This window comes from Pelophylax lessonae (assembly GCF_965119305.1).
Source record: "Pelophylax lessonae genome assembly, chromosome: 9".
NCBI lineage: Eukaryota > Metazoa > Chordata > Amphibia > Anura > Ranidae > Pelophylax > Pelophylax lessonae.
The window spans coordinates 174,639,427-175,719,580 of record NC_138776.1 but is presented as its reverse complement, the minus strand read 5'-3'; the positions used below and the strand labels follow the sequence as shown (position 1 = coordinate 175,719,580).

General features: G+C 43.2%; 14 protein-coding genes, 4 long non-coding RNA genes and 7 pseudogenes across 27 annotated transcripts in view; 1 reads left to right on the top strand and 24 right to left on the bottom strand.

The window, feature by feature from the left end:
* The window catches only part of LOC309564287 (uncharacterized protein), a gene marked incomplete at both ends in the record, with an annotated part of 9,484 nt that extends 74 nt beyond the window's left edge, over positions 1-9,410 (bottom strand). Inside the window, 3 exons of the mRNA XM_082268913.1 lie at positions 1-168; positions 2,934-2,978; positions 9,317-9,410. The exon at positions 1-168 is cut by the window's left edge and continues 74 nt beyond it. Coding sequence (XP_082125039.1) covers positions 1-168; positions 2,934-2,978; positions 9,317-9,410 — 307 coding nt within the window. The remainder of the gene's footprint in view (positions 169-2,933; positions 2,979-9,316) is intronic.
* Positions 9,411-78,141: 68,731 nt separating this feature from the next.
* Positions 78,142-84,053, bottom strand: LOC309563750 (uncharacterized protein). Its single transcript, XM_082268347.1, has 3 exons — positions 83,750-84,053; positions 81,966-82,013; positions 78,142-78,315 (listed from the first exon to the last, which is right to left on the bottom strand). Exons 1-3 carry the CDS (start codon positions 83,955-83,957, stop codon positions 78,263-78,265), a joined length of 309 nt encoding a protein of 102 aa, XP_082124473.1. The 5' UTR covers positions 83,958-84,053; the 3' UTR covers positions 78,142-78,262.
* A 37,395-nt stretch (positions 84,054-121,448) lies between these two features.
* On the bottom strand, positions 121,449-748,002 carry LOC309564720. Of its 2 annotated transcripts, none has more exons than XR_014225761.1 (3): positions 747,775-748,002; positions 686,374-686,421; positions 121,449-121,549 (listed from the first exon to the last, which is right to left on the bottom strand). It is a non-coding gene; the product is annotated as an uncharacterized lncRNA (long non-coding RNA). The 2 variants fall into 2 exon arrangements; XR_014225762.1 differs by lacking the exon at positions 121,449-121,549 and adding an exon at positions 682,999-683,100.
* LOC309562477 (uncharacterized protein) lies at positions 151,178-155,394 on the bottom strand (the record flags this gene model as incomplete). The annotated part of the gene is made up of 3 exons (XM_082266708.1): positions 151,178-151,260; positions 154,505-154,567; positions 155,172-155,394. 3 exons carry the CDS (start codon positions 155,392-155,394, stop codon positions 151,178-151,180), a joined length of 369 nt encoding a protein of 122 aa, XP_082122834.1.
* Positions 201,392-203,792, bottom strand: LOC309563862 (annotated as a pseudogene). The gene is made up of 3 exons: positions 203,567-203,792; positions 202,781-202,831; positions 201,392-201,486 (listed from the first exon to the last, which is right to left on the bottom strand). The product of its transcript is annotated as an uncharacterized misc_RNA (transcript).
* On the bottom strand, positions 212,447-215,062 carry LOC309563834 (uncharacterized protein; the record flags this gene model as incomplete). The annotated part of the gene is made up of 3 exons (XM_082268466.1): positions 212,447-212,541; positions 214,133-214,183; positions 214,960-215,062. The coding sequence occupies 3 exons, from the start codon at positions 215,060-215,062 to the stop codon at positions 212,447-212,449; spliced, it is 249 nt and encodes an 82-aa protein (XP_082124592.1).
* Positions 231,843-235,603, bottom strand: LOC309563831 (annotated as a pseudogene). Its single transcript has 3 exons — positions 235,380-235,603; positions 233,484-233,546; positions 231,843-231,937 (listed from the first exon to the last, which is right to left on the bottom strand). The product of its transcript is annotated as an uncharacterized misc_RNA (transcript).
* LOC309563835 (uncharacterized protein) lies at positions 253,960-256,910 on the bottom strand (the record flags this gene model as incomplete). Its single annotated transcript, XM_082268467.1, has 3 exons — positions 253,960-254,066; positions 255,857-255,907; positions 256,808-256,910. 3 exons carry the CDS (start codon positions 256,908-256,910, stop codon positions 253,960-253,962), a joined length of 261 nt encoding a protein of 86 aa, XP_082124593.1.
* Positions 272,260-276,285, bottom strand: LOC309563836 (uncharacterized protein; the record flags this gene model as incomplete). The annotated part of the gene is made up of 3 exons (XM_082268468.1): positions 272,260-272,354; positions 275,255-275,314; positions 276,183-276,285. The coding sequence occupies 3 exons, from the start codon at positions 276,283-276,285 to the stop codon at positions 272,260-272,262; spliced, it is 258 nt and encodes an 85-aa protein (XP_082124594.1).
* Positions 313,485-317,194, bottom strand: LOC309562604 (annotated as a pseudogene). Its single transcript has 3 exons — positions 316,933-317,194; positions 316,168-316,218; positions 313,485-313,579 (listed from the first exon to the last, which is right to left on the bottom strand). The product of its transcript is annotated as an uncharacterized misc_RNA (transcript).
* On the bottom strand, positions 371,619-375,336 carry LOC309562475 (annotated as a pseudogene). The gene is made up of 3 exons: positions 375,075-375,336; positions 374,310-374,360; positions 371,619-371,713 (listed from the first exon to the last, which is right to left on the bottom strand). The product of its transcript is annotated as an uncharacterized misc_RNA (transcript).
* Positions 443,596-446,976, bottom strand: LOC309564582 (uncharacterized protein; the record flags this gene model as incomplete). The annotated part of the gene is made up of 3 exons (XM_082269230.1): positions 443,596-443,690; positions 446,073-446,123; positions 446,835-446,976. The coding sequence occupies 3 exons, from the start codon at positions 446,974-446,976 to the stop codon at positions 443,596-443,598; spliced, it is 288 nt and encodes a 95-aa protein (XP_082125356.1).
* On the bottom strand, positions 475,156-488,927 carry LOC309563832 (uncharacterized protein; the record flags this gene model as incomplete). Its single annotated transcript, XM_082268464.1, has 3 exons — positions 475,156-475,256; positions 488,024-488,074; positions 488,786-488,927. The coding sequence occupies 3 exons, from the start codon at positions 488,925-488,927 to the stop codon at positions 475,156-475,158; spliced, it is 294 nt and encodes a 97-aa protein (XP_082124590.1).
* LOC309564558 (uncharacterized protein) lies at positions 500,464-502,512 on the top strand (the record flags this gene model as incomplete). The annotated part of the gene is made up of 3 exons (XM_082269204.1): positions 500,464-500,644; positions 501,356-501,406; positions 502,418-502,512. 3 exons carry the CDS (start codon positions 500,464-500,466, stop codon positions 502,510-502,512), a joined length of 327 nt encoding a protein of 108 aa, XP_082125330.1.
* LOC309564518 lies at positions 511,160-520,451 on the bottom strand (annotated as a pseudogene). The gene is made up of 3 exons: positions 520,190-520,451; positions 519,419-519,469; positions 511,160-511,254 (listed from the first exon to the last, which is right to left on the bottom strand). The product of its transcript is annotated as an uncharacterized misc_RNA (transcript).
* LOC309563833 (uncharacterized protein) lies at positions 538,496-541,974 on the bottom strand (the record flags this gene model as incomplete). The annotated part of the gene is made up of 3 exons (XM_082268465.1): positions 538,496-538,590; positions 540,898-540,948; positions 541,833-541,974. 3 exons carry the CDS (start codon positions 541,972-541,974, stop codon positions 538,496-538,498), a joined length of 288 nt encoding a protein of 95 aa, XP_082124591.1.
* LOC309563830 (uncharacterized protein) lies at positions 548,989-552,547 on the bottom strand (the record flags this gene model as incomplete). The annotated part of the gene is made up of 3 exons (XM_082268463.1): positions 548,989-549,083; positions 551,389-551,439; positions 552,325-552,547. The coding sequence occupies 3 exons, from the start codon at positions 552,545-552,547 to the stop codon at positions 548,989-548,991; spliced, it is 369 nt and encodes a 122-aa protein (XP_082124589.1).
* On the bottom strand, positions 559,436-563,028 carry LOC309563861 (uncharacterized protein; the record flags this gene model as incomplete). Its single annotated transcript, XM_082268496.1, has 3 exons — positions 559,436-559,530; positions 561,831-561,881; positions 562,767-563,028. The coding sequence occupies 3 exons, from the start codon at positions 563,026-563,028 to the stop codon at positions 559,436-559,438; spliced, it is 408 nt and encodes a 135-aa protein (XP_082124622.1).
* LOC309562546 lies at positions 616,227-649,307 on the bottom strand (annotated as a pseudogene). The gene is made up of 4 exons: positions 649,211-649,307; positions 619,522-619,688; positions 618,583-618,633; positions 616,227-616,321 (listed from the first exon to the last, which is right to left on the bottom strand). The product of its transcript is annotated as an uncharacterized misc_RNA (transcript).
* Positions 623,872-643,776, bottom strand: LOC309563328 (annotated as a pseudogene). Its single transcript has 4 exons — positions 643,772-643,776; positions 642,149-642,273; positions 637,777-637,869; positions 623,872-623,967 (listed from the first exon to the last, which is right to left on the bottom strand). The product of its transcript is annotated as an uncharacterized misc_RNA (transcript).
* Positions 647,499-649,186, bottom strand: LOC309563327 (uncharacterized protein; the record flags this gene model as incomplete). The annotated part of the gene is made up of 3 exons (XM_082267724.1): positions 647,499-647,638; positions 647,920-647,970; positions 649,084-649,186. The coding sequence occupies 3 exons, from the start codon at positions 649,184-649,186 to the stop codon at positions 647,499-647,501; spliced, it is 294 nt and encodes a 97-aa protein (XP_082123850.1).
* Positions 748,003-769,128: 21,126 nt separating the features above from the next.
* LOC309564721 lies at positions 769,129-775,268 on the bottom strand. Its single transcript, XR_014225763.1, has 3 exons — positions 775,049-775,268; positions 773,655-773,705; positions 769,129-769,383 (listed from the first exon to the last, which is right to left on the bottom strand). It is a non-coding gene; the product is annotated as an uncharacterized lncRNA (long non-coding RNA).
* Positions 775,269-791,713: 16,445 nt separating this feature from the next.
* Positions 791,714-794,861, bottom strand: LOC309564719. The gene is made up of 2 exons (XR_014225760.1): positions 794,692-794,861; positions 791,714-791,968 (listed from the first exon to the last, which is right to left on the bottom strand). It is a non-coding gene; the product is annotated as an uncharacterized lncRNA (long non-coding RNA).
* Positions 794,862-900,329: 105,468 nt separating this feature from the next.
* Positions 900,330-915,454, bottom strand: LOC309563326 (uncharacterized protein; the record flags this gene model as incomplete). The annotated part of the gene is made up of 4 exons (XM_082267723.1): positions 900,330-900,584; positions 903,210-903,260; positions 904,626-904,846; positions 915,331-915,454. The coding sequence occupies 4 exons, from the start codon at positions 915,452-915,454 to the stop codon at positions 900,414-900,416; spliced, it is 567 nt and encodes a 188-aa protein (XP_082123849.1). The 3' UTR covers positions 900,330-900,413.
* A 137,032-nt stretch (positions 915,455-1,052,486) lies between these two features.
* Positions 1,052,487-1,080,154, bottom strand: part of LOC309564718 — a 181,912-nt gene continuing 154,244 nt past the window's right edge. For both annotated transcript variants that reach the window (XR_014225758.1, XR_014225759.1), the window contains exons 2-4: positions 1,077,633-1,077,745; positions 1,067,838-1,067,951; positions 1,052,487-1,052,704 (exon numbers count right to left, since the gene is read on the bottom strand). This is a non-coding gene — a long non-coding RNA (uncharacterized lncRNA). The remainder of the gene's footprint in view (positions 1,052,705-1,067,837; positions 1,067,952-1,077,632; positions 1,077,746-1,080,154) is intronic.

The window sequence follows — 1,080,154 nt, the reverse complement described above, 5'->3', positions numbered from 1 at the left end:
GTACAGGCTTGGGTGCCACACCCTGAGGTGCAGGCTGGGGTGACACACATTGAGCTTCAGGCTGGGGTGGCACACACTGTGGTACAGCTGGCTGGGGTGTCACAATTTGAGGTGCAGTTGGCTGAGGTATCACACAAGAAGCAGGTTGCGGTACCACTGGCACTGGAGCTGTATTGTAGAAAGACATTTGTGACAAAATGATCTACAAATCTATTTTATAGATACATATTTACTAAAGCAAATGAGCAGAAAACTGTATCTAGGATTGGCTTAAGAAGCAAATTTAACTGACTTAAAATATACAATACACTGCACTAATGGAGGATATTTGCAAGAATACACAGATAAATAAAGTAAAATGTTTCCGTTTTATAAAAATTAGTGTATTTTTTTTTTTTACGTGCTTATTATTTTCCAGCAGACGAGGGAGAGGCACCTTAGTCATCTAGCCCACGAGGGAGCTGCACATATGAGGTAAGTGTTTTTCTGTGCATTATAACAATCTTTTTGCTGGCAAGAAGTCGAAAGTATGACATGACCTTACTGTTTTATTTTAAGTCTATTAACTATTTTAGCTTTTAAAGTCCAGCTGCAGCTATAACTTTGCGGCTGTTGTTTGGATAGAAGAGTAGAACCTTTTTGATTGCCTCTATGGCCTTGGAGTACAGAAGCATTGTCATGTGTCACTTCCAGCTCAGGGTGGAAGTAAATATTTTTTTTTAAAGCAAAATATCAAAATTTAATTTTTTGCTTTTAAAGGTAAAGGAGAGATTAGGGGTCTTTTTGACTCCAGATCTCTCCATAAAGAGGACCTGACATCCTTATTTCTATTACAAGGGATGTTTACATTCTTTGTAATATTAATAAAAGTGATGAAAAAGAAAAAGGGACAGTGTAAAAAAAATAAAATAAAGTAAAATAAATAATTAAAAATAAAAGGGCCGGCTAATATCACATTATTCATTGACTTCTAGAGTCTCTTTTGTTATAAAAACCCTGCCTGCCAGTGATTTTTCTAATAACTGACTTTACTACCACTTAAAGGTAATCTGTGCACCTCACATGCCATGTGACCAAGACTGGCTTTGCTTCTGGAGAAAGAGCTTGAAGATTACAATTCAGAATACCCAGGCCTGGGGAGCTTGCTGCCAGTAGAAACTGCTGGGAGAGGCCTGTGGAACTTGTAATATGGCTCGGAGGGGCCTGGCAGTGTGTTGCCATGAGAAACTGGCAGAAGCCATGAGATACTGCTAGATGAGCAGGTTGCCAATCACAGTGATCAGTAACTGTGTTTTTTCTGATTTTCAATGGAGAAAAAGATGCATTGGGGGGAATTTACTAAAACTGGAGCAGGTCTACATGGGAACCACCTAACTTCTGTCTTCAGCTTGTTCAATTATAGACTAACTCCACATTTTACAACATGTTACATGTTACACCCGTGTTTAGGACTTGAAATTGAAAGTTAGGAGCTGATTGGCTGACATGCACAACTGCTAAAGATTCTGCCTGCTCCAGTTTTGATAAATTTCCTACACCGTACTGTACCTTTTTCTTCGTGCTAGGGCCCCTTTCAAATGAGCAGACTGATCAGGTTCGGCTGTCCGTTTTTCAGGCAGACCCAATCGGACCACTCATTTTTTTATTATGGGGGGACAAATGTAAATGGACATGTCCTAGAAAAAACAAGATATAATTCACCTGGATAGACTAAGTAGTAAGACAGTGTATTATCAGTTTTACTAACGCATTCCAAAGTTGCAAAATTGGTTTCCCGTATTAAAGAGGAAGTAAACCCTCCTCTGCAAGTTGTACCTATAGGTAAGCCTATGATAAGGCTTTACTATAGGTACTGTAAATATCTCCTAAACATGTACTGTTTAGGAGATATTTACCTTACAAGCAGCCAGTGACGTCACTGGCGCATGCGCTCTGAAGGAACAGCCGGTTGTGCCGTTCCTTCAGAGCCCCGTGCCGTGACCGTGGGGAGTGACGTCACCGCGGCTCCGGCCAATCAGATGGCCGGATGCCGCGATCCTGGAAGACGGGCGACTGGACATGTCGCCCGTCATAGAGGTGAGTGGGCGGCATGGCGGGGGCTCATTCTAAGGTAAGTATTTGATAATGAGCTAGTATGCGATGCATACTAGCTCATTATGTCTTTCTCTTTCAGGGTGAAAAAAAACAAAAAAAACTTTTTTTCGGTTTACAACCTCTTTAAGATTTGTTTGGACCTTTATCATTAAGGGGTTAAAAATGTTCACTCCTCTGTGCTTTAAAAATATGCACCTTTTTCTAAAAGAAGTTTTTAAAATTTAAAGCAGTAGTATAGCCACAGAAAAACCATACATTTGCATGTAACTACACCTCCTAGAGTATATGCTTATTGTAAAGAGGAACTTGACGCCTTGAATTCCTGAATATATACTCCTACGCCCAGCAAATCCAGCCTCTGTTCTGCTGTTATCTACCACCTAATGCTGGGTCCTGCACCACCATCTTCATGTCTGACATCATCAGGAGCTTGCTATCACTTCCTGGTCCTTGCAGCCAACTCCTGATAATGTGCCATGAGGTCATCCCTTCTCTAGATGGAGGTCTGCCTTGTGGAAGCTGAAGAATCCTTGGCTATGTAGTGTGTATATCTAAGGAAGCTTGAAAAGCAGCGTACACATCATTCTTGCGTAGGTGAGAATAAAGGCAGGGGCAGGGTATAGTTTAAGGAGAAAACAAAAAGTAAAATGAACAAACAAAAAAAATAAAATCATCTTTTTAGAATGGAGGTTAGGGGGGATTTCTGTATTGTAAAGTACACACAGTAATGCATAGGTACACTTTAAATAAGATCCTGATTTCTCGCCTAAACATGTACTCTATTAGCGGCAAATAGCTAATAGTAATTTATGTTATTTGTCATTTTTACTATAACATACCTTGGCTCCCGCAAGCTGGTTTCAGATCAGTCACAACTGTAGGTGCTGGAAAACATAGGAGAACAAAAACATCAATAGCTTGTATTTCATTTACTCTCAGTTAGGTTGGCCATTTGAGATTAGGAACTACAGACAATTTCTTTCCCCTCTTGTCACATATTTTTCATTATCATTCTAACACATCAATGAATACATTTTCCAGGTGTTTCTTTTCTTTGTAAGGCTCCTTTCACGAGGTCCGCTCCGTCGCGAACTCTGTGCTGCTCAGCGGTGGGATCGATCCACTGATCCCTGCTGAGCCCACAGAGCTGAGAGGGAGGTGTCAGAGCCCCGCTGCTCTCTATGGGGAATCGGATGAGAGCGGACCGCCTGTCCGCTCTCATCCGATTCGATCCCCTGGACTGATGGAAAATAGGGTTTCCATCCATCCAGATTTCACGGACCGGATCGGATGCGGGTGGCAGCGGGTGTCAGCGGACATGTCACCGCTGACATCCGCTGCCTCATAGGGATGCATGGAGGATCCGATCAGATCCGCCTAAAAAACTGACAGGCAGATCTGATTGGATCGTTCGTGTGAAAGGGGCCTTAATCAGTACAGCTGTTGTTCAAAAAAAAAAAAAAAAAAATACAATACAAATATACTTCAACACATTACATGATGATCAAAGGTGACCTTTGAGAATATCATCTTTGATGAAACGCGTCAGGTCAAGGCGTGCTGACGTCACCTTCACGTTATTGTCCACGAAGGACGGGCGAGCGGAGCCGTCCGGCCGGCGGCTGTTACCTCTCTCCTTTTGGCCTATATCATCTGATGCTTGTAAGTGTCTCTCTATTTTTACAATAAAATATCCGTGGGTTTTATGCTATGGCGTGCTTCTTTGTGTTCCATGGTTGATTTACATCGGCATCCTGAGTTCCATGTGAGGAGGTCTTATTGGACTGGTCCCTTGAACATCATTTTGCCCCTACATTACCAGGAGTCGGTAAGGGTGTCCAATCATTGGCGGTGCCTTTTTCTGGTTTGCATGGTCGGGACCCAACAGTTTTTATATGCTCTTCACACTCATCTCTGTGGTAAGCTGCTGTCCTACTGGGGGAGGATTTTGATCTATTTATTTGGTGATTCTCTATTTTCACTCTGGTAAGAAGTACCTATTGAGCTTCTGTGGTGGTCAAGCTTTTTCCTCTATATTCACATCTACCCCTGAACACGGGAACGTTGGTGCTCCCACTCACTTTTGGGTGTTAACTGTTATCCTTTGTTTTTTGGTTTTACGCTATGGCGTTTTGCTTTTTTGTATTTCACATGTCAACACTTTACTGAGGGATCTACGTGGGAACCGGAAGGTCCACCTGGGCCTACCATCTGCACAAGTTACCTCATTTCTTGTTTCCTATTTCTGGACAATATTACGGACTATTTTCACCATATATCACTTTATATGTTTCACTTTTAGCGCAACTTATGTATACATTGGACTTTTGGGGTGTCGGTCACACTTGAGGTTGCTGCTTTTTATACCTTTTTTTGGACTAGCGCAGTTGTTTCCTATTTTGTCTACCATTCACATTTGTGAATGTGGCCATTGGCAATTACATGTGGAAGATCCAGCGGGCAGGGCTGCTGTTAGAAACCATGGGGCCCCGTACAGCCAACCCGATGGGGCCCCCCTGACCCCGCCCTCGACCCCACCCCTAAAGCCGAGGGGGCGGGGGAGGACATATGGTGCAACAGCTCTGGAAGTGGTCGGGCGGCTTCAGAGCTGCTTATATCACTTCCACATGAATTCTGACAGTTTCCTTACAAATATACAGTACACACACTCCTGGCTGCTGACACTTTTACAAGCGTCAGGCATTTTTTTCTGGCAAAAGGCTGCTGCCAGGAGGAGGAGCGTTTTTAACCAGTTCTGGTTAAAAACTGGAACTTTTAACCAGTTCCCCCTAATGACCAGGTCATTTTTTGCGATTCGGCACTGCGTTACTTTAAAATAAAATTGCGTGGTCGTGCAATGCTATACACATAAAAAATGGATGTCCTTTTTTCCCATTAATAGAGCTTTCTTTTGGTGGCATTTGGTCACCTGTGCGATTTTTATTTTTTGTGCTATAAACAAAATATAGCAACAATTCTGAAAAGAAAATATATATTTTTCACTTTCTGCTATATTACATTCCCCCCAAAAAAATGTAAAAAAAAAAATCAAATTTTTTCATCATTTTAGGCAAATTTGTATTCTGCTACATATTTTTGGTTAAAAAAAATCCCAATAAGCGTATTTTGATTGGTTTACACAAAAGGTTATCGCGTCTACAAAGCAGGGGAAAAATTAATGCCATTTTTATTTATTTAATTTTTTTTTTACTAGTAATGGTGGCAATTTACGAATTTTAGCGGGACAGTGACATTGCGGCGGACAGATCGGACACCTAACTGACACTTTTGGGGGGACCCGTGACATTACTACAGTAATCAGTGCTACAAATATGCACTGTTACTAGATAACGACACTGGAAGGAAAGGGGTTAACCCAGGGGCAATCAAAAGGATAAGTGTGAGCCTAGGGGGTGTTTTCTAAGGGCTCTTTCACACTAGGGAGTCTGTCGGCGGAGACTGTTGGGCGTTTTTAGACTTCAGAGATAATTTTTTTTCTGAGCTGAAAAACTATCAGGTGTGAACAGGGCCTAAGAGGGTGTTGGGTAATCGTTTAGTTTGGATATGGGATGGAGATAAATATGGGTTTGTCCTCGGAGAGATCCTTGCCTCGACAGGGGGATGTCACCAGTAATGTGGACATTAACATTCAAAGTGGTACTAAAGGCTAAACAAAAAATGACATATATGATGCAGTCTGTCACTAGCATTAACACAGCAGTCTTTGTTTTTCTGAGTCCCCCTTTTCGCCTCTTGATCCTGCTGTTATTTTTCAACTTCCTTTAACCACTTAAGCCCCGGAAGATTTTACCCCCATTCCGACCAGGGGGTATTTTGCGATTCGGCACTGCGTGAATTTAACGCACAATTGCGCGGTCGTGCGACGCTGTACCTAAACGAATTTGACGTCCTTTTTTTCCCACAAACAGAGCTTTCTTTTGGTGGTATTTGATCACCTGTGCGATTTTTTGATCACGCGCTATAAACAAAAAAAGAGCGTCAATTTTGCAAAAATAGCAATATTTTTCACATTTTTTTATATGAAATTCCCCCAAAAAAAAATGTAAAAATCAAAATTTTTAAAAATTTTCGGCCAATTTATTTTATGCTACCTATGTTTGGTAAAAAAAATCGCAAAAAGCGTATTTTGATTGGTTTGCGCAAAAGTTATCGCGTTTACTAACAAAGGGAAAGATTTTTGTCATTTTTGTTGTTTTTTTTTTTAACGCGTAATGGCGGCGATCTGCGATTTTTTTTGCGGTACTGCGACATTGCGGCGGACAGATCGGACCCTTGACTGACTTTTTTGACACTTTTGGGGTTACCAGTGACATTTCTACAGTAATCAGTGCTATATATATGCACTGTTACTGTAAAAATACACTGGTAGTGAAGGGGTTAACTTTATTTGGAAGGGAGGGGCTGTGTGTGTCCCTAGGGGCGTGGTTTCTACTGTGATTGGCTGTGGCTCTAGCTGTAAAGACACTGATCAACGGATCTACATACCAGATCCGTTTTATCAGTGTCTTTGCAGCGAAGAGAATGACAGGCAGTTTGTTTACACAAGCTGCCTGACATTCTCCCTCTCCCCCGCCGATCGCCGAGTGACCGGCGGACATCGGGTCCGCTGGTCACACGCGCGGGGGGGTCCGTGACCACGCGGGAGCGGGAGCGCGCCCCGGGGGGCGCGCGCTCGCTCCCTAGACCCTCACAAGCAAGCAACGTAGCCCTACGTTAGTTTGCCTGTGAGGGGCTGACCGCCGACGTAGATAGTCGTGCGGCGGTCGGCAAGTGGTTAAGGCTACATTCACATCTTGGCTTTGCTATTTACAGGCGTTTTTTAGGCATTTTTTCAGGCGTTTTTATGGGTGTTTTTTCAGGCGTTTTTGTGCAGGCGTTTTTAGGTTGACAAGTGACCAATGGAAAAAAATAAAAACGCCTGTAATCTACCCAAAAGGAAGCTCATGTATTTTCTTGAGCGTTGGACGTTTTGCTTAAAACGTCAAAATGCTCAGATGTGAACAGGGGCCATTGAAATGAATAGGATTTGTCTTGTTTTTGAGCTGATACTAGAGCAGAAAAACACCCAAAAACGCCCAAAAACTACTAAATGTTGCCTAAACAGTGCAACTTCCAAAAGTTAGAGAGCTCAGACAAATCATTTAACACTGGCAGGGGTGCTTACAATGGTCATCTTTTATTAAATTATGTAGAATCTTTTTCCCCAGAAGGGAAAAAACTGTTTAACATTTAGCTTAACTGTCTGCTTAACATTTAGCTGGAGGTAGACTTGGTTACACTTGCTTTGCTTTCTGAAGGGCAATCTGTGTCCATGACAGAGGTCTAATTCCTGCTGCAAAGCAAAGGATCTCGTATGCAGCATGTGTACATCCCCAGCCAATGCTTTTCCAGTCCAAGAGGGAGTACCCCAACCACTAGTGTAAACAAGCCCTGGTGGAGATGATTTAGATGGAGTGTACATAAAAATAAAGCCTATATATCTATCACTCCCTTCACAAGACAGTGTTGCTGTCCAAGGGTGTCTCTGTTGCTTCTCCATAGTTCCATAGAGTAGACATCCTAAGGCCTGGTTAACACCTATGCATTTTTAGTGCGTTTTCAGTTTTTCATAAACACATTACAGTCCGTTTAACATGGTTTCCAATGGGTCACATTTACAGCCGTGCATTATATGGAAAGAGCCAGGGACCAGCAGATTGTGTTTTTGGTTCCATAGACTTCAATAGATCAAAAATGTGTATTGAAAAATGCAAAATGCACCTGAAAAATGCGTCAATGGCAACCTGCATAGGTGTGAACCAGGCCTCAGTCAAGAAGTGTGTTACTGGCCGGATCACAAGGGGAAAATAAAGAAAAAAAAACAAACCCTGAAAACAAATTTACGTGGAATATGCATCAATGGCAACCCCTGCATAGGTGTGAACCAGGCCTAAGTCAAGAAGTGTGTTACTGGCCAGATCACAAGGGGAAAATAAAGAAAAAAAAAACCCTGAAAACTTATTTACCTGGAATATGCATCAATAATAACCTGCATAGGTGTAAACCAGGCCTAAATTTTTTTTCAGGGTTTTTTTTTCCCTTATTTTCCCCTTGTGATCACGCCAGTAACATACTTCTTCCCACATGGAAGAAAAATATATTTTAAATATATTTTTTTAAAAAAACATTTTTATTTTTTCCCAAATATATTGGAAATATATTTGAAATGCTACAATTTTGGCCATATTCAATATATTTCTTCTTTTTTTTCCCTAAATATATTTGAAATATATTTTTCTTCCATATGGGTTGACTGAGGCCTGGTTCACACCTATGCAGGTTGCCACTGATGCATATTCCAGGTGCATTTTGCATTTTTCAATACACGTTTTTAAACAAATGGAGTCAATGGAACCAAAAACACAACCTGCTGGTCCCTGTAGGATTAGATGTCTAGACCACACCACGCCCCCTTACACGATATGTCAAGAACCCCCCGCCCACCATCAGAAGTCAAGAGTCACCCACCCTTCCTTACATCACAATGTACCCCCATACCTTGTGTTGCTGCCAGGAAGAAGATGCGGGTGGATCTGGGAAGAAGTGCAGGGTCTGGAGGAGAACCAGAGGAGGGCTGGAGTCAGCTTCCAGAGTCTGCTGAATGCTGAGACCAGGGGAGGCAAAAGCAAGGTGGAGTTGCGGCTGCACAGAGAGGTGCAGAATCTGTAGGAGGAGTTCTGCCCTCCTCTCTGCTGCCGACTACAGAGACAAGGTGGGGGCAGAGACAAGGGGGGTACCGCAGCTGCAGGAGAGGTGCAAGGGCCACATGAAATGGCCTGGGGTCGCATTCAGCCCCCGGGCCTTGTGTTTAACACATGTGACCTAGAAGATAAACTTCAAAAATGCCACTGAGACTGTGACTATGTGTCCAGAGTAAATATAAATTTCAGTAACTAGGCAGTGCTACAAACAGGCCTTGGCGGATTCCCACTATAGGCAGATTGCAGGCATAGAGGATAAAACTGTAGTTTACTGAACTTATCAAGATGGAAATAGGCAGTATATCCTCTCCACATCCTACAAGAGTGAATCTGTCAGTAGAAACTTTTAGCAGCATGTACCACATTGCAAAGACTAAAGTGTATGCCAGAAAGTCATGGAAGCCTGCCCATGACTTTCGTTGGCTCTGGTGCCTGATAAAGATAATTGCCCTACCACTTACCATTAGCCTCCACAAAGGTTTGGTCTGGTTTCGGTTGATTGTGTTCATGATGGTGGTGGTGCTCATGTCCACGGCCTCCCTTGGTTCCAGACATGACTAACTTGATTTGAAATAGACTGAAACTGAACAGCTAATAAAGGAGTACTGGATTCAAGTTATGATTTTTGGTTCATAACTCTGCCTCTTTTATACACTGGTGAAATGTATTAGAAGAGGTTGACAGCTGACAGCTGACGGAATTCCAAAAATTCAAGTCTTTGTATATTTAGGATTGATTGTTGAAAATGTTAAAAAATGGATCTCCACCCATAAGTACAGGCGTTTTCATCTGATCACCCCTCACCTAAAAAAGACTTGCATGAGTCATCTTTCAGTTATTTTTTTGTATTATTCTGTACATTGTGCTCAAAATCTCAGGTTGTCATGTAAGGGTGGACCATAAACAAATATATATCAGCAATTAGGTGTTGCCTAGTAATCAAGGATACAATGAAATCCTCTATAGTCATATATGAGTTATCCATGATACTAGAAGTACAGGTTTGTCTAGAAGATGCTTTCTTCAGGATAGTAACTACTATTAATATTGGTTGTGCTGCTGATGAAATAATTAAAACAGATCCATAATCCTTGTATATTATGGTTGGTGAGATGCATTTATATACACTGCTGATAAAAATTAAAGGAACTCTTTTTAATCAGAGTATAGCATTAATTCAAGTAAACTCCTGGAATATCGATCTGGTCAGTTTCAGTAGCAGAGGGGGTCGTTAATCAGTTTCAGCTGCTTTGGTGTTAATGAAATTAACAACAGGTGCACTAGATTGGCAACAACGAGGCAATCGCTAAAACAGGAATGGTTTTACAGGTTGAGGCCACTGACATTTTTTTCCCACTCATCTTTTCTGACTGTTTTTCACTAGTAGTCAATGTCCCAATGGCGATATCTGGACCTAGAGGTTGCACATGCAGTCCAACTCCTCCAGGATGGCACATCAATACATTCCATTGCCAGAAGGTTTGCTGTGTCTCCCTGAGTCTCAAGAGCATAGAGGAGATTCCAGGACACAGACAGTTACTCTAGGAGAGCTAAACAGTGATGTAAAAGGTCCTTAACCCATCAGCAGGACCGGTATCTGCTCCTTTGTTCAAGGAGGAACAGGATGAGCAATGCTTTATTGAATCCTAACGCCTAAACTCTCTGTCTTACTGAATTCTGACCCCTCGACTCTCGACCTTCCTGAATCCTGACCCCTCAACTCTGCCTTACTCAAACATGACCCCTGAACTCTCTGCCCTACGTAATCCTGACCCCTGAACTCTCTGCCTTAATGAATTCTCTTTGTGACTTAACTCCTTCTCTGTCACCGCCGTAAGTTAAATTTTTATTTTATTTTAGATTTGGCATGGGTAGAGGTCTTCCTTTGTACCGTAATTATATACTGTATATTGAGTAAAAAACACAAGCTTCTTTTTGACCCCTAATATGTGAGGTTCACGCAAATTTTTTGAGACATATGCAAGCAATTTTAGGCCTTAAGTAAAAATGCACACATTGTACATAAAGCCCTGTGTGATAGCATACGACTTCTTATATTTTATCACAATGGATTTGACTGGCATAGCATGGGAGGGACTTATGTCTAAATGTCACAAAAACTGCTCTGGGGAGCAAAATATGATGTTTGAACTTGATCTGTTTATGCAAAAATTCTTGCGAGCACTTGAGAACAAAGCTAGTGTGTTTTGGCATAAATAGGTTTTTGAATGCTATAAAAAGGAAAAAAATAAAAACTAGTAAGCCTGCGAGTTCAGGTCTTCTCAAATTTTAAAAAGGTAACTTCTGATTTTAAATGAAGCATGGGAGGCCAATTAATTTGGGTGTTCAAATAAGATGATGGAGCTATTATCGGATCAATATGATAAGTACATAGTAGAACTAGATGAGGAAATAAAACAGTTACGTATATATCCAAAATCAATATTTATGTTCTCATTCCAGCTTCAAAGAGAAAAAAATATTACAGGAACATCTGGAAGGCTTTACGACAGATTTGATTCAATATAAAGAACAACAATTAATTTGCTATAAAGTGGCTTTTTTCAATCACACAGCCTACAGATAGGCACAAGGGTGACCAGAACGATCTTGGGGCCCCAAGTATAACCAAATCATTCAAATCAACAGACTGCCCAGGAAGAACCCAAGCCAGACTCTTCTAACACTTCTACTATTTATTATTCTTCACAGGCATCTAATAAGTCACACTGGAGACACAAATATCCACTGGTGGGGGTAAATTTTCACATGGTGGTGGTAAGAAGCGTATGACTAATAGGTATAAAAATGGGAGCTGCCCGCAAGTGTGGGGAGGCCCATCTAAAACAGGTGATGGGTCTTTGAAACCTTCCATTTCACAAGTACTTACTAGTAACCTTCCTAAATCTACCTAACCTAACACAATTAATCCAACACTTAATGACAACACTACACTACCCACATCCTCACAGATGGATCAAGGCGATTATTTTTTTTTTTTTAGGACAACTAGCTACAAGTTGACAGGGAACAAAAAGTTGACAGGGAACCTGGACCTATTTGTGGTCAAGGTGACCCCAAACACCTAGGTCTCAGCATCATTAATCTATCTTCTCACTTACTTACACCAGCAGAGAATGAACTCTTAAATCTAGGTTTAATGTTTTGTCCCACACAAGAAATAGACAACTTTGAAATCATAAAAGATGTCGACCTTTTTGCACGTAAACTTACATACAAAGATCGAAATTGAAAGAAAAATGTCAAGACCATTCTAGTCCAGTGGAAAGACTTCACAATTAAAGATTTTTGTGCACTATGAGATCTCATGGAACTTTTGGAAGAAAATGAGGGTAGTCATTTAGAACAGACCACATATAACTCTCGGACACAACTGATATACAATCTCCATCTCCTTTTCCCAAATTCACGGTCCAAAAAAAATTGGACAAGTTCCAACCATTACAAACAAACCCAAATTTGTTGGCATTTGTGACTCAAGTCTGCAATGAAATTGCAGAAATGCAAACTAAAGGTTACTCTACTGGTAATTTAACGTGAACAGAAAAGGAGGCCTTACACTCATTAAGCACAAATAAGGACTTAGTCATCAAGCCCTCCGACAAGGAGGGAAACATAGTATTAATGGATAGGGATTAATATGTGTCTTGAGATCTTGCAAAACCAAGATTAGTATCGCAGGATCCCTGTCAGCATGATAAATAAATTCCAAAAAGAATATGGGCAGATCCTGCTAGAAGCAAATCACCAGCACACCATAAACAAAGACATCTATGAATCAATCCTTGTCAAACAACCTAAAATACCTGTTTTAGGCCCTACCTATGATGCATAAAAATCTAACTCAACCCACGAGCGGACCTAAAAAATCAGGAATCGGGTCCCTCACTTAACTGGCAAGTTGACTGTTGAATGGTCATTTATGCCCTCACGTGATGTCATTGCCATCATATATCCAAGATACCACAGATTCATTAAAACACCTGGAGGGGATAATTCTTCCTCCGGAAACTCTGTTATACTGTTGTACAGTAGCATACCTCATTCGATGGGAATTAAAACCATAAGTGAATTTTTAAGGGAAAGAGGTAATAATTCCTGGAGATAGTCAATTTATCCTCAGTGTTGGAGCATATACTAACCAGGAATGTATTCACCTTTAATGGCTCCCACTAGCTCCAGGTACAGGGGGGTGGCTATGGACACCTGTTGTGCCCCCACCCATGCCAACCTGTACCGGGGGGGGGGGGTGGAGGGAGCAGTCCTTATTTATGGATGACAAATATACTAAATTCTGGAATTCTATTCTGCTGTGGCTAAGATGAATTGACAATGTCATCCTATTTTAGATGGGCACAAAGGGGAAGTTTAAGGAATTCATGGCGGCTCTTAATGATAATGATTTTCATCTAAAATTCACCATGGAATTTGATCCACAGGTAAGTAAAGATCACAAAGCAGAATGATGGCTCCCTTGATACATCACTTTATCGAAAGTCCACAGCAGCAAACACTCTGCTTCATGCGGAAAGCTTTCATCCTAAACCACTATGCAGCATCCCTTTTAGTCGATACCTTAGACTCTGTAGAATATGCTCTAATGAAAGCGATTTTATATCCTAGGCTAGTGCTTTGGGTAATAGATTGCTTCAAAGTAGATATTTGAGAAGCTGTCTTAAAAAAAGCCTTTAACAAAGTAAAAAGAACTATCTAGGTAGAAAGTATTATTCAAAAAGAAAGAGAAAAAATAATCTAATGTGGTCCGTCTGATCACCTCATTTAATAGACAGCATGGGCAGGTGAAATATATTCTTCAAAAACACTGGTATCTTCTCACAAATTACCCTATTTTGAATAAGTATGCCAGGGATTGCCCTGACGTCACTTATAGTAGAGCTAAATCCATCAGTGATAGGGTCACGAGAAGTAATTTCGAACACATGCAGACTTTTGAATCTAATGACGATGTTCACGGTACTTGGAAATGTGGAACATGTGAGTTCTGCCCATGGATCTTCAAAAATCAAACACGGGTACCCACAAATGGGATACAAGTGTCATCAAATTTGCTGTGTTAGAACAAATTTTACCAGATTTTACCAGACTCTAATGTCGGAGACTTTGACAAAAGGATTTTGCAGCATGCGACGGTGCCACCTGGTTTGAATGAAGCGATTCGCTTAAAACCTTTTCTTTAAAGAATTTATAATTTTGTCACATCCTCACCCCGGAGAAATATGCTGATTCAATAATTGATTCAATATTAAGATACACCACGACACATGCTATATATCCATAACAATTTAAAATCAAGTATGCGTTAAGAAAAACAAATATACTTTGGCTATATCCATGGTATTGTGTGTCTACTGCTTGCAAATTAGCTTTACATATTTATGTTTTATGCTTTATATACATTCTGGCCTGTGGGGCTCCGGCTTCATGGTGGTGGACGGAGACACTTTGGTCTGTTTTGGACGGCATATTTCCCAGAACCCCACCCATGGTTTGGGTGGTTGTTGAGTCTTTTGGGTGGTTGTTGAGTCTCCTCTCTGTTTCTCCTCGTCGCCTATTTACATCTAGAGCACTTAGTAGGCCTAGGCTCCATTTTCCTGTCGATTGTGGGCGGGCAGTGTGGCCCTTCAGATTGGGATGGATTCTCCGTAACTGTGCTAATGCGCAGTTGCAATTCGGGACACACAATGTTGTGACTTCATCTTCCACCTGCAGCCGGATGATCGTGCGGCGTTCATGGGAGCTTATATAAGCTCCTCTATGTGTGGTCTTGCCTTGCTGGCGGCATCATATGCCTTTTCTTGCTAGATTAGTGAGAAATTATCAGGCATATAGCTCCCCCTGGTGTTGGAATGCTTATATAAGTCTTACACACCTAAGGAAAACCCTTGGAGTTACATCAAAAACTACTTTATAAAAAGTATGTATATTTTCTTAGGGGAGTTCTCAGTCCATTTTAGACTATCAATTTACATATAGGCCATGCACTTATCTATGTACTTATCTTATGTACTTTTTGATCACTATGATAAGAGTAAATATGCTAACATTAATATGTATTTATGTCCTCTTTAGCAGAATATGATACTTAACCTATGGGTCTTGAAGAAGCTAAGTAATGAAACACATTGACCCTTGGAGGATTGAACAACTTGTACACCTCAAGCTTATTGCTATGCCAAATAAGCACAAAACCGATTCCAAAAAAGTTGGGACACTGTACAAATTGTGAATAAAAACAGATGTGGAAGTTTCACATTTCAATATTTAATTCAGAATACAACATAGATGACATATCAAATATTTAAACTGAGATAATGTATAATTTTAAGGGAAAAATACGTTGATTTTAAATTTCATGGCATCAACACATCTCAAAAAAGTTGGGACAAGACCATGTTTACCACTGTGTGGCATCCCCTGTTCTTTTTATAACAGTCTGCAAACGTCTGGAGAATGAGGAGACAAGTGGCTCAAGTTTAGGAATAGGAATGTTGTTCCTTTCTTGTCTAATACAGGCTTCTAGTTGCTCAACTGTTTCAGGTCTTCTTTGTCGCATCTTCCTCTTTATGATGCGCCAAATGTTTTCTTTGGGTGAAAGATGTGGACTGCAGGCTGGCCATTTCAGTACCTGGATCCTTCTTCTACTTTATCAAGGGATAAAGTCAAGTGCGTAGTGACGCAACGCGTCGGCAGGAGCCGGGTAACGTCGATTCCGTGTTCACGGCCATAACCGGAAGTCCTCTACTACAGTGGTCCTCAACCCTGGTCCTCAGGGCCCACTAACAGGCCAGGTTTGCAAGATAACTGAAAAACATCCCAGGTGATATAATTTGCTGTTCAGTGATTGCAGTACTCTAGTCTGCATCTCCCCAAGGTAATACTTAAAATCTGGCCTGTTAGTGGGCCCTGAGGACCGGAGTTGAGGACCACTGCTCTACTATACCGCTCTGGCGGACACTGCTCGATTTTTATCTTCGTTTTGTAAGTGTACTACATTTTTTTATTAAACTTTTTGGAAGTTACTGCACCATGATGGTCCCTCTTTTGTTGTCCCCATGAGACACTCTCACACAGTGGAGGATCCATATATGTCCAGGGATTGAAGAGTATTAGGAAGGAATACGGTGCTGCTCGTTTTGGGATCCCACCATCCATCCACACCAGAGGGAATTTTTTTTGGGACATCGTCAAGAGCTTTATTACACACGCTCTTCTTTGGTGTGTACTGAGGTAAGCGGCCATTACACACTTGTTTGTTGGGTGAGAAACTTCGTATGAATTTAATTTGAATACCAAGATTCACAATATATTTGAAGATATTTTTTCTACACATGTATGATTGCTATTTAGCATTTTTGTCTGGACTGATTATTTTTCTTTTTCTTTTTTAATACGTTTCATTTGGACTTGAATTTATGCATTATTCATTCACGCTGCATAATATTTAGTATATAACTATTTTTTCTTCACACGCTGCACGATATTTTGGATATCACATTTGGATTATGTATGATTTGATGAATTAGCGCCGATTTTTTTGATTACTCACACACTGTTTTTCACGGTGGGGACACCGATTAATGGTTGGCTGCTTTTTCTGTTCTATTTATTTATTTATTTTTTAGATTTGATTTGTTCACATCACCGATTACACACAGAGTCAGACCCCTCGGATAGCGCATTGGTCCTCTTTTATATTCCTGAGCCTATGTTGTGATTTCCATTACAGTATCATTCCTGTATTTGATGCAGTGCTGTCTAAGGGCCCGAAGATCACAGGCATTCAGTATGGTTTTCTGGCCTTGACCCTTATGCACAGAGATTATTCCAGATTCTCTGAATCTTTGGAGGATATTATGCACTGTAGATAATGATAACTTCAAACTCTTTGCAATTTTTCTCTGAGAAACTCCTTTCTGATATTGCTCCACTATTTTTCGCTGCAGCATTGGGGGAATTGGTGATCCTCTGCCCATCTTGACTTCTGGGGGACACTGCCACACTGAGAGGCTCTTTTTATACCCAAGCATGTTGCCAATTGACCTAAAAAGTTGCAAAATTGGCCATCCAGATGTTCCTTATATGTACATTTAACTTTTCCGGCCTCTTTTTGCTACCTGTTCCAACTTTTTTGGAATGTGTATAGCTCTTATGAAATCCAAAATGAGCCAATATTTGGCATGACATTTCAAAATGTCTCACTTTCAACATTTGATACGTTATCTATATTATATTGTGAATAAAATATAAGTTTATGAGATTTGTAAATTAGTCCATTCCTTTTTTACTCACAATTTGTACAGTGTCCCTACTTTTTTGGAATTGGGTTTGTATATTAGAAGGTGTCAGATGGTCAAATGTATCATATTTAAGCAAATTTTTTGATCTTTTTACATTATGTACTTTAAAATCTCTTGAATTTTAAAATGTTGTAAATAAAATTCATAATTTTATGATATTTGTCCTTGTCTCATGTGATGCCATTAAAGTCCAATACAAGAAGGGTGTGTCCCTGCAACCCCCCTTTTTTCCTATTAGAATTTTGGATGTGGCATGGGTAGAGGTCTTCCTTTGTAATTATATACTCCGTAAATGCACATGTACGATTGCGATTGGGGATGGTCAATGTCATCTCTAGGCTTTGGCCGGATGATCGTGAGGCATTTGTGGGGGCTTATATAAGCTCCTTCATGTGTGGTCTTGCCTTGCTGGTGGCATCATATGCCCTACCTTGCAGGGAGACACACAGTAAGTAACCTATGACTCTTTGGCTTTACATGCTTATCTCTGACAATTGCTGACACCTTATCATGGGCTAATTCTTTTTTTTTTGTGTACCTTATCCTCAGATGACTTGCTATTTTTTTTAGATAGTGGACATCTCATTGGTAAATAGCTCTTTCTTAGGTCTATCTTTAGGCCAGATACTCCAATACTTATGGAGGTAACTATAGGTTTTTGGCATCCATATTGATACTTTTTGTTACTCTTTGCAAAGATACATTTAATCTATAGCCATACATTTGTTAAACTAACACACTAAATCTGTACTCCTACATATACACTGTATGTTGTCTCCTTAGATTAGTGAAATTATCTGGCATATACATTAGCTCCCCCTGGTGTTGGAACGCTTATATACCAGTCTTACACACCTAAGGAAAACCCTTGGAGTTACATCAAAAACTACTTAATAAAAAGTATGTATATTCCCTTAGGGGAATTCAGTCCTTTTAGACTATCAATTTGCATATGTATAGGCCATGTACTATGTTATCTTCAATAGGGCCGTTTGGGCTCATTTTGGTCCTCATATCATTAGGTTATTTCAAAGGAGCTGTAACCCCTGTGTCCACCCCACAGACACTTTGATGCCTCTGATATCCCACCATGTGTCGCTGTGATTGCAATAGAGCATATTTTGGTTAAGTATTGAGCTGGTAAAATATTTTTTGATCACTATGATAAGAGTAAATATGCTAAAATTGATATGTATTTATGTCTTCTTTAGCAGAATATGATACTTAACCTATGGCTCCTGAAGAAACTAAGCTGTTAGCGAAATGCATTGACCCTTTGAGGATTGAACAACTTTTACCCCTCAAGCCTATTGCTATGCCAAATGAGTATATTAGAAGGTGTTACATGATTAAATGTATTACATTTAGGCACACTTTTTGATGTTTTTTTTTTATACTGTTATGTACTTTACAATTTCTTGAATTTTAAAATGTGTTAAATAAAATTCATAATTTTATGCAATTTGTCTCATGTCATGTCATTAAATTCCAGTACAAGCAAGGTGTGTCCCTGCAACCCCCAACAAATCTCAAATGCACAGCCCCAACAAACACGTATATAATAAAGTTTCCCTGTCGGGGAAATAGATCTCATCCAATGAGTAGTTTATCTATAACTAACTCTAGAGGATTCAGACTCTGGGTATCTAGCCATGGGCCCAAAATGTTTTCAAATTTGTGGGGACACCCCCTGTGTTGGTAAATGTATTTCTCTAGTCTAAAGAATTTCACCCATACATTGTACCCACTCCTTATGGGGTGGGGAATCAATAGGCATACAATGTCTTAAGTATAACTCTCCGGGTTTGAAAAAGAGTTCTAGCCACAGATTCTTGAATTGGAACTGATGATTGGAAATCATGTAGGATACCCAGTAGTCAAGGTTTGGGGTCAAGTGGAATTGAGATCTGAAATACAGCATTTATCGTACCCATAAATTTCACCCAGTATGTGTGTAGCTTGGGACACTGTCAAATTAAATGGTTTAAATCACCATGATCCCTGCATTTTATGAGGTGCAGGCTATGTCTTCATGCCAAATGCTCTCCACCGTGGACACAATAATTGACAGTGAACTATTCACTAAGTCAACAAATGCTTTTTCCATACCCACATAGATTCATTGTGAATTTTTTGAGGACTGGATCCTTTCATTCCAGTTCTCATTAAACACCTTACAGTTCCTATTGAACGTGTTTTCTCTTTTAAGGATTCTGTTGATAGGCATTTGGAAGCAGAGCCTCCTTTGCCCTTGCAACCAGCACTTTCTGCCATGTCTATTTGCCTAAATATTGCTACCTTGACAAGACAAATGAACAGAGACCAAGAGCTGTGTGTAATGATCCTGTTCTTTTAGAACAATTGCAGCTGATGCTGTCAGACCTATTGCTGTGTGTTGACACTTCAGAGAATGTAATTAACCAAATCTCTACAATGTCCCTTATCTCTATGCATATGTGCAGTATTTTGTGGCTAAAAGCTTGGTCTTCTGAACCTGCTTGTAGAAGCTTCTTTTGTGCATTCCTTGTGATGGTGAATGCCTATCTGGGGATAAATTCATCAAGGAAGTCCTGGGGAAAGGTTCCTTACCTATAGGAAAAAAGCCTAAGCCTGCTATTCCTGTGGCTACTACTTTGCTCTCCTCAATCATTAACCTTAAAACCAAGGCTTAATACTTCCTTTTGTTGGCACCAAGCTTGTCAGGAAGGCCTTTTCGCAAGAAAGGGATGCCATCACTCCTTAGACTGGGGACACATCTTTTGGCATATGCACCAGTATGGATCTTAGATGTTTTGAACCTCAGGGTTCCTATCTGTAATTTAAAAGAGTACAAAATAAAGTTTCTATCTCTGCCCCCTCCTCACTTTTTACTTTCCAATGATCTGCCAGTTGTGGACTGAAAGCAAGAAGACTAATTAGGCACCATTTCTGAATTAGGAGATTTGAAGGATTTTAATGAGAACACAAAAAAGAAACTGGATGAAATTGACAAGGATACTCAGAGAAAAAAAGTTAAGAAATTTAATAGGGATATGACTGATTTTAAAAATAAGCGTGTGTATAATTGGCAGGTTGACATTGGTTCTAATGTTGTCTAATGTTGTGGGGTCTAGTCAGGAAGTAATTAAGGTGGTTGCCCCGAAGGGGACCCACAATACTCCTCTATTAGATCCACTCAAACTAATACACCTAGGAGACCGCCAAGAAATGTAACAAATCAGTGGGAGCCCAGGAATGGTACTCCCAATTGGAGACAGAATGGGGCAGGTGGGAATTCTAACTACTCTGGAACCCGGGAAGGTATTGATGTTCCCCATAGAGGTGGAACAACAAGGGGATCAGCTAATAGTAGAAGGGAGTCCTGGTAATTATATAGGTAGATCTTATCCCTCTAACAATGGGAATTCTACTCCAAATTATGTTCATGGCAACTACTATCAACCTTTGGCCAATCGAGAAGTAGTTACTGGTCATTCTCAAAACTCACGGGGTCGTCCTTTTTTAGAGAGAGGGAGGGGGCGGGGGAGACACCGTTCCTACCAAAATAGACACCAAGGAGAAATGAGAGTTTCAGGAGAAGATCGCAAACAAGAAGAGGCGTTAGGGCTGGACAAAAAATCCAGCACAAGAAAAGGAAGGAGGGAGTATTAAATCAGGGCATCTTTAACGTGAGTAAGGTTGAGTTGACCAAAAAATAACTGCATATTTTGGATCAGGGCTTGAAATGTGCACCGAAGCGTGCCATTAATAAATTTAACGTATACATTGATGCCCATAAATATATTAGAAAACTCAACCTTAAGAAATATTTCCTAAATAACCCAATCACCTCAATTAGCAATGGAAGTTCAGGGGGGATCCTTAACAGCGGGTTGAAAAATAAATCCATTTCCAACCCCCCAGTTAGTAACAACCATTGCATTGAGGTCTTTAAAAATCTGGTGTTGGATGTTTTGCAACAACTAGTATCCCATAAGAAGGTCGATAATAATAGTAGGCATATTGTGGAGGGCTTGGAGTCCTTGTAAAAAGAAAGGCTATCATCATAAGACACGCTGACAATTTTATCACCAACAGTTGATGAACATGTTGGATGACCGGAATACTTATGTCAGGTTGTCAGCTGATCCAACAAAGGGCTTTGAGGCTGAATTGAAGTCATTAATTAATCTAGGCTTCAGAACGCATTTTCTGACTAAAAAAGAAAAAAAGTATTTGACTCCGAGTGTATGTAGAATTCCCACAATTTACACACTCCCTAAAATTCATAAGGACGACAAATGTCCACCTGCCTGCCCTATCATCAATGGTATTGGGTCAGTGACGGCGAGGTTGGGCCAATACCTTGATACATTTCTTCAGCCCAGTGTCATCAGCACTAAGGCTTTCTTAAAATACTCAAATGATTTGCTGGTGTCTTTGGGTGATGTGATGTTGGGTGAGGACTCATCGGCCTTCTTAGTGACAACCGACGTGTCCTCACTTTACACCATCATCCAACATGACGATGCCCTCCTGGCACTCAATTGGGCCCTGAGCAAATGAGATGAGATCCCATTTGCCCAGAAAAGATTCATACAGAAGTCACTAGACTTCTGTTTGTCCCACAACTATTTTTGGTATCAAAATGAGTTCTATAGCCAGAAGATGGGTGTTGCTATGGGCGCTAAATTCGCCCCTAGCTTAGCCAACATCTTTATGGCAGAGTTGGAGGACAAATTTGTCTTTAACCAGATGAGATAGAAATTGCGATATTATAAAAGATTTATTGATGACATCCTGTTCACCTGGGAGGGTACTGAGGAGAATTTGTTTAGCTTTATGTCCTATTTGAACTCAAACCCTAATGATATCAGGTTGGAGTTCCCTTGGGACAAGGCTAGTATTCAGTTTATGGATGTTACCACCTTCAGACAACAAAACAGGTTTGCAACAAAGGTATATTTCAAGCCGACTGACAGAAACAGTTATCTGTCAATAATGAGTGGCCATCATCCCACCTGGCTAAGGAATATACCTAGAGGGCAATTCATGCGGGTAAGACACAATTGCTTCTATGATCAGGATTACCTCATGAAATCTAAGGTAATTAAGGGGACATTTTTACAGAAGGGGTATAGAGAGGAGGTCCTGGACAAAGAAATTCAAAACATACTAGAAATACCCAGATCCCATGTTTGGAAGACAAGGTTAGACCAAAGGATAGTAGGAAGGAATGGAGTTTTTATATCAGACTTTTCTGAGGATTTTAGACAGGTGGAGGAGATCTTTAGAAAGCACTGATATATACTGCAGAGGGATCGTAACTTGGGGCCAATCCTTCCAGATAACCCTTCCTTTGTCTATCGTAGAGCCCCAAACTTTGGGGATCGGATAGTGAGGAAAGTCCTGGACCCCCTAATACATTTTTTTTCCAGGAATGAAAGGCTTTCACACATGTGTCAAATGTCAGGCCTGTTATTTTGCAAGGACTAACCCAAAAAGGAGGGAAGAATTTAATGTACCTGCAATTGGCAAAAGTTTCAAAATCCAACATCTTATAACATGCGATACCACCCATGTGGTGTACGCCTTGATGTGCCCATGCAACTAAATATATATCGGTCGCACCAAGCGGACCATTAAGAAGTGGGTGGGGGAACATATTTCCAACATCCTGAAAGGGTTTAGGGACCATAGTGTCTCTGGCCACTTTAGGAGGTTCCACCAACGAGATCCACGAGGGCTCCACTTCTGGGGTATTGAAAGGGTGACCCCCCTCTTGGAGGGGTGCATATTGGGTCAGAGATTTATCAAAATGTGAAACCAAGTAGATCTTCCTGACCCAGGCCCTTGACCCCAGAGGTTTGAATATAGAGCTAGACTTAAACTGCTTCCTTAGTGATCAATAGTCTATGAAGAGCGAGAGACTAGCGGTTCACTTTTCCTTGTTCAAATTTTTTGAGTATCCTGTTATTTGTAATATCCAGGATAGGTTATATATTATACTATCTTGACCTCCTGTGATATATATGTTTAAGTTATTGTTTATCTTTTGTGGGGTTTAATATTATTTGCTTTATGATTTTTATACAAATAATGAAGTATTCATATTGAGACAATGATGATCAGTGCAATATTAATTCGTTGCACTATTTGTCTCAGTTTTAATATGTTTTTTACATATATATTTTTTATATATATATATATTTTTATATATATTTTACATATATTTTATCATTAACTTTATTTGGGGTTAATTGATATATAGCTGTGTTTTATCTCAGTGTTTATTTAATATGTATTTGTTTGTTTTTTGTGTTATTAATGTTATGCATCCGCACATATGCTGTAAGGCTTGATTACTGATCACTTTATTATTGATCAGTAGAGTGATTACATCTTTATGCTGTTGTATGCTATATATGGGTGGGAGAGATCAGCAAAGAGTTAAATGTGCTGGCAGCAAGTTTAGCCTGTCTCCCAGGGATTGTCTTGGAGCCGGATTGTTCAGTTGGATATGGGGTATGTATCATTGCCCAGTCTTTATACATATGTATGTGGAGCAGGGACTGCCTTGGTGATCATCATTTAAGCCGAAGCTGTGTGGATGTGTTGCCTTAAATCCAGGGAGCCGTGCTGTATGTTCACTCCCCTTTGACAAAGTCGGAAACGACGAAACGCGTCAGTGCGTGAACATACGGCAACCGGAAGTGCTCGGGGGTGGCAAACGTTAAAGCTAGGGAGTCTTTACACCGGCGTGGAGTAGGTGAGGGAAGCCATGATCATCCGTGAGTGTCCCCGTTCAATACATTTTACTGCATTGTCATCATTTAATTTTGTGAGTGGATATTTGTTTGGGATAATAAAATTAGAGTTTTAAACAATATCACACTAGTGCAGGCCTTTCTATTTTTCTTCCCCCAACCATTGCTATCTATTTGGGAGACTGTAGAGGAGCTGAGGAGAGGGGTGTGTTGTAGCTTAAAGGACCCGAAGTGGATACTATCAGCGCTGGACACAGGGATCAGGAGCCAGGCCACTGTGGTGATTATCTACTATGCCCTTCTGCCTTTTCCATGAGAGTGGGTAGGCATTTGGTTCTGGTGAGTTACCATCTTCACTATATCTGTTTGCACAGCGGTGAAGGACTGTGTGGTGGTCTGGGCTGCACACTGGGATTCCTGTGGGTCTGATCTGTAATAGAAGGCTATCCATCGCTATATAGACTCTGTCAAGACACTCTATTCTATCTGATGGACTGAGCACCTTTTGTGGTTTGATATTTGATGGGATGTTTTCATTGTTGCCCCGGACCATATTTTGTCTGCGCTACTAATACCAATTATGTTCTTTGAGATTTAATGGTGTTTTTTTTAAATATTTTGCCTTTAAGTAAATGTGACTTGTCTGAGATTAGACACTAATAATAAGGGATATTGCATTTTATATATCCTGAGCGCAGGGGACCATTGTATTTGTTTTTCTGTGGTATTTTTTTAAAGAAGATTTAATGACCACCTTACATCTACTTCTGGTGCAAGTAGTGGTTGTACCAGTTCCTTCAGAAAAGTGGTTTTAAGGTTTCTATTTAAACCTATCCACAGTCCCAAAACCTAATGGGGGCATCCGCCCAATACTAGACTTAACATCTCTAAACATATTGTTTTGCGTACAAAAATTCTGGATGGAATCAAGATTTGTCATTGCCTCTCAGACAAGGAGTATTTCTGGTATCAGTAGACATACAAGATGCACACACCCCCATCAACACTTTCTGCATTTTGTTGTGGGAGACCAACACTTCCAAATTGTAGCACTGTCATTTGAGCTCTACTCTGCACCCCAAGTGTTCACAAAAGTGCTTGCCCAACTGCTGGCTCTACTGTGGATCCAGAACATTACAGATTACCTGGGGAAACTCCCCCTGAAAGACCCTTCAGCCACAACCTTGTGTCACGTACCTGATCCGAAGCCGGAGTGTAGAGAGTGCTCCCCTTGCGGCTAGGTGCAGAGTACCCCTGGAAGTGGGACAGGGAGTGCTGTGCCCGAAGTAGCACGGGTTGCCGGTTGGGATGACCAGGATGGAAGCAGGACCCAACTTGTTGAGAAGTCCCAAGCAGGTCTGGAACACTTTGGCAAGCCAGGCAGTTACAAGGTGCAGACAGGAACAGACTGGGAGAGATACTGGAGCGAAGTCAGGAGCCAAGCCGAGGTCAAGTATTGGAGAAGACAACAGGAATCCGAGAGCAAGCCGAGGGGTCAGGAGCCAGGAGAAGCAAAGTCAGACAGTCCGGGTCGGCAACGAGAAGGCAAGATCAGCAGGTAAACAAGGCACAGGGAACACGGGAGGCTGTTGATCATCCAGCAACTAGATGTTGTGGCTGCTGGCTTTAAATAGGCCGATTGGCGCCAAGCGCCATTACGCATGGCGTACGCGCGTGCGCATTGGCGCACGCACATTCCTAACTGCGTTTGCCCGTGTTTGGGCGCGCATGCGCATTCGCGCCAATGCGCGAATTCGCTGATTCGCCAGGATATTGGTAGTTCCCTGACAGTGCCCCCCCCTGAGGGGCAGCCTCCAGATGCCTAACAGAGCCTGTTTTTCAGGGAATCTTTTGAAAAAGTCACGTAACAGTCTGGGAGCGTGTATATTCCCAGCAGGTTCCCAAGAACTTTCCTCCAGAGAATAGCCCTTCCATTTGATTAAATACTGGACTTGCCTTCCTCGTCTACGGCAGTCCAGGATGGATTCCACTTCATATTCCGTTTCTCCATCTACTACAACTGGAGGTGGAGGCAAGCTATCTCTTCCAGGAAAAGGACCAGGGTTGGCCGGTTTAAGCAAAGACACGTGGAAGACTGGGTGAATCTTGTAAGTATCTGGAAGGCATAATTCAAAGGCCACAGGATTGACCATCTTCTTGATCGGGAAGGGACCAATGAATCTTGGACCCAGCTTCTTGGATGGGCAGGCCAACTTAAGATTAAGAGTGGACAGCCACACTTTGTCTCCCACCTTCAAGGCCGGGCTATCCCTTCTTCTCTTGTCGTAGCATTCCTTATAGGCTTCTTGTGCCTTTTGCATGGTCTTCTGTAATAGCAGAAAATTTTCTTGCAGGAAGGCTACCCTATCTTGAACAGCAGGTACTGTAGTCTCAGACACAGGGTTAGGTAAAAAGGATGGGTGAAACCCATAGTTTGCAAAAAATGGAGACTGGTGGGTGGAAGCATGAATTGTGTTATTGTAGGCAAACTCCGCACACGGGAGTAAGGATACCCAGTTGTCTTGCGAGAATGTGGAAAAGCAGCGGAGATATTGCTCAAGGGTTTGGTTGGTTCTTTCCGTTTGACCATTACTTTGGGGGTGATATGCTGAAGATAAGCAGACTACAATATTCAAGGCTTTACAGAGAGACCTCCAAAATCTGGAAGTAAATTGTACTCCACGGTCGGATACAATGCTGCCGGGTAGACCATGTAGCCTCACTATTTCCTTGACAAAGGTATGTGCCGTGTCCACGGCCGAAGGAGTGCCAACCATGGGAATAAAATGGGCCATTTTGGACAAGCGGTCTACTATCACCATAATTGTGGAGAATCCCTCTGAGGAAGGTAGGTCCACTATAAAATCCATGGACAACATCTCCCATGGTTGTCTTGGGACCGGAAGTGGTTTCAACAGACCCCAAGCTTGGACGTGACTGCCTTTACTCCGAAGGCAGGTGGTACAGGAACTCACATAGTCCTTACAGTCCTTTCTTAGGTTTGGCCACCAATAGGATCGCTGAATTAGTTCTAAGGTCTTTCGGACCCCAAAGTGACCAGCAAGTTGATGGTCATGAAGAGCTTTAAGGACCGTGAGTCTGGCTTCCTGGGGTACAAAGAACTTGTCTTCATGCAAGAAAAATTTTCCCTGTTTTTTGAGAGTAGCAGTCTCAGGAGCAGTACAGCGGGCAGAGGCCAGTTCAAGGGTGGTCCTAAGATCAGGCTGGAGTAAAAGAAAGTTTTGAGAGGACAGAATTGTACTGGGGGTGACATCCACAGGGGTTTCAGGGAACATCCGCGAGAGGGCATCTGCCTTCCCATTCTTAGAGCCTGGCCGGTATGTGAGATGGAAGTTAAACCTCGAAAAGAATAGTGCCCATCTGGCCTGCCGAGGTCTTAGGCGTTTGGCTGATCTGAGATATTCGAGGTTCTTGTGGTCCGTGAATATCATTATTGGGTGGGCTGCGCCCTCCAGCAAATATCGCCATTCTTCTAATGCGGCCTTGATGGCCAATAGTTCTCGGTCCCCTACATCGTAGTTCTTCTCAGGCTGACTGAGTTTTCTAGAAAAAAACGCTACTGGGTGAAGCAATGCCTTGGGTCCCTGGCGTTGCGATAGGACTGCTCCCGTGGCCACTTCTGAAGCATCCACTTCAAGGACGTAAGGTAAGGCTGGGTCTGGGTGTTGTAGCACAGGAGCACTGGTGAATACAGCCTTGAGCTTGTCAAATGCACTTTGGGCCTCTGGGGACCATTGGAACCGAGTGTTTTGCCGAGTCATTTGCGTAATGGGGGCAATGATGCGGGAAAAGTCCTTAATAAACCTTCGGTAAAAGTTTGCGAAACCCACAAACCTTTGGATGCCCTTTTTGTCAGAGGGGGCAGGCCACTCCAGGATGGCAGACACTTTCTGAGGGTCCATTGCTATTCCATCAGTGGAGATAATCAGGCCCAGAAATTGTATGGATGACTTCTCGAATTCACATTTTTCTGCTTTAGCATAAAGCCCGTGTTTTCTGAGAGTGGCCAATACTTTTTGTACATGTATTCTGTGCAACTCCAGGGTAGTAGAAAAAATAAGGATGTCGTCTAAATAAACGATGAGGAAATTGTCCAGGAATTCTCGGAAAATATCGTTTACAAGGTGCTGGAAAGTGGCGGGGGCATTACACAGCCCGAAGGGCATAACCAAGTATTCGAAATGCCCGAAACGGGTTCGAAAGGCAGTCTTCCATTCATCGCCCTCGCGGATCCGCACCAAATTATAGGCACCTCGTAAGTCTAATTTAGTAAAGACTTGAGCAGAACGAAACCTCTGGAAGAGCTCAGGAACGAGAGGGAGTGGGTACCGGTTTTTTATAGTTATTTTATTCAAGTCCCTGTAGTCCACACATGGCCTGAGAGTGTGGTCTTTTTTCTCCACAAAGAAGATTCCGGCTCCGGCCAGAGAGGAAGAAGGACGAATGAAGCCCTTGCTGAGGTTTTCATCGATGTATTGCCGTAGGGCTTCAAGTTCTGTCTCTGAAAGTGGAAAAATACGGCCAAAAGGGATCTCAGCACCAGGCAACAATTCTATTGGGCAATCATAGGGACGGTGAGGTGGTAGAGAGTCCGCCTTCTTCTTATCAAATACATCCAGAAAACTATGATAGGCGGAAGGAACGTCTTGGCTGGCATTGGAAACAGGCTGAATGGCAAGACAGCTGGCAGGAGGAGGTATCTCAGGAGTCATACAATGTTGGAGGCAGTACACTGATTTGAAGGATACTTCTCCTTTGGACCAGTCTATCAACGGGTTATGGGCCCGTAGCCACGGAATTCCCAGAATTACAGGAAACATAGGTGAAGGAAGGACGTCAAAGTGAAGAAGTTCCTTATGGCCAGGGCCAGTAGTGGCAAGTACGGGTAAGGTTTCCTGAATGACGGGCCCGGACCTGGGGGTGGTGCCGTCTGCAAGGTGGATTTCCAGTTTATGGCGCTTGGTCTGGAGTGGAATGTGAAGGTTTCTTGCCACAGAGATATCCAGGAAACAGCTGCAGGCTCCGGAATCAATGATTGCTGGCAGCTTGATCTCTCCTTCTGCTACCTGTAATGAAACAAGAAGGACTAGGTGAGCGGGAGAGGGTCCCGGAATTTGGAGATGCAGATGGTTGAAAGCAGCGGGCTTACTTGGTCTCACTGGGCAGTCACGGAGAAAGTGTCCATCTTCCCCACAGTAAAGACATAAGTTCAATTGCCTGCGACAAAGCCTTTCAGCAGGGGTTAAGGCTGTGCGGACCACTCCGATCTGCATAGGCTCTTCAGGAGACATTGGGTTGGTAGCAGTGGGTAGAGGAGCAGGAGATGGTGGCACCTTGGGTAACATCCAAGTAGGCTGATAAGACTGAGCTCGTTCAGACCTGCGTTCCCGCAAACGTCTGTCCAATTGGATGGCGAGTTGAATGAGCCCCTCTAATGAGGTGGGGGTCTCTACTCGTGCCAACTCATCTTTCAGGGTTTCAGACAGACCTAACCGATATTGGTATTTGAGGGCGGCCTCATTCCACCCTGTGTCTGCGGCCCACCTACGAAAGTCCACTGTGTAATCCTCTACAGGGCGTCGGCCTTGCTGTAGCTTATGGAGCGTAGCCTCGGCAGTGGCCATACGTTGTGGGTCATCGTACAGCTGTGCCATAGCCTCGAAGAAAACCTCAATGGAACTGACAGCAGGATCCTTCTGTTCCAGTAACTGATGGGCCCAGGACTGGGGTTCATCAGACAACAGGGAAATAATAAACCCCACTTTAACTGTCTCTAAAGAAAAAGTTCTGGGTTGCAGGGCCAGGTATAACAGGCAGGCATTTTTGAATGACCTAAACTTGCGGCGATCCCCCGAGAAGCGTTCAGGTATAGGTACTCTTGGTTCTGGAGGCGGAGCCATCATCGTAGGAGTTGGAGCTGACTGTCCTGAAGTTGCAGGAGCGGAGGTGGAGACTGCAGCGGGTGGATCTGAAGTCGCTGCCAGAGATGGTGCAGTCAGGTACTGTAAACGGCCTTCCAGTTGGAAGTACCCATCCTGAAGATTCTTCACCGCCTGGGTTAATGCAGTCACTTGCTGGCACAGGGCTTCCAGCGGGGAGGCACCTCTCTCGGCTTCTGACATGGCTGGATGATACTGTCACGTACCTGATCCGAAGCCGGAGTGTAGAGAGTGCTCCCCTTGCGGCTAGGTGCAGAGTACCCCTGGAAGTGGGACAGGGAGTGCTGTGCCCGAAGTAGCACGGGTTGCCGGTTGGGATGACCAGGATGGAAGCAGGACCCAACTTGTTGAGAAGTCCCAAGCAGGTCTGGAACACTTTGGCAAGCCAGGCAGTTACAAGGTGCAGACAGGAACAGACTGGGAGAGATACTGGAGCGAAGTCAGGAGCCAAGCCGAGGTCAAGTATTGGAGAAGACAACAGGAATCCGAGAGCAAGCCGAGGGGTCAGGAGCCAGGAGAAGCAAAGTCAGACAGTCCGGGTCGGCAACGAGAAGGCAAGATCAGCAGGTAAACAAGGCACAGGGAACACGGGAGGCTGTTGATCATCCAGCAACTAGATGTTGTGGCTGCTGGCTTTAAATAGGCCGATTGGCGCCAAGCGCCATTACGCATGGCGTACGCGCGTGCGCATTGGCGCACGCACATTCCTAACTGCGTTTGCCCGTGTTTGGGCGCGCATGCGCATTCGCGCCAATGCGCGAATTCGCTGATTCGCCAGGATATTGGTAGTTCCCTGACACCTTGTCTTTAATTGTGCAGAGGATGATTTAATTCTTTCAACCTTTGGTTGGATAACCAACTTTCCAAACTCTGCTTTCCAGCTCTCACACTATGTGAAGTATCTAGGTCTAATCTATGACACAGCCCAAGCCAGAATGTTACTTCCTCAGTGTACAAAGTCACTGTTCTAAGGTATCACATATGGACCCTCGAATGGCACTCCTGAATTAATTTCTGCATGAGGGTTCTGGTCTTAATAATAGCCTCCTTCAAAGCAGTTGCCCTTGCCTAGTTTCACTCCAATTCCCTTAAATTCTGAATACTGACAATGCTTGACTGACTGATGATGCTTCTATCCAACCAGACAAAGCTCTCCCTGGAATGGTGGTTCTCCAATTCTGCCTTGGAATTTGGAAAATCATTTCTTCACATGAATTGGACAGTGGTAAAAACAGAGGGCAGACTTACATCTTGCTAATTGTCGAGGGACATGGTTCCCAGAAGAGTCAAAACTCCCCATCAACATTTTGGAACTGAGAGCCATCAGATTATAGTTACATAGTTAGTCTGGCTGAAAAAAGACACAAGTCCATCTAGTTCAACTAATGGAAGGATTATCTCTACAGCACTAGACTTCCCTTCTGCAAGGTCACCCAATCAGGCTGCAGTTGGACGATGCCACAGAACTGGCCTACCGAAATCACCAAGGGGGTAGTAGAAGTCAAACTGCCCTAATATAAAGAAGTCTGCTACTCTCTCGGATGGAAACTTACATTCTAGCTCTCTTGGCTGTCCACATCCCTGTTGTGGAAAATTGGCAGGCAGCCTTCCTAAACCACTAATAATGGAGTGTTCTCTGCACCCTGAAATCTTTCAAAATCTCTTTCAAAGGTGGGGGAAACTATATAAAGGCATCCTAGCCTCCAAGTTCATCAACAACCTGAACAAATTCTTAAACAGGACCATTGATGCTCTAGTCTTCGCAGCAGATACTCTGGTGATTCCTTGGACTCCATTCAAACTGGTTTATGCTGTCCTTCTGATTACAATCCTCCTTCAACCGCTGCCCAAGATAGTGGAGGTAAGGCTCCTGGTGATTCTCGTTGGACCAAATTGGTTCAGAAGGATGTGGTACAGAGACACACTCAGATTTCTGGAGGCCAAGCTTAGGCCTCTTCCAAGCAGACCAGACTTACATGCCCAAGGCTATTCCCTTCTGTTTCTCAGACACTGGCTTTAATGACAGGGCTGTTGAAACCCAAGTCCTAAAGGATAGACATATTTCTGACTCAGGAAAATCCAACTACTACGAGATTTATCATCATACATGGAAGTCTTACTTTGCCTGGTGAAAAGGCAGATGGCGAAACTCTAGGGAATACTCACTTACTTTGGCTTTTCATCAGGCTAGTCGTGACCAATGTTTTGCCTTGAGTACCAGCAAGGGACAGGTTTATGCTTTAACCATTGTCTTCCAGAAACCTCTTGCCTCAAATTACATAATCAAGACTTTTCTGCACAGAGTTGCTCATATAAATGTGTCCCCTTTGAATCTCAGTCTTTTTTTCTCTGTCCTTCAGAGATCCCACTTTGAAGCACTTAGAGACATTCCTTTGGAAGCCCTCTATATGTAAGTTTTGCCCCTTTGTTTTGCCTATAGGTCCTAATAGAGGACATCTTGCTTCCTATTCCAGAGTTGCCAGTGGATTATACAACATATTTCCAGGGCCTCTGCCTTTATGGAAAGGGTTCCTCCATTCCCCATAAAAGCTCACCCCACCAGGGCTGTTGGGCTGTTGTGCATCCGTATGCTACATTTTCAAGATTATTTGTTCACACCTTCTCAGAGTTTAGTAGATGTTCAGGCCAGGGCTGATGCAAGCTTTGGCTGCAAGGTGCTTCACATTATTATGTGACTGTTTTTGGGTTCTTTAACCACTTTCCACCCGGCCAGTGTATATGCACAGCCAGGCCGGTGCTCTCTAGTTCTGGAAGGGGTGTGCATAGCCAAGATCTGTGAACCCGCTGTGTCTGGTGGACACAGCCGATTTAAGTTCTCAGTACTGGGCTGCTGTGATTGGTCCAGGTACTAAGTGATTGCTGCGACCACTCACAGCGATCACATGATCACAAGTAAACAACTGTCACAAATGGATTTCATTCATGATAGCATTGCTTACTATCGTGATCTATGTGATTGGTCACTGAAGAAGTCTCACACATGGTATTGCCATACTCAGAAGAAGTAGCAGAATGAGTCTTGGATGCATTCTGTTTCTAAGTATGCCTATGCTGTATGTGAGAAATATCTTAAATTATTATGTGTAAAAAAATTCATTCACATTTTCATTTTGCATTTTCCAAAAACTTTTGGAAAAAAAGAAGTATTTAAAAGACTCAACATGCCTTTTAGAAAATACCTTGGGGTGTTTGCTTTCCAAACTGTGGTCATTTTATGGGTGTTTTCACTGTCCTGTTGCTCCAAGGTCTCCAAGCATCTCATGGATTACATACATGTAGAAGCTATTTGAATTTGAGCACAAGTATGTCTTTCTTCTAGGCTGGGATGTGTTTTGAGGTGTAAATATGCATATGATGTGAGATAGATATATCCTAATAATTGACAAGTTTGTATTTTAATTTTCTTATCTGCATTTTCCATAAACTTGTGGCAAATAATGACATTTTAAAAAACTCATTACACTTCCTAGAAAATACCATTGAGTGTTTGCTTTCCAAAACAGGGTTATTTGGTAGGTTTTTACACTATCCTGGTGCTCCAGGACCTAAAAAAATTGTGATATGTAGTCAGGAAATTAGATGTGTAATTTTTATGTAACTTATGCTCCTTGAAAGCCCAAGGTGCTCCTTGGATTTTGGGTCACTCTATGCATGTAGGCTGTGAAAAAATCTCATAAGTTTTATCCCCATGCTCAGACTGCCTATCAGAATGTATTTTGGGGGGTAATTATGAGTATACCTATGCTGTATGTGAGAAATAATTTGTTAAAATGACAAATTTATTGAGAAAATAAGATAAAATTTTTATTTTATGTAAACAAAATACAACAAAAAAACTCCCTATGCCTCTTCAGAAAATGCCCTGGACTGTAAACTTTCCAAAAAGGTGTCACTTGGGGGTATTTGTACTGTCCTGGAATAAAATGGGCCTCAAGGAATAAGGCAGTCAGTACGTCAAGATTGATCAATTTTCAAAAATACAGACTACATCTTGTAGTGATACCCTCGACAAGGGCCAGTAGTTTAAAGTCCTAGGTTCTATTCCAGCTAGTGCAGCATCCAGGCAAACAGCAATTTCACACTCTGACACTGGAAACACAGTCCATAAGTGTTGTCTTCAAAGTTAACTTGCAGTTAACTGGAATTGGGTTCAGGGCGCTGTGCAATACTCCAAAAGGCTATAGAGCTCGAACTGTTACATTTCTGGCTGCTCTGTACAAGATACTGGCTGTTTTGCACAGCCTTTTAAACTGTATTGTATAACATGTACTGTCTTTTAGCAGTATTTGTACAACTCCTGACTGTATTGCACAGCTCCTGGCTCCACTATACACACTGGAACAAAATAGCACATTCCTGGCTGTTTTGCACAGCTCCTGGCTACTCCAGGCACACTGAAACCAATATGGCATGCTCCTGGCTGTCTTGTACAGTTCCTGGCTGCACTGTGATAAGTTGTGAGGTGAAACACCCCACAGACACTTCTCCATTGTGTAACAGGATCAAGTACTCCATCAGTCTTAAATAGTAGAGCTTCCTTACTCTTATTTCCCTGGCTCTATCTAGACTCTGACCCAGACTCTCTCTCGCTCTTCGGTAGGCCCCCCAGTTAATCCAAGCTGGGATCTTTACATCTTCAAAAAGAGAGGATTCTTCAGACCTCTCTGCCTCAAGGGCAGAGCCCCTAGCACAGGGGTCTCATCTTGAAGGCTGGACCCTGGAACTCTCCCCAGGCTACCAGACCTTAGAGTATTTGTGGGCTCATGCCTCCCCAGGGATTTGCCAGAGACCCATAAATATTCAGGTGCCTTTTCTGCTCTCCCTCCCTCTATTCTTCTAGAAATCTCTAGAAGACTGGGGGAAGTAGCAAAACAGCATCCTGTGAAACACTGAACACCTCTAAGTAATCAACCCCTGCTTGACTGATTACAGTGAAGCTAAAACTACATTTGGCCTAGTAGCCTACTGTAACTTGGAGGTTGTTACAATAATATACACTGATTTGGGTTATTTTCGCTAATGAAATGTGGAAGAATACATTTTGGCCTAACTTTATAAAGTTTATTTGCTTGCAAAATATGTCAGAAACTTGTTTTTTCAAAATTGTCGGTATTTTTGCATTTATACAACAAAAAATAAAAAACACAGTGGTGATTAAGAGTCGGTTCACACTATGGTGACACGACTTCGGAGGCGACTAGTGAAGTCGCCGTGCACCGCGACTATACTATCTAAGGAAAGCTCTATTTGTTTAAAAAAAATATACAAATTTCATTTGGATACAATGTTGCATGACATAGTAATTGCCATTGAAAGTGTGACAGGGCTGAAAACGTAAAAATGGCCTGAGCAGGAAGGGGGTAAAAGTGTCTAGTATTGAGATGGTTAATCCTTGTGTTTTTGAGGGCCTGTTAGCAGTTCTGTTTTGCTGTGTTGTTGCCCAAGCCTCTGTTGTTTTGGGACTTGCTATGGTCTCTGCATACAAGCTCTGTGTCCTGATAATTGGAAATTTGACTTGGCTGTAAATTCCGTATCTTTAAGTACAGTACAGGATACAGCCCCCTCCATGCTGTGTCTTGATCACTCTTTATTTCTTATGAACAAAACTGGAGTGTCACATAGAGTGTGTAAAAAAGGTGGCCCTAGCAAGTTTAAGAGTGTAAAATCACCTGAAGATTGTCAAGATTCCTGACCGGGCTTTTCTGGCACTTTTCATTTACATGTGACAATCAGTATTTTTTTCTAGAAAATTACTTAGAACCCTCAAACATTATATACTGTATTTTTAAATCAGAGGCTCTAAAGAATAAATTGGTGGGCTTTGAAATTTTTTATGTCACACGGTATTTGCACAGCGTTTTTTTTTATCCTCACTTTTTTTGCTCAAATTTAAATTTTTTTGTAAAAAATACACTTTTTTAAATTTTAATACAAAAAAACACAATACATCACCCAATTTTTTTGTAAAATAAAAAATATGATGTAACGACGAGTAAATGCATACAAAACATGTCACGCTTTAAAATTGCGCATGCCTGTGTTATGACAAAAAATAGCGTAAAGTTTACTATCCATAAACAACGCTTTAAACCCTTTGCAGGTTACCCCTTTAGATTTTCAGAAGAGGTCTGGTGCTAGAATTACTGCCCATGATCTGATGTTTGTGGCGATACCTCACATGTGTGGGCTGATCACTGTTTGCATGCGTGTGTGACCGACACGCATGTTCCCCTTTGCACGGGGGAATGGGGGGCAGTTTACATTTTTCTTTTTATCATTCATTTATTTTATTTTTAACCACTTGCCGACCGCTCACTCGAGCTCTACTGCGGCAAAGTGGTTAGTTCCCGTCCAGCGACGTAGACCGCTCCCGCTGTATTCAGTCACAGCGGGAGTCGGGCCAGGGGGAGGAGTGGTGGTGATCACCGCTGCTCTTCCCCGATCATCGGGGGATCGATTTTGGAGATCCGCCTGCTTGTGTAAACTAAGCGGGCGGATCTCCTAAGTGACAGACAGTGACAAAAAAAACACCAAAAATGACAGAAATCTTTCCCTTAGTTAGTAAACGCAATAACTTTTGCGCAAACCAATCAAAATACCCTTATTGTGATTTTTTTTTACCAAACATAGGTAGCAGAAAACAAATTAGCCAAAAATTTAAAAAAAATTAGATTTTTACATTTTTTTGGGGGGAATTTCATATAAAAAAATTTGAAAAATATTGTTATTTTTTCAAAATTTACGCTGTTTTTTTGTTTATAGCGCAAAAAGTAAAATTCACACAGGTAATCAAATACCACCAAAAGAAAGCTCTGTTTGTGGGAAAAAAAGGACGTAAATTTCGTTTGGGTACGGCGTCGCACGACCGCGCAATTGTCAGTTAAATTCGCACAGTGCCGAATCGCAAAAAGTGGCCTGGACGTAAGACAGCAAAATCCTCCGGTGGTAAAGTGGTTAAATGTTTTTTTTTTTAAATCATTTTTATTGCTTACACAAGGAATGTAACCATCCTTGTGATGGCAAAAGGCATGTGACAGGTACTCTTTATGGAGAGATCTGGGGTCTATAAGACAGTGTTTCTCAACTCCGGTCCTCAGGGCACACTAACAGGCCAGGTTTGCAAGAAAACTGAAATACATCCCAGGTGATATCATCTGCTGCTCAGTGATTGCAGTACTCTAGTCTGCATCTCCCCAAGGTAATACTTAAAATCTGGCCTGTTAGTGTGCCCTCAGGACCGGAGTTGAGAAACACTGCTATAAGACACCAAATCCCTCCACTGCACTTAAAAGCATTCAAAACACCAAGATCAATGTCTTTAAATGTTTTCAATTTTTTTACAAATGAGGCCGTTGACAACCGGTAGTGATGTCAGGTCATCGCTTTCGGGTTACAATAGCGGATCCCGGTGGGGCAGGAGAGCCAGAGCAGGCCGCTGAAGGTGGTGGAAGGGGGGGACGTACCTTCCCACTGCTTGTAAAAGCAGCCCATCAACTAGTTAGCCGCTAGGATTGATTTTACAGTAGAGCCACCCGGCAGCTCTAAAAAACAGTACCGAGGTGTTGCCTCTTCCTGGTATAACCACCCGAAGTCCAGCGAGTACATCGCTGGTCCAGAAGTGGTTAACCCATGGTCTATGAATAGGAGTCCTGTGTCCCGTAGTGTACTTCAAGATGAGGAATTTACAAGTAATCAAACTTTCTATTTTTCTTTTTTTTTTTTATTACCATAAAAAGATGCTACCTAGCAGAACTACTGAAAGGGATATGCAGGCATTTCATAATGAGGACTATCAAGGCTGACATTTGGTTAGGAGAAGGGCCATTCATTGTGTGGTTTTGCTTTATGAATGGCGAAGAAAAGGAAGGAAGTAGACATGACACCAAAACTAGTGTGTTCCACAGACACCGTTCTGATGCAGCTGTAGTCTCCTGATGTACTTTGGCACAATAGCTTGGTGGGGCCTACATACAGCTTTTCTAATAATCATCTACACATTAGAGAAGCGTTACAGAATATAAGGCCTTAAAGAAATTAAACATTACTTTGCCATTTATTAAACATTACTGTGCCCGGAGTTGGGCCTTAAAGTAATATTAAACCCTCAATTTTGTAAGCACTTTCAGCAGCTGATGCACTCACTTCTGTATTTTATAGCTTCTTTATCTTTTTATCCTTGCCTATTTTCAAGATAAAAGTTAGTGCCATGATCACTGCCCCAGATATCTTGGTTTAGAGTGGCTCCTTTCTCTTGCAGGGTCTTATGGAGCCACCTTTGCATGCAGGGACTAGAGTTGGGTCACTGTGTGCATCAATAGAAACATACAGCCCTATAACCTAGGGCAGGGGTGTCAAACTCAATTTAATCGCGGGCCGCATCAGCATTATGGTGACCCTCAAAGGGCCAGTTATATGTATAGGATTAGATGTCCAGAGCCCCCCATGCCCCCTTACACTCCTACATGAGATGTCAAGAGCCCCCCCACCATCAGAAGTCAAGAGTCCTCCACCCTTCCTTACATCACAATGCACCGCCTTACCTTGTGCTGCTGCCAGGAAGAAGATACGGGTGGATCTGGGAAGAAGTGCAGGGCCTGAAGGAGAACTAGAGGAGGGCTGGAGTCAGCTTCCAGTGTCTGAATGCTTAGACCAGGGGAGGCAAAGGCAAGGTGGTGTTGCGGCTGCACAGAGAGGTGCAGGGTCTGTAGGAAGAGTTCTGCCCTCTGCTGTGGACTGCTGAGAAGGGAGGGGGGATGATCAAAGGGGGGGATCTTGCAAAGGAGTTCTGTCCTCTCTGCATCCGGCTACAGAGACAACGTGGGGGCAGAGACAAGGTGGTGCAGCAGCTGCAGGAGAGGTGCAAGGGCACACTCCTGTTCCTCCACCTCCTTCTACAAGTTAACAGACTGATTGGAATTGTCCATTGTTAACTCCTTCTTATGAAGATGGTAAATTCAGGGAAGAGGCGCTAAGAGCAGGAACGAGCAGCACTGAAAGTTGTAAGCTGCAAGTGTTGGTGCAAGTGTTGGTATTTTGATAAACTGTTGCAAGCATAAATATAACATCTAATAATTGATTGCAGCATTTATGCAGGAGAATACAGAAAAGATGGGAATGGTAAATTTTCCTATAGGTTCTGTTCCATTAACTGTCTGTCTTATAAAATTAGGTTTTGTACTTCCAACAGGAAGCAATAGCTTCTAACCTGCTACCTTAATATTTGCCACTAGATGTCACTGTATGCATTCATTTTAAAAATTGGTTAAAGCTGTGATCTGGACAGTAACGATGTGGAGCAAAGTAAACAATGAGGATGTACAAAGTATAGTAACAAATTGCATTTGTGTACTTTCTTGGGCATGCTACACTTTTACAATACTTTTACATTTCTACAGCTTTTTGCATCACTTTATTGAACAAATGTCACGTGAATGGGGTTGCACAGCCTCACAGTTAAGCGTCAAAGTATATAAAACAGTAAAACAAATAAAAAATTTGACTGTGCCAAATTTACATAAAATAATCCACATCCCAATGTCCAATGTTAAATGTGCAACATAGTAGTGAAATCAACTGTGAATCCATATGAATATAAAAAAAAAAAATAAATGTGACAATTCTATTCTTTAAATGTGGTGTATAAATCATTCTTATTCCTTGATGTAAACAAGTCCATATACTTTCCTGAACAGCCAACTTCCATCTTCATGTGTCACCACTGTGCTCACAGAACTCTCACCTTAATTATCATTCAAATAAGCCTTATGGTTAAGCTTGGTAGATGGTATGGTCATCCAGGAAATGCCAGTAGTCTCCCAAAATGCCCAGGTTTAGCATATAAAATAAAGGGATGTTGGTCCTTTTAAAGCGTCACTGCAGTCGCTCATCAACATGTTAGGATAAAGCAAAGAATCCCTCCCATAGTGTGATATTGTAAAACAACAATGATTTATTCAATTAAAAAGACTCTTACATTGAATAGGGAGTAAAAATGCATAGAAGCCATCTGTATACTCAGCGTGTGTAGGTTTGTGACATCACATCTGATTTGGGATACCCTACATGTTACGTCACATCAGGTGACTTTATCAGGGCCTCCCTTATCCCTCTTAGGTCTCTTCTTCAAAAAAAGGAAAAAAACTTTTAGAGGGACTCTGCAATTGCATCTCCCTGTGACATACATCTTATACTACAGAATATAATCGAATATGGCAGTTTTATTCTGTAAAGGATTCTAAGGTATTGAACTGAGAAGACTCATTGGATATATAACTTTATTTGCTTTATCTTTTATTTTGTCTTACTTTGATATGTTGTAATAATGATACATTTATAAACAATCATATTATATACATTGTGTATTAACCACTTTAAGACCGGGCCTATTTTTGACACTTGGTGTTTACAAGCTAAAATCATTTTTTTTTTGTTAGAAAACTAGAACCCCCAAACATTATATATATATAATTTTTTTTAGCAGAGACCCTAGAGAATAAAATGGAGATCATTGCAATATTTTTTATCCAACCATATTTGCGCAGCGGTCTTCCAAACGCAATTTTTTGGAAAAAAAATCACTTTTTTTCATTAAAAAAAAAGAAAACTGTTGTAATAATGATACATTTATAAACAATCGTATTATATACATTGTGTATTAACCACTTTAAGACCAGGCCTATTTTTGATACTTCCCGTGTTTACAAGCTAAAAATCTTTTTTTTTTTTTGCTAGAAAACTACTTAGAAGCCCCAAACATTATATATATATATATATATATATATATATATATTTTAGCAGAGACCCTAGAGAATAAAATGGAGATCGTTGCAATATTTTTTATCGCACCGTATTTGTGCAGCGGTCTTCCAAACGCAATTTTTTGGAAAAAAAATCACTTTTTAAAATTAATTTAACTAATAAGAAAACAGTAAAGTTAGCCCAATTTTTTTCCATAATGTGAAAGATAATGTTATGCCAATTAAATAGATACCCAACATGTCATGCTTCAAAATTGCGCACGCTCGCGGAATGGCGACAAACATTGGTACTTAAAAATCCCCATAGGCGACAATTTAAACATTTCTACAGGTTACCAGCTTAGAGTTACAGAGGAGGTCTAGGGCTCAAATTATTGCTCTCACTGTAACGATTGCGGCAATAGCTCACATGTGTGGTCTGAACACCCTTTACATATGTGGGCGGGACTTGCATATGCATTCGCTTCTGCACGCGAGCTAACGGGGACAGGGCGCTTTAATTTTTTTTTCCTATATATTTTATTTATTATTTTTTATTTTTACACATTTAAAAAAAAAATGTGATCATTTTTATTCCTATTACAAGGAATGTAAAAATCCCTTGTAATAGAAATAGGCATGACAGATCCTCTTTCTTGTGAGATCTGGGGTCAAAAAACCTCAGACCTCACAACTACACTAAAAAAGAAAAAAAAAATTGTTGAAAAAAAAAGCGGCCCTTTAACCTGGTTGCTAGGCAACGACGTTTGATGTCGCTCCGGTCCTCCAAGACCATAGAGTCGAGTGAGGGCCAACTTGCCCTCACTCGACTTCCTATCTCTGAGGATCCGGGACCGGATAGTTTTCCCTGCTGCCGGCAGGTCCGGTAAGCACCCTTATCTGAAAGCCAATCACACAAGCAGGAAATTGTTTCTGGGGTGTGGTCAGTATACATTCTGTGTACAGAACACCACCCAGTAGCCATATTGCATTGCATTTTCAGAAAATCACAATAGCTTCAGATTGAAAAGGAAAGCTCATTTTTAATAATATTCAATTACAATATGATTTGTGTCACAATTGTATATGCTATATTGTTTTTTCTTTATTTGCTATTTTTTTCCCACACGCAAGTGGAGTTACCCTTTAAGGAATACAATTCTTTTGTATTACTTTAATATAATTTGTCACTTTACACAACTTGCCGGCCGCAGTATAGCCGATTGCTCTAGTTCTGGGCGGGCGTCTAGTAACATCCTCCCATGCACAAATCCAGAGGTGCCCATGATCCGTCCAGCGTGTGAGGAGAGGAGAGAGACACAGTGCAACAGCATGAGATGGCTACATCAAAGTGCCATCAGTGCCATCACAGTGCGATCAGAGCCATCATAGTACCATCAGTACCATCACAGTGCCATCACTGTGCCATCAGAGCCATCACAGTGCTATCAGTGCCATCACAGTACTCATCATAGAAACATAGAAAATTGTCAGCAGAAAAAGACCAAGTAGTCCATCAAGTCTGCCCTTTTTTTTCTGGGTTTTATTGTTTTTGTTTGCTTTTTTTTTTGTTAACTTTTCTGTCTGACTATAGATCTATTTATCCCAAGCCCGTTTGAAGCCATTTACCGTTGACTGTCTCACTACCTCTGCTTTTTTTTTTCCAAGCATCAACTACCCTTTCAGTACAATAATACTTTCTAAGATTAGTTTGGAACTTCCCTCCAGTTAGTTCCAGAATCATGTCTCTGTGGTTTTACATTGAAAAACTGTCCTCCTGAACCTTATTCAACTCCATTAGGGGTGAATAAGGTTGGGGAGGGCAGTTTTTTAAAATAAATCAATAGTGCCCACTCAGTGCCATTGCAGTGCTCATCAGTGCCATCAGAGCCATCAGTGTTCATCAGTGCTATTACAGTGCTCGTCTGTGCCACATCAGTGCCCCTACAGTGCCATCAGTGTCACTGCAGTGCCCTACAGTGCCATTAGTGTCACTACAATGCCATCAGTGCCACATCAGTGTCCTACAGTGCCACTGCAGTGGTCATTAGTGCCCTACAGTACCACTACAGTGCTCATCAGTGCCCCATGGTGCCACTACAGTGCTCATCAGTGCCCTACGTTGCCACTACAGTGCTTATCAGTGCCCTACAGTGCCCATCAATGAGTTTCCTTATTAGTGCCCTACAGTGCCATTAGTGAGTGCTCATCAGTGCCACATCAGTGACCTACAGTGCCCTACAGTGCCATCAGTGCCACTACAGTGCCCATCAGTGCCACTACAGTGCTCATCTGTGCCCTATGGTGCCACTAAAGTGCCTATCATTGCCCTACAGTGCCACCACAGTGCTCATCAGTACCCTACAGTGCTCACTGGTGCCACTGCAGTGCTTATCAGTGCCCTATGGTGCCATTGCAGTGCTCATCAGTGCCCTACAGTGCCATCCGTGCACATCATTGCCCTACAGTGCACATCAGTGCCATCAGTGAGTGCTTATCAGTGCCCTATTAGTGCTCATCAGTGCTCAATAGTGCACATTAGTGAGTGCTCATCAATGCCACCCTATCAGTGGATTCTCATCAGCGCCCATCAGTGCCCAAAAAAATGTTTAAAAAATGCGTTTTTATTTTCTTTCCACATTTTCCAAAAACTTGTGGAAAAAAATGACATGTTCAAAAGACCCATTATGCCTGATGGAATATACATTGCAGTGTTTTTTGGTTTCCAAAATGGGGTCATTTTGTGGGCGTTTTCGTTGTCCTGGTGCTCAAGGATTTTCAAAAGTGTAATAGGTAGAAAATAAATTAGATGTGTAATTTGTTGTATGTACCTAGAACACCTAAAGTAACGGTGCTCCCTGCATGTTGGGCCTCTCTATGTGGCCAGGCTGTGTAAAAGTCACAAACATGTGGTATCGCCATACTCAGGAGGGGTAGCAGAATATATTTTGGGGTGTAGTTGCAAGTATGCATATGCTGTGTAAGAGAAATACCCTGTTAATATAACAATTTTGTGAAAAAAAAAATCTTAATTTTGCAAAGAACTGTGGGGAAAAAATGACAACTCACCATGCCTCTTACTAAATACCTTGGAATGTCTACTTTCCAAAAAGGGGTCATTTGGGCGGTATTTGTACTTTCCTGGCTAGTTCGTGTCTCAAGAATTGAGATCAGTACATCAGGTGTGATCCATTTTCAATGCTTGGCACCATAGCTTGTAGACTCTATAACCTTCACAAAGACCAAATAATATACACTGATTTGGGTTATTTTTTACCAATGATATGTAGCAGTATAACTTTTGGCCACAATTTATGAAGAAAAATTACTAATTTTAAAATTTTTACTGTATAACAAAAACAAAGAAAACACATTTTTTTTCCCTACAAAATTTCTGGTCTTTTTTAATTTATAGCACAAAAATAATAATTATTTAATACTTTGGTATTATTTTGGTGATTAAATACCACCAAAATAAATAAAGCTCTAATTGTGTGGATGACTGAGTAATTGTCATTTAAAATGTGTGAGCACTGAAAGCTGAAAATTTACCTGGTTAGGAAGGGGGTATAAGTGTCCAGTGGGCAAGTGGTTAAATAAAGAATGAAAAAGAAAAAATAACAAAAATGTTAAACTTACCTGCTATGTGCAATGGTTTTACAGCAGCCCCGATTCCCCTCTCTCCCTACCTGAGTGCCCCCATAGCAAGCTGCTTGCTATGGTGGCACTTGTGCGTTCTCACTTCTGAGTCCTTATCTATGTTTCCATAAGACACACAGAGCTGGGCTCAGCTCCATCCATCCATTCACTTATCACTGGCTGTGATTGACCGCAGCAGGAGCTAATTGCTCTTGCTGCTATAACTGAGCCAATGAGGAGTGAGAGAGGCTTGACTCTCTCGCACATCTCTTGATCGAGATCAAGCTCAGGTATGCATTTATGGGGGCTGGGGGGGAAACTGCATGAAGAATGTTTTTTAGCCTTTGCAGTAGGGTAAAAAGCCTTGTGCCTTTACAACCACTTTAAGTTACATAAATAACAGCAGAGATGAGAGCCAAGTCGTGGAGAAGCACAGGTTCTGCCAACATCCTTTGTCGCATTTCAAAGATAGTCCCAGTAGTCCTGGACCTCTCCTTTCTCGCTTCCTCTCTAAGGGGAAGCTCTCAGCAACTAGATCCCCAAAGATTTCATTTTTGCTGCATTGACCCTTGCACTGCATTTCCCATGACCAACCCATAACACCATGGTGGACTGCTGCCAGATTCTACAGAGCTCATTAGCCAAGATGCCCTACACTAGCAAGGGCAGGGCCCTGGCACTTCTTCACTATCTGTGGTACACCCCACTCACTACTCTGCGGACTACTAAATGCTACCTAGACAACTACACTGCTTATTCCAACTACAGCAGGGTTCCTAACTCTAAATATGGTGACATCTAGTAGCCAAATTTGAAAGCTACACTGGGCACCTCCATACCCCACTCCCTACACTTTTAAAGTACAGCTACATTTCTGCCATTTAAAAGCTTTGGTGGCAGTGTATTGTGAAGCTTTTCTGCTCAGTCTTGGAAATTGCAAGTATGCGACCCATTCCAAATTCTTAGCCAGGTAATTGATCTTCTATGTAAAAAAGGAGGGGAGGTGGGCACTGGTGCAAGTGTATTGGGTAAGTGATGGTAATCAATAAAGTGACGATGTGCACAACATATATGAGGGTGTATTATTAACCTCAGTGTGCAATTAATTTTGTGTGATTGATATTCAGATATATTATTTTTATTGATATATTCCTTTTTGAGGTTAACACACCCTCATATATTTTGTGTTTATTGAAACACTCTTTCTGAGGTTAATACACCCTCATATATCTTGTGCACATCGTCACTTTATTGATTACCATTACTTACCCTATACACTTGCACCAGCACCCACTTGCCCTTCTTTTTTACATTTTGCACAGAGTGGTTACACCCATTTTAAAGGGGCAGCAGGTCACCTCAAGTGTTACCAATACTAGGAACTAGGCACCTTCACACCTACATTGATCTTCTATGTCAAATGCTTGAGTTGAACAGCTTAAAAAAAGGAATACATAGGTACCATCCACAGTAACTGCACTTTTTTTTTAAATGCTTTAAAGTTATTACTCTCGGCACTGTTCTAAAAAAAGAGAAAAAGTCACATACTCACATACTCATAACAGCCCCTGGGGGCCTACTGTAGCTCCTCCCACTCTTTACAGAAAACACTCAACTTCCATGTTTTAAAAAAAAGAGGCTCCTCCTTTTAGTGTTTGCTCCATCTTGGAAGGAACACTGAAGAAAATGTGGGGAGGCTATGCTCGTTTGGGTTCTGTTCTAGGAGAGAGTGGTTGTCTTACCTGTTGTTTCTTTTCTTCTATTTAGTCATGGAGGATGGTTCATGTGGAAACCTCAAGCACTCCCTCTTCATGGGCAGGGGCTGTTTCCTCCCCTTTGGTAAAACCAGCACTGCCCATTGGTCCTACTTTGTTTGTTTCTCTTCTACTGACACCCAGCCCCCCTTATTTTCTGGGCTTCGGAAGGGAGGCAGTACCATGTTCAGATTGCAAAGAAGCCGCCCCTGCAGCATTTCTGGGTGACACATGACATCGCTGTCAGAGAGGGTGAATTTCCAGGTCAGCATGCAGCATTAGGTTTGACCACTGTATTCGTAGGAGGGTCCAAGGTGATGTATTCCAGTTCGGGTCCAGTGCAGCGATGTTCTTGGATTCTAGGGATCTGGGGGCCGTACTTCTATATTGCACAATCTGCATCATGGAGGAATCAGGGGGATCCATAGCAACAGTGACAGGCACTGGCACCAGCAAAGCCTAGGTAGTATTTTTACTTTTTCAGACCAAAGTCCCTGATAAACCTCAGCCTACATTGAAAAGAATGTGCCTGCTGTAGACTGAAATTAGGGCATTCTTGGATAAAAGCCCTTATGTAAAAGCTGCATTGCTCTTCTTGTCAAAGAAGTGTGCGGTGAACTCACATTTTCAGCTGAGTAGGAGTCAGGTGCTATGTTTCAATCTTTTTACACCATGTTGTCCACCTTTCACACCTCTGTAACTCAGCAGTGATCGCCTATCCCCAACCATCTGTTTCTAACAACCCAGAAGCTGAGGGCTCTTCTAACTGTCAACCACAGTTCTGTGGAGCAGTTGCTAAAGATAAAGGGTCTCTTGGATCACTTAAGCCCCGTACACAGGATCAGATTATCGAACGATCTGTCGTCCGTTTTTTGTGGCATGCTAGTCTGATGTGGAAAGTGAAGAGGTTTTTTTCATACGAATTTTCCCGTACGACAGAATTCTACTTCAGAAGTGATGTCATGTGTTGGATTGTTTTGTATGTGTTCTTTCGTTTCTGAGCATGCCTAGTCTTGCACTTAAGATTTTTTTCAGTCGAAATCTGTACTAATGAGATGAAAATCGGACGTTGTATTACGGACAACAAACATTTTATAGCCTGCACATCAGGAAAAGTCGGAGTCGGCTGTCGAAAGCACCATACTTACAATCCGAAAGTCAGCAGATCGGTCGTCGGATGAAATTTCCCTTCCGAATTTCTTATCGTGTGTACGGGGCTTTAGTTTCCATTTTACCAACATGATTTGAAAATATGCAATGCATGGTGCATTTTAAATAAATAAATCTCTTCAATTATGAATTTTTTACAGGAGAGAGCTGATAAGGGCTTAGCGATCAAAGCATCTATAAGTTTTCTTTTTTTTCGATAAATGTTTCTCCAAAGAACTTTTGGTTGTCAATTTTGTTAGAGGATTAGCCAGATCTAGGCCAATACCTATTACAGGTTTTTCCATAGTAGCACCTCTCGGCAGTCCTTCAGGCCAAAGAAACTTTTGAACCTTTGGACTGTGCAGCCTTAGGGGTTCCTCACACTTAAGACTGTGCTTCTAGGGGCAGTGACTTCAGCTTGTCAAATGAGTGAATTGCAAACTTTATCAATCAGAAAGCCATTCTTGTCAGTCTTTCCAGACTGAAATGTTTTTAAGGACAGATAGAGGGTTTTTACCAAAGGTTTTATCCTCCTATTATCGCTCTCAAGACATTGCCCTTCCTACTTTCTGTCGTCATCCAATTGATAGTAAGGCGTTCCATACCTTGGATGTCTGGAAGTGTGTTTTGTATTATTGTAATGTTCTGGTACCTCTGGTACCCTTATTCCACTTTCCATTCCGTGTATGCGTCCCACCATTCTCTTCTGGTAGGTGCGCATATACCTTTAAGACCGATGCTGTCATCACTGAGCGCCGCAGAGCGGCTATTTCAACCACCGGCGTTCTCACTCACATGTTTGCTCAACCTGCCTTGCATCTATGCTTACAAGCGTGTCTCGCTGTGGAACCTCGCTACAGATCCCTGTATCTCGCTACCAGGATCACTTCCTCAGACCCGAACCTCGCTACTGATCCCTGTATCTCGCTACTGGATCACTTCCTCATCACCGGACCCTTCTACTACTATACTATAGTGATAAGTACCCCGCAGGGGAAACCTCCATAACTTACACTACTACTATTGCATTAAGGACTGTTACTACCTATCCATACTATCCTATCATCTGCACTGTTACATAGATTGCTAGCTCTTGAGACTACTACCATCTATCATCTGCACTGCTGCATAGATTGCTAGCTCTCCTGTCTACTACCATCTATCATCTGCACTGCTGCATAGATTGCTAGCTCTCCTGTCTACTACTATCTATCCTTGCACTGGGTTAGTCTATCCTGTATTTGTCATCTGCTGTCCTCACCACCTGTTAGCATACTCGACACTAACCTATCTGCATTCCTAAATACCATCTTGAACTCTCCTGTACAAACCTATCAAGTGCTTACCATCCTTGTCACTGTTCACACCTGTCCCTTCAGCACATCACCTTCATACTATCATATACATCCTATCACTCCAGGAACATCTCATTGAGTGTGTATATATATCTGTATGTTGAAGCTGACAGGCCCACGGTGATGAGTCCTGGAGAGTTGGATCTGGTATTCAACACATCTCTACATGACTACTGAGTGGAGATTTTGCAGCTGTAAATCCAGCCTTTAACAAAAACGCAGGAGCGTTACAGATTGAACGAACCTTAAAAATGGATTCAGCAGAATTACCCACTCAAGTGACACAATTAACACAACAAGTAAAAGCGTTAATACTTGCTCTGACTGACGTACAAGAAAAGAATCAGACTTTAACACAGCAGGTAACCCAGCTCTCACGGCTTACTGCTGTTCAGCCTCCTGAACCTAAAATAAACCCCCCTCTAGTGTTTACAGGCAACCGGAAAAAATTTCGGGAATTCAAAAACGCATGTCAATTGCTTTTTTTGTTAAAGCCTCGTACATACCCCACTGATCAAATAAAAGTCTGTACCGTTATTTCATACTTGACGGGTGATCCACGGGCCTGGGCAGACTCTCTCTTTGAGAATAATGATCACATTCTCAACACCTATTCTTTATTCCTAGCGGAACTCACCAGCTTATACGATGACCCCAATAGGCAGAGTACTGCTGATATGCAGTTGAGGGCCTTGAAACAAGGAAGGAGACCTGTAGAAGACTTTGTATCTGAGTTCAAAAGATGGACCCTTGATTCAGGGTGGAATGACACATCTTTGCGAACTCAATTCAGACTCGGGTTATCGGAAGCTGTTAAAGACGAGCTCGCCCGAGCGGATTTACCTGGCACCTTGGAGGCCTTGATACAACTTAGTATCAACATCGACAGACGACTGCGAGAAAGAAGGGCTGAAAAGATGGGAATGCCATTGTCTAGTCCTTCTCGGATTTCGTCCGTTGACCCTACTCCCATGGATGTAGGAACCATACGCCCACCTTTAACGACTACTGAACGAGCTAGAAGAACATCCAGAAATCTCTGCATGTATTGCGCATCCCCGGATCATTTGATAAGCACCTGTCCCCTTGTTGGCAAAAAAGAGGGTGAGTGTTCACATGTCTTGCTGGGAGGATTAACGACTTCCTTTTCTAACCCCTATCTTTTTGTTCATTTAATATTACAGTGGGACCAAACTAGGATCACCACCAAGGCTATGGTCGACACTGGATCTTGTGGAAACTATATTGATACATGCTTTGTTACCTTAAATAAAATACCTATTATTTCAAAATCTAAGCCTGTTTCTGTTAGTTTCATTAATGGTATTCCACTGTCTTCTGGTCCAATCACCAACCAGACACAGGCACTCCTTGCCACTACCAACGAGTCACATGTGGAGACCATCACTTTTGATATACTATCCTCACCCCATTTTCCTATTATTTTGGGACTTCCCTGGTTACACACACACCAACCAATCATAGATTGGAAAAAACGGACTTTGGTTTTCCCTTCTCACTATTGTGAGAATACGTGTAACCTCCCATCTTATGGGAAGATTCTGTCTGTGGTGTCAGATGAAATTGCACCACTATGCTATCAGGATCTGTCCGAAGTGTTCCTTGAGAAAAATGCTCAAGTGTTGCCTCCCCATAGGGATTATGATTGCACTATCGATCTACTCCCTAACAGCAAATTGCCTTTCGGTCATGTTTATCCCCTTTCACAGGATGAACTTTCTCACCTCAAGGAATACTTGGATGAGAATTTGACAAAAGGGTTCATTAGACCCTCTACTTCTTCCACTGCTGCAGGACTTTTCTTTGTCCGCAATAAGGATTCCAGTCTCAGGCCTATTATCGATTATAGGCAATTAAACACGATTACGATAAAGGATCGCTATCCTTTGCCGCTTATCCCTGAACTTATTGAACAAGTGCGTGGGGCTACTTATTTCACCAAATTAGACCTGAAAGGGGCATACAACCTAATCCGAATCCGTGACGGGGATGAGTGGAAAACAGCATTCAGAACCAGATACGGACTATTCGAATACCTTGTGATGCCATTCGGGCTATGTAATGCTCCCGCAGCTTTCCAAAGATTCATTAACGACATCTTTAGAGACTTACTTGATGTCTGTGTTGTAGTATACCTAGACGATATACTTATCTATTCTCGATCTATGCCTGAACACATAAAACATGTAAGACTTGTATTGTCCAGACTGCTCTCACACAGTCTATACGTGAAATTAAAAAAAATGCCTATTTCATAAAGAAGTTGAAAGAATGGAAAGGGAGGGATTGGACTTTATAGGCACCAGTATTAAAATTGTATACTTTATTAAAGGATTCACAAGAACATATAAGACAAAATACACAAAAGAAGAAGTAAAAAGGCCAACATACAATGTACATATAATGCAATAAGGCGACAAAGCCTAAAAACAGTATACAAATCGCATAGCCTATCAAATATTAATGTATGTAACGACAGTCATATATCAATCACATATGTTACAAAATGACCTATGTTCATGAGGCGGCCAAAGAGAGGAATAATACCCATCTCTAACGGTCGTCTGTACAGAGTAGATACACAAATATTAGGTTGAATCCCAGCTGCCCTACATGTTTCGCTTAGTCTAATAAGCTTCTTCTGGGGCATGTGGTGAAAAAGGACATATAAAAAAAGAATTTTCAGGTCATCAGACCTTGTAATAAACCAAGCCTGGTAAGTTAAAATGATAACGAGGGGAGGTCGGTACGCTGTAGTGGGAGCAGACTGCCTAACACAATTACTGGGGTAAGCGTGAGACAAAGTAATTCATATGACATGGGTACAAGACCTAACAAAGGCTAAATGTCATGAAATTCCAATCGTTTCAAAAACGTTTAAGTAGGGAGGCCGGAGAGATGGAGAGCCCCGACCTGAAAAACCAACCAAGGGCAGGCGAGGTAAGTGTACCTCATATGCCTAAGACCCAGGTGTGTTAGGTGTAGGTATGCTGCCGACCGAGTGACCAGATGTAACCCCCCCCGGATGGGGATCTTGGCGGTATCCCCATCCGGGGGGGGTTACATCTGGTCGCTCGGTCGGCAGCATACCTACACCTAACACACCTGGGTCTTAGGCATATGAGGTACACTTACCTCGCCTGCCCTTGGTTGGTTTTTCAGGTCGGGGCTCTCCATCTCTCCGGCCTCCCTACTTAAACGTTTTTGAAACGATTGGAATTTCATGAAATTTAGCCTTTGTTAGGTCTTGTACCCATGTCATATGAATTACTTTGTCTCACGCTTACCCCAGTAATTGTGTTAGGCAGTCTGCTCCCACTACAGCGTACCGACCTCCCCTCGTTATCATTTTAACTTACCAGGCTTGGTTTATTACAAGGTCTGATGACCTGAAAATTCTTCTCAGATGTCCTTTTCACCACATGCCCCAGAAGAAGCTTATTAGACTAAGCGAAACATGTAGGGCAGCTGGGATTCAACCTAATATTTGTGTATCTACTCTGTACAGACGACCGTTAGAGATGGGTATTATTCCTCTCTTTGGCCGCCTCATGAACATAGGTCATTTTGTAACATATGTGATTGATATATGACTGTCGTTACATACATTAATATTTGATAGGCTATGCGATTTGTATACTGTTTTTAGGCTTTGTCGCCTTATTGCATTATATGTACATTGTATGTTGGCCTTTTTACTAGGGTTGAGCGGACACCTAGATGTCCGTGTTCGACGGGTTCGGCCGAACTTTAAAAAAAAGTCCGGGTCCGTGTCCCGGACTTTTACCGAACTTTTCCCGGACACCGAACCCCATTGAAGTCAATGGGGACCCGAACTTTAAGGCACTAAAATGGCTCTAAAACACCAAAGGAAAGGGCTAGAGTGCTGCAAATGGCAGCAAAACGTAATTAAGAGCATGGCAAGTGCTCTGCAAACAAATGTGGATAGGGAAATAACTTAAAACAACAAAAAAAAACAGAAAAATAAAACAATGTTCTTCTTCATCTCTGAAGGACGAGGCCCATATGGAGTAGGAGGGAGGTTGAGGTGGTGGTGGATGTGGCGGTGACATAGGCGTGCGCACAGGGTGTGCTGGGTGTGCCTGGGCACACCCTAATCACCTAGGGCACATAGCATTGCCAGTGAGGAGATGGGAAAGATCTCCCTGGGACCTGCTCTGCTCTATTTCTCCTTGCCTACAGGTACATGGCCCCGATACATTACTCTCCCTGCTGGCAAACACATGCATGTGTATTTCAACTTTGGGGTGCACACCTTAATGTAATAGGCTGCGCACACCTATGGGCGGTGTAGGTGGAAGCGGCGGTGGAGGAGGACCAGGGCCGGATTAACAGCATCATGGGCTTGGTGCTGAGGATTTTGAAGGGCCTTAAGGGCCGTGCCTTGCCATGCACCCAGAGGAGGAAGGGTGCAGCCATGCATGCCTAATTCAACATGGGATGCTGTCTCTGAAGCCCATAAACACATCCATGCATCGCCAACTGTCCCTCCTTGTCCGGCCTTCACGCTGTGTGGGGAGGTTCTGAGGGTGCTGCCTGGGGAAGCGAGCATAGAAGCCAGACTTCTGTGTTTACAAGTGACAGAAGAGCGGTAACAGTGAATATGGCCAACCCGGGGCCTATATAAAAGGTAGGGGCCTGGAGCTGCAGCTCCAATAGCCCCTACATTAATCTGGCCCTGAGGAGGAGGACGAGGTAGCCAACACTGCTTCTTTTCAAAAATTTTAAATGAGGGTACACCCCAAAAGAGTGAGAAAGAGCAAAAATGGAACAATGGGTGGGTAAGGTCGGTATCCATTGCTATTCTGCATAAGGTACGGAAAAGTCCCGTGGGATCCATGCCTGGTTCATTTTAATGAACGTGAGCTTGTCCACATTGTCTCTGGACAGGCGGCTGCGCTTGTCTGTTATAACGCCCCCAGCCGTGCTAAATACCCGTTCAGATAATACACTGGCTGCAGGGCACGCCAGCACCTCCAAGGCGTAAAGGGCAAGCTCAGGCCATGTGCCCAATTTGGAGACCCAGAAGTTGAAGGGGGCAGACCCGTCATTCACTACATGTAGGCGTGTGCACACATACTGCTCCACCATGTTGGTAAAATGCTGCCTCCTGCTAAGACGTTCCATCTGAGCTGCTGGTGCTGCTGTTTGTTGTGGCGTGCTGACAAAGCTTTTCCACATTTCGGCCATGCTAACCCTGCCTTCTGAGGTGCTGGCGGTGCCCTGGTTGCGTTGGCGACCTCCTCCTCCTCCTCCTCTGCCTTGTGCTTCCACTGTGGCCCCGCTGTCAGATGGGAATGCCAGCAGCATGGCGTCTACCAGCGTGCGCTTGTACTCGCGCATCTTGCGATCGCGCTCCAGTGAGTGAATTAAGGACGGTACGTTGTCCTTGTAACGGGGATCCAGCAGCGTGGCCACCCAGTAATCAGCACAAGTTAGAATGTGGGCAACTCGGCGGTCGTTGTGGAGACACTGCAGCATGTAATCGCTCATGTGTGCCAGGCTGCCCAGAGGCAACGAAAGGCTGTCCTCTGTGGGAGGTGTATCGTCCGTGTCCTCTGTATCCCCCCAGCCACGCACCAGTGATGGCCATGAGCTGGCCTGGGTGCCACCCTGCTGTGAACATGGTTCCATCTCCTCCTCCAGCTCCTCCTCCTCCTCATCCTCCTCATCCTCCAGAACTGTGCCCCTGCTGGACAATTGTGTCCCTGGCGTTTGTGTGTGCAGGAACCCACCCTTGGAGCCCCTTGCGAATGACTGCCCTGAAAGCCTTTGAAATGTTACCTCTTCATCCTCCTCCTCCTCCTCCTCATCCTGTGCCACATCCTCTTCCATCATCGCCCAAATTGTTTTTTCAAGGAGGCATAGAAGTGGGATAGTTAAGCTGAGAATGGCGTCATTGCCACTGGCCATGTTGGTGGAGTACCCAAAACAGCGCAACAAGGCACAATATATGCAAATGTCAAATATGCAAACTATGCCGCAATTTAATGTTTTTTACACCAAAAGGGTGTGTATTGAATAGCGGAATAGGATAAAAAACTGTGTATCTCACACGTACAAACACAGACTAGGCCCGATTAAATTTTTTCCTACCCTAAAGGGAGGATGAGGAAGAGGAGTATGGAACATGCAGCACCCTCAAATCTTCAGAAGTATGAGATGAACCCCAAAAACTTGGAAAGGTGGATCTCTCTCACACGTACCAACACAGACTATCCCCCAATTTAACTGATCCCCAAAGGTTTTTGATTAAATAGCGGAATAGAAAATATGATCCAAAAAAAGTGTATGTATATCACACGTACACAACCACACTAGGCCCCAATTACTATTGTTTGTACCCCTAAAAGGCTAGATGAGGAGTAGGGGGGGTATGGAACAGGCAGCACCCTCAAACCTTCAGAAGTATGAGATGAACCCCAACAACTTGGAAAGGTGGATCTCTCTCACACGTACCAACACAGACTATCCCCCAATTTAACTGATCCCCAAAGGTTTTTGATTAAATAGCGGAATAGAAAATATGATCCAAAAAAAGTGTATGTATATCACACGTACACAACCACACTAGGCCCCAATTACTATTGTTTGTACCCCTAAAAGGCTAGATGAGGAGTAGGGGGGGTATGGAACAGGCAGCACCCTCAAACCTTCAGAAGTATGAGATGAACCCCAACAACTTGGAAAGGTGGATCTCTCTCACACGTACCAACACAGACTATCCCCCAATTTAACTGATCCCCAAAGGTTTTTGATTAAATAGCGGAATAGAAAATATGATCCAAAAAAAGTGTATGTATATCACACGTACACAACCACACTGGGCCCCAATTACTATTGTTTGTACCCCTAAAAGGCTAGATGAGGAGTAGGGGGAGTATGGAACAGGCAGCACCCTCAAACCTTCAGAAGTATGAGATGAACCCCAACAACTTGGAAAGGTGGATCTCTCTCACACGTACCAACACAGACTATCCCCCAATTTAACTGATCCCCAAAGGTTTTTGATTAAATAGCGGAATAGAAAATATGATCCAAAAAAAGTGTATGTATATCACACGTACACAACCACACTAGGCCCCAATTACTATTGTTTGTACCCCTAAAAGGCTAGATGAGGAGTAGGGGGGGTATGGAACAGGCAGCACCCTCAAACCTTCAGAAGTATGAGATGAACCCCAACAACTTGGAAAGGTGGATCTCTCTCACACGTACCAACACAGACTATCCCCCAATTTAACTGATCCCCAAAGGTTTTTGATTAAATAGCGGAATAGAAAATATGATCCAAAAAAAGTGTATGTATATCACACGTACACAACCACACTAGGCCCCAATTACTATTGTTTGTACCCCTAAAAGGCTAGGAGTAGGGGGAGTATGGAACAGGCAGCACCCTCAAACCTTCAGAAGTATGAGATGAACCCCAACAACTTGGAAAGGTGGATCTCTCTCACACGTACCAACACAGACTATCCCCCAATTTAACTGATCCCCAAAGGTTTTTGATTAAATAGCGGAATAGAAAATATGATCCAAAAAAAGTGTATGTATATCACACGTACACAACCACACTAGGCCCCAATTACTATTGTTTGTACCCCTAAAAGGCTAGGAGTAGGGGGAGTATGGAACAGGCAGCACCCTCAAACCTTCAGAAGTATGAGATGAACCCCAACAACTTGGAAAGGTGGATCTCTCTCACACGTACCAACACAGACTATCCCCCAATTTAACTGATCCCCAAAGGTTTTTGATTAAATAGCGGAATAGAAAATATGATCCAAAAAAAGTGTATGTATATCACACGTACACAACCACACTAGGCCCCAATTACTATTGTTTGTACCCCTAAAAGGCTAGGAGTAGGGGGAGTATGGAACAGGCAGCACCCTCAAACCTTCAGAAGTATGAGATGAACCCCAACAACTTGGAAAGGTGGATCTCTCTCACACGTACCAACACAGACTATCCCCCAATTTAACTGATCCCCAAAGGTTTTTGATTAAATAGCGGAATAGAAAATATGATCCAAAAAAAGTGTATGTATATCACACGTACACAACCACACTGGGCCCCAATTACTATTGTTTGTACCCCTAAAAGGCTAGATGAGGAGTAGGGGGAGTATGGAACAGGCAGCACCCTCAAACCTTCAGAAGTATGAGATGAACCCCAACAACTTGGAAAGGTGGATCTCTCTCACACGTACCAACACAGACTATCCCCCAATTTAACTGATCCCCAAAGGTTTTTGATTAAATAGCGGAATAGAAAATATGATCCAAAAAAAGTGTATGTATATCACACGTACACAACCACACTAGGCCCCAATTACTATTGTTTGTACCCCTAAAAGGCTAGATGAGGAGTAGGGGGGGTATGGAACAGGCAGCACCCTCAAACCTTCAGAAGTATGAGATGAACCCCAACAACTTGGAAAGGTGGATCTCTCTCACACGTACCAACACAGACTATCCCCCAATTTAACTGATCCCCAAAGGTTTTTGATTAAATAGCGGAATAGAAAATATGATCCAAAAAAAGTGTATGTATATCACACGTACACAACCACACTAGGCCCCAATTACTATTGTTTGTACCCCTAAAAGGCTAGATGAGGAGTAGGGGGGGTATGGAACAGGCAGCACCCTCAAATCTTCAGAAGTATGAGATGAACCCCAAAAACTTGGAAAGGTGGATCTCTCTCACACGTACCAACACAGACTATCCCCCAATTTAACTGATCCCCAAAGGTTTTTGATTAAATAGCGGAATAGAAAATATGATCCAAAAAAAGTGTATGTATATCACACGTACACAACCACACTAGGCCCCAATTACTATTGTTTGTACCCCTAAAAGGCTAGATGAGGAGTAGGGGGGGTATGGAACAGGCAGCACCCTCAAACCTTCAGAAGTATGAGATGAACCCCAACAACTTGGAAAGGTGGATCTCTCTCACACGTACCAACACAGACTATCCCCCAATTTAACTGATCCCCAAAGGTTTTTGATTAAATAGCGGAATAGAAAATATGATCCAAAAAAAGTGTATGTATATCACACGTACACAACCACACTAGGCCCCAATTACTATTGTTTGTACCCCTAAAAGGCTAGATGAGGAGTAGGGGGGGTATGGAACAGGCAGCACCCTCAAACCTTCAGAAGTATGAGATGAACCCCAACAACTTGGAAAGGTGGATCTCTCTCACACGTACCAACACAGACTATCCCCCAATTTAACTGATCCCCAAAGGTTTTTGATTAAATAGCGGAATAGAAAATATGATCCAAAAAAAGTGTATGTATATCACACGTACACAACCACACTGGGCCCCAATTACTATTGTTTGTACCCCTAAAAGGCTAGATGAGGAGTAGGGGGAGTATGGAACAGGCAGCACCCTCAAACCTTCAGAAGTATGAGATGAACCCCAACAACTTGGAAAGGTGGATCTCTCTCACACGTACCAACACAGACTATCCCCCAATTTAACTGATCCCCAAAGGTTTTTGATTAAATAGCGGAATAGAAAATATGATCCAAAAAAAGTGTATGTATATCACACGTACACAACCACACTGGGCCCCAATTACTATTGTTTGTACCCCTAAAAGGCTAGATGAGGAGTAGGGGGAGTATGGAACAGGCAGCACCCTCAAACCTTCAGAAGTATGAGATGAACCCCAACAACTTGGAAAGGTGGATCTCTCTCACACGTACCAACACAGACTATCCCCCAATTTAACTGATCCCCAAAGGTTTTTGATTAAATAGCGGAATAGAAAATATGATCCAAAAAAAGTGTATGTATATCACACGTACACAACCACACTAGGCCCCAATTACTATTGTTTGTACCCCTAAAAGGCTAGATGAGGAGTAGGGGGGGTATGGAACAGGCAGCACCCTCAAACCTTCAGAAGTATGAGATGAACCCCAACAACTTGGAAAGGTGGATCTCTCTCACACGTACCAACACAGACTATCCCCCAATTTAACTGATCCCCAAAGGTTTTTGATTAAATAGCGGAATAGAAAATATGATCCAAAAAAAGTGTATGTATATCACACGTACACAACCACACTAGGCCCCAATTACTATTGTTTGTACCCCTAAAAGGCTAGGAGTAGGGGGAGTATGGAACAGGCAGCACCCTCAAACCTTCAGAAGTATGAGATGAACCCCAACAACTTGGAAAGGTGGATCTCTCTCACACGTACCAACACAGACTATCCCCCAATTTAACTGATCCCCAAAGGTTTTTGATTAAATAGCGGAATAGAAAATATGATCCAAAAAAAGTGTATGTATATCACACGTACACAACCACACTAGGCCCCAATTACTATTGTTTGTACCCCTAAAAGGCTAGATGAGGAGTAGGGGGAGTATGGAACAGGCAGCACCCTCAAATCTTCAGAAGTATGAGATTGTGTTCACTGTACCCCACAAAGATTGAGTTCACTGCACCCCACAATGATTGTGTTCACTGCACCCCACAAAGATTGTGTTCACTGCACCTCACAAAGATTGTGTTCACTGTACCCCCCAAAGATTGTGTTCACTGCACCCCACAAAGATTCTGTTCACTGTACCCCACAAAGATTGTGTTCACTGCACCCTAAAAGGATGTTGTTCACTGCACCCCACAAAGATTGTGTTCACTGCACCCTAAAAGGATGTTGTTCACTGCACCCCAAAAAGATTGTGTTCACTGTACCCCCCCAAAGATTGTGTTCACTGCACCCCACAAAGATTGTGTTCACTGCACCCCAAAAAGATTGTGTTCACTGTACCCCCCAAAGATTGTGTTCACTGCACCCCAAAAAGATTGTGTTCACTGTACCCCCCAAAGATTGTGTTCACTGCACCCCACAAAGATTCTGTTCACTGTACCCCACAAAGATTGTGTTCACTGCACCCCAAAAAGATTGTGTTCACTGTACCCCCCCAAAGATTGTGTTCACTGCACCCCACAAAGATTCTGTTCACTGCACCCCACAAAGGATTTTGTTCACTGCACCCCAAAAAGATTGTGTTCACTGCACCCCAAAAAGGATTTTGATCACTGCACCCCAAAAAGGATGTTGTTCACTGCACCCCAAAAATGATTTTGTTCACTCCACCCCAAAAAGATTGTGTTCACTGCACCCCACAAAGATTGTGTTCACTGCACCCCAAAAAGATTGTGTTCACTGTACCCCCCAAAGATTGTGTTCACTGCACCCCACAAAGATTCTGTTCACTGTACCCCACAAAGATTGTGTTCACTGCACCCCAAAAAGATTGTGTTCACTGCACCCCAAAAAGGATGTTGTTCACTGCACCCCAAAAAGGATGTTGTTCACTCCACCCCAAAAAGATTGTGTTCACTGCACCCCACAAAGATTGTGTTCACTGCACCCCAAAAAGATTGTGTTCACTGCACCCCAAAAATGATTTTGTTCACTGCACCCCAAAAAGGATTTTGTTCACTGCACCCCAAAAAGGATGTTGTTCACTCCACCCCAAAAAGATTGTGTTCACTGCACCCCAAAAAGATTGTGTTCACTGCACCCCACAAAGGATTTTGTTCACTGCACCCCAAAAAGATTGTGTTCACTGCACCCCAAAAAGGATGTTGTTCACTGCACCCCAAAAAGGATTTTGTTCACTGCACCCCAAAAAGATTGTGTTCACTGCACCCCACAAAGGATTTTGTTCACTGCACCCCACAAAGATTGTGTTCACTGCACACCAAAAAGGATTGTGTTCACTGCACCCCAAAAAGATTTTGTTCACTGCACCCCAAAAAGATTGTGTTCACTGCAGCCCAAAAAGATTGTGTTCACTGCAGCTCACACACAGAAAAATGGATGTGGATCACTGACACCTGCCTATCTCCAATCCCACACCACACAGCAATATCGATTGTAGTTTGTAGAACACAGTTTCCCTAAAATTCAGCAGACTCTGTCCCTAACAGGATTGAGAAGAGATCGTAGATCAGGATTGAGTGCAGATTCACCCCACCCCCCACACAGCAATATCGATTGTAGTTTGTAGAAGACACTGACCCTATAATTCAGCAGACTCTATCCCTAAAATGCCTACAACTCGCCCTGCCTAAACACTCCGACCTGTCCCTCAATTCTATCCGGACACAAATGGTTTTTTCCTGCCTATCTTTCCCTAATCAGCAGCCAGCACATTGATGTGTGCTCTGTCCCTTAGCTAAGCAGCAGAATGACGCTGCTGCGGCGGCTGCCTCGAACTTATAAAGACTTGGTCACATGCTTCAGACGGCCAATCACAGCTACTAAGACATTTGCAGGCATGGCTGGGATGGCTTAAGGCACACCAGTTAAACGATTGTTGATTGGCTGTTGAAAGCCCGCCATGAAAAGAGCGCCAAAGCATGCAAAACCCGGAAATAAAACGACCGAACACGGATTTTTACCCGAACATACAGTAAAGTGTCCGTGTCCGTGTTCGGGTAAAAAAAATCCAATTATTCGGTACGAACACGAATAATACAGTCCGTGTTCGCTCAACACTACTTTTTACTTCTTCTTTTGTGTATTTTGTCTTATATGTTCTTGTGAATCCTTTAATAAAGTATACAATTTTAATACTGGTGCCTATAAAGTCCAATCCCTCCCTTTCCATTCTTTCAACTACTATATAGGATGTGGCACCCTTAACCCTACTCCCCCCCTTTTGTGCGCCTGGACATCCTGCGACCTAGGAGCGCACATACCAAATACTTTATTTCATAAAGAAGAAATATTATTTCTAGGATACTTCATATCCAAAACTGGAATTAAGATGGATATGAGTAAGATATCCTGTATTCTAGACTGGCCTATACCAACAACTCGTAAGGCCCTACAGCGATTCCTAGGATTCTCGAACTTCTATAGGAAGTTCATCAAGAACTTTTCCGCCATTGTGAGACCTCTCACACAACTGACAAGTATAAAAAAACCATTCAAATGGTCAGAAGAAGCAAATCAAGCTTTCTGCTTATTAAAATCAAGCTTCACTTCTGCTCCCATACTACGCCATCCAGACCCATCCCTCCAATATATTCTAGAGGTAGATGCGTCAAATATGGCAGTAGGAGCAGTTCTCTCCCAACGACCAACAAACACTTCATCACTCCACCCAGTTGCTTTCTTTTCAAAATCACTAAGCAGCCCAGAGGTGAATTACCCAGTGGGTGAAAAGGAGTTGCTTGCCATAAAATTGGCACTGGAGAATTGGCGACATCTGCTCGAAGGTACCCAGTTACCAATACTCATATATACAGAACATAAAAACCTTCAATACCTCCAGACTAACAAGACTCTTTCCCACCGGCAGGTACGATGGTCATTATTCTTTTTAAGATTTAATTTCTTAGTGACCTATACGCCTGCAGACAAAAATAAAAAAGCGGATGCGCTATCATGACTAACCGAAGATAACTGCGCCGAAATCCCTTCCATTCCCATAATACCCTATGAACGCATTATTGGTGTTGTCCGATCCTTGAAGGAAGAGATTTTGCACAGTATAGGAATGGATTCACCTCCACCACAACTAAGTACTGATGCAGAAGGCTTCCTCTATTACAATGACAAACTTTACATACCCCCTACTATGCGCACCAAGATCTTGGAGTTATCGCATGATGTACCCATGGCAGGACATATGGGTATGACGAAAACCTTTAATTTGCTCACCAGGCAGTTTTGGTGGCCTGATATGAAGACGTCTGTACAAAAATTTGTTTCTTCATGTGACATCTGTGCAAGGTCCAAAATTGACACTACAAAACCATCTGGACTACTTTGTAGTCTACCAATACCCCAGGTTCCATGGGAAGTTGTGTCCTTAGATTTCATAGTAGAACTACCACCTTCCAAAGGATTTAATACCATCCTAGTGTCAGTGGACCACTTGACAAAGATGGCACATTTCATCGCTATCCGTAGACTACCTTCATCCAAACAAACAGCGGAACTACTGATGAAACATGTGTTCAAGTTGCATGGAATTCCAAAGACTCTTGTGTCCGACTGTGGTTCACAATTTATCTCTAAATTTTGGCAAGCACTTTGTCAAATTTTACGCATTGAGCGAAAGCTCACTTCTCCCTACCATCCTCAGACCAACGGACAGACTGAAAGAGTCAACCAGTGCATTGAGCAATATCTACGCTGCTACACATCATACCTGCAGGATGATTGGGTGGATCTCCTTCCTCTAGCGGAATTTGCTTACAACAACGCAACCCACAGTACTACGAAGCAAAGTCCGTTCTACTTGAACTACGGGTTTCATCCCACTCTTCTTCCACCACGCATCCTGCCATCGAGTAACCCAGTAGCCTCGGATTACCTTACCCAAATAAAAGACTCTTTGGGTTTACTCAATACTACCATATCACACGCTCATAGTCAACAAAAAAGGTACTACGACCTTCGTAGAAGACCTTCTCCTCAGTATGTTATTGGGGACCTCGTTTGGCTATCAACAAACAATTTAAGATTAAAGATCCCTAGCAAAAAGCTTGGGCCTTTATTCTTGGGACCCTTCCCAATCAGGAAACTAATTGGAAAAGCTGCAGTACAGCTCACCTTACCGGCAGATCTCAAGATCCATCCCATCTTCCATGTGTCGCTATTGAAGCCACATGTTCCTAACCAAGGAATAAGGCCTACCATCCCACCTCCACCTCCTGTACAAGTTGAAGGCAGAGAAGAATATGAGATAAAGGAGATTCTGGATTCTCGTATCCACAGAAGAAGACTCCAATATCTAGTACGATGGAAGAACTATGGGCCCCAAGACGACACCTGGCTGGATACCTCTGATATACATGCCCCTAGACTGATTCGCAATTTTCACTCGAAATACCCGGAAAAAACAGTTCTAGAGGCCTTCCGGAGCCGGCCTTAAGGGGGGGGGTACTGTAATGTTCTGGTACCTCTGGTACCCTTATTCCACTTTCCATTCCGTGTATGCGTCCCACCATTCTCTTCTGGTAGGTGCGCATACACCTTTAAGACCGATGCTGTCATCACTGAGCGCCGCAGAGCAGCTATTTCAACCGCCGGCGTTCTCACTCACATGTTCGCTCAACCTGCCTTGCATCTATGCTTACAAGCGTGTCTCGCTGTGGAACCTCGCTACAGATCCCTGTATCTCGCTACCAGGATCACTTCCTCAGACCCGAACCTCGCTACTGATCCCTGTATCTCGCTACTGGATCACTTCCTCATCACCGGACCCTTCTACTACTATACTATAGTGATAAGTACCCCGCAGGGGAAACCTCCATAACTTACACTACTACTATTGCATTAAGGACTGTTACTACCTATCCATACTATCCTATCATCTGCACTGTTACATAGATTGCTAGCTCTTGAGACTACTACCATCTATCATCTGCACTGCTGCATAGATTGCTAGCTCTCCTGTCTACTACCATCTATCATCTGCACTGCTGCATAGATTGCTAGCTCTCCTGTCTACTACTATCTATCCTTGCACTGGGTTAGTCTATCCTGTATTTGTCATCTGCTGTCCTCACCACCTGTTAGCATACTCGATACTAACCTATCTGCATTCCTAAATACCATCTTGAACTCTCCTGTACAAACCTATCAAGTGCTTACCATCCTTGTCACTGTTCACACCTGTCCCTTCAGCACATCACCTTCATACTATCATATACATCCTATCACTCCAGGAACATCTCATTGAGTGTGTATATATCTGTATGTTGAAGCTGACAGGCCCACGGTGATGAGTCCTGGAGAGTTGGATCTGGTATTCAACACATCTCTACATGACTACTGAGTGGAGATTTTGCAGCTGTAAATCCAGCCTATAACAAAAACGCAGGAGCGTTACAATTATCTAGAGAAATCTGAGCAATTTAGAAAAACTGACTCTTTGTGGTGTTTGCTTGAATCAAGAAGGGCCACAAAGCTTTAAAAAAGTTATAGACAGATGGTAAAGAATGACTATCCAAGAATCATATGTTTAAACGGCTCCCCCATCTAGATGTCTTGATCCCCCCAGCAGGGGTTCATGCACACACTACTAGAGCTTTGGAATCTACATGGGCAGAAAAGCTGGTGCCAACCTGGAATAGATTTGCAAGGCAGGTACGTGGTCAAGCTTGAAAAACTTCTTTCGCCACTACAGATTGCACTTGTTGTCTGCTAGGGACTGGTCTTTTGGCAGGAAGGATTTGAAGGCATTGTCCCCCCTAACCCGATGGTAAGTTCTCATTAATCCTCTCAAATACTATCCTGAAAGACGCTTAAGGATAATTCAAGTTAGACTTTTTGATTACTTGTTTTTCAGTAGCCTTTCAGGGCAGCAGGGATTGCCAGCCCCAATTTATTTGGAGCGCCTTGTTTTTGTGTTTTTCAGCTTGCCTGAAAAACAAGTAACCAAAAAGTCTAACTTGAATTTTCACTTACAAGTGTGCATGCATGCATGGAGGGTTAACAGCACAATTAAACATGCTACATATGTTCCTATAGAATGGACGTTGCTACGAGTTCTCATGTAACCACAAGGTGGAAGTGTTGTGTTTACATAGTGCTACTGACTGAGCACAAAGAACTTAAAAATTTGAAAGCCCAGGAGCTGATCATTTCAGTTTCTGGTGCAAGTGCTGATGTGCCCAATGGACCCACAAGCATCAAATGCTATTTTAAAAAGTGCTGTGGCTAAGAGCAATTAATTCATCTTAAGCCCCGAACACACGCGTTGAAAATTGGCAGGGAATTTTCGTCCAGCGTCCGATCTGCCGATTTTCGGCTTGTTAGTATGATGCTTCCGACAACCAACTCAGAATTTTCGGCCGAAAAAAATCTGGTGTGCAGACTATAAAATTTTTGTTGGCCGTCAACATAACGGCCGATTTTCGTGCAGTCAGTACAGATTTCGACAGGGAAAAATCTGATGAGCAAGTCTGGGCATGCTCAGAGAAGAAAGAACACAAAGAAAGCAAACCAACACATGACATCACTTAATCTGAAGTAGAATTTTGTTGGCCGAGAAAATTCGTGTGCAGTCTAGGCACATTCCAACCAACAAAACACAACTCTGGACAAAAGACGGACGATCAGTCGGCCGATAATCGTTGCGTGTGTACGGGGCTTTAGTAGCTTAGTTGAAAAAAAAAAATATGCAACAAAGGACCCTATATTAGAAGAGTACACATTTGTACCTGTCCTGCCACATAAGCCTCAGATTTTCAGTCCCTTGAAGAGCTAATTCGGCCAGGGATCCAACACTCAGAAGTGTGTCAGATAGTTAAGTTTTTTTGGCCAGCACAGCTCTACTCTCTAATGAATGACATGTGCATACACCAAACAAGGCAGCAAGTAAAAAAAAAAAAACATACATGTACTTATCTTGGAATATCCATTTGTACCTGCATGTCCTTAAATGCAACACTGTTATGTCACTTAGTGAGAGAACTGTAGAAGTGTAAAATTATGCAGAACAGTGTTTTGTCCTACCAAAAGGCTAGTTTTTTTCCCACCTTCAAAAGTCACTGAATGGATATTCTTCTGTATTGGAACGCCTGCCTTTGCACGCACATGAACTTTAATGGCAGTCTTAGTCTGTAGGGTTCAATATTGAGTTTGCCCACCCTTTTGCAGCTATAACTGCTTCAATTCATCTGTAACAGCTGTCCATAAGGTTTAGGAGTGTGTCTATGAGAATGTTTAACCATTCCTCCAGAAGTGCATTTGTGAGGTCAGGCACTGATGTTGGAAAGCCTGGCTTGCAGTCTCTGCCCTAATTCATCCCAAAGGTGTTCTGTCAAGTTGAGGTCAGGACCCTGTATGGGCCAGCCATGTTCCTCCACTCCAAACTTGCTCATCCATATCTTTATGGACCTTGTTTGTGCACTGCTGTGCAGTCATGTTGGAACAGGAAAGGGCCACCCCCCAAACTGTTCCCAAAAAGTTGGGAACATGAAATTGTCCAAAATGTTTTGGTATGCTTATGCCTTAAGAGTTCCCTTCACTGAAACTAAGGGGCCAAGCCCAACCCCTGAAGAACAACTCCACACCATAATCCCCTCTCCACAAAATGATTTGGACCAGTGCACAAAGTCCTGACCTCAACCCGATAGAACACCCTTGGGATGATTTAGAGCTCAGACTAAGAGCCAGGCCTTCTCATCCAACATCAGTGCCTGACCTCACAAATGTGCTTTTGGTAGAATGGTCAAACATTCCCATAGACACACTCCTAAACCTTGTGGTCAGCCATCTCAGAAGAGTTGAAGCTGTTACAGCTGCAAAGTGTGGGCCAACTCAATATTGAACCCTACGGAGTAAAACTGCGATGCCATTAACGTTCATGTGCATGTAAAGGCAGGCGTCCCAATACTTTTCACAATATAGTGTTTATATATCTCCTGCAGACATTGTCTCCAGCTTGCCTGCCCATATCTTTATGTGGGAAGACATTTACAAATCTGGGGGAAGTGTCAATGAACTATGAGGGTGCTCATCAGTGCCCTTGCAATTCATTGACAACTACAAGCTGTCTTCTGCGGTGGAATGTGGGACTTGTAGTTCATTCAAAGATTGCTGTATGGGGAGGCAGACCCTAAATATGCTCCAAAAGGTGAAGTCATCCTATAAACTGGTTATAAATCCTAAACATTTTTTGCCATAATGTATTCTTTGCATTAAGGTAAAAAATGTTTAAGCATCAGTATCTCACCTCCATTGGCTTGCCGCTGCTGTCAATCAAAGCCAGTGACAAGGGAGTGGGGGGGCAGAGCTGAGTCCCGCTGTCTGTGTCAATAGACAGACAGCGAGGCTCGGAAGCGTGCCGACACTCAGCAGAGGGGAGGAGCCAGGCAGGAGACCCGAGAAGAGGAGGTTGGGGGATGCCCTGTGAAATTTCATTGCACAAAGCAGGTACGTTTAAACCTGTTTGTTGTAAAAAAAGAAGAAAAAAAAAAATATATATATATATAAATATATATATATATATATATATATATATATATATATATATTAAGCATTTACAATAATTTTATTGATTTACACTTGAATAGCGAAAACTGGCCTAATTTTGGGTAGAGTGGGCTGCAGAAATAAAAGCAGGAAGAGGGTCCTCCCTTTTAGCTCAGACGTCAAATTTGTTTAGGTACAGCGTCGCACAACCGCGCAATTGTTCGTTAAAGTCACGCAGTAAAAGATCGCAAAAAAAACCCTGGTCAGGAAGGGGGTAAAATCTTCCGGGGCTTAAGTGGTTAATAATGTTCATATAAAAGAACATCTGGGTAGCAGTGACCATAATATGATTTCATTTAATGTTAGCTGTAAGCAAAAAACGCATACAGGAAATACAAAAACACTTAAAGCTTAAAGTAGGTAATGAACTCCGCGCTTATGGAATATACGGATGAATAAATATGCAAATACTAGACTGCAGCCTCCCTAAATTATAGTCAGAAGACTATAAAAAGTATAAAAGAGAGTGGGGGGGGAATGGCGCTGTCTAGTGGTGAGAAGCGTGTGTAAAAGCCTGTATGCCAAATGAGGTGTGGCAATAAATAGGTAAAACTGGTAGTATATTGAAAAGATAAAAGAGAGAGGTAAAACACTGTAAAATGTGGAAATATGAACTATATAAAAATAGGAAACAAATGTAGAAGGATCAAAAGTGCTAGGTGCGTAAATTACTTAATATATATATATATATATATATATGACCATCAATTTTAATCTAAAAAAATATAAAAGTAATAAAAAGTGCATAAGTGACCACAAGTGATGTGAAATATAAATAATACAATAGTACAAACTGTCATGAACTCAAAGTTACAAGTGCATATAGTACAGTAAGCAGAATACCATGGACTCAAAGTGCCAAGTGCGTGAATGTACAAGGTTGGCGTAAGTGTGCACCAGCGTAAACTAGTGACGTAAATAAATAAATGGTGATGGTGTGTACAAGGGGAAAAAGAGTCCAGTGTTGGATATAAAGGATGATCTGGTGATAAAGTGACTGAAAATGTCCAAAAGGTTATTAATTGGTAAGCAGGTGACAATCTTCGTGTGGATTAGACACAATAAGTGACCCCGTGGTGGGCAGTGAGGTGCTCAGTGACCCCTCTGGTAAATAGCACACTCACCAGAAATACCCACCCCACACAGGGGTATAGAGCGGGTATGAGTAGTATTCTCTTCTACAGGTCCTGGGTTGGATGTCTATGGGGGTTCCCGAATGGGAAGATTCCTGGGGGGAGCTGGGGTCTGGTGGTGTCCCGGCGGTATGGGCTATTTACTCCAGATATCCGCAGGGTAACGGTGGAACAGGTGTTCAAAGTATAAAGGAAAGGCACATAGTGTAATATTGCCAAATAGGGGTTTATTTACACAAAGAAACAAGATTAACCACTTGCCCAGTGCACTTTCACCCCCTTCCTGCCCAGACTGATTTTCAGCTTTCAGCGCTCTCACACTTTGAATGACAATTACTCAGTCATGCAACACTGTACCCATAAAAAATTTGTGTCCTTTTTTCACACAAATAGAGCTTTCTTTTGATTGTATTTAATCACTACTGGGTTTTTTATTTTTTGTGCTATAAATAAAAAAAGACTGAAAATATTGTGAAAAAACACATTTTTCTTTGTTTCTGTCATAAAATTTAGCAAATGAGTAATTTTTCTTCACAAATTTTGGCCAAAATGTATACTGCTACTTATCTTTGGTAAAAATAACCCAAATAAGTATACATTATTTGGTCTTTGTGAAAGTTATAGAGTCCACAAGTTATGGTGGTAATCATTGAAAATTGATCACACTTGACCACACCTGATGTACTGAAGGCCTATCTCATTTCTTGAGACACTAAAAAGTCAGGAAAGTACAAATACCCCACAAATGACCCCTTTTTGGAAAGTAGACATTCCAATGTATTTAATAAGGGGCATGGTGAGTTTTTTGAAGTTGTAATTTTTTCCCACGACTCTTTGCAAAATGAAGATTTTTTTTTTTTTTTTTTTTTTACAAATTGACGTATTAACAGGTTATTTCTCTCACACAGCATATGTATACTTGCAACTACACCCCAAAACACATTCTACTACTCCTCCTGAGTATGGCGATACCACATGTGTGAGACTTTTTCACAGCCTGGCCACATACAGAGGCTTAACATCCAAGTAGCACCGTCCGGCATTCTAGGAGCACAAATTACACATATAATTTCCTGACAACCTATCGCACTTTTGAAGGCCCTGGACAATGGAAACCCCAATAAAATGACCCCAATTTGGTAAAGCAAACAGCCCAACGTATAATTTGTGAGGCATAATGAGTCTTTTGAATATGTAATTTTTTTCCACAAGTTTTTGGAAAATGTGGAAAGAAAATGAAAACGCATTTTTTTTACACAAAGCTGTCCATTTATGCAATATTTCTAACACATAGCATGTACATAGCAAAAATTGCACCCCAAAATACATTCTGCTATTCCTCCTGAGTATGGCGATACCACATGTGTAACACTTTTACACAGCCTAGCCACATACAGAGGCCTAACATCCAAGTAGCACTTTTCACAAAGTTGTCCATTTATCCACTTTAAGACTGGGCCTATTTTTGACACTTGGTGTCAAAAATCATTTTTTTGACACAGCTAAAATCATTTTTTTTGCTAGAAAACTACTTAGAACCCCCAAACATTATATATTTTTTTTAGCAGAGACCCTAGAGAATAAAATGGAGATCGTTGCAATATTTTTTATCACACCATATTTGCGCAGCAGTCTTCCAAATGCAATTTTTTTGAAAAAAATTCACTTTTTTGAACTAAAAAATAAGAAAACAGTAACTTTAGCCCAATTTTTTTCCATAATGTGAAAGATAATGTTACGCCAAGTAATTAGATACCCAACATGTCATGCTTCAAAATTGCGCATGCTCACAGAATGGCGCCAAACATTGGTACTTAAAAATCCCCATAGGCAACATTTAAAAAATTTCTGCAGGTTACCAGCTTAGAGTTACAGAGGAGGTCTAGGGCTAAAATTATTGCTCTCGCTCTAACGATCGCAGAGATACCTCACATGTATGGTTTGAACACCGTTTACATATGTGTGCGGGACTTGCATATGCGTTTGCTTCTGCACGTGAGCTAACGGGGACAGGGCGCTTTAATTTTTTTTCCTATTTATTTTATTTATTATTTTTTTATTTTTAACAGTTTAAAAAAAAATGTTTTGATAATTTTTATTCCTATTACAAGAAATGTAAACATCCCTTGTAATAGATATAGGCATGACAGGTCCTCTTTATTGTGAGATCTGGGGTCAAAAAGACCTCATACCTCACAACTAAACTAAAAAAGAAAAAAAAAAATTGTTGAAAAAGGAAAAAAAAAACAAAAAACGGCCCTTTAAACCGGTTGCTAGGCAACGACTTTTGACGTAGCTCCGGTCCTCCAAGACCATAGAGTCGAGTGAGGGCCAAGTGACGATGATTGATGGGGTGACAAGTGACGATCATTGATGGGGTGACAAGTGATGATGATTGATAGGGTGACAGATGACGATGACTGATGGGGTGACAGGTGACGGTGATTGATGGGGTGACAGGTGACGGGCGATGGTCACTGATGGGTGACAGGTGACGGGCGATGGTGCACGGCAGTACTGATGGCAGTCTCTGGTGGCCGGTGAACTTTAGGCTATGTCCACATGTGAGCGTAACGATCGTGGGCAGAATCACTGCAATTCTGCCCGCGATCCAGAAATCATTGCAAATCGCGGGACGCCTGTGCGTTGCCCGTGATTTGCAATAGCACCCCAAACGCTGTGCGATGTTGCTGCGATTTCCACCTGCCGAATCGAGGTAACATCACGCAAACAACGCATGATGCCCCAAAGAAACTCTTGTACCTTTTTTGGGTGTCATGCGTTGTTTGCGCAAAGTTACCGCGATTCGGCAGGTGGAAATCACGGCAACATCGCACAGCGTTTGGGGTGCTATTGCAAATCACGGGCAACGCACAGGCGTCCCACAATTTGCAATGATTTCTGGATCGCGGGCAGAATCGCTGTGATTCTGCCCGTGATCGCTGCGCTCACATGTGAACGTTATGGGTGTCAATTTCTGGGCACTGATGAGGTGACTGTTGGGTGACAGGTGCAATGGATTCACAGCCGATCACATAGTAAACAGTCACTGTCAGTGACTATTTACTACTGCCGGTGACAGCTGTGTTCCTAGGGAACACAGCGCCACCGACATGACCGCGCTGCGCACTCCCGATCGGGCATGCGCGGTCATCTTCCGGGCTCCTGTATTGTGATCGGCTGTGTCATTGGAACACAGCCGATCACGTGGGAAACAGCCATGCCCATTGGCTGTTTCCCCCCTGCCGGTGACGGGGGGTGTCCCGGGGACACCCCCGACACCGGCAGTGCAGGGCGGCGTGCACACGATCGCGCGCCTGCCCTGCTTTTCTGGGATCACGTCATATGACGTCTTCCCAGAACAATGGCCGCACCGTCCCGCCGTCAATTGACGGCGGGCGGGCGGGCGGCAAGTGGTTAAGGTACTCACATAAGCGTAGTAAAGAACGAGCGGTGAAAAAAAGCATGTGGAACGTAATGCGGTACACGACTCAGTATAGGAAACGGAAGTGATGCGACACGTTTAGATAAGGATTATAAAATATAGAAATTTATTAATGATTGTTTTTACATTAATCTACTGTACGGCTGAACATCCTCTTTGGCCACACACTAGTAATTTAGCCTATTATATCCCTCCAAATATCTAATCATTTCATATTAGACACAATTTGGCCGCAATTAAGGGTGACGCGGGGAACCTAGCTGATAATATAACATGGCGGGGACACGTCCGCAGTACATACCTCTTCCGGTTACTAATTAGATTGGGCGGAGAGAGGGGCGGTACACACTTTATAAGTAGCTATCACTCGCTGTGCCTTCCCATCTCTGAAGACATCACAGGAAGTAATGAAACGCATTAGATTGGAACTCATTGCGTAACGACGTCACGCGTCAGGTGGAACGCAAGCCGGAAACCTCTGCTCGCCACTCTGCAGAGAGGACATGCAGCCCGATACCTGACCACCAGACAGTCGTTTTCAACCTGTTTTATATTGTTACCTGCTTTTAACCCAATGTTGGGGAATAAAAACATAATTTATATAAAATATAAAAAATAATTTTACTACACCATCTGGAGCATTTGCTTTTCCCACATATTTTCGGGCCCATACCCCGGCGTGAGGTGTTTGGAAAGGAGGAATCCTATACCACCCCACCATTTCACTGGAGAATTAAGGGGGAACACATCCCGGCCCGGGGGGCCAATAAAGCGTGAGCGGTCCTAATGCCATTAGGCATATAAGACCCACTGGATCTGGTAAGTTATTTAACTTCTTGCCGCCTGCGCTATAGCCGAAAGACGGCTACAGCGCGGGCTCTAATTTCCGGGAGGCCGTCTTTAAACGGCCTCCCAGTGACAGGCTCCCCGCGCGCTCCCGCGAGCGTGCATTGGGAAAAATCTGTGTCAGCCGTGTCCCTTGGACACAGCCATTCACAGATCGTGGTAAATGGACAATCACAGCGGCCATTTACCACATGATCGGACCATGCAATGAGAGATGATCTCATATGTAAACATATGAGATCATCTCTCATCGCCAGCTCTCCTTCCTCACACAGAGACTGCGTGTGAGGAAGGAGCAGAGCCGATCAGCGCTTAGGGGACAAAGAAAAATGTAATCAGGGAGGGCACTGATCACCAGTGCCCTGATTACAAAAGAGGTAAATAAAATAACACAAGTGCCCACCATCAGTTCCCACAGTGCCCGCCATCAGTGCCCCCATCAGTGCCCACAATCAGTGCCCATAATGCTGCCAGTCAGTGCCCATCAGTGCCTGCTCATCTAGGCACTGATGGGCACTGACTAGCAGCACAATGGGCACTGAGTGTGGGCACTGATGGTGCTGCCCATCAGTGCTAATCAGTGCCGCCCATCAGTGCTCATCAGTGCCACCCATCAGTGTCCATCAGTGCCACCCATCAGTGTCCAGCAGTGTCGCCTCTCAGTGCCCATCAGTGCCGCCCGTCAGTGCCGCCTCTCAGTGCCCAGCAGTGCCACCTCTCAGTGCCCAGCAGTGCCATCTCTCAGTGCCCAGCAGTGCCACCTATCAGTGCTCATCAGTGCTGCCTATCAGTGCCACCTATCAGTGCTCATCAGTGCGGCATATTAGTACCTCCTCATCAGTGCCACCTCATCAGTGCCCATAAGTGCCACCTCATCAGTGCCCATAAGTGCCACATCATCAGTGCAGCCTATCAGTGCCCATCAGTGCCGCCTCATCAGCGCACATCAGTGAAGGAGAAAAATGTATTTATTTTCAAATTTTACTCGCAGAAAATAAAAAAAACTTTTTTTTTTCAAAATTTTCTGTCTTTTTTCTTTTTTTTTTTGTAAGAAATAAAAAACCCAGAGATGATTAAATATCACCAAAAGAAAGCTCTATTTGTGTGAAAAAAAATGATAAAAATGTCATATGGGTACAGTGTAGCATGACCGCGCAATTGTCATTCAAAACGTGAGAGCGCTGAAAGCTGAAAATTGGCCTGGGCAGGAAGGGGGTGAAAGTGCCCGGTAGGCAAGTGGTTAATTTACCAGCACCACGGTGAAAAAATTGATGTCACAAGAAGTAATGGATACCCACTTTTGAGCACCTGCACTTTGAATCTACCGGATAAGCACGTTTGCACAAGGACTTATATTATTTGAACTGTTTGGTCACTACAGTCACCAATTTGGACTTGATTTATATTGATTTATACAATGTGTACATACCACGTGCACTTTTAATCTTTATTTTCAACATTGTTTATTGAATATTTTGTATTGCTATATATATTTATGATCAGTTATCGGTTCAATCAGGATACTTATTGCATCTATAAGCTTAAGAGTTTGATTACTATTTGAGCCATGATTTCACACTGCACTATTTAATTTATACCACTAGGGGTACATTCAGCAAGCGCTGTAGTTAGCCTTACTAGTAAGGCTATTACTATCATTTACTCCACTACCCTATAGCTGCTTCTGCACCATTCACTTTAATACTATATACTATTTATTATATTTATTGTTAATGCACACTCCCTGGCACAGGGAATATACCTTGGTATATTATCTTACATCAAATGTCATTTAATGCCTAGTCCTTACTGTTACCACAATTAAGCATACAAAGTGAATATTGCCATTTTCTGCTTAGTTACCAACCATATTGAGTGACAATATAATACATGTGCCTTTACTTCCTGGTTTGGTGCCTGTTTTCTTTCCTTGATATAGCGCTACTATTGGTTACTTTCAGTGATTTCCTGTGATGCTGCATGTTTGTACACTCAACTTGGTGTGTCAGAGAGGCTAAGTTTCTTGAGAAGGTTGAGATAAAGAACGGAGGACCCATCCTATCCAGAAAAACTCCTACTGGGGTAGTGCTACACTTTTATAGTGAGGGGGATAAAACATAAGGAAAACGTCATTGTTGACAGCTAAACCACATTTCAGAAACCTGATTTGGCTAAAATACCATTCAGTTTGTGCAAAATATTTTGCATTATTAGTCTCCTTGCACCTATGCATCTGTATGTAGAGTGTCAGTGTGTTCCTGGTGCTGGTTCCTGGTGCTGGAGGGCAAAGCATTCAAGTACCCTATACTGTGCCTCTGCCAGGTAGGTATGATCGAACGGTTCAGGTCGACCATCGGTTCGACCCGAACATTGACTGTTCGAGGTTCGGCCGAATTTAAAACTTTTTGCTGAAAAGTTCGGAATTCGGCAACCAGAACCGACCAAAATGCAATGGGCCAGGAAATGGGCTTTAAAAGCCTGTGATTGGACCAGAACCATTAGTAAAAGCCAATTGAGGGGGCAGGAGAATGCTAGGAATGTGATTGGAGTGACTAGGGGGTCCCTAGGCCAATCATTAGTGAATACGCCCCCCAGTATATAAGATAGCCCCCGCCAAATTCCTAGCATTGTAATACAGGGACATGGAAGAGAGTGGAAGCAGTTCTGTTAATTTTACTTTAAAAGTGTCATTTAGCATTTATTAGTGTGAGGAAAGGGATATCTAGTGTAGTTAGGGTGCTCTTTTACACTTTAGTTAGATGCAAAAATTTAGTTTCTGTAGGGAAAGTGTTAAGTGCCAGGGTGACCGTAGTGTAGTGTAGGGTGAACTGACACTGACTGCTATGGCAGGGTGACCAAACCCTTCCATATCAGGGTGACCGCTATAGAGAAAAGATAGTTTCTCCTAAGTCACATTCGGTGCACTAATATGGCTTCTCGCCGGTCAGCCTGCTTTTTGGCTGCAGGCGTTTATAGGGATTTTTTGAGGACAAGTTTGGAGTCAGGCATCTAAACTTGTGTATTGGGGTATATATACACAATCATGTCTGTATATATACACCTGCACATATATAGGTGTGAAAGGAGCAGAAAACACTACTTGCGCTAATGAAATAATTAACACCAATATAGTTACGCTCCTATCACACCTATATATGTGTATGTGTATATGTGTATGTGTATATATACATATAAGTGTGTGTGTATATATATACCCCTATACAGAAGTTCAGATGTTTTGCCTGCCTCCAAAGAACCCAAAAAAATGCCCAAAAAAACGCTAGCACCAAAAAAAAAAAAAAAAAAACGCTCAGGTGTGTTGTTGCAGGCATTTTTTGGGGGTTTTTGGAGGCAGGCAAAACATCTGAACTTGTGTATAGTGGTATATATACACACATACTTATATGTATTTTACACTTACACATATATAGGTGTTATAGGAGCGGAGCCATATTAGTGTTAATTATTTCATTAGCGCAAGCATATATTTCTGCTACTATCACACCTATATATGTCTAGGTGTATATATACATATAAGTATGTGTGTATATATACCCGTATACACAAGTTCAGATGTTTTGCCTGCTTCCAAAGACGCCCAAAAAATGCCCAAAAAAACGCTAGCGCCAAAAGAAAAACGCCCAGGTGTGTTGTTGCAGGCTTTTTTTTGTGTTTTTTGGAGGCAGGCAAAACATCTGAACTTGTGTATAGTGGTATATATATATACACACATACTTATATGTATTTTACACTTACACATATATAGGTGTTATAGGAGCGGAGCCATATTAGTGTTAATTATTTCATTAGCGCAAGCATATATTTCTGCTACTATCACACCTATATATGTCTAGGTGTATATATACATATAAGTATGTGTGTATATATACCCCTATACACAAGTTCAGACGTTTTGCCTGCCTCAAAAGACCCCAAAAAATGCCCAAAAAAACGCCTGCTACTAAACCGGCAAGGTGTGAAAATAGCGAAGCCATATCCCTGTTCTATAAGTGACATAATACAAACAATCTTTTTTTATGGTTCTGGACATGCTACAGAGCTGAAACTTCACATTTTTTTTTCTTTTTTTAATTTTTTTTAAATTTTTTCAATAATTGGCTCTTTATCAAAAATGACAGTTTTTAAGAACTTTTTTTGTGTGATTAATAGTCCCTTTGGTATGACCCAGAACCCTAGGCACTTTTTAGGGGCATTTATTGGGTTTTAGGGCTTCAAAATGGTGTTTTTTGATTACCGAAGTTCGGGTCCCATTGATTTCAATGGGGTTCTGAAATCCGGGCCGAACTTTCGGGAAGTTCGAATGTTCTGGCCGAACCGAACTTTTGAAAAGTTCGATCATCCCTACTGCCAGGATCATCTTCTGCCTGACAGTGTCTGCGTAGTTCTGGAAGTGACGCAGGACATGGACCCACTACAGGCATGGGGCACTATTCCTTCCACTGGTAGCAAAGATGAGGCACTATTTCTCCTACTGGGATCAAAGATAATGCACTATTCCTCCCACTGGTACTGAAAATGGGGCACTATATTTCCCACTGGCACGAATGATGGAGGACTTTTCCTCTCACTCGAACCAAAGATGGAGCATGGTTCCTTCCACTGACACCAACAACATGGCCCTATTTCTCCAAAAGGCACCTAGGATGGGGCCATTGACTACTGTATTACTGTATTTTGTATCTCCCACTGACTACTGATGCCCATGCATTCTTTTGACCACATTTTTTTTTTTTTTTACTCCCATTAATCAGCAATGTAAGGAACGGTACAATTTATATGTATGACCTTTCTGCTATTTAGGCTTTGCTGTGTGTTACATATTCTAGCCCACTGCATGCCACATGCTGTGTATGATATTGTTCAGAAGTTGCTCAATGGACTCCTGTTGTAACAATATACTACTGTGAAAAGTACAAGTAGTTTAAGGTTGATGTATGAACAATTTTGAGCTAGTTGTCCCTCACAGTAAAAAAAAAAAAAAAAAAGGCAATTCATTTAGAGCATCATGCAAAATCTGAAAAGTGTAAATGTAAAAAAGAAACGTGAAACAAATTATGCTTAAGCAAACATTTTATTGTTGGTTATATCCAATGGAGAAGCTTTTGTTATAAGGCATTTTTACTTTGAAGCTATAAGGAATAGATCTGCAGCCTCCACGGTCCTTTTAATTCTTTCAGCAGTGTTTAGATTGGGTTTGGCAAGGATCAGCACAAGGGTTGCAGGGATCTGTCCAAAAAATAAGATGACCAGTAATTATCAATGTACAATGCAGCAATGCTATAGTTACTGTCAGTTAACAGCACAATGAAAATGCATCATATGAGTCTTAAAAATTACTCTAGGCACACTCTAATCCCAAATGCATTTTATGCCTATTGATAACTGGATCTCAATTATTTTGTCACTTGGATTCGGTTAGGTTTACTAATTAAATGTGGCATTTTCATGTATACAGCAAGATCACTGGACTTTTAGCTTGGGAAGAGCTTGTCAAGGTTAAATATTCAAATGCCTTTAATACGCTTTTTTATTAAAGAGATTCTTTGTTTAACCTAGACATATTTATAGTCTGATTTACCTCCTACTTGTTCAAGTGGTTGTAAACCATTCTCCCACCCTTGGAAAAACATTATCTCCACAATAAATGTGTATAACATATTTACATAGTTACATAGTAGGTGAGGTTGAATAAAGACAATAGTCCATCCAGTTCAACCTGTGTAGGTGTGTGTGGCTGTAATCATCTCACATACCCCTTAATGTCCTGATCCTTGAGATGTGTGTCTAAGAGTCTTTTGAAAGCCACCATTCTTCCCGCAGAAACCACCTCTTGTGGTAGAGAATTCCACAATCTTGTAGCCCTAACTGTAAAGAACCCCCCACGTTGCCTGAGGTTAAAACGCTTCTCCTCTAATCGCATTGTATGCCCTCTTGTCCTCATGCAATCCCTTCGACTGAACAGCTTTTTTTCTAAGCTGAGATCCCCATTGAGATATTTATAAATTGCTATCATGTTCCCCCTCAGGCGTCTCTTCTCCAGGGAGAATAAATCGAGCGATTGCAGACGCTCTTCATAGTCTAACTCTGCCATCAGGCTTCCAGTTGCCTATGTCACTAGCAGCACTCCCTGAGGGATTGAAACTGAAATTCATGCTCGGGCAGACTGGTCCTGGGCACTGCCAGGCTGTTTGGATCAGAGTGGGCATGACAAACATATCACCTTGGAAAAAAGCAATGAATAAAGGTATTTGGAGGGATTTTTAAACACTGCAATTTGGGAGGAAATTGACAACCCAGATATGTGATAACTAGAGATCGGCTCAGGTGTGTTCAGGATTCTAGTCACAACCCACCTGCCCAATTCTGCCAGGAAGCCGACACTGCACACCGCTAATCACAGGCAGTGAGGCATTTCCCAGGCCGCAGCTGCATAGACAGGGAAATGTCTCACTGCCTGTGATTAGTGGTGTATAGTGTCGGCTTCCTGGTGGGATCGGGCAAGTGGGTTGGACTAGGATCCCAAACACGCCTGAGCCCATCTTTAGTGATAACAGCATTTAGGTTTGCAACCAATTTAAATGGTTAATTATGCCTAAGCATAGTTAGTCAAGATCCTTTGACTAACTATGAGAAATCTGTCCAATCAAAGAAATAACTTTTTTAGAAAAAAATATAACATGTTCAGATAAACAGTAAATATTTCTGTATTTTTGAGTATAATCCTACTTTAAAATATATGTTTATATGAAGCTAAAATTACCCTCATAAAGTATTACTTATGTGGAATCAAAATTTGTAATAACAGGCTTCACCAGCTCTATTCAAGGATTGCCTTTAAGCTCCATTATGCCAACTTGTCCTGCATTTTTCCAACTATCTTGGAAATATATAAACTTGCTTTTGAATAGTAATGGATACATTTTGATTTTGTGATCAGTTCTACAGTGAATGAATATGGCTAATGTGTTAGATGTGGTTCTGTGAATTCATAATGTAATTAAGCTGTTTTCAAACCAATGGCTATGTAGTCGGTGATGTATTTTAGTTTTGTGCTACCCTAGGCAAGACTAAAATCGGGCACCCCCCATCTAAATTTGTCCCACCCCTTCCTGTTTAAGATCCACCCCTTCATCTGTTATTATTGAAGCCCCTAGTTCACCTTGCAGGCAGGCAGACTGGTGGACGGCCTCTGGCCTCTCATTTATTATACACTGCCTCCCCATCATGGCATGTATTATATATACTCTGACTCCCATGTATTATATATACACTGACCCCCCCATATATTATATATACACTGACCCCTATGTGTTATATATACACTGATCCCCCATTCACCCTATGTATTATATATAAACTGACCCTATATATATTATATATACACTGACCCCCCCATATATTATTTTATATACACTGACCCCCCCCATGTAATATGTATACACTGACCCCTATATATATATATATATATATATATATATATATATATATATATATATATATATACTAACTCCCATTGTATTATATATACAAGGACCCCCAAATATATATATACACTGACCCCCATGTATGATATATACAATGCCCCCCATGTATGATATATGCACTGGCCCCCACATGTATTATATATTTACTGACTGACTCCCCCATGTATTATATATACACTGATCCCCCATGTATGAAGCACAGAGCAGACAGAAAGCTCACTCTGGGTGAATGTTGGTAATGATGATTTCCTGGTCTGTTTGAATGATGAGTGTACGTGTCCCTGTGTGACCTGTCCCCCTCCCTGGATGTGTATTGAGGTGTTCCAGATGTAGTAAAACTAGAATTGCTGCTCTCCAGATAAACTTCCTCCCTCATCTCCTTCCATTCCAGCCTGGCAGAAACCGTGCTACCCCAGAGGTAAATCCCGCCATCCTCATCCTTCCTGATCCGATCATTTCACACAAAGGACCAGCGCTGTCTGGGCAGCATGCACACACACAAACCTTCTGCAGCTCCGAAAGGAGTAGGGCAGGGAGACTCTACACGACATGCCTCTGCTCGCTTGCTGCCCTTTTATTTTTAGGTTGCGTTAAAAATGCTTCACTGCTTCTGCCACATAATTTGCTTGTCTGCATATTGTGGCCCCCCTGGTGAGCTGTACACATGACCATGAGCTCTGGTGCAGTGAGGCAGGAGGACCTGATCAGGCCAGTCACTGGCCAGTATTATCATACCGGCAGCAGTGCGGCCGCTTTATGGGGGCACCAGACAGATTTTCTTCCCGACCCAGTCCACCCCATAAGACTCAGGGGCATTTTTTGGTGCCAAGCCCCCTGCAAAGTGCCGCCCTAGGCCTGAGCCTTGTTGGCTTAGGCCAAGATACAGCGTTGTATGTAGTAAGCGTCAACAATAACTCCTGTTTTTTTATGTTGTCTATGGGTAGTGGTAAAAATGCATGGCTATGTAATGAATAAAAGATTGTAAGCTCTTGCAAACAGGGCTCTTTTATCCTCTTGCCTTGAATTGTATTGTAACTGTACTGTTGACCCTGGTTTTATATAGACATAAATCCTGTATGTTAAAAATAAAGCAGTCAGTTAATAGGCATAGGAGTAAAGGGAATGTCAGTCATTACCAAAAGATAAAATGGCTTCAGTTAAAAATTTTATGAGCAACTTCAAAACGTTCAAATCATTATGTTTAAAGTATTGTGGGCTTTTTATAAAAATAAGTAGGTATTACTCAAAAAGAAGCTTAAGGTAAGCCATACATTTGGTTGACACCCGGTATAAGCAACTATTGACCAGATAAAGCACTGAAACCGCTAATTTTATATACAGAAGTTTGGAATATGGGTGCATTTATACAGCGTTTTAAAAAGTAAGAAATACCTTTCTTATGACCACCAGAGCTTTGACACTGCTGCACAGGAGCGCATGCTAAAGGAAAGAAAGTATACATCAATGTCTGTGCATATAATACTAGTTTAGAATTAAGTCTTCCTATGGTATAAAGTTATTTGGAAGTTAGCATTTTTTTAAAATAGGGAACTTTTTTTTCCCGTGTTTCTATAGGCATATTTTAACCCCCCCAATATGTTCAATAATCATATACTGTAAATAAACAAGGCTGCAGAACTCCTAATATCTTTATTTGTTAATTGCGGGTGGTACTTTCTGCTTACAACATACCAAAACCTAACACACAGATTGTCTCCACTCTACAAAACTCCACACAGCTTTAGTTGGCAGTCTGGGAGAGGCATTGGGGGAATGTTATCACTGGATGGGTTCAATTTGAATAACTGGAGTTAACAATTCTACTGCTCATACACTCATCAATTTAATGACAGATTGGTGAGTTTCAATCACCTTTTCACTCCAATTTTTGGCAAATTTCAGACTGTGAAATTGTCAAAAATGGAGTGCAAATACATTTAATCCATTTGATCGTTTTTTGAAAAAGTGTTTTTGAATTTCCAGTCCATTCTTTATAATTTGGTTGTCTAAAACTCGGAAATGCTTGTAGCTGAAAGATGATTGAAATCTACATAAAGGTGCTGTGTGTGGCCAGCATTTGGCAGGCCATATATGTGATAATTTCCATTCAATTACAACCACCTTTAAGCCACTGAGAATCACAAATAAGATTTCAGCACAAAATTTTGATTAATTGTGAAGCTAAAAATAGGCTGTAATTGACAGCTGTAAAACAGTATATTGGAAGATCACTTGGAAAACCAAAGAAACAACAAGATCTGATTTTTATTCGTTTAATCTAGAATTTTTTTTTTTTTTTTTAATCACATTTTGATCAATCAAAACTACTGTTTTGCATCTGATTGCTTTTAGATTTTATCTAAAATAGAATTAAAAGTTTATTCACTTAAATGTTAAGATTGTATAGATAGTCTAGAATGATCACTTGTATGAGAGATGTACCATAGACACTTAATCATGGTAGCATATTATAAAACTAGCCATGGTAATACTAAAGCAACACTCAATAATGATGCCCGCTCGATCCATCCAATGGTGAACTTGAAAATAAGTAGGCAAAATAACAAAGTACCACACTCATAATGCTAAAATGTATAGGATCACATTTTTAATTACAGTAATTAACCAATTGATGATATTGAGACTTAAATTCTGTCTGTCTGCTACTCTCCAGAGCACTATACTGTGAATCAGATAAGCAATCTACAGTGATACTTTCTGATCAAGAGTTTGCAACTTATAACATTCTATCAGTTGTATGACAACCACAGCAATTAGGATTGTTGTCTATAGCAACCCTCCAGGTTTCAGCTACCATAATCTATAATAAATGAAAGGAATGTAGCTGCTTGTCACAGTCATCAGCTTCAGTTTTCTGAGTGCCCTTATTAGTCATCTGTTTGATATGCACATCGCAGAATGCTTACAGATATTTATTTTATTAGTGAACAGCTAAAAATATCCAAGTTACCCATTTAATGAGGTCATTTTTGTAGGAAAATAAGCAATGTTCTTTTTTAATTAAAAAAAATAGCAAAACTGTTTCTTAGTAATTGTAGCAGTCCAGTATAAACTTATAAAGGGCTAAAATTTACGTTTTCTTTAGGTAATGCTGAGCAAATTATGTATGTTACAAAAAGAAACACTTTGCACAATAGTTGCAGAAAATAACTTACGGTCCTGGCAGATGCTTTGCTTCTGGCATGGGTCCGGGCACTTAGCTTGCTGCTGGCATGGGTCCGGGCACTTAGCTTGCTGCTGGCATGGGTCCAGGCACTTAGCTTGCTGCTGGCAAGGGTCCGGGCACTTAGATTGCTGCTGGCAGGGGTCAGGGCACTTAGACTGCTGCTGGCAGTGGGATTTTCCTCCTTTAACTCCAGACATGGCTTGGTTGTGATGCTTTGGTCCTTTTTTTCTGGAATGCAGAAGACTCAGAATGGTTTGCAGCTAGGACTTAAGTGGCTCCTTATATATACACAGATTTACAAGGCTCACATTTTTTGGAGTGTGAGCAATGTTTCAGGTTTTACAAATTCAAAAAAACAGGATATTACTGCCAGAAAGCTTTATTTGCATTTAATTATTTCCTTGAAGTAGGAGCCTCCCAGAAAACAACCTATGCCATTTATACATTACACAACTGCACTTAATAGCTAATTATTTAGGAATACTCATCTTTGAAAACACCTGCCACATAAAGTGATTAAATAAAGGTTACATATAGTTTTGGGTGAGTAAAAAACATAAAGAAGGACCTAAATAAATAATAGGCTATGAGCTGTGAAACATTTAGCTGACGCACAAAGAGAAACTAGTACTAAGTTATTTATGAGGATGAAATGCATTAAACGTGCTTCATAGCTAGCAATTTAGAAGTGGTGTTATTTATATTAATATAGTACAGGTTCCTTTTTATTACTGGCCAGGTTAAATCATCAAAAGCATAATCTAGGGATAGAGAGCAATGAATCATGCACCTGCAGCTTTTGATGTCAGCATAAATCCTCTTGAATAATAAATAGGCATGGTGGTCAGCACAATAGAAACCTAGACTAGATCTGTGCATGTAATCCTATATTGGGCAATGTTTTCTCTTTTTTTCCCCCCCTTGGCATTAAATTGTTGGTCCTGTGAGATTTAGCAGTCTCTGTGTTAGCAAAGTTACCTAAGCCTTAGATCTTTCATTACAATACATGCCCCCTTAGAGTTGATGTATGGGCGAAAGTAACGTTTCCTTTATGTTTTAAATAATTTTATTATATGTCTATTTTTTCTTGTCCAATCATTTTTATTGAAAGTGATCCAGTATAAAATCTTACATATATAAGCAAATCTAGAAAACGGTTTTGGTTTGTGATTGGGTCTATAGAGATTACATTAAAAAAGCACAATGCAACCCAGTATAGTGTAGATGTACAGTCATAATAACGTGTGTGATTGTTCAAAGAATGTGAAAAAACTATAGAGGATGAGCAGGGGTTCCCGGAGGTTCCAGTAGTCATTTGAGGGAGATAAGTAGTGAATTTTACGATGATATGCGTTACTCAGGGTTCCAACAGGGAGAAATCAAAGCCAGGAGGAAGGTAATCAATTACCATGGATGACATCTTTTGGTGAATTTAGGAATGCAATTTTGAAGGATGGTTTAAATTTTGCTGTGTATTACGGCAAAGAAGGGCGCTGTTTAAATATTATCTGGGTACTTGACAAAATAAGTAGGTTAGCAATATTCAGAGTATCAAACTCAATCTAAAAAATATGCATCAGAAATATTGAACATAAGTGACATAATTTTCAAAAGAAGTTCACATACATATATTTCATCAGTGTTTAAATACAAAAAAATGAATGAAAATAGTAATGATGGTATACCTTCTACCAAATAAAAAAAATATTATAAAGTGCTATGTGCATGAATAGTGAATTAAAACAGTCCAACTGGAAAATACATAAAAAAAAAAGTGAGCATAGTGCAACAACCATATGATGGTAGTAGATAGTCGGGCAGAACACACACACCGTGCCTATAGAAAAGATCTTGGAAAACTTTTTCACCCTGTGGGTCAAATCACACACTATAATGCTCACCAAAAGGCCTTTGGCCACAAGGACCTGATTTGCTTTAAACCTGAATGGGTGCCAAGCCCCCAATAGCACCCTGTTCTCTTCACCGTAACCAGGATATGTATGGAAGCAAAGAACACAAAAATGGATAATAGTGCAACTCCGTTTTAACTGTAGAGCCAAAAAGCAATTCCAAATTATTACGCTTACATTAATATGTGCCCAGACCAGCACTAGCAAGATCCACCAAAATTAGATTAAATTATCCTGGAGGTTGTTGTAGAAGAGGAAAATCCCTCATAGTTTAAGCTTAGATTGGGTGAAAAAGTCCCAGGCTCTGGGGGGCAGAGTGATTATTCGGATGGGATATTTGGCAATAAAATGAAGTAATCGCAGACAGATGAACTAGTATTGCGTGGGAATGTGGTATTTCCCTACTAATTCTTCCAAGGAGTAGGGATGTTACCTTTGCGGAGAGCACTGGCATCTAGAATGACGTACCACATTAGGGGTTTAACAGATAGTGGAGGGATCATGGCCTCACAAATTTGTAAATGGAATGAGGTTTGGATAGGCACCTTGTGGCTCAATGTAGCGGAGTTAAAATGTCCCAAGGCTTCCACTTGTCCCTCAGAAGAAGTAGATGAAGGTTGGGGATAGGGATAATGTCTAGCTTAATGTCTACCCACAGAGGGGCTTCTGCCGAGGGAAGCCAGTATTTAATTTGATCTAATTGGGCTGCCCAATAGTAGTCCCTAATGGCCGGAATACACGATAAGAAAATCGGCCGAAAATTTCCATTCAGCGAAGGATCGGCCGATATTCTACTCGTTAATGCCCAGCCATCAGTGACCGATATCGATATTGTGAACGAAAAATCCCGTTTGAAAAAACCGAATATTCTATACGTTGTTGTTAAGGTCGTTCATTTAAAATCTGTAGAACATCATCACGCATGCACTGTTTCGATGGTCAGTGGTCAAACGGTCGGGCGATATTCGGCCTGTGTATGTTGGCAACGTTTTCGACCAACGAACACTTTTTCATAAGTCGGTGGTCGAATGATCGGGCGATATTCGGCCCGTGTATTCCAGCCATTACATCAGGGAAACGGCTCCACCCAATGACCTTTGTCTAGTTAAACATGAGTTGAGGGCATCTGGCTCTTAGCCCTTTGCCCTTTCCATTTGAAGGATTTAAGGGTTCTCGACAGAGGTGTCATGTAGTGGTTTGTGATGGGTATAGGCAAGGATCTAAAAACATAGATAATTTGGGGAAGAATATTCATCTGCAGTGCTGCTAATCTGCCGCACCAGGACAGTTTGAATTGAGCTAATCGTTTAAGTTCCTTATGGAGGTCAGGTGTTTGTAGTTGGCAGCCACCAGGGAGGTAGGAGAGGCAGTAAGGGTAATGCCAAGATATGAGATCCCTTCTGAGCTCCAAGTAAAGGGGAATAGACTCTGAAGTGCATGTTTGGTGAAGGACAAAACTCCTAGGACTAAAATTAACGACTTAGTGGCATTCACTTTTTAATAAGATACTACTAAATTGGGAGAAAATTTGAAAAGCCTGTAGTATATAGGACTCATGATTGGTCAAAAGCAAGATAATATCATCTGCAAAAAGGTTTATTTTGCGTACGAATTTGTGGAAATTAAAGCCTGTATGCCCGAGTGTGAGCGAATCACCTCCGCCAGGGTTTCAGTCATTAGGTTAAATATTGATGGGGACAATGGGCATCCTTCTCAAGTCCCATTTAAAATATTGAAAGGTTTTAACAGCAGGCCAGATAAACTCACTTCTGCTGAAGACATGGAATATAATGCCATAATAGTGGATAGTATGTAGCCCTGGAAACCAAATTTTTCCAATACTGATGACATATAGAGCCCTATCGAACACCTTCTCTGCATCAATTTTTTTGGCAAAATGTATAATATTGAGGATTTGTATTGTTGCATCCAGGGTTTGTCTCCCAAGGACGAAGCCCAATCGATCTCTGTTAATTAGAGTTGGCAATATACACATCATTAGAATTTTAGCATAGATCTTCACGTCCATGTTCAATAACGAAATTGGACGGAAGAGCGCAGGGGTAGAAGGGTCTTTACCCAGTTTGGGTAGGGTGACCCCTTGTGCTTTTAACATCTCCAGGGCAAAGTAAGAAGCATGCATAGCTTTGGCAAACACTGGATTCAGGTATGGGATAAGAGTGGGGGCCAACAATTTATAGTATTAGTTTGGGGATCTGAGTCAGAGATGGGAGCGTTAGGCGCCTGGAGAGGGTTATCAGTGAGGGTGTAGCTTAGCCAGCTCTGTATGTCAGACAAGGAGAGTTGAGGAGTATTAGGATACTCATGGAGGTTATAGAGAGCACTGTAAATATTTGCAAATGTGTCTACTATGCCTTGCGCATTGGTTATTTTGTGTTTGAAAGTGGGATGTGTCATATGGGAAATTCTAGTTTTCGCTTGGACAGCCTTAGTTCTTTTAGCTAGATGCTTTCCGACTTTATTAGCGTTGGCATGGTGGGTAAGTTTGAGAGACCTAAGGTGCCAGTCATACTTTTTCGCGAGGTGGGCCCTAAATTTAGTGAGGGAATTTGAAACAGATTGGGTGGGAGAAATATTGTTCTTAGATTAATGATCATGGATTTCTGAGAGCAGATTATATCATTTTGAATTTCCTTTTTTCCTAACCCTGGCTCCTTGTTGTATATAGATTCCCTGTATAAAGGCCTTTTGTGCATTCCAGGGAACATAGGGTTTGATACAGAGTGGTTATTACTAGAGAAAAAGTCCCAGAGATGCTGAGACACAGCCTGAGATACAATATCATCCTGCAACAGTGTTACATTACAATGCTATAGAGATGATCTAGAGAGGGGTTCCTGTCCCTCAAAACATATGTAAGATCATGGATAGAGGAGGAGGAAACCCTTTGAAGGAGCTATTTGTCAGGTATAAATAGAACTATGCAGGAATAGGAGTGATATCTGGAGCAGAAGAACGTATAGTACCATTCACAGGTGTGCTGGCACCTCCAGACATCATAAACCCCTTCAGTATGAAAAAGGTCCCATATGGATAAGTTCCTTCCTTTTGTGGGGGAGCTGGAGTCCAGGTGTGGATCAACCCTCATGTTAAAGTCCCCACACAATCACAGCTGGCCATATCTAACAGAAGATATGAGTTTAAGGACCTTTCATAAGAACCCCTACTTTTGCTGGTTAGGGGCATAGATAAAGACAATGGTATATGGTATAGAGTTGATATCACTTGTGAGGACAATATATCTGCCCTCATCATCCAGAAGCGAGCTCTTGCCATGAAGATATATATATTGCCAGATAAATTGAATAAACCATGTTTTGTGTAAACCTAAAATATATCTAGAGTTATGCTTTAAGCTTACTGATTACTAATGAAATGTGCTTACCCGAGGAAAACATTTGTCAACAGAAAAAGATGGTCTGCTTATTTCAAAAGAAGACAGTTGCAGCATGGTGGAAACCAACGGCCTACTTCCCTGTTTGATCAACGAATAGACATTTGTGGTTAGAACTGGTTAGGACCACCAAAAATGCCCGCCATTTCTATTATTTAACAATAATATGTTGCCACCCAGTTAACCCTTAATTCACCATAAGAAGAAAATGGACTCTGATTGGACCAGTTACATGGTCACACCTAGGTTACAGCCCAGAATACACCTATGTCTCATGCATATTCATTACTATAAAAAGCTTAAGCCCTGTGGGGGTCAGCAGGACTCCATGCAGGCAGACTGAACCTTTAGCATCTACCTGTTTGTGTATTCCTCCATGTGCACATGAAATAAAGCAAACTTACTTGTTTTTCCTACAACTCACCGGTATTCAGCCTGAAATTCTTCTAACACATATAATCCCTATGTGTACACCTAAGGGTGCCGTCTTTACGAAGTGTGTTTCCTGTACACAGAGGATGTCCGCCTTGGCTTTGGACACTTCCCTCTAGAGGGAAAATCTTTTAGCTGGGTGGTTGAGACCCTTGGCATTGAGAGAGACAATTCAGCGGCATTGCAAGGTGTTAACGTGTGAATGACTATGTGCTGGATCAAGCTTAAGATAGCAGAAATGCAGGGCCAAGGAGACTTGGGTGTAGAATGGCAAGAGGTTTGAAGGAAGAACCTCGCGTAGGTGTTGAAGATGCATATAGGAAGATAAAGGTAGATCTGATGTGTGTAGCAAGAGGGCTTGCACTGAAGAGCCATAGAATGAACAGAGTCAGGATTCTGTGGAACTAAACAAACAACCAAGAAAGTCTAGGGTAGGGATCATGTGCAGAAGCAGAAAAAGTGCATAAACAACAAGCAGAGGGACAAAGGAAAATTACTAGGCCACCTCAGGCCTGGTGATGTGGTAGGTGAAAAGGGTTCAGGAATCTCCAGAGGTATTCTTTTTCAAAGATCTCTTGTAAGCAACTATTTGCCATTCCTGTTGTAGGTTGTCAGGTCGATCACAGTGTGGCAGATTTGGGAGAATGCCCCATTGCCGTAAGGCTTGCATGCCTACCTCCGAAGGGGTGAGCCAGACGGTCAACTCACGATGAGTGACAGAGAGGGTTGCCTGGCATTTCCACTTGTGGGATCTTGTGATTGCGTAAGGCTTTGATTACTGTCAAGTTTCTGTGACATTGAAGAGTGTGCTGTGATAAGTCAGGAAGCAGGTACACTGAAGAGTAGGTTGCAGGAAGAGTGTATATCTGATGGGAGGCAGACAAGATCTTCTCTTTCACATGAAAGAAATGTATTCTGAGCAGAACCTCCCTCCAGCGGGAAAAAGGAAGGTTTCGGCAGCCTGTGGATTCTGTCAATGAGGAGGTCCATGGGGGTTAGGGAAGGCACCAAAGAAGAAAAGGGATCTTGAACATATTGCAGCAGCTGGTCAGACGATACATATTCGGAAACCCGTCTGATTTGTATGTTGTTCCTTCTGAACCTGTCATCCAGGTCCGCTACCTTGTTCTTCAACCAGCTTATTTCCTCATAGTGGGCCGCATTAGTATCCACCATGGTGTTAAAGGACACCGTATAATCACTCATAGATGTTTTCACCCTGTCTGGTGGCCCAGAGTAGGAGAGGCAGCTATGGGGTCAGAGTGAGATGCAGAGGCAGAGAACTGGGCAGCACTTACCTCCATGCCTGGGTCCATGATGCCCTTGCTGAATAACTCCCTGCGGCATTTAGACTTTGCCTGGGTTGTGTGTGGAAGCCCCTGAGGAGCCCCCCACTGCCTGTATATGTAGAGGAATAGCCAGTAGAGCCTGTGGCTTGGCCTAGATGCTGGTTGTGAAGTGCTCTGTGCCATGGCTGGCCAGTTTACTGGGTTGTGGCGGATATTTCTTGCAGTGCGCCATTCCGTGGCCCCTGTACAGGTTCTGGGTGTCACGCCGAGCTCTCCGGGTCCTGCAGCGTCTCCGGAGCACTCGAGGCGTGCTGCGGGTAGCGGCGCTCCGGTCACCTTCCCCGACCGTGAGCACCGCTCCCCCGCATCTCACATACAGTCGGTCCGCGCCGTGGGACGTTCCCGTCCGCGGACTCCACTCACCTCCTGCTCGGCTCCCGCCCTGGCTTCCTCCCGGCGCGCGCGGGCCCGCTCCCTAGGGCGCGCGCGCGCCGCTGCTCTGAAATTTAAAGGGCCAGTGCACCACTAATTGGTGCCTGACCCAATCAGCCCAAAACGTATAAAAACCCACTTCCCCTTCCTGTCCTTGCCGGATCTTGTTGCCATTGTGCCTTGAGAAAGCGTTTGGTGTATTTTCCCTGCCTGTGTATCAGACCTTCTGCCGTTGCCCCTGACTACGAACCTTTGCCGCCTGCCTTGACCTTCTGCTTCGTCTGACCCTGCCTTTGCCTTGTCCTTCTGTACCACGCCTGAATCAGCTGTCCGTGAGGTTGAGCCGTTACCGGAGGATACGACCTGGTTGCTACCGCCGCAGCAAGTCCATCCCGCCTTGCGGCGGGCTCTGGTGAAAACCGGTAGTAACTTAGAACCGGTCCCCTGGTACGGTCCACGCCATTCCCTCACTGACACAGAGGATCCACCCCTAGTGTCTTCTTTGGCCGCTAGTCCGGACCCTGACAGTAGATCCGTGCCCCTGCCTAGTCTCGCTGACATCACTACCGTGGTTGCCCAGCAGTCCCAGCGGATTGCTCAGCAAGGTCAACAGTTGGCACAGTTGACCGCCATGCTGCAGCAGCTTCTTCCAGCACGACAGCAGCCGCCTCCTCCGTCTGCTTCTGCTTCTGCTCCACCTCCGCAGCCGGTGGCCGCCGCCACCGCTAGAATCCGTTTGTCTCTTCCGGACAAATTTGATGGGGATTCTAAGATGTGCCGGGGATTCTTGTTCCAATGTTCCCTGTTGGAGATGTTGGCCGATCAGTTTCCTACGGAACGGTCTAAGGTGGCCTTCATGGTCAGTTTACTGTCTGGGAAGGCCTTGGCCTGGGCCACGCCGCTCTGGGACCGCAACGATCCTGCCACTGCCTCTGTCCAGTCCTTCGTTTCTGAAGTCCGCAGTGTCTTCGAGGAACCTGCCCGTGCCTCGTCAGCGGAAACAGCCTTGCTAAACCTCGTCCAAGGAGACGCTACAGTAGGCGAATATGCTATACAGTTTCGTACTCTGGCCTCTGAACTGACCTGGAACAATGATGCCCTTTGCGCGACCTTTAAAAAAGGTTTATCCAGCCATATCAAGGATTCTCTGGCCGCACGAGAGATACCTGTCTCCCTGACGGAACTCATCCAGTTGGCTACTCGCATAGATATGCGCTTCATTGAAAGACGTCAAGAACTTCGCCAGGAAAAAAACCTTGTTCGCAACAGGCGATATCCACGCCTGGCACCTCTCTTCCAGCAACCTTTGCAGCCGGTTACTGTGCCTTCCGCCGAGGAGGCCATGCAAGTGGATCGGGCTCGCCTGACCCAGCAAGAAAGGTCTCGCCGGAGAAACGAGAACTTATGCTTATACTGTGCGAGCTCCGAACACTTCTTAAAGGACTGTCCAGTTCGTCCTCAGCGTCAGGGAAACGCTCGTACCTAGTGAACGTAGGAGTGTAAATTCTTCCTCTCCACGCTTGATTGTTCCAGCACGGATTTCTTCTGCCGCTAAAGTCTCCTTCCCTGCGGAGGCCTTCTTGGACTCTGGTTCTGCAGGAAACTTCATTAAAGCCTCCTTCATCAACCGCTTTAGCATTCCTGTGATCCGTCTCGTCAAGCCCTTCTTCATTACTACAGTTAACGGAGAGAATCTGAACTGTACCGTGCGTTATCGCACAGAACCCGTGCTCATGACCATAGGGGTCCTCCACCAAGAGACGACTGAATTTTTTGTTCTACCGAACTGCACTTCTGACGTCCTTCTTGGCTTGCCCTGGCTCCAGCGCCACTCTCCTACCCTCGACTGGACCTCTGGGGACATTAAATCATGGGGGCCTACCTGCCACACTCGTTGCCTCAAGTCGGTACCTACTAGACAAGTCTTCGTCTCCTCACCATTGCTTGGCCTTCCTAAGGCCTATCGGGACTTTACTGACGTCTTTTGCAAGAAACAGGCGGAGGTCTTACCACCACATAGACCCTATGACTGTCCCATTGATTTGCTTCCCGGTACCACACCACCCCGTGGCAGGATTTACCCTCTCTCCATTCCTGAAACCAAGGCCATGTCGGAGTACGTTCAGGAGAACCTCAAGAAAGGTTTCATCCGGAAGTCTTCTTCTCCTGCCGGAGCAGGATTTTTCTTTGTTGCCAAAAAGGATGGGTCACTACGCCCATGTATTGACTACCGCGGTCTTAACAAAATCACGGTAAAGAATCGCTACCCTTTGCCTCTCATCTCGAAGCTCTTTGACCGTCTGCGCGGAGCAAAGGTCTTCACTAAGCTTGACCTCAGGGGCGCTTATAATCTCATCAGAATCCGTGAAGGAGATGAGTGGAAAACCGCTTTTAATACCAGAGATGGCCACTTTGAGTATCTCGTCATGCCTTTCGGCCTGTGCAACGCTCCTGCAGTCTTTCAAGACTTTGTCAACGAGATCTTCCGGGACATGTTGTATACCTGTGTAGTGGTCTATCTTGACAACATTCTAATCTTCTCCTCCACCCTGGAGGAACACCGTCGCCATGTTCGTCAAGTGCTCCAGCGCCTTCGTGTCAACCATCTTTACGCCAAAATGGAAAAATGTCTTTTTGAACGTAGCTGTCTTCCGTTTCTGGGATACCTAGTTTCTGGACAAGGTCTTCAAATGGACCCCCACAAACTCTCTGCAGTCTTGGATTGGCCACGCCCCTCAGGACTTCGCTCTATTCAGCGCTTCCTTGGATTCGCCAATTACTACCGCCAGTTTGTTCCCCACTTCTCCACTATCGTGGCGCCTATTGTGGCACTAACCAAGAAAGAAGCGAATCCGAAATCCTGGCCTCCCCAAGCTGAAGAAGCCTTTACTCGCCTTAAGGCCGCCTTCGCCTCCGCTCCAGTCTTGAATAGGCCCGATCCTCTGAAACCATTCTTCCTGGAGGTGGATGCCTCCTCTGTTGGAGCCGGAGCGGTTGTTCTTCAAAAGTCTGCTAAAGGAAAAAACGTCACTTGCGGCTTCTTCTCAAAAACTTTTTCCCCTCCTGAAAAGAACTATGCCATCGGAGATCGTGAACTACTAGCCATTAAGTTGGCACTAGAAGAATGGAGACATCTCCTGGAAGGATCCCTTCATCCGATCACCATCTACACTGACCACAAAAATCTCTCGTACCTTCAGTCTGCCCAGCGCCTTAATCCGCGCCAGGCCAGGTGGTCATTGTTCTTTGCCCGATTCACTTTCCAAATCCATTTTCGTCCTGCTGATAAGAACATTAAGGCGGATGCCCTATCACGCTCCACCGATGCCTCCGAAGATGAAACCGTTCCTCAACACATCATTCCTCCTGAGTGTCTAATTTCAACCGCCCCTGCTTCACTGGCACCAGTTCCTCCAGGGAAAACATTTGTTCCTCCACGTCTTCGCCTACGGACTCTCAAATGGGGTCACTCCTCTCACCTGGCGGGTCACACTGGAATTAAAAAGACGACTCAGCTAATTGCCAGACACTATTGGTGGCCTTCCTTTGAGAAAGATGTAACGGAGTTCGTTCAGGCCTGTACTGTCTGCGCACGTGATAAAACTCCCCGCCAGAAGCCTGCAGGTCTTCTCCTCCCTCTGCCAGTGCCTGAACAGCCTTGGTCCCACATAGCAATGGACTTCGTCACTGATCTTCCCGTATCCCATGGCAACACAGTCATATGGGTGGTTGTTGACAGGTTTTCAAAAATTGCACATTTTGTCCAGCTTCCTGGTCTCCCTTCTGCGCCACAGCTGGCGAAGCAATTCTTTTTGCACATTTTTCGTCTCCATGGTCTTCCAACACATATCGTCTCCGATAGAGGCGTTCAGTTTATCTCAAAATTTTGGAGAGCTCTCTGCACTCAATTAAAAATCAAATTGAACTTTTCTTCCGCCTACCACCCTCAGTCCAATGGACAAGTGGAGAGGGTTAACCAGATCCTTGGTGACTATCTGCGACACTTTGTTTCCTCCCGTCAGGATGATTGGGTCGACCTGTTGCCCTGGGCCGAATTCTCATATAACTTTAGAGACTCTGAGTCATCCACCAAATCTCCGTTTTTTGTGGTGTACGGCCGTCACCCGCTGCCCCCCCCTCCCCGTTCCCACCTCTTCTGGAGTTCCTGCCATTGATGCCTTGACCCTGGACTTCTCCTCCATCTGGAAAGAGACTCAAAAGTCGCTCACCCTGGCCTCTTCTCCCATGAAGAGACATGCAGATAGGAAAAGAAGAATTCCTCCTGTCTTTGCCCCTGGGGACAGAGTGTGGCTCTCTACCAAATACATCCGGTTTCGGGTCCCCAGCTACAAACTGGGTCCGCGTTATCTCGGGCCTTTTAAAATCAAAAGCAAAATTAATGCTATCTCTTACAAACTCCATCTTCCTCCCTCTCTTCGTATTCCTAACTCCTTTCATGTATCCCTCCTCAAACCCCTCATTCTTAACCGATTTTCCTCCAAGGTCATTGTTCCTGCTCCTGTCTCTGGGTCCTCTGATGTCTTCTCGGTGAAAGACATCCTCGCCTCCAAGGTCGTCAGAGGTAAAAAAAATTTTCTTGTTGACTGGGAGATTTGTGGTCCCAAAGAGAGGTCATGGGAGCCCGAGTCCAATATCCTTGACAAAGAGCTCATCCACAGATTCCTGGGCTCCAAAAAGAGGGGGAGACCAAAGGGGGGGGTACTGTCATGCCGAGCGCTCCGGGTCCTGCAGCGTCCCCGGAGCACTCGAGGCATGCTGCGGGTAGCGGCGCTCCGGTCACCTTCCCCGACCGTGAGCACCGCTCCCCCGCATCTCACATACAGTCGGTCCGCGCGGCGGGACGTTCCCATCCGCGGACTCCACTCACCTCCCGCTCGGCTCCCGCCCTGGCTTCCTCCCGGCGCGCGCGGCCCCGCTCCCTAGGGCGCGTGCGCGCCGCTGATCTGAAATTTAAAGGGCCAGTGCACCACTAATTGGTGCCTGACTCAATCAGCCCAAAACGTATAAAAACCCACTTCCCCTTCCTGTCCTTGCCGGATCTTGTTGCCATTGTGCCTTGAGAAAGCGTTTGGTGTATTTTCCCTGCCTGTGTATCAGGCCTTCTGCCGTTGCCCCTGACTACGAACCGTTGCCGCCTGCCTTGACCTTCTGCTTTGTCTGACCCTGCCTTTGCCTTGTCCTTCTGTACCACGCCTGAATCAGCTGTCCGTGAGGTTGAGCCATTACCGGAGGATACGACCTGGTTGCTACCGCCGCAGCAAGTCCATCCCGCCTTGCGGCGGGCTCTGGTGAAAACCGGTAGTAACTTAGAATCGGTCCCCTGGTACGGTCCACGCCATTCCCTCACTGACACAGAGGATCCACCCCTAGTGTCTTCTTTGGCCGCTAGTCCGGACCCTGACACTGGGCAGCGGTTGATGGCATTTAAGGAGATTAGAGAGCCTGATGGTGAAGTATATCCCTGGAAGCTAAGTTCGGTTCCCACACACCCTCCGTTTCTGGGTGCTTTTTAACGTGTGCTTTGGGTTATTGTCCTGCTGCAAGACCCATGGCCTCTGACAGAGACCCAGCTTTATGACTCTGGGCCCTACATTGCACCCCAGAATTCTTTGCTATTCTTCAGATTTCATAATGCCATGCACACAGTCAAGACTAGGGATGATCAAACTTTTCAAAAGTTCGGGTTCGACCAGAACACCCGAACTTCCCGAAAGTTCGGCCCGGATTTTAGAACCCCATTGAAATCAATGGGACCCGAACTTCGGTAATCAAAAAACACCATTTTGAAGCCCTAAAACCCAATAAATGCCCCTAAAAAGTTCCTAGGGTTCTGGGTCATGCCCCAGGGACTATTAATCACACAAAAAAAGTTCTTAAAAATTGTCATTTTTGATAGAGAGCCAATTATTGAAAAAAATATTGAAAAAAAAATGAGATTTCTTTGGATTTAGTGTCTGGGGGGTCTAAAAGGTGTACCTGTGAAGTTTAAGCTCTGTAGCATGTCCAGAACCAGAGAAAAAAAATTGTTTATATTAGAATTAATATAGAACAGGTTAGTAGTTTCGCTACTTTTACAACCGGCTTTTTGTTGCAGGCATTTTACTGGGCTTTTTTGAGGACATGTTTGGAGTCAGGCATGACATCAGAACTTCTGTGTAGGGGTATATATATATATATACACACACACATGTATGTATATATATATATATATACACACACACATGTATGTATATATACACATACACATATATAGGTGTGAAAGTAGCAGAAACCTATGCTTGTGCTAATGAAATAATTAACACGCATATGTCTCCGCTCCTATCACACCTATATGTGTGTATGTGTATAAATACATATTAGTGTGTGTGTATATATACCCCTATACAGAATTTAAGATGTTTTGCCTGCCTCCAAAGACCCCCAAAAAATGCCCAAAAAAAACGCCTGCTGCAAAAACACACCTGGGTGTTTTTGTAGCTGGCATTTTTTAGGGCATTTTTTGGGTGTCTTTGGAGGCAGGCATAACATCTGAACTTCTGTATAGGGGTATATATATACACACACACTTATATGTATTTATACACATACACATATATAGGTGTGATAGGAGCGGAGACATATGCCTGTTAATTATTTCATGGCGTTTTTTTTGGGCATTTTTTGGGGGTCTTTGGAGGCAGGCAAAACATCTGAAATTCTGTATAGGGGTATATATACACACACACTTATATGTATTTATACACATACACATATATAGGTGTTATAGCGGAGAAGACATATGGGTGTTAATTATTTCATTAGCGCATGCATAGGTTTCTGCTACTTTCACACCTATATATGCGTATGTGTATATATACATACATGTGTGTGTGTGTATATATACCCCTACACAGAAGTTCAGATGTCATGCCTGACTCCAAACATGTCCTCAAAAAAGCCCTATAAACGCCTGCAACAAAAAGCCGGGTGACAGGGGTGAAGCCACCATCCTGTTCCGTAAGTGTTCTAAGAGAAACGATCTTTTCTCTATAGCGGTCACCCTGACATGGAAGGGTTTTGTCACCCTGCCATAGCAGTGAGATTCAGTTAACCCTACACTACACTACGGTCCCCTTACACTTAACACTTTACCTACAGAAACTAGATAATTAAATCTAACTATAGTGGAAAATAGTACCCTAACTACACTAGATATCCCTTTTCTCACACTAATAATTGCTAAATGACACTTTGAAGCAGAAGTAACAGAACTGCTTCCACTCTCTTCCACGTCCCTGTATTACAATGCTAGAGATTTGGCGGGGCTATCTTATATACTGGGGGGCGTATTCACTAATGATTGGCCTCTGGACCCCCTAGTCACTCCAATCACATTCCTAGCATTCTCCTGCCCCCTCAATTGGCTTTTACTGATGGTTCTGGTCCAATCACAGGCTTTTAAAGCCCAGTTCTTGTCCCATTGCATTTTGGTCGGTTCTGGTTGCCGAATTCCGAACATTTTCAGCAAAAAGTTCGGAATTCGGCCGAACCTCGAACAGTCAATGTTCGGGTCGAACCGATGGTCGACCCGAACCGTTCGATCATCCCTAGTCAAGACATCCAGTGCCTGAAGCAGCAAAGCAACCAAAACATTAGTGAACCTCCACCATGTTTGACTGTAGGGACTGTATTCTTTTCTTTAAAGGCTTCATTTCTATTTCTGAAATAAGTAGAATGATGTGCTTTACCAAAAAGCTGTATTTTTGTTTTGTTTGTCCAACGCACATTCTTCCAAAAGGATTTTGGCTTCCTCTGGTACGTTTTGGCAAACTTTTTGATCAATTTTTCTTTTTCGTCCATGTTCAGGTAGATTAGCTAAAATGCCACTGCCTGTAAACGTCTTGACAATGTTGAGCACAGTGTACACAGGAACATTAAAGTGGATGTACACTACATTCATGAAATCTGACCTGGGCACATCTATCTGTAGTGTTTACCTATCTCTCTCCAAAGCCCTAAGTCCTGTGTCTTTCTGCTTCACTGTTCCTCTGTTATCAGCATGATAACTTCTGACAAGTTCTCTGACACAGGAGATAAAAGCAGCTGAAAATTTGTGTCAGGGAAGGGGCTTAGAGACAGATAAGCAGAGAGCTGGTCTATTCACAGCACAGCTCTGCAAGTTTCTTCCTTCCTCTGCCTATGTGGATGGGGGGGGGGGGGGGTTGTGTGCTTCTCCTCCAATCAGCTCACACACGGTGTATGCCTAGACTCCCCTCCCACTGCTAAAGTGAGAAGAAAAAATTCTAACACAATGTACACTTTCTAAAGAATATAGAAATCTGAAGACAGCAGATATACATGTAAAACCTATGTAGGGAGAATTATCTCACCTTTGTATATCATCTGAGGCTGTTCACTCCACTGGGTATATGTGAGGGTTTACATCCACTTTAAGATCTCTGGAGATGGACTTGTAACCCTGAGATTGTCCATGCTTTTCCCCAATTTGTGTTCTGTTCTCAAATCCTCAGACAATTCTTTGCTACTCCTTCTCTTCTCTATGCTCTGTGTGTGGCACACAGACACACAACAGAAGAGTTGAGTCAATTTCTCACCATTTGAACTGGTTGCCGGTGTAATTTCTATTTTGTCAGCACCTGTTAATTTATACAGATGAGTTTAAATACAAATTACAGGAGCATCACAAACTTAGAATGCAATTATTTCTTACAATTTTGTGAAGGTGCCAATAATTTTGTCCAGTCCATTTTTGGAGTTTAGCATGGACTGTGTCAGATTTGGCTTTTTGTTTCTCCACTTTTTTGTGTCATACGAATACAAACAAAAGAAATAAACATTTGGACCAGAACTAGTATCCCCATTGAAAACATTCCTGTCTATTACTTTTCTTGGGACAACTTGCCTTTTAGTTATACCTAAACTGGTAACAAATGGAACAAATTGAAAACCATACTAGCAAATAAACCTGACATCTCAGCACACAACTCTGAGGTTCCTTAGCATTTCTAGTAAAAAAAACATATTTTTGAGGCTTGGTACCCAGGGCTTATACAGTTCTGGAATCCTGGATGCACTCTTCCTTCTGTGCATTTTATTATGTTTTGTTGCTGTCCCAGCTAAGGAGTGCTATGGAGGTGCTCTGGGTCCCCCATATGGTCCCCCATACAATGTTATCAAATACTATAGCACAGGGTTTCTCAACCATGGTTCCTCCTGAGGTTGCTAGGGGTTCTTTGAGAAATGGGCAATTTCTACCTCTCAGATACAGTGCCTTGCGAAAGTATTCGGCCCCCTTGAACTTTGTGACCTTTTGCCACATTTCAGGCTTCAAACATAAAGATATAAAACTGTAATTTTTTGTGAAGAATCAACAACAAGTGGGACACAATCGTGAAGTGGAATGAAATTTATTTGATATTTCAAACTTTGTTAACAAATAAAAAACTGAAAAATTGGGCGTGCAAAATTATTCAGCCCCTTTACTTTCAGTGCAGCAAACTCTCTCCAGAAGTTCAGTGAGGATCTCTGAATGATCCAATGTTGACCTAAATGACTAATGATGATAAATAGAATCCACCTGTGTGTAATCAAGTCTCCGTATAAATGCACCTGCACTGCGATAGTCTCAGAGGTCCATTTAAAGCACAGAGAGCATCATGAAGAACAAGGAACACACCAGGCAGGTCCGAGATACTGTTGTGGAGAAGTTTAAAGCTGGATTTGGATACAAAAAGATTTCCCAAGCTTTAAACATCCCAAGGAGCACTGTGCAAGCGATAATATTGAAATGGAAGGAGTATCAGACCACTGCAAATCTACGAAGACCTGGCCGTCCCTCTAAACTTTCAGCTCATACAAGGAGAAGACTGATCAGAGATGCAGCCAAGAGACCCATGATCACTGTGGATGAACTGCAGAGATCTACAGCTGAGGTGGGAGACTCTGTCCATAGGACAACAATCAGTCGTATACTGCACAAATCTGGCCTTTATGGAAGAGTGGCAAGAAGAAAGCCATTTCTTAAAGAAACCCATAAAAAGTGTCGTTTAAAGTTTGCCACAAGCCACCTGTGAGACACACCAAACATGTGGAAGAAGGTGCTCTGGTCAGATGAAACCAAAATCGAACTTTTTGGCAACAATGCAAAACGTTATGTTTGGCGTGAAAGCAACACAGCTCATCACCCTGAACACACCATCCCCACTGTCAAACATGGTGGTGGCAGCATCATGGTTTGGGCCTGCTTTTCTTCAGCAGGGACAGGAAAGATGGGTAAAATTGATGGGAAGATGGATGGAGCCAAATACAGGACCATTCTGGAAGAAAACCTGATGGAGTCTGCAAAAGACCTGAGACTGGGACGGAGATTTGTCTTCCAACAAGACAATGATCCAAAACATAAAGCAAAATCTACAATGGAATGGTTCACAAATAAACATATCCAGGTGTTAGAATGGCCAAGTCAAAGTCCAGACCTGAATCTAATCGAGAATCTGTGGAAAGAACTGAAAACTGCTGTTCACAGACGCTCTCCATCCAACCTCATTGGGCTTGAGCTGTTTTGCAAGCAGGAATGGGCAAAAATTTCAGTCTCTCAATGTGCAAAACTGATAGAGACATACCCCAAGCGACTTACAGCTGTAATCGCAGCAAAAGGTGGTGCTACAAAGTATTAACTTAAGGGGGCTGAATAATTTTGCACGCCCAATTTTTCAGTTTTTTTATTTGTTAAAGTTTGAAATATCCAATAAATTTCGTTCCACTTCATGATTGTGTCCCACTTGTTGTTGATTCTTCACAAAAAATCACAGTTTTAAATCTTTATGTTTGAAGCCTGAAATGTGGCAAAAGGTTGAAAAGTTCAAGGGGGCCGAATACTTTTGCAAGGCACTGTAAGTTCCCAATGACACCATTGTTCCTTTTAGCTATCTTTAAGGGAGTAATTCTTCCCAATGATGACAAGAGTAAGGAGCATTCTTCCCACTGACTGTCATACTAATATGTCATGACTGAGTTGTAGATTTTTAATTTTAAGCAGGAGTTCCCGAGACCCGAAATTTATTTCAAGGGTTTCTCTGTGTTGAAAAGGTTGAGAAAGACTGCTCTAGCACCTCCTTGGCAGTCATATCAGTAATGATAAAATTGACTCCTCTGCACAGTAATTTTCTCCTAAATGGGCAAAGTTACAGCAGGAGTGTTGTTAATTTTCATTTGCATTGCACATAGATCATTTACAAAAATATTTAATAATTTGTAGTATAATAATTTAAAATATTTTAAAATGTTATAAAAAATTATATTTGAGTCTTAGTTTTGCTGTATTATGTTTAAATGCTTTTCCAAGAAATGTAGTAAAAATATGAACCGGTAAAACTGGTTTGCAGATCACAGTTTGTCCTTACTCATATGTTTCTTTGGAATTTTATGAGGATATAAAACAGTTCTTTATGGTTATGGCGTGTATATAAATTATTTGATTTACTGCAAATAATTTCATATCATTTTATTCAGTAAGTTACAATAGTTTAAATTAGGTAAAGTTTTAATAAGTGTAAATTCTGGAGTCAAACTCATGACAGCAAAGTAATCCTGTAAATGTGCAGTATCCACTTTCGAGCAATTAAAGTGATACTAAAGTTAGTTTTAATGTTCATAAAATAACAATCATGTTAAACTTACCCACTCTGTGCAATGGTTTTGTACAGAGCAGTTCGAAACCTCCTCTTCTTGGGTTATACTGCCAAGCTCCTGGCTCCTCCCCCCTGCTTAGTGCCCCCATAGCAAGCTGCTTGTTATGGGGGCACCTGTGAATGCTGGCTCCTGAGCCCCCACTCTGTGTGTCCATAGACACACAGAATATGACTCAGCCTGCCTCCTATTCCCTCCTGCTGCGATAGACAGTAGCTGGAGACAATTCTGTCTCTGAGCCAAGGAGTATGGAGTGAACCGGGCAAGCCACTGCTTTTGTGCACATTGCTGAATCGAGATAGGGCTTAGGTAAGTATAAGGTGGGGGGGGGGAGGGGGTCTGCACACAGAAGGGGTTTTACCTTCATGCATAGAATGCATGAAGATGAAAAACCTTCAGCCTTTAGAATCACTTTAAACTGTAAAGTAGCGTGGTTAGAATGTAATGAAATTCTTGGATGAAAACATAAGATTCTTTTACATGTTTGCATACACTTTTTTTAAGAGTTGGGTAAAGTATTGCAATGGATTTTAGGGGAGTGTTTTAATACTGATTTATTAAGCAGCACTTAAAGTGTTACTAAACCCACAGCAGTAAAACCAATGCGTATATGCAGTAAAGCATGCTTGCTATACTTACTGTGGAACTTAAGGGGTTAATCCTCTGCATTGTGCAAAGGGGCTGTTTGATCCTGTCTTCTCTGATGGTCCCCTTCTTCTACTGTCCCCAATCCATCTCTTGATAATATCAAAATTGGAATATTCAGCGCTGAACCAAAAAAAAAACTAAATGAAGTGAAATCAGCAGCTGAACACTAAGGGCTCTTTCACACGGCCGCTCCGTGTGTCCGCAAATCATCCTATTTTTTTGCGGATGATTTGCGGACATAATGTAAGTCTATGGCATTGCGGATGTCAGCGGAATAGCATCCGCTGACATCCGATTTTCTTCCTTTCAGTTCTGTTCCGTTTTTTGGAACGGAACAGAACCCTATTTTTTCATCCGTTCAAAAAACGGAAAGGAAGGAAAATCGGATGTCAGCGGTGTCACCCGCTGACACAATGAAAATCAACTTAAATTACACAGGAGATCATGTGAAAAGGGGTTTCCAGTACAAAATGGTAATATGAACAGTAGGGAAAACAATTCTACCGCAGTTCTACAAAAGGCCGCTGGATGGCAGCAGAGTGTTCTGAGTTCAGTTTACTGACAGAATAGAGAGCTAAAGAAAAGAATCTCACATGTCCAAGATAGTAATCATTTATTTAACAGACTATGAGCTGAGGGGATCTCCTGTTGGTACAGACTTCACACTGGCACTTCTGATGCTGACTTCAGTCAGGAGGCTCTGGGGGCTGTAGATAGGACCACCCCACTGCATGGACAGCTTTCTATGAATGGACTGTAACAGAGTCCTCTCCAGTGACTGGGGCTTAGACAGATGCTGCATGCTCTTGTGCTCACTGCTAGTGGCCCGCACAACAGACTTAACAGGGAAGGACCCAGCACCTTGGGACAGCTCACTTGCCCAGTCACTGCTGTCCCATCAGGCAGGATCTCTGAGCACCAGAGCCTGGGAGGAGCTGGCATTTATACCCCCTGGGTGTGTCCAGGAGATCAGGGGATGCTGGGAGCCCAGAGGATTGTGGTGAGTTGAGTTATAGGGACTTGAACCTGAATCTGGATAAAGGGGCAACCCACTACACTGGTAACCCAGTATTTTTGTAGTAAACATTTACTCAACAGTATGCATTTTATAAGTAATTGCAACTGCTTCAAAGAGTGACACGACAAGCCTGATCACTGGCTGAATTCCCAGCATAGCTAGAGAACTGCCCACTGGGGAAGATTTCCTAAAACAGGAGCACACAGAATCTGATGCAGCTGTACATAGTAACCAATCAGCTTCTGACTTCAGCTTTTTCAATTAGGCTGGGTTTATTTCTGTGCGGCTGCGGGTTTGTGCCTGGGTCTGGTGCATGTCTGTTCACCGGTTCAGGTGTGATTGAGGTCTGAATTTTTGCCTGAATTCGCACCTGAACTGGACCCAAAGAGGCACAGGACCCTTCTGTAATCAAGACCATGGCTGCCCCCACCCTTGACCCTATGTGAACTGGCTCCATTGAGAGCCGGTCACAATCTCCTGTCATGTGAATGGGATGCGGGGAAGCTTGCATCCAATTCACATATATGTAAACCCAGCCTTGAGCTTTGACAATAAAATCTAGAAGCTCATTGGTTACCATTACAAAGCTGCACCATGTTTAGTAAATCTCCCCCTACTGTCTGTTCTCCTGCTTAGTGTGGTCAGTTTTTGATAGGAAAGCAGAGGAACTAACAGGAGCACCAGGGATTTCACACAAAGAAAGCAATGCAAAGAGAACAGGATTCTTCTTCATACAAGTACATGGTACAGCAGGCACAACGCAGGAATATGAAATGTTGGGTTTAAATACTCTTTAACCTCCCTGGCGGTATGATTCTGTCAGGAATTCTGTACCAAAAGCGGTACAATTCTTTTCATGGAAATTTGGCGTTATGTATTATAGGCCTACAATTCTTAGTAATTACTGACTTAAACCTGACCAAAACAAGACTCTAGTAGACATCCCAGATGTGATAAATTTAAAACACAAACGCGTGAATTATAATCAAATCAATAATATCATTTTATTACATAATATATAATATATATAATAAAATTATATTATTGATTAGATTATAATTCATTAATTCATGCGTTATATATTATATATATATGTGTGTGTATATATATATATATATATATATATATATATATATATATATATCTGTGAATATATATATATATATATGTGTGTGTGTATATATATATATATATATATATATATATATATATATAAACGCATGAATTATAATCGAATCAATAATATAATTTTATATATATATATATATATATATATATGTGTGTCTGTGTGTATATAGGTATATATATATAAAATGTGTTATGTGTTTTGTGCAACGTTTTTTTTTTTTTTTTTAATTTCCCTCCCTAGTTCCGCTCCCATGCAGCATTGCTGCTGCAGGGAACGGAACTAGGAAGTCCTCCTACCGACAGACGAGCGGCGGGGATCTCGGCTGGCAGTCACAGCAATGAGAGCTCATCGCTGGATCGCCAGGATAAGGTAAGAGACGCTCCGCTGCGCTGTCTGCATAGCTCTGCCATTCACCCCGAGCGTAAAAAATAATCAGGGGATATCCATTACCATTTACCACCAATTGAAAGCCCAAATTATCCTGGATACACTAAGTAGTTGCGATGATATGAACAGTTTTACTAACATGCTAACATTTTTGTTTTCCCTCATCATGAAGGGGTTGAGTTGAATATATTCAGGGCCACTGATAAGGCAGTACAGCCAGCCCTCCTGTACTGGGCCCAGGCCCCATCAGTGCAAAAGGGGGGCCCAGGCACCTACTGAGCAGGAGGACGGCTGTACTGTCTTATTGCAGACGCCAACCCTCCCCCTGCCAGCTTCTTATCCTTGTTTTCCCTCCAGCTTCACTGCAGGGAGATTGGTTCTAGCACATGCTGTCTGGGCCCCATTTGTGCCCTGGTCCCCCAACAGCCCTTCCAGCTTTCCTCCTCTAGTCTCCTGCCGAAAGCTGTTGTGGGCACACAGGGGGATGTTTCAGGATGGAGAGCGGGGGAAAGGGAACGGTAAATATAAAAAATGTATTGGTCCCTTCCTCCTATTGGTCCCTTCACTCCTGTGTCCAATCATCACTGAAGCATAAGAAACTGTGTTTACTATGCTTCAGTTTGTGAATAAACAGGAGCCTCAGAGTACTTCCAATTTTATTTAACATATTCTGTGCAGCTGAGGCTACAGAGAAGAAGAACGGATAAATCTATGTCCTCAGTCACTTCCGACCAGGGTGGGGCCCTGTCAGGTAGACTGTATGAGGCCCCGTGATTTCTAACAGCAGCCCTGAATATATTACTAATTATTTGCTTATTTCTTGGCAGATCCATGCAATCCCTTCAATCCTTGTGTTGTTCCAGTCTCCTGCTGTTCTGATCCTTGTGATCCTTGCCAAGGACAAGGAAGTTTTTGCTGTGATTAATGAAGAAGACATCACACATGTGCCTAGAGCCCAAGCTACTGTTTTACTTCTCTGCAAAATTACCAACACCCATCCCATTTTATTTAACCACTTGCCGACCACCCCACACAGATTTACTGCAGCAGGGTGGCTCAACTGCGCATAATTGTGTAGATCTACGTGAATATGTGCATGTGATTTTGGCGGCACATGCGCGCCACCGGAGCCGCGCCCTCGCTGTGATTAGGCACAGCATGAGGCAGACTGTGGGAGGACTGTCTGCCTTCCGCGATCTTGGGCAAAACTGACAGGAGAGCAGTCTGGAATGTAAACAATGCACGACGGCTCTCCTGCCAGAGAGGCAGGGAAAGATCGTGTGATTCAGCTAAGCTGAATCACTGATCTCTCTCTGCCTCTGTTCAATCCATCCCCCACACAGTTAGTAAGCACATCTAGGGAACACATTTAAACCCTTGATCCCCCCCAATGTTAACCCCTTCCCTGCCAGTGTCATTTATAAAGTAACAGTGCATATTATTTACCAGTGATAAATGTATAAATGTCACTGGTCCCCAAAAAGTGTCACTTAGTTTCAGATTTGTCCGCCGCAATGTCTCAGTCCCGATAAAAATTGCTGATCGCCGCCATTACTAATAAAAAAAAAATTAAAAAGTCCATAAATCTATCAAGATGTTTGTAAATACTATATCTTTTGCACAAACCAATTATTATATGCTTTTTGGGATTTTTCTTTAACAAAAATATGCAGCAGAATACAAATTGGCCTAAACTGATAAAAAATTTGATTTTTTAAATTTTTTTATTGGGAATGTTTTATAGCAGAAAGTAGAAAATATCGGTGTTTTTTCAAAATTGATGCTCTTTTTTTGTTTATAGCGCAAAAACGAAAAACCGCAGAGGTGATCAAATACCACAAAAAGAAAGCTCTATTTGTGGGGAAAAAAAAGGACATCAATTGTATTTAGGTACAGCGTCACACGACCACGCAATTTTCAGTTAAAGCAACACAGTGCCGAATCGCAAAAAATAGTCTGGTCATTAAGGGGGTAAAACCTTTCGGAGCTGAAGAGGTTAACCACTTCTGGACAAGAAGATCTTCCCCCTTAATGACCAGGCCATTTTTTGCGATTCAGCACTGCGTTATTTTACCTGACAATTGTGCGGTCCTTTGACACCATACCCAAATACAATTGATGTCTTTTATTTCCCACAAATAGAGCTTTCTTTTGGTGGTATTTGATCACCTCTGCAAAATTTTTTTTTTTGCTATAAACATGGTTTCCCCGCATGACCAAAAGAACAGAATGAGTTTTGTTAAAGAGCTATAGATTTTTCCCATAAAAGGTTTGGTGGGTAGCATTCACCACCTCTAAAGGATTGGGGGCCAGGTCCTGTTTCCAATGCCTGGTGATGGTTAATTTGGCAGATAATAAAATATTAACTACTATGTCACGATACATAACTGAAAATGTATCGATATCTAGATTAAGTAAGGCCAATGTAGGATTTGCAGGGGTTAAGATGCCAGTTACTTCTGATGTTATTTGAAACATTTTCTGCCAGAAGCTACGAATGCTGTTGCAGGACCATTGGATATGCATGATGGTACCGAGGCACCACAACCACACCAAAATAATATAGAACAAGGGTTAAACACTTTGGCCAATCTACATGGGGTGAGATACCACCTGAGGGAGATGTTTAAGGCCAGTTCCAAATGGTTTACACAGCCTGAAGATCTGATTCTTATTGGAGCATTGACTTTGTTTTACTAAATTTGGTTTTGTCTTGTAATAGAATATAAATTAGGGATGTTCCTTTAGTATATTTTGCAGGATTTGAGTAGTACTGCCAGATTTTGAGGTGTAGGTTAATAGAAGGTGGTAGAAAGGCTGTAAAAAAAAGGTAAATACGGTATTAGATGAAGAAGGTGGTACCTGGGAGCCCATATTTAGCGATAAGGTTCTCCGTTGGGCCTGCCCCCCCCCCCCCCCCCCCTAAAAGGAGATCCTCCAGCAAATACCAAATACCAGCTTTGCAATGTCATGTCTGGAAGGAGATGTGCTAGTGGTTTCTAAAGTAAGGAACAGAGGTTAGAAATTGTGTTGACCCCTTTTTCTCTATCTAGCCATAACGGTACTGCAGATGAGTTGAACCAGTGTTTTAAGTGGTCCAGGTGAACTGCTGTGAGGTAGTATTGTAAATCTATTATGCCCATACCAACAATTTGTGTTTTGTTTAAAGATGTGTGGGAGCAAATAACCCTCTTCCTCTGCTAGATATTGCCTCTCATTAAGGATGTAAGAGTTTTCATATATGACTGTTGTAAAGTTATATTAAGGGACCTAAATTAGTACAGGATTTGGGGAAGAATTTGAATTATATTGGCAGCTAATCTGCCCATCCATGTATTTCTATTTGTGATAACCTCTTCAGTTCTGCCTCAAGTTTAGATATTAATGGTTTATAGTTGGCTTCTTTTAGGGAAGCGATAGGTGCTAAAGAGAGAGTTTAGTTTTGGATCTTTTCTGCTTACCAGAAAGATTGCTAGGTAAATCTATATTGTTCTCTGCATACCAGAGAGCAGGATCTGCTAGTAAGGTCTGCTCATGGTGCTCAGGTGCAGCTCAGTTTGTTTTAAGTGTTTCATACTGGTCCAATGGGGAGGCATATTGGACAGTGGAAATAAACCTGACAAATGAGTGCACAGGCATTTAATATAGCCCTGCTGATTGGCAGAGGAAATTGCCTTGGTGCATGCTGGGATACTGTATAAATGCCAATGGCACATGTGCTCAGAGCCCAGAGGCAGGGGGTGGCTGTCCTTTCTCTGTAGGAGGGACAGGTGGTCAACCTGAGAGTCAGAGAGGAGCTGAACCCAGATGTCCTGCAGAGCTAACTTGAAGAGAGACATCTGATTCTGCCTACAGTGAGTACAGATCTGTGTAGTGGGGCCTGTGATGGGAGGGCCACCCCTTCTGCAAGACGAGTCAGTGGATGAGTGTCAGTCAAAGGGGATGCTAGAGAGTTTCCTGAAGATAATGTAGTTTCATCAAGTCTGCTTCTGGAGAGAGCAAGAAGACTTATTTCCTTCCATATAAGTGGCAGTATGGTTAAAGCAGTGTGACTGCTTCCACAAATAACCTGGTGAGGCCAAGTGAGAGTTGTCCTTATCAACTGTAAATAGTTCAAGTTGAAGTATCCCACTATTCTCTTCTCCCATCCAAATTCCACAATAAATACCAAAAAAACTAAAACCTTGGACTGTTTATTGAGTAATGAGCCATTTGGAGTAAGGATGGATGTGTGAACTGTCCCAAAGTGACTGTCTGCAGGTAATCAGAGGAGACCCAAGAAGTCATTACACAGCAAGCCCTACGGGGACAGTGCTACACTTATATTATGATTACCTGCTACATTTGGTTAGGAGTTCTTGAGCTTGTGGTAGAGAGGTTTGAGGGTTTGACAGCTTCAGGATGATGTCATCTGCAACTAGATTAATGACACGAGGTCTATACCTGAAAAGGAACCCTGTTATAACCAGATAGGATCAGATCCACTCCGCCAGTGGTTCAATCATCAGATTGAAAATCATCGGGGAGAGTGGGCACCACTGTCTTGCACCACTGGATATGGCAAATGGTTTAGAAAGTAAACTTGTTGTGTACAACCTATGTAGTACATGTGATATATAGACTCAATGAACTCGGTCAAATGCCTTCTCTGCTTCTATGGAGAGCAGCAGAGAAGGCATTCCACAATGCTCAGAAAAGTGCACAGCATTGGTCACATGCCTAGTGGCATCAGGTGCCTGACTACCAGGAACAAACCCCATTTGATCAGGTTGTATCAGAGTAGGTAATACCTTTTCCAATCTCTGCACTAAAATCTTGGCATACAGTTTGATATCTGTGTTAAGCAGAAATGGGTTGGAAGTTAGCCGGGCAATCAGGATTCTTCCCTGATGTGTTGTCAAGGTCTTACCCTGCCCTCCTGTTAGCAGCTATCTTAGACATGTGCAGACTGCTGCCTCTTATAGACTCTGATATCATCATCACTTCCTGCTGCCTGGGTGTCGCATATTGATGATGTCACACACCTGACTATACAGTAGCTATCACCTGCTGGGTTGCTATCATTGTCCTTGAGTTTGTGCTCCAAGGTGAGATTCTCATCAGTTCTGGTGGCCATCTCTCCGCACTGATGTTTCTGCGTATGTGGCTGCTTGTTCAGTCTGTGCCCAGAACAAATCTGCTTGACACCTTCCCTTGGGCCTAATGCATCCCATTCATAATGGGGAGTGTCCCTGGTCTCACCTGGCCATGGATTTTATTGTGGAACTTCTCGCATCTCAAGGTTACACAGTTATCCTCATGGTTGTTGACTGGTGATGTGCCCCTGTGTTCTGTTTAGTCGGCTGCCTATCGCCCAGGAGCTTTCCTCAGTGTTTGCCAGGGAGGTCTTTTTTTACATAGTTACATAGTTTGTGAGGTCGAAAAAAAGACACCAGTCCATCCAGTTCAACCTATGATGTGTGTGTGTGTGTTTGCTGTTAACCGTGCATTGTATACCCCTGTATGTTGTGGTCTTTAAGGTGCCCATCTAATAGTTTTTTGAAACTATCGATGCTCCCTGCTGATACGACTGCTTGTGGAAGAGAATTCCACATCCATACTGCTCTGACAGTGAAGAACCCCTTACGTATTTTAAGGTTAAACCGTTTTTCCTCTAGTTTTAGGGAGTTGCCATGTGTCTTATTGTATTCCCTTTCTCTGAAACGTTTGTTCCTTATGCTAGGGTCGCCAGTACAGTATTTGCACATTGATATCATATCCCCCCTCAATCGTCTCTTCTCCAGAGAGAATAAGTTCAGTGCTTGTAGTCTTTCCTCATAGCCGATGTCCTCCATTCCCCTAATTATCTTTGTTGCCCTTCTCTGGACTTTCTCCAGTTCCAGCACATCCTTCCTGAGGACCGGTGCCCAGAACTGGACAGCATATTCCAGATGTGGCCGGACCAGAGTCTTGTAGAGTGGGAGAATAATCTCTTTATTTCTGGAGTGAATCCCCTTTTTTATACATGCCAGTATTCTGTTGGCTTTGCTTGCAGTGGCTTGGCATTGCATGCCACTGCCAAGCCTGTTGTCTACCAGTACCCCCAGGTCCTTTTCCATCCTAGACTCACCCAGAGGTTTCCCCCCTCGTGAGTAGCTTGCTTTCGTGTTTCTGACGCCCAAGTGCATTACTTTACATTTTTCAACATTAAACCTCATCTGCCATGTAGTTGCCCATACCATTATTTTGTTCAGATCCGCTTGTAAGGTTTCCACATCCTGCATAGAAGATATTGGCATGCTTAGTTTAGTATCATCCGCAAATACTGAGATTGTACTTGATATCACCTCCTCTAGATCATTTATGAAAAAATTAAACAGGATTGGCCCCAGGACAGAACCTTGGGGGACCCCACTTTCCACACCAGCCCAATCCGAGTACTCCCTATTAATCACCACCCTCTGGACTCTCCCCTGGAGCCAGTTCTCTATCCAGGTACTCACCCTATGGTCCATACCTACCTTCCTTAGTTTGTATAGTAAGCGTTTGTGGGGAACGGTGTCAAAGGCCTTTGCAAAGTCCAGATACACCACATCCACAGGCTTACCTTTATCTAGGTGGCAGCTCACTTCATCGTAGAAGGTTAATAGATTGGTTTGGCAAGAACGATTTTTCATGAATCCATGTTGATTACTACTAATAATACCGTTTTCATTACTAAAGTCTTGTATGTGGTCCCTTAACATCCCCTCCAAAATCTTGCATACTACTGATGTTAGGCTGACCGGCCTATAGTTACCCAGGATATATCTCGGCCCTGTTTTAAATATTGGTACCACGTTGACTTTTTTTCAATCAGCTGGCACCATACCCATCTGTAGACTATCCTTAAAGATCAAGAATAATGGTCTGGCAATCACCTGGCTGAGCTCTTAAAGAACCCTCGGATGCAAGCCATCCGGTCCCAGTGATTTATTTATGTTAAGTTTCTCTAGTTTAGTTCTAAGTCTATCTTCTGTTAGCCATGGCGGTACTTCCTGAGGTGTATTATTTAGTTTAGCCTTACAAGCTGGGTTAGTGTATTCGATTCTTTTGTGAAGACTCAAGAGAAGAAATTATTTAACACTACCGCCTTTTCTCTGTCCTCTGTGGCCATATTTCCTTTGTCGTCTTTTATGGGGCCAATGTGTTCTGGCCTCGCTTTTTTACTGTTTATATACTTAAAGAATTTCTTGGGGTTCTTTTTACTCTCTTCCGCTATATGTCTCTCATGTTCTATTTTAGCCGCCTTGATTTCATCTTTACATTTCTTATTACACTCTTTGTAATGCTTGAATGCTGCCAATGACTCCTCAGTCTTGTATTTTTTGAAGGCCTTTTCTTTAGTATTAATATGCATTTTTATGTTGGAGTTTAGCCACCCAAGGTTTAGTTTTGCTCTTTTAAATTTATTTCCCTTTGGAATGCACTGGTCAATCCCTTTGTTTAGTATGCTCTTGAAGCAGTCCCATTTTTCCTCCGTGTTCTTTGTTTCCAAAGGTTCTATTCCATTTAATATTTTCTAGCAGAGAGCGCAGTTTTGGGAAATTGGCTCTTTTGAAATTCAGTGTCCTTATATTACCCTTGTGTTTCCTATTACTATGATTAATACTGAAACTAATTGACCTATGGTCACTGTTTCCTAAGTTGCCCCATATTTCTATATCCGTGATCAGGTCTGTATTGTTGGTAATCAGTAGGTCAAGTAACGCATTGTTCCTGCAAAACATTTAGGAACTGCCGAGCCTTGGCTGAATGCACAGTTCCTTCTGCCCAGTCTATATCTGGATTATTAAAGTCCCCCATTATAATGACATTTCCCATCCTTGCTGCCAATCCTATCTGTAAAAGGAGGTCTGCCTCCCCCTCCTCCCTCTGGTTGGGGGGCCTATTGCATACGTCCAATATTACCTTCCCTATAGTGCCTTCCCTTTTAAGTTCTACCCACTTTTGTTTTCACGGGTTAACTAAGGAGATTGTCTTGGACCGTGGGAGCCAGTTTGTCTCCAGGTTCAGGTGCGCCTTTTGCTCCCAGTTGTGTATTGGACTTTCCTTCTCCTCGGCCTACTATCCAGAGACCAATGGTGCTGCTGAGCATTCCAACCAAGCTCTGGAGCAATTTCTCCGCTACTTTATCTGTGACCATCATGACAATTGCATTGATCTACTACCCTGGGCAGGGTATGGCCGGAACTCTGCCATCAACTCGTCTTCCGGAATGTCTGAGTTCATGGCCAATTATGGGTTCCAACCTGCTGTGTTGCCCGAGTCATTCTCAGCAAAGGACATCCCAGTTGTGGAGGATCATCTTCATGCTCACTATTCCTCTTGGGTGCAGATACAAGAGTCTTTACTGGTCTCTCCACAGCGTCAGACGCTCCAGGCTGACTGGAGACGTTTATCTGATCCTTCGTACCAGGCTGGGGAGAGGGTGTAGTTGTCGACCCGTAATCTCAACCTCAGGGTGCCTACTCCAAAATTGGCCCACTGTTTTGTTTGACCTTTTCACATCCTCCGTAAGGTGAACCTGGTGGCCTATGCCTTTGATCTTCCCCTAGCATGCGTATCTCCAATGTCTTTCACATGTCACTTTTGAAGCTATTGGTTTGCAATAACTATACTTCTTCACTTTCCCATCCTCATCTCATTCTTGTGGGCAATCATGAGGAGTATGAGGTTAGCAGCATCTTGGATTCTCGTCTGTTTCGAGGTCAGGTTCAATACCTTGTGCACTGAAAGGCTTATGGTCCTAAGGAGCGCTCCTGGGTTCCTTCCTCTGATGTTCATGCTTCTCTGTGCTTTTAATGCTCACTTTCCTCAGAAACAGTTTTTTGCTCCGCAGAGGGAAGGCCGTTAGGCGGAGGGTACTGTCAGTCTTACCCTGCCCTCCTGTTGGCAACCATCTTAGACAAGTGCAGACTGCTGCCTCCTATAGACTCTGATTGCATCATCGCTTCCTGCTGCCTGGGCGTCACACATTGATGATCTCACACTCCTGACTACATCTATCACCTGCTGGGTTGCTATCATTGCCCTTATGCTTGTGCTCCAAGGTGCATCTCTGCTAGCAGTCTTCTGTTCTCTGTGTTCCTCCGTGCATGACCTGGCTTGACTGACCACTCTCCTGGCTCTCGACCCGGCATCGGATGACGACTCTCCTGGCTCTCGAACCCGGCATCGGCAGATGACCCGGCTTCGGCAGACTCATATGTGTATTTCCCAAAGACAACCTCTGCATATGACGCTGAACACGTGCACTCAACTAATTTGGTCAACCATAGTGAGGCATGTTCTGAGTGGAACCTGTCCTGTACAACCGCAGTATGGCCACCATGCTGCAGCTCAGATTCAGGGCCTTGGCAATCTTCTTATAGCCTAGGCCATCTTTATTTAGAGCAGCAATTCTTTTTTTCAGATCCTCAGAGTGTTCTTTGCCATGAGGTGCCATGTTGAACTTCCAGTAACCTGTATGAGATAGAGCGATAACACCAAATTTAACACACCTTCTCCCCATTCACACTTGAGACCTTGTAACCCTAACTAGTTACATGACACCGGGGAGGGAAAATGACTAATTGGGCCCAATTTGGACATTTTCACTTAGGCGTGTACTCACTTTTGTTCCCAGCGGTTTAGACATTAATAGCTGTGTGTTGAGTTATTTTGAGTGGGCAGCAAATTTAGGCTTGTAGCAAAGTGTCATTTCTTCAGATATAATAAAATATGTACAAAAATGTGAGGGGTGTACTCACTTTTGTGAGATACTGTATAAACAATTTCTCATTCATGTTGCTGAGGAGATAGATCTTTTTTCGAAAGAATATTTTTTGCTTTGCACATGTGATCGTTCATCCAGCAGAGTCCCTTACATAGGGGTTAGCCCTTTGAGATATTATTTATGTATACGTGGGCATTTCATCCATACAGTCCATGGGTTCCCTTTTAGATGTATAGGTAGTCTTATTTCTAATTTTATTACAAATGAAAAATAAAAACATACATTTTTACTTACCTGAAATCTATTTTTTGTATTTAAGTTTAGGATATGGTGAGACATACTGTACATCTGATATTTCCTCCAAGTACAATGCTATTACAAATTGTTGCATGAGTATGTATAAATGTGTGTGTGTGTAGGTTAATTGGCTCCTGCCTAATTTAATTGGCCCTAATATGTGTATGTATGAATGTGAATTTGGGACCATAGATTTTAAGCTCCTTGAGGACAGGGACTGATGTGAATGTACAATATACAGTATATGCAAAGCACTGCTTAACTTGATGGGGCTAGGCTATACAAGTACCTGTAATAAATAAATAAATGTTATTTATATATATATATATATATATATATATATATATATATATATATATATATATATATAGACTTTGAGTTAGAAAGTTGGAGGAAGTGTCAATGCTTTATAAGTGTAGGAATCACAGCACTTGAGTTTTATTTGAGAACTACAAGTCCATCTGCTACCATGGCAGATAGGATTTGTAGTATATTACTTCACAAATCTCAGTAAACGAATGATGCGGCTGTGATTCCAGAGGTGTTCTATCGGGTTGAGGCCAGGACTCTGTGCAGGCCAGTCAATTTCCTCCACCCCAAACTCGCTCATCTATGTCTTTATGGACTTTGCTTTGTGCACTGGTGTGCAGTCATGTTGGAACAGGAAGGGGCCATTCCCAAACTGTTCCCACAAAGTTGGGAGCATGAAATTGTCCAAAATGTATTGGTATGCGTATGCTGACGCCTTAAGAGTTCCCTTTACTGGAACTAAGGGGGCCAAGCTCAAACCCTGAAAAACAACCCCACACCATAATCCCACCTCCACCAAATGATTTGGACTAGTGCACAAAGTAAGGACCATAAAGACATGGGTGAGAGAGTTTGGGGTGGAGGAACTTGACTGGCCTGCACAGAGTCCTAACCTCAACCCAATAGAACACCTTTCATAGAAACATAGAAACATAGAATGTGTCGGCAGATAAGAACCATTTGGCCCATCTAGTCTGCCCAATATATCTGAATCCTATGAATAGTCCCTGGCCCTATCTTATATGAAGGATAGCCTTATGCCTATCCCATGCATGCTTAAACTCCTTCACTGTATTTGCAGCTACCACTTCTGCAGGAAGGTTATTCCATGCATCCACTACTCTCTCAGTAAAGTAATACTTCCTCATATTACTTTTAAACCTTTGCCCCTCTAGTTTAAAACGGTGTCCTCTTGTGGTAGTTTTTCTTCTTTTAAATATGCTCTCCTCCTTTACCGAGTTGATTCCCTTTATGTATTTAAAAGTTTCTATCATATCCCCTCTGTCTCTTCTTTCTTCCAAGCTATACATGTTAAGGTCCTTTAACCTTTCCTGGTAAGTTTTTTCCTGCAATCCATGTACTAGTTTAGTAGCTCTTCTCTGAACTCTCTCTAGAGTATCTATATCCTTCTGGAGATATGGCCTCCAGTACTGCGCACAATACTCCAAGTGAGGTCTCACTAGTGTTCTGTACAGCGGCATAAGCACTTCTCTCTTTCTACTGCTTATACCTCTCCCTATACATCCAAGCATTCTGCTGGCATTTCGTGCTGCTCTATTACATTGTCCTCCCACCTTTAAGTCTTCTGAAATAATTACTCCTAAATCCCTTTCCTCAGATACTGAGGTCAGGACTGTGTCAAATATTCTATATTCTGCCCTTGGGTTTTTACGCCCCAGGTGCATTATCTTGCACTTATCCACATTAAATTTCAGTTGCCAGAGTTCTGACCATTCTTCTAGTTTTCCTAAATCCTTTTCCATTTGGCGTTTCCCTCCAGGAAGATCAACCCTGTTACATATCTTTGTGTCATCAGCAAAAAGACAAACCTTACCATCGAGGCCTTTTGCAATATCACTTATGAAGATATTAAACAAAATTGGTCCCAGTACAGATCCCTGAGGTACCCCACTGGTAACATGACCTTGTTCTGAATGTTCTCCATTGACTACAACCCTCTGTTGTCTGTCACTCAGCCACTGCCTAATCCACTCAACAATATGGGAGTCCATGCTCAATGACTGTAGTTTATTGATAAGTCTTCTATGTGGGACAGTGTCAAAAGCCTTACTAAAATCTAGATATGCAATGTCTACTGCACCTCCACCGTCTATTATTTTAGTCACCCAGTCAAAAAAATCTATAAGATTTGTTTGACGTGATCTCCCTGAAGTAAACCCATGTTGTTTTTCATCTTGCAATCCATGGGATTTAAGATGTTCCACAATTCTATCCTTTAATAGGGTTTCCATTAATTTGCCTACTATTGATGTCAGACTCACTGGTCTATAGTTGCTCGATTCCTCCCTACTACCTTTCTTGTGAATGGGCACGACATTTGCCAATTTCCAATCTTCCGGGACGACTCCTGTTACTAATGATTGGTTAAATAAATCTGTTAATGGTTTTGCCAGCTCACCACTAAGCTCTTTTAACAATTTTGGGTGTATCTCATTAGGACCCTGTGACTTATTTGTCTTCACTTTAGACAGCAATCTTAGAACGTCTTCCTCTGTAAAGACACATGCATCAAACGATTCATTAGTCATCCTTTCAAGTGGAGGTCCTTTTCCTTCTTATTCTTCTGTAAAAACTGAACAGAAGTATTCATTAAGGCAGTCGGCTAGCCCTTTATTCTCTTCTACATACCTTCCGTCCTTTGTTTTTAATTTAGTTATTCCTTGTTTTAATTTCCTTTTTTCATTTATATATCTGAAGAATGTCTTATCCCCCTTTTTCATAGACTGAGCTAGTTTTTCTTCTGCCTGCGCTTTAGAAGTTCTTATAACTTGCTTGGCCTCTTTCTGCCTAATCTTGTAGATTTCCTTATCTTCATTGCTCTGGGTTTTTTTATAATTACAAAATGCTAGCTTTTTATTTTTAATGATTTGGGCCACTTCTGCTGAGTACCACAGTGGTCTCTTCCTTTTTTTGCTTTTACTGACAAGTCTAATGCAATTTTCTGTTGCCTTCAATAATGCACCTTTTAAGTAGTCCCATTTCTCCTGGACTCCATGTAATCCGTTCCAGTCTGATAAGTACTCATTTATGACTAATTTCATTTTTGAAAAGTCTGTTTTTCTAAAATCTAAAACTTTTGTTTTTGTGTGGTTTGACTCTTTCACAGTTCTTATATTAAACCACACTGACTGGTGATCACTAGATCCCAAGGTTTCGCCTACAATGACATCATATACCGAATCCCCATTTGTGAATACCAAATCCAAAATGGCCTCCCCCTTTCAGATGAATTAGAGCAGAGACTGCGAACCAGACCTTCTCTCCAACATCAATGTCTGACCTCACAAATGTGCTTCTAGAGGAATGGTCAAACATTCCCATAGACACACTCCTAAACCTTGTGGACACCCCTCCCAGATGAGTTGAGGCTGTTATACCTGCAAAGGGTGGACAAACTCAATACTAAACTAAGACTAAGACTGGGGTGCTATTAAAGTTCATGTGCGTGTGAAGGTAGGTGTCTAATACTTTTGACAATATAGTGTATCTCGAGATGAGGTTAGTGATATCTCTATAACGTCTAGGTGGAACGCAAGCCGGAAGCCAGCCCGCCACTCTGCGAGGAAGATGAGCAGCCCGCACCGCTAAACCACCAGTGATTGTTTTATGCAAATTTTACCCGATTTATGGGAAATAAATATTTCATACTTAATACTTCTACAGTATTTGGAGCCTTCTTTTTCCTTTCATAGGAACACCTATTGAGCCCAGGGGGCTTTCTAAGTGCGAATGGTTCTAATACCATATGGCATATAGGACCCACTAGATCCGGTAAGTGATCCAATCTACTTACTGATACTGGCAAGAAACCGATGATATGGCCAATCACGCCTGAGCACTTTGCACCTTCGAATTTGAAGACTCACCTTCACTAAGGACTCTATAAAAATTCTTGAGCACTAAAGTCACCATTTATTCTGGACTATTTATTATTCATTTATTTTAATTATTGTTGATTGTACTTGCCTTTTATATATAGTTTTTACTCACCAGTCACATATGCACTATATTGCACCTATCTAATTACCTACTGGGAGGTTTTGATGATTTATATGTATACTTATCTATTTATTTATTTATTTATTAATTTATTTGATACACAATGTTTGATTGATACTATACACTTACCATAGAGACTGGTAAGGATAACGCTATCCACTAGCTATCTATTAGCAAGCGCTGTATTTGGTCTTTCCATAAGACCATTCATCTCTCAGCATATCTTTATTGTACAGCAGCTGCATATTCATCCATCTACATCCATTTTTAGGCACATAGGTATTAGTACCCTTTATTCCATTCTAGTCCCTTGGCGCGAGGAATATACTCTGTATATTTTTTATATAAACTAAGACTAAGACTGGGGTTCTATTAAAGTTCATGTGCGTGTCTAATACTTTTGACAATATAGTGTATCTCGAGATGAGGTTAGTGATATATCTGAGGGCAGTGTCCTAGATGGATTTGTACGTTGTTTTTAGATCTTTCTGACCTTCTACATGGCATTCTAGTAGTGCATGTATGCCATATTTATATATTATACTGTTTTAAAACTTTCTAGCCATTCATTCATGTTGCTAAACACTATACATTCCACACATGTCCCCATTGTATACTGCACTGTACACTACATACTTCACACATCTGTGATAACTTGTATACTCCACATCTCTAATGTATCCTATGTGTTCTACATTCTATACTCCACTCTGTTCCATGCTCCACTGTATTGTATGCTCTACAATTCTACTACAAAGCAAATTTCCTGCCACGGTCTGCTGACCCCTTTCAGACTAACAGCAGATTTAATTTATGTTCAAAAACCTAAAACCTATTTGTGCTAGAATGTTATAACTAAAAAAACACAATGCCACATACATTAAACTATAATATCAAGTAGAAACCTTTTACTGCACTGAAAAGCATGTAAAACTTTACCTGAATAATATAAGGGAAATTAACATTTTAAACTGCTGCATTGTGTAAAATATTAAATGTGTAAATTTAAAGATTTCTATTTCTCAATAGTTTATTACCCCATCAAAGCACATTAAAAAAAATGACTCAATTATATTTAGAGCAAGTGATACATTGCAAAAAGCAGTAAAGATTTTTATTGGTTAAGGTGCATTAACAAGCAATAAAAAAGATGCTGGTTTAAATTGAATAAAATAGGATGGGTGGTGTTGGTTTTGCAGAGAAGTAATTGGGTTTTAGGTACACGTGATCTCTTCTTCATTAATCACAGCAAAAACTTCCTTGGCCCTGGCAAGGATCACAGGGATCAGGACAGCAGGAGACTGGGACAACACAAGGATTGCAGGGGTTGCATGGATCTGCCAAGAAAGAAATAATATATTAGTAATGTATTACCTAAAGTACAGAATATATTTTTATAATTTGGGTACAGCCAACATTTTCTTTTTAAATCCAACAGCCTTATTTAAATTTGGATGGCACCTGAAATTTCCAAGACCTTTATTAACCACCTACTGCACAGGCTATAGCCAACATACAGCTACAGCGCAGCTCTCCAGTTCTGTGAGGAGGAGGTCCCTGGATGTCCTCCCACGAGTGCGCCTACCTCGCGCCCTGTGACCACTGTGCGCCTTTGACACAGAAGATTACAGTTTGGGGTAAAGGGCCTATCACAGTGGCCCTTTATCATGTGATCAGCTGTTTTCAATTACAGCTGTCACAATATAAACAGACTTGCCGATTATCAGGCCTCCTTTCCTCACACAGAGACAGCATGTGAGGAAAGGAGAGCCGATCTGTGAGGGGCACATTGAGTACATTATTTACACTGATAATCAGTGTCCTTCAGCGCATCCTCGGCAGAGTCTCCTCATCAGTGCCCATCAGTGCAGCCTCATCAGATCAGCGTCCATCAGTAAAGCCTCATCAGTACACATCAGTGCCTATCAGTGCAGCCTCATCAGCGCACATCAGTGAAGAAGAAAATTTAACTTTTTGCAAAATGTTATAACGGAAACTAAAAATTGTTTTCTTTTTTTTTCAAATTTCTGGTCTTTTTTTTAGTCTATTTAGTAAACCCCCCCCCCCCCCGGAGTGGGAATTAAATACCACAAAATGCTAAATATGTCTAAAAAAAAAAAAAAAAAGATAAAAAAATGAATGTGGGTACAGTCAGGGCCGGTGCTAGACTATTTTACGCCCTAGGCAAGACCAGCTACTTGCACCCCCCCCCAAAAAAAAAAAAAAAGGGAAGGGGTTAAAAACTCCTCCATGTCATACCCAGTCACCCTGATCCGATGGTTCCTCCATGTTATGCTTTCATACCCAGTGACCCCCCATATTCCTCCATGTCACACCCGGGGACCCTAATGTCTCTCCATGTCACACCCAGGGACTTTGATGTTTTTCCATGTCACACCCTTGGACCCCAATATTCTTCCATGTCATGCTGTCATACCCACTGACCCTGATGTTCCTCCATGTCACACCCAGGGACCCCTGTGTTCCTCCATGTCATGCTGTCATACTCAGTGACCCCAATGTTCCTCTATGTCAGACCCTGATGTTTTTCCATGTCACAGTTGGGGACCCTGATGTTCCTCCATGTCACACCTGGGGACCCTGATGTTCCTCTGTGTCACACTTGGGGACCCCAATCCCCCATGGCACACCCAGGGACCCAAATTCCTCATGGCACACCTGGTGACCCCGAACTCCTGTTACACCCGGTGACCCCTATCCTCCATGTCACACCTGGTGACTCTGATTCCCCATGGCACACCTGGTGAACCCAATTCTCTTTCATACCAGGGATGCTCCATGTAACACACAGGGACCCCGATCCCCTGTTCTGGGGACACTAGCTGGGCGGTATGAAGAGAGTGGACCCCACTCTGCCCTCCTTCACAGTGATCCTGCTGATTCCTTCTCCCAGGACGCTCCTCTCCTGGACCACAGTGATCACCACAGCTCCAACCGGCTCCTGGTGGAGGGAAAAGCAGCAGTCAGAGAGCTCCGCATGTCCTTCATCACCAACCTCCTCAGGCCATTCCGGTGCCTCGTCGTTTCTGCCCCAGTAAAGGTTCCCCCCTCCAGTGCCGAGCTCCGGCTCAGGGTCAGCTCTCCTCTGCTCCCTGCTTAATACCAACCCAGGGAAATGAACGGCTGCCTACCAGCTCAGTGCAGAGAGTCACTTCCTGCCTGGGGTTAAGGCCATTCAGCTCCAGCTGAAGAGGATCATCATGCAGGCAGCACTCTGGTGGGCTCCATTCCTGCCTCTTGGGGCCCCTCCAACAGTGGTGGAAAGCCAGGGCCTGATAGTTCCGCCACTGCCCAAGACACCTGGCATCTTTCTCTGTTCCTTCTTCCTCCCCTACCACCACCTCTCCCCTCAGCTCACAATAATCATTCATGATGGAGAGAGAGTGCTGATTCATGGCTGGGCCCCTAGGTGGCAATGCGCCCTAGGCGGCTGCCTAGTTTGCCTAGTGGAAGCACCGGCCCTGGGTACAGTGTTGCATGACTGAGTAATTGCTATTCCAAATTTGTCAGCGTTGAATGCTGAAAATTGGCATGGATAGGAAGGGGGTGAAAGTGCCTGGTATAGAAGTTGTTAAACCTTTATTTACGTATAGATGTATCCATTCAGTTGCTCACTGAAAAGCTTTTACCTCCTAAAACAGGATTCTTGGAATGAAACATGCTACATTGTGGTCAAAGGACAAATCAGCAGCATTTGGAATTCACTCTTCTAATAATAAATAGTAGGATTAAATGATATATTTTTTTAATCAAACAGGTCCTTTTTGCATATAAGAAAGACAAGGTTCAGTACAAATAAATATAGTCCGTCAGTATTCCGATCAATTCAAAACATTGTAATATGGAAAAATACAGCACTTAATAGGGAAAATACAGCAATTTCCACCCCAGCATTACATCCAGCCACGATATAGAGAAAAGAAATAAAACAAAATAAGGGGGCAATATGTCATCAAGAGGTACATTAAAAACACCTTCCAGCCTGCAATTAAGTGTAAACTGGGTATAACCTTTTAGATCAATATAACTAGCCTCAAGGTGTGTTGAAGTGCATATGGGGATCATTTTGGGCGACCAGGGTACAGTAAAAGCCATGTCTGTACAAGTTCATGCGGACTTAGACCCAGGGTAGCTAGCCAAGGTGCCCATAATTTTTCAAATTTTCCAGGACAACCCCTATATTAATATACATATTTGTGTATTTCCCATGTGTGTTATTCATAGCTGATGTGAAGAGGATCAGATTACTTCCAGAATAGAAGAATCAACTTCCGAGCCTGGAAAAAGGCACGATTAAATGCCACCCTTATGGGTCTCTCAGGAATGTTATCACTCTGGATTTCCAGTAGACTACACTTAGGCTCCAAGGGTAAATGTGTTTGGAACACCCTATTAAAGGTGCCTATAACTGTCAACCAGAAATGGTGTAATTTGGGGAACCGCCAGAAAAGATGGATAGGATCACCCCTGTCCTGTAGCAAATAGAGTTGGCCAGTACACCCATGCTATGGAGACGAGCCGGAATGTAATGGGATCTTAAGATTATATAGAGCTGATATAGTTTTTGTGAAGAGATTAGGAAGCTAATAACCACCGCCTGCAAATTTTTTGGTCTCCAGAAAGTTGAGTCAAGTCTTCCTCCCATTGCCCTTGGGCCTTGAAGGGGTAGCCCTCAAAATATGTACTCAAAAACAATACTATAACACTGAGAAATAAGACCATTCTCATAAGTGACAGAGGAAATTAAATGCAAGATAGGGGTTGGCGATAGGATCCACACATCCCCTGTTCCCTGCACCCTAACGGCATGCTGTAATTGAAGGTAGTAGAATTTCATATGCGAGGGGAAGAATAACTTCTCCTGGATGGCCGAAAAAGGTAGTCGCATCCCATTCTGAAAAACAGGAGTCAAATGAGTTAACTTGAAACTCCTTGATCTATCACCCTGGGTCATTTTGCCCAATTCCTTATAAGATCTGTTATCCCAGATTGAGCTATATGCAGTGAATCCCACCACCCGCTGCAGCTGCCTTGATTTCCACCAAATTTTATATAAGAGATTATATGAAGGAAACTGTCTACGTGGTTTGGCAAATAGATCTGCTTTCAGGCCTTCTGGGATGGAGTATGCACCAGTACAATGCAGCAAAAGGAAAGCCACTGATGATGGTAAGACAGCAGGGCTAGTGGAAGGTGCAAAAAACATGCCTACAAGGTGCTGTAACTGAGCCGCCACATAATATAGCCAGGGATTAGGTAATGCCAGGCCCCCCTGATCCTTATGATTCTGTAGTTGCTCTAATTTAATTCTAGGTACTCGATTATTCATAATCAGGGATCTGAAATTTGTATTAACTATTCTGAATGTTTTCAAAGGAATCACCACAGGCAAATTATGCAATGGATAGAGCAGTTGGGGCATTGGAATCATCTTTATTAGGTTGGTTCTACCGGCTACAGATAGCCGTAACATACTCCAAGTAATGAACGTTTCCCTAAATCTGGACAATAAGGGGTGTATGTTAGAGTGACAATAATCAAGCAGATTAGTGGTAACATGTACCCACAGGTATTTAAATGAGGATATGGTGGGGATGGGACAGGTGGTTGAGGCTATCTGGCCCTCCCCGCCCTTCAATAGAAAAAGCACAGATTTCATCCATTTTATGGTGAGGCTAGAGAAATGTCCAAATCTGGAAATCATAGCCATGACAGCCTCCAGAGACACATCAGTGTCACCCAGAAAGAGCAGCATGTCTTCCGCGTACAACATGAGCTTCATAGCGGAATCCAGAAATCAGTGGATTGACATGTACCAGGGCAGCCAATGGCTCTATGGCAACCACAAACAGCAAGGGGGAAAGGAGACACCCCTGTCGAGTACCCCGTCCCAGCTTAAAGACATGAGGAACCCTATCAGCATATCTTAAAGTGGCCTAGGGAGCATTGTACAGAAGCTGCACCCACAAGATAAACCTCTCTCCAAAGCCAAATTTGGTCAGCACTGCCCATTAATACTTCCATTCTACACTATGGAACGCTTTATTAGCGTTCAGTGATAGTAGCGTCCTTTGTCAGTGGGTGTTTGCATATTAAGAAAAAACCTCCAGAGATTTAAGGATGTGGACTTGTGGGGCATAAAATCCGCTTGATCTGCATGTATAATGGACAGAATTACCTCATTAAGTCGTTGGGCAAGTATCTTTGCCAGGATTTTAACATCACTCTGCAATAAAGATATTGGTCTGTAGGAACCTGGATCCAATGGGTCCTTACCCCTTTTCAGAAGCAGAATAATATTAGCCCTGGACATAAAGCATCTCACAAAAGTGAGTACACCCCTCACATTTGTCACAGTTCTCACCGTGGCTTTCAGACGGTCAGGCGTGGCCGCCGTTAACTACCTGACATGGGATTTGAACCTGTGTACTTTGACATTCTGTCCTGTTAACCTGCCTCTGAGCCACACTTCAGCTCGTATGGATCCAGTCTTGTTAATATGGTATTGCCGGCAGCACTAGGGGGCTGGACTTCACCTGAGTGTGTTCTTGTCTCTCATTGACCACCTGAAGCTAATTTCTCAATTAAGCAAGCTATATAACACTGCATCTCGCCTAGAGCCATGTCAGTTCATTGCTGATCCTTCCTTGTTCCTGATCTATGTTCCAGACCTTGTTCCTGTTGACAGACATTGTTCCTGTGTTCCTGTTTCCCAAGCATGTGTTCCAGACTGACTCCGGCTTCCATCCTTACCTTGTTGTTCCTGTGATCCTTATCCGGACTCGTGTCATCCAGTGACTTCTGTTATTCCTGGACTTCCCTTCCCATTGTATTCCTGCTGGTCCTGCCTATTAGAGCACCGTCCCTGCCAAGCCCCCGTGCACAAATTCACAGCCCAGGTGGCTTTCTTACCTGGTCACCTTGGACTGTGGATATCTGCAAGGGTGAGCGTACATCTCTGCGTTACAGACTCCGACAAAGGTAAGCCTCGTGACATAATGAACTGACCATATGGAGTCCGCAGAGATGTGCAAGCAGCTCACCCAGCAGGTGTCCAGCCTGGCCCAGACTGTGGCTGAATTGCAGAAGAAGTGCTGATACTTAAAGGCACCGTGCACCCAGCCCTGACACCTGCACATCCAGAACCCTATGTCCTGTTACCTGACAGATTTGATGGTTCCCATTCCTCATTTACAACCTTCCGGATGGATTGTGAGCTCCTGTTTGTCCTTCAGCCCAGGACCTATTACAGTGACTTTATCAAGGTTCATTCCGCTATTAATCTGCTTTCCGGAAGGATGAAGACATGGGCATACCAAATGCTGCAGGAGAAAAGTCCTATCTTGGACAATGCAGTCATTTTTAACTGCTATGGACTCTCAGTGCCTTACCTTCCAGAAAGCTACTTCCAAGCCTGCTCCCGGTTCCCGCAGACCTCGAGTACCTAGAGAAAAAGCAAACCCATACCAATATGACTCTGCCTGGTCACAGTACAAGCCTGCCTGCACCAGCCGGCCTTGTCACCCTGACACTAATCCAGTATGCCTTGATCCTCCAGAGGTTAAAGAGGAGCCCATGGAGATTGGCGCCGTGCGCACCAGGCTGTCTTCCAAAGAAAGAGACCGTAGGAGAAACTGTGGCCTTTGTTTCTATTGTGGAGAGAGGGGACATTTTATCACATTTTGCCCAACTCGTCCATCCAGGCCTAAGGCTCTCCCAGTGGATACCATGCAGATCTGTCCTGTCTTCCCAGAAACACAGCCTGGAAACTGCCAAGGTTGCTGCCAGCCCTGTCTCCGTTCTGTGTCTGAAAAGGGCACCCAGACTATGGCAATCGTTGAAATCAATACCCCTGTGGAAGTCCCTCCTCCAGCTCCAGTAACGTCTGCACCTCTTTCTAAAGAAACTCCTGTTCTAGCAAACACCTTCATTACTTCCTGCCCTGACAACGAAGTTCTTTCACCTGACTGCACATATGCTTCTAATGGCACTGTGGTACGTAAGGAGGACCTGAAGTTGTTTGAGGAAGTGTTAAAAGCTGCGAATGCCTATCCTGAAAAAGACCTCGGCAAAGAACCTGTTTCTCTCTGGAGGGTGTCTTTAAAGGGGGGTACTGTCACAGTTCTCACCGTGGCTTTCAGACGGTCAGGCGTGGCCGCTGTTAACTACCTGACATGGGATTTGAACCTGTGTACTTTGACATTCTGTCCTGTTAACCTGCCTCTGAGCCACACTTCAGCTCATATGGATCCAGTCTTGTTAATCTGGTATTGCCTGCAGCACTAGGGGGCTGGACTTCACCTGAGTGTGTTCTTGTCTCTCATTGACCACCTGAAGCTAATTGCTCAATTAAGCAAGCTATATAACACTGCATCTCACCTAGAGCTTGTTCCTGTGTTGCTGATCTATGTTCCAGACCTTGTTCCTGTTGACAGACATTGTTCCTGTGTTCCTGTTTCCCAAGCGTGTGTTCCAGACTGACTCTGGCTTCCATCCTTACCTTGTTGTTCCTGTGATCCTTATCTGGACTCGTGTCATCCAGTGACTTCTGTTATTCCTGGACTTCCCTTCCCATTGTATTCCTGCCGGTCCTGCCTATTGGAGCACCATCCCTGCCAAGCCCCCATGCACAAATTCACAACCCAGGTGGCATTCTTACCTGGTCACCTTGGACTATGGATTTCTGCAAGGGTGAGCGTACATCTCTGCGTTACAGACTCCAACAAAGGTAAGCCCTGTGACAACATTTTTGTAAATATTTTATTATATCTTTTCATGTGACAACACTGAAGAAGTGACACTTTGCTACAATGTAAAGTAGTGAGTGTACAGCTTGTATAACAGTGTAAATTTGCTGTCCCCTCAAAAAACTCAACACACAGCCATTAATGTCCAAACCGCTGGTAACAAAAGCGTAAACACCCCTAAGTCCAAGTCCAAATGTCCAAATTGGGCCCAAAGTGTCAATATTGTGGGTGGCCACCATTATTTTCCAGCGCTACCTTAACCCTCCTGGGCATGGAGTTCACCAGAGCTTCACCAGAGTGCTCTTCCATTCCTCCATGATGACATCACAGAGCTGGTGGATGTCAGAGACCTTGCGCTCCACCACCACCTCCACCCTTTGAGGATGCCCCACAGATGGTCAATAGGGTTTAGGTCTGGAGACATGCTTGCCCAGTCCATCAACTTTACCCTCAGCTTCGTTAGCAAGGCAGTGGTCATCTTGGAGGTGTGTTTGGGGTCGTTATCATGTTGGAATACTGCCCTGCGGCCCAGTCTCCAAAGTGAGGGGATCATGCTCTGCTTCAGTATGTCATAATACATTTTGGCATTCAAGGTTCCCTCAATGAACTGTAACTCCCCAGTGCCGCAGCACTCATGTAGCCCCAGACCATGACACTCCCACTACCATGCTTGACCATAGGCAAGACACACTTGTCTTTGTACTCTTCACCTGGCTGCTGCCACACACGCTTTACACCATCTGAACCAAATAAGTTTATCTTGGTCTCATCAGATCACAGGACATGGTTCCAGTAATCCATGTCCTTAGTCTGCTTGTCTTCAGCAAACTGTTTGCGGGCTTTTTTTGCATCATCTTTAGAAGAGGCTTCCTTCTGGGTGACAGTTATGCAGACCAATTTGATGCAGTGTGCGGCGTATGGTCTGACCACTGACAGGCTGACCCCCACCCTTTCAACCTCTGCAGCAATGCTGGCAGCACTCATACGTCTATTTCCCAAAGACAACCTCTGGATATGACGCTGAGTACGTGCAATCAACTTCTTTGGTCAACCATGGCGAGGCCTGTTCTGAGTGGAACCTGTCCTGTTAAACCGCTGTATGGTCTTGGCCACCATGCTGCAGCTCAGTTTCAGGGTTTTGGCAATCTTCTTATAGCCTAGGGCATCTTTATGTAGAGCAACAATTCTTATTTTCAAATCCTCAGAGCGTTCTTTGCCATGATGTGAGATGTTGAACTTCCAGTGACCAATATGAGAGAGTGAGAGCGATAACACCAAATTTAACACACCTGCTTCCAATACACACCCTAGACCATGTAACACTAACTAGTCACATGACACCGGGGAGGGAAAATGGTTAATTGGACCCAGTTGTGACATTTTTACTTAGGGGTGTACTCACTTTTGTTGCCAGCGGTTTAGACATTAATGGCTGTGTGAGTTATTTTGAGGGGACAGCAAATTTACACTGTTATACAAGCTGTACACTCACTACTTTACATTGTAGCAAAGTGTCATTTCTTCAGTATTGTCACATGAAAATATATAATAAAATATTTACAAAAATGTGAGGGGTGTACTCAATTTTGTGAGATACTGACTTTTTGGTGGTGTGGTAAAATACATTCCACATATCTAGTGTACACCTCAACAGGGATACCATCATCACCGGGGGCATTGGATCCCGGGAAGGAGGCGGCATCCCTCTGCACCTTGTCCAAGGTCAGCAGGGAGTAAAGTTTGGAGCCTTGAGCCTGAGATAGTGTGGAGTGTTACCTCATACAAGTAAGCATGCAATTCATCTAGGGAATAGTGACACTGCAATTGGTAAAGGTATTCGTAGTACCTGTATAACTCAGCTGCAATGAGGTCAGGGCGATTTAAGATATAGCCGTCTGGAGCACGAAGTACACCTATAGCAGGAGAAGCCTGGTGTGAGAAAGGTATCCTAGCCAATAAATGGCCTGTGTTCTCCCCTTCCTCGTTAAACGCTATTTTTGAAAAGAACCGTTTACGTTCCACAGTGGAGGCTCTCAGCCTGTCCAGCAAATCCTGGGCCGACATCCATGCCTCCCTCACGCAATCCTGTGAGGAAGTCACATAGAGCAACTCTAGCTGTCACACCTGGCTTTCAACCTGTAATATAAATTCAGCGGAAGATTGCTTTATGGCATTTATTTCCACTATAAAAACTCCCCAAAGGTAAGCCTTAAAGGCCTCCCAGCACGTCAGCTCATTCCCAGGCATGAGGTTAGATTAAAAAAATGCTGTATCTGTGTAACTACTCTACCATGGGAGGGAAAAATTTGCAGCCGGAAGGCGTTCAGCTTCCAAGGGGCCCTGGGGAGTGATGAGGGGAGCTGAGCTTGTAACCACACCATGAGAGGGGAATGGTCAGATACTCCCCACGGTAAGTATTCCCAAGGAATACTAGAAATATTACCCAGACAATGGTCAAGCCTTGATAACGACCCATGTGTTTTAGAGAAGCAAGAAAATTGTTTATCCAGGGGGTATCTAAACCACCATAACCTAGTCCAACCCTGCTCCAATATCAATTTCCCTAGCGCTGTGGTCCTCCCCCCCCCCCCCCCCAGGCCGCAAAATAGGTGGGTGTCAATCTAATTGCGGGTCCAGGTAGCAATTAAAGTCCCCAAGGATGAGTACCGGGGTGTCCGGTTTGTCAGCCAGGTACGACAGCAGTTCCTTTAACCCCTCCCCTGAAAAGGGAGGCAGCATATATACAAAACCCAGCGCAACAGTGATAGTATACAGTTGACAGTATAGGAAAATAAATTTGCCATCCAGGTCCACCCTAGAGCCCAGTTCCCGAAAGGCCAGGGCCCCATGAATCAGGATACTTTCCTTGCAGGAGTAAGCTGTATGTGTGAAATGGTAGCTCCCCAAAAGCCAGGAATACTGAAAGCAGGAGACAAAGTCAGGGGTAAGGTGAGTTTCCTGGAGGCATATTATAGCAGGTTAAAAATGTCTAATACAGGCAGAGATCATGGACCTTTTCAAAGAATCATGAACACCCCTTACATTCCACAATATCAGAGGAACATCAGCCATAGTAAAATAAACATACTATCATATTAGTATGTATACTGGTAATTCCCCAATCAAAGGTCAAGGCCGGTATTTAGGCCAGGGTATATTAACAGAGACAGCTTAATCCCCCAGAGGACATTAGATAGCCCCCCCCCCCCTCCCTGTCAAAGATAGGTATAGCGGCTGGTGTATGTGGAAAACAGTAGACCACCAGACAACAAATATATGCATCAAACAGAAGAACTGGCTCAAGGAAGCCCCAAGTCACAAATCTTGCGCTGATAGCGAATTCGAAGCCCTGCCATACAGACTAGGGTCCCAATACCTGATTGTGTCAACAGGACAAACTTAGTTGAGTGAAAAGTTTGAACAGCAGGGAGGCCACGGCCCCTCATGAAAACTGCTCAGTAAACTATTGTATAGGCCTAGGACACTTTTGTAGATCTAGTAAACGGCCCTCCCGTCAAAAACCAAAACAAAACAAAAAACGATCTCCAAGAGAAAGTGGACAAAAACTTAGCAAGAAATAAAAAAGGGTGTGCCAACCTTCATCTCCTCCTGCACGACAGTGTTGTAGGCTCTGTTTATTTTGATCCAACTATGAAGCAGCATCATGAGCATTTTCAAAGAAATTGGTTATGCCCCTCGCAGTGACTCTCAACCTCGTAGGGTACAGCATGGCGTATGGAAGTTGAAGGCGTAATAGCCTTTTTTCACATCTTGGAATTTAGCTCTTCTGCGTTGCACCTCCGCTGAGAAATCCAGATAGAAGGAAACCCGCACTTGGTTATATTGGATGTTTGCTTCTTCTCTGGCAAGCTGCAATATAAACTCATTATCCCTGTAATTCATCATACGGGCAAAAATGAACCGGGGCTGATTTCCGGGGGGTAAAGGCCTTGGTGGAGTGTGGTGTGCCCTTTCCACTGCAAGAGAGAGATAAAGACCTCCTTGCCAAAGATTTCCAGCAGCCAGTTCTCAATAAAAGTAGTGGGATTCCTTGACCTTTTCAGGGAGCCCTACAATACGCACGTTGTTGCGATGAAGATGGTTTTCAATGTCATCAGTTTTGCCGTTGGCAGCAGTAAATTTGCGCCTAGGGCGAAGGGTGGGATTTGATTTTCTATATCGCTAATTCTGCCCTCAGCCACAGTGGTGCGTTCCCTAATCTTTTGCAGATCTTGACGAAGGAGAGAGACTTCCTCACACAGACCCCAAAATTGTTTCTTTAAATCATCCACTGAGGCTATGCACTTATGCACAGCATGCAGTATATCATTAAGGGGGGGTTGTGAAGTGTCCTCAGCACCCATCTCTCCCTGATCAGGGGTTAGTGTCAGTATACCTTCCAGGAGTTCTTTCTCCCCACACATGGCGGCATCTGTGTACTGCACAAGATCTGAGGAGGAGGGGGACGCACACTCCTCCCGAGCTGTCTGCCCCATAGACGCTGTATTTTGGGCATAATAAAGGATGTCCTTTAGGGGCGTCTTTTTCCAGCTGTTTAGGGGGTTTAGGAGTGCCACTCACGGTTCCTCTGTGCTTCTCCCCTCCTCCATGTGAGATCCACTGCTGCTGGGCACCATCTTGGATTTCTGGAGCTGCCAAGGCCGCGGCATCCTCCTGTCCTTTACGTGTCATCATAATGACAGGGAGGGAGCCTACCAGAGGCTATACAGGGGGTACAGTGTCATATATGACTTATGATGAGTCTGAGGGTGCACCGAGAGCAGTGTCATATATGACGGGTGATGAGTCTCCAGGTGCAGGGAGGACAGTATTATATAATGGAGTGCACCCACCCAGGATTTGGTCCTGATCAGGTAACCATTACTTTATGTAACTAACAAAAGCAGTCCAAACATCCCCCCAGACTTATGTGCAGCACAGCTACCCTCCTCAAAATCAGCACTCTACATTTATTTGTAACTAACAGGAAACAAGCGAGCACAACACACAATGGAGCAAACACTGCTTCCCTCAGTGGGCTCACACATTGCACGCTCGGCTGGCTGTGCACAAGTATCGCAAGACTTGCCCGAGACTCTATTGCTCACTGCATGTGCCAGAAAACCCCAGCCGCTCCTGTCGACGTAACCATTCTGTACAGGCGCCGCTCGCTACAGTCATATACCTGAAGCCTTCCCAAGCTCAGAAGTGAAGACAGCATGCGGCTGAATGTAAGTGCGCCCCCCTCGTGCGGTGCCAGCAGCCAGGCCCCAGGCTGCAGCAGCCACACCCCAGCAGCCAGACTCCAGGCCCCAGCAGCCAGACCTCAGGCCCCTCTAATGTAGTCTCTCATAGGGCCTGGAGGGGACTCTTTATATCAGAGACTCTCCAAAAGGCACAGAGAAAGCCTCTGTTAGATAGACCACCCCCCCTCCAGGTCCCATTAGACTCTGTTGTAGTCTCTAATGGGGCCTAGTGAGGGCTCCTTCTAACATAGTCTCTCAAGTGAACACTGAGAGGACCTTTGTTCGAGAGAAAATACTCCAGGATCCATTAGACCCCCAATGTAGTCTCTAATGGGGTCTGGTGGGGGCTCTCACAGATACTCTAATGGACATAGAGAGGGCTTCTGTTAGAAAGACCCCTCTCCAGTTCCCATGATTAGACCCCATTGTAGTCTCTAATGGGGCCTGGTGGGGGTTCTTGCTAACAGACTCTTTAACAGAGGCCATTAGAGAGACCCCCTCCAGGTCCCATTAGAAACAGGGGAGGCATTAGTAATATGACCACGCCCATGTGAGGGTGACATAAGTAATTCTGCACCCAGGCATCTATGACCCTAGGATCGGCCCTGGCTCACATGCTCTTGCTATCCACGCCCCCATGATTAAATGATATTTAAATAATTTTAAACACTGTAGACAGTCATAAATCTCTCTGCATTACCTTGTTGGCGAACATTAAGATTTCCACGTTGATGATGGTGATGACCCTGAGGTTTACATGCTGAAGAAACACAAACAAATATTTAGTACATACACTACAGAAAAACAACAGGTAACAAGTGAAATAAACCTGTTAAAGCCTAATGAAATTGGTGAAATATTGAAACTTATGAAACCAACCCTCATTGAGTCTAAAGCAGGCCATAGATGAGTCAGTTGTTTGTTCAACCAGGTGGTTGAATGAAAAAACCTGACCCGATTCCCCCATCCGCACATTCAAATCCTCCCACTGTGTCTTTGCATTCTGACAACAAGGAGATTTACTGTTGTTGGAATACACTGATCAATGCTGCAGGCTATAGCCAGCAGGGCTGACCAAAAGGAAATTTTCCAGGAGAGCGGTGATTAGTAGATTAACTTCTGTACAACAACAGTGCCCACATCCCAGATAGAAAGCAACTGAGCTGCAAGTTTGAAAACTACTTGCTAAGCTATTGCTAGACTTGCCAGTCTACACAAGTTTGTTGTACAATTGCAGCAATTCCAGATTGCATTACTCCAGACTAACTTTTTTTGCAAACATTCTGCAAGTCTGCTGCAAGTTCTTGTTCAGTTATGTTGTGCGATAGTTATCCCACCACAGGGGTCACAGTGACTTGCAGAGCTCTTCCCGTAGACTCACCAGTGCAACTTTGCCCTTGCTAGAGACATGCCACGCAATTTTGCTTCATGTCCTAAAAAATATCATGCCCTAATAAAATAATTTTTGTACCAGTAAATCTATTGAGATTGCTTAAAGTACCTTCTTTTTCTGTTTGGACTTCTCCCACAATTGTATTTTTGCGTTAGCCCATCTGGTACGGCAATTCACACCAATAGGGTGTTTAGTGGACTGTTCACACAATTGGCTCCACTCCTAGAGAGGCTGTCTATTGATGACAATTTCCTCTCCTCTACTTAATATCTTTGCTGTCTGATGGTGTCTGCCCACTGTCCTCCAGTGGAGTGGAGATACACTAAGACAAGTAGTGTGTTACTGGCCAGATCTTTAGGTGAGAATAAAGGTTAAAGCCTAAAACTAGAAAATTTCTTGCAGTGTATTATTGTTTTTGGAATTAATACCACTTTAGGGAGTTTGCTATAATGCCTTGCTAGAACTGATATTGTAACCAATAACTAACATGCCTGTGATTAACAGAAAATTGTAACACAATGAAATTCACAATAGAATGCTATACACAAATCTTAAGCGGTACATTGGATTGACTATACAACTTACGGTTTTGGCATGGATCTTTGCAGACTGTTATTCTTTGGCAAGGGTACTTGCATGGATCTTGGCACTGGATCTTCTGCCCGCCACAAGCACCTTTGATTCCAGACATATTTGCTTTTGTTTTGGTTTGCCTTCTTTACAAATTCAGAACTTTCAAGAGTTTATTTTGGCTGTTTCAATAGCTTGCCATGGGGTTTTTTTTTTATATACTGTAAGAGGAACTGAAATTAGGACACATTTTTCTACTGACTGGTCACAACAAAACCATGACGTGTTTCAAAATATACGAGCCATCCACATTTTCCCATCCACATGCCTATAATTTACTAATTAAATATGGTTCCTTACTCAGCACTGTGCTATTTACATTTAACGTTTTAGGGTTGTTCCATTTTTTATTATATACTGATGCATTGTTTTATTTGGGATTTTATGTCTCTTTATGCAAACTCAAAAATTTGTGTCTGAAGTAATATATTATATGCAGCACGTGTATCATTGTTCCCACATATTACTCATTCCAAATGTAATCCCTCTGTCCCTCTTTCCTTTTAAATGGGGAAAAAAAAAACAGAACCCCCCATTCACTCACACACACACACACACACACACACACACACACACACACACACACACACACACACACACACACACACTTTTAGTAATGTCCTGCTAACAATCACACTAATATAACCTGAGTAATGAGTGGTTTTGAAGGTGTAGCTTTGGCTTCACTTAGTGATGCCACCACTGGGTTAGAAACATCATGTCCCAGCATCACTAGCTGCTAAGGAGCACTGCTAGATGCCACCGGGTCTCTGCTTGTCTCTGGAGGATGTGACCAGTTGAGAGAGTTCAACACAAAACAAAAGGTTTTCTAGGGAACATGGGTGAGAGCAGGGCGGCTGTTATAAATCATGGGGGCCCCTTACAGCCAAACACACAGGGACCACCAATTTCTTACCTAGAAAATATCAAAAAAATCTATTTGCTAAAAATACACTAAAATCATTATTAGGGGACACAAACACAACATAACTTTCAAAATTCCTGCTAAATCTAAAAGCTAAAACTATAGTAAGTTAATCAATTAAGCTCTGTGTGTGAATGAGGTCTTGGGCTCATTCACATGGGTGCTGTGGACATAAAGAGTGCACCCTTGTCCTCTGTGATGACCTTAAATTGAATAACTCCAATTTCACTATATGGACCACTTATGTAATTATAAATTATTATTTTTTTTTAAAACATTTTATTGAGGTAAAATGGTATGACATAACAAGTGAACATCATTTTTAGGCAGTACAAAATGCATCAAAAAGAAAAGCAAGATAAACAGCAACAGTATGCACCGTGAATGAGGTTGAGTAAACAAACCACGACAGAATCATACAGTGAAGTACAGGAATGTACAAGATCATCACAAGTCAGGCAGTGTAGACCGGTTAGTAAAGTGAGGACAATCTTGGTCCCCGTACTCTTGGTGCCGGGCCATGGGGATAACACATAAACAAAAACAAAAAAAAAAACCCCATGGCGAACTCCACCACTATTGGGCATGCGACGGATAAGGCACCTCCAAGGGCAGTGGCGGCTGCTCCCACATGTCCGGACACTCCCAGGGGGGAACATGCTGTATCCGGGCATAGGGGGCACCCATCAAAAGCGTGTATGCCGTCTCGGGGTGGGTAATTCCGAAGAAACCCACATAAGGGGTCAGTGAAGGTAAGTGTTCCGGCCCGTGGGCGGAGTCGGGTCTGGAGAGAACTGGAGGGAGAGGAAAGAGGTGGTAGGAGGGTTGGGGGAAAAACAAGAGGAGAGGACGTTAGATAGGAAGAAAGAGAATAAAGGGAGAGCGAAGAGAGAGATACTCAGATGGGGGGCATGAGGCCCGTGGTATCCGTGAGAGGGACTCGACCAAATAAGTGTAATCATTGGCCGACGGGAAAAGATGTCTGAAGCATCCCGCATCCGGTAGAACTTAGCTAGCATCTAGGATGTAGTGGTTAGTATCTGGAAGTCAGGAAGAGTTGTAAAGTGTATCCAGGAAGCCCAGGTCTTGTAATATTTGTGGTGGGTATCCTTAGCCTGCGCAATAGTGTCCTCCATTTCTGCTACCCTCTGAACCCTCTTCAGCCATTCCGCTACTGTGGGGGGGAGGTAGAGCGCCAATGACATGGCACACACATCCTAGCTGCATTGATGAGGTGTAGTGTGAGGGACTTTTTGTAACTGGAATAGGGTATGGACGTGTGATGGAGCAAATATTGCGCCGGGGTAAAGTCGGGAGTGTAGGTGGTGATTCAGGGAATCAGAGAGTGTACCTCCCTCCAGAACGGCTGGACGACAGGGCATTCCCACCAGACATGCAAAAGGGAGCCCGGGTGTAGGCCACATCTCCAACATGTAGGAGAGTTAGCTGCCGAGAACTTGTGCAATAATTCAGGAGTTCTGTACCACTTAGCATAGAGTTTGTAGCCAGTTTCTTGGGCAAGAACATTCGGGGAACCCTTGTGCATGTGATAGTAAATTCTCGTCCAGTCGTCCTCAGAGAAGTCTTTGCCAAGGTCTCTCTCCCATCTAGACCTAGAGGTAAGGGAGCGGGTCCAATCCGCCACCGATTGTGCGCTGTGTAGGAAGCGTCTAACCTGTAAAAAGCTGTAGAATGGGAAGTCGATAGACGGGTATTTGAGGCGAAGGGCATGGAGTGTAAGAGGGCGAGAGTCGACAAAAAAGTGACGCGCTTGAAAGGGCATGTCTACGGTGGGCCCCGTGGGTGGGACAAAAGGGAGATCAGGTGTGAATTCTGGGGAGGCGCTTAGGGGTAGCAGTGGACTAAGTTTCGGAGAAAGATCCAATTTGCGGCATATCGTATGAAAAAGGCGCAGGGTTGCACCCGTAACGGGATGAGCCAGAATTGAGCGTGGAGTCTTGGACGGCGTCACCCATGGGAGATGATGCGCGGGGATGGTAGAAACCGCAGACTCCAAGGACACCCAGTCCTTAGAGCCAGCATGAGCGTGCCAATCAATTATCCAGGTGAGGTGACAGGCCCAGTGATATTTAAGCAGGTGCGGCAAGCCAACCCCCCCTTCCGCTTTGGAGCGAGTGAGTGTATCCCGTAATTATAAATTATGATCATATCCCCCCTCAATCTCCTCAAGAGAGAATGAATTCAGTTCCTCGTGGCTGAGCTCCTCCATGCCTCTTATCAGTTTGGTTGCCCTTCTCTGCACTTTCCCCAGTTGCCCAATATGCTTTTTGTGAATTAGTGCCCAAAACAGAACTGCTTATTCCAGATGAGGTCTTACTAATGATTTGTACAGGGACAATATGGTATCTATCTCTCTGGATTCCATACCTCTCTTAATACAAGAAAGGACTTTGCTCACTTTGGAAGCCTCAGCTTGGCATAAGCTTAAAATCTAATATAAACCCTGCGCTAGATGGTAACTAAGGGTAAAAAAGACTGCTGCTCCTAAACCAACCCTTAATACGGGATAAAAACCAAATTAAAATTCAAAAAAGATAAGATGTCTTATAATAAACCCAGGAAAACATGTGACAATATTACCCTGATAGATATACCTTACTTATATAGTGCATATACATTATTGATGTGAAAGCAAAATATATGTCACACCTAGTATGTGAAAATGAATCAAACAAAAAATATGCAAAATAATGAATCAAATTTGTGTAAAAAAAGAACCTTGAAAAAATATGCATAAAAACATCATATAATTCATAAAAAATATCAAACCACAATTGATTTGTCCCAAGTGTTCAAAATCCCACATACAGTTCATATAAATAAAATAGCAAAAAAGTTCATAAAGAAATTGCATGAAAAGATTCAATAAAGAATATTTAGTGCTCTATAGCAGAAGGGCTAAAATCACACAAAGTTTTCTAGTGCTCCAAAGTTCTTCTTAAATGACATCTAATCTGTCTCGGTGCCGCTTGTTAACCACCAAGTTCTATCAGGCAACAATGGGGTATTATATACAAAAGAGAAGAAGGCACATTGCGCAATATCATAAGATTTATTATAAAATATTGCACTTACAGACTCTAAGACCTAAACAGTGGTAAAATCAACTTCTGTCTATCATGAATCTATGCTTGCTAAAAATAATTTTTTCCAGCAAGAATTCATCTATGTGGTCTATGTGGTCTGTGAGGTATTTTATTAAACTCTCCAGTATCTTTCTTATTATAGAAACTAACATGTCTATAGTTACTTGGTCAAGACTTTGATCCCTTTTTAAATATAGGCACCACATTGGCCTTTTGCCAATCCATTGGTACTATCCCAGTCATTACAGAGTCCCTAAAAACTAGAAATGATGGCTTTGAAATGACAGAGCTCAATTCTAAACAGACCCCTGTTGTCTCACTTTTGAGACATTAAAAAGTGATTGAGGACAAAAGCTGAAGCATAGTAAACGCAGTTTCAATGCGACACCAAACCAATGTGCCCTGCAGCAGCTGATGGGAGTCAGAGGAGGCAAAGCCAGCAGCACTGAGGGAGTGATTGGTGCAGTCAGGGCAGCATTTACAGCAACCAATTCCCCGTAGTTCCCCCTGCAGAAGCTGAAAGCCGGTGGTAGGTAGAGAAGGAGAAACCATTTCAGCAGGAGATCGGTGAGCAGATCCTTTGTGGAGTTAAAGCTGAATGGGACAGATTTCAGATTTTGACATCTGTGTCCATTTAATTTGTGCCCTGAGAACATGGGCAGACCCATGTTAGCTCTATGGGCAGCTGGATTTAAACATACTTGTGTCCCTTTACATCAGGTTACCCCTGACCCATCATATTTTGGTTGAGAAAAACAGAAAAGGACGCAGTTCTTTTCTGTTTTGTTGTCTGAACCTGGTTGAAGTCAGAGCCATGACACCATGTGAAAGGGCGCTAATGAAAACTGTTCTATTGTTTCCAGTTGCTAATCTGTCACTTGTTTTATTTATAATGTAGTTTATAGACAGATTTTCTGTAAGCAATTTGCATAGACATTTTGCCATTATGAAAATTAACATATCCACATGTGTTTGAAAAGTGTTCCTTAGCCTTTCTAAGATCTGCACCTGCAGCCCTCCATTTTTTGAGGAATGGCGACTCCAAGTAAATGATGCCCTCCTAAAAGAACAACAGATCTATAGAAATGGGTACACCAAAGAAGTATATACACACTGCTCAAAAGAAAATTAAAGGAACACTTTGAAAACATCAGATCTCAATGGGGAAAAATATCATGCTGGATATCTATACTGATATGGACTGGTAATGTGTTAGGAACAAAAGGATGCCACATTGTTTCATGGAAATGAAAATGATCAACCTACAGAGTGCTAAATTCTAAGACACCCCAAAAATCAAAGTGAAAAAATGATGCAGCAGGCTAGTCCATTTCGCTGAAATTTCATCGCAGCAATGCAAAATGGTACTCAGTAGTTTGTATGACCCCCACGTGCTTGTATGAATGCCTGACAATGTCGGGGCATGCTCCTAATGAGACCACAGATGGTGTCCTGGGGTATTTCCTCCCAGATCTAGATCAGGGCATCAATGAGCTTCTGAACAGACTGGTGAAACCTGGCAGCGTCGGATGGACCGAAACATAAAATCCCAGAGATATCACAGATATATAATATCCCAGAGATGTTCTATTGGATTTACTTCAGGTGAGCTTTTGGGGCCATTCATTGGTGTCAATTCCTTCATCCTTCAGGAACTTGCTGCATACTCTCGCCACATGAGGCCGGGCATTGTCATGCACCAGGAGGAACCCAAGGCCCACTGCACCAGCGTATGGTCTGACAATGGGTTCAAGGAGTTCATCCCGATACCTAATGGCAGTCAGGGTGCTATTGTCTGTAGAGGTCTGTGCGTCCCTCCATGGATATGCCTCCCCAGACCATCACTGACCCACCACCAAACTGGTCATTCTGATGATGTTACAGGCAGCATAATTCTCAATGGCTTCTCCAGATCCTTTCACATCTCATCGTCATATGTGCTCAGGGTGCCAGTGGCAGACCTGCCAATACCGGTGTTCAATGGCAAATGCTAATCAAGCTTCAAAGTGCTGGCCAGTGAGCACAGGGTCCACTAGAAGACATTGGGCCCTCAGGCCACCCTCATGAAGTCTGTTTCTGATTGTCTGGTCAGGGACATTTACACCAGTGGCCTGCTGGGAGATCATTTTGTAGGGCTCTGGCAATGCTTATCCTGTTTCTCGTGGCACAAAAGAGCAGATACCTTTACAGCCCTGTCCAGCTCTCTTAGAGTAACTGCCTGTCTCCTGGAATCTCCTCCATGCTCTTAAAACACAGCAAACCTTCCGGCAATGGCACGTATCGATGTGCCATTCTGGAGGAGTTGGACTGCCTGTGCAACCTCTTTAGGGTCTGGGTATTGCCTCATGCCACCAGTAGGGACACTGACCCTAGCCAAAGGCAAAACTAGTGAAAAACAGTAAGAAAAGATGAGGTAAAAAAATGTCAGTGGCCTTCACCTTTAAAATCATTCCTGTTTTGAAGGTTGTCTCATTGTTGCCCATCTAGTGCACCTGTTGTTAATTTAATTAACACCAAAGCAGCTGAAACTGATTAGCAACCCCCTCTGCTACTTAACTGACCAGATCAATATTCCAGCAGTTTAATTGTCTTGATGCGACACTCTGATTAGAAAGTGTTACTTTAATTTTTTCGAGCAGTGTATGTGTGTATGTATATATGTGTGTGTGTGTATATATATATATATATATATATATATATAATGTTTTAATAAAATTAGTAAATTGGAGATCCACTGTAAGGTAATTCCATGTCTTATGGTATAAACTGGCTAAGCTTAATTGCTTCCTGCCTGGCTAATACAGTTAAATAGCCGGGTGGCTGCTCCAATGTTCTGGGAGGATGTACCCATACGTCCTCCAGCTCGTATGTGTATCTGTCAGTGCCCTGATCAACCACACCAGTACAGCCATCATTGGTACCTAGATTTAGCCACACTAGTGCAGCTGTTGCCGGCACCCTGGTTCAGCCTTACCAGTACAGCCATCTATCAGTGCCTCGATTCAACCACACCAGTGCAGCCATCTTTCAGTGCATTGATTCAGCCATACCCTGTTCCTCCATTTTAGCAACAAAACCCTGTGCTTACCCCAAAATCACCTGAATATGATAAACTTTACAAACTTCAGCCACTTATTAATTTTTTTTCCCAGAAATATTCTCAGTTGTATATTCCTGACAAACATATCTTTGTTAATGAGTCGCTTGTTCATTTTACCAGCAAGCTGGGCATCAACCAGTATATCCTCAGTAAAAGGGTCAGATGTGGGGTGAAGTTGTACAAACTCTGAGAAAGGGTGGCAGGGTACATGTATGCCTTCTGTGTGTATGAAGGAAAGGACAGCCAGCTGGGGCCCCCTGACTGTTCCCACAAAGGCTAGTATATACAAATACAAAGCTATAAAGAGTGGAGTCAGTGAGTTTACATAATGAAGAAGTTTTGGCCTTGAAATGAAGGGATAAGCGAGATGTATATTTGTTTTCCTCCATTCACAACAACACCTCTGTGAAAATCCATGGAAGGCATGGTCCAGTCACGAAAACCTGATTGTGTATATGACTACAATCAGTTTATGGGGGAGTGTTTTAATGATCAAATGATACAGCCCTATCAAGCAACCAAAAGATCTCACCATTGCTATAAAAAAAGTTTCCATTTACCTCTTACAATGTATAATTCCTATGTCATCTATCATAAGCCCACTGAAAGACCCGAATCCTTTCTCAAATATTAAATGGATCTTGTCACTGCCCTTGTGTACCAGGCAGGCCCCCCACCAGAAAACATTCACTATGATGCAGTAATCAGACTGCACAGAACATATTTCCCAGATATGATCCCACCTATAAAAACAGGCTGAAAACCCCCCCAAAAATTTGGGTAAGCACTAGAAGTAAGGCGTGACACCTGGAGTAAGGCATGACACCTGTTATTATTGTCCCTCCCAACCAGGCCTACGCAAAGGAGACTGCTTCTGCTACCATGCTTCACTACGATATTAGTGAAGTATTGTGAATATATTTCTAATGGCCTGCCATTTCCTTCCTATCTATGTGCTGACCATTTGCTGCTGCTTGGGCTGACCATTTGTCTTCATAGTGACCATGCCTTTACTTACCTCCTGAACTAACCCTGGTCTTTTAATTGGACGTGCCTCTGTCTGTCGCCTGAACTGACTCTGGCTTGTTAGTCAAATATGCCTCCTCCTGCTGCCTAAACTCACCCTGGCCTGTTTATGGATCATGCCTCTGCCTGCTGCCTGAATTGACCCTGGCCTGTTTATCAACCACAATTTTGCCTTTCATCTGACCTGACCTCGGCCATGTTTTTTGCCTGCTGCCTGGACTAGTTTTTTCAGTGTTGGAATTCAAGACAACATACTTTAGGAGTTTCATGCATGTGATGGACTCTGGAGTGGTGTTTCCGATTGGAAGAAACAAGATTTTTAGTTTTCTCCCTGTTTCCAGGTCTTACCTGAAGGAGGCCCTAAGCCCGATGTTTCTGCCTGTTGCTTGGACCAATCTTTTGACTCTTTGCTCTTTGCTGACCACGTCTCGGCCTGCTGCCTCTACTGACCCAGGCCTGTTCATGGGCCACGTTCCTGACTGCTGTCTAGACCAATCCTTTGGCTATTTATTAACCAAGTCTCTGACTGCTACATGTACTGACCAAGGCCTGTTTACCTGTTTATGAATCATATTCTTTCCTGCTCTCTGGATCAATACTTTGGCTTGTTGCTGCCCACGTCTCTGCCTGCTACCCTGGCCTGTTTATGGACCATGTTCCTGCTTGCTGTCTGGACCAATCTTTTGGCTGTGCTAACCATGTTTCTGCCTGCAACCTGGAGTAATCCTTTGCCTGTTTTCTGACCACATCGCTGCCTGGCTTCAATACTGACCCATCTGCAAGGCCCACTAGCTACGTTCCTGCAAGACACCATTCCCACCCATTCTTTGTGGACAACTTTACTACTAGAAACACAGGTAATCTTTTGTTTACCCTTTTTTTCTGCCTCCTGCATTACCTGGCTAGTGAATATAGCATTGTGCTATGGGGGTAGCCATATATCAGTAGGTTAAGCCTACTTGTCTTTTAGGAACAGGGAATGCTGTAGGTGAAACATAGTGTACTATGTTAAATTCACTGACCACTTGTACAGAGGTGACCATTACAGTACATTGTTTTCTATACAATGTTGGTTGATTTTAGTGTTACACAGGTTGCAATGTTGGGTACATAATCAGTCCAGGCACTGAAAATGTATTATATGGTATCCCCATACTGGGTAGGAATTTCAGAATGTATTTTGGGGTGTAATTTTAAGCATGTTCATGTTTTGTTTTAAATATATTTTACAGATTGACAACTTTGTGTTAAAAAAATAAATTTTAGTTTTTTCCATATTTTCCAAAAACGTGTGGCAAAAGACTCATTATGCCTAGAAAATATGTTGGGATGTTTTCTTTGCAAATTGTGGTAATTTTGGTGGTGTTTCCACTGTCCTAAAGCTCTAGGGCCTCCAAAAATGTGGTTTGCATGACCAGTTTGGTGCTGGGTCAGTGATGGTCCGGGGAGGCATATCTATGCGTCTGGGAGTGTTGTGCGTCTGAGAGTGTTGTGCATCTGGGAGTGTTGTGCGTCTGAGAGTATTGTGCGTCTGGGAGTGTTGTGCGTCTGGGAGTGTTGTGCGTCTGGGAGTGTTGTGCGTCTGGGAGTGTTGTGCGTCTGAGAGTGTTGTGCGTCTGAGAGTGTTGTGCGTCTGGGAGTGTTGTGCGTCTGAGAGTGTTGTGCGTCTGAGAGTGTGGTGCGTCTGAGAGTGTGGTGCGACTAAGTGTCAAGTGAGAGTAGCGGAGTACCAGAGGGTGAGAAGGTAGAGTTAGGAAGCCAGGAAACAGCCACACAGGACAGACTTTAATGACTAAATCCCCATTAGATTAGATTAGTAGGTACAATGCCCGGCGGGTGTGGAGATGCGCCTCGGTGTACATCTTGTGATATGTATGCGTTCCTCGATCATGCGATCAAGGGCAAATACAAATGCACAAAATGTAAGCACGTTGCTTCCCTGGAAGCTCAGGTCCTGAATCTAGGGAAGCAGCTGGCAACACTGAGCCAAATTTCCATACCGAAGGAGAGCCAGGATCGTACCAGTCAGATGCAGGCTGGGGCCTGCACAGAGGTGGGTGGAGAAATGGAGGTGCAGGCATCAGAGCAGAGTAGAGGGGTGACAGGAGGCGTAGAAGGGGACAAGGCAAGAAGGCTGATCCTGGGCTGGAGCACCCCAATAGATACGCCCCGTTGTTGATGTTGGGGAAACCAGTCAGGGACCAGCATTGCTGGAGCAGAGCGACGCCCCTAGCTGCCAGGGGAAGAACTCCTCCAGTGAGGCCGGAAGAAAGGGAAAGGAAAGACAGGTGCTGGTGGTAGGGGACTCAATTATTAGAAGGACAGACAATGCAATCTGCCACAAAGACCGTGTGTGCCGAACAGTCTGTTGTTTACCGGGCGCTCGGGTTCGGCACATCGCGGATCGGGTGCGCAGATTACTGGGTGGGGCTGGGGAAGACCCAGCTGTCATGGTACACGTGGGTACCAATGACATAGGCAGAGGAAGATGGAGAGTCCTAAACGATTTCAGGGACTTAGGAGCTAAGTTGAGGACTAGGACCTCCAAGGTAGTATTTTCAGAAATACTACCTGTACCTCGAGCCACACCAGAGAGGCAGCGGGAGATTAGGGAAGTTAACAAGTGGCTGAGGAGCTGGTGTAGTAAGGAGGGTTTCGGGTTCCTGGAGAACTGGGCCGACTTCTCAGTCGGCCACCAGCTCTATGGTAGGGACGGATTGCACCTAAATGGGGAGGGTGCAACCGTACTGGGTGAGAAGATGGCCGAAAAGTTAGAGGGGCTTTTAAACTAGGTGATGAGGGGGGGGGGGAGGTTACAGATGTAGAATTAGCCAGTGGAAAGCAAGATCCAGAGGGCAGAAATGAGGACATTAGCAGGAGGGTGTTTGGAGCTCCTAAACCCAGGAGGGGTATGGGGAGAAATCACAAGAGCAGCCTAAAAACATCAAATGAGGATATTTGTAACCGATCAAGATTACGAGGCTTGTATACCAATGCCAGAAGCCTGGCTAACAAGATGGGAGAGCTGGAGCTGCTGATGTTTGAGGAGGACTTAGATTTTGTGGGGATAACTTGGTTTGACAGCTCTCATGACTGGATGGCGACCATTCAGGGGTATTCCCTTTATCGCAGAGATAGAGAAGGTAAAAAAGGGGGAGGGTATGCCTGTATATTAAGAACAGTGTACAGGTAAATATGAGGGATGATATTAATAATGGAGCTATGGAAGAGGCAGAATCCCTATGGGTAGAACTTCAAAGGGAAGGCACTGTGGGGAAAGTAATATTGGGCGTATGCTATAGGCCCCCCAACCTGAGGGAGGAGGGGGAGGCGGACCTCCTTTTACAGATAGGATTGGCAGCAAGGATGTGAAATGTCATTATAATGGGGAACTTTAATTATCCAGATATAGACTGGGAAGAAGAAACCGCGCATTCAGCCAAGGCTCGGCAGTTCCTAAATGTTTTGCAGGACAATTTCATGGGTCAGATGGTGAATGCACCGACAAGAAACAATGCGGTTTTTGACCTACTGATTACCAACAATACAGACCTGCTCACGGATATAGAAATATGGGACAACTTAGGAAAAAGTGACCATAGGTCAATTAGTTTCAGTATTAATTACAGTAATAGGAAACACAAGGGCAATATAAGGACACTGAATTTCAAAATAGCCAATTTCCCAAAACTGCGCTCTCTGCTAGAAAATATCAAATGGGATAGAACCCTGGGAACAAAGAACACGGAGGAAAAATGGGAGTGCTTCAAAAGCATACTTAACAAAGGGATTGACCAGTGCATTCCAAAGGGAAATAAATTTAAAAGAGCAAAACTAAACCCTGGGTGGCTAAACTCCAACATAAAAATGCATATTAGTGCTAAGGAAAAGGCCTTCAAAAAATACAAGACTGAGGGGTCATTGGCAGCATTTAAGCATTACAAAGAGTGTAATAAGAAATGTAAAGATGAAATCAGGGCGGCTAAAATAGAACACGAGAGACATATAGCGGAAAAGAGTAAAAAGAACCCCAAGAAATTCTTTAAGTATATAAACAGTAAGAAAGCAAGGCCAGAACACATTGGCCCCATAAAAGACGATAAGGGAGTTTTGGCCACAGAGGACAGGGAAAAGGCGGTAGTGTTAAAAAATTTCTTCTCTTCAGTCTTCACAAATGAATCGGAGGGCTACACTAACCCAGCTTGTAAGGCCAAACTAAACAACACACCTCAGGAAATACCGCCATGGCTAACAGAAGATAGACTTAGAACTAAACTAGAGAAACTTAACATAAATAAATCACCGGGACCGGACGGCTTGCACCCGAGGGTTCTTAAAGAGCTCAGCCAGGTGATTGCCAGACCATTATTCTTGATCTTTAAGGATAGTTTACAGACGGGTATGGTGCCAGCTGATTGGAAAAAAGCCAACGTTGTACCAATATTTAAAAAGGGGCCGAGATATATCGCGGGTAACTATAGGCCGGTCAGCCTAACATCAGTAGTCTGCAAGATTTTGGAGGGGATGTTAAGGGACCACATACAAGACTTTAGTAATGAAAACGGTATGATTAGTAGTAATCAGCATGGATTCATGAAAAATCGTTCTTGCCAAACCAATCTATTAACCTTCTATGATGAAGTGAGCTGCCACCTAGATAAAGGAAAGCCTGTGGATGTGGTATACCTGGACTTTGCAAAGGCCTTTGACACCGTTCTTCACAAACGCTTACTGTTCAAACTAAGGAAGGTAGGTATGGACCATAAGGTGAGTACCTGGATAGAGAACTGGCTCCAGGGGAGGTTGCAAAGGGTGGTGATTAATGGGGAGTACTCAGATTGGGCGGGTGTGGAAAGCGGGGTCCCCCAGGGTTCTGTCCTGGGGCCAATCCTGTTTAATTTATTCATAAATGATCAAGAGGAGGGGATATCAAGCAAAATCTCAGTATTTGCGGATGATACTAAACTAAGCATGCCAATATCTTCTTGGCAGGATGTGGAAAACTTACAAGCGGACCTGAAAAAAATTATGGGGTGGGCAACTACATGGCAGATGAGGTTCAATGTTGAAAAATGTAAAGTAATGCACTTGGGTGCCAGAAACGAGAAAGCAAGCTACTCACTGGGGGGGGGGGGACTCTGGGTGAGTCTAGGATGGAAAAGGACCTGGGGGTACTGGTAGACAATATTATTATTCTTCCACTCTACAAGACTCTGGTCCGGCCACATCTGGAGTATGCTGTCCAGTTCTGGGCACCGGTCCTCAGGAAGGATGTGCTGGAACTGGAGAAAGTCCAGAGAAGGGCAACAAAAATAATTAGGGGAATGGAGGACATCAGCTATGAGGAAAGACTACAAGCACTGAACTTATTCTCTCTGGAGAAGAGACGATTGAGGGGGGATATGATATCAATGTACAAATACTGTACTGGAAACCCTAGCATATGGAAAAACCTATTCAGAGAAAGGAAATACAATAAGACACGTGGCCACTCACTAAAACTAGAGGAAAGGCGGTTTAACCTTAAAATATGCAGGGAGTTCTTCACTGTAAGAGCAGTAAGGATGTGGAATTCTCTTCCGCAAACAGTCGTATCAGCAGGGAGCATTGATAGTTTCAAAAAACTATTAGATGGGCACCTTAAAGACCACAACACACAGGGGTATGCAATGTGTGCTTAACAGTAGACACACACACACATCATAGGCTGAACTGGATGGACTGGTGTCTTTTTTCAGCCTCACTAACTATGTAACTATGTAACTATGGAGGGATGCACAGACCTCTACAGACTAGACAAGGGCACCCTGACTGCCATTAGGTATTGGGATGAAATCCTTGCACCCATTGTCAGACCCTATGCTGGTGCAGTGGGCCAGCTGGTGCAGTGGGTTCCTCCTGGTGCACGACAATACCCAGCCTCATGCAACGAGAGTATGATGCCAGCTCTTGGAGTATAAAGGAATTGGTATAACTGAATGGCCCCCATGCTAGCCTGACCTAAATCCAATAGAACATCTCTGGGACATTATGTTTCTGTCTATTCGATGCCGCCAGGTTGTACCTCTGTCTGTTCAGGAGCTCCGTGATGCCCTAGTCCAGATCTGGGAGGAAATACCCTAGGACATTATCTGCTGTCTCATTAGGAGCATGCCCTCGACGTTGTCAGGCATGCATACAAACACATGGAGGCCATACAAACTACTGAGTATCATTTTGAGTTGCTGCAACAAAATTTCAGCAAAATGGACTAGCTTGCTGCATCATTTTTTTCACTTTGATTTTTTGGGGTGTCTTTGAATTCAGCCCTCTGTAGGTTGATAATTTTAATTTCCATCAAACGATGTGGCATCCTTTCGTTCCTAACACATTACCCAGTCCATATCAGTATAGATATCCAGCATGATATTTTTACACCATGTTAAAATCAAGAAAATAAACAGTATTAAATATTTTAAAATGTTGTTGTGTATAAAACATATTATTGGCATTGTCATTAATCAGTAAATAAATGTGAAATTATCTCTGTTTTATTTTTATTTTTTTCTTCCTAATACTATGTTTGATAAGACATTTTATTAAGTATAGAACAAATGATGAAATGCAAAAACATATCAGTTGCTAAGATTTTATTGATCAGGGTCATTTAACCAGAGACAAAAAGATGCGGGATTTAAAAGCACACAATGAGATGAGTGTGGTTTATTTTGCAGAGAAGTAAGCGAATAGCTCAGATTATAGGCACAAACATGATGTCTTCATTTATCACATCAGAAATGTCCTTGTCCCTGGCAAGGATCACATGGATCAGGACAGCAGGGGACAACACAAGGGTTGCATGGATTGCATGGATCTGCCAGGAAAAAAAAACATGTATTAGTCATATATTAAATCCTAACCTCTTCATGACCAGAGGACACTGAAACCTAAATGCTCAGAACAAAATTAGCAGTTTCAGTATGTGTTGGTTCTCTTGATAAAACGCTAAATAATTTGCCTACCTGAATATCTTTTACATTGTTTAAAGTGATATTAAAGGCAGTTTAAAAAAAAAAAAAATAACAAACATGTTATACTTACTTGCTCTGTGCAAAGGTTTTGCACAAAGCAGCCATGATTCTTCCTTCTCGGGTCCCCCTGCCGGCACTCCTGGCTCCTCCTTCTTGAGAAATGCCCCCAGAGCAAGCCGCTTGCTCTGGGGACACTTGTGCATGCTTGCTCTTGGGCCCCGCTTTGAGCATTCATAGGACACACAGAAGGGGGCTCAGCTCCACTCCCGCTGCATCCTCACTGGCTGTGATTGACAGCCACGGGAGCCAATGGCTCCTGCAGCTGTGTCTCAGCCAAGGAGGAGGCAAAGACCTGAGACAGCAGTCGCTCTTGTGCGCATCGCTGGATTTTGATCAGGCTCTGGTAAATATTAGGGGGGGGATGCGGGGGAAGCTGCATGCTGAAGGTTTTTACTGTCATGCAAAGAATGCATGAAGGGAAAAAACATTCAGCCTTTACAACCCCTTTAAAGTATACAGTACCTAAAGGCAATATTTTTTTTTTTTTTTTTCATCTTGGATAGAGTACAGAGGGATTAGAAAACTTGCCAGTTTTTATTGCTGTCTGTGCTCCCAATAAGGAGATTCACCCTCTCTATTTTTCCTGTTTGAAAAATGTTTCCATTGAAAATGAAAGTAAGAGAAAATCACAAATTTTGGGTTGTCCCCGGAAAAGTAATAAAGGGGAAATCTTCCAACAGGGGGTCCCCAAGAAATTCCCTTAATTTGCAAAGATTTCCTCTCACTTCCTGTTTGGCTATGGGACAGGAAGTGAAGGGAAATCTCCGCTATGAGACCCAGAGGAAGTAAAAAATCGTACAGAACCCTTCCTTACTCCATCCAAAATTAAAAAAAAAAAAGTTTTGTCTATAGTTCTACTTTAAGGACCTATTACATGTACTGTTTTATTAAATAATTTTCTCTGTTTTTATTACAAGATGACAAACAGCCAAAACAGTTAAAACAAATGTTTATTTTCCATAGCAGTTTTAGTAAATTTTTTTCATGTATTTTTTTTTTGTTTTTTTATGAACTGCAATGTTATCTAACACTGCACCCATAGTGCACACACACTAACTATTTTGAAACCATGATTGGTTGTCATGGTGATCAGATGCTGAAAAAACAATATTAATCCTGATTTAGTCTGAGTCTTGTGGCTGTGATAACACAGTCACAGATCTATCAGAAGGCAGAGATGTGCATCTCATAGTTCACAGCTGTCATACAGATTAATAATTTTACTGGTAACATAGCTGAGTATCTTAGGCTCGGGTCACACTATTGCGATGCGGGAAGGCTGCGAATTCGCAGCCTGTTCCCGCATCGCACACGCACCCCCGGCAGTTCACACTGCCATATGCGATCCGCTGGGGGTGTCAATGTAATCTTAACGACACCCCCAGTTTGATCGCATATCGCAGTGCGATCGTGCAGTTCGCACAGGATGGGATCGCACAAGTGTGAACCGCTGTGCGATCCGATCCTGATGCGGCTGCAAAAATGCCTCCTGTGCGTGTTTGCACCGGGTGCGATGCGAATTTAGCCATACAAACTGTATGGCTAAACTCGCACCGCACAGCTGATCGCATGTAATGTCGGAGCAGTGCGCTCCGACATTACATGCGAACCCGGCACTCGCATCAGTGTGAACCGGGTCTTAATCTACAGACTGCAGATGAAGAGTGCAATTTACATGCAATTAATACATGCATATAATTTACAATGTGCTAAAGTAGAGGTTTGCAAAACAATTCATATTAGGGTCCTTTTGGCAAGGATTATCTACCACCTAATGTTTAGGATTATGTGCAGGAATGTTTCACTCCAAGTTGCAATAATGTACCAGAGCTATAGTGACTTAAAACTTCACTATTTTTACCCACTGTGTTGCGACTGGTAGGAAAAGTTTGCAGCATTGTTACATGCATGTGGAGAATGTGTATGCCTTTTCATTTCTGCCTACAGGTGGAATGGAGAAAGTTCATGAAGGTTTTAGAACAGGGGTAGGGAACCTATGGCTTGCTAGCCAGACGTGGCTCTTTTGATGGCTGCATCTGGCTCGCAGACAAATCTATAATAAAGGGGGCGTGTCCGGATGTGAGCAACGCTGGACGTGTAGTCCCAGAGCTCCACTGCGTCTAACATCAATCCAGTGCCATCCACGTAGCTGTGCTCGGTGCCAAGTAGATTTCTGCACTCATCGACGGTACACTTTGTGGGCTACCCACCACTACCCTCAGTTTGTCTCTGGGTAACCGGATTGCTGCACTACGGACCCCTCGGCCTACTCGTGGTACCGCCACCGGCTCGTGTTCTGTGCATCTGAGGGCCTTGGCAATCACCACCCGGTAAGGAGACCTGCCATCCGCTCCCTGTGCCCCGACAGACACAATCTCCTTCCCCTCTCACAGCCGGGGACCCGTGGGAGCTGCCTCTCACATCCACTTCTGAGGCCTTCACCGGCCGGCTGCCATTTTCTCAGAGCCTTTACTCACCTCCATCACCACTCCGGCCTCATTGCATACCTGCCTGCTCTGCTCTCTTCCTGACCAGACTCCAGGCATTTTCACAAGGCTCCATCTACTCACTGTATAGCTGCGGCCCATGAATATGAATATTAAATAAAGGTTCCCGACCCCTGAAATATAGTGAATGGCTCTCACGGAATTACACTTGAAAATATATGGTGTTTATGGCTCTCTCAGCCAAAAAGGTTCCCGACCCCTGTGTTAGAAGGATAAAATGCCTTTGTAATCCCAAATAAGAGAAAAAAAGGTATAGGTATCACATTGGTGTTATTTTGGACAAAAACAAGTGATATACTCAGTAATACTTAATTCTTTACAGTTTTTTTTATCCATTATCAAGTAAAAACATAAGTGCATTTACAAGCCACCTATGTCAGAAACACTGGAATGTGCACTGTTTGTGATCTGTGTTCACCAAAGCTAAGAATTACCTTTGATGTGGCTTGTCTTATTTATAAAACATATTCTATCCATCCATTATCTTAAATACCCAAAATAATATTTTATTCATATTTACCTTGCTGGCGAACATGGGCGGTGCCATGGTGGTGATGGTGTTGGTGATGGTGAGGTTTACATGCTGAGGAAATACAAACATATTGAAGAAAATCAGCAGACAACAGATAAAATTAACCAATGAACATTTAATCCTTAAGAAAAATATTACAACTGTAGTAAAGCCCACCCAAAGTGTATATGTAACCTCAGATTTATCAATCTACTGCACCTAGAGTTCTTCATATGTTTCTGAGTGATACTACCACCACTATACCATGATTCTGTCTTGTGCAACACATTTTTTTGCTTATAGGGACAGGACGGAGCCCTCAGTAAGTGAAGTCAGATAACCTGACCTTATTTTCTCAGAGCTGAGGCTTATAGTAGACTCTAATAACATATTAAAATTATTCTGCTCACCATGTCCTATGTATATCTCACATCATACCCCTTCAATCTAATTCATCTTCCAGCTTATTTTTAAATGCTATGATATTGTAAGGCATGTAACCACACATATACAATATATTCTAAGCTGTGTTTTTTCCTGGAGATAAAACATTTTGCTTAAAAAGAACATAAAGTCCAGCTGAAGCTAAACTACAGTTACTGATACAATATTTATAACTGAGCACAAACAGTTATGCATCACAAAATTTACAGTAATTTATAAATATAATACTTACGGTCTTGGCATGGATCTTTGCAGACTACTACTTTTTGGCAAGGGTTGCATGGATCTTGGCATTGGATCTTCTGGGCAACACATTTGCCTTTGATGCCAGACATATCTGCTTTTAAGTTTGGTTTCCTTCTTGGAGAACTCAGCAAATATTTTTTGGTTGTTTGATTAGTGTAGGATGGCACCTTTTTATATATACTGTAAGTGGAGGTGAAATTAGAACACATTCCTCCACTGCCTGGCACAAAAAATTTACAAGGAATTTAAACACTATCCACATGTTCATCATTTACTAATTTATTTGGTCTTTATTCAGCACTTTGCTATTTATTTCCTTATGCTCTATGTTTTAATTGTTTTATATACTGTACTGACACATAGTTTTTATTGGGATTATGTGTTAGAATGCAAATTGAAAAATTGTAGTAGTAGTAATATTTATATTGCAGCACGTGGCTCATATGAGGACAGTGATATTAAGAGGTGTGATTTACTCAAAAGGTAAACATGGTTGCATACAGGGGGCCTTGCTTATTCAGAAACACAATCAAACCATTAAGTGTCCTTCGTTCACTCACTTTATCTGGCTTTGTCAGCATGACAAAGCCAGATAAAGTCTGACAGTTATCGTTTTCAGAAGGAGGCCAGCAACGGCAACCTTTGTACTTCAATTTCATGACCGAAATAAACAAAATACTTAAGTGAAAGAGTCTGATGATTACAGGCCCCAATACTTGGAGTTTCACAGTTAGTCTGGGTGTTATACCTGCATCGAAATGTGTCCAATTCAGCAAGAGCCAGCTAAATTTTGATGCGTGTGTCGCCCTTTGTTTAAGCGGTATTCCCGAGTGTGGCTCAGGGTTAATATAGAGTACCAAAAGCGGTAACCCCGAGCCACACTCGGGATTACCCCACAATAAAACTCACCTTCCCCTGCGATCCCCCGCCATCCTCCAGGCATCCTCCCGCTGTCCTCCCGCTGTGTGCTCAGCAGATGCTGGCACCTGTCTTCCATTTCCCTTCCCTGCGAGTGTCGTGACGCAGGGAGGGTGGAACCGGCGGCAATTTAAAAAAAGTAAATAAAATAAAAGACATGATACAAAGTTGTTATCCTAACGGAATACACTGTATCAAGTCATTTCACCTCAGGATTTCACCTGGTGACTTTTCCAGTGCCCTACCTTTGCTTTTCCAATTCTTTGTGCCTGGAAAATTGAGTACGACCACGGCGTCCAAAAAGCGTTCTTTTTGTGCAAAAGCGCTTTTGGATTAACAGGAAAACAGTGACAGCGAAACAGAGTTACTTGAGGAACTGAGCGATAGGAATTAGTGGGAAAATTGGTCATCAGGTACCGAAAGTGAGGACGACAGTGACGATTCTGCGACTGAGCTCAGCGATGTGCAGACTTGGTGCTCTATTGACTGCGGTACAGATCAGGCAGCGCCCCCAAGATTCCCATTTACAGGAGCACCTGGTATGAAAGTTGATGTTGACCATAACAACCTCTTGGCATACCTCCAATTATTTTTGACTGATGAGGTTATTGAAAAAATTGTTACAGAGACCAACCGGTACAAGGACCAACAATGCACTACGCATCGGAGGTTTGCAAGATGCAGAAATTGGGAACCACTTACTAAAGGTGACCTTTGAAAATTTCTGGGCCTAATAATTCTTCAGGGAGTGGTAGGGAAACCCCTGCAGAAGTGGTATTGGACATCCAATACATTACTTGCCACTCAATTCTTTGGCACGGTCATGTCAGAATACAGATTTTCCCTCATAATGAAATATCTCAACATTGAAAATAATGAAGAATTTGATGAAACTACTCTCCTGCACCAAAACTAAAAAAAAACTTGGGAAGTATATCAAATGATTCTTCAGAATTTCCAACAGAGCTCTGTGCCAGAAACAGACATCAGCATAGATGAAAGTCTAATGGCCTACAAGGGAAGGCTAAGCTGGGTGCAATACATTGCATCAAAGAGGGCATGATTTGTCATAAAATCCTACATGCTGTGCGAATTGTCAACTGGCTACATTTGGAATTCAGTGATATACACTGGAAAAGGAACAGAATTTGATGAAAAATACAGTAATTATGGAATGGCAACATCTTCTGTTCTTTCACTAATTGAGCCATTGCTAAATCAGGGCTATTGTGTAACAATGGACAACTTTTATACATCTCCTGAACTTTATGAGGTTCTACTGCACAACAAAACTGATGCCTATGGAACCACAAGGGCTAACCTGCGCAAGTGGGCTAAATGATGGCACTGCGATGGAAGGACAAGAAAGATGTGTGCCTAAAGAGTACAGTGCATAACACCTCCACTGTTATGGTACGCATGAAAGGTGGGAAAGAAGTCACGAAGCCACAGGTAGTGATAAGCCCCGTACACACGTAGCGATTGTCGGCTGTAAATATTCGTCCGACGACCGATCGGCCGTTTGTAGGCTTGTTAGTATGATGCTTCCGACAGCCGACAGCGCATTTGTCACGAACCGGCAGGACTGGTAGTGGATCCTCTGGACCAGAGAGGCGATGGCACGGGTTGTACTAGAGGACCGGTTCTAAGCAGTTACTGGTCTTCACCAGAGCCCGCCGCAATGCGGGATGGATTTGCTGCGGCGGTAACTACCAGGTCGTGTCCCCTAGTAACAACTCGACCCCTCTGGCAGCTGATATGGCGTGGTACACAGGGAGTAGGCAAGAGCGTAGTCGGACGTAGCAGAGGTCAAGGCAGGCGGCAAAGGTTCAAAGGCGAGTAGTCGGTAGCAACGGGTTCGGCAACAGGCAAAGCAAACAAACACAGCAGGGAACGCTTTCTCAAAGGCACAAGGCACAAAGATCCGGCAGGAAGCTGTGGGAGGAGAAGGTATTTATGGGTAGTGCACAGGTGAAGCCTAATTAAGTCAGCACTACCTCTCACAAACCTTAACCCTTAATAACCACTTTAGGCCAGGCACCAATCACTGGTGCACTGGCCCTTTGAATCTAAGAGTCCCTGCGCACGCGCGCCCTAGAGAGCGGGGACGCACACGCCGAGACGCTGGAGTGCTGCCTGGGGGCATACGCTGTGAGTGCTCCGAGGCCAGCAGGGGGCCCGGAGCGCTCAGCGTAACAGTACCCCCCCCCTTTGGTCTCCCTCTCCTTTTGGTTCCGAGGAACTTGAGGATGAGACTGCGGTCCAGGATGTTCTCCTCCGGCTCCCATGACCTCTCCTCAGGACCGCAGCCCTCCCAGTCGACCAAAAAAAATTTTTTCCTCCGGGAAATCTTGGTCGCCAAGATCTCCTTGACAGAGAATATATCGGAGGTACCAGCGACAGGGGTGGGAGAAACAACCTTGGGAGAAAAACGGTTAAAGACAGCAGGTTTAAGAAGGGAAACATGGAAGGAGTTATGGATTCGGAGGGAGAGAGGAAGATGGAGCTGATAAGAAACTTGATTGATACGACTCTTGATTTTATAGGGTCCCAAGAAGCGAGGGCCCAACTTGTAACTTGGGACCCTAAATCGGATGTACCTAGAGGAGAGCCACACCTTGTCACCCGGGCGAAATTCCGGAGGAGATCTGCGTCTCTTGTCAGCTTGAACCTTCATCCGGGCGGAAGCCTTGAGGAGAGCAGCGTGGGTTTCTCGCCAGATGGAGGAAAAGTCCTGTACAAGACTGTCAACGGCAGGTACAGAAGAAGGAGTGGGAGACTGTGGCAGAGGTGGAAGAGGATGACGGCCAAAAACTACAAAGAAAGGAGACTTGTTAGAAGCAGAGGATTGTTTGTAGTTGTGGAGAACTCCGCCCAGGGAAGTAGATCAGCCCAGTCGTCATGGCGTGAGGACACAAAGTGACGCAGATAGTCACCCAAAATTTGGTTCACCCGTTCTACTTGGCCGTTAGACTGAGGATGCTACGAAGAAGAGAAGTCCAATTTGATCCCGAGCTGAGCACATAGAGCCCTCCAGAATTTGGAGACGAATTGTACCCCACGATCCGAGACAATATGTTTGGGAAGGCCATGGAGACGGAAGATGTGTTGGAAAAATTGTTTGGCCAACATGGGTGCAGAGGGTAGACCGGGCAGGGGTACAAAGTGAGCCATCTTGGAGAAGCGATCCACCACGACCCAAATAACGGACTTGCCATGGGAGGAGGGAAGATCCGTAATAAAGTCCATAGCGATGTGAGACCAGGGAACTTCAGGAACAGGTAAAGGCAAGAGGAGACCCGTTGGTTTCTGGCGAGGCGCTTTATCCCGGGCGCAAATCATACAGGCCTGGACGAAGTCCGAGACATCTTTCTCCAAAGAAGGCCACCAGTACCTTTGGGAGATTAGTTGGAGAGATTTTAGCACCCCCGGATGACCGGCAAAATGGGAGGCGTGGCCTCACTTGAGAATTTGCAACCGCTGACGTGGAGGTACGTAGGATTTGCCAGGAGGAAGAAGGCGCAGGTCCACGGGAGCGACTGTAATAAGGCGTTCTGGAGGGATAATATATTGAGGTGTTAACTCGTTGCCCACCACATCAGAGGAGCGAGACAGAGCATCTGCCCTAATGTTCTTACAAGCCGGACGGAAATGGATCTCAAAATTAAAGCGGGCGAAGAACAGAGACCAACGGGCCTGACGGGGATTTAGTCTCTGAGCAGACTGGAGATAAGCCAGATTCTTGTGGTCCGTGAAGATGTACACAGGATGTGTGGCGCCCTCGAGTAAATGTCTCCATTCCTCCAGTGCCAATTTAATAGCCAGCAGTTCTCTGTCCCCAATGGAGTAATTTCTCTCTGCGGGAGAGAATGTCTTTGAAAAGAAGCCACAAGTTGAAGTCTTGCCCCTGGAGGACTTCTGAGTGAGGACAGCTCCGGCTCCCACCGAGGAGGCATCCACTTCAAGAGAGAAAGGTTTGGTGGAATCTGGTCTAGAGAGAACGGGTGCAGAGGCAAAGGCGGATTTCAGGGACTGGAAGGCTTCCTCGGCTTGGGAAGGCCAGGATTTGGGGTTAGCTCCTTTTCTTGTGAGAGCCACGATAGGAGCTACCAGAGTGGAATAGTGAGGGATGAATTGCCTGTAGTAGTTCGCAAAGCCCAGAAATCTTTGTATGGCTCGGAGACCAGAGGGACGTGGCCAATCCAGAACCACAGAGAGCTTGGCTGGGTCCATTTGAAGTCCTTGGGCTGAGATAATGTATCCCAGGAAAGGCAGGGAGGTCCGTTCAAAAATACATTTTTCAAGTTTAGCGTACAGGCGATTCCTCCTAAGACGAGTAAGGACTTGTCGCACATGGGCTCGGTGTTGGTCCAAATTGGAGGAGAAGATGAGGATATCATCCAGGTATACGACCACGCAGGTGTAAAGTAAGTCCCTGAAAATATCATTGACAAATTCCTGGAAGACAGCAGGTGCGTTGCAGAGGCCGAAGGGCATCACCAAATACTCAAAATGACCGTCCCTTGTGTTAAAGGCGGTCTTCCATTCGTCTCCCTCACGGATACGGATCAGATTATAGGCCCCCCGAAGGTCCAATTTAGTGAAGATCTTAGCCCCTCGGAGACGATCAAATAACTCAGAGATTAAAGGCAGAGGGTAACGGTTCTTGATGGTAATTTTATTAAGACCTCTGTAGTCAATGCAGGGGCGGAGGGAGCCGTCTTTTTTTGTCACGAAGAAAAAACCGGCCCCAGCAGGAGAAGAAGATTTTCTTATGAAACCTCTCTGTATGTTCTCACGTATATAATCAGACATGGCAAGAGTCTCAGGAGGTGAGAGAGGATAAATTCTGCCCCGAGGTGGAGTAGAACCGGGTATCAGGTCGATCGGGCAATCATAGGGTCGGTGAGGAGGAAGAACCTCAGCTTGTTTCTTGCAGAAGACATCTGCAAAGGAATGGTATGGCTTGGGCAGCCCTGGAGGCGGAGAAACTTGCGGGTCCTGTTTGACCAGAGCAGGCTTGAGACAGCGGTCAGAACAGGAGGAACCCCAACGCAGGATCTCACCGGTGGACCAATTCAGGACAGGACTATGACGTTGAAGCCACGGCAGACCCAGGAGGAGTTCGGAGGAACAGAAGGGAAGGACAAAGAACTCTAAAGTCTCGGTATGAAATATTCCGATGTCCATCTGCAGAGGCTGGGTACGGAACTGCACGGTGGCAGAGAGTCTCTCACCGTTAACAGTAGAGATGAAAAACGGCTTGGGTAGACGGATTACTGGAATACGGTACTTGTCAACCAAGGAGGCGTGAATGAAGTTGCCTGCTGAACCGGAATCCAAGAAGGCGGTTGCGGAGAAAGAGGACTTGGAAGAGATGATCAACTGCACAGGTATGATGAGACGTGGAGAGGAAGAATCCACACCTAGCAACGCCTCTCCCACGTTTACTAGGTGCGAGCGTTTCCCGAACGCGGTGGACGGAGAGGACAATCTCTAAGGAAGTGCTCGGTACTGGCACAGTACAGACACAGGTTCTCGTCTCTGCGGCGGCTTCGTTCTTGCGGAGTCAGGCGTGACCGATCCACCTGCATGGCCTCCATGGCGGGAGGCCCAGTAGCGGGTTGAGGTGGACGCAGAAAAACAGGAGCCAGACGAGGGTAACGTCTAGGACGAGCTTTTTCCTTTTCAAGGAGGAGTTCCTCTTGTCTTTCGGCGAAACGCTTGTCTATCCTAGTGGCCAGCAAGATGAGGTCACTAAGAGTGGAAGGAAGCTCACGTGCAGCCAGGACGTCCTTTATCTCGCTGTTAAGTCCCTTCTTGAAGGTGGCGCAAAGGGCTTCATTGTTCCAGTTCAGCTCAGAGGCCAGGGTGCGGAACTGAATGGCATAGTCACCCACGGAAGAATCTCCTTGGGTCAAGTTTAGTAAGGCAGTCTCTGCGGAGGTAACCCGGGCAGGCTCCTCAAAAACATTCCGGAACTCTAGGCAGAAGCTCTGGACGGAAGCGGTGGCAGGATCTGCGCGGTCCCATAGTGGTGTAGCCCAGGCCAGGGCCTTCCCGGACAGTAAACTGAGAATAAAGGCTACCTTGGCTCGCTCAGAAGGAAACTGGTCGGACAGTAGCTCGAGGTGGAGAGAGCACTGCGATAGGAACCCACGGCACTGCTTTGGATCTCCGTCATATTTGTCTGGTAGGGACAAACGGATTCTGGAACCGGTGGCAACTGCAGGCGGAGGTGCTGGCTGTTGCTGAGAAGGCAGGAGCTGCTGCAACATAGCAGTCAACTGGGCCAGCTGTTGACCCTGCTGGGCCACAATGGTGGTGAGGTCCGCTAGGCTTGGCAGGGGAACATCAGCGGGATCCATGGCCGGATCTTACTGTCACGAACCGGCAGGACTGGTAGTGGATCCTCTGGACCAGAGAGGCGATGGCACGGGTTGTACTAGAGGACCGGTTCTAAGCAGTTACTGGTCTTCACCAGAGCCCGCCGCAAGGCGGGATGGATTTGCTGCGGCGGTAACTACCAGGTCGTGTCCCCTAGTAACAACTCGACCCCTCTGGCAGCTGATATGGCGTGGTACACAGGGAGTAGGCAAGAGCGTAGTCGGACGTAGCAGAGGTCAAGGCAGGCGGCAAAGGTTCAAAGGCGAGTAGTCGGTAGCAACGGGTTCGGCAACAGGCAAAGCAAACAAACACAGCAGGGAACGCTTTCTCAAAGGCACAAGGCACAAAGATCCGGCAGGAAGCTGTGGGAGGAGAAGGTATTTATGGGTAGTGCACAGGTGAAGCCTAATTAAGTCAGCACTACCTCTCACAAACCTTAACCCTTAATAACCACTTTAGGCCAGGCACCAATCACTGGTGCACTGGCCCTTTGAATCTAAGAGTCCCTGCGCGCGCGCGCCCTAGAGAGCGGGGACGCACACGCCGAGACGCTGGAGTGCTGCCTGGGGGCATACGCTGTGAGTGCTCCGAGGCCAGCAGGGGGCCCGGAGCGCTCAGCGTAACAGCATTTTCGGCCGAAGAGAATCGGGTGTGCAGGCATTAAAATTTTTGTTGGCCAACACCAGAACGGCCGATTGTTCGCCAGTCAGTACAGATTTCGGCCGACAGACAGCAGATTAGCAAGACTGGGCATGCTCAGAAAAGAAAAAAGACAAGGAAAGTTAACCATCACATGACATCACTTCTGCAGTCGGCTGTTGTTGGCCGACAACATTTGTGTGCAGTCTTTTGCAGTTTTCAACAGACACGACAGCCCTGGACAAAAGACGGCCGATCGTTCGGCCGACGATCAGTACGTGTGTACGGGGCTAGAGACTACAACAACAGCATGGGAGATGTCAACAGAGCCGACCAAGCAATGACATTCTACCCAGCTATGAGGAAGTAGAAAAAAATACTATAAAAAGATCTTCAGACATCTTTTTGAGCAATGCTTGTGGAATGCCTACATTCTGCTCTAAAAAAAGAGTGACAAGCTTTTAAATCATGCGGACTTTAATTGGAAAGTTTGCGATTGCCGAACAAATCTTTCAGAGTCACCAAGCACCATCTATGGCTGTGAACAGATCTGGATGTTGTGCTGTTGGCGTTGTCAACGCCTGACTGGTCGTCACTTCATGGACTACATCCCACCAACTGAAAAAAAGTCAGCACCTACAAGGATGTGCGTGGTTTGTTGCTCAAAGAGAGATGACAGTGGAAGAAAATAAGAAAATAAACCAGATTTTATTGTCCCGATTGTGACGTTGGACTTTGTGCAGTCCCATGTTTCAAAATATTTCATACCCGAGATGTTTACTAAACCTTTATTATAGTGACTAGTAATATCGCACCCCTTGTTTGTACATATTTAATTGTTTTTGGTTTGATTATATTGAATAAAATGTATTATTATTATTATATTAGAATTTATGATTTTGTGTTTCAAACTTTATCATACCCGGAATGTCTACTAGAAACTTGTTTGGACAGACTTAAGTTGGTTATTCCTAAGAATTACACGCCTAAAATATAAAACAACAAATTTCCATGCAAAACAATGTACCGCTTTTAGCACAAAAATTCTGACATAATCAGACCACCAGGGAGGTTAATAGAAGCTGGTTGTTAGATCGACATCTGTCAAATGGTCCTGCTGGAAAACCAGCAATCAGTCAGCCAATGCAGCCAATGGCTGCAGCACTGATCTGTGTATTCTGATGGGGTGAAGTCGCCGCTGTTAGGGTACAATGATGCAGCGGGGGAGATCCCTCCATCCACATTGTGTGAATGTGGGGATATGTGAGTTTTTAAGGGATTGCTTTTTTTAATGCTGAGTATACACTGGAAGTTTTTTTAAACCCCCAGCAGGCTGATTAAAAAAAAAAAAACACCCAGTGTATACCCAGCTTTAGAAACATGATCCCTTATTTGATGATCTAAGATGTGATCTGCAAATTATGGAGGTAAAGCTAGAGGAACAGGACCTTTGAAGGCCAAGAATCTGCCCTGTGTCTGTGACATCTACATGTTGAAAACGACTTTTGTTCTCAAATTTGGTAAATTACATCACCCAGGATCCCCAGAGTTGTTTCGTTTACATACAGCAGCTGGGGATCTGTCATTTAGTGGTGGCAGTTGAGGTGGTGGGAAACATTTTTGTGTAACAGGTAACAGGTCACCATGAGTGATGATGGACCTACATCTATCACATACTTGTTAAAGGCCAGGTTGAAGAGAGGGTTTTCCTTAAACCTCCTGTCCAAAATACCCTGGAACTGGTGGACAGGGCATAGCAGGATAAGGAGTGGCACGTGAAATATCTTTCATGATAGTCCTGAAGAATTGGATTTTTTCTGTAAATTGTGTTGATCTGTGTCTGTGAAATAGTGTTATACTTATATACATATTGCATGTACTTACATAGGCTAACTTCATCATGTAAAAAATATCTACAGAGATTTATAAATACATTTTGTACTTTTTTAAAACAATATTGTGACGGCAATTACTTTCGTTGGGGGGGCCCGTGGAACCCAGCTTACCTTAGAGAGGTTGGGAAATCCCTGTCTCAGCTCCCCAGGTTCCTCTTATGTGTAAGTCACCCTGTGTCTTTTAGGGGCACAGGGAGACTGAGAAAATGATGGACAACTACTTAATGAACACTGAGAATGTGGTTTGGATTACTTCAAATGGGACAGTAATATTTACCAACAATATCCCTCAAGAAATCTATGATACATTAATTCCACTTTATTAGAATGATGGAACATTGTGTGAGCTTTTACTTATAGACTTTTATAGATAGGAGTGGAGCCAGACAGTCTGCTACTGGGGTCTCCTTCTATTGTCTGTTTAATAAGGTGTTCTGTGTTTATATGTAGAATAACATATGGATGTTTAATGTACTATGTTTTAGCCTTGTTGCCGGCCAGTCTGGTCACCCAGGCTGGTTTAGGTGCTGAGTTAATTAGCATGTTAATTATAACATTGTCTAGGTGTGGATTCCCATTCACCTATTGTTTCTGTCCAGATGGCTAGTTAATTAGCTCATTTTATTATGTTTCTGGTTACAGTTTGTATTGTTAGGGTAATCTGATCAGGAGGATGATGTCCTCCTATGGGGTATATATTTTGTGTGAGTTTGTTTAATAAAGAGTTCCATATAGTGGCGGATCGTTGTGGTGGTGGGAAAACATTGTTGAGTAACAGGTCACTGTAATTGATGTCCAATCTACATCTGGTAAAAGCCAAGTTAAAGAGAGGGCTTCCCATAGACCTCCTGTCCAATATCCCCTGGAGCTGGTGACTGGATGTAGTAGAATGAGGAGTGGCATGTGAAATACCCTTCATAATGGCCCTTAACCACTTGCCGACTGCCACATGACTATTTATTGCGGCAGTCAGCCACTTACAGGCAAAGCGACGTAGCCCTACGTCGCTCGCCCCCGCCGCTCTGGGGCGCGCAACCGCGCACTCCCGGCCCTGCTGATGATCTGATTGGGTTCAGAACCGATAAGTCATCAGGTCCAGGCCAATGATTTTTGGCCTGGACCTGTTGATCGGTCCTGCCCAATCAGTTACTGTCTGTGCCTGTGAAATGTAAACACAGGCACAGAAAAGACCTTCTCTCTCCTCCCAAAATCCTTTTTGGATTAATCGAGAGGAGAGAGTGGATCTGAACTGTGAGTACTGCACCAAGCACACCCACACACACCTAGGCTAGGCACATTTAACCCCCGATCACCCCCCAGTTAACCCCTACACCCCCTGTCACAACACACACTGTATACAGTATATAGCATTTTCCTATATACCTGTAAAAGTGTGACTTGTGACCAGGCTTAACGCTTGCGGCTGTTCCTTTTAGGCTTAGGATACCCGCCACCCCCCCAATAAAGATTTAACCCCCTGATCCCCCCTGATCACCCCAGTTAACCCCTTCCCCCCTGTCACATTGCACACTAATATACAGGTAATATAGTGTTTTTCTGTATATCTGTGATAGTGTGATTGTGACTTCAGTTAGCGCTAGCGAGTAAATTTCTGTCCCAAGTAGGTTAAGGGTCCCCTCCTCCCCCCATCCCCCCCAATAAAGATAAACCTCCTGATCCCCCCCGATCACCTCCAGTTAGCCCCTTCATTACCCTGTCACAGTGTCACTTTAATAGTGTACAGTTTTTTTATCTGATCACTATTATTATTGTCACATGTGACATTAGTTAGTGTTAGCGCCAGTCTAGGATAGTGCAGATCCCCAGCGCATAGTTAGAAATAACCCCTTGATTACCACATACACACACATACACCTCCATTACTAGTATAGTGTTTGAACAGATCAATATCTGATCTGATCAGAACTATACTAGCATCCCCAATAGTTTAGGGTTCCCAAAACGCGGTGTTTGCACGATCAGCACTGATTCTTGCCAGCGCCCGCGTTTAGCCCCTCTGCCCAGCCCACCCCACCCAGGCAAGTGTAGTAATCAATAGATTACTGTCACTTACAAAAAACACAAAACTGCTGTGTTAGCAGAGTCAGGCCTGATCCCTGCTAGCATTAGCAGTTTTTTTTGGTAAGGTTGAAATAGTCCTCGATAACCAGGTGCTTTTTTACCTGTGAGTCACACTACTGTACCTGTATATTTAGTTGCTAAAATGACCAAATGGTGGTACAGTAGTGCAGAGGCCTACAGTATACTGACCATGTCAGATGAGAGCAATGGGAAGCCTCACTGGCAGAATCAGGATCAGTATACGAACCTGAAGAGAGCAGCGGGTCCCTGACAGATAGCTCTGACGACGGATGGGTCTCTGTTAGAACCAGACGTACCTGACCCCATTCTGGAGTTGAAGAGGTGCAGAGATCGCAGCGTGCTCGTATGGAGCAGAGTGTCGGTACTAGTGCCGCTCAGCTTTCTGGTGATCTGGCGAGCACCAGCGGCCTAGTACACCCTGGACCTAGTACAACCAGCACTGGAGTAACATTTGGTGACGTTGCGAGTCCCATAAGTGCAGTTGAAGCTGGTGCGGTGGCTAGCACAAGTAGTGGCCCGTAGCCACCACCTATTCGAAAACAGGCCCGTAGAGACCATAGTGCCGTCTCTGATGCGCAGGCATATCCTGATTGGCAACCCACTGATACTACAGCGCCCGTACTTCCCCCATTCACTGGCCAACCTGGAATCCAAGTGGAAACAGCCAATTTTACTCCCCTGAATTTTTATGAGCTGTTTTTCACTAAAGATCTTTTCAGATCTATTGTGGACCAAACAAATTTATACGCTGGTCAATTCGCCGCCAACCCAAATTCGCCCCTTGCCAGACAATTCAGCTGGAAACCTGTAACGGTTTCCGAGTTTAAGACGTTTCTGGGCCTTTCCCTCAACATGGGAATAACCAAAAAGAGTGAATTGTGGTTATATTGGTCCACTAGCCCAATTCACCATATGCGCGTGTACTCTGCTTCCATGTCCAGGGTGAGATACGAGCAAATTCTGCGGTTTATGCATTTTAACGACAATGAAATCTGTCGCCCTCGGGGAGACCCTAAATATGACCGGCTCCACAAAATTCGGCCCGTCGTAAACCACTTCAATCAGCGGTTTGCAGCCTTGTTTACCACCCAACAAGTTGTCTGCGTTGATGAGTCCCTGATTAAGTTTACTGGCCGCCTTGCTGTGAAACAGTATCTCCCCAGCGTGCCAGTTACGGGGTCAAGCTGTATAAGCTGTGTGACAGGGCCACAGGCTATACAGTTAGTTTCCAGGACTACAAAGGAAAAGATAGCACTGTGAAGTCCCCCAACTGCCCAGACTACATAGGGAGCAGCGGCAAGATAGTTTGGGACTTGGTGTCACACTTATCCGGAAAGGGGTACTATTTGTACGTGGACAATTTTTACACAAGCGTGACACTTTTTAGTCACCTGCTCGAATTACAAATTGGCGCATATGGCACAGTGCGACCTAATCGCCGGGGCTTCCCCCAACGACTTGTAAATCTCCATCTTAGTCGGGGGGTGGGGGGGAGAGAGCCTGCTTGAAAACAGACAAATTGTTTGCAGTGAAGTGGAGGGATACATGGAATGTTTTTGTTCTGTCCTCCCTTCACGCAGACACGACAGTCCAAATTACTACGGCAACTGGTGTTATAGAGAAACCCCTCTGTGTCCACGACTATAACCTTATTTTGGGAGGGGTGGACCTTAACGACCAGCTTTTGGCACCATACTTAGTTGCCCGTAAAGCCAGACACTGGTACAAAAGAGTGTCTGTTTATTTATTTCAATTGGCTATGCTGAACGCCTTTATACTATACAGGGCGTCAGGACGAGCTGGATCATTCAGAGAATTCCAGGGAGAGATCATCAATGCCTACCTGTACCCAGGAGGTGTTCCTGCCCAGCTTCCCCTTCCAGATGCAGTGAGCCGGCTGCATGAGAGGCATTTTTTACATGTCCTCCCAAGTACCCCTATTCAAGGACACCACCAAAGAAGATGTCATGTCTGTAGCAGGCGCGGATTTAGGCGTGACACCCACTATTATTGTCCCACCTGTCCTGACCAACTTGGTCTCTGGGAATGTTTCGAGCGCTACCACACACTAGTGCAGTTTTAGTGTAGGGTACAGCACGACACAGTGTAGGGCACACTAACTCAGGGTCTCGAAAGATGTTTGATGGTTATTGACATTTTGGGAGACTCTAACCTGGAAAGTTGCAGTTCAGAAAAAAAAAGTGTAAAAAAAATACAAAAAAAGTTACAAAAAACCCCCAAAAAATATAAAATAAAAACGCCAAAAACAATTGTCGTTTCAGATATTTTTCTGTACTTCTACTCTTCCCACTGTACTTTTACTGTACTTTGTTTGTTTTTCATTCTTTTGTTAACCTGTTTGCCTTGCAGTTACACTCAACGACTGCCACACTGATTTTATATATTTTGACACTAACAGTGTTTGCGCTCAGCATATATAAATACCTCTGATGGCAGCCGTGTGGTAGGTTGATTTCACCACTGCAGTTAAAATACCTTTAGGTATATGTGGAATTTTGTAATGTATACCCTCCATTAAGAAGTGGGTTTGGATGTTTGGGCGGTTAATTGTGCGTATACTACACAATTTTCCTGCAGAGATTTCTGTTAGGTTCTCTTTTTTTCGTTCTGCCCACAGGCTGCATGAAAAAAAAAACCTACACTATATGCCAAACAAGGACCAGCAATGTACTGGTACGTTGCTAGACTTTGAGTGGTTATACCAGGATGATGCCTGCAGATTTAGGCATCATCTTGGTATCATTTTTTACAGCCAGCGGTCGGTTTACATGTAAAAGCAATCCTAGCAGATAATTGGCCGCTAGCCTGCTTTTACAAGTAGTGGGAAGGGACCCCCCCATCCCGCCTCCTTCCTTCTCGGGCTCTCCTGTCCCACCGGTTAACCCGAGAGTGCAGCCGGTGGTTCAATTATCTAACCATAGAGCTGATTGGAGACATGAATGCCTAAGCTACCGGAAGCTACAAGCATTTCATGGCTTCTGTTTCGCCAGAAATAAACAGCGCCATTGGGAAATTGGGAAAGCATTTTATCACACCAATTTTGGTGTGGTCAGATGCGTTAAGGTCGGAGGAGAGATCTAGAGTCCAAAAGACACCAATTTTTTTATAAAAAAGAGTACCTGTCACTACAGATTGCTATCATAGGGGATATTTAAATTCACTGTGATAATAAAAATGATAAAAAAAAAAAAAAATGAAAGGTGTCAAAATAACATAAAAAAGCTAAATAAAAAAAAAAAAATCAAGCCCCCCTGTCCCCCGTGCTTGCGCGCAAAGGCGCACGCAAGCGTTGGTCTAGTGTCATATGGAAAACGCAATTGCAGCATGCATGTGAGGTATCACTGCAAACGCCAGGTCGAGGGCAGTAATTCTTGCAGTAGAGAGAGAGAGAGGGCCAAGCGCCGATCTAAGTGTAGCAATACAGGTAGTTTATTTGACACACAATAAGAATCTTACTCACAAAGGGTGCATAAAAGCAGGCATCTTAAAAGCAGTAGGGGGTCTCTGAAGTCACATCCAGGGTGGACTGTCCGGACAGGCAGTAGTGCTGATGCTGTAGAGGACAAGCGGCAATCTCCTGTTGCGAGGCAGGGGACGTGCTGATCCTCAGCGGTGGTGATGCAGCATGGGTCCGCCGGTCGGATGGCTGTGACGTCACTTCCTGAGACACCAGGGAGATAGAACGGCGACGCGTTGCGGAGCTCCGCTCCTTCTTCAGGCCGTGCAGGGGCCATTTTGGAAGTGGTATTTATGCCAGTAGTGCGGGAGACAGATTACAGGGGCTCAGAAGGGACAAAATTTGGAGAAAAGTGAACCGGCAAGGGAATGTAGATGGGGAACAGAGAGTGTGAGACTAGAAAGAAGGAGGATAATGTGGATATCTAGGAGGGGGAGGGGAGAGATTGAAGAATGGGGGGAGGGAGGGGAAGAGTGAATGTGATGAATGGACTGGATTATTGCAAGAGAAAAAAAGGAAGGGGGGGGGGGAGGGTTTTTTTCCAGGGGGCCAATATCGGTTGTAACAGTAGGGGATGGATTATCTTTATAAGGAAGGGTGAGGTGTGTGGAAAATCTTGTACAAAAAAGGACTTACATGTATACATATCTATATACACAAGTACATGTATGGAGAGACGCATATGATAAAAGCATGCATGTATAAAGAACGCACATGTATATGTATAAATAAATAAAAACAAATGTTGTATAAAGGTACAATAAAAAATGTATAAATCTTGCTAAACATTATTGAATTAATTAAATGGCAAAAAGTCAAAAAATCATATATGTATGTATTCACATACGCATCGAGAAAAAGATATGTGTATGTACATACATACACACATGCACACATGCTCCAACGGATGCAGATCATGGTTGTTAGGTTGTATATACATATATATATATATATATATGTATATAGGGAGTCGGTGGTGTTGGTGAGTGTTGTGTGGGGCATCTGTTAAAAAGAAGGTCTCTCTATGAACCAGATTTATGAAGTAAAAAGACTATAAGGACAGATAGAAACCTATATATAGGTACTTACTTTGGAGTTGGCTTGAGATAAGGAAGCGTATGTCGGGGAGGTTCAAAGAAATCACTGGAAGATGGGAGGAAGAACCTGGGCAGAAAATGATCAAGTTAATAAACCACAAGAAATGTTAAATTGGGATATGGGCTACAGCAGCACATTGATTTCAATTTCTTCGTTCAGGCCTCCAGGTGAGAGCGTTTCAAGGGAGTAAATCCAGAAGGTCTCTCTCTGGCACAGCCGCTTGAAACGCTCTGTCCTGGGCAAGGTGTTCGAAATTGACTCAATTACCTACACCTTGAGTCCAGAAGGAGATTGGTTGTGGAACTCTGCAAAGTGCCTGGGGACACTATGCTTGTCCTTCCCTTTTTCGACCAGGCGACAATGTTCGCCGAATCGTTTCCTAAGAGGCCTAATGGTGCGGCCTACATAAAATAGTCCGCATGGGCAGGTTAGGCAATATTTTACATATTCTGTTGAACAGTTGTAGAATTGTTTAATTTGGTATGTTTTGCCTTTTACAGTGAATTCTGTTTGACCGTGTTGGACATGGGAGCAGGTGAGGCACAGGGTTTTGCGGCACTGGAACATTCCTATGAGGGGGATGAGGCAGAGGGTTGTGGTGGGGTGGGTGATGACAGACTTGAGTTTACTAGGAGCAATGAGATTTTTGATGTTGGAGGATTTTCTGTAGGAGACTTTTGGTATAGGGGGATGGTGGATTTCAAATGTGGGTCCTCTGATAAGATGGACCAGTGTTTTCGTAAGATCTTTTCCATTTGTCTGTATTTGGTATGGAACTGTGTAGTAAATCGTAGAGGTTGGGGCAATGCATTCTGTGGGTGGGGTGAGGTAAGGGGAGCACTCGAGTCATACTGTTGCAGGTATTGTGAGTGGGCTTGTTGGACCAGGGATGCGGGGTAACCTTTATCTAAGAATTTTTGGGTTAGGAGGGCACTTTCTTCACAGTAATCCTGTTGTTTGGTGCAATTGCGTTTCAGGCGGCAGAATTGGCTTTTTGGGATGTTGGAAATCCACCTGGGATGGTGGCAACTGTGGTAGTGTAAGAATGAGTTTCCAGCGGTAGGTTTCGTGTAGTTTTTGGCTAAAATGTTACCTTCCTCATGATATAGGGTGAGATCCAAAAATGCCAGTTGAGCCGAATCGCATACTGAGGTGAAGGATAAATTGAAAGGGTTTAGGTTGCAGTGCTGTACAAACTGGGTGAAGGTGGATTGGGGACCATCCCAGATGACAATGATATCATTTATGTATTGGCCCTAAAATATGATGTGAGGGGTAAAGGGGTTGTTCTGCCAGATGTACTGGGCTTCCCAGAAACCCATGGTGAGGTTGGCATAGCTGGGGGCAAAATTAGCCCCCATCGCTGTGCCAGTGACTTGGAGATAGAAGTCTCAGTTGAACTCAAAATAGTTCAGAGTGAGGCAGAATTCAGTGGCATCTAGGATGAATTGAGCTTGTTTGAGGTGAATCGTGGGGTCTGCTGATAGAAAATGTGTGACCGCCCTGAGTCCGACCTGATGGGGAATGGAGGTGTACAGGGAATTCACATCGAGGGAAGCCCACATGTAGGTGGGTTCCCAGGAATAGTGACTGAGGAGGTCAAGTAGGAAGTATCCGTCTCTGATATATGAGGGAAGGTTTTCTGCTAATGGTTGCAGGAATAGGTCAATGTATTGGGAAAAAGGGCTAGTAATGCTGTCCATGGCGGGTACAATGGGACGGCCTGGGGGGTGGGTGCTGTTTTTGTGAATTTTGGGTATGTGGTAAAAATATGGGGTGGAAAAAAAGTCTCTATTGAAGAATGAGAGTTCTTGTTTGTTGATTGTCCCATCCTCCATTGCATCTCTAGCGAGAGATTGCGCCTCTACTTGGAACTTGGTGAGAGGGTCCTGCGAGAGAGGGCGATATGTGGAAGTGTCTGAGAGTAGACGGAGGGCCTCCTGGATGTAATTGGCCCTGTTTTGAACCACTATGCCTCCACCTTTGTCGGCGGTTTTGATTATGAGATTTTGACTCTGGGTGAGGTGTTTGAGGGCTAGTTTTTCTGCTTGGTTTAGATTTGAAGCTAGGGCATGGGAGGGGTTTTTGGATTGTTTACACATTTTGAGAATGTCTGCGTATACTACTTGATAGAACGTTTGGAGATACGGACCTTTGGACTGGGTTGGGTTGAATACTGATTTTGGCCTGAATGAAGAATAACAAACTGGGGGGGAGGAGGAGGGATGGAGGGTGAATGGGATGAGGTCCTCATCATTATTGTGCTCCATGTGTAATTCTTCTAAAATTTGGAGGGCCAGTGCGTCCATGGAGGAGTCATGATCTGGAGTGGAAGGGGGGGGGGTTGGTCAGGGGAGGGGCCGAGTGATGCCTTGGAGGATAGGATATTGTAATGATGTTTCAGGGTAAGGTTCCTGATGAACCTTTTAAGGTCTTTAAACAGAGTGAATTGGTTTGGTGGGGTGACTGGGGCAAAATTGAGGCCTCTATTGAGTAAGGAGGTTTCAGCAGATGATAGTGAGTGGGAGGATAAATTGTATATTTTTACTGTGTTAATAGTTTGGCTCTTTTGTTTATTTATATGTCTTCCCCCCCCCCCCCCGCTTTCCTCTGTGTCTAGTTTTCTTTTGCTTGTTTGAGGAGTCAGTACAAGCAGGGGTGTTGATCCTAAAAAATGGTCTGTGGAGGAGCAACTGGCGGATTCGTTGGTGGGTAGGTCTAGTGGCCTATTGGGATCAGGTGCTTGGGATGGGATGGTCCTGTCCATGCTGGTAATTATGGACTCGGATGTGGGAGCAGGGCCAGCATGGGGAGGTGTGGACTTAGTGGAAGCACAGGTGGAGCTGCTGTAGCCTGATGTAGAATTGGGTGTGGCCACCGCTGTGTTGGCGATGATGTTGGGGGTGTTGGATGTGCAAGGGCCATCCGAGGTCCTAGGTTGGGGCAGTGTGGTTCTTGGTCTTCTGATTCTTTTGGGTTTGGGGGTGGGGGCTATAGGATGTTTGTTATCAGGCTGGGTCCTGGTGAGATTGGGGCATAGGGGGGGGGGTATATGGGGGGCAGGGGGTGGATAATGGGGACGGGGAAGGGGACCCAGTAAGGAAGGGGGTGGGCCGGGGGAGCGGGGAGCTATGGGACGGCTGGAGACCTGGAGGGGTTTGGGGTTAGATGGAATGCGTTGTTTGTTCTTTTTCCAATTAAAAACTCTTTGATGGTTATAATCATCCAGATCTCTTCTGATTTTGTTCAGTTTAGTATGTAATAGTGCATCTTCATCTTTTTTGGTGTGTAATTTTAGGGTGGAAAGCCAGTTCATGGGAACATGTGGAATATATTGGGTAAGATTGGATATGGTTTGGACAATGTTTGAGAGGGTATCTTTATATTTTAATTCTCTCTGTTGGGAAATGATTTGCATCCATTTCCGTGTGCAGAACTCGGATATATGTGACCATTCTTTTTCCAGATCTGGGTTCAGGAAGGAGCATGTTTTCAGGATGCGTAAGCCCATCTCCCAATTTAACATTTCTTGTGGTTTATTAACTTGATCATTTTCTGCCCAGGTTCTTCCTCCCATCTTCCAGTGATTTCTTTGAACCTCCCCGACATACGCTTCCTTATCCCAAGCCAACTCCAAAGTAAGTACCCATATATAGGTTTCTATCTGTCCTTATAGTCTTTTTACTTCATAAATCTGGTTCATAGAGAGACCTTCTTTTTAACAGATGCCCCACACAACACTCACCAACACCACCGACTCCCTATATACATATATATATATATATATATATATATATATATATATATATATATATATATATATATATATATATATGTGTATGTATATACAACCTAACAACCATGATCTGTGTCCATTGGAGCATGTGTGCATGTGTGTATGTATGTACATACACATATATTTTTCTCGATGCGTATGTGAATACATACATATATGATTTTTTGACCTTTGCCATTTAATTAATTCAATAATGTTTAGCAATTTTATACATTTTTTATTGTACCTTTATACAACATTTGTTTTTATCTATTTATACATATACATGTGCGTTCTTTATACATGCATGTTTTTATCATATGCGTCTCTCCATACATGTACTTGTGTATATAGATATGTATACATGTAAGTCCTTTTTTGTACAAGATTTTCCACACACCTCACCCTTCCTTATAAAGATAATCCATCCCCTACTGTTACAACCGATATTGGCCCCCCGGAAAAAAACCCTCCCCCCCTTCCTTTTTTTCTCTTGCAATAATCCAGTCCATTCAGCACATTCACTCTTCCCCCCCCTCCCCCCATTCTTCTTTCTCTCCCCTCCCCCTCCTAGATATCCACATTATCCTCCTTCTTTCTAGTCTCACACTCTCTGTTCGCCATCTACATTCCCTTGCCGGTTCGCTTTTCTCCAAATTTTGTCCCTTCTGAGCCCCTGTAATCTGTCTCCCACACTACTGGCATAAATACCACTTCCAAAATTGCCCCTGCACGGCCTGAAGAAGGAGTGGAGCTCCGCAACGCGTCGCCGTTCTATCTCCCTGGTGTCTCAGGAAGTGACGTCACAGCCATCCGACCGGCGGACCCACGCTGCATCACCACCGCTGAGGATCAGCACGTCCCCTGCTTCGCAAAAGGAGATCGCCGCTTGTCCTCTACAGCATCAGCGCTACTGCCTGTCCGGACAGTCCACCCTGGATGTGACTTCAGAGACCCCCTACTGCTTTTAAGATGCCTGCTTTTATGCACCCTTTGTGAGTAAGATTCTTATTGTGTGTCAAATAAACTACCTGTATTGCTACACTTAGATCGGCGCTTGGCCCTCTCTCTCTCTCTTTGGATTTATACAGGGTTGCTTCACCCTCTACAAGCCTGCAGCCATCAAAGTGTTCAAGCAATCTTACTGGACTTTTACCTTTTGCCCACACCATAGACTATCGCAGCAACCCGCACAGTCCGATTGCGCCAATCTCTCTCCCCCCTATTCTTGCAGTAGACCTCCTCTGTAAGTCTAAAGTGGTAACCTGTAAAGACTTTATAGATTGTTGCCGCTGCACAGGCGTGCGCAATTTTTCAAGCATGTCATGTTTGATATCTATGTACTCGGCATAAGATCATCTTTTAAATTTTACAAAACTATTTGGAATTATATAGTATATTTGTGCAATAAATTTAAAAAAATGTATTTTTTTTGGCAGAAATTGCATTTGGAAAATCTGTGCGCAAGTACTGTGTGACAAAAAAAAATTGCAACGTCCACCATTTTGTTCTGTAGGGCCTCTGCTTTAAAAAAATATATAAGGTTTGGGGGTTCAAAGTAATTTTCTAGTAAAAAAAAATATTTTTTCATGTAAATAAAAAGTCACAGAAAAGGCTTGGTTTTCAAGTGGTTTGAAGAGTGGGTGATGTGTGGCTAAGATTGAGCATAAAATGCCAGGACAGTTCAAACACCCCCCAAATGACCCCTTTTTGAAAAGTAGACACTCAAAACTATTTGCTGAGAGGCATATTGAGTCCATGGAGTATTTATATTTTTGCCCTAAGTTTCAGGAATGTGACAATTTCTTTTTTTTTTTTTTTTTTACACACAGTTGTCACTAAATGATATATTGCTCACGCATGCCACGGGTATATGTGAAATGACACCCCAAAATACATTCTTCTGCTTCTCCTGAGTACAGGGATACCACATGTGTGAGACTTTTTCGGAGCCTAGCTGTGTACGGGACCCCGAAAGCCAATCATCACCTTCAGGTTTTCTAATGGCGTAAATTGTGCATTTCAGCTCCGCACTATCTGTCACAGTTTCAGAGGCCCTGAAATTTCAAGATAGCACAACCCCCCCCCCCCCCCCAAATGACCCCATTTTGCAAAGTAGACACTCCAAGCTATTTGCTGAGAGGCATGGTGAGTCCCTGGAATATTCAGAAAAATTATTATTTTTTTTTGTTTTTGTTTTTTTTTTTTACACTAAGTTGTCACTAATGATATATTGCTCACACATGCCATGGGTATATGTGAAATGACACCCTAAAATACACTCTGCTGGAGGACCCCGAAAACCAATCACCACCTTCAGGCTTTCTAAGGGCGTAAATTGTTGATTTCACTCCTTACTACCTATCACAGTTTGGAATGCCATGAAATGCCAAGATAGCACAAAACCCCATCAAATGACCCCATTTTGCAAAGTAGACACTCCAAGCTATTTGCTGAGAGGCATGGTGAGTATTTTGCAGCTCTCATTTATTTTGGAAAATGAAGAAAAAAAAGGAAAATGCACTTTTTTTTCTCTTTTTTCAATTTCCAAATCTTTGTGACAAAAAGTGAGATCTGCAAAACACTCAACATGCCTCTCTGCAAATAGCTTAGGGTGTCTACTTTCTGAAAAGGGGTCATTTGGGGGGGGGGGGGGGTTGTGCTGTCTTGGCATTTCATGGCCTCCGAAACTGTGATAGGTAGTCAGGAGTGAAATCAACAATTTATGCCCTTAGAAAGCCTGAAGGTGGTGATTGGTTTTCGGGGTCCTGTACTCAGCTAGACTGCAAAAAAGTCTCACACATGGGGTATCCCCATACTCAGGAGAAGCAGCAGAATGTATTTTGGGGTGTCATTTCACATATACCCATGGCATGTGTGAGCAATATATCATTTAGTGACAACTCTGTGTAAAAAAAAAAATAATAATAATAATAATTTTCCCGGAACTTGTGGCAAAATATAAAATATTCCATGGACTCACCATGCCTCTCAGCAAACAGCTTGGGGTGTCTACTTTGCAAAATGGGGTCATTTGGGGGGAGGGGGTCTTGTGCTATCTTGAAATTTCAGGGCGTCTCAAACTGTGACAGGTAGTGCAGAGGTGAAATGCACAATTTACGCCATTAGAAAACCTGAAGGTGGTATCCCTGTACTCAGGAGAAGCAGCAAAATGTATTTTTGGGGTGTCATTCCACATATCCCCATGGCATGTGGGAGCAATTTATCTTTTAGTGACAACTTTGTACTAAAAAAAAAATAAAAAAATAAAAATAAATTTTCCCAAAACTTGTGGCAAAATATAAAATATTCCATGAACTCACCATGCCTCTCAGCAAACAGCTTGGGGTGTCTACTTTCCAAAATGGGGTCATTTGGGGGGGGGGGGGTTTCTGGTATTTTGACATGCCAGGGCCTCCTAAACCGTAATAGGTAGTGAGAAAATGCAATGAAAAATGCCCTTGGAAATTCTGAAGGTGGTGATTGGTTTTCGGGGTCCCGTACGCGCTAGGCTCCCAAAAAGTCTCACATATGTGGTATCCCTGTACTCAGGAGGAGCAGCAGAATATATTTTGGGGTGTAATTACACAAATACCCATGGCATGCGTGAGCAATATATCATTTCAATGACAACTTTGTGTAAAATAAAACATTTTTTTTTGTTAGTCATTTTTCAAACACCTGTGACAAAAAAAAATTAAATATTCAATGAGCTCAACATGCCTCTCAGAACATTCCTTAGGATTAGGGTTGAGCGAACACCTAGATGTCCGTGTTCGACGGGTTCGGCCGAACTTTAAAAAAAAGTCCGGGTCCGTGTCCCGGACTTTTACCGAACTTTTCCCGGACACCGAACCCCATTGAAGTCAATGGGGACCCGAACTTTAAGGCACTAAAATGGCTCTAAAACACCAAAGGAAAGGGCTAGAGTGCTGCAAATGGCAGCAAAACGTAATTAAGAGCATGGCAAGTGCTCTGCAAACAAATGTGGATAGGGAAATAACTTAAAACAACAAAAAAAAAACAGAAAAATAAAACAATGTTCTTCTTCATCTCTGAAGGACGAGGCCCATATGGAGTAGGAGGGAGGTTGAGGTGGTGGTGGATGTGGCGGTGACATAGGCGTGCGCACAGGGTGTGCTGGGTGTGCCTGGGCACACCCTAATCACCTAGGGCACATAGCATTGCCAGTGAGGAGATGGGAAAGATCTCCCTGGGACCTGCTCTGCTCTATTTCTCCTTGCCTACAGGTACATGGCCCCGATACATTACTCTCCCTGCTGGCAAACACATGCATGTGTATTTCAACTTTGGGGTGCACACCTTAATGCAATAGGCTGCGCACACCTATGGGCGGTGTAGGTGGAAGCGGCGGTGGAGGAGGACCAGGGCCGGATTAACAGCATCATGGGCTTGGTGCTGAGGATTTTGAAGGGCCTTAAGGGCCGTGCCTTGCCATGCACCCAGAGGAGGAAGGGTGCAGCCATGCATGCCTAATTCAACATGGGATGCTGTCTCTGAAGCCCATAAACACATCCATGCATCGCCAACTGTCCCTCCTTGTCCGGCCTTCACGCTGTGTGGGGAGGTTCTGAGGGTGCTGCCTGGGGAAGCGAGCATAGAAGCCAGACTTCTGTGTTTACAAGTGACAGAAGAGCGGTAACAGTGAATATGGCCAACCCGGGGCCTATATAAAAGGTAGGGGCCTGGAGCTGCAGCTCCAATAGCCCCTACATTAATCTGGCCCTGAGGAGGAGGACGAGGTAGCCAACACTGCTTCTTTTCAAAAATTTTAAATGAGGGTACACCCCAAAAGAGTGAGAAAGAGCAAAAATGGAACAATGGGTGGGTAAGGTCGGTATCCATTGCTATTCTGCATAAGGTACGGAAAAGTCCCGTGGGATCCATGCCTGGTTCATTTTAATGAACGTGAGCTTGTCCACATTGTCTCTGGACAGGCGGCTGCGCTTGTCTGTTATAACGCCCCCAGCCGTGCTAAATACCCGTTCAGATAATACACTGGCTGCAGGGCACGCCAGCACCTCCAAGGCGTAAAGGGCAAGCTCAAGCCATGTGCCCAATTTGGAGACTCAGAAGTTGAAGGGGGCAGACCCGTCATTCACTACATGTAGGCGTGTGCACACATACTGCTCCACCATGTTGGTAAAATGCTGCCTCCTGCTAAGACGTTCCATCTGAGCTGCTGGTGCTGCTGTTTGTTGTGGCGTGCTGACAAAGCTTTTCCACATTTCGGCCATGCTAACCCTGCCTTCTGAGGTGCTGGCGGTGCCCTGGTTGCGTTGGCGACCTCCTCCTCCTCCTCCTCTGCCTTGTGCTTCCACTGTGGCCCCGCTGTCAGATGGGAATGCCAGCAGCATGGCGTCTACCAGCGTGCGCTTGTACTCGCGCATCTTGCGATCGCGCTCCAGTGAGTGAATTAAGGACGGTACGTTGTCCTTGTAACGGGGATCCAGCAGCGTGGCCACCCAGTAATCAGCACAAGTTAGAATGTGGGCAACTCGGCGGTCGTTGTGGAGACACTGCAGCATGTAATCGCTCATGTGTGCCAGGCTGCCCAGAGGCAACGAAAGGCTGTCCTCTGTGGGAGGTGTATCGTCCGTGTCCTCTGTATCCCCCCAGCCACGCACCAGTGATGGCCATGAGCTGGCCTGGGTGCCACCCTGCTGTGAACATGGTTCCATCTCCTCCTCCAGCTCCTCCTCCTCCTCATCCTCCTCATCCTCCAGAACTGTGCCCCTGCTGGACAATTGCGTCCCTGGCGTTTGCGTGTGCAGGAACCCACCCTCGGAGCCCCTTGCGAATGACTGCCCTGAAAGCCTTGGAAATGTTACCTCTTCATCCTCCTCCTCCTCCTCATCCTGTGCCACATCCTCTTCCATCATCGCCCGAATTGTTTTTTCAAGGAGGCATAGAAGTGGGATAGTTAAGCTGAGAACGGCGTCATTGCCACTGGCCATGTTGGTGGAGTACTCAAAACAGCGCAACAAGGCACACAGGTCTCGCATGGAGGCCCAGTTAAATTAAATAGCGGAATAGAAAATATGATCCAAAAAAAGTGTATGTATATCACACGTACACAACCACACTGGGCCCCAATTACTATTGTTTGTACCCCTAAAAGGCTAGATGAGGAGTAGGGGGAGTATGGAACAGGCAGCACCCTCAAACCTTCAGAAGTATGAGATGAACCCCAACAACTTGGAAAGGTGGATCTCTCTCACACGTACCGACACAGACTATCCCACAATTCAATTGATCCTCAAAGGTTTTTATTGAATAGCGGAATAGGAAATATGATCAAAAAAAGTGTATGTATCTCGCACGTACACAACCACACTAGGCCCCAATTACTATTGTTTGTACCCCTAAAAGGCTAGATGAGGAGTAGGGGGGGTATGGAACAGGCAGCACCCTCAAACCTTCAGAAGTATGAGATGAACCCCAACAACTTGGAAAGGTGGATCTCTCTCACACGTACCGACACAGACTATCCCCCAATTTAACTGATCCCCAAAGGTTTTTGATTAAATAGCGGAATAGAAAATATGATCCCAAAAAAGTGTATGTATATCACACGTACACAACCACACTGGGCCCCAATTACTATTGTTTGTACCCCTAAAAGGCTAGATGAGGAGTAGGGGGAGTATGGAACAGGCAGCACCCTCAAACCTTCAGAAGTATGAGATGAACCCCAACAACTTGGAAAGGTGGATCTCTCTCACACGTACCAACACAGACTATCCCCCAATTTAACTGATCCCCAAAGGTTTTTGATTAAATAGCGGAATAGAAAATATGATCCAAAAAAAGTGTATGTATATCACACGTACACAACCACACTAGGCCCCAATTACTATTGTTTGTACCCCTAAAAGGCTAGATGAGGAGTAGGGGGAGTATGGAACAGGCAGCACCCTCAAACCTTCAGAAGTATGAGATGAACCCCAACAACTTGGAAAGGTGGATCTCTCTCACACGTACCGACACAGACTATCCCGCAATTCAATTGATCCTCAAAGGTTTTTATTGAATAGCGGAATAGGAAATATGATCAAAAAAAGTGTATGTATCTCGCACGTACACAACCACACTAGGCCCCAATTACTATTGTTTGTACCCCTAAAAGGCTAGATGAGGAGTAGGGGGGGTATGGAACAGGCAGCACCCTCAAACCTTCAGAAGTATGAGATGAACCCCAACAACTTGGAAAGGTGGATCTCTCTCACACGTACCGACACAGACTATCCCCCAATTTAACTGATCCCCAAAGGTTTTTGATTAAATAGCGGAATAGAAAATATGATCCAAAAAAAGTGTATGTATATCACACGTACACAACCACACTGGGCCCCAATTACTATTGTTTGTACCCCTAAAAGGCTAGGAGTAGGGGGAGTATGGAACAGGCAGCACCCTCAAACCTTCAGAAGTATGAGATGAACCCCAACAACTTGGAAAGGTGGATCTCTCTCACACGTACCAACACAGACTATCCCCCAATTTAACTGATCCCCAAAGGTTTTTGATTAAATAGCGGAATAGAAAATATGATCCAAAAAAAGTGTATGTATATCACACGTACACAACCACACTAGGCCCCAATTACTATTGTTTGTACCCCTAAAAGGCTAGGAGTAGGGGGAGTATGGAACAGGCAGCACCCTCAAACCTTCAGAAGTATGAGATGAACCCCAACAACTTGGAAAGGTGGATCTCTCTCACACGTACCAACACAGACTATCCCCCAATTTAACTGATCCCCAAAGGTTTTTGATTAAATAGCGGAATAGAAAATATGATCCCAAAAAAGTGTATGTATATCACACGTACACAACCACACTAGGCCCCAATTACTATTGTTTGTACCCCTAAAAGGCTAGGAGTAGGGGGAGTATGGAACAGGCAGCACCCTCAAACCTTCAGAAGTATGAGATGAACCCCAACAACTTGGAAAGGTGGATCTCTCTCACACGTACCAACACAGACTATCCCCCAATTTAACTGATCCCCAAAGGTTTTTGATTAAATAGCGGAATAGAAAATATGATCCCAAAAAAGTGTATGTATATCACACGTACACAACCACACTAGGCCCCAATTACTATTGTTTGTACCCCTAAAAGGCTAGGAGTAGGGGGAGTATGGAACAGGCAGCACCCTCAAACCTTCAGAAGTATGAGATGAACCCCAACAACTTGGAAAGGTGGATCTCTCTCACACGTACCAACACAGACTATCCCCCAATTTAACTGATCCCCAAAGGTTTTTGATTAAATAGCGGAATAGAAAATATGATCCCAAAAAAGTGTATGTATATCACACGTACACAACCACACTAGGCCCCAATTACTATTGTTTGTACCCCTAAAAGGCTAGGAGTAGGGGGAGTATGGAACAGGCAGCACCCTCAAACCTTCAGAAGTATGAGATGAACCCCAACAACTTGGAAAGGTGGATCTCTCTCACACGTACCAACACAGACTATCCCCCAATTTAACTGATCCCCAAAGGTTTTTGATTAAATAGCGGAATAGAAAATATGATCCCAAAAAAGTGTATGTATATCACACGTACACAACCACACTAGGCCCCAATTACTATTGTTTGTACCCCTAAAAGGCTAGATGAGGAGTAGGGGGAGTATGGAACAGGCAGCACCCTCAAACCTTCAGAAGTATGAGATTGTGTTCACTGTACCCCACAAAGATTGAGTTCACTGCACCCCACAATGATTGTGTTCACTGCACCCCACAAAGATTGTGTTCACTGCACCTCACAAAGATTGTGTTCACTGTACCCCCCAAAGATTGTGTTCACTGCACCCCACAAAGATTCTGTTCACTGTACCCCACAAAGATTGTGTTCACTGCACCCCAAAAAGATTGTGTTCACTGCACCCCAAAAAGGATGTTGTTCACTGCACCCCAAAAAGGATGTTGTTCACTCCACCCCAAAAAGATTGTGTTCACTGCACCCCACAAAGATTGTGTTCACTGCACCCCAAAAAGATTGTGTTCACTGCACCCCAAAAATGATTTTGTTCACTGCACCCCAAAAAGGATTTTGTTCACTGCACCCCAAAAAGGATGTTGTTCACTCCACCCCAAAAAGATTGTGTTCACTGCACCCCACAAAGGATTTTGTTCACTGCACCCCAAAAAGATTGTGTTCACTGCACCCCAAAAAGGATGTTGTTCACTGCACCCCAAAAAGGATTTTGTTCACTGCACCCCAAAAAGATTGTGTTCACTGCACCCCACAAAGGATTTTGTTCACTGCACCCCACAAAGATTGTGTTCACTGCACACCAAAAAGGATTGTGTTCACTGCACCCCAAAAAGATTTTGTTCACTGCACCCCAAAAAGATTGTGTTCACTGCAGCCCAAAAAGATTGTGTTCACTGCAGCCCAAAAAGATTGTGTTCACTGCAGCCCAAAAAGATTGTGTTCACTGCAGCCCAAAAAGATTGTGTTCACTGCAGCTCACACACAGAAAAATGGATGTGGATCACTGACACCTGCCTATCTCCAATCCCACACCACACAGCAATATCGATTGTAGTTTGTAGAACACAGTTTCCCTAAAATTCAGCAGACTCTGTCCCTAACAGGATTGAGAAGAGATCGTAGATCAGGATTGAGTGCAGATTCACCCCACCCCCCACACAGCAATATCGATTGTAGTTTGTAGAAGACACTGACCCTATAATTCAGCAGACTCTATCCCTAAAATGCCTACAACTCGCCCTGCCTAAACACTCCGACCTGTCCCTCAATTCTATCCGGACACAAATGGTTTTTTCCTGCCTATCTTTCCCTAATCAGCAGCCAGCACGTTGATGTGTGCTCTGTCCCTGAATCTAAGCAGCATAATGACGCCGCTGCGGCTGCCTCGAACTTATAAAGACTTGGTCACATGCTTCAGACGGCCAATCACAGCTACTGAGACATTTGCAGGCATGGCTGGGATGGCTTAAGGCACACCAGTTAAACGATTGTTGATTGGCTGTTGAAAGCCCGCCATGAAAAGAGCGCCAAAGCATGCAAAACCCGGAAATAAAACGACCGAACACGGATTTTTACCCGAACATACAGTAAAGTGTCCGTGTCCGTGTTCGGGTACAAAAAATCCAATTATTCGGTACGAACACGAATAATACAGTCCGTGTTCGCTCAACACTACTTAGGATGTCTACTTTCCAAAAAGTGGTAATTTGGGTAAAAGCTGCATAAATTCCAGTATTTACACCATAGTTTGTAGATGCTATAACTTTTGCGCAAACCGCTCATTGAGATTTTTTTTTTGTCAAAGACATGTAGCTAAATACATTTTGGCCAAAATATATGACATTAATTGAGTATATTGGATATTTTTTTAAAAGACAAAGTTGAAAATGTCATTTTTTCTCAAAATTTTTGCTCTTTTTTTATTAATATCGCAAAAAATAAAAAGCGCAGAGGTGATCAAATACCACCAAAAGAAAGCTCTGTTAGTGGGAAAAAAAGGACGAAAATTTTGTTTGGGTACAGCATTGCATGACTGCGCAATTGTCAGTTAATGTCACGCAGTGCCAAGTTGAAAAAAGGGGCCTGGTCTTTGAGCAGCCAAATCCTCCGAGGCTTAATTGGTTAAGAAGTAGATTTATTAAGTAAATTGCGTTGATCTGTGTCTGTGAAATAATGTTATGTATAACAAGTTGTTGAAACATAAATGCTCAAAATGTTGTTCTGGAGGGTGCAAAACCTGGGGTAGCTGTGGATAGTAACCAATTAGCTTCTAACTTCAGCTGGTTCAATTAGGCTTTGACAATACAAACTTTGAAGCTGATTGGTCTCTTTGCAGAGCTGCAAACAATTTTTCACTCTCCAGTTTTAGTAGATAATCCCCTATAGGTTCTTGTGGCTAATTTTATCATGTAACATTTTTTGCAGGGATTTTTGTGAATTTATAAATACATTTTGTATTTTTAATAAACAGTAGTTTCTAATATACACTGCTCAAAAATAATAAAGGAACACGTTTTTATCAGAGTATAGCATCAAGCCAATTAACCTCCTGGGATATTGATCTGGTAAGTTAAGTAGCAGAGAGATTTGTGATCAGTTTCAGCTGCTTTGGTGTTAATGAAATTAAAAACAGGTGCACTAGATGGGCAACAATGAGGCAACCTCCAAAACAGCAATAGTTTTACAGGTGGAGGCCACTGACATTTTTCCCCCTACTCTTGTAAACAGTTTTTCACTTGTTATGCATTTGGCTAGAGCCAGTGTCACTATTGGCAGCATGAGGCAGTACCCGGACACTATACAGGTTGCACAGGCAGTCCAAATCCTCCAGGATGGCACATCAATACATGTCATTTTCAGAAGGTTTGCTGTGTCTCCCAGCACAGTTTTAAGAGCATGGAGGAGATTCCAGGAGACAGGCAGTTACTCTAGGAGAGCTGGACATGGCCGTAGAAGGTCCTTAACCCATCAGCAGAACCCATCTGCTTCTTTGTGCAAGGAAGAACAGGATGAGCACTGCCACTGCCACTGGTGTGAATGTCTCTGACCAAACAATCAGAAACAGACTTCATGAGAGTGGCCTGAGGGTCAAACATCCTATAGTGGGCCCTGTGCTCAATGCCTGGCACAATGGAGCTTGATTGGCATTTGCCACGGAACACCAGAATTGGCAGGTCCGCCTCTGGTGCCCTGTGCTTTTCATAGAAGAGAGCAGGTTCACCCTGAGCACATGTGACAGATGTGAAAGGGTCTGGAGAAGCCGTGAAAACGTTGTGCTGCTTATAACATCATTCAGCATGACTGCTTTGGTGGTGGGTCAGTGATAGTCTGGGCAGGCATATCCATAGAGGGACACACAGACCTTTACAGGCTGGACAATGACACCCTGACTGCCATTAGGTATTGGGATGGAATCCTTGGACCCTACACTGATGCAGTGGGTCCTGGGTTTTTCCTGGTGCATGACAATGTCCAGCCTCATGTGGAGAGAGTATGTAGCCAGTTCCTGGAGGATGAAGGAATTAATACCATTGAATGACCCCCATGGTCACCTGACCTAAATCCAATAGAACACCTCTGAGACATTATGTTTCCATCCATCCGATGCCGTCAGGTTGCACTTCAGTCTGTTCAGGAGCTCAGTGGTGCCCTGGTCCAGATCTGGGAGGAAATACCCCCAAACACCATCTGTTGCCTCATTAGGAGCATGCCTCGACATTGTCAGGCATGCATACAAGCACGTGGGGGGCCATATAAACTAATGAGAACCATTTTGAGTTGCTGCAATTAAATTTCAGCAAAATGGACTAGCCTGCTGCATGATTTTTGCACTTTAATTTTTGGGGTGTCTTTGAATTCAGCCCTCTGTAGATTGATCATTTTCATTTCCAACAAATGATGTGGCATCATTTACGTTCCTAACACATTACCCATATCAGTTTAGTTATCCAGTATTATATTAAGGATCGGATGTGTTTTCAAAGTGTTCCTTTAATTTTTTTGAGCAATGTATAAGCCCTAAAAGAAGACAACTGCTTGAAACTGTGGACCTGCAGATAAGCTGTTTGTGCAGAAATTGAAAATGTGTAAAAGTGAGGAAGTCATAGATTTATGTTTTGATAGTTTTCCAAATTTTTGAAACTAACATTTGTGGGTGCAGTCATAATGAATATGCATTTGCTAAACTGTTAATGCAGAAAATGGAAATGTGCAAAAGTTGAGAAGTGCTGTATACATCTCTCTGAATTGAAGGCATGAAGAAAAGTAGGCATATCATGTTATGATAAGGGAAGAAGCACCCCAAGATACTTGTTATATATTGTCTCCCCCTTTAAGGCTCACAGTCTTATCATGTTGTGATTGTTTTCCAAATTTTTAATCTAGCATTTGTGGGTTCAACTGTAGCGAACATACATTTGGCCTTGTTTGAAAGTATTCTCTTTTTGTAGGACCTATTTTTGGCTTGATTTATTTGTAAGAAATTCAGATTTTGTACAGTCACAGCTTGTCATTAAGAGATGCTATTTTAAAAAGTTGCTAAAAGCTCTATACTGTCTGCTTTTTACGTGTAGGTCCACTTTTTCCAGATATCCTTATGGTTGAGCAGGTATTGCTCTCAATACATTAATAATTACAATTAAATGCTATCATATATTGTAGCAATGTTTATTTTAAATTGTGTGTTTTAACTACTATGGACAATGTTATGACTAGGCTTGGTAACTTTTGTATGTTAACCAAATGTAAATTAGACACAAATATCTCAAAGTTAACAGGTTCTGGGTTAAACCATTTTGGAGTAAATCGAAAAAAGCTTTGTATTGTCAAATGACAATCTTTTACTGTCCTAAAATATATTTAAACATCACCATGATACAATCAGGAGAAGAAACAGTATTAAATATTCTAAAATGCTGATGCTGTGTATAAAACATAATATTGCCATTGCCATTAATCTGTAAATAAATGTTAAAATCTCCATTTTTTTTTTTTTTACTTCCTGATACTATGTTCGATAGGACCAACAATTTATTAGAACAAATAATGCAAAATGCAAAAACATATCAGTTGCTCAGATTTTTATTGAGCAAGGTCATTTAACCAGACACAAAAAGATGCAGGATTTAACAGTACACAATGAGATGAGTGTGGTTCATTTTGCAGAGAAGTAAATGAGTAGCTCAGATTAAAGGCGCAAACATGATGTCTTCATTTATCACAGCAGAAATGTCCTTGTCCCTGGCAAGGATTGCAAGGATCAGGACAACAGGGGACAACACAAGGGTTGCATGGATTGCATGGATCTGGCAAAAAAAACAAAACAAAAAAAATCCCAACAAATTAGTATATTAGTCATAGATTATATCCTAACCCCTTCATGACCACACGCCCTTAAAGCCTAAATGCTCAGAACAAAATTAGCAGTGTCACTCTGTGTTGGCACTCTTGACAATAACTCTGACTGACTAATTTGCCTACCTGAATCATTTTTACATTGTTTAAGGACATATTACATAAACTGTTTTAATAAATACTTTCCTGTATTAATTATACAATGACAAATTGACAAAAATGTCACATAGTTGCATTTAGTTATTTTCCACTGCAGTTTTTAATCAAACATTTTAAATTCATTTTTTTTAACAAACTGTAATGATGTCTTACACTCTAACTTGAGTGCATAGAGAGTGAGAGAGACAGAAGCACGATGCCTTCTACGGGCTAAAAAGTTTTGAAACATCCAGTGGCCGCCAAAATTGGTTGTCATAGTGATCACATGATGGAAAAACAATATTAATTGGTTCCTGATTTAGTCTTGTGGCTTTGATAACACAGCCACAGAGCTAGCAGCGGGCAGAGAAGTGCATCTCCTAGTTCAGAGCTGCAATATAAAATAGCATTATAATTTTCATGGTAAGGATAGCTGAGGATCCTAATCAATGCAACTTATATGTGATTAGTAAATGCATATCATTTACACTGTCCTAAAGTGGAGATTGATGAAACAATTCATATTAGAGTCCTCTTGGCAAGCAGTACCAACCACCATATATTTAGGATGCATTTAAATTTCACTCACCGTTGCATTAATGTTCCAGTACTATGGTGATTGATCTAAAACTCCACTACTCCACTATTGGACAAAAACAAGGGTGCTTAACTCTATGGGAATTTTTCCCATTATCAAGTAAAAATATAAGTGCATTTAAAAGCTACCTATATAAGAAACAGCTGAAATGTGCACCGTTTTTGAATTGTGAACACTAGAGCTAAGAATTGCCCCTCCTGGGAGGATTGTCTTATTTTATAGTATACACTGTTCATTCGTTATGTTAAACACCCAAAACAATAATCTATTGCTCCTCTTTACCTTGTTGGCGAACATAGACGGTGCCATGGTGATGATGGTGAGGTTTGCATGCTAAAGAAATAAAAACATATATTAAAAAAGAACAAGAAGCAGCAGGTAAAATCAACAAAAGAAACTTTAATTTTACCAGAAATGTATCCTTAACCCAAAATGTAGTAATATAAACATAACACTTACGGTCTTGGCATGGATCTTTGCAGACTACTACGTTTTGGCAAGGGTTGCATGGATCTTGGCATTGGATCTTCTGGGCAACACATTTGCCTTTGATTCCAGACATATCTTTTTTTAAGTTTGATTTCCTTCTTGGAAAACTCAGAAGAGATTTTTTTGGTTGTTTGACTATTGTAGGATGGCACCTTTTTATATATACTGTAAGTGGAGGTGGAATTAGAACACATTCCTCCACTGGCTGGTCACAACAAATGTTTAAGGTATTTAAACACTATCCATATGTTCATCATTTACTAATTTATTTGGTCTTTATTCAGCACTTTGCTATTTATTTCCTTACGCTCTGTGTTTTAATTGTTTTATATACTGTACTGACGCATAGTTTTTATTGGGGTTATGTGTTAGAATGCAACTTGAAAAATTGTAGTAGTAGTAAAAATAATTATATAGCAGCACATGGCTCATATGAGGACAGTGGTATTAAGACGTGTCATTTTAGTCAAAAGGTAAACATGGTTGCATATGGGGGGGCCTTACTTATTCAGAAACACAATCACAGTCTGACAATTATCGTTTTCAGAAGGAGGCCAGCAATGGCAACCTTTGTACTTAAACTTCATGGCAGAAATAAATGAAATACATTAGTGGGAGGTCCCTGCATCCACATTGTGTGAATGTGGGGATTTGTGAGTTTTTAAGGGATTGCTTTTTTTAATGCTGAGTATACACTGGAAGGTTTTTTTTTAAACACCCAGTGTATTCCCAGCTTTAGAAACGTGATCCCTTATTTGATGATGTAGGATGTGATCTGCAAATGATGGAGGTAAAGCTAGAGGAACTGGACCGTTGAAGGACAGGAATCTGCCCTATGTCTGTGACATCTACATGCTGAAGACGACTTTTGTTCTCACATTTGGTAAATGACATCACCCAGGATCCCCAGAGTTGTTTGTTTACATACAGCAGCCAGGGATGTGTCATTTAGTGGTGGCAGTTGAGGTAGTGGGAAACATTTTTTGCTTAACAGGTCACCAGGAGTGGTGATGGACCTACATCTGTCACATACTTGTTAAATTCCAGGTTGAAGAGACGGTTTCCCTTAGACCTCCTGTCCAAAATACCCTGGAGCTAGTGGACAGGGCATAGCAGGATAAGGAGTGGCACGTGAAATATCTTTCATGCTAGTCCTGAAGAATTGCATTTATTCTGTAAATTGTATTGATCTGTGTCTGTGAAATAGTGTTATACTTATATACACATTGCATGTACTTACATAGGCTAACTTTATCATGTAAAAATATCTACAGGGATCTTAATAGGTTTATAAATACATTTTGTACTTTTTAAAAACAATAGTGTGATGGGAGTCGCTTTTATTGGGGGTCCCGTGGAACCCAGCTTACCTTAGAGAGGTTGGGAAATCCCTGTCTCAGCTTCCCAGGTCCCTCTTATGTGTAAGTCCCCCTGTGTCTTTTAGGGGCACAAGGAGACTGAGAAAATGATGAACAACTACTTAATGGACACTGAGAATGTGGTTCGAATTACTTCAAATGGGACAGTAATATTTACCAACAATATCCCTCAAGAAATCTATGATACAATGACATCACCCAGGATCCTCAGAGTTGTTTGTTTACATACAGCAGCCGGGGGTATTGTCATTTAGTGGTGGCAGTTGAGGTAGTGGGAAACATTTTTTGCTTAACAGGTTGCCATGAGTGGTGATGGACCTACATCTATCACACACTTGTTAAAGGCCAGGTTGAAGAGAGGGTTTCCCTTAGACCTCCTCTCCAAAATACCCTGGAGCTGGTGGACAGGGCATAGCAGGATAAGGAGTGGCACGTGAAATATCTTTCATGCTAGTCCTGAAGAATTGCATTTATTCTGTAAATTGTATTGATCTGTGTGTGAAATAGTGTTATACTTATATACACATTGCATGTACTTACATAGGCTAACTTTATTATGTAAAAATATCTACAGAGATCTTAATAAATTTATAAATATATTTTGTACTTTTTAAAAACAATAGTTTGACGGGGGCCGTGGAACCCAGCTTACCTTAGAGAGGTAGGGAAATCCCTGTCTCAGCTCCCCAGGTCCCTCTTATGTGTAAGTCACCCTGTGTCTTTTAGGGGCACAGGGAGACTGAGAAAATGATGAACAACTACTTAATGGACACTGAGAATGTGGTTCGGATTACTTCAAATGGGACAGTAATATTTACCAACAATATCCCTCAAGAAATCTATGATACAATAATTCCACTGTATTAGATTGATGGAACATTGTATAAGCCTTGCCTCATAGACTATTGTAGGTAGGAGTGGAGCCAGACAGTCTGCTACTGGGCTCTCCTTCTATTGTCTGTTTAATAAGGTGTTCTGTGTTTATATTTAGGATAACGTATGGATGTTTAATGTACTTTGTTTTAGCCTTGTTGCCGGCCAGTCTGGTCACCCAGGCTGGTTTAAGTGCTGAGTTAATTACAATGTAAATTGTAACATTGTCTAGGTGTGGATTCTCATTCACCTATTGTTTCTATCTAGATGTCTAGTTATTAGCTAAGGTTATTATGTTTCTTGTTACAGTTTGTATTGTTTGGGTAATCTGATCAGGAGGGGGCTGTCCTCTTGTGGGGTATATATTCTGTATAAGTTTGTTCAATAAAGATTTCCAGATCTCATACAAGCTATTGTCGACTATTCTTGTATATTGCGGCGATGATATCTAATATCTATGTTCAAGACTTGAGGAAGCGGTATACTGATGGAAGCACACCAGCACACTGTGGGTTGCTTCCGTCACAAGTAGTTTCTAGTATTTATCTTGAGTGCTATGTTTAACCACTTAAGCCCCGGAAGATTTTACCCCCATTCCGACCAGGGGGTATTTTGCGATTCGGCACTGCGTGACTTTAATGGACAATTGCGCGGTCGTGCGACGCTGTACCTAAACGAATTTGGTGTCCTTTTTTTCCCACAAACAGAGCTTTCTTTTGGTGGTATTTGATCACCTGTGCGATTTTTTGATCACGCGCTATAAACAAAAAAAGAGCGTCAATTTTGCAAAAATAGCAATATTTTTCACATTTTTTTATATGAAATTCCCCCCAAAAAAAATTTAAAAATCAAAATTTTTTTACTTTTTCGGCCAATTTGTTTTATGCTACCTATGTTTGGTAAAAAAAATTGCAAAAAGCGTATTTTGATTGGTTTGCGCAAAAGTTATCGCGTTTACTAACAAAGGGAAAGATTTCTGTCATTTTTGTTGTTTTTTTTTTTTAACGTGTAATGGCGGCGATCTGCGATTTTTTTTTGCGGTACTGCGACATTGGGGCGGACAGATCGGACCCTTGACTGACATTTTTGACACTTTTGGGGTTACCAGTGACATTTCTACAGTAATCAGTGCTATATATGCACTGTTACTGTAAAAATACACTGGTAGTGAAGGGGTTAACTTTATTTGGGAGGGAGGGGCTGTGTGTATCCCTAGGGGCGTGCTTTCTACTGTGATTGGCTGGGGCTTGAGCTGTATGGACACTGATCAACGGATCTACATACTAGATCCGAGTGATCAGTATCCTAACAGCAAGGAGAATGACAGGTGGCTTGTTTACACAAGCTGCCTGACATTCTCCCTCTCCCCCGCCGATCGCCGAGTGACCGGCGGACATCGGGTCCGCCGGTCACACGCGCGGGGGGGTCCGTGACCACGCGGGAGCGGGAGCGCGCCTCCGGGGGCGCGCGCTCGCTCCCTAGACCCTCACAAGCTAGTGACGTAGCCCTACGTCACTTTGCCTGTGAGGGGCTGACTGCCGACGTAGATCGGCGTTAGGCAGTCGGCAAGTGGTTAAAGTACCATTTTTAAAAAGTCTGTCTCCTATATGTCTATTGGATGATGGCACTTCAAAAAATGCATGCTATATCAGTGTCCAACCCAAAAGTACTTTTGTTTTCAAGTTTGATCAACTGCATTACCCAGGATCTCCAATGTTGTTTTCCATTTAGTGGTGATAGTAACGGATCGTTGTGGTGGTGGGAAAATATTGTTGAGTAATGGGTCACTGTAATTGATGTCCAATCTACATCTGGTTACGGCTAAGTTAAAGAGAAAGATTCCCTTAGACATCCTGTCCAATATCCCCTTGATCTGGTGACAGGACGTAGTAGAATGAGGAGTGGCATGTGAAATACCCTTCATACTAGCCCTTAAGAAGTGGATTTACATAGTTACATAGTGGTTGAGGTTGAATAAAGACAATAGTCCATCTAGTTCAACCCGTGTAGGTGTGTGTGGACGTATTCATTTCCCATACCCCTGAATGGTAGATCTTGGAGATGTATGTCCAAGAGTCTTTTAAAAGTAGCCATACTCCCCGCAGTTACTACCATTTGTGGAAGAGAGTTTCACAATCTTATTGCCCTTACTGTAAAAAAACTCCTTTCATAGCATGAGGTTAAATCAATTCTCCTCTAATCGCATTGTATGGCCTCATGTTCTCTTACACTCCTTGCAACTGAATCTTTTTTTTTACTATGCTGAGATCACCATTAAGGTATTTGTAAATTGCTATCATGTCTCCTCTCCAGGGTCTCTTATATAGGGAGAATAATCGAGCGCATGTAAACGCTTCTCATAATTTAGGTCCTCCAGTCCCCTAATTAGCTTAGTTGCCCCTCTTTGGATTCTTTCCAGTTCCAGCACATCCTTTCTGAGGATTGGCAACCAGAAATGGACAGAATACTCCAGATGTGGCCGGACCAGTTTTATCTCTGGAATATATCCCTTTCCTTATGCATGTTAATATTCTGCCGGCTTTGGGAGCTGCAGCTTGACATTGCATGCTATTGCTTAGTCTAGCTTCTACTAAGACTCCCAGATCTTTCTCCATTCTTGATTCCCCCAGAGTTTCCCCCCCAACGCGTATTTTGTGTTTATGTTTTTAGTCCCCAAGTGCAATACCTTACACTTCTCCACATTAAATCTCATTTGCCATGTAGTTGCCCACTCTGTTATTTTGTTCAGGTCATTCTGTAAGATGTCTGCATTATGATGTGAAGTTATTGCTATTTATGAATAAATTGAACAAAATTGGTCCCAGGACTGAGCCTTGGAGGACCCCACTTATCACTCCAGACCAGTCTGAGTACACATTATTTATTACAACCCTTTGGACACGCCCCTTTAACTAGTTTTCTATCCAAGAGCAAACCTTGTGGTCTAAGCCTGCAGACCTTATTTTGTAAATTAATCGTTTGTGGGGGACTGTATCAAATGCCTTAGCAAAATCCAAATACACCACATCCACAGGTCTCTCCCTATCTAGCGCACAGCTCACCTCCTCATAGAATGTTAACAGATTGGTCTGACAAGAATGTCCTTTTGAAAACCCGTGCTGAGTACTGCTGACGATCCTGTTGACTTTAGCAAATTCTTGGATATTGTCCCGTATCATCCCTTCCAGTAATTTACATACTATTGACATCAGGCTGACCCCGCTTATAATTGCCCGGGATATGCCTTTGCCCTTTTTTGAATATTGGTATCACTGGTTTCCTCCAGTCACCTGGTACAGTTTCTGTCAAAATACTATCCGCAAAGATCAGGAATAGTGGTCTAGATATAACCTTCATGTGCTGAACTCGAGTGCCCAGTAAACAGCATACTGTTCGGCTACCACGTTCGTTTTGACAGATTTCCCTCTCTGTCCTCTTGATAATTGAGTCCCCTACTACCACTACCTGTCTTACCTTTCCTGAGCCTCGGACCCCCTCCTTCCTGGAGCCCCCGCTCCCTTGGCAACTGGGGGAGGGCGCCTGTTCCAGCACTGCCACCCCTGAGCTGATATCCCCATCATCATGCAACTTGGCATATTTGTTGGGGTGTACCAACTCAGGACTGGCCTTTGTAGTGCTCTTCCTTCTTCCCCTCCTTCTAACTGTCACCCAACTGCCTACCTCCAGTGCCTGCGTCTCCATGTCTCCACCCTCTTCTATGCTGGCCCCTGCCAGCACCTGCTAGGTAATGTCCAAGCTCCTTTCCAGGTTGTTGATGCTACGCAGTGTTGTCGCTTTGTTTTCTAGATTCAGGATCTGAGCTTCCAGAGAAGCAATTCGCTCACATCTTGCACAGCAGTATTCTTCCTCGATTGGTTCATCAAGGAACGCATAAATGCAGCAAGAAGTGCACTGAGTGGCATCCCCAATCCTGTCTGACATTTTTACACTCTATTCTATGGGGATAATTAGGATAATGACCTGCTATTCGTTACCTACACTACCTAAATCTCCCCTGGTACTAAACCTAGGGTACTCCCGGTCGTTAAGGGTCTCCTGGTCGCTAAGGTACTCCCGTTCACTAAGGGACTCACCAGTCGCTAAGGTATTCACCAGTCACAATGTCACCAGGTATTTCCAGTCGCTAGGTCCTCCCAGGGGCGCTAGATTTACTCCCAGTCGCTAAGGTGCTCACCAGTTGCTAGGCACTCCCAAATCGCTAAGGTACTGCCAGTCGCTAAGGTACTCCCAGTCCCAATGTCACACAATATTCATGGTCGCTAAGGTTACTCCCGGTCGCTAAGGTTACTCCCAGTCGCTAAGGTTACTCACAGTCGCTAAGGTTGCTCCCAGTCGCTAAGGTCACTCCCAGTCGCTAAGGTTACTCCCAGTCATTGAGGTCACTCCCAGTCGCAAGGTACTCTCCGTCGCAAGGTACTCCCAGTCACACAGTTACTCCCAGTCACAAGGTACACCCAGTCACGCGGTTACTCCCAGTCGCAAGGTACACCCAGTCACACTGTTACTCCCAGTCGCAAGGTCCTCTCAGTCGGGAGGTACTCCCAGTTACACAGTTACTCCCAGTCGCAAGGAACACCCACTCACTAAGGTACTCCCAGTCACATGGTTACTCCCAGTTCCAAGGTACACCCAGTGGCTAAGGGACTCCCAGACACACGGTTACTCCCAGTTGCGAGCTACACCCAGTCGCTAAGGTATTCCGCAGCACTCAGTTACCCCGCAGCAGTCAATCACAATACTCAGCAGTACTCAGTCACTCACAATACTCAGCAGTACTCAGTTACCCACAATACTCAGACACTCACAGTACTCAGCAGTACTCAGATACCCACAATACTCAGTCACTCACAATACTCAGCAGTACTCAGTCACTCACAATGCCCAGCAGTACTCAGATACCCACAATACTCAGCAGTACTCGGATACCCACACTACTCAGACACTCACAGTACTCAACAGTACTCAGATACCCACAATACTCAGACACTCACAGTACTCAGCAGTACTCAGATACCCACAATACTCAGTCACTCACAATACTCAGCAGTACTCAGTCATTCGCAATACTCAGTATTACTCGGATACCCACAATACTCAGTTACCCACAATACTCAGCCACTCACAGTACTCAGCAGTACTCGGTTATTCACAATACTCCGCAGTACTCAGTTACCCACAATACTCAGCCATTCACAGTACTCAGTCACGCACGATTTATTCAATAAATTGCGTTGATCTGTGTCTGTGAAATAATGTTGTGTATAACAAGTTGCTAAAACATAAATGCTCAAAATGTTGTTCTGGAGAGTGCAAAATCTGGGGTAGCTGTGCATAGTAACCAATTAGCTTATAACTTCAGCTTGTTCAATTAGGCTTTGACAATACAAACGTGGAAGCTGACTGGTTTTTATAAAGAGCTGCAACCGATTTTTCACTCTACAGTTTTAGTAGATCATCACCTATAGGTACTTGTGGCTAATTTTATCATGTAAAATATCTACAGGGATTTTTATGAATTTATGAATACATTTTGTACTTTTTATAAACAGTAATTTGTAATATAAACTGCTGAAATAAATTAAAGGAACATTTTTTAATCAGAGTATAGAATCAAGTCAATTCACCTTCTGGGATATTGAGCTGGTCAGTTAATTAGCAGAGGGGGTTGTTAATCAGCTGCTTGGTGTTAATTAAATTAAAAACAGGTGCACTAGATGGGCAACAAGGAGTCAACCTCCAAAACAGTAATAGTTTTACAGGTGGAGGCCACTGCCATTTTTTTCCTACTCATCTTTTCTAACTGTTTTTCATTTGTTATGCATTTGACTAGAGTCAGTGTCGCTGCTGGCAGCATGAGGCCATACCTGGACGCTACAGAGGTTGCACAGGCAGTCCAACTCCTCCAGGATGGCACATCAATATGTGCCATTGCCTGAAGGTTTGCTATGTCTCCTAGCACAGTCTCAAGAGCATGGAGGAGTTTCCAGGAGAAAGGCAGCTACTCTGGGAGAGCTGGACAGGGCCATAGAATGTCCTTAACCCATCAGCAGGACCGGTATCTGCTAATTTGTGCGAGGAGGAACAGGATGAGCACTGACAGAGCCCTACAAAATGACCTCCAGCAGGCCACTGGTGTGAATATCTCTGACCAAACAATCAGAAACAGACTTCATGAGAGTGGCCTGAGGGCCCAACGTTCTATAGTGGGCCCTGTGCTCAGTGTCCGTCACCGTAGAGCTCGATTGGCATTTGCCATTGAACACCAGAATTGGCAGGTCCTCCTCTGGTGCCCTGTGCTTTTCACAGATGAGAGCAGGTTAGCCCTGAGCACATGTGACAGATGTGAAAGGGCCTGGAGAATCCATGGAAAACGTTGTGCTGCCTGTAACATCAATCAGCATGACTGGTTTGGTGGTGTGTCAGTGATGGTCTGGGGAGGCATATCCGTGGAGGGACACACAGACCTTTACAGGCTAGAAAATGGCACCCTGACTGCCATTAGGTATTGGGATGAAATCCTTGGACCCTACACTGGTGCAGTGGGTCCTGGGTTTCTCCTGGTGCATAACAATGCCCGGCCTCATGTGGAGAGAGTATGCAGCCAGTTCCTGGAGGATGAAGGAATTGATACCATTGAATGACCCCCATGCTCGCCTGACCTAAATCCAGTAGAATACCTCTGGGACATTATGTTTTGGTCCATCAGATGCCGCCAGGTTGCACCTCAGTCTGTTCAGGAGCTCAGTGGTGCCCTGGTCCAGATCTGGGAGGAAATACCCTAGGACACCATCTGTCATCTCATTAGGAGCATGCCCAGCATGATATTAAGGATCTGATGTGTTTTCAAAGTGTTCCTTTAATTTTTTTGAGCAATGTATGAACCCTAAAATGAAAATCCGTGAAATAATGGCTTAAACTTGCATCAGGTCCTTAGTAGTTTTGAGTCAGTTGCGGTGGTTTTTTACTTATTTCAACCTAAGAGTCCTACTAGTTACAAAATGGATTGGCATTTCCTGTGCTAAGATAATAATTCTGCCTGAAGGAGAGGCAGCATTCCCCTTAGGAATGGGCGCTATTGCTGGCCAATTTGAGCTGATGTGCCAATCCACCTCTTTTTGTCCTTTGGTTGACAGCAGTAGCTGCCTAAGAAGACCACTGCTTAAACTGCGGACCTGCAGATAAGCTGTTTTTGCAGAAAGTGAAAATGTGTAAAAGTGAGGAAGTCATAGATTTATGTTTTGATCGTTTTCCAAATTTGTGAAACTAACATTTGTCGGTGCAGCCATAGCGAATATGCATGTGGCCTTGTTGGATAGCTACACTGTTAAAGCAGAAAATGGAAAGGTGCAAAAGTGGGGAAGTGCTGTATATACCTTTCTGAATTGAAAGCATGAAGAAAAGTAGGTGTATCATGTTATGATTAGGGAGGAAACATCTCAAGATACTTGTTATTTATTGTCTCCCCCTTTAGGGCTCACAGTCTTATCATGTTGTGATTGTTTTCCAAATTTTTAAACTAACATTTGTGGGTTCAACCGTAGCGAACATACATTTGGCCTTGTTTGAAAGGGTTATTTTTGTTTAGGACCTATTTTTGGCTTGATTTATTTGTAAGAAATCCAGATTTTGTACAGTCACAGCTTGTCATTGGAACCGTTCTAATAGGAGCGACTCAAGTCGCTCCGACTTAGAAAAAGGTTACTGCACCTTTTTTAGCAAAGTCGTAGCGACTTGCATTGACTTCCATTATGTGAAGTCGTTGCAAGCCGCACCGTAGTGGCGCTGCACGGGCGATGGCATTAGTCGCCCAAAGTCGTGTCGCCCCAGTGTGAACCGACACTAAGAGATGCTGTTTTAAAAAGTTGCTAAAAGCTCTATACTGTCTGCTTTTTAAGTGTAGGTCCACTTTTTCCAGATATCCTTATGGTTGAGCAGGTTTGCTCTGAACACATTAATATTGACAATTAACTATTATCATATAGCAATGTTTCTTTTAAATTGTGTTTTTTTAACTGTGTACAATGTTATGACTAGGCTTGGTAAGTTTTGTATGTTAACCAAATGTAAATTAGACACAAATATCTCAAAGATAACAGGTTCTGGGGGAAACCATTTTGGAGTAAATCGAAAAATGCTTAGCATTATTAAATGACATTCATTTACTGCCCTGAAAATATATTTAAACATCACCATGATACAATCGGAAAAAGAAACCATATTAAATCTATTAAAATGCTGATGCTGTGTAAAAACATAATATTGCCATTACCATTAATCTGTGAATAAATGTTAAAATTTCTTTTTTTTATTTTTTTTAACTTCCTAATACTATGTTCGATATGACCAACAATTTAGTAGAACAAATGATGCAAAATGCAAAAACATATCAGTTGCTAAGATTTTTATTGAGCAAGGTCATTTAACCAGAGACAAAAAGATGCCAGATTTAACAGTACACAATGAGAGGAGTGTGGTTCATTTTGCAGAGAAGTAAATGAGTAGCTCAGATTATAGGTGTAAACATGATGTCTTCATTTATCACAGCAGAAATGTCCTTGTCCCTGGCAAGGATTGCAAGGATCAGGACAACAGGGCACAACACAAGGGTTGCATGGATTGCATGGATCTGCCAAAAAAAATTAAAAAAGATTCATTAGTCATTTATTACATCCTAACACTTTCATGACCAGAGGCCATCAAAGTCTAAATGCTCAGAACAAAATTAGCAGTGTCATTCTGTGTTGGCACTCTTGACAATAACGCTGACTAATTTGCCTACCTGAATAGTTTTTACATTGTTTAAGGACCTATTACATATGATATAAACATGCAAAAAATGCTAAAAGACTGGCGGCTGTCACTAATACCGTGTTTTCATTGTGATATATACTGTTTTAATAAATACTTTCCTGTATTGATTATAAGATGAAAAATTGACAAAAAATGTTACATATTTACATGAAGTTATTTTCCATTGCAGTTTTTAATCAAACTTTTTAAATGCTTTTTTTTTTTTTACAAACTGTAATGTTATCTTAGATTGTAACTTGAGTGCACAGAGAGTGAGAGAGACAGAAGCACGATGCCTTCTAAAGGCTGAAAAGTTTTGAAACATCCAGTGACCACCAAAATTGGTTGTCATAGTGATCACATGATAGAAAAACAATATTAATTGGTTCCTGATTTAGTCTTGTGGCTTTGATAACACAGCCACAGAGCTAGCAATGGGGCAGAGATGTGCATCTCCTAGTTCAGAGCTGCAAATAGCATTATAATTTTCATGGTAAGTATAGCTGAGGATCCACATCTATGCAACATGTATGCGATTAGTAAATGCATATCATTTACACTGTCATAAAGTGAAGATTGATGAAACAATTCATATTAGAGTCCTCTTGGCAAGCAGTACCAACCACCATATATTTAGGATGCAGTTAAATTTCACTCCATGTTGCATTATTGTACCAGTACTATGGTGATTGATCTAAAACTCCACCATTTCTACCCACTGTGTTGTGACTGGTATAAAAAAGTTGCAGCATTGCTACATACATGTGAAGAATGTGTATGATTTTTAAATTAATTTCTGCCCATGGGAGGAATGGGGAGTTCATGTAAGAGTTAGAAGGGTAAAATACTCTTTAAGCACAAATAAGGGCAAAAGGTTATAGTTATTACATTTGGTGTTCTGTTGGACAAAAACAAGTGTGCTTAAATCTATGGCAATTTTTCCCATTATCAAAAAAAAAATATAAGTGCATTTATAAGCTACCTGTATAAGAAACAGCTGAAATGTGCACAGTTTGTGATTTGTGAACATCAGAGCTAAGAATTGCCCTTCCTGGGAGGATTGTCTTATTTTAAAGTATACACTGTTCATTCATTATCATAAAAAAATATAATCGATTGCTCCTCTTTACCTTGTTGGCGAACATAGACGGTGCCATGGTGATGATGGTGAGGTTTACATGCTAAAGAAATACAAACATATATTAAAAAAGAACACCAAGCAACAGGTAAAATCAACAAAATAAACTTTAATTTTACAAGGAAAATGCTGCAACCGGAGTACAGAGTACTTAATATATTGTATTAACCCAAAATGTAGCAATCTTTTGCACCTAGAGATCATCATATGCTTTTGAGTAGTATTAGCACCACCATGACAGGAGTCTGTCTTGTGGAACTAACTTTTTTGCATCTTAGGGATAGGAGGAAGCCTGCAGTGGGTGAAATTAGAAAATCTGACCTTATTTTCCCCAGAGGCTTATAGTAGACTCCAGTCAGATATCAAAAATGAATTCTACTCATCAGTTTTTATATTTCATATCAAGCCTCTGCAATCTAATTCCTCGTCCAACTCATTTTAGATGCTTTTATATTATAAGTCAGTGATGGCGAAAACATCTGGGGTGCCAAGATTCACCATCACTGTTATAAGGCATGCAAACAAATATACAAAATATAGTTTAAAGCTTTATTGTTTCCTGGAGGGAAAACATTTTGCTTAAAAAGATTTTGATGTCCAGATAAAACTAAACTAAAGTTACTGATAAGATATCTTATAACTGACAAAAGTTCATACCCACACTTTTTTTAACAAAAAAATATAAGAATGAACAACTTATACAGTGGAAGCAGTACATACAACCTCTCTACATTTTATTGAGTATAAAATGTATGTCATTTATAAACATAACACTTACGGTCTTGGCATGGATCTTTGCAGACTACTACGTTTTGGCAAGGGTTGCATGGATCTTGGCATTGGATCTTCTGGGCAACGCATTTCCCTTTGATTCCAGACATATCTGTTTTTAAGTTTGATTTCCTTCTCGGAAAATTCAGAAGAGATTTTTTTTAGTTGTTTGAATAATGTAGGATGGCACCTTTTTTATATATACTGTAAGTGGAGGTGGAATTAGAACACATTCCACCACTGGCTGGTCATAACAGATTTACAGGGTGTTTAAACACCATCCACATGCTTATCATCTACTAATTAGTTTGGTCTTTACTAAGCACATTTCTATTTATTTCCTTACACTCTATGATTTAAACATATTTAATTGTTTTATATGCCGATGCATAGTTTTAATAAGGATTATGTGTTAAGAGTGCAAATTGATCAATTGTAGTAGTAGTAGAATTAGTAATATTAATATTGCAGCACATGGCTCATGTGAGGGCAGTGATATTAAAACATGTGCCACATTATTCAAAAGGTAAACATGGTTGCAAATAGGGGTCCTAATTTTTTAGAAGTACATCATTAAGGGAAGAAGCAGCACCATCTGTGTGTAGCAGGTTAGTACACTTAATAAAAGCAACAAAGTGGCAACTTAAAAAAGTCTGGTAAAAAAGCGCTAGATGCGAGTCACCGTTGTATAAGCCAGATGATCAGCGTTCCTCTGCACTGGGAAACTGGGAGAACCCTTGGCGGTGCTGGTGGTTTACAGCACTTCCTGGATGGCTGTCAATCATCTGGCTTACAAGTGCTGTTTCTTCCCTTCATGTCTCTGCAGAGTGTCTTCTAGCTCCCCAACACCGGCTGCCACTGTGCTTTAGCTTATTGGACTTTTCCATAGACTGTTATTAAGCCTCACTGGCAAGTTATACTCATGACTCTTTGCTAGTGCACTGGATTATTCTACTTTTCTCTGCAGAAGTACACTATTAGTTATGCTTTGTTCACACTCTATTCACATTCACTATTTAGCATGGTCAGCTTCACACAGTGAGACATAGTCAAACAATCAACATTTTCAGAAGAGGGCCAGCCATGGTAACCTTTGTAACTCATTCTCATGATATATAGTATCTCACAAAAGTTAGTACATCCTTCACATTTTTGTAAATATTTTATTATATCTTTATATAGCTTGTATAACAGTGTACATTTGCTGTCACCTTCAAAATGACTCAACACACAGCCATTAATGTCTAAGCCGCTGGCAACAAAAGTGAATACATTCCTAAGTGAAAAAGTCCAAATTGGGCCCAAAGTGTCAATATTTTGTGTGGCCACCATTATTTTCCAGCACTACCTTAACCCTCTTGGCATTGAGTTCACCAGAGCTTCACAGGTTGCCACTGGAGTCCTCTTCCACTCCTCTATGAGGACATCATGGAGCTGGCAGATGTTAGAGACCTTGCGCTCTTCTACCTTCTGTTTGAGTATGCCCCGCAGATGCTCAATAGGGTTTAGGTCTGGAGACATGGTTGGCCAGTCCATCAATTAGGCAATAGTTTTACAGGTGGAGGCCATTAACATTTTTTTTCCCTACTCATCTTTTCTAACTGTTTTCACTTGTTATGCATTTGGCTAGAGTCAGTGTCACTACTAGGGATGAGCTTCGAGTTCAATTCAAAGCAAAGTTCCATTCGAACATTAGTCGTTCGATCGTTCATCGAATGATGAACAAATGTGCTTCTTTGCGGGAAATTCAAAATCCCATAATGCACTGCGCATGTGCCTCGCATGCAGCACGTTATGTGATGGGCCAAAGCATGCACCCTGACCTCATGCTTTAGCCAATCAAATGATCTCTGCCATGATTGGACAATCATGGCTAATGGGCCAATTGCATGCCCAACACTACATAAAGGCTACTCGCACAGCCGCAGCATGTAGTGTGATTGTGCAGGCTAGGAGACAGGGAGAGGAACGCATTTGAGGCAGGACGAGAGCAGCTTTTTTTGGAGTTTTTCAGACAGTGCAGAGAGACATTCCTAGTAGTGTAGGGAGGGACAGAAACGTGTTTGATGCAGGGAGAGAATCGTTTCTTTCCAGTTTGTCAGACAGTGCCAGTGAGACATTCCTAGCAGTGTAGGGGGGGGGGGGGGCAGAAACGTGTTTGAGGCAAGGAGTGAATTGTTTCTTTGCAGTTTGTCAGACAGTGCAGTGCCAGTGAGACATTCCTAGCAGGGAGGGAGAGAGATTTGTGCTTTTTACAAGTTCAGAGATCAGATAGTGAGAAGTATATTCAGTAGTGCATACCAAAGACCATATACCATACATAGATCTCTATATATAGGGCTATTGATTACATCATATCAATGAGGGTATTGTTAATCGGTCGCTTTCGTTCATCCTATAAGCAGCACAGCTCATCTATAGGGCTATAGATTACATCATATCAGTGAGAGTATTGTTAATCGCTCACTTGTGTACATCCTATAAGCAGCACAGATTATCTATAGGGCTATAGATTACATCATATCAGTGAGAGTATTGTTAATTGGTCACTTGCATACATCCTATAAGCAGCACAGCTCATCTAAAGGTGCTATAGATTACATCATATCAGTGAGAGTATTGTTAATCGGTCACTTGCGTACATCCTTTAAGAAGCATAGCTCATCTATAGGGCTATTGATTACATCATATCAGTGAGAGTATTGTTAATCGGTCACTTACGTACATCTTATAAGCAGCACATCTCATCTATAGGGCTATTGATTACATTATATCAGGTCATTGAGTATCTATTGGTCAGTTGCGTATACCCTATATTGATCTGTACAAACATTATGTCCGAAAGGCCAAGGAGAGGCCCACGCTCACAGGCCACGAAAAGAGGGCAAGCACCTTCTGTGTCTATTGTAAAAAGTTATGGTCACAGTTGACATAGCGCATCCTCTGCAGACGGGGCACACCCAACCTTTATTTCCGGTGCTGCCCATGCTATTCAGCCACAACATGTGGAAGAGTTGGTGGAGTGGATCAATAAGTCGTCCTCATCCTCCTCATCCTTTGAGATCTATGCTCACGGTAGTTTGCCTTCCACCGCAGCTGCCAAAGTTACACGTTCCACAGGCTCCTTCTCCACAGTTACTCCTTCTGTCACCCCACCATGATGCACAGAGGAGTCACCTGAACTATTCAATCATCGTGTCAGTGACATGCTGCTGGAGGATGCGCAGCAATTTGAAAGCTGTGATGTTGGTTCCCAGGTTGATGAAGGGAATAACGTGAGCCTAGAGAGAGAGGGTGACAAAAACAGACAAGAAACTGGCAGTCATGTGGCCACAGCTGAAACATATTGCCAAGTTTGCTCCAGTGACGAGGAGGGAGGGGATGATGAGGTAACTGACTGTACTTGGGTGCCTGACAGTGCCTGACAGGATAGAGGAGGAGGAGGAGGGGTAGGATGAGGAGGATGCACAACTCGAACGAGGCAGGATGTGCTCCAGGGGCTGCCATAGCAGTAACCAACCTATTGCGTCACAGCACAGAGCTCCACAGGTGCAGGGTGCTGTTCACAAAAGTTCATTAGTGTGGGCTTTTTTCAGCACATGTGCAGTAAACTGCAGCTTTAGTGTTTGCCACATCTGTCTAAAGCGGATCAAGTGTGGCCAGAACACCAGCCGCTTGGGCACCACATGCTTGACAAGGTATATGATGACCTGCCATGCAGTCCGTTGGCAACAGCACCTGAAAGAGGCCCAGATCAAAACAAGCATACATCACCTTGCTCCTCATCTGTGATCTCTAAACCTACTATACCTCATGCCTTCTCAAATACCAGCATTGAGAGGGATGATGGTATAGCAATGAGTGGCACAGAGACTTGCACCCAATCTGCTAGCAGTACACCACCACTTGATTTGAGCAGCAGGCAAATTTCACTACCCCAGTTTTTGAACTGTAGAAAGAAATACTGTCCCAGCCATCCACTTGCTCAGCGTCTTAATGCTAGCTTGGCCAAATTGATAGCATTACAATTGCAGCCTTTTCATCTGGTAGACTCTGCTCCCTTTCGTAAATTTTTGGAATGTGCTGCACTACAGTGGCAGGTCCCAAAAAGGCATTTCTTTTTGCGTAAGACCATTCCGGCTCTCCACCGTCATGTGGGAGGTAGTGTTTTAGCCTAGTTGGACAAAGCGGTCAGCAGGAAGGACATTACTGCTGACTCTTGGTCCAGCAGGCATGGACAGGGACATTACATTCCTTTCACGGCGCACTGGATAACTCTGCTGGCAGCTGGGAAGGATGCAGGATAGGGTTCGGTGTTGCAGCTTGTTTTGCCACTACACCTCCAAAAAGCTGGTGCTGGTTCTGCCACATCTGGCTACTCTACCACCTCCTCCTAATCCTCCTCCATGTCCTCTTCTGCTCAATTGTCCTCTGAAGCAGCAGTGCTCCCTAAGTGTTCAAGGGGCTACGCAAGCAGTCAGGCTAAAAGATGCCATGCGGTGCTTCGGTTGGTCTGTCTAGGGGATAGGAGTCACACCGGTGCAGAGATTCTGTCAGCTCTTCAGGGGCAGGCTCAAAGATGGTTGACGCCATGACAGCTTGAGCCAAGAATGGTTGTATGCGACAATGGCACCAACCTTCTCTCCGCCCACCTGGGACACTTGACACATGTTCCATGCTTGGCACATATTCTGAATCTGATGGTGCAGCTTTCTTGAGCAGATACCCGGGCTTCCAAGATCTCCTGAGGCAGGCCAGAAAAGTCTGTGGCCATTTCCGCCATTCATTCAAGCCAGTGCTCGCTTATCGGACATTTAATGGGAATTCAACCTGCCCACCAACCGCCTCATTTGTGACATGCCCACCAGGTGGAACTCAACATTGGCAATGCTGCAGCGGCTGCACACGCAGCAGAGGGCCATCAATAAGTACCTGTGTGAGTATGGCACAAGGACAGGGTCAGGGGAGCTTGGCTTTTCTTTGCCACGCCAGTGGCTTTTGATAAAGGATGCATGGATCGTCACCATTTGAGGAGGCCACAAGGATGGTGAGCTGGGATGATTCATGCAACAGTGACACTATTCCTCTAGTCTACCTGCTGGAATCATGGACAGGACACTTGAGGCAGAACAGCGGGAGGAAGAAGAGGACTTCCTTTTCTCACAAGGACCCCTTTATGCAGATATCATTCCTGCAGGGCCACAAAACACACAGGAGGAAGAGGAGGAGGAGAAGTATTGTACATAGATGTAGAGGATAGCATACAGCAGTCTTCAAGGGATGGTTTTGATTCCCCAGACACCCCAGGAGTTGTGGAGAGTTGGGGAGAGGTTGCTTCTGCTGACAATATCAACCTTAATTACCCAGAGGACTCAGAAGCTCATGCCTCCTCCAACTTACGTTGCATGGGCTCCCTGATTCTGCGAAGCCTGGGAAAGGACCGGAGGATTCATGCTATCAAGGAGAGGGATAATTAGTTGCAGAGCTCATCCTGCCTTCACAGAGGGAGTGGAGGATGAAACATCTTGAGGAGGCCTTGAAAAAAAATGTGTGTACAACCTTTCCAGACACTGGGAGGTGAAGATTCTCTGGACGTGTTTCTGAGGCATTGTTCAGCCAAAAGAGGAGCGGTGGAGAAGGCGGCTGGCTGACCATTACCTTTAAACAGTTCTTTAGTCCTCAACAGCACCCAGGGCTGTTAGGTTTAAGCAACCATCGGCAGCATCTCCATAATATGGTGGATGATTATCTAGGCGCAAGAGCAGACTTGGAGACCTTTCCAGCTGAGCATCCACTGGGTTACTGGGTTTTGAGGATGAACCACTGGCCAGAACTTGCTCAATATGCAATGGAACTACTGGCCTGTCCTGCTTCCAGCGTGCTTTCCGAATGGACATTCAGTGTTGATGGAGGTTTTGTGAAGGATAAAAGAGTGTCTGTCCACAGACTCTGTTGACCAACTGACTTTTATCAAAATGAACCAGTCCTGGATCAACAAGAGTTATCAAGCCCCTGATGCTGATATAACTGCTAGGGGTCTGCCAGCCCTTGAAGACTGCATATGCTGCCTGTCCTATTCCTCTACCTTGATTCTGCTAGCTTCCAATAATGTTTTTGGTTTAGGTCACTTCCAACCCCCAAAAGTGCAATTTTTCTGCACTTGTATGACAGGTTCATACAATTTAAATGTTGTATGTCATTTTTAACAGCAGGCCCTGTCCCTGTGCCCTGCTAATGGTGAGGGGTTACGGTGTTCAGGCACCAACAACACCAAAGGCCCAATATTTTTGCACCTGTATGACAAGTACATGCATTTCAAATTTGTATGGAATTCTTACCAGCAGGTCCCGTTCCTACACCCAGCAAGAGTAACTGCGAGGGCTTGGTTACGGTGTTCAGGCACCTCCAACAGCACAGGCCCAATTTTTGGCACCTGTAGCACATGCAATTTCAAATTTGTATGGAATTCTTACCAGCAGGTCCCATTTCTGCACCCAGCAAGAGTAACTGTGAGGGCTTAGTTACGGTATTCAGGCACCACCAACAGCTAAGGCTCAATTTTTGGCACCTGTATAGCACATGCAATTTAAAATTTGTATGGAATTCGTACCAGCAGGTCCCATTCCTGCACCCAGCAAGAGTAACTGTGAGGGCTTGGTTACAGTGTTCAGGCACCACCAACAGCAAAGGAGCAATTTTTGGCACCTGTATAGCACATGCAATTTCAGATTTGTATGGAATTCTTACCAGCAGGTCCCGTTCCTGTGCCCAGCAAGAATAACTGTGATGGGTTACGGTATTCAGACACCACCAACAGCAAAGGCCTAATTGTTGACCCCTGTATAGCACATGCAATTTCAAATCTGTATGGAATTCTTACCAGCAGGTCCCATTCCTGCACTCAGCAAGAGTAACTGCGAGGGCTTGGTTACGGTGTTCAGGCACTGCCAACAGCAAAGGCCCAATTTTTGGCACCGGTATAGCACATGCAATTTCAAATTTGTATGGAATTCTTACCAGCAGGTCCCGTTCCTGCACCCAGCAAGAGTAACTGCAAGGGCTTGGTTACGGTGTTCAGGCACCACCAACAGCAAAGGCCCAATTTTTGGCACCTGTATAATACATGCAATTTCAAATTTATGTGGATTTTTTAGCAGCAGAGCCTGTCACTGTGCCCAGCAAGAGTAACTGCGAGGAGTTGCGAGGTTCAGGCACCCCCAACAACCAAGGCACAATTTTTCTGCACCTCTATGACAAGTACATGCTATTTCAAATTTGTATGGACTTTTTAGCAGAAGGGTCCGTTCCTGTGCCCAGCAAGAGTAACTGTGAGGGGTTACGGTGTTCAGGCACCACCAACAACCAAGGCACAATTTTTCTGCACCTGTATGACAAGTACATGCGATTTGAAATTTGTATGTATATTTGTATATGACATTTGTTGCTGTAGAAATGTCAGTATTGCTGCAGCAGGCTACATACATCGTAGAGATGCACTACTTTACAGGCACATTCAGGGGACCTCCCAGGCACGATATTTGAAGGAATTTTTCATTTTTATAGTTTCACTTTAAGCCTCATTAAAACCAGTAAATCACTGCTACTTTAAAAGCGATCGTTTTTAAAAACTTTTTTTTGCTACATGGTGCCCAGGTCAGTGTCCGGACTCCCATACATTTTTTGGGGGGCAATAACTTGCATTTAAGCCTTCAAAATTAGGCAGATTTATTTCTGAGGTTCAAGTCCCATAGACTTTAATGGGGTTTGTTTATTCAAACAAACTTTTCTTCTGTTTGCGGTGTTCTGGTGCGAAACCAACCGGGGGTGTTCGGTTCATCACAATGTAGGACCTATTTTTGTCTTGATTTATTTGTAAGAAACACAGATTTTGTACAGTCACAGCTTGTCATGAAGAGATGTTGTTTTAAAAAGTTGCTAAAAGCTCTATACTGTCTGCTTTTTAAGTGTAGATCCACTTTTTCCAGATATCCTTATGGTTGAGCAGGTATTTCTCTGAAGACATTAATAATGAAAATGAACTGTTATGATATACCAATGTTTATTTTAAATTGTGTGTTTTGGCCATTCACACTGCCGCAACAGGATTTTGTGGGGCGACCTGTGAAGTCGCGGTGCACAGCATGCACCGCGACCTCGGCGCGACTTGCACGGACTTCATATAATTGAAGTCAATGCAAGTCGCCTCCAGGTCGCCCCAAAGTAGTACAGGACCCTTTTTCTAAGTCGGAGCGACTTGTGTCGATCCTATTAGAACGGGTCCTGTACTACTCAATGGCGAGCGACCGACCGCGACTTGTCAGGCGACCAAGTCGCCTGACAAGTCGTGCTAGTGTAAATGGACCCTTACTGTGGCCAATGTTATGACTAGGCTTGGTAACTTTTGTATGTTAACCAAATGTAAATTAGACACAAATATCTCAAAGTTGACAGGTTCTGGGGGGAAACCATTTTGGAGTTAATCGAAAAATGCTTAGTATTATCAAATGACAATCTTTTACTGTCCTGAAAATATATTTAAACATCACCATGATAGGATAAGGAAAATAAGCCATATTAAATATTTGAAAATGCTGATGCTGTATATAAAACATAATATTGCCATTACCATTAATCTGTGAATAAATGTTAAAATCTCCTTTTTATTTTTTTACCTTCTTAATACTATGTTCGATAGGACCAACAATTTACTAGAACAAATAATGCAAAATGCAAAAACATATCAGTTGCTAAGATTTTTATTGAGCAAGGTAATTTAACCAGAGACAAAAAGATGAAGGATTTAACAGTATACAATATAAGATGAGTGTGGTTTATTTTGCAGAGACGTAAATGAGTAGTTCAGATTGTAGGCGCAAACATGATGTCTTCATTTATCACAGCAGAAATGTCCTTGTCCCTGGCAAGGATTGCAAGGATCAGGACAACAGGGGACAACACAAGGGTTGCATGGATTGCATGGATCTGGCAAAAAAAAAGAAAATTGTGCATTAGTCATATATTACATTCTAACCCCTTCATGATCAGAGGCCATTAAAGCCTAAGGCCCCTTTCACACATACTGTCCGTTCAGTTCATCAGTTCAGTTACGTCAAAATGTATCAGTTTTGCGTCCATTTTTTCATCCATTTTTTCATCCTTTTTTTCATCCGTTTTTTCATTCGTTTTTTCATCCGTTTTTTTATCCGTTTTTTCTACATTCACTATCAATGAAAAAACGTATGAAAAACGGACCGTTTGTCCCTTTACATCCGTTTTTCGTCCGATCCGTTTTTTTTTGACGGATGAAATATAAGGCATTCATCCGTTCCAAAAAACGGACATTGACGGAAATGGATGAAAACAGATTTTAATGGATGATCATCCGTTGTCATCCGTTTTTACATAGAGATGCATTGATGTCCGTTTTTCATTCGTCAACGGATGGAAGAAAAACGGACAAACGGACCGTATGTGTGAAAGGGGCCTTAATGCTCAGAACAAAATTAGCAGTGTCACTCTGTGTTGGCACTCTTGACAATAACTGTGACTAACTAATTTGCCTACCTGAATAATTAATACCTTCCTTTATTATTTATAAGCTGACAAATTGACAAAACATTTTACCAATCTAAATTTAGTTATTTTCCATTGCAGTTTTTAATCAACTGCATTCTTTTTTACAAACTATAATGTTATCTTACACTGTAACTTGAATGCACAGAGAGTGAGAGAGACAGAAGCACGATGCCTTCTATAGGCTAAAAAGATTTGAAACATCCAGTGATCACCAAAATTGGTTGTCATAGTGATCACATTATAGAAAAACAATCTTAATTAATTCCTGTTTTAGTCTTGTGGCATTGATAACACAGCCACAGAGCTAGCAGCGGGCAGAGATGTGCATCTCCTAGTTCAGAGCTGCAATATAAAATGTCATTATAATTTTCATGGTAAGGAGAGCTGAGGATCCTAATCTATGCAACATATATGTGATTAGTAAATGCATATCATTTACACTGTCCTAAAGTGGAGATTGATGGAACAATTCATATTAGAGTCCCCTTGGCAAGCAGTACCAACCATCATATATTTTGGATGCAGTTAAATTTCACTCCACGTTGCATTGTTGTGCCAGTACTATGGTGATTGATCTAAAACTCCACTATTTTTACCCACTGTGTTGGGACTGGTATGAAAAGGTTGCTGCATTGCTACATGCATGTGAAGAATGTGTATAATTTTTAATTTAATTTCTGCTCACAGGAGGAATGGGGAGTTCATTTAAGTTTTAGAAGGGTAAAATCCTTTTAGGCACACAAGGGGAAAAAGGTAATAGTTATTACATTTGGTGTTCTGTTGGACAAAAACAAGTGTGCTTAAATCTATGGCAATTTTTCCCATTATCAAGTAAAAAGTGACCTGTATAAGAAACAGCTGAAATGTGCACCATTTGTGATCTGTGAACACCAGAGCTAAGAATTGCCCCTCCTGTGAAGATTGTCTTATTTAAAAGTATACACTGTCCATCCATTATCTCAAATACACAAAACAATAATCTATTGCTCCTCTTTACCTTGTTGGCGAACAAAGGCGGTGCCATGGTGATGATGGTGAGGTTTGCATGCTAAAGAAATACAAACATATATTAAAAAAGAACACCATGCTGCAACTGTAGTAAAGTCTACTTAATTTATTCTTAACCCAAAATTTTGTAATCTTTTGCACCTAGAGTTCATCATATGCTTTTGAGTGGTATTATCACCACCATGACATGAGTCTGTCTTGTGGAACTAACTTTTTTGCATTCTAGGAACAGGAGGAAGCCTGCAGTGGGTGAAATTAGAAAATCTGACCTTATTTTCCCCAGAGGCTTATAGTAGAGTTATCCAGTCAGATATCAAAAATTAATTCTACTCATCTGTTTGGATATTTCATATCAGGCCTCTGCAACCTAATTCCTCGTCCAACTCATTTTAGATACTTTTATATCATAAGGCAGTGATGGCAAACCTTGGCACCCCAGATGTTTTGGAACTACATTTCCCATGGTGCTCATGCACTTTGCAATGTAGTTGAGCATGGGAAATGAAGTTTCAAAAAATTCTGGGGTGCCAAGGTTCGCCATCACTGTTATAAGGCATGCAACCAAATATACAAAATATAGTTTAAGCTTTATTGTTTCCTGGAGGTAAAATATTTTGCTCAAAAATTATTTGATGTCCAGATAAAACTAAACTAAAGTTACTGATAAGATATCTTATAACTGATACAATTTCATACCCACACTTTTTTAACAAAAAAATATAAGAAAGAACAACTTATACAGTGGAAGCAGTACATACAACCTTTCTGCATTTTATTGAGTATAAAATGTATGTCATTTATAAACATAACACTTACGGTCTTGGCATGGATCTTTGCAGACTACTACGTTTTGGCAAGGGTTGCATGGATCTTGGCATTGGATCTTCTGGGCAACACATTTCCCTTTGATTCCAGACATATCTGCTTTTAAGTTTGATTTCCTTCTTGGAAAATTCAGAAGAGATTTTTTTGGTTGTTTGAATAATCTAGGATGGCACCTTTTTATTTATACTGTAAGTGGAGGTGGAATTAGAACACATTCCTCCACTGACTGGTCATAACAGATTTACAGGGTGTTTAAACACCATCCACATGCTTATCATCTACTAATTAGTTTGGACTTTACTAAGCACTTTGCTATTTACAGTATTTCCTTAAACTCTATGATTTAAACTTTTGTAATTATTTTATATACTGATGCATAGTTTTATTAAGGGTTATGTGTTAAGAATGCAAATTGATCAATTGTAGTAGTAGTAATATTTATATTGCAGCACATGGCTCATGTGAGGACAGTGATATTAAAACATGTGCCACATTATTCAAAAGGTAAATATGGTTGCGAATAGGGCTCCTAATTACTCAGAAGTACACAATTAAGGGAAGAAGCAGCACCATCTGAGTGTAGCAGGTTAGTACATTTAATAAATGCAACAAAGTGGCAACTTACAAAAGTCTGGTAAAAAAAGTGCTCATCAATGTGTGTATGTCACCGTTGTATAAGCCCGATAATCGGCGTTCCTCTGCACTGGGAAACCGGGAGAACCCTCAGCAGTGCTGGTGGTTTCCAGCACTTTCTGGATGGCTGTCGATCATTTGGCCTACAAGCGCTGTTTCTTCCCTTCATGTCTCTGCAGAGTGTCTTCTAGCTCCCCAACACAGGCTGCCACTGTGCTATAGCTTATTGGACCTTTCCATAGACTGTTATTAAGCCTCACTGGCTAGTTATTCTCAGGACTCTTTGCTTAGTGCGCTGGATTCTCCCCCTTCTCTCTGCAGAAGTACACCAATAGTTGTCCTTTGTTTACACTCTATTCACTATTTAGTGCATGGTCAGCATGACACAGCGAGACACAGTCAAACAATCAGCATTTTCGGAAGAGGGCCAGCCATGGCAACCTTTGTAACTCATTCTCTTGACATATGTAATCTAAATACTTTGCTGAGAAAGTCTGATGATTACAGATCCCAATAGCTTAGGCTTAAATATGCATTCATAACTGAGCTAGAAAAGCAATCCCTTGTTCATGCCACCCTCCCAACCACCTTTATTTATACAGGATCACATAAAAATTAATTTATAAAACCACAACTTTTCTGCATTATCTTCACTAAAAAATAATGCTCTGTAATTCTTATGTCAATAAGAATTACTAAATGTTTTCATTTCAATAGTCAAACAAAAAAGGTATAAACGCCAGTAAAAAGCTTTAAAAACTTGATACCATAACATCACAATCTTTTATTTTCTGTTCCATTATATATAACTGCTCATTAAAGAGGTTGTAAACCTCAGAACATTTTTTAAATATACCAAACACCTGAAAGACAAATACATAATGAGCTAGTATGCATCACATACTAGCTCATTATGAAATACTTACCTTACAACGAAGCCCCGCAGTGCCGCCCGGTCACTTCTCTCACGGGTGACATGTTCGGTCGCCCTTCTTCCGGGTTTCTGGCATCCGGCCACCTGATTGGCTGGAGCTGCAATGACGTCACTCCCACGCATGTGCCCGTGAGCTGGCCTTTACAGCACAGGGCTCTGAAGGAACGGCACGAGCGGTCGTTCCTTCAAAGCGCAAGCGCCAGTGATGTCACTGGCTGCATGCAAAGTAAATATCTCCTAAACGGTGCATGTTTAGGAGATATTTACAGTACCTATAGGTAAGCCTTATCATAGGCTTACCTATAGGTACAAGTTGCAGAGGAGGGTTTACTTCCTCTGTAAACTTAAATGCATGCATTTTCTATTTTATCAGTTAACAGGAATTGGAAAATACAGACCTTTTTAAAGTCTGCCCCTGCAGCCTTCATTTCTGGTGTAGCTGGGGTTAATACAATTATTGAACCTGTCACAGCCACTCATCACGAGTGCTGACTATGCCTGACCTTTCTGCCTTGCACCTTTTTTCATAGAAGCTGTCTAAAAGCAATCTATTGATGGGGGAGGCAGACCTTTCATTCATCCACTCAACCTCCATTCAAAGAACTCTTTTTATTGCTGGAACCTTCCCTTGTGCTGATTTTTTTTTTTTTTTTATCGTTTTCACTAAACTTAGATTATATGGGAAAAGTATGTAAGATGTTCTCTGCAAAGTTTGGGGTAGAGGTACTAGACTGTGAGCACAGCTTGTGAAGACCAGTATCCACCCTGTATCTGTGACATCCCTATGCTGCCGAAGCTTGTCTTGGGAGTTGGATCTCTGCCACCCTGACTGTGATTGGATGTGGAAGGGTCCTGTGTTTTAAAGCATTACTAAACTCAAGTTGTCTGCCCCTCTGGCATAGGCAGGGTACACCAACAGCTCCAAATGTGAGTGTAAATTACTTTATCCTCTTTACGACCGCCTGCCACAATTATACTATGGCAGGCAGCCGCTCCTGCGCAAACCACCGTAGCTATACGTCGGACCCGTGCAGGCAGCTAGGGGGCGAGCGCATGGGGAAGCTGATGCACGGGGCCGGCGGCTCCAATTGCTGCCTGACACCCGTGATCGTTCCCGCTGAGAGAAAATGGTCAGCTGTTGTAAACACAGCCGACCGTTCTTCTCCCTGGAATGATCACAGAGCCACTGTAATCCTTCTATATAGGAACACAGGTCTCTATGATCATTTTACAAGCCACGCCCCCCACAGTTAGAATCATTCCCCTAGGCTCACATTTAACCCCTTGATCACCCACAATGTTAACCCCCTCCCTGCCAGTGTCATTAATACAGTAACGGTGAATATTTTTAGCACTGATTACTGTAGTAATGTCACTGGTCCCCCTAAAAGAGTAAAAAATGTCAGTCAGGGGTCCGATCTGTCCACCGCAATCACCGCCATTACTAGTAAAAAAAAACAAAACAATAAAAATGACATAAATGTTTCCTGTCGTTAGTAGACGCAATAATTTTTGCGCAAACCAATCAAACTACGCTTTTTGCTATTTTTTTTATCCAAAATATGTAGCAGAAAACAAATTGGCCTAAAATGTTAAAAAATTTTGATTTTTAATTTTTATTTTTGGGAATGTTATATAGCAGAATGTGAAAAATATTGTTTTTTTTGAATTGTCGCTCTTTTTTTGTATATAGCGCAAAAATAAAAATCGCACAGGTGATCAAATACCACCAAAAAAAATCTCTATTTGTGGGCAAAAAAGGACATCAATTTTTTTTAAGTACACCATCGCACGACCGCGCAATTGTCCATTAAAGTAACGCAGCGCCGAATCGCAAAATATGGCCTGGTCATTAAGGGGGCAAATCCTTCCAGTCCAGATGTGGTTAAAAAAAGTTGTTTCTACCTTTTTTCATCTTCTGCTTTTGGTCACATGATCTCTTTCTATTTTTCCCAGCAGAATGGCCTGGGAGTGGGTGGATCTAAGCCACAGGCCGTTACATGTCCTGCCATGTTGCTTTAGCTATCACATTCCCTCCCCTTCCATGCCATTCAGAGCAGACTACGCTGTCACTCAAGCAACTAATCAGGCTAGATAGGGGAACACATGCCAGACTGACACTGCACTTCAATCTTAAAGGGAAACTCCAGTCAAAAATGAAATTTTTCTTATTATAAGTATGCTAAATATCTTTAACTTTGCTATTATTAATTTTCTGGCTAGCTGCTTGTGTAGCTTAGAAAGTCTTATCTAGATAATCAGCTTCTTCCTATTCTTCACCGACAACGCTTTCTCCCTATATCTGAATTTGCTAAGCTGTATTTTACTTCCTAAAAAGGTTGTCAGTCTTTCTTAGACAGGCATACCTAGACCTGCCTGGCCCCACCCCCATCCCTCCTATCCTACACAGAACATGATCTCCTGTCTTCAAAGCCTTGTTTAGGCTAGCAGCTTTTTCTGAGAGAGGGAGAGAGAGAGGGGGGTCATGTGACCGGGACAATATATGAAAGAAATAAGGTACAAAGGAACATTTTTGAAAGTTTAGGAGGATACAGATATTTTTCTATTGTAATTGAATAATGAGTTTTAGAATCCGTTTCCACTAATGCAACTTGTCATGCGATTTTGGACACTTAAATTTGCATGACAAGTCACAGCCCATTGATTTCAAAGGCACCCATTCCCATCTATGCCACTTTTAAAATTAGCGACTTTGAAAAAACTGCACTAAAGTTAGATCAAAGCTGCGGTCAAAGTCGCACTCCAAATCACACAACTTAGGAGTCACACTAGTGGAAACATAGCCACTGGGCTACTGTGCAACTTTGGAGTGCGACTTTGAGTGCAGCTTTGATCCAACTTTACACTCTCTGGATCAAATTCGCATCTAAAGTTGCATCAAAGTAGTGCAGGTACCTTTTCAAAGTCACTGATTTTCAAAGTCGCATAAATCGGAATGGATGCCATTGAAATCAATGAGCTGTGACTTGTCATGTGATTTTATGTGGCCAAAGTCGCTTGACAAGTCACTAGTGGAAACTGAGCTTTAGTCTATGTTTCCACTATTGCTATTTAGAGTTCAACTTTGATCCGACTTTAAAGCAACTTTACATTCTCTGGATCAAAGTTGCATCAAAGTAGTGCAGGTACCTTTTCAAAGTCGCTGATATTCAAATTTGCATAGATGGAAAAGGGTGCCATTGATTAGTCACACTAGTGGAAACGTAGACTTAGTGTGGTTGCGATTGGGTTGTGACTGTGAGCTACCCTGACAATTAACCAACCCCCCCATGATCCGCTCTCTTCTCCTATGGTAGTCTTCATTCAAAGCCCAGCACAGCTATACTGTATATGTGCCCCCCCTACACTGTGTCCTGTGTGAATGGCTCTTTTTTTGTTTCTTAATTTTCTCATGAATTAAGATGTACAATGCATACTTACTGATAAGAGAACACTGGGTGGGAACCTGTGATCAGCTCCTCCCATTCTGTATATGCCAACTGACCACACAGGAACAATGCCCGTCCCTGGAAGTGATATCACTATCTTTCAGTAACCACACCCACTTGCTGCTCTTGGACTCAGCAGGAAGAGGAACTGAAGTCACGTGACAGCACTGAATACTGCAAAATAAAGGGAGAAAAACTGGGATTTTTTTTTTTTCATTTTGACACATAAGGCTAAACTCAGCTTATATTAATGATTGCAGGAGAGAATTTAAGGTATTAGGATGTACTTCTGCTTTAATGCTTTTGGGGCCAGGGTATGTAATAGTTAAAGCGATGTCACATGACATGGGATATGCTGTGGGTGTAGCTTCGCTGCAACCTGGTCCGTGCTGTGGGAATGAGAACCATAATCACATGACCTAATAGGTAAGCCCTGTATAGTAAAACACTTAACATAGTATACAGTATACATATACTATAGTAATACCCTTAATATACAGTAGTACAATGTAATATATGTAATAGTTAGCTAAATATGGGGAGAATATGCGCACTGTGGTGGCAACAATCTGCAGGCTCTATGTTGCCACCAGGAAGGGGGAAGCATTAAGAATGGTAGGATCGTCAGATACTTACCATTAAACAAAATATTTATTTTAAAAAATACCAGAACATATAGTAACATATGTATTTAGGAAGATTTATATAAAATGCTATATATATTCTTTAGGTTTAGAATCACTTTATGTATGGGTTTCAGATCATCTGTAACTAAAGTTAATCCAAGGGTCTCCTGATGAGTAACTTTCAGCTCTGCCCTTCTAGTAGACCCTGTAACAAGTAATTAGACCAGTGAATATCTTATCACAAGAAATGCCTTTCGTGTTGGTCCTGAAGAAGTGGGTTTATTCTGTAAATTGCCTTGATCTGTGTCTGTAAAACAGTGTTAATTGTATAACAAGCGAGTAATAGCTGTTGAAAAGTAAATGCTTAAAATGTTGTTTTATATACACTTAGGGGGAGATACTAAACCTGGTGCACACAGAATCGGGTGCAGCTGTGCATAATACCCAATCAGCTTTTAGATTATATTGTCAAAGCTTATTTGAGCAAGCTGAAGTTAGAATCTGATTAGTTCCTATGCACAGTTGCACCGGATTCTGTGTGCACCAATTTTGGTAAATCTCTCCCTTAACCACTTCATGACCGCCCCATAGCAGATTTACTGCTACAGAGTGGCCGTTCTGTGCAGAATCACATATATGTACTGTATGTAATTTTACACTTCTGGGTAGGGGGCGTGCCGCTTCAGCTGTAGTTAGTCACAGCAGAAGCCAATCAGCATGTGGCAGCCAATGGATGTGTGCCAGCACCCACTGATTCTCATGGAGAGAGGTTGGACAGAGCTCTGCATATGTAAACAAGGTAGAGCTCCGCTCTGACAGTGGGGATGTGATGTTTTTTCCCCCTGCTAAGTAGGGAAAGAAAATCCATCACATCCCTTAGTAAGCACACATAGTACACAAAAACACTGGTTAGACACACATTTAACCCTTTGATCATCCTAGATGTTTAACCCTTTCCCAGCCAGGGTCATTAGTACAGTGACAGTGCATATTTTTAGAATTGATCACTGTATTAGTATCACTGGTTCCCACAAGTGTCAAAAGTGTCAGATTCTCTGTCGCAATCCCACTATAAGTCACTGATCGCCACCGCTTACTAGCATAACAATTCCAGTATATATTCCATAGTTTCTAGATGCTGTAACCTTTGTGCAAACCAATCAATATACGCTTATTTAGGCTAATGCCCCGTACACGCGCACCGATTGTTGGCCGAACGATCGGCCGTCTTTTGTCCAGTGCTGTCGGGTTGGTTGAAAAGTGCTCAAGACTGCACACGAATTTTGTCGGCCAACAACAACCAACTTCAGAAGTGATGTCATGTGATGGTTAACTTTCCGTGTGTTTTTTCTTCTCTGAGCATGCCCAGTCTTGCTCATCTGACTTTTGTCGGCCGAAATCTGTACTGACTGACGAACAATCGGCCGTTCTGGTGTTGGCCAACAAAAATTTTATAGCATGCAGACCAGATTTTGTTCGGCCGAAAAGTCGCAGTCGGTTGTCGGAAGCATCATACTAACAAGCCGACAATCGGCCGATCGGACATTGGCCGAATATTTACGGCCGACAATCGGTACGTGTGTACGGGCCTTAAAATCACGAGGAAATTAGATTTTCTTTAAAAAAATCTATTGGATATGTTTTATGGCAGAAAGTAAAAAATATTTGTGTTTTTTTTACAAAATTGTTGGTATTTTTTTGTTTATAGCGCAAAAAATAAAAAACTCAGTGGTGATCAAACACCACCAAAAGAAAGCTCTATTTTTGAGAAAAAATACAGTATAGTGTTGTATGACCATGCAATTGTCAGTTAAAATAACGCAGTGCAGCATCACAAAAAATGGCCTGGTCATGAAGGGGAGTAAATCTTCCGACAGGGCAAAATGGTTAATGTACTTGTGGCTACTTTTATCATGTACAAATATCTACATAGATTTTTATGGATTTACTGTATAAATACATTTTGTATTTTTTATGAACAGTAGTTTGTAATATTTTTCTTGAATGTGATGTTTAAAGTCCCATTTAGTAGTGATATAATTGTCACTGGGTGGCAGTGTTGGGCAGCAGAGTTTGACTATGAATCTACATCTGTCACATACCTGATAAAGACCAAACTGAGGAGAGAGCTTCCCTTAGTCCTCCTGTCCCCTGGAGTTGGTGACAAGATGTAGCAGGGTGAGGAATGGCATGGGTTCCTGTGGTGGGTTTTGACACAGTGGGTAGTTGGAAGACTGTCTAGATACTGCTGGGATGCTGTGGCTGTTCAGACTGGAACTTGAACAGAATACTGACACATACTGTAGGTGGAGCACAGAAACTTACTGGTGCTAGAAGCAAAGCCGTCATGAAAAGAAGCAAGATTCAGCAATAACTGAGTAGCAGAAGTACCAAATCAGAAGGAAGGAAGCAGCATCAGAAGCCAGGTCAGAATCGATATCTGATGAGGAACAGAAGTACCAAAACATCAGGCAGAGGACAAAGCCAGGACACAAGCCAAGATCAGCAAGAGTCATGAGACAAGTCAGGTCCAATACAGGTTGGCAGGATGTGGGTCTGGACACGACTCCCATAAACTCACCACCACTCAGCAAATCTCCTTAGTTTTGCTGTGCTTTAAATAGACCTCTGAGTGCCAAAAGCCTGAGCCAGATGTGATTTCTGTTCACACTAATCTGCACATGCATTAGCAGGCACATATGCATGCACAGCCTTGACTATGCACTGAATCATGAGCTGCACTGTGCTCAGGCCCAGGTTTGCAGGCACGGCCATGCACTCCAACTTCTTGACAACATCACTGCATGACATGATTGATGTTGGTTTTACATTGGGGACATTATTTCACTTTTTTGCACTAAATTACTTTTTCACAGTGTGGGTGCCTTTTTATTAATATTTGATACTGATATTAATGTACCAGTGGGATCTTCACACTGGGAGGGGGGATAGGTCTCCCTTGTTATAAAGGAGGCTTCCAGCTTCCTTAAAGTCCCTCTCTCTCCTACCAACCCTACCCACATTGGGACACGGTGCCTTGCAAGCATTGACAGGAAGGGGGCAGCCTATTCACTGTCTTCCTTTTCCAGTCCACTTGATCTGAATACCTGATTAAGTGCCTGATTGAAAATCTAAATGTAACCCAACACCTGCTGAACGTTATTAAAAACTTTGATTTACAAGTGAACGAAAAACAGGAAGGAATCTGCGCTTAGGATAGAAACGGAGTATAAGGGAAGTTGCAATGGTATATGATCCGATTGGCTGCAGCCCACTTCAGAGTACAACCCCAAAAGAGGTTGTACACTAGGTAATAGGAGAGAAGGGGGGAAGTGTTTGGCGCTGCCAATATGTGTGTGAGGTGTAATATATACACGTATAAGTGGTGGGAGATCCTATATCAAGGGGGTAAGTTACAATAAATAAATGTACAGGCAATAAGAATGTGCAAAAAAAGCAGAGTAAAATGAGTATACAAATAAATAAATAAATATGCACTGTGCTATATATCAAGGTTAATTTAAATTAGGAATAGGTAAAATACAATTGTGATGTAAAACCCATTCAATCAATGGCAACAGTAAATAAGCATAATAATCTAAGTGATAGTGTAAATAGGAAATAATCCAAAATTAAGGAATATATTCAGAAATATAAATATACCAGTGCCCATAAAGTGAAGTTTTGAAAATGACACTAAAAAGGTGCGGCGTATGTGGTAAACACCACTATGAAAAAAGAAGGAATCCTGTGACATAAAGTGACTTGACTAATAGTCGTGCGAAATAATGTGAAATGAGCCGAATACTGATTTCAGGTGTAATAGGTTATTGAAGTGCAAAGTGAAATAAATAGATAGAGTGATAAAAATGGCTCAGTAAATTTGTTAGAAGGATTCCTTATTAAATGAATAAAGTGCCAGGTGCTGATGGTAGTAGTCCCCAGTGATCTATGTCACATTGGGCTCTAAAAACCTGGTAGAGTGCAGAGGTTAGAAAGTATTTAGTGCACTAATGAAAAATTCCCCTTGATACGTGAAAAAATATAAACTCAATAAATTATATGTATATATATCCTATATAGGGTACATCAAAAGCAGTGACATGCCACTAGAAAATTCACAAGCATATGTGAAAAAAAGTGCAAAAAAGATGTGCAAAAAATTGTCTCCAAAAATGTATGTAATTCTGAAAGTCCACAGTTCTAATAGTGTATTTGTATCCCAGGTGCCATGGGGTGGATAATTAAGAGGTGAAGAATCCGGTGCTCCCCTATCCCATGGGTTCGGTGCTCCCCTTTCTAGTAAATGCTGTGCTTACCAGAAGGAATTCCCCACACAGGGGTAGAGCGCGGGTCGATATTTAGGGATCGCTCCCTTAGAGGAGGGGTCCGGTCTTTGGTCCTCTTTAATGGCTCCAATTCCCCGGGTCACAATAAAAAGCAGTAGTAACAATCACTCGTCTGGCTTAGGAGCCGCAAAATCCTCTCTAGCGGTGTAGTGGAATGAACGGCGTGCGTTCCACCAGCCGGATCTGCTTCCCAAGCTGACGGACCAACAAAAGCGGAAGTGATGCGGTACGCACTCTATGCGTTTCGTCACACTGACGTCATCGGGAGTAGCCTCATGTTTTACAAGTGTTAGATGTTCCATATGGCAATCCTGTAAATAGAGAAAACCTATAAATAGTAAAAAAACTGAACTAAATTCTCTCAATCAACATGACTTAATTTCTTTTTTTTTTTTACCACAAAATTTTATTGGAAATAAAAGGGAGTAAGTACATTACATTGGTTATACAGAAACATAGAACATTTGGAGACAGTTCAAGAATTAGCACTAAAAGTACAGAGTCTGTGTGGACAATAGCATCAGGATTGTAAAATAATATTTTGCGTAATAGTACATCAGAAATACATTTTGTAGTAGAGGTGTTTTGGTATTGCTGCTCGTATTGCTCATTTCACAATTTAAAATATTGTAATCTTTTGGAAAGTAATGATTAAGTTCTTAATATAAAGAACTTGTGCTAGGAATAGAAGGTGATGAGGGGATTTGAGGAAGAAATAGGTATTGAGAAAGGTTGGTGGTGGGTGATTGTAAAGCTAATGGGACGAGGGGGTGGTTGTCCATCTCTCTCTCCCTCAGCCGGCATTTAGAAGTAGAATTGCAATGGGTAGATTTGGGTTTTAGATTTTTGGGGTGAATAGAGGAGTCATGATATGGATAGTTTAAAATAAGAAAGTAAAGTCAGTGTCTTACAAATATAGAACAGCAGCTAGCAAACAGTGTGAATATACAAACACCAAAATAACATGTAAAATAAGGTTGCAGAGCTAAAAACGGTGAAAAAGGTGACAAATAATCTAAAAATGTAAAATATTGTATGTGGCAATTAAGTTGCAGCGTTAAGTTACAGTGTTTAAACAAACAGTGATTTAAAGTGACAAAATAAAAAAAAATCAGTCCATAGGAAGTATTTTAAAATAAGTCCACAATTGTGCTGATATTCAGTGCTAAATTAACCACTTGCCGACCCCCGCACGACTATCTACGTCGGCGGTCAGCCCCTCACAGGCAAACTAACGTAGGGCTACGTTGCTTGCTTGTGAGGGTCTAGGGAGCGAGCGCGCGCCCCCGGAGGCGCGCTCCCGCGTGGTCACGGACCCCCCCGCGCGTGTGACCAGCGGACCCGATGTCCGCCGGCCACTCGGCGATCGGCGGGGGAGAGGGAGAATGTCAGGCAGCTTGTGTAAACAAGCTGCCTGTCATTCTCCTCGCTGCAAAGACACTGATCACATGGATCTACTATGTAGATCCGTTGATCAGTGTCCTTACAGCTGAAGCCACAGCCAATCACAGTAGAAAGCACGCCCCTAGGGACACACACAGCCCCTCCCTCCCAAATAAAGTTAACTCCTTCACTACCAGTGTATTTTTACAGTAACAGTGCATATATATAGCACTGATTACTGTAGAAATGTCACTGGTAACCCCAAAAGTGTCAAAAATGTCAGTCAAGGGTCCGATCTGTCCGCCGCAATGTCGCAGTACCGCAAAAAAAATCGCAGATTGCCGCCATTACGCGTTAAAAAAAAAACAACAAAAATGACAAAAATCTTTCCCTTTGTTAGTAAACGCGATAACTTTTGCGCAAACCAATCAAAATGCGCTTTTTGCGATTTTTTTTACCAAACATAGGTAGCATAAAACAAATTGGCCGAAAATGTTAAAAAATTTTGATTTTTACATTTTTTTTGGGGGGAATTTCATATAAAAAAATGTGAAAAATATTGTTATTTTTGCAAAATTGACGCTCTTTTTTTGTTTATAGCGCGTGATCAAAAAATCGCACAGGTGATCAAATACCACCAAAAGAAAGCTCTGTTTGTGGGAAAAAAAGGACGCCAAATTCGTTTAGGTACAACATCGCACGACCGTGCAATTGTCCGTTAAAGTCACGCAGTGCCGAATCGCAAAATACCCCCTGGTCGGAATGGGGGTAAAATCTTCCGGGGCTTAAGTGGTTAACACTCCTCCACCAGTAATCCTTCACCAAAAATAGGAATGCACACTCACCAGACCGATATACTGTCTTATCAAGACAGCAACTGCGTTTTAGTGTAATATCAGGTCTTGAGTGGAGCCAGACATAAGGGGGTTCACACCAGAGGATATCTCCTCCAATATTCCAGCACAGTAGGTGTAAATCAGCAGACATAGGAGAGAACAAATCTTCCCATAGTGTAGTATTTATTTAAAACAAAGGCATGACAAGCAACTTTAAAACTTGGTAAAAACATCTGGTAATAATCCAAATAGTGCAAACATCTGAAGAGCACTTACATGAAAAGCCACCAGACTCACAAAAGAACTGGTGGCTATGGACCTCTGTCATGTAGCACTGCTCTATGGCCGTTTCACGTTAAAACGTGTTAGAATGCTTCCTCAGGTGGAGCATGCTCTGCTTGTGTTTGGTTGTGTTTCTAAGGAAAGAAGGGCATGTATTGTGGATACTAAACGTCTTTGTGGGGTTTGGTCTGTGCAAATGTTTTCTAGGGGAGTAAGATCTCTGGAAACGGAGGCTTTTTTACCTATAGCTCGGAGGTAGTGTGTAATTTGGTTGATGCCCCATTGGGATACAGGTAGGCTTTGGTTATTTGAAGGCAGTTGCTCGCACGGGAGAAGCTTGCCATTAGAGAAGAATTGGTGTGCTGGCACATTTTCGAATGGCCATGTACTGGTTAGATATTTGTTGTGCGTTCCCGGTGGGAATTCTGGGTTTAGGCGTAGAGATGTCAATCAATTCTTAATCCTTATGCTACTAGCAATAGTAAATACATAGGCAGGTATTTACTTTTTTTTTTTTTTTTTTTTAAATGTATTCTGTTGCTTCCTGATTTCTGATATAGGCTAGAGTCTTCATAGTCATTCCCTCATCTAGAGGAGGGGAAGAGGGTTTTTTTCAGTTAAGCACACCTTCCTGTCTGCATGTAAATGCTACATGAATCATCTGCCAATACTCAAGATGGCGGCAGCTAGAAATCCTAGGGGTGTGCTTCAAAGTGATTTCCCAACAAAATTCAACTTGGAGGCATGAATAGATGGGTGTTTTTTTTTTTTTTTTTTTTTAATGAATAAAAGTTTGTTAAATATTATTTTCAGTTTGTGATACTCAGATTCTGTTAAGTTCTGCTTTAAGAATCCAATATTTTGCAGGTTAATCATAAAATGTTATATTTAGTGACAGGATATACATTGCTTTCTGCCCCATATAAGTTAATGGGACTGTCATGGACATGCACAAGTAGTATTAGGAGGACAGCCAGTCATGTGGAATACCAGAAGACGCAAAGTCAGAAATCTGTATTTAGCTGAGGAGGGGGATAGTTACTTAGATTAGCATGGGGGGGGGGAGGGGTTGGGGGATAAGGAAACTTTCAAAAAATGCTTTTTGAAAGTTTCCTTGTAATTTATGGCAAGACTGAATACAATAGAACTTGAGTAATTATTTTTGCATAGAAATAAATAGTAAAAAGTTAAACCTGAAGGGTAATGTCTAAAACGTTCATGTTTTGTCTTTACTTTTTTATCGCTTTCTTCTATCTGGCTTTCCACTGGCAATATAATGTCATATCTGATATAAATATGTTTTTAATCTTCGTAGTTATCCCATAGTTCTTGAAGTATGTGAGGTCTATCTTCTGTTGTACACATCCTCTGTAGATGGTATACAGTAGGCCTGTGGATGTATGTGCAGAAGTAACTTGTGCAAAAATATATTCAGTGAGGGATACCATACCAGTGGGTGTCAGTAGACCATGTTATTTGTGCCATGGGGTATGTACCTGGATAGAGAACTGGTTACAGGGGCATGCCCAAAGGGTGGTGATAAATAGTGAGTACTCGGAATGGCCTGGTGTGGTAAGTGGGGTCCCCCAAGGATATGTTCTGGGACCAATTCTGTTTAATTTATTTATAAATGATATAGAAGATAAGAGTAATAGCTCAACCTCAGTTTTTGCTGATAATACAAAGCTAAGCAGGGCAATAACATCACAGCAAGATGTGGAAACCTTACAAGAATAGCTAAATAAAATCATGGGTTAGGCAACTACATGGCAAATAAGGTTTAAACTTGAAAAATGTAAAGTAATGCATTTCGGGGCTAAAATTATGAAGGCAAGTTACTCTCTAGGGGGAAAACCTCAGGGGGAATCCAGGATGGAAAAAGATGTGGGGGTCCACAGTAGCAAAATATGTCAGGCTCAGCAATAGAATGCAATGCCAAGCTGCTGCTAGCAAAGCCAGGAGAATAATAGCATACATTAAAAAGGGGATTCACTCCAGAGATAAAACAATATATATCTGCCACTCTACAAGATTCTGGTCTGGCTGTATCTTGAGTATTTCGTCCGGTTCTGGGCACCAGAACTCAAAAGTGATGTGCTGGAACTAGATAGAGTCCAGAGAAGGGCAACAAAGCTAATAAAGGGACTGGAGGACTTCCGCTATGAGGAAAGGCTGCAGGCATTAAACTTATATTCTCTGGAGAAGAGACGCTTGAGAGGAGATATGATAGCGATATACAAATACCTTACTGGTAACCCTAGCAGAGGGAAAAAAAATTTTCAGTGGGAGGGAGTTTTAAAAGACATGCAGCCATTCATGGAAACTGGAAGAGAAGTGGTTTAACTTTAAATTGTGTAGAGTGTTCGTAACTATCAGAGCGGTAAGGGTGTGAAATTCTCTTCCACAAGCAGTGGTATCAGCAGAGAGCGTCAATGGTTTAAAGAAACTATTAGATGGGCATCTTGACGATCGCAATATACAGGGATACAGGAATTACTATTGACATAAACTCACACACACACACACCACATGTTGAACTGGATGAACTGGTGTCTTTACTCAAACTTACCAACTACGTAACTATCTTAAAATTAAAATCCCCCAAATAATGGCTTACACTTGCTGAAGGCTGTTTTTGTTGTTTTGAGCCAGTTACAAACTGGATTGGCATTTCCTGTGCTACATTGCTGCCCTAAGTGCCTCCCAAGCAGGGGCAGCATTATCCCATTAGGAATGGATGTTATTACTGACCAGTATGAGCTGATATGCCAATGCACCTCCTTTGACTGACTGCTGAAGCTGCCTGTGAAGACCACTGCTTAAGTTCACCCGCAGCTAAGCTGTTCATGCAGAAAATGGAAATGCTAAGAGAAAAAATGAAAATAGTGTAGTGGTCCCATAGCCATGTTGATTAGTAGGAATCCTATGAGAACCTGGTGACACCTCACATGCTCAGATCCTGCTTACCAGATAGCCAGTGACCCCCTATTAGAGATCTATGTTTATGTGTAAAGCAAGCTCACAAGCATATGCAATCAAACGGCCAGCCTCCAGCATAAAGCACCATCCGGTATGCAGCACAACCCGAAATAGATGTCAGCAGGGTAAACTCCAAACACTCCAGAACTCCAGACAGGTTCAGGTATAAAAAGCAAAGATGGCCACATAATACTGCTTAAAACAGCTATTTATTAAATTAAGTTAAAATGCACTCACTCATTCCCAGATTAAAACTGGCATGGAGCGGCATTACAGACTCCAACAATCCACGATTCCAAAAAAAAAGATGACCGATCCTCGACTGTGCATGCGTAGTTGTGTGCAGATGTCTGCCACTAGTCATGCATGGTCAAGGATCGGCCATCTTTACATACATTTGACCTTGTTTGAAAGGGTTCTTTTTGTGTCAGGCTTATTTTTGGCTTGATATGTACAGTATGTAAGAAATCCAGATTCTGTATGGTCACAGCTTGCCATGAACAGATTCTGTTTTGAAAAAAAGAGCTCTCTACTATCTTCAGGTGTAAATCCACTTTCCAATATATCCTTGTGTTTGGGCAGTTATTGCTCTGAATACATTAATAATGTCAATAAACTATTTTCATAAGCCTAAGTTTCTTTTTAAATTGTATGTTTTTAACCACGGACAGGGTTACGACCAGTCTTGTTACCTTTTGGATGACTAAATGTACAGTAAGTTAGACACAAATATCACCCCAAAGTTTACAGGTTGTGGAGGAAGCCATTTTGAAAAAAATTGCTTATTTTTATTTTTTTTTAATTTTTTTATGTTTGAGACATTTTTTTTGTCATGAATTTGACAAGGTATATCAAATGAAAACCTTTTACTGCCCTGAAAATATATTCAGACATCACCATGATACCATAAGTACAATCTTGATGCTTTGTACAAAAAACACAATGGGGGAGATACAGTATATTAAAATTGGTGCACACAGAATCTGGTGCTGCTGTGCATAGTAACCAATCGACTTCTAGGTTTTCATGTCAAAGGCTATTGAGCAAGCTGAAGTTGAATGGTTACTATGCACAGCTGCATCAGATTCTGTGTGCACCAGTTTTAGTAAATTCCCCCAGTATTATTGTCATTAATTTGTAAATAAATGTGAAACTATCTCCTTTCTATATTTTTTAAACCTTCTAATAGTATGTTAGTATATTTGATACAACCAACAATTTGTTAAGTATAGAACAAGTGACGAAACGCAAAAATATATCAGTTGCTAAGATTTTTATTGAGCAGGGTTATTTAACCAGAGACAAAAAGATGCAGAATTTAACAGCGTACAATGAGAGGAGTGTGGTTTATTTTGCAGAGAAATAAATAAGTAGCTCAGATTATAGGCACAAACATGATGTCTTCATTTATCACAGCAGAAATGTCCATGTCCATGGCAAGGATCACACGGATCAGGACAGCATGGGACAACACAAGGGTTGCATGGATTGCATGGATCTGAAATGAAAAAAAAAAAAAAAACCTTCATTATTCAAATATTACATCCTAACCCCTTCATGACCAGAGGCCATTGAAGCTTAAATGCTCAGAATGAGTTTATCGACGTTCATATGTATTGGTTCTCTTGACAATAACGCTAATTTGCCTACCTGAATCATTTTTACATTGATTAACAACCTATTTCATTACCTGTTTTAATAAATACTTTACACTAAATGTGTTATAATATGACAAATGGACAACCATGAATTTATAAAAATAACATTTTGCTATTTTCCATATAAGTTTTGATTCAAACTGTTTAAGTGGTTTTGTTTTGTTTTTTTCAAACTGTAATGCTATCTAAAACTTCATCTTGACTGCACAGATAAAGAGAAAGAGAAAACCACAGTACCTTCTGCAGGAGGAGGACGTTTGAAACTTCCACTTATCACCATGATTGCCTATCATAATGATCGCATGATGGAAGAACCTACTAATTGGTTCTTGATGATTTTAGGCCTTGTTTACATTTGCATTTGGGAGGTGGTAAAAACATGTGGCTGAGCTGCATTTATGCTTCCCCTCAATCGATCCCCCTTAAGCTGTAAAGGCAGGTGATCAGATGCCAAAGCCGTAATCCTTTACACTGGCAAAAATGATATACCTGAAAGGGGCTGAGCCGCTACCGTGCAATGCACCAGCTGGTGTGGGTTTTTAGAGGTTAAAACAGGCAGTGAAGTGATAACTTGCTATCCACCACGATCTGCTCTTTAGAAAGCCAAACTGTGTGTAAACAAGCCCTTAATATGAAACCTGTGGCTGTGATAAGTCCCAGAATTAGAAGCGGGCAGAGATGTGCACTCTTAGTACACTATAGAGTAACAATATAGAGTTCAATATAGAGTAACATTATCGTTTTTATGGTCAGTATAGCTAAGGATCTTTATCTAAAGACTGTAGATGAAGAGTGCATAAGCAACCTATATGTGATTAGTAAATGCATATTATTTACAGAGGTTTGCAAAACAATTCATATTACTGTCCTCTTGGCAAAGAATACCAACCACCTTATTTTTAATCAATTTGTGACCATGTTTCACTCAATGTTGCACTGATATATCAGAGCTACGGAGCTATAGAGCTATACAAAACATGACTATTTTACCCACTGTGTTGGGACTGGTAGGAAAAGTTTGCAGCATTTTTACAGTACAAACCTATAGAGGATGTGTATGACGTTTCATTTCTGCCTTCAGGTTGAATAGTAAGCAGTTCATGTAGGTGTTAGAAGGGTAAATACTTTTATTAAGCACAAATAAAGGGGAAAGGTTTATAATCCATATAATCAGCAGTGCTTAATTCTGTACAGATTTTTACCATTATCAAGTAAAATCATAAGTGCAATGATAATCCACCTGTAAAAGAAACAACTCAAAATGTGCTCTGTGTGTGATCGGTGAAGAATCCCCTTTATCAGTGATGGGAGGATTGGCATATTTTAAAGTACACTCTTCATCCATTATCCTAAATACTCAAAACAATAATCCATTGCTCCTCTTACCTTGTTGGCGAACATAGACGGCTCCATGGTGGTGATGATGGTGATGATGGTGAGGCTTACATGCTGAAGAGATACAAGCATATATTAAAGAATAATACCAGATAACCAATAAAGTTAACCAATTAACATTTAATGCTATCAGCCAAATATTGAAGCCATAGTTAAATCTGTATAATTTATGTTTACCCTGGATTTATTCATCTACTGCAACTGGAGTTAATCATGTTCCTCTGAGTGGTAATGCCACCACCATGACAGAATTGTCTTGTGCAACACATTTGTTTGCTCTTTGAGACAGGAAGGAGCCCACAGTAGGTGAAATCAGAAAATCTGACCATATTGACCAGGGTTGAGGTGTGTAATAGACTTTAGTCAGATATTCTGCACATCAGGTCATATGTTTATTTTATATCAGACCTCTGCAATCAAATTCCTCTTCCAGCTTATTTTTACATCTTATGATATTGTAAGGCATGTAACCGAACATACAAAATATAATATAAGACTGTTTTTTCCTAGAGATAAAACATTTTGCTCAAAACTTAACTCCGGTTTACTTTTACTTTAAATAGCTTGTTTGGGCCATCAGACATGAGTTCCCAGTATGGCTGCAGGAACACAACAATGTATACTGTATGCCGCAAAAATAGTTTGTTTGGGCCAGCTTATTTGTGTATTTAAAATAAAAGTAAACCTAGATTCAAGTTTTAAAAGAATACAAGTCCAGCTAAAATTAAACTACAGTTATTGATATGATAACTTATAACTAAAACAAACTAAAGAGGCCTAAAGAACTAAAGAAAGCCTTGGGAGGTGCAGCGCGTGCGGTTGGCGGTAATGCAATCACGCTAGGCGGAGCAGGGCGGAGCTGAGAGTGCTGTGTTTGTATCTCCATACTGTTATATTATGTGGTTTGATTTCTTCTGAAATGTACAGTATGTCTGCTTTTATCTTAATAAAATATATAATTGAATGGTCTACACTGTTGGATTTTCCTTCTTGCCTTTTTATGTCTGTATCCCTGAGATGTGGAGTTGAAGATCATGCTGAAGCATTAGCAGAGCGTCTAGTGGCTCTTATACAAATTGCTTGCATGACCTCCCCTGACAAGTGAGGTCCAATAAAGCAGGGGAGAGGTCACCCAAAAGTGGGGTGTATGGGCACGGAGGTGATTTGTCGAAGATAATATATGGTGTGTGGGACAAACACAACCACTGAATTTTTCTGCCTTTCATACACTGACAACTATATGGAACTTTATATATATATACTTTATATATATATACAGTATATATATATATATATATATATATATATATATATATATATATATATATATATATATATATATATATATATATATATATATATATATATATATATATATATATATTTTTTTTTTTTTTCATGAAATGGACTTTATACTTTATACACTGATTACTATATGGACTTTAAATATATATATTTTTTTGGCATGAGCTATACCTTATCTTTTAAGCACTTTATATAGATTTATTGCATGATATGTATTAGATTGATTTTACGTTTAATTATTCTGTGATTTTTGCACTTTCCACTTGTTTACTTTACACATATGATGCACTAAGCTTATGGACCATCAATTTGTGCCAAGATATGATATGTAATATTATTTTTCTATACATTTTATTTATTTATTGGTTGGGTTATATTTTGCACTTTATATATTGAGAGATTGAGAGAGCGCTATAGCATTTTTAGATGATAACCTATAACTGACACACACGCCTACTCAAACTTTTTTAGCAGGAAATTATAAGAAAGAAAGAATTTTACAGTGGAGAGAGTTCATACAACCTTGATACATTAATTAATGCACAGTATAAAAATTATGTAGTTTGAAAACACAACACTTACGGTCTTGGCATGGATCTTTGCAGACTACTACGTTTTGGCAAGGGTTGCATGGATCTTGGCATTGGATCTTCTGGGCAACACATTTTCCTTTGATTCCAGACATATCTGTTTTTAAGTTTGGTTTCCTTCTTGGGAAATTCAGAAGAGAGTTTTTCGGTTGTTTGAATAATGTATGATGGCACCTTTTTATATATACTGTAAGTAGAGGTGGCATTAAAACACATTCCTTCACAGTCTGGTCATAACAGATTTACAAGGTGTTTTAACACTATCCACATGCTTATCATTTACTAATTTGTTTGATTTTTATTTAGCACTTTGTTAATTATTTGCCTACACTCTATCATTTAAACTTTTTATCTTTTTAATTCCTATTTAATTGTCTTATATACTGATGCATAATTTTAATTGGGATTATGTGTTAGAGTGCAAATGGAAAATTGTAGTATTAGTCATTTTTAAATTTCAGTATGTTGCTCCTATTAAGACATATGCGATAATAATAAAAAGGTAAACATGTTTGCGTATAGATTATTCAAAAGTACTGTGCATCATTAGTTGTCCTTTGTTTTTGCTCTATTTACATTCACAATTTAGTGCATGGTCAGTTTGACACGTCGAGACACAGTCAAATAATCAGCATTTTCAGTATGAGGCCAGCAATGGTAACCTTTGAATCTCATTTTCATGACAAACGTAATCTAACAACTTGAATGATAAAGTCTGCTGACTGCAGACCCCTGTAGCCTGGGCTTAAATATGCATTTATAATTGAGTTAGAAAAGTTATTGTTCCTGCCCCCCCCCCACCTTCCAACCACATACATTTATACAGAGCCTCATAAAAATTCTGTCATAGAAAACATAGAAAGCAAACTTTTGCTGCATTCTCTTCAGGAAAAAAATGTGCTCTGTAAATCCTCTGTCATTATTACACACCCTATGAATTGTTTGGACTTGCTGCAATTGTGCAACAAACTTGTGAAGCCTGGCAAGTCTAGTAATAGCTTACCAAGTCATTTTCAAACTTGCAGCTCAATTGCTTGCTATCTGAGCTCCTTCTGAGCCATTCAGAGCAGACTGTGCTGTCAGTCAAGCAACTGATCAGGGCATGTAATAGCTAATGTTTGTGGGTGTAGCTTCACCTCAACCTGGTCCATGCTGTGGGAATGAGAATCATGATTACATGACCTAGTAAGTAGTTTTGGGCGAATGGTTCGGCCTGAGCACGAGTTTGGGCTGAACATTGGCTATTCGTCTGTTCAGCGAACACCAGAAACTGTGGGGATATTGGACCACTTTCCATTTAATAAAAAGTACATCCAAGTACACACTTCCCTGTCTCTATTACATTTCAGTAATAGGCTGAACCCCCCCCCATTATGTCTGGGAGGCCAACAAGGAGAGGCAGACATTCCCATGGCACTGTGAGGGGGCCAGCAGCGTATATGTCCACAGGCAAAGGTAGACATGGTCTATCAACAGGCAGGGCACCATTCTCTCTGTTTAGTGATGTTGCTCATGCTCATGCTCATGCTGTGCTGCCACTGAATGCAGAGGAGTTGGTGGACTGGCTTACTAAACCATTCTGCCTCCTTGTCCACAGCTACTCCTGCTATAGCCCCAGCATCATGCATGAAGGTGTCAGCTGAGTTATTTGAAAACAGCATCAGCCACTTGCTCCTTGACGATGCCCAGTCATTACTTGATTCTGATGTTGGTTCTGAGGTTGAGGAAGGTAGCAACATAAACCTAAAAAGTGGGGAGAACACTGGTAAACAACAAATTGGCAGTCATGTTCTTCCAGCCCCAGCGCATTGCCAAGTTGGCTCCAGTAATGGCAGGTTCCCAGTCACTATTTCCTTGCACGTAAGGCCATTCAAGCTCTGTATGTGGAAGGCAATGTTGTGGCATCATTGGGCAAGGCAGTCATCCCCAAGATCCACAATACTGCTGACACATGGCCCAGCAAGCATGGTCAGGGATGATGTATTTCATTCACAGCACACTTGCAACTTGAAAGGATGCAGGACAGGGCTCAGTGCTTCAGCTTGTAGTGCTGCCATATCTCCATACAGCTGGTGGTGATGATGCAAGATATGTCAGCTCCACACACTCCTCCTCCTCCTCCTCCCTCTCCTCATTCATGTCCGCCTCTGCTGAATTGTCCTATGAACCACCAGTGTTCAAGGGGCTTTTCAATGAGTCAGGCTAAAAGATGCCATGCAGTGCTTCAGCTGGTCTGTCTAGGGGTCAGACCCCACACTTGAGCAGAGATTCTTTCAGTTCAGCAGGGGAATGACCAGAAGTTCATCACGCTACACCTGCTGGAGACAGGAATGGAGGTGTGCGATAATGGCCCTAACCTCCTGTCCTCCCTTAGACAGGGAAAGTAGACACATGTGCCATGCCTGGCACATGTCCTCAATTTGGTGGTTCAGCATTTCTTAAACAGATATCCAGGGTAGAGATGTATAGAACTGTTCGCCGGCGAACAGTTCCCGGCGAACTTAGCATGTTCGCGTTCGCCGCTGCCGGCGAACATATGCGATGTTCGGTCCGCCCCCCATAAGACATCATTGAGGCAAACTTTGACCCTGAACTTTACAGTCAGCAGACACATTTCCAGCCAATCAGCGTACCTCCCTCCCTCACCCTCCCACCTCCTATAAATAAGCAAGGGCAGCATCCATCTTAGATCATTCTGAAGCAGTGTGTGTAGTGAGAATAGGGAGAGAGCTGCTGCTGCTGCTGCTGCTGTTAAGCTAGGGACAGTTAGTCAGTGTTCCTGGTCTTGCAGTGTTCTTGGTCCACTACTGCTGTAATATCAGCACCCCAAAAAGCCCTTCTAAGGGCTGGTATTTGTGGTTTTTTTTTTTTTTATATATATATATATATATATACCTAGCGTCCCCAAAAGCCCTTTTAAGGGCTGGTAATTGAGTTGTTTCTTCATATATATATATATCTATATCTATCTAGTGTCCCCAAAAGCCCTTTTAAGGGCTGGTAATTGAGGATTTTTTTATTTTTATATATATACATATATATATATATATAGTGTCCCCAAAAGCCCTTTCAAGGGCTGGTAAGGTAATAGATTTTTTTCTTTATATATATATATATATATCTATTGTACACTGCAGTTGCCTGCCCGCTGTGTGTGAGAGGCCACAGACCTACCACAGACTGTACTGTGTGCACACCACACTCATTTCGGGTGGCACAGGCACAGTACCTGGCATTTTAAAAAATATTTTTTTTTCTCTGTCATAATTGCAGTGAGTGCTGTGTCAGGTCCACAGAGTGCACTGTACCCACTGCAGTGCACTGCCCACCACTGATATATATACGTTGGCACAGCATCTTGTTGCAATAAATTGAAAAAAAAAATATTTTTTATTATTGCAGTTGCCTGGGCTGCCAGTGACTGTCAGGTCCACAGAGTGTACTGTGCCCACTGCAGTGCCACTGTGTGCCCACCCACCACTGATATATAAGGTGGCACAGCAGCTTGCAAAGTAAAAAAAAAATATATATTTTTTTAAATTGCAGTTGCCTGGGTGCCAGTGACTGCTGTCAGGTCCACAGAGAGTGTACTGTGCCACTGCCCACCCACCACTGATATATAAGGTGGCACAGCAGCTTGCAAAGTAAAAAAAATATATATATTTTTTTAAATTGCAGTTGCCTGGGTGCCAGTGACTGCTGTCAGGTCCACAGAGAGTGTACTGTGCCACTGCCCACCCACCCACCACTGATATATAAGGTGGCACAGCAGCTTGCAAAGTAAAAAATATATATATATTTTTTTAAATTGCAGTTGCCTGGGTGCCAGTGACTGCTGTCAGGTCCACAGAGAGTGTACTGTGCCACTGCCCACCCACCACTGATATATAAGGTGGCACAGCAGCTTGCAAAGTAAAAAAATATATATATATTTTTTAAATTGCAGTTGTCTGGGTGCCAGTGACTGCTGTCAGGTCCACAGAGAGTGTACTGTGCCACTGCCCACCCACCACTGATATATAAGGTGGCACAGCAGCTTGCAAAGTAAAAAAAAATATATATATTTTTTAAATTGCAGTTGCCTGGGTGCCAGTGACTGCTGTCAGGTCCACAGAGAGTGTACTGTGCCACTGCCCACCCACCACTGATATATAAGGTGGCACAGCAGCTTGCACTCATAGTACAACAGTAACAACACATTAAAAAAAAAATGACAGGCAGAGGCAGGCCACCCCGCAAGGGCCGTCGTGGTCGTGGTGCTGTGATTTCCTTAGGCTCTAGAATAATGCCCAGTGTTCAGAGGCCACCACAGCCCCTGAACTCAAAAAATTCTGAGGCCATAGTTGACTGGCTTACACAGGACACCCAATCGTCTACAGCTTCCGCTCGGAACCTTAATGCACCATCCTCCTCCAGCTCAGCTTCGGGCACCTCTCAATTTACCACTCGCCAGCCCGCCGGCACCACCACCAACACTAGCACCACAGCCGCTTCACTTGATCCGTCAGAGGAGTTATTTTCACATCAGTTTGAAGAAATAAGTGATGCGCAACTATTAGTGCCAGAGGATGTAGATAACGGGGATATGTCTCAGTCAGGCAGCATTATACACATGGACGTACATTGTGATGATGATGATGTTGTACCTGCTGCTGCTGCCTTTGCTGAGTTGTCAAGTGAAGCGGCTGATGATGACGATGTGTCTGTGGATGTCACCTGGGTGCCTGCTCGAAGAGCAGAAGAAGAGGGGGAAAGTTCAGATGGGGAGACAGAGAGGAGGAGGAGACGAGTTGGAAGCAGGGGGAGGAGGTCATCGCAAGGAGCTAGTGGCGCAGTCAGACAGCATGTAGATTCGGCACCCGGGGTCAGCCAGACAGCACGCCAATCAACGCAAGCTGTTGCCACCACCAGAATGCCGTCCTTGCAAAGCTCAGCAGTGTGGCATTTTTTTTGTGTGTCTGCCTCTGATATCAGCGATGCCATTTGTAACCTGTGCCAAAAGAAACTGAGTCGTGGGAAGTCCAACACCCACCTAGGTACAACTGCTTTGCGAAGGCACATGATCTCACATCACAAACGCCTATGGGATCAACACATGAGTAAAAGCAGCACACAAACTGAAAGCCACCATCCTCCTCCTGGTCCAGCATCTTCAGCCACGTCAACCACTGCTGTCCTCCATGCCCCCTATCAACAACCCGCCCCTCCGCCTCTCACCTTCAGCAGTTCCTGCTCGTCACCTGCCCACAGTCAGGTGTCTGTGAAGGAAATGTTTGAGCGCAAAAAGCCAATCTCGCAGAGTCACCCCCTTGCCCGGCGTCTGACAGCTGGCTTGTCGGAACTCTTAGCCCGCCAGCTTTTACCATACAAGCTGGTGGAGTCTGAGGCCTTCAAAAAATTTGTCGCTATTGGGACACCGCAGTGGAAGGTACCCGGCCGAAATTATTTTTCACAAAAGGCAATCCCCAACCTGTACTCTATTGTGGAAAAAGAAATCATGTCACGTCTGGCACACAGTGTTGGGGCAAGGGTCCATCTGACCACTGATAGCTGGTCTGCAAAGCACGGTCAGGGCAGGTATATAACGTACACTGCGCATTGGGTAAACCTGCTGGCGGCTGCCAAGCATGGAATGCGTGGCTCTGCTGCAGAGGAGTTGGTGACACCGCCACGACTTGCAGGCAGGCCTGCTGCCACCTCCTCTACTCCTCCTACTCCATCCTCTATGCTAACCTCCTCGGCTGAGTCCTCTTCTGCTGTTGCGTCTTGCTCCACACCAACTGCACCCCCCCAGCTCCCCAGGGGCTATTCCACATGCCGGATACGACAGTGTCACGCTGTCTTGGGGTTGACTTGCCTGAAAGCAGAGAGTCACACCGGACCAGCACTACTGTCCGCCCTGAATGCACAGGTGGATCAGTGGCTGACCCCGCACCAACTGGAGATCGGCAAAGTGGTGTGTGACAACGGGAGCAATTTGTTGGCGGCATTGAATATGTGCCGTGCATATGTGTGCAACGTTTTGTGCAGAAGTACCCAGGCTTACAGGACGTCCTCAAGCAGGCCAGGAAGGTGTGTGGCCATTTCAGGCGTTCCTACACGGCCATGGCGCACTTTGCAGATATTCAGCGGCGAAACAACATGCCAGTGAGGCGCTTGATTTGCGACAGCCCGACACGTTGGAATTCAACACTGCTAATGTTCGACCGCCTGCTCCAACAAGAAAAAGCGGTCAACGAGTATTTGTATGACCGGGGTGCTAGGACAGCCTCTGCGGAGCTGGGTATTTTTTTGCCACGCTACTGGACGCTCATGCGCAATGCCTGTAGGCTCATGCGTCCTTTTGAGGAGGTGACAAACCTAGTGAGTCGCACTGAAGGCACCATCAGCGACATCATCCCATATGTTTTTTTCCTGGAGCGTGCCCTGCGAAGAGTGCTGGATCAGGCCGTAGATGAGCGTGAAGAGGAAGAGGAAGAGTTGTGGTCACCATCACCACCACCAGAAACAGCCTTACCATCGATTGCTGGACCTGCGGCAACACTGGAAGAGGAGTGTGAGGAAGAGGAGTCAGAGGAGGAATGTGGCTTTGAGGAGGAGGAACACCAACCACAGCAGGCATCCCAGGGTGCTCGTTGTCACCTATCTGGTACCCGTGGTGTTGTACGTGGCTGGGGGGAAGAACACACCTTCAATGACATCAGTGAGGACGAGGAATTGGACATGAGTAGCTCGGCATCCAACCTTGTCCAAATGGGGTCTTTCATGCTGTCATGCCTGTTGAGAGACCCTCGTATAAAAAGGCTGAAGGAGAACGACCTGTACTGGGTGGCCACGCTACTAGACCCCCGGTATAAGCAGAAAGTCTGTGACATGTTACCCAATTACCGGCAGTCGCAAAGGATGCAGCAGCTACAAAATAAGTTAAAAACTATGCTCTACACAGCGTATAAGGGTGATGTCACAGCACAACGGGAATCCAACAGGGGAAGAGGTGAAAGTAATCCTCCTCCTACCACCGCAAGGACAGGACGCTTTACAGACGTCTTGTTGATGGAGGACATGCGGAGCTTTTTTAGTCCTATGCATCGCCACAGCCCTTCGGGGTCCACCCTCAGAGAACGACTCGACCGACAGGTAGCAGACTACCTTGCCTTAACTGCAGATATCGACACTCTGAGGAGCGATGAACCCCTTGACTACTGGGTGTGCAGGCTTGACCTGTGGCCTGAGCTATCCCAGTTTGCCATTGAACTTCTGGCCTGCCCCGCTTCAAGTGTGCTGTCAGAAAGGACCTTCAGCGCAGCAGGAGGTATTGTCACTGAGAAGAGAAGTCGCCTAGGTCAAAAAAGTCTTGATTACCTCACGTTTATTAAGATGAATGAGGCATGGATCCCGAAGGGACTGACAGTGGGGGATGCATTTGACTAAAAAAGGCCTGGTGATGACTGAGATGCCTTGGCCTAAAAATGGTCCACACGCTGCTGTATATAATCATTCTCTGCATGCCGGATGACTTACGTGACGTCTCCGCCACCAACTACGGTTCAAGCAGCAATGTTTTAGTGCACTTTCTGCCTTAAAACCTCAATTTTTCAGGCCGCTGCTACAGCAGCGGCTGCAACAATACCTACTTTTTCATGCATGTGTACATGCCTAATTTTTCTGGCCTCTGGTGCTACACTGTGGCTGCAAAAAAACAAAAAACAAAAAAAAAGGCACATACATGTGTCAATTCCCCTTCGTGATCGTTACCTTGTCGTGGTGAAGGGGCTTGCGTATCACAATGAAGCGATCACCTCTAGGATTGTGTTGGCACACCCCAGATGATAAGGTCGTTGCTTCATTGTGTACAGACCAAAAGCGATCCGCAGGATAATTTTTCATAAAAAAAAACATTCATTTTCTTTCATTCTTTCTGCGGAGCTGGGTATTTTTTGGCCGCGTTACTGAATGCTCATGAACAATGGCTGTAGGCTCATGCGTCCTTTTGCGGAGATGACAACCCTGGTGGTCAGTCGAACCCAAGGCAACATCATCGACCTCATCCCATATGCGTTTTTTCTGGAGCGTGCCCTGCGAAGAGTACTGGATCAGGCTGTAGATGAGCATGAAGAGGAAGAGTTGTGGTCCTCATCACCACCAGAAGCAGCCTTGTCGTTGTCAATTGCTGGACCTGTGGCAACGCAGAGAGAGGAGTCTGAAGAAGAGAAGTCAGAGGAGGAAGGTGGCTTTGAGGAGGTGGAATACCAGCCACAGCAGGCGTCCCAGGGGGCTTGTTCTCACCTTTCGGGGACCCTTGGTGTTGTATGTGGCTGGGTGGAGGAAGAGACCTTCAATGATGTCAGTGAGGACAAGGAACGGGACATGGCTAGCTTGGTATCCAACCTTGTGCAAATTGGGAGTTTGCGGTTGTGCAAATGGACTGACTGACTGTTAAACGGGGAGTTTGGTCTGTCAGAGTTTGGTCTGTCACTGTGAAGCGGGCAACGGGCGTAACCCTTACACTACTTGACCGATAAAACATCATACCTGATCGTATTCACACACTGGATGTTTTAGTGCTGGTTTACACTGCCGCTACCACTAAAGTAGCGTCGCTTCCAGTGCGACTTTGGCGCGACTTAGCGCGACTTTGGCGCGACCTCATCGCGAGGTGACTTTTTATTTGGCCAATCACAATATCATGTTTTGTTACCGTCACCTAATTTCCTTTTCCTGTTTTTTGTTTTACATATTTCCCCATGTGTGCAGTGTTGTCTGTGTCATAGCTCAACTGATAGGCATGTTTGCCTTGGCATATCATATTTCAGCTTGCCAGAAAGAAAAAAAGACAGCTGGAAAGACACTGCATTAGTTTTCTACTAAAAATCATAAGAAAAATGCTGTTTTTTTTGGGTTGTGGACATACTACAGAGCTGAAACTTGACAGGTACACTTTTTAGACCCCCCAGACACTAAATACAAAAAATGACATGCCTGCCTAAAAAAATGCCCGATAAATGCCTGCAAGAGAAAAAGACAGCCGCAGAGAAGCCGTATTCCTGAAAATATAAGAAAAATGCTGTTTTTTAGGGGTTCTGGACATGCTACAGAGCTGAAACTTGACAGGTACACTTTTGTGACCCCCCAGACACTAAATACAAAAAATGACATGCCTGCCTAAAAAAATGCCCGATAAATGCCTGCAAGAGAAAAAGACAGCCGCAGAGAAGCCGTATTCCTGAAAATATAAGAAAAATGCTGTTTTTTAGGGGTTCTGGACATGCTACAGAGCTGAAACTTGACAGGTACACTTTTGTGACCCCCCAGACACTAAATACAAAAAATGACATGCCTGCCTAAAAAAATGCCCGATAAATGCCTGCAAGAGAAAAAGACAGCCGCAGAGAAGCCGTATTCCTGAAAATATAAGAAAAATGCTGTTTTTTAGGGGTTCTGGACATGCTACAGATCTGAAACTTGACAGGTACACTTTTGTGACCCCCCAGACACTAAATACAAAAAATGACATGCCTGCCTAAAAAAATGCCCGATAAATGCCTGCAAGAGAAAAAGACAGCCGCAGAGAAGCCGTATTCCTGAAAATATAAGAAAAATGCTGTTTTTTAGGGGTTCTGGACATGCTACAGAGCTGAAACTTGACAGGTACACTTTTGTGACCCCCCAGACACTAAATACAAAAAATGACATGCCTGCCTAAAAAAATGCCCGATAAATGCCTGCAAGAGAAAAAGCCAGCCGCAGAGAAGCCGTATTCCTGAAAATATAAGAAAAATGCTGTTTTTTAGGGGTTCTGGACATGCTACAGAGCTGAAACTTGACAGGTACACTTTTTAGACCCCCCAGACACTAAATACAAAAAATTACATGCCTGCCTAAAAAAATGCCCGATAAATGCCTGCAAGAGAAAAAGCCAGCCGCAGAGAAGCCGTATTCCTGAAAATATAAGAAAAATGCTGTTTTTTAGGGGTTCTGGACATGCTACAGAGCTGAAACTTGACAGGTACACTTTTGTGACCCCCCAGACACTAAATACAAAAAATGACATGCCTGCCTATAAAAATGCCCGATAAATGCCTGCAAGAGAAAAAGCCAGCCGCAGAGAAGCCGTATTCCTGAAAATATAAGAAAAATGCTGTTTTTTAGGGGTTCTGGACATGCTACAGAGCTGAAACTTGACAGGTACACTTTTGTGACCCCCCAGACACTAAATACAAAAAATGACATGCCTGCCTAAAAAAATGCCCGATAAATGCCTGCAAGAGAAAAAGCCAGCCGCAGAGAAGCCATATTCCTGAAAATATAAGAAAAATGCTGTTTTTTAGGGGTTCTGGACATGCTACAGAGCTGAAACTTCACAGGTACACTTTTTAGACCCCCCAGATGCTAAATCCAAAGAAATTTTTTATTTTTATTTTTTTTTAATTTTTCCAATAATTGGCTCTCTATCAAAAAATTATAATTTTTAAGAACTTTTTTTTGCGTGATCCCTCTCCGGCATGCCACAGTCCAGGTGTTAGTCCCCTTGAAACAACTTTTCCATCACTATTGTGGCCAGAAAGAGTCCCTGTGTGTTTTAAAATTCGCCTGCCTATTGAAGTCTATGGCGGTTCGCCCGGTTCGCCGGTTCGCGAACATTTGCCGATGTTCGCGTTCGCCGTTCGCGAACCGCGAATTTTAGGTTCGCGACATCACTAATCCAGGGTTGGAAGATCTGCTAATGTAGGCCAGAAGAGTATGTAGCCATTTCAGGCAATCATAAACAGCCAGTGCTCGGTTGGCTGAAATTCAGCGGGAATTCCACCTGCCTGTAAACCGCCTGATTTGTGACATGCCTACCAGGTGGAATCCAACTTTGGCGATGATGCAGCAGCTGTACATGCATCAGAGGGCCGTCAACAAGTACCTGTGTAAGTATGGCACAACGGCAGGCTCAGGCCAGCTCGGCTTTTTTTCCCCACACCAATGGCTGCTGATAAAGTATGCATGCACTGTACTGTAAGCACTTGAGGATGTGACAAGGATGGTGAACCATGACAATGCATGCATCAGTGACATCATATCTGTTGTATTCCTGCTGGGCAGGGTACTAGCGGCAGATAGCTGCCATAACCCCAGTATATTTTTAAATGGCTGGCAGTCTGCTTTAACACAAAGGTGGTCCTAGCGGCAGATTTGCCACGGGATCACCTATATGGGCGGTGGGAGAGGTGCCCCCTCCGCTTCCCAGTGGTTTTCCCCACTTACCAGACCCATCAGCAGATGAGAAAATGATTCGGTCCACTGTCCTCTTAGGCAGGAAGTTGAGTGAGGGTAAGATGGCCCTCATTTGACACTTTGGCCTTGGAGGACCGGAGTGATGTCAAACATCACGTACTAGGAGCGGGTCTAAAGAGCCCATTTTTTTTCATAATGAAAAAAAAATTACTTTTTTTTTGTTTTTTAGTGTAGATGTGAGATTTGAGGTCTTTTTGACCCCAGATCTCACATTAATGAGGTCCTGTCATGCTTACATGGATGTTTACATTTCTTGTAATAGGAGTAAAAGTGATCAAAAAACAGGAAAGTGTAAAAATAAAAATAAAAGATAAAATAAATGGAAAAGAAAAAAATTCAAGCGCCCCATCCCCGTTAGCTCGCGTGCAGAAGTGAACGCATACGCAAGTCACACCCACAAATGTAAATGGTATTTAAATGACACATGTGAGGTATCACCGTGGCCCGTGATCATTATAGTGAGAGCAATATTTGAGGCCCAGACGTCCTCTGTAACTCTAAACTGGTAACCTGTAGAAATTTTTAAAGCGTCGCCTATGGACATTTTTAAGTACCAATGTTTGTCACCACTCGCCATTCCACGAGCGTGTCATGTTTGGTATCTATTTACTCAGCGTAACATTATCTTTCACATTATAGAAAAACATTTGGCTTACTTTACTGTTTTCTTATTTTTTAATTCAAACAAGCAAATTTTTTCCAAAATAATTTCGTTTGTAAGACCGATGTGCAAATAGGGTGTGATAAAAAAATATTGCAACAATCTCCATTTTATTCTCTAGGGTCTCTGCTAAAAAAAAGATATAATGTTTGGGGGATCTAAGTAATTTTCTAGCAAAAAAAAATGTAAACTTGTAAGCAACAAGTGTCAGAAAAAGGCTTGGTCCTAAAGTGGTTAAAAAGGTTTTAGTCACGTTAACATGTTACAACTCTCAATCAATGTAGGGCGCTCTTATACTGGCACAATTCTCAAAATACTGGTCGGCTGGAGGCCATCAGTTGGAATTTATGACAACCTAATGTTCAGGTGAGCAGTTTTGCATACATCCTTTGAATTAAATTCCCATTGGCAGATCTATTATAACACCTCCCTAGGAGTTGTTAGAAATTACAATGAATTCAGGGCCTACTTCCTTACATCAGCCAGGTGGCCACACTTAACATAAACTTTTTTCAGGAACCCTTCAAGGGTTTTTTTTTGGGTGATGAGACAGATGGTAAATTGCCTATTCAAGGAACTGCAGTCTAGTGCCTATGGAGAATACAGAAGTTCATAAATACTGATGCCTTATCAAATATCATGTCCTTGGAAGTAAAAATAATTGTAGCCCTCATGTTACCACATCAAAATGCTACATGAATCATCTGCCATTACTCAAGGTGGCCGAGAGCTGCTACGGGTGTGTTTCAAAGTGATTTCTTAACATAATTAAACATGGAGACATGAATGGATAGGTACGTTTTTTCTTTGAAGATTAAAAATTAGTTAAATAACATTTTCAATTTGTGGCGATCAGATACTTTTAAGTTCTGTTTTAAAAATCCATTATTTTGCGGCTTAAAAATAAATCGTTACATTTAATGACAGGATCTCCACTGCTCTCTACACCATATAAGTTAATGAGACTATCATGGCACAGGTAGTATTAAGAGGACAGCCAGTCATATGTAAACATTGTGATGGAGTACCAGGAGATCCAATGTCAGAACTCGGTAACTATTTAGCTGAGAAGGGGGATAGTTACTTGCATGGGGAGAGGGGTTTGGGGTCAAAGAACCTTTCAACAAATGGTGTTTGTAAGTTTCCTTGTAATTTATGACAAGACTGAATAGAACATGAGTATATATTTTTGCATAGAAATAAATAATAAAAAGTGAAACCTTTGAGCCGGTTCACACTGCCGCGACCATAAAGTCGCCCCATGTCGGAGCGACTTTTTACAGCGATTTTACCGCAACTTTACCGCGACTTTACCGCGACTTCTGAATTATTTTGTGCGACTTATATGACAGACGACTTTGTGTTTGGCCAATCAGAATATGATGTGTTGTGACCTAATTCCCCTTTTCTGTTTTTTTTTTTGCTTGTTTCCTCATTGCCCACCAGTGCCACGTATCAGTGTCCACCAGTGCCACTGCCCACCAGTGCCATGTATCAGTGTCCACCAGTGCCACTGCCCACCAGTGCCGTGTATGTGTCCACCAGTGCCACTGCCCACCAGTGCCACGAATCAGTGTCCACCAGTGCCACATATCTGTGCCACAAATCAGTGTCCACCGGTGCCACGTATCAGTGCCACAAATCAGTGTCCACCAGTGCCACATATCAGTGCCACGTATCAGTGTCCACCAGTGCCACGTATCAGTGCCATGTATCAGTGCCATGAATCAGTGTCCACCAGTGCCACATATCAGTGCCACGAATAAGTGTCCACCAGTGCCACGTATCAGTGCCATGTATCAGTGCCATGAATCAGTGTCCACCAGTGCCACATATCAGTGCCACGAATCAGTGTCCATCAGTGCCACGTATCAGTGCCATGTATCAGTGCCACGAATCAGTGTCCACCAGTGCCACGTATCAGTGCCACGTATCAGTGTCCACCAGTGCCACGTATCAGTGCCACATATCAGTGTCCACCAGTGCCACATATCAGTGCCACGAATCAGTGTCCACCAGTACCACGCATCAGTGCCACGTATCAGTGCCACGAATCAGTGTCCACCAGTGCCACGTATTAGTGCCACGTATCAGTGCCACGTATCAGTGCCACTAATCAGTGTCCACCAGTGCCACGTATCAGTGCCACGTATCAGTGCCACGTATCAGTGTCCACCAGTGCCACGAATCAGTTTCCACCAGTGCCACGTATCAGTGCCACGTATCAGTGTCCACCAGTGCCACGTATCAGTGCCATGTATCAGTGTCCACCAGTGCCACGTATCAGGGCCACATATCAGTGCCACGAATCAGTGTCCACCAGTGCCACGAATCAGTGTCCACCAGTGCCACGTATCAGTGCCACGTATCAGTGCCACAAATCAGTGTCCACCAGTGCCACGTATCAGTGCCCACCAGTGCCATGTATCAGGGCCACATATCAGTGCCACGAATCAGTGTCCACCAGTGCCACATATCAGTGCCACAAATCAGTGTCCACCAGTGCAAAGCATCAGTGCCACGTATCAGTGCCACGAATCAGTGTCCACCAGTGCCACGTATCAGTGTCCACCAGTGCCACATATCAGTGCCACGTATCAGTGTCCACCAGTGCCACATATCAGTGCCCCGAATCAGTGTCCACCAGTGCCACTAATCAGTGTCCACCAGTGCCACGTATCAGTGTCCACCAGTGCCACGTATCAGTGCCATGTATCAGTGTCCACCAGTGCCACGTATCAGGGCCACGTATCAGTGCCACAAATCAGTGTCCACCAGTGCCACATATTAGTGCCACGAATCAGGGTCCACCAGTGCCACGTATCAGTGCCACGTATCAGTGCCACAAATCAGTGTCCACCAGTGCCACGTATCAGTGCCACTAATCAGTGTCCACCAGTGCCACGTATCAGTACCACGTATCAGTGCCACAAATCAGTGTCCACCGTGCCACGCATCAGTGCCACGTATCAGTGCCACAAATCAGTGTCCACCAGTGCCACGTATCAGTGCCACAAATCAGTGTCCACCAGTGCCACGTATCAGTGCCACAAATCAGTGTCCACCAGTGCCACGTATCAGTGCCATGTATCAGTGCCATGAATCAGTGTCCACCAGTGCCACTTATCTGTGTCCACCAGTAATGGAATATATATACCTTGTGCAAAAATTTACTCATGGAGGAACACCAGTGGGAGGCAGTAGAGCATGTTATTGGTGCATGTTGTTTCATCCTGCTGACTAGATCTGTCTAGTTCTTTAGTATTTAAAAGTAAAATAAAATGTATCTCTTTCTATGTTGTTGTAGGTTATGCCAAGGAAAAAAAGGTCACCTTAAAGAGTACCTACCAGTTACAAACTGGATTCAAAGTTCCTGTGCTACAATGCTGCCCTGAGTGGCTACCAAGCAGGGGCAGCATTGTCCCCTTAGGAATGGGTGCTCTCACTGGCTAGTATGAGTTAATATGCCAATCCACCTCCTTTCATTGACTGCAGCAGCTGCCTGTGAAGACTAGAGATGGGCGAGCTGTTCGGGATGAGTATTGGTTCAGCCCTGAACAGCATCCATACGGGTGTTCGGCGGGATGTTTGCCCGCCGAGCACCCCATAATACACTGCGTGCTGCACAGTGAATTCTAGGGCCACTGGTCAGGTGCAAGGCTTTGTCTAATCAGGGCACAGAGCACTATCAGAGCCCTTATTGTACAAAGTCATGATGACTTTACCCAATCATGGCACAGTGCTCATAGTCCCACCTCACACTATAAAAGGTTCCTTCCCACATGAACTTTTTTCAGTGTGTTGTTGGAGATAGAAAGAGCAGAGCTCAGTAATAGCTAGTTAGTGTTAGTGTGACTGAGTGTACAGTGTCAGTGTAGTGTTAGTGTAGAGTCAATGTAGAGTGAGTGTAGAGTGTTAGTGTAGTGTCAGTGTAGTGTGTCAGAGTAGTGTTAGTGTAGTGCGAGTATAGTGTAGTGTCAGTGCAGTGTTAGCATAGTGTCTGTTACTGAAGTGTTTATCAGCATTACATTTAGTGCTGTGTACAGTGATGTATACACACTTTTTTTTTGTTCTCCTGCCCCCTGTTTTAAAAATTTTGCGACGCTGGTGTCCCCCCTTTTTTATTAATATTTCACTTTTTTTTATTTATTTTTTATTTTTTCAATTTGTGTCAGCAGCAGTCCTCAATTTATAGTGCACCAAACACCACATTTAATTTCAAGTGCATCCAATCACCCATTTCCTAATATCTATTCAATTTGTGTAATAGGTCCACCCCCCCATCATGTCTGGGAGGCCAACAAGGAGAGGCAGACATTCCTGTATCACTATGAAGGGGCCAGCAGCATCTGTGTCCACAGGTGAAGGTCGACATGGTCCTTCCTCAGGTAGGACATCATTTCCTCTGTTTAGTGATGTTGTCCGCGCTATCCAGCCACAGCATGCAGGTGGTAGACTGGCTTACTAAACCATCCTCATCCTCTTCATCCTTTATCCCCCAATCTGACACTGGTTTGCAGTCCACCGCAGTTGCCGGAGCGAACTATTCTGCCTCCTTGTCCACAACTACTCCTGCCATAGGCCCAGCATAATGCACGGAGGAGTAAGCTGAATTATTTGACCACAGCGTCAGCCACTTGCTTATTGAGGATGCATAGCCATTACTTGATTCTGATGTTGGTTCTTGGGTTGAGGAAGGTAGTAACATGAGCCTACAGAGAGGGGATAACACTGATAAACAACAAATTGGCAGTCATGTTTAGTGTATTATAACCTTGCTTCTTCACATAGGGCTTACTGTGGTGCAAAACATTGTTATTACAATCCAGAGTCTTACAAAGAGACACCAGAGTTTATTGAAAAAATCTCTAATCTTGTTCTGAGTGCACTAAAATGTGGCTTCATCATACAGACTGGCTCCCCAAGATATTGCTTACAAAAAAACTTGAAGGGCAAATCTATTTAAATGTAATTTCTTTTTTTTCTTTATATGTCAATTTTGCTGCAGCGGGTGCTATATACGGTACAAATGACTCACTTTACAGGCAGACTAAGGAGACCCCCCAGGCACTATATTTAAAAAACGTTTTAGTTTTTATTGTTTCACTTTAAACATCATTAAAATCATTGCTCCTTTAAAAATTATATTTTTCTAAAAGTTTTTTTTTGCATTGATACATGTCCCCCAGGGCAGTACCCGGGTCTCCTTATGTCCGATAACATGCATCTAAGCCTTCAAAATGGGGGCTTTTGATATTTTGAGTTCTGGTCCTATAGACTTTGATAGGGTTCTGGTCAGAACTTTTTCCCTGTTCTGGAGTTCTGGTGTAGAACAGAACCCAGGGGTGTTCTGCCTATCATTAGTGAAGACAACTGCTTGAAACTGTGCACCTGCAGCTAAGCTGTTCAGGCAGAAAATGGAAATGTGCAACAGTTGGGAAATGCTGTATATATTTATCTGAATTTAAAGCATTTAAGAAAAGTAGGCTTATCATTTTATTGTTTAGGGAGAAAGCATCTGAAGATACATGCCAAATATTGTCTCCCCCTTAAGGCCTACAGTCTTATCATTTTTCCAAATTTGCAAACTAATATTTGTGGGTTCAACTGTGGCAAACATACATTTGGCCTTGCTTAAAGGTGTTCTTTTTGTGGAGGACTTAGGTTTGGCTTGATTTGTATAGTATTTAAGAAACCCAGATTCTGTATGGTCACAACCTGTCATGTACAGATGCTGTTTTTGAAAAAGTGGCAAGAACTCTCTACTGTCAGTCTTCAGAGGTAAATCCACTTTCGCAGATATCCTTGTGATTGGGTAGTTTTTGCTCTGAATACATAATGCCAATAAATTATTGTCATAAGCAAACGTTTCTTTTTAAATTGTGTTTTAACCCTGGACAGGGTTATGACCAGGCTTGTTAACTTTTGGATGACTAAATGTACAGTAAATTAGACACAAATATCACTCCAAAGTTAATAGGTTCTGAGGAAAGGCAATTTGGAAAAATCGCTTGTTATTTTTTTTATGTTTAAGACATTTTTTTTTTGTCATGGATATGACAAGGTATATCAAATGAAAGCCTTTTACCACCCTAAAAAATATATGCAAACATCACCATGATACCATAAGGTCAATTTTAATATGTTGATGCTTGTATAAAACACAATGAGGGAGATATAATAAAATTGGTGCCCACAGAATCTAGTGAAGCTGTGCATAGTAACTAATCGACTTCCATGCTTTCTTGTCAAAGCTTAAGTGAACAAACTGAAGTTAGAAGCTGAATGGTTAATATGCACAGCTGCACCAGATTCTGTGTGCTCCAGTTTTAGTTAATTTCCCCCAAATATTGCTGTTGTCTTAAATCTGTAAATAAATGTGAACATTTCTTCTTTCTAAATTTTTTAAACCTCCTAATAATATGTTAGCATGTTTGATATGACCAAAAATTAGTTAAGTATAGAACAAGTGACAAAATGCAAAAACATATCAGTTGCTAAGATTTTTATTGATTTTCATTTAACCAGAGACAAAAAGATGCAGGATTAACAGCGTACAACAAGGTGAGTGTGGTTTATTTTGCAGAGAAGTAAATGAGTAGCTCAGATTATAGGCAAAAACATGATGTCTTCATTTATCACAGCAGAAATGCCCTTGTCCATGTCCATGTCCATGGCAAGGATCACATGGATCAGGACAGCAGGGGACAACACAAGGGTTGCATGGATTGCATGGATCTGCCAAGAAAAAAAACTTAGATTAGTCATATGTAATATCCTAACCCCTTCATGACCATAGGCTATTGAAGCCTACATGCTCAGAAAAAATTTATCAGCATTAGTATGTATTGGCTCTCTTGACTACTCTAATTTGCCTACCTGATTATTTTTACATTGATTAATAACCTATTACACGACCTGTTTTATAAATTTTTTGTTCTGAATTTATTATAAGATGACAAAACCACAACAATGGATAAAAATTTTACAAAAATAATGTTTAGTTACTTTCCATAGCTTTTTTGATTCAAACTGTTCTATCTATCTATCTATCTATCTATCTATCTATCTATCTATCTATCTATCTATCTATCTATCTATCTATCTATCTATCTATCTATCTATCTATCTATCTATCTATCTATCTATCTATCTATCTATCTATCTATCTATCTATCTATCTATCTATCTATCTATCTATCTATCTATCTATCTATCTATCTATCTATCTATCTATACATATATATATATATATTTTTTTCTTTTTATACTATAATGCTATTTTTTTTTTTTACAAAGTGTAATGCTATGTAACACTTCATCTTGACTGCCCAGAGAGAGAGAGAGAGAGAGAGAGAGAAGTACAGTGCTTTCTGTAGGATAAGGAAGTTTGAAACTTCCAGTGACCACCATGATTGGCTATCATATTGATCACATAATGGAAGGATCTTACTGATTGGTTCCTGATCATTTTAGGCCTTACATTTGCATTTGGGATGTAGTAAAAACACATGACTGAGCTGCATTTTTATTGCCCCTCAATCAATCCACCTTAAGCTGTAAAGGCAGGTGATCACATGCGAGAGCTGCAATCCTTTACACGGACAAAAATTATGTGCTTGAAAGGGGCTGTCCCGCTATCATGCAATGCACACAGCTGGTGTGGGTTTTTAGGGGTTTAAACAGGCAGTGTGGAGGTGATAAAATATATCCATGCTATCCGCCACAATCTTCTCTTCAGAGAGCCAAACTGTGTGTAAGCAGCCCCTTAATCGGAAACCTGTGGCTGTCATAAGTCCCAGAATTAGCAGCGGGCAGAGATGTGCACTCCTAGTTCATAGCTGCGATATAGAGTAACATTATCATTTTCATGGTAAGGATAGCTGAGGATCTTTATCTACAGACTGTAGATAAAGAGTGCATTAGCAACATATACGTGATTAATAAATGCATATCATGTTTTCAAAACAATTCATATTACAGTCCTCTTGGCAAGGAGTACCAACCATCTTATTTTTAATCAACTTGCAATCACGTTTCACTACATGTTGCATTAATGTGTCAGAGCTAAGGTGATATAAAACTCCACTATTTTACCCACTGTGTTGCAACTGGTAGGAAAAGTTTGCAGCATTGCTACAGTACATAATTGTGGAGAATGTGTTTGACATTTTATTTCTGCCTTTAGGTGGAATAGTAAGCAGTTCATGTAGGTGTTAGAAGGGCAAATACTTTTTTTTATGCGCAAGTAGGAGGAAAGGCTATAATTATCACTTTTGGTGTTCTGTTGCACAAAAACAACTGAAATAATCAGCAGTGCTTAATTCTGTACAGATTTTTCCCATTATAAAGTACAATAATAAGTGAATTTATAAGCCACCTGTAATAAAAACAACTATAAATATGCACTGTGTTGGATAAGTGAAGAATCCCCTTTCCCAGTGATGGGAGGATTGGCTTATTTTAAAGTACACACTCTTCATCCGTTATCCTAAATACTCAAAACAATAATCTATTGCTCCTCTTACCTTGTTGGCGAACGTAGACGGTGCCATGGTGATGATGGTGAGGCTTACATGCTGAAGAAATAGAAACATATATTAAAGAAGAATACCAGACAACCAATAATCTTTACCAAATACCATTTAAAGCTATTAGCCAAATATTGCAGCCATAGATAAATCTGTATAATTTATGTTTATCCTGGATTTCTTCATCTACTGCAACTGGAGTTCATCATGTTCTTCTCAGTGGTACTGCAACCCCCATGACAGAATTGTCCAGTGCGAAAATGTTTTTTGCTCTTAGGGACAGGAAGGAGCATGCAGTAGGTAAAATCAGAAAACCTGACCATACTTTCCCAGGGTTGAGGTGTATACTAGACTTCAGTCAGATATTCTGCACATCAGGTCATATGTTTATTTCATATCAGACCTCTGCAATCTAATTCCTCTTCTAGCTTATTTTTAGATGTTATGATATTGTAAGTCATGTAACTGAACATACAAAATGTAATCTAAAACAGTTTTTTCTTGGAGATAAAACATTTTGCTCAAAACTTAACTCCATGTTTACTTAAACTTTAAACAGCTTGTTTGGGCCAACCGATGGAAGTTCCCAGTACCGCTTCAGGAACACAGCGCTGTACACTGTATGCCGCTGATGCTAAATACAGCTTATACAGCTCTGACAGCAGCCACATCAATTAGTAATGGAAATAATTTGTTTGGGCCAGCTTATTTGTGTATTTAAAATAAAAGTAAACTAAGATTCAGGTTTTAAAAAGAATACAAGCCCAGCTAAAATTAAACTACAGTTATTGATATGATAGGCTATATCTGACACACATGCATAGCCAAACTCTGTTAGCAGGAAATTATGAGAACGAAAGACTTTTACTGTGGAGGGAGTTCATAAACCTTTCTACATTTATTTATCTACATTATAAAAACTATGAAGTTCATAAACACAACACTTACGGTCTTGGCATGGATCTTTGCAGACTACTACATTTTGGCAAGGGTTGCATGGATCTTGGCATTGGATCTTCTGGGTAACACATTTCCCTTTGATTCCAGACATATCTGCTTTTAAGTTTGGTTTCCTTCTTGGATTATTCAGAAGAGATTTTTCGGTTGTTTGAATAATGTATGCTGATACCTTTTTATACATACTGTAATTGGAGGTGGGATTAGAACAAATTCCTTCACTGGCTGGTCATAACAGATTTACATGCTTAACATTTACTAATTCGTTTGGTCTTTATTCAGCACTTTTCTAATTATTTACCTACACTCTATAATTTAAACGTTTTAATTGTTTTATTTTTGTTTTTAATTCCTTTTTAATTGTTGTATATACTGATGCATAGTTTTATTTGGGATTATGTGTTAAAGTGAAAATTGAAAAATTGTAGTATTAGTCATTTTTATATTGCAGCATGTTGCTCATATTAAGACATGTGCGATATTATTCAAAAGATAAAAATGTTTGTGTATAGGGGTCTTGATTATTTGAGAAGTTCAGAAGTACATTATTAGTTGTCTTTTTGTTTACAGTCTCCTCACATTCATTATATAGTGCATATCAGTTTGACACATCGGAACACAGTCAAATAATCAGCATTTTCAGAAGGAGGCCAACAATGGCAACCTTTGTATTTTATCTTCATGACAAATGTAACCTAACAACTTGGCTGATAAAGTCTGCTGATTACAGACCCCAATAGCTTGGGCTGAAATATGCATTCACAATTGAGTTAGAAAAGTGATTGTTGCTGCCCTCCTCCCAACCACCTTTATTCACACCGAGCCACATAAAAAGTAAATCATAGAAAACATTTTTGCTGCATTCTCTTTAGTAAAAAAAAAAAAATGCTCTGTAAATCTTTTGCCATTATTACCCCATTTATTAATTGTTTGCTTTTCAATAGTGAAACATAGAAATGTATAAACATCTATAAAAACCTTTAAAAACCATAATATCGCAATGTTTTATTTTCTTCTCCACCATATGTTACTGCCCTCTTAATTGCATGCATTTTCTATCTGAGCAGCAAAAAGAAATTGTAAAATACTTGTAAAAAATGGACCTTTGCAGGAGTAGTATACTGCTCAAAAAAATTAAAGGAGCACTTTGAAAACACATCAGATGTCAATAGGGAAAAATATCATGCTGGATATCTATACTAATATAGACTGGGTAATGTGTTAGGAACGAAAGGATGTCACATCGTTTGATGGAAATGAAAATTATATACCTACAGGGGCTGAATTCAAAGACACCCCGAAAATCAAAGTGGAAAAAATGATGCAGTAGGCTAGTCCATTTTGCTGAAATTTCATTGCAGCAACTCAAAAATGATACTCAGTTGTTTGTATGGCCCCCACGAGCTTGCATGCATGCCTGACAATATCAGGGTATGCTCCTAATGAGATGACGGATAGTGTCATGGGGTTTTTCTCCCCAGATCTGGACCAGGGAATCACTAAGCTCTTGAACAGACTGAGGTGCAATCTGGCGGCGTCGGATTGAAACATAAAGTCCCAGAGGTGTTCTATTGGATTTAGGTAAGGCGAGCGTGGGGGCCATTCAATGGTATCAATTCCTTCATCCTCCAGGAACTGGCTGCATACTCACACCATATGAGGCTGGGCATTGTTGTGCACCAGGAGGACCCCAGGACCCATTGCACCAGCATAGAGTCTGACAATGGGTCCAAGGATTTCATCCTGATTTCTAATGGCAGTCAGGGTGCCTTTGTCTAGTAGAGGTCTGTGCGTCTCTCCATGGATATGCCTCCCCAGACTATCACTGACCCACCACCAAACTGGTCATGCTGAACGATGTTACAGGCAGCATAACTTTCATCCACGTCTTCTACAGACTCTTTCACGTCTGTCACATGTGCTCAGGGTGAACCTGCTCTCATCTGTGAAAAGCACAGGGAGCCAGTGGTGGCCCTGCTAATACTGGTGTTCAATACAAAATGCCAATCGAGCTCCACTGTGTCAGGCAGTGAGCACAGGGCTCACTAGAGGACGTTGGGCCCTCAGGCCACCCTCATGAAGTCTGTTTCTTATTGTTTGGTCAGAGAGATTCACACCAGTGGCCTGCTGGAGGTCATTTTGTAGGGCTCTGGCAGTGCTCATCCTGTTCCTCCTTGCACAAAGAAGAATATACCGGTCCTGCTGATGGGTTAAGGACCTTCTATAGCCCTGTCCAGCTCTCCTAGAGTAACTGCCTGTCTCCTGGAATCTCTTTCATGCTCTTGAGACTGTGCTGAGAGACACTGCAAACCTTCTGGCAATGGCAAGTATTGATGTGCCATTCTGGAGGAGTTGGACTGCCTGTGCAACCTGTTGAGGGTTCAGTTATTGCCTCACCAGTAGTGACACTGACCCTAGCAAAATGCAAAACTAAGAAAAAAACGTCAGAAAATGAGTAGGGAAAAAATCCTCAGTTGCCTCCACCTGTAAACCCATTCCTTTTTTGGAGGTTGTCTCAGTGTTGCCCATCTAGTGCACTTGTTGTTAATTTTATCAACACCAACACCGAAGCAGCTGAAACTGATTAGCAACCCGCTCTGCTACTTAACTGACCAGATCAATATCCCAGGAGTTTAAATGACTTAATACTATACTCAAAATAAAACATGTTCCTCTAATTCTTTTGAGCAGTGTATATTCTGAGTCATATTCTCAAGAAGTGAATTTATTATTATGTATTTTCTTTAAGTCCTCAGCCCCAACTCCTCCATACCCCTGCAGCCTTATTTTCTGGTGCTGCTGAAGTTAATAAAATCAATTGGACCTGTCACAGACATTCATCAAGATTGGTGACTATGACCTTTCTGACCCCCCCCCCTTTTTTTTCACAGAAGCCGTACTACTGTGTTGATTTTTTAAAAAAAAAATGTTTTAAGTATACTTAGGTTATAATGGATAATACTGTACATCATAGCAATATAAAATCATCTCCATCAATGTATTTGATGAAAAAGCTTGTAAGATGTGCTGTGCAAAGTATGAGGCCAAAGCTAGGGGCACTAGACTCTGTGAGCACAGCTTGCGAAGGCCAGTATCCACCCTGTATCTGTGACATTCTATGCCGCCGAGGCTTGTCTTGGGGGTTGGATCTCTGCCGTCTTGACTGTATTTGGATGTGGAAGGGGAGTCCTGGATTTAAAAGTTTTACTAAACTCAAGTTATCTGCCCCCTCTTGCATAGGCAGGGCACACCAACAGCCTTAAATGACTTTAAAAGTAAAGTTGTTTCTACCATTTTTCATTTTCTGCTTTTGGTCACGTGATCTCTTTCTATTTCTCTCAGCAGAATGGCCTGGGAGGGGATGGATATAATCCACAGGACGTTATATGTCATGTGATGTTGCTTTAGCTATCACAATTGTGGCAGTGTTGAACTGTAAGTCTTGTTAACTTGCTGCACATTTTCACTAGCAAGATGTGCACTTGCAGAGCACTTGAAGCACAGGTTCAGCAGGGAGCAAAGATGAACATTCAGCCACAGTGACCCCTGTGGTGGGATGACTATTGCACAACATAACTTAACCAGAGTTTGCAGCAGACTTACAGAATGTTTGCAAAGAAAGTTGATCTGGAGTCATGCAATGCAGACTTACTGCAATTGTGCAACAAACGTTTGAAGCCTGGCAAGACTAGCAATAGCGTAGCAAGTTATTTTTAAACTTGCAGCACAACTTCCATGCCATTCAGAGCAGGCTGACTAAGGAGGGTTCATTTATATGGGCATGCAACCGCCTCGACTTTTGGAGAAAAAAAATGAAATTTTACCTCAGAAGTAAGGGTGCTTTCCCTTTAAGATTTTAAATACAGTTATTGCAACTTTAAGAATATTTTGAAATAAGTTTAGGAGAACAAAATGTACCATGTGACCTAGGAGAAAATTTGGGAAGGACATATGATACATTGGAATATTCCAGAATCAGGGGGGCTTATTATATAAAGCCCCCCCCCCAAATTGCAAATTACATTTTTATGCCAGTTGATCAGGAGTCAGCTTAGCGAGCTCCCCCCTTCCCTGTCGCAAGTCACTTTATGTGATATTGTCATCCTTCTATGTAAGGGGGGATTTGTTGTTATATTTATTTTATTGGAGCTTTATGACTGAGCTATTATGTTTTGCAGTTTAAAAATAATTAAAACATTATAAAGTTAAGGATTGAAGTGAATATCAAAAGTATGTTAATTTTTTAAATAAATCCACACCAATAAATGTGCCGCGGCCAATATTTTGCCAACAAACTTGTGTGTATCTCTTTTTTTAATAGATATTTTGGTATTGGGAGAGGGAATAACATGCGGCCTGAATTCCCATGCACTGTCAGTCAAGCAACTGATAAGTCTAGAAAGGAGAACACATACCAGGCTGATACTGCACTTCATTCTGAATGCCCTGGAAGCCTGGGCATGTAATAGCTAAAACGATGTCACCTGACATGTGACGTGTTGTGGGTGTAGCTTCACCTCAACCTGGTACGTGTTATGGGAATGAGAACCATGATCACATGACCTAGTAAGTAAGCCCTGTATAGTGATACACTGAACAAAGTATACAGTATATCGTATCTCACAAAAGTGAGCACACCCCTTACAATTTTGTAAATATTTTATTATATCTTTTCATAAGACAACACTGAAGAAATAACACTTTGCTACAATGTAAAGTAGTGAGTCTACAGCTTGTATAACCGTCTAAATTGGCTGTGCCCTCAAAATAACTCAACACACAGCCAATAATGTCTAAACTGCTGGCAACAAAAGTGAGTACACCCCTAAGTAAAATGTCAAAATTGGGCCCAAAGTGTTAATATTTTGTGTGGCCACCATTATTTTCCAACACTGCCTTAACCCTCTTGCGCATGGAGTTCACCAGAGCTTCATAGGTTGCCACTGGAGCCCTCTTCCACTCCTTGGTGATGACATCACGGGCTGGTGGATGTTAAAGACCTTGCGCTCCTCCACTTTCAATTTGAGGTTGCCCCACAGATGCTCGATAGGCTTTAGGTCTGGAGACATGCTTGGCCAGTCTATCACCTTTATCCTCAGCTTCTTTAGCAATGCAGTGGTCATCTTGGAAGTGTGTTTGGGGGCGTTATCATGTTGGAATACTGCCCTGCGGCCCAGTCTCCAAAGGGAGGGGGTCATGCTCTGCTTCAGTATGTCACAGTGCATGTTGGCATTCATGGTTCCCTCAATGAACTGTAGCTTTCCAATGTCGGCAGCACTCATGCAGCCCCAGACCATGACACTCCCACCACCATGCTTGACTGTAGGCAAGACACACGTCTTTGTACTCCTAACCTGGTTGCTGCCACACATGCTTGACAGCATCTGAACCAAATACATTTATCTTGGTCTCATCAGACCACAGGACATGGTTCCAGTAATCCATGCCCTTATTCTGCTTGTCTTCAGCAAACTGTTTGCAGGCTTTCTTGTGCATCATCTTTAGAAGAGGCTTCCTTCTGGGATGACAGCCATGCAGACCAATTTGATGCAGTGTGCGGCTTATGGTCTGAGCACTGACAGGCTGAACCCCCACCGCTTCAACTTCTGCAGCAATGCTGGCAGCACTCATACGTATATTTCCCAAAGACAACCTCTGGATATGACGCTGAGCATGTGCACTTCATATTCCTGATATGTGCCTGCTGTACCATGTATTTGTATGAGAAAGTATCCTGTTCTATTTATATTGCTTCCTTTTTGTAAAATCCCCATTGTTCCTGCCAGTCCCTCTGCTTTTCTATTAAAAACTGACCACACTAAGCAGGAGAGCACAACGTGGTCAGTTCCCTATGTCACAATCAGGGGTCAGGCTTGAAGACCAGTTGCTATAGCAGTGGAAGCTCACACAGGAATCAGCAGGATAGGAACACAGGCAGGTCACCCTGGCAGATGACCCAGGCTCACATGAGGTGCGGAATCTAAATACTTACAGGTTTTCACCAAAGATCCTGATGATGGAGATGGATTTTGCTGTATGTTAGCATTAGGTCGCGGTACCAAGAGGTGAGCAAGCCAGGGTCCAGTAGCAGATATAGCAGGTAGGGATCAAGCAGAAGGAACAAGCCAAAGGTCGTTAATGAATAGTTGCAGGTTGGGATTAAACAGAAGCATAGTCGAGGAGCAAGCCAAATGTCAGTAACGAATGGTAGCGAAGATACAGACTGCAGCAGGAGAGACAAAAGTGAGATATTGGTTGGAGAAGGCACAATATTCTGGCAAACAGGAAGTGCAGAGTCATAGCTTAAATCAGGAAGTTCATAGGAGGACCAAAGAGTGCAAAATTCAAGGCAAATAGAATTCACAGCAGGATCATTCAAGGAATTGTCCAGCAACTGTCCAGCAACTGTCCAGCAACTGTCCAGCATTCCAGGTGGCTCAGAAAGCAGAGACATTGCCAGACACAGTGGAAGTCCCAGGTTAAAGTCCAGGTCCTGACACCCTAGCTATGCTGGAAACTCAGTGTGCTCTCCTCCAATGATCAGACTTGTCCTGACATGCCCATTTTGCACAGCCATTCACTGGGAAGTTCAGAGTGCTGCTGCTTCTCCTTCCCTCTTATGCAACTTAGAAGGGAGGGAATGTGATCATTTATAAAAAAGAGAAAAAGATAATTATAATGTGTTTTTAATATCTATACAAACATGTTTTGTCTTTCATTTCAATTTAAACTGAATAGGTTGTTTATTAACAAAGTGCTCATTTACAATCACTTAAAGTATGGGTTAGGACCACTTGTAACTTAAGGTAATCCAAGGGTCTCCTAATGAATTTCTGTCAGCTCTGTCCTTCTAGTAGGCCCTGTAACAAGTAATTAGACTATTAAACATCCTATCACAAGAAATACCTTTCATGTCGGTCCTGAAGAAGCAAATTTATTCTGTGAATTGCCTTGATCTGTGTCTGTAAAATAGAGTTATATGTGTAACAAGTGAGTAATAGCTGTTGGAATGTAAAAGCTTAAAATGTTTTTTCATAGACACTTAGGGGGAAGTTTACTAAAAATGGTTCACACAGAATATGGTGCAGCTGTGCACAGTAACCAAACAGCTTCTAGGTTATTTTGGATTTTGGATTCTTTTTGTATTTATGAATACATTTTTATTTTTTATAAACAGTAGTTTCTAATATTTTTCTTGAGTGTGACGTTTAAAGTTCCATTTAGTAGTGATAATCATTTAATTGGATGGTGAGTTGTTGTGGTAGTGGCGAAACATTCTTAAGCAGCAGGCACCATGATTGACCTACCTCTGTTGCATACCTGATTAAGAGAGCTTCCCTTAGACCTCTTGTCATGATCAGGGGTCAGACTCGAAGACGTGTTGCTATAGCAGTTGCGTGACTACCCTGATAAGCACACAGGCAATTACCCTGGCCGATGACTCGAGCTCACCTTAGTTGCGGAGTCTAAGTACTAAACAGTATTCACCAGAGTTCCCTATAGTGGAGATGGATTTTACTGCATGTTAGTACCAGGTCACTGTCCTGAGGTGCAGAATGAGGAGTGGCATGTGTTCCTGTGGTAGGTTCTGACAGAGTGGGTAGTTAGAAGACTTTCTGGGATGCTATGGATGTTCAGACTGGAACTTAAGCTGAAAACTGGCACATAAGTGGAGCACAGAAACTTACTGGTGCTAGAAGCAAAGCAGAAGTGAAAACAAGCCAGAGTCAGCCATAACTTGAGTAGCAGAGGTACTAATTCAGAAGGAAGGTAGCAGCGTCAGAAGCCAGGCCAGAATCTGATGAGGAGCAAAAGTACAAAAACATCAGGCAGAAGACAAAGCCAGGACACAAGCCAAGATTAGCAAGAGATCAGGATAAAGCAGAGCCATGAGACAAGCCAGGTCAAACACAGGTTGGCAGAATCTGGGTCAGGACACAACTCCCAGAAACTGACCATTACTCTTTTGTTGTGATGTGCTTTAAATAGATCTCTGGGTATCAAAAGTCTGTGCCAGATGTGCATGCTATATCACACTAATCTGCATATGCATTAGCATGTGCAGATGCATGCACAGCCTTGGCTATGTACTGGATCATTAGCTGTACTATGCCCATGTCCATGCCTAGATTTTCAGGCATGGTCATGCACTCCACCTTCTTGACAACATCACTGAATGACATGGTTGATGTTGATTTTACATTGGGGAACATTGTTTCACTTTTCTGAAATAAAATCTTTTTCACAGTGTGGGTGCCTTTTTATTAATGTTTTACATTTTTGGGAATGAGTAATAGTGGTGTGGTACTAATGTAGCAGCAAACAGTTTTGGTGGGAAACCAGAAATGGACTCTGAACGCAGACTTCAGGAAACCATTTTATTCACTAGCGAAGAAGACTTAGCAACGACTCGAGTCAGTTTGCCAAGTGACCAAATAGGTGTGTAAATCACAAATATTAGCAGTTGCATGACAGATACATATTTTCCCAAACTAGTCTGGCAAACAGAACATGTTTTTCTCTTTTCAGATGTTCCCTGTAACATCTTATCTAGGGCAATTATCATTCCCAGTTTTATCTGTAATCTCGCTAGTTACAGGAAAACAGCAAAAAAGAGACAAAGGGAGAGAAGGGAGGTGGGGGGGGGGGGGTCTAAGCTGCACATTAATTTTTGTCCTTGTAGCTCTACTGGGGTTTGTCAGAATCAACAATTTTGTTTTGCTAATTATCCGCCATTTTAGATGGCTTTCCAGGTGATGCCACACTAATGTACCAGTGTGCTCTTCACATTGGGAGAGTGGATATATCCGGCCTTCCTTGTTATAAAGAAGGCTTCAGGAGGTTACGTTCCACCCCCCCCCCTCAACAACCCTTCTGAGGTGTTGGATGTGGTAGGGGGCCCTTGTCCCTCAACAGTGGGACATGGTGCCTTGAAAGTGTTGACTGGAAGGAGGAAGATTATTCACTGCCTGAATGAATGCCTGACTGAATTTCTAAAGGGAACCCAACACCTCCAACTTTTTTTTGCAGTGGTACATGTCCCCTCTGGCAATCCTGTAAGTAGGGAAAAAGTGTACATAGTAATAAAGCGGAACTAAACTCTCTTAATCAACATTGATGATTTATAATCCTTATGCTGCTAGCATTAGTAAATTGATAGGCTGGTATTTACTTTTTTTTACATTTGTTCAGTTACTTCCTGATTTCATACTTAGGCTTCATAGGCATTCCCTAATCAGGAGGATGGGAAGAGGGTTTTTTCATATACCCAACATGTTACGGTTTAAAATTGCGCACACCCGTGGAATGGCGACAAACTACGGTCAATAAAAATCTCCATAGGCGACGCTTTAAAATTTTTTAATGGTTGGCAGTTTAGAGTTAGAGTGTAGCTCTTTTTTTTTTAAATTATTGCTCACGCTCTGGTGATCGCGGTGATACCTCACATGTGTGGTTTGAACAGCGATTTCATTCGTGGTGCAACTTCCATATACGTTTTATTTCGTGCACAAGCTCACGGCGACGGGGGGCGGCTAAAATGTATTATTTTTTTTCCTATTTATTTATTTTTTTAATTTTAACACAGGTTTTTAAAAAAAAAAAATATGATCACTTGTATTGCTGTCACAAGCAATGTAAACATCCCTTGTGACAGCAATATGCAGTGACAGGTACTCTTTATGGAGGGATCAAGGGTCTAAAAGACCCTAGACCCCTTCACTACAATTCCATGTATTCAAAACGCCAAAAACTGCATTTTTGAATACATTCACTTTTTGAAACTACCGCCTTTAGCAGCCGAGTAACCCGGATGTGACGTCATGGATGCCGCCTCCGGGTTACGTCATCGGAGACCCGATCGAAGCCCAAGGATGCGCTGGCTGGTTGCTCGGGTCTCCCGGTGGGACGGGAGACCCGGGCAGAGCCGCGGAAGGCAGCGGGAGGGGGGACGTCCCCTCCCGCTCTCCGGGGTAATGATCAAGCGGCTCACAAGCCGCATCGGTTGTTACCGCCGGAAAGCCGACCGCCAGCTCTAAACAATGGTATCAGGATGATGCCTCTAGCTAGAGGCATTATCCCGGTACAACCACTTAAAGTGAGCCGATGTAGGTCTAAATCAGTTTGCGTTAAGTGGTTAAGGACTCATCCCCCGCTCCTCTTGCACAATTGGCACTGTTGAGGAGTGGGGGGGAGCAGGTACCTGATTTTGACAGATACCTGCTCCCACTTTCATTCCGAGTGCCGCGGAGCTCGGGAACGGAAGTTATTTTCCCACCCCCTGCAATCTTCTGGGACACTGACAGAAGACTGCTTCCACCAATCCAGGCGACTCGCACAGTGGGCACCCGGCTGTGAAGCCACAAGCTATCACAGCCAGGTGTCCATATTGAAGATGCTGGCGCCACCGAGGGAGGATAGAGGATGAAGACGGCTGGGGTGAGCTCACCACTGGACCGTGGGACAGGTGAGTGTCTGTTTTTTAAGAGTCAACAGCTACACTTTTTGTAGCTGCTAACATTTTTTTTTTTTGACAGGTGCCTGGAGATCCTCTTTAAATAGTTATTCTACTTGTATTTTACATGTTAAGTACTGAAATCGCTAGTTTGGCTTATGACTATGGAACACGAGTGATATTTTACATTTTCTTGATCCAACTTTCCTTTTTTCCCTCCCTATACCTCATTCCATTTCTCTCCTCCTTTCCCCTTCTCCTCCCTCCACCCAATCTCCCTCTTCATGTTGCTTATTAGACACAGGTTGCCAGCCAATCTCGGGTGTTTTATTTTCTTCTGTACGTATCTAACGAATGGCTGTTGTTGTGTTGAGAACCTGTCACTGTTAACACTTTTTTTCTATCCTCGAATATTCCTCCTTCTTTTGTTATCTGGAGGGCCTCCTCGGATAGTCATTTGGCCTCTGGGCTCGTGATCATCATGAACCCAGCACGCTATTTCTGCAGATTGTTAGAAATTTCTATAATTTATAGGATTTTTGCTTCCCCTACCCACCCCCTTTTTTTTTTCTCTACCCCCTTCTCTTTTTCTTGTGTACTTTTACCTCACCCTGTGTGTGACTCTATAGCTCCTGTGTGCATATTTATTTTTTGATCCTCCTATGGCTCCTTTGAATGTTGTCACTTTGAATGTACAAGGTCTTAACATTCCACAAAAGCGTACTTAAGCTTTTTGTTTCTTGGCATCTAAGAAAGCACACATATGTCTCCAGGAAACCCATTTTACTACAACATCAACACCTAAATTCTTTGGCTTAGTATACCTTCAGGTTTTTACAACTTTGGATAATAACAAGCAATGGGGGGTAATAGTGGCTTTCCACCGTACAACACCTTTTTCCCTCCTGACAGAAAAAAAAGACCCTGAAGGGCGGTATCTCATACACACAGGATATCTAGTTGACTCTCCAATTGCTGTTGTTTCTTATTAAACAAACAAATCTCCGTCCTCTTTTCTATTTCAAGTGATTGAAGCTGATAAATTAGGCACCCTTTTAATATGTTGAGATTTAAACAAAGTCCTTTATCCATACTTAAATAAATCCCACACCCCTATTGCCTCTAGTCCTGGGAGACATCCATTTCAATAACTACTCCAGTAATACTCCTTGATAGATTCTTGGCGAGAGACAAACCCCACAAAACGCCAATACACCTTTAACTCTCATCCTCATAAATGTTTTTCCTGAATTGATCATATACTAATCACAGTAGGGATGACTCCTGAACTTATTTCTTCATCGATCATCCCATTGCCATGGACTAATCATAGTTCTGTATGCACAACGCTCATAACCTAATCCCTAAAGCTCATGATCATACATGGTGTATTAATGATACTATTTTATCCCATCCAGCTCACTCGGCTGATTTAGAAATAGCTCTGAAAGACTACTTAACTAATAATTCAACCACTGATGTTTCCCCATTGACACTTTGGGAGGCTCATAAAACGGTGCTCCAAGGAGCTTGTATCTGCCAAGCCTCTTATCTTGAAAAAGAAAGATGTCAGTTACAGAAAAAAACTGGAGGTTAAATTCAAATTTTCTCACGTGCTTTTCCATTCAAAACCTACCCCTGCAGCTAGTTTACAACTCGATAAAGCACAGCTTGACTTCTATCTATTTTTACCTGACTCTGCTGATAAAATCTTAAGTAAATCTAGACACACATTCTATCCTAAAGCTAATAAACCTTATACACTTCTAGCCTGTATCCATATAAACCTAAATCGCCCTTTTAAACCGATTAGATAAAAATTATCTCTAGACATAAATTCTAGTAACCCTGTAAAGATTCTCCATACTTTCCAGAAGCACCTTGCCTCGCTATATAAAATGGAAGGCCCTTTAGACCAGACAGTGGCAGACTTCTTTTTTTTCCCAAATAACACTACCAACTTTACCTTTGACTTATTGGGACAATCTTGAAACCCCATTACCACTAATAAAATCTTAATGGCTATTAAAGCTCTCAAGCTGAATAAATGTCCAGGTCCTGACGGTTTTTCAGCAAAATATTACTAGAAATTTTCACATATTTTAGTTCCATTATTGACTAATGCATTTAACTCTCTTCTTAAAGGACAATCTTTTCGGCCTAAGACTTTGACGGCAATAATTTCAATGATTCCTAAACCTCATTCTGATGACTCATCTTGATCCAACTATAGACCTATTTCATTGCTCAATCTTGACATCAAGCTCTTTGCGAAAGTTTTAGCAACCCGACTAAATACAGTAATAGGCTCCTTATCCATATAGATCAAGTCGGTTTAATCCCGCTATACGTCGGTTATACATCAAGTGGGAGATAATGTACGTAGGGCCACTCTATTGCTACATGCTGCTAAATCACGGAAAATTCCCCTCTGCTTATTGTCCCTAGATATCAAAAAAGCCTTTAATAGGGTATCATGGACTTATCTACATTATGTTCTGCAACGTTGGGGATTTGGTCCCCACTTCCGTAGCTGGATCTAATCATTATACAATAAGCCGAGAGCCTAAGTCAAAAATGCATAATATAAATCTAACCCCTTTGAATTATGCAGAGGCACACGTCAGGGTTTCCCTCTATCCCCACTTTTGTTCGCTTTTCTTATAGAACCCCTAGCCCAATTCATTAGTTCTGATCCTTCGATTAAGGGTCTTGAACTTTCCGGTTATCAACATAGACTTTGTTTAATCGCCGATGATATCCTAATTTTTACGTCTGCATATTTCTTCTTCTAACCTCATTAGAAAATTTGAATGTTTTGCCCATATTTCAGGTCTTACCATCAACTCTCATGAATCTACAGCATTAAACATATCTCTGTCCTCTTCTGCTTTACAACAAGCACAAAGATCCCTCCCAGTTTCATGGTCCTCCTCTCACCTGCCTTACCTAGGTGTTACACTTACAACTAACCTCTCTGGACTTTATGCTGCTAATTTTCCACCGGTATTATGCCAAATTAATAACCTATTATCCCAATGGTATTCTCTTCTCTTATCTTGGATGGGTAAAATTAATGTTATTAAGATGTAGATTTTATCTAAAATCCTTTATCTCTTCCGAGTCCTACCTATTCCAGTCCTGGCATACATTTTAAGGATAATACATTGCAAAGCAACCACGTTTGTCTGGGGATCTTCAAAACCCTGACTGCCAAAACACACCCTATACCTTCCCAAGATTAGAGGTAGCCTTGGATTTCTCAACTTTGCTAGCTACTACCATGCGGCCCAATTAGAGCAACTACCCAAATATCATGCAACCTCTAAAGTCCCCTATCGGGTAATGTTAGAATCCTTGCAGTGCGATTTATTGTCTCTGGTTAACCTTATGAAAATCATTGACTTTGGAAATCAGAACTCTTTTGATTTCTTCAAATAAAAATGTTTTTCATACCATATATTCAAGACAGACTCGATAATCTATCTCGTTTTGAAGATATATGTAAACGTGATCCCCACACAAAAGGACTGGTTTTGACTCTCCTATGCCCAACTTATTGCCAAACCTGATGCTGAACCTCCTACTTATGTAGCTAAATGGGAGTTTGACTTTGGGTTTAAGCTGGAAACAACTGATTGGAATGAGATATGGGACGCAACAAAAAATACTCACACTATGGTATTTGGTCCCTGCCAAGATTGCAAAATGTACCTCCAGTTATCCTGCATCTTGCTTCCGAGGTTATACTGCCCTTGGGTCACATTCACATATTTGGCAGGATTGCCGGTAGTTAATAAATTCTGGATGGAAATATTCCTTCCAGTTTTCTACATTGTTTGAGGAGCACATCCCTCCTCACCCCTTTGTAGCACTTCTAAATTTAAGACCGGATAATCTCATCCGATCCCACTTTAAACTCCTTCTGCAAGTTACTATGGCTGCGAAACAGACCATCGCCAAAGCCTGGAAATCTCAGACGCTGATAATGGCTGAAACCAAACGTAGACTTAACCAAGCTATGGTCCATGCCAAAATAGAAGCCATCACTCATTACAAATTTTGCAACTTTTTGACATATTTACCCTCCAACTTCAATGAATCTGTGATGCGCATTTTACTGTTGCCTTTGTGAGTATAATACTTACTGTGTTTTTATACAATAAATTATTTGACTCCGGATAATGAACTAGGTCGGTGCACCCTCTGTGTGTTTTGTAAGTTTGATGAATCCTTATTGATGCCTTGGTGACGTGTTTTTACATTCAAGCTTTTTGTATGTATATTAAACGCTTGAAGTCGCACATTACCCCAGGGATTATCTTTAACCTTATCCATATTCTTTTTCTTTCATTCTTCCCATATGGTTCAGGTAGCAACATTTATACCTATGTTCTTTATACTTTACTTCCCTTTATACTTTAATCCCGTACTTTACGATGTTACTTTTTTATTGTTGCTGCTGAACCTCCTTGTATGAAATGTTAAAACTCAAAAGAAATTTGACAAGAAAACAAATTGGGGTAGATACATATAAAACTGGTGCACACAGAATCAGGTGAAGCTTTGCATAGTAACCAGTAGTCTTCTAGTTTTTTTTTTTTACAAAACTTAATTGAACAAGCTGAAGTTAGAAGCTGAATAGTTACTATGCACAATGCATCAGATTCTGGGTGCTCCAGTTTAAGTAAATTCCCCCCAATATTGCCGATTTCATTAATCTGTAAATAAATGTGAAAATACTTCCTTTCTAATTTTTTTAAACCTCCTAATAGTATGTTTAGTATGTTAGCATGTTTTATAAGACCACAAATTTGTTAAAAATATAACAAGTGACGAAATGCAAAAAAATATCAGTTGCTAAGATTTTTATTGAGCAGGAGCATTTAACCAGAGACAAAAATAAGCAGGATTTAACAGCATACAATGTTATGAGTGTGGTTTATTTTGCAGATAAGTAAGTAGCTCAGATTATATGCACATGATGTCTTCATTTATCACAGCAGAAATGTCCATGTCCATGGCAAGGATCACACGGCTCAGGACAACAGGGAACAACACAAGGGTTGCATGGATTGCATGGATCTGCCAAGAAACAAAACCTTCATTAGTCATGTATTACATCCTAACCCCTTCACGACCAGAGGCCATTGAAGCTTAAATGCTCAGAATGAATTTAGCAGTGTTAGTATGTTTTGGTTCTCTAGACTTTAACTCTAATTTGCCTACCTGAATAATTTTTACATTGAGCCCCGGTTCACACTTCTGCGAATGCCGGGTTCGCATGTAATGTCGGAGCGCACTGCTCCGACATTACATGCGATCAGCTGTGCGGTGCGAGTTTAGCCATACAAAGCCGGAGCAAAGACGCACAGGAGGCATTTTTGCAGCCGCATCAGGATCGGATCACACAGCGGTTCACACTTGTGCGATCCGCTCCTGTGCGAACTGCACGATCGCACTGCGATATGCGATCAAACTGGGGGTGTCGTTAAGATTACATTGACACCCCCAGCGTATCGCATATGGCAGTGTGAACTGCCGGGGGTGCGTGTGCGATGCGGGAAGAGGCTGCGAATTCGCAGCCTTCCCGCACTCGCATAAATGTGAACCGAGCCTGATTAAGAACCTATTACATGACCTGTTTTATAAAATACTTTGCTCTAAATTTATTATAAGATGACAAATGGACAACAATAGATAAAAATGGTAAAAAAAAATTACATTTAGTTATTTTCCATAGCAGTTTTGATTCAAACTGTTTACATGTTTATTTGTTTATTTATTTTTTACAAAGTGTAATGCTATCTAACGCTTCATCTTGACTGCCCAGAGAAGCAGAAACTTCCAGTGAGCACCATGATTGGCTATCATAATGATTGCGTGATGGAAAAACCTTACTAATGGGTTCCTGATCATTTTAGACCTTGTTGACATTTGCATTTGGGAGGTGGTAAAAACATGTGTCTGAGCTGCATTTTTACTGCCCCTCAATCAATCCCCCCTTAAGCTGTAAAGGCAGGTGATCAGATGCCGAAGCCGCAATCCTTTACACCAGCAAAAATTCGGTACCTGAAAGCGACTGTTCAGCTTCTGTGCAATGCACGCAGCTGGTGTGGGTTTTTAGTGGTTAAAACAGGCAGTGAGGGGGGTGACAAAGTATCTCCAAGCTATCCACCACAATCTGCTCAACAGAGAGCCAAACTGTGTATAAACAAACCCTTAAAGTATAACTAAAGGCAAAACTTTTTTTTTTTTTTGTTTTGGATAGGGTTTAGAATGTGTGGCAGTTTTTTTCACTGTCTGTGCTTCTGTTAAGGGGATTCACCCTCTCTATTTATCCTGTTTACCATTATTATTGAAAGTAAAAGGAAATCCCAAATTTTGGGTTGTCCCCAGAAAAGTAATAGAGGGAAAATCTTCCAATGGGTCACTAATTCTAGTGACAATGGGACACAGATGGGGGAAAAAAGTCTTACAGGGGTTATAACGCTCCCTTACTCTACCCAAAATTGAAAAAAAAAAGTTCTGCATAAAGTTCTACTTTAATCTGAAACATGTGGCTGTGATAAGTCCCAGAATTAGCAGTGGGCAGAGATGTGCACTACTAGTTCACAGGTGCAATATAAAGTAACATTATCATTTTCATGAAAGAATGTAATTGGAAAGGTGGGGCAGCAGGATTTTATAGGAACCATCATAAGACATTAAAAAGTTTTTTTAAAAGAACAATAAATCGTATTTATATACATGTAATCAACAACAGAATCTAAAATATCAGATAGACACACACATTTACAAAATATAATCTATATCACTCTTCTAAATGAATATATTTTATGATATGTATAAAAGATCTATGTCACTAGTGATGTTATTATGTTGTATTTACATTTAGGTTTTTTACTTCTAGTGTCCTGTCCCCTTTTGCTTTTCCTCCTGAAGAAGCAGGTGACCACAAAACATGTTGAGAGTCTGACGGTCTATACTTGTATACCTTTTCTGAAGTTAATTCCCAGGTAGAGGTGACCCCAATGTTGGGAGTGTAGCAACCGTCAAGAGGGACAATTTTATATTTTGTAAATTTGTATGTCTATCTGATATTTTATATTGAGTTGTTGATTATATATATATATATATATATATATATATATATATATATATATATATATATATATCAAATGTATTGTTCTTTTAAATAAACATTGAAATGTCTTACGATGGTACCGATAAAATCCTGCTGCCCCACCTTTCCAATTACATTCTTTAATGATACATAGGGTGTGGTTACCTGTATTTTAGAATAAAGTCAATTCTGGGCAGTCACTTTAAAATGATCATTTACACATTTACAGACTGTAGATGAAGAGTGCATAAGCAAAATATATGTGAGTAGTAAATGCATTTTATTTACAGAGGTTTGCAAAACAATTCATATTATAGTCCTCTTAGCAAGAAGTACCAACCAACTTATAGTTAATCAATTTGCATTTATGTTTCACTTCATGTTGCATTAATGTGCCAGAGGTCCAGAGCTATGGTGATTTAGAACTGCACTTTTTTTACCCACTGTGTTGCGACTGGTAAGAAAAGTTTGCAGTTGTGCTACAGTATATACTTGTGGAGAATATGTATGACTTTTCATTTCTGCCTTCAGGTGTAATGGTAAGCAGTTCATGTAATTGTTAGAAGGGTAAAATATATTTTTAAGCACAAATAAGGGGAAAGAATTATAATTGTCACTTTTGGTTTTCTGTTGAACAAAGACAGCTGATATAATCACTTTGTGCAGTTTTTTCCCAATATCAAATAAAATCATAAATGCATTGAATAGCCATCTATAAAAGAAACAACTAAAAATGTGCACTGTTTGTGATCTGTGAAGAATCATCTTTTTCAGTGATGGGAGTATAGGTTTATTTAAAAATATACACTCTTTATTCATTATCTTAAATACTTAAAAAATAATCTATTGCTCCTCTTACCTTGTTGGTGAACATGGACGGTTCCATGATGATGATGGTGATGATGGTGAGGCTTACATGCTGAAGAAATACAAACATATATTAAAGAAGAATACCAGACAACCGACAATAAAAGTAACCGAATAACATTTAATGCTATCAGCCAAATATTGTAACTGTAGTGTAATCTGTATAATTTATGTTTACCCTGGATTTATTAATCTACTGCAACTGGAGTTCATCATGTTCCTCTGAGTGGTACTGGCACTACCATGAGAGGATTGTCTTGTGCAACATAACTTTGCTCTTAGGTACAAGAAGGAGCCCACAGTAGGTAAAATCAGAAAACCTGACCTTACTTTCCCAGGGTTGAGACATATAGTAGACTTCAGTCAGATTTTGCACATCAGGTCATATGTTTGGTTCTATCAGACATCTGCAATTTAATTTCTCTTCCAACTCATTTTTACATGTTATGATATTGTAGATCATGTAACTGAACAAACAAAATGTAATCTAAGACTGATTTTTTTCCTGGAGATAAAACATTTTGCTCAAAACTTAACTCTAGGTTTACTTTTACTTTAAATAGCTTGTTTGGGCCAACCGATGGAAGTTCCCAGTACCGCTGCAGGAACACAATGCTGTTTACCTTTATGCCTCTGATGTTAAATACAGCTTATACAGCTCTGACAGAAGCCGCATCAATTAGTAATGGAAATAGTTTGCTTGGGCCAGCTTATTTGTGTATTTACAATAAAAGTAAACCCAGATTCAGGTTTAAAATAGAATTCAAGTCCAGCTAAAATTAAACTACAGTTATTGATACGATAACTTATAACTGACACACATGCATAGCCAAACATTTTTAGCAGGAAATTATAAGAAAGAAAGAATTTTACAGTGGAGTATAAAAAAGATGTAGTTTAATTATAAACACAACACTTACGGTCTTGGCATGGATCTTTGCAGACTACTACGTTTTGGCAAGGGTTGCATGGATCTTGGCATTGGATCTTCTGGGCAACACATTTCCCTTTGATTCCAGACATATCTATTTTTAAGTTTGGTTTCCTTCTTGGAAAATTCAGAAAGATTTTTCGGTTATTTGAGTAATGTATGATGGCACCTTTTTATATATACTGCAAGTGGAGGAGGAATTAGAACACATTCCTCCACTGACTGGTTATAACAGATTTACAAGGTGTTGAAACGCTGTCCACATGCTTATCATTTACTAGTTTGTTTAGGCTTTATTCAGCACTAATTATTTACCTACACTCTATGATGTAAACTTTTTAATTGTTTTTTTCTTTTTAATTCCTTTTTAATTGTTTTATATACTGATGCATAGTTTTAATTGGGATTATGTGTTAGCGTGCATATTTAAAAATTGTTGTAGTAGTCATTTTTATATTGCAGCATGTTGCTCATATTAAGACGTGCGATATTACTCAAAAGATAAAAATATTTGCACATAGGGGTCTTGAATATTTAGAAGTACATCATTAGTTGTCCTTTGTTTTTGCTCTATTCACATTCACTATTTAGTGCATAGTCAGCTTGACACATCGAGACACAGTCAAACAATCAGTATTTTCAGAAGGAGGCCAACAATGGCAACCTTTGTATCTTATATTTATGACAAATGTAATCTAACAACTAGGCTGATAAAATCTGCTGATTACAGACCCCAATAGCGTGGGCTTAAATATACATTCACAAATGAGTTAGAAAAATTATTGTTCCTGCACCCCCACCTCCCAACCACATCTATTCATACAGAGCTGCATAAACATTCAGTCATAGATAAATTGAAAGCAAACTACTTTTGCTGCATTCTCTTTAGGAGAACATATATGCTCTGTATATCTTCTGTCATTATTACACCCTTTATTAATTGTTTGCATTTCAATAGTGAAACAAAAATATGTATAAACACCTGTAAAAACCTTTAAAAACTTGATGCCATAATATTGCAATGTTTTAATTTCTTTTCCACCATATATTACTGCTGCAAAGCAGCAAATTGATGGAAAAGTATGTAGGATGTGCTCTGCAAAGTATGGGGTCAAAGCTAGAGGTACTAGACTCTGTGAGCACAGCTTGTAAAGGCCAGTATCCACCCTGTAACTGTGATATCCCATTGCTGCCAAAGCTTGTCTTGGGGGTTGGATCTCTGCCACCCTGACTGTAATTGGATGTGGAAAGGGAGTCCTGGGTTTTAAAGTGTTATTAAACTCACGTTATTTGCCCCTCTTGCATACAGTGGGGATCAAAAGTTTGGGCATCCCAGGTAAAAATTTGTATTAATGTGCATAAAGAAGCCAAGGAAAGATGTAAAAATCTCCAAAATGCATCAAATTACAGATTAGACATTCTTATAATATGTCAACAAAAGTTATATTTTATTTCCATCATTGACACTTTCAAAATTACAGAAAACCAAAAAAATGGCATCTACAAAAGTTTGGGCACCCTGCAGAATTTATAGCATGCACTGCCCCTTAGCAAGGCTGAGACCTGCCAGTGTCATGGATTGTTCTCAATCATTGTCTGGGAAGACCAGGTGATGTCAATCTCAAAGGTCTTAAATACCCAGACAATCAGCACCATGGGATCTTCTAAGCAGTTGTCTAGAAAGCTGAAACTGAAAATAGTTGACGTTTACAAAGCTGGAGAAGGCTATAAGAAGATAACCAAGCGTTTTCAGATGTCAATATCCTCTGTTCGGAATGTAATTAAGAAATGGCAGTCATCAGGAACAGTGGAAGTTAAAGCAAGATCTGGAAGACCAAGAAAAATATCAGACAGAACAGCTCGCAGGATTGTGAGAAAAACAATTCAAAATCCACGTTTGACTGCACGATCCCTCCAGAAAGATCTGGCAGACACTGGAGTTTTGGTACACTATTCCACTATAAAGAGATACTTGTACAAATATGGTCTTCATGGAAGAGTCATCAGTAGAAAACCTCTTCTACGTCCTCACCACAAAAATCTGAGTTTGAACTTTGCAAATGAACATATAGACAAGCCTGATGCATTTTGGAAACAAGTTCTGTGGACCGATGAGGTTAAAATTTAACTTTTTGGCCGGAATGAGCAAAGGTACATTTGGAGAAGAAGGGGCACAGAATTTAATGAATAAAACCTCTGTCCAACTGTTAAGCATGGGGGTAGATCAATCATGCTTTGGGGATGTATTGCAGCCAGTGGCACAGGGAACATCTCACGAGTAGAAGGAAAAATGGATTCAATAACATTTCAGCAAATTTTGGATGGTAACTTGATGCCATCTGTGAAAAAGCTAAAGTTAAAGAGAGGATGGCTTCTACAAATGGATAATGATCCTAAACACACCTCGAAATCCATGGGGGATTACATCAAGAGGCGTAAACTGAAGGTTTTGCCATGGCCTTCACAATCTGCTGACCTCAACATAATTGAAAATCTATGGATAGACCTTAAAAGAGCAGTGCGTGACAGACAGCCCAGAAATCTCAAAGAACTGGAAGACTTTTGTAAGGAAGAATGGGCAAAGATACCTCAAACAAGAATTGAAAGACTCTTGGCTGGCTACAAAAAGCGTTTACAAACTATGATACTTGCCAAAGGGGGCAGTACAAGATATTAACTCTGCAGGGTGCCCAAACTTTTGCAGACACCATTTTTTCGTTTTCTGTTATTTTGAAAGTGTAAACTATGGAAATAAAATCTAACTTTTGTTGACATATTATAAGAATGTCTAATCTGTAATTTGATGCCTTTTGGAGAATTTTCCATCTTTCCTTGGCTTCTTTATGTACATTAATACAAATTTTTACCTGGGGTGCCAAAACTTTTGATCCCCACTGTAGGCAGGGCACACCAACAGCCACAAATTACTTTAAAAGAAAAGTTGTTTCTACCTTTTTTTATTTTCTGCCTTTAATGTTGATGATGGTGATGATAAGATCAATAGTAGAAATCAATAATAAAAAAATCAATATTGAAAAAAATATATCCCAAAAAGGAAAAAAAAAAAGAAAAAATCTCAAAAGTCCAAAAACAATTGTGTTTTAATAGTGCTTCTTGAAAAAAATAAACTTTACAATCTTAGAATCCACTTAGTGCTCCATCCGATAGTAAACAGTTCTCCACCACCAAGTGAAGTGCATTCCCACCTTATGAATAGACCTATGCATAGGTCAATCTCGCATAAACAGGGATATTCTCGATATAATGTCCCACACCAGTTAATGATCCTTGACATGAATCCTCCTTAGGGAGAGTGGCTCCATACAGCTCTTAATTACACTATTAGTGTAGTATATTTATACATATAGCTAAGTAACCTCAACCCAGCTTCCAGAAATGTACTCACATTTATTAAATCAAATCGAGCATTCAACAGCAAAGAAGCATAGAATTGAAAATGAGCAGCGTCTCACATATGGGTTCCAATCCAACGTTCACGCCACCTGGTTCTGCCTCCACACATTACGCAACCTTCCCATGTCAGGAAGTAAGCCAATCGGCTATGACAGGCGTTATTTATAATTGCTGGTAATCACTTTCTGTAGCTTCTGACCTGGTCTATGCATGCGCGGTAGAACGAGAGATTCAAAGCAGGTCGCGCATGTGCATTTACAGTTTACATTTTCAGCCGCCGTCAATGACAGAGACGGCGGAACTGCACCAGAATGGCCAGCTGGGAGACCATGTTTCTAATATTTTTTGTGTGATGTTTAAAGTCCAATTTAGTAGTGATATCATTGTCATTGGGGGGTGAGTCCTTGTTGCAGTGGCGATGGATCTACATCTGTCACATACCTGATAACGTTTGAACTTAAAAGCAGTGTTAATTTCGTCAATGAAAACTTTTTCGTCACCGATTTCGTCAACGGCATTTTTCAAGTGACGAAAACGAAACGCAAAGTACAGCACATTTTTGTCAAATGACGACAACTATGACGAAAATCAAATCCATTTTGGTTAACGAACGAAAACTAAATGAGAATGTGAGGCAGGGATGTTTACCCAACCTCCGGTTTTCACGGAGCTCCGCCTGCTTTCGCTCCCAGTAAGCGACTGTGTAGCGTCTGGCGTGGCGTGCCCTGTGACGTCCGACGTGATGACTACAAGAGAGTCGAGACCAGTCACCTCACCAGAGCACTGCAGCACTACAGCCTGAGCCAGGCCTCCGTAATCCAGACCCGACTCCGTCACATCATCACACGGCAGACGACCACCCAGGCAGTGGCACCCACCACCACATCCAGAGCAGAGCACCCACTGAGAGAGTTATAACAGCCAGGCCAGCCATTACTGCCTCCCCTGAGTCCCCTCAGACACTGTTATCCGCCATCCAGCACTGTGTGTGTGTGTGCGTGCATAGGCCGCTGAGCCCGGCCTATCCTGTTCAACTTCAGAGTCAGACCATCCTTAAACCTGAGACCCCCATTCAGCACTCTGAGCAGCACTGTGCTGTGTGCACTGCAGGCAGTAGCATTACAGGCCTCCTCTCTGACCTGACCACCGCAGGCATCCGGCACTGTGCAATGCATACAGGCCATCCCTTAGACCACCTGAGACCACCATCCATCCAGCACTGTCCATGCCCAGCACCATTACAGGCCTCCTCTGACCACTGCAGGCATCCAGGGCACTGGTACAGGCCATCCCTTAGGCCTGAGACCACCAACCAGCACTGTGTGCATTACAGGCCATCCCTTAGACCTGAGACCACCATCCAGCACTGTGCAGCAGCATTACATGCCTCCTCTGACCTGACAACCATAGGCATCCAGGGCATTACAGGTCATCCCTTAGACCTGAGACCACCATCCAGGCTTCAGCACTGTCCAGCAGCATTACAGGCCTCCCCTGTCTGACCTGACCACCACAGGCATCCAGGACATTACAGGCCATCCCTTAGACCTGAGACCACCATCCAGCACTGTGCATTAGATTACAGGCCATCCCTTAGACCTGAGACCACCATCCAGGCTCCAGCACTGTCCAGCATCATTACAGGCCTCCTCTGTCTGACCTGACCACCACAGGCATCCAGGGCATTACAGGCCATCCCTTAGACCTGAGACCACCATCCAGCACTGTGCAGCAGCATTACATGCCTCCTCTGACCTGACAACCATAGGCATCCAGGGCATTACAGGTCATCCCTTAGACCTGAGACCACCATCCAGGCTTCAGCACTGTCCAGCAGCATTACAGGCCTCCCCTGTCTGACCTGACCACCACAGGCATCCAGGACATTACAGGCCATCCCTTAGACCTGAGACCACCATCCAGCACTGTGCATTAGATTACAGGCCATCCCTTAGACCTGAGACCACCATCCAGGCTCCAGCACTGTCCAGCATCATTACAGGCCTCCTCTGTCTGACCTGACCACCACAGGCATCCAGGGCATTACAGGCAATCCCTTAGAACTGAGACCACCATCCAGGCTCCAGCACTGTCCAGCAGCATTACAGGCCTCCTCTGTCTGACCTGACCACCACAGACATCCAGGGAATTGCAGGCCTTCCCTTAGACCTGAGACCACCATCCAGCACTGTGCATTCGATTACAGGCCATCCCTTAGACCTGAGACCACCATCCAAGCTCCAGCACTGTCCAGCAGCATTACAGGCCTCCTCTGTCTGACCTGACCACCACAGGCATCCAGGGCATTACAGGCCATCCCTTAGACCTGAGACCCCCATTCAGCACTGTGCATTAGATTACAGGCCATCCCTTAGACCTGAGACCACCATCCAGGCTCCAGCACTGTCCAGCAGCATTACAGGCCTCCTCTGTCTGACCTGACCACCACAGGCATTCAGGGCATTACAGACCATCCCTTAGACTTGAGACCACCATCCAGCACTGTCCAGCACAGCAGCATTAGCCCTCCTCTAAGTCTGACCACCGCAGGCATCCAGGGCACTGTGCATTATTTACAGGCCATCCCTTCTACCCAAGACCACCATCCAGCACTATCCAGCAGCATTACAGGCCTCCTCTGACCACTGTCATCCACACAGCACTATCATCCAGAGAAATGTCCACGACCGCGTCTGTCTCTGTGACTGGTAGAAAGAGAAGAGAAGATCTATGGGTGTATTTTACATTTGATGCTAAGGACAACAAGACCCTTTGCAAACCATGTGGAGTGACACTAACTGGTAAAAATACAACAAACTTGAAGCGTCAACTCATCCCGAAATTCATACAAAGGTAAGCAGTGCATGATAGCACTTAACTCTACTTTGTATAAAGAGACAACTTGGAGCTGAGTGAGAGAGAATGTAAAATCAGAATAACTAGAATTTTTCGCCCTAATTTAACCCCACAGATACAGAAAACCTCAAATGATGGACCAAGTCAAGCCAGTGCACCACAGAAAATTATTTACACTGCTCTTTTAGGTGCTTCAAAATACAAAATTGACTCTAAGGAACAACAGGCCATGGAGGAGGCCATAGCGAGATGGATTGGGTGCTCCGGATTACCAGTCAGAAGGATTGAAGATGAAGACTTTGTTAGCATGATGGAGACAGTAGATAGAAAGCTGACTGTTCCAAAGAAAAGTAAAATAAGCAATGTGATTGACAAACAATATGAAGATGAAAAACAAAAATTCAAAGAGTCTCAAAAGAGACTGACTGCTGCTCGGAGAGTATCTATTTGCACTGATTTGTGTACCAAAAAAGAACGCTCAGCTTCATTCCTTGCTATAAGTGCATGCTACTTTTGTGTTGAACAACATAAACCTGAACACATATTGTTGGCCCTTGAACATGTAGCCCACCCACACACTGCACAGTCAATTAAAACATGTGTGGACAAATGCTTGCAAGAGTGGGACATACTAAAGAGGAAGATCCTCACAGTGATAACAGACAACGGGAGCAATATGGTGGCAGCATTTAAACAAACCGCAGAAGCAGCAGAAGAACCGCCCAGCTCTAGTGACGAAGACTCCCCCATGACGGAAAGCGACTCTGAGGCGGAGTCTGAAATTGATGATCTGCGGTGAGCCAATTTTAATATTATTTTACATGACATGGTTCTGTTGACAGTTAATTATCACATGCATATGATATGATTGATATGGGGGCACTAGTATCTGCTCTAGTCTACTCTATGGGTGCATCTTTGTTATTTTTCCAGTAGTCTTGTGTAAAAGTATTCCCATAAGATGTTAAATATTAAAATAATAGAATGGAATAGAATGGAATAGAAAGCTTTTATATACTTTATGCTTATTTGGCTGTGTTCCACTGTTAGGTACCAACAGTTCGACATGGACCGGACACCATGTGTAGTGCATACCTTACAACTAGTGGTCCACATGTTGCAGAAGGAGGCAAGTGTGAAGAGAATACAGGATAAAGCAGGATCAATAGTGAATCTCTTACGCAAGTCTTCCATCGCAACACAGAAGATATTGGAGTATTGTGGCCTGACCCTTTTCAATGACTGCCCCACACGCTGGTCAAGCACATTCAACATGATCGCAAGACTCCTCAAACTGAAAGAGTCAGTCTGCCAAATCGCGAACAACATGGGATGGGACAGCTTGCTCCCTAGTGAATTGCAAAAGCTCACATCATTGCATGACCTACTGCTGCCTTTTGCAGAACATACTAAAACCCTCCAGAGTGACACCATGTCAATGTCCCTGGCTGTCCTTGCTCTCTTTGATCTACTCAGCCACCTTGAGGACTTTAAACAGAACACTAGCTACCAAGACTTTTCCTCAATTGCACAGAAAATTAAAGGGAGAGTGAACCAGCGTTTTGCTTCATTTTTAGATCCAACAGATGAAATGTTCTCGCCACTTGCAGCAGCTGCTTGTTTTGTCAACCATACTGTCTGTGAAACCCTTGTTGATGTGGCAGATCACGAGAATATTCAGGAATTGCTTAAAAAGGCAGAGGAGTATGCAATAAGAAAATCCACTTCGCCCCACATGCAACATCATGAATTGTCTGAAGATGATGTGGAACTAGTGGAACAGGAGAATATTGAAAAATCGGAGGAAGTTGAAGAAGCACCGGCATCCACATCTAAGCAGCCAATCTTTCGGTTTCTTTCTAAATGCCACAGAAGACACAGGCAGAGGATCTCCCCAAACAGCATAAAACAGCAGATCAGAAAATATAAGGAAGAGCTTTTGCATCAAGTTGAGGACAACACTGCAACAGATTTTTAGCTGTCAAAGAGTGACACTATCACCATCTCAAACCTTTTGCTTTAGACCTGCTGGCTATGCCAGCTTTTCAAGCCTTTGCAGAGAGGGTATTCAGTGTCACAGGTGACCTCTCTAGAGGCTGGCGGAATAGAGCAAGGGTAATTTTGGCACAAAGTGCTTTCCTTAAAATTAATCAAAACAAAGAAGTGTTTTATTATTGTTATTTCTATAAGAAAGATAATTAATACTTATGCTTTAAAAACAGTTGTAATCGTCAATTCAATTAATTGTAAAAATGCACGCAGGCTACAAATGCCATTTGTATGTGGAACAATAACAACAACCACCACTTATTAACTCCTCTCTCTCTTAGCATTGACAAATGTTACAATAGAGACAAATATCACACTAATGAAAAAGAAAAAAATAGATCAGTAACGGTCAAAAAGGGCAGCCGTACATCGGGGTTCTGCTGCAGTTCTTTATAGTGTAATATTTACCTCTATTGCCATTGCGAATGCTGAGACTGAGAAAGAGGAGAGAGGAGTTGATAAAAAGTGGTAAGTCTGTTATAATTCAGACCCTAATGACATTATTGTAGACTGTGCACATTTTTATTGAATACATCTGAGAATTAGAATTGTTAAAATAATAAGCTGACACTGTAAATGGGTTCTTATTGTAGAAATAAGCATTACCCCCCTCAAGTTACAGTATTGGTTTATTATGCAGTGCCAGTGCCAAACTGGCAGTGACAGTGCCTGTGCAAGTGTGCACTGCAGCTGTTCTTGGATGGTTGAGGCGGGAAGTTGTTCTCTCTGAGGATGTTTTTGTACCATTCTTTATTCATGGCTGTGTTCTTAGGCAAAATTGTGAGTGAGCCCACTCCCTTGTTGGCTGAGAACTTAGCACCCCCCCCCCACAGTGGTCTCAGGATGCTTTACTGTTGCATGACACAGGACTGATGAAGTGAGCTGATGCTTATTTTTTCTTCCCTGGAGTCTCTGCAGCTGTTCTTGGATGGTTGAGGTGGGAAGGAAGTTGTTCTCTTCTCTGAGGATGTTTTTGTACCATTCTTTATTCATGGCTGTGTTCTTAGGCAAAATTGTGAGTGAGCAGTGAGCACACTCCCTTGTTGGCTGAGAACTTAACAACCCCCCCAACAGTGGTCTCAGGTCTCAGGATGCTTTACTGTTGCCATGAGCATGACACAGGACTGATGAAGTGAGCTGATGCTTATTTTTTTCTTCCCTGGAGTCTCTGCAGCTGTTCTTGGATGGTTGAGGTGGGAAGGAAGTTGTTCTCTTCTCTGAGGATGTTTTTGTACCATTCTTTATTCATGGCTGTGTTCTTAGGCAAAATTGTGAGTGAGCAGTGAGCACACTTCCTTTGTTGGCTGAGAACTTAGCAACCCCCCACAGTGGTCTCAGGTCTCAGGATGCTGTACTGTTTCTATGAGCATGACACAGGACTGATGAAGTGAGCTGATGCTTATTTTTTCTTCCCAGGAGTGAGTCTCTGGACAAGGTTTTTTTGGGATGCCCTAAACAATCAGAAAGGGGAATGAATCATCACAGAAAATTACTTTACTCCAGTCCCTTTGACACCAGGTAAAGCTGCTGAAAGGTTTTATTGTGTTCTGTTCAGTTTCTTGACCTGTTAAAGTTCATGTAAATGTGCACTGCATGACTGGCATCATCACGAGTCAACGGGCCTGCAAAGTTTTTATTTTTTTGTATTTTTATTACATTTTTACATTTTTATGTTACCCCCTTTGGTCAAAAAAGCAATATTCTTGGCAAAACAGTTTTGCCTAAATAAAGACTTAATGACTAAATCTGTGTCTTTGTAGTGCTGTGCTAGTGCATGCTCAAAGCTTAATACCACAAATAATAACATATTCAATTTTTCACTCCAGCAGTAGCATTTAATGAGTTTGGAAATTGTAGAGAAATGCTTAAATAATGCATTACAAATTACAATTGAACTACACCTATTCGATTATAGATGACTAAAATGAGTTTAATTCGACTAAAATGTACTGGACGTTTTAGTCGACTAAAATGTACTGGACGTTTTAGTCGACTAAAATGTACTGGAGTTTTAGTCGACTTAATATGACAAAAACTAAAACACTTGCAGAAGACTAAAATGGGACTAAAACTAAAATGCCATTTTAGTCCTAAGACTAAGACTAAATTTAAATTTGCTGCCAAAATGAACACTGCTTAAGAGAGATCTTTCCTTAGACCTCCTGTCCACTATCCCCTGGAGTTGGTGTAGCAGAATGAGGAAAGGCATGGGTTCCTGTGGCAGTTTCTGATCGAGTGGGTAGTCATAAGACTGGATACTGCTTGGATGCTGTAGATGTTCAGACTAGAACTTATCATCGCATTCGGACCGAACTCGTGCAGGACCCTTTTTTTGTCCGCACCATAATCGGAATGCATGGCTGTTCACACTCATGCGATCTGATTCTGCAAATCACGCTGCATTTTGCAAACTGGATGTGGGGTGTCGGTAACTTAAAGGAGTTGTAAAGTCAGGGAGGCTTTTTATCCTAATGCATTCTATGCATTAAGATAAAAAGCCTTCTGTGTGTAACAGCCTCCCCAGTAACCCTAATACTTACCTGTGCCCCCTCTCTCTCCAGTGATGTCCACGAGTCCCTTGGCCATCCTGGGACTCCCATAGCAAGCTGCTTGCTGTGGGGACATTCAATAGGAGGGAGGGGCAGGAATGAGGGACCCAAGATGTGGTGAATCCAGGCTGCTCTGTGAAAACCCAACTTCAGAGGAGGTAAGTATAACATGTTTGTTATTTTTTTTTTAAAACGAGACTTTACAATCACTTTAACATAAACTTCGCAATCAGTTTGCATTAACAAACTGTAAGAAAAGTGGTTGCTGACCAAAGACTGGCAAACACTCACCCAGGGCTAAAGGCCAATAATATAGTGCTTAAAGTACATAAAATTATATATCGCTGTTAGCGGCTGCTGTAAAAGTATCAAAATCAAAAAAATGTAATAAACACTGTAGCATCCCACAAAGTCCAGTATTAATCACACTCAGCAGCACTGAATATGCTTCCACCTATCAAGTATTAATTGCTTAATGTCAGCAATACATTTGCATTAAAAGAGACATACGCGACAGAAGTGAAATATTGTCCATATACTGTCCATATGCTATATGACCAGGTAAGTGTGACCCCAAATAGGCCCAATATATACAATATGACTTGACAAACGGTGGTACTCCCAGTGCCCGTATGGATAGAATAGACTATATCCTTCACCACACCTCCAGTGCACCCCATAGCAGTGGGCACTCACCAGATATACAGTAGAAATCAGGCTCTTTTAATATTCACACCAAGACCTCCTCAGCTTCTAATTGCCAGTAATGAATCCTCGGATGGTACTGCCTCTCCCAATCGAATCAAAAGCCTCTAGGTATTCCTCAGACATCCGGATCACAGAAACTCAAGCCACCAATAGAAGGGAAGCAGATATGGGACACCGATAGTGTAATAATGTTTAAAACTTTTATTTCCCATCTAATAAACACATCGCGTTCCCCCCAATCAAAACCTACAGTCACCCTCTATAGGCCACCGGATAATAACATGCTCATATATAATGTAATATATATTCCTCATACTTGCAATCTTATCATCAATTTATAAAAATGAAAATAAAACAACTTAAGACTATGTAGCCATAGATTTTTAAAATATCTACAGAAGTTGGATACTTTGAAGTAAATATATAAAAAATATATAAAAAATATTTCCACATAAAAAGAAAGAAAAAGAAAAGAAACAAACAAACTGGGGTTTAATGCTAAGTCACCCAGTGCCCATTGTTTAGGACACTGAGTTTAATCCTAAGCAGCAGGACCCCTTGGCTAGAGTCCTATACAACCAAGTATACTGTATTCAGTCAATATAAAATATGTCACCAAAAGAAAGGAAAAAACAAATTCTTAAGAGAAAATGCTTATGTACCTCCATTAATCTTATCATACATGGGAATAATACTTCAACTTTCCCTGAGATCCCCAGTCCAAAAGAAATCGTTAGAAGTTATTATTAATAATTGCTTAAAAAAAACAGGTCAATATTCAACCCATTTGGTGTTAAAGAGTTGGTCAAATATATCCATTGGGTCTCTTTTTTCGATAGTTCTCTCACCCTATTCGATCCACGCCAAGATGGGGGCATTTTCTCTATTCCCCAGAATTTGAGGCCTGATGGATCCTTCCAATGCTTTTTCCTAAAGTGTAGGGGCACACTGTGTTCCGTAAACCCAGTGGTAATTTTGTAGATGTGTGCAGAGATCCGTTTCCCTAACGTTCTTTTGGTACGGCCGATATAAATGAGCCCACATGGGCACTCACAACCGTAAACGACATGAGTGGACACGCATTAAATAAATTCCTTTATCTCAAACATCCTCCCATTGGCACTAGATGTAAAAGATGTAAGGCCTCTATAATGGGTGTTCACCTGACGTCAGTCCTTACATCTTCTACATGCATAGAATCCGGTGGTATTCTAAAAAATCTTAGGTGTTTTCAGTGGGTCCAAGACTTTCTTTACGATTCTATCTCCAATGGTTGGGGCTCTTCGATATATAAAAATGGGTCTTTCGGGTAAAGCCAGTCCTAGAATCTGGTCCATCCATAGAACGTTCCAATGTTTCTTAAAAATATCTTCAAAAACTCTATATTGGACATTAAAGTCTGTTATAAAGCCCCACTAATCCTCGTTGTTTGGTATTTTTTCTTTTGTGGCCAAACAGACCTCATGGGAGGTCGCATATACATCCCTAACTGTTTGGTCAATAGCCTCCGACCTATATCCTTTCTCAATGAATTTGTTCTTAATAATTGCAGACTGGGCCATAAAGTCCTCATCGGTCGTGCAATTTCACCCGGATTCTAAGCAAAGTTCTTCAAGGATGATTCCGTGCTTGCCCAAATGAAGAAAAGATCGTATATTGAATATATTGGACCTATTTGGGGTCACACTTACCTGGTCATATAGCAGTATATGGACAATATCTCACTTCTGTCACTTATGTCTCTTTTCATGCAAATGTATCGCGGACATTAAGCAATAAATACTTGAAATGTGGAAGGATATTCAGCGCTGCTGAGTGTGATTAATACTGGACTTTGTGGGATGCTACAATGTTTATTACAATTTTTTGAGTTTGCATTAACAAGTTCTGATTTTGATGCAATGCGAATTTGCAGCCAATTTGCAGTGGATTTTCGCCGCATCTAGTGTGAACTTGCCCTTAGCTGTGCTTTAAATAGATCTCTGGGTGCCAAAAGCCTGTGTAAGACATGCATGCTAATTCACACTGGTCTGCATATGCTTTAGTTAGTCTAACATTAATAGTTTGTAAACTATTTGAGGGGATGATAAGGGACTATATCCAAGAATCTGCTGATAAAAACAGTATCATTAGTAGTAATCAGCATGGATTCATAAAGGATCATTCTTGCCAGACCAATCTGTTAACATTCTATGAGGCAGTGAGCTGCTATCTAGATAAAGGTAGGCCTTTGGATGTGGTATATCTGGTATATATCTGGTATATATTTTGCTAAGACATTTGATACAGTTGCCCATAAACTTTTACATTGAGGTCTGTCGGCATGTACCTGGATAGAAAACTGGTTACAGGGGATTGTCCAAAGGATGGTAATAAATAGTGAATTCTCAGAATGGTCTGGTGTGGTAAGTGGGGTCCCCCAAGGATCTGTTTTGGGAACAATTCTGTTAAAAATTATTCGAAACCAATACAGAAGTTGGTATAAATAGCTCAATCTCCTTGTTTGCCGGCGATACAAAGCTAAGTGGCTAAAATAGAACATGAAAGGCACATAGCGGAAGAGAGATAAAAAACAACCCAAGACATTCTTTAAGTATATAAATAGTAAGAAAGTGAGACCAGAACACATTGGCCCCCATAAAAGACAATGAAGGGAATCTGGCCACAGAGGACAGAAAGAAGGCGAAAGTGCAAAATAAATTCTTCTCTTCAGTCTTCACAAAAGAATTGGGGGGCTACACTAACCCATGTTGTAATGTTAAAATAAATAATACACCTCAGGAAGCACCTTCATGGTTAACAGAAGACAAACTCAGAACTAAACTTGAAAAACTTAACATAAATAAATCACCGGGACCAGATGGCTTGCACTCGAGGGTCCTTAAAGAACTCAGCCAGGTGATATCCAGACCATTGTTCTTGATCTTTATGGATAGTCTACTGATGGGAATGGTGCCAGCTGATTGGAAAAAAGCCAATGTGGTACCAATATTTAAAAAAGGGCCGAGATATATCCCGGGGAACTATAGGCTGGTTAGCCTAACATCAGTAGTCTGCACGATTTTGGAGGGGATGTCAAGGGACTATATAAAATGAAAATGGTATTATTTATAGTAATCAGCATAGATTTATGAAAAATCGCTCTGGCCAGACCAAGCTATTGTGAAAAATAAGATGAGAAAAAAGAAAGTGCGCTAGGTCTGTGATAAGCTGCTACCAGAAAAATAATGTGAAATGTCAAAAATGGGTGGTGCGCTTTATCAATAAATGTGAATGCATTAACTGTGCATGAAAATGAATGTGCAAATCAATATACAAACATATATGGCACATATAATGAAATCAAAGTCCCAAAGTTTTCTTGTTGAAAATCCAAATGAATATTCAGTGACTGATGTAAACAGATGGTGACAAATCAAAGGTAACAGTGATTCCCTCCACCAGTGTGAATTCCTCCTTACCGGACGGATAGAATAAGTGCTCCTCTATACAAATATAAACATTAGATGTCTGTGCTCAAGCCCAAAAAAAAACGATCCGTGCTCACCACCACCGTGCATGCTTATAAGCCTGCTTGGCTCCTTACCAGATCGGTATGGAAAAAGCACTTTGCCACAACCTCCTGGACCGCAATGGCTGTCTCTCAGAATGTCCAAGCAACCGTAGGGAGGACTCAGCAGGAAGATGGTATCATCCAACAATTGCATGTAAGAGAATGACCGCTATAGTGCATTACCTTTTAAAAACTTTTTATGAAAAGAAAGATACACTTACAAGTATGCGGATTAGACACAGCGAATAAATGTAGAGGAGCGATGAGGAATTCTAATGAGCCCGGGTCCGGCTGCAGCTCAGATCCCGAGCGACGTCGTGACGGCACGCCTCCTGTCTAACGCGTTTCCACCGATTGGTTATCTTCTGAGGACCTCCTATCTCTGAAGATAACCAAGGACAAGGTAACCTTACAAGCAGACCTGAACAAAATAATGGGGTGGGCAACTACATGGCAGATGAGGGTTTTTTTTTTTAAAAATGTAAGGTAATGCACTTGGGTGTCAGAAATATGAACGCAAGTTACTCATGAGGCAGTGATCCTCTGGGTAAATCTATGATGGAAAGGACCTGGGGACAACAGGCTTGGCAATGGCATGCAATGCCAAGCCGCTGCAAGCAAAGCAAACAGAATACTGGCATGTATAAAAAAGGGGATTCACTCCAGAGATAAGTGATTATTCTCCCACTCTACAAGACTCTGATCTGGCCACATCTTGAATATGCCATCCAGTTCAGAGCACCGGCCCTCAGAAAGGATGTGCTGGAACTGGAGAAAGTCCAGAGAAGGGCAACAAAGATAATTAGGGGAACGGAGGACATCAGCTATGAGGAAAGACTGCAAGCATTGAACTTACTCTCTCTGGAGAAGAGACGCTTGAGTGGGGATATGATATCAATATACAAATACCGTACTGGAGACCTTAGCATAGGGAACAAACTTTTCAGAGAAAGGGAAATCTATAAGACGCGGGGCCACTCATTAAAACTAGAAGAAAATCGGTTTAACCTTAAACTGTGTAATGGGTTTTTACTTTCAGAGCGGTAAGGATGTGAAATTATCTTCCACAAGCAGTGGTATCAGCAGGGAGCGTGGATAGCTTAAAAAACGATTAAATGGCTATCTTAACCATCGCAACATATAGGGATATGGGATTTACTATTGACATACACACACACACCACAGCTTGCACTAGATGGACTGGTGTCTTTATTTAACCTTAACCATTATGTAACTTTGTAACCAAACACCTGCTGAATGATATTAAAAACATTTTTTTACTGTGGTACATGTCCCCTATGGCAATCCTGTAAATAGGGAAAACCTGTAAATAGTAATAAAGTGGAACAAACTCTCTCTATCAACATTAATTATTTTTAATCCTCATGCTGCTTGCATTAGTAAATAGATAGGCCCGGAATTAATATTTTTTTACATTTGTTTAGCTACTTCCTGATTTCTGATCTAGGCTACAGTCTTTATGGTCATTCTCTTATCTGGAGGAGGGGAAGAGGATTTTTTTTCTACTAACCATACCTTCCTGCCTGCATGTAAATGCTACATGAATCATCTGCCCTTACTCAAGATGGCTGCTGCTAAAAATGCTAGGGGGTGTGTTTCAAAGTGATTTCTCAACAAAATTAAACATGGAGATATGAATTGATATGTGAGTTTGCTTTGAGGATTACACATGAGTTAAATAGTGTTTTCAGATTCTGTTAAGTTCTGCTTTAGGGATCTATTATTTTGCAGCTTAAAAATAAAATGTTCTATTTATTGACAGGATCTCCATTTCTCTCTACAACATATAACTTAATGGGACTTTCATTAACATGCGCAGGTTATATTAAGGGGACAGCCAGTCACATGTAAACATTGTGGTGAAATATCAGGGGACCCGATGTCAGAACTCGGTAAGTATTGAGCTGAGGAGGGGGATAGCTACTTAGATAGCAATTATGTTTGCATAGAAATAAATAGTAACAAGTGAAACCTGAAGGGTAACATCTAAAACGTTCATGTTTTGACTTTTTTATCCTTTTCTTCACTCTGGCTTTCCACTGGCAATATAATGTCAAATCTGATTTGAATACATTTTTAAACGTTGTAGTTAAACTTGAAGTATGTGAGGTCTATCTTCTATTGTACACATCCTCTGTAGATAAAACACAGTAGGCCTGTGGATGTATGTGCAGAAATAACTTGTGCAAAAATATACTCAGTGAGGAATAAGAGTGGGAGTCAGAAGACCATGTTATTGGTGCATGTTGTTTTATCCTGCTGACTAGATCTGTCTGTTGATATGGTTTTTAAAAATGAAATTGCAATTTATATATTTCTATGTGGTTTTAGGTCATTCCAAGGACAAAAAGATGACCTTAAAGAGTATCCAAACCTTAAAGAGTGTCTTAAAATTTAAATCCAATAAATAATGGCTTAGGCTTGCTGCAGACTCTTAGTTGTCTTGCACCAGTTGTCTTTATTGCTACTTATTTCAGCCTAGGGCTCCTACCAGTTACAAACTGGATTGGTATTTCCTGTGCTACAATGCTGCCCTGAGTGGCTCCCAAGCAGGGCCAGCATTGTCCCTATAGGAATGGATGTTCTCACTGGCCAGTACGAGCTGATATACCAATTCCCCTCCTGTGATTGACAGCAGCAGCTGCCTGTGAAGACCACTGCTTGAAACTGAGCACCTGCAGCTAAGCTGTTCAGGCATAAAATGGAAATGTGCAAAATTTGGGAAGTGCTGTATACATCTTTCTAAATGTAAAGCATGAAGAAAAGTAGGCTTATTATTTTATGATTAGGGAGGAAGCATCTATAGATACATGCAAAATAATGTCTCCCCCTTTGACGCTTAAAGTCTTATCATGTTGTGATTGTTTTCCAAATTTTTAAACTAACATTTGTGGGTTCAACTGTAGTGAACATACATTTGGCTTTGCTTGAAAGGGTTTTTTTGTGTAGGACTTATTTTTGGCTTAATATGTACAATATGTAAGAAATCCAGATTCTGTAGGGTCAAAGCTTGTAATGAACAGATGCTGTTTTTGAAAAAAAGAACTCTCTACTGTATTCAGGTGTAAATCCACTTTCCCAGAAACCCTTTATGATTGGGCAGTTATTACTCTGAACACGTTAATAATGACAATGTCATAAGCCAAAGTTTTTTTTTAAATTGCGTGTTTTTGACCACAGGCAGGGTTATGACCAGGCTTGTCAACTTTTGGATGACTAAATGTACAGTAAATTAGACACAAACATCATCCCAAAGTTAACAGTTTCTGAGGGAAGCTATTTTGGAAAAATTGTTTTTTTTTATGTTCAAGTCATTTTTTGTCATAGATATGATAAGGTATATCAAATGAAAACCATTTACTGCGCTAAAAATATATTCAAACATAACCATGATACCATAAGAAACATTTTAAAATGGTGATGCTTTGTATAAAACACCATGGGGGATTTTTACTAAAACTGGTGCACACAGAATCTGGTGCAGCTGTGCATAGTAACTAATCGACTTCTAGGTTTTCTTGTCAAAGCTTAACTGAACAAGCTGAAGTTAGATGCTGAATGGATACTATGCACAGTTGCACCAGATTCTGTATGCACCAGTTTTAATAAATATCCCCCAATATTGCTGTTGCCATTAATCTGTAAATAAATGAGAAAATATTTCCTTTCTAAAAATTTTGAAACCTCCTAATAGTAAGTTAGTATGTTTGATACGACCAACAATTTGTTAAGTATAGAACAAGTGACGAAATGCAAAAACATATCAGTTGCTAAGATTTTTATTGAGCAGGGTTATTTAACCAGAGACAAAAAGATGCAGAATTTACAGTGTACAATGAGATGAGTGTGGTTTATTTTGCAGAGAAGTAAATAAGTAGCTCAGATTATAGGCACATGATGTCTTCATTTTTCACAGCAGAAATGTCCATGTCCATGGCAAGGATCACACGGATCAGGACAGCAGGGGACAACACAGGGGTTGCATGGATTGCATGGATCTGCCAAGAAAAAAAAAACCCTTCATTAGTCATATATTACATCCTAACCCATTCATGACCAGAGGCTATTGAAACCTTAGTGCTCGGAATGAGTTTAGCAGCATTAGTAGGTGCAGATTCTCTGGACCGTAACTCTATTTTACCTACCTGAATCATTTTTTATGAAGAACCTTACTAAGAACCTATTACATGACATGTTTTAATAAATACTTTGCTCTGAATTCATTATAAGATGACAAATCAACAACAATGGATAAAAAACTGTTTAAAAAAAATAATATTTAATTATTTACCATTGCAATTTTTTTTTTTTTTGCAAACTGTAATGCTATCTAACAATTCATCTTGATGATGGAAAAACCTTACTAATTGGTTCCTGATCATTTAAGCCTTGTTTACATTTGCATTTGGGAGGTGGTAAAAACATGTGGCTGAGCTGCATTTTTACTGCCTCCTAATGGATGCCCCTTAGGCTGTTAGGGCAGGTGATCAGATGCCGAAGCCGCAATCCTTTACACTAGGCAAAATGATATACCCAAATGGGGTTGTGTCATTAATGTGCAATGCACACAGCTGGTGTGGGTTTTTAGGGGTTAAAACAGACAGTGAGGTGGTAATAAAACAACTCCTAGCTATCCACCACAATCTGTTTTTCAGAGCCAAACTGTGTGCAAACAAGCACCTAATCTGAAGCCTGTGGCTGTAATAAGCCCCAGAATTAGTAGAGGGTAGAAATGTGCACTCCTAGTTCACAGCTGCAATATAGAATAGCATCATTTTCATGGTAAGGATAGCTGAGGATCTTTATCTACAGACTGTAGATGAAGAGTACATAATGCATATCATTTACAGAGATTTGCAAAACAATCCATATTAGAGTCCTCTTGGCAAAGAGTACCAACCCCCTAATTTTTGTCTTTTGAACAAAAACAAACTCTTTAATATTGTAAAAAGAGGAAACCTACAAGTAACAGTGCAACAAACACCATCAATGCATTATATATAGTGACAACTTCATGCAGGTTTAGGACATTAAATGAACAATATTCATACTACCATAGGAAAAGGTACAAACATGTAATAGTTATTAGCCGTGATATACAAACTCTATCAATCGCATCCAATGATTTACATATAGTCAGAAGGGGAGAAGCAAATTCATCAAGCTGCCCTGTCAGAGACCTGGGTAAAAATTATGCACAGGGTGTCTAAGGGGTGACCAAAAGGGTGTGAACTACTCCTTCTCTATACAAGTTGAAGAATTTTCCAACTACCTGTTCCAAATCTTGTGAGGACCCTAATCTGTTGTTGAATTGTCCGGGGGTCTTCTCTAAGCCAGACCCTGGCAATCATCATTCTGGCCATAAAGAGTGACTCCTTTAGGAAAATGTGGAGGTGTTTTTCTTTTTTGGGCAAAGACAGAAGGCCTAACAGACATTGCTTGAGGCAAAGGGTCAGGGGGAGCCCATCTGATCATGGAGAAAATTGACCACCTGCATCCAGTACCTTTGAATATAGGGATAGTACCATAAAAAATGGTAAAATGTGCCCCTGGGCTAAGCACATCTAGGGCATGATGGATTTTGAATAGGTGTTAAGTAGTACCTGTGGGGTATGTATAGGTGAGTTAGTCGGTCAGAGAGCTTGGGAGAGACTAATCTGCAGTTGTTTCAGACCTCATTCCTGTCTTCATCTACTATTTCCCCATCTTCAGCTTTCCAATGCGCTTTTAGTTGGTAGGCCAGTGTAGTAGCATCAGGCAACATTAGATAATTATAAAATGTGGAAATATGTTTCTTGGGGTCCTGACCGTTAATTACCTCTAATAAATGTAAGGAATCAAGACTGGGAATGGAGTCCCCAAATTAGGTATTGATCGCATGGTGAAGTTGAAGGTACCAGAAACACATATGGTTAGGTAGTCCAACTCCATTCCTGAGTTCCTGGAATGATTTTACCCCACATCAGAGGACATGTGAGAGGTAGATGACCCCCCTAATAATCCAAATGTCATATTCAGGTACCAACAACACCTCAGGCCAATATGGATTATCCCACAGGGGTGTATGAGCATGAAATGGAGAGGCTTTTGTGTGTTTCATGGCCAACTGCCAACTGCGGTGGTGGAATAGCATCTGTTGAAGGTGGGGTGAACCAACCCCATAATTTTTAATCAATTTGCAATCATGTTTAGTTTCATGTTGCATTTATGTGCCAGAGGTATGGTGATACAAAACTATACTATTTTTACCCACTGTGTTGCAACTCGTAGGAAATGGTTGCAGCATTGCTACATACATGTGGAGAATGTGTATGACTTTTAATTTCTGCCTTCAAAAAGCCACCTATAAAAAGTCTGTTTAAAAGCCACCTATGAAAGAAACAACTCAAAATGTGCACTGTTTGTGATCAGTGGAGAACCCCCTTTCTCGTTGATGGGAGAATTGGCATATTGCTCCTCTTACCTTGTTGGTGAACACAGACGGTGCCATGGTGATGATGGTGAGGCTTACATGCTAAAGAGATACAAGCATATATTAAAGAAGAATACCAGACAACCGATAAAGTTAACCAAATAAAATATAATGCTCAGTCAAATATTGCAACCATAGCTGAATCTCCATAATTTATGTTTAATTTAATTATCTACTGCAACTGGAGTTCATCGTGTTTTTCTCAGTGGTACTGGAACCACCATGTCAGGGTTGTTTACTTCATATCTGACCTCTGCAATCTAATTCCTCTTCCAGCTTATTTTTACATGTTATGATATTATAAATTATGTAACCGAACTTACAGAATATAATCTAAGGCTGTTTTTTCCTGGATAAAAATGATTTTGCTCAAAAATTAACTCTGGGTTTACTTTTACTTTAAATAGCATGTTTTGTCCAACAGAGTTCCCAGTACCGCTGCAGGAATGCAGCTGATGCTAAATACAGTTTATAGAGCTCTGACAGCAGCCGCATAAAATGGTAATGGAAATAGTTTGTTTGGGCCAGCTTATTTGTGTATTTAATATAAAAGTAAACCTAGATAACCAGTCCAGCTAAAATGAAATTACAGTTATTGATACGATGAGTTATAACTGACACACATGCCTACCCAAACAATTTTAGTAGGAAATTAAAAGAAGGAAAGAATTTTACAGTGGAGGGAGTTCATACAACCTTTCTATGTTAATTAATGCACAGTATAAAAATGATATAGTTTATAAACACAACACTTACGGTCTTGGCATGGATCTTTGCAGACTACTACGTTTTGGCAAGGGTTGCATGGATCTTTGCAGACTACTACGTTTTGGCAAGGGTTGCATGGATCTTGGCATTGGATCTTATGGGTAACACATTTCCCTTTGATTCCAGACATATCTGCTTTTAAATTTGGTTTCCTTCTTGGAATATTCTGAAGAGATTTTTCGGTTGTTTAAATAATCTAGGATGGCACCTTTTTATATATACTGTAAGTGGAGGTGGAATTAGAACACATTACACCACTGGCTGGTTATAACAGATTTACAGGGTGATGAAACGCTGTCCACATGCTTATCATTTACTAGTTTGTTTGGTCTTTATTTAGCACTTTGCTAATTATTTAGCTACATTCTATGATTTTAACTTTGGAATTTTTTTTGTTCTTTTTAATTCCTTTTTAATTGTTTTATATACTGATGCATAGTTTTATTTGGGGTTTGCGTGCAAATTAAAACATTGTGGTATTAGTCATTTTTATATTGCAGCATGTTGCTCATATTAAAACATGTGCAATATTACTCAAAAGGTAAACATGTTTGCTTATAGGGGTCTTGAATATTCAGAAGTCATTAGTTGTCCTTTGTTTTTGCTCTATTCACTTTCACCAATTAGTGCCGGTTCACATTTGTGCGATGACAGAGATCGCACGTAATTCAGAGCGCACTGCTCCTTAAATTACATGCGATCTCTGTGCGGTGCAAATTTCAGCCATACAGTTTGTATGGTTGAATTCCCACCGCAATCGCACTAAAAGACGCACAGGACCCTTTTTTTTGTCCGCAGCAGAATCAGATAGCATGGTGGTTCACACTAGTGCGATCCGATTCTGTGGCAACTTATAGATTGCACTGCGATATGTGATCCGATCTGGGGCTGTCGTTAACTTTTAATTGACACCCCCAGCATATCGCATATGGCAGTGTAAACTGCCAGGGGTGCGGATGCAATGCGGGAACTCGCTGTATATTCGCAGCGTTCCCGCATCGCACATATGTGAACCGGCACTTAGTGTATAGTCAGTATGACACATCTTGACACAAACAATCAGCATTTTCAGAATGAGGCCAGCCATGGCAACCTTGGATCTCATCTTCATGACAAGTGTAATCTAACAACTTGGCTGATAAAGTCCGCTGACTACAGACACCAATAGCTTGGGATTAAATATGCATTCACAGCTGAGTTAGAAAAGTGATGGTTCCTTTCATGCCCCCATACCCCCCCCCCCCAGGCACATTCATACAGGATATTATAATTCAGTCATAGAATGCAAACTACTTTTGCTGTGTTCTCTTTAGGAAAAAAATAAAAAAATAAGCTCTGTATATCTTCTGTCATTATTACACCCTTTATTAATTGTTTGCATTTTAACCACTTTGCTGACCACCCCATGCAGATTTACTGTGGAAGGGCGGCTCGGCTGCGCATAATAACATAGATCTACGTGATTATGTGCATGTGGTTTCGGCAGCCAGACCGTGGGAGGAGCGGGCTCGATTGGTGTTGGTCTCCCTTGATCTTCAGCTGGAATGACAGAAGAGCCGCCTGCCTATGTAAACAAAGCAGGCGGCTCTTCAGCCAGAGAGGCAGGGAAAGATCGTGTGATTCAGCTAAGCTGAATCACCAATCTCTCTCTGCCTCGGTCCAACCCATCCCCCCCACACAGTTAGTAAGCACAATAGGGAATACATTTAACCCTTTGATCACCCCCAGTGTTAACCCCTTCCCTGCCAGTGTCATTTATACAGTAACAGTGGATATTATTTAGCACTGATTACTGTATTAATGTCACTGGTCCCCAAAAAATGTCAGTTAGGGGTCTGATCTGTCCGCCGCAATGTCGCAGTCCCGATAAAAATCGCTGATGGCCACCATTACTAATAAATAAGATAAAAAATAAAATGTCCATAAATGTATCCTGTAGTTTGTAAACGCTATAACTTTTGCGCAAACCAATTAATGTATGCTTTTTGGGATTAATATGTAGCAGAATACAAATTGGCCTAAACTGATAAAAAAATTTGATTTTTTACAATTTTTAATTGGGAATGTTTTATAGCAGAAAGTTAAAAAATATTGTGTTTTTTTTCAAAATGGTCTCTCTTATTTTGTTTATAGCGCAAAATCTAAAAATCGCAGAGGTGATCAAAGACCACCAAAAGAAAGCTCTATTTGTAGGAAAAAAAATAACATCAATTTTATTTGGGTACAGCGTTGCACGACCACACAATTTTCAGTTAAAGCAATGCAGTGCCGAATTGCAAAAAATGGCCTGGTCATTAAGGGGGTAAAACCTTCCGGAACTGAAGTGGTTAATAGTGAAACAAAAATATGTATAAATACCTGTAAAAACCTTTAAAAACTTAATACTATATTACTGCCCTCTAAACTTAAATTCATGCATTTTCTATTTGAGTAGCAAATTGATGGAACAGCATATAAGATGTGCTCTGCAAAGTATGGGGCCAAAGCTAGACTGTGAGCACAGCTTATGAAGGCCAGTATCCACCCTGTATCTGTGATATTATGCTGCTGAGGCTTGTCTTGGAGGTGGAAGGAGAGTCCTGGGCTTTAAAGGGTTTTTAAACTCGAGTTATCTGTCCCTCTTTTGCATAGGCAGGGAACACTAACAGCCATAAATTACTTTAAAAGTAAAGTTGTTGTTGTTGTTGTCAAGCAAGTGATCAGCATAGAGAGAGGAACACATGCAAGACTGATACTGCACTTCATTCTGAATGCCCTGATTGCCAGAGCATGTAATTGTTTAAGCGATGTCACATGACATGTGACGTGCTGTGGATGTAGCTTCGTCGCAACCTGGTCCGTGTCGTGGAAATGAGAACCATAATCACATGACCTAATAAGTAATCCCTGTATAGTAAAACACTTAACATAGTATACAGTATACATATACTATAGTAATATCTTTAATATACAGTAGTACAATGTAATACATGCAATACTTATCTAAATGGGAGCATGAGCACTGTGGTGCCAACAAACCATAGGCTCTATGTTACCACCAGGAAGGAGGAAGCATTAAGAATGACAGGGTCGCCAGGTACAACCACTTCTGGACCGGAAGGATTTACCCCCTTAATGACCAGGCCATTATTTGCAATACGGCACTGTGTAACTTTAACTGACAATTGCGCGGTCATGCGATGCTGAACCCAAATAAAATCAGTGTCCCTTTTTCCCCAACAAATAGAGCTTTCTTTTGGTGGTATTTGATCACCTCTGCAATTTTTATTTTTTGCACTATAAACAAAAAAAGAGCGACAATTCTGAAAAAAAAAAAAACAATCATTTTTACTTTCTGCTATACAACATTATCCCGCCCCCCCAACAAAAAAAAATATTTTAATTATAAATTTTTCATCCTTTTAGGCCAATTTGTTTTCTGCTACATATTTTTAGTAAAAAAAAAAAAAATTGCAATAAGCGTATTTGATTGGTTTGCGCAAAAGTTATCGCAACTACAAACTAGGAGAAAGATTTGTCATTTTTTATATATATGCGGCAGGTGGCCGGTAAAAAAGAAAAAAAAATTAAACTTTACAATCACTTTAACATACACTCCACAATCAGTTTGCATGGACAGGTTGTGATTTTGATGCAGTGCGAATTTGCAGCGAATTCGATATGAATTCGCACTGCATCTAGTGTGAACTGGCCCTTAGTTAGCTGTGCTTCAAATAGATCTCTGGGTGCCAAAAGCCTGTGCCAGACATGCATGCTAATTCACACTAATCTGCACATGCTTTAGTTAGTCTAACATCAATAGTTTGTAAACTATTGTAAGGGATGATAAGGGACTATATCCAAGAATCTGCTTGTGACAGTACTCACAATATCATCAGCTCAACCACCTGTCTTCCACACGTGATTGAAAATGCTGATATACTCACCTGTTATTTACAATGGATTCTGTGTTTACACTTATGATAATGTGTATTGTACTACAATGTCAGAAACGGACAGTCTGTCACTGGTGGTCTCTTCCTGAGGTGTGATGTGTATTCTGTTAAGCCAGTGGTTCTTAACCGTGTTGGAGGTACTGAACCCCACCAGTTTCATATGCGCATTCACTGAACCCTTCTTAATTGGAAAAATAAAATATGATTTTTTCAAATTTAAAACATAGGTATATATTATTTTAGGTATACAATATATTTATACATAGGTGCACAAAATGAACAAAACCATTAAAGCGGAGTTTTTTCACTGAACATACCCCTGGGACAGTCAAGGCTAGCACATTCCACAATGGCTAGCCTCTGATCTGTCCCGGTTCGCACTTACCTTTTAGAAGAAATACTTACTTATAAAATTTCTTCCACAGCGTTTCCATCTCTCTTGTGGGCAGCTGAAGCCGGCGCGGTCCTCTTCTGTGTCTTCTTCTGTGTCTTCTTGTCCCAGAATGCGCCTGCACCGGCCCCTCTCGTCACTTCCGGTGCGGCGCCGCATTCCTCCACAGCTTCGGGGCATGCCCAGAAGCTGTTTAGCAGGGGAAGTGACGAGCGGGGCCGGTGCCGTCGCATTGATTCCTGGGAGCGATGACGTTCAGCTCCCAGGAATCAGTGCAAGCCAGGAAGTGACGGGTGAGCCGCGGCGCTGAGGGAGGAAGTGAAGACTAGGTGAGTATCTTCGATCTTCAATGTGAGTGAATTAAAAAAAAAAAATCTAACTATCCAATTCTGTTTCAGGTTAAGGAGAAGAAGCGGAAGGGCACAAAAAAAAATATCGATTTTGTGCCCGGAACTCCGCTTTAAGAACAAAGAACAAAACCATTAAAACATGATTTTCACACAAAAACAAAAACATAATAATGAATATTTACTGCAAATCAGTGTGACTTCTGCTGTTGTCTTTCAGAGACCAGTTCAGAAATGCGGGGCTTTATCTTGGCAAGTGCCACTCTCATGTCATTTTCGCAACAAAGTCTGTTCCTTTTCTTTGTTTTTATGTTCAGCATCCCCCCTTACAGCAGGCCAGGGTGAGGTGAGGTCCCGTCCCCCATAAAGATCACCGCCTTTACAGTAGGCCAGGGTGAGGGGGATCTATATGGGGGATCCCGGACCTCACCTCACCCTGGCCTGCTGTAAGGGGGAGATCTATATGGGCGACCTCTCCTCACCCTGGCTTGCTGTAAGGGGGATCTATATGGGGTACGGGACCTCACCTCACCCTGGCCTGCTGTAAGGGGGGAGATCTATATGGGGGACGGGACCTCACCTCACCCTGGCCTGCTGTAAGGGAGGATCTATATGGGGGACCCTTACAGCAGGCCAGGGTGAGGTCCCCCATATAGATCCCAGGTCCCCCATATAGATCCCCCTTACAGCAGGCCAGGATGAGGTGAGGTCCCGTCCCCCATATAGATCTCCCCCCTTACAACAGGACAGGGTGAGGTGAGGTCCCGACCCTGGCCTGCTGTAGGGGGGATCTATATGGGGGACCCCAGAGTGACCTATCCTCACCCTGGCCTGCTGTAAGGGGTGATCTATATGGGGGACCCCAGAGTGACCTAACCTCACCCTGGCCTGCTGTAAGGGGGGATCTATATGGGGGACCCCAGAGTGACCTACCCTCACCCTGGCCTGCTGTAGGGGGGGATCTATATGGGGGACCACACCTCACCCTGGCCTACTGTAAGGGGGGATCATGTCCCCCATATAGATCCCCACTTACAGCAGGCCAGGGTGAGGCGAGGTCCCGTCCCACATTTAGATCTCCCCCTTACAGCAGGCCAGGTTCCCCATAAAATAGATCCCCTTTACATAGTCTTCTCAGTGTTCTCACACAGTCAGTCAGACAGTCAGTCACTAGACTAGTACAGCCAGTACTACTCCAGTCCTACCTTTTTTTCACCTGTGTCCCGACTCCCAATCACAGGCTAGGTTTTCTTCCTGCAGGCTGCAGCACCACTGTCACCACTGGCTCTCTGGCCTCTCACCTGCCGGCTTCTTCTGCTGCTGCGGCTGCCTGGCCTGGTGGTTCTCTCCCGCGCTGCTCTGGGCGGCCGCTGCACGGGTTAGTCCCTCCCCCAGACAGTCCCTCTCTGCACCGCACGCCTGGCCTGTCTCCCCCCCCACCACTCCACAGTGGGCAACGCCGGCTCCAGCTGGATCGGATTCCGCCGGGAGCCGAGCTGCACAGCCAGCAGTTAGAGTGAGCCAGGGGCAGAGAGAGCTGCGAGTGCGAGCAGACTCAGCGGGCGGTGGCGGCCAGCCTATCATGACAGAGTGAGTGACATGACCCTGCAGAGCGGATGCGCCCCCCCAGATGTTGCGCCCGGTGCGGCCGCCCCCCCCCTGCACCCCCCACGCTACGCCACTGGATGTTATGTATTTCCATGATGACGGAGCGGAGCGGGAGCGGAAGGACATGCCCGAAACTGGAGAAATAGTCCCTGACAGCGAAGTGGTACTAGCGGAGGGTGTGCCGAACCCTTGAGACTGACCCACCGAACCCCTGGGGTTTGATCGAACCCAGGTTAAGAACCACTGTGTTAAGCCTTTCTGTCCCATTGTTGATTGTTAATGAACTCACATATTGTTAGTTCAGATTAATTCTATTTCTGTAGACAATTTAATCTGCATATTATAATATAATCAGGCAACCCCTGACCTGATGGGGTAATTTGATCAGGAGGGGGGTGTCCATGCTGTAAATAATCTGTGTGAGTTGTTCAATAAAGAGCAGGTTCCTTAACTTGTACAAGCTAAGTTGTCGGCTAGCTTTGTATGGGGGCGGCTAGGTTATTTGATATCTATGTTCAAGACTGGGAGGAAGCGGTATACTGACGGAAGTCCACAAGCACAGTGTGGGTCACGGCTCCATTACATTGGTGGCAAGCAGTGGGATTCTTTCTGCAGTCTGGGATATCCAAACCCCCACCGGGATTCAAGGTCCGGATAGCAGAAGAGGAGAGGTACAGTTATCAGCCGCCATCGAAGAGGAATTCGGAAGGAGGTTGCGAGAGATGCGGGTACAGCACAGGGGACCACTTTCAGAGAAGATCCTGCTTTGATGGTATAGTTTAATCCACTGGGAACTCTGGAAGGAAGCGCTAGCCCATGAGCAGCAACACCAGGGAAAATCCTTACCTCCTTCCAGGAAAGGTACTGGTCGCAGTACAAAGTTCAAATGGTATTTTTGTGGAGACAACCGCACAAGGAATGGAAAGCTGAGTTAAGCAGGCTGGTCCAGGGGGAGATGCAGTTGGACGAGAGCTACAGAGCCCTCCTCTGGTATGTAACCCAAGTGTGCCCATGGACAGCAGACAACGGCCCAACAGAAGGCTTTTGCTACGGCGGCCTGGGGCTGTTATTAGAGAGGCAGTCCAAGGACCCCAACTTTGGAAGAGATTTGGAGTAGCGGTTATAGGAAATTATGGATTACAGAGAAGAGATCCTGAACATCTCAGAAGTGTTCTGGGCACTGGAAGATATGGAGTTTCTGGCCATTCAGAAATGGGAGCTGGAGATCACCTACAGACGGCTGCAGACTCTGCTCAGCACCAGGGCTGGGCTCCCCTTGCCTGGGAATATCCAGAAGTGCCAGCTGACTGTTTGTAAATTCTGGCTGAAGAGTCGGCAATGTGGCACAGTTTGTGGTTTGCTCACCTGCACCCACGGTTTGGGATGCGGAGGTCTTATGGCAGATGAAGCAAGTGTTGTCTCACCTTGATGAACCTGTTTCTGCAAAGGATGAGCTTGGATGGAGGAATGCATCTGTCCAGCAGCTGGATAAAGGTACAGGAGATGAAGCAGCCTGCTCATCTTCCCAGCTCAACCACTTGTCTTCCACATATTGTTGAATATGCTGATATACTCACCTGTTATCTACAATGGGTTCTGTGTTTATACTTATGATAATGTGTATTGTACTTCAATGTTAGAAACGGACAGTATCTTCCTATTGTCTGTTTATTGAGGTGTGATGTGTATTCTGTTAAGCCTGTCTGTCCCATTGTTAATTGTTAATTAACTCACATATTGTTTCTGTCGAGATGGCTAGATAATTAGTTCAGGTTAATTCTATTTCTGTATACAATTTAATCTGCATATGTTAATGTAATCAGGCAACCCCCTGACCTGATGGGGTAATCTGATCCATATTTGTTCAATAAAGAGAAGGTTCCTTAACTTATAGTATAGTGACAGAATCCCACAAACACAGTGTGGCTCGTGGTTCTGTTACACTGCTGATAAAAACAGTATCATTAGTAGCAATCAGCATGGATTAATCAAGGATCATTCTTGCCAGACCAATCTGTTAACATTCTATGAGGCAGTAAGCTGCCATCTAGATAAAGTTAGGCCTGTGGATGTGGTATATCTGGATTTTGCAAAGACACTTGATACAGTTCCCCATAAATGTTTACGTTGAGGCCTGTCGGAATAGGGTATGTACCTGGATAGAAAACTGGTTACAGGGTAGTGTCCAAAAGGTGGTAATAAATAGTGAATACTCAGAATAGTCTAATGTGGTGAGTGGGGTCCCCCAAGAATCTGTCCTGCGACCAATTCTGTTTAAATTATTCATAAATGATATAGAAATTGGTATAAAAAGCTCAATCTCTTTGTTTGCTGACGATACAAAGCTAAGCAGGGCAATAACTTCATACCAATATGTGGAAACCATACAAGAAGATTTAAAAAAAATAATGGTGGGCTGGGCAACTACATGGCAAATGAGGGTTATTGTTGAAAAGTGTAAAGTAATGCATTTTGGGTGCTAAAAATACAAATGCAAGTTACTCACTAGGGGGAGAACCCCTTGGGGAAGCTAGGATAAAAAAAGATTTGGGGGTCCTAGCTGATGACAGTGGGACACAGTGCCTTGAAAGTGTTGACAGGAAGGGGGCAGATCACTGTAACATATGCAGACAGGGCCACAATCAACTTTTTTTGTCCCCTAAATGTTTTTTTTATTGCAAGGCGCAATACAACAGTATGCAATGGGTGTATCTCATTGTAACATATGCGGACAGGGCCGCAATCAACTTTTGTTGCTTTTTTTGTCCCCTAAATGTTTTTTTTTATTGCAAGGCGCAATTCAACAGAATGCAATGGGTGTATCTCACTGTAACATATGCAGACAGGGCCGCAATCAACTTTTTTTGTCCCCTAAATGTTTTTTTTTTATTGCAAGGCGCAATTCAACAGTATGCAATGGGTGTATCTCACTGTAACATATGCAGACAGGGACGCGATCAACTTTTTTTGTCCCCTAAATGTTTTTTTTTATTGCAAGGCGCAATTCAACAGTATGCAATGGGTGTATCTCACTGTAACATATGCAGACAGGGCCGCAATCAACTTTTTTTGTCCCCTAAATGTTTTTTTTTTATTCCAAGGCGCAATACAACAGTATTCAATGGGTGTATCTCACTGTAACATATGCAGACAGGGCCGCAATCAACTTTTTTTGTCCCCTAAATGTTTTTTTTTTATTGCAAGGCGCAATTCAATTGTATGCAATGGGTGTATCTCACTGTAACATATGCAGACAGGGCCGCAATCAACTTTTTTTGTCCCCTAAATGTTTTTTTTTATTGCAAGGAGCAATACAACAGTATGCAATGGGTGTATCTCACTGTAACATATGCAGACAGGGCCGCAATCAACTTTTTTTGTCCCCTAAATGTTTTTTTCTATTGCAAGGAGCAATACAACAGTATGCAATGGGTGTATCTCACTGTAACATATGCAGACAGGGCCGCAATCAACTTTTTTTGTCCCTAAATAGTTTTTTTTATTGCAAGGCGCAATACAACAGTATGCAATGGGTGTATCTAACTCTAATGTATGAATGAAAAACTGAAAAATTATTTTTTTACCATAAATACTGTAAAATAATTATTTTCCCCTCACATTGGTGCTTTTTGAAGAGCAGGTTAGAAAAGCAATGTCTGTCTGACATACAGTGTTTAAAGGGGGCGTCCATCTCAACCCCAACCACAAAGGGGTATTACGCCTACTTCTAACAGGTTTGCACCTTTGGCTAATAACCCTCCAGAACCAGAACGTTATATTACCAATCATCCGTATGAAAGGGATAGGGCTCCGACTCATCCAGAAGGTCAGCTATCCCATTCCCATCCTAATGGGTACCAAACATTTTTCCCCCATCAGGGAAATAATGGATATGGAAATGGATATTACCCAGACCAATACAATCAGGGATCCCAACAATGTTTTTTTCAGGGGGTTACCCCGAAAAACAAAAAAAATGTAAAAGGGGGACAAGAGGGGGGGGGGACTCCAATACAAAAAGGAAGCGGCTCTAAAGGACGGTGGGCTCTTTAATTTGAGCTCCGCCGTCATTTCTTCATGAGAGACATGTACTCAACCGTGGGTTGAAGTTTGCCCTCCCAAACCCCTTAGCAAATTCGATACTTTCATTGATCTTCAGAAATACGTCAGAAAGATGAGCATTAGGAGATATCTAACCAGTAACCCTATTCCATCTAAACAGGAATATGTTATGGGAGTGAGAAATACTCAATTTACTAATGCCTCTACGTTTAACCCCCCGGGACCTTTAGCACTGTCCTTGACTGTGTTCAGAGACCTAGTAGCCAGAGATCTAGACCAGTTACAGATCAAAAAGTGTGGAACTGATCTCACCTTTAATAGAGGCCTCAGAACACTCAAGGAACGTAAGGATATTGTTGTTAGGCCCGCTGATAAGGGGGGGGAGGGGGTTGTAATTCTTGACACAGAGGCATATGACACAGAGATGATGAGACTTTTGTCTGATCAAGATACTTATATCCCTTTAAAAGGTGATCCCACTAAGACGTATAAAACTGAACTGAAAATTTTGGTGGCGGAAGGTTTTGATAGAAAATTGCTTACCAAGAAAGTAAAGGCCTTTCTAGTACCCACAGCACCCAGGATCCCGGTGATATATTTTTTGCCTAAAGTGCATAAGGACCCTGTTTGCCCACCCGGGAGACCTATTATCAGCGGTATTGATTCCGTGACCTCCGGGGTGGGCAAATATATAGACCATTTTCTGCAACCATTGGTCTCTAAGATGCCCTCATATCTCAGGGATTCGATGCATGTCATTAACGAACTCAGCAAGATTCAGTGGAAAGAAGGTTATATTTTAGTGACTGCGGATGTTTCGTCCTTGTATACTATTATTTCCCTCGATCAGGGTTTGGAAGCGGTGTCCTACTATTTAAGTCAGGACATCCCTCTGAGCTTCCAGAAGGATTATTTAATTTCCTTGCTGAGTTTCGCGATGGCTTATAATTTGTTTTTTGGTTTAAAGGCAATTTCTATTTGCAAAATAGAGGTGTGGCCATGGGCACAAAATTTGTGCCTAATATGGCCAACCTTTTTATGGCCAAGTGGGAGGAGGATGTTGTCATGGGTATGCCTAGGCCAGAGCTAGTGCTCTGGGTTAGGTATATCGATGACATCCTCCTCCTATGGGATGGCAGTACGGACTCCTTAAAAGAGTTTATGATCACTCTCAACCAGAATGATAGAGGTATTAATTTACAATACGAGTTTACCAGCTCAGAGATTCATTTCTTGGACCTGAAAATAATGGTGCAGGAGGGTCATATCATGACATCTACCTTTTTCAAAACTACTGACAGGAACGGATTCATTGATACCACCAGCTATCATCATGCTGCGTGGCTTAGATCCGTTCCTGTCAGTCAGTTCTTGCGCCTAAAGCGTAACTGCTCATTAAGGAGTGATTTTCTTAAAGAAGCCTCCATCCTAAAAGAGAAGTTTTTGGAAAAAGGATACAGTGAGCAGGTCTTAGATGAGGCCATAGTGAGAGCGGACATGCACAATAGAGATGATTTGCTAGAGCCAAAAGCCAATGTGAAGAATGAGTCCTTTGGTTTTGCTTTTCTTTCATCCTATTCCACACAACACTTTTCGGTAAAAAAGATTCTTCGCCGCCACTAGCATATTTTGAAAAATTATGGAGTATTAGGCCCCCTGATCCCAGAGCACCTCAGGTGGTTTGTAGGGGGGTACCACCTTTAAAATTACAAGTGGCTCCTAATGTAAGAGATCCCCCTAAGCTAACATCTTTTTTTCAGACGATGGGAGGATTCTTCCCATGTAGGAAATGTGCCATTTGCAAACTAAATCACAAGAGAAGCAGGAGAGTTTGTTCCTTTACCTCAGGCTCTACGGGTCAAGAATTTACAATTAAGCCTTTCATATCTTGTACCACTAGATATGTGGTTTATTTACTTAGGTGTCCCTGTGGCCTTGACTATGTTGGCCGCACTATCCGAGAGCTTCATGTCAGACTTAAGGAGCATGTGGCCAACATAGTCAAGGGGTTTCCAAAACATAGTGTCTCAAGGCACTATGACCAGTGCCATCAAAGGAACCCTAAGGGGACGATCTTCTTGGGAATAGACAAATTCTCCAAGAATTGGAGGGGCAGCAATATGACCCGGGGGGGTCTCCAAATTGGAAACCAGCTGGATTTATAGGTTGAAATCCTATACCCCTTTAGGCCTGAATATCGAATGGGATAATAACGCATTCATTAATAATTCATGATAGTATTTTTAGAATACATTTTTTGGCTATTTTATATGTGAATTTTTATGGATGTTGCTGTTATTCAGGAATATTCTAGTCTTTTTTTCTAGTCTCCTTTTAGTCTTTATTTGTAAGAATTGTATGTGTTTTTACATGTTTTATATGGATTGTTTTTAATTAAATGTGTTTTTACGTAATCTACTGCTATGTGAAGAGGGAGTTGTGTGTTCTCTAACCTGTGGTATAGAGTGCGACCACCAGATGGAGCCGTGACCTCCGAGGTGTTGTGTGTATATTTTATGTTCAAAATGTGGTTGTTTGGTTCCACATAACATAATAACATTAAATCAATATAAGGGATTGTTATTTCTTTCTTTATTTTGTCGCATATCATATTGGCGACATGATCGAGAGGTTGTTATACCTTAGTCTATCTCTTTAACATCCGCATCCGGTCGTTGGAGCGCAAGCCGACCACTTCCGGGTATGGGTGAGAGTCAATGCTTCCGTCCAATCTCAACCGCAATATATATAGCGTCACCGACGTAGGACCACACCCCCTTGACGACATCAGTCTATGACGAAACGCGTCGGTGGATACTACGGCAACGCACACCACACGCGGGAGAGACACGGCGGCCATTTTGTCGGTAGGATGCAGCAGCATCAAACCATCGGAGGGAAGTAACACACAGTGCTCACTATCAGCGGTGATTCTGTAAGTTATTTACATTGCTTTTGGGCCAAATAAAGTTGCATAACAGGTTACACTATGAGGCGGTGTTCTGTTTCCTTTTTTTTGGGCCCTATGATGATGAGATGACGATCGTTTGATATATGCTGGGACTAAGGAGTGGAGGATTCTATTTGCCTGTGATACATACGCTATACTTAAAACGCTATATGACCTTTGTGATGAGGGTCATATATATCCGGTAAGGATCAGTGTGTACGGGTGTTTGGTGGTGGTTTTCTCCCACTGAGGATCTTCACTTCTATCCATCTAAAGATCTCCACATATATATATATATATACGGATCACCTGTGAACTGTTGTTCCTCTCTTGGATCTATATGAACATTCTGTGCAAACAGTTTTTTAAGTTAGCGGCACATTTAGAATTATACAGTCTTTAAAGTTAAATATGAAGGAAAAAATGTTTTTTCTTTTTTAAATGCAGATTAAGCACACACATATGCACTGAGGTTGCATTAAAATTTTTTGTGCAGCACCGCACGCTTAACAGTCTGATAAAAAAATTTTATTTCTCCCTTCTCCTCCTCACTTGGCTCAGGTCAGGGCATAAAGATCGCTCACTGCACCCCCACACAATACAATCAATGTAGATCGTTGTCTGATTAAAGCAGATTGTTCCTATCTATGCTTTCCATACAAGCAATCTCTCCAGCCTAGCCTTACAGTAAACTCCTATCTCTCCCTCCGGGCAAAAACATTGTTCACTGCACCCCACAAAATCAAATCAATGTAGATCGCTGTATGATAAAGCAGATTGACGCGCGGCGCTGTTTGACTCCAGCTTATATAAAGTCTGGGTCACATGCTGCACTGGCCTATCACAGCCATGCCATTAGTAGACATGGCTGTGATGGCTTCTAGGGCACACTAGTTAAACGCTTGCTGATTGGCTGCCTTGCACCTGTTGAAACCGTGCCATTAAAACAGTGCCAAAACATTAAAATAACGTTACCGAACAACGGACAGTACGCGAACATACAGTGAAATGTCCGGGTTCGGGTTCGGGTACCGAATACCCAAAAGTCCGGTACGATCACGAACAATACAGTCCAGGTTCGCTCAACCCTAACCATGATACCACAAGAAACATTTTAAAATGGTGATGCTTTGTATAAAACACCACGGGGGAGTTTTACTAAAACTGGTGCACACAGAATCTGGTGCAGCTGTGCATAGTAACTAATCGACTTCTAGGTTTTTTTGTAAAAGCTTAACTGAACAAGCTGAAGTTAGAAGCTGAATGGATACTATGCACAGTTGCACCAGATTCTGTGTGCACCAGTTTTAGTAAATATCCCCCAATATTGCAGTTGCCATTAATCTGTAAAAAAATTAGAAAATATCTCCTTTCTAAAAATTTTAAACCTCCTAATATTAAGTTAGTATGTTTGATGCGACCAACAATTTGTTAAGTATAGAACAAGTGACGAAACACAAAAACATATCAGTTGCTAAGATTTTTATTGAGCAGGGTTATTTAACCAGAGACAAAAAGATGTAGAATTTAACAGTGTACAATGAGATGAGTGTAGTTTATTTTGCAGAGAAGTAAATAAATAGCTTAGATTATAGGCACATGATGTCTTCATTTATCACAGCAGAAATGTCCATGTCCATGACAAGGATCACACGGATCAGGACAGCAGGGGACAACACAAGGGTTGCATGGATTGCATGGATCTGCCAAGAAAAAAAAACCTTAATTAGTCATATATTACATCCCAACCCATTCATGACCAGAGGCCATTGAAGCCTTAGTGCTCAGAATGAGTTTAGCAGCATTAATAGGTGCTGATTCTCTTGACCGTAACTCTATTTTACCTACCTTAAACATTCTTTACTAAGAACCTTACTAAGAACCTATTACATGACCTGTTTTAATAAATACTTTGCTCTGAATTCATTATAAGATGACAAATCAACAACAATGGATAAAAAACTGTTTAAAAAAAAATAACATTTAATTATTTACCATTGCAATTTTTTCTGCAAACTGTAATGCTATCTAACACTTCATCTTGACTGCCCAGAGAAACAAGCACAGTAGCTTCTACAGGATGAAGAAGTTTGAAACTTCTGGTGACCACCATGACTGGCTGTCATAATGATAACATGATGGAAACACCTTACTAATTGGTTCCTGATCATTTAAGCCTTGTTTACATTTGCATTTGGGAGGTGGTAAAAACATGTGGCTGATCTGCATTTTTACTGCCTCCTAATGGATGCCCCTTAGGCTGTTAGGGCAGGTGATCAGATGCCGAAGCCGCAATCCTTTACACTAGGAAAAAGTATAAACCCAAACGGGGTTGTGTCATAAATGTGCAATGCACAGAGCTGGTGTGGGTTGTTAGGGGTTAAAACAGACAGTGAGGAGGTAATAAAACTTCTCCTAGCTATCCACCACAATCTGTTTTTCAGAGAGCCAAACTGTGTGCAAATAAGCACCTAATCTGAAGCCTGTGGCTGTAATAAGCCCCAGAATTAGTAGAGGGTAGAAATGTGCACTCCTAGTTCACAGCTGCAGTATAGAGTAACATCATTTTCATGGTAAGGATAGCTGAGGATCTTATCTACAGAATGTAGATGAAGAGTACATAATGCATATCATTTACAGAGGTTTGCAAAACAATCCATATTAGAGTCATTTTGGCAAAGAGTACCAACCCCCTAATTTTTGTTTTTTGAACAAGAGCAAACTCTTTAATATTGTAAAAAGAGGAAACCTACAAGTGACAGTGCAACAAACACCGTCAATGCATTATATATAGTGACAACGTCATGCAGGTTTAGGACATTAAATGAACAGTATTCGTACTACCATAGGAAAAGTTACAAACATGTAAAAGTTATTAGCACTGATATACAAACTCTATCAATTGCATCCAATGATATACAAATAGTCAAAAGGGGAGAAGCAAATGAATCAAGCTGCCCTGTCAGAGACCTGGGTGAAAATCATGCACAGGGTGTCTAAGGAGTGACCACAAGGGTGGGAACTACTCCTCCTATATACAAGTTGAAGAATTTTCAAACTGCCTATTCCAAATCTTGTGAGGGCCCTAATCTGTTGTTGAATTGTCCAGGGGGGCTTCTCTAAGTCAGAGCCTGGCAATCATCATTCTGGCCATAAAGAGTAACTCCTTTAGGAAAATGCGGAGGTGTTTTTCTTTCTTGGGCAAAGACAGCAGACATTGCTTGAGGCAAAGGGTAAGGGGGGAGCCCATCCGATAATGGAGAAAATTGACCACCTGCATCCAGTACCTTTGAATATAGGGATAGTACCATAAAAAATGGTAAAATGTGCCCCTAGGCTAAGCACATCTTGGGCATGATGGATTTTGAATAGCTGTTAAGTAGTACCTGTGGGGTATGTATAGGTGAGTTAGTCGGTCAGAGAGCTTGGGAGAGACTAATCTGCAGTTGTTTCAGACCTCATCCCTGTCTTCATCTACTATTTCCCCATCTTCAGCTTTCCAACACGCTTTTAGTTGGTAGGCCAGTGTAGTAGCATCAGGAAACAATAGATAATTATAAAATGTGGAAATACGTTTCTTGGGGTCCTGACCGTTAATTACCTCTAATAAATGTAAGGAATCAAGACTGGGAATGGAGTCCCCAAATTAGGTATTGATCGCATGGTGAAGTTGAAGGTACCAGAAACACATGTGGTTAGGTAGTCCAAATCCATTCCTGAGTTCCTGGAATGATTTTACCCCATGTGAGAGGTAGATGACCCCCCTAATAATCCAAATGTCATATTCAGGTACCAACAACACCTCAGGCTGATATGAATTATCCCACAGGGGTGTATGAGCATGAAATGGAGAGGCTTTCGTGTGTTTCATGGCCAACTGCCAAATTTGGCGGTGGTGGAATAGCATCTGTAGAAGGTGGGGTGAACCAACCCCCTAATTTTTAATCAATTTGCAATCATGTTTAGTTCCATGTTGCATTTATGTGCCAGAGGTATGGTGATACAAAACTATACTATTTTTACCCACTGTGTTGCAACTGGTAGGAAAAGGTTGCAGCATTGCTACATACATGTGGAGAATGTGTATGACTTTTAATTTCTGTCATCAAAAAGCCACCTATAAAAAGCCTGTTTAAAAGCCACCTATAAAAGAAACAACTCAAAATGTGCACTGTTTGTGATCAGTGAAGAATCCCCTTTCTCGTTGATGGGAGGTTTGGCATATTTTAAAGTCTATACTGTTCGTCCATTATCCTAAATACTTTAAACAATAATCTATTGCTCCTCTTACCTTGTTGGTGAACACAGACGGTGCCATGGTGATGATGGTGAGGCTTACATGCTAAAGAGATACAAGCATATATTAAAGAGGAATACCAGACAACCGATAAAGTTAACCAAATAACATATAATGCTCGGTCAAATATTGCAACCATGGCTGCATCTCCATAATTTATGTTTAATTTAATTATCTACTGCAACTGGAGTTCATCGCGTTTTTCTCAGTGGTACTGGAGCCACCATGACAGGGTTGTCTACTTCATATCTGACCTCTGCAATCTAATACCTCTTCCAGCTTATTTTTACATGTTATGATATTATAAATTATGTAACCGAACTTACAAAATATAATCTAAGGCTGTTTTTTCCTGGAGAAAAATTATTTTGCTCAAAAATTAACTCTGGGTTTACTTTTACTTTAAATAGCATATTTGGGCCAACAGAGTTCCCAGTACCGCTGCAGGAATGCAGCTGATGCTAAATACAGTTTATAGAGCTCTGACAGCAGCCGCATAAAATGGTAATGGAAATAGTTTGTTTGGGCCAGCTTATTTGTGTATTTAATATAAAAGTAAACCTAGATAACCAGTCCAGCTAAAATGAAATTACAGTTATTGATACGATAAGTTATAACTGACACACTTGCCTACCCAAACAATTTTAGTAGGAAATTAAAAGAAGGAAAGAATTTTACAGTGGAGGGAATTCATTGAACCTTTCTACGTTAATTAATGCACAGTATAAAAATGATATAATTTATAAACACAACACTTACGGTCTTGGCATGGATCTTTGCAAACTACTACGGTTTGGCAAGGGTTGCATGGATCTTTGCAGACTACTACGTTTTGGCAAGGGTTGCATGGATCTTGGCATTGGATCTTCTGGGTAACACATTTCCCTTTGATTCCAGACATATCTGCTTTTAAATTTGGTTTCCTTCTTAGAATATTCTGAAGAGATTTTTCGGTTGTTTGAATAATCTAGGATGGCACCTTTTTATATATACTGTGAGTGGAGGTGGAATTAGAACACATTCCACCACTGGCTGGTTATAACAGATTTACAGGGTGTTGAAACGCTGTCCACATGCTTATCATTTACTAGTTTGTTTGGTCTTTATTTAGCACTTTGCTAATTATTTAGCTACATTCTATGATTTTAACTTTGGAATTTTTTTTTGTTCTTTTTAATTCCTTTTTAATTGTTTTATATACTGATGCATAGTTTTATTTGGGGTTTGCGTGCAAATTAAAACATTGTGGTATTAGTCATTTTTATATTGCAGCATGTTGCTCATATTAAAACATGTGCAATATTACTCAAAAAGGTAAACATGTTTGCTTATAGGGGTCTTGAATATTCAGAAGTACGTCATTAGTTGTCCTTTGTTTTGCTCTATTCACTTTCACCAATTAGTGCCGGTTCACATTTGTGCGATGACAGAGTGTAGTATGGTAAGCAACGGGTTAAGTTGCTGTCTGCAAAATGTTACAATTATGTATATGTCTGGGAGCTGGGTGTGGCTGAAGTTAGTTGCATGCTGATGTGCAGTGAATAAAGAAGCAACCTGTACAGCCTGTCTGTGTTAATACACTACATTTTGGCGACGAGGATGGCTAGCTTTCTGGATTTACCGGCTATCGGACCGTTTGATGTGTCTGGAGACCACACTACTCTCTCACAGCGCTGGGACAAGTGGAAGAAGGGGTTTCAGTTCTATGTTATAGCCACAGGAGTGACTGCACCTGCTCAGAAGAGAGCCATGCTGCTGCATCTAGCTGGACCTCAAGTTCAGGACATTTTTGAAACCCTGGGAGCAACAGGGGAAGATTCAGACTATGAGACAGCTATGAATAGACTGAGTGAGTACTTTGAGCCAAAGAAAAATATTCCCTATGAAAGATATAAGTTTAGACAGGCTGTGCAAGAACTGGGAGAAACCACAGACAGTTATGTGACTAGGCTGAAATATCTGGCAAAGTCTTGTGATTTTGGGACTGTAACTGAGGAGATAATCAGAGATCAGGTCATAGAGAAATGCACATCTGTGCACCTCAGGAGGAGATTATTGTGAGAACCTAGTCTCACACCTACTAGTCTGCAGGAGATTGCAAGAGCCATTGAACTGTCTGAGCTCCAGGCTCTGCATATTGAAACCAAGAACACTGCATCTGTCAATACAGTCTCCAAACCTACCTATAATAATAGGAATATCTGGAGTAGGAAAGAGAGTTTTCCAAAGAGGACTTTACATATCACCTGCAATAAATGTGGCAGGGCGGGACACACAAGTCAGGACTGCACTGTGGTACAGAATAAAATGTGCTTTGCTTGTGGAAAGACAGGTCATTTTGCAGCTGTGTGTAGAAGTACAACCAGAGATAACAAAACCAAAGGACAATCTGCACAAGTAAATGTTATAGCTGAGGATAAAGAGAGTGCTCCTGACTGTGAATTTATATTCTCCCTGTGTTCTCTGCAAGCCGGGACATTAACCATTAAGATTGGAAATACAGATGTGTCAGTGTTGATTGACTCTGGAGCTACATGCAATGTTATGGACTTGGCTTCTTGGCACAGTCTTAATGGCAGAGAAAATCACCTTAAATTGTGTAACACCACTAAACAGATTTATACTTATGGCTCCAGTACACCACTGCAACTTAAAGGCAAATTTTATACCTCTGTTCAAACACATGAGACTGGTCCTCCATTGCAGACCGAATTCTATGTTGTAGATGGCACAGGGTCGCCTCTGCTTGGTCGTCAAACCGCAATGGCACTAGGGGTGTTACAGATTGGCCGTGATGTAGGCAGCGCAAGAGTGAATATGGTGTCTCCTGCTATTTCTGCATTGAAAGAGGAATTTAAAGATTGCTTCTCTGGGTTTGGAAAATTAAAGGATTTTCAGTTGGAGCTTCACATTGATCCACATGTAAAGCCTATTGCACAGCCAGTACGCAGACTTCCTTATAGCCTGAGATCACCTGTTGAGCACAAACTGGCAGAGCTGCTAGACCTTGACATTATTGAACCTGTGGAAGGGCCCACTCCGTGGGTATCGCCGTTAGTTGTTGTGCCAAAGGGCACAGATATTCGGATTTGTGTGGACATGAGATGTGCTAACCAAGCTGTGCAGAGAGAGAGACATCCAATTCCCACTATTGAAGATGTTCTACATGCAATGAATGTAGAAGTGTCTTCAGTAAACTGGATTTGAAATGGGGTTATCATCAGATTGAATTGACCCCAGCATCTAGAGTCATCACTACATTTGCAAGCCATAAAGGTCTTTTTAGATACAAGAGGTTGATGTTTGGCGTATCGTCCGCACCGGAGGCCTATCAACATGTGATTCAGCAAGTGCTACATGGTTGTGAAGGCACGCATCACATTTCTGATGATAATTGTGTGGGGAACAAACACACAGGAGCACGATGAACGTCTCCGTGCAGTGCTAAATCGCTTGAAGGAGAAAGGGTTAACATTAAATGAGAAGAAATGCACATTTCAAATGAATAAAATGACTTTTATGGGCCATGTGCTGTCTGACAGGGGCATTGGTCCGGAGGACTGTAAAATTAAAGCTGTGTCTGATGCCAGAAATCCTGAAAACCCTGCAGTTTTCTTGGGCTAGTGAATTACTGTGCCAAGTTTATTCCAGATATGGTGACTGTCAGTGAACCTTTGAGAGTGTTGACTCGCAAAGCAGTCCCTTGGAAGTGGGGCCTTTTGGAACAAGGTGCATTTGATGAACTTAAGAGACGGCTGACTTGCGCCACAACTTTGGCTTATTTCAATCCTACTGCACACACCCAAGTTATTGTCGATGCTAGCCCTGTGGGGTTAGGCGCCATCTTGGTTCAGAGACAATGCACAGGCGATTACAGGCCTATTCAGTATGCAAGCAGATCCCTCACTGATGTAGAGAGACGTTATTCTCAGACCGAGAAAGAAGCTTTGGCTGTTGTTTGGGGATGTGAAAGGTTTCACACCTATCTCTACGGCCTTGATTTTGAAATCATCACAGACCACAAGCCTCTGGAAGTGATATATTCGCCACGCTCAAAACCATCTGCCAGGATTGAGAGATGGGTTCTCAGATTGTTACCATATCGCTTTACAGTGCGGTACAGACCTGGACCGACTAATGCGGCAGATGCACTTTCCAGATTGCCTCAGTCTTCTGCACCTGTTCATAACCTGGCAGAAGAGTACATTCGTTTTGTGGCTACTAACGCCATGCCTCAGGCATTGACACCGCGGGAGGTTGAAGAATTGTCATCTGTGGATCCGGAAATTGCTCGGTTGAGAAAATGTGAAAGACAAGGGGTTTGGGTGGATTGTGACCCAAGCTATCACAGAATCAAACAAGAGCTGAGTATTGCAGGACAACTAGTTCTACGTGGCAATCGTATTGTAATGCGTAAAGACTTACGGAAATGTACATTACATTTAGCCCATGAGGGCCATCAAGGCATTGTACGCACCAAACAAAGATTACGTGAGAAAGTCTGGTGGCCAGGAATTGACAAGGATGTGGAACGTTTGGTTTCTTCATGTCGAGCATGTCAGTTGGTGGGCAGCAAACCTAAACCAGAACCAGTAACTCACACTGTTCTACCTGAGGGACCATGGGAAGATTTGGCCATTGATCTGTGCGACATTCCATCTGGACACCATCTTTTAGTTGTTGTGGACTATTATTCAAGGTGGCAAGAGGTGGTAGTTCTCACTAAAGCTACATCATCAACTGTAATTGAGGGGTTAGAGAGCATTTTTGCATCTCATGGGTTGCCTAAACGGATTGTGAGTGATAATGGTGCCCAATTTACTTCTCAGGAATTTCAGGATTATCTGAAATCAAATGCTATTGAACATCATCGTACAACTCCATACTGGCCACAGGCTAACGGGGAAGTGGAACGCCAGAATCGAACCTTGCTGAAAGCTTTGCGGATTGCTCATTTAGAGAGAAGAGACTGGAAAAAGGAACTGTGGCGTTTTCTTTTGGCTTATCGCACAACTCCGCATACTGTCACTGGCGTTAGTCCTGCGGAACTTCTTTGTGGTCGCAAATTCAGGACAAAATTGCCAGACATTGGGGGTCCTCCTACAAGTCAGAAACCTTTTCGGCATATTGATGAGGAAAGGAAGATCCGGGCTGAACAGTATGCAAACCACCGCCGCCATTGTCAACCTAGTGGCCTTCAACAGGGTGATAAGGTGTTGCTTCAAAGTGATCGGTTCAACAAACTGGCTCCGTCCTTTGAACCTGAGCCTTATGTTGTAAAGGAGAAAAGAGGTACTCAAGTGGTTTTAGAGGATTTAGATGGACACACAAAAGTGCGTAATTCCTCATTTGTGAAGAAATTTATTGAGTCAGAAGGTCAAGTATCGGAAGATGGCGAAACAGGCAAAGAGTAGTGATGATACTGCCAGTGATCCAGACTTCAATCCACAACCATCCACATCGGAATGGCCAAGAGAAAAACGAGCAACAAATCCACCGGCCTACCTTAAGGACTATGTGTATAGTCAGGAGTTTATAGTTTAAATTTTTAGTTGTTCATCCATGCATTTTGTTAATCTTATTAATACGTTGTGCATGTTATGTTTTATTCAAAGAGAGGAGGGAATGTAGTATGGTAAGCAACTGGTTAAGTTGCTGTCTGCAAAATGTTACAATTATGTATATGTCTGGGAGCTGGGTGTGGCTGAAGTTAGTTGCATGCTGATGTGCAGTGAATAAAGAAGCAACCTGTACAGCCTGTCTGTGTTAATACACTACACAGAGATCGCACGTAATTCGGAGCGCACTGCTCCTTAAATTACATGCGATCTCTGTGCGGTGCAAATTTCAGCCATACAGTTTGTATGGTTGAATTCCCACCGCAATCGCACTAAAAGACGCACAGGACCCTTTTTTTTGTCCGCAGCAGAATCAGATAGCATGGTGGTTCACACTAGTGCGATCTGATTCTGTGCCAACTTATAGATTGCACTGCGATATGTGATCCGATCTGGGGCTGTCGTTAACTTTTAATTGACACCCCCAGCATATCGCATATGGCAGTGTGAACTGCCAGGGGTGCGGATGCGATGCGGGAACACGCTGTATATTCGCAGCGTTCCCGCATCGCACAAATGTGAACGGGCACTTAGTGTATAGTCAGTATGACACATCTTGACACAAACAATCAGCATTTTCAGAATGAGGCCAGCCATGGCAACCTTGGATCTCATCTTCATGACAAGTGTAATCTAACAACTTGGCTGATAAAGTCCGCTGACTACAGACACCAATAGCTTGGGATTAAATATGCATTCACAGCTGAGTTAGAAAAGTGATGGTTCCTTTCATGCCCCCATACCCCCCCCCCCCCCCAGGCACATTCATACAGAATATTATAATTCAGTCATAGAAAACATAGAAAGCAAACTACTTTTGCTGTGTTCTCTTTAGGAAAAAAATAAAAAAATAAGCTCTGTATATCTTCTGTCATTATTACACCCTTTATTAATTGTTTGCATTTTAACCACTTATGTAAACAAAGCAGGCGGCTCTTCAGCCAGAGAGGCAGGGAAAGATCGTGTGATTCAGCTAAGCTGAATCACCAATCTCTCTCTGCCTCGGTCCAACCCATCCCCCCCACACAGTTAGTAAGCACAATAGGGAATACATTTAACCCTTTGATCACCCCCAGTGTTAACCCCTTCCCTGCCAGTGTCATTTATACAGTAATAGTGGATATTATTTAGCACTGATTACTGTATTAATGTCACTGGTCCCCAAAAAATGTCAGTTAGGGGTCTGATCTGTCCGCCGCAATGTCGCAGTCCTGATAAAAATCGCTGATGGCCACCATTACTAATAAATAAGATAAAAAATAAAAAGTCCATAAATGTATCCTGTAGTTTGTAAACGTTATAACTTTTGCGCAAACCAATTAATATATGCTTTTTGGGATTAATATGTAGCAGAATACAAATTGGCCTAAACTGATAAAAAAATTAGATTTTTTACAATTTTTAATTGGGAATGTTTTATAGCAGAAAGTTAAAAAATATTGTGTTTTTTTCAAAATGGTCTCTCTTATTTTGTTTATAGCGCAAAATCTAAAAATCGCAGAGGTGATCAAAGACCACCAAAAGAAAGTTCTATTTGTAGGAAAAAAAATAACATCAATTTTATTTGGGTACGACCACGCAATTGTCAGTTAAAGCAATGCAGTGCCGAATTGCAAAAAATGTCCTGGTCATTAAGGGGGTAAAACCTTCCGGAACTGAAGTGGTTAATAGTGAAACAAAAATATGTATAAATACCTGTAAAAACCTTTAAAAACTTAATACTATATTACTGCCCTCTAAACTTAAATTCATGCATTTTCTATTTGAGCAGCAAATTGATGGAACAGCATGTAAGATGTGCTCTGCAAAGTATGGGGCCAAAGCTAGAGGTGAGCACAGCTTATGAAGGCCAGTATCCACCCTGTATCTGTGATATTATGCTGCTGAGGCTTGTCTTGGAGGTGGAAAGAGAGTCCTGGGCTTCAAAGTGTTTTTAAACTCGAGTTATCTGTCCCTCTTTTGCATAGGCAGGGAACACTAACAGCCATAAATTACTTTAAAAGTAAAGTTGTTGTTGTTGTTGTTGTCAAGCAACTGATCAGCATAGAGAGAGGAACACATGCAAGACTGATACTGCACTTCATTCTGAATGCCCTGGTTGCCAGAGCATGTAATTGTTTAAGCGATGTCACATGACATATGACGTGCTGTGGATGTAGCTTCGTCGCAACTTGGTCCGTGTCGTGGAAATGAGAATCATAATCACATGACCTAATAAGTAATCCCTGTATAGTAAAACACTTAACATAGTATACAGTATACATATACTATAGTAATATCTTTAATATACAGTAGTACAATGTAATACATGCAATACTTATCTAAATGGGAGCATGAGCACTGTGGTGCCAACAAACCATAGGCTCTATGTTACCACCAGGAAGGAGGAAGCATTAAGAATGACAGGGTCGCCAGGTACAACCACTTCTGGACCGGAAGGATTTACCCCCTTAATGACCAGGCCATTATTTGCAATACGGCACTGTGTAAATTTAACTGACAATTGTGCGGTCATGCGATGCTGAACCCAAATAAAATCAGTGTCCCTTTTTCCCCAACAAATAGAGCTTTCTTTTGGTGGTATTTGATCACCTCTTCAATTTTTATTTTTTGCGCTATAAACAAAAAAAGAGCGACAATTCTGAAAAAAAAAAACAATAATTTTTACTTTCTGCTATACAACATTATCCCCCCCCCCCCCAACAAAAAAAAATATTTTAATTATAAATTTTTCATCCTTTTAGGCCAATTTGTTTTCTGCTACATATTTTTAGTAAAAAAAAAAATTGCAATAAGCGTATTTGATTGGTTTGCGCAAAAGTTATCGCAACTACAAACTAGGAGAAAGATTTGTCATTTTTTATATATATGCGGCAGGTGGCCGGTAAAAAAGAAAAAAAAATTAAACTTTACAATCACTTTAACATACACTCCACAATCAGTTTGCATGGACAGGTTGTGATTTTGATGCAGTGCGAATTTGCAGCAAATTCGCTATGAATTTGCACTGCATCTAGTGTGAACTGGCCCTTAGTTAGCTGTGCTTCAAATAGATCTCTGGGTGCCAAAAGCCTGTGTCAGACATGCATGCTAATTCACACTAATCTGCACATGCTTTAGTTAGTCTAACATCAATAGTTTGTAAACTATTGGAAGGGATGATAAGGGACTATATCCAAGAATCTGCTTGTGACAGTACTCACAATATCATCAGCTCAACCACCTGTCTTCCACACATGATTGAATATGCTGATATACTCACCTGTTATTTACAATGGATTCTGTGTTTACACTTATGATAATGTGTGTTGTACTACAATGTCAGAAACGGACAGTCTGTCACTGGTGGTCTCTTCCTGAGGTGTGATGTGTATTCTGTTAAGCCTGTCTGTCCCATTGTTGATTGTTAATGAACTCACATATTGTTAGTTCAGATTAATTCTATTTCTGTAGACAATTTCATCTGCATATGATAATATAATCAGGCAACCCCTGACCTGATGGGGTAATTTGATCAGGAGGGGGTGTCCATGCTGTAAAAAATCTGTGTGAGTTGTTCAATAAAGAGCAGGTTCCTTAACGTGTACAAGCTAAGTTGTCGGCTAGCTTTGTATGGGGGTGGCTAGGTTATTTGATATCTATGTTCAAGACTGGGAGGAAGCGGTATACTGACGGAAGTCCACAAGCACAGTGTGGGTCACGGCTCCATTACATTGGTGGCATGCAGTGGGATGCTTTCTGCAGTCTGGGACATCCAAACCCCCACCGGGATTCAAGGTCCGGATAGCAGAAGAGGAGAGGTACAGTTATCAGCCGCCATCGAAGAGGAATTCGGAAGGAGGTTGCGAGAGATGCGGATACAGCACAGGGGACCACTTTCAGAGAAGATCCTGCTTTGATGGTATGGTTTAATCCACTGGGAACTCTGTAAGGAAGCGCTAGCCCATGAGCAGCAACACCAGGGAAAATCCTTACCTCCTTCCAGGAAAGGTACTGGTCGCAGTACAAAGTTCAAATGGTATTTTTGCGGAGACAACCGCACAAGGAATGGAAAGCTGAGTTAAGCAGGCTGGTCCAGGGGGAGATGCAGTTGGACGAGAGCTACAGAGCCCTCCTCTGGTATGTAACCCAAGTGTGCCCGTGGACAGCAGACAACGGCCCAACAGAAGGCTTTTGCTACGGCGGCCTGGGGCTGTTATTAGAGAGGCAGTCCAAGGACCCCAACTTTGGAAGAGATTTGGAGTAGCGGTTAGAGGAAATTATGGATTACAGAGAAGAGATCCTGAACATTTCAGAAGTGTTCTGGGCACTGGAAGATATGGAGTTTCTGGCCATTCAGAAATGGGAGCTGGAGATCACCTACAGACGGCTGCAGACTCTGCTCAGCACCAGGGCTGGGCTCCCCTTGCCTGGGAATATCCAGAAGTGCCAGCTGACTGTTTGTAAATTCTGGCTGAAGAGTCGGCAATGTGGCACAGTTTGTGGTTTGCTCACCTGCACCCACGGTTTGGGATGCGGAGGTCTTATGGCAGATGAAGCAAGTGTTGTCTCACCTTGATGAACCTGTTTCTGCACAGGATGAGCTTGGATGGAGGAATGTATCTGTCCAGCAGCTGGATAAAGGTACAGGAGATGAAGCAGCCTGCTCATCTTCCCAGCTCAACCACTTGTCTTCCACATATTGTTGAATATGCTGATATACTCACCTGTTATCTACAATGGGTTCTGTGTTTATACTTATGATAATGTGTATTGTACTTCAATGTTAGAAACGGACAGTATCTTCCTATTGTCTGTTTATTGAGGTGTGATGTGTATTCTGTTAAGCCTGTCTGTCCCATTGTTAATTGTTAATTAACTCACATATTGTTTCTGTCGAGATGGCTAGATAATTAGTTCAAGTTAATTCTATTTCTGTATACAATTTAATCTGCATATGTTAATGTAATCTGGCACCCCCCTGACCTGATGGGGTAATCTGATCAGGAGGCGGATGTCCATATTTGTTCAATAAAGAGAAGGTTCCTTAACTTATAGTATAGTGACAGAATCCCACAAACACAGTGTGGGTCGTGGTTCTGTTACACTGCTGATAAAAACAGTATCATTAGTAGCAATCAGCATGGATTAATCAAGGATCATTCTTGCCAGACCAATCTGTTAACATTCTATGAGGCAGTGAGCTGCCATCTAGATAAAGTTTGGCCTGTGGATGTGGTATATCTGGATTTTGCAAAGACACTTGATACAGTTCCCCATAAATGTTTACGTTGCAGCCTGTCGGAATAGGGTATGTACCTGGATAGAAAACTGGTTACAGGGTAGTTTCTAAAAGGTGGTAATAAATAGTGAATACTCAGAATAGTCTCAATATTAGACTCAAAAATATGTGGTCAGTGGGGTCCCCCAAGAATCTGTCCTTCGACCAATTCTGTTTAAATTATTCATAAATGATATAGAAATTGGTATAAAAAGCTCAATCTCTTTGTTTTCTGACGATACAAAGCTAAGCAGGGCAATAACTTCATACCAATATGTGGAAACCATACAAGAAGATTTAAAAAAAATAATGGTGGGCTGGGCAACTACATGGCAAATGAGGGTTATTGTTGAAAAGTGTAAAGTAATGCATTTTGGGTGCTAAAAATACAAATGCAAGTTACTCACTAGGGGGAGAACCCCTTGGGGAAGCTAGGATGAAAAAAGATTTGGGGGTCCTAGTTGATGACAGTGGGACACAGTGCCTTGAAAGTGTTGACAGGAAGGGGGCAGATCACTGTAACATATGCAGACAGGGCCGCAATCAACTTTTTTTGTCCCCTAAATGTTTTTTTTATTGCAAGGCGCAATACAACAGTATACAATGGGTGTATCTCATTGTAACATATGCGGACAGGGCCGCAATCAACTTTTGTTGCTTTTTTTGTCCCCTAAATGTTTTTTTTTATTGCAAGGCGCAATTCAACAGAATGCAATGGGTGTATCTCACTGTAACATATGCAGACAGGGCCGCAATCAACTTTTTTTGTCCCCTAAATGTTTTTTTTTTATTGCAAGGCGCAATTCAACAGTATGCAATGGGTGTATCTCACTGTAACATATGCAGACAGGGACGTGATCAACTTTTTTTGTCCCCTAAATGTTTTTTTTTATTGCAAGGCGCAATTCAACAGTATGCAATGGGTGTATCTCACTGTAACATATGCAGACAGGGCCGCAATCAACTTTTTTTGTCCCCTAAATGTTTTTTTTATTGCAAGGCGCAATACAACAGTATGCAATGGGTGTATCTCACTGTAACATATGCAGACAGGTCCGCAATCAACTTTTTTTGTCCCCTAAATGTTTTTTTTTTATTGCAAGGCGCAATTCAAAAGTATGCAATGGGTATATCTCACTGTAACATATGCAGACAGGGCCGCAATCAACTTTTTTTGTCCCCTAAATGTTTTTTTTTTTATTGCAAGGAGCAATACAACAGTATGCAATGGGTGTATCTCACTGTAACATATGCAGACAGGGCCGCAATCAACTTTTTTTGTCCCTTAAATGTTTTTTTTTTTATTGCAAGGCGCAATTCAACAGTATGCAATGGGTGTATCTCACTGTAACATATGCAGACAGGGCTGCAATCAACTTTTTTTGTCCCCTAAATGTTTTTTTTTATTGCAAGATGCAATACAACAGTATGCAATGGGTTTATCTCACTGTAACATATGCAGACAGGGCCGCAATCAACTTTTTTTGTCCCTAAATAGTTTTTTTATTGCAAGGCGCAATACAACCGTATGCAATGGGTGTATCTCACTCTAATGTATGAATGAAAAACTGAAAAATTATTTTTTTACCATAAATACTGTAAAATAATTATTTTCCCCTCACATTGGTGCTTTTTGAAGAGCAGGTTAGAAAAGCAATGTCTGTCTGACATACAGTCTTTAAAGGGGGCATCCATCTCAACCCCAACCACAAAGGGGTATTACGTCTACTTCTAACAGGTTTGCACCTTTGGCTAATAACCCTCCAGAACCAGAACGTTATATTACCAATCATCCCTATGAAAGGGATAGGGCTCTGATTAATCCAGAAGGTCAGCTATCCAATTCCCATTCTAATGGGTACCAAACATTTTTCCCCCATCAGGGAAATAATGGATATGGAAATGGATATTACCCAGACCAATACAATCAGGGATCCCAACAACGTTTTTTTCAGGGGGTTACCCCGAAAAACAAAAGACGAAAAAATGTAAAAGGGGGACAAGAGGGGGGGGACTCCAATACAAAAAGGAAGCGGCTCTGAAGGACGGTGGGCTCTTTAATTTGAGCTCCGCCGTCATTTCTTCATGAGAAACATGTACTCAACCGTGGGTTGAAGTTTGCCCCCCCCAAACCCCTTAGCAAATTCGATACTTTCATTGATCTTCAGAAATACGTCAGAAAGATGAGCATTAGGAGATATCTAACCAGTAACCCTATTCCATCTAAACAGGAATATGTTATGGGAGTGAGAAATACTCAATTTACTAATGCCTCTACGTTTAACCCCCCGGGACCTTTAGCACCGTCCTTGACTGTGTTCAGAGACCTAGTAGCCAGAGATCTAGACCAGTTACAGATCAAAAAGTGTGGAACTGATCTCACCTTTAATAGAGGCCTCAGAACACTCAAGGAACGTAAGGATATTGTTGTTAGGCCCGCTGATAAGGGGGGGAGGGGGTTGTAATTCTCGACACAGAGGCATATGACACAGAGATGATGAGACTTTTGTCTGATCAAGATACTTATATCCCTTTAAAAGGTGATCCCACTAAGACGTGTAAAACTGAACTGGAAATTTTGGTGGCGGAAGGTTTTGATAGAAAATTGCTTACCAAGAAAGAAAAGGCCTTTCTAGTACCCACAGCACCCAGGATCCCGGTGATATATTTTTTGCCTAAAGTGCATAAGGACCCTGTTTGCCCACCCGGGAGACCTATTATCAGCGGTATTGATTCCGTGACCTCCGGGGTGGGCAAATATATAGACCATTTTCTGCAACCATTGGTCTCTAAGATGCCCTCATATCTCAGGGATTTGATGCATGTCATTAACGAACTCAGCAAGATTCAGTGGAAAGAAGGTTATATTTTAGTGACTGCGGATGTTTCGTCCTTGTATACTATTATTTCCCTCGATCAGGGTTTGGAAGCGGTGTCCTACTATTTAAGTCAGGACATCCCTCTGAGCTTCCAGAAGGATTATTTAATTTCCTTGCTGAGTTTCGCGATGGCTCATAATTTGTTTTTTGGTTTAAAGGCAATTTCTATTTGCAAAATAGAGGTGTGGCCATGGGCACAAAATTTGTGCCCAGTATGACCAACCTTTTTATGGCCAAGTGGGAGGAGGATGTTGTCATGGGTATGCCTAGGCCAGAGCTAGTGCTCTGGGTTAGGTATATCGATGACATCCTCCTCCTATGGGATGGCAGTACGGACTCCTTAAAAGAGTTTATGATCACTCTCAACCAGAATGATAGAGGTATTAATTTACAATACGAGTTTACCAGCTCAGAGATTCATTTCTTGGACCTGAAAATAATGGTGCAGGAGGGTCATATCATGACATCTACCTTTTTCAAAACTACTGACAGGAACGGATTTATTGATACCACCAGCTATCATCATGCTGAGTGGCTTAGATCCGTTCCTGTCAGTCAGTTCTTGCGCCTAAAGCGTAACTGCTCATTTAGGAGTGATTTTCTTAAAGAAGCCTCCATCCTAAAAGAGAAGTTTTTGGAAAAAGGATACAGTGAGCAGGTCTTAGATGAGGCCATAGTGAGAGCGGACATGCACAATAGAGATGATTTGCTAGAGCCAAAAGCCAAGGTGAAGAATGAGTCCTTTGGTTTTGCTTTTCTTTCATCCTATTCCACACAACACTTTTCGGTAAAAAAGATTCTTCGCCGCCACTAGCATATTTTGAAAAATTATGGAGTATTAGGCCCCCTGATCCCAGAGCACCTTAGGTGGTTTTTAGGGGGGTACCACCTTTAAAATTACAAGTGGCTCCTAATGTAAGAGATCCCCCTAAGCTAACATCTTTTTTTCAGATGATGGTAGGATTCTTCCCATGTAGGAAATGTGCCATTTGCAAACAAAATCACGAGAGAAGCAGGAGAGTTTGTTCCTTTACCTCAGGCTCTACGGGTCAAGAATTTAACATTAAGCCTTTCATATCTTGTACCACTAGATATGTGGTTTATTTACTTAGGTGTCCCTGTGGCCTTGACTATGTTGGCCGCACTATCCGAGAGCTTCATGTCAGACTTAAGGAGCATGTGGCCAACATAGTCAAGGGGTTTCCAAAACATAGTGTCTCAAGGCACTATGACCAGTGCCATCAAAGGAACCCGAAGGGGACGATCTTCTTGGGAATAGACAAATTCTCCAAGAATTGGAGGGGCAGCAATATGATCCGGGGGGGGTCTCCAAATTGGAAACCAGCTGGATTTATATGTGTTTTTACATGTTTTATATGGATTGTTTTTAATTAAATGTGTTTTTATGTAATCTACTGCTATGTGAAGAGGGAGTTGTGTGTTCTCTAACCTGTGGTATAGAGTGCGACCACCAGATGGAGCCGTGACCTCCGAGGTGTTGTGTGTATATTTTATGTTCAAAATGTGGTTGTTTGGTTCCACATAACATAATAACATTAAATCAATATAAGGGATTGTTATCTCTTTCTTTATTTTGTCGCATATCATATTGGCGACATGATCGAGAGGTTGTTATACCTTAGTCTATCTCTTTAACATCCGCATCCGGTCGTTGGAGCGCAAGCCGACCACTTCCGGGTATGGGTGAGAGTCAATGCTTCCGTCCAATCACAACCGCAATATATATAGCGTCGCCGACGTAGGACCACACCCCCTTGATGACATCAGTCTACGACGAAACGCGTCGGTGGAGCCTACGGCAACGCACGCCACACGGGAAGAGACATGGCGGCCATTTTGTCGGTGGGATGCAGCAGCATCAAACCATCGGAGGGAAGTAACACACAACGCTCACTATCAGCGGTGATTCTGTAAGTTATTTACATTGCTTTTGGTCCAAATAAAGTTGCATAACAGGTTACACTATGAGGCGGTGTTCTGTTTCCTTTTTTTGGGCCCTATGATGATGAGATGACGATCGTTTGATATATGCTGGGACTAAGGAGTGGAGGATCCTATTTGCCTGTGATACATACGCTATACTTAAAACGCTATATGACCTTTGTGATGAGGGTCATATATATCCGGTAAGGATCAGTGTGTACGGGTGTTTGGTGGTGGTTTTCTCTCACTGAGGATTTTCACTTCTATCCATCTAAAGATCTCCACATATATATATATATATATATATATATATATATATATATATACGGATCACCTGTGAACTGTTGTTCCTCTCTTGGATCTATATGAACATTCTGTGCAAACAGTTTTTTAGATTAGCGCCACATTTAGAATTATACAGTCTTTAAAGTTAAATATGAAGAAAAAATGTTTTTTCTTTTTTAAATGCAGATTAAGCACACACATATGCACTGAGGTTGCATTAAAAAAATTTGTGCAGCACCGCACGCTTAACAGTCTGATAAAAAGATGTTGTTTCTCCCTTCTCCTCCTCACTTGGCTCAGGTCAGGGCATAAAGATCGCTCACTGCACCCCCACACAATACAATCAATGTAGATCGTTGTCTGATTAAAGCAGATTGTTCCTATCTATGCTTTCCATACAAGCAATCTCTCCAGCCTAGCCCTACAGTAAACTCCTATCTCTCCCTCCGGGCAAAAACATTGTTCACTGCACCCCACAAAATCAAATCAATGTAGATCGCTGTATGATAAAGCAGATTGACGCGCGGCGCTGTTTGACTCCAGGTTATATAAAGTCTGGGTCACATGCTGCACTGGCCTATCACAGCCATGCCATTAGTAGACATGGCTGTGATGGCTTCTAGAGCACACTAGTTAAACGCTTGCTGATTGGCTGCCTTGCACCTGTTGAAACCGTGCCATTAAAACCATGCCAAAACATTAAAATAACGTTACCGAACAACGGACAGTACCCGAACATACAGTGAAATGTCCGGGTTCGGGTTCGGGTACCGAATACCCAAAAGTCCGGTAAGATCACGAACAATACAGTCCAGGTTCGCTCAACCCTAACCATGATACCACAAGAAACATTTTAAAATGGTGATGCTTTGTATAAAACACCATGGGGGAGTTTTACTAAAACTGGTGCACACAGAATCTGGTGCAGCTGTGCATAGTAACTAATCGACTTCTAGGTTTTTTTATCAAAGCTTAACTGAACAAGCTGAAGTTAGAAGCTGAATGGATACTATGCACAGTTGCACCAGATTCTGTGTGCACCAGTTTTAGTAAATATCCCCCAATATTGCAGTTGCCATTAATCTGTAAAAAAATTAGAAAATATCTCTTTTCTAAAAATTTTTAAACCTCCTAATATTAAGTTAGTATGTTTGATACGACCAACAATTTGTTAAGTATAGAACAAGTGACGAAACACAAAAACATATCAGTTGCTAAGATTTTTATTGAGCAGGGTTATTTAACCAGAGACAAAAAGATGTAGAATTTAACAGTGTACAATGAGATGAGTGTAGTTTATTTTGCAGAGAAGTAAATAAATAGCTTAGATTATAGGCACATGATGTCTTCATTTATCACAGCAGAAATGTCCATGTCCATGACAAGGATCACACGGATCAGGACAGCAGGGGACAACACAAGGGTTGCATGGATTGCATGGATCTGCCAGGAAAAAAAAAACCTTCATTAGTCATATATTACATCCCAACCCATTCATGACCAGAGGCCATTGAAGCCTTAGTGCTCAGAATGAGTTTAGCAGCATTAGTAGGTGCTGATTCTCTTGACCGTAACTCTATTTTACCTACCTTAAACATTTTTTACTAAGAACCTTACTAAGAACCTATTACATGACCTGTTTTAATAAATACTTTGCTCTGAATTCATTATAAGATGACAAATCAACAACAATGGATAAAAAACTGTTTAAAAAAAATAACATTTAATTATTTACCATTGCAATTTTTTCTGCAAACTGTAATGCTATCTAACACTTCATCTTGACTGCCCAGAGAAAGAAACACAGTAGTTTCTACAGGATGAAGAAGTTTGAAACTTCTGGTGACCAACATGACTGGCTGTCATAATGATCACATGATGGAAACACCTTACTAATTGGTTCCTGATCATTTAAGCCTTGTTTACATTTGCATTTGGGAGGTGGTAAAAACATGTGGCTGAGCTGCATTTTTACTGCCTCCTAATGGATGCCCCTTAGGCTGTTAGGGCAGGTGATCAGATGCCGAAGCCGCAATCCTTTACACTAGGAAAAAGTATAAACCCAAATGGGGTTGTGTCATTAATGTGCAATGCACAGAGCTGGTGTGGGTTGTTAGGGGTTAAAACAGACAGTGAGGAGGTAATAAAACTTCTCCTAGCTATCCACCACGATCTGTTTTTCAGAGAGCCAAACTGTGTGCAAATAAGCACCTAATCTGAAGCCTGTGGCTGTAATAAGCCCCAGAATTAGTAGATTGTAGAAATGTGCACTCCTAGTTCACAGCTGCAGTATAGAGTAACATCATTTTCATGGTAAGGATAGCTGAGGATCTTTATCTACAGACTGTAGATGAAGAGTACATAATGCATATCATTAACAGAGGTTTGCAAAACAATCCATATTAGAGTCCTTTTGGCAAAAAGTACCAACCCCCTAATTTTTGTTTTTTGAACAAGAGCAATCTCTTTAATATTGTAAAAAGAGGAAACCTACAAGTGACAGTGCAACAAACACCGTTAATGCATTATATATAGTGAAAACGTCATGCAGGTTTAGGACATTAAATGAACAGTATTCGTACTACCATAGGAAAAGTTACAAACATGTAATAGTTATTAGCACTGATATACAAACTCTATCAATCGCATCCAATGATATACAAATAGTCAAAAGGGGAGAAGCAAATGAATCAAGCTGCCCTGTCAGAGACCTGGATAAAAATCATGCACAGGGTGTCTAAGGAGTGACCACAAGGGTGGGAACTACTCCTCCTCTATACAAGTTGAAGAATTTTCAAACTGCCTGTTCCAAATCTTGTGAGGGCCCTAATCTATTGTTGAATTGTCTGGGGGGCTTCTCTAAGCCAGACTCTAGCAATCATCATTCTGGCCATAAAGAGTAACTCCTTTAGGAAAATGCGGAGGTGTTTTTCTTTCTTGGGCAAAGACAGGAGGCCTAACAGACATTGCTTGAGGCAAAGGGTCAGGGGGGAGCCCATCCGATCATGGAGAAAATTGACCACCTGCATCCAGTACCTTTGAATATAGGGATAGTACCATAAAAAATTGTAAAATGTGCCCCTGGGCTAAGCACATCTTGGGCATGATGGATTTTGAATAGGTGTTAAGTAGTACCTGTGGGGTATGTATAGGTGAGTTAGTTGGTCAGAGAGCTTGGGAGAGACTAATCTGCAGTTGTTTCAGACCTCATCCCTGTCTTCATCTACTATTTCCCCATCTTCAGCTTTCCAACGCGCTTTTAGATGGTAGGCCAGTGTAGTAGCATCAGGAAACAATAGATAATTATAAAATGTGGAAATACATTTCTTGGGGTCCTGACCGTTAATTACCTCTAATAAATGTAAGGAATCAAGACTGGGAATGGAGTCCCCAAATTAGGTATTGATCGCATGGTGAAGTTGAAGGTACCAGAAACACATGTGGTTAGGTAGTCCAAACCCATTCCTGAGTTCCTGGAATGATTTTACCCCACATCAGAGGACATGTGAGAGGTAGATGACCCCCCTAATAATCCAAATGTCATATTCAGGTACCAACGACACCTCAGGCCGATATGAATTATCCCACAGGGGTTTATGAGCATGAAATGGAGAGGCTTTCGTGTGTTTCATGGCCAACTGCCAAATTTGGCGGTGGTGGAATAGCATCTGTAGAAGGTGGGGTGAACCAACCCCCTAATTTTTAATCAATTTGCAATCATGTTTAGTTCCATGTTGCATTTATGTGCCAGAGGTATGGTGATACAAAATTATACTATTTTTACCCACTGTGTTGCAACTGGTAGGAAAAGGTTGCAGCATTGCTACATACATGTGGAGAATGTGTATGACTTTTCATTTCTGTCATCAAAAAGCCACCTATAAAAAGCCTGTTGAAAAGCCACCTATAAAAGAAACAACTCAAAATGTGCACTGTTTGTGATCAGTGAAGAATCCCCTTTCTCGTTGATGGGAGGTTTGGCATATTTTAAAGTCTACACTGTTCGTCCATTATCCTAAATACTTTAAACAATAATCTATTGCTCCTCTTACCTTGTTGGTGAACACAGATGGTGCCATGGTGATGATGGTGAGGCTTACATGCTAAAGAGATACAAGCATATATTAAAGAAGAATACCAGACAACCGATAAAGTTAACCAAATAACATATAATGCTCAGTCAAATATTGCAACCATGGCTGAATCTCCATAATTTATGTTTAATTTAATTATCTACTGCAACTGGAGTTCATCGCGTTTTTCTCGGTGGTACTGGAACCACCATGACAGGGTCGTTTACTTCATATCTGACCTCTGCAATCTAATACCTCTTCCAGCTTATTTTTACATGTTATATTATAAGTCATGTAACCGAACTTACAAAATATAATCTAAGGCTGTTTTTTCCTGGAGAAAAATTATTTTGCTCAAAAATTAACTCTGGGTTTACTTTTACTTTAAATAGCATGTTTTGTCCAACAGAGTTCCCAGTACCGCTGCAGAAATGCAGCTGATGCTAAATACAGTTTATAGAGCTCTGACAGCAGCCGCATAAAATGGTAATGGAAATAGTTTGTTTGGGCCATCTTATTTGTGTATTTAATATAAAAGTAAACCTAGATAACCAGTCCAGCTAAAATGAAATTACAGTTATTGATACGATAAGTTATAACTGACACACTTTCCTACCCAAACAATTTTAGTAGGAAATTAAAAGAAGCAAACAATTTTACAGTGGAGGGAGTTCATTGAACCTTTCTACGTTAATTAATGCACAGTATAAAAATGATATAGTTTATAAACACAACACTTACGGTCTTGGCATGGATCTTTGCAGACTACTACGTTTTGGCAAGGGTTGCATGGATCTTTGCAGACTACTACGTTTTGGCAAGGGTTGCATGGATCTTGGCATTGGATCTTCTGGGTAACACATTTCCCTTTAATTCTAGACATATCTGCTTTTAAATTTGGTTTCCTTCTTGGAATATTCTGAAGAGATTTTTAGGTTGTTTGAATAATCTAGGATGGCACCTTTTTATACATACTGTGAGTGGAGGTGGAATTAGAACACATTCCACCACTGGCTGGTTATAACAGATTTACAGGGTGTTGAAACGCTGTCCACATGCTTATCATTTACTAGTTTGTTTGGTCTTTATTTAGCACTTTGCTAATTATTTACCTACATTCTATGATTTTAACTTTTGAATTTTTTTTGTTCTTTTTAATTCCTTTTTAATTGTTTTGTATACTGATGCATAGTTTTATTTGGGGTTGACGTGCAAATTAATACATTGTGGTATTAGTCATTTTTATATTGCAGCATGTTGCTCATATTGAAACATGTGCAATATTACTCAAAAGGTAAACATGTTTGCTTATAGGGGTCTTGATTATTCAGAAGTACATCATTAGTTGTCCTTTGTTTTGCTCTATTCACTTTCACCAATTAGTGCCGGTTCACATTTGTGCGATGACAGAGATCGCATGTAATTCGGAGCGCGCTGCTCCTAAAATTACATACGATCTCTGTGCAGTGCAAATTTCAGCCATACAGTTTGTATGGTTGAATTCACACCGCAATCGCACTAAAAGACGCACAGGACCCTTTTTTTGGTCCGCAGAGAATCAGATAGCATGGTGGTTCACACTAGTGCGATCCGATTCTGTGCAAACTTTCAGATCGCACTGCGATATGCGATCCGATCTGGGGCTATCGTTAACTTTTAATTGACACCCCCAGCGTATCGCATATGGCAGTGTGAGCTGCCAGGGGTGTGGATGCGATGCGGGAACACGCTGTATATTCGCAGCGTTCCCACATCGCACAAATGTGAACCGGCACTTAGTGCATAGTCAGTATGACACATCTTGACACAAACAATCAGCATTTTCAGAATGAGGCCAGCCATGGCAACCTAGGATCTCATCTTCATGACAAGTGTAATCTAACAACTTGGCTTATAAAGTCTGCTGATTACAGACACCAATAGCTTGGGATTAAATATGCATTCACAGCTAAGTCAGAAAAGTGATGGTTCCCTTCATGCCCCCCCCTATCCACATTCATACAGAATAGTATAATTCAGTCATAGAAAACATAGAAAGCAAACTACTTTTGCTGTGTTCTCTTTAAGAAAAAAATAAAAAAATAAGCTCTGTATATCTTCTGTCATTATTACACTCTTTATTAATTGTTTGCATTTTAACCACTTGCCGACCACCCCATGCAGATTTACTGTGGAAGGGCGGCTCGGCTGCGCATAATCACATAGATCTACGTGATTATGTGCATGTGGTTTCGGCAGCCAGACCGCGGGAGGAGAGGGCTCGATTGGTGTTGGTCTCCCTTGATCTTCAGCTAGAATGACAGAAGAGCCGCCTGCCTATGTAAACAAAGCAGGCGGCTCTTCAGCCAGAGAGGCAGGGAAAGATCGTGTGATTCAGCTAAGCTGAATCACCAATCTCTCTCTGCCTCGGTCCAACCCATTCCCCCCCACACAGTTAGTAAGCACAATAGGGAATACATTTAACCCTTTGATCACCCCCAGTGTTAACCCCTTCCCTGCCAGTGTAATTTATACAGTAACAGTGGATATTATTTAGCACTGATTACTGTATTAATGTCACTGGTCCCCAAAAAATGTCAGTTAGGGGTCTGATCTGTCCGCCGCAATGTTGCAGTCCCGATAAAAATCGCTGATGGCCGCCATTACTAATAAAAAAGATAAAAAATAAAAAGTCCATAAATCTATCCTGTAGTTTGTAAACGCTATAACTTTTGCGCAAACCAATTAATATATGCTTTTTGGGATGTTTTTTTTTTACCGAAAATATGTAGCAGAATACAAATTGGCCTAAACTGATAAAAAATGTGATGTTTTACAATTTTTAATTGGGAATGTTTTATAGCAGAAAGTTAAAAAATATTGTGTTTTTTTCAAAATTGTCTCTCTTATTTTGTTTATAGCGCAAAATCTAAAAACCGCAGAGGTGATCAAAGACTACCAAAAGAAAGCTCAATTTTAGGGAAAAAATAACATCAATTTTATTTGGGTACAGCATTGCACGACCACGCAATTGTCAGTTAAAGCAATGCAGTGCCGAATTGCAAAAAATGGCCTGGTCATTAAGGGGGTAAAACCTTCCGGAACTGAAGTGGTTAATAGTGAAACAAAAGTATGTATAAATACCTGTAAAAACCTTTAAAAACTTGATACTATATTACTGCCCTCTAAACTTAAATTCATGCATTTTCTATTTGAGCAGCAAATTGATGGAACAGCATGTAAGATGTGCTCTGCAAATTATGGGGCCAAAGCTAGAGGTACTAGACTGTGAGCACAGCTTATGAAGGCCAGTATCCACCCTGTATCTGTGATATTATGCTGCTGAGGCTTGTCTTGGAGGTGGAAGGAGAGTCCTGGGCTTTAAAGTGTTACTAAACTCGAGTTATCTGCCCCTCTTTTGCATAGGCAGGGAACACCAACAGCCATAAATTACTTTAACCACTTTACCACTAGAGCATTTTGCTGTCTTACGTCTGGGCCACTTTTTGCGATTCGGCGCTGTGCGACTTTAACTGACAATTGCGCGGTCATGCGACGCCGTACCCAAACGAAATTTACTTCCTTTTTTCCCACAAACAGAGCTTTCTTTTGGTGGTGTTTGATCACCTGTGCGACTTTTACTTTTTGCGCTATAAACAAAAAAAGAGCGTTTATTTTGAAAAAATAACAATATTTTTAACATTTTTTTATATGAAATTCCCCCCAAAAAAGATGTAAAAACCAATTTTTTTTTAATTTTTGGCCAATTTGTTTTCTGCTACCCATGTTTGGTAAAAAAAATCGCAATAAGCGTATTTTGATTGGTTTGCGCAAAAGTTATTGCGTTTTCTAACTAAGGGAAAGATTTATGTCATTTTTGGTGGTTTTTTTTTTTAACGAGTAATGGCGGCGATCTGCGATTTTTTTTGCGGGACTACGACATTGCGGCGGACAGATCGGACCCTTGACTGACATTTTTGACACTTTTGGGGGTACCAGTGACATTACTGCAGTAATCAGTGCTATATATATGCACTGTTACTGTAAAAATGACACTGGCAGGGAAGGGGTTAATTTTATTGGAGAGGGAGGGGTTAATGTATGCCTGGTGCTTACTAACGTGTGGGGGGGGGGAGGTGACTGAGTGAGCCAGGGACGGATCGGATGTTCAGCTATGCTGAACACTCCGATCTGTCACTCCCTGTCACTTAGGAGATCTGCCCGCTCTGTTTACACAGGCGGGCGGATCTCCAAACTGGATTCCCCGACGATCGGGGCAGAGCAGCGGCGATCGCCGCCGCTCCTCCCCTGGCCCGACTCCCACTGTGAATGAAAACAGCGGGAGCGTGCCTCCGGCGGCGCGCGAGCACCGCCTACAGGGGGAGGAGTCTGGCGACGTAGGTCTACGTCATCAGACCTACAAGAGCCACTTTGCTGCAATAGCAGCACAGTGGCTAGTGTTAAAGTGGTTAAAAGTAAAGTTGTTGTTGTTGTTGTCAAGCAGCTGATTAGCATAGAGAGAGGAACACATGCAAGACTGATACTGCACTTCATTCTGAATGCCCTGGTTGCCAGAGCATGTAATTGTTTAAGCGATGTCACATGACATGTGACGTGCTGTGGATGTAGCTTCGTCACAACCTGGTCCGTGTCGTGGAAATGAGAACCATAATCACATGACCTAATAAGTAATCCCTGTATAGTAAAACACTTAACATAGTATACAGTATACATATACTATAGTAATATCTTTAATATACAGTAGTACAATGTAATACATGCAATACTTATCTAAATGGGAGCATGAGCACTGTGGTGCCAACAAACCATAGGCTCTATGTTACCACCAGGAAGGAGGAAGCATTAAGACTGACAGGGTCGCCAGGTACAACCACTTCTGGACCGGGAGGATTTACCCCTTAATGACCAGGCCATTATTTGCAATATGGCACTGTGTAACTTTAACTGACAATTGCGCGGTCATGCGATGCTGAACCCAAATGAAATCAATGTCCTTTTTTCCCCAACAAATATAGCTTTCTTTTGGTGGTATTTAATCACCTCTGTAATTTTTATTTCTTGCGCTATAAACAAAAAAAGAGCGACAATTCTGAAAAAAAAACAATAATTTTTACTTTCTGCTATATAACATTATTCCCCCCCCCCAAAAAAAAAAATTAAAAATCAAAATTTTTCATCCTTTTAGGCCAATTTGTTTTCTGCTACATATTTTTAGTAAAAAAAAAATTGCAATAAGCTAATTTTGATCGGTTTGAGCAAAAGTTATCGCGACTACAAACTAGGAGAAAGATTTGTCATTTTTTATATATATGCGGCAGGTGGCCGGTAAAAAAAAAATGAAACTTTACAATCACTTTAACATACACTCCACAATCAGTTTGCATAGACAGTTTGTGATTTTGATGCAGTGGGAATTTACAGCGAATTCGCTATGAATTTGCACTGCATCTAGTGTGAACTGGCCCTTAGTTAGCCTGTGCTTCAAATAGATCTCTGGGTGCCAAAAGCCTGTGCCAGACATGCATGCTAATTCACACTAATCTGCACATGCTTTAGTTAGTCTAACATCAATAGTTTGTAAACTATTGGAAGGGATGATAAGGGACTATATCCAAGAATCTGGTTGTGACGGTACTCACAATATCATGAGCTCAACCACCTGTCTTCCACACATGATTGAATATGCTGATATACTCACCTGTTATCTACAATGGATTCTGTGTTTACACTTATGATAATGTGTATTGTACTAAAATGTCAGAAACGGACAGTCTGTCACTGGTGGTCTCTTCCTGAGGTGTGATGTGTATTCTGTTAAGCCTGTCTGTCCCATTGTTGATTGTTAACCACTCTACTACCGCTCACGGTAATAGTACTGCGGCAGAGTGGCTCGTTCCCGTCCAGTCACGTAGTATTAACGTGACTGGACTCCTCCCCTTCTGGGCGGCGCTTGCGCGCCGCCGGAGGCTCGCTCCCGCTGTTTTCATTCACAGCGGGAGTCGGGCCAGGGGAGGAGCAGCAGCGATCGCCGCTGCTCTTACCCGATCGTCGGGGATCGAGTCTGGAGATCCGCCCGCTGTGTGTAAACACAGCGGGCGGATCTCCATAGTGACAGGGAGTGACAGATCGGACTGTTCAGCATAGCTGGACATCCGATCTGTCCATGAATCACATAGTCACCTCCCCCCCTACACGTCAGTAAGCACCAGGCATACATTAACCCCTCCCTCTCCAATAAAATTAACCCCTTCCCTGCCAGTGTCATTTTTACAGTAACAGTGCATATATATAGCACTGATTACTGCAGTAATGTCACTGGTACCCCCAAAAGTGTCAAAAATGTCAGTCAGGGGTCCGGTCTGTCCGCCGCAATGTCGCAGTCCCGCAAAAAAAATCGCAGATCGCCGCCATTACGCGTTAAAAAAAAAAACACCAAAAATGACAGAAATCTTTCCCTTTGTTAGTAAACGCAATAACTTTTGCGCAAACCAATCAAAATACGCTTATTGCGATTTTTTTTACCAAACATATGTAGCATAAAACAAATTGGCCAAAAACTTTTAAAAAAATTGGTTTTTACATCTTTTTTGGGGGGAATTTCATATTAAAAAATGTGAAAAATATTGTTATTTTTTCAAAATAAACGCTCTTTTTTTGTTTATAGCGCAAAAAGTAAAAATCGCACAGGTGATCAAATACCACCAAAAGAAAGCTCTGTTTGTGGGAGAAAAAGGACGTAAATTTCGTTTGGGTACGGCGTCGCACGACCGCGCAATTGTCAGTTGAAGTCGCACAGCGCCGAATCGCAAAAAGTGGCCTGGACGGAAGACAGCAAAATCCTCCGGTTGTAAAGTGGTTAATGAACTCACATATTGTTAGTTCAGATTAATTCTATTTCTGTAGACAATTTCATTACGATAATATAATCAGGCAACCCCTGACCTGATGGGGTAATTTGATCAGGAGGGGGGTAGTCCATGCTGTAAATAATCTGTGTGGGTCGTTCAATAAAGAGCAGGTTCCTTAACTTGTACAAGCTAAGTTGTCGGCTAGCTTTGTATGGGGGCGGATAGGTTATATGATATCTATGTTCAAGACTGGGTGGAAGCGGTATACTGACGGAAGTCCACAAGCACAGTGTGGGTCACGGCTCCATTACATTGGTGGCAAGCAGAGGGATGCTTTCTGCAGTCTGGGACATCCAAACCCCCACCGGGATTCAAGGTCCGGATAGCAGAAGAGGAGAGGTACAGTTATCAGCCGCCATGGAAGAGGAATTCGGAAGGAGGTTGCAAGAGATGCGGATACAGCACAGGGGACCACTTTCAGAGAAGGTCCTGCCTTGATGGTATGATTTAATCCACTGGGAACTCTGGAAGGAAGCGCTAGCCCATGAGCAGCAACACCAGGGAAAATCCTTACCTCCTTCCAGGAAAGGTACTGGTCGCAGTATGAAGTTCGAATGGTATTTTTGCGGAGACAACCGCACAAGGGATGGAAAGCTGAGTTAAGCAGGCTGGTCCAGGGGGAGATGCAGTTGGACGAGAGCTACAGAGCCCTCCTCTGGTATGTAACCCAAGTGTGCCCATGGACAGCGGACAACGGCCCAACAGAAGGCTTTTGCTACGGCGGCCCGGGGCTGTTATTAGAGAGGCAGTCCAAGGACCCCAACTTTGGGAGAGATTTGGAGTAGCGGTTAGAGGAAATTATGGATTACAGAGAAGAGATCCTGAACATTTCAGAAAGATATAGAGTTTCTGGCCATTCAGAAATGGAAGCTGGAGATCACCTACAGACGGCTGCAGACTCTGCTCAGCACCAGGGCTGGGCTCCCTTTGCCTGGGAATATCCAGAAGTGCCAGCTGACTGTTTGTAAATTCTGGCTGAAGAGTCAGCCAATGTGGCACAGTTTGTGCTTTGCTCACCTGCACCCATGGTTTGGGATGCGGAGGTCTTATGGCAGATGAAGCAAGTGTTGTCTCACCTCGATGAACCTGTTTCTGCACAGGATGAGCTTGGATGGAGGAATGCATCTGTCCAGCAGCTGGATAATGGTACAGGAGATGAAGCAGCCTGTTCATCTTCCCAGCTCAACCACCTGTCTTCCACATATCGTTGAATATGCTTATATACTCACCTGTTATCTACAATGGGTTCTGTGTTCATACTTATGATAATGTGTATTGTACTTCAATGTCAGAAACGGACAGTATCTTCCTATTGTCTGTTGATTGAGGTGTGATGTGTATTCTGTTAAGCCTGTCCGTCCCATTGTTAATTGTTAATTAACTCACATATTGTTTCTGTCGAGATGGCTAGATAATTAGTTCAGGTTAATTCTATTTCTGTATACAATTTAATCTGCATATGTTAATGTAATCAGGCAACCCCCTGACCTGATGGGGTAATCTGATCAGGAGGCGGATGTCCATGCTGTATATAATCTGTGTGAGTTGTTCAATAAAGAGAAGGTTCCTTAACTTGTACAAGCTAAGCTGTCGGCTAGCTTTGTATCGGGGCAGCTAGGATATTTGATATCTATGTTCAAGACTGGAAGGAAGCCGTATAGTGACAGAATCCCACAAACACAGAGTGGGTCGTGGTTCTGTTACACTGCTGATAAAAACAGTATCATTAGTAGCAATCAGCATGGATTAATCAAGGATCATTCTTGCCAGACCAATCTGTTAACATTCTATGAGGCAGTGAGCTGCCATCTAGATAAAGGTAGGCCTGTGGATGTGGTATATCTGGATTTTGCAAAGACACTTGATACAGTTCCCCATAAATGTTTACGTTGAGGCCTGTCGGAATAGGGTATGTACCTGGATAGAAAACTGGTTACAGGGTAGTGTCCAAAGGGTGGTAATAAAAAGTGAATACTCAGAATAGGTGAGTGGGGTCCCCCAAGAATCTGTCCTGCGACCAATTCTGTTTAAATTATTCATAAATGATATAGAAATTGGTATAAAAAGCTCAATCTCTTTTTTTGCTGGCGATACAAAGCTAAGCAGGGCAATAACTTCATACCAATATGTGGAAACCTTACAAGAAGATTTAAAAAAAATAATGGTGGGCTGGGCAACTACATGGTAAATGAGGGTTATTGTTGAAAAGTGTAAAGTAATGCATTTTGAGTGCTAAAAATACAAATGCAAGTAACTCACTAGGGGGAGAACCCCTTGGGGAAGCTAGGATGAAAAAAGATTTGGGGGTCCTAGTTGATGACAGGCTCAGCAACGGCATGCAATCCCAAGCTGCTGCAAGAAAAGGCAGTAGAATGTTAGCATACATTAAAAAGGGGATGTACTCCATAGATAGAATGATAATTCTCCAACTCTACAAGACTCTGGTCTGGCCTCATCTTGAGTATGCCGTCCAGCTCTGGGCACCAGAACTCAAGAAGGTGCTGGAACTGGAGAGAGTCCAGGGAAGGGCAACAAAGCTAAAAAAAGGGACCAGCAGACTTCAGCTATGAGGAAAGACTGCAAGAATTCTCTCTGGAAAAGAGACGCTTGAGAGGAGATATGACAGTAACATACAAAAATTTGAAGAAAGCTGCGCACAAAGAAATTGATACACTAAAAAAGGCTGCTCGTACAAAGTATATCAAACCATGAATAAATGAAAGGAAGGTACAGCGCCACTGAATTAAATAACTAACTAACTAAACTTGCAGAGGTAAACCAGAGTCCATAAAGTCCCCCATTTGTATTATTGGAGGTTATCCCTTATGCACACCTGGGGTCTATTGAGGCTTACTGAATCCATGGTCCTTCCCGGATGTTCCGTGGACGATTGGAGGAGAATTGGGTGCATCGTTTGTTCCTGGTGATTGATATCTCACGCCTGTTTGACCTTCCGTAACAGGGGGTCCAACCGTCCGGTAAGGGTACATCCTTTATTGCCTTGTTGGAGGTAGATGTTGGATTTACGGCTATATTTTCCGCATCTGAACCATTTCTCCTATGTGGACTTTATGGACTCTGGTTTACCTCTGCAAGTTTAGTTAGTTAATTGTTTAATTCAGTGGCGCTGTACCTTCCTTTCAGTAACATACAAATACCTTACTGGAAACACTACCTAAGGAAAAACTTTTCTGTGGGAGGGAGTTTAAAGACACACAAGGCCATTATTTGAAATTTGAAGAGAAGCAGTTTAACCTTAAACTGAACAGAGGGTAATTTAAAGCGGAGTAAAGATGTGGAATTCCCTTCCACAAGCAGTGGTATCAGCAGGGAGCGTGGATAGCTGAAAAAAGTACTATTAAATGGGCATCTAAACCATCACAGCATACAGGGATATAGGATTTACAATTGATACACACACACACCACAGCTTGTAATAGATGGACTGGTGTCTTTATTCAACCTTACCCATTATGTAACTTTGTAACCCAACACCTGCTGAATGATATTAAAAACATTTTTTTACTGTGGTACATATCCCCTATGGCAATCCGGTAAATAGGAAAAACCTATAAATAGTAATAAAGTGGAGCTAAACTCTCTCTATCAATATTAATTATTTTTAATCCTTATGCTGCTAGCATTAGTAAATAGATAGGCAGGAAATTAATTATTTTTTACATGTGTTCATTTATTTCCTGATTTCTGATCTAGTCTACAGTCTTCATGGGCATTCTCTTACCTGGAGGAGGGGAAGAGGATTTTATTCTACTAACCATACCTTCCTGCCTGCATGTAAATGCTAGATGAATCATCTGCCCTTTCTCAAGATGGCTGCTGCTAAAAATGCTAGGAGGTGTGTTTCAAAGGGATTTCTCAACAAAATTAAACATGGAGACATGAATGGATAGGTGAGTTTTCTTTGAGGATTACATATGAGTTAAATAGTGTTTTCAGATTCTCTTAAGTTCTGCTTAAGGGATCTATTATTTTGCGACTTAAAAATAAAATGTTCAATTTAGTGACAGGATCTCCATTTCTCTCTACAACATATAAGATAATGGGACTTTCATGGACATGGCACAGGTAGTATTAAGAGGACAGCCAGTCACATGTAAACATTGTAGTGGAATACCAGACGACCCAATGTCAGAACTCGGTAAGTATTTAGCTGAGGAGGGGGATAGTTACTTAGATAGTAATTGTTTTTGCATAGAAATAAATAGTAAAAGTGAAACCTGAAGGATAACATCTAAAATTTTCATGTTTTTACTTTTTTATCCTTTTCTTCACTCTGGCTTTCCACTGGCAATATAATGTCATATCTGATATGAATACATTTTTAAACTTTGTAGTAATTCCATGGTTCATGAAGTATGTGAGGTCTATCTTCTGTTGTACACATCCTCTGTAGATGGTATACAGTAGGCCTGTGGATGTATGTGCAGAAATAACTTGGGCAAAAATATAACCAGTGAGGAATAAGAGTGGGAGGCAAAAAGACAATGTTATTGGCACATGCTGTTTTAACCTGCTGACTAGATCTGTCTGTTGTTATGGTTTTTAAAAATGAAATTGCAATTTATATATTTCTTTGTGGTTTTAGGTCATTCCAAGGACACAAAGATGACCTTAAAGAGAATCCAAATCCCAAAGAGTGTCTTAACATTTAAATCCAAGAAATAATGGCTTAAACTTGCTGCAGACTCTTAGTTATTTGCACCAGTTGTCTTTATTGCTACTTATTTCAGCCTAGGGCTCCTACCAGTTACAAACTGGATTGGTATTTCCTGTGCTACAATGCTGCCCTGAGTGGCTCCCAAGCAGGGCCAGCATTGTCCCCTTAGGAATGGATGTTCTCACTGGCCAGTACGAGCTGATATACCAATTCACCTCCTGTGATTGACAGCAGCAGCTGCCTGTGAAGACCACTGCTTGAAACTGAGCACCTGCAGCTAAACTGTTCAGGTAGAAATTGGAAATTTGCAACGGTTGGGAAGTGCTGTACACATCTTTCTAAATGTAAAGCATGAAGAAAAGTAGGCTTATTATTTTATGATTAGGGAGGAAGCATCTATAGATACATGCCAAATAATGTCTCCCCCTTTGACACTTACAGTCTTATCATATTGAGAGTGTTTTCCAAACTTTTAAACTAACATTTATGGGTTCAACTGTAGTGAACATACATTTGGCCTTGCTTGAAAGGGTTTTTTTTGTGTAGAACTTATTTTTGGCTTAATATGTACAGTATGTAAGAAATCCAGATTCTGTAGGGTCAAAGCTTGTAATGAACAGATGCTGTTTTTGAAAAAAAGAACTCTCTACTATCTTCAGGTGTAAATCCACTTTCCCAGAAATCCTTTATGATTGGGCAGTTATTACTTTTGAATACATTAAAAATGACAATGTCATAAGCCAACATTTCTTTTTAAATTGTGTGTTTTGACCACAGACAGGGTTATGACCAGGCTTGTTAACTTTTGGATGATTAAATGTACAGTAAATTAGACACAAACATCATCCCAAAGTTAACAGTTTCTGAGGGAAACCAATTTGGAAAAAATTGTTTATTTTTTTATGTTCAAGTCATTTTTTGTCATAGATATGATAAGGTATATCAAATAAAAACCATTTATTGCGCTAAAAATATATTCAAACGTCACCATGATACCATAAGAAACATTTTAAAATGGTGATGCTTTGTATAAAACACCATGGGGGATTAAAATTAGAAAATATCTCCTTTCTAAAAATTTTTAAACCTCCTAATAGTAAGTTAGTATGTTTTGATACGACCAACAATTTGTTAAGTATAGAACAAGTGACGAAACGCAAAAACATATCAGTTGCTAAGATTTTTATTGAGCAGGGTTATTTAACCAGAGACAAAAAGATGCAGAATTTAACAGTGTACAAAGAGATGAGTGTAGTTTATTTTGCAGAGAAGAAAATAAGTAGCTCTGATTATAGGCACATGATGTCTTCATTTATCACAGCAGAAATGTCCATGTCCATGGCAAGGATCACACGGATCAGGACAGCAGGGGACAACACAAGGGTTGCATGGATTGCATGGATCTGCCAAGAAAAAAAAACCTTCATTAATCATATATTACATCCTAACCCATTCATGACCAGAGGCCATTGAAGCCTTAGTGCTCAGAATGAGTTTAGCAGCATTAATAGGTGCTGATTCTCTTGACCGTAACTCTATTTTACCTACCTTAATCATTTTGACTAAGAACCTTACTAAGAACCTATTACATGACCTGTTTTAATAAATACTTTGCTCTGAATTCATTATAAGATGACAAATCGACAACAATAGATAAAAAAAATAACATTTAGTTATTTACCATTGCAATTTTTAATCAAACGGTTTAAATGTATATTTGTTTTTTTCCACAAACTGTAATGCTATCTAACACTTCATCTTGACTGCCCAGAGAAAGAAGCACAGTACCTTCTGCAGGATGAAGAAGTTTAAAACTTCCAGTGACCACCATGACTGGCTCTCATAATGATCACATGATGGAAAAACCTTTCCACTAGGAAAAATGATATACCCAAATGGGGTTGTGTCATTAATGTGCAATGCACACAGCTAGTGTGGGTTTTTAGGGGTTAAAACAGACAGTGAGGAGGTAATAAAACAACTCCTAGCTATCCACCACAATCTGTTTTTCAGAGAGCCAAACTGTGTGCAAACAAGCACTTAATCTGAAACCCGTGGCTGTGATAAGCCCCAGAATTAGTAGCGGGCAGAAATGTGCACTCCTAGTTCACAGCTGCAATATAGAATAACATCATTTTCATTGTTAGGATAGCTGAGGATCTTTATCTTTACTCATAATGCATATAATGATATGCATTATGAGTACATAATGCATATCATTTACAGAGGTTTGCAAAACAATCCATATTTCTTTGTATAAAACACCATGGGGGATTTTCCATATACATTGTCCTCTTGTATTTTCCATATACTTTGTCCCCTTTGTCCTTTTGTCCTATACATAGTCCTCTTGGCAAAATTACCAACCCCCTAATTTTTGTTTTTTAAACAAAAACAAACTCTTTAATATTGTAAAAAGAGTAAACCTACAAGTGACAGTGCAACAAACAACATCAAAGCATTATATATAGTGAGAACTTCATGCAGGTTTAGGACATTAAATGAGCAGTATTCGTACTACCATAGTAAAAGTTACAAACATGTACTAGTTATTAGCAGTGATATACAAACTCTATCAATCGCATCTAATGATATACATATAGTCAGAAGGGGAGAAGCAAATTCATCAAGCTGCCCAGTCAGAGACCTGGGTGAAAATCATGCACAGGGTGTCTAAGGGGTGACCACAAGAGTGGGAACTACTCCTTCTCTATACAAGTTGAAGAATTTTCCAACTACCTGTTACAAATCTTGTGAGGACCCTAATCTATTGTTGAATTGTCTGGGGGGCTTCTCTAAGCCAGACCCTGGCAATCATCATTTTGGATATAAAGAGTAACTCCTTTAGGAAAATGCGGAGGTGTTTTTCTTTCTCAGGCGAAGGCAGATGGCCTAACAGACATTGCTTGGGGCAAAGGGTCAGGGGGGGAGCCCATCTGATCATGGAGAAAATTGACCACCTGCATCCAGTACCTTATAGGGACAGTATCGTAAAAAAAAATGGTAAAATGTGCCCCTGGGCTAAGCACATCCAGGGCATGATGGATTTTGAATAGGTGTTAAGTAGTACCTGTGGAGTATGTATAGGTGAGTTAGTCAGTCAGAGAGCTTGGGAGAGACTAATCTGCAGTTGTTTAAGACCTCATCCCTGTCTTCATCTACTATTTCCCCATCTTCAGCTTTCCAGCACGCTTTTAGTTGGTAGGCCAGTGTAGTAGCATCAGGAAACATTAGATAATTATAAAATGTGGAAATATATTTTTCCTGGGGTCCTGACCATTAATTACCTCTAGACTGGGAATGGAGTCCCCAAATTAGATATTGATCGCTAGGTGTAGTTGAAGGTACCAGAAACACATGTGGTTAGGTAGTCCAAACCCACTCCTGAGTTCCTGGAATGATTTTACCCCACACCAGAGAGGACATGTGAGAGTTAGATGACCCCCCTATTAATCCAAATGTCATAATCAGGTACCAACGACACCTCAGGCTGATACAGATTATCCGACAGGGGTGTATGAGCATGAAATGGATAGGCTCTCAAGAGTTTCATGGCCAACTGTCAAATTTGGCAGTGGTTAAATAGCATCTGTATGAGGTGGGGTAAACCAACCCCCTAATTTTTAATCAATTTGCAATCATGTTTAATTCCATGTTGCATGTGCCAGAGGTATGGTGATACATAACTCTACTATTTTTACCCAGTGTGTTGCGACTGGTAGGAAAAGGTTGCAGCAATACTACATACATGTGGAGAATGTGTATGACTTTTCATTTCTGCCATCAAAAAGCCACCTATAAAAAGCCTGTTTAAAAGCCACCTATGAAAGAAACAACTCAAAATGTGCACTGTTTGTGATCAGTGAAGAATCCCCTTTCTCAGTGATGGGAGGATTGGCATATTTTAAAGTCTACACTGTTTGTCCATTATCCTAAATACTTTAAACAATTATCTATTGCTCCTCTTACCTTGTTGGTGAACATAGACGGTGCCATGGTGATGATGGTGAGGCTTACATGCTAAAGAGATACAAGCATATATTAAAGAAGAATACCAGACAACCGATAAAGTTAACCTAATAACATATAATGCTCAGTCAAATATTGCAACCATAGCGGAATCCCCATAATTTATGTTTAATTGAATTATCTACTGCAACTGGAGTTCATCGCATTTTTCTCAGTGGTACTGGAACCACCATGACAGGGTTGTTTACTTCATATCTGACCTCTGCAATCTTATTCCTCTTCCAGCTTATTTTTACATGTTATATTATAAGTCATGTAACAGAACGTACAAAATATAATCTAAGGCTGTTTTTTCCTGGAGAAAAAATATTTTGCTCAAAAATTAACTCTGGGTTTACTTTTACTTTAAATAGCATGTTTTGTCCAACAGAGTTCCCAGTACCGCTGCAGGAATGCTGCTGATGCTAAATACAGTTTATAGAGCTCTGACAGCAGCCACATAAAATGGTAATGGAAATAGTTTGTTTGGGCCAGCTTATTTGTGTATTTAATATTAAAGTAAACCTAGATAACCAGTCCAGCTAAAATGAAATTACAGTTATTGATACGATAAGTTTTAACTGACACACTTGCCTACCCAAACAATTTTAGTAGGAAATTAAAAGAAGGAAAGAATTTTACATTGGGGGGAGTTCACTGAACCTTTCTACGTTAATTAATGCACAGTATAAAAATGATATAGTTTATAAACACAACACTTACGGTCTTGGCATGGATCTTTGCAGACTACTACGTTTTGGCAAGGGTTGCATGGATCTTTGCAGACTACTACGTTATGGCAAGGGTTGCATGGATCTTTGCATTGGATCTTCTGGGTAACACATTTCCCTTTGATTCCAGACATATCTGCTTTTAAATTTGGTTTCCTTCTTGGAATATTCTGAAGATATTTTTAGGTTGTTTGAATAATCTAGGATGGCACCTTTTTATATATACTGTGAGTGGAGGTGGAATTAGAACACATTCCACCACTGGCTGGTTATAACGGATTTACAGGGTGTTGAAACGCTGTCCACATGCTTATCATTTACTAGTTTGTTTGGTCTTTATTTAGCACTTTGCTAATTATTTTGGATTTTTTTGTTCTTCTTAATTCCATTTTAATTGTTTTATATACTGATTCATAGTTTTATTTGGGGTTGACGTGCAAATTAAAAAATTGTGGTATTAGTCATTTTTAGATTGTAGCATGTTGCTCATATTAAGACATGTGCAATATTACTCAAAAGGTAAACATGTTTGCTTATAGGGGTCTTGATTATTTAGAACTACGTCATTAGTTGTCCTTTGTTTTTGCTCTATTCACTTTCACCAATTAGTGCCGGTTCACATTTGTGCAATGACAGAGATTGCATGTAATTCGGAGCGCACTGCTCCTAAAATTACATGCGATCTCTGTGCGGTGCAAATTCAGCCATACAGTTTGTATGGCTGAATTCCCACCGTAATCGCACTAAAAGACGCACAGGACCCTTTTTTTGGTCCGCAGCAGAATCGGATAGCATGGTGGTTAACACTAGTGCGATCCGATTCTGTGCAAACTTTCAGATCACACTGCGATATGCAATCCGATCTGGGGCTGTCGTTAACTTTTAATTGACACCCCCAGCGTATTGCATATGGCAGTGTGAACTGCCAGGGGTGTGGATGCGATGCGGGAACATGCTGTATATTCGCAGCGTTTCCGCATCGCACAAATGTGAACCAGCACTTAGTGCATAGTCAGTATGACACATCTTGACACAAACAATCAGCATTTTCAGAATGAGGCCAGCCATGGCAACCCAGGATCTCATCTTCATGACAAGTGTAATCTAACAACTTGGCTAATAAAGTCTGCTGATTACAGACACCAATAGCTTGGGATTAAATATGCATTCACAGCTAGTCAGAAAAGTGATGGTTCCCTTCATGCCCCCCTAACCACATTCATACAGAATAGTATAATTCAGTCATAGAAAACATAGAAAGCAAACTACTTTTGCTGTGTTCTCTTTAGGAAAAAAATAAAAAAATAAGCTCTGTATATCTTCTGTCATTATTACACTCTTTATTAATTGTTTGCATTTTAACCACTTGCTGACCACCCCATGCAGATTTACTGTGGAAGGGCGGCTCGGCTGCGCATAATCACATAGATCTACCTGATTATGTGCATGTGGTTTCGGGCAGCCAGACCACGGGAGGAGCGGGCTCGATTGGTGTTGGTCTCCCTTGATCTTCAGCTAGAATGACAGAAGAGCCGCCTGCCTATGTAAACAAAGCATGCGGCTCTTCAGCCAGAGAGGCAGGGATATATCGTGTGATTAAGCTAAGCTGAATCACCAATCTCTCTCTGCCTCGGTCCAACCCATCCCCCCCACACAGTTAGTAAGCACAATAGGGAATACATTTAACCCTTTGATCACCCCCAGTGTTAACCCCTTCCCTGCCAGTGTCATTTATACAGTAACAGTGGATATTATTTAGAACTGATTACTGTATTAATGTCACTGGTCCCCAAAAAATGTCAGTTAGGGGTCTGATCTGTCCGCCGCAATGTCGCAGTCCCGATAAAAATCGCTGATGGCCGCCATTACTAATAAAAAAGATAAAAAATAAAAAGTCCATAAATCTATCCTGTAGTTTGTAAACGAAATAACTTTTGCGCAAACCAATTAATATATGCTTTTTGGGATTTTTTTTTTACCTAAAATATGTAGCAGAATACAAATTGGCCTAAACTGATAAAACAAATTAGATTTTTTACAATTTTTAATTGGGAATGTTTTATAGCAGAAAGTTAAAAAATATTGTGTTTTTTTCCAAAATTGTCTCTCTTATTTTGTTTATAGCGCAAAATCTAAAAACCGCAGAGGTGATCAAAGACCACCAAAAGAAAGTTCTATTTGTAGGGAAAAAATAACATCAATTTTATTTGGATACAGCGTTGCATGACCACGCAATTGTCAGTTAAAGCAATGCAGTGCCGAATTGCAAAAAATGGCCTGGTCAATAAGGGGGTAAAACCTTCCGGAACTGAAGTGGTTATTAGTGAAACAAAAATATGTATAAATACCTGTAAAAACCTTTAAAAACTTGATACTATATTACTGCCCTCTAAACTTAAATTCATGCATTTTCTATTTGAGCAGCAAATTGATGGAACAGCATGTAAGATGTGCTCTGCAAAGTATGGGGCCAAAGCTAGAGGTACTAGACTGTGAGCACAGCTTATGAAGGCCAGTATCCACCCTGTATCTGTGATATTATGCTGCTGAGGCTTGTCTTGGAGGTGGAAGGAGAGTCCTGGGCTTTAAAGTGTTACTAAACTCAAGTTATCTGCCCCTCTTTTGCATAGGCAGGGAACACCAACAGCCATAAATTACTTTAAAAGTAAAGTTGTTGTTGTCAAGCAACTGATCAGCATAGAGAGAGGAACACATGCAAGACTGATACTGCACTTCATTCTGAATGCCCTGGTTGCCAGAGCATGTAATTGTTTAAGCGATATCACATGACATGTGACGTGCTGTGGATGTAGCTTCGTCGCAACCTGGTCCTTGTCGTGGAAATGAGAACCATAATCACATGACCTAATAATTAATCCCTGTATAGTAAAACACAACATAGTATACAGTATACATTTACTATAGTAATATCTTTAATATACTGTAGTACAATGTAATACATGCAATACTTATCTAAATGGGAGCATGAGCACTGTGGTGCCGACAAACCATAGGCTCTATGTTACCACCAGGAAGGAGGAAGCATTAAGAATGGCAGGGTCGCCAGGTACAACCACTTCTGGACCAGAAGGATTTACCCCCTTAATGACCAGGCCATTATTTGCAATACGGCACTGTGTAACTTTAACTGACAATTGCGCGGTCATGCGACGCTGAACCCAAATGAAATCAATGTCCTTTTTTCCCCAACAAATAGAGCTTTCTTTTTTGGTGGTATTTGATCACCTCTGCAATTTTTATTTTTTGCGCTATAAACAAAAAAAGAGCGACAATTCTGAAAAAAAAAAAAAACAATAATTTTTACATTCTGCTATATAACATTATTCCACCCCTCCCCCCCCCCAAAAAAAATATTTTAATTATTAATTTTTCATCCTTTTAGGCCAATTTGTTTTCTGCTACATATTTTTAGTAAAAAAAAAAAAACTTGCAATAAGTGTATTTTGATTGGTTTGCGCAAAAGTTACCGCAACTACAAACTAGGAGAAAGATTTGTCATTTTTTATATATATGTGGCAGGTGGCCGGTAAAAAAAAAAAAAAATGAAACTTTACAATCACTTTAACATACACTCCACAGTTTGCATGGACAGGTTGTGATTTTGATGCAGTGCGAATTTGCAGCGAATTCGCTATGAATTCGCACTGCATCTAGTGTGAACTGGCCCTTAGTTAGCTGTGCTTCAAATAGATCTCTGGGTGCCAAAAGCCTGTGCCAGACATGCATGCTAATTCACACTAATCTGCACATGCTTTAGTTAGTCTAACATCAATAGTTTGTAAACTATTGGAAGGGATGATAAGGGACTATATCCAAGAATCTGCTTGCGACGGTACTCACAATATCATCAGCTCTACCACCTGTCTTCCACACATGATTGAATATGCTGATATACTCACCTGTTATCTACAATGGATTCTGTGTTTACACTTATGATAATGTGTATTGTACTACAATGTCAGAAACGGACAGTCTGTCACTGGTGGTCTCTTCCTGAGGTGTGATGTGTATTCTGTTAAGCCTGTCTGTCCCATTGTTGATTGTTAATGAACTCACATATTGTTAGTTCAGATTAATTCTATTTCTGTAGACAATTTCATGTGCATATGATAATATAATCAGGCAACCCCTGACCTGATGGGGTAATTTGATCAGGAGGGGGGTGTCAATGCTGTAAATAATCTGTGTGAGTTGTTCAATAAATAGCAGGTTCCTTAACTTGTACAAGCTAAGTTGTCGGCTAGCTTTGTATGGGGGCGGCTAGGTTATTTGATATCTATGTTCAAGACTGGGAGGAAGCGGTATACTGACGGAAGTCCACAAGCACAGTGTGGGTCACGGCTCCATTACATTGGTGGCAAGCAGTGGGATGCTTTCTGCAGTCTGGGACATCCAAGCCCCCACCGGGATTCAAGGTCCGGATAGCAGAAGAGGAGAGGTACAGTTATCAGCCGCCATGGAAGAGGAATTCAGAAGGAGGTTGCGAGAGATGCGGATACAGCACAGGGGACCACTTTCAGAGAAGATCCTGCTTTGATGGTATGATTTAATCCACTGGGAACTCTAGAAGGAAGCGCTAGCCCATGAGCAGCAACACCAGGGAAAATCCTTACCTCCTTCCAGGAAGGGTACTGGTCGCAGTACAAAGTTCAAATGGTATTTTTGCGGAGACAACCGCACAAGGGATGGAAAGCTGAGTTAAGCAGGCTGGTCCAGGGGGAGATGCAGTTGGACGAGAGCTACAGAGCCCTCCTCTGGTATGTAACCCAAGTGTGCCCATGGACAGCGGACAACGGCCCAACAGAAGGCTTTTGCTAAGGCGGCCTGGGGCTGTTATTAGAGAGGCAGTCCAAGGACCCCAACTTTGGGAGAGATTTGGAGTAGCGGTTAGAGGAAATTATGGATTACAGAGAAGAGATCCTGAACATCTCAGAAGTGTTCTGGGCACTGGAAGATATGGGGTTTCTGGCCATTCAGAAATGGGAGCTGGAGATCACCTACAGACGGCTGCAGACTCTGCTCAGCACCAGGGCTGGGCTCCCCTTGCCTGGGAATATCCAGAAGTGCCAGCTGACTGTTTGTAAATTCTGGCTGAAGAGTCGGCAATGTGGCACAGTTTGTGGTTTGCTCACCTGCACCCACGGTTTGGGATGCGGAGGTCTTATGGCAGATGAAGCAAGTGTTGTCTCACCTCGATGAACCTGTTTCTGCAAAGGATGAGCTTGGATGGAGGAATGCATCTGTCCAGCAGCTGGATAAAGGTTCAGGAGATGAAGCAGCCTGCTCATCTTCCTAGCTCAACCACTTGTCTTCCACATATCGTTGAATATGCTGATATACTCACCTGTTATCTACAATGGGTTCTGTGTTTATACTTATGATAATGTGTATTGTACTTCAATGTTAGAAACGGACAGTATCTTCCTATTGTCTGTTTATTGAGGTGTGATCTGTATTCTGTTGAGCCTGTCTGTCCCATTGTTAATTGTTAATTAACTCACATATTGTGTCTGTCGAGATGGCTAGATAATAAGTTCAGGTTAATTCTATTTCTGTATACAATTTAATCTGCATATGTTAATGTAATCAGGCAACCCCCTGACCTGATGGGGTAATCTTATCAGGAGGCGGATGTCCATATTTGTTCAATAAAGAGAAGGTTCCTTAACTTGTACAAGCTAAGCTGTCGGCTAGCTTTGTATGGGGGCGGCTAGGATATTTGATATCTATGTTCAAGACTGGAAGGAAGCCGTATAGTGACAGAATCCCACAAACACAGTGTGGGTCGTGGTTCTGTTACACTGCTGATAAAAACAGTATCATTAGTAGCAATCAGCATGGATTAATCAAGGATCATTCTTGCCAGACCAATCTGTTAACATTCTATGAGGCAGTGAGCTGCCATCTAGATAAAGGTAGGCCTGTGGATGTGGTATATCTGGATTTTGCAAAGACACTTGATACAGTTCCCCGTAAATGTTTACGTTGAGGCCTGTCGGAATAGGGTATGTACCTGGATAGAAAACTGGTTACAGGGTAGTGTCCAAAGGGTGGTAATAAATAGTGAATACTCAAAATAGTCTAATGTGGTGAGTGGGGTCCCCCAAGAATCTCTCCTTATAATGTTCTGGTACCTTTGGGTACCCTAATTACTCTTTCATAAGTGTATGCGCCCCACCATTCTCTTTTGGTAAGGTGCGCATACACCTTTAAGACTGATGCTGTCATCACTGAGCGCCAGACTGGATGGCTATTTAGATCGCCGGCTCTCACTCACATGTGTTCATTCAAACTGCTTTGTGCCTTGATGCTAACCTGTCTTGAAGCTCACATGCTTGCAAGCATACCTCGCTGTCGGAACCACGCTGCGCTGATCCCTGTATCCCGCTACCGGATCATCCGCTCTTGCCAAACCTCTCCTCTGCTACATTGCTATTAGTGATAAGTACCCCACAGGGGAAACCTCTATAACCTTTATACTAAAGCTTACACTATCTAGCTCTGCATACTAAGGACTATTACTACATCTGCATTATCTAAGATTGCTAGCTCTTGAGCCTACTACCACCTGTTCTTGCACTGGGTTGATCTCTCTTGTATGTCCACCTGCTACTCTGTCATCTACTACCATACATGATTGCTAAACCTATCTGCATCCCATCTGCTACTATCTTACTTTCAAGAACATTTCCTTTCAAGTGTCTGTCATCTACCATCTCTACCCAACCTGTCTCTTCAGCCTATCATCACTGTGTTACTATATACATAAGTCACTCTAGGAAACATCTTATTGAGTGTGTGTATTTACTTGCTGAATTGAGATAATCCACACATGATGAGTCATTGAGAGTTGGGAATGGTGTCTCAGCGTTTCTCTACATGACTACTGAAGTGGAATATTTCTGCAGCTGAAAATCCACATCATACGTAAAACGCAGGAGCGTTACAGATTGAACGAACCCCAAATGGATTCAGCAGAAATAACCACTCAGATGACACAATTAAAACAGCAAGTACCTGCGTTAATACACGCACTTGCTGAATTAAAAGAAGACAATCAGGCTCTGTCGCAGCAGGTAATTAGACTGACACAACTTACCACTGCTCAGTCCCCTGAACCCAAAATAAATCCTCCTTTGGTATTTACAGGCGATCGCAAAAAATTTTGCGAATTTAAAAACGCATGTGAGTTACTTTTCTTGCTAAAACCCCGTACCTACCTTACTGATCACATTAAGGTTTGTACTATTATTTCTTACCTAACAGGCGATCCTCGGGCCTGGGCAGACTCTCTTTTTGAGAAAAGCGACCAGCTTCTCAACTCATATGCCTTGTTCCTAGCAGAACTCACTAGCCTATATGATGATCCCAATAGGCAGAGTACTGCCGATCTTCAATTAAGATCCTTGAAACAAGGTGGGAGACCTGTAGAAGACTTTGTCGCAGAATTCAAGAGATGGACCCTTGATTCAGAATGGAATGATGCATCTCTGAAATCCCAATTTAGGCTTGGCCTATCAGAGGCCGTTAAAGACGAGCTCGCCCGAGCGGATCGGCCAAAAACCCTGGATGCATTGATACAACTCAGTATCACCATAGATAGAAGACTACGAGAAAGAAAGGCTGAGAAAATGGGAATGCCATTATCCAGTTCTTTTCGGATTTCGGCCGTTGACCCCGTTCCTATGGAGGTAGGAACCATACGCCCACCTCTATCAACTATGGAAAGAGCCAGAAGACGATCTGGTAATCTCTGCTTGTACTGTGCATCCCCGGATCACAAGATAAACGTCTGTCCCCTAGTCTACAAAAAGAAGGGTGAGTGTTCACATGTCCTCCTAGGGGGATTGACAACTTCAATCACTAACCCTTACCTTTCTGTTTGCTTAACATTACAGTGGGACCAGAACAGGATTACTACTAAGGCCATGATTGACACAGGATCTTGTGGAAATTATATTGACATACGTTTTGCTGCTTTAAATGAAGTTCCTATTATTTCTAAACTTAAACCTGTCTCAGTGAGTCTTATTAACGGTGTTCCTTTATCCTCTGGTCCGATCACTGATCAGACACAGGCACTCCTAGTCACTACTAACGGGTCTCATATGGAGACCACTACCTTCGATCTAATACCTTCACCCCACTTTCCCATTGTTTTGGGACTTCCCTGGTTGCACACACATCAACCAACCATAGATTGGAAGGAACGGACACTGACCTTCCTCTCTTGCTATTGCGAGGGTACGTGTAACCTCCCGTCTTTCGGGAAGATCCTGTCTGTGGTGACAGATGAGATTGCACCACTATGTTATCAGGATCTCTCTGAGGTTTTTCTTGAGAAAAATGCTCAAGCACTACCTCCCCATCGAGACTATGATTGTAGCATTGATCTACTCCCAAATAGCAAATTGCCGTTCGGTCATGTTTATCCTCTTTCACAGGATGAACTTTCCCATCTCAAAGACTATTTGGATGAGAATTTGGAAAAAGGTTTTATTAGACCTTCCACTTCTTCCACAGCAGCAGGACTCTTTTTTGTCCGCAATAAGGACTCAAGTCTCAGGCCTATCATCGACTATAGGCAATTGAATGCTATTACAATAAAAGATCGCTATCCTCTACCGCTTATCCCTGAGCTCATTGAGCAGGTGCGTGGAGCTACCTATTTTTCAAAATTGGACCTGGAAGGAGCATACAATCTCATTCGAATCTGTGATGGACACGAGTGGAAGACTGCATTCAGAACCAGATACGGATTGTTCGAATATCTTGTAATGCCATTCGGGCTATGCAACGCCCCTGCAGTTTTTCAACGATTTATAAACGATATTTTCAGAGACTTACTAGATGTCTGTGTTGTGGTATATCTGGACGATATACTTATATATTCACGATCCCTGTCTGAACACATAAGACATGTAAGACTAGTATTATCGAGATTGCTTGCACACAACCTTTATGTGAAACTGAAAAAATGCTTGTTTCATAAAGAAGAGGTACTGTTTCTAGGCTACATTATATCCAAAACAGGAATCGAGATGGACATGAGAAAGATATCCTGCATTCAGGATTGGCCTCCAGCAACCACACGCAAGGCGCTACAGCGATTCCTTGGATTTTCGAATTTCTACAGGAAGTTCATTAGAAACTTCTCTGCCATTGTGAGACCCCTCACACAGCTCACTAGCATTAAAAAACCATTCAAATGGTCAGATGAAGCAAATAAAGCTTTTCACCTGTTAAAGACAAGGTTTACTTCTGCTCCCATACTACGCCATCCAGACCCATCCCTCCAATACATTCTGGAAGTAGATGCGTCAAACATGGCAGTAGGAGCAATACTCTCCCAACGACCAACTCACACTTCACCACTTCATCCAGTCGCCTTTTTTTCTAAATCCCTAAGCAGTCCAGAGATAAATTACCCCGTGGGTGAAAAGGAACTGCTTGCTATAAAATTGGCTCTGGAGAATTGGCGACATCTACTCGAAGGCACCCAATTACCAGAGATGTATAGTAACGAAGTAGAACTACTTAAGTACTGTACTTAAGTACCGAAATGCGGTATCTGTACTTTCCTAGAGTAGAATTTTTTTCTCCTACTTCTACTTTTACTTCACTACATTTTTTCGATGATTTCGATACTTCTACTCCGATATTTTTTTTTTGTGCTGCATAGTTACTCGTTACTTTTAAAAAAATTACCACTGCCAGAACAGTAGAGGGCAGGTTTCATAAAGCTCAAAAAAATGTGTATAATGTCATTTGTAAATCAGCGCATACGAAAATAAAGGCTGTGTATAATAAAAGCTGCTATACCAAATCTTTCCAATAAAAAGAAAATATGAAACAAACAAATAAATGGTGCTACAGCGCTTAAAGTGCATCAAGAAACTACTAACAAACACAGGTTAATCATTTGAATAAATCATTTGAAATAATAAAAAACAATATGATGTTCAAACTTTTGACTTCTTTCTTTAATAACTACATAACACAGTACTTGTACTTCTACTTTCAGTACTTGAGTAGAAATTTTTTTTCAAAACTACTGGTACTTTTTACTTTTAGTACTTAAGTAGCAAATTTTTTGAAAAAACTACTTGCAATACTTAAGTAAAAAAAATGTTGAATACTTTAGTACTTCTACTCAAGTAACTTTTTCTGCGAGCACTTCCACTTCTACTTAAGTCACTTTTTGATCGAGCACTTGTACTTTTACTCAAGTAGAAATTTCGAGTACTTTATACAAGTCTGCCAATTACCAATACTTATATACACGGACCATAAAAATCTCCAATATCTTCAGACTAACAAAACTCTCTCGCACCGACAGGTACGATGGTCACTATTCTTTCTAAGGTTTAACTTCCTAGTGACCTACACACCTGCAGATAAGAACAAAAAGGCGGATGCACTATCACGACTAACTGAAGAAAACTACTTCGAAATCCCTTCCGTTCCTATAATACCTCACAAACGCATTATTGGAGTTGTCCGTTCCTTGAAGGAAGAGGTTTTGCATGGTATAAGTTTGGATTCACCCCCACCACAACTAAATACTGATGCAGAAGGCTTCCTCTACTACAACGACAAACTTTACATACCACCTACCATACGCACCAAGATCTTGGAATTATCGCATGATGTGCCTATGGCAGGACATATGGGTATGACAAAGACTCTTAATCTGATTACCAGGCAATTCTGGTGGCCTGACATGAAAACATCTATACAAAAATTTGTCTCTTCATGCAATGTCTGTGCCAGGTCCAAAATTGACACTACGAGACCATCCGGTCTACTATGCAGTCTACCAATACCCCAAACTCCATGGGAAGTTGTGTCCTTGGACTTTATAGTGGAATTGCCTCCTTCCAAAGGATTCAATACCATCTTAGTGTCAGTGGACCATCTGACAAAAATGGCACATTTCATTGCTATTCGCAGACTACCTTCGTCCAAACAAACGGCAGAACTCCTGATGAAATATGTCTTTAAGTTACATGGTATCCCAAAAACTCTTCTGTCTGACCGTGGATCACAATTTATTTCCAAGTTCTGGCAAGAACTATGTCACATACTACGGATCGAGCGGAAGCTCACTTCTCCTTACCATCCGCAGACCAACGGACAGACTGAAAGAGTCAACCAATGCATCGAGCAATATTTACGTTGTTACACTTCTTACCAACAGGATGATTGGGTGGATCTTCTCCCTCTGGCAGAATTTGCCTACAACAACGCAACCCACAGTACGACCAAGCAGAGTCCGTTCTACTTGAACTATGGGTTTCATCCCTCTATTCTTCCACCACGCATCCTTCCTTCAAATAACCCAGTAGCTTCAGACTATCTTACCCAAATAAAGGACTCTCTGGGCTTGCTTAATACTACCATTGCACACGCTCATAGTCAACAAAAGAAGTACTATGATCTTCGCAGAAGACCTTCTCCTCAGTACGCTATCGGGGACCTCGTTTGGCTCTCAACAAAAAATTTAAGACTGAAAATCCCTAGCAAAAAGCTTGGACCTCTGTTCTTGGGACCTTTCCCAATCAAGAAACTTATTGGAAAAGCTGCAGTACAGCTTACATTGCCAATAGACCTCAAAATACATCCCATTTTCCATGTGTCGCTACTGAAGCCCCATGTTCCTGACCAAGGAATAAGGCCTACTATCCCTCCTCCTCCTCCTGTACAAGTTGAAGGTGGAGAAGAATATGAGATAAAAGAGATTCTGGATTCTCGTATCCACAGAAGAAAACTTCAGTACTTGGTTTGATGGAAGAACTATGGGCCCCAAGACGACACCTGGCTAAACACCTCTGACAAACATGCCTCAAGATTAATCCGCAATTTTCATGCGAAGTACCCAGACAAACCAGCTCCAGAGGCCTTCAGGAGCCGGCCTTAAGGGGGGGTACTGTAATGTTCTGGTACCTTTGGGTACCCTAATTACTCTTTCATAAGTGTATGCGCCCCACCATTCTCTTTTGGTAAGGTGCGCATACACCTTTAAGACTGATGCTGTCATCACTGAGCGCCGGACTGGATGGCTATTTAGATCGCCGGCTCTCACTCACATGTGTTCGTTCAAACTGCTTTGTGCCTTGATGCTAACCTGTCTTGAAGCTCACATGCTTGCAAGCATACCTCGCTGTCGGAACCACCCTGCGCTGATCCCTGTATCCCGCTACCGGATCATCCGCTCTTGCCGAACCTCTCCTCTGCTACATTGCTATTAGTGATAAGTACCCCACAGGGGAAACCTCTATAACCTTTATACTAAAGCTTACACTATCTAGCTCTGCATACTAAGGACTATTACTACATCTGCATTATCTAAGATTGCTAGCTCTTGAGCCTACTACCACCTGTTCTTGCACTGGGTTGATCTCTCTTGTATGTCCACCTGCTACTCTGTCATCTACTACCATACATGATTGCTAAACCTATCTGCATCCCATCTGCTACTATCTTACTTTCAAGAACATTTCCTTTCAAGTGTCTGTCATCTACCATCTCTACCCAACCTGTCTCTTCAGCCTATCATCACTGTGTTACTATATACATAAGTCACTCTAGGAAACATCTTATTGAGTGTGTGTATTTACTTGCTGAATTGAGATCATCCACACATGATGAGTCATTGAGAGTTGGGAATGGTGTCTCAGTGTTTCTCTACATGACTACTGAAGTGGAATATTTCTGCAGCTGAAAATCCACATCATACGTAAAACGCAGGAGCGTTACACTCCTGCGACCAATTCTGTTTAAATTATTCATAAATGATATAGAAATTGGTATAAAAAGCTCAATCTCTTTGTTTGCTGACGATACAAAGCTAAGCAGGGCAATAACTTCATACCAATATGTGGAAACCTTACAAGAAGATTTAAAAAAAATAATGGTGGGCTGGGCAACTACATGGCAAATGAGGGTTATTGTTGAAAAGTGTAAAGTAATGCATTTTGGGTGCTAAAAATACAAATGCAAGTTACTCACTAGGGGGAGAACCCCTTGGGGAAGCTAGGATGAAAAAAGATTTGGGGGTCCTAGTTGATGACAGTGGGACACAGTGCCTTGACAGGAAGGGGGCAGATCACTGTAAAATATGCAGACAGGGCCGCAATCAGCTTTTTTTGTCCCCTAAATGTTTTTTTTTTTTAATGCAAGGCGCTATTCAACAGTATGCAATGGGTGTATCTAACTGTAACATATGCGGACAGGGCCGCAATCAACTTTTTTTGTCCCCTAAATGTTTTTTTTTATTGCAAGGCGCAATACAACAGTATGCATGGGGTGTATCTCACTGTAACATATGCAGACAGGGCCGCAATCAACTTTTTTTGTCCACTAAATGTTTTTTTTATTGCAAGGCACAATTCAACAGTATGCAATGGGTGTATCTCACTGTAACATATGCGGACAGGGCCGCAATCAACTTTTTTTGTCCCCTAAATGTTTTTTTTTATTGCAAGGCGCAAATACAACAGCATGCAGTGGGTGTATCTCACTGTAACATATGCAGACAGGCCTGCAATCAACTTTTTTTGTCCCCTAAATGTTTTTTTTTATTGCAAGGCGCAATACAACAGTATGCAATGGGTGTATCTCACTGTAACATATGCAGACAGGGCCGCAATCAACTTTTTTTGTCCCTTAAATGTTTTTTTTTTTTTATTGCAAGGCGCAATTCAACAGTATGCAATGGGTGTATCTCACTGTAACATATGCACACAGGGCCGCAATCAACTTTTTTGTCCCCTAAATGTTTTTTTTTTTATTGCAAGACGCAATACAACAGTATGCAATGGGTGTATCTCACTGTAACATATGCAGACAGGGCCGCAATCAACTTTTTTTGTCCCTAAATAGTTTTTTTTATTGCAAGGCCCAATACAACAGTATGCAATGGGTGTATCTCACTCTAATGTATGAATGAAAAACTGAAAAAATATTTTTTTACCCTAAATACTGTAAAATAATTATTTTCCCCTCACATTGGTGCTTTTTGAAGAGCAGGTTAGAAAAGCAATGTCTGTCTGACATACAGTCTTTAAAGGGGGCGTCCATCTCAACCCCAACCACAAAGGGGTATTCTGCCTACTTCTAACAGGTTTGCACCTTTGGCTAATAACCCTCCAGAACCAGAACGTTATATTACCAATCATCCCTATGAAAGGGATAGGGCTCCGATCCATCCAGAAGGTCAGCTATCCAATTCCCATCCTAATGGGTACCAAACATTTTTCCCCCATCAGGGAAATAATGGATATGGAAATGGATATTACCCAGACCAATACAATCAGGGATCCCAACAACGTTTTTTTAGGGGGTTACCCCGAAAAACAAAAGGCGAAAAAATGTAAAAGGGGGACAAGAGGGGGGAGGAGACTCCAATACAAAAAGGAAGCGGCTCTGAAGGACAGTGGGCTCTTTAATTCGAGCTCTGCCATCATTTCTTCCGATGAGAGACATGTACTCAACTGTGGGTTGAAGTTTGCCCCCCCAAAACCCCTTAGCAAATTCGATACTTTCATTGATCTTCAGAAATACGTCAGAAAGATGAGCATTAAGAGATATCTAACCAGTAACCCTATTCCATCTAAACAGGAATATGTTATGGGAGTGAGAAATACTCCATTTACTAATGCCTCTACGTTTAACCCCCCGGGACCATTAGCACCGTCCTTGACTGTGTTCAGAGACCTAGTAGCCAGAGATCTAGACCAGTTACAGATCAAAAAGTGTGGAACTGATCTCGCCTTTAATAGAGGCCTCAGAACACTCAAGGAACTTAAGGATATTGTTGTTAGGCCCGCTGATAAAGGGGGGGGATTGTAATTCTCGACACAGAGGCATATGACACAGAGATGATGAGACTTTTGTCTGATCAAGATACTTATATCCCTTTAAGAGGTGATCCCACTAAGACGTATAAAACTGAACTGGAAATTTTGGTGGCGGAAGGTTTTGATAGAAAATTGCTTACCAAGAAAGAAAAGGCCTTTCTAGTACCCACAGCACCCAGGATCCCGGTGATATATTTTTTGCCTAAAGTGCATAAGGACCCTGTTTGCCTACCCGGGAGACCTATTATCAGCGGTATTGATTCCGTGACCTCCCGGGTGGGCAAATATATAGACCATTTTCTGCAACCATTGGTCTCTAAGATGCCCTCATTTCTCAGGGATTAGATGCATGTCATTAACGAACTCAGCAAGATTCAGTGGAAAGAAGTTTATATTTTAGTGACTGCGGATGTTTCATCCTTGTATACTATTATTTCCCTCGATCAGGGTTTGGAAGCAGTGTCCTACTATTTAAGTCAGGACATCCCTCTGAGCTTCCAGAAGGATTATTTAATTTCTTTGCTGAGTTTCGCGATGGCTCATATGTTTTTTTTTTGTTTAAAGGCAATTTTTATTTGCAAAATAGAGGTGTGGCCATGGGTGCAAAATTTGCGCCCAGTATGGCCAACCTTTTTATGGCCAAGTGGGAGGAGGATGTTGTCATGGGTATGCCTAGGCCAGAGCTAGTGCTCTGGCGTAGGTATATCGATGACATCCTCCTCCTATGGGATGGCAGTACGGACTCCTTAAAAGAGTTTATGATTATGATCACTCTCAACCAGAATGATAGAGGTAATTATTTACAATACGAGTTTAGCAGCTCCGAGATTCATTTCTTGGACCTGAAAATAATGGTGCAGGAGGGTCATATCATGACATCTACCTTTTTCAAAACTACTGACAGGAACGGATTTATTGATACCACCAGCTATCATCATGCTTAGATCCGTTAGAGGCTTAGATCCGTTCCTGTCAGTCAGTTCTTGCGCCTAAAGCGTAACTGCTCATTAAGGAGTGATTTTCTTAAAGAAGCCTCCATCCTAAAAGAGAAGTTTTTGGAAAAAGGATACAGTGAGCAGGTCTTAGATGAGGCCATAGTGAGAGCGGACATGCACAATAGAGATGATTTGCTAGAGCCAAAAGCCAAGGTGAAGAATGAGTCCTTGGGTTTTGCTTTTCTTTCATCCTATTCAACGCAACACTTAAAAAAGATTCTTCGCCGCCACTAGCATATTTTGAAAAATTATGATCCCCTGATCCCAGAGCAACCTCAGGTGTTTTTTAGGGGGGTACCACCTTTAAAATTACAAGTGGCTCCTAATGTGAGAGATCCCCCTAAGCTAACATCTTTTTTTCAGATGATAGGAGGATTTTTCCCATGTAGGAAATGTGCCATTTGCAAACTAAATCACGAGAGAAGCAGGAGAGTTTGTTCCTTTACCTCAGGCTCTACGGGTCAAGATTTTCACTTTAAGCCTTTCATATCTTGTACCACTAGATATGTGGTTTATTTACTTAGGTGTCCCTGTGGCCTTGAATATGTTGGCCGCACTATCCGAGAGCTTCATGTCAGACTTAAGGAGCATGTGGCCAACATAGTCAAGGGGTTTCCAAAACATAGTGTCTCAAGGCACTATGACCAGTGCCATCAAAGGAACCCTAAGGGGACGATCTTCTTGGGAATAGACAAATTCTCCAAGAATTGGAGGGGCAGCAATATGACCCGGGGGGGGGGGCTCCAAATTGGAAACCAGCTGGATTTATAGGTTGAAATCCTATACCCCTTTAGGCCTGAATATCGAATGGGATATTCATTAATAATTCATGATAGTATTTTTAGAATACATTTTTTGGCTATTTTATATGTGAATTTTTATGGATGTTGCTGTTATTCCGGAATATTCTAGTCTTTTTTCTAGTCTCCATTTAGTCTTTATTTGTAAGAATTGTATGTGTTTTTACATGTTTTATATGGATTGTTTTTAATTAAATGTGTTTTTATGTAATCTACTGCTATGTGAAGAGGGAGTTGTGTGTTCTCTAACCTGTGGTTTAGAGTGCGACCACCAGATGGAGCCGTGACCTCCGAGGTGTTGTGTGTATATTTTATGTTCAAAATGTGGTTGTTTGGTTCCACATAACATAATAACATTAAATCAATATAAGGGATTGTTATCTCTTTCTTTATTTTGTCGCATATCATATTGGCGACATGATCGAGAGGTTGTTATACCTTAGTCTATCTCTTTAACATCCGCATCCGGTCGTTGGAGCGCAAGCCGACCACTTCTGGGTATGGGTGAGAGTCAATGCTTCCGTCCAATCTCAACCGCTATATATATAGCGTCACCGCCATAGGACCACACCCCCTTGACGACGTCAGTCTATGACGAAACGCGTCGGTTGAAGCCTACGGCGACGCACGCCACACGCGGAAGAGACACAGCGGCCATTTTGTCGGTGGGATGCAGCAGCATCAAACCATCGGAGGGAAGTAACACACAACGCTCACTATCAGCGGTGATTCTGTAAGTTATTTACATTGCTTTTGGGCCAAATAAAGTTGCATAACAGGTTACACTATGAGGCAGTGTTCTGTTTCCTTTTTTTGGGCCCTATGATGATGGGATGACGATCGTTTGATATATGCTGGGACTAAGGAGTGGAGGATCCTATTTGCCTGTGATACATACGCTATACTTAAAATGCTATATGACCTTTGTGATGAGGGTCATATATATCCGGTAAGGATCAGTGTGTACGGGTGTTTGGTGGTGGTTTTCTCCCACTGAGAATCTTCACTTCTATCCATCTAAAGATCTTCACATATATATATATATATATATATATATACGGATCACCTGTGAACTGTTGTTCCTCTCTTGGATCTATATGAACATTCTGTGCAAACAGTTTTTTAGATTAGCGCCACATTTAGAATTATACAGTCTTTAAAGTTAAATATGAAGGTATAAAAAAAATGAAGGAAAAAATGTTTTTTCTTTTTTAAATGCAGATTAAGCACACACATATGCACTGAGGTTGCATTACAAATTTTTGTGCAGCACCGCATGCTTAACAGTCTGATAAAAAAATGTTTGTTTCTCCCTTCTCCTCCTCACTTGGCTCAGGTCAGGACATAAAGATCGTTCACTGCACCCCCACACAATACAATCAATGTAGATCGCTGTCTGATTAAAGCAGATTGTTCCTATCTATGCTTTCCATACAAGCAATCTCTCCAGCCTAGCCCTACAGTAAACTCCTATCTCTCCCTCTGGGCAAAAACATTGTTCACTGCACCCCACAAAATCAAATCAATGTAGATCGCTGTATGATAAAGCAGATTGACGCGCGGCGCTGTTTGACTCCAGCTTATATAAAGTCTGGGTCACATGCTGCACTGGCCTATCACAGCCATGCCATTAGTAGACATGGCTGTGATGGCTTCTAGGGCACACTAGTTAAACGCTTGCTGATTGGCTGCCTTGCACCTGTTGAAACCGCGCCATTAAAACCGTGCCAAAACATTAAAATAACGTTACCGAACAACGGACAGTACCCGAACATACAGTGAAATGTCCGGGTTCGGGACCGGGTACCGAATACCCAAAAGTCCAGTACTAACACGAACAATACAGTCCAGGTTCGCTCAACCCTAACCATGATACCACAAGAAACATTTTAAAATGGTGATGCTTTGTATAAAACACCATGGGGGAGTTTTACTAAAACTGGTGCACACAAAATCTGGTGCAGCTGTGCATAGTAACTAATCGACTTCTAGGTTTTTTGTCAAAGCTTAACTGAACAAGCTGAAGTTAGAAGCTGAATGGATACTATGCACAGTTGCACCAGATTCTGTGTGCACCGGTTTTAGTAAATATCCCCCAATATTGCAGTTGCCATTAATCTGTAAAAAAATTTGAAAATATCTCCTTTCTAAAAATGTTTAAACCTCCTAAATATTAAGTTAGTATGTTTGATACGACCAACAATTTGTTAAGTATACAACAAGTGACGAAACACAAAAACATATCATTTGCTAAGATTTTTATTGAGCAGGGTTATTTAACCAGAGACAAAAAGATTCAGAATTTAACAGTGTACAATGAGATGAGTGTAGTTTATTTTGCAGAGAAGTAAATAAATAGCTTAGATTATAGGCACATGATGTCTTCATTTATCACAGCAGAAATGTCCATGTCCATGACAAGGATCACACGGATCAGGACAGCAGGGGACAACACAAGGGTTGCATGGATTGCATGGATCTGCCAAGAAAAAAAAACCTTCATTAGTCATATATTACATCCCAACCCATTCATGACCAGAGGCCATTGAAGCCTTAGTGCTCAGAATGAGTTTAGCAGCATTAATAGGTGCTGATTCTCTTGACCGTAACTCTATTTTACCTACCTTAAACATTTTTTACTAAGAACCTTACTAAGAACCTATTACATGACCTATTTTAATAAATACTTTGCTCTGAATTCATTATAAGATGACAAATCAACAACAATGGATAAAAAACTGTTTAAAAAAAATAACATTTAATTATTTACCATTGCAATTTTTTCTGCAAACTTTAATGCTATCTAACACTTCATCTTGACTGCCCAGAGAAAGAGGCACAGTAGCTTCTACAGGATGAAGAAGTTTGAAACTTCTGGTGACCACCATGACTGGCTGTCATAATGATCACATGATGGAAACACCTTACTAATTGGTTCCTGATCATTTAAGCCTTGTTTACATTTGCATTTGGGAGGTGGTAAAAACATGTGGCTGAGCTGCATTTTTACTGCCTCCTAATGGATGCCCCTTAGGCTGTTAGGGCAGGTGATCAGATGCCGAAGCCGCAATCCTTTACACAAGGAAACAGTATAAACCCAAATGGGGTTGTGTCATTAATGTGCAATGCACAGAGCTGGTGTGGGTTGTTAGGGGTTAAAACAGACAGTGAGGAGGTAATAAAACTTCTCCTAGCTATCCACCACAATCTGTTTTTCAGAGAGCCAAACTGTGTGCAAATAAGCACCTAATCTGAAGCCTGTGGCTGTAATAAGCCCCAGAATTAGTAGAGGGTAGAAATGTGCACTCCTAGTTCACAGCTGCAGTATAGAGTAACATCATTTTCATGGTAAGGATAGCTGAGGATCTTTATCTACAGACTGTAGATGAAGAGTACATAATGCATATCATTTACAGAGGTTTGCAAAACAATCCATATTAGAGTCCTTTTGGCAAAGAGTACCAACCCCCTAATTTTTGTTTTTTGAACAAGAGCAAACTCTTTAATATTGTAAAAAGAGGAAACCTACAAGTGACAGTGCAACAAACACCGTCAATGCATTATACATAGTGACAACGTCATGCAGGTTTAGGACATTAAATGAACAGTATTCGTACTACCATAGGAAAAGTTACAAACATGTAATAGTTATTAGCACTGATATACAAACTCTATCAATCGCATCCAATGATATACAAATAGTCAAAAGGGGAGAAGCAAATGAATCAAGCTGCCCTGTCAGAGACCTGGGTAAAAATCATGCACAGGGTGTCTAAGGAGTGACCACAAGGGTGGGAACTGCTCCTCCATTATACAAGTTGAAGAATTTTCCAACTACCTGTTCCAAATCTTGTGAGGGCCCTAATCTGTTGTTGAATTGTCTGGGGGGCTTCTCTAAGTCAGAGCCTGGCAATCATCATTCTGGCCATAAAGAGTGACTCCTTTAGGAAAATGCGGAGGTGTTTTTCTTTCTTGGGCAAAGACAGGAGGCTTAACAGACATTGCTTGGGGCAAATGGTCAGGGGAGCCCATCCGATCATGGAGAAAATTGACCACCTGCATCCAGTACCTTTGAATATAGGGATAGTACCATAAAAAATTGTAAAATGTGCCCCTGGGCTAAGCACATCTTGGGCATGATGGATTTTGAATAGGTGTTAAGTAGTACCTGTGGGGTATGTATAGGTGAGTTAATCGGTCAGAGAGCTTGGGAGAGACTAATCTGCAGTTGTTTCAGACCTCATCCCTGTCTTCATCTACTATTTCCCCATCTTCAGCTTTCCAGCGCGCTTTTAGTTGGTAGGCCAGTGTAGTAGCATCAGGCAACATTAGATAATTATAAAATGTGGAAATACGTCCTGACCGTTAATTACCTCTAATAAATGTAAGGAATCAAGACTGGGAATGGAGTCCCCAAATTAAGTATTGATCGCATGGTGAAGTTGAAGGTACCAGAAACACATGTGGTTAGGTAGTCCAAATCCATTTCTGAGTTCCTGGAATGATTTTACCCCACATCAGAGGACATGTGAGAGGTAGATGACCCCCCAAATAATCCAAATGTCATATTCAGGTACCAACAACACCTCAGGCCGATATGAATTATCCCACAGGGGTGTATGAGCATGAAATGGAGAGGCTTTTGTGTGTTTCATGGCCAACTGCCAAATTTGGCGGTGGTGGAATAGCATCTGTAGAAGGTGGGGTGAACCAACCCCCTAATTTTTAATCAATTTGCAATCATGTTTAGTTCCATGTTGCATTTATGTGCCAGAGGTATGGTGATACAAAACTATACTATTTTTACCCACTGTGATGCAACTGGTAGGAAAAGGTTGCAGCATTGCTACATACATGTGGAGAATGTGTATGACTTTTAATTTCTGCCTTCAAAAAGCCACCTATAAAAAGGCTGTTTAAAAGCCACCTATGAAAGAAACAACTCAAAATGTGCACTGTTTGTGATCAGTGAAGAATCCCCTTTCTCAGTGATGGGAGGATTGGCATATTTTAAAGTCGACACTGTTCGTCCATTATCCTAAATGCTTTAAACAATAATCTATTGCTCCTCTTACCCTGTTGGTGAACATAGACGGTGCCATGGTGATGATGGTGAGGCTTACATGCTAAAGAGATACAAGCATATATTAAAGAAGAATACCAGACAACCGATAAAGTTAACCTAATAACATATAATGCTCAGTCAAATATTGCAACCATAGCTGAATCTCCATAATTTATGTTTAATTTAATTATCTACTGCAACTGGAGTTCATTGCGTTTTTCTTAGTGGTACTGGAACCACCATGACAGGGTTGTTTACTTTATATCTGACCTCTGCAATCTAATTCCTCTTCCAGCTTATTTTTACATGTTATGATATTATAAATCATGTAACCGAACATACAAAATATAATCTAAGGCTGTTTTTTCCTGGAGAAAAATTATTTTGTTTAAAAATTAACTCTGGGTTTACTCTTACTTTAAATAGCATGTTTTGTCCAACAGAGTTCCCAGTACCGCTGCAGGAATGCTGCTGATGCTAAATACAGTTTATAGAGCTCTGACAGCAGCCACATAAAATGGTAATGGAAATAGTTTGTTTGGGCCATCTTATTTGTGTATTTAATATTAAAGTAAACCTAGATAACCAGTCCAGCTAAAATGAAATTACAGTTATTGATACAATAAGTTTTAACTGACACACTTGCCTACCCAAACAATTTTAGTAGGAAATTAAAAGAAGGAAAGAATTTTACATTGGGGGGAGTTCATTGAACCTTTCTACGTTAATTAATGCACAGTATAAAAATGATATAGTTTATAAACACAACACTTACGGTCTTGGCATGGATCTTTGCAGACTACTACGTTTTGGCAAGGGTTGCATGGATCTTTGCAGACTACTACGTTTTGGCAAGGGTTGCATGGATCTTGGCATTGGATCTTCTGGGTAACACATTTCCCTTTGATTCCAGACATATTTGCTCTTAAATTTGGTTTCCTTCTTGGAATATTCTGAAGAGATTTTTTAGTTGTTTGAATAATCTAGGATGGCACCTTTTTATATATACTGTAAGTGGAGGTGGAATTAGAACACATTACACCACTGGCTGGTTATAACAGATTTACAGGGTGTTGAAACGCTGTCCACATGCTTATCATTTACTAGTTTGTTTGGTCTTTATTTAGCACATTGCTAATTATTTACCTACATTCTATGATTTTAACTTTTGAATTTTTTTTGTTCTTTTTAATTCCTTTTTAATTGTTTTATATACTGATTCATAGTTGACGTGCAAATTAATAAATTGTGGTATTAGTCATTTTTAGATTGCAGCATGTTGCTCATATTAAGACATGTGCTATATTACTCAAAAGGAAAACATATTTGCTTATAGGGGTCTTTATTATTCAGAACTACGTCATTAGTTGTCCTTTGTTTTTGCTCTATTCACTTTCACCAATTAGTGCCGATTCACATTTGTGCGATGACAGAGATCGCACGTAATTCGGAGCGCACTGCATCTTAAATTACATGCGATCTCTGTGCGGTGCAAATTTCAGCCACACAGTTTGTATGGCTGAATTCCCACCGCAATCGCACTAAAAGATGCACAGGACCCTTTTTTTGGTCCACAGCAGAATCAGATAGCATGGTGGTTAACACCAGTGCGATCCGATTCTGTGCAAACTTTCAGATCGCACTGCGATATGCGATCCGATCTGGGGCTATCGTTAACTTTTAATTGACACCCCCAGCGTATCGCATATGGCGGTGTGAACTGCCAGGGGTGCGGATGCGATGCAGGAAAACGCTGTATTTTCGCAGCCTTCCCGCATCGCACAAATGTGAACCGGCACTTAGTGCATAGTCAGTATGACACATCTTGACACAAACAATCACCATTTTCAGAATGAGGCCAGCCATGGCAACCTAGGATCTCATCTTCATGACAAGTGTAATCTAACAACTTGGCTGATAAAGTCCGCTGACTACAGACACCAATAGCTTGGGATTAAATATTCATTCACAGCTAAGTCAGAAAAGTGATGGTTCACTTCATGCCCCCCCTAACCACATTCATACAGAATAGTATAATTCAGTCATAGAAAACATAGAAAGCAAACTACTTTTGCTGTGTTCTCTTTAGGAAAAAAATTAAAAAATAAGCTCTGTATATCTTCTGTCATTATTACACCCTTTATTAATTGTTTGCATTTTAACCACTTGCTGACCACCCCATGCAGATTTACTGTGGAAGGGCGGCTCGGCTGCGCATAATCACATAGATCTACGTGATTATGTGCATGTGGTTTCTGAAGCCAGACCGCGGGAGGAGCGGGCTCAATTGGTGTTGGTCTCCCTTGATCTTCAGCTAGAATGACAGAAGAGCCGCCTGCCTATGTAAACAAAGCAGGCGGCTCTTCAGCCAGAGAGGGAGGGAAAGCTAAGCTGAATCACCAATCTCTCTCTGCCTAGGTCCAACCCATCCCCCCACACAGTTAGTAAGCACAATAGGGAATACATTTAACCCTTTGATCACCCCCAGTGTTAACCCCTTCCCTGCCAGTGTCATTTATACAGTAACAATGGATATTATTTAGCACTGATTACTGTATTAATGTCACTGGTCCCCAAAAAATGACAGTTAGGGGTCTGATCTGTCCGCCGCAATGTCGCAGTCCCGATAAAAATCGCTGATGGCCGCTGTAATGGTGTTCACCATCACTGGAAAGGACAGATGGGTGATGGGTTGAATTGCTTCATATTTGTCAGCAAGGTCATTTGTTCCCTTTGCCATGAGGTCTCTGAGCAGGAAGTCCAACTCCTAATATGGTCATTCCAGGAAGTTCAATGGGGAGACGGGCTGGCTAACAATGTTGCTTTTTGTCTGAGGTGGCTTTCCATTCACCTATTGTCAGGTGTGCTAATGACCTTACCTGTTGTCTGATAAGGGATGTATTGACACTCAGAGTAATGTGTATTGAGGGCTCGTTAGGGAACCATTGTTCTGTGTCTGACTATTGTGTACATTGATTGCCCCCTGGGGCTTCTGTCTCCTTGCACATGGCAGTCCTTCTGGTCAAGCTATCTGACCAATCACTGCTGACTCATTTTCAATTCCTCATTTGCATGGCTAAAGAGGACTTGAATGGGAACTGCAGGTACTTTGCAATTGACCAATGGGAGGGCGGTTGTTGGGGGCAGGATGTTCCAAATTCTGTATAAAAGTGTGCTGTGTTCTTCCAATAAATTGTCTTCCTGTTTGAACTTACATACAGCCTGCCTGGTGTGTGTTCTAATGGATTCCGGACGGCACATAGCTGTAGTTCGGATCCCGGATCTTTGGTTGACCGAACCATCAGACGTTGTGATCTGCAAGCTGATTTACTAGAAACAGAGGAGTGTCGGGAGAGCGGACAGAGCGAGCAAGGGTCTCGTCACAGCCGCCATTACTAATAAAAAAGATAAAAAATAAAAAGTCAATAAATCTATCCTGTAGTTTGTAAACGCTATAACTTTTGCGCAAACCAATTAATATATGCTTTTTGGGATTTTTACCAAAAATATGTAGCAGAATACAAATTGGCCTAAACTGATAAAAAAAATTTGATTTTTTACAATTTTTAATTGGGAATGTTTTATAGCAGAAAGTTAACAAATATTGGGTTTTTTTCAAAATTGTCTCTCTTATTTTGTTTATAGCGCAAAATCTAAAAACCGCAGAGGTGATCAAAGACCACCAAAAGAAATAACATCAATTTTATTTGGATACAGCATTGCACGACCATGCAATTGTCAGTTAAAGCAATGCAGTGCCGAATTGCAAAAAATGGCCTGGTCAATAAGGGGGTAAAACCTTCCGGAACTGAAGTGGTTAATAGTGAAACAAAAATATGTATAAATACCTGTAAAAACCTTTAAAAACTTGATACTATGGGCCTGATTCATAGTACGGTGAATTGGCGTTTCGGCGTGATTTTGCGAAGCGGCGATTATTTAAGTCTGAAATTGGCATTCAAAGAACGGCGGGCGGAAAATAGCGCCTAGTGTGAGATTCATTAAGATGCAATATGGTCAGAGCGCGACTTAAAACCACGCCAGCTAAAAGCTCGACTAAAGTTTAGCCAAATTTTCCCCTGTACCCCCAAAAATCCCAAATCACTGTGGAAGGTGTGGAAGTCAATTTGGAGATGACTTGCGTTTAAAAAATCTCAAAAACTGACTTAGAAAGAGAGATATCTGCGAAAGTGTGGAAAGGTTAAACAGCTCCTCCAGCCGCGAGCTGCGAACTCGCGAATGTGCGCATGCGCAACGCCAAATTGGCTCAAAAAATTTCGCCAGCGCGATTTTGGGTCAATTTTTTTTTGAATACCGCTTGCAAATCCGCTGTCTCGCCCATAGAAAATGGCAAAAACCGGCGGAATTGGAAAAACATGCACACTTCCAACAAGGGATCCTTTAGTAAACACCATCACATTCCATACACCTTTCCTGCTAACTCCGAAATTATAGCAGTCAAATCTACAGTGTTTATATAGAACCTCCACATTCTCTGAAAAAACCCACAAAATATTACATTGGGGAATTGGTCGTCAGATAGAAAAAAAATAGATGTAAAACATATTTCAAAGAAAGATTATTAGCATTTCACACATATCAAGGAAATGTCACAATTTTGACAATATTTTATGTGTTTCCAAAGAATGTTTTTAGAAATATATTGCAAATACTACCTTTTCTTCCATATGGGTATGGCCAAGTGTTACCATTTTACTACACATTTAACTGAAGGTATATATATATATATCCCTTATACTTGGCTAATTAGCAAAGTATGCCCAACAAACAAATAGAGCTTTAGCTCACAATATTGCTACATATTGACTTTATGTGGCATCTTTTGTATTTTGTTCATGTCTTTAGATTAAAAGTTTGCTGATACACATGCCTTTTTCAAACATGAACAAAATTAATGATGTCAACATTTGGAGGATTGGAGATATCCAAGTGTTGCCCATACAGAGGGCACCTTCCGGATTCGAACTTACAAACCTACAGCAGGAAGGCAGACTCCCTAATCATTGTGCTATTTCTCAGTGAGCGTTGGGTGTTTTCCTCATGCCGTCAAAATGCTCACATGGGAACAGGGGCCATTGAACTGAATAGGATTGGATTTTTTGCCTGTTTTGGGAGCTGATCCTTGAGCTGGACAAATCCCCCTCAAACGCCCCCAAACGGGCTACGTTCACATGTACGTGTTTGTGGTCTGTTTTTGGGGCTTTTGTAGGTGATTTCATATAACAATGCCTGCCCAAAAAATGCATGTCAAAACGCCTGTGAAAACGCCAGCCAAAATGCACATAAGAACGCCTGATATAATTGCCACGCCAAATTTAGGGATGTTCATGAGTGATGAGTCAGATTGTTGGCTTACATATCTGGTCAATTGTCACAATCTCACTTCCCAAATCCCAAAAGGTGTGTTTCAATTGTTTACCTAAATATATATTTCTCTCTCTCTCACGTAATTGTATATATATGTATGTATTCCTGTATCTAAACATTCTAAATAATGACTAGCAAACTTCAAGAGAGAATTTTTTCAATTCACATATACTATACACACCTACATACATTTCTATTCCTCATTTCTATTTCCCTTGTTTTGGCAACTGAGCATGCTCCAAAACACACAGGACACACACAGTTAATTTTTGGACTGGGCGTTACCATTCTGGGTGTGTTTGCTTGGATTATATATAGCTCACTCAGACATCAGGAAAGATTTGACCTACGAAGAGGTCCAATATATTTGTGTGTCACATGCTTTATGGGTAACATTTTTGGCCCTTTGTTATTTATGGAGGTGAGATTTGGCTGTGTTGTGTGTTGACTCTCTGTAAGTATTTATTGCTGTTAACATAATTCTGTCAATCTGCACATGCATCTGTTGATTATGGGCTCTTTGTCGATGTATATGGTCTAAATGTTGTACAAAGGTTGTTTTTGTTTGAAAAATACAAATGTAATAAACAGCATGTTTCCAATTTTTTTTTAAAATGTCTTCATGTGTCTAAATAAAGTTTTCTGGTGTCCACAAATGTATGTATTTGTATTTCTTTTTATAAGTTAAATCTGCTTAATGGTTGTGTATGTTCACTATTCGCGAATTTGCGAATATACAAAACCGCGTTCTCACATTTATACATGAAACCGGAAACGAAACTTTTGGTGCGTGCACACGTTTCCGGAAATTGTCCAGGCCCTGTCTTAAGTGTGCATCATGGCTCCTGCACTGTTTACTGCCGAAATAGTGGCATTTGTGTGTAAGGTAAGGAGGGGGTGTGAATGTGCAGGGTGCGGGATGGGGGATGGGGGATGGGTGGGTCGCTTATCTAGCGGGTGTGCAAGAAACTTTTGGTCTGCTGATCTGCGCATGCACTTTCTGCCTATTAGACGTGATCTAGAAGCTTCCTGTTATAGAAACTTCCTAGATGTGAACCTGTTCCCTATATATATATATATATATATATATATATATATATATATATATATATATATATATATATATGTATATGTGTGTATATATATATATATATATATATATATATGTGTGTGTGTATGTGTATATGTATGTATGTATGTATGTGTGTATATATATATATATATATGTATGTGTATATAAAAAATATATATTATACAAAATATATATATTAGACAATATATATACTATGTATATATTATATACAATATATATACATTAGATACATTATAGAATATGTTATATACCATATATTAGTGTATATAATAGGGAACAGGTTCACATCTCTGAACTTTCTATATAGATATAGATAGGCATACCCTGCTTTAAGTACACTCACTTTATATACAATCGTGAGTAAGGACACAGCTTGTTCAGCTTGCCATGACACTGCTCACAAACCATAAGTGACAGGGATAACAAACTTAGGGAGCAACGACAGGGTACCCAGGTACCCAGGACTACACCATATCCATTTTGTGGCTGGCCAGCTTGCCTAGGTAATCTATCATGTCATAGTCCTGGATCCCCTTAACATGCTCCCACATGGTTTGGGAGTAAGGCTATGTCAATGTGGCCAAAATTTACAATGGAGCTGGTGTATTTTCATGCATCGAGAAAAGAAAAAAGGGATTGCTTCACTTTAAGTACATTTTCAGTTTACATACATGCCCTGGTCCCATTGTGTACTTAAAGTGGGCTATGCCTGTATATAGATAGATTTGATTCGTTTCAACTTTTACACAAAATGAAACCCAATTATCTGTGACAGATTGCTCTGACGCTTTGGAATCTGTCTCGATAAAGACAAATGTATTGACCCTTTTCATATATGCAAGATTAGAAACATTATATTCCCTAAATGCATAATGCCAAAAATTATTGCCTTACATACATCCATACACACTGCAAGCTCGGCACCGTTTGTCTTGTCTGACACTCTTACCATCATAAGCTGGATCTGCACACAGCAGCTAATTGGTTCACCTGAGATGGAATCAGTGATCACAAAAATCTGGAATGGTTATGTCTTCAAAGGATTGCCTTGAACAAATCACCTCTAAAAGAAACACATGAGTGTATAATCACTTGTCTCAATGGATCACATTCCCAACACACCCATCTCACACTGCCATATGATAATGAATGGGGGTGTCCATTGCAAGTTAAATACACCCCCAGATCACATTGCTTTGTTAATTTACAGATCTAACTGGAATCTGATGGCACTGCTGTGAACCACTATGCCATCAAATTCTGCTGGGGACCTTTAAAAAGGATTATGTGTGATTGTGTGGATAATTATGCCACCTTAAATTTGCATCTCCCACATACCATGTGCAACTCTTGCAGGAATTGTGAATCAAGGATAATTCAGCACAGCTTAATGAACAGACACATTGAGGAGTGTAGGAACACACCGTCAGATTACCCGATCACACTATGGGGTTTTAACTCCTCCATAATTTTGCCACTTTGGAAACCAAGTGCTTACTTTATGTATACTTTTTAGACGGAACTACAATTTCTAGTAGGGTGATATCATTGCATGAGATTTTCCCTCACTTCCTGTCTTAGTGTCACCAAGACAGGAAGTGAGGGGAATATCACTGTGGGGAAATAGCTTGCAATTGTTGCCTTATAATGTCCATAGTATATATAAAAGGAAAGAATTGCTGGCTATATCCCCACGGGAGATTCCCTCACTTCCTGTCCTGGTGACACCAAGACAGGAAGTGAAGGGAAATCTCCTGCAATGATATAACACTGTTACATGTTCTAGTTATGTAGCAAACTTAAGAATATACAAAGCAAACATCTTTTTTTTTCCATTTTGGCAAAATCATGGATTAATTAAAAAACTATCTTTGTTTGTCCCGTGGCTTGCAGGAAAAACATTTTGCCTTGATTCCACCATCAACACAGACAGGGGAAACCCTCCTGCGGAGCCATTGTGTTCTCCTGGTGCTGCCCCTGCCAGGAAAACACAGTGATTATTGCTAGTGGCTACAAGAGATGCTAGCGATAAGTGTGTGTAAAATCTGACAGACTGGTTGTACGTTGTCCTCCAGGTGATCGACCAATCAACTTGGGTACCTTCAGCCTGGCCATACACAGTTTAAATCTGCATCTCAAATGAAGCAATCCCATTTACATATAACACTCCATAAAGGAGAATTGAGGGGCTTATCAGGTCTGCGTCAAAAATTAACAGCCACACCCAATCAGACAGCTCGTGTTAAAAGGGACCTGAAAAGCAATCTGCATGGCTTGCTTTTCCAAGCATTGGCTAGTTTAGTGAGCCTGGACTAATAACAGTCACTGTAATGCTACCCATACTGCTGTCCTTTTAACATGGTGACAAAAGTTGATACCTATGCTACATGTGTGTAAAGTTACTTGCACCCTGCTAAATGGACAGCAATAAGGTTGTAAATACAGTGACTGCCTGTCCCCCCCTGATGGCGGCCCTGGGTGTGTCATGAAAGGCCGATTGAGAACATGGCTATATCATGTAGAGGAAATCACCAGTCTGGGGCAACCTATGTCATGGAGGTAGATTTGGACATCGATGTATATGTATCACCAGAAATGGAATTCTTTGTTCTACAATATCTCAAAGACGACCTAGCATGTTATTTGAAGACTGTACTATTTTGGACATACTTGGACTCAAACATACACTGCTCTTTCCACAGCTCCTCCTCCTCTGGGGGTATGATAATGTATATACGCATCTTCACCAAAAGCACAAGATGATGTGTTGTCTCCGGATGAGGCTGCAGCGGAGATTTCAGTTCCTGCCTGATATAGTGGATCTGCAGCGGGCCTGGAGTGATGCCAAAAGGCGCTCACCCAAGCTCCTGCTAAAGGCTGTGGAGCAAATCTCCGGTAAGTAAAAATATACATTACATGTGACCAGATAGGTTACAATTTTTTGGGTAGGTGGACATGTGTTTAGCTATGCAACAACACTAATACCAACACCCCCCCCCCCTCCCTCTCGCTCCTACCTTTCCTACCTCCATCAAGTGTCTCTTCACAACCTTTAATACTACTATGTACATTCGTATTTTTTATGTTTCTTTTTTTTCTTCTGCTTCTAGCCAAAGCGGACGGACGGCACCCTCTTGTGCTTTTGGTGAAGAAGGGGAGGAGGAGGACGGCCACACTACAATACGCAATCAGAGGCAGCGAGCCATTTGAGCAGCTGAAAATTGTGGATCGTAAGTAGAAAATAAAAATGATAGAAATTTCTAATCTCTAATCACATTTTACAGAGCCCCCTTTACATCGGAGTCTCCAGACTTACTACACTGTAAGAGGGAAGTGTGAAGACTCTGATATAAGGAGAGTTTGGGAACCATTATTTGAGGGGGGAAGCTGGGGACTCTGGTGTAAAAGGGAACTCTGTGTTCCCCAAAGCTCCCCCATACATCTGAGCTTACAGAGACCCTCTTACACTTCCCTTCCTCAGTCCACCACAGTCAAGGGCACAACAAGTCCCACTGCAGAAGGCTACCTGCTTGGACTTGTAATCCTCTCTGTAGGGGAATGAGGAAATACTGCCTGCTATGCTAAGACTTGTAGTGCCCTCTGTTAGGGACTAAGGATTCCTCAGTCCTCAACATTCTAGGGCACTATAAGTCTCAGCATAGTGGGCTGTCATACCTCAGTCCCTCACAGCTCGGGTCAAAAACAACACAGTTAAACATCTAAAGGACAACTCCAAACAAAACTACCAATAATGGACAGAGTCCATATGCTCTATAATGTCAAAGACCCGCTACCACTCACCTTCCACCTCTGGTGCTGTCATTGTGTAGGGCAAAGGGCTCCATCTACACCATGTTTGGCTTTCATGTCAGATAGGCAGGACTTGCTCAGCTCCACTCTCTTCCTTGGCAATTGACTCTGGCGTCATTGTGGATCTTTCCTCCTCTAGAAAACCCCCAGGGGCCCTCTCCTTGTCCCCCAGCCACCCAGGGCCTTCTTCTCCTCCTCCTCCACCAACCATTTTCAGACTCTTCCAACTTCCCTGGGGCTACTCAACCACTTTGCATAGTGGACACAACAAATCTATGACCAGCCTGCAAAATATCAAGTCTGGGCCTGGTTACCTGTATGTTCCGGGTCCAGGGCGGAGCTCTCCTCCCAGAGCAACAACTGATGATAGCAGAGTGAGTTGACCGGCCAGTCACTTCCTACTGGTGCAGGTACACACCTACCGATTCCTCCACATCTTAGGATAACATGATCAGACGGCCAATCCCCAGGCAGAGAAGGAGGAGTAAGTGTCAGTGGACAACAGACACCTGGCAGACGCAGTGAAGGGACTGCAGCACACTGCTGCAACTTTTTGATCCGAGGATTGAAAGCAATCTTTTACTTGGGAGATTTCCCTGACTGCGCCCTTCGAAATGTTGGTGCTCCGCCACTGGCCGCAAGGCCCCTGTAGGTGCGAGGCCTTAGGCGCCCACTTAATTTGCATGGTGCCCTCCTGTTTTAAAACATGGTCAATGCATCTCATTGGTGTAAGTGCACTTCTATGTTCTGAATTGTAGGGGCATTGAGTATGGTGCTAGCATGATGAGAGGTTACTGCCTATTTGTGTCCATAAATAATATATAATGTTTTTCTTTTATTTTAGAAACCAGTGATCAGGATGTGGAGGCTCAGCCTTCTCAGGCCCCCTGTAAGTAATGTGGATGTGCTGGTGTGTTGTGTATTAGGTCGAACTTGGAGGAATGATTGTTTGTTTTGTTTTCTTTTGTGGTTGATGTAACTTCAGCAAGAGAGGAGCCTCAGGCAGGGCCAAGTCGCCTGGATCCGGGCCAGGAACAAACTGTTGGCCAAGAAGAGGCCAATTGGTCCGACTCGGATGAGGACCTGGGCTCTCCTCAAAGGGGAAGTAAGTATTCTACATGTGTTTGTGTGTTCAATGTGTCCTGGTAAATATAAGGGCTGTAATATATATATTTTGACATTGGGGTTTTGTAGCAGCTGACATTGAGGATGTTTGTTGTGGAGGACTGGGGAAGAGGGGCCACTGCTTACCCAGTCCACTGTAACTACTACCTTCAATGTTTCCAGACTACTTTCTGTGTGCCTTTATCAAATAGCTTTTGTTCAAGGATTGTATTTGTGTCTTTGTGTTTCTAGGAGATACAACGCCATCCCCCCATGAAGGGACACCATCCCCCCATGTAGGGTCTCCCCCATCCTCCCCCACTCCAGGCTCCCCTGAACTAGTCTGTAAGTACCTAAAATTAGATTCTCACATGAATTGTGTGTGCTAGGATGATGTGTATCTAGGATAATCTAAGTTGGAGTCAAAGCAAGTGTAGTTTTGCTATATGTGACAGGAAGGTTGGTCATGAAACACTCTTGCTTAACCTTCATGTTTGAAAGGTGGTTTTGGGGAGCATTACAGGACATGTTATCTTTTGTAAGTTATCTCAAGCCACCCTATTCTAAATTGGTGTTAGTTTCTCTACATTGGAAATGGTGTGCTTTGTACTTGTAAATTTTTAGGGGACATTGTAATTTAATCATGTCCTGATTTAGTCAACACTGAAAATGTGTGTTTGTCAATCTTTCATAAATACTCTTCCTCGGTAATGTACCACATTCCAGTTCACAATTTGTGTTCTTTTTGTGCAGTTTCTCCAGAGCCAGCCACGCCATCCACTTCAGGGGCCCCAAAAAAACCTGATGATGGTAAGTTGTGTGCTTTTCCAGTAATGTGTCTACTTAGTAAGTGGAGAAATGCTAACTGTGTATGTCCCCGCTCAGGCTTCAAGTTGTTCTAAAGGCAGCGGGTTCTTTATGTGAATGCATTCTATGCATTAGTATTCCAAGTGATAGGTGTGCATATTCCCCCTAAGACTTACTGGGACCATTTTTTACGGTCCAAATTTTTGCACTAATACTTGTCTGGAACAGACTCCCCCTCCTCCTTAACTGAGGTGACAGCATGCCAATATTGCCTCCTGATGCTGTCACTCCTAATCATTGAGACCATTGGAAGGGAGGGGGGCAAGGCTGGCTCACAGCCTAGTGCCTGAACAGGCACAGGGTGCTTGGCTTCATCTCATGTGCCTCCATAGCAAGCTGCCTGCTGTGGGGTCAAACAACAGGAGGGAGGTGCCTAGAGGTGTGTACAGGGGCCATGTAAAAAGGAGGATTGTTATTTCTCTTGTCCCCAAAAACCTAGAGAGTGTAAGTCTAACCTGATTAGTTTTCCGCAGCCCTCCCAAAATGATATGTTTCCAACACTTAGAACAGGCAGGGCTGAGGCACCAAAAACATCAGAAAAACACAATCAGCACAAAAGCAGGGAGTACGTATCCTTAACGCTACAAGCTTCACCCAGAAGAATGACGCTTGCACTGTACAAATCTGCATCACCACCATATCAATGTCTAAATAAAACTTTCAGGGAAATGTGGAGGGGTAATGAGTGGGTGTTAGAGCGTTTTCATGACTGCGTAACCTACAGTTAGCGTGAGTCCATTTGTTGATAAAGTTTTTCTTCTCTCTTAACACAGCTGGGATGGCGGAAAGGAGATCAGGGGAGCAGACACATCTGCTCCGTCCAGAACTGGCCCTCAAAATTCCTAAGGGTGAGTCTCTACTATGTGTCAGGTTCAATCTATAGACAGTAAGAGGGAGAGAGAACGCTCCACAGATTCCAATGGTGATAGAGATAAATGTGTGCACATGTATCGTGTTGACCAATTGAACCCAAAACACCTTACATTCTTCAAAATGATTGCTTGTGTTTACATGCAGAAAAGCATTTTACTTAGCTTTGGTGGAACTGCTACTAACATTCCAAGCCATCTTATGTAACCTTTTGAACAATTTGCTGTGAAAGTTTGAGTTTAAGGTTTACAACAGCAATTTAGCATATTTGCTTCAGAGTGTTGATAAAAGCCAACCAATAGACTCCTAAGCATATTTGTTGAGGCACATTAATTACAATCCTTGTTTGGATCATTTTGCCTAAAACTAATTGTCATGTTTTTTTCTACCCAGGGCACACCCACCTCACCTACGAGGTCCTCCTGGATTATATGAGGTGGTGCGGAGACCGAATTCTCTATTTGGAACACCTTTGTGGCGTGGATCCAGACCCTAAGGAGCCATTCGTTAGGAATGTCACACCTTTAAAAAGATCCTAGTATTTTTTTTTTTTGTTTGTTTACTTATGTTGCACGTTGCAACACAAAGAAATGTCACATTTGTAATTGTTGCCCATTATAAACAAAAATCTAACAAAAAAATCAAAAAAAGTTTAAAAAAAAACCCTTTTTTTTGGGACCCAAAAAAACAAAAAAAAACAAAAAAAGCCTTGTTTTTGGCAACCAAAAAAAATATAAAAATTAAAAAAAAACCCATTTTTTGGGACCCAAAAAAACAAAAAAAACAAAAAAAGCCTTGTTTTTGGCAACCAAAAAAAATATAAAAATTTAAAAAAAACCCTTTTTTTGGGACCCAAAAAAACAAAAAAAAACAAAAAAAGCCTTGTTTTTGGCAACCAAAAAAAATATAAAAATTAAAAAAAAACCCATTTTTTGGGACCCAAAAAAAACAAAAAAAGCCTTGTTTTTGGCAACCAAAAAAAATATAAAAATTTAAAAAAAAAACCATTTTTTGGGACCCAAAAAAACAAAAAAAACAAAAAAAGCCTTGTTTTTGGCAACCAAAAAAAATATAAAAATTAAAAAAAAAACCTTTTTTTGGGACCCAAAAAAACAAAAAAAACAAAAAAAGCCTTGTTTTTGGCAACCAAAAAAAAAAAAATGTTTACAAAAAAGCCTTGTTGTTTTTGGCAACGGAAAAAACCAAAAATGTTTACAAAAAAGCCTTGATGTTTTTGGTAACAAACTAAACCAAAAATGTTTACAAAAAAGCCTTGTTGTTTTTGGCAACGGAAAAAACCAAAAATGTTTACAAAAAAGCCTTGTTGTTTTTGGTAACAAACTAAACCAAAAATGTTTACAAAAAAGCCTTGTTGTTTTTGGTAACAAACTAAACCAAAAATGTTTACAAAAAAGCCTTGTTGTTTTTGGTAACAAACTAAACCAAAAATGTTTACAAAAAAGCCTTGTTGTTTTTGGTAACAAACTAAACCAAAAATGTTTACAAAAAAGCCTTGTTGTTTTTAGGGCAAACGACAAAAACAAAAATGTTTACAAAAAAGCCTTGTTGTTTTTAGGGCAAACGACAAAACCACAAATGTTTACAAAAAAGAATTGTTTTTGTGAAAACCTTCCAAAAAATGATGTCAAAACATAAAAAATGTTTAAAATGTTTATCTAAATTAAATTTAAGTATGTTGCTCTTTGCAACACAAATGTTACATTGGCAATTTAGTTCATTCTATTATATATTGTAATATATTTTTTGTACGCTACAGTTGGTAGACACCCACATGTGTTATTAAAACATTTATTTTATTACCCAAGTTTTCTTTTTGGTGTACACATCGAATGTCTTTTGTGTTGTATTTGTTTAGTTGAGTGGTGTGGTCTGTAATTGTTAGTATGTTGGCTTTGGTTTATGTTAGCCTTGAGACTTGTTTTGAAGCTACATTTGAAGGGAGACCTTTTCTTGGGTCGTTATGTGAACATTGAGTTATCTAAATTTACATGAAATCATATGTTTGGAGATAGAGAAGCACGTGTGTATAAATGCCTACATTAACCAGGGCCATTACTTGGCCACCAACACTCCTAAAAAACCAAAGAGCAAACACAAACTAATCATTTTGCATAAAATTTTATTTCATCCCCAAAAGAAGCACTATAATAAATCATATTGTGCCACCCTCAAATTAAAAAAAAAAATGGCCCAACAAATTGGCCAATGTAAATCATTAACAAAACTAAACCAAATTAAACAAAAAAACAAAAAATCAAGTTGGTGGTGGTGCCTGAAGCAGTGTGGTGAGCACTGTTAAGTTTCCTGCCATCAAATGGTGGGCCAATAGTTCCATCTGGTCTGGGGTTAACTGTAGAGTTGTGCTCAAGTGGCCCATTAGGATCATATCTTGTGTCTGAGGCTGCTGATGATGCAGGGTGTTGAACGTTGGAAATGTCCCAGACAGAAGATGTTCTGCCAATAGTGTCATCTGCTCTGGGGTCAGCCTAAGCATTTGGGCAACGTGTGCCATTACCATGAGATGGGATCGTTGCTGCTCCAAGGCTATTTGATTGCTGCTGGTGGTGCAAGGGTTGTGAAGATGTGTGGGGAGTGGTGGTTGATTGTTTGTTGTGGTCCACGGTGCGGGGGCAAACGACATGTCGCATTGGTGACAAAAAAGAAGAACGGCCTGGGGAGGAGTGAAGTGATAAAGGTGTGGAGGGAATGTAGTCAGGTGGAAGGGGTACTGTGGAACCAGTGCGCATTGAGGTTGTGCAGGAGGATTGCTCATTGAGGGGTGTGGGAGTCCGAACGGAGTGTGAAGTGCTAGGAGTGGCTACAGGAGGAATTGTCCCATCCCCAGCTGCCTGACAAGTGGCCAACACTGGCATTACCCTCCCACTACCACAACCTGCAGTGGCAGGTGAGTGAGATGTTTGGGAGGGCTCTGCCAATGGGGCATCTTCAGATCCAAACAGGCATTGGCGTGTGGCCAGCACCTGAGTGTCAACACTTTGCCGATCCCGTTGATGCTGGTCTGCTAAACTTACCAAGCTGTTACGCATATCCTGTTGAACCTGTAACATATCCTGGTGAACCTGTACCATTGTTGCTACAGATTCCTGTATGAGCCCGAGCAGACGTACTGCCTCAGTAGATTGCTGAGTACGCCTCCTTAACTCATTTTGGACCTGATACTCATCAAGCAGCCTCTCGGCTACATCCAGCATAGATGGACGAAGTTGGGTAGGTGACAATCCCTCTGCATCTAAGGCTACCTGAAAGCAGAAGAAATAGACCAAATCATTATCAAACATCATGCCTAAATATTTCAGATTAGTTTGACAACTTAACACCCCAAGCAGAACGTTGAAAAGTTTGATGTGCTTCTAATGAGTACTTGTTCATTGTAAGATTATCCAAGCTAGCAACACTTCTGATAATGGGTACATATTATATTGGTATGACTAATATGACAAAGGCAAAAAAGATTCAACATGAAGGTGTTCCCAATTAACCCTGGTGTGGTAGGTTGTTTATGCTTTTGGTAAATCTGTTACTACACCAATGACTTTATACATCTACGTATGTTGTCTAAAATCTTGCCATCAATCGGCTACAGGACAACCCAACCAAACGATACCCATGAATTTGGACCTGGAAAATCAAAGACGGGCCGGACTTTAAAGATCCTGGATGTTTTTGGAACATTAGTGGCACACCAAATTATAACATAATTCCCTGATGTTCAAGATAGAACTCTTGTTGTGCTGGTGCATCGTCAGAATGTCATAGCACTAATTTAACACACACAATGTAAGCCACATCTAGTCCAAAATCAATGCTACCATTGAAATGTTACATGTGCACCTTGTTCCCTTATATCACATACCACAGCACTGGATGCAGAATCGTCGCCAGCTCCTGATCCAACTCCAGCTGCAACGTCAAGAGGGGCCTGATGTTCTTTTAAAAACAAAAAAAAAAAACATGTTTAGTACATAACCTTAGTCAGTAATGATTATGGCCAGATTGCCCTCCTAGCTTCATGAATGAAGCATTGAGGCCAAACATTCAAAAGTGCTTTCCTGGGCTCATAGGACACTTGCTAAACCCTCCCAAAGGTTAAGAAGGCTTGGTCTGCCTACTAATGACGGCACCCATTAATGCTGTCAACTGTGTTTTGCAGGGTAAACATCTAAAAGGCAACACTCTTTCCTAAGAAAAAACATGTGTGTTAATGGGGTTAATAAGATTCAAAAAAACATTATTTGACTAGACATACCAACACCTTCCTCCAGGCCTAGCTGCACTGGGTGTGTTCCCTGCTGCGGATCTTCTGTAAAGGACATAGCAATATGAGCTATCTTGGAAAAAAAAAAACATCTACATTGTTTGGCACAGTATGATATTGGACCTACCAGGAGGAGGGTCAGCACTGATGTCAACACCTGTGAGTCCGTCTGGTTCGCCAAGCTGCATGGGCTGTGGAGGGGCTGAGATCCGTGCTACAGATGAACAAATTGCAGGTTGGGGAAAACAAAAAAAGGACAATTGGAAGGGCAAGTATCACATTCTCTTAATGTCACACATAGGATAGTAGTTAATCTTTTCCAAACAACTCACACAATTGACATCCAAGATAATATCCTACCTCGGTGCAAAGCATCCGAATCTAAGTCCTCTCTGGGAAAGATGGTATCGGGTCCTATGATGTTCAAGAAAGGTAATTGATAATCCCAGAGAGAACTTCGTGCACGTTCATCCAGCCGACCTTGACGGTCATAAAGACCCTCCGCAGCCCATGCAATTAGCTTCTTCCGAACGGACCCACAGATGTCGTTGACCTTCTTCCGCACACTGTCACGGTGGCGAGGTGCTTCACCCAGTGCATTTACAGCATCCCGGATTTCATCCCACAATCTGTTCTTCTCTGTTACTGAGTAAGACGCGGCCCTGGTCCCATGTATCGCCTGATATCTGGCCATATAGGCGTGGACCAGGGCACAGCACTGATTGTGGGTGAAACGGGGAAGCCGGGGTAATGTGGACAAGCTGACTCTGGTGGACGGACCCGCTCCAGGACTACTGTCAGAAGAGCCAGCTTGTCCACTTGGTGTGTTAACACCTCCCCCGGCTTCCTCCTCCGGGATGGGGATGGTGGACTCCCTCATGGATACAGCTGGAGCCTCCCTCACACCAGAGCCAGACGATCTGCCCACCCTGCCCCCCCTGGCCCCCCTGGCCACCCTGCCCCTTCTCATCCTTCCAGTGGGTGGGGCCATGGGAGCACGAGGTGGGCAGAGAATCTGGCTGTCCAGCAGCAGCAAAGAGCCCCAAACTCCTAAATCTGAAATGACAAAAGAGAAAACAGAAAAAACAGGATTTGCAGATTGCTCTTCATATACAGTATAATTAGTGAACAGTTACAGAACACACTTACCTAATGGCACAAACAGACTTGGTGGTGGTGGTGGTGGTAGTAGTGGGCAAAGAGCAGAAGAGGCTGCAAAGAAAAGGAAAAAAAAAACACATAAGAAAACGCATATGGGTACAAATCACACGAGGCCCTCCAAACACTTACCTAATGGCACAAACACGGTGGTGGTGGTGGTGGTGGCAAAAAAAGCAGAAGAGGTTGCAAAGAAATGGAAAAAAAAAAACACATAAGAAAACGCATAGGGGTACAAATCACACGAGGCCCTCCAAACACTTACCTAATGGCACAAACACAGTGGTGGTGGTGGTGGTGGTGGTGGTGGTGGCAAAGAGCAGAAGAGGCTGCAAAGAAATGGAAAAAAAAAACACATAAGAAAACGCATATGGGTACAAATCACACGAGGCCCTCCAAACACTTACCTAATGGCACAAACACAGTGGTGGCAAAGAGCAGAAGAGGCTGCAAAGAAATGGAAAAAAAAAAACACATAAGAAAACGCATATGGGTACAAATCACACGAGGCCCTCCAAACACTTACCTAATGGCACAAACACAGTGGTGGTGGTGGTGGTGGTGGTGGTGGTGGCAAAGAGCAGAAGAGGCTGCAAAGAAATGGAAAAAAAAAAACACATAAGAAAACGCATATGGGTACAAATCACACGAGGCCCTCCAAACACTTACCTAATGGCACAAACACAGTGGTGGTGGTGGTGGCAAAAAAAGCAGAAGAGGTTGCAAAGAAATGGAAAAAAAAAAACACATAAGAAAACGCATATGGGTACAAATCACACGAGGCCCTCCAAACACTTACCTAATGGCACAAACACAGTGGTGGTGGTGGTGGTGGTGGCAAAGAGCAGAAGAGGCTGCAAAGAAATGTAAAAAAAAACACATAAGAAAACGCATATGGGTACAAATCACACAAGGCCCTCCAAACACTTACCTAATGGCACAAACAGACTTGGTGGAGGGGGGGTGGTGTAATCCTTTATAGGCAAAAGGAGGCTGCAAACATTAAACATACATGAGAAATCGCATGACCTACATACGTGCACATAATAAATTACAGTTATCAGGAAAGCAAAAATGGTGTCTTTGGAAGCTGGGAAGGTAAGGGGGCAGGTTTAGATGCCAAATCTAGACTGCACACCTTTAACAAACATGAGAAAACACATGTCCAAACCACATGCACATGGGGCCAACTGCCAATGATTAAAAGACACTTGAGGGGTTCCCAAGCTATTGTGGGTTGGAGGGGATTCACCATAGACAACTTAAGCACACCCAAGATAAGTACAAATTCTCTCCTTCCTTTTTTTTGGGAGAGAGAGATACAATTGTCTTACCTCCAGATAATGTAGGTTGTGGGTCACAGGGTCTTGCTAGCACATAAGAAACATCGATCTATAACATCCAGCAGCCATATTGGCCATGTGCTCCTTTTATAGCTGGCTCACAGGTGTGATAATTAGCGGCCGTTTCTATATATATCTGCGCATTCGCGAATTTGCGCGTTCAAAATGGAGGACGATATCCCAGACGCATTAGATGGTGCAATGCTGGCATTTATCGGTGCCTTGTTTGAGGAGGCCCTGGCACAGGAGGCAGCAGAAGGTGGGGAAGCTGCAGCAGCAGCAGCAGCACCTCCAGCAGCAGCACCTCCAGTCCGTGTGCCCTTACCTCGCCAGCCACGCATTTTTGCTCCAAGGATCTATTTGGACAAGCTGCGGGATTCTGATGTCAGGAGGAAGTTCCGGCTCGAGCGAGGAACTATTCTACACCTCTACCAGCTCATAGCAGAGAAAATTGACCCGGACACACAGCGCGGCCATGCGGTGCCCGGCATGGCCAGATTGCTGGCCACTTTGTATATTTTAGGGCGTGGCAGCTTCCAAGCCACTTCGGGAAGTATCATGGGCATTAGCCAGCCCACAGTTTCAAGGGTGTTCATGTTGGTCATTAATGCCATAGTGGATATAGTGCCCAATTTTATCCACTGGCCACAGAATGAAAATGAGTGGAATGAAGTCAAGTTGGGTTTCTACCGGCGGGCACACATGCCGCAAATCCTAGGGGCAATCGATGGCACCCACATAGCCATTAGGCCCCCAAGGAGCCACGAAAGTGAATACCGGAACCGCAAGCAGTACCACTCCGTGAACGTCCAATTAGTGTGTGACGCCAAACAGCGCATCATGAGTGTCAACACTGGTCACCCAGGGTCGTGCCATGATTCCAGTATGTTAAGAACAAGTACTCTGTACGAGGTGTTTGAAAGTGGACAAATGCCCGAAGGGTGGCTTATTGGTAAAGTATTTTGTCTTAACAACATAAACTGTAAGATTACATAGACATAGGAATAAGCTACATCGGTGTACACCCTGATTTAAGCAAAGCCTACCTAAAATGGATGTGTTAGGAGTAGGGTTGAGCGGACACCTAGATGTCCGTGTTCGACGGGTTCGGCCGAACTTTAAAAAAAAGTCCGGGTCCGTGTCCCGGACTTTTACCGAACTTTTCCCGGACACCGAACCCCATTGAAGTCAATGGGGACCCGAACTTTAAGGCACTAAAATGGCTCTAAAACACCAAAGGAAAGGGCTAGAGTGCTGCAAATGGCAGCAAAACGTAATTAAGAGCATGGCAAGTGCTCTGCAAACAAATGTGGATAGGGAAATAACATAAAACAACAAAAAAAAACAGAAAAATAAAACAATGTTCTTCTTCATCTCTGAAGGACGAGGCCCATATGGAGTAGGAGGGAGGTTGAGGTGGTGGTGGATGTGGCGGTGACATAGGCGTGCGCACAGGGTGTGCTGGGTGTGCCTGGGCACACCCTAATCACCTAGGGCACATAGCATTGCCAGTGAGGAGATGGGAAAGATCTCCCTGGGACCTGCTCTGCTCTATTTCTCCTTGCCTACAGGTACATGGCCCCGATACATTACTCTCCCTGCTGGCAAACACATGCATGTGTATTTCAACTTTGGGGTGCACACCTTAATGCAATAGGCTGCGCACACCTATGGGCGGTGTAGGTGGAAGCGGCGGTGGAGGAGGACCAGGGCCGGATTAACAGCATCATGGGCTTGGTGCTGAGGATTTTGAAGGGCCTTAAGGGCCGTGCCTTGCCATGCACCCAGAGGAGGAAGGGTGCAGCCATGCATGCCTAATTCAACATGGGATGCTGTCTCTGAAGCCCATAAACACATCCATGCATCGCCAACTGTCCCTCCTTGTCCGGCCTTCACGCTGTGTGGGGAGGTTCTGAGGGTGCTGCCTGGGGAAGCGAGCATAGAAGCCAGACTTCTGTGTTTACAAGTGACAGAAGAGCGGTAACAGTGAATATGGCCAACCCGGGGCCTATATAAAAGGTAGGGGCCTGGAGCTGCAGCTCCAATAGCCCCTACATTAATCTGGCCCTGAGGAGGAGGACGAGGTAGCCAACACTGCTTCTTTTCAAAAATTTTAAATGAGGGTACACCCCAAAAGAGTGAGAAAGAGCAAAAATGGAACAATGGGTGGGTAAGGTCGGTATCCATTGCTATTCTGCATAAGGTACGGAAAAGTCCCGTGGGATCCATGCCTGGTTCATTTTAATGAACGTGAGCTTGTCCACATTGTCTCTGGACAGGCGGCTGCGCTTGTCTGTTATAACGCCCCCAGCCGTGCTAAATACCCGTTCAGATAATACACTGGCTGCAGGGCACGCCAGCACCTCCAAGGCGTAAAGGGCAAGCTCAGGCCATGTGCCCAATTTGGAGACCCAGAAGTTGAAGGGGGCAGACCCGTCATTCACTACATGTAGGCGTGTGCACACATACTGCTCCACCATGTTGGTAAAATGCTGCCTCCTGCTAAGACGTTCCATCTGAGCTGCTGGTGCTGCTGTTTGTTGTGGCGTGCTGACAAAGCTTTTCCACATTTCGGCCATGCTAACCCTGCCTTCTGAGGTGCTGGCGGTGCCCTGGTTGCGTTGGCGACCTCCTCCTCCTCCTCCTCTGCCTTGTGCTTCCACTGTGGCCCCGCTGTCAGATGGGAATGCCAGCAGCATGGCGTCTACCAGCGTGCGCTTGTACTCACGCATCTTGCGATCGCGCTCCAGTGAGTGAATTAAGGACGGTACGTTGTCCTTGTAACGGGGATCCAGCAGCGTGGCCACCCAGTAATCAGCACAAGTTAGAATGTGGGCAACTCGGCGGTCGTTGTGGAGACACTGCAGCATGTAATCGCTCATGTGTGCCAGGCTGCCCAGAGGCAACGAAAGGCTGTCCTCTGTGGGAGGTGTATCGTCCGTGTCCTCTGTATCCCCCCAGCCACGCACCAGTGATGGCCATGAGCTGGCCTGGGTGCCACCCTGCTGTGAACATGGTTCCATCTCCTCCTCCAGCTCCTCCTCCTCCTCATCCTCCTCATCCTCCAGAACTGTGCCCCTGCTGGACAATTGCGTCCCTGGCGTTTGCGTGTGCAGGAACCCACCCTCGGAGCCCCTTGCGAATGACTGCCCTGAAAGCCTTGGAAATGTTACCTCTTCATCCTCCTCCTCCTCCTCATCCTGTGCCACATCCTCTTCCATCATCGCCCGAATTGTTTTTTCAAGGAGGCATAGAAGTGGGATAGTTAAGCTGAGAACGGCGTCATTGCCACTGGCCATGTTGGTGGAGTACTCAAAACAGCGCAACAAGGCACACAGGTCTCGCATGGAGGCCCAGTTAAATTAAATAGCGGAATAGAAAATATGATCCAAAAAAAGTGTATGTATATCACACGTACACAACCACACTGGGCCCCAATTACTATTGTTTGTACCCCTAAAAGGCTAGATGAGGAGTAGGGGGAGTATGGAACAGGCAGCACCCTCAAACCTTCAGAAGTATGAGATGAACCCCAACAACTTGGAAAGGTGGATCTCTCTCACACGTACCAACACAGACTATCCCCCAATTTAACTGATCCCCAAAGGTTTTTGATTAAATAGCGGAATAGAAAATATGATCCAAAAAAAGTGTATGTATATCACACGTACACAACCACACTAGGCCCCAATTACTATTGTTTGTACCCCTAAAAGGCTAGATGAGGAGTAGGGGGGGTATGGAACAGGCAGCACCCTCAAACCTTCAGAAGTATGAGATGAACCCCAACAACTTGGAAAGGTGGATCTCTCTCACACGTACCAACACAGACTATCCCCCAATTTAACTGATCCCCAAAGGTTTTTGATTAAATAGCGGAATAGAAAATATGATCCAAAAAAAGTGTATGTATATCACACGTACACAACCACACTAGGCCCCAATTACTATTGTTTGTACCCCTAAAAGGCTAGATGAGGAGTAGGGGGAGTATGGAACAGGCAGCACCCTCAAACCTTCAGAAGTATGAGATGAACCCCAACAACTTGGAAAGGTGGATCTCTCTCACACGTACCAACACAGACTATCCCCCAATTTAACTGATCCCCAAAGGTTTTTGATTAAATAGCGGAATAGAAAATATGATCCAAAAAAAGTGTATGTATATCACACGTACACAACCACACTAGGCCCCAATTACTATTGTTTGTACCCCTAAAAGGCTAGGAGTAGGGGGAGTATGGAACAGGCAGCACCCTCAAACCTTCAGAAGTATGAGATGAACCCCAACAACTTGGAAAGGTGGATCTCTCTCACACGTACCAACACAGACTATCCCCCAATTTAACTGATCCCCAAAGGTTTTTGATTAAATAGCGGAATAGAAAATATGATCCAAAAAAAGTGTATGTATATCACACGTACACAACCACACTAGGCCCCAATTACTATTGTTTGTACCCCTAAAAGGCTAGATGAGGAGTAGGGGGGGTATGGAACAGGCAGCACCCTCAAATCTTCAGAAGTATGAGATGAACCCCAAAAACTTGGAAAGGTGGATCTCTCTCACACGTACCAACACAGACTATCCCCCAATTTAACTGATCCCCAAAGGTTTTTGATTAAATAGCGGAATAGAAAATATGATCCAAAAAAAGTGTATGTATATCACACGTACACAACCACACTAGGCCCCAATTACTATTGTTTGTACCCCTAAAAGGCTAGATGAGGAGTAGGGGGGGTATGGAACAGGCAGCACCCTCAAACCTTCAGAAGTATGAGATGAACCCCAACAACTTGGAAAGGTGGATCTCTCTCACACGTACCAACACAGACTATCCCCCAATTTAACTGATCCCCAAAGGTTTTTGATTAAATAGCGGAATAGAAAATATGATCCAAAAAAAGTGTATGTATATCACACGTACACAACCACACTAGGCCCCAATTACTATTGTTTGTACCCCTAAAAGGCTAGGAGTAGGGGGAGTATGGAACAGGCAGCACCCTCAAACCTTCAGAAGTATGAGATGAACCCCAACAACTTGGAAAGGTGGATCTCTCTCACACGTACCAACACAGACTATCCCCCAATTTAACTGATCCCCAAAGGTTTTTGATTAAATAGCGGAATAGAAAATATGATCCAAAAAAAGTGTATGTATATCACACGTACACAACCACACTAGGCCCCAATTACTATTGTTTGTACCCCTAAAAGGCTAGATGAGGAGTAGGGGGGGTATGGAACAGGCAGCACCCTCAAATCTTCAGAAGTATGAGATGAACCCCAAAAACTTGGAAAGGTGGATCTCTCTCACACGTACCAACACAGACTATCCCCCAATTTAACTGATCCCCAAAGGTTTTTGATTAAATAGCGGAATAGAAAATATGATCCAAAAAAAGTGTATGTATATCACACGTACACAACCACACTAGGCCCCAATTACTATTGTTTGTACCCCTAAAAGGCTAGATGAGGAGTAGGGGGGGTATGGAACAGGCAGCACCCTCAAACCTTCAGAAGTATGAGATGAACCCCAACAACTTGGAAAGGTGGATCTCTCTCACACGTACCAACACAGACTATCCCCCAATTTAACTGATCCCCAAAGGTTTTTGATTAAATAGCGGAATAGAAAATATGATCCAAAAAAAGTGTATGTATATCACACGTACACAACCACACTAGGCCCCAATTACTAATGTTTGTACCCCTAAAAGGCTAGGAGTAGGGGGAGTATGGAACAGGCAGCACCCTCAAACCTTCAGAAGTATGAGATGAACCCCAACAACTTGGAAAGGTGGATCTCTCTCACACGTACCAACACAGACTATCCCCCAATTTAACTGATCCCCAAAGGTTTTTGATTAAATAGCGGAATAGAAAATATGATCCAAAAAAAGTGTATGTATATCACACGTACACAACCACACTAGGCCCCAATTACTATTGTTTGTACCCCTAAAAGGCTAGATGAGGAGTAGGGGGGGTATGGAACAGGCAGCACCCTCAAATCTTCAGAAGTATGAGATGAACCCCAAAAACTTGGAAAGGTGGATCTCTCTCACACGTACCAACACAGACTATCCCCCAATTTAACTGATCCCCAAAGGTTTTTGATTAAATAGCGGAATAGAAAATATGATCCAAAAAAAGTGTATGTATATCACACGTACACAACCACACTAGGCCCCAATTACTATTGTTTGTACCCCTAAAAGGCTAGATGAGGAGTAGGGGGGGTATGGAACAGGCAGCACCCTCAAACCTTCAGAAGTATGAGATGAACCCCAACAACTTGGAAAGGTGGATCTCTCTCACACGTACCAACACAGACTATCCCCCAATTTAACTGATCCCCAAAGGTTTTTGATTAAATAGCGGAATAGAAAATATGATCCAAAAAAAGTGTATGTATATCACACGTACACAACCACACTAGGCCCCAATTACTATTGTTTGTACCCCTAAAAGGCTAGGAGTAGGGGGAGTATGGAACAGGCAGCACCCTCAAACCTTCAGAAGTATGAGATGAACCCCAACAACTTGGAAAGGTGGATCTCTCTCACACGTACCAACACAGACTATCCCCCAATTTAACTGATCCCCAAAGGTTTTTGATTAAATAGCGGAATAGAAAATATGATCCAAAAAAAGTGCATGTATATCACACGTACACAACCACACTAGGCCCCAATTACTATTGTTTGTACCCCTAAAAGGCTAGATGAGGAGTAGGGGGGGTATGGAACAGGCAGCACCCTCAAATCTTCAGAAGTATGAGATGAACCCCAAAAACTTGGAAAGGTGGATCTCTCTCACACGTACCAACACAGACTATCCCCCAATTTAACTGATCCCCAAAGGTTTTTGATTAAATAGCGGAATAGAAAATATGATCCAAAAAAAGTGTATGTATATCACACGTACACAACCACACTAGGCCCCAATTACTATTGTTTGTACCCCTAAAAGGCTAGATGAGGAGTAGGGGGCGTATGGAACAGGCAGCACCCTCAAATCTTCAGAAGTATGAGATTGTGTTCACTGTACCCCACAAAGATTGAGTTCACTGCACCCCACAATGATTGTGTTCACTGCACCCCACAAAGATTGTGTTCACTGCACCTCACAAAGATTGTGTTCACTGTACCCCCCAAAGATTGTGTTCACTGCACCCCACAAAGATTCTGTTCACTGTACCCCACAAAGATTGTGTTCACTGCACCCTAAAAGGATGTTGTTCACTGCACCCCACAAAGATTGTGTTCACTGCACCCTAAAAGGATGTTGTTCACTGCACCCCAAAAAGATTGTGTTCACTGTGCCCCCCCAAAGATTGTGTTCACTGCACCCCACAAAGATTGTGTTCACTGCACCCCAAAAAGATTGTGTTCACTGTACCCCCCAAAGATTGTGTTCACTGCACCCCAAAAAGATTGTGTTCACTGTACCCCCCAAAGATTGTGTTCACTGCACCCCACAAAGATTCTGTTCACTGTACCCCACAAAGATTGTGTTCACTGCACCCCAAAAAGATTGTGTTCACTGTACCCCCCCAAAGATTGTGTTCACTGCACCCCACAAAGATTCTGTTCACTGCACCCCACAAAGGATTTTGTTCACTGCACCCCAAAAAGATTGTGTTCACTGCACCCCAAAAAGGATTTTGATCACTGCACCCCAAAAAGGATGTTGTTCACTGCACCCCAAAAATGATTTTGTTCACTCCACCCCAAAAAGATTGTGTTCACTGCACCCCACAAAGATTGTGTTCACTGCACCCCAAAAAGATTGTGTTCACTGTACCCCCCAAAGATTGTGTTCACTGCACCCCACAAAGATTCTGTTCACTGTACCCCACAAAGATTGTGTTCACTGCACCCCAAAAAGATTGTGTTCACTGCACCCCAAAAAGGATGTTGTTCACTGCACCCCAAAAAGGATGTTGTTCACTCCACCCCAAAAAGATTGTGTTCACTGCACCCCACAAAGATTGTGTTCACTGCACCCCAAAAAGATTGTGTTCACTGCACCCCAAAAATGATTTTGTTCACTGCACCCCAAAAAGGATTTTGTTCACTGCACCCCAAAAAGGATGTTGTTCACTCCACCCCAAAAAGATTGTGTTCACTGCACCCCAAAAAGATTGTGTTCACTGCACCCCACAAAGGATTTTGTTCACTGCACCCCAAAAAGATTGTGTTCACTGCACCCCAAAAAGGATGTTGTTCACTGCACCCCAAAAAGGATTTTGTTCACTGCACCCCAAAAAGATTGTGTTCACTGCACCCCACAAAGGATTTTGTTCACTGCACCCCACAAAGATTGTGTTCACTGCACACCAAAAAGGATTGTGTTCACTGCACCCCAAAAAGATTTTGTTCACTGCACCCCAAAAAGATTGTGTTCACTGCAGCCCAAAAAGATTGTGTTCACTGCAGCCCAAAAAGATTGTGTTCACTGCAGCCCAAAAAGATTGTGTTCACTGCAGCTCACACACAGAAAAATGGATGTGGATCACTGACACCTGCCTATCTCCAATCCCACACCACACAGCAATATCGATTGTAGTTTGTAGAACACAGTTTCCCTAAAATTCAGCAGACTCTGTCCCTAACAGGATTGAGAAGAGATCGTAGATCAGGATTGAGTGCAGATTCACCCCACCCCCCACACAGCAATATCGATTGTAGTTTGTAGAAGACACTGACCCTATAATTCAGCAGACTCTATCCCTAAAATGCCTACAACTCGCCCTGCCTAAACACTCCGACCTGTCCCTCAATTCTATCCGGACACAAATGGTTTTTTCCTGCCTATCTTTCCCTAATCAGCAGCCAGCACATTGATGTGTGCTCTGTCCCTTAGCTAAGCAGCAGAATGACGCTGCTGCGGCGGCTGCCTCGAACTTATAAAGACTTGGTCACATGCTTCAGACGGCCAATCACAGCTACTAAGACATTTGCAGGCATGGCTGGGATGGCTTAAGGCACACCAGTTAACGATTGTTGATTGGCTGTTGAAAGCCCGCCATGAAAAGAGCGCCAAAGCATGCAAAACCCGGAAATAAAACGACCGAACACGGATTTTTACCCGAACATACAGTAAAGTGTCCGTGTCCGTGTTCGGGTAAAAAAAATCCAATTATTCGGTACGAACACGAATAATACAGTCCGTGTTCGCTCAACACTAGTTAGGAGTTGTCAGGCTGTTCACACACAACCAGATCAGCAGCTTAGCAGCTCACAAAAGAAAGATTTGCAAAGTTGTCTTTGAGTCCAATGAAGGTGGTTAACCAATGTGTAAATGGTGTCCTCTAGCCACCCAAAGAAAACCTACAAATGATTCCAATGGTATTGCCATATCCCCAAAGTACTTTGCATAAGTGAGTCAATATTGGTTTCCTCACTCTAGTTGCAGATATATTCCAGAAGTAAGACCTAGGCTAATGTAATAGGAACAAAATAGGGGCCAAGTTGGAACTAGTGATGTCGCGAACCTAAAATTCGCGGTTCGCGAACAGCGAACGCGAACATCGGCAAATGTTCGCGAACCGGCGAACCGGGCGAACCGCCATAGACTTCAATAGGCAGGCGAATTTTAAAACACACAGGGACTCTTTCTGGCCACAATAGTGATGGAAAAGTTGTTTCAAGGGGACTAACACCTGGACTGTGGCATGCCGGAGAGGGATCACGCAAAAAAAAGTTCTTAAAAATTATAATTTTTTGATAGAGAGCCAATTATTGGAAAAATTAAAAAAAAATAAAAATAAAAAATTTCTTTGGATTTAGCATCTGGGGGGTCTAAAAAGTGTACCTGTGAAGTTTCAGCTCTGTAGCATGTCCAGAACCCCTAAAAAACAGCATTTTTCTTATATTTTCAGGAATATGGCTTCTCTGCGGCTGGCTTTTTCTCTTGCAGGCATTTAGCGGGCATTTTTTTAGGCAGGCATGTCATTTTTTGTATTTAGTGTCTGGGGGGTCTAAAAAGTGTATCTGTCAATTTTCAGCTCTGTAGCATGTCCAGAACCCCTAAAAAACAGCATTTTTCTTATATTTTCAGGAATATGGCTTCTCTGCGGCTGGCTTTTTCTCTTGCAGGCATTTAGCGGGCATTTTTTTAGGCAGGCATGTCATTTTTTGTATTTAGTGTCTGGGGGGTCACAAAAGTGTACCTGTCAAGTTTCAGCTCTGTAGCATGTCCAGAACCCCTAAAAAACAGCATTTTTCTTATATTTTCAGGAATATGGCTTCTCTGCGGCTGGCTTTTTCTCTTGCAGGCATTTAGCGGGCATTTTTTTAGGCAGGCATGTCATTTTTTGTATTTAGTGTCTGGGGGGTCTAAAAAGTGTACCTGTCAAGTTTCAGCTCTGTAGCATGTCCAGAACCCCTAAAAAACAGCATTTTTCTTATATTTTCAGGAATACGGCTTCTCTGCGGCTATCTTTTTCTCTTGCAGGCATTTATCGGGCATTTTTTTAGGCAGGCATGTCATTTTTTGTATTTAGTGTCTGGGGGGTCACAAAAGTGTACCTGTCAAGTTTCAGCTCTGTAGCATGTCCAGAACCCCTAAAAAACAGCATTTTTCTTATATTTTCAGGAATACGGCTTCTCTGCGGCTGTCTTTTTCTCTTGCAGGCATTTATCGGGCATTTTTTTAGGCAGGCATGTCATTTTTTGTATTTAGTGTCTGGGGGGTCTAAAAAGTGTACCTGTCAAGTTTCAGCTCTGTAGCATGTCCAGAACCCCTAAAAAACAGCATTTTTCTTATATTTTCAGGAATACGGCTTCTCTGCGGCTGTCTTTTTCTCTTGCAGGCATTTATCGGGCATTTTTTTAGGCAGGCATGTCATTTTTTGTATTTAGTGTCTGGGGGGTCACAAAAGTGTACCTGTCAAGTTTCAGCTCTGTAGCATGTCCAGAACCCCTAAAAAACAGCATTTTTCTTATATTTTCAGGAATACGGCTTCTCTGCGGCTGTCTTTTTCTCTTGCAGGCATTTATCGGGCATTTTTTTAGGCAGGCATGTCATTTTTTGTATTTAGTGTCTGGGGGGTCACAAAAGTGTACCTGTCAAGTTTCAGCTCTGTAGCATGTCCAGAACCCCTAAAAAACAGCATTTTTCTTATATTTTCAGGAATACGGCTTCTCTGCGGCTGGCTTTTTCTCTTGCAGGCATTTATCGGGCATTTTTTTAGGCAGGCATGTCATTTTTTGTATTTAGTGTCTGGGGGGTCACAAAAGTGTACCTGTCAAGTTTCAGCTCTGTAGCATGTCCAGAACCCCTAAAAAACAGCATTTTTCTTATATTTTCAGGAATACGGCTTCTCTGCGGCTGTCTTTTTCTCTTGCAGGCATTTATCGGGCATTTTTTTAGGCAGGCATGTCATTTTTTGTATTTAGTGTCTGGGGGGTCACAAAAGTGTACCTGTCAAGTTTCAGCTCTGTAGCATGTCCAGAACCCCTAAAAAACAGCATTTTTCTTATATTTTCAGGAATACGGCTTCTCTGCGGCTGGCTTTTTCTCTTGCAGGCATTTATCGGGCATTTTTTTAGGCAGGCATGTCATTTTTTGTATTTAGTGTCTGGGGGGTCACAAAAGTGTACCTGTCAAGTTTCAGCTCTGTAGCATGTCCAGAACCCCTAAAAAACAGCATTTTTCTTATATTTTCAGGAATACGGCTTCTCTGCGGCTGTCTTTTTCTCTTGCAGGCATTTATCGGGCATTTTTTTAGGCAGGCATGTCATTTTTTGTATTTAGTGTCTGGGGGGTCACAAAAGTGTACCTGTCAAGTTTCAGCTCTGTAGCATGTCCAGAACCCCTAAAAAACAGCATTTTTCTTATATTTTCAGGAATACGGCTTCTCTGCGGCTGTCTTTTTCTCTTGCAGGCATTTATCGGGCATTTTTTTAGGCAGGCATGTCATTTTTTGTATTTAGTGTCTGGGGGGTCACAAAAGTGTACCTGTCAAGTTTCAGCTCTGTAGCATGTCCAGAACCCCTAAAAAACAGCATTTTTCTTATATTTTCAGGAATACGGCTTCTCTGCGGCTGGCTTTTTCTCTTGCAGGCATTTATCGGGCATTTTTTTAGGCAGGCATGTCATTTTTTGTATTTAGTGTCTGGGGGGTCACAAAAGTGTACCTGTCAAGTTTCAGCTCTGTAGCATGTCCAGAACCCCTAAAAAACAGCATTTTTCTTATATTTTCAGGAATACGGCTTCTCTGCGGCTGGCTTTTTCTCTTGCAGGCATTTATCGGGCATTTTTTTAGGCAGGCATGTCATTTTTTGTATTTAGTGTCTGGGGGGTCACAAAAGTGTACCTGTCAAGTTTCAGCTCTGTAGCATGTCCAGAACCCCTAAAAAACAGCATTTTTCTTATATTTTCAGGAATACGGCTTCTCTGCGGCTGGCTTTTTCTCTTGCAGGCATTTATCGGGCATTTTTTTAGGCAGGCATGTCATTTTTTGTATTTAGTGTCTGGGGGGTCACAAAAGTGTACCTGTCAAGTTTCAGCTCTGTAGCATGTCCAGAACCCCTAAAAAACAGCATTTTTCTTATATTTTCAGGAATACGGCTTCTCTGCGGCTGTCTTTTTCTCTTGCAGGCATTTATCGGGCATTTTTTTAGGCAGGCATGTCATTTTTTGTATTTAGTGTCTGGGGGGTCACAAAAGTGTACCTGTCAAGTTTCAGCTCTGTAGCATGTCCAGAACCCCTAAAAAACAGCATTTTTCTTATATTTTCAGGAATACGGCTTCTCTGCGGCTGGCTTTTTCTCTTGCAGGCATTTATCGGGCATTTTTTTAGGCAGGCATGTCATTTTTTGTATTTAGTGTCTGGGGGGTCACAAAAGTGTACCTGTCAAGTTTCAGCTCTGTAGCATGTCCAGAACCCCTAAAAAACAGCATTTTTCTTATATTTTCAGGAATACGGCTTCTCTGCGGCTGTCTTTTTCTCTTGCAGGCATTTATCGGGCATTTTTTTAGGCAGGCATGTCATTTTTTGTATTTAGTGTCTGGGGGGTCACAAAAGTGTACCTGTCAAGTTTCAGCTCTGTAGCATGTCCAGAACCCCTAAAAAACAGCATTTTTCTTATATTTTCAGGAATACGGCTTCTCTGCGGCTGTCTTTTTCTCTTGCAGGCATTTATCGGGCATTTTTTTAGGCAGGCATGTCATTTTTTGTATTTAGTGTCTGGGGGGTCACAAAAGTGTACCTGTCAAGTTTCAGCTCTGTAGCATGTCCAGAACCCCTAAAAAACAGCATTTTTCTTATATTTTCAGGAATACGGCTTCTCTGCGGCTGGCTTTTTCTCTTGCAGGCATTTATCGGGCATTTTTTTAGGCAGGCATGTCATTTTTTGTATTTAGTGTCTGGGGGGTCTAAAAAGTGTACCTGTCAAGTTTCAGCTCTGTAGTATGTCCACAACCCAAAAAAAACAGCATTTTTCTTATGATTTTTAGTAGAAAACTAATGCAGTGTCTTTCCAGCTGTCTTTTTTTCTTTCTGGCAAGCTGAAATATGATATGCCAAGGCAAACATGCCTATCAGTTGAGCTATGACACAGACAACACTGCACACATGGGGAAATATGTAAAACAAAAAACAGGAAAAGGAAATTAGGTGACGGTCACAAAACATGATATTGTGATTGGCCAAATAAAAAGTCACCTCGCGATGAGGTCGCGCCAAAGTCGCGCTAAGTCGCGCCAAAGTCGCACTGGAAGCGACGCTACTTTAGTGGTAGCGGCAGTGTAAACCAGCACTAAAACATCCAGTGTGTGAATACGATCAGGTATGATGTTTTATCGGTCAAGTAGTGTAAGGGTTACGCCCATCGCCCGCTTCACAGTGACAGACCAAACTCTGACAGACCAAACTCCCCGTTTAACAGTCAGTCAGTCCATTTGCACAACCGCAAACTCCCAATTTGCACAAGGTTGGATACCAAGCTAGCCATGTCCCGTTCCTTGTCCTCACTGACATCATTGAAGGTCTCTTCCTCCACCCAGCCACATACAACACCAAGGGTCCCCGAAAGGTGAGAACAAGCCCCCTGGGACGCCTGCTGTGGCTGGTATTCCACCTCCTCAAAGCCACCTTCCTCCTCTGACTTCTCTTCTTCAGACTCCTCTCTCTGCGTTGCCACAGGTCCAGCAATTGACAACGACAAGGCTGCTTCTGGTGGTGATGAGGACCACAACTCTTCCTCTTCATGCTCATCTACAGCCTGATCCAGTACTCTTCGCAGGGCACGCTCCAGAAAAAACGCATATGGGATGAGGTCGATGATGTTGCCTTGGGTTCGACTGACCACCAGGGTTGTCATCTCTGCAAAAGGACGCATGAGCCTACAGCCATTGTTCATGAGCATTCAGTAACGCGGCCAAAAAATACCCAGCTCCGCAGAAAGAATGAAAGAAAATGAATGTTTTTTTTTATGAAAAATTATCCTGCGGATCGCTTTTGGTCTGTACACAATGAAGCAACGACCTTATCATCTGGGGTGTGCCAACACAATCCTAGAGGTGATCGCTTCATTGTGATACGCAAGCCCCTTCACCACGACAAGGTAACGATCACAAAGGGGAATTGACACATGTATGTGCCTTTTTTTTGTTTTTTGTTTTTTTGCAGCCACAGTGTAGCACCAGAGGCCAGAAAAATTAGGCATGTACACATGCATGAAAAAGTAGGTATTGTTGCAGCCGCTGCTGTAGCAGCGGCCTGAAAAATTGAGGTTTTAAGGCAGAAAGTGCACTAAAACATTGCTGCTTGAACCGTAGTTGGTGGCGGAGACGTCACGTAAGTCATCCGGCATGCAGAGAATGATTATATACAGCAGCGTGTGGACCATTTTTAGGCCAAGGCATCTCAGTCATCACCAGGCCTTTTTTAGTCAAATGCATCCCCCACTGTCAGTCCCTTCGGGATCCATGCCTCATTCATCTTAATAAACGTGAGGTAATCAAGACTTTTTTGACCTAGGCGACTTCTCTTCTCAGTGACAATACCTCCTGCTGCGCTGAAGGTCCTTTCTGACAGCACACTTGAAGCGGGGCAGGCCAGAAGTTCAATGGCAAACTGGGATAGCTCAGGCCACAGGTCAAGCCTGCACACCCAGTAGTCAAGGGGTTCATCGCTCCTCAGAGTGTCGATATCTGCAGTTAAGGCAAGGTAGTCTGCTACCTGTCGGTCGAGTCGTTCTCTGAGGGTGGACCCCGAAGGGCTGTGGCGATGCATAGGACTAAAAAAGCTCCGCATGTCCTCCATCAACAAGACGTCTGTAAAGCGTCCTGTCCTTGCCGGCGTGGTTGTGGTGGTAGGAGGAGGATTACTTTCACCTCTTCCCCTGTTGGATTCCCGTTGTGCTGTGACATCACCCTTATACGCTGTGTAGAGCATAGTTTTTAACTTATTTTGTAGCTGCTGCATCCTTTGCGACTGCCGGTAATTGGGTAACATGTCACAGACTTTCTGCTTATACCGGGGGTCTAGTAGCGTGGCCACCCAGTACAGGTCGTTCTCCTTCAGCCTTTTTATACGAGGGTCTCTCAACAGGCATGACAGCATGAAAGACCCCATTTGCACAAGGTTGGATGCCGAGCTACTCATGTCCAATTCCTCGTCCTCACTGATGTCATTGAAGGTGTGTTCTTCCCCCCAGCCACGTACAACACCACGGGTACCAGATAGGTGACAACTAGCACCCTGGGATGCCTGCTGTGGTTGGTGTTCCTCCTCCTCAAAGCCACATTCCTCCTCTGACTCCTCTTCCTCACACTCCTCTTCCAGTGTTGCCGCAGGTCCAGCAATCGATGGTAAGGCTGTTTCTGGTGGTGGTGATGGTGACCACAACTCTTCCTCTTCCTCTTCACGCTCATCTACGGCCTGATCCAGCACTCTTCGCAGGGCACGCTCCAGGAAAAAAACATATGGGATGATGTCGCTGATGGTGCCTTCAGTGCGACTCACTAGGTTTGTCACCTCCTCAAAAGGACGCATGAGCCTACAGGCATTGCGCATGAGCGTCCAGTAGCGTGGCAAAAAAATACCCAGCTCCGCAGAGGCTGTCCTAGCACCCCGGTCATACAAATACTCGTTGACCGCTTTTTCTTGTTGGAGCAGGCGGTCGAACATTAGCAGTGTTGAATTCCAACGTGTCGGGCTGTCGCAAATCAAGCGCCTCACTGGCATGTTGTTTCGCCGCTGAATATCTGCAAAGTGCGCCATGGCCGTGTAGGAATGCCTGAAATGGCCACACACCTTCCTGGCCTGCTTGAGGACGTCCTGTAAGCCTGGGTACTTCTGCACAAAACGTTGCACAATCAGATTCAACACATGTGCCATGCACGGCACATGTGTCAACTTGCCCAAATTCAATGCCGCCAACAAATTGCTCCCGTTGTCACACACCACTTTGCCGATCTCCAGTTGGTGCGGGGTCAGCCACTGATCCACCTGTGCATTCAGGGCGGACAGTAGTGCTGGTCCGGTGTGACTCTCTGCTTTCAGGCAAGTCAACCCCAAGACAGCGTGACACTGTCGTATCCGGCATGTGGAATAGCCCCTGGGGAGCTGGGGGGGTGCAGTTGGTGTGGAGCAAGACGCAACAGCAGAAGAGGACTCAGCCGAGGAGGTTAGCAAAGAGGATGGAGTAGGAGGAGTAGAGGAGGTGGCAGCAGGCCTGCCTGCAAGTCGTGGCGGTGTCACCAACTCCTCTGCAGCAGAGCCACGCATTCCATGCTTGGCAGCCGCCAGCAGGTTTACCCAATGCGCAGTGTACGTTATATACCTGCCCTGACCGTGCTTTGCAGACCAGCTATCAGTGGTCAGATGGACCCTTGCCCCAACACTGTGTGCCAGACGTGACATGATTTCCTTTTCCACAATAGAGTACAGGTTGGGGATTGCCTTTTGTGAAAAATAATTTCGGCCGGGTACCTTCCACTGCGGTGTCCCAATAGCGACAAATTTTTTGAAGGCCTCAGACTCCACCAGCTTGTATGGTAAAAGCTGGCGGGCTAAGAGTTCCGACAAGCCAGCTGTCAGACGCCGGGCAAGGGGGTGACTCTGCGAGATTGGCTTTTTGCGCTCAAACATTTCCTTCACAGACACCTGACTGTGGGCAGGTGACGAGCAGGAACTGCTGAAGGTGAGAGGCGGAGGGGCGGGTTGTTGATAGGGGGCATGGAGGACAGCAGTGGTTGACGTGGCTGAAGATGCTGGACCAGGAGGAGGATGGTGGCTTTCAGTTTGTGTGCTGCTTTTACTCATGTGTTGATCCCATAGGCGTTTGTGATGTGAGATCATGTGCCTTCGCAAAGCAGTTGTACCTAGGTGGGTGTTGGACTTCCCACGACTCAGTTTCTTTTGGCACAGGTTACAAATGGCATCGCTGATATCAGAGGCAGACACACAAAAAAAATGCCACACTGCTGAGCTTTGCAAGGACGGCATTCTGGTGGTGGCAACAGCTTGCGTTGATTGGCGTGCTGTCTGGCTGACCCCGGGTGCCGAATCTACATGCTGTCTGACTGCGCCACTAGCTCCTTGCGATGACCTCCTCCCCCTGCTTCCAACTCGTCTCCTCCTCCTCTCTGTCTCCCCATCTGAACTTTCCCCCTCTTCTTCTGCTCTTCGAGCAGGCACCCAGGTGACATCCACAGACACATCGTCATCATCAGCCGCTTCACTTGACAACTCAGCAAAGGCAGCAGCAGCAGGTACAACATCATCATCATCACAATGTACGTCCATGTGTATAATGCTGCCTGACTGAGACATATCCCCGTTATCTACATCCTCTGGCACTAATAGTTGCGCATCACTTATTTCTTCAAACTGATGTGAAAATAACTCCTCTGACGGATCAAGTGAAGCGGCTGTGGTGCTAGTGTTGGTGGTGGTGCCGGCGGGCTGGCGAGTGGTAAATTGAGAGGTGCCCGAAGCTGAGCTGGAGGAGGATGGTGCATTAAGGTTCCGAGCGGAAGCTGTAGACGATTGGGTGTCCTGTGTAAGCCAGTCAACTATGGCCTCAGAATTTTTTGAGTTCAGGGTCTGTGGTGGCCTCTGAACACTGGGCATTATTCTAGGGCCTAAGGAAATCACAGCACCACGACCACGACGGCCCTTGCGGGGTGGCCTGCCTCTGCCTGTCATTTTTTTTTTAATGTGTTGTTACTGTTGTACTATGAGTGCAAGCTGCTGTGCCACCTTATATATCAGTGGTGGGTGGGCAGTGGCACAGTACACTCTCTGTGGACCTGACAGCAGTCACTGGCACCCAGGCAACTGCAATTTAAAAAATATATATATTTTTTTTTACTTTGCAAGCTGCTGTGCCACCTTATATATCAGTGGTGGGTGGGCAGTGGCACAGTACACTCTCTGTGGACCTGACAGCAGTCACTGGCACCCAGACAACTGCAATTTAAAAAATATATATATATTTTTTTACTTTGCAAGCTGCTGTGCCACCTTATATATCAGTGGTGGGTGTGCAGTGGCACAGTACACTCTCTGTGGACCTGACAGCAGTCACTGGCACCCAGGCAACTGCAATTTAAAAAAATATATATATATATTTTACTTTGCAAGCTGCTGTGCCACCTTATATATCAGTGGTGGGTGGGCAGTGGCACAGTACACTCTCTGTGGACCTGACAGCAGTCACTGGCACCCAGGCAACTGCAATTTAAAAAAATATATATATTTTTTTTACTTTGCAAGCTGCTGTGCCACCTTATATATCAGTGGTGGGTGGGCAGTGGCACAGTACACTCTCTGTGGACCTGACAGCAGTCACTGGCACCCAGGCAACTGCAATTTAAAAAAAAAAATATATATTTTTTTTACTTTGCAAGCTGCTGTGCCACCTTATATATCAGTGGTGGGTGGGCACACAGTGGCACTGCAGTGGGCACAGTACACTCTGTGGACCTGACAGTCACTGGCAGCCCAGGCAACTGCAATAATAAAAAATATTTTTTTTTTCAATTTATTGCAACAAGATGCTGTGCCAACGTATATATATCAGTGGTGGGCAGTGCACTGCAGTGGGTACAGTGCACTCTGTGGACCTGACACAGCACTCACTGCAATTATGACAGAGGAAAAAAAAATATTTTTTAAAATGCCAGGTACTGTGCCTGTGCCACCCGAAATGAGTGTGGTGTGCACACAGTACAGTCTGTGGTAGGTCTGTGGCCTCTCACACACAGCGGGCAGGCAACTGCAGTGTACAATAGATATATATATATATATATATATAAAGAAAAAAATCTATTACCTTACCAGCCCTTGAAAGGGCTTTTGGGGACACTGTATATATATATATATATGTATATATATAAATAAAAAAATCCTCAATTACCAGCCCTTAAAAGGGCTTTTGGGGACACTAGATAGATATAGATATATATATATATGAAGAAACAACTCAATTACCAGCCCTTAAAAGGGCTTTTGGGGACGCTAGGTATATATATATATATATATATATAAAAAAAAAAAAAAAAACACAAATACCAGCCCTTAGAAGGGCTTTTTGGGGTGCTGATATTACAGCAGTAGTGGACCAAGAACACTGCAAGACCAGGAACACTGACTAACTGTCCCTAGCTTAACAGCAGCAGCAGCAGCAGCAGCTCTCCCTACTCTCACTACACACACTGCTTCAGAATGATCTAAGATGGATGCTGCCCTTGCTTATTTATAGGAGGTGGGAGGGTGTGGGAGGGAGGTACGCTGATTGGCTGGAAATGTGTCTGCTGACTGTAAAGTTCAGGGTCAAAGTTTGCCTCAATGATGTCTTATGGGGGGTGGACCGAACATCGCATATGTTCGCCGGCAGCGGCGAACGCGAACATGCTAAGTTCGCCGGGAACTGTTCGCCGGCGAACAGTTCTATACATCTCTAGTTGGAACTTGCAAGAGAAACCCACCACTTTGTGTGTCCTTTTTCCCATTTGTATTAGTGATTTAGGCAGTTAGACAGAGTTGAGATGTTTCATATGATTTTTTGCAAACAGACGAGCAGGTTGTTTAGTAAAATGCCTAATTGTCTCCCATTTTGAGGAGTCATCTAAAGTCACATGATAGGAAGAACTAATGTATATTTTTCTTATTTTTCAGGGGATGCTGGTTACCCGCAGCTGACGTGGCTGATGGCTCCAATCAGGTACCCCCAGGGCCCAGCAGAGAGGAATTACAACAGGGCCTTGCGGAGAAGCCGGAGTATCATTGAGTTGACCATAGGTCTTCTCAAGTCCCGGTTTCTCTGCTTGGCCCGGCCTGGGGGTGAACTCCTGTACTCTCCTACAAAGGCTTCCAAGATCATCCTGGCGTGCTGCGTGTTGCACAACATGTGCGTTGCCCGGGATGATTCTTGGGAGCTGACGGAGGAGAGGGAGCCAGAGGTCCGTCAGCCGGCGGCCCCCAGGCGGCGGAGCACCGCTGCCGGTATGGCCACCCGGAATACCCTGGTTGCTTGCCACTTTACATGTAAGTACTGTAACCGGTCAAGATAGGGCATGTGTATTAATTAGCTAGTTAGCAGAGGTGCCACTCACAGGGAGACAGAGGGTGATTATCATCTGCCAATGACACTTGCCATTGTAGATAAAGTGTAGTCAACATTGGTAAAATTGTGTTACTTGAGCAAAAACATGCACCTCTAACCATAAACATGTTGGTATTGTGAATAGTGTAAAGGGCTGAGAAGAGCTGGCAGGTGTTTATTTGTGTCTATGCCACCTGTGTAGTTATTGATAACATGAACGGCTGCTTGGTATCTTATGGTGTTGTAATTTTCCAGAACATCAACATCTTGGAATCATGGCACGTACCATGGGAAGCCTGTGGTGATGGGCTGTCTGGCGTCACAGGTGTGTATTCAAATGTTTACATTAATGATTTCTGGTTTGTGTAAGTTGGCATAAAATGTGTTATTTCACTCGTGATGTCGAAATTAAATGAAGTTCAGAATGAAGCAAACAGGCATTAAGATGTGATTTTCATTATGAAATGTCTTATCCTTTGTTTTATTTTTCCAGGAGTGGTACTGCTTGCGGGTGTAGGTGGTAGAAACCCACCTTGATGGACTCCACTCATTTTCTTTTGTGGTCAGTGGATATTTGGTAAGGCACATGGCCAATGACCAACATGAACACCCTGGAACTTCGAAAGTGGCTTGGAAGCTGACCAGCAAACTTGCCATGCCTGTCCCCTATGAGCTGGTAGAGGTGCAGAATGGATTCTGAACTCTGCCGGAAGTTGTGGAAGACATCAGAATCCCGTAGCCATGGAGCAAAGATCGTGGTCTGGCGCTGTAAAGGCACACGGACTGGAGAGTGACAATATTCTTTTGCTGCATCCCTCCTTCTGCTGTCATTCTCAAATAAATAAATACATTAGAATTGAACATGTGTTTTTTTGTTTTGTGTGGGTGCCTACAGACAAAAGGGCCATCCACACTGTAAGATTTAGAGAAGACTTTATCCTTCAGATTGACATTTTCTATGTAGTGCAAGGGCCTGCCTGATTGCATCCAAATTGAAAGTGTTGAGGTTTGAGCTTATATTATATGGTTTGGTTAAGTCTACAGGAAAAAGTCTAGACAAATTGTTAGTGTATGGCCCATTAAGCTGCCAAGGCCGGAGTTTTGCACTTTGCATGCTGCTTGTACTGGTGATGTGAGGGGTTGTAATGTAGAGTAGGGATGTGACAGTGTTGTGTTGAGGTGTGAGGCAAATGTAGTGTTGGACTATGAGGGTCTGTGTTGTTGAAATATGGAGAGAGTCCAATATCAGACACCTATGTTTATTGGTCAAGAAATTGTAAGAACCATGGTAAATATGTAAAGAATTGCATCTCGATAAAACTAGGACCACACTCATAAAATCAAAATTGTGTTGTTTCCATTGATGTGCTTGAAATTTGGGTAGGACACCCCCCTCCCCCCCCAAATTCAAGATAGTTTAAAAAAACTGTTTAAAAAAATGAGAGTGAAAAGAGATCCCAAGTGTAGTGATGTGATTTGAACCCATGACGTTGTGAACTGCAGTGAAGTTGCAAAGCACTTAGCTATTGTGCAGAATAAAGCTGTATGGTGGAAAAAAAGGAGTGTGTTAAGGCTAAAAAGCACATATAGCTAAAGAACTAAACATTGTATGGAATGTGGGAAGAAGACCATGGTAAAATTGTGAGGTTTCATCTTGCCCTGAAGTAGGGTAGGGGTTTGGTCACTTGCCTTTGGTACTTTCCTTCATAAGATCGATTCGACACACAGACAAGATCAAAAAAACACTTAAAATGGTGTAAGCTTGCAAGCGCTTCTGAGTGTAACATTATTTAGCAATATATATGATGTAATCCGTTACATTTTAGCAATATAAACAAAAAAAGAAAATAAAAAAAGTAGGTGGAGATGGTAAGCCTCGAACCTACAGCAGAGGGAGATGAATTACAGACATGTGATGTGTGCACTAATCCACTAGCCCACATCGCTATGTGAAACTGCTATAAGCACGAAGACATAAGTTTGCGAATTGGCGAAGCCGCGATCGTAAGTGAATCCCGCTGACGGCGGAATTCATTATTGCTGTTTTACTCGCCAATTCGCCGCAGCGCCAGTTAATTGATTTGAACGCGGCGAAACTGAAACACGTCATAGATGTTTGAAGCTGCAGTTTCTTTAAATCCGGCCCTATATTACTGCCCTCTAAACTTAAAATCATGCATTTTCTATTTGAGCAGCAAATTGATGGAACAGCATGTAAGATGTGCTCTGCAAAGTATGGGGCAAAAGCTAGAGGTACTAGACTGTGAGCACAGCTTATGGCCAGTATCCACCTTGTATCTGTGATATTATGCTGCTGAGGCTTGTCTTGGAGGTGGAAGGAGAGTCCTGGGCTTTAAAGTGTTACTAAACTCGAGCTATCTGCCCCTCTTTTGCATAGGCAGGGAACACCAACAGCCATAAATTACTTTAAAAGTAAAGTTGTTGTTGTTGTTGTCAAGCAACTGATTAGCATAGAGAGAGGAACACATGCAAGACTGATACTGCACTTCATTCTGAATGCCCTGGTTGCCAGAGCATGTAATTGTTTAAGCGATGTCACATGACATATGACGTGCTGTGGATGTAGCTTCGTCGCAACCTGGTCCATGTCGTGGAAATGAGAACCATAATCACATGACCTAATACGTAATCCCTGTATAGTAAAACACTTAACATAGTATACAGTATACATATACTATAGTAATATCTTTAATATACAGTAGTACAATGTAATACATGCAATACTTATCTAAATGGGAGCATGAGCACTGTGGTGCCAACAAACCATAGGCTCTATGTTACCACCAGGAAGGAGGAAGCATTAAGAATGACAGGGTCGCCAGGTACAACCACTTCTGGACCGGAAGGATTTACCCCCTTAATGACCAGGCCATTATTTGCAATACGGCACTGTGTAACTTTAACTGACAATTGCGCGGTCATGCGACGCTGAACCCAAATAAAATCAATATCCTTTTTTCCCCAACAAATAGAGCTTTCTTTTGGTGGTATTTGATCACCTCTGTAATTTTTATTTTTTGAACTATAAACAAAAAAAGAGCAACAGTTCTGAAAAAAAAAAACAATAATCTTTACTTTCTGCTATATAACATTATTCCCCCCCCCCCCCCAAAAAAAAAAAATAAAAAAAAAATTTTTCATCCTTTTAGGCCAATTTGTTTTCTGCTACATATTTTTAGTAAAATAAAATAGCAATAAGCGTATTTTGATTGGTTTGCGCAAAAGTTATCGCAACTACAATCTAGGAGAAAGTTTTGTCATTTTTTATATATATATGCGGCAGGTGGCCGGTAAAAAAAAAAAAAAATGAAAACTTACAATCACTTTAACATACACTCCACAATCAGTTTGCATGGACAGGTTGTGATTTTGATGCAGTGCGAATTTGCAGCGAATTCGCTATGAATTCGCACTGCATCTAGTGTGAACTGGCCCTTAGTTAGCTGTGCTTCAAATAGATCTCTTGGTGCCAAAAGCCTGTGCCAGACATGCATGCTAATTCGCACCAATCTGCACATGCTTTAGTTAGTCTAACAACAATAGTTTGTAAACTATTGGAAGGGATGATGAGGGACTATATCCAAGAATCTGCTTGTGACGGTACTTACAATATCATCAGCTCAACCACCTGTCTTCCACACATGATTGAATATGCTGATATACTCACCTGTTATCTACAATGGATTCTGTGTTTACACTTATGATAATGTGTATTGTACTACAATGTCAGAAACGGACAGTCTGTCACTGGTGGTCTCTTCCTGAGGTGTAATGTGTATTCTGTTAAGCCTGTCTGTCCCATTGTTAATTGTTAATGAACTCAAATATTGTTAGTTCAGATTAATTCTATTTCTGTAGACAATTTCATCTGCATATGATAATATAATCAGGCAACCCCTGACCTGATGGGGTAATTTGATTAGGAGGGGGTGTCCATGCTGTAAATAATCTGTGTGAGTTGTTCAATAAAGAGCAGGTTACTTAACTTGTACAAGCAAAGTTGTCAGCTAGCTTTGTAAGGGGGCGGCTAGGTTATTTGATATCTATGGTCAAGACTGGGAGGAAGCGGTATACTGACGGAAGTCCACAAGCACAGTGTGGGTCACGCCTCCATTACATTGGTGGCAAGCAGTGGGATGCTTTCTGCAGTCTGGGACATCCAAACCCCCACCGGGATTCAAGGTCCGGATAGCAGAAGTGGAGAGGTACAGTTATCAGCCGCCATGGAAGAGGAATTCGGAAGGAGGTTGCGAGAGATGCGGATACAGCACAGGGGACCACTTTCAGAGAAGGTCCTGCTTTGATGGTATGATTTAATCCACTGGGAACTCTGGAAGGAAGCGCTAGCCCATGAGCAGCAACACCAGGGAAAATCCTTACCTCCTTCCAGGAAAGGTACTGGTCGCAGTACGAAGTTCGAATGGTATTTTTGCGGAGACAACAGCACAAGGAATGGAAATCTCAGTTAAGCAGGCTGGTCCAGGGGGAGATGCGGTTGGACGAGAGCTAAAGAGCCCTCCGCTGGTATGTAACCCAAGTGTTCCCATGGACAGCGGACAACAGCCCAACAGAAGGCTTTTGCTACGGCGGCCTGGGGCTGTTATTAGAGAGGCAGTCCAAGGACCCCAACTTTGGGAGAGATTTGGAGTAGCGGTTAGAGGAAATTATGGATTACAGAGAAGAGATCCTGAACATCTCAGAAGTGTTCTGTGCACTGGAAGATATGGAGTTTCTGGCCATTCAGAAATGGGAGCTGGAGATCACCTACAGACGGATGCAGACTCTGCTCAGCACCAGGGCTGGGCTCCCCTTGCCTGGGAATATCCAGAAGTGCCAGCTGACTGTTTGTAAATTCTGGCTGAAGAGTCGGCAACGTGGCACAGTTTGTGCTTTGCTCACCTGCACCCACGGTTTGGGATGCGGAGGTCTTATGGCAGATGAAGCAAGTGTTTTCTCACCTCGATGAACCTGTTTCTGCACAGGATGAGCTTGGATGGAGGAATGCATCTGTCCAGCAGCTGGATAAAGGTACAGGAGATGAAGCAGCCTGCTCATCTTCCCAGCTCAACCACCTGTCTTCCACATATCGTTGAATATGCTGATATACTCACCTGTTATCTACAATGGGTTCTGTGTTTATGCTTATGATAATGTGTATTGTACTTCAATGTCAGAAACGGACAGTATCTTCCTATTGTCTGTTTATTGAGTTGTGATGTGTATTCTGTTAAGCCTGTCTGTCCCATTGTTAATTGTTAATTAACTCACATATTGTTTCTGTCGAGATGGCTAGATAATCAGCTCAGGTTAATTATATTTCTGTATACAATTTAATCTGCATATGTTAATGTAATCAGGCAACCCCCTGACTTGATGGGGTAATCTGATCAGGAGGCAGATGTCCATGCTGTATATAATCTGTGTGAGTTGTTCAATAAAGAGAAGGTTCATTAACTTGTACAAGGTCAGCTTTCGGCTAGCTTTGTATGGGGGCGGCTAGGATATTGGATATCTATGTTCACGACTGGAAGGAAGCCGTATAGTGACAGAATCCCACAAACACAGAGTGGGTCGTGGTTCTGTTACACTGCTGATAAAAACAGTATCATTAGTAGCAATTAGCATGGATTAATCAAGGATCATTCTTGCCAGACCAATCTGTTAACATTCTATGAGGCAGTGAGCTGCCATCTAGATAAAGGTAGGCCTCTGGATGTGGTATATCTGGATTTTGCAAAGACACTTGATACAGTTCCCCATAAATGTTTACGTTGAGGCCTGTCAGAATAGGGTATGTACCTGGATAGAAAACTGGTTAAAGGGTAGTGTCCAAAGGGTGGTAATAAATAGTGAATACTCAGAATAGTCTAATGTGGTGAGTGGGGTCCCCCAAGAATCTTTCCTGCGACCAATTCTGTTTAAATTATTCATAAATGATATAGAAATTGGTATAAAAAGCTCAATCTCTTTGTTTGCTGATGATACAAAGCTAAGCAGGGCAATAACTTCATACCAATATGTGGAAACCTTACAAGAAATTTAAAAAAAAATAATGGTGGGCTGGGCAACTACATGGCAAATGAGGGTTATTGTTGAAAAGTGTAAACTAATGCATTTTGGGTGCTAAAAATACAAATGCAAGTTACTCACTAGGGGGAGAACCCCTTGGGGAAGCTAGGATGAAAAAAGATTTGGGGGTCCTAGTTGATGACAGGCTCAGCAACGGCATGCAATCCCAAGCTGCTGCAAGAAAAGCCAGTAGAATGTTAGCATACATTAAAAAGGGGATGTACTCCATAGATAGAATGATAATTCTCCAACTCTACAAGACTCTGGTCTGGCCTCATCTTGAGTATGCCAGCTCTGGGCACCAGAACTCAAGAAGGTGCTGGAACTGGAGAGAGTCCAGGGAAGGGCAACAAAGCTAAAAAAGGGACCAGCAGACTTCAGCTATGAGGAAAGACTGCAAGAATTCTCTCTGGAAAAGAGAAGCTTGAGAGGAGATATGACAGCAACATACAAATACCTTACTGGTAACACTAGCCTATGGTAAAACTTTTCTGTGGGAGGGAGTTTAAAGACACACAAGGCCATTATTTGAAATTTGAAGAGAAGCAGTTTAACCTTAAACTGAACAGAGGGTAATTTACAGCGGAGTAAAGATGTGGAATTCCCTTCCACAAGCAGTGGTATCAGCAGGGAGCGTGGATAGCTTAAAAAAATACTATTAAATGGGCATCTTAACCATCACAGCATACAGGGATATGGGATTTACAATTGATACACACACACCACAGCTTGTAATAGATGGACTGGTGTCATTATTCAACCTTACCCATGATATAAGTTTGTAACCCAATACCTGCTGAATGATATTAAAAACATTTTTTTACTGTGGTACATGTCCCCTATGGCAATCCGGTAAATAGGAAAAACCTGTAAATAGTAATAAAGTGGAGCTAAACTCTCTCTACTTTGGGGTGTTTCCTTCTCACTCTCTCTATCAATATTAATTATTTGTAATCCTTATGCTGCTAGCATAAGTAAATAGATAGGCAGGAAATTAATTATTTTTTACATGTGTTCATTTATTTCCTGATTTCTGATCTAGTCTACAGTCTTCATGGGCATTCTCTTATCCTGAGGAGGGGAAGAGGATTTTGTTCTACTAACCATACTTTCCTACCTGCATGTAAATGCTACGTGAATCATCTGCCCTTTCTCAAGATGGCTGCTGCTAAAAATGCTAGCAGGTGTGTTTCAAAGGGATTTCTCAACAAAATTAAACATGGAGACATGAGTGGATAGGTGAGTTTGCTTTGAGGATTACACATGAGTTAAATAGTGTTTTCAGATTCTGTTAAGTTCTGCTTTAGGGGCCTATTATTTTGCGACTTAAAAATAAAATGTTCTATTTAGTGACAGGATCTCCATTTCTCTATACAACATATTGTAACGCTCCTGCGTTTTATGTATGATGTGGATTTACAGCTGCAGAAATATTCCACTTCAGTAGTCATGTAGAGAAACGCTGAGACACCAATCCCAACTCCCAAAGACTCATCATGTGTGGATGATCTCAATTCAGCAAGTAAATACACACACTCAATAAGAAGTTCCTGGAGTGATCTATGTATATAGTAGTATAGAGGTGATAGGCTGAAGAGACAGGTTGAGTTGAGACGATAGGTGACAGACACTTGAGAGGAATGTTCTTGAGAATGAGATAGTAACAGGTGGGATGCAGATAGGTTAGCAATTATGTATGGTAGTAGATAATAGGATAGCAGATGACATACAGGAGAGACTAACCCAGTACAAGAGCAGATGATAGTAGGCTCAAGAGCTAGCAATCTAGATAGTGCAGATGTAGTAACAGTCCTTAGTATACAGAGCTAGACAGTGTAAGCTTTAGTATGAAGGTTATTGAGGTTTCCCCTGTGGGGTACTTATCACTAGTAGCAATGTAGCAGAGGAGAGGTTCGACAAGAGCGGATGATCCGGTAGCAGGATACAGGGATCAGCGCAGCGTGGTTCCGACAGCGAGGTATGCTTGCAAGCATGAGAGCTTCAAGACAGGTTAGCATCAAGGCACATCTAGGCACACAGCAGGTTGAACGAACCCATGTGAGTGAGAGCTGGTGATTTAAATAGCTGTTCAGTCCGGCGGTCAGTGATGATGTCAGCACTCTTAAAGGGAAACACACCTATATGTGCTTCATCTATCTAGGTAGATGGAAAGCACCCGGAAATTATGTGATAGGAGGCACTGAGAGTGCCAGAACCTTACAGTACCCCCCCCCCCCGTAAGGCCAGCTCCGGAAGGCCTCTAAGGCTGGTTGTCGATATAAGAATCGGAAAAAGCTGGTTGCCGATACGAGAATCGGATAACTGGTTGCCGATACGAGAATCGGATAACACTGGTTGCCGATACGAGAATCGGATAACACTGGTTGCCGATACGAGAATCGGATAACACTGGTTGCCGATACGAGAATCGGATAATACTGGTTGCCGATATGAGAATCGGATAAGACTGGTTGCCGATACGAGAATCGGATAAGACTGGTTGCCGATATGAGAATCGGAAAAAAACTGGTTGCCGATGTGAGAATCGGAAGGACTGGTTGCCGATACGAGAATCGGATAAGACTGGTTGCCGATATGAAAATCGGAAAAAAACTGGTTGCCGATGCGAGAATCGGATAAGATTGGTTACCGATATGAAAATCGGAAAAAAAAAAAAAAAAACTGGTTGCCGATGTGAGAATCGGATCACTTGTTACCGATATGAGAATCGGATCAGGTTGGTAACCGATCTGAGAATCGGATCACTTGTTGCCGATATGAGAATCGGATCAGGTTGGTAACCGATGTGAGAATCGGATCACTTGTTGCCGATACGAGAATCGGATCAGGTTGGTAACCGATGTGAGAATCGGATCACTTGTTGCCGATATGAGAATCGGATCATGTTGGTAACCGATGTGAGAATCGGATCACTTGTTGCCGATATGAAAATCGGATCAGGTTGGTAACCGATGTGAGAATCGGATCACTTGTTGCCGATATGAAAATCGGATCAGGTTGGTAACCGATGTGAGAATCGGATAGGACTTGTTGCCGATACGAGAATCGGATCACTTGTTGTTAGGGTGTCTGCTACATGAACCCCTCACTAGAATCGGACGCATAACCATCCGAAGTAGTCCTAGTAGTCCTAGCAACCAATGCTTCTTCAAACATCCTCAGATCCTTCCTACATACCACCGTGCCATTAGAAGCGCGTACGCAGTCAGGTGCAAGAATCTCAATGTTTTCATTGGAAGCTAGAAATGTACTTGCAAAAATAGGAGTATCTATACCAACATCTGCCAATTTCTGGGTGTCCTTTTCTGATATAGAACGGGGACAGGGCTGGCAACAGCCTTGGTAATTTCCAGGCTGTTTTTCAGGTAAGACCGTTCGGATTCGCCTGGCCTCCATTGGGAGAGCCTTAGGCCTATGGGGTCGGGTTGGGCAGGATGTAATGAAATGTCCCCCTTCTCCACAATAAAAACAAAGGCCACAGATTCTCCTGTGATCTTTTTTTTTTTGTAAGGACAACTTAGTATGTACGGCACCAATCTCCATAGGCTCCTCATCCATCTCTGTAGGATCAGGGTTCAAATGAGATGTGTCAGAGTGACAAGGCTGACTGTTTAAGGCAGGCTTGGACCATGACCAGGCAGGATCACCATATTCATTTGGTTTCCTTTTTTCCCTAGGTAGCCGGGGTCTGCGGTTACCTGGAGCAGGTTTAGGAGTAGATTTTTGGGAGGGGAGACACTGGGAGTGCATCGCAATTGCAAATGATTCCCAATTGTCTAGGATCGGACTTTTTTCTTGCAGTTTCTCGTATGCCCACGTTTTCATTTTGCCAGAAAGCAAATTAATGGCAGCATGCACTTTAATAAAGTCATTATGATAGGTCCTAGGCTTAAGGATAAATAGGAGCTCACAATCCATACGAAAAAAAAGAAAAGAGGAACGGGAACCATCAAACCTGTCTGGTAGAAGAACAAGAGGTTCTGGGGGTTGAGCAGCAGTAGGCTGTGTCAGTCTGGCCACCTGCTGCGTCAGAGCCTGATTGTCTTCTTTTAATTCAGTAAGTGCGTGTATTAACGCAGTTACTTGTTGTGTTAACTGTGTCACCTGAGTGGTCATTTCTGCTGAATCCATTTTATCTGGTTCGTTCAAACTGTAACGCTCCTGCGTTTTATGTATGATGTGGATTTACAGCTGCAGAAATATTCCACTTCAGTAGTCATGTAGAGAAACGCTGAGACACCAATCCCAACTCCCAAAGACTCATCATGTGTGGATGATCTCAATTCAGCAAGTAAATACACACACTCAATAAGAAGTTCCTGGAGTGATCTATGTATATAGTAGTATAGAGGTGATAGGCTGAAGAGACAGGTTGAGTTGAGACGATAGGTGACAGACACTTGAGAGGAATGTTCTTGAGAATGAGATAGTAACAGGTGGGATGCAGATAGGTTAGCAATTATGTATGGTAGTAGATGATAGGATAGCAGATGACATACAGGAGAGACTAACCCAGTGCAAGAGCAGATAATAGTAGGCTCAAGAGCTAGCAATCTAGATAGTGCAGATGTAGTAACAGTCCTTAGTATGCAGAGCTAGACAGTGTAAGCTTTAGTATGAAGGTTATTGAGGTTTCCCCTGTGGGGTACTTATCACTAGTAGCAATGTAGCAGAGGAGAGGTTCGACAAGAGCGGATGATCCGGTAGCGGGATACAGGGATCAGCGCAGCGTGGTTCCGACAGCGAGGTATGCTTGCAAGCATGAGAGCTTCAAGACAGGTTAGCATCAAGGCACATCTAGGCACACAGCAGGTTGAACGAACCCATGTGAGTGAGAGCTGGTGATTTAAATAGCTGTTCAGTCCGGCGCTCAGTGATGATGTCAGCACTCTTAAAGGGAAACACACCTATATGTGCTTCATCTATCTAGGTAGATGGAAAGCACCCGGAAATGATGTGATAGGAGGCACTGAGAGTGCCAGAACCTTACACATATAAGTTAATGGGACTTTCATGGACATGGCACAGGTAGTATTAAGAGGACAGCCAGTCACATGTAAACATTGTAGTGGAATACCAGAGGACCCAATGTCAGAACTCGGTAAGTATTTAGCTGAGGAGGGGGATAGTTACTTAGATAGTAATTGTTTTTGCATAGAAATAAATAGTAAAAAGTGAAACCTGAAGGGTAACATCTAAAATTTTCATGTTTTTACTTTTTTATCCTTTTCTTCACTCTGGCTTTCCACTGGCAATATAATGAATGTCATATCTGATATGAATACATTTTTAAACTTTGTAGTAATCCCATGGTTCTTGAAGTATGTGAGGTCTATCTTCTGTTGTACACATCCTCTGTAGATGGTATACAGTAGGCCTGTGGATGTATGTGCAGAAATAACTTGGGCAAAAATATACTCAGTGAGGAATAAGAGTGGGAGGCAAAAGACAATGTTATTGGCACATGCTGTTTTAACCTGCTGACTAGATCTGTCTGTTGTTATGGTTTTTAAAAATGAAATTGCAATTTATATATTTCTTTGTGGTTTTAGGTCATTCCAAGGACACAAAGATGACCTTAAAGAGAATCCAAATCTCAAAGAGTGTCTTAACATTTAAATCCAATAAATATTGGCTTAAACTTGCTGCAGACTCTTAGTTGTTTGCACCAGTTGTCTTTATTGCTACTTATTGCAGCCTAGGGCTTCTACCATTTACAAACTGGATTGGTATTTCCTGTGCTACAATGCTGCCGTGAGTGGCTCCCAAGCAGGGCCAGCATTGTCCCCTTAGGAATGGACGTTCTCACTGGCCAGTACGAGCTGATAAACCCATTCACCTCCCTCCTGTGATTGACAGCAGCAGCTGCCTGTGAAGACCACTGCTTGAAACTGAGCACCTGCAGCTAAGCTGTTCAGGCAGAAATTGGAAATGTGCAAGAGTTGGGAAGTGCTGTACACATCTTTCTAAATGTATAGCATAAAGAAAAGTAGGCTTATTATTTTATGATTAGGGAGGAAGCATCTATAGATACATGCCAAATAATGTCTCCCCCTTTGACACTTACAGTCTTATCATATTGGGAGTGTTTTCCAAACTTTTAAACTAACATTTGTGGGTTCAACTGTAGTGAACATACATTTGGCCTTGCTTGAAAGGGTTTTTTTGTGTAGGACTTATTTTTGGCTTAATATGTACAATATGTAAGAAATCCAGATTCTGTAGGGTCACAGCTTGTAATGAACAGATGCTGTTTTTGAAAAAAAGAACTCTCTACTGTCTTCAGGTGTAAATCCACTTTCCCAGAAATCCTTTATGATTGGGCAGTGATTACTTTTGAATACATTAATAATGACAATGTCATAATCCAGTGTTTCTTTTTAAATTGCGTAATTTGACCACAGGCAGGGTTATGACCAGGCTTGTTAACTTTTGGATGACTAAATGTACAGTAAATTTGACACAAACATCATCCCAAAGTTAACAGTTTCTGAGGGAAACCATTTTGGAAAAATTGTTTATTTTTTTATGTTCAAGTCATTTTTTGTCATAGATATGATAAGGTATATCAAATGAAAACCATTTACTGCGCTAAAAATATATTCAAACGTCACCATGATACCATAAGAAACATTTTAAAATGGTGATGCTTTGTATAAAACACCATGGGGGATTTTTACTAAAACTGGTGCACACAGAATCAGGTGCAGCTGTGCATAGTAACTAATCGACTTCCAGGTTCTCTTGTCAAAGCTTAACTGAGCAAGTTGAAGTTAGAAGCTGAATGGATACTATGCACAGTTGTACCAGATTCTGTGTGCACCAGTTTTAGTAACTATCCCCCAATATTGCTGTTGCCATTAATTTGTAAAAAAAAATGAGAAAATATCTCCTTTCTAAAAATTTTTAAACCTCCTAATAGTAAGTTAGTATGTTTGATACGACCAACAATTTGTTAAGTGTAGAACAAGTGACGAAACGAAAAAACATATCAGTTGCTAAGATTTTTATTGAGCAGGGTTATTTAACCAGAGACAAAAAGATGCAGAATTTAACAGCGTACAATGAGATGAGTGTAGTTTATTTTGCAGAGAAGAAAATAAGTAGCTCTGATTATAGGCACATGATGTCTTCATTTATCACAGCAGAAATGTCCATGTCCATGGCAAGGATCACACGGATCAGGACAGCAGGGGACAACACAAGGGTTGCATGGATTGCATGGATCTGCCAAGAAAAAAAAACCTTCATTAATCATATATTACATCCTAACCCATTCATGACTAGAGGCCATTGAAGCCTTAGTGCTCAGAATGAGTTTAGCAGCATTAGTAGGTGCTGATTCTCTTGACCGTAACTCTATTTTACCTACCTGAATCATTTTGACTAAGAACCTTACTAAGAACCTATTACATGACCTGTTTTAATAAATACTTTGCTCTGAATTCATTATAAGATGACACATCGACAACAATAGATAAAAAAAATAACATTTAGTTATTTACCATTGCAATTTTTAATCAAATGGTTTAAATGTATATTTGTTTTTTTCTGCAAACCGTAATGCTATCTAACACTTCATCTTGACTGCCCAGAGAAAGAAGCACAGTACCTTCAGCAGGATGAAGAAGTTTAAAACTTCCAGTGACCACCATGACTGGCTCTCATAATGATCACATGATGGAAAAACCTTTCCACTAGGAAAAATGATATACCCAAATGGGGTTGTGTCATTAATGTGCAATGCACACAGTTAGTTTGGGTTTTTAGGGGTTAAAACAGACAGTGAGGAGGTAATAAAACAACTCCTAGCTATCCACCACAATCTGTTTTTCAGAGAGCCAAACTGTGTGCAAACAAGCACCTAATCTGAAACCTGTGGCTGTGATAAGCCCCAGAATTAGTAGCGGGCAGAAATGTGCACTCCTAGTTCACAGCTGCAATATAGAGTAACATCATTTTCATGGTAAGGATAGCTGAGGATCTTTATCTACAGACTGTAGATGAAGAGTACATAATGCATGTCATTTACAGAGGTTTGCAAAACAATCCATATTTCTTTGTATAAAACACCATGGGGGATTTTCCATATACATTGTCCTCTTGTATTTTCCATATACTTTGTCCCCTTTGTCCTTTTGTCCTATACATAGTCCTCTTGGCAAAAAGTACCAACCCCCTAATTTTAGTTTTTTATACAAAAACAAACTCTTTAATATTGTAAAAAGAGGAAACCTACAAGTGACAGTGCAACAAACAACATCAAAGCATTATTTATAGTGAGAACTTCATGCAGGTTTAGGACATTAAATGAGCAGTATTCGTACTACCATAGTAAAAGTTACAAACATGTACTAGTTATTAGCAGTGATATACAAACTCTATCAATCGCATCTAATGATATACATATAGTCAGAAGGAAAGAAGCAAATTCATCAAGCTGCCCAGTCAGAGACCTGGGTGAAAATCATGCACAGGGTGTCTAAGGGGTGACCACAAGTGTGGTAACTACTCCTTCTCTATACAAGTTGAAGAATTTTCCAACTACCTGTTCCAAATCTTGTGAGGGCCCTAATCTATTGTTGAATTGTCCGGGGGGCTTCTCTAAGCCAGACCCTGGCAATCATCATTCTGGATATAAAGAGGAACTCCTTTAGGAAAATGCGGAGGTGTTTTTCTTTCTCAGGCGAAGGCAGATGGCCTAACAGACATTGCTTAGGGCAAAAGGTCAGGGGGGAGCCCATCTGATCATGGAGAAAATTGACCACCTGCATCCAGTACCTTATATGGACAGTATCGTAAAAAAAAATGGTAAAATGTGCCCCTAGGCTAAGCACATCCAGGGCATGATGGATTTTGAATAGGTGTTAAGTAGTATCTGTGTAGTATGTATAGGTGAGTTAGTCGGTCAGAGAGCTTGGGAGAGACTAACCTGCAGTTGTTTAAGACCTCATCCCTGTCTTCATCTACTATTTCCCCATCTTCAGCTTTCCAGCATGCTTTTAGTTGGTAGGCCAGTGTAGTAGCATCAGGAAACATTAGATAATTATAAAATGTGGAAATATATTTTTCCTGGGGTCCTGACCATTAATTAACTCTAGACTGGGAATGGAGTCCCCAAATTAGATATTGATCGCTAGGTGTAGTTGAAGGTACCAGAAACACATGTGGTTAGGTAGTCTAAACCCATTCCTGAGTTCCTGGAATGATTTTACCCCACACCAGAGAGGACATGTGAGAGTTAGATGACCCCCCTATTAATCCAAATGTCATAATCAGGTACCAACGACACCTCAGGCTGATACAGATTATCCCACAGGGGTGTATGAGCATGAAATGGAGAGGCTTTCGTGTGTTTCATGGCCAACTGTCAAATTTGGCAGTGGTTAAATAGCATCTGTATGAGGTGGGGTAAACCAACCCCCTAATTTTTAATCAATTTGCAATCATGTTTAATTCCATGTTGCATGTGCCAGAGGTATGGTGATACATAACTCTACTATTTTTACCCAGTGTGTTGCGACTGGTAGGAAAAGGTTGCAGCAAAACTACATACATGTGGAGAATGTGTATGACTTTTCATTTCTGCCATCAAAAAGCCACCTATAAAAAGCCTGTTTAAAAGCCACCTATGAAAGAAACTCAAAATGTGCACTGTTTGTGATCAGTGAAGAATCCCCTTTCTCAGTGATGGGAAGATTGGCATATTTTAAAGTCTACACTGTTTGTCCATTATCCTAAATACTTTAAACAATAATCTATTGCTCCTCTTACCTTGTTGGTGAACACAGACGGTGCCATGGTGATGATGGTGAGGCTTACATGCTAAAGAGATACAAGCATTTATTAAAGAAGAATACCAGACAACCGATAAAGTTAACCTAATAACATAATGCTCAGTCAAATATTGCAACCATAGCTGAATCCCCATAATTTATGTTTAATTTAATTATCTACTGCAACTGGAGTTCATCGCATTTTTCTCAGTGGTACTGGAACCACCATGTCAGGAATGTTTACTTCATATCCGACCTCTGCAATCTAATTCCTTTTCCAGCTTATTTTTACATTTTATATTATAAGTCATGTAACAGAACGTACAAAATATAATCTAAGGCTGTTTTTTCCTGGAGAAAAATTATTTTGCTCAAAAATTATCTCTGGGTTTACTTTTACTTTAAATAGCATGTTTTGTCCAACAGAGTTCCCAGTACCGCTGCAGGAATGCTGCTGATGCTAAATACAGTTTATAGAGCTCTGACAGCAGCCACATAAAATGGTAATGGAAATAGTTTGTTTGGGCCAGCTTATTTGTGTATTTAATATTAAAGTAATCCTAGATAACCAGTCCAGCTAAAATGAAATTACAGTTATTGATACAATAAGTTTTAACTGACACACTTGCCTACCCAAACAATTTTAGTAGGAAATTAAAAGAAGGAAAGAATTTTACAGTGGAGGGAGTTCATTGAACCTTTCTACGTTAATTAATGCACAGTATAAAAATGATATAGTTTATAAACACTTACGGTCTTGGCATGGATCTTTGCAGACTACTACGTTTTGGCAAGGGTTGCATGGATCTTTGCAGACTACGACGTTTTGGCAAGGGTTGCATGGATCTTGGCATTGGATCTTCTGGGTAATACATTTCCCTTTGATTCCAGACATATCTGCTTTTAAATTTGGTTTCCTTCTTGGAATATTCTGAAGATATTTTTAGGTTGTTTGAATAATCTAGGATGGCACCTTTTTATATATACTGTGAGTGGAGGTGGAATTAGAACACATTACACCACTGGCTGGTTATAACAGATTTACAGGGTGATGAAACGCTGTCCACATGCTTATCATTTACTAGTTTGTTTGGTCTTTATTTAGCACTTTGCTAATTATTTACCTACATTCTATGATTTTAACTTTTTAATTTTTTTTGTTCTTTTTAATTCCTTTTTAATTGTTTTATATACTGATTCATAGTTTTATTTGGGGTTGACGTGCAAATTAAAAAATTGTGGTATTAGTCATTTTTAGATTGCAGTATGTTGCTCATATTAAGACATGTGCAATATTACTCAAAAGGTAAACATGTTTGCTTATAGGGGTCTTGATTATTCAGAACTACGTCATTAGTTGTCCTTTGTTTTTGCTCTATTCACTTTCACCAATTAGTGCCGGTTCACATTTGTGCAATGACAGAGATCGCACTGCTCCTAAAATTACATGCGATCTCTGTGCGGTGCAAATTCAGCCATACAGTTTGTATGGCTAAATTCCCACCGTAATCGCACTAAAAGACGCACAGGACCCTTTTTTTGGTCCGAAGCAGAATCGGATAGCATGGTGGTTAACACTAGTGCGATCCGATTCTGTGCAAACTTTCAGATCACACTGCGATATGCAATCCGATCTGGGGCTGTCGTTAACTTTTAATTGACACCCCCAGCGTATTGCATATGGCAGTGTGAACTGCCAGGGGTGTGGATGCGATGCGGGAACACGCTGTATATTCGCAGCGTTTCCTCATCGCACAAATGTGAACCGGCACTTAGTGCATAGTCAATATGACACATCTTGACACAAACAATCAGCATTTTCAGAATGAGGCCAGCCATGGCAACCTAGGATCTCATCTTCATGGCAAGTGTAATCTAACAACTTGGCTGATAAAGTCCGCTGACTACAGACACCAATAGCTTGGGATTAAATATGCATTCACAGCTAAGTCAGAAAAGTGATGGTTCCCTTCATGCCCCCCCTAACCACATTCATACAGAATAGTATAATTCAGTCATAGAAAACATAGAAAGCAAACTACTTTTGCTGTGTTCTCTTTAGGAAAAAAATAAAAAAATAAGCTCTGTATATCTTCTGTCATTATTACACCCTTTATTAATTGTTTGCATTTTAACCACTTGCTGACCACCCCATGCAGATTTACTGTGGAAGGGCGGCTCGGCTGCGCATAATCACATAGATCTACGTGATTATGTGCATGTGGTTTCGGCAGCCAGGCCACGGGAGGAGCGGGCTCGATTGGTGTTGGTCTCCCTTGATCTTCAGCTAGAATGACAGAAGAGCCACCTGCCTATGTAAACAAAGCAGGCGGCTCTTCAGCCAGAGAGGCAGGGAAAGATCTTGTGATTCAGCTAAGCTGAATCACCAATCTCTCTCTGCCTCGGTCCAACCCAACCCCCCCACACAGTTAGTAAGCACAATAGGGAATACATTTAACCCTTTGATCACCCCCAGTATTAACCCCTTCCCTGCCAGTGTCATTTATACAGTAACAGTGGATATTATTTAGCACTGATTACTGTATTAATGTCACTGGTCCCCAAAAAATGTCAGTTAGGGGTCTGATCTGTCCACCGCAATGTCGCAGTCCCGATAAAAATTGCTGATGGCCACCATTACTAATAAAAAAGATAAAAAATAAAAAGTCCATAAATCTATCCTGTAGTTTGTAAACGCAATAACTTTTGCGCAAACCAATTAATATATGCTTTTTGGGATTTTTTTTTTTACCAAAAATATGTAGCAGAATACAAATTGGCCTAAACTGATTAAAATATTAGATTTTTTACAATTTTTAATTGGGAATGTTTTATAGCAGAAAGTTAAAAAATATTGTGTTTTTTCAAAATTGTCTCTCTTATTTTGTTTATAGCGCAAAATCTAAAAACCGCAGAGGTGATCAAAGACCACCAAAAGAAAGCTCTATTTGTAGGGAAAAAATAACATCAATTTTATTTGGATACAGCGTTGCACGACCACGCAATTGTCAGTTAAAGCAATGCAGTGCCGAATTGCAAAAAATGGCCTGGTCAATAAGGGGGTAAAACCTTCCGGAACTGAAGTGGTTAATAGTGAAACAAAAATATGTATAAATACCTGTAAAAACCTTTAAAAACTTGATACTATATTACTGCCCTCTAAACTTAAATTCATGCATTTTCTATTTGAGCAGCAAATTGATGGAACAGCATGTAAGATGTGCTCTGCAAAGTATGGGGCCAAAGCTAGAGGTACTAGACTGTGAGCACAGCTTATGAAGGCCAGTATCAACCTTGTATCTGTGATATTATGCTGCTGAGGCTTGTCTTGGAGGTGGAAGGAGAGTCCTGGGCTTTAAAGTGTTTTTAAACTCGAGTTATCTGCCCCTCTTTTGCATAGGCAGGGAACACTAACAGCCTTAAATTACTTTAAAAGTAAAGTTGTTGTTGTTGTTGTTGTCAAGCAACTGATCAGCATAGAGAGAGGAACACATGCAAGACTGATACTGCACTTCATTCTGAATGCCCTGGTTGCCAGAGCATGTAATTGTTTAAGCAATGTCACATGACATGTAACGTGCTGTGGATGTAGCTTCGTCGCAACCTGGTTCGTGTCGTGGAAATGAGAACCATAATCACATGACCTAATAAGTAATCCCTGTATAGTAAAACACTTAACATAGTATATAGTATACATATACTATAGTAATATCTTTAATATACAGTAGTACAATGTAATACATGCAATACTTATCTAAATGGGAGCATGAGCACTGTGGTGCCAACAAACCATAGGCTCTATGTTACCACCAGGAAGGAGGAAGCATTAAGAATGGCAGGGTCGCCAGGTACAACCACTTGTGGACCGGAAGGATTTACCCCCTTAATGACCAGGCCATTATTTGCAATACGGCACTGTGTAAATTTAACTGACAATTGCAAGGTCATGCAATGCTGAACCCAAATAAAATCAATGTCCTTTTTTTCCCCAACAAATATAGCTTTCTTTTGGTGGTATTTGATCACCTCTGCAATTTTTATTTTTTGCGCTATAAACAAAAAAACAGCGACAATTCTGAAAAAAAAAAACAATAATTTTTACTTTCTGCTATATAACATTATTCCCCCCCCCCCCCCCCCCAAAAAAAAAATATTTTAATTATTAATTTTTCATCCTTTTAGGCCAATTTGTTTTCTGCTACATATTTTTAGTAAAAAAAAATTGCAATACGCGTATTTGATTGGTTTGCGCAAAAGTTATCGCAACTACAAACTAGGAGAAAGATTTGTCATTTTTTATATATATGCGGCAGGTGGCCGGTAAAAAAAAAAAAAAAAAAATGAAACTTTACAATCACTTTAACATACACTCCACAATCAGTTTGCATGGACAGGTTGTGATTTTGATGCAGTGCGAATTTGCAGCAAATTCGCTATGAATTCGCACTGCATCTAGTGTGAACTGGCCCTTAGTTAGCTGTGCTTCAAATAGATCTCTGGGTGCCAAAAGCCTGTGCCAGACATGCATGCTAATTCATACTAATCTGCACATGCTTTAGTTAGTCTATCATCAATAGTTTGTAAACTATTGGAAGGGATGATAAGGGACTATATCCAAGAATCTGCTTGTGACGGTACTCACAATATCATCAGCTCAACCACCTGTCTTCCACACATGATTGAATATGCTGATATACTCACCTGTTATCTACAATGGATTCTGTGTTTACACTTATGATAATGTGTATTGTACTACAATGTCAGAAACGGACAGTCTGTCACTGGTGGTCTCTTTCTGAGGTATGATGTGTATTCTGTTAAGCCTGTCTGTCCCATTGTTGATTGTTAATGAACTCACATATTGTTAGTTCAGATTAATTCTATTTCTGTAGACAATTTCATCTGCATATGATAATATAATCAGGCAACCCCTGACCTGATGGGGTAATTTGATCAGGAGGGGGGTGTCAATGCTGTAAATAATCTGTGTGAGTTGTTCAATAAAGAGCAGGTTCCTTAACTTGTACAAGCTAAGTTGTCGGCTAGCTTTGTATGGGGGCGGCTAGGTTATTTGATATCTATGTTCAAGACTGGGAAGAAGCGGTATACTGACGGAAGTCCACAAGGACAGTGTGGGTCACAGCTCCATTACATTGGTGGCAAGCAGTGGGATGCTTTCTGCAGTCTGGGACATCCAAACCCCCACCGGGATTCAAGGTCCGGATAGCAGAAGAGGAGAGGTACAGTTATCAGCCGCCATGGAAGAGGAATTCGGAAGGAGGTTGCGAGAGATGCGGATACAGCACAGGGGACCACTTTCAGAGAAGATCCTGCTTTGATGGTATGATTTAATCCACTGGGAACTCTGGAAGGAAGCGCTAGCCCATGAGCAGCAACACCAGGGAAAATCCTTACCTCCTTCCAGGAAAGGTACTGGTCGCAGTACAAAGTTCAAATGGTATATTTGCGGAGACAACCGCACAAGGAATGGAAAGCTGAGTTAAGCAGGCTGGTCCAGGGGGAGATGCAGTTGGACGAGAGCTACAGAGCCCTCCTCTGGTATGTAACCCAAGTGTGCCCATGGACAGCGGACAACGGCCCAACAGAAGGCTTTTGCTACGGTGGCCTGGGGCTGTTATTAGAGAGGCAGTCCAAGGACCCCAACTTTGGGAGAGATTTGGAGTAGCGGTTAGAGGAAATTATGGATTACAGAGAGATCCTGTAACATCTCAGAAGTGTTCTGGGCACTGGAAGATATGGAGTTTCTGGCCATTCAGGAATGGGAGCTGGAGATCACCTAGAGATGGCTGCAGACTCTGCTCAGCGCCAGGGCTGGGCTCCCCATGCCTGGGAATATCCAGAAGTGCCAGCTGACTGTCCGGAAATTCTGGCTGAAGAGTCGGCAATGTGGCACAGTTTGTGGTTTGCTCACCTGCACCCACGGTTTGGCATACGGAGGTCTTATGGCAGATGAAGTAAGTGTTGACTCACCTCGATAAACCTGTTTCTGCACAGGATGAGCTTGGATGGAGGAATGCATCTGTCCAGCAGCTGGATAAAGGTACAAGAGATGAAGCAGCCAGCTCATCTTCCCAGGTCAACCACCTGTCTTCCACACATTGTTGAATATGCTGATATACTCACCTGTTATCTACAATGGGTTCTATGTTTACACTTATGATACTGTGTATTGTACTTCAGTGTCAGAAACGGACAGTTTCTTCCTATTGTCTGTTTATTGAGGTGTGATGTGTATTCTGTTAAGCCTGTCTGTCCCATTGTTAATTGTTAAATAACTCACATATTGTTTCTGTCCAGATGGCTAGATAATAAGTTCAGGTTAATTCTAGTTCTGTATACAATTTAATTTTCATATGTTAATGTAATCAGCCAACCCCCTGACCTGATGGGGTAATCTGATCAGGAGGGGGATGTCCATGCTGTATATATTCTGTGTGAGTTGTTCAATAAAGAGAAGGTCCCTTACTTGTACAAGCTAAGCTGTCGGCTAGCTTTGTATGGGGGTAGCTAGGATATTTGATATCTATGTTCAAGACTGAAGGAAGCCGTATAGTGATGGAATCCCACAAACACAGTGTGGGTCGTGGTTCTGTTACACTGCTTATAAAAACAGTATCATTAGTAGCAATAAGCATGGATTAATCAAGGATCATTCTTGCCAGACCAATCTGTTAACATTCTATGAGGCAGTGAGCTGCCATCTAGATAAAGTTAGGCCTATGGATGTGGTATATCTGGATTTTGCAAAGACACTTGATACAGTTCCCCATAAATGTTTACGTTGAGGCCTGTCGGAATAGGGTATGTACCTGGGTAGAAAACTGGTTACAGGGTAGTGTCCAAAGGGTGGTAATAAATAGTGAATACTCAGAATAGTCTAATGTGGTGAGTGGGGTCCCCCAATAATCTGTCCTGCGACCAATTCTGTTTAAATTATTCATAAATGATATAGAAATTGGTATAAAAAGCTCAATCTCTTTGTTTTCTGACAATACAAAGCTAAGCAGGACAATAACTTCATACCAATATGTGGAAATCATACAAGAAGATTTAAAAAAAATAATGGTGGGCTGGGCAACTACATGGCAAATGAGGGTTATTGTTGAAAAGTGTAAAGTAATGCATTTTGGGTGCTAAAAATACAAATGCAAGTTACTCACTAGGGGGAAGCTAGGATGAAAAAAGATTTGGTGGTCCTAGTTGATGACAGTGGCACTCAGTGCCTTGAAAGTGTTGACAGGAAGGGGGCAGATCACTGTAACATATGCAGACAGGGCCGCGATCAACTTTTTTTGTCCCCTAAATGTTTTTTTTTATTGCGAGGCGCAATTCAACAGTATGCAATGGGTGTATCTCACTGTAACATATGCAGAGAGGGCCGCAATCAACTTTTTTGTCCCCTAAATGTTTTTTTTTTATTACAAGGCGCAATACAACAGCATGCAGTGGGTGTATCTCACTGTAACGTATGCAGACAGGGCCTCAATCAACTTTTTTTGTCCCCTAATTGTTTTTTTTTTATTGCAAGGCGCAATTCAACAGTATGCAATGGGTGTATCTCACTGTAACATATGCAGACAGGGACGCTATCAACTTTTTTTGTCCCCTAAATGTTTTTTTTTATTGCAAGGCGCAATTCAACAGTATGCAATGGGTGTATCTCACTGTAACATATGCAGACAGGGCCGCAATCAACTTTTTTTGTCCCCTAAATGTATTTTTTATTGCAAGGCGCAATACAACAGTATGCAATGGGTGTATCTCACTGTAACATATGCACACAGGTCCGCAATCAACTTTTTTTGTCCCCTAAATGTATTTTTTATTGCAAGGCGCAATACAACAGTATGCAATGGGTGTATCTTACTGTAACATATGCAGACAGGGCCGCAATCAACTTTTTTTGTCCCTAAATAGTTTTTTTTATTGCAAGGCGCAATACAACTCTAATTTATGAATGAAAAACTCAAAAATTATTTTTTTACCCTAAATACTGTAAAATAATTATTTTCCCCTCACATTGGTGCTTTATGAAGAGCAGGTTAGAAAAGCAATGTCTGTCTGACATACAGTCTATAAAGGGGGCGTCCATCTCAACCCCATCCACAAAGGGGTATTATGCCTACTTCTAAACCAGAACGTTATATTACCAATCATCCCTATGAAAGGGATAGGGCTCCGATCCATCCAGAAGGTCAGCTATCCAATTCCCATCCTAATGTGTACCAAACATTTTTCCCCCATCAGGGAAATAATGGATATGGAAATGGATATTACCCAGACCAATACAATCAGGGATCCCAACAAAGTTTTTTTCAGGGGATTACCCCGAAAAAAAAAAGATGAAAAAATGTTAAAGGGGGACAAGAGGGGGGAAGGACTCCAATACAAAAAGGAAGCGGCTCTGAAGGACGGTGGGCTCCTTAATTTGAGCTCTGCCGTCATTTCTTCTGATGAGAGACATGTACTCATCAGAGTGCCCCCCCCAAACCCCTTAGCAAATTTGATACTTTCATTGATCTTCAGAAATACGTCAGAAAGTTGAGCATTAAGAGATATCTAACCAGTAACCCTATTCCATCTAAACAGGAATATGTTATGGGAGTGAGAAATACTCAATTTACTAATGCCTCTACGTTTAACCCCCCGGGACCTTTAGCACCGTCCTTGACTTTGTTCAGAGACCTAGTAGCCAGAGATCTAGACCAGTTACAGATCAAAAAGTGTTGAACTGATCTCTCCTTTAATAGAGGCCTCAGAACACTCAAGGAACGTAAGGATATTGTTGTTAGGCCCGCTGATAAGGGGGGGGGATTGTAATTCTCGACATAGAGGCATATGACACATGATGAGACTTTTGTCTGATCAAGATACTTATATCCCTTTAAAAGGTGATCCCACTAAGACGTATAAAACTGAACTGGAAATGTTGGTGGCGGAAGGTTTTGATAGAAAATTGCTTACCAAGAAAGAAAAGGCCTTTCTAGTACCCACAGCACCCAGGATCCCGGTGATATATTTTTTGCCTAAAGTGCATAAGGACACTGTTTGCAAATATATAGACCATTTTCTGCAACCATTGGTCTCTAAGATGCCATCATATCTCAGGGATTCGATGCATGTCATTAACGAACTCAGCAAGATTCAGTGGAAAGAAGGTTATATTTTAGTGACTGCGGATGTTTCGTCCTTGTATACTATTATTTCCCTCGATCAGGGTTTGGAAGCGGTGTCCTACTATTTAAGTCAGGACATCCCTCTGAGCTTCCAGAAGGATTATATAATTTCTTTGCTGAGTTTCGCAATGGTTTATAATTTGTTTTTTGGTCTAAAGGCAATTTCTATTTGCAAAATAGAGGTGTGGCCATGGGCACAAAATTTGCGCCCAGTATGGCCAACCTTTTTATGGCCAAGTGGGAGGAGGATGTTGTCATGGGTATGCCTAGGCCAGAGCTAGTGCTCTGGCGTAGGTATATTGATGACATCCTCCTCCTATGGGATGGCAGTACGGACTCCTTAAAAGAGTTTATGATCACTCTCAACCAGAATGATAGAGGTATTAATTTACAATACGAGTTTACCAGCTCCGAGATTCATTTCTTGGACCTGAAAATAATGGTGCAGGAGGGTCATATCATGACATCTACCTTTTTCAAAACTACTGACAGGAACGGATTTATTGATACCACCAGCTATCATCATGCTGCGTGGCTTAGATCCGTTCCTGTCAGTCAGTTCTTGCTCCTAAAGCGTAACTGCTCATTAAGGAGTGATTTTCTTAAAGAAGCCTCCATCCTAAAGGAGAAGTTTTTGGAAAAAGGATACAGTGAGCAGGTCTTAGATGAGGCCATAGTGAGAGCGGACATGCACAATAGAGATGATTTGCTAGAGCCAAAAGCCAAGGTGAAGAATGAGTCCTTTGGATTTGCTTTTCTTTCATCCTATTCCACGCAACACTTTTCGGTAAAAAAGATTCTTCGCCGCCACTAGCATATTTTGAAAAATTATGGAGTATTAGGCCCCCTGATCCCAGAGCACCTCAGGTGGTTTTTAGGGGGGTACCACCTTTAAAATTACAAGTGGCTCCTAATGTGAGAGATCCCCCTAAGCTAACATCTTTTTTTCAGACGATGGGAGGATTCTTCCCATGTAGGAAATGTGCCATTTGCAAATCACGAGAGAAGCAGGAGAGTTTGTTCCTTTACCTCAGGCTCTACGGGTCAAGATTTTCACTTTAAGCCTTTCATATCTTGTACCACTAGATATGTGGTTTATTTACTTAGGTGTCCCTGTGGCCTTGACAATGTTGGCCGCACTATCCGAGAGCTTCATGTCAGACTTAAGGAGCATGTGGCCAACATAGTCAAGGGGTTTCCAAAACATAGTGTCTCAAGGCACTATGACCAGTGCCATCAAAGGAACCCTAAGGGGACAATCTTCTTGGTAATAGACAAATTCTCCAAGAATTGGAGCGGCAGCAATATGACCCGGGGGGTCTCCAAATTGGAAACCAGCTGGATTTATAGGTTGAAATCCTATACCCCTTTAGGCCTGAATATTGAATGGGATATTAACGCATTCATTAATAATTCATGATAGTATTTTTGGAATACATTTTTTGGCTATTTTATATGTGAATTTTTATGGATGTTGCTGTTATTCAGAAATATTCTAGTCTTTTTTCTAGTCTCCTTTTAGTCTTTATTTGTAAGAATTTTATGTGTTTTTACATGTTTTATATGGATTGTTTTTAATTAAATGTGTTTTTATGTAATCTACTGCTATGTGAAGAGGGAGTTGTGTGTTCTCTAACCTGTGGTTTAGAGTGCGACCACCAGATGGAGCCGTGACCTCCGAGGTGTTGTGTGTATATTTTATGTTCAAAATGTGGTTGTTTGGTTCCACATAACATAATAACATTAAATCAATATAAGGGATTGTTATCTCTTTCTTTATTTTGTCGCATATCATATTGGCGACATGATCGAGAGGTTGTTATACCTTAGTCTATCTCTTTAACATCCGCATCCAGTCGTTGGAGCGCAAGCCGACCACTTCCGGGTATGGGTGAGAGTCAATGCTTCCGTCCAATCCCAACCGACGTAGGACCACACCCCTTGAAGACGTCAGTCTATGATGAAACGCGTCGGGTGGAGCCTACGGCAACGCACGCCACACGCGGAAGAGACACGGCGGCCATTTTGTCGGTGGGATGCAGCAGTATCAAACCATCGGAGGGAAGTAACACACAACGCTCACTATCAGCGGTGATTCTGTAAGTTATTTACATTGCTTTTGGGCCAAATAAAGTTGCATAACAGGTTACACTATGAGGCGGTGTTCTTTTTTGGGCCCTATGATGATGAGATGACGATCGTTTGATATATGCTGGGACTAAGGAGTGGAGGATCCTATTTGCCTGTGATACATACGCTATACTTAAAACGCTATATGACCTTTGTGATGAGGGTCATATATATCCGGTAAGGATCAGTGTGTACGGGTGTTTGGTGGTGGTTTTCTCCCACTGAGGATCTTCACTTCTATCCATCTAAAGATCTTCACATATATATTTACGGATCACCTGTGAACCGTTGTTCCTCTCTTGGATCTATATGAACATTCTGTGAAAACAGTTTTTTAGATTAGCGCCACATTTAGAATTATACAGTCTTTGAAGTTAAATATGAAGGAAAACATTTTTTTTCTTTTTTAAATGCAGATTAAGCACACACATATGCACTGAGGTTGCATTAAACATTTTTGTGCAGCACCGCACGCTTAACAGTCTAATAAAAAAATTTTGTTTCTCCCTTCTCCTCCTCACTTGGCTCAGGTCAGGGCATAAAGATCGTTCACTGCCCCCCCACACAATACAATCAATGTAGATCGCTGTCTGATTAAAGCAGATTGTTCCTATCTATGCTTCCCATACAAGCAATCTCTCCAGCCTAGCCCTACAGTAAACTCCTATCTCTCCCTCCGGGCAAAAAAATTGTTCACTGCACCCCACAAAATCAAATCAATGTAGATCGCTGTATGATAAAGCAGATTGACGCGCGGCGCTGTTTGACTCCAGCTTATATAAAGTTTGGGTCACATGCTGCACTGGCCTATCACAGCCATGCCATTGGTAGACATGGCTGTGATGGCTTCAAGGGCACACTAGTTAAACGTTTGCTGATTGGCTGCCTTGCACCTGTTGAAACCGTGCCATTAAAACCGTGCCAAAACATTAAAATAACGTTACCGAACAACGGACAGTACCCGAACATACAGTGAAATGTCCGGGTTTGGGTACCGAATACCCAAAAGTCCGGTACGAACACGAACAATACAGTCCAGGTTTGCTCAACCCTAACCATCATAGCACAAGAAACATTTTAAAATGGTGATGCTTTGTATAAAACACCATGGGGGAGTTTTACTAAAACTGGTGCACACTGAATCTGGTGCAGCTGTGCATAGTAACTAATCGACTTCTAGGTTTTTTGGCAAAGCTTAACTGAACAAGCTGAAGTTAGAAGCTGAATGGATACTATGCACAGTTGCACCAGATTCTGTGTGCACCAGTTTTAGTAAATATCCCCCAATATTGCAGTTGCCATTAATCTGTAAAAAAAATTAGAAAATATCTCCTTTCTAAAAAATTTTAAACCTCCTAATATTAAGTTAGTATGTTTGATACGACCAACAATTTGTTAAGTATAGAACAAGTGACGAAACACAAAAACATATCAGTTGCTAAGATTTTAATTGAGCAGGGTTATTTAACAAGAGACAAAAAGATGTAGAATTTAACAGTGTACAATGAGATGAGTGTAGTTTATTTTGCAGAGAAGTAAATAAATAGCTTAGATTATAGGCACATGATGTCTTCATTTATCACAGCAGAAATGTCCATGTCCATGACAAGGATCACATGGATCAGGACAGCAGGGGACAACACAAGGGTTGCATGGATTGCATGGATCTGCCAAGGAAAAAAAATCCTTCATTAGTCATATATTACATCCCAACCCATTCATGACCAGAGGCCATTGAAGCATTAGTGCTCAGAATGAGTTTAGCAGCATTAATAGGTGCTGATTCTCTTGACCGTAACTCTATTTTACCTACCTTAAACATTTTTTACTAAGAACCTATTACATGACCTGTTTTAATAAATACTTTGCTCTGAATTCATTATAAGATGACAAATCAACAACAATGGATAAAAAACTGTTTAAAAAAAAGTAACATTTCATTATTTACCATTGTAATTTTTTCTGCAAACTGTAATGCTATCTAACACTTCATCTTGACTGCCCAGAGAAACAAGCACAGTAGCTTCTACAGGATGAAGAAGTTTGAAACCTCTGGTGACCACCATGACTGGCTGTCATAATGATCACATGATCAAATGGGGTTGTGTCATTAATGTGCAATGCACAGAGCTGGTGTGGGTTGTTAGGGGTTAAAACAGACAGTGAGGAGGTAATAAAACTTCTCCTAGCTATCCACCACAATCTGTTTTTCAGAGAGCCAAACTGTGTGCAAATAAGCACCTAATCTGAAGCCTGTGGCTGTAATAAGCCCCAGAATTAGTAGAGGGTAGAAATGTGCACTCCTAGTTCACAGCTGCAGTATAGAGTAACATAATTTTCATGGTAAGGATAGCTGAGGATCTTTATCTAAAGACTGTAGATGAAGAGTACATAATGTATATCATTTACAGAGGTTTGCAAAACAATGCATATTAGAGTCCTTTTGGCAAAGAGAACCAACCCCCTAATTTTTGTATTTTGAACAAAGGCAAACTCTTTAATATTGTAAAAAGAGGAAACCTACAAGTGACAGTGCAACAAACACCGTCAATGCATTATATATAGTGACAACGTCATGCAGGTTTAGGACATTAAATGAACAGTATTCGTACTACTATAGGAAAAGTTACAAACATGTAATAGTTATTAGCACTGATATACAAACTCTGTCAATCGCATCCAATGATATACAAATAGTCAAAAGGGGAGAAGCAAATGAATCAAGCTGCCCTGTCAGAGACCTGGGTGAAAATCATGCACAGGGTGTCTAAGGAGTGACAACAAGGGTGGGAACTGTTCCTCCACTATACAAGTTGAAGAATTTTCCAACTGCCTGTTCCAAATCTTGTGAGGGCCCTAATCTGTTGTTGAATTGTCTGGGGGGCTTCTCTAAGTCAGAGCCTGGCAATCATCATTCTGGCCATAAAGAGTAACTCCTTTAGGAAAATGCGGAGGTGTTTTTCTTTCTTGGGCAAAGACAGGAGGCCTAACAGACATTGCTTGAGGCAAAGGGTCAGGGGGGAGCCCATCCGATAATGGAGAAAATTTACCACCTGCATCCAGTACCTTTGAATATAGGGATAGTACCATAAAAAATGGTAAAATGTGCCCCTGGGCTAAGCACATCTAGGGCATGATGGATTTTGAATAGGTGTTAAGTAGTACCTGTGGGGTATGTATAGGTGAGTTAGTCGGTCAGAGAGCTTGGGAGAGACTAATCTGCAATTGTTTCAGAACTCATCCCTGTCTTCATCTACTATTTCCCCATCTTCAGCTTTCCAACGCGCTTTTAGTTGGTAGGCCAGTGTAGTAGCATCAGGAAACAATAGATAATTATAAAATGTGGAAATACGTTTCTTGGGGTCCTGACCGTTAATTACCTCTAATAAATGTAAGGAATCAAGACTGGGAATGGAGTCCCCAAATTAGGTATTGATGTGGTTAGGTAGTCCAAACCCATTCCTGAGTTCCAGGAATGATTTTACCCCACATCAGAGGACATGTGAGAGGTAGATGACCCCCCTAATAATACAAATGTCATATTCTGGTACCAGCAACACCTCAGGCCGATATGAATTATCCCACAGGGGTGTATGAGCATGAAATGGAGAGGCTTTCGTGTGTTTCATGGCCAACTGCCAAATTTGGCGGTGGTGGAATAGCATCTGTAGAAAGTGGGGTGAACCAACCCCCTAATTTTTAATCAATTTGCAATCATGTTTAGTTCCATGTTGCATTTATGTGCCAGAGGTATGGTGATACAAAACTATACTATTTTTACCCACTGTGTTGCAACTGGTAGGAAAAGGTTGCAGCATTGCTACATACATGTGGAGAATGTGTATGACTTTTAATTTCTGTCATCAAAAAGCCACCTATAAAAAGCCTGTTTAAAAGCCACCTATGAAAGAAACAACTCAAAATGTGCACTGTTTGTGATCAGTGAAGAATCCCCTTTCTCGTTGATGGGAGGTTTGGCATATTTTAAAGTCTACACTGTTCGTCCATTATCCTAAATACTTTAAACAATAATCTATTGCTCCTCTTACCTTGTTGGTGAACACAGATGGTGCCATGGTGATGATGGTGAGGCTTACATGCTAAAGAGATACAAGCATATATTAAAGAAGAATACCAGACAACCGATAAAGTTAACCAAATAACATATAATGCTCAGTCAAATATTGCAACCATGGCTGAATCTCCATAATTTATGTTTAATTTAATTATCTACTGCAACTGGAGTTCATCGCATTTTTCTCAGTGGTACTGGAACCACCATGACAGGGTTGTTTACTTCATATCTGACCTCTGCAATCTAATACCTCTTCCAGCCTATTTTTACATGTTATATTATAAGTCATGTAACCGAACTTACAAAATATAATCTAAGGCTGTTTTTTCCTGGAGAAAAATTATTTTGCTCAAAAATTAACTCTGGGTTTACTTTTACTTTAAATAGTATGTTTTGTCCAACAGAGTTCCCAGTACCGCTGCAGGAATGCAGCTGCTGCTAAATACAGTTTATAGAGCTCTGACAGCAGCCGCATAAAATGGTATTGGAAATAGTTTGTTTGGGCTAGCTTATTTGTGTATTTAATATAAAAGTAAACCTAGATAACCAGTCCAGCTAAAATGAAATTACAGTTATTGATACGATAAGTTATAACTAACACACTTGCCTACCCCAACTATTTTAGTAGGAAATTAAAAGAAGGAAAGAATTTTACAGTGGAAGGAGTTCATTGAACCTTTCTACGTTAATTAATGCACAGTATAAAAATGATATAGTTTATAAACACAACACTTACGGTCTTGGCATGGATCTTTGCAGACTACTACGTTTTGGCAAGGGTTGCATGGATCTTTGCAGACTACTACGTTTTGGCAAGGGTTGCATGGATCTTGGCATTGGATCTTCTGGGTAACACATTTCCCTTTGATTCCAGACATATCTGCTTTTAAATTTGGTTTCCTTCCTGGAATATTCTGAAGAGATTTTTCGGTTGTTTGAATAATCTAGGATGGCACCTTTTTATATATACTGTAAGTGGAGGTGGAATTAGAACACATTCCACCACTGGCTGGTTATAACAGATTTACAGGGTGTTGAAACTCTGTCCACATGCTTATCATTTACTAGTTTGTTTGGTCTTTATTTAGCACTTTGCTAATTATTTACCTACATTCTATGATTTTAACTTTTGAAATTTTTTTTGTTCTTTTTAATTCCTCTTTAATTGTTTTATATACTGATGCATAGTTTTATTTGGGGTTAGCGTGCAAATTAAAACATTGTGGTATTAGTCATTTTTATATTGCAGCATGTTGCTCATATTAAAACATGTGCAATATTAATCAAAAGGTAAACATGTTTGCTTATAGGGGTCTTGATTATTCAGAAGTACATCATTAGTTGTCCTTTGTTTTGCTCTATTCACTTTCACCAATTAGTGCCGGTTCACATTTGTGCGATGACAGAGATCGCACATAATTCGGAGCGCACTGCTCCTAAAATTACATGCGATCTCTGTGCGGTGCAAATTTCAGCCATACAGTTTGTATGGTTGAATTCACACCACAATCGCACTAAAAGACGCACAGGACCCTTTTTTTGGTCCGCAGCAGAATCAGATAGCATGGTGGTTCACATTAGTGCGATCCGATTCTGTGCGAACTTTCAGATCGCACTGCGATATGCGATCCGATCTGGGGCTGTCGTTAACTTTTAATTGACACCCCCAGCGTATCGCATATGGCAGTATGAGCTGCCAGGGGTGTGGATGCGATGTGGGAACACGCTGTATATTCGCAGCGTTCCCGCATCGCACAAATGTGAACCGGCACTTAGTGCATAGTCAGTATGACATATCTTGACACAAACAATCAGCATTTTCAGAATGAGGCCAGCCATGGCAACCTAGGATCTCATCTTCATGACAAGTGTAATCTAACAACTTGGCTGATAAAGTCCGCTGACTACAGACACCAATAGCTTGGGATTAAATATGCATTCACAGCTAAGTCAGAAAAGTGATGGTTCCCTTCATGCCACATTCATACAGAATAGTATAATTCAGTCATAGAAAACATAGAAAGCAAACTACTTTTGCTGTGTTCTCTTTAGGAAAAAAATAAAAAATATGCTCTGTATATCTTCTGTCATTATTACACCCTTTATTAATTGTTTGCATTTTAACCACTTGCTGACCACCCCATGCAGATTGACTGTGGAAGGGCGGCTCGGCTGCGCATAATCACATAGATCTACGTGATTATGTGCATGTGGTTTCAGCAGCCAGACACCGGGAGGACCGGGCTCGATTGGTGCTGGTCTCCCTTGATCTTCAGCTAGAATGACAGAAGAGCCGCCTGCCTATGTAAACAAAGCAGGCGGCTCTTCAGCCAGAGAGGCAGGGAAAGATTGTGTGATTCAGCTAAGCTGAATCACCAATCTCTCTCTGCCTAGGTCCAACCCATCCCCCCCACAAAGTTAGTAAGCACAATAGGGAATACATTTAACCCTTTGATCACCCCCAGTGTTAACCCCTTCCCTGCCAGTGTCATTTATACCGTAACAGTGGATATTATTTAGCACTGATTACTGTATTAATGTCACTGGTCCCCAAAAAATGTCAGTTAGGGGTCTGATCTGTGCGCCGCAATGTCGCAGTCCCGATAAAAATCGCTGATGGCCGCCATTACTAATAAAAAAGATAAAAAATAAAAAGTCCATAAATCTATCCTGTAGTTTGTAAACGCTATAACTTTTGCGCAAACCAATTAATATATGCTTTTTGGGATAATTTTTTTACCAAAAATATGTAGCAGAATACAAATTGGCCTAAACTGATAAAAAAATTGATTTTTTACCATTTTTAATTGGGAATGTTTTATAGCAGAAAGTTAAAAAATATTGTGTTTTTTTCAAAATTGTCTCTCTTATTTTGTTTATAGCGCAAAATCTAAAAACCGCAGAGGTGATCAAAGACCACCAAAAGAAAGATCTATTTGCAGGGAAAAAATAACATCAATTTTTTTTGGATACAGCGTTGCACGACCACGCAATTGTCAGTTAAAGCAATGCAGTGCCGAATTGCAAAAAATGGCCTGGTCATTAACCGCTTGCCGACCGCCGCAAGTAGATATACTGCGGCGGTCAGCCCCTCACAGGCAAAGTGACGTATATATACGTCACTAGCCTGTGAGGCTCTGGGGAGCGAGCGCGCGCCGCCGGCGGCGCGCTCCCGCACCCGCATGGTCACAGACCCCCCCGCGCGTGTGACCGGCGGACCCGATGTCCGCCGCTCACTGTGCGATCGTCGGGGGAGAGGGAGAAAGGCAGGCAGCTTGTGTAAACAAGCTGCCTGTCATTCTCCCCTGTGTAGAAACACTGATCATATGGTTCTACTATGTAGGACCGTTGATCAGTGTAACTACAGCTCAATAGACAGCCAATCACAGTTAGAATCACGCCCCTAGGGACACACACAGCCCCTCCCTCTCAAATAAAGTTAACCCCTTCACTGCCAGTGTATTTTTACAGTAACAGTGCATATATATAGCACTGATTACTGTAGAAATGTCACTGGTAACCCCAAAAGTGTCAAAAATGTCAGTCAATGGTCCGATCTGTCCGCCCCAATGTCGCAGTACCGCAAAAAAAATCGCAGATCGCCACCATTACGCGTTAAAAAAAACCAACAAAAATGACAAAAATCTTTCCCTTTGTTAGTAAACGCAATAACTTTTGCGCAAACCAATCAAAATACACTTTTTGCAATTTTTTTTTTTACCAAACGTATGTAGCATAAAACAAATTGGCTGAAAATGTTAAAAAATTTTGATTTTTACTTTTTTTTTGGGGAAATTTCATATAAAAAAATGTGAAAAATATTGTTATTTTTGCAAAATTTACGCTCTTTTTTTGTTTATCACGCGTGATCAAAAAATCGCACAGGTGATCAAATACCACCAAAAGAAAGCTCTGTTTGTGGGAAAAAAAAGACGTCAAATTCGTTCAGGTACAGCGTCGCACGACCGCGCAATTGTCCGTTAAAGTCACGCAGTGCCGAATCGCAAAATACCCCCTGGTCTTTTAGCAGCCAAATCCTCCGGGGCTTAAGTGGTTAACCTCCCTGGCGGTATGATTCTTTTGGATTTTAGGTGCTGAAAGCGGTACCATTATTTTGCATGTAATTCTTGTGAATGAGCAGCCCAAACCAACTGTATACACTTATTATATATATATATATATATATATACGTATATATATATATATATATATATATATATATAATGTATACAGTTGGCTTGGGCTGCTCATTCACAAAAATTACGTATATATATATATATATATATATATATATATATGTATATATATATATACGTGTATATATATATTTACATATATACATATGTATATATGTATATATATATATATATATATATATATATATATATGTGTGTATATATTGTAACAGGAAGTCAGGTAAATCTGTGAGTGTTGTCACAGATCAGAGATACAATTCACCAATTACTATAGGGTGTCGGCTGCAGAAGCCAGAAGAAATGTCTAAAGATGCTGAACAGACTTCAGCTGTTCAGAATGAGGGAGTTAAGGCTTCTATAATTGTCCAAAGGAAGTCTGAGGATTGCTGCCTCCGGAAGCTGTCTCCTGAAGCCATGTGGGCTGGGAGAAGGAGGACAGTCAGACGTGTGCCTCCCGACAGGATGTGTGGGCCTGGGAGAACACCCCCCGGAGTAATGTGTGCCAGGGAGGGTAACCAAGTGTGAAGACGTCTCAAAGGTGAGAAGACGAACTGTTTCTGTGTGAAAGAAATAAAGGACTGTTTTGCCCTGTGAAGATATTATAAATGGACTATTGAGTGTCCGCTGTAGGACAAGAAAGTCTGCCCAACAGTAGGTTGGAGACAGACTCTTAGGCAGGTTCCAGAGTGAGAAGGTAGCCGCCCACAGAGGCAAGGATTTATTTTCTGTTTTATTTTATTTTATTTTGAATGTTTTTGCTGCATGCAGTCTGGTGAAGAAAACACCATTAATAAACCTGTTGTTTGCAAGCACTTTTGGGCTATCTCTCTGGGAAAACGCACCCCCCAAGGGGTCATCTATGCCTACCACTGAGCTAATCTCTTACATATGGTTTAGGATGCGGGCAGAAGCAGAGATCCCTGCAAGGAAGTGCAAATGTTTGATGAACTTTGTCTGGTGCATGAGATTGCACAATCTATGTGTGCAGGAGAGAAGATCCTGAAAGAAAAAAAAATAAATAAAATTTTTGATGAACTGTGTCTGGTGCAAGGGACTGCACAAACTGTGGGTACAGGAAAGGAAATCCTGCAAGAGAGAGAAAACTACTAATTTTTAAAGAGACAGTGGTCTTAAAAGTTTTGCTGGACTTTGAAATAATTTTTTGTGGAGTGACTAAATATGGGGCGATCAAAACCCCTGAAAGATGCAAAGGTCACTGAAACGAGAGACCGGATTCTATGGATGGAGGGGATGGTACCGTCTGAACCAGCCCCATCCATGCCTGAACGGAATCGGCTAAAGAGAAAGGTTGTTGTCCCTAGCAACACTGGGACAAATGCAGATTTTCAGCGGAGCTTTGCAGCTCAACAACAGGCTCACCCAGAGAGCATGGCAGGCTGGAAACAGAGATGCCAGCAGCAAATGGAGGAAACCGAGCATGTGTGCAGGGCTGAGCTGGATGTCGTGCAACGGAAAATGGAAGAAAAGGAACAACCCCTGGGGGTACAGTTACAGTGGGAAGAAACCACTGCTCTTCCTTTTTCCGAGTTGAAAAACCATAGAAACGCTATAATGGAGAAAGATACCATCCTCATGGAAAAGGAAATTGAAATTCAGACTTTGCAGAAGCAAAGTATGTGTGAAGTGTTGGAGTTGCGTAATCAGCTGGAAAAAGTCTTCAGTGTTTGGAAGCTACAAAAATAGACCTGCAGGGGGCGCAGGAACAGAATGTTGCTCTGAAAACGACATTGTCTCTCAGCGACAAAGAGAAAAGTGAAAGAGAGGCTAAATTACTGAGTACTGTGTATGAGCTCACTACTTTGAGCAATGTGGTAGATGAATTGCGTGTGGACTGTGAAAGTTGGAAAGGGGAAGCCCAACGTGTGCAGCAGCAGTTAAAGGAGAAAGAAGCCTGTGTGGCAGAATTACATTGTTATTCCCAGATGCTAGCCAGTGAGGTGAAAGCTCTTATGCAGGGAATAGGAGATTCGGAACACAAGAGGAAAAAAGTAGAGGTACAGCTGCAGGAATCGCAAGTCAAGGTGTCAGAAGGTGACCGAGTGTGTGCTAAGCTGTCAGAGAAGGCAAACCGACCGCAGGTTGAGCTGGACAATGTTACAAATCAGCTTTCTCAAGCAGACAGCAAATCTAGAAAAATTGCCAAGGATTTCTCTATCTTGGAATCGCAGCTGCAAGACACGCAGGAACTCTTACAGGAAGAGAGGTGTCAAAGGCTGAGTTTTAGCACAAAGCTCAAACAAATGGAAGATGAGAAAAATGGCTTCCTGGAACAATTTAAAGAGGAGGAGGAAGCAAAGAAAAACCGGAGCAAGTCGCAACATTGCAAGCTCAGATAGCGGATATGAAAAAACGCATGGAAGAAAGCGTTTGTTCATTAGAGAGTGTTGAAGTTGTGAAAAAGAAACTGCAGAAAGACCTTGAAGTTGCTAATCAACGCTATGAGAAAAAAACAGCTGCTTATGACAAGCTTGAGAAGACCAAGACAAGACTTCAGCAGGAATTGGATGAACTGAGTGTGAATCTGGATCACCAGAATCAGATTGTGTCCAACCTGGAGAAGAAGCAAAAGAAGTTTGATCAGATGCTTGGTGAGGAGAAGACTGTGTCTGCAAAATATGCAGAAGAACGTGACTGTGCAAAAGCAGAGGCTCGGGAGAAAGAGAGCAAAGCCCTGTTCTTGGCTCGCTCCTTGGAGGAGGCTCTAGAGTCTAAGGCTGAACTAGAAAGAGTTAACAAACAGCTGTGTACAGAGATGGAAGATTTGGTCAGCTCCAAGGATGATGTTGAGAAAAACGTTCAGGAGCTAGAAAAGTCTAAGCGAGCCTTAGAACAGCAAGTAGAAGAGATGAAGACTCAGTTGGAAGAACTTGAAGAGGAATTACAGGTGACAAAGGATCTTTCCCAAAGACGGGATAGTGTGCCTGATGCAAGTTTTAAAAGGATCAGTGTTTTGGGGTCTGTCCTGAGTGAGCATCAGAAATGTGATGATATGTTGTTTGAATCACCCCTCTGAAATAAACAGTTCCTTCAAAAACTTCAAGCATTGGAAAATGTATCATTAGAACTTCAGCAAACAAAGGAGCTGGGTAAGAAATGTGATGATTTCTCAGTTCAAGCTGAAAACCTAGTGGAGAAAACTAAAGCGGAGAAAACTAAAGCAAGTGATATAAAGCTGGGAGAAAAAAGCAAACACCACCTAGTGGAGAAAACTAAGGCTATTGGTGAAAACGTGAAGCAAATGAATAAGTGCCTTTCAGGGAATATTTCCAAAATGGAACTGGTGAAAGATAAGTGGCAGAAGTTGGATCGTGATCTTGAGATACATTCCATGTGGAGTTCAGATAAAGAAAAGGAACCAGGTGACCTTGAGTGGTCAAATAGTTCAGCAGAAAGTGCATTGAAGAAACCAGTAATAGACTGTGTTGTTGCCTTTGACCCCTATGTTGGTGGAAGGAAAGTTGATGATGTTCTGGTTGGCTACTTCTGTGAAGAGTTTGGCAAGAAATATAAACTGGATATCAAATCAAATAGTAGGCCTTTACTGCGACTCGCTCAGGAGGGCGAAAAGTTTAAGAAGTGGATGAGTGCAAATGCTTCAGATTTGCCTCTGAATATGAAATGTTTGGTGAATGATATTGATGTCTCTGGAAAAAGGAACAGGGGTCACTTTGAAGAAATGTGTGACAGCCTGTTGTCGCAAATGGAAAATCCTCTGCACAGCATCTTAGAGCAAGCTAAGCTCAAGACACAAAGAGTCAATGATTGGGTACAGCTGTATGGAGAGGCAACTCCAGTCACAGAGGGGCGTCAAGAGTCCCTACTTGGAACAAAGCTTAGTGAAGCAGAGGTTCTCAAAGTTTTGTGGAAAACCTTTATGGAGTGCAGAGAGAGGCAGCTCAAGAATGTTGAAGACATTAAGACTAGCACAATTGAGTTGCCTATGGATCACGGTCCCCCATGGCGGATAGGACAAACTTGTATGCAGGACAAACTTGAGAAGGAGCTAAATGATGCCAAAAATGCAGTTGAGGAATATGTATATGAGAAATCTGTCAATGAAGATGACAGAAACAGTTTCATCCTGAAGCTTGAAAATACAGAGAATTGGCTATATGAAGATGGAGAGGATCAGCCAAAACAAGTGTATGTGGACAAGCTGACGGACTTGGAGAGAGAGAGCCACCCCTGCAGGCCTTTCAACAGAGGTTGGCAGTTGTAAATTCATGTTGGCATGGTGGACAATGGCTGATGGAGAGAGCCGAGCGGATTTCTCAGAAGGATGTATCTCTGACAGCTGAAGCAGACAAAGAATTGAATGGACTGAACATTACTTGGGAAGATACTGAGAGGCTTATCAGTGAGAGTCAAGAGCAATGCTAGACACATGCGTGTCTGGAAAACTGTGTCCCAACCCCAGGCTGGAGACAAGGGGGGGGATATGTAACAGGAAGTCAGGTAAATCTGTGAGTGTTGTCACAGATCGGAGATACAATTCACCAATTACTATAGGGTGTCGGCTGCAGAAGCCAGAAGAAATGTCTAAAGACGCTGAACAGACTTCAGCTGTTCAGAATGAGGGAGTTAAGGCTTCTATAATTGTCCAAAGGAAGTCTGAGGATTGCTGCCTCCGGAAGCTGTCTCCTGAAGCCATGTGGGCTGGGAGAAGGAGGACAGTCAGACGTGTGCCTCCCGACAGGATGTGTGGGCCTGGGAGAACACCCCCCGGAGTAATGTGTGCCAGGGAGGGTAACCAAGTGTGAAGACGTCTCAAAGGTGAGAAGACGAACTGTTTCTGTGTGAAAGAAATAAAGGACTGTTTTGCCCTGTGAAGATATTATAAATGGACTATTGAGTGTCCGCTGTAGGACAAGAAAGTCTGCCCAACAGTAGGTTGGAGACAGACTCTTAGGCAGATTCCAGAGTGAGAAGGTAGCCGCCCACAGAGGCAAGGATTTATTTTCTGTTTTATTTTATTTTGAATGTTTTTGCTGCATGCAGTCTGGTGAAGAAAACACCATTAATAAACCAAACTGTTGTTTGCAAGCACTTTTGGGCTATCTCTCTGGGAAAACGCACCCCCAAGGGGTCATCTACGCCTACCACCGAGCTAATGTCTTACAATATATATATATATATATATATATATATATTTATATATATACTATATATATATATATATATATATATATATATTTACATAAAAAGTACAGTAAAACTGCAGGAAAGGGCACTGGGGGGCAATGTAATGTGAATTTTTTTTTATTTTGAATGGTATCAGTGTGTTTGGTGTGTTTTACATTTGAATTTGCCGCCGGTTCCACCCCCCGGCGGACATCACGTCGCCGGAGACGGAAGTCGGGGCTCGCAGACGATTGGGAGGAAGCTCCGCCGCCGCATACCACCCGCATTCTTCGCTGGATCCCGGAGAAAAGGTAAGTAAAACCTCTACCAGGATCCAGCGATCTTCCTAGCGCTAACCCGAGTGTGGCTCGGGGTTACCACTTTTGGCTCTAAAATCTAACCCCGAGTCACGTTCGGGAATACCGCTAGGAAGGTTAAGGGGGTAAAACCTTCTGGAACTGAAGTGGTTAATAGTGAAACAAAAATATGTATAAATACCTGTAAAAACCTTTAAAAACGTGATACTATATTACTGCCCTCTAAACTTAAATTCATGCATTTTCTATTTGAGCAGCAAATTGATGGAACAGCATGTAAGATGTGCTCTGCAAAGTATGGGGCCAAAGCTAGAGGTACTAGACTGTGAGCACAGCTTATGAAGGCCAGTATCAACCTTGTATCTGTGATATTATGCTGCCGAGGCTTGTCTTGGAGGTGGAAGGAGAGTCCTGGGCTTTAAAGTGTTATTAAACTTGAGTTATCTGCCCCTCTTTTGCATAGGCAGGGAACACCAACAGCCATAAATTACTTTAAAAGTAAAGTTGTTGTTGTTGTTGTCAAGCAACTGATCAGCATAGAGAGAGGAACACATGCAGGACTGATACTGCACTTCATTCTGAATGCCCTGGTTGCCAGAGCATGTAATTGTTTAAGCGAAGTCACATGACATGTGACATGCTGTGGATGTAGCTTCGTCGCAACCTGGTCCGTGTAGTGGAAATGAGAACCATAATCACATGACCTAATAAGTAATCCCTGTATAGTAAAACACTTAACATAGTATACAGTATACATATACTATAGTAATATCTTTAATATACAGTAGTACAATGTAATACATGCAATACTTATCTAAATGGGAGCATGAGCACTGTGGTGCCAACAAACCATAGGCTCTATGTTACCACCAGGAAGGAGGAAGCATTAAGAATGACAGGGTCGCCAGGTACAACCACTTCTGGACCGGAAGGATTTACTCCCTTAATGACCAGGCCATTATTTGCAATACGGCACTGTGTAACTTTAACTGACAATTGCGCGGTCATGCGACGCTGAACCCAAATAAAATCAATGTCCTTTTTTCCCCAACAAATAGAGCTTTCTTTTGGTGGTATTTGATCACCTGTGTAATTTTTATTTTTTGCGCTATAAACAAAAAAAGAGCGACAATTCTGAAAAAAAAAAATAATTTTTACTTTCTGCTATATAACATTATTCCCCCCCCCCACCAAAAAATTAAAAATCAACATTTTTCATCCTATTAGGCCAATTTGTTTTCTGCTACATATTTTTAGTAAAAAAAAAAATTGCAATAAGAGTATTTTGATTGGTTTGCGTAAAAGTTATCGCAACTACAAACTAGGAGAAAGATTTGTCATTTTTTATAAATATGCGGCAGGTGGCCGGTAAAAAAAAAAAATAAAATAAACTTTACAATCACTTTAACATACACTCCACAATCAGTTTGCATGGACAGGTTGTGATTTTGATGCAGTGCGAATTTGCAGCGAATTCGCTATGAATTCGCACTGCATCTAGTGTGAACTGGCCCTTAGTTAGCTGTGCTTCAAATAGATCTCTGGGTGCCAAAAGCCTGTGCCAGACATGCATGCTAATTCACACTAATCTGCACATGCTTTAGTTAGTCTAACATCAATAGTGTGTAAACTATTGGAAGGGATGATAAGGGACTATATCCAAGAATCTGCTTGTGACGGTACTCACAATATCATCAGCTCAACCACCTGTCTTCCACACATGATTGAATATGCTGATATACTCACCTGTTATCTACAATGGATTCTGTGTTTACACTTATGATAATGTGTATTGTACTACAATGTCAGAAACGGACAGTCTGTCACTGGTGGTCTCTTCCTGATGTGTATTCTGTTAAGCCTGTCTGTCCCATTGTTGATTGTTAATGAACTCACATATTGTTAGTTCAGATTAATTCTATTTCTGTAGAAAATTTCATCTGCATATGATATTATAATCAGGCAACCCCTGACCTGATGGGGTAATTTGATCAGGAGGGGGGTGTCCATGCTGTAAATAATCTGTGTGAGTTGTTCAATAAAGAGCAGGTTCCTTAACTTGTACAAGCTAAGTTGTCGGCTAGCTTTGTATGAGGGCGGCTAGGTTATTTGATATCTATGTTCAAGACTGGGAGGAAGCGGTATACTGACGGAAGTCCACAAGCACAGTGTGGGTCACGGCTCCATTACATTGGTGGCAAGCAGTGGGATGCATTCTGCAGTCTGGGACATCCAAACCCCCACCGGGATTCAAGGTCCGGATAGCAGAAGAGGAGAGGTACAGTTATCAGCCGCCATGGAAGAGGAATTCGGAAGGAGGTTGCGAGAGATGTGGGTACAGCACAGGGGACCACTTTCAGAGAAGATCCTGAACATCTCAGAAGTGTTCTGGGCACTGGAAGATATGCAGTTTCTGGCCATTCAGAAATGGGAGCTGGAGATCACCTACAGACGGATGCAGACTCTGCTCAGCACCAGGGCTGGGATCCCCTTGCCTGGGAATATCCAGAAGTGCCAGCTGACTGTTTGTAAATTCTGGCTGAAGAGTCGGAAATGTGGAACAGTTTGTGCTTTGCTCACCTGCACCTACGGTTTGGGATGCGGAGGTCTTATGGCAGATGAAGCAAGTGTTGTCTCACCTCGATGAACCTGTTTCTGCACAGGATGAGCTTGGATGGAGGAATGCATCTGTCCAGCAGCTGGATAAAGGTACAGGAGATGAAGCAGCCTGCTCATCTTCCCAGCTCAACCACTTGTCTTCCACATACCGTTGAATATGCTGATATACTCACCTGTTATCTACAATGGGTTCTGTGTTTATACTTATGATAATGTGTATTGTACTTCAATGCCAGAAACGGACAGTATCTTCCTATTGTCTGTTTATTGAGGTGTGATGTGTATTCTGTTAAGCCTGTCTGTCCCATTGTTAATTGTTAATTAACTAACATATTGTTTCTGTTGAGAAATTAGTTCAGGTTAATTCTATTTCTGTATACAATTTAATCTGCATATGTTAATGTAATCAGGCAACCCCCTGACCTGATGGGGTAATCTGATCAGGAGGCGGATGTCCATATTTGTTCAATAAAGAGAAGGTTCCTTAACTTGTACAAGCTAAGCTGTCAGCTAGCTTTGTATGGGGGTGGCTAGGATATTTGATATCTATGTTCAAGACTGGAAGGAAGCCGTATAGTGACAGAATCCCACAAACACAGTGTGGGTCGTGGTTCTGTTACATTGCTGATAAAAACAGTATCATTAGTAGCAATCAGCATGGATTAATCAAGGATCTTTCTTGCCAGACCAATCTGTTAACATTCTATGAGGCAGCGAGCTGCCATCTAGATAAAGTTAGGCCTGTGGATGTGGTATATCTGTATTTTGCAAAGACACTTGATACAGTTCCCCATAAATGTTTACATTGAGGCCTGTCGGAATAGGGTATTCACCTGGATAGAAAACTGGTTACAGGGTAGTGTCCAAAGGGTGGTAATAAATAGTGAATACTCAGAATAGTCTAATGTGGTGAGTGGGGTCCCCCAAGAATCTGTCCTGCGACCAATTCTGTTTGAATTATTCATAAATGTTATAGAAATTGGTATAAAAAGCTCAATCTCTTTGTTTGCTGACGATACAAAGCTAAGCAGGGCAATAACTTCATACCAATATGTGGAAACCTTACAAGAAGATTTAAAAAAAATAATGGTGGGCTGGGCAACTACATGGCAAATGAGGGTTATTGTTGAAAAGTGTAAAATAATGCATTTTGGGTGCTAAAAATACAAATGCAAGTTACTCACTAGGGGGAGAACCCCTTGGGGAAGCTAGGATGAAAAAAGATTTGGGGGTCCTAGTTGATGACAGTGGGACTCAGTGCCTTGAAAGTGTTGACAGGAAGGGGGCAGATCACTGTAACATATGCAGACAGGGCCGCAATCAACTTTTTTTGTCCCCTAAATATTTTTTTTTTATTGCAAGGCGCAATACAACAGTATGCAATGGGTGTATCTCACTGTAACATATGCGGACAGGGCCGCAATCAACTTTTTTTGTCCCCTTAATGTTTTTTTTTTTATTGCAAGGCGCAATACAACAGTATGCATGGGGTGTATCTCACTGTAACATATGCAGACAGGGCCGCAATCAACTTTTTTTGTCCCCTAAATGGTTTTTTTTATTGCAAGGCGCAATTCAAGGATTTATCTATAGATAAAGAAAAAGAAATCATTTTAGCAACTATTGATGTGGAGTCTCTTTACACCAACATCCATCAGGATAATGCGATTTTAGCAGTAAAATGGGCCCTAGAGAATAAATCAGAATTGAATAAGAAACAAAGAAAATTTCTACTCAAACTTCTCAAGACAGCTATGAATAGCAATTACTTCTGGCACCAACACTCCTATTATAGACAACACAAAGGAGTTGCGATGGGGGCAAGGTATGCACCCAGTGTCGCAAATTTGTTTTTAAGCAAGTGGGAAAGTGAAGAAATTTTTAATAATTAGAAAGAGGAACTTGCACTTTACAAAAGATTTATCAACGATATTTTTATAGTATGGATGGGAACCGAGGATAGCCTAAAGAAATATCTTGAAGAGATGAACATAAATGAATACGATATCAAATTCTCTGGAATTTGGGATAAAAAAGAAGTGAATTTCCTAGACCTCACCATTCAACGGAATGAACAATCTTTTACTACAAAAACGCACTTTAAAAGCACCGATAGGAATAGTTATATACCTACACACAGCGGGCATCATCCGAATTGGATCAAGGCAATACCGAAAGGCCAGATGATGCTCTTAAAGCGGAATTGTGATAATAAAAAGGTGCTGGACGAACAAATAGGAACATTAATGATGAGATTTCAAGAAAAAGGATATAAAAAGAATGTATTAGAAAAAGCAAGAAAGGAAGTAGAAGAGATGAATCGAGATGATCTATTGGAAAATAAACCAAAGGAATCTAAAGATTACGGTTTAACCTTCATAACAAATTTCAACAGCAGATACAGGGAAATAGAAGATATCGTACGAAGGCATTGGCCTATACTCCTAAGGGACGAGAAACTAAAGGAGATCCTGCCAAAACAACCACGATTCGTATACCGAAGGGGACCGAATCTAAGAGACAAATTAGTCAAAAATATACCAGACCCACCAAAAAGACTTGGCACCTTTACTGATTTGAAAGGTTTTTACACATGTGGGAGGTGCCTACCATGTAATACTGTAAAAGCAAGGAAACGTCGGACCACTCATTTTACATCCAATGTTACAGGTCGAACATATCAAATAAAAAACCTCATAACATGCCAGAGTACCCACGTGACATATTTATTGTCATGTCCGTGTAAATTGCAATATGTAGGGTGTACAACGAGACAACTGAAAGTGAGACTAAGAACACATCAAGAATATTAAAAAGGGATTTAGATATCATAGTGTATCTAATCACTTCAGATTGGTACACAATAGAGACCCAAGTTTGTTGACATTCTGTGGCATTGACAAAATAGAAAATAATTGGAGAGGGAGGAACATGAGAATCGCAGTGTCACAGAACGAATCACGTTGGATATACCAATTATGTACATTTCAACCTGGGGGAATGAATATTGAAATTGACGTAAATTGTTTTATATCAAATCCATGATCAAGCCAAATATGAAGGTTGCACCCATATATATACTCTGAATACATAAACACATATAGAAAATCCTTGATTTTACTAATTTAGCTGGTTTTATAAAAAAAAAGGATATATTTTGAAAAAAGATATATTTTAAAAGTATATTTTAAAAGAATATTGGTATTTAATTATTTGTTTATTTATTTATATTTTTAATTGCTCATTTAGGAAAAGGAAATGTAATAAATTAAAATACCTTCCTTATGAAATATGCAATAATTTAAAATTTAGAAGCGATAATTTTGGTGATTATTGGTATTTACATTGATTTTTAATGTTTATTTATATATATGAAGGGGGTTGGAATATTGATGTATTTATGGATTATAATATACGTTTTTTAACACAAAGGCATTTTAGAGCTAAATGAATAAGGATTATGTTTTGTTTATTTATTTTTATATTTTTTTATTTTTTGGACCATTAAAAATAAAGTTTTAATGTGGTTTATATGCATAGATTGCCAAAATACGGACATGGATAATATACCCCAATTTAAATGAATTCGCTAGTAAATTACAGTAACATTAGTAATACACCAGAAATTTTTTGATTAAAAGCGGAGTGTGGGGACATTTCATCCATGTCCGGGATGAAAAAGGAAGAGGCGGGATGAAGGGGCATCACGTCCGTTATTTAAAGACAAGGAAGTGCTGTGTGCTCCTATCTCTGAAGACGACACGCGTAAGATTGGAACGCACAGCGTGGTGACGTAAGTGAGGGGTGGAACGCAAGCCGGAAGTTCTCCCGCTAGCGTCCACACCGAATGGTTTGCACCGTACTCACACAGTCACAAGCGGCCCACGAGGCTAAAATTGGGACAGAAACCTACCTGACTTCCCCTGCACTTGTTTTTTGGCGTGAAGTGTTGGTTATATCTTGGTTTTTTTGTTTTTTCACTTGAAGTTTTGCCTGTTTTTGATTTGAAGTCCAAAAACTTTTTTGCATGTATGCACTTTTGCCCAGTTGGGAATAAAGAGTTTAAAAGATAATACACTATCTGGAGCTTCATTTTTTGCATATACCCTGGCTTGGTGAGGGGAGAGGAGACGGAGGGGGACCCCATCACCCTACCCACATAGAAGCAAGATAGAAAGATCGCTCTTTAGCCCAGGGGGCTATACATCTGAATAGGTCCTGGTGCTATAAGGCATACAGGACCCACAACATCTGGTGAGTGATTGAATTCTACCACTATCACTTGGATTTATTACTGCACTCGGCACCTGCACTTTATTTAAGAAGTAATTTGCAATGAAGAACCACCGTTTATACAGAATTGTTTGCACATTTTCTCCTTTGGAACTTTCATTTGGCGATTATTTTCACTGAAGATTTTTTTGTTTACTGGACTATTTTCACATATGCAATTCAATATTTGTGTTCACAATCAAATGTATTTAGAGCAAGCGCTATAGGTAGCCTATCCTTTAGACTACTCAGTTTCTAACCTATATTTACTATAGCAGCTGCTAAACAATTACTTTTACACATATTCACTTGATTTTATATATATTTATTGGAAATATTTATGCACTGTTTATTATATGATTTTTTAGAGCAAGCGCTATAGGTAGCCTATTCTTTTAGACTACTTACTTACATCTATCTTTTTACTATAGCAGCTGCTAATATATATAATTTTACACATATTCACTTGATTTTATATATATTTATTGGAATATTTATGCACTGTTTATTATATGATTTTTTAGAGCAAGCGCTATAGGTAGCCTATTCTTTTAGACTACTCACCCACATCTATCTTTTTACTATAGCAGCTGCTAATATATATATATACTTATTGGAAATATTTATGCACTGTTTATCATATGATTTTTAGAGCAAGCGCAATAGGTAGCCTTTTTTAGACTACTCATTTACATTTATTCTTTAACTATAGCAGCTGCTAATATATTTATTAAACCTTATTCACGGATACACTATTTATTTATTTCACGGGAATACACCATCAATTATTTAATATTTAATTATTTAATAGTGTAGAATATACACACTAATTTAATCCTCATCCATTTATACCTAAACTTACCCATAACCATGGAGGTATACGATATATTCAGCTATGTCGTTAATAAAAGAGTAGATATAGACAATGTCTTCTCTGGAAAAGTTACAAATCCAAATAAAGATATGGACCAATTGTTTAGACAGTTAAAGAATCTTATGGACAAACAAATCCGCACATGGTGGGATATAGTTACATTAGAAAAATATATCAAAGAAGATATTACACCAAGAAGATTGCGATGGGATATCGCACCGAATGATGGAATGAAAGATGCGGATTTAGATAATGATTGGTATAATTTTTTTTAAAAAAGTGAAAAAAGTCTATTGGAACTGATTGTGACCAGAAGGAAAAAGAAACTCATAAAAATCAATGAAAATGTAAGTGAGCTTAAAGAACAATTAGAACCATATATGAATTCAACGGAATATAAGGAAAGATACAAGCAAGTAAAGGATTTTCTAGATAAATTAGACAGAGATACTCAATACAAGAAAACCAAGAAATACCAAAGAGATATTGGGGATTATAACAGGAATCTTGTCTATAAGTGGCAAGAAGTAAAGGTGGAAAGCATCACCCAATCCAGATCCTCCTCCATAGAGAGAGAATATTCAGATCCAATTCAACCCGTCACACCTATGGAACAACAAAATATCCCTCTACCTACTCCTAGACCAATGGAAGAGAAAAAACAACAACCGAGGACACCATATCACCAAAATCAAAACAGACCTAGATATCCATCCCACCAGGAGAATAGATACAATGTACCCACCTATAATTCATTTCAATCTCTGGAACAGATGCAAAGGAATTACTACACACCAGAGGGACCCCAAAATCGGGATTTTCCCAGATGGGAACCCAGGGAACCCCCAACTGGAGAATACAGGAACAGAGAACCCCATTATTACAAACCATACAGGGGGAACAGAGGCTGGAACCGCCCTAACTATGGAAGGGGGAGGGGAGGAGGGGGAGGCTACTGGCAATAACCCCCCCAACAACAATACCGACCCTACTACCCACCACCACCTCAACAAGGACCCGAAGGGGCAAGAAATACCGAGGATGTAGATGGGGTGGGAGCAAAGCGAAAAAGAAACAATTAGGACAGGGCATATTCAACCTGAGTGGGGAAATATTCTCAGAAAAAGAATTAAAAGTCTTAGATCTGGGTTAAAAATATGCCCCCGATAGAATATTCGATCCATTTGATATATACATGGACATCCAGATATTTATAAGGAAGGTAAACATTAAAAAACATTTTTTAGATAAACCTCAAAAACCAAATATACAAGAAAATGAAGAATATATTCACAGTGGACTTAGAAATAAGTCAATTTTTAACCCTAAATATGCAATGAACCATTTTATAGACTCTTTTAAATCACTTTTAGAACAAGACGTCAAACTAATGAAGAAAAAATGTCATAAACCAAAAGAGGATATCTGGGCAGGAATTCGAGAGTTGGAAAAAAGGAAAAACATTGTAATACGCCCGGCTGACAAAGGGGGAGGGATTGTCATTCAGAAAATAGAGGATTATTATGAGGAGCTAAATAAATTAGTACATGACAAAGAAACGTATGAGAAATTAAAAATGAACCCCCTACCAAAATATAGGAATATTTGCAAGAAGATTTTAAAGAAAGCACACAAAAACGGAATTCTTACGAATAAGGAATATAAGTATCTACTACCGGAAGCACCAAAAACCCCAGTGATTTGCCAGCTCCCTAAAATTCACAAAAATGCCACTAAACCACCAGGGAGACCGATTATAAGCGGAATAGATTCCCTTTTCTCCACGGATAGGGGAATATATAGATACGTTTATACAGCCGCTAGTAGATAAGTATCCCTCACATTTGAAGGATAGCAAACACCTATTAAATTTACTCAAGGATTTATCTATAGATAAAGAAAAAGAAATCATTTTAGCAACTATTGATGTGGAGTCTCTTTACACCAACATCCATCAGGATAATGCGATTTTAGCAGTAAAATGGGCCCTAGAGAATAAATCAGAATTGAATAAGAAACAAAGAAAATTTCTACTCAAACTTCTCAAGACAGCTATGAATAGCAATTACTTCTGGCACCAACACTCCTATTATAGACAACACAAAGGAGTTGCGATGGGGGCAAGGTATGCACCCAGTGTCGCAAATTTGTTTTTAAGCAAGTGGGAAAGTGAAGAAATTTTTAATAATCAGAAAGAGGAACTTGCACTTTACAAAAGATTTATCGACGATATTTTTATAGTATGGATGGGAACCATAAATGAATACGATATCAAATTCTCTGGAATTTGGGATAAAAAAGAAGTGAATTTCCTAGACCTCACCATTCAACGGAATGAACAATCTTTTACTACAAAAACGCACTTTAAAAGCACCGATAGGAATAGTTATATACCTACACACAGCGGGCATCATCCGAATTGGATCAAGGCAATACCGAAAGGCCAGATGATGCGCTTAAAGCACAATTGTGATAATAAAAAGGTGCTGGACAAATAGGAACACTAATGATGAGATTTCAAGAAAAAGGATATAAAAAGAATGTATTAGAAAAAGCAAGAAAGGAAGTAGAAGAGATGAATCGAGATGATCTATTGGAAAATAAACCAAAGGAATCTAAAGATTACGGTTTAACCTTCATAACAAATTTCAACAGCAGATACAGGGAAATAGAAGATATCGTACAAAGGCATTGGCCTATTCTCCTAAGGGACGAGAAACTAAAGGAGATCCTGCCAAAACAACCACGATTTGCATACCGAAGGGGACCGAATCTAAGAGACAAATTAGTCAAAAATATACCAGACCCACCAAAAAAACTTGGCACCTTTATTGATTTGAAAGGTTTTTACACATGTGGGAGGTGCCTACCATGTAATACTGTAAAAGCAAGGAAACGTCGGACCACTCATTTTGCATCCAATGTTACAGGTCGAACATATCAAATAAAAAACCTCATAACATACCAGAGTACCCACGTGACATATTTATTGTCATGTCCGTGTAAATTGCAATATGTAGGGTGTACAACGAGACAACTGAAAGTGAGACTAAGAACACATCAAGAATATTAAAAAGGGATTAAGATATCATAGTGTATCTAATCACTTCAGATTGGTACACAATAGAGACCCAAGTTTGTTGACATTCTGTGGCATTGACAAAATAGAAAATAATTGGAGAGGGAGGAACATGAGAATCGCAGTGTCACAGAACGAATCACGTTGGATATACCAATTATGTACATTTCAACCTGGGGGAATGAATATTGAAATTGACGTAAATTGTTTTATATCAAATCCATGATCAAGCCAAATATGAAGGTCGCACCCATATATATACTCTGAATACATAAACACATATAGAAAATCCTTGATTTTACTAATTTAGCTGGTTTTATAAAAAAAAAAAGGATATATTTTGAAAAAAGATATATTTTAAAAGTATATTTTAAAAGAATATTGGTATTTAATTATTTGTTTATTTATTTATATTTTTAATTGCTCATTTAGGAAAAGGAAATGTAATAAATTAAAATACCTTCCTTATGAAATATGCAATAATTTAAAATTTAGAAGCGATAATTTTGGTGATTATTGGTATTTACATTGATTTTTAATGTTTATTTATATATATGAAGGGGGTTGGAATATTGATGTATTTATGGATTATAATATACGTTTTTTAACACAAAGGCATTTTAGAGCTAAATGAATAAGGATTATGTTTTGTTTATTTATTTTTATATTTTTTTATTTTTTGGACCATTAAAAATAAAGTTTTAATGTGGTTTATATGCATAGATTGCCAAAATACGGACATGGATAATATACCCCAATTTAATTGAATTCGCTAGTAAATTACAGCAACATTAGTAATACACCGGAACTTTTTTGATTAAAAGCGGAGTGTGGGGACATTTCATCCATGTCCGGGATGAAAAAGGAAGAGGCGGGATGAAGGGGCATCACGTCCGGTATTTAAAGACAAGGAAGTGCTGTGTGTTCCTATCTCTGAAGACGTCACAGGAAGTGACGAAACGCGTAAGATTGGAACGCACAGCGTGGTGACGTAAGTGAGGGGTGGAACGCAAGCCGGAAGTTCTCCCGCTAGCGTCCACACCGAATGGTTTGCACCGTACTCACACAGTCACAAGCGGCCCACGAGGCTAAAATTGGGACAGAAACCTACCTGACTTCCCCTGCACTTGTTTTTTGGCGTGAAGTGTTGGTTATATCTTGGTTTTTTTGTTTTTTCACTTGAAGTTTTGCCTGTTTTTGATTTGAAGTCCAAAAACTTTTTTGCATGTATGCACTTTTGCCCAGTTGGGAATAAAGAGTTTAAAAGATAATACACTATCTGGAGCTTCATTTTTTGCATATACCCTGGCTTGGTGAGGGGAGAGGAGACGGAGGGGGACCCCATCACCCTACCCACATAGAAGCAAGATAGAAAGATCGCTCTTTAGCCCAGGGGGCTATACATCTGAATAGGTCCTGGTGCTATAAGGCACACAGGACCCACAACATCTGGTGAGTGATTGAATTCTACCACTATCACTTGGATTTATTACTGCACTCGGCACCTGCACTTTATTTAAGAAGTAATTTGCACTGAAGAACCACCGTTTATACAGAATTGTTTGCACATTTTCTCCTTTGGAACTTTCATTTGGCGATTATTTTCACTGAAGATTTTTTTGTTTACTGGACTATTTTCACATATGCAATTCAATATTTGTGTTCACAATCAAATGTATTTAGAGCAAGCGCTATAGGTAGCCTATCCTTTAGACTACTCAGTTTCTAACCTATATTTACTATAGCAGCTGCTAAACAATTACTTTTACACATATTCACTTGATTTTATATATATTTATTGGAAATATTTATGCACTGTTTATTATATGATTTTTTAGAGCAAGCGCTATAGGTAGCCTATTCTTTTAGACTACTTACTTACATCTATCTTTTTACTATAGCAGCTGCTAATATATATAATTTTACACATATTCACTTGATTTTATATATATTTATTGGAATATTTATGCACTGTTTATTATATGATTTTTTAGAGCAAGCGCTATAGGTAGCCTATTCTTTTAGACTACTCACCCACATCTATCTTTTTACTATAGCAGCTGCTAATATATATATACTTATTGGAAATATTTATGCACTGTTTATCATATGATTTTTAGAGCAAGCGCAATAGGTAGCCTTTTTTAGACTACTCATTTACATTTATTCTTTAACTATAGCAGCTGCTAATATATTTATTAAACCTTATTCACGGATACACTATTTATTTATTTCACGGGAATACACCATCAATTATTTAATATTTAATTATTTAATAGTGTAGAATATACACACTAATTTAATCCTCATCCATTTATACCTAAACTTACCCATAACCATGGAGGTATACGATATATTCAGCTATGTCGTTAATAAAAGAGTAGATATAGACAATGTCTTCTCTGGAAAAGTTACAAATCCAAATAAAGATATGGACCAATTGTTTAGACAGTTAAAGAATCTTATGGACAAACAAATCCGCACATGGTGGGATATAGTTACATTAGAAAAATATATCAAAGAAGATATTACACCAAGAAGATTGCGATGGGATATCACACCGAATGATGGAATGGAAGATGTGGATTTAGATAATGATTGGTATAATTTTTTTTAAAAAAGTGAAAAAAGTCTATTGGAACTGATTGTGACCAGAAGGAAAAAGAAACTTATAAAAATCAATGAAAATGTAAGTGAGCTTAAAGAACAATTAGAACCATATATAAATTCAACGGAATATAAGGAAAGATACAAGCAAGTAAAGGATTTTCTAGATAAAATAGACAGAGATACTCAATACAAGAAAACCAAGAAATACCAAAGAGATATTGGGGATTATAACAGGAATCTTGTCTATAAGTGGCAAAAAGTAAAGGTGGAAAGCATCACCCAATCCTGATCCTCCTCCATAGAGAGAGAATATTCAGATCCAATTCAACCCGTCACACCTATGGAACAACAAAATATCCCTCTACCTACTCCTAGACCAATGGAAGAGAAAAAACAACAACCGAGGACACCATATCACCAAAATCAAAACAGACCTAGATATCCATCCCACCAGGAGAATAGATACAATGTACCCACCTATAATTCATTTCAATCTCTGGAACAGACGCAAGGGAATTACTACACACCAGAGGGACTCCAAAATCGGGATTTTCCCAGATGGGAACCCAGGGAACCCCCAACTGGAGAATACAGGAACAGAGAACCCCATTATTACAAACCATACAGGGGGAACAGAGGCTGGAACCCCCCTTACTATGGAAGGGGGAGGGGAGGAGGGGGAGGCTACTGGCAATAACCCCCCCAACAACAATACCGACCCTACTACCCACCACCACCTCAACAAGGACCCGAAGGGGCAAGAAATACCAAGGATGTAGAATGGGTGGGAGCAAAGCGAAAAAGAAACAATTAGGACAGGGCATATTCAACCTGAGTGGGGAAATATTCTCAGAAAAGGAATTAAAAGTCTTAGATCTGGGTTTAAAATATGCCCCCGATAGAATATTCGATCCATTTGATATATACATGGACATCCAGATATTTATAAGGAAGGTAAACATTAAAAAACATTTTTTAGATAAACCTCAAAAACCAAATATACAAGAAAATGAAGAATATATTCACAGTGGACTTAGAAATAAGTCCATTTTTAATCCTAAATATGCAATGAACCATTTTATAGACTCTTTTAAATCACTTTTAGAACAAGACGTCAAACTAATGAAGAAAAAATGTCATAAACCAAAAGAGGATATCTGGGCAGGAATTCGAGAGTTGGAAAAAAGGAAAAACATTGTAATACGCCCGGCTGACAAAGGGGGAGGGATTGTCATTCAGAAAATAGAGGATTATTATGAGGAGCTAAATAAATTAGTACATGACAAAGAAACGTATGAGAAATTAAAAATGAACCCCCTACCAAAATATAGGAATATTTGCAAGAAGATTTTAAAGAAAGCACACAAAAACGGAATTCTTACGAATAAGGAATATAAGTATCTACTACCGGAAGCACCAAAAACCCCAGTGATTTGCCAGCTCCCTAAAATTCACAAAAATGCCACTAAACCACCAGGGAGACCGATTATAAGCGGAATGGATTCCCTTTTTTCCCGGATAGGGGAATATATAGATACGTTTATACAGCCGCTAGTAGATAAGTATCCCTCACATTTGAAGCATAGCAAATACCTATTAAATTTACTCAAGGATTTATCTATAGATAAAGAAAAAGAAATCATTTTAGCAACTATTGATGTGGAGTCTCTTTACACCAACATCCATCAGGATAATGCGATTTTAGCAGTAAAATGGGCCCTAGAGAATAAATCAGAATTGAATAAGAAACAAAGAAAATTTCTACTCAAACTTCTCAAGACAGCTATGAATAGCAATTACTTCTGGCACCAACACTCCTATTATAGACAACACAAAGGAGTTGCGATGGGGGCAAGGTATGCACCCAGTGTCGCAAATTTGTTTTTAAGCAAGTGGGAAAGTGAAGAAATTTTTAATAATCAGAAAGAGGAACTTGCACTTTACAAAAGATTTATCGACGATATTTTTATAGTATGGATGGGAACCATAAATGAATACGATATCAAATTCTCTGGAATTTGGGATAAAAAAGAAGTGAATTTCCTAGACCTCGCCATTCAACGGAATGAAGAATCTTTTACTACAAAAACGCACTTTAAAAGCACCGATAGGAATAGTTATATACCTACACACAGCGGGCATCATCCGAATTGGATCAAGGCAATACCGAAAGGCCAGATGATGCGCTTAAAGCACAATTGTGATAATAAAAAGGTGCTGGACGAACAAATAGGAACACTAATGATGAGATTTCAAGAAAAAGGATATAAAAAGAATGTATTAGAAAAAGCAAGAAAGGAAGTAGAAGAGATGAATCGAGATGATCTATTGGAAAATAAACCAAAGGAATCTAAAGATTACGGTTTAACCTTCATAACAAATTTCAACAGCAGATACAGGGAAATAGAAGATATCGTACAAAGGCATTGGCCTATACTCCTAAGGGATGAGAAACTAAAGGAGATCCTGCCAAAACAACCACGATTCGCATACCGAAGGGGACCGAATCTAAAAGACAAATTAGTCAAAAATATACCAGACCCACCAAAAAAACTTGGCACCTTTATTGATTTGAAAGGTTTTTACACATGTGGGAGGTGCCTACCATGTAATACTGTAAAAGCAAGGAAACGTCGGACCACTGATGTTACATCCAATGTTACAGGTCGAACATATCAAATAAAAAACCTCACAACATGGCAGAGTACCCACGTGACATATTTATTGTCATGTCCGTGTAAATTGCAATATGTAGGGCGTACAACGAGACAACTGAAAGTGAGACTAAGAGAACACATGACGAATATTAAAAAGGAATTTAGATATAATAGTGTATCTAATCACTTCAGATTGGTACACAATAGAGACCCAAGTTTGTTGACATTCTGTGGCATTGACAAAATAGAAAATTTGCAGTGTCACAGAACGAATCACGTTGGATATACCAATTATGTACATTTCAACCTGGGGGAATGAATATTGAAATTGACGTAAATTGTTTTATATCAAATCCATGATCAAGCCAAATATGAAGGTTGCACCCATATATATACTCTGAATACATAAACACATATAGAAAATCCTTGATTTTAATAATTTAGCTGGTTTTATAAAAAAAAAGGATATATTTTGAAAAAAGATATATTTTAAAAGTATATTTTAAAAGAATATTGGTATTTAATTATTTGTTTATTTATTTATATTTTTAATTGCTCATTTAGGAAAAGGAAATGTAATAAATTAAAATACCTTCCTTATGAAATATGCAATAATTTAAAATTTAGAAGCGATAATTTTGGTGATTATTGGTATTTACATTGATTTTTAATGTTTATTTATATATATGAAGGGGGTTGGAATATTGATGTATTTATGGATTATAATATGAGTTTTTTAACACAAGGGCATTTTAGAGCTAAATGAATAAGGATTATGTTTTGTTTATTTATTTTTATTTTTTTTATTTTTTGGACCATTAAAAATAAAGTTTTAATGTGGTTTATATGCATAGATTGCCAAAATACGGACATGGATAATATACCCCAATTTAAATGAATTCGCTAGTAAATTACAGCAACATTAGTAATACACCGGAGCTTTTTTGATTAAATGCGGAGTGTGGGGACATTTCATCCATGTCCGGGATGAAAAAGGAAGAGGCGGGATGAAGGGACATCACGTCCGGTATTTAAAGACAAGGAAGTGCTGTGTGTTCCTATCTCCGAAGACTTCACAGGAAGTGACGAAGAAGTTTTGCCTGTTTTTGATTTGAAGTCCAAAAACTTTTTTGCATGTATGCACTTTTGCCCAGTTGTGAATAAAGAGTTTAAAAGATAATACACTATCTGGAGCTTCATTTTTTGCATATACCCTGGCTTGGTGAGGGGAGAGGAGACGGAGGGGGACCCCATCACCCTACCCACATAGAAGCAAGATAGAAAGATCGCTCTTTAGCCCAGGGGGCTATACAAGTCTGAATAGGTCCTGGTGCTATAAGGCACACAGGACCCACAACATCTGGTGAGTGATTGAATTCTACCACTATCACTTGGATTTATTACTGCACTCGGCACCTGCACTTTATTTAAGAAGTAATTTGCACTGAAGAACCACCGTTTATACAGAATTGTTTGCACATTTTCTCCTTTGGAACTTTCATTTGGCGATTATTTTCACTAAAGATTTTTTTGTTTACTGCACTATTTTTCACATATGCAATTCAATATTTGTGTTCACAATCAAATGTATTTAGAGCAAGCTCTATAGGTAGCCTATCCTTTAGACTACTCAGTTTCTCACTGTAACATATGCAGACAGGGTCGCAATCAACTTTTTTTGTACCCTAAATGTTTTTTTTTTTATTGCAAGGCGCAATTCAACAGTATGCAATGGGTGTATCTCACTGTAACATATGCAGACAGGGCCGCAATCAACTTTTTTTGTCCCCTAAATGTTTTTTTTTTTATTGCAAGACGCAATACAACAGTATGCAATGGGTGTATCTCACTGTAACATATGCAGACAGGGCCGCAATCAACTTTTTTTGTCCCTAAATACTTTTTTTATTGCAAGGCGCAATACAACAGTATGCAATGGGTGTATCTCACTGTAATGTATGAATGAAAAACTGAAAAATTATTTTTTTACCTTAAATACTGTAAAATAATTATTTTCCCCTCACATTGGTGCTTTTTGAAGAGCAGGTTAGAAAAGCAATGTCTGTCTGACATACAGTCTTTAAAGTTAAATATGAAGGAAAAAATGTTTTTTCTTTTTTAAATGCAGATTAAGCACACACATATGCACTGAGGTTGCATTAAAAAATTTTGTGCAGCACCGCACGCTTAACAGTCTGATAAAAAATGTTTGTTTCTCCCTTCTCCTCCTCACTTGGCTCAGGTCAGGGCATAAAGATCGTTCACTGCACCCCCACACAATACAATCAATGTAGATCGCTGTCTGATTAAAGCAGATTGTTCCTATCTATGCTTTCCATACAAGCAATCTCTCCAGCCTAGCCTTACAGTAAACTCCTATCTCTCCCTCCGGGCAAAAACATTGTTCACTGCACCCCACAAAATCAAATCAATGTAGATCGCTGTATGATAAAGCAGATTGATGCACGGCGCTGTTTGACTCCAGCTTATATAAAGTCTGGGTCACATGCTGTACTGGCCTATCACAGCCATGCCATTAGTAGACATGGCTGTGATGGCTTCTAGGGCACACTAGTTAAATGCTTGCTGATTGGCTGCCTTGCACCTGTTGAAAGCGCGCCATTAAAACCGTGCCAAAACATTAAAATAACGTTACCGAACAACGGACAGTACCCGAACATACAGTGAAATGTCCGGGTTTGGGTCCGGGTACCGAATACCCAAAAGTCCGGTACGAACACAAACAATACAGTCCAGGTTGGCTCAACCCTAACCATGATACCACAAGAAACATTTTAAAATGGTGATGCTTTGTATAAAACACCATGGGGGAGTTTTACTAAAACTGGTGCACACAGAATCTGGCGCAGCTGTGCATAGTAACTAATCGACTTCTAGGTTTTTTTGTTAAAGCTTAACTGAACAAGCTGAAGTTAGAAGCTGAATGGATACTATGCACAGTTGCACCAGATTCTGTGTGCACCAGTTTTAGTAAATATCCCCCAATATTGCAGTTGCCATTAATCTGTAAAAAAAAATAGAAAATATCTCCTTTCTAAAAATTTTTAAACCTCCTAATATTAAGTTAGTATGTTTGATACGACCAACAATTTGTTAAGTATAGAACAAGTGACGAAACACAAAAACATATCAGTTGCTAAGATTTTTATTGAGCAGGGTTATTTAACCAGAGACAAAAAGATGCAGAATTTAACAGTGTACAATGAGATGAGTGTAGTTTATTTTGCAGAGAAGTACATAAGTAGCTTAGATTATAGGCACATGATGTCTTCATTTATCACAGCAGAAATGTCCATGTCCATGTCCATGGCAAGGATCACACGGATCAGGACAGCAGGGGACAACACAAGGGTTGCATGGATTGCATGGATCTGCCAAGAAAAAAAAAAACCTTCATTAGTCATATATTACATCCCAACCCATTCATGACCAGAGGCCATTGAAGCCTTAGTGCTCAGAATGAGATTAGCAGCATTAATAGGTGCTGATTCTCTTGACCGTAACTCTATTTTACCTAACTTAAACATTTTTTACTAAGAACCTTACTCAGAACCTATTACATGACCTGTTTTAATAAATACTTTGCTCTGAATTCATTATAAGATGACAAATCAACAACAATGGATAAACAACTGTTTAAAAAAATGACATTTAATTATTTACCATTGCAATTTTTTCTGCAAACTGTAATGCTATCTAACACTTCATCTTGACTGCCCAGAGAAAGAAGCACAGTAGCTTCTACAGGATGAAGAAGTTTGAAACTTCTGGTGACCACCATGATTGGCTGTCATAATGATCACATGATGGAAACACCTTACTAATTGATTCCTGATCATTTAAGCCTTGTTTACATTTGCATTTGGGAGGTGGTAAAAACATGTGGATGATCTGCATTTTTACTGCCTCCTAATGGATTCCCCCTTAGGCTGTTAGGGCAGGTGATACGATGCCGAAGCCGAAATCCTTTACACTAGGAAAAAGTATAAACCCAAATGGGGTTGTGTCATTAATGTGCAATGCACAGAGCTGGTGTGGGTTGTTAGGGGTTAAAACAGACAGTGAGGAGGTAATAAAACTTCTCCTAGCTATCCACCACAATCTGTTTTTCAGAGAGCCAAACTGTGTGCAAATAAGCACTTAATCTGAAGCCTGTGGCTGTAATAAGCCCCAGAATTATTAGAGGGTAGAAATGTGCACTCCTAGTTCACAGCTGCAGTATTGAGTAACATAATTTTCATGGTAAGGATAGCTGAGGATCTTTATCTACAGACTGTAGATGAAGAGTACATAATGCATATCATTTACAGAGGTTTGCAAAACAATCCATATTAGAGTCCTCTTGGCAAAGAGTACCAACCCCCTAATTTTTGTTTTTTGAACAAGAGCAAACTCTTTAATATTGTAAAAAGAGGAAACCTACGAGTGACAGTGCAACAAACACCGTCAATGCATTATATATAGTGACAACGTCATGCAGGTTTAGGACATTAAATGAACAGTATTCGTACTACTATAGGAAAAGTTACAAATATGTAATAGTTATTAGTAGGGTTGAGCGAACACGGACTGTATTATTCGTGTTCGTACCGAATAATTGGATTTTTGTTACCCGAACACGGACCCGAAAACTTTACTGTATATTCGGGTAAAAATCCGTGTTCAGTCGTTTTATTTCCGGGTTTTGCATGCTTTGGCGCGCTTTTCATGGCGGGCTTTCAACAGCCAATCAACAAGCGTTTAACTGGTGTGCCTAAGCCATCCCAGCCATGCCTACAAATGTATCAGTAGCTGTGATTGGCCGTCAGAAGCATGTGACCAAGTCTTTATAAGTTCGAGGCAGCGCCGCTGCGGCGTCATTCTGCTGTTTAGTTCAGGGAGAGAGCACACATCAACGTGCTGGCTGCTGATTAGGGACAGACAGGAAAAAAAAAACATTTGTGTCCGGATAGAATTGAGGGACAGGTCGGAGTGTGTTAGGCAGGGCGAGTTGTAGGCATTTTAGGGAGAGAGTCTGCTGATTTTTAGGGTCAGTGTGTTCTACAAACTACAATCGATATTGCTGTGTGGGGTGGGGTTTGCAGTGACCGATCTACGATCTTAGCAATCCTTTTAGGGACAGAGTCTGCTGATTTTTAGGGTCAGACAGTGCGTTCTACAAACTACAATCGATATTTCTGTGTGGGGTGGGGTTTGCAGTGACCGATCTACGATCTTAGCAATCCTTTTAGGGACAGAATCTGCTGATTTTTAGGGTCAGACAGTGCGTTCTACAAACTACAATCGATATTGCTGTGTGGGGTGGGGTTTGCAGTGACTGATCTACGATCTTAGCAATCCTTTTAGGTACAGAGTCTGCTGATTTTTAGGGTCAGACAGTGTGTTCTACAAACTACAATCGATATTGCTGTGTGGGGGGGTTTGCAGTCACCCGATCTACGATCTTATCAATCCTTTTAGGGACAGAGTCTGCTGATTTTTAGGGTCAGACAGTGTGTTCTACAAACTACAATCGATATTGCTGTGTGGTGTGGGATAGGAGATAGGCAGGTGTCAGTGGTCCACATCCATTTTGCTGTGTGTGGGCTGCAGTGAACACAATCTTTTTGGGGTGCAGTGAACACAATCTTTTTGGGGTACAGTGAACACAATCTTTTTGGGGTGCTGGCTGCTGATTAGGGACAGACAGGAAAAAAAAAACATTTGTGTCCGGATAGAATTGAGGGACAGGTCGGAGTGTGTTAGGCAGGGTGAGTTGTAGGCATTTTAGGGAGAGAGTCTGCTGATTTTTAGGGTCAGTGTGTTCTACAAACTTCAATCGATATTGCTGTGTGGGGTGGGGTTTGCAGTGACCGATCTACCATCTTATCAATCCTTTAGGGACAGAGTCTGCTGATTTTAAGGGTCAGACAGTGCGTTCTACAAACTACAATCGATATTGCTGTGTGGGGGGGGGGGGGGTTGCAGTCACCCGATCTACGATCTTATCAATCCTTTCAGGGACAGAGTCTGCTGATTTTTAGGGTCAGACAGTGTGTTCTACAAACTACAATCAATATTGCTGTGTGGTGTGGGATAGGAGATAGGCAGGTGTCAGTGGTCCACATCCATTTTGCTGTGTGTGGGCTGCAGTAAACACAATCTTTTTGGGGTGCAGTGAACACAATCTTTTTGTAAAAGTACAGTGAACACAATCTTTTTGGGGCTTTTTGGGGTACAGTGAACACAATCTTTTTGGGGTGCAGTGAACACAATCTTTTTGGGGTGCAGTGAACACAATCATCTTTTTTGCCCACTGAGGAGGAGTTAGAAAATTATTTTTCTATCAGGCACTGTGTGCAGCATTTTTCCTTCAGCTGTGCTGTGCTGAGTGACTGATCATACACGGCTGTGTTCAGTTCACATGTGCTAATATTGAGTGGTTTCAAAAATCATACACTTTTTTTCTATTCCACTATTCAATATACAGCCTTGGGTTAAAAAAAATAAATTGTGGCCTGCAGCAGAGCTGAATGATATTTGGGGTTTTTGGGGTTCATCTCATACTTCTGAAGATTTGAGGGTGCTGCCTGTTCCATACTCCTCCTACTCCTCATCCAGCCTTTTAGGGGTACAAACAATAGTAATTGGGGCCTAGTGTGCTTCTGTATGTGTGAGATACATACACTTTTTTTGATCATATTTCCTATTCCGCTATTCAATAAAAACCTTTGGGGATCAATTAAATTGCGGGATAGTCTGTGTTGGTACGCGTGAGATCCACCTTTCCAAGTTTTTGGGGTTCATCTCATACTTCTGAAGATTTGAGGGTGCTGCCTGTTCCATACTCCTCCTACTCCTCATTCAGACTTTTAGGGGTACAAACAATAGTAATTGGGGCCTAGTGTGGTTTTGTACGTGTGAGATACATACAGTTTTTTTGATCATATTTCCTATTCCGCTATTCAATAAAAACCTTTGGGGATCAATTAAATTGCGGGATAGTTTGTGTTGGTACGTGTGAGATCCACCTTTCCAAGTTTTTGGGGTTCATCTCATACTTCTGAAGATTTGAGGGTGCTGCCTGTTCCAAACTCCTCCTACTCCTCATCCAGCCTTTTAGGGGTACAAACAATAGTAATTGGGGCCTAGTGTGCTTCTGTACGTGTGAGATACATACACTTTTTTTGACCATATTTCCTATTCCGCTATTCAATAAAAACCTTTGGGATTCAAATAAATTGCGGGATAGTTTGTGTTGGTACGTGTGAGATCCACCTTTCCAAGTTTTTGGGGTTCATCTCATACTTCTGAAGATTTGAGGGTGCTGCCTGTTCCAAACTCCTCCTACTCCTCATCCAGCCTTTTAGGGGTACAAACAATAGTAATTGGGGCCTAGTGTGCTTCTGTACGTGTGAGATATATACACTTTTTTTGATCATATTTCCTATTCCGCTATTCAATAAAAACCTTTGGGGATCAATTAAATTGCGGGATAGTTTGTGTTGGTACGTGTGAGTTCCACCTTTCCAAGTTTTTGGGGTTCATCTCATACTTCTGAAGATTTGAGGGTGCTGCCTGTTCCATACTCCTCCTACTCCTCATTCAGCCTTTTAGGGGTACAAACAATAGTAATTGGGGCCTAGTGTGGTTTTGTACGTGTGAGATACATACACTTTTTTTGATCATATTTCCTATTCCGCTATTCAATAAAAACCTTTGGGGATCAATTAAATTGCGGGATAGTTTGTGTTGGTACGTGTGAGATCCACCTTTCCAAGTTTTTGGGGTTCATCTCATACTTCTGAAGATTTGAGGGTGCTGCCTGTTCCAAACTCCTCCTACTCCTCATCCAGCCTTTTAGGGGTACAAACAATAGTAATTGGGGCCTAGTGTGCTTCTGTACGTGTGAGATACATACACTTTTTTTGACCATATTTCCTATTCCGCTATTCAATAAAAACCTTTGGGGATCAATTAAATTGCGGGATTGTTTGTGTTGGTACGTGTGAGATCCACCTTTCCAAGTTTTTGGGGTTCATCTCATACTTCTGAAGATTTGAGGGTGCTGCCTGTTCCAAACTCCTCCTACTCCTCATCTTGCCTTTAGGGGTACAAACAATAGTAATTGGGGCCTAGTGTGCTTCTGTACGTGTGAGATACATACACTTTTTTTGATCATATTTTCTATTCCGCTATTTAATCAAAACCTTTGGGTATAAACAATTAAATTGCGGGATAGTCTGTGTCGGTACGTGTGAGATACACCTTTCCAATTTTTGGGGCGCATCTCATACTGCCGAGGATTTGAGGGTGCTTCAGTCTGCCTCCTGCCTGTTCCGAACTCCTCCTACTCCTCATCCTGCCTTTAGGGTACAAAAAATTGTAATCGGGGCCTAGATTGTGTTTGTACGTGTGAGATACACCGTTTTGTAAAATTTGTCCTATTCCGCTATTCAATATACACCCTGTTTGAGTGTAAAAAATTAAATTGCGGGATAGTCTGTATCGGTACATGTGAGATACACCTTTTTAAATTAGTTTGGCGCATCTCCTTCTACTGCCGAGGATTGCAGGGCGCTTCAGTTTGCCTCCTGTTCCCAACTCCTCCTACTCCTCTTCCTCATCCTTCCATTAGGGTACAAAAAATTGTAATCGGGGCCTAGTCTGTGTTTGTACGTGTGAGATACACCGTATTATAACATTTTTCCTATTCCGCTATTCAATATACACCCTTTTGGAGTGTAAGAAAATTAAATTACGGCATAGTGTGTATCGGTACGTGTGAGATACACCTTTTAAATTTGTTTGGCGCATCTCCTTCCACCGCCAAGGATTGCAGGGCGCTTCAGTTTGCCTCCTGTTCCCAACTCCTCCTACTCCTCTTCCTCATCCTCCCTTTAGGGTACAAAAAATCGGGGCCTAGTCTGTGTTTGTACGTGTGAGATACACCGTTTTTTTATCCTTTTTCCTATTCCGCTATTCAATATACACCCTTTTGGGGTAAAAAACATTAAATTGCGGCATAGTTTGCATATTTGACTGTCAGATACACCCGTGCGACACTGTTGTTGTTTTGTTCCGCTATTCAATAAACACCTTTCTAGGGCAAGATCATAAATTACAGAAATATGAGGAGACCGTCAAATAGGGGCCGTGGCCTGGGTCGTGGTGCTGCTGGTAGAGCTCCTGTTGCAAGGAGAGGACGTGGTCGATCTGTGCCAGCTACACGCACAAGTGAAACACCTTCCTCAAGTGTTAGTAGGCGACAGAACCTGCATCAGTATTTGGTAGGGCATCATACGCCTCTAGAAGTGATGAGGCCAGAACACAGAGAGGCGATAGTAGATTGGTTTGCTGCTGACAGTGCCTCCAGTTCCTTCACATTGTCTCCCACCCAGTCTACTGCAGAAAGGTCAGAGTTGGCACCTGCAGCCGATGTCCAACCGTCTTTCACCTCACCCCCTTGCAAATCAGGCAAGCAGTCTGAGCCCCAAGCCATACAGCAGTCTCTTCTTCATTTTGAGGACTCTGTCAGCAGGGTTTCCCAGGGCCATCCACCTAGCCCTGCCCCAGAAGTGGAAGAGATTGAGTGCAGCGATGCCCAACCACTCATTTCTCAATATGAGTACATGCAAGGACCATCGCAGCACGTCTCCGATGATGACGAAACGCAGGTGCCAACTGCTGCGGCGTTCAGCATTGTGTAGACCGACAAGGAGGGCAGGGTGAAGACTGGGTGGAAGATGATGTGGAGGATGATGAGGTCCTCGACCCCACATGGAATGAACGTCATGCAGGTGACCGGAGTAGTTTGGAGGAAGAGGCGGTGGTCGCACAGAGCCACCAGCACAGCAGAAGAGGGAGCAGGGTGCAGAAGCGGAGCGCCCGTGCCCTAGACACTACGCCCGCTACTGCCCAACGCAGCAAGGGAACGAGCGCACCAAAGTCAGCTCAAAGGAGTTCTCTAGCGTGGAAGTTCTTTAGAAAATGTGCTGATGACAGGACACGAGTGGTTTGCACCCTGTGCAATCAGATCCTGAAGCGAGGCATAAACCTTCTCTACCTGAGCACAACCTGCATGATCAGGCATCTAACTGCAAAGCACGAGCTGCAGTGGAGTAGACACCTTCAAAACCAAGAAACGTCTCTGGCTCATCCTGCTTCCTCTTCTGCTGCAGTCTCGGCCGCTCCAGCCACATCTGTAGTGATACCGGTACCTGCCAGCCCGCAAACAGAGGATCTGTCAGCAACACCACCACCTGGGTCACCAACCATCTCCACAATGTCACGTGGAAGCGTTCAGCTTTCCATCTCCCAAACACTTGAGAGGAAGAGGAAGTACCCCCCTACCCACCCGCGATCCCTGGCCCTGAATGCCAGCATTTCAAAATTCTTGGCCTTTGAAATGCTGTCATTCCGTCTGGTGGAGACGCACAGTTTTAAAAACCTTATGTCGGTGGCTGTCCCACAGTACGTCGTGCCCAGCCGCCACTACTTTTCCAGGCAAGCAATCCCTTCCCTGCACAACCAAGTGGGGGAAAAAATCAGGTGTGCACTGCGCAACGCCATCTCTGGCAAGGTCCACCTAACTACCGATACGTGGACCAGTAAGCACGGTCAGGGGCGTTATATCTCCCTAACGGCACACTGGGTAAATGCAGGGGCGGATGGGCCTGAGGCGGATAGCAATTTGGCGCATGTCCTTCCACCACCGAGGATTGCAGGGCGCTTCAGTTTGCCTCCTGTTCCTAACTCCTCCTACTCCGCTTCCTCATCCTCTACCGCCTCCTCATCCGGACAGCGTAACACCTTCACCACCAACTTCAGCACGGCCAGGGGTAAACGACAGCAGGCAGTTTTAAAACTTGCCTGTTTGGGGGACAAACCACACACCGCGCAGGAGTTGTGGAGGAGCATGGAACAGCAGACAAATGAGTGGTTGCTGCCAGCGAGCCTCAAGCCCGGCCTGGTGGTGTGCGATAACGGGCGAAATCTCATAGCAGCTCTGGGCCTAGCCGGTTTGACGCACATCCCTTGCCTGGCGCATGTGCTGAATTTGGTGGTGCAGAGGTTCCTTAAAAATTACCCCGATATGTCAGAGCTGCTGCAGAAAGTGCGGGCCGTCTGTGCGCACTTTCAGCGTTCTCACCCTGCTGCTGCTCGCCTGTCAGCGCTGCAGCGTAACTTCGGCCTTCCCGCTCACCGCCTCATATGTGACGTGCCCACAAGGTGGAACTCCACCTTGCACATGCTGGAAAGACTGTGCGAGCAGCAGCAGGCCATAGTGGAGTTTCAGCTGCAGCACGCACGCGTGAGTCGCTCTGCGGAACAGCACCACTTCACCACCAATAACTGGGCCTCCATGCGAGACCTGTGTGCCTTGTTGCACTGTTTTGAGTACTCCACCAACATGGCCAGTGCCGATGACGCCGTTCTCAGCTTAACTATCCCACTTCTATGCCTCCTTGAAAAAACAATTCGGGCGATGATGGAAGAGGATGTGGCACAGGATGAGGAGGAGGAGGATGAAGAGGTAACATTTCCAAGGCTTTCAGGGCAGTCATTCGCAAGGGGCTCCGAGGGTGGGTTCCTGCACACACAAACGCCAGGGACACAATTGTCCAGCAGGGGCACAGTTCTGGAGGATGAGGAGGATGAGGAGGAGGAGCTGGAGGAGGAGATGGAACAATGTTCACAGCAGGGTGGCACCCAGGCCAGCTCATGGCCATCACTGGTGCGTGGCTGGGGGGATACAGAGGACACGGACGATACACCTCCCACAGAGGACAGCCTTTCGTTGCCTCTGGGCAGCCTGGCACACATGAGCGATTACATGCTGCAGTGTCTCCACAACGACCGCCGAGTTGCCCACATTCTAACTTGTGCTGATTACTGGGTGGCCACGCTGCTGGATCCCCGTTACAAGGACAACGTACTGTCCTTAATTCACTCACTGGAGCGCGATCGCAAGATGCGCGAGTACAAGCGCACGCTGGTAGACGCCATGCTGCTGGCATTCCCACCTGACAGCGGGGCCACAGTGGAAGCACTAGGCAGAGGAGGAGGAGGAGGAGGAGGAAGAGGTCGCCAACGCAACCAGGGCACCGCCAGCACCTCAGAAGGCAGGGTTAGCATGGCCGAAATGTGGAAAAGCTTTGTCAGCACGCCACAACAAACAGCAGCACCAGCAGCTCATATGGAACGTCTTAGCAGGAGGCAGCATTTCACCAACATAGTGGAGCAGTATGTGTGCACACGCCTAGACTTACTGAATGAGGGGTCTGCCCCCTTCAACTTCTGGTTCTCCAAGTTGGGCACATGGCCTGAGCTTTCCCTTTACGCCTTGGAGGTGCTGGCGTGCCCTGCAGCCAGTGTATTATCTGAACGGGTATTTAGCACGGCTGGGGGCGTTATCACAGACAAGCGCAGCCGCCTGTCCAGAGACAATGTGGACAAGCTCACGTTCATTAAAATGAACCAGGCATGGATCCCACGGGACTTTTCCGTACCTTGTGCAGAATAGCGATGGATACCGACCTTACCCAGCCATTGTTCCATTTTTGCTCTTTCTCACTCTTTTGGGGTGTACCCTCATTTAAAATTTGTGAAAAGAAGCAGTGTTGGCTACCTCGTCCTCCTCAAGGCCAGATTAACGTAGGGGCTATTGGAGCTGCAGCTCCAGGCCCCTACCTTTATATAGGCCCCGGGTTGGCCATATTCACTGTTACCGCTCTTCTGTCACTTGTAAACACAGAAGTCTGGCTTCTATGCTCGCTTCCCCAGGCAGCTCCCTCAGAACCTCCCCACACAGCACGAAGGCCGGACAAGGAGGGACAGTTGCCGATGCATGAATGTGTTTATGGGCTTCAGAGACAGCATCCCATGTGGAATTAGGCATGCATGGCTGCACCCTTCCTCCTCTGGGTGCATGCCAAGGCATGGCCCTTAAGGCCCTTCAAAATCCTCAGCACCAAGCCCATGATGCTCTTAATCCGGCCCTGGTCCTCCTCCACCGCCGCTTCCACCTACACCGCCCATAGGTGTGCGCAGCCTATTGCATTAGGGTGTGCACCCCAAAGTTTAAATACACATGCATGTGTTTGCCTACATGTACATGGCCCCGATACATTACTCTCCCTGCTGGCAAAGTGAAATAGAGCAGAGCAGGTCCGAGGGAGATCTTTCCCATCTCCTCACTGGCAAACAGAGCGATAATGCTAATGTGCTCTAGGGGATTAGGGTGTGCCCTGGTACACCCGGCACACCCTGTGCGCACGCCTATGACACCGCCACATCCACCACCACCTCAACCTCCCTCCTACTCCATATGGGCCTCGTCCTTCAGAGATGAAGAACATTGTTTTATTTTTCTGTTTTTTTTTTGTTGTTTTAAGTTATTTCCCTATCCACATTTGTTTGCAGAGCACTTGCCATGCTCTTAACAACGTTTTGCTGCCATTTGCAGCACTCTAGCCCTTTCCATTGGTGTTTTAGAGCCATTTTAGTGCCTGAAAGTTCGGGTCCCCATTGACTTCAATGGGGTTCGGTGTCCGGGAAAAGTTCGGCAAAAGTCCGGGCCGAACCCGCCGAACACAGACATCCAGGTGTCCGCTCAACTCTAATCCTAACCCATTCATAACCAGAGGCCATTGAAGCCTAAGTGCTCAGAATGAGTTTAGCAGCATTAGTAGGTGCTGATTCTCTTGACCGTAACTCTATTTTACCTACCTGAATCATTTTGACTAAAAACCTTACTAAGAACCTATTACATGACCTGTTTTAATAAATACTTTGCTCTGAATTCATTATAAGATGACAAATCGGCAACAATAGATAAAAAAAATAACATTTAGTTATTTACCATTGCAATTTTTAATCAAACAGTTTAAATGTATATTTGTTTTTTTCTGCAAACTGTAATGCTATCTAACACTTCATCTTGACTGCCCAGAGAAAGAAGCACAGTACCTTCTGCAGGATGAAGAAGTTTAAAACTTCCAGTGACCACCATGACTGGCTGTCATAATGATCACATGATGGAAAAACCTCTCCACTAGGTTGATATACCCAAATGGCGTTGTGTCATTAATGAGCAATGCACACAGCAAGTGTGGGTTTTTAGGGGTTAAAACAGACAGTGAGGAGGTAATAAAACTACTCCTAGCTATCCACCACAATCTGTTTTTCAGAGAGCCAAACTGTGTGCAAACAAGCACCTAATCTGAAACCTGTGGCTGTGATAAGCCCCAGAATTAGTAGCGGGCAGAAATGTGCACTCCTAGTTCACAGCTGCAATATAGAATAATATAATTTTCATGGTGAGGATAGCTGAGGATCTTTATCTACAGACTGTAGATGAAGAGTAGATAATGCATATCATTTACAGAGGTTTGCAAAACAATCCATATTTCTTTGTATAAAACACCATGGGGGATTTTCCATATACTTTGTCCTCTTGTATTTTCCATATACTTTGTCCCCTTTGTCCTTTTGTCCTATACATAGTCCTCTTGGCAAAGAGTACCAACCCCCTAATTTTTGTTTTTTAAACAAAAACAAACTCTTTAATACTGTAAAAAGAGGAAACCTACAAGTGACAGTGCAACAAACAACATCAAAGCATTATATATAGTGAGAACTTTATGCAGGTTTAGGACGTTAAATGAGCAGTATTCGTACTACCATAGTAAAAGTTACAAACATGTACTAGTTATTAGCAGTGATATACAAACTCTATCAATCGCATCTAATGATATACATATAGTCAGAAGGGGAGAATCAAATTCATCAAGCTGCCCAGTCAGAGACCTGGGTGAAAATCATGCACAGGGTGTCTAAGGGGTGACCACAAGGGTGGGAACTACTCCTCCTCTATACAAGATGAAGAATTTTCCAACTACCTGTTCCAAATCTTTTGAGGGCCCTAATCTATTGTTGAATTGTCTGGGGGGCTTCTCTAAGCCAGACCCTGGCAATCATCATTTTGGATATAAAGAGTAACTCCTTTAGGAAAATGCAGAGGTGTTTTTCTTTCTTGGACGAAGGCAGGAGGCCTAACAGACATTGCTTGGGGCAAAGGGTCAGGGGGGGAGCCCATCTGATCATGGAGAAAATTGACCACCTGCATCCAGTACCTTTGAATATAGGGACAGTACCATAAAAAAATGGTAAAATGTACCCCTGGGCTAAGCACATCTAGGGCATGATGGATTTCGAATAGGTGTTAAGTAGTACCTGTGGAGTATGTATAGGTGAGTTAGTCGGTCAGAGAGCTTGGGAGATACTAATCTGCAGTTGTTTAAGACCTTATCCCTGTCTTCATCTACTATTTCCCCATCTTCAGCTTTCCAGCGCGCTTTTAGTTGGTAAGCCAGTGTAGTAGCATCAGGAAACATTAGATAATTATACAATGTGGAAATATATTTTTCTTGGGGTCCTGACCATTAATTAACTCTAATAAATGTAAGGAATCAAGACTGGGAATGGAGTCCCCAAATTAGGTATTGATTGCTAGGTGTAGTTGAAGGTACCAGAAACACATGTGGTTAGGTAGTCCAAACCCATTCCTGAGTTCCTGGAATGATTTTACCCCCACACCAGAGAGGACATGTGAGAGTTAGATGACCCCCCTATTAATCCAAATGTCATAATCAGGTACCAATGACACCTCAGGCCGATAGGGATTATCCCACAGTGGTGTATGAGCATGAAATGGATAGGCTTTCAAGTGTTTCATGGCCAACTGTCAAATTTGGCAGTGGTGGAATAGCATCTGTATGAGGTGGGGTGAACCAACCCCCTAATTTTTAAGCAATTTGCAATCATGTTTAATTCCATGTTGCATTTATGTGCCAGAGGTATGGAGATACATAACTCTACTATTTTTACCCAGTGTGTTGCGACTGGTAGGAAAAGGTTGCAGCAATGCTAAATACATGTGGAGAATGTGTATGACTTTTCATTTCTGCCTTCAACAAGCCACCTACAAAAAGCCTGTTTAAAAGCCACCTATGAAAGGAACAACTCAAAATGTGCACTGTTTGTGATCGGTGGAGAATCCCCTTTCTCAATGATGGGAGGATTGGCCTATTTTAAAGTCTACACTGTTTATCCATTATCCTAAATACTTAAAACAATAAACTATTGCTCCTCTTACCTTGTTGGTGAACATAGACAGTGCCATGGTGATGATGGTGAGGATTACATGCTAAAGAGATACAAGCATATATTAAAGAAGAATACCAGACAACCGATAAAGATAACCAAATAACATAATGCTCAGTCAAATATTGCAACCATAGCTGAATCTCCATAATTTATGTTTAATTTATTTATCTACTCCAACTGGAGGTTATCGTGTTCTTCTCAGTGGTATGGAACCACCATGACAGGGTTGTTTACTTTATATCTGACCTCTGCAATCTAATTCCTCTTCCAGCTTTTTTCTACATGTTATGATATTATAAGTCATGTAACCGAACATACAAAATATAATCTAAGGCTGTTTTTTCCTGGAGATAAATAATTTTGCTAAAAAATTAAATCTGGGTTTACTTTAACTTTAAATAGCATGCTTGGGCCAACAGAGTTCTCAGTACCGCTGCAGGAATGCAGCTGACGCTAAATACAGTTTATAGAGCTCCGACAGAAGCCTCATAAAATGGTAATGGAAATAGTTTGTTTGGGCCAGCTTATTTGTGTATTTAATATAAAAGTAAACCTAGATAACCAGTCCAGCTAAAATGAAATTACAGTTATTGATACGATAAGTTTTAACTGACACACATGCCTACCCAAACAATTTTAGTAGGAAATTAAAAGAAAGAAAGAATTTTACAGTGGAGGGAGTTCATACAACCTTTCTACGTTAATTAATGCACAGTATAAAAATGATATAGTTTATAAACACAACACTTACGGTCTTGGCATGGATCTTTGCAGACTACTACGTTTTGGCAAGGGTTGCATGGATCTTTGCAGACTACTACGTTTTGGCAAGGGTTGCATGGATCTTGGCATTGGATCTTCTGGGTAACACATTTCCCTTTGATTCCAGACATATTTGCTTTTAAATTTGGTTTCCTTCTTGGAATATTCTGAAGAGATTTTTAGGTTGTTTTAATAATCTAGGATGGCACCTTTTTATATATACTGTAAGTGGAGGTGGAATTAGAACACATTCCACCACTGGCTGGTTATAACAGATTTACAGGGTGTTGAAACACTGTCCACCTGCTTATCATTTACTAGTTTGTTTAGTCTTTATTTAGCACTTTGCTAATTATTTACCTACATTCTATGATTTTAACTTTTGAATTTTTTTTGTTCTTTTTAATTCCTTTTTAATTGTTTTATATACTGATGCATAGTTTTATTTGGGGTTTGCGTGCAAATTAAAAAATTGTGGCATTAGTCATTTTTATATTGCAGCATGTTGCTCATATTAAGACATATGCGATATAACTCAAAAGGCAAACATGTTTGCTTATAGGGGTCTTGATTATTCAGAAGTACGTCATTAGTTGTCCTTTGTTTTTGCTCTATTCACTTTCAACAATTAGTGCCGGTTCACATTTGTGCGATGACAGAGATCGCATGTAATTCGGAGCGCACTGCTCCTAAAGTTACATGCGATCTCTGTGCGGTGCAAATTCAGCCATACAGTTTGTATGGCTGAATTCCCACCACAATCGCACTAAAAGACGCACAGGACCCTTTTTTTTGGTCCGCAGCAGAATCGGATCGCATGGTGGTTCACACTAGTGCATCCGATTCTTTAAGATCGCACTGCAATATGTGATCCGATCTGGGGCTGTCGTTAACTTTTAATTGACACCACCAGCGTATTGCATATGGCAGTGTGAACTGCCAGGGGTGCGGATGCGATGAGGGAATACGCTGTACATTCGCAGCGTTCCCGCATCGCACAAATGTGAACCGGCACTTAGTGCATAGTCAGTATGACGCATCTTGACACAAACAATCAGCATTTTCAGAATGAGGCCAGCCATGGCAACCTTGGATCTCATCTTCATTTCAAGTGTAATCTAACAACATGGTTGATAAAGTCCGCTGATTACAGACACCAATAGCTTGGGATTAAATATGCATTCACAGCTGAGTTAGAAATGTGATGGTTCCTTTCATGCCCCCCCAGGCACATTCATACAGAATATTATAATTCAGTCATAGAAAACATAGAAAGCAAACTACTTTTGCTGCATTCTCTTTAGGAAAAAAAGAAAAACTATGCTCTGTATATCTTCTGTCATTATGACACCCTTTATTAATTGTTTGCATTTTAACCACTTGCTGACCGCCCCATGCAGATTTACTGCGGCAGGGCGGCTCAGCTGCGCATAATCACATAGATCTAGGTGATTATGTGCATGTGGTTTTGGCGGCCAGACCGCGGGAGGAGCGGGCTCGATTGGTGTTGGTCTCCCTTGATCTTCAGCTAGAATGACAGAAGAGCCACCTGCCTATGTAAACAAAGCAGGTGGCTCTTCAGCCAGAGAGGCAGGGAAAGATCTTGTGATTCAGCTAAGCTGAATTACCAATCTCTCTCTGCCTCTGTCCAACCCATCCCCCCCACACAGTTAGTAAGCACAATAGGGAATACATTTAACCCTTTGATCACCACCAGTGTTAACCCCTTCCCTGCCAGTGTCATTTATACAGTAACAGTGGATATTATTTAGCACTGATTACTGTATTAATGTCACTGGTCCCAATAAATGTCGCAGTCCCAATAAAAATCGCTGATGGCCGCCATTACTAATAAAAAAGATAAAAAGTAAAAAGTCCATAAATCTATCCTGTAGTTTGTAAACTTTTGCGTAAACCAATTAATACATGCTTTTTGAGATTTTTTTACCAAAAATATGTAGCAGAATACAAATTGGCCTAAACTGATAAAAAAATTTGAAAAATTAAATTCTTTTATTGGGAATGTTTTATAGCAGAAAGTTAAAAAATATTGTGTTTTTTTCTAAATTGACGCTCTTTTTTTGTTTATAGCGCAAAATCTAAAAACCGCAGAGGTGATCAAAGACCACCAAATAAAGCTCTATTTGTGGAAAATAGAGAACATCAATTGTATTTGGGTACAGCCTTGCATGACCACGCAATTGTCAGTTAAAGCAACGCAGTGCCGAATTGCAAAAAATGGCCTGGTCATTAAGGGGGTAAAACCTTCCAGAACTGAAGTGGTTAATAGTGAAACAAAAATATGTATAAATACCTGTAAAAACCTTTAAAAACTTGATACTATATTACTGCCCTCTAATCTTAAATGCATGCATTTTCTTTTTGAGCAGCAAATTGATGGAACAGCATGTAAGATGTGCTCTGCAAAGTATGGGGCCAAAGCTAGAGGTACTAGACTGTGAGCACAGCTTATGAAGGCCAGTATCAACCTTGTATCTGTGATATCTTTATGCTGTTGAGGCTTGTCTTGGATCTCTGCCACCCTGACTGTGATTGGAGGAGGACTTTAAAGTGTTACTAAACTCGAGTTATCTGCCCCTCTTTTGCATAGGCAGGGAACACCAACAACCATAAATTACTTTAAAAGTAAAGTTGTTGTTGTTGCCAAGCAACTGATCAGCATAGAGAGAGGAACACATGCAAGACGATACTGCACTTCATTCTGAATGCCCTGGTTGCCAGAGCATGTAATTGTTTAAGCGATGTCACATGACATGTGACGTGCTGTGGATGTAGTTTCGTCGCAACCTGGTCCGTGCCGTGGAAATGAGAATCATAATCACATGACCTAATAAGTAAGCCCTTTATAGTAAAACACTTAACATAGTATACACTGTATACTATGTTAAGTGTTTTACTATAAAGGGCTTACTGTATACTATGTTAAGTGTTTTACTATAAAGGGCTTACTTATTAGGTCATGTGACATCGCTTAAACAATTACATGCTCTGGCAACCAGGGCATTCAGAATGAAGTGCAGTATCAGTCTTGCATGTGTTCCTCTCTCTATGCTGATCAGTTGCTTGACAACAACAACAACAACAACAACAACTTTACTTTTAAAGTAATTTATGGCTGTTGGTGTTCCCTGCCTATGCAAAAGAGGGGCAGATAACTCGAGTTTAGTAACACTTTAAAGCCCAGGACTCTCCTTCCACCTCCAAGACAAGCCTCAGCAGCATAATATCACAGATACAAGGTTGATACTGGCCTTCATAAGCTGTGCTCACAGTCTAGTACCTCTAGCTTTGGCCCCATACTTTGCAGAGCACATCTTACATTCTGTTCCATCAATTTGCTGCTCAAAAAGAAAATGCATGAATTTACGTTTTGAGGGCAGTAATATAGTATCAAGTTTTTAAAGGTTTTTACAGGTATTTATACGTATATTTGTTTCACTGTTAACCACTTCAATTCCGGAAGGTTTTACCCCCTTAATGACCAGGCCATTTTTTGCAATTCGGCACTGCATTGCTTAAAAATGACAATTACGTGGTCGTGCAATGCTGTACCCAAATACAATTGATGTTCTTCTTTTCCCACAAATAGAGCTTTCTTTTGGTGGTCTTTGATCACCTCTGCGTTTTTTAGATTTTGCGCTATAAACAAAAAAGTGCGACAATTTTGAAAAAAACACAATATTTTTTAACTTTCTGCTATAAAACATTCCCAATAATTTTTTTTTTTTATCAGTTTAAGCCAATTTGTATTCTGCTACATATTTTTGGTAAAAAAATCCCAAAAAGCATATATTAATTGGTTTGCGCAAAAGTTATAGCGTTTACAAACTACAGGATAGATTTATGGACTTTTTTTTTTTAAATCTTTTTTATTAGTAATGGCGGATATCAGCGATTTTTTTCGGGACTACGACATTGGGGCGGACAGATCAGACCCCTAACTGATATTTTTTACATTTTTTGGGGACCAGTGACATTAATACAGTAATCAGTGCTAAATAATATCCACTGTTACTGTATAAATGACACTGGCAGGGAAGGGGTTAACACTGGTGGTGATCAATGGGTTAAATGTCTTCCCTATTGTGCTTACTAACTGAGTGGGGGGGATGGGTTGGACAGAGAGAGATTGGTGATTCAGCTTAGCTAAATCACATGATCTTTCCCTGCCTCTCTGTCTGAAGAGCCGCCTGCTTTGTTTACATAGGCAGGCGGCTCTTCTGTCATTCTAGCTGAAGACTGGAGACTGGCACCAATCAAGCCCGCTCCTCCCGCGGTCTGGCCGCCGAAACCACATGCACATAATCACGTAGATCTATGTGATTATGCGCAGCTGAGCCGCCCTGCTGCAGTAAATCTGCATGGGGCGGTCAGCAAGTGGTTAAAATGCAAACAATTGGGGGGGGGGGCGTGGCCGCCGCGAGACTGCATGGACGTCTGAGAGCATAGCTCCGCCGGACCAGGGAGAACATCGGCATCCATCGGCGCCCTAAGGCTTCGTTTTTCAGCCAGACCATCTCTGCTCGACTGCTACGCACCCCAGCCTTCCTACCTGATGGCCAGAAAGAAGAAGGAGACCGGCCATCCAAGGCAGCTCCAGCACTTCTTCATGCCTCAGGACAGGCCAAGATGGCGGCGGCGGCGGGTCTCCGGCCTCGACTAGCGGGACGTCCCATTCCTCGCTCAGTCCTCCACATGCATCGGCGCAGAAAGCGGGCCAACCTCGGTCGCCTGCAGCCTCTACTCCGATGTCCAGGAGCCGGTCAAGAGCAAGCCCAGGCTGTCGGGGGAGATACCGGCGGTGGAGGTAAGCCAGGGGGACCTGTCCTCCATAGACTCCACCAGGGAACTTTCCCCCAATATCAACTCATTCCCTGCTAGCGAGAGGCCGGTCTCTGAGGCTAGGCTTAAGGACATGATGATGATGTCCCTGCGGGCGTCCATGCATGCAGACCTTATGGAATGTGTTGGCGCATTCAAGGTGGAGGCGAAGTCCCTGGGGGGACGCATGGACAGAGTCGAGTCCAAGATGGGGGAGTTTGCCGCCTCCCATAATGAGTTGATAGATGCCCATTACACCCATGAGGATGAGATAGAAAAGCTCCAATCTAAAATAGCGGACATGGAGGACCGCTCCAGGCGGAACAATGTTAAAATTAGAGGGGTCCCGGAGTCTGTGCTTCCCAATGACCTGGATAGTTATGCACGTGCCCTCATCCTGGCGGTCCTCCCTAACACCCCTATATCTGAACTGGTTATTGATAGGATCCACCGCCTGCCTAAGCCATCCTACCTCCCTGAGGAGATTCCCCGGGATGTCATTATGAGGGTGCACTTCTACCATGTGAAGGATAATCTTATGTCAGTGTTCCGGAGGAAGGCCCCTATTCCAGATGCATACTCCAGGATCCAACTGTTTGCGGATCTATCGCAATATACCCTACAAAAAAGGAGAGCCCTGCACCCGCTGACAAAAATCTTCAGAAATCATTCCATAGTTTACAGGTGGGGGTTCCCCGTGAAGCTCACAGTAACCTACAACAATAAAACCCACAATGTTACCTCCATGCAGGAGGGCCTGGATTTGCTCCAGACGTGGGGTATCCTCCCTGATCAGGATCCCACCCCGCAGGAACCCTCTGGTCGCATATCTCCGCTATCTGAGGAATGGCACACAGTCACACACGGAAAAAAGGGGATGAAAAAGGCCAAGGGACAGCCTTCCCAGGCTGCATCGCATAAATCCTCTTCCTGAGTCCGGCCACGGAGCCCACACTCTTTTTCCCCCCCATGATTATGTGCAGTATACCTGCTCACGAGACTTGTTTCAGTTTCCCACCCATTACTAGAGCTACTCGAATGAGCTCTTTTGTTTTGATGTTCTTTGTTTTCACCTTGTTATTTTTTTCTGGTCAGCCGAAATATACCTGGTACTGCGTACAACAACATACCCTGCCTGCAGCCGGAGCCCGCTACCCTGACTGTCTGCAGCGGTTCGCTGGATGGAAGTCCCTGTCTCCGCTCTTTGGATGTAGTGATCCAGGTAACGTTCTCTATCCTTCTATTTTCCCAACATGACTGTGATTATTACGTCCCTGAAAGTACATGGCCTGAACCACCCCGCCAAGCGGGCATCAATGTGGCGTGAAGCCTTAAACCTCAAAAGTGATGTCCTTTGCATACAGGAAACCCACTTTCACCACTCTGCAACCCCTACACTGTCTCACAGAAGTTTCCCGCACATATTCAAGGCTTCAGCTGACTGCAAGCGCAAAGGAGTCCTCATAGCCGTCAAAGACACAGTGGCCTTTTCACTACATAAAGAAGTTCCTGACCCCCACGGTCGCTACCTTTTGTTGCAATGTGATCTCAACAATGCCCCCTTTACTATTTTGTCCGCCTATGCCCCCAACTCGCACCAACCGCGTTTCTGGAGGAAAATGTTCCGCTTGCTGGACAAACATAGATATGGATCCATGGTTGTGTGTGGGGACTTTAATATGACAGCTGAACCCTCTTTGGACATCTCCTCCTCGCCCAAACGTCGCCCTCCTGCCCTTTAATCCCTGTTGCACGAGGTGGAGATGTTTGATGTCTGGAGATGCCATCACCCAGGGGAATGAGACTATTCTTTCCACTCCTCTAGATACAATATGTACTCCCGTATCGACATGATCCTGGTTGACAAACACTTGCTGCAAATGACTAGGAACTCTTCCATCCACGACATTGCCTGGTCGGACCATGCCCCTGTGTCCATAACGATACAGGAGGCTCGTTCTCCGGGCATGGCATATATTTGGAGAGCAAACACCCAGGTCCTGGACACTCCTCAATGTGCCTCTCACCTGGAGTGGCACCTTGTGGAATATTTCTCCCATAATGCGGGTTCAGTTTCTGACCCAACGGTAGTCTGGTGTGCCCATAAGGCCTTTATTCGTGGAATTTTTATTAAATTGTGTGCACGGCTTAAGAGGCAGAGGACGCGGCAGCTGGACCATATCTTGGCTGAGATTCGCAGACTGGAACCTATGAATAAGACCACCCCAAGCCCTACTCTGTCCCATCAATTGACCAAACTTAGATCTGACTTGCGCAGTATGTTGATAGCGCAACAGGACAAATATTTTAGGGCCCTTAAACTTTCCCACTATTCAGCGGGTAATACGGCCGGGAAGCTACTGGCCTCCAAGCTTAAAGCTAGGCGGGTCAAGGACAAGATAGCCTATCTCCTGGATCCTGTGACTAAGGCTAAAATTTTAAACCCTCAAGATATAGCAAACACATTTGCTAGCTATTACGAATCCTTGTATAACCTGAAAGATGACGCATCCACTCCCCAACCGACGGACCAGCTTATCTCCGATTTCTTAGCTTCTATTGACCTGCCTGCACTTGCTCCGTCCCAGCTGAAAGCCTTGAACGCCCCAATAACACAGGCTGAAGTAGAACAAGCCATTAAAACACTCCCCTCTGACAAGTCCCCTGGACCGGATGGCCTGCCCAATCTGTATTATAAGAGATTTGCACAAATCCTCAGCCCCCATTTAGCCTCGATGTATGCGGATGCGGTGTCCTCTGCCTCTCTACCTAGGGAAATTCTTCAGGCACATGTGGTAACGCTGCCTAAGCCAGGGAAAGAGCCGGTTTCCCCTCCCAACTTTAGACCGATATCCTTGTTGAATACAGATGCAAAGTTGTATGCCAAGGTTTTAGCTCTTAGACTTCATCCCATATTGCCTGATCTTATCAACCCGGACCAATCCGGCTTTGTACGTGGTCGCCAGACTTCTGATGCGACTAGAAGGGTCATAGGACTTATAGACAGGGCGGGGTCTGGTCAGGTGCCTTCTCTGCTGCTCTCGTTGGATGCGGAGAAGGCATTCGACCGGGTTCATTGGACCTATATGAGTGCGGTGCTGCAGCGGTTTGGCTTTCAGGGTCCCATTTTGAATGCAATACTAGCGTTATATTCCAACCCATCAGCGAAGGTTTACACCTCTAACATGTTATCGAAAGCATTTTACATAACCAACGGAAAGAGGCAGGGCTGCCCACTATCCCCATCTATCTTTAATTTGCTTATTGAACCATTGGCGGCGGCAGTTAGATCCTCCCCCCACATCAAAGGCCTTGTGACCGCCTCGGGCTCCCACGTAATTAATCTTTTTGCTGATGATGTTATCATCTTCATGACGGACCCAGAGAGGTCACTGGCTGCCACACATTCACTGCTGCAGAGATTCAGTCTGATCTCTTATTACAAGGTTAACTTTACAAAGTCCCTGATCCTACCTCTGGGCCTTCCCCAACCGCTCTGTCGCAAACTGCAACAGACGTACCCCTACACCTGGAAAAAGGACTATATACCCTATCTGGGTATCCTGTTGACCCCTAAACTGGATCAGCTGGCTATAACCAACTACCCCCCTTTGCTAACCAAGATCTTGCAGGAATGCCAGCGGATAGTGAAAACTGAGCTCACATGGTCTGGACGCCTTGCCTCGTTCAAGATGGTTCTCCTACCCCAAATTCTCTATATCTTTCGTTCTTTGGTGGTCCCAGTTTCTCGTAGTACTCTTCTTTCCTTGCAAAGGGCACTGAGGGGGTTGGTTTGGAGGGGGAAGAGACCTAGGAGCGCCCACTCGTTTTTTATCAAGCACTGGTCCGCGGGGGGGGGATGGGTATGACCGACATCAGGGACTTGCCTCTCATCTCCTTGCCTCTCATCTGACCCAGCTGAAACACTGGGTGGATCCCGGGTCCCATGCAATATGGAGCGCCATGGAGGCGGATGTCTGTTCTTCCCATCCTCTGCGGACGGTGCTTTTGGCGGACATATGGAACCCCATGCCACTGGAGGGACTGCCTATTTCGGTCAGGGCCTCGTTATTGGCATGGAGGGCGTTCGTAAAGCAGGATCTTCCGGCCCCCCTGAAGGCGCGGGTTCCCGTGCCACTGGGGGTGCTGGAAATGGCCATACCCCACTCATCCTTTAAGGTGTGGAGAAACAGGGGCATTAGTAATGTTGACCATATCCTGTCAGGCGACATCCTCAAACCCTTTGAGGATCTGCAGATGGAGTTTGATCTCCCGGCCTCGGAACACTATAGATACCTACAAGTGGCGCATCTTCTCCGCTCCTTGGCATCCCCACATATCCACTTGCCCTCGAGGGGTTGGCTGTTCCTGCTGGGCAATTTACGCTCAGTCAAGGGAACATCTCTGTTCTACAACTTGTTTCAAGCCAAAATGGATTTTAGCACAACCGCTCCTCTCACGAAATGGGAGGTAGATCTGGGGGAATCATTTACAGCCGCTCAGTGGAAAATAGCCTTCCGCTCCATCAAACAGACCTCCTCCTGCACCAACCACTGGGAACTATCCCAGAAGATCAATTTGCGCTGGTACCTTACACCCTACAGGCTATCCAAATTTGTACCTGACCATTCGCCTTTATGCTGGAGGGGCTGTGGCGAGGTGGCCCATCTTATGCATGTCTTCTGGTCTTGCAGACACCTTACTAATTTATGGAATACGCTCTTTTCTATAATATCGGATATCTCCGGGCTTCCTGCCCGGCCCTCTCCAGCACTGGCGATATTAAATGTAGGGATTGAGAGGTTCCCTCCCGAAAGCAGCTCCATAATTACCCATATTCTCTTGGCTGCCCGCAGCCTAGTGGCTCAGCAATGGAAATCTAATGTAGTGCCCCGAGTCTCAGACATCATTGATAGAGTCAAAACTAATTTCGCTTATGAGCACCTACTAGCCCATAAGGCTGGTCGCGGTGCCAGATTCGATAAAGATTGGTCTAAATGGTCCTCCTGGCTCAAGGGTAAAATCTAATATTGAATAGTATGAAACTGATGTGTTGATAATTCAGCTGACCAGCTGTTGTTATGTTGTTATGTTGTTATGTTGTTTAGTTGTTACACCCTTCTTTTCCAATCTCCTATTGCCCTTTTATTTTGGTAATACTGGATATGGCTATTGACATGTTTTCCCACTCCCTTTAACATGCATACTATGCTCTTCCTTCCCCCTTCCTACTCCCCCAACTCAGGGACTCCTTCCTTCCCTTCTCACCCCCCGTTCTTCCCTCCTCCTGTCCCTTTTTCCCCCCCCTAGCCCTCTTCCTTCCCCTTCCCCCCTCCATTTCTTACTTCCCTCCCTGCTTTCGCCCCCCCCTCCCCCTTCCCTCTCCTCCAGACCACTCCCCCCCCCTCTTCCACCTACTTCCTCCTATCTATCCCCCCTCCCTCCTCCCCTCCTCCCCCTCCCCTTCCCCCCCTCCCCCCCTTACCCTTCCTATCTTTCCCCTCTTCCCCCTTCCTCCCTCCTCTCCTCTCCCATCTCTTCCACTCTTCCCTCCCTTTCTTCTTCATTTCTCGTCTTCTCCCCCCCCCTCTTATCCCTTCCCTCTCCTCCCCCCCCCCTTTTCCCCAATTCCCCACCTCACCCTTGGCCGTTTCTTCTTCCCCCCTTCCTCCCTATTATAGACTCATTCCTCCACCTATCTTACTCAATCCCTCCCCTTTCTCCCCCCCCCCTCTCCCCTTCCTCTGTCCTTCGTCCTCCTCCTCCTCCTTTTTGCCCCCTTCCCTGAAAACTATGTCAATTGACTTACTTCCTACTTGCAGCACTTCAGGTCTTGAATGCACCTCCTTGTATAATGATGCAATTGATGTCCATGTTCATGCTGCTCTGCGCTTTTTCTATGCTGTATGTTATTGTGCTTGTATTGCCTTAATATTTAATAAAAATCTTTAATGGAAAAAAAAAATGCAAACAATTAATAAAGGGTGTAATAGTGACAGAAGATATACAGAGCAATGTTTTTCTTTTTTTTCCTAAAGAGAATGCAGAAAAAGTAGTTTGCTATCTATGTTTTCTATGACTGAATTATATTATTCTGTATGAATGTGCCTGGGGGGGGGGGGGCATGAAAGGAACCATCACTTTTATAACTCAGCTGTGAATGCATATTTAATCCCAAGCTATTGGTGTCTGTAATCAGCGGACTTTATCAGCCAAGTTGTTAGATTACACTTGAAATGAAGATGAGATCCAAGGTTGCCATGGCTGGCCTCATTCTGAAAATGCTGATTGTTTGTGTCAAGATGTGTTAAACTGACTATGCACTAATTGGTGAAAGTGAATAGAGCAAAAACAAAGGACAACTAATGACGTACTTCTGAATAATCAAGACCCCTATAAGCAAACATGTTTACCTTTTGAGTAATATTGCACATGTCTTAATATGAGAAACATGCTGCAATATAAAAATGACTAATACCACAATCTTTTAATTTGCACGCTAACCCCAAATAAAACTATGCATCAGTATATAAACCAATTAAAAAGGAATTAAAAAGAACAAAAAAAAAATCAAAAGTTAAAATCATAGAATGTAGGTAAATAATTAGCAAAGTGCTAAAAAAAGACCAAACAAACTAGTAAATGATAAGCATGTGGACAGAGTTTCAACACCCTGTAAATCTGTTATAACCAGCCAGTGGTGGAATGTGTTCTTATTCCACCTCCACTCACAGTATATATAAAAAGGTGCCATCCTAGAGTATTCAAACAACCTAAAAATCTCTTCAGAATATTCCAAGAAGGAAACCAAATTTAAAAGCAGATATGTCTGGAATCAAAGGGAAATGTGTTACCCAGAAGATCCAATGCCAAGATCCATGCAACCCTTGCCAAAACGTAGTAGTCTGCAAAGATCCATGCAACCCTTGCCAAAACGTAGTAGTCTGCAAAGATCCATGCAACCCTTGCCAAAACGTAGTAGTCTGCAAAGATCCATGCCAAGACTGTAAGTGTTGTGTTTATAAACTATATCATTTTTATACTGTGCATTAATTAAAGTAGAAAGGTTGAATAAACTCCCTCCACTGTAAAATTCTTTCTTTCTTTTAATTTCCTGCTAAAATTGTTTGGGTAGGCAAGTGTGTCAGTTAAAACTTATCGTATCAATAACTGTAATTTAATTTTAGCTGGACTGGTTATCTAGGTTTACTTTTATATTAAATACACAAATAAGCTGGCCCAAACAAACTATTTCCATAATTATTTTATGCGGCTGCTGTCAGAGCTCTATAAACTGTATTTAGCATCAGCTGCATTCCTGGAGCGGTACTGGGAACTCTGTTGGCCCAAATATGCTATTTAAAGTAAAAGTAAACCCAGAGTTGAGTTTTGTTTTATCTCCAGGAAAAAACAGCCTTAGATTATATTTTGTATGTTCGGTTACATGATCTATAATATCATAACATGTAAAAATAAGCTGGAAGAGGAATTTGATTGCAGAGGTCGGATATGAAGTAAACAACCCTGTCATTGTGGTTGCAGTACCACTGAGAAAAACATGATGAACTCAAGTTGCAGTAGATAATTAAATCCAGGGTAAACATAAATTATGCAGATTTAACTATGGTTGCAATATTTGACTGAGCATTATATGTTATTAGGTTAACTTTATTAGTTGTCTGGTATTCTTCTTTAATATATGCTTGTATCTCTTTAGCATGTAAGCCTCACCATCATCACCATGGCACCGCCTGTGTTCACCAACAAGGTAATAGGAGCAATAGATTATTGTTTTAAGTATTTAGGATAATGGATGAACAGTGTAGACTTTAAAATATGCCAATCCCCCCATCACTGAGAAAGGTCACCAATTTTTTTCTTCAGCAATCAAAAACAGTGCACATTTTGAGTTGTTTCTTTCATAGGCGGCTTTTAAAGAGGCTTTTTATAGGTGGCTTTTTGAAGGCAGAAATGAAAAGTCATACACATTCTCCACATGTATTTAGCAATGCTTCAACCTTTTCCTATCAGTCGCAACACAGTGGGTAAAAAAAGTAGAGTTTTGTATCACCATACCTCTGGCATATAAATGCAACATGGAATTAAATATGATTGCAAATTGATTAAAAATGAGGGGGTTGGCTCACCCCACCCGGGGGGGGGGGAGGGTACTGGGCACAGATGCTATTCTACCACCGCCAAATTTGGCAGTTGGCCATGAAACACACAAAAGCCTCTCCATTTCATGCTCATACACCCCTGTGGGATAATCTGCATCTGCCTGAGGTGTTGTTGGTACCTGAATATTATATTTGGATTAATATGGGGGTCATCAACCTCTCACATGTCCTCTCTGGTATATGGTAAAATCATTCCTGGAACTCAGGACTGGGTTTGGACTACCTAACCACATGTTTTTTCGGTACCTTCAACTTCACCACGAGATCAATACCTAATTTGGGGACTCCATTCCCAGTCTTGATTCCTTGCATTTATTAGACCCCAAGAAATATATTTCCACACTTTATAATTATCTAATGTTTCTTGATGCTACTACACTGGACTACCAACTAAAAGTGCGCTGGAAAGCTGAAGATGGGGAAATAGCAGATGAAGACAGGGATAAGGTCTTAAACAACTGCAGATTAGTCTTTCCCAAGGACATCGGCACCTACTAATGCTGCTAAACTCATTCTGAGCACTCAGGCTTCAATGGCCTCTGGTCATGAATGGGTTAGGATGTAATATATGACTAATGAAGGTTTTTTTTTCTTGGCAGATCCATGCAATCCATGCAACCCTTGTGTTGTCCCCTGTTGTCCTGATCCGTGTGATCCTTGCCATGGACATGGACATTTCTGCTGTGATAAATGAAGACATCATGTGCCTATAATCTGAGCTACTCATTTTCTTCTCTGCAAAATAAACCACACTCATCTCATTGTACGATGTTAAATTCTGCATCTTTTTGTCTCTGGTTATATAACCCTGCTCAATAAAAATCTTAGCAACTGATATGTTTTTGCATTTCGTCACTTGTTCTATACTTAACAAATTGTTGGTCGTATCAAACATACTAACTTACTATTAGGAGGTTTAAAAATTTTTAGAAAGGAGATATTTGCTCATTTTTTTTTACAAATTAATGGCAACAGCAATATTGGGGGATATTTACTAAAACTGGTGCACACAGAATCTGGTGCAACTGTGCATAGTATCCATTCAGCTTCTAACTTCAGCTTGTTCAGTTAAGCTTTGACAAGAAAACCTAGAAGTCGATTAGTTACTATGCACAGCTGCACCAGATTCTGTGTGCACCAGTTTTAGTAAAACTCCCCCATGGTGTTTTATACAAAGCATCACCATTTTAAAATATTACTTATAGTATCATGGTGATGTTTGAATATATTTTTAGGGCAGTAAATGTTTTTTATTTGATATACCTTATCATATCTATGACAAAAAATGACTTGTACATAAAAAAATAAACAATTTTTCCAAAATGGTTTCCCTCAGAAACTGTTAACTTTGGGATGATGTTTGTGTCTAATTTATTGTACATTCAGTCATCCAAAAGTTAACAAGCCTGGTCATAACCCTGTCTGTGGTCAAAACACGCAATTTAAAAAGAAACTTTGGCTTATGACATTGTCATTATTAATGTATTCAGAGTAATAACTGCCCAATCTTAAAGGATTTCTGGGAAAGTGGATTTACACCTGAATACAGTAGAGAGTTCTTTTTTTTTCAAAAACAGCATCTGTTCATTACAAGCTGTGACCCTACAGAATCTGGATTTCTTACATACTGTACATATTAAGCCAAAAATAAGTCCTACACAAAAAAACCCTTTCAAGCAAGGCCAAATGTATGTTCACTACAGTTGAACCCACAAATGTTAGTTTAAAAGTTTGGAAAACACTCCCAATATGATAAGACTGTAAGTGTCAAAGGGGGAGACATTATTTGGCATGTATCTGTAGATGCTTCCTCCCTAATCATAAAATAATAAGCCTACTTTTCTTTATGCTTTACATTTAGAAAGATGTTTACAGCACTGCCCAACTTTTGCACATTTCCAATTTCTGCCTAAACCGCTTAGCTGCAGGTGTTCAGTTTCAAGCAGTGGTCTTCACAGGTAGCTGCTGCTGTCAATCACAGGAGGGAGGTGAATTGGTTTATCAGCTCGTACCGGCCAGTGAGAACATCCATTCCTAAGGGGACAATGCTGGCCCTGCTTGGGAGCCACTCAGGGCAGCATTGTAGCACAGGAAATACCAATCCAGTTTGTAACTGGTAGGAGCCCTAGGCTTAAATAGTAGCAATAAAGACAAGTGGTGCAAACAACTAAGAGTCTGCAGCAAGTTTAAGCCATTATTTCTTGGATTTAAATTTTAAGACACTCTTTAAGGTTTGGATACTCTTTAAGGTCATCTTTGTTTTCTTGGAATGACCTAAAACCACAAGGAAATATATAAATTAAAATTTCATTTTTAAAAACCATAGCAACAGACAGATCTAGTCAGCAGGTTAAAACAACGTGCACCAATAACATGGTCTTCTGACTCCCACTCCTATTCCTCACTAAATTTATTTTTGCCCAAGTTATTTCTGCACATACATCCACAGGCCTACTGTATACCATCTACAGAGGATGTGTACAAGAGAAGATAGATCTCACATACTTCAAGAACCATGGGGTTACTACAAAGTTTAAAAATGTATTCATATCAGATACGACATTATATTGCCAGTGAAAAGCCAGAGTGAAGAAAAGAATAAAAAAGTCAAAACATTAAAGTTTTAGATGTTAGAGCCGGTTCACACTACTACGACTTGTCAGGCGACAAGTAGCGCTCCATGCTGTGCAATGGAACTGTTCTAATCAGACTGACTCAAGTCGCTCCGACTTAGAAAAAGGTTCCTGCACTATTTTTGGGTGAAGTTGGAGTGACTTGCATTGACTTCTATTATGAAAAAGTAATTTGCAAGCCTCGATGAAGTCGTGCTGCACAGGCGACTTCAAAGTCACCCAAATTCGGGGCGACTTTGAGTCGGAGTAGTGTGAACCAGCTCTTACCCTTCAGGTTTCACCTTTTACTATTTATTTCTATGCAAAAACAATTACTATCTAAGTAACTATCCCCCTCCTCAGCTAAATACGGAATTCTGACATTGGGTCCTCTGGTATTCCACCACAATGTTTACATGTGACTGGCTGTCCTCTTAATACTATCTTTAAAAAAAAAAAAAAAAATACTATCTGTGCATGTCCATGAAAATCCCATTAACTTATATGTTGTATAGAGAAATGGAGATCCTGTCACTAAATAGAACATTTTATTTTTAAGCCATAAAATAATAGATTCCTAAAGCAGAACTTAACAGAATCTGAAAACACTATTTAACGCATGTGTAATCCTCAAAGCAAACTCACCTATCCATTCATGTCTCCATGTTTAATTTTGTTGAGAAATTACTTTGAAACACACCCCCCTAGCATTTTTAGCAGAAGCCATCTTGAGAAAGGGCAGATGATTCATGTAGCATTTACATGCAGGCAGGAAGGTATGGTTAGTAGTATAAAATCCTCTTCCCCTCCTCCAGATAAGAGAATGCCTGATAAGAGAATGCCCATGAAGACTGTAGACTAGATCAGAAATCAGGAAATAACTGAACACATGTAAAAAATAATGAATTTCCTGCCTATCTATTTACTAATGCTAGCAGCATAACGATTAAAAATAATTAATATTAATAGAGAGAGAGTTTAGTTCCACTTTATTACTATTTACAGGTTTTTCCTTTTTACCGATTGCCATAGGGGACATGTACCACAGTAAAAAAATGTTTTTAATATCATTCAGCAGGTGTTGGGTTACAAAGTTACATAATGGGTAAGGTTGAATAAAGACATCAGTCCATCTAGTACAAGCTGTGGTGTGTGTGTGTATCATTAGTAAATCCCATATCACTGTATCCTGTGATGGTTAAGATGCCCATTTAATCATTTTTTTAAGCTATCCACGCTCCCTGCTGATACCACTGCTTGTGGAAGGGAATTCCACATCTTTACTCCTCTGTAAATTACCCTCTATTCAGTTTAAGGTTAAACTGCTTCTCTTCAAATTTCAAATAATGGCCTTGTGGCTCTTTAAACTTACTCCCATAGAAAAGTTTTTTCCTTAGGCTAGTGTTACCAGTAAGGTATTTGTATGTTGCTATCATATCTCCTCTCAAGCGTCTCTTTTCCAGAGAGAATGCTTGCAGTCTTTCCTCATAGCTGAAGTCTGCTGGTCCCTTTTCTAGTTTTGGACTCTCTCCAGTTCCAGCACCTTCTTGAGTTCTGGTGCCCAGAGCTGGACGACATACTCAAGATGCAGTCAGACCAGAGTCTTGTATTAATCAAGGATCATTCTTGCCAGACCAATCTGTTAACATTCTACGAGGCTGTGAGCTGCCATCTAGATAAATGTAGGAATGTGGATGTGGTATATCTGGATTTTGCAAAGACACTTGATACAGTTCCCCGTAAACGTTTACGTTGAGGTCTGTCGGAATAGGGTATGTACCTGGATAGAAACTGGTTACAGGGGAGTGTCCAAAGGGTGGTAATAAATAATGAATACTCAGAATAGTCTAATGTGGTAAGTGGGGTCCCCCAAGAATCTGTCGTTGGACCAGTTATGTTTAAATTATTCATAAATAATATAGAAGTAGGTATAAAAAGCTCAATCTCCTTGTTTGCTGACGATACAAAGCTAAGCAGGGCAATAACTTCATACCAAGATGCGGAAACCTTACAAGAAGATTTAAAAAAAAATAATGGTGGGCTGGGCAACTACATGGCAAATAAAGGTTATTGTTGAAAAGTGTAAAGTAATGCATTTTGGGTGCTAAAAATACAAATGCAAGTTACTCACTAGGGGGAGAACCCCTTGGGGAAGCTAGGATGAAAAAAAGATTTGGGGGTCCTAGTTGATGACAGGCTCAGCAATGGCATGCAATGCCAAGCTGCTGCAAGCAAAGCCAGTAGAATGTTAGCATGCATTAAAAAGGGGATGTACTCCATAGATAGAATGATAATTCTCCCACTCTACAAGACTCTGGTCTGGCCGCATCTTGAGTATGCCATCCAGCTCTGGGCACCAGAACTCAAGCAGGTGCTGGAACTGGAGAGAGTCCAGGGAAGGGCAACAAAGCTAGAAAAGGGACCAGCAGACTTCAGCTATGAGGAAAGACTGCAAGCATTCTCTATAGAAAAGAGACGCTTGAGAGGAGATATGATAGCAACATACAAATACCTTACTGGTGGTAACACTAGCATAAGGAAAAAACTTTTCTGTGGGAGTAAGTTTAACCACTTAAGCCCCAGCCCTATTTCGGACACTTTTTGTTCACAAGTTAAAATCAGTATTTTTTCCTAGAAAACTACTTAGAACCCCCAAACATTATATATATATATATATATATATATATATATATATTTTAGCAAAGACTCTGGAGAATCAAATGGCAGTCATTGCAATATTTTTTGTCACGCGGTATTTGCGCAGCGGTCTTTAAAACGCAATTTGTTTGGAAAATTTACAAAAAATCACATTTCACTGCATTTAAAAAATACAAAACAGTAAAGTTAGGCCTTTTTTTTATATATTGTGAAAGATGATGTCACGCTGAGTAAATAGATACCCAACACGTTACGGTTTAAAATTGAGCACACCCGTGGAATGGCGACAAACTACGGTCAATAGAATTCTCAATAGGCAATGCTTTAAATTTTTTTAACGGTTACCAGTTTAGAGTTAGAGTGTAGCTCTTTTTTTTAAATTATTGCCCACGCTCTGGAGATCGCGGCGATACCTCACATGTGTGGTTTGAACAGCGATTTCATTCGCAGCTCGACTATACGTTTTCTTTCGTGCGCGAGCTAACGGTGACGGGGGCGGCTGAAATTTTGTTATTTTTTTCCTATTTATTTTTTTTTTTTTTAACTTTATTACAGGTTTTTTTAAAAAAAAAAAATTATCACTTTTATTGCTGTCACAAGCAATGTAAACATCCCTTGTGACACCAATATGCAGTGACAGGTACTCTTTATGGAGGGATCCTCCACTACACTTTCATGCATGAAAAACGCAGAAAACTGCATTTTTTCATACAGCCTTTTTTAAATCTGCCGCCTTTTGCAGCAGAGTAACCCAGAAGTGACGTCATGGATGCCACCTCCGGGTTACGTCATCGGAGACCCAATTGAAGCCGCTTCCGGCTTAGATCGGGACTCCATCCAGCCGGGGGACGCGCCGGCTGGGTGCGTGGGTCTCCCGGTGGGACGGGAGGCCTGGGCAAATTCACGGAAGGCCTCGGGGGGGGGGGGGGGCGTCCCCTCCCGCTCACCCGGGTAACGATCGAGCGGCTCCCGAGCCGCATTGGTCGTAACCGACAGAAAGCGGACCGTTGGCTCTAAACCACGGTACTGGGGAGGCATCATTCCGGTATAACCCCGCAAAGTTTGCAGTTGTAGCCCTACGTCACTTTACGATAAGTGGTTAAAGAGCCCCAAGGCCATTATTTGAAATTTTAAGAGAAGCAGTTTAACCTTAAACTGAATTGAGGGTAATTTACATAGCAGTAAAGATGTGGAATTCCCTTCCACAAGCAGTGGTATCAGCAGGGAGCGTGGATAGCTTAAAAAAAACTATTAAATGGGCATCTTAATCATCACAGCATACAGTGATATGGGATTTACTATGGACACATACACACATCACAGCTTGTACTAGATGGACTGGTGTCTTTATTCAACCTTACCCATTATGTAACTTTGTAACCCAACACCTGCTGAATGATATTAAAGACATTTTTTTACTGTGGTACATGTCCCCTATGGCAATCCGGTAAATAGGAAAAACCTGTAAATAGTAATAAAGTGGAGCTAAACTCTCTCTATCAATATTAATAATTTTTAATCCTTATGCTACTAGCATTAGTAAATAGATAGGCAGGAAATTAATTATTTTTACATGTGTTCAGTTATTTCCTGATTTCTGATCTAGTCTACAGTCTTCATGGGCATTCTCTTATATGGATAAGGGGAAGAGGATTTTATTCTACTAACCATACCTTCCTGCCTGCATGTAAATGCTACATGAATCATCTGCCCTTTCTCAAGATGGCTGCTGCTAAAAATGCTAGGAGGTGTGTTTCAAAGTGATTTCTCAACAAAATTAAACATGGAGACATGAATGGATAGGTGAGTTTGCTTTGAGGATTACACATGAGTTAAATAGTGTTTTCAGATTCTGTTAAGTTCTGCTTTAGGAATCTATTATTTTATGGCTTAAAAATAAAATGTTCTATTTAATGACAGGATCTCCATTTCTCTCTACAGCATATAAGTTAATGGGACTTTCATGGACATGGCACAGGTAGTATTAAGAGGACAGCCAGTCACATGTAAACATTGTGGTGGAATACCAGAGGACCCAATGTCAGAATTCGGTAGGTATTTAGCTGAGGAGGGGGATAGTTACTGAGATAGTAATTGTTTTTGCATAGAAATAAATAGTAAAAAGTGAAACCTGAAGGGTAACATCTAAAATTTTCATGTTTTTACTTTTTTATCCTTTTCTTCACTCTGGCTTTCCACTGGCAATATAATGTCATATCTGATATGAATACATTTTTAAACTTTGTAGTAATCCCATGGTTCATGAAGTATGTGAGGTCTATCTTCTGTTGTACACAATCCTCTGTAGATGGTATACAGTAGGCCTGTGGATGTATGTGCAGAAATAACTTGGGCAAAAATATACTCAGTGAGGAATAGGAGTGGGAGTCAGAAGACCATGTTATTGGTGCATGTTGTTTTATCCTGCTGACTAGATCTGTCTGTTGCTATGGTTTTTAAAAATGAAATTGCAATTTATATATTTCTTTGTGGTTTTAGGTCATTCCAAGGACACAAAGATGACCTTAAAGAGTATCCAAACCTTAAAGAGTGTCTTAAAATTTAAATCCAAGAAATAATGGCTTAAACTTGCTGCAGACTCTTAGTTGTTTGCACCACTTGTCTTTATTGCTACTATTTCAGCCTAGGGCTCCTACGAGTTACAAACTGGATTGGTATTTCCTGTGCTACAATGCTGCCCTGAGTGGCTCCCAAGCAGGGCCAGCATTGTCCCCTTAGGAATGGATGTTCTCACTGGCCAGTACGAGCTGATATACCAATTCATCTCTTTTGATTGACAGCAGTAGCTGCCAGTGAAGACCACTGCTTGAAACTGAGCATCTGCAGCTAAGCTGTTTAGGTAGAAATTGGAAATTTGCAACGGTTGGGAAGTGCTGTACACATCTTTCTAAATGTAAACCATGAAGAAAAGTAGGCTTATTATTTTATGATTAGGGAGGAAGCATCTGAAGATACATGCCAAATAATGTCTCCCCCTTTGACACTTACAGTCTTATCATATTGGGAGTGTTTTCAAAACTTTTAAACTAACATTTGTGGGTTCAACTGTAGTGAACATACATTTGGCCTTGCTCGAAAGGGTTTTTTTGTGTAGGACTTATTTTTGGCTTAATATGTACAATATGTAAGAAATCCAGATTCTGTAGGGTCACATCTTGTAATGAACAGAGGCTGTTTTTGAAAAAAAGAACTCTCTACTGTATTCAGGTGTAAATCCACTTTCCCCGAAATCCTTTATGATTGGCCAGTTATTACTCTGAATACATTAATAATGACAATGTCATAAGCCAACGTTTCTTTTTAAATTGCGTATTTTGACCACAGACAGGGTTATGACCAGGCTTGTTAACTTTTGGATGACTAAATGTACAGTAAATTAGACACAAACATCATGCCAAAGTTAACAGTTTCTGAGGGAAACCATTTTGGAAAAATTGTTTATTTTTTTATGCTCAAGTCATTTTTTGTCATAGACATGATAAGGTATATCAAATGAAAACCATTTACTGCGCTAAAAATATATTCAAACTTCACCATGATACCATAAGAAACATTTTAAAATGGTGATGCTTTGTATAAAACACCATGGGGGAGTTTTACTAAAACTGGTGCACACAGAATCAGGTGCAGCTGTGCATAGTAACTAATCGACTTCTAGGTTTTCTTGTCAAAGCTTAACTGAACAAGCTGAAGTTAGAAGCTGAATGGATACTATGCACAGTTGCACCAGATTCTGTGTGCACCAGTTTTAGTAAATATCCCCCAATATTGCTGTTGCCATTAATCTGTAAAAAAATTAGAAAATATCTCCTTTCTAAAAATTTTGAAACCTCCTAATAGTAAGTTAGTATGTTTGATACGACCAACAATTTGTTAAGTATAGAACAAGTGACGAAACACAAAAACATATCAGTTGCTAAGATTTTTATTGAGCAGGGTTATTTAACCAGAGACAAAAAGATGCAGAATTTAACAGTGTACAATGAGATGAGTGTGGATTATTTTGCAGAGAAATAAATAAGTAGCTCAGATTATAGGCACATGATGCCTTCATTTATCACAGCAGAAATGTCCATGTCCATGGCAAGGATCACACGGATCAGGACAGCAGGGGACAACACAAGGGTTGCATGGATTGCATGGATCTGCCAAGAAAAAAAAAACCTTCATTAGTCATATATTACATCCTAACCCATTCATGACCAGAGGCCATTGAAGCCTTAGTGCTCAGAATGAGTTTAGCAGCATTAGTAGGTGCTGATTCTCTTGACCGTAACTCTATTTTAACTACCTGAATCATTTTGACTAAGAACCTTACTAAGAACCTATTACTAGTGTTGAGCGAACACGGACTGTATTATTCGTGTTCGTACCGAATAATTGGATTTTTTGTACCCGAACACGGACACGGACACTTTACTGTATGTTCGGGTAAAAATCCGTGTTCGGTCGTTTTATTTCCGGGTTTTGCATGCTTTGGCGCTCTTTTCATGGCGGGCTTTCAACAGCCAATCAACAATCGTTTAACTGGTGTGCCTTAAGCCATCCCAGCCATGCCTGCAAATGTCTCAGTAGCTGTGATTGGCCGTCTGAAGCATGTGACCAAGTCTTTATAAGTTCGAGGCAGCCGCAGCGGCGTCATTATGCTGCTTAGATTCAGGGACAGAGCACACATCAACGTGCTGGCTGCTGATTAGGGAAAGATAGGCAGGAAAAAACCATTTGTGTCCGGATAGAATTGAGGGACAGGTCGGAGTGTTTAGGCAGGGCGAGTTGTAGGCATTTTAGGGATAGAGTCTGCTGAATTATAGGGTCAGTGTCTTCTACAAACTACAATCGATATTGCTGTGTGGGGGGTGGGGTGAATCTGCACTCAATCCTGATCTACGATCTCTTCTCAATCCTGTTAGGGACAGAGTCTGCTGAATTTTAGGGAAACTGTGTTCTACAAACTACAATCGATATTGCTGTGTGGTGTGGGATTGGAGATAGGCAGGTGTCAGTGATCCACATCCATTTTTCTGTGTGTGAGCTGCAGTGAACACAATCTTTTTGGGCTGCAGTGAACACAATCTTTTTGGGCTGCAGTGAACACAATCTTTTTGGGCTGCAGTGAACACAATCTTTTTGGGCTGCAGTGAACACAATCTTTTTGGGGTGCAGTGAACAAAATCTTTTTGGGGTGCAGTGAACACAATCCTTTTTGGTGTGCAGTGAACACAATCTTTGTGGGGTGCAGTGAACAAAATCCTTTGTGGGGTGCAGTGAACACAATCTTTTTGGGGTGCAGTGAACAAAATCCTTTTTGGGGTGCAGTGAACAACATCCTTTTTTGGGGTGCAGTGAACACAATCTTTTTGGGGTGCAGTGAACAAAATCATTTGTGGGGTGCAGTGAACACAATCTTTTTGGGGTGCAGTGAACACAATCTTTTTGGGGTGGAGTGAACAACATCCTTTTTGGGGTGCAGTGAACAAAATCCTTTTTGGGGTGCAGTGAACAAAATCCTTTTTGGGGTGCAGTGAACAAAATCATTTTTGGGGTGCAGTGAACACAATCTTTTTGGGGTGCAGTGAACACAATCTTTGTGGGGTGCAGTGAACACAATCTTTTTGGGGTGGAGTGAACAACATCCTTTTTGGGGTGCAGTGAACAACATCCTTTTTGGGGTGCAGTGAACACAATCTTTTTGGGGTGCAGTGAACACAATCTTTGTGGGGTACAGTGAACAGAATCTTTGTGGGGTGCAGTGAACACAATCTTTGGGGGGTACAGTGAACACAATCTTTGTGAGGTGCAGTGAACACAATCTTTATGGGGTGCAGTGAACACAATCATTGTGGGGTGCAGTGAACTCAATCTTTGTGGGGTACAGTGAACACAATCTCATACTTCTGAAGGTTTGAGGGTGCTGCCTGTTCCATACTCCCCCTACTCCTCATCTAGCCTTTTAGGGGTACAAACAATAGTAATTGGGGCCTAGTGTGGTTGTGTACGTGTGATATACATACACTTTTTTGGGATCATATTTTCTATTCCGCTATTTAATCAAAAACCTTTGGGGATCAGTTAAATTGGGGGATAGTCTGTGTTGGTACGTGTGAGAGAGATCCACCTTTCCAAGTTGTTGGGGTTCATCTCATACTTCTGAAGGTTTGAGGGTGCTGCCTGTTCCATACTCCCCCTACTCCTAGCCTTTTAGGGGTACAAACAATAGTAATTGGGGCCTAGTGTGGTTGTGTACGTGTGATATACATACACTTTTTTGGGATCATATTTTCTATTCCGCTATTTAATCAAAAACCTTTGGGGATCAGTTAAATTGGGGGATAGTCTGTGTTGGTACGTGTGAGAGAGATCCACCTTTCCAAGTTGTTGGGGTTCATCTCATACTTCTGAAGGTTTGAGGGTGCTGCCTGTTCCATACTCCCCCTACTCCTAGCCTTTTAGGGGTACAAACAATAGTAATTGGGGCCTAGTGTGGTTGTGTACGTGTGATATACATACACTTTTTTGGGATCATATTTTCTATTCCGCTATTTAATCAAAAACCTTTGGGGATCAGTTAAATTGGGGGATAGTCTGTGTTGGTACGTGTGAGAGAGATCCACCTTTCCAAGTTGTTGGGGTTCATCTCATACTTCTGAAGGTTTGAGGGTGCTGCCTGTTCCATACTCCCCCCTACTCCTAGCCTTTTAGGGGTACAAACAATAGTAATTGGGGCCTAGTGTGGTTGTGTACGTGTGATATACATACACTTTTTTGGGATCATATTTTCTATTCCGCTATTTAATCAAAAACCTTTGGGGATCAGTTAAATTGGGGGATAGTCTGTGTTGGTACGTGTGAGAGAGATCCACCTTTCCAAGTTGTTGGGGTTCATCTCATACTTCTGAAGGTTTGAGGGTGCTGCCTGTTCCATACTCCCCCTACTCCTAGCCTTTTAGGGGTACAAACAATAGTAATTGGGGCCTAGTGTGGTTGTGTACGTGTGATATACATACACTTTTTTGGGATCATATTTTCTATTCCGCTATTTAATCAAAAACCTTTGGGGATCAGTTAAATTGGGGGATAGTCTGTGTCGGTACGTGTGAGAGAGATCCACCTTTCCAAGTTGTTGGGGTTCATCTCATACTTCTGAAGGTTTGAGGGTGCTGCCTGTTCCATACCCCCCCTACTCCTCATCTAGCCTTTTAGGGGTACAAACAATAGTAATTGGGGCCTAGTGTGGTTGTGTACGTGCGAGATACATACACTTTTTTTGATCATATTTCCTATTCCGCTATTCAATAAAAACCTTTGAGGATCAATTGAATTGCGGGATAGTCTGTGTCGGTACGTGTGAGAGAGATCCACCTTTCCAAGTTGTTGGGGTTCATCTCATACTTCTGAAGGTTTGAGGGTGCTGCCTGTTCCATACTCCCCCTACTCCTCATCTAGCCTTTTAGGGGTACAAACAATAGTAATTGGGGCCCAGTGTGGTTGTGTACGTCTGATATACATACACTTTTTTTGGATCATATTTTCTATTCCGCTATTTAATTTAACTGGGCCTCCATGCGAGACCTGTGTGCCTTGTTGCGCTGTTTTGAGTACTCCACCAACATGGCCAGTGGCAATGACGCCGTTCTCAGCTTAACTATCCCACTTCTATGCCTCCTTGAAAAAACAATTCGGGCGATGATGGAAGAGGATGTGGCACAGGATGAGGAGGAGGAGGAGGATGAAGAGGTAACATTTCCAAGGCTTTCAGGGCAGTCATTCGCAAGGGGCTCCGAGGGTGGGTTCCTGCACACGCAAACGCCAGGGACGCAATTGTCCAGCAGGGGCACAGTTCTGGAGGATGAGGAGGATGAGGAGGAGGAGGAGCTGGAGGAGGAGATGGAACCATGTTCACAGCAGGGTGGCACCCAGGCCAGCTCATGGCCATCACTGGTGCGTGGCTGGGGGGATACAGAGGACACGGACGATACACCTCCCACAGAGGACAGCCTTTCGTTGCCTCTGGGCAGCCTGGCACACATGAGCGATTACATGCTGCAGTGTCTCCACAACGACCGCCGAGTTGCCCACATTCTAACTTGTGCTGATTACTGGGTGGCCACGCTGCTGGATCCCCGTTACAAGGACAACGTACCGTCCTTAATTCACTCACTGGAGCGCGATCGCAAGATGCGCGAGTACAAGCGCACGCTGGTAGACGCCATGCTGCTGGCATTCCCATCTGACAGCGGGGCCACAGTGGAAGCACAAGGCAGAGGAGGAGGAGGAGGAGGTCGCCAACGCAACCAGGGCACCGCCAGCACCTCAGAAGGCAGGGTTAGCATGGCCGAAATGTGGAAAAGCTTTGTCAGCACGCCACAACAAACAGCAGCACCAGCAGCTCAGATGGAACGTCTTAGCAGGAGGCAGCATTTTACCAACATGGTGGAGCAGTATGTGTGCACACGCCTACATGTAGTGAATGACGGGTCTGCCCCCTTCAACTTCTGGGTCTCCAAATTGGGCACATGGCTTGAGCTTGCCCTTTACGCCTTGGAGGTGCTGGCGTGCCCTGCAGCCAGTGTATTATCTGAACGGGTATTTAGCATGGCTGGGGGCGTTATAACAGACAAGCGCAGCCGCCTGTCCAGAGACAATGTGGACAAGCTCACGTTCATTAAAATGAACCAGGCATGGATCCCACGGGACTTTTCCGTACCTTATGCAGAATAGCAATGGATACCGACCTTACCCACCCATTGTTCCATTTTTGCTCTTTCTCACTCTTTTGGGGTGTACCCTCATTTAAAATTTTTGAAAAGAAGCAGTGTTGGCTACCTCGTCCTCCTCCTCAGGGCCAGATTAATGTAGGGGCTATTGGAGCTGCAGCTCCAGGCCCCTACCTTTTATATAGGCCCCGGGTTGGCCATATTCACTGTTACCGCTCTTCTGTCACTTGTAAACACAGAAGTCTGGCTTCTATGCTCGCTTCCCCAGGCAGCACCCTCAGAACCTCCCCACACAGCGTGAAGGCCGGACAAGGAGGGACAGTTGGCGATGCATGGATGTGTTTATGGGCTTCAGAGACAGCATCCCATGTTGAATTAGGCATGCATGGCTGCACCCTTCCTCCTCTGGGTGCATGGCAAGGCACGGCCCTTAAGGCCCTTCAAAATCCTCAGCACCAAGCCCATGATGCTGTTAATCCGGCCCTGGTCCTCCTCCACCGCCGCTTCCACCTACACCGCCCATAGGTGTGCGCAGCCTATTGCATTAAGGTGTGCACCCCAAAGTTGAAATACACATGCATGTGTTTGCCAGCAGGGAGAGTAATGTATCGGGGCCATGTACCTGTAGGCAAGGAGAAATAGAGCAGAGCAGGTCCCAGGGAGATCTTTCCCATCTCCTCACTGGCAATGCTATGTGCCCTAGGTGATTAGGGTGTGCCCAGGCACACCCAGCACACCCTGTGCGCACGCCTATGTCACCGCCACATCCACCACCACCTCAACCTCCCTCCTACTCCATATGGGCCTCGTCCTTCAGAGATGAAGAAGAACATTGTTTTATTTTTCTGTTTTTTTTTTGTTGTTTTAAGTTATTTCCCTATCCACATTTGTTTGCAGAGCACTTGCCATGCTCTTAATTACGTTTTGCTGTCATTTGCAGCACTCTAGCCCTTTCCTTTGGTGTTTTAGAGCCATTTTAGTGCCTTAAAGTTCGGGTCCCCATTGACTTCAATGGGGTTCGGTGTCCGGGAAAAGTTCGGTAAAAGTCCGGGACACGGACCCGGACTTTTTTTTAAAGTTCGGCCGAACCCGTCGAACACGGACATCTAGGTGTTCGCTCAACCCTACCTATTACATAACCTGTTTTAATACATACTTTGCTCTGAATTCATTATAAGATGACAAATCGACAACAATGGATAAAACATTTTTTTAAAAAAATAACATTTAGTTATTTATTATTGCAATTTTTAATCAAACAGTTTAAATGTATATTTGTTTTTGTTTTTTTTTCTGCAAACTGCAATGCTATCTAACACTTCATCTTGAGTGCCCAGAGAAAGAAGCACAGTACCTTCTGCAGGATGAAGAAGTTTGAAACTTCCAGTGACCACCATGACTGGCTGTCATAATGATCACATGATGTAAAAACCTTACTAATTGGTTCCTGATCATTTAGGCCTTGTTTACATTTGCATTTGGGAGGTGGTTAAAACATGTGGCTGAGCTGCATTTTTACTGCCTCCTAATGGATTCCACTTAGGCTGTTAGGGCAGGCGATCAGATGCCGAAGTCGCAATCCTTTACACTAGGAAAAATGATATACCCAAATAGGGTTGTGTCATTAATGTGCAATGCACACAGCTGGAGTGGGTTTTTAGGGGTTAAAACAGACAGTGAGGAGGTAATAAAACATCTCCTAGCTATCCACCACAATCTGTTTTTCAGAGAGCCAAACTGTGTGCAAACAAGCACCTAATCTGAAACCTGTGGCTGTGATAAGCCCCAGAATTAGTAGAGGGCAGAAATGTGCACTCCTAGTTCACAGCTGCAGTATAGAGTAACATCATTTTCATGGTAAGGATAGCTGAGGATCTTTATCTACAGACTGTAGATGAAGAGTACATAATGCATATCATTTACAGAGGTTTGCAAAACAATGCATATTAGAGTCCTCTTGGCAAAGAGTACCAACCCCCTAATTTTTGTGTTTTGAACAAAAACAAACTCTTTAATATTGTAAAAAGAGGAAACCTACAAGTGACAGTGCAACAAACACCGTCAATGCATTATTTATAGTGACAACTTCATGCAGGTTTAGGACATTAAATGAACAGTATTCGTACTACCATAGGAAAAGGTACAAACATGTAATAGTTATTAGCAGTGATATACAAACTCTATCAATTGCATCCAATGATATACATATAGTCAAAAGGAGAGAAGCAAATTAATCAAGCTGCCCTGTCAGAGACCTGGGTGAAAATCATGCACAGGGTGTCTAAGGAGTGACCACAAGGGTGGGAACTGCTCCTCCACTATACAAGTTGAAGAATTTTCCAACTACCTGTTCCAAATCTTGTGAGGGCCCCAATCTATTGTTGAATTGTCCGGGGGGCTTCTCTATGCCAGACCCTGGCAATCATCATTCTGGCCATAAAGAGTAACTCCTTTAGGAAAATGGGGAGGTGTTTTTCTTTCTCGGGCGAAGACAGGAGGCCTAACAGACATTGCTTGGGGCAAAGGGTCAGGGGGGAGCCCATCTGATCATGGAAAATTGACCACCTGCATCCAGTACCTTTGAATATAGGGACAGTACCATAAAAAATGGTAAAATGTGCCCCTGGGCTAAGCACATCTAGGGCATGATGGATTTTGAATAGGTGTTAAGTAGTACCTGTGGAGTATGTATAGGTGAGTTAGTCGGTCAGAGAGCTTGGGAGAGACTAATCTGCAGTTGTTTAAGACCTCATCCCTGTCTTCATCTACCATTTCTTCATCTTCAGCTTTCCAGTGCGCTTTCAGTTGGTAGGGCAGTGTAGTAGCATCAGGAAACAATAGATAATTATAAAATGTGGAAATATGTTTCTTGGGGTCCTGAACATTAATTACCTCCAATAAATGTAAGGAATCAAGACTGGGAATGGAGTCCCCAACTTAGGTATTGATCCCATGGTGAAGTTGAAGGTACCAGAAACACATATGGTTAGGTAGTCCAAACCCATTCCTGAGTTCCTGGAATGATTTTACCCCACACCAGAGAGGACATGTGAGAGGTAGATGACCCCCCTATTAATCCAAATGTCATATTCAGGTACCAACGACACCTCAGGCCGACATGGATTATCCCACAGGGGTGTCTGAGCATGAAATGGAGAGGCTTTCGTGTGTTTCATGGCCAACTGTCAAATTTGGCGGTGGTGGAATAGCATCTGTATGAGGTGGGGTGAACCAACCCCCTAATTTTTAATCAATTTGCAATCATGTTTAATTCCATGTTGCAATTATGTGCCAGAGGTATAGTGATACATAACTCTACTATTTTTACCCACTGTGTTGCGACTGGTAGGAAAATGTTGCAGCAATGCTACATACATGTGGAGAATGTGTATGACTTTTAATTTCTGCCTTCAAAAAACCACCTATAAAAAGCCTGTTTAAAAGCCACCTATGAAAGAAACGGCTCAAAATGTGCACTGTTTGTGATTGGTGAATAACCCCTTTCTCAGTGATGGGAGGATTGGCATATTTGAAAGTCTACACTGTTTATCCATTATTCTATATACTTAAAACAATAATCTATTGCTCCTCTTACCTTGTTGGTGAACACAGACGGTGCCATGGTGATGATGGTGAGGCTTACATGCTAAATAGATACAAGGATATATTAAAGAAGAATATCAGACAACCAATAAAGTTAACCAAATAACATATAATGCTCAGTCAAATATTGCAACCATAGTTGAATCTGCATAATTTATGTTTACCCTGGATTTAATTATCTACTGCAACTGGAGTTCATCGTGTTTTTCTCAGTGGTACTGGAACCACCATGACAGGGTTGTTTACTTCATATCTGACCTCTGCAATCTAATTCCTCTTCCAGCTTATTTTTACATGTTATGATATTATAAATCATGTAACCGAACATACAAAATATAATCTAAGGCTGTTTTTTCCTGGAGATAAATTATTTTGCTCAAAACTGAACTCCAGGTTTACTCTTACTTTAAATAGCATTTTTGAGCCAACAGAGTTCCCAGTACCGCTGCAGGAATGCAGCTGATGCTAAATACAGTTTATAGAGCTCTGACAGCAGCCGCATAAAATAGTTATGGAAATAGTTTGTTTGGGCCAGCTTATCTGTGTATTTAATATTAAAGTAAACCTAGATAACCAGTCCAGCTAAAATTAAATTACAGTTATTGATACGATAAGTTATAACTGACACACATGCCTACCCAAACATTTTTAGCAGGAAATGAAAAGAAATAAAGAATTTTACAGTGGAGGGAGTTCATTCAACCTTTCTACGTTAATAATTGCACAGTATAAAAACAATGTAATTTATAAAAACAAAACTTACGGTCTTGGCATGGATCTTTGCAGACTACTACGTTTTGGCAAGGGTTGCATGGATCTTTGCAGACTACTACGTTTTGACAAGGGTTGCATGGATCTTGGCATTGGATCTTCTGGGTAACGCATTTCCCTTTGATTCCAGACATATCTGTTTCTAAATTTGATTTCCTTCTTGGAATATTCTGAAGAGATTTTTCGGTTGTTTGAATAATCTATGATGGCACCTTTTTATATATACTGTGAGTGGAGGTGGAATTAGAACACATTCCACCACTGGCTGGTTATAACAGATTTACAAGGTGTTGAAACGCTATCCACAAGCTTATAATTTACGAGTTTGTTTGGTCTTTATTTAGCACTTTGCTAATTATTTACCGACATTCTATGATTTAAACTTTTGTTTTGTTTTTTTTTTTTTTGTTCTTTTTAATTCCTTTTTAATTGTTTTATATACTGATGCATAGTTTTATTTGGGGTTAGCGTGCAAATTAAAAAAATTGTGGTATTAGTCATTTTTATATTGCAGCATGTTGCTCATATTAAGACATGTGTTATATTACTCAAAATGTAAACATGTTTGCTGATAGGGGTCTTGATTAGTGTTGAGCGAACACGGACTGTATTATTCGTGTTCGTACCGAATAATTGGATTTTTTGTACCCGAACACGGACACGGACACTTTACTGTATGTTCAGGTAAAAATCCGTGTTCGGTCGTTTTATTTCCGGGTTTTGCATGCTTTGGCGCTCTTTTCATGGCGGGCTTTCAACAGCCAATCAACAATCGTTTAACTGGTGTGCCTTAAGCCATCCCAGCCATGCCTGCAAATGTCTTAGTAGCTGTGATTGGCCGTCTGAAGCATGTGACCAAGTCTTTATAAGTTCGAGGCAGCCGCAGCGGCGTCATTATGCTGCTTATATCAGGGACAGAGCACACATCAACGTGCTGGCTGCTGATTAGGGAAAGATAGGCAGGAAAAAACCATTTGTGTCCGGATAGAATTGAGGGACAGGTCGGAGTGTTTAGGCAGGGCGAGTTGTAGGCATTTTAGGGATAGAGTCTGCTGAATTATAGGGTCAGTGTCTTCTACAAACTACAATCGATATTGCTGTGTGGGGGGTGGGGTGAATCTGCACTCAATCCTGATCTACGATCTCTTCTCAATCCTGTTAGGGACAGAGTCTGCTGAATTTTAGGAAAACTGTGTTCTACAAACTACAATCGATATTGCTGTGTGGTGTGGGATTGGAGATAGGCAGGTGTCAGTGATCCACATCCATTTTTCTGTGTGTGAGCTGCAGTGAACACAATCTTTTTGGGCTGCAGTGAACACAATCTTTTTGGGCTGCAGTGAACACAATCTTTTTGGGCTGCAGTGAACACAATCTTTTTGGGGTGCAGTGAACAAAATCTTTTTGGGGTGCAGTGAACACAATCCTTTTTGGTGTGCAGTGAACACAATCTTTGTGGGGTGCAGTGAACAAAATCCTTTGTGGGGTGCAGTGAACACAATCTTTTTGGGGTGCAGTGAACAAAATCCTTTTTGGGGTGCAGTGAACAACATCCTTTTTGGGGTGCAGTGAACACAATCTTTTTGGGGTGCAGTGAACAAAATCCTTTGTGGGGTGCAGTGAACACAATCTTTTTGGGGTGCAGTGAACACAATCTTTTTGGGGTGGAGTGAACAACATCCTTTTTGGGGTGCAGTGAACAAAATCCTTTTTGGGGTGCAGTGAACAAAATCATTTTTGGGGTGCAGTGAACACAATCTTTGTGGGGTGCAGTGAACACAATCTTTTTGGGGTGGAGTGAACAACATCCTTTTTGGGGTGCAGTGAACAACATCCTTTTTGGGGTGCAGTGAACACAATCTTTTTGGGGTGCAGTGAACACAATCTTTGTGGGGTACAGTGAACAGAATCTTTGTGGGGTGCAGTGAACACAATCTTTGGGGGGTACAGTGAACACAATCTTTTTGGGGTGCAGTGAACACAATCTTTGTGGGGTGCAGTGAACACAATCTTTTTGGGGTGGAGTGAACAAAATCATTTTTGGGGTGCAGTGAACAACATCCTTTTTGGGGTGCAGTGATCAAAATCCTTTTTGGGGTGCAGTGAACACAATCTTTTTGGGGTGCAGTGAACAAAATCCTTTGTGGGGTGCAGTGAACAGAATCTTTGTGGGGTGCAGTGAACACAATCTTTGTGGGGTACAGTGAACAGAATCTTTGTGGGGTGCAGTGAACACAATCTTTGGGGGGTACAGTGAACACAATCTTTTTGGGGTGCAGTGAACACAATCTTTGGGGGGTACAGTGAACACAATCTTTTTGGGGTGCAGTGAACACAATCTTTGTGGGGTGCAGTGAACACAATCTTTGGGGGGGTACAGTGAACACAATCTTTTTGGGGTGCAGTGAACAACATCCTTTTAGGGTGCAGTGAACACAATCTTTGTGGGGTGCAGTGAACAACATCCTTTTAGGGTGCAGTGAACACAATCTTTGTGGGGTACAGTGGACAGAATCTTTGTGGGGTGCAGTGAACACAATCTTTGGGGGGTACAGTGAACACAATCTTTGTGAGGTGCAGTGAACACAATCTTTGTGGGGTGCAGTGAACACAATCATTGTGGGGTGCAGTGAACTCAATCTTTGTGGGGTACAGTGAACACAATCTCATACTTCTGAAGATTTGAGGGTGCTGCCTGTTCCATACTCCCCCTACTCCTCATCTAGCCTTTTAGGGGTACAAACAATAGTAATTGGGGCCTAGTGTGGTTGTGTACGTGTGATATACATACACTTTTTTTGGATCATATTTTCTATTCCGCTATTTAATCAAAAACCTTTGGGGATCAGTTAAATTGGGGGATAGTCTGTGTTGGTACGTGTGAGAGAGATCCACCTTTCCAAGTTGTTGGGGTTCATCTCATACTTCTGAAGGTTTGAGGGTGCTGCCTGTTCCATACTCCCCCTACTCCTAGCCTTTTAGGGGTACAAACAATAGTAATTGGGGCCTAGTGTGGTTGTGTACGTGTGATATACATACACTTTTTTTGGATCATATTTTCTATTCCGCTATTTAATCAAAAACCTTTGGGGATCAGTTAAATTGGGGGATAGTCTGTGTTGGTACGTGTGAGAGAGATCCACCTTTCCAAGTTGTTGGGGTTCATCTCATACTTCTGAAGGTTTGAGGGTGCTGCCTGTTCCATACCCCCCCTACTCCTCATCTAGCCTTTTAGGGGTACAAACAATAGTAATTGGGGCCTAGTGTGGTTGTGTACGTGTGATATACATACACTTTTTTTGGATCATATTTTCTATTCCGCTATTTAATCAAAAACCTTTGGGGATCAGTTAAATTGGGGGATAGTCTGTGTTGGTACGTGTGAGAGAGATCCACCTTTCCAAGTTGTTGGGGTTCATCTCATACTTCTGAAGGTTTGAGGGTGCTGCCTGTTCCATACTCCCCCTACTCCTCATCTAGCCTTTTAGGGGTACAAACAATAGTAATTGGGGCCTAGTGTGGTTGTGTACGTGTGATATACATACACTTTTTTTGGATCATATTTTCTATTCCGCTATTTAATCAAAAACCTTTGGGGATCAGTTAAATTGGGGGATAGTCTGTGTTGGTACGTGTGAGAGAGATCCACCTTTCCAAGTTGTTGGGGTTCATCTCATACTTCTGAAGGTTTGAGGGTGCTGCCTGTTCCATACTCCCCCTACTCCTAGCCTTTTAGGGGTACAAACAATAGTAATTGGGGCCTAGTGTGGTTGTGTACGTGTGATATACATACACTTTTTTTGGATCATATTTTCTATTCCGCTATTTAATCAAAAACCTTTGGGGATCAGTTAAATTGGGGGATAGTCTGTGTTGGTAAGTGTGAGAGAGATCCACCTTTCCAAGTTGTTGGGGTTCATCTCATACTTCTGAAGGTTTGAGGGTGCTGCCTGTTCCATACCCCCCCTACTCCTCATCTAGCCTTTTAGGGGTACAAACAATAGTAATTGGGGCCTAGTGTGGTTGTGTACGTGTGATATACATACACTTTTTTTGGATCATATTTTCTATTCCGCTATTTAATCAAAAACCTTTGGGGATCAGTTAAATTGGGGGATAGTCTGTGTTGGTACGTGTGAGAGAGATCCACCTTTCCAAGTTGTTGGGGTTCATCTCATACTTCTGAAGGTTTGAGGGTGCTGCCTGTTCCATACTCCCCCTACTCCTCATCTAGCCTTTTAGGGGTACAAACAATAGTAATTGGGGCCTAGTGTGGTTGTGTACGTGTGATATACATACACTTTTTTTGGATCATATTTTCTATTCCGCTATTTAATCAAAAACCTTTGGGGATCAGTTAAATTGGGGGATAGTCTGTGTTGGTACGTGTGAGAGAGATCCACCTTTCCAAGTTGTTGGGGTTCATCTCATACTTCTGAAGGTTTGAGGGTGCTGCCTGTTCCATACTCCCCCTACTCCTAGCCTTTTAGGGGTACAAACAATAGTAATTGGGGCCTAGTGTGGTTGTGTACGTGTGATATACATACACTTTTTTTGGATCATATTTTCTATTCCGCTATTTAATCAAAAACCTTTGGGGATCAGTTAAATTGGGGGATAGTCTGTGTTGGTACGTGTGAGAGAGATCCACCTTTCCAAGTTGTTGGGGTTCATCTCATACTTCTGAAGGTTTGAGGGTGCTGCCTGTTCCATACCCCCCCTACTCCTCATCTAGCCTTTTAGGGGTACAAACAATAGTAATTGGGGCCTAGTGTGGTTGTGTACGTGTGATATACATACACTTTTTTTGGATCATATTTTCTATTCCGCTATTTAATCAAAAACCTTTGGGGATCAGTTAAATTGGGGGATAGTCTGTGTTGGTACGTGTGAGAGAGATCCACCTTTCCAAGTTGTTGGGGTTCATCTCATACTTCTGAAGGTTTGAGGGTGCTGCCTGTTCCATACCCCCCCTACTCCTCATCTAGCCTTTTAGGGGTACAAACAATAGTAATTGGGGCCTAGTGTGGTTGTGTACGTGTGATATACATACACTTTTTTTGGATCATATTTTCTATTCCGCTATTTAATCAAAAACCTTTGGGGATCAGTTAAATTGGGGGATAGTCTGTGTTGGTACGTGTGAGAGAGATCCACCTTTCCAAGTTGTTGGGGTTCATCTCATACTTCTGAAGGTTTGAGGGTGCTGCCTGTTCCATACCCCCCCTACTCCTCATCTAGCCTTTTAGGGGTACAAACAATAGTAATTGGGGCCTAGTGTGGTTGTGTACGTGTGATATACATACACTTTTTTTGGATCATATTTTCTATTCCGCTATTTAATCAAAAACCTTTGGGGATCAGTTAAATTGGGGGATAGTCTGTGTTGGTACGTGTGAGAGAGATCCACCTTTCCAAGTTTTTGGGGTTCATCTCATACTTCTGAAGATTTGAGGGTGCTGCCTGTTCCATACCCCCCCTACTCCTCATCTAGCCTTTTAGGGGTACAAACAATAGTAATTGGGGCCTAGTGTGGTTGTGTACGTGTGATATACATACACTTTTTTTGGATCATATTTTCTATTCCGCTATTTAATCAAAAACCTTTGGGGATCAGTTAAATTGGGGGATAGTCTGTGTTGGTACGTGTGAGAGAGATCCACCTTTCCAAGTTTTTGGGGTTCATCTCATACTTCTGAAGATTTGAGTGTGCTGCCTGTTCCATACCCCCCCTACTCCTCATCTAGCCTTTTAGGGGTACAAACAATAGTAATTGGGGCCTAGTGTGGTTGTGTACGTGTGATATACATACACTTTTTTTGGATCATATTTTCTATTCCGCTATTTAATCAAAAACCTTTGGGGATCAGTTAAATTGGGGGATAGTCTGTGTTGGTACGTGTGAGAGAGATCCACCTTTCCAAGTTGTTGGGGTTCATCTCATACTTCTGAAGGTTTGAGGGTGCTGCCTGTTCCATACTCCCCCTACTCCTAGCCTTTTAGGGGTACAAACAATAGTAATTGGGGCCTAGTGTGGTTGTGTACGTGTGATATACATACACTTTTTTTGGATCATATTTTCTATTCCGCTATTTAATCAAAAACCTTTGGGGATCAGTTAAATTGGGGGATAGTCTGTGTTGGTACGTGTGAGAGAGATCCACCTTTCCAAGTTGTTGGGGTTCATCTCATACTTCTGAAGGTTTGAGGGTGCTGCCTGTTCCATACTCCCCCTACTCCTAGCCTTTTAGGGGTACAAACAATAGTAATTGGGGCCTAGTGTGGTTGTGTACGTGTGATATACATACACTTTTTTTGGATCATATTTTCTATTCCGCTATTTAATCAAAAACCTTTGGGGATCAGTTAAATTGGGGGATAGTCTGTGTTGGTACGTGTGAGAGAGATCCACCTTTCCAAGTTTTTGGGGTTCATCTCATACTTCTGAAGATTTGAGGGTGCTGCCTGTTCCATACCCCCCCTACTCCTCATCTAGCCTTTTAGGGGTACAAACAATAGTAATTGGGGCCTAGTGTGGTTGTGTACGTGTGATATACATACACTTTTTTTGGATCATATTTTCTATTCCGCTATTTAATCAAAAACCTTTGGGGATCAGTTAAATTGGGGGATAGTCTGTGTTGGTACGTGTGAGAGAGATCCACCTTTCCAAGTTGTTGGGGTTCATCTCATACTTCTGAAGGTTTGAGGGTGCTGCCTGTTCCATACTCCCCCTACTCCTCATCTAGCCTTTTAGGGGTACAAACAATAGTAATTGGGGCCTAGTGTGGTTGTGTACGTGTGATATACATACACTTTTTTTGGATCATATTTTCTATTCCGCTATTTAATCAAAAACCTTTGGGGATCAGTTAAATTGGGGGATAGTCTGTGTTGGTACGTGTGAGAGAGATCCACCTTTCCAAGTTGTTGGGGTTCATCTCATACTTCTGAAGGTTTGAGGGTGCTGCCTGTTCCATACCCCCCCTACTCCTAGCCTTTTAGGGGTACAAACAATAGTAATTGGGGCCTAGTGTGGTTGTGTACGTGTGATATACATACACTTTTTTTGGATCATATTTTCTATTCCGCTATTTAATCAAAAACCTTTGGGGATCAGTTAAATTGGGGGATAGTCTGTGTTGGTACGTGTGAGAGAGATCCACCTTTCCAAGTTGTTGGGGTTCATCTCATACTTCTGAAGGTTTGAGGGTGCTGCCTGTTCCATACTCCCCCTACTCCTCATCTAGCCTTTTAGGGGTACAAACAATAGTAATTGGGGCCTAGTGTGGTTGTGTACGTGTGATATACATACACTTTTTTTGGATCATATTTTCTATTCCGCTATTTAATCAAAAACCTTTGGGGATCAGTTAAATTGGGGGATAGTCTGTGTTGGTACGTGTGAGAGAGATCCACCTTTCCAAGTTGTTGGGGTTCATCTCATACTTCTGAAGGTTTGAGGGTGCTGCCTGTTCCATACTCCCCCTACTCCTCATCTAGCCTTTTAGGGGTACAAACAATAGTAATTGGGGCCCAGTGTGGTTGTGTACGTGTGATATACATACACTTTTTTTGGATCATATTTTCTATTCCGCTATTTAATCAAAAACCTTTGGGGATCAGTTAAATTGGGGGATAGTCTGTGTTGGTACGTGTGAGAGAGATCCACCTTTCCAAGTTGTTGGGGTTCATCTCATACTTCTGAAGGTTTGAGGGTGCTGCCTGTTCCATACCCCCCCTACTCCTCATCTAGCCTTTTAGGGGTACAAACAATAGTAATTGGGGCCTAGTGTGGTTGTGTACGTGTGATATACATACACTTTTTTTGGATCATATTTTCTATTCCGCTATTTAATCAAAAACCTTTGGGGATCAGTTAAATTGGGGGATAGTCTGTGTTGGTACGTGTGAGAGAGATCCACCTTTCCAAGTTGTTGGGGTTCATCTCATACTTCTGAAGGTTTGAGGGTGCTGCCTGTTCCATACTCCCCCTACTCCTCATCTAGCCTTTTAGGGGTACAAACAATAGTAATTGGGGCCTAGTGTGGTTGTGTACGTGTGATATACATACACTTTTTTTGGATCATATTTTCTATTCCGCTATTTAATTTAACTGGGCCTCCATGCGAGACCTGTGTGCCTTGTTGCGCTGTTTTGAGTACTCCACCAACATGGCCAGTGGCAATGACGCCGTTCTCAGCTTAACTATCCCACTTCTATGCCTCCTTGAAAAAACAATTCGGGCGATGATGGAAGAGGATGTGGCACAGGATGAGGAGGAGGAGGAGGATGAAGAGGTAACATTTCCAAGGCTTTCAGGGCAGTCATTCGCAAGGGGCTCCGAGGGTGGGTTCCTGCACACGCAAACGCCAGGGACGCAATTGTCCAGCAGGGGCACAGTTCTGGAGGATGAGGAGGATGAGGAGGAGGAGGAGCTGGAGGAGGAGATGGAACCATGTTCACAGCAGGGTGGCACCCAGGCCAGCTCATGGCCATCACTGGTGCGTGGCTGGGGGGATACAGAGGACACGGACGATACACCTCCCACAGAGGACAGCCTTTCGTCGCCTCTGGGCAGCCTGGCACACATGAGCGATTACATGCTGCAGTGTCTCCACAACGACCGCCGAGTTGCCCACATTCTAACTTGTGCTGATTACTGGGTGGCCACGCTGCTGGATCCCCGTTACAAGGACAACGTACCGTCCTTAATTCACTCACTGGAGCGCGATCGCAAGATGCGCGAGTACAAGCGCACGCTGGTAGACGCCATGCTGCTGGCATTCCCATCTGACAGCGGGGCCACAGTGGAAGCACAAGGCAGAGGAGGAGGAGGAGGAGGTCGCCAACGCAACCAGGGCACCGCCAGCACCTCAGAAGGCAGGGTTAGCATGGCCGAAATGTGGAAAAGCTTTGTCAGCACGCCACAACAAACAGCAGCACCAGCAGCTCAGATGGAACGTCTTAGCAGGAGGCAGCATTTTACCAACATGGTGGAGCAGTATGTGTGCACACGCCTACATGTAGTGAATGACGGGTCTGCCCCCTTCAACTTCTGGGTCTCCAAATTGGGCACATGGCCTGAGCTTGCCCTTTACGCCTTGGAGGTGCTGGCGTGCCCTGCAGCCAGTGTATTATCTGAACGGGTATTTAGCACGGCTGGGGGCGTTATAACAGACAAGCGCAGCCGCCTGTCCAGAGACAATGTGGACAAGCTCACGTTCATTAAAATGAACCAGGCATGGATCCCACGGGACTTTTCCGTACCTTATGCAGAATAGCAATGGATACCGACCTTACCCACCCATTGTTCCATTTTTGCTCTTTCTCACTCTTTTGGGGTGTACCCTCATTTAAAATTTTTGAAAAGAAGCAGTGTTGGCTACCTCGTCCTCCTCCTCAGGGCCAGATTAATGTAGGGGCTATTGGAGCTGCAGCTCCAGGCCCCTACCTTTTATATAGGCCCCGGGTTGGCCATATTCACTGTTACCGCTCTTCTGTCACTTGTAAACACAGAAGTCTGGCTTCTATGCTCGCTTCCCCAGGCAGCACCCTCAGAACCTCCCCACACAGCGTGAAGGCCGGACAAGGAGGGACAGTTGGCGATGCATGGATGTGTTTATGGGCTTCAGAGACAGCATCCCATGTTGAATTAGGCATGCATGGCTGCACCCTTCCTCCTCTGGGTGCATGGCAAGGCACGGCCCTTAAGGCCCTTCAAAATCCTCAGCACCAAGCCCATGATGCTGTTAATCCGGCCCTGGTCCTCCTCCACCGCCGCTTCCACCTACACCGCCCATAGGTGTGCGCAGCCTATTGCATTAAGGTGTGCACCCCAAAGTTGAAATACACATGCATGTGTTTGCCAGCAGGGAGAGTAATGTATCGGGGCCATGTACCTGTAGGCAAGGAGAAATAGAGCAGAGCAGGTCCCAGGGAGATCTTTCCCATCTCCTCACTGGCAATGCTATGTGCCCTAGGTGATTAGGGTGTGCCCAGGCACACCCAGCACACCCTGTGCGCACGCCTATGTCACCGCCACATCCACCACCACCTCAACCTCCCTCCTACTCCATATGGGCCTCGTCCTTCAGAGATGAAGAAGAACATTGTTTTATTTTTCTGTTTTTTTTTGTTGTTTTAAGTTATTTCCCTATCCACATTTGTTTGCAGAGCACTTGCCATGCTCTTAATTACGTTTTGATGCCATTTGCAGCACTCTAGCCTTTTCCTTTGGTGTTTTAGAGCCATTTTAGTGCCTTAAAGTTCGGGTCCCCATTGACTTCAATGGGGTTCGGTGTCCGGGAAAAGTTCGGTAAAAGTCCGGGACACGGACCCGGACTTTTTTTTAAAGTTCGGCCGAACCCGTCGAACACGGACATCTAGGTGTCCGCTCAACCCTAGTCTTGATTATTCAGAAGTACATCATTAGTTGTCTTTTGCTTTTGCTCTATTCACTTTCACCAATTAGTGCATAGTCAGTTTGACACACCAGGACACTAAACAATCAGCATTTTCAGAATGAGGCCAGCCATGGCAACCTTGGATCTCCTCTTTATGACAAGTATAATCTAACAACTTGGATGATAAAGTCTGCTGATTACAGACCCCAATAGCTTTGGCTTAAATATGCATTCACAACTGAGTTAGAAAAGTTCCTTTTCTGCTCCCCCCCAACCACATGCCGAGTGGGAGTGGGAGCGCGCCGCTGCTGGTGTGCGCTCGCTCCCTAGCTTCCCGCGTGCGACTGACTTAGATCTATGTCAGTTTGCGCAGGAGAGCCACCCTGCCGCAGTAAAAAGGCGGGTGGTGGTCGGGAAATGGTTAAGACCCCGAGAGTGGGGAAAGCATGGCGTGTCCTGTAAGGTCTGGTTTAAAGGTGAGAGTCCACCTATAGCACTGGGGTGTTGGGAGTTCAATTATATGTGGGGTGTGAAAGGTGCGCTGATTAGAGACTGTGTGAAGCTGCAACCATAGATCCAAAATGTAGGTAAACGTGTAATAAAAAAATATATCAAGTGCGCTAAACAAGTGTATAGGTGTTCTCCAAAGTGAGAACACTAAACAATCATAGAATAAACGAATAGTCCTATTAAATGGTGAACAGTGAGAACTGTGTATCTCCTGAAGTGAATGGGTGATCACAGTGTATAAAAACACAACACTATAAATAAAAAATCAAAAGTTCAAGTGTGGTGAACAGTATCCGTGATGGTTGTAGTACAAAGCTGCACCAAAATACCAAACAGTACAGAAGTGAAAAATTGCAAAAGTCCAAATACAGTGTTCGTGATAAGGAAAGCAAATAACACAGGTGACGTTCAAGGTGAAGATCAAAGGACACTAAAAGTGCTGGATGTCCCTCCACCGGTGAAAATTAGCTTCTTACCAGAAAACCAATATAAAAAGGCATATAAATAACCAGATCCTATTGGAGAATCACATGCTGGGGAGAGGGAAAAGTAAATATCTTCCCACACCTTCCTTATCGGGGGGGGGGGGGGTGAGCCTCTTACCAAATAAACAGACAGTAAGGACCTTAGATATTTCTTTTGGCTGGAAGTGAATTGCCTCCTCTCATCCAGATGTGTTGATGGACCGATACTCGCTGGTAGTCTATGGATTTTCTTAATCCTCTCCATCAGCATCATGTAGGGAAGTACATCACATTACTGATGAATTCTTATTTCATCAATAATGTGATGTGCTTTTAAAGTGCCATCCAATGCATTATTCATCATCAATTTGTCACTTTACCCTCGTTTCACCACCAATATGGAGAACTCACCAGAACCCCAGGACCCCTCAAATAGAGTGGGTCCCAATGCGCTTTATCCCCCCCCCCCCCCCCGGGATCACTCATCCAGGAACCGAACCAGATATTCACTCTCCAATATCGTCAAACAACCAGGAAAAAAGAAGAGCTCCAATAGTGTAAAACCTTACTATTCTGATACAAGTACACCACAATAAATCTACAGGCTTATCGGCTTACATTATTTAGTGCAAACATCCTTGCACCCAGCATTACACTTTTTTTTTTATATAATGTTCCCCACTCTACTGTAACATGCAAGCGTGGGACATGTGCCCGATCAATGTGGGCTTCTCACCACTTCACGGTGTCTTGTGCGGCATGACGTCACTTCCTGTCACCCCGCCTCAATGTATGTTTTGCCATGATGACGTCTTCAGGTGGCACTTGGAAGTATTAGGTAGTGCACCGATAACTATGAATTCACTTTAGCTGTTTGATTTAGCTGTCACCACCAGTGATTTCTTTTATACTACCAACTCATGATCTTAATGCCAACTTTTCTGGCCATTTTAAATACTTTCCTCATTTTCTCTTTAGCTTTCTTCAATTTTGTATGGACAAATTGCATATGTATTTTCTACATATTTTTCAAAATGTTTTCTCTTACAGCCATGTTTAATATTTTAAAAGGAACTCAGTAGATTAGTAGATTGTTTTGGGATCATTTTAGCACTACCACAATAATCCGTTTTAATAATAGAGAACTAACAGTTTAGTCATTATAACCTAAAAAAGTAATTGTAACTTACTGTAAACTCTATATCTTGAAGTACAGTACAAGACACAGCTCACATATTCATACACCATGGGTTATATGCGCGTACCCACAGATGTACAGTACAGGACACAGCTCACATATTCATACACCATGGGTTATAGGCACGTAACCACAGATGTACAGTACAGGACACAGCTCACATATTCATACACCATGGGTTATAGGCACGTACCCACAGATGATTGGACACTGAGGGCACGTCTTTCTGAGGCACCTCCCCTAAAACCCCACCCACTCCATTAATGAATGGATATTAGAGTCATTCTGGAAATTTGTCTTGAAATTTGTCTTGTTCTATCTAGAGCATCCACACTAAAAAAGCAGAGCAGACAGGAACTGCTGAAATTTCTCTGTAACAGCATGATTCTGAAATACATGTTGATTTAGGTGCAGTATGACATATTGAAATTGCAGTGAGAGCTAGTTACAGGGCCTGGCCTGAAAGATTAAAGACATCCTTTGGGAGCATCCCAAATTTTCTATCAGCAGAATCTTCAAAAGAAGGGACATCTTCTCAAATAGGTACAATTAGATGTTTGTTTAATACAGAGACAGCAGGATCACCTATAGTAGTAGCCTACCTATTTTTTGCCACTTGATGGAGTTTAGCAGAAATTTTGGGTAAATTAAAATCTTTTCAGGAATGACCCAATCATCAAAAACTGCGCATTCATTGTATCTGTTCATGCACAGGGAATGTTTTGCAGGATTTTTTAGGTCTCTTTGTACCCAAAGGGGCATGGGGAGAAAGAGGAGACTCAAGTTGCACAATGCCAAGGCTTTTGTGGACAGAGGCAATAAGCTTTTCAACATTTGCAAGCACATGGCTTCCTCCAATACTGCCCCAATATTATCCTCATTCCCTTTATGTGTCTTTGTCATCTGGGACAATATATCTGAATCTGATTTAGATTGAGAAACAAGAGTAGAAGAAGAGGCAGAGTGTTTATAGGCCTTGGACAAAGATGGCTGTATTAAGGCTGTGATCTGTCCAAGGAACTCTGATACGGATGAAAAAAATTCTGCTTTTGCCAGGTATGCTGCATGTTGTGTGCCTGAAATAGAAATACAATCAGATGCAAACATTGATGTTAAAACTAGGCCCTGCCCAGGCAAGGGATGCATTGTCACTGAGTTTTGTGTGGGCCTTCAGCAGAGAAAATGTTTGCAGGTGATTTTTAAATGGCTCCTCTTTGCCTGGTCTCCGATATAGCTACAAGTGAGGCTATTCCTCTGGGGGGTACTCATGGAGTAGAGTGCTGAAAATAGGATATGTGTGTCCAAAAGGAGTACGCAATAACCTAGGTGTAGACTGTACTGCAACAAAACCTCAGGGTGAAAAGGCTGGAGGAAATGCCTGAGTACCTTATAAGGGCCCTAAACTGAAGTGGTATTAAAGTGTCAGACCAATGGTGTGATGTAACACCTTGTCGTCCACCTAAGACTCAGCTATGAGTGGTTTAAATTTTAGCACCAAGTTTGAAAAGGTTTCTCTGTGAATGAATACATTCCAAACATAGCCTTGTTAATGCAGTAATGGTCAGTAATACAGGGGGGTGACCCTGTCTTACCTATCCATTATGCTGGATGGTATATATAGTCCAGGCTTCACCCATAACCGTAGAAATACCCTGGAAGGGGTCTTCAGAGACTGGTTCCATACCAATGGCTCCTGGGCCTGTATAGCACCCTGTGGCTGACTCAACTCATTGCATTGAGTACAAATGTCAGCACCAATGCAGGATCCAGTGCCCAAAGCAACATTACCTGCTGTCCCCACACCATGGAGTCTGGGTACAGGTCCCAAGGTTTTACTGAGTTTGCACCATTCCAAATACACGGCTTCTATATAGGAATTAGTAGACAGTGAAATGTTGTTTGCAGAATTACAAGAAAATATGAGTGAATGTGATTTCTCTGAGAAGAAGAGGTCCATCACCTGTGGACACTAGCACAACATGGGATTCACTGAGTGGAGCAGCTTTATAGGGAAGGCCCCCAGGGTTATAGAGAAGGGTTTCACAGGATCCTCAAAGTATTGCCAGTGTCCTATTACCTGAAGGTATTAGCCTTTACCCAATAGTGTATGGCCTGTGTTCTGTACTTTTACGTTTACAATATACAAGTACACTGCTCAAAAAAATTAAAAGAACACATTTTAATCCGAGTATAACATCAAGTCATGTAAACTCCTGGGATATTGATCTAGTCAATTAAGTAGCAGAGGGGGTTGTTAATCAGTTTCAGCTACTTTTGTGTTAATTAAATTAACAACAGGTGCACTAGATGGGCAAACATGAGACAACCTCCAAAACAGGAATGGTTTTTCAGTTGGAGGCCACTGACATTTTTTCCCCCTACTCATCTTTTCTGACTGTTTTTCACTAGTTTTGCAGTTGGCACTACTGGTAGCATGAGGCGATACCTGGACCCTATAGAGGTTGCACAAGCAGTCCAATTCCTTCAGGATGGCACATCAATATTTGCCATTGCCAGATGGTTTGCTGTGTCTCCCAGCACAGTCTCCAGACCATGGAGGAGATTCCAAGAGACAGGCAGTTACTCTAAGAGAGCTGGACATGGTCATAGAAGGTCCTTAACCTATCAGCAGGACTGATATCTGCTCCTTTGTGCAAGGAGGAACAGGATGAGCACTGCCAGAGCCCTACAAAATGACATCCGGCAGGCCACTGGTGTGAATGTCTCTGACCAATCAGAAACATACATCTTGCGGCACCCTGTGGTGGGTGTCTGGCTGGCGTGCACCGTGTGGTGGATGGCTGGCTGGCACCCTTTGGTGGGTGGGTGGGTTGGTTGGGTGTCTGGCTGGCTGGCACCTCCCTTTGGTGGCTGGCTGGCACCCTGATGTGGGTGGCAGCCTGGCACCCTTTGGTGGGTGGCCGGCTTTCACCCTTTGTTGGGTGGCTGGATGGCACCCTGTGGTGGGTGGCTGGTTGGAACCTGTGGTGGGTGGCAGGCTGGCACCCATTGGTGGGTGGCAGGCTTGCACCCTTTGGTGGGTGGCTGGCTGGCACCCTGTGGTGGGTGGCTGGTTGGCACCTGTGGTGGGTGGCTGGCTGGCACCCTTAAGTGGGTGGCTGGAACCCTTAGGTGGGTGGCTGGATGGCACCCTGTGGTGGGTGGATGGCTGGCACCCTGTGGTGGGTGGTTTGCTGGCTGGCCTCCTGTGGTGGGTAGTTGGCTGTCTGGCACCCTGTGGTGGGTGGCCGGCTGGCTGGCTGGCACCCTGGTACAGGCCCAGGGCCTGTGGCTGGCTGGCTGGTACAGGCAGGACTGTGGCTGGCTGGTACAGGCCTTTGGGTGTGTGTGTGGGTGACTGGCTGGCACTGGGCAGCTGTGGGACTCACTGACCCAAGACTCCCCGACTCCAGACGAGGCTCAGGGAGGCGACCTAAGAAAGCAGAAGCTGTCTCAGTGCGCGGAGGCGCATGGCGCTACATACGCAATGACGTCATGACAATATCAATATCGGTAACCTCCGGGGCCGATTTCGATATATCGGGGAACGTGCATATCGGCCCACAATATATCAGCCTTGCCTTAAGCCTAGCTAAGATTTATGGACTCTATATATATTTTTTTACTAGAAATGGTGGCTATCAGCTCTGCTTTGACTGAGGGAAGACAGAGATCGGTGTTCCTGCTTAGCAGATCTCCATATTGTCCTCTGACAGAATGGCAATCTGCCTACCTTACATAGGTAGACCGCCGTTCTGTTAGCCTCAGGAAGAAATGCGGGGTGCCGGCAGACATCGGGTCTGCATGACCCGCTAATTGGCTCCTGCTGTGTCTAATCACAGCGGGAGGGGGTAGCTGGCGGCAGTATATGTATGTGGAGCGGTCCTTAAGTAGTTAAAGATTATCCAAACCTTAAAGAGTATCTTTAAATTTAAATCCAAGAAATAATGGCTTACACTTGCTGCAGGCTTTTAGTTGTTTCACACCAGTTGTCTTTATTGCTACTTATTTCAGCCTAGGGCTCCTGCCAGTTACAAACTAGATTGGCATTTCCTGTGCTACAATGACTCCCAAGCAGGGGCAGCGTTGTCCCCTTAGGAATGGACTTTCTCACTGGCCAGTGTCAGCTGATTTGCCAATTCTCCTTCTTTTATTGATAGCAGCAGCTGCCTGTGAAGACCACTGCTTGAAACTGTGCACCTGCAGCTAAGCTGTTCAGGCAGAAAATGGAAATGTGCATTAGTTGGGAAGTGCTGTATAAACCTTTCTGAATTTGAATCTTGAATAAAAGTAGGCTTATTATTTTATGATTAAGGAGGAAGCATCTGAAGATACATGCCAAATAATGTCTCCCCCTTTAAAGTTCACAGTCCTGTCATGTTGTGATTGCTTTCCAAGGTTTTAAACTAACATTTGTGGGTTCAACTGTAGTGAACATACATTTGTTTGAAAGGGTTCTTTTTGTGTAGGGCTTATTTTTATCTTGATGTGTACACTATGTAAGAAATTCAAATTCTGTATGGTCACAGCTTGTCATGAACAGATGCTGTTTTTGAACAAAAAGAGCTCTCTACTATCTTTAGGTGTAAATCCACTTTCCCAGATATCCTTGTGATTGGGCAGTTTTTGCTCTGAATACATAATGACAATCAACTATTGTCATAAGCCAAAGTTTATCTTCAAATTGTGTGTTTTAACCGTGGACAGGGTTATGACCAGGCTTGTCAACTTTCGTCTAAATGTACAGTAAATTTGACACAAACATCATCCAAAAGTAAACAGGTTCTGAGGGAAGCAAATTTGGAAATTGCTTGTTGTTTTTTAATGTTTAAGCCATTTTTTGTCATGGATATGATAAGGTATATCAAATGAAAACCTTGTACTGCCCTAAAAATATATTCAAACATCACCTTGATACCATAAGGAAAATTTTTAAATGGTGATGCTTTGTATAAAACACAATGGCGGAGTTTTACTAAAACTGGCGCACACAGAATCAGGTGCAGCTGTGCATAGTAACTAATCGACTTCCAGGTTTACTTGTCAAAGCTTAATTGAACAAGCTGAAGTTGGAAGCTGAATGGTTACTATGCACAGCTGCACCAGATTCTGTGCGCTCCAGTTTTAGTAAATTTAGTAAATCTGTAAATTAATAAGAAAATATCTCCTTTCTAATTTTTTTAAACCTCCTTAGGCCCCTTTCACATGGGCGATCCGATCCAATCTGCCTGTCAGTTTTCCAGGCGGACCTGATCGGATGCTCCATGCATCCCTATGGGGAAGCGGGTGTCAGTAGAGACATCTCCGCTGACACCCGCTGCAATCCGATCGGATGGAAACCCTATTTTCCATCCGCCTGGAGGATCGGATGGGATTGGATGAGAACGGACAGGCGGTCTGTTCTCATCTGATTTCCCTATAGAAGAGAGTGGGGATCTGACAGCTCCGTCTCTGAACACAGAGCGGAGACGGAGCTATCATCCGCCTTCTCAGCACCCGTGTGAAAGGGGCCTAATAGTATGTTTGATACGATCAACAATTTGTTAAGTGTATAACAAGTGACAAAATGAAAAAACATATCAGTTGCTAAGATTTTTATTGAGCAGGATTATTTAACCAGAGACAAAAGGATGCAGGATTTGACAGTGTACAATGAGAGGAGTGTGGTTTATTTAGCAGACAAGTGAGTAGCTCAGATTATAGGCACAAACATGATGTCTTCATTTATCACAGCAGAAATGTCCATGTCCATGGCAAGGATCACACGGCTCAGGACAGCAGGGGACAACACAAGGGTTGCATGGATTGCATGGATCTGCCAAGAAAAAAAAACCTTCATTAGATCCTAACCCCTTCATGACCAGAGGCTATTGAAGCTTAAATGCTCAGAATGAATATTTTAGCGATAGTAAGTATTGCTTTTCTTGACAAGAACTCTAATTTGCCTACCCAAATTTTTGTTTTACATTAACACACAACCTATTACATGACCAATATAAAAACACTTTGCTCTGAATTTATTATAAGATGACAAATCGACAACAATTGACAAAAATGTTTAAAAAAAAATAACATTATTTTCCATAGCAGTTTTTAAATAAATGGTTTAAATGTATGTATATAAACAAAGAAAAATATCTGCTCCCCCTATAGGATACCAGCAGATAGCTCAAACTCTGGGAAGTTTAAAAGAAATAATGCACATACAAGCAGCGCTAGTATACAACTACTATGAATAAATTCCATCCAATGATTCCACAGGATCGGAGATTGTGCAAAAGATGAAAACGTGTAAGCTCTTCATCCAGGTGCTTGATATGGTTAAGACGGTGAACAATACCAGCCGCCACACACTGTATGTATGTACATATATATATATATATATATATATATATATATATATATATATATATATATATATTTTTTTTTTTTTTTTTTACAAAAATTAATGCTATCTTATACCTTATCTTGACTGCCCAGAGAAACAGAGACAGAGAAAAGCACAGTACCTTCTGCAGGATGAGGAAGTTTGAAACTTCCAGTGACCACCATGATTGGCACAATGATCACATGATGGAAAAACCTTACTAATTGGTTCCTGATCATTTAAGCCTTGTTTAAATTTGCATTTGGGAGGTGGTAAAAACATGTGGCTGAGCTGCATTTTTGAAAACTAAAATGCAGCGCTGAAATAAATGTCATGAGACACCCCATCTCACACAGGTTCGAGTTTTTCTCAGATTTCATATGTTAACCCTGACATCGATCCACTTATCGGATACACTGCATACTGGGCTTTTGAGGTTGTGTGATCATCCGAGGCTGTGTGATCCTCTTAAAATCACTGAATGCACTTCTGATCATTGTGACAGCAATGATATATATGATGCAGTAAGAGGCAGTGTGTTGTATCTGTAGTGGTGGTGGATGTCGACTCACACTGTTTCCATTGGCACATTGAGGTGGATGAATTTATCTCCGGATAAGGGTTTAATGGGACTTTTTTTTTTACATGTTTACTATTTGTCTCATGATATTTATTTCAGCACTGCATTTTAGTTTTCATTAATTAATATTACCCACCAGTAATTTGTGCTAGCTGCTGTATCTTGCATACTTTTTTGGAAGCGCTAGGTTTTTTGTATTATTATTTGAGCTGCATTTTAATTGCCTCCTAATCGATCCCCCTTAAGTTGTTAGGGCAGGTGATCAGATGCCGAAGCCGCAATCCTTTACACCGGGAAAAACGATATACCCGAATGGGGTTGTCATTAATGCACACAGCTGGTGTGGGTTTTTAGGGGTTAAAAAAGGCAGTGAGGAGGTAATAAAACATCTCCTAGCTACCCACCACGATCTGCTCTTCAGAGAGCCAAACTGTGTGCAAACAAGCACCTAATCGGAAACCTGTGGCTGTGATAAGCCCCAGAATTAGCAGAAATGTGCACTCCTAGTTCGCAGCTGCAATATAGAGTAACATCATTTTCATGGTAAGGATAGCTGAGGATCTTTATCTACAGACTGTAGATGAAGAATGCATAAGCAACATATATGTGATTAGCAAATACATATCATTTACAGAGGTTTGCAAAACAATTCATATTACACATGGCAATTTTTAATCAATTTGCAATCACGTTTCACTCCATGTTGCACTGATATGTCAGAGGTATGATATAAAACTCCACTATTTTACCCACTGTGTTGCGACTGGTAGGAAAAGGTTGCAGCATTGCTACATACATGTGGAGAATGTGTATGACTTTTCATTTCTGCTTTCAGGTGGAATGGTAAGCAGTTCATGTAGGTGTTGGAAGGATAAAATACTTTTTTAAGCACAAGTAAGAGGGAAAGGAAATAGTTGTCACTTTGGGTGTTCTGTTGGACAAAAACAACCAATATAATCAGCAGTGCTTAATTCTGTGCAGGTTTTTCCCATTATCCAGTAAAATCATAAGTGCATTGATAAGCCACCTGTAAAAGAAACAACTCAAAATATGCACTGTGTGTGATCGGTGAAGAATCCCCTTTCTCAGTGATGGGAGGATTGGCATATTTTAAAGTACACACTCTTCATCCATTATCCTAAATACTCAAAACAATAATCCATTGCTCCTCTTACCTTGTTGGCGGACATAAACGGTGCCATGGTGATGATGGTGAGGTTGACATGCTACAAGAGATACAAGCATATATTAAAGAAGAATACCAGACGACCGATGAAATTAACCTTATACCATTTAATGATATCAGCCAAATATTGCAGCCAAATATTTAAATCTGCATAATTGTTGTTTACCCTGGATTTATTAATCTACTGCAACTGGAGTTCATCATGTTCTTCTCAGTGGTACTGCAACCACCATAACAGAATTGCCCTGGGCATCTATTTTGTTGCTCTTGGGTACAGGAAGGAGCATGCAGTAGGTGAAAACAGAAAACCTGGCCTTACTTTCCCAGGGTTGAGGTGTATAATAGACTTCAGTCAGATATTCTGCACATCAGGTCATATGTTTTTTTCATATCAGACCTCTGCAATCTAATCCTCTTCCAACTCATTTTTATATGTTATGATATTGTAAGGCATGTAATCAAACATACAAAATATAATCTAAGGCTGTTTTTTCTTTGAGATAAAACATTTTGCCCAAAACTTAACTTCAGGTTTATTTTACTTTAAATAACTTGTTTGGGCCAACAGAGTTCCCAGTACCGCTGCAGGAACACAACTCTGTATACTGAATGTCCCTGATTCTAAATACAGCTTATACTCTGACAGCAGCCACATCAATTAGTAATATAATTAGTTTGTTTGACCCAGCTTATTTGTGTAATTAAAATAAAAATAAACCCAGATTCAGGTTTTAAAAAGAATACAGGTGCAGCTAAAATGAAACTACAGTTATTGATACAATCATTTATAACCGACACACGTGGCTACCCAAACTTTTTTAGCAGGAAATTATAAGAAAGTAAGAATTTTACATTGAAGAGAGTTCATACAACCTCTCTGCATTTATGTACAAAAAATATGTAATTTATAAACACAACACTTACGGTCTTGGCATGGATCTTTGCAGACTACTACATTTTGGCAAGGGTTGCATGGATCTTTGCAGACTACTACGTTTTGGCAAGGGTTGCATGGATCTTGGCATTGGATCTTCTGGGTAACACATTTCCCTTTGATTCCTGACATATCTGCTTTTAAGTTTGGTTTCCTTCTTGGAAAATTCAGAAGAGATTTTTCGGTTGTTTGAATAATGTATGATGGCACCTTTTTATATATACTGTAAGTGGAGGTGGAATTGGAACACATTCCTTCACTGGTTGGTCATAACAGATTTACAAGGTGTTGAAACACTGTCCACATGCTTATCATTTACTAATTTGTTTGGTCTTTATTCAGCACTTTGCTAGTTAAGTACACTTACATTTACACTCTATGATTTAAACTTTTGAATTGTTTTTTTTTTTCTTTTTAATTCCTTTTTAATTGTTTTATATACTGAGGCATCGTTTTAATTGGGATTATGTGTTAGCTGGCTAATTAAAAAATTATTGTTGTAGTAATTTTTATATTACCAAATATTATATATTATATTACCATATAGCCTCATACCAAATAAACAGACAGTAAGGACCTTAGGTATTTCTTGGCTGGAAGTGAATTGCCTCCTCTCATCGTGATGTGTTGATGGACCGATACTCCCTGGTAGTCTATGGCTTGTCTTAATCCTATCCATCAGCATCATGTAGGGAAGTACACCACATTATTGATGAATTCTTATTTCATCAATAATGTGATGTGCTTTTAAAGTGCCATCCAATGCATTATTCATTCTCAATTTGTCACTCTACCCTCGTTTCACCACCAATACAGAGAACTCACCAGAACCCCAGGACCCCTCAAATAGAGTGGGTCCCAATGCGCTTCCCCCCCCCCCCCCCCCCCGGGGATCACTCATCCAGGAACCTGACCAGATATTCACTCTCCAATATTGTCAAACAACCAGGAAAAAAGAAGAGCTCCAACAGTGTAAAACCTTACTATTTTGATACAAGTACACCACAATAAATCTACAGGCTTATCGGCTTACATTATTTAGTGCAAACATCCTTGCACCCAGCATTACACTTTTTTTTTTTATATATATATAATGTTCCCCACACTGCAAGCTTTTGAGGACACATCTTTCTTTGGCACCTCCCCTAAAACCCCACCCCACTCCATTAATGAATGGATATTAGAGCCATTCTGGAAATTTGCCTTGTTCTATCTAGAGCACCCACACTAAAAAAGCAGAGCAGACAGGAACTGCTGAAATTTCTCTGTAACAGCATGATTCTGAAATACATGCTGGTTGTTCATTGTCTTAGTCCATTTAGGTGCAGTATGACATATTGAAATTGCAATGAGAGCTGGTTACAGGGCCAAAGATTACAGACATCCTTTGGGAGCATCCCAAATTTTCTATCTGCAGAATCTTTAAAAGAAGGGACATCTTCTCAAATAGGTTCAATGAGATGTTTGCTTAATACAGAGACAGCAGGATCACCTATAGTAGTAGCCTACCTATTTTTTGCCACTTGATGGAGTTTAGCAGAAATTTTGGGTAAATGAAAATCTTTTCAGGAATGACCCAATCATCATAGACTGCGCATTCATTGTATCTGTTCAGGCACAGGGAATGTTTTGTAGGATTTTTTAGGTCTCTTTGTACCCAAAGGGGCATGGGGAGAAAGAGGAGAGTCGAGTTGCACAATGCCAAGGATTTTGTGGACAGAGGCAATAAGCTTTTCAACATTTACAAGCACATGGCTTCCTCCAATACTGCTCCAATATTATCCTCATTCCATTTATGTGTTTTTGTCATCTCGGACAATATATCTGAATCTGATTTAGATTGAGAAACAAGAGTAGAAGAAGAGGCAGAGTGTTTATAGGCCTTGGACAAAGATGGCTGTATTAAGGCTGTGATCTGTCCAAGGAACTCTGACATGGATGAAAAAAATTCTGCTTTTGCCAGCTATGCTGCATGTTGTGTGCCTGAAATAGAAATACAATCAGATGCAAACATTGATGTTAAAACTAGGCCCTGCTCAGGCACAATGGATGCATTGTCACTCTGAGTTTTGTGTGGGACTTCAGCAGAGAAAATGTTTGCAGGTGATTATTAATTGGCTCCTCTTTGCCTGGTCTCCGATATAGCTACAAGTGAGGCTATTCCTCTGGGGGGTACTCATGGAGTAGAGTGCTGAAAATAGGATATGTGTGTCCAAAAGGAGTACGCAATAACCTAGGTGTAGACTGTACTGCAACAAAACCTCAGGGTGAAAGGGCTGGAGGAAATGCCTGAGTACCTTATAAGGGCCCTAAACTGAAGTGGTATTAAAGTGTCAGACCAATGGTGTGATGTAACACCTTGTCGTCTACCTAAGACTCAGCTATGAGTGATTTCAATTTTACCACCAAGTTTGAAAAGGTTTCTCTGTGAATGAATACATTCCAAACATAGCCTTGTTAATGCGGTAACAGTCAGTAATACAGGGTGGTGACCCTGTCTTACCTATCCATTATGCTGGATGGTATATAAAGTCCAGGCTTCACCCATAACAGTAGAAATACCCTGGAAGAGGTCTTCAGAGACTGGTTCCATAGCAATGGCTCCTGGGCCTATATAGCACCCTGTGGCTGACTCAACTCATTGCATTGAGTACAAATGTCAGCACCAATGCAGGATCCAGTGTCCAAAGCAACATTACCTGCTGTCCCCACACCATGGAGTCTGGGTACAGGTCCCAAGGTTTTACTGAGTTTACCCCATTCCAAATACACTGCTTCTATATAGGAATTAGTAGACAGTGAAGTGTTGTTTGCAGAATTACAAGAAAATATGAGTGAATGTGATTTCTCTGAGAAGAAGAGGTCCATCACCTGTAGACACTAGCACAACATTTGGGATTCACTGAGTGGAGCAGCTTTATAGGGAAGGCCCCCAGGGTCATAGAGAAGGGTTCCACAGGATCCTCAAAGGCTTGCCAGTGTCCCATCACCTGAAGGTATTAGCCTTTACCCAATAGTGTATGGCCTCTGTTCTGTACTTTTACGTTTACAATATACAAGTAAACTGCTCAAAAAAATTAAAGGAACACTTTTTAATCAGAGTATAACATTAAGTCAAGTAAACTCCTGGGATATTGATCTAGTCAGTTAAGTAGCAGAGGGGGTTTTTAATCAGTATCAGCTACTTTTGTGTTAAATAAATTAACAACAGGTGCACTAGATGGGCAAACATGAGACAACCTCCAAATCAGGAATGGTTTTTCAGTTGGAGACCACTGACATTTTTTTCCCCTACTCATCTTTTCTGACTGTTTTTCACTAGTTTTGCAGTCGGCTAGGGTCAGTGTCACTACTGGTAGCATGAGGCGATACCTGGACCCTATAGAGGTTGCAAGGTTGCACAAGCAGTCCAATTCCTTCAGGATGGCACATCAATATGTGCCATTGCCAGAAGGTTTGCTGTGTCTCCCAGCACAGTCTCAAGACCATGGAGGAGATTCCAAGAGACAGGCAGTTACTCTATGAGAGCTGGACATGGTCATAGAAGGTCCTTAACCTATCAGCAGGACTGATATCTGCTCCTTTGTGCAAGGAGGAACAGGATGAGCACTGCCAGAGCCCTACAAAATGACCTCCGGCAGGCCACTGGTGTGAATGTTTCTGACCAATCAGAAACAGACTTCTTGCGGCACCCTGTGGTGGGTGGGTGGCTGGCTGGCACCCTTTGGTGGGTGGGTGGCTGGCTGGCGCCCTTTGGTGGGTGGCTGACTAGCACCCTGTGGTGGGTGGCTGGCTGGCACCCTTTGGTGGCTGGCTGGCACCCTGTGGTGGGTGGCTGGCTGGCACCCTGTGGTGGGTGGCAGGCTGGCACCCTTTGGTTGGTGGCAGGCTTGCACCTTTTGGTGGGTGGCTGGCTGGCATCCTGTGGTGGGTGGCTGGCTGACACCCTGTGGTGGGTGGATGGCTGGCTGGCCCCCTGTGGTGGGTAGCTGGCTGACTGGCACCCTGTGGTGGCTGGCTGGGACGCTGTGGTGGGTGGCTGGCTGGTACAGGACCAGGGCCTGTGGCTGGCTGGTACAGGCCCAGGGTCTGTGGCTGGCTAGCTGGTACAGGCAGGGCCTGTGGCTGGCTGGCTGGTACAGGCAGGGCCTGTGGCTGGTTGGCTGGTACAGGCCTTTGTGTGTGTGTGTGTGTGCGGGTGACTGGCTGGCACTGGGCAGCTGTGGGTGGGTGGGTGTATGTATGTGGCAGCTGTGTTAAACACACTGTGTGCACTGTACACTCACTGTCCCGAGACTCCCCAACTCCAGACGAGGCTGAGGGAGGCTACCTAAGAAGGCAGAAGCTGTCCCAGTGCGTGGAGGCGCATGTCGCTACATACGCAATGATGTCACGGCAATATCAATATCGGTAACCTCCGGGGCCGATTTCAATATATCGGGGAACGTGCATATTTGCCCCCGATATATCGGCCTTGCCAATAATCGGTCGATCCCTAATATGATTGCATTTTTTAATTGTTTAGTTATCCCATAGTTCTTGATGTATGTGAGGTCTATCTTCTGTTGTACACATCCTCTATAGATGGTATATAGTAGGTCTGTGGATGTATGTGCAGAAATAACTTGTGCAAAAAATATACTCAGTGAGGAATACTAGTGGGGGGCAGAAGACCATGTTATTGATGCATATTGTTTCAACTTGCTGACTGGATCTGCCTATTGCTATGGTTTTAAAAAATGAAATTGGGATTTATATATTTCTATGTGGTTTTAGGTAATTCCAAGGACAAAAAGGTCACCTTAACCACTTCAGCTCCGGAAGGTTCGTCCCCCTTCTTGACCAGGCTATTTCTTGCGATTTACTGCACTGCGTTGCCTAAACCTAGAATTTTGCAGTCTTGTGATGCTGTACCCAAACAAATTTAAGCCTATATTTTTTTCTGCTACATGTTTTTGGTAAAAACAAAATCCCTATAGGCGTGTTTTGATTGGTTTGCGCAAACGTTATAGCATCTACAAACTATGGGATAGATTTATGGACTCTATATTTTTTTTTTTACTAGAAATGGTGGCTATCAGCTCTGCTTTGACTGAGGGAAGACAGAGATCAGTGTTCCTGCTTAGAAGATCTCCATCTTGTCCTCTGACAGAATGGCAATCTGCCTACCTTACATAGGTAGACCGCCGTTCTGTCAGCCTCAGGAAGAAATGTGGGGTGCCGGCAGACACCGGGTCTGCGTGACCCGCTGATTGGCTCCTGCTGTGTCTAATCGGAGCGGGTAGCTGGCGGCAGTATATGTACGTGGAGCGGTCCTTAAGTAGTTAAAGATTATCCAAACCTTAAAGAGTATCTTTAAATTTAAATCCAAGAAATAATGGCTTACACTTGCTGCAGGCTTTTAGTTGTTTCACACCAGTTGTCTTTATTGCTACTTATTTCAGCCTAGGGCTCCTACCAATTACAAACTGGATTGGCATTTCCTGTGCTACAATGACTCCCAAGCAGGGGCAGCGTTGTCCCCTTAGGAATGGACATTCTCACTGCCCAGTGTCAGCTGATTTGCCAATTCTCCTCCTTTTATTGATAGCAGCAGCTGCCTGTGAAGACCACTGCTTGAAACTGTGCACCTGCAGCTAAGCTGTTCAGGCAGAAAATGGAAATGTGCAACAGTTGGGAAGTGCTGTATAAACCTTTCTGAATTTGAATCTTGAAGAAAAGTAGGCTTATTATTTTATGATTAAGGAGGAAGCATCTGAAGATACATGCCAAATAATGTCTCCCCCTTTAAAGTTCACAGTCCTATCATGTTATGATTGCTTTCCAAGGTTTTAAACTAACATTTGTGGGTTCAACTGTAGTGAACATACATTTGTTTGAAAGGGTTCTTTTTGTGTAGGGCTTATTTTTATCTTGATGTGTACACTATGTAAGAAATTCAAATTCTGTATGGTCACAGCTTGTCATGAACAGATGCTGTTTTTGAACAAAAAGAGCTCTCTACTATCTTTAGGTGTAAATCCACTTTCCCAGATATCCTTGTGATTGGGCAGTTTTTTCTCTGAATACATAATGACAATCAACTATTGTCATAAGCCAAAGTTTATCTTCAAATTGTGTGTTTTAACCGTGGACAGGGTTATGACCAGGCTTGTCAACTTTCGTCTAAATGTACAGTAAATTTGACACAAACATCACCCCAAAGTTAACAGGTTCTGAGGGAAGCAAATTTGGAAATTGCTTGTTGTTTTTTAATGTTTAAGCCATTTTTTGTCATGGATATGATAAGGTATATCAAATGAAAACCTTGTAATGCCCTAAAAATATATTCAAACATCACCTTGATACCATAAGGAAAATTTTTAAATGGTGATGCTTTGTATAAAACACAATGGCGGAGTTTTACTAAAACTGGCGCACACAGAATCAGGTGCAGCTGTGCATAGTAACTAATCGACTTCCAGGTTTACTTGTCAAAGCTTAATTGAACAAGCTGAAGTTGGAAGCTGAATGGTTACTATGCACAGCTGCACCAGATTCTGTGCGCTCCAGTTTTAGTAAATTTAGTAAATCTGTAAATTAATAAGAAAATATCTCCTTTCTAATTTTTTTAAACCTCCTTAGGCCCCTTTCACATGGGCGATCCGATCCAATCTGCCTGTCAGTTTTCCAGGCGGACCTGATCGGATGCTCCATGCATCCCTATGGGGAAGCGGGTGTCAGTAGAGACATCTCCGCTGACACCCGCTGCAATCCGATCGGATGGAAACCCTATTTTCCATCCGCCTGGAGGATCGGATGGGATTGGATGAGAACGGACAGGCGGTCTGTTCTCATCTGATTTTCCTATAGAAGAGAGTGGGGATCTGACAGCTCCGTCTCTGAACACAGAGCGGAGACGGAGCTATCATCCGCCTTCTCAGCACCCGTGTGAAAGGGGCCTAATAGTATGTTTGATACGATCAACAATTTGTTAAGTGTATAACAAGTGACAAAATTAAAAAACATATCAGTTGCTAAGATTTTTATTAGGCAGGGTTATTTAACCAGAGACAGAAGGATGCAGGATTTAACAGTGTACAATGAGAGGAGTGTGGTTTATTTTGCAGACAAGTGAGTATCTCAGATTATAGGCACATGATGTCTTCATTTATCACAGCAGAAATGTCCATGTCCATGGCAAGGATCACACGGATCAGGACAGCAGGAGACAACACAAGGGTTGCATGGATTGCATGGATCTGCCAAGAAAAAAAAAAACCTTCATTAGTCATTTATTAGATTCTAACCCCTTCATGACCAGAGGCTATTGAAGCTTAAATGCTCAGAATGAATATTTTAGCGATAGTAAGTATTGCTTTTCTTGACAAGAACTCTAATTTGCCTACCCAAATTTTTTTTTTTACATTGATTAACAAGCTATTACATGACCAGTTTTAAAACACTTTGCTCTGAATGTATTATAAGATGACAAATCAACAACAATTGATAAAAATGTTTAAAAAAATAACATTATTTTCCATAGCAGTTTTTAATTAAATGTATGTACATAAACAAAGAAAAATATCTGTGCCCCCTATAGGATACCAACAGCTAGCTCAAACTCTGGGTAGTTTAAAATAAATAATGCACCTACGAGCAGCGCTAGTATACAACTACTATGAATACATTAAAGTCCATCCAATGATTCAACAGGATCGGAGATTGTGCAAAAGATGAGATTGTGTACGCTCTTCATCCAGGTGCTTGATATGGTTAAGACGGTGAACAAAACCAGCCACCACACACTGTATGTATGTATATATATATATATATATATATATATATATATATATATTTTTTTTTTTTACAAAGTTTAATGCTATCTAATACCTTATCTTGACTGCCCAGAGAAACAGAGACAGAGAAAAGCACAGTACCTTCTGCAGGATGAGGAAGTTTGAAACTTCCAGTGACCACCATGATTGGCACAATGATCACATGATGGAAAAACCTTACTAATTGGTTCCTGATCATTTAAGCCTTGTTTAAATTTGCATTTGGGAGGTGGTAAAAACATGTGGCTGAGCTGCATTTTTGAAAACTAAAATGCAGCGCTGAAATAAATGTCATGAGACACCCCATCTCACACAGGTTCGAGTTTGTCTCAGATTTCATATGTTTACCCGGACATCGATCCACTTATCAGATACACTGCATACTGGGCTTTTGAGGTTGTGTGATCATCCGAGGCTGTGTGATCCTCTTAAAATCACTGAATGCACTTCTGATCATTGGGACAGCAATGATATCTATGATGCAGTAAGAGGCAGTGTGTTCTATCTGTAGTGGTGGTGGATGTCGACTCACACTGTTTCCATTGGCACATTGAGGTGGATGAATTTATCTCTGGATCAGGGTTTTATGGGACTTTTTTTAACGTTTACTATTTGTCTCATGACATTTATTTCAGCACTGCATTTTAATTTTCATTAATCAATATTACCTACCAGTAATTTGTGCTAGCTGCTGTATCTTGCATACTTTTTTGGAAGCGCTAGGTTTTTTGTATTTTTATTTGAGCTGCATTTTTTTTGCCTCCTAATCGATCCCCCTTAAGCTGTTAGGGCAGGTGATCAGATGCCGAAGCCGCAATCCTTTACACCGGGAAAAATGATATACCCGAATGGGGTTGTCATTAATGCACACAGCTGGTGTGGGTTTTTAAGGGTTAAAAACAGGCAGTGAGAAGGTAATAAAACATCTCCTAGCTACCCACCACGATCTGCTCTTCAGAGAGCCAAACTGTGTGCAAACAAGCACCTAATCGGAAACCTGTGGCTGTGATAAGCCCCAGAATTAGCAGCGGGCAGAAATGGGCACTCCTAGTTCGCAGCTGCAATATAGAGTAACATCATTTTCATGGTAAGGATAGCTGAGGATTCTTTATCTACAGACTGTAGATGAAGAATGCATAAGCAACATATATGTGATTAGCAAATACATATCATTTACAGAGGTTTGCAAAACAATTCATATTACACTCCTCATGGCAATTTTTAATCAATTTGCAATCATGTTTCACTCCATGTTGCACTAATATGTCAGAGCTGTGGTGAATTAAAACTCCACTATTTTACCCACGGTGTTGCGACTGGTAGGAAAAGGTTGCAGCATTGCTACATACATGTGGAGAATGTGTATGACTTTTCATTTCTGCTTTCAGGTGGAATAGTAAGCAGTTCATGTAGGTGTTGGAAGGATAAAATACTTTTTTAAGCACAAGTAAGAGGGAAAGGAAATAGTTGTCACTTTGGGTGTTCTGTTGGACAAAAACAACCAATATAATCAGCAGTGCTTAATTCTGTGCAGGTTTTTCCCATTATCCAGTAAAATCCTAAGTGCATTGATAAGCCACCTGTAAAAGAAACAACTCAAAATATGCACTGTGTGTGATCGGGGAAGAATCCCTTTTTATCAGTGATGGGAGGATTGGCTTATTTTAAAGTACACACTCTTCATCCATTATCCTAAATACTCAAAACAATAATCCATTGCTCCTCTTACCTTGTTGGCGGACATAAACGGTGCCATGGTGATGATGGTGAGGTTTACATGCTACAAGAGATACAAGCATATATTAAAGAAGAATACCAGACGACCGATGAAATTAACCTTATACCATTTAATGATATCAGCCAAATATTGCAGCCAAATATTTAAATCTGCATAATTGTTGTTTACCCTGGATTTATTAATCTACTGCAACTGGAGTTCATCATGTTCTTCTCAGTGGTACTGCAACCACCATAACAGAATTGCCCTGGGCATCTATTTTGTTGCTCTTAGGTACAGGAAGGAGCATGCAGTAGGTGAAAACAGAAAACCTGGCCTTACTTTCCCAGGATTGAGGTGTATAATAGACTTCAGTCAGATATTCTGCACATCAGGTCATATGTTTATTTCATATCAGACCTCTGCAATCTAATTCCTCTTCCAACTCATTTTTATATGTTATGATATTGTAAGGCATATAATCAAACATACAAAATATAATCTAAGGCTGTTTTTTCTTGGAGATAAAACATTTTGCCCAAAACTTAACTTCAGGTTAATTTTACTTTAAATAGCTTGTTTGGGCCAACAGAGTTCCCAGTACCGCTGCAGGAACACAACTCTGTATACTGTATGCCCCTTATTCTAAATACAGCTTATACTCTGACAGCAGCCACATCAATTAGTAATATAATTAGTTTGTTTGACCCAGCTTATTTGTGTAATTAAAATAAAAATAAACCCAGATTCAGGTTTTAAAAAGAATACAGGTGCAGCTAAAATGAAACTACAGTTATTGATACAATGATTTATAACCGACACACACGCCTACCCAAACTTTTTTAGCAGGAAATTATAAGAAAGTAAGAATTTTACAGTGAAGAGAGTTCATACAACCTCTCTGCATTTATGTACAAAAAATATGTAATTTATAAACACAACACTTACGGTCTTGGCATGGATCTTTGCAGACTACTACATTTTGGCAAGGGTTGCATGGATCTTGGCATTGGATCTTCTGGGTAACACATTTCCCTTTGATTCCTGACATATCTGCTTTTAAGTTTGGTTTCCTTCTTGGAAAATTCAGAAGAGATTTTTCGGTTGTTTGAATAATGTATGATGGCACCTTTTTATATATACTGTAAGTGGAGGTGGAATTGGAACACATTCCTTCACTGGTTGGTCATAACAGATTTACAAGGTGTTGAAACACTGTCCACATGCTTATCATTTATGAATTTGTTTGGTCTTTATTCAGCACTTTGCTAGTTAAGTACACTTACATTTACACTCTATGATTTAAACTTTTGAATTGTTTTTTATTTTTCTTTTTAATTCCTTTTTAATTGTTTTATATACTGAGGCATCGTTTTAATTGGGATTATGTGTTAGCTGGCTAATTAAAAAATTATTGTTGTAGTCATTTTTATATTACCAAATATTATATATTATATTACCATATAGCCTCTTACCAAATAAACAGACAGTAAGGACCTTAGGTATTTCTTGGCTGGAAGTGAATTGCCTCCTCTCATTGTGATGTGTTGATGGACCGATACTCCCTGGTAGTCTATGGCTTGTCTTAATCCTATCCATCAGCATCATGTAGGGAAGTACACCACATTATTGATGAATTCTTATTTCATCAATAATGTGATGTGCTTTTAAAGTGCCATCCAATGCATTATCCATCGTCAATTTGTCACTCTACCCTCGTTTCACCACCAATACAGAGAACTCACCAGAACCCCAGGACCCCTCAAATAGAGTGGGTCCCAATGCGCTTCCCCCCCCCCCCCCCGGGGATCACTCATCCAGGAACCTGACCAGATATTCACTCTCCAATATTGTCAAACAACCAGGAAAAAAGAAGAGCTCCAACAGTGTAAAACCTTACTATTTTGATACAAGTACACCACAATAAATCTACAGGCTTATCGGCTTACATTATTTAGTGCAAACATCCTTGCACCCAGCATTACACTTTTTTTTTTTTATATATATAATGTTCCCCACACTGCAAGCTTTTGAGGACACATCTTTCTGGGGCACCTCCCCTAAAACCCCACCCCACTCCATTAATGAATGGATATTAGAGCCATTCTGGAAATTTGCCTTGTTCTATCTAGAGCACCCACACTAAAAAAGCAGAGCAGACAGGAACTGCTGAAATTTCTCTGTAACAGCATGATTCTGAAATACATGTTGGTTGTTCATTGTCTTAGTCCATTTAGGTGCAGTATGACATATTGAAATTGCAATGAGAGCTGGTTACAGGGCCAAAGATTACAGACATCCTTTGGGAGCATCCCAAATTTTCTATCTGCAGAATCTTTAAAAGAAGGGACATCTTCTCAAATAGGTTCAATGAGATGTTTGCTTAATACAGAGACAGCAGGATCACCTATAGTAGTAGCCTACCTATTTTTTGCCACTTGATGGAGTTTAGCAGAAATTTTGGGTAAATGAAAATCTTTTCAGGAATGACCCAATCATCATAGACTGCGCATTCATTGTATCTGTTCAGGCACAGGGAATGTTTTGTAGGATTTTTTAGGTCTCTTTGTACCCAAAGGGGCATGGGGAGAAAGAGGAGAGTCGAGTTGCACAATGCCAAGGATTTTGTGGACAGAGGCAATAAGCTTTTCAACATTTACAAGCACATGGCTTCCTCCAATACTGCTCCAATATAATCCTCATTCCATTTATGTGTTTTTGTCATCTCGGACAATATATCTGAATCTGATTTAGATTGAGAAACAAGAGTAGAAGAAGAGGCAGAGTGTTTATAGGCCTTGGACAAAGATGGCTGTATTAAGGCTGTGATCTGTCCAAGGAACTCTGACATGGATGAAAAAAATTCTGCTTTTGCCAGCTATGCTGCATGTTGTGTGCCTGAAATAGAAATACAATCAGATGCAAACATTGATGTTAAAACTAGGCCCTGCTCAGGCACAATGGATGCATTGTCACTCTGAGTTTTGTGTGGGCCTTCAGCAGAGAAAATGTTTGCAGGTGATTATTAATTGGCTCCTCTTTGCCTGGTCTCCGATATAGCTACAAGTGAAGCTATTCCTCTGGGGGGTACTCATGGAGTAGAGTGCTGAAAATAGGATATGTGTGTCCAAAAGGAGTACGCAATAACCTAGGTGTAGACTGTACTGCAACAAAACCTCAGGGTGAAAGGGCTGGAGGAAATGCCTGAGTACCTTATAAGGGCCCTAAACTGAAGTGGTATTAAAGTGTCAGACCAATGGTGTGATGTAACACCTTGTCGTCTACCTAAGACTCAGCTATGAGTGATTTAAATTTTACCACCAAGTTTGAAAAGGTTTCTCTGTGAATGAATACATTCCAAACATAGCCTTGTTAATGCGGTAACAGTCAGTAATACAGGGTGGTGACCCTGTCTTACCTATCCATTATGCTGGATGGTATATAAAGTCCAGGCTTCACCCATAACAGTAGAAATACCCTGGAAGAGGTCTTCAGAGACTGGTTCCATAGCAATGGCTCCTGGGCCTATATAGCACCCTGTGGCTGACTCAACTCATTGCATTGAGTACAAATGTCAGCACCAATGCAGGATCCAGTGCCCAAAGCAACATTACCTGCTGTCCCCACACCATGGAGTCTGGGTACAGGTCCCAAGGTTTTACTGAGTTTACACCATTCCAAATACACTGCTTCTATATAGGAATTAGTAGACAGTGAAGTGTTGTTTGCAGAATTACAAGAAAATATGAGTGAATGTGATTTCTCTGAGAAGAAGAGTTCCATCACCTGTAGACACTAGCACAACATTTGGGATTCACTGAGTGGAGCAGCTTTATAGGGAAGGCCCCCAGGGTCATAGAGAAGGGTTCCACAGGATCCTCAAAGGCTTGCCAGTGTCCCATCACCTGAAGGTATTAGCCTTTACCCAATAGTGTATGGCCTCTGTTCTGTACTTTTACGTTTACAATATACAAGTAAACTGCTCAAAAAAATTAAAGGAACACTTTTTAATCAGAGTATAACATTAAGTCAAGTAAACTCCTGGGATATTGATCTAGTCAGTTAAGTAGCAGAGAGGGTTTTTAATCAGTATCAGCTACCTTTGTGTTAAATAAATTAACAACAGGTGCACTAGATGGGCAAACATGAGACAACCTCCAAATCAGGAATGGTTTTTCAGTTGGAGACCACTGACATTTTTTTCCCCTACTCATCTTTTCTGACTGTTTTTCACTAGTTTTGCAGTCGGCTAGGGTCAGTGTCACTACTGGTAGCATGAGGCGATACCTGGACCCTATAGAGGTTGCACAAGCAGTCCAATTCCTTCAGGATGGCACATCAATATGTGCCATTGCCAGAAGGTTTGCTGTGTCTCCCAGCACAGTCTCAAGACCATGGAGGAGATTCCAAGAGAAAGGGAGTTACTCTATGAGAGCTGGACATGGTCATAGAAGGTCCTTAACCTATCAGCAGGACTGATATCTGCTCCTTTGTGCACGGAGGAACAGGATGAGCACTGCCAGAGCCCTACAAAATGACCTCCGGCAGGCCACTGGTGTGAATGTTTCTGACCAATCAGAAACAGACTTCTTGCGGCACCCTGTGGTGGGTGGGTGGCTGGCTGGCTGGCACCCTTTGGTGGGTGGGTGGCTGGCTGGCGCCCCCTTTGGTGGGTGGCTGACTAGCACCCTGTGGTGGGTGGCTGGCTGGCACCCTTTGGTGGCTGGCTGGCACCCTGAGGTGGGTGGCTGGCTGGCACCCTGTGGTGGGTGGCTGGCTGGCACCCTTTGGTTGGTGGCAGGCTTGCACCTTTTGGTGGGTGGCTGGCTGGCATCCTGTGGTGGGTGGCTGGCTGACACCCTGTGGTGGGTGGATGGCTGGCTGGCCCCCTGTGGTGGGTAGCTGGCTGACTGGCACCCTGTGGTGGCTGGCTGGGACGCTGTGGTGGGTGGCTGGCTGGTACAGGACCAGGGCCTGTGGCTGGCTGGTACAGGCCCAGGGTCTGTGGCTGGCTAGCTGGTACAGGCAGGGCCTGTGGCTGGCTGGCTGGTACAGGCAGGGCCTGTGGCTGGTTGGCTGGTACAGGCCTTTGTGTGTGTGTGTGTGTGCGGGTGACTGGCTGGCACTGGGCAGCTGTGGGTGGGTGGGTGTATGTATGTGGCAGCTGTGTTAAACACACTGTGTGCACTGTACACCCACTGTCCCGAGACTCCCCAACTCCAGACGAGGCTGAGGGAGGCTACCTAAGAAGGCAGAAGCTGTCCCAGTGCGTGGAGGCGCATGTCGCTACATACGCAATGATGTCACGGCAATTTCAATATCGGTAACCTCCGGGGCCGATTTCAATATATCGGGGAACGTGCATATTTGCCCCCGATATATCGGCCTTGCCAATAATCGGCCGATCCCTAATATGATTGCATTTTTTATTTGTTTAGTTATCCCATAGTTCTTGATGTATGTGAGGTCTATCTTCTGTTGTACACATCCTCTATAGATGGTATATAGTAGGTCTGTGGATGTATGTGCAGAAATAACTTGTGCAAAAAATATACTCAGTGAGCAATACTAGTGGGGGGCAGAAGACCATGTTATTGATGCATGTTGTTTCAACTTGCTGACTGGATCTGCCTATTGCTATGGTTTTAAAAAATGAAATTGGGATTTATATATTTCTATGTGGTTTTAGGTAATTCCAAGGACAAAAAGGTCACCTTAACCACTTCAGCTCCGGAAGGTTCGTCCCCCTTCTTGACCAGGCTATTTTTTGCGAGTTACCGCACTGCGTTGCCTAAACCTAGAATTATGCAGTCTTGTGACGCTGTACCCAAACAAATTTAGGCCTATATTTTTTTCTGCTACATGTTTTTGGTAAAAACAAAATCCCTATAGGCGTGTTTTGATTGGTTTGCGCAAACGTTATAGCATCTACAAACTATGGGATAGATTTATGGACTCTATATTTTTTTTTTTACTAGAAATGGTGGCTATCAGCTCTGCTTTGACTGAGGGAAGACAGAGATCAGTGTTCCTGCTTAGAAGATCTCCATCTTGTCCTCTGACAGAATGGCAATCTGCCTACCTTACATAGGTAGACCGCCGTTCTGTCAGCCTCAGGAAGAAATGCGGGGTGCCGGCAGACGTCGGGTCTGCGTGACCCGCTGATTGGCTCCTGCTGTGTCTAATCGGAGCGGGTAGCTGGTGGCAGTATATGTACGTGGAGCGGTCCTTAAGTAGTTAAAGATTATCCAAACCTTAAAGAGTATCTTTAAATTTAAATCCAAGAAATAATGGCTTACACTTGCTGCAGGCTTTTAGTTGTTTCACACCAGTTGTCTTTATTGCTACTTATTTCAGCCTAGGGCTCCTACCAATTACAAACTGGATTGGCATTTCCTGTGCTACAATGACTCCCAAGCAGGGGCAGCGTTGTCCCCTTAGGAATGGACATTCTCACTGCCCAGTGTCAGCTGATTTGCCAATTCTCCTCCTTTTATTGATAGCAGCAGCTGCCTGTGAAGACCACTGCTTGAAACTGTGCACCTGCAGCTAAGCTGTTCAGGCAGAAAATGGAAATGTGCAACAGTTGGGAAGTGCAGTATAAACCTTTCTGAATTTGAATCTTGAAGAAAAGTAGGCTTATTATTTTATGATTAAGGAGGAAGCATCTGAAGATACATGCCAAATAATGTCTCCCCCTTTAAAGTTCACAGTCCTATCATGTGATTGCTTTCCAAGGTTTTAAACTAACATTTGTGGGTTCAACTGTAGTGAACATACATTTGTTTGAAAGGGTTCTTTTTGTGTAGGGCTTATTTTTATCTTGATGTGTACACTATGTAAGAAATTCAAATTCTGTATGGTCACAGCTTGTCATGAACAGATGCTGTTTTTGAACAAAAAGAGCTCTCTACTATCTTTAGGTGTAAATCCACTTTCCAGATATCCTTGTGATTGGGCAGTTTTTGCTCTGAATACATAATGACAATCAACTATTGTCATAAGCCAAAGTTTATCTTCAAATTGTGTGTTTTAACCGTGGACAGGGTTATGACCAGGCTTGTCAACTTTCGTCTAAATGTACAGTAAATTTGACAAAAACATCATCCAAAAGTAAACAGGTTCTGAGGGAAGCAAATTTGGAAATTGCTTGTTGTTTTTTAATGTTTAAGCCATTTTTTGTCATGGATATGATAAGGTACATCAAATGAAAACCTTGTACTGCCCTAAAAATATATTCAAACATCACCTTGATACCATAAGGAAAATTTTTAAATGGTGATGCTTTGTATAAAACACAATGGCGGAGTTTTACTAAAACTGGCGCACACAGAATCAGGTGCAGCTGTGCATAGTAACTAATCGACTTCCAGGTTTACTTGTCAAAGCTTAATTGAACAAGCTGAAGTTGGAAGCTGAATGGTTACTATGCACAGCTGCACCAGATTCTGTGCGCTCCAGTTTTAGTAAATTTAGTAAATCTGTAAATTAATAAGAAAATATCTCCTTTCTAATTTTTTTAAACCTCCTTAGGCCCCTTTCACATGGGCGATCCGATCCAATCTGCCTGTCAGTTTTCCAGGCGGACCTGATCGGATGCTCCATGCATCCCTATGGGGAAGCGGGTGTCAGTAGAGACATCTCCGCTGACACCCGCTGCAATCCGATCGGATGGAAACCCTATTTTCCATCCGCCTGGAGGATCGGATGGGATTGGATGAGAACGGACAGGCGGTCTGTTCTCATCTGATTTCCCTATAGAAGAGAGTGGGGATCTGACAGCTCCGTCTCTGAACACAGAGCGGAGACGGAGCTATCATCCGCCTTCTCAGCACCCGTGTGAAAGGGGCCTAATAGTATGTTTGATACGATCAACAATTTGTTAAGTGTATAACAAGTGACAAAATGAAAAAACATATCAGTTGCTAAGATTTTTATTAGGCAGGGTTATTTAACCAGAGACAGAAGGATGCAGGATTTAACAGTGTACAATGAGAGGAGTGTGGTTTATTTTGCAGACAAGTGAGTATCTCAGATTATAGGCACAAACATGATGTCTTCATTTATCACAGCAGAAATGTCCATGTCCATGGCAAGGATCACACGGATCAGGACAGCAGGGGACAACACAAGGGTTGCATGGATTGCATGGATCTGCCAAGAAAAAAAAAAAACCTTCATTAGTCATTTATTAGATTCTAACCCCTTCATGACCAGAGGCTATTGAAGCTTAAATTCTCAGAATGAATATTTTAGCGATAATAAGTATTGCTTTTCTTGACAAGAACTCTAATTTGCCTACCCAAATTTTTTTTTTACATTGATTAACAAGCTATTACATGACCAGTTTTAAAACACTTTGCTCTGAATGTATTATAAGATGACAAATCAACAACAATTGATAAAAATGTTTAAAAAAATAACATTATTTTCCATAGCAGTTTTTAATTAAATGGTTTAAATGTATGTACATAAACAAAGAAAAATATCTGTGCCCCCTATAGGATACCAACAGCTAGCTCAAACTCTGGGTAGTTTAAAATAAATAATGCACCTACGAGCAGCGCTAGTATACAACTACTATGAATACATTAAAGTCCATCCAATGATTCAACAGAATCGGAGATTGTGCAAAAGATGAGATTGTGTACGCTCTTCATCCAGGTGCTTGATATGGTTAAGACGGTGAACAAAACCAGCCACCACACACTGTATGTATGTATATATATATATATATATATTTTTTTTTTTTTTTACAAAGTTTAATGCTATCTAATAGCTTATCTTGACTGCCCAGAGAAACAGAGACAGAGAAAAGCACAGTACCTTCTGCAGGATGAGGAAGTTTGAAACTTCCAGTGACCACCATGACTGGCATAATGATCACATGATGGAAAAACCTTACTAATTGGTTCCTGATCATTTAAGCCTTGTTTAAATTTGCATTTGGGAGGTGGTAAAAACATGTGGCTGAGCTGCATTTTTGAAAACTAAAATGCAGCGCTGAAATAAATGTCATGAGACACCCCATCTCACACAGGTTCGAGTTTGTCTCAGATTTCATATGTTTACCCGGACATCGATCCACTTATCAGATACACTGCATACTGGGCTTTTGAGGTTGTGTGATCATCCGAGGCTGTGTGATCCTCTTAAAATCACTGAATGCACTTCTGATCATTGGGACAGCAATGATATCTATGATGCAGTAAGAGGCAATGTGTTCTATCTGTAGTGGTGGTGGATGTCGACTCACACTGTTTCCATTGGCACATTGAGGTGGATGAATTTATCTCTGGATCAGGGTTTTATGGGACTTTTTTTTAACGTTTACTATTTGTCTCATGACATTTATTTCAGCACTGCATTTTAATTTTCATTAATCAATATTACCTACCAGTAATTTGTGCTAGCTGCTGTATCTTGCATACTTTTTTGGAAGCGCTAGTTTTTTTGTATTTTTATTTGAGCTGCATTTTTTTTGCCTCCTAATCGATCCCCCTTAAGCTGTTAGGGCAGGTGATCAGATGCCGAAGCCGCAATCCTTTACACCGGGAAAAATGATATACCCGAATGGGGTTGTCATTAATGCACACAGCTGGTGTGGGTTTTTAGGGGTTAAAACAGGCAGTGAGAAGGTAATAAAACATCTCCTAGCTACCCACCATGATCTGCTCTTCAGAGAACCAAACTGTGTGCAAACAAGCACCTAATCGGAAACCTGTGGCTGTGATAAGCCCCAGAATTAGCAGCGGGCAGAAATGTGCACTCCTAGTTCACAGCTGCAATATAGAGTAACATTATCATTTTCATGGTAAGGATAGCTGAGGATCTTTATCTACAGACTGTAGATGAAGAATGCATAAGCAACATATATGTGATTAGCAAATACATATCATTTACAGAGGTTTGCAAAACAATTCATATTCCACTCCTCATGGCAATTTTTAATCAATTTGCAATCATGTTTCACTCCATGTTGCACTAATATGTCAGAGCTGTGGTGAATTAAAACTCCACTATTTTACCCACGGTGTTGCTACTGGTAGGAAAAGGTTGCAGCATTGCTACATACATGTGGAGAATGTGTATGACTTTTCATTTCTGCTTTCAGGTGGAATAGTAAGCAGTTCATGTAGGTGTTGGAAGGATAAAATACTTTTTTAAGCACAAGTAAGAGGGAAAGGAAATAGTTGTCACTTTGGGTGTTCTGTTGGACAAAAACAACCAATATAATCAGCAGTGCTTAATTCTGTGCAGGTTTTTCCCATTATCCAGTAAAATCATAAGTGCATTGATAAGCCACCTGTAAAAGAAACAACTCAAAATATGCACTGTGTGTGATCGGGGAAGAATCCCCTTTCTCAGTGATGGGAGGATTGGCTTATTTTAAAGTACACACTCTTCATCCATTATCCTAAATACTCAAAACAATAATCCATTGCTCCTCTTACCTTGTTGGCGGACATAAACGGTGCCATGGTGATGATGGTGAGGTTGACATGCTACAAGAGATACAAGCATATATTAAAGAAGAATACCAGACGACCGATGAAATTAACCTTATACCATTTAATGATATCAGCCAAATATTGCAGCCAAATATTTAAATCTGCATAATTGTTGTTTACCCTGGATTTATTAATCTACTGCAACTGGAGTTCATCATGTTCTTCTCAGTGGTACTGCAACCACCATAACAGAATTGCCCTGGGCATCTATTTTGTTGCTCTTAGGTACAGGAAGGAGCATGCAGTAGGTGAAAACAGAAAACCTGGCCATACTTTCCCAGGGTTGAGGTGTATAATAGACTTCAGTCAGATATTCTGCACATCAGGTCATATGTTTATTTCATATCAGACCTCTGCAATCTAATTCCTCTTCCAACTCATTTTTATATGTTATGATATTGTAAGGCATGTAATCAAACATACAAAATATAATCTAAGGCTGTTTTTTCTTGGAGATAAAACATTTTGCCCAAAATTTAACTTCAGGTTTATTTTACTTTAAATAGCTTGTTTGGGCCAACAGAGTTCCCAGTACCGCTGCAGGAACACAACTCTGTATACTGAATGTCCCTGATTCTAAATACAGCTTATACTCTGACAGCAGCCACATCAATTAGTAATATAATTAGTTTGTTTGACCCAGCTTATTTCTGTAATTAAAATAAAAATAAACCCAGATTCAGGTTTTAAAAAGAATACAGGTGCAGCTAAAATGAAACTACAGTTATTGATACAATCATTTATAACCGACACACGTGGCTACCCAAACTTTTTTAGCAGGAAATTATAAGAAAGTAGGAATTTTACATTGAAGAGAGTTCATACAACCTCTCTGCATTTATGTACAAAAAATACGTAATTTATAAACGCAACACTTACGGTCTTGGCATGGATCTTTGCAGACTACTACATTTTGGCAAGGGTTGCATGGATCTTTGCAGACTACTACGTTTTGGCAAGGGTTGCATGGATCTTGGCATTGGATCTTCTGGGTAACACATTTCCCTTTGATTCCTGACATATCTGCTTTTAAGTTTGGTTTCCTTCTTGGAAAATTCAGAAGAGATTTTTCGGTTGTTTGAATAATGTATGATGGCACCTTTTTATATATACTGTAAGTGGAGGTGGAATTGGAACACATTCCTTCACTGGTTGGTCATAACAGATTTACAAGGTGTTGAAACACTGTCCACATGCTTATCATTTACTAATTTGTTTGGTCTTTATTCAGCACTTTGCTAGTTAAGTACACTTACATTTACACTCTATGATTTAAACTTTTGAATTGTTTTTTTTTTTCTTTTTAATTCCTTTTTAATTGTTTTATATACTGAGGCATCGTTTTAATTGGGATTATGTGTTAGCTGGCTAATTAAAAAATTATTGTTGTAGTAATTTTTATATTACCAAATATTATATATTATATTACCATATAGCCTCATACCAAATAAACAGACAGTAAGGACCTTAGGTATTTCTTGGCTGGAAGTGAATTGCCTCCTCTCATCGTGATGTGTTGATGGACCGATACTCCCTGGTAGTCTATGGCTTGTCTTAATCCTATCCATCAGCATCATGTAGGGAAGTACACCACATTATTGATGAATTCTTATTTCATCAATAATGTGATGTGCTTTTAAAGTGCCATCCAATGCATTATTCATTCTCAATTTGTCACTCTACCCTCGTTTCACCACCAATACAGAGAACTCACCAGAACCCCAGGACCCCTCAAATAGAGTGGGTCCCAATGCGCTTCCCCCCCCCCCCCCGGGGATCACTCATCCAGGAACCTGACCAGATATTCACTCTCCAATATTGTCAAACAACCAGGAAAAAAGAAGAGCTCCAACAGTGTAAAACCTTACTAATTTGATACAAGTACACCACAATAAATCTACAGGCTTATCGGCTTACATTATTTAGTGCAAACATCCTTGCACCCAGCATTACACTTTTTTTTTTTATATATATAATGTTCCCCACACTGCAAGCTTTTGAGGACACATCTTTCTGGGGCACCTCCCCTAAAACCCCACCCCACTCCATTAATGAATGGATATTAGAGCCATTCTGGAAATTTGCCTTGTTCTATCTAGAGCACCCACACTAAAAAAGCAGAGCAGACAGGAACTGCTGAAATTTCTCTGTAACAGCATGATTCTGAAATACATGTTGGTTGTTCATTGTCTTAGTCCATTTAGGTACAGCAGGGGCGGACTGACAACTCATGGGGCCCCCGGGCAATAGGAGATCATGGGGCCCCTTGTGTCCTCACCCACACCCAAGCCACACCCACACAAAGCCCCACCTACATATTACACTGCCTACGCTACATGCGTTTGTCACAGAATTTCTCTACACTATGTTTAAAATAAATGTTTATTATAGAAAATAAAGAAAAATAAACTTACATTAAAGAAAGTACAACAATGGTACATTTCCAAACTTAAAGTGAAGTTCCACTCAAAAGTGGAAGCTATGCTTATCTGATTCCCCCCTCCCCTTCCGGTGCCACATTTGGCACCATCGGGGGCGGGTACCTGTTTTTGACAGGTACCCTGTCCCCACTTCAGTCAAACCTTGCCGTAGTGAGATACATCAGCATTTGCATCCCCTCCTCCTTCCCCTGCTGCCGGGCCAGTAAGAGCGCAGCGCACTTCGCGCATGCACAGTTGGGAACCGGCTGTGAAGCCCCTTACAGTCAATGGTGGCGGCAGCACCTGACAGCCAATGGAAACACGGCTGGATTCCAGGACAGGTAAGTGTCCTAGTATTAAAAGTCAGCAGCTACAGTATGTGTAGCTGCTGACCTTTAATTTTTTGAGGTAGGGGTGGAACTCCACTTTAAGGTTTTCATAAATTAATACAATATAACAGGTGCAACAAATGTCTACTTAGCTGAACAGTTTAATAAAAAAATATACAAAAAATTAAAAATACAAAGCTCTGACCAGCATGTTACAAAATTTTGGACCTAGAATTACTTTCACTCTGACGTTCCCGACAATACCATACATAAATGGCGCTACTATTGTTTACATATGTGTGCTCGTCCTACATAATGCTTTTTATATAGAGGGTGTGCTTTACACTTTTAATAACATATATATATATATATATATATATATATATATATATATATATATATAGTATGTAAATCATTTTTATATAATTTTCACTAACCACCAATGTAAGGGGCATTCCTCCCATCGACCACCATTGTAAGGGGAAGTGTTTCTACAGGCCACCAATGTAAGGAGCATTCTTATTGCTAACCACCATGTAAGGAGCATTCTTCCCACTCCCACTGACCACCAATGTAATCAACATTCTTCCCACTGACCACCAATGTAAGGGACATTCTTCCCACTGACCACCAATGTAAGGGACATTCTTCCCACTGACCACCAATGTAAGGGACATTCTTCCCACTGACCACCAATGTAAGGGTCATTCTTTCCACTGACCACCAATGTAAGGGACATTCTTCCCACTGACCACCAATGTAAGGGACATTCTTCCCACTGACCACCAATGTAAGGGACATTCTTCCCACTGACCACCAATGTAAGGGTCATTCTTCCCACTGACCACCAATGTAAGGAACATTCTTCCCACTGACCACCAATGTAAGGAACATTCTTCCCACTGACCACCAATGTAAGGGACATTCTTCTCACTGACCACCAATGTAAGGGACATTCTTCCCAATTTTGTTTATTAAAAGTCTTGCAATCAATAAGCATAAAATCAATATACATAAATAAATATATACATATTTACATGAAAAGGGGGGAAAAAAAAAAATACATAGCAAATTCTGCTCTCAAATAAAGACTGCCTTTACAGCAAAAACAAAACTCACATCATGAAACACATCATTACCGGAAAAAATTATCTTAATAAGACTCACACCACCACACCAGACATCAAACCTGCGAGGTCAAGAAACAAAACCACTCCCATTATGCATGCAGCCCTTCTTCAAAAATGAAGATATTAACTAACAAAAGCTAAGGGTGTGAAAAAAATAGCATAGGAAAAAAGCTTTTCACCCAGAGATGGACAGTTCACCAAAAGCAGGTCTGATATTCCTCCACGCCCTTATCCAGACCGCTCGAGGCTCCCTGCCCTTCTCAAGACCCCGAATCTTCCCAACCTCACCAAGAATATCGTACACCACCACCTCGACAGGGAGGACTTTCTTCCGCAGGGTAATCTGGCACCGTGCATTCCACGTGAAGTAACGGACAACTATACTAACTAGAAAAAGTGTATTCAAATCAAAATCCCAGCGAGTCGGGAATGCCCCGTACACCCACTCCGCATAACTCATGCGATAGAGAAAGGGGATGCCTAGAGCCCTCCCCACCCTTTTATACACCTCTATGTTAAAGGGACACTGGAGCAAAAAGTGGTCCATAGACTCTACTTTACCAACACACTCCGCTCTAGGACAATCCCGATCATCCACAGGGCGATGCTTCAGGTTCCCTCTCACATAGAGCCTTCCATGGAAAGCGAGCCAGGCTTGATCCCTAAACTTCAAAGGGATTCTTCCTAAGTTAATTAAACGCAACCCCTCCCTCATTATGGGGCCTGGGCAATCCCTTAAAGTCAGCGACACACTGAAAGCAGAGCCCAAAATCCTCTTCTCCAGAAGCTTTCTGGGGAGGGACTTGATATCCCCCACTGTCACCTGCCACTGCCTAAGTATTTTCAGACACGGGGCAACATAAGCCGGAAGCTTGCCATGTCGGACTCTCAGACTTTTCACTGGCCCGCCATCTTCCCAGCATCGCAGAAAAGGCCTAAACCAAGATTGAAAAATACCCACCCATCCCGGCGGGGTCTCTGCTAACATATTACCAAGATTATACTTTAAAAAAAGCAGAGAAAAGAAAACTATAGGGTTGACCATTCCTAGACCACCCTCCCGCCTGGACAGGTAAGTTACATTGCGTTTGATCAGGTTCAGCCTATTTCCCCATAACAGTTGGAAAAAGCAGCTGTACACCCTTGCATAGAGAGATTCCGGCAAGATAAAGACAAAGCTGACATATAAAAAGATTGGGATCAGGTAAGTTTTAATCAAGTCAACCCTTTCCCTCAAGGAAAGTTTCCATTTCTTCCAGCTTGCCACCTTGGCATTGGCATTCAACAACCTGCTTTCCCAATTTCGATGACCATAGTCACCAGGACCAAATTTGATGCCCAACACTTTAATTTCCTGCTGGGGCTCTGGGAAGGCATCCGGAAGTTCGAAGCTTTCACCCTCCTCACCCATCCAGAAAACTTCACTCTTTTCATGATTGATTTTAGAGCCAGAAGCCTCAGTGTACTGCTCTATCACAGAGACCACCTCCTGCGCCTCCTCCATCCCAGAGATAATAACAGACACATCATCGGCATAGGCCACGACCTTCAAAGGCGGCACACCAGCAATGCCCAAAGGCACCCCACACAACGATCCACTCTCTAACCTTCTTATGAAGGGGTCGATTGCGAATACATATAGCAGGGGGCTCAAAGGACACCCCTGGCGCACACCAGAGCCAACCTCAAAAGGCCGTCCAACCCAACCATTAACAAGTGGGAAGCTCTCAGCCCCTTTATATAATGTTTTCAGCCAATCAATAAACCTCCCCTGCAGGCCGTATCTACCAAGTAGCAAATACAGGTACTCATGATTGACTCGATCAAAAGCCTTCGCCTGATCCAATGCCAGCAAGTACTTTCTCCATCCAGCAGCCCTGCATCGCTCCAAAGCCTCCCGGACAGCTAAAATTGCTGAAAAGGTACTTCTGCCCTGGACCGAGCAGTGCTGATGATTGGACAACAAATCGCCTGCTACTGACGACAAGCGCCAAAAAAGAATCTTCGCCAAGATCTTTCTATCAACATTGAGAAGACTGATGGGGCGCCAGTTCTCAATTATTGAGGGGTCTTTACCTTTTGACAGAAGAATCACAGCGGATTGCCTCATGGAGGGAGGGAGGGAACCCTCATCTAAACAGCTGTTATAAACCTCCGTTAAAAAGGGAGCCAGAATGGACTTAAAACACTTGTAAAATTCAGCTGTCAACCCATCTGGCCCAGGCGACTTTTTGGTAGCCAGCTTCTCTATAGCACGAACTACCTCATCCGCTGAAATTGGTTCTGTCAAATCCATCAAAGGCAATGTATCATTTCCCAATCCTGGAGTAGAATCCAGAAAGCTTTCCATCCTGTCCCGACTAAGGTCCTTTCTTCCCAGAAGGTCTGCGTAATATGACCTGAAGATCTCCAGGATCCCTGATCTGGACTTCACCAGGGAACCCGTACTATCCCTCAGACCTATGACCGTCTTAACTGCTATGCCTTGCTTACAGTTCTGGTAAGGATCAGGCGAGTGATATTTCCCATAATCTCTCTCCAGAACCAAGGAGGCATGCCGGTCGTATTGACACTTCCTAAGAAGAAGCTTTACCTCCGAGATCTCCCCTGGATCTCCTCCATACGAGACAAGACGATCAAGCTTCCTCCGCAAATGCTGGTAGGCAATATACATACCAAGCTGCTTCTTCTTACTTATGGCCTTGAAAAGTCCAATCGCCCTTTGTTTCACAAGCTCCCACCACTCTGACTTACTGCTGCAAAAGTCCAGAATAGAAACCTGTGCCTGAAAAAAATCCTCAAAGGATTGTCTTACCTCTACATCTTCCAGGAGAGCCGAATTCAGTTTCCAGGTACCCCTTCCCCTGGGTGGAGTGTCCGAGGCATTCAGAGTCACAGACAGCATACAGTGGTCAGAGAACTCCACCGCCCTCAACTCAGGAGCCGAGAAAGCAGAGTTCTCCTTTAAAAAAAACCTATCTATCCTACTCTGACTATTCCCTCTCTGAAACGTGAATCCCGTGCTGCCAGGGCAGTGCTTAATGTGCACATCTACCAGGCCTGCTTGTCTAACCATATCTCTAAGAAAAACGCTATCATAACCCAGCCTGTCTATGGAGACCCTCCTGTCTTCAGGCCTAATTATGGTGTTAAAGTCACCTCCAAAGACAACCTGCTGGGATGTAAAAAGGAAGGGCTTGATCTTTGTGAAGAGGCATTTCCTGTCCCATTTTGACTGCGGTCCATAGATATTGATCAGGCGCAGGTCCTGCCCCCTAACAGAGACGTCTAAGACCATGCATCTCCCCATTTCTACCTCAATTATCCGCCGGCACGTTACCATATCGGTTTTAAAAAGAACCGCAACTCCGCTGCAAGGCTCAGCCGCAAGAGACCAAAAGGAGGGACCGCATCTCCACTCCCTTTTTGCTAGATGGACATCGGCCAAAGTATTGAGCCAGGTCTCTTGCAAAAATAAAATCTCAGCATCAAACTCACTGAGCAAAAATAAGGCAATATCACGAGCTCTTGCAGATTTCACGCTGGCGACATTAATGGTCGCCACCTTTATCAGAGCGGGCACTGCCATCAGGATGATTGGGGTAGTCGTTTCTTAACCTCCACCACACTCTCATCACCCGAAACAGCTCTCTTTACACTATGTGACTCCCCCTCATCCATAGATGATAAAGAAGTAGATAAATCAGATACTAACTCTTCCCCTGATAAAACCGAAAATGTGTTGCCAAGAGGAACCCCTCCTGGCTCTAACTGTAAGGAAGAAATGACCGCTTTACTGGTCTTCCTCTTCTTCTTTTTCTTCCTCTTTGTCCTCTCCCACCCCTCATCATCCGAATCCTCCACAACAGAGGGTGAGACATGGGACATGGACACCCCTCCCTCAACCCCATCGACCCCACCACCATCCAGCACCCCTGCACCCTCTTGGCCGCGTTTGCGGTGTCGAGAGACAGGGACTGGAGGTGGAGTAGGCCGAGGGGGAAGATCCACTATACCCGCCCCCCCAGCAGCTTCCGCTAGTCTGGAGGATCTACGCACAGTAGATGTAGGAACAAAAGGAGGGACAGACTCAGGGACCACATCACTAGGGGAAACAGAATCTGACACAACAGACACAGGAGGGACAGACTCAGGGACCACATCACTAGGGGAAACAGAATCTGACACAACAGACACAGGAGGGGCAACAACAATTTCCTCTCTAACTTCAGCTGCTTCATCTTCTTTATCAAGCCTCTGCAGCTCAGTCTCCAATCCTGGCAAGTTATGCAGTGCCTCTGGGCACTGGCTATATGGATGACCCAGCTGCTGGCACAAATTGCACCGAATCTGGGTGCATTCTCTGGCCAAATGGCCTAAATCCTGGCACAGTGAGCACTTCTTGTGGGTGCAGGACGATGCAAAGTGGCCTTTATCACCACATTTATTACACACCTTAGGCTGACCTTGGTAGAAAATGGTCAGCCTATCCCTACCCAGAAAGGCTGAGCAGGGAAGGTGCTGAACTACATCGCCCAGCACCCCCAATTTTAGTGACACTGTCCAGGCCCCTGTCCATATCCCATGCTCATCAAGGACCTTCCGCAGTGGAGTGAGGACCTCGCCATATCGGCGTAGCCATACTAATAAATCAGCCTCTGGTATGGATTCGTTACGCACCAGAATGGTCACCAACTTTATCAAAGGCTGCCTTGAAATTACCTTTGGCACCAAACCTCTCCACTGCTGAAGGCCCTTGCACCTCCTAAATCTCTCCCAGAAGAGATCCAAACTTTCAGGTTTTACAAACGATAAATCAAATTCATAACTCCCCACCGGGCAAATTAAAGCAAAAATATCACAGGCTTTAAACCCCATTTCCAAAATCAACTCAGCCACCCTCCCCCTTACTATTGGGGTTCCTTCCCCCTCCCACCTCAACTGTACCACATTCCTCCTCCTATACCCACTAACCTGCCCCCCAAAAAACCTCCCTGAATTGTGATTAACAGAATCCCCACCACCCACCCTGGTGCGACTCCCCAAAGCTGAAGCATAGCTTCCAACATTCCTCCCAGCAGAAAATCCATCAGTTTTTTTTAAATTATCTGACACACACTTAGCAGATAACGATTGCACAGATTCGGGATTGATCTGTGCAATCAAATCTTTCCTCTGCTGAGCAGGGGGAGAAATAACATTTTCATTTTTCCCAGCATTACTAACCCCTTCACCACCACCCACCACATTCATTGCTTTAACATTATTGTAATTTTTTATACTTGCTGGGATATTTATTATTCCTGTTGTCTTCACAGCAGAATCCATAGCTGCTGCTGCACTGGTAAGAGTTTCAGCGATCATCTTCTCTTCCACTGGGACAGAGTTTTCAGTTGTAGAAATAGAATCCTGTTTTAACATAGCAGCAGGTAAAGCATTGCAGGATATTTCCATTGCTACTTCCATTCCACTTGCAACACCATGTTGATCCCCTCCCCCACCAGCAAACAGCTGGTCAATCAACCCTTGAACACTGGGAAACTCAGCTGAAGCAAACTCTTTGGAGTTTGCAGCCATTTTGCTTGTAGAGGGACTACTGGTCTCAGCAGGAGCAGAAAAATCTATGCCTGGGGTGTTAGATGCAAGTCCATCCACCTTTCTTTCACAATCTGGTGATTCTGTCAGGGATTTACCCTGCATGTCTGCACCGGATTTCTCCTCAGCAATAACTGCAATATGCAGTTCCTTCTCACCTGGGACACCATCCACTACAGCAGGTGGGGCAGACATGCTGGAAGGCAGCATGGTAAACTGGGATTTCTCCACCAGTACTAGCTTTGCTGGTTTGTATCTCCTCTGCCCATCCTCAGGGATTTCTGATGGATCATCAGAAAAGACAAACTTGTCTGCTTTCAGGGGTGACTCCATCTCCTGGATAAATGTCAGGGATCCATGTCCACTCTCAACCCCCTGGCTGGTTGCCGCTGGTGATTCCCAGTTCTGGCATGGGGGGAGAGGTGCAGAGGCAGATGGAGCCGGGTCATCCATTAACCGAGGCTGCTGATCCACAGAACTTGCTGATGCTTGGCTGGTAAATCTCCTCTCATTGTCAAATTTTTCTTTAAATGCTCCACTTCCGTCTTTCAGCCTTTCCAATAATAAAGTTTGTTTCTTCACCTTTTCCTCCAATTCCTGCAACTCAGGCTTCATGGCTGTGCGATTTTTACTCCAGGCCTGGAAATACTTAGTTTTGAAGGATTTGTGTTCAGCCTTCAAACCTTTAAGTTTTTCTTCCGCTCTCCCAATCGCCCTAAAACGATTGATAACCTTCTGGCTGAAGACATCCGCATTCTCACCGGGGCCTGGACCCACAGACAGGTCCTCCACCTCCTCCTCACTAGGCCCCGTGTCATCAGGGGGATCCCTCCCAGGGCCTCCCCCAGGATCAGGCATTGTTCCTGGGCCAAGCTAGCAAGCAAGGCCCAGGCTTGAAAAGGGCTGGATCTCACAGAGAGCTCCTTGGGTGTGTCCTCCTCCTTCTTCCCACTGACCACCAATGTAAGGAGCATTCTTCCCACTGACCACCAATGTAAGGGACATTCTTCCCACTGACCACCAATGTAAGGGACATTCTTCCCACTGACCACCAATGTAAGGGACATTCTTCCCACTGACCACCAATGTAAGGGTCATTCTTTCCACTGACCACCAATGTAAGGGACATTCTTCCCACTGACCACCAATGTAAGGGACATTCTTCCCACTGACCACCAATGTAAGGGACATTCTTCCCACTGACCACCAATGTAAGGGTCATTCTTCCCACTGACCACCAATGTAAGGAACATTCTTCCCAATTTTGTTTATTAAAAGTCTTGCAATCAATAAGCATAAAATCAATATACATAAATAAATATATACATATTTACATGAAAAGGGGAAAAAAAAATACATAGCAAATTCTGCTCTCAAATAAAGACTGCCTTTACAGCAAAAACAAAACTCACATCATGAAACACATCATTACCGGGAAAAATAATCTTAATTAGACTCACACCACCACACCAGACATCAAACCTGCGAGGTCAAGAAACAAAAACCACTCCCATTATGCATGCAGCCCTTCTTCAAAAATGAAGATATTAACTAACAAAAGCTAAGGGTGTGAAAGAAATAGCATAGGAAAAAAGCTTTTCACCCAGAGATGGACAGTTCACCAAAAGCAGGTCTGATATTCCTCCACGCCCTTATCCAGACCGCTCGAGGCTCCCTGCCCTTCTCAAGACCCCGAATCTTCCCAACCTCACCCAGAATATCGTACACCACCACCTCGACAGGGAGGACTTTCTTCCGCAGGGTAATCTGGCACCGTGCATTCCACGTGAAGTAACGGACAACTATACTAACTAGAAAAAGTGTATCCAAATCAAAATCCCAGCGAGTCGGGAATGCCCCATACACCCACTCCGCATAACTCATGCGATAGAGAAAGGGGATGCCTAGAGCCCTCCCCACCCTTTTATACACCTCTATGTTAAAGGGACACTGGAGCAAAAAGTGGTCCATAGACTCCACTTTACCAACACACTCCGCTCTAGGACAATCCCGATCATCCACAGGGCGATGCTTCAGGTTCCCTCTCACATAGAGCCTTCCATGGAAAGCGAGCCAGGCTTGATCCCTAAACTTCAAAGGGATTCTTCCTAAGTTAATTAAACGCAACCCCTCCCTCATTACGGGGCCTGGGCAATCCCTTAAGGTCAGCGACACACTGAAAGCAGAGCCCAAAATCCTCTTCTCCAGAAGCTTTCTGGGGAGGGACTTGATATCCCCCACTGTCACCTGCCACTGCCTAAGTATTTTCAGACACGGGGCAACATAAGCCGGAGGCTTGCCATGTCGGACTCTCAGACTTTTCACTGGCCCGCCATCTTCCCAGCATCGCAGAAAAGGCCTAAACCAAGATTGAAAAATACCCACCCATCCCGGCGGGGTCTCTGCTAACATATTACCAAGATTATACTTTAAAAAAAGCAGAGAAAAGAAAACTATAGGGTTGACCATTCCTAGACCACCTTCCCGCCTGGACAGGTAAGTTACATTGCGTTTAATCAGGTTCAGCCTATTTCCCCATAACAGTTGGAAAAAGCAGCTGTACACCCTTGCATAGAGAGATTCCGGCAAGATACAGACAAAGCTGACATATAAAAAGATTGGGATCAGGTAAGTTTTAATCAAGTCAACCCTTTCCCTCAAGGAAAGTTTCCATTTCTTCCAGCTTGCCACCTTGGCATTGGCATTCAACAACCTGCTTTCCCAATTTCGATGACCATAGTCACCAGGACCAAATTTGATGCCCAACACTTTAATTTCCTGCTGGGGCTCTGGGAAGGCATCCGGAAGTTCGAAGCTTTCACCCTCCTCACCCATCCAGAAAACTTCACTCTTTTCATGATTGATTTTAGAGCCAGAAGCCTCAGTGTACTGCTCTATCACAGAGACCACCTCCTGCGCCTCCTCCATCCCAGAGATAATAACAGACACATCATCGGCATAGGCCACGACCTTCAAAGGCGGCACACCAGCAATGCCCAAAGGCACCCCACACAACGATCCACTCTCTAACCTTCTTATGAAGGGGTCAATTGCGAATACATATAGCAGGGGGCTCAAAGGACACCCCTGGCGCACCCCAGAGCCAACCTCAAAAGGCCGTCCAACCCAACCATTAACAAGTGGGAAGCTCTCAGCCCCTTTATATAATGTTTTCAGCCAATCAATAAACCTCCCCTGCAGGCCGTATCTACCAAGTAGCAAATACAGGTACTCATGATTGACTCGATCAAAAGCCTTCGCCTGATCCAATGCCAGCAAGTACTTTCTCCATCCAGCAGCCCTGCATCGCTCCAAAGCCTCCCGGACAGCTAAAATTGCTGAAAAGGTACTTCTGCCCTGGACCGAGCAGTGCTGATGATTGGACAACAAATCGCCTGCTACTGACGACAAGCGCCAAAAAAGAATCTTCGCCAAGATCTTTCTATCAACATTGAGAAGACTGATGGGGCGCCAGTTCTCAATTATTGAGGGGTCTTTACCTTTTGACAGAAGAATCACAGCGGATTGCCTCATGGAGGGAGGGAGAGAACCCTCATCTAAACAGCTGTTATAAACCTCCGCTAAAAAGGGAGCCAGAATGGACTTAAAACACTTGTAAAATTCAGCTGTCAACCCATCTGGCCCAGGCGACTTTTTGGTAGCCAGCTTCTCTATAGCACAAACTACCTCATCCGCTGAAATTGGTTCTGTCAAATCCATCAAAGGCAATGTATCATTTCCCAATCCTGGAGTAGAATCCAGAAAGCTTTCCATCCTGTCCCGACTAAGGTCCTTTCTTCCCAGAAGGTCTGCGTAATATGACCTGAAGATCTCCAGGATCCCTGATCTGGACTTCACCAGGGAACCCGTACTATCCCTCAGACCTATGACCGTCTTAACTGCTATGCCTTGCTTACAGTTCTGGTAAGGATCAGGCGAGTGATATTTCCCATAATCTCTCTCCAGAACCAAGGAGGCATGCCGGTCGTATTGACACTTCCTAAGAAGAAGCTTTACCTCCGAGATCTCCCCTGGATCTCCTCCATACGAGACAAGACGATCAAGCTTCCTCCGCAAATGCTGGTAGGCAATATACATACCAAGCTGCTTCTTCTTACTTATGGCCTTGAAAAGTCCAATCGCCCTTTGTTTCACAAGCTCCCACCACTCTGACTTACTGCTGCAAAAGTCCAGAATAGAAACCTGTGCCTGAAAAAAATCCTCAAAGGATTGTCTTACCTCTACATCTTCCAGGAGAGCCGAATTCAGTTTCCAGGTACCCCTTCCCCTGGGTGGAGTGTCCGAGGCATTCAGAGTCACAGACAGCATACAGTGGTCAGAGAACTCCACCACCCTCAACTCAGGAGCCGAGAAAGCAGAGTTCTCCTTTAAAAAAAACCTATCTATCCTACTCTGACTATTCCCTCTCTGAAACGTGAATCCCGTGCTGCCAGGGCAGTGCTTAATGTGCACATCTACCAGGCCTGCTTGTCTAACCATATCTCTAAGAAAAACGCTATCATAACCCAGCCTGTCTATGGAGACCCTCCTGTCTTCAGGCCTAATTATGGTGTTAAAGTCACCTCCAAAGACAACCTGCTGGGATGTAAAAAGGAAGGGCTTGATCTTTGTGAAGAGGCATTTCCTGTCCCATTTTGACTGCGGTCCATAGATATTGATCAGGCGCAGGTCCTGCCCCCTAACAGAGACGTCTAAGACCATGCATCTCCCCATTTCTACCTCAATTATCCGCCGGCACGTTACCATATCGGTTTTAAAAAGAACCGCAACTCCGCTGCAAGGCTCAGCCGCAAGAGACCAAAAGGAGGGACCGCATCTCCACTCCCTTTTTGCTAGATGGACATCGGCCAAAGTATTGAGCCAGGTCTCTTGCAAAAATAAAATCTCAGCATCAAACTCACTGAGCAAAAATAAGGCAATATCACGAGCTCTTGCAGATTTCACGCTGGCGACATTAATGGTCGCCACCTTTATCAGAGCGGGCACTGCCATCAGGATGATTGGGGTAGTCGTTTCTTAACCTCCACCACACTCTCATCACCCGAAACAGCTCTCTTTACACTATGTGACTCCCCCTCATCCATAGATGATAAAGTAGATAAATCGGATACTAACTCCTCCCCTGATAAAACCGAAAATGTGTTGCCAAGAGGAACCCCTCCTGGCTCTAACTGTAAGGAAGAAGTGACCGCTTTACTGGTCTTCCTCTTCTTCTTTTTCTTCCTCTTTGTCCTCTCCCACCCCTCATCATCCGAATCCTCCACAACAGAGGGTGAGACATGGGACATGGACACCCCTCCCTCAACCCCATCGACCCCACCACCATCCAGCACCCCTGCACCCTCTTGGCCGCGTTTGCGGTGTCGAGAGACAGGGACTGGAGGTGGAGTAGGCCGAGGGGGAAGATCCACTATACCCGCCCCCCCAGCAGCTTCCGCTAGTCTGGAGGATCTACGCACAGTAGATGTAGGAACAACAGGAGGGACAGAGTCAGGGACCACATCACTAGGGGAAACAGAATCTGACACAACAGACACAGACTCAGGGACCACATCACTAGGGGAAACAGAATCTGACACAACAGACACAGGAGGGGCAACAACAATTTCCTCTCTAACTTCAGCTGCTTCATCTTCTTTATCAAGCCTCTGCAGCTCAGTCTCCAATCCTGGCAAGTTATGCAGTGCCTCTGGGCACTGGCTATATGGATGACCCAGCTGCTGGCACAAATTGCACCGAATCTGGGTGCATTCTCTGGCCAAATGGCCTAAATCCTGGCACAGTGAGCACTTCTTGTGGGTGCAGGACGATGCAAAGTGGCCTTTATCACCACATTTATTACATACCTTAGGCTGACCTTGGTAGAAAATGGTCAGCCTATCCCTACCCAGAAAGGCTGAGCAGGGAAGGTGCTGAACTACATCGCCCAGCACCCCCAATTTTAGCGACACTGTCCAGGCCCCTGTCCATATCCCATGCTCATCAAGGACCTTCCGCAGTGGAGTGAGGACCTCGCCATATCGGCGTAGCCATACTAATAAATCAGCCTCTGGTATGGATTCGTTACGCACCAAAATGGTCACTGATTTTATCAGAGGCTGCCTTGAAATCACTTTTGGCACCAAACCACTCCACTGCTGAAGGCCCTTGCACCTCCTAAATCTCTCCCAGAAGAGATCCAAACTTTCAGGTTTTACAAACGACAAATCGAATTCATAACTCCCCACCGGGCAAATTAAAGCAAAAATATCACAAGCTTTAAACCCCATTTCCAAAATCAACTCAGCCACCCTCCCCCTTACAGGTGGAGTTCCATCCCCCACCCACCTCAACTGTACCACATTTCTCCTCCTATACCCACCAAACCTCCCTGGATTTTGACTAATAACAGAATTCCCACCACCCACCCTGGTGTGACTCCCCAAAGCTGAAGCATAGCTTCCAACATTCCTCCCAGCAGAAAATCCATCAGTTTTTTTTAAATTATCTGACACACACTTAGCAGATAACGATTGCACAGATTCGGGATTGATCTGTGCAATCGAATCTTTCCTCTGCTGAGCAGGAGGAGAAATGTCATTTTTATTTTTCCCAGCATTACTAACCCCTTCACCACCACCCACCACATTCATTGCTTTAACATTGTCATTTTTTATACTTGCTGGGATACTTATTATTGCTGTTGTCTTCACAGCAGAATCCATAGTTGCTGCTGCATTGGTAAGAACTCCAGCTGTCATCTTCTCTTCCACTAGGACAGGGTTTTCAGCTGTGGAAATAGCATTCTGTTTTAACACAGCAGCAGGTAAAGCATTGCAGGATATTTCCATTGCTACTTCCATTCCATTTCCAGAACTATGTTGATCCCCTCCCCCATCAGCAATCAGCACTGGAAGACTGGGAGGCTCAGGTGAACATGAAGCAGGCTCTTTGGAGCTGGCAACCATTTTGCTTGCCGTGGGACTACTGGTCTCAGCCAGACCAGCAAAATCCATGCCTGGGGTGTTTAATGCAGGTCCATCCACATTCGTCTGATGGTCCGGGGCTTGCATGTCTGTCGGTTTCTCCACAGCGGTAACTCCAATAGGTAGCTGTATGCAGAGCTCTTTCTCACCTGGGACACCATCCACTACAGCAGATGGGGCAGACATGTTGGATGGCAGCATGGTGTACTGGGATTTCTCCACCATTACTGGCTTTGCTGACTTGAATCTCCTCTGCCCATCCTCAGGGATTTCTGATGGATCATCAGAAAATACAAACCTGTCTGCTTTCAGGGGTGACTCCATCTGCTGGATGAATGTCAGGGATCCATGTCCACTCTCAACCCCCTGGCTGGTTGCCGCTGGTGATTCCCAGTTCTGGCATGGGGGGAGAGGTGCAGAGGCAGATGGAGCCTGGTCATCCATTAACTGAGGCTGCTGATCCACAGAGCTTGCTGATGCTTGGCTGGTAAATCGCCTCTCATTGTCAAATTTTTCTTTAAATGCTCCACTTCTGTCTTTCAGCCTTTCCAATAATAAAGTTTGTTCCTTTACCTTTTCTTCCAATTCCTGTAACTCAGGCTTCATGGCTGTGCGATTTTTACTCCAGGCCTGGAAATACTTGGTTTTGAAGGATTTGTGTTCAGCCTTCAAAACTTTAAGTTTTTCTTCCGCTCTCCCAATCGCCCTAAAACGATTGATAATCTTCTGGCTGAAGACATCCGCATTCTCACCAGGGCCTGGACCCACAGACAGGTCCTCCACCTCCTCCTCACTAGGCCCCGTGTCATCAGGGGGATCCCTCCCAGGGCCTCCCCCAGGATCAGGCATTGTTCCTGGGCCAAGCTAGCAAGCAAGGCCCAGGCTTGAAAAGGGCTGGTTCTCTGAGAGAGCTCTTTGGGTGTGTCCTCCTCCTTCTTCCCACTGACCACCAATGTAAGGGACATTCTTCCCACTGACCACCAATGTAAGGGACATTCTTCCCACTGACCACCAATGTAAGGGTCATTCTTCCCACTGACCACCAATGTAAGGAACATTCTTCCCACTGACCACCAATGTAAGGAACATTCTTCCCACTGACCACCAATGTAAGGGACATTCTTCTCACTGACCACCAATGTAAGGGACATTCTTCCCACTGACCACCAATGTAAGGGACATTCTTCCCACTGACCACCAATGTAAGGGTCATTCTTCCCACTGACCACCAATGTAAGGAACATTCTTCCCACTGACCACCAATGTAAGGAGCATTCTTCTCACTGACCACCAATGTAAGGGACATTCTTCTCACTGACCACCAATGTAAGGAGCATTCTTCTCACTGACCACCAATGTAAGGGACATTCTTCTCACTGACCACCAATGTAAGGAACATTCTTCCCACTGACCACCAATGTAAGGAACATTCTTCCCACTGACCACCAATGTAAGGAGCATTCTTCCCACTGATCACCAATGTAAGGAGCATTCTCCCCACTGATCACCAATGTAAGGAGCATTCTCCCTGCTGAAGTCTATGGATGTCAGTGTTATGTATATAGGGAACAACACTCAGTATACAGATATCAGTGTAACATATAGGGAATATAACTCACTAAGTGCCGGTTCACATTAGTGCGATGCGGGAACGCTGCGAATATACAGCGTGTTCCTGCATCGCATCCGCACATCTGGCAGTTCACACTGCCATATGCGATACGCAGGGGGTGTCAATTAAAAGTTAACGACAACCCCAGTTGCGATCGCATATCCCAGTGCGATCTGCAAGTTCGCACAGGATCGGATCGCACAAGTGTGAACCACTGTGCGATCCGATTCTGATGCGGCTCAAAAAATGCCTCTTGTGCGAGTTTGCTGTGAATGCACTGCGAATTCAGCCATACATCCGCACAGGAGATCGCATGTAATGAAGGAGCAGTGCGCTCCGAATTACATGCGATCTCGCAAACTGCACAAGTGTGAACCGGCACTAAGTGCTATTCCCTATTTATAACACTGATATCTATACACTGAGCAGCACTCAGTCTCAGTGTACAGATATGAGTGTGCACTCAGTGTACTAGGAAATAGCACCTGTAGATGGGCATTGGGCAAGAAGAAACACTTAGCCTGGCTTGTGATTTTAGACATACCACTAAATTGCGGTGATTACACACTGACCTGCTGCTGCTGCACACCATGCATGTCAGATGGCTATCTCTGAGATGACTTCACTCCGTGTGCACTCTGCAGCCTCCAGCTCTCTCATCGTCTGTCTCCCCCGGCAGGAACGTATATTGTGGCCCCGCCCCTCTGCTGAATTCCTTAGGGGGAGAGGTGGCCGAAGCGCCTGTCACTGCTATCATCCTTATCGCTCTCTGATCTCAGCAGGCACTGGATCCTCTCATACAGCTGCATCAACTGCCGGCAGGGATGCCAAAGCTCGCTGCCTCCTCAGGGCATAAACCTCCTCTATCCTGCATGATAAGTTGTGGGCATATCCAGGGGCGGACTAAGCCTCTCATGGGGCCCCCCCCTGACTCGGGGCCCTCGGGCAGTGCCCGAACGCCCGAATGGTCAGTCCGCCCCTGAGGTACAGTATGACATATTGAAATTGCAATGAGAGCTGGTTACAGGGCCAAAGATTACAGACATCCTTTGGGAGCATCCCAAATTTTCTATCTGCAGAATCTTTAAAAGAAGGGACATCTTCTCAAATAGGTTCAATGAGATGTTTGCTTAATACAGAGACAGCAGGATCACCTATAGTAGTAGCCTACCTATTTTTTGCCACTTGATGGAGTTTAGCAGAAATTTTGGGTAAATGAAAATCTTTTCAGGAATGACCCAATCATCATAGACTGCGCATTCATTGTATCTGTTCAGGCAAAGGGAATGTTTTGTAGGATTTTTTAGGTCTCTTTGTACCCAAAGGGGCATGGGGAGAAAGAGGAGAGTCGAGTTGCACAATGCCAAGGATTTTGTGGACAGAGGCAATAAGCTTTTCAACATTTACAAGCACATGGCTTCCTCCAATACTGCTCCAATATTATCCTCATTCCATTCATGTGTTTTTGTCATCTCGGACAATATATCTGAATCTGATTTAGATTGAGAAACAAGAGTAGAAGAAGAGGCAGAGTGTTTATAGGCCTTGGACAAAGATGGCTGTATTAAGGCTGTGATCTGTCCAAGGAACTCTGACATGGATGAAAAAAATTCTGCTTTTGCCAGCTATGCTGCATGTTGTGTGCCTGAAATAGAAATACAATCAGATGCAAACATTGATGTTAAAACTAGGCCCTGCTCAGGCACAATGGATGCATTGTCACTCTGAGTTTTGTGTGGGCCTTCAGCAGAGAAAATGTTTGCAGGTGATTATTAATTGGCTCCTCTTTGCCTGGTCTCCGATATAGCTACAAGTGAGGCTATTCCTCTGGGGGGTACTCATGGAGTAGAGTGCTGAAAATAGGATATGTGTGTCCAAAAGGAGTACGCAATAACCTAGGTGTAGACTGTACTGCAACAAAACCTCAGGGTGAAAGGGCTGGAGGAAATGCCTGAGTACCTTATAAGGGCCCTAAACTGAAGTGGTATTAAAGTGTCAGACCAATGGTGTGATGTAACACCTTGTCGTCTACCTAAGACTCAGCTATGAGTGATTTAAATTTTACCACCAAGTTTGAAAAGGTTTCTCTGTGAATGAATACATTCCAAACATAGCCTTGTTAATGCGGTAACAGTCAGTAATACAGGGTGGTGACCCTGTCTTACCTATCCATTATGCTGGATGGTATATAAAGTCCAGGCTTCACCCATAACAGTAGAAATACCCTGGAAGAGGTCTTCAGAGACTGGTTCCATAGCAATGGCTCCTGGGCCTGTTTAGCACCCTGTGGCTGACTCAACTCATTGCATTGAGTACAAATGTCAGCACCAATGCAGGATCCAGTGCCCAAAGCAACATTACCTGCTGTCCCCACACCATGGAGTCTGGGTACAGGTCCCAAGGTTTTACTGAGTTTACACCATTCCAAATACACTGCTTCTATATAGGAATTAGTAGACAGTGAAGTGTTGTTTGCAGAATTACAAGAAAATATGAGTGAATGTGATTTCTCTGAGAAGAAGAGGTCCATCACCTGTAGACACTAGCACAACATTTGGGATTCACTGAGTGGAGCAGCTTTATAGGGAAGGCCCCCAGGGTCATAGAGAAGGGTTCCACAGGATCCTCAAAGGTTTGCCAGTGTCCCATCACCTGAAGGTATTAGCCTTTACCCAATAGTGTATGGCCTCTGTTCTGTACTTTTACGTTTACAATATACAAGTAAACTGCTCAAAAAAATTAAAGGAACACTTTTTAATCAGAGTATAACATTAAGTCAAGTAAACTCCTGGGATATTGATCTAGTCAGTTAAGTAGCAGAGGGGGTTTTTAATCAGTATCAGCTACTTTTGTGTTAAATAAATTAACAACAGGTGCACTAGATGGGCAAACATGAGACAACCTCCAAATCAGGAATGGTTTTTCAGTTGGAGACCACTGACATTTTTTTCCCCTACTCATCTTTCCTGACTGTTTTTCACTAGTTTTGCAGTCGGCTAGGGTCAGTGTCACTACTGGTAGCATGAGGCGATACCTGGACCCTATAGAGGTTGCACAAGCAGTCCAATTCCTTCAGGATGGCACATCAATATGTGCCATTGCCAGAAGGTTTGCTGTGTCTCCCAGCACAGTCTCAAGACCATGGAGGAGATTCCAAGAGACAGGCAGTTACTCTATGAGAGCTGGACATGGTCATAGAAGGTCCTTAACCTATCAGCAGGACTGATATCTGCTCCTTTGTGCAAGGAGGAACAGGATGAGCACTGCCAGAGCCCTACAAAATGACCTCCGGCAGGCCACTGGTGTGAATGTTTCTGACCAATCAGAAACAGACTTCTTGCGGCACCCTGTGGTGGGTGGGTGGCTGGCTGGCACCCTTTGGTGGGTGGATGGCTGGCTGGTGCCCTTTGGTGGGTGGCTGGCTAGCACCCTGTGGTGGGTGGCTGGCTGGCACCCTTTGGTGGCTGGCTGGCACCCTGTGGTGGGTGGCTGGCTGGCACCCTTTGGTTGGTGGCAGGCTTGCACCTTTTGGTGGGTGGCTGGCTGGCATCCTGTGGTGGGTGGCTGGCTGACACCCTGTGGTGGGTGGATGGCTGGCTGGCCCCCTGTGGTGGGTAGCTGGCTGACTGGCACCCTGTGGTGGCTGGCTGGGACGCTGTGGTGGGTGGCTGGCTGGTACAGGACCAGGGCCTGTGGCTGGCTGGTACAGGCCCAGGGTCTGTGGCTGGCTAGCTGGTACAGGCAGGGCCTGTGGCTGGCTGGCTGGTACAGGCAGGGCCTGTGGCTGGTTGGCTGGTACAGGCCTTTGTGTGTGTGTGTGTGTGCGGGTGACTGGCTGACACTGGGCAGCTGTGGGTGGGTGGGTGTATGTATGTGGCAGCTGTGTTAAACACACTGTGTGCACTGTACACTCACTGTCCCGAGACTCCCCAACTCCAGACGAGGCTGAGGGAGGCTACCTAAGAAGGCAGAAGCTGTCCCAGTGCGTGGAGGCGCATGTCGCTACATACGCAATGATGTCACGGCAATATCAATATCGGTAACCTCCGGGGCCGATTTCAATATATCGGGGAACGTGCATATTTGCCCCCGATATATCGGCCTTGCCAATAATCGGCCGATCCCTAATATGATTGCATTTTTTAATTGTTTAGTTATCCCATAGTTCTTGATGTATGTGAGGTCTATCTTCTGTTGTACACATCCTCTATAGATGGTATATAGTAGGTCTGTGGATGTATGTGCAGAAATAACTTGTGCAAAAAATATACTCAGTGAGGAATACTAGTGGGGGGGCAGAAGACCATGTTATTGATGCATGTTGTTTCAACTTGCTGACTGGATCTGCCTATTGCTATGGTTTTAAAAAATGAAATTGGGATTTATATATTTCTATGTGGTTTTAGGTAATTCCAAGGACAAAAAGGTCACCTTAACCACTTCAGCTCCGGAAGGTTCGTCCCCCTTCTTGACCAGGCTATTTTTTGCGATTTACCGCACTGCGTTGCCTAAACCTAGAATTATGCAGTCTTGTGACGCTGTACCCAAACAAATTTAGGCCTATATTTTTTTCTGCTACATGTTTTTGGTAAAAACAAAATCCCTATAGGCGTGTTTTGATTGGTTTGCGCAAACGTTATAGCATCTACAAACTATGGGATAGATTTATGGACTCTATATTTTTTTTTTTACTAGAAATGGTGGCTATCAGCTCTGCTTTGACTGAGGGAAGACAGAGATCAGTGTTCCTGCTTAGAAGATCTCCATCTTGTCCTCTGACAGAATGGCAATCTGCCTACCTTACATAGGTAGACCGCCGTTCTGTCAGCCTCAGGAAGAAATGCGGTGTGCCGGCAGACATCGGGTCTGCGTGACCCGCTGATTGGCTCCTACTGTGTCTAATCGGAGCGGGTAGCTGGCGGCAGTGTATGTACGTGGAGCGGTCCTTAAGTAGTTAAAGATTATCCAAACCTTAAAGAGTATCTTTAAATTTTAATCCAAGAAATAATGGCTTACACTTGCTGCAGGCTTTTAGTTGTTTCACACCAGTTGTCTTTATTGCTACTTATTTCAGCCTAGGGCTCCTACCAGTTACAAACTGGATTGGCATTTCCTGTGCTACAATGACTCCCAAGCAGGGGCAGCGTTGTCCCCTTAGGATTGGACATTCTCACTGGCCAGTGTCAGCTGATTTGCCAATTCTCCTCCTTTTATTGATAGCAGCAGCTGCCTGTGAAGACCACTACTTGAAACTGTGCACCTGCAGCTAAGCTGTTCAGGCAGAAAATGGAAATGTGCAACAGTTGGGAAGTGCTGTATAAACCTTTCTGAATTTGAATCTTGAAGAAAAGTAGGCTTATTATTTTATGATTAAGGAGGAAGCATCTGAAGATACATGCCAAATAATGTCTCCCCCTTTAAGGTTCACAGTCCTATCATGTTGTGATTGCTTTCCAAGGTTTTAAACTAACATTTGTGGGTTCAACTGTAGTGAACATACATTTGTTTGAAAGGGTTCTTTTTGTGTAGGGCTTATTTTTATCTTGATGTGTACACTATGTAAGAAATTCTAATTCTGTATGGTCACAGCTTGTCATGAACAGATGCTGTTTTTGAACAAAAAGAGCTCTCTACTATCTTCAGGTGTAAATCCACTTTCCAGATATCCTTGTGATTGGGCAGTTTTTGCTCTGAATACATAATGACAATCAACTATTGTCATAAGCCAAAGTTTATCTTCAAATTGTGTGTTTTAACCGTGGACAGGGTTATGACCAGGCTTGTCAACTTTCGTCTAAATGTACAGTAAATTTGACACAAACATCACCCCAAAGTTAACAGGTTCTGAGGGAAGCAAATTTGGAAATTGCTTGTTGTTTTTTAATGTTTAAGCCATTTTTGTCATGCATATGATAAGGTACATCAAATGAAAACCTTGTACTGCCCTAAAAATATATTCAAACATCACCATGATACCATAAGGAAAATTTTAAAATGGTGATGCTTTGTATAAAACACAATGGCAGAGTTTTACTAAAACTGGCGCACACAGAATCAGGTGCAGCTGTGCATAGTAACTAATCGACTTCCAGGTTTACTTGTCGAAGCTTAATTGAACAAGCTGAAGTTGGAAGCTGAATGGTTACTATGCACAGCTGCACCAGATTCTGTGTGCACCAGTTTTCGTAAACATCCCCCAATATTGCTGTTGTCATTAATCTGTAAATAAATAAGAAAATATTTCCTTTCTAACTTTTTTTTAAACCTCCTTAGACCCCTTTCACACGGGCGATCCGATCCAATCTGCCTGTCAGTTTTCCAGGCGGACCGGATTGGATGCTCCATGCATCCCTATGGGGGAGCGGGTGTCAGTGGAGACATCTCCGCAGACACCCGCTGTGATCCGATCCTGTCGGTGAAATCAAGATGGATGGAAACCCTATTTTCCATACGTCTGGAGGATCGGATGGGATTGGATGAGAACGGACAGGCGGTGTGTTCTCATCTGATTTCCCTATAGAAGAGAGCGGGATCCGACAGCTCTGTCTCTGAACACAGAGCGGAGACGGAGCTATCATCCGCCTTCTCAGCACCCGTGTGAAAGGGGCCTAATAGTATGTTTGATACGATCAACAATTTGTTAAGTGTATAACAAGTGACAAAATGAAAAAACATATCAGTTGCTAAGATTTTTATTAGGCAGGGTTATTTAACCAGAGACAGAAGGATGCAGGATTTAACAGTGTACAATGAGAGGAGTGTGGTTTATTTTGCAGACAAGTGAGTATCTCAGATTATAGGCACATGATGTCTTCATTTATCACAGCAGAAATGTCCATGTCCATGGCAAGGATCACACGGATCAGGACAGCAGGAGACAACACAAGGGTTGCATGGATTGCATGGATCTGCCAAGAAAAAAAAAAACCTTCATTAGTCATTTATTAGATTCTAACCCCTTCATGACCAGAGGCTATTGAAGCTTAAATGCTCAGAATGAATATTTTAGCGATAGTAAGTATTGCTTTTCTTGACAAGAACTCTAATTTGCCTACCCAAATTTTTTTTTTACATTGATTAACAAGCTATTACATGACCAGTTTTAAAACACTTTGCTCTGAATGTATTATAAGATGACAAATCAACAACAATTGATAAAAATGTTTAAAAAAATAACATTATTTTCCATAGCAGTTTTTAATTAAATGGTTTAAATGTATGTACATAAACAAAGAAAAATATCTGTGCCCCCTATAGGATACCAACAGCTAGCTCAAACTCTGGGTAGTTTAAAATAAATAATGCACCTACGAGCAGCGCTAGTATACAACTACTATGAATACATTAAAGTCCATCCAATGATTCAACAGGATCGGAGATTGTGCAAAAGATGAGATTGTGTACGCTCTTCATCCAGGTGCTTGATATGGTTAAGACGGTGAACAAAACCAGCCACCACACACTGTATGTATATATATATATATATATATATATATATATTTTTTTTTTTTTTACAAAGTTTAATGCTATCTAATACCTTATCTTGACTGCCCAGAGAAACAGAGACAGAGAAAAGCACAGTACCTTCTGCAGGATGAGGAAGTTTGAAACTTCCAGTGACCACCATGACTGGCATAATGATCACATGATGGAAAAACCTTACTAATTGGTTCCTGATCATTTAAGCCTTGTTTAAATTTGCATTTGGGAGGTGGTAAAAACATGTGGCTGAGCTGCATTTTTGAAAACTAAAATGCAGCGCTGAAATAAATGTCATGAGACACCCCATCTCACACAGGTTCGAGTTTGTCTCAGATTTCATATGTTTACCCGGACATCGATCCACTTATCAGATACACTGCATACTGGGCTTTTGAGGTTGTGTGATCATCCGAGGCTGTGTGATCCTCTTAAAATCACTGAATGCACTTCTGATCATTGGGACAGCAATGATATCTATGATGCAGTAAGAGGCAGTGTGTTCTATTTGTAGTGGTGGTGGATGTCGACTCACACTGTTTCCATTGGCACATTGAGGTGGATGAATTTATCTCTGGATCAGGGTTTTATGGGACTTTTTTTTAACGTTTACTATTTGTCTCATGACATTTATTTCAGCACTGCATTTTAATTTTCATTAATCAATATTACCTACCAGTAATTTGTGCTAGCTGCTGTATCTTGCATACTTTTTTGGAAGCGCTAGGTTTTTTGTATTTTTATTTGAGCTGCATTTTTTTTGCCTCCTAATCGATCCCCCTTAAGCTGTTAGGGCAGGTGATCAGATGCCGAAGCCGCAATCCTTTACACCGGGAAAAATGATATACCCGAATGGGGTTGTCATTAATGCACACAGCTGGTGTGGGTTTTTAGGGGTTAAAACAGGCAGTGAGAAGGTAATAAAACATCTCCTAGCTACCCCCCATGATCTGCTCTTCAGAGAACCAAACTGTGTGCAAACAAGCACCTAATCGGAAACCTGTGGCTGTGATAAGCCCCAGAATTAGCAGCGGGCAGAAATGTGCACTCCTAGTTCACAGCTGCAATATAGAGTAACATCATTTTCATGGTAAGGATAGCTGAGGATCTTTATCTACAGACTGTAGATGAAGAATGCATAAGCAACATATATGTGATTAGCAAATACATATCATTTACAGAGGTTTGCAAAACAATTCATATTCCACTCCTCATGGCAATTTTTAATCAATTTGCAATCATGTTTCACTCCATGTTGCACTAATATGTCAGAGCTGTGGTGAATTAAAACTCCACTATTTTACCCACGGTGTTGCGACTGGTAGGAAAAGGTTGCAGCATTGCTACATACATGTGGAGAATGTGTATGACTTTTCATTTCTTCTTTCAGGTGGAATAGTAAGCAGTTCATGTAGGTGTTGGAAGGATAAAATACTTTTTTAAGCACAAGTAAGAGGGAAAGGAAATAGTTGTCACTTTGGGTGTTCTGTTGGACAAAAACAACCAATATAATCAGCAGTGCTTAATTCTGTGCAGGTTTTTCCCATTATCCAGTAAAATCATAAGTGCATTGATAAGCCACCTGTAAAAGAAACAACTCAAAATATGCACTGTGTGTGATCGGTGAAGAAAAGGATTGGCTTATTTTAAAGTACACACTCTGCATCCATTATCCTAAATACTCAAAACAATAATCCATTGCTCCTCTTACCTTGTTGGCGGACATAAACGGTGCCATGGTGATGATGGTGAGGTTTACATGCTACAAGAGATACAAGCATATATTAAAGAAGAATACCAGACGACCGATGAAATTAATCTTATACCATTTAATGATATCAGCCAAATATTGCAGCCATAGTTAAATCTGCATAATTGTTGTTTACCCTGGATTTATTAATCTACTGCAACTGGAGTTCATCGTGTTCTTCTCAGTGGTACGACAACCACCATAACAGAATTGCCCTGGGCATCTACTTTTTTTGCTCTTAGGTACAGGAAGGAGCATGCAGTAGGTGAAAACAGAAAACCTGGCCATACTTTCCCAGGGTTGAGGTGTATAATAGACTTCAGTCAGATATTCTGCACATTAGGTCATATGTTTATTTCATATCAAACCTCTGCAATCTAATTCCTCTTCCAACTCATTTTTATATGTTATGATATTGTAAGGCATGTAATCAAACATACAAAATATAATCTAAGGCTGTTTTTTCTTGGAGATAAAACATTTTGCCCAAAAGTTAACTCCAGGTTTATTTTACTTTAAATAGCTTGTTTGGGCCAACAGAGTTCCCAGTACCGCTGCAGGAACACAACTCTGTATACTGTATGCCCCTTATTCTAAATACAGCTTATACTCTGGCAGCAGCAGCATCAATTAGTAATAGAATTTGTTTGTTTAACCCAGCTTATTTGTGTAATTAAAATAAAAATAAAACCAGATTCAGGTTTTAAAAAGAATACAGGTGCAGCTAAAACTGAAACTACAGTTATTGATTTAATAATTTATAATGGACACACATGCCTACCCGAACTTTTTTAGCAGGAAATTATAAGAAAGTAATAATTTTACAGTGAAGAGAGTTCATACAACCTCTCTGCATTTATGTACAAAAAATATGTAATTTATAAACACAACACTTACGGTCTTGGCATGGATCTTTGCAGACTACTACATTTTGGCAAGGGTTGCATGGATCTTTGCAGACTACTACGTTTTGGCAAGGGTTGCATGGATCTTGGCATTGGATCTTCTGGGCAACACATTTCCCTTTGATTCCAGACATATCTGCTTTTAAATTTGGTTTCCTTCTTGGAAAATTTAGAAGAGATTTTTCGGTTGTTTGAATAATCTAGGATGGCACCTTTTTATATATACTTTAAGTGGAGGTGGGATTGGAACACATTCCTTCACTGGTTGGTCATAACAGATTTACAAGGTGTTGAAACACTGTCCACATGTTTATCATTTACTAATTTGTTTGGTCTTTATTCAGCACTTTGCTAGTTAAGTACACTTACATTTACACTCTATGATTTAAACTTTTGAATTGTTTTTTTTTCTTTTTAATTCCTTTTTAATTGTTTTATATACTGAGGCATTGTTTTAATTGAGATTATGTGTTAGCTGGCAAATTAAAAAATGATTGTTATAGTCATTTTTATATTACCAAATAACGGAATTTTTGTAAAATCTTACCTGTAAAATTCCTTTCTCTCAGTCCTCCAACAGTCGCCGCCTCCTCTAAGTCATCACAATTGGGTATTGTCCACCTATCCGTAGGAATAGCTAGGCATATAGACTTAGTCAAAAGACAAAAGACATTAGCATGTACACACCCACGGGGGCTGTCCCATCTGGTCAATACCCCCCCTGCATCACCACTCCCAACTCAGTTTGGTAGCATAGCAGTAGGTAATAAGAACCAATTCCATTTTCTCTTATGTCCTTTGACAGTCGCTGTCTCCTCTAAGTCATCACAATTGGGATGTCCCAAAGCAGTATAGACATGAGGGGTGGGAGACGCAACCGTAGAAAAGGCAACGCAGTACCCACATCAGAGAAAGGAATCTTACAAGCACCGTAAGAACCAACTGGGCAACAGAAAAAAACAATGCTCAACAGGAGCAACAGCCCAGGAAAGCAAATGCCAACAGCCAGGGACCCAGAGAAAAAATCCAAGGGTCCATCATGGCACAGCCGCACTGAGAACTTTGCGGCCAAAAGAAGCATCAGCTGATGCCAGAACGTCTACTTTGTAGAACTTGGAAAAAGTGTGCACCGACGACCAAGTCGCCGCCTTGCACACCTGGGCTACCGAGGCCCGATGCCAATAGGCCCAGGAAGTACTCAAAGACCTGGTAGAGTGCACCTTAACAGGGAAGGGCGGAACCCGTTCCTTCAAGGCGTAAGCCTGCTCAATGGTCTGTCTGATCCATTTGGCAATAGTCGCTGCGGACGCAGCCATGCCCTTCCGAGGTCCCTCAGGAAGGACAAAGAGAGAATCCGTCTTCTGAAAGGATTCCGTAGACTTCAGGTAAACCCTGATCGCCCTGACAACATCCAAAGAATGCAAGGCAATCTCCTTTGGATGTTTAGGCTTCGTTCAAAGCGAAGGCAAGACAATGACCTCATTAAGGTGATAATCAGAGATCACCTTGGGAAGGAAGGATGAGGGTGGTCGCAAAACCACCTTATCCCTGTGAATTATCAAGTAAGGGGAGCGGCAAGACAGCGCCGCCAGCTCCGACACTCTGCGAGCCGAAGTGATCGCCACAAGAAAAGCAACCTTCTTCGACAGCAGAGGCAACGATATCTCCCTGATATTCTCAAAGGGAGCACGCTGCAATGCGGACAGGACCAAGTTCAAGACCCATGGAGGTAAAGGCTCCTTTCTGGGAGGAGCCAAATGTCGCACACCCTGAATGAATGTGCGCACCAAGGAATGAGATGCCACAGGGCGTTGGAAAAGGACCGCCAGTGCTGACACCTGGCCCTTTATAGTGGCCAGCGCTAAGCGCTGATCCACTCCAGACTGGAGGAAAGCCAAGATTCTCGACACCGAGTAAGAACGAGGGGAAAACCCCCTGGACTCACACCAGGTGAAGTAGGCTTTCCAGGTACGGTAATAGATCTTACCAGAGGAAGATTTCCTAGCCTTGATCAGGGTAGGAATAACCTCAGGGGATAGAACCTTGTCCTTCAAGACCTGGGTCTCAACAGCCAGGCCGTTAAAGCCAGCGACTGTAAAGCAGGATCGAAGATCGGACCTTGAGACAGAAGATCTTTCCGCAGAGGTAGGCGCCACGAAGGTGCCACTGCCAGGTGAACAACGTTGGCGTACCAGGACCGGCGAGGCCAGTCCGGTGCCACCAGAATCACCATATGCGGTTCCGAGGCCAACCTGCGAAGGAACCAGGATAGTAACTGAATCGGAGGAAAGGCGTACATCAGGCGATACTGATGCCAAGGGGCCACCAACGCATCCGAGGCGTCCGCCAATGGATCGCGCATTCTTGCCACGAAGCTTTCCACCTTTCGGTTTAGCCGGGATGCGAACATCTGGGGATCCCCACTTCGCACACATCATCTGAAAAACCTCCGGGTGAAGGGACCATTCCCCCTGGTCCAGGGTCTGCCGGCTCAGATAGTCGGCCTGCCAATTCTCCACACCCGGAATGTGAACTGCCGAGATCGCCGGGACATGAGTCTTGGCCCAAGACAGAATATCGGTCACCTCCCGGGCCGTTCAAGCACTCCTGGTGCCCCCCTGGTGGTTGATGTAAGCCACCACGGTAGCATTGTCCGTCTGTACGCGAACAGGCAGACCCTGGAGACGGTCCGACCACTGGAAGAGACAGAGTTTTATTGCTCTTAGTTCCAGCACATTTATCGGAAGGGAGGATTCCTCCTCCGACCAAGTGCCCTGAGCAGACAGGTTGCCCAGGACTCCACCCCAGCCCGACTGTCCATACCACCGGGCGGAAGGACTTGCCTTCCGTCACCGCCGGGGACTGGATCCACCACAGAAGAGACAATCTGGTCTGGCGACTCAAGGAGACATCCAGATCCAAGGACTGAGGAAGTCTGTCCCACCTGGCCAGGATCTCCGTCTGGAGAGCCCGCGTGTGGAACTGGGCAAAGGGAATCGCCTCGAAGGCCGACACCATCAACCCCAGGCCCCGCATGCAGGTCCTGAGTGACGAGGACGGATTGTCCCTGAGGGACCTGAGTTCGTCCCGCAAAGTCCGGAGCTTGTCCTCCGGCAAGAACACCTTTGCCTGAGCAGAGTCCAGAACCATTCCCAGGTAGGGAAGGCGAAGTGACGGAGACAACGCTGATTTCTGAACGTTGATGGTCCATCCGAACTCCTGGAGCGTCTGTACCGTGATGGACAGGTCGCGCACAAGGTCCTGGCTGGCCCTCGGTCTCAGAAGCAAATCTTCCAGGTACCCCAGGACCGCAATGCCCTGGGCCCGTAGCAGGCCCAGGACCGGTGCCAACACCTTGGTGAAGACCCTTGGAGCCGAAGCGAGACCGAAAGGTAACGCCACAAACTGGTAGTGTTCCTCTGCGATAGCAAACCGAAGGTACCGCTGATGACCCTCGAAAATGGGGATGTGCAGGTACGCATCCTTCAGATCTATCGAAGCCAGGAATTCCCCTGGACTCAAGGAGGCCACAACCGAACGGAGAGACTACATTCGAAAACTTTCAAACACGCACGAAGCGGTTCAGCGCTTTCAGGTCCAGAATAGGACGCACTTTGCCCTCCTTCCTGGGCACAGTGAACAGATTTGAATAAAACCCCCGAAACCTGTCCCGATGAGGCACCGGGACAATCACCGCCCGATGCAAATCCTGCAGACGCCCCGGAGGCAGATGGAGATTGGAGGGAAAGAATCTGTCCGCCGGCCTGGAAAGGAATTCGATTTTGTATCCTGATCGAACGATTTCCTGGACCCACCTGTCCGATATCCGGAGCAGCCAAGGTTGGAGGAAACCGCGCAAACGTCCCCCCACCCCAGAAATGGGTGAGGGCGCCCCTTCAGGCAGAGGCGGAGTGTCCCGCAGAGTCGGTGTTGCCGGCCTTCTGCTTACCCGCCCAGGGCTTCTTCTGGTTGCTCTGGGCCTTGAAGGGCTTGCCCTTGGATTGGTTCCGAAAGGCACGAAAGGACCCCTGACTGGATCTAGGCGCAGAACCCCGCTTGCCTCGGAAAGGCTTGTTCTTCGGGTTCTGGGGCAGCATAGTGCTCTTGCCCCCCGTGACGCCTTTCACCAGGGTATCCAACGCCTCGCCAAAAAGGCGAGAGCCAGCATAGGGAAAATCAGCAACTGTCTTCCGTGAGGACTGGTCGGCCGACCAGCTCTTCAGCCATATCAGTCGCTGGTTAAGCACCGCGACACTCGAGAGGCGAGCCACCAAGGGGGCCTCATTTAAGGCTGCATCACACAAATACATGACTCCTTGGTGGAACTGATCCACCATTTCCAGTCGGGCAGGCGGCACGTCATCAGACACAAGGTTGCTTCTAAGCACCATGATCCAATCAGCTACCGCCTGAGCCACCATAACGGACGCGAAAATGGGTTTGAGCAACGAACCCGCCACCGTATAGGAATGGCGGGCTAGAGACTCCAACCGCCGGTCCGTGGGATCCCGGAAAACGGGAGTATCCTCAGTAGGAACCAAGGTAGCCTTGTTCAGCACGTGTGATCTACCTGTGGAGGCACACACCATCGCGATTCCGTAGCCGGCGCAAAAGGGTAAAGCAATTTGAACCGACTAGGCACCACGAACGGACGTTTTAACGTGCGCCACAGTTCATTAACAGTGTAATGAAATTCAGCTGGGCAGGGAAAAACCTGCGCAGACTTGCGGGTCCTGTGCGTCCCAAAAGAGGACACAACGCCCGGAGGATTGGGCTCATCCTCCAAATGTAAGGTTTCCTTAACAGAAACAATCAACTCATCCATGGTCGCCCGTTCTTCAGGTGACCCAGGGGAGGATGTGTCAACACCCTCAATTTCAGCCTCCCCCTCAGACCCCGGGGGGTCCAAGGATGAGCGGGACCCTGAAAAGGACACGCTTGCAGCAGCAGCCATATCCCCATCTGAATCAGAAGAGAGAGACAGCCTAGGCCGTTTTCTCGCAGCCCGTTCAGACATCAGCATTTCCATATTTGCCACTAAAGTCGCAACCACAGCAGCCAGAGCAGGTCGCAGCGGAGCCACAGGAGAACTGGGGCCCCCCACTAAAGCTGGAGGAAACTTGCTTTCCTGAGAATCCATGGCTCAAGACAAGAAAAAATTTACAGTGCAAAAAAATGATGTACTGTCCCCTTAAATAGCGCTGCGGAGTGCGCAGCCCACCGCTACTGTCACAGCTATGAAGACCCCAAAAGGAGAAAGAAAACTGAGCCAGAAGCAGTATACAGAAGGAGACTGAGAGAGATGCAGTGCAGAGCCAGCAGATCGTTGCTACCTGTGTCCTTGCTGCCTGAGAGGAAAAGGAAATGCTGCAGGGAGGGGCTGGCTATAAGCCAGACCTCAGGGAAAATGGCTGCCCATAGGAAATGCATTGGAGGCTTCACTAAGATGGCTGCCGACATGCGGCCGAACCAATCGTTCTACAGCCCACAAAATGGCGGCGGAGGGCGCCAAAACGATCTGTATGCTTGCCCCAGAGGGGCCATAACCATGTGCAGTAAAAAACATGGCGAACCGCGCGAACATACCCCCGCAGCGGTCGCCGCACAACACTCACGGCCGTACCCCCAAACATACACCTAAGGTGACACAGGTACAGGGACCCCCAGTAAAAAACATACAGATTTGTACAAAACGAACCCCGCAGGGATCGCACAGGGAGTCACACAGGCACAGACATGGGGACACACAGCAACACAGACTGCCACCCCAGACAGAGGCCCCACACAGAAAAGTACTTACCTGTACCCGATGGCGTGGGGGAGCCTCTATGCACGGATAAACCTCTGTCCTCTCCTGACAGGGACATGACGCTGCAGCAGCGCAGACGAGTCCTGTGAGGTAGCCACCTCACGGCTGCATCCCTGCAGCGAACAGGGATTGGTCGTTCATAATGCCAGGGCGAACCATAGCTGAACGCTCGATGGCGGGCTGGGGGTCCATCTGACCCTCAGTGCCCTGGAGAACCAGGGCGGCCAGTCCGAATCCCAGCACCGCAAGACCCATCTTCATCCGAAGAATAAACTAACACTAAAGCTGACAAAATAAACAGCTAGTAAAGTGAGAGAAAAAACTGACATTTTTCAAAGAAAATCAAATAAAAGATATAGGAATGCTGAGGCTGAAGCCCCAGCACAAGGTAGCCTGACTATTCCTGAAAGCTAGGCAAACTAAAACTGAGTTGGGAGTGGTGATGCAGGAGGGGTATTAACCAGATGGGACAGCCCCCGTGGGTGTGTACATGCTACTGTCTTTTGACTAAGTCTTTATGCCTAGCTATTCCTACGGATAGGTGGACAATACCCAATTGTGATGACTTAGAGGAGGCGGCGACTGTCGGAGGACGTAAGAGAAATTATATATTATATTACCATATAGCCTCTTACCAAATAAACAGACAGTAAGGACCTTAGGTATTTCTTGGCTGGAAGTGAATTGCCTCCTCTCATCGTGATGTGTTGATGGACCGATACTCCCTGGTAGTCTATGGCTTTTCTTAATCCTCTCCATCAGCATCATGTAGGGAAGTACATCACATTATTGATGAATTCTTATTTCATCAATAATGTGATGTGCTTTTAAAGTGTCATCCAATGCATTATTCATCGTCAATTTGTCACTCTACCCTCGTTTCGCCACCAATACAGAGAACTCACCAGAACCCCAGGACCCCTCAAATAGAGTGGGTCCCAATGCGCTCCCCCCCCCCCCCCCCGGGGATCACTTATCCAGGAACCTGACCAGATATTCACTCTCCAATATCGTCAAACAACCAGGAAAAAAGAAGAGCTCCAATAGTGTAAAACCTTACTATTTTTGATACAAGTACACCACAATAAATCTACAGGCTTATCGGCTTACATTATTTAGTGCAAACATCCTTGCACCCAGCATTACACTGTTTTTTTTTTTTTTATATAATGTTCCCCACTCTGTACTGTAACATGCAAGCGTGGGACATGTACCCGAACAATGTGGGCTTCTCACCACTTCACGGTGTCTTGTGCGGCATGACGCCTCAATGTATGTTTTGCCATGATGACGTCTTCAGGTGGCACTTGGAAGTATTAGGTAGCGCACTGATAACTATGAGTTCACTTTAGCTGTTTGATTTAGCTGTTACCAGTCATTTATTTTATACTACATACTCATGATCGTAATGCCATTTTTTCTGCTCATTTTAAATACGGTACTTTCTTATTTTCTCTTTAGCTTTCTTCAATTTTGTATGGACAAATTGCATATGTATTTTCTGCATATTTTTCAATTTTTTTTTCTCTTACAGCCATGTTTAATATTTTAAAAGGACCTCAAATTAATAGATTGTTTTGGGATAATTTTAGCACTACCACAATAATCCATTTTTAATAGAGAAATATCAGTTTAGTCATTATAACCTAAAAAGGTAATTGTAACTTACCTGTAAACTCCAAATTTTGAAGTACAGTACAGGACACAGCTCAAATATAGGGATGATCGAACTTTTGAAAAGTTCGGTTCGACCAGAACACCCGAACTTCACGAAAGTTCGGCCCGGATTTCAGAACCCCATTGAAATCAATGGGACCCGAACTTCTGTAATCAAAAAACACAATTTTTAAGCCCTAAAACCCAATAAATGCCCCTAAAAAGTGCCTAGGGTTCTGGGTCATGCCCCATTAACTATTAATCACACAAAAAAAAGTTCTTAAAAATTGTCATTTTTGATAAAAAAGCCAATTATTGAAAAATTAAAAAAAAAAAAAAAAAGAGATTTTTTTGATTTTTACTTTGGATTTAGTATCTGGGGGGTCTAAAAGGTGTGCATGTGAAGTTTCAGCTCTGTAGCATGTCCAGAACCATGAAAAAAAAAAAAGATAATTTTTCAGTAGAACAGGGATGTGGTTCGGGAGCCTCCTTTAACTTTAACACCTATATGATCTTTTTTTCTGGTTCTGGACATGCTACAGAGCTGAAACTTCACAGGTACACCTTTTAGACCCCCCAGACACAAAATCACACAAAAAAAGTTCTTAAAAATTGTCATTTTTGATAAAAAAGCCAATTATTGAAAAATTTAAAAAAAAAAAAAAAAAAAGAGAGATTTTTAGGTGTAGATATATAGGTGTGATAGTAGCAGAAATAAATGCTTGCGCTAATGAAATCATTTACAGTAATATATTTCTGCTGCTATCACACCTATATATGTCTAGGGGTATATATTCAGACATATATGCCTATATATACACCCTATACACATGTTCAGATGTTTTGCCTGCCTCAAAAGAACCCCAAAAAATGCCAAAAAAAACGCTAGCGTCAAAAAAAAAAATGCCCAGGTGTGTTTTTGCTGGCATTTTTTGGGGATTTTGGAGGCAGGCAAAACATCAGAACTTGTGCACAGTACCACTATACACAAGTTCAGATGTTTTTCCTGACTGCAAAGAACCCAAAAAAATGCCTGCTATTAAACCGGCAAGGTGTTACAGCAGAGAAGCCATATTCCTGTGCTTAAAGTTTTCTAATACAAACAATCTTTTTTTTTTATGGTTCTGGACATGCTACAGAGCTGAAACTTCACATGTACACTTTTTAGACCCCCCAGATACTAAATCCAAAGTAAAAATCAAAAAATCTCTTTTTTTTTTTTTTTTTTTTTAATTTTTCAATAATTGGCTTTTTTATCAAAAATGACAATTTTTAAGAACTTTTTTTGTGTGATTTTGTGTCTGGGGGGTCTAAAAGGTGTACCTGTGAAGTTTCAGCTCTGTAGCATGTCCAGAACCCCAAAAAAAGATCATATAAGTGTAAAAGAGGGGTCCCACCATCCCTGCTCTACTGAAAAATTATCTTTTTTTCTGGTTCTGGACATGCTACAGAGCTGAAACTTCACAGGTACACTTTTTAGACCCCCCAGACACTAAATCCAAAAAAAGTCATGCCTGCCTCCAAAAATGCCCGATAAATGCAAGAAAAAGCGCCGTAGAGAAGCCGTATTCCTGTTCTAATAAAAATTATAAGAAAATGCTAATTTTTGGGGGGTTCTGGACATGCTACAGAGCTGAAACTTCACATGTACACTTTTTAGACCCCCCAGATACTAAATCCAAAGTAAAAACTTTTTTTTGTGTGATTTTGTGTCTGGGGGGTCTAAAAGGTGTACCTGTGAAGTTTCAGCTCTGTAGCATGTCCAGAACCATAAAAAAAAAGATCGTTTGTATTAGAAAACTTTAAGCACAGGAATATGGCTTCTCTGCTGTAACACCTTGCCGGTTTAATAGCAGGCATTTTTTTGGGTTCTTTGCAGTCAGGAAAAACATCTGAACTTGTGTATAGTGGTACTGTGCACAAGTTCTGATGTTTTGCCTGCCTCCAAAACCCCCCAAAAAATGCCAGCAAAAACACAGATGGGCATTTTTTTTTTGACGCTAGCGTTTTTTTTGGCATTTTTTGGGGTTCTTTTGAGGCAGGCAAAACATCTGAACTTGTGTATAGTGGTACTGTGCACAAGTTCTGATGTTTTGCCTGCCTCCAAAACCCCCCAAAAAATGCCAGCAAAAACACACCTGGGCATTTTTTTTTTTTGACACTAGCGTTTTTTTGGCATTTTTTGGGGTTCTTTTGAGGCAGGCAAAACATCTGAACATGTGTATAGGGGGTATATATAGGCATATATGTCTGAATATATACCCCTAGACATATATAGGTGTGATAGTAGCAGAAATATATTACTGTAAATGATTTCATTAGCGCAAGCATTTATTTCTGCTACTATCACACCTATATATGTCTAGGGGTATATATTCAGACATATATGTCTATATATACCCCCTATACACATATTCAGATGTCATGTCTGACATCAAACATGTCCTCAAAAAAGCACTGGCAGTGGCAGCCCCTGCAGCATTAAAAAATGCTTGCTGGTGAGAAGCCACATACCTGTCCCGAAGCAGAGAAATGATCATTTCTCTATAGCGGTCACCCTGCTATGGAAGGGTTTTGTCACCCTGCCATAGCAGTCACTGTCAGTTAACCCTACACTACACTACGGTCCCCTGACACTTAACACTTTCCCTACAGAAACTAAATTTTTGAAGCTAACTTAAGTGTAAAGGAGCACTCTAACTACACTAGATATCCCTTTCCTCACACTAAAAATAGCTAAATGACACTTTTAAAGTAAAATTAACAGAACTGCTTCCACTCTCTTCCATGCCCAGTATAACAATGCTGGGAATATGGCGGGGGCGATCTTATATACTGGGGGGCGTATTCACTAATGATTGGTCTAGGGACCCCCTAGTCACTCCAATCACATTCCTAGCATTCTCCTGCCCCCTCAATTGGCTTTTGCTAATGGTTCTGGTCCAATCACGGGCTTTTAAAGCCCATTTCCTGAAGCATTGCATTTTGGGCGGTTCTGGTTGCCGAATTCCGAACTTTTTGGGCAAAAAGTTCTAAATTCGGCCGAACCTCGAACACCCAATGTTCGGGCCGAACCGATGGTGGACCCGAACCGTTCGATCATCCCTACTCAAATATTCAAACACCATGGGTTATAGGCGCGTACCCACAGATGATTGGACACTTGCAAGCTTTTGAGGACACATCTTTCTGGGGCACCTCCCCTAAAACCCCACCCCACTCCATTAATGAATGGATATTAGAGCCATTCTGGAAATTTGTCTTGTTCTATCTAGAGCACCCACACTAAAAAAGCAGAGCAGACAGGAACTGCTGAAATTTCTCTGTAACAGCATGATTCTGAAATACATGTTGGTTGTTCATTGTCTTAGTCCATTTAGGTGCAGTATGACATATTGAAATTGCAGTGAGAGCTGGTTACAGGGCCAGAGATTAAAGACATCCTTTGGGAGCATCCCAAGTTGTCAATCTGCAGAATCTTTAAAAGAAGGGACATCTCAAATAGGTACAACGAGATGTTTGTTTAGTACAGAGACAGCAGGATCACCTATAGTAGTAGCCTACCTATTTTTTTTTACACTGGATGGAGTTTAGCAGAAATTGTGGGTAAATGAAAATCTTTTCAGGAATGACCCAATCATCATAGACTGCGCATTCATTCTATCTGTTCATGCACAGGGAATGTTTTGCAGGATTTTCCAGGTCTCTTTGTACCCAAAGGGGCATGGGGAGAAAGAGGAGACTCAAGTTGCACAATGCCAAGGCTTTTGTAGACAGAGGCAATAAGCTTTTCAACATTTACAAGCACATGGCTTCCTCCAATACTGCTCTTTGTCATCTGGGACAATATATCTGAATCTGATTTAGATTGAGAAACACGAGTAGAAGAAGAGGCAGAGTGTTTATAGGCCTTGGACAAAGATGGCTGTATTAAGGCTGTGATCTGTCCAAGGAACTCTGACATGGATGAAAAAAAATCTGCTTTTGCCAGGTATGCTGCATGTTGTGTGCCTGAAATAGAAATACAATCAGATGCAAACATTGATGTTAAAACTAGGCCCTGCCCAGGCACAATGGATGCATTGTCACTCTGAGTTTTGTGTGGGCCTTCAGCAGAGAAAATGTTTGCAGGTGATTTTTAATTGGCTCCTCTTTGCCTGGTCTCCGATATAGCTACAAGTGAGGCTATTCCTCTGGGGGGTACTCATGGAGTAGAGTGCTGAAAATAGGATATGTGTGTCCAAAAGGAGTACGCAATAACCTAGGTGTAGACTGTACTGCAACAAAACCTCAGGGTGAAAGGGCTGGAGGAAATGCCTGAGTACCTTATAAGGGCCCTAAACTGAAGTGGTATTAAAGTGTCAGACCAATGGTGTGATGTAACACCTTGTCGTCTACCTCAGCTATGAGTGGTTTAAATTTTACCACCAAGTTTGAAAAGGTTTCTCTGTGAATGAATACATTCCAAACATAGCCTTGTTAATGCGGTAACAGTCAGTAATACAGGGTGGTGACCCTGTCTTACCTATCCATTATGCTGGATGGTATATAAAGTTCAGGCTTCACCCATAACAGTAGAAATACCCTGGAAGGGGTCTTCAGAGACTTTTTCCATAGCAATGGCTCCTGGGCCTGTATAGCACCCTGTGGCTGACTCAACTCATTGCATTGAGTACAAATGTCAGCACTAATGCAGGATCCAGTGCCCAAAGCAACATTACCTGCTGTCCCCACACCATGGAGTCTGGGTACAGGTCCCAAGGTTTTACTGAGTTTACACCATTCCAAATACACTGCTTCTATATAGGAATTAGTAGACAGTGAAGTGTTGTTTGCAGAATTACAAGAACATATGAGTGAATATGATTTCTCTGAGAAGAAGAGGTCCATCACCTGTAGACACTAGCACAACATTTGGGATTCACTGAGTCGAGCAGCTTTATAGGGAAGGCCCCCACGGTTATAGAGAAGGGTTCCACAGGATCCTCAAAGGCTTGCCAGTGTCCCATCACCTGAAGGTATTAGCATTTACCCAATAGTGTATGGCCTCTGTTCTGTACTTTTACGTTTACAATATACAAGTACACTGCTCAAAAAAATTAAAGGAACACTTTTTAATCAGAGTATAACATTAAGTCAAGTAAACTCCTGGGATATTGTTCTAGTCAGTTAAGTAGCAGAGGGGGTTGTTAATCAGTATCAGCTACTTTTGTGTTAAATAAATTAACAACATGTGCACTAGATGGGCAAACATGAGACAACCTCCAAAACAGGAATGGTTTTTCAGTTGGAGACCACTGACCTTTTTTTCCCCTACTCATCTTTCCTGACTGTTTTTCACTAGTTTTGCAGTTGGCTAGGGTCAGTGTCACTACTGGTAGCATGAGGCGATACCTGGACCCTATAGAGGTTGCACAAGCAGTCCAAATCCTTCAGGATGGCACATCAATATGTGCCATTGCCAGAAGGTTTGCTGTGTCTCCCAGCACAGTCTCAAGACCATGGAGGAGATTCCAAGAGACAGGCTGTTACTCTAAGAGAGCTGGACATGGTCATAGAAGGTCCTTAACCTATCAGCAGGACTGATATCTGCTCCTTTGTGCAAGGAGGAACAGGATGAGCACTGCCAGAGCCCTACAAAATGACCTCCGGCAGGCCACTGGTGTGAATGTTTCTGACCAATCAGAAACAGACTTCTTGCGGCACCCTGTGATGGGTGTCTAGCTAGCTGGCACCCTGTGGTGGGTGGCTGGCTGGCACCCTTTGGTGGGTGGGTGGCTGGCTGGCGCCCTTTGGTGGGTGGCTGGCTAGCACCCTGTGGTGGGTGGCTGGCTAGCACCCTGTGGTGGGTGGCTGGCTGGCACCCTTTGGTGGCTGGCTGGCACCCTGTGGTGGGTGGCTGGCTGGCACCCTTTGGTTGGTGGCAGGCTTGCACCTTTTGGTGGGTGGCTGGCTGGCTGGCATCCTGTGGTGGGTGGCTGGCTGGCACCCTGTGGTGGGTGGCTGGCTGGCTGGCACCCTTAGGTGGGTGGGTGGGTGGCTGGCTGGCGCGGAGGCGCATGTTGCTACATACGCAATGATGTCACGGCAATATCAATATCAGTAACCTCCGGGGCCGATTTCAATATATATCGGGGAACGCGCATATTGGCCCCCGATATATCGGCCTTGCCAATAATTGGTCGATCCCTAATATGATTGCAGTTTTTTATTTTTTAGTTATCCCATAGTTCTTGATGTATGTGAGGTCTATCTTCTGTTGTACACATCCTCTATAGATGGTATATAGTAGGTCTGTGGATGTATGTGCAGAAATAACTTGTGCAAAATATATACTCAGTGAGGATTACTAGTGGGGGGCAGAAGACCATGTTATTGATGCATGTTGTTTCAACTTGCTGACTGGATCTGCCTATTGCTATGGTTTTAAAAAATGAAATTGGGATTTATATATTTCTATGTGGTTTTAGGTAATTCCAAGGACCAAAAGGTCACCTTAACCACTTCAGCTCCGGAAGGTTCACCCCCTTTCTTGAACAGGCTATTTTTTGCGATTTACGGCACTGCGTTGCCTAAACCTAGAATTGTGCAGTCTTGTAACGCTGTACCCAAACAAAGGCCAATATTTATTCTGCTACATGTTTTTGGTAAAAACAAAATCCCTATAGGCGCATTTTGATTAGTTTGCGCAAAAGTTATAGCATCTACAAACTATGGGATAGATTTATGGACTCTATATTTTTTTTTTTACTAGAAATGGTGGCGATCAGCTCTGCTTTGACTGAGGGAAGACAGAGATCGGTGTTCCTGCTTAGCAGATCTCCATCTTGTCTTCTGACAGAATGGCAATCTGCCTACCTTACATAGGTAGACCGCCGTTCTGTCAGCCTCAGGAAGAAATGCGGGGTGCTGGCAGACATCAGGTCTGGGTGACCCGCTGATTGGCTCCTGCTGTGTCTAATTACAATGGGAGCGGGTAGCTGGAGGCAGTATATGTGCGTGGATCGGTCCTTAAGTAGTTAAAGATTATCCAAACCTTAAAGAGTATCTTTAAATTTAAATCCAAGAAATAATGGCTTACACTTGCTGCAGGCCTTTAGTTGTTTCACACCAGTTGTCTTTATTGCTACTTATTTCAGCCTAGGGCTCCTACCAGTTACAAACTGGATTGGCATTTCCTGTGCTACAATGACTCCCAAGCAGGGGCAGCGTTGTCCCCTTAGGAATGGACATTCTCACTGGCCAGTGTCAGCTGATTTGCCAATTCTCCTCCTTTTATTGATAGCAGCAGCTGCCTGTGAAGACCACTGCTTGAAACTGTGCACCTGCAGCTAAGCTGTTCAGGCAGAAAATGGAAATGTGCATTAGTTGGGAAGTGCTGTATAAACCTTTCTGAATTTGAATCTTGAATAAAAGTAGGCTTATTATTTTATGATTAAGGAGGAAGCATCTGAAGATACATGTCAAATAATGTCTCCCCCTTTAAGGTTCACAGTCCTATCATGTTGTGATTGCTTTCCAAGGTTTTAAACTAACATTTGTGGGTTCAACTGTAGTGAACATACATTTGTTTGAAAGGGTTCTTTTTGTGTAGGGCTTATTTTTATCTTGATGTGTACACTATGTAAGAAATTCAAATTCTGTATGGTCACAGCTTGTAATGAACGGATGCTGTTTTTGAACAAAAAGAGCTCTCTACTATCTTTAGGTGTGAATCCACTTTCCCAGATATCCTTGTGATTGGGCAATTTTTGCTTTGAATACATAATGACAATCAACTATTGTCATAAGCCAAAGTTTATTTTCAAATTGTGTGTTTTAACCGTGTACAGGGTTATGACCAGGCTTGTTAACTTTTGTCTGAATGTACAGTAAATTTGACACAAACATCACTCCAAAGTTAACAGGTTGTGAGGGAAGCAAATTTGGAAATTTCTTGTTGGTTTTTAATGTTTAAGCCATTTTTGTCATGCATATGATAAGGTGTATCAAATGAAAACCTTGTACTGCCCTAAAAATATATTCAAACATCACCATGATACCATAAGGAAATTTTTAAATGGTGATGCTTTGTATAAAACACAATGGCGGAGTTTTACTAAAACTGGCGCACACAGAATATGGTGCAGCTGTGCATAATAACTAATCGACTTCCAGGTTTACTTTGCCCAGCTGCACCAGATTCTGTGCGCTCCAGTTTTAGTAAATTCCCCAAGTAATGCTGTTGTCATTAATCTGTAAATAAATAAGAAAATATCTCCTTTCTAATTTTTTTTAAACCTCCTTAGGTCCCTTTTACACGGGCGATCCGATCCAATCTGCGTGTCAGTTTTCCAGGCGGAACGGATCAGGTGCTCCATGCATCCCTATGGGGGACCGGGTGTCAGTGGAGACATCTCCGCTGACACCCGCTGCAATCTGGTCCTGTCCGTGAAATCCGGATGGATGGAAACCCTATTTTCCATCCGTCTGGAGGATGGGATTGGATGAGAACGGACAGGCGGTCTGTTCTCCTCTGATTTCCCTATAAAAGAGAGCGGGGTTCTGACAGCTCCGTCTCTGAACACAGAGCGGAGACGGAGCTATCATCCGCCATCTCAGCACCCGTGTGAAAGGGGCCTAATAGTATGTTTGATACGATCAACAATTTGTTAAGTGTATAACAAGTGACAAAATGAAAAAACATATCAGTTGCTAAGATTTTTATTGAGCAGGATTATTTAACCAGAGACAAAAGGATGCAGGATTTAACAGTGTACAATGAGAGGAGTGTGGTTTATTTAGCAGACAAGTGAGTAGCTCAGATTATAGGCACAAACATGATGTCTTCATTTATCACAGCAGAAATGTCCATGTCCATGGCAAGGATCACACGGCTCAGGACAGCAGGGGACAACACAAGGGTTGCATGGATTGCATGGATCTGCCAAGAAAAAAAAACCTTCATTAGATCCTAACCCCTTCATGACCAGAGGCTATTGAAGCTTAAATGCTCAGAATGAATATTTTAGCGATAGTAAGTATTGCTTTTCTTGACAAGAACTCTAATTTGCCTACCCAAATTTTTGTTTTACATTAACACACAACCTATTACATGACCAATATAAAAACACTTTGCTCTGAATTTATTATAAGATGACAAATCGACAACAATTGACAAAAATGTTTAAAAAAAAATAACATTATTTTCCATAGCAGTTTTTAAATAAATGGTTTAAATGTATGTATATAAACAAAGAAATATATCTGCTCCCCCTATAGGATACCAGCAGATAGCTCAAACTCTGGGAAGTTTAAAAGAAATAATGCACATACGAGCAGCGCTAGTATACAACTACTATGAATAAATTCCATCCAATGATTCCACAGGATCGGAGATTGTGCAAAAGATGAAAACGTGTAAGCTCTTCATCCAGGTGCTTGATATGGTTAAGACGGTGAACAATACCAGCCGCCACACACTGTATGTATGTACATATATATATATATATATATATATATATTTTTTTTTTTTTTTTACAAAGTTTAATGCTATCTTATACCTTATCTTGACTGCCCAGAGAAACAGAGACAGAGAAAAGCACAGTACCTTCTGCAGGATGAGGAAGTTTGAAACTTCCAGTGACCACCATGATTGGCACAATGATCACATGATGGAAAAACCTTACTAATTGGTTCCTGATCATTTAAGCCTTGTTTAAATTTGCATTTGGGAGGTGGTAAAAACATGTGGCTGAGCTGCATTTTTGAAAACTAAAATGCAGCGCTGAAATAAATGTCATGAGACACCCCATCTCACACAGGTTCGAGTTTGTCTCAGATTTCATATGTTAACCCGGACATCGATCCACTTATCGGATACACTGCATACTGGGCTTTTGAGGTTGTGTGATCATCCGAGGCTGTGTGATCCTCTTAAAATCACTGAATGCACTTCTGATCATTGTGACAGCAATGATATATATGATGCAGTAAGAGGCAGTGTGTTGTATCTGTAGTGGTGGTGGATGTCGACTCACACTGTTTCCATTGGCACATTGAGGTGGATGAATTTATCTCCGGATAAGGGTTTTATGGGACTTTTTTTTTACATGTTTACTATTTGTCTCATGATATTTATTTCAGCACTGCATTTTAGTTTTCATTAATCAATATTACCCACCAGTAATTTGTGCTAGCTGCTGTATCTTGCATACTTTTTTGGAAGCGCTAGGTTTTTTGTATTATTATTTGAGCTGCATTTTAATTGCCTCCTAATCGATCCCCCTTAAGTTGTTAGGGCAGGTGATCAGATGCCGAAGCCGCAATCCTTTACACCGGGAAAAACGATATACCCGAATGGGGTTGTCATTAATGCACACAGCTGGTGTGGGTTTTTAGGGGTTAAAACAGGCAGTGAGGAGGTAATAAAACATCTCCTAGCTACCCACCACGATCTGCTCTTCAGAGAGCCAAACTGTGTGCAAACAAGCACCTAATCGGAAACCTGTGGCTGCGATAAGCCCCAGAATTAGCAGCGGGCAGAAATGTGCACTCCTAGTTCGCAGCTGCAATATAGAGTAACATCATTTTCATGGTAAGGATAGCTGAGGATCTTTATCTACAGACTGTAGATGAAGAATGCATAAGCAACATATATGTGATTAGCAAATACATATCATTTACAGAGGTTTGCAAAACAATTCATATTACACTCCTCATGGCAATTTTTAATCAATTTGCAATCATGTTTCACTCCATGTTGCACTGATATGTCAGAGCTGTGGTGAATTAAAACTCCACTATTTTACCCACTGTGTTGCGACTGGTAGGAAAAGGTTGCAGCATTGCTACATACATGTGGAGAATGTGTATGACTTTTCATTTCTGCTTTCAGGTGGAATGGTAAGCAGTTCATGTAGGTGTTGGAAGGATAAAATACTTTTTTAAGCACAAGTAAGAGGGAAAGGAAATAGTTGTCACTTTGGGTGTTCTGTTGGACAAAAACAACCAATATAATCAGCAGTGCTTAATTCTGTGCAGGTTTTTCCCATTATCCAGTAAAATCATAAGTGCATTGATAAGCCACCTGTAAAAGAAACAACTCAAAATATGCACTGTGTGTGATCGGTGAAGAATCCCCTTTCTCAGTGATGGGAGGATTGGCTTATTTTAAAGTACACTCTTCATCCATTATCCTAAATACTCAAAACAATAATCCATTGCTCCTCTTACCTTGTTGGCGGACATAAACGGTGCCATGGTGATGATGGTGAGGTTTACATGCTACAAGAGATACAAGCATATATTAAAGAAGAATACCAGACGACCGATGAAATTAACCTTATACCATTTAATGATATCAGCCAAATACTGCAGCCAAATATTTAAATCTGCATAATTGTTGTTTACCCTGGATTTATTAATCTACTGCAACTGGAGTTCATCATGTTCTTCTCAGTGGTACTGCAACCACCATAACAGAATTGCCCTGGGCATCTATTTTATTGCTCTTAGGTACAGGAAGGAGCATGCAGTAGGTGAAAACAGAAAACCTGGCCTTACTTTCCCAGGGTTGAGGTGTATAATAGACTTCAGTCAGATATTCTGCACATCAGGTCATATGTTTATTTCATATCAGACCTCTGCAATCTAATTCCTCTTCCAACTCATTTTTATATGTTATGATATTGTAAGGCATGTAATCAAACATACAAAATATAATCTAAGGCTGTTTTTTCTTGGAGATAAAACATTTTGCCCAAAACTTAACTTCAGGTTTATTTTACTTTAAATAGCTTGTTTGGGCCAACAGAGTTCCCAGTACCGCTGCAGGAACACAACTCTGTATACTGTATGCCCCTGATTCTAAATACAGCTTATACTCTGACAGCAGCCACATCAATTAGTAATAGAATTAGTTTGTTTGACCCAGCTTATTTGTGTAATTAAAATAAAAATTAACCCAGATTCAGATTTTAAAAAGAATACAGGTGCAGCTAAAATGAAACTACAGTTATTGATACAATCATTTATAACCGACACACACGCCTACCCAAACTTTTTTAGCAGGAAATTATAAGAAAGTAATAATTTTACAGTGAAGAGAGTTCATACAACCTCTCTGCATTTATGTACAAAAAATATGTAATTTATAAACACAACACTTACGGTCTTGGCATGGATCTTTGCAGACTACTACATTTTGGCAAGGGTTGCATGGATCTTTGCAGACTACTACATTTTGGCAAGGGTTGCATGGATCTTGGCATTGGATCTTCTGGGTAACACATTTCCCTTTGATTCCAGACATATCTGCTTTTAAGTTTGGTTTCCTTCTTGGAAAATTCAGAAGAGATTTTTCGGTTGTTTGAATAATGTATGATGGCACCTTTTTATATATACTGTAAGTGGAGGTGGAATTGGAACACATTCCTTCACTGGTTGGTCATAACAGATTTACAAGGTGTTGAAACACTGTCCACATGCTTATCATTTACTAATTTGTTTGGTCTTTATTCAGCACTTTGCTAGTTAAGTACACTTACATTTACACTCTATGATTTAAACTTTTGAATTGTTTTTTTTTTTTCTTTTTAATTCCTTTTTAATTGTTTTATATACTGAGGCATCGTTTTAATTGGGATTATGTGTTAGCTGGCTAATTAAAAAATTATTGTTGTAGTCATTTTTATATTACCAAATATTATATATTATATTACCATATAGCCTCTTACCAAATAAACAGACAGTAAGGACCTTAGGTATTTCTTGGCTGGAAGTGAATTGCCTCCTCTCATCGTGATGTGTTGATGGACCGATACTCCCTGGTAGTCTATGGCTTGTCTTAATCCTATCCATCAGCATCATGTAGGGAAGTGCACCACATTATTGATGAATTCTTATTTCATCAATAATGTGATGTGCTTTTAAAGTGCCATCCAATGCATTATTCATCGTCAATTTGTCACTCTACCCTCGTTTCACCACCAATACGGAGAACTCACCAGAACCCCAGGACCCCTCAAATAGAGTGGGTCCCAATGCGCTTCCCCCCCCCCCCCCCGGGGATCACTCATCCAGGAACCTGACCAGATATTCACTCTCCAATATTGTCAAACAACCAGGAAACAAGAAGAGCTCCAACAGTGTAAAACCTTACTATTTTGATACAAGTACACCACAATAAATCTACAGGCTTATCGGCTTACATTATTTAGTGCAAACATCCTTGCACCCAGCATTACACTTTTTTTTATATATATAATGTTCCCCACACTGCAAGCTTTTGAGGACACATCTTTCTGGGGCACCTCCCCTAAAACCCCACCCCACTCCATTAATGAATGGATATTAGAGCCATTCTGGAAATTTGCCTTGTTCTATCTAGAGCACCCACACTAAAAAAGCAGAGCAGACAGGAACTGCTGAAATTTCTCTGTAACAGCATGATTCTGAAATACATGTTGGTTGTTCATTGTCTTAGTCCATTTAGGTGCAGTATGACATATTGAAATTGCAGTGAGAGCTAGTTACAGGGCCAAAGATTACAGACATCCTTTGGGAGCATCCCAAATTTTCTATCTGCAGAATCTTTAAAAGAAGGGACATCTTCTCAAATAGGTTCAATGAGATGTTTGCTTAATACAGAGACAGCAGGATCACCTATAGTAGTAGCCTACCTATTTTTTGCCACTTGATGGAGTTTAGCAGAAATTTTGGGTAAATGAAAATCTTTTCAGGAATGACCCAATCATCATAGACTGCGCATTCATTGTATCTGTTCAGGCACAGGGAATGTTTTGCAGGATTTTTTAGGTCTCTTTGTACCCAAAGGGGCATGGGGAGAAAGAGGAGAGTCAAGTTGCACAATGCCAAGGATTTTGTGGACAGAGGCAATAAGCTTTTCAACATTTACAAGCACATGGCTTCCTCCAATACTGCTCCAATATTATCCTCATTCCATTTATGTGTTTTTGTCATCTCGGACAATATATCTGAATCTGATTTAGATTGAGAAACAAGAGTAGAAGAAGAGGCAGAGTGTTTATAGGCCTTGGACAAAGATGGCTGTATTAAGGCTGTGATCTGTCCAAGGAACTCTGACATTGATGAAAAAAATTCTGCTTTTGCCAGGTATGCTGCATGTTGTGTGCCTGAAATAGAAATACAATCAGATGCAAACATTGATGTTAAAACTAGGCCCTGCTCAGGCACAATGGATGCATTGTCACTCTGAGTTTTGTGTGGGCCTTCAGCAGAGAAAATGTTTGCAGGTGATTTTTAATTGGCTCCTCTTTGCCTGGTCTCCGATATAGCTACAAGTGAGGCTATTCCTCTGGGGGGTACTCATGGAGTAGAGTGCTGAAAATAGGATATGTGTGTCCAAAAGGAGTACGCAATAACCTAGGTGTAGACTGTACTGCAACAAAACCTCAGGGTGAAAGGGCTGGAGGAAATGCCTGAGTACCTTATAAGGGCCCTAAACTGAAGTGGTATTAAAGTGTCAGACCAATGGTGTGATGTAACACCTTGTCGTCTACCTAAGACTCAGCTATGAGTGGTTTAAATTTTACCACCAAGTTTGAAAAGGTTTCTCTGTGAATGAATACATTCCAAACATAGCCTTGTTAATGCGGTAACAGTCAGTAATACAGGGTGGTGACTGTTACTCCTGGGATATTGATCTAGTCAGTTAAGTAGCAGAGGGGGTTTTTAATCAGTATCAGCTACTTTTGTGTTAAATAAATTAACAACAGGTGCACTAGATGGGCAAACATGAGACAACCTCCAAATCAGGAATGGTTTTTCAGTTGGAGACCACTGACATTTTTTTCCCCTACTCATCTTTTCTGACTGTTTTTCACTAGTTTTGCAGTTGGCTAGGGTCAGTGTCACTACTGGTAGCATGAGGCGATACCTGCACAAGCAGTCCAATTCCTTCAGGATGGCACATCAATATGTGCCATTGCCAGAAGGTTTGCTGTGTCTCCCAGCACAGTCTCAAGACCATGGAGGAGATTCCAAGAGACAGGCAGTTACTCTATGAGAGCTGGACATGGTCATAGAAGGTCCTTAACCTATCAGCAGGACTGATATCTGCTCCTTTGTGCAAGGAGGAACAGGATGAGCACTGCCAGAGCCCTACAAAATGACCCCCGGCAGGCCACTGGTGTGAATGTTTCTGACCAATCAGAAACAGACTTCTTGCGGCACCCTGTGGTGGGTGGCTGGCTGGCACCCTTTGGTGGGTGGGTGGCTGGCTGGCGCCCTTTGGTGGGTGGCTGGCTAGCACCCTGTGGTGGGTGGCTGGCTGGCACCCTTTGGTGGCTGGCTGGCACCCTGTGGTGGGTGGCTGGCTGGCACCCTTTGGTTGGTGGCAGGCTTGCACCTTTTGGTGGGTGGCTGGCTGGCATCCTGTGGTGGGTGGCTGGCTGACACCCTGTGGTGGGTGGATGGCTGGCTGGCCCCCTGTGGTGGGTAGCTGGCTGACTGGCACCCTGTGGTGGCTGGCTGGGACGCTGTGGTGGGTGGCTGGCTGGTACAGGACCAGGGCCTGTGGCTGGCTGGTACAGGCCCAGGGTCTGTGGCTGGCTAGCTGGTACAGGCAGGGCCTGTGGCTGCCTGGCTGGTACAGGCAGGGCCTGTGGCTGGTTGGCTGGTACAGGCCTTTGTGTGTGTGTGTGTGTGTGTGTGTGTGTGTGCGGGTGACTGGCTGGCACTGGGCAGCTGTGGGTGGGTGGGTGTATGTATGTGGCAGCTGTGTTAAACACACTGTGTGCACTGTACACTCACTGTCCCGAGACTCCCCAACTCCAGACGAGGCTGAGGGAGGCTACCTAAGAAGGCAGAAGCTGTCCCAGTGCGTGGAGGCGCATGTCGCTACATACGCAATGATGTCACGGCAATATCAATATCGGTAACCTCCGGGGCCGATTTCAATATATCGGGGAACGTGCATATTTGCCCCCGATATATCGGCCTTGCCAATAATCGGTCGATCCCTAATATGATTGCATTTTTTAATTGTTTAGTTATCCCATAGTTCTTGATGTATGTGAGGTCTATCTTCTGCTGTACACATCCTCTATAGATGGTATATAGTAGGTCTGTGGACGTATGTGCAGAAATAACTTGTGCAAAAAATATACTCAGTGAGGAATACTAGTGGGGGGCAGAAGACCATGTTATTGATGCATGTTGTTTCAACTTGCTGACTGGATCTGCCTATTTCTATGGTTTTAAAAAATGAAATTGGGATTTATATATTTCTATGTGGTTTTAGGTAATTCCAAGTACAAAAAGGTCACCTTAACCACTTCAGCTCCGGAAGGTTCGTCCCCCTTCTTGACCAGGCTATTTTTTGCGATTTACCGCACTGTGTTGCCTAAACCTAGAATTATGCAGTCTTGTGACGCTGTACCCAAACAAATTTAGGCCTATATTTTTTTCTGCTACATGTTTTTGGTAAAAACAAAATCCCTATAGGCGTGTTTTGATTGGTTTACGCAAATGTTATAGCATCTACAAACTATGGGATAGATTTATGGACTCTATATTTTTTTTTTTTACTAGAAATGGTGGCTATCAGCTCTGCTTTGACTGAGGGAAGACAGAGATCAGTGTTCCTGCTTAGAAGATCTCCATCTTGTCCTCTGACAGAATGGCAATCTGCCTATCTTACATAGGTAGACCGCCGTTCTGTCAGCCTCAGGAAGAAATGCGGGGTGCCGGCAGACATCGGGTCTGCGTGACCCGCTGATTGGCTCCTGCTGTGTCTAATCGGAGCGGGTAGCTGGCGGCAGTATATGTACGTGGATCGGTCCTTAAGTAGTTAAAGATTATCCAAACCTTAAAGAGTATCTTTAAATTTAAATCCAAGAAATAATGGCTTACACTTGCTGCAGGCTTTTAGTTGTTTCACACCAGTTGTCTTTATTGCTACTTATTTCAGCCTAGGGCTCCTACCAGTTACAAACTGGATTAGCATTTCCTGTGCTACAATGACTCCCAAGCAGGGGCAGCGTTGTCCCCTTAGGAATGGACATTCTCACTGGCCAGTGTCAGCTGATTTGCCAATTCTCCTCCTTTTATTGATAGCAGCAGCTGCCTGTGAAGACCACTGCTTGAAACTGTGCACCTGCAGCTAAGCCTGTTCAGGCAGAAAATGGAAATGTGCAACACTTGGGAAGTGCTTTATAAACCTTTCTGAATTTGAATCTTGAAGAAAAGTAGGCTTATTATTTTATGATTAAGGAGGAAGCATCTGAAGATACATGCCAAATAATGTCTCCCCCTTTAAGGTTCACAGTCCTATCATGTTGTGATTGCTTTCCGAGGTTTTAAACTAACATTTGTGGGTTCAACTGTAGTGAACATACATTTGTTTGAAAGGGTTCTTTTTGTGTAGGGCTTATTTTTATCTTGATGAGTACACCATGTAATAAATTCAAATTCTGTAGGGTCACAGCTTGTCATGAACAGATGCTGTTTTTGAACAAAAAGAGCTCTCTGCTATCTTCAGGTGTAAATCCACTTTCCCAGATATCCTTGTGATTGGGCAGTTTTTGCTCTGAATACATAATGACAATCAACTATTGTCATAAGCCAAAGTTTATCTTCAAATTGTGTGTTTTAACCGTGTACAGGGTTATGACCAGGCTTGTCAACTTTCGTCTAAATGTACAGTAAATTTGACACAAACATCACCCCAAAGTTAACAGGTTCTGAGGGAAGCAAATTTGGAAATTGCTTGTTGTTTTTTAATGTTTAAGCCATTTTTTTGTCATTGTTATATAAAGGTATATCAAATGAAAACCTTGTACTGCCCTAAAAATATATTCAAATATCACCATTATACCATAAGGAAAATTTTAAAATGGTGATGCTTTGTATAAAACACAATGGCGGAGTTTTACTAAAACTGGCGCACACAGAATCAGGTGCAGCTGTGCATAGTAACTAATCGACTTCCAGGTTTACTTGTCAAAGCTTAATTGAACAAGCTGAAGTTGGAAGCTGAATGGTTACTATGCACAGCTGCACCAGATTCCGTGCGCTCCAGTTTTATTAAATTCCCCAAGTAATGCTGTTGTCATTAATCTGTAAATAAATAAGAAAATATCTCCTTTCTAATTTTTTTTAAACCTCCTTAGGCCCCTTTCACACAGGCGATTCGATCCAATCTGACTGTCAGTTTTCCAGGCGGGCCAGATTGGATGCTCCATGCATCCCTATGAGGCAGCGGGTGTCAGTGGAGACATCTCCGCTGACACCCGCTGCTATCCGATCCTGTCTGTGAAATCCGGATGGATGGAAACCCTATTTTCCATCCGTCTGGTGGATCGGATTGGATGAGAACGGACAGGCGGTGTGTTCTCATCTGATTTCCCTATAGAAGAGAGCGGGGATCTGACAGCTCCGTCTCTGAACACAGAGCGGAGATGAAGCTATCATCCGCCTTCTCAGCACCCGTGTGAAAGGGGCCTAATAGTATGTTTGATACGATCAACAATTTAAGTGTATAACAAGTGACAAAATGAAAAAAACATATCAGTTGCTAAGATTTTTATTGAGCAGGGTTATTTAACCAGAGACAGAAGGATGCAGGATTTAACAGTGTACAATGAGAGGAGTGTGGTTTATTTAGCAGACAAGTGAGTAGCTCAGATTATAGGCACATGATGTCTTCATTTATCACAGCAGAAATGCCCATGTCCATGGCAAGGATCACACGGATCAGGACAGCAGGGGACAACACAAGGGTTGCATGGATTGCATGGATCTGCCAAGAAAAAAAAAACCTTCATTAGTCATTTATTAGATTCTAACCCCTTCATGACCAGAGGCTATTGAAGCTTAAATGCTCAGAATTAATATTTTAGCGATAGTAAGTATTGCTTTTCTTGACAAGAACTCTAATTTGCCTACCCAATTTTTTTTTTTACATTGATTAACAAGCTATTACATGACCAGTTTTAAAACACTTTGCTCTGAATGTATTATAAGATGACAAATCAACAACAATTGATAAAAATGTTTAAAAAAATAACATTATTTTCCATAGCAGTTTTTAATTAAATGGTTTAAATGTATGTACATAAACAAAGAAAAATATCTGTGCCCCCTATAGGATACCAACAGCTAGCTCAAACTCTGGGTAGTTTAAAAGAAATAATGCACATACGAGCAGCGCTAGTATACAACTACTATGAATACATTAAAGTCCATCCAATGATTCGACAGGATCGGAGATTGTGCAAAAGATGAGAACGTGTAAGCTCTTCATCCAGGTGCTTGATATGGTTAAGACGGTGAACAAAACCAGCCACCACACACTGTATGTATATATATATATATATATATATATATATATATATATTTTTTTTTTTTTTTTTTTTTTTTTTTACAAAGTTTAATGCTATCTAATACCTTATCTTGACTGCCCAGAGAAACAGAGACAGAGATAAGCACAGTACCTTCTGCAGGATGAGGAAGTTTGAAACTTCCAGTGACCACCATGACTGGCATAATGATCACATGATGGAAAAACCTTACTAATTGGTTCCTGATCATTTAAGCCTTGTTTAAATTTGCATTTGGGAGGTGGTAAAAACATGTGGCTGAGCTGCATTTTTGAAAACTAAAATGCAGCGCTGAAATAAATGTCATGAGACACCCCATCTCACACAGGTTCGAGTTTGTCTCAGATTTCATATGTTTACCCGGACATCGATCCACTTATCAGATACACTGCATACTGGGCTTTTGAGGTTGTGTGATCATCCGAGGCTGTGTGATCCTCTTAAAATCACCGAATGCACTTCTGATCATTGGGACAGCAATGATATCTATGATGCAGTAAGAGGCAGTGTGTTCTATTTGTAGTGGTGGTGGATGGCGACTTACACTGTTTCCATTGGCACATTGAGGTGGGTGAATTTATCTCCGGACCAGGGCTGCATTTTAGTTTTCATTAATCAATATTACCTACCAGTAATTTGTGCTAGCTGCTGTATCTTGCATACTTTTTTAGAAGCGCTAGGTTTTTTGTATTTTTATTTGAGCTGCATTTTTACTGCCTCCTAATCGATCCCCCTTAAGCTGTTAGGGCAGGTGATCAGATGCCGAAGCCGCAATCCTTTACACCAGGAAAAATTATATACCCGAATGGGGTTGTCATTAATGCACACAGCTGGTGTGGGTTTTTAGGGGTTAAAACAGGCAGTGAGAAGGTAATAAAACATCTCCTAGCTACCCACCACGATCTGCTCTTCAGAGAGCCAAACTGGGTGCAAACAAGCACCTAATCGGAAACCTGTGGCTGGTAAGCCCCAGAATTAGCAGCGGGCAGAGATGTGCACTCCTAGTTCACAGCTGCAATATAGAGTAACATAATTTTCATGGTAAGGATAGCTGAGGATCTTTATCTACAGACTGTAGATGAAGAGTGCATAAGCAACATATATGTGATTAGCAAATACATATCATTTACAGAGGTTTGCAAAACAATGCATATTACACTCCTCGTGGCAATTTTTAATCAATTTGCAATCATGTTTCACTCCATGTTGCACTGATAAGTCAGAGCTGTGGTGATATAAAACTCCACTATTTTACCCACGGTGTTGCTACTGGTAGGAAAAGGTTGCAGCATTGCTACATACATGTGGAGAATGTGTATGACTTTTCATTTCTGCTTTCAGGTGGAATGGTAAGCAGTTCATGTAGGTGTTGGAAGGATAAAATACTTTTTTAAGCACAAGTAAGAGGGAAAGGAAATAGTTGTCACTTTGGGTGTTCTGTTGGACAAAAACAACCAATATAATCAGCAGTGCTTAATTCTGTGCAGGTTTTTCCCATTATCCAGTAAAATCATAAGTGCATTGATAAGCCACCTGTAAAAGAAACAACTCAAAATATACACTGTTTGTGATTGGTGAAGAATCCCCTTTCTTAGTGATGGGAGGTTTGGCTTATTTTAAAGTACACACTCTTCATCCATTATCCTAAATACTCAAAACAATAATCCATTGCTCCTCTTACCTTGTTGGCGGACATAAACGGTGCCATGGTGATGATGGTGAGGTTTACATGCTACAAGAGATACAAGCATATATTAAAGAAGAATACCAGACAACCGATGAACTTAACCTTATACCATTTAATGATATCAGCCAAATATTGCAGCCATAGTTAAATCTGCATAATTGTTGTTTACCCTGGATTTATTCATCTACTGCAACTGGAGTTCATCGTGTTCTTCTCAGTGGTACTGCAACCACCATAACAGAATTGCCCTGGGCATCTATTTTTTTTTTTTGCTCTTAGGGACAGGAAGGAGCATGCAGTAGGTGAAAACAGAAAACCTGGCCATACTTTCCCAGGGTTGAGACATATAGTAGACTTCAGCCAGATATTCTGCACATCAGGTCATATGTTTATTTCATATCAGACCTCTGCAATCTAATTCCTTTTCCAACTCATTTTTATATGTTATGATATTGTAAGGCATGTAATCAAACATACAAAATATAATCTAAGGCTGTTTTTTCTTGGAGATAAAACATTTTGCCCAAAAGTTAACTCCAGGTTTATTTTACTTTAAATAGCTTGTTTGGGCCAACAGAGTTCCCAGTACCGCTGCAGGAACACAACTCTGTATACTGTATGCCCCTGATTCTAAATACAGCTTATACTCTGACAGCAGCCACATCAATTAGTAATAGAATTAGTTTGTTTGACCCAGCTTATTTCTGTAATTAAAATAAAAATAAAACCAGATTCAGGTTTTAAAAAGAATACAGGTGCAGCTAAAATGAAACTACAGTTATTGATACAATAATTTATAACCGACACACATGCCTACCCAAACTTTTTTAGCAGGAAATTATAAGAAAGTAAGAATTTTACAGTGAAGAGAGTTCATACAACCTCTCTGCATTTATGTACAAAAAATATGTAATTTATAAACACAACACTTACGGTCTTGGCATGGATCTTTGCAGACTACTACGTTTTGGCAAGGGTTGCATGGATCTTTGCAGACTACTACATTTTGGCAAGGGTTGCATGGATCTTGGCATTGGATCTTCTGGGTAACACATTTCCCTTTGATTCCAGACATATCTGCTTTTAAATTTGGTTTCCTTCTTGGATTATTCAGAAGAGATTTTTTGGTTGTTTGAATAATCTAGGATGGCACCTTTTTATATATACTGTAAGTGGAGGTGGAATTGGAACACATTCTTTCACTGGTTGGTCATAACAGATTTACAGGGTGTTGAAACACTGTCCACATGCTTATCATTTACTAATTTGTTTGGTCTTTATTCAGCACTTTGCTAGTTAAGTACACTTACATTTACAATCTATGATTTAAACTTTTGAATTGTTTTTTTTTTTCTTTTTAATTCCTTTTTAATTGTTTTATATACTGATGCATAGTTTTAATTGGGATTATGTGTGAGCTGGCAAGTTAAAAAATTATTGTAGTAGTCATTTTTATATTGCAGCGTGTTTCTCATATTAAGACATGTGCGATATTACTCAAAAGCTTAATATGTTTGCCTTTAGGGGTCTTGATTATTTAGAAGTACATTATTAGTTGTAATTTCTTTACAATTGAGTGCATGGTCAGTCTGACACATCGAGACACAGTCAAACAATCAGCATTTTTAGAAGGAGGCCAGCCATGGCAACTCTTGTATCTCATCTTTATGACAAGTGTAATCTAACAACTTGGCTGATAAAGCTGATTACAGACCCCAATAGCGTGGGCTTAAATATGCATTTTCAACTGAGTTCGAAAAGTTATTGTTCCTGCCCCCTCCCAACCACATCTATTCATACAGAGCCACATAAAAATTCAGTCATAGAAAACATAAAAAGAAAACTACTTTTGCTGCATGGGAAAAGAATGATGCCTTGTATATCTTCTGTCATTATTAAAACCTTTATTAATTATTTGCATTTCAATAGTGTAACAAAAATATGTATAAACACCTGTAAAAACCTCTAAAAGCTTGATACCATGATATTGCAATGTTTTAATTTCTGTTCCACCATATATTACTGCCCTCTACACTTAATTACATGCATTTTCTATTTGAGCAGCAAATGTATGGAAAAGTATGTAAGATGTTCTCTGTAAAGTATGGGGACAAAGCTAGAAGTACTTAACTCTGTGAGCGCAGCTTGTGAAGGCCAGTATCCACTTTGTATCTGTGGTATCCCTATGCTGCTGAGGCTTGTCTTGGGGGTTGGATCTCTGCAACCCTGACTGTGACTGGATGTGGAAGGGGAGTCCTGGGTTAGTGTTACTAAACTCAAGTTATCTGCCATTCTTGCATAGGCAGGGCACACCAACAGCCATAAAATACTTTAAAAATAAAGTTGTTTCTGCCCTTTTTCATTTTCTGTCTTTGGTCACGTGATCTCTTTCTATTTTTTTTACAGCAGAATGGCCTGGGAGTGGGTGGATCTAAGCCACAGGCGGTTACATGTCCTGAGATGTTGCTTTAGCTATCACAATCCCTCCCCTGCCATGCCATTCAGAGCAGACTAATCAGGCTAGATAGGCGAACACATGCCAGACTGACACTGCACTTCATTCTGAATGCCCTGGAAGCCCCGGCAAGAAAAAGATAATGCAATGTCACATGACATGTGACCTGCTTTGGGTTTGGCTTCACCGCAATCTGATCTGTGCTGTGGGAATGAGAATCATGATCACATGACCTAGTAAGTAAGCCCTGTATAGTAATACACTTAACATAGTATACAGTATACATATACTATAGTAATACCCTTAAATTGTAAAAGCAGAAGGTTTTATTATCTTAATGCATTCTATGCATTAAGATAAACCCTCTAGGTGCAGCAACCCCCCCTAATACTTAACTGAGCCCCTCTATTTCCAGCGATGTTGCAGGAGTGTCTCAGCTGCCCAGGACTCCCACCTCATTGGCTAAGACAGCAGTGCAGCTCCATTGGCTCCCACTACTGTTATTCAAAGTCAGTCAGCCAATCAGGAGAGAGAAGGCGGGGCCGGGTCACGGCTCTGTGTCTGAATGGACACAGGGAGCTGTGACTCAACTCGGGTCCCCCCATAGCAAGCTGCTTGCTGTGGGGGTACTCAACAGGAGGGAGGGGCCAGGAGAGCCAAAGTGGGACTCGAAAAGAGGAGGATCCAGGCTGCTTTGTGAAAAACCAACTGCAAAGAGCAGCATTTTTAAATGAGACTTTACAATCACTTTAATATACAGTAGCACAATGTAATACATGTAATATTTAACTAATTTATTAGGAGAATTACCTTCAGTTACAAGTGGTCTGAAACCCATACCTAAAGTGATTCTGAACCTTAAAAATATTTATAGCATTGTGGAGAAACCTACCTAAATACATGTGGTAACTATATGTGCTGGCATTTTTTATTATAAATATTTTCTTAATGGAAAGTACCTGGCGACCCTGCACCCTGGCGACCCTTCGCCCGCTTCGCCCGTTCGCGGACATAAAATTTTATGTTCGCGACATCTCTAGTGGCAACATAGAGGCTGCAGATTGTTGCCACCACAGTGCGCATGCTCCCATTTAGCTAAATATTAGTGTTAATTTAATAGACAAAAATATTTTAGCCAACTAAATTAACACTGATATGCTGAAATAACTTGTGCAAAAATATAGTGGGTGAGGAATATCAGTGGGGGGCAGTAGCCCATGTTATTGGTGCATGTTGTTTCGACCTGCTGTCTATTGCTATGGTTTTTACAAATTTAATCAAAATTTATTTATTTCTATGCGGTTTTAGATTATTCCAAGGACAAAAGGGGGACCTTAAAGAGTACCCAAACCTTAAAGAGTATCTTAAAATTTAAATCAAAGAAATAATGGCTTACACTTGCTGCAGACTCTTAGTTGTTTCGACCAGTTGTCTTTTTTGCTACTTATTTCAGCCTAGGGCTGGCATTGGCATTTCCTGTGATACAATGCTGCCCTGAGTGGCTCCCAAGCAGGGCCAGCATTGTCCCCTTAGGAATGGATGTTCTCACTGGCCAGTACGAGCTGATATACCAATTCACCTCCTGTGATTGACAGCAGCAGCTGCCAGTGAAGACCACTGCTTGAAACTGAGCACCTGCAGCTAAGCTGTTCAGGCAGAAATTGGAAATGTGCAAAAGCATGAAGAAAAGTGGGCTTATCATTTTATGATTAGGGAGGAAGCGTCTGAAGATACATGCCAAATAATGTCTCCCCCTTTGACGCTTACAGTCTTTTCATGTTGTGTTTGTTTTCCACATTTTTAAACTAACATTTGTGGGTTCCACTGTAGCCAACATACATTTGGCCTTGTTTGAAAGGATTCTTTTTGTGTAGGGCTTATTTTTGGCTTGATATGTACAGTATGTAAGAAATCCATATCCTGTAGGGTCACAACTTATCATGAACACGTGGTGTTTTGAAAAAAAAAAGAACTCTCTACTGTCTTCAGGTATAAATCCACTTTCCCAGATATCCTTGTGATTGGCCAGTTACTAACTAGTTATTAATAATGCCAATAAATTATTGCCATAGGCCAAAGTTTATTTTTAAATTGTATGTTTTAACTGTGGACAGGGTTATGAACAGGCTTATTGTTAAATGTTGGGTGACTAGATGTATAGTAAATATCAACTCAAAGTTAACAGGTTCTGAGGGAAGCCATTTTGGAAAAACTGCTTTTCTTTTTTTTTTTCTTTTTTATGCTTAAGCCATTTTTTTGTCATGAATTTGACATGGTATATCAAATGAAAACCTTTTACTGCCCTAAAAATATATTCAAACATCACCATGTTACCATAATAAAAATTGTGATGCTTTATAAAAACACAATGGAGGAGATATATTAAAATTGGTGCACACAGAATCTGGTGCAGCTTTCCATAATATCTAATCGACTTCCATGTTTTCTTGTCAAAGCGAGTTAGAAGCTGAATGGTTACTATGCACAACTGCATCAGTTTCTGCGTGCTCCAGTTTTAGTAAATATCCCCCCAATATTGCTGTTGTCATTATTCTGTAAATAAATGTGAAAATATCTCCTTTGTAAATTTCAAAATATTTTTAAATCTCCTAATAGTAAGTTAGTATGTTTGATACAACCAAAAATTTGTTAAGTATAGAACAAGTGACGAAATGCAAAAACATATCAGTTGATAGATTTTTATTGAGCAGGGTTATTTAACCAGAGACAAAAAAAGCAGGATTTAACAGCGTATAATGAGAGGAGTGTAGTTTATTTTGCAGAGACGTAAATGAGTAGCTCAGAAAATAGGCACAAACATGATGTCTTCATTTTTCACTGCAGAAATGTCCTTGTCCCTGGCAAGGATTACACGGATCAGGACAACAGGGGGGCAACACAAGGGTTGCATGGATTGCATGAATCTGCAAAAAAAAAAAAAAAACTTTCATTAGTCATTTATTACATCCTAACCCCTTAATGACCAGAGGCCATTGAAGTTTAAATGCTCAGAATGAATTTAGCAGCGTTAGTATATATTGGTTCTCTTAACAATAGCTCTAATTTGCCTACCTGAATAATTTTTACATTGATTAGGAACTAGTGTTGAGCGAACACGGACTGTATTATTCGTGTTCGTACCGAATAATTGGATTTTTTGTACCCGAACACGGACACGGACACTTTACTGTATGTTCGGGTAAAAATCCGTGTTCGGTCGTTTTATTTCCGGGTTTTGCATGCTTTGGCGCTCTTTTCATGGCGGGCTTTCAACAGCCAATCAACAATCGTTTAACTGGTGTGCCTTAAGCCATCCCAGCCATGCCTGCAAATGTCTCAGTAGCTGTGATTGGCCGTCTGAAGCATGTGACCAAGTCTTTATAAGTTCGAGGCAGCCGCAGCGGCGTCATTATGCTGCTTAGATTCAGGGACAGAGCACACATCAACGTGCTGGCTGCTGATTAGGGAAAGATAGGCAGGAAAAAACCATTTGTGTCCGGATAGAATTGAGGGACAGGTCGGAGTGTTTAGGCAGGGCGAGTTGTAGGCATTTTAGGGATAGAGTCTGCTGAATTATATAGGGTCAGTGTCTTCTACAAACTACAATCGATATTGCTGTGTGGGGGGTGGGGTCTGCACTCAATCCTGATCTACGATCTCTTCTCAATCCTGTTAGGGACAGAGTCTGCTGAATTTTAGGGAAACTGTGTTCTACAAACTACAATCGATATTGCTGTGTGGTGTGGGATTGGAGATAGGCAGGTGTCAGTGATCCACATCCATTTTTCTGTGTGTGAGCTGCAGTGAACACAATCTTTTTGGGCTGCAGTGAACACAATCTTTTTGGGCTGCAGTGAACACAATCTTTTTGGGCTGCAGTGAACACAATCTTTTTGGGCTGCAGTGAACACAATCTTTTTGGGGTGCAGTGAACAAAATCTTTTTGGGGTGCAGTGAACACAATCCTTTTTGGTGTGCAGTGAACACAATCTTTGTGGGGTGCAGTGAACAAAATCCTTTGTGGGGTGCAGTGAACACAATCTTTTTGGGGTGCAGTGAACAAAATCCTTTTTGGGGTGCAGTGAACAACATCCTTTTTGGGGTGCAGTGAACACAATCTTTTTGGGGTGCAGTGAACAAAATCCTTTGTGGGGTGCAGTGAACACAATCTTTTTGGGGTGCAGTGAACACAATCTTTTTGGGGTGGAGTGAACAACATCCTTTTTGGGGTGCAGTGAACAAAATCCTTTTTGGGGTGCAGTGAACAAAATCATTTTTGGGGTGCAGTGAACACAATCTTTTTGGGGTGCAGTGAACACAATCTTTGTGGGGTGCAGTGAACACAATCTTTTTGGGGTGGAGTGAACAACATCCTTTTTGGGGTGCAGTGAACAACATCCTTTTTGGGGTGCAGTGAACACAATCTTTTTGGGGTGCAGTGAACACAATCTTTGTGGGGTACAGTGAACAGAATCTTTGTGGGGGGCAGTGAACACAATCTTTGGGGGGTACAGTGAACACAATCTTTGTGAGGTGCAGTGAACACAATCTTTGTGGGGTGCAGTGAACACAATCATTGTGGGGTGCAGTGAACTCAATCTTTGTGGGGTACAGTGAACACAATCTCATACTGAAGGTTTGAGGGTGCTGCCTGTTCCATACTCCCCCTACTCCTCATCTAGCCTTTTAGGGGTACAAACAATAGTAATTGGGGCCTAGTGTGGTTGTGTACGTGTGATATACATACACTTTTTTGGGATCATATTTTCTATTCCGCTATTTAATCAAAAACCTTTGGGGATCAGTTAAATTGGGGGATAGTCTGTGTTGGTACGTGTGAGAGAGATCCACCTTTCCAAGTTGTTGGGGTTCATCTCATACTTCTGAAGGTTTGAGGGTGCTGCCTGTTCCATACTCCCCCTACTCCTAGCCTTTTAGGGGTACAAACAATAGTAATTGGGGCCTAGTGTGGTTGTGTACGTGTGATATACATACACTTTTTTGGGATCATATTTTCTATTCCGCTATTTAATCAAAAACCTTTGGGGATCAGTTAAATTGGGGGATAGTCTGTGTTGGTACGTGTGAGAGAGATCCACCTTTCCAAGTTGTTGGGGTTCATCTCATACTTCTGAAGGTTTGAGGGTGCTGCCTGTTCCATACTCCCCCTACTCCTAGCCTTTTAGGGGTACAAACAATAGTAATTGGGGCCTAGTGTGGTTGTGTACGTGTGATATACATACACTTTTTTGGGATCATATTTTCTATTCCGCTATTTAATCAAAAACCTTTGGGGATCAGTTAAATTGGGGGATAGTCTGTGTTGGTACGTGTGAGAGAGATCCACCTTTCCAAGTTGTTGGGGTTCATCTCATACTTCTGAAGGTTTGAGGGTGCTGCCTGTTCCATACTCCCCCTACTCCTAGCCTTTTAGGGGTACAAACAATAGTAATTGGGGCCTAGTGTGGTTGTGTACGTGTGATATACATACACTTTTTTGGGATCATATTTTCTATTCCGCTATTTAATCAAAAACCTTTGGGGATCAGTTAAATTGGGGGATAGTCTGTGTTGGTACGTGTGAGAGAGATCCACCTTTCCAAGTTGTTGGGGTTCATCTCATACTTCTGAAGGTTTGAGGGTGCTGCCTGTTCCATACTCCCCCTACTCCTAGCCTTTTAGGGGTACAAACAATAGTAATTGGGGCCTAGTGTGGTTGTGTACGTGTGATATACATACACTTTTTTGGGATCATATTTTCTATTCCGCTATTTAATCAAAAACCTTTGGGGATCAGTTAAATTGGGGGATAGTCTGTGTTGGTACGTGTGAGAGAGATCCACCTTTCCAAGTTGTTGAGGTTCATCTCATACTTCTGAAGGTTTGAGGGTGCTGCCTGTTCCATACTCCCCCTACTCCTAGCCTTTTAGGGGTACAAACAATAGTAATTGGGGCCTAGTGTGGTTGTGTACGTGTGATATACATACACTTTTTTGGGATCATATTTTCTATTCCGCTATTTAATCAAAAACCTTTGGGGATCAGTTAAATTGGGGGATAGTCTGTGTTGGTACGTGTGAGAGAGATCCACCTTTCCAAGTTGTTGGGGTTCATCTCATACTTCTGAAGGTTTGAGGGTGCTGCCTGTTCCATACTCCCCCTACTCCTAGCCTTTTAGGGGTACAAACAATAGTAATTGGGGCCTAGTGTGGTTGTGTACGTGTGATATACATACACTTTTTTGGGATCATATTTTCTATTCCGCTATTTAATCAAAAACCTTTGGGGATCAGTTAAATTGGGGGATAGTCTGTGTTGGTACGTGTGAGAGAGATCCACCTTTCCAAGTTGTTGAGGTTCATCTCATACTTCTGAAGGTTTGAGGGTGCTGCCTGTTCCATACTCCCCCTACTCCTAGCCTTTTAGGGGTACAAACAATAGTAATTGGGGCCTAGTGTGGTTGTGTACGTGTGATATACATACACTTTTTTGGGATCATATTTTCTATTCCGCTATTTAATCAAAAACCTTTGGGGATCAGTTAAATTGGGGGATAGTCTGTGTTGGTACGTGTGAGAGAGATCCACCTTTCCAAGTTGTTGGGGTTCATCTCATACTTCTGAAGGTTTGAGGGTGCTGCCTGTTCCATACTCCCCCTACTCCTAGCCTTTTAGGGGTACAAACAATAGTAATTGGGGCCTAGTGTGGTTGTGTACGTGTGATATACATACACTTTTTTGGGATCATATTTTCTATTCCGCTATTTAATCAAAAACCTTTGGGGATCAGTTAAATTGGGGGATAGTCTGTGTTGGTACGTGTGAGAGAGATCCACCTTTCCAAGTTGTTGGGGTTCATCTCATACTTCTGAAGGTTTGAGGGTGCTGCCTGTTCCATACTCCCCCTACTCCTAGCCTTTTAGGGGTACAAACAATAGTAATTGGGGCCTAGTGTGGTTGTGTACGTGTGATATACATACACTTTTTTGGGATCATATTTTCTATTCCGCTATTTAATCAAAAACCTTTGGGGATCAGTTAAATTGGGGGATAGTCTGTGTTGGTACGTGTGAGAGAGATCCACCTTTCCAAGTTGTTGGGGTTCATCTCATACTTCTGAAGGTTTGAGGGTGCTGCCTGTTCCATACTCCCCCTACTCCTAGCCTTTTAGGGGTACAAACAATAGTAATTGGGGCCTAGTGTGGTTGTGTACGTGTGATATACATACACTTTTTTGGGATCATATTTTCTATTCCGCTATTTAATCAAAAACCTTTGGGGATCAGTTAAATTGGGGGATAGTCTGTGTTGGTACGTGTGAGAGAGATCCACCTTTCCAAGTTGTTGGGGTTCATCTCATACTTCTGAAGGTTTGAGGGTGCTGCCTGTTCCATACTCCCCCTACTCCTAGCCTTTTAGGGGTACAAACAATAGTAATTGGGGCCTAGTGTGGTTGTGTACGTGTGATATACATACACTTTTTTGGGATCATATTTTCTATTCCGCTATTTAATCAAAAACCTTTGGGGATCAGTTAAATTGGGGGATAGTCTGTGTTGGTACGTGTGAGAGAGATCCACCTTTCCAAGTTGTTGGGGTTCATCTCATACTTCTGAAGGTTTGAGGGTGCTGCCTGTTCCATACTCCCCCTACTCCTAGCCTTTTAGGGGTACAAACAATAGTAATTGGGGCCTAGTGTGGTTGTGTACGTGTGATATACATACACTTTTTTGGGATCATATTTTCTATTCCGCTATTTAATCAAAAACCTTTGGGGATCAGTTAAATTGGGGGATAGTCTGTGTTGGTACGTGTGAGAGAGATCCACCTTTCCAAGTTGTTGGGGTTCATCTCATACTTCTGAAGGTTTGAGGGTGCTGCCTGTTCCATACTCCCCCTACTCCTAGCCTTTTAGGGGTACAAACAATAGTAATTGGGGCCTAGTGTGGTTGTGTACGTGTGATATACATACACTTTTTTGGGATCATATTTTCTATTCCGCTATTTAATCAAAAACCTTTGGGGATCAGTTAAATTGGGGGATAGTCTGTGTTGGTACGTGTGAGAGAGATCCACCTTTCCAAGTTGTTGGGGTTCATCTCATACTTCTGAAGGTTTGAGGGTGCTGCCTGTTCCATACTCCCCCTACTCCTAGCCTTTTAGGGGTACAAACAATAGTAATTGGGGCCTAGTGTGGTTGTGTACGTGTGATATACATACACTTTTTTGGGATCATATTTTCTATTCCGCTATTTAATCAAAAACCTTTGGGGATCAGTTAAATTGGGGGATAGTCTGTGTTGGTACGTGTGAGAGAGATCCACCTTTCCAAGTTGTTGAGGTTCATCTCATACTTCTGAAGGTTTGAGGGTGCTGCCTGTTCCATACTCCCCCTACTCCTAGCCTTTTAGGGGTACAAACAATAGTAATTGGGGCCTAGTGTGGTTGTGTACGTGTGATATACATACACTTTTTTGGGATCATATTTTCTATTCCGCTATTTAATCAAAAACCTTTGGGGATCAGTTAAATTGGGGGATAGTCTGTGTTGGTACGTGTGAGAGAGATCCACCTTTCCAAGTTGTTGGGGTTCATCTCATACTTCTGAAGGTTTGAGGGTGCTGCCTGTTCCATACTCCCCCTACTCCTAGCCTTTTAGGGGTACAAACAATAGTAATTGGGGCCTAGTGTGGTTGTGTACGTGTGATATACATACACTTTTTTGGGATCATATTTTCTATTCCGCTATTTAATCAAAAACCTTTGGGGATCAGTTAAATTGGGGGATAGTCTGTGTTGGTACGTGTGAGAGAGATCCACCTTTCCAAGTTGTTGAGGTTCATCTCATACTTCTGAAGGTTTGAGGGTGCTGCCTGTTCCATACTCCCCCTACTCCTAGCCTTTTAGGGGTACAAACAATAGTAATTGGGGCCTAGTGTGGTTGTGTACGTGTGATATACATACACTTTTTTGGGATCATATTTTCTATTCCGCTATTTAATCAAAAACCTTTGGGGATCAGTTAAATTGGGGGATAGTCTGTGTTGGTACGTGTGAGAGAGATCCACCTTTCCAAGTTGTTGGGGTTCATCTCATACTTCTGAAGGTTTGAGGGTGCTGCCTGTTCCATACTCCCCCTACTCCTAGCCTTTTAGGGGTACAAACAATAGTAATTGGGGCCTAGTGTGGTTGTGTACGTGTGATATACATACACTTTTTTGGGATCATATTTTCTATTCCGCTATTTAATCAAAAACCTTTGGGGATCAGTTAAATTGGGGGATAGTCTGTGTTGGTACGTGTGAGAGAGATCCACCTTTCCAAGTTGTTGAGGTTCATCTCATACTTCTGAAGGTTTGAGGGTGCTGCCTGTTCCATACTCCCCCTACTCCTAGCCTTTTAGGGGTACAAACAATAGTAATTGGGGCCTAGTGTGGTTGTGTACGTGTGATATACATACACTTTTTTGGGATCATATTTTCTATTCCGCTATTTAATCAAAAACCTTTGGGGATCAGTTAAATTGGGGGATAGTCTGTGTTGGTACGTGTGAGAGAGATCCACCTTTCCAAGTTGTTGGGGTTCATCTCATACTTCTGAAGGTTTGAGGGTGCTGCCTGTTCCATACTCCCCCTACTCCTAGCCTTTTAGGGGTACAAACAATAGTAATTGGGGCCTAGTGTGGTTGTGTACGTGTGATATACATACACTTTTTTGGGATCATATTTTCTATTCCGCTATTTAATCAAAAACCTTTGGGGATCAGTTAAATTGGGGGATAGTCTGTGTTGGTACGTGTGAGAGAGATCCACCTTTCCAAGTTGTTGAGGTTCATCTCATACTTCTGAAGGTTTGAGGGTGCTGCCTGTTCCATACTCCCCCTACTCCTAGCCTTTTAGGGGTACAAACAATAGTAATTGGGGCCTAGTGTGGTTGTGTACGTGTGATATACATACACTTTTTTGGGATCATATTTTCTATTCCGCTATTTAATCAAAAACCTTTGGGGATCAGTTAAATTGGGGGATAGTCTGTGTTGGTACGTGTGAGAGAGATCCACCTTTCCAAGTTGTTGGGGTTCATCTCATACTTCTGAAGGTTTGAGGGTGCTGCCTGTTCCATACTCCCCCTACTCCTAGCCTTTTAGGGGTACAAACAATAGTAATTGGGGCCTAGTGTGGTTGTGTACGTGTGATATACATACACTTTTTTGGGATCATATTTTCTATTCCGCTATTTAATCAAAAACCTTTGGGGATCAGTTAAATTGGGGGATAGTCTGTGTTGGTACGTGTGAGAGAGATCCACCTTTCCAAGTTGTTGGGGTTCATCTCATACTTCTGAAGGTTTGAGGGTGCTGCCTGTTCCATACTCCCCCTACTCCTAGCCTTTTAGGGGTACAAACAATAGTAATTGGGGCCTAGTGTGGTTGTGTACGTGCGAGATACATACACTTTTTTTGATCATATTTCCTATTCCGCTATTCAATAAAAACCTTTGAGGATCAATTGAATTGCGGGATAGTCTGTGTCGGTACGTGTGAGAGAGATCCACCTTTCCAAGTTGTTGGGGTTCATCTCATACTTCTGAAGGTTTGAGGGTGCTGCCTGTTCCATACCCCCCCTACTCCTCATCTAGCCTTTTAGGGGTACAAACAATAGTAATTGGGGCCTAGTGTGGTTGTGTACGTGCGAGATACATACACTTTTTTTGATCATATTTCCTATTCCGCTATTCAATAAAAACCTTTGAGGATCAATTGAATTGCGGGATAGTCTGTGTCGGTACGTGTGAGAGAGATCCACCTTTCCAAGTTGTTGGGGTTCATCTCATACTTCTGAAGGTTTGAGGGTGCTGCCTGTTCCATACCCCCCCTACTCCTCATCTAGCCTTTTAGGGGTACAAACAATAGTAATTGGGGCCTAGTGTGGTTGTGTACGTGCGAGATACATACACTTTTTTTGATCATATTTCCTATTCCGCTATTCAATAAAAACCTTTGAGGATCAATTGAATTGCGGGATAGTCTGTGTCGGTACGTGTGAGAGAGATCCACCTTTCCAAGTTGTTGGGGTTCATCTCATACTTCTGAAGGTTTGAGGGTGCTGCCTGTTCCATACTCCCCCTACTCCTCATCTAGCCTTTTAGGGGTACAAACAATAGTAATTGGGGCCTAGTGTGGTTGTGTACGTGTGATATACATACACTTTTTTTGGATCATATTTTCTATTCCGCTATTCAATAAAAACCTTTCTAGGGCAAGATCTTAAATTACAGAAATATGAGGAGACCGTCAAATAAGGGCCGTGGCCTGGGTCGTGGTGCTGCTGGTAGAGCTCCTGTTGCAAGGAGAGGACATGGTCGATCTGTGCCAGCTACACGCACAAGTGAAACACCTTCCTCAAGTGTGAGTAGGCGACAGAACCTGCATCAGTATTTGGTAGGGCATCAAACGCCCCTAGAAGTGATGAGGCCAGAACAAGTTGAGGCGATAGTAGATTGGTTTGCTGCTGACAGTGCCTCCAGTTCCTTCACATTGTCTCCCACCCAGTCTACTGCAGAAAGGTCAGAGTTGGCACCTGCAGCCAATGTCCAACCGTCTTTCACCTCACCCCCTTGCAAATCAGGCCAGCAGTCTGAGCCCCAAGCCATACAGCAGTCTCTTATTCTTTTTGAGGACTCTGTCAGCAGGGTTTCCCAGGGCCATCCACCTAGCCCTGCCCCAGAAGTGGAAGAGATTGAGTGCAGCGATGCCCAACCACTTATTTCTCAAGATGAGTACATGCAAGGATCATCGCAGCACGTCTCCGATGATGACGAAACGCAGGTGCCAACTGCTGCGGCGTTCAGCATTGTGGAGACCGACAAGGAGGGCAGGGGTGAAGACTGGGTGGAAGATGATGTGGAGGACGATGAGGTCCTCGACCCCACATGGAATGAACGTCATGCAGGTGAACTGAGTAGTTTGGAGGAAGAGGCGGTGGTCGCACAGAGCCACCAGCACAGCAGAAGAGGGAGCAGGGTGCAGAAGCGGAGCGGCCGTGCCCTAGACACTACGCCCGCTACTGCCCAACGCAGCAAGGGAACGAGCGCACCAAAGTCAGCTCAAAGGAGTTCTCTAGCGTGGAAGTTCTTTAGAAAATGTGCTGATGACAGGACACGAGTGGTTTGCACCCTGTGCAATCAGAGCTTGAAGCGAGGCATGAACCTTCTCAACCTGAGCACAACCTGCATGATCAGGCATCTAAGTGCAAAGCACGAGCTGCAGTGGAGTACACACCTTCAAAACCAAGAAACGTCTCTGGCTCATCCTGCTTCCTCTTCTGCTGCAGTCTCGGCCGCTCCAGCCACATCTGTAGTGATACCGGCACCTGCCACCCCGCAAACAGACGATCTGTCAGCAACACCACCACCTGGGTCACCAACAACCATCTCCACAATGTCCCGTGGAAGCGTTCAGCTTTCCATCTCCCAAACACTTGAGAGGAAGAGGAAGTACCCCCCTACCCACCCGCGATCCCTGGCCCTGAATGCCAGCATTTCAAAATTATTGGCCTTTGAAATGCTGTCATTCCGTCTGGTGGAGACGCACAGTTTTAAAAACCTTATGTCGGTGGCTGTCCCACAGTACGTCGTGCCCAGCCGCCACTACTTTTCCAGGCAAGCCATCCCTTCCCTGCACAACCAAGTGGGGGAAAAAATCAGGTGTGCACTGCGCAACGCCATCTGTGCCAAGGTCCACCTAACTACGGATACGTGGACCAGTAAGCACGGTCAGGGGCGTTATATCTCCCTAACGGCACACTGGGTAAATGCAGTGGCGGATGGGCCTGAGGCGGATAGCAATTTGGCGCATGTCCTTCCACCACCGAGGATTGCAGGGCGCTTCAGTTTGCCTCCTGTTCCTAACTCCTCCTACTCCGCTTCCTCATCCTCTACCGCCTCCTCATCCGGACAGCGTAACACCTTCACCACCAACTTCAGCACGGCCAGGGGTAAACGACAGCAGGCAGTTTTACAACTTGCCTGTTTGGGGGACAAACCACACACCGCGCAGGAGTTGTGGAGGAGCATGGAACAGCAGACAAATGAGTGGTTGCTGCCAGCGAGCCTCAAGCCCGGCCTGGTGGTGTGCGATAACGGGCGAAATCTCATAGCAGCTCTGGGCCTAGCCGGTTTGACGCACATCCCTTGCCTGGCGCATGTGCTGAATTTGGTGGTGCAGAGGTTCCTTAAAAACTACCCCGATATGTCAGAGCTGCTGCAGAAAGTGCGGGCCGTTTGTGCGCACTTTCGGCGTTCTCACCCTGCTGCTGCTCGCCTGGCAGCGCTGCAGCGTAACTTCGGCCTTCCCGCTCACCGCCTCATATGTGACGTGCCCACAAGGTGGAACTCCACCTTGCACATGCTGGAAAGACTGTGCGAGCAGCAGCAGGCCATAGTGGAGTTTCAGCTGCAGCACGCACGCGTGAGTCGCTCTGCGGAACAGCACCACTTCACCACCAATAACTGGGCCTCCATGCGAGACCTGTGTGCCTTGTTGCGCTGTTTTGAGTACTCCACCAACATGGCCAGTGGCAATGACGCCGTTCTCAGCTTAACTATCTCACTTCTATGCCTCCTTGAAAAAACAATTCGGGCGATGATGGAAGAGGATGTGGCACAGGATGAGGAGGAGGAGGAGGATGAAGAGGTAACATTTCCAAGGCTTTCAGGGCAGTCATTCGCAAGGGGCTCCGAGGGTGGGTTCCTGCACACGCAAACGCCAGGGACGCAATTGTCCAGCAGGGGCACAGTTCTGGAGGATGAGGAGGATGAGGAGGAGGAGGAGCTGGAGGAGGAGATGGAACCATGTTCACAGCAGGGTGGCACCCAGGCCAGCTCATGGCCATCACTGGTGCGTGGCTGGGGGGATACAGAGGACACGGACCATACACCTCCCACAGAGGACAGCCTTTCGTTGCCTCTGGGCAGCCTGGCACACATGAGCGATTACATGCTGCAGTGTCTCCACAACGACCGCCGAGTTGCCCACATTCTAACTTGTGCTGATTACTGGGTGGCCACGCTGCTGGATCCCCGTTACAAGGACAACGTACCGTCCTTAATTCACTCACTGGAGCGCGATCGCAAGATGCGCGAGTACAAGCGCACGCTGGTAGACGCCATGCTGCTGGCATTCCCATCTGACAGCGGGGCCACAGTGGAAGCACAAGGCAGAGGAGGAGGAGGAGGAGGTCGCCAACGCAACCAGGGCACCGCCAGCACCTCAGAAGGCAGGGTTAGCATGGCCGAAATGTGGAAAAGCTTTGTCAGCACGCCACAACAAACAGCAGCACCAGCAGCTCAGATGGAACGTCTTAGCAGGAGGCAGCATTTTACCAACATGGTGGAGCAGTATGTGTGCACACGCCTACATGTAGTGAATGACGGGTCTGCCCCCTTCAACTTCTGGGTCTCCAAATTGGGCACATGGCCTGAGCTTGCCCTTTACGCCTTGGAGGTGCTGGCGTGCCCTGCAGCCAGTGTATTATCTGAACGGGTATTTAGCACGGCTGGGGGCGTTATAACAGACAAGCGCAGCCGCCTGTCCAGAGACAATGTGGACAAGCTCACGTTCATTAAAATGAACCAGGCATGGATCCCACGGGACTTTTCCGTACCTTATGCAGAATAGCAATGGATACCGACCTTACCCACCCATTGTTCCATTTTTGCTCTTTCTCACTCTTTTGGGGTGTACCCTCATTTAAAATTTGTGAAAAGAAGCAGTGTTGGCTACCTCGTCCTCCTCCTCAGGGCCAGATTAATGTAGGGGCTATTGGAGCTGCAGCTCCAGGCCCCTACCTTTTATATAGGCCCCGGGTTGGCCATATTCACTGTTACCGCTCTTCTGTCACTTGTAAACACAGAAGTCTGGCTTCTATGCTCGCTTCCCCAGGCAGCACCCTCAGAACCTCCCCACACAGCGTGAAGGCCGGACAAGGAGGGACAGTTGGCGATGCATGGATGTGTTTATGGGCTTCAGAGACAGCATCCCATGTTGAATTAGGCATGCATGGCTGCACCCTTCCTCCTCTGGGTGCATGGCAAGGCACGGCCCTAAGGCCCTTCAAAATCCTCAGCACCAAGCCCATGATGCTGTTAATCCGGCCCTGGTCCTCCTCCACCGCCGCTTCCACCTACACCGCCCATAGGTGTGCGCAGCCTATTGCATTAAGGTGTGCACCCCAAAGTTGAAATACACATGCATGTGTTTGCCAGCAGGGAGAGTAATGTATCGGGGCCATGTACCTGTAGGCAAGGAGAAATAGAGCAGAGCAGGTCCCAGGGAGATCTTTCCCATCTCCTCACTGGCAATGCTATGTGCCCTAGGTGATTAGGGTGTGCCCAGGCACACCCAGCACACCCTGTGCGCACGCCTATGTCACCGCCACATCCACCACCACCTCAACCTCCCTCCTACTCCATATGGGCCTCGTCCTTCAGAGATGAAGAAGAACATTGTTTTATTTTTCTGTTTTTTTTTGTTGTTTTAAGTTATTTCCCTATCCACATTTGTTTGCAGAGCACTTGCCATGCTCTTAATTACGTTTTGCTGCCATTTGCAGCACTCTAGCCCTTTCCTTTGGTGTTTTAGAGCCATTTTAGTGCCTTAAAGTTCGGGTCCCCATTGACTTCAATGGGGTTCGGTGTCCGGGAAAAGTTCGGTAAAAGTCCGGGACACGGACCCGGACTTTTTTTTAAAGTTCGGCCGAACCCGTCGAACACGGACATCTAGGTGTCCGCTCAACCCTATTAGGAACCTATTACATGGCCTGTTTTAATAAATACTTTGCACTGAATTTAAGATGAGAAATTGACAACAATGGACAAAAAAGTTTAAAAAAAAAAGTATATAAATATTTTAACAAACTGTACTGCTATCTAACGCTTAATCTTGACAGCCCAGAGAAAGAGGGAGAGGCACAGTTATTTTTTGCAGGGGGAGAAACTTCCAGTGACCACCGTGATTCGCTATCTAGAGATGCACTGAAAACCGCAAACTCCATTGAACTATATCGGAGCTGAACATGAGAAATCTTAAGTCCCCATTTTGAATGCTTGTATGCAAATTATTTGCCATCAAAAAGGTATGGGGGCCTTGGGGGACATGTATCAATGCTAACATTTAAAAAAAAAAAATGGTTGTTTTTTAAAGAGCAGTAATTTTAATGATGCTTAAAGTGAAACAGTAAAAATGAAAAAATCCTGTCAAGTGGCGCATCTGTAGCATGTATAGAATATGCTGCAGCAAAAATGACTTTTCTGAAAAAAAAAAAAAAAAAAACAGTCAAACCACACTTAAATTGACACGCAGTTGCAATTTTCCAGACCCAGCTATCAAAAAAAAAATTAAAATAAAGAAGAAAATGGCGTGCCCAACCCCCCCCCCCCCTCAAACCCATACCAGACCCTTATCCGAGTATGCAGCCCGGCCGGCCAGGTAAGGGGGGGAGGGGACAAGTGATTGACAGTATAATCAGCAGTGCTTAATCCTGTGCAGATTTTTCCTATTATCATAAAAAAGTGCATTGATAAGCCACCTGTAAAAGAAAGAACTCAAAAAGTGCACTGTTTGTGATCTGTGAAGAGTCACCTTTCTCAATGATGGGAGGGTTGTCTTATTTTAAAGTACACACTCTTCATTCATTATCCTAAATACTCAAAACAATAATCTATTGCTCCTCTTACCTTATTGGCGAACATAGACGCTGCCATGATGATGATGGTGAGGCTTACATGATGAGGAAAAACAAGCATATATTAAAGAATAATACCAGACAACTGAAAAATTGACACATTAATGCAACCATAGTTAAATCTGCAAAATGTATGTTTACCCTGGATTTGTTCATCTACTACAACTAGAATGCATCATGTTCTTCTGAGTGGTACTGCAACCCCCATGACAGGATTGTCTTGTGTGTCTAACTTTTTTGCTTTTAGGGACAGGAAGGAGCCTGCAGTAGGTGAAATCAGAAAACCTGACCTTACTTTCCCAGGGTTGAGACATATAGTAGACTTCAGTCAGATATTCTGCACATCAGGTCATGGGTTTATTTCATATCAGACCTCTGCAATCTAATTCCTCTTCCAACTCATTTTTACATGTTATAATATTGTAAGACATATAACCGAACATACAAAATATAATTTATGGCTGTTTTTTCCTGGAGAGAAAACATTTTGCTCAAAGCTTAACTCCAGATTTACTTTTACCATAAATAGCTTGTTTGGGCAAAGCTGGCCCAAACAAACTGTTTCCTATACTAATTGATGTGGCTTCTGTCAGTGCTGTATCAGCTGTATGGATCATCAGCTACATATTTAGCGCTGGGTTCTGGTGGCGGTACAGGACCTTTCTGTCTGCTGCCGGAACAGAAATGAGTCAGTCTGAGTGCTTCTCAGCTATTCACAGTGGTGTAGTGTGTGACGAGACCAACCTCGCCATATTGCATTGGAGGAGCCTGGTTGCCCACCTGCTGCCTTTGGATTATGGACCGGCAGGACCTTTCTGTCTGCTGCCGGAACAGAAATGAGTCAGTCTGAGTGCTTCTCAGCTATTCACAGTGGTGTAGTGTGTGACGAGACCAACCTCGCCATATTGCATTGGAGGAGCCTGGTTGCCCACCTGCTGCCTTTGGATTATGGACCGGCAGCTAAAGGGTTAATTTTACGGTGCAGAAGGATTTATTTCTCCCTTTCTGCACAGCCGTTCGGTAGATTCTATCTACCGAACAAACAGCCCCTGGTTCTAATTCGTATGGATTTGGTGAATGCAGGGTGACCAGGAGGGTGTTGAACACTGAAAATATGGTTTGGACTACTACAAATGGGACAGTCATATTCAGGAAAAATGTCTCCCTTGTAATATGAAGATTTTTGTTCCCATTTGCCATGAGGTCTCTGAACAGGAAGTCAACTCCTAATATGGTCATTACAGGAAGTTCTGAGGAGACGGGCTGTCTGAGGTGGCTCTCCATTCATCTATTGTCAGGTGTGCTAATGACCTCACCTGTTGTCTGCTAAGGGATGTATTGACACTCAGAGTAATGTGTATTGAGGGCTCGTTAGGGAACCATTGTTCTGTGTCTGACTATTGTGTACATTGATTGCCCCCTGGGGCTTCTGTCTCCTTGCATTGGTCAAAGCTATCTGACCAATCCCTGTTGACTCATTTTCAATTCCTCATTTGCATGGCTAAAAGAGGACCTGAATGGGAACTGCAGGTACTGTGCAATTGACCAATGGGAAAGCGGTTGTTGGGGGAAGGATGTTCCAATTTCTGTATAAAAGTGTGCTGTGTTCTTCCAATAAATGTTGATGTTGTTCCTGTTTTACCCTCAACTCTGAGCTTTGTCTCATTCTTGGGGGGATTCACTGTATGCTGTTGGAGACTGATTGCTAGGAGTGTAAGCTGATGTATGCTTTTCCTGTTCGTCTGCTAGCAGCTATTCGTGAGGTTCCAGGTTGGAGTGCTATTTTGTATCCAGTTCGGGAGTTTGGTGTCCTGCAAGTAGCTGTGCCTGTCTCTCAGAAAGGGGCATATCGCCTAAACAGATTTTAACCCCTTGTCTGCTGAAACGGTCCGTTACATAGTGGTTAGCACTTTCACCTAGCAGCAAGAGGGTCACTGGTTTGAATCCCAACCACGACACTACCTGCCTGGAGTTTGCATGTTCTCCCTGTGCCTGCATGGGTTTCCTCCGGGTACTCCAGTTTCCTCCCACACTCCAAAGACATGCTGGTAGGTTAATTGGATCCTGTATAAAAAAAAAAAAATGGCCCTATTATGTATGTATGAATGTGAGTTAGGGACCTTAGATTGTAAGCTCCTTGAGGGCAGGGACTGATGTAAATGTGCAATGTATATGTAAAGCACTGCGTAAATTGACAGCGCTATATAAGAACCTGAAATAAATAAATATTCACAGGAAACCTTTTTTTTTTTTTTTGGAAATACAATGCTTTCTGTGATTGGTTGAGGTGGAAAGGGAGCAGAAGGTGTTGGGAACTTCAATTCAGCTATTTATAGGAAACTTTTTATTCATTGATAAAAAAAATAGAAGGCTTTCTGTGAATGCGCTCAGCCGTGATCGATTTTGTCTTGGCAGCAGATGGAAGTTCCCAGTACTGCTGCAAGAACACAACGCTGTAAACTGTATGTAGTTGATATTACATATAGTTTATACAATGCTGACAGCAGCCGCATCAATTAGTAATAGAAATTGTTTGTTTGGCCCAGCTTATTTGTGTAATTAAAATAAAAGTAAACCCAGATTTCGTTTTTTGTTTTTTTTTAAAAGTCCTGCTAAAATGAAACTACAGGTATCGATACATACAGTAGTTACATAGTTAGTCTGGCTGAAAAAAGGCACAAGTTCATCTAGTTCACCAATAGAAAAGTGAAAAAAAAAATATATATATATATATATATATACATACATACATACATATATACATACATACATTACTATATGTACGATCCTTTATCCACAGTTAATCCAGAGGAAGAAAAATACCAATAAAGCATGATCGAATTTTCTCCATCAGGGGAAAACATTATTTCCTGATCCCCCAAGAGGCAATCCGATTATCCCTGGATCAACTTTACCTATAAATATAAGTATCAAGTTATATTATGTGTATCTAGGAAAGAATCCAGTCCTTTGTTAAACTATCTACTGAGCTGGCCAGAACCAGCTCTTGAGGGAGTCTATTCCACATTTTCACAGCTCTTACTGTGAAGAAGCCTTTCTGTATTTGGAGAATAAATCTCTTCTCCAAATGTAAAGAGTGCCCCTTGTCTTCTGTGAATAACTCAACACCGAGTTCACTAAATGGCCCCCTTATGTATTTATACCTGTTTATCATATCCCCCCCTTAATCTCCTCTTCTCAAGAAAGAATTAATTCAGTTCAGCTAATCTTTCCTCATAGCTGAGCTCCTCCATGCCTCTTATCAGTTTGGTTGCCCTTCTCTGCACTTTCTCCAGTTCCCTGATATCCTTTTTATGAACTGGTGCCCAAAACTGAACTGGAGCAATTTTTTTTTTTTTGTTTAAAACAATCTACTGAGCTGGCTAGAACCCCCACTGAAGGGAGTCTATTCCACATTTTCACAGCTCTTACTGTAAAAAAACCTTTCCGTATTTGGAGACAAATCCCTTTTCCTCTAGACGTAAAGAGTGCCTCCTTGTCCTCTGTGATGACCTTAAAGTGAATAACTCAACATCAAGTTCACTTTATGGACCACTTATGTATTTATTGTTTTCCCTTATGTATGTATGTATTGTTTCTCTAATCTTTCCTCATAGCTGGGCTCCTCCATGCCTCTTATCAGTTTGGTTGCCTTTCCCTGCGCTTTTTCCAGTTCCCCGATATCCTTTTTGAGAACTGGTGTCCAAAACTGAACTGCATATTCCAGATGAGGTCTTACTAATGATTTGTACAGGGGAAAAATGATATCTCTCTCTGGAGTCCATGCCTCTGTTAAGACAACAAAGGACTTTGTACGCTTTGGAAACCGCAGCTTGGCATTGCATGCTATTATTAAGCTTATAATCTACCAGAACACCCAGATCCTTCTCTGCTATGAATTCCCATAGTTCTACTCCCCCTAGTATGTATGATGCATGCATATTCTTAGCCCCCAAGTGCATCATTTTACATTTATCAACATTAAAGCATTGAGTTTGGCTTGTAAGTTGGAGACATCCTGTAAGGAAGTTATTCCACTGCATAGCTTGGTGCCATCTGCACAGACTGAAATGGCACTTTTAATCCCAAACCCTATATAATTTATAATATATTAAAAAGTAAGGTTTCCAACACTCTACCTTGGGGTACACCACTAACAACCCTAGATCATTCAGAGTAAGAATCATTAACCACTACTCTCTGAATCTGAACACTTATAACTGACATATGTGCCTACCCAAAAATTGTTAGCAGGAAATTATAAGAAAGGAAGACTTTTACAGTGGAGGAAGTGCATACAACCTTTCTATATTTATTTACATAAAAAAAAACGATTTACTTTAGTCTATAACCACAACACTTACAATCTTGGCACAGATCTTTGCAGACTACTACGTTTTGGCAAGAGTTGCATGGATCTTGGCATTGGATCTTCTGGGCAACACATTTCCCTTTGATTCCAGAAATAACTGTTTCTAAGTTTGGTTTCCTTCTTGGAAAGTTCAGAGATTTTTTAGTTGGTTGTATAGTGTAGGACGGCACCTTTATATAAATATATATATATATATATATATATATATATATATATATATATATATATACTGTAGGAGTAGGTGAAATTGGAACACATGCCTCCACTGGTTGGTAATGACAGATTTACTATTAATAAAAGATAGAACGAATCAGCGCTCAACTCTCAATGAGGGGGACCACTCTTTCTAACTCCAATGTCTAATGTATAAACGTGTCTTAGGATCACAAGGATCTGGTGTTCAATAACTATGAATGTGTAAGTGAAGATGTGGAACAAAAAATGTGCAAAGATAGAAGCGATGAAAATAATAGTGGTGATGGTGAATAAACAGATGTATAAAATGTATTCAAATAGTCATCCAATCAGAAGTAGGACAGGTGAGTGAACTGGTGCAATCACAAGTGGCTGATCATGCAAGGCAAAATAGTGTGCAAATCAAACAATTATAATATAAAAAAACACATAACAATGTAGATGTTGATCATAGGCAAAGTGACCACAAACAAACTCAAAAACAAAGCAATAATCTGCTGGAACGTGCTTAAAATGTCCACCAACTGAGTCTGAACATCTAAAAAATATATTAATAATAATAATATAGCGCATACGTTTATTCTTTGAACATCCGCCTGATCGCTTACCTCAATATAGCGCATAAGTTTATTATTTCTTTCTTTATTACAGATTTACTATTAACATGCTTAGCATTTACTAATTTGTTTGTTCTTTACTAAGCTCTTTGCTATTTATTTCCTTACCCTCTACTATGATTTAAACTTTTTAATTGTTTTATTCACTGATTGATGAGTTTTAATAAGGATTATGTGTGAGAGTTCAAATTGAAAAAATGTAGTAGCAGTAATATTTATATTGCAGCACGTGACTTATGTGAGGGCAGTCATATTAAGACATGTGCGATATTACTCAAAATTAAACATAATTACATTAAGGGGTCTTGATTGTTCAGTACACTATCAAACCATTAGGTGCCCTTTGTTTACACTCTAAAACAAGATATACTGTATCTGTGCTCAGATCCCAATAGCTTGTATATGCATATAAACTACCAGGTAAATAAACTACCAGGGTATGACCACATGTTAACACTAAAAATACTGGATGAACCCTCTGCACACTGCTGTACCCTTACAAGCAAACTTTGCAATAAAAAATAGGGATATTTAGTTCACACATATTGCAATATATGTTAAAGCTGACCAACTGCTTCAAAGTAATCTCTTTTTAGCCAGTCCTACTCTGCTCTGCCACTGCAAATGCCACTGTAGACACAATGCCAACATGGGGCATACAGACACAAAATCATTCATCCAGTATTTTTATTGTTTACACTCTATTAACATTTACTATTTAGTGCATGGTCAGCAAAAGACGACCAAACACAGTCAAACAATCAGCATTTTCAGAAGAAGGCCAGCATTGGCAACCTTTGTACTTCATCTTCATGACAAATGTAATCTAACTACTTTGCCTAGAAAGTCTTCTTATTATAGACCCCAATAGTTGGAGCATAGGCAGGCCATACATGGATCAAATTTAAACCATATATGGGCAGGCTGAATGTACCAAGTTGATCGATTGATCAACTTGGGTATAACCGCATGCTGGATTTTACCTGCGATTTTCGATAGTGGGTAGTATAGTCGCTAGCAATAATCACTGCCTTCTCCCGGTGGGGACTGCTTTGCCTCCCCCCCGCCAGTAGAAGACCGTGGCCTGGCAGAAGAGATTCCCCCATCAACACTGTCTGTGCTGATAGGGAAATCAAGCAACCCATGGTTGCAGGAAAAAAATTTGCTTCGTGTATTGCCTGTCTTAGAAAAGTGATTCCTTGTTCCTCCACCCCCACATCCCCAACACCTCTGTTCATGCAGTGCCACATAAAAATCTGCTTAGTTCCTTGCTGTGGATCACCCTGAAATTATTAAAAATTATCTCCTTATCTAGAGACCTGATCTGGGAGAGAAAAAAACCTTTATTAACCACTTGCAGACCACCCGCCGCAGATATACTGCAGCAGGCTGGCTCAACTTTGCAAACCGCCGTAACTGCTCCTGGGGGGAAAGCACGCACTGCTGGAGGCACATGCCCACAACCCATTAGAAAACGGGGAAGCTGATCCATGGGACCAGCAGCCACGATTCCTGCTGGGCACCCACGATCACTCCCCACTGAGAGAGAATGACAGTCTGCTGTTGTAAACACATAAACACAGCAGATTGTTGTTCTCTCTGGAATGAACACAGACCGCCTGTGATCCTCCTATTTAGGATCACAGGTCTCTGTGTTCATAACTAGTAAAATAATAAATAAAAATGGCATTCTTTCCCCTAGTCTGTAGACACAATTACTTTTGTGCAAACCAATCAAAATACGCTTATTGGGATTTTTTTTTAACCAAAAATATGTAGCAGAATACAAATTGGCCTAAAAGGATGAAACATTTTTACTTTTATTTTTTGGGAATATTTTATAGCAGAAAGTGAAAAATAAGGTTTTTTTTTTCTGAATTGTCGCTCTTTTTTTATTTATAGCGCAAAAAAAAAAAAGAAAAATGGCACAGGTGATCAAATACCACAAAAAGAAAGCTCTATTTGTGGGGAAAAAGGGCATCAATTTTATTTGGGTACAGCATCACATGACCACGCAATTGTCTGTTAAAATAACGCAGTGCCGAATTGTAAAAAATGGCCTGGTCATTAAGGAGGCAAAACCTTCTGGTCCAAAAGTGGTTAAACTACCTAGTCAGCAACTGCCTAAGGACATGGAGGGGCTTGCAATCCCACATGCCAAAACATATTCTATAGCATCCCGTCTAACATTTAGGTGGATGGGGCAATACCAACTGAGAAAACCCTAATCAGAGCCTGTAATTTGCTTTGTTCTCTAAATATTCTTTGCTTTGTAAAAAATATGCAAACCGCAACATGCCAAAATGTCCCATGAGCTACTTTGCTTGATGTAAGGCACGCTATTGAAATGAATGAGCTGCGCTATGCACATCACGGAAAAATGAGTCAAAAAAACGTATAGTCCCACTACATTAGGTGTGAATGGGGCCTGAAAGTGAAATTGATCTGTTTACACAAGGATGATAGGTGGCACTGATAGGCAGCACTGACAGGCGGAATTGATGAGAATGATAGGTGACATTGATAGGCGACATTGATGAGCGCTGATAGGCAGCACTGAAAGATAGCGCTGATAGGCAGCATTAATAGGCACTGACAGGTGGCATCAATGAGCACTGATAGGTGGCATTGATATGTGGCACTGATGGGAATTGATGAGCACTGATAGACAGCACTAATGTGCACTGATAGGAAGCATTAATAAGCACTGATGAGCACTGATAGGCAGAACTGATAGTTTATACTGATGGGCATTGATAGGCGGCATTGATGAGCACTGATAGGCAGCACTGAAATGCGGCACTGATGAGCATTGATGAGCACTAATAGTGGGCATTGATGAGCATTGATAGACAGCACTGGTAAGCTGCACTGATGGGCACTGATAGGTGGCATTTATGAGCACTGAAAGGTGGCACTGATGGGCATTGATGAGCACTGATAGGCAACGCCCTTAGGCTCCACTGGTGGGCACTGATAGGCAGCATTGATGAGCACTGATAGATGGCATTAATGAGCACTAAAAGGTGGCACTGATAGGCAGCAATCATTAGCAATAAGTGGCACTGATGGGCATTGATGAGCACTGATAGGTGGCATTGATAGGTGGCACTGATTGGCATTGGTGAGCACTGATAGAAAGCACTAATAAGCTGCACTGATGAGCACTGATAGGTGACATTGATAAGCACTGATAGGTGGCCCTGATGGGCACCGATAGGCAGCCATAAAAAGAACTGGTAAATGGCACTGACAGGTTGCACTGGTGTGAATTGATTTGCACTGACAGGCTGCACTGATGGGCACTGATAGGCAGCATTAATGAGCACTGATAGGTGGCATTGATGAGCACAGATAGGCAGCACTGGTTACATCTGATCAGCTGTGATTGGCTCTTTACCTTGATCTGTGATCAGCTGTGTCCGAAGGACTCAGAAGTTATAGAGAGTGCTGGATGCACACCCCAGGGGCCCCACGCAAATTAGGGTTCTGGGAGGATATCTTCCAAAATGGGAAGCCTGGGGCTTGGATGGAAGAGGGAGGTGGGTCAGGTGAGCCTACTAGGCTTGGTGACTTTGGGATGGCTAAATGTAAATTTTAAAAAATAACAGGTTCTGAGGGAAGCCATTTTGGAAAAAAAGCTTGGTATTTTTTATGCTTAGGCCATTTTTTGTCATGGATATGATAAGGTATAGCAATTGAAAACCTTTTCCTGCCCTAAAAATATATTCAAACATCACCATGATACCAAAAGGAAAATCTTAACATTTTGATGCTGTATATATAACACAATATTGCCTTTAGCATTAAAGAGGTTGTAAACTCGTTTGAGTTTTTTTTTTTTTTTTTACACCCTGCAAAAGAAAGACATAATGAGCTAGTATGCATCGCATATTAGCTCATTATGCAATACTTACCTCAGAACGAGCCCCCGCCGTGCCGCTCACTCACCTCTATGACGGGCGACATGTCTAGTCGCCCGTCTTCCGGGATCGCGGCATCCGGCCATCTGATTGGCCGGAGCCGCGGTGACGTCACTCCCGCGCACGCGCGCTAGAGCCGACAGTCACGGCACGGGGCTCTGAAGGAACGGCACGATCGGCCGTTCCTTCAGAGCACATGCGCCAGTGACGTCACTGGCGACATGTAAGGTAAATATCTCCTAAACGGTACATGTTTAGGAGATATTTACAGTACCTATAGGTAAGCCTTATCATAGGCTTACCTATAGGTACAAGTTGTAGAGGAGGGTTTACTTCCTCTTTAATCTGTAAATAAATGTGAAAATATCTCCTTTCTAAATGTTTTTTTAACCTTCTCATAGTATGTTTGATAAGACCAACAATTTATTAAGTATAGAACAAGAAATGAAATGCAAAAACATATTAGTTGCTAAGATTTTTATTGAGCAGGGTCATTTAACCAGAGACAAAAAGATGCAGAATTTAACAGCGTACAATGAGATAAGTGTGGTTTATTTTGTAGAAAAGTAAATGAGTAGTTTAGATTATAGGCGCAAACATGATGTCTTCATTTATCACAGCAGATATGTCCATGTCCCTGGCAAGGATCACACGGATCAGGACAGCAGGGGACAACACATGGGTTGCATGGATTGCAAGGATCAGGACAGCAGGGGACAACACAAGGGTTGCATGGATTGCATGGATCTGCCAAGAAAAAAAACCTTCATTGGTCATATATTACATTCTAACCCCTTCATGACCAGAGGCCATTGAAACTTAAATGCTCAGAATGAATTTAGTAGGAGAGAGAGAGAGATTGACTTCATTGATAAGCCACCTGTAAAAGAAACAACTCAAAATGTGCTCTGTGTGCGATCGGTGAAGAATCCCATTTCTAAGTGATGGGAGGATTGGCTTATTTTAAAGTACACACTGTTCATTCAGTATCCCAAATACATGAAACGATAATCTATTGCTCCTCTTACCTTGTTGGCGAACATAGACAGTGCCATGGTGATGATGCTGAGGCTTACATGCTGAAGAAATACAAACATATATTAAAGAAGAATACCAGACAACCAAATAAATTAACCAAATAACATTCAATGCTATCAGCCAAACATTGTCACCATAGTTAAATCTGCATAATTTAAGTTTACCCTGAATTTGATAATCTACTACAACTAGAATGCATTATGGTCTTCTCAGTGGTATTACCACCACCATGACATGATTGTCTTGAGCAAGTTTTTTGCTCTTGGAGATATAAAGTAGCCTGCAGTAAGTGGAATCAGAAAACCTGACCTTACTTTCACAGGGTTGAGACATATAGTAGACTTCAGTCAGATATTCTGCACATCAGGTCATATGTTTATTTCATATCAGACCTCTGCAGTCTAACTCCTCTTCCAACTCATTTTTACATATTACTGTAAATCATGTAACCGAACATACAAAATATAATCTAGTGCTATTTTTTTCCTGGAGAGAAAACACTTTGCTCAAAGCTTATATCCAGGTTTACTTTTACTGTAAATAGTTTGTTTGGGCCAAGCTGGCCCAAACAAACTTTCCTTTACTAATTGGTGGCCCAAACAAACTTTTCTTTACTAATTGGTGGCCCAAACAAACTTTCCTTTACTGATTGGTGCAGCTTCTGTTAGTGCTGTATCAGCTATATGGATCATCAGCTACATACAGTGTTTAGCGTTGTTTTCTGGTACCTCTGGACCTTCCTGTGTGCTGCCAGAGCAAAACTGAGTCAGTCTGAGTGATTCTCAGCAATTCACTTTTTTTTGGAATACAAGGCTTTCTCTGATTGGTGGTGGAGAAGTGGGAGGAAGGTGTCAGAAACTCCAATTCAGCTATTTATAGGAAATGTTGTATTCATTGATATAAATACAAGGCTTTCTGTAAATTATTGAGAAGCACTAAGCCTGGCTCGATTTTGTCCTGGCAGCAGATGGAAAGTCCAGCTAAAATGAATCTACAGTTATTGATATGATAACCTATAACTGACACACATGCCTAGCCAAGCATTGTTAGCAGGACATTATGAGAAAGAAAGAATTTTACACTGTAGGAAGTGAATACAACCTTTCTACATTTATTTATGTATAAAAACTATGAAGTTTAAACCCAACACTTACGGTCTTGGCATGGATCTTTGCAGACTACTACGTTTTGGCAAGGGTTGCATGGATCTTGGCACTGGATCTTCTGGGCAACACATTTTCCTTTGATTCCAGACATATTTGTCTTTAGGTTGGTTTCCTTCTTGGAGAATTCAGAGGAGATTTTTTGGTTGTTTGAATAATGTATGATGGCACCTTTTCATATATATACTGTAGGTGGAGGTGGAATTAGAACACATTACACCACTGGCTGGTAATGACAGATTTATTGTCAACATGCTTATTATTTACGCATTTGTTTGTTCTTTACTAAGCATTTTGCTATTTATATCCCTACACTGTAATATGATTTAAACTTTATAAATGTTTTATTTTCTGATGCATTGTTAGGATTATGTGTTACAGTGCAAATTGAAAAATTTTAGTAGCATTACTATTTATATTGCAGCACGTGGGTCATGTGAGGGCAGTGATATTAAGATGTGTATTAAACTAGATACTCCGTAACTGCCTTAGGACATTGAGGGGCTAGCAATCCTACATGACAAAACGTTTTTTATAGCATCCTATCTGCAATATTTAGCTGGATGGGGCAGTACCAACAGAGAAAACCCTAATCAGAGCATGTTTTTTGCTTTGTCCTCTAAATATTCTTTGCTTAGCCAATTAGAGTTCTCAAAGTCTCTTGACCGTAGCAAAAGACCATATTGGATATGAGGGGTATACTCAATTTAGTCTAATATACATTATAATATTATGAACTACAATGACTTGAGTCCTGGTGCTTGAGCAGAGTACAGTATATTCATTAATTATCTATGAATGGATGGTTTTAAACCTTTAAGGCATTATAAGAGAAATTTCACATTCTTTTCATCCCAAAAAGTTTACCAGTATCTCCAACTGAAACATTCTCTGGCCACTCTGGCTCATGTTACAAAAACCAGGGGAAGAGCGCACAGTAAACAGTAAAAGAATTACCCATACATATAACAAACAGAACAGTTTCTGTTGAAAACATCCATTGATGGTCTCTACTAATAGTATGGGGGCAACAGTCTGTGTGGATTGCTTTCCTGTGGTAGGGAAGCACTCCAATAGGAACAGAAAGCCAGGTTCCATTATAACTGAAGCAGAGAAGAGGAAACAGGAGGCACCTCTAAGTGCAGTAGTAAAAACCATTTATTAAACAGAGATGGACGATTCACAACTCACATTTAGTGGGAAAAATAAAGGCATGTAAAAAGTATCCAGAGAGGTCATTTCGATCCTCAACTGTTGTGTCCTTGGAACACGTTTTTGCTGTGTCTGCTGCTGGTGGATGGAAGATCCAGCGGCCGCGGCGTAAAGCAGAAAGAACAACAAAGCAGGAACTAGTCCAGAGCGAGGTCTGCAATGCAGGGACCCGGCAGTGGGGAGAGATGACTTTACAATTGCGCAACGCGTTTCCAAGCATACGTGCTGCGGGGGAATGGGCAGCGGCGCTCCTTCTTGAAGCGAGGGGAATAGTGGATCATGTTACACAGCTCTTGGTTTGTAAAGCACCCTTGATATCTATTATAACAACAACTATTGCAAAGAAGGTACTTATTTCCCAACTATATGAACTTTTATATCAAAGCCTAATATCTAAGATATCACCGCCATGTAAAGGGGGTTGAGAGGAGGACCTGGGTCCTATCTCTGAATAAACATGGGTGAAGATACTGGGAGCAATCCTACTGTTATTTCTTTTGTCCACATAAAAGCTTACCCAACTCTTCATTCTACATAGAGTGTACGGCAGGCCCAGACTGGGACAAAAAATAGGCCTGGGCATTTTAGACTGAGCAGTCAATTTTTTTCAGTGACCGGGGGGGATTTGCAGGGACAGCTGGTGACAGGATATTCAGAGTAGGTCCTCTAATGTACAGGGGACACTGTGATATAAAGGGGTCTGCACTGTAAAGAGGCACTGTAATGATTACAGTGCCCCTAGGAATCATGTCCCCCCTTTTAATCTCTGTTTACTGTGCAGATCTCCAGCTCCTCCCGCCCCTGCTCCCTTACATCAGAGTCCGAACATGTCCCTCTTACATCAGAGTCAGCCCAGAGATCCCCTTGCATCAGAGTCCGCACAGAGCCCCTTTACATCAGAGTCCGCACAGAGCCCCCCCATTACTTTAAAGTTTGCACAGAGCCCCCCTACATCAGAGTCCGCACAGAGCCCCCCTTACTTAAAAGTCTGCACAGAGTCCCCCATTAAATCATAGTCCACACAGAGTCCCCCATTACATCAGAGTCCACACAGAGCTCCCCTTACATCAGTCTGCACAGAGCCCCCCCTTTACATCAGAGTCTGCACAGAGCCCCCCTTACATCAGAGACCCCCACAAACCCCCCTTACATCAGAGACCCCCCACAGAGCCCCCTTACATTACAGACCCCACAGAGCCCCCCTTACATCAGAGAGCCCCCCTTACAACAGAGACCTCCACAGAGTCCCCCCTTAAATCAGAGCCCCCTATTACATCAGAGACCCCCCACCGAGCCCCCTTACATTAGAGACCCCCCCACAGAAGCCCCATTACTTTAGACCCCCCTTACATCAGAGACCCCCGCAGAGCTTCCCCCTTACATCAGAGACCCCCACAGAGCCCCCCTTACATCAGAGCCCCCCTTACATTAGAGACCCCCCACAGAGCCCCCCCTTACATCAGAGACCCCCTGCAGAGCCCCTCCTTACATCTGAGACCCCCTCACAGAGCCCCCCTTACATCAGAGACCCCCTCACAGAGCCCCCCCTTACATCAGTGACCCCCCACAGAGCCCCCTTACATCAAAAACCCTCTCACAGAGCCCCCTTACATCAGAGACCCCCCACAGAACCACCCCTTACATCAGAGACCCCCCGCAGAGCCACCCCTTACATCAGAGACCCCCACAGAGCCCCCATTACATCAGAGACCCCCTAAAGAGCCCCCCTTCCATTAGAGACCCCCTACAGAGCCCTCCCATTATATCAGAGACCCCCACAGAGCCCCCCTTACATCAGAGACCCCCCACAGAGCCCGCCCTTACACCAGAGACCCCCCAAAGAGTCCCCTTACATTAGAGACCCCCCACAGAGCCCCCCTTACATTCATTTTAGATACTGAGGCAGGGGAGAGGGTGAGCATACTCACCCCAGGATGGAGGCTCAGGAAAAGGCTTTATGCAGCTTTTCTCTTCTGTGTTTAAACTTCCCACCCACACATCCTCAGGGCAGGAGGGGATCTGTTAGTGGCGGCTCTGAGGCTGAGCTGTAAGAGATACACAGCTCAGCCCTGCAGCCGGAAGAGACAGAGGCACTACTGCACAGCGGTAGATAAGCGGCAGCCTGTGTTTACCCTGTTCAGGCCGTGGGCACAGCTTACCTCCGGCTGTGTGGCCTGATCATCAACCGGCCACAGAGTGGGTGGCCCCGGCCCACTGGGCAAATGCCCGGTCTGCCCAATGGCCAGTCCGGGCCTGGTGTACAGCACAACCCAAAAACCCTTTTTTTTCATAGCAGAGACATTTGTGATTGTATCAAAAATAAAGATGTTATTTTTTAATAAAAACTTTACGATTACCTCTTAATATTCATGGTGTTTTGAGTACCGTTAAAGTCCCACATTCCCTATCCTCTTTTTCTGAATAAACATGGGTGAAGATACTGGGAGCAATCCTACTGTTATTTCTTTTGTTGGCATAAAACCTTACCCAACTCTTCATTCTACATAGAGTGTACAGTACAACGCAAAAACCTTTTTTTTCCCAGCAGAGACACTACTGGTTGCCTTAGAAGCATAATTGGTCTTGCAGACTTAGTTCATATGTTGTGGAGGTGTCCCAACATTTTTAGATACTGATATTCAGTCATAGACACTAAATATCCAATTAAGTAACCGCTATTGTGAAAGAAAAACAAAGTGAATAACAAAGATGCAGCCCCAGTAGACGTCAGCTTTGATGAAATGCATTGGGCAGAGCCTGCTGTGACGTCATCACGCAAAGTGGAAGGCAGCCATTTCTATGTTTCATGCAGGATTTGATGTTTTTTTGCAGCGCTGATTACTCTTTGTAAAGTGCACTTAGTCTTCCTTAGTACAGGATTACAGTTTTAATGCTACAGTATGCAGAGCATTTGAACTTCTCTTCTTGGGTACTTAACTGCACACATGGGTCCTCTTGTTTGGCGGTTGTTGCAGAGGAATCCCTTGGTGCAATACGCATTTTGACGCTTATTTATTGGAGTCATTAAAGTCTGGTAAACAGATTTTAGGTCTCAGCTTGGTGATGGTTCACTGTAAAGAGGTGTTGTGTTTTAAACATTTTCACAAGAGACTTTTTGTCTTTCTGAAAAGTGTATTTTATGTTCTGGACAACACTAATTTTATTTGTATATATTTTCTTACTCAAGATCAAGAATGGTTTTGTAATAACGCAGCACATTGTGTATTTATTTAGGGATAGACACCATTTATATTACCTTCCACACCAAAATAACCATATGCCTACTGAGCCCATTATTTCAGAAGGGTATTTGTGAGGTTGGATGAGAAGGCCTGGCTCGCTGTCTCCGCTCTAATTTATCGCAAAGGTGTTCTATCGGATTGAGGTCAGGACTGTCAAGTTCCTCCACACCAAACTCGCTCATCCATGTCTTTATGGACCTTCATTTGTGCACTGGTGGTAGAGGGGGGATTATGATGTGGGACTGTTTTTCAGGAGTTGGGCTTGGGCACTTAGTTCCAGTGAAGGGAACTCTAAAGGCGTCAGCATACCAAGACATTTTGGACAATTTCATGCTCCCACCTTTGTGGGAACAGTTTGGGGATGGCCCCTTCCTGTTCCAACATGACTGCGCACCAGTGCACAAAGCAAGGTCCATAAAGACATGGATAATCGAGTTTGGGGTGGAGGAACTTGACTGGCCTGCACAGAATCCTCCTGACCTCAACCCGATTGAAAACTTTTGGGGTGAATTAGAGCGGAGCCTGTGAACCAGGCCTTCTCATCCAACATAAGTGCCTGACCTCACAAATGTGCTTCTGGAAGAATGGTCAAACATTCCCATAGACGCACTCCTAAACCTTGTGGACAGCCTTCCCAGAAAAGTTGCAGCTGCAAAGGATGGGCCAACTCAATAGTGATCCCTGCGGACTAAGACTGGGATGCCATTAAAGTTCATGTGCGTGTAAAGGCAGGTATCCCAATACTTTTGACAATATAGTGTATACATTTTTGATGGTGTCTATCCTGTCCTCCAGTGTTATACCTCTTTCATGACTTCCTTGGTAATGGTGTGTGTAACGGAACCGCGGCCCACATTGTGTTTGTGGGCTCCGTCAGTATATGGCTTCCTACAGTCTTGGGCATAGATATCAGAGATTCCAGCCGCCCTACATACAAAACTAGCCAACAACTTAACTTGTATGTATCTAAAAACAACTAACTCCTTTATTGAACATGAAACAGACTTTTTATACGCTTGAGAAGTATGTCAGTCACTACATGAACAATGACCCAAATATTTACCCAAAACATCATACAATGGTTAGATATGGAGGTACAGCTGACTCATGGCTAATCCCATCTAGACAAGGTTATCATTAACATGCTAATTAACTCAGCGCACTTAAACCAGCCTGGAGGACCAGACTGCCGGCAACAAGACTAAAGGTAATTCACTTTCTTTTTCAGCCACTCTTGGCAGTCTGGTACAGCACACTGGTGGTTATTTTCTTTTACTTTGTTTCTCTATCCACTTGCGGTGAAGTGCCCATTAATACAGGTTTATATCCTTATTGCCTGTTCCTATCCTTACATTCACTTTCACCTTGCACCTCCCCCCCTTTTTTTTTTTTTTTTCACCATTTTCACCTATATTCTTTCACATCTTACTATACATACTTTTGGTTCCTTTACTATTTTTACCATTTCTTTTGATTTTAGGGTCCCCGTATTATTATTTGTACTATAAGAGTAAAGGAGCTATTGCAATCATTTGCTACCCTTTCATTACGAATATATGAGCTATTGCAATTATTTGCTACCCCCCTCATTACATATTTAGTACTAGTCCTATTACTGGGGCCCATCCCTCACTACTGTTATTTTTTTCCCTTTGGAGGTACCTGTATGCGCTCTGGGCTCATATACTCAGTCTCTACTACAGCTCCCGGGGCAGACTACATGGGCATCCCCCCTTTTATGACGGACTACCGTCCTATATACAGTGGCTATATTTATGATGCATTCGCCCCTGAAGAAGTGATGATGATCACGAAACGCGTAGGGCCTTATGATGCATCTGAATTTGACCATACTTTACTAGTTACTATCACGATGGCACACTGCTATGCTCTACGATATGCATGAATAAACAGCACTAGATGTCAACTTTGGAATATGTCAAGTTTCTGCTATTACCAAATGGGCTTCAATTATGTATCCCTATAATTACCAAAGGTGCTTCAATCATGTATCCCTATGATTTTACCATGTACTATTTTACCCTGATTGTCTATTGTACTGCTGGGTGTTATACATGTGGGGTGCATATGAATGTTGCCATCGATATATGTTTTCTTTCAATGTGTTATCATTTAATAAACATATGGTTTTCAACCATGTTTAAACTTCCAACGCCATTTTGCCTCAATTAAAGTCACAAAATTTTTTTTCCCCATGTTCTCATATTGATCCAGGGATGGAGACTTCCTTACTATATGCCTCATTTAACCACCCCCCATCCGCGCTACAGCCTATATACGGCTGCAGCGCGGACTTGAATTTTCGGGAGGCCGTTTTTAAACGGCCTCCCAGTGACACGCCCCCAGCGCGCTCCCGCGAGCGCGCTGCGGGGAAAATCTGTGTTGGCCGTGTCCCTTGGACACGGCCGATCACAGATCGTGGTGAATGGCCAATCACAGCGGCCATTCACCACGTGATCGGGCCGTCCAATGAGCGATGATCTCATATGTAAACATATGAGATCATCTCTCATCGCCGGCGCTCCTTCCTCACACGGAGCCTGCAGTGTGAGGAAGGAGGGGGAGCCTCACAGCGCCGGGGACACAGAGACATGTAATCAGGGCACCGATCACCAGTGCCCTGATTACTAAAGGTAAAAATACACACACAGTGCCCCCCCATCAGTGCCCACCGTGCCCGCCATCAGTGCCCCCCATCAATGCCCACAATCAGTGCCCATAGTGCTGCTAGTCAGTGCCCATCAGTGCCTGCTCATCTAGGCACTGATGAGCACTGACTGGCAGCACTATGGGCACTGAGTGTGGGCACTGATGGTGCTGCCCATCAGTGCCGCTCATCAGTGCCACCCGTCAGTGTCCAGTGCCATCCGCCAGTGCCCATCAGTGCCGCCTATCAGTGCCCGTCAGTGCCGCCTCTCAGTGCCGCCTCTCAGTGCCCAGCAGTGCCACCTCTCAGTGCCCAGCAGTGCCACCTCTCAGTGCCCAGCAGTGCCACCTCTCAGTGCTCATCAGTGCCGCCTATCAGTGCTCATCAGTGCCGCCTCTCAGTGCCGCCTATCAGTGCCGCCTCTCAGTGCTCATCAGTGCGGCATATTAGTACCTCCTCATCAGTGCCCATAAGTGCCACCTCATCAGTGCCCATAAGTGCCACCTCATCAGTGCCCATCAGTGCAGCCTATCAGTGCCCATCAGTGCCGCCTCATCAGCGCACATCAGTGAAGGAGAAAAATTTATTTTCAAAATTTACTTGCAGAAAATAAGAAAAACTTTTTTTTTTTCAAAATTTTCTGTCTTTATTCTTTTTTTTGTAAAAAATAAAAAACCCAGAGGTGATTAAATACCACCAAAAGAAAGCTCTATTTGTGTGAAAAAAATGATAAAAATTTCATATGGGTACAGTGTAGCATGACCGCGCAATTGTCAGTCAAAGTGTGAGAGCGCTGAAAGCTGAAAATTGGCCTGGATGGGAAGGGTGTTTAAGTGCACAGAAGGCAAGTAGTTAAAGTCCCAAACTTTTTGTTTTTTGTTTTTTTCATATGCATAGGGATGGAGGCACTATGGTTGTTTTACCATATAGGATTCCACACTATTATTACCTTTTTATACTTCTTATTATTATATACAAGTTTTACTGCTTGGGCGCCCCCGTCTGGTCCGGGAGCTGCGATGCGCTTTGGCACCTTCCCCCCCTTTGTGCACCCTGTTGGGTGAGGTGGCTGGGGCGGATGTGCTGTAATCGCATCCGCGCTACGCCCACACGCCGTGCCTCTAACGCCCTCAGCGTCCCTTTGCCGGTGGTTGTTTTCCATCCTATTGGCTGAAACATGGGAGGCGCACGATCTCTTCGAGCAACATGGGCTGCTCGATTGAAACTGTTCCTCCCTCCCCCCTCGTCATGCCTGCGTGACGCTAAGCGGGACTTTTTGGATCGCCCAGGGCTCATAAGGTCTCCATGTCTTACCAGCCATTTCTTTGGCGTCTCACACAGCACACACACCGGGTCATGCTCTTTGTTGAGGTAATTCACTTTCTTTTTCAGCCACTCTTGGCAGTCTGGTACAGCACACTGGTGGTTATTTTCTTTTACTTTGTTTCTCTATCCACTTGCGGTTAAGTGCCAATTAATACAGGTTTATATCCTTATTGCCTGTTCCTATCCTTACATTCACTTTCACCTTGCACCCCCCCCTTTTTTTTTTCACCATTTTCACCTATATTCTTTCACATCTTACCATACATACTTTTGGTTCCTTTACTATTTTTACCATTTCTTTCGATTTTAGGGTCCCCCCGTATTATTATTTGTACTATAAGAGTAAAGGAGCTATTGCAATCATTTGCTACCCCCTCATTACATATTTAGTACTAGTCCTATTACTGGGGCCCATCCCTCACTACTGTCATTTACTATTTTTTTCCCTTTGGAGGTACCTGTATGCGCTCTGGGCTCATATACTCAGTCTCTACTACAACTCCCGGGGCAGACTACATGGGCATCCCCCCTTTTATGACGGACTACCGTCCTATATACAGTGGCTATATCTAAGATGCATTCACCCTGAAGAAGTGATGATGATCACGAAACGCGTAGGGCCTTATGATGCATCTGAATTTGACCATACTTTTCTAGTTGCTATCACGATGGCACACTGCTATGCTCTACGATATGCATGAATAAACAGCACTAGATGTCAACTTTGGAATATGTCATGTTTCTGCTATTACCAAATGGGCTTCAATCATGTATCCCTATAATTACCAAATGGTCATGTCCCTTATGATTTTACCATGTACTATTTTACCTTGATTGTCTATTGTACTGCTGGGTGTTATACATGTGGTGGTGCATATGAATGTTGCCCTCGATATATATTTTCTTTCAATGTGTTATCATTTAATAAACATATGGTTTTCAACCATGTTTAAACTTCCAACGCCATTTTGCCTCAATTAAAGTCCCAAATTTTTTTTCCCCCATGTTCTCATATTGATCCAGGGATGGAGACTTCCTTACTATATGTCTCATTTAACCACTTCCCGCCCGCCCTATTACAGATTGACGGCGGGAATGTGGTTGAGTTATCCTGACCGGACGTCATATGACGGCGGCAGGATAACTCCGCTCTGGGCGCCCCCCGGGGGCGCGCAGAGCGGCGATCGGTGATGCGAGGTGTCAGTCTGACACCCTGCATCTCCGATCTCGGTAAAGAGCCTCTGACGGAGGCTCTTTACCATGTGATCAGCCGTGTCCAATCACGGCTGGTCACATAGTAAATAGGAACAGCCGTTGATCGGCTTTCCTTAGTTCGTGCCTGACAGGCACGAGTAAAGGAGCGCCGATCGGCGGCTCCCCTGACAGGGGGGGGGGGGTCGGCACTGGTAATCAGATCATTGATTACCAGTGCAGACCCTCGGGGGGGGATGCCACTAGATCCACCAGGGATGCCCACTATGACCCCAGGGATGCCCACTATGACCCCAGGGATGCCCACTATGGCCACCAGGGATGGCAATCAGGGCTCAGGGAGCCCCCCATTGCCCTCCCCATCAGTGATGCCCACCAGTGTCCTCCCTATCAGTGCTGCCCACAAGTGCCCATCACTGCCATCCTTTAGTGTCGCCCACCAGTGCCCATTATTGCCCACCAGTGCCGCCTATCAGTGCCCATTAGTGCCCATCAGTGCCGCCTGTCAGTGCCGATCAGTGCCGCCCATCAGTGCCCATCAGTGCCCACCAGTGCCGCCTATCAGTGCCCATTAGTGCCCGTCAGTGCCACCTATCAATGCCCGTCAGTGCCACCTATCAGTGTCCATCAATGCCGCCTATCAGTGCCCAGCAGTGCCGCCTATCAGTGCCCACCAATGCTGCATATCTGTGCTACCTATCAGTGCCACATATCAGTGCCTATCAGTGCCGCATATCAGTGCCGCCTATCAGTGCCACCTATCAGTGCCACCCCATCAGTGCCACCCCATCAGTGCCACCCCATCAGTGCCTCCTCATCAGTGCCTGTCAGTGCAGTCTCATCAGTGCTCATCAGTGCAGGAAAAAAATTATTTATTTACAAAATTGTATAACATAAACAAAATTTTTTTTTTTTTTTTTTAAACTTTTCGGTCTTTTTTTATTTGTTTAGCAAAAAGTAAAAATCGCAGAGGTGATCAAATACCACCAAAAGAAAGCTCTATTTATGGGGGGAAAATGACATAAATTTGGTGAAGGTACAGTGTTGCATGACCGCGCAATTGTCATTCAAAATGCAACAGCGCTAAAAGGGGAAAATTGGCCTGGGCGGGAAGGGAGGGAAGTGCCCTGTATTAAAGTGGTTAAAGTCCCAAACTTTTTTTTTTTTTTTTTTTTTTCAACAAGACTAAAACAATTCAGTATAATTACGATGTGTGGAAGACAGGTGATTCAGCTGATGATATTAGCATCTGCTAGGAGTCTGACTGTGTGAAGCCTTATTGTGCAATAGGCAGCTAGGCCTAGAGTCCCAGAGTCTTCATATATTCTTTAAGATATATTGTTGACAAGTATTACTGTCCCATTTGAGTAATCTAAACCATATTCTCAGTGTCCATTAAGTCCATAATTTTCTTGGCCACCCTGTGCCCATAATAGACACAGGGTGACCTACACATAAGAAGGGCCTAGGGAGCCGAGACAGGGATTTCCCAACCTCTCTAAAGTAAGCTGGGTTCCAAGGGCCCCCCAACCAAAGTGACTCCCGTCATAGTGTGATAGTTTGTGTTTGCTGCATTTATGTAGTTCCTGTCCTTAAGCTACAATATGTTTTTTACAGGGGTGTAACAATATTTTACATATGTTGCACATTGTCTACTTAGGTGTAATATGGCTCTCATTAACCCTGAGGCCTTAATGCACATCCGTACATCTAGACTTCCCCGCGGATACATGTGCACATTTGGGAACATATTCCAAGGGATTTTTTGTATCACCTAAAAGTGTGTGTATATATATATATTGTAAGGGATTAGCTCGGTGGCGGGTGTGGATGACCCCTTGGGGGGTGCGTTTTCCCAGAGAGGTAGCCGACAAGTGCTTGCAAACAAACAGTGTGGTTTATTAAATGGTGTTTTCTTCACCAGGCTGTATGCAGCAAAACATCCAAAATAAAATAAAACAGAAAATAAATCCTTGCCTCTGTGGGCGGCTACCTTCTCACAACTGGAACCTGCCTAAGTGTCTGTCTCCAACCTACCGTCGGGCAGACTTCCTTGTCCCACAGCGGACACTCAATAGTCCTTTTATAATAGCTTCACAGGGCAACACAGTCCTTTGTTTCTTTCACATCAACAGTTCGTCTTCTCACCTTTGAGACGTATTCACCCTTGGTTACCGTCCCGGGCACACATCACTCCGGGGGGTCTTCTCCCAGGCCCACACATCCTGTCGGGAGGCACACGCTGACTGTCCTCCTGCTCCCAGCCCACATGGCTTCAGGACACAGCTTCTGGAGGCAGCAAACAATAGGAATTTCTCTGAACAAATTATAGAGCCTTAACTCCCTCATTCTGAACAGGTGAAGGCCTTTCAACTTCCTGCTGGCTAGCTCTGTAGCCAACACCCTAAATTAATTAATGGACTTTCTAAATCAGGTGGAAATGTATCTCCTTCCTGTGACTACATTCCCAGATTTAGCTGACTTCCTGTTACATACCCCCCCCTCTTGTTTCAACCCTAGGGTTGGGACACAGATTTCCAGGCACGCATGTGTCAAGCACTGCTGACTCACTGATAAGCCTCCTATTATCCTCAAGCTTCCGGATGAAACTGTTTTGTCATCTTCATTGACGGATTTCTCATAAATGCCACACAGTTTGTCTCTCATCTCATATACACATTCTTCAACTGCATTTTTGGCATCATTTCGCTCCTTCTCGTTTCTGTCATCTTCATTGACAGCTTTCTCATAAATGTCAGACAGCTTGTCCCTCATAACCGTCTGTCCAATCCACCACGGAGGACCGTGATCCATAGGCAACTCAATTGGGCTAGTCTTAATGTCTTCAACATTCTTAAGACGCCTCTCTCTGCAATCCATAAATGTTTTCCACACAACTTTGAGAACCTTTGCTTCACTAAGCTTTGTTCCAAGTAGGGACTCTTGACATCCCTCTGTGACTTGAGTTGCCTCTCCATACAGCTGTACACAATCATTGACTTTTTGTTGTAAAAGGGAATGATCTTCCTTCTTGAGCTTTGCTTGCTCTAAGATGCTGTGCAGAGGATTTTCCAATTGAGACAACAGGCTGTCACACATTTCTTCAAAGTGACCCCTGTTCCTTTTCCCAGAGATATCAATATCATTCAAACATTTCATATTCATAGGCAGATCTGAAGCATTTGCACTCATCAACTTCTTAAACTTTTCGCCCTCCTGAGCGAGTCGCAGTAAAGGCCTACTATTTGATTTGATATTCAGTTTATATTTCTTGCCAAACTCTTCACAGAAGTAGCCAACCAGAACATCATCAACTTTCCTTCCACCAACATAGGGGTCAAAGGCAACAACACAGTTGAACCCAGCGATCTGGGTGGTATCCATTATAGACCTCCTCTCTGCATCAGTGAAGAAGCATGGAACTGCAACACATTCTTTTACAGGTTTCTTCAATGCACTTTCTGCTGAACTATTTGACCGCTCAAGGTCACCTAGTTCTTTTTCTCTATCTGAATTCCACATGGAATGCATCTCAAGATCACGATCAAACTTCTGCCACCCGTCTTTCACCAGTTCCATTTTGGAAACACTCCCTGAAAGGCACTTATTCATTTGCTTCACGTTTTCACCAACAGCCTTAGTTTTCTCCACTAGGTTTTCAGCCTGAACTGAGAAATCACCACATTTCTTACTCAGCTCCTTTGTTTGCTGAAGCTCTAATGATACATTTTCCAATGCTTGAAGTTTTTGAAGGAACGGTTTATTCCAAAAGGGTGATTCAAGCCACATGTCGTCACATTTCTGAGGCTCACTCAGGACAGACCCCAAAACACTGATCCTTTTAAAAACTGCATCAGGCACACTATCCCCTCTTTGGGACAGATCCTCTGTTGCCTGGAATTCCTCTTCCAGTTCCTGCAACGGAATCTTCATCTCTTCTAGTTGCTGTTCTAAGGCTCGCTTAGACTTTTCTAGCTCCTGAACGCTTTTCACAACATCATCCTTGGAGCTGACCAATTCTTCCATTTCTGTACGCAGCTGTTTAACACTTTCTAGTTCAGCCTTACACTCTAGAGCTTCCTCCAAAGAGCGAGCCAAGAACAGGGCTTTGCTCTCGTTATCACGCACCTCCGTTTCTGCACGTGCGCGTTCTTCTGCATATTTTGCAGACACATTCTTCTCTTCACCAAGCATCTGATCAAACTTCTTTTTCACATCTTCAACACACTGTAATGAACCAACGCTTTCTTCCATGCGTTTTTTCATAACCGCTATCTGCGCTTGCAATGTTGCGACTTGCTCTGATAGGTTTTTCTTTTCTTCCGCCTCCTCTTTTAATTGTTCCAGGAAGCCATTTTTCTCATCTTCCATTTGTTTGAGCTTTGTGCTAAAACTCAGCCTTTGACACCTCTCTTCCTGTAAGAGTTCCTGCGTGTCTTGCAGCTGCGATTCCAAGATAGAAAAATCTTCCGCAATTTCTCTAGATTTGCTGTCTGCTTGAGAAAGCTGATTTGTGACATTGTCCAACTCAACCTGCAGTCGGTTTGCCTTCTCTGACAGCTTAGCACGCAATCGGTCACCTTCTGACACCTTGACTTGCGATTCCAGAAGCTGTGCCTCTACTTTTTCCCTCTTATGTTCACAATCTTCTTTTCCCTGCATAAGAGCCTTCACCTCATTGGCTAGCATCTGGGAATAAGAATGTAATTCTGCCACACAGGCTTCTTTCTCCTTTAACTGCTGCTGGACACGTTGGGCTTCCCCTTTCCAACTTTCACAGTCCGCACGCCATTCATCTACCACATTGCTTAAAGTAGTGAGCTCATACACAGTACTCAGTATTTTAGCCTCTCTTTCACTTTTCTCTTTGTCGCTGAGAGACAATGTCGCTTCCAGAGCAACATTCTGTTCCTGCGACTCCTGCAGGTCTATTTTTGTAGCTCCCAAAGACTGAAGACTTTTTTCCAGCTGATTACGCAACTCCAACATATCAGCCATACTTTGCTTCTGCAAAGTCTGAATTTCACTTTCCTTTTCCATGAGGATGGTATCTTTCTCCATTATAGTCTCTCTGCGTTTTTGCAACTCGACCAAAAGAAGAGCAGTGGATTCTTCCCACTGTGACACATGAGACTTGAGTAGTTCATTTGTTTCCTGCAAGTTTCTATGCTCCATTTTAAGCAATTCCAAGGCTTGTTCCTTTTCTTCCATTTTCCGTTGCAAGGCATCCAACTCAGCCCTGCACACATACTCGGTTTCCTCCAAACCGATGGCCTCCATTGGCTGCTGGCGTCTCTGTTTCCAGCCTGCCATGCTCTCTTGATGAGCCTTTTGTTGAGCTGCAAAGCTCTGCTGAAAATCCGCATTTGCCTGCTGTTGAGCTGCATTTGCTTGCTGTTGAGCTGCATTTGATATAATCAGATGTTTCAACATCTCCTCCATTTTGAGTTTACTTTTCATCTGAGCACACTGCGTCTCCATAGCAGTTTCATCAGTGTTGCTAGGGACAACAACCTTCCTCTTTAGTAGACTCTCTTTAGGCATGGATGGGGCTGGTTCAGACGGCAACATCCCCTCCATCCATAGAATCCGGTCTCTCATTTCATCTATCTTTGCATTTTTCAGGCGTTTGGACCGCCCCATCTTCAATAACTCCACAAACAAATTTTTCACAGTCCAGCAAACAATTTTCAGACCACTGTCTCTTCAACACATGTAGTTTTTCTCTCTCTTGCAGGATCTCTTTTCCTGCGCACACAGTTTGTGCAGTCACTTGCACCAGACACAACAAAGTTCATCAAAAAATTTTGAGACCCCTGTCTCTTTAAAACACTTTTTTTTTTTTTTTTCTGTCAGGATCTTCTCTCCTGCACACATAGATTGTGCAATCTCATGCACCAGACAAAGTTCATCAAACATTTGCACTTCCTTGCAGGGATCTTCGCTTCTGCCCACTGCATACCTCCACCATATGTAAGGGATTAGCTCGGTGGCGGGTGTGGATGACCCCTTGGGGGGTGCGTTTTCCCAGAGAGGTAGCCGACAAGTGCTTGCAAACAAACAGTGTGGTTTATTAAATGGTGTTTTCTTCACCAGGCTGTATGCAGCAAAACATCCAAAATAAAATAAAACAGAAAATAAATCCTTGCCTCTGTGGGCGGCTACCTTCTCACAACTGGAACCTGCCTAAGTGTCTGTCTCCAACCTACCGTCGGGCAGACTTCCTTGTCCCACAGCGGACACTCAATAGTCCTTTTATAATAGCTTCACAGGGCAACACAGTCCTTTGTTTCTTTCACATCAACAGTTCGTCTTCTCACCTTTGAGACGTATTCACCCTTGGTTACCGTCCCGGGCACACATCACTCCGGGGGGTCTTCTCCCAGGCCCACACATCCTGTCGGGAGGCACACGCTGACTGTCCTCCTGCTCCCAGCCCACATGGCTTCAGGACACAGCTTCTGGAGGCAGCAAACAATAGGAATTTCTCTGAACAAATTATAAAGCCTTAACTCCCTCATTCTGAACAGGTGAAGGCCTTTCAACTTCCTGCTGGCTAGCTCTGTAGCCAACACCCTAAATTAATTAATGGACTTTCTAAATCAGGTGGAAATGTATCTCCTTCCTGTGACTACATTCCCAGATTTAGCTGACTTCCTGTTACAATATATATATATATATATATACAGTGCCTTGCACAAGTTTTGAACCTTTGAACTTTGCGACTTTTTGCCACATTTCAGGCTTCAAACATAAAGATATAAAACTGTAATTTTTTTGTGAAGAATCAACAACAAGTGGGACGCAATCATGAAGTGAAATGAAATTTATTGGATATTTCAAACTTTTTTAACAAATAAAAAACTGAATAATTGGGCGTGCAAAATTATTCAGCCCCCTTAAGTTAATACTTTGTAGCGCCACCTTTTGCTGCGATTACAGCTGTAAGTCGCTTGGGGTATGTCTCTATCCGTTTTGCACATCGAGAGACTGACATTTTTTCCCATTCCTCCTTGCAAAACAGCTCGAGCTCAGTGAGGTTGGATGGAGAGCGTTTGTGAACAGCAGTTTTCAGTTCTTTCCACAGATTCTCGATTGGATTCAGGTCTGGACTTTGCCTTGGCCATTCTAACACCTGGATATGTTTATTTGTTAACCATTCCATTGTAGATTTTGCTTTATGTTTTGGATCATTGTCTTGTTGGTAGACAAATCTCTGTTCCAGTCTCAGGTCTTTTGCAGACTCCATCAGGTTTTCTTCCAGAATGGTCCTGTATTTGGCTCCATCCATCTTCCCATCAATTTTAACCATCTTTCCTGTCCCTGCTGAAGAAAAGCAGGCCCAAACCATGATGCTGCCACCACCATGTTTGACAGTGGGGATGGTGTGTTCAGGGTGATGAGCTGTGTTGCTTTTATGCCAAACATAATGTTTTGCATTGTTGCCAAAAAGTTTGATTTTGGTTTCATCTGACCAGAGCACCTTCTTCCACATGTTTGGTGTGTCTCCCAGGTGGCTTGTGGCAAACTTTAAACAACACTTTTTATGGATATCTTTAAGAAATGGCTTTCTTCTTGCCACTCTTCCATAAAGGCCAGATTTGTGCAGTATACGACTGATTATTGTCCTATGGACAGAGTCTCCCACTTCAGCTGTAGATCTCTGCAGTTCATCCAGAGTGATCATGGGCCTCTTGGCTGCATCTCTGATCAGTCTTCTCCTTGTATGAGCTGAAAGTTTAGAGGGACGGCCAGGACTTCGTAGATTTGCAGTGGTCTGATACTCCTTCCATTTCAATATTATCACTTGCACAGTGCTCCTTCGGATGTTTAAAGCTTGGGAAATCTTTTTGTATCCAAATCCAGTTATAAACTTCTCCACAACAGTATCTCAGACCTGCCTGGTGTGTTCCTTGTTCTTCATGATGCTCTCTGCGCTTTAAACTGACCTCTGAGACTATCACAGTGCAGGTGCATTTATACGGAGACTTGATTACACACAGGTGGATTCTATTTATCATCATTAGTCATTTAGGTCAACATTGGATCATTCAGAGATCCTCACTGAACTTATGGAGAGAGTTTGCTGCACTGAAAGTAAAGGGGCTGAATAATTTTGCACGCCCAATTTTTCAGATTTTTATTTGTTAACAAAGTTTGAAATATCCAATAAATTTTGTTCCACTTCATGATTGTGTCCCACTTGTTGTTGATTCTTCTCAAAAAATTACAGTTTTATATCTTTATGTTTGAAGCCTGAAATGTGGCAAAAGTTTGCAAGGTTCAAGGGGGCCGAATGCTTTCGCAATGCACTATATATATATATATATATATATATATATATATACAGGGCTTTTTTTTTCTCAGAAAATAGGTACAGGAACTCAATCACGACCCCCAAAAACCCCCTCCGCCTCCCAACACACAAACCCTCCAAACCGTATCAAATAGTGGGTGCAGTCAAATTTCACTAACAGTGGGAGGGTCTTAATGGGACATTAAATACCAGGAGTGCATAAGTTCATAGTGCAGAGTTCAGGAGAGGGGGTTACACACAGAGTGCAGAGTCTGGGGGTACACTACGTACATAGTGCAGAATTAAGGGATGCACTTTACACAGAGTGCAGAGTTCAACCCTCTTCCACAGCTGCTTACCGCTGCACCCCCCATTCACATCTCACTTTCACCCCTCTTCAGCTCTGACCTCTGCATACAACCCCCCCTCCACTGCCCCCATCTTATCCCTACCTCCTTAAAAGATCCATTATCTTCCACATGTCTTACTTTTGTTGCTGTATCAGGTTGAAGCACCCAGTTGGCTCTAGTACCTCCCCACACACTGTAGGTGGTTCGGCCTCTCTCACCTGCTTGGAGCTACTCCAGTAGTGGTGTCAGCATCTGCACCCCAGACACCTGCTTCTGCCTTGTCCCCATCCTACACTCAGTGCGAGCCACTCAGGAGATCAGATCTGTGGGTGCCGTTGGGATACAAGCTGTCACTTGTAAACGCAGAAGCCAAACTTTTGTATTTATTGGTGAGCAGGAAGCTGAGGGCCTGATCCGGAGGTGGTGGAACTGAGTTCCACCAAGTTCCAGCTGAAAAAAAGCCCTGTATATACAGTATCTCACAAAAGTGAGTACGCCCTTCACATTTTTGTAAATATGTATATACACATACACACACACACACACAGTATCTCACATCACCCCTCACATTTTTATAAATATTTTATTTATAACTTTTCATGTGACAACACTGAAGAAATGACACTTTGCTACAATGTAAAGTAGTGAGTGTACAGCTTGTATAACAGTGTAAATTTGCTGTCTCCTCAAAATAACTCAACACATAGCCATTAATGTCTAAACCGCTGGCAACAAAAGTGAGTACACCCCTAAGTGACAAAGTCCAAATTAGGCACAAAGTATCAATATTTTGTGTGGCTACTAATATTTTCCAGCACTGCCTTAACCCTCTTGGGCCTCACAGATGCTCAATAGGGTTTAGGTCTGGAGACATGTTTGGCCAGTCAATCACTCTTTACCCTCAGCTTCTTTAGCAAGGCAGTGGTCATCTCAGAAGGGAGGAGACATTGCTCTGCTTCAGTATGTCAAAATACATGTTGGCATTCATGGTTTCCTCAATGAACTGTAGCTCCCCAGTGCCGGCAGCACTCATGCAGCCCCGGACCATGACACTCCCACCACCATGCTTGACTGTAGGCAAGACACACTTGTTTTTCTTGTTTTTCTACTCCTCACCTGGTTGCCGCCACACACACTTGAAACCATCTAAATCAAATAAGTTTATCTTGGTCTCATCAGACCATAGGACACGGTTTCAGTAATCCATGTCCTTAGTCTGCTTGTCTTCAGCAAACTGTTTGCAGGCTTTCTTGTGCATCATCTTTAGAAGAGGCTTCCTTAGTTACATAGTTACATAGTAGTTGAGGTTGAATAAAGACATCAGTCCATCCAGTTCAACCTGTGCAGGTGTGTGTGGACGTAATCATCTCACATACCCCTTAATGTTATGATCCTTGAGATGTACATCCAAGAGTCTTTTAAAAAATAGTCATACTCACTGCAGTTACTACCACTTGTGGTAGAGAATTACATAATCTTGTAGCCCTAACAGTAAAGAACCCCCTGCGCAGCCTAAGGTTAAATCTCTTCTCCTCTAATCGCATTGTATGACCACGTGTCCTCATGCATTCGTTGTGACTGAACAGTTTTTTTTCTATGAAAGAGGAAATTTGATCATGAAGAATGAACCATCAATATACAAATAACAGTAGCGCAAAAATAAGATAATCATTGATCATCATTAGTAAAGCATGAATGAAAGTGTGAACCCCAGAATAATAAATGACTAAAATCCAGTAAAAAGTCCCACAGTCCTTCAGCTAGAAGTAGAGCAAACAAACAGAAAATGATGTGCGTTCCAGATCCGGAGTCCTGATATATGTGATATAGGAAGGGGTCACCTCACAATCCACCACCCAAGTGCCAGGGGTACTGCTGAAATAGCAACTCACCAGAAAAAAGTGCTTATTCACTCTCATGAACAAGCTCAAATCGCATTAGGGTAATGTAATCCAGCATTGCATCCACTCCCTTTATCCAGCACTCAGAAACTGGGACTCCAGTACATGTAGGAGATAAATAACTGCCTCCACTAGTGCAATACTGTATAAACTATTTATTGATTAAAACAGTATGAGACAATTGCACTCACTTGAAATAATTGGAAAATGCGCACATCAGAGAAAATCAGTGAGGAGAGCAGCCGTTGCACTCAAGTCTCGACTCCACGCCAAGCCAGGGAAAGCTGGATGCCTCCGTCACCGTATGTATAGTTGCAGGGAACGCCATCTGGGCACGCCCCGATGCGTTTCGTCACTTCCGACTTCATCACTGGGGGCTAATTTGAGCTTAGGTAAAGGATGCTGGTGCCGCGATCAGGGACAGAATAGGGCACAAATCAGAAGAACCTGTGCTACTTTAATCCACAAGATACAGCAAATAGAGAGGGAGGCAGGGAGCTTCAGCAATCCAACATTTCTGTACCCAGCCACTGCAAGGGAAATCTTTTTGTTGTAATCCATCTGTTGCTGAGGTTGTGCTCGGCGGCCATATTAGCCCAGGCAACCAGGGAAATCAGCCTAATCGGATTTTGTAGCTCAGTGAAGGAAAAAAACCTTTTCTTTCTGGCTGCTCAAGTCCCCTATATTGCCTTTTGTATGTTTAAGGGGTGACATAGTCCATTTGTCTAGCCTGGGATCTGGGGTGCCACAGAGCACTTGTGTATACAATGCACTAAACCGTATAGTCCATTTCAGCTATCAAATAGTGCATCAGTGTATTTTAGTGAAAAAAAAGGGGTTATCCTGATCCACCAAGCCCTCTTCTGCTGCTGCCCCGGCCTCTCCCTCCACCTCTGGCATCACCGTGGCACCTGGCGACCAGCAAACAGAGGATGTTCCACAAACACCACCACATACGACACCATCATCAAGCATCTCCAACATGTCACACGGGAGCATTCAGCTGTCAATCTCCCAAACATTAAAGAGAAGGAGGAAATACCCACCCTTGAGCCCTGGCCCTGAATGCCAGAATTTCAAAATTACTGGCCTTTGAAATGCTGTCATTCCGTCTGGTGGAGACAGACTGTTTCAAACAGCTGATGGCGGTGGCTGTCCCCCAGTACATTGTTCCCAGTCACCACTACTTTTCCAGATGAGCCGTCCCTTCCCTGCACAACCAAGTGGAGGATAAAATCAAGTGTGCGCTTTGCAATGCCATCTGTAGCAAGGTCCACATAACCACAGATACATGGACCAGTAAGCACAGCCAGGGTCGCTATATCTCCCTAACTGCACACTGGGTAAACGTAGTGGCGGCTGGGCCCGAGGTGGATAGCAGTTTGGCGCATGTCCTTCCACCACCGAGGATCGCACATCCGGTCATCGAAAGAACCTCACCCCCAACTTCAGCACAGCCCAGTGTAAACGTCAGCAGGCGATTTTAAAACGAATGTGTTGGCAAACCCCACACCGCACAAGAGCTTTGGAGGGGCATACAACAGCTGACTGATGACTGGTTGCTGCCGGTGAGCCTCAAGCCTGGCCTGGTGGTGTGCGATAATGGGTGAAATCTCATTGCAGCTCTGGGACTAGCCGGTTTGATGGACATCCCTTGCCTGGCGCATGTGCTGAATCTGGTGGTGCAGAAGTTTCTTAAAAACTACCCAGACATGTCAGAGCTGCTGCTGAAAGTGCGGTCCGTATGTGCACGCTTTCGGCGTTCTTACCCTGCTGCTGCTCGCCTGTCTGCGCAGCGTAACTTCAGCCTTCCTGCTCACCGCCTCATATGCGACATGCCAACCAGGTGGAGCTCCACCTTACATATGCTGGAGAGACTGTGCGACCAGCAGCGGGCAATAGTGGAGTTTCAGATGCAGTATGCACGGGTCAGTCGCTCTGCAGATCAGCACCACTTCACCACCAGTGACTGGGCCTGCATGCGACACCTGTGTACCTTGTTGCGGTCTTTGGAATACTCAACCAACATGGCCAGTGCTGATGAGGCCGTTGCTAGCATGACAATACCCCTTCTATGTCTCCTTGAAAAAAATATTACGGCGATGATGGAAGAGGATGCGGCACAGGAGGAGGAGGAAGAGGGGCCATTTCACAGGGTTTCAGGCAGATCATACAGAAGTGGCTCAGAGGGTGGGTTCTTGCACCAGCAGAGGCCAGGTACACATGTGGACAGCCAGGGCACACTTCTGGAGGACGAGGAGGTGGAGGATGAAGTAGAGGAGGAGGAACCGGTTTCATTGCAGGGTGGCACCCTATGCAGCTCAGGGCCATCACTGGAGCGTGGCTGGGGGGATACAGAGGACACAGATGATACACCACCTACAGAGGACAGCTTATCGTTACCTCTGGGCAGCCTGGCACACATGAGAGACTACATGCTGCAGTTGCCCACAATTTACCTAGTGCTGACTACTGGGTTGTCACCCTGCTGGATCCCCGGTACAAGGACAATGTGTCCACCTTAATTCCTGCACTGGAGCGTGATAGGAAGATGCGCTAGACGTGCTCCTGAGGGCGTTCCCAAATGACACGGGGGGGACAAGTGGAAGCACAAGGTGAAGGCGGAGGAGGAAGAGGTCGCCAACGCAGCTGTGTCACGGCCAGCTCCTCAGACAGCAGGGGTTGGCATGGCTGAGATGTGGAAACATTTTGTCAGCGCGCCACAGCAAACTGCACCACCAGCTGATAGGGAACGTGTTAGCAGGAGGCAGCATTTCAACAACATGGTGGAACAGTACGTGTGCACACGCCTCCATGTACTGACTGATGGTTCTGCCCCATTTAACTTCTGGGTCTCCAAATAGTCCACATGGCCAGAGCTTGACCGTTATGCCTTGGAGGTGCTAGCCTGCCCTGCAGCAAGTGTATTGTCTGAAAAGTATTTAGCACGGCAGGGGCATCATTACAGACAAACGCAGCCGCCTGTCCACAGCCAACGTGGACAAGCTCACGTTCATTAAAATGAACCAGGCAGGGATCCCACAGAACTTGTCCGTACCTTGTGCAGAATAGATATAGATATTATATATAATAGATATTTATAACTGCCTCGCCCTCAACCATACATTCTTGTACTCCAGGGCACTTTATTATTGAATCCTCTTTTTTTAATTGTACCATTATTTTGGGGGCAACCCCAAGTTGAATGAACCTCTCCTCTGTCTGGGTGTCAGGGGCCTAAAATTCAGTTAATCGCCTTCTGCTTTGGCGGGTGACATCAAGCCTGATTTTCTGCTATGGGACCTCTCTCCTCAGTCTGGCTGCTGGGGCCTAAATAACTGAAAGTGGCCTTTTCCATTGCTGGGTGACATGAAGTCAGATTTTCTGCTATGGGACCTCTCTCCTCAGTCTGGGTGTCAGGGGCCTACATAAATGATAATGGCCTGTTCCATTGCAGGTTGACCTGAGGTCTGTGTTGCTGTTACGGGACCGCTCTCCTCTTTGCGGGTGCCATGGTCCTGAATGAGTGAATGAGGCCTGTAGCACTACTGGGTGAAATCAATACTATTTTGGCATGGTTGTAACTCTCCTCTTTGTGGGTCACGTGGGCCTGAATGTTTGAATGAGGCCTGTGGTCCTGCAGGCAGACATGATTCCTTCTTGGCTGTGATGACAACTTCAACTCCCATGTATGGTTACCATTGGCCTGAGTCTGTGAGTGAGGCCTGTGACACTGCTGGCAGACATGAATCCTTCTTGGCTGTGATGTGAACTTCAACTCCCATGTATGGCTGCCATGGCCCTGAGTTTGTGAATGAGGCCTGTGGCACTGCAGGCAGACATGAATCCTTTTTGGCTGTGATGAGAACTTCAACTCACATAGCATACCCACCTGACGCCACCCCAACCTCCTATTCCACCTCCTCCTCCAAGTTGCCAATTGATATTGGTTATTTTTTATTTATTTTATTTTAAGTCATTTCCCTATCCACATTTGTTTGCAGGGGATTTACCTACATTGTGATGCCTTTTGCAGCCCTCCAGCCCTTTCCATGGCTATTTTACAGCCTTTTTAGTGCCCAAAAGTTTGGGTCCCCATTGACTTCAATGGGGTTCGGGTTCGGGGTCAAGTTCGGGTTGAGTTCGGATCCCGAACCCGAACATTTTCGTGAAGTTCGGCCGAACTTCTCGAACCCGAACATCCAGGTGTCCGCTCAACTCTATTCTCCACATTAAACCTCATGTGCCATGTAGCTGCCCACTTTGTTATTTTGTTCAGGTCATTCTGTAAGATTTCTGCCTCACTATGTGAAGTTATTGCCCTACTTAATTTTGTGTCATCTGCAAAAACTGATATCAAGCCACTGATCCCATCCTCAATGCTATTTATGAATAAATTGAACAAAATTGGTACCAGGACCAGGGCCGGCCTTTGGGGTGTGCGAGCCGTGCGGCCGCACAGGGCGCCATGGGCAACAAGGGCGCCGTGCGGCCATCACGGCTCGCAGAAGATCAGGTGATTCAGGCCGCACAGCGGGAGGTGAGCGGCGACCGCGGCCTGGACAGGGTTAACACAGGCCGCGGCCGCCGCTTACCTCCCGCTGTGCGGCTGTGCCTCGGTCACCCGTACATGCAGTGAGGCGAGCTGTGTGTATTACACACAGCTCAGCCTCCGCTCCGATGCTGCCACGCTGACGATCTCTCCTCCCTCCCTCCACTGACGCCAGAGGAGAGATCGTCAGCTCCTCCTCACCCCGCCCCTTCTCCTCCTTCCGCCCCGCCCACACTCCCGGGGATGTGTGGGTGGGAAGTTTAAAGAAAAAAAAAAACTGCAGAGATCGGAAGGTAACAAGGTAAGTGAGGACTCTCTCCTTTATAAAAAAGGAAGGGGGGGCTTTTTGTGGGGAGCTCTGTGTGAGGGGGGTCTGTGATGTAAGGAGGGGCTCTCTGATGTGGGGGGCTCCATGGGGGGGTCTGATGTAAGGGGGGTCTGTGATGTAAGGAGGGGCTCTCTGATGTGGGGGGTCTGTGATGTAAGGGGGGTCTGTGATGTAAGGGGGGGCTCTCTGATGTGGGGGGCTCCATGGGGGGTCTGATGTAAGGGGGGTCTGTGATGTAAGGGGGGGCTCTCTGATGTAGGGGGCTCCATGGGGGGGTCTGATGTAAGGGGGGTCTGTGATGTAAGGGGGGGGGGCTCTCTGATGTGGGGGGCTCCATGGGGGGGTCTGATGTAAGGGGGGTCTGTGATGTAAGGGGGGGCTCTCTGATGTGGGGGGCTCCATGGGGGGGTCTGATGTAAGGGGGGTCTGTGATGTAAGGAGGGGCTCTCTGATGTGGGGGGCTCCATGGGGGGGTCTGATGTAAGGGGACTTTGTGTGGGGGGTCTGTGATGTAAGGGGGGCTCTGTGTGGGGGGGGGCTCTGATGTAAGGGGGCTTTGTGTGGGGGTCTGTGATGTGGGGGGCTCTGTGTGGGGGGGGGCTTTGATGTAAGGGGGCTTTGTGTGGGGGTCTGTGATGTAAGGGGGGCTTTGTGTGGGGGGTCTATGATGTGGGGGGCTCCACGGGGGGGTGTCTGATGTGGGGGGTCTGTGATGTAAGGGGGGCTCTCTGATGTGGGGGGCTTTGTGTGGGGGGTCTCTGATGTAAGGGGGGCTTTGTATGGGGGTCTCTGATGTAAGGGGGGCTTTGTATGGGGGGTCTCTGATGTAAGGGGGCTCTGTGTGGGGGTCTCTGATGTGAGGGGGCTCTGTGTGTGGGGTCTCTGATATGAGGGGGGCTTTGTGTGGGGGGTCTCTGATGTGAGGGTGGCTTTGTGTGTGTAGGGGGGCTTTGTGTGGGGGGTCTCTGATGTGAGGGGGGCTCTGTGTGGGGGGTCTCTGATGTGAGGGGGGCTTTGTGTGGGGGGTCTCTGATGTGAGGGGGACTTTGTGTGTGTGGGGGGGTCTCTGATGTGAGGGGGACTTTGTGTGTGTGGGGGGTCTCTGATGTGAGGTGGGCTTTGTGTGTGTAGGGGGTCTCTGATGTGAGGGGGGCTTTGTGTGTGGGGTCTATGATGGAAGGGGGCTCTGAGTGTGGGGTCTCTGATGTGAGGGGGCTTTGTGTGGGGGGTCTCTGATCTTAGGGGGGCTTTGTGTGGGGGTCTCTGATGTGTGTGGGGTCTCTGATGTGAAGGGGGCTTTGTGTGGAGGGGTCTCTGAAGTGAGGGGGGCTCTGTGGGGGGGGCTCTCTGATGTAGGGGGCCTCTAAATTAAGGGGGGCTTTGTGTGGGGGTTCTCTGATGTAAAGGGGGCTCTGTGTATGGGGTCTCTGATGTAAGGGGGGCTAAGTTATTAGTGATCATAAAAAATGTGCAAGAAAATGCGGGGGGGGGGGGCGCCACAGGATTAGCTCGCACAGGGCGCCTGAACACCTAAGGCCGGCCCTGACCAGGACTGAGCCTTGGGGGACCCCACTTACCACCCCTGACCAGTCTGAGTACGTGTTATTTATTACCACCCTTTGGACACACCCCTTTAACCCTTCTGGGACAAGAGCCATGCAGACCAATTTGATGCAGTTTGTAGCGTATGGTCTGAGCACTGACAGGCTCCCCCCCACTCCTTCAACCTCCGCAGCAATGCTGGCAGCACTCATACATCTATTTCCCAAAGACAACCTCTGGATATGATGCTGAGCACGTGCATTCAACTTCTTTGGTCGACCAAGGCCTGTTCTTAGTGGTACCTGTCCTGTTAAACTGCTGTATGGTTTTGGCCACCGTGCTGCAGCTCAGTTTCAGAGTCTTGGTAATCTTTTAGCCTAGGCCATATTTATGTAGAGCAACAATTCTTTTTTTCAGATCCTCAGAGAGGTCTTTGCCATGAGGTGACATGTTGAACTTCCAATATGAGAGAGTGATAACACCAGATTTAACACACCTGCTCCCCATTCACATCTGAGACCTTGTAACACTAACGAGTCACATGACACTGGGGAGGGAAAATGTCTTATTGGGTCCAATTTGGACATTTTCACTTAGGCTCCGTTCACATGTAGGCGTTTTGGGGCGTTTTTGGGGCGTTTTTCTGCTCTAGGATCAGCTCTCAAAACGCCCAACAAGACAAATCCTATTCATTTCAATGGCCCCTGTTCACATCTGAGCGTTTTGAAGCTGTATACAAAACGCCCAACGCTCAAAAAAGTACATGAGCTTCTTTTTGGGCAGATTACAGGCGTTTTCCATTGATCTCTATTGAATCTAAAAACGCCTGCACAAAAATCGCGGTAAAAATCGCGGTAAAATCGCGGTAAAAACGCTGCAAAAATCGCGGTAAAATCGCGGTAAAAAACGCGCGAAAAACGCTACGCTCAGGTGTGAATGTAGCCTAAGGGGTGTATTCACTTTTCTTGTCAATAGTTTAGACATTAATGGCTGTGTGTTGAGTTATTTTTAGGGGACAGAAAGTTTACACTGTTATTCAAGCTGTACACTCACTACTTTACATTGTAGGAAAGTGTTATTTATTCAGTGCTGTCACATGAAAAGATATAAATAAAATATTTATAAAAATGTGAGGGGTGATGTGAGATACTGTGTGTGTGTGTATGTGTATGTGTATGTATATATATATATATATAGATATATATATATATATATGTATATATATATATATATATATATATATATATATATCTATATATATATATATATCTATATATATCTATATATCTATATATATATATATATATATATATATATATATATATATATATATATATATATATATATATATATATATATATATATATATAGATATATAACTTTAAAGTATACACGTAGCCTTACCTTGTAAAACAACTTATTCAGTTTAAAATAAAAATGTAAGGAAAAACATTTGTGTAAATATATATATATCTATATCTATATATATATATATACACTGTATATATACACACTGCTAAAAAAAAATTAAAGGAACACTTTGAAAACACATCAGATCTCAATGGGGAAAAATAATCATTCTGGAAATTTATACTGTTGTAGACTGGGTAATGTGTTAGGAACAAAAGGATGCCACATTGTTTGATGGAAATGAAAATGATCGACCTACAGAGGGCTGAATTCAAAGACACCCCGAAAACCAAAGTGAAAAAATGATGCAGCAGGCTAGTCCATTTTGCTGAAATGTTATTGCAGCAACTCAAAATGGTACTCAGTAGCTTGTATGGCCCCCACATGCTTGTATGCATGCCCGACAATGTTGGGGCATGCTCCTAATGAGACCATGGATGGTGTCCTTGGGTATTTCCTCCCAGATCTGGACCAGGGCATCACTGAGCTTCTGAACAGACTGAGGTGCAACCTGGCGGCGTCAGATGGACCAAAACATAGTATCCTGTAGATGTTCTTTTGGATTTATGTCAGACGAGCATTGGGGCCATTCATTGGTGTCAATTGCTTCATCCTCCAGGAACTGGCTGCATACTCTAGCCATATGAGGCCAGGCATTGTGGTGCACCAGGAGAAACCCAGGACCCACTGCACCAGCGTAGGGTCTGACAATAGGTCCAAGGATTTCATCCCGATACCTAATGTCAGTCAGGGTGCCATTGCCTAGCCTGTAGAGGCCTGCGCATCCCTCCATGGATATTCCTACCCAGACCATCACTCACCCACCACCAAACTGGTCATACTAACGATGTTACAGGCAGCATAACATTCTCGATGGCTTCTCCAGACCGTTTCACATTCATCACATGTGCTCAGAGTGAACTTGCACTCATCTGTGAAAAGCATAGGGCACCAGTGGCAGACCTTCCAATTTTGGTGTTCAAGGGCAAATGCCAATCGAGCTCCATAGTGCCATGCAGTGAGCACAGTGCCCACTAGAGGACATCGGGCACTCAGGCCACCCTCATGAAGTCTGTTTCTGATTGTTTGAGTGCTCAACCTGTTGCTCCTTGCACAAAGGAGCAGATACTGGTCCTTGTGATGAGTTAAGAACCTTTTATAGCCCTGTCCAGTTCTCCTAAAGTAACTGCCTGTCTCCTGGAATCTCCTCCATAAACTTGAGACTGTGCTGGGAGACACAGCAAACCTTCTGGCAATGGCACGTATCAATGTGCCATTCTGGAGGAGTTGAACTGCCTGTGCAACCTCCATAGGTTCCAGTTATTGCCTCATGCTACCAGTAGTGACACTGACCCTAGCCAAATGCAAAACTAGTTACAAACAGTCAGAAAAAAATGAGTAAGCAAAAAAATGTCAGTGGCCTTTACCTCTAAAATAATACCTGTTTTGGAGGTTGTCTCATTGTTGCCCATCTAGTGCACCTGTTATTAATCAAATTAACACCAAAGCAGCTGAAACTGATTAGTAAGCCCCTCTGCTACTTAACTAACCAGATCAATATTCCAGAAGTTTAATTGACTTGATGCTACACTCTGATTAGAAAGTGTTCCTTTAATTTTTATGAGCGGTGTATATATTCTCATATTCTCAGGCTATATAAAGGGCTTAGAGAGCTGGGGATTGAGACTACAGGAGGCATGAGAAAAAGCGACCATAGATCCCCACTAAAGCTCAGACCTAGTCAATCCATGTATGTTCTGCTGTAGCTAGTCTCTTTCAGCTTGCATTCAAGTCTTCATATAAAGATATTTTTTCTATAGGTACATTTTTTTTACATTCTACATACAGCAATGCGCAAATATATCTGAAACTAAATGGATGTAATGTTAAAATTCTTCAATTATTCTGTTACATTGGCCAAAGGTTTTAGAGGCTTGTGTATGTCCCTAGTTGAACAAGGCCTCACTAGGGTTCTAGTAGAACTGGTGTTTTTTTTTAGCTCTTGTTTTCTAATATGGATTGGACTTTTCCCTGAACATAGACCTCCTGTCTTGGATTTTTTTCTGTTGAGAATATGATATTAAAGGGCCCACCATATCTGTGTTATTCATGGTCAACTCTATGGGAGGAGAGGTCCCCAATTTTTTTTTTGGTCCCTCCCAAGTCAAAGACAATTTGGAAAATCTGGAGTTAGTCTTACCAGTAACTACTTATTTCCATGAGTCTTTCAGAACAGCAGGATTCCCACTCTTATATTGTGTTCTTTTTCTGTTTGACATCTAAGCCACAAGATTGGTTGTATAGATTTTGAAATATTTTTGTAGCTTAAAAAATGAAGATAAATTCAAGCTGTGTATTTAGATGTTTGCCTGGAGTTCCACTTCAACATTACCCCCCCATTTAGGCTTAGATAGCCTTGTCCCTTCAGTACTTTTGCTGAACCTTCTAGCAATAAGGTAGGTGAGGTATTGAAACCCCTGTCTGGAAATTTAGGAATGTCTCCATCTTATGAGAGAATTGGAAGCCACAAAGGAAGGAAGGATCTTGTGTTGTCTACACTGTGGAACTTTGCAGTATGCAGAGAATTTCTGACTTCACTCACTGCAAGCTTTTGCTGTCTGGGGGGCGTGGTTGTGGCCGCGACGCATCGGCGCCACGATTTTCCGTCCAGAGCATGATGTCATTCACTGGCGTCGGCGTCTCTGCACACGACCTCCATCAGTGTTCATAGCTGGGACGCCATTTCAGGCAGCTCAGTCTGCCCGGTGGTTATCCTCCCTTTTGAACAGCTTGTGACGCTGGGAGCCGTCCTTGCCCTTGCCATTGTGCAGGTCCATTCTCCTTCCCTTATCAATAATTCTTTAGGCACACTACCCTTGTTATACTGGGATTACACTTTTTAGCCTTTTGTACTAGATGTTTTTCCCTCCACATTTTCACTACGCTTTTGACCATTCCTTTCGAGATTTTTTTCTCTCCAATATCAATTCATTGGTTTGTCACCTTTTTCTTTTATCACGCCTCTAGTACTGCCTTCTGGCACACTATCATATGTATCCGTCTTGGTTGTTACGCTCCTTCACTGTTTACCCTCCACCTATTCACTCTCTTGGTCTTGGTCTTGGGCTCTTTGATTCTATCTATATATTTATATGGTTTTTATCTACAATTATATTTATTATTATTTTGGTACCCCCCTATTAGAATTCTATCTGACTACTTAGCCCAAGACCTACTATGGGGATTCACACTATGCTACTGGACCTTGCGCTTCGGCCCTGTGCAGGGACCTTGCTCCCTCAGTTCCCAATATGGACGTATTTTTGGGAGACCAACAGCCTCATTGACAACCAATACTCTATTGTAAGTTATATAATTCTCATTTTTACAAAATACCCTTCCATTGGATGCAATATTGTTCTCAAATGTTTCTAGAAACTAGAAATGTGAGTGCTCCTGATGAAGTGAAACTCTTTTCACGAAACGTGTTGAGCCATGGAGGCCATTTAAATTCTTCTGCCATATTCATCATGCATCCTATTATCAATATTCATCCACACTCTACGTTTTCTGGTTTATTTTGCAATTGTTCTTTATTATTTTTGATGGTCTTATCATGTTATCTATATGTACATTATTTATGTCCCCTTTTTACAAGTTGTGTACTTACTGTATTTATGCCAACTGCTATGGACATGTTAATAAACACGTGATGTTAATCATATGCTTCTATATGCTTACCAGCAGATGTATATGTAATACCATTATCATTATGTGTATACTGGCCACACCTCATATAAAGTCCCACACTTTTTGAACACTATGTGTTCCCATGCTCAATATAATCAGGGATGGAGACTCAATTGCACGAGTCTCATTTAAAGTCCCATCTTCCCCTTTTTTTCCTTCCTTACAACATCTCCTTCCCTCCCCTTTTTCCCTTTGTCCTTTTAATTGCTGTCTCTGACATAAATCAGTTCTGCTTTTTCAGGAACTCAGAATAAGGAAACAGGATTTATACCTGCTGTGCGTGATGTTTGAAACCCCCAAGTGATAGCTTCATCTGAGAAAAAAAGCTATACATTGAGTTGTGAATAAATGCAGAGTTGCCCCAAGAATACAATCAACCTTGCTACAGTACTAAAGAAGATATGTAAATGGATAACTTTCTAGGCTGCAGAGAAACTGATTTGAACCATAATTCAATTTTGTGTAATAAAACATGAATCGTGTGGAATATATACTGTGATTGCATATAATAGTTTTCAAAGATGAGTATTTATCAGACAGATAAATGCACTAAGTGCACTACATAAGACCCTTTTACTTTCAGCGCTGTTTACAGCATAGAGAAATAGAAGATTTGTGGGTTATTTACTTAAAGCTAATGTCTGGGAACTCCTTTCCTGTCATGTAAATGGATTTATTTTAGTTAGCAGAGAAACTGTTTTTTTATGAACCAAAATTATTTTTGTGTAATAAAATATAAATTATGTGGATTATATACTGTACATTCGTGCAATAATTTTCAAAGATGGGCATTAATCAGACTGAGCACTAAATAAGACCCCTTTAATTTCAGTATTGTATACAGTATAGAGTTATATAAAATTTGTGGCAGATTTACGTAAAGCTTATGTCTGGGAACTCCCTTCCTCTCTACTACCCATTATCTCCCACCCGCTTCTAAGAAATTGCTGGGTTAAAAAAAAAAAAATAAAATCCCTTTGACCAACCTAAATCCATAGTTCTGTGATTAGCTGGGTACTGAGCCTTCTCTAATGCACTGTAGAGTTGGAAGGTCTTCTTTGGTGCACATATTGAAATTGCATTTTGGCTTTTCAGTGGTGATGCCCTCTCAGGCACCAGAAGAGTGCAGTGGGATGATGCCATTAGACTGTCAGTGGGCCCAGAATGCAGGGCTGGATCACTGATCTCTACTTCTGAAGAAAATGCCAGCAAGAGACACATGACAACTGACTAAAGTGAGTAGAAAAAGTGGGCACGAAATTGCATGGAGATAGGCTTTAAAATTATCTTACTGTATGTTTAAAATTTGCTGGGTATAAAAAGTGTTCATTCTGCATGTTTGATGTTCTCAGAGAATGTGCAACAGATGTGCTCTCAATAAATGTGATATCTGGAATAATATTAATGTTCTAAATATACCCCTCCATCAGGAGTCTTTCAGTATGAGGGCACTTCATATATTTTACAAATATTTGTGGCCTGAAATTTTTATTTTATTTATAAATATACTGTTGCAAAAACATGGTACCACCAAGTGTCAGGATCTCTGAATTTTCCTCATTGCAAGTTTAAATCGGTGCTCCCAAACATAGACCCACCACATGTGGTATCATTGTTTGGGAAAAAAACAAAAAGGATTTCTTTCATTTTTGTGAAAAGCCATTCATTGTTATATGGGGAAGGCTTTTGGGAGTCTCCCACTCCACACCTGACCATGGGTTAGGGCTAGGTTGAGGTTAGTTAGTTTTTAGATATTTTGTGCCTGATACTGAGGAAAGATTTTAAATTATTAAAAAATATTTATTTTCATGTTAGACACATAGTTCACATGGGCATGTGGTAACCATATACTTTAAATCCACCAGAAATCCATAATTAAAACAGCAATATTATGCAACTACTCTGGTAAATGGCACCCCATTGCAGTTTGTATAATAAGACAAATACATTTATTTAGTGCAATTTTAAGTTTAATTGAGCAGGGCTAATTACCAAGCAGTAACAAGACACAAGATTTAACTGATTTAAAAAAGGAGCTGTGGTAGTTATTTCGCAGAGAAGTAAATTAGTATGTCAAACTTTGGGCCCAAGCGTGAAGTCTTCATTCTTCATTTCATTTCATTTGTCACAGCAACAACTTCCTTGGCCCTGGCAAGAATCACAGGGATCAGGGCAGCAGGAGACTGGGACAACACAAGGGTTGCATGGATTGCATGGATCTGCCAAGAAAGAAATATTTAATAAAAATAGACTACTGCTTAGTGTAAAATAGATTTTCACAATTGATTACAGGTGATATTTATTTTTTAAGCTAGCAGTCATGTTAGAGTTTGGATAGCAAATACATTTCCCAAATGCCCTAAATTTAGCCATGGTTTCTTTTTCTATGTATGTTTTCATTATTCAGCTTGCAGAATAGGGTTTTAACCAAACTTTTTTTGATTCTTTTTCTGGGAACATTTTTTTGGAACAAACATCAATGGGCAGTCCATAATTTGTTTTTACACCTCTGCCAATTTACGGTCTGCAGCCGCAAATATGTTTACTCATCTCCCACTTAAGCTAGTCATACATGGCTAGATTTCTCTTGTTCAACCCTTGGGCTGAATGAGAGAAAATCATTAGATTTCTCTATCCCTGATGTTTAGTGTGGAAGGAAGAATCTATAGCACTACCTGCTATTGTAATCAAGCAGCCACAGCACCCCAGCTGCTTGAATACCTGAATAGAGACTATGTCTGATAGAATGCAGTCACTGTTTGGCCAAATTTTTCCCCCTATTAGTTTCCCCTTCAACTTCCTTCCATTTTTCTTTTATCAAGCTGGGTGGTGTCAACAGAGCCAACCACAGCTGAAATGTTATCCTATTCAGCATGAGTTGGCTGAAATTCAAGCCGTGTTTAGCCAGGTTTAATCCACATTGGGCTTTTCATTCAAGCCAGCAGTAAGTTCACAAAACTGGAAATAGTCGCTAAAATTTGAAAGCTTACATGCAAAATAATTTATTATTATTATTATTATGATTATTATTATTATACAGGATTTATATAGCGCCAAGAGTTTATGCAGCGCTCTACAATATAAAATGGAGAAAATACAGTTACTATACAATAAAATACAAGAGAATTAGGAGGGCCCTGCTCAGAAGAGCTTACAATCTAATAGGGTGGGGCAGGTGTTACAAAAGGTTGTAACTGTGGGGAATGAGCTGATGGAAGATGTTAAAGATTAGTTGGAGGTGTGATAGGCTTCCCTTAAGAGATGAGTTTTTAGGGATCGCCTAAAGGCAGCTAGAGAAGGAGATAGCTGGACAGGTTGAGGTAGAGCGTTCCAGAGGATGGGAGAGGCACTGGAGAAATCCTGGAGACGAGCATGAGAGGAGGAGGCAAGGGAGCTTGAGAGTAGGAGGTCTTGAGAGGAGTGGAGAGGATGGTTTGGGTGATATTTGGAGACAAGTTTGGGAGTATAGCTTGGGGCAGAGTTTTGAATGACTTTATATGTTGTGGTTAGTATTTTTAATTTAATTTGCTGGGCAATCGGGAGCCAGTGTAGGGATTGGCGAAGAGGGGTGACAGACACTGAGCGGTTGGTAAGATGAATACACTGAGCAGTTGGTAAGATGAATAAGCCTGGCAGCAGCATTCATGATAGACTAAAGAGGGGGTAGCCTATGAAGAGGTAGGCCTATGAGAAGGGAGTTGCAATAGTCAAGGCGAGAGATAACAAGGGAGTGAATGAGGAGCTTGGTGGTTTCAGTTGTTAAAAAGGGGCGAATTTTAGAGATATTACGGAGGTGAAGTCTACAAGCTTTTGGCAACGATTGGCTTTGGGGCTGAAAGGACAGGTCAAAGTCTATGATTACACCTAGTACCCTGGCATATAAAGATATTCAACAAAACATTTTTTTTTATTTGCCCCTTGGGTGCAGAGAGTAGAATGGTTTAATGTACAGAAATAGAAGAAGGGTGATTACAATTTGTTACTTTGGTACATACCATGGTATGAACAGTTTGATTTCAATGTTTGGTCCTGAATGGTTTAATTAGGGAAAATTAATTTGCTATAACCAAAGCCACACAAAGTGAGACTGGTGTTTCACAGATCAGTTATAATGCAGTGTGCCTTAGCTTTATTTTTTCGGTTCAGCTTTAACTGTAGTATTAATACTCCAACTGTGGATTTTGGTAGAGAGCCAGTTGTACAACACATGCCATAGAATAACTGATTAAAGACTACAGGGCTACCAGCTGCTGATATAGAAATGAGTCTTATATATATATGATTTTCTTTGTTTTCCCCACTGATTGTTTTAGATTATATCAGGCATATGATTCACAAAATCTGGGGAATCCACCCCCATATTTGAAACTGTCTTCAAATTCCCTCATATATCAATTCTGTACAGTATGTCCTTTTTTTAAATATGTTGGTACTTTACATTGTCTTTTGTAAGCAATATTTCCAATTTTAGAAACAGTAGTGACATGTTGGATTTCTATGAGGAATAGATTTCATTGTGGATATAGAGTAAGGGATGGCTAAAACTCCTGTCAGGTTTTTATTTACCTGTGTCCAAGACACCTTACCCAGGAATATTAGAAGTTTGAGAATTGAGGTCATTATGTGAAAAACATTGTGAAGCACATTTCTAGTACTTGGGCACTGGAATAAGATGCAAACTTTTAGATGCAAAGAAGGATTTGCATTGCATTTAAAACATTCAAAATTTGTCAGCTAAGGTCCAGCAGCAAAAACATTATGTGGCACCTTTCCTTCACTGGAAAAGGCCAGGAGAGGTGGCATGAGCTATTAATGGTGGCAGGTATTATCAATTGGGGGAGTTTGTATGACAAATGTTTCATTTGAAGCATCGGCATCAGGGGCCCCTCTCTTAAATGACCAGAACTTGGGTTTCTTATACAGGTATTTGAGCATAAAAGACACAGTTTGCCACAGATTGACTGCAGCAAAGAACCCACAGTCTTTGGTGTCACTGAGGGCAACAAGGTCGTTAAACATTTTACTTCACCCACAGACAGCTCCCCAGGTTGAGGAGCAGGGAAATGTCCCCCCTGAACCCTGAGTCATGTGTTTCCTCATGCATGTTGTACCTACATAACTGAAACTTTTAAAACAGCTTTTACTCTGTAGGTAGAGACTGCAAGCGGTGTTGCTCACAGCATATACAGTACATAAAAAAGTAGATACTGCAGAGCTCTGTGGACCAGCCCTGTAGCAGTGGCCTGAACCTGTAGGGCAATGCCTGCCAGATGGATAAGGACAGCTTGCAAAACATCTGCCTCTCACTTTAGGCCTGCCTCACATTTTTAATAAAAGGGGTTGCCAAAATGTAATGGCAGCTATTAAAACAGAGGGGATTAAATATGTGTCATGTGGTGCACACTATACCACACAAGCATTTAATCTTAACTTATTTTAAAGAATATGTTATTCAGTGATATTTATGGCAATAATGCCTTTCTCTTCTTTACCTTGTTGGCGAACATGGAAGTTGCCACGTTGACCCTGAGGTTTACATGCTGAAAAAAAAAAACATACATTAGTGAAGCACAACGAGCAGCAATTACCAGTAATGCTATCAATCAAATATTGCAACTGTGGTAAAGCCCCGTTTTTAGAGTTAAATAAAAGTGCACTGCTCTGACCCTCCATATGCTACCCTCATAAGCTGGAATCAGGTGCTGGTTTGGAGTCCATCTCTTCTCTACACATAGCTTCATATATTCCAAAGAAAAGCCACATTCTGATGATGTCTTCACAGGTAAAGATTGGCCAACAAGCTTCAGCAGATAGTCCTACACCTAGGAACACCCCTCTAACATGTTTACACCTGATGGCCTTAACCATAGAAGGTCTTGGGGGTGGGACCATGTGCTAAATCTTGTCGACTTTTTAAAGTTTTGCCTGTGAAGACATTGTCAGTGTCAGTGCAGGCATACTGTATTCGGCACTATTGACTGGTGCAAATGACAGGTCCCTTGGCCTGTGCTGTCCTCTAAATAATTAAATAGTCCTGCGAGCAACAAAGATGTATTAACATTATTGCTGCAGGCACTCCACTATCTCCTAAGTAGGGGATATCCCCCTGAGTAAGACAAGAGGTCCCTGTGTCGTCACGCGTAGGTGAGGGGCACAGATGGAGCACTGCACACACCAAGAGACGGCAGGTGGATGCAGCTAGCTAAAGGCTGACAGTGATCCTACCACAATATATTTCCCCCGATGCTGGATTGCTATAGATAGATTGGTGCACTCATAGCACCAATAGTATGTGAGTAATTTTACTACTTTTTATCAAATACATTTTAAAAGGTTTCAGCACTATTGAGTTTCTTTTCCCCTATGTACGATATCACCATTGTATGTTACAAAGAGTGATCCCCTAGAGAGGATCCCCACCTGGGGGGATTGAAAAATTGTTGCTGGCCTGGGAAGACACTAAGCGTTTATGACCAAGCTGAATCGCAAGGTCGCACAAATTGAGAGTGATCCCTGAGAGAGGATCCCCACCTGGGGGGATTAAAAAACTGTTCCTAGCCTGGGAAGGCATTAAACGTTTATGACCAAGCTTAACCGCAAGATCACACAAATTGAGGTGAGGACCCAACCACAAGGGGGTGCACAGTTCAAGGTGTATTATCACTGGGACACCTGTTGAAGCACATTGTCACTTTGAATCTGTTTTTGGGCTTTACATTTGCATTTTTACAGCACTATTGGCACTTTTTTGAGAGTGGATTGTTCGTGACAACACTCTATATTTTTATATGGACTTTTTACTTCACAATATAGATATACTGTATAAGCAGGATTATATGCATAATAGAATTTATGAACAATTTTTGTAATATAGCACAATTTGATATCTGAGATACACTTGACGTTTATGCATGTGATTTTGTATTTTTTCCAGCACTTTAAGTGCAAATTATTGAATATTTAATATTGCACTACATCATTTTTATTTATTGTGTGGCATTATTTGGGATAACTGTGCTGTCCCCTGTGGCAACAGAAGATTACAGCTACAGAGGTAGGGGAGTATCAGAGGATAGAAGATTTTAATAAAGCAACAGCCAGCAGCACAAGGGACACTTTAGATTGATTGTAAGTACAGTCCCATGTGCTGATATTTTTTTTTTTTGACAGGTAGGGGGTATCAGAGGATAGAGGATTTAAAATAAAGTAACAGCCAGCAGCACAAGGGACAATTCACATTGATTGTAAGTACAGTCCCATGTGCTGATTTTTTTTTTTTTTTTGGACCAAACTTAGGTTTCTATGTATGTTCATCAAGCTTCTCTATGGGCCATGAAATGATTTTGTGTTGTGCAGCTAACCCTCGGTAGTAGAGACACTGTAGCAGCAAACAGTTTTTGGAAACCAGCATTGGAGTCCGGACGCAAACTTCAGGAAAACAAACCTTTTTATTCACTAGCGAAAATGACTTAGCCCGGCTCATGCCCGTTTGCCAAGTGCCTAAATAAGCGTGTACATCACATATATAAAACCGCACTTATGTCACAGATATGTATATTCTTAACTAGTTTGGCAAGCAATACAGATGTTCCCTGTAACTTTATATCTATGGCAATTAACATTCCCGGCTTCACACTTATCTGTTTTCTCGTTAGTTACAGGAGAACAGAGAGAAAGAGATAGTGGGAGAGAAGGGGGAATCTAAACTGCGCAGATTGACTGTCCTTGTCTCTTTAGTACTACAAGGATCAACAGAATTAACCATTTTGTTTTGCTAATTATCCGCCATTTTAGAAGGCTTTCCAGGTGATGTCACATTCCCCCCTTTGATGCTATCGTAGCCAGAGTGTAAGCGGAGACTAACCATCACATAGACAAGGTGCTGCGATAAGGTCTGAAAAAATATATGTGTTGATATCCAATAGGAGGGTGGATAGCAACACATATATTTTTTCAGACCTTAGCGCAGCACCTTGTCTATGTTTATTTATCTAGGGGTCTAGGCATACCATATTGGTGATGCTTGCTTTATTTTGGTTTTTCTTTTTATCTGTGAATTGGTGTGCACTTTTCACCAGATTGCATTTCTGATTTGGACACTTGGACACTAATGCACATTTATTGGATTTTGAGCACAATCACAGCTTGTATGGGCTTCAGTTATTGATTATATTACCATCATTTATGTTTATAGGTGCACGTCTGGCGCAGCACATTTTTTGTATTTATTACTATGGCTACCAGTAAACATATTAAAGCATTTCTAACAAACATCATATTGGTGAATATTCCCAGCTTTGGCTGTGCGATGACCAGTCAGCTTCCGGGTGTGACTGGAGCAGAGCTAGCAGATATCAGATGTCCTTTTCTTCTGCTGTGTGTTGACCCAACAGCTTCCAGGTATGTGTTGGGAGCAGGACTGCAGTTCAACTATCTTCCGCAGGCCTGACAGTTTCCAGGTGTGTGTCAGGAGCCGGGCTGGAGTTCTTCCCTCTGATTTCTCTAGTCAGTTTTAGTTTTAATGGGTACTGAGGGTCTACTGTACTCAGCCAGGAGTATGTGTGGTCATCACTTTGCTTTACCCTGGAGTGGTGTATCCAAAGGGTCACCTCGGCCACCTCAAGAGCTGTGGGTGTTAAAAGTAGGACAGTGTAAGGATCCCTCCATGTTTGCTCTAAGGTGGTTGTGTTCCACTCTTTCACCCATACTGTATATCCTGGCACAAAGGGATGGACTGGGTTTAACAGACTTATGGGCAGTTTTTCCTAGACCTATTGCCCTATGTCCTGCATATTCTCCCCTAATTTCTGTAACAGTTCACGGTTCACCACCCCCCCTATCTGGTATAAGTCTCCCTTTATGTCTTTTATGATGGGTGGGGCCTAACATATAGTCCTTCAAAACGGGACGATTGTGTCCTCTTTGTAGGAGTACTCCGAATTTTCAGCAGAGCAATGGGCAGCATCAAGGTCCGCTGCATTTGGGTTTCCTGACTGAGTTTGTCCAGTTGCGATTTCTACTTTTCCAGAGCTTTTAGGTAGATACGCAGTATGTAGTTTTCAAGTGATCTTGAATGCTGTTGCTAATTTCTGGAGGCACTTTTGGACAAAGGCCGGGCTGTTGTTTGAGCCTATGGATGAGGGAATTCCATATCTGATTTTATGGAATAGGCCCTTCACCACTTCTTTTGTAGTCTCAGTTCATGTGGGCCAGGCCTGTACCCAGCCTGAATAGGTGCAGATGGCCACCAGCAAATATTTGTATCCTCCTGAGGGAGGCATGACAGTGAAGTCAACCAGTAGTTCTTCCATCAGTGAGACTCCTACAGGTTGTACTTTGGGAGTTGTTACAGCCCCTTGTCTGGGGTTGTTTCGGGCACATTTTATGCATCTGCTGGCTGCAGCCTGTGCAAGTGTGGGTAGCACGGGAATATAAAAATGTCTTTCTAGGGCCTTTTCAATGGCTGTTTTGCCTATGTGTGTTCCCCTGTGGTCATCTGTTGTGGGGGCTGCTGGAATGCTGCATCCCTGGCTGCTCGGTCTGCTGTACTGTTGCCTCTAGCTATCTGGGAGTCTCCCTTCTGATGGCTTCTACAGTGAACCACTGCAACTTCAGAGGGGGCCCATACTGCTTCCAAGAATTCCAGGATTTCTGTCCCATACTTGATGCTCTTCCATCCAGATGTAATGAGCCCTCTTTCTATATACAGGGCTCCGTGAGCATGGAGAGTCAGAAAGACATACTTAGGGTCCACATAAATATTCAGTCTTAGTCCTGCAGTGAGTTGTAATGCCCTGGTTGGTGAAATTAGTTCAGCTTTCTGAGCAGGGGTTCCCTGTAGTAAGGCTCCTGCCTATATCACTGTGTTCTGTGTAACCACTGCATAGCCGGTATAGCGGATCCCATCCTCTAAAAAATTGCTGCCATCAGTAAAGTACTCAAAATCTGGCTTTTCCAAGGGGCTGTCTTTCAAGTCTGGCCAACTTGCATAGACTTCATCCATGACCTGGAAGCAGTCATGTGCCAGAGGTTCTGGTGAGGTGGGAAGCAGAGTGGCTGGATTTAGGGTATTAACCATCTCTAGATGAATTTAAAGATTTTCACACAGCATGGCCTGGTAATTGACGATCCGGCTGTTATTGAACCAGTGATTTCCTTTGTAATCCATCAGTGCCTGTACCTAGTGTGGGACCTGTCACCTGGACATTGGTTTCCTGACTTAGTGATAGCTTGTCAGTTTTGACCACTAAGAGGGCTGTTGCAGGTGATAGGCCTCAGGCAAGGTGGCCAACCCTGTTCTACAGTGTCCAGTTGTTTTAAGAGGTACACCACAGGGCGTTGCCATGATCCCAGGTACTGTGTCAGGACTCCCACTGCTATTGTTCTTCCCATAGAAATGGTTCTTTCTCTCCCCCCTTTGTGAATTTATAGAGGGGCCTGGCTTTGGCGGCAAAGTCTGGTATCCGAATCTTGCAGAATCCTGTTGCTTCCAGGTTGGGGCAGGGATCTGGCAAACAGCTTCTTTCCTGCCCTTTTCCAACTGTCTCTGGCCTTGTGACACCCTGATTCCCAGGTATTTTACAGTCTCTTGGCACAATTGAGTTTTTCTTCTAAATACCTTATAACTTGTTTCTCATAGTAGCTGCAACAGTTAAGTTGTTCTTTACATTACTTCCTTTTTTTCCTTCATTTGATCCAGTCTGCGCATTTTGTGCCTGAGTTTTTTTTTTTGTTTTTTTTTATTGTCAGTGCCTCTGCTAACATGTCAACTTTCTGTTTCATTTTACAGTCAGATTCTCTCTTCGTTTCCAATCTGTACACCACCCAATGGGGCCACCACTGTGTTTTTTTTTAACTCTTCAGCATACTTTAAACCTGCTTGGCTTATTCTGTGTCTCTTCTCTGAATTGAAAAGAGTCAGTAGGAGCTGCTGGCAGCCCGCCAAAGTGGGACTATAAGTCTGTATTATTGTGCGGAATAAGTCTGTCATAGCTGAGTTGAAAGATGGGGCAAGAGTTTGGTTTCTGGCATCGGGAGTCTTTGGGGTGGAAGTTGACATTTGACCTGTGCGCCCATTGGTCACTTCTGTGGTCGTTTTCATCCTACTCAAGCACAGGGGTACAGTTTGGGGTATATATATATATATATATATATATACACTGTGACTGAAGACTGACGGGTTCTGTTCATCTTCCTGTGCAACATACTGACTTAACCTCCCTGGCAGTCTGATTATGTCCAGATTTCTGTGCTAAAATCGGTACATTGTTTTGCACGTAAATCTGTTGTTTTACATTTTAAAACTCACCTTCCCCTGCGATCCCCCGCCATCCTCCTCCGCTGTCTTCCCCCACTGTCCTCCTCCGCTGTCCTCCCCCGCCGCCCTCCCGCTGTCCTCCTGCTGTGTGCTCGGCCAATGCCGGCGCCTGTCTTTTGGTTCCCTTCCCTGCGAGCGTTGCGACGCAGGGGGTGGAACCGGCAGCAATTTCAAAAATGTAAATACACTAAATGACATGATACAAAGCTGTGATCCTAATGGATTACACTGTATCATGCCATTTCACCACAGGATTTCACCTGGTGAATTTTCCAATGCCTTGCCTGTGCTTTTCAAGTTCTTTGTGCCTGGAAAATTGAGAACGACCATGGCGTCCAAAAAGCGTTCTTTTTGTGCAAAAGTGCTTTTAGACGAACTGGAAAACAGTGACAGCGAAACTGAGTTATTTGAAGAACTGAGCGATAGCAATTTGTGGAAAAATTCCTCATCAGGTACAGAAAGTGAGGACAGTGACGATTCTGATGTCTCTTTCTGGAACATCACTCTGTTGGAATTTGTGAAGAATCATTTGGTATACTTTCCAAATTCCACAAGCTATGTGCCAGAAAGAGACATCAGAATCGTCACTGTCGTCACTTTCCGCACCTGACGAATTTTCCCACAAATCGCTATCACTCAGTTCTTCAAGTAACACAGTTTCGCTGTTACTGTTTTCCAGTTCGTCTAAAAGTGCTTTTGTGCAAAAAACAAATGCTTTTTGGACGCCATTGTCGTTCAAAATTTTCCAGGCACAAAGCACTGGAAAAGCACAGGCAGGGCACTGGAAAAGCATTCAGGTGCAATCCTGTGCTAAAATGGCATGATATAGTGTGATCTGTTAGGATCACAGCTTTGTATCATGTCATTTAGTGTATTTACATTTTTGAATTTGCCGCAGGTTCCACCCCCCTGCATCGCAACGCTCGCAGGGAGGGAACCGGAAGGCATGTGCCGGCAATAGGCCATGCACAGAGCGGGAAAAGACAGTGAGGATGCCGGGGAGGATGGCGGGGGAGCGCAGGGAAGGTGAGTAACATTGCGGGGTAATCCCTAGTGTGGCTCGGGGTTACCGCTTTTGTTACTGAAAATTAGCCCTGAGCCACACTTGGGAATACCGCCAAGGAGGTTAAACTTGATTTCCCCAGTCTACAGGGTGGGGCATCGGGACTTGCTCTCTGCTCGTACCTGCCGTGACATGTCCCTCCATGTATGGGGGAGGCTGTACAAATGATTTCTCAGTTAAACATACAAAAACTTTCCACAAAGGCTTCTGTCCTTCTGATATACAGTACAACTTTACAAAACTATCACCTTAATTTGATTACTTATCCCTCCTAATAATAAACTTCCATAGACCCTCAAACATAAGTAGCAAAACTTATGTTACAAATCAGCCAAACTTAGTTTTACCTTTCTGTTTTAATTCAGGTAATATTGTCACATTTACTAAAGAGAAAACAAAATGCATTCAACATCTTCATACAAGCAACATTTCCTCATCATTAGTTAGCTAACACAACACAAGGAGCTCAATGCATACATACATATCTTATGTTTCTGCAGTTTTACAATCTGAGCGGTCAGCTCATAATTTTCAAAATTCAAACAAGTCTCATTGCTCTGAAACTTCTACAATCCAAAGACCAATGTTTTTTTTTTTTAATTATTACAAATTGAGGCTTCCTGAAGATACAGCAGTTTCATTTACAGTATATATCAGTCTATCACCCAATTTATCAAGCAAAAACAAAATTGCAAGCCAGTGTCCAGTCAAATCCTGAGTCTGAGTCATATCCGAAGATTCTGTCAATTATTATATCATTTAGTTCAGATGTATCCATGGGTTTAATTACTACATAATTTCCCAATATAATATATGGAAATTGGTTCACTGGTCTAACTTTCTGCCCTGATCGTAATGTTATAGGGGAATACACCACTGTGAAGTCAGGTGATGAGGAACTTGCCACACCCTTATCTTCCCTTGGAATTTCTTCTCCTCCTTCTCCCTGTTCTCCTCCCGCCAGGGGTGTTGCTAGGTGAGAAAAAGACCAGGGGCTTCAGCCCAAACCTAAATTTGATGACCCCGCCCACATTTTAAAGTCCCACCCAAGCTCCACCCAATGCCCCATCATAAAATGTTATAAAATGTGACCACACGCATGTTAATCTCTCAACTTTCTAATCTCCACTTTTACTTGTAACTCTTCCCATAAAAGCAGTTGAGAGCACCAATTATGGCAATCAGGGTGCCTTTGTACTGTTTCAGTAAATTAGGTTGAAAGGCTGCAGACTGCAGACATGATACAAGAGATGGTCAGAGACTGTGGACATGATACAAGAGATGGTCAGAGACTGTGGACATGATACAAGAGATGGTCAGAGACTGCAGACATGATACAAGAGATGGTCAGAGACGGTGGCCATGATACAAGAGATGGTCAGAGACTGCGGACATGATACAAGAGATGGTCAGAGACTGCGGACATGATACAAGAGATGGTCAGAGACAGTGGACATGATACAAGAGATGGTAAGAGACTGCAGACGTGATGCAAGAGATGTCCAGAGACTGCAGATGTGATGCAAGAGATGGTCAGAGACTGCAGACGTGATACAAGAGATGGTCAGAGACTGCAGACGTGATACAAGAGATGGTCAGAGACTACAAACATGATACAAGAGATGGTCAGAGACTGTAGATGTGACAAAAGAGATGGTCAGAGACTGCAGACGTGAAAAAAGAGATGGTTAGAGACTGCAGACGTGACAAAAGAGATGGTTAGAGATGGCAGACGTGACAAAAGAGATGGTTAGAGACTGCAGACGTGACAAAATAGATGGTCAGAGACTGCAGACGTGACAAAAGAGATGGTCAGAGACTGCGGACATGATACAGGAGATGGTCAGACTGCAGATATGATACAGGAGATGGTCAGAGACTGCAGACGTGACAAAAGAGATGGTCAGAGACTGAGGACATGATATAGGAGATGGTCAGAGACTGCAGAGATGATACAGGAGATGGTCAGAGACTGCAGACATGACAAAAGAGATGGTCAGAGACTGCAGACATGACAAATGAGATGATCAGAGACTGCAGAGATGATACAAGAGATGTTCAGAGACTGCAGAGATGATACAAGAGATGGTCAGAGACTGCAGAGATGATACAGGGGATGGTCAGAGACTGCAAACGTGACAAAAGAGATGGTCAGAGACTGCAGAAATGCTACAAGAGATGGTCAGAGACTACAGAGATGATACAAGAGATGGTCAGAGACTGCAGACATGATACAAGAGATGGTCAGAGACTGTAGTTATGATAGAAGATAGAAAAGCACTAGGGGGGCCGGAGAGCAAAGGGGAAGCAGAGAGCACTGGAGAAGCTGAAGGGCAGGGGTGGCGACAGGAGAGCATTAGGGGGGACTGGAAAGAATTAAGAGGGGGGGGTTGGAAATCATTGCAGGGGGGTTGGAAAGCGCAGGGGTTGGAGAGCACTGGGGTGGGGGGCAGGGAGTACTGGGGGGGGCAGGAAAACCCAGGGGGACAGAGAGAGAAGCTGAAAATCACTGCGGGGAGATGAAGAGCACATGGGGGGGCTAAGGAGCACTGGGGGGGGCAGGAGAGAGGGGGGATGAAGAGCACTTGGTGGGGGTGATGGAAAGTGGGGGGGTGCTAGACAGCACTGGGGGGGCCCGGCCAGCAAAATAAGTTGTATAGGAGGGGGATGGGGCAGCTGCATATAGAGGATTTGGTCTTTCTATATTCCTCCTGCAGCCGCTGAATGCCTGCAGAAGGAAGAGGAGGAGAATCAAGCATCCAGCGGCTGCAGGAGGAATATGGAAAGATCAAATCCTCTATATGAAGCTGCCCCACTGCCCCTCCTATACAGTCACAAAGGGGGACCTTGCTTGGGCACTTACCTTCTTCCCTCTGCTGCCACCGCTGCTATCACCGCTATCGCCGCTGCCGCCTCTGAACTGCAGCCGGAAGAAGAGGGAGGTGGGTGGAGGCGGAGCCGATTCTACGCGCCAAGGAGGCATTTAAAATCCTCCTCCGATCTGTGCAATGGGAGACTCTCCTACTGGCTGCTGTTGTCACGTGACGAGTGACATCACTGGTTCCTAGGCGCCAGGCGATACTAGCAACCAGTGTGGCAGGCCAGGCAGGAGAGGAGAAGCATATTAGACAGTGGACACTCGGGGCTAATAATTGTAAATCATCCACACGAGACCCGGGGCTTTTTGCGGGCACACTCAGGGCTATAGCCCCGGTCAGCTCCCCCCTCCTGACGCCACTGCCTCCTGCTCCATGCTGGCTATCTGGGAGTTGTTCTACTTGTTTAACAGGGGCTGGGCAAGCTTGTGAGGGCATAGATGCAGTATGATTTGGTCCTAAATCATCCTCTTTCTTTAGTGGGAGAGAGGAGTACACTGCATCATAAATAGCTATGGATGGTACAGGGGCTGAGGGAACATTGGAAAATAACTGTGAGGGCTCAGGAGTATATTCCGGAGCATACTGCAACCAATTTAGTCCTCCCGCCCTCAAATATTTCATGCCCCACTCTGGATTACCTGAAAACTATGGGAATGCTACCTGTCCCACAAACACAATCCCTTCACCATATTCATGTGGAGCTCATCATTTGCCCTATCCTGTGGAAAGGGACAAATTTTCACTCCATGTTGCTAAATTATCAATCCATGGGTCTACATATTAATCATACCAGGGAGAGATTCTCATAACATATTCTTTACATATTATTATTTTTTTTTTTTAACTCCTATGTCATTTTGCTCTGCTCTCTTTCTTTTTTTTTATAATATTACTTTTTACGCAGAGGCTCAGGTACATTGGGCAAAGGTCCCTTACCAGGGACTTTACCCATCTTAAAGCAGAACAGAAGGTAAGCAAAGCACTGAATATTACAGTGTGAGTGTCTATTCTTCTTCACTGGAAGGCTGGCATGCACGGACGATAATAATGCTGATATCTTTTTAGTTTAGAAGTTTAACACTTAAAGATGCAGACGCCGCAATAACCTTATTCTGTTACCTTTAGCATCCCTTCCTGAAATTTTTGATCATACAGGGGGGATAGGACTGAGTGGTTCCCACCCCCATTTTGAAAAGATTTAATAAAATATTTACAAAAATGTGAGCTACTGTGTGTATATATATATATATATATATATACAGTATCTCACAAAAGGGAGTACATCCTTTACATCCTTTACATATTTTAAAATATTTTATTTTATCTTTTCATGTGACAACACTGAAGAAATTATACTTTGCTACAATGTAAAGTAGTGAGTGTACAGCTTGTATAACAGTGTCAATTTGCTGTCCCTTCACAATAACTCAACACACAGCCAATAATGTCTAAACCACTGGTAACAAAAGTGAGTACACCCCTAAGTGAAAATTTAAAAATTTGGCCCAAAATGTCAACATTTTGTGTGGCCACCATTATTTTCCAGCACTGCCTTAACCTTCTTGAGCATGGAGTTCACCAGAACTTTACAGATTTCACTGGAGTCCTCTTCCACTCCTCCATGACAACATCACGGAGCTGGTGGATGTTAGAGACCTTGCGCTCCTCCACCTTCCGTTTGAGGATGCCCCACAGATGCTTAATAGGGTTTAGGTCTGGAGATATGCTTGGCCAGTCCATCAACTTTACTCTCAACTTCTCTAGCAAGGCGGTGGTCATCTTGGAGGTGTGTTTGGGGTCGTAATCATGTTAATCTCTCAGAAGTGAGTACACACCTCACATTTTTGTAAATATTTTATTATATCTTTTCATGTGACAACACTTTGCTACAATTTAAAATGGTGAGTGTACAGCTTGTATAACAGTGTAAATTTGTGTCCCCTTAAAATAACTCAACACACAGCCATTAATGTCTAAACCACTAGCAACAAAAGTGAGTACATCCCTAAGTAAAATGTTCAAATTGGGCTCAATCAGCCATTTCCCCTCCCCGGTGCCATGTGACTCATTAGTGTTACAAGGTGTCATGTGTGAATGGGGAGCAGGTGTGTTACATTTGGTGTTATCACTCTCACTTTCTCATACTGGTCACTGGAAGTTCAACATGGCACCGCTTCATGGCAAAGAACTCTCTGAGGATCTGAAAAAAAAAAGTTATGCTGCATTTATAAATTACTTACGGTCTTGGCATGGATCTTTGCAGACTGCAGTTCTTTGACAAGGATCTTGGCATTTGATCTTCTGGGCGACACATTTTTTGGTTCCAGACATATCTGCTTTAAGATTTAGTTTTCCTTCTTGAAAAATTCAGAAGCTTGAAGATAAGTTGTTGTTAGAGAAGCTTTCAATGGGGCTTTTTTTATATATAATGTAAGAGGAAATGAAATGAGGGCAAATTCTTCCCATGGCTGGCTAAACAAATAAGAAGGCGTTTCAACACATACCATTCACATGTTTATTATTCCTTAACTGGTGTTTCTTGTTCAGCACTTTGCTATTTATTTATCAGCTCTGTGTAATTTTGTTATTAATTGTGACTAAATGTTAAAGAAGTGCAACTAGGAAATGGTGGTTACAGTTATTTAAATTGAAGCATCCAAGGGAAATTGCATTAGGGTATGCACATGGGTGCATATTTTCCAATAGGGAACGTGGCTGTATATGGGGCTCTGTACATTCAGAAGTACACAATTAAACTATTAGGCACCCTGATTCCTTTGTTTGCCCTATTGGCTTTCACCATTTACTGGATAACATTGACCCAAAATCACACAAACTTCAATTTTAACACTTCACGAGTCACGACCGCCTTATGTTTTCCTTACTATTTAACTATATAAAAACATTATCAGAGCTGAGCAGTGTGCATATTTCAAGTAAGCATCAAATAGTATTTTGCATATAGAACACCATGAAAAAAAATGGGGGCTGTGGGTACTATTCTGAAACTTAAATCAAAACATCAAATGTATGACAGTAACATCAAAAAATTAACGTAAAAAAAGGTATAGACAGGTAGTGGCTAACGTTGCCCCAGCCTGGAAGGTGAGAGTCAGTTGTGTTTCCCAGGTCTTTCTTGGTGGGTTTTTCCTTGGTCTGACCCCCTGGTTCCTGTGTGCTTTTTCTTGTTGCTGTTCTGTCGGTTTGGTTTTGACCAGTCATTTAGGTCATACCCACTCACTGCCATTGCTAGAGTCTGGATTTCCAGTGCCGTGCCGAGTTCCCACTAGGGATGATCAAACAGTTCGGGTCGACCATCGGTTCGACCCGAACACTGACTGTTCGAGGTTCGGCCAAATTTAGAACTTTTTGCTGAAAAAGTTCGGAATTAGGCAACCAGAACCGACCAAAATGCATTGGACCAGAACCATTAGTAAAAGCCAATTGAGGGGGCAGGAGAATGCTAGGAATGTGATTGGAGTGACTAGAGGGTCCAGAGGCCAATCATTAGTGAATATGCCCCCCAGTATATAAGATAGCCCCCGCCAAATTTCTACCATTTTAATACAGGGACATGGAAGAGAGTGGAAGCAGTTCTGTTACTTCTGCTTCAAAAGTGTCATTTAGCAATTATTAGTGTGAGGAAAGGGATATCTAGTGTAGTTAGGGTGCTATTTTCCACTTTAGTTAGCTTCAAAAATCAAGTTTCTGTAGGGAAAGTGTTAAGTGCCAGGGTGACCGTAGTGTAGTGTAGGGTTAACTGACTGCTATGGCAGGGTGACCAAACCCTTCCATTTCAGGGTGACCGTTATAGAGAAAAGATCGTTTTCTCTTATGTGACTTTCAGAGCAGCGATATGGCTTCTCTCCGGTCAGCCTGCTTTTTGCTGCAGACGTTTATTGGGCTTTTTTGAGGACAAGTTTGGAGTCAGGCATGACATCTGAACTTGTGTATAGGGGTATATATACACACACATGTATGTATATATACACCTACACAAAAATAGGTGTGAAAATAGCAGAACACTATGCTTGCGCTAATGAAATAATTAACAGGCATATGGCTCTGCTCCTATCACACCTATATGTGTGTATGTGTATAATACATATAAGTGTGTGTGTATATATACCCCTATACACAAGTTCAGATGTTTTGCCTGCCTCCAAAGACCCCAAAAAAATGCCAAAAAAAACGTCTGCGCCAAAAAAAAAAAATGCCCAGGTGTGTTATTGCAGGCATTTTTTTTGGGCATTTTTTTGGGGTCTTTGGAGTCAGGGGTCTTTGAAACTTTGACTTTGCCTGATCTGAAGTTACTGAGGGGTGTAATGCAAGTAACCAGCACATATAGTTACAGCTTGGGTCACTAAACACATTGGGGGGATGAAGACAAAGGTAGCAGAGTTAATACAGTGTGGAGACAGTGGTTACCAAAGGGGAACCCAGCCAATGACACACAGGCTTTTATACTGTCCCATGGGTTTGGCACAGAGAGTGGTGCATCATGGGATAGGGTATAAAGGCCATGAGCACATGAGGCAGGGGGTCTTTGGGTGGGAAGCTAGGTCCCGGAAGGAGGGTGACGGCTGTCTCCTCTTCTGTATATAGAAGAAGCCAAACGGAGCCCACGCTCCAGGCGTAACGCGTATAGGGAGGCGGAGCCTGCGTGCCTGACGCCGATCGCTCGGGTGCTACTCTCTAACACTGAATGCCATAACAGCAGGCACGGCTGAGTGCCCAACAAATGTGAGTCACCCCTTTATGCTCAATAAAAGCTCATTATTTACATTCAGAGAGCACTAGATCTTTGCTTTATCTTTATTTTATGTCCTGGCGACCCCCGGAGGTGAAGGCTGGAGAGGTTACCTGTGATAGTCTGTTTATCCCCTGATATGCTCATGCTGGCCCGTTTGGGTCTGATATCAAGGTGAGAGGCCAATCTTACTGGTGGAGGGAGTTCACACACTGGTGGTTCCTGCTTGATTCACAAGGGATTGAGGCTGTCCTGTCATCACCTGGATATACTAATCATTACTTTGGAGCACTTTATATGAACATTTATGTTTCATCAGAGCACATATGATGGACACTATATTTTGTTGATAACACTTGTTGATTCATTAATCACTTATTATTTTTGTGCACTTCTGGCGCAGCACGTTTTTTGATTTTTATGTCTCCTCTTCTGTAGCTGTGGATGGTGGTCACAGGCAGTTGGCCTGGTGAACCAGAGTGTGTTGCTGAATCCAGAGGTCCAGGAGAAGCTGACTGGGGGAGTTGGAGGCAACAGTGACTCTGGAAAAACAGTATCCGTGAGTACAGAGGAACGTGCCTAAGGGTCTGCCCAGGAAGGGGACCACTCCAAAGGATAGAGTCAGTGGACGGGTGTCAGCACACACAGTGAGAGAGAAAGGGGGTGCTGAGTTTAGAACCCTGAAGAGAATTGCAAGCAGGAACACTTAGAATATCTTCACTTCAGTGGCAGAGTGAAGCAGCGGCCTTGCCGCATCCTAAAGTCAGTTGTCCTCAATACTGTGAATAGTTCTTAGTTGGAGTGTCCACTCCTATCCTATCCTTTCTCCTATCCAAGTTTTAAATAAAACTACAAAACAACATCCCCTGGACTGATCATTAACTGAGCCAAGGACTTAAATTGCTAATGTTCTGCTACCAGTTGCTAAGGGTAACCCAGGGGAATCCAGAAAGGGTTATATCCAGCAGTCCTCAAGGGGACAGTGCTACACTTATAAATGAATAAAAAAAAAAACATGAACCAATTCTTCCCTAGTACCACCCTAAGAAAAAAACCTTCATAAACATTTAAAATAAAGTAACAGCATTAGCCATAAATTACCATTAAATACCAAATATAATAAATATACATACAGCACATTATTCTCTGGATAATACTGTAGATCAAAAATATCAAACAAAGAAGTTGTGAAGTGAGACACACCATAATAAATTATCTGTTCATCCTTTAATGGTGAGTGTGAGATGCAGTAAATAAAGCCACCACTGTAATAGGGTCAATAAATAAATGATCCTTAGAATAGAGCATTAAATGAGCACAGACAAAGGAATTCATAGAAACAACTTATGGGGGAACCTTCCAGGGGTTCTGACCCCAGAAGTCAAAAGGATCAACATGGTAATCCTTTGAGACCTGACAGTTATTAAACAATCTTTACATAGATGCATGTAAAGAAGAGCTGAAATTTTTGCAAATTGTGGCTTGATTATGTACTGGACAAACTTAAAGAGGAATGACCATTAATAATATAGTCCACCGTTGTCAGAAATAATCACCATCCAAAATAGGCTTTTAAATATCCAAGAATTATTTATTATGGGTATCCAATTTTGTATAACAAGGCCACCATTTCAGATGAACAAAAAATATTATGGCACACTCCATTTTTTTAAAACATCAGGCTGTTATCGGTGACCACATTAGAAGAGGAAGTCCAGTCACATCATAGTAGAAGTTCAGCAAAGTGCTAGAAACAATAACAAATCCATATAACTTCAATTGTGATATTCAGTGTGCCTAAACTAAAGGGCTATATTGAAAGAAAAAGAGCAAGTAAAGAGAGCCAAAGGGAACCAATAACTTACTCACTCAGCGCTTGTGGGACAGAAAATGTAAAATTAGTTAAATATATTTTGTCAAGAATTAGTACCACACTAATAAGTCTACAGCTGCTGCTATATAAATGATAAATATTGGAAAAGGTGTATATATAAAACTGGAAGGTAACATGTATACATTAGCAGCGCTTCAGAACCAAATGTCTAAAGTCCTACGGATGACCAAAAAAGGCCAATCCACATAATAAAGTTCAATGCAATAATCTTTAGTGAATGTGGTGAAATCCTCTTCAGTGTTCAAAAAAAAAACAGGCTGGTATACACCTCCACCGCACCTCATTAAAGGGTACGTGTTTACTACCTGGGGGGCTCACAGAGGTGCGGTGGAGGTGTATACCATCCTGTTTTTATTTGAACACTGAAGAGGATTTCACTGCATTCACTGAGGATTATTGCATTGAAATTTATTATGTGGATTGGCCTTTTTTGGTCATCCGTAGGACTTTAGACATTTGGTCCTGAAGCGCTGCTAGTGTATACTTGTTACCTAAAGGACTATATTATAACGCATAATGTACCACATTAAAATTCATAAAAGTAGTGCTTCACCGAAGTTCAGAAGTCATTGCACGCAGAGTCAATGACTAGTGTTGAGCGAACACGGACTGTATTATTCGTGTTCGTACCGAATAATTGGATTTTTTTTACCCGAACACGGACACGGACACTTTACTGTATGTTCGGGTAAAAATCCGTGTTCGGTCGTTTTATTTCCGGGTTTTGCATGCTTTGGCGCTCTTTTCATGGCGGGCTTTCAACAGCCAATCAACAATCGTTTAACTGGTGTGCCTTAAGCCATCCCAGCCATGCCTGCAAATGTCTTAGTAGCTGTGATTGGCCGTCTGAAGCATGTGACCAAGTCTTTATAAGTTCGAGGCAGCCGCCGCAGCAGCGTCATTCTGCTGCTTAGCTAAGGGACAGAGCACACATCAATGTGCTGGCTGCTGATTAGTGAAAGATAGGCAGGAAAAAACCATTTGTGTCCGGATAGAATTGAGGGACAGGTCGGAGTGTTTAGGCAGGGCGAGTTGTAGGCATTTTAGGGATAGAGTCTGCTGAATTATAGGGTCAGTGTCTTCTACAAACTACAATCGATATTGCTGTGTGGGGGGTGGGGTGAATCTGCACTCAATCCTGATCTACGATCTCTTCTCAATCCTGTTAGGGACAGAGTCTGCTGAATTTTAGGGAAACTGTGTTCTACAAACTACAATCGATATTGCTGTGTGGTGTGGGATTGGAGATAGGCAGGTGTCAGTGATCCACATCCATTTTTCTGTGTGTGAGCTGCAGTGAACACAATCTTTTTGGGCTGCAGTGAACACAATCTTTTTGGGCTGCAGTGAACACAATCTTTTTGGGCTGCAGTGAACACAATCTTTTTGGGCTGCAGTGAACACAATCTTTTTGGGGTGCAGTGAACAAAATCTTTTTGGGGTGCAGTGAACACAATCCTTTTTGGTGTGCAGTGAACACAATCTTTGTGGGGTGCAGTGAACAAAATCCTTTGTGGGGTGCAGTGAACACAATCTTTTTGGGGTGCAGTGAACAAAATCCTTTTTGGGGTGCAGTGAACACAATCCTTTTTGGTGTGCAGTGAACACAATCTTTGTGGGGTGCAGTGAACAAAATCCTTTGTGGGGTGCAGTGAACACAATCTTTTTGGGGTGCAGTGAACAAAATCCTTTTTGGGGTGCAGTGAACAACATCCTTTTTGGGGTGCAGTGAACACAATCTTTTTGGGGTGCAGTGAACAAAATCCTTTTTGGGGTGCAGTGAACAAAATCATTTTTGGGGTGCAGTGAACACAATCTTTTTGGGGTGCAGTGAACACAATCTTTGTGGGGTGCAGTGAACACAATCTTTTTGGGGTGGAGTGAACAACATCCTTTTTGGGGTGCAGTGAACAACATCCTTTTTGGGGTGCAGTGAACACAATCTTTTTGGGGTGCAGTGAACACAATCTTTGTGGGGTACAGTGAACAGAATCTTTGTGGGGTGCAGTGAACACAATCTTTGGGGGGTACAGTGAACACAATCTTTTTGGGGTGCAGTGAACACAATCTTTGTGGGGTGCAGTGAACACAATCTTTTTGGGGTGGAGTGAACAAAATCATTTTTGGGGTGCAGTGAACAACATCCTTTTTGGGGTGCAGTGATCAAAATCCTTTTTGGGGTGCAGTGAACACAATCTTTTTGGGGTGCAGTGAACAAAATCCTTTGTGGGGTGCAGTGAACAGAATATTTGTGGGGTGCAGTGAACACAATCTTTGGGGGGGTACAGTGAACACAATCTTTTTGGGGTGCAGTGAACACAATCTTTGTGGGGTACAGTGAACAGAATCTTTGTGGGGTGCAGTGAACACAATCTTTGGGGGGTACAGTGAACACAATCTTTTTGGGGTGCAGTGAACACAATCTTTGGGGGGTACAGTGAACACAATCTTTTTGGGGTGCAGTGAACACAATCTTTGTGGGGTGCAGTGAACACAATCTTTGGGGGGGTACAGTGAACACAATCTTTTTGGGGTGCAGTGAACAACATCCTTTTAGGGTGCAGTGAACACAATCTTTGTGGGGTGCAGTGAACAACATCCTTTTAGGGTGCAGTGAACACAATCTTTGTGGGGTACAGTGAACAGAATCTTTGTGGGGTGCAGTGAACACAATCTTTGGGGGGTACAGTGAACACAATCTTTGTGAGGTGCAGTGAACACAATCTTTGTGGGGTGCAGTGAACACAATCATTGTGGGGTGCAGTGAACTCAATCTTTGTGGGGTACAGTGAACACAATCTCATACTTCTGAAGATTTGAGGGTGCTGCCTGTTCCATACTCCCCCTACTCCTCATCTAGCCTTTTAGGGGTACAAACAATAGTAATTGGGGCCTAGTGTGGTTGTGTACGTGTGATATACATACACTTTTTTTGGATCATATTTTCTATTCCGCTATTTAATCAAAAACCTTTGGGGATCAGTTAAATTGGGGGATAGTCTGTGTTGGTACGTGTGAGAGAGATCCACCTTTCCAAGTTGTTGGGGTTCATCTCATACTTCTGAAGGTTTGAGGGTGCTGCCTGTTCCATACCCCCCCTACTCCTCATCTAGCCTTTTAGGGGTACAAACAATAGTAATTGGGGCCTAGTGTGGTTGTGTACGTGTGATATACATACACTTTTTTTGGATCATATTTTCTATTCCGCTATTTAATCAAAAACCTTTGGGGATCAGTTAAATTGGGGGATAGTCTGTGTTGGTACGTGTGAGAGAGATCCACCTTTCCAAGTTTTTGGGGTTCATCTCATACTTCTGAAGATTTGAGGGTGCTGCCTGTTCCATACCCCCCCTACTCCTCATCTAGCCTTTTAGGGGTACAAACAATAGTAATTGGGGCCTAGTGTGGTTGTGTACGTGTGATATACATACACTTTTTTTGGATCATATTTTCTATTCCGCTATTTAATCAAAAACCTTTGGGGATCAGTTAAATTGGGGGATAGTCTGTGTTGGTACGTGTGAGAGAGATCCACCTTTCCAAGTTGTTGGGGTTCATCTCATACTTCTGAAGGTTTGAGGGTGCTGCCTGTTCCATACTCCCCCTACTCCTAGCCTTTTAGGGGTACAAACAATAGTAATTAGGGCCTAGTGTGGTTGTGTACGTGTGAAATACATACACTTTTTTTGGATCATATTTTCTATTCCGCTATTTAATCAAAAACCTTTGGGGATCAGTTAAATTGGGGGATAGTCTGTGTTGGTACGTGTGAGAGAGATCCACCTTTCCAAGTTTTTGGGGTTCATCTCATACTTCTGAAGATTTGAGGGTGCTGCCTGTTCCATACCCCCCCTACTCCTCATCTAGCCTTTTAGGGGTACAAACAATAGTAATTGGGGCCTAGTGTGGTTGTGTACGTGTGATATACATACACTTTTTTTGGATCATATTTTCTATTCCGCTATTTAATCAAAAACCTTTGGGGATCAGTTAAATTGGGGGATAGTCTGTGTTGGTACGTGTGAGAGAGATCCACCTTTCCAAGTTGTTGGGGTTCATCTCATACTTCTGAAGGTTTGAGGGTGCTGCCTGTTCCATACTCCCCCTACTCCTAGCCTTTTAGGGGTACAAACAATAGTAATTGGGGCCTAGTGTGGTTGTGTACGTGTGATATACATACACTTTTTTTGGATCATATTTTCTATTCCGCTATTTAATCAAAAACCTTTGGGGATCAGTTAAATTGGGGGATAGTCTGTGTTGGTACGTGTGAGAGAGATCCACCTTTCCAAGTTGTTGGGGTTCATCTCATACTTCTGAAGGTTTGAGGGTGCTGCCTGTTCCATACCCCCCCTACTCCTCATCTAGCCTTTTAGGGGTACAAACAATAGTAATTGGGGCCTAGTGTGGTTGTGTACGTGTGATATACATACACTTTTTTTGGATCATATTTTCTATTCCGCTATTTAATCAAAAACCTTTGGGGATCAGTTAAATTGGGGGATAGTCTGTGTTGGTACGTGTGAGAGAGATCCACCTTTCCAAGTTGTTGGGGTTCATCTCATACTTCTGAAGGTTTGAGGGTGCTGCCTGTTCCATACCCCCCCTACTCCTCATCTAGCCTTTTAGGGGTACAAACAATAGTAATTGGGGCCTAGTGTGGTTGTGTACGTGTGATATACATACACTTTTTTTGGATCATATTTTCTATTCCGCTATTTAATCAAAAACCTTTGGGGATCAGTTAAATTGGGGGATAGTCTGTGTTGGTACGTGTGAGAGAGATCCACCTTTCCAAGTTTTTGGGGTTCATCTCATACTTCTGAAGATTTGAGGGTGCTGCCTGTTCCATACCCCCCCTACTCCTCATCTAGCCTTTTAGGGGTACAAACAATAGTAATTGGGGCCTAGTGTGGTTGTGTACGTGTGATATACATACACTTTTTTTGGATCATATTTTCTATTCCGCTATTTAATCAAAAACCTTTGGGGATCAGTTAAATTGGGGGATAGTCTGTGTTGGTACGTGTGAGAGAGATCCACCTTTCCAAGTTGTTGGGGTTCATCTCATACTTCTGAAGGTTTGAGGGTGCTGCCTGTTCCATACTCCCCCTACTCCTAGCCTTTTAGGGGTACAAACAATAGTAATTGGGGCCTAGTGTGGTTGTGTACGTGTGATATACATACACTTTTTTTGGATCATATTTTCTATTCCGCTATTTAATCAAAAACCTTTGGGGATCAGTTAAATTGGGGGATAGTCTGTGTTGGTACGTGTGAGAGAGATCCACCTTTCCAAGTTGTTGGGGTTCATCTCATACTTCTGAAGGTTTGAGGGTGCTGCCTGTTCCATACCCCCCCTACTCCTCATCTAGCCTTTTAGGGGTACAAACAATAGTAATTGGGGTCTAGTGTGGTTGTGTACGTGTGATATACATACACTTTTTTTGGATCATATTTTCTATTCCGCTATTTAATCAAAAACCTTTGGGGATCAGTTAAATTGGGGGATAGTCTGTGTTGGTACGTGTGAGAGAGATCCACCTTTCCAAGTTTTTGGGGTTCATCTCATACTTCTGAAGATTTGAGGGTGCTGCCTGTTCCATACCCCCCCTACTCCTCATCTAGCCTTTTAGGGGTACAAACAATAGTAATTGGGGCCTAGTGTGGTTGTGTACGTGTGATATACATACACTTTTTTTGGATCATATTTTCTATTCCGCTATTTAATCAAAAACCTTTGGGGATCAGTTAAATTGAGGGATAGTCTGTGTTGGTACGTGTGAGAGAGATCCACCTTTCCAAGTTTTTGGGGTTCATCTCATACTTCTGAAGATTTGAGGGTGCTGCCTGTTCCATACCCCCCCTACTCCTCATCTAGCCTTTTAGGGGTACAAACAATAGTAATTGGGGCCTAGTGTGGTTGTGTACGTGTGATATACATACACTTTTTTTGGATCATATTTTCTATTCCGCTATTTAATCAAAAACCTTTGGGGATCAGTTAAATTGGGGGATAGTCTGTGTTGGTACGTGTGAGAGAGATCCACCTTTCCAAGTTGTTGGGGTTCATCTCATACTTCTGAAGGTTTGAGGGTGCTGCCTGTTCCATACTCCCCCTACTCCTAGCCTTTTAGGGGTACAAACAATAGTAATTGGGGCCTAGTGTGGTTGTGTACGTGTGATATACATACACTTTTTTTGGATCATATTTTCTATTCCGCTATTTAATCAAAAACCTTTGGGGATCAGTTAAATTGGGGGATAGTCTGTGTTGGTACGTGTGAGAGAGATCCACCTTTCCAAGTTGTTGGGGTTCATCTCATACTTCTGAAGGTTTGAGGGTGCTGCCTGTTCCATACCCCCCCTACTCCTCATCTAGCCTTTTTGGGGTACAAACAATAGTAATTGGGGCCTAGTGTGGTTGTGTACGTGTGATATACATACACTTTTTTTGGATCATATTTTCTATTCCGCTATTTAATCAAAAACCTTTGGGGATCAGTTAAATTGGGGGATAGTCTGTGTTGGTACGTGTGAGAGAGATCCACCTTTCCAAGTTGTTGGGGTTCATCTCATACTTCTGAAGGTTTGAGGGTGCTGCCTGTTCCATACTCCCCCTACTCCTCATCTAGCCTTTTAGGGGTACAAACAATAGTAATTGGGGCCCAGTGTGGTTGTGTACGTGTGATATACATACACTTTTTTTGGATCATATTTTCTATTCCGCTATTTAATTTAACTGGGCCTCCATGCGAGACCTGTGTGCCTTGTTGCGCTGTTTTGAGTACTCCACCAACATGGCCAGTGGCAATGACGCCGTTCTCAGCTTAACTATCCCACTTCTATGCCTCCTTGAAAAAACAATTCGGGCGATGATGGAAGAGGATGTGGCACAGGATGAGGAGGAGGAGGAGGATGAAGAGGTAACATTTCCAAGGCTTTCAGGGCAGTCATTCGCAAGGGGCTCCGAGGGTGGGTTCCTGCACACGCAAACGCCAGGGACGCAATTGTCCAGCAGGGGCACAGTTCTGGAGGATGAGGAGGATGAGGAGGAGGAGGAGCTGGAGGAGGAGATGGAACCATGTTCACAGCAGGGTGGCACCCAGGCCAGCTCATGGCCATCACTGGTGCGTGGCTGGGGGGATACAGAGGACACGGACGATACACCTCCCACAGAGGACAGCCTTTCGTTGCCTCTGGGCAGCCTGGCACACATGAGCGATTACATGCTGCAGTGTCTCCACAACGACCGCCGAGTTGCCCACATTCTAACTTGTGCTGATTACTGGGTGGCCACGCTGCTGGATCCCCGTTACAAGGACAACGTACCGTCCTTAATTCACTCACTGGAGCGCGATCGCAAGATGCGCGAGTACAAGCGCACGCTGGTAGACGCCATGCTGCTGGCATTCCCATCTGACAGCGGGGCCACAGTGGAAGCACAAGGCAGAGGAGGAGGAGGAGGAGGTCGCCAACGCAACCAGGGCACCGCCAGCACCTCAGAAGGCAGGGTTAGCATGGCCGAAATGTGGAAAAGCTTTGTCAGCACGCCACAACAAACAGCAGCACCAGCAGCTCAGATGGAACGTCTTAGCAGGAGGCAGCATTTTACCAACATGGTGGAGCAGTATGTGTGCACACGCCTACATGTAGTGAATGACGGGTCTGCCCCCTTCAACTTCTGGGTCTCCAAATTGGGCACATGGCCTGAGCTTGCCCTTTACGCCTTGGAGGTGCTGGCGTGCCCTGCAGCCAGTGTATTATCTGAACGGGTATTTAGCACGGCTGGGGGCGTTATAACAGACAAGCGCAGCCGCCTGTCCAGAGACAATGTGGACAAGCTCACGTTCATTAAAATGAACCAGGCATGGATCCCACGGGACTTTTCTGTACCTTATGCAGAATAGCAATGGATACCGACCTTACCCACCCATTGTTCCATTTTTGCTCTTTCTCACTCTTTTGGGGTGTACCCTCATTTAAAATTTTTGAAAAGAAGCAGTGTTGGCTACCTCGTCCTCCTCCTCAGGGCCAGATTAATGTAGGGGCTATTGGAGCTGCAGCTCCAGGCCCCTACCTTTTATATAGGCCCCGGGTTGGCCATATTCACTGTTACCGCTCTTCTGTCACTTGTAAACACAGAAGTCTGGCTTCTATGCTCGCTTCCCCAGGCAGCACCCTCAGAACCTCCCCACACAGCGTGAAGGCCGGACAAGGAGGGACAGTTGGCGATGCATGGATGTGTTTATGGGCTTCAGAGACAGCATCCCATGTTGAATTAGGCATGCATGGCTGCACCCTTCCTCCTCTGGGTGCATGGCAAGGCACGGCCCTTAAGGCCCTTCAAAATCCTCAGCACCAAGCCCATGATGCTGTTAATCCGGCCCTGGTCCTCCTCCACCGCCGCTTCCACCTACACCGCCCATAGGTGTGCGCAGCCTATTGCATTAAGGTGTGCACCCCAAAGTTGAAATACACATGCATGTGTTTGCCAGCAGGGAGAGTAATGTATCGGGGCCATGTACCTGTAGGCAAGGAGAAATAGAGCAGAGCAGGTCCCAGGGAGATCTTTCCCATCTCCTCACTGGCAATGCTATGTGCCCTAGGTGATTAGGGTGTGCCCAGGCACACCCAGCACACCCTGTGCGCACGCCTATGTCACCGCCACATCCACCACCACCTCAACCTCCCTCCTACTCCATATGGGCCTCGTCCTTCAGAGATGAAGAAGAACATTGTTTTATTTTTCTGTTTTTTTTTGTTGTTTTAAGTTATTTCCCTATCCACATTTGTTTGCAGAGCACTTGCCATGCTCTTAATTACGTTTTGCTGCCATTTGCAGCACTCTAGCCCTTTCCTTTGGTGTTTTAGAGCCATTTTAGTGCCTTAAAGTTCGGGTCCCCATTGACTTCAATGGGGTTCGGTGTCCGGGAAAAGTTCGGTAAAAGTCCGGGACACGGACCCGGACTTTTTTTTAAAGTTCGGCCGAACCCGTCCAACACGGACATCTAGGTGTCCGCTCAACCCTATCAATGACCCATCATGTTGGCATATCAATTCATAGGCATAACAGAAGGCAAAATCCAGCCAGCAAATACATTTTTGACAAGTCAATTAAAAAAATATAAACTCTACGAAATCTCAGATGAAAGAAAGCTCAGCGTTTATATCAGAATGCAAAATCCAGCCAGCTTAAAAAAATTGACAAGACAACTGAAACAAAATAAACTGCATGTAAACTCAAATAAAAGAAAGTTCAAAGTAGCTTAACTGGTTAAAATATGTACAGTACATGGTGTACCTTGAAAAAGTTCAAAAGGTAATACTTTAAAAGCAGAAGCCACTGCAAAAAAAAAGGTCTGGTCAAATACTTCAAATGTACGCTCAACAAGTATGGCAAAGGCGAACAACAAAGCTAGTGCCTCACGACATGTTTTGTTTTAGCAGGCTATTTTTTCAAACTAACTGGTGTTGTCAGCACACAGCCTCTTCTGTAAGCATTTCATGCCCATGGTCACACCCCTGCCTCCTCAACATACAATACAGGGTTATTAGTCCAGCAGTGTATGTGATGACGCAGAGGGACCACTGACAGACCAGAGCTTCGGGGAGGAAATGGGAATGCCAAAACTGGCCAGAGTGGAGAGATGTAAGGTAAGTACAAATGTCTATGGCTGTATTCCCTAGACATACTGTATGATCATTTAACCTTTGCTGTGTGGGGGGCATTAAAGATGATCCGCAATCTAGATAAGAAGTATTCATTGGCATCTAAATAAATATCCCCCATGTGTTCCTGACCATTTTTTAAATTTAGTTTTTGCCATAATTTGTTTCACAATGCCTTGGAACTCCTTGCTGTGCTCTGTTATCATTAAATGTGTAAAAAAAATTGCACTTGTAGAGCAAGTATGAACATGCTTACTTCTACTTGTTGGTGTCATGTGAAATGATGACAGATGAAGGTGTGGTTCGCATCTCTATCTAAGTTAAAGCAGGACTTTTCACTAAATGAACTTGTGTAGGTTAAAATAAAAAAAAATAAATAAAAATAAAAAATCTTAAAAAACTTGAAAAAAAACTAATTGAAATAAATAGTTCTCCCACTCTTCCGACTTTAAGGCTCCATTCGCACCTAGGTGATTTCAATTGGGGGCAGAATCGTCACAATTCTGCCCACAATTCCAAATCGCTGCAAAACGTAGGATGTGTTTGCAATGCCATTAAAACGATTTTAATGTGAAAGCAATTACTCCGTGGGTACCAATTATATATGATGCAAAAAACAAAACTTTATATAAACCCAATTAAAGAGGGACCAATGGAGAGCTGACACAGAATCGAATATCTAATTAATCAATAAGAAACTCTAAAATAATAGGTCTGATTAATATTAAAAGACATTAATCCATACAATGGGTCATAAATAGGAATGAATACATGGATAGCAAATACAATTCCTTAAAACAGATGTGATCAAGGACTAGATGATATAAAAACATCAACTGTAAATGAAAATCGGATAAGATTGAATAGATGATTGTCGGCTCCTATTTGTGAAGCCATGAATAGGGTTGTCTGAATATGTGTCTGCTCTACGCGTTTCGTGGATCTCCGTCCACTCATCAGGAGCATTTGTAAATCTATGAATGAAAGTATGATTTAGAAAATTATAATCATGGGAAAAAAGAATAATATAAAATAAGTCGAAATAGACACTAACTTTTGGGTGTCATAAATCGAAGAGCAATCCATGTTGATATAGAAAGACCCAAGGCGATCCAGAGAAGCCTGACCCGGGGCTGAGGCATGGTTCACGCCAGCACACAAGGGCAACTGAGATGAACGGACCAGGGATGATATAGTAATAAAAAACGATTGTAGCAGGCTATAGCAGATAACGCTCAAAATTGATGAGGGCAACGGCACAAAGGGAACCAGCACAATCTAAAAATATAAATAAATAGAATGAATAATGAAATAAATAAATAAATTGAAGAGAGAAGAAACTCTCAAAGTATTTATATTTAATAGAACATGTAGGATCAATTTACTGGACCCAAAAAGTGTGCCTATGATTCGCCACTCAGGAAGTCAATAATGCCAAAAAAAGGCCTATAGTGCATAAATTCATCTTCATGGCACAAAGAAACAGGGTGTGAGCCTAATAAGGAACGTGAAGAAACATAGTTAAAAAAAGGAGTGAAAACCAGTACCAACAATCATATGCCGATATTGTGTGCACAGGAGGAATGTGCAAATGATTATACACCTAGATAGAAAGTGCATAAGGAAAGTGGGAGGGTAGTGAAGGGTGCAGTGGGTGAATTAGGAGCCGGAAAAATGAATAATCTCACCGAGTAATGAAAGTGAATGGGAAAGAAGTGACCACTCAGAACAAGGGAAGTACCAAAAGAGAAAGGCTGGAAACTTGATGCGAGACATGCGAGCATGAAAAAATTAAATAGGAAGTAAGTGTTCTATAAGAAGTGAACAAAGAGATAAATTAATTTGGAATTGGGAAAAGAATATCAAGAATTAGGTAAGCCATTGATAATGAACAGGTCCGTCCGCATCATAGGTCCGAGATAGCTGGAGTGAAACCACGTCAACGCCATGCTGAACGCCAGTATATAAGGCGGCTAAAGCACCTCCCATATCCGGTCTGTCAGACCAGACATAGGTAGGAGCAAGCCGCCCACTGACGTCACACCAGATGGAAAAACGTCGTCATGGCAACGCGACGCCGTGAAGCGTCACGCTCCATGCAACTATGGGCATGGCGCCGATGGGAAGGCGTGACGAACCACCCCCTGAAGCTTGGATGCCGAGGCAGAGACAAACCCAGGGGGAGGCGGCTGGCCATCCATCGCAGCCCCGGGCAGGAAACCTGAACCCGTTCAGGTCGATCAAGTTCAAACTGGATTTGAAAAGCTCAATTGAAGTAATTAAAAAGAGAATTAAGTGGAATGAAAAGAATTTTGATTGTTCCGAGGTATAATGATTACTCGGAACAACACAGGAAATGTTTACAATCGTTTTTTATTACTACATCGTCCCTGGTCCGTTCATCTCCCCTTGTGTGCTGGCGTGAACCATGCCTCAGCCCCGGGTCAGGCTTCCCCTGGATCACCTTGGGTCTTTCTATATCAACATGGATTGCTCTTCGATTTATGACACCCAAAAGTTAGTGTCTATTTCGACTTATTTTATATTATTCTTTTTTCCCATGATTATAATTTTCTAAACCATACTTTCATTCATAGATTTACAAATGCTCCTGATGAGTGGACGGAGATCCACGAAACGCGTAGAGAAGACACATATTCAGACAACTCTATTCATGGCTTCACAAATAGGAGCCGACAATCATCTATTCAATCTTATCCGATTTTCATTTACAGTTGATGTTTTTATATCATCTAGTCCTTGATCACATCTGTTTTAATGAATTGTATTTGCTATCCATGTATTCATTCCTATTTATGACCCATTGTATGGATTAATGTCTTTTAATATTAATCAGACCTATTATTTTAGAGTTTCTTATTGATTAATTAGATATTCGATTCTGTGTCAGCTCTCCATTGGTCCCCCTTTAATTGGGTTTATATAAAGTTTTGTTTTTTGCATCATATATAATTGGTACCCACGGAGTAATTGCTTTCACATTAAAATCGTTTATTTACCAATGGAAAATTGGACATGTTATTTCTGTATCTATATGCAATACATGGATATATATTTATTTTTGTTCATATCAATTTACCATTAGTGTTTAGCCCCTGTGTCTAGCCGTACTCATCTAAAGTTCCACTTGCCCCCCCTTTTTTTGCTAATTATAAACTGAAGTTTCCTTAACCACCCCCCATCCGCGCTACAGCCTATATACGGCTGCAGCGCGGACTCGAATTTTCGGGAGGCCGTTTTTAAACGGCCTCCCAGTGACACGCCCCCAGCGCGCTCCCGCGAGCGCGCTGCGGGGAAAATCTGTGTCGGCCGTGTCCCTTGGACTCGGCCGATCACAGATCGTGGTGAATGGCCAATCACAGCGGCCATTCACCACGTGATCTGGCCGTCCAATGAGCGATGATCTCATATGTAAACATATGAGATCATCTCTCATCGCCGGCGCTCCTTCCTCACACGGAGCCTGCAGTGTGAGGAAGGAGGGGGAGCCTGACAGCGCCAGGGACACAGGAGAATGTAATCAGGGCACCGATCACCAGTGCCCTGATTACACAAGGTAAAAACACACACACAGTGCCCCCCCATCAGTGCCCACAGTGCCCGCCATCAGTGCCCCCCATCAATGCCCAAAATCAGTGCCCATAGTGCTGTTAGTCAGTGCCCATCAGTGCCTGCTCATCTAGGTACTGATGAGCACTGACTGGCAGCACTATGGGCACTGAGTGTGGGCACTGATGGTGCTGCCCATCAGTGCCGCTCATCAGTGCCACCCGTCAGTGTCCAGTGCCATCCGCCAGTGCCCATCAGTGCCGCCTATCAGTGCCCATCAGTGCCGCCTCTCAGTGCCGCCTCTCAGTGCCCAGCAGTGCCACCTGTCAGTGCCCAGCAGTGCCACCTCTCAGTGCCCAGCAGTGCCGCCTCTCAGTGCCCAGCAGTGCCGCCTATCAGTGCCCAGCAGTGCCACCTATCAGTGCCCAGCAGTGCCGCCTCTCAGTGCCGCCTCTCAGTGCCGCCTATCACTGCCGCCTATCAGTGCTCATCAGTGCGGCATATTAGTACCTCCTCATCAGTGCCCATAAGTGCCACCTCATCAGTGCCCATAAGTGCTACCTCATCAGTGCCCATCAGTGCAGCCTATCAGTGCCCATCAGTGCCGCCTCATCAGCGCACATCAGTGAAGGAGAAAAATTTATTTTCAAAATTTCAGAAAATCGCAGAAAATAAGAAAAACTTTTTTTTTTTTTCAAAATTTTTTGTCTTTATTCTTTTTTTTTGTAAAAAATAAAAAACCCAGAGATGATTAAATACCACCAAAAGAAAGCTCTATTTGTGTGAAAAAAATGATAAAAATTTCAAATGGGTACAGTGTAGCATGACCGCGCAATTGTCATTCAAAGTGTGACAGCGCTGAAAGTTGAAAATTGGCCTGGATGGGAAGGGTGTTTAAGTGCACAGAAGGCAAGTGGTTAATGATAAATGGTTTTCAACATTTTTTTCAAACAAATATGTGAAAAGTGGGGTGTGCATTTGTATTCAGTCCCCCTGAGTCAATACTTTGTAGAAGCACCTTTCGCTGCAATTAAACTGCCCATAAAACGCTGATTGCTTTTGCGGCGCTTTTCAGGTGCTTTTGAGACATTTGCAGGGACACATACTTCAAAAACATCTCCAAAAATCATTTTGAGGTGCTTTTGAAGCACTTTTCATGCGCTTTTCAGATGCTGGGAACTTTCCTGGTGCTTCCCATTCGTTTCAATTTGAGGCATGTTTTTTTTTTTTACCGCACAGCCAGCACACTGCCCCAGTGTGAAAGCATTCATTGATTTTAATGGGAAGCATTTTTCTTGAGCTTTTCAGGTTCTTTTTTTAACGCCAACGCACTTGAAAAACTCCTCAGTGTGAAAAGCCTCTAAGAGAGGAGTGGGAGGGTGGAGCTGGATCTAATCAGTTGGGGCTGGGTTGCCTGAACACGGAAGAGGCAGCTGGCTGAGGAGAACCAAGATGGTGGTGCAGGGCACAAACAAAAACAGCTGAATAGCTTATTGCTGCAGGATGATGCTGGTTTCAATGTGTATTTTTTTTTAAGAGAACCCAGCATAACAGATAACAGGGGACGGGAGGGAGTAGGGGGAGAGTGAAGTCCATTTGTAAGGTTTCGCAACTCTCATGAATTCTTACTATAGTTAAAATGCACAATAGTGACTGGTTATCTTTATGGCAAGATTAAATAATAATTATTCAACCTCCTAAAACGTGTTCAGAAAGATCCTTTTTGCAGAGATGAGAATAGAAGAAGCTGAAAATTTGAAAGGTGAATTGCGGGCCCACTGTAAGGCACTCTCAACTCTATACTCAGTTAAAGTGTTTCTAAACCCCAAAACAAATTTTTTTTTTATATCTCATTTTACCAATCCATCAGATGTGGTGGCTGCATTATCTTTTTTTTTTATGTTTTTGTTCTTTATCTTTACATGGAGAACCTATCTGCAACATACTACCTGTGCTGGCATGATCCACCTTCTCAAGCATACAATTAAACGGGTTGATAGGGTTCACACACTTTTTAGGTTTTTACTGACAGACAGTTAGACCCTCTGCTTAGGACCCAGCTTGAATTAACTGCAGTGACTCTTCACCCCCTGTTGAAGGTGACTTTTATTTGTGAAACCATGCCACTTTAGCTCAAATCCTTAACCACTTCCCGCCTGCCCTATTACAAATTGACGGCGGGAATGTGGTTGTGTTATCCTGACCGGACGTCATATGACGGCGGCAGGATAACACAGCTCTGGGCGCCCCCCGGGGGCGCGCAGAGCGGCGATCGGTGATGCGAGGTGTCAGCCTGACACCCTGCATCTCCGATCTCGGTAAAGAGCCTCTGACGGAGGCTCTTTACCATGTGATCAGCCGTGTCCAATCACGGCTGGTCACATAGTAAATAGGAACAGCCGTTGATCGGCTTTCCTTAGTTCGTGCCTGACAGGCACGAGCAAAGGAGCGCCGATCGGCGGCTCCCCTGACAGGGGGGGGGGTCGGCACTGGTAATCAGATCATTGATTACCAGTGCAGACCCTCGGGGGGGGGGATGCCACTAGATCCACCAGGGATGCCCACTATGACCCCAGGGATGCCCACTATGACCCCAGGGATGCCCACTATGGCCACCAGGGATGGCAATCAGGGCTCAGGGAGCCCCCCATTGCCCTCCCCATCAGTGATGCCCACCAGTGTCCTCCCTATCAGTGCTGCCCACAAGTGCCCATCATTGCTATCCTTTAGTGTCGCCCACCAGTGCCCATTATTGCCCACCAGTGCTGCCTATCAGTGCCCATCAGTGCCCCCCGTCAGTGCCACCCATCAGTGCCCATCAGTGCCCACCAGTGCCGCCTATCAGTGCCCATTAGTGCCCGTCAGTGCCACCTATCAGTGCCCATCAGTGCCACCTATCAGTGTCCATCAATGCCGCCTATCAGTGCCCAGCAGTGCCGCCTATCAGTGCCCACCAATGCTGCATATCTGTGCTACCTATCAGTGCCGCCTATCAGTGCCACCCCATCAGTGCCACCCCATCAGTGCCACCCCATCAGTGCCTCCTCATCAGTGCCTGTCAGTGCAGTCTCATCAGTGCTTATCAGTGCAGGAAAAAAATTATTTATTTACAAAATTGTATAACATAAACAAAAAAACTTTTTTTTTTCAAACTTTTCGGTCTTTTTTTATTTGTTTAGCAAAAGGTAAAAATCGCACAGGTGATCAAATACCACCAAAAGAAAGCTCTATTTGTGGGGGGAAAATGACATAAATTTGGTGTAGGTACAGTGTTGCATGACCGCGCAATTGTCATTCAAATTGCAACAGCGCTAAAAGGGGAAAATTGGCCTGGGCAGGAAGGGAGGAAAGTGCCCTGTATTAAAGTGGTTAAAGAGAACACCATTATAACAAGGGTACGCCCTTGTGTCATAGAGCATTTGGCACAAATGTCTGAAGCACTACACTTTAGCTGTGATGGCTTACAAAAGGTTTCTATGCTTGCATTTAGCATAGCCAAAGATAGCCAAAGGTCTTCTATATCCTCTGCTCATCCTTCTGCGTGAAGGTGCTAGTAGGAGGCTGCTTGTTCATCCTGCTGGGCCCTTTGCAAGTTTGCCTCCCCAACACTTGGGTGCTTAGGTCTTCATCTGTGGCTTCCTTTCTAGGCTCCTGAGTCAGGCCCCTTTTTCAACTACCCTTCTTCACTTTTCTGATGTTGCTGCCCCCATTGGACACATTCCAATCGGGGCATAGTATATCCTTGGGAAATCATCCCAATCAAACTCACACTCATCCCCACTTGGAAGTAAGTTTTTTTCCCCCATAGGTGGTTGCACCCTTTGAGGTGCTTGTATCTCCTTAGGCCTTTTCCTCCCCTGATGGACCTCTTGACCATCAAGGTCAACAGGTATTAATCCCTCCTGCTTCCTTCCCTATCAAGGACCTGACTCTTCTGTACTCTGCAACAATTTCAGAACCCTGTTAATAACTCTGACCCTTGTCCAGCCTGGTGGCTTTTCATGACATCCTTACTATGAAATGCTGAGGAGACCTCCCCTAAAGAGATTAATTTTTCTGGGTTTCATGCATTGCAAGCAGTACCAATAGTTTTATCATGTACAAACATCAACAAAATTTGAATTACTAGCCATATATCTTGAGAAACCTTTGGGTGGAGTTGTTCAGCTCAATTCCTTTCCCTGCAGTTGACCCCTTCCTTATTTGCATCAAACATTTTGCTGCTCCCCTTGTTTAGTGGTTGCAGAATTTTGGATAGATAAGAATCTAACATGGTTTTCCCTGTTTGTGCAAACAGCTCTAATTTAACCTCATGTTACTAGTCAAAATTACTGCCTGCTCACAAAACTGAGACATGGTGGATAGAGGCCAGTGTCCAAACTCCTGAAGGCAGCAGATAACCCGACTGATTAAGAATTCATGAATTTCTGTGTTCCTCAATGAGTTTTAGAAAAAAATGTATCGTGAATACAAAAACATTACTTTAACCTACAGAACTCCCTCCCGCCGTAAAGTTAAATGACATCTGGTGGGATCTACTTTCGTTCTGAGACAACATTATATGACGTCACCCCAGTGTCACCGCTCTTGCACGCCTGCGGGGGTGCGCAGTGCCGTGATCGTTGGTGCGCCGTGTCTCAGGGATCTCTGTAAAGAGCCGATGATGCAGCTCTTTCCCCATGTGATCGACTGTGTCCAAGCAATCACAGCCGATAACATGTAAACACGGAAGTGTCGTTTATCGGCTCTCCTTGCCTCACACTGACAGAGTGTAAATCAGCGGCATCTCTTCACAGGGGAGACTGTACAGGTAATCAGGGCACTGATCATCAATGCCCTCATTATAGTGCAGCCTCAACAGTGCCCTGTAAGTGATGGCAGTCTGTGCCCATCAGTGACACCAATGTGTACCCATCAGTGACACCAATCAGTGTCCAACAATGCCACCTATCAGTGCCGCCCATCAGTGCCACCTATCAGTGCCCAACCGTGCCACCAACCATTGCCCAACCATGCCACCTATACGTGCCCCTCAGTGCCTCCTATCAGTGCCCATCAGTGTGGCATATTAGTGCCTTCTCATCAGTGCCACCTAATCAGTGCCCTTCAGTACTGTCTCATCAGTGCCCATCAGTGCAGCCTATGAGGGCCCATGCTGCCTCATCAGTGCATATCAGTGAAGGAGAAAATGCACTTATTTACAACATTTTCTGACAAAATCTTTTTTTTTTTTTCAAAATCTTCCGTCTTATTCCTTTCTTCCTTCTTTTTAAATACCACCAAAAGAAAGCTCTATTTGTATGAAAAATATATAAAATATTATTTTGGGTACAATGTTGCATGACTGCGCAATTGTCATTCAAAGTGTGACAGTGGTGAAAGCTAAAAATTGGTCTGGGCAGAAATGGGGTGAAATTGCCTGGTACTGAAGCGGTTAAAATACAGTAATAGTAACCTATTTTAAAAAAAATGTGAAGAACAGAGAGGATATGACAAAGTGAAGAATCAATAAAAGTTAAGAAGAGAACCAAAAAAAAATACAGTGCCTAGAAATACATTCACATGTAATATGTATTTAGGACAAACATTTGCATCCAGGGTCGATAAAAATTAAAATGACATTACTCTATCATTATTGTAAACACGATAATATGTTTTTAGTTCCTGGAAATCAAGTACAGCTGGAATACTGTATATGAATGATGCAATTTTATAGACACACATATTAATAATACATATTCATATTTGCATAATATTTTCTAGGAGAGATGAGTATCTGTAGACTAAACACGTGTAGAAACAGGAAAAAATATAATTATAGGTATTGTCACATGCAATGCTTTATTTATTCCAAACTTTAGAATTGGAATTTATTGCCAGGATCATTACTATCTACAGTATTATTTATTATTTATTGTGGTAACAAACATGACCCCTTAGTGTAATGGTCCTTACACACAGTGTTAATTTCATCAACGGAAACATTTTCGTCGACTAAATTATTACTATTTTGGTCAACTAAAATATGACTAAAACAAAAAGAATTGAGATGTCTAAAATACGACTAAGGCTCCATGTACACGGGACGTTGTTAAAAGTCCCTTGAATGCTGGAATTTTTATTTATTTTTTTTAGGACGTTTAAAACGTCCGTTGTGTCGCGTTTGCACCCGCGTTTAGCGGGCGTTTAGCGGGCGTTTAGCGGGCGTTTAGTGGGCGTTTGCGGGCGTTTGCGTTTAAAACCGTTTCTAGAGGTCAAAAAAATCATTCCCCTTTAAAATGGAAAAACGCGAGCGCCAAACGCGGATCATCGCGTTCGGTCGCTTTCGGCCACGTTCGGTCGCATTTTAAATAATTGCGTTCCAAAAAACGTCCCTGAACTCAACTGCCTTCAAATGACTGTAAACGACCCTGTGTACATGGACAGATAAGATAACATGCAGGTGGGTTCAGGGGCTTCTGAAAAAAACGCCCAACTGCTCCTAAACGGCCATTTACAACGTCCCGTGTACATGGAGCCTAAAACTAAAATGGCATTTTAGTCATGAGACTATAACTAAAACTAAATTTAAATTTGACATAAAAAATAACACTGCACTACCACATAAGAATTTGTAGGGGACATCTACTAAGCTGCTAAAAGAAAAGAAAATTAGGAAAAAAGGCTTTTCTTATTTTTTTTTTGTTAATATTTAATGTTGGTAATATATTCAGGTAATATGTGCAAAGATGTTACAGTCAGTAGAGTTTTCAGTTTTTTCATTTTTTTTATATTTTCAAGTTGTACTTCTGCTTGTCAAAAAGCAATATATTTGTTTTTGAAACTTGGTTTTATTTATAAAGATGTTATATATCACAATGGCTAAGAGCCCATTCAGACTAGCGCTACTTGTCAGGCGACTTGTCAGCCTGACAAGTCGCGCTCGGTCGCGGTCCATTGAGTAGTACAGGACCCGTTCTAATAGGAGTGACACAAGTCGCTCTGACTTAGAAAAAGGGTCCTGTACTACTTTGGGGTGACTCCGGAGCGACTTGCATAGACTTCCATTATGTGAAGTCCCTGCAAGTTGCTCCGAAGTCGTGGTGCACGGGACTGACAAGTCGCCTCCCCAAGTCGTGCAAAGTCGGATCGCCTCAGTGTGAACCGGGTCTAAATCTGTGTTTGTAGTACATGTTCAATTAATACCAGAAATAATAACATGTTATTAGATTTTTACACCAGGAGTATATAATGATTTTTGTAACCACTTCGGGACCGCCCGCCACAGTTTTACGTCGGTACTTTGACATTAAATTCCGGTGTTATGGTAGCAGATATCTGCCATAACCCTGGTATTTTCTTACAGAACAGGCGGTCCTCTTTCACATAAAAGTGGTCCCAGCGGTTGTTTTCCCAGCCGGATCTCTTTTATGGGCCGAGGGAGAGGTGCACCCCCTCCTGCCGCTACCCGGTTATTTTCCCCACTTACTAGAGCTATCGGTAGTGGAGAAAATGATCCAGTCTGTCCATGTCCCAGGCAGGAAGTCGTGTGAGGGCAAGATGGCCCCCACTCGACTCTATGCCTTGGAGGACCGGAGCGACATCATGGGCCTTAAAGAGCCCATTTTATGTTTTTTTTTTTTTTGCATTTAAGGGTAGATGTGAAATCTGAGGTCTTTTTGACCTCAGATCTCACATTAAAGAGAACCTGTCCTGCTCATTTCTTTTACAAGGGATGTTTACTTTCCTTGTAATAGGAATAAAAGCGATCATAATTTTTTTTTTTTTTAAAGGGACTGTGTAGAAATTAAAAAATAAAAGGTAAAATAAATTAGAAAACAAAAAAAAATAAAATTGACAGCGCCCCGTTCCTCCGAGCTCGTGCGCAGAAGCAAACTCATACGCAAGTCGCGCCCACATATGAACATGGTGTTCAAACCACACATGTGAGGCATCGTCGCGATCATTAGAGCGAGAGAAATAATTCTAGTGCTAGATCTCCTCTCTTACTCTAAAATGGTAACCTGTAGAAATGTTTAAAGCGTCGCCTATGGAGATTTTTAAGTACAGATGTTTGTTGCCCTTCCACGAGCGTGCGCAATTTTTAAGCATGACATGTTGGGTATCTATTTACTCAGCATAACATTATCATTCACATTAAAGAAAACATTGGGCTAACTTGACTGTTTTCCTATTTTTGTAATTCAAAAAGTGTATTTTTTCCAAAAAACTTGCGTTTGTAAGACCATCTCCATTTTATTCTCTAGGGTCTCTGCTAAGAAAAAAATATATAATGTTTGGGGGTTCTAAGTAATTTTCTAGCAAAAAATACTGATTTAAACTTGTAAATAACAAGAGTCAGAAATAGGCCTGGTCCTTAAATGGTTAAACAATGCATTCAAATTGAACTAAACCCAATAAATTTTAGACGACTAAGATGTACTGGAGATTTTAGTAGACTAAAATACAACTAAATCTAATAAACTAAAACAAAAAATGGCATTTTAGTCAAAAGACTAAAATATGACTAAGACTAAAATGGCATTTTTATCAAAAGACTATGACTAAAACTAAAATTGAAATTTGATGTCAAAATTACCAATGCTTACACACAACCTTTCTGATAAGGTATGCTTGTCTATTTTTCAGACAGACCTGATCGGAAGCTCCATGTTGGTCTATGGTCAGGCTGATGTAAACTAACTTGTGTCTATTTACACCTGCCCACCTCCGAGTCCGTCCAGATCCAGAAAAAAAAAATGAAAAAGAATGCATCCTTTTCCATTTTTCTAGACCTAAATGTGATGGGTTGGAAGTTAGCTGATGCAAATGTCCATTTACATCCAGCTGCCCATAGAGCCTACATGGGGCTGCCCCTGTCCGCTGTAAATGTGGACACATATTGAACTGGCATAGCTGTGACATCTGTCCCATTCAGCTCTGATTCAGCAGAGGATCTGTTCATGTATCTCCTGCTGAACGGAGCAGATCAGCACCGTGTGAAAGATCCCTGACTGATTAAACTTAGATAAGTGTATTTTAAAAAAAGCACACCTCCAATTAGCTGGGTGTGTGATTTTTAAATAGAGTAAAATGTTTGGTATTGTTTTTATTATGTATGCAGTGTAATCCAGATTGTCTCATACAAAGCATACTCTACTGTACTTTATACAAAATGCATGAATTATCAGCTTCCCAGATGGCATCACAAAACTATGCTCAGCCATACCAATATTCTAGCCTTCTATTAGAGGCATTGGGATATGCTAAAAAAAAAAACAAAAACAAATGTGCACTTAAATCACATTGACAACACTTTTTTTTTGTGTTTGTGGAAGTGGGGGCCAAAAATGTATATTATCTATCCTGTTCTGACTCTTGGCTCCCCCATGTCGAGAAAGCTGCTCTGACTGTATTGAGAGTGCATTCTGTCTATAGGCGCCTTGTTTTTCCTTGATAAGTATTCTTCCCCTGATTGGACGGGGATGGCGCTACATGAGAGAGTTTGGGGGTGGTAGGAAATTGAAGGTGGAAGGGGGGGGGGGGATTGTTTTTGGGCCTGTATGGTCTTGGCAACCTTACTACCTGTCTATTAGGCTTTTGAATCTCTTATTTCTTTTGTTTCTCTTTTTTTTTTTGCTACTGTGATGTAATGTGTTTTATACACTTTCTGAAAACTCAATAAAAAAGTATTATTAAAAAATAAATAAAAAAATACTTGACTTATCTACAGTCTCAGCATATACATTTTTAACCACTTAAGCCCCGGATGATTTTACCCCCTTCCTGACCAGGCCCTATTTTGTGATTCGGCACTGCGCGAATTTAACGGACAATTGCGCGGTCGTGCAATGCTGTACCTAAACGAATCTGACGTCCTTTTTATTCCCACAAACAGAGCTTTCTTTTGGTGGTATGTGATCACCTGTGCGATTTTTTTATCATGCGCTATAAACAAAAAAAGAGCGACAATTTTGCAAAAATAACAATATTTTTCAAATTTTTTTATATGAAATTCCCCCAAAAAAATATGTAAAAATCAAATTTTTTTAACATTTTAGGCCAATTTGTTTTCTGCTACATATGCTTGGTAAAAAAAATCACAATAAGCGTATTTTGATTTGTTTGCGCAAAAGTTATTGCATTTACTAACTAAGGGAAAATGTTTTTGTCATTTTTATTGTTTTTTTTTTAACGAGTAATGGCGGCGATCTGCCATTTTTTTTGCGGGACTGCGACATTGCGGCGGACAGATCGGACCCCTGACTGACATTTTTGACACTTTTGGGGGTACCAGTGACATTACTACAGTAATCAGTGCTATACATATGCACTGTTACTGTAAAAATGACACTGGCAGGGAAGGGGTTAACTTTATTGGAGAAGGAGGGGTTAAGTGTGTCCCTAAGGGCGTGCTTCTAACTGTTATGGGATGTGGCTGTTTGTGTAACTACAGAGATATACAATCCTACATAGCAGGACCGTATGATCTCTGTTCTTACACAGGGGAGAATGACAGGCGGCTTTGTTTACATTAGCCGCCTGCCTTTCTCCCTCTGTACCGGACGATCACGAGTGACCGGCGGACATCGGGTCCGACGGTCACACGCGCGGGGATCATAGTGAACGAGTGGGGGCGGGAGCGCGCCTCCGGCGGCGTGTGCTCGCCCCCTATTGGCTCGCAGATGAGTGACGTACCCATACGTCACTTTGCCTGCACGGGGGCTGACCGCCGCACTATATGTACTTGCGGCGGTTGGCAAGTGGTTAATAGTGTGTTATGTTGTACAGCTGTAATGTATGGTGAGTAAACTGTTCTGCATAAGTTAGGCTGGGTTCACACGTATGGGAATTGGATGCAGGTTTCATTCAATTTGCATACATGCGCTATCCTCTGTAGTTATTTATGTATGTATGTATATGTAGTTATATATGTATATTAGTTTTTATAGCAGCACCAGCGTTAGAAATGCATGTCTAGGGTGTGCCCCCCCCCCCCCAACTCTTTGTTTGTTATACATTTAGTCCTGACCAGACTCCTGGGGTTGAGCACCCCACTCTCCCACACCTGTACTTCGTTATCAGTGTCCACTAGTAAGCAGATATAGGAGGAGTCCCTGTATAGTGCAGTTGCACATCTCTCCCATGTAAGGAGTAAGTATCTCCAATGGTTCAGAGAGGTTGGATTTATCCTTCATTTAATTGATAGTGTAGGGGGAAACTGTAGCTATTCTGCTTTTAGTGATCTTTCTATATATCTGTGCCCTTCTTATTTTAAAGACTGTTGGAAACTGTGCATCTCACAATTATCACTGCAGTGCAATTGTCTTTCCTATGTTGCTAACAGAGTATTGCAAGAGTCACACAGATGTTTTATCTTTATCGTACAATACAGGACACAGGAATTGATTCATTGACCATGGGTTATACTGTATGCCCCTACTTTCAGGTGATTGGACACTTGAAAAATCTTTGGTCTGCTCCTTAATTTATCCATATGACCATTTCCTCTGCATCAGGCTCTATTTTATTGCTAGTGTCCTTTGGTGATGCACACCTTTTGCTCTGTTTGTTGCCAAATGTATTTTACCTCCTTTAACTGATGCTTCTATCAAGATCTGACTGCTTATTGCCCTTATAGCTCACTAGCAGTTTCTGGATCAGTTACTTTCATGCTCACTCTTGGAACTATTCCTGGACCAAGCAAAGCAAGCCTGTAGCCTTTGCTTCAGGCACTGGATCCTAAATTTGGCACTCACTTTAACATGTGGGGCAGTGAGTGTAGTTGGCCTGCAGGGTGCTCTACAGGTTCAGGGTCATGATTTATTCCAATGACACCCAGACCCTAAAGACCCTTTTGAGGACACACCCACTGGGATGGGCAGAGCCTGGAATGTAAACAGGACCAACAATATGGGCAACGTAAGAGAGGGTTTTCCTGTATTTAGCCTTACAATTAATGTTATTAGAGTACCTACCTGTTTAAATTTGGTGGTCTTTTTTAACCTCACTACTGAAAGTTTCTTTCCGTCTAGTAATGTGGTACTTTAATTTGATGCAGTGTGCGGCATATGGTCTGAGCACTGACAGGCTGACCCCCCACCCCTTCAATCACTGCAGCAATGCTGGCAGCTGTCATACGTCTGTTTCCCAAAGACAACCTCTGGATATGACGTTGAGCACGTGTACTCAACTTTTTTGGTCGACCATGGTGAGGCCTGTTCTGAGTGGGACATGTCCTGTTAAACCGCTGTATAGTCTTGGCCACCATGCTGCAGCTCAGTTTCAGAGTCCTGGCAATCTTCTTATAGCCTAGGCCAGGAGTATTGAATTAAAATTCATGAAGGTCCAGTAGGTAAAATTTTCTTGCAACCGAGGTCCGAATCAGATGTTTGGCTCTCAATAGCACCTCTGTACAATGCCCAAACATGGAACGTCTTTATGAGTGCCACATCACATGGTGCCACAGTACCATGCAGCTTGGTACGGCGCAATTAAAAAAAAAAACTGCTTTGGTTGCACAATGGAGACTAGGGTGAGAGATCTGGAACAAAAGTATGTGGCTGACCCTTCAGACTCGGCTAAAGCGGCATGGCAGGAGGCTCAATCTGCTTATGAGCACCTGCCGTCCTCGAAGGCCGAGAAGAAGCATTTTTTCTCTAAACAGGCATTTTTTGAGGAAGGAGAAAAGACTGGTCGTCTTTTGGCAAGGATTGCTTCCTCTCACCAACATTCCCCCATTGTGGGCGCACTTCAGTCTCCCAGGGGGGTCCTTGGTGAGCTTGCCTGAAGATGTCCTGGGGGGTGCTGGTTAACTTTATTGAAACCCTGTGTTCCCCCCAGATTGCATATTTACCGCTTTGACTGATAGGCAGAGACAGGGACTGTATGCACCACTCACTTTGGATGAATTGCAGGAGGCTGTATCCTTGTTCCCGAACTGTAAGGCACTGGGGGAGGGTGGTATCCCTATAGAGGTATACAAACAACATGCAGATGAAATCCTTCCACAGTTGTTGCAGGTCTTTAATGAGGCTAGTGAGTCTAGTGCTTTGCCCCTGTCTATGTTCAAGGCCACTGTAGTTCTAATTTTGAAACTGGGCAAAGATCCGGTTGATCCTGGGTCCTATAGACCATTTTTCTTACTACAGTGTGATGTTAAAATCTTAGCAAAAGTTCTGGCACTTAGACTAAATAGGGTAATTATGTCCCTAATACACTTTGACCAGGCAGGATTCATGCCCCAAAAATCCACCGCGATCAACATTCGGAGGTTGTTCCTGAACATGCAGTCCCGTGCCGACAATGTGGGGGCCAGGGCCTTGCTGTCTCTTGATGCCGCTAAGGCATTTGACAGTGTGGACTGGACCTACTTGTGGGCTGTTATGGGAAGATTTGGGTTTGGCCTGATTTTTTTTTCCTGGGTGAAACTCCTCTATGCTAAACCGCAGGCAGCTATTAGAAACCTGGGCCATGTCTCGCACAACTTTGTGTTGGGCAGAGATACTAGGCAGGGATGCCCCCTGTCCCCCCTCCTGTTCACCTTGGCCATTGAGCCTCTGGCGATTCGGATAAGATCTCATCCAGACATTCAAGGCTTCTGCTACGGGGATATTCATGAAAAGGTGATGCTGTATGCTGATTACACTTTGCTCTTTCTAGGTGATACAGATGCCTCACTTAGAGCAGCCATGGCTGCGATAGAGGACTTTGGGAAGTACTCTGGCCTCCTGATCAAGTGGTCCAAGTCCACTGATGCTCCTGGATGGGGATGGGTCTCAATGAGTGGCGCCCTCTTGCCCTGTCCCTGTCACGGATGTGTTCAGGTACCTTGGGGTACAGATATCCCCCTTGGTGCTTGACTTTAGCAGACTGAACTTTACCCCCATTCTTCAGAGGTTTCGAGATCATATTAAAACATGGAGCTCTCTGTGCCTGTCGGTTGCTGGTAGGGTTAACTTGATCAAATTGATATTCATGCCACAATTATTGTACCTGCTTCATAACTCCCCTATGGTGATCCCTTTAAAGACATTTAGACTGATTAATTCTATTTTTCGCAAATTGATTTGGAAATCCGGGACGCCATGGATTAAACTAGAGCACTTGCAAAGACCCAAGGATGAGGGAGGTCTGGCGTTGCCCAACCCCTGGTTATATAATTTGGCGGCTCAACAGCAACATTTAATAGGGGCGGCGGATGAAGGGGGGGGGGTTGGACACTTTGTCTCCCAACCCATCCCGGGGAATAATGAGATACATGACTCGCGAGGGGGCCCTTATTCACAACTTTGGAGGCACAAGTTTTCAGTAAACCTTATAAGGCCTTCCCCACCTATAGTCTCATTCAGAAGGTCTGGAACAAAGCCAAATATCTGCAGGGGGTGGAAGGATACACTGAGTATAGTCCCATATGGCTCAACGATACTTATTTGGAAATCGCTAAACTGCAGTCTGGGGCTCGCTGGAAGGAGTTTGGTGTGACACACTTTAAACACATTTTTTGTAATGGGATCCTATTTACGTTTTCTGAGCTACAGGTTGCCTACCATATTCCTTCCTCTATGTACTTTTTATATTTACAGCTCAGGCATGCGGTCAAGGCCCAGAGTGCATCCTCTGAATGGGTGTTATCCAAGGTCCTGATATTTGACATGGTTGGGGCGACGAGGTATCCAGGGGGTTCATTTCCCGGTGTTACTCCCACTTGCTACGGCTGCATTTGAAGCAGCACCCACTAGGGATGATGGCGAAGTGGGAGAGGGATTTGGGCCAGATGGACACTGAGCAGTGGGAGGAGACCTTCCAGACGGTAACAATCTGTTCCCTGAATGTTGCCCAGAGACTGACACAATTATACATAACACTTAGAGTCTACTATACCCCTCACCGACTACACTCCATGGGACTTCCGGTAGACCCGACTTGCGTGCGGGGCTGGAGAGACCATGGCGACCTTATTCACTTGCTTTGGCGATGCCCAAAGTTGCATCCCGACTGGAAGGGGGTGGTGCAGCTTCTTAAAAATGTGTTTCAGGTATCCTTGAAGGTTGCTCCATTGGAATGTTTGCTCGGCATATTGGATGAATATGATTGGGATAAATATGGTAAGGAAGCGATTCATAGGGCTCTATTTCAAGCTAGGAGATTAGTCATGGTACATTGGAAGGCAGAGGATCCCCCGACCTTGACAAACTGGATTGCTGCAATGGGTAGTGTTCTGAGAATGGAGAGGGTTATTTACCAACATAGGGAACTATGTCCAAATTTGAGAAATTGTGGGCACCATGGCTGAATACCCCAGGGCTCGCCCCAGGTGATCTGGTGATGGGCAGGTTACTGGGCTAAACCTATTGATTTGGATGGGTGGGAATCTGCGGGATGGTGATGTTCTCCATATATTGCTATTATAGGATGACGTGCTGTTACCTATGCGTATAATTGTTGTGATGCTGTTTAATACTGGTGCTGGCTTGCTTTTGATTGTTCTTGCTGTTATTCCTGAATCAATAAAGTTCTTATTTGGATTAAAAAAAAAAAGAAAAAAAAAAGGCCAGGGACTTATTTTTCTGCGTTTTTGCTTACAAGGCAGCCCACTGAAATAAATGGGCCGCCTACATGCTTTACGCAATAATGTGAACCTAGTCTACGATCCTTCACATCACAATCCTTTTTATTACATCAGTGCTCTCAGTCCTCCTGCACATCATCCCCCCTTCACACCTTTATATCACCCCCTACTTTAAATTGCAATTCCCAGCCCCTTTCATATCACCCACCCTTCACATTCCTGTTCTTGCCCCCTTTATAGTACCCCTCCTTCATATTGCAGTCCCCACCTTCTTCACATTCCTGTCCTCATCCCCTGTACAGCACCTCCCTTCACATTCCTGTCCTCATCCTCTTTATAGAACCCCCTGTAGCGGAATCTGGACACCCGACTGGGTATCTCCGCCAAGAACCTGCTTCCTAAGCTCTGGAACCTGAGATCTGTGAATCTGGCTATAGTTACCCCAAGAACTTGACAGTACAAGTTTTGGAGTCAAACTAGAATCAAACTGTTTACTGAAACACAAAGCACAAGGAGATATACACTCTGACAACCCCTCCCCCTTAGAGCCATTAGAGCAGACATAACTGTCCTCACCCCCTTTATAGCACCCCCCTTCACATAACTGTCTTTACCCCCTTTATAGCACCCCGCTTCACATACCTGTCCTCCCCCATTTTATCGCACCCCCTTCACATAGCTGTCCTCCCCCATTTTATTGCACCCCTCCTTGACAGCCCCCCATTAACATTCCTGTCCTCACCCCCCCCCCCCCGACATTCCTGTGCTCATCCCCTTTTTTTTTTAAAACCCCCCTTCACACTGCAGCCTCCAGCCGCCCTTCACATTTCAGTCATCACCCCCTTTGTAGAACCCCATCCTCCTTCATATCACTCCCTTTTAGAGTTGAGCGGACACCTGGATGTCCGTGTTCGGTGGGTCCGCCGAACTTGAAAAAAAAGTCCGGGTCCGTGACCCGGACTTTTTCCGAACTTGACCCGGACACCGAACCCCATTGAAGTCAATGGGGAACCGAACTTTCAGGCACTAAAATGGCTCTAAAAACCAATGGAAAGGGCTAGAGTGCTGCAAATGGCAGCAAAATGTAGTTAAGAGCATGGCAAGTGCTCTGCAAAAAAATGTGGATAGGGAAATAACTTAAAACAACAAAAAAAAACAGAAAAATAAAACAATTTTCTTCATCCGTGAAGGACAAGGCCCATATGGAGTAGGAGGGAGGTTGAGGTGGCGGTGGATGTGGCGGTGTAGGTGGAAGCGGCGGTGGAGGGGGACAAGGTAGCCAACACTGCTTTGTTTTAGTCATTTTAAATTAGGGTACACCCCAAAAGAGTGAGAAAAATCAAAAATATAACAATGGCTGGGTAAGGCCGGTATCCATCTCTATTCTGTACAAGGTCCGGACAAGTCCTGTGGGATCCATGCCTGGTTCATTTTAATGAATGTGAGCTTGTCCACATTGGCTCTGGACAGGCGGCTGCGCTTGTCTGTGATAACGCCCCCAGCCGTGCTAAATACACGTTCAGATAATACACTGGCTGCAGGGCACGCCAGCACCTCCAAGGCGTAAAGGGCAAGCTCAGGCCATGTGCCCAATTTGGAGACCCAGAAGTTGAAGGGGGCAGACCCGTCATTCACTACATGTAGGCGTGTGCACACATACTGCTCCACCATGTTGGTAAAATGCTGCCTCCTGCTAAGACGTTCCATATGAGCTGCTGGTGCTGCTGTTTGTTGTGGCGTGCTGACAAAGCTTTTCCACATTTCAGCCATGCTAACCCTGCCTTCTGAGGTGCTGGCGGTGCCCTGGTTGCGTTGGCGACCTCTTCCTCCTCCTCTGCCTTGGCCTTGTGCTTCCACTGTGGTCAGGTGGGAATTCCAGCAGCATCGCGTCTACCAGCGTGCGCTTGTACTTGCGCATCTTGCGATCACGCTCCAGTGAGTGAGTTAAGGACGGTACATTGTCCTTGTAATGGGGATCTAGCAGTGTGGCCACCCAGTAATCAGCACAAGTTAGAATGTGGGCAACTCGGCGGTTGTTGTGGAGACACTGCAGCATGTAATCGCTCATGTGTGCCAGGCTGCCCAGAGGCAACGAAAGGCTGTCCTCTGTGGGAGGTGTATCGTCTGTGTCCTCTGTATCCCCCCAGCCACGCACCAGTGATGGTCATGAGCTGGCCTGGGTGCCACCCTGCTGTGAACATGGTTCCATCTCCTCCTCCATCTCCTCCTCTTTATCCTCCAGAACTGTGCCCCTGCTGGACAATTGTGTACCTGGCATTTGTGGGTGCAGGAACCCACCCTCTGAGCCACTTGTGAATGACTGCCCTGAAAGCCTTGGAAATTATCCCTCTTCCTCCTCCTCCTGTGCCACATCCTCTTCCATCATCGCCCGATTCGTTTTTTCAAGGAGGCATAGAAGTGGGATAGTTAAGCTGACAACTGCGTCATCGGCACTGGCCATGTTGGTGGAGTACTCAAAACAGCGCAACAAGGCACACAGGTCTCGCATGGAGGCCCAGTTATTGGTGGTGAAGTGGTGCTGTTCTGCAGCTGAAACTCCACTATGGCCTGTTGCTTCTCGCACAGTCTTTCCAGCATGTGCAAGGTGGAGTTCCACCTTGTGGGCACGTCACATATGAGGCGGTGAGCGGGAAGGCCGAAGTTACACTGCAGCGCTGACAGGCGAGCAGCAGCAGGGTGAGAACGCCGAAAGTGCGCACAGACAGCCCGCACTTTTTGCAGCAGCTCTGACATATCGGGGTAATTTTTAAGGAACCTCTGCACCACCAAATTCAGCACATGCGCCAGGCAAGGGATGTGCGTCAAACTGGCTAGGCCCAGAGCTGCTATGAGATTTCGCCCGTTATCGCACACCACCAGGCCGGGCTTGAGGCTCGCTGGCAGCAACCACTCATCGGTCTGCTGTTTCATGCTCCTCCACAACTCCTGCACGGTGTGTGGTTTTTTCCCCCAAACAGGCAAGTTTTAAAACTGCCTGCTGCCGTTTACCCCTGGCTGTGCTGAAGTTGGTGGTGAAGGTGTTACGCTGACCGGATGAGGAGGCGGTAGAGGATGAGGAAGCGGAGTAGGAGGAGTTAGAAACAGGAGGCAAACTGAAGCGCCCTGCAATCCTCGTGGTGGAAGGACATGCGCCAAATTGCTATCTGCCTCAGGCCCAGCCGCCACTGCATTTACCCAGTGTGCCGTTAGGGAGATATAACGCCCCTGACCGTGCTTACTGGTCCACGTATCGGTAGTTAGGTGGACCTTGCCACAGATGGCGTTGCGCAGTGCACACCTGATTTTTTCCCCCACTTGGTTGTGCAGGGAAGGGATGGCTTGCCTGGAAAAGTAGTGGCGGCTGGGCACGACGTGCTGTGGGACAGCCACCGACATAAGGCTTTTAAAACTGTGCGTCTCCACCAGACGGAATGACAGCATTTCAAAGGCCAAGCATTTTGAAATGCTGGCATTCAGGGCCAGGGATCGCGGGTGGATAGGGGGGTACTTCCTCTTCCTCTGAAGTGTTTGGGAGATGGAAAGCTGAACGCTTCCACGGGACATTGTGGAGATGGTTGGTGACCCAGGTGGTGGTGTTGCTGTCTGCGGGGTGGCAGGTGCCGGTATCACTACAGAGGAGGATGAAGAGGCCGAGACTACAGCAGAAGAGGAAGCAGGAGAAGCAAGAGACCTTTCTTGGTTTTGAAGGTGTCTACTCCACTGCAGCTCGTGCTTTGCACTTAGATGCCTGATCATGCAGGTTGTGCTCAGGTTGAGAAGGTTTATGCCTCGCTTCAGACTCTGATTGCACAGCGTGCAAACCACTCGTGTCCTGTCATCAGCACATTGTCTGAAGAACTTCCACGCTAGAGAACTCCTTTGACCTGGCTTTAGTGCACTCGGTCCCTGCTCCCTTTTCTGCTGTGCTGGTGGCTCTGTGCGACCACCGCCTCTTCCTCCAAACTACTCAGGTCACCTGCATGACCTTCATTCCATGTGGGGTCGAGGACCTCATCGTCCACCACATCATCTTCCACCCAGTCTTCACCCCTGCCCTCCTTGTTGGTCTCCACAATTCTGAGTGCCGCAGCAGTTGACACCTGCGTTTCGTCATCATCGGAGACGTGCTGCGATGGTCCTTCCATGTGCTCATCTTGAGAAATAAGTTGTTGGGCATCGCCGCACTCAATCTCTTCCACTTCTGGGGCAGAGCTAGGTGGATGGCCCTGGGAAACCCTGCTGACAGAGTCATCAAAAAGAAGAAGAGACTGCTGCATGACTTGGGGCTCAGACTGCTTGTCTGATTTGCAAGGGGTGAGGTGAAAGACGGTTGGACATCGGCTGCAGGTGCCAACTCTGACCTTTCTGCAGTAGACTGGGTGGGAGACAATGTGAAGGAACTGGAGGCACTGTCAGCAACCCAATCTACTATCGCCTGTACTTCAAAAAAGGAGTAAAACAAGAACCAAGGTCCTGTCCAACCCACTCAGCGCTTATGTATTATGCAATACTTAAATAGAATGGCTAAAACCTCCTGTGAACAGAGCAGGATAATGGATCTCAAGAGCCAATATTCATACAAAGCTGCTGCTATATTAATTACAGTATCTAGAAAAGGTGCGTACAAGAACAGAAGCCCATATATGCACTAGCAGCGCTAAAAAGTCCTTATATCAAGGGCAGCGAATATATAGCTGAATTGATTGCAAGTAGATCTTATTTCGCGCCAGACTTGGACGGCGTGACGTAGGACCTCCAAACACTGTGTAGGGTTACCTAGGTGGCCGCGTGCTCACGCCCTGATGCGTTTCATCATCACGGACTTCGACTGAGGGCATCTGAGACGTCACACCGTCCAAGTCAGGCGCGAACCGGGAAGTCGGCTTCTGAGTCACCCGGACTGTGCGGCTCAGTGGAGACAGCGTTGTCAGTGGGAGGATCAGGGGAATACCTTCGGTATACCATTCTGCCTGGAAATCTTTTATCCCATGTGAGTGTGATTCTTTTTAACAATAAAAGCTTTGGTGTGTACATGTTACGCTATGGGTCCCAATCATTCTCTTTGCATGTGAGAGGAGATGAGGAGGCGCTGATTACTATTTTACCAGCTGAGACTCAGAATATAAGGTGGATCGCCATTGGACAGTGGAGGATCACTTGTTTGATTCAAAGCGCTTGACCTAAGCATTAAGGGTACGTGTTTACTAGCTAGGGGTGAGCACAGCGGTGTGGTGAAGGCTCTTGGTGGCTGTTGTGGTGAAAGTAAAGGAGATATTCTGTGTCTACACTGCACCATTTCCACCCGGTTCCATCAGGATAAGAGACTTTGGTTTCACCATTTTTTGCATGACCAGCTTTTATGAACTCAGATGAATAATACTGAATAAGATCTACTTGCAATCAATTCAGCTATATATTCACTGCCCTTGATATAAGGACTTTTTAGCGCTGCTAGTGTATATATGGGCTTCTGTTCTTGTACGCACCTTTTCTATCGCCTGTACTTGTTCTTGGCTCAACACTTGTAGAGGCGCATGATGCCCTACCGAATACTGCTGCAGGTTCTGTCGCCTACTCACACTTGAGGAATGTGTTTCACTTGTGCGTGTAGCTGGCACAGATCGACCACGTCCTCTCCTTGCAACAGGAGCTCTACTAGCAGCACCACGACCCAGGCCACGGCCCCTATTTGACATTCTCCTCATAGTTCTGTAATTTATGATCTTGCCCTAGAAAGGTGTTTATTGAATAGCGGAACAAAACAACAACAGTATCCCACGGGTGTATCTCACAGTCAAATATGCAAAGTATGCCGCAATTTAATTTTTTTTACCCAAAAAGGGTGTTTATTAAATAGCGAAATAGAAAAACAGTATACAAATACAACGGGTGTATCTCACAGTCAAATATGCTAAGTATGCTGCAATTTAATTTTTTTCACCCCAAAAGGGTGTATATTGAATAGTGGTATATAAAACGATGTATCTCACATGTACAAACACAGACTAGGCCCCGATTACAATTTTTTGTACCCTAAAGGGAGGATGAGGAAGAGGAGTAAAAGTAGAAGGAGTTCGGAACAGGAGGCAAACTGAAGCGCCCTGCAATCCTCGGCGGTGGAAGGAGATGCGCCAAACAAATTTAAAAGGTGTATCTCACACGTACCGATACAGACTATGCCGCAATTTAATTTTTTCACCCCAAAAGAGTGTATATTGAATAGCGGAATAGAAAAACGTATACAAAACGGTGTATCTCACACGTACAAACACAGACTAGGCCCCAATTACAATTTTTTGTACCCTAAAGGGAGGATGAGGATGAGGAAGAGGAGTAGGAGGAGTTCGGAACAGGAGGCAAACTGAAGCGCCCTGCAATCCTCGGCGGTGGAAGGAGATGCGCCAAACAAATTTAAAAGGTGCATCTCACACGTACCGATACAGACTATGCTGCAATTTAATTTTTTTCACCCCAAAAGGGTGTATATTGAATAGCGGAATAGAAAAAAGTATATAAAACGGTGTATCTCACACGTACAAACACAGACTAGGCCCCGATTACAATTTTTTGTACCCTAAAGCATGGGTGTCCAACCTTTTGGCTTCTCTGGGCCACATTGAGTGTAGAGAAATTTTCTCGGGCTGCATATAAAATATATACTATAGTTAAGGCATATAAGTAATAACACCCCGTCGCGCCGCCCCCTCGCACTAATTTAACACAACTAGAGGATAATCAAATGAAATGGAATCAGAATACAGAGGTTTACTTCTTCTGAGAAATATTAAAGGAACACTCTAACCACCATGACCACTGCAGTGATTTGAAGTGGTGATGGTGGTAGAAGTCAGAAAAACTGCACATGCTGGGATATTTACAGTTATGTGCTGGGGGATAGTTGCACCCCTAGCACAAGTGACTTAGGCAGCCAGAAAATGTCATGTCCTTATTCATACATGTATGAACAAGGACATGACATATTACGACAAAACACAACTAGTTATTAAAAAACACATTGCAACAATTTACACACGCTAATGCACATACCTTTTCTACTTATTTTGCAGACTGCTGGCGGGTAATGCTGGCGGGTTACTGCTGGCGGGTAATGCTGGCACTGCTGGTGGGTAAAACTAGTCATGCGGGTACTGCTGGTCATGACGTCGGGTACTGCTGGAGGAAGCAGCGGCTGTAGTAGAGAGCCAGTGCAGCCTCACAAGTGCCCATCAATGCAGCCTCACCAGTGCCCATCAATGTAGCCGCACCAGTGCCCATCAATGTAGCCTCACCAGTGCCCATCAATGTAGCCTCACCAGTGCCCATCAAAGTAGCCGCACCTGTGCCCATCAATGCAGCCGCACCAGTGCCCATCACTGTGGGTCCTGCTGGCCGCTGGCCTGTAGGTTCTGCTGGGTGCTTGCCATGGCCTTTGGGTCCTGCTGGCTGCTGGCCTGTAGGTTCTGCTGGGAGTTGGCCATAACCTGTGGGCCACAGGCCATGACCAGCTCCTAGCAGGACCCACAGGCCATGGTCAGCAGGACCCCACAGGCCGTGGCCAGCAGGACCCCACAGGCCGTGGCCAGCAGGACCCCACAGGCCGTGGCCAGCAGGACCCCACAGGCCATGGCCAGCAGGACCCACAGTGTTGAGGGCTATTTTGAGGTTGCTGGGTGCTGGCCTGTAGGTTCTGCTGGGAGGTGGCCATGGCTTGTGTGTCCTGCTGGCCACTGGTCTGTAGGTTCTGCTGGGTGCTGGCCACTGGTCTGTAGGTTCTGCTGGGTGCTGGCCTGTAGGTTCTGCTGGGAGTTGGCCATAACCTGAGGGCCACAGGCCATGACCAGCTCCTAGCAGGACCCACAGGCCTTGGCCAGCAGGACCCCACAGGCCATGACCAGCTCCTAGCAGGACCCACAGGCCATGGCCAGCAGGACCCCACAGGCCATGACCAGCTCCTAGCAGGACCCACAGACCGTGGCCAGCAGGACCCGCAGGCCATGGCCAGCAGGACCCCACAGGCCGTGGCCAGCAGGACCCCACAGGCCGTGGCCAGCAGGACCCCACAGGCCATGGCCAGCAGAATCCACAGGCCGTGGCAGCAGGACCCACAGTGTTGAGGGCTATTTTGAGGTTGCTGGGTGGGCTGTGGGCTATTTTGAGGTTGCTGGGTGGGCACTGGGGCAGGATAAACAGGGGTTATATAGATGGGATGTGGGGGTCATATGGGGGTGTCAGGGTCTCACCTCAGAAATGGCAGCTGCCAACTCAGCAAGTCCCTGCATGGCCTCCTCCAGTCCTGGGGGTGGGGGGGTGGATGCTCCTGTCCTGGGGTTAAGTAAAATTGCCAGTGCTCAGCCCCACAGCCTCAATCAATTCACATGTGTCCTCCCTAGTGCGCCCTGCCTCTGCCTGCCTCAAAGATCTGGGAGTTGTAGTTTCCTGTCTGGCTGCGCTGCTCTCAAGTCTCCACCCACCTGGAGATTGAGCACGGCCGTGGACTACAACTCCCAGAATGCATCAGCGCCACTGCAGAAGCCACAAGAAGAAAAAAAAATTGTGAAGGCAGGAGACTGTCCGCAGCCAGTGGGCCGCATTGCCTGTGACTCCGGGCCGCATGCGGCCCGCGGGCCGCAGGTTGGACATGCCTGCCCTAAAGGGAGGATGAGGATGAGGAAGAGGAGTAAAAGTAGGAGGAGTTCAGAACAGGAGGCAAACTGGAGCGCCCTGCAATCCTCGGCGGTGGAAGGAGATGCGCCAAACAAATTTAAAAGGTGTATCTCACACGTACCGATACAGACTATGCCGCAATTTCATTTTTTTCACCCCAAAAGGGTGTATATTGAATAGCGGAATAGAAAAAAGTATATAAAACGGTGTATCTCACACGTACAAACACAGACTAGGCCCCGATTACAATTTTTTGTACCCTAAAGGGAGGATGAGGATGAGGAAGAGGAGTAGGAGGAGTTTTCGGAACAGGAGGCAAACTGAAGCGCCCTGCAGTCCTCGGCGGTGGAAGGAGATGCGCCAAACAAATTTAAAAGGTGTATCTCACACGTACCGATACAGACTATGCCGCAATTTAATTTTTTTTACCCCCAAAAGGGTGTTTATTAAATAGCGGAATAGAACAACAGTATACAACGGGTATATCTTACAGGAACGTGTGAATTAAATATTTTTTATTTTTCACTTAAATTGTTGATTTTTGAATAGCAGATGTGAACACAGCAGTGTCTTATGTTTTATCTCACGGTCAGCAGGCTATGAAGGAAAAAATTAAAAAAAAAAAAAAAAATTCCCCTTTAAATTTGTAATTTTTAAATAGCAGATTAGAACAGCACTGTGTGTAAAGGCTGTATGTCACAGTAGCGTATGAATGAAAAAATTAATAATTATTTTTCACTTTAATTGGTGATTTTTCAATAGCAGATGTGAACACAGCAGTGTCTTATATTTTATGTCACGGTCAACTGCAGGCTATGAAGGAAAAAAAAAAAAAATTCCCCTTTAAATTTGTAATTTTTAAATAGCAGATTAGAACAGCACTGTGTAGTAAAATATAGCTGAATGCTGCACACAACAGACTGATAAAAAAAAAAAATTTTCTCCCTCCTCCTCCTCAGTGGGCTCAAGTGAGGGCAAAAAGATCCCCCACACAGCAAAATCGATGTAGATCGCTAACGGACGATTGTTCTGTCCTGTGTCTCCTAATCTCTCCCTGTCTGCTCTCTCCAGCCTGTCCCTAAAATGCTTTTCTATCTTTCCCTGCCTACACTCCGTTCTGTCCCTACATTCTTTTCTAACAGCCACAATGTTTTTTTTTTTCCTGTCTCTGTCCCTAATCAGCAGCAGCCAGCACCGTTGTGTGTGCTCTCTCCCTACACTAGAACAGACTGACGCGCACCGCGCTGTGTCTCTAGCTTATAAAGACCTGGGTCACATGCTTCAGCTGGCCAATCACAGCCATGCCATTAGTAGGCATGGCTGTGATGGCTTCTATGGCACACCAGTTAAACGCTTGTTGATTGGCTGTTGAAACCGCACCATTACATACAAAACAGGAAATAAAATTACCGAACACGGATTTTAAACCCAAATATACAGTAAAGTTTTCGGGTCCATGTCCGAGGTAACAAAAATCCAATTATCCGGTACGGACCCCAACAATACAGTCCGTGTTCGCTCAACCCTAGCTATCACCTAGCTGAGTTCCTAAAGGACACTCGGGGTTAAGCCATCTGGTCCTGGTGACTTTTTATGTCAAGTTTTTCAGGTCTATTTCTGATACTATGTTCTGTTGGCCATGAGGGTGCATTCTGTGACGTTTTATTAGCATTACAGCCTTTGTTACTATATCCCCACCTTTTCTTTTGTGAAAACTGAGGAGAAGAATGCATTTAAAAGCTATGCCTTCTCTTTGTCTTTTGTAACCAAATTCCCTTCATCATCCTTTATGGGGCCAATATGATCTGGCCTCACTTTCTTACTGTTTATATATTTAAAGAATTTCTTGTTTTTTTTTTTTTCTCTCCTCTGCTATGTGCCTGTAAGAGACATTCAGCTGGACCCAAACAGGTGTTGGCGCGCATGCCCAGGCACATTAGTGTGTGCACAGGACGAAATTTGCACGTGTGCACACGCGCACACATTGGCGCCAAATGGGCTATTTAAGCTGAGCAGTGACCGGAGCACATTGCTGAGTGGTCCTTCAGCTTGTTCCTATTCACCTGTGCTGACTCGGCTTGCCCTTGACTCTCCTTTGGATTCCTGCCTGCCTACCAGTGACCCCGGCCTGTGATTGACCTTGCTCTTGTCTTATGCTTTTGTACCTCGCTGCCAGATTGTGTACCGACTTCGGCTTGAATCCTGACACTACTTCCATCTCACATTCCTGTAACCGCGTTGCCCGGCTGTTGACGACTCCTTGGCTTGTGTTCCGGCTATGCTCCTGCCTTCTCAACCAGCATCACGGAGTTCCAGGTGCTCATCCGGTGATCCACGGCCAATGGTCTTCTGCCAAGGCACAGCCAGTGCCACCTGCTATACCGGTCCTCGTGCCACTCTGTGCCCCACACCGCTTTTCATCTCTACCAGCGGTGCTGGACAGGAGGTGCAAGAGAAGCCCCCTCTACAGCTCGATCTCCACCAGGTACGTGATAGTGCCTTTCGTGGTCTTTTTTAGCTGCCCTCGTTGCTCTCTAACATTTCTTGTTGCATTCTTTGTATTGTTAGAATGCTGACAAAGACCCCCCAGCCTTTTATCTTTTAAAGGCCTTATCTTTTGCTTTTATATGCATTTTTACGTTAGAGTTTAGCCACCCAAGACTGATTCCATGAAGAAAATGGCATAATTAACAATTTACTACAGCAGTATATTGAACATCAGAACTGGTAAGTTTGCTATATTTCAATAATTTGGTACCCCATTGCAGTTTGTATAATAAAACAAGGAAATATTTTTAGAGAAAGCAATTTTAAGTTTTAATTAAGATTTAATAGATTTAAAATCAGATGCGTTGTAAGTATTTTGCAGAGAAATAAATTAGCATCTCAGACTTGGGCTCAAGCATGACGTCTTCATTAATCACAGCAAAAACTTCATTTGCCCTGGCAAGGATCACAGGGATCAGGACAGCAGGAGACAGGGACAACACAAGGGTTGCAAGGATTGCATGGATCTGCCAAGAAAGAAATCTTTAATTAGTAATAAATTACTGCTTAGTGTAAAATATACAGTATTTTCACAATTGACTACAGGTTTATTATGTTTATCTAGCAGCTATGGTAAAATGTAAATAGCAAGTTCAATTTCCCAAATGCCTTAAATTTAGTCATGGTTTCTTTTTCTATGTGTAGATTCATTTTTCAGATAGGAGATTAGGTTTTTAGCCAAACTTTTTTTTTTCGATCAGTTTCCAGGAGAGAGCATTTTCTTGGAACCAACATCAATGGGGTTGTAGATAATTCGTTTTTTTTTTTTAACTCTGGCAATTTCCAGTGTTCAGCAGCAAATATGTTTACTCAACTCCGACTTAAGTTAGTTAAACATGTCTAGATTTCTCTTGTTCAACCCTTAGGCTGAATGAGATAAAATCATTAGATTCCTCTATTTAGACTGTTTAGTGTAGATGGAGGAGTCTTCACTACTGCATTGTAATTAATCAGTCCAGCATCCCAGCTGCTTGAATGAATGAATGAAAGATGAATTATTACAATTTGTGACTTTGATACATACCGAGTTATGAACAGTTTCATGATCTCAATGTTTTGTCCTGAGTGGTTTATTAAAGACAAAGTGATTTGCTATGACACACAAAGGTCCAATCTTCAGAACATCACTTACATGAAAAGCCACCAGAAGCCACAATAGCACTGGTGGCTAGGACCTCTGGAATGTAATACTGCTCTACGGCCGTTTCGCGTGAAAACGATTCCTCAGGAGCAGTTAACATACATGACAGGGATTCTTTTATATGGCATCCTCACCTGTTACAGTGGGTTCTGGTGGCTTTTCATGTAAGTGATGTTTTGAAGATTGGACCTTTGTGTATGGCTTTTTCTTGTTTTTAGTTGTCTTTTAATAAATACTACACTATGGAAAGCATTTTCTCTCTTGCATATCTATTGATATAACTTCCTGCTGGTTGGAGTACTTGAAGGAATTTTCTCCGGTGTCATCCTCTCTTCTGATTTGCTTTCTGGCTCAAGACCTGCTCTATAATATACAAAAACGCATTAGCTGTCCTAATAAGACAGCAACATGGTCTGGTGAGTGCGCATTTCTGTTTTTGGGTGAAGCACCACTGGTGGAGGATTGACCTTGTTTACACTGACACTGATTATCCATATGGACTTTTTTTGCAGTTTTATGGACTGAGTTCATTATTTTTGATCATATGCACTATATGTTCACTAATTTTATGTTTTAGCACTGCATCCTATTTTTTCACAATTACACTTTATCCACAGACAATTCCAAGAGTTGAGGAGTTGGAAAATGTTCCCCTTGAAGCCTGCCCCATTTCCTTCTCTTTAGCTCCAGTACCCCAACCCTCCTCTTTTAAGTATTCCTCTTCTGCCTCCTGCTGCCTTTCCTCATAATATGCGTAAAGTATGGAATGAATATGAGGAGGATTGATGGCTTTTTGCTGCTGATTTGTCCTACTGAAGTGCTGCTTCTGCTGAGTTCTGTGTTGCAGAGTCATGTGTTTCCTCATGAATGTGGTGCCCTAATAACTGATACTTTTACAACAACTGATATTCTGTAGGCAGAAACATTTTAAAAAAAAGTCCAAACTGCAGAGCTCTACGGATCATCCCCAGGAATAGTAGTGGTCTGTACATGTAGGGGAGTGCCGCCAGGCAGGGCCGTCTTTAAGGCAGGACAAAAGGGGGCACCTGCCCAGGGCCCTGTCAATGTTGAGGGGTCCAACATCCTAACAATCCATCCCTGTTACATAATGCAGCTGCAGGGAAAGGGAATTAGTAAGCGGCAGTGTCCTTGGCTGACAGCGGGAGCTGGCCGAGTGGAGAGACATACTGACAAGCAGTGGAATTGGCCAGAGGAGTGAGAGAGGATCGCTATGAGGAGGCAATGACATAGACAGCATGGATGAGCAGAAAGTCGGTGGGTGGCAGGAGTTACATCCGAATGGGAATGTGTGCTTGGCTTTTCATCACCTTTCTCTGCCCCTCTGCTTGCTGTTAACGTCACCAGCCCTGCATGTACATAACACCGATCAGTCGGCCGGCACTGATGAGCGGACAGCTGGTATGTTTTGTGATTACCAATCCGAATGAGCTAGTTTGCCCTGCTGTATTGAACTTTCACTGCTTTAGCCAGTAAATTATCACTTATCTGCCTCTCTGCTCATTGACAGTACTGTTTTGAATGTTTTCCTGGTCGGCTTCATTAACCCCATCTTTTCTGCCACATAATACATTCTGCTGCAAGGGAAAACTTCTACTCTGGCAAGGGGACTGTTGTGTGTTTGTAGCATATTCTATCTAGCAACCAATTAGTTAGCAGTAATGATGTGCAGTAACCTGTAGCAACCAATCATTAATAATGATGTATAGTAACCTCTAGCCACCAATCAGCACAGTACTGATATGTAGTAACCTCTAGCAACCAATCAGTGAGTGGTAATAATATGCAGTAATCTCTAGCAGCCAACCAGTTTAAAGTAATGATGTGCAGTAACCGCTAGCAACCAGTGAGCAGTAATGATGTACAGTAACCTCTAGCAACCAATCAGCTGTAATGATATGCAGTAACCTCTAGCAACCAATCAGTGAGTGGTAATAATATGCAGTAATCTCTAGCAGCCAATCATTTTGCAGTAATGATGTGCAGTGACCACTAGCAACCAGTCAGTGAGCAATCGCTGCCTTATCTGCTGCAGTAAACTGATTTTGAGTTTAGCTGCTATTTATTGTATCTCTCAGCAGGTGGAGAGCAAAATTGCATGGTGGGAGCTGGGGGGGGGGGGGGGGGGCAATAAATTGCTTGCCCAGGGTCCAATCAATGTTAAAGACGGGCCCTCCTGCCAGGTGGATAAGGACAGCTTGCAGGATATCTGCCTCTCACCTTAGGCCTCACATTTTTATTAAAGGGGACTGCCTGAATATATAGGCAGCTATGAAAAAACAACAGAATAAATATATGCACTTTGGTGCACACTATACTGCACACGTATTTAATCTTGACTTATTTTAAAGCATACATCATACAGGGATATTATGGGCAATCATGCCTTTCTCTTCTTTACCTTGTTGGCGAACATGGTGGTGGTTGCCACGTTGACCCTGAGGTTTACATGCTGAAAAAAAACCAAACGTACATCAGTGAAAAACTCCAGGCAATTATTAACAGCAATGTTATTAATAAAATAAATTTCGTAAAGTCAAAATGCATCCCTCTGTCCCTCAAATGCTCCCCTCATCAGGAGTTAGGTGCTGGTTTGGAGTCCAACACTCCTCCACACATATTTCAGTACAATCCAAAAGAAAAGCCACTTTTTAATAATGTCTACACAGGCGAAACGTCATTCAACCAATAAGCTTCAGCAATTGGTCATGCCCCAGGTTCACCCATCTAACATGTTTACACCTTATGGGCTTAACCATAGAGGGTCCTGGGGTCCATGTGCTGAAAGTGATTGTAAATATATTTTTATACTTTTTAAATAACAAACATGTTATCCTTACCGGCTCTGTGCAATGATTTTGCAAAGAACAGCCTCGATCCTCCTTCTCCCCCTTCCGAGTGGCCCCATAGAAAGTCGCTTGCTATGGGGGCACTCGTACGGGCTTGATTCCGAGCCAGAATGTGTGCGTCTATTGACATACACAGCGTGACTCGGCCCTGCCCCCCCCCCCCCACTCCCTTCTCGCTGTATTTGATTGACAGCAGCAGGAGCCAACGGCTCCCTCTGCTGCCTCCTTGTCCAGTTATGATAGAGAGAGCAAATCAAAATTGAGCAAAGAGTGGGGATGGGGGTGGGGCTGAGCCACACTGTCTGTGTCCAAGGATGCAGGCAGTGTGGCTCAGGAGCGACTTTCTATGGCGGTCTATCAAGAGGAGGAGGAGCAGAGAGTGCCAGTGGGGGACCTGAGAAGAAGAAGATTGGAGCCACACTGGGAAAAACCATTGCAATGAGCAGCTAAGTATAACATGTTTGTTATTTTTTTTTAAAAAAATCAAGCTTTATAAACCCTTTAAAGAGGGATTGTTGGTTTCCTGGTCCCCCCCCCCCCCCCCCATGATGGGCTCAGTGGTTTCTCCTATTGACCTCTACATCACTGCAGGAAAAGATAAAGACCTAGGGGCGGGTGGTGGGAACCATTGAGTGCAGTGACAGGCCAGAAATACACTGCAGAAAATATGACTCTCTTTAATCTTCAAGAAGTGATTTCTCTTTATTACAGTGCCATCACAGGTAGTGGAGGTAAGTATTTACGATTTTCATGCAGGAGCACTTTTATTGGCAGTTGGAATTTAGCAGCAGAGTCAGTCTAATGGTAATTTCCAGCAAAAATTGTTGTAACTGATTCATAAGTGATAACTGACATAAGTATCCACACTTAATAGCCAATTGCAAGAAAGCATTATTTATACAATAGAATGTAGTACATAAAGCCTAAGTAATACATGTATTTGTTTAAAAAAATGATGTTGCATTGATAAATTACTTACGGTCTTGGCATGGATCTTTGCAGATTGCGGTTCTTTGGCAAGGGTTCTGGCATGGATCTTGGCATTTGATCTTCTGGCTGACACATTTTTTTGTTCCAGACATATCTGCTTGTAGATTTGGTTTTCCTTCTTAGAAAATAAAGAAGCTTGAAGAGAATTTGTTGTATGAACAGCTTTCAATCTGCTCTTTTTATATATATGTGAGAGGAAATGGAATGAGGGCAAATTCTTCCCTGGCTGGTCAAAACAAATTAAGAAGGCATTTCAACACATGCCATTCACATGCTTATTATTTATTAGCCGGTGCTCCTTGCTAATGAGGAAATTGCATATTACATATTTCCTTATTATTATCATGGCTCACTAATGAATTATGAGCCTCCAAATCTTGGTCACATGACCGGCCTGAAGATCTCTGAAAAAGGTATTTAGAGGCTTAGTTTAAAAAAAACACTTACACTGTGCATTATGGCTGGATCAAACAGTGGGGCTGCCAGTGACATTTTTAAAAGTGTACTTTAGTGCTAATATCGGTGGAAGGGGGCTCACATAGACACACAGAGCTGACAGGCTGAGAGGGAGGGGATGAGGGGGATAGAGAAGAGCTGCTGATGACTGGGGCATGTAAACTGACCACGGTAATCAGGGCTCAGCAGCCATGATTATCGTGTTCAGCACACAGAGGGGAATACAGGAACAGATAGGATCAGCCAGGTTTTTTTTACAGCTTAGAAAGGGGCAGATTAGACAGCACAAGCACTGTGATGTTTAATCTATTATGAGGGATCAGGAGCTTCCTTTTTTTTTTTTTTTTTTAGTATTAGTGTGATCTCTCTTTGCATATATTTAATAAAACCCAAAAAACAGAAACTATCATGTGACCGTGACAAAACAATTGCTCAGCTTTTTGCTATGTATTCTTCTGCTCTCTGTTATTTTATATTTATTAATGGCCAAATATTGAGGGAGTGCAAATGGAAAATTGTTGTTACAGTTATTTCAATTGCAGCATTATGTTTGGCTAATCTAAGGGAAATTATATTAAGGTATGCACATATGCAAATTTTCAAATTGGGCACTTGGCTGTTTATGGGGTTCTGTTTAATCAGAAGTACACATTCAAACCATTAGGCACCCTGATTCCTTTGTTTACCCTATTCACAATCACTATTTAGTGGGCAGCATTGACCCAAAATCATACTAGCTTCAATTTTAACAATTCACAACCACCTTACAGTGTGTTCTTTTCTATTTTACTATATAAAAACATTGTCCGAGCAAAACTGTGTACATATTTCAGGTGAATACCAATGGTATTTTGGATATATAACACCACATAAAAGAGAGGGAGTTTTGGATACTACTCCCAAACTTAAATCAAAATGTCAAATGTATAACAATAACATAAATATACCTATGACTTAATAAAAAGCAAAACTTGTTTAGCCATTTATCCTATAGAAACTCCTCTAAGAACAAAACATAAAAAAGTAGCAGCATTAACCATAGATGACCATTAAATACCAAATATAATGAATATACATACTTTAACCTCTGGATAATATATCATTAATATCAAACATAATAACTGTCAAGTAAGATGCACCGCTAAAGTCCCACTGCACACCGTAGTAAATAAATTATCCATTCTTCCCCTAATGATGAGTGTGCCATGCAGTAAATAAATAAATTATCCTTAGAATGGAGCATTAAATGAGCACACATAGAGGAATCCAAAGAAATAAGTTATAGGGGACACTTCATGGGCTCTATCCCCAGAAGATAAAAAGATCAATGTGGTGATCCTCTGGGGGTTGGTTATAGTTGTCAGCAATGATAACAAAACAAAATAGGCTGATGTGTTTTAAACATCCTGAAATTATATATCATGGGTATACATTTTTGTATAACAAGCACACCAAGTTCAGATGTTCAAAAAATATAGCGAACAACATATGTTGAAAACATCAGTTTGTTAAGTAATATAAGTGACCATATCAGAATCACATCGTAGTAGAAGTTCAACAAAGTGCCAGAAATAATACCAACTCCATGTGCCATTAAAGTAGTACTTCACTAAAGTTCATTAGTCACTGCAGACAAAAGAAAAGGATCCATTAAGGTGGCATATAAATTCATAGGTATATCAAAAGGCAAAATCCAGCCAGCTCATAAAACTTGATAAGACACCGAAATAACATAAACTGCGTGAAAACTCAAATAAGAAGTGCGCATGCGTGCCAGCTCCATGATGGCCGCTTAGACCGGGAGCTCCGCACTGATCCGGGCACATCGCACCCCATCCTGCTGACACAGAGCTCGAGACACCGAACCGAGCAGATGGTGACACATAGGAACCTCTACAGCACCTCCAGGTACCATCAGATCCCCCCTGAATTCGGAGGAAAGCTCTGTCCCCGGCCACTTACATTCCCAGCCTGCACTGCCAAGATGGTGGCCACAACTCAGCCATGCCAGCCATCCGACCTGCTGCATGGCTCCCCACAGCCCTCATCAGTCTCCCCACACTATAACCCGTTAGAGGGGCCACCCGAACACAACATCATGGACTCTCAAGCCTCCCCAGCATCCATGGAGTCCCTGATTTGACATACCCTGGATGATCTGCTCCTCTCCCCCATGGGGCCAGGCGCTGCACGTTTTCAAAATAAGGAATCACTCACAGATCGCCCTCCAGATTCCCCCTTTGATACTAACTCTATGTTTATCAAATTCTCTGAAATGTTAGACAGAAGACTTTCAATCACTGCAGCTACAATTACCAGGGACATCAAAGCAGACCTAGTGAACATAGGCACCAGGATAGAGGCCATCAAATCTAAATTGGACTCAGCGGTCGCAAGAACCAATCAAAATACTGACCGCATACAGGACCTGCATGCTCAACTGGAAATAGCCATATCTAAAATAGATGATTTGGAGAACAGGACAAGGAGACTTAGTTCAGTCGCTCATCAGGAATATGATCCCAGACATTCGACAACATGAACTGGAATTGGACAGAGCACACAGAGCCCTGGGTCCCCCCCGATCAGATGGTCTTCCCAGGGACATAGTGGTCAAACCGCATTTTTATTTGGTTAAAGAGGAGGTGATGAAGAGGGCCTGTGCCACCCCGCATTTATCATTCCGGGACCACCCGATTCAAATATTTGCGGATTTGTCACTATTCACTATACAGAAACGCAGATCCCTAAAGCCCCTGCTATCTGTGCTGACACAAAAAGAAATAAAATACTGGTGGCTTTTCCCATTGAACCTGAAGTTCTCCTACAAAAAACAAATATTATACCTTCTCTAACCTCGCAGATGGAGAGAAACTACTCCTGGATCTTCGCCTGATCTCACAGACCCCCGCATCACCCTTACCAGACCTCTCTGCAGGAACAGCAAAACTCCAGATGCCCACAAGCCCGGTAGCACCACTCTGGCAAAACCTAAATCTAAGAGATCCAAAGAATCCAAACATCCTGGATGAATACGCAGTTTTCCACAAGACCTCAGACTAGGGATTCTCTCCCCAACCTGAGTCCCTGAACCCCTACTTTTGTCCGGATCGCCCTGTCGTGATTTGGAGGTCCTCCTCCTCAACTTTGCAGAACTTAATAGATGGTTTTCCACCATACTTATAATTTTACCTCAAGCCTGCCCAAGTATGTTTTGAGGGTGTGAATACTTTCCCTCTTGACGTTATGAAGTTCTGTTAGACTTGGGTTCCCACATACAGATATTGGATGATGCTTAAGCCACCAAACAGCTATATTCCCCGGCCCCCTACCCCCCCCTTTTCCTCCTCCACCTTTCCCACACTCTCCTCCCCCTACCCCCTTCCCTCCACCCCCTGTGTTTGTCCTGACTAGCTTACTTCACGTCCTCAAAATTTGCCTCTGACTTCTTCAAGTTTGTCTCGCAACTCCCCGGAGGCTCTATTATCTGAAACGCTATGTAGATTGGCCTCCTCACAACCCTATTCATAAGCTATCTAACTGGTAGACCATTTATTGTTTGTATTACAGTTGTTGGCAGGGACGTTGCTACCACTAACCGAACTAGGCAGCTGCCTAGCACGCACTGCAACCTAGGGCGCAGCCATGTCCAGTGCCACATACCTCTCTTGTCACCTCCTCTTCCCCAGTGGATGTCACCTCTGGAGAGGAGGGGCAGTGTGTACAGGAAAGGAGGTGTGGGGTTAACGGAGGGACAGTGTGTATAGAAAGGGGGTGTAGAGGTTGTAGCATTAAAGGGGGCAGTGTGGGCAGGAAGGGGGTGTAGCGCTAAAGAAGGGCAGTGTGAGCAGGAAGAGGGGGTAGTGCTGAAGGAGGGCAGTGTGTGCAGGAAGGGGGTGTAGCATTAAAGGGGGGCAGTTTGCAGGAAGGGAGGCAGTGTGTACAGAAAGGGAGGTGTAGGGTTAAAGGAGGGCAGTGTGTGCTGGAAGAGGGGTGTAGGGTTAAAGAGGGCAGTGTGTACAGGAAGGGGAGTGTAGGGCTAAAGGGGGGCATTATTTGCAGGAAGGGGAGGAATAAGTACAGTTTTTTTTTTTTTTGGGGGGGCGGGTTGCAATTAGCTGGCCTTGCCTAGGGTGAAAAATAGTCTAGCACCGGCCCTGGTTGTTGGCATATGCTATGTTAACCCTATTGTTGTCATTTACTACTAGGGTGGAGCGGCCGGATCAGTGAGCTGACACCACTTCCTGTCCCAGAGACTAGGTATTCTTCTGTCTCCCAGACAGGTGACCCTCCGCTAAATTAGCGGTGTGTACAATATTTTTCACCAGGGAGGCCAGCGGACATTGCCCGCACTTTCCTTGTGGGTACTCTTTTTACTTTTTCTCTCTTCCTCTCTTCTCCTTTTCTTTCCTTCCCCCTAACCATGTCTCTTATTACAGATGCCCTGGCAGACCCCTTCATTGCTTTAGACCGCTTTCTGTGCTCTACACGTCAGAGAGTCTTCACCACACCTTTATTGTCCACCTAACTGAGGTAAGTGGCTTGTTTACGCTTTGGTCTTCCACCTTCTCACTACATGGCTAACAAAAAAGGTTTCCCCCCACTGCTTAAAGTTGGCACTCACAACACGCAAGGCCTAAACTCTCCTATCAAACGGAGAAAGTCTCTCCAATAATATCACAGTCAGAAACTAGATGTAATCCTACTCCAGGAACCCCACTTCCCAAAACTGTACAGCCCCAAGTTTATCCACCCCAAATTTCCATTGTTCTTCCTAGCTAACGCCGAGGGGAAAACAAATGGGGTAGCCATAGCCTTTTCCCACAGATAACATAAAGAACATAAAGATCCAGATGGTCGATTTCTCCTAGTCAAGGTGACCATTGAGGACCATATTTTTACTTTTTATCCTATTACGCCCCCAACCATGCTCAAAATAGATTCTTTCTCTCGATGTTCCAAACCCTGAGCCCTTACCTAGAGGGCACAATAATTTTGGGAGGGGACTCCAATATTGCCTTCAACGTGAGTGTTGACAAAAGAAGACCCACGGGATCCCAATCCACAAAACCTACTAAATGCAGCACGCGTGTCGCTAAAATGGTCTTTCAACAAGGCTTAGTAGACATCTGGAAGGAACTTAATCCCTCACAAAAAAGACTGAACACACTTCTCCCATCCACACCAATCCTTATCCAGAATTGACCACATTTTTCTCCCAACTGCTCTCACCCCTCTAGCATGCAAAGCCTTCATCAGAGACATAGCTTGGTCTGATCACTCTATGGTTATTCTACTACTAAAAAGACCCCTGAACTATATAACTCATAACCAATGGAAGCTAAATGAATCTTTGTTGTGCGATCCAGCTAGGACGTGTGAAATTGAAACGAACATTATAGAATTGTTTGCCTTTAACGATGTGGAAGATATTTTCCCTATCACCCTATGGGTGGCCCACAAAGCCACCATCAGAGGGAAAATCATCCAAATCTCACAAATCCACAGAACCAGGAAAGCAGACTTGGAACGTCTCAAAAGAGACTTTCTAAGCCTTAAAAAGCAGCTCAAATGAAATCCAAAATTTGTACTGATTGCAAAACTAGATGCTGCTAGGACAGAGGTTAACCTTTCCCTAACTGTCAAAGCAGACAAAAGTATTTGATGGAGCCACACTAGATTTTATCTAAAAAGGGATAAGATCGGCTCGCTACTGGCGGTGGGTTAGACCCCCAAAACAAAGCTACACCCACGATTCGTCTCCCGGATGGTACGGGCACCTCTCAACCCACAGAAAATAATGACTGCCTTCCATCGATTCTATAAAAATCTATATAGTGGTAGCACGGACTTGAATCAAACCCAATTCCATTCCTTCTTGGAATCTATTCCCCTCCCAAAATTGGAAGAACGTCACTGCACTACTCTGGAGGCTCTTATCTCGACTGAGGAAATAGAACAGGTTATCAAAAACTTAAGGGGGGGGCTCAGCCCCAGGACCAGATGAATTCTCCATCCCGTACTATAAAGGATTTGCCTCTACTCTTTCCCCATATTTAGCACGACTCTTTAATGCGCTTTGGAAAACCTCACTCAACTCGCCCTATACTGTATTACCGTGATCCCCAAGCCAGGGAAGGATGCTAGTGAGGTCAATAATTACCATCCAATTTCTCTTATAAATAATGACCTAAAAATACTAACCAAAATACTAGCTAATAGGCTATCTTTGTTTATTGCTCAATATATCAATAAGGACCAAGTGGGCTTTATTCCGGGCAGACAAGGACCTGATCAAATTAGACGGGGCATTGATATCTGTCACTTTTGCACTCAGGATGGGATGGGGTCCCCCTCAGGAAGGATTCCTCCTGTCCATAGACCTGCAAAGGGCCTTTGATTCCATATCTTGGAACTACCTCTTCACTGTAATAGAGAAATGGGGATTCGGTCAAAACACCATAAATATCTTCAAAGCACTATACTCCAGACCTGAGACTAGGGTCAGGTTTCAGGGGTGCTACTCTGACCCCCTCCCTATCTCGAAAGGCACATGTCAGGGCTGTCCCCTATCGCCCCTCCTGTTCGCAATAGCGATAGAAACACTGGCTCTAGCAATCAGGAACCACCCAGATATCCACGGCGTCAAATGTGCTCCACAAATAAATAAATGTGCCCTCTTTGCTGACGATCTACTCCTCTTCATCACATCACCACTAATTTCACTTCCAAATGTCTGCAACCTCCTAAAGGCATTTGGAGCAGCCTCATGGTTACAAATAAATGTGTCCAAATCTCAAGCCCTAAATATTTTCGTCCCTGACCAAGTGTTGTCACATCTGAAGGATCACTTTCCCTTCACTTGGAGTAAGCGGGCCATCCCTTACTTGGGCATTTCCCTCACAAACAGGATTGACCAATTATACACAGAAAACTACCCACCTCTATACAAGAAACTTTACTCCAACCTCCAGTGCTGATCCCAGCTACCCCTTTCCTGGCTAGGCAGGATATACACGATCAAAATGACACTAATGCCATGCATTCTTTACTTCTTTAGATCGTTGCCTATCCCGATCGACAAGGGCCACCTTAAACGTTCCAATCTAAAACTCTTGCCTTCATCTGGGTGTTTGAAAGGCCTTAGGGAAGCAAAAGGGATCCTTTTTAGATCTAGGAAAAAAGGAGGACTGGGCCTCCCTAACCTCCTTTGGTCTTACCTAGCAGCGCATCTGGCCCAAATATCGATCATATATACATGAGCAGCAAAACCGGATTGGGTTCAAGTGGAATGCCATACAGTTCCACTACACACTCTAGATTATCTTATGTGGTGTCACCCCAAACACCATCCCGCCATCCTAGCACAGACACTTTCTCACTCTTTTACCTTGTGGGAAAGACCTAAAGGCCACCCAAAATCATCTCCCCTATACACACGTTATCACTCCTGTTTCAAAATCTAAACTTCCCCCCGGGGTTGAACATTGAAGCCTTGGTGGCTGGACAAGGAACTGTACAGGATTGGCCTTTTCTGCACACCTAAAGGCCAGCTAACACTATCACACTGTTTAAACAAACTTCAAATGCCAAATCTGGAAAACCAAGCCAATACCACCCACTGCTTCAGCCTATGAACTTTGGTGTGGAACAGCCATGGAGCAGAGGGGAGGGATCTCGGCAATTTATGAGTCACTGACAGTCAGCAGCTCTTTCCTCGGGGAGCCCTGAGAACAAAGTGATCTGCTGTGTTAGAACTCTCGGTTCTCAGTCTTAGAGGCGTCGGGGACAGATGCATGATTATCAAATAAAAAACATCCCCATACTTCTCTTTTAAAGTATTTTCTTGAAGTCCATTGAGGAACAAAGCTTTTGCCAATCCTTGCCCCCCGCACCTCATGGTAATAACCAAAGTTACTGCTTGCTTACAAATCAGAGACTGATAATTAAAGACCAGTGTTTTAAACCCCTGGAGGCAGTAATATAATCTAAACAAAACAGGTCACCCATGCCAAGGACCACCTCTAGGTGAGAAACTTTAGTAAATTACTGAGGTAATGGAATGGGATATATATGTATAGATCAGCTGCTGGACCCCCTCCTGCTACGGAAATGTACTTAAAAGAAAAAAGGGGTGGAACACCCACCTCCACAGGTCTGCGCTTGCAAAAAAACAATACCTTTAAATTTCAAATATCAAAATGGTGGTGAGATGTGAGCTGGAGTTCAGTGGGTGGTGGGAAGATGTTTCTATACAAGTATAGTTGAGCCTTAATTGCAGAGAAAATTGCAGAAAACACCAATGATAAATTATAGTTATGTGTGCTAACTAGGTTTAGTGCAAATGATGATTTCAAGATGTCACACGTTGATGACGAAACGCTTAATTTCGGAAAGAACATAGGCCACGTGACCAGCAGGCGGAAGTAAGCAGTGAAACGCATGCTGTCAGTCGGCATCCCTGTGCTTCCTACCGGGCGCACACCACTGCAGGGTGCACACATTGTGGTACATATACTACGTTTACATTGTGCTTTTCCCCCTTGGATGCCGGAAAGGCTTTTTTTAATGTATATGGAACTTTTTTTACCAGTTGTTTTTCCAATAAATTTTTTTCACATCGGATTACACTATGAAGATTCTGTACCTTTTTTCTTATATACCTATATACGCCTGAGCTCTCTGGGGAAAAAAGAGAAAGGAGTAAGGAGAGGAGTCATAAGAGGACCGCAGGAAGTACGTACAAGCCCTCTGGTGGGGGAGACCACCTTAAGCTTGGCTGATCCCCTTTGTCGTAAGACAAGAGGGGATCTACCACATCTGGTGAGTTGTCCTGACACTTCTTGAGCAATTTGTGGTGTCCTTGATCTTCACCCATAACAGTGAAGCCTTTTCTCCTAGTAGTCAGCTACATTCTTTGAGTACCATCTTGCCTGAAATTGCTACACATATGTGGACTTTTTTTAGTTTTCTTTGAATGGTTTCACCTTTGCACATACTCTATCCTCTCTGGTATACTAGCAATTGTGTTTTTTTTGGTTATTCATACAATTTTTAAAATCATGTGCATGCATTATTTAGTTTGCACTAAACCTAGTTAGCACACATAACTATAATTTATCATTGGTGTTTTGTGCAATTTTTTCTGCAATTAAGGCTCAACTATACTTGTATAGAAACATCTTCCCACTACCCACTGGACCCAAGCTCACATCCCACCACCATTTTGATATTTGAAATTTAAAGGTATTGTTTATTTTCAAGCGCAGACCTATGGGGTAGGTGTTCCACCCCTTTTTTCTCTTCAGTAATATAACCCTGTTTAAGAATGCACACATTTCTGTGTGCTTCAAGGCATTTCAAGAAAAAAATTACAGTAAGTGCAACAAAAATTACTTTAAAGTACAGTAATAGTACCCGATTCAAATAAGTGTGAAGAACCAGGGGGATTTGACAATGTGAAGAATCAGTGATAGTAAAGACAATAACCAGAAAATAAAGTGCTAGAAATATATTTACATTTATTATTATTGTATATAGAGGTATATGTGCAATATTTACATCCAGGGTTGATAATAATTAAAATGACATTATACTTTAAGTTGATAATGTAAATACAGAATGTTTTTGGCTCCTGCAAATACAGTACAGCTGGAATGGAATCTATGAATTATGCAGCGGCATAGACATACATACAGTATTAATCATGCATAATAATAAATGAATAGTATTTGTAAAGAGAGATGATTATCTGTAGTAGACTTGACACGTGCAGAAAGAGGAAAGAAAACTCATGAGTATACAGTATTTCACAAAAGTGAATACACCCCTCACATTTGTGTAAATATTTTATTAGATCTTTTCATGTGACAACACTGAAGAAATGACACTTTGCTACATTGTAAAGTAGTGAGTGTTGTTTAACAGTGTAAATGTGCTGTCCCTTCAAAATAACGCAACACACAGCCATTAATATCTAAATTGCTGGCAATAAAAGTGAGTACATACCTAAGTTAAAATGTCCAATTAGGGCCATGGTCACTCTGCATTGATGGGGCACTAGCCACTCTGCATTGTTGGGGGCACTGTTCACTCTGAATTGGATGGGGGCACTGGTCACTCTGAATTGTATGGGGGCACTGGTCACTCTGCATTGTTGGGGGCACTGGTCACTCTGCATTGTTGGGGGCACTGGTCAGTCTGCATTGTTGGGGGGCACTGGTCACTCTGCATTGAGGGGGGGCACTGGTCACTCTGCATTGGATGGGGGCACTGGTCGCTCTGCATTGATGGGGCACTGGACACTCTGCATTGGATGGGGGCACTGGTCACTCTGCATTGATGGGGGCACTGGTCACTCTGCATTGGATGGGGGCACTGGTCACTCTGCATTGTTGGGGCACTGGTCACTCTGCATTGATGGGGGCTTTGGTCACTCTGCATTGTTGGGGGCACTTGTCACTCTGCATTGGATGGGGGGCACTGGCCACTCTGCATTGGATGGGGGCACTGGTCACTCTGCATTGGATGGGGGCACTGGTCACTCTGCATTGGATGGGGCACTGGTCACTCTGCATTGGATGGGGGCACTGGTCACTCTGCATGGATGGGGGCACTAGTCACTCTGCATTGGATGGGGCACTGGTCACTCTGCATTGGATGGGGGCACTGGTCACTCTGCATTGGATGAGGGCACTGGTCACTCTGCATTGATGGCGGCACTAGTCACTCTGCATTGTATGGGGCACTGGTCACTCTGCATTGGATGGGGGCACTGGTCACTCTGCATCGGATGGGGCACTGGTCCCTCTGAATTGATGGGGGCACTGGTCACTCTGCATTGTTGGGGGCACTAGTCACTCTGCATTGTTTGGAGCACTGTTCACTCTGCATTGTTGGGAGCACTGTTCACTCTGCACTGGATGGGGGCACTGGTCACTCTCCATTGAATGGGGGCACTGGTCACTTTCCATTGTTGGGGGCACTGGTCACTCTGCATTGATGGGGGCACTGGTCACTCTGCATTTATGGGGGCACTGGTCACTCTGCATTGTATGGGGCACTGGTCACTCTGCATTGGATGGGGGCACTGGTCACTCTGCATCGGATGGGGGCACTGGTCACTCTCCATTGAATGGGGGCACTGGTCACTTTCCATTGTTGGGGGCACTGGTCACTCTGCATTGATGGGGGCACTGGTCACTCTGCATTGATGGGGGCACTGGTCACTCTGCATTGTTGGTGGCACTTGTCACTTTGCATTTATGGGGGCACTAATCACTCTGCATTGGATGGGGCACTGGTCACTCTGCATTGGAGGGGGACACTGGTCACTGTGCATTGGATGTGTGATTGAATGTGCAGAACATCGGCCCATATCGGCCGATACCGATACTTTGTGACCAAAATACCGGTATCGGCCCTGGAAAAACCATATTGGTTTATCCCTACTGTGCAGGCCAGTCAAGTTTCTCCACCCAAAATCGCTCACCCATGCCTTTATGGACCTTGCTTTGTGCACTGGTGCACAGTCATGTTGGAACAGCAAACTGTTCCCACAAAGTTGGGAGCATGAAATTGTCCAAAATGTCTTGTTATGCTGACGGCTTAAGAGTTCCCTTCATTGGAACTAAGGGGTCAAGCCCAACCCCTGAAAAAAAAAACCCAAACCATAATCCCCCCCTCCAACAAATGATTTGGACCAGTACACAAAGCAAGGTCCATATAAACAAGGAAGAGCAAGTTTGGGGTGGAGGAACTTGACTAGTTTGGGGTGGAGGAACGTTTGTCTGCAAGTCAGTTACTCTACCAGCTAGGCCACCTAGCCAGCTGGGGGGAGGGGGGGTGGAGGAACTTAACTGGCCTGCACAGAGTCCTGACCTCAACCTGATAGAACATATTTGGGATGAATTAGAGTGGAGACTGCAAGCCAGGCCTTCTAAACCACATCAGTGCCTGATCTCACAAATGCACTTTTGGAAGAATGGTCAAACATTCCCATGGACACACTCCTAAACATTGCGGACAGCCTTTCCAGAAGAGTTGAAGCTGTTACACTGTAGCTGCAAAGAGTGGGCCAACTCAATATTAAACCCTACGGACTAAGACTGGGATGCCATTAAAGTTCATGTGTGAGTAAAGGTAGGCGTCCCAATTTTTTTGGTAATATAGTGTACTGTATATGTAATCTGTGCATTCACAGCAGGTAGTGTCGTTATATGTATAAAATTCATGCTATCAATTAAATGTGTTTGATATAATGCTCATTACTTTGTTTGTAATCTTAGAAACTGGTTAAGGACCACTTCACTCCCCTGCAGTCCAATGATGTGTTTTACCACACATGTGTAATTATACGTTATGTTAAAGCATCCCATTTAGCCTGTAGCATTGTAACAGACCTAAAATGACACCTGTCTTATATTTTTAACACAATGCATCAAAAAGCACAGTCGTGGAGAGACTAGCTCCGCCAGACCAGGGAGAACATCGGCATCCATCGGCGCCCTAAAGCTTTGTTTTCCAGCCAGACCATCACTGCTCGACTGCTACACACCCTAGCCTTCCTACCTGATGGCCAGGAAGAAGAAGGAGACCGGCCAGCCAAGGCAGCTCCAGCACTTCTTCATGCCTCAAGACAGGCCGCGCAGCCAAGATGGCGGTGGCGGCGGATCTCCGGCCTCAACTAGCGGGATGTCCCAATCCTCGCTCAGCCCTCCACACACATCGGCTCAGAAAGTGGGTCAACCCCGGTCGCCAGCAGCCTCTACTCCGATGTCCAGGAGTCCTGTCAAGAGCAAACCCAGGCTATCGGGAGAGATAAGCCAGGGGGACCTGTCCTCCATAGACTCCACCGGGGAACTTTCTCCTAATATCAATTCGTTCCCTGCTAGCGAGAGGCCGGTCTCAGAGGCTAGGCCTAAGGACATGATGATGTCCCTGTGGGCATCCATGCACGCGGACCTCATGGAATGTGTTGGCGCATTCAAAGTGGAGGCGAAGGCCCTGGGGGGATGCATGGACAGAGTCGAGTCCAAGATGGGGGAGTTTGCCGCCTCCCATAATGAGTTGATAGATGCCCATTACACCCATGAGGATGAGATTGAGAGGCTCCAATCTAAAATAGCTGATATGGAGGACCAGGCGGAACAATGTTAAAATTAGAGGGGACCCGGAGTCGGTGCTCCCCAATGACCTGGATAGTTATGCACGTGCCCTCATCCTGGCGGTCCTCCCTAACACCCCTATATCTGAACTGGTTATCGACTGGATCCATCGCCTGCCTAAGCCATCCTACCTCCCTGAGGAGATTCCCCGGGATGTCATTATGAGGGTGCACTTCTACCATGTGAAGGATAATCTTATGTCAGTGTTCCCGGAGGAAGGCCCCTATACCGGATGCATACTCCAGGATCCAACTGTTTGCGGATCTATCGCAATATACCCTACAAAAAAGGAGAACCCTGCACCCGCTGACAAAAATCTTCAGAAATCATTCCATAGTTTATAGGTGGGGGTTCCCCGTGAAGCTCGCAGTTACCTACAACAACAAAACCCACAATGTTACTTCCATGCAGGAGGGCCTGGATTTGCTCCAGACATGGGGTATCCTCCCTGATCAGGATCCCACCCCGCAGGAACCCTCTGGTCGCATATCTCCGCTATCTGAGGAACGGCACACAGTCAAACACGGAAAAAAGGGGAAGAAAAAGGCCAAGGGACAGCCTTCTCAGGCTGTATCGCATAAATCCTCTTCCTGAGTCTGGCCATGGAGCCCACACTACTCTCCCCCCCATGATTTTGTGCAGTATACCTGCTCATGAGACTTGTCTCAGTTTTCCACCCATTGCTAGCGCTACTCAAGTAAGCTCCTTTGTTTTGATGTTCCTTGTTTTCACCTTGTTATTTTTTTCTGGTCAGCCGAAATATACCTGGTACTACGTACAACACAATACTCTGCCTATAGCCGGAGCCCTCTACCCTGACTGTTTACAGCGGTTCACCGGATGGAGGTCCCTGTCTCCGTTCTTTAGATGTACTGATCCAGGTAACGTCCTCTATTCTTCTATTTTCCCAAAATGACTGTGATTATTGCATCCCTGAACGTACATGGCCTGAACCACCCCGCCAAGCGGGCATCAATGTGGCGTGAAGCCCTAAAACTCAAAAGTGATGTCCTTTGCGTACAGGAAACCCACTTTCACCACTCTGCAACCCCTACACTGTCTCACAGGAGTTTCCCACACATATTCAAGGCCTCAGCTGACTGCAAACGCAAAGGAGTCCTCATAGCCGTCAAAGACACAGTGGCCTTTTCATTACATAAGGAAGTTCCTGACCCCCACGGTCGCTACCTTTTGTTGCAATGTGACCTCAACAATGCCCCCTTTACAATTTTGTCCGCCTATGCCCCCAACTCACACCAACCGCGTTTCTGGAGGAAAATGTTCCGCTTGCTGGACAAACATAGATACGGATCTACGGTTGTGTGTGGGGACTTTAATATGACGGCAGACCTCTCCTTGGACATCTCCTCCTCGCCCAAACGTCGCCCTCCTGCCCTCCAATCCCTGTTGCACAAGGTGGAGATGTTTGATGTCTGGAGATGCCACCACCCGGGGGAACGAGACTATTCTTTCCACTCCTCTAGATACAATATGTACTCTCGTATCGACATGATCCTGGTTGACAAACACCTGCTGCAAATGACTAGGAACTCTTCCATTCACGACATTGCCTGGTCGGACCATGCCCCTGTGTCCATAACGATACAGGAGGCTCGCTCTCCAGGCATGGCGTATATTTGGAGAGCAAACACTCCTGGACACCCCTCAATGTGCCTCTCATCTGGAGCGGCACCTTGCGGAATACTTCTCCCACAATGTGGGTTCAGTTTCTGACCCAACTGTAGTCTGGTGTGCCCATAAGGCCTTTATTCGTGGAATTTTTATCAAATTGTGTGCACGGCTCAAGAGGCAGAGGACGCGGCAGCTGGACCATATCTTGGCTGAGATTCGCAGGCTGGAACCTATGAATAAGGCCACCCTGAACCCTACTTTGTCCCATCAATTGACCAAACCCAGATCTGACTTGCGCAGTATGTTAATAGCAGAACAGGACAAATATTTTAGGGCCCTTAAACTTTCCCACTATTCAGCGGGTAATAAGGCCGGGAAGCTATTGGCCACCAAGCTTAAGGCTAGGCGGGTCAAGGACAGGATAGCCTATCTCCTGGATCCTGTGACTAAGGCTAAAATTGTAAACCCTCAGGATATAGCAAACACATTTGCTAGCTATTACGAATCCTTGTATAATTTGAAGGATGACACGTCCACTCCCCAGCCGACAGACCAGCTTATCTCCGATTTCTTAGCTTCTATTGACCTACCTGCACTTGCCCCTTCCCAGCTAAAAGCCTTGAATGCCCCAATAACACAAGCTGAAGTAGAACGGGCCATACATACACTCCCCTCTGGCAAATCCCCTGGACCAGACGGCCTGCCCAATTTGTATTATAAGAGATTTGCGCAAATCCTCAGCCCACACTTAGCCTCGATGTATGCGGACGCTGTGTCCTCTGCCTCTCTACCTAGGGAAATCCTTCAGGCACATGTGGTAACGCTGCCTAAGCCAGGGAAGGAGGCGGTGTCCCCTCCCAACTTTAGACCGATATCCTTGTTAAATACCGATGCAAAGTTATATGCCAAGATCTTAGCTCTTAGACTTCATCCCATATTGCCTGATCTTATCAGCCCGGACCAATCCGGCTTTGTACGTGATTCGCCAAATCTCGGATGCGACTAGAAGGGTCATAGGACTTATAGACAGGGTCCGGTCGGGTGCCTTTTTTGCTGCTCTCGTTGGATGCGGAGAAGGCATTCGGCCGTGTTCACTGGACCTATATGACTGCAGTACTGCAGCGGTTTGGCTTTCGAGGTCCCATATTGAATGCAATACTGGCGTTATATTCCAACCCATCAGCGAAGGTTTACACCTCTAACATGTTATCAAAAGCATTTGATATAACTAACGGAACGAGGCAGGGTTGCCCATTATCCCCCTCTATCTTTAATTTGCTTATTGAACCATTGGCGGCAGCAGTTAGATCCTCCCCCCACATCAAAGGCCTTGTGACCGCCTCGGGCTCCCACGTAATTAATCTTTTTGCTGATGATGTTATCATCTTCATGACGGACCCCGAGAGGTCACTGGCAGCCACACACTCACTGCTGCAGAGATTCAGCCTGATCTCTTATTACAAGGTTAACTTTACAAAGTCCCTGATCCTGCCTCTGGGTCTTCCCCAGCCGCTCTGTCGCAAATTGCAACAGAAGTACCCCTACACCTGGAAAAGGGATTATATACCCTATCTGGGTATCCTGCTGACCCCTAAAGTGGATCAGCTGGCTGTAACCAATTATCCCCCTTTGCTAACCAAGATCTCGCAGGAATGCCAGCGGATAGTGAAAACTGAGCTCACATGGTCTGGCCGCCTTGCCTCGTTCAAGATGGTTCTCCTACCCCAAATTCTCTACATCTTTCGGTCCTTGGTGGTCCCAGTTTCTCGTAGTACTCTTATCTCCCTGCAAAGGGCACTAAGGGGGTTGGTTTTGGAGACCTAGAGGCGCCCACTCGTTTCTTATCAAGCACTGGTCCGCGGGGGGATGGGTATGACCGACATCGGGGATTATCTCCTTGCCTCTCATCTGACCCAGCTGAAACACTGGGTGGATCCCGGGTCCCATGCAATATGGAGCGCCATGGAGGCGGATATCTGTCCTTCCCATCCTCTGCGGACGGTGCTCTTAGCGGACATATGGAACCCCATGCCACTGGAGGGACTGCCTATTTCGGTCAGGGCCTCCTTATTGGCATGGAGGGCGTTCGTAAAGCAGGATCTCCCGGCCCCCCTGAAGGCGCGGGTCCCCGTGCCTATGGGGGTGCTGGAAATGGCCATACCCCACTCATCCTTTAAAGTGTGGAAGAACAGGGGCATTAATACTGTTGACCATATCCTGTCAGGCGACACCCTCAAACCCTTCGAGGATCTGCAGATGGAGTTTGAACTCCCGGCCTCGGAACACTATAGATACCTACAAGTGGCGCATCTTCTCCGATCTTTGGTATCCCCACATATGCACCTGCCCTCGAGGGGTTGGCTGTTCCTGCTGGGCAATTTACACTCAGCCAAGGGAGCATCCTTATTCTACAACTTGTTTCAAGCCAAAATGGATTTTAGCACAACCGCTCCCTTCACGAAATGGGAGGTGGATCTGGGGGAGTCATTTACAGCCGATCAGTGGAAAACAGCCTTCCGCTCCATCAAACAGACCTCTTCCTGCACCAACCACTGGGAACTATCCCAGAAGATCAATTTGCGATGGTACCTTACACCCTACAGACTATCCAAATTTGTACCTGATCATTCGCCTTTATGCTGGAGGGGCTGTGGCGAGGTAGCCCATCTTATGCATGTCTTCTGGTCTTGCAGACACCTTACTAATTTATGGAATACACTCTTTTCTATAATATCGGATATTTCCGGGCTGCCGGCCCAACCCTCTCCAGCACTGGCGATATTAAATGTGGGGATCGAGAGGTTCCCTGCCGAAAGCAGCTCCATAGTTACCCATATCCTCTTGGCTGCCCGCAGCCTGGTAGCTCAGCAATGGAAGTCTAGTGTTGTGCCCCATGTCTCAGACGTTATTGATAGGGTCAAAACTAATTTCGCATATGAGCACCAACTCGCCCATAAGGCCGGTCGCGGTGTCAGATTCGATAAAGATTGGTCTAGATGGTCCTCCTGGCTCAAGGGTAAAATCTAAAAATGAATAGTATGAAACTGATTTGTTGATCAACCAGCCGGCCAGCTGTTGTTATGTTGTTTAGTTGTTATACCCCTCTTTTCCATTCACCTACTACCCTTTTTTTTGGTAATACTGGATATGGCTATTGACATGTTCCCCACTCCCTTTAACATGAATACTATGCTCTTCTTCCCCTCCTCCCTACTCCCCTAACTCAGGGATTCCTTCCTTCCCTTCCCACCCTCCCGTTCTCTCCCTCCTCCTTTCCCCCACCCCCACCCCCCTTCCCCCCCCTATCCTTCTTCCTACTCCCCCCCTCCACTTCTTACTTCCCTCCCTGCCTTCCCCTCCCCCCCCTCTTTTCCCCTCCCTCCTCTAGGACACCCCTCTTCCCCCCCTTTCCAACCTACTTCCTCTTATTCCTCCCCTTCTCCTCTCTCTCCCCTCCCCCCCCTTTTACCTCCCTCCCTCTCCCCATACTCCTTCCCGCCCTTCTTCCCCTCCCCCCCCCCTTCTCCTCTTCCCCACCTCTTTTCATTCATCCCTTCCTTCTTCTTCTTCTCTCTCCGTCTTTCCTCCCCTCCTCTTCCCTCCCTTCTCCCTTCCCCCTTCCCCCCCCCACTTCACCCTTGGCCGTTAATTCCTTCCCTCATCCCTTCCCTATTTTGGAAACATTCCTCCACCTACCTTTCCCAATCCCCCCCCCCCTCCACCCCCTTGTCCCTCGTCCTCCTCCTCCTCTTCTTTGCCCCTCTCCCTGAAGACTATTGTTATGTCAATTGATTTACTTTCCAATTGCAGCACCTCAGGTACTTGAATGCACCCCCTTGTAAAATTATGCAAATTGATGTCCATGATCACGCTGTTCTGAACTTTTCCTATGCTGTATGTTATTATGTTTTGTATTGCCTTAATATTTAATAAAATCTCTTTAATGGAAAAAAAAAAAAAAAAAGCACAGTCGTGCTTTACTGTGTGCAGTGGTGTGGTGTAACGCAAGTTTGTTGAAGCTGCAAAGGTTCAGTGCATTGGGGTGCCTTGTGGCACTGCAACGCACCAATAGATTTACTGCAACACGTAAGTGTGAAGCAGGCCTTAACCAGAAAGGTAATCTAATACCATTTGTTTAGACAGACACTGCACACCTTCTTTGGGTGTATAGTAAAAATGTATTTAAAACTACATTTTCCACAGAAGCCTTTAGTCTTTGAGTTCAAATAAATTGGAGGAGAGAACAGCTGCTGTTCTGCTTTTAGTGTTCTTTCTATTTTTCTCTTTGCCTTTCTTATTTTAAAAACTGGAGTTAACGCTGCATCTCACACTTATACTTATCACAGCAGTGCCAGTATCTTTGTTATATTGCTAATAGAGTATTCTGCCAGAGTCATGCCAAGGTTTTATCTTTATCGTACAGCAATGTTTCTCAACTCCAGGCCTCAAGTACCCCCAACAGGTCATGTTTTCAGGATTTCCCTCAGATGAAACTGTTGTGGTAATTACTAAGGCAGTGATACTGATCAAATCACCTGTGCAAAATAATGTAATGCATGAAAACATGACCTGTTGGCAGTACTTGAGGACTGGAGTTGAGAAACATTGTCGTACAGTACAGGGCACAGAAGTTGATACATAGACCATGGGTTATTTGCTGCTTCTTTCAGGTGATTGGACACCAGCAAAAGATTTGCTCAGTCTGCTCTCTAGTGTATTCATGTGGCCATGCCCCTTTGGTGAGGCTCCATTTTTTTGCTAGTGTCCTTAGGTGATGGACATCTTCTCTTTTATTCTTTGTCAAATTGTTTTTACCTCCTTTGACTGACACATCTATCAAGATCTGACTGCTTATTGCCTGCATGGCTTACTAGCAGTTTCTACATTAGTTGCCCTTTGGAACCTTCTTGGACACTGCAGCAGTGGAACCAGTCTTGTAAGGTTTGATTTGGGCACTGGATCCTGTATTTGGCATACGCCTTGACATGTGGTGCAATAAGTGTAGCTGGTCGCCTATTGCTATACGGGTTGAGGCCTGTGGTTCAATTCTATGACACCCAGACCCTGAAAACTTATTTGGGGGCATGCCTACTGTGATGGGCAAACTCTGAATGCAGAACAAAGCCAGCAATATGGACAAGGTAAGACAGGGCTTTCCTGTACCCTTATACTGTACAATTGGTTCCTGGATTTACAGTACATGTTTTGTTGGCTTTGTAGTATACACTACCTCCTCATTCCTAAATACATACCACACTGCCATGCACACAAGCAGTTTATGGGGCACAGATGTGTGTGTGTATGTGGGGGGGGGGGGGGCTACGCTAGAGATGGGCCGAACACCCCCGGTTTTATTTGCGCCAGAACTCTCAAACATCGCAAAAGTTCCATCCTGAACCATGAACCCTATTGAAGCCCAAATTGGGACTCAAATTTTAAAATGTCCCCATTTGGAAGGCTTATTTTCATTTTATTGACCATAAAAAGGGGATGGGGGCTTGGGTACTGTCGTGGGAGACATGTACCAATGCAAAAACAACCTTTAAAAAAAATAATTTTAAAGGAGCAGTGGTTTTAATTATACTTAAAGTCAAACAATAAAAATGAAAAATTCCTTGAAATATAGTGCCTGGGGGATCCTCTTACGCTATGACCTGGAAAGTGGTGCATCTGTACCGTGTATAGAACCCACTGCAGCAGCTGTGGAAAAATTGGTCATTGGGTGTTGGTGGTGCCTTCAACCTGTAACCTTCTAGAGGTACTCTTGATGAAAGCAAGAATTGGCCTTGGTGTAAAATATATATATATATTTTTTTTTTAAGCTGCCCTGGTTGCTCTTTTACGTTTCTTTTTGCATTCTTTGTATTGTTGGAATGCTGACAAAGACCCTTCAGCTTTTTATCTAATAAAGGCCTTATCTTTTGCTTTTATATGCATTTTTATGTTAACATTTAGCCAATGAAGACTGATTCCATGAAGAAAACAGCAATATTAACAATTTACTACAGCAGTGTATTGAACATCAGAAATTTGCTATAGTTCAATAATTTGGTATCCCATTGCAGTTTGTATATTAAAACAAGGAAATATTTTTAAAGAAAGCAATTTAAAGTTTATTTGAGCAGAGTTAATTAACATGCTGTAGCAAGATGCAAGATTTAATAGATTTAAAATCAGATGTGTTTTAAGTATTTTGCAGAGAAGTAAATTGAAATCTCAGACTTGGGCTCAAGCGTGAAGCCTTCATTAATCACATCAAAAACTTCATTTGCCCTGGCAAGGATCACAGGGATCAGGACAGCAGGAGACAGGGACAACACAAGGATTGCAAGGATTGCATGGATCTGCCAAGAAAGAAATCTTTAATTAGTAATAAATTACTGCGTAGTGTAAAATATACAGTATTTCACAATTGACTACAGGTTTATTATGTTTAACTAGCAGCTATGTAAAAATGTAGATAGCAAATACAATTTCCTAAGTGCCTTAAATTTAGACATGGTTTCTTTTTCTATGTGTAGATTCATTTTTCAGCTTGGAGATTAGATTTTTAGCCAACCTTTTTTTTCAATCAGTTTCCGGGAGGGAGCATTTTCTTGAACCCTACATCAATGGGCTGTAGATAATTAGTTTTTTCACCTCTGGCAATTTCCAGTCTTCAGCAGCAAATATGTTTACTTAACTCCCACATAAGCTAGTCATACATGTCTAGATTTCTCTTGTTCAACCCTTAGGCTGAATGAGATAAAGTCATTCGATTCCTCTATTCACACTGTTTAGTGTGGATGGAGGAGTCTGCACTACTGCATTGTAATCAATCAGCCACAGCATCCCAGCTACTTGAATGAATGAAAGATGAATTATTACAATTTGTGACTTTGATACATACCGAGTTATGAACAGTTTCATGATCTCAATGTTTGGTCCTGAGTGGTTTACTAAAGACAAAGTGATTTGCTATGACCAAAGCCATACAAGGTGAGACTGGTGTTTCACAGATCAGTCATAAAGCAGTGTACTTTATCTTTATTTTTCTGGCTCCACTGTAACCATGATAGTGATATTCCAACGATGGATTTGGTTAGGAAAGCAGTTTTGCAGCATATGCTGTAGACCAGGGGTGTCAAACTCAATTTCATCACGGACCACATCAGCATTATGGTTTCTCTCAAAAGGCCAGTCCTATCTGTAAGAATAGATGTCAAGAGCACCCCATCCCCTTGCCTTAGATGTCAAGAGCTCCCCACCATCAGAAGTCAAGGGTTCCCCACCTCCCTTATATCACAGTGCACCTCCCCTTACCTTGCCTTTACATTGCATCGTAGTGCATTCCCACTTACCGGGGGGTAAAGCTGGGAAGCAGAAAGTGCAGGGTCTGCAGGAGGACCAGAGGAGGGCTGGAGTCAGCTGCCAGAGTCTGCTGAATCCTGAGACCAGGGGAGGTGGAGATGAGGGGGGCTGGGGCTGCACAGAGAGGCAAAGAATCTGTAGGAGGAGTTCTGCCCTCCTGTCTGCTGTTGACTGCCGAGATGGGAGGGCAGAGATAAGCCCCCCTGCTGCTGCACAGAGAAGAACAGGATCTGATGGAAGAGTTCTGTCCTCCTCTCTGCTGCCGACTGCTGAGACAAGGTCAGTGCGGAGATGACAGGGGTGCCACAGCTGCAGGTGTAAGGGCCATATGAAATAGCCTGGTGGGCCAGATTCAGCCCACGGGCCTTATGTTTGCAACATGTGCTGTAGACTAACTGGTTACAACAAAGACTATTGGGCTATGAGTTTCTGATATACAAGTTATTAGATGAGTTACATATTTATCAGATTCCTGACTTTTCCATGCTGATTTTATTACAATATGTCAGGCCTATGGTTCACAAAAGCTGGGGAATCCACCTCCGTGTTTTTAACTGTCTTTAAAATCCATATATGTCCTTTATAGAATATTTTGGTACATTACATTGTGTTTTGTAAGCCATATTTGTAATTCTAGAAACAGTGGTAGTATGTTGGGTTTTTAAAAAGGACAAGATTTTACCTTAAAGTAGAACTAAAGCAAAACTTTTTTTTACCATTTTGGCTAGAGTAAGGGAGGATTATAACTCCTGTCAGTTTTTTTTTTTTTGTATGCCATCTGTGTCTGAGAGATTATACCCAGATCCATCTGTGGAAAACATTGTGAGGCACATTTTCAGTGTCTGGGCACTTGAAAAGGATGCAAAGTATGAAGTGCAAAGCAGGTTTTACCTTGCAGCATACATTAAAATGTTTGTCAGCTAAGGTCCAGCAGTGAAAACATTATGTCACACCTTTAACGTGCCAAAGCACTGGAACAAGCAAGGAGAGGTGGCCAGAGCTTTTAATGGTGGTAGGGATTATTATTTATTTTTTAAGGCAGGGGGTGCAAACTGGGGGTCCTTCTACAGGTAAAGTCCCAGTTTGCCACAAATTGTTTGCAGAAAAAAACCCTGAGTCCTCAGTGTCACTGAGGACAACACTGACCTCAACAATTACACTTTATCCACAGACAATTCCCAGAGTTAAGGAGTCAGAAAAATGTTCCCCTTCTCAACTATGTATTGCCTTCTTAACGAGTCTCCACTCCCAGAGAGGCATAAATATATGCTGGGCTGGGAATGGGACTTGGAGTGCTCCATTTCTCTCTTAGATTGGCAGAAAATGTTGCATAACCTTCGTAAGTTTACCCGTTCTGCCACTGACAGAGAAATCCCGCTTAAGCTTTTTATCAGATGGTACATGACCCCCACTCTAATCCATTCATTTTACCCCTCCACACCTCCTATCTGTTTTAGGGGCTGCTCGGAGGAGGGCAAACTATTACATTTATTTTGGAGTTCTAAACACCTTAAAGGACTGTGGGACCAAACTAAAGCCAAAATTCTGCAGTTATCAGACAGAGATGTTTCTATTTGTCCCAAGACGTGCCTTCTTTTTGCAAATATTCCAGATGTTCCGGTTCCCTTGTCTAGGTTGCTACATACCCTATTTAATGCTATCCAATGGATGATTGCATTCAATTGGAGGTCTCCCACGGTTTTATGGTCTCAGGTGATTTCTAGGATGGAGGTCCTCAGACTCTCAGATTATGTTCACCACTCATTACACAATTCTTTACATCTGTTCCATAACACATGGGATAGCTGGGACAAATGCCCCTAATCTTCTTTATATATGTTGAAATGTTATCAGGATATTAAGTATGTTACTATTTTGATATTCTCATGATCTGCTTGACATGATGTACATCACTGAATAAAAGACATCTGGTTGTTGTATATGCTATATTGTGATTGACATTTAACCCTCCTCTTGTGTTTGGGTCAAAACTGACCCGTTTTCAGGTTTTGAATGTCTATAAGTATCACATAAATTTGTTTATTGCATCAAGATTTTTTTACTTTGTCAGGAACCTCTATTTAAACAATGTAATAGAAAAATAATCCTTTTCACTAAATTATAAAATACTGTGGTTAAAATTAAGACGTTTATGGTGTTAGGGTCAATTCTGACCCAGTTATAATATAGGATTTTAGGACACTAATAAGTGCCAAAACTGAAATCATAAACACTCTCTCTGCTTAGTAAAAGTGACAACCAATCCCCTCTCAACCCTGTGAGCTGTAGTTAGGGAGGGGCATATCTCTTTTCCTGCTTGTCTGCTTCTCTAAATAAAGTGAAGAAACATAGGACAAATTCATTTCAGAGTTGCTGACTTTATTTTACCATTTTTTCAATTTGACAATGAGAGGTATGCTATCAAAAGAAAGGTCTAGGGGTCACACCAAAAATATTAAAACCAATATTTTCAAGGATAAAGAAGCCTAACAAGGTAACCAAGAGGTAAGAAACAAATTTGATGATAAATAATTATTCAGAGGGTATTTTATGGCTGATTTAAAACACGGGTCAAAACTGACCCTAACATCATGGATAGTAACGGAATTCTAACATAAGAGGAGGGTTAATCAGCTTTGTACTGTTTGGGTTTGAATTTCCAATAAAAGCTTTTGTAAACAAAAAAAGAAAAATGTTCCCCTTGAAGCCTTCCCCATTTCCTTCTCTTTAGCTCCAGCACCCCAACCCTCCTCTTTTAAGTATTCCTCTTCTGTCTCCTGCTGCCTTTCCTCATAGCATGCGTAAAGTATGGAATGAATATGAAGAGGATTGATGGCCTTTTGCTGCAGACTGTCCTATGAAAGTGCTGCTTCTCCTGAGTTCTGTGTTGCAGAGCCATGTGTTTCCTCATGAATGTGGTGCCCTAATAACTGATACTTTTACAATGACTGATATTCTGTAGGCAGAGACATTTAAAAAAAGTCCACACTGCAGAGCTCTGCGGATCATTCCCAGGAATAGAAGTGGTCTGTACATGTAGGGGAGTGCCACCAGGTGGATAAGGACAGCTTGCAGAACGTCTGCCTCTCACCTTAGGCCATTTTTATTGGGGATTGCCCAAATATATAGGCAGCTATGAAAAAACAGGGGAATAAATATATGCACTTTGGTGCACACTATACTGCACACGTATTTAATCTTGTCTTATTTTAAAGCATACATCATACAGGGATATTATGGGCAATCATGCCTTTCTCTTCTTTACCTTGTTGGCGAACATGGTGGTGGTTGCCACGTTGACCCTGAGGTTTACATGCTGAAAAAACAAAAAACAAACGTACATCAGTGAAGAACTTCAGGCAACTATTAACAGCAATGCTATTAATAAAATATTGCAACTGTGGTAAAGTCAATTTCATAAAGTCAAAGAAAAGTGCACCCCTCTGTCCCTCAAATGCTCCCCTCACCAGGAGTTAGGTGCTGCATTGGAGTCCAACACTCCTCCACACATATTTCAGTATAATTCAAAAGAAAAGCCACACTTTATAAATGTTTTCACAGGCAAAACGTCAATTAAACAATAAGCTTCAGCAATTGGTCGTGCCCCAGGTTCACCCCTCTAACATGTTTACACCTGATGGGCTTAACTATAGAGGGTCTTGGGGTGGGACCATGTGCTGAAAGTGATTGTAAATATTTATTTTTTAAATAACAAACCTGTTAGTCCCCGTTCACACTGGGGCGACCTGTCAGGCGACCTGGTTGCCTCACAGGTCGCCGTAGGTCGCCTTCCATAGGGAAGCTGCCGACCCGTTCTAATAGGAGCGACACAAGTCGCTCCGACTTAGAAAAAGGGTCCGGAGCTTCTTTGGGGCGACCCGGAGCGACCGTCATAGACTTCAATGTTATGAAGTCCGTGCTGGCCGCTCTGAGGTCGCGGCGAGCTGCTCGCACCGTGACCTCGGAGGTCGCCCCTGGAAGTCGGATCGCCCCTGTGTGAACGGGGCCTTATACTTACCTGCTCTGTGTAATGGTTTTGCAAAGAACAGCCTCGATCCTCCTTCTCCCCTTTCTGAGTGCCCCCGTAGAAAGTCGCTTGCTGTGGGGGCACTCGTATGGGCTTGATCCCGAGCCAGAATGTGGGAGTCCATTGACATGCACAGTGTGCCTCAGCCCTGCCCCCCCCCCCCCTTCTCACTGGATTTGATTGACAGCAGTTCAACGACTCCCTCTGCTGCCTCCTTGTCCAATTATGAAAGAGAGCCCCTACATCACTGCAGGAAAAGATAGTGACCTAGGGGCGGATGGTGGGAACCATTGAGTGCAGCGACAGGCCAGAAATTCACTGCAGAAAATATGACTCTCTTTAATCTTCAAGAAGTGATTTCTCTTTATTACCATGCCATCACAGGTAGCGGAGGTAAGTATTTACGATTTTCTTGCAGGAGCACTTTTTTGGCAGTTGAAATTTAGCAGCAGAGTCAGTCTAATAGTAATTTCCAGCAAAAATTGTTGTAACTGATGCATAAGTGATAACTGACATAAGTATCCACACTTAATAGCAAATAGCATTATTTATACAATAGAATATAGTACATAAAGCCTAAGTAATACATGTATTTGTTTAAAAACATTATGTTGCATTTATAAATTACTTACGGTCTTGGCATGGATCTTTGCAGATTGCGGTTCTTTGGCAAGGGTTCTGGCATGGATCTTGGCATTTGATCTTCTGGCTGACACATTTTTTTGTTCCAGACATATCTGCTTGTAGATTTGGTTTTCCTTCTTAGAAAATAAAGAAGCTTGAAGAGAATTTGTTGTATGAACAGCTTTCAATCTGCTCTTTTTATATATATGTGAGAGGGAATGGAATGAGGGCAAATTCTTCCCTTGCTGGTCACAACAAATTAAGAAGGCATTTCAACACATGCCATTCACATGCTTATTATTTATTAACTGGTGCTCCTTGCTAATGAGGAAATTGCATATTACATATTTCCTTATTATTATCATGGCTCACTAATGATTTATGAGCCTCCAAATCTTGGTCACATGACTGGCCTGAAGATCTCTGAAAAAGGTATTTAGAGGCTTAGTTGTAAAAAAAAACACTTACACTGTGCATTATGGCTGGATGAAACAGTGGGGCTGCCAGTGACATTTTTAAAAGTGTACTTTAGTGCTACTATCGGCGGGAGGGGGCTCACATGGACACACAGACCTGACAGGCTGAGAGGGAGGGGGTGAGGGGGATAGAGGAGAGCTGCGGATGACTGGGACATGTAAACTGACCACGGTAATCAGGGCTCAGCAGCCATGATTATCATGTTCAGCACACAGACGGGAATACAGGAACAGGTAGGATCAGCCAGGTTTTTTACAGCTTAGAAAGGTGCAGATTAGACATCACAAGCACTGTGATGTTTAATCTGTTATAAGGGAACAGGAGCTTCCTTTTTTTTGTAGGGTTGCACCCATATTAGGTATTGTTGGTAAATTTTAAGAAATTATCTGTATCTGTCATTACTTTTAATAAATGTTATACTTATTATAATTATTTGTGTGATCTCTCTGCACATATTAAATACATCCCAAAAAACGGAAACTATCATGTGACCGTGACAAAACAATTGCTCAGATTTTTGCAATGTATTCTTCTGCTCTCTGTTATTTTTTATTTATTAATGGCTAAATGTTGAGGGAGTGCACATGGAAAATTGTGGTTACAGTTATTTCAATTGCAGCATTATGTTTGGCTAATCTAAAGGAAATTATATTAAGGTATGCACATATGCAAATTTTCAAATGGGGCACTTGGCTGTTTATGGGGTTCTGATTAATCAGAAGTACACAATCAAACCATTAGGCACCCTGATTCCTTTGTTTACCCTATTCACAATCACTATTTCGTGGGCAGCATTGACCCAAAATCATACTAGCTTCAATGTTAACACTTCACAACCACCTTAGAGTTAGAGCTAAACTGTGTATATTTCAGGTGAATACCAATGGTATTTTGGATATATAGCACCACATAAAAGAGAGGGATCTTTGGATACTACTCCCAAACCTAAATCAAGATGTCAGATGTATAACAATAGCATGGAAAAATAACATAAATATACCTATGACTTAATAAAAAGCAAAACTTGTTTAGCCATTTATCCTTTAGAACCCCTCTAAGAACAAAACATAAAAAAAGTAGCAGCATTAACCATAGATGACCATTACATACCAAATATAATGAATATACATACTTTAACCTCTGGAAAATATTTCATTAATATTAAACATAATAACTGTCAAGTAAGATGCACCGCTAAAGTCCCACTGCACCGCCGTAGTAAATAAATGATCCGTTCTTCCCCTAATGATGAGTGTGGCATGCAGTAAATAAATAAATTATCCTTAGAATGGAGCATTAAATGAGCACACATAGAGGAATCCAAAGAAATAAGTTATAGGGGACCCTCCAGGGGCTCTATCCCCAGAAAATAAAAGGATCAATGTAGTAATCCTCTGGGGGTTGGTTACAGTTGTCAGCAATAATAAAAAAAAACAAAATAGGCTGATGTGTTTTAAACATCCTGAAATGATATATCATGGGTATACAATTTTGTATAACAAGCACACCAAGTTCAGATGTTCAAAAAATGTAGCCAACAACATATGTTGAAAACATCAGTTTGTTAAGTAATATAAGTGACCATATCAGAAGATAATGTCCAGTCACATCGTAGTAGAAGTTCAACAAAGTGCCAAAAATAATACCAACTCCATGTACCATTAAAGTAGTACTTCACTAAAGTTCATTAGTCACTGCAGACAAAAGAAAAGGATCCATTAAGGTGGCATATAAATTCATAGGTATAGGCAAAATCCAGCCAGCTCATAAAACTTGATAAGACACCGAAATAGCATAAACTGCATGAAAACTCAAATAAGAAGTGCGCATGCGTGCCAGCTCCATGGTTGCCGCTTAGACCGGGAGCTCTGCACTTATCTGGCTGCATCGCACCCCATCCTGCTGACACAGAGCTCGAGACACCGAACCGAGCAGATGGGGACACATAGGAACCTCTACAGCACCTCCAGGTACCATCAGATTCCCCCTGAATTCAGAGGAAAGCTCTGTCCTCGGCCACTTACACTCTCATCCTGCATTGCCAAGATGGCGGCCGCAACTCAGCCATGCCAGCCATCCGACCTGCTGCATGGCTCCCCACAGCCCTCATCAGTCTCCCCACACTATAACCCGTTACAGTGGCCACCCGAACACAACATCATGGATTCTCAAGCCTCCCCAGCATCCATGGAGTCCCTAATTGGACATACCCTGGATGAACTGCTCCTCTCTCCCCCTTTGATACTACCTCTATGTTTATTAAATTCTCTAAAATGTTAGACAGAAGACTTGCAATCACTGCTGCTAAAATTACTGGGGACATCAAAGCAGACCTAGTGAACATAGGCACCAGGATAGAGGCCATCGAATCTAAATTGGACTCAGCGGTCCCAATCAAAATACTGACTGCATACAGGACCTGCATGCTCAACTGGAAATAGCCATATCTAAAATAGATGATTTGGAGAACAGGACAAGGAGATATAACTTCAGGATTAGAGGGATCCCAGAAAACTTCACTGACACAGCAGACTTAGTTCAGTCGCTCATCAGGAATATGATCCCAGACATTCCACAACATAAAATGGAATTGGACAGAGCACACGGAGCCCTGGGTCCCCCCCCCCCCCGATCAGATGGTCTTCCCAGGGACATAGTGGTCAAACCGCATTTTTATTTGGTTAAAGAGGAGGTGAAGAGGGCCTGTGCCACCCCGCATTTATCATTCCGGGACCACCGGATTCAAATATTTGTGGATTTGTCACCATTCACTATACAGAAATGCAGATCCCTAAAGCCCTTGCTATCTGTAATTTTACCTCAAGCCTGCCCAAGTATGTTTTGAGGGTATGAATACTTTCCCTCTTGACGTTATGAAGTCCTGTTAGACTTGGGTTCCCACATACAGATATTGGATGATGCTTAAGCCACCAAACAACTAGTTTCCATATTCCCTGGCCCTCTACCCCCCCTTTTCCTCCTCCACCTTTCCCACACTCTCCTCCCCCTCCCCCCTTCCCTCCACCCCCTACACCCTTCCCTCCACCCCCTCTTTTTTTGTCCTGACTAGCTTACTTCACGTCCTCAAAATTTGCCTCTGCCTTCTTTAAGTTTGTCTCGCAACTCCCTAGAGGCTCTATTATCTGAAACGCTATGTAGATTGGCCTCCTCACAACCCCACTGAAAAGCTATCTAACCGGTAGACTACTCTACCTACCATTTATTGTTTGTATTACAGTTGTTGACAGGGCCGTTGCTACCACTAGCCGAACTAGGCAGCCGCCTATGGGCGCACTGCCACCTAGGGCGCAGCCATGTCCAGTGACACATACCTCTCTTGTCACCCCCTCATTCCCAGTGGATGTCACCTCTAGAGAGGAGGGGCAGTGTGTACAGGAAAGGAGGTGTAGGGTTAACGGGGGGACAGTGTGTATAGAAAGGGGGGGTGTAGGGTTAAAGGGGTTGTAGCATTAAAGGGGGCAGTGTGTGCAGGAAGGGGGTGTAGGGCTAAAGAAGGGCAGTGTGAGCAGGAAGGGGGTGTAGTGCTAAAGGAGGGCAGTGTGTGCAGGAAGGGGATGTAGCATTAAAGGGGGGCAGTGTGCAGGAAGGGAGGCAGTGTGTTCAGGAAGGGAGTTGTAGGGTTAAAGGAGGGCATTGTGTGCAGGAAGAGGGCTGTAAGGTTAAAGAGGGCAGTGTATACAGGAAGGGGAGTGTAGGGTTTGGGGGGGGGGGGCATTATTTGCAGGAAGGGGAGAAATAAGTAAATTTTTCTTTGAGGGGGGGGGGGGTTGCAAGTAGCTGGTCTTGCCTAGGGTGAAAAATAGTCTAGCACCGGCCCTGGTTGTTGGCATCCCTTGATAAAGTCACGTGTGAGGAGCCGGGTGACGTCATTCCATGTTCACGGCCGGAACCGGAATTGCAACATTGTATCTCTTTTCAGCGTTCTGTTTGTTTGATTATACTTTGATGTAAGTGTATCCGTTTTTTTCAATTAAACTGGTATAGAAGTTACTGCACCATGAGCGTTTTACTTTATACCCCTATGAGGCTGAACTGCTTTGAATGATCGGATCTTTCGGATGATTCATCGGCATCGGATGATTCAAGCTACACGGGAGGTTGGCGTGTCTGCGGTCTGCGGTCATCCATCATCACAGGTCGGCGGGAGAGGATTGGAGTCAGAAGCCGGCTGGGGAGCAAAGAATCTGCAATTTATGATTACACACATTGCATATAGTGTGTGCTAGAGGTAAGCGGCCACTACACACCCTATTCGTTTGAGATTGGATCAGTATCTACATAGTTTAAACGGCATACTTCACGATTGATTGCTTCATTTATTTGTTTGAAGATTTCACTCACAGCAACGGGATTCACGTTCTTAGGATTATATATGTTGGGACTTTTTTTGGTTTTCCACTTTGTCTCATTTCAGCTATTTTCATCCATTGATTGCATTGCGGATTTTTATTGATTCATCTTTCACTATATTTTGGACAATTTGTTGGACATTTGTTTTGTATTTTTTCACTATCACGGTATTTTGTTATTCATCATTTGCATTTGGAGTTGTACATTGCGATCACAGTATTTCACAGCATTTTAATTGGAAGTTCATTCTGATATACCGCCGATCACTCACACCGTACACAACACAATTTTTTTATCGATTTTGGAAAGTCAATTTTACTATACACAGTTTCTACAATCAGATCTCCTTTATATAGTACTGATCACCTCCACTACACTGAAATATTTTTTTGAAGGTATATTATTGATCACAGGGATTCACGGATTATTTTTAATAACAAATTTTTACTGATCACTTTGAATTAGCGCCGATCTTATTTTACCATATTTTATATGCTATGTTAACCCTATTGTTGTAATTTACTACTAGGGTGGAGCGGCCGGATCAGTGAGCTGACACCACTTCCTGTCCCAGAGACTAGGTATTCTTCTCCCAGACAGGTGACCCTACGCTAAATTAGCAGTGGGTACAATATTTTTCACCAGGGAGGCCAGGGGACATTGCCCGCACTTCCCGGGTGAGTACTCTTTTTACTTTTCTCTCTTCCTCTCTTCTCCTTTTCTTTCCTTCCCCCTAACCATGTCTCTTATTACAGATGCCCCGGCAGACCCCTTCATTGCTTTAGACCGCTTTCTGTGCTCTACACGTCAGAGAGTCTTCACCACACCTTTATTGTCCACCTAACTGAGGTAAGTGGCTTGTTTACACTTTGGTCTTCCACCTTCTCACTCCATGGCTAACAATAAAAAGGTTTCCCCCCACTGCTTAAAGTCGGCACTCACAACACGCAAGGCCTAAACTCCCCTATCAAATTTAGAAAGTCTCTCCAATAATATTACAGTCAGAAACTAGATGCAATCCTACTCCAGGAAACCCACTTCCCCAAACTGTATAGCCCCAAGTTTATCCACCCCAAATTTCCATTGTTCTTCTTAGCTAACGCCGAGGGGAAAACAAATGGGGTAGGCTAAATTCTCCCCGCTCCTGGAACATAAAGGTCCATATGGTCGATTTCTCCTAGTCAAGGTGACCATTGAGGACCATATTTTTACTTTTTATCCTATTACGCCCCAATCATGCTCAAAATAGATTCTTTCTCTCGATGTTCCAAACCCTGAGCCCATACCTAGAGGGCACAATCATTTGGGGAGGGGACTCCAATATTGCCTTTGACATGAGTGTTGACAAAAGAAGACCCACGGGATCCCAATCCACTAAACCTACTAAATGCAGCTCGCGCTTCGCTAAAATGGTCTTTCAACAAGGCTTAGTAAACACCTGGAGGGAACTTAATCCCTCACAAAAAGACTACACACACTTCTCCCATCCACACCAATACTTATCCAGAATTGACCACATTTTACTCCCAACTGCTCTCACCCCTCTAGCATACAAAGCCTTCATCAGAGACACAGCTTGGTCTGATCACTCTATGGTTATTCTACTACTAAAAAGACCCCTGAATTATATAACTCATAACCAATGGAAGCTAAATTAATCTTTGCTGTGCGATCCAGTTAGGACGTGTGAATTTGAAACGAACATTATAGAATTTTTTGCCTTTAATGATGTGGAATATATTTCCCCTATCACCCTACCAAAGCCACCATCAGAGGGAAAATCATCTAAATCTCCCAAATTCACAGAGCCAGGAAAGTATACTTGGAACGTCTCAAAAGAGACTTTCTAAGCCTTGCAAAACTAGATGCTGCTAGGACAGAGCTTAACCTTGCCCTAACTGTCAAAGCAGACAAAAGTATTTGATGGAGCCACACTAGATTTTATCTACAAAGGGATAAGATTGGCTCCCTACTGGTTTGACCCCCAAAACACGCTTGAAAGCTACACCCACGATTCGTCTCCCAGAGGGTACGGGCACCTCGCAACCCACAGAAAATAGTGACTTCCTTCCATCGATTCCATAAAAATCTATATAGTGATAGCACGGACTTGAATCAAACCCAATTCTATTCCTTCTTGGAATCTATTCCCCTCCCAAAATTGGAAGAACATCACTGCACTACTCTGGAGGCTCTTATCTCGACTGAGGAAATTGAACAGGTTATCAAAAACTTAAGGGGGGGCTCAGCCCCAGGACCAGATGAATTCTCCATCCATTACTATAAAGCTTTTGCCTCTACTTTTTCCCCATATTTAGCACGACTCTTTAATGCGCTTCGAAAAACCTCACAAATAGAGAGCTCACTCAACTCGCCCTATATTACCGTTATCCCCAAGCCAGGAAAGGATGCTAGTGAGGTCAATAATTACCATCCAATTTCTCTTATAAATAATGACCTAAAAATACTAACCAAAATACTAGCTAATAGGCTATCTTCGTTTATTGCTCAATATATCCATAAGGACCAAGTGGGCTTTATTCCGGGCAGACAAGGACCTGATAAAATTAGACGGGCCATTGATATTCTGTCGCTTTTGTACTTAGGATGGGATGGGTGTCCCCCTCAGGAAGGATTCCTCCTGTCCATAGACCTACAAAAGGCCTTCGATTCCATATATTGGAACTACCTTTTCACTGTAATAGAGAAATGGGGATTTGGTCAAAACGTCATAAATATCCTCAAAGCACTATACTCGAGACCTGAGACTAAGGTCAGGTTTCAGGGGTGCTACTCTGACCCCCTCCCTATCTCAAAAGGCACACGTCAGGGCTGTCCCCTATCGCCCCTCCTGTTCGCAATAGTGATAGAAACACAAATGTGCTTCACAAATAAATAAATCTGCCCTCTTTGCTGATGATCTACTCCTCTTCATCACATCACCACTAATTTCACTTCCAAATGTCTGCAACCTCCTTAAGGCATTTGGAGCAGCCTCATGGTTACAAATAAATGTGTCCAAATCTCAAGCCCTAAATATTAACATCCCTGACCAAGTGTTGCTACGTCTGAAGGATCACTTTCCCTTCACTTGGAGTGAGCGAGCCATCCCTTACTTGGGCATTTCCCTCAAAACAGGATTGACCAATTATACACAGAAAACTGGGTCTCCCTAACCTCCTTTGGTATTACCAAGCAGCGCATCTGGCCCAAATATCGATCATATATACATGAACAGCAAAACCGGATTGGGTTCAAGTGGAACGCCAGGCAGTTCCACTATACACTCTAGATTATCTTATGTGGCGTCACCCCAAACACCATCCCGCCATTCTAGCACCGACACTTTCTCACTCTTTTACCTTGTGGGAAAGAACCTAAAGGCCACCCAAAATCACTTCCCCTTTACACCCGTTATCACTCCTGTTTCAAAATCTAAACTTCCCCCCGGGGTTGAACATTGAAGCTTTTAAATGGTAGCTGGACAAGGGACTGTACAGGATTGCCCTATTCTGCACCCCTAAAGGCCCGCTAACACTATCACACTGTTTAAAAAAACTTAAAATGCCAAATCTGGAAAACCAAGCCAATACCCCCCACTGCTTCAGCCTATGAACTTTGGTGTGGAACAGCCATGGAGAAGAGGGGAGGGATCTCGGCGATTTATGAGTCACTGACAGTCAGCAGCTCTTTCCTCGGGGAGCCCTGAGAACAGAGTGATCTGCTGTGTTAGATCTCTCGGTTCTCAGTCTTAGAGGCGTCGGGGACAGATGCATGATTATCAAATAAAAAACATCCTGTTACTTCTCTTTTAAAGTATTTTCTTGAAGTCCATTGAGGAACAAAGCTTTTGCCAATCCTTGCCCCCGCACCTCATGGTAATAACAAAATTACTGCTTGCTTACAAATCAGAGACTGATAATTAGAGACCAGTGTTTTAAACCCCTGGAGGCAGTAATATAATCTAAACAAAACAGGTCACCCGTGCCAAGGACCACCTCTATTGGTGAGAAACTTTAGTAAATTACTGAGGTAATGGAATGGGATATATATGTATAGATCAGCTGCTGGACCCCCTCCTGGTACGGAAATGTACTGAAAAGAAAAAAGGGGTGGAATACCCACCCCCACAGGTCTGCGCTTGCGAAAAAACAATACCTTTAAATTTCAAATATCAAAATGGTGGTGGGATGTGAGCTGGAGTCCAGTGGGTGGTGGGAAGATGTTTCTATACAAGTATAGTTGAGCCTTAATTGCAGAAAAAATTGCACAAAACACCAATGATAAATTATAGTTATGTGTGCTAACTAGGTTTAGTGCAAACTAAATAATGCATGCACATGATTTTAAAAATTGTATGAATAACCAAAAAAAAACACAATTGCTAGTATACCAGAGAGGATAGAGTATGTGCAAAGGTGAAACCATTCAAAGAAAACTAAAAAAAGTCCACATATGTGTAGCAATTTCAGGCAAGATGGTACTCAAAGAATGTAGCTGACTCCAAGGAGAAAAGGCTTCACTGTTATGGGTGAAGATCGAGGACACCACAAAGTGCTCAAGAAGTGTCAGGACAACTCACCAGATGTGGTAGATCCCCTCTTGTCTTGCAGAAAACACCAATGATAAATTATAGTTATGTGTGCTTACTAGGTTTAGTGCAAATGATGATTCCAAGATCTGAAGACGTCACACGTTGATGATGAAACGCTTCATTTCAGAAAGAACATAGGCCACGTGACCAGCAGGCGGAAGTAAGCAGTGGAACGCACGCTGTCAGTCGGCATCCCTGTGCTTCCTACCGGGTGCACACCTCTGCAGGGTGCACACATTGTGGTATATATACTACCTTTACATTGTGCCTTCCCCCTTGGATGCTGGAAAGGCTTTTTTTAATGTATATGGAACTTTTTTACCAGTTGTTTTTCCAATAATTTTTTTTTCACATCGGATTACACTATGAAGATTCTGTACCTTTTTCTTATATACCTATATACGGCTGAGCTCTCTGGGGAACAAAGAGAAAGGAGGAAGGAGAGGAGTCATAAGAGGACCGCAGGAAGTACGTACAAGCCCTCTGGTGGGGGAGACCACCTTAAGCTTGGCTGATCCCCTTTGTCGTAAGACAAGAGGGGATCTACCACATCTGGTGAGTTGTCCTGACACTTCTTGAGCACTTTGTGGTGTCCTCGATCTTCACCCATAACAGTGAAGCCTTTTCTCCTTGGAGTCAGCTACATTCTTTGAGTACCATCTTGCCTTAAATTGCTACACATATGTGGACTTTTTTTAGTTTTATTTGAATTGTTTCACATTTGCACATACTCTATCCTCTCTGGTATACTAGCAATTGTGTTTTTTTTTTGGTTATTCATACAATTTTTAAAATCATGTGCATGCATTATTTAGTTTGCACTAAACCTAGTTAGCACACATAACTATAATTTATCATTGGTGTTTTGTGCAATTTTTTCTGCAATTAAGGCTCAACTATACTTGTATAGAAACATCTTCCCACCACCCACTGGACCCAAGCTCACATCCCACCACCATTTTGATATTTGAAATTTAAAGGTATTGTTTTTTTGCAAGCGCAGACCTGTGGGGTAGGTGTTCCACCCCTTTTTTCTTTTCAGTAATATAATCCAACTGTTAAGAATGTACACATTTCTGTGTGCTTCAAGGCATTTCAAGAAAAAATTTACAGTAAGTGCAACAAAAAATACTTTAAAGTACAGTAATAGTACCCGATTCAAATAAGTGTGAAGAACCAGGAAGATATGACAATGTGAAGAATCAGTGATAGTAAAGACAATAACCAGAAGTGCCTAGAAATATATTTACATTTATTATTATTGTATATAGGGGTATATGTGCAATATTTACATCCAGGGTTGATAATAATTAAAATGACATTATACGTTAAGTTAATAATGTAAACACAGAATTGGTTCCTGGAAATACAGTACAGCTGGAATGGAATCTATGAATTATGCAGCGGCATAGACATACATACAGTATTAATCATGCATAATAATAAATGAATAGTATTTGTAAAGAGAGATGATTATCTGTAGTAGACTTGACACGTGCACAAAGAGGAAAAAAAAACTCATGAGTATACAGTATTTCACAAAAGTGAGTACACCCCTCACATTTGTGTAAATATTTTATTAGATCTTTTCATGTGACAACACTGAAGAAATGACACTTTGCTACAATGTAAAGTAGTGAGTGTACAGCTTGTTTAACAGTGTAAATGTGCTGTCCCTTCAAAATAACTCAATACACAGCCATTAATATCTAAACTGCTGGCAACAAAAGTGAGTACATCCCTAAGTAAAAATGTCCAATTGGGGCCCTGGTCACTCTGCATTGTTGAGGGCACTGGTCACTCTGAATTGGATGGGGACACTGGTCACTCTGCATTGGATGGGGGCAATGGTCACTCTGCATTGTTGGGGGCACTGGTCAGTCTGCATTGTTGGGAGCACTGGTCACTCTGCATTGATGGGGCACTGGACACTCTGCATTGGATGGGGGCACTGCCCTGGTCACTCTGCATTGATGGGGGCACTGGTCACTCTGTATTGGATGGGGGCATTGGTCACTCTGCATTGGATGGGGGCAATGGTCACTCTGCATTGTTGGGGGCACTGGTCATTCTGCATTGGATGGGGGCACTGGTCACTCTGCATTGATGGGGCACTGGACACTCTGCATTGGATGGGGGCACTGCCCTGGTCACTCTGCATTGATGGGGGCACTGGTCACTCTGTATTGGATGGGGGCACTGGTCACTCTGCATTGTTGGGGCACTGGTCACTCTGCATTGATGGGGGCACTGGTCACTCTGCATTGTTGGGGGCACTGGTCACTCTACATTGTTGGGGGGCACTGGTCACTCTGCATTGAGGTGGGCACTGGTCACTCTGCATTGGATGGGGCACTGGTGACTCTGCATTGGATGGGGGCACTGGTCACTCTGCATTGGATGGGGCACTGGTCACTCTGCATTTGATGGGGGCACTGGTCACTCGGTATGAATGGGGGCACTAGTCACTCTGCATTGGATGGGGCACTGGTCACTCTGCATTGGATGGGGCACTGGTCACTCTGCATTGGATGGGGGGACTGGTCCCTCTGAATTTATGGGGGCACTGATCACTCTGCATTGTTGGGGGCACTGGTCACTCTGCATTTTTGGGAGCACTGTTCACTCTGCATTGGATGGGGGCACTGGTCACTCTGCATTGATGGGGCACTGGACACTCTGCATTGGATGGGGGCACTGCCCTGGTCACTCTGCATTGATGGGGGCACTGGTCACTCTGTATTGGATGGGGACACTGGTCACTCTGCATTGTTGGGGCACTGGTCACTCTGCATTGAGGTGGGCACTGGGCACTCTGCATTTGATGGGGGAACTGGTCACTCAGTATGGATGGGGGCACTAGTCACTCTGCATTGGATGGGGGCACTGCCCTGGTCACTCTGCATTGGATGGGGCACTGGTGACTCTGCATTGGATGGGGGCACTGGTCACTCTGCATTGGATGGGGCACTGGTCACTCTGCATTTGATGGGGGAACTGGTCACTCAGTATGGATGGGGGCACTAGTCACTCTGCATTGGATGGGGCACTGGTCACTCTGCATTGGATAAGGGCACTGGTCACTCTGCATTGGATGGGGGCACTGGTCACTCTGCATTGGATGGGGCACTGGTCACTCTGCATTGGATGGGGGGGACTGGTCCCTCTGAATCTATGGGGGCACTGATCACTCTGCATTGTTGGGGGCACTGGTCACTCTGCATTTTTGGGAGCACTGTTCACTCTGCATTGGATGGGGGCACTGGTCACTCTGCATTGGATGGGGGCACTGGTCACTTTGCATTGTTGGGGGCACTGGTCACTCTGCATTGATGGGGGCACTGGTCAATCTGCATTGATGGGGGCACTTGTCACTCTGCATTGGATGGGGCACTGGTCACTCTGCATTGGATGTGTGATTGAATGTGCAGAATATCGCCACATATCGGCCGATACCGACACTTTGTGACCAAAATACCGGTATCGGCCCTGGAAAAAACCATATAGTTTTCTCCATCCAAAATCGATTATCCATGCCTTTATGGACCTTGCTTTGTGCACTGGTGCACAGTCATGTTGGAACAGCAAACTGTTCCCACAAAGTTGGGAGCATGAAATTGTCCAAAATGTCTTGTTATGCTGATGTCTTAAGAGTTTCCTTCATTGGAACTAAGAGGTCAAGCCCAACCCCTGAAAAAAAAAAACCCAAACCATAATCCCCCCTCCAACAAATGATTTGGACCAGTGCACAAAGCAAGGTCCATATAAACAAGGATGAGCAAGTTTGGGGTGGAGTAACTTGACTGGTTTGGGGTGGAGGAACTGCAAGTCAGTTACTCTACCAGCTAGGCCACCCAGCCATCTAGGGGGGGGGTGGAGGAACTTAACTGGCCTGCACAGAGTCCTGACCTCAACCTGGTAGAACATCTTTGGGATGAATTAGAGTGGAGACTGCAAGCCAGGCCTTCTCAACCACATCAGTGCCTGATCTCACAAATGCGCTTCTGGAAGAATGGTCAAACATTCCCATAGACACACTCCTAAACATTGCGGACAGCGTTTCCAGAAGAGTTGAAGCTGTTACACTGTAGCTGCAAAGGGTGGGCCAACTCAATATTAAACCCTACGGACTAAGACTGGGATGCCATTAAAGTTCATGTGTGTGTAAAGGCAGGCGTCCCAATTCTTTTGGTAATATAGTGTACTGTATATGTATTCTGTGCATTCACAGCAGGTAGTATCGTTATATGTATACAATTCATGCTATCAATTAAATGTGTTTGACATAATGCTCGTTACTTTGTTTGTAATCTTAGAAACTGGTTAAGGACCGCTTCACTCCCCTGCAGTCCAATGATGTGTTTTTTTCCGCACATGTGTTATTATGCTAAAGCATCCCATTTAGCCTGTAGCATTGTAACAGACCTATGTAAAAAAGAAAAGAACCAGAGTAGCGGGACTTTAAATGAGGCATGGAATATGAGAAAAGAATAATTTATTCTATAAGACATACAGATGTACAGTTCATATATTCAGTAGATAATTATTATACAGTTCATATATTTATTAAATAAATGTAAAAAATATATGTTATACAGTATACAATTCATGTTGAAGATATAAATACACTAAAATGGAATCTCACATATGATCTCTGAAAATTAATTTCAATATAGAATCACTGCATATATAAATTAATAAATAATTTGAATAAGAGAATAAATTATTGCATCCGAGTTTTTATGTAATCTCGACCCGTTTCTTGGACCTCCGTCCATTCATCAGGAGTATTGGATGCTTATGAAGTATCTAAAGAGGGAGAAAGGGATTTAGACATTATTGCACCAGAACATATATAGTGAGAATATCAATTAAGGAATCTGTATAAAACCTTATACCTTAATCATCTCAAGGTCAATGAGGCTCGAGACATAAAAACCAGCCTAGGAGGGGAAGTGAAGGCATCAGAGGCATGATCTCCCCCGGGGCATGAGGTGCAGAGAAAGCCAAGTGCGTGCGGGGATGATGGAACTACAGTCCAGGCAGAGATATCGGAACTCCAAAATCTAGTGTTGATGGTACCAATGGGGTACCTTTGGATCAGTGATAATCTATGAAAAAGGGAAAACATAGAATAAAATAAATATATGTGGATCTAGTGGACTCTCTGTGTATTAGAGTAGCGTTAAAAACAAATAGACTGATCCAAAGAGAAATACCCAAGAATTGTGTGTTGGACAATTCATATATAAAGTGACAATGAGAATGGAAAAAAGAAAGGACTAGATGGGAACCAGATAGCCATTGTAGAAACCAGTGCAACAACAAGGTTCTCATACTGAAATAAAAATGTTTTTAAGGTATAAGGTTTTGTACAGATTCCTTAATTGATATTGTCACTATATATGTTCTGGTGCAATAATGTCTAAATCCCTTTCTCCCTCTTTAGATACTTTATAAGCATCCAATACTCCTGATGAATGGACGGAGGTCCAAGAAACGCGTCGAGATTACATAAAGACTCGGATGCAATAATTTATTCTCTTATTCAAATTATTTATTAATTGATATATGCAGTGATTCTATATTGAAATGAATTTTCAGAGATCATGTGAGATTCCATTTTAGTGTATTTATATCTTCAACATGAATTGTATACTGTGTAACATATATTTTTAACATTTATTTAATAAATATATGAACTGTATAATAATTATCTACTGAATATATGAATATATGAACTGTACATCTGTATGTCTTATAGAATAAATTATTCTTTTCTCATATTCCATGCCTCATTTAAAGTCCCGCTTTAAACATACCACACTACCATGCACACAAGCAGTTTATGTGGCACAGGTGTGTGTATGTTGGGGGGTCTACACTAGAAAAGGGCAGAACAGCCCCCCCCCCCGGTTTGATTTGCGCCAGATATCTCAAACATTGCAAAAGTTCCATCCCGAGCCATGACCCCTATTGAAACCTATGGGACCCAAATTTTAAAATATCCCCATTTGGAAGGCTTTGTTACCTATCATTGACCATAAAAAAGGGGATGGCGGCTCGGGTACTGTCCTGGGAGACATGTACCAATGCAAACATTTTTTTTTAAAAAGATCATTTTTAAAGGCACAGTGATTTTAATTATGCTTAAAGTGAAACAGTAAAAATGAAAAATTCCTTTAAATATAGTGGCTGGGGGATCCTCTTAGTCTGCCTGTAAAGTGGCACATCTTTACCGTGTATAGAACCTGCTGCAGCAAAACTGACATTTATAAAGAAAAAAAAGGACATATAAATTGATTTTCTCTGCAAGCTTTCTTTATTTAATAAAAAATGGCTTGTAGAGCCAGTATGTATAATAAGGCCACAATTGAGTGTACTGGGAACAAGGTCAGAGGTTTTTTGGATGAATTCAGGTGTTTCTTTGGCATACTTTGAATGGAAATAAAGTTTTGCACCACAGTGAAGAAGCCCTATGTGAGGAAGCCAAATCACATAAGTACACTCAGGGCAAGATTAACAAAAGTCTGGTGTCTCTTTCATAGACTTTGGATAGAAGTAACAGGTGTGGAAAAATTGGACTTCGAGTGTTGGTGGTGCCTTCACCCCATAACCTTTTAGAGGTACTCTCGATGAAAGTAAAAACTGGCCTTGCTGTAAAGAATTCAATTTTGATACCCCAGTCCAACAGTTGCAGAAAAATTGGGCTTTTGGCCTTCATGGTGCTTTCACACCATAACCCTATGGAGGTATTCTTGATGAAAGCAAAAATTGGCCTTGCTCTACAAAATTTAAATTTGATGCCAGGTCAAACAGTTGCGGAAAAATTGGTCCTTGGTTGTTGGTGGTGCCTACAACCCGTAACCTTCTAGAGGTACTCTTCATGAAAGCAAGAATTGGCCTTGCTGTACAAAATTTAAATTGAATGCCCCTGTCACACAGTTGTCATTTTTTTTTTAGCTGCCCCGGTTGCTCTTTTACATTTCATGCTGCATTCTTTGTATTGTTGGAATGCCGAAAAAGACCCCTCAGCCTTTTATCTATTAAAGGCCTTATCTTTTGCTTTTATATGCATTTTTATGTTTGAGTTTAGCCACCCAAGACTGATTCCATGATTCCAATATTAACAATTTACTACAGCAGTGTATTGAACATCAGAACTGGTAAGTTTGCTGTAGTTAAATAATTTGGTACCCCATTGCAGTTTGTATAATAAAACAAGGAAATATTTCTAAAGAAAGCGATTTAAAGTTTATTTGAGCAGAGTTCATTAACACGCTTTAGCAAGATGCAAGATTTAATAGACTTAAAATCAGATGTGTTGTAAGTATTTTGCAGAGAAGTAAATTGGTATCTCAGACTTGGGCTCAAGCGTGAAGCCTTCATTAATCACAGCAAAAACTTCATTTGCCCTGGCAAGGATCACAGGGATCAGGACAGCAGGAGACAGGGACAACACAAGGGTTGCAAGGATTGCATGGATCTGCCAAGAAAGAAATCTTTAATTAGTAATAAATTACTGCTTAGTGTAAAATATACAGTATTTTCACAATTGAGTACAGGTGATGATTATGTTTATCTAGCAGCTAGTCAGTGCGGAGATGAAAGGGGTGCCACAGCTGCAGGTGTAAGGGCCATATGAAATAGCCTGGTGGGCCAGATTCAGCCCATGGGCCTTAGGTTTGCAACATGTGCTGTAGACTAAATGGTTACAACAAAGACTATTGGGCTATCAGTTTCTGATATACAAGTTATTAGATGAGTTACATATTTATCCGATTCCTGACTTTTCCATGCTGATTTTACGAAAATACGTCAGGCCTATGGTTCACAAAAGCTGGGGAATCCACCACCGTGTTTTTAAATTCCATATACTGTATGTCCTTTATATAATATTTTGGTACAATGCATTGTGTTTTGTAAGCCATATATGTAATTCTAGAAACAGTGGTAGTATGTTGGGTTTCTAAAAAGGACTAGATTTTACCTTAAAGTAGAACTAAAGCAAAACTTTTTTTTTCCATTTTGGCTAGAATAAGGGAGGATTATAACTCCTGTCAGGTTTTTTTTTTTTGTATGCCATCTGTGTCTGAGAGATTATACCCAGGTCCATCTGTGAAAACATTGTGAGGCACATTTTCAGTGCCTGGGCACTTGAAAAGGATGCAAAGTATGAGGTGCAAAGCAGGTTTTACCTTGCAGCAAACATTAAAATGTTTGTCAGCTAAGGTCCAGCAGTGGAAACATCATGTCACACCTTTAACGTGCCAAAGCACTGGAACAAGCAAGGAGAGGTGGCAGGAGCTATTAATGGTGGCAGGGATTATTATTTATTTTTTAGGGCTGGGGGTGCAAACTTGGGGTCCTTCTACAAGTAAAGTCCCAGCATGCCACAAATTGTTTGCAGAAAAAACCCTTGAGTCCTCAGGGTCGCTGAGGACAACACTGGCCTCAACAATTACACTTTATCCACAGACAATTCCCAGAGTTGAGGAGTCATAAAATGTTCCCCTTCTCAACTATGTATTGCCTTTCTAACGAGTCTCCACTCCCAGAGAGGCATAAATATATGCTGGGCTGGGAAAGGGACTTGGAGTGCTCCATTTCTCTCTTAGATTGGCAGAAAATGTTGCATAACCTTCGTAAGTGTACCCGTTCTGCCAGTATCAGAGAAAACCCACTTAAGCTTTTTATCAGATGGTACATGACCCCCACTCTAATCCATTCATTTTACCCCTCCACACCTCCTATCTGTTTTAGGGGCTGCTCGGAGGAGGGCACACTATTACATTTATTTTGGAGTTGTAAACACCTTAAAGGACTGTGGGACCAAACTAAAGCCAAAATTCTGCAGTTATCAGACAGAGATGTTTCTATTTGTCCCAAGACGTGCCTTCTTTTTGCAAATATTCCGGATGTTCCGGTTCCCTTGTCTAGGTTGCTACATACCCTATTTAATGCTATCCAATGGATGATTGCATTTAATTGGAGGTCTCCCACGGTTTTATGGTCTCAGGTGATTTCTAGGATGGAGGTCCTCAGACTCTCAGATTATGTTCACTGCTCATTACACAATTCTTTACATCTGTTCCATAACAAATGGGATAGCTGGGACAAATGCCCCTAATTTTCTTTATATATGATTAAATGTTATCAGGATATTAAGTATGTTACTATTTTGATATTCTCATGATCTGCTTGACATGATGTACATCACTGAATAAAACACATCTGGTTGTTGTATATGCTATATTGTGATTGACATTAAGGCCTCTTTCACACTTACGCGACGCGATTTTACCGCAATTTTGCCGCAATTTTGTGGCGCAATTTTGACGCGACTTTGTCGCGATTTTGACGCGATTTTGAAAGCAATGGCTATGGCTATGGCTCAAAACGCAATCAAATTGTGGCAAAGTAGTGCAGGAATTACTTTGAAGTCGGTGCGACTTCAAAACGCACTGATATGAATGAGGCTCATTGAAAATAAAGGAAAACGACTTGTCATGCGATTTTGCAGACCAAAATCGCGGGACAAGTCGCACTAGTGTGAAAGGGGCCTTAATCAGCTTTGTACTGTTTGGTTTTGAATTTCCAATAAAAGCTTTTGTAAACAAAAAAAGAAAAATGTTCCCCTTGAAGCCTTCCCCATTTCCTTCTCTTTAGCTCCAGCACCCCAAACCTCCTCTTTTAAGTATTCCTCTTCTGTCTCCTGCTGCCTTTCCTCATAGCATGTGTAAAGTATGGAATGAATATGAGGAGGATTGATGGCCTTTTGCTGCAGACTTGTCCTATGAAAGTGCTGCTTCTCCTGAGTTCTGTGTTGCAGAGCCATGTGTTTCCTCATGAATGTGGTGCCCTAATAACTGATACTTTTACAATGACTGATATTCTGTAGGCAGAGACATTTAAAAAAAAGTCCACACTGCAGAGCTCTGCGGATCATTCCCAGGAATAGAAGTGGTCTGTACATGTAGGGGAGCGCCACCAGGTGGATAAGGACAGCTTGCAGAACATCTGCCTCTCACCTTCGGCCTCACATTTTTATTGGGGATTGGCTAAACATATAGGCAGCTATGAAAAAACAGGGGAATAAATATATGCACTTTGGTGCACACTATACTGCACACGTATTTAATCTTGTCTTATTTTAAAGCATACATCATACAGTGATATTATGGGCAATCATGCCTTTCTCTTCTTTACCTTGTTGGCGAACATGGTGGTGGTTGCCACGTTGACCCTGAGGTTTACATGCTGAAAAAACAAAAAACAAACGTACATCAGTGAAGAACTTCAGGCAACTATTAACAGCAATGCTATTAATAAAATATTGTAACTGTGGTAAAGTCAATTTCATAAAGTCAAAGAAAAGTGCACCCCTCTGTCCCTCACATGCTCCCCTCATCAGGAGTTAGGTGCTGGATTGGAGTCCAACACTCCTTCACACATATTTCAGTATAATTCAAAAGAAAAGCTACACTTTATAAATGTTTTCACAGGCGAAACGTCAATTAAACAATAAGCTTCAGCAATTGGTCGTGTCCCATTTTCACGCCTCTAACATGTTTATACCTGATGGGCTTAACTATAGAGGGTCTTGGGGTGGGACCATGTGCTGAAAGTGATTGTAAATATTTATTTTTTTAAATAACAAACCTGTTATACTTACCTGCTCTGTGTAATGGTTTTGCAAAGAACAGCCTCGATCCTCCTTCTCCCCTTTCTGAGTGCCCCCGTAGAAAGTCGCTTGCTATGGGGGCACTCGTATGGGCTTGATCCCGAGCCAGAATGTTGGAGTCTATTGACATGCACAGTGTGCCTCAGCCCTGCCCCCCCCTCCTTTCTCACTGGATTTGATTGACAGCAGTTCAACGGCTCCCTCTGCTGCCTCCTTGTCCAGTTATGAAAGAGAGAGAGAGCAAATCAAATTTGAGCAAGGGGTGGGGATGGGGCTGAGCCACACTGTCTGTGTTCAAGGATGCAGGCAGTGTGCCTCAGGAGCGACTTTCCATGGGGGCCTATCAAGAGGAGGAGGAGCAGAGAGTACCATTGGGGGACCTGAGAAAAAGAGGATTGGAGCCACACTGTGCAAAACAATTGCAATGAGCAGCTAAGTATAACATGTTTGTTATTTTATTTATTTTTTTTAAATCAAGCTTTATAGACCCTTTAAAGAGGGATTTTTTGTTTCCTGGTCCTCCCCTGATGGGTTCAGTGGTTTCTTTGACCCCTACATCACTGCAGGAAAAGATAGTGACCTAGGGGTGGGTGGTGAGAACCATTGATGGCAGCGACAGACCAGAAATCCACTGAAGAAAATATGACTCTCTTTAATCTTCAAGAAGTGATTTCTCTTTATTACAGTGCCATCACAGGTAGCTGAGGTAAGTATTTACAATTTTATATGCAGGAGCACTTTTATTGGCAGTTTGAATTTAGCAGCAGAGTCAGTCTAATAGTAATTTCCAGCAAAAAAATTTGTAACTGATGCATAAGTGATAACTGACATAAGTATCCACACTTAATAGCAAATTGCAAGAAAGCATTATTTATACAATAGAATGTTGTACATAAAGCCTAAGTAATACATGTATTTGTTTAAAAAAATGATGTTGCATTTATAAATTACTTACGGTCTTGGCATGGATCTTTGCAGACGGCAGGTCTTTGGCAAGGGTTCTGGCATGGATCTTGGCATTTGATCTTCTGGCTGACACATTTTTTTGTTCCAGACATATCTGCTTGTAGATTTGGTTTTCCTTCTTAGAAAATAAAGAAGCTTGAAGAGAATCTGTTGTATGAACAGCTTTCAATCTGGTCTTTTTATATATATGTGAGAGGAAGTGGAATGAGGGCAAATTCTTCCCTGGCTGGTCACAACAAATTAAGAAGGCATTTCAATACATGCCATTCACATGCTTATTATTTATTAACTGGTGCTCCTTGCTAATAAGGAAATTGCATATTACATATTTCCTAATTATTATTGTGGCTCACCAATGAATTCTGAGCCTCCAAATCTTGGTCACATGACTGGCATGAAGATCTCTGAAAAAAGGTATTTAGAGGCTTAGTTGTAAAAAAAAAACACTTACACTGTGCATTATGACTGGATCAAACAGTGGGGCTGCCAGTGACATTTTTAAAAGTGTGCTTTAGTGCTAATAACGGAGGGAGGGGGGCAGAGGGGGCTCACATAGACACACGGAGCTGACAGGCAGAGAGGGGGAGGGGATGAGGGGGAGAGAGGAGAGCTGCGGATGACGGGGGCATGTTAACTGACTACGGTAATCAGGGCTCAGCCATGATTATCGTGTTCAGCACACAGAGGGGAATACAGGAACAGGTAGAATCAGCAAAGTGCCAGAAATAATACCAACTCCATGTACCATTAAAGTAGTACTTCACTAAAGTTCATTAGTCACTGCAGACAAAAGAAAAGGATCCATTAAGGTGGTATATAAATTCATAGGTATATCAAAAGGCAAAATCCAGCCAGCTCATAAAACTTGATAAGACACCGAAATAACATAAACTGCATGAAAACTCAAATAAGAAGTGCGCATGCGTGCCAGCTCCATGATGGCCGCTTAGACCGGGAGCTCCGCACTGATCCGGCCGCATCGCACCCCATCCTGCTGACACAGAGCTCGAGACACCGAACCGAGCAGATGGTGACACATAGGAACCTCTAGAGCACCTCCAGGTACCATCAGATCCCCCCTGAATTCGGAGGAAAGCTCTGTCCCCGGCCACTTACATTCCCAGCCTGCACTGCCAAGATGGCGGCCACAACTCAGCCACGCCAGCCATCCGACCTGCTGCATGGCTCCCCACAGCCCTCATCAGTCTCCCCACACTATAACCCGTTAGAGGGGCCACCCGAACACAAAATCATGGACTCTCAAGCCTCCCCAGCATCCATGGAGTCCCTGATTGGACATACCCTGGATGATCTGCTCCTCTCCCCCATGGGGCCAGGCGCTGCACGTTTTCAAAATAAGGAACCACTCACAGATCGCCCTCCAGATTCCCCCTTTGATACTAACTCTATGTTTCTCAAATTCTCTGAAATGTTAGACAGAAGACTTTCAATCACTGCAGCTAAAATTTCCGGGGACATCAAAGCAGACCTAGTGAATATAGGCACCAGGATAGAGGCCATCAAATCAAAATTGGATTCAGCGGTCGCAAGGACCAATCAAAATACTGACCGCATACAGGACCTGCATGCTCAACTGGAAATAGCCTTATCTAAAATAGATGATTTACATAGTTACATAGTAGGTGAGGTTAAATAAAGACAATAGTCCATCCAGTTCAACCTGTGTTGGTGTGTGTGACTGTAATCATCTAACATAGCCCTTAATCTCCTGATCCTTGAGATGTAAGTCTAAGAGTCTTTTGAAAGTCACCATACTACACGCAGAAACCACCTCTTGTGGTAGACAATTCCACAATCTTGTAGCCCTAACAGTAAAGAACCCTCCTTGTTGCCTGAGGTTAAAACGCTTCTCCTCTAATCGCATTGTATGTCTTCGAGTCCTCATGCAATTCCTTCGAATGAACAGCTTTTTTTCTAAGCTGAGATCCCCATTAAGATATTTATAAATTGCTATCATGTCTCCTCTCAGACGTCTCTTCTCCAGGGAAAATAAATCGAGCGATTGCAGCCGCTCTTCATAGTTAAGGTCCTCCACCCCCCTAATCAGTTTAGTTGCCCTTCTCTGGACTTTCTCCAGCTCCAACACATCCCTCCTGAGGACTGGCGACCAGAACTGGACAGAATACTCCAGATGCGGTCGGACCAGAGTTTTATAAAGTGAAAGGATTATAGTCTTATCTCTGGAATACATCCCTTTCTTTATGCATGCTAATATTCTGTTGGCTTTGGAAGCTGCCGCTTGACATTGCATGCTGTTGCCTAATCTATCATCAACCAAGACTCCCAGATCTTTCTCCATTTTTGATTCCCCCAAGTTTTCCCTCCTAACCTGTATTGTGTTTTTATGTTTTTAGTCCCCAAGTGCAGAACCTTACACTTCTGCACGTTAAACCTCATTTGCCATGTCGTTGCCCACTCTGTAATTTTGTCCAGGTCATTCTGTAGGATATCTGCTTCATGCTGTGCAGTTATTGCCCTGGCCAATTTTTGTGATTTGGAGAACAGGACAAGGAGACTTAGTTCAGTCGCTCATCAGGAATATGATCCCAGACATTCGACAACATGAACTGGAATTGGACAGAGCACACAGAGCCCTGGGTCCCCCCCAATCAGATGGTCTTCCCAGGGACATAGTGGTCAAACCGCATTTTTATTTGGTTAAAGAGGAGGTGATGAAGAGGGCCCGTGCCACCCCTCATTTATCATTCCGGGACCACCCAATTCAAATATTTGTCACTATTCACTATACAGAAACGCAGATCCCTAAAGCCCCTGCTATCTGTGCTGACACAAAAAGAAATAAAATACTGGTGGCTTTTCCCATTTAACCTGAAGTTCTCCTACAAAAAACAAATATTATACCTTCTCTAACCTCGCAGATGGAGAGAAACTACTGGATCTTCGCCTGATGTCACAGACCCCACATCACCCCCACCAGAACTCTCTGCAGGAACAGCAAAACCCCAGATGCCCACAAGCCTGGTAGCACCACTCTGGCAAAACCTAAATCTAAGAGATCCAAAGAATCCAAACATCCTGGATGAATACGCAATTTTCCACAAGACCTCAGACTAGGGATTCTCTCCCCAACCTGAGTCCCTGAACCCCTACTTTTGTCCGGATCGCCCTGTAGTGATTTGGAGGTCCTTCTCCTCAACTTTGCAGAACTTAATAGATGGTTTTCCACCATAATTTTACCTCAAGCCTGCCCAAGTATGTTTTGAGGGTATTAATACTTTCCCTCTTGACGTTATGAAGTTCTGTTAGACTTGGGTTCCCACATACAGATATTGGACGATGCTTAAGCCACCAAACAGCTATATTCCTTGGCCCCCTACCCCCGTTTTCCTCCTCCACCTTTCCCACACTCTCCTCCCCCTACCCCCTTCCCTCCACCCCCTTCCCCCCCCCCCTGTGTTTGTCCTGACTAGCTTACTTCACGTCCTCAAAATTTGCCTCTGACTTCTTCAAGTTTGTCTCGCATCTCCCCGGAGGCTCTATTATCTGAAACGCTATGTAGATTGGCCTCCTCACAACCCCACTCAAAAGCTATCTAACTGGTAGACTACTCTACCTACCATTTATTGTTTGTATTACAGTTGTTGGCAGGGCCGTTGCTACCACTAACCGAACTAGGCAGCTGCCTAGCGCGCACTGCAACCTAGGGCGCAGCCATGTCCAGTGCCACATACCTCTCTTGTCACCTCCTCATCCCCAGTGGATGTCACCTCTAGAGAGGAAGGGCAGTGTAGAGGTTGTAGCATTAAAGGGGGCAGTGTGGGCAGGAAGGGGGTGTAGCGCTAAAGAAGGGCAGTGTGAGCAGGAAGAGGGGGTAGTGCTAAAGGAGGGCAGTGTGTGCAGGAAGGGGGTGTAGCGTTAAAGGGGGGAAGTGTGCAGGAAGGGAGGCAGTGTGTACAAGAAGGGAGGTGTAGGGTTAAAGAGGGCAGTGTATACAGGAAGGGGAGTGTAGGGTTAAAGGGGGGGGGCATTATTTGCAGGAAGGGGAGGAATAAGTACAGTTTTTTTTTTTTTTTGGGGGGGGGGGGGGGTTGCAAGTAGCTGGTCTTGCCTAGGGTGAAAAATAGTCTAGCACCGGCCCTGGTTGTTGGCAAATGCTATGTTAACCCTATTGTTGTCATTTACTACCAGGGCGGAGCGGCCGAATCAGTGAGCTGACACGACTTCCTGTCCCAGAGACTAGGTATTCTTCTGTCTCCCAGACAGGTGACCCTCCGCTAAATTAGCGGTGGGTAAATTATTTTTCACCAGGGAGGCCAGGGGACATTGCCCGCACTTTCCTTGTGGGTACTCTTTTTACTTTTTCTCTCTTCCTCTCTTCTCCTTTTCTTTCCTTCCCCCTAACCATGTCTCTTATTACAGATGCCCCGGCAGACCCCTTCATTGCTTTAGACCGCTTTCTGTGCTCTACACGTCAGAGAGTCTTCACCACACCTTTATTGTCCACCTAACTGAGGTAAGTGGCTTGTTTACGCTTTGGTCTTCCACCTTCTTACTACATGGCTAACAAAAAAGGTTTCCCCCCCACTGCTTAAAGTTGACACTCACAACACGCAAGGCCTAAACTCCCCTATCAAATGGAGAAAGTCTCTCCAATAATATCACAGTCAGAAACTAGATGTAATTCTACTCCAGGAAACCCACTTCCCCAAACTGTACAGCCCCAAGTTTATCCACCCCAAATTTCCATTGTTCTTCCTAGCTAACGCCGAGGGAAAAACAAATGGGGTAGCCATAGCCTTTTCCCACAGGTGTAAATTCTCCCCGCTCCTGGAACATAAAGATCCAGATGGTCGATTTCTCCTAGTCAAGGTGACCATTGAGGAACATATTTTTACTTTTTATCCTATTACGCCCCCAACCATGCTCAAAATAGATTCTTTCTCTCGATGTTCCAAACCCTGAGCCCATACCTAGAGGGCACAATAATTTTGGGAGGGGACTCCAATATTGCCTTCGACATGACTGTTGACAAAAGAAGACCCACGGGATCCCAATCCACAAAACCTACTAAATGCAGCACGCGTGTCACTAAAACAAGGCTTAGTAGACATCTGGAGGGAACTTAATCCCTCACAAAAAATACTGCACACACTTCTCCCTTCCACACCAATCGTTATCCAGAATTGACCACATTTTTCTCCCAACTGCTCTCACCCCTCTAGCATGCAAAGCCTTCATCAAAGACATAGCTTGGTCTGATCACTCTATGGTTATTCTACTTCTAAAAAGACCCCTGAACTATACATTTCATAACCAATGGAAGCTAAATTAATCTTTGCTGTGCGATCCAGTTAGGACGTGTGAAATTGAAACGAACATTACAGAATTTTTTGCCTTTAACGATGTGGAAGATATTTTCCCTATCACCCTATGGGTGGCCCACAAAACCACCATCAGAGGGAAAATCATCCAAATCTCCCAAATCCACAGAACCAGAAAAGCAGACTTGGAACGTCTCAAAAGAGACTTTCTAAGCCTTAAAAAGCAGCTCAAATGAAATCCAAAATTTGTACTGATTGCAAAACTAGATGCTGTTAGGACAGAGCTTAACCTTGCCCTAACTGTCAAAGCAGACAAAATTATTTGATGGAGCCACACTAGATTTTATCTACAAAGGAATAAGATTGGTTCCCTACTGGTTTGACCCCAAAAATTGCATTAGACTTGTCAGTAAAAGCAAAAAAAGGAAGAGACCACTGTGGTACTCAGCAGAAGTGGCCCAAATCATTAAAAATAAAAAGCTAGCATTTTGTAATTATAAAAAAACCCAGAGCAATGAAGATAAGGAAATCTACAAGATTAGGCAGAAAGAGGCCAAGCAAGTTATAAGAACGTCTAAAGCGCAGGCAGAAGAAAAACTAGCTCAGTCTATGAAAAAGGGGGATAAGACATTCTTCAGATATATAAATGAAAAAAGGAAATTAAAACAAGGAATAACTAAATTAAAAACAAAGGACGGAAGGTATGTAGAAGAAAATAAAGGGCTAGCTGACTGCCTTAATGAATACTTCTGTTCAGTTTTTACAGAAGAAAAAGAAGGAGAAGGACCTCCACTTGAAAGGATGACTAATGAATCATTTGATGCATGTGTCTTTACAGAGGAAGACATTCTAAGATTGCTGTCTAAAGTGAAGACAAATAAGTCACAGGGTCCTGATGGGATACACCCAAGATTATTAAAAGAGCTTAGTGGTGAGCTGGCAAAACCATTAACAGATCTATTTAACCAATCATTAGTAACAGGAGTCGTCCCGGAAGACTGGAAATTGGCAAATGTCGTGCCCATTCACAAGAAAGGTAGTAGGGAGGAATCGAGCAACTATAGACCAGTGAGTCTGACATCAATAGTAGGCAAATTAATGGAAACCCTATTAAAGGATAGGATTGTGGAACATCTTAAATCCCATGGATTGCAAGATGAAAAACAACATGGGTTTACTTCAGGGAGATCATGTCAAACAAATCTTATAGATTTTTTTGACTGGGTGACTAAAATAATAGACGGTGGAGGTGCAGTAGACATTGCATATCTAGATTTTAGTAAGGCTTTTGACACTGTCCCACATAGAAGACTTATCAATAAACTGCAGTCATTGAGCATGGACTCCCATATTGTTGAGTGGATTAGGCAGTGGCTGAGTGACAGACAACAGAGGGTTGTAGTCAATGGAGAACATTCAGAACAAGGTCATGTTACCAGTGGGGTACCTCAGGGATCTGTACTGGGACCAATTTTGTTTAATATCTTCATAAGTGATATTGCAAAAGGCCTCGATGGTAAGGTTTGTCTTTTTGCTGATGACACAAAGATATGTAACAGGGTTGATGTTCCTGGAGGGAAACGCCAAATGGAAAAGGATTTAGGAAAACTAGAAGAATGGTCAGAACTCTGGCAACTGAAATTTAATGTGGATAAGTGCAAGATAATGCACCTGGGGCGTAAAAACCCAAGGGCAGAATATAGAATATTTGACACAGTCCTGACCTCAGTATCTGAGGAAAGGGATTTAGGAGTAATTATTTCAGAAGACTTAAAGGTGGGAAGACAATGTAATAGAGCAGCACGAAATGCCAGCAGAATGCTTGGATGTATAGGGAGAGGTATAAGCAGTAGAAAGAGAGAAGTGCTTATGCCGCTGTACAGAACACTGGTGAGACCTCACTTGGAGTATTGTGCGCAGTACTGGAGGCCATATCTCCAGAAGGATATAGATACTCTAGAGAGAGTTCAGAGAAGAGCTACTAAACTAGTACATGGATTGCAGGAAAAAACTTACCAGGAAAGGATAAAGGACCTTAACATGTATAGCTTGGAAGAAAGAAGAGACAGAGGGGATATGATAGAAACATTTAAATACATAAAGGGAATCAACTCGGTAAAGGAGGAGAGCATATTTAAAAGAAGAAAAACTACCACAAGAGGACACAGTTTTAAATTAGAGGGGCAAAGGTTTAAAAGTAATATGAGGAAGTATTACTTTACTGAGAGAGTAGTGGATGCATGGAATAACCTTCCTGCAGAAGTGGTAGCTGCAAATACAGTGAAGGAGTTTAAGCATGCATGGGATAGGCATAAGGCTATCCTTCATACAAGATAGGGCCAGGGACTATTCATAGGATTCAGATATGTTGGGCAGACTAGATGGGCCAAATGGTTCTTATCTGCCGACACATTCTATGTTTCTATGTTTCTATGTTAAAACACGCTTGAAAGCTACACCCACGATTCATCTCCCAGATGGTACGGGCACCTCGCAACCCACAGAAAATACTGACTGCCTTTCATCAATTCTATAAAAATCTATATAGTGGTAGCACGGACTTCAATCAAACCCAATTCCATTCCTTCTTGGAATCTATTCCCCTCCCAAAATTGGAAGAACGTCACTGCACTACTCTGGAGGCTCTTATCTCAACTGAGGAAATAGAACAGGTTATCAAAACTTAAGGGGGGGCTCAGCCCCAGGACCAGATGAATTCTCCATCCCTTACTATAAAGCTTTTGCCTCTACTCTTTCCCCATATTTAGCACGACTCTTTAATGCGCTTTGAAAAGCCTCACAATTAGAGAGCTCACTCAACTCGCCCTATATTACCGTGATCCCCAAGCCAGGGAAGGATGCTAGTGAGGTCAATAAATACCATCCAATTTCTCTTATAAATAATGACCTAAAAATACTAACCAAAATACTAGCTAATAGGCTATCTTCGTTTATTGCTCAATATATCCATAAGGACCAAGTGGGCTTTATTCTGGGCAGACAAGGACCTGATCAAATTAGACGGGGCATTGATATCTGTCCCTTTTGCACTCAGAATGGGATGGGGGTCCCCCTCAGGAAGGATTCCTCCTGTCCATAGACCTGCAAAAGGCATTTGATTCCATATCTTGGAACTACTTCTTCACTGTAATAGAGAAATGGGGATTCGGTCAAAACGTCATAAATATCTTCAAAGCACTATAATCCAGACCTGAGACTAGGGTCAGGTTTCAGGGGTGCTACTCTGACCCCTCCCTATCTCGAAAGGCACACGTCAGGGCTGTCCCCTATCGCCCCTCCTGTTCGCAATAGCGATAGAAACACTGGCTCTAGCAATCAGGAACCACCCAGATATCCACGGCGTCAAATGTGCTCCACAAATAAATAAATGTGCCCTCTTTGCTGACGATCTACTCCTCTTCATCACATCACCACTAATTTCACTTTCAAATGTCTGCAACCTCATTAAGGCATTTGGAGCAGCCTCATGGTTACAAATAAATGTGTCCAAATCTCAAGCCCTAAATATTTACGTCCCTGACCAAGTGTTGTCACATCTAAAGGATCACTTTCCCTTCACTTGGAGTAAGCGGGCCATCCCTTACTTGGGCATTTCCCTCACAAACAGGATTGACCAATTATACACAGAAAACTACCCACCTCTATCCAAGAAACTTTACTCTGACCTCCAGCGCTGGTCCCAGCTACCCCTTTCCTGGCTAGGCAGGATACACACGATCAAAATGACACTAATGCCATGCATTCTTTACTTCTTTAGATCGTTGCCTATCCCGATCGACAAGGGCCACCTTAAACGTTCCAATCTAAAACCCTTGCCTTCATCTGTGGGTTTGAAAGGCCACAGGGTAGCAAAAGGGATCCTTTTTAGATCTAGGAAAAAAGGAGGACTGGGCCTCCCTAACCTCCTTTGGTCTTACCAAGCAGCGCATCTGGCCCAAATATCGATCATATATACATGAGCAGCAAAACCGGATTGGGTTCAAGTGGAATGCCAGGCAGTTCCACTACAGACTCTAGATTATCTTATGTGGTGTCACCCCAAACCCCATCCCGCCATCCTAGCACAGACACTTTCTCACTCTTTTACCTTGTGGGAAAGACCTAAAGGCCACCCCAAATCATCTCCCCTATACACCCGTTATCACTCCTGTTTCAAAATCGAAACTTCCCCTCGGGGTTGAACATTGAAGCCTTTAAATGGTGGCTGGACAAGGGACTGTACAGGATTGGCCTTTTCTGCACACCTAAAGGCCCGCTAACACTATCACACTGTTTAAACAAACTTCAAATGCCAAATCTGGAAAACCAAGCCAATACCACCCACTACTTCAGCCTATGAACTTTGGTGTGTAACAGCCATGGAGCAGAGGGGAGGGATCTCGGCGATTTATGAGTCACTGACAGTCAGTAGCTCTTTCCTCGGGGAGCCCTGAGAACAGAGTGATCTGCTGTGTTAGAACTCTCGGTTCTCAGTCTTAGAGGCGTCGGGGACAGATGCATGATTATCAAATAAAAAACATCCCCATACTTCTCTTTTAAAATATTTTCTTGAAGTCCATTGAGGAACAAAGCTTTTGCCAATCCTTGCCCCCCGCACCTCATGGTAATAACCAAAATTACTGCTTGCTTACAAATCAGAGACTGATAATTAGAGACCAGTGTTTTAAACCCCTGGAGGCAGTAATATAATCTAACCAAAACAGGTCACCCGTGCCAAGGCCCACCTCTATAGGTGAGAAACTTTAGTAAATTACTGAGGTAATGGAATGGGATATATATGTATAGATCAGCTGCTGGACCCCCTCCTGCTACGGAAATGTACTTAAAAGAAAAAAGGGGTGGAACACCAACCCCCACAGGTCTGCGCTTACAAAAAAACAATACCTTTAAATTACAAATATCAAAATGGTGGTGAGATGTGAGCTGGAGTCCAGTGGGTGGTGGGAAGATGTTAATATACAAGTATAGTTGAGCCTTAATTGCAGAAAAAATTGCAGAAAACACCAAAGATAAATTATAGTTATGTGTGCTAACTAGGTTTAGTGCAAATGATGATTCCAAGATCTGAAGACGTCACACGTTGATGAGGAAACGCTTCATTTCGGAAAGAACATAGGCCACGTGACCAGCAGGCGGAAGTAAGCAGTGAAACACACGCTGTCAGTCGGCATCCCTGTGCTTCCTACCGGGTGCACACCTCTGCAGGGTGCACACGTTGTGGTACATATACTACCTTTACATTGTGCCTTTCCCCCTTGGATGCAGGAAAGGCTTTTTTTAATGTATATGGAACTTTTTTACCAGTTGTTTTTCCAATAATTTTTTTTCACATCGAATTACACTATGAGTATTCTGTACCTTTTTTCTTATATACCTATATACGCCTGAGCTCTCTGGGGAAAAAAGAGAAATGAGTAAGAAGAGGAGTCACAAGAGGACCACAGGGAGTACGTACAAGCCCTCTGGTGGGGGAGACCACCTTAAGCTTGGCTGATCCCCTTTGTCATAAGACAACAGGGGATCTACCACATCTGGTGAGTTGTCCTGACACTTCTTGAGCAATTTGTGGTGTCCTCGATCTACACCCATAACAGTGAAGCCTTTTCTCCTAGTAGTCAGCTACATTCTTTGAGTACCATCTTGCCTGAAATTGCTACACATATGTGGACTTTTTTTTAGTTTTCTTTGAATGGTTTCCCATTTGCACATACTCTATCCTCTCTCGTATACTAGCAATTGTGTTTTTTTTTTTGGTTATTCATACAATTTTTAAAATCATGTGCATGCATTATTTAGTTTGCACTAAACCTAGTTAGCACACATAACTATAATTTATCATTGGTGTTTTGTGCAATTTTTTCTGCAATAAAGGCTCAACTATACTTGTATAGAAACATCTTCCCACCACCCGCTGGACCCAAGCTCACATCCCACCACCATTTTGATATTTGAAATTTAAAGGTATTGTTTTTTGCAAGCGCAGACCTGTGGGGTAGGTGTTCCACCCCTTTTTTCTCTTCAGTAATATAACCTGACTGTTTAAGAATGCACACATTTCTGTGTGCTTCAATGCATTTCAAGAAAAAAATTACAGTAAGTGCAAAAGAATTACTTTAAAGTACAGTAATAGTAACCGATTCAAATAAGTGTGAAGAACCAGGAGGATTTGACAATGTGAAGAATCAGTGGAAGTAAAGACAATAACCAGAAAAAAAAGTGCCTAGAAATATATTTACATTTATTATTATTGTATATAGAGGTATATGTGCAATATTTACATCCAGGGTTGAAAATTAAAATGACATTATACGTTAAGTTAATAATGTAAACACAGAATGTTTTTGGTTCCTGGAAATACAGTACAGCTGGAATGGAATCTATGAATTATGCAGCGGCATAGACATACATACAGTATTAATCATGCATAATAATAAATTAATAGTATTTGTAAAGAGAGATGATTATCTGTAGTAGACTTGACAAGTGCACAAAGAGTAAAAAAAACTCATGAGTATACAGTATTTCACAAAAGTGAGCACACCCCTCACATTTGTGTAGATATTTTATTAGATCTTTTCATGTGACAACACTGAAGAAATAACACTTTGCTACAATGTAAAGTAGTGAGTGTACAGCTTGTTTAACAGTGTAAATTTGCTGTCCCCTCAAAATAACTCAACACACAGCCATCTATATCTAAACTGCTTGCAACAAAAGTGAGTACACCCCTAAGTAAAAATGTCCAATTGGGGCCCAATTACCCATTTTCCCTCCCCAGTGTCATGTGACTCGTTAGTATTACAAGGTCTCAGGTGTGAATGGGTAGAAGGTCTGGTAAATTTGGTGTTATCGCTTTCAGGTTCCACTCAGAACAGGCCTCGCCATGGTCGACCAAAGAGGTTGAGTGCACGTGCTTAGCGCCAGAAGATGTCTTTGGGAAATAGATGAGTGCTACCAGCATTGCTACAGAGTTTGAAGGGGTGGGGGGGTCAGCCTGTCAGTGCTCAGACCATACGCCGCACACTGCATCAAATTGATCTGCATTGCTGTCGTCCCAGAAGGAAGCCTCTTCTAATGATGATGCACAAGAAAGCCTGCAGTTTGCTGAAGACAAGCAGACTAAGGACATGGATTACTGGAACCATGTCCTGTGGTCTGATGAGATAAGCGTGTGTGGCGGCAACCCTGAATAAAGATAAAGACCCTAAACACACCTCCAAGACAACTACTACCTTGCTAAAGAAGCTGAGGTTAAAGGTGATGGACTGGCCAAGCATTTCTCCAGACCTAAACCCTATTGAGCATCTGTGGGGCATCCTCAAACGGAAGGTGGAGGAGCACAAGGTCTCTAACATCCACCAGCTCCGTGATGTCATCATGGAGGAGTGGAAGAGGAATCCAGTAGTAACCTGTGAATCTCTGGTGAACTCCATGCCCAAGGCAATGCTGGAAAATAATAATGGCCACACACAATATTGACACTTTGGGCCCAGTTTGGAATTTTAACATAGGGGTTTGTTGCCAGCGGTTTAGAGACTAATGGCTGTGTACTGAGTTATTTTGGGGGGACATCAAATTTACACTGTTATACAAGCTGTACACTCACTACTTTACATTGTAGCAAAGTGTCATTTTTTTCAGTGTTGTCACATAAAAAGATATAATAAAATATTTTAAAAATGTGAGGGATGTACTCACATTTGTGAGATACTGTAGGTATGGTCACATCTAATGCTTTAATTATGCTAATCTTTAGCATGGGAATATATTGCGATTATCATTACTATCTAGTTTAAAATTTATTTTGTGGTAAGAAACATAACCCTTTAGTGTAAGGAAACTTGAACACAGGATTTCCAAACAGGTTTGCCTGTCTGTTTTTTAGGTGGACCTGAATAGAAGCTCCATCTGGGTCTATGGGCAGGCTGACGTAAAGGAACCTGTGTCCGTTTACACCCACCTACCTCCGAGTCCCTCCAGGTCCAGAAAAAAATAAAAGGAAGAGGAATGCATCCTTTTCCAATTTTATGGAGGTAGCCTGATGAATGGACACAAGTCCATTTACATCTGCCTGCCCATAGAGCTATCATGAGTCTGCCCCTGTCTGCTGTTCAAATGTAGTGGGCACTGGCCACTCTACATTGGATGTGGCACTGGTCACTCTGCATTGGATGGGGGCACTGGTCATTCGGCATGGATGGGGGCACTAGTCACTCTGTATTGAATGGGGCACTGATCACTCTGCATTGGATGGGGGCACTGGTCACTCTGCATTGGATGAGGGCACTGGTCACTCTGCATTGATGGGGGCACTAGTCGCTCTGCATTGGATGGGACACTGGTCACTCTGCATTGGATGGGGGCACTGGTCACTCTGCATTGATGGGGGCACTGGTCCCTCTGCATTATGGGGGCACTGGTCAATCTGCATTGTTGGGAGCACTGTTCACTCTGTATTAGATGGGGGGCACTGGTCACTCTGCATTGTTGGGAGCACTGTTCACTCTGCAATGGATGGGGCACTGTTCACTCTGCATTGGATGGGGGCACTGGTCACTCTGCATTGAGTGGGGCACTGGTCACTCTGAATGGTTGGGGGCACTGGTCACTCTGCATTGTTGGTGGCACTGGTCACTCTGCATTGTTGGGGGCACTGGTCACTCTGCATTGAGTGGGGCACTGGTCACTCTGCATTTTGGGGGGCACTGGTCACTCTGCATTGTTGGGGGGCACTGGTCACTCTGCATTGAGTGGGGCACTGGTCACTCTGCATTTGATGGGGCACTGGTCACTCTGCATTGGATGGGGGCACTGGTCACTCTGCATTGTATGGGGGCACTGGTTACTCGGCATGGATGGGGGCACTTGTCACTCTGCATTGGATGGGGCACTGGTCACTCTGCATTGGATGGGGGCACTGGTCACTCTGCATTGATGGGGGCACTGGTCCCTCTGCATTGATGGGGGCACTGGTCACTCTGCATTGGATGGGGGCCCTTGTCACTCTGCATTGGATGGGGGCACTAGTCACTCTGCATTGGATGGGGCACTGTTCACTCTGCATTGGAATGGGGGCACTGGTCACTCTGCATTGGAATGGGGGCACTGGTCACTCTGCATTGCATGGGGGCACTGGTTACTCGGCATGGATGGGGGCACTTGTCACTCTGCATTGGATGGGGCACTGGTCACTCTGCATTGGATGGGGGCACTGGTCACTCTGCATTGATGGGGGCACTGAGCCCTCTGCATTGATGGGGGCACTGGTCACTCTGCATTGGATGGGGGCCCTTGTCACTCTGCATTGGATGGGGGCACTAGTCACTCTGCATTGGATGGGGCACTGTTCACTCTGCATTGGAATGGGGGCACTGGTCACTCTGCATTGGAATGGGGGCACTGGTCACTCTGCATTGCATGGGGGCACTGGTTACTCGGCATGGATGGGGGCACTTGTCACTCTGCATTGGATGGGGCACTGGTCACTCTGCATTGGATGGGGGCACTGGTCACTCTGCATTGATGGGGGCACTGAGCCCTCTGCATTGATGGGGGCACTGGTCACTCTGCATTGGATGGGGGCCCTTGTCACTCTGCATTGGATGGGGGCACTAGTCACTCTGCATTGGATGGGGCACTGGTCACTCTGCATTGGAATGGGGGCACTGGTCACTCTGCATTGGATGTGTGATTGAATGTGCAGAATATCGGCCCATATCGGCCGATAACGATACTTTGTGACCAAAATACCGGTATTGGCCCTGGAAAAACCATATCGGTTTATCCCTACTGTGCAGGCCAGTCAAGTTTCTCCACCCAAAATTGCTCATCCATGCCTTTATGGACCTTGCTTTTTGCACTGGTGCGCAGTCATGTTGGAACAGCAAACTGTTCTCACAAAGTTGGGAGCATGAAATTGTCCAAAATGTCTTGTTATGCTGATGCCTTAAGAGTTCCCTTCATTGGAACTAAGGGGGCCCCTGAAAAAAAAAATCCAAACCATAATCCCCCCTCCAACAAATGATTTGGACCAGTGAACAAAGCAAGGTCCATATAAACAAGGAAGATCAAGTTTGGGGTGGAGGAACTTGACTGGTTTGGAGTGGAGGAACTTTTGTCTGCAAGTCAGTTACTCTACCAGCTATGCCACCCAGCCAGCTAGGGGGGTGGAGGAACTTAACTTGCCTGCACAGAGTCCTGACTTCAACCTGATAGAACATCTTTGGGATGAATAAGAGTGGAGACTGCAAGCCAGACCTTCTCAACCACATCAGTGCCTGATCTCACAAATGCGCTTCTGGAAGAATGGTCAAACATTCCCATAGACACTCCTAAACATTGCGGACAGCCTTTCCAGAAAAGTTGAAGCTGTTACACTGTAGCTGCAAAGGGTGGGCCAACTCAATATTAAACCCTACGGACTAAGACTGGGATGCCATTAAAGCTCATGTGTGTGTAAAGGTTGGCGTCCCAATTCTTTTGGTAATATAGTGTACTGTATATGTAATCTGTGCATTCACCGCAGGTAGTGTCGTTATATATATACAATTCATGCTATCAATTAAATGTGTTTGATATAATGCTCATTACTTTGTTTGTAATCTTAGAAACTGGTTAAGGACCGCTTCACTCCCCTGCAGTCCAATGATGTGTTTTACCGCACATGTGTTATTATGCGTTATGTTAAAGCATCCCATTTAGCCGGTAGCATTGTAACAGACCTAAAATTACACCTGTCTTATATTTTTAACACAATGCATCAAAAAGTACAGTAGTGCTTTACTGTGTGCAGTGGTGTGGTGGAACGCAAGTTTGTTGAAGCTGCAAAAGTTCAGTGCATTGGGATGCCTTGTGGCACCGTAACACACCAATAGATTTACTGCAACACGTAAGTGTGAAGCAGACCTTAACCTGAAAGGTAATCTAATATCATTTGTTTAGACAGACACTGCACACCTTCTTTGGATGTATAGTAAAAATGTATTTAAAACTACATTTTCCACAGAAGCCTTTAGTCATTGAGTTCAAATAAGTTGGAGGAGAGAATAGCTGCTGTTCTGCTTTTAGTGTTCTTTATATTTTTCTCTGTGCCTTTCTTATTTTAAAAACTGGAGTTAACGCTGCATCTCACACTTATACTTATCACAGCAGTGCCAGTATCTTTGTTATATTGCTAATAGAGTATTCTGCCAGAGTCATGCCAAGGTTTTATCTTTATCGTACAGCAATGTTTCTCAACTCCAGTCCTCAAGTACCCTCAACAGGTCATGTTTTCAGGATTTCCCTCAGATGAAACTGTTGTGGTAATTACTAAGGCAGTAAAACTGATCAAATCACCTGGGCAAAATAATGTAAAGCCTGAAAACATGACCTGTTAGCAGTTCTTGAGGACTGGAGTTGAGAAACATTGTTGTACAGTACAGGACACAGGAGTCGATACATAGACCATGGGTTATTTGCTGCTTCTTTCAGGTGTTTGGACACCAGCAAAAGCTTTGCTCAATCTGCTCTCTAGTGTATTCATGTGACCATGCCACTTTGGTGAGGCTCCAATTTTTTGCTAGTGTCCTTAGGTGATGGACATCTTCTCTTTTATTCTTTGCCAAATTGTTTTTACCTCCTTTTACTGACACTTCTATCAAGATCTGACTGATTATTGCTTGCATGGCTCACTAGCAGTTTCTACATTAGTTGCCCTTGAGTTTACCTTTGGAACCTTCTTGGACCCTGCGGCAGTGGAGCCAGTCTGTAAGGTTTGGTTTGGGCACTGGATCCTATATTTGTTATACACCTTGACATGTGGTTCAATTAGTGTAGCTGGATGGCTATTGCTATACGGGTCGAGGGCTGTGGTTCAATTCCATGACACCCAGACCCTGAAAACTTATTTGGGGGCATGACCACTGTGATTGGCAAAGTCTGAATGCAGAACAAAGCCAGCAATATTGACAAGGTAAGACAGGGCTTTCCTGTACCCTTATACATATTGGTTCCTGGATTTACAGTACATGTTCTGTTGGCTTTGTAGTATACACTACATCCTCATCCCTAAATACATACCACACTGCCATGCACACAAGCAGTTTATGTGGCACAGATGTGTGCATGTGGGGGGGTCTACACTAGAAAAGGGTCGAACTACCCCCCCCCCCGTTTGATTTGCGCCAGATATCTCAAACATTGCAAAAGTTCCATCCCGAGCCGTGAACCCTATTGAAGCCTATGGGACCCAAATTATAAAATGTCCCCATTTGGAAGGCTTATTTTCCTATCATTGACCATAAAAAAGGGAATGGGGGCTCAGGTCCTGTCAGGGCTACTGTCCTGGGAGACATGTACCAATGCAAAAAAAATTTTTTTAAAAAGATAATTTTTAAAGGCGAAGTGATTTTAATTATGCTTAAAGTGAAACAGTAAAAATTAAAAATTCCTTTAAATATAGTGGCTGGGGGATCCTCTTAGTCTGCTTGTAAAGTGGCACATCTTTAACGTGTATAGAACCTGCTGCAGCAAAACTGATATTTATAAAGAAAAAAAACGGACATATAAATTGATTTTCTCTGCAAGCTTTCTTTATTTAATAAACAATGGCTTGTAGAGCCAGTATGTATAATAAGGCCACAATTGAATGTACTGGGAACAAGGTCAGAGTTTTTTTGGATAAATTTAGGTGTTTCTTTGGCATTCTTTGAATGGAAATATAGTTTTGCACCACAGTGAACAAGCCCTATGTGAGGAAGCCAAATGACATTAGTACACTCAGGGCAAGATTAACAAAAGTCTGGTGTCTCTTTCACAGACTTTAGATAGAAGAAACAGGTGTGGAACAATTGGGCTTCGAGTGTTGGTGGTGCCTTCACCCCATAACCTTTTAGAGGTACTCTCGATGAAAGTAAAAACTGGCTGTGCTGTAAAAAATTGAAGTTTGATGCCCCTGTCAAACAGTTGCAGAAAAATTGGGCTTTGAGTGTTGGTGGTGCCTTCACACTGTAACCCTATAGAGGTACCCTTGATGAAAACAAGAATTGGCCTTGCTGTTAAGAATTAAAATTTGATACCCCAGTCCAACAGTTGCAGAAAAATTGGGCTTTTGGCATTTGTGGTGCCTTCACACCATAACCCTATGGAGGTACTCTTGATAAAAGAAAAAATTGGCCTTGCTCTACAACATTTAAATTTGATGCCAGGTCAAACAGTTGCGGAAAAATTGGTCCTTGGTTGTTGGTGGTGCCTACAACCCGTATCCTTCTAGAGGTACTCTTCATGAAAGCAAGAATTGGCCTTGCTGTACAAAATTTTAATTGAATGCCCCTGTCACACAGTTGTGTTTTTTTTTTTTTAGCTGCCCTGGTTGCTCTTTTACATTTCTTGCTGCATTCTTTGTATTGTTGGAATGCTGACAAAGACCCTTCAGCCTTTTATCTATTAAAGGCCTTATCTTTTGCTTTTATATGCATTTTTATGTTTGAGTTTAGCCACCCAAGATTGATTCCATGAAGAAAGCGGCAATATTAACAATTTACTACAGCAGTGTATTGAACATCAGAACTGGTAAGTTTGCTATTGTTCAATAATTTGGTTCCCCATTGCAGTTTGTATAATAAAACAAGGAAATATTTTTAAAGAAAGCAATTTAAAGTTTATTTGAGCAGAGTTAATTATCACGCTTTAGCAAGATGCAAGATTTAATAAACTTAAAAATCAGATGTGTTTTAAGTATTTTGCAGAGAAGTAAATTGGTATCTCAGATTTGGGCTCAAGCGTGAAGCCTTCATTAATCACAGCAAAAACTTCATTTGCCCTGGTAAGGATCACAGGGATCAGGACAGCAGGAGACAGGGACAACACAAGGGTTGCAAGGCTTGCATGGATCTGCCAAGAAAGAAATCTTTAATTAGTAATAAATTACTGCTTAGTGTAAAATATACAGTATTTTCACAATTGACTACAAGTGATGATTATGTTTATCTAGCAGCTATGTAAAAGTTTAGATAGCAAATAAAATGTCCTAAATGCCTTACATTTAGCCATGGTTTCTTTTTCTATGTGTAGATTCATTTTTCAGCTAGGAGATTAGATTTTTAGCCAAACTTTTTCTTACGATCAATTTCCGGGAGGGAGCATTTTCTTAGAACCAACATCGATGGGCTGTAGATAACTACATACAGGTAACCTTCTACAGGTAAAGTCCCAGCTTGCCACAAATTGCTTGCAGAAAAAACCCCTGAGTCCTCAGAGTCGCTGAGGACAACACTGGCCTCAACAATTACACTTTATCCACAGACAATTCCCAGAGTTGAGGAGTCAGAAAAATGTTCCCCTTCTCAACTATGTATTGCCTTTCTAACGAGTCTCCACTCCCAGAGAGGCATAAATATATGCTGGGCTGGGAATGGAACTTGGAGTGCTCCATTTCTCTCTTAGATTGGCAGAAAATGTTGCATAACCTTCGTAAGTGTACCCGTTCTGCCACTAGCAGAGAAACCCTGCTTAAGCTTTTTATCAGATGGTACATGACCCCCACTCTAATCCATTCATTTTACCCCTCCACACCTCCTATCTGTTTTAGGGGCTGCTCGGAGGAGGGCACACTATTACATTTATTTTGGAGTTGTAAACACCTTAAAGGACTGTGGGACCAAACTAAAGCCAAAATTCTGCAGTTATCAGACAGAGATGTTTCTATTTGTCCCAAGACGTGCCTTCTTTTTGCAAATATTCCGGATGTTCTGGTTCCCTTGTCTAGGTTGCTACATACCCTATTTAATGCTATCCAATGGATGATTGCATTCAATTGGAGGTCTCCCACGGTTTTATGGTCTCAGGTGATTTCTAGGATGGAGGTCCTCAGACTCTCAGATTATGTTCACCACTCATTACACAATTCTTTACATCTATTCCATAACAAATGGGATAGCTGGGACAAATACCCCTAATTTTCTTTATATATGTTGAAATGTTATCAGTATATTAAGTATGTTACTATTTTGATATTCTCATGATCTGCTTGACATTATGTACATCACTGAATAAAAGACATCTGGTTGTTGTATATGCTATATTGTGATTGACATTTAATCAGCTTTGTACTGTTTGATTTTGAATTTCCAATAAAAGCTTTTGTAAACAAAAAAAGAAAAATGTTCCCCTTGAAGCCTTCCCCATTTCCTTCTCTTTAGCTCCAGCACCCCAACCCTCCTCTTTTAAGTATTCCTCTTCTGTCTCCTGCTGCCTTTCCTCATAGCATGCGTAAAGTATGGAATGAATATGAAGAGGATGGCCTTTTGCTGCTGACTTGTGCTATGAAAGTGCTGCTTCTCCTGAGTTCTGTGTTGCAGAGCCATGTGTTTCCTCATGAATGTGGTGCCCTAATAACTGATACTTTTACAATTACTGATATTCTGTAGGCAGAGACATTTAAAAAAGTCCACACTGCAGAGCTCTGCGGATCATTCCCAGGAATAGTAGTGGTCTGTACATGTAGGGGAGCGCCACCAGGTGGATAAGGATAGCTTGCAGAACATCTGCCTCTCACCTTAGGCCTCACATTTTTATTGGGGATTGCCCAAATATATAGGCAGCTATGAAAAAACAGGGTAATAAATATATGCACTTTGGTGCACACTATACTGCACACGTATTTAATCTTGTCTTATTTTAAAGCATACATCATACAGTGATATTATGGGCAATCATGCCTTTCTCTTCTTTACCTTGTTGGCGAACATGGTGGTGGTTGCCACGTTGACCCTGAGGTTTACATGCTGAAAAAACAAACGGACATCAGTGAAGAACTTTAGGCAACTATTAACAGCAATGCTATTAATAAAATATTGCAACTGTGGTAAAGTCAATTTCATAAAATCAAAGAAAAGTGCACCCCTCTGTCCCTCAAAAGCTCCCCTCATCAGGAGTTAGGTGCTGGATTGGAGTCCAACATTCCTCCACACATATTTCAGTATAATTCAAAAGAAAAGCCACACTTTATAAATGTTTTCACAGGCAAAACATCAATTAAACAATAAGCCGTCGTGCCCCAGGTTCACCCCTCTAACATGTTTACACCTGATGGGCTTAACCCTAGAGGGTCTTGGGGTGGGACCATGTGCTGAAAGTGATTGTAAATATTTATTTTTTAAATAAAAAAACCTGTTATACTTACCTGCTCTGTGTAATGGTTTTGCAAAGAACAGCCTCGATCCTCCTTCTCCCCTTTCTGAGTAGAAAGTCGCTTGCTATGGGGGCACTCGTATGGGCATGATCCCGAGCCAGAATGTGGGAGTCTATTGACATGCACAGTGTACCTTGGCCCTGCCCCCCCCTCCCTTCTCACTGAATTTGATTGACAGCAGTTCAACGACTCCCTCTGCTGCCTCCTTGTCCAGTTATGAAAGAGAGGGAGCAAATCAAATTTGAGCAAAGAGGGGGGGTGGGGGTGGGGCTGAGCCACACTGTCTGTGTCCAAGGATGCAGGCAGTGTGCCTCAGGAGCGACTTTCCATGGGGGCCTATCAAGAGGAGGAGGAGCAGAGAGTACCATTGGGGGACCTGAGAAAAAGAGGATTGGAGCCACACTGTGCAAAACAATTGCAATGAGCAGCTAAGTATAACATGTTTGTTATTTTATTTATTTTTTTTAAATCAAGCTTTATAGACCCTTTAAAGAGGGATTGTTTGTTTCCTGGTCCTCCCCTGATGGGTTCAGTGGTTTCTTTGACCCCTACATCACTGCAGGAAAAGATAGTGACCTAGGGGTGGGTGATGAGAACCATTGATGGCAGCGACAGACCAGAAATCCACTGAAGAAAATATGACTCTCTTTAATCTTCAAGAAGTGATTTCTCTTTATTACAGTGCCATCACAGGTAGCTGAGGTAAGTATTTACAATTTTATATGCAGGAGCACTTTTATTGGCAGTTTGAATTTAGCAGCAGAGTCAGTCTAATAGTAATTTCCAGCAAAAAAATTTGTAACTGATGCATAAGTGATAACTGACATAAGTATCCACACTTAATAGCAAATTGCAAGAAAGCATTATTTATACAATAGAATGTTGTACATAAAGCCTAAGTAATACATGTATTTGTTTAAAAAAATGATGTTGCATTTATAAATTACTTACGGTCTTGGCATGGATCTTTGCAGACGGCAGGTCTTTGGCAAGGGTTCTGGCATGGATCTTGGCATTTGATCTTCTGGCTGACACATTTTTTTGTTCCAGACATATCTGCTTGTAGATTTGGTTTTCCTTCTTAGAAAATAAAGAAGCTTGAAGAGAATCTGTTGTATGAACAGCTTTCAATCTGGTCTTTTTATATATATGTGAGAGGAAGTGGAATGAGGGCAAATTCTTCCCTGGCTGGTCACAACAAATTAAGAAGGCATTTCAATACATGCCATTCACATGCTTATTATTTATTAACTGGTGCTCCTTGCTAATAAGGAAATTGCATATTACATATTTCCTAATTATTATTGTGGCTCACCAATGAATTCTGAGCCTCCAAATCTTGGTCACATGACTGGCATGAAGATCTCTGAAAAAAGGTATTTAGAGGCTTAGTTGTAAAAAAAACACTTACACTGTGCATTATGACTGGATCAAACAGTGGAGCTGCCAGTGACATTTTTAAAAGTGTGCTTTAGTGCTAATAACGGAGGGAGGGGGGCAGAGGGGGCTCACATAGACACACGGAGCTGACAGGCAGAGAGGGGGAGGGGATGAGGGGGAGAGAGGAGAGCTGCGGATGACGGGGGCATGTTAACTGACTACGGTAATCAGGGCTCAGCCATGATTATCGTGTTCAGCACACAGAGGGGAATACAGGAACAGGTAGAATCAGCAAAGTGCCAGAAATAATACCAACTCCATGTACCATTAAAGTAGTACTTCACTAAAGTTCATTAGTCACTGCAGACAAAAGAAAAGGATCCATTAAGGTGGTATATAAATTCATAGGTATATCAAAAGGCAAAATCCAGCCAGCTCATAAAACTTGATAAGACACCGAAATAACATAAACTGCATGAAAACTCAAATAAGAAGTGCGCATGCGTGCCAGCTCCATGATGGCCGCTTAGACCGGGAGCTCCGCACTGATCCGGCCGCATCGCACCCCATCCTGCTGACACAGAGCTCGAGACACCGAACCGAGCAGATGGTGACACATAGGAACCTCTAGAGCACCTCCAGGTACCATCAGATCCCCCCTGAATTCGGAGGAAAGCTCTGTCCCCGGCCACTTACATTCCCAGCCTGCACTGCCAAGATGGCGGCCACAACTCAGCCACGCCAGCCATCCGACCTGCTGCATGGCTCCCCACAGCCCTCATCAGTCTCCCCACACTATAACCCGTTAGAGGGGCCACCCGAACACAAAATCATGGACTCTCAAGCCTCCCCAGCATCCATGGAGTCCCTGATTGGACATACCCTGGATGATCTGCTCCTCTCCCCCATGGGGCCAGGCGCTGCACGTTTTCAAAATAAGGAACCACTCACAGATCGCCCTCCAGATTCCCCCTTTGATACTAACTCTATGTTTCTCAAATTCTCTGAAATGTTAGACAGAAGACTTTCAATCACTGCAGCTAAAATTTCCGGGGACATCAAAGCAGACCTAGTGAATATAGGCACCAGGATAGAGGCCATCAAATCAAAATTGGATTCAGCGGTCGCAAGGACCAATCAAAATACTGACCGCATACAGGACCTGCATGCTCAACTGGAAATAGCCTTATCTAAAATAGATGATTTACATAGTTACATAGTAGGTGAGGTTGAATAAAGACAATAGTCCATCCAGTTCAACCTGTGTTGGTGTGTGTGACTGTAATCATCTAACATAGCCCTTAATCTCCTGATCCTTGAGATGTAAGTCTAAGAGTCTTTTGAAAGTCACCATACTACACGCAGAAACCACCTCTTGTGGTAGACAATTCCACAATCTTGTAGCCCTAACAGTAAAGAACCCTCCTTGTTGCCTGAGGTTAAAACGCTTCTCCTCTAATCGCATTGTATGTCTTCGAGTCCTCATGCAATTCCTTCGAATGAACAGCTTTTTTTCTAAGCTGAGATCCCCATTAAGATATTTATAAATTGCTATCATGTCTCCTCTCAGACGTCTCTTCTCCAGGGAAAATAAATCGAGCGATTGCAGCCGCTCTTCATAGTTAAGGTCCTCCACCCCCCTAATCAGTTTAGTTGCCCTTCTCTGGACTTTCTCCAGCTCCAACACATCCCTCCTGAGGACTGGCGACCAGAACTGGACAGAATACTCCAGATGCGGTCGGACCAGAGTTTTATAAAGTGGAAGGATTATAGTCTTATCTCTGGAATACATCCCTTTCTTTATGCATGCTAATATTCTGTTGGCTTTGGAAGCTGCCGCTTGACATTGCATGCTGTTGCCTAATCTATCATCAACCAAGACTCCCAGATCTTTCTCCATTTTTGATTCCCCCAAGGGTTCCCCTCCTAACCTGTATTGTGTTTTTATGTTTTTAGTCCCCAAGTGCAGAACCTTACACTTCTGCACGTTAAACCTCATTTGCCATGTCGTTGCCCACTCTGTAATTTTGTCCAGGTCATTCTGTAGGATATCTGCTTCATGCTGTGCAGTTATTGCCCTGGCCAATTTTTGTGATTTGGAGAACAGGACAAGGAGACTTAGTTCAGTCGCTCATCAGGAATATGATCCCAGACATTCGACAACATGAACTGGAATTGGACAGAGCACACAGAGCCCTGGGTCCCCCCCAATCAGATGGTCTTCCCAGGGACATAGTGGTCAAACCGCATTTTTATTTGGTTAAAGAGGAGGTGATGAAGAGGGCCCGTGCCACCCCTCATTTATCATTCCGGGACCACCCAATTCAAATATTTGTCACTATTCACTATACAGAAACGCAGATCCCTAAAGCCCCTGCTATCTGTGCTGACACAAAAAGAAATAAAATACTGGTGGCTTTTCCCATTTAACCTGAAGTTCTCCTACAAAAAACAAATATTATACCTTCTCTAACCTCGCAGATGGAGAGAAACTACTGGATCTTCGCCTGATGTCACAGACCCCACATCACCCCCACCAGAACTCTCTGCAGGAACAGCAAAACCCCAGATGCCCACAAGCCTGGTAGCACCACTCTGGCAAAACCTAAATCTAAGAGATCCAAAGAATCCAAACATCCTGGATGAATACGCAATTTTCCACAAGACCTCAGACTAGGGATTCTCTCCCCAACCTGAGTCCCTGAACCCCTACTTTTGTCCGGATCGCCCTGTAGTGATTTGGAGGTCCTTCTCCTCAACTTTGCAGAACTTAATAGATGGTTTTCCACCATAATTTTACCTCAAGCCTGCCCAAGTATGTTTTGAGGGTATTAATACTTTCCCTCTTGACGTTATGAAGTTCTGTTAGACTTGGGTTCCCACATACAGATATTGGACGATGCTTAAGCCACCAAACAGCTATATTCCTTGGCCCCCTACCCCCGTTTTCCTCCTCCACCTTTCCCACACTCTCCTCCCCCTACCCCCTTCCCTCCACCCCCTTCCCCCCCCCCCCTGTGTTTGTCCTGACTAGCTTACTTCACGTCCTCAAAATTTGCCTCTGACTTCTTCAAGTTTGTCTCGCATCTCCCCGGAGGCTCTATTATCTGAAACGCTATGTAGATTGGCCTCCTCACAACCCCACTCAAAAGCTATCTAACTGGTAGACTACTCTACCTACCATTTATTGTTTGTATTACAGTTGTTGGCAGGGCCGTTGCTACCACTAACCGAACTAGGCAGCTGCCTAGCGCGCACTGCAACCTAGGGCGCAGCCATGTCCAGTGCCACATACCTCTCTTGTCACCACCTCATCCCCAGTGGATGTCACCTCTAGAGAGGAAGGGCAGTGTAGAGGTTGTAGCATTAAAGGGGGCAGTGTGGGCAGGAAGGGGGTGTAGCGCTAAAGAAGGGCAGTGTGAGCAGGAAGAGGGGGTAGTGCTAAAGGAGGGCAGTGTGTGCAGGAAGGGGGTGTAGCGTTAAAGGGGGGAAGTGTGCAGGAAGGGAGGCAGTGTGTACAAGAAGGGAGGTGTAGGGTTAAAGAGGGCAGTGTATACAGGAAGGGGAGTGTAGGGTTAAAGGGGGGGGGGCATTATTTGCAGGAAGGGGAGGAATAAGTACAGTTTTTTTTTTTTTTTGGGGGGGGGGGGGGTTGCAAGTAGCTGGTCTTGCCTAGGGTGAAAAATAGTCTAGCACCGGCCCTGGTTGTTGGCAAATGCTATGTTAACCCTATTGTTGTCATTTACTACCAGGGCGGAGCGGCCGAATCAGTGAGCTGACACGACTTCCTGTCCCAGAGACTAGGTATTCTTCTGTCTCCCAGACAGGTGACCCTCCGCTAAATTAGCGGTGGGTAAATTATTTTTCACCAGGGAGGCCAGGGGACATTGCCCGCACTTTCCTTGTGGGTACTCTTTTTACTTTTTCTCTCTTCCTCTCTTCTCCTTTTCTTTCCTTCCCCCTAACCATGTCTCTTATTACAGATGCCCCGGCAGACCCCTTTATTGCTTTAGACCGCTTTCTGTGCTCTACACGTCAGAGAGTCTTCACCACACCTTTATTGTCCACCTAACTGAGGTAAGTGGCTTGTTTACGCTTTGGTCTTCCACCTTCTCACTACATGGCTAACAAAAAAGGTTCCCCCCTCACTGCTTAAAGTTGGCACTCATAACACGCAAGGCCTAAACTCCCCTATCAAATGGAGAAAGTCTCTCCAATAATATCACAGTCAGAAACTAGATGTAATTCTACTCCAGGAAACCCACTTCCCCAAACTGTACAGCCCCAAGTTTATCCACCCAAATTTCCATTGTTCTTCCTAGCTAACGCCGAGGGAAAAACAAATGGGGTAGCCATAGCCTTTTCCCACAGGTGTAAATTCTCCCCGCTCCTGGAACATAAAGATCCAGATGGTCGATTTCTCCTAGTCAAGGTGACCATTGAGGAACATATTTTTACTTTTTATCCTATTACGCCCCCAACCATGCTCAAAATAGATTCTTTCTCTCGATGTTCCAAACCCTGAGCCCATACCTAGAGGGCACAATAATTTTGGGAGGGGACCCCAATATTGCCTTCGACATGACTGTTGACAAAAGAAGACCCACGGGATCCCAATCCACAAAACCTACTAAATGCAGCACGCGTGTCACTAAAACAAGGCTTAGTAGACATCTGGAGGGAACTTAATCCCTCACAAAAAATACTGCACACACTTCTCCCTTCCACACCAATCGTTATCCAGAATTGACCACATTTTTCTCCCAACTGCTCTCACCCCTCTAGCATGCAAAGCCTTCATCAAAGACATAGCTTGGTCTGATCACTCTATGGTTATTCTACTTCTAAAAAGACCCCTGAACTATACATTTCATAACCAATGGAAGCTAAATTAATCTTTGCTGTGCGATCCAGTTAGGACGTGTGAAATTGAAAAGAACATTACAGAATTTTTTGCCTTTAACGATGTGGAAGATATTTTCCCTATCACCCTATGGGTGGCCCACAAAACCACCATCAGAGGGAAAATCATCCAAATCTCCCAAATCCACAGAACCAGAAAAGCAGACTTGGAACGTCTCAAAAGAGACTTTCTAAGCCTTAAAAAGCAGCTCAAATGAAATCCAAAATTTGTACTGATTGCAAAACTAGATGCTGTTAGGACAGAGCTTAACCTTGCCCTAACTGTCAAAGCAGACAAAATTATTTGATGGAGCCACACTAGATTTTATCTACAAAGGGATAAGATTGGTTCCCTACTGGTTTGACCCCAAAACACGCTTGAAAGCTACACCCACGATTCATCTCCCAGATGGTACGGGCACCTCGCAACCCACAGAAAATACTGACTGCCTTTCATCAATTCTATAAAAATCTATATAGTGGTAGCACGGACTTGAATCAAACCCAATTCCATTCCTTCTTGGAATCTATTCCCCTCCCAAAATTGGAAGAACGTCACTGCACTACTCTGGAGGCTCTTATCTCAACTGAGGAAATAGAACAGGTTATCAAAACTTAAGGGGGGGCTCAGCCCCAGGACCAGATGAATTCTCCATCCCTTACTATAAAGCTTTTGCCTCTACTCTTTCCCCATATTTAGCACGACTCTTTAATGCGCTTTGAAAAGCCTCACAATTAGAGAGCTCACTCAACTCGCCCTATATTACCGTGATCCCCAAGCCAGGGAAGGATGCTAGTGAGGTCAATAAATACCATCCAATTTCTCTTATAAATAATGACCTAAAAATACTAACCAAAATACTAGCTAATAGGCTATCTTCGTTTATTGCTCAATATATCCATAAGGACCAAGTGGGCTTTATTCTGGGCAGACAAGGACCTGATCAAATTAGACGGGGCATTGATATCTGTCACTTTTGCACTCAGAATGGGATGGGGGTCCCCCTCAGGAAGGATTCCTCCTGTCCATAGACCTGCAAAAGGCATTTGATTCCATATCTTGGAACTACTTCTTCACTGTAATAGAGAAATGGGGATTCGGTCAAAACGTCATAAATATCTTCAAAGCACTATAATCCAGACCTGAGACTAGGGTCAGGTTTCAGGGGTGCTACTCTGACCCCTCCCTATCTCGAAAGGCACACGTCAGGGCTGTCCCCTATCGCCCCTCCTGTTCGCAATAGCGATAGAAACACTGGCTCTAGCAATCAGGAACCACCCAGATATCCACGGCGTCAAATGTGCTCCACAAATAAATAAATGTGCCCTCTTTGCTGACGATCTACTCCTCTTCATCACATCACCACTAATTTCACTTTCAAATGTCTGCAACCTCATTAAGGCATTTGGAGCAGCCTCATGGTTACAAATAAATGTGTCCAAATCTCAAGCCCTAAATATTTACGTCCCTGACCAAGTGTTGTCACATCTAAAGGATCACTTTCCCTTCACTTGGAGTAAGCGGGCCATCCCTTACTTGGGCATTTCCCTCACAAACAGGATTGACCAATTATACACAGAAAACTACCCACCTCTATCCAAGAAACTTTACTCTGACCTCCAGCGCTGGTCCCAGCTACCCCTTTCCTGGCTAGGCAGGATACACACGATCAAAATGACACTAATGCCATGCATTCTTTACTTCTTTAGATCGTTGCCTATCCCGATCGACAAGGGCCACCTTAAACGTTCCAATCTAAAACCCTTGCCTTCATCTGTGGGTTTGAAAGGCCACAGGGTAGCAAAAGGGATCCTTTTTAGATCTAGGAAAAAAGGAGGACTGGGCCTCCCTAACCTCCTTTGGTCTTACCAAGCAGCGCATCTGGCCCAAATATCGATCATATATACATGAGCAGCAAAACCGGATTGGGTTCAAGTGGAATGCCAGGCAGTTCCACTACAGACTCTAGATTATCTTATGTGGTGTCACCCCAAACCCCATCCCGCCATCCTAGCACAGACACTTTCTCACTCTTTTACCTTGTGGGAAAGACCTAAAGGCCACCCCAAATCATCTCCCCTATACACCCGTTATCACTCCTGTTTCAAAATCGAAACTTCCCCCCGGGGTTGAACATTGAAGCCTTTAAATGGTGGCTGGACAAGGGACTGTACAGGATTGGCCTTTTCTGCACACCTAAAGGCCCGCTAACACTATCACACTGTTTAAACAAACTTCAAATGCCAAATCTGGAAAACCAAGCCAATACCACCCACTACTTCAGCCTATGAACTTTGGTGTGTAACAGCCATGGAGCAGAGGGGAGGGATCTCGGCGATTTATGAGTCACTGACAGTCAGCAGCTCTTTCCTCGGGGAGCCCTGAGAACAGAGTGATCTGCTGTGTTAGAACTCTCGGTTCTCAGTCTTAGAGGCGTCGGGGACAGATGCATGATTATCAAATAAAAAACATCCCCATACTTCTCTTTTAAAATATTTTCTTGAAGTCCATTGAGGAACAAAGCTTTTGCCAATCCTTGCCCCCCGCACCTCATGGTAATAACCAAAATTACTGCTTGCTTACAAATCAGAGACTGATAATTAGAGACCAGTGTTTTAAACCCCTGGAGGCAGTAATATAATCTAACCAAAACAGGTCACCCGTGCCAAGGCCCACCTCTATAGGTGAGAAACTTTAGTAAATTACTGAGGTAATGGAATGGGATATATATGTATAGATCAGCTGCTGGACCCCCTCCTGCTACGGAAATGTACTTAAAAGAAAAAAGGGGTGGAACACCAACCCCCACAGGTCTGCGCTTACAAAAAAACAATACCTTTAAATTATAAATATCAAAATGATGGTGGGATGTGAGCTGGAGTCCAGTGGGTGGTGGGAAGATGTTAATATACAAGTATAGTTGAGCCTTAATTGCAGAAAAAATTGCAGAAAACACCAAAGATAAATTATAGTTATGTGTGCTAACTAGGTTTAGTGCAAATGATGATTCCAAGATCTGAAGACGTCACACGTTGATGAGGAAACGCTTCATCTCGGAAAGAACATAGGCCACGTGACCAGCAGGCGGAAGTAAGCAGTGAAACACACGCTGTCAGTCGGCATCCCTGTGCTTCCTACCGGGTGCACACCTCTGCAGGGTGCACACGTTGTGGTACATATACTACCTTTACATTGTGCCTTTCCCCCTTGGATGCAGGAAAGGCTTTTTTTAATGTATATGGAACTTTTTTACCAGTTGTTTTTCCAATAATTTTTTTTCACATCGAATTACACTATGAGGATTCTGTACCTTTTTTCTTATATACCTATATACGCCTGAGCTCTCTGGGGAAAAAAGAGAAATGAGTAAGAAGAGGAGTCACAAGAGGACCACAGGGAGTACGTACAAGCCCTCTGGTGGGGGAGACCACCTTAAGCTTGGCTGATCCCCTTTGTCATAAGACAACAGGGGATCTACCACATCTGGTGAGTTGTCCTGACACTTCTTGAGCAATTTGTGGTGTCCTCGATCTTCACCCATAACAGTGAAGCCTTTTCTCCTAGTAGTCAGCTACATTCTTTGAGTACCATCTTGCCTGAAATTGCTACACATATGTGGACTTTTTTTTAGTTTTCTTTGAATGGTTTCCCATTTGCACATACTCTATCCTCTCTCGTATACTAGCAATTGTGTTTTTTTTTTGGTTATTCATACAATTTTTAAAATCATGTGCATGCATTATTTAGTTTGCACTAAACCTAGTTAGCACACATAACTATAATTTATCATTGGTGTTTTGTGCAATTTTTTCTGCAATAAAGGCTCAACTATACTTGTATATAAACATCTTCCCACCACCCGCTGGACCCAAGCTCACATCCCACCACCATTTTGATATTTGAAATTTAAAGGCATTGTTTTTTGCAAGCGCAGACCTGTGGGGTAGGTGTTCCACCCCTTTTTTCTCTTCAGTAATATAACCTAACTGTTTAAGAATGCACACATTTCTGTGTGCTTCAAGGCATTTCAAGAAAAAAAATTACAGTAAGTGCAAAAGAATTACTTTAAAGTACAGTAATAGTAACCGATTCAAATAAGTGTGAAGAACCAGGAGGATTTGACAATGTGAAGAATCAGTGGAAGTAAAGACAATAACCAGAAAAAAAAGTGCCTAGAAATATATTTACATTTATTATTATTGTATATAGAGGTATATGTGCAATATTTACATCCAGGGTTGAAAATTAAAATGACATTATGCGTTAAGTTAATAATGTAAACACAGAATGTTTTTGGTTCCTGGAAATACAGTACAGCTGGAATGGAATCTATGAATTATGCAGCGGCATAGACATACATACAGTATTAATCATGCATAATAATAAATTAATAGTATTTGTAAAGAGAGATGATTATCTGTAGTAGACTTGACACGTGCACAAAGAGGAAAAAAACTCATGAGTATACAGTATTTCACAAAAGTGAGCACACCCCTCACATTTGTGTAGATATTTTATTAGATCTTTTCATGTGACAACACTGAAGTAATAACACTTTGCTACAATGTAAAGTAGTGAGTGTACAGCTTGTTTAACAGTGTAAATTTGCTGTCCCCTCAAAATAACTCAACACACAGCCATCTATATCTAAACTGCTTGCAACAAAAGTGAGTACACCCCTAAGTAAAAATGTCCAATTGGGGCCCAATTACCCATTTTCCCTCCCCAGTGTCATGTGACTCGTTAGTATTACAAGGTCTCAGGTGTGAATGGGTAGCAGGTCTGGTAAATTTGGTGTTATCGCTTTCAGGTTCCACTCAGAACAGGCCTCGCCATGGTCAACCAAAGAGGTTGAGTGCACGTGCTTAGCGCCAGAAGATGTCTTTGGGAAATAGATGAGTGCTACCAGCATTGCTACAGAGTTTGAAGGGGTGGGGGGTCAGCCTGTCAGTGCTCAGACCATACGCCGCACACTGCATCAAATTGATCTGCATTGCTGTCGTCCCAGAAGGAAGCCTCTTCTAATGATGATGCACAAGAAAGCCTGCAGTTTGCTGAAGACAAGCAGACTAAGGACATGGATTACTGGAACCATGTCCTGTGGTCTGATGAGATAAGCGTGTGTGGCGGCAACCCTGAATAAAGATAAAGACCCTAAACACACCTCCAAGACAACTACTACCTTGCTAAAGAAGCTGAGGTTAAAGGTGATGGACTGGCCAAGCATTTCTCCAGACCTAAACCCTATTGAGCATCTGTGGGGCATCCTCAAACGGAAGGTGGAGGAGCACAAGGTCTCTAACATCCACCAGCTCCGTGATGTCATCATGGAGGAGTGGAAGAGGAATCCAGTGGTAACCTGTGAATCTCTGGTGAACTCCATGCCCAAGGCAATGCTGGAAAATAATAATGGCCACTAACAATATTGACACTTTGGGCCCAGTTTGTTATTTTAACATAGGGGTTTGTTGCCAGCGGTTTAGAGACTAATGGCTGTGTACTGAGTTATTTTGGGGGGACATCAAATTTACACTGTTATACAAGCTGTACACTCACTACTTTACATTGTAGCAAAGTGTCATTTTTTCAGTGTTGTCACATAAAAAGATATAATAAAATATTTTAAAAATGTGAGGGATGTACTCACATTTGTGAGATACTGTAGGTATGGTCACATCTAATGCTTTAATTATGCTAATCTTTAGCATGGGAATATATTGCGATTATCATTACTATCTAGTTTAAAATTTATTTTGTGGTAAGAAACATAACCCTTTAGTGTAAGGAAACTTGAACACAGGATTTCCAAACAGGTTTGCCTGTCTGTTTTTTAGGTGGACCTGAATAGAAGCTCCATCTGGGTCTATGGGCAGGCTGACGTAAAGGAACCTGTGTCCGTTTACACCCACCTACCTCCGAGTCCCTCCAGGTCCAAAAAAAAATAAAAGGAAGAGGAATGCATCCTTTTCCAATTTTATGGAGGTAGCCTGATGAATGGACACAAGTCCATTTACATCTGCCTGCCCATAGAGCTATCATGAGTCTGCCCCTGTCTGCTGTTCAAATGTAGTGGGCACTGGTCACTCTACATTGGATGTGGCACTGGTCACTCTGCATTGGATGGGGGCACTGGTCATTCGGCATGGATGGGGGCACTAGTCACTCTGTATTGAATGGGGCACTGATCACTCTGCATTGGATGGGGGCACTGGTCACTCTGCATTGGATGAGGGCACTGGTCACTCTGCATTGATGGGGGCACTAGTCGCTCTGCATTGGATGGGACACTGGTCACTCTGCATTGGATGGGGGCACTGGTCACTCTGCATTGATGGGGGCACTGGTCCCTCTGCATTATGGGGGCACTGGTCAATCTGCATTGTTGGGAGCACTGTTCACTCTGTATTAGATGGGGGGCACTGTTCACTCTGCATTGGATGGGGGCACTGGTCACTCTGCATTGTTGGGAGCACTGTTCACTCTGCAATGGATGGGGCACTGTTCACTCTGCATTGGATGGGGGCACTGGTCACTCTGCATTGAGTGGGGCACTGGTCACTCTGAATGGTTGGGGGCACTGGTCACTCTGCATTGTTGGTGGCACTGGTCATTCTGCATTGTTGGGGGCACTGGTCACTCTGCATTGAGTGGGGCACTGGTCACTCTGCATTTTGGAGGGCACTGGTCACACTGCATTGTTGGGGGGCACTGGTCACTCTGCATTGAGTGGGGCACTGGTCACTCTGCATTTGATGGGGCACTGGTCACTCTGCATTGGATGGGGGCACTGGTCACTCTGCATTGTATGGGGGCACTGGTTACTCGGCATGGATGGGGGCACTTGTCACTCTGCATTGGATGGGGCACTGGTCACTCTGCATTGGATGGGGGCACTGGTCACTCTGCATTGATGGGGGCACTGGTCCCTCTGCATTGATGGGGGCACTGGTCACTCTGCATTGGATGGGGGCCCTTGTCACTCTGCATTGGATGGGGGCACTAGTCACTCTGCATTGGATGGGGCACTGGTCACTCTGCATTGGAATGGGGGTACTGGTCACTCTGCATTGGAATGGGGGCACTGGTCACTCTGCATTGGATGGGGGCACTGGTTACTCGGCATGGATGGGGGCACTTGTCACTCTGCATTGGATGGGGCACTGGTCACTCTGCATTGGATGGGGGCACTGGTCACTCTGCATTGATGGGGGCACTGAGCCCTCTGCATTGATGGGGGCACTGGTCACTCTGCATTGGATGGGGGCCCTTGTCACTCTGCATTGGATGGGGGCACTAGTCACTCTGCATTGGATGGGGCACTGGTCACTCTGCATTGGAATGGGGGCACTGGTCACTCTGCATTGGATGTGTGATTGAATGTGCAGAATATCGGCCCATATCGGCCGATAACGATACTTTGTGACCAAAATACCGGTATTGGCCCTGGAAAAACCATATCGGTTTATCCCTACTGTGCAGACCAGTCAAGTTTCTCCACCCAAAATTGCTCATCTATGCCTTTATGGACCTTGCTTTGTGCACTGGTGCGCAGTCATGTTGGAACAGCAAACTGTTCTCACAAAGTTGGGAGCATGAAATTGTCCAAAATGTCTTGTTATGCTGATGCCTTAAGAGTTCCCTTCATTGGAACTAAGGGGGCCCCTGGGGTGGAGGAACTTGACTGGTTTGGAGTGGAGGAACTTTTGTCTGCAAGTCAGTTACTCTACCAGCTATGCCACCCAGCCAGCTAGGGGGGTGGAGGAACTTAACTGGCCTGCACAGAGTCCTGACCTCAACCTGATAGAACATCTTTGGGATGAATAAGAGTGGAGACTGCAAGCCAGGCCTTCTAAACCACATCAGTGCCTGATCTCACAAATGCGCTTCTGGAAGAATGGTCAAACATTCCCATAGACACACTCCTAAACATTGCGGACAGCCTTTCCAGAAAAGTTGAAGCTGTTACACTGTAGCTGCAAAGGGTGGGCCAACTCAATATTAAACCCTACGGACTAAGACTGGGATGCCATTAAAGCTCATGTGTGTGTAAAGGTTGGCGTCCCAATTCTTTTGGTAATATAGTGTACTGTATATGTAATCTGTGCATTCATCGCAGGTAGTGTCGTTATATATATATACAATTCATGCTATCAATTAAATATGTTTGATATAATGCTCATTACTTTGTTTGTAATCTTAGAAACTGGTTAAGGACCGCTTCACTCCCCTGCAGTCCAATGATGTGTTTTACCGCACATGTGTTATTATGCGTTATGTTAAAGCATCCCATTTAGCCGGTAGCATTGTAACAGACCTAAAATGACACCTGTCTTATATTTTTAACACAATGCATCAAAAAGTACAGTAGTGCTTTACTGTGCGCAGTGGTGTGGTGGAACGCAAGTTTGTTGAAGCTGCAAAAGTTCAGTGCATTGGGATGCCTTGTGGCACCGCAACGCACCAATAGATTTACTGCAACACGTAAGTGTGAAGCAGGCCTTAACCTGAAAGGTAATCTAATATCATTTGTTTAGACAGACACTGCACACCTTCTTTGGATGTATAGTAAAAATGTATTTAAAACTACATTTTCCACAGAAGCCTTTAGTCATTGAGTTCAAATAAGTTGGAGGAGAGAATAGCTGCTGTTCTGCTTTTAGTGTTCTTTATATTTTTCTCTGTGCCTTTCTTATTTTAAAAACTGTAGTTAACGCTGCATCTCACACTTATACTTATCACTGCAGTGCCAGTATCTTTGTTATATTGCTAATAGAGTATTCTGCCAGAGTCATGCCAAGGTTTTATCTTTATCGTACAGCAATGTTTCTCAACTCCAGTCCTCAAGTACCCTCAACAGGTCATGTTTTCAGGATTTCCCTCAGATGAAACTGTTGTGGTAATTACTAAGGCAGTAAAACTGATCAAATCACCTGGGCAAAATAATGTAAAGCCTGAAAACATGACCTGTTAGCAGTTCTTGAGGACTGGAGTTGAGAAACATTGTTGTACAGTACAGGACACAGGAGTCGATACATAGACCATGGGTTATTTGCTGCTTCTTTCAGGTGATTGGACACCAGCAAAAGCTTTACTCAGTCTGCTCTCTAGTGTATTCATGTGACCATGCCACTTTGGTGAGGCTCCAATTTTTTGCTAGTGTCCTTAGGTGATGGACATCTTCTCTTTTATTCTTTGCCAAATTGTTTTTACCTCCTTTTACTGACACTTCTATCAAGATCTGACTGATTATTGCTTGCATGGCTCACTAGCAGTTTCTACATTAGTTGCCCTTGAGTTTACCTTTGGAACCTTCTTGGACCCTGCGGCAGTGGAGCCAGTCTGTAAGGTTTGGTTTGGGCACTGGATCCTATATTTGTTATACACCTTGACATGTGGTTCAATTAGTGTAGCTGGATGGCTATTGCTATACGGGTCGAGGGCTGTGGTTCAATTCCATGACACCCAGACCCTGAAAACTTTTTTGGGGGCATGACCACTGTGATTGGCAAAGTCTGAATGCAGAACAAAGCCAGCAATATTGACAAGGTAAGACAGGGCTTTCCTGTACCCTTATACATATTGGTTCCTGGATTTACAGTACATGTTCTGTTGGCTTTGTAGTATACACTACATCCTCATCCCTAAATACATACCACACTGCCATGCACACAAGCAGTTTATGTGGCACAGGTGTGTGCATGTGGGGGGGTCTACACTAGAAAAGGGTCGAACTACCCCCCCCCCCCCCCCCCCCCGTTTGATTTGCGCCAGATATCTCAAACATTGCAAAAGTTCCATCCCGAGCCGTGAACCCTATTGAAGCCTATGGGACCCAAATGATAAAATGTCCCCATTTGGAAGGCTTATTTTCCTATCATTGACCATAAAAAAGGGAATGGGGGCTCAGGTCCTGTCAGGGCTACTGTCCTGGGAGACATGTACCAATGCAAAAAAAAATTTTTAAAAAAGATAATTTTTAAAGGCGAAGTGATTTTAATTATGCTTAAAGTGAAACAGTAAAAATTAAAAATTCCTTTAAATATAGTGGCTGGGGGATCCTCTTAGTCTGCTTGTAAAGTGGCACATCTTTAACGTGTATAGAACCTGCTGCAGCAAAACTGATATTTATAAAGAAAAAAACGGACATATAAATTGATTTTCTCTGCAAGCTTTCTTTATTTAATAAACAATGGCTTGTAGAGCCAGTATGTATAATAAGGCCACAATTGAATGTACTGGGAGCAAGGTCAGAGTTTTTTTGGATAAATTTAGGTGTTTCTTTGGCATTCTTTGAATGGAAATATAGTTTTGCACCACAGTGAACAAGCCCTATGTGAGGAAGCCAAATGACATTAGTACACTCAGGGCAAGATTAACAAAAGTCTGGTGTCTCTTTCACAGACTTTAGATAGAAGAAACAGGTGTGGAACAATTGGGCTTCGAGTGTTGGTGGTGCCTTCACCCCATAACCTTTTAGAGGTACTCTCGATGAAAGTAAAAACTGGCTGTGCTGTAAAAAATTGAAGTTTGATGCCCCTGTCAAACAGTTGCAGAAAAATTGGGCTTTGAGTGTTGGTGGTGCCTTCACACTGTAACCCTATAGAGGTACCCTTGATGAAAACAAGAATTGGCCTTGCTGTTAAGAATTAAAATTTGATACCCCAGTCCAACAGTTGCAGAAAAATTGGGCTTTTGGCATTTGTGGTGCCTTCACACCATAACCCTATGGAGGTACTCTTGATAAAAGCAAAAATTGGCCTTGCTCTACAACATTTAAATTTGATGCCAGGTCAAACAGTTGCGGAAAAATTGGTCCTTGGTTGTTGGTGGTGCCTACAACCCGTATCCTTCTAGAGGTACTCTTCATGAAAGCAAGAATTGGCCTTGCTGTACAAAATTTTAATTGAATGCCCCTGTCATACAGTTGTGTTTTTTTTTTTTTTTTTTTAGCTGCCCTGGTTGCTCTTTTACATTTCTTGCTGCATTCTTTGTATTGTTGGAATGCTGACAAAGACCCTCAGCCTTTTATCTATTAAAGGCCTTATCTTTTGCTTTTATATGCATTTTTATGTTTGAGTTTAGCCACCCAAGACTCATTCCATGAAGAAAGCGGCAATATTAACAATTTACTACAGCAGTGTATTGAACATCAGAACTGGTAAGTTTGCTATTGTTCAATAATTTGGTTCCCCATTGCAGTTTGTATAATAAAACAAGGAAATATTTTTAAAGAAAGCAATTTAAAGTTTATTTGAGCAGAGTTAATTATCACGCTTTAGCAAGATGCAAGATTTAATAGACTTAAAAATCAGATGTGTTTTAAGTATTTTGCAGAGAAGTAAATTGGTATCTCAGATTTGGGCTCAAGCGTGAAGCCTTCATTAATCACAGCAAAAACTTCATTTGCCCTGGCAAGGATCACAGGGATCAGGACAGCAGGAGACAGGGACAACACAAGGGTTGCAAGGCTTGCATGGATCTGCCAAGAAAGAAATCTTTAATTAGTAATAAATTACTGCTTAGTGTAAAATATACAGTATTTTCACAATTGACTACAAGTGATGATTATGTTTATCTAGCAGCTATGTAAAAGTTTAGATAGCAAATAAAATGTCCTAAATGCCTTACATTTAGCCATGGTTTATTTTTCTATGTGTAGATTCATTTTTCAGCTAGGAGATTAGATTTTTAGCCAAACTTTTTTTTTACGATCAATTTCCGGGAGGGAGCGTTTTCTTAGAACCAACATCGATGGGCTGTAGATAACTACATACAGGTAACCTTCTACAGGTAAAGTCCCAGCTTGCCACAAATTGCTTGCAGAAAAAACCCCTGAGTCCTCAGAGTCGCTGAGGACAACACTGGCCTCAACAATTACACTTTATCCACAGACAATTCCCAGAGTTGAGGAGTCAGAAAAATGTTCCCCTTCTCAACTATGTATTGCCTTTCTAACGAGTCTCCACTCCCAGAGAGGCATAAATATATGCTGGGCTGGGAATGGAACTTGGAGTGCTCCATTTCTCTCTTAGATTGGCAGAAAATGTTGCATAACCTTCGTAAGTGTACCCGTTCTGCCACTAGCAGAGAAACCCTGCTTAAGCTTTTTATCAGATGGTACATGACCCCCACTCTAATCCATTCATTTTACCCCTCCACACCTCCTATCTGTTTTAGGGGCTGCTCGGAGGAGGGCACACTATTACATTTATTTTGGAGTTGTAAACACCTTAAAGGACTGTGGGACCAAACTAAAGCCAAAATTCTGCAGTTATCAGACAGAGATGTTTCTATTTGTCCCAAGACGTGCCTTCTTTTTGCAAATATTCCGGATGTTCTGGTTCCCTTGTCTAGGTTGCTACATACCCTATTTAATGCTATCCAATGGATGATTGCATTCAATTGGAGGTCTCCCACGGTTTTATGGTCTCAGGTGATTTCTAGGATGGAGGTTCTCAGACTCTCAGATTATGTTCACCACTCATTACACAATTCTTTACATCTATTCCATAACAAATGGGATAGCTGGGACAAATACCCCTAATTTTCTTTATATATGTTGAAATGTTATCAGTATATTAAGTATGTTACTATTTTGATATTCTCATGATCTGCTTGACATGATGTACATCACTGAATAAAAGACATCTGGTTGTTGTATATGCTATATTGTGATTGACATTTAATCAGCTTTGTACTGTTTGATTTTGAATTTCCAATAAAAGCTTTTGTAAACAAAAAAAGAAAAATGTTCCCCTTGAAGCCTGCCCATTTCCTTCTCTTTAGCTCCAGCACCCCAACCCTCCTCTTTTAAGTATTCCTCTTCTGTCTCCTGCTGCCTTTCCTCATAGCATGCGTAAAGTATGGAATGAATATGAAGAGGATGGCCTTTTGCTGCTGACTTGTCCTATGAAAGTGCTGCTTCTCCTGAGTTCTGTGTTGCAGAGCCATGTGTTTCCTCATGAATGTGGTGCCCTAATAACTGATACTTTTACAATTACTGATATTCTGTAGGCAGAGACATTTAAAAAAGTCCACACTGCAGAGCTCTGCGGATCATTCCCAGGAATAGTAGTGGTCTGTACATGTAGGGGAGCGCCACCAGGTGGATAAGGATAGCTTGCAGAACATCTGCCTCTCACCTTAGGCCTCACATTTTTATTGGGGATTGCCCAAATATATAGGCAGCTATGAAAAAACAGGGTAATAAATATATGCACTTTGGTGCACACTATACTGCACACGTATTTAATCTTGTCTTATTTTAAAGCATACATCATACAGTGATATTATGGGCAATCATGCCTTTCTCTTCTTTACCTTGTTGGCGAACATGGTGGTGGTTGCCACGTTGACCCTGAGGTCTACATGCTGAAAAAACAAACGGACATCAGTGAAGAACTTTAGGCAACTATTAACAGCAATGCTATTAATAAAATATTGCAACTGTGGTAAAGTCAATTTCATAAAATCAAAGAAAAGTGCACCCCACTGTCCCTCAAAAGCTCCCCTCATCAGGAGTTAGGTGCTGGATTGGAGTCCAACATTCCTCCACACATATTTCAGTATAATTCAAAAGAAAAGCCACACTTTATAAATGTTTTCACAGGCAAAACATCAATTAAACAATAAGCCGTCGTGCCCCAGGTTCACCCCTCTAACATGTTTACACCTGATGGGCTTAACCCTAGAGGGTCTTGGGGTGGGACCATGTGCTGAAAGTGATTGTAAATATTTTTTTTTTAAATAAAAAAACCTGTTATACTTACCTGCTCTGTGTAATGGTTTTGCAAAGAACAGCCTCGATCCTCCTTCTCCCCTTTCTGAGTAGAAAGTCGCTTGCAATGGGGGCACTTGTATGGGCATGATCCCGAGCCAGAATGTGGGAGTCTATTGACATGCACAGTGTGCCTTGGCCCTGCCCCCCCCTCCCTTCTCACTGAATTTGATTGACAGCAGTTCAACGACTCCCTCTGCTGCCTCCTTGTCCAGTTATGAAAGAGAGGGAGCAAATCAAATTTGAGCAAAGAGTGGGGGTGGGGGTGGGGCTGAGCCACACTGTCTGTGTCCAAGGATGCAGGCAGTGTGCCTCAGGAGCGACTTTCCATGGGGGCCTATCAAGAGGAGGAGGAGCAGAGAGTACCATTGGGGGACCTGAGAAAAAGAGGATTGGAGCCACACTGTGCAAAACAATTGCAATGAGCAGCTAAGTATAACATGTTTGTTATTTTATTTATTTATTTAAATCAAGCTTTATAGACCCTTTAAAGAGGGATTGTTTGTTTCCTGGTCCTCCCCTGATGGATTCAGTGGTTTCTTTGACCCCTACATCACTGCAGGAAAAGATAGTGACCTAGGGGTGGGTGGTGGGAACCATTGATGGCAGCGACAGGCCAGAAATCCACTGAAGAAAATATGACTCTCTTTAATCTTCAAGAAGTGATTTCTCTTTATTACAGTGCCATCACAGGTAGCGGAGGTAAGTATTTACAATTTTATATGCAGGAGCACTTTTATTGGCAGTTTGAATTTAGCAGCAGAGTCAGTCTAATAGTAATTTCCAGCAAAAAAATTTGTAACTGATGCATAAGTGATAACTGACATAAGTATCCACACTTAATAGCAAATTGCAAGAAAGCATTATTTATACAATAGAATTTTGTACATAAAGCCTAAGTAATACATATATTTGTTTAAAAAAATGATGTTGCATTTATAAATTACTTACGGTCTTGGCATGGATCTTTGCAGACGGCAGGTCTTTGGCAAGGGTTCTGGCATGGATCTTGGCATTTGATCTTCTGGCTGACACATTTTTTTGTTCCAGACATATCTGCTTGTAGATTTGGTTTTCCTTCTTAGAAAATAAAGAAGCTTGAAGAGAATCTGTTGTATGAACAGCTTTCAATATGGTCTTTTTATATATATGTGAGAGGAAGTGGAATGAGGGCAAATTCTTCCCTGGCTGGTCACAACAAATTAAGAAGGCATTTCAACACATGCCATTCACATGCTTATTATTTATTAACTGGTGCTCCTTGCTAATAAGGAAATTGCATATTACATATTTCCTAATTATTATTGTGGCTCACCAATGAATTCTGAGCCTCCAAATCTTGGTCACATGACTGGCATGAAGATCTCTGAAAAAAGGTATTTAGAGGCTTAGTTGTAAAAAAAACACTTACACTGTGCATTATGGCTGGATCAAACAGTGGGGCTGCCAGTGACATTTTTAAAAGTGTGCTTTAGTGCTAATAACGGAGGGAGGGGGCAGAGGGGGCTCACATAGACACACGGAGCTGACAGGCAGAGAGGGGGAGGGGATGAGGGGGAGAGAGGAGAGCTGCGGATGACGGGGGCATGTTAACTGACTACGGTAATCAGGGCTCAGCCATGATTATCGTGTTCAGCACACAGAGGGGAATACAGGAACAGGTAGAATCAGCAAAGTGCCAGAAATAATACCAACTCCATGTACCATTAAAGTAGTACTTCACTAAAGTTCATTAGTCACTGCAGACAAAAGAAAAGGATCCATTAAGGTGGTATATAAATTCATAGGTATATCAAAAGGCAAAATCCAGCCAGCTCATAAAACTTGATAAGACACCGAAATAACATAAACTGCATGAAAACTCAAATAAGAAGTGCGCATGCGTGCCAGCTCCATGATGGCCGCTTAGACCGGGAGCTCCGCACTGATCCGGCCGCATCGCACCCCATCCTGCTGAAACAGAGCTCGAGACACCGAACCGAGCAGATGGTAACACATAGGAACCTCTACAGCACCTCCAGGTACCATCAGATCCCCCCTGAATTCGGAGGAAAGCTCTGTCCCTGACCTCTTACATTCCCAGCCTGCACTGCCAAGATGGCAGCCACAACTTAGCCACGCCAGCCATCCGACCTGCTGCATGGCTCCCCACAGCCCTCATCAGTCTCCCCACACTATAACCCGTTAGAGGGGCCACCCTAACACAACATCATGGACTCTCAAGCCTCCCCAGCATCCATGGGGTCCCTGATTGGACATACCCTGGATGATCTGCTCCTCTCCCCCATGGGGCCAGGCGCTGCACGTTTTCAAAATAAGGAACCACTCACAGATCGCCCTCCAGATTCCCCCTTTGATACTAACTCTATGTTTCTCAAATTCTCTGAAATGTTAGACAGAAGACTTTCAATCACTGCAGCTAAAATTACCGGGGACATCAAAGCAGACCTAGTGAATATAGGCACCAGGATAGAGGCCATCAAATCAAAATTGGACTCAGCGGTCGCAAGGACCAATCAAAATACTGACCGCATACAGGACCTGCATGCTCAACTGGAAATAGCCATATCTAAAATAGATGATTTACATAGTTACATAGTTACATAGTAGGTGAGGTTGAATAAAGACAATAGTCCATCCAGTTCAACCTGTGTTGGTGTGTGTGACTGCAATCATCTAACATAGCCCTTAATCTCCTGATCCTTGAGATGTAAGTCTAAGAGTCTTTTGAAAGTCACCATACTACACGCAGAAACCACCTCTTGTGGTAGACAATTCCACAATCTTGTAGCCCTAACAGTAAAGAACCCTCCTCGTTGCCTGAGGTTAAAACGCTTCTCCTCTAATCGCATTGTATGTCCTCGAGTCCTCATGCAATTCCTTCGAATGAACAGCTTTTTTTCTAAGCTGAGATCCCCATTAAGATATTTATAAATTGCTATCATGTCTCCTCTCAGACGTCTCTTCTCCAGGGAAAATAAATCGAGCGATTGCAGCCGCTCTTCATAGTTAAGGTCCTCCAACCCCCTAATCAGTTTAGTTGCCCTTCTCTGGACTTTCTCCAGCTCCAAAACATCCCTCCTGAGGACTGGCGACCAGAACTGGACAGAATACTCCAGATGCGGTCAGACCAGAGTTTTATAAAGTGGAAGGATTATAGTCTTATCTCTGGAATACATCCCTTTCTTTATGCATGCTAATATTCTGCTGGCTTTGGAAGTTGCCGCTTGACATTGCATGCTGTTGCCTAATCTATCATCAACCAAGACTCCCAGATCTTTCTCCATTTTTGATTCCCCCAAGGGTTCCCCTCCTAACCTGTATTGTGTTTTTATGTTTTTAGTCCCCAAGTGCAGAACCTTACACTTCTCCACGTTAAACCTCATTTGCCATGTCGTTACCCACTCCGTAATTTTGTCCAGGTCATTCTGTAGGATATCTGCTTCATGCTGTGCAGTTATTGCCCTGGCCAATTTTTGTGATTTGGAGAACAGGACAAGGAGGCTTAGTTCAGTCGCTCATCAGGAATATGATCCCAGACATTCGACAACATGAACTGGAATTGGACAGAGCACACAGAGCCCTGGGTCCCCCCTGATCAGATGGTCTTCCCAGGGACATAGTGGTCAAACCGCATTTTTATTTGGTTAAAGAGGAGGTGATGAAGAGGGCCCGTGCCACCCCACATTTATCATTCCGGGACCACCCGATTCAAATATTTGTCACTATTCACTATACAGAAACGCAGATCCCTAAAGCCCCTGCTATCTGTGCTGACACAAAAAGAAATAAAATACTGGTGGCTTTTCCCATTTAACCTGAAGTTCTCCTACAAAAAACAAATATTATACCTTCTCTAACCTCGCAGATGGGGAGAAACTACTCCTGGATCTTCGCCTGATCTCACAGACCCCCGCATCACCCCCACCAGAACTCTCTGCAGGAACAGCAAAACCCCAGATGCCCACAAGCCCGGTAGCACCACTCTGGCAAAACCTAAATCTAAGAGATCCAAAGAATCCAAACATCCTGGATGAATAAGCAATTTTCCACAAGACCTCAGACTAGGGATTCTCTCCCCAACCTGAGTCCCTGAACCCCTACTTTTGTCCGGATCGCCCTGCAGTGATTTGGAGGTCCTTCTCCTCAACTTTGCAGAACTTAATAGATGGTTTTCCACCATAATTTTACCTCAAGCCTGCCCAAGTATGTTTTGAGGGTATTAATACTTTCCCTCTTGACGTTATGAAGTTCTGTTAGACTTGGGTTCCCACATACAGATATTGGACGATGCTTAAGCCACCAAACAGCTATATTCCCTGGCCCCCTACCCCCCTTTTCCTCCTCCACCTTTCCCACACTCTCCTACCCCTACCCCCTTCCCTCCACCCCCTCCTCCCCCCTGTGTTTGTCCTGACTAGCTTACTTCACGTCCTCAAAATTTGCCTCTGACTTCTTCAAGTTTGTCTCGCATCTCCCCGGAGGCTCTATTATCTGAAACGCTATGTAGATTGGCCTCCTCACAACCCCACTCAAAAGCTATCTAACTGGTAGACTACACTACCTACCATTTATTGTTTGTATTACAGTTGTTGGCAGGGCCGTTGCTACCACTAACCGAACTAGGCAGCTGCCTAGCGCGCACTGCAACCTAGGGCGCAGCCATGTCCAGTGCCACATACCTCTCTTGTCACCTCCTCATCCCCAGTGGATTTCACCTCTAGAGAGGAAGGGCAGTGTGTACAAGAAAGGAGGTGTAGGGTTAACGGAGGGACAGTGTGTATAGAAAGGGGGTGTAGAGGTTGTAGCATTAAAGGGGGCAGTGTGGGCAGGAAGGGGGTGTAGCGCTAAAGAAGGGCAGTGTGAGCAGGAAGAGGGGGTAGTGCTAAAGGAGGGCAGTGTGTGCAGGAAGGGGGTGTAGCGTTAAAGGGGGGCAGTGTGCAGGAAGGGAGGCAGTGTGTACAAGAAGGGAGGTGTAGGGTTAAAGAGGGCAGTGTATACAGGAAGGGGAGTGTAGGGTTAAAGGGGGGGCATTATTTGCAGGAAGGGGAGGAATAAGTACAGTTTTTTTTTGGGGGGGGGGTTGCAAGTAGCTGGTCTTGCCTAGGGTGAAAAATAGTCTAGCACCGGCCCTGGTTGTTGGCATATGCTATGTTAACCCTATTGTTGTCATTTGCTACCAGGGCGGAGCGGCCGGATCAGTGAGCTGACACGACTTCCTGTCCCAGAGACTAGGTATTCTTCTGTCTCCCAGACAGGTGACCCTCCGCTAAATTAGCGGTGGGTAAATTATTTTTCACCAGGGAGGCCAGGGGACATTGCCCGCACTTTCCTTGTGGGTACTCTTTTTACTTTTTCTCTCTTCCTCTCTTCTCCTTTTCTTTCCTTCCCCCTAACCATGTGTAACGTTCATGCGTTTTTGTTAATGGATGGATTTTCAGCTGCAGAATTATCACACTCAGTAGCCTTGTAGAGATACTGTTGAATAAACCTATCCAACTCTCAGGACTTCATCAGGGTGTACAGCCTGTTATGCAATGTACATATACTCAATCAGATGTTTTAGTGGAGGGATAGAACATATGAGAATGTATAGATGAGAGACAAGTTGTATGGTGATTACTAGGAGTAATATTAGGAGAGTTGCAGGTAATGGTAAAGCAGATAGGTTCTGATGTCTAGTATAGTGCAGATGGTAAGAGGACACAGATGGAGTATACTTAGACAGAGTAACCTAGTGCAAGGATAGTTTGAAGGTAGTCCCAAGAGCTAACAGTCTATGCAGATGGTATGGAATAGATAGATAGATAGTCCTGGTAATTGCAGTAGATGACAGTAGGAGATTGGTTAGTAAGGAATCCCCTGTGGGGTACTTATCACTTAGATAGGTTAGTAGTAACAATGTCCATAGATAGAGAGGTGATCCCGTAGCGAGATACGGATCAGCGGCGAGGTTCCGGCGTCAGTTCAGCAAAGGAAATGTCAGCAGCTCCGACTTCACAGGAGAAGGTGCGGTGAACATGTGGTTTGAACGAGCGATGAGTGAGAGAAAGCCAGCGATTGAAATAGCCGCTCATAGCGGCGCTCGGCAATTATGTCATCCGGTCTTAAAGGTATATGCGTCTCTTGTTACACAAGATGGGACGCAATTAGCAAAGGAGAAATATGGAACAAGGGTACCAGAGGTACCAGAACATTACAGTACCCCCCCCCCTTAAGGCTGGCTCCGGAAGGCCTCTAGAACTGTTTTTTCTGGATATTTTGAGTGGAAATTGCGAATCAGTCTAGGGGCATGTATATCGGAGGTATCCAGCCAGGTGTCATCTTGGGGCCCATAGTTCTTCCATCGTACAAGATACTGGAGTCTTCTTCTATTGAAACGGGAATCCAAAATTTCTTTTATCTCAAATTCTTCTCCACCTTCCACTTGTACAGGAGGTGGAGGTGAGATAGTAGGCCTTATTCCTTGGTTAGGAACATGGGGCTTCAGTAGAGACACATGGAAGACAGGATGTATCTTTAGGTCTGCTGGTAATGTGAGTTGTACTGCAGCTTTTCCAATAAGCTTCTCTATTGGGAAAGGTCCCAGAAATAGAGGTCCAAGTTTTTTACTAGGGATTTTTAATCTCAGATTTTTTGTAGAAAGCCAAACAAGATCCCCAATGGCATATTGGGGAGAGGGTTTCCTACGGAGGTCGTAGTACCTCTTTTGTTGGCTATGAGCATGTGATATTATATTGTTGAGTAATCCCAGAGAATCCTTTATCTGGGCAAGATAATCAGATGCCACTGGATTACTTGATGGCAAGATACGTGGTGGAAGGAGTGTGGGATGAAACCCGTAATTTAGGTAAAATGGACTTTGTTTAGTAGTGCTATGAGTCGCGTTGTTATAGGCGAATTCCGCCAGCGGGAGGAGATCTGCCCAATCGTCCTGTAGATACGAAGTATAGCAACGCAGATACTGTTCAATGCACTGGTTAACTCTCTCTGTCTGTCCGTTGGTCTGAGGGTGGTATGGAGAAGTAAGTTTACGCTCTATTCATAGTATCTGACATAGAGCTAGCCAAAACTTTGAGATGAATTGTGAACCACGGTCAGACAGCAATGTTTTTGGAATACCATGTAACTTAAAGACATGTTTCACAAGTAATTCCGCTGTTTGTTTGGACGAAGGTAGTCTTCGGATAGGAGTAAAATGTGCCATCTTGGTCAGATGGTCCACTGATACCAAGATGGTGTTGAATCCTTTGGAAGGTGGTAGTTCCACTATGAAGTCTAAGGATACCACTTCCCACGGAAACTGGGGTATCGGTAAACTACAAAGTAACCCCGATGGTTTCGTGTTGTCGATTTTAGACCTTGCACAGATATCACAAGATGAAACTAACTTTTTTACAGTTGTCTTCATGTCTGGCCACCAAAACTGCCTAGTAAGTAGATTTAAAGTTTTAGTCATACCCATATGTCCTGCCATAGGTACGTCATGCGACAATTCCAAGATTTTGGTTTGCATAGTAGGGGGTATGTATAATTTATCGTTGTAATAGAGGAAGCCTTCTGCGTCAGTAGTTAGTTGTGGTGGAGGTGAGTCCAGTCCTATGCTGTGCAAAATCTCTTCCTTCAGGGAGCGAATGACACCGATAATACGTTCAAGTGGTATTATAGGAACTGAGGGAACCTCGGTAGAATCTTTCTCGGCTAGTCGTGAAAGTGCATCTGCTTTTTTATTTTTGTCTGCGGGCGTATAAGTCACTAAAAAATTAAACCTCAGAAAGAATAACGACCACCGAACCTGTCGGTGGGAAAGAGTTCTATTAGTCTGAAGGTATTGAAGGTTTTTGTGATCAGTATATATCAGGATTGGCAATTGAGTGCCCTCAAGTAGATGTCGCCAATTCTCTAATGCCAGTTTTATGGCTAATAACTCCTTCTCTCCTACTGGGTAGTTCACCTCGGGGCTGCTTAATGACTTTGAGAAGAAAGCAACTGGGTGAAGAGGTGAGGTGTTTGTTGGTCGTTGTGAGAGAACTGCTCCTACTGCCATATTTGACGCATCTACCTCCAAGATGTATTGAAGGGATGGGTCTGGATGGCATAGTATGGGGGCAGTAGTGAAGCTTGATTTCAGCAGACAGAATGCTCCATCTGCTTCTTTTGACCAATTAAATGGTTTCTTCGTGCTTGTGAGTTGTGTGAGAGGTTTCACAATCGCAGAGAAGTTCTTAATGAATTTCCTATAGTAGTTAGAGAATCCTAGGAACCTTTGCAATGCTTTGCGAGTGGTTGGCACAGGCCAATCTAGAATGCAGGATATTTTGCTCATGTCCATCTTGATTCCATTTTTTGATATAATATATCCTAGGAATAGTACTTCTTCTTTATGAAACAAACATTTTTTTGATTTAACATATAAGTTATGTGCAAGTAGTCTTGACAACACAAGTCTCACATGTTTTATGTGCTCAGGTAAGGAATGAGAATAGATGAGTATATCGTCCAAATATACTACAACACAAACGTCAAGCAAGTCTCTGAATATCTAATTTATAAACCGTTGGAAGGCTGCGGGAGCATTACATAGCCCAAATGGCATTACAAGGTACTCAAACAGTCCGTATCTGGTTCTGAATGCAGTCTTCCATTCATCCCCTTTACGGATCCAAATTAAATTGTATGCTCCTTTTAGGTCCAATTTTGAAAAGAGAGAAGCTCCACGCACCTGTTCGATAAGTTCAGGAATAAGAGGTAAAGGATAACGATCCTTTATTGTAATGGCATTTAATTGTCTGAAATTAATGATAGGCCTAAGGCTAGAATCCTTATTGCGGAGTCCAGCAGCAGTGGCGGAAGTAGAAGGTCGGATGAATCCTTTTGCCAAGTTCTCATCCAGATACTCCTTAAGATGAGAGAGTTCATCCTGTGAGAGAGGATAAACATGTCCGAAGGGCAACTTGCTATTAGGGAGTAGATCAATACAACAATCATAGTCCCTATGAGGAGGTAGCATTTGAGCGTTTTTTTCAAGGAAAACCTCCGATAAGTCCTGATAACACTTGGGTATAATGTCATCCGGCACTACAGACAGGATCCTATCATATGTGGGGAGATTACACGTTGTTTCACAATAGTGAGAAGAGAACGCTAGCGTTCTTGTTTTCCAACCGATGGTTGGTTGATGTATGTGTAACCAGGGAAGTCCCAAAATGATTGGGAAATGTGGTGATGTTAACACATCAAAGGTGGTGGTCTCCACATGAGACTCATCAGCAGTTACAAGGAGTGCCTGTGTCTGACTGGTGATAGGACCAGAGGATAGGGGGGTACCGTTAATAAAACTAACGGAGACAGGTTTGGGTTTTGAAACAATAGGTATTTTATTAAGGGAGACAAAACAAATGTCAATGTAGTTTCCACAAGATCTTGTGTCGATCATAGCCTGGGTGGTGATCCTAGTTTGGTCCCACTGCAATGTTAAATGAACAAAAAGATAAGGATTAGAAAAGGAAGTTGTGAGTCCGCCTAGCAAGACATTTGAACACTCACATTCTTTTCTGCGGACAAGGGGACAGCCGCTTATCAAATGATTCGGGGATGCGCAGTACATGCAGAGATGTTCGGTCTTCCTTCTGGCACGTTCAGAAAGGGTCAGAGGTGGGCGTATCATTCCTACCTCCATAGGAGTAGGGTCAGCAGGCAACATCCGAGAAGGACTGGAAAATGGTGAGCCCATCTTCTCAGCCTTTCTTTCTCGTAGTCGTCTGTCAATATTGATACTAGTCTGTATCAGTCCCTCCAGAGTGCCAGGTAAATCCGCTCGGGCGAGCTCGTCTTTAACGGCCTCAGATAGGCCGAGTCTAAACTGCGTTCTCAAAGATGTGTCGTTCCACCCTGAATCAGGGGACCATCTTTTAAAATTTGCCACGAAATCTTCAACGGGTCTCCTTCCTTGTTTCAAGGCCCGTAACTGGGTATCAGCGGTACTCTGCTTATTGGGGGTCTTCATATAAACTAGCGAGTTGTGCTAGGAATAGAGGGTAAGAATTAAGGAGTGGATCATCCTTTTCAAAGAGAGCGTCTGCCCAGGCCCGGGGTTCACCCGTTAAATAGGAGATGATGGTACAAACTTTAATTTGGTCAGTGGTGTAGGTTAGAGGTTTTAACAAAAAAAGTAAACGACATGCGTTTTTAAATTCACGAAATTTGCTCCGATCACCAGAAAACACTAGAGGAGGGTTTATCTTAGGCTCACGGGGCTGAGTAGCAGAAAGCTGTGTGAGACGGCCAACCTGCTGTCTCAAGGTCTGATTTTCGTTTTGTACCTCTGTAAGCGCAAGGATCAATGCATCTACTTGCTGTTTTAATTGTAGTACATGAGTGGGTAATTCTGCTGAATCCATATTTTTTTTTAAGGCTCGTTCAATCTGTAACATTCATGCGTTTTTGTTAATGGATGGATTTTCAGCTGCAGAATTATCACACTCAGTAGCCTTGTAGAGATATTGTTGAATAAACCTATCCAACTCTCAGGACTTCATCACGGTGTACAGCCTGTTATGCAATATACATATACTCAATCAGATGTTTTAGTGGAGGGATAGAACATATGAGAATGTATAGATGAGAGACAGGTTGTATGGTGATTACTAGGAGTAATATTAGGAGAGTTGCAGGTAATGGTAAAGCAGATAGGTTCTGATGTCTAGTATAGTGCAGATGGTAAGAGGACACAGATGGAGTATACTTAGACAGAGTAACCTAGTGCAAGGATAGTTTGAAGGTAGTCCCAAGAGCTAACAGTCTATGCAGATGGTATGGAATAGATAGATAGATAGTCCTGGTAATTGCAGTAGATGACAGTAGGAGATTGGTTAGTAAGGAATCCCCTGTGGGGTACTTATCACTTAGATAGGTTAGTAGTAACAATGTCCATAGATAGAGAGGTGATCCCGTAGCGAGATACGGATCAGCGGCGAGGTTCCGGCGTCAGTTCAGCAAAGGAAATGTCAGCAGCTCCGACTTCACAGGAGAAGGTGCGGTGAACATGTGGTTTGAACGAGCGATGAGTGAGAGAAAGCCGGCGATTGAAATAGCCGCTCATAGCGGCGCTCGGCAATGATGTCATCCGGTCTTAAAGGTATATGCGTCTCTTGTTACACAAGATGGGACGCAATTAGCAAAGGAGAAATATGGAACAAGGGTACCAGAGGTACCAGAACATTACACCATGTCTCTTATTACAGATGCCCCGGCAGACCCCTTTATTGCTTTAGACCGCTTTCTGTGCTCTACACGTCAGAGAGTCTTTACCACACCTTTATTGTCCACCTAACTGAGGTAAGTGGCTTGTTTACGCTTTGGTCTTCCACCTTCTCACTACATGGCTAACAAAAAAGGTTTCCCCCCCCACTGCTTAAAGTTGGCACTCACAACACGCAAGGCCTAAACTCCCCTATCAAATGGAGAAAGTCTCTCCAATAATATCACAGTCAGAAACTAGATGTAATTCTACTCCAGGAAACCCACTTCCCCAAACTGTACAGCCCCAAGTTTATCCACCCCAAATTTCCATTGTTCTTCCTAGCTAACGCCGAGGGAAAAACAAATGGGGTAGCCATAGCCTTTTCCCACAGGTGTAAATTCTCCCCGCTCCTGGAACATAAAGATCCAGATGGTCGATTTCTCCTAGTCAAGGTGACCATTGAGGACCATATTTTTACTTTTTATCCTATTACGCCCCCAACCATGCTCAAAATAGATTCTTTCTCTTGATGTTCCAAACCCTGAGCCCATACCTAGAGGGCACAATAATTTTGGGAGGGGACTCCAATATTGCCTTCGACATGACTGTTGACAAAAGAAGACCCACGGGATCCCAATCCACAAAACCTACTAAATGCAGCACGCGTGTCACTAAAACAAGGCTTAGTAGACATCTGGAGGGAACTTAATCCCTCACAAAAAAGACTGCACACACTTCTCCCTTCCACACCAATCGTTATCCAGAATTGACCACATTTTTCTCCCAACTGCTCTCACCCCTCTAGCATGCAAAGCCTTCATCAAAGACATAGCTTGGTCTGATCACTCTATGGTTATTCTACTACTAAAAAGACCCCTGAACTATACAACTCATAACCAATGGAAGCTAAATGAATCTTTGCTGTGCGATCCAGTTAGGACGTGTGAAATTGAAATGAACACTACAGAATTTTTTTCCTTTAACGATGTGGAAGATATTTTCCCTATCACCCTATGGGTGGCCCACAAAACCACCATCAGAGGGAAAATCATCCAAATCTCCCAAATCCACAGAACCAGGAAAGCAGACTTGGAACGTCTCAAAAGAGACTTTCTAAGCCTTAAAAAGCAGCTCAAATGAAATCCAAAATTTGTACTGATTGCAAAACTAGATGCTGCTAGGACAGAGCTTAACCTTGCCCTAACTGTCAAAGCAGACAAAAGTATTTGATGGAGCTACACTAGATTTTATCTACAAAGGGATAAGATTGGTTCCCTACTGGTTTGACCCCAAAACACGCTTGAAAGCTACACCCACGATTCATCTCCCAGATGGTACGGGCACCTCGCAACCCACAGAAAATACTGACTGCCTTTCATCGATTCTATAAAAATCTACATAGTGGTAGCACGGACTTGAATCAAACCCAATTCTATTCCTTCTTGGAATCTATTCCCCTCCCAAAATTGGAAGAACGTCACTGCACTACTCTGGAGGCTCTTATCTCGACTGAGGAAATAGAACAGGTTATCAAAACTTAAGGGGGGGCTCAGCCCCAGGACCAGATGAATTCTCCATTCCTTACTATAAAGCTTTTGCCTCTACTCTTTCCCCATATTTAGCACGACTCTTTAATGCGCTTTGAAAAACATCACAATTAGAGAGCTCACTCAACTCGCCCTATATTACCGTGATCCCCAAGCCAGGGAAGGATGCTAGTGAGGTCAATAAATACCATCCAATTTCTCTTATAAATAATGACCTAAAAATACTAACCAAAATACTAGCTAATAGGCTATCTTCGTTTATTGCTCAATATATCCATAAGGACCAAGTGGGCTTTATTCTGGGCAGACAAGGACCAGATCAAATTAGACGGGCCATTGATATCTGTCACTTTTGCACTCAGAATGGGATGGGGGTCCCCCTTAGGAAGGATTCCTCCTGTCCATAGACCTGCAAAAGGCCTTTGATTCCATATCTTGGAACTACTTCTTCACTGTAATAGAGAAATGGGGATTCGGTCAAAACGTCATAAATATCTTCAAAGCACTATAATCCAGACCTGAGACTAGGGTCAGGTTTCAGGGGTGCTAATCCGACCCCTCCCTATCTCGAAAGGCACACGTCAGGGCTGTCCCCTATCGCCCCTCCTGTTCTTAATAGCGATAGAAACACTGGCTCTAGCAATCAGGAACCACCCAGATATCCACGGCGTCAAATGTGCTCCACAAATAAATAAATGCGCCCTCTTTGCTGACGATCTACTCCTCTTCATCACATCACCACTAATTTCACTTTCAAATGTCTGCAACCTCCTTAAGGCATTTGGAGCAGCCTCATGGTTACAAATAAATGTGTCCAAATCTCAAGCCCTAAATATTTACGTCCCTGACCAAGTGTTGTCACATCTAAAGGATCACTTTCCCTTCACTTGGAGTAAGCGGGCCATCCCTTACTTGGGCATTTCCCTCACAAACAGGATTGACCAATTATACACAGAAAACTACCCACCTCTATCCAAGAAACTTTACTCTGACCTCCAGCGCTGGTCCCAGCTACCCCTTTCCTGGCTAGGCAGGATACACACGATCAAAATGACACTAATGCCATGCATTCTTTACTTCTTTAGATCGTTATAGGGGAAAGTTTCCGCGCTAATGGAGGAAATTAAGTAAATAAATGACTGCAGCCTACCTCAAAAATATAGATAACTATATTTAGTGATTGTGGGGAAAAGGGAGGTAAAATGGCGCTGTCAGGCTAATAAATAGGAAATATAAATATATCTTAAAGTGCACTGGTGATAAAGTGAATAAAAATCAAGGTATATAAAACTTAATATGGTGAGTCCTTAAAAAGTGTAAATATGTTTAAAAGAAATTAATAAAAAAATATGTATATATATATTATCGTGATAAATGAATAAGAAAATTAGGATATAAGTAATAAATTATTAAAAATCAATTCAGTGTGTGATCTTAAAGGTGTATGTAAGACTTCATAAAAAATACATTAAATAAATAAAGTGATGTTTTAAATATCCTCCATAAATAATTAAGGTGCTAATTAATCAAATATATATTGTGCTAGTGGGCCAAACAATAAATAGCTTTGTATAAATCTGTACACAATCAATTCATAAATAGTGTCCCAGCAATTTAAATAACATAAATAAATAAATAAATGTAAAGAGAATATGTAGAAAAATTGTCCATATAAATAGCCAAATATTAAATGGTGCTGCAAATGTAATTGAGTCCCAAGATGGGAAATGAAGCAGGGATTTTAACAGGAAGAAATGGATTCCAGGAGTTCCAGACTGATGGGGGTGCTCAATACAGGAATAAGTGCTCCCCTCCTATTACTCCCGCACTCACCAGATGGTGGTACCCCCACAGGGGTAATCAGCGTTTGGGGTGACTCTCAAAGGTCCCTCCGAAGGCTGGCTAGTAATCCACTTAATCCCGACTTCATGTGCCGTATTTTTCTCCAGGGGAAATTTGATGAGAAATCCCTCCTCTTAAAGTACTCCAATATATTTGAGAGATCCGGATGAGGAAAGAAAAAAGGGGCTCCAATAGTGAAGTATTGCAAAAAATAGGTGCTTTTATTCATATAAATTTACAATACTCACATTCATTAACAGAAAAACGGTGCATGTATGTCCTAGGGACCGCAACACCCTCGTGTAGCGGTAGTTCCGGGACGCGGTGCGTTCCACCGGCCGGATGTGCGTCTCAGTCAACAGGAAGCGGAACTGACGTAACCACGCTCTACGCGTTTCGTCATCAATGACGTCATCAGGAGCAGCGTATGGTCACGTCAGGTCCGCCCAGTGTTATACTTCCTGGTTGCCGGGCAACGTTAATTGCGAACTCCATGGCCGCCAATAGGAAAAAACCTTTTCGGCGCGTCATGAGTTGCCGGGCAAGGACATATTTAACATTTAAAAAGGATAAAACGGACATAAATTCTATTGGTTAAAAAGTCAAGCATCATCTGTTACTAAGTGGAATTGAGATGTCTAACAATAGTGAAAGAAGATACGATATATAAGTACTAACAGAACTGTTATATATTTAAAAAGGCATGATGGAATGTAAACGATAAATAAATACTAAAAATTTATATAAAATATAAAAACAACTTCATTTTTAATTAGTAATTGGAGATAAGTAAATGGATACTAGAAATAAATATAATTGGACCGGAGTCCATTAAAGGTGCGTTCCGTGCAGTTTTAAGGTAATAAAACAAAAATATATAAAATCATTAAATTCAGTTAACGGGAAGAATATTTTATATAAAAAATATCTTATAAATTACCATAACTAGTATGCTTTAAATTTATTTTTAAAGGAGGCGCGTTTATATCGCATCTATACAGTGGGAACTGCATTTAATCATCTTTATATATAAATCTGGACCAACTACAAAAATCATTTATTGTACTACAACCTATATATAAGTGGTGGATGTGATGTTTTAAATAATGCGTATTAACTTTAATTTCTTCCTAATTTTAAATGTCTTGATTTACATAGATATATTGTACTTTAATTGGCATGTAGGATGATGAACATAATTAATAGGAAAAATAATATGGAATTAATAAATTATGTGATTCCTAAATTTGAGGGAGGATAAAAAATGCATATCTAACATATGTATATGGTTAAGGGAGCCATGAGATACGAAGAGTTAAAAGGGTCTTACTATAGGCTTATGTATCTGATATAAAGCAGTTTAAGTCTATATCCAAGTTGAGTCCCCCCGGCTGGAGGGACTCAAGCTGGTATATCCAGCGTGTCTCATTCTGTGAGATCTTACGAGTTTTGTTCTCCCCCCTCCAATGTTCTTTAATGGAGTCGATAGCATAAAAGACAAGACCCTTTGGGTTTTTTCCATGTACATCACGGAAGTGCCTTGACAAGCTATGTTTCGGGAAACCTCTTTTTATGTTTCCTATATGTTCCCTGATTCTCACTAATAGAGGCCTTGTGGTTCTGCCCACATACTGCAGTTTACACGGACATTCAATCACGTAAGTAACGTGTGTGGTATGGCACGTGATTAGGTCCCTTATTTGGAAAGTTCTTCTGTTTACCGTAGACTTAAAATGTGTGTTTTTTTTCTTTTGTGCAGGGTTATTTTTGCAAGCTAGGCATTTCCGACATCGAACAAACCCCTTCAATTCAGGGAATATTTTAACTTGTTTAGGTGGATCTACCACATTATGTACAAGTTTATTTCTTAAAGTAGGTGCTTTTCGGTAAATAAACCTCGGTTTTTTTGGTAAAATCTTCGTTAAAACTTTGTCAGATTTTAAAATGGGCCAGTATTTCTTAAAAATCTTCTCCACTGACCTGTATTGTTTATTAAAACCGGTAATAAAAGCACAATTAAAATCCTCATCTTTATTCTTGTCCTTTTTTCTTAGTAAGTTCTCCCTTGGTAAATCTCTGATTTTATTTTTAGTTGTTTCTAATACTGTTTTATTATATCCTTTCTCCTCAAATCTTTTGGTGAGCTTTTCTGCTTGTATCTCATAATCTTCTAATTCTGTGCAGTTCCGTCTGATCCTCATGTACTGCCCTTTCGGTATATTCTGGATCCATTTCGGGTGATGACAGCTAGCCGTGGGAATGTATCCGTTCTTATCCGTTGGCTTAAAAAAAGTTTTTGTATGTACATCATCCCTAACTTTAAAAATCTCCAGATCTAAAAATTCAATTTTTTCTGTATTAAAATTTGCAGTAAAATTAATTCCATACGGGTTGCCATTTAATTGGTGTATAAACAATTCCAAATTTTCCAAAGGTCCATCCCATAGCATAATCAGGTCATCAATGTAGCGACGGTAGAATAACAACTCTGGTGGGTTCTTATTATATATCATTCTTTCCTCTAACATATTCATGAAGATGTTAGCAACACTGGGGGCATACCTAGCCCCCATGGCAACGCCTTTTGTCTGTACGTAGAAGGTCTTGTCGTACCAGAAATAATTTTTTGCCATGGCTAGTTGTAGGCCTTCTAAGATATAATTTATTTGGACATGTTTAAGGTCAGTCTCTTCATGTAGCGCCTTTCTGACACTGTCCAGACCATCCTTTTGGTCTATACTTGTATATAATGAATTTGCATCAATTGTTGCAAGAATACATGACTCCCCGATTTTTACTTGTTGTAACTCTGTTAATAGCTGCGTGCTATCTTTCAGGTAGGATTTACCTTTGCATACCAGGGGCTGCAGAAATTTATCTAGGTATTCTCCTAGTCTAGAGAAGAGAGATCCAATCCCGCTAATAATAGGTCTTCCTGGGGGTTTATCCACCCTTTTATGTATTTTCGGAAGGTGGTAGATTACTGGGGTTTTTGCTGATTTTGGTAGCAGGTACCTGGCTTCCTTTTCAGTGAGTATTCCTAGATCTTGGCCTTTTTTGATATACATCTCTAGTTTCTTGCGATATTCTTTCCTGGGATTTTTCTTCAGCTTTTTATATGTATCTGGAACACTTAAAAGATTTTTCATTTCTTCTTCATAGTCACGTTTATTTAAAATTACCAGACCTCCACCCTTGTCGGCTGGGCGTATTACAACTTCTTTCTTCTTTTCAATGCTCTCAATAGTTTCCCATATCTTATTTTCTTTATTATTACGTATTTTCAGATTTTTCAAATCATATTCTACCATCTTTTTAAAAGCCTGAATGCATTCATTGTTTGGTGTTTTCGGATTAAAAGTAGATTTATTCCTTAGTTCCGTGTGTCTAAAATGGGTATCCTTTGTAGATTTGGAATGTCCTTTTAAATTAAAAAACTTCTTTACATTCAGTTTCCTTAAAAATTTTTTGAAGGTCTATATATGCCTCAAACTTATCAAGGTTTTTATTAGGGGCATATTTCAGTCCTAAATCTAAAATCGCTAATTCTTCTGGTGTAAAATCAATTCCACTTAGATTAAAAATTCCCGTATTTAAAACTCTCTCCTTCTTTTTCTTCCTCCCGCCCCGTTTACCTCTCCTCCGTTTCCTTCGTCCCATCGGTTGTTCCATGTGTATGGCCTCCCAGTAGTCTGTTGATATCCGTAGGGGTTCCTCCAGTTCCTCTGATAGGTGGTATTTTGGTCATAGTCTATTGGTCTTTGGAAATGCATTGGTCTTGGGGGTCCTCCCCATCCTCCTCCTCTCGGAGGGTTGAACCATCTTCCCTGTCTGGGGGGTCTCCCTCGGTTCATTCCCTGAAAAAAACTGTTATTCCTATGGTCTTGGAATCTATCATTCCTTCTGAATTCCCGTGGGGGATAGACTCTCCTGTTATCCATTAATGGAGAGAAACGATTTGAGATGTTAATTGGATATCTGGGGGATTCATATCTCGAAGGTGGTGGTCTTCTAGGTCTGATGTTTCGGGGGCTTCTTGGTGGGAGTTCATAGTTGTCCGTTCTCCTTGGTGTCTCTTCTTCCATCTGTATATTTTCTCTTGTTGGCCTGAATGAAAAATTCCTAGCTAAACTAGGGGTAGGAGTTTCGACTTCTTCCTCTTGTTCATCTTCATCTGGTGTGGTCTCTCTTGATGTGTGTATCGGAGTATTGGGTGCTGGTATTTCCATAGATTCATCTCTTATGGAATCCTGCCATTTATATACTTTATCGTTCTTATAATCGAGAATATCCCTGTTAAATTTCTTTTGTTTCTTTAATTGTAAATCCTTATCATATTTAGATATGATTAGGGATAGTTCTCTTTCTTTTTCTTTGTATTCATTGGTGGTTGAGAAGGGGGTAAGGAGTGTTTTCAAACGAGTAATGTTAGTTTCAACCTCCTTTAATTTATGTTTCCTCCTCCCGATAATTTGTCTGAGGAGTTCTGATTCACATCTATTAAACAATTTAAACCAATCTTCCATGAGTCCTTGGTCAGTTATACCATCATTAGGATGTAATTCCCATCTTAGTTTGCGTGGGGTCATTTTTTCCTTTATATACATCTCTAATGTGGAGATATCCCACCAAACTCTTAATTGCTTTTCAAGATCGTGTCTGAGTTGTCTAAATAGACTATTGAGATCATGATTGGTGGTGGCCCTCTCTTGATTGAATACATCTTCTATATTAATTTCTCTATTTCCTATATAGCTAAAAATCTCCATAGCAGCAGAAAAAACACCTTTTCAGGGGTGTCAATAAATATAGGGGAAAGTTTCCGCGCTAATGGAGGAAATTAAGTAAATAAATGACTGCAGCCTACCTCAAAAATATAGATAACTATATTTAGTGATTGTGGGGAAAAGGGAGGTAAAATGGCGCTGTCAGGCTAATAAATAGGAAATATAAATATATCTTAAAGTGCACTGGTGATAAAGTGAATAAAAATCAAGGTATATAAAACTTAATATGGTGAGTCCTTAAAAAGTGTAAATATGTTTAAAAGAAATTAATAAAAAAATATGTATATATATATTATCGTGATAAATGAATAAGAAAATTAGGATATAAGTAATAAATTATTAAAAATCAATTCAGTGTGTGATCTTAAAGGTGTATGTAAGACTTCATAAAAAATACATTAAATAAATAAAGTGATGTTTTAAATATCCTCCATAAATAATTAAGGTGCTAATTAATCAAATATATATTGTGCTAGTGGGCCAAACAATAAATAGCTTTGTATAAATCTGTACACAATCAATTCATAAATAGTGTCCCAGCAATTTAAATAACATAAATAAATAAATAAATGTAAAGAGAATATGTAGAAAAATTGTCCATATAAATAGCCAAATATTAAATGGTGCTGCAAATGTAATTGAGTCCCAAGATGGGAAATGAAGCAGGGATTTTAACAGGAAGAAATGGATTCCAGGAGTTCCAGACTGATGGGGGTGCTCAATACAGGAATAAGTGCTCCCCTCCTATTACTCCCGCACTCACCAGATGGTGGTACCCCCACAGGGGTAATCAGCGTTTGGGGTGACTCTCAAAGGTCCCTCCGAAGGCTGGCTAGTAATCCACTTAATCCCGACTTCATGTGCCGTATTTTTCTCCAGGGGAAATTTGATGAGAAATCCCTCCTCTTAAAGTACTCCAATATATTTGAGAGATCCGGATGAGGAAAGAAAAAAGGGGCTCCAATAGTGAAGTATTGCAAAAAATAGGTGCTTTTATTCATATAAATTTACAATACTCACATTCATTAACAGAAAAACGGTGCATGTATGTCCTAGGGACCGCAACACCCTCGTGTAGCGGTAGTTCCGGGACGCGGTGCGTTCCACCGGCCGGATGTGCGTCTCAGTCAACAGGAAGCGGAACTGACGTAACCACGCTCTACGCGTTTCGTCATCAATGACGTCATCAGGAGCAGCGTATGGTCACGTCAGGTCCGCCCAGTGTTATACTTCCTGGTTGCCGGGCAACGTTAATTGCGAACTCCATGGCCGCCAATAGGAAAAAACCTTTTCGGCGCGTCATGAGTTGCCGGGCAAGGACATATTTAACATTTAAAAAGGATAAAACGGACATAAATTCTATTGGTTAAAAAGTCAAGCATCATCTGTTACTAAGTGGAATTGAGATGTCTAACAATAGTGAAAGAAGATACGATATATAAGTACTAACAGAACTGTTATATATTTAAAAAGGCATGATGGAATGTAAACGATAAATAAATACTAAAAATTTATATAAAATATAAAAACAACTTCATTTTTAATTAATAATTGGAGATAAGTAAATGGATACTAGAAATAAATATAATTGGACGGGAGTCCATTAAAGGTGCGTTCCGTGCAGTTTTAAGGTAATAAAACAAAAATATATAAAATCATTAAATTCAGTTAACGGGAAGAATATTTTATATAAAAAATATCTTATAAATTACCATAACTAGTATGCTTTAAATTTATTTTTAAAGGAGGCGCGTTTATATCGCATCTATACAGTGGGAACTGCATTTAATCATCTTTATATATAAATCTGGACCAACTACAAAAATCATTTATTGTACTACAACCTATATATAAGTGGTGGATGTGATGTTTTAAATAATGCGTATTAACTTTAATTTCTTCCTAATTTTAAATGTCTTGATTTACATAGATATATTGTACTTTAATTGGCATGTAGGATGATGAACATAATTAATAGGAAAAATAATATGGAATTAATAAATTATGTGATTCCTAAATTTGAGGGAGGATAAAAAATGCATATCTAACATATGTATATGGTTAAGGGAGCCATGAGATACGAAGAGTTAAAAGGGTCTTACTATAGGCTTATGTATCTGATATAAAGCAGTTTAAGTCTATATCCAAGTTGAGTCCCCCCGGCTGGAGGGACTCAAGCTGGTATATCCAGCGTGTCTCATTCTGTGAGATCTTACGAGTTTTGTTCTCCCCCCTCCAATGTTCTTTAATGGAGTCGATAGCATAAAAGACAAGACCCTTTGGGTTTTTTCCATGTACATCACGGAAGTGCCTTGACAAGCTATGTTTCGGGAAACCTCTTTTTATGTTTCCTATATGTTCCCTGATTCTCACTAATAGAGGCCTTGTGGTTCTGCCCACATACTGCAGTTTACACGGACATTCAATCACGTAAGTAACGTGTGTGGTATGGCACGTGATTAGGTCCCTTATTTGGAAAGTTCTTCTGTTTACCGTAGACTTAAAATGTGTGTTTTTTTTTCTTTTGTGCAGGGTTATTTTTGCAAGCTAGGCATTTCCGACATCGAACAAACCCCTTCAATTCAGGGAATATTTTAACTTGTTTAGGTGGATCTACCACATTATGTACAAGTTTATTTCTTAAAGTAGGTGCTTTTCGGTAAATAAACCTCGGTTTTTTTGGTAAAATCTTCGTTAAAACTTTGTCAGATTTTAAAATGGGCCAGTATTTCTTAAAAATCTTCTCCACTGACCTGTATTGTTTATTAAAACCGGTAATAAAAGCACAATTAAAATCCTCATCTTTATTCTTGTCCTTTTTTCTTAGTAAGTTCTCCCTTGGTAAATCTCTGATTTTATTTTTAGTTGTTTCTAATACTGTTTTATTATATCCTTTCTCCTCAAATCTTTTGTTGAGCTTTTCTGCTTGTATCTCATAATCTTCTAATTCTGTGCAGTTCCGTCTGATCCTCATGTACTGCCCTTTCGGTATATTCTGGATCCATTTCGGGTGATGACAGCTAGCCGTGGGAATGTATCCGTTCTTATCCGTTGGCTTAAAAAAAGTTTTTGTATGTACATCATCCCTAACTTTAAAAATCTCCAGATCTAAAAATTCAATTTTTTCTGTATTAAAATTTGCAGTAAAATTAATTCCATACGGGTTGCCATTTAATTGGTGTATAAACAATTCCAAATTTTCCAAAGGTCCATCCCATACCATAATCAGGTCATCAATGTAGCGACGGTAGAATAACAACTCTGGTGGGTTCTTATTATATATCATTCTTTCCTCTAACATATTCATGAAGATGTTAGCAACACTGGGGGCATACCTAGCCCCCATGGCAACGCCTTTTGTCTGTACGTAGAAGGTCTTGTCGTACCAGAAATAATTTTTTGCCATGGCTAGTTGTAGGCCTTCTAAGATATAATTTATTTGGACATGTTTAAGGTCAGTCTCTTCATGTAGCGCCTTTCTGACACTGTCCAGACCATCCTTTTGGTCTATACTTGTATATAATGAATTTGCATCAATTGTTGCAAGAATACATGACTCCCCGATTTTTACTTGTTGTAACTCTGTTAATAGCTGCGTGCTATCTTTCAGGTAGGATTTACCTTTGCATACCAGGGGCTGCAGAAATTTATCTAGGTATTCTCCTAGTCTAGAGAAGAGAGATCCAATCCCGCTAATAATAGGTCTTCCTGGGGGTTTATCCACCCTTTTATGTATTTTCGGAAGGTGGTAGATTACTGGGGTTTTTGCTGATTTTGGTAGCAGGTACCTGGCTTCCTTTTCAGTGAGTATTCCTAGATCTTGGCCTTTTTTGATATACATCTCTAGTTTCTTGCGATATTCTTTCCTGGGATTTTTCTTCAGCTTTTTATATGTATCTGGAACACTTAAAAGATTTTTCATTTCTTCTTCATAGTCACGTTTATTTAAAATTACCAGACCTCCACCCTTGTCGGCTGGGCGTATTACAACTTCTTTCTTCTTTTCAATGCTCTCAATAGTTTCCCATATCTTATTTTCTTTATTATTACGTATTTTCAGATTTTTCAAATCATATTCTACCATCTTTTTAAAAGCCTGAATGCATTCATTGTTTGGTGTTTTCGGATTAAAAGTAGATTTATTCCTTAGTTCCGTGTGTCTAAAATGGGTATCCTTTGTAGATTTGGAATGTCCTTTTAAATTAAAAAACTTCTTTACATTCAGTTTCCTTAAAAATTTTTGAAGGTCTATATATGCCTCAAACTTATCAAGGTTTTTATTAGGGGCATATTTCAGTCCTAAATCTAAAATCGCTAATTCTTCTGGTGTAAAATCAATTCCACTTAGATTAAAAATTCCCGTATTTAAAACTCTCTCCTTCTTTTTCTTCCTCCCGCCCCGTTTACCTCTCCTCCGTTTCCTTCGTCCCATCGGTTGTTCCATGTGTATGGCCTCCCAGTAGTCTGTTGATATCCGTAGGGGTTCCTCCAGTTCCTCTGATAGGTGGTATTTTGGTCGTAGTCTATTGGTCTTTGGAAATGCATTGGTCTTGGGGGTCCTCGAAAGGGCAGTACATGAGGATCAGACGGAACTGCACAGAATTAGAAGATTATGAGATACAAGCAGAAAAGCTCACCAAAAGATTTGAGGAGAAAGGATATAATAAAACAGTATTAGAAACAACTAAAAATAAAATCAGAAAAAAGGACAAGAATAAAGATGAGGATTTTAATTGTGCTTTTATTACCGGTTTTAATAAACAATACAGGTCAGTGGAGAAGATTTTTAAGAAATACTGGCCCATTTTAAAATCTGACAAAGTTTTAACAAAGATTTTACCAAAAAAACCGAGGTTTATTTACCGAAAAGCACCTACTTTAAGAAATAAACTTGTACATAATGTGGTAGATCCACCTAAACAAGTTAAAATATTCCCTGAATTGAAGGGGTTTGTTCGATGTCGGAAATGCCTAGCTTGCAAAAATAACCCTGCACAAAAGAAAAAAAACACACATTTTAAGTCTACGGTAAACAGAAGAACTTTCCAAATAAGGGACCTAATCACGTGCCATACCACACACGTTACTTACGTGATTGAATGTCCGTGTAAACTGCAGTATGTGGGCAGAACCACAAGGCCTCTATTAGTGAGAATCAGGGAACATATAGGAAACATAAAAAGAGGTTTCCCGAAACATAGCTTGTCAAGGCACTTCCGTGATGTACATGGAAAAAACCCAAAGGGTCTTGTCTTTTATGCTATCGACTCCATTAAAGAACATTGGAGGGGGGAGAACAAAACTCGTAAGATCTCACAGAATGAGACACGCTGGATATACCAGCTTGAGTCCCTCCAGCCGGGGGGACTCAACTTGGATATAGACTTAAACTGCTTTATATCAGATACATAAGCCTATAGTAAGACCCTTTTAACTCTTCGTATCTCATGGCTCCCTTAACCATATACATATGTTAGATATGCATTTTTTATCCTCCCTCAAATTTAGGAATCACATAATTTATTAATTCCATATTATTTTTCCTATTAATTATGTTCATCATCCTACATGCCAATTAAAGTACAATATATCTATGTAAATCAAGACATTTAAAATTAGGAAGAAATTAAAGTTAATACGCATTATTTAAAACATCACATCCACCACTTATATATAGGTTGTAGTACAATAAATGATTTTTGTAGTTGGTCCAGATTTATATATAAAGATGATTAAATGCAGTTCCCACTGTATAGATGCGATATAAACGCGCCTCCTTTAAAAATAAATTTAAAGCATACTAGTTATGGTAATTTATAAGATATTTTTTATATAAAATATTCTTCCCGTTAACTGAATTTAATGATTTTATATATTTTTGTTTTATTACCTTAAAACTGCACGGAACGCACCTTTAATGGACTCCGGTCCAATTATATTTATTTCTAGTATCCATTTACTTATCTCCAATTACTAATTAAAAATGAAGTTGTTTTTATATTTTATATAAATTTTTAGTATTTATTTATCGTTTACATTCCATCATGCCTTTTTAAATATATAACAGTTCTGTTAGTACTTATATATCGTATCTTCTTTCACTATTGTTAGACATCTCAATTCCACTTAGTAACAGATGATGCTTGACTTTTTAACCAATAGAATTTATGTCCGTTTTATCCTTTTTAAATGTTAAATATGTCCTTTGCCTGGCAACTCATGACGCGCCGAAAAGGTTTTTTCCTATTGGCGGCCATGGAGTTCACAATTAACGTTGCCCGGCAACCAGGAAGTATAACACTGGGCGGACCTGACGTGACCATACGCTGCTCCTGATGACGTCATTGATGACGAAACGCGTAGAGCGTGGTTACGTCAGTTCCGCTTCCTGTTGACTGAGACGCACATCCGGCCGGTGGAACGCACCGCGTCCCGGAACTACCGCTACACGAGGGTGTTGCGGTCCCTAGGACATACATGCACCGTTTTTCTGTTAATGAATGTGAGTATTGTAAATTTATATGAATAAAAGCACCTATTTTTTGCAATACTTCACTATTGGAGCCCCTTTTTTCTTTCCTCATCCGGATCTCTCAAATATATTGGAGTACTTTAAGAGGAGGGATTTCTCATCAAATTTCCCCTGGAGAAAAATACGGCACATGAAGTCGGGATTAAGTGGATTACTAGCCAGCCTTCGGAGGGACCTTTGAGAGTCACCCCAAACGCTGATTACCCCTGTGGGGGTACCACCATCTGGTGAGTGCGGGAGTAATAGGAGGGGAGCACTTATTCCTGTATTGAGCACCCCCATCAGTCTGGAACTCCTGGAATCCATTTCTTCCTGTTAAAATCCCTGCTTCATTTCCCATCTTGGGACTCAATTACATTTGCAGCACCATTTAATATTTGGTTATTTATATGGACAATTTTTCTACATATTCTCTTTACATTTATTTATTTATTTATGTTATTTAAATTGCTGGGACACTATTTATGAATTGATTGTGTACAGATTTATACAAAGCTATTTATTGTTTGGCCCACTAGCACAATATATATTTGATTAATTAGCACCTTAATTATTTATGGAGGATATTTAAAACATCACTTTATTTATTTAATGTATTTTTTATGAAGTCTTACATACACCTTTAAGATCACACACTGAATTGATTTTTAATAATTTATTACTTATATCCTAATTTTCTTATTCATTTATCACGATAATATATATATATACATATTTTTTTATTAATTTCTTTTAAACATATTTACACTTTTTAAGGACTCACCATATTAAGTTTTATATACCTTGATTTTTATTCACTTTATCACCAGTGCACTTTAAGATATATTTATATTTCCTATTCTTTAGATCGTTGCCTATCCCGATCGACAAGGGCCACCTTAAACGTTCCAATCTAAAACCCTTGCCTTCATCTGTGGGTTTGAAAGGCCACAGGGTAGCAAAAGGGATCCTTTTTAGATCTAGGAAAAAAGGAGGACTGGGCCTCCCTAACCTCCTTTGGTCTTACCAAGCAGCGCATCTGGCCCAAATATCGATCATATATACATGAGCAGCAAAACCGGATTGGGTTCAAGTGGAATGCCAGGCAGTTCCACTACACACTCTAGATTATCTTATGTGGTGTCACCCCAAACACCATCCCGCCATCCTAGCACAGACACTTTCTCACTCTTTTACCTTGTGGGAAAGACCTAAAGGCCACCCCAAATCATCTCCCCTATACACCCGTTATCACTCCTGTTTCAAAATCGAAACTTCCCCCCGGGGTTGAACATTGAAGCCTTTAAATGGTGGCTGGACAAGGGACTGTACAGGATTGGCCTTTTCTGCACACCTAAAGGCCCGCTAACACTATCACACTGTTTAAACAAACTTCAAATGCCAAATCTGGAAAACCAAGCCAATACCACCCACTACTTCAGCCTATGAACTTTGGTGTGTAACAGCCATGGAGCAGAGGGGAGGGATCTCGGCGATTTATGAGTCACTGACAGTCAGCAGCTCTTTCCTCGGGGAGCCCTGAGAACAGAGTGATCTGCTGTGTTAGAACTCTCGGTTCTCAGTCTTAGAGGCGTCGGGGACAGATGCATGATTATCAAATAAAAAACATCCCCATACTTCTCTTTTAAAATATTTTCTTGAAGTCCATTGAGGAACAAAGCTTTTGCCAATCCTTGCCCCCCGCACCTCATGGTAATAACCAAAATTACTGCTTGCTTACAAATCAGAGACTGATAATTAGAGACCAGTGTTTTAAACCCCTGGAGGCAGTAATATAATCTAAACAAAACAGGTCACCCGTGCCAAGGCCCACCTCTATAGGTGAGAAACTTTAGTAAATTACTGAGGTAATGGAATGGGATATATATGTATAGATCAGCTGCTGGACCCCCTCCTGCTACGGAAATGTACTTAAAAGAAAAAAGGGGTGGAACACCAACCCCCACAGGTCTGCGCTTACAAAAAAACAATACCTTTAAATTACAAATATCAAAATGATGGTGGGATGTGAGCTGGAGTCCAGTGGGTGGTGGGAAGATGTTTATATACAAGTATAGTTGAGCCTTAATTGCAGAAAAAATTGCAGAAAACACCAAAGATAAATTATAGTTATGTGTGCTAACTAGGTTTAGTGCAAATGATGATTCCAAGATCTGAAGACGTCACACGTTGATGACGAAACGCTTCATTTCGGAAAGAACATAGGCCACGTGACCAGCAGGCGGAAGTAAGCAGTCCCATATAGCATCGCTTCAGTCCCATATAGCACATCGTATTATTCCGAGGGGTCTGAGAGAAAGATTACTCCCAGCTCAGCACCTCCACACCCCCAGATTTCTGGAGGTGTGGAAAAAAGATTGTGTTGAACGGGGGCTACATGTGATGCACCTAATTGTGGACGAAGAGAAAACACAGCTGGGTGAATTACAGATAGAAATTGAAGCCACTACAGTGGCCCTCGAACCTTTTAAGGAAAAAGAGGAATTCCAGAGACTAAACGAGAACCTTAAGAAAGAAGTCGAGAAAACTCAAAAAAATCTAAAATTGACTAAACAGAATAAGTTTAGACAGAATCTAGTTGATTGTGAAAGTGAGGATTTATTTAATCCCACAATCACCAGGAACCGTAGCAGATCCAGAAGTAGATACAATAAAAATAGAAAATCAAGCCGACATAGGGGACAGTCATCTGGTAGCGAATCTGATAGCACTGAAAAATCGGTCACTTTTTTAGTCCCGGGATCAGACCCAACTGCAGGGGAAATACACCCCCAACATACGGAACCTGTGGGGGGGTCGCAGAGGGGCAGGGGAAACCCCAAGAACAAATGCGGGGACACTCAAAACAACCCAGGCCCCCAAAGGGAAACCAGATCCAACACCCTGAGGAAATACCGCTAGAGACCACGTCCAGTGACCTCAGAGTGGTGAATCTCTCCACATTTAATCTACAGGAGAGACATATTAAATTACTCAGTAAGGGACTCTCTTTTGCACCCACCTCCTCCATGACAGAGTTTGATGTCTATAAAGACATCTGCTTGTTTCTTAGAAAGGTATTGTTCAGGATATGGCACAACAGGGAAGATGGCCCTCCGGACCAAAGTGCCCCTCCATCAGAGGAAGACGCCGAGGTATTGGAAATCTTGGCTTCCCTTCTTTTGGAGGGCAATGAAATGGAGACAGATAACCTATCCGATGAGCCCATACGAAGGGATGCTAACCTCCAGATCAGGTCCAAAAAGATGCCCTCCCTTTCCAAACATAAAAATATAAAAATATTCTTGGATTTAGTCCAACAAGATCTTACCAAAATAAAATGGACCAGGGAGGGGCAGGATAATCTTTCTAAGGCGGAGAGGATAGCCCTTAAGGAATTGAAAGAAGCCACCGGTGTGGTTATTAAGGGCAGCGACAAGGGAGGCAATGTGGTCCTCATGAGCGAAGAAATGTACACCCGTGAGGTGTTTAGACAACTTAGTGACACTAACACATATTTAAAACTCCAGGGGAACCCCTTTCCCTCCCTTGTCGCTGCCCTTAACCAGAAGATCCTCCTTGCCAGGGAGGCAGACCTGATTTCCAAGAGAGAGGCAGACCATTTGACTGTAAAGAGTTATAACACCCCAACTTTTTACATCATCCCTAAACTGCACAAATCTTTAAACAACCCCCCAGGTAGACCCATTGTCTCAGCGATAGGGGGACCACTCGAAAGGGTGGGCCAATTTATTGATGTGCTGATCAAGGAGATGGTGACTAACCTACCTTCTTTTGTACAGGACACCAGAGATGTCCTCTTAAAATTATCACAAACTTCCAATATGTATAACATCACCCTAGTTGGGATTGATGTGGAAAGTTTATATACTTCCATCCCACATGAGTGGGGCCTACAGGCAGTCACCCACTTCCTTGATCGGCATCATCCACACCTGGGGGCACATAATGAATTTGTTGTTGAGCTCCTTGAATTCTTACTCCAACACAATTACTTTCAATTTTTACATAACTACTACCAACAAATTAGAGGCACATCGATGGGGGCACCGTGGGCCCCGGCCTACGCGTGCCTCCACTTGGGACTCTGGGAGGAGCAGGTGGTCTATCCATCCCCGATGTACCTCAGCCACTCACGCATGTGGCTGAGGTACATCGACGATGTCCTGCTCCTCTGGGGCGGTACCCAATATGAACTGGAGGAATTCATGCATGAGCTCAACGACAACAATCGTAACATCAAACTGACATTTAATGCCTCTTTCAATCACCTCCCTTTCTTAGACCTGCTCATTTCCAATGAGAGTGGTAGGTTGAAAACAACCACATACCGTAAGGAGACAGCAGCTAACACACTCCTAGCGGCAAGCAGCCACCACCCTAGACCCCTGGTCCAGAGCATTCCAGTGGGTCAATTTCTCCGTCACAAAAGGAATTGTTCTGACCCAGAGGACTACCAAGTCGAAGCTAGGCAGCTCCATAAGAGATTTCATGAAAGGGGCTATACACACCAAACTATCAAACGAGCCCGCAAAAAAGTGGCCTTGAGACCCAGGACAACCCTCCTTGGCAAGGGTGACAACTCAATTCCTAAAAAAACTTCCAAAGAGACTATCCATCCCCGCATTATCACACCTTTCGGCACGCAATGGGAGCAGGTCAGGACAGTGTTGAATAAACATTGGCAGGTCCTTACAATTTCTCCCCCAATTGAACGCATTGTCGGACCACGTCCCTTACTTACAGCTAAACGGGCACCGAGCCTTAGGGACAACCTCTGCCACTCGGAGTTCACACGCTCACGAGGGGAAGACACTTGGCTTTCCTCACTGCCTAGACTAAAAGGTATGTTCCCATGCGGAAGATGCACGATCTGCAAATCGGTCCTTAAATGTAAAACTTTTTCAAGCTGTGATGGACAGAGGGAGTTTACCATTAACAGTTTCATAAACTGCCAAACAGAGCACGTTATCTACGAACTCATCTGCCCCTGTAAAAAGTCGTACATCGGCAAGACGAAACGACAGCTCAAAGTGCGGATTTTGGAACATATCTCTGACATCAGGAAAAAGGTAGATAACAGAACCGTGCCCCTCCATTTTTTAGAGCACCACGGGGCTGACCCGGAGGGCCTGAAAGTTAGGGGGATCTATGCATTAAAATTGCCAGCCAGAAGGGGGGACTTTGATAATGTCCTCCTTCAAAAAGAAAAGATGTGGATATACATGATGGGGTCTCGGGTACCCCACGGCTTAAATGTTGAATTTAACCTCCAGCCTTTTCTCAATGCATGATTTGGGCCCCCCTGGACGCACCCCCTGGTTGCCCTGACGGGAGGGGTACGGTTCTATGTCTATTCAGCCAAATTCTCGATATTTCCTCTTTTCCGTAAGTAGACATACAGTATCCATATCTACTGTGTAACTTACAGTCCTGGACTGTTCAGGATAAGCTCAGTCCACAGATCTCCTCAATCATAGGTCACCAATACTGTGATTCTTTCTAGCCTGTCCAACATAGGTACTAGTTAGATTCTACATGATTATCATGGATAATCTTCTCTTTCCCCCCCCCCCTTTTTTTGTTTGAGTTCCCACGGTGATGGCAATCACACAGACTATTAATTTTTATTTATTTTCTTTATGTTGTGTCTATAGCTTAATTATTCATGTATTATGCAATATTTTTATCCTGTCTGTTCATTAATTTGAACGGGGACATTTCCTGGTGCCACCCTTTGTGATGAGTACATTCACCTTAGTCAAAGATGCGGATGCTGTTAATTCATTGAGGGGTTACTCTTCACAGGTGTCCCCTGAATGGGTTAAGCGCCGCAATGGTGATGACATAGTTAATTTACTGCCGCCAATTATGTCCAACATAAAGGCGGGCACCCTGGACAACACCACTAGCTCTGAAGAAACCGACTGTGTGTCGGTGAAACACGTCAGCGTTGGTGTGGTGGCACCCCACACACTGTGTCCCCCCGTGCAGCATCATCCACATTGCTTGCCATCTTTATGGTCACTGTCAGCGGCTGTTCCCCTTACCAGGCACCCGGCGGATCGTACTAACCGGAAGTGACGTTCCCCACTCACACCAGGAAGCTACTGAATCCCTCATGCCGTGGTAGCCGAGACCCGGGTTGAACGCCGCACGGAAGAAGCCAGTGGACCGGACTGCACAGCACAACGGGACTGAGACGGAGCTTCATCCCTCTATGGATCCCATTTAGAGCCCAGTCGGATCGCATATCCACCCAAACATCTGCAGGTAAAGCTGTCCGTATTCAAATACCTGTGGAACATTTCCTCTGCTTCCTGCACTTAAACTTACCTTATGAGGATATCCTCCCCTCATCAGCACTTGTAACAGCGAATCCGAGGCTTCACGGGACTCAAGCAGCTGACTATTACATCTATTTGCCAACTCCTTGTGATCAACCCACTGTCCCTTTTCATTTTGGAGCCCACAGCCCCCTTACATCTCTCCTATGAGAGGACTGTTTGATCCACAGTCTTTCCTGTTTTATGCATATACCTACACAGGAATACTATGAGTTATTGAGGTGACAGCGGGTCAACTTTTCACTGAAGTACGTTTTCAGGCTGTGTTATTGGATGCATCCATAGAGGTTACCACACACCACCCGGCAATTGTGCCGACTTCATTGTTCGACATATGCCGCGTGGTTTGTCAGGTCATTTTGAGTGACTCACCTATTAGCTGGTCTTAGACCTATACCACCCCTAGGGTGTATCAACTATTTCAGCTAATCTATTGGTTTATGCTCATGCTATTTGATATGCTCCAGTCCTATTTTCATATGTGTGTAGTGCCACCTTTTATTTCATGGTTTTAATCAGTGTCATTGCAGTGTGTTTCTCCGTTACCCTGCATTGTGTCTTATTTTTACTTTTATAGGCATACGTGCCTTAATAAAATTTACCTTTTTTTCACCACTTTATTGCTTGAGTATCCTTAGTTGGTTTTCCGTGGGGGGTTCCCTCCTGGACCACCCCCACTACTTTTTGTTTTTTCAATTTCATATCCCCATCCAACGGCTACTCAATGCCTCTTCTTAGCCCACAAGTCGTGTCAATATACACAGTACTGTGTGGCTAGGCATATCATTTACTTCAGTAATTTTGAGGCCCATTACGGATTACCACTAATCCCGTTTATTTTTGGAAGTAAGCAGTGAAACACACGCTGTCAGTCGGCATCCCTGTGCTTCCTACCGGGTGAACACCTCTGCAGGGTGCACACGTTGTGGTACATATACTACCTTTACATTGTGCCTTTCCCCCTTGGATGCAGGAAAGGCTTTTTTTAATGTATATGGAACTTTTTTACCAGTTGTTTTTCCAATCATTTTTTTTCACATCGAATTACACTATGAGGATTCTGTACCTTTTTTCTTATATACCTATATACGCCTGAGCTCTCTGGGGAAAAAAGAGAAAGGAGGAAGGAGAGGAGTCACAAGAGGACCCCAGGAAGTACGTACAAGCCCTCTGGTGGGGGAGACCACCTTAAGCTTGGCTGATCCCCTTTGTCATAAGACAACAGGGGATCTACCACATCTGGTGAGTTGTCCTGACACTTCTTGAGCAATTTGTGGTGTCCTCGATCTTCACCCATAAAAGTGAAGCCTTTTCTCCTAGTAGTCAGCTACATTCTTTGAGTACCATCTTGCCTGAAATTGCTACACATATGTGGACTTTTTTTAGTTTTCTTTGAATGGTTTCACATTTGCACATACTCTATCCTCTCTCGTATACTAGCAATTGTGTTTTTTTTTTTGGTTATTCATACAATTTTTAAAATCATGTGCATGCATTATTTAGTTTGCACTAAACCTAGTTAGCACACATAACTATAATTTATCATTGGTGTTTTGTGCAATTTTTTCTGCAATAAAGGCTCAACTATACTTGTATAGAAACATCTTCCCACCACCCTCTGGACCCAAGCTCACATCCCACCACCATTTTGATATTTGAAATTTAAAGGTATTGTTTTTTGCAAGCGCAGACCTGTGGGGTAGGTGTTCCACCCCTTTTTTCTCTTCAGTAATATAACCTGACTGTTTAAGAATGCACACATTTCTGTGTGCTTCAAGGCATTTCAAGAAAAAAATTACAGTAAGTGCAAAAGAATTACTTTAAAGTACAGTAATAGTAACCGAATCAAATAAGTGTGAAGAACCAGGAGGATTTGACAATGTGAAGAATCAGTGGAAGTAAAGACAATAACCAGAAAAAAAAGTGCCTAGAAATATATTTACATTTATTATTATTGTATATAGAGGTATATGTGCAATATTTACATCCAGGGTTGAAAATTAAAATGACATTATACGTTAAGTTAATAATGTAAACACAGAATGTTTTTGGTTCCTGGAAATACAGTACAGCTGGAATGGAATCTATGAATTATGCAGCGGCATAGACATACATACAGTATTAATCATGCATAATAATAAATGAATAGTATTTGTAAAGAGAGATGATTATCTGTAGTAGACTTGACACGTGCACAAAGAGTAAAAAAAACTCATGAGTATACAGTATTTCACAAAAGTGAGCACACCCCTCACATTTGTGTAGATATTTTATTAGATCTTTTCATGTGACAACACTGAAGAAATGACACTTTGCTACAATGTAAAGTAGTGAGTGTACAGCTTGTTTAACAGTGTAAATTTGCTGTCCCCTCAAAATAACTCAACACACAGCCATCTATATCTAAACTGCTTGCAACAAAAGTGAGTACACCCCTAAGTAAAAATGTCCAATTGGGGCCCAATTACCCATTTTCCCTCCCCAGTGTCATGTGACTCGTTAGTATTACAATGTCTCAGGTGTGAATGGGTAGCAGGTCTGGTAAATTTGGTGTTATCGCTTTCAGGTTCCACTCAGAACAGGCCTCGCCATGGTCGACCAAAGAGGTTGAGTGCACGTGCTTAGCGCCAGAAGATGTCTTTGGCAAATAGATGAGTGCTACCAGCATTGCTACAGAGTTTGAAGGGGTGGGGGGTCAGCCTGTCAGTGCTCAGACCATACGCCGCACACTGCATCAAATTGATCTGCATTGCTGTCGTCCCAGAAGGAAGCCTCTTCTAATGATGATGCACAAGAAAGCCTGCAGTTTGCTGAAGACAAGTAGACTAAGGACATGGATTACTGGAACCATGTCCTGTGGTCTGATGAGATAAGCGTGTGTGGCGGCAACCCTGAATAAAGATAAAGACCCTAAACACACCTCCAAGACAACTACTACCTTGCTAAAGAAGCTGAGGTTAAAGGTGATGGACTGGCCAAGCATTTCTCCAGACCTAAACCCTATTGAGCATCTGTGGGGCATCCTCAAACGGAAGGTGGAAGAGCACAAGGTCTCTAACATCCACCAGCTCCGTGATGTCATCATGGAGGAGTGGAAGAGGAATCCAGTGGTAACCTGTGAATCTCTGGTGAACTCCATGCCCAAGGCAATGCTGGAAAATAATAATGGCCACACACAATATTGACACTTTGGGCCCAGTTTGGAATTTTAACATAGGGGTTTGTTGCCAGCGGTTTAGAGACTAATGGCTGTGTACTGAGTTATTTTGGGGGACATCAAATTTACACTGTTATACAAGCTGTACACTCACTAATTTACATTGTAGCAAAGTGTCATTTTTTTTCAGTGTTGTCACATAAAAAGATATAATAAAATATTTTAAAAATGTGAGGGATGTACTCACATTTGTGAGATACTGTAGGTATGGTCACATCTAATGCTTTAATTATGCTAATCTTTAGTATGGGAATATATTGCGATTATCATTACTATCTAGTTTAAAATTTATTTTGTGGTAAGAAACATAACCCTTTAGTGTAAGGAAACTTGAACACAGGATTTCCAAACAGGTTTGCCTGTCTGTTTTTTAGGTGGACCTGAATAGAAGCTCCATCTGGGTCTATGGGCAGGCTGACGTAAAGGAACCTGTGTCCGTTTACACCCACCTACCTCCGAGTCCCTCCAGGTCCAGAAAAAAATAAAAGGAAGAGGAATGCATCCTTTTCCAATTTTATGGAGGTAGTCTGAGGAATGGACACAAGTCCATTTACATCTGCCTGCCCATAGAGCTATCATGAGTCTGCCCCTGTCTGCTGTTCAAATGTAGTGGGCACTGGCCACTCTATATTGGATGTGGCACTGGTCACTCTGCATTGGATGGGGGCACTGGTCATTCGGCATGGATGGGGGCACTAGTCACTCTGTATTGAATGGGGCACTGATCACTCTGCATTGGATGGGGGCACTGGTCACTCTGCATTGGATGAGGGCACTGGTCACTCTGCATTGATGGGGGCACTAGTCGCTCTGCATTGGATGGGACACTGGTCACTCTGCATTGGATGGGGGCACTGGTCACTCTGCATTGATGGGGGCACTGGTCCCTCTGCATTATGGGGGCACTGGTCAATCTGCATTGTTGGGAGCACTGTTCACTCTGTATTAGATGGGGGGCACTGTTCACTCTGCATTGGATGGGGGCACTGGTCACTCTGCATTGTTGGGAGCACTGTTCACTCTGCAATGGATGGGGCACTGTTCACTCTGCATTGGATGGGGGCACTGGTCACTCTGCATTGAGTGGGGCACTGGTCACTCTGAATGGTTGGGGGCACTGGTCACTCTGCATTGTTGGTGGCACTGGGCACTCTGCATTGTTGGGGGCACTGGTCACTCTGCATTGAGTGGTCACTCTGCATTTTGGGGGGCACTGGTCACTCTGCATTGAGTGGGGCACTGGTCACTCTGCATTTGATGGGGCACTGGTCACTCTGCATTGGATGGGGGCACTGGTCACTCTGCATTGTATGGGGGCACTGGTTACTCGGCATGGATGGGGGCACTTGTCACTCTGCATTGGATGGGGCACTGGTCACTCTGCATTGGATGGGGGCACTGGTCACTCTGCATTGATGGGGGCACTGGTCCCTCTGCATTGATGGGGGCACTGGTCACTCTGCATTGGATGGGGGCCCTTGTCACTCTGCATTGGATGGGGGCACTAGTCACTCTGCATTGGATGGGGCACTGGTCACTCTGCATTGGAATGGGGGCACTGGTCACTCTGCATTGGATGGGGGCACTGGTTACTCGGCATGGATGGGGGCACTTGTCACTCTGCATTGGATGGGGCACTGGTCACTCTGCATTGGATGGGGGCACTGGTCACTCTGCATTGATGGGGGCACTGAGCCCTCTGCATTGATGGGGGCACTGGTCACTCTGCATTGGATGGGGGCCCTTGTCACTCTGCATTGGATGGGGGCACTAGTCACTCTGCATTGGATGGGGCACTGGTCACTCTGCATTGGAATGGGGGCACTGGTCACTCTGCATTGGATGTGTGATTGAATGTGCAGAATATCGGCCCATATCGGCCGATAACGATACTTTGTGACCAAAATACCGGTATTGGCCCTGGAAAAACCATATCGGTTTATCCCTACTGTGCAGGCCAGTCAAGTATCTCCACCCAAAATTGCTCATCCATGCCTTTATGGACCTTGCTTTGTGCACTGGTGCACAGTCATGTTGGAACAGCAAACTGTTCTCACAAAGTTGGGAGCATGAAATTGTCCAAAATGTCTTGTTATGCTGATGCCTTAAGAGTTCCCTTCATTGGAACTAAGGGGGCCCCTGAAAAAAAAATCCAAACCATAATCCCCCCTCCAACAAATGATTTGGACCAGTGAACAAAGCAAGGTCCATATAAACAAGGAAGATCAAGTTTGGGGTGGAGGAACTTGACTGGTTTGGAGTGGAGGAACTTTTGTCTGCAAGTCAGTTACTCTACCAGCTATGCGACCCAGCCAGCTAGGGGGGTGGAGGAACCTAACTGGCCTGCACAGAGTCCTGACCTCAACCTGATAGAACATCTTTGGGATGAATAAGAGTGGAGACTGCAAGCCAGACCTTCTCAACCACATCAGTGCCTGATCTCACAAATGCGCTTCTGGAAGAATGGTCAAACATTCCCATAGACACACTCCTAAACATTGCGGACAGCCTTTCCAGAAAAGTTGAAGCTGTTACACTGTAGCTGCAAAGGGTGGGCCAACTCAATATTAAACCCTACGGACTAAGACTGGGATGCCATTAAAGCTCATGTGTGTGTAAAGGTTGGCGTCCCAATTCTTTTGGTAATATAGTGTACTGTATATGTAATCTGTGCATTCACCGCAGGTAGTGTCGTTATATATATACAATTCATGCTATCAATTAAATGTGTTTGATATAATGCTCATTACTTTGTTTGTAATCTTAGAAACTGGTTAAGGACCGCTTCACTCCCCTGTAGTCCAATGATGTGTTTTACCGCACATGTGTTATTATGCGTTATGTTAAAGCATCCCATTTAGCCGGTAGCATTGTAACAGACCTAAAATGACACCTGTCTTATATTTTTAACACAATGCATCAAAAAGTACAGTAGTGCTTTACTGTGTGCAGTGGTGTGGTGGAACGCAAGTTTGTTGAAGCTGCAAAAGTTCAGTGCATTGGGATGCCTTGTGGCACCGTAACACACCAATAGATTTACTGCAACACGTAAGTGTGAAGCAGGCCTTAACCTGAAGGGTAATCTAATATCATTTGTTTAGACAGACACTGCACACCTTCTTTAGATGTATAGTAAAAATGTATTTAAAACTACATTTTCCACAGAAGCCTTTAGTCATTGAGTTCAAATAAGTTGGAGGAGAGAACAGCTGCTGTTCTGCTTTTAGTGTTCTTTATATTTTTCTCTGTGCCTTTCTTATTTTAAAAACTGGAGTTAACGCTGCATCTCACACTTATACTTATCACAGCAGTGCCAGTATCTTTGTTATATTGCTAATAGAGTATTCTGCCAGAGTCATGCCAAGGTTTTATCTTTATCGTACAGCAATGTTTCTCAACTCCAGTCCTCAAGTACCCTCAACAGGTCATGTTTTCAGGATTTCCCTCAGATGAAACTGTTGTGGTAATTACTAAGGCAGTAAAACTGATCAAATCACCTGGGCAAAATAATGTAAAGCCTGAAAACATGACCTGTTAGCAGTTCTTGAGGACTGGAGTTGAGAAACATTGTTGTACAGTACAGGACACAGGAGTCGATACATAGACCATGGGTTATTTGCTGCTTCTTTCAGGTGATTGGACACCAGAAAAAGCTTTACTCAGTCTGCTCTCTAGTGTATTCATGTGACCATGCCACTTTGGTGAGGCTCCAATTTTTTGCTAGTGTCCTTAGGTGATGGACATCTTCTCTTTTATTCTTTGCCAAATTGTTTTTACCTCCTTTTACTGACACTTCTATCAAGATCTGACTGATTATTGCTTGTATGGCTCACTAGCAGTTTCTACATTAGTTGCCCTTGAGTTTACCTTTGGAACCTTCTTGGACCCTGCGGCAGTGCAGCCAGTCTGTAAGGTTTGGTTTGGGCACTGGATCCTATATTTGTTATACACCTTGACATGTGGTTCAATTAGTGTAGCTGGATGGCTATTGCTATACGGGTCGAGGGCTGTGGTTCAATTCCATGACACCCAGACCCTGAAAACTTATTTGGGGGCATGACCACTGTGATTGGCAAAGTCTGAATGCAGAACAAAGCCAGCAATATTGACAAGGTAAGACAGGGCTTTCCTGTACCCTTATACATATTGGTTCCTGGATTTACAGTACATGTTCTGTTGGCTTTGTAGTATACACTACATCCTCATCCCTAAATACATACCACACTGCCATGCACACAAGCAGTTTATCATGTGGGGGGGTCTACACTAGAAAAGGGTCGAACTAACCCCCCCCCCCCCCGTTTGATTTGCGCCAGATATCTCAAACATTGAAAAAGTTCCATCCCGAGCCGTGAACCCTATTGAAGCCTATGGGACCCAAATTATAAAATGTCCCCATTTGGAAGACTTATTTTCCTATCATTGACCATAAAAAAGGGAATGGGGGCTCAGGTCCTGTCAGGGCTACTGTCCTGGGAGACATGTGACAATGCAAAAAAAAATTTTTTAAAAAGATAATTTTTAAAGGCGAAGTGATTTTAATTATGCTTAAAGTGAAACAGTAAAAATTAAAAATTCCTTTAAATATAGTGGCTGGGGGATCCTCTTAGTCTGCTTGTAAAGTGGCACATCTTTAACGTGTATAGAACCTGCTGCAGCAAAACTGATATTTATAAAGAAAAAAACGGACATATAAATTGATTTTCTCTGCAAGCTTTCTTTATTTAATAAACAATGGCTTGTAGAGCCAGTATGTATAATAAGGCCACAATTGAATGTACTGGGAACAAGGTCAGAGTTTTTTTGGATAAATTTAGGTGTTTCTTTGGCATTCTTTGAATGGAAATATAGTTTTGCACCACAGTGAACAAGCCCTATGTGAGGAAGCCAAATGACATTAGTACATTCAGGGCAAGATTAACAAAAGTCTGGTGTCTCTTTCACAGACTTTAGATAGAAGAAACAGGTGTGGAACAATTGGGCTTCGAGTGTTGGTGGTGCCTTCACCCCATAACCTTTTAGAGGTACTCTCGATGAAAGTAAAAACTGGCTGTGCTGTAAAAAATTGAAGTTTGATGCCCCTGTCAAACAGTTGCAGAAAAATTGGGCTTTGAGTGTTGGTGGTGCCTTCACACTGTAACCCTATAGAGGTACCCTTGATGAAAACAAGAATTGGCCTTGCTGTTAAGAATTAAAATTTGATACCCCAGTCCAACAGTTGCAGAAAAATTGGGCTTTTGGCATTTGTGGTGCCTTCAGACCATAACCCTATGGAGGTACTCTTGATAAAAGCAAAAATTGGCCTTGCTCTACAACATTTAAATTTGATGCCAGGTCAAACAGTTGCGGAAAAATTGATCCTTGGTTGTTGGTGGTGCCTACAACCCGTATCCTTCTAGAGGTACTCTTCATGAAAGCAAGAATTGGAATTGCTGTACAAAATTTTAATTGAATGCCCCTGTCACACAGTTGTGTTTTTTTTTAGCTGCCCTGGTTGCTCTTTTACATTTCTTGCTGCATTCTTTGTATTGTTGGAATGCTGACAAAGACCCCTCAGCCTTTTATCTATTAAAGGCCTTATCTTTTGCTTTTATATGCATTTTTATGTTTGAGTTTAGCCACCCAAGTCTGATTCCATGAAGAAAGCGGCAATATTAACAATTTACTACAGCAGTGTATTGAACATCAGAACTGGTAAGTTTGCTATTGTTCAATAATTTGGTTCCCCATTGCAGTTTGTATAATAAAACAAGGAAATATTTTTAAAGAAAGCAATTTAAAGTTTATTTGAGCAGAGTTAATTATCACGCTTTAGCAAGATGCAAGATTTAATAGACTTAAAAATCAGATGTGTTTTAAGTATTTTGCAGAGAAGTAAATTGGTATCTCAGATTTGGGCTCAAGCGTGAAGCCTTCATTAATCACAGCAAAAACTTCATTTGCCCTGGCAAGGATCACAGGGATCAGGACAGCAGGAGACAGGGACAACACAAGGGTTGCAAGGCTTGCATGGATCTGCCAAGAAAGAAATCTTTAATTAGTAATAAATTACTGCTTAGTGTAAAATATACAGTATTTTCACAATTGACTACAAGTGATGATTATGTTTATCTAGCAGCTATGTAAAAGTTTAGATAGCAAATAAAATGTCCTAAATGCCTTACATTTAGCCATGGTTTCTTTTTCTATGTGTAGATTCATTTTTCAGCTAGGAGATTAGATTTTTAGCCAAACTTTTTTTTTACGATCAATTTCCGGGAGGGAGCATTTTCTTAGAACCAACATCGATGGGCTGTAGATAACTACATACAGGTAACCTTCTACAGGTAAAGTCCCAGCTTGCCACAAATTGCTTGCAGAAAAAACCCCTGAGTCCTCAGAGTCGCTGAGGACAACACTGGCCTCAACAATTACACTTTATCCACAGACAATTCCCAGAGTTGAGGAGTCAGAAAAATGTTCCCCTTCTCAACTATGTATTGCCTTTCTAACGAGTCTCCACTCCCAGAGAGGCATAAATATATGCTGGGCTGGGAATGGAACTTGGAGTGCTCCATTTCTCTCTTAGATTGGCAGAAAATGTTGCATAACCTTCGTAAGTGTACCCGTTCTGCCACTAGCAGAGAAACCCTGCTTAAGCTTTTTATCAGATGGTACATGACCCCCACTCTAATCCATTAATTTTACCCCTCCACACCTCCTATCTGTTTTAGGGGCTGCTCGGAGGAGGGCACACTATTACATTTATTTTGGAGTGGTAAACACCTTAAAGGACTGTGGGACCAAACTAAAGCCAAAATTCTGCAGTTATCAGACAGAGATGTTTCTATTTGTCCCAAGACGTGCCTTCTTTTTGCAAATATTCCGGATGTTCTGATTCCCTTGTCTAGGTTGCTACGTACCCTATTTAATGCTATCCAATGGATGATTGCATTCAATTGGAGGTCTCCCACGGTTTTATGGTCTCAGGTGATTTCTAGGATGGAGGTCCTCAGACTCTCAGATTATGTTCACCCCTCATTACACAATTCTTTACATCTATTCCATAACAAATGGGATAGCTGGGACAAATACCCCTAATTTTCTTTATATATGTTGAAATGTTATCAGTATATTAAGTATGTTACTATTTTGATATTCTCATGATCTGCTTGACATGATGTACATCACTGAATAAAAGACATCTGGTTGTTGTATATGCTATATTGTGATTGACATTTAATCAGCTTTGTACTGTTTGATTTTGAATTTCCAATAAAAGCTTTTGTAAACAAAAAAAGAAAAATGTTCCCCTTGAAGCCTTCCCATTTCCTTCTCTTTAGCTCCAGCACCCCAACCCTCCTCTTTTAAGTATTCCTCTTCTGTCTCCTGCTGCCTTTCCTCATAGCATGCGTAAAGTATGGAATGAATATGAAGAGGATGGCCTTTTGCTGCTGACTTGTGCTATGAAAGTGCTGCTTCTCCTGAGTTCTGTGTTGCAGAGCTATGTGTTTCCTCATGAATGTGGTGCCTTAATAACTGATACTTTTACAATGACTGATATTCTGTAGGCAGAGACATTTAAAAAAGTCCACACTGCAGAGCTCTGCGGATCATTCCCAGGAATAGTAGTGGTCTGTACATGTAGGGGAGCGCCACCAGGTGGATAAGGATAGCTTGCAGAACATCTGCCTCTCACCTTAGGCCTCACATTTTTATTGGGGATTGCCCAAATATATAGGCAGCTATGAAAAAACAGGGTAATAAATATATGCACTTTGGTGCACACTATACTGCACACGTATTTAATCTTGTCTTATTTTAAAGCATACATCATACAGTGATATTATGGGCAATCATGCCTTTCTCTTCTTTACCTTGTTGGCGAACATGGTGGTGGTTGCCACGTTGACCCTGAGGTTTACATGCTGAAAAAACAAACGTACATCAGTGAAGAACTTTAGGCAACTATTAACAGCAATGCTATTAATAAAATATTGCAACTGTGGTAAAGTCAATTTCATAAAATCAAAGAAAAGTGCACCCCACTGTCCCTCAAAAGCTCCCCTCATCAGGAGTTAGGTGCTGGATTGGAGTCCAACATTCCTCCACACATATTTCAGTATAATTCAAAAGAAAAGCCACACTTTATAAATGTTTTCACAGGCAAAACATCAATTAAACAATAAGCCGTCGTGCCCCAGGTTCACCCCTCTAACATGTTTACACCTGATGGGCTTAACCCTAGAGGGTCTTGGGGTGGGACCATGTGCTGAAAGTGATTGTAAATATTTATTTTTTAAATAAAAAAACCTGTTATACTTACCTGCTCTGTGTAATGGTTTTGCAAAGAACAGCCTCGATCCTCCTTCTCCCCTTTCTGAGTAGAAAGTCGCTTGCTATGGGGGCACTCGTATGGGCATGATCCCGAGCCAGAATGTGGGAGTCTATTGACATGCACAGTGTGCCTTGGCCCTGCCCCCCCCTCCCTTCTCACTGAATTTGATTGACAGCAGTTCAACGACTCCCTCTGCTGCCTCCTTGTCCAGTTATGAAAGAGAGGGAGCAAATGTAAGGTTCTGGCACTCTCAGTGCCTCCTATCACATTTATTCCGGGTGATTTCCATCTACCTAGATAGAAGAAACACATATAGGTGTGTTTCCCTTTAAGGCTGAAGCTGTCATCACCCAGCGCCGGACTAGATGGCTATTTAGGGCGTTGGTTCTCACTCACATGTGTTCGTTCAAACACCAGTACCTGGATACTAATCTTGCTTGAAGCTTCCATGCTTGCAAGCTCTCCTCGCTGACGAACCTCGCTGCGCTGATCCCTGCATCCTGCTACTGGATCATCCGCATCTCCTGAGCGATCCTTCGGCTATCGCTATTAGTGCTAAGTACCCCACAGGGGAAATCTCTATAGACTTGTACTAGGCTTACACTATTTAGCTCTGCATAGCAAGGACTGTCTTTTACATCTGCATAACTAGATTGCTAGCTCTTGAGGCTACTGCTACTATTTCCTGCACTGGGTTGATCTCTCCTGTATGCACCTGCTACTCTGTCATCTGTTATCATACATGATCGCTAACCCTTCCTGCATCCATCTGCACTGTCTCACCTCAAGTGTCTGTCACCTACCACTTCCACTCAAACCTATCCCTAAGACCTTTATCATTGTCTCACCACATGTATATAAAGTCACACTAGGAACCAGCTTAATTACTGTGTGTATTTACTGGCTGAAATAAGACCTTCCATACATGATGAGTCATTGAGGTTGGGATTGGTATCTCAGCATATCTCCTACATGACTACTGACGTGGAACTACTTCTGCAGCTGAAAATCCACACCTTATAAGAAACGCAAGGAGCGTTACAGATTGAACGAACCTAAAAAATTGATTCAGCAGAAGTAGCCACTCAGGTGACACAATTAAAACAGCAGGTATCTGCGTTAATACACGCACTTGCTGAATTGAAAAACGACAATCAGGCTCTGTTGCAGCAGGTAATTAGACTGACACAACTTACCTCTGCACAGTCTCCTGAACCCAAGATAAATCCCCCTTTGGTATTTACAGGCGATCGCAAAAAATTTCGCGAATTTAAAAACGCATGTGAGTTACTTTTTTTGCTAAAACCTCGTACCTACCTTACTGATCACATTAAGGTTTGTACTATTATTTCTTACCTATCAGGCGATCCTCGAGCCTGGGCAGATTCTCTTTTTGAAAAAAACGACCAGCTTCTCAACTCCTATGCCTTGTTCCTGGCAGAGCTCACTAGCCTATATGATGACCCCAATAGGCAGAGTACTGCCGATCTTCAGTTAAGATCCTTGAAACAAGGAAAAAGGCCTGTAGAAGACTTTGTCGCAGAATTCAAGAGATGGACCCTTGATTCAGGATGGAATGATGCATCTCTGAAAACCCAATTTAGGCTTGGCCTATCAGAAGCCGTCAAGGACGAGCTCGCCCGAGCAGAGATGCCAAAAACCCTGGATACATTGATACAACTCAGTATCACCATAGATAGAAGACTACGAGAAAGGAAGTCTGAAAAAATGGAAATGCCATTATCCAGTTCTTCTCAGAATTCAGCTATTGACCCCACTCCTAAACCCGCTCCAGGTAACCACAGACCCCGGCTACCTAAGGAAAAAAGGAGACCTAGTAGATATGGTGATCCTGCCTGGTCATGGTCCGAGCCTGCCTCAAACAGTCGACCTTGTCACTCTGACACATCCCATGTGGACCCTGATCCTACAGAGATGGATGAGGAGCCTATGGAGATTGGTGCCATACATGCTAGGTTGTCCTCACAAGAAAAAAGAGATCACAGGAGAATCTGTGGCCTTTGTTTTTATTGTGGTGAAGGGGGACATTTCATTACATTCTGCCCAACCAGACCCCATAGGCCTAAGGCTCTCCCAATGGAGGCCAGGCGAATCCGAAGGGTCTTCCCTGAAAAACAGCCTGGAAATTATCAAGGCTGTTGCCAGCCCTGTCCCCGTTCTATATCAGTGAAGGACACCCAGAAATTAACAAATATTGGAATAGATATTCCTTCAACTCCAGTGAACTTTATACCACGTTCAAAAAACCCTCCTGTACCACCTCCTGAGGATACTCCTATTTTTGCAAGCACATTTCTGGCTTCCGATGAAAATACAGAGATTCTTGCACCTGACTGCGTACGTGCTTCTAATGGCACGGTGGTATGTAGGAAGGATCTGAGGATGTTTGAAGAAGCATTGGTTGCTAGGTCTACTAGGATTACTTCGGATGGTTATGCGTCCGATTCTAGTGAGGGGTCCATGTAGCAGACACCCTAACAACAAGTGATCCGATTCTCATCGGTTACCAACCTGATCCGATTTTTATATCGGCAACAAGGGATCCGATTCTCATCGGCTACCAACCTGATCCGATTTTCATATCTGCAACAAGGGATCCGATTCTCAGATCGGTTACCAACCTGATCCGATTCTCATATCGGCAACCATTTTTTTTTTTTTTTTTTTTTCCCGATTTTCATATCGGAGACCAGTCTTATCCGAATCTCGTATCGGCAACCAGTATTATCCGATTCTCATATCGGCAACCAATTTTTTTTTTCTTCCCGATTTTCATATCGGCAACCAGTCTTATCCGATTCTCGCATCGGAGACCAGTCTCATTCCGATTCTCATATTGGCAACAAAAAAAAAAAAATAAAAAAAGAAATTTTTTTTTTTTTCCTTCCGATTTTCGCATCGGCAACCAGTCTCATGTGATTCTTATATCAACAACCAGCCTTAGAGGCCTTCCGGAGCCGGCCTTACGGGGGGGGGTAATGTAAGGTTCTGGCACTCTCAGTGCCTCCTATCACATTTATTCCGGGTGATTTCCATCTACCTAGACAGAAGAAACACATATAGGTGTGTTTCCCTTTAAGGCTGAAGCTGTCATCACCCAGCGCCGGACTAGATGGCTATTTAGGGCGTCGGTTCTCACTCACATGTGTTCGTTCAAACACCAGTACCTGGATACTAATCTTGCTTGAAGCTTCCATGCTTGCAAGCTCTCCTCGCTGACGAACCTCGCTGCGCTGATCCCTGCATCCTGCTACTGGATCATCCGCATCTCCTGAGCGATCCTTCGGCTATCGCTATTAGTGCTAAGTACCCCACAGGGGAAATCTCTATAGACTTGTACTAGGCTTACACTATTTAGCTCTGCATAGCAAGGACTGTCTTTTACATCTGCATAACTAGATTGCTAGCTCTTGAGGCTACTGCTACTATTTCCTGCACTGGGTTGCTCTCTCCTGTATGCACCTGCTACTCTGTCATCTGTTATCATACATGATCGCTAACCCTTCCTGCATCCATCTGCACTGTCTCACCTCAAGTGTCTGTCACCTACCACTTCCACTCAAACCTATCCCTAAGACCTTTATCATTGTCTCACCACATGTATATAAAGTCACACTAGGAACCAGCTTAATTACTGTGTGTATCTATTGGCTGAAATAAGACCTTCCATACATGATGAGTCATTGAGGTTGGGATTGGTATCTCAGCATATCTCCTACATGACTACTGACGTGGAATTACTTCTGCAGCTGAAAATCCACACCTTATAAGAAACGCAAGGAGCGTTACAGCAAATCAAATTTGAGAGTGGGGGTGGGGGTGGGGCTGAGCCACACTGTCTGTGTCCAAGGATGCAGGCAGTGTGCCTCAGGAGCAACTTTCCATGGGGGCCTATCAAGAGGAGGAGGAGCAGAGAGTACCATTGGGGGACCTGAGAAAAAGAGGATTGGAGCCACACTGTGCAAAACAATTGTAATGAGCAGCTAAGTATAACATGTTTGTTATTTTATTTTTTTTTTTTTAAATCAAGCTTTATAGACCCTTTAAAGAGGGATTGTTTGTTTCCTGGTCCTCCCCTTATGGGTTCAGTGGTTTCTTTGACCCCTACATCACTGCAGGAAATGATAGTGACCTAGGGGTGGGTGGTGGGAACCATTGATGGCAGCGACAGGCCAGAAATCCACTGAAGAAAATATGACTCTCTTTAATCTTCAAGAAGTGATTTCTCTTTATTACAGTGCCATCACAGGTAGCTGAGGTAAGTATTTACAATTTTATATGCAGGAGCACTTTTATTGGCAGTTTGAATTTAGCAGCAGAGTCAGTCTAATAGTAATTTCCAGCAAAAAATTTTGTAACTGATGCATAAGTGATAACTGACTAAGTATCCACACTTAATAGCAAATTGCAAGAAAGCATTATTTATACAATAGAATGTTGTACATAAAGCCTAAGTAATACATGTATTTGTTTAAAAAAAATGATGTTGCATTTATAAATTACTTACGGTCTTGGCATGGATCTTTGCAGACGGCAGGTCTTTGGCAAGGGTTCTGGCATGGATCTTGGCATTTGATCTTCTGGCTGACACATTTTTTTGTTCCAGACATATCTGCTTGTAGATTTGGTTTTCCTTCTTAGAAAATAAAGAAGCTTGAAGAGAATCTGTTGTATGAACAGCTTTCAATCTGGTCTTTTTATATATATGTGAGAGGAAGTGGAATGAGGGCAAATTCTTCCCTGGCTGGTCACAACAAATTAAGAAGGCATTTCAACACATGCCATTCACATGCTTATTATTTATTAACTGGTGCTCCTTGCTAATAAGGAAATTGCATATTACATATTTCCTAATTATTATTGTGGCTCACTAATGAATTCTGAGCCTCCAAATCTTGGTCACATGACTGGCATGAAGATCTCTGAAAAAAGGTATTTAGAGGCTTAGTTGTAAAAAAAACACTTACACTGTGCATTATGGCTGGATCAAACAGTGGGGCTGCCGGTGACATTTTTAAAAGTGTGCTTTAGTGCTAATAACGGAGGGAGGGGGGCAGAGGGGGCTCACATAGACACATGGAGCTGACAGGCAGAGAGGGGGAGGGGATGAGGGGGAGAGAGGAGAGCTGCGGATGACGGGGGCATGTTAACTGACTACGGTAATCAGGGCTCAGCCATGATTATCCTGTTCAGCACACAGAGGGGAATACAGGAACAGGTAGAATCAGCAAAGTGGCAGAAATAATACCAACTCCATGTACCATTAAAGTAGTACTTCACTAAAGTTCATTAGTCACTGCAGACAAAAGAAAAGGATCCATTAAGGTGGTATATAAATTCATAGGTATATCAAAAGGCAAAATCCAGCCAGCTCATAAAACTTGATAAGACACCGAAATAACATAAACTGCATGAAAACTCAAATAAGAAGTGCGCATGCGTGCCAGCTCCATGATGGCCGCTTAGACCGGGAGCTCCGCACTGATCCGGCCGCATCGCACCCCATCCTGCTGACACAGAGCTCGAGACACCGAACCGAGCAGATGGTGACACATAGGAACCTCTACAGCACCTCCAGGTACCATCAGATCCCCCCTGAATTCGGAGGAAAGCTCTGTCCCCGGCCACTTACATTCCCAGCCTGCACTGCCAAGATGGCGGCCACAACTCAGCCACGCCAGCCATCCGACCTGCTGCATGGCTCCCCACAGCCCTCACCAGTCTCCCCACACTATAACCCGTTAGAGGGGCCACCCGAACACAACATCATGGACTCTCAAACCTCCCCAGCATCCATGGAGTCCCTGATTGGACATACCCTGGATGATCTGCTCCTCTCCCCCATGGGGCCAGGCGCTGCACGTTTCCAAAATAAGGAACCACTCACAGATCGCCCTCCAGATTCCCCCTTTGATACTAACTCTATGTTTATCAAATTCTCTGAAATGCTAGACAGAAGACTTTCAATCACTGCAGCTAAAATTACCGGGGACATCAAAGCAGACCTAGTGAATATAGGCACCAGGATAGAGGCCATCAAATCAAAATTGGATTCAGCGGTCGCAAGGACCAATCAAAATACTGACCGCATACAGGACCTGCATGCTCAACTGGAAATAGCTATATCTAAAATAGATGATTTGGAGAACAGGACAAGGAGACTTAGTTCAGTCGCTCATCAGGAATATGATCCCAGACATTTGAAAACATGAACTGGAATTGGACAGAGCACACAGAGCCCTGGGTCCCCCCCGATCAGATGGTCTTCCCATGGACATAGTGGTCAAACCACATTTTTATTTGGTTAAAGAGGAGGTGATGAAGAGGGCCCGTGCCACCCCGCATTTATCATTCCGGGACCACCCAATTCAAATATTTGCAGATTTGTCACTATTCACTATACAGAAACGCAGATCCCTAAAGCCCCTGCTATCTGTGCTGACACAAAAAGAAATACTGGTGGCTCTTCCCATTTAACCTGAAGTTGTCCTACAAAAAAACAAATATTATACCTTCTCTAACCTCGCAGATGGAGAGAAACTACTCCTGGATCTTCGCCTGATCTCACAGACCCCCGCATCACCCCCACTAGAAATCTCTGCAGGAACAGCAAAACCCCAGATGCCCACAAGCCCAGTAGCACCACTCTGGCAAAACCTAAATCTAAGAGATCCAAAGAATCCAAACATCCTGGATGAATACGCAATTTTCCACAACATCTCAGACTAGGGATTCTCTGAGTCCCTGAACCCCTACTTTTGTCCGGATCGCCCTGTAGTGATTTGTAGGTCCTTCTCCTCAACTTTGCAGAACTTAATAGATGGTTTTCCACCATAATTTTACCTCAAGCCTGCCCAAGTATGTTTTGAGGGTATTAATACTTTCCCTCTTGAGGTTATGAAGTTCTGTTAGACTTGGGTTCCCACATACAGATATTGGACGAAGCTTAAGCCACCAAACAGCTATATTCCCCGGCCCCCTACCCCCCTTTTCCTCCTCCACCTTTCCCACACTCTCCTCCCCCTACCCCCTTCCCTCCACCCCCTTCCCCCCCTGTGTTTGTCCTGACTAGCTTACTTCACGTCCTCAAAATTTGCCTCTGACTTCTTCAAGTTTGTCTCGCATCTCCCCGGAGGCTCTATTATCTGAAACGCTATGTAGATTGGCCTCCTCACAACCCCACTCAAAAGCTATCTAACTGGTAGACTACTCTACCTACCATTTATTGTTTGTATTACAGTTGTTGGCAGGGCCGTTGCTACCACTAACCGAACTAGGCAGCTGCCTAGCGTGCACTGCAACCTAGGGCGCAGCCATGTCCATTGCCACATACCTCTCTTGTCACCTCCTCATCCCCAGTGGATGTCACCTCTAGAGAGGAAGGGCAGTGTGTACAGGAAATAAGGTGTAGGGTTAACGGAGGGACAGTGTGTATAGAAAGGGGGTGTAGAGGTTGTAGCATTAAAGGGGGCAGTGTGGGCAGGAAGGGGGTGTAGGGCTAAAGAAGGGCAGTGTGAGCAGGAAGAGGGGATAGTGCTAAAGGAGGGCAGTGTGTGCAGGAAGGGGGTGTAGCGTTAAAGGGGGGCAGTGTGCAGGAAGGGAGGCAGTGTGTACAAGAAGGGAGGTGTAGGGTTAAAGAGGGCAGTGTATACAGGAAGGGGAGTGTAGGGTTAAAGGGGGGGCATTATTTGCAGGAAGGGGAGGAATAAGTACAGTTTATTTTTTTTGGGGGGGGGGGGTTGCAAGTAGCTGGTCTTGCCTAGGGTGAAAAATAGTCTAGCACCGGCCCTGGTTGTTGGCATATGCTATGTTAACCCTATTGTTGTCATTTACTACCAGGGCGGAGCGGCCAGATCAGTGAGCTGACACCACTTCCTGTCCCAGAGACTAGGTATTCTTCTGTCTCCCAGACAGGTGACCCTCCGCTAAATTTGCGGTGGGTAAATTATTTTTCACCAGGGAGGCCAGGGGACATTGCCCGCACTTTCCTTGTGGGTACTCTTTTTACTTTTTCTCTCTTCCTCTCTTCTCCTTTTCTTTCCTTCCCCCTAACCATGTCTCTTATTACAGATGCCCCGGCAGACCCCTACATTGCTTTAGACCGCTTTCTGTGCTCTACACGTCAGAGAGTCTTCCCCACACCTTTATTGTCCACCTAACTGAAGTAAGTGGCTTGTTTACGCTTTGGTCTTCCACCTTCTCACTACATGGCTAACAAAAAAGGTTTCCCCCCCACTGCTTAAAGTTGGCACACACAACACGCAAGGCCTAAACTCCCCTATCAAATGGAGAAAGTCTCTCCAATAATATCACAGTCAGAAACTAGATGTATTCCTACTCCAGGAAACCCACTTCCTCAAACTGTACAGCCCCAAGTTTATCCACCCCAAATTTCCATTGTTCTTCCTAGCTAACGCCGAGGGAAAAACAAATGGGGTAGCCATAGCCTTTTCCCACAGGTGTAAATTCTCCCCGCTCCTGGAACATAAAGATCCAGATGGTCGATTTCTCCTAGTCAAGGTGACCATTGAGGACCATATTTTTACTTTTTATCCTATTACGCCCCCAACCATGCTCAAAATAGATTATTTCTCTCGATGTTCCAAACCCTGAGCCCATACCTAGAGGGCACAATAATTTGGGGAGGGGACTCCAATATTGCCTTCGACATGACTGTTGACAAAAGAAGACCCACGGGATCCCAATCCACAAAACCTACTAAATGCAGCACGCGTGTCACTAAAACAAGGCTTAGAAGACATCTGGAGAGAACTTAATCCCTCACAAAAAACACTGCACACACTTCTCCCTTCCACACCAATCGTTATCCAGAATTGACCACATTTTTCTCCCAACTGCTCTCACCCCTCTAGCATGCAAAGCCTTCATCAGAGACATAGCTTGGTCTGATCACTCTATGGTTATTCTACTACTAAAAAGACCCCTGGACTATACAACTCATAACCAATGGAAGCTAAATGAATCTTTGCTGTGCGATCCAGTTAGGACCTGTGAAATTGAAACGAACATTACAGAATTTTTTGCCTTTAACGATGTGGAAGATATTTTCCCTATCACCCTATGGGTGGCCCACAAAACCACCATCAGAGGGAAAATCATCCAAATCTCCCAAATCCACAGAACCAGGAAAGCAGACTTGGAACGTCTCAAAAGAGACTTTCTAAGCCTTAAAAAGCAGCTCAAATGAAATCCAAAATTTGTACTGATTGCAAAACTAGATGCTGCTAGGACAAAGCTTAACCTTGCCCTAACTGTCAAAGCAGACAAAAGTATTTGATGGAGCCACACTAGATTTTATCTACAAAGGGATAAGATTGGTTCCCTACTGGTTTGACCCCAAAACATGCTTGAAAGCTACACCCACGATTCATCTCCCAGATCGTACGGGCACCTCGCAACCCACAGAAAATACTGACTGCCTTCCATCCATCGATTCTATAAAAATCTATATAGTGGTAGCACGGACTTGAATCAAACCCAATTCCATTCCTTCTTGGAATCTATTCCCCTCCCAAAATTGGAAGAACGTCACTGCACTACTCTGGAGGCTCTTATCTCGACTGGGGAAATAGAACAGGTTATCAAAAACTTAAGGGGGGGCTCAGCCCCAGGACCAGATGAATTCTCCATCCCTTACTATAAAGCTTTTGCCTCTACTCTTTCCCCATATTTAGCACGATTCTTTAATGCGCTTTGAAAAACCTCACAATTAGAGAGCTCACTCAACTCGCCCTATATTACCGTGATCCCCAAGCCAGGGAAGGATGCTAGTGAGGTCAATAAATACCATCCAATTTCTCTTATAAATAATGACCTAAAAATACTAACCAAAATACTAGCTAATAGGCTATCTTTGTTTATTGCTCAATATATCCATAAGGACCAAGTGGGCTTTATTCTGGGCAGACAAGGACCTGATCAAATTAGACGGGCCATTGATATCTGTCACTTTTGCGCTCAGAATGGGATGGGGGTCCCCCTCAGGAAGGATTCCTCCTGTCCATAGACCTGCAAAAGGCCTTTGATTCCATATCTTGGAACTACTTCTTCACTGTAATAGAGAAATGGGGATTCGGTCAAAACGTCATAAATATCTTCAAAGCACTATACTCCAGACCTGAGACTAGGGTCAGGTTTCAGGGGTGCTACTCTGACCCCTCCCTATCTCGAAAGGCACACGTCAGGGCTGTCCCCTATAGCCCCTCCTGTTCGCAATAGTGATAGAAACACTGGCTCTAGCAATCAGGAACCACCCAGATATCCACGGCGTCAAATGTGCTCCACGAATAAATAAATGTGCCCTCTTTGCTGACGATCTACTCCTCTTCATCACATCACCACTAATTTCACTTTCAAATGTCTGCAACCTCCTTAAGGCATTTGGAGCAGCCTCATGGTTACAAATAAATGTGTCCAAATCTCAAGCCCTAAATATTTACGTCCCTGACCAAGTGTTGTCACATCTAAAGGATCACTTTCCCTTCACTTGGAGTAAGCGGCCATCCCTTACTTGGGCATTTCCCTCACAAACAGGATTGACCAATTATACACAGAAAACTACCCACCTCTATACAAGAAACTTTACTCCGACCTCCAGCGCTGGTCCCAGCTACCCCTTTCCTGGCTAGGCAGGATACACACGATCAAAATGACACTAATGCCATGCATTCTTTACTTCTTTAGATCGTTGCCTATCCCGATCGACAAGGGCCACCTTAAACGTTCCAATCTAAAACCCTTGTCTTCATCTGGGGGTTTGAAAGGCCACAGGGTAGCAAAAGGGATCCTTTTTAGATCTAGGAAAAAAGGAGGACTGGGCCTCCCTAACCTCCTTTGATCTTACCAAGCAGCGCATCTGGCCCAAATATCGATCATATATACATGAGCAGCAAAACCGGATTGGGTTCAAGTGGAATGCCAGGCAGTTCCACTACACACTCTAGATTATCTTATGTGGTGTCACCCCAAACACCATCCCGCCATCCTAGCACAGACACTTTCTCACTCTTTTACCTTGTGGGAAAGACCTAAAGGCCACCCCAAATCATCTCCCCTATACACCCGTTATCACTCCTGTTTCAAAATCTGAACTTCCCCCCGGGGTTGAACATTGAAGCCTTTAAATGGTGGCTGGACAAGGGACTGTACAGGATTGGCCTTTTCTGCACACCTAAAGGCCCGCTAACACTATCACACTGTTTAAACAAACTTCAAATGCCAAATATGGAAAACCAAGCCAATACCACCCACTGCTTCAGCCTATGAACTTTGGTGTGTAACAGCCATGGAGCAGAGGGGAGGGATCTGAGTCACTGACAGTCAGCAGCTCTTTCCTCGGGGAGCCCTGAGAACAGAGTGATCTGCTGTGTTAGATTTCTCGGTTCTCAGTCTTAGAGGTGTCGGGGACAGATGCATGATTATCAAATAAAAAACATCCCCATACTTCTCTTTTAAAATATTTTCTTGAAGTCCATTGAGGAACAAAGCTTTTGCCAATCCTTGCCCCCCACACCTCATGGTAATAACCAAAATTACTGCTTGCTTACAAATCAGAGACTGATAATTAGAGACCAGTGTTTTAAACCCCTGGAGGCAGTAATATAATCTAAACAAAACAGGTCACCCGTGCCAAGGACCACCTCTATTGGTGAGAAACTTTAGTAAATTACTGAGGTAATGGAATGGGATATATATGTATAGATCAGCTGCTGGACCCCCTCCTGCTACAGAAATGAACTGAAAAGAAAAAAGGGGTGGAACACCAACCCCCACAGGTCTGCGCTTACAAAAAAACAATACCTTTAAATTACAAATATCAAAATGATGGTGGGATGTGAGCTGGAGTCCAGTGGGTGGTGGGAAGATGTTTATATACAAGTATAGTTGAGCCTTAATTGCAGAAAAAATTGCAGAAAACACCAAAGATAAATTATAGTTATGTGTGCTAACTAGGTTTAGTGCAAATGATGATTCCAAGATCTGAAGACGTCACACGTTGATGACGAAACGCTTCATTTCGGAAAGAACATAGGCCACGTGACCAGCAGGCGGAAGTAAGCAGTGAAACACACGCTGTCAGTCGGCATCCCTGTGCTTCCTACCAGGCGCACACCTCTGCAGGGTGCACACGTTGTGGTACATATACTACCTTTACATTGTGCCTTTCCCCCTTGGATGCAGGAAAGGCTTTTTTTAATGTATATGGAACTTTTTTACCAGTTGTTTTTCCAATCATTTTTTTTCACATCGAATTACACTATGAGGATTATGTACCTTTTTTCTTATATACCTATATACGCCTGAGCTCTCTGGGGAAAAAAGAGAAATGAGTAAGAAGAGGAGTCACAAGAGGACCACAGGAAGTACGTACAAGCCCTCTGGTGGCGGAGACCACCTTAAGCTTGGCTGATCCCCTTTGTCATAAGACAACAGGGGATCTACCACATCTGGTGAGTTGTCCTGACACTTCTTGAGCATTTTGTGGTGTCCTCGATCTTCACCCATAACAGTGAAGCCTTTTCTCCTTGGAGTCAGCTACATTCTTTGAGTACCATCTTGCCTGAAATTGCTAGACATATGTGGACTTTTTTTAGTTTTCTTTGAATGGTATCACCTTTGCACATACTCTATCCTCTCTGGTATACTAGCAATTGTGTTTTTTTTTTGGTTATTCATACAATTTTTAAAATCATGTGCATGCATTATTTAGTTTGCACTAAGCCTAGTTAGCACACATAACTATAATTTATCATTGGTGTTTTGTGCAATTTTTTCTGCAATAAAGGCTCAACTATACTTGTATAGACACATCTTCCCACCACCTGGACCCAAGCTCACATCCCACCACCATTTTGATATTTGAAATTTAAAGGTATTGTTTTTTTGCAAGCGCAGACCTGTGGGGTAGGTGTTCCACCCCTTTTTTCTCTTCAGTAATATAACCTGACTGTTTAAGAATGCACACATTTCTGTGTGCTTCAAGGCATTTCAAGAAAAAAATTACAATAAGTGCAAAAGAATTACTTTAAAGTACAATAATAGTAACCAAATCAAATAAGTGTGAAGAACCAGGAGAATATGACAATGTGAAGAATCAGTGGAAGTAAAGACAATAACCAGAAAATAAAGTGCTAGAAATATATTTACATTTATTATTATTGTATATAGAGGTATATGTGCAATATTTACATCCAGGGTTGATAATAATTAAAATGACATTATACGTTAAGTTAATAATGTAAACACAGAATGATTTTGGTTCCAGGAAATACAGTACAGCTGGAATGGAATCTATGAATTATGCAGCGGCATAGACATACATACAGTATTAATCATGCATAATAATAGATGAATAGTATTTGTAAAGAGAGATGATTATCTGTAGTAGACTTGACACGTGCACAAAGAGTAAAAAAAACTCATGAGTATACAGTATTTCACAAAAGTAAGTACACCCCTCACATTTGTGTAAATATTTTATTAGATCTTTTCATGTGGCAACACTGAAGAAATGACACTTTGCTACAATGTAAAGTAGTGAGTGTACAGCTTGTATAACAGTGTAAATGTGCTGTCCCTTCAAAATAACTCAACACACAGCCATTAATATCTAAACTGCTGGCAACAAAAGTGAGTACACCCCTAAGTAAAAATGTCCAATTGGGGCCCAATTACCCATTTTCCCTCCCAGTGTCCTGTGACTCGTTAGTGTTACAAGGTCTCAGGTGTGAATGGGTAGCAGGTGTGGTAAATTTGGTGTTATCGCTCTCAGGTTCCACTCAGAAAAGGCCTCGCCGTGGTCGACCAAAGAGGTTGAGTGCACGTGCTTATAATCATATCCAGAAGTTGTCTTTGGGAAATAGATGAATGAGTGCTACCGGCATTGCTACAGAGGTTGAAGGGGTGGGGGGGTCAGCCTGTCAGTGCTCAGACCATACGCCGCACACTGCATCAAATTGATCTGCATTGCTGTCGTCCCAGAAGGAAGCCTCTTCTAAAGATGATGCACAAGAAAGCCCGCAGTTTGCTGAAGACAAGCAGAACCATGTCCTGTGGTCTGATGAGACCAAGATGAACTTAATTGGTTCAGATGGTGTTAAGCGTGTGTGGCGGGCAACCCTAGATAAAGATAAAGACCCTAAACACACCTCCAAGACAACCACTGCCTTGCTAAAGAAGCCGAGGGTAAAGGTGATGGACTGGCCAAGCATTTCTCCAGATCTAAACCCTATTGAGCATCTGTGGGGCATCCTCTAATGGAAGGTGGAGGAGAGCAAGGTCTCTAACATCCACCAGCTCTGTGATGTTATGGAGGAGTGGAAGAGGAATCCAGTGGTAACCTGTGAAGCTCTGGTGAACTCCATGCCCAAGGCAGTGCTGGACACACAATATTGACACTTTGGGCCCAGTTTGGAATTTTCACTTAGGGGTGTACTCACTTTTGTTGCCAGCGGTTTAGAGATTAATGGCTGTGTGTTGAGTTATTTTGGGGGGACATCAAATTTACACTGTTATACAAGCTGTACACTCACTACTTTACATTGTAGCAAAGTGTCATTTTTTTCAGTGTTGTCACATAAAAAGATATAAAAAAATATTTACAAAAATGTGAGGGGTGAACTCACTTTTGTGAGATACTGTAGGTATGGTCACATGTAATGCTTTAATTATGCTAATCTTTAGTATGGGAATATATTGCGATGATCATTACTATCTAGTTTAAAATGTATTTTGTGGTAAGAAACATGACCCCTTAGTGTAGGGAAACTTGAACACAGGATTTCCAAACAGGTTTGCCTGTCTGTTTTTAAGGTGGACCTGAATAGAAGCTCCATCTTGGTTTATGGGCAGGCTGATGTAAAGGAACCTGTGTCCGTTTACACCTACCTACCTCCGAGTCCCTTCAGGTCCATAAAAGGTCCATAAAAAATAAAAGGAAAAGGAATGCATCCTTTTCCAATTTTATGGAGGTAGCCTGATGAATGGACACAAGTCCATTTACATCCGGCTGCCCATAGAGACATCATGGGTTTGCCCCTGTCTGCTGTGCAAATGTAGGGGGGCACTGGTCAGTCTACATTGGATGTGGCACTGGTCACTCTGCATTGGATGAGGGCACTGGTCACTCTGCATTGATGGGGGCACTAGTCGCTCTGCATTGGATGGGGCACTGTTCACTCTGCATTGGATGGGGGCACTGGTCACTCTGCATTGGATGGGGCACTGGTCACTCTGCATGGTTGGGGGCACTGGTCACTCTGCATTGTTGGGGGCACTGGTCACTCTGCATTGTTGGGCACTGGTCACTCTGCATTGTTGGGGGCACTGGTCACTCTGCATTGTTGGGGGGCACTGGTCACTCGGCATTGAGTGGGGCACTGGTCACTCTGCATTTGATTGGGCACTGGTCACTCTGCATTGTATGGGGGCACTGGTTACTTGGCATGGATGGGGGCACTAGTCACTCTGCATTGGATGGGACACTGGTCACTCTGCATTGATGGGGGCACTGGTCCCTCTGGATTGATGGGGGCACTGGTCACTCTGCATTGGATGGGGGCACTGGTCACTCTGCATTTATGGGGGGACTATTCACTCTGCATTGGATGGGACACTGGTCACTCTGCATTGGAATAGGGGCACTGGTCACTCTGCATTGGATGTGTGATTGAATGTGCAGAATATCGGCCCATATCGGCCGATACCGATACTTTGTGACCAAAATACCGGTATCGGCCCTCGAAAAACCATATCGGTTTATCCCTACTATACAGGCCAGTCAAGTTTCTCCACCCAAAATCGCTCATCCATGCCTTTATGGACCTTGCTTTGTGCACTGGTGCGCAGTCATGTAGGGGTCAAGCCCAACCCCTGAACAAAAAAACCCAAACCATAATCCCCCCTCCAACAAATGATTTGGACCAGTGAACAAAGCAAGGTCCATATAAACAAGGATGAGCAAGTTTGGAGTGGAGGAACTTGAGTCTGCAAGTCAGTTACTCTACCAGCTAGGCCACCCAGCCAGCTAGGGGGGTGGAAGAACTTAACTGGCCTGCACAGAGTCCTGACCTCAACCTGATAGAACATCTTTGGGATGAATTAGAGTGGAGACTGCAAGCCAGGCCTTCTCAACCACATCAGTGCCTGATCTCACAAATACGCTTCTGGAAGAATGGTCAAACATTCCCATAGACACTCCTAAACATTGCGGACAGCCCTTCCAGAAGAGTTGAAGCTGTTACACTGTAGCTGCAAAGGGTGGGCCAACTCAATATTAAACCCTACGGACTAAGACTGGGATGCCATTAAAGTTCATGTGTGAGTAAAGGTAGGCGTCCCAATTCTTTTGGTAATATAGTGTACTGTATATGTAATATGTGCATTCACAGCAAGTAGAGTTGTTATATATATACAATTCATGCTATCGATTAAAGGTGTTTGATATAATGCTCATTACTTTGTTTGTAATCTTAGAAACTGGTTAAGGACCACTTCACTCCCCTGCAGTCCAATGATGTGTTTTACCGCACATGTGTTATTATACGTTATGTTAAAGCATCCCATTTAGCCTGTAGCATTGTAACAGACCTAAAATGACACCTGTCTTATATTTTTAACACAATGCATCAAAAAGTACAGTAGTGCTTTACAGTGTTCAGTGGTGTGGTGGAATGCAAGTTTGTTCAAGCTGCAAAAGTTCAGTGCATTGGGATGCCTTGTGGCACTGCAACGCACCAATAGATTTACTGCAACACGTAAGTGTGAAGCAGACCTTAACCTGAAAGGTAATCTAATATCATTTGTTTAGACAGACACTGCACACCTTCTTTAGATGTATAGTAAAAATGTATTTAAAACTACATTTTCCACAGAAGCCTTTAGTCATTGAGTTCAAATAAGTTGGAGGAGAGAATAGCTGCTGTTCTGCTTTTAGTGTTCTTTATATTTTTCTCTGTGCCTTTCTTATTTTAAAAATTGTAGTTAACGCTGCATCTCACACTTATACTTATCACAGCAGTGCCAGTATCTTTGTTATATTGCTAATAGAGTATTCTGCCAGAGTCATGCCAAGGTTTTATCTTTATCGTACGGCAATGTTTCTCAACTCCAGTCCTCAAGTACCCTCAACAGGTCAAGTTTTCAGGATTTCCCTCAGATGAAACTGCTGTGGTAATTACTAAGGTAGTAAAACTGATCAAATCACCTGGGCAAAATAATGTAAAGCCTGAAAACATGACCTGTTGGCAGTACTTGAGGACTGGAGTTGAGAAACATTGTTGTACAGTACAGGACACAGGAGTCGATACATAGACCATGGGTTATTTGCTGCTTCTTTCAGGTGATTGGACACCAGCAAAAGCTTTGCTCAATCTGCTCTCTAGTGTATTCATGTGACCATGCCCCTTTGGTGAGGCTCCAATTTTTTGCTAGTGTCCTTAGGTGATGGACATCTTCTCTTTTATTCTTTGCCAAATGGTTTTTACCTGCTTTTACTGACACTTCTATCAAGATCTGACTGCTTATTGCCTGCATGGCTCACTAGCAGTTTCTACATTAGTTGCCCTTGAGTTTACCTTTGGAACCTTCTTGGACCCTGCAGCAGTGGAGCCAGGCTGTAAGGTTTGGTTTGGGCACTGGATCCTGTATTTGGCATACACCTTGACATGTGGCGCAATTAGTGTAGCTGGTCGCCTATTGCTGTACGGGTCGAGGCTTATGGTTCAATTCTATGACACCCAGACCCTGAAAACCTATTTAGGGGCATGCCCACTGTGATGGGCAAAGTCTGAATGCAGAACAAAGCCAGCAATATTGACAAGGTAAGACAGGGCTTTCCTGTACCCTTATACATATTGGTTCCTGGATTTACAGTAGATGTTCTGTTGGCTTTGTAGTATACACTACATCCTCATCCCTAAATACATACCACACTGCCATGCACACAAGCAGTTTATGGGGCACAGGTGTGTGTGTGTATGTGGGGGGGGGGGGGCCTACGCTAGAGATGGGCCGAACACCCCACGGTTTTATTTGCGCCAGAACTCTCAAACATCGTAAAGGTTCCATCCTGAACCATGAACCCTATTGAAGCCCAAATTGGGACCCAAATTTTAAAATGTCCCCATTTGGAAGGCTTATTTTAATTTTATTGACCATAAAAAGGGGATGGGGGCTCGGGTACTGTCATGGGAGACATGTACCAATGCAAAAACAACCTTTAAAAAAGGTAATTTTTTTTTTAAAGGAGCAGTGGTTTTAATTATACTTAAAGTCAAACAATAAAAATGAAAAATTCCTTGAAATATAGTGCCTGGGGGATCCTCTTAGTCTACCTGGAAAGTGGTGCATCTGTACCCTGTATAGAACCTGCTGCAGCAGTTGTGGAAAAATTGGTCCTTGGGTGTTGGTGGTGCCTTCAACCTGTAACCTTCGAGAGGTACTCTTAATGAAAGCAAGAATTGGCCTTGCTGTAAAAAATATATATTATATATTTTTTTTTAAGCTGCCCTGATTGCTCTTTTACATTTCATTTTGCATTCGTTGTATTGTTAGAATGCTGACAAAGACCCTTCAGCTTTTTATCTATTAAAGGCCTTATCTTTTGCTTTTATATGCATTTTTATGTTAGCATTTAGCCGCCGAAGACTGATTCCATGAAGAAAACAGCAATATTAACAATTTACTACAGCAGTGTATTGAACATCAGAAATTTGCTATAGTTCAATCATTTGGTACCCCGTTGCAGTTTGTATATTAAAACAAGGAAATATTTTTAAAGAAAGCAATTTAAAGTTTATTTGAGCAGAGTTAATTAACACACTGTAGCAAGGTGCAAGATTTAATAGATTTAAAATCAGATGTGCTGTAAGGATTTTGCAGAGAAGTGAATTGGTATCGCAGACTTGGTCTCAAGCGTGAAGCCTTCATTAATCACAGCAAAAACTTCATTTGCCCTGGCAAGGATCACAGGGATCAGGACAGCAGGAGACAGGGACAACACAAGGGTTGCAAGGATTGCATGGATCTGCCAAGAAATAAATCTTTAATTAGTAATAAATTACTGCGTAGTGTAAAATATACAGTATTTTCACAATTGACTACAGGTTTATTATGTTTATCTAGCAGCTATGTAAAAATTTAGATAGCTAATTAAATTTCCTAAGTGCCTTAAATTTAGCCATGGTTTCTTTTTCTATGTTTAGATTCATTTTTCAGCTTGGAAATTAGGTTTTTAGCCAAACTTTTTTTTCAATCAGTTTCCGGGAGGGAGCATTTTCTTGGACCCAACATCAATGGGCTGTAGATAATTTGTTTTTTCACCTCTGGCAATTTCCAGTCTTCAGCAGCAAATATGTTTACTCAACTCCCACATAAGCTAGTCATACATGTCTAGATTTCTCTTGTTCAACCCTTAGGCTGAATGAGATACAGTCATTAGATTCCTCTATTCACACTGTTTAGTGTGGAAGGAGGAGTCTGCACTACTGCATTGTAATCAATCAGCCACAGCATCCCAGCTACTTGAATGAATGAATGAATGAATGAATGAATGAAAGATGAATTATCACAATTTGTGACTTTGATACATACCGAGTTATGAACAGTTTAATGATCTTAATGTTTGGCCCTGAGTGGTTTACTAAAGAAAAAGTGATTTTCTATGACCAAAGCAACACAAGGTGAGACTGGTGTTTCACAGATCAGTCATAAAGCAGTGTACTTTATCTATATTTTTCTGGCTCAACTGTAACCATAGTAGTGATACTCCAACTGTGGATTTGGTTAGGAAAGCAGTTTTACAGCATATGCAGTAGACCAGGGGTGTCAAACTCAATTCATCACGGACCACATCAACTTTATGGTTTCTCTCAAAAGGCCAGTCCTATCTGTAAGAATAGATGTCCAGAGCACACCATCCCCTTGCCTTAGATGTGAAGAGCCCCCCACCATCAGAAGTCAAGGGTCCCCCACCCTCCCTTACATCACAGTGCACCTCCCCTTACCTTGCCTTTACATTGCATCGTAGTGCATTCCCACTTACCTGGGGGTAAAGCTGGGAAGCAGAAAGTGCAGGGTCTGCAGGAGGACCAGAGGAGGGCTGGAGTCAGCTGCCAGAGTCTGCTGAATCCTGAGACCAGGGGAGGTGGAGATGAGGGGCTGGGGCTGCACAGAGAGGCACAGAATCTGTAGGTGGAGTTCTGCCCTCCTCTCTACTGTTGACTGCCGAGATGGGAGGGCAGAGACAAGCCCCCCTGCTGCTGCACAGAGAAGAACAGGGTCTGATGGAAGAGTTCTGTCCTCCTCTCTGCTGCTAACTGCTGAGACAAGGTCAGCGGGGAGATGAAAGGGGTGCCACAGCTGCAGGTGTAAGGGCCATATGAAATAGTCTGATTGTCCAGATTCAGCCCACGGGCCTGATGTTTGCAACATGTGCTGTAGACTAACTGGTTACAACAAAGACTATTGGGCTATCAGTTTCTGATATAGAAGTTATTAGATGAGTTACATAATTATCCGATTCCTGACTTTTCCATGCTTATTTTATTAAAATATGTCAGGCCTATGGTTCACAAAAGCTGGGGAATCCACCCCCTGAGTTTTTAACTGTCTTTAAATCCCACAGTTTATCAATTTTGTAGTGTATGTCCTTTATAGAATATTTTGGTACATTACATTGTGTTTTGTAAGCCATATTTGTAATTCTAGAAACAGTGGTAGTATGTTGGGTTTCTAAAAGGACAAGATTCTACCTTAAAGTAGAACTAAAGCAAAACTTTTTTTTTCCATTTTGGATAGAGTAAGGGAGGATTATAACTCCTGTCAGTTTTTCTTTTTATGCCATCTGTGTCTGAGAGATTATACCCAGGTCCATCTGTGGAAAAAATTGTGAGGCACATTTTCAGTGCCTGGGCACTTGAACGGGATGCAAAGTATGAGGTGAAAAGCAGGATTTGCCTTGCAGCAAACATTAAATGTTTGTCAGCTAAGGTCCCGCAGTGGAAACATCATGTCACACCTTTAACGTACCAAAGCACTGGAACAAGCAAGGAGAGGTGACAGGAGCCTATTAATGGTGGCAGGGATTATTATTTATTTTTTAAGACGGGGGGTGCAAACTTGGGGTCCTTCTACAGGTAAATTCCCAGTTTGCCACAAATTGTTTGTGTCGCTGAGCACCACACTGGACTCAACAATTATACTTTATCCACAGACAATTCCCAGAGTTGAGGAGCCAGAAAAATGTTCCCCTTGAAGCCTGCCCCATTTCCTTCTCTTTAGCTCCAGCACCCCAACCCTCCTTTTTTAAGTATTTCTCTTCTGCCTCCTGCTGCCTTTCCTCATAGCATGCGTAAAGTATAGAATGAATATGAAGAGGATTGATGGCCTTTTGCTGCAGACTTGTCCTATGAAAGTGCTGCTTCTCCTGAGTTCTGTGTTGCAGAGCCATGTGTTTCCTCATGAATGTGGTGCCCTAATAACTGATACTTTTACAATGACTGATATTCTGTACAGGCAGCTATGAAAAAACATGGTAATAAATATATGCACTTTGGTGCACACTATACTGCACACGTATTTAATCTTGACTTATTTTAAAGCATACATCATACAGGGATATTATGGGCAATCATGCCTTTCTCTTCTTTACCTTGTTGGCGAACATGGTGGTGGTTGCCACGTTGACCCTGAGGTTTACATGCTGAAAAAAACAAACAAACGTACATCAGTGAAGAACTCCAGACAACTATTGACAGCAATGCTAATAATAAAATATTGCAACTGTGGTAAAGTCAATTTCGTAAAGTCAAAGAAAAGTGCACCCCTCTGTCCCTCAAATGCTCCCCTCATCAGGAGTTGGTGCTGGATTGGAGTCCAGCACTCCTCCACACATATTTCAGTATAATTCAAAAGAAAAGCCACACTTTAATAATGTCTTCACAGGTGAAACCTCATTCAAACAATAAGCTTCAGCAATTGGTCGTGCCCCAGGTTCACCCCTCTAACATGTTTATACCTGATGGGCTTAACCATAGAGGGTCTTGGGGTGGGACCATGTGCTGAAAGTGGTTGTAAATATTTATTTTTTAAATAACAAACATGTTATACTTACCTGCTCTGTGCAATGGTTTTGCAATGATCCTCATTCTCCCCTTTCCGAGTGCCCCCGTAGAAAGTCGCTTGCTATGGGGGCACTCGTACGGGCTTGATCCCGAACCAGAATGTGGGAGTCTATCGACATACACAGTGTGACTCTGCCCTGCCCCTCCCCCACTCCCTTCTCTCTGGATCTGATTGACAGCAGCAGGAGCCAACGGCTCCCTCTGCTGCCTCCTTGTCTGGTTATGAAAAAGAGAGAGCAAATCAAATTCGAGCAAAGAGTGGGGGTGGGGCTGAGCCACACTGTCTGTGTCCAAGGATGTAGCCAGAGTGGCTCAGGAGCGACTTACTATGGAGGCCCATCAAGAGGAGGAGGAGTAGAGAGTGTCAGTGGGGGACCTGAGAAGAAAAGGATTGGAGCACTGGGCAAAACAATTGCAATGAGCAGCTAAGTATAAAGTTCATTATTTTTTTAAAAAAATAAAGCTTTATAGACCCTTTAAAGAGGGATTGTTGGTTTCCTGCTCCTCCCCTGACGGGCTTAGTGGTTTCTCCTATTGACCCCTACATCACTGCAGGAAATTATAGTGACCTAGGGGCAGGTGGGGGGAACCACTGAGTGCAGCGACAGGCCAGAAATCCACTGCAGAAAATATGACTCTCTTTAATCTTCAAGAAGTTATTTCTCTTTATTACAGTGCCATCACAGGTAGCGGAGGTAAGTATTTACAATTTTATATGCAGGAGCACTTTTATTGGCAGTTTGAATTTAGCAGCAGAGTCAGTCTAATAGTAATTTCCAGCAAAAATTGTTGTAACTGATGCATAAGTGATAACTGACATAAGTATCCACACTTAATAGCAAATTGCAAGAAAGCATTATTTATACAATAGAATGTAGGACATAAAGCCTAAGTAATACATGTATTTGTTTAAGAAAATTATGTTGCATTTATAAATTACTTACGGTCTTGGCATGGATCTTTGCAGACTGCGGGTCTCTGGCATGGATCTTGGCATTTGATCTTCTGGCTGACACATTTTTTTGTTCCAGACATATCTGCTTGTAGATTTGGTTTTTCTTCTTAGAAAATAAAGAAGCTTGAAGAGAATTTGTTGTATGAACAGCTTTCAATCGGGCCTTTTTATATATATGTGAGAGGAAATGGAATGAGGGCAAATTCTTCCCTGGCTGGTCACACTCACAACAAATTAAGAAGGCATTTCAACACATGCCATTCTCACGCTTAATATTCATTAACTATTGCTGCTTGCTAATGAGGGAATTGCATATTACATATTTCCTTATTATTATTGTGGCTCACTAATGAATTCTAAGTCTCCAAATCTTGGTCACATGACCGGCCTGAAGATCCCTGAAAAAGGTATTTAGAGGCTTAGTTTAGTTTAAAAAAAAAAAACACTTACACTGTGCATATGGCTGGATCAAACAGTGGGGCTGCCAGTGACATTTTTAAAAGTGTACTTTAGTGCTACTATCGGTGGGTGGGGAGGGGGCGGAGGGGGCTCACATAGACACACAGAGCTGAGAGGCAGAGAGGGAGGGGGTGAGGGGGGAGAGAGGAGATCTGCGGATGACGGGGGTATGTAAACTGACCACGGTCATCAGGGCTCAGCATCCATGATTATCATGTTCAGCACACAGAGGGGAATACAGGAACAAGTAGGATCAGCCAGGTTTTTTTACAGCTTAGAAAGGGGCAGATTAGACAGCACAAGCATTGTGATGTTAAATCTGCTATGAGGGAACAGGAGCTTCCTTTTTTTTTTTTTTTTTTGTAGGGTTGCACCCACTTTAAGTACTGTTGGTAAATTTTAAGAAATTATCTGTATCTGTCATTACTTTTAATAAATGTTATATATATTATAAGTATTTGTGTGATCTCTCTTTGCACATATTAAATACAACCCAAAAAACGTAAACTATCATGTGGCCGTTACAACACAATTGCTCAGCATTTTGCTATGTATTCTTCTGCTCTCTGTTATTTTATATTTAGTTATGACTAAATGTTGAGGGAGTGCAGACAGAAAATTGTGGTTACAGTTATTTCAATTGCACTTAGGTATGCACATATGCAAATTTTCAAATGGGAACTTGGCTGTATATGGTGCTCTGTTTAATCAGAAGTACACAATCAAACCATGAGGTTCCCTGATTTCTTTGTTTACCCTATTCACAATCACTATTTAGTGGTCAGCATTGACCCAAAATCATACTAGCTTAAATTATAACTAGGGATCGACGGATTATCGGCAACACCAATATATCGGGGGCCGATATGTACTTTCCCCGATATATCGGAACCGGCCTTTGGATTTACCGATATCGCAGATATTTTTGTGATGTCATCGCGTATGTTGCGCCACGCGCCTCCGCGCACTGGGCAGCTCTTAGGCCACCTCCCTCAGCCTTGTTACAGTGTGTTTTACACGCCGCGGCCACACTGGAGTCTGTATGCTGCACAGTCAGTCGGGACAGTGAGTGATCTACAGTGAGTGATCTAGTAGTTCTTCAAAATCACAGTGACCAGTCACATACACACGTTCTGTAACACAACCACCGCGGCCACCCACCACCCACAGCTGCCCAGTGCCAGTCTGCCACCCAGTCCCACACACCCACTGTGTCCCAGCCAGCCACAGGCCCTGCCTGAGTCCTGACTGTACCAGCTAGCCAGCGACAGGCCCTGGCCTGTACATGCCAGCCACCCACCACACAGGGTGCCAGCCAGCCAGCCATCAAAGGATGCCAGCTAGCCAGCCATCAATGGTTGTCAGCCAGCCACCCACCCACCACAGGGTTCCAGCCAGCCACCAAAGGGTGCCAGCCAGCCACCCACCACAGGGTTCCAGCCAGCCACCACAGGGTGCCACTGTCAGCCAGTCACCAAAGGGTGCCAGCCAGACACCCACCACAGGGTGCCGGTCAGCCAAACACCACAGGGTGCCAGCCAGCCAACCAACACAGGGTGTCAGTCAGCCAGCCACCCACCACAGGGTGCTAGCCAGCCAGCCACCCACTACAGAGTGCCAGCCAGCCACCAGAGGGTGCAAGTCAGCCAGCCACCCACCACAGGATGCAAGTCAGCCAGCCACCCACCACAGGGTGCCAGCCAGCCAGCCACCCACCACAGGGTGCCAGCCAGCCACCCACCACAAGGTGCCAGCCAGCCAGCCACCAACCACAGGGTTCCAGCCAGCCATCCCCCATAGGGTACCAGTCAGCCAGCCACCCACCCACCACAGGGTGCCAGCCAGCCAGCCAGCCACCCACCAAAGGGTGTCAGCCAGCCAGCCACCCACCACAGGGTGCCAGTCAGCCAGCCACCCAGCACAGGGTGCCAGCCAGCCAGCCACCCACCACAGGGTCCCAGTCAGCCAGCCACCCACCACAGGGTGCCAGCCAGGCATCCACCATAGGGTACCAGTCAGCCAGCCAGCCACCCACCACAGGATGCCAGCCAGCCAGCCACCCACCAAAGGGTGTCAGCCAGCCAGCCACCCACCAAAGGGTGCCAGTCAGCCAGCCACCCATCACAGAGTGCCAGCTAGCAAGCCACCCACCACATGGTCCCAGCCAGCCAGCCATCCACCCACCACAGGGTGCCAGCCAGCCACTCACCCACCACAGGGTGCCAGTCAGCCAGCCACCCAGCAGAGGGTGCCAGCCAGCCAGCCACCCACCAGAGGGTGCCAGACAGCCACCCACTACAGGATGCCAGTCAGTCACCAGAGGGTGCCAGTCATCAAGCCACCCACCACAGGGTGCCAGCCAGCCACCAGAGGGTGCCAGTCAACCAGCCACCCACCACAGAGTGCCAGCCAGCCACCCACCACAGGGTGCCAGCCAGCCACCCACCGCAAGGTGCCACCCAGCAAGCCACCCACCACAGGGTTTCAGCCAGCCATCCACCATAGGGTGCCAGTCAGCCAGCCACCCACACACCACAGGGTGCCAGCCAGCCAGCCAGCCACCCACCACAGGATGCCAGCCACCCACCAAAGGATGTCAGCCAGCCACCCACCCACCACAGGGTGCCAGTCAGCCAGCCACTCACCACAGGGTGCCAGTCAGCCAGCCACCCACCACAGGGTGCCAGCCAGCCACCCATCACAGGGTGCCAGCTAGCCAGCCACCCACCACAAGGTGCCAGCCAGCAAGCCACCCACCACAGGGTTTCAGCCAGCCATCCACCATAGGTTGCCAGTCAGCCAGCCACCCACACACCACAGGGTGCCAGCCAGCCACCCACCCACCACAGGATGCCAGCCAGCCAGCCACCCACCAAAGGATGTCAGCCAGCCAGCCACCCACCACAGGGTGCCAGTCAGCCAGCCACCACCACAGGGTGCCAGCCAGCCACCAGAGGGTGCCAGTCAGCCAGACACCCCCCACAGAGTGCCAGCCAGCCAGCCACCCACCACAGGGTGCCAGCCAGCCACCCACCACAGAGTGCCAGCCAGCCAGCCACCCACCACAGGGTGCCAGCCACCCACCACAAGGTGCCAGCCAGCAAGCCACCCACCACAGGGTTCCAGCCAGCCATCCACCATAGGGTGCCAGTCAGCCAGCCACCCACACACCACAGGGTGCCAGCCAGCCAGCCACCCACCCACCACAGGATGCCAGCCAGCCAGCCACCCACCAAAGGGTGTCAGCCAGCCAGCCACCCACCACAGGGTGCCAGCCAGCCACCCATCACAGGGTGCCAGCTAGCCAGCCAGCCACCCACCCCAGGGTGCCAGCCAGCCATCCACCCACCACAGGGTGCCAGCCAGCCACCCACCCACCGCAGGGTGCCAGTCAGCCAGCCACCCACCAGAGGGTGCCAGCCACCCACTACAGGGTGCCAGTCAGCCACCAGAGGGTGCCAGTCAGCTAGCCACCCACCACAGGGTGCCAGCCAGCCACCAGAGGGTGCCAGTCAGCCAGCCACCCACCACAGGGTGCCAGACAGCCACCCACCCACCACAGGGTGCCAGCCAGCCACCCACCACAGGGTGCCAGCCAACCAGAGGGTGCCAGTCAGCCAGCCACCCACCACAGGGTGCCAGCCAGCCACCCACCACAGGGTGCCAGCCAGACAGTTTTTTCAAGCCTATATTCGTGTCTTTCTTGTTTCAATGGAGATGGAAAAATTTAAAGTGTGGTCTGGGATTATTTCTCTTCTCCATCTGCAGGAAAATCAGCAGCACTGTGCAACACTTGCAAAAACAATGTAAGCATGGGATCAATAACTGCAAAAATACGTCTAACCTTTGGGCCCATCTAAGAGTTCATCATGTTGAATTGTATAATGCAGGACAGAAAAAACAAAATCAATCACAAGGTGAAACATCACTATCCCAGGCAACAATAACAGATATGTTTCAGAAAAAAAAACAGGTGGCTAAAACCTGATAGAAGATCCAAACTGCTGGACAGAGTAATCACAGAGATGATGGTCACTGATAACCAGCCGTTTACAATAGTGTCTGACTTAAGCAGTTGATGTCCATAGTTGAGCAAAGGTACACATTGAAGAGTGACAAATTTTATCGAACTGAAATGCTGGAAAAGATTCACCAAAAGGTCGTTGACAAAGTAAAGACTATGCTGCAACCAGAGAATGCTGGCAACTCACTCTCATTTACGACTGATTGCTGGTCAGGACAAACAGAATCACTAATGAGTCTTACATGCCACTTCATTGACAGCGGATGGATAAGAAGGCATTTGGTGTTGAATACTCCCACACTGGGAGTACATTAGAAAAATGTTTCTAGGCATGCTAGAAGAATGGGGAATCACCAAAGACCGAGTGATGCTTGTGCTGCGAGGCAGTGGAGCAAACATGGTTAAAGGTATGAGACTTGCTGAAGTGTCAGACCTCAGTTGCATGGCGCACACCCTCCAACTGGTGGTAAATGATGGTCTGTCAAACCAGAAAGCTTTGCTGGACATTATTACCATGCTGAAGAAATGCGCAGGCCATTTCCACCATTCTGTTATCGCCAAGCAGCGACTGAGGTGCATTCAGGAAGACCTTGGCCTACCCAAAAACAACCTGACACAGGCTGTTCCAACACGATGGAAGTCAACTCTACACATGTTACGAAGGATGCTGGAGCATATTCTGGTGAATATGGACTTATATGTGGCAATGTTAATATGGAAGATCAGTGGGACATAGTAGCCAACATTATTGAGATGCTCGTACCCATTGAGGAAGTGACACTGGAGGTGAGTCATTATGACTCATCTGTTTCCTCTGTGATCCCATGTGTGAGAGTCCTGAAGATGCTTGTTCAACAGAATGAAGGACCCAACACACGTGGCATTAAAGCATGTAGGCAGGCCATGAGGGACAGCCTCGCCAAACGGTTTGAGAAGTATGAGGAGAATAAAAATGTAGTGCTTGCATGTCTTTTGGATCCTTGATACAAGAACCATCCTTTCTCTTCTGATGATGTATTGGCCAAGGCAAAATAATGGCTGACAGAAGATATTCAACAGAAGGTGCAGGAGGTTCCTCCTGACGAAAAGAAAAGTCAAGAAGAGAAGGTTTCTGATGTGGAAGAGCAGGATGCAGGAGAAAAATGTCCCAAAAGACAACGGACAGAAGAGAAAATTCATTGTGGTCAAATAGATGCAATGTTCAGCATTTTATTGGGGCCTTCATGCAGAGGATTCATCAGAATCGGCAATAATGAGCCTGGATGATGAACTTCATCTCTATTTGAAGAAACCAGTAATTGATAGAAAAAGTTATCCTCTTCAGTGGTGGAAATAAAATGAGGCACGCTACAAAATAATTGCTTCTCATGCTAGAAGATACCTTTCTGCTCCTCCTTCCTCAGTACCAAGAGAGCTTGTTTTTAGTGAAGTGGCAGCAATTTATGAAAGAAAAGAAGCCGTTTAACTGGTGAACATGCTGAAATGTTATGCTTTCTGCACTATAAGTATGTAGTAGTAGTGTCTGTCCATCAGTCCACTGAGTCCACTCCAATGAATTCACTGTCTAGCTTTTGCCTAGCAGTTTTGCACTGACTGTGCTGCGCGTCAGTGCAAGACTGCTAGAAAAAAAGCTAGACAGTGGATTGGAGTCAGTGGACTACTGCTTCTGCAGTAGTGCACCACTTACTGCTGCAATAATTTTAAATCACTACTGCAGTAGTGCAGTAGTGATTTAAAATTATTGCAGTGAGTGAGTGCCCTACTGCAGCAGTAGTCCACTGACTTTAGTCCAAATCCACTGTGTAGCACTAGCTAGCTGTTGCCTAGCTTTTTTTCTAGCAGTTTTGCACTGACTGTCACAGCACTAGTTGCAGTGAGTGCCATTCTGCAGAGGTAGTCCTCCACTGACTCCAGTCCAATCCACTGTGTATGTGTAGCTGCTGCCTAGCTTTTTTTTCTAGCAGTTTTGCACTGACTGCAGTAGTTGCAGTGAGTGCCATACCGCAGAGCTAGTCCTCCACAGACTCCAGTCCAATCCACTGTATATGTGTAGCTGTTGTTGCCTAGCTTTTTTTCTAGCAGTTTTGCACTGACTGCAGTAGTTGCAGTGAGTGCCATACTGTAGAGGTAGTCCTCCACTGACTCCAGTCCAATCCACTATGTATGTGTAGCTGTTGTTGAGTAGCTTTTTTTTCTAGCAGTTTTGCACTGAATGCACTGCAGTAGTGAATTTATTGCAGTGAGTGAGTCCACAACTGCAGCACTTTATTATGCATTAATGCACAATCAGATGATGTGAAATGCAAAAAATTGTCCCTGCAATTGAAGTTTTCCTATCAGTTTATGCACTCAATGTGTCAACAGAACAAGCCCTTAATGTTAAAAATGTTAATAAATAAAGATTTACATGTTCAGTAACAGATTTGTGTCAAAATTTGTGTTTATTTTTCAAACTTTTAAATGTGAAAAAATATTGTCCAATATCGGCCGATACCGATATGCTATCGGCAAAATATCGATATTGGTATCAGCAACGAAAAAAACGATAATGGTTGGATCACTAATTTTAACACTTCACAACCACCTTACAGTGTGTGTTCTTTTCTATTCAACTATATAAAAACATTGTCAAAGCTAAACTGTGTGCATATTTCAGGTGAACACCAATGGTATTTTGGATATATAACACTACAAAAAAGAGAGGGAGCTTTGGATACTACTCCCAAACTTAAATCAAAATGTCAAATGTATAACAATAACATGGAAATATAACTTAAAAATACCTAGGACTTAATAAAAAAGCAAAACTTTTTTAGCCAGTTATCGTCTAGAACCCCTCTAAGAACAAAACATAAAAAAGTAGCAACATTAACCATAGATGACCATTAAATACCAAATATAATGAATATACATACTTTAACCTCTGGATAATATATCATTAATGTCAAACATAGAAACTCTCAAGTAAAATGCACCGCTTAAGTCCCATAAATGCCAACATGTACTGTGACATAATGAGGCAGAACATGATCCCCTCCATTCGGAGACTGGGCCGCAGGGCAGTATTCCAACATGATAAGGACCCCAAACACACCTCCAAGACAACCACTGCCTTGCTAAAGAAGCTAAGGGTAAAGGTAATGGACTGGCCAAGCATGTCTCCAGACCTAAACCCTATTGAGCATCTGCGGGGCATCCTTAAACAGAAGGTGGAGTAGCGCAAGGTCTTTAACATCCACCAGCTCCGTGATGCCATTATGGAGGAGTGGAAGAGGGCTCCAGTGGTAACCTGTGAAGCTCTGGTGAACTCCATGGCCAAGAGGGTTAAGGCAGTGTTGGAAAATAATGGTGGCCACACAAAATATTGAGACTTTGGGCCCAGTTTGGAATTTGCACTTAGGGGTGTAATCACTTTTGTTGCCAGCGGTTTAGACATTAATGGCTGTATGTTGAGTTATTTTGAGGGGACAGCAAATTCACACTGTTATACAAGCTGTACACTCACTACTTTACATTGTAGCAAAGTGTAATTTCTTCAGTGTTGTCACATGAAAGGTATAATAAACTATTTACAAAAATGTGAGGAGTGTACTCACTTTTGTGAGATACTGTAGGTATGGTCACATGTAATGCTTTAGTTATGCTAATCTTTAACATGGGAATATATTGCGATGAGCATTACTATCTATTTTATGATTTATTTTGAGGTAAGAAACATGACCCTTTAATGTAAGGAAACCTTAACACGAGATATCCCAACAGGTTTGCCTGTCTGTTTTTTTTAGGTGGACCTGAATAGAAGCTCCATCTGGGTCTATGGGCAGGCTGATGTTAAGTTTAAATAGTGTCATCTGTTGTATAGCTGTAATGTATTGGTGAGTGAACTGTTCTGCACAAGTCTGAGTTTTTGATGTTCTGGCTGCTTCACTTCAGGCAAGTGGTAGTAGATAATTAGCAATGCTTGCCTAAGTGATTTGGTAAAATTCTGTTGTCACATATTTTTTTGCATATGTTTGTTGTAATGTTGGTTTCTCATCAATGAACCCCCCTCTGATCCACAAAATGGCTTTCACTCTTTCTGCAACAGCAAAGCAGCGCCAATGAAATAAACGGGTGCTCCTTCAGATAAAAACCCCAATGAGAAGGGAGAGGTCACTGTTTTCATTGGGAGTAGGGGAGTAGTTTGACCTTTGGTCCACCATGACTATGATTAGAAATGTAGAAATGGCTGCCTATACTAATTGACCAATATTTATTATGTTCAAAGTGTAGGAAGTCTTTTTTACCCGGTTTCCCCATTTCATTGAACCTTTAGAAGATCTATTTATGCTCCCTGTAATTTAACACCTGCGCCCACAGTTTCCTGCATGGCTGGGTCCCTTATATACATAGTAATCATGGTTCTTGCATTTGGGGTCAAGATACACTATATTACCAAAAGTATTGAGATGCCTGACTTTACACGCACATGAACGTTCATGGCATCCCAGCCTTAGTCTGTAGGGTCCAATGTTGAATTGGCCCACCCTTTGCAGCTATAACAGCTTCAACTCTTCTGAGAAGGCTGTCCACAAGGTTTGGGAGTGTGTCTATGGGAATGTTTGACCGTTCCTCCAGAAGTGCATTTGTGAGGTCAAGCACAGATGTTGGCTGAGAAGGCTTGGCTCACAGTCGCTGCTCTAATTCATCCCTAAGGTGCTCTATTGGGTTGAGGTCAGGGCTGTGCAGGCCAGTCAAGTTTCTACACCCCAAACTTGCTCATCCATGCCTTTATGGACCTTGCTTTGTGCACTGGTGCACAGTTATGCTGGAACAGCAAACTGTTCCCACAAAGTTGGGAGCATGAAATTGTCCAAAATTTCTTGTTATGCTGAAGGCTTAAGAGTTCCCTTCATTGGAACTAAGGGGTCAAGCCCAACCCCTGAAAAAGAACCCCAAACCATAATCCCCTCTCCACCAAATGATTTGGACCAGTGCACAAAGTAAGGTCCATAAAATTATGGATGGGAAAGTTTGGGGTGGAGGAACTTGACTGGTTTGGGGTGGAGGAACTTGACTGGCCTGAACAGAGTCCTGACATCAACATGATAGAACATCTTTGGGATGAATTTGAGCGAAGACTGCAAGCCAGGCCTTCTCGTCCACATCAGTGCCTGATCTCACAAATGCTCTTCTGGAAGAATGGTCAAACATTCCCATAGACACACTCCTAAACATTGCGGACAGCCTTCCCAGAAGAGTTGAAGCTGTTAAACTGTAGCAGCAAATGGTGGGCCAACTCAATATTAAACCCTACGGACTAAGACTGGGATGCCATTAAAGCTCATGTGCGTGTAAAGGCAGGCGTACCAATACTTTTGGTAATATAGTGTACTGTATATGTAATCAGAGCATTCGCAGCAGGTAGTGTCATTATATGTATACAATTCATGCTATCTATTGAATGTATAAAGAATAAACTAATATTCTACAATGTCATCACTATTTTGTGAAAAGATATCCAGTATAGATCACGGGAAAAAGTGGTTATAAAGTTAGCTATAAATTGGCATAGACAAATAATTTTAATTAGTGTTCCTTGGAATTGCTTTTATTTCTTGAAAATAGACACTTATTTCTGAACACAAAACATTGTATCAGAATTGCTGCAACAATGAACAGAAGACAAGACAAAACATATACCACAGAAATGACAACTGGCCGGTAACCAAATACTTCTTTCCTAAAGAGGGATATTAACAGCTTCTGCCGTATGGGTCACTATTTTTTTTTTAAAAATTCCCTCTAAATGCAAGTCCCCTAGAAGCTTGGGCTGCAAGAAACAATGAAATAATGGATGGGAAATGATAGATCAATGTCACTGTTGCAACTGGATACAAAGGACAAGAATGAAGGAACTCATTGATGAATAGCTTCCATGATAAACCATTCCTTATATAATTACAGGTCATTAATTTCCTCATTAATGTCCAAAGATGATAGTTAGTAGATTCCTCATATAGGATAATAACCAGTTGCAATCATATATCCGCTCTCCGCTGTGGAAGTTAGCATAACAACTGTTATATATGCACACTTGGGATTAAGCAGCTCTGCATCATAGCGATAGATCATCAACTTTCAGGTATAACCGCTGAGATCATTTTAACCATATAGGTAGCATCTGAATAAGACTGTGCAATTCTCACGTAACCTGAAGTTGTTCAATTACCTCTTGTTGGTCGATGAGGCTGCTTAGATTCTCCCTTTATTTCAGCGATAATTTTTGAGTAAGGAGGCTTAAGGTTGGATTCCAAAATAATTCCAGCATTATTCCTGCTTAGTATCGTTTCCATGTATCCAAAAGTTGATGAACTATCGCTATGGTGCAGACCTGCTTAATCCCAAGTGTGCATATATAACACTTGTTATGCTAACTTCTACAGCGGAGAGCGGATAAATGATTACAACTGGTTATTAACCTACAGTACCTCACAAAAGTGAGTACACCCCTCACATTTTTGTAATAATTTTATTATATATTTTCATGTGACAACAATGAAGAAATTACACTTTGCTACAATGTAAAGTAGTAAGTGTACAGCTTGTATAACAGTGTAAATTTGCTGTCCCCTTAAAATTGCTCAACACACAGCCATTGATGTCTAAACCACTGGCAACAAAAGTAAATACACCCCTAAGTTAAAATATCCAAATTGGGCCCAAAGTGTCAATATTTTGTGTGGCCACCATTATTTTCCAGCACTGCCTTAACCCTCTGGGGCATGGAGTTCACCAGAGCTTCACAGGTTGCCACTGGAGTCCTCTTCCACTCCTCCATGATGACATCACAGAGCTGGTGGATGTTAGAGACCTTGCACTCTTCCACCTTCCGTTTGAGGATGCCCCACAGATGCTTAATAGGGTTTACGTCTGGAGACATGCTTGACCAGTCCATCACCTTTACCCTCAGCTTCTTTAGCAAGGTAGTGGTCATCTTGGAGGTGTGTTTGCGGTCATTATCATACTGCCCTGCTGCCCAGTCTCTGAAGGGAGGGGATCATGCTCTGCTTCAGTATGTCACAGTACATGTTGGCATTCATAATTCCTTCAATGCACTGTAGCTCACCAGTGCTGGCAGCACTTATGCAGCCCCAGACCAACCACCATGCTTGATTGTAGCCAAGACACACGTGTCTTTGTACTCCTCACTTTGTTGCCGCTACACACACGCTTGACATCATCTGAACTGAATAAATGTATCCTGGTCTCATCAAACCACAGGACATGGTTCCAGTAATCCATGTCCTTAGTCAGCTTGTCTTCAGCAAACTGTTTGCGAGCTTTCTTGTGCATCATCTTTAGAAGAGTCTTCCTTCTGGGACAACAGCCATGCAGACCAATTTCATGCAGTGTGCAGCGTATGGTCGGAGCACTGACAGTCTGACCTCCCCTACCCCTTCAACCTCTGCAGCAATACTGGCAGCGTTCATATGTCTATTCCACAAAGACAACCTCTGGATATGACGCTAAGCACGTGCACTCAACCTCTTTGGTCTACCAAGGCGAGGCCTGTTCTGAGTGGAACCTGTCCTGTTAAACTGCAGTATGGTCTTGGCCACTGTGCTGCAGCTCAGTTTCCGGGTCTTGGCAATCTTCTTATAGCCTAGGCCATCTTTATGTAGAGCAACAATATTTTTTTCAGATCCCCAGAGAGTTCTCTGCCATGAGGTGCCATGTTGAACTTCCAGTGACCAGTATGGGAGAGTGAGAACGATAACACCAAATTTAACACATCTGCTCCCCATTCACACCCGAGACCTTGTAACACTAACAAGTCATATGACACTGGGGAGGGAAAATGGCTAATTGGGCCTAATTTGGACATTTTGACTTACGGGTGTACTCACTTTTGTTGCCAGCGGTTTAGACATTAATGGCTGTGTGTTGAGTTATTTTGAGGCGACAGCAAATTTGCACTGTTATACAAGCTGTACACTCACTACTTTACATTGTAGCAAAGTGTAATTTCTTCATTGTTTTCACATGAAAATATATAATAAAATGTTTACAAAAATGTGTATGTGTGTACTCACTTTTGTGAGATACTGTATATGAGGAATCTACTAACTATCATCTTTGGACATTAATGAGGAACCACCCGTAATTATACAAGGAATGGTTTATCATGGAAGCTATTCATCAATGAGTTCCTTCATTCTTGTCCTTTGTATCCAGTTCCAACAGTGACATTGATCTATCATTTCCCATCCATTATTTCATTGTTTCTTACAGCTTCTAGGGGACTTGCATTTAGAGGGAATTTTTCAAAAACAATAGGCAGTGAAACTGATCAAATCACCTGTGCAAAATAATGTAAGCCTGAAAACATTACCTGTTGGCGGTACTTGAGGACTGGAGTTGAGAAACATTGTCGTACAGTACAGGACACATGAGTCCATACATAGACCATGGGTTATTTGCTGCTTCTTTCAGGTGATTGGACACCGGCAAAAGCTTTGCTCAGTCTGCTCTCTAGTGTATTAATGTGACCATGCCCCTTTGGTGAGGCTCCAATTTTTTGCTAGTGTCCTTAGGTGATGGACATCTTCTCTTTTATTCTTTGCCGAATTATTTTACCTCCTTTCACTGACACTTCTATCAAGATCTGACTGCTTATTGCCTGCATGGCTCACTAGCAGGTTCTAGATTAGTTGCCCTTGAGTTCACCTTTGGAACCTTCTTGGACCCTGCAGCAGTGGAGCCAGTCTTGAAAGGTTTGGTTTGGGCACTGGATCCTGTATTTGGCATACGCCTTGACATGTGGCGCAATAAGTGTAGCTGGTCGCCTATTGCTCGTGGTTCTATTCTATGACACCTAGACCCTGAAAGGTTATTTAGAGGCATGCCCACTGTAATGGGCAAAATCTGAATGAAGAAAAAAGCCAGCAATATGGACAAGGTAAGACAGGGCTTTCCTGCACCCTTATACATATTGGTTCCTGGGTTCACAGTACATGTTCTGTTGGCTTTGTAATATACACTACATCCTCATCCCTAAATACATACCACACTGTCATGCACACATGCAGTTTATGGGGCACAGGTGTGTGTGTGTGTGTGGGGGGGGGGGGGGTGTCTACACTAGAGATCGACCGAACAACCCCCGGTTTAATTTGTGCCAGAACTCTCAAACATTGCAAAATTTCCATCCCGAACCATGAACCCTATTGAAGCCTATGGGACCCAAATTTTAAAATGTCCCCATTTTGAAGGCTTATATTCATGTTATTGTTGTACCAATGCAAAACATTTTTGAAGGAGCAGTGATTTTAATTATGCTTAAAGTGAAACAATAAAAATGAAAAATTCCTTTAAATATAGTGCCTGGGGGATCCTCTTAGTCTGCCTGTAAAGTGGCACATCTGTACCGTGTATAGAACCTGCTGCAGCAAAAATTACATTTATAAAGAAAAAAAAAGGACATGTAAATAGATTTTCTCTGCAAGCTTTCTTTATTTAGTAAACAATAGCTTGGAGAGCCAGTCTGTATAAAAAGGCCACAATTTAGTGCACTCGGAACAAGATCAAAGATTTCGTGGATAAATTCAGGTGTTTCTTTGGCAGACTTTGGATGGAAATAACACAATTTTGCACCACAGTGAGCAAGCCCTATGTGAAGAAGCCAAATGATAGTACCTTCAGGCCAAGATTAACAAAAGTCTGGTGTCTTTCACAGACTTTAGATAGAAGTAACAGATGTGGAAAAATTGGCCTTTGAGTGTTGGTGGTGCCTTAACCTCGTAACCTTTTAAAGGACTCTCGATAAAAACAATAACTGGCCTTGCTGTAAAGAATTTAAATTTGATACCCCAGTCAAACAGTTGCAGAAAAATTGGGCTTTGGGCATTGGTGGTCCCTTCACACCATAATCCTATGGAGATACTCTTGATGAAAGCAAAAATTGGCCTTTTTGTACAAAATTTTAATTTGATGCCCCGGTCAAACAGTTGCGGAAATATTGGTCCTTGGGTGTTGGTTGTGACTTCAACCCGTAACCTTGTAGAGGTACTCTTGATGAAAACAAGAATTGGCCTTGCTGTTAAACAAAATTAAAATTTGATGCCCCGGTCACACAGTTGTGGTCTTTTTTAGCTGCCCTGATTGCTCTCTTACATTTCTTGTTGCATTCTTTAAATTGTTGGGATGCTGACAAAGACCCCTCAGCCTTTTATCTATTAAACAATAATGTGAATGCTATCAGCGCAATTGACTGTGTAAAAAATCCCCCTAGTCAACAAATATAATAATTATGATAAATATAAATTGGTAGTGCAGTGTATCTCACAGTTCCGAAAGTGGGCAGGAGAGGATGTGACGTCTAGCAGAAGGCTCCGCCCCCTATACGCATTACGTCGGCACATCCAGCGTCGGTAGGGGTGGTTGTCCCCTACCGAGAAGTGAACGCTGGATGCGCCGACGTAACGTGTATAGGGGCGGAGCCTGTCTGCTAGACGTCACATCCTCTCCTGTCCACTTGCGGAACTGTGAGATAATAGAAAAAAAATAAAGGTGCGCAAACTGGTGAGTGCCCTATCAGCAGCAACTGAAACTCCAACCTGAGTGGAGTGAGTGCATGGAAAAAGGTGTATGAGTGCGCTTGATAGTATATATAATAAAATCATCAAAAATGTGATCGAAATTGAAAAGTGATGCTCAAAAAACCATCAAAGGTTATAAATTATTTAAAAATAAAAAAAAGAATACAATATAAAGATAAATACATGAAATTCACAACAAAAGTGCACTGTGTGTGTGAAAACACGCATATAATATTCAAGTCCCAAGAGTCCATAAACATAAGTACATGAAACTTCTTGATGATAAAGTGCAAATGAGAAAGTGCAATAATAGTTCACAGACTTGTTTCCTCCACAACACCACGTGAAAAGTGAGAATGGTGATGGTACCCTTGACAGCTAACAAGATAGCATACACTTTATAACTTGCAAGGGCTGGTGTAGTGCAGCAAGTCTTCCCACAACCGAATCTTTCTCCTCGTAAGATAGGGAGGATGAAACTATTACCTGATGTAAATTATTACAGGTCTGGTATGGGAAATATTGCCAGCAACCACCGGTATCTCTGATATCCAAGTTGTCTCCCTCTGAACAGTCCTACTGCGGCTCCGTATCAGTATGGATAAAAACTTCCTCTATGGGTCACTCCCGGTGTATCTCATTCACAGTGATAGTCCCCACATAAGAAAGTAAGGAGCAGGAAACAGTGCATTATCCAGTGTTGCTCATCTTCCTTTAAAAAAGTAATTAGTTACAGTTACAAATTACTTCTCCCAAAAAGTAATTGAGTTAGTGACTCAGTTACCACATAGAAAAAGTAATTAGTTACTCAGAAAAGTAACTGCGACTTTTTTTACTATTCTATAATGCAATTACGTTCTATGAGATCTTTAATAGTGGTGGCGGGGTGGCACACTGTGGTGGTCTGTGTCCTCCTGACTGTGAGTAACTGTATTTTGTTTTGTTTTTTGGTACCTGCTGCCTGAAATGGTGGTAGCAGTGTGGTGATGGTGTGGCACACTGGTGGTGGTGTGGAACACTGGTGGTGGCGGTGTGGCACACTGGTACTGGGACACTAGAGCAGGGTCCCCATAGATCCCACTTTAGAGCAGGCCAGGATCATCATCAATCCCCCTTTAGAGCAGGGTCCCCATAGATCCCCCTTTAGAACAGGCCAGGGTCCCCATAGATCCCCCTTTAGAGCAGGGTCCCCAAAGATCCCCTTTAGAGCAGGCCATGATCCCCATAGATCCCCCTTTAGGGAGGGGTCCCCATAGATCCCCCTTTAGAGTAGGGACCCCATGGATCTATGGGGGACCCTGCTCTAAAGGGGGATTTATGAGGACTCTTTTCTAAGGGTGGGTCTATGGGGACCCTTCTCTAAAGGGGGATCTATGGGGACCCTGCTCTAAAGGGGAATTTATGAGGACCCTGCTCTCAAGGGGGATCTATGAGGAACCCTTTCTAAGGGGGATCTATGGGAACCCTTCTCTAAAGGGGGATCTATGGGGACCCTGCTCTAAAGGGGGATTTATGGGGACTCTGCTCTAAAGGGGGATTTGTGGGGACCCTTCTCTAAAGGGGGATCTATGGGGACCCTGCTCTAAAGGGGAATTTATGAGGACCCTGCTCTCAAGGGGGATCTATGAGGAACCCTTTCTAAGGGGGATCTATGGGAACCCTTCTCTTAAGGGGGATCTATGGGGACCCTGCTCTAAAATGGGATTTATGGGGACTCTGCTCTAAAGGGGGATTTATGGGGACCCTGCTCTAAAGGGGGATTTATGGGGACCCTGCTCTAAAGGGGGATTTATGGGGACCCTGCTCCAAAGGGGGATCTATAGGGCCCCAGGGCCTGTTTTAAAGGGGATCTAGGGGGACCGAGTTCTAAAGGGGATCTATAAGGGACAGATCCCTCTTTAGAACCGGGTCGCCATAGATCCATTTTTAGAGCAGGCCAGCGTCCCCAAAGCTCCCCCATAGATTCCCCTTGAGAGCAGGCCAGGCAGGGTTCTCCATATATCCCACTTTATCATGGTATGGGGGGGAGGACACTGAGTCTGACTGCAGAACATACATGGCATGGGGGGAGGGCAGGGCACTGTCTCTGACTGCAGCACATACATGATGTATGTGCTGCAGTCAGAGACAGTCCCCATGCCATGTATGTGCTGGTGCTGCAGCCAGAGACAGTGCCCCCCCCCCTCGCATGTCAAAGCCACCCCCCAAGCACACACCTGATGTAAGCACTTGTTGCACGTCCTCCTCCTGTCTGGACTGCTAAAACTGTCTGAAAAGCAGCTGCCTCCTCTCCTCTGAATAGCTGACCTGGCTGTCACACTCACACAGGCAGCTTCATACTTGCAGTCTCTGTCTCTCGCAGGATGAGTGGAGAGCAGAGCTGAGTGCCAGCCGTGGACGGAGGGAGGATAATAGATCTTTTCGCCAGAGAAGGCATTCAAGGCAAAGTGCAAGCAGGTGGGACTTGAGCTGGACGGCGCCATCAGTCGGCCCATACGAATGCGGCGCGGGGCGGAAGGACACGCTGCCGAAATAGAAAAAATAGTCCCAGACACCGGTGTCCGTGTACGGACACATTGCCCATCGATCCCTGACCTTGTCCGAGTCTCCTCCTCTTCTCTTTCCTGTACCGCAGACAGCGGTCATAGAGGAGAGGGGGAATTAAAATTACATCTACTGCCATCTAGTGGCGGTAGATGTAATTGCAGTAACGCAGCCGAAAGTAGCGGCAACGGCGTTACAGGGAAAGAACGAGTAATCAAATAGATTACTCGTTACCCTCAAAAGTAACTGCGCCGTTTACTTAAAACGCAGTTACTTCCATCACTGGCATTATCTCGGTGATAAGTTTAATATAAAAAAGGTTGAACACTTGCATGAACAGACGATAAGATGGGCGAGTAAATGGTTACAGATGATCGCGGCCGCTCTGCAGCGCGGACCGCGAGAAGTGACAGCGCGGCTTGTCCACCCAACACGTTTCCCCTAAGAAGGGGTCCACTGAGATTGGAGGGGGAACTGCGAGATACACTGCACTATCGAGTGCTGTTTTTGTAATTGCAATGTATTTTTTAATAAATCGTCTAGTTTCTAATACTGAGAGCGCTAGATGCTTCCTGCTTCTATTTTTTACGCCTTTGGTTTGTCTGAGAATTGGTGATGTTTGTTCCTGGATCATGCACCGTGTCTCTCCAATGGGATTTGCCTGAGAACTAGTGGAGCCTGGTCTTGGATCATTCACCGTTCTCCTTATTGGTATCTGCCTGTGAATAGTGAAGCCGAGTCCTGGATTATGCACTGCTTCCTCTAGTGTGATCTGGTCATCCACTTGTTAACCCCTGAGGGGACTGCTGTATCTGACCCTTGGTGATTCTTGGGTCAGACAGTGAGGTGAGAGGCTTTATATATTTTTTTTGGTGGTGAATTCAGGAGCACATTCACGAAGGCGTACAAAATCTGGATACACCTGTGATCACTGGGACTTTTTAATTATGAGCACATACAAGGAGGCGTTTAATATTAGGATACACTTGTGATCACTGGGACTTTACATTTAATTATATTCTTTTATTTAATATATTATTTGATATTTTCACTTTTGTCTTTTATGTCCTGGCGCAGCATTTTTTGATTTTTATTGTACTTTGTATTTATCTATTAAAGGCCTTATCTTTTGCTTTTATATGCATTTTTATGTTAGAGTTTAGCCACCCAAGACTGGTTCCATGAAGAAAATGGCAATATTAACATTTTACTACAGCAGTGTATTAAACATCAGAACTGGTAAGTTTGCTATATTTCAATAATTTGGTACCCCATTGCAGTTTGTATAAAATAACAAGGAAATATTTTTAGAGAAAGCATTTTAAAGTTTATTTGAGAAGAGTTAATTGACACGCTGTAGCACGATGCAAGGTTTATTAGATTTAAAATCAGATGTGTTGTAAGTATTTTGCAGAGAAGTAAATTAGCATCTCAGACTTGGGTTGAAGCATGAAGTCTTCACAGCAAAAACTTCATTTGCCCTGGCAAGGATCACAGGGATCAGGACAGCAGGAGACAGGGACAACGCAAGGGTTGCAAGGATTGCATGGATCTGCCAGGAAAGAAATCTTTAATTAGTAATAAATTACTGCTTAGTGTAAAATATACAGTATTTTCACAATTGACTACAGATGATGATTATGTTTATCTAGCAACTATGTAAAAGTGTAGATAGCAAATTCAATTTCCTAAATGCCTTAAATTTAGCCATGGTTTCCTTTTCTATGTGTAGATTCATTTTCAGCTAGGAGATTAGGTTTTTAGCCAAACTTTTTTTTTTTCGATCATTTTATAGGAGGGAGCATTTTCTTGGAACCAACATCAATGGACTGTAGATAATTTGTTTTCTCACCTCTGGCAATTTCCAGTGTTTAGCAGCAAATATGTTTACTCAACTCCCACATAAGCTAGTCATACATGTCTAGATATCTCTTGTTCAACCCTTAAGCTGAATGAGATAAACCATTAGATTCCTCTATTCACACTGTTTAGTGTGGATGGAGGAGTCTTCACTACTGCATTGTAATCAATCAGCCACAGCATCCCAGCTGCTTGAATGAATGAATGAATGAAAGATGTATTATTACAATTTGTGACATATTTGATACATACCAAGTTATGAAATGTTTCATGATCTCAATGTTTGGTCCTGAGTGGATTATTAAAGACAAAGTGATTTGCTATGACCAAAGCCACACAAGGTGAGACTGGTGTTTCACAGATCAGTCATAAAGCAGTGTACTTTATCTTTATTTTTCTGGCTCAACTGTAACCATAGTAGTGATTCTCCAACTGTGCATTTGGTTAGGAAACCAGTTTTACAGCATATGCCATAGATCAGGGGTGTCAAACTCAATTTCATCACTGACCACAGCAGCATTATGGTTTCCCTCAAAAGGCCTATCTGTAAGACTAGATGTCCAGAGCACCCCATCCCCTTGCCTTAGATGTGAAGAGCCCCCCACTATCAGAAGTCAAGGGTCCCCCACCCTCCCTTACATCACAGTGCACCTTCCCTTACCTTGCCCTTAAATCGCATCGTAGTGCATCCCCCCCTTACCTGGGGGTGGAGCTGGGAAGCAGAAAATGCAGGGTCTGGAGGAGGACCAGAGGAGGGCTGGAGTCAGCTGCCGGAGTCTGCTAAATGCTGAGACCAGGGGAAGTGGAGATGAGGGGGGCAGGGGCTGCACAGAGAGGCAAAGAATCTGTAGGAGGAGTTCTGCCATCCTCTTTGCTGTTGACTGCCGAGATGGGGGGGGGGGACAGAGACAACAGAGACAAGCCTCCCTGCTGCTTCACAGAGAAGAACAGAATCTGAAGGAAGAGTTCTACCCTCCTCTCTGCTGCTTACTGCTGGGACAAGGTCGGCGCGGAGACAAAAGGGGTGCCGCAGCTGCAGGAGAGGTGTAAGGGCCATATGAAATAGCCTGGTGGGCAAGATTCAGCCCACGGGCCTTGTGTTTGAAACATGTGCTGTAGACTAACTTGTTACAACAAAGACTATTGAGCTATCAGTTTCTGATATAGAAATGATTAGATGAGTTACATATTTATCCAAGTCCTGACTTTTCAATGCTGATTTTATTAAAATATGTCAAGCCTATGGTTCACAAAAGCTGGGGAATCCACCCCTGTGTTTTTAACTGTCTTTAAATCCCACAGTGTATCTATTTTGTAGCGTATGTCCTTTATAGAATATGTTGGTACATTACATTGTGTTTTGTAAGCCATATTTGTAATTCTAGAAACAGTGGTAGTATGTTGGGTTTCTAAAAGGACTAGATTTTACCTTAAAGTAGAACTAAAGCAAACTTTTTTTTTTTCCATTTTGGATAGAGTAAGGGAGGATTATAACTCCTGTCAGGTTTTTTTTTTTTAATGCCATTTGTGTCTGAGAGATTATACCCAGGTCCATCTGTGAAAACATTGTGAGGCACATTTTCAGTGCCTGGGCACTTGAACGGGATGCAAAGTATGAGGTGCAAAGCAGGTTTTACCTTGCAGCAAACATTAAAATGTTTGTCAGCTAAGGTCCAACAGTGCAAACATTATGTCACACCTTTAACGTGCCAGAGCACTGGAACAAGCAAGGAGAGGTGGCAGGAGCTATTAATGGTGGCAAGGATTATTATTTATTTTTTTGGGCGGGGGGGGGGGGGAATTGGGGTCCTTCTACAGGACAACACTGGCCTCAACAATTACACTTTATCCACAGACAATTCCCAGGGTTGAGGAGTCAGAAAAATGTTCCCCTTGAAGCCTGCCCCATTTCCTTCTCTTTAGCTCCAGTACCCCAACCCTCCTCTTTTATATATTCTTCTGCTACCTCCTGCTGCCTTTCCTCATAGCATGCGTAAAGTATGAAATAAATATGAAGAGGATTGATGGACTTTTGCTGCTGACTTGTCCTATTGAAGTGCTGCTTCTGCTGAGTTCTGTGTTGCAGAGCCATGTGTTTCCTCATGAATGTGGTGCCCTAATAACTGATACTTTTACAACGACTGATATTCTGTAGGCAGATACATTTAAAAAAAAGTCCACACTGCAGAGCTCTGGAATAGGAATAGTAGTGGTCTGTACATGTAAGAGAGCCCTGCCAGGTGGATAAGGACAGCTTGCAGAACGTCTGCCTCTCACCTTAGGCCTCAAATTTTTATTAAAGGGGATTGCCCAAATATAAGGGCAGCTATGAAAAACAGGGGAATAAATATATGGCACTTTGGTGCACACTATACTGCACATGTAGTTAACCTTGACTTATTTTAAAGCATATATCATACAGGGATATTATGGGCAATCATGCATTTCTCTTCTTTACCTTGCTGGCGAACATGGTGGTGGTTGCCCCGTTGACCCTGAGGTTTACATGCTAAAAAAACAAACAAACGTACATCAGTGAAGAACTCCAGGCAACTATTGACAGCAATTCTATTAATAAAATATTGCATCTGTGGTAAAGTCAATTTCGCAAAGTCAAAGAAAAGTGCACCCCTCTGTCCCTCACATGCTCCCCTCATCAGGAGTTAGGTGCTGGATTGGAGTCCAACACTCCTCCACACATATTTCAGTATAATCCAAAAGAAAAGCCACACTTTAATAATGTCTTCACAGGTGAAACGTCATTCAAACAATAAGCTTCAGCAATTGGTACTGCCCCAGGTTCTCCCCTCTAACATGTTTACACCTGATGGGCTTAACCATAGAGGGTCTTGGGGTGGGACCATGTGCTGAAAGTGGTTGTAAATATTTTTTTTAAATAACAAACATGTTATATTTACCTGCTCTGTGCAATGGTTTTTCAAAGAACAGCCTCAATCCTCCCTCTTCCCCTTCTGAGTGCCCCCATAGAAAGTCACTTGCTATGGGGGCACTCGTACAGGCTTGATCCCGAGCCAGAATGTGGAAGCCTATTGACATACACAGCGTGACTCGGCCCTGCCCGCCCACTCTCTTCTCACTGGATTTGATTGACAGCAGAAGGAGCCAACGGCTCCCTCCCCTGCCTCCTTGTCCAGTTATGAAAGAAAGAGCAAATCAAATTAGAGCGAAGAGTGGATGTGGGGGTGGGGCTGAGCCACACTGTCTGTGTCCAAGGATGCAGCCAGAGTGGCTCAGGAGCAACTTCCTATGGGGCCCATCAAGATGAGCAACAGAGTCAGTCTATTAGTAATTTCCAGCAAAAATTGTTGTAACTGATGCTTAATTGATAGCTGACATAAGTATCCACACTTAATAGCAAATTGCAAGAAAGCATTATTTATACAATAGAATGTAGTACATAAAGCCTAAGTAATACATATATTTGTTTAAAAAATGATGTTGCATTTATAAATTACTTACGGTCTTGGCATGGATCTTTGCAGACTGCGGGTCTCTGGCATGGATCTTGGCATTTGATCTTCTGGCTGACACATTTTTTTGTTCCAGACATATCTGCTTGAAGATTTGGTTTTCCTTCTTAGAAAATAAAGCAGCTTGAAGAGAATTTGTTATATGAACAGCTTTCAATGGTACCTTTTTATATATATGTGAGTAGAAATGGAATGAGGGCAAATTCTTCCCTGGCTGGTCACAACATATTAGGAAGGCATTTCAACGCATACCATTCACATACTGATTATTCATTAACTGGTGCTCCTTGTTATTCCTAATTTCCTTATTATTATTGTGGCTCACTAATGAATTCTAAACCTCCAAATCTTGGTCACATGACCAGTCTGAAGATCTCTGAAAAAAGGTATTTAGAGGCTTAGTTTAAAAAAAAAAAAAACAAACACTTACACTGTGCATTATGGCTGGATCAAACAGTGGGGCTGCCAGTGACACTTTTAAAAGTGTACTTTAGTACTAATATCTGCGGGAGGGGGCGGAGGGGGCTCACATAGACACACAGAGCTGAAAGGCAGAGAGGGAGGGGGTGAGGGGGAGAGAGGAGAGCTGCGGATGACGGGGGCATGTAAACTGACCACGGTAATCAGGGCTCAGCAGCCGTGATTATCGTGTTCAGCACACAGAGGGGAATACTGTAACAGGTAGGATCACCCAGGTTTTTTACAGCTTAGAAAGGGGCAGAATAGACAGAACAAACACTGTTATGTTTAATCTGCTATGAGGAAACAGGAGCTCCTTTTTTTTTTGTAGGGTTGCACCGAATTTAAGTATTGTTGGTAAATTTTAAGAAGTTATCTGTATCTGTCACTACTTTTAATAAATGTTATACTTAATATACAGTATCTCACAAAAGTGAGTACACCCCTAACATTTTTGTAAATATTTTATTGTATCTTTCATGTGACAACACTGAAGAAACTACACTTTGCTACCTATGTAAAGTAGTGAGTGTACAGCTTGTATAACAGTGTAAATTTTCTGTCCCCTAAAAATAACTCAACACACAGCCATTAATGGCTAAACCGCTGGCAACAAAAGTGAGTACACCCTTAAGTGGAAATGTCCAAATTGGGCCCAATTAGCCATTTTCCCTCTCCAGTGTCATGTTACTCGTTAGTGTTAAAAGGTCTCAAGTGTGAATGGGAAGCAGGTGTGTTAAATTTGGTGTTATCGCTCTCACTCTCTCATACTGGTCACCGAAAATTCAACATGGCACCTCATGGCAAAGAACTCTCTGAGGATCTGAAAAAAGAATTGTTGCTCTACATAGAGATGGCCTAGGCTATAAAAAGATTGCCAAGACCCTAAAACTGAGCTGCAGAACGGTGGCCAAGACCATACAGTGGTTTTACAGAAGAGGTTCCACTCAGAACAGGGCTCACAATGGTCGACCAAAAAAAAAGAGTGCACGTGCTCAGTGTCATATCCAGAGGTTGTCTTTGGGAAATAGACGTATAAGTGCTGTCAGCATTGCTGCAGAGGTTGAAGGGGTGGGGGGTCAGTCTGTCAGTGCTCAGACCATATGTCGCACACTGCATCAAATTGGCTGTCATCACAGAAGGAAGCTTCTTCTAAATATGATGCACAATAAAGCCCGCAAACAGTTTGCTGAAAACAAGCAGACTAAGAACATGGATTACTGGAACCATGTCCTGTGCTCTGTTGAGACCAAGATAAACTTATTTGGTTCAGATGGTGTCAAGCATGTGTGGCGGGAACCGGTTGAGGAGTACAAAGACAAGTGTGTCTTACCTACAGTCAAGCATGGTGGTCGAAGTGGCATGGTCTGGGGCTACATGAGGGATTATTGGGACTGGGGACCTACAGTTCATTGAGGGAACCATGAATGCCAACATGTACTGTGACATGCTGAAGCAGAGAATGATCCCCTCTCTTTGGAAACTGGGCCACAGGGCAGTATTCCAACATGATAAAGACCCCAAACACACCTCCAAGACAACCACTGCCTTGCTAAAGAAGCTGAGGGTAAAGGTGATGGACTGGCCAAGCAAGTCTCCAGACCTAAACCCTATTGAGAATCTGTGGGGCATCCTCAAATGGAAGGTGGAGAAGCGCAAGGTCTCTAACATCCACCAGCTCTGTGATATCGTCATGGAGAGTGTAAGAGGACACCAGTGGCAACCTGTGAAGCTCTGGTTAACTCTATGCACAAGAGGCTTAAGGCAGTGTTAGAAAATAATGGTGGTCACACAAAATATTGACACTTTGAGCCCAAATTGGACATTTCCACTTAGGGGTGTACTCATTTTTGTTGCCAGCGGTTTAGACATTAATGGCTGTGTGTTGAGTTATTTTGAGGGGGCAGCAAATTTACACAATACAAGCTGTACACTCACTAATTTAGATTGTAGCAAAGTGTCATTTCTTCAGTGTTGTCACATGAAAAGATATAATAAAATATTTACACAAATGTGAGGAGTGTACTCACTTTTGTGAGATACTGTAAGTATTTGTGTGATCTCTCTTTGCACAGAAAGAGGGCAGATTAGACAGCACAAGCACTGTGGTGATTAATCTGCTATGAGGGAATGGGAGCTTCCTTTTTTTTTGTAGGGTTGCACCCACTTTAAGTATTGTTGTTAAATTTTAAGAAATTATCTGTCATTACTTTTAATAAATGTTATATATATATATATATATATATATATATATATATATATATATATATATATATATATATATATGACACCTCGGTGGTGGTGAAGTTGGGCAGAGGATTGGTCGCTATCAGTACAAAACCGCTTTTGGATAAACAGCTCCTTTACAGGCATGCAGACTTATTATACAGTACTTCACTATATGAGCCTTTCCTCCCCATACATGGTCGGGTCCTCCAACCCATGCTTGTGATCGGTATATAATGAGGGTTAATGGAATGAAGGAGATGATGTATACTCCCTATTGATGCTCTTGAGGATACTTACCCTTAAAACATACCACGCTTGTTACCCCTGTAGGGGTACCATTATCTGGTGAGTGCACAATTCATTAGGGGGACACATGATTCACCTGCATGCGTCACCTCCAGAAAAGTTCCACTTCAACCTTTGAACTCTGGGGATAGGATGGTCATAATTTTTTCCATATTATGAACTCTTTATTTATATTACACGGACTCACTTGCCTTGCCACTTTCCTTGGATGTCACACCAATCACTTTTTGGAGTGTCATTGGACTTCACTTGTTTACAATTTTTTCATATGTTGTAACTTGTTACACTTTATTCAATCATTTGTGATTTAATATATTAGGATTTCCCTCTTTCTTTTCTTCCCCCCCCCCCCTTCCTTGGGGCGCACCCTATTATATTCACAGTATTTTTCCACCACTTATCACATTTATGTGATTAATTTATTTACCGCTTGGCACACCCCCCTTTTTTTGTTATTTGCCACTTTTTGTGGACACTTCCACCCTCTCCTCCTTTTTTAAGGAGCACGGTCACTTCAAACTGCAATCACACCTTTTTTAAGGCATACTGTCACTTTCAATTGTAATTGCACTTCTCACAGTTGCACTTTAATATACTATTAATTTGAGGGATATATGTACATGATATTTATTCATTTGTGAATTTTTATTCATCTTACCTCCTTTATTTTCATACTGCTTTTAGCACTTTAGTATCCTATCAAACTATGTCTTGGAGAGATATATGTACATGATATTCATATTCACCTATTCGTATTTATTTTGTTTATTTGTATATTACCATTCTAGTTATTTATCAGCAGCGCCAAGTACCTTCCTTTTTATTTCTTTCATTTTGGTATACTGCCCCTTCGGAGGCATATACTTCTACTGAAGGTAGGCCGCAGCCTTTCACCCCCCCTCCTTTTTCTCCATTAGCGCTGATTTTTTACATTTCTAGTAATCTAACCTGACTGTTTAAGAATGCACAGATTTCTGTGTGCTTCAAGACATTTCAAGAAAAAAATTACAGTAAGTGCAAAAATATTACTTTAAAGTACAGTAATAGTAACCGATTCAAATAAGTGTGAAGAACCAGGAGGATATGACAATGTGAAGAATCAGTGGAAGTAAAGAAGATAACCAAAAAATAAAGTGCCTATAAATATATTTACATTTATTATTACTGTATATAGGGGTATATGCGCTATATACATCCAGGGTTGATAATTAAAATGGCATTATACATTAAGTTATTAATATAAACACACGTTTTTGGTTCCTGAAAATACAGTACAGCTGGAATGGAATATATGAATTATGCAGTGGCATAGACATACATACAGTATTAATCATGCATAATAATAATAATTGAATAGCATTTGTATAGAGAGATAATTATCTGTAGTAGACTTGACACGTGCTCAGACAGGAAAAAAAGAGTCATAAGTATAGGTATGGTCACATGTAACTCTTTAGTTATGTTAATGGGAATATAGCATGGGAATATATTGCGATGATCTTTACTATCTAGTTTATAATTTATTTTTTGGTAAGAAACATGACCCCTTAGTGTAAGGAAACTTGAACACAGGATTTCGAAACAGGTTTGCCTGTCTGTTTTTTAGGTGGACCTGAGTAGAAGCTCCATCTGGGTCTATGGGCAGGCTGATGTAAAAGAACCTGTGTCTGTTTACACCCATCTACCTCTGAGTCCCTCTAGGTCCAGAAAAAAAAGGAAAATTAATGCATCCTTTTCTCATTTTATAGAGGTAGCCTGATGAACGGACACAAGTCCATTTACATCTGGCTGCCCATAGAGCCATCATGGGTCTGCCCTTGTCTGCTGTGCAAATGTTTGTCAAAAAACTGATATCCCATTTAGCACCAATTCAGCAGGGGATCTTTGGAGATATGTATATTTACAATAAATACACCTCCAATTAGCTAGTTGTCCTTCGTAAAGAAAGTAAAATGTTTGATATTGGTTTTTGTATGTATTTTGTGTTGTCAAGACTGCCTCATAAAAAATCATACTCTACTGAATCTTATACAAAATCCATGAATTATCTACAATGAATCTCAAAGTTAAGTTTAAATCGTGTCATCTGTTGTATAGCTGTAATGTATTGGTGAGTGAACTGATCTGCACAAGTCAGAGTTTTTGATGTTCTGGCTGCTTCACTTCAGGCAAGTGGTAGTAGATAATTAGCAATGCTTGCCTAAGTGATTTGGAATATTCTGTTGCCACATATTTTTTTGCATATGTTGGTGTTAATGTTGGTTTCTCATCAATGCATTCCCTCTAATCCATGAAATGGCTTTCACTCTTTCTGCATCAGCAAGGCAGCAGCAATGAAATAAAAGGGTGCTACTTCTGATACAAACCACAATGAGAAGGCAGAGGTCACTGTTTTCATGGGGAGTAGTTCAGAGACTTTTGGCCCACCATGGCTATGATTTATCATGTTAAAAGTGTTGGAAGTTTTTTTTTTACCCAGTTTCCCCATTTCATTGAACCTTTATAAGATCTATATATGCTCCCTGTAATTTAACACCAGTTTCCACAGTTTCCTGCACGGCTGGGTCCCTTTAATACACAGCGATCATGGTTCTTGAATTTGGGGTCAAAATACACTATATTACCAAAAGTATTGAGATGCCTGCCTTTACATGCACATGAACTTTCATGGCATCCCAGTCTTAGACCGTAGGGTCCAATATTGAGTTGGCCCACCCTTTGCAGCTATAACAGCTTCAGCTCTTCTGGGAAGGCTGTCCACAAGGTTTAGGAGTGTGTTTTTGGAAATGTTTGACCATTCCTCCAGAAGTGCATTTGTGAGGTCAGGCACAGATGTTGAACAAGAAGGCCTGGCTTACAGTCTCCGCTCTAATTCATCCCTAAGGTGCTCTACCTGGTTGAGGTCAGGACTGTGCAGCCCAGTCAAGTTTCTTCACCCCAAACTCGCTCATCCATGCCTTTATGGGCTTCACTTTGTGCACTGGTGCACAGTCATGTAGGAACAGCAAGGGGCTATCCCCAAACCAAAAAGTTTGGAGCATAAAATTGTCCAAAATGTTTTGGTGTGCTGATGCCTTAGGAGTTCCCTTCATTGGAACTAAGGGGCCAAGCCCAACCCCTGCAACACAACCCCAAATCTTAATCCCCCCTCCACCAAATCATTTGGACCAGTGCACAAAGCAAGGTCTATAAAGACAGGGATGGGCAAGTTTGGGGTGGAGGAACATGACTGGCCTGAACAGAGTCCTGTCCTCAACCTGATAAAACATTTTGGGGATGAATTAGAGCAGAGACTGCAAGCCAGGCCTTCTTGTCCACATCAGTGCCTGATCTCACCCTGATCTCACAAATGTGCTTCTGGAAGAATGGTCAAACATTCCCATAGACACACTTCTAAACCTTGTGGACAGCCTTCCCAGAAGAGTTGAAGCTGTTATACTGTAGCTGCAAAGGTTGGGCCAACTCAATATTGAACCCTACAGACTAAAGCTGGATACACACTATTGATGAACCGAACACCCCCCTGTTCGCTTTGCACCAGAACATCACGAACAGGGGAAATGTTCTAGTGAACATGCAAAATCCATTAAAGTCTATGGGACACAAACATGAAAAATCAAAAGTTCTAATTTTAAAGGCCTAAATGCAAGTTAGTGGCCCAAAAAAAGTGTATGGGGACCTGGGTACTGCCCTTTGGGGACATGAATCAATGCCATTTTTTTTTTCTTTTAAAACAATCGTTTTTACAGGAGCAGTGATTTTAATAATGCTTAAAGTGAAATAATAAAAATTAAAAATTCCTCTAAATATCACGCCTGGGGATCTCCTTAATGTGCCTGTAAAGTGGTGCATTTGTACAATGTATGTAGCCTGCTGCAGTAATACTGAAATTTCTAAATGAAAAAATGTCAGTTAAACTTGCTCGCGGCTGTAATGTATTGTTGGGTCCTGGCAATACAGATAAAAAAATGAAAAAAAAAAAAAAAACGGCATGAGGTCCCCCCTCAAAATTCATACCAGACCCCTCGGTTATGGTACAGATTTTAAGGGGAACCCCACGCCAAAATGTAAAAAAATAAAAAATGGCGTGAGGTTCCCCCTAAAATCCATACCAGACCCTTATCCGAGCACACAGCCTGGATGGCCAGGGTAGGGGTGGGGGCGAACGAGGGCCCCCCTCCTAAACCATATCAGGCCACATGCCCTCAACATGGCCCACATGTTGATAGGGGTCTCTCCCCCACAACCCTGGGCTGTGGTTGTGGGGGTCTGCGGGGGGAGGCTTATTGTAATCTGGAAGCCCCCTTTAACAAGGGGGCCCCCAGATGCCGCCCCCATGTAAATGGATATAAGGTACATCGTACCCCTACCCATTCACCAAAAAAGTGTACAAAAAAATAATGACAAAAGCTAGTTTTGGACAAGTCCTTTATTAACAAATAAAAATAAAAAAATAGTGTCCCCTGATGATCAGTCGATCGCCCGCCTGAAAAATAGAAAAAAAAAGAAGCTGCTGCTTCTCCGGACGCTTCCGTGCTATGAGCTGTTTTGAGTTTGACAGCTCTTTTATAGGGATCTGATGTCACGAGCCGCCCCACAATGGCACTGCTCAGGTTCGGTGAATAAATTGCTGAGGTCATGTAACTTATTCACTGCACCTGACCAGTGCATTGTGGGGCGGGTCGTGACGTAAGATCCCTATAAAAGAGCTGTCAAACTCAAACAGCTCATAGCACGGGAAGTATCTGGAGAAGCAGCAGCTTCTTTTTTTTTTTTCTATTTTTCAGGCGGGCGAGTGACTGATCATCAGGGGACACTATTGTTTTATTTTTATTTGTTAATAAATGACTTGTCCAAAACTGTCTTTTGTCTATTTTTTTGTACATTTTTTTGGTGAATTGGTAGGGGTACGATGTACCCGATATCCATTCACATAGGGGGGTGGGGGGCTGGGATCGGCTGTGTGCTGGGATAAGGGTCTGGTATGGATGCTAGGGGGAACCCCACGCTGGTTTTTTTTTTCAATTTTGGAGCTGTATGGAGTGGGGGGACGGGACACCACACCGTTTTATTCAGCAATACTGACAAACTAATATAAACTGAAGTGCCTATATATATATATATATATATATATATATATAAATAACTTTGTGGTATACACTGCACTATCTAATCTCAACAAACTGTAAAAAGCCAAAATTTCTCTCCCTGCCAGCACTGTATTTTTAACTATAGAATTCCACTTATAAATCACTTATAAAGAATGGGCTTATCATGGATCCCCAATGGATATAGTGAAGTGATGATTATAAGGGGGAAAAAATTATATATGGCAGAACTGCATTGATAAGGAAGTGATTTAGCATGCTCATTGTATTGATTGGAGTATAACCAATGACTCCTTAGGCTGTTTAAATATTCTATTCTATCAGGAACCAGTTTATTCTATATTGGTTATGTAATATTTGAACTTTTTTAGGGGGATGCCCATATACAGCGGGGTGGTAAGAGGAGGGGGAGAGATACTCTCTTTCTTCTCTCCTCTAACCCCTGAAATATACCGCAATGTCTGGGGGAATACATCCACACAGCTATGATTACACAACACTTGTAATCAATTAGCCCATGCATAAGTTCACCATAATAGGAGAAATACATGGGGGTATTGATGATATATTTAATTAACTTGTATTTCATAATGAGCCATATTCCATATGTATATATATTTTTTATGCTTGTTCAGATGGTGAAGTGGGGGACGGTCATCATCCCAATCTTAGTGCCTGTCGTAGTGGGGATTTGCCGCACACTAAAGCACGGTCCAGTCTGCATCGTTACACCTGTCCCCAGGGGTGGGAGCCTGCCTCCCCCTATGGGTGATGGGTAGGGTTTATGGATCTATATGTTCCCGGGGATACGCCTGTCTGGACCAATGCGTAACTGATAATGGTTATGAAATATTGTAAGCGTCTATACAAGTGACAGATGTATGGTGCTACTTTGCATATACTAATATTGATTGTATAGAATGGTGACTTGTATTTTTCTTTCTTTATTCTTCTAAAGCTTATATAAGGTGAACTGACCGCCTACTATATTCCTGAAGAAGCAATGACTGGGTACACCAGTCCGTGAAACCCGTAGAATTGGCAGTTTATAGGACACCTCATAATAGCTATATTTCTTGACCATGATATGTTGTATGTACTTGTTATATGACGAAATCGGTTTTTAACAATATCTGTTTTTGAATAAAATATTAATTATTTTATACATGCTTGCCATTTTTACTGTAAGTACTAAGGATGATCGAACTTTTGAAAAGTTCGGTTCGGCCAGAACATCCAAACTTCCCGAAAGTTCAGCACAGATTTCAGAACCCCATTGAAATCAATGGGACCCGACCTTCGGTAATCAAAAAACACAATTTTTAAGCTCTAAAACCCAATAAATGCCCCTAAAAGTGCCTAGGGTTCTGGGTCATGCCCCATTAACTATTAATCACACCAAAAAAAGTTCTTAAAAATTGTAATTTTTGATAAAAAAGCCAATTATTGAAAAAAAAAAAAAAAGGAGAGATTTTTTGATTTTGACTTTGGATTTAGTATCTGGGGGGTCTAAAAGGTGTACATGTGAAGTTTCAGCTCTGTAGCATGTCCAGAACCATGAAAAAAAAAAAAGATAATTTTTCAGTAGAACAGGGATGTGGGACCCTCCTTTAACACCTATATGATCTTTTTTTCTGGTTCTGGACATGCTACAGAGCTGAAACTTTACAGGTACACCTTTTAGACCCCCCAGACACAAAATCACACAAAAAAAAAAGTTCTTAAAAATTGTCATTTTTGATAAAAAATGGATTTTTGTAAGATCTTACCGTAAAATCCTTTTCTCTTAAGCTCATTGACAGACGTAGTCTTCTTGATTCTCAAGAGCTGGGTTATGTTGTCTCCGCAGGAGTAGGACTAGGCAGAAAGACAAAACGTTCTGGCTCCACCTTAGGGGCAGTCCCTGAGGGTATATCCTCCCTCTCTCTGCTACAGGGAATCAGTTCTGTTCTAAAGCAGTAACAGAGAATTTAACCCAACCCAACTCAATGATAGAGGGGCGGGTACTACGTCTGTCAATGAGCTTAAGAGAAAAGGATTTTACGGTAAGATCTTACAAAAATCCATTTTTCTCTATCGCTCATTGACAGACGTAGTCTTCTTGATTCTCAAGAGCTGGGACATCCAGAAGCAGTGCCACAAATGAGGGGTGGGATTGACAAAATCAAATCCAATCTAGAAGGCCCAACCGGTGCCAAACTAGAAATTTTAAAGGCTCATTATAAACAGAGAATGAGACTAAAAGAAAAATTTCCAACGGAAAAAACCCTCGAGGTAGACCACTGGTCTCCTCAAATTGCGGCCTGCAAGACCTTGCGGCCAAACGAGGCATCAGACGATGCCATTACATCAACTTTATAATGTTTTGTAAAGGTATGCACCGACGACCAGGTAGCCGCCTTGCACACCTGGACCACTGACGCCTGATGGCGAAAGGCCCATGACGCACTAAGCGCCCGAGTGGAGTGCGCCTTAACAGGGAACGGGGGCTCCCGACCCTTAATAGAATAAGCCTGTACTACCGTCTGTCTGATCCATCTGGAAATGGTCGCGGCAGATACAGGCAACCCCTTTTTGGGTCCATCCGGGATCACAAAAAGTGAATCCGTCTTGCGAAACGAGTCTGTCGTTTTCAATATACCCTGATCGCCCGGACCACATCCAAGGAGTGTAAAGCAAACTCCCGAGGATGACTGGGCTTAGGACACAGGGAAGGTAACACAATTTCTTCATTCAGATGAAATTCTGAAACCACTTTTGGTAGGAAGGATGGATTCGGACGAAGAACCACCTTATCTCTATGAACCACCAGATATGGTGAACGACAAGATAATGCGGCCAGTTCTGACACCCTGCGTGCAGAAGTAATAGCCACCAAGAAGGCCACCTTCTGGGACAACGTAGGTAGAGGAATCTCCCTAATATCTTCAAAGGGAGGTTTCTGAAGAACCGACAACACTAAATTAAGATCCCAGGGGGGTAACGGCGCGTGCACTGGCGGAGCCAGATGTCGCACCCCCTGGATGAAATTCCGCACCAAGGAATGAGTAGCCAAAGGCTTCTGAAAGAAGATAGCTAATGCTGAGACCTGACCCTTGATAGTACTCAAGGCCAGTTTCTGCTCAACCCCTTGTTGCAGAAAAGCTAATATTCGACTAATCGAATAAGACCGAGGACGGAACCCCAAAGGTTCACACCATGCAATGTAGGACTTCCATGTGCGATGATAAATCTTTCTGGAAGTCGCTTTCCTTGCTTCAACTAGAGTAGGAATAACTGAAGCTGACAAACCTTTGTCCTTCAGCACCTGGGTCTCAATAGCCAGGCCGTTAAAGCCAGCGATCGTAAAGCAGGATGGAAGATCGGTCCCTGAGACAGTAGGTCCTCCCTGAGAGGAAGTCTCCACGGGACGTCCGCCACCAGTCTGACCACGTCGGCGTACCAAGCTCGACGAGGCCAGTCCGGAGCTACCAGAATTACTGGAATTCCTTCCTCCTCTATCCTGCGAAGAAGTCTTGGCAGTAACGCGAGAGGAGGGAAGGCATACATTAGCTGGTATTGCCCCCACGGGGCGATCAGTGCGTCTGCGGTTTCTGCTAGAGGATCGCGGGAGCGAGCCACGAATCTCTGAACTTTCCTGTTGAATCGTGATGCCAACAGATCCACATCCGGGGTGCCCCACCGTAGGCACAACTGGTGGAAAACGTCTGGATGGAGGGACCATTCCCCCTGATCCAGAGTCTGACGGCTGAGATAATCTGCCTGCCAATTCTCCACCCCCGGAATGAACACCGCAGAGATTGCTGGAACAAATCGTTCCGCCCAGCGAAGAATGCAAGCCACTTCTTTGGCCGCTCGGACACTCTTGGTGCCCCCCTGGTGATTGACATAAGCCACGGCCGTGGCATTGTCCGACTGGATCCGAACCGGGCTGCCCTGGAGCTGCTCGGTCCAGTGAATCAGACAAAGTCTGATCGCTCTCAGTTCCAATACATTTATCGGTAACCTGGATTCTTCCGGGGACCAAAGTCCCTGGACAGATAACTGACCGAGAATTCCTCCCCATCCGGATAGACTGGCATCTGTGGTCACTATCGTCCAATATATTGGCAGAAATGACTTTCCCTGGCTGAGCATCGGAGACCGAAGCCACCAGACCAGAGACTCTCTGGTCTGTTTGCTCAATCGGATCTGATTGTCCAGGGATTCCGGATTCCGATTCCATCTGAGAAGAATCTCTTGCTGAAGAATTCAGGTATGGGACTGGGCAAATGGGACTGCTTCGAACGAAGCCACCATCAACCCCAGAACCCTCATGCAAGTCCGAAGGGAAGACCAGCTGTTGGACAGTAACAACTGGACTGCTGATTGAATCTTTCGGAGTTTCCCTACCGGAAGAAAAACTCTTGTCCTGACTGTGTCTAGAATTAGACCCAGATATTCGAGCCTCTGGGTGGGAACCAGAAATGACTTTTGCTGGTTCACCAGCCACCCGAATTCCTGTAAAGAAATCATAGTAATTTCTATGTTTTGTAGCAAGGTCTGAGGAGACTCTGCATGAAGCAGAAGATCGTCTAGGTAACCAAGGATCGATATGCCTCTTTGGCGCAGAAGTGCCAACATTGGGGCCAACACCTTCGTGAAGACCCGCGGAGCCGTGGCGAGACCGAAAGGTAACGCCACAAACTGATAGTGGTTCTCTTCTACGGAAAAGCGTAGAAACCGCTGATGTCCTGCGAAAATGGGAATGTGAAGATATGCGTCCTTGATGTCTATGGACGCTAGGACATCCCCTGGATGCATGAAGGCTGCTACTGTGCGAATGGACTCCATTCTGAATCTTCTTATGTTGACAAAAGAATTGAGTGCCCTTAGGTCCAGAATTGGACGCACTTTGCCCTCTTTCCTGGGTATTGTAAATAGGTTTGAATAAAACCCTTGAAACCGTTCTGTCCAAGGAACGTGGACTACCACTCCTTGTTGTAGTAAATCTGTGACTGCTCTCCGCAGACCTTCTAAACGATCCGGGGATAGTCGGATATTGGAAGGGAAGAATCACGCCGGTGGGAGAGATCGAAACTCGATCTTGTACCCTGACCTTATGACTTCGCAAACCCATTTGTCCGGGATTCTGGAAAGCCATGGATCCGGGAACCGGCGAAGATGTCCTCCCACCCCAGTTATGGGTGGGGGCGCACCTTCAGGCTTTGGACGGTTTATCTTCAGGTCTGGAGGGGGCGGGCTTTTGCTTGCCCGACCAACGACCCCTGACGCCTCCTGCAGGAGCTTTGGAGGACTTAATTTTTTCACCCGCGGGACGAAAAAACCTCTTGTGAGCAGAAAAAGAAGGCCCTCGTCTTTGACGAGTTCCTTTACCTTTAAAATTTTGCGGTAAAAAGGTGCTCTTTCCACCCGTGAGATCCTTAATGATCTCATCTAAGTTGGCTCCAAATAGACGCTCTCCTAAAAAGGGGATATTAGCCAATGCTTTTTTGGAACCTTGGTCGGCTAACCAACCTTTTAGCCACAGTGTACGCCTGAGAACCACTGCTGAGACTGATGCTCGCGCCAATAATGGAGTGGCGTCTAACGCCGCATCACACACAAACTGTAACCCCTGTATCATTTGTTCCAACAAATCTGATACCGCCTGAGGGACCTCTTCTAAGTCCCGGCGTAACCACTTGGTCCATTCAGTTACAGCCTGCGAAACCAGACCAATAGCTATTATAGGTCTGAAAGCTGATCCAATCAAGGAAAACATGGTGCGAGACATAGCTTCTATCTTGCGATCCACTGGATCTTTAAAAGACGGAGCGTCTTCTAGAGGAATAACCGTGGCTTTATTCAATCTAGCAACTGGTGAATCCACCACAGGTGGTTCTGTCCATTTCTTAATGAGGGTTTCCTCAAACGGATAACGCCTGTTAATGCGTTTAGAAATAGTAAAAGTGCGTTTTGGCATACGCCATTCTTCTTCGATTGGATTGCCAAAACATTTGGGCAATGGAAAAACCTTCGCCACTTTGATGCGTTTTTTAGTCCCAAAAGGGATTTCAGTTTCAGCTATTTCCGATGGAATACCCTGTAATCTTAAGGTTTCCTGAACAGATATAATGAGTGCGTTTACCAACGCTTCCTCTCGGGCTATGGCTGATGCCGAAACATCCTCCTTGCTGTCTGAAGAGACAGGACCCGAGACACCAATCCCAGATGAAGTACCTGCAACTGCAGAAATAGGCTCAGAGTCTGAATCCGAGGTTTCAGATAATAAGGGGTTAGGCGGGGGTCGCTTTCTTGCGCCCTGTCCCTGACAAGCCACTTCCACCCGGGACACAAAAGTTTCCATAATAGCTGACAATGATTCAATTGTCAGTGGGGTGCTGGAGGATCCTGCAGACCCCTCGAGGGGATCCGGAGGAGATACATGAGTGGCAGGGTCCATGTTAATTCAGGACACCTTTGCCAGCAAAAACAAAAAAACTTTTTCTTTTTTTTTTGTGTGTGTCTCCCCCTAGCGCAATAGCGCCCCTCAGAGTACCTGCTTCTCGATCACACAGAGAGAGAGAGGGACCCCCAAGGCTCACCAACCGATGCAGTGAAGTTTCCAACCAACTGCAGTCAGCGTCTGTCTTTTACAGACTGGAAGGAGCTGTTGCTTTTTCCCGGGTAGAAGGACGTGGCTCCGCCCCCTGTGTACGCCTTCCGGCGTTCCCAGCTCTCCACGAGGTAGCTGGGCTCACGAAACATGGCCGTCCCCATAGAAGAGACATAAGACTCCAAAAACATGGCGGCCGGCGTGACCTGAGGACATACATGCACTTGGTCTACGGCAAAATGGCGGCGGACCGCCGAAATCGTTTTCCCAGCACATCCACCTGCATCTCTGCTAAGAGGCGATATATGGATCTACAGGAGATACACTGCAAATAAGGTAGGATTATACCTCCTATGTCTGCTGTAATGTTAGTCTGCTGGGTAGAGTGTTAGCTCTCAAACCAAGTCCACTTCCCACAAACACATGCTGTATTACAAGGGGGACTTATTAGTATCAGATTTTTTGGGAGTTTTTGGAGGCAGGCAAAACATCAGAACTTGTGCACAGTACCACTATACACAAGTTCAGATGTTTTTCCTGACTGCAAAGAACCCAAAAAAATGCCTGCTTTGAAACCGGCAAGGTGTGAAAACCGAGGAGAGAAGCTAACCCCCTGAGCTGAAAGTTTTCTAATACATACAATCCTTTTTTTTTCTGGTTCTGGACATGCTACAGAGCTGAAACTTCAAAGGTACACCTTTTAGACCCCCCAGACACAAAATCACACAAAAAAAGTTCTTAAAAATTGTCATTTTTGATAAAAAAGCCAATTATTGAAAAAAAAAAAAAAAAGATTTTTTGATATAGGTGTGATAGTAGCAGAAATATATGCTTGCGCTAATGAAATCATTTACAGTAATATATTTCTGCTACTATCACACCTATATATGGCTAGGTGTCTATATACATATAAGTATGTGTGTATATATACCACTATACACAAGTTCAGATATTTTGCCTGCCTCAAAAGAACCCAAAAAAATGCCAAAAAAAAACACTAGCGTCAAAAAAAAAAAAAAAATGCCCAGGTGTGTTTTTGCTGGCATTTTTTGGGGGTTTTTGGAGGCAGGCAAAACATCAGAACTTGTGCACAGTACCACTATACACAAGTTCAGATGTTTTTCCTGACTGCAAAGAACCCCAAAAAAATGCCTTCTATTAAACCGGCAAGGTGTTACAGCAGCGAAGCCAACCCCCTGAGCTGAAAGTTTTCTAATACAAACAATCTTTTTTTTTATGGTTCTGGACATGCTACAGAGTTGAAACTTCACATGTACACTTTTTAGACCCCCCCAGATCTGAAATCCAAAGTACAAATCAAAAAATCTTTTTTTTTTTTTTAATTTTGTCAATAATTGGCTTTTTTTATCAAAAATTACAATTTTTAAGAACTTTTTTTGTGTGATTTTGTGTCTGGGGGGTCTAAAAGGTGTACCTGTGAAGTTTCAGCTCTGTAGCATGTCCAGAACCAGAAAAAAAAAAGAAGGATTGTATGTATTAGAAAACTTTCAGCTCAGGGGGTTAGCTTCTCTCCTCGGTTTTCACACCTTGCCGGTTTCAAAGCAGGCATTTTTTTGGGTTCTTTGCAGTCAGGAAAAACATCTGAACTTGTGTATAGTGGTACTGTGCACAAGTTCAGATGTTTTGCCTGCCTCCAAAACCCCCCAAAAAATGCCAGCAAAAACACACCTGGGCATTTTTTTTTTTTTTTTGACGCTAGCGTTTTTTTGGCATTTTTTTGGGTTCTTTTGAGGCAGGCAAAACATCTGAACTTGTTTATAGTGGTATATATACACACATAATTATATGTATATAGACACCTAGCCATATATAGGTGTGATAGTAGCAGAAATATATTACAGTAAATGATTTCATTAGCGCAAGCATTTATTTCTGCTACTATCACACCTATATATGTCTAGGGGTATATATACAGACATATATGTGTATATATACCCCCTATACACATGTTCAGATGTCATGTCTGACATCAAACATGTCCTCAAAAAAGCACTGGCAGTGGCAGCCCCTGCAGCATAAAAAATGCTTGGCTGTTGAGAAGCCATATGCCTGTCCCGAAGCAATTCAGAGAAATGATAATTTCTCTATAGCGGTCACCCTGCTATGGAAGGGTTTTGTCACCCTGCCATAGCAGTCACTGCCAGTTAACCCTACACTACACTACGGTCCCCTTACACAACACTTTCCCTACAGAAACTACATTTTTGAAGCTAACTTAAGTGTAAAGGAGCACTCTAACTACACTAGATATCCCTTTCCTCACACTAATAAATAGCTAAATGACACTTTTAAAGTAAAATTAACAGAACTGCTTCCACTCTCTTCCATGTCCAGTAGAACAATGCTAGGAATATGGCGGGGGCGATCTTATATACTGGGGGGCGTATTCACTAATGATTGGCCTAGGGACCCCCTAGTCACTCCAATCACATTCCTAGCATTCTCCTGCCCCCTCAATTGGCTTTTGCTAATGGTTCTGGTCCAATCACGGGCTTTTAAAGCCCATTTCCTGAAGCATTGCATTTTGGTCGGTTCTGGTTGCCGAATTCCGAACTTTTTGGGCAAAAAGTTCTAAATTCGGCCGAACCTCGAACACCCAATGTTCGGGCCGAACTGATGGTGGACCCGAACCGTTCTATCATCCCTAGTAAGTACCAGACCCCTTAAAAAATCTGTTAACAAGCGTGACCACGTTTGGATTCTAGGACCATGTGGTCATGTGTCAATTTGTTTCTTTCCTATTTGTAAATTTATTAGGGATGGGGACCTGGTACAAATGTCAGAGTTGATACTTCTCATTACTCAAATGTAGGAACTCAAATTTCCCGCTATGAAGCCCATTTGTTTCATCATTCGACAAACGAGTGAACAGCCAATGTTTGACTCGAAGCTCATCCTCCCTAAATGTGACATTGGTGTCTACTGCTACTGATTTACACACACAGCACCCACCCACCCCCCCCCACCCCTAATAAAACACTGTGCAAAATGCAGCTGCTTCTACTGGATGACCATCCCCTTGCTCCCACCCTGTACCCTAGTAAAGTGTTGATTTCCTTTCCTGGCCCCAGGCCCAGATGGATGTGCACTGCAGGTCACTATATCAAAGAAGAGCAAGGCAACAAATAAGCTATAATCATATATGTAGCACTGCCCCCTAGAGGACTTCTGAGAATTACACTTTCTGGATTCCCCTGAGTTACCCGTAGCAACTGATAGCAGATAAACAGCATTGAAACTCCTTGACTCAGTCAATAATCAATCCAGGGGATGTTGTTTTTGTGTTTTTATTTGGAACTGTGATAGGAGAAGGGATGAGTGGGATGCTCCAACTATTAACTATTCACAATCTGAAGGACAGCTTACTGTAGAATGCGGCAAGGCCGCTGCTTAACTTTGCCACTAAATGAAGGTACTTTAAATGTTCCTGTGTGAATATTCTCTTCAGGGTTCTGAAACTGGCACCCCCTTTACTCTCAATGCCTGTGTGCTGACCCCCGTCCACTAACCTTAGCTTCTGGAATGGTCCCCTTCCTGGCAGACCCCTGGGCAAGTTCCTCTGTACTCACAGACACTGTTTTTCCAGAGTCACAGTTGCCTCCAAATTCCACTTGTCAGCATCCACTGGACCTCTGGGATCAGCCACACTTTCCAGTTCACCAGGCCGACTGCCTGTGACTACTTTCCACAACTTTAGAAGAGGAGACAGTCATCACCCTCCTTCTGGGACTTGGCTCACTGCCCAAAGACACCCTGCCACATGTGCCCTTGGCTTTTATAGCCCATCCCAGCATGCACCACTGTCTGTGTCAACCCACTGGGACAGCTACAAAAGCCTGTGTGTCACTGGCTGGGTTTCCTCCACCGTCCAACAGGCCCTCGTATTGGATACAATAGGGACACCCCCTTAGCCCAGATGAATCACACATGGACACATGCAACAGGCCTAACTAGAAATCCTGCTCCCTGATAAGCAGAAAGAGCAACTAGGTTTTTTCCTGCTTCTTTCCTGTTAAGCAGAAAAAGCCAAACCATTCTGCTATCTAGCACCTGACTAGGAGGGTGATACACATACCTCCTGCAAAAATGTCTACACAAACTGAGAGTGAGGGACCCGGTAGACCATGTTGTTGTTGGCATGTGATATCTTTAATATTCCAGACACAACCGAGAGCAGACACACTCCTCCCCTCCCTTTTCCTGCTTGAAGCCAATTGCAAAGATGTTGTCAAGACAGAATATCCTGCAGCCACTTGGGCCGGGGGACACCATCAATAAAGCTGGAAAGAAATCAGAGATGAATTCTTTTAGCCAGGAAAAATATCTGGGATGTTTTATTTATTTATTTTTTTTTACCAAAGACAGCCCCCTAAATTTGAGGACTTTCTCTGAAACCAGGGACATCTGGTCATCCTTTGCTAGACCACAGTTAAACCTTTACATGACTGCCTTTATAGTGGATGTGGCAGTCTATTTAATTGCTGCAGAGGTTTAAAACATTTATTTATGTCTTGTTCTTTCACTACAGCATTTTACTTATGCTTTACTTATGAGCTCTGGTGGTATCTTTCTTGTACCACAGTACAAGTACTACTTGTACCACAGTGTTTTACCTCTTCATAGCTTCCTAGGTAGATGGTGCAGTAGTCTGTTACTATAGAGGGTTTCAGCATTTTATTGAATGTCTTGTGGCTGTATTGCTGAACTTGGTGTATAGTGTTGTGGCACGTTTATATTACAAACCTAAGTTCATTGTTGTGACTTGTACTTATACGTTTTTGGTGGTGTCTATTCTGTACTCCACTGTTATACTTCTTTCATGACTTCCATGACTTCTGTTTGCTGCATTTATGTAGTGCCTGTTCTTATGCCCCAATATGTTTTGTATAAAAAATAAAAAAAAATGTAAAACTTATGTTGTAATCCTTGTGCTTGTCTTTGTTGTGATGATGTGTTTTGAGTCACTTCAGGATCCATAACAGGATTCATTGTTTTACTACAAGTTGATCATAATTTTACTATTTATTAGTGGCTCTCAGTAACCCTGACTTAGTAAACATCAGTACAACTATACTCCCCCACAGAAAGACCAGTAGGACAGATTACATACCTACATGACGAGTACATACCTACATGACGAGTGGAAGCCCTGGTTACTCTATTCCTTTGGACTAGCTGTTCTACATTCCCGTACATGTCTCCCTGGACCTAAATTTGCAGATTTAATTTCAGCTTTTTTGTTTTTGTTTTCTTTTCTTCCCCTCTCTTTCTCAGTTTTGGTTTGGGTTATCTTTCTTCATAGGGGTGTTCTATGTCATATACACTATATTATCGAAAGTATTGGAACACCTGCCTTTACAAACACATGAACTTTCATGGCATCCCAGTCTTTTTTTAACAGAGAACTTTATTGAACCAACAGCAAACAATACAAAAGTAGAAAGAAAAAAAAAATGCAGAGGGCACAACGGATCAGGCAGTATTAATAGCCACACATCGATTACACAGTATTGGTATAGGCATGTAATCAGTCAAAACTCCGATAGCAAAGGCAGTCAAGGACACTTCTCATGATTTGAACAATGATTTCACCAGGTGAGGGAAAAAGATAAAAAAAAAAAAAAAGGGAGGGGGGAAGGGCAAATAAAGCAAATAAGAACGACGCCACCTCCTGCACCCGGGTGTTAATCTATGGCATCTAAAATGGGGGTTACGGGTGTACCCACAGCATCAATCCATGTGGATCAAATTTTATCGAATTTCCTAGGGCAATTCCTGCTTTCATAAGTAAACCGATAGATGAGCAACATCCTAGCAATAGCGGCTATCCAGGTGGTGTGAGTCGGGGGGTCAGCCGTTTTCCATTTCAAGAGTATCTCCCTCCTTGCATAAAACAGAGCATATGTAATACATAACTTCGCATACCTATCGCCTACCACATTATCCAGGTTATTGAGCAGTGCAACCACAGGCTCCAGAGGTACCGATGTATCAAGGACATGGCATCCCAGTCTTAGTCCTTAGGGTTCAATATTGAGTTGGCCCACCCTTTGCAGCTATAACAGCTTCAACACTTCTGGAAAGGCTGTCCACAAGGATTAGGAGTGTGTCAATGAGAATGTTTGACCATTCTTTCAGAAGCAAATTTGTGGGGTCATGCACTGATGTTGGAGGGAAGGCATGTGTGACGGTACTAACCGTCACTATGAGTGAAAGACAGATAAGTAATGGTTTGGATTGCTTCAATATTTGTCAGCAAAATTTTCATATAGAAATATGAAGATTTAATACCACCTTACACAGTGTATTCCATGCTTGGCTGTGAGAGAGACACAAAGACTCATTTGCAGACTTCCCTGTTTGTGTATTGGGAGGGAATGTGTATTGTGATAAAGTTTACCTGTCTGTTCCATTGTTAAATGTTAATGACCTCACATTGTTCTGTCCAGATGGCTAGATAATTAGTTTAGTTCCTGTATACACTTTCATCTGTATATGCTACTGTAATCAGCCAGGGGGGAGGGATTGTGTACACTGTATGAGAGTGTAAAACTCTGTTCCTATTGGATTGTGAATGTTACATCCAGTCTTCAACAAGGTCCACCTGGGCGGTAACCTTGTGGGTGAAAACTGTATATAAGTCTGTTTCTTGGTTAATAAAGTTGTTCTAGAGTTACTTCACCCTCAATCTAGTCCTATCTCTTATTGGGGGAATATGCTACAAGGGATTGCTATGGTCTTCCATACTCCCTTAGATAATCACTAAGCTCTTGTAAGAGCTTGTGTAAGAGCTTGTTCTGCTGCACTCTCTGGGGAAAGAGAGGTTCACCCACAGGAACCTGGAGCCTTGTCGTAGGTCCAGGGTGGGTAGGAGACGGCAAGACCCTAACCAAGCTGCGGCGGTTCATGGGGTCTGAAGTGGTTACGGTGTCTGGTGGAGTGCTTGGAGCCCTCGGGAAGCACTAGGAGCATCTGTCAATGGAGGTACCCAGTCAGGGGTGTCCTGTACTGTTACAGCATGGCTCTCAGTCTGCACTCTAGTTTATCCCAAAGGTGTTCTATTGGGTTGAGATCAGGACTTTGTGCAGGCCAGTCAAGTTCCTCCACCACAAACTCGCTCATCCATGTCTTTATGGGCCTTGCTTTCTGCACTGGTGCGCAGTCAAGACAAGAGAACGGTCGCCCAGGCGGGACTTTATATGAGGTTGCCACAATAGTCATGAAGAGTCAAAGAGTAAAATTTATTAGTAGAGTAAAAGCATACAATGCATATAAATGTATAGCCATAAGCATAGTTACAAAACATGTTCAGCATGTAGGAAACAATTGACAAAACAACAACATAGCAGCAAATTGCGCATGATGACAGCATTGCAGCATCCGTGTAGCATAGTATTGGGTATATCTGTATTGAAAACTCTACGCGTTTCATGGGTCTAATATGCCCACTCATCAGGAGTATATAAGTAGATCTGTCTAAAAGTAAACAATAAAATATCAATGTTTGCTGTGCGTTTATATTGGCCAACAACTGTGAAGTTTCAACAAATGTATGACCCAAGTGGGGAAACAACACTTACATTGGGCCAAATCAGATTGAGAAATGCTGCCATGAGGTGGGTGCCAACGTCTGATCCGGGAGCTGAAGAGACAAGAGTACCCACAAGAAAATGGGGAGCCAGGCAAGGAAACATATGTGATGGAGAATGTGCGCAGTCATGTTGGAACAGAAAGGGCCAACCCCAAAGTGTTCCCACAAAGTTGGGAGCAAGAAGTTCTCGAAATTGTTTTTTTTTTTGTCTAAGGGGCCAAGACCAACCTCTGAAAGACAACACGACACCATAATCACTCCTCCACCAAATGATTTGGACCAGTGCACAAAGCAAGCTCCAAACATTCTCATAGACAGACACATTCCTAAACCTTAGGGCAGCCTTTGCAGAAGAGTTAAAGCTGGTATAGCTGAAAAGGGTGGGCCAACTCAATATTGAACCCCATGGACTAATACTGGCATGCCATTAAATTTCATGTGCGTGTAAAGGCAGGTGCCCCAATACTTTTGGTAATATAGTGTACATGACAATAAAAATGATCAACCTACAGAGGGCTAAATTCAAAGACATCCAGAAAAATGATGCAGCAGGCTAGTCCATCTTGCTGAAATTTCATTGTAGCAACTCAAAATCGTACTCAGTAGTTTGTATAGCCCCCATATGCTTGTATGCATGCCTGACAATGTCAGGGCATACTCCTAATGAGACGACAGATGAAGTCCTGGGATATTTCCTCCCAGATCTGGACCAGGGCATCACTAAGTTCCTGAACACCATATATATATATATATATATATATATATATATTATAATTGCAGGCACTTTATTAGCAATTTTAGCACAGCCACTTTGTTAGTAGTTTTTGATGCATTTTTCACTTTAAGCGTTGTAGGTTTGATGAAGCTGGCCTGGCACATCATCATCAATTGAGCAAATCAAATCAAACCGCGATTAAGAAGACTGCGCATGCTCCTGTTCTGCCTTTTGATCAGCTGAAAAGATGGAAGAACCAAAACCACCACCTTCCACCCCTGGCCCTTCAACTTCAAGTGATCTGCCTGGCTGTGAGAGTGAGGAAGCTCAGGAAGGAGACCACCCCTGGCTTTAAAAGGTGGATGCTTTAAAAGGGGAAGGGAGGGACATACTTTATCTGTTTTTTGTTTACAAAAAGTTACAGCCTAAGGAATTGTGATTGTCCTTTAGGTTAATCATTTGAAATAATAAAAAACAATATGATGTTCAAACTTTTGACTTCTTTCTTTAATAACTACCTAACACAGTACTTCTACTTCTATTTTCAGTACTTGAGTAGAATTTTTTTTTCAAAACTACTGGTACTTTTTACTTTTCGTACTCAAGTAGCAATTTTTTTGAAAAAACTACTTGCAATACTTAAGTAAAAAAAATGTTGAATACTTTAGTACTTCTACTTAAGTAACTGTTTCTGCGAGCACTTCCACTTCTACTCAAGTCACTTTTTGATCGAGCACTTGTACTTTTACTCAAGTAGAAATTTCAAGTACTTTATACAAGTCTGCCCAGAAGCGATGTAATCTGGAAGCGACGTCACTTCCGATTTACTCGGCAGCCAATAGAGGCAGATTGAAAAAATCCAAGGTATTAAAAAATGCAGATATATTTTAGCAGAGACCCTACTTAATAAAATGACCATTATTGCAACATTTTATGTCACACTGTATTTGCTCAGCGGTCTTTTAAACACAATTTGTTTTTAAAAAAATACAGTTCAATTAATTTAAAAAAACGAAACCGTAAAATTTGCTTATTTTTTTTTTTTTTTTGGATAATTTTTGAAAGATGATGTTATGCCAAGTAAATAGATAGCGAACGTGTCATGCTTTAAAATTGCGCACGCTTGTGGAATGGCGACCAACTACGGCACTTAAAAATCTCCATAGCGCATGATTTAAAAATGTTAAACATTTACCTGTTTAAAGATAAAGAGGATGTATTGTGGTATAATTATTGCGCTCGCTCTAAAGATCGCGGCAATACCTCACATGTGTGATTTGAACGCGGTTTACATTTGTGGGCGCGACTTACGTATGCGTTTTCTTTGGGGTGCAAGCACAAAGGGATGGGGCGATTTTAAAAAATGTCTTTTTTTCTTCATTTTTTTCTTTTTTCTCTTTTTTACACTGTCCCTCTAAAATAGTTTTCCTGATCGCTTTTACTGCTTTGACAAGGAATGTAAACATCCCTTGTGACAGTAAAAGGCAGCAACAGGTACTCTTTATGGAGGGATCTGGGGTCTAAAAGACTCCAAACCCCTCCTCTGCGCTTCAAAGTATTCAAAACGACAAAATTATATATATATATATATATATATATATATATATATATATATATATATATATATATATATATATATATATATATATATATATATAATGTTTGGGTGTGCTAAGTCATTTTCTTTTTTTAATTCAAAGATAGGTTTTTTGGATCTTTATATTGGAAAGAAATAGTAGTTTTCTGCCACCATCCCAAGAGTATATTGTGTCAATTTGTGGTGCCTCAGGTCAGTTGTGGGATTTTAAGGGCAGGAGTAAGAGAGGTACAAGGTAGTAATGCAATTTATAGATAAAATTTATTTACATATGTAGATGGTATACACAATTCTCGAGTGAAATAATGGGTAAAGTCCCATTGTGCTGGGTGAAGAGGAAGTATTGAAAATGTGTGTTACACGTGATAATAAGGGACTTGGACATTAATAGGTAAATGGTCCTGCTCTGCTGTTCCTCATATCAAGGGATGGGGGTTGATGCAGAGAAAGGGCCTGATCGGTAATCCGACATGTTTCGGCCAGTAACAGCCTTTATCAAGGATATGTTTACCAATTCTGGAATTGATAAAAATAAATTATCAATAATGGTAGTTTATACTGTAGGTTAGATTAGGATATATATATATAAAGTATAATTTAACATACATATTTCATTTTTTGTCCACTTCCTGAAATATTTGCCTCCCCAGAGGTTCTCCGGGAGCTGCAGGAACAATGCTGTATTGGATAAAAAAGTTTTGTGTGATTCGGCTGGTAATTAAAAAGAAAAAGGAGAAAAAATGAGAAAGTAAGGTGATAAACGTAATTTACTTTAGGGCCACGTAGATTCGGGTCCAAGGATTAGGTGTGGCTATATTTCCCACTTGATGGAGATCTTCTATATTTTTAAAGTATATAAAAAGGAGTATAATGAGTGTTATATCCCATGAATGAAGTACATCATAAGAGGAAAAAACTCCAACTGATTTGTGTAAATACAAGGGTTAGACTTGGAAGGGAGATGCAGCGCGATCTCCTCCAAGTCTACACTTACGTTTGTAATGCGGGTTGAGTCACAGCATGTTGCCTCCAGGTCCTGTTCCTCCCATGATCCGGGAGAGACTGAAGTATTGGAGGTGTTCCCCGGCCTTTTAAGGACTGTCACGCATGCGCAGTGATGCGCCGCGTGACGCCTGTAGGCAGAGTCCGTGGTATGGCAAGAGGTGCGCCTGCGTGAGGCAGAAGCTGCATCCCTTGTAACCGTACGGATGTGCCAATGCGACCGCCGACACGGAATAGATGCCGAGATCCCAGGGGGATGAAGGAAGGTACATGACCGACCCATCGGCTTCAGAGTGCCCCGATCCAAGATGGATTCGGGGCTTTCCGTGCCGGGAGCTCCTGGAGTCCGGGGATAAAGCAAAAGGAGGTGGATGAACAGTATCATTGAAAACATATCTGCGTGGTATACTAGAATAAAGAAATAATAATCAAAACATTGGTTGTCAAAATTATATCAAACAAATTTGCAGCAAAGTAATAATAGGGAGAAGTCATTGTGGGAGCATCTGGAGTGGGTTGGAAGGAAGGATATGGTCGGGCATGGCCAATTTATTGTACAGGATTGTATTGGGAAGTAGGTTGACATTGTATGGAACGTGCAATGTCATAAACGGGTTGATATTGCATTTAGAAAGTCTATGCAACTAAATTGAGGTCCAATACATTATAAGATTCTTAAAAGGATCAGTAGCGTTGTTCTTACATTTAAGATATATGAAAATGAAAAATGAAAAGGGGGGGGGGGGAGAGAGAGGAGGGGGAAGGATTAGGTTATTTTATTTGTTTTTGTTTGTGTTAGTTTTAAAGATTAGTCTTTTTTGCCGGATGAAAAGCCTTGAAGAAATGGGCGAAAGCTTTGGGCTTCGTTTAACCCAGGTGGGATAGTGGCCTTGAGGCGTGTGATCCAGCGCATTTCCAGTTGTAGCAAAGTTTTATTCCAGTCACCGCCACGTAACGGGATGTGAATCCTGTCAAGTGCCATAAAGTTAATTTTTGGCATTTTGTAGTTATGTCTGCCGAGTGGAACATAGAAATTACCAACATGCATGGTCTGAAGGTGTTGGTTGACCCGTTTTCCGAATTCTTGTCGGGTCTTTCCTATATAGAAAGACCCGCATTCACAGGTCATCATGTATATTATTCCCCTAGTTTTGCAATTGCAAAAGTGTTTAGGTTGGAATGGGTCGCCATTTGGTAAAGTAGTATTCGTAATTTGACGGATGACGTAACATTGGGCACAGCACCCACAGGGGAAGGTGCCCTTAGTCTTGCAAGGGTCTTTTTTGGATCCTTCCTGGAATTCACTGCGTACTAGTTGTTTTTAATTCAATTCATCTTTATTTTCATTTCTTGTTTACCCATATACAAGCTTTCTATACAATACATAAAAAGAAAACTGTAGCAAATTTATCAATATGACACAAAAATCACAAAAAGAGTATTTTAATTGGTTTGCGTAAAAGTTATAGTGTTTACAAACTACGGAATCGATTTTTTAAATGTTTATAAATTTTTTTGTTTTTATTAGAAAGAGCGGCGATCAGCATTTTTTAGCAGGACTGCGACATTTTGGCAGACAGATCGGCCCCCTAACTGACATTTTTGACACTTTTTGGGGACCAGTGACAAAATACAGTATTCAGTGCTAAATAATATGCACGGTTACTGTATAAATGACACTGGCAGGGAAGGGGTTAACACTGAGGGTGATCAAAGGAGTTAATGTATGCCTAAAAGTGATTGACTGGGGGGGGGGGGGGGGTTAGGGCTCTGTGATAGGCACAGAGAGATCGGGGTTTCAGCTTAGCTTAAACTCCTGATCTCTCCCTGCCTGTCTGACAGAAGACCCGCCTGCTTTGTTTACATAAGCAGGCGGGTCTTCTATCAGTTTCTCAGACGACTGCGGGAGGCCAGCGGCAACTGCCGCCGCTCCTCCCATGGCCCACCTTCTGCTGTGTCTAAACACCTCATGCCTCGGCCACAAAATCACATAGACCTATGTGATTTTGCTCAGCCGAGCCGCCCTGCCCCAATAATACTGCCGCAGTAATACTGCAGTTGCTGGTTGGCAAGAGGTTAAAGACCCCCCAGCATTGGTGTCAGTGGATGAAATAAAGACCCCCAGCATTGGTTTCAGTGGACTCATTAAAACCCGCAGCATGGATGACAGTGAACGCACTAAAACTCCCAGCACTGATGTCAGTGGACGAATTAAAACCCCCAGCATTGATGTCAGTGGACGCATTAAAACCCTCAGCATTGATGTCAGTGGACGCATTAAAACCCTCAGCATTGATGTCAGTGGACGCATTAAAACCCCCCATCATGATATCAGTGGATGCAATAAACCCCCCCCCCCCATCATTGATGTCAGTGGACGCAATAAAACCCCCCCAGCATTGATGTCAGTGGACGTAAACCCCCCCATCATTGATGTCAGTGGACGCAATAAAACCCTACAGCATTGATGTCAGTGGACGCATTAAAGACCCCCAGCATTAATGTCAGTGGATGCATTTATATTCCCCCAGCATTGATGTTAGTGGACGCATTAAAGAGCCCCAGCATTAATGTCAGTGGACGCATTAAAGAGCCCCAGCATTGATGTCAGTGGACGCATTAAAGAGCCCCAGCATTGATGTCAGTGGACGCATTTATAGACCCCCCAGCATTGGTGCCGGTGGACACATTAAAATGCCCAGGAATGATGTCAGTGGATGCATTAAAACCCCCCAGCATTGATGTCTATTGATGCATTAACCACTTCTGGACCGGAAGGATTTGCCCCCTTAATAACCAGGCCATATTTTGTGATTCGGCACTGCGTTAATTTAATGAAGAATTGCGCAGTCCTGCGTCGCTGTACATAAATAAAAATTATGTCCTTTATTTCCCACAAATAGAGCTTTCTTTTGGTGGTATTTATGCTATTTTTATTTTTTGCGCTATAAACAAAAAAAGAGCGACAATTCTGAAATAAAAAAATATAAAAAAACTGAATTTTTGTAAAATCTTACCTGTAAAATTCCTTTCTCTGAGTCCTCCGACAGTCGCCGCCTCTTCATATGCGTCACAATGGGTTTATGACCTTTGCTCTGTAGGAGTAGCTAGGAAACAGAATATGTCAATATTAAGGCTTTTAACATATCCCACCCCCAGGGGGTGGTCCCCTCAGTCAATACCCTCCTACTTCCTGTATCCATACCTCAGTTTCAGTGGAATAGCAGTAGAGTACACAACCAAACCCCAAAAGAGGGGCGGGGGCGGCGACTGTCGGAGGACTCAGAGAAAGGAATTTTACAGGTAAGATTTTACAAAAATTCCGTTTTCTCTTATGTCCTCCGACAGTCGCCGCCTCTTCATATTCGTCATAATGGGGACGTCCCAAAGCAGTGCAAACATGAGGGGTGGGAAACGCAGTCGCGCCTAAGGCAACGTCGTCTCCACATCAGAGAAAGGAACCTTACCAAGGGAAGGAAACCAGCTGGGTAGCATGAAAAAAAAGGTGCTCAACAGGAGCAACAACCCAGGAAAAAACAAATAACCTAGGGATAAAATCATATCCCAAACAGCCAAGGGTCCAAAACAAGGGACCCTAAGGAACTGCCGCACTAAGAACCTTGCGGCCAAAGGAAGCATCAGCCGATGCCTGAACATCCACCTTGTAGGACTTCGTGAAGGTGTGAACGGACGACCAAGTCGCCGCCTTACACACCTGGGCCACAGAAGCCCGATGATGACAGGCACAAGACGTACTCCGAGATCTGGTAGAGTGCGCTTTCACAGGCATAGGAGGAACTTTTCCCTTCAAAGCATATGCCTGTTCAATGGTCTGTCTGATCCATTTGGCGATGGTAGAAGCCGACGCCGCCATGCCCTTCCGAGGACCCTCTGGAAGGACAAATAAGGAATCCGACTTGCGAAAAGATTCAGTCGATTTCAGGTAAACCCTGATCGCCCGAACAACATCCAGGGAATGCAAATCCACCTCCTTCAGATGCTTGGGCTTCGCGCAGAGCGAAGGTAGGACAATATCCTCATTGAGGTGAAAATCCGAAATCCTCTTCGGAAGAAAAGAAGGGTTAGGTCGCAAGACCACCTTATCCAAGTGAACGACCAGATACGGAGACCTGCAGGACAAAGCTGCCTGCTCCGACACCCGGCGAGCCGAAGTGATCGCCACCAAAAAGGCAACCTTCTTGGACAACATGGACAACGAGATCTTTCTGATCTGTTCAAAGGGAGCATGTTGTAATACGGACAGAACAAGATTCAAGTCCCAAGGAGGCAGGGGTTCCCTCCTAGGAGGGACCAGATGTCGCACCCCTTGGACAAAAGTGCTAACCAAGGAGTTAGATGCCACAGGACGTTGAAAAAGAACGGCCAACGCAGACACCTGACCCTTGATCGTAGCCAGCGCCAAACGCTGGTCAACACCCGTTTGAAGGAAGGACAACACCCTAGACACCGAGTACGTGCAAGGGGAATGCCCCCTGGACTCACACCAGGCAAAATAGGCCTTCCAAGTACGGTAATAGACCTTCCCCGAGGAAGACTTCCTCGCGTTGATCAAATTGTGAATGACCTCAGGGGAGAGACCCCTATCCTTTAGGACCTCGGTTTCAACAGCCAGGCCGTCAAAGCAGGATGGAATATCGGTCCTTGAGACAGGAGATCTTCTCGAAGAGGTAGACACCACGGGGCGTCGACCACCAGATTCACTAGGTCTGCGTACCAGGACCGGCGAGGCCAGTCCGGTGCCACAAGAATCACCGTGTGCGGTTCCGAGTTCAACCTGCGAAGGAACCTGGACATCAGGTGAATCGGTGGGAATGCGTACAGCAGTCGGTATTGATGCCACGGAGCTACCAACGCATCTGATGCGTCTGCCCGAGGATTGCGTGTCCATGCCACGAACCTTTCCACCTTGTTGTTCAGACGAGACGCGAACAGGTCCACCTCCGGAAGACCCCACTTCGCGCACAACATCTGGAAGACATCCGGGTGGAGCGACCATTCACCCTGGTCCAGGGTCTGGCGACTCAGATAATCCGCCTGCCAGTTCTCCACCCCCGGAATGTGAACTGCCGTTATCGCCGGGACATGTGTCTCGGCCCAAGACAGAATGTCGGCCACCTCCTGAGCCACCCGGGCACTCCTGGTGCCCCCTTGGTGGTTGATGTAGGCCACCGCTGTGGCATTGTCCGTCTGCACCCGAACCGGACGGCCCTGCAGCCTGTCCGTCCAACGTCGAAGGCAGAGATTTATCGCCCGTAGTTCCAGAATGTTGATGGGAAGAGAGGATTCCTCCACCGACCAAGTTCCCTGGGCGGGCAGAACGCCCAGAACACCACCCCAGCCCGACAGGCTGGCATCCGTGGTGACCACCGTCCATGAGAGAGGACGAAAAGACTTGCCCCCCGACACCGTCGGGGACTGGAGCCACCACAGAAGATCCCTTCTGGTGCGATGACTCAATGAAATCTGGAGTTCCAGAGATTGCGGTCGCCCGTCCCACCTGGACAGGATCTCCGCTTGGAGACCCCGCGTGTGAAACTGGGCGAAGGGAATCGCCTCGAAAGCTGAGACCATCAATCCCAAACAGCGCATGCACGTCCGGATGGACGAGCACGGAACGTCCCTGAGGGACCTGACCTCCTCCTGAAGAGACCTGAGTTTGTCTTCCGGCAGGAAGACCTTCGCCTGGACTGAGTCCAGAATCATCCCCAGGTAGGGAAGACAAACCGACGGGCACAGCGTCGATTTTGGAAAGTTTATCGTCCAACCAAACTCCTGCAGAGTCTGCATTGTGACGGACAGGTCTGACACCAGACCCTGGTTGGTCGCCGACCGAACCAGAAAGTCGTCCAGATACCCCAGGACAGAGATGCCCTGGGCTCTCAACAAAGCCAGAACCGGTGCAAGCACCTTGGTGAACACCCGTGGAGCCGAAGCGAGCCCAAAAGGCAGCGCCACGAATTGGTAATGATCCTCCGCAATGGCGAATCGAAGGTACCTCTGGTGACCCTCGAAAATGGGGATGTGAAGATACGCATCCTTCAAGTCGATGGAGGCCATGAATTCCCCCGGAACCAGGGCAGCCACCACCGACCGCAGGGATTCCATGCGGAACTTGCGAACCCGCACAAAGCGGTTCAGAGCCTTCAAGTCCAGAATCTACGCACCTTGCCCTCCTTCCTGGGCACGGTGAACAAATTGGAATAGAACCCCCGAAATCTGTCCCGATGAGGCACCGGAACCACTACTCCCTGAGCCCGCAGGTCCCGCACCGCCAGGTGCAGATCCCGCAAACGCTCCGGAGACAGTTGAAGATTTGAGGGAAAAAATCTGCTCTCCGGCCGAGAGAGAAACTCGATCTTGTAGCCAGATCGAACGATTTCCTGAACCCACCTGTCCCAAACACGGGCCAGCCAGGGTTGAAGAAAACCGAGCAAGCGTCCCCCCACCCCAGAACCGGGTGAGGGCGCCCCTTCAGGCCGCACTGTTGTGGGCAGCGGACCCGGACTGGCCGGACTTCTGCTTACCTGTCCACGGCTTCTTCTGGGAGCCTTGGCCTTTGAACGGCTTGCCCTTATAGTGCGACCGAAAGGCACGAAAGGAACCCTGAGAGGGCCGAAAAGAAGCGGTCTTCTTACCAGGAGCCGCCTTAGCCTTGCGGAATTGGGGCAAGAGCGTGCTCTTACCACCCGTGATCCCCTTAATCAGTGTATCCAAGGAATCGCCGAAAAGGCGAGATCCGTTATAGGGTAGATTAGCCAAGGTCTTGCGCGAAGACTGGTCCACAGACCAACACTTCAGCCAAATCAGGCGGCGTGACAACACCGCCACACTGTGCACACGTGCAGCCAACGGTACTATATCCAAGTCCGCATCACACAAATACATGACACCCTGATGGATTTGATCCACCATAGCCAATGTCTCTGGAGGGGCAGAGTCAGCCACCAGGACGCGCCTAAGCACCTGCGTCCAATTTGCGACAGCCTGAGCTGCCATAAGTGAAGCAAAAATAGCTTTGAGCATAGAACCGGTAACCGAATAAGTGTGACGGGTAAGAGACTCCAGCCTCCTGTCCGTGGCATCCCGGAACACCGGCGTATCCTCAGCAGGAATCGCAGTGGACTTATTCAAAACCGCTACCGCGTGATCCACCGGAGGTGGCACACACCAACGTTCATCAGTAGCGGGCGTGAAAGGATAACGCAGCTTGAACCTACTTGGCACAGCAAAAGGCTTCCGCAGATTGCGCCACTGTTCACTAACAGCGCGCTGAAAATAATCAGTGCAAGGAAAAACCTGTGAAGATCTGCGTTTCCGCTGCGTCCCATAGGAGGCTAAAACAGCAGGAGGACATGATAGAAGCAACCAATTCATTTGATAGAAGCAACCAATTCATCCATGAGTGCAAGCTCTTCAGACGAGCCAGGGGGAGAACTATCAACCCCTTCCACCTCAGCCTCCACTTCTGATCCCACAAGATCCAGGGAGGAACGGGACCCCGATAAGGAGACCCCAGCCATAGCAGCCCCATCACCCTCACCCTCGGAATCAGAGGAAATTGAAACTCTGGGCCGTTTAGTGGATTGAGCAGCCACCAGCATTTGCACCTGAGCAGCAAGGTTAGCCACAACAGCAGCCAAATCACCCCCTGGGGGGGGGGGGAAGCAGCAGCCCCTTGGCCTCCCACCAAAGTGAGAGGAAATTTGCTTTCCTGAGAATCCATGCCCCCAAAAATTTTTGCAGGAGAATAAAGGGTAACTGCCCCTTTAAAAGCGCAGTCAGCGCAGCCCACCGCACTCACACACCAGCACAAGCCAACCCCCACAGGGAAAAGCACAAACTCAGGCAAGGATTCAGGACAGAGAGGATAAAACCTGCAGAGACCACCGCTGCTGCTGCTGCCTCGATCGGTGCGCCCAGGAGAAGAGGAAGTGATGCAATACAGGGCGCTCTATTAAAGCCTATGGAGGGCTACAAGAAAATGGCCGCCTGCAGTGCCAACATGAGGCCGGAGCGATCGCCGCCAAAATGGCAGCGCTTGGCGCCGAAAACGCCGCTCCCGCCCACAGTGAAACACCAGTACACATGCAGTACAGTAAAAACAATGGCGGACCGCAGCAGCGGTAGCTGAAAGTATGCACAACATGATCCACATCATGCCCCGCAGCACACAGCCTGTCACACAGTAAAAGACAGCACACATTCTGACACAGAGACAGTGCAGTATAACCCCCCTCCTTGCATTCCACAGAGTGCAGCTAAGACAGATAGGGAGTCCAACAGTGTGAACAGGGGCAGGGTTACACAGTCCCAGACTGACACCCCCCAAACAGACAGGTCCCCACACAGATACACTTACCTCCTAAATGGCGTGGGGAACCCGCACAAGCGATCAAGCCACTGCACATGGGACAGGGAGAGTCGCAGCCAGGACGCAGGAGAACTGCGGAGTGATACCGCAAGGCGTCCAGTGAGGTAGCCACCTCACCATAGCATCCCTGCAGCGAACAGGGATGGGTCGTTCATTGTGCCAGGAAAAATACCTGACTGAACGCTCGATGGCAGGCTGGGAAGCCACTGACCCACAACCTGCGACCAGGGGGGGTCAGCCCGAGACCCAGCCCGCACGATCCTCTTCATCAGAAGAACTAACTAATGCTGACAAAAGTAACAGCTAAGTAAAGAGAGAGAAAAAAACTCAAATAAAATAAAAAAAAAGAGAAAAGACTGAGACAAAATGCCCCAGCATAGAGACATCCAGCTACTCCTGACAAGCTAGACATTGAAACTGAGGTATGGATACAGGAAGTAGGAGGGTATTGACTGAGAGGACCACCCCCTGGGGGTGGGATATGTTAAAAGCCTTAATATTGACATATTCTGTTGCCTAGCTACTCCTACGGAGCAAAGGTCATAACCCCCGTTGTGACGAATATGAAGAGGCGGCGACTGTCGGAGGACGTAAGAGAAAAAACAATATTTTTCACATTCTGCTATATAACATTCCCAAAAAAAAAAAATTTAAAAATCAAAATTTTTTTAACATTTTTGGCCAAAAAAGAACAAAAATCACAATAAGCGTATTTTGATTGGTTTGCGCAAAAGTTATCGCGTCTACTAACTATAGGATTTATGTCATTTTTATTTATTTTTTTTACTAGTAATGGTCACGATCTGCGATTTTTAGCAAGACTATGACAGTACTAACTGTGGGGGGGGCGTGGCTTGTGAAATGGTCACAGAGACCTGTGTTCCTATATAGCAGGATCACAGGGGTTCTATGATCATTCCAGGGAGAAGGACGACCGGCTGTGTTTACAACAGCTGACCGTTCTTCTCTCTCAGCGGGGAACAGTCGCGGGTATCAAGACGGCAACCGGAGCCGCTTGCCCTGTGCATCGGCTTTCCCGCTGATGAGCGCTCGCCCTCTGGCTGCCTGCGCCTGAGCGACATATAGCTACGGCGGTTTGCCCAGGAGCGGCTGCCTGCCACAGTATAACTGCAGCAAGCGGACGTAAATTGGTTAAAGACCTCCAGCATTGAGTTCAGTGAAGGCAATAAAGACCCCTCCCCCCAGCATTGATGTCAGTGGATGAAATAAAGACCCTCCAGCATTGATGTCAGTGGACTCATCAAAACCTGCAGCATGGATGTCAGTGGACGCATTAAAACCCCCCATTATTGATGTCAGTGGACGCAGCAAAGACCCCCAGCATTGATGTCAGTGGATGCATTAAAACCCCCAGCAATGATGTCAGTGGATGCATGAAAACCCCCAGCAATGATGTCAGTGGATGCATGAAAACCCCCAGCAATGATGTCAGTGGACGCATTAAAACCCCCCAGCATTGATGTCAGTGGATGCATTAAAACCCCCCAGCATTGGTGCCGGTGGACACATTAAAATGCCCAGGAATGATGTCAGTGGATGCATTAAAACCCCCCAGCATTGATGTCAATTGATGCATTAACCACTTCTGGACCGGAAGGATTTGCTCCCTTAATAACCAGGCCATATTTTGTGATTCAGCACTGCGTTAATTTAACAAAGAATTGCGCAGTCCTGCAACGCTGTACATAAATAAAAATGATGTCCTTTATTTCCCACAAATAGAGCTTTTGGTTCTTTTGGTGGTATTTTTTTTATTTTTTGCGCTATAAACAAAAAAAGAGTGACAATTCTGAAAAAAAAAAAATATAAAAAAACGGAATTTTTGTAAAATCTTACCTGTAAAATTCCTTTCTCTGAGTCCTCCGACAGTCGCCGCCTCTTCATATTCGTCACATATGGGGTATTAGACGTTGCTCCGAAGGAGTAGCTAGGCAACAGAATATGTTAACATTAAAGCTTTTAACATATCCCACCCTCAAGGGGTGGTCCCCTCAGTCAATACCCTCCTACTTCCTGCAACCATATCTCAGTTTTAGTGGAATAGCAGTAGAGTATACAACCAAACCCCAAAAGAGGGGCGGGGGCGGCGACTGTCGGAGGACTCAGAGAAAGGAATTTTACAGGTAAGATTTTACAAAAATTCCGTTTTCTCTTACGTCCTCCGACAGTCGCCGCCTCTTCATATTCGTCACATATGGGGACGTCCCAAAGCAGTGCAAACATGAGGGGTGGGAAACGCATCCGCGCCGAAAAGGCAACGCAGTCTCCGCATCAAAGAAAGGAACCTTACCAAAGGAAGGAACCCAGCTGGGCAACAGGAAAAAACAGGTGCTCAACAGGAGCAACAACCCAGGAAAAAACAAATAACCAGGGGATAAAAAACTTATCCCAACAGCCCGTGGTCCCCACAAGGGACCCTAGGGAACCGCCGCACTAAGAACCTTGCGGCCAAAGGAAGCATCCGCAGATGCCTGAACATCTACTTTGTAGAATTTTGTGAAAGTGTGCACGGTCGACCAAGTCGCCGCCTTACACACCTGGACCACAGAAGCCCCATGACGACAGGCCCAAGACGTACTCAGAGATCTAGTAGAGTGCGCCTTCACAGGCACAGGGGGAACCTTCCCCTGCAAAGCATAGGCCTGTTCAATGGTCTGCCTGATCCATTTGGCAATGGTAGAGGCCGACGCCGCCATGCCCTTCCGAGGACCCTCTGGAAGAACAAACAAGGAATCCGTCTTTCGAAAAGACTCAGTCGATTTAAGGTAAACCCTTATCGCCCGAACAACATCCAGAGAGTGTAATCTCACCTCCTTTGGATGTTTAGGCTTCGCGCACAGCGAAGGCAAGACAATATCCTCATTAAGATGGAATTCCGAAACTCGTTTCGGAAGAAAAGAAGGATTAGGTCGCAAGACCACCTTATCCAAATGAACAACCAGATACGGAGACTTGCAGGACAAAGCTGCCAGCTCCGACACTCTGCGAGCCGAAGTGATCGCCACCAAAAAGGCGACCTTTTTGGACAACATAGACAACGAGATCTCCCTGATCTGTTCAAAAGGAGCACGTTGCAACACAGACAGAACGAGATTCAAGTCCCAAGGGGGCAGAGGATCCCTCCTAGGAGTAACCAGATGCCGCACACCCTGAACAAAAGTGCCAACCAAGGAGTTGGAAGCCACGGGACGTTGAAACAGAACGGCCAGCGCAGACACCTGACCCTTTATCGTAGCCAGCGCCAAACGCTGATCGACACCCGTTTGAAGGAAGGACAGCACTCGGGAAACCAAGTACGTGCGGGGAGAAAATCCCCTGGACTCACACCAAGCAAAATAGGCCTTCCAAGTACGGTAATAAACCTTCCCCGAGGAAGACTTCCTCGCGTTGATCAAGGTATGAACGACCTCTGGGGAGAGACCCTTCTCCCTCAGGACCTCAGTCTCAACAGCCAGGCCGTCAAAGCCAGCGACTGTAAAGCAGGATGGAATATCGGTCCTTGAGACAGGAGATCGTCTCGAAGAGGCAGACGCCACGGGGCGTCGACCGCCAGATTCACGAGGTCTGCGTACCAGGACCGGCGAGGCCAGTCCGGTGCCACAAGAATCACCGTGCTGCGTTCCGAGTGTAACCTGCGAAGGAACCTGGACAGCAACTGAATCGGTGGAAACGCGTATATCAGCCTGTACTGATGCCACGGGGCCACTAACGCGTCCGACGCGTCTGCCCGAGGGTCGCGCGTCCTTGTCACGAACCTTGTTGTTGAGACGAGACGCGAACAGGTCCACATCTGGAAGACCCCACTTCGCGCACAACATCTGGAAGACAGCCGGGTGGAGAGACCATTCCCCCTGATCCAGGGTCTGGCGACTCAGATAGTCCGCCTGCCAGTTCTCCACCCCCGGAATGTGAACCGCCGTTATCGCCGGGACATGAGCCTCGGCCCAAGACAGAATGTCGGCCACTTCTCGAGCCGCTCGGGCACTTCTGGTGCCCCCTTGGTGGTTGATGTAGGCCACCGCCGTGGCATTGTCCGTCTGCACCCGAACCGGGCAGCCCAGCAGCCGGTCCGTCCAGCGATGAAGACAGAGATTTATCGCACGCAATTCCAGAATGTTGATCGGAAGGGAAGACTCCCCCTCCGACCAAGTCCCCTGGGTGGACAGAACGCCCAGAACACCACCCCAGCCCGACAGGCTGGCATCTGTGGTGATTACCGTCCACGAGATCGGACGAAACGACTTGCCCCCGGACACCATCGGGGACTGGAGCCACCACAGAAGGTCTCTTCTGGTGCGATGACTCAACAAGATTTGAAGATCCAGAGATTGAGGTCGCCCGTCCCACATGGACAGGACCTCCGCTTGGAGACCCCGCGTGTGAAACTGGGCAAAGGGAATCGCCTCGAAGGCCGAGACCATCAATCCCAGACATCTCATGCACGTCCGCAGAGACGAGTGCGGAACGTCCCTGAGGGACCTGACTTCCTCCTGAAGAGTTCTGAGTTTGTCTTCCGGCAGGAAGACCTTCGCCTGCACCGAGTCCAGAATCATTCCCAGGTAGGGAAGACGAACCGACGGACTCAGCGTCGACTTTGGAAAATTTATCGTCCAACCAAACTCCTGCAGAGCTTGCATCGTGACAGACAGGTCCTTCTCCAGACCCTGGCTGGTCGCAGACCGAACCAGAATGTCGTCCAGATACCCCAGGACAGAAATGCCCTGGGCCCTCAATAATGCCAGAACCGGTGCAAGCACCTTGGTGAAGACCCGCGGAGCCGAGGCGAGACCAAAAGGCAACGCCACGAACTGGTAGTGATCCTCCGCAATGGCAAATCGAAGGTACCTCTGGTGACCCTCGAAAATGGGGATGTGAAGATACGCATCCTTCAAATCGATGGAGGCCATGAATTCCCCCGGAACCAGGGCAGCCACCACCGACCGCAGGGATTCCATGCGGAACTTGCGAACCCGCACAGAGCGGTTCAGAGCCTTCAAGTCCAGAATTGGACGAACCTTGCCCTCCTTTCTGGGCATGGTGAACAGATTGGAATAAAACCCCCGAAATCTGTCCCGATGAGGCACCGGAACTACCACTCCCTGAGCCCTCAGGTCCCGCACCGCCAGGTGCAGGTCCCGTAAACGCTCTGGAGACAGTTGAAGATTTGAGGGAAAAAATCTGCTCTCCGGCCGAGAGAGAAACTCGATCTTGTAACCAGATCGAACGATCTCCTGAACCCATCTGTCCCGCACGCGGGCCAACCAGGGCTGAAGAAAACCGAGCAAGCGTCCCCCCACCCCAAAACTGGGTGAGGGCGCCCCTTCAGGCCGCACTGTTATGGGCTGCGGATCCGGATTGACCGGACTTCTGTTTACCAGACCAGGGCTTCTTCTGAGAGCCTTGACCTTTGAACGGTTTGCCCTTGTAGTGCGACCGAAAGGCACGAAAGGACCCCTGAGGGGGCCGAAAATTAGCATGCTTCTTCCCAGAAGCCCCCTTAGCCTTGGGGAAATGGGGCAAGAGAGTGCTCTTACCTCCGGTGATCCCCTTAATCAACACATCCAAGGACTCCCCAAAAAGGCGAGACCCATCATAAGGCAGATTGGCTAAGGTCTTACGTGAAGACTGGTCCACCGACCAACATTTTAACCAAACCAGGCGGCGAGACAACACCGCCACGCTGTGCACACGTGCAGCCAACGGAACTAGGTCCAAGTCCGCATCACACAGATACATGACACCCTGGTGGATTTGATCCACCATATCCAGGGTCGCCGGCGAGGCCGAATCGGCCACTAGGACGCGCCTAAGCATCTGCGTCCAACTTGCGATCGCCTGGGCCGCCATGAGAGAAGCAAACAGAGCCTTAAGCATAGAACCTGTAACAGAATAAGTATGACGGGCAAGAGACTCCAATCTGTGGCATCACGGAACACAGGGGAATCCTCTGCAGGAATCGCAGTGGATTTGTTTAAAACCGCAATTGCGTGATCCACTGGGGGAGGCACACACCACCTTTCATCAGTGGAAGGCGAGAAAGGATAACGCAGCTTGAACCTACTTGGTACAGCAAAAGGTTTGCGCAGATTGCGCCATTGTTCCTTAACAGCGCGCTGAAAATCATCATTGCAGGGAAAAACCTGCGGCGTCCTGCGTTTTCTCTGCGTCCCATAAGCCGCCAAGGCAGCGGGGGGACACACTTCATCCTGCAAACGCAGCGTTTGCTTTATGGAAGCAATCAATTCATCCATGATTGCAAGCTCTTCAGGCGAGCCAGGGGGAGAATTATCAACCCCTTCAACTTCAGCCTCCACCTCGGACCCCACTAGATCCAGGGAGGAGCGGGACCCCGATAAGGAGGCCCCCGCCATAACAGCCCCATCACCTTCACCCTCAGAATCAGAGGAAAGAGCAACTCTGGGTCTTTTAGTAGATTGAGCAGCCACCAGCATCTGCACCTGAGCAGCAAGGCCAGCCACAATAGTGGCTAAATCCCCCCCTGGGGGGGAAACAGCGGTCCCCTGGCTTTCCACCAAGGCGGTAGGAAATTTGCCCTCCTGAGAATCCATTGCCCCTATAACAAATGCCGGATAATAAAGGGTTAACTGCCCCTTTAACACGCGCGGCGAGCGCAGCCCACCGCACCACACACAAGCACAATGAGACCCCCACAGGGACAATAAAACTGACACAGGCAATGGATAGGAAGGATAAAACCTGAGGAGACCCTCGCCGCTGCTGCTGCCTCGATCGGTGTTCCTGGAGAAGAGGAAGTGATGCTGCCAGGGCGCTCTATGAAAGCCTATGGGAGGCTACAAGAAAATGGCCGCCATGCATGTAGAACATGCGGCCGGAGCGAGTGTAGGCAAAATGGCGCCGTTTGGCGCCGAAACCGCCGCTCCACAGTACAGTAATGCACACATGTCTGTATAAAAAAACATGTCAGATCGCCGCAGCGATCGCTGTATAATGCCCAAACATGCCACAAAACATGCCCCACAGCACACTGACAAGGCTGACACACACAGTGTCACACAGCTCCCCCCCCCCCCCCCTTGCAGCCCACAGCATGCAGCCGAGAGATAGGGAGAAAAACAGTGTGAATAGAGGCAGGTTACACAGTCCCAGACTGACACCCCCCCAGACAGACAGGTCCCCACATAGATACACTTACCTCACAATGGCGTGGGGGACCCGCACAGGCGAACAAGCCGCTGCACATGAGGCAGGGAGAGTCGCATACAAGACGCACAGAATGGGGGTTAAGAAACCGCACAGCGTCCAGTGAGGTAGCCACCTCACCAATCATCCCTGCACCGAACAGGGATGGGTCGTTCACTGTGCCAGGAGCGTTACCTGGCTGAACGCTCGATGGCAGGCTGGGAAGCCACTGACCCACAACCTGCGACCAGGGGGATCAGCCCGAGACCCAGCCCGCATGATCCTCTTCATCCGAAGAACTAACTAAAGCTGACAAAAAGAACAGCTAAGTAAAGGTAGAGAGAAAACTCAAACAAAAAATCAAAAAAGAAGAAAGAGTCTGGGGCACAAAGCCCCAGCACAGAGAGAGCCAGCCACTCCTGACAAGCTAGACATTAAAACTGAGATATGGTTGCAGGAAGTAGGAGGGTATTGACTGAGGGTACCACCCCTTGAGGGTGGGATATGTTAAAAGCTTTAATGTTAACATATTCTGTTGCCTAGCTACTCCTTCGGAGCAAAGTCTAATACCCCATATGTGACGAATATGAAGAGGCGGCGACTGTCGGAGGACGTAAGAGAAACAATATTTTTTACATTCTGCTATATAACATTCCCCAAAAAAATTTAAAAATCAAATTTTTTTTTACATTTTTGGCCAATTTGTTTTCTGCTACATATTTCTGGTAAACAAAAATCACAATAAGCGCATTTTGATTGGTTTGCGCAAACGTCATCGCGTCTACTAACTATGGGAAAGATTAATGTCATTTTAATTTTTTTACTAGTAATGGTCGCGATCTGCGATTTTTAGCGGGACTACGACATTGCGGATGACAGATCGGACCCCTGACTGACATTTGACACTTTTGGGGGGACCAGTGACATTACTACAGTAATCAGTGCTAAAAATATGCACTGTTACTGTACTAATGACACTGGCAGGGAAGGGGTTAACACTGAGTGATCAGGGGTTAAATGTGTACCTAGAGGCGTGGCTTGTGAAATGATCACAGAGACCTGTGTTCCTATATAGCTGGATCACAGGGGCGCTATGATCATTCCAGGGAGAAGGAAGGCCGGCTGTGTTTTCAACAGCTGACCGTTCTCTCTCAGCGGGGAACAATCGCGGGTGTCAGGCGGCAATTGGAGCCGCTTGCCCTGTGCATCGGCTTTCCCGCTGACGAGCGCTCGCCCCCTGGCTGCCTGCTCGTGAGGCGGGCAGTCATAAAGTGGTTAAAGACCTCCAGCATTGAGTTCAGTGAACGCAATATAGACCCCCCTAAGCATTGATGTCAGTGGATGCAATAAAGACCCCCAGCATTGATGTCAGTGAAGGCAATAGACCCCCAGCATTGATGTCAGTGAAGGCAATAAAGACCCCCAGCATTGATGTCAGTGCATGCAATAAAGACCCCCAGCATTGATGTCAGTGAAGGCAATAAAGACCCCCAGCATTGATGTCAGTGGATGCAATAAAGACCCCCAGCATTGATGTCAGTGGATGCAATAAAGACCCCCAGCATTGATGTCAGTGGATGCAATAAAGACCCCCAGCATTGATGTCAGTGAAGGCAATAAAGACCCCCTTCAGCATTGATGTCAGTGGACACATTAAAACCTGCAGCATGGATGACAGTGAATGCATTAAAACCCCCCATTATTGATGCCAGTGGACGCATTAAAAAAAACCCCAGCATTGATGTCAGTGGACGCATTGAAGACCCCCAGCATTGATATCAGTGGACATAATAGACCCTCCAGCATTGATGTCAGTGGACGCAATAAAGACCCCCTAGTATTAGTGTCAGTCTACGCAAAAAAGACTGCCAGCATTGATGTCAGTGAATGCAAAAAAGACACCCTCCCCCCTAGCATTGGTGTCTGTGGACGCATTAAAACCCCCAGCAATGATGTCAGTGAATACATTAATAGACCCCACCACTGACGTCTGCGGATGCATTAAATAACCCCAGCATTGGTGTCAAGGGACTCAGTAAACCCCCCCCTCCCCCAGCATTGGCGTCACTGGATGCATTAAAACCCCCCAGTATTGGTGTCAGTGGACACATTAAAGACCCCCCCCCCCCCAGCATTGATATCAGTGAACGCATTAAAACCCCCCAGAATTAATGTCAGTGGATGCATTAAAGATCCCCTAGCATTGGTGGCAGAGGCTGCATTATTAACCCCTAGCAAAGGTGCTAGTATTATTAAACCCCTCCCCCACATTAATTAACCCCAGCAATGATGTCAGTGGATGCATTAAACCCCCCCCCCCCCAGCATTGATGTCAGGGAAGGCATTAAAATTTCCCAGCATTGATGTCAGTGGACGCATTAAAACCCCTCAGTATTGGTGTCAGTGAATGCATTAAACCCCCCAGTATTGATGTCAGTGAACGCATTAAAACCCCTCAGTATTGATGTCAGTGGACGCATTAAACCCCCCAGCATTGATGTCAGTGGACGCATTAAACCCCCCAGTATTGGTGTCAGTGGACGCATTAAACCCCCGCAGTATTGGTGTCATTGGACACATTAAACCCCCCAGTATTGATGTCAGAGGCTGCATTATTAACCCCTAGCACAGGTGTCAGTATAATTAACCCCCTTTCCCACATTGGTGGTCAATGGCATTGAAATGTAACCCATCCCATGACCACCAATGTGGGGGGTTAAAATTAGTGGCGATCGACGGATATCGTTTATTTAATGCCGATACTGATATTTTGGTGATCGGATATTGGTATTTTTTTATTCTTTTTTTTTTCTGACCCCAAACCCCCCCCCCCCCCTCAGCACCGAAAAGCATTCAAAACACCAAGTTTGGCTGTTTTGAATGCAGTCAGTTTTTTTTTAATTCGGTGTCGAGTACCCAGGGGGATGTAGAGCACTGTCTGGGGGGAACTGGAAATCACTGAGTGGGGAGCCAGGGAACTGGAGAGCACTGGGGGAGCCAGAAAGCATGGGGGGGGGGGAGATGAAAAGCACTGTGGAGAGCTGAAGAGCACCGGGGGGGGACAAAGAGCACCGGGGGGGACAAAGAGCACTGGGGGGGGAAGGGGCTAAAGAGCACTGGGGGGATAAAGAGCACTGAGGGGAAGGGGCTAAAGAGCACTGAGGGGGGGGATTTTTACATTCAGAGTATAGCACTGGTACAGGTAGGTGTCCTTCTGGGTCCGCAGTTTGCCCTTACTGTCAGTCAGTGGCCAGCAGCAGCCGAGGAGATGACCCAATCAGGCAGCGGGGAGGGCCGGCCGCAGTTTGCCTGGAGACACTGTGACTGGCTAGCAGCAGCAGTAACAGCCGGGAGATTATCAACCAATGAGGCAGCGGAAGCGTCACTGGAGGGCGGGCCGGCCGCATGAACGTGATGATGCGGGGGTGCGGTAAACGAAACGGTTACCGCCCCCTTCCGCGTCATCATCACTATGTTATGTGTGCTATGGGGTATAGGAGAGTGTTGGGAGACGCATGGAGTGTGCTATGGGGTATGAGGGGTGGGTCTGAGGAAGAGGGAGGTTCTAAGGAAAGGGGGGGGTCAAAAGAAGAGAGGGGGTGAGGAAGAGAGGGGGTTCTCTACTAAGACAGATAAATTCTTTTTACTGCACAGTCTGCAAAGGGGGATTAGTGACAAAGGACAATAATGATCCTGAAGACCCCTATATATCTAACATCAGCTCTTTTTATTGGAAATGTCACAATGGGGGTACAGGGTCAGAGCCAACAGCCCCCCTTATGGGCGCCCCCCCTCCCCCACCCAGGCACCATAGCAGCTGCATGGACTGCGGTGGCAATTGTTACTTCACTGCATACAAAATCCATGAGACCCCCTCTTTTCAATCAACGGGTGTCCTCATTTCTGAGCATACATCCCCTCCCCCACCACTATTATTGATGCATAAAATATATTTTTAAAGTCATTTTATTGTTGGCTATTTTTAATTACAATGTATTTTTACTCATGGATTTTCATAAATATACATTAAAAATTATTGTATAAGTGTCGGTTCACATTTCTGCGATGCGGGAACGCTGCGAATATACAGCGTGTTCCCGCATCGCATCCGCACCCCTGGCAGTTCACACTGCCATATGCCATACACTGGGGGTGTCAATTAAAAGTTAACGACACCCCCAGATCAGATGGCATATCAGAGTGCAATCTATAAGTTGGCACAGAATCGGATCACACTAGTGTGATCCACCATGCCATCCGATTCTGCTGCTGACCAAATAAAGGGTTCTGTGCGAGATCGGTGCGATTGCGGTGGGAATTCAGTCATACAATCTGTATGGGTGAATCTGCAGCGCACAGAGATGGCATGTTATTTTAGGAGCGCTCAGAATTACATGCCATCTCTGTGATGGCAGAAATGTGAAGCGGCACTAAGCCAACATTTATGGTTTTGCTGTTGTTTTGGCTAAAGTGGTGAAGGGTTCACCCAGAGGGGGGCTTTAGCAGAGAAATGCTTTATAAATGCAAGAAAGTCATGGAAATAAAAAAATAAGATGAAAATGTAGAAAATAAATGTCTGCTTTCATGGTAAAATAAATCAATAAATAAAAAGAGAATAGACTGACAGGCTGATGGGAAAAGCACTGATATATTTACTGGGAGACTTTACCAAGGATTACCAATGACATTTTCTGGGCTCCATATAATATAAGCCTGGGGGGGGGGGGTGAAGAGATGGGGGGGGTAGGTGAGGAGATGGGGGGGGTGAGGAGATGGGGTTCTAGGGAAGAAAGCAGAGGGGTAGGTGAGAGGGCTCTAAGGATGAGGAGGAGAGGAGAGGTGTGAGGAGGAGAGAGGGAAGGTCTTGGGCTGAGTTCTCCCCCCTTGTACTTACCACACCAGGAAGAATCGATTTCCTCCCTCCAGCCATGTGACCACAGGGTGATAGAGAGAGGACGGGCAGCCTTCACTCACTGTACAGCGGCGCTCTCTATTGCCACCTGCAGGTTGGAGGGAGGAGAAAGTCTAATCCTCTCCCCAGCTCTGTCACTCCTATCAGTAAGCATCGGCAAAGAGCGGCCTCACTGGCAGCGCGCGGAGGTGGGCTCGCGCTTCCTCTGATTGGTGCAGGGGGCAGGCGGATCATGTGACGTATTTAGTACGCGGAGGCTGAGCGGCGCCATTTTTACTTTTGGTTGCCAGGGAGCGGGAGTGTCTCCTGTCACTGCCGTCACAGCGCCCAAAAGCGGATTTTTCTGACACTACAGCCACAGCTTCTACATTATATCTGATCATCTGTATCCAGGAGAGACGGTAAGTGTCATTAGCTGTCATGTCACCTTACCAGTGAGGTCGGGTCCAGTGTCTGGATATGTGTGTGTGTGTGGGGGGGTGGGGGACAATAGAGACCTGGACCCGATTTGTACTGTAAATGATCTGTCAGGGTTTTCTCTCCTCCTTTCTAGTTGGGGGGAAGAGAAATCACTTTTTCACACTCAGGATCAGAGCTGCCATTAGAAATCACAGGGGCCCAGAACAGCTGACCTGACAGGACCCCCCTCCCCCCTCCCCCTCACAGTTCAAATCTGTTTCCCAACTCACTTCCCACCCCAATTCCCCTCCTAGCAGAAATCTTGGCAGTGAAAGGTTTAATGGTTTTTCTTTAACTTTTTAGGTTTATTAACCACTTAAGCCCCGGAAGATTTTACCCCCTTCCTGACCAGGGGGTATTTTGCGATTCGGCACTGCGTGACTTTAACGGACAATTGCGCGGTCGTGCGACGCCGTACCTAAACGAATTTGACGTCCTTTTTTTCCCACAAACAGAGCTTTCTTTTGGTGGTATTTGATCACCTGTGCAATTTTTTGATCATGCGCTATAAACAAAAAAAGAACGTCAATTTTGCAAAAATAACAATATTTTTCACATTTTTTATATGAAATTCCCCCCCAAAAAAAATGTAAAAATCAAAATTTTTTAACATTTTCAGCCAATTTGTTTTATGCTACATATGTTTGGTAAAAAAAAAAATCGCAAAAAGCGTATTTTGATTGGTTTGCGCAAAAGTTATCGCGTTTACTAACAAAGGGAAAGATTTTTGTCATTTTTGGTGTTTTTTTTTAACGAGTAATGGCGGCGATCTGCGATTTTTTTTTTTGCGGGACTGCGACATTGCGGCGGACAGATCGGACCCTTGACTGACATTTTTGACACTTTTGGGGGGGGTACCAGTGACATTACTGCAGTAATCAGTGCTATACATATGCACTGTTACTGTAAAAATGACACTGGCAGGGAAGGGGTTAACTGTATTGGAGAGGGAGGGGTTAAGTGTGTCCTAGGGGCGTGCTTCTAACTGTGCAGGGACATGGCTACTACTGTAAAAACAGAGATCAACGGTCCTACATAGTATCTCCATTTTTACACAGGGGAGAATGACAGGCGGCTTGTTTACATTAGCCGCCTGCCTTTCTCCCTCTCTACCGACAATCACAGTGTGACCGGTGGACATCGGGTTCGCCGGTCACACGCACGGACTCCTCAGTGAACGAGCCGGGGGCGCGCGCCTTAGCGGGCGCATGCTCGCCCGCTATTGGCTCACAAGCCGATCACAGGCTAATGACGTATATATACGTCACTTTGCCTGTGAGGGGCTGACTGCCGCAGTATATGTACTTTCGGCGGTCGGCAAGCGGTTAAGCACAAACAGTTACTGTGATTTTTAATCTTGCACAGTATTATTTCTGAGGGGAGCGCAGCCCCTGGTGGAGTCTTTTTTCTTTAGTACATAACTGTTAGAGCCATAATTTGGGGAAACAATTGTGCTAGTAGCAGCTTCCAAGGTCAGCTATAGCAGTAATAAGAGCCTAAACACAGGATTCTCATTGTATGGAAAAAGAAGAGCACAGGTAATACTGGTAAATGCTCCTTTCACCTCTGCCTGGCCGATTTTGGGAAGACCTTTCAGAGTTCAGTTCCTCCTTAAATGATGGCGTTACCGTTTCACTGTTCAGGGTTTGTATATAAAGTACGTTTCTGCTCTAGTATGATGGGGAATCGCTCACATATATAAATAGGGAAAGGGGAGTTGTAGGTTTCAGGACAAGGTGTCACATGCTTGTGATGAATACAACCTACTCAGGAAAAGCCATTTCTCTTTTTGGTAACTGAGGACCAACTATGTAATTCATGACATAACTATCATATACTTAAAGGGATCAATCCACTAAAAAGTCAAATTTACCTTCTAGGTGTATCCTGGTGGGTTGGGTCATTTTTGCCTTCTTATATGGCTACTCCAAGATCTTCTTATAATAAATTTAAAATGACATTCCACTAGAAAGGGGAGAATCAATGGGTCAGATGAGGAGCACTGATTTTCTAAGCCAAGCCTTACACAGAGCGAACTTCTTTCCTTCAACCATGGGTTGCAATAAAGAAAATCGATCGATTTCCCCATCAACACCGACTCCCACAGAGCCATTGTGTTCTCCTGGCGGGGGAAGCTGTCCACACTGAGAGAACACAGTGATTTTTGCTAGCAGCTATAACAGCCACTAGCAATAATCGCCTATAAACTCGGACAGGCTGGTTGTACCCAGGTTGATCGATCAACTAGGATACATTCAGCCTGCCCATACATGGTTCCGATCTCGGCCGGTTCTTGCTAGTTACTTAGCTGTCCAGTTGGTTCTCTGACTTCTATACAATGGGAGTCACAGCCTCAGAGCAACAAGTGACATCAGAAAATCTTTGCATGTGTTTCTGGGTCAGTGGCTCAGAAAGTGCAAAAGCCCAAAAAATGAATTTCTGTAAACAGGCTCCAAACAACTCTGAACTGAGCGATAGCGATTTGTGGGAAAATTCGTCATCGGGTACGGAAGGTGACGACAGCGACGATTCTGATGTCTCTTTCTAGCACATAGCTTGTGGAATTTGGGAAGTATATCAAATGATTCTTCAGAATTTCAACAGAGTTTTGTGCCAGAAAGAGACATCGGAATCATCGCCGTCGTCACTTTCCGTACCCGATGACGAATTTTCCCACGAATCGCTATCGCTCAGTTCTTCAAGTAACTCAGTTTCGCTGTCGCTGTTTTCCAGTTCGTCTAACAGTGCTTTTGCGCAAAAAGAAAACTTTTTGGACGCCATAGTCGTTCTCTATTTTCCAGGCACAAAGAACTGGAAAAGCACAGGCAGGGCACTGGAAAAGTCACCAGGTGAAATCCTGTGGTGAAATGGCATGATACAGTGTAATCCGTTAGGATCACAGCTTTGTATCATTTCATTTGGTGTATTTACATTTTTGAATTTGCCGCCGGTTCCACCCCCCTGCGTCGCAACGCTCGCAGGGAAGGGAACCGAAAGACAGGTGTCAGCATCGGCCAAGCACACAGCGGGAGGACAGTGGGAGGACAGCGGGGGAGGACAGCAGGGGATGGCAGGGGAAGGTGAGTTTTAAAATATAAAAGAACAGATTTGCATGCAAAACAATGTAGCGCTTTTAGCACAGTAATCTGTACATAATTAGACCGCCAGAGAGGTTAAACATGCTTCTAGTAGAATTGGGGGAGCTTCAGCACTTCTTGTTGTGTAGGAAAATGGTGGTTGCTTGCTGAAGCTTGCTAGCAGCTTGTTTAAAGCAGGGTTCCACCCAAAAATGGAACTTCCGCTTTAGGCATTCTAACCCCCTGACATGCCACATTTGGCATGTAATTTTTTTTTGGGGGGGGAGCGGGTACCTAGTTTTGACAGGTACCTGCTCCCACTTCCGCTCGGAGTGCCGCGGCGTCCTGAACAGAAGTTATCCTCTCCCCCTTCCTCCCTGCAATCTTCTGGGACGTGTCAGAGGTCCCACAAGATTGCTGGCCAATCAAGACGCGCAGCGCGACTCGCGCATGCGCAGTGGGTACCCGGCTGTGAAGCCGCAAACTGTCACAGCCGGGTGCCCACATCAGTGATGCCGGCGCCGAGGGAGAAGATCGAGGCTTCGGGCGGCCGCATCGCTGGACCGTTGGACAGGTGAGTGAAATGGCTGGAACTCCACTTTAAATTACATTTTCATTAGGATTTAGGTTTGCCCTGCCCAAAGCTTGCTTAACCACTTGCCGACCGCTCATCACATATATACTGCGGCAGGCTGGCTCAGCTGCGCCAATCGCCGTACCTGTACAGCAGTTTGCGGGAGCACTCCTACGAGGAGAGCCCATGCCGCCGCCAGCACGCACCCACCCCCACTAGGCAGCAGGGATGCCGATCAACAGGGCCGGCGGCCGCGATTGCCGCTGTGCACCCGCGATGGCTCCCCGCTGATAGAGAACACCAGTCAGCTGTTGTAAAGACAGTAGACCGTTCTTCTCTCTGAAATTTTCACAGAGTGCCTGTGATTCTCCCATATAGGATCAAAGGTCTCTGAGTTTATTTCACAAGCCCATCCCCCATACAGTTAGAAAACACTCCCCTAGGCTCACACTTAACCCTTTGATCACCCCTGGGTTAACCCCTTCCCTGCCCTCGTCATTATTACAGTAACAGTGCATATTTTTAGCTCTGATTACTGTAGTAATGTCACTGGTCCCCCCAAAAGTGTCAAAAATGTCAGTTAGGGGTCCAATCTGTCTGCCACAATGTCGCAGTCCCGCTAAAAATCTCAGATCACCGCCATTACTAGTAGAAAAAAAAATGTCATAAATCTTTCCCCTAGTTTGTAGACGCAATAACTTTTGCGCAAAGCAATCCAAATGCACTTATTGGAATTTTTTTTACCAAGAATATGTAACAGAATACAAATTGGCCTAAAATGATGAAAAAAATTGATGTTTTATTCTTTTTTTGGAAATGTTATATAGAAGAAAATGAAAAATATTGTTTTTTTTTTTTTTTTTTGTAAGTGCCGGTTCACATTTGTGCGATCACAGTGATCACATGTAATTTGGAGCGCACTGCTCCTAAAATTACATGCGATCTCTGTGCAGTACAGTTTGTATGGCTGAATTTGCACCGCAATCGCACCTAACTCGCACAGGACCCTTTTTTTGGTCCGCAGCAGTATCGGATCGTATGGTGGTTCACACTAGTGCGATCCGATCCTGTGCGAACTTTCAGATCGCACTGCGATATGCGATCTGATCTAAGGGTGTTGTTAACTGTTAATTGACACCCCCAGCGTGTCGCACATGGCAGTGTGAACTGCCAGGGGTGCGGATGCGATGCGGGAACACGCTGTATATTCGCAGCGTTCCCACATCGCAGAAATGTGAACCGGCACTTAAAGGCTTTTAAAGCATTGCCTATGGACAATTTTAGGTAGCGCAGTTTGTCACCATTTTACAAGCATGCACATGACAAGTTTGGTATCTATTTACCTGATGCAACATTATCTATTATATTTTAGCAAAAAAAAAAAAATGCGTATTAAAAAAAAAAAATCAGACCTCTGTCTGATCAGCTGTCTTGTAGGGCAGAGGAGGGAACGACGATCTAACAGACCCTTGATTTCTCCACGAGGAGTGCCTGTCACCGGCCAAAGCTATCACAGGGGGTCTTGTCCACCCCTTGTAATAGCAATAAAGTTGAATGAAAAAATATATTTTAACCACTTCCATACCAGGCCATTTCTGGCACTCCGCTCCTACATGTAAAATTCATCATTTTTTTGCTAGAAAATTACTCGTAACCTGCAAACATTATATATTTTTTTTAATCAGAGACCATAGGGAATAAAATGGTGGTCATTGCAACTTTTTATGTCACACGGTATTTGCGCAGAAATTTTTCAGATACGCTTTTATGGGAAAAAAAAAACTTTCTTAAATAAAAAAAAACACAACAGTTAGCCCAATTTTGTTGTATAATGTGAAAGATTGTTATGTCGAGTAAATCGATACCTAACATGTCAGGCTTTAAAATTGCGCACACTCGTGGAATGACGCCAAACCTTGGTACCTAAAAATCTCTATAGGCAATGCTTTAAAAAAGTTTACAGGTTACCAGTTTAGAGTTACAGGGGAGGTCTTGTGCTAGAATTGTTGCGCTTACTCTAATGTTTGCGGCGATACCTCACATGTATGGATTGAACGCCATTTACATATTACATATGTGGCCATGACGAACGCATACGTTCTCTTCTGCATGTGAGCAGGCGGGGATAAGGGCACTTTTGATTTTTTATTTTTTTTTATATTTTATTTTTTTATTTTTTTTATCACTTTTATTCCTATTACAAGGAATGTAAACATCCCTTGTAATAGGAATAGTGCATGACAGGTTCTCTTTATGGAGAGATCTGGGGTCAATAAGACCTCAGATCTCTCCTACAGGCTGGAAAGCCTGAAATAAAAAAAAAAAAAAAAACGATCTCGGCTATCCAACCGAGGTCACAGCAGTATTAACAACTGCCAGGCCAGGCGTGACGTCATCACCTCACACCCTGGCCTTCAAGAGTCAAACAAACTGCAGGGGACCATCTGGTCCTTAGCAGTCTCTATGGTGTACTTCCGACAGCGGCCGATTCCTTCCCCGGCACGCCGATCGCACGGGAGAGTCAGTAGAAGCACCGGAGGGCGGCGGGAGGGGGAAATGTCCTCTCCCGCCACCTATAAGAACAATCAAACGGCTGAACAGCCACTATGATTGTTCTTATGGTGAAGGGAATCGCAGGCTGAAAAAAATATTATCTGAATATTTTTAGTAAAAAAATTGCAATTTGTATTTTGATTGGTTTGCTCAAAAGTTATTGCGTTTACTAACTACAGGAAAGATTTATGTCATTTTTATTGTTTTTTTTTTTTTAACTAGTAATTAGCGGCGATCTGCGTTTTTTTTTTTTGCGGGACTGCGAGTAACTGCGAGGTCTTGGTTACGGTGTTTAGGCAACACCTAACGCAAAGGCCCAATTTTTGGCACTTGTATAGCTAGCACATGCGATTTCGAATTTGCATGGAATTCTTACCAGCAGGTCCCATTCCTGCACCCAGCAAGAGTAACTGCGAGGGGGGTTACGGTGTTCAGGCACCAGCAACACCAAAGGCCCAATTTGTGGCACCTGTATGACAAGTGCATGCAATTTCCTATTTGTATGGATTTTTTAGCAGCAGGGCCCGTTCCTGCACCCAGCAAGAGTAACTGCGAGGGGTTACGGTGTTCAGGCACCACCAACAACCAAGGCCCAGTTTTTCTGCACCTGTATGTGTACATGTGATTTGAAACTTGTATGTATATTTGTATATGGCATTTTTTGCTTTAGAAATATCAGTATAGCTGCAGCAGGCTACATACATCGTAGAGATGCACTACTTTACAGGCACATTCAGGGGACCCCCCAGGCACGATATTTGAAGGAATTTTTCATTTTTATAGTTTCACTCCAAGCCTCATTAAAATCAGTAAATCAGTGCTCCTTTTAAAAACTTTTTTTTCATTGCTACATGTTCCCCTGGTCAGGACCCGGACCCCCCCACACTTTTTTGGGGCAATAACTTGCATTTAAGCCTTCAAAATGAGGCTGTTTGATTTTCGAGGTTCGAGTCCCATAGACTTCAATGGGGTTTGTTTGTTCTAACTAACTTTTCCTCTGTTCGCGGTGTTCTGGTGCGAACTGAACCGGGGGTTGTTCAGCTCATCACTAGTGACTATGACTCTGTCCATTCAGAAAAGGAAGGAGCTGGTAAATTACATATTTACCGACCCCTTCCTGGTTCTCTATTGTGACACATCCCCTGCAGCAGTCGACAGGAGAGGGGGAGGGAGCACAGTGGGGGGGGTGGGGGTTGGGACCAGGGGAGCATACACCTCCCAGTACAAATCTGCCCCCCTGCTGAAATCATCCCCCTCACGCCCCCCTTTAAGAAGAAATGTACCCCTCTTAGCACAAATCCTCTACCCCTACATTTTCACCTGCTAGTAAACATCTTCTACCCCCCTCCCCACTTCAAATCCTTCCCTTCCAGTATGAATTCCCCCCAAATCCAACCTCCTAGCACAAATCTCCCCCCCCCCCCCCCTCCGAAATTTTTTTTTTCCTGGATCACCACTCTTAGCATCCCCCGAAGCTCCCCTCCTAGAACAACACTTCTTACCCCCTGCTGCCCCCTCACATGATACCACAGTGCCCAGGGCAGCTTCTCCTGCTGCCCACCCCTTGCCCTGGTACTGATCCTTTGTTGTGTTATTGTATACATCACTGCACATGAAAGGGTCAGGGCATCCCCCAGACATGTTATTTATTGGAATTTTGCATTTTTAATGTTTTAGCATTGCTAAAAATCATTGCACCTCAGTAAAATGAATTTTTCATTTTTTTTTCCTGTTTCAATACCTTTCCCAGGACAGTGCCTAGATCTCCATACCATTTGTTTGACAATCCTTTGTCTATTAGCCTAAAAAATAACATTTCTGATTTTTTCAACATTCACCTGCCATAGACTTCTAAAGGATTCAGATTTGGCACCCAAAATTTAGTAATGTTCACCAAACCCAGGTGTGTTCAGCTCAACAATAGTCTAACAATGACAGGTGGGGGTGGGGGAGCTGACCATAATTTTTTTTTTTGTTTCTCATAGACCTAATAGGCAGCATCGTTCATTTCGGCGGGGAGCAGCAATTTTAGTAAAGTTTAAAGTGAAGTATTAAAAATGCACAATTCCTTTACCACTTGACCTCCGGTAGGTTTACCCCCCTTCATGACCAGGTCATTTTTTGTGATACAGCACTGCAGTTAATCAACTGACAGTTACGCGGTCATGTGTCCTTTTTTCCACACAAATAGAGCTTTCTTTTGGTGGTATTTGATCACCTCTGCAGTTTTTTAGTTTTTGCACTATAAACAAAAAAAGAGCGACAGTTTTGAAAAAAAAAAAAAAACTATGTTTTTAATTTCTGCTATAAAACATAAGGAATTTAGGCCAATATGTATTCTGCTACATATTTTTGGTAAAAAAAAATCCCAATATTGATTTGTTTGTGCAAAAGTTATAGCGTCTACAACTACGGGATATTTTTATCTATTTTTCATAAATTTTCTTTACTAGTAATAGTGGCGATCAGTGACTCATAGCAGGACTGTGATATTGTGGCGGACAAACCGGACATCTAACTGACATTTTTTAGGGATCAGTAACACTAATACAGTGATCAGTGCTAAAAAAAATATGCACTGTCACCAAGGCTGGCCCAAGACATTGTGCTGCAAAAATTAAATTCTGCCCCCCCACCTCCAAAAAAAAAATCACGCCCACCAAAAAGCCCCCACATCCATTATTTTATATAAATATTAAATTTTTTTTTTAAATCAAGAGAAAACTTTATTAGAAAGTTCAAACAGATACAAAACAAAACAACAGAGTCCAGAGCACACCCCGCACACCCCGCAATGCCCACAAGCATTTATGGACAACATACAGCATTAGCATAGCCACAACTCAAGTAATGCAATCTACCCATCACAAAAATAGTGGAACAGGCGTTTAGCCGCCCACACCGCTCCACCCCCCCTCAATGAGTACAAATGCGGAGGTTCGAATGGAAACAGAATTCAGCGTGACCGGCCCTCCAAAACTCAGACCACCCCAGCTATAAGATTATTAAGGACCAGGTCCACCGGGGCCAGGCCCGGGACAGCCAACCACGGGGCCCATAGTGCTTCAAATTTTCCAGGGTTACCCCTATGTTGGTATATATATTTTTCTAAACGTAGCGTGTCACCCATTGCGGCAATCCACTCTTTAACCAGAGGTGCCCTCGGGGAAATCCAGTGCCGCAAAATCAGCTTTCTCGCCTGAAACAGCGCTCGGCCAATGGCCTGCAGAGCCAGCGGCGGGGCCTGGACACCACTCAGGATGCCCAGCAAGCACACTTTGGGATCCTCCGGCACCCGAACCCCCAAGGCCCCCGATATTGTCTCAAACACCTCCCTCCAATACATGTGAAGCTTGGGGCACCGCCACAGGAGATGTACCAAGTCCCCATGATCTCTTATGCACCTACCACACAGAGGAGAATCCCTCCTACCCATCCTATGTAGCCTGACCGGAGTGTAATGAGTTCTGTAAACAATATACAGTTGTGACAGTCGCTGAGCCACGTTAAGGGAGCTAAGCTGTATAGCCTGCAGGGCCTCCTCCCACTGCTCATCCTCAAAAACTCCCACGTCCCTCTACCAATGGGGAACCATGCGGAGCGGATGACAATCCATAAAGGACCCCATCAACAGGGAGTAACAGTGTGAGATAAATCCCTTAAATTCACTGACCGTAGACATAAAGTGAAATATCGGTGCAGGTGACTGAACCCATATATCCTCCCCCACCTGGGCCCTGACAGCATGAGATAGCTGGAAGTAATAGAACTGCATGGACCGAGGTAGATGAAAAGCCTCCCTCAGTGCATCAAAAGAACGGAGCACCCCATCGCGGAACACATGTTTCAAATGGGAAACGCCAAACCCCAGCCATTTAGCGCCGTACGGCAACGCAGCCAGCTCTGGGTATCTGGCATTTGCCCAAATAGGGCTAAAGGCCGTATAACCCACCACCTGCTGTAGCTGGCGAGCCTTGTTCCAGATTTTTTGCATGAGGACATACGTCGGAAACCGTTTGCTAGATTTTCCCAGTCTGAGCGATTCTAAATGAGACGCCAACTCCCCCCGGCCCACTGTATGGGTCAAAAGACCCGCCACGGACCCCTCCTCCCCCTCACTCATGGCCCGGGCAATATGTTGGAGTTGCGAAGCTAAATAGTACAGCCAGGGATTGGGCACCGCCAGGCCCCCCAACTCCTTGGGACGCGCTGAAGGTGTTCCAACTTGATTCTGGGGTTTTTAGAGAGCCACAGGAGAGATCGAAAAATGGTATTGACAATTCTAAACACTCGCAGAGGGACAACCACCGGCGAATTGTGAAGAGCATACAGTAGCTGGGGCATAAGTATCATTTTTATAAGATTGGCCCGGCCCGCCAAAGACACGCGCAGCCTGGACCACACCTTGACTTTATCCCTGAACCGAGCGAGAAGGGGGGCTATATTAAGGCGAGCATAATCTAACGGCTGTGGAGTCACCCTCAGCCCCAAATAGCGGAATTCAGAGGACAGCGGGATCCCAGCCACCCCGACCGCCTGCGAGCCCTGGGCATCATCTAATAACATCAAGGAGGACTTGGTCCAATTAATGAGTAGGCCGGAGTAGGAGCCAAAAGTCGTAATGACTGTCATAGCCTCCGCCAGGGAGCCCGACGTATCGCCCAGCAGCAGCATGGTGTCATCGGCGTACAACATAATTTTTTCCTCCACAGTGCCATAGCGGAAACCCACTATTGACCGATTAGATCTAACAAGAGCAGCGAGGGGCTCTATGGCAAGGGCAAAAATTAAAGGCGACAAGGGGCACCCTTGACGTGTACCCCTGAAAAGGGAGAAGGGGCGAGATACCCTGCCCCCCTCCCTAATAGCGGCCATCGGGTCATGGTAGAGGAGCTGCACCCAGGAAATAAAATTCTCGCCAAACCCAAACCGGGACATGACTGCCCACAGGTAATCCCATTCTACACTATCAAACGCTTTTTGTGCGTCGAGGGAAAGCAGAGCCCTACTACCCCCATTATCCGCCTGGGACTGCAAATTCAGAAACAAGCGACGGAGATTAATGGATGTCGACTTTTGCGGCATAAACCCCGACTGATCGGAGTGGACAATAGACGCAACCACCTGATTAAGCCGTAATGCCAAGGCCTTAGCCAAAATTTTAATATCACTCTGTAAAAGCGAGATAGGGCGGTAGGACCCTGGGTCCAGACCATGCTTCCCCGGCTTCAACAAAAGGATAATATTAGCCTTGGTCATGGAAAGAGGCAACCGCATGTTCCGTTTAGCCTCCGCAAAGACCTCCAGAAGATGGGGTAACGTCTCTTCTGCATATTCCTTATACACCTCCATCGGTATCCCATCCTCCCCCGGCGCCTTGGAATTGGGAAAAGACGCCGACGCACACTGCAGTTCCTCCAGGGTAAGAGGAGCCTCGAGTAAGGCCCTCTCCGGGTCTGACAAGGAAGGCAGGGGGATAGCTCCCACATACTCCAAAAGCTCCGCGGCCGAGTGCCCCGAACGGGATCTATACAGGGATTCATAATATTCCAGCAGCACATCCATGACCTGATCAGGGGCATTAACTACCCTACCCTCACTGTTTTTAAGAGCACCTATTGGCGGCGTCAGTTGATGAGAGCGGGCAATCCTGGCCAGAAGGCGACCGGTGGATTCCCCCTCCTCATAGTATGCCTGCCTTTGAAAAAATCTCTGCCGCTCAGCCCCAGAAGTATTGATACGGAGAAGAGCCTCCTGGGCCGCCAGCCATCCCTCCCTGTTGGCCTCCGAGGGGTCCGCCACATAGCAGGCCTCCAGCTGAGTCACCAGTCCCTCCGCCAACGTCCCCTGAGCAGCCGTGTTTTGCTTGATGGCCCGAACCTCTCGGATGAACAAGCCCCGTAGATAGGCCTTAAAGGCTTCCCACTGAATGCCCCGCTCCCCTACAGCGTCATGCACCACCCAAAACTCACGCATAGCCGCCCTGAGACGGTCATGTGAAGGAAACAGGTGCAGCCAAAAAGCATTTAACTTCCATGGAGCCCTTTGCAACGTGGCACTGGGGCGCACCGCAAGGCACACCACCAGTGGAGAGTGGTCCGAGACGCCCCGAGGAGCGTAGCGGACATCCTCGACAAATCTGATGGCGGGGGAAGAGCAGAGGCATAGGTCAATGCGCGATAAGGAGGTATGGGTCTTCGAGAAACATGAAAAGACTCTGGCTCCTGGATTACGGAGCCGCCAGAGGTCAATCCAACCCAGCTCACCAGCGAATTTCGCCAGAGCCGAGCGCCCCACCCCTCCACTCCCCACCGCCACAGAGTGCCGATCCATCTGAGCATCAAACACACAGTTAAAGTCACCCACAATATATACCGGGACTTCCGGGCGGTTCACCAGATATACCACCAGCTTTCTCAGAACCTCGCAGTGGAACGGTGGCGGTATATAGACAAAGGCCAAAACACAGTGCACAGTATACAGTCTACAATGAATAAATACGAATCGCCCCTCACTGTCAAGCAGGCTGTGAAGCTCCTGAAAGTCAAGGGACCGATGGACCAACACACTCACCCCTCGGGAGTATGAGGTGTGGGTAGAATGGTATTCCCAGCCCGCCCAGACATAATGCAGCCAGGATCGTGAGTCCACATCCAAGTGTGTCTCCTGTAAGCAGCAAATGGCTGGAAAATGCCCGCGCAGGACCGTGGAAACCATAGACCTCTTAAGAGGGTCCCTCAACCCCCGGACATTCCAGGAGACAATAGGAACCGCAGTCATGGTGGGTGGCAGTACATCAATACAGCAGGATACATATCAGGGCAGGCCCCGAGGGGCCACCAGCGGCAGAGGCACTCCCGGCCGCTGCAGTACAGCGGGATGTGCAAGCCGGCTCCAGACTCCAAAACAGGAAGGCCAACATGACCCTCCAACTGGTATAAAAAAAAACAAGATAACAGTACTCCGGGCCGTGAGGACCCCGACCCAGTACACACGCTTCCAGGAACTGGGTCCACAGTCACCAGAGCAGTAGTCAGTGTCCCCGAAAAGACCTCCACACCTTCCTCCCCACCCTCGTCCAGAACAACAGGTCCCAGCAGTACCAAGAAAAAAGCAGACCTTCCGCTGCTATGCAGATATAAAAGAAAAAACAGGGGAAGAGGAAAAAAAAAAAAGCATAAAGGGGGGGGGGAGGGGGAGCGGGGGAAGGGACAAGAACAATCAGGCAGTGGAACCAAAGTTCTGCGGTATGGACAGATCCTTGAAGCTCCAAAAACAGACCATAGGAAGAATCACGCATCCCAACAGATCTCCAGGATAATAGTACTATAAGGAATTAGGGGGTCACCGCCCCACAAAACAACAGGAACCAGGGCGCAGGCCCCAAGCTCAATCCGCACCATCATTCGGAGATGGTTGACGTGGGCGTAGAAGGTGCTCATTGCGGTCGATCCAGGATGATGCCTCGGACGGATCCTCAAAAAAGTGGTGTTGACCTCCAGCAATGACACGAAGTTTCGCCGGGTACAGCATGGCGTACGAGGCCTTTAGTTTCTGCAACCGTTGCTTGACAGCGAAGAATTTCGCCCTGCTCCTCTGCACCTCTGCGGAAAAGTCCGGATAAAACGAGACACGCACCCCGTTATATTGAACATCTCGCCGCTCCCGTGCCAGCCTCAGGATAGTCTCCTTGTCACGGTAGTTAAGCAGGCGGGCCAGCATGGTTCTCGGCGGGCGTCCCGGTTGCAGGGGTCGGGGGGGAACTCTATGGGCTCGTTCCACCGCATACAGAGCGGAAAAGGCGTCCCCGCCAAAAATGTCTTTCAGCCAGGATTCCACAAACTCCGTGGGGTCTCTACCTTCCACCTTCTCCAGGAGACCAACAATTCTAACATTGTTCCGCCGGAGCCGGTTCTCCACATCCTCAGCCCTCTGCTCCAGGGCTCTGGCCAGACCTGCCGTCTGTCTGGACTCCCTGGACAGGGGGGGAAGCTGATCCTCCATGTCGCTGACTCTCCCCTCCACGGCAGTGGTGCGCTCTCTCACCTTCTGGAGGTCCTGCCGAAGAAGGGACACCGCTTCAGTCAGGCCCCCGAACTGCTTTTTAAGATGGTCCAACGAGGCATTGCAGCGGTTTATGGCCCGCAGTATGTCCGCAAGTGTGGGCTGCACATCCTCATCCCCAGCACCCTCCTCAATGCCATCCGGGAGCTCATCTGCAGAGGCCTCAGCTCCAGGCTCGATCCCTGCCGGGATGGGCGGCCCAGGGTCAGCCGAGCTGGCAGCAGCGCTCAAGTCCTTCTCCTTCCCCTTCCCTGCTGGGCCAGGGGATTTTTGGGCATAGAAGCGCATGTCGCGCTGTGGCTCCTTCGGCGGGTGCTTCGGGTGCTTGGGCGGCTTGTTTGAGGAGGAGGCAGGCCTCTCAGAGCCCCTGGAAGGACGCTGCGGGAGGCCGGGAACGGCGCCATCTTGGGTTCCAGGCATCCTCGTGTCCCCGTGTGTCTGACGGCGGAGCATCACCCGGACACAATGAAAGGAGAGTCCCGGCGTGTGCCCCGATGTGTGAGGATGCGGCAGTGACCCGGTAAGTGACTGTGGAGACCGGGGAAAGGATCAATATGCAGGATACTAGCGGGAGCTCGGTGAGATGCGTCCTCTCACATGCCGCTCCAGGCCACGCCCCATAAATATTCAATTTTGAAATAATTATACATTCAGTTATCTTCTTCCATAACTCACCACCAGACCGGTCCACCAAACATCCGCCGTCTGTCCTCAGTCCTGTGTCTGTTCTGCCCACCATCCTAGAACATCCAGCCTGCCCTGTGTGAGATGGAGTGCGCTGATGTCTGACGTCATTACGCACACCACAATCACGTGAGTGATGTTCTCCAGAGGAGACGCTCCACCCCGTCATACTCATCAGTTTGCACTACAGGATAAGATGGGGAAATGCCCCCCCCCCCCCGTAACGTGCCGCAAACTGATGACACACAAAACTGCTAGGAAAAAATCTTGGGAGCCAATATGCTGCCTCTCTCCAAGCTCCGCCAATGGACCCAGTGGGACCCATGGTAGGGCTGGCCCTGACTGTGACAGTACTAATGACACTGGCTGGGAAGAAGTTAAGATTAGGGGCGATCAAAGGGTTAACTGTGTGCCTAGGTTGTGCTTACTCAATATGGGGGAGGTCATTTGACTAGGGGAAGGCAAAGATCTGTGTTCCTGCTTTGTAGAAACACAGGATCAATACCTTCCCTTCTGACAGAACTTGTTTACATAGACAGACTGCTGTTCTGCCGAGTCCTGTGTAATCGGCGGGTGATGATGGATATCGAGTTCCCGGTACCTGCCGCTGGGCTCCCGCTGTGTGTGATCACAGGGGGAGCAGGTCGCCGGAGGCACGCGCCCCAGACCCAGAAGTGTCAGATCATGTACTAGGTACCTGATCTGGAGCAGAGTGGCCACTCTGCTGCAATATTATAGTTGGTGGTCCGCAGGTGGGTAAATGAAATGCGTGGGGATGCCCTGACCCTGCCTGAGAAGTGGCACATCTGTACAATGTATAAAGTCTACTGCCGTAAAACTGACAACAAAGAAAAAGGTGACAAAATGAAATCTCCCGCCGATTTGTTCTGATTTTATACAAAGCAGCAAGGGATTCCCTCATTTATACAAGATGTTTATCCAAAATGAGAATCTGATATAGATAATAAAGGGGGAACACCACTCAAAAAGTGTGGAGGTTCCACCATAATTCATACCAGGCCCTTCAAGTCTGGTATAAATGAAAAAGGAGAAAAAAATGGATTGAGGCCTCTAAAGAAAAATGTGTATTTAAATTGCTGGCAAAATGACAGCTCCCAGCTGCTTCATTCTGTTTGTAAAGAAAACAGACATTTATCTGTATCAGACCCTTATCCTAGGTAAGGGTCTTATATGGGGTCTTCTATATCCTCCCAAAAAACAGCATGAGGCCTCCTTCAAATTCTATATATGGATTTTATGAGGGAAACCCAAACAAAAATCAAGAAACAAGTAAGGTCCTGTGACAGGAGTCACTTTGGGGAGGGGGGCTTGTGGATCCCAGATTACTTTAGAGAGGGCAATAAACTCCTTTTACAGCTTCCCTGGCCCCTCTTATGTGTAAGTCACCCTGTGTCTATTAGGGGCACAGGGTGACCAAGAACCCCAGTCGGGTCTGCACTAATCAGACTCGCTGTACAACAAAGCCGCATTTTGTGTTACCCCGGTTATCCTGGGTTCTATATGTGTGGTTTGTGTTGAAAGAATGAAGGGCCTCTTTCACTTGGGACCATAATATTTCTGAACAATATCCCTCAAGAAATATATAAAGATAAACAATTTGACTTTTCAGATTGCTTGAATATTGTTGGAGTCTCTCATAGAACCTGGCTAGATTGTGAGGAGGGGTGGGGTTTGTTATTGGTAAGTGCCTGTATCCCATTGTTCTATTGTTTCTGTCTGCCTTAAGATCAACCTTTCATGGGATGTATATGTGTATGTGGATTGGCTGCTAAGGGGGAGGGGGGATTGTCCCACAGTGTATATCTCTTTGTGCCTGTGTTTGAATAAACTGTTTTTATCCTGGAAGGTTCCAAAACGTATACAAGCTAAGCTGTCGGCTAGCTTTGTATGAGGGCGGCTGGGAAAATCTGATCTCTATGTCACGACTGGGAGGAAGCCATATAATGACGGAAGTCCACAAGTACAGTGTGGGTTGCAGTTTCCGTTACAGGTCCCCCCAAAAATGTATACCATCAATCATGGCGTAAATTGTGCTTGACATAATCGACAGTATAGCACTGGGCACTGACTTTTCGGCAATGGATGACCATTCTTTTGTCATTAAAAGATTTGTCCTTCAGGTCTGGAATTAATTTTAAGGGGGGTCCCACACACAAAAAAAAACAAATGCATGAGATCCCCTCCAAAATTCTATTGCAGATGCTTCAGATCTAGTATGGATTTTTGGAGGGAACCCCACACAAAAATCAAGAAGTATGTGGAGTTCCTCTAAAAATCCATACCATCAGTCATGGAGGGAATCTTGCTTGACATGATCTATATTGCTGGGCAGTGGCTGATTGTCAGTGGATGTACACTCTTTCAGCTTTTAAAAAATAATAATAATGCACATTTTTTTGCAGGTAAAACAATGTGCATTTTTTTTTTTAATAGGAGCCTGCAGATCACAGATGCAATGCAAGGCTTCTGTAGACTGTCAGTGTAAGCTGTCGACTTGTAACACCTATGGGCAGGCAGTTACACAAATGACAGAAACCATCAATGGACTACCTTGGGCCTACAAACCGGCAGATGGAAAGGATGATGATAAATGTAGGTTTTCCATTCACAGAATTTTATTTTTCAATTGTGACAGCAAGTGTGGGGAGAAGATCCCCGACTCGCTGTCACTTGAGGTGGCGCATTGGGGAGAGACCGCAGCAGTGGAAACATGTTACTTGTTCCACCATGTAACATCTTCCCAATGGTAAACGTATCCTTTAACCATTTCAATACCAGGCACTTTTACCCCCTTCCTGCACAGGCCAATTTTCAGCCTGAACGACAATTGCAATGACAATAAAAATATGAATTGTTTTATCATCTTTGTTCCACACAAAACACGTTTCTGTTATAAAAATGTATTCTGCTACTTTTATTTGGTGAAAATTACCCCAAATCAGTGTTTAATATTTAGCCTGTAGGAAAGTTATAAAGTCCACAAATGATGGTATATATCTGCAAATCAATCAATCCTGATGTACTGAGATCCGAAAATGACAGGACAGGAAAAATATCCCCCAAATAACACCTTTAAGGAAAGTAGACAGTCCGGGGTATTTAGTGAGAGGCATGGCGCGTTTTTTTGAATTTGTAATTTTTTTGGAAAAGGAAGAAAAAAAATAGCTTTTTTTTTTCACTTTTTTTTTTTTTTTTAATTTTACATACTGTTACCAGTGCAGGAGAGCGTCATCATATAACTGGTGTGGCGGTGATCAGGGACACTGACTGGTGACAGTATGTAAAAAAATAAAAATGTACATACTGTGACCAGAGCAATACAGTGCTACCGTAGTAAAGCTGTACTACTCTGGGAAGTTAATCAGAAGTTTTTTTTACATGTACCACCCTCCTAGGTAGGTGCTGGTGGGAGAGTATAGTTTTTGGCTCTGTCTAATTATTAGAGGGGCTGCAGGTAAAACTACATTGCTTTCTGCTTACCAGAGAGCAGGATCTGTTAGTGAGGTCTGCTCAGTGTGCTCAGTATGTGATTCATTGTGCCTAGAGAAGCGTTTCACACTGGTCCAATAGGGAGGCATGTTGGACAGTGGGAGGAAACCTGCCAAATAAATGCATAGGCTTTGATACGGTCCTGGTGATTTGCAGCGGCAAGTTGCCTCAGTGCATTCTGTGTAAGAGCCAGGAACACATGTGCTGCGGGGTCTTTGGCTGGAGAGCAGAGTCCCGGAGGGAGGGGTGGCTGTATCCCCCTTCTGTTGCGGTGGCACATGGTCGCAGGAGGTCATCCTGAAGGCCGGAGGAATGGATGAGAGGAGCTGAACCCAGAGACCCAGGAGAAATGACTGAAGGGGGGGGGGGGGCCCTGGAATAACAGTATCATGAGTACAGGGACTGATGTCAAGGGGCCTGACCTGAGGGGAGCCACCCTACATGTAGGATAGTCAGAGGACGGGTGTCAGCAGTAGAGATAGAGAGGATGCTGAGGAGAGTGTCCTGAAGATAATTGCTAGTCCACCAAGTCATCTTAGGAAAATAGACTTAATTCTAATTCATCTTTAATGCCAGGGTGAATCAAAAGCCTGGCTGTACATGAAGGTGGAAGTCATCCAACATTGTGTATAGTTAATTCGAAATATCCCACTATTCCCTTCTCCTATCCCTAATTTATAATAGAACACATACAACCAAATACCCCTGGACTGATTATTGAAATGAGCCAGAGGAAGGAGAACAAAAGAACTGTATGCTGGCCTGGTAGCCCAGGGGGACCTGGAAAGTCTGACTCTGGCAGTCCTTACCGGGGCAGTACTACATATATTCTATGCTTGCTTTTAGCTGTGAATTTAACTGCTATAGGCAAATATTCTTACTGAATGACAGTGTGTTGTGATTGGCCACAGCTAATCACATGGAACAAATAGGCTGTGATTGGCCCTGTCTGTACCATATGATCACTGTGCCCAATCATAGCTAGCATACAATGGTATGAAAGGAAGCCATTCATTGTTTACAACTGTCACGTGATCTGCTGCGTTTGTTTACAGCAGTCACATGATTCCGGCAGCTATTGCCAGATCGTGCCACCCGTTCTTGGGAGGATGTCATATGATGTGCTCCTAGAGCAATAGGGTTCCCGCCCGGCCATCATTTTACAATGGCATGGGCGGGAAGCAGTTAAAGGATTTGTCCTCCAGGGCTAGTATGAATTTTAAATGGGGCCCCACGCAAAAAAAAAAAAAAAAATGGCATTGTGTCCTCTCAAAATTCTATTATAAATAAATCCATGTTGAGAATGAACCCCACACAAAAAAATGAAAAAAAAGTGAGGTCCCTCCTCCCCAAAAAAAAAAGAAGCATGAGGTCCCCTCCAAATTCTATGCCAGAGACGTTAGGTCTGGTATGAATTTTAGGAGGGAATCTCATACAAAAATCAAGAAAGCGAGGTCCCCTAAAAAATCTATACCATCAATCATGGTGGGCATTGTGCTTGACATGGTCTATATCGCTGGGCAGTGACATGTTGGCAAAGGACGTATGTTTTTTTTTTTTTTTTTTTTAATTAAAGGACTTGTCATAAACTGTCTCTGTTTTTTTTTTACACTTTTTTTCTTGAATAAGTAGAGGTTCTATGTACCCCTTACTCTTTCACATGGGGAAATATAATATAAATGTGGTGTAATTTATGTATGTTGTATGTTGGTTTTACACATTTTCAATAAATGATGCATTTTTATATACATGGATGGGAGTCAGCAACATATGTTTATTTTCATGGTATTTCCTTTACATGTATCTGAAAGTACCCTCTAGAACTCTTTTATAATTAAAAAATATAGAGGAGGAGGTTGAGCTTGTATCCATCCTAAGTTTGGTGTTTATAGTGTATTCTAGATTGGTGGAATCAGTTCCCTCTATTGGATTAAAGGGGAAAGCCTTGTATACCTTGTAGGACTTTGTGGTGTGTTTTTTCCAGGGTGCACAGTGACGCCCCCCCTGAGGCACACATCCAGAAGTGTCCATGATCGCTGGGTCCTCCAGACCCAGCGCATTACAGATTGGGGTAAAGGGCCAATGACAGAAGTCCTTTACCATGTGATTGCTCTGTCCAATGACTGAGCGATCGTTTGTCAACAAACCGGCGCATGTTGGGTTCAGCTGTCAGTGAGCCAGTGCAGCAGTGCAAGTGGGCTGGATCTGAAGTGCCCACAGTGCTGATCTGTGCCTCATCCGTGCTCATCAATGCGACATCAGTGCCCATTAATGCCTCATCAGTATCCATCCATACCTCATCTGTACTCATCAATGCCACATCAGTGCTCATCTGTGCCCATTAATGCCTCATCAGTACCCATCCATACCTCATCCGTGCTCATTCATGCCACATCATTGCTCATCCGTGCCCAGTCTTGCCTCATCTGTGCTCATCAATGCCTCTTCTGTGCTTATCCATGCCTCATCCATACCCATCCATGCCACATCAGTGTTAATCCTTGCCTCATCTGTACCCATCCATGCCACATTAGTGCTCATCTGTGCCCATATATGCCATATCATTGCTCATATGTGCCCTATCCATGCCACATCTGTGCCCATCCATGCCACATCAGTACTCATCTGTGCCACATCCATCCCACATCAGTGCTCATCCATGCCACATTCATGCCTCATCTGTGCTCATCCATGCCACATCAGTGCTCATCCGTGCCTCATCCATGCCACATCAGTGCTCATTTGTGCCACATCAGTGATTATTCATGCCACATAAGTGCTCATCCATGCCACATCAAAGATTATCCACGATTCATCCGTGTCACTTAAGTGCTTATCCGTGCCACATCCATGCCGCATCACTGCTTATCCGTGCCTCGCCCATGCCACATCAGTGCTCATCCATGCCACATCAGTGCTCACCTGTGCCACATAAGTGCTTAGCCATGCCACATCCATGCCACCACAGTGCTCATCAGTGCCAAATCCATGCCACATCGGTGCTCAACTGTGCCACATCAATGTCATTAGGCACTGTAGTGGCACTGAGTGAGCACAATGCTCATCAGTGCCACTACGGTGCCTCACAAAAGTCAGAAAATTAGATGAGTAATTTATGTCCCTAGAACACCTGACGGTACTCCCCTGCATGTTGGGCCTCTGTATGTGGCCAGGCTATGTAAAAGTCTCACACATGTGGTATTGCCATACTCAGGAGGAGTAGCAGAATGTGTTTTGGGGTGTAGCTGCAAGTATGCATATGCCATGTGAGAGACAAAAACCTGTTAATATGACAATTCTGTGAAAGCATAAAAGAAATAAAATCTTTATTTTTCAAAAAATTGTGGGAAAAAACTGCAACTTCAAAAAACTCACCATACCTCTTACTAAATACCTTGGAGTTTCAACTTTCCAAAAAGGGGCAACTTGTGGGGGGGGGGGGGGTATTTGCAGTGACCTCGCTTGTCTCAAAAAATGAGATAGGCCGTCAGTACATTAGATGTGATTAGGTGTGATCAATTTTCAATGATTGGTACCATAGCTTGTAGATTCTATAACCTCCAGAAAGACCAAATAATAAATGCTTATTTGGGTTATTTTTACCAAAGATATGTAGCAGTGTAAATTTTGGACAAAATGTATGAAGAAAAATTACTAATTTCCAGATTTTCATAACAGAAATAAAGAACAATGAATTAATTTTATCAAAATGTTCAGTCTTTTTTCATCTGTAGCGCAAAAAAAAAAAAAACAAACAGTGGTGATTAAATACCACCAAAAGAAAGCTATATTTGTGTGAAAAAAGTATATACATTTCATATGGGTACAGTGTTGCATGACTGAGTAATTGTCATTCAAAATGTGAGAGCATTGAAAGCTGAAAATTGACCTTGTTGTAAGGGGGTATAAATGCCCAGTGGGCAAGTGGTTAATCAATAAAGGCATTAAATCATGGCATTGAAATAGATACTAGAGAAGTGGGCTACTTGTACCACAGTACTGCGTGTGCTGGTGGATAGACCTCAGTGGTCTCTGCTCCTGCATGCCACTTGTATATGCGAAAAACAGTGATCTCACTTCCTGTATATACAGAAAATTAGGGACTTCACTTCCTGTGTTGAAGTTCTTCATCCTGCATCAGTGATTATATTAAATTCTAGGCGTGCATACGGGGGTGCCGGTTGGTCCTGGGCCCACCTTAATCACCCAGTGTGGTGCAGATTCCTCCTGCTGATATTTCACCAAAGCCCCCTCAAAAGGGCTCCTAAAAAAAAAAAAAAAAAAAATGTAAAAAAAATAACAATTTTTAAAAAATACAAAAACAAATACTATCCACTGCTCTACTGACACTGTCCATATTTTAAAACATAAAAAAAATTGTACATTTATTTATAAGAGTGTGTGTGTGTATATATATATATATATATATATATATATATATATATATATATATATATATATATATATATATATATATATATATATATATATATATATATATATTTACTGTTTATATACCCATTTGTGTTTGAGCCTGGGCCCATCCTAATCAGGTGCAGATTCCCCCTGCTGATTGCTGATATTTCACCAAAGCCCCCTTAAGAGGGCTCCTAAAAAAAAAATTGTAAAAATAAAAAATGTAAAAAAAACAAAGATACAAAAAAAATAAGAATAAAAAAAAAAAAAAACTACTGACATGTCCACTACACTACTCACACTGTCCATATTTTAAAACATTTTTAAAAAATGTACATTTATTTATAAGAGTGTGTGTGTATATATATATATATATATATATATATATATATATATATATATATATACACACATACATATTTACTGTATATATACCCATTTGTGTTTGAGCTTTGAAGTGCACACCCTAACGCAATAAGCTGCGCACACCGATGATGGAAATATAAATACTATGGATTTTAAAATAAGAAAACTAGGTGTAGTATAATTCATAACCACCTTTCCCTTTTCATTGAATTGATAGCCTACTCAATCAATAATTGATGAGTGACTCAGCTGCCTCTATCTTGTGTTCCACAATCCTAGTAACTAATTTAGGAAACACATTAATACAGTGTCCTATTAACTGTAATCTATAGCACAGTAGACTTTGCCTTGATCCGTCTACTTTGGTCTAACTTATGCAGAAATATTGAAACAAATCTTTTTCTGTGTTAGTTCCACCTGTACTGAGACCTACCATATCATTCAACGTCATGCAAAACTCCAAATAAAGGACAAAGGAATTAAAATGAATTAAATTGAATTTAAAATTACATTTAAATTAAATTACATTTAAATGTAATTAAAGAGGTGAATGTGTGCAAGGATATCACTTTCAGGACTTCGTTTTTATGTATTACTTGTCCTAGTAGCCTTCTTAAAAATATAAATAACAAGAACTATCTGTCCTAGTAGATGGTTCAGAAACACGACCTCCAGCCTGGAAACTGTGTTTACTACTTGCAGTAGCTCCAGGCTGCCACTAAAGGCGCTGAAGAATAGATACAAGCTGCTCATTTTTCCCAATACAAAGCTTGTCTATTTTCTTCCCTGTAGCTCCCTCTAGTGGTGACCAGGAGCAGTTGCAATAGGAAGAGAAGAGTTACTTCTGCACTAAAGATCCTGTACCTGAAACACTTTTTTGTACACAAAACAGCTACCACTTGCAATTTGTATTTTTGATCAGAATGAAGAGACACATAATAATAAAGTTATAAAAGTCAGTTCATAACTCCACATGGGACAAAAAAATAGCATAGCAAGAAAAAAAAAACAATAATGTATACAATTGTGATTCAAGTAATAATGTAATTAACCACTTCTGGACCGGAAGATTTTCCCCTTTAATGACCAGGCCATATTTTGCAATTCGGCACTGCATTACGTTAATGGACAATTGCACGATCGTGCGACGCTGTACCTGAATAAAATTGGTGTGCTTTTTTTTACTACAAATAGAGTTTTCTTTTAGTGGTATTTGATCACCTCTGCGATTTTTGTTTTTGCGCTATAAACAAAAAAAGAGCGACAATTCTGGAAAAAAAATATATATTTTTCACATTCTGCTATATAACATTCTCGAAAAAAAAATAACTTAAAAAATCAAAATTTTTTAACATTTTATGCCAATTTGTTTCTGATATATTTTTGGTAAGAAAATCGCAATAAGCGTATTTTGATTGGTTTGCGCAAAAGTTATCGCGTCTACTAACTACGGGAAAGACATGTCATTTTTATTATTTTGGGTTTTTTTTACTAGTTATGGCGGCAATCTGCGATTTTCAGCGGGACTGTGACATTGCGGCGGACGGATCGGACCCCTAACTGACATTTTTGGGGGACCAGTGACATTACTACAGTAATCAGTGCTAAAAATATGCCCTGTTACTGTAATAATGACATTGGCAGGGAAGGGGTTAACATTGTGGGTGATCAAGGGGTTAAATGTGAGCCTAGGGGAGTGATTCTAACTGTGGGGGGCATGGCTTTTGAAATGATCATAGAGACATGCGACTCAATATAGAAGGATCACAGGAGCTCTGTGATCATTCCAGAGAGAAGAATGGTCGGCTGTGTTTACAAAAGCTGACCGTCCTCCCTCAGCGGGGAATGATCGCGGCTGTCAGGCGGCAATCGGAGCCCCCAGCCCCATGCATCGGAGTCCCCACTGCCAAGTGGGGGTGGGAGTGCGCCACTGGCGGCGCATGCTCGCCCCCTAGCTGCAGGCGCGTGACTGACGTAGGTCTATGTCAGTTTGAGCAGGGGGGCAGCACTGCCGCAGTAAAAAGGCGGCGGGCGGTCAGGAAGGGGTTAAATGTTACTAAAAAAATTTACCTTTCCTTTTCAATCTGCAGCGCTGTAATTTTCTGTAAAATGCAATGCCATATGGCATCCTGGAGGTGTTCTTTGGCTTACTGATTCTTCCAGAAGTCTGCACTAAGACACAGGTCAGATTTTGGGCATGTAACGAAAATGTCATTCTTTTTGAGATACTCCCAAAGGGAAATCATGTCTAAAGAGATGCAGACCCTACAGATTCCTTCCCCACATGGACACAGACAAACTAACCGATATTTCTTCAGAATAACCAACGGTAGGATTCTGCAACAAAATTTGTTAAAATCCCTGCAATGTACAGAGATTACTCAGAGGGGAATGTTTTTCACTCTTTAAAATACACTACACATCAAATCTGTTTTATAGTTTTGGATATCCACAGTCTGATTTTGTTGCCTTCTTTGTATAGATCTGAAAAACTCCGCTGAAAATAAAATGATTCTTTGACCCCTGATTAGCTAAAAGAAACCTTTAGTAAGACAGTATACAGGCTGCCATTGAGTTCCTAACCTCCATGGCGGTATTCCCGAGTGTGGCTCGGGGTGGGATTTCACTGCCATAAGCAGTAACCCTGAGCCACACTCGGGGTACCGCCAGGAAGCATCGCTGGATCCTTGTAGAGGTTACTTACCTTGTCGCCGGGATCCAGCGATGTGTCCCTTCGGCATACGGCGGCCGGATCTTCCGCCCGATGCTTGTAAGCCCCAGCTTCCGTCTCCTGCGACGTGACGCTCGCAGGGGGGGGGGTGGAACCGGCGGCAAATTTGAAAAGTAAAAAACACAAACACACTGATTTCATTACAAAATAAAGTAAATTGATATTAGATTGCCCCCCAGTGCCCTTTCCTGCAGTTTTACTGTACTTATATACACACACATATATATATATATATATATATATATATATATATATATAATGTGTGTGTATATACAGTATATATACTTTAACTTATTTATAGTCATTTATTATATTATAATTTTTGATTTTGTGTTTCAAACTTTATCATATGATATCATAGATGTTATAAAGAAGAACGCACAGTAAAAAAAAAAAATCATATGTAAATAATTGGTTTGGGCTGCTCATTGTTTAAGAATTACTAGCAAAATAATTGTACCGCTTTCAGCACCTAAAATCGGAAAGAATCATACCGCCAGGCAGGTTAAAGAAGAACTACACTCACCGGCCACTTTATTAGGTACACCTTGCTAGTACCGGGTTGGAACCCCTTTTGCCTTCAGAACTGTGTTAATTCTGGCATAGATTCAACAAGGTGTTGGAAGGATTCCTCAAAGATTTAGCTCCATAGTGACATGATAGCATCACACAGTTGCTGCAGATTTGTCGGCTGCTCATCCATGATGCCAATCTCCCGTTCTACCACATTCCAAAGGTGCTCTATTGGATTGAGATCTGGTGAGTGTGGAGAACATTGGAGTACAGTGACCTCATTGTCATGTTCAAGTGAGATGATTTGAGATTTGTGACATGGTACTTTATCCTGCTGGAAGGAGCCATCAGAAGATGAGTACACTGAGCCATCAGAAGATGGGTACAATGTAGTCATAAAGGGATGGACATGGTCAGCAACAATACTCAGGTAGACTGTGGTGTTTAAACAAAGTTTTTTGGTACTAAGGGGCCCAAAGTGTGCCAGGACAATATCCCCCACACCATTACACCACCACCAGTTTGTATAGCTGAAATTGCATTGCATTGGAACTGAAATGGTGGAGGACCCTTTATTTGGTCCGCACCTCAATTGGATTGCATGGTGTTCAGACCCATGCAATCCGATCCCTGGCCAATTTCACAGTTCGCACTGCATTCTACAAACTGATTTGGGGTGTCATTAAGATTACATTGACACCCGCAGTGGTTAGCAGAGAGCAGTGTGAAGTGCCTGCGAGTCAGATGTGATGCAGGAACCCACACAGAAATTGTGGTGGTTCCCGCATCACATCAGTGTGAACCCAGCCTGAATGTACTCACAAGGATTACATATAGAGGTGTCAAACACAAGGCCGTGGCCCTCGCACCTCTCCTGCAGCTACAGGAGAGTTCTAGCCCGCCTTTGATCCTCCTCTAGACCCTGCACTTTCTTCTTCCCAGCAACGCCCCAGCTTCTTCCCAGCAGCAGCACAAGGTAAGGGAGGGTGGGAAACTCTTAAATTCTGATGGTGGGGGCTGGGGGGGCTCTTGACATCTGATGTAAGAGGGGTGGGGTGCTCTGGACATCTAATCTTACAGATTCAACCAGCCCTTTGGGGGCAATCATAATGCTGATGCGGCCCAAGAAGAAACCGAGTTTGACACCCCTGCACTAGAGAAAAAAAATAAATGTGATGGTAGCCATTAAACATTCAGTCTCTTTCTTTGTGTACCGGAGACTTCAAAGAAGATCTCAACGTGTCTCCTTCTATTCTTTGGCGCAATAGCACATACTTCTTATCCTTGAAACGAACTCGAGATCAACTGGAACCGTTCTTGCAAGAATTTTCTAACCAGTGTGGACACTATTGTTTTCAATGTCTGGTGTGCTCATAAAGCGTACAGTAGAGGCACGTTGCTACAGTTAGCGGCAAGAGAGAGGAGGAGGATGCAAGGTGTCGACTCATTGCTGTCACAAATTAAATCCTTAGAGGTACAGTACAATCTAAAACTTCACCCACTTCTACCCTTACTGAAAATAATTTGCGGTGTAGGCAACAACTCCTGCTACTTCTGTTGAATGAACAGGAGAAAGCATTAAAGACTGCAAAAGCGACATGTTATGCCCAAGGTAACAGAGCAAGCAAACTCTTGGCCAGCATGCTGAGGACAAGGCAACCAAAGTCCTGGCCTCCCTTTGTAGTGGATCCGGTAAGGAATTCACAGGTCTCCCATCCAACTGATATTGCTAATGCTTTCCAGAAGTACTACTCCACATTATACAAATTAAAGGATTATCCTACCACTGCCCAGCCTACGGATGCTGCTATCTCTGCATTTCTAGATACATACAACTTCCCATAGTAGACCCCACCGTGTAAGCCAAACTCAATGCACCTATTACCTCTTCTGAAATCCTTTAATTTTTTTTCTTGAGTTGAGCCCAAATCTATGTTTGATTTAAACAGACAGTTCATGAATACTGTATGGTGTTTTGGTGTACATGGCATGCTTTCCTTGTTGTTTCTCCTTTCTTTTCCTTCTCTTCTGTTTCAGTCTTTGTTTTCCATAGTAATGGGGAATGTCTGTTCTTGGATGTTTTTCTCTTTTGAAAGCCCCTCTGTCCAGTTGAGAGAGATTATGAGTGGGCTTGGTTCTTAATACACTATATTGTCACAAGTATTGTGACACCTGCCTATACACGCACATGAACTTTCATGGCATCCCAGCCTTAGTCCGTAGGAGTCAATATTGAGTTGGCCCATCCTTTGCAGCTATAACAGCTTCAACCCTTTTGGGAAGGCTGCCCATAAGGTTTAGGAGTGTCTATGGGAATGTTTGACCATTCTTTCAGAAGCACATTTGTGAGGTCAGGCACTGATGGTGGAAAGAAGGCCTGGCTCACAGTCTGCGCTCTTATTCATCCCAAAGGTGTTCTATCGAATTGAGGTGCACAAAGCAAGGTCCATAAAGACATGGATGAGCGAGTTTGGGGTGGAGGAACTTGACTGGCCTGGACAGAGTCCTGACCTCAACCTGATAGCACACCTTTGGGATGAATTAGTCCAGAGACTGTGAGCCAGGCCTTCTCGTCCATCATAAGTGCCTGACCACACAAATGCGCTTCTGGAAGAATGGTCAAACGTTCCCATAGACACACTCCTAAACCTTGTGGACAGCCTTCCCAGAAGAGTTGAAGCTGTTATAGCTGCAAAGGGTGGGCCAACTCAATATCGAACCCTATGGACTAAGACTGGGATGCTAATAAAGTTCATCTGCATGTAAATACTTTTTTACAATATAGTATATATTGTATTATGTATGCCTTATTTTCCTTACCTGAGAGCGGTGTGCTCATTACCACATTGTCAAATGCGATGTCCAGTTGTGTCTGGTGTATTTTATTTTCTTTCTTTGTAAAAATTCAATAACAATGATTGGGTCATAAAGATATGAGTGCCTATGAATCCCTGGCCATAGAGATGAGGCATCCATTTTCTTTTTGAAGTCTTTGCAATACGATGGACTTTATTTGCCTTCATGTTGCTGCACTTTGTTCTTAAAAATGGACAATACAGTTGACTGTTGTTACTGCCCTTGTATTCATTCTCAGGCCTTTGGGCCCATGTATCTGCACTATTTTTTTATTCAAATAAAGTACTTGTGGAATATATATAAAGAAATGAGTGACCAGCAACTGTTCAGTATGAAGAAGTGAGTCAAAGGTTTTATGAAGAAAAGCTTTGTAATGGTTTTTCCTGAATGTTAGAGTAAAGTAATGTATGTAGGAGATTGTTGACCCGGATCCATAATCCGTTTACCTTTGGACACCAGATATGTGGCATAGTGCCCTCCTGGAGGCATGCTCGGTAACACGTAGAGGGATGATTTGGTATAAAGTAGGCCAGAGAGGCTGGTATAAAATAAGGCATAAGATTTTGTGTTTGGATTCCAAGCAGAAACAAGGTGCAGTCATTGAGTTCTTGATGAAGGAGGGATGCAGGCTGTCTGACATCCACAGAAGGCTACAGACAGGGCCGGACTGGGAATAAAATTCAGCCCTGGAAATATTTTCATACCAGCCCCATAGCATTATTATACCAGCTCAACAGCATGTCATTATATTCTTGTTCATAAAAAGGAAAACCATGCATTTTTAAGCACATCTGAAGAGTATATTATAGATAAGACAGATATGAAAGCATATAGGGCTTTATATATATTAACTCTGGTTCAAAGTGGAAAAAGTGCCATACATGGTACAGGAGGTGGTCATAGGCTGTGTGGACATGGCACAGGAGATTTAAGAGGCTGCGAGCATTGTACAGGAGGATATGTCAGAGGCTGGGGGCATAGTACAGGAGATGCAGGGGCTGCGGGCATGGTACAGAGATGTCAGAGGTTGCAAGCATGGTACAGGAGATGCAGGGGCTGTGGGCATGGTACAGGAGATGCAGAGGCTCTGGACATGGTACAGGAGATGCAGGGGCTGCGGGCATGCAGAGGCTTCGGCATGGTACAGGACATGCAGAGGCTGCGGCATGGTACGGGAGATGCAGAGGCAGCAGACAAGGTACAGGAGATGCAGAGGCAGCAGACAAGGTACAGGAGATGCAGAGGCTGCGGGCATGGTACAGGAGATGCAGAGGCTGCGGGCATGGTACAGGAGATGCAGGGGCTGCGGGCATAGTGCAGGAGATGCAGGGGCTGCGTGCATGGTGCAGGAGATGCAGGGGCTGCGGGCATGGTGCAGGAGATGTGGGGCTGCGGGCATGGTGCAGGAGATGCAGAGGCTGTGGGCATGGAGCAGGAGATGCAGAGGCTGTGGGCATGGAGCAGGAGATGCAGAGGCTGAGGGCATGGAGCAGGAGATGCAGAGGCTGAGGGCATGGTGCAGGAGATGCAGAGGCTGAGGGCATGGTGCAGGAGATGCAGGGGCTCTGGGCATGGTACAGGAGATGCAGGGGCTCTGGGCATGGTACAGGAGATGCAGGGGCTGCAGGCATGGTACAGGAGATGCAGGGGCTGCAGGCATGGTACAGGAGATGCAGGGGCTGTGGACATGGTACAGAGGATGCAGACATGGTACAGGAGAAGGAAGGCCGGCTGTGTTTACAACAGCTGACCGTTCTACTCTCTCAGCGGGGAACAATCGCGGGTGTCAAGATGGCAACCGGAGCCGCTTGCCCTGTGCATCGGCTTTCCCGCTGACGAGCGCTCGCCCTCTAGCTACCTGGGCGACATATAGCTACGGCGGTTTGCCCAGGAACAGCTGCCTGCCACAGTATAACTGCAGCAAGCGGACGTAAATTGGTTAAAGACCTCCAACATTGAGTTCAGTGAAGGCAATAAAGACCCCTCCCCCCAGCATTGATGTCAGTGGATGCAATAAAGACCCCCCAGCATTGATGTCAGTGGATGCAATAAAGACCCCCCAGCATTGATGTCAGTGGACTAATTAATACCTGCAGCATGGATGACAGTGGATGCATTAAAACCCCCCATTATTGATGTCAGTGAACGCAGTAAAGACCCCCAGGTTTGATGTCAGTGGATGCAGTAAAGACCCCAAGCATTGATGTCAGTGGACATAATAAAGACCCCCCATTATTGATGTCAGTGGACACAGTAAAGACCCCCAGCATTGATGTCAGTGGACATAATAAAGACCCCCCATCATTGATGTCAGTGGACGCATTAAAGACCCCCAGCATTAATGTCAGAGCACGCATTAAAACCCCCAGCATTGAGGTCAGTGCACGCATTAAAATGCCCAGGAATGATGTCAGTGGATGCATTAAAACCCCCAGCAATGATGTCAGTGGATGCATTAAAACCCCCAGCAATGATGTCAGTGGATGCATTAAAACTCTCCAGCATTGATGTCTATTGATGCATTAACCACTTCTGGACCGGAAGGATTTGCCCCCTTAATAACCAGGCCATATTTTGTGATTCGGCACTGCGTTAATTTAACGAAGAATTGCGCAGTCCTGCAACGCTGTACATGAATAAAAATGATGTCCTTTATTTCCCACAAATAGAGCTTTCTTTTGGTGGGATTTGATCACCTGTGCGATTTTTATTTTTTGATGTCAGTGGACACATTAAAACCTGCAGCATGGATGAAAGTGGATGCATTAAAACCCCCCATTATTGATGTCAGTGGACGCATTAAAAAACTCCCCCCAGCATTGATGTCAGTGGACATAATAAAGACCCCCCAGCATTAATGTCAGTGGACGCCATAAAGACCCCCTAGTATTAGTGTCAGTCTACGCAAAAAAGACTCCCAGCATTGATGTCAGTGAATGCAAAAAAGACCCCCCCCCCAGCATTGAAGTGAGTGGACGCATTAAAGACCCCCAAGCATTGGTGTCAGAGGCTGCATTATCAACCCCTAGCACAGGTGCCAGTATTATTAAACCCCTCCCCCACATTAATTAACCCCAGCAATTATGTCAGTGGATGCATTAACCCCCTCCCCCCCCCCAGGATTGATGTCAGGGAAGGCATTAAAATTTCCCAGCATTGACGTCTGTTGATGCATTAAACATCCCCCCCCCAGCATTGATGTCAGTGGACCCATTAAAGACCCCGAGCATTGGTGTCAGTCGACGTAAAAAAGAACCCCCAGCACTGATGTCAGTGCACGCATTAAAACTCCCAGCGCCGATGTCAGTGGACGCATTAAAACCCCCCAGCATTGCTGTCAGCGGACACAAAAAAGACCCCTAGCATTAATGTCAGTGGATGCATTAAACCCCCCAGTATTGATGTCATTGGACGCATTAAACCCCCCAGTATTGATGTCATTGGACGCATTAAACCCCCAGTATTGATGTCATTGGACGCATTAAACCCCCAGTATTGATGTCATTGGACGCATTAAACCCCCAGTATTGATGTCATTGGACGCATTAAACCCCCCAGTATTGATGTCAGTGGACGCATTAAAACCCTGCAGTATTGGTGTCATTGGACGCATTAAACCCCCCAGTATTGATGTCAGTGAACGCATTAAACCCCCCAGTATTGATGTCATTGGACGCATTAAACCCCCCAGTATTGATGTCAGTGAACGCATTAAACCCCCCAGTATTGATGTCAGTGGACGCATTAAAACCCTGCAGTATTGGTGTCATTGGACACATTAAAGATCCCCCAGTATTGATGTCAGAGTCTGCATTATTAACCCCTAGCACAGGTGTCAGTATAATTAACCCCCTTTCCCACATTGGTGGTCAATGGCATTGAAATGTAACCCATTCCACCAATGTGGGGGGAGGGGGTTATTAATACTGACAGTACCACAAATGCAGAAGAGGGGAGGTGGGTTAAAATTAGTGGCGATCGACGGATATCGTTTTTTTAATGCCAATACTGATATTTTGGTGATCGGATATTGGTATTTTTTTATTCTTTTTTTTTCTGCAGGTAATCCTTGTGGAGGGATCTGGGTGTCTTAAAGACCCCAACCCCCCCCCCCCCAGCACCGAAAAGCATTCAAAACACCAAGTTTGGCTGTTTTGAATGCAGTCAGTTTTTTTTAATTCGGCGTCAAGTACCCAGGGGGATGGAGAGCACAGGGGAGAGGGGGGGGGACTGGAGAGCACTGTCTGGGGGGAACTGGAAATCACTAAGGGGGGAGCCAGGGAGCTGGAGAGCACTGGGGGAGCCAGAAAGCATGGGGGGGGAGAGATGAAAAGCACTGTGGAGAGCTGAAGAGCACCGGGGGGGGCAAAGGGCACGGGGGGCTTAAGGGCACTGGGGGGACTAAAGAACAATGGGGGGGGGCTAAGGAGCACTGAGGGGGGGGGAGGGGCATTATTACATTCAGAGTATAGCACTGGTACAGGTAGGTGTCCTTCCGGGTCCGCAGTTTGCCCTTACTGTCAGTCAGTGGCCAGCAGCAGCAGCAGCCGAGGTGATGACCCAATCAGGTAGCGGGGAGGGCCGGCCGCAGTTTGCCTGGAGACACTGTGACTGGCTATCAGCAGCAGTAACAGCCGGGAGATTATCAACCAATGAGGCAGCGGAAGCGTCATTGGAGGGCGGGGCCGGCCGCATGAACGTGATGACGCGGGGGTGCGGTAACCGAAACGGTTACCGCCCCCTTCCGCGTCATCATCACTATGTTATGTGTGCTATGGGGTATAGGAGAGTGTTGGGAGACGCATGGAGTGTGCTATGGGGTATGAGGAGAGGGGTGGGTCTGAGGAAGAGGGAGGTTCTAAGGAAAGGGGGGGTCAAAAGAAGAGAGGGGGTGAGGAAGAGAGGGGGTTCTCTACTAAGACAGATAAATTCTTTTTACTGCACAGCCTGCAAAGGGGAATTAGTGACAAAGGACAATAATGATCCTGAAGACCCCTATATATCTAACATCAGCTCTTTTTATTGGAAATGTCACAATGGGGGTACAGGGTCAGAGCCAACAGCCCCCCTTATGGGCGCCCCCCCCTCCCCCACCCAGGCACCATAGCAGCTGCATGGACTGCGGTGGCAATTGTTACTTCACTGCATACAAAATCCATGAGACCCCCTCTTTTCAATCAACGGGTGTCCTCATTTCTGAGCATACATCCCCTCCCCCACCACTATTATTGATGCATAAAATATATTTTTAAAGTCATTTTATTGTTGGCTATTTTTAATTACAATGTATTTTTACTCATGGATTTTCATAAATATACATTAAAAATTATTGTATAAGTGTCGGTTCACATTTCTGCGATGCGGGAACGCTGCGAATATACAGCGTGTTCCCGCATCGCATCCGCACCCCTGGCAGTTCACACTGCCATATGCCATACACTGGGGGTGTCAATTAAAAGTTAACGACACCCCCAGATCAGATGGCATATCAGAGTGCAATCTATAAGTTGGCACAGAATCGGATCACACTAGTGTGATCCACCATGCCATCCGATTCTGCTGCTGACCAAATAAAGGGTTCTGTGCGAGATCGGTGCGATTGCGGTGGGAATTCAGTCATACAATCTGTATGGGTGAATCTGCAGCGCACAGAGATGGCATGTTATTTTAGGAGCAGTGCGCTCAGAATTACATGCCATCTCTGTGATGGCAGAAATGTGAAGCGGCACTAAGCCAACATTTATGGTTTTGCTGTTGTTTTGGCTAAAGTGGTGAAGGGTTCACCCAGAGGGGGGCTTTAGCAGAGAAATGCTTTATAAATGCAAGAAAGTCATGGAAATAAAAAAATAAGATGGAAATGTAGAAAATAAATGTCTGCTTTCATGGTAAAATAAATCAATAAATAAAAAGAGAATAGACTGACAGGCTGATGGGAAAAGCACTGATATATTTACTGGGAGACTTTAACAAGGATTACCAATGACATTTTCTGGGCTCCAAATTATATAAGCCTGGGGGGGGGGGGGTAGGTGAGGAGATGGGGGGGGGTGAGGAGATGTGGGGGGGGTGAGGAGATGGGGTTCTAGGGAAGAGAGCAGAGGGGTAGGTGAGAGGGCTCTAAGGATGAGGAGGAGAGGAGAGGTGTGAGGAGGAGAGAGGGAAGGTCTTGGGCTGAGTTCTCCCCCCTTGTACTTACCACACCGGGAAGCATAGTTTTCCTCCCTCCAGCCATGTGACCACAGGGGATAGAAGGAGGACGGGCAGCCTTCCCTCACTGTACAGCGGCGCTCTCTATTGCCACCTGCAGGCTGGAGGGAGGAGAAAGTCTAATCCTCTCCCCAGCTCTGTCACTCCTATCAGTAAGCATCGGCAAAGAGCGGCCTCACTGGCAGCGCGCGGAGGTGGGCTCGCGCTTCCTCTGATTGGTGCAGGGGGCAGGCGGATCATGTGACGTATTTAACACGCGGAGGCGGAGCGGCGCCATTTTTACTTTTGGTTGCCAGGGAGCGGGAGTGTCTCCTGTCACTGCCGTCACAGCGCCCAAAAGCGGATTTTTCTGACACTACAGCCACAGCTTCTACAGTATATCTAATCATCTGTATCCAGGAGAGACAGTAAGTGTCATTAGCTGTCATGTCACCTTACCAGTGAGGTTGGGTCCAGTGTCTGGATATGTGTGTGTGTGTGGGGGGGGGGGGGGGACAATAGAGACCTGGACCCGATTTGTACTGTAAATGATCTGTCAGTGTTTTCTCTCCTCCCTTCTAGTTGGAGGGAAGAGAAATCACTTTTTCCCACTCAGGATCAGAGCTGCCATTAGAAATCACAGGGGCCCAGAACAGCCTCCTGACAGGGGCCCCAAACAGATTACCTGACAGGGCCCCCCCCCCCCTCACAGTTCAAATCTTTTCCCAACTCACTTCCCACCCCAATTCCCCTCCTAGCAGAAATCTTGGCAGTGAAAGGTTTAATGGTTTTCTTTAACTTTTTAGGTTTATTAACCACTTAAGCCCCGGAAGATTTTACCCCCTTCCTGACCAGGGGGTATTTTGCGATTCGGCACTGCGTGACTTTAACGGACAATTGCGCGGTCGTGCGACGCTGTACCTAAACAAATTTGATGTCCTTTTTTTCCCACAAACAGAGCTTTCTTTTGGTGGTATTTGATCACCTGTGCGATTTTTTTGATCATGCGCTATAAACAAAAAAAGAGCGACAATTTTGCAAAAATAATATTTTTCACATTTTTTTATATGAAATTCCCCCCAAAAAAAATGTAAAAATCTAAATTTTTTAACATTTTCGGCCAATTTGTTTTATGCTACATATGTTTGGTAAAGAAAATCGCAAAAAGCGTATTTTGATTGGTTTGCGCAAAAGTTATCGCGTTTACTAACAAAGGGAAAGATTTTTGTCATTTTTGGTGTTTTTTTTTTTAACGCGTAATGGCGGTGATCTGCGATTTTTTTTTGCGGGACTGCGACATTGCGGCGGACAGATCGGACCCTTGACTGACATTTTTGACACTTATGGGGTTACCAGTGACATTTCTATAGTAATCAGTGCTATAAATATGCACTGTTACTGTAAAAATGACACTGGCAGGGAAGGGGTTAACTGTATTGGAGAGAGAGGGGTTAAGTGTGTCCTAGGGGCGTGCTTCTAACTGTGCAGGGACATGGCTACTACTGTAAAAACAGAGATCAACGGTCCTACATAGTAGAACCGTCTGATCTCCATTTTTACACAGGGGAGAATGACAGGGGTCTTGTTTACATAAGCCGCCTGCCTTTCTCCCTCTCTACCGACCATTGCAGTGTGACCTGCGGACATCGGGTCCGCCGGTCACACGCACGGACTCCTCAGTGAACGAGCCGGGGGGGGGGGGGGCGCGTGCTCGCCCGATATTGGCTCACAAGCCGGTCACAGGCTAATGACGTATATATACGTCACTTTGCCTGGCCAGGGCTGACTGCTGCAGTATATTTACTTGCGGCGGCCGGCAAGCGGTTAAGCACAAACAGTTACTGTGATTTTTAATCTTGCACAGTATTATTTCTGAGGGGAGCGCAGCCCCTGGTGGAGTCTTTTTTCTTTAGTACATAACTGTTAGAGCCATAATTTGGGGAAACAATTGTGCTAGTAGCAGCTTCCAAGGTCAGCTATACCAGTAATAAGAGCCTAAACACAGGATTCTCATTGTATGGAAAAAGAAGAGCACAGGTAATACTGGTAAATGCTCCTTTCACCTCTGCCTGGCCGATTTTGGGAAGACCTTTCAGAGTTCAGTTCCTCCTTAAATGATGGCGTTACTGTTTCACTGTTCAGGGTTTGTATATAAAGTACGTTTCTGCTCTAGTATGATGGGGAATCGCTCACATATATAAATAGGGAAAGGGGAGTTGTAGGTTTCAGGACAAGGTGTCACATGCTTGTGATGAATACAACCTACTCAGGAAAAGCCATTTCTCTTTTTGGTAACTGAGGATCAACTATGTAATTCATGACATAACTATCATATACTTAAAGGGATCAATCCACTAAAAAGTCAAATTTACATTCTAGGTGTATCCTGGTGGGTTGGGTCATTTTGCCTTCTTATATGGCTACTCCAAGATCTTCTTATAATAAATTTCAAATGACATTCCACTAGAAAGGTGAGAATCAATGGGTCAGATGAGGAGCACTGATTTTCTAAGCCAAGCCTTACACAGAGCGAACTTCTTTCCTGAGACCATGGGTTGCAATAAAGAAAATCAATTGATTTCCCCATCAACACCGACTTTCACAGAGCCATTGTGTTCTCCTGGCGGGGGAAGCTGTCCGCACTGAGAGAACACAGTGATTTTTGCTAGCAGCTATAACAGCCACTAGCAATAATCGCCTATAAACTCGGACAGGCTGGTTGTACCCAGGTTGATCGATCAACTAGGATACATTCAGCCTGCCCATACATGGTTCCGATCTCGGCCGGTTCCTGCTAGTTACTTAGCTGTCCAGTTGGTTCTCTGACTTCTATACAATGGGAGTCACAGCCTTAGAGCAACAAGTGACATCAGAAAATCTTTGCATGTGTTTCTGGGTCAGTGGCTCAGAAAGTGCTAAAGCCCAAAAAATGAATTTCTGTACACAGGCTCCAAACAACTCTGTTTTGAGGTGGGGGAGGGGGGGGGTAAAAAAAAATGCATACTTCCAGATCGGTGGTCTTTAGGAGTTATGAATGCCATTATGTCAGTGGAAGGAATGGGGTCCTTGTGTTAATAGGAAAAGGTGGCCCAGCATTGGTGTTCTATGAGACTCAACTTGCAGACTTCATCCCCTGTGCTTTCCCTCATAGGGAGGTCACAACCAGGCCTATAAGCACCATTGGAAAGGAGTTCATGCCACCTGAGGGTGTCTGATATAATGCCAGGTGCTGGAACGATCTGCCTTCCACCCTCAGACTTTCTGAATACAGTAGCTTGCAATGAGAAAGCTCTGCATGTAGGGCCTTCTCACAGGGGCTGGTCTATGGCAACCACCTTGCCATAGTTTGGGGACCTTTGGCTTAAGCCTTGTTCCCACAGGCATTAGCTTGAGTAAGATCAGTATATGCTGCAAACTTCTTCCCAACTTCTAGCAAAGCACTCCAGTTTAGAGAGGTGATACACACATCACAGAGAGCTGACTGTCACATTAACCTCCCTGGGGGTATTCCCGAGTGTGGCTCGGGGTTAACTTTCAGTACCAAAAGCAGTAACCCAGAGCCACACTTGGGATTACCACAGAATGTTATTCACCTTCCCTGCGATCCCCCGCCGTCCCCCCTGCCATCCTCCCCGTCGTCCTCATACTCTCTCCCCGCTCTGTGCTCGGCCGATTGCTGGCACTTGCCTTCCGGTTCTCTTCCCTGCGAGCGTTGCGATGCAGGGGGGTGGAACCGGCGGCAAATTCAAGTGTAAATACACCAAATGACATGATACAAAGCTGTGATCCTAACGGATTACACTGTATCATCCCATTTAACCACAGAATTTCACCGGGTGACTTTTCCAGTGCCCTGCCTGTGCTTTTCCAGTGCTTTGTGCCCAGAAAATAGAGAACGACCATGGCGTCCAAAAAGCGTTCTTTTTGCGCAAAAGCACTTTTAGACGAACTGGAAAACAGCGACAGCGAAACGGAGTTACTTGAAGAACTGAGCGATAGCGATTTGTGGGAAAATTCGTCATCGGGTACGGAAAGTGACGATAGCGACGATTCTGATGTCTCTTTCTAGCACATAGCTTGTGGAATTTGGGAAGTATATCAAATGATTCTTCAGAATTTTCAACAGAGTTTTGTGCCAGAAAGAGACATCGGAATCATCGCCGTCGTCACTTTCCGTACCTGATGACGAATTTTCCCACGAATCGCTATCGCTCAGTTCTTCAAGTAACTCCGTTTCGCTGTTGCTGTTTTCCAGTTCGTCTAAAAGTGCTTTTGCGCAAAAAGAAAACTTTTTGGACGCCATGGTCGTTCTCCATTTTCCAGGCACAAAGAACTGGAAAAGCACAGGCAGGGCACTGGAAAAGTCACCAGGTGAAATCCTGTGGTGAAATGGCATGATACAGTGTAATCCGTTAGGATCACAACTTTGTATCATTTCATTTGGTGTATTTACATTTTTGAATTTGCCGCCGGTTCCACCCCCCTGCGTCGCAACGCTCGCAGGGAAGGGAACCAAAAGACAGGTGTCAGCATCGGCCGAGCACACAGCGGGAGGACAGCGGGGGGAGGACGGCAGGGGAGGACAGCAGGGGATGGCAGGGGAAGGTGAGTTTTAAAATATAAAAGAACAGATTTGCATGCAAAACAATGTAGCGCTTTTAGCACAGTAATCTGTACATAATTAGACCGCCAGAGAGGTTAAACATGCTTCTAGTAGAATTGGGGGAGCTTCAGCACTTATTGCTGTGTAGGAAAATGGTGGTTGCTTGCTGAAGCTTGCTAGCAGCTTGTTTAAATGACATTTTCATTAGGATTTAGGTTTGCCCTGCCCAAAGCTTAACCACTTGCCCACCGCCCATCGCATATATACTGCGGCAGGCTGGCTCAGCTGCGCCAATCGCCGTACCTGTACAGCGGTTTGCGGGAGCACTCCTGGGGGGAGAGCCCATGCCGCCGCTGGCACGCACCCACCCCCACTAGGCAGCAGGGATGCCGATCCACAGGGCCGGTGGCCGTGATTGCCGCTGTGCACCCGTGATGGCTCCCCGCTGATAGAGAACACCAGTCAGCTGTTGTAAAGACAGTAGACCGTTCTTCTCTCTGAAATTTTCACAGAGTGCCTGTGATTCTCCCATATAGGATCAAATGTCTCTGAGTTCATTTAACAAGCCCATCCCCCATACAGTTAGAAAACACTCCCCTAGGCTCACACTTAACCCTTTGATTACCCCTGGGTTAACCCCTTCCCTGCTCGTGTCATTATTAAAGTAACAGTGCATATTTTTAGCACTGATTACTGTAGTAATGTCACTGGTCCCCTCAAAAGTGTCAAAAATGTCAGTTAGGGGTCCAATCTGTCCACCGCAATGTCGCAGTCCCGCTAAAAATCGCAGATCACCGCCATTGCTAGTAGAAAAAAAAAATGACATAAATCTTTCCCCTAGTTTGTAGACGCAATAACTTTTGCGCAAAGCAATCAAAATGCACTTATTGGGATTTTTTTTTTTACCAAGAATATGTAACAGAATACAAATTGATGCTAAAATGATGAAAACAATTGATATTTTATTCTTTTTTTGGAAATGTTATATAGAAGAAAATGAAAAATATTGTTTTTTTTTTTTTTTAAGTGCCGGTGTTCCGTGAGAATTACCTACCCGTGAGAAAAACCTACCCCCGTCACTTCTGGTTCACGGCAGTCTGTGTAACGCGAGCAGTTACATTAAAACAGCTGTGCTGCACTATGAGTCATCTCCGCTCCTGTCCCGGTCACTTCCCTGCTCGCGGCTACTAAATATAAAAGCGGCGGCGGCTGTATGAAAAGATAAATCACGGAGCCGCCAGCCGCTTTTATATTTACTAGCCAAGATCAGGGAAGTGACCGGGACAGGAGCGGAGATGACTCATAGTGCAGCACAGCTATTTTATGTCATCGCCGCGTCGGTAGGTTTTTTTAACGGACACCGAGATCGTTTCAGACTAGTGCGCATGCGCACTAGTCTGATCCTCAGCTCTTCCATTAGGTATCCGGGGCTGTGAGCATGCGCACTGCTGCGCTGCTCAGCTGTTCCTGGCCGGAAGTGACGAGGGGTAGGTTTTTCTCACGGGGTAGGTAATTCTCATGTTACACCGGTTCACATTTGTGTGATCACAGAGATCACATGTAATTCGGAGCGCACTGCTCCTAAAATTACATGCGATCTCTGTGCGGTACAGTTTGTATGGCTGAATTTGCACCGCAATCGCACCTAACCCGCACAGGACCCTTTTTTTGGTCTGCAGCAGAATCGGATCGCATGGTGGTTCACACTAGTGCGATCCGATTCTGTGCGAACTTTCAGATCGCACTGCGATATGCAATCTGATCTGGGGGTGTTGTTAACGGTTAATTGACACCCCCAGCGTGTCGCATATGGCAGTGTGAACTGCCAGGGGTGCGGATGCGATGCGGGATCACGCTGTATATTCGCAGCGTTCCCACATCGCAGAAATGTGAACCGGCACTTAAAGGCTTTTAAAGCATTGCCTATGGACAATTGTAGGTAGCGCAGTTTGTCACCATTTCACAAGCATGCACATGACAAGTTTGGTATCTATTTACCTGATGCAACATTATCTATTATATTTTAGCAAACAAAAAAAAAAAATGTGTATTAAAAAAAAAAAAATCAGACCTCTGTCTGATCAGCTGTCTTGTAGGGCAGAGGAGGGATCGACGATCTAACAGACCCTTGATTTCTCCACGAGGAGTGCCTGTCACCGGCCAAAGCTATCACAGGGGGTCTTGTCCACCCCTTGTAATAGCAATAAAGTTCAATGAAAAAATATATTTTAACCACTTCCATACCAGGCCATTTCTGGCACTCCGCTCCTACATGTAAAATTCATCATTTTTTTGCTAGAAAATTACTCGTAACCCGCAAACTTTATATATATATTTTTTTTAGCAGAGACCCTAGGGAATAAAATGGTGGTCATTGCAACTTTTTTATGTCACACGGTATTCGCGCAGAAATTTTTCAGATGCGCTTTTATGGGAAAAAAAAACTTTCATAAATAAAAAAAAAAAAAAAACACTACAGTTAGCCCAATTTTGTTGTATAATGTGAAAGATTATGTTATGTCGAGTAAATAAATACCTAACATGTCAGGCTTTAACCACCTCAATACTGGGCACTTAAACCCCCTTCCTTCCCAGACCAATTTTCAGCTTTTAGCGCTGTTGCATTTTGAATGACAATTGCTCGGTCATGCAACACTGTACCTAAACCAAATTTATGTCATTTTTTCCCCACAAATAGAGCTTTCTTTTGGTGGTATTTGATCACCGCCAGGTTTTTTCTTTTTTGGTGCACAAATAAAAAAAGACCCAAAAGTTTGAAAAAAAAAAAGTTTTTTTGTTTAGGTTATAAAATTTTGTAAATAGATACGTTTTTTCCTGCACTGATGAGCACTGATGACGCCGCACTGACAGGCACTGATGAGGAGACACTGATGGGGTGGCACTGATGGGATGGCACTGATATGCAGCACTGATGGGCACTGATAGGTAGCACTGATATGCAGCACTGATGGGCACTGATATGTGGCACTGATAGATAGCACTGATATGCAGCATTGGTGGGTACTGATAGGCATCCCTGATGGGCACTGATAGGCAGCACTGATGGGGACTGATCGGCGGCACTGATGGGCACTGATAGGCGGCACTGATGGGTGGCACTGATCGGCACTGATGGGGGGCACTGATGGGCACTGATAGGCAGCACTGGTGGGCAATAATGGGCACTGGTGGGCAGCACTGATAGATGGCAATAACGGGCACTGGTGGGCAGCACTGATAGATGGCATTGGTGGGCAGCACTGATAGGGGGGCACCACTGGCAGGCTCTCTGAGCCCTGTTTGCCATCCCTGGTGGCCATGGTGGGCATCCCTGGTGGTCATGGGTGGGCATCCCTGGTGGCTCTAGTGGCACCCCCTCCCCCCAGGGCTGCACTGGTAATCAATCATCTGATTACCAGCACAGACCCCCCCTGTGATCAGTGAGTAATTAGAAATACTCACTGATCACCCCGGCTGCAGAATCGATCCTCTCCTCTTCTCCTCACTGACAGGATCTGTCAGGAGGAGAAGAGATCGAAGCCGTTACAACGGCTGTATTGACATTACATGACGGCTGTGATTGGAAACAGCCGTCATGTGATCAGGAGGGCCAATCACAGGGCCCTCCTGCCGAGTCTTGTTGCTCTGTGTCCTAGGGACACAGGCACATCGAGATCGCGCCGCTGCGTGTGCCCACGGCGGCGCGATCTCTCTCCTTCAAAAGGACGTTCCGGAACGTCCGATCAGAAGGACGAGACTCCCACCCGGCCATATATGTACAATGGCCCGGGTGGGAGGTGGTTAAAATTGCGCACACTCGTGGAATGACGCCAAACCTTGGTACCTAAAAATCTCTATAGGCAATGCTTTAAAAAAGTTTACAGGTTACCAGTTTAGAGTTACAGGGGAGGTCTTGTGCTAGAATTGTTGCTCTCACTCTAACGTTTGCGGCGATACCTCACATGTATGGATTGAACGCCATTTACATATTACATATGTGGCCATGACGAACGCATACGTTCTCTTCTGCATGTAAGCAGGCGGGGATAAGGGCACTTTAATTTTTTTATTTTATTTTTTATATTTTATTTTTTTTATCACTTTTATTCCTATTACAAGGACTGTAAACATCCCTTGTAATAGGAATAGTGCATGACAGGTCCTCTTTATGGAGAGATCTGGCGTCAATAAGACCTCAGATCTCTCCTACAGGCTGGAAAGCCTGAAATAAAAAAAAAAATAAATAAAAAAAAAACGATCTTGGCTATCCAGCCGAGCTCACAGTGGTATTAACAACTGCCAGGCCAGGCATGACGTCATCACCTCATGCCCTGACCTTCAAGAGTCAAACAGACTGCAGGGGACCATCTGGTCCTCAGCAGTCTATATGGTGTACTTCCGCCGGTGGCCGATTCCTTCCCCAGCATGCCGATCGCACGGGAGAGTCAATAGAAGCACCGGAGGGCGGCGGGAGGGGGAGATGTCCTCTCCCGCCACCTATAAGAACAATGAAACGGCTGAACAGCCACTATGATTGTTCTCATGGTGAAGGGAATCGCAGGCTGAAAAAAATATTATCTGAATGATGCCTGCATCTGCACCCATCATTCAGATATCCCCACCTAAACCCCTGGATGTCATATGACGCCCAGCGGTAAGGAAGTGGTTAAAAGAGTGTAACAAAAAAAATGCAAATAAAAAAAAATATTATTCAAAATGAACAATTTAAATGACTCCCGCCTGCCCCCATGATCATGCCAAATGCAATTGTGTGCTTAGGTCTGGCATGCATATGTAAAGAATGATTGCATCACACATGTAAGGTATCGCTATGAACCTCATAGTGAGAGAAAACATTCTAGTGCCAGAGCCCACGGATAACCTATAAAGGCTTTTAAAGTGTTGCCAATGGACAATCTCAGGTACCGTAGTTGTTGCCATTTCACAGGAGTGCGCAATTTTCAGTCTTGGTGTTGGTGACGTATTACCGGACACAGCGTCATCTTTTATATTTTACCAGAAAAACTGGGTCTAATTTTGTGCACTAAAATTAGTTTGAGTGTAGTTTTCAAGAAAATATACAGTATGATGTATTATAGCATAACCCAATGGTCAAGAATTATATGGAGCTGCGTCTGTCAATGGATGATAGAGAAATATATATAAAATGTTTGGGGGTTCTAGGTAATTTTCTAGCAAAAGATATTGGCTTTAACTTGTAAGCAACAAGTGTCAGAAAAAGGCTTAGGAATGAAGAGGTTAAGATGCCCAGAGGGGGGGCATAGCTTAAGATCACATGACCACCGTAGTTGGCTGTCATGTCATCCAAAAATCCGTTGTCTACAAAGCGCTAATGACTGCAATTCACGCAAATATGCGGCCTCTCTGCGCTAAGGCCCAGGGGCCGAGAGGCCGCTAAATTTTACACAAGAAAAAAAAACAACCAATAGAGAAACTGCATATCACAAAGAATGCACTTTTCACCACAGGTACATTACAGGAGATACAAAGAGAATGCTGGTGCATTTAGTAAAAAAAGAAAAAGGACATAAGCACTCTTTAGACCGTAGCAACTTGGTTTCCAGGCCTGTGGCCTGATGTGGGTCTGCCATTAGTACCGGAATCCTCTCCAGCCCATGTGAGCTGAGTCCCTGGGTGTGACAACTGAAGCAGCGACAACTCCAGCCTCTTTGTTTTTGGGTTTTTATTATAAATTAAAGGGGATGGGAGAAGGGAATGAGTGGCATACTTCTTTAGGCTCAAACTAATTACAATTGGGACTTTGATCCTGAAAATGCCCGTTGGCGCTTCCTTGACGCCAGCCGGCGCCAGCCAACACTCACTGACTCTGAGAACACTCTGTATAGCAGAAGAAGTGTTGAATCCCTGACTTATAGTCCAGTAGATCCAAGACTGAGAACCATAGAACTCCTGACACTGTTGTGCAGTAAAAGTCACTGAATACTTTCCCCCGCCTGGCACAGCTTGAGGTAGTATATTGTAGAACTCTGTATAACTGTCACTGTAACTGGCACGCACTGTACAATTCAGGGCCCAGACTGCAGGTGCCCCCTTTGACCTTGAACTCTTCAGGGTCCACTGACTATGTACCCCCTTTGCAACTTCAGGGTCCTCTACCTAGGTACCCCCTTTACAGCTAGCTGACACTGGATCCCAGAACCTCTCCTGGAGTGGTCCCCTCTGACTCTAGGCAGACCCCCAGGGGCAATCCGCAGTACTCACAACCTGTGTAGGCTTTCCTGGGACTGGACCCCCCTCTCTCTCTCTCCGTAGGTTCTCGGCACACCGGATCCCCTCAGCTCAACTCAGCACTCTCTGGATACTCGGGCGACAACCCGCGACATCCTCCTTCCTCAGACAGGAGGAGAGACAGCCGCACTCTCCTTCCTGGGACTCTGCTCCCGCCAAAGACACCCTGTCATGCACTTCCCCCAAACTTATACCCACTCAGAGAATCATTTGCAGCCTAATCTGCCTTCTGGGGTAGTTACAAGCTGGGATTTGTCCCCTGATTGGGCTTCCCACACTGCCCTATGAGAAGCCTCTCACAGAAGCCAGTGGGGATACTTCCCCTTCAGCAGGCACATCTGAAAGCCCTGACACCCTACCTAACAAATCACAGCCCTGCTGTTAGGCAGACAAGGCCCACTATATACTTACCTAGCACCTACCTGTAGGGTGCTACAAGACAAATAGAGGGTGTGTACCAAGTTAATGTAATCACCCGTAAAGGCGGGCACATAGGCGTAAACACAATACTTTAATTGCTCTAAAAAATACAATATAGAAACATAATCAAGTATATAAAGAGCCTCTGCCAATATCTTGAATGGCACGAGTATCAATTCTGCCATCTATGTAGTCATAACTATGTAGTAATTTATAAAGTCGCAGGTGCAAATATATAAAATCAGCATTTTTTGCTAGAAAATTACTTAGAACCCCAAAACATTTTTTTTAAAGCAGGGGCATGAGAGGATTAAATTGTGGGTGTTGCATTTTTTTTTATATCACACGGTATTTGCGCAGCTGTTTTTCATTTGCTAATCTATTTGGAGGGCAATAATATGTTTTAATGCACAAAAACACAGTAGAATACCTAATTCTTTGGTCAAATATATATGATGTTAAGCCACGTAAATAGACACCTAACATGTCAAGCTTTAAAATTGAGCAAACAAATGGAATGACACAATAAATTATCCATAGACGAGGCTTTAAAAGCCTTTACAGTTTACCAGTTTAGTGTTACACAGGACACTTAGCGCTATAATCATTGCATATAATATTCTTGCCACAACGTTTGAGGCAATAACTCATGTGTCATGTGCGGTGGGAACGCCATTGATATATGTGTGTGTGTGACCTACGTATGCATTTGCCTTTGCGCATGACCATGGGGGGACAGGGGGGATATCCATTTTTTTTATTTTAATAATTTTTTTTACAATTTTTTTTGTTTACTTTTATGGCTACTCAGAAGGGATGAACAATATCCCTTGTGATAGCTGGAGCAGTGCCAGGTCCTCTTTATAGAGATCTTGGGAAGTTCCAATCTTCAATCATCCCTATGGTTAGCTGGCGGAACTGCTGGATTCAGTCCCGGACTCCTCAGTGGAACAGGAGAATCCACATTGCCCCTTCCGCTGCCAGTAAACGCGATCCAGCGGCTAATTAGCTATCACTAAATTAGCCACTAGGATCACTTTTACATTAAAGAGCATTGCTGGTTAAAAAAATAGATACTGGAATGTTGCCGTTAGCTGCAGGTCCTATCCCGGTATAACCACTTCAATCTGGCTACGTACGGGTACATCACGGTGGCTGAAGTAGTTAAATTATCTCCTATTTTCAGGTTTACCTATGAGACAGCCACCTATCACACTTGAAATCTGTTAAAAATGAGACACTTGCACAAGTCATTTAAGGTTTAAAATTCTAATAGAAAAGGTTATATGACAGAAATACTAAAATCTATCCATTATTATTACAGGCATGGATTCACCAATTGCCCATCGCACACGGTCAAGAACTGCTCTACGACAGCAACGGGAGAACGCCAGGTCCAACAGGAGTCGATCTCCAAGGGAGCGCATCATTGCTGAGGACCAGCCAGCACCAGCCAGACCACCGGCCAGGGAGTATCAGGAGCTGCCCACATGTGCAATCTGCTTGAGTGAAATGGAAGCAGGAGAGGACACTACAACCCTACCCTGCTCCCATGTATTTCATTCAAGCTGCATTGGAACATGGAGGGAGCAACGCAATTCATGTCCCCTTTGCAGAGCAGTGATTGATGTTGTTCCTTCACAGGATGGACCCAGAAGGGTGTACCGGAGGGTCGATTTCTTGGACATGCCCCATGGAGAAGACATCGACAACTTTCTTTTTCACTTTGAATATGATGAATTTGGAAATCCAGGTTTTATTTTTTACTTTGACACTCGAAATCCAAATGTTGTCTTCTATCTCTAACATCTTTTCTGTTTATTTAGATCCCTGAAATCAGAGGACATCTGGTGAGTTATTAATAAACAGGAAGACAGGACCGCCTACTTCCCTTCCTTTACAGGTCTGTGGTGTGGTATTGTAACAATCCTACAGGCTCACCTGAGTCAGAGGACTGCTGGCCGGAGGTAGGAGTGGAGCCCAGTTGCAAGGACCGCAGGCTGGTAGTAGGTGCAGAAATCTGGCAGAGGCGTGGTCAGACAATCCGGGTTGGCTACGGTGGTAGCTGTACTGGATACCGGATGGACACCAGGTAGTACTTTGATGAGATAAATATATAGTGTTGCGCAAATAAAACATTATTAAATTAATTAATTTTGTGCTTAAATAAATAAAAATCCAAAATATTCATATGTGACATAATATTAACCACTTAAGCCCCGGAAGATTTTACCCCCTTCCTGACCAGGGTTTTTTTTTGCGATTTTTTGCTGCGTGACTTTAACGGACAAACTGAGCTTTCTTTTGGTGGTATTTAATCACCTGTGCGATTTTTTGATCATGCGCTATAAACAAAAAAAGAGCGTAAATTTTGCAAAAATAACAATATTTTTCACATTTTTTTATATGAAATTCCCAAAAAAAGATGTAAAAATCAAAATTTTTTAACATTTTCGGCCAATTTGTTTTATGCTACATATGTTTGGTAAAAAAAATCGCAAAAAGCGTATTTTGATTGGTTTGCGCAAAAGTTATCGCGTTTACTAACAAAGGGAAAGATTTTTGTCATTTTTGGTGGGTTTTTTTTTAACGAGAAATGGCGGCGATCTGCGATTTTTTTTGCGGGACTGTGACATTGCGGCGGACAGATCGGACCCTTGACTGACATTTTTGACACTTTTGGGGTTACCAGTGACATTACTGCAGTAATCAGTGCTATACATATGCACTGTTACTGTAAAAATGACACTGGCAGGGAAGGGGTTAACTGTATTGGAGGGGGAGGGGTTAAGTGTGTCCTAGGGGCATGCTTCTAACTGTGATGGGACATGGCTACTACTGTAAAAACAGAGATCAACGGTCCTACATAGTAGAACTGTCTGATCTCCATTTTTACACAGGGGAGAATGACAGACGGCTTGTTTACATAAGCCGCCTGCCTTTCTCCCTCTCTACCGACCATTGCAGTGTGACCGGCAGACATCGGGTCCGCCGGTCACACGCACGGACTCCTCAGTGAACAAGCCGGGGTGGGCGCGCACCTCAGTGGGTGCGCGCTCGCCCACTATTGGCTCACAAGCCGGTCACAGGCTAGTGACGTATATATACGTCACTTTGCCTGGCCGGGGCTGACCGCCGCAGTATATCTACTTGCGGCAGGTCGGCAAGTGGTTAAAGTGCCAATAGTGCTAATAAAGTAGTAATATATAATATAATATTCATAGAAAAGAGAAAATATATAGATATAAAAGTCCAGTGTGCAAAGTGCAAAAAAGCCAATAAATAAAGTCCAAATATGGACACATATGTCACATATGAATATTTTGGATTTTTAATTATTTAAGCACAAAATTAATTAATTTAATACACAAATATATAGGAGAATAAACCTATGCGCTACCACTAGAAAAAAGAGCGGGGATAAGGAGGGGGCTGATAGCAAAATGGAGCACCCGGACTCCGCAGCTAATTCCTTAGTGTCACCACATACAAAGTAAGCCAAAGAGAAAAGGAAGAATCAGCGCAAGATGTCCCTACTGGATGAACCATAAATATAAGAGTAAAACTAATAGAAAGATACATACTTTTTAAAATCTTCTATGATCCTAAAAATGTAAATGATGTGCAGCCGTAAATAATCAAGTGCTTATTTGTGAAATAAAAGTTGATGATAAAAATACTTTTAAAATGATATACAAAAGTGCTCCTATAGATAAACAATTAAGATAAAAAAGAAAACGTCTTAATGAGATAATAGATGAAGTGATGTGAAAAACTCAAGTGAGTGCCCTCTGAAGAGTGAACCCCTACAACCAAAAGGTTGCACAATGGGTATGTGAAAGTGAAAAATCTTATTCAGATAATAGATGAAGTGATAAATGAAAATCGGGTAAGTGCCCTCTGAAGTGTGAACCCCTACAACCAAGCAGGCTGTACAACAGGTATATAAAATAAAGTTGATAATGTGCCAGTGAAAATAGCAAATGAATAACAATAAATGTGCCAGTGAAATAGCAAGTAAATAACAATATCTTTTTAAAAGTATTTTTATCATCAACTTTTATTTCACAAATAAGCACTTGATTTTTTACGGCTGCACATCATTTACATTTTTATGATTATAGAAGATTTTAAGAAGTATTTATCTTTCTATTAGTTTTAATCTTATATTTATGGTTCATCCAGTAGGGACATCTTGCGCTGATTCTTCCTTTTCTCTTTGTTTTAATTAATTTAATAATTTTTTATTTGCGCAACACTATATATTTATTTCAAATAAGCACACTATTATGAGAAGTGGAGCGTCTGATTTAGAGCCTCAGGGTCGCTCGCAGGATTTATTCCTAGTACTTTGATGAGGACACAGGTTCACCTGAAGTGCGGAAACTAAGTGCTAGCTGGTTTTCACTAGAGCCCCTGATGGTGGGGATAGACTGCGCTGCAAGCTAACACCAGCTCGCGGTCCCCAGGATCACCCAGCCAGGCAGAGTGCAGGTTCGGTCCGGAGGCGGAGGAGCAGACAAGGGATAACCAGAGAGAAGTCAGATGGGCCAAAGGTTGGGGTGGGCAGCAGTAAGCGTGGTCAGACAATAGGGATCGGCAACGGAGGTAGCAGTTCAGTAGGTAGGGACAAAGCAGAAGAGTAGTCGGTAGTCAATTCCTGGTCAGCAGTGGATATGTGGTAATAGGCAAGAGCAGCAGGTGAGGAGAACTTGATCAAGGCTCAGGAGCTCAATAATCAGCAAGCTGGAGTGAAAGGGGCTGGACTTATATGGGAAGTACCAGCTGTGGGGAAACAAGGGTGATGAGCAAGGCTTGGCAAGACTAGGGTTGAATAATAGGCTTCAGGGAGGAATGCGTAGAGAGGACAGTAGCCTTGTAAGCAGGGCTACTGCATGGGATGTGGCTGGTCACGAGTTCGAATCCCGACAGGTATACTGAAGCTTACAATAAATATCTACATTCCTGCAAATATCAGGGCCGATGAGAGAGAACTGTGAGCCTGCTACGGCCACAGAGAGAGAGAGAGAGCTGTAAGCCCAGCGGGGCTGCAGACAGAAAGAGAGAGCTGTGAGCCTGGCGAGGCAAAAGAGACAGAGAGAGAGCCATGAGCCTGGCGAGGCCAAAGAGACAGAGAGAGAGCCGTGAGCCCGGTGAGGCCAAAGAGACGGAGAGAGAGCTGTGAGCCCGGTGAGGCCAAAGAGACAGAGAGAGAGCCGTGAGCCCGGTGAGGCCAGAGACAGAGAGAGAGAGAGCCGTGAGCCTGGTGAGGCCAAAGAGAGAGAGAGAGCTGTAAGCCCGGCTGGGCTGCAGACAGAAAGAGAGAGCTGTGAGCCTGGCGAGGCAAAAGAGACAGAGAGAGAGAGAGAGAGCTGTGAGCCCGGTGAGGCCAAAGAGACAGAGAGAGAGCCGTGGGCCCGGTGAGGCCAGAGAGAGAGAGAGCCGTGAGCCTGGTGAGGCCAAAGAGACAGAGAGAGAGAGCTGTAAGCCCGGCTGGGCTGCAGACAGAAAGAGAGAGCTGTGAGCCTGGCGAGGCAAAAGAGACAGAGAGAGAGCCGTGAGGCCAGAGACAGAGAGAGAGAGAGCCGTGAGCCCGGTGAGGCCAAAGAGACGGAGAGAGAGCTGTGAGCCCGGTGAGGCCAAAGAGACAGAGACAGAGAGAGAGCCGTGAGCCCGGTGAGGCCAGAGACAGAGAGAGAGAGCCGTGAGCCTGGTGAGGCCAAAGAGACAGAGAGAGAGAGCTGTAAACACGGCTGGGCTGCAGACAGAAAGAGAGAGCTGTGAGCCTGGTGAGGCAAAAGAGACAGAGAGAGAGAGCGCTGTGAGCCTGGTGAGGCCAAAGAGACAGAGAGAGAGCAGTGGGCCCGGTGAGGCCAGAGACAGAGAGAGAGAGAGCCGTGAGCCTGGTGAGGCCAAAGAGACAGAGAAAGAGAGCTGTAAGCCCGGCTGGGCTGCAGACAGAAAGAGAGAGCTGTGAGCCTGGCGAGGCAAAAGAGACAGAGAGAGAGCCGTGAGCCCGGTGAGGCCAGAGACAGAGAGAGAGAGAGCCGTGAGCCTGGTGAGGCCAAAGAGACAGAGAGAGAGAGCTGTAAGCCCGGCTGGGCTGCAGACAGAAAGAGAGAGCTGTGAGCCTGGCGAGGCAAAAGAGACAGAGAGAGAGAGAGAGAGAGAGCTGTGAGCCCGGTGAGGCCAAAGAGACAGAGAGAGCCGTGGGCCCTGTGAGGCCAAAGAGACAGTGAGAGAGAGAGCCGTGAGCCTGGTGAGGCCGAAGAGACAGAGAGAGAGTTGCAAGCCCGTCGGGGCCGCACAGAGAGAGGGATTATGGCAGGGTGGAGGGGATTAGCTTATTGTAAAGTAGTGTAGTGTAGAGTAGTATAGTGTAGTGTAGGTCTGGCCAGAGAGGGATTACTTTGACGCAGTTGGCCAGCTTAAACATGTATTGCAATGCATTACAATCCATGTGAACTAAAAATCCCTGTTTTTATGTAAAGTTTTCTAGAAGGGTGTATAGCAGTGTGGAGAGGGTTCATTCAGTATTTTAAGCACCTTTAGCGAGAACTTGCTTTCACCTTAGAAAAGTAAAAAAGGGAGACCTTTACCAATGCTGCATCCTAGTAGAGTGTATACTAACAAAATTAACAAGACATAATCCTGCTATGATGGACTTTATTGGCACTAACATGAGACCGACAATGTATAAAGAATTGTCTTTATTTAAACATGTCAAAAATCACAATACACACCCAAAAGGGGCAACTATTAAAATACATGTCAGACTTGATTTATTTAGGAAATATCACCATGAACACCTATACACCTATAATTGCTGGTCAACCAGCTGGTGACCAGCAATTAGGATAATATCTTTGTCAATTGCTACAAATGTATAAGTGTTCATAGTGATATTTTCTATAATATCACTCATGTGTGACATGTATTTTAATAGTTGCCCCTTTTGGGCGTGTATTGTGATTTTTTTTTACATGTTTAACCCCTTGCCTACAGTGCACTTTCACCCCCTTCCTGCCCAGACCGATTTTCAGCTTTCAGCGCTCTCACACTTTGAATGACAATTACTCAGTCATGCAACACTGTACCCATAAAAAAATTCACACAAATAGAGCTTTCTTTTGATGGTATTTAATCACTACTGGGTTTTTTATTTTTTGTGCTATAAATAAAAAAAGGCTGAAAATATTGTGAAAAAATGAATTTTTCTTCACAATTTTCTGTTTCTGTCATAAAATTTTGCAAATTAGTAATTTTTCTTCACAAATTTTGGCCAAAATTTATACTGCTACTTATCTTTGGTAAAAATAACCCAAATAAGTATATATTATTTGGTCTTTGTGAAAGTTATAGAGTCCACAAACTATGGTGCTATTCATTGAAAATTGATCACACTTGATCACACCTGATGTACTGAAGGCCTATCTCATTTCTTGAGACACTAAAAAGTCAGGAAAGTACAAATACCCCCAAAAGACCCCTTTTTGGAAAGTAGACATTCCAAGGTATTTAATAAGGGGCATGGTGAGTTTTTTGAAGTTGTAATTTTTTCCCACAATTCTTTGCAAAATTAAGATTTTTATTTTTACAAATTGACGTATTAACAGGTTATTTCTCTCACACAGCATATGTATACTTGGAACTACACCCCAAAACACATTCTACTACTCCTCCTGAGTATGGCGATACCACATGTGTGAGACTTTTTCACAGCCTGGCCACATACAGAGGTCTAACATCCAAGTAGCAACGTCCGGCATTCTAGGAGCATAAATTACACATATAATTTCCTGACAACCTATCGCACTTTTGAAGGCCCTGGAGCACCAGGACAATGGAAACCCCCATAAAATGACCCCATTTTGGAAAGCAAACACCCCAACGTATAATTTTTGAGGCATAATGAGTCTTTTGAACGTGTCATTTTTTTCCACAAGTTTTTGGAAACTGTGGAAAGAAAATGAAAATGCATTTTTTTTTTTTACACAAAGTTGTCCATTTATTAAATATTTCCAACACATAGCATGTACATATCAAAAATTGCACCCCAAAATACATTCTGCTATTTCTCCTGAGTATGGCGATACCACATGTGTAACACTTTTACACAGCCTAACCACATACAGAGGCCTAACATCCAAGTAGCACTTTACACAAAGTTGTCCATTTATTCACTTTTAAGACTGGGCCTATTTTTTACACTTGGTGTTTAAAAGCTAAAATCATTTTTTTTGCTAGAAAACTACTTAAAACCCCCAAACGTTATATATTTTTTTTTAGCAGAGACACTAGTGAATAAAATGGAGATTGTTGCAATATTTTTTATCACACCATATTTGGTCTGACATCATAGTCTTCCAAATGCAATTTTTTTGAGAAATATTCACTTTTTTTAATTAAAATATAAGAAAACAGTAAATTTAGCCCAATTGTTTACCATAATGTGAAAGATAATGTTATGCCGAGTAATTAGATACCCAACATGTCATGCTTCAAAATTGCGCACGCTCACCGAATGGCGCCAAACATTGGTACTTAAAAATCCCCATAGGCAACATTTTAAAAATTTCTACAGGTTACTAGCTAAGAGTTACAGAGGAGGTCTAGGGCTCAAACTATTGCTCTCGCTCTAATGATCGCGGCGATACCTCACATGTGTGGTTTGAACACCGTTTACATATGTGGGCGGGACTTGGGTATGCATTCGCTTCTGCGGGCGAGCTAACGGGACAGGGCGCTTTCATTTTTTTTTCCTATTTATTTTATTTATTATTTTTTTATTTTTACACAGTTTTAAAAAAAAAATGTTTTGATCATTTTTATTCCTATTACAAGGAATGTAAACATCCCTTGTAATAGAAATAGGCATGACAGGTCCTCTTTATTGTGAGATCTGGGGTCAAAAAGACCTCACAACTACACTAAAAAAGAAAAAAAAAAATTGTTGAAAAAAAAAAGGGCCTTTAAACCGGTTTCTAGGCAACGACTTTTGACGTAGCTCCGGTCCTCCAAGACCATAGAGTCGAGTGAGGGCCATCTTGCCCTCTCTCGACTTCCTGTTTCTGAGGATCCGGGTGCGGTAAGCTGGGAAAACCTCTGGGACGCGGCTGGAGGGGGGGGGGGCACCTCTTCCCCTGCACCGTAAGGGTAATTCCGCGGCGAATCTGCCATTGGGACCACCCTTATCTGAAAGCCAACCGCCCGCCGTTTAAAAAAATACCGGGGTTATGACAGCTATCTGCTGCCATAACCCCAGTATTTAGCTTTTAATGACCGATGTATATAGTCATTAGGCGGTCGGTAAGTGGTTGCATGTATATAGCAAAAATTGCACCCCAAAATACATTCTATAAAGGAAACTGTACAGGAATAGTCCGAGTCCATCTCCGCCCTGCTACTATTAGCGATTTCTAATTCTGAATCAGATTTGGATATGGATTCGGATAATGATGAGAGCTCCCCGGTGCTCTCATCAGTCATGGAGAGGACCTGAAGGGCCTCCTCGCTGCTGTACATCCTTTTTGACATGCTGGCTGTGATGGGCTGTTTGACGGGTGACGGTTGACTGCGGATGATCACTGATGGGTGGCAGGTGACTGATAGGTGGCAAGTGACGGTCACTGATGGGTTGACAGATGACGATGACTGATGGGTTGACAGGTGACAATGACTGATGGGGTGACATGTGACAATGACTGATGGGGTGACAGGTGACGATGACCGATGGGGTGACAGATGACGATGACTGATGGGGTGACAGGCAACGATGATTGATGGGTTGACAGATGACGATCACTGATGGGGTGACAGGTGACAATGATTGATGGGGTGAGAGATGACGATCGCTGATGGGGTGACATATGACGATCACTGATGGGGTGACAAGTGACGATGATTGATGGGGTGACAGATGACGATCACTGATGGGGTGACAAGTGACGATGATTGATGGGGTGACAGGTGACGATGACTGATGGGGTGACAGGTGACGATGACTGATGGGGTGACAGGTGACGGTGATTGATGGGGTGACAGGTGACGGGCGATGGTCACCGATGGGTGACAGGTGACGGGCGATGGTGCACGGCGGTACTGATGGCAGTCTCTGGTGACAGGGGAAATTTAGGCTACGTTCACATGTGAGCGTAGCAATCGCGGGCAGAATCACCGCGATCCGGAAATCATTGCAAATCGCGGGGCGCCAGTGCGTTGCCCATGATTTGCAATAGCACCCCAAACGCTGTGCGATGTTGCCGCGATTTCCGCCTGCTGAATCGCGTTAACATTGTGCAAACAACGCATGACGCCCCAAAGAAACTCTTGTACCTTTTTTGGGTGTCATGCGATGTTTGCGTGATGTTACCGCGACTCGGCAGGCGGAAATTGGACTGTGTGGGGACCTTTATTTTTGTGCTTTTACTTTTACAGGTGTACAGAGCAGTAACTCACTGTTTCTGGCTCCGCTCTCCACACACTGGAAACTGTGTGAGGGGAGAAGAGCTAGTAACAGTAAGTTACTGCTCTGTGTTTACATTTTGTGATCGGCTGTGAATGGATGGACTGCCGGTGACTAGCTGTGTTTCTAGGGAACACAGAGCCACCGACATGACCGCGCTGCGCGCTCTCGATCACGCGGTCATCTTCTGGGCTCCTCTATTGTGATCGACTGTGTGATTAGATGCTCATTGGCTGTTTCCCCCCTGCCGGTGACGGGCTGTGTCCCGGTGACACGCCGCCACCGACAGTGCAGGGCGGCGCGCATACGATCGCGCGCCTGCCCTGCCTGAATGGGCCGCCGTCATATGACGGCGGCCCAGAACAATGGTCGCACCGCTCCGCCGTGATATGACGGCGGCAGGCGGCAAGTGGTTAAAGTTATTTCAAATGAATACATAACAGGGTTAATGGGGGTACTTTACATATGATTACATTTTGCGTTCAACATTATAGCTATACTGTTGTAGAAGATTTTCACTAGGGATGGGTTCTGTGTTTCGACTCGAACATTAGCTGTTCGTGTGTTCGCAGAACGCATGAACAAACGGGGCGTTCGGCGGGAAGTTCGCCCGCCAATGAGCGCCCCATAATGCACTGCGATGTTGCAGTGCATTGATTGCTGATGATTGGCCAAAGCATGCACCTGACCTGTATGCTTTGGCCAATCACAGCACAATGTCCTGAGGGTGCCTTTGGCCAATCATGGCTGAGGGCCTAAGTCCACGTCCCACACTACATAAGGCTGCTGCTTACATGGCAGCCATGTATAGTGTGTGATAATGGAGATTAGGCAGGTAGTTAGTGGATAGTGAGTTGAGTTAGATTAGTGCAGTCAGCGTAGTGTACAGGCATACTCCACTTTAAAATGTATGAATATGTTGTAGTCCTGAGTCCCCTCTCGGTGCTCCCCAAGTTTTGTGTCCCTGTCACTTATGGTTTGGGAGCAGTGCAATGCCAGGCTGACCAATATTTCCCATAGATGCCAATGTTAAATACGGAGAGCAGTGCCACGTCATGCTGACCAAGATTTCCCATAAATGCCAATGAGCACTGAAAGCTGAAAATTGGTCAGGGCAGGAGGAGGGTGAAAAGTGCCCTGTATTTAAGTGGTTAAGGGGAACCCTATGACAGAATCTAAAAAAAAAAAAAATGGTGTGGGCTCCCCCCCAAAATCTATACCAAGCCCTTTGGGTCCGGTATAGATTTTAAGAGGAACTCCACATCAAAATAATTTTTTAAAAAAGGGCGTAGGGTCCCCCCCCCCCCCATAATCCATACCAAGCCCTTTGGGTCTGGTACTGATTTTAAGATAAACTCCATACCAAAATTTAAAAAAAAAATGGCATGGGGCCCCCCTAAAATCCATACCAGATTCTTATCTGAGCATGCAGCCAGACAGGCCAGGAAAGGTGGGGGATGAGCGAGTGACCCCCCCCCCCCCCCACCCACCTGAACCATACCAGGCCGTTTGCCCTCAACATGGGAAGGGTGCCCCCCAAAGCACCTTGTCCCCATATGGGGACAAGGTCCTCTTCCCAAGAACCCTGGGCTGTGGTTGTGGGGGTATGCGAGTGGGGGGCTTATCGCAATCTGAAAACCCCCTTTTAAAATAGGTGGCCCCAGTTCCCGCCCCATTTACCAAAAAAGTGTAAAAAAGTAAAAACCACAGAACACAGTTTTTGACAAGTCCTTTATTAAAAAGAAAAATAAATTCAAAAACGCTTTGTCTCTTCAGAGGCTACCAGCCGTCTGCCCGGTGAATGGGTAGGGGTATGATGTACCCTATACCCATTAACATAGGGGGGCAGGATCTTGTGGTCCCCTAGTTAAAGGGGGCTTCCAGATTCCGATAAGTCCCCCACCCACAGACCCCGACAACCACAGCCCAGGGTTGCTGGGAAGAGGGACCCACCCCCCCCATGTCGAGGGCATGTGGCCTGCTATGGTTCAGGAGGGGTGGGGGCATGCTCAGATACGAGTTTGATATGGATTTTGGGGGGGGGACCCCACGCCGTTTTTTTTGTTTTTAAATTGTGGCCTACGCCGTTTATTTCATTTTTTAAATCTGTATTGCCAGGAGCCGACAATACATTACAGCCGTGAGCAAGTTTAAATTACATTTCTCTTACGTACTCCGACAGTCGCCGCCTCTTCATATTCGTCACTAATGGGGTTATTGACCTTTGCTCCGTAGGAGTGCTAGGCAACAGAATATATTAATATCAAAGCTTTTAGCATATCCCACCCCCAGGGGGTGGTCCCCTCAGTCAATACCTCCTTGCTTCCTGCATACCAACTCAGTTTCATATGCCTAGCTCAGGAGTGCAGGCTGTTCCTGTGCTGGGGCTCTTAGTCTCAGCCACTTTTCTCTCTTTTTGATTTTATTTGAAGTTTTTTTCTCTTTCTTTTCCTTAGCTGTTTATTTCCAGCATTAGTTAGTTCTTCTGATGAAGATAATCGTGCGGAGCTGGGTCTCAGTCTGGCCACCCTGGATCCCAGGGCTCAGGGCCAGGGGCTTCCCAGCCTGCCATTGAGCGTTCAGCTTAGGTTTTGCCCTGGCACATTGAACGACCCATCCCTGTTCGCTGCAGGGATGCTATCGGTGAGGTGGCTACCTCACTGGACGCCATTGCGGTTTCGCACCGCAACTCCACTGCGTCATGCTTGCGACACTCCCTGTCCTCAGTACTGCGGTTTGGTCACTGGAGCAGGCTCCCCACGCCATCCGGACTGGTAAGTGTATCTCTATGTGGGGACCTGTCTTTTTTGGGTGTCAGTCTGGGACTGTGTGACCCTGCATGTCTGTGTGACTGCTGTGCTCCCTGTCAGCTCCTGTGTGCACTTGCTGCCTGTGTGTGGGCTGTGAGGGGGGGCTCTCCCGCTCTGCTGGGTGTCATGTGAAGCAGTAAGATTTTTAGACATGCTGTGCGGCGATCGCTGCGGCGATCCGCCATTTTTCTTGGGAAAATAATTATGGTGGAAGGTCCTGTGTGGTGCCGCACACGTTTTTGGCGCCAAACGCCGCCATTTTGAGCGGCGATCGATCCCACATGTCAGTGCCATGTTCTCTTTGCCCAGGGTTTTGTCCTCAGCCGAGCGGCCATGTTTGTGTAGCCTTGCAGAGGCTTCATGGGGGCGGTCAGTCTTGCATCACTTCCTTTTCCTCTGGCACAGCGATCGGTGCAGCAGCCTGTGTGAGCTCTCCAGGTTTTATATCTCTTTTTTTTCCTGTATTCCTTGCCCAGTTTATTATCCCTGTGGGGGTCAGTGTGTTCGGTGGGTGCGGTGGGCAGCGCTCACCGCGATCTTAAAGGGGCAGTACCCTTTATTAAATTTTTTGCTGGGGCATGGATTCTCAGGATTGCAAGTTTCCTCCCACCCTGGTGGGGGGCCAAGGGGCTGCTGCTTCCCCCGAGGGGGCTGATCTGGCCACTATTGTGGCAAACTTGGCTGCTCAGGTGCAGATGCTGGTGGCTGATCGATCCACAAAACGGCCCAGGGTGTCTATTTCCTCTGATTCAGAGGGCGATGGGGCTGCTATGGCTGGAGTGCCCTTCTCAGGGTCTCACTCATCCCTAGACCTCGTGGGGTCTGACGGGGAGGCTGAGGTGGAAGGGGTTGATAATTCTCCCCCTGTCTCGTCTGAAGAGCTTGCACTCATGGATGAGTTGGTTGCTTCTATCAAGGAAACACTGCATTTGCAGGATGACCCATGACCTCCTGCTTTGATGTCCTCTTATGGGACGCAGAGAAAACGCAAAACATCGCAGGTTTTTCCTTGCTCTACGGAATTTCAGCGCGCGGTTGATGAGCAATGGCGCAATTTAAAAAAGCCTTTTGCTGTGCCGAGTAGATTCAAGCTGCGTTATCCCTTTACACCGGCTACTAATGAGCGTTGGTGTGTACCGCCTCAGGTGGATCACGCGGTGGCGATTTTGAATAAATCAACTGCGATCCCTGCTGAGGATACCCCGGTGTTCCGGGACCCGACGGACAGGAGATTGGAATCTCTGGCCCGTCATGCTTATACGGTTGCTGGCTCTATGCTGAAGCCTATTTTTGCTTCCATTATGGCAGCCCAGGCTATTGCGGATTGGACGCAGGTGCTCCGGCGCACTCTGGTGGCTGACTCTGCCCCGCCGACAACTTTGGCTATGGTGGATCAAATTCATCAGGATGTCATGTATTTGTGTGATGCGGACTTGGATTTAGTCCCTTTGGCTGCGCGTCTTTCTAGTGTGGCGGTCTTGAACCGTCGCCTGATATGGTTGAAATGTTGGTCTGTTGACCAATCTTCTCGCAAGACTCTGGCAAATTTGCCCTACGCGGGATCCCGCCTTTTTGGCGAATCTTTGGATACCCTGATAAAGGGTATTTCTTGGGGTAAGAGCACTCTCTTGCCCTAATCTAACAAGACTAAGTTTGTTCGCGGTAAGAAGAATGCTTCGTTTAGGCCCTCTCAGGGGTCCTTTCGTGCCTTTCGGTCGCACTATAAGGGCAAGCCCTTCAAAGGCCAAGGCTCCCAGAAGAAGCCGTGGGCGGGTAAGCAGAAGTCCGGCCAGTCCGGATCCGCTGCCCACAACAATGCGGCCTGAAGGGGCGCCCTCACCCGTTTCTGGGGTGGGGGGACGTTTGTTCGGTTTTCTTCAACCCTGGCTGGACCGCATTCGGGACAGGTGGGTTCAGGAAATCGTTCGATCTGGATACAAGATCGAGTTTCTCTCTCGGCCGACGGGCAGATTTTTCCCCTCAAACCTTCAGCTGACTCCGGAGCGCTTGCAGGATCTGCACCTGGCGGTGCGGGACCTGCGGGCCCAGGGAGTGGTGGTTCCGGTGCCTCATCGGGACAGATTTCGGGGGTTCTACTCCAATCTGTTCACTGTGCCCAGAAAGGAGGGCAAAGTATGTCCGATTCTGGACTTAAAAGCTCTGAACCGCTTTGTGCGGGTTCGCACGTTTCGCATGGAATCCCTGCGCTCGGTGGTGGCTGCCCTGGTTCCGGGGGAATTCATGGCCTCCATCGACTTGAAGGACTCCATCGACTACACATCCCCATTTTCGAGGGTCACCAGAGGTACCTTCGATTTGCCATTGCGGAGGGTCATTATCAATTTGTGGCGTTACCCTTCGGTCTCGCTTCGGCTCCGCGGGTTTTCACCAAGGTGCTTGCGCCGGTTCTGGCTTTACTGAGGGCCCAGGGCATTTCGTCGGTTGGACGATAAATTTTCCAAAATCGACGTTGTGTCCGTCGGTTCGTCTTCCCTACCTGGGGATGATTCTGGACTCTGTTCAAGCGAAGGTCTTCCTGCCGGAAGACAAGCATTGGACACTTCAGTGCGAAGTCAGGTCCCTCAGGGACAATCAGTGCTCGTCCCTCCGGACGTGTATGAGGTGTCTGGGATTGATGGTTTCGGCCTTCGAGGCGATTCCCTTCGCCCAGTTTCACACACGGGAGCTTCAGGCGGAAGTCCTGGCCAAGTGGGACGGGCGTCCGCAATCTCTGGATCTGCGGCTGTCGTTATGCCATCTCACCCGAAGGGGTCTTTTGTGGTGGCTCCAGTCCCCGGCGGTGTCGGGGGGCAAGTCCTTTCGTCCTTTGTCATGGACGGTGATTACCACGGATGCCAGCCTGTCCGGCTGGGGTGGTGTTCTGGGCGTTTTGTCCGCCCAGGGAACTTGGTCGGAGGAGGAATCCTCCCTTCCGATCAACATTCTGGAATTGCGGGCGATATCTCTCTGTCTTCTGCGTTGGACGGACAGGCTTCAGGGCCGTCCAGTTCGGGTGCAGACGGACAATGCCACAGCGGTGGCCTACATCAACCACCAAGGAGGCACCAGGAGTGCCCGGGCGGCTCGGGAAGTAGCCGACATTCTGTCTTAGGCCGAGACGCACATCCCGGCGATCTCTGCAGTTCACATTCCGGGGGTGGAAAACTGGCAGGCGGATTATCTGAGCCGCCAGACTCTGGACCAGGGAGAATGGTCCCTTCACCCGGATGTCTTCCAGATGTTATGCGCGAAGTGGGGGTCCCCAGATGTGGACCTGTTCGCGTCTTGTCTAAATCACAAGGTGGAAAGGTTCGTGGCAAGGATGCGCGATCCTCGGGCAGGCGCCTCGGACACGTTAGTGACGCCCTGGCATCAGTATCGTCTGATGTATGCCTTTCCACCGATTCAGCTGCTGTCCAGGTTCCTTCGCAGGTTGGCCTCGGAACCGAAAACGGTGATTCAGGTGGCACCGGACTGGCCTCACCGGTCTTGGTACGCAGACCTCGTGAATCTGGCGGGCGACACTCCGTGGCGTCTGTCTCTTCGAGCGGACCTTCTGTCTCAAGGGCCGATATTCCATCCTGCTTTACAGTCGCTGGCTCTAACGGCCTGGCTGTTGAAAGCCAGGTCCTGAAGGATAGGGGTCTCTCCCCTGAGGTCATTCCCACTTTGATCAAGGCCAGGAAGGCCTCTTCGGGGAAGATTTACTACCGTACTTGGAAGGCGTATTTTGCCTGGTGTGAGTCCAGGGGGTATTCCCCTCGCTCATACTCGGTATCGAGAGTGTTGGCTTTCCTCCAAACTGGAGTGGACCAGCGTTTGGCGCTGGCCACGATTAAGGGTCAGATTTCTGCGCTGGCCATTCTTTTTCAACGTCCTGTGGCGTCTAACTCTTTGGTTAGCACCTTTGTTCAAGGGGTGCGACATTTGGTCCCTCCTAGGAGGGAGCCTTTGCCTCCGTGGGATTCGAACCTTGTTCTGTCCGTGTTACAACATGCTCCTTTTGAGAATATCAGGGAGATCTCGTTGTCTTTGTTGTCCAAGAAGGTTGCCTTCTTAGTAGCGGTTACTTCGGCTAGCAGGGTGTCGGAGCTGGCGGCCTTGTCCTGCAAGTCTCCGTATTTGGTGATTCACTTGGATAAGGTGGTCTTGCGACCTAACCCATCTTTTCTTCCGAAGAGAATTTCTGAATTTCACCTCAATGAGGACATTGTCTTGCCTTCGCTTTGTGCGAAGCCTAAACATCAGAAGGAGGTGGCTTTTCATTCCTTGGATGTTGTTCGGGCGATCAGGATGAGGGACCTCGGAAGGGTATGGCGGCACTTCTACCATCGCCAAATGGATCAGACAGACCATTGAGCAGGCCTATGCTTTGAGGGGGAAGGTTCCTCCCATGCCTGTGAAAGCGCACTCTACCAGATCTCTGAGTACGTCTTGGGCCTGTGATCATCGGGCTTCTGTGGCCCAGGTGTGTAAGGCGGCGACTTGGTCGTCCGTTCACACCTTCAAATTTTGCAAGGTGGATGTTCAGGCATCGGCAGATGCTTCTTTTGGCCGTAAAGTCCTTAGTGCGGCAGTGCCTTAGGGTCCCTTATTTGGGCTCTTGACTGCTGCTGAGTTACTTGTTTTTCCTGGGTTGTTGCTCCTGTTGAGCACGTTTTCCTGTTGCCCGGTTGGTTCTCTTACTTTGGTAAGGTTCCTTTCGCTGATGTGGGTATTGCGTTGCTTTAGGCGCGGCTGCTGTTTTTCCCACCCCTCATGTCTACACTGCTTTGGGACGTCCCCATTAGTGACGAATATGAAGAGGTGGTGTCTGTCGGAGGACGTAAGAGAAAATGGAATTTTTGTAAAATCTTACCTGTAAAATTCCTTTCTCTGAGTCCTCCGACAGTCGCCGCCCCCGCCCCTCTTTTGGGGTTTGTTTGTATACTCTACTGCTATTCTACTGAAACTGAGTTGGTATGCAGGAAGCAAGGAGGTATTGACTGAGGGGACCACCCCCTGGGGGTGGGATATGCTAAAAGCTTTGATATTAATATATTCTGTTGCCTAGCACTCCTACGGAGAAAAGGTCAATAACCCCATTAGTGACGAATATGAAGAGGCGGCGACTGTCGGAGGACTCAGAGAAAGGAATTTTACAGGTAAGATTTTACAAAAATTCATTTTTTTTCCTTTTGAAATGTCAGTATTGCTGCAGCAGACTCCAAACATCGTACAGATGCGCCACTTTACAGGCACATTAAGGGAACCCCCCCAGGCACAATATTTAAAATAATTTTTTCATTTTTATTGTTTCACTTTAAGCATCATTAAAATCACTGCTCCTGTAAAAATGTTAACTTAAAATTTTTATTTTGCATTGATACATGTCCCCTAGGGCAGTATCCGGGTCCCCATATACTTTTTATGGCAATAACTTGCATATAAGCCTTTAAAATTAGGACTTTTGATTTTTCATGTTCGTGTCCCATAGACTTTAATAGAGTTTGTATTTTCGCTAGAACTTTTTCCCTGTTCGAGATGTTCTGGTGCGAAATGAACAGGGGGGTGTTTGGCCCATCACTAATTTACACTAAACATATTTTATGTACAAATGAAGCAGAGTAGGAAAGGTTTTCCACTTTCTAATACAGTGACAAACCTCTGAGTACCTCCCTTGTGGACCACAGGGAGGTCTCTCTGCTCAAATCCTCCCCAGTCAGCTTGAATATCGTCAATGGGCTCTTTCAAGTCTACAACCACTCAGGCTCGGTTCACACTACTGTGATGCAATTTTGACTTGATTTGCAGTGTCATTATGTAGAGTAACTTTGATGCAAATTTGCTTGCATTTTGGATGTAGTTTACATATTCGATGGGGCCAAATTACACTGTAAATTGCACCAAAGAAGCACAGGACCCTTTTCTAATGATACCTTACAGCTGAGCTGCATTGATGTGAATAGGCACCATTGGAAGCAAACTTATTTCCATTGTGATGTGATTCAATGTGACCCAAGTCGCATCTGAAATCGCATCAGTGTGAACCAGGCCTCAAAGTTTATTCAGATCTCTCCAGTGTGGAGCAAATTAGTCTCACAATACTATTAAACAGCAGATCTAAAGCCCCGTACACAAGCATAGAAAATTGGCTTGTTAGTATGATGCTTCCTACAACCGACTCTGAAAAAAATCTGGTGTGCAGACTATAACATTTTTGTTGGCCGTCAAAACACGGCCGATTTTCGTGCAGTCAGTACTGATTTCGACAGGGAAAAATCTTATGAGCAAGACTGGGCATGCTCAGATAAGAAAGAACACAAAGAAAGCAAACCAACACTTGACATCACTTCAGAAGCAGATTTTTGTTGGGCGAGAAAATTTGTGTGCAGTCTAGGCACATTTCAACCAACAAAACACAACTCTGGACAAAAGACGGACGATTGGTCGGCCGATAATCGTTGCGTGTGTACGGGGCTTAATTGCTAAACAAGAAGCTCTTTTGTTAACCTTCTGTTAGCAGCAGGATAAATATCTTCAGGTTTTCATCATTCTGCTTGTAAATGGAAAACATGTTCAGAAATTGAATTGATAGACGCAACATGACTTATGCTGAGTTATTTGATACTCTATGGTTATGCTATTCTTTTATTTACACAGGATTCTATCCAAAGATAATATGGTGCTAGTTATGTGTTTTCTGGTGATGCTGCCAGCAGTGATAATCATCCTATGGAGAAGAAGTCACATGCCTGTACTTTCCCTGGATGGGACTGTGTAATCAATATAATGAAACAATTAATCAGCTGCACAAAGTGTGAAGGGTGTTGGTGTCATTTCCTGAACACACCCATATACAACACATAGCTGTGGAAGTAAAGACATTGCTTTATGAAATCATGTAGTGAGAAAATGTTAGGGTGCCATTGCTGACCTCTGAAAATCTAGCTTTCTGGCTGCCATGCTGATCCAGCAGATCAGCTGTTCTGACTTCACTCTGACATTCTAATCTGCATGCTTGTTTCAAGTCAGTGACTGAAAAAGTATGCATACCAGAGACATCCAGACAATTAGTATTCTTAAGAGGGGGTCACCGATGGCAGACCATTTACAGTATTTACTAGAAAAGTGAAGTTACGATGTGCCGAGTATTATAATTTGGTGGGACCGTTTTCTTCAAGGTACCTCTCATGGGCACGAAGCACATTACCATAGCTCTCCGGGTAGAAGTCTCAAGATTTAAGAAAAAAAAACCATGCCAGGCTATTAACAACAGCTTAAAAAGCTTGTTATAATAATTGTTGAAAAAAAAAATCAACATGTTTTGGGGTTTCTTTAAGTCCCCCTTCATCTGGCTGCTATTCCAGCATTTGCAGCAAAGTTTAAACATGCTAATGAAATCCAAACCTAGCATATGCAATTTTTGGTAAATTTGTGGAACTGAAAGCATTGGGACTTTATATATGCCAAATGAGAACAAACACATAAGTAAAAAATGTAAAGTTTTTCCTTTACAAAGCTTTTATACAAAAGGACCTTCCAGTAATTCCAAGCTACATTGGTATTATGTATACATGCATTTGTACGTGGTCTACGCGTTTCCTGGGATCCCCGGCTTCTTCAGGACTATACATGTTTCTTGTTTATACATAAGGCTCTTACTGTGATTAAAAAGAAAACAGGAAAAAAAAAGAATTACAAAACAGTCAATATGAACAAAAACAAATGCATATAATCCATATTTACAGCATAATTACAAACTCAAATTACCTTGTGATTGCAGAGAGGGGGGAAAGGGAAGGAGGAGAGGGAGAGAAAAAAAAAAAAAGAAAACCCTATATAACCCCAAATAATCTCTATATTTCAACAACATATTAGAATTGTAACAGATTATATATATACCCAATTGTATAGCAAAGAATTACCTATAATCCAAGGAGGTTTGTTGCGAGAGATTTGCGTCACTAAAACAGAGGAAAGATATCGGGGAACTTTCTCCTGATTTTTTGTAAATCCTATGCAATTCTTCATTTAGATTCCCCCAGCACAATATTTCTAAACCCTGATGAAGAGGAACTTCAACCCCCCGAAATGTGTTGGATGTTTTTTAATGATTGCTACAATGAATAAACTTTATCTAAGAGGTCAATAATAGGCCAGTTGCTCTCTTTTCTCTACCAATCTTGAGCCCCAACAGGATTACTTAAAAAAAAAACTGCAGAATGCATTGAGAACATATGATTTACCAACAGCTGGGGTGTCATACTAGGTTTATTATAATGCTTAGGACAATGTATTGCAAAACTGGGCAAACCACATGCTCAGGAATGGATCACACAACCATTGCTACAAGAACTATCAGTGGTGTTACCAGAAGACTATTTTGCTGGCATGTTAAGCAATGAAGGACATTGATTACAATGGTTTATCTGCTGAAAGTTCGTTAAACAGATGTTTGAACGGAAATTTAAGGAAAGGACATTATCATCTGCGGAAAAAGAGAATAGAAGATTCATTGACAAAATCATTTCCGAGAAGCTTTGTAGCTGTTTCTGTGGCCTTTGTCTTATGAACACATATGAATATTTATTATTCTTTTGTTTTAGTGTTTACCTTTTTTATGTTTTGTACTCATGTCGTATTATAAAAAGGAAAAAAACAGATAACCTATTGTGCCCCTTGTGTGAGATCGTGACCGGTCACATTTTGTTTTCCCAACATTAATGAGCCAGACTGTTTAGTAAAAAACACTGAAATGTTAAGTAGAATAGTACAAATTCCAACTGTTGAAGAGTACAACAGAAACAAAAAACAACCGTGCTAGAAAATGAACATATAACCTGTTGCAGCTGCTGCCACAGGAAACTAATATAGTGCCCTAAACTTCCGTATTATAAAGCCCCAAAAGAACTGAAAAGGGCTATAGCACTATACACCCAAACAAAGAAACTCATTGAAATAAAGTCCAGAAACATAATGGGGTTTATTTCCTATAAGGGCTCTTTCACACAGGCGGACCGTTCAGATCCGCCTGTGTTTTTTTGGCGGATCTGAACAACCCTCCATGCATCCCTATGGGGCATCGGATGTCAGTGAAGACATGTCCGCTGATATCCGATCCGTCAAATCTGGACGGATGGAAACCCGATTTTCTATCCATCCAGCGGATCGGATGAGAGCGGACCGACGGTCCGTTCCCATCCGATTTCCCCCATAGAGATGCATGGGGAACTGACAGCTGTGTCTCTACACACAGAGCGGAGACACAGCTGTCATCCTCCTGCTCAGTGGGGGATTGGTGGATCAATCCCCCGCTGAGAAAAACGGACTCCGTCCGACGGACGGAGTGTGTGAAAGGGGCCTTACTGAAGAATGCAAAATCTGGTGCAGCTGTGCATGGTAGCCAATTAGCTTCTAATTGCAGCTTGTTCAATTAAGTTTTGATTAAAAAAAAAAAAGAGCTACACCAAATTTTGCACTCTCCAGTTTTAGAAAAACAACCCCAAAGAGTCAGTCCAATGTTATGTGCATAGAATGATAATAAATGTAATCTCGTAGCTGTGCTCTGGGATTTTGTCCAATAACAATGGTGCAACTTCAGATTATATATCAGTGTGCCATGTTCCAACTCAGTGGCTCCACACCATCCCAGTAGGTGATCCTCCAATATGAATAAATAAATTACCATGGTGGAACCAACTATTTCAATAATTAGAAAGAAAAAATAGAAATGTAGCAATTTGCAGAATATATGTATTTATTTATTTATTTACATGTTTTTGGAACCCTCCTTTTGACATTTTTTTTTAAATACTATTTTTAACAATGTATTTTTGTATGGTTTTATCAATATTTGCATATTTTATATTTGTTGTATTTAATGTGATTTACATATTATTATACCTGTATTCCTTTGCAATATTTTTTTTTATACTTTAAAGTGTAACTCCACTTTTGTTGAGAAAAAAAAAAACATTCCCCTCTGGGTGATCTACAGTATGTACATTGCAAGGATTTTAACAAACTTGGTTGCAGATTCTTACCTTTTGTTATTCTGAAGAAATCATGGTTTGCTCCTCTGTGCCCCTGGGCTGGGTGGGTCTCATGGGAGTGGTTTCATAGTATCTGTCAGCTGTGGCAGTTGCAGGGCTCTAATGAGGAAATCTGCTTGGCCTGTATTACTTTAGATGTGTTCCTATTAGGAGTATCTCACCAGAAATGACATTTTTGTGGCAGGGGATACCAGAAATCTGACTTGTATCTTAGTACAGACTTCTGGGAAAAATGGTGAGCCAATCACACAAGCAGGAAATTATGTTTCTGGGATGTAGTCAGTACACATTCTGTGTACAGAAGAGCTCCAGGTAGATAATATTGCATTGCATTTTCAGAAAATAACAGCAGCTGAAGATTGAAAAGGAAAGGTCATTTTTAATAACATTCAATTACAACATGATTTGTGTCGCAATTGTACACGCTTTATTGTTTTTTCTTTATTTGCTGATATTTTTTCCCCACGAAAGTGGAGTTACCCTTTAAATGGGGAAGTCAAAATAGGTTTTTGCTGTGTTTGCCCTACATCCACACAAGATGGCGCTGTATATGGGGCATAAGGCATAGGTATATTGGTATTGTTAAATAGATGTAAGAATGTATAATAACATACTGAGACATTAAGATCATATGCTGTTGTGCTATCTTGTGAGAAGATAAGGGAATTATATGTGCAATAGCTATGTTTGGTAAGAAGGCAGCAACTCTTAGTATGGTTATATAGGTGGGGGTTTATATATATATATATAGTGAAGAACAGAGTGAAGCCAGTTTTTGTCTGCTCCTGAGGAGGTTGCATAGTAATAATGAAACGCGTAGGCAAAGACTTCTGTGACAGCACTTTTTATTTTTGTTTTTTATTGTTTGAGCCAGATGGACTTGTGTCTTTTTTCAACCTGACTAACTATGTAACATCCACTCGGTGGAGCGCACGCTGATTGCACACAGCAGTTCTTCCTATTTTGTGTACACACTCCTATTAATACATGCATTGGATTATTTTTTTTCCTAATAAAAAAAGGTGTTTTCACCATAAATGGTTTTTTCTCCCTTAACTTCATTTGTTTATTAACCAAACTTGGCAAGTGACCGCTAGTGATGCATAAGGGTCCGGATATCCTGGAAGATTGGGTGCATACCTTCCAGTGGATACCTTGTGCACTTTTTTGACTCCCTTGCTAACACATGGGGTCAGATTTCTCTGGTGAGTGTGGTGTGTATTGGGGAACCACCTACAGGTATGGTGTGGAGGGACTGGAACATGACATGCTGATATATCATTTGAAGTTGCACTATTGTAATCCACAGAGCACGACTATAAGTTTGAATTTATAATCATTATATGCACATAATATTGAACTGACATTTTATGTTTCTGGACTTTATTTCACAGAGTTTGCTTATTTGTTTGGATGTATAGTGATGTGTGCCATTTTAGTTCTTTTGGGGCTTTATAATACTGAATTTCAGGGCACTATATTGGTATCCTGTGGCAGCAGCTGGCATAGGTTATATATTCATTTTCCAGCACGACTGGTTTTTGTTTGGTTTTCAACAATTGAAGAATGGCTGGAAAAATAGCAAACTAGGTGCTGCCTCAAAGATATTCATGTTGGCCCTAACATGGACTTGGTTCTAGGTCGAAAAGTAAACTCACAACACACATGTGTTGGCGTAACACACAATAAAACATGCATTTTTCAATGTATTTCCAAAAAGCAAAGTAAAACAGGGTATATGTGCTCTGCTGTGCCAATCTTATAGTATATGTTGGTCTTGTAAAGATCGGAGTGATTAGACTGAATAGGTGCATGCCTTTTCAAGAAGTTGTGCCAGTCCAGAACTGCATTTTTAAGGGCATGGCAGCCCATTTTTTTTTTAATGGAACGGTAAAATTCACAAAAGACTGCAATTTGCGACACAGGAGTCCCACGCTTACTGTAACTTGTTACATCACTTCAGCCTCCTGGTTTGCTAACCTGCCACACGGCTGCTTTGGGCCTCATGCCTAGGCCTTAGGTCTGCTCCTCAGACCAACACAAAGGTTTCCCTCCAGTCAAGCGCTCTCATAGCTTACTCACAATCAGCTTGTTACTGCTCTGTGGCAGACTACATCTGCCTCCTGCAGACATGCATGCTTTGACTGCTCCCTGCAATCCCTCTGACTCCTAGAGAGGATGGGAGTCCTCCTGACTCCCATGCACTGACCTCCTATCTGTTGGGTTGAGCCCCCAGCTTTAACCCTGGGTCTAATATGAACTCAGCCCACACCTATGCAATCAGTACATCTGCCTCTCCAAAACTCTGACCTAAACTGCTAAAATGAACAGTGATACGGGCTGGCATCTCCACAGTCTACCGTTCATCAATGGAAAAAATGTGAGGGCTTTTTCTACTATGGATTGCTTCAAATGACGCTGTACCATTTTAAACTAAGACCCGCCTTAGAACAGACGCCATACAATATCTTCTTTTAATGCCCCATACACACGTGCCGATTATCTGCAGACTTACCTTTTCTATGTAGTGCAAGGGCCTGCCGGATTGCATACAAATTGAAAGTGTTTAGGTTTGACCTCATATTATATGGTTTTGGTAAGTCTGCAGACAAAAGTCTGCAGATAATCTGCACGTGTGTATGGGGCATAACTCTACTCATGTATTTTTCCTTTTTCACTGGGGCCTGATGTTTGCTAGTTTCTATGCTAAGCTCCACCAGCATCCCTCCCTTTGTCAAAGGAAACGGTTTCAGTGGCCAATAAGAGCACTAATAGGGCGTGTGTCAAATGGCTTTTGTTTGCTTTAGGTAAACGTTGCATTCTCATACAAATCTATAGGAATGCAACAGTTGCTTGAAGCAGGTCAAATGCATGTTAGAAGGAGGTCTAATGCAGATCAATTGCACCTGTTAATGAACCCTGAATTACCTTGGGAGCCCCTCAAACTAACGGCATCAACACAAGCCCAAAGCCCATCGACAAAGGCCCTTAAAGTGGTAGTAAAGGTGTTTTTGTTGATTTATACTGTACCTACAAGTAAGCCTACAGTATACAAGGCTCACCTGTAGATACAGTAAATACCTCCTCAACATGTATTGTTTAGGAGATATTTACTTAACCACTTTAGCCCCGCTTACATTGAGGCTACTGCGGCAAAGTGCCGCGATCCCATCCAGCGACGTAGACCTACGTCGCTGGACTCCGCCCCTTGTGGGCGGCGCTCGCGCGCCGCCGGAGGCTCGCTCCCGCTGTGTTCATTCACAGCGGGAGTCGGGCCAGCGGAGGAGCAGCGGCGATTGCCGCTGCTCTGCCCCGATCGTCGGGGATCGAGTCTGGAGATCCGCCCGCTGTGTGTAAACACAGCGGGCGGATCTCCATAGTGACAGGGACTGACAGATGACTTTATCATAAAGCAAAGTGTCAAGCCCCAGTACCAAAATTAAAAATATAATAATTAATACTATGAATTTTTGTTATATTGTAGGGCCACACAATGGGACTATGCGCTGTTTACCTTAGTCCATAAGTTTGCCTAATGTCGTATTACCATTGCATTGTGTATTAGTTGAAGTGTGTGTATAGCCAAATCATTTTTTCCTGTTGTGGATAGAGTGGAGAGCTAGTAAAAACATGTGTCAGGTTGTGATTGCTATCTGTGACAGATTTGCTCTCTCTTTTTATCCTGGTGACCACAATAATCAGAACAGAAAATGATGGAAATCAAAAATTTTACAGTTGTCACTAAAACAGGAGTTAAGCCCCATACACACACGCAGATCGTCGTCATACAAATGTTCGTCTTTTCTCCCCGGGATGTCGGTGTCTGTTGAAAAGTGCAAAGACAGCACAAGGACAGCACAAGAATTTTGTCCGCAGACTTCAGCTGACTGCAGAAGTGATGTCATGTAATGGTTAACTTTCCCTGTGTTTTTTATTTTCTGAGCATGCCCAGTCTTGCAAATCTGCGGTCTGTCGGCTGATTTCTGTACTGACAGGCAAACAATTGTCCGTTCTGGTGTCTGCAGACAAAAATTTTCATGTTTGCAAGAAAGACTCTTGTCTGCAGATTGTGTGCAGACATCTGTCGGAGGCACCATACTAACACGCATACAATCGGCAGATCTTTCGTCCGCCGACGTTTGTATGACGACGATCTGCGTGTGTGTACGGGCCTTAAGGGGGAAATCTTCCAATGGGAGTAACTTTATTGGTGGCAACTGTGTAAAATGGGAATTTCTGCACTTTGAATAGATCACCTCTCACTTCTTGTTGCATTTCCAAAAACAATTTAAACAGCAAAAATGAACTGAGCAGTTTTACCCTTTCCATACTTCCAAAGAGGGCTTTTTATCAGAGCCGCTATTATACTGTTCTCATGTGTCAGCCTACGGTTAAGTGTATGTAACCCAAAATAATAATGTTGTGTAAATAGCTCTATTTTTGACTTGTAAATGTAGTTGTGCAAGGTTTTTTTTTTTTTATATTATTGTAAGTACAGTAAATGCTTAATAAATACTTGTTGTTCCTGCTCTTCATTTAGTCCTTTCCATAATAGGGTGACAACGCTATCCCACCAGCTCCCAATGTTGCAGAAGTATTTGTCACCCTCCTGTGTAAGCTACAAACAGCCGTGCTTTCATCTAGTGCTGTGGGAAACACTCCCTGCTAGTTTACTGACAGCTGCTCTGACCATTTAGCAACCAAGACTTGGAATTTATGCCTTAGTGATGCTACTAACAACCTTAAAAGGGACCCCCTCCCCTTTAAAACTGCCAATGCTATTTAAAGGCAACCAGGTAAACAAGTGACTTACATCTATCAATCAATGCCCCTTTTTAAAATTTTCCCACATTGCCACTGGATGTCATTTGTATGCATCCTGCTCCCACACTACCAGCTTTAAAAACACCATAATTAGTGGCCAGATTCTTCCTATGTGTTATCTGTGTTGGCCCACTGATAAAGGCAGGCCCAAAGCAAAAAAAATAAAAAATAGGCGCAGGGCCTCATGATGGGGTTTACAGAATACAGGACACCAAGGGTCAATTGGCTGGGGTGTAGCAAGAGGTAAATTATTGGGATTGGTCCAGGAGTGATAGGTGGAGTTTTGGATAGGGGGCATGCTAGGGACAGAGAGTTTGTTTTACAGACCCTGCTGGTGAAGTCGGAAGAACAGGAGTCAAGAACAGGAATCCTCGCCCTCCTGCCCTGTTTTGGGTTGTTTGGTTGTTTTATTTGTAAAAAAAAAAAACAAAGGAAAGGGTTTGGTGGTTAGGGTCTTGGAAGGCATTAATATTCTTGGAAAAGTTCATAGGGTGACCCATCTAAGGTAAGGAGCCCTCTAGGGGATCCCAGGTAATGCGCAGCTGGGGACCATTAAGTATTAACCCTGATACACAATGCTAATTTGATTTTTGGTGCCTCCCAAGATCGGCAACCTTTATGTTACGGGTACTGGATTTGGTATTGTTTCTGTTTTAAGAAATGTTTATTTTGTTAATTTGTTAAATGAAATGTAAATTTTTCTCAATATTGGTGTTATGCATTATTTGTTCAGAGCTAGTGGCATGGGTTTCAGTTGGGAAGAAATACGATGGGTTGAATTTATCTGCAATATACGAATCCTATCTTTGACAGATCTTGCGCATGTGCAATGTGAGATCTGGCACAGAAATGAAAATGCCTTTGCCAGAAGTTCTCGCAGGATTTTGTGAAATCTGGAGAGATCTTGTAGTGTATAGACAAGGTGATGTAGCCTTCCCAGGGTGCATCGCTGATGGCCTGGCTACATCACCAGTGATTTGAAAAAGGTCCCACAGTTAACAGTGCATGTCAGAGCACAAACCAAGCCATGAACTCCTAGGAATTGTCTGAAGACCTCCGGGACAGGATTGTATCGAGGCACAGATCTAGGGAAGGGTACAGAAAAATCTCTGCAGCATTGAGGGTCCCAATGAGCACAGTGGCCTCCTTCTTTCATAAATGGAAGATGTTTGAAACCACCAAGACCCTTCCTAGAGTGGGCTACCTGGACATACTAAACGATCGGGGGAGAAGGGCCTTAGTCAGGGAGGTGACCAAGAATCTGATGGTCACTCTGATAGAGCTCCAGCAGTTGTGGACAGAGAGGAACCTTCCAGAAGAACAACCATCTCTGCAGCACTCCACTAATCAGGCCTGTATGGTATAGTGGCCAGAAAAAATCCACTCAGTAAAAGGCACATGACATCCCACCTGGAGTTTGCCAAAAGACACCTGAAAGACGCCCAGACCATGGAAAACAAAATTCTCTGGTCTGATGAAAGAAAGATTGAAGTCATGTTTGGAGGAAACCAGGCACCGCTTATCACCTGGCCAATACCATCCCTACAGTGGATCATGGAGGTGGCAGCATAATGCTGTCGGGATGTTTTTCAGTGGCAGGAACTGGGAGACTAGTCAGGATTGAGGGAAAGATGAATGCAGTAATGTACAGAGAGATCCTTGATGAAAACCTGCTCCACTGTGCTCTGGACATCAGACTGGGGCAAAGGTTCATCTTCCAACAGAACAACAACCCTAAGCATACAGCCAAGATAACAAAGGATTGTCTATGGGACAGCTCTGTGAATGTCCTTGAGTGGGCCAGCCAAAGCCCAGACTTGAACATCTCTGGAGAGATCTGAAAATGACTGTGCATTGATGCTCCCCATCCAACCTGATGGAGTTTGAGAGGTCCTGCAAAAAAGAATGGGGAAAACTGCCCAAAAATACGTGTGCCAAGCTTGTAGCATCATACTCAAAAAGACTTGAAGCTGTAATTGGTGCACAAAGCTGCTTCAAAGTATTGAGCAAAGGCTGTGTTTACTTATGTACATGGGATTTGTTTCCTTTTTTATTAAATTTGTAAAGATTTAGGGTCCATTCACACTCGCGCGACTTGTCAGGCGACTTGGTTGCCTGACAAGTCGCGGTCGGTCGCTCGCCATTGAATAGTACAGGACCCGTTCTAATAGGAGCGACACAAGTCGCTCCGACTTAGAAAAAGGGTCCTGTACTACTTTGGGACGACCTGGAGGTGACTTGCATTGACTTCAATTATATGAAGTCCCTGCAAGTCACGCCGATGTGCACCGCGACTTCACAGTTCGCCCCTGCAAGTCACGCCGATGTGCACCGCGACTTCACAGTTCGCCCCAGCAAGTCATGCTGCGCCAGTGTGAATGGACCCTTAAAAACAAACTTCTTTCACATTGTCATTATGGGGTATTGTTTAGAGAATTTTGAGGAAAATAATGAAGGCTGTAACATAACAAAATGTGTAAAAAGTGAAGCGATGTGAATACTTTCCGGATGCACTGTATACATGTACACTTGATTAGACTGTTTTATGGTTGACCTCTATGCTTGCACTGTTAATGCCTGAATTTTACTTTTTTTTTTATGACTGTCTTCCATTAATTCTATGCCTATGTATGTGGAATTGGACTCTTTGTTTGATATTTGTTTTCTCGTTTTGTAAGTTTCTTTACATTACAATAAAAATTCAATTAAACAAGAAAATATCTAAAGCAGCCCCCCCCCAAAAAAAAAATAAATAAAAGAAAACAAAGATAAAAATTTAACTTTTCTTATAATCTAAGCTGGTTTCAGTAAGAGTGGATGAGTCGTGGGTAATAAATCACAGCACTATACAAAGAAATAAAAACCTGAATCTGACTGAACAACCACCCTCTATATATAAAGAAAAGCAAAAACACAAACTGACAATAAACACCACTAAAGTTGCAAAATTCCTTACAAAATTTATTTACATATACATATCTTAAATTCAACACATATTTAAAAAGCTTGGCCAAGTAAATGTGCAAATTAAAAATTGTATTTAAAAAATTGAACAACACCCCCTTCTTCATATACATTCATTGAAAAAAAAAAATGAGACCTGTGGGTGTGTTACAGTGGCAGGGAGGGAAAAACTCCCCATTGGGTTCACCTGACAGTAACGTAATCTCTTTCCACGCTATAATAAATAGTTAGCCTTAGGATTTAATATATACTATTATATATTTGATTTACTGTAAGTGATGTTTGCAGAGTTAATGACATTCAAAATGAATAACAACAAATGTCAGTAAGTACGGCATTGTTAGCAATCAGACATTAATTTGAAATTCAAGCAGGGGGCTGCCAAAAATCAGAAAATTAAAAAGGCATTCCAAAATCACATTTTATTTAATCTGTTGAGCATTTTCCACAAGCGACAAAATCCAGATTTCTGTTGTGATTTTTTTTCTGTCTCTTTCTTTCAGTGCGCTTATGAACTCATCTATATGTTCCTGTTTTCTTTTCTTGTCCGAAACAACTTCTAGACACGTTGTCTTGTTGAAATAGGCCGATGGTTGTCCACTCACCAGGATATCTGAAGCTGGAACAAAATAAATGTGTTTTACCAATGTGCGCCATTGTCTCTAATGGAATATGTTTCCGCTATGAACGCTGAGCAGAGAAGCTGCAATCCCTTCCCTTTGACTAGGAGACTGACCTGTCAGATATTGTCATAAAAGGAAGCACAGCAATACGAGCTTCAAATCTGTTCATTCACAATTAAAAGAAAAACACTGCCTGCTGTCCTTCTGCATTGTTATTCCATTCTGGGCACAGAGCTAAGAATACTGCCTGCTTCCGAGTCATGTACAGTGGCAAAGCAAAAATGCCATAAAGTGACCAAGCTACAGGGAATCCGGAAAGTATTCACAGCGCTTCACTTTTTCCACATTTTTTTTAGGTTACAGCTCTATTCCAAAATTGATTAAATTCATTATTTTCCTCAAAATTCTACAAACAATTGACAACATGAAAGTTTGTTTGAAATCTTTACAAATTTATTAAAAAAAAAAAAAAAAAAATACCACATGTACATAAGTATTCACATCCTTTGGCCAATACTTTGTTGAAGCACCTTTGGCACCAATTACAGCGTCAAGTCTTTTTGAGTATGATTCTACAAGCATGGCACACCTATTTTTGGGCAGTTTCTCCCATTCTTCTTTGCAGGACCTCTCAAGCTCCATCAGGTTGGATGGGGAGCGTCGGTGCAGAGCCATTTTCAGATCCCTCTAGAGATTGCTAAATGGGTTCAAGTCTGGGCTCTGGCTGGACCCCTCAATGACATTCAAAGAGTTGTCCTATAGCTACTCCTTTGTTATCTTGGCTGTGTGCTTAGGGTCGTTGTCCTGTTAGAACAGTGGTTCTCAATTCCGGTCCTCGGGACCCACTAACAGGCCAGATTTTAAGTATTACCTTGGGGGATGCAGACTAGAATACTGCAATCACTGAGCAGCAAATGAGATCACCTGTGATGTAATTTAGTTATCTTGCAAACCTGGCCTGTTGGTGGGTCTCGAGGACCGGAATTGAGAACCACTGTGTTAGAAGATGAACCTCAGCCCTAGTCTGAGGTCCAGAGGGCTCTGGAGCCGGTTCTCGTCAAGGATGTCTCTGTACATTGCTGCATTCTTCTTTCCCAAAATCCTGACTAGTATCCCAGTTCCTGCCACTGAAAAATCCCAACAGCATGATGCTGCCACCACCATGCTTCACTGTAGGGATGGTATTTGCCAGGTGATGAGCGGTGCCTGGTTTCCTCCGAACATGATACTTGCCATTTAGGCCAAAAAGTTCAATCTTTGTTTCATCAGACCAGAGAATTTTTTTTCGCATGGTCTAAGAGTCCTTCAGGTGCCTTTTGGCAAACTCCAGGCGGGCTGCCATGTGCCTTTTACTGAGGAGTAGCTTCCGTCTGGCAACTCTACTATACAGGCCTGATTGATGGAGTGCTGCAGAGGTGGTTGTTCTTCTGGAAGGTTATCCTCTCCCCACAGAGAAACTTTGGAGCTCTGTCAGAATGACCATTGGGTTCTTGGTCATCTCCCTGACTAAGGCCATTCTCCCCCGATAGCTCGGTTTGACCAGGCGGCCCACATTAGCAAGAGTCCTGGTGGTTCCAAACTTCTCCCATTTACGGGTAATGGAGGCCACTGTGCTCATTAGGACTTTCAATGCTGCAGAACATTTTCTGTACCCTTTCCCAGATCTGTGCCTCCATACAATCCTGTCTCAAGGGTCTACAGGACTTCATGGCTTGATTTTAGCTCTGAAAAAGCCCTGTTAACTGTGGGACCTTATATAGACAGGTGTGTGCCTTTACAAATCATCTCCAATCAACTGAGTTTACCACAGGGGGACTCCAAGCAAGTTGTAGAAACATCTCAAAGATCAGTGGAATCAGGATGCACCTGAGCACAATTTTGAGTATCTTGGCAAACGCTGTGAATACTTATGTACATGTGACTTATTTTGTTTTTTATTTTTAATAAATTTGCAAAGATTTTGAACAAACTTCTTTCACATTGTCATTATGGGGTTTTGTTTGTAGAATGTTGAGAAAATAACTAATGTAATCAATTTTGGAAAAAGGCTGTAACATAACAAAATATGGAAAAGTGAAGCACTGTGAATACTTTCTGGATTCACTGTATGTTCATTCAAATATTTACATATTCTTAGGAAGCACAACATGGTTTGATGCAGGCACGTGGAGCAATTCGTCCTTAAATTTCACTACAGAAGTGGTCTAGGAATATTTTGCTGTGATCTTTGATGTTGAATGAGTCCACAGTTCCTGTAGCTACTGGGGTCAATGAGGGCTTCTATTAAAACTCTTTTACGGCAAGTTAAGGATTGTTGCACCAATCACCCATAATATTATGACCACCCATAGTGTAGAAGTTTGAATCAATATGTTTATTTAAAAAAACGGAATTTTTGTAAAATCTTACCTGTAAAATTCCTTTCTCTGAGTCCTCCGACAGTCGCCGCCCCCTTTAAGTCATCACTGTTGGGTATTGTCATCTGCTCCGCAGGAGTAGCTAGGCATATAGACTTAGTTAAAAACAAAAGGCATTTGCATGTATACACCCCTGGGGGCTGTCCCATCTGGTCAATACCCCCCTGCAGTGTCCACTCCCAACTCAGTTTGGTAACATAGCAGTAAGAAAACAAGAACCCCGTATAGAGGGGCGGGGGCGGCGACTGTCGGAGGACTCAGAGAAAGGAATTTTACAGGTAAGATTTTACAAAAATTCCGTTTTCTCTTACGTCCTCCGACAGTCGCCACCCCCTCTAAGTCATCACTGTTGGGATGTCCCAAAGCAGTATAGACATGAGGGGTGGGAGACGCAACCGTATAAGAGGCAACGCAGTACCCATAGCAGAGAAAGGAACCTTACATGCACTGTAAGAGAACCCACTGGGCAACAGAAAAAACAATGCTCAACAGGAGCAACCGCCCAGGAAAGCAAATACCAACAGACAGGGACCCATAAAAAAACAAGGGTCCTTCATGGCACTGCCGCACTGAGAACTTTGCGGCCAAAGGAAGCATCAGCCGATGCCAGAACGTCGACTTTGTAGAATTTCGAGAAAGTGTGCACCGACGACCAAGTCGCAGCTTTGCACACCTGGGCCACCGAGGCCCTATGCCAACAAGCCCAGGACGTACTCACAGATCTAGTAGAGTGCGCCTTAACAGGGAAGGGTGGAACCCGTTCCTTCAAAGCATAAGCCTGCTCAATGGTCTGTCTGATCCATTTGGCAATAGTTGCTGCGGACGCAGCCATGCCCTTCCGAGACCCCTCAGGAAGAACAAACAGGGAATCCGTTTTACGAAAGGATTCTGTAGACAGGTAAACCCTGATCGCCCGGACAACATCCAAAGAATAAGAAGAGGTGTATAATGAGAATCAGAGGAGGCTCACATACACTAGCAGCGCTAATATGTGAGCCTCCTCTGATTCTCATTATACACCTCTTCTTATTATTTGATTTTTTATAGCGGCTGCTTTACATTTAGATTTTCTATTTTATTAGCGCTGGGTTGAGTGGGTTTTATTCTTACTCCTATTATCAACATCCAAAGAATGCAAAGCAATCTCCTTCGGATGCTTAGGCTTCGTGCAAAGTGAAGGCAGAACAATTTCCTCATTAAGGTGAAATTCAGTGACCACCTTGGGAAGAAAGGACGGAAGTGTTCTCAACACCACCTTATCCTTATGAATTACCAAGTAAGGGGAGCGGCAAGACAACGCCGCCAGCTCCGATACTCTGCGAGCCGAAGTGATCGCCACCAAAAAGGCGACCGTCTTTGACAACAGAGGCAAAGAGATCTCCCTGATATTTTCAAAGGGAGCACGCTGTAACACGGACAGAACCAAGTTCAAGTCCCATGGAGGTAAAGGCTCCTTTCTGGGAGGAACCAAGTGTGGCACACCTTGAATGAAGGTACGGACCAAGGAATTAGACGCCACAGGGCGTTGGAAAAGGATGGCCTGACCCTTTATCGTGACCAGCGCCAAACGCTGATCCACGCCAGACTGGAGGAAAGCCAACACTCTTGACACCGAGTACGAGCGAGGGGAAAACCCCCTGGACTCACACCAGGCGAAATAAGCTTTCCAGGTACGGTAATAGATTTTACCAGAAGAGGATTTCCTAGCCTTGATCAGCGTAGGGATAACCTCAGGGGAGAGACCCTTGTCCCTCAGGACCTGGGTCTCAGCAGCCAGGCCGTTAAAGCCAGCGACTGTAAAGCAGGATGGAAGATTGGATCTTGAGACAGAAGACCTTCCCGCAGGGGCAGTCGCCCCGGAGGCGCCACTGCCAGGTGAACAACGTCGGCGTACCAGGACCGGCGAGGCTAGTCCGGCGCGACCAGAATCACCAGGTGCGGCTCCGAGGCTAGCCTGCGGAGGAACCTGGACAGCAACTGAATTGGAGGAAAGGCATACATCAGACGATACTGATGCCAAGGGGCCACCAACGCATCCGAGGCGTCCGCCAACGGATCGCGCGTTCTTGCCACGAACCTTCCCACCTTTTGATTTAGCCGAGATGCAAACAGATCCACGTCCGGGATCCCCACTTCGCACACAGCATTTGGAAGACCTCCGGGTGTAAGGACCATTCCCCCTGGTCCAGGGTCTGGCGACTCAGTCTGCTTGCCAATTCTCTACACCCGGAATGTGAACCGCTGAGATTGCCGGGACGTGAAGCTCGGCCCAAGACAGAATGTCTGTCACCTCCCGGGCCGCCCGAGCACTCCTGGTGCCCCCTTGGTGGTTGATGTAAGCCACCGCGGTAGCATTGTCCGCCCGGACAGGACGACCCTGTAGACGATCCGACCACTGGAGGAGGCAGAGCTTGATCGCTCGCAATTCCAGGACGTTGATCGGAAGGGAGGACTCCTCCTCCGACCAAGTGCCCTGGGCAGACAGGGTGCCCAGGACCCCACCCCAGCCTAACAGGCTGGCATCCATGGTGATCACCATCCAAACCAACGGACGGAAAGACTTGCCCTGCGTCACCGGAGACTGGAGCCACCACCGAAGAGCCAATTTTGTCTGACTACTCAAGGAGACATGCAGATCCAGGGACCGAGCCAGTCCGTCCCATTTCGCCAGGATCTCCGCTTGGAGACCTCGCGTGTGGAACTGAGCAAAAGGTATCGCCTCGAAGGTCGACACCATCAACCCCAGGACCTGCATACAGGTCCTGAGTGATGATGCTGGCACATCCCTGAGGGACCCGATCTCGTCCCGCAATGTTCGGAGCTTGTCCTCCGGCAGGAACACCTTCTGAGTCCAGAATCATCCCCAGGTAGGGAAGACGAACCGAAGGGGACAACGATGATTTCTGAATGTTGATGGTCCATCCGAACTCCCTGAAGCGTTCGGACCGTGATGGACAGATCGCGCACCAGGTCCTGACTGACACTTGATCTTATGAGGAGATCGTCTAGATACCCCAAGACCGCAATGCCCTGAGCCCTCAGTAGGCCCAGAACCGGCGCCAGTACCTTGGTAAAGACCCTGGGAGCCGAAGCAAGACCGAAAGGTAACACCACAAACTGGTAATGGTCTTCCGCGACAGCAAACCGAAGGTACCGCTGATGACCCTCGAAGATGGGGGACATGCAGGTACGCATCCTTGAGGTCTATTGAAGCCAGGAACTCCCCTGGGCTCAGAGAAGCCACCACCGATCGGAGAGACTCCATACGGAATTTCCAAACTCGCACAAAGCGGTTCAGAGCTTTCAGGTCCAGGATAGGACGCACTTTGCCCTCCTTTCTGGGCACAGTGAACAGATTGGAATAAAAGCCCCGAAACCTGTCCTGGTGAGGCACCGGGACGACCACTCCCTGAGCAAGGAGGTCCTGAACCGCACGGTGCAAGTCCTGCAGACGCCCCAGAGGCAAATGAATATTTGAGGGGAAGAATCTGTCCGCTGGCCGGGAAAGAAACTCGATCTTGTATCCCGACCGAACGATTTCCTGAACCCACCTGTCCGAAATCCGGAGCAGCCAAAGTTGGAGGAAACCGCGCAAACGTCCACCCACCCCAGAAACGGGTGAGGGCGTGCCTTCAGGCAGAAGTGGATTGGCCCGTCGAAGCGGTATTGCCTGACTTCTGCTTACCCGCCCAGGGCTTCTTCTGTCCGCCCTGGGACTTGAAGGGCTTGCCCTTGGATTGGTTTCGAAAGGCACGAAAGGAACCCTGACTGGATCTAGGCGCAGAACTCCGCTTGCCCCGGAAGGACTTGTGCTTCGGGTTCTGGGGCAGCATAGTGCTCTTGCCCCCCATGATGCCTTTTACCAGGGTATCCAACGCCTCGCCAAAAAGGCGAGAGCCAGCATAGGGAAAATCAGCAACCGTTTTCCACGAGGACTGGTCGGCCGACCAGCTCTTCAGCCATATCAGGCGTCGGTTAAGCACCGCGACACTGGAGAGGCGAGCCACCAAGGGGGCCTCATTTAAGGCTGCATCACACAGATACATAATTCCTTGGTGGATTTGATCCACCATTTCCAGCCGGGCAGGCGGAACATCATCAGACACAAGGTTGTTCTTAAGCACCATAGTCCAATCAGCAACCGCCTGCGCCACTAACATGGACGCGAAAATGGGTTTGAGCAGAGAGCCCGCAACCGTATAGGAATGGCGGGCCAAAGACTCCAAACACCGGTCCGTTGGATCCCGGAAAACCGGGGAATCCTCCATAGGAACCAAGGTAGCCTTGTTCAACACTGCAACCGTGTGATCCACCTGTGGAGGTACACACCAGCGCGATTCCGTAGCCGGCGTGAAGCAATTTGAACCGACTGGGCACCACGAACGGACGTTTTAACGTGCGCCACACTTCATTAACAGTGTAATGAAACTCAGCGGGACAGGGAAAAACCTGCGCCGACTTGCGGGTCCTGTGCGTCCCAAAAGAGGACGCAACGCCCAGGGGACTGGGCTCATCCTCCAAGTGCAAAGTTTCCTTCACAGAAATAATTAATTCATCCATGGTCGCCCGTTCTTCGGACGACCCTGGAGAGGAGGTATCAACCCCCTCCACCTCCGCCTCAGACCCCTGCAGGTCCAAGGATGAGCGGGACCCTGAAAAGGGCACACTCGCAGCAGCCATATCACCCTCTGAATCAGGGGAGAGGGACAATCTGGGCCTCTTACGAGCAGCACGTTCAGCCATCAGCATTTCCATATTAGACACTAAAGTCGCCACTACAGCGGCCAAATCAGGTCTCAGAGGGGCCACAGGAGAACTGGGCTGGTGGAAATTTGCTATCCGGAGAATCCATGCGCAGGTGAGAAAAAAAGGACAGTGCAAGATTTAGGTGCTGTCCCTTTAAAAGTGCTGCGAGTGCGCAGCCCACCGCTCCAGCTATAAAGATAGAAAAAGACCCCCAAACAGGAAGGAGACAAAACTGAGCCAGAAGCGACAGTACAGAAAAAATATTCCTGCTTCAGAGGAAAGAGGAAGTGCTGTAAAAGTAGGCTGAACCATCTGCTGCATGACCCAGGGAAAATGACTGCCCCATAGGAACGTATGGGAGACTCCACCAAAATGGCCGCCGACATGCGGCCGAACCGAGCGATCGGTCACCTCAAAAATGGCGGCGATTGGCGCCAAATCAGCATGTAGTTGTGCCCATAGAGAAGCTCACATGCCTGCCCAGTGTATAAAACAATGGCGGACTGCTCGGTTTCCCCCCGCCGCGGCCCATACACAGTCTGCACCCCCAAACACACACAGCGCCGCAGCGCATGTACAAGCGATCCCCGCAGGGATCGCAGCAGGGAGTCACACAAGGCACAGACATGGGGAACACACAGCAACCAGGACTGCTACCCCACACAGAGGCCCCACACAGAAGTACTTACCTGTACCCGATGGCGTGGGGAGCCTCACAGAACGGAAAGCCGCTGTCCTCATCTGACAGGGAATGCCGTTTGCCAGGGACATTGCACTGCTGAGTCGCAGATGCGTCCAGTGAGGTAGCCACCTCACAGCTGCATCCCTGCTGCGAACAGAGATGGGTCGTTCATAATGCCAGGGCGAACCATAGCTGAACGCTCAATGGCGGGCTGGGGGTCCATCTGACCCTCTGTGCCCTGGGGAACCAGGGCGGCCAGTCCGAATCCCAGCACCGCATGTCCATCTTCGTCTGAAGAGTCGACTAAAAACTAAAGCTGACAAAATAAACAGCTAGTAAAGAAAGAAAAACTGACATTTTTCAAGAAAATCAAATAAAAAGAAGATAGGCTGAGACCGAAGCCCCAGCACAGGGAAAGCCTAACTACTCCTGATGCTAGGCAAATTAAAACTGAGTTGGGAGTGGACACTACAGGAGGGTATTGACCAGATGGGACAGCCCCCAGGGGTGTATACATGCAAATGCCTTTTGTTTTTAACTAAGTCTATATGCCTAGCTACTCCTGCGGAGCAGATGACAATACCCAACAGTGATGACTTAGAGGGGGCGGCGACTGTCGGAGGACGTAAGAGAAATAATAGTAACTCTTACATTCAGATTGAAAAAAATGCTTGGGTATGTAAAAACACAAAGCAGCATACATATCTCCAACATCTCTTCTGGTCCAGGAAGCCCTACACGTTGTGTCACAACACAGGACTTCATCGGGAGAACTGGATTGGTTATGTTAGATGCCATTTATCTGGTGGAGCCCGAAAATTGTGTGGTGACCCATTCTGTTGTGGTTTCCATTAAAAATCATATGGTGGCCATTTTCCTAGACCGGAAGTGATGTCGGAGATCTGTATGCTGCTTTGTGTTTTTGCATAACCAATCGTTTTTTATTGATCTGAATGTAAGTGTTACTATTTTTTTTTATCGATTTTGACTACTACACTATAGGAGGCCATCTTGCATTACCCTAACATATGGATTATGCATGGTGAACGGAGCCTTAAAGGGACCACTACCAAGGAAAATCCAAATACATCTGATAGATCTGCAACCAAGCCAGGATCGGGGAAACATCGCCCTGAGCACTGTAATCAAAAAGCAAATTTGGTTACTCACTAAGGTGAGAGTTCTGGGAGCACAAGAAGGTGAAAGTACACAACTTTGTTTATACTATATATATTCACACGAGAGGCACTTTATTTGGAAGCAAGTGGTTATAATTGTTACATCACAGCTGGAGAATGAACTGTTATACACTTTCATATATACCATGGGTGTCCAACCTTTTGGCTTCTCTGGGCCACATTGAGCGTAGAGAAATTTTCTCGGGCCGCATATAAAATATATACTATAGTTAAAGTATATAAGTAATAAAATGCCGCTGCGCCCTTCCTGTGCCACCGCCCCCCCCCCCCGCACTAATTTAACACAACTAGAAGATGATCAAATGAAATTGAATCAGTATATAGAGGTTTACTCCTTCTGAGAAATATTAAAGGAACACTCTAGCCAACATGACCACTTCAGTGATTTGAAGTGGTCATGGTGGTAGAAGTCAGAAACACTGCACATGCGCGCCTCCCCCCTCCCCTCCGAGGCAGCCTCTGCCTACAATTAGTTGGAGGCCCCTGTGGCCATGCCCCCGACCCGACGTCCTTCCTCACCCGGAAAAAAAAATTGTCACGGGGCAGTGGGCCGCATTGCCTGGGGTTCCGGGCCGCATGTGGCCCCCGGGCCGCAGGTTGGACATGCCTGATATATACAGTAGATGCACTTTTGAAATGGACTGCACTAATGTTATGCACTTTATATGCCATGATATATACAGTATGTTACAAAAGTGAGTACACCCCTCACATTTTTGTAAATATTTTATTATATCTTTTCATGTGACAACACTGAAGAAATGACACTTTGCTACAATGTAAAGTAGTGAGTGTACAGCTTGTATAACGGTGTAAATTTGCTGTCCCCTCAAAATAACTCAACATATAGCCATTAATGTCCAAACCTCTGGCAACAAAAGTGAGTACACCCCTAAGTGAAAATGTCCAAATTGGGCCCAGTTAGCCATTTTCCCTCCCCGGTTTCATGTGATGCGTTAGTGTTAAAAGGTCTTCGGTGTGAATGGGGAGCAGGTTTGTCAAATCTGGTGTTATCGCTCTCCCTCTCTCACACTGGTCACTGGAAGTTCAACATGGCACGTCATGGCAAAGAACCCTCTGAGGATATGAAAAAAAATTGTTGCTCTACATAAAGATGGCCTAGGCAATAAGAAGATTGCCAAGACCCTAAAACTGAGCTGCAGCATGGATGCCAAGACCATACAGCAGTTCAAAAGGACAGGTTCCACTTAGAGCAGGCCTTACCATGGTCGACTAAAGAAGTTGAGTGCACGTGCTGAGCGTAATATCCAGAGGTTTTCTTTGGGAAATAGACGTATGAGTGCTGCCAGCATTGCTGCAGAGGTTGAAGGGGTAGGGGGGTAAGCCTGTCAGTGCTTAGACCATATACGCTGCACACTGCATCAAATTGTTCTGCATGGCTGTCATCCCAGAAGGAAGCCCCTTCTAAAGATGATGCACAAATAAGCACAAAAACAGTTTGCTGAAGACAAGCAGACTAAGGACATGGATTACAGGAACCATGTCCTGTGGTCTGATGAGACCAAGATAAACTTGGTTCAGATCGTGTCAAGCGTGTGTGGCAACAAGGTGAGGAGTACAAAGACAAGTGTGTCTTGCTTACAGTCAAGCATGGTGGTAGGAGTGTCATGGTCTGGGGCTGCATGAGTGCTGCTGGCACTGGGGAGCTACAGTTCATTGAGGGAACCATGAAAGCCAACATGTACTGTGACATACTGAAGCAGAGCATGATCTCCTCCCTTCAAGGACTGGGATGCAGGGCAGTATTCAAACACGATAACTACTCCAAACACACCTCCAAGACGACCACTGCCTTGCTAAAGAAGCTGAGGGTAAAGGTAATGGATTGGCCAACCATGTATCCAGCCCTAAACCCTATTGAGCATCTGTGGGGGCATCCTCAAACAGAAGGCGGAGGAGCGCAAGGTCTCTTACATCCACCAGCTTCTTGATGTCATCATGGAGGAGTGGGTGGAAGAGGCATCCAGTGGCAACCTATGAAGCTCTCGTGAACTCCATGCTCAAGGGGGTTAAGGCAGTGCTGGAAAATAATTGTGGCCACACAAAATTGTGAAACTTTGGGCCCACTTTGGACATTTTCACTTAGGGGTGTACTCACTTTTGTTGCCAGCGGTTTAGACCAGCGTTCCCCAATGGGTGTTCTGCTGAACCCTAGGGTTCCTCGAGAACAAAATTGAGGTTTTGCGGCATTTTGCCACATCAAAGATAGCCGCCGCTGCCTGCCATTTCCGGAAGGTCGGAAACAGCAGAGCAGGGCCAGTACAAGGGGGGGCGGAACCTTCACTTCCCTGTTAGCGGAGATACAAACGTGATAGGGATTTGTAGCGACGTCAGCCACCGGCTGGAGCCGAAATTTCAAAGGACCAAGATGAGAGGAGCAGAGGGTTTGCTTGCCGAAGCTGTGACCTGGAGGAGCCGCCGTGCCAAGGAAGAACCAAGCACTGTTAATCCCAGTAAGCTGAATGCCATCATTACCTCTTTGGATTGGGGGGGGGGGGGAGACTGAGGCTGAGGGGAGGTTAATTACCAATGGTATTTGTATTATGCAGAATGAGGGGGTTAATGTATTGCTACTGGTCACTGATGCATTAGTGACCGACCAGTGACAGTTAATTAACCTGTTTGAGCTGCATTAGTGCAACCAGCGTCAGTGTTAATTAAACCCTTTTTGCTGCATTAGTGCAACCAGTGCCACTGTTTATTAGTGCACTGATTTTGTGAGTGCATTTTAATTTGTTTTAATAAAATACTATTGCTAATTTAAGCGGTAAAACAATATGTATAATTTCTATTCCTTTTGTGAGTTATTGGTGGTGAAAATATCTTGCTGTGTTTCCCTCACATCATTTGATATACTGGAGGAGTCAAGAGTTGGTGTCTGGATACCTGAAGCAGCCAATTAAGACCCTTTAAAGGGGAAAGCACACTGTGAGCTATATTGCCAAATAGGTTCATGTGTTAAGGTGAGCGTCGATAGTGAATGGTGCTGGTATTTACAGAAGAGTGCTCACAGCAAGAAATGTAGGCTTCTTTTTAGTAGATAGCAATTGAGTTGGTTTGGAACAATTTGGTGATGGAAATCTCACACTCATACACTTATGGACTTTAAATTTTTATATTTAATTATTTTCCTTTTCACATCTCTGAATATTGTACACATTGGATTTATTGTATATATGCATATATAGTGTATTGGTAGAGTAATATTTATTGGTCAAAACATTGGAGTATTTGCACTATTTTTTACACATTTCTTGTAACAGATATTGGTTTCTTGATGATGGAATAATGTTGCACAGTACAATTTAAGATATATTTATGGTTTTATGTGAGGAGTTCAGTGATTTTCAGGAACATTTAATAGATTTGGAGAATGGACACATTTTTATTTGTAGCGGTTTAACACATTTGGTGTTGCACAGAGAATTGTATTTACTAACACTCCTTAATGTGCTGCTTCCTGGGGTGTGTAACGTGTAGCATGTAACATGGCTACCCCAAGAGGCAGTGTGTCTATGTATGGGGGGGTATATCATTTTAACCTAAGCTGGAAAGAAGGAAGTGCTGTATCATACAGAAAAAGATAAGATTTTCCTAAGTTCTATAAGAGCGAGAGGGTAGAACCAGATGAGCATATATTGTTTTAATGGGTTAAGTTCTACTAAATCATTCTACAACCTCTTTAACCACTTTGCCACTGAGTACCGGAGTACTACTGCGGCAAAGTGGCACGATCCCGTCTGACGACGTAGACCTACGTCGCCAGACTCCTCCCCTGTAGGCGGCGCTCGCGAGCCGCCGGAGGCGCGGTCCCGCTGTTTTCATTCACAGCGGGAGTCGGGCCAGGGGAGTCGGGCCAGGGGAGGAGCAGCAGCGATCGCCGCTGCTCTGCCCCGATCGTCGGGGATCTAGTGTGGAGATCCGCCCGCCTGTGTAAACACGAGGGGTCGGATCTCCTCAGTGACAGGGAGTGACAGATCGGAGTGTTCAGCATAGCTGGACATCCGATCTGTCCCTGTCTCACACAGTCACCTCCCCCCCGCCACACGTCAGTAAGCACCAGGCATACATTAACCCCTCCCTCTCCAATAAAAATAACCCCTTCCCTGCCAGTGTCATTTTTACAGTAACAGTGCATATTTATAGCACTGATTACTGCAGTAATGTCACTGGTACCCCCAAAAGTGTCAAAAATGTCAAAGGGTCCGATCTGTCTGCCGCAATGTCGCAGTCCCGCAAAAAAAAAAAAAAATCGCAGATCGCCGCCATTACTCGTTAAAAAAAAAACACCAAAAATGACATAAATCTTTCCCTTTGTTAGTCAACGCAATAACTTTTGCACAAACCAATCAAAATACGCTTATTGCGATTTTTTTTACCAAACATGGGTAGCAGAAAAAAAAATGGCCAAAAATTAAAAAAAAAATTGGTTTTTACATCTTTTTTGGGGGGAATTTCATTTAAAAAATGTTAAAAATATTGTTATTTTTTCAAAATAAACGCTCTTTGTTTATAGCGCAAAAAGTAAAAATCGCACAGGTGATCAAATACCACCAAAAGAAAGCTCTGTTTGTGGGGAAAAAAAGGACGTAAATTTTGTTTGGGTACGGCATCGCACGACCGCGCAATTGTCAGTTAAAGTCGCACAGCGCCGAATCGCAAAAAGTGGCCCAGACGTAAGACAGCAAAATGCTCTAGTGGTAAAGTGGTTAATGTGTTTGCATATGGCTGCACATGCACAATGGGTTGATTTAGAGGCTGTTCATTTAGCAAATTAAATGGAAGCTTTTTTTTTTCTTGCACATGATTGGGTATTGAAACATCACCTAATTCAGTATGTTCAGTGGACGTTCACTTTGGAAAACCGCACATTTTTGAACTGCAAAAGTGATAAAACCCAACATAGTTTCATAGTTAGTAAGGTTGGAAAAAGACACCAGTCCATCCAGATCAATGTGTGCCTGTGTGTGTGTGTGTGTGTGTGTGTGTGTGCGCGCATGCGCATTTGTGTCTCTACCACTTCCTATATCCTTGTATAATGTGTTCGATAAAATACCAATCTAAGAGTATTTTTAAATTAGTGACACTTCCCTCTGAAACCACCGATTGTGGAAGCGTCTTCCACATCCTTACCACTCTAACAGTAAAGAACCCCTTACACTGTTTAATGTTAAGCCACTTCTCATCCGACTTTATTGAGTGGTCTTGTGTCTTTTTGAGTGACCTGAGACTGAAAAGATTCCTCCTGATGTTGGAATCATCATTAAGATATTTGTATAATAATATCATATCCCCTCTTAAGCATCTTTTCTTCAGGGAGAATAAAGTTAATGTTTCTCCTAGCTGGGATCCTCCAGCCCCCTTATTCGTTTCATTGCCCTTCCCTTGACTCTGTCCAGTTCCAGAGCATCCTTTCTGTGGACTGTGGACAAGAGCTGGATGGCATACTCAAGATGTGGCCAAACTAGAGTTTTATAAAGTGGTATAATTAACATTTTATCTCTTGAGTAAATACCCTTTTTTTTGCATACTAATATTCTGCTGGCCTTGCTTGCTTCAGCTTGTAATTGCATGCTATTGCTCAGTCTGTCATCAATTAGGACCCCCAGGGTCTTTTTCCATCCTTGATTCTAGCATGTAGCTTGCATTCATATTTTTAGCCCCCAAGTGCATTACTTTACATTTCCCAACATTGAACCTCATTTGCCATGTGTTTGCCCACCCTTCAATTTTATAGAGGTCTTCCTGTAAACGTGTTTTCTTCTGTTGTGAAAGGATTGCCCTGCTTAGCTTTGTATCATCAGCAAATGCTGAGATTGAACAATTTATCCCAACCTCTATATAATCTATGAACAAGTTTAACAGGATTGGTCCCAGACCATTAAGAAGATACACTATTTATCATTACCCTCTGGACACACCCCTGTATCCATTTACATATACACCAACAGACCTCAATTTGTGGGCTAAGCATTTATAGGGTACCGTGTCAAATGCTTTTTACTTTGTTTTTTTTTCTTTTCATATTTCACATGCGGAACAACAATTAATTCCACCAACTTACCAATGCATTCTGCTAACCGAGAACCTCCGATATACTGAGTTGTCCAAGTGTAGGCAGTTTTTTTCCACATTCCTCATATAGCCTGCTCCTTCTCAAAAAAGCGAAGTCATAACCCTTGAGTAAAGTTTTAAAAACTCATACATTAGTACAGTGTAAACGGCAATGTTATGTAATTACTCATAGTACCTACAATTTCTTTTTCAGGAGTCATTTATCTAGGACTAATGAATGGTCATTTCGGATTGCCTGCAATGGTTTGCCACATTGGGTCTGTAAAATCTCTTAACCTGGCCATAGATGATTTTTTTTTTAATTACCCAGCTAGCTGATCAAAAAAAAAAAAAAAAAAAAAAAGGATTTCCCCATCCACACATTTGAAGGAACCCTCCCTGCTGCACCACTGTATTCTGACAGCAGGGACTCTGCCACTGTCAGAATACATTGATCAGTGCCGCAGCCGATTAGCTGTATGTGCTGACTGATTAAAATAGTTCCAACATTTCCGTTTGAGAGAAGATCCATAATTTGACTTCTCTCTAGCGGGAATGGCCACATTTCTGCTGAACTAATAGAATACCGACCCCTCTATGGCCAGCTTAAGTGTTGCTCTAGATTTTATCTTTGTAAATTACACAAAGACAAAACTTCTCCACTATTTTGGGGTTTATACACTAAATATTAAAAGAAAAAAGATGTTTTTAATGTGTCAAAAATGTATTAGCGAATATTATTGGAGCTCTAGGGAAAAAAAAAAGCCTAACAAACAGTTGAAGCACATATATGGAAGCTGGTTTACCTGTCAAATTATTTTTATTTCTCTCTATCTGATCCTGAGATTTATATAGCCCCACCCCACATCACAGCTACAGAAAGTTTGTTAGCTAAATTAAAAATGTAAAGATGGCTCTGACATGCATAAATAAAATGAGAAAAACAGCACCTTACAATAAACAAAATAATAGTGGATGATGCTTACATACAGTATCTCACAAAAGAGTACACCCCTAACATTTTTGTAAATATTTTATCATATCTTTTCATGTGACAACACTGAAGAAATGACGCTTTGCTACAATGTAAAGTAGTGAGTGCACAGCTTGTATAACAGTGTAAATTTGCTGTCCCCTCAAAATAACAACACACAGCCATTGATGTCGAAACCGTTGGCAACAAAAGTGAGTAAATTCCTAAGTGAACATGTCCAAATTGGGACCAAAGTGTCAATATTTTGTTTGGCCACCATTATTTTCCAGCACTGCCTTCACCCTCTTGGGCATAGAGTTCAACAAAGCATCACAGGTCACTACTGGAGTCCTCTTCCACTCCTCCATGACGATATCACTGAAGCTGGTGGATGTTAGAGACCTTGCGCTCCTCCGCCTTCTGTTTGAGGATGCCACACAGATGCTCAATAGGGTTTAGGTCTGGAGACATGCTTGGCCATTCTATCACCTTTACCCTCAGCTTCTTTAGCAAAGCAGGGATTGTCTTGGAGGTGTTTTTGGGGTTGTTATGTTGGAATACTGCCCTGCGGCCCAGTCTCTGAAGGGAGGGGATCATGCTCTGCTTTAGTATGTCACTGTACATGTTGGCATTCATGGTTCCTGCAATGAACTGTAGCTCCCCAGTTCTGGCAGCACTCATGCAGCCCCAGATAATGACACTTACACCACCATGCTTGACTGTAGGCAAGACACACTTGTCTTTGTACTCCTCACCTGGTTGCCACCACACACACTTGACACCATCTGAACCAAATACATTTATTATGGTCTCATCAGACCACAGGACATGGTTCCAGTTATCCATATCCTTACTCTGCTTGCCTTCAGCAAACTCTTTGCGGGCTTTTTTGTGCATTATCTTTAGAAGAGGCTTCCTTCTGAGACGACAGCAATGCTGACCAATTTGATGCAGTGTGCGGCGTATGGTCTGAGCACTGACAGGCTGACACCCCCACCCCCTTAACCTCTTCAGCAATGTTGGCAGCACTCATAAGTCTAATTCCCAAAGACACTCTCTGGATATGACCCTGAGCACATGCATTAAACTTCGTTGATCGACCATGGTGAGGCCTGTTCTGCGTGGAACCTGTCCTGTAAAACCGTTGTATGGTCTTGGCCGCCGTGCTGCAGCTCAGTTTCAGGGTCATTACAATCTTCTTATAGCCTAGGCTATCTTTATGTAGAGAAACAATTCATTTTTTTTGGATCCTCAGAGAGTTCTTTGCCATGAGGTGCCATGTTGAACTTCCTATGCCCAGTATGAGAGAGTTAGAACGATAACATCAAATATAACACACCTGCTCCCCATTCACACCTGAGGCCTTGTAACTCTAACAAGTCACATGACACCGGGGAGGAAAAATGGCTAATTGGGCCCAATTTAGACATTTTCACTTAGTACTCACTTTTGTTGCAAGGGGTTTAGACATTCATGGTTGTGTGTTGAGTTATTTTGAGGGGACAGCAAATTTACACTGTTATAGATGGCTTATCCTGTTATTTTAATCTCAAAACTATCAGCAACACACCATCTAAAATACAGATAGCCACTAGAAGACGAACCTGCATAGGAAATACTGTATCTGTGTTGTAAATACAATCCTGAAAATTGTAACAGAATGACAACAAAATATGTGAACTAAAAGACAGAAAATGATGTCTTGTATAAGAAATATTCAAAAACAGAATTTTTACCTGTAAAATTCCTTTCTCTGAGTCCTCCGACAGTCGCCGCCACTTCATATTCATCACTAATGGGGGTTATTGACCTTTTCTCCGCAGGAGTAGCTAGGCAACAAAACAGTGAATATCAAAGCTTTTAGCATATCCCACCCCTAGGGGGTGGTCCCCTCAGTCAATACCTCCCTGCTTCCTGCATTCCCAACTCAGTTTCAGTAGCATAGCAGTAGAGTACATAAACAAACCCCAAAAGAGGGGCGGGGGCGGCGACTGTCGGAGAACTCAGAGGAAGGAATTTTACAGGTAAGATCTTACAAAATTTCCGTTTTCTCTTACGTCCTCCGACAGTCGCCGCCACTTCATATTCATCACTAATGGGGACGTCCCATAGCAGTGTAGACATTAGGGGTGGGAAAAAAAGCAGCCGCGCCTAAAGCAACGCAGTACCCACATCAGAGAAAGGAACCTTATCAAGGTAAGAGAACCAACTGGGCAACAGGAAAAAAAAACGTGCTCAACAGGAGCAACGACCCAGGAAAACAAGTAACCTAGGGATAAAGACATCCCAACAGCCAAGGACCCAAAAACAAGGGGCCCTAAGGCACTGCCGCACTAAGAACTTTGCGGCCAAAGGAAGCATCCGCCGATGCCTGAACATCCACCTTGTAGAATTTTGAGAAGGTGTGAACGGACGACCAAGTCGCCGCCTTACACACCTGGGCCACAGAGGCCTGATGACGATAGGCCCAAGACGTACTCAGAGACCTGGTAGAGTGCGCCTTCACAGGGAAAGGAGGAACCTTCCCCTTCAAAGCATAGGCTTGCACAATGGTCTGTCTGATCCATTTGGCGATGGTCGCAGCTGACGCTGCCATGCCCTTCCAAGGACCCTCTGGAAGGACAAATAGAGAATCCGACTTGCGAAAGGATTTCGTCGATGACTGGTAAACCCTGATCGCCCGAACAACATCCAAGGAATGCAACGCCACCTCCTTTGGATGCTTAGGCTTCGCGCAAAAAGCGAAGGCAAGACAATGTCCTCATTGAGGTGAAATTTCGAGATCCTCTTCGGAAGAAAAGAAGGGTTAGGTCGTAAGACCACCTTATCCAGGTGAATCACCAAGTAGGGAGAGCTGCAGGACAAGGCCGCCAGCTCCGATACCCTGCGAGCCGAAGTGATTGCCACCAAAAAGGCAACCTTCTTAGACAAGAGAGACAACGAGATCTCCCTGATCTTCTCAAAGGGAGCATGTTGCAATACGGACAGAACAAGTCCCATGGAGGTAAAGGATTCCTCCGAGGAGGAGCCAAGTGACGCACCCCTTGAACAAAGGTGCTAACCAAAGAATTAGACGCCACAGGGCGTTGAAAAAGAACGGCCAGCGCAGAAATCTGACCCTTAATCGTGGCCAACGCCAAACGCTGGTCCACTCCAGTTTGGAGGAAAGCCAACACTCTCGATACCGAGTACGAGCGAGGGGAATACCCCCTGGACTCACACCAGGCAAAATACGCCTTCCAAGTACGGTAGTAAATCTTCCCCGAAGAGGCTTTTCTAGCCTTGATCAAAGTGGGAATGACCGCAGGGGAGAGACCCCTATCCTTCAGGACCTGGCTTTCAACAGCCAGGCTGTTAAAGCCAGCGACTAAAGCAGGATGGAAGATCGGTCCTTGAGACAGGAGATCTTCTCGAAGAGGCAAACGCCACAGAGCGTCGACCGCCAGATTCACGAGGTCTGCGTACCAAGACAGGCGAGGCCAGTCCGGTGCCACCAGAATCACCGTGCGCGGTTCCAAGGCCAACCTGCGAAGGAACCTGGACAGCAGCTGAATCGGTGGGAAGGCATACATCAGACGATACTGACTCCAGGACGTCACTAACGCGTCTGAGGCGTCTGCCCGAGGATCGCGCGTCCTTGCTACGAACCTTTCCACCTTGTTGTTTAGACGAGACATGAACAGGTCCACATCTGGGGACCCCCACTTCGCGCACAGCATCTGAAAGACATCCGGGTGAAGGGACCATTCTCCCTGGTCCAGGGTCTGGCGACTCAGATAATCCGCCTGCCAGTTCTCCACTCCCGGAATGTGAACTGCCGTTATCGCCGGGACGTGCGTCTCGGCCCAAGACAGAATGTCGGCTACTTTCCGAGCCGCTCGGGCACTCCTGGTGCCCCCTTGGTGGTTGATGTAGGCCACCGCTGTGGCATTGTCCGTCTGCACCCGAACCGGACAGCCTTGAAGCCTGTCCGTCCAACGCAGAAGGCAGAGATGTATTGCTCGCAATTCCAGAATGTTGATCGGAAGAGAGGATTCCTCCCCCGACCAAGTTCCCTGGGCGGACAGAACGCCCAGGACACCACCCCAGCCCGACAGGCTGGCATCCGTGGTGATCACCGTCCACGACAAAGGACGAAAAGACCTGCCCCCCGACACCGCCGGGGACTGGAGCCACCACAAAAGACCCCTTCGGGTGAGGCGGCTCAACGAAATCCGCAGATCCAGAGATTGCGGACGCCCGTCCCACTTGGCCAGGACCTCCGCCTGAAGATCCCGTGTGTGAAACTGGGCGAAGGGAATCGCCTCGAAAGCCGAGACCATCAATCCCAGACACCTCATACACGTCCGGAGTGACGAGCACTGATTGTCCCTGAGGGACCTGACCTCGTCCTGAAGTGTCCGGAGCTTGTCTTCCGGCAGGAAGACCTTCGCTTGAACAGAGTCCAGTATCATCCCCAGGTAGGGAAGACGAACGGACGGACACAACGTTGACTTTGGGAAATTTATCGTCCAACCGAACTCCTGCAGAGTCTGCATCGTGATGAACAGGTCGTTCACCAGGCCCTGACTGGTCGCAGACCGAATCAAGATATCGTCCAGATACCTCAAGACAGAGATGCCCTGGGCTCTCAGTAAAGCCAGGACCGGCGCAAGCACCTTGGTGAAAACCCGCGGAGCCGAAGCAAGACCGAAGGGTAATGCCACAAATTAGTAGTGATCCTCCGCAATGGCGAATCGAAGGTACCTCTGGTGACCCTCGAAAATTGGAATGTGAAGATACGCATCCTTCAAATCGATGGAGGCCATGAATTCCCCCGGAACCAGGGCAGCCACCACCGAGCGCAGGGATTCCATGCAAAATTTTCGAACCCGCACAAAGTGGTTCAGAGCTTTCAAGTCCAGAATCGGACGTACCTTGCCCTCCTTTCTGGGCACAGTGAACAGATTGGAATAGAACCCCCGAAATCTGTCCCGAAGAGGCACCGGAACCACCACTCCCTGGGCCCGCACCGCCAGGTGCAGATCCCGCAAGCGCTCCGGAGTCAGCTGAAGGTTTGAGGGGAAAAATCTGCCCGCCGGCCGAGAGAGAAACTCGATCTTGTAACCAGATCGAACGATTTCCTGAACCCACCTGTCCCGAATGCGGTCCAGCCAGGGTTGAAGAAAACCGAGCAAACGTCCCCCCGCCCCAGAACTGGGTGAGGGCGTCCCTTCAGGCCGTATTGTTATGGGCAGCGGACCCGGACTGGCCGGACATCTGCTTACCCGTCCACGGCTTCTTCTGGGAACCTTGGCCCTTGAAGGGCTTGCCCTTATAGTGCGACCGAAAGGCACGAAAGGACCCCTAAGAGGGTCTAAACGAGGTATTCTTCTTACCACAAACAAACTTATTCTTGTGAGTTTGGGGCAAGAGAGTGCTCTTACCCCCAGAAATACCCTTTATCAGAGTATCCAAAGATTCGCCAAAAAGGCGAGATCCCGCGTAGGGCAAGTTAGCTAAAGTCTTGCGAGAAGATTGGTCAACAGACCAACATTTCAGCCATATCAGGCGACGGTTCAATACCGCCACACTTGAAAGACGCGCAGCCAAAGGGACCAAATCCAAGTCCGCATCACACAAATACATGACACCCTGATGAATCTGATCCACCATAGCCAAAGTTGTCGGCGGGGCAGAGTCAGCCACCAGGGTGCGCCTGAGCACCTGCGTCCAATCCGCAATAGCCTGGGCTGCCATAATGGAAGCAAAAATAGGCTTCAGCATAGAGCCAGCAACCGTATAAGAATGACGGGCCAGAGACTCCAATCTCCTGTCCGTCGGGTCCCTTTCACACAGACTGACCGTTCAGATCCGCCTGTCCGTTTTTGTGGCAGATTTGAACGGTCCCCCCCATGTATTCCTATGGGGCATCGGATGTCAGCGGAGACATGTCCGCTGACATCCGATCCGTCAAATCTGGATGGATGGAAACCCTATTTTGCATCCGTCCAGAGGATCGGATGAGAACGGACAGACGGTCCGTTCCCATCCGATTCCCCTATAGGGATGTATGGGAAACTGACAGCTGTGTCTCCACGCACAGCACGGAGACACAGCTGTCACCCGCCTGCTCAGCAGGGGATCGGCGGCTCGATCCCCCGCTGAGATAAACGCACGGACGGATTGTTTGAAAGGGGCCTAAAGAAGAATGTATATTAACACATAGTATACATAATAAACACATATTGCTGATTATCCTGAAGCAGAAATTAGTTGCATAATACACACATATTGTAGAGAATACAATATGAGTGTTAGCAAACGTCTGATTTTCACAAGAATCTTTACAGATTTGATCAGTGTTTGCATTATATAGGTAGCAATAGATGGGTGAACTTGTTGCTCATTTTAAAAGGACCAGTCTGCCACATTTTGTGTGATACTTATCTAACACTGTCAGTAAAACATCCTGGGTTTTCATTATTCTTCATAGGGGTGTAAAGAGCTAGATACACAAACAATTTTCTCTGTACAATAATAAGAACCTGTGACTGCTTGGGAGAGCTGGTTTCTGACCACTAAAGTCATGAAATTGTCTCATAGGAAGTGAAGCTCTAAAATTGGAGCAGTATTTGTCTTTTTGTCAACAGACCAACATTTCAGCCATATCAGGCGACGGTTCAATACCGCCACACTTGAAAGACGCGCAGCCAAAAGGGACCAAATCCAAGTCCGCATCACACAAATACATGACACCCTGATGAATCTGATCCACCATAGCCAAAGTTGTCGGCGGGGCAGAGTCAGCCACCAGGGTGCGCCTGAGCACCTGCGTCCAATCCGCAATAGCCTGGGCTGCCATAATGGAAGCAAAAATAGGCTTCAGCATAGAGCCAGCAACCGTATAAGAATGACGGGCCAGAGACTCCAATCTCCTGTCCGTCGGGTCCCGGAACACCGGAGTATCCTCAGCACGGATTGCAGTGGATTTATTTAAATTCGCCACTGCATGATCCATCTGAGGCGGCACACACCAGCGCTCATCAGTGGCGGGTGTAAATGGATAACGAAGCTTGAACCTACTCGGCACAGCAAAAGGCTTCTTTAAATTGCGCCATTGCTCATCAACCGCGCGCTGAAATTCCGTAGAGCAAGGAAAAACCTGCGATGTTTTGCGTTTCCTTTGCGTCCCATAAGAGGACATCAAAACAGGAGGACATGGTTCATCCTGCAAATGCAGCGTTTGCTTGATAGAAGCAACCAACTCATCCATGAGTGCAAGCTCTTCAGACGAGCCAGGGGGAGAATTATCAACCCCTTCCACCTCAGCCTCCCCCTCAGACCCCACAAGGTCTAGAGATGAGTGAGACCCTGAGAAGGGCACTCCAGCCATAGCAGCCCCATCGCCCTCTGAATCAGAGGAAATAGACACTCTGGGCCGTTTTGTGGATCGATCACCCACCAGCATCTGCACCTGAGCAGCCAAATTTGCCACAATAGCAGCCAGATCCGCCCCCTCGGGGGAAGCAGCAGCCCCTTGGCCCCCCACCAAGGCGGGAGGAAACTTGAAATCCTGAGAATCCATGCCCCAGTAGTATTAGGAAAAAAGGAGAACTGCCCCTTTAAGATCGCGGCGAGCGTAGCCCACCGCACCCACTGAATACACCGACCCCCACAGGGATAAGAACACTGGGCAAGGAATACAGGAAAATGGAAAGGTAAAAACCTGGAGAGATCACACAGGCTGCTGCCACCGATCGCTGTCCCAGAGCAAAAGGAAGTGATGCAATGACTGACCGCCCCTGTAAAGCCTATGTAAGGCTACACAAACATGGCCGCTCGGCTGAGGACTTGATAGGCAAACAGAAAATGGCGCCGACATGTGGCCTGATCGATCGCCGCGGTTGGCGCCAAAACGCTGCGCCTTACCACACAGGACCGGCCACCACATTTCTGCCGCAAAAAATGGCGGGTCGCCGCAGCGATCGCCGCACAGCATGTCCAAACTCAGACTGCTTCATGTATGCACTCAGCAGAGCAGGAGAGCCCCCCCCCCCTCGCAGCCCACACACAGGCAGTAATTCCACACAGGAACTGACAGGGAGCTCAGCAGCCACACAGACATGCAGGGTCCCACAGTCCCAGACTGACACCCAATAGACAGGTCCCCACATAGAGATACACTTACCAGTCCGGATGGCGTGGGGAGCCTGCTCCAGCGACCAAACCGCTGTACTGAGGACAGGGAGTGTCGCAGCCGTGACGCAGTGGAACTGCGGTGCGAAACCGCAATGGCGTCCAGTGAGGTAGCCACCTCACAGATAGCATCCCTGCAGCGAACAGGGATGGGTCGTTCAATGTGCCAGGGAAACCTGTGCTGAACGCTCAATGGCAGGCTGGGAAGCCCCTGGCCCTGAGCCCTGGGATCCAGGGTGGCCAGTCCAAGACCCAGCTCCGCACGATCATCGTCATCAGAAGAAGCTAACTAATGCTGAAAATAAACAGCTAAGTAAAAGAAAGAGAAAAAAACTCCAAATAAAATCAAAAAGAGAAAAGAAGCTGAGACTGAGAGCCCCAGCACAGGAACAGCCAGCCTACTCCTAAGCTAGGCATTAGAAACTGAGTTGGGAATGCAGGAAGCAGGGAGGTATTGACTGAGGGGACCACCCCCTAGGGGTGGGATATGCTAAAAGCTTTGATATTAACTATTTTGTTGCCTAGCTACTCCTGCGGAGCAAAGGTCAATAACCCCCATTAGTGATGAATATGAAGTGGCGGCAACTGTCGGAGGACGTAAGAGAAATAACCATTTTTGACAGCACTAAAGATAATATTAATAAAGTAAAATACCTGATTACACATTGGTTTGCAGTAATAGTTGTCAAAATAAACACACACCAATCCTCCATTGTTTGGTACCCGAGGTACTGAGCAGTTGGTTAATTTCACAATCTGTTTAAAATCTATAAACATCAAGAAAATAAAATTATAGGTAATGTCAAGAAATTTAGATAGATCAAAAAATGAAGTTAAAAACACAGGCAGGATTTTGATGACCCTAAGGAGCACCAACTCACCTAAAACAAAAATAGAGGTGCCCCCCACTATTAAACAAATCAATGTGCCAAACACACACTCACTGTACCCTGAAGAAGCCCATGTGGCTTGTGGGCGAAACATGTCGGTGCTACTGCCTGCACACGCATGTGATCCTAAGCATGCCATGGCACTGTTAACATCCAGCTATGCAGCATTACCCCGCTGACCGGAAGGAAGTGACCAGATGGGAATCCAGAGAGCCCCACATGACAGCCCACACACAAACTCCACTTTTCGGTGGGAGCCTGGTGTGATGGAGAGCCCAGCACAGTATTTTGGAGGAACAGGCATAGCACATCCAGCGGTACCCCACAGCAACAGTTGTTATCAGCGCTCAGTTCAGAAGCCTACATCTCTGATGGTATGGGGTTGCATGAGTGTGTGTGGCATGGCCAGCTTACACATCTGGAAAGGCACCATCAATGCTGAAAAGTATATCCAAGTTCTAGAACAACATATGCTCCCATCCGGATGTCCTCTCTTTCAGGGAAGACCTTGCATTTTCCAACATGGCAATGCCAGACCACATACTGCATCAATTACAACATCATGGCTGCGTAGAAGAAGGATCCGGGTACGGAAATGGCCAGCTTGCAGTCCAGATCTTTCACCTATAGAAAACATTTGGCGCATCATAAAGAGGAAGATGCGACAAAGAAGACCTAAGACAGTTGAGCAACTAGAAGCCTGTATTAAACAAGAATGGGAGAATATTCTTATTCATAAACTTGAGCAACTTGTCTCCTCGGTCCCCAGACGTTTGCAGACTGTTATAAAAAGAAGAGGGGATGCCACACAGTGGTAAACATGGCCTTGTCCCAACATTTTTGAGATGTGTTGATGCCATAAAATTTAAAATCAACTTATTTTTCCCTTAAAATAAAACATTTTCTCAGTTTAAACATTTGATATGTCATCTATGTTGTATTCTGAATAAAATATTGAAATTTGAAACTTCCACATCATTGCATTCTGTTTTTATTCACATTCATTCACATTTTATAGTGCCCCAACTTTTTTGGAATCGGGTTTGTATATTGGTTTACCTGTAACATGATTGTTAGACAGTTCTCTAACATTTTCTAAAATAAAAAAAAAAACTACTATCTTGAAAAAACACTTTAAGGTCCCTTTCACACAGACAGACCGTTCAGATCCGCCTGTCCGTTTTTGTGGCAGATTTGAACGGTCCCCCCCATGTATCCCTATGGGGCATCGGATGTCAGCGGAGACATGTCCGCTGACATCCGATCCGTCAAATCTGGATGGATGGAAACCCTATTTTGCATCCGTCCAGAGGATCGGATCGGATGAGAACGGACAGACGGTCCGTTCCCATCCGATTCCCCTATAGGGATGTATGGGAAACTGACAGCTGTGTCTCCACGCACAGCACGGAGACACAGCTGTCACCCGCCTGCTCAGCAGGGGATCGGCGGCTCGATCCCCCTCTGAGATAAACGCACGGACGGACTGCGTGAAAGGGGCCTAAAGAAGAATGTATATTAACACATAGTATACATAATAAACACATATTGCTGATTATCCTGAAGCAGAAATTAGTTGCATAATACACACATATTGTAGAGAATACAATATGAGTGTTAGCAAACGTCTGATTTTCACAAGAATCTTTACAGATTTGATCAGTGTTTGCATTATATAGGTAGCAATAGACGGGTGAACTTGTTGCTCATTTTAAAAGGACCAGTCTGCCACATTTTGTGTGATACTTATCTAACACTGTCAGTAAAACATCCTGGGTTTTCATTATTCTTCATAGGGGTGTAAAGAGCTAGATACACAAACAATTTTCTCTGTACAATAATAAGAACCTGTGACTGCTTGGGAGAGCTGGTTTCTGACCACTAAAGTCATGAAATTGTCTCATAGGAAGTGAAGCTCTAAAATTGGAGCAGTATTTGTCTTTTTCATGTTGTTCTTAGGGTCTGGAACAAACTTAAGGGGGACCCTGGGCAACAAAAAAAATTGTGAGCACCCACCCCCCCCCCCCCCCCCCCACCCTATACATTTATGCCAGACCCTGAATCCGAGAATGCAGCCTGGTTTGCCGGGAGAGGGAGGATGCACAATAGGGAGTGTGAAGGGTGGAGTGGGGCAAGTCTGGTAGGAACCATGTACCATTGGGCGAGTAGCTTCATAGCAGATTCAGTAGATATCATACTGATAGAACAAGAGGTAAATGTGGACCAAAGTTGTGGCCAATCCTCCTTGGATTTGGAACTTCTAAGACCGTTCTTCCCCTTGAAGAC

Coding starts and splice junctions, on each gene's coding strand:
- LOC309563750 (XM_082268347.1), bottom strand. CDS start 83,957: ATGTCTGGAGTTAAAGGAGGAAAATCCCACTGCCAGCAGCAGTCTAAG. Junction 82,014..83,749: donor GCAAAGCATCTGCCAGGACC/GTAAGTTATTTT, acceptor TCTTTCCTTTAG/CATGCGCTCCTGTGCAGCAG. Junction 78,316..81,965: donor CTCTGGTGGTCATAAGAAAG/GTATTTCTTACT, acceptor TTTTTTGGACAG/ATCCCTGCAACCCTTGTGCT.